Source organism: Stenella coeruleoalba (genome assembly GCF_951394435.1).
Source record: "Stenella coeruleoalba genome assembly, chromosome: 14".
In the NCBI taxonomy this organism is placed as follows: Eukaryota; Metazoa; Chordata; class Mammalia; order Artiodactyla; family Delphinidae; genus Stenella; species Stenella coeruleoalba.
This window is the reverse complement of record NC_137160.1, coordinates 15,128,277-16,116,642: the sequence shown is the minus strand read 5'-3', so window position 1 is coordinate 16,116,642 and position 988,366 is coordinate 15,128,277. Positions and strand designations below refer to the sequence as shown.

Below are 988,366 nucleotides of genomic sequence, written 5' to 3'. Positions count from 1 at the left end.
GGATTACAAAGTCTTCTCTAAGTAACCAAGTCAAAACTAACAATACCCAGTTGTCAGAACATCAAATGAAGCTGCCCAGACTATCACCCTAGACACGGCCAAGTATTTTAAAGACTGGCCGTTGAGGACAATATTTGATGGATGTCGTTTTGTTTTCTAGCTTATGTGAACAAGAGCGCCATGGAGGAACAGAGTGAATGCAGTTGGGGAAGGAAATCCGGTGATTGTAGATGGAGAACACTTGGCAAGACAAGGAATGGTTAGGGGTTGTTTAAAAAAAAGGATTTTGTTTTTACTGCCAAATTTATGGCTCAATTCTGATTCGTATCAGTGGGATTTGTAAGCTGTCCTTTGACTGGGGTTTGGCAGTTTGGTACATATTGGTGGTCTTAATCCAGTATCTGGACCAGAAAGCAAATGTTTTCATCTTTGGAATCCCCGTTACAATTGAAAATTTTCCAAGGAGACAGTGGAAGCCAGATGGGAATGCGGCATGCATCGCCCTGTTAGCACAAAGTCCTCAGATGGTGCTGTGTTGCTTTGTGCTTTCTTCTTTCCTTCCTGAACACTCACAGAGTGCCTACTGTGTGCCCAGCCTGATGAGACTCCAGAACACTAGATGCTGGGGATTTAGAGCAGTGAATCCAACAGACCACATCTTTGCTTCATGGAGTTTGCATTCAAATGGTAGGGAAAGGAATGAAAGATGCCAGATTTAGCAAATAAAAATACAAGGCACCCAGTTAAATTTGAATTTCAGATGAATAATGAATTTTTTAGTGTTAAGTAGGTTCCAAAGATGGGATGTATTATATCTGGCAACCTTAAATATAATGCCAGGTAGTGGTAAGTGCTATGGGACAAATAAAACACAGTAAAGGGCTAACTAGAGATAGAGGGGGCGATTTTAGTTAGGGCAGCAAGGGAAGCTCCCCTCTGACAAGGTGATGATGGAGCAGAGACATGAATGAAGAGAAGGAGGGAGCCAGGCTGGTAAATATCTGTGGAAAGCCATCCAAGACAGCAGGAACAGCACCGCAGAGACCCCGAGGTCCAGTACTAGGGTCACGAATTGGGCTCTGCACCAGTAAGCATTCAATAACTTAAATCAACTAACTCCAGGTCAGTCCACGGTTCTATTAGCCACTCATATCATATCCTAATTCTGCAATGTGTATTATTAAAATCTAAGTGATGGGGGGGTGGTAGAAAAGGACAAAGAATGGTAAGGAAGAAGGGTAGTACGTGGAACTGTTGACCTTGGCACTGAGGATGGGATTCAGCCTCAAAGCTCCCCACCAGGGTACTGGGAGAGCTCCTGTGGAACCTTATACTACTACCTTGCTCTATGCTAGAGAGTACTACTGGGGTCTCTAAAGGCCGGCGAGTCTGTCAGATGGAAGGGCTGCTTTAAATCTCACCTGCAGGGCCTTCCCTGGTGGTCCAGTGGTTAAAACTCCGCGCTCCCAATGCAGGGGGCCTGGGTTCGGTCCCTGCTTAGGGAACTAGATTCCGCATGCTGAAACTAAGACCTGGCGCAGCCAAGTAAATAAATCTCAAAAATAAAATAAAATGTAAAATAAAAGAAATCGCATCCTACAAGCAGAACAGTTTGGTATGAGTGTGAGCACTCCTATTATTTCTACACTTGCATGTATACTTCATGACTTCTTCACTATCAGAAAGTGCCCAGGGGCTCCCCTGGTGGCACAGTGGTTGAGAGTCCACCTGCCGATGCAGGGGACGCGGGTTCGTGCCCCGGTCCGGGAAGATCCCACATGCCGCAGAGTGGCTGGGCCCGTGAGCCATGGCCGCTGAGCCTGCGCGTCCGGAGTCTGTGCTCCGCAACGGGAGAGGCCACAACAGTGAGAGGCCCACATACCGCAAAAAAAAAAAAAAAAAGTGCCCAGGATAACAGATCAAGAATAGTTTTCCAGGGCTTCCCTGGTGGCGCAGTGGTTAAGAATCCGCCTGCCAATGTAGGGGACACGGGTTCGAGCTCTGGTCCGGGAAGATCCCACCCGCTGCGGAGCAACTAAACCCGTGCGCCACAACTACTGAAGCCTGCACACCTAGGGCCCGTTCTTTGCAAAAAGAGAAGCCACCGCAATGAGAAGCTCGCGCACCGCAAGGAAGAGTAGCCCCTGCTTGCTGCATCTAGAGAAGGCCTGCGTGCAGCAATGAAGACCCAATGCAGCCAAAAATAAATAAATTAAAAAAAAAAAAAAGAATAGTTTTCCAAATTCTACCTAAAGAGCCAAAGCTCTAAGGCAAAGGTAAGCCTTCCTTGGCTTTATATTTGTTCGTGGGCTTTTGCTATTAAATTCTAAGTGCTTATTGGTATATTAGCTAGGATAGTAATCACAAAGGAAAATTGTCTATTCTGTGACAAGCTTCCTAGCAGAAACAATATAAATATTTTAACACGAAATAAATAAAGAGAAGGAAAATTGAAAACAGTTCTTTCCTCAGATCCGCCATATGTGCGCCTAAGATCCTACCCACCTGATTGTGGAGGAGTCCTGCGATGGTCTTGGTTTTACAGAGGGTAAGATTTTCCCCTCTTTTTTGGCAAGCTACTTTGGATTTGCTAAGGATAAAGGGATCAGACCTTTTTTCAAATTGAGATTGTCCTTATTTACCCAAATGCTTTATTACTTAGTAGGTTCCAGAGAGGAAGGTTTAGGGATACTTCTGTGCATGTTTTCTCTTTCTTCTCCAGTCACCTGGTACCACAACCTCAGACAGGATGGATGAGATGGAGGAGGCTAGAGTCAAATTAGGGAGGCCCTGAAGAGGCAAAATCAGCAAGAACCAGAACTGGCCACTCCCCACCCCAGCCTGGACTTTGAGAACCTACACTATACCTTAGTGTCTATGTTAACATCACTTTCTGTTCCGTTATTTTAATTAGCATTTCTTTATTCTTCCAGAGCTCTCCTGTCCCAGAAAGTGGTTTGGTTGTTTCTTAGAAGAACTTCTCTAAAGACCCATCAATTCTTGATGAAAAGGACACAGTAATCCGTGCGCTAAGATTCTTCAAATCCCTCGCCTCTAAGTCCTCACCTTGCTGTTTTTATCAATCCTGGACTCATGCCTCCTAGCCAAGCTCCCACATTGATAGGCCCACCTTAAACCAAGCTTCCAATTCTCAGTAAATTCTTTTATTTTATTTTTCCCGTCCTCGCCCCTCCTCCCACCCCACCCCCTGATTCTGACCTTTCCCCTCCCTATGAGACATTGTGCAAGCTTTTTTTTTTTTTTTTTTTTTTGCGGTACGCGGGCCTCTCACTGCTGTGGCCTCTCCCGGTGCAGAGCACAGGCTCTGGATGCGCAGGCCCAGCGGCCATGGCTCACGGGCCCAGCCGCTCTGCGGCATGTGGGATCTTCCCGGACCGGGGCACGAACCCGTGTCCCCTGCATTGGCAGGCGGACTCCCAACCACTGCGCCACCAGGGAAGCCCTGTGCAAGCATTTTGAGGAGTGTTCTCCCCGACTTCCTGTGGTGAGCCTTCAACTCAGCTTTGTCTCGTCAGTAGGTGGTGATGATCACGTGAGGGGGGCGCTTTTTCTTCCAGCGGAAGGAATAACATGGTGTATATGCATTTAATGTGATAAGCTGCTTGCTTAAGGGCTGTTTGGTGAGCAGAAATTGCTCGAAAAGAGGTTAGCGATAAGTGAAGAAGTCTCTGTAAGAGAGCAGGAGAGGGACTTCCCTTGAGGGAAGTGGTTAAGACTCTGCACTTCCATTGCAGGGGGCACGGATTCGATCCCTCGTTGGGGAACTAAGATCCCGCATGCTGCACAGTGCGGCCCAAACAAACAAAAACAGAGAGAGCAGGTGAGAGGGAGCTCCTTAAACCAAGGCATCCACAGAGCTGGGGACAGAGGACAGGTGCACGGAGAAGGCTGCAGAAAGCACAGGCAGTCCTCGCCTCCTGGCTGTGGAGGCAAGAGTGCAACATGGCAGAGGGATGGAGAAAGGAGCGTGGGGCCGTTGAGTCACATACCACCATGGAGGATGGGAGAAGAGGAGGTGTCTTTTGGACCTCCCGAGTTAGACATGACTGTGAGTCATTTCTCGAGCTTACTTGACAATTCATTGTGATCTGGAGTTAGAGGCGATGTTAGGGCTAGAAACAGAGATTTGGGAATCCAGAATAAAGAGATACTTGAAGCCCTGAGAACGAATGTGTTTCCCCAAGGAATGCAGAGTTCGAAAAGAAGAGGGTCAAAGATAGAACCTTGAAATATGAAAAAGAATGTGTATATATATGTGTGTATATATATATATATATATATATGCTGAATCACTTTGCTGTACAGCAGTAATTCACTCACCATTGTAATTCAACTATACTTCAATAAAAAATAAATTTTTTAAAAAAGATAGAAGGGCTTCCCTGGTGGCACAGTGGTTATGAATCCACCTGCCCATGCAGGGGACACGGGTTTGAGCCCTGGTCCGGGAAGAGCCCACATGCCACAGAGCAACTAAGCCCGTGCGCCACAACTACTGAGCCTGCGCTCTAGAGCCTGCGAGCCACAACTACTGAGCCCACGTGCCACAACTACTGAAGCTCGCGTGCCTAGAACCCGTGCTCTGCAACAAGAGAAGCCACCGCAATGAGAAGCCTGCGCACCACAATGAAGAGTAGCCCCCGCTCGACGCAACCAGAGAAAGCCCGCACGCAGCAACGAAGACCCAACACAGTCAAAAATAAATAAATTTATTAAAAAGAAAAAGAACTTTGAGAACATCCATATTAAACAGAGGACAGAAAACTCAGCTAGGAAGAAAGGCTGAGAAAGCATGATCTTTAGAGAAAGAGGAATGGCATCAAGCTAAGGGAAAGAAAGAATTTCAAGAAGGGTCTGATGTGAGGAGTTCCATGCAGAATTCCCAAAGTAGGGACAATCTTTCAGACTAGTTTCATTAGGGAGGCAGCCAGAAAGAGGGGTAGAGGGTCTATTTTATGCCCCAAGAGAAAGGGTCTTTATTCCTCTCGACTTAATTTGTGCTTAGAGGGTAAGGGTAGGATGGACTAGTTAAAAGAATCTAGGAAGATGGGTGGCAGCCCCTGGAGGGGCTTAGTTACTGCTCCCTTTGCAAAGCAACTGCGGGGTGCCTGTGGTGCGCAGTGCCTGGTGCTAAGGTACAGTAAGTCCCCTACATAGGAACGAGTTCCATCTGAGAGCGCGTTCCTAAGTCCAACAAAGTTAGTCCAACAAAGGTACCCAACTAACACAACCAGCTATATAGTACCGTGCTGTAATAGGTTTATAATACTTTTCACACAAATAATACATAACAAACACAAAAGATAAAACATTTTTAATTTTACAGTACAGTACCTTGAAAAGTACAGTAGTACAGTACAACAGCTGGCATACAGGGGCTGGCATTGCAAGAAGAGTTACTGACTGGAGGAGGGAGAGGAGGTGGGAGATGGTAGAGCCGAAGGATCGTCAGCAACGGGAGACAGAGGGCAAGCTGCAGTTTCACTCACGCCTGACGCTGATGGCACAGGGTCCGGTTCCTTGCTGGATTCAATTCTGTCTACCCTTTTGAAAAAATGATCCAGTGATGTCTGGGTAGTAGCTCTTTTTTTCTTGTCATAGATGACACGGTAGCACTGGATTGCATTCTGAACGGCTGCTGCAACCTTCGTGTACCGTTCTACATCTGGGTCTGTGCCTCAAAAACTAACAGTGCCTCCTCAAATAAAGAAAATCCCCTTGCGTCGTGAATCTCTTTGGTTCTTCAGTTACTTCTTCCCCTTGTCTTTCTTGGTCCTTTCTCTGGGCCTCCAATTCTGTCAGGTCTTCATCAGTAAGCTCCTCATGTTGCAGAGCAAGGAGCTCAAGGAAGTCGTCCTCTTGCAGATCTAGCTTGAAATAAAGATACTGTACTACTGTGCTCTCTACAGTACTGTGAAGTACACACAAGCACAACCACCTGCAGAGGATGCATGCACGTGACAGTGTACCTCAGACATGTGAACTAACTTATGTAGTTGGACATGCGAACACACATTTGCAACTTGAAGGTTCGTAGGTAGGGGACTTACTCTAGTTTAACTGGTTGTGGTTTATGCTCTGAATTTTCCACATGCTACAGTCAAGTTGACTTAATACTCTGTGTGATGGACTGGGAGGGACAAAATGAGGGAAAGGTCAGAGGAGAGGCGCTGATGGAAAGGGAGGATCCAGGAATCCTCTGGAAGTGATACAGTTGATTGCCTTTATATTTGGTGAGAGGCTGAGGTGGAAACTCAAGATGGGTGTGATGATGATTATTTATCTGATCATGGTTATTTATTTCCCCAAATCTGGACTGTCAATGCAGTGAAATTAAGGAATACAAGTGTTCACTCTATCTAGCAAAAATTGAGCTTGTCCACTCAAGGAAAATTTTCAAGTCCAGTGGCTTTTACTCTCTTTTTTTTTTTCTTTTTTGGACCACACCGCGCAGCATGTGGGATCTTAGTTCCTGACCAGGGATCGAATACGCGCCCCCTGCAGTGGAAGCGTGGAGTCTTAACCGCTGGACCACCAGGGAAGTCCCCAGTGGCTTTTACTCTTGATGAATCACACCTATATATTCACTTATAAATTAAACACAGAGAGTACTATCCTGATATGTCTTGTACGTTACAAATTATATGCAAAAACAGAAGTCAAAGAAGGTTGAAATTATGATGGACTAAACAATGTCATTAAAATTTAATTTTCTTTATGAGCAGTATAAAGTATTTTGCTCTCATTAAAACTTTTAGTATTCAACCTGCATCTTTTTGGGAAATCTTGGTAGAACACATTGTGATAAAGTGATTTGAAGATCTTGTTCTAAATTCAGTTTCTTTTTACGTTGGTTGTTTTAAACGCTGTCTTAGTGGGAAAAGTTATGTACCATTGGAACAGGTGCATCATTTTCACCGAGTGCTTAATGATAATGCTCACTTTTTCTTTTTTTTTTTTTCTTTGAGGTACGCGGGCCTCTCTCTCACTGTTGTGGCCTCTCCCGTTGCGGAGCACAGGCTCTGGACACGCAGGCTCATCGGCCATGGCTCACGGGCCTAGCCCCTCCGCGGCATGTGGCATCTTCCCAGACTGGGGCACGAACCCGTGTCCCCTGCATCGGCAGGCAGACTCTCAACCACTGCGCCACCAGGGAAGCCCGATAATGCTCACTTTTTAATTCCACCTACCATCTGTGCAAAAGGTTGAGTGGAAATTTGGGTGATGAGTCGCTGTTTCCCAATGTCAGTCAGTTGTTCCTGTAAATGGGAATATGTTGCAATTGCATTTTTATATTTTAAACAAATAGGTTCAAATATACCAAAGCTCTTCATCTGGGAGTTGTATTTTTTTTAAACAGTTTAGAAAATTCACTTTATGATATAAACTACATACTTGATAGTTGTTAAAGGTAACATTCATACATAATTTTTAGCACCAAATCACAAGTGATTGCTAAACATCTGTTTCTAAAATCTAAAATGCTCTCTCCATAGCGTGAGTTTCTTTCTAAAAGTAATCACTTTCTTCCTCATGGTTAGAACATTATCTTTAAAAGAACAGATTAAGCTTTTTTTTTTTTTTCCTTTTTTGGCCTTGCCAAGAGACTTGTGGTATCTTAGTTCCCCGACCAGGGACTGAACCCTGGCCACCACAGTGAAAGCGCCAAGTCCTAACCACTGGACCGCCAGGGAATTCTCACGCATTTTTTTGTTCTAACAAAATATCTGCCAGGCAGTGTGTAATGGACAGCATTTACTAATGAAAAGGACAGCAGATTTGAAACTACTGTCTTTAAGAGGACAACGAATAGCTTATCTTTATAAAGTTCTTTGCTGTAACATATCCAGCAAACCACTGTGTGGTACGAAGATTTCAGTAGTGATGCCTCATCTTTCAAAGTCCAAGATTGAGTCTTTCTGGCAGGAAAGTCCTTCTTATACCCCCCCACCCCCCCTTTAAAAATAAAATTAACCTCACTGATGATATCCTGTAGCAATCTCTGAAATTTTGGCTTCAATATCTTGGCTGCAGTAGCTTATCTGTGAATGATTCAGTGATCGATTTTATGTGCTAGAAGTTTTGTAATTTAATCCCAGAATTAAAAATTCCTGGAGAGTGGCTGCTTCTTTGGTTGTTATTGTTACAATAACATAAACTCAATATATGAGTTTTTAAAAAATCATATATTGTTTCCATTAAAGAAATCATTTATTATTGAGAATATACCTTCTCTGCTAAACTTTTTATTTAGTTGTTCATAAAAAATCAGTTTGTACAGCTCTGTCATCACTGGAACGGGATCGTGCATATATACCCTAGGCAGTGGCATGTTAGAAATAGCTGCTCTTCTCTTTCAACAGTACAGCAATCTTCCCACACTGTGTAATTTATTCTAATATGTGTTTGCTCAAATCTACAGCAATATTTTTTAAGCATCTTCCAACTGTTTGCTGACAAATGAATGTATTTTATTTTGCAGTCATATTTTCTGGTTATTATTTTCCTAATTTAACATTTGTTGGTTTATATTTGTGTTTTCTACCTCTCCAGAAATAACCAATGTTTCCCTAGTGATATGTGGCTTTGGGTCTTTTGGTGTTAAATAAACTTATCATTGTTTAGCAAAAATTGTATTTAATCATCTCTTATCTCCAAATGTCATTGAGAAAAAAAATCCCTACGGGCGTTTAATCAATCTGGATGTTCTGAACACCTAATTTTTCAATGTCTTTCTATATGTGATGATGGCACTGGAGAGACCTCAGTGAGCCAAAGTATCATTGTCCCTGATCTCACAGGTTTCTTGTCACATGGGGAGAGAGCCGAAAACTCAAGTGTCAGGAATTCCCTGATGGTCCAGTGGTTAGGACTCGGCGATTTCACCATGGTGGCCGGGGTTCAATCCCTGGTCCGGGAACTAAGATCCTGCAAGCCGCACAGCAAGTGTCACGTGAAAAGAATAACTTAGGGACATGTCAGGGCCACTCAGCTTGTACATGTAGAGAGAGGTCAAGGAAGGCTTCTCCAAGTGAGTGACGTAAATTTAGACCTAAAGATACATGGGAGTTAGTTAGACGAATGGGATTGGGAAGGGTGGGGAGAGCCTCCTGGAAAGAGGGAACAGCGCTGTGAAGGCCTGGCAGCGAGAGCCATCAGGTCTCATTCAAAGAACGAAAAGTTCTACAAGGCTGGATCTTAGAGTGTGAGGAGGGAGGGCAAGGGATGTGGACAGGCAAACGGCTTGACTCATGGAGAGTCTTCTGAGCCCGGACCTTATTCTAAGGACAATGGAGAGATATGGAAAGGTTTGCGAAGAGGGGTGACAAGCTGGCATCTTTAGAAATGTTCCTAGAGTTCTCGGTGTGGAGAATGTATTGGAAGTTGGGCAGGTTGGAGGCAAGAAGCTCAGTTAGGGACCAGTTTTGAGCTGAGGGGATGAGCAGGAGGTTGAGTCCAGGTGATGGATATGGAGAGAAGGGACTGGAATCAACAGATCCTCGGGAGGTAGAATCCTCAGCACATGGCGATGGAATAGATGAGGTAGTAAGTGTCATCAGGTGGCAGAATCAAGGGGGAGGTGGATCTGGTTTGGTTGGTGTCTGGGGCTGAGTTTCTTAGAAATAGGCTCTGGATAATCTCTGGAGAGCCACCTGTGAGGGAGTGAGGAAGGCCAGATTAGGTAGAAGGAGTTGACCCACAGTGCTGTGGAGACTGAGGCCTAAGCCAGTTTCCAGGGAGTTCTGGAGCTAGGATGGCTCTTTAGAACTGGCCCAAATTAAGGCAAGCCTTGGTCTTGCTACATCAGCCAGACATTGGCTGCTCCCGGGGGAGGAGTGTAAACTTGGGTGAGACAGTTCACAGAACCTGGCACAAAATAGCCAAGGCAATTTGCCGGGGACTCAGTTGTGAGTGGTCAGCTAGCAATAGTCTCAGCAGCTAGGGGATGGGCGTGTATACCCCAAAGATGGTTCTAGACAAAACGCCTACAGTATCCACTACAGTGGCAAAAGATCTTATGTTTAGCTTGGGACATGCTTATTTTTAGGTACTTGTGGGTTTATTATCCATTCTTTAGTTCACAAATAACTAGTTAATTTCAAGTATGGGATGTACAGGTATTGGGCTAACTGCTACAGATGGTGGGGGGCGGAAGATGCAAAGATGAAGATGCACATATAGAGTGCCCAGGTAGCCTCTGTGCTGCAGGGAACCAATGAGATCCGTTCTTGGGTGGAAGTAAGTCACCTTTCCTATGTGTTAGCTTCTCCTCCTTAAAGGATTAAGTCTGATTGTCTTTCCTTTTCTCATATACCTTCTTAGCTCTCCTCTTTCTCTTCTCCTCCTCTTAGTAGGAAAAAGCCCAAACAACCAGTTTCTTTCAAAGAAGCCCAGACATAATGTAAAAGTTACAAAGGGTTAGGAAATCTTACAAAGTTCTCAACAGGTATTGTCTGTTGGCCCATAGTTGCTGAAGATGACTCTTTGCTGGTATCCCAATCCCAAAATTTCTTGCTCTTCTTTGATTCTCTAGAGTTCATACAACAACCGTTTCCTCGGTCCCTATCCTTTTCTTTCCTTAGGCAAGGCTGGCTTTTCAGCATTTAGGCCTAAAGAGACAGTAGGAGATGAAGATTAGCGAATTCATCCAGGGCCCAGGAATTCGGAGGTCATTCGGATACCTAGGGGGACTCTTAAATAATGCCCAACTTTGCACCGTTAAATTAATTAAATGAGGAGGCCATTAAACTGAGGTGGCTCTAATGCCACTTACTTAAATAAACCAAAATCTTAGCCCGGAAATACCTCCAGGTTACAAAATCAAAACCGATAAGGACGGCCAATCACAAACAGCCAACTAGGTTTTAAGCTGTAGCCAATCAAATAATTTCCTTGCTTTGAGTCCTCACCTTCTCCCGATGCCTCTCCCCAGCCTCTGTAGGTGGAGTCCCCTAGCACTTCCGGTTTGGCACTGCCCTAGTGGAATCGATTCTTGCTCAAATCCCCATTTAAAAATTTTAATGTGTCTCAGTTTACCTTTTAATAGGACATAGCCCCCACCTCCTTCAGGTCTCTGAGTGAAGGCTCTGCAGGTATTTCCAGATAAGGTTTGGGAAAGGGGAGGTAGCTTTGCTATGGAAAATCTGTTTGTGAAATAACTAACAAAAAATAAGGGGAATCCTCTCCTAGACCTCCCCTCAGTCTATTTCTGGCAGGTTAATATAATAATAACTTAAATCTGGTTATGATTTCTTTCAAAGGTATGTTTTTGGAAAAGATTAAAAAATTCTGATTCTTTCAATATTTTGTTGAAGACGTGGGATGGATTTTTTTTTTCCCCTTTGCTGGCCACTCAGCTACAGACCTTGAAATTGTAATGCTAGTGTTAAATAGTGTAATACTTCCTTTGAAAAGAAGCCAACAAATTTAACATATGAAACTCTATAAACTCCTAGGCCTAGTCTTAGTTTTGAGCTACGAAATATGTGGCTCAAGTCAGGGGGCTGTCAGTTTAAGGAGTGGTTTGTCGGGCCTTTTGATGGTGAGATAAAGAAAAGGCTTTTCTTTTTGTTTTCCTTCTCCTTTCCCTCAAGGAACACACCTTTTGTGTGCTCTGCCTAACCAAGGAATTTCCCAATCTCATAGTGGAATTCAGAGGAAAAGTATGATGTGTAGACTGATATCTATATGCGCCTACAAAGTCAGCTTCAAACCACAAAAGGTTTAAAAAAAAAAAAGCAAAAAAAAAATGCTGGGATTTTGCAATACACTGATTGGAGGAATAAACGAAGACATTAAGAGTTAGCAATAAAAACAGCAACAACAAAATCCCAAAGGATTTGGAATTCCTTTAGTTTCTATTTGACAGAAGAATAATATGATTTCTTTGTTCTGCCCCTTCGTATCTACAGCAGTCAAATAATAGTTTATTTCATTCTTTACTTCTATTGTTGCCCAAAGCAGGGTGGTGCCCAAGATAGCCTTACATATGCACAATAATAGAATGAACCTTTGTATTAATTTTTGGAAGAGGGGTAGTGCTATTTTTTTTTAACTTACACTAAAAATTGTTTTTTTCTGCTGTGAAATTCAGTGATTTCATAGAATAAAGATGGGTGCTTTGCTTTTCACTACTGATCTACCTGGCAAAGGGATTTCTCTGAAATCCTCTTTGTAAAAAGAGAACTGAGATAATTTGCAAGAAATTATTATCTTTTACTTCTGGTTGGTTAAGGTTTTTAAAAAGCAGATGCAATGTTATCTGTTGCTGTTTGTGCAAATGATGAATTGTGCTTTCAAACTAATTTCCGAGGCTTGACCAAAATACTGGGCTTTGTAAAGAGCTCTGCTCAAAAAGTATATGATATTCTGAAGCCATGTGAGGTGGTTCTACAACCGAAGGCTCCTGCGACAAGCAATCCAGACTTGAGTTTTGGAAGTACAATTCTTGAAACCATTCAAACACTTTGTGCTGTGCTTTCAACTCTTTAGGAGAAGGGAATTGGGGGAGGGGTAAGAAGGTATTCTAAGTAAACAAAGATTCTAAATCGAGGAAAGCTAGGATTTACTATTGTGTGGACATTATGAAATTCCATACATCGTAATATGTGTAGTAGATCACGATTTCAGATAAGCAAGGCCTTGTATCCTTTCCACTGCACGTAATGTTTTTACATGCATATTAATAAAGGCCCACCTTCGGGAGAAGAAAAAAGGCCTCCTTTCAAATGAAATCAAGCCCAGGTAAAGTTGAAACTCAACCCACAGAGTACTGGCACCGTTTTCAGGCTAAAAGAAGATGAGGTTCAATTTCACCATTTTGTTACATTGATAAATGTGATCCCGTGGCTGGCAAAATGTGCAGATTACATAGGTCCTTCTAAACACGTGTAAATGTGTCCCAATTTACGTGCAACTCCAAACAATTTGCTGTTTGAAATTAAAGACCAACAACTCTTCCGTGAAACATTCAGTTCATTTACATGAAAAGTCTTAAATAGCAAAAATGCTGCTTCCAATTTACATCAGACAATGACCCCATAACAGAGAACAATGGCTTCCTCGATGGAAGTTAATGCAAAGCAGAGGCACACTGAGATAACAAAACAAAACAAAAAAACACAACACCCTCCCCCCCCAAAAAAAAACTAACAAAAGAAAACTTTGCAGCACACTTTGCAAATATTAACCAATTAATGTAATTTAAAATAAAGCACAGAAACGCTTCCTGTGCTGGGAATCTTCACGGCTCCTCGAGTAACGTTAGTATCTTCACAGTCCGATCAAACAGGAGTGAGCCTTTTTAAGAGGTGTTGGTGACATTGTTTTCAGATCCTTCCATTTTGTCCTATTTCTAGGGTAAGCACAATTCGGTTGATTTGGGGGTTCCTCGTTTTTTAAAAAACCTTTCAACCGAGTGCACGTCTGTGAACCTTGTACGAACCAGGACCCAAGGCTATATGAACAGCATACCTGATCTGGTGCTAATATATTGTCTCCATCTCGGACGTGGTAACGATTATACACCTTTGTAGTCTTTACGGGGTTTATGTATGTATCTTTTGTGTGTGTGTGTTCTGGAGGCTGTGACCACCTGCTGTATGTACAATATGTGCTTGTTACATTTGTACACATCTCCCTTCGTGAATTTAAAGACTTGGCTATTACATCTTGTTTACTCAATATCATTCCCCCATTTAAAAAAAAAAAAAAGCTACATGAACTGAACATGCCATGTTTCAATCTGGCCCCAGTGGCTTTTTCTCCGAAAGCAAAACGTGTGTCTTTTACACCAGGGCTTTCTCCCCACCCCAGGGGGTGTCTTCCATTCTTTTGTGGCTCAGTTTAAGGCGAAAAGGGCTCCAAACCACTAACTACCCAGAAGAGAGCCCCTTCTTCCACCTCCAGGGAGAATTCCAGATTTAATGCATCTGAAGATAGCGTGCTCTCTTCTGACTTATTGGCCACCATTACGAGGATAACAAAACACCACCTTGGCTTCAAGATCCTGGGTAGAGGCTCGCGGTCTTTTGCAACCATCTTTGGCGAGGCCTTGCTTCCTTCCACTCGAGTAAGTTGCGGCTTGGGGCCATTAAAAGGACTGGGTGAGAGCCTGCAATGCCGCTGGAAAAAGCAGCAGGCCCTCAGCACCACCATCACCACCACCCCGCTCTCCGGGGCGAAGCCGCGATGCGGCGGCCGCATATGGGCGAGACTTGGCAGGTCCGCGCGGCTCGCCTTCCCTCCGCCGAGTCGGCACCGGCCGAGCGTCCGCGCCCGCGGGCTGCGGGGCTTCGCGTCTCGCCTCCTTCTCCCCGATCCTCCCTTCCCCCACCGGCCGCCCCCTCCCCCTCTCCCGCGCTCCCTTTTGTTCGCTCGCCGCTCGGGCCGAGCCGCCGGTGCCGCCGCCGCCGCCCGGGCCCGCACCCCGATCGTAGGCCCCGGCGTGGCGGGCCGCCGCCGCCGCCGCCGTGCGGCCTAGAGCGCGGCGCCCGGGGAGGCGCGGGGCCCGGGCCGGGCGCACCGCAAGGCCGCGGCGGCGGCGGTGGCGGTGGCGGCGGCGGCGGCGGGGCGGCCCGGGCGGCGGCGGCGGCGGCTGCATCGGCAGCATCGGCGGCGGCAGCGGCGGCGAGGCCCCTCCGCCGCACACGCACACCTCGACCCCGGCAGCGGGAATGCGGCTGACACGCCCGTAACATGGAAGCCGCCGCCGCCGCCGCCGCCGCCGCTACGACGACAGCAGCAGCAGCTACAGCAGCAGCAGCCGCCGGCGGCGCCGCGCTGAACAAAGGTCATCCGAGCTGCGGCCCAGACGCCCGGGCTTGACCGCTGCGAAGGCCAATCCCGGGCAGGGGGTGGGTGTGCGCCCGGGACGCGGGGGGCGGCGAGGGGGCGGCCGGGCCGAGCGAGGGGTGCAGGGCCGCGGAGGAAGCGGCGCGGGCGGGCTCCGGCGAGGGGCGGGGGCGCGGGCCCCTCGTGCCCGGCCCTGCGGTCGGGGCCGGCGCGTGAGGCTCCGGCCCCTGGGCCTGACGGCCGCGGCCTGTCCCACCCTGGCCTTGGGGCCGGCCGGCCTTCGCGCCCCGCCGGCCTCCTTGGGGGGGCCGAGGACCAGCCGGTCTGGCTAGGCCCCGCAGGTTCCGAGAGGGGGGCCACGTGAGCGCCGCCGCTCGCCTCCTCCCCCCTCCGGCGCTGGCGCTGCGCAGCGGATTTTTTAAAAGGCCTCTGTGCCCCTCTGTCCCACTGGCCCCGAGTCCGCCCCCCCCACCCCCCCGCCTCCACCCCGGGCAGCCCTAGACTTCTTGCCCGAGGTGAAGGGATTTGGACTACTCCCCCCAGGTGCTTGAAAGAAGAGAAGGTCGGAGGAGGAGGAGGAGACTGGGGGGCTGCTGGTGGTGGTGACAGGGCTGCGAGAGAGAGGAGAGGAACGGGAGGAGGGGGCTGGGTGGGGGGGTGACAGGCAGAGAGGAGCCTGGTCAACAAGCCCGCAGCACTCTGCTAGGAGGCCGAGGCCGGCCCCTGCCGCCGACGCAGCCAGGGTGAGCAGACACACATAGATTGCTTTCCTGGGGGCTCTTTGTCAGCCACCAACCCAGAGCACACACACTGACACACACGTACACAAAGATCTGAGCCAGGTTGTGGGAGGTAAGTGGGGGAAGGAGAAGGAGGGGCAGCAGTGTCTGCGGTGGGCTTTGGGGTGGACGGGAGGGGGGATGGGCCCGAGGGGCTCTGGGGTGCTCGTGAGGGGAGCCCTTCCAGGGCTGTGTGCTTGTGCGCCGGTGGAGGGGACCCACGATGACCTTCCCGTCCTCACCAAGACCTAAGAGGGAGCAGCCACCCCCAGCGAGATCCTCCCTGTGCTGATGATTTTCAGGGACTTGTTGGCAACTCAGCGAGGGTTGCCATAGCTTTTTTATGTAGGGTGACCAGAACCGGTTGAAACTGGTTTGAGGCAGATCAGCTCCTGAGCACAATGCAGTCACTGAGCTACTACAGTGGGATAGCAGCTTCCTCCCTTCATGGCAGCCAAAAGCAGAGGAGCTTGCAGGAAGGGACCATCCCAACACAGTATGTGAATGCACACTTAGACACCACACAGCACTGGTACGTGACTAATGGAGCCCTAGAAGAGTCTGTGTAGAGAAGATGGGGGAAAATGTGCAGGTTTGCAAGGTCTGAGATTACTTGGGCTTTTCCTGCCTTTTTCTTTTGCTTAAGGGATGGACAAGGAGCTGAGATTTATGACCCTTATTAAAGAAAAAAATGTGCCTTGCTAGGGTGGGGACACTTGGTTTCTGCAGGCTCGCTCTCTCTCTCTCTCTCTCACTCTCTCTCTCTCTCTCCTCTATGTTTTTAACAAAACAAAACCAAAATGAACTGATGGATTTGTAATAATAGTTTGTTGCTGGAGAATGCTACTTTGCATGTTTTTTTCTCTTGCAGGGTATGTTCTGTTTTGTGCTTTTCCTTTTAGAAGCTACTAAAGGGTTTTGGGGATGCTTCTGACTATTATGAAGGCCAAAAGGTAACAATATTGTTCTAGGAAATGAGCATAAATGCGTTCCAGTGATGCTGTAAGGCATACATGCTGTCTTTTTTTTCCTTGTAGGCCTGTTGACTGGGGCTGCTTTTAACCCTTTCATATTTGCAGAGAATGCAACCGTGTGACAGTAACTGAACATTGGTCCAAAGTCTTTCCAAAAGGTCAAGGTTCACAAGGTGAGATATGATAATTTTGAGCATGAATTTAAGTATTTATTTGAAGATCCGTTCAGACACAGATTGACAGTGCATTGGTACCCTGGAGATAATATTGGGTGGAGAGTGGAGAAGAAATACTCTTGACGTTTAGCCAAGTTTAATGGGATTAGGGTGACTTTATGTTAGTGTTGCTATCAAGGCGAAATCAGAATGACTTCATTAAATCGCATGTGGCTGGTCATTTATAAGAGGCAGGCCTGAAAAGAAGCAAGTTGAAGAGAATGGTAGGCGTCAGGGCCTTGTGGGGAATGCACTGTTTTGCATAAGACTAAAGCAGTACACATGGGGCATTTTCCCGATGATTACAGGGAAATGGAAGGACTTTGTCAAATCCAGGCAGCCTAGCCACCTTTTTGGGATCTGAGGAGTCTGCAGGTAGATTTGCCTTTTGTTCATTCATCACCTTTCTTTTTACCTTGCTCTGTGTGTTAACCTGAAAGGCTTTTCACTCTGAGTCAAGTGGTGGAATGGCTTTTATTGATTTGGGCGGGGGTGGGGTGTTGACGGTGAGTTTGCCATTGGATTATTTGTGGCATACGTTTTAATATGGAATACTTAATGCAATGCCAGGAGAAGACTGGGTAGTCTGGCTTCCTCTGTGCAAAGATGCCTGTTAACTCAGAGCTTTACAGCAGCGGATGGTAGAAAATGTCCAGGGCCTTAAAGGATGACAGTTTGCTTTGAGCTGGCATTTTTTATGCATCCTCCAAAACCAAAAGAGGTTTTAGAGGAGAAGAGAGAAGCAGCAGTGATCAGTGGTAGCAAAGTAAAGAACAAAGGCAGTGAGACCGCACAGGGGAATAAGAAACATTTCGCCTTGGGGTTCCTTGTGAAAAGAACTGCAACTTCCCCAAACAGGAAACCAGCAGTTCCAGAATCAAATCCAAGATGAACGCCAACAACGGATAGAACTAGTTCTGTCTTCTGGTTTGGTAAAAGTACAGTCAAGAGGAGCCCATAGAAGACACGATTGAAAACAAATTTCTCCCCTACTCTGTGGAGGGTATTTTGTTCCTCTTTGCATTCAGCAGAGCAGTCTTTTCAGAAGTGCCGAGGGTCTTAGAATGGGTTCTGTGCTGACAGTTGGTGGGCAGAATATCTGCAGTGAAATGTGTCAAGTATGCAAGGGTTTTATTGTTGAAATGTTTTTCATAGAATTTCAGAGCATCCAGCGTGTGATAAAACTGGCAAAAGAGAAACAACAGGGCATGGTTAGCTCAGAATACTTTGTGTGGTATTTAATAGAGATAAATGTAATCTCGGACCGGGAGACCAGTAAATAGCTCACGTGATGGAACAAGATTCTTGACAAATCACTGTGCGAAAATTGGTTTTCAATTCTGCAACATTTTTGACTGCCAGAGGTTCTGTGTCTGAATGTGGCAGAAATCTGCTTGCAAAGCAGATCCCAATCCACGTTGCATGATATGCTGTTCCTGCTTTTCTGGTGCCAACTAAAACTCAGATGGCTAATGTGATAAACCTTAATTAGCTTAATACTACAATAAGCTGTTTTATAATTGAGTCCTTCACTCCTATCTTTAGAAAGTCAGTGATTTTTATTTACCTTTGACAGCTAACCCCTTGCAGTGACTGTTTCTTGATAGGATGTTTTAAAGCCCTTTTTGTAAGGCGTGGCGTGTCCCAGAACGTTCTGGTTTACTCTCTGTGGTTTTTAGATTTGTTACTCCCCCTCCCCCCAGAAGGCGCCTGGAAAATAGCATTTGCTTTGCACGCAGGCCCGTCTTTCCACTTTCCAGCTGCAGAGAGCCGTTGCAGGTCAGAGAGCTGGTTCTCCAGGGCTGCAATCAGGAGCCCATCTTGGCTGGAGGTTTGTCTCAGGTGGCGATCTCATGCTGGGCTCTGAGGATGTGGCAGGCCCAGGTCTCCCGGAGAGGAACAGAGTTTTCTGGGCTCGGGAATGTGAGTGCGGAGAAGCCGCAGTATCCTCTTGCCCAGAAGAGCCAGGTGGGAGTAGGGTGGCACCCACCCTTGGCGCCCTCCGGGTCCCCCCCCCCAATCTGTCGCCCTGTGGGCAGCCACACCTGGAGCCCGGAGCCCAGCGCCTGCTCGGGATTGCCTGGGGCAGTCTCCAAGGACGCCAGGCGGGCCGTCCCCTCTGGAGGAAGAATGCGTCGGTTTGGCTGACGAGGGTCCGCTGGAAAGAAAGTGTCACTGGGTGGTGAACCTTTGCTTGTTTTTATCATTTGCCTACTTAGCATCACTTTTTCCATGTTAAAGAACGTTGGATCCAGGGTTTTTAGAACTCTCAGCCTCCTGGTTTAGGAGAACTCTCGCTCGCCTTCTCTCTCTCTCTCTCTCTCTCTCTCTTTTGCTGTCTTTTCTCACAAAGAGATTCCCCACCCACCTCCCACCTTGACTCCTTTCTAAAGGAGGGTCTAGGAATGCTGCAGCCAACACGTGGATGGAATTTTCTGCTGATACCTTTGACTAGGATGAGTTAGAACTTCAGGATTTGTAGTCTCTCCCCCCTCCCCCCCGCCGCCTTTATTTCTTCCCTTGAAATGCTTTCTTGGGCTGTACTGTGGGGTACCGTCTGTCTCCCGTTGGTTGTGAATAAGCTTTCCCATATCCTTGGTGGAACTCCATTTAGCTGTTCACAGCTGGGGTGGAGGTTGCCTTCCTGTGGAGCCTCGCAAAGGTTGGCAGCACGGGGAGGGGGGAAAGACTTGGGGTTGCCCCCCACCCCGTCCCCCTAACATTTCTTCCTCATCAGTGCAATACAGTAGCAACAAAATAATAACAACAACCACTGTTTAACGTCGAGGAAATCCACACCTTTGTGTTAATTATACAGGCAGTACCTCAGAGATCCCGTGGGTCTGGGTTCCAGACCACCACCAGAAAGTGATGATCGCAGTAAAGCAAGTCACTTGAATTTTTTGGTTTTTTGGTATGTATAAAATTTATGTTTACACTGTACTGTAATGTGTGCAGTAGCGTATCTAGAAAAACAACGTACGTATCTTTATTAAAAAATACTTTATTGCTGAAAAAAATGTTAACTATCACCTGACAATGCACAGTTGCCACAAACCTTGAATTTGTAAAAAAAAAAAGCACAGTATCTGTGAAGTGCAGTAAAGCAAAGCGCAAAGGAGGTATGCCTGTATTTGGCGTATAATCTTTAACTATGTCATGGTTAAATAATTAACTTTTTACCCTTTTTTACTTTTAAATTTACATACAGTAAAACCCATGGTTTTATGGGTTTTGACAAGCGTGTAGTGCTGTGTATGCGCCACCACTACCCATAGGGAGTAGTTCCCTTGCCTGAAAAACTTTCCTCCTGCTGTCCCTTTGCAGTCAGACTCTTCTCTCCACTCCAGCCTCCCGGCAGCCAGCGATTTGTTCTGCCCTTATATTTGGTCTTTTCCAGAATGCCATACCAATGGCTTCTTTGACTTACAAAGTGCATTTGAAAGGCATCCATGTTGTCTTCTGTATCCATACGTGGTTCTTTTTTTTATTGCCAAGTTGTGTCGACCACTGTATGGATGTACCACGGTTTGTTTCTCTGTTCTCCCGTTGAAAGACATTAGGATTATTTCCAGTTTTTGGTGTTTGGGAATAAAGCTGCTATAAACATCTGCATACAGGTCTTTTGTCTGAACATAAGTTTTTGGTAAGGGCTTAGGAGTGGGATGGCTGGGTCATATGGTAAGTAGATAAGAATTAGAAATTAGGAATGAAAGTAAATTCAGCTGGTCATTCCTCACAAAAAAGATCTAGCCTTGTCAGCTGCAGTTAAGACTGCCCAAGTAAATTTTTCATAGCAAATGTTATCTGAAGACACTTGAGAGATGTTCATGATAATAGACCACTCACTAACGGGATGACAGGCTTTATAACCCAGAACTAATTGGAATTAGCCGAAAGTGGAAACAAGAACCTGCCAGTGGTGAAATGGCCTTTATTCCCTTCAGCAGTTATTCCTCATCTCCTCAGAGGCATTCGGCAGGTTCCATAAAACACCAACCAATAATAGAATCAAAATTTTGGAAAGGGGTACGAAAGAGCTCCGTTGAAATCTTAGCTGCAGAAAGAACTTACCGTTAATGATAAGTTGTCTGATTTATTGACTGTCAAAATATTGGTGTTATTTTAATATTTGAAGTTATTATTCAGCTTTTGTGTCTTTTTTTTTTTTTTTTTTTGCGGTACGCAGGCCTCTCACTGTTGTGGCCTCTCCCGTTGCGGAGCACAGGCTCCGGACGCGCAGGCCCAGCGGCCATGGCTTACGGGCCCAGCCGCTCCGCGGCATGTGGGATCTTCCCGGACCGGGGCACGAACCCGTGTCCCCTGCATCAGCAGGCAGACTCTCAACCGCTGCGCCACCAGGGAAGCCCTGTGTCTTTTAAAGAAGTGAAAGTATTTAAGCAACATCAGAGCACTGAAGTAGGGAGATTTTGGAAGCAGCTTGGTTTTTTTTAGAGGATAAAGCAGTGTTCAGGATCAGGAGAGGTTATGGTGACGTGTGGAGGGAGAGGAGCTCGAGAAGTGGGAATCATTGTTAATTTGGGGATTATTTCATCCATTTAGCAGATACTGCGTGTTTACTAAGCACCGGACGTTGTGCTAGGCACTGGGAGGACCGAGGGAAAAGGAATCCAGAGAGGAAAACCTAGTGGGAAGTAGCCTACAGATGCTATGATAGGAATGTGAATAGGCCACCTAGTGCCAAGCATGGAGGGAGGAGCCCTGGAAGAGGTGGCTGCTGAGCACAACCAGTAAGAGTATGTAAGGCAGGCAGAGACTTGGGGGAAGAGCATGAGAGCCCGATGGAGTGGCGTGTGGAAAGGCCCTGGGAGAGCTTGGTGTCGCAGGTGGGGATGGGAGAGTAGGAGGAAGCTACGAGGCTGACAAGGGCCAGGCTTCTGAAGTTCATTTTATATCGTCCATTCCAGCGTGGGCTTCCCTGTGTAGACAGCAGAGGCAGAAAGACTTTTCATGACAGAGGTCCTGGGCCAGCACCACGAGGATGGAATGAGGACTGAGGACTTCTCTGGCTGGAGGCAGGGAGGTCAGAGGGGAGGCCCCACCCCAGCAGTGCAGGAGAAAGGAGGAGGGCTCCCTCTGAGGCGTTGGCGTGGGGAGGGAGTGGTAGGTGGCTACTGCATCAGGTGCAGGTGTGTGTGTGCTGGGCCCCGACTGGATATGCAGCGTGATGGAGGGGTGGGGGCAGAGGCAGCTCTCTGAGGTTACCTGCCGCCACGGGTTACTTGCGTCTCTCAGAATCTGAACTCAGGAGGCAGAAAAGATTTGGGAGGTGGAGGTGTTGATACGGTGAGTTCAGGTTTGGGTTGTGTTGCCTGCCCGCGGGGTGTCCTTTGCCTCCCAGATCTGTTTGAGCTGGAGGTCTAGACTGGCGGCAACTAATACAGAACAGAGATGATAGAAGAAAGGTATGAAAAGGTTTGAGTTTGGGCTCCCATAACATAATGGTTTCTATAGTAAAAAGCATAAATGAAGGGGAGGTAGGGGCTGAAGAGCTTGAGAAGCATGCTTCAGAAAGTTGGAGGGCAGGACATTTCCAGAAAGGCAGACCACGTGTTAGTAGCTGACACCTGCAGGCAGCACAGTCCGTTGTGGTGGCCTTTCCCTGCATTTAATAGCAAGACGATGAGGTGAGCTGTATGCTGTTATCCCCATGGTGCAGGTTGGGAAACTCAGGCCAAGATCCTGGCCAAGGTGTGCCAGCTCAGAAGTGGTGGTGGCCACCTAGAGGGGTGGGATAGGGACGGTGGGAGGGAGACGCAAGAGGGAGGGGATATGGGGACATATGTATGTGTGTAGCTGATTCACTTTGTTATACAGCAGAAACTGACACAGTATTGTAAAGCAATTATATTCCAATAAAGATGTTTAAAAAAAGAAAAAAGAAATGGTGGTGGAGGCAGAATTTGAAGCATGTTCCTCGTCACTGGGCTCTTCTGCCTTGGGGACAAGGGGAAACCATGGAAGGTGCTTGGGGGGAGGAGGCTAGAGAGACACAAGTAGCTGGTAAACAGCAAAGGCACCGAAGACTCTTGCGTTGGGAGTGGCCGTTAAGGACGGTGAGTGTGTCATGGAGAAGCGGGAGGCACAGTCGCGGGCCTTTGTAATTAGGCAGGTTTTCCTGACCTTAGTCGTCACGGAGAGGGGAGAATCTGTATCTACACCCAAGACGGACAGTGCTAGGAATAACCTGTTGGAAAGACTTCATTAAATGTTTTTTTCTGGGTACTAGGGTGAGGTACAAATTGGGAGAAGGAACCAAGAGGTGTTTTTGTTTTATCTATTCTTTGAAAAGGATAAGAAAATCAAAGGAAACTGAAAGTGGTGTTGTGAAAAATCTTTTGTTCTAACACAGAAACATAGTTTAAAGAATTCTTTGAATCATCTGCTATAGACAGGAAGTTCTAAATTCTGCCTGTTTTAGAATGAGGGGGGAGAGAAAATTCTACTTAATCGAAATCTGGAGACTGAAATAAGTAATTTTTAGATGAACTCAGAGTGGCCTTCTTAGCTGTCCCAAGTCTTCCCCACCAAGTATCCTCTAGTTGATGGTCGTTAGGGCCCCCAAATGCAGGTTTTGTTTTCAGTCAGATATTACTACAACTGTACATAATTAGAGATTCTGAGCATCTTGAAGGATTCATAGAGACCTAAAGGTAAAGTCAAGGTGGTGTGGTTCTTGAATGTCTGTCTTCTCAAGTCAGTCTTACCTTCTAGGGAACCAAACTCCTGCTGACTCATGGGTCTGGTAATGGGTATTGATTTTGATAATTTTCTTCTGTGAGGAATAAATTCTTTAGGTATCTGAGCAGTAAGAATTTTTGAAAAACTTCTAGGTTAGAAAATTTCTAGCTCTGTGTTAAAAAAAAATCACAAAACTGGAAATACATTAAATATTTACAGTTATCTCCTTATTTTCTATAGTGAGCCTAAATCGGTAGCAGTGCCGGCCGGGGCCGGGGGGTGGTGGTTCAGCAGGTAGTTAATATCAATAGCACATTTGGAACTAGAACCCAGCACTCTAGACCTCCTGGTCTAAGACTGTTGCCATCATTCCTTTCTCTCTGCCTTGCAGAATTTCTCATATGTGTTTTGATGGTATATGTAGGCCAGCTCATACCTACAGTCCTTACATCCTGTGAACCTGAGAGCTTGAGTGATTCAAATGAAGCCCTCATGCAGGTACTCATTGATAAGCTGGTTCTTAACGGTTTTGCTGATTTAACATAGCAAGAGTGGGGAAGGTAGTTTGAGGTCTCCAGCTTGAGAAGTGATTATGGCTAGTGTTCTGCTTAAATTGGGGTGGAAAGGCCATGGAGATTTTCAGTTGCCTTTGGTCAGCTCTCAGTGATAGATACCTGTCTGCCCAGCCCTCAATGATATAAACCTGTGTTCTGCCCCTGGCTAGCTGTGAGACCTCAAGCAAGTTACTTAAATTCTAAGCCATACTTTTCTTGAGGGTTGTTTTGAAGATTAAACGCATATGAAGTGCTTAGGGAAGTGGCTGGTGCGCGATGAGACCTCCCTAAAATCTTAGCTATCGTGTTCCTGAGGCTTCCTGTTATAGGGGAAGGGCCTTAGGCCGGACATTTTCTGTCTTGGAAGGTAGTGTTTCTCCTGTTCTTTTACCTCCTTTATCAGTAGCGATTTTTGTTTTTGGAGGGTGGGGCGTGAAAACTTACACAGTGAGTGTCTCCTGCCTTGCCTTTAGGTTTTCAGTTACAGCTGCCCTATATCTGGTGAAAGTGGGTGAAATCTAGGTAAGAGTACTTGTTCCTACTTGGCTGCACTTCCTTTTGTAGCTGGAAAATCTTGGACAAATTTTGTAGTTGTAATCTTACAACTGTCTTTGCTCCCAGAAAAATTCAGCCCAGTCGGCGAGTGGCTAGAGTCTGGGTTGTCCGTCTACTGGTGTAATTTATATCAACCAGAGTTTAAAAACAAGCAAAATTTGATCGTGACTATATGGCAGGTAGCTCAAGCCTCTGTTCCGTCCCTTTCCTGCGCATGTTCGCTTGCAGGGACCAGATAGTTGTGTCTTGCACACTGGGATTTGGAGGTGATGGAAGATTGAGTGGAGAAGGGATCCCCGGGACCTTTCTGTCCAGGACTGCCCTGTCCAGTGCGGCAGGCACCAGCCTCACATGGCTTTTGAGCACTTGTAACGTGGCTAGTCCTCATTGAGATGGGCTGTAAGCATAAAGTATACACCAGGTTTTGAAGACCTATACAAAAAAAGAATGTAAAATGTCTCACTAATAGCATATGTTGAAAGGACATTTTGGTTGAATAAAATTTATTATTAAAACTTACTTCACAACATTCCCTCCCTTCTATTCTTTTAAAAATAGGAATAGAAAATTTAAAACCATGTATTTGGTTTTCATTCTATTTCTGTCGGACAGTGCTGGTCTGGATAACTAAATAAATTTAACAGTGAAACTCCACTGGTGCCCTGCAGTGTTCATATTTATTGATGTTGAGTCCCTCTTTTGGTTGAAAAAGATAGTGTAAGAACTACGTTAGGGTCTCCTTGTTAGAGAAACTCATTCTCCCCTAGTTTGGGCTCCCTTTCTCTCCCAGATATTCCTAATTCATCCCCGGGTTATGGGGTTTAAACATGCGTGCCGGTTGGTGTCTGCTTCTGAATGGAAAGGGAACTAGCATTTACTGCAAGTTTACTGGGTGCTAGATGCTTTACACTGACTGTCGCCTGAAAGGTAGGATATCCCCAGGGAGACTTAAAGAGAGGCTAAGTGACCAGGGGTGGCACCACTAGTGAGAGACTGAGCCTAGACTTGGACCAGGGTCTGGCTGGCTCTGGAGTTCTTCCCTGCTTCTTGCTGCCTCTCCCTACCTGCCGCTGCTGTCCTGTACCTGCGGCCCACAGTCCCATGTCCTTCCTGGGTGCCCTTGTTATCCAGATGGGACTTCTCGCACTTTAATTTACATACAGATCACCTGGGGGTCTTGTTAAAAGATGCAGATAATGATTCAATAGGACTGGTATGGGCCCAAGATTCTGCATTTTTGACCGGCTCCCAGGTGATGGTGATCTGCTGGCCTGTGGACCACACTGAGTAGCGGAAGTCTCCACTGTTTCCCTTGGTTTCAGACCTGCTGCCTTTGCTTCCAGAGTGATCTGATTCTCCCAGCCTTGCCTGACTGTGGGAACTCACCCTCGCTTTGCATCTGATGCCAGTGAGTGCAGTTGGGGTCAGCCCTGGTTTTCAGCCATGGACGCCCAGTCTGGCGTGAACACTGATTTCTGGGTACACGGGGTCTGACTGGATCCTCAGTTTATTCTTGTTCCCACATACCTGCGTTACTCCAGCTTTATTACCTTGAGCCCTTGGCATCTAGTCTGATGAGACAAGGTGATTTTAATATTGAGATGAGATCCAGGAGATACACGACAGGGCTCCAACCATTTCAAGTCATTGTGATGAAGACTCTCAGACCTTAAATCAACACGTAAGGGTGACTGTGCCATGTTTGGATCAGGGACTTGGGATCTGATGGGAGGTGAGGACTCGGAGCTGTTAGCCGGCCACTATTTCTGCCTCCATACCTGACAAGGAATTGGGTGACTTGTGACTTCTCCTTAGAATGGGAGTCCTAATGAGCCGCCTCCCAGGGCCGTGTTGAAGAATGGCTAATCCCCACCACCTGCTTGTCCAGCGCCTGATGAAGGCGACCACCCTGGAGTCCCTGGATCCAGATGCCTTGGGAAGGGTCACTCCGGGGCCTGGGCCAAACAAGAGATTGAGTTCTAGGAAGGAGTTTGGTTATGCGTCTGAACGATAAACTGTAGACTACGAAACTGTAGTTGGCTTGTTTCTGATGTTGGGAATGGACATTGATTAGATTAGTTGTAAGGATAAAATGGTATCTGTTCCATGAGATAGTTTGCCACCCCATCTCTCTACAAGTAAAGCCTCCCATTTCACAGAAATCCTAGTTGAGTTTTAGCTCTTACTGGACATTTGGACACAGAGTTCTATGATACATGGATCCAGCACATTGAATACGATTTATTAATTGTTGGCTAAATCCGTCAGCTCCTCGTTTCGTGCAGAATCCCTGCCTGGGGTGGTGGAGGTACGTGTCTTGGACCTGTGAGTATGTCGTCCGTGGTGTCACATTGCCGTGCGGGGAGCAGGGACAAGTCTGGGCATTCAGGACGGGCACGGCCACGGAGGCAGCCCTGGAGAAAAGGATTGGAACCGTGGATGTTAACCTGAGTTGGGGGTGAGTTCAGGATGTAGTGGGGTAGTGAGTCAGAAGCCTTACTGGAGTATGCCAGGAGTCAGCGTCAAAGACCAGGCAGATAGACGTGCAGAGAACATCACAAGGCAAAGCAAAGATGGCTGGTCCCCAGTGCAGTGAGCTAGGAAAGAACCGGGAGTGCGCAGCATGTAAGAGTTCAGGACCACAGGCACCAGGAGATGTGCACGATCTCTGTGCTCATAGGAGAGCCCCACGGGATGATTGTGGAGCGAGTTAGTGAACAGGTGAGTGAGTGAGCACAGTAGGAGATACAGTGCCCATGGTCCCTGGATAACTGAATCGGAACCAGCCTTACGAGGTGGCCTTCACTTGGGATGGTGACAACCAAGGACAGCTCAGGCGGCCGAGGTGAGGAGACGGATTGGGAGAAGCAGTAGCTCCTTGTAGACAGGATTCACGTGGGAAGGCATTGCAACACTAGATCGTTTGGAGTTTGCTTGACTTTAGAGGACACACGATCAGGACACGGCTGTTTAAACCAACACCATAAGAAAGGGAGCTAGCCGTTAGGCCCCAGCTGCTGCCACGAGGACCTGAAACCGGGAACTCAGACATCATCTTGCTCTAAGATTATTCTTTGCTCTTTTTAGGGCCTCGCGTCCTCAGTTGTCACTTTGTGCCTCTCCCTTGGTACAGCGGCGTTCTCTTTCCTGAGCATGTGGCTGTCCCACAGCCCACGTGTCCCCGCGTCCTCGTTTAAGCCGCCGGTGGACATCACCTGTATTCCTCAGTCTCACTGCCAGTTCTCAAGACCAAAAACCTAATTGGTCCTGGTCTCATCCGCTGTGGCTTGGAGGGCAGGGTTACTGCTGACCCTAAACAGGGGACAGTAGTTTCAGAGGAGGTGGCCAGTGGGCTTGTGCAACACCCTGAGGAATGTCTGCTACAGTAGAGGGATCATAACGGCAAATGGCTGCAGTGTTAGCTGTCTTTGGTGCGTCTGGTCCAGGCATTCCCCATTGTATGATGTGATGCTCTAGAGAATGTCATCCGAAGAGCAAGGTCTGGCGGCCGCCTTTGTTCTCACATCGGTGCACCAGTAAGTATATGAGTAAAGGCTGTGAAAATACGAGCTGCTCGTGTTTATTAGCGAAGTTCAACAGGCTGTAGGCCAAAAGGAGGCAATGAAGGGGGGGGTGCCTTTTATAGAACGTGCTCTTGTTCACACGTGACGACGATGCTGTGGACCAGCTGTTGGCTTTTTCAGTCAGGATGGGGTCTCCTTGGTTTGTCCCGTCTTTCATCTGCTCTCCTCTCTAGCCTAGAGCCCGGGGTTGCTCTCCGACTCCACCGTTTAGGGAGCGCAGCCTGTAGCATTGCCGTAATTCGTTACTGTCAGGAAACAGCTCAGCCATAAACGAGTGGAATTTGTGTCAGGTTTTCACACTGTTCTCTGATAGGCTCATCTGGCTTCTAAAGGTAGAGGTGGGAGGAAATACACAAAAAAGGAAACATTGCGTGGAAGTAGCGGTTCCAGTAAAGATAAACTTCGGGTGCAGTTTTGAAAAATAGAGGGATGGAGTTTTTACAAAAAGGGAAAGCAGACCCAAGGAGGGAAATGATGGGAAAGCTTAGCGCCTGGCATGAGAAGAAGACGTGTGCAGAGGATGCCGGGCAGAGTCTTCAGGCTGGGACAGAGATTTTGAGGCAGGAAATGACTCAGAAAACAAGAGTTGCAAGGAAGATAGCTAAAGGGTGACTTGGTCACTTTGGGAAAGTGCAGTGAAGGAAACTGTGTCTGTTTGGAGACACTCTGGATTTCTGAATCATCAGGCCTCACAGCAACCCTGACAAGTGGGTGGCCTTAAACCATTTTATGCCTGAGGCACTTGAGGCCCCGAGGATGAACAGATACGCCAGGCTGAGCGGCCAGTCATTGTTGGAGTCGGTGTTCACAGCTGCCTCTTTGGGACCCGACGCCTGTACCTTTTACATTCTTCAGTATAGGAGCCAAGGTGTACGAGCTCTTTTGAATGTAGAAGTGCAGTCTTTTCTCTATTTTGTGTTTACTCAAAAATCACAAAAACAGAATGTTTAGCTTTCAGTATTTGCTCCATAAATGCATAGCACGTGTCTGAGGAATGCACTGGACTGGGGCGCTGGAGGTAGGAAAACTGGCCGAATGGCTGGAGGACTTGTTCAAGCGTCATGTTTAGGGTCTCTCCTGGGTGCGTAGATGTATATGTGAGGACTCGCATGGGGGGTGGCGGGGGCTTGGTGTGAGTGTATGAATGTTTGAGGCCCCTCACAGGTGTATGTCTGTTTGGCAAAATGCAAGTCTGGTTTAGCTGTCCAACGTTCATTTGGGGGAATGATTAAACACATGGTTTAGTACTTGAGTAGTAATAATTAAGCTTTGCTGGTTTTCATTTAGATGACTCACAGATTTTTAAAAAATTTCTTTTCCTCCTAATCTTGGGCATTAGGGTATTGTTGACTTCTGTTGGAGTTTCAGATTTAGCTATAACTTCTCTGGTTACACAGTGCTCTAATTTCAGGTCATTGAGGATAGGAAAATGGTGTCCTGCCTCTGCTGGCTTCTTAGAAGACCTTGCTGGGCTGCCTTTCTGCTAGAGGCATTTGAGTGAAGGATGCTCATTATTAAGTCCATGTAGTTGTTGAGAATTCTGGTGGCATCTGTGTCCTTATCGTCCCCTATTTGGGGGCATCAGAGTTGTGGCTGAATTTCTTCTAGGGCTTTCTCTATGCTAGAATTCTATCACTGGCCTTGTTTTGATGTTTTAATAACTCACATTAATATGTACTTACTATATTCCAGATACTGTAGCCAGCACCTCCCTGGATTGTTTTATCTAATTCTCACAATAACTGTGGGGTAGATCTTACCACCTCCATTTTCTACTCAAGAAAACAGAAGCTTAAAGAAGTAACGTGCGCAGAATCTTGTAACTTTTAAAGAGCAGAGCCAGGACTTACTCCAGTTTGTCTTATTCCAAAGCCCAGGTTTTAGCTGCCACAACGTACTGTGGTTTAGAGGTGTCATGTCTATAGCTGATCAGTGGGCGGCTCAGATATCTTTGAGGTTCAAAGCCACGGCTTCTGGGTCAACCAGTATTTCTCCTATTGTCAAGATTCAGGAGGTGTGTCTTGTTTGCTGCCCGACCCTGATGTGGCTATGGCTACTGAGAGCAGGTGAACATTAAGAGATACCTTGGTCCCCTGATTTTTCTTCCTTTACTGTCCGTAAACGTGTGCCTACCTGTGTGCATGTGCGTTTGGCAACACAGATAGCCTCCTCTTGGCAGTACTCACAGAACCGGTCAAACACTGTTTTTATAGTCATTTCTACGGCAGAGTCCCTTTAGAAATACTACCGCTTGTTCTTCCTCCATATTTGGAGATTCTGCTCTCTTGTCCTTTCCTTAAGTTGTCTTGGGTCGATGCAGAGGTGCCCCTGGAGAGGAAGTACCAAGAAAAACATGGAGGTAGAGTTGTTCAGAAACACGGGCAGGAAGCGTCTCCCTCACACTCGGCTGCAGAACTCCTATTTCCTAATACCGTCCTCCAAGGAGGGCATAATTGATTAGACCTTGTTTCAAATATGTCCCAAAGATGTCTCCCCCCGAAAGCTTCCAGCATCAAATAAGCTTGGGTAGTGTTCCCAGCCTGGGCACCGGAGCCCCATAATGAAGTTTCGCACTAGAAGTTCACATCAGCACTTGGCAGGTTCAGAGAAGCCTTAAAAGAAAGGTGTGTGTGGGGGTGCTGAATCCAGCACTTCCCAAATTCCTAGACTGTAGAATCCCTTCTTTCGCCTTTTTGGTGGAAATTGAACAGCAGGAGGAGTGTTCTTGGGGGACCATTGTTCCAAGCTGTCGGTTGTCTTTGATGAAATTAGTAAAAAATGAGGGAGGGCCTTGTGAGAAACAGACACCTTCCTCCTCCTCCTCCTTTTAATAGAACATAGCGTTGGACAAAAATATGATCAATTCTCTTTCTCTGTGTGTTTCTGTTTTCTGTCTACTCCAGGAAGAGAACTTTAAGTGAGTTTTCTTTTAGAGTCAGCAGCCTGTAGACATGCTGTGAATGATAACCTTGGGGGATGCTCTCAGTCATGTTTTATAGATGAAAGTACTACCTTTCATAAATCCAAAAATGCCTTAAGTGAATTTGGTATCTAGCAAGACTAGGCAATGGCCTCATTTTGGAATTCAGGACCAGTTGTGATAACCCTGCGGGGAGCCCCTTTGTCTACACCCTTCCTCAGCTGGTGGGAGAGGAAGTGGAGGGGTAGCTGGAGTGGTGACGCCACCCTCTCTAGGCTGGGAGGTGGCTCTGGTGTGCATGCGCAAGGGGAGCAGGTTTCTCGTGATCTTAGGAGGATTAGGTGTTGGTGGGAGGAGAACAGGTGATAAGGGGAGTGTCTGTTCATGCAGAGCAGGGCTTTTCACCCTCAGCACTGGTGACATTTGGGGCTGGGCAGTTCTTTGTCTGGGGGCTGTCTGTGCAGTGTAGGATGTTTCGCAGCGTCCCTGGCCTCTACTCAGTACCCCGCTGGGTGCCAGTAGCACCCCTCGCCCTGCTCCGATGTGCCGACCAAAAACGTCCTGGACGTTGCTAAATGTCTGTGGTGGCAGACGAGGGGCAAAATCACCCCCGTTGAGAACCACTGACTCAAAGCCTTGTAGCAAGGACGACACTTCAAAACTGGGCTAGTAAAAATTCCAAAAGAAAGACCTCTGAGGGAAGCCGGCGAGCACGTGTGGCTGGACTGTGAAACCCCCAGAGAAGAGCAAGATACCTTCAGCTGCTAGGGCTCGCCTCCATGTTTTCTAACGCTGGAAGTCTCAAAAATGTTTGCAAATAGCTTGTTTCGTATTTAAAATAAAGAAGTTGCTGGTAAAATGAATACAAAACAGCAAAAGATAGAGCCGCTGGTTTGATGGGAGCATTTCAGGGACAAAGGCTTCTGTGCAGGATTTAGGATTTTTGTGCAAAAATCTGGAAGACTTATTCAGGTGACAAAGGAAAATTACTTTGAAGCTCTCCTGTCTGTACTCTCAAAATATCACCTCTAATTTAGAAAATCTATACTTTGCTTCAAGCTAGAATTATAGAGATGCTACTGAAAAGTGTGGCATTTATAAAATGCCAAAGGAATGTTTCTGAAGCCTTCATGAGTTTTTCTCTTAAGCCGGGATCTTTTGTTTTTAGTACTTAAATGGGTCTGTAAGTGATTTCTTAGTTTTGAAATAATTGGAATTCACCAAACACGAAACATTTTGTATCCAACTAATAGCAAAGAAATTTAGAAATTTTTTTCTTGCTCTCTCATCATTGAAACTGTTTGAATAAGCCACTTCAAGCAGAGGCTGTAATGACTTTTTCTGAAGTTTATTAATGGTGACAGATTTAGCCCAGACCCTTTCAGTATTTCTATAAACTCATGGACAAATTAGTGAATTGCCGGCACAGGGGCCTTTTAGTTAAAAGAATGTGGAATATCCAGTGGGAGATAGAGCGCTTGCAAAAGTACCTTTGACAGAATTGCCAAGGTTGATGATTCTGACTCTCCCCGAGTTCATAGGAAATGTAAACTTTCATCTACTTCCCTGTAGGTAAGAGATTGTGAAAATGCTTAGGTGGTGAACTTTGAAAACCATCCTGCCCCTGCCCTTTCTGGATTCAGGCGTCAGATGTTTAGTGTGAAACCTGAGCCTTTCTATGAACTTTACGTATCTATACATTTTACGTATCTGTATGTATAAATGTATAAAATGCAGTATGCTTATTTTACATAACTGTCTGTATAAACATGTACAATGCAGTATGCTTATTTTTTCTTTTTGATTTTAATGTAGTGTATATATTGTTTTAGGAACTGGTTCCCCCCCCCCCCCCACTAAATGGTGTATCTTGATTGTTCCATGTCAGTATCTATAATAGCTCTACCTTACTTTTAATGAGTGCGTAGCACTCCATCAGAAAGGATGTACCATGAACAATGTGAATGTACTTAACACTGTTGAACTGTACACTTAAAAATGTTTAAGATGGTAAATTTTATGTTATGTATATTTTACCACAGTTTAAAAAAGAAAAAGGATGTACCGTAATTGATGTAATCATTTCTCTGCTGATGGACATTTATACGTTTTCCAGTGTTTTGCTGTATTGCAAATAACTGTGCACCAAACATTTTTACACAGATGCCCCTCACTTTGGAAGATTTTATTTCTCTGGTTTAAAGCTTTGCGCCTGTGCACTAAGATCAATGGCATGTCTTCCAGATCCAGCAACTGGGATCCTGGCCCTTTTTCCCTTGGGAGTAGCTAAGGAAAGAACAGGTTTTTCCTTCTGGACTTTAAGAATTTCTTGGTTGTGAGTGTGGTTTTGGAGAGAGAATCCCATAGTTTGTAATCTCCTCAGCTGAAGGTTTTCTTTCATTAGACTTGGAGGGTGTCTGGGCAAGCCCCTTGCCCCAAACACCTGTTTACTGTCTCGCGCCAGATATCTGCAGAGACCGTCGGCCCAGGTAGGTGACCTGGTTCCCAAAGGCATTCCTGGAGGTGAAAGGAAGGCCACCCGTTGGGAAGACCGGTGGCTGAGTTTCAATAACCGGGTTTGGCCGGCCGCTTACTCCTTCACACAGTTGTCTGGGCAGAACTGAGCCAGCTCTTCAGACGCAGGGCTTTGGTATTTGGTCAGCTCTGACTCCGGCCTTCGAGCTTTTCTAGCAGAGCCATCATGTTGAAATGCTAACCCGAGGGCAGTCCTGCCCTTCAAATTTACATTCTGCTTTCTAAAGAAAAACACAGGACAGGTATTTTTGGACGCTTTGTGTATTCGGTTAAGTAGATATTCCATGTTTGAGAGCCCTGGCGCTCACGGCAAGTCAGCACAACTCTATTTTTGACTCTTGCGCAGGGAAAGAAAACAGCGGTCACGTGGATGGACTGGAGTTGCTTAATTTGGGTATGTCGGGTGCGGCTTCAGTCACGGGGCAGTCCAGCACCCTGAGTCTCCGGCGCTTGGTGTCGGGGAGGTGGTCTGGTGGCAGAAGAGGGACATAAACTGGTCCTCGGCAGCAGTGCGGGACCCGTCCCCTCCCCCTGGGGCCTCCACAAAGCCAAGCCAGAACCCCAGGGCTGAGCGCGCGGGAGCCTCTGCCCTGCGGGATGAGCCAGTCGTGGTGAAAGTGTCCTTTCCCAAATCCTAGGACCATGCTGGGCGGGGGGGTGGGGTGGGGGGGTGAGCTGTGGTTAGTCCCACTTCCTGAGGAAGTGACTGAGGGCGAGCTCTGTGAAAGCTGCTTTATCCAGGAGTCCCGCGGGGCCAGCCGGGGAGGAGCAGACATCCCATGCAGATTGGTTGTCCTCTGGGCAGGGGCTTTGAAATCAAAGGAGCCCTCTGCAGACATCTTTCTGTTAGTTCCGTTTGATGTTTTTGTGCTTCGCTCTCAAAAATTATTTCTTACTGCTCTGCCGTTCCAGTTGTCTTTCTGTGGATGTCCTGTACCTGGGTAAACAGAAGATGGAAAGAGCAGGAGTTTGTCTTCCACACAGAGGGTTTTCTGGGGTTATGCTCTGATCTAAGTTACAAAAACGCAAATGCATTTTAAAGGAATGTAGTCACTTGAATAATAAAACACAATTTTCAGGGGATATTTAATTTTCTACAGGCAGACTCAGGATACAACTCCGGGGTGTTCATTAATAAAGCAAAATGTGGAAAATGGGACATTTTGGAACATTTTAGCCAACTGCAAATTAAAATCAAATATTAAATCCGTTTTAACTCCATGTGAAAGTAAAGAACCACTTCTGACGTACCCTGTCATGGCTCAGTGTTGCATATTTTCTAATTTTGTGAAGATGGAATAGAATATTTTCATTTTGAGTTAAAAAAATGATTATGTGATTCAGACTTTCCTTCCCTTTTCCTCCTGTCTTCAGCATATTGTGGGCCATATTTTCTCTTTCCTTGATTTTCCTCTCTTCCTTCCCTTCTTCCCAAGCATTTAGATAACACTTAAGAGCTAAAAGCTCTGAAGTTAGGTGAGTGGAGGTGAGTAAACTCCTCGTGGGCTCCCTGTGTCCAGGTGGGCGTCACATATAAAGAAGGGTGTTTGTCAGGGTGGAGCCTCCATCCTGCGGGCTGTCTTTCTTTTACTTTTTCTTTATATTACTTTTACTTGCCTCTTCATAGACATATTTGACTTTATTTCTATAAAATACAGTTACTAAGAAAACAGCATCACATTAACTTGTACATTCAACTTGAAAGGGCGTTTTCCCAGACTGGAGCAGGTGCTTAGAAAATATAAACTCCTAAGTAAAATGAAGTACCGTTGTCAGTGCTCCCCTGTCATAACCGGGGCATATCCAGATGTTGTGTGCCTCAGGCTTCCACATTCTTTCCTACTCTTTTTCACCAGAAGGGTGGTTATTACCTCTTTAATGACTTCTAGTTAGTTTTTTGACCTTTAACTGTACCTGGTATCTGCTTGCTGAAATCTCCGTGACTCTGCATTGCCCTGTTGAAGGAATTCTTTTTTTTTTTTTTTTTTAAATTTTCATTGGTGTGTAGTTGCTTTACGATGTTGTGTTAGTTTCTACTGTACAGCAAAGTGAATCAGCTATACGTATACATATATCCCCTCTTTTGGATTTCCTTCCCATTTAGGTCACCACAGAGCATTGAGTAGAGTTCCCTGTGCTATACAGTAGGTTCTCATTAGTTATCTATTTTATTTATTTTAAAAATTTTATTTATTTAATTTAAAGATATTTATTATTTGGCTGCATCGGGTCTTAGTTGCAGCATGTGGGATCTTGGTTGTGGCATGTGAGAATCTTTCATTGCGGCACGTGGACTCTTCGTTGTGGCACATGGGCTTCTCTCTAGTTGTGGCATGTGGGCTCCAGAGCACGCGAGCTCTCTAGCTGCGGCACGCCAGCTCAGTAGTCGCGGCCCGCAGTCTCTCTGGTTGTGGCATGCAGGCTCAGTAGTTGCGTTGCGCAGGCTTAGTTGCCCCGAGGCATGTGGGATCTTAGTTACCCCACCAGGGATTGAATGCACGTCCCTTGCATTGGAAGGTGGATTCTTAACCACCGGACTACCAGGGAAGTCCCAGTTATCTATTTTATACATAATATCAGTAGTGTGTATGTGTCAATCCCAATCTCCCAGTTCATCCCAGCCCCCACCTTTCCCCAAAGGAATTCTCCCCCCAACCTTTTTTGAGAAATTTAAAAGTACTTTGTACTTTAAATTTAAATTAAATTAAAATATAATTTAAATTTAAAAATTATGAGTTACATATCAAATACTACCTATATTCCTACCAGCCACTCTTTTAACTGTGAATGTCTTGGTACACATGTTCTGTTCCCTCCCCCTCTGTCTCTCTGTTCAGCCCTCTTTTCTCCTCCTTTCCCTTCTCCTCCTCCCCTTTTCTCCTTTTTCCTGGGACCTGGGACCTTTGTACTTAAGGATATTTTAAAAATCACCAGATAAAATGGATTATGCTTTATAAATGGGGTTTTAAAGTTTTTTTATACTTGGTTTTGGTCTATTGTTTTGCATATGTCTTAAGACTTTTTACCTAAAATAAGAATTTATCTATACCAAGTCTGACTAAAGGTGCCTTGGAAAGTTGACTAGCTACCTCATTCTGTCCTTCTGACCAGTGCTTTTCATTGTCGACCATACCATTTTCTGTCTCACCCTGGCATGATAGGACAGTAAGTGCCAGCCTAAACCACTTTGCCCTCTCTCCTGAGGCTTGGTGAACTCCTGGGTTCATACTTCGCTTGACTTGGGGGAAGTAGTCGATTGCCTAGAAAAGATTTCCTTCAGGCTAAGATCCTTTAGGAAAGTGAAAGTAAAGGAGTACCAAATATCAGGCATATGCATGCATATGGTTACTTCTCCGTAGGCAAGCCTGGTTTACTCTGAAGTCAAGAATATGTGGTCTCTTGATGAGTGGAATGACAGAAATTGCTCTTTGAGACATGGTAAACAAGGGTTACGCTTTACGAGCGTGAGTAAATGGTTTTAATGTCTCTGTTTCCCTCATCTTTCACTTTATCACATGAGTTAAAAATACATCTTCAGAATTTTAAAGCAAATGGGTGAAACTCAGCACTGTATATCTTAAAGGTTATTTTTTGAAGTGTTCTTATTTTTACAAGAATTCTTGAAGAGAAAGTTTTCTCTTGCGGTTCTGTGCTTTGGCAGAGTCTTTTTGGAATAGATCGAAGTCTGTATTTAAAAGGGTACTCCTGCACAAATGTGTGTGTTGAAATAACGTGGATGTATGTCTGGGACATGATGGAGACGTGTATAGACATAGAAAGTTGTCTGATATATTGTTGAACGTAAAAAAAGCCTATTATGTTAAAATTATATATGTGTTTTTATGTTTATGCGTGCATTTAGAAGTCTGTATCCGAAATATTATCAGTGATTCAAGTGGGCCTCCTGGAGACTTTGACTTTCTGTTGCTTATACTTCTGTTTTTTTTTTTTTTTAGAATATTGGCAAAGAGCATATACTACTCTTACAAGAAAAATGTTTTAAAAATCCAGGAAAGAAAGCGAGGTATTTTGAATAAATGGCAGTCTGTTGTCTAAATAAAGCTCTTTTCAAAGATGCTACCTGGGCATTCAGTTAAGAGTGATCCTAAGGACGACGTAGCGATGTTCACGTAGAGATTTTGAATCTAAGAATCTAAGAGGTTGTGTTGGCTGGAAGGTCCCTGAGTGGGGGGTGAAGAAGACAGAGGAGGTAGGATACTATTAGTGCAGCGGAATTCATGCAGAGGGACTCAAGGTTCTGCTGCTGATGGACGAAATGATGGGCTTCTTGCCCTATCGTTGCTGTAGTGTTCATTACACAGAACGTCTAAGGAATGCTTGTCAGTAAACTGAGAGCAAGTTGGTTATTCCAGGCTATCAAATCAGCAATTTCTAATTTGTACTTCAAAGAAACAAAAGAGTAATTAGAAGTTTCTCATTACTTTTAGACGTCAGTGAATCTCTTCCCATTGTGGAGTAAGTTAATGGTTAGCTTTCAGAAATGAGGTAATTAGGAAGCTGTATACATTTTTGGATCTAAGTGCTTATTACTTAATATATTAGAGCTGCTTGAAGACCTAGCTTCCTCGTGAAACGGTTGGCTTTAGTATTTTATCTTCAAAGGGTTTGTTTGGCCTATGCGTCTCTGTGTGGAAGCCAGAGAGAGCAGTGGTTGTGTGGGGTGGAATGGTGGCACCGTTGGAATTTAACTGTGGATCAGCTGGGTGGTTCCAGCGTATCCGAATCCTTCAGGAAAGCCGGCAGAGTTCACTGGGCTTATCGTGGCTTTGTCCTTCTCCTGTACTGACTGTCTTTGGTAGTGCGGTAGAAGAGCCATTTCCTCTGGCTCTAGACTCACACTGCTTAGAGAGGGAAGAGATGCTCCACGGCCCCGTGCTGTCTTGCTGGTACCTTTGTAGTGGATCCCCATTGTCTTCTTGTTCTTAGTCCATCATTTGTCTTCTCATTATCAGCGCTTTTGCAAAGAAGCATAAATCCATGATTTTCATCGTGGAAAGCCTTCTGTTTAGGAAGTGTTTAAATAATAAAATAAGTGAAATAATATTCTCATTAATCAAATCCAATAAACCATGGCTCGCTCTGGGTATTAATTGGCGAGGCTTTAGGAGTATTGACCTCCTTACTCTTCCTGAAAGAATCAATTAATCATTTGCTTTTTCTGCAGTTTTTGTTTTTTTTAATACATTTATTTATTTATTATTTATTTATTTTTGGCTGTGTTGGGTCTTCGTTGCGGTGCATGGGCTTTCTCTAGTTGTGGTGAGCGAGGGCTACTCTTTGTTGTGGTGCACAGGCTTCTCATTGTCGTGGCTTCTCTTGTTGTGGAGCACGGCCTCTAGCCACACGGGCTTCAGTAGTTGTGGCATGCGGGCTCAGTAGTTGTGGTTCATGGGCTCATTAGTTATGGCACACGGGCTCAGTAGTTGTGGCTCACGGGCTCAGTAGTTGTGGCACTCGGGCTCAGTAGTTGTGGCGCACGGGCTTAGTTGCTCCGTGGCATGTGGGATCTTCCCGGACCAGGGCTCGAACCCACGCGGATTCTTAACCACTGTGCCACCAGGGAAGCCCTTTTCTGCAGTTTTGATCCTCCCTTTACTCGCTTCATTGTCAGGCACTCCTTGGCATTTTATGATCAGAACTAGCCTATCAAGTTTTTCTAGATATTTTGGCAGTTTTATCTAGGTTAATGTTGTGCCCTACCTGGAATATTTTAGACGTTAATGTACATTAAAGTTGGAGGGAGGTGCTACTGGAATCATAAGAACTGTGTTGTGGGACTTGGAAAAAAGTTAATATCCCACAGGAAAAGGCAAGAGAAATTGTACCCGAACTTTCCCCTCTTGTCTAACATCCCTGTGGCACGGGGCCAATGAGCAGAGGCTCTAATTGCGTTCTTCTGTGTAAATTGTCACTAAATTTTGACCCCAGTTGGCTCGCCCCACTTGGATTGTCTGACAGCGTGTGCCAATCGCAGCCGGCATTGGTGGTGGTCTACAGAGACTAGGCATCTTCTGCATGCCTGGCCGTCTCTGCTTTGTGTGGGGCTGTCTGCTTGTGAATAGACTTCTTTCTTTCTTTTGGTTTTTAATTTTTTTGGCTGCACCTCGCCGAGAGGCTTGCGGGATCTTAGTTCCCCGACCAGGGATGGAACCCTTCCCCCCTGCAGTGGAAGCGAGGAGTCCTAACCACTGGACCTCCAGGGAATTCCTAGACTCATTTCTTGAATGTGGTATTTCCCAGAAGGCATGGAGCACCTCTGAGATGTTCTCCAAGGAAAAGAAGGTCCAGGGGTCAAATAGATTTGGGAAACATTCCACATTCCAGCCCTTCTCTGTGATTCAAGATGCACGTTGCTCTGTTGAAGATCTCAAAGGAGGTGGGAAGAAAGATTCCCACATTTTGTGGAATGTCTTGTGGTAAAGAAGCCAGTTTAAACTTCGTTTAACCATGGGACCCTAGAATCTTCCTTCCCTCCTAATATCTGTAAAGAGAGCACATTCTGGGGACTTGCGATGGTGGGAAACGAGTTGAGGCTGCCTCTCACCAGCACACCGCGCCCGTCGCAGGTACCTCTTCTCAACCCCCCGGGGATGTCATATCAGTACCTGGAAATGTATCATGGTGGGAGTATTTAAATCACAGAAATGGGTAAACACTAAAAATCAGGACTGCCCACCCCTCAGACTGCTGGTTGTTAAAGGTTACAAGCCCTCTGCTGATAAGCAGCCCATTTCAAGATGTTGCAGAAGAGAGCCGGACGTTAGAATACACTTCTCAAATCGTCATTTAAAAATTGATTGTAACTTGTTCTCCCTGTTCAGTGCAGCAGGTTTGTTTTTTTTTAAATTGTGGTGAAACACATGTAACATAATAGCTTTCATTTTAACCCTTCTTCAGCGTACAGTTCAGTGGCATTAAATGCATCACCCTCAACAAACTTTTCCATCACCCCCAACAAAAACTCTGAATCAATTAAACTATAACTCTCCCTTCCCCTCTTTCCCCAGCCCCTGGTAACTTCTGTTCTGTTTTCTGTCTCTCTGAGTTCATCTATTCCAGGTACCTTAGATAAGTGGAAAGTGTAGCAGTTTTTTTCTGGCATGTCTGCTGTGACCCAGCCGAGCCATCCCTGGTGTCCGGTGGGAAGGAGGGTTGCAGCACATACCTGGGACATCCTCAGTCGTATGATCTTTATATTCCTCCTCCCCACACAGTTGTTTTTTTTTTTTTTTGTGGTACGCGGACCTCTCACTGCTGTGGCCTCTCCCGTTGCGGAGCACAGGCTCCGGACGCGCAGGCTCAGCGGCCATGGCTCACGGGCCCAGCCGCCCCGCGGCATGTAGGATCTTCCCGGACCGGGGCACGAACCTGTGTCCCCTGCATTGGCAGGCGGACTCTCAACCACTGCGCCACCAGGGAAGCCCCCCGCACAGTTTTTGGTCCGTATATATGAATCTCTTACTGTAAACCACCTTAAATCCTTCTTTAGAGGTATTATAGAGAGAAAACAACATACGATATACATAAATGTTGAAAAGACCAGTAACTTGGGACGGACTGGAGCAGGTTGGGATTAATCAGTTAGAGAGAGGTGTCTTCAGGAGGCTCTGAACAGGAAGAAGATAGAGTAGGCAGAGGAATAGAGCATATGAAGAGAAACCAGCAAAAGAACAAGTTGGGAGACAAGATCTCAGCCTTATGTGACCTTCCATTTTAAACTGGGCAGCCTGGTTAGCTAGAGACATAAAAGGCTACACAGAATATATTCTTCAAAGGGCCATAGTTCTGTTTTGGGGTCAAGCCTTCGGTTGTAAGCCTTTTTCTTTTTTCTTTCTGTTTCTACCCCCCAGGACTTGGACAGAAACACAAAAAATTCTCTGGGTTGGAATTTCTCTTTGATATTGGTCCTGGTCTAAGGGGGAATTGTTACTCACATTTCATTATGTTTGCTCTTAGATTGGGTAAGTTTGACAGAACAGTTAAGCTGTTTCTGAATTAAGCAGTTTTGTAAGAGGTATTTTTTTCAGAATATAGATCATCTAAAAGTAGTTGAATGCCAAAAGCTTTTCTTCTCTCCCCGTTTTTCCTTCCCTTTATTTATTTTTTGAATCTATCGCTCGATAGACCATCTCTCTCTCTCTTATAAATTTATTTATTTATTTTTGGCTGCGTTGGGTCTTCGTTGCTGTGAGCAGGCTTTCTCTAGTTGTGGTGAGCGGGGCCTACTCTTCCTTGCAGTGCGCGGGCTTCTCATTGTGGTGGCTTCTCTTGTTGCGGAGCACAGCCTCTAGGGGCGCGGGCTTCAGTAGTAGTTGTGCACAGGCTTAGTTGCTCCATGGCATGTGGGATCTTCCTGGACCAGGGCTCGAACCCATGTCCCTTGCATTGGCAGGCGGATTCTTAACCACTGTGCCACCAGGGAAGTCCCTCCTTCCCTTGATTTTTAACTCTCACTTGAGTAAGGGTCTTCTAAAAGCATTGAGGTTGGGGAAGAGAGACCTAACAAAGAAAAATACATTAAAAAAATTCTTTCTCATGACACCTAATTTTGGAATCGAAAATGACTATTTTGGGGTTTTCAGTTACATAACATTTTGGGACAAATAATAGAATTTGCTGTATTTCACTGTAAACAATTTTGAGACCACACAAAGTGCAGGAACAGCCTACGGGTTACAATCAGTGAACTGTTTTCACATTTGCATTTCTGTTTCGGAAAAGCCATGAACACATTTGATGTATTTTTGGAGAAACGAGGCTTGAGGAACAGAGTGATTTTTGAGTTGTTTACACTGAGGAAGGTGATGTGAAGTTAAGATGGTTAATGATTTTTAACAATTTAAATTTTTTGTTGAAGTAATACTTGTATACATAGATGAAAAAAAAATCCAACAGTATTTTCCAGTCCTTATCCCTGTAGGCAGTCAGTGTCAGCTCTTTGATCTGTTCTTCCGTTATTCTCGTTGCAAAGTAATATTCTTACGCTGCTGAATTTGGACTTCTTCATTTTAGAAATTACCTTCTGGCTGTCTGTTCTCGTGGGGATGATGAGCCTGGGCTGTGGACGCAGAAGGTCTGGGTTCTCGTCCATCCTCTCCCCTTCACTGGCCATCTTGTCCTTGAGCAACATACTTAAACGTTCCCTGCCTGATATACAAAACAGGGATGATAATGATAATCATGGCCCCCAGGCCTGCCCTTAATGTTGCAGGGCCTGGGGTAAGAGCACAAAAGGAGGCCAGATGGCTAAATATTTAAAAGGGATGATGAAATATTTAAGAGATACATTTAAATATTTAAAAGGTATATACCATATGCCTAAATATTTGAAAGGTTTAAATCAAGCTGTAGCTATGGCCTGGCCCCTGTTTTCACCCAGGGCCTGGGAGCCTGCTCCTCCAGCGTCTCCCTCAAGACCCAAAGTCTGGAGACGCCCTCATGCTTGGAGCAGCCCCGTGAGCTGAGTGACGGCAGGAACCTGCACGGGCGGCCCCGCTGGACGCTGGCCCTGGACCCACTGAACCAGCTGTAGACTGAGCGGCTCAAGCCTCCCAGGGAGCCTGGCTGTGGGTGGATTCTCCCAATGGGATAATTGTCTGGAGCTTTTTCTGACTGAGACTTATCCAGGCAGTTGTAAGCACCTCCCCAAACCTGCACCTTCTGGGGGGGGGGCGCCGCAGGGGCTCTGCCACCCCGGGGCAGAGGCTGCGATCTGCACGCAAATGCCCCTCCCTCCCTCACCCCATCTATCTCTTTCCCATGATTCCCAGTCACTCAGCCAGTTTCCAAAGTTAAAAACAAAAACCAACAGAAACAAAACTTGGCTTTGAGACTGAAAAAAGAAAAAAGAAAAACCTCCGTGTTTAGATAAACGGGTTGTATGAAGCTTGGGCCCCGGGCAGAGGCTCCTTTTGTCTGGAGGCAGAGGTACTGAGTGCCCCTGGCTGTTGCGGGGAATCACAAGCAGAGCTCTCACCACAGTGCCTGCGGCACACCAAGTCCTGTACTGTTGTTTGCTGTGTTTCTTAAATTTTGGGGTGTTCTGTAACTTGGCTGTGGTGTGGACGTTTGTCATATGAGGCGCTGGGCCATCAGAGGTAGAGGCTTGCCAGGTTAAGCCAAAAAAAAAAAAAGATGCCCAGATAAACAATGGAATGTACTTCTAGGGAAAGACTAATTGTCGTTTATCTGAAATTCAGATGTGTCTGGCAGCTCTGTGAGGACCCTTTCAGTCTGAGACTTGGCTCCTTTAGTCTTGGGAGATATATTCCTGTATTATTTCTTTGATAATATAGTCTCTGTGTTTTCTCTTTCTGAAGCACTCTTATTAGACGTTGGACCCACTGGATTGACTTTTACTTTTTTTTTTTGTTTGTTTGTTTGTTTTTTTGCGGTACGCAGGCTTCTCACTGTTGTGGCCTCTCCCGTTGCGGAGCACAGGTTCCCGACGCGCAGGCTCAGCGGCCATGGCTCACGGGCCCGGCCCAGCCGCTCCACGGCATGTGGGATCTTCCCAGACCGGGGCATGAACCCGTGTCCCCTGCATCGGTAGGCGGACTCTCAACCACTGTGCCACCAGGGAAGCCCTGAACTTTTACTTTTAATGCCTTTTCTCTCCTATTGTCCAGATCTCTTTTCTGAGAGATACCCTGATTTCCTTGATTTTTTTTTTTTACTTGTTTTATCTTTTATTTCATTATTACTATTTATTCTTTCCAAACATCCCTTCTTGTTCTTTGGGTGCTGCTTCTCCATAACTTCCTGCTCTTTTCCTCTGAGGATAGTGTTTATGCACGTCCATATGTTTCTCTACTCTTGGAGGCATTTCTGTCCTCATTTTGCTCTTTTATTTGTTTGTTTACTTTGGTCTGTCTTGTGTGGGAGGCTTTCCCACAGGTCTAGTGATCTTTAAGGACGAGACTGTGACAAGCTCATTGGAAGCGGTGCCCGCCCAGACCCGTCCTTGGGCTTCTCTGTGATCAGTCATGGACCCGGACTCTCCACCGAAGGATCCCACAGATGAGCACCTGGAGCTTTCGTTTCTCAGGGTCCATTCTTCTGCCTGGGGAATAAACTTGGCTTTTGGCCTTAGGGGTGGAGGAAAGGGAAGGCTAGGCTTTTCCATCTCCTGTCTCACCATGGGGGCTCTGAACCTTGAGCCTCCGTGGCTTTGGTTAACCCAGAGAATTTTCCTCTTGCCCTTCCCCCAGCTGTGCCAGGTAGCAGAGGGTCGGAGCACCATCCAGGAGCTCTTACAGGGGCATGCCCATCATACAAGGACATGCAGACTTCATCTACTCCCTGTTTTCAGCCCCACCCCACTCCTTCCAAGGCCTGAGCTTCTTTGAAGTCCCTGGGACTAACTGTCCTCCATGTCTGCAGCGCCCTCCTGCAGGACCTTGGGATATAACTTCTCGACCACTGTCCTCTTCCCTTTCCCAAAACTTTACTGGTGTCTTATGTTGGCTTTGGCTCCATTCTCATGGCCCTATCCTGTGGGTGTATACTGTATATTTTTGGTAAAAACTTTATTGAGATCCAGTTCACATACTATACAATTCACCCATTTGTACCATACAGTTCAGTGGTTTTTGGTCTTTTCACAAGAGTTGTGTAACCATCTCCACAGTCAGATATAGGACCTTTCCATCACCTCAGAAAGAAAGCCTGTCTGTTGGTGGGAATGTAAATTGGTGCAGCCACTATGGAAAACAGTATGGAGGTTCTTAAAAAACTAAAAATATAGTTACTATATGATCCAGCAATCCTACTCCTGGGCGTATATCTGGAGAAAACTAATTCAAAAAGATACATGCACCCCAGTGTTCAAAGCAGCGTTATTTACAATAACGAAGACATGGAAGCAACCTAAGTGAATATTGACAGATGAATAAAGAAGATGTAGTGTATATATGTATATATATGTATACACATGTAGATGTAGTATATATATATGTATATATGTATATATCTATATATATGTATATATATGTATATGTATATATGTGTATATATGTATATATATACACACATATATATACATATATATGTATATATATGTAGATGTAGTATATATATATGTGTGTGTGTGTGTATATATATATATATACACAATGGAATATTACTCAGCCATTAAAAAGAATGAAATAATGCCATTTGCAGCAACGTGGATGGCCCTAGAGACTGTCATACTAAGTGAAGTAAGTCAGACAGAGAAAGACAAATATCATATGATACCACTTATATGTGGAATCTAAAATATTATACAGGTGAACTTATTTACGAAACAGAAACAGACTCAACAGACATAGAAAACAAACCAATGGTTACCAAAGGGGAAGGGGAGCAGGGAAAGATTAAATTAGGAGTTTGGGATTAGCAAATACAAACTACTATATACAAAAGAGATAAACAACAAGGTCCTACTGCACAGCACAGGAAACTATATCCAATATCTTTAACCTATAATGGAAGAGAATATGAAAAAGAATAGATATATATGTAGAACTGAATCACTTTGCTGTACACCAGAAACTAACACTACATTGTAAATCAACTATACTTCAATTTTATTTATTTATTAAAAAATTTTTTTTTTTTAATTTATTTTTGGCCACGTTGGGTCTTCATTGCTGCACGCAGGCTTTCTCTAGTTGTGATGAGCGGGGGCTACTCTTTGTTGTGGTGCGCGGGCTTCCCATTGCGGTGGCTTCTCTTGTTGCAGAGCACGGGCTCTAGGTGTGTGGGCTTCAGTAGTTGTGACGCACGGGCTCAGTAGTTGTGGCGCACGGGCTTAGTTGCTCTGCGGCATGTGGGATCTTCCCAGACCAGGGCTCAAACCCATGTCCCTTGCATTGGCAGGTGGATTCTTAACCACTGTGCCACCAGGTAAGTCCCTCAATTTTAAAAAATAATAAAAAAGTAAAATAAAATGGAGTAAAAATAAAAACAAAAATACAGTGCTTTTTAGTTGTCTCTCCCTAGTTCTCCCAACTCTCCAGCCCTAAGCAACCGCATATCGACTTTCTGTCTATATGTGCTATTTTTATCTTTCTAAAAATACTTTTAATGTCATCTTTGTAGGATTTCAGGAGGGAAGGGTAAGAAACTCATGAATTCAGTCAACTTTCTTTCGTGGCAAGTTCTTGCCATGTATAAAATATTAACATATAAAAGCATTCTGCCCATTTCTCTGCTTCTGCATTCTGAGGATTGACTGAAGTACCCTTTGACAGACGTGGGAATTTTCCTTGTATTCTCTCTCTTTTCCCCCGCCTTTTTTAATTCCCTTGTTTAATGCCTTTTTTAATTCCCTTGTTTAATGCCCTTGCTTGACCGGAACCTCTGATCTTTCAGAGCTGGGAATTGCCAAGCCCAGACGAGTGGCCTTCAAGTTCTCTTGGCTTCTGGAGTTTTCAAGTGTCTGAATAGTGGTTGTATGGGGTAGGTGACTTGGAGCTGGCAGGTCAGCCTCTGAATCCAGGCCCCCAGGTACCTTCTAGGTTGAGGCTCTGAGCTTGGAAAGTGGGTATTACTTTCAGTCACTTAACAGCTCTCACTCTCGTGCATTCACTAGTCAGTCAACACCTGCCCTTGGGCAGTTTTAGAAAATGGACTTTTGAGCTCTGACTGAGCCAGTGAGGTAGAGAAGACAGACACACAGACAGACAACATCACCTGTTATAAATGGTGATGAATACAGGGTCACAAGTTCTCATGGCCTTTGGGATTGACAGTGGATACTAACCTCTCCTTGGGGCAGCTGCCAGGGAGCCTTGCCCCCATCTCTTCTGGACTCCAGGATTCCTCTGCAGGTTCTGTACCTCACGCACTGCGTTCACAGCCTGCCAGGCTGTGGTCCTCTCCTTTCCCACCTCCAAGACTGCCTGCCTTCCTCTTTCCCTGAAGAAAGGGATCTCATCTTTCCAGAGAATTAGGTGGCTACGAGGTAGATGCTGCTACAATATGGGGGGCACTTAGCCCACGATTGCTTTGACTTTTCTCCAAGCCGGTCTGCATTCCTGTTTTTCTCTAGCTTTTGTTGGTGTAGTGACTTGTTGGTGTTGGTTTAGGACTTGGACACTGCTTCTCTAGGATGGGGGCTCCTGGCTGGGGGCATGATGCTGGACTCCCAGCATGGCGTTCATCCGCCCATGGCGTGTTATGGCTGCTCAGGCTGGCGCTCAGCCCTCTCGGGGGGGGCCTGGTCTGAGCTGGGCTCTGGTGACCTGTCAGTCAGCGTGTGAACATGGTCCAGAGGTGTGGGTTGGCCCAGGGTTAGGCAGGGAGCAGGTGAGACCGCAGCTAGTCCTTGGTTATCCTCGACTGGAGGACAGAGCTTCGGAATTAAGAGAGTGTTATAGGGCAGTCAGAGACGTAGTGAGTTGCTTTGTGAGTTGAAATTTTGCTGCCCTTTTTTTTTTTTTACATCTTTATTGGAGTATAATTGCTTTACAATGGTGTGTTAGTTTCTGCTCCATAACAAAACGAATCAGCCATACATACACATATGTTTCCATATCTCTTCCCTCTAGCATCTCCCTCCCCCCTACCCTCCCTATCCCACCGCTCTAGGTGGTCACAAAGCACCGAGCTGATCTCCCTGTGCTATGCGGCCGCTTCCCACTAGCTATCTACCTTACATTTGGTAGTGTATATATGTCCATGCCTCTCTCTCGCTTTGTCACAGCTCACCCTTCCCCCTCCCCATATCCTCAAGTCCGTTCTCTAGTAGGTCTGTGTCTTTATTCCTGTCTTACCCCTAGGTTCTTCATGACCTTTTTTTTTCTTAAATTCCATGTATATGTGTTAGCATACGGTATTTGTCTTTCTCTTTCTGACTTACTTCACTCTGTATGACAGACTCTAGGTCCATCCACCTCATTACAAATAGCTCAATTTCGTTTCTTTTTATGGCTGAGTAATATTCCATTGTATATATGTGCCACATCTTCTTTATCCATTCATCCGATGATGGACACTTAGGTTGTTTCCATCTCCGGGCTATTGTAAATAGAGCTGCAATGAACATTATGGTACATGACTCTTTTTGAATTATGGTTTTCTCAGGGTATATGCCCAGTAGTGGGATTGCTGGGTCATATGGCAGTTCTATTTGTAGTTTTTTTTTTTTTCTTTTTTTTCTTTTTTTAACATCTTTATTGGGGTATAATTGCTTTACAATGGTGTGTTAGTTTCTGCTCTATAACAAAGTGAATCAGTTATACATATACATATGTTCCCATATCTCTTCCCTCTTGCATCTCCCTCCCTCCCACCCTCCCTATCCCACCCCTCCAGGCTGTCACAAAGCACCAAGCCAATATCCCTGTGCCATGCGGCTGCTTCCAACTAGCTATCTACCTTACTACGTTTGTTAGTGTGTATATGTCCATGACTCTCTCTCGCCCTGTCACAGCACACCCTTCCCCCTCCCCATAACCTCAAGTCCGTTCTCTAGGAGGTCTGCGTCTTTATTCCTGCCTTACCCCTAGGTTCTTCATGACATTTTTTTTTTCTTAAATTCCATATATATGTGTTAACATATGGTATTTGTCTTTTTCTTTCTGACTTACTTCACTCTGTATGACAGACTCTAGGTCTATCCACCTCATTACAAATAGCTCAGTTTCGTTTCTTTTTATGGCTGAGTAATATTCCATTGTATATATGTGTCACATCTTCTTTATCCATTCATCCGATGATGGGCACTTAGGTTGTTTCCATCTCCGGGCTATTGTAAATAGAGCTGCAATGAACATTTTGGTACATGACTCTTTTTGAATTTCGGTTTTCTCAGGGTATATGCCCAGTAGTGGGATTGCTGGGTCATATGGTAGTTCTATTTGTAGCTTTTTAAGGAACCTCCATACTGTTCTCCATAGTGGCTGAACCAATTTACATTCCCACCAACAGTGTAAGAGGGTTCCCTTTTCTCCACACCCTCTCCAGCATTTATTGTTTCTAGATTTTTTGATGATGGCCATTCTGACTGGTGTGAGATGATATCTCATTGTAGTTTTGATTTGCATTTCTCTAATGATTAATGATGTTGAGCATTCTTTCATGTGTTTGTTGGCAGTCTGTATATCTTCTTTGGAGAAATGTCTATTTAGGTCTTCTGCCCATTTTTGGATTGGGTTGTTTGTTTTTTTGTTATTGAGCTGCATGAGCTGCTTGTAAATTTTGGTGATTAATCCTTTGTCGGTTACTTCATTTGCAAATATTTTCTCCCATTCTGAGGGTTGTCTTTTGGTCTTGTTTATGGTTTCCTTTTGCTGCCCTTGAAGAGGAAACGGTATTCTTTTCAATGTATGAACTCCAGGTGACCCACCAGTGGGTGATCCCGAGAGCAGGCCTTGGAGGCACATCTACACTAGGAGAGGGGCCAGCGTTTCGAAATGAAATGAGATGTGATAAAGAGCCAGGGCATCGTTCTGTAAGTACCCAAGAATGTTCCTCCTCCTTTTTCTCCAGTCAGACCATCATCACCTCAAAACTACTTCATTTTCTTGTCTCAAGAACATTTCTTCATTTTTCCTTTCTTTCCCCCTAGTTTGTTTTATTCTAACAAAGAGACAAAGAGGAAGAAAATAGCATTTTAATGCCTACGTGTTTGGTTCTTTTCATACATATTGTTTTCTTAAATACAGCAGTCTTATGATATGGAAGTTGTTATTAGTTCTCATTTGAAAGATGAGGAAATTAAGGCTCTTTCTTCAGAAAAACCTGAGGAATGGGTTCTTCATCCTTGGCTAATGGAGGGGTGTGTGTGTGTGTGTGTCTGTGTGTGTGTGTGTGTGTGTGAGAGAGAGAGAGAGAGAGAGAGAGATTCCAGGTTAAGAAATAGCATGGCCCTAGGAGGAAAGGTGTGTGTGTGTGTGTGTGTGTGTGTGTGTGTGTGTGTGTGTGTGTCCCACCCCCCCACCCAAGGAGAACAGTGGTTGGTCTCTGATTGAATAAGGTCTTTGGTGTCAGGCCAAGGAATTTGGACTTAATTTGGAAGGTGATTCAAGGATTTTTTTTTTTTTTTTTTTATTGCGGTACGCGGGCCTCTCACTGTTGTGGCCTCTCCCGTCGTGGAGCACAGGCTCCGGACGCGCAGGCTCAGCGGCCATGGCTCACGGGCCCAGCCGCTCCGCGGCACGTGGGATCCTCCTGGACCGGGGCACGAACCCGTGTCCCCTGCATCGGCAGGGGGACTCTCAACCACTGCGCCACCAGGGAAGCCCTGGTTCAAGGATTTTTAATAGAAGGGAGTGATAGATAGGATTAAAGTGTAGTTTTAGAAAGATTAATCTGGCAATTCTGAATGAGCATAGAGAACGGGGTGTTGTGTTTTTCTAGGTGTAAGATGGGATGGTCCACAGTGAGAGGAGTGACAGGGATTATGTTCAGCATGGATGTAACATTGCCAAGGAAAAGATACAGGACTTGGTGAGAGAGAAAAATTTCATATAAAAAGTAAATGTATATATTTGAGATGGTAAATTTTATCACAGTTTTAAAAAATGAAATGCGTACCTTGCTTTGCTTTCCTGTATGTGGGCTGTTAATTACATTGGCTTCGTGATATGTGTGGATTTTAATATTTGGTTGGGAACTTATACTGCTTATAATTTATTTAAAGGGAAACAGTAGTTCCCATTTTAGCTGTTAACTTCTGAAATGGCAAAACCCAGTTATGCTGTTATTGTAAAAAAGGAAAGGCTGGCCTTGTTAGAAGACACCTGAAGGATGACAAGAGGGGTAAATGATTCATTTCTTTCCACGTGACCTGTATAACCAAATTGCTAGGAGGGACTTATTTTTCAGGCTGTTTGTTTTTTTGCCTGTGCCACGTGGCATGCGGGGTCTTAGTTCCCCAACCAGGGATTGAACCTGTGTCCCCTGCAGTGGAAGTCCTGACCACTGGACCTCCAGGGAAGTCCCCACATAGGCTGTTGTTTTATACGGCTAACTGTGAGTGATTCAGTAGTCCAGCTGCCCACCTTGGGCATAAAGAGAAACCGAATAAATCGTTTATTGTCTCTGGCCACAGGCTGGGGCTGCCTGTAGTAGCAAACGGTCATCTCCATCATTTTGTGTGCAAGAAAGCATGGGGAATGCAAACTTTTAGAAATTCTATTTCTAATAAACTTAGGTTTAAAAGTTGCTAAGCTGTTTTGATTACTCAGTGGCTGACCTTGAGGCAGCTTATTGGTAAGAGGATAAAATGGAAAATTAATCTCCACATATGCAGAGCTGTTATTTAAACATTTTAGGAATTACTTCTTGTTTGTAATGCCATTCGCCAACGTTCTTTGGGAGTAAAAGGATAGAAGTACCCAACTTCTGCTCATCCCAGCTCCCTTCTTTGCATTTTAATACTCCCCCACTCTCTTAACTATTCATTATCTCTCTTACTTTTTAAACAAAAACTAAAGTCCATGCTTTATTTAGATTTCCTCAGTTTTTACCCAGTGTCCTTTTTCTGTCCCAGGATCCTATCCAGGAGATCACATTGCATTTAGTCACCGTGTCGCCTTAGACTCCTCTTGCTGTGACGGTTCCTCAGACTTCCCTTGTTTTTTGTGACCTTGATAGTTTGGAGCAGGACTGGTCAGGTAATTTTGTAGAATGTCCCTCAGTTGGGATTTGTCTGTTTTCCCTGTGGTTAGGCTGGGGTGTGATGTGTTTCTGGGATAACGTGCTGTTCTGTCACATCAAGGGGACATACTATCCATATGACTTATCACTGTTGATGTTGCCCTTGGTCACCTGGCTCAGGTAGTGTTGGTGAGGCCTTTCCACTGTGGAGTTACTCTTTTCTCTCCCCTTTCCGTACCGTCGTCTTTGGAGGAGAGTCACTTAAGGAGTGGGATTATTCTTCGCCTCCGTAAGGGTAGGGCATCTGCCTAAGTTATTTGGAGTTCTGCACAGATTTGTTTGCCTTTCCCCATTTATTCAATCATTTGTATCAGTACGGACTCATGGATGTTTATTTTATATTTCAGGTTACAACCCAGTATTGCTTTATTTGTTGCTTGTGTTGTAACAGCTTGAGCCGTTGGGAACTCTTTCAGTTCACCTCTGTGTCCCTCTGACATGCTCCTCTCAATGCAGTTTGTTTCCTTTCTTTTTGTCTTGTTTTGGAGCACTTCCTTAATTTCTGGCACCACAGAATGCTCCAGGCTCATTTTGTGCATTTCCTGCCCAGTGCTGGAATTGGCCATTTCTTCAAGGAGCGCTGGTCTCTTTTTCTAGTGGAGAGCAGTGTTAGAAACCCAGGTCTCGGTGCTGGCTGTCCTCACTTTTGGTCTTTGCCAGGCATCTGCCCCAGTGCTGGGTTCACCTCACATGACTCATTTCTTCATTTTCCTGTCAAATCTTTTCATATGGTTGCCCAGATCTGTTTTTTTTAAAATTAATTAATCAATTTAAAAATTTTTGGCTGCGTTGGGTCTTCGTTGCTGTGCCCAGGCTTTCTCTAGTTGCGGCGAGCAGGGACTACTCTTCGTTGCGGTGCGTGGGCTTCTCGTTGCGGTGGCTTCTTTTGTCGCGGAGCACAGGCTCTAGGTGCGCGGGCTTCAGTAGTTGTGGCACACGGGCTCAGTAGTTGTGGCTCATGGGCTCTAGAGCGCAGGCTTAGTATTTGTGGCCATGGGCTTAGTTGCTCTGCTGCATGTGGGATCTTCCCGGACCAGGGCTCGAACCCATGCCCCCTGCATTGGCAGGCAGATTCTTAATCACTGCACCACCAAGGAAGTCCCCAGATCTGGTTTTTATAGCTGTCAGAATTTTAGCCTAGATCAATACAAAATTATTCCTTGGATGGGCAATCAAGCTGCTTTTATATATTTTAAAAACGTGTTTTGTGTTCTAGTATCAACACTACATAGGAATCTGGCTACAAATTTAGATTGCATTTGGGTGGGTGATATTTTTGGTCTGTGATTTGTCTTTTAATACAGTTTTTACAAGAATTTTACAGATTCATGAACCTTAGGGAGATAGTTAAAAACCTATTAAAATTAAATTTTGTGCATTTGGTTTTATCAAGGCAAAATAAGCAGCTGAAATAAAATGGACCTGGGAGCTAGAGGCTTGCATTTATCATTCCCCAATTTAAGGTGCAGCTTAGATGGTAGAGAATGCCAAGGGTAGCGGTATAGTTAAATGAAGATTAATTAAAGTGTAGGCAACTGGAATGATATAAAATTCACATCTTCCGGATGTAATTTCTTCTCTGTATTTGTCCTTCCTGGGAAACCCTGCCTGAGAACCTTCTGAGCATGTGTCTTGCTATCGAGTGTGAGGGGGGGCTGTAAGCTGAAGTGAATATTCTTCTTTACTCCTTGTCTCAAAACAGAGATACACATTTTCTTTTCTGTTCCCCACATCACATTAATTATTAATCAGTTTTTTTTTTTTTTGCGGTACGCGGGCCTCTCACTATTGTGGCCTCTCCCGTTGCGGAGCACAGGCTCCAGACGCGCAGGCTCAGCGGCCGTGGCTCACGGGCCCAGCCGCTCCGCGGCATGTGGGATCCTCCGTGACCGGGGCACGAACCCGTGTCCCCTGCATCGGCAGGCGGACTTTCAACCACTGCGCCACCAGGGAGGCCCTATTAATCAGTTTTTTATTCTATTTTATTTTACTAACTGAGACTCAAAACTTAGAGCTTGATAAAATTCTTGGATCTCCCGTGGGGAAAACTTACTCGTGCGGGTCCTGAGGATTTGGAGAAGGCAGGTCTCACCCCCGGCCTGCCCTGCATCTGGAGGACAGTACGTCTTCTGCAGGGCACCGAGCAGCCAGAATCCTTTCAGCTGTGGCTGCCGAGCTTGCTGCCGCTGCTCGTGGGAAGCTTTGCCCACCATGGAGTTGCTAGTCCATAGTTCTGCTGTCCGTTGGGCGCTGCGGAGCTCAAGTGAGGGCGGTGCCCCACGCCTCTGGTCTGAGCATCTCTTTGTCCACCCCCCTGGTTCTGACCTGCTGGGTCATTTGCACCTCAGCCTCTAATTCTGATCCCGACTGAGGCTCACGCCTCAGCCTGTGGGTTCTGTGCTGGACAGGGTGAGCCCCTGACCTTTGACCCCTAGCCCCTCGTTACCAGCCCCCCTGCTGAGAGTGCTGCCCACTTAGGCTCCTTTCTTTTCTTGCTCAGATCCAGACGCTGACGAGGAACCTGTCAGCCACACGGGTCTCCTGGCTGTGGTTGCAGGTCTCTGGTCTGGTTGTGGGATGAAAAGAGTAGGAACATGCCTTGAAAATGTCTGACCACCTGCCCTCCGTGTTTGAATGTTATGCTCTCTGTGCTTTTTGTGTAGTGTATTTGATCATGACAAAGTTCCCTCTAGATATCTAAATAGCACAGCCCTGGGGTTGGGTGTATGCTGTTATCTCCATTTTTAGGTGGAAAACTTTCCAACACAAAGAAGCCAGAGAGAGCACAGGGAACGTTAGTGCTGGGAGGGACATTGGGCCTCACACCCGCTGTCTGTGTGTTGTCGCTGGGACATTAAAGCTCATTCTCTTCACCAGGGTTTGTCCATAGAAACTAGTTTATTTTAGGCAACTGTATGGATGGGTTTTTGTATGCTCTTGCTTATTAAGTGACACAAGAACGTAGGTCGGTAAGTGATTTCATGGAGCTGCAGAGAGAAGTAAATAGGAAATTCATCATCTCCCTCCATGCATTCATTCATCAGTCACAGAACAAATATTTCTTTTACAGCTAGTAAGCAAACCGTATTAGGAAAAGTTTAAACTTTCTAGTAATGTAGAAGTTGTATAAGAAGTCATCATTGTGTGTCATAAATATTTATAAAGTTGGGGGCAGGGTGGGCTTAAAGTAACTCTAATGCATGGTGGCAGCAACAGAATTGGTGCAGCCATCTGGGAAATCATTCTGGCATTTGTGTTCACAGATCAGAAAAAACGACCTATGGTTAGATCAAAATTTGGGAACTATAGCATCCCTCTTTTTGGAGACTTACAATATTTGTTGCGTAATAGAGGCTGTCCTGCAGAAAGAAATCTGTTCAGCGTAGAAAAATTCAGCATTTACTCTATGTATTTCAGTGCTGCGTTTGTGAAAAGCCTAGTAAGGTCCTTCAAAACTGGGGTCTGTGTTTCGCAGTGTGTGAAGTGCAGCACGTGAAGGGCTTTTACTGTTTTCCTAGTGGAGGTGAGTGTCATGGACAACGTGGATAGGACTTGGACGGGGGACAGGTTGGGAGGGAAAACGAAGGAGGGCTTTAGTGTAAGTTTGACCTCCTGTTGGGAGAGTCAAGTGGCATATAAAGTTGGCAATTGGAAAGGTGGCTCTGAAGGCAGAATTAGGGCTGTAGGTAGAAGTGTGTGAGTTCTGTGAATATATGGGATTGTTGTGACCACAGGGGTGGCCGAGGCTGCCTTTGGACAAAGGTAGGTGACAGAGTCTGACGGGACCCAGGAAGGGAAGAGCCAAGGAGTCAGGGGAAACCCGAGGGGCTTCTAGCAGTGCTTGCAGGGTCCACGAGAGGACAAGATGGCTGGAAAATGAAATTCTGCTGAAAGGCAGTGGCAGTAAGAACCACAGGCAACAAGGACCAGCACAAGGCAACAAAGAATGGGAATGGACCGTTTTTGGAGTGTTTTCTAGCTGTGAGGCACTCGCTTTATTTCATTTAGTAGCTATACACTATTAAATGAACGCATGCATTTTCATTTAACTTTTTATTTTGGAATAATTTTAGCTTCTAGAAAAATTGCAAAAATAATACAAAGAATTTCCAGGTGCCCTTTACCCAATTTTCCCTAGCCACCTTGTATAATTATAACATATTAATCAAAACTAAAAAATTATCATTGGTATAATGCTAACTAGACCATAGACTTTACTCAAATTTCAGCAGTTTTCAACTAAGTGGAGGACACTATTTGTGTACAGTTCCCTTTCTCTGTAACCTTACAGTATACAGCCAAGGTTTTGTTTTCCAAAGTTACTTGGGTGGGTTCTTTTCCTCCGTACGGTCTCTTCAGCATGGGTGTTACGTCATTTGCTTGTGATATAGTTAGTTCTTTGTTACACTTGGTTTCTTATTTTGGGCCTCTCCTCATTCCTGATTGCTTTTATTTTTTGTTTACACACAGTAAAACTCTCTGGGTCTTGACAAAGACATAGACGTGTGTATCCAGCCCCACAGTTGTGGTACAGAACAGTTCTGTCACCTCCACGTTTCCCCCTACAGCCTGGATCTTAACAGTGGTTTCAGGCGAGTGGGTAGCAAAGGGGTGGGGAGGGAGCTGGGCGGTGTAGGGTCTCCCCGACGACTGAGAACTTGACTGTGAGGGCAGCGTGCCCATGGACAGAGCACAAGGGTAGGGTCTCCAGGTTGAGGCTGGGGGACGTCTCTTTAGCCAGTAGGTAGAGGTAATAGGAGTGGCCAAAAGCCCCGGAGCCGGGCAGCAACCTCCCAGTGAGGACCAGCTGGGAAAGGCCAGCTGTGCGGACCAGGCAGGGTCTGAAGGGGCAGGCGGACCGTGGGGAGGGGTCCTGCCTGTTGTCTTCGCAGCTGACTGTGGAAAGAAGGAGGTGTGGAGTAGGTACCAGGGGAAGGTTGGAAAACAGCCTCTGTCCCCTGGCAGGGTGGGAGTTAAGGAGAAGGAAAAGAGAGGGTGGTGGGGCAGAGTGACACAGAGGACAGCCTGGGGCACGAGGAGCGGGGATTTGCTGCAGTCCTCTCTGGAGGTACCCTTGACAGCTGCAGAACCATGTGGAAAACGCAAAGGAGCTTTTTACTGCAGAGCTTTCGTTTGACCTGTGAGTGCTTGGAGTTGGGGGGAGTGATGCGAGGAGTAGGCCAAGAACTGCGAGTCAAGCTTCTGGAAGAGGCTGAGGTTTGTAGGGACCATTTGCTTCTGTTCCTGTGGGAGGAAGGGTGGGTGGAGGAGGGAAGGGGAGGCGCTCGTCGGTGTAGCCTTGAGGGAAAAGTGAAGGATAACCCGCAGGGAGGGGCAGGGGCTGGATATATTCTTGTCTTTCCCAAGGTTGTGCCCTGATGCAGTGCCTCTGTGTTTATGTTTCCAGAAGCAGTTTGAACTTTCACATCGGTGGTTTTTCAAGTCAGGAATATTAGGTATTAACTGAAGAAGAAAACACGGCCTTGGCCAGAGTATCTGTATGTTAATATTGATACCATCAGGATTCAGTGAAACAAGAAGATATCTATTCTGGACGATAGCAGCTGCCTTTACTAATTTCTTATTAACTCATACAGAATTAAAACGTATATTCTTTCCTTTTCACCTTATGTGTAAACTGTCTTTTTACACGTGGGCAGCTAACCTGGTGGGGACTGTTTAGAAAGTGAAGTTCTTCTGGCCTCAGCAGGTGGTGTGCAGGGAGTGGGGGGGATGCCCGCCAGTGCTGGAAGCTGAGAGGGGCTGGGCGCTCTGTGGTCCTGGGTCACACTTCTTCCCAGTGGCTGGAGAGGAGCCTCAGACCTACATGGTGCCCTGGCTTACCGTCCAGATCCACCCAGGGCCTGGTGAATGTGGAGGATGGAGATAAAATAAACACTTCTCTCTGGCGTTTTGGCACTTGTATGGGGCCTTCAACTAGCATGTATTTAAGAGATTCCATAGCTCCATTTATTATTGCTTATTTTTTCCCTCAAAGCTATACGCACGTAGCCATTCGTGTGTGTGTGTGTTTGTGTATTTTTTTTAGTTATTATTTTTTTGAGACCTAAGTGTCTGCCAGTTTTTGGGGCCCAGTCTCGTTGTCCATCCCCCACCCTTCCCTAGAGAGCAGCCCTGAGGCAGAGACATAGCCCATCAGGTGTTTTGTTTTGTTTCTGTTTTTTGTTTTAAACTCCACAAAACTGACATCGTTTCCCAGCTGGTTTAGGAAGAGCGAGCAAAGAAGCATGAAGCAGATTTGTGTAACTGAACCTGCTGTTGGGGATGGAATTGCAGTGAGAAAATATTTTTCCCTGATAAGCAATTCAGATTGAAGTGAGGGAGAAGGAAATGGTCAGTTGGGGAAAAAGAGATGTGATGTCTTTTTCTCTTTTGTGGTTGAAGAGATGTCATGATGGAGAGCATTGAAAATGCTAAAGGTGAAAAGGGATTGGTGAAGAAGGAAGAGCCCAAGGGTGTGTGTGTACTAGTATGAGGGGAAAGGCAGGGATTGGGAGGTAGAGGCCGGGAGAAACCAACCCCCTGCTTATTTCTTTGAAGACATGAAACCTGAGGGTGCTAAGTCATTTCCTGTGAGCAGCAAACTGAATGTGAAGCATTGCATAATATCAACACACATAAGAACACTGCACAGTTGAAGAAATGAAGGTTAGAAATGTGAGTTAGATTCATTAATCTGTTGAATTACTTCTTCGAAAAGGGCTTCAGTGGCCAGATAAGTGCCAGAAAACAGTGACAAATACAGTCCCCCAGAAGGATAACAGACCTTGGATTATCATGGTTGTTCTTTGAAAAGTTTGTGTAATGCTGTTGAGGCGATCTGTAGGCTTGGATTTGTTTTTCTTTAGGATTATTATGACTTAGCGTTTATTGATTTTCATTAAAGAAAATGTTAGTTTCTCCATTTACATGGGGAAGCCGATGTGTTGTCACCGGTCACATTGACCTTCGCGTATTCATTTTGCAGGCGTGTATCTGGGGATTATTTGCAGTTGGGTTCAGTGGTTACTTTATGACTGGGAGCTTCTGTGCCATCATCCTCTAGTTGGAAATTGACAAGTGCCTTCATGAAGAACAGTTTCTTATTGCAAAGTGTAAGAAGTATGATTAAGGGGTGAATGGGTTTTTCGTAAGTTTTTCTTTTGATTTGATAACTTTTGACTTTTACCAACAAAGATGAAATAGCTTACTATAATTTTAAGAGACTTTGGTAGGAAAGGAAGTGTTTTGTCTGTGTCATAGGAGGGAATAGAGTGACCATGTGACAGACTTGAGTTCTTTGATTTTCTTTTTTTATAAACAGGCCTAGCATTCCGCCCCCCCCCCAGACATTTTCAAGGTGAAAGGACTTTTATACATCAAGCACAAATGCTGTTAGTGAATTATATGTTATTTATAGGGGGTTTAGTTTTAAATTAAAAGACTGTTAGTGCCTTTGAAGGAAGCTGTATTTTACAGGGTTTAAATGAGATGAAAGACATTGTTGCAATAACTAAAACTAATTCTGTTTGAAAGTCAAGCTGTTGAGGGAAAGGGAAGCTAAAATGAGATCTTTTTATCTTATCTTTTAAACGAGAAGACTGAGATTTATCTTTGTAATGTTTTTAAGCAGAAGAATCTATTTTTAAAACAGTACTTAGGAATTGGGGTGAACAAAAGTAAAGAAAACTTTCAAACATAAACATTTCTCTCTGTACTTGATAGAAGGGAGAAATGAAGCAGGAGTTAAGCATTTTTCCCCCCAAGTGGTAAATTCACTCTTGCCTTCCAGAATGTGGGAAGGGTGAGGGTAGTAATAGGACGGTGTGATTGTGGGCATGACAAACATTTCTATAAACCAAAAAAGAAGTGTGAAGTTACAGACAGCGGTGTTTATTACATTGATTATACAGCCCGGGAGAGGTGAACTCACCGCCACTATGGTCTTGGGTTTCAGACAATGCGATGTGCTTTCAGCAGCCGCTGCACTTGGCCTGTTATGCCCGCTGTGCATTTTCACCTTATTCTTTCAGGTGAACTAGGAGAGCTGACTCATATGTTTTTAAACTGCTGCTAATTCACTGTTACCTCTCCACAGTGTCCCAGTACTTCACCCCAAAGAGTTCATCTGGGTTTATCTTCTTCCCTAAAGAGAAAGTGTATACATCTTAGGCGTTAGGAGGAAGGGGGGGTGGGGGCAGGTATGCCTAGATGTCCACAGAAAAAGTTGTTCCTGCATCAGGAATGTCTTCTGGACTCCTTGGGGGGCTTGCAGATGTGGAAGTTCCTCTCTGGGGTTTTTCTAAGCTTTCACTCTGCTTTATTTATGCAGATAGGAAAAGATAACGGCAGTGTGGTGGGCGACATCCTACCATTGACGATAAGATTTAATGCTGCTGCTGTCGCCGCCATATGTGAGCACCTGTGTGTCCATAAAGCAGGCAGGTCCCTGTTGTGTGTAAACAGGAGGGAGATGGTACGAATCATGTATTAATCTTCCAAGTATTCATCAGAATGCCTGCCAGCTGCACTGCCAGTGTGAACTGCCAGTCGCTTAGCAAGTTGTGTTTCACGTGGTGACCCTTTTATCATTTCTTGTGGTTGTGTGTTCTGGGCCTCCCACCCACTGAGTATTTGAATTTTCTGTTATGTTCTTTTTGTTCCTGAACCGACTGCCCTCTAGGATGAATGGTGTGAAACTGGATGACGTCTTTTGCTCACCAAAATCATAAGGAGAGGGCAAATGACATAAATCCCATGTAGCTGTAAAGAAAGGGTTGAGGGATTTAGGCAGAGCCCAGCCACCACTGGGGACATCCAGAGGCTGGATCCCAGCTTTGGATAAGTGGTGGCATTAAAAAACCACCTTTCAGGCCCATTCGACTCCAGTGGGGTTTTGGGGGTGGTTCATGAGTCTATGTTTTGAATTCTCTAAAAAGTGGTGTACAGACTTGGATCATCATGGCTGGTAAAGATAGATCATAGGGACGCTTCGCTCATGGTGGTTTTATTGTGAGTATTCAATTTATAAAGGCAGTATGATGCTTAAAAATAAAGCTGGTGAGGGACTTCCCTGGTGGCGCAGTGGTTAAGAATCCGCCTGCCAGTGCAGGGGACACAGGTTTGATCCCCGGTCTGGGAAGATCTCACTTGCCATGGAGCAACTAAGCCCGCGAGCCACAACTACTGAAGCCCGCGCGCCTAGAGCCCGTGCTCCGCAACAAGAGAAGCCACTGCAATGAGAAGCCCACACACTGCAATGAAGAGTAGCCCCCGCTCGCCGTAACTAGAGAAAGCCCACGCTCAGAAATGAAGACCCAGCGCAGTCAAAAATAAATAAATTAAATAAATAAATAACACGGTGACATTCAGGGATTATTCCTAAGTGGGTGGACTCTTAAGTGGGTATATTGTCTGACAGATGGATTTTTCATTGCCCACATTTTACAGTTCAGCTTCATTTAAAAAAGAAAATCATAATATCAAACTTTCTCGCTAGATTTGACTTCATATAGATGTTTTCATGTCATCATATGCTTAGAAGTGTTGTACTTTGATGCCGGGGGTGCATTATTCCCTGTCTGGTCCTGCAGGCACCCAGCTGGGAGAAAAGTGGCCCAGAGTGTTCTCTCTAGGCCAAGCAAACCATCTAGAGAAAAGTACATGTGACTTCTGAGACATAAGTGCATGGAAAGTGATTTATTCTTTTATTTATGATATTTTCTGTTGCTTTCTCTCTTTATTAATGCACTTTAAAAAATTTATTTATTTTTGGCTGCTTTGGGTCTTCGTTGTTGCACTCAGGCTTTCTCTAGTTGTGAGTGGAGGCTACTCTTCATTGTGGTGCGCGGGCTTCTCATCGTGGTGGCTTCTCTTGTTGCGGAGCACGGGCTCTAGGCTCACGGGCTTCAGTAGTTGTGGCACGTGGGCTCAGTAGTTGTGGCTAGCAGGCTCTAGAGCGCAGGCTCAGTAGTTGTGGCACACGGGCTTAGTTGCTCCGTGGCATGTGGGATCTTCCTGGACCAGGGCTTGAACCCGTGTCCCCTGCATTGGCAGGCGGATTCTTAACCACTGTGCCACCAGGGAAGCCCTGGAAAGTGATTTATTCTTCAGCTCCTATTGAACCATAAGTGTTTGTTTCATCTTCAACAGTAGTTTTTCCCAACGAAATTCTTTGAAGTATTTGGGTGTGTCCCAGAGTGGGTGAATATGCTGAGGGTGTCTTAGCAGCTGATGATGGATTTATGGTTAATGTGAATTTTCACGGGTATGTTTATTGTTGCCTGAGTAGAAATCCTACTGTGATCCTCTTATAGTTATTTTTATTAGGAATGCATGATTTTTTACAGATAGTACAAGAAAAAAATCATTAAATACTTTCGTAAAATATGAAAGACAACTTCTCAGTGATTTAAAGCAGACTTAAAGGAGGAATGATGTAGTAAATACTGACAAGGAAAGAGTCTAGGTGTCTACAAATCACTTAGGCCGATTCTTCCATTGAAAGTTGCCTAAGATCAGCTGTGATCCTTGTTTCTTCCGACATTGATTGTTTCTTGATTCCCCTCTCTTCTTCCCTTCTTCTCCTTTGCTTTCTTTCTCTCCCTCTCCTTCCCTTTCCAGTTTTTCATTCATCCTCTTCCCTTTCCTTCTCTTCCTGGCTGCTGGCCTCCATGGCAGAAGGAAGGAACAGGCCCAGAGAGATCCCCTTACTTCCTGAGGGTCTCAGAGGCAGTGAGTTGTCTGCAGAGCAGGGTCAAGGCCTGTTCTTATTGTAAGTCCTGTGTTGTGGTCCCTGACTTGTGTCCTGTTGGTTATTTGGCATTTATGGTGCAAAGGCAAGTGGGACATTGCCTGTCTTCAGGCAGCTGACCAGGCCAGTGGGTAAGAAGAGACAAGTACACACACACTTTAATACATACAGAGCATAATCGAATCATAAGATGGAGTGCTCTGGGGGTTCAGGGAGGAGGAAGAGCTCCCCTACAGTGGAAGGGCCCCTTGTAAAGACCGCAAGCAGTCTGTGTATTTATATATCCTTCATCTTTAGTAACGGCTGTGACTGTCCATTTTCCTAAAACTCTCCATCCTTCTACCATCCAGGGCTTCGTGCACATTAATGCAAGCACTTCTTCTTTTTTTTTTTTTTTTTCCTGCGGTACACGGGCCTCTCACTGTTGCAGCCTCTCCCGTTGCGGAGCACAGGCTCCAGACGCGCAGGCTCAGCGGCCATGGCTCACGGGCCCAGCTGCTCCGCGGCACGTGGGATCTTCCCGGACCGGGGCACGAATCCGTGTCCCCTGCATTGGCAGGCGGACTCTCAACCACTGCGCCACCAAGGAAGCCCCAATGAAAGCACTTCTTCATAGACTGTTGTCCACCCTGATCTAGCCTGGCTGCCAAAGAGAGGGCCTTCCTCCCCCGGGCTCTGTCACGTACTTGGGTCCATGTTGTCAACGTGCTGGGAGTGATTTCGTGGAAGGCCTTTCTCAGCTGCCACAGCCATTTGCAAGACTGTGTTGGCTGAGTATTGATTAGGAAACAGCTGTGCATTCCCTTAACTAGCGAAACCACTGGACTGGGGAGGGAGATGGAAGGGACACTGCACTTTTCTGCCTGGAGAGTGGTTTTTTTCCCTAACATAATGGAGGGAATTAAGATTAAGTAAAACGTGATGGAATGAGCTCCTGGGGGATTTTTGAAACTTTATCAGCAGTAGACGGCCTGTGCTGGGTTGGGATGCTCACTTCTGTGGATGAATTGAAATCTGTAATTGGGGTTTTGCCTGTAATCTATTGCTTTTCATGTGATACCCCAAATCTGACGGTGACTGTGTTAGCAATAGTTTTGCCAGTAGAATTAAATGCTGTCAAGATCAAGATATGTTTGGAAGTAGTTTTTTGTGAAAATGGTGAGGTGAATCCAATGATAAATAACATTTTCTAGTCATTAACACCAGAACCTGCTCTTCGTGCTATAATAGTTTTGATCAGCTTGTTAGAGAGGCTCCACGCTGGCAGTGCTGCACGGCCTTTTGGAGGAATTACTTCAAAGCTGTAATCGTCAGGGCTTTATACCTGTTCTCCAGATGCTTGTTCACTTTGGCTCAATGTCCTGACATTATAATAAGTGCAGTTGGCAACTCGCTCTTTCATGATAATCATCACTGTTCGTGTAAGTCCCATAGGGGTGTTTATCTGCATGTTCATTGCTGATGGAATTATTTTCTGTTCGTTTAACAGAACATCTGATCAAATTCATGACCATGGGGGATATGAAGACCCCAGACTTTGATGACCTCCTGGCAGCATTTGACATCCCAGATATGGTCGATCCCAAAGCAGCTATTGAGTCTGGACACGATGACCAGGAAGGCCACATCAAGCAGAATGCCCACGTGGACGACGACTCCCACACGCCGTCCTCCTCCGACGTCGGCGTCAGTGTTATTGTGAAGAATGTGCGGAACATCGACTCCTCCGAGGGCGCAGAGAAGGACGGCCACAATCCCACCGGCAACGGCCTGCACAACGGGTTTCTCTCGGCGTCCTCTCTGGACACTTACAGTAAAGATGGATCGAAGTCCTTGAAAGGAGACGTGCCTACCTCAGAGGTGACTTTAAAAGACTCCGCTTTCAGCCAGTTCAGCCCCATCTCCAGTGCTGAAGAGTTTGACGACGATGAGAAGATAGAGGTGGACGACCCCCCGGACAAAGAGGACATGCGCTCCGGTTTCAGATCGAATGTGTTGACAGGGTCGGTTCCCCAGCAGGACTATGACAAACTGAAGGCACTCGGGGGAGAAGGCTTAAGCAAAACTGGCATCTCTACGCCAGGCAACCTAGAGAAAAACAAAGTTGTCAAGAGAGAAACGGAAACAAATTCTATAAACCTGAGTGTTTATGAACCTTTCAAAGTCAGAAAAATGGAGGATAAACTGAAGGAAAACTCTGAAAAGGTGCTTGAAAACAGGGTCCCCGAGGGCAAGCTGAGCTCGGAGAAGAATGACGCCTCCCTCGGCGGTGTGGTGCCCTCGAGGACCAAGCCATCCTCCAAGCTCTCTTCCTGCATCGCTGCAATTGCGGCTCTTAGTGCTAAAAAGGCCGCTTCGGACTCCTCTAAAGAACCAGTGACCAACTCCCGGGAGGCCTCTCCGCTACCAAAAGAAGTAAACGATAGCCCTAGAGCCATTGAAAAGTCTCCGGAATCCCAGAGTCTCATCGATGGGACGAAAAAAGCATCCCTTAAGCAGCCGGATAGTCCCAGGAGCATTTCCAGTGAGAACAGTAGCAAGGGATCGCCATCCTCTCCTGCAGGGTCAACACCAGCAATTCCCAAAGTCCGCATAAAAACCATCAAGACGTCTTCTGGGGAAATCAAGAGAACAGTGACGAGGGTGTTGCCTGAAGTCGATCTCGATGCCGGAAAAAAGCCTTCTGAGCAGACGGGGTCCATGGTGGCGTCCGTGACGTCGCTGCTGTCGTCTCCGACCTCGGCCGCTGTCCTTTCCTCCCCGCCCAGGGCGCCTCTGCAATCGGCGGTCGTTACCAACGCGGTGGCCCCCGCCGAGCTGACCCCCAAACAGGTCACCATCAAGCCTGTGGCGACTGCCTTCCTCCCGGTGTCGGCCGTGAAGACGGCCGGGTCTCAAGTCATTAATTTGAAGCTCGCCAACAACACGACGGTCAAAGCCACGGTCATATCTGCTGCTTCCGTGCAGAGCGCCAGCAGTGCCATCATTAAAGCTGCCAACGCCATCCAGCAGCAGACCGTCGTGGTGCCGGCCTCCAGCTTGGCCAATGCCAAACTCGTGCCAAAGACTGTGCACCTTGCCAACCTTAACCTTCTGCCTCAGGGCGCCCAGGCCACCTCCGAGCTCCGCCAGGTGCTCACCAAACCTCAGCAGCAAATAAAGCAGGCAATAATCAGTGCCGCGGCCTCACAGCCACCCAAGAAGGTGTCGCGGGTCCAGGTGGTGTCCTCCCTGCAGAGTTCTGTGGTGGAAGCTTTCAACAAGGTGCTGAGCAGCGTCAACCCAGTCCCAGTTTACATCCCCAACCTTAGTCCTCCTGCGAACGCGGGCATCACGTTACCGACCCGCGGCTACAAGTGCTTGGAGTGTGGGGACTCTTTCGCCCTCGAGAAGAGCCTGACCCAACACTACGACAGGCGCAGCGTGCGCATCGAAGTAACGTGCAACCACTGCACCAAGAACCTCGTTTTTTACAACAAGTGCAGTCTCCTGTCCCATGCCCGCGGGCACAAGGAGAAGGGAGTGGTGATGCAGTGTTCACACTTGATCTTGAAGCCAGTCCCAGCAGATCAGATGATTGTTTCTCCATCAAGCAATACTCCTGCTTCATCTTCCGCCCTCCCGAGCTCCTCGGGAGCCGGCACACACACTGTAACAAAAATTCAGTCTGGCATAACCGGGACAGTCATATCAGCCCCTTCCAGCACACCCATCATTCCAGCTATGCCTCTGGATGAAGACCCATCCAAGCTCTGTAGGCATAGTCTGAAATGTTTGGAGTGTAATGAAGTTTTCCAGGATGAGACGTCGCTGGCCACTCATTTCCAGCAGGCTGCAGATACAAGTGGACAAGTAGAGTATCATTTACATTTTGGTATTTCGGTGATGAGTCTGTAGACATGAGTGCTCTATACCGTGCCCGTGGATTTTAGGGGCGGGAGCTCAGTTAAATGGGGGGATGTGTGTGTCTATTTGTGTACACACTCACATGTGAGAGAGGATTGTTTGCATAAAGCAGTGTTGAAATATGAATCTTATTTAAAAATCAGTGTTTTTGAAGATGACTGTTTTAGACAGAAGCTGTGTACTAGTTGGGTCATGGCACCTTAGATGTGGGGTAAGTAAAGGAGTTCTTAATTGTTGGGTGATTGGAATTTACGTTGGAAGTCTGAGCTCTAGCTAGTGATAGTATAGACCCTTTGGATTAAGTGTTCAAGTCAGGCTACGTCACCAGCGTTCCTGAGTCATTTATTAGCGACCGTTGTGGGATTTAAAAATTTCCTGTTGTTGTTTATAATTATTGTCTTTTACAGTTAAACACACCCAGTTGATACCCACTTTTCAGGCATGCCTGCTTACTTAAGGTGTTGGTCTGGTATATTCAGTAATATTCTCCACTGCAGTGAATTTAACCTTCTAACGGAAAACCCATTCATTTAAATAGAATACCTTTGAGTTTGTTTGTGGCATTTTTTTTTTTTTTTTCTTTTTTGGGCTACGTTGGTTCTTCATTGCGGTGGCTTCTCTCGTTGCGGAGCACGGGCCCTAGAGTGTGCGGGCTTCAGTAGTTGCAGTGCGTGGGCTCAGTAGTTGTGGCGCATGGGCTCTAGGGCGCAGGCTCGGTAGTGGTGGCGCATGGGCTTAGTTGCTCTGTGGCATGTGGGATCTTCCCGAACCAGGGATTGAACCCCTGTCCCCTGCCTTGGCAGGTGGATTCTTAACCACTGTGCCACCAGGGAAATCCCTTGTTTGTGGCATTTTTGGTTTGTTTTTTTGTGGTGAAGTGTAGGTTGGTGTTGGTGAGATGTATTTCACAGTGCGCGTCAGTCGGCGGTTTTATCTCTACCATTTGCTTCTCTCCATGAGGCAACTTCTGGGCAGTAGATAAATGTGTTTTACAGATATATGGAAGTAACTGGGCATGGTGAGTGAAACTAATTCAAGCTAGAGAGACCATATGATTTATTGTGCAAACCAGGAAACGTGTGATATTGGAAGGGGCGCTGGTTTGAGCTGATATATACCCTGGCTCAAACTTCTGTTTTGGAAGCCCCAGTGGTAAACTGATCTTTCCCTTACTTGCCTCCGCTGTCTTGTGACGAGGAGCTTTATGCTGTGGTTCAGACGTCTGGTACTGTCACCGTGATCAGCTCCCCAAGGGCAACTGCTGAGTCAAGTTCTTTGTAGGATTTAAGTTTGGGGAACAAAAGATCAAGAATACCTCAGTGACTTTTCCTGTGGACATTCAGTTGAGTGGAAATGGAGGCGATAAAGAGTTTCGAGAACATTCTTGCATCGAGAACGTTGGATGTTACATGTTTCATTGGCTCTGACGGTAAAGCGCTCAGGTGGTTAAGCTGGTTCAAGAAGAAGTGATTGTTGCAGCCCCCCAAGCGCGTCCTGGTGACAGGGCTTGGGTTCTTTCTGGGTTCCTCTTACCTGGTCACCGCTTCATCAAAGGGGCAGTCTTTCCTTCTGTCTTAAAAGGATGCAGTTAAAAAAAAAAAAAAAGAAAAAGCCGTTTCCGTAGTTCTCTCTGTTCTGCTGGTATTTTGTGCAGGTGGTGGAGTATGTCCCGGCTCACGTGTGCTGGTCCGTATTGGCATGTGGAGCTGCCTTGAGAGATGTCTGTTCCCTTGGGGACCTTTTCTTCCCCGTTTTCCCCTCGTTTTTGTTCTCTGTTAACCATTTAGGCTCATCCGCTGAACCGGGGTCAAATAGGGAAGCGCTTTCCCTCAGGGAAAGAGATTGACGTCTCTTCTTGTGTGGGTGGTTGCTTTGCCTTGACTCTTTGTATTTTGCTGGGACAGGTGTGTAGCGCAGCTCCCCCGTTTCCCCTGGAGCACTGAGGGATGAGTCAGGGCAGAATATATGCTAACTCCAGGGCCAGGTAATACTAGGCCGGACAGTCACCGTGTTCTGGTTCCTTCCTCTGACTCTGCCGAGCTAGGGTCCACTCAGCCCACCCGAGAAGAGCATTTCTGTCGAGTGAGCTTCAGCTGCCGCCTGAGCCGGCCACCGCCTGGCTGGCAGCGCCAGCATACCCCGAGGCACGTCTCCCGCTCCTAGTGCCCCTGCTTTCACCCAAACGCTGCCCTTCACCACGGTATCCCCTCCACAACTTGCCACTCTTCTCAGGCTCTGCCGGGGGCTCTGCGCACCCAGGGGCAGCCTGGTCTGGTCTGTCACCCGGCCGCCCAGCCTGCGCCCCTGGGTGCGGAGCGGCTGCCCCTTCTTCAGCCTCCTTAACACCTTCCTCGAGTCTCTCCTGCAGCCCCAGGAGGCCAGTGGCATCCGTGCAGCTCCTGCTGTCCTAGCCTCAAGTGTAGCGGGAGCTCGGGTGGTCCCCACCTGTGGTTGGCCTCTGGCGCGGCATCAGGTACCCATGGCGATGGGAGGCTGGGGCTGAAGACAGGAAGGACGGGAGAGAAAAGAGAAAAATTCTTCATTTCGTCTTCTCCAGTTTGCTATTCACACAACCGCTGGCCGGTTTACAGTTTGTGAACTTAAATTTAAGTGTGGGGGAAAAAGTCCACCTGTATAAACTGTTTCCTCTCTGACGAGGGCACTTACAACACATAGTTCAACTTCTCAATTTTGTAAGAAGATCTAAGGGCACCTCAAGCACCAGTCTTTGCCTGAGTGCCTTCTTTCTGTCTTGCTTTCCGTTTCTCCGTTGGTCTCCCCGTTCCTGGTGACTCGTGCGTGAACTTGAGCCGGAGCAGGCTGCCTCACTGCCCGGGGGTGGGGACCGTTACAGGGTCAGCCGCGGGCCCGCAGCTGCCCGTTTTCTCTTCTGGCTCTTCTCAGGTCTGCCCAGGCCGGGCTTCCCTACGTCTGCACATAGGCTTAGAGTCATGTACAACAGCTTCCTGTACTGACCCCAGCTAGCGTTGATTCTGGAGGTTAAAGGGTGTGACCTCAGGGCCCTGGCAAGACTAACAGGCCCCCGGGCCCTTGCTCCGTGCCTTTCCACGTTTGAGTTTACCAGACCTAGAGAAAGGTGTGCCGGTTCACTGACAGCGGGGATATTCCTTCCTCCTTCCCTTCCTGCCTCCCATCAGGGATTTTCCTATTCCTCCCTTCCTTTCTCCTGCCCACCTTCTACTTATAATTGCCAAGGTAGTTAAAAAATTTTATGTGATAATGCTGAAAGTATTCCGTGCTAATTAACACCTTGAGTCTTCTCAGATCATCCCATTTTCAAATTAAACTTTTTATTTGAGGTAATTGTAGATTATGGTAGGAAATAATACAGAGGTATCCTGTGTACCCTTTACCCAGTTTCCCCCAATGGTAACATCTTGCAAAACTATTAAACTGTATCATATCCAGGCTGTTGGCACTGATGCTGTCAACACGTAGAGCCCTTCCACGACCATAAGAGTCCCTCATATTGCCTTTTTAGAGCCCCAGTCACCTCCCTCCCACCCCTGCCTCCCTCTTAACCCCTAGGAGCCACTAATCTCTTCTCCTTTCTATAATCTTGTCATTTCAGGAATATTATATAAATGGAGTCATACCGTATGTAGCCTTTGAGACTGGCTTTTTTCCACTTAGCGTAATTCCCTGGAGATTCATCCAGGTTGTTGGATATATCACTAGTTTGTTCCCAGTTTGGGGCTATTATGAATAAAGCTGCCACAAACATTTGTCTGCAGGTTTTTGTGGGAACGTAAGTTTTCCTTTCTCGGGGGTAAATCCTTTTGTGTGCTGGGTTGTATGGTAGTTGCATATTTATATTCACAAGAAATTCTTTTCCACAGCGGCTGTACAATTTTGAATCTCAAGAGCAGTGTATTAGTGGTCTAGTTTCTCCACATCGTCACCGACATTTGGTGGTGGCATCATTTCGTATTTTAGCCATCCGGATAGGTGTGTAGTGATATCTTGTGGTTTTAATTTGTGTTTCCTCCATAGCTAATAATGTTGAATACCTTTTTGTGTTTATTTGCCATCTGCCTATCCTTTTTGGTGAAATGTCTCTTCTTCTGTCCATTTTCTAATTCGTTTTTTTGTTTGTTTTTACTGTTGAGTGTTAAGAGTTCTTGATATATTTTAGATACTGGTCCTGTGTCGGTATGTGTTTGCAAGTCTTTTCTCCCAGTCTGTGGCTTGTCTTTTCATCTTATGAGGTCTTTGGCAGAATAAATGTTTTTAATTTTGATGAAGTCCCATTTATCAGTTTTCTCTGTTACGGCCTGTGCTTTTGGTGTCAGGTCTAAGTTCACTTTGCTGTAGATCCTGAGAACCTTCTTTTATGTTTTTTTTCTAAAAAAAGTTTAGTGTTATGATTTGCGTTTAAGTCTGTGACCCGTTTTGGGTTAGTTTTTGTATTATGTGTGAGACTTGGATGGAGATTTCTTTTGCCCCATGCATGTCCTTTTTCTCCAGTACCACTTGTCGAGAAGGCTGCCTTTCCTCCATTGAATTGCCTTTGCAGTTTGTCAGACGTCAGCTGGCATATTTGTGGAGGCATTTCTGGGACTCTGGTGGACTGACTCCTCCAACTTTATTCTTTCCTCTCAAAATTGTTTTGTAGCTATTCTGGTTATTTTGCCTTTCCATATATATTTTAGAAGAGTCTTGTCTATAATCTACCAAAAAATTCTTGTTGGGATTTTGATAGGAATTATGTTAAACCTGTATATCAATTTGGGGGGAAGTCTTTTCTTTATTATGTTGAGTCTTTCAGTCTATGAACAAAGAATGTCTCTCCATTTATTTCGATCTTCTTTGATTTATCATTTTGTAGTTTTTATCATACAAGCCCTATACATGTTTTGTTTGCTTGCTTTCCTTCTTTCTTTACGTTTTGTTGGTGCTTCCCCTCCCCCTGCCCCCCTTGCACGTGGGCAGGTGTAAATGGTATTATATTTTTCAGTGTTCACATGTTCGTTGCTAATATATGGAAACACAATTAATTTTTGTGTATTTATCATGTATCCCTTGTCTTTGTTAAACTCGTTATTGGATTTAGGGTATTTTTTGGGGGGAAAGATTATATTGATTATTTTTCAGATATTGAACCAACCTTGCATGTCTGGGATGAATCCCACTTGATCAAGGTGTGTAATTCTTTTTATATATTGTGAATTATATTTGCTAATATTTTGTTAGTATTTTGCATCTGTATTCATATAGGAAGGGACTTATAACTGGTGTTAGATTTTCTTTAAATATTTGATAGAATTCTTCAGTGAAACCATCTGGGCCTGGAGATTTCTTTTTTTGGGATTTTTTTTTAAACACCCGCTGGGCTGGTGGAGGGACTCATTATCACTTGGTAGGGATGAAGGTCCCACTTCCCTGCTGCCATCTCTGATACTATCTGGGTGAGGGTACTAGGACACCTTATTACAGCCTCAGGAGCGGAGGTCTGGGCTCCACCTGGACTTGGCGTGCTATGGGTGAGGGTGCAGTGCTTCCTGGGGTGTTTGGCTGGAGTAGAGCAGTAATTGTCTTTTGCTAGGCTTCCCCTTTCCGGATCCTTTGGCTAAAGATAGCAGGCTTTTGTTGGGGATTTTTTTGTCTGTGCCCCTTGGCGTTCCTGGGTTCCCCGTTTCCTCAGCTCCAAATCTGGGATCCGTGAGGCAAAAAGAACCCCGGAGAACTCATCACTAGGGACCTGAGGTGCCTCGCCAGCCTGCCTCCTCTCTGCCTTCCAGAGCCTCATTATGTTTGTTGTATATATAACGCCCAGGAGTGTTAGTTGTACTTAGTGGAAGGAATAGAGAGAGGTGCTTCTATTGCATTTCCCTTGAAGTGGAAGTTTCACTCTACTTTTTCAAATACAGCTCCTCCAGGAGAGAATGTGTGGTTACGTCACTGGGCTCTGCCTGAGGCCCTCCGGCCTGTGGTTCTCAGTCGCTTTTTGGAGTCAGGCTTCCTGGGACGACAGCATTCCACTTGACTCTGGACTCCTCTCTTTGAGCCTGAGGCATGTCCCCTGCTCAGTGAGGTCCCCTCCATCTTGGCCTATCTGTGGCAGCTGTCAGGAGTGAGCGTCTCTCCCCCCTTTCCTGTGTGTGGAGCGCGGCCTCCTCAGACCTCAGCCTTTCTGTTGAGAACCTTTCCTGTGTGTGGAGCGCGGCCTCCTCAGACCTCAGCCTTTCTGTTGAGAATGGCTTCTTGGAGTAGTGCAGGCACCATCTCCCTTCTCTTTTTATCTTTCATTTTCTCCCCATTTATATTTTCACCCCTGTTTATGGTTCGAAAGGCTCCTTTTCCAGGTTGGTCCAGGGGCGCTTGTTTGAACCCGGTGAAGGGTTTCTTTTTCTTCTGACACCAGCTGTGGCTGTCTGTGCGAAACCTCCTCTCACCGTCACCCCGTACATACGTGCTCAGGCTCTGGAGCCAGCATGTCATGGGATAAAGTAAGGTTTGGGTGGCATTTGCCGAATTCTGCCTTGTCAGTTACTCCTTCTCTTAAAGGTATTCTGTGGCCAGTCTATACAAGGGAATGATGGACTCAGGGACTCAGAGTGCCGCTTTATCATTCGCTGGCCCCGTGCTCAGCAAACGCGCATGCAGGTCTCTGTGGCGAGCCGGGTGGGAATCTGTGGTTCAGCTGGAAGCCCTCTTCACCCTGCATCCCCCGAGCCTGAATCCGAGCCAGGACCCCAGGCAAGCTCGGGCCCAGGTTAGTCTGCCCTGCCTCCGTCTGCTTACCCTGCCGAGGAGCAAGCCCCGAGGAGTGGGGGTGCGATGGAGCATCTGGGATGGGTCATGCCCTTCCCAGCCGCCCTGAACCAAGCGGTGCAATAAGAGTGGAGCACGTGGACATCGACTTCTAACCCCGGTAAAACTGCCCTGGTTGTCGGTTTATGTTCCACCCTATCTCATTAATAATTCCTGCCTTGGGGCACACTGAGAAAAAGGAGTGGGTGGAGGGGCTAGAGAAGTTTCCCTCCTCTCCATGAAGTAGTTAAGAGCTGACAACTGTAGTTTTAATAATTGAAAATTAAACCTATTGGAATGTTGTTGCTTCACCTTTTGGTAAAACCACAACTAAACTTAGACAAGTACAGACTGGAAGCGCGTATTATAACCTCCGAATTGGTAAAATCAGTTTTCTTCCCGTAGAATCTGTATCAGCCGTAGAATCATAGGTCCTTTGCTCAACTCTTTTATTTCACAGTTGAAGAGACAAATGCCCAATCAGTGGCCAACTCAGAACCTGAGGCAAGATTTCTTTATTGCTAGCTATTCTTTCCAGTTTCTGATGCTGGTAACCTAAGATGTAGAAGCATAGAACTTTACAGCTGCAGGGACCATAGGAGTCTTCTGACAATGGACCCTGGGGTTACATTCAGATTAGCTTCAAGGGTGCAAGTGAAGGTGACTTATCTGCCACGGTCCTTATTTTGGGGGGTTGCTGATTCAGTTCAGGTTCAGGGAGTTTATGGGCATCATTACTAGAACATACCAGGTGTATTAAATTATCCCGAGCAGCCTCCCCCAGGTCTCATTTCTAGACGTACTCTGCTCCAGCAGCTGCTTCTGGAGGCCGTGGGGCCGCCTCAGTTCCCGCGCCCACCCCAAACACCATCATTAGCTTGGTTTTTGGCCCTGCTCTCCTAAACGTTTACTATTAATTTTGGTCAGGCCAGTCCTGTCCCAGTTGATAGTTTAATGTTATCAACTCTTAATTTATCCGTCTTCTTGAGCGATTGTCATCTGAGTGGATTATATGTGTGGACCATACTGCTTTCTGCGAATTTGCTCATTTCACTGTCAACTTTTATTAGGGATTTTTAGTGCAGAATGATTTGAGGACAAAACCAGCACCAACAGCTAGCTTTGGGAACAATGGTATATACAGTTATTTCTGCTATAATGCTTGCTTTGTGTTACTTCCATTTAACTGAGATCTGAAATGCAGTGCTTTGTCTGTGTTCTCATTGTGAAACTGGGTGAAAGTGAGAGCCAGAAAACAAACTGGTATACTTTTATTATTATTACTATTATTTGGTAATTATACTGTAGATGGAAAATTACAAAACTGCTGTCAGTGAGGCAGAAACAGTGTACTTAGCATCTGGGCTGACCGTTAAGTTGACAGTGTTTTGACCTCTGGATCAGTGGGTCTCATGCTGTCACAGGCTTTTGGTCTGTTTGAAATTTAAGCATGAGTAGATGCTATGTTTACTCACATTTCCCGAGCCTTCCTCATCTTTTCCCTTGCTCCTCTTCTCCCTAAAACATGAGGTGAAACACATAGAATTGTTTTCCTTGTTACTCAGATAATTCCTCCTGTATACAGAGAGGGTGCCGAGCCCTAGGGCTATCTGAATCCTTACCAGGGCCCCAGTGTACCCCGTTCCTCACCGCCTGCGTTGGAGGCCTAGCCTTCACTCTCTGTGCCAGGATTGGGCAGAGAAGGGTGCAATGCAGGTAGCTGTCAAGTGTGAGTGTGATTACTTTTCAGCTTTATTTTCAGCTTTCTCATGTTACCTGAGTATTGAAAAATAATGTTTTAGTTTAAAAAGTAGCAGTTCTCTGAGCAAATGAGTCTGCCCCAGACTAGAAATTAACCGCTTATTACCTAAGTACTGCAAACGTTTTCCATTTTCAGATGACATAAGTAAACTGTCAAAAGACACACGAGACTATTTAAGTGCATTTTATTATACTGTTTTCTGTTCAGAAGGCAGGTCCTGTCACGTTAAACTGCTTTATCCTGTCGAAAGTAGCCTCAGCTTGTATAGTAGAGAGTTAGAGTTTTAAGATACATTTTTGTTTCTTTGATTTAAAGTAAGGAAAAAAAGACAGATTCTTGTAGACCACAGAGAAATCCTGGCCTGCCCCCATCCTCAAATGCATCTCCCCAGATCCAGAGAACGTGTGTCATTACTGTGAATTCCCAGTATCCCAGAGAAGCTAATGGCATCTGCTCCTCTGTGCTGTGAAGATCTGTCACCGTTGTCTCAGGAAGCAGAGAGGGCACATTATCTAAAACAGGGGCGGTGGATAAAACTGGAGGGAGAGCAATTAGGTAAACCCTAAAACTATTGCTAGCACACAAGTATCCAGGAAGAGAACGTCTGCAGTCCAGACAACTTGCGTGTTCTCAAGATGGAATGGAGTGGGAACAGGTAAACGGAAACGTGGGAGTCAGCACAGAGTCTGCGCACAAATACACGTGCATCCGTGTGTGCAAACTAAAGAGTAGAACTTAATCTGATGTGATTTCCCAGGCACTGAATTCTCCCATTTCAGCAATATGGAAGCACTGTGATTTGGGGCTGTAGCCCACTCTGGCTCCCACCCTCGCCTGTACTTCTTTCTGTACCTACAGTGGGTGAGGCGCCTCAGCCCATGGAAATGGCTGAGCGCAGATTCCTGTAGCTCATCAGTGGTGGAGGGGACAGGGAGGGCAGAGGCTGCCGCCTGCTCTCACAGAGCCCTGGGGCCACAGGGAGCGCCCCGCTGCACAGTGCAGTGTGAAGGGAATGCGTCCCTTCTCCAAGGACTGGTGCGAGAGAGGTCGCTATTGAAAGGTTGGTAATTGGGTGACCTTGTTACTCTAAAAGCATTTTTCATAGTCTTTGCAGTCAGACATTTCTATCGTAAAGAGCACTTTAATTAACAAAACCTCTTCTTGAATAATTTTGATACTTATTTTAGTTGACCTGCTAGTAACAGAGCTCTTTCACCCACCAACCGGTCCATAACTATTTTTATAGTTACGTGTGTTACAAACATACGGGCATCCAGTAGGGGAGCGTGTTTAAGTAATTCATTGTGAATTTTATGTGTATCGTGAAGGGTGTTTGTTAACATGTCTTGATGAGAGATCATGTGAAACTTCTCTTCAGCTTTAAGGAGCACATACTTTGTCTCCTTTTTAGATCTCCTGTTTTTATTTTTGTTGCTGTCTCTCCCTATAATAAAAGTGGTAGAACCACATGACTCTCCGAGAAGGAGAAGCTGCGGAGGTGGATTGGGGGATGGCCTGTAACCCTGACAGCGGTCCTCTGTCCTTCACGTGCATTTGCCCGGCGGCGGGGGGGGGTGGGGGCGGGGGGGTGGGTGGGTGGGGGTGCGTTTTTGCTTGTTTATTCCTTGTGGACCCCCACCCTACTCCTCCCTTGGCCTTGGAATTAATTATTCAGAGCCCAGTTCAAATCCCGGTTCTTCCACCTCATAGCTGTGAGGTCTTGGCAAGTTTCTTAACTTCTCTAAACCTCATTTCCTCATCTGTAAACTGGAGATAATATTATCCACGTCATAGGTTATGATGAGAATCAGATGAGGTGATGTATCGAAGTTCATCTGTTTAAAGGACCTAGTTCACCACTTGGCTTAGAGCGGAATGGGCTCAATACATATGATAAACATAAAATGTTTTGACTTGAGTGTAGAAAACACTGGTTTTATTCCTAAGTAAGTGCAAGACATTCTGAGATGTCTGTGGAAATTCAGACATTATCATTCACTGCCTGGGATGAATGACGGTGTGGTAAAAGCGAATAGAAGACCTTCGTTCAAAGAAACAGACTACCTGTGATAATGTAGGTGTCACCAGGATCTTATAATTAATGCATCTGTTGATTGGTTTTCGTTGCTGTGGCTTTGGAATATGTGTTATTAGAAAAGGAATGCTATTTTTAAATGATGCTTAACCTCATCATAGCTGCCTGTAATGTTCTTATTTTGTGACTGCAATAAACATTTTATGGGATAAAATTTGTAATTTAGGCCTTTCAGGAGAGAACCAAGAAAGAGTTTTCAAGTGAGTTTCTGATTTTTCTTAGTTTATGTTCCTCAGAAGTTTAAACCTTAATTTGTTTGCAATAGCTGAAAGAATAAAAAGTCTTTTGAAACTGTCTTAATTCTGTTGTCAGTACAAAAGATTGTTTCAGTTTTAGCTGGAGTCTATATTTTGAGGCTTTCTTTAACTGACTTTAATAAAAATTACACATTTTAGAAGGTGGTAGTAGATACTTGTGGCACGAATGTCCAGATAGTATTCAGACACATTTTATCTTCTGCTATGTTAGCTTTATTTTTGGAATGGAAGTAATTGAGTTCTCTATTTATACTTACTTTGAGTTTTTTGTGTTTTAAAAACATGCCATGTTTGTTTAGTGCTTATATCTAAGGGGATGAAAACTATGTAGTGTGTTCCGGTTTTTCCTGGGTAGTGAATGGTGTAGAGCCCTTTCCAAAGAGGATTTCAATCTGTTTTAGTTTATATGTGATTAGATTTTAAGCTCTGTGAAGTTTCAATTTAATATCTGAATTTATGTATCTAAACTTGGTGCGTTGGTTTTAATCATAAGTCATAATGATCAGTTCATCCACTTAAGAAACCAGTTCATGTGCAAAAAAGAACAACTGATTGCTGCGGCCATTCTTTTTGCATTCCTGTGTTTCAGATCTCAAATAACTGAAGGGAAAAAAATTTAAAAAAGAAAGAAAGAAAGCTGGATTAACCACTAATTTATTTTTATTATTTTGAAGAAACTTTTTTGAGTTGTGGGAGCTCTACTGTCAAGATAGATGCCCATAAACTTGTATTTTAAAGTTAATTATACATTAAAGTAGATTTACTAACATACTTTATAAGGATACCTCTTCTTCACACTAAAAAAAAAAATGTAAACGTAACAAAATTGGAAGTCTACCTAATGCTAACAGTCTCTTTACATCGTACTTTGGGATGAGCATGACTACATAGTACATATTGTCTGTATTTTACAGGAACATTTTACATTGACCATTTAACTTTTAAGTTTGCTTTTTCTTTGGAAATCAATTATCGTAGTATTTGAAATGACCGCTGTATACTTATTTTGAGGTTTAACCAAGCTTCTTTGCATATTAGAAAATACTTCGTAGGACCAACCCTGTTTCCCCCTTTGGTTTATTTAGAAGACTTGCACTGTCTGCCAGATGCTGCTTCCTAACCAGTGCAGTTACGCATCTCATCAGAGAATCCACCAGCACAAATCTCCCTACACCTGCCCCGAGTGCGGGGCCATCTGCAGGTCGGTGCACTTCCAGACCCACGTCACCAAGAACTGTCTGCACTACACGCGGAGAGTTGGTTTTCGGTCAGTATATCGTTCATTTCCGTGCAAATAAAGCTTATTCACGTCTTAGGGCACAGGGTTCTGAGTGGTCTGTGCACATCGTTTTCAGGGTCATACAGTGATACCTCGATTAACAGATCCTCTGGGAACCTGGCTCATTTGTAGTCGAGTTGATCTGTGTGAATCCTGTATATGGTATTGACTCTGGTCCACAGGAAGCCGAGGGTCAATGGGACCCATCCTTCTAAGCAAAAGTGTGCAGGTGGTAAGGTTTGGCTTTGATTGACTGTTAGAGCCTTTATACTTTCTGTACCCTTTCTAGCATACTTCTGTTGTCACGCTCTCTGCATTTTAAGCCCTGCAAGAATGCAGTGCATTTCTGTACCTCTGAATACTTGCTCTCATCAAAACAGAAAGGGTATGCATGGTCCCTTACTTTTATCTTGTCTTGTTAAAGGATTGGGTGTGTGTCCTTTCCTACCACCGCTCTTGTGGAAGAGCCTTCCACCCCAGATCACCTTCCTTTATTCCTTCTTCTCCATTACCTGAGTCCAGGCTTCTCCCTCATCTCTGCACATCTTAACCTTGACCCCTTTCACTGCCCCCTAATATTCTCAGATGTGTCTTTTACAACATCTGACAAGGCTAATGTTAGTCTTTTACAACATCTGACAAATCTAAATGTTAGTTTAGTATTGAGCGATGATGCATTTGAACTTGATCCTCCACTTTGCGACCTTCTGAAATGCATTCCTGTACCTTTTAGAAACATTTTATTCCTGTACATTTTGATCCAGTGAAGGTCCACCAAGAAAACACGTCATTGATATACAGTGTCTTTGTTAATAGAGGTATTACTGTATTGTGTATTTATCTTAAACTTGAACATTTGTTCACCTGGTATTGTTAATGTTAGACTGTTAATATACAATTATTTTTTTTCTTTTAGTTGTGATACAGATATGATGTTTTATAAAAATGAAGGCCAGTCGGTATGATTTAAAAGTTGTATTTCAGTTAAATTTACGTTATGGCATCACCAGTTTCTAGGTGGTTCAGTCCATGTTTCTAACACTAAGACTTACTTCACATTTTTATCTCACGCCTCCAAACCTGTGATGCACAGATATTTAATGGATCGGCAACCACCCTAGTAGAAAACCTTTGGTTTGGAAACTTAGAAACCAGGGTTTTTGTACCAGTTAGGCTCCTCATTGTGTGGTAATTCATGTGTTTTTCGTGCCTTGGTGCCCTGTCTGTAAAATGGGTGTGATGTTTGCCTCCATCTCTGTGGGCATGTTACAGAGCAAAACAGGATAGTCCAAAAGCATGCTAAGTGCTTAAGAGGAATGTTCCACATTGAAGGTGCCCTCGATTCCACAGAATTCATACACAGTGATACTTTGGTTCTTATCCCATGTTTTGAAACTCTTATTACTGGATTCTTTATTTAATATAAAACTACAAGTGCAGTTCTTTTAACGGATGCCAATTTCCTCAGATATTTATAGTTGATTTTTCTAATATAATGAAAGTGAACTTAAGTTGGAATGAATAAAGGAAGTAAGACTCCTATAATGCTAGCTATTCCTGGTATCTTTTTTTTTTTTTTTTTGTGGTACGCGGGCCTCTCACTGTTGTGGCCTCTCCCGTTGCGGAGCACAGGCTCCAGACGCGCAGGCTCAGTGGCCATGGCTCACGGGCCCAGCCGCTCCGCGGCATGTGGGATCTTCCTGGACCGGGGCATGAACCCACGTCCCCTGCATCGGCAGGCGGACTCTCGACTACTGCGCCACCAGGGAAGCTCTATTCCTGGTATCTTTTCTAAATTAAAACAAAAGCTCTGCCGGCAAGCTAAAAGTAATTAACTCAACTTGGAAAAGACCATCCCTTGCTTTTCTTTTCTTTTTTTTCCCCCCTCATTCACAGAGTTGCTTAAATTTGGCACTTTGAATTTTTACTAAAATTTCTGTGTTTAGTATAGACTTTTTTTCTTGCATTTGGGGGGTTACAAGAGCTATAAAAAAACACTATGTTGGTACATTCTGAAGTTTAGTTCATGTTTACCTCTTTAGGTAATAGAACAGAATTCGACCTGAGTTTTTTTCCTGTTGTTTCAAATAATGGTCCAGTCTGCTACTTGTCTGGGGTTCAGCAGACCCTTGACCTTGTACATTTTCCCCTCCTTCTTTGGCTTCATAGTTTTTCCAATTAAAAAACTTTTTTATTTCATTTTTAGCCGGAGGAGCATCTCTGGCGTGGCTCCCAGCCTGACTGTGTCAGGATCCCAGCCTCTTCCTGATCATACACTGCGTCTCCCAGATAGTGAGGAGGCCATTTCTAGCTTCTGGTTGATTTGGTAAAAGTCATTTATTTCTCTGAATTTTTCTGCTTCTTGATCCACTAGATCTGCATCTAGGAAGGGGAATTATAGGATTGTATACTGTAAAATTTTTTTTTTAATGAAGAGAAACTTAATTGGTACCCAGAACACACAGGGCTTCAGCTATATTAAATATTTATTAATAGACTGGGTTTTTAGTAGCATTAGGATGCTGTATGAACCCTTCAAATTCTCCTTCTATTTTTGTGTCTTATTTGCGTTCCATATTGGCCTCTTCCACTTGTAGGCAGATATTTTACAACTTTCTTTCAAGTTCTTTTAAATTTTTCTCCTTTCTTGCCTTACGTTAGGGGAGGGGGGCTTTCCCTCGCCTCCATGAGGCTCTTCGGACCAAGCCTTAGCCACCTCCTTTATCAGCTGTAGGTTCTCCAACCTCCTGCTTGTTTTCTTAGAGATTAAATCTTCCTCTCCAGGCGACTTCAGAGAAACAGCCCTTCCTTGGTGTTTTGCCCTTTGAATACACCTTTGTACTCTTGATGGGGAAAATACTTTATGATTCACAATGTAGCAGATTCTTTTGTTTAATAGTTAGTAACCCATCTGTTTTTGTTCTGTGTTATCTTCCTCTTTCATAGGAATTACTGGCTTCTAGGGTTGGGAAGGACTAAAAAATTATCTATTCCAACTCTTCTCATTTAACAAATGAGAAACCAGCCCAGAGAGGATCAGTAACCTGTTCAAGAAAACCCAGGTTCTAGTTAACTCAAAATTGTTGCAGTGTGCTTGGGTGGCTTCATTGCCTAAAACAGTAGGTCAAGTAGATAGGACAGAGGAGCATTCTGTATTTATTCTCCTATATTCAGTGCTTTTAATGTATATGCTGCTGAACATGATGCCGTCAGTCATTTAAAATGCTAAGGCATTAATTATGATTTTTATGAAATGCCCGCAAAACTTAACATGGCAGGCTTTATAGAGCACGTGTAGTTTAGAGTGTGTCACTCCTGTATGACTCTGGAAGCTGCTCCTTGAATTTGGAGGGAGGTTCTAAGAACAGAAGTGTCTTAGGTGTCAACGCCATCGAGCGCTGCCCCTGGAAGGCAGCCTCAACTGCAGTCTTCCTACCCCAGGTCAGCCCTCACATTCACACCCAGGGCACGTCTGCCGGGTGTGTGAAAGGTCTGCCCCTGCAGACCCTCGAGGGTCGGCAGAGAGACCACTCTCAAATAATTTTCAGGTGTGAACAAAGAAGGAAGACTAGGTGATAGATGGGTGGACTGTTAAGGGGTGCTGGGCGTCCTTGCGTGAGAAAGGTGAGGCTGGGGGGAAGTGTCTCCAAGTTCTAAAGTTTGTTTCTGTAGGACTAGATTTGAGTGAGGAGTGAGCTAATCATCAAATTATTAGAAATTCAAGAAGAGGTTAGATAGGCAATTTACATAGGGAGGTTGGTTTTTCAGATGGTTTATCTTTCACGTCATATGTTAAACAAATGTAAGTGTACTTAAATTGAATCTCCAGGAGACAAACACACTAGGTGGTTGACCTTCTCTATAGCCTCCAGGAACGTTCAGTGCCTCCTGTGTGGTCACGACACAGCGGCTGTGGCTTTGGAGCCAGTACTCATTTGTTCCTCTGGGTCCCTCTGTCGATGGCATATAGGATTAGACAGCAAAGCTTTCTTCCTTTGGGTATTGGGGATGGGTGGGAACCTCAGAATCCAGCGTGCGGGGGTCCTCTCAAAGCCAGCAGTCGTAGGGTCTTGCTGTGCTGCTGGCCTTGACGTGGCCCCATGGTCCATTGGTTTCACCACAGCCTGGCGTCTGGATGTTCATTCTTAGAAACTTGAAAGATGCTCAGAAAATAGTCCATTGGAGTTTTAGTTCTCTTCTTCATGGTCTTCCTTCTCAAATATATAAAAGTAATTTGATCTGTTACAAACAGAAAAAACCCACACGCTTAAAAAAGCTCCTAAGAACCTTAAAGGGCTATTTGTTCATTTTACCCAGTTTTACACAGTTAAGTTATACATGTTTAGTGGTCTCGTGCTAACGACTGTGTGTTTATTTTCTAACAGATGTGTGCATTGCAATGTTGTGTACTCTGATGTGGCCGCACTGAAGTCTCACATTCAAGGTTCTCACTGTGAAGTCTTCTACAAGTGTCCTATTTGTCCAATGGCGTTTAAGTCTGCCCCAAGTACACATTCTCATGCCTACACGCAGCATCCCGGCATCAAGATAGGAGAGCCAAAGTAAGTCGTGCTGCCTTTCGCCTTTTACCCCACTCCTTTATTAGTAATTTAGAAGAGGTGGTAGTTCTGTGGGATATAATTTAAGATATGAAAAGTTATGCCGCTGTGCAGATTTTGATGCTCTGCGAAGTATAGCTCGTAACTCCCTAAACCTCTCAGTCCTGTCCAGGGGGGACTCTTTGCCCTAAAATGTCACTTACCATTCATGCGCTTGTCATCAGTTTCTGCTAAACAAGTGAATGTTTATCATTTTTGTTCTTTTTCTTAAGATGATTTTGTTCTTTTTCTTAAGACGATTTTAATAGGTTCTTGGAAGACTGTAAAAAACTGTCCTCTTTCAATTTTCATAGTTTCTTAAACACTTTTCACAGTAACATTTATAAGATGAAGTCTACTTAAGACACTGGTTCCTGCATTTAACTTCATAGCCGATGTAAATCCTTGATTAGTAAAAAGTAAATTTCATCTTTTGCTTGATTTCGCTCTTAATTTTGTCAGTGTTTGCCTCGTTGAGTTTGTGTTTCAGCAGGCAGTTACGGGCTGCCCGCCTGCAGTGGTGGCCAGCTTCGCAAAGACGAGGCAGTGAGGGCGCTGGGGTCAGAATCCTGCTGCCACCCACCAGCTGAGTGACCTTGGGCCGGCACTGACCCCTGTAAAGTGAGGGTCACGCTTCTGTCCCCGGGTTTGTGTGAGGATTTTTGTGTGAGGATAAAGCAGGGTGAGGTCTTTAAAATGCATGGCACGTGGCCCCTCTCTCTGGCACACGGAGAGCCCGTAGCCTCGGCACCTCCCCTGCTTCCTTGGTCCCTGGATGTGCACACAGCCCTGGATCAGATGCCCGGCCTGATGTTCACTTTCTTCCTGTGTTGTTTGCGGCAGTGTGGAATTTGATAATTATGTGAGGCTAGATTTGCTGCCTCAAACCTATTGGTGTGTTTTGTCTAAAACTCTATAATCAAGGAAGCATTGGGGGAAGATATGTGGATATGCCATGTTATGTATGTCTGGCTTTCATGTAACATTTAGTTTGGGGGAAATGTCATTGGCTAAACACGATAGAAGTGACTCTGTTTACTAAAAAACTATGAGAAAATGGAATTTTATTCTAATAGGACCTTCACTCTGATCTTTGTAGATCTTCAAAATGAAACACGTTACAAATTAGGGGATCCACATACGACTTGGTGTCTTGACTCCGAAGACAGACATTAGTGAAACGTCAGTTAAACAGCCTTCAGTGTTCCTGGTCATCAGCCTTTCGGACAATAGCATAGTCTGCCCTACCCCCTACTCTCTCCCCCCACAACCCCCTGGTGAATATAGTTTTTGACTTGTTTTTTTTATTCAAGTAAATAAAACTTTATTCACTGGAATGTGCATGAAATCTGGAACAGTAGTTGTTACCTGGGAATACAGCATAGCAAACGATTAAAGTAAACTAAAACAATATTCCTCAAATTTGAGTAATGTATAGGAAAAAAATCATTCCAGTATTTTCTTAAAAACTTTTCTCTACTACAGTGGTTTTTTAACAGGTGCAAGCCCAAAGATAGGCATTAACGATTGAGTTTTAAACTATAAAACTAAAACAAATTTACAAGTAAAACACAACAAAACTCCCAGACCAGTGAGCACAGCTAACAGCATTAATTCAGGGTAATGAGTCAAGACCTCACTGCAGCAGCAGATGCTGCTCCTCGGGCCCTGTGATTGTCACCCGTACTACAGGTGCCACCTTTCCCTATGCACACTCTATAAAGCCTGGCTTCCTATGCCATGCTGGGAGCTGCTTGGCCTACGTTTGACCCAGAAGCTTTCGTTCGACATTAGATCTCTGTTCTGTTAAAGTTATAGCCCCACGTAAATAAGTAGCTCCCACACCAGTAGAACATCAGGCATGAAATCTCCCAGCAGTCTTTGGTTAACTGGTTTTATGCAAATGACTCAAAATCTTTGGTTAAGGTGGTTTTATGCAAATGACTCAAAATTATGCAGATGATTTACATTAATTTTTAAAGATCAATATAAAAATCCCACCTCCCATTTCCTTTAGAGAATATATGGAAGTCTGAAAATACACCCATGAAGAGTCCCAGCACCTCAACTTGAAAAGCACAACATAAGACTTTTATTTCACAGATGTAGTGATTATTATGTGCAGGTACCATTCCAGTGCTTTGTTTTCCAGTGTGTGGTCAGGCATGTTTCCCTGCTGTGTCAAAGGGAACTTTGAACACCCTTTAATCTTTTCTGGGTAATTTAAGATCATTTTGAATGTCCACTACTAGATTTTATGGGGATACAGTCTTGTGACTGTTTTTATATCTTCCTCGACGTCTGATTAACCAGCCGTTTCTTTGGGTGCTTTTCCCTTCCTTCCATTTGCCTCTTCTAAATGTATATAAATAGAGCAATGAGGACTTCAAAGTGAAGAATTGTATGAGACAGAGTTGTTCTTTTTTTTGTTCCATTTTGTTTTTTTTTTAAAGAGTCTGAGTGCCCTCATCCATGACACTCCTGGGTCTCCTATCATGAGTGCTCAGCTGATTGCTATGTGATTGAACATGGGCCCTGAATCCAGATTATTTGCTCTGCCATTTACTGGCAAGTTGTTTAATTTTTTATGTCTCAGTTTCTTTTCTTTTCTTTCTCACCTTTTTTTAAAAAAAGATTTATTTATTTGGTTGCGCCAGGCAAGCTCCTTAGTTGCGGCTCGCCGTTTCCTTAGTTGTGGCGTGCATGCTCCTCAGTTGTGGCATGTGAACTCTTAGTTGCGGCACATGGGATCTAGTTCCCTGACCAGGGATCCAACCCAGGCACCCTGCATTGGGAGTGCAGAGTCTTAACCACTGCGCCACCAGGGAAGTCCCAAGAGATGGAGTTTTGGAGCAAGTTCCTAAGAAATAAAATGGTACAAAACTACAGTAGCGGCGTGGTGGAGGACTTTGATTCAGATGAAGATGAATTTAAAGCACGGCCCTGGGATTTACACAGCATCAAGCAGATTCTCTAATCTCTGAGCCCGTGTCCCAGCTGTGAGGGGCAGTGGTGCAGATTCACCTAATGGAGGTGTGGGGACGTGTCCTACTCGGATGGTGCCTTGTACCTGGCTGTACTCACTCAGTGGTGATGGAGGCAGTTGGCAGCAATTCTGAGCTTAGAATCCTTTACTCATGTGTTTTTACATTTGTTTCAAGGGTAGCACTCTGTCCTGACTGAGGGTGGGTTTTTGGATTGACTTTTTCCTTTCTACCTCCTGTTTTTCTTCCCCTACCTTCCATCCCCTGCCTCCCCACCCCTGCAGATTTTTTTCAGCCACCTCCTCCCTCCTTTGTTCTAGTCCAGTTATCCTGCCATTCACTCAGTCTTGCAGTTGGGTCAAGTCAAACTTTTAGGTTTATCTTTCAGAGTACCTCCCCTGCATCCAGCCACACTGTCCCCAGCATGCTGTGCCCGTGTAGACTCCACCTTTGTGTGCACTGGTCTCCCTGTCTTTTTTCTAATTAATTAATTAATTTATTTATTTTGGGCTATATTGGGTCTTCATTGCTGCATGTGGGCTTTCTCTGGTTGCGTCGAGCGGGGGCTACTCTTCGTTGCAGTGAGCGGGCTTCTCCTTGCAGTGGCTTCTCTTGTTGCGGAGCATGGGCTCTAGGTGCGCAGGCTCAGCAGTTGTGGCTCGCGGGCTCTAGAGTGCAGGCTCAGTAGTTGTGGCGCACGGGCTTAGTAGCCCCGCAGCATGTGGGATCTTCCCGGACCAGGGCTCGAACCCTTGTCCCCTGCCTCGGCAGGCAGATTCTTAACCACTGCGCCACCAGGGAAGTCCTGGTCTCCTTGTCTTGAACAAAAGCCCTCCCTCCTCTCTGCCCGCCAGTCTCCCTGTGGTTCTTTCCTGCACTGTAGCAATAGTTGGAGAGTCTGCTCTGTGGTCACGGCCTATGTCTGTCAGGTTCGTGGTACCCTTATTTGGACTTTTCTTTTTTGACATTAGCACCAGATTTTATTTTATTTTTTTATTTATTTATTTTTCTGGTACGTGGGCCTCTCACTGTTGTGGCCTCTCCCGTTGCGGAGCACAGGCTCCGGACGCGCAGGCTCAGTGGCTCACGGGCCCAGCCGCTCCGCGGCATGTGGGATCTTCCCTGACCGGGGCACGAACCCGCGTCCCCTGCATCGGCAGGCGGACTCTCAACCACTGCGCCACCAGGGAAGCCCCCAGTTTTTAATTTTTTAATCGTTTCTATCTTACAGAAAAGTTGAAAGAGCACTGTGGAGAACTCGTGCGTCCCCTTCACCCGTATCCCCCAGTTGTTAGCATTTCTGACATTTGTTTCATCCTTTCATTTTCTTCTTTCTGTATCTCTCCCTGTCTCCTATTTAGGAATAATGGGGCATCATGACATAAATATTTGAGTGTGTTCCGCCTCTCCTCCCCAAAAGGACACTCATGTATATTATTACTACCATCTAGCCTCCCAACCAGGAACCAGCATGGATTACATTACCAACCAGTTCATAGATCCCATGAAAATTTCTCTAGTTGTTGAGATATTGTCTTTTTTTTCCCTTTCTTTCTGGTACAAAATCTAGTCCAGGAGCACATTTTGCATTTAATTGTCCTGTCCCATCAGCGTGCTTCCATCTGGAGCAGTTGCTCAGTCTTTCCCCCTCTCATCCAGCAGAGGATACCGGTCTTGTGTTCTGAGGATGACCCTCCTTCCCGGCCCGGCCCCGCCCCGCTTTCTCATAGTTGGACTCAGGATACATTCTCAGGCAGGAATCTCCTCATCAAATCCCATCGAGGATGCTCACCGCCTACCTGTCCTTCTAGGGATGTTACCCTCCATCATCTAGTCCAGTTGGCAGCGGCCAGATTTCTGCACTGTGAGGTCACCATTTCCCCTTAGTTTTTTTTTTTTTAAGGATAGCTAATTTTTTTTTTTAATTTTTTTATTTGGCTGCATCGGGTCTTAGTTGTGGCATGTGGGATCTTCCTTGTGGTATGTGGGATCTTTTGTTGCAGCACGCGGGCTCTTTGTTGCAGCGCGAGGGCTTAGCTGCTCCGCGGCATGTGTGATCTTAGTTCCCGGACCAGGGATCGAACCTGCATCCCCTGCATTGGAAGGAGGATTCTTAACCACTGGACCACCAGGGAAGTCCCTCCCCCTGGTTATTTGTTAGTGGTTTGTAGGGTGTATTCCAGTATTACACCAAAAACCTGTTCCTCAGAAAAATGCTGAAGTAAATAGATTATGTCCTGTCTTATACTTTCTTTGCAGTTCAGTAGAAGGCAACAAAGCAAAACAAACAGAACCTGAAAGGAATGTAGCATGAATAAAACAAGCCGTGCCATTTTTCATGAAAGAGTTATTTCTGAAAGTGTAAGAATAGAGTCCTGAGAAAATATTTAGCCTAGCTAGTAAGTCTTAGTACTTTTCTTGAGGCTATTCTGCTAATTACAGAAAAATCAGGAAATATAAGCAAGCAAAACAATAAAAAATTACCATCCAGCAGAGATTATGATAGTTATATACCATCTGTTTCTTTTCTATACCCTTTAAACAAATGTGGTTGTATCCCGCATACTGTCTTGTTACCTGTTTTTTAATTTGCATGAAGATCATTCCATGTCATTGGTATATGTCTGCATCATAATTTAAAAAAAATCATACATTATTGTTCTTATTTAACTACTTATATTACTAGACGTTTGGGTTATTTCCAGCTCTAAGCTATTTCAGACAGTGAGGAGATGCACATCTTCGTCGCATCTGGTAGACTTAAGGGTGACACATCATTAATGTACCACCTTTGGGCTGAATGATGAAATCCTGTAAACCTTGTCTGATCTTAAAAAAAAAAAAACCTTTCTCCCATCAAGGGTGCTTGTGCTCTGTGCGAGGGTAACTGACATGTCAGGACCTTCTAAAAACATGTCACTCACGCCAATTAAATTTATAAATTTCATGTGGAAAAAGAGAAAACAAGTTAAATCTATAATTTTGGGGTATAGAAATAGAGAGTGAAGTCCGAAGGTACGTGAGAAGTGCTCTCTTAAGAAAACCCTACGAGGAGACAAGTGGTTTCAAGAAGAAAGCCATTCCTTTTTTTTAACTTTTCTGTAGAAATAGCAAACAACCTCAGCTTTTTCTTTCTCATGTGGCTCACACCTTTGGTCAGGGTTTCTCTGCCATTTTCCTAAGCTGCTCTTCGGTATTCTTTGTTCTGGTGATCCTGGTTGTTCAGAGGAAACACAGGTGTCCCTAGGGCCTCCCTTAAGGCCCAGGACGACCCTGTTGGGAAAGGGTGACCTCCTGTGGGCAGACGCGCTCACCAGTGACCCAGTAAATCCCTGGGGGCAAAGGTTGGCAGCGGGGAGGACTCTCTCCTGACGGCCAGAGGAAAGTGTGGATGGATGAAGGAATTATGTCCAGGAGGTTCAGAGCTGCTGAGTTAACTTCAGGAGGCTGCTTGGTAGTAACATATTAGGTAGGGAAATGGTTTGTAGTGGATAGTGAGTATTTTAAACCATTTAGAGCACAGTAGGCACTCAGGTGTTGAAGCAGCATTTGATTTGTGGATTTTATTGTATGCGTCTTTATTTTCATGCATAATTGCTTCCTGGTGCAGGGCTTTCGTTGTTAAGAACAGGTACAGAAATAGTGATGTTCAAGTGTAAAATTACTACTAACTCTGAAAGAAAACCTGGAACAAGTAACAGTGTGTTCAGGCATCCAAGACGTGTGGGCCTGCTTAGTTCATCAGTCAAATTCTCTCAAGTTAGGGTACTACCATCAGGCTGTGTTCCTTGTCTGCTCTTTAAAAATATTTTAAAAAAATCAAGGATGCTTTTGCTCTGTGTTAAAGTAGCTTACGAGTAAAGACCTTGTAAAACCATGTCAGTTGTAGATCTGTGGGTAGTAGAATGATTTCTAAGCAAATGTGATCCAGTGCCTCTATCCCAAAATGTTAAGTTGAGCTGCACTCCAGTGATGCCAGCTGCCTTCGAAAGTTTGTTTCAAAGCTAAACTGCTCTATTCTTTTTATTGTGTTTGTCTGTTCTTGCTGCTTCTGCCTCCTGAATTCTTGGATGTGAAGTAGTGGTTCCTTTGGCCTGAGAGATGAGGGCTGACTGACATTTCCCTGCACCTCTTCTGTTTTAGAATAATATATAAGTGTTCCATGTGTGACACTGTATTTACCCTGCAAACCCTGCTGTATCGCCACTTTGACCAACACATCGAAAACCAGAAGGTGTCTGTTTTCAAGTGTCCAGACTGTTCTCTCTTATACGCACAGAAGCAACTCATGATGGACCATATCAAGGTGTGTGCGCATCTCTTACATCCTTTAAATGAACCGCAGATCCATTCATTGGTCATAAATCAAGGCTGAGCTGCAGATTCCGGTAAAGCATGTGCTCTGTCGAAGGAAGGGATGGACGCTGGTCGTTGGTAATGAGCAATTTACAACATGCTGTCATCACGAGTTCACTTAACTGAGGGATGCTTTTTATTCCCGAGCCCTGGTCTGCATACCATGAAAAATCAAAGCAAAGTAACAAATGCATGCCCTGACTTTAAAAGAATAATCAAGCTTTAGGTTTTTTTTTTTCCCCCATATGTGAAAATGAAGGCTGTGAAGTTTACTTTTTTGAGAACTTGGTGTTATGTAGGATTTAGAAATAGACAGGGACTCTGATGAATTATGTTAATTTGTATAAATACTGGTGTGTTTAGAAAAATGAAGGTTTTCCCTTGAAATTACTTAAGCAGTTAAGTTTGCATTATAATTGATGCCCTGGATCTTGTAGTCTTTTTTTTTTTTAATCAAGTTTGCATGTAAACTGACAGTGAAATGTCCAGGATACAGCACAGTATCTGGCACCTGCTGGGTGTTCAGTTAATGAAATGAATAAATGTCCAGTTTGGACGACCCACTCTCCAGTCCCCAAAAGGGGCACCTAAATCTCTTTATAGCCTTTTAAGCTCACTAAGGACAGAGCTTAGTCCTAGCCTCTTAACTGTCCACTGTGAGAGGTTAAGCAGTTTGATTCCTGTGTCATTAGGAGATAATATCCATTGGCTCTCAGAGATTAAAGTGACTTCCTTTTTAAAAAGAGAACAGACCCAGTATTACATAAACTCAATCCCTCTTTCTCTTAGTTTTTCTGTTTTTAAATGTATTATACAGAAAAGTTCAGTTTAAAGAGCAAACCAAGTCTCTAAATTATTCTAACCTCATGTTAGTTAAATGAATGGACTCTTAGTTCTTGAAAGTTCCCGTGTTGAGTGTATATGAGCATAACTGCCTAAAACCTCTCAGAGAGGCCACTTGCTAGAAGCCACTCCCTAGAAGCCACTCCCTAGAAGCCACTCGCTAGAAGCCACTCGCTAGAGGCCACTCGCTAGAGGCCACTCACTAGAGGCCACTCACTAGAAGCCACTCACTAGAAGCCACTCCCTAGAAGCCACTCCCTAGAAGCCACTCACTAGAAGCCACTCACTAGAAGCCACTCGCTAGAAGCCACTCCCTAGAAGCCACGTGAAGGTGGTGACGGCGTGGCATTACTAGGACGAAGAAAATGCATGGGAGAAGTGTTTCCTCATTCTCACTTTAAGTACAATAAAATCCTCTGAAGATGTTTTAAAGATTCTTACTAAAATTACAAAATTATCTTGACAATAAATATTTAATGAATGATCAGGAGAAACTACATACTGCTAATAAAAACACAGGGACATAGGAATCAGACCCAGATATTTTACATGTACGATATGCGGGTTGGGTGGGGTGCGAGGAAAAGAAGAAAAGTTGCTTCTTAGAGGCTTTTAAAGTATTTGTTTTCTGGAACTCGTGTTACATCTGGAAGTGGGGTCATCCGACTTGTGGTTAGGGTCTTCCTTGTGTTAATACTGAATTTGGAGGAATACAAGGTTCCAAGAAATAGAGACTGAAGAAAACTGGTAAACCCTGTGGCCACAAGGAGGAGAGAACTGTGTTTATTCATCTGAACCTTCACGAGACTCCATGGTACAAAAACAGTGGGAATGCTCACTTTTGTTCTTATTTCAAGTATGTTCTGTATGTTCGAAAATATTATCCTGCCCTTACGTGTTTGGGGCTGGGTAAGGATAAAGCTAGTTTTAGGGGCACCCTGTTTTTGTTTTTTACATGTATGTATATATCTAGCTTGTGAATTTATTTACATTGTCTAATACTAGCGCTGTTCAGTTTTTCATGAGGAAGAAATTAAGAGAAAGGAGCCCAGGAACCCTGTTTCTCTACATACATATTTATTTAGAGGTAGATTTTTATTTGCCCAACTTAATCCAATTTGTATAATTTCTTTGTTCCACCACAGTGTGGACTTATTCACTGTGTGGGACCCCTGTGCTCCATGTTGGCATCTCCATTTAAAGTAAACCTTCAAGTTATAGTCATTCAGGTTTTTTTTGTTTGTTTTTTTTGTGTGTGGTACGCGGGCCTCTCACTGTTGTGGCCTCTCCCGTTGTGGCCACAGGCTCCGGACGCGCAGGCTCAGCGGCCATGGCTCACGGGCCCAGCCGCTCCGTGGCACGTGGGATCTTCCCGGACCAGGGCGCGAACCCGTGTCCCCTGCATCGGCAGGCGGACTCTCAACCACTGCGCCACCAGGGAAGCCCCATTCAGGTTTTTTATTGTTGCAGGAGCTAAGGAAGCATTAATTCCAGAAGAATTAAGTTGTATTTCTTTTATTTAAAAAAGACATTCATCCTTAAAAAATAATTTTATTTTTACTTAAAATATAAAAACAAAATGAGTAAATCAGAAATTCTCATTTTTGCACACATTCCATTGCTCTGTGGTCACAGCAGCACTTTTTGCTGCCTTTCTGGAGTTTCTATAGCATAAGGCTATCTTAGAATACTTTGATACTTTACCCTCTCTTCAACTTTTTAGTTAGTAAAAGTGCATTTGCCTAGAACCTTATGAAAAGTATATCAGAAGATTTGGGGTTTGTTTTCTTTGGGTTTTAAGTGGTTAAAAATGTAAAAATTTGGCTTCTGTTTTGAAAAGGACCATTTAAACACAGGCCTCTGCACTGCATGGTGGAAAAGAAGCAAATGCACAGTGTTTGGTGTCAAGAGATGACATCTCTCCCCAGATTTTCTCTTTGCAGAGGCACATTAGACATTCAGCCCAGGCCCTTTTCACAGCCCAGTTTAACGATTGTCTGGGGAGACCTATAACCTCTGCTCATGAGGAAATTATAGAAGCCCCATTTTTCCCGCTGGGGTGAGACGGTATTGAAGAAGGTTGGTTAATTCTTGGTACAATTTAGAGAAGAGCCTGCCTTGAGAAAGTATGCTGGTGAGTTCGCCAGAGGAGCAGCTTCTTACCTGAACACTCAGAGTAGGGAGCTGAGGTCTGTGCCAGTGTGAGTCTCTGTGGCCCAGGGCACTAGCCGTGCTAACACGAGTTAGGACGTGTCCTGTTGTCTTTCTGAAGATTCAAGAACTCAGAGGATACTGATATGAGACAGCCCCATCCAAAGATAAATTGTAAATTGAGGCACAGACATATTTGCTTGCTTTCTCTTTTTGGACTCCAGGCTTCTAGAACACAAACAAAACAGAAACCAAAGCGAGGGCTTCAGGATCAAATTGCACTAATTTTACGCCAGTGGAATTTGAAATCCTGTGAGTTTAAGTTGAGGCTATGGAGGCTACTATGTTAATGATAATAAACAGGCAGTTTAGAAAGGCTTTTTGAGCAGCTACTGTGTATAGTTTACATGTCTGGGTGCTATCAGTAAGAAGGGATGGATTGGGATAGGGGTAGAGAGATTAAAATTACCAAAAATCCCCCCAGCAAAAACCCAAACTGTAAGAAGTATTTCAAGAATGTGAAAGACATTCGAGGGAGGGAGAAAGGTTTGCTATGAACACATTGGTCTCAGGTGTTTGTTAAAGTTGGTTAGCTAAGGGTTTTGAACCCCTACCAGTATATTAGCCTATTTAAACATTTTTGGGTAGATGTGAAAGTAAAATGTTCTTCACCAGAAGTGGTCTGTGGTAGAGAGGACTCACTCTGGTACATTGGGGGATGACAGAGTGCCAGGAATGATTTGGACTCAATACAGAAGTCTTTCTTTTCAAATTTTAAAATGGCACAAGCAAATAAGCTTTTAAAAATTACTTGGAACAAGAAACGCATAACTTAGAGCAACTGTAAAAGTTAATACTCCTTTATTTCTTTTTATGTGTATATCTTGCTTAGGTTTTCATCTTGCTATATTAAGAAATATTTCTGAGTGAAAATAAAATCATACTGAAATGTCTATAATGTAAGATAGTCCACATGTGCTTTCTTTTAGTGGTGTGACTTGTGAAAGATATTTCTTTTTTTTTTTTTTATAACATAGTCTATGCATGGAACATTGAAAAGTATTGAAGGGCCTCCAAACTTGGGTATAAACTTGCCTTTGAGCATTAAGCCCACAACTCAAAATTCAGCAAATCAAAACAAAGAGGACACCAGATCCGTGAACGGGAAAGAGAAATTGGAAAAGAAATCCCCATCACCCGTGAAAAAATCTTTGGAACCCAAGAAAGTGGCCAGTCCTGGGTGGACGTGTTGGGAGTGTGACCGGTTATTCACGCAAAGAGATGTTTACATTTCCCACGTGAGGAAGGAGCATGGGAAGGTAAGTGACGAGTGAAATCCTCCCTGTCAGTGTAAGGAGGACACTCCAAGACGTGGGTGCTTGCTTGGCTCTGCTGGTAATTAGTAGGATGACCTCTAAAATCACTCATTATCTCTGAGCCTCAGTTTCTTAGTCTATAAAATGGACTCTCTGAGATTTCCCTGGTGTTCCAGTGGTTAAGACTTCGCACTTCCATTGCAGGGGGCACGGGTTCGATCCCTGATGGGGGAGCTAAGATCCCACATGCCGCGTGCCGTGGCCGAAAGAATTTTTAAAAAAAGACTCTCCAAGTCCTTATAATCTTGTGTGATTTTGCTGATAACGCCTTCACTTGTCCTCCCCGGGGCCAGCAGGGAGTTATCCAGCACAGCCGTGTTTATAGCTGAGGAAACGGAGAACCATGATAAACCAAGGTTAAAAACATTTGAATTTGCCTGTTGGCTCTATGACAAACAAAGGAGAAAGGAGGAGAGAAAGAAAGTGGGTGTTTTGAAAACTGTAACATTTGTCTGACTTCTGTGATTCTCTCCTGAGTTTGGTGATAGGAGAAGGACCTCAGCCATGAACCATCCAGGAGAAGCTCTGTAACTCAAAATCTCTGAAAAATCTGAGTGTGCATACTTTTTCTTTTTAAAATAATAAGTATACATCTCTAACTACTGCGGATTTTTTTTAATGCCTGTTATTAGACTTAATAAAAATAGCAAGATTATTTTTTAATATTACTCTCATTGTCTCAAAGTTGGTTTGTTCCAGTTAGGATCCAAAGAGTCTGCTTTGCTTTTGGTTGTTGTATAACTTAAATCTCTTATTCTCTAGCATTCCTTCTTCCATTTTGTTTTATTTTTTAATGTGCTGTATATGTTGGAAAAATTGGGTCATCTGTCCTGTAGTTGTCCCTCACATTTCTGGACTTAGGTAATTGCTTCCTTTTGACATTGTTTGTTTCTCTTTATCCCATAATTCCTAGAAATTGGATTAGATTCAGGTTGAATTTTTTAGATGGGAATACGTCATCGTTGCTGTATTTTTGTTTCACATCCTGAGGCACCTAATACCAGCTTGTCCTACTTTTGGTTCAGATGACACTGTACTTTTAAAGAAACCATCTTATTGCTTTAATTTAAGCCAATAAAACCAAATAGTTATTCTTGGGGAACCTGTGTAAAAAGTGCATAAGAATTGGTTTGTGATTAGTATATACTAGATCCTTGAAAAGTCTGTTTCTGTAGCATTTACGAATTAATTAAAAGCATTACTTTTGTATTCTCATTTATGCTGTTTATTTGAGGTACTCATGAAGCTGGCATGTTTGGCCTTCCTGCCATCCAAACAATGTAAGCTTGCCTTTGAGCGTTGATCACAATGATCACAGATGGCAAAAAGATGTTTTTTTATTATATTTTGTCTAGCTACACTTAATTCAGTATCTCCTCATGTAAGAATTAGTTACTTAGAGAATATAAATGGCTGTAGCAGCAAGCACATCGCTCATTTAACTGTCTCAACCTTAGGCTCCCCTCATGGGCTGTAGCATCTTAGAATATTTGTGCTAAATATTTGGTAGTTCTTTTGCAGCAATACTTGATAAACCTAGTATATAAATACATGACCTGTAGTTCTTTCAGAGCCCAGTGTGATGATTCTAGGAAAAGTCTTCTTTTCTTGGCATCCAAACTGGATTTAACAAATGTTGAAACGAGAGCAGACGGTAATAATTATCTGGTAGTCCGAACCGTTCATTTCTTATACATTTGAGATTTCTGTAACCAACTTGGAACCTTTCAGAATTATTTTCTTTCCTTTTTTTTTTTTTTAATATCTTTATCTTGCACGTCTGACAATTATTGGGTCTAGAATATAACATGAAGAGACAGCTCGTTGAAAGAGTTGGTGGGATGAAATGTCACACCTTCCTGCGGGACCACAGCCGGCCGTGTGCGCATGCGCGCCGCGCACGCGGTGTGAGCCCTGACGTTCGGGGCACCGCTCGTCACCGAGGAAATGTTTAGCTTAGCAGGATTTTAGGATTAGCTTTGAAGAAGTTGAGACTCTCTGCCTTTTGGAGTGAGGCATATGAGGTTAGATTACAGCTTCAATTCTGTTCACTTGGGCCTCCTGAAAGAACCAAAGGGAGGTGGGGAGGGAAGGAAAGACACGTCTTTATAAGCTGTTTTGAAATGAAAAGAGTGTTGAACTTGAGTCAGAAACCAAAGTGCGAGTTCTCCGCACTGAGTCAGACTGGACCCTCTGCTTCCACACCCCACCTACAGACGTCCTTGTGTCTGTTCCCACTCTTTCCTCCTTCCCTCCTGTCCCCAAACCTCAGATCTCCTGCCCCCTTCTTTTCTCTCTCCTGCCTTCGGACAGCCAGCAGGCACCCTGCCTTCCGCACATTTCCACCCCCTGTGCTCCTCAGCTGACCACTGCGGGCTCCGTCACCAGACCCGCCTCACTCGTGACCTCCTTGTCGAGGCAGGTGGTCATTTCTCCGTCTTTACGTCCCTGACCCACTGCAGTATTTCACCCGACTGACAGTTCTTCCTAAAAGCATTTTCTACTCTTAAGTGTGGAACAGTACACTCTCTCCTGCGTTTTCTCCTGGTAATTCTCTGGGAAGTTTCAGGTATCCTCACAGCTTCACTTCTCATATATATCAATATATGTGCAGATAACTTCCAAATCTCTGTTTATAGCTTTGGTTTCTTGCCTGTATTCCAGTCCCTGAAATCCAGCCACTTATCAAGTGTTTCAGCTTCTTGTATCATTTACAGAAGCTTTAAGCCTGTTCAGCAAGGAACTTAAACTATTCTCAAATATGAAATCAGAAAGATGAGCTTGTCAGTATTATTAATCCAGTGATCTCATCCAAGCTGTGAGCCTTCTCCCAGATAAATGTACAAATACACAGAATTTTATATACAATTTTAGGGACTCACGTACCTCCTGAGATACTTTCTTGGTTGCTCTAGGGGCGTCCTGGGGACCTCAGATTAGGATCCCCTCAATGAGATAGTGTCTGAGGTCATTCTCACAGATCAAATAAATCTAGAATTTAAGGCACCTGATAGTAAATAAAAAAGTGAAAGTTGTCTGTACTTGTTCATATCTTGAGAATTACTCAGTGATCTATGATAACTGTAGCCGTTTTCTCATTTGCTGCCAGGTACCCCTACCCATCAAGGGACCATTATTAACTTTTAAATAGAAAGGTCCTAAAGCAGATTTGCATTTACTGAATCCTGGGACTCAGATGCCATCAAAATGGACCTTATGAGACTTGCTGAGGTTCTCTCGGGGTATAGGTGTGGTCCAGTTCTGTGTCTAGAAATTGGGAGGAGCCTGGGCTTTCAGAGCCCGACAGACTTGGGTTTGAATTCTTTCTCTGGCCTTACGGAGCCCAACCATTTCAGAGAACAGGTTGTCGAGTAGCTTGGTTCTGAGCACCAGGAAAAAGAATGTGGTGAATCCTAACTGCAGGTAGTTCCAGGTAAGTTTTATTTTCTTCCGTTTACTAGGGTACTTGGTGGTAGGTAGAGTAACACCAGAGGTGGAGAGTAAGTGGGTTTTGCACAGCCTTTGACAGGGTCACTCAGTGCTGCTTTATGTAGGATCGCCCAGAAGGGCCTGATGAGACGTTGAGTTTATAGCTGGCTCACGACTCATTGCTCTGTTGGAGAGAAAGCTTCCATTCTGGATCAGATTTTACCCAATGTTTCTATCAGTGACTTTTGACTGTAGGGAAAGAAACTGGGGGGGGGGGGTGGATTTCACAAGGTAAATCTTAACAAGTAAACACAGACGTTTCATTTAGGTTTAAATAAATCAAGCACACTGATATCATGTGGAGAAGGTAGGGTTTAGTCATCTTACGTGAAAAAACATTGCACCTTTGCTTGCCCATCTTAAGACCACCATCCTTTGTGGCTGCAGAGATAGCCTTCACATCAGGGAGGCGGATGCCCTTTGATTTGGCGCTGTAATCTAGCTAGTGGCTCTCCAAACTTGACTGTGCAGCTGAATCCCCTGGGGGAGGGCTGGTTAAAATCTTTATTTCTGGGTTCCATCCCCCCCACAGTTTCTGATGCAGTAGGTCTGAGATGGAGCCTGATAATTTGCATCTCTTATAGGTCTCCACTCTGAGAACCGTTGGTGTACCCTAGGTAGCAGTAAAAGCCCCTAGAGCCCATCGATTTGTACGAGAAATGCTTATTTCTTGCCCATGCAGAGTTTGTTACTACAGGTGTGAGCGGTTCTCTGGGGCAGCTCTCCTTCCAGTGACTCAGTGATCAAGACCATTTCTTTCACCCCCATCATCTCAACATTTCCTGCAGTAGGGAAAAAAGACTAGAGAATCACACGCCCTTATATTTCTGGCTGTGACATGCAACACATACCATTGGCCAGTACAGGTCATGTGACCAGACCCACTGGCAGTGTAGTCTTCACTGTGCCCCGGCTGGGGGGCCGGGGAGGGGGAAACGACAGGCAACGTTTACCATGCCCAGTGCGGTGGGTACGGCATTGGAAGTGGTGTGCCCGGGTTCTCATGGCACTGACTGAAGGTGGGTATTGACACTAGCACTTAGGAGGGTAACCGGAAGGGTGAGCGTCTGGAAACAATGCAAGGAGGAAGAGAAGTTGGAGTCCGAGGGAGCTTTTATAGCTGTCTTGAGATACCTGTATCCTCCATAGAAGGACCAGTGCGTGATTAATTACGGGGGAGCTGGAGCCTTGTGGGTGAAATACCTCCCTAATTGTCATGGGCAGGTAGATTCAGGCAGCAGCCAAGTGACCACCTGTAAAGGGATGGAATAGAAAGGATGCCTTTCAGACTCACACCGGGATTAAATGAAAGCATCTGTAGTAATACATGCAGTGGTGGCCTAGCTACCAGGAAGTAGGCATCTGTATGCGATCATAGTCTAAAAGTCATTCCATCCATCTGCAAAAAGCATTTCTTCTCACAGTTGATCTGATTTGTAAATTGCAGCAGAACTTGCAGAACAAAGTCATTGTGACCCCCAGTGGAACTGAGTCCAACAGAGTGACCGCGCATTAGAATCACCTGGAACACTAAAATCCCAGCACCCATGTGCTCCCCAGGCCAATTTCCTGGGCGATGCTGGGGATGGGACCTGGCATTGGCATGTTAGGCCAGGTGATTCTGGTGTATAGACAGGGTCAAGAGCACTGGTATCACCAGGGACCTGCTGTGGCCCTCGCTCATCTGACTGGAGCACACACCTTTGCTGGTTTGTGGTGCAGGGGAGGCTGGTCCCAAGTGCATTTGTTTATGAGACTCCACCTAATGCTCACTGTCGCGGGTGAATGCAGGTGACACAACTCATGGAAAGTTCAACGTTAGTGAGTAGATGCGCAGCTGGGCCTAGAGTCTCACTCTTCAGTGCCTAATTGGAAACTATTCCAGGATGTCTTCATGTTTCTGTTTCTAATCGGTTTGTAAACCCTTTTAAAAAAAGTCCACAGATCTCATCGCCTCCTTTTTTGGTACTGGTTGCGCGTGACCTGGAATACTTGATATTATTTCGTCTCTTCTGTTGTGAAATACACTTTCAGCATACTCAGAGGTGTAGGTGAAAAGGGGGCAATGGCAGAAACGGAAAATGGGAGAATGAAACGATGAGAGTGTCTGGGAGTTTAGCAGAGCTCTTGGCGTGAGCGTGCTGTCATTTGCCTTTTTAAATGATGCTGAGTTTCCTGTGTGTGTGTACGTTTGTGAGTGTGTTTATGTATATATTTTTTTTAAGCACCCATCCGACCTGGATCCTAGCCATGCTTATGAAATATATGATAGGGCATACTTTTCCCTTAATCTTTCTGAAACACTTTTAGAGAAAATTATGTAATAAAATGTTACATCTCCTTTTTGTTGCTGTCTTCCTGCTTTACTGTGGTGGTGATTATTAGTTAAGAGTATGAAAATATTGTTTGCAGTTAACTGTTTGCAGTTAATTGCCAGATGTTTTCACTTTCTTTTAGCCTTAGTTAGAGTTCATCCTGTTGTCATTATGCCTGCGTTACTTAGCAATACGAAAAGGCCTTTAATTAATATGACTGTAAGAAGAGGAATAGGGTTTTATCCTGAAACTCAGTCTTTTAGCTGTGGTGGTGTTAACTCTGCCAAAATTATACCACCCTGGCAAGAGGTGAAAAACATCAGTTTCTCATATCTTTTTGCTTAGAACTTATTTGTGATTGCTCAAGGTCTCAGGAGAAGTGTGTTTAAGTCACTTGTGTATTCTGCACTATTCCTGGTCAGTTGTTGGTGAAGGATGGTTTCCCACCTGATTGTATGTTTGGCATCAGATTTGAACCCAAGGGTTGAAAGTCACATAAGTTAGAGTTTGTATATTAATGCTTTGTGCAAGAAATGTACATCATTGCTGGTTTCAGGAGACTTATTTTTAATTTTGGCCACTGAAATTGATATTTTGTTAATATATTTATTCTTTTATTATAATTCAATTATAATATGTAAAATTTTAGAATATATTTTAATTATATATTTTACTATATAATTAAATTATACATTTATTATAATTTTAGTATATTTTATTCTATTACATGGTTTATTAGTATAGTTTATATGGTTTTATAAAAGTCTTCTATGTGATTCAAAAACTTTAAAGGTAAAAATGTCAACATTTTTAGTTGAAAGCATATTAAGACACACCTATTGATGATGTCGGTGAGTTGTGCTGATTTGGAAGGTGGGGTGATGAGATGACAGGGTTTGAGGACTTCCTGCCTGTGTGGCGTGCACCATTTTGATAAGTAGTGCGCTTGTCCTTGAAGCAGGCTCTAAGGTGGACGTTGTTACGAATGCCGTTTTACAGGCGAGGAATGGAACCTTAGGGAAGGTTGATTTATTGCCCCAGGCTCTACAGCTTGTAAGCAGCAGAGGGAGGATTCCGATCCAGACTCCCCAGTGTAATGCTAGCAGCTACTGTTTGCAGAGCAGGAAAGCCTGATATTTCAAAAAGAGCTTACTTTTCGTCTCATTGGATCTTTCAATACCGATGTGGAACAGTTAGCAAATATGTGACTTTTCATCCATCGTCACTTTAATTTAGGCGTTCGGTCTTGGTTAAAGTTGTTTATGTCATCCTTAAACGAGCATGTGTCTATGGTTTAGGGAGAAGGTTGAACGTAACAGTCTCAGATTCCTTAGCTGGGACCCACGGCTTTCCTGGAGTGGTTGCAGTGATGGGAGGTGTCGTTAATTCATTGTGCGGGTCTTCCTGTGGGGTCTCGGGATGCTTGGGGTGGCTCCCCTTTCTTAGAGACTGCCTGGGTTGTGTTTGTGGCTGAGTGGATTGTAGCGGGAGTGGGCTTCCTGGGAGATAGAGGATCTTCCTGCAGAAAGAGAGCTCAGAAACCTGCAGAAATGCGTGAAGGAGTCCGCTGCCTGACTCTAGGCGTTACCTACAGTAGAGGCTCTCAGGGAGAGCAGAACCAGGATGAGAGTTTGTCTGATGGTCTGGGTCTGGGGGGTTGGGACGTGGAGAGGCGGGTGGGACCTGGGTGGGGTCCACCGTGGGTAACTGTGACAGCGTCACACTTGGTCACACTCCTCCCCTCGATGTGTCCCTTGAAGTTCTGCTCCGAAGGAATTAGTTAGTTGACTCTGCATGATGAGCTGTTGAGGGTGTTCACTGTTCACTTCTTACTGATGCCTAACAGGGAGATGGCACTGGAGAATCACTTCAATTTAGGAGTTAATATATCTTTTAAAATATGTAGAAAGCAGCAAGTTTTTATCTTGGGCATTACCTTCCATTTAAAAAGTTCAGGGAATTTCCTGGTGGTCCAGTGGTTAGGACTCTGTGCTGAGGGCCTGGGTTCAATCCCTGGTCAGGGAACTAAGATCCCGCAAGCCGCCCAGTGCGGCCAAAAAAAAAGCTTAATAATTACTTCTTTGATGTTAGTTTCTAATATATTCCAGTTAAACTATTTTAGCAGACCTATTTTTTTTTTTAACCCTGAACAAGAACTTGGAAAGCCCCTGCCTTCCCGGCACTTCTGCCTTGTTTCACTGAACCAAAATACAGTTACAGATGTAGAGAAGGAGCTATGAGATTTGGCACTAAATTCAAAGAAGATGAAAGGACAAGTTGAGTGACCAGTTTCCACTTCTGAAATTTATGAGGGACAGAAAATGAAGAAAAATAAAACCTTCAAGAAAGATTAAGTTCTTTTGAAAATGTGACTCAAATGAGACTCTAAAATATTATTCCAAATTTTGTTTATAGCCAGAAGAGATTTTTTTTGCAGATGCTTCAGAAGATTTGCTCTTAGATGTAAAACATTTATATCTGCTCGTACATCCGTTGCAGCTATTTTAGGAGACAATTTTCTGTAAACTCACCAGAGGTTTCTGCAAACAAAGTTGAAGGACTTTGAATATATATATATTTTTTATTTATTTATTTATAAAATACATTTATTTAATTTATTTATTTTTGGCTGCGTTGGGTCTCTGTCGCTGTGCAAGAGCTCTCTCTAGTTGCGGCGAGCGGGGGCTACTCTTCGTTGTGGTGCGCACGCTTCTCATTCGGTGGCTTCTCTTGTTGCGGAGCACAGGCTCTAGGCACGTGGGCTTCAGTAGTTGTGGCACGTGGGCTCAGTAGTCGTGGCTTGCAGGTTCTAGAGTGCAGGCTCAGTAGCTGTGGTGCACGGGCTTAGTTGCTCCGCGGCATGTGGGATCTTCCCGGACCAGGGCTTGAACCCGTGTTCCCTGCATTGGCAGGAGAATTCTTAACCACTGCGCCACCAGGGAAGCCCTAAATATATATCTATATATGCCCAGTTACATAGTCTAAAGGATAAGAATGGCTTTCTCTGTTAGCTCCTTTGGTGAACGTTTTCTGATTCACTGTAGGACATGGCATGTTACTGCACATTCCATTGGATATTCAGTATAAAACCCCAAATTGAAAAATGTACAGGGAATTTCCTGGCTGTCCAGTGGTTAGGACTTGGCGCTTTTACTGCCGTGGTCTGGGTTCAATCCATGGTCGGGCAGCTGAGATCCTGCAAGCTTCGCAGCATGGCCAAAAAAAAACAAAAAAGATGTACAATACACATAATAACAAAGTAGTAGGCAAGTATGTTAAGTCTCAGATCAGTGAGGTCGCCTCTGAAAGTCTTGTAGGATTTAGGGGCTGGTGGAGCCAGAGCGGGAGCTGCTAGTGGTCCCAATAGAGAGGGTCCCGAACAGAACCAGTCGCCCTGCAGTCAGAACTCAGGAGATCAGACCCAGCAGCAGGTAACACAGCTTAGCGGTAGATCCCCGCATGACTGCCAGAGCATCTCCTGGGAACGTTGTCTTTCTGTCACGAGTGGACCCTTGTGGGTTTGTCTGAGGTGGAGTCCCGAGGCCCTTGGTGTCTCCCCTGGGCCTTCCCACACCTGCCCTGCCAGGCCTTGTGGTTGCAGCAAGAAGAGCTGCTTACGGTCCCTTCACACACACCACACTCTTCCTTGTCTTTGCCACTTCGGTTCCCTTTGCCTGGAAATCCCTGTCCTTGCCTCATTGCCTGGTTAACTCCCAGGTGGATCCAGCTAATTGTGGCCAGCAGCAGTGCCCCTGTGCCCGTGGGGCCCCTCTGTGTTCTTCCGCCTGCCTGTGGCCACTGCAGTCATAAATGGGACATCCACTCTTTTTTTTTTTTCTGTCTTCTTCAGCAGACTGTGATCTTCCCGCTACACAGCAGGGAGATCCTGGTGACTGAAAGTAGGAGCTCAGTTAACAGTGTGGAATGAATCAGAGAGCCCTGGGCCCCATGGGGTACTGGAGAACCAGGCTGTCCGGGCCTTCAGTGTGGCCAGGCCCAGGCCCTGGCTGGCTACTCTCACTCCTTTGTGGAAGTGTGGATGGCACCTGTATTTTTTACCTTGCCGCCTGGCGGGTGCAAGCCTCTGGCCAAAAGGGGCTGGATCAGTGTGAGCTCATCGAACTTAAAGCACTGGTGCTGCCGACCAGCACAAGGTATCTTTTTTTTTTTGTACTTGAGTATAGTCGATTGACAGTGTTGTGTTAATTTCTATTGTACAGGCAGGTGATTCAGTTATACACATATATACATTCTTTTTCATATTCTTTTCCATTACGGTTTATCACAGGGTGTTGAATATAGTTCCTTGCAGCGCAGCGTGTCTTTGCACTTGAAGTACAGCTCGGTGGTCCTCTGCCCTGGGAGCGTACAGGCAGCACCTGGTTAGAGAGGGCTGCCTCCCGCGCCTGCAGGGACTGAGGTGTTCGCAGACGTTCAGGTGCTTGCAGTGCACGGCCCAGCAGGGTTGCTGTGATTTTGGAGACCCGAGGAAGACTCTTCCTCCCTGGGCTCTTTCTGTTTATCTCTCGAGGTTCAGGAGGTGGAGGCTCCCTGGATGCCGGGCTGGCGCTGTTGCCAGATGGGAGGAATACGAGACTTGGCCGTCTCCGTCTGCTTTGGGTGAATGTACCAGGACTTGCTGGCCTAAGAACGTTTGTTATTAAAAACATTGCCTGAAGCCGGGGACTGACTTCCCTCGCTGTCACCAATGAGCAGTTTTCCTCCTCTCCGCTTCCACTGCCCCCGACGCAGACTGAAGCCTCCCAGGGTCCCACCCCCTGTTCTCTGTCAAACCTCAGTCCCTTCCTGTGCCCCAGCGTCCCCTCCCTGCCCGTGGCATCCCCGGCAGGCAGATGTAAGTATAGATCCAGTGGGCTGAGGCTAGGGGAGGAGAGTAGTTTCTTTTATGACCTGAAGTGTCCAGGTTTGCTCTGGGATTGGGTTTCTTCATTGAACCAGATCGGAGAATGGTGGCGAGGCTTTAGAATATTGGTGCGGTATTGTGGTGTGATGTGAGGAGACTTCTGTGTGCTTGACCAGGAATGCAGCATCCATGTGTAATCTCTTTAGGAAAATACGTTCCTAAGTCCCAACTGGCAGACCAGATTTTTAAATTTTAAGAATTTAGCACCCGACTGTGGTGACCTACATGGGTGGGATGGGGCGGGGTGGGGGGAGGTCCATGAGGGAGGGAATATACGTATACATACAGCTTATTCACTTTGTGGTACAACAGAAACTAACACAACATTGTAAAGCAACTCTACGCCAATAAAAAATTAAAATTAAAAAAAATAATAATTCAGCACCCGATTCAGTAAGCTGATACTACCTTGAAGCCCAAAACAACCAGAAAATAATTTTACATCCCGAAGTGGGGGCATCAAAGAAAATACAAGGCCATGGTTGACTTGGTAAGAATCATAAAATAGATGGCTCTGGAAGGTGACTCAGAGGTCACAGATTCCCACTCAGTGTTCATTCAGTAATCTAGATCCTGGTGGTGCGCGGGACATGTTCTGAGCACTTCCTATGAAAGGAAACCATTTTCCTTACTTGGTAGTTATGACTTTTTCTTTTCTTACCCGGATGGATTACTTACTTTGTTAAATAGTTTTGGTTCTGAATGATTGAGACTTGGCTCTGTTTTCTGTAGAATGCGAAACAGGGGTCTAAATCTGGGTTAGCAAACTGGTTCCCAGGCCAGCCACCTGTTATTGTAAATAATTTATTGAAACACAGCCACGCCCACTCATTTATTCGTCATTGTCTGTGGTGGCTGCTTTTGAACTACAAGGCAGAGTTGAGTAGTTGCAGCAGAGACTTTATGGCCTGCAAAGCCTGAACTATTTACAATCTGGCCCTTTACACAAAAAGTCTGCCAACCTCTGGTCTAAATTTATACTCTGTATGTATTTCCCCCAAACCACGCAGTTCCAGTTTGTGGAAGCTTGGATGGTTTAGTACTCAAAAATTATTTTTCTTGGTGCTTTCACATGTACAAAGTTGGAGCTTCCTGTGCTGTGTTCATCTAAATACCTTTTTATTTGTCTATTCTTAGATGTAGTGAGACTGGAAAATCTCACTAGTGTCCTAGATATTAAATTCTCTCAGAAAAGACTAGAATTTATGACCCACAGTATTCCAGATTTCGGAGGAAGGCTACTCTACTTGTGTGCGTACAAGACCATTTTCTAAGAGAGCACAGGTGGCTTGGGTGAGCAGGGCTATTTCTTGTGATTCACCATCCGTGACTGTAGGTAACTCATACAGAGTGAAAGCGTTACAGTTTTGTGGGCACATACTGACTGTATCCGGATCTAATAGAGACAGATGAATTAAATACGTAACGAAGCATTACTTTTTATTTATCCTGGTGAAAAGTTTCAAGAATCCTCACAATGCAAATTATACCTTTTATTTATTTAATACATAGGCTAATGATACATGTTTCATTCGTGAATTTCTTTTTTAATAATCAACTTATTGAGTTATTTATATGTAATCTGAGTACATTCTTATTCTGTAGGGAAGCTAATTTATATTACAGGAGGCATATATTAGACTATATGTATATATAGATAGATAGATAGATAGGTTTTTCACCTGTTCAGATTATCAGTCTAGACTGTTTTGTTTTTAAAGTCTTTGGTGCCTCTGGGTACTTGCATATTATAGGAATAATGTACAGTTCTGCAACTGCTTAGAACAGGCCATTCAGTCATACTTAGGGAATGTTTAGCTTTACACCATGTTCTTCCGTATGTATCTTTCTTTTATTCTATAAATATTTATCAAATTGCATAGTGTTTGCTATGAGGGAGCTCCAAGTGTGAAATGTAATTCTTGCCTTATAGATGCTTATAGTTGGGTAGAAAAATAAAGGATAAATACTTTTAAAGCTAAAACTAGTTTGAGTTGGGTATGAAACAAGAGTCTCAGGAGCATCACAAGGTGTGAACGTAATTAAGTGCTAAGCGAAAGGTGCATTCAATTCAGATTTTAGCTCAGTACCTGTTGAGGCTCTGTGAATAAAGCGAGCAATAAAATATAGTCCAGCCTTAAATCACGGGAGGATAGAGTGAAATTAAAAATTAAAATTGGGTTTGATACGTGGAAGAGAAGAATTAGACTTACATCTAAGGTACAGGATTTGAGCGTCACTGTTCCGTGGGACATCGGCAGGGGTGGGGAGATGCCAGGGAAGGCTGCACAGAAGAGATGCTACCTCATACTATCCAAAGAGGTATTTGGAGGGTGCACAAGAGGGATTTGCCCTGTGTGCAGACGAGCAGGAGGAGAATGGATATGTGGTACAAACCGTCACGGCTTTGTCAGGTGGCTGCCAGCACGTAGTACTGGAGGGTGATGCTCTAGGAAGGGGGTGATGGGAGGCTGGGATGGGTGAGGCGGGCAAGTCCAACGGCCTCATTCCCTGAAGCTACAGAGAACACCAGGTGGGCTTTAGGGAGAGAAGGGACACATTGAGATGTGTGTTTCCAGAGGTTCACTCGTAGCTGTGTGGGATGTGGGCAAGAGAAGGAGAGGCAGGTGGCTGGAGAGCGGAAGGCCCACCAAGGACCTGAGAGCTGAGCTGGCTGGAGGGGGAAAGGGCGTGAATGGGCGTCCAGGAGAGGGAAGGCTGTCTCAGAAGAGCAGGGAGGAATGTGTCATGGTCTCCAGAAGATGTGGATTTGAGAGGCTTTGAATGGAAGGTTTATAAAGTCCCAGGAGATGTAGTCATAATGGTGGCTTGAGGATTAGATTGTGGACCGTCTCGAAAGCCAAGAAGTTTGGATTTTGCCTTACACATAAGGAGACGGTGCAGTGAAAACCCTGTTGCATCTGATCTCAAATACTGTGTCATCTCCCATTACAAAGGATGATCCTGCGTCCCCGCCCCCTGTAAGGGCAGCCCATCCATCTGCACGCTCCATCCAGCCCCCTGTTGACCACTCGAGGGTGTCACAGCCGCCCGCACTCGTCCACTCTCTCCTGCATCTTTCTCAGCATCATAAAGCTCTGCCCTGGTACCCTTATCCTAGCAAAGCAACCTTCCTCACCCCCCTTCCCTACTGCCATTTTTTCTCTCCCTCCCTTTATAATAAATCTCCCTGGAATCGTTTTCTGTCCTTCTGTTTTCTGCCTCCTTCTCCTGTTTAGACTTTCGTCCCCCCATTCCACCAGAGCCACTCTTGCCAACCTGTCCAGTGCTTCCGTGTCCCTGAGTTCAGGGGCCTTGGGTTTCTCAGTTGGCGTCTTCGTTGACCTGCCTGAAGCACTCGTCTGCTCTGTCCTCCTAGAAGTGCTTTCTTTGCTGGGCCTCTTAAGCACTGTCTTCTCTTGGTTCTCATCCTGCCTCATCGATAGCTCTTCTTGGTCTTTATCATCTTATGAACGTTGACGTGTCCGTTGACTCTCAGACAGTTCTCATCCAGGCCCATGACTCAGAGTGGCATCTATGTCCTAGTGACTCACGGATCTGTATCTGCAGCCAGACCTCTCCCCTGAGATCCGGACTTGACGCTAACCACCTATTTATTTAACATCTCTGCTTAGATCTCCAGTGGGCTTCTCACACTTAACGTATCCAAAACGTAACTCTTTTGATCCCTCTCCTTCCCTAATCCTGCTTCTCCCCTGTTTTCCCAACTAGTAGCTGGTAACTCTGCTCCACCGATGCCCAGGCCAAAGAATTTGGAGTGATGACTTGACCCCTCTTTTTCTCTTCTTTGTCACCTACATTCAGCCCATCCATACATCTACCCTGGAGGTACATACCAAATCTAACCACTTATCATCACCCTTTTTCCCAAGCCCAGGGCACAGGATCTCTCCTCTGGAGCCTGTGCCCTGGCTCCCTGCTTCCACACTTGGCAGCCGGGGTGACCCATCTAAACTGTGTCGGTCATATTGGTCCTCTGCTCAAACCCTTCAGTGCCCCCTCCTCGCACTCATGGACGATCCGGAGCCCTCACCATGGTGTGCAAGGCTCTGTTGTCTGCCCTCTGAGCTCCCCACCTGCTGTCTCCAGCCCTCACTGCATAGAAAACCGCAGAAAGGATGTGATCGGGCAGTTCCCCAGGGAAATATAAATGGCTCAGGAGTACGTGCTAGATGTCCAGCGTCACTAGGCATTGAAGAGAAACAAAAGTGCAGTAGAATTTTTACCATTGACTTCGGCAGAGTTGAAGAATGTGACCTGGTGTTGAAGACTCCTGATGAAGAGACACCGACTTAGGTCACTGGTGTCCTTTTTGAGGACAGTTCGGCAAGAAGGGACACAGAGCCTTAACATTTTTACAACTTGAAAGTCTATTTTCAGAAATCTATCCAAAGGAAATAATTGGTTGACTATAGAAAATTTTATCTGTAAAAGTTGAAATAATCTAAATCATTAATAGAAGATATTTAAATGGATTATGGTCCATTTATACAATAGAATACGATGGTGGATTCAGAAGAATGTGGAGTCATCAAAATATGTGTAGCTGTGTGTGCTTTACAAGCAAAAAATCAGGTGACAAATCAATATGTATAATACAGACTCATAAGTACACGTGAATCCGTGTATCCAGAAAAGACATGGGCAGGATATACAGCTAGAAATTGATAGTGGTTACCTCAGTTGGTGAGATTAGAAGCAATCTCATTGTCTTTTATTTTGCAATAACCATTTGTTATTTTCATAATTGGCAACAGTAAGAGAAAGAAAGTGAACGCTGCAGCATCTAGATGCATCGTATCACTTCACTTTGATATGGAAGCTGCCAGGCAGGAGTTCCTTCCGTTTCCCAATCCCTTCTTCACCCGCCCACCACTGGCCGTGTAAGCATTGCACCTGTTTATGGGCAGAGCCTTATCTCCAGTCACACAGGAGGATGTGCTCTTCCTTCTGTGTGAGTCCCTCCCTGTCTCCCCACCTCTGTCCTCAGTGTTTTGTTTTGTTTTTTTTTTGCGGTACGCGGGCCTCTCACTGTTGTGGCCTCTCCCGTTGCGGAGCACAGGCTCCGGACGCGCAGGCTCAGCGGCCATGGCTCACGGGCGCAGCCGCTCCGCGGCACGTGGGATCTTCCCGGACCGGGGCACGAACCCGTGTCCCCTGCATTGGCAGGCGGACTCTCAACCACTGCGCCACCAGGGAAGCCCAGTGTTTTTGTTTTTTAGAGGCTCTTAACCAGGATTTAAACATGCCCGCGTCTCACCCATCTTCCAGAAACAAGCAGTGCTTGCTCTCTGTCCAGGACTTTATGGTAAATTTGTTATTCTGTGAACACTTTGTAGCGCATGCTCGTATTTTTCCAGTAGATAATTGTGTATTCAGTTATTTTTTTCTTTTATTCATTTACACAGTGACTATTTACTGAGTGTTTTCTGTGTGCTGAATGCCAGGGCTGTAAGGATGGATGACCCACAGCTTCTGTTTTCAAGGACCTTACAAGAGAGTGAAATTCCTCCTGAAATCAAAATAAAAAACTAAAAACAGAGTTCAGGGCTTTTCTTTGGAGGAAGAGGCACACCATATAAATAGGTATTTTATCTGTTAACTGAAAAATTTTTACCTTACTATCATTAGTCATTAGAGAAATGCAGATTAAACCACAATGAAATACCACTAGCCACCCTTGATAATGGCTATAATAAAATAAAATAAAACAAAATGGCAATATCAAGTGCTGGGAAGGCTGCAGAGCCATTGGAGCTCTTATCCATTGCTGGTGGAAAAACAGAGTACAGCCATCTGGAAAACACTTTGACAGTTTCTTATGTAATTTACCATAGGACCCAGTAATCCCATTCCTAGGTATTTACCCAAGAGAAATAAGATCATATGTTGACACCAGAACCTGTCCATGAATGTTTATAGTTTATACTGTATACTTTAATAATTTTCAAAAACTGGAAACAGCCTTGAAGTCCTTCACCTGGTAAGTGGTAAACAAACAGGGGTCTGTCCATACAACGGAGTACTCCTCTGCAGCGAGAAGCACGGACTACTGATGCACTCGATAGAGTTGCCGATGCGTGATGCCGAGTGAGAGATGCCAGGCTCACAAAACCACACACATTATACTGCATGGTCCCACGTACGTGACAAATGGAAAAAGCAAAACTGTAGGATGGAAAACAGATGAGTGGTTTTTAAGAGTTGGGTGTAGGAAGGAGGGGTTGACGCTAAAGGGGCACGTGGGAATTTGGGGGGTGATGGAACTGTTCTATATCTTGATTGCAGTAGCAGTTACTTAACTGTGTCCATTTCCCAAAACTCATTAAAAAGTGAATTTTACATTTCGTAAATTAATACCTCAGTGAACCTGACCTAAGATCTTTTTGAGGCAACAGAAAAAAATAATTTTTTTATATGAGCTATATTCACATGGTTCAAAAATCCAAATAATATGAAGGAATGCAGTTAAAAGCCTCATTATTTCTACCCTTGCCACCCTTGAAGTTTCTCTATGCCAGTATCATCGTATATGCATCTGTGTTCTCATTTTTACCTCTTTTTAACACAGAACACAGTTTATTAAGTTAATTTTCTGCATCGGTTCCGTCTCCATGTAATTTATGTTACAGTTCTTTTCATACCAGTGCTTTGAGATCTTTCATTCTTTTCTACAAGAATGTTGTTTTGAGCGCATATCATTTATTTAACCATTCCTCCTTGGAGGGACCCACATTTTTTCCCATCTTTTCCCCTTACATACAGGGCTGCAGTGAATAACCTTGTATGTACAGTCAGTTCTGCTGTAATGCCTGTGTTGAAAACACAGATTTGTTCCAATGTAGTTGATACATCAGGGAACAATTGAAACATAATGTGAATTCCGAGTTTGCTCGTGTGATTCCATCCCTGAGAAACACTAGGTGATCATTAAACTGTGCAACAGAGTTGTGTAGGAGTCCACCCGGCACACTTGTGCACACACCTTCTGCCTTCACCAGTGACCTCATCTCCCCGTGGGCTGAGTCACACAGGTCCACACCTGGTGTTACAACTTCCCTCCAATTTCAGATAACCCTCCTTACACCACTTCACAGAAACTCAAGCAAGCCCCCTGGCGCTCACTTCCACAAGCAAACTGAAGGTCTTTTTCGAGGTAAAGTGCCACATTTTTTGCAGCACCTAATATGTGTTTCTTAACCGTTTAACATGTGCAAATCCATGCTAGTTTAGTTTTTTATTAAATGGGTCATTGGCAGTTTTTGAAAGTTATGCCCTGAACTTCACTGTTGCTGGAAGTCTTGTGGGTTTTGTTGCCTGATTCTGCATAGTTCAATGATTTAGAGCACGTGTTCTATGTATGTTGTGTTAAATCAGAACTGACTGTACCATGTGCGGGTTTATCTGTAGAATAGATTCCCAAGTGGAAGGGTCCAGGGTTTTAGGAGTTAAATTCTGAGGGATTGCTGCTGTGGTAGGCGTAAATTATGCAGTTGGTTTGATTTTCCTTTTTCATAGAAACCGCTATGATAAGAGCTGAAGGATGTGTGTCAGCGTGCTTTGGGAATAACTTCGCTCCCGTTTAATCTTAAACTTGCGGCTGTTCCTGGACGTGTGCTGGTTGTCAAGGAGGCCCTGTGCGTGTTGGTGTGAGGCAGATATCTCATGGAGGAGGGAATCGCAGAAGAGATGGAGATGCGTGGGTGTCTGGCCAGATGGGAGTGTGAAGTTGTGGCTTTTCTCCCTCTAACTTCTTCAGAGTCACCTGAGACAGAGGCCTTCAAGCCAAGAGACAGGAAGGGACTGGTTATCAGCATGGAAATGTCTGATCGTGAGAGCGCCCACCTCCACCAAGTGCCATCCGAAAAGAATGGCTCTCAGAGGCATTTTAAATCCCAGAGCTCAGACCTGAGCCCAGGGCTGGGGCATGTAGAACAAAGGAGTTTGTTTGGTAAGAGCAGTTAATAATAATGCTTTCTTCCCTACAGGACACAAAGGTAAAAGAGTCAGAAATTGGAGATGAGGGAGACAGTTCAGGAGGTGTGCCCACGTGTTTTATTTGATATTTTGCTCTAACGTTTTAGCAGAATTTTCAGACCCTTCCAGCTTATTAGTTCACTGTTTCTTTAAAGAGTTCTATTTAAAAACAAAATAATTTATAATTCATAAATTTCTTTTCTGATTTTAGTTAACTATAAAGAGTGCACTTAAGGCCCTGGTTCTGTTGATATCAGTTTATGCAGCCTTGGAGCCAGCAGAAGTAAAGGACATTAAAAGTCTTGAAAACAGAATGATGATAGACTTTTACACTTTTTTTCCTTTTTTTAAAAGTTAATTATTTATTTGTTTTTGGCTGTGTTGGCTCTTTGTTGCTGCGCGCGGGCTTTCTCTAGTTGCGGTGAGCGGGGGCCACTCTTCGTTGCGGTGCGCGGGCTTCTCACTGAAGTGCCTCCTCTTGTTGCGGAGCACGAGCTCTAGGCGCAAGAGCTTCAGTAGTTGGGGCACGTGGGCTCAGTAGTTGTGGCTCGCAGGCTCTAGAGCGCAGGCTCAAGTAGTTGTGGCGCACGGGCGTAGTTACTCTGTGGCATGTGGAATCTTCCCGGACCAGGGCTTGAACCCGTGTCCCCTGCATCGGCAGGCGGATTCGTAACCACTGTGCCACCAGGGAAGTCCTACACTTTCTTAATACTGTTTTTTCCCATGTTTGTTTGATTAAAAATTGCTCCCTGTGTCATAAAGTAGCAGTATGAACTATTATAATATTGAAGATACAAGTTATGAAGATAAATTAGGCAAAGCACCTTTAAACAAGTTAGTATTTAAAATTTAACAAAGAAGAAAGTCATTTGTCTTGATAGGTATGGTGAACATGGCAGGTTTGATCTGGAAACTGGAGTTTAACTTGTAGTTTTCTTGTCACCAGTGATTTTGAAACCTTGCCCCATTGTTTTGAGATTGCACAGTTCATTTCTGCAATTTTTTTTCATAAAGATGTTGAAAAAGAGTATCTCATACATCGTCAGCTCTTTTTGAAAATAATAATTATTGATTTAGCTAAACTGCTCTTCATTTATTTTATTATCTTCTGAGGATTTCTTTATTGATATTTCTCTATTACAATTTTGATTTGATATTAATATAACTACACAGTAACAAGAAGTAGAATATTAAAATCTTCACCATAATAGAAAATCCAGTCTGCATGTCTCTGAGGTCTCTGCCCTGTTCTGTGCTTAGAAAGATACACTTCCGTTGTCTCCCTCCTTTATGATTATTTGCTACAACTGTCTTGCTTTTAGAAAGATGTCTTATGTTTCAGCTCTCCCAGGTGATCTTAACATTGTCCATCTTATATGTACAGAATTCAACAGGAGTTAGGTATTTGTAGATGTTAAAAACCTTTATTGAAACATAGTAGAACTCTTCATAACTGACTGTTCTTGACTTAAAGTTTTATTGTAAAAGAAACCTCTTATTCATTCTCTGGCTACATATGCTAATAAAAGAGACTAGGGATGGCCTATTCAATGTGATCGAAAATTTTTATGAAGGAGAAGGGACAGGATATCTCAGGCACTAGTTGGTCACTTGCTTTGTTGTGTCTTTTTTTCCCCAGAGATGATTCTTACAGTCTGGGATACATGATGTATATGCATATATCCCGGGGATATGCTTAGGAAAGCAGTACAAGCAGTGGTACGACTTTCATCTTTAACTTGGAGAAGGAACTTCCTCCTTTGCCTTTGTCTGGGCTCAAGACCTTTTCAGCGTCCGCCGGACTGATTTGTTTTATTTAAAAGATTGTGTTTTCCACTTTTTAAAAAATGAAACTTGGACATGTAACTTTCTTATTACTAATAAAGTAACACATATTGAGGATTTCTCTGTGTCCCAAGCACTGTGCTAGCCCTTCAGTGGCCCCCTTCCCCCAGCACTCTCTCTGAGGACGGCACTGCTGTGATCCCCACTTGACAGCTTGGGGAGTGGGTGTTTATGGAGGTTGGGACACTTTCCCCCATCACATGGTTAGTGAGTGGTGGAGAAAAGGTGCCAGCCCATCTCTGGGACTCCTCTCAGCCGCCTGAATAGAATTGCTTACCAGCTTGAATAAGGATGTGTTTGTCAGGTGATTAATGTAAAAATAATTTTTTAGAAAACATCATTTCTTTATCACTTAGGTCACAGTTGCTTGCTTATCTCTTCTTACTGCCAAAGTAGTAACACAATTTCACGTGAGAACGTATTCCTTCTTCATCCCCATTTTTTACGAGGGCTGATGAGCCAAATTTGTTTCATTCACGAGGCGAACAGTTCTTTCTTGATTTCATTTCCTTGTGATGTGACATTACTTCCAGACTGCAGTGCGTATCATGCCCAAATAATTTGTGTTAAATGTTAAGCCACTAATTTGACTTCAGAGGTTCCACATGGGAATCTGTTGAATTAACATTATGTCTTAGCCAAAGTGGGAAACTTTGACTTTTATCTCTCTCTCTCTTTTTTTTTTTTTTTTTTTGTGGTACGCGGGCCTCTCACTGCTGTGGCCTCTCCAGTTGCGGAGCACAGGCTCCGGATGCGCAAGCTCAGCGGCCATGGCTCACGGGCCCAGCCGCTCCATGGCATCTTCCCAGACCGGGACACGAACACATGTCCCCTGCATCGGCAGGCGGACTCTCAACCACTGCGCCACCAGGGAAGCCCAGATTTTTATATATCTCTTGATCGTGCTCTCTTGCTTTCTCAGTGTCCCTCCCCTGCACACACACACACACACACACACTCTACATATACCAACAGGCAATATCCCCAAAGTGGTTTCAAACTTGTGTTCTTGAGATAACCAAATGGTATCATTTAAAACAAAAAGCATTCTTGGAAAACTCTTTCCTTATTTAAGCAATAATTAGTTATTAGGGGGAGAAGCTAAAATGTTTAAAATTAGCCAGAGATGTAATTTAAAATGGCATATTGGAGAAGGAAACCTGTTCTTTCTGGATATAACAAATTAACTAATGGCTTTATTTGGTATCTGCTGAAGATTGTTTTTCTAGGTTATCTGTTTTTTAAAAATAACGTCTCTTACGCAAAGAAAATTTATGTAATGTTTTCTTTTCAGCTATCTGGGTGTTTGTGTTCAATCAAAACAATAAGTCTTTTTAAGGAAAAAAATAGTTTTTTAGTCTTATGATAAAGTGTGTTCTCTAGAAATGAACCCCTCCATGATTACTCCAGCCCTGCCCACCCTTTCTGTTACGTTTTTTTTTAAATTGATTGATTGATTGATTGATTTTTGGCTGCATTGGGTCTTTATTGCTGCGTGTGGGCTGTTCTCTAGTTGCGTTGAGCAGGGGCTACTCTTCACTGTGGTGCCCAGGCTTCTCATTGTGGTGGCTTCTCTTGTTGCGGAGCACTGGCTCTAGGCACGTAGGCTTCAGTAGTTGTGGCTCACAGGCTCTGTAGTTGTGGCGCACAAGCTCTAGAGCGCAGGCAGGCTCAGTAGTTGTGGCGCACGGGCTTAGTTGCTCCGTGGCATGTGGGATCCTCCCAGACCGGGGCTCAAACCCGTGTCCCCTGCATTGGCAGGCTAACCACTGCACCACCAGGGAAGTCCTCTGTTACACCTTTAAAATCTTCTAGTCTTGTTACTGTATTGCTAAACAGCAGTGATACTTAGACTCTTACAAAAGAGTTTTTAATTTGTAAAGTGTTCCCGTTTTTGTTCTCTCAAGTGTCTTTCTTTCTTTTTTCTCCTAATAAAGCAAATGAAGAAGCACCCCTGCCGCCAGTGTGACAAGTCTTTTAGCTCATCCCACAGCCTGTGCCGTCACAACCGGATCAAGCACAAAGGCATCAGGAAAGTTTATACCTGCTCGTAAGTCGTGATTTCTAATGTGGGAAGCACAGTGAAAGGGTTAGCCTGGAACTTCTCGAAGGTTTTTCCCATTTCACCATTAACTTTTCATTTTCCCATTCTCTGCTCCATGGTGTATGGATTTCCTTTCGGAATTGTATTTTGTTTTGACAGACCATTCTTGCTTGGTTTGTAACACTTAACAGTATTAAAATAAAAAGGAGCAGCCCCTTGCCCACCCTTTGTATGTTCTTATCTGTTACCTTTGTTCTTTTTTTTTGGCCACACAGTTTGTGGGATCTTAGTTCCCCGACCAGGGATTGAACCCGGGCCCTCAGCAGTGAAAGCACAGAGTCCTAACCACTGTACTCCCAGGGAATTCCCACCTATGTTCTTATCCATTATACAGAGGTAGGCGTTTTATTACTGAGAATTTTGGAGAAGTGGCTCACGGGCAGGTAGGTGCACGGTTGAATGAGATGCTCTTCGGTCTCTTACACACAGGGAGTTGGCAGCATCAGTAAGCCGTTTGGGCTGGTAGATGTACTCAGGGTTCCGAGCAGGCCGTGGTGGGGCCAGTCATGGAGTCATCCTGGGCTGGACGTTTGCCCCTCGGCTGCAGTGCATCCCTCATCTCAGCACACGCTGTTGGTTAGAGACCAAATTCAAGGAACTGAGTGGGCCACCCCACTGAGTGGACAGTCCATGAGACTCTTTGTGTATGAAGGTCAGCGATCGTCATATTATTATTAGTGAGAAAGCTTTCTCACCCACTCAGAACATGCCTGAAGTGAGGTGATGTAACAGGGTTACTTACTTTAAGGCACTTCCCATAAAAGAGGACTAAACGACATAGAAGCCGTACAGCCAGCGTGTGGCCGTGATGAAAGCAGGACTCCGTGTACCACGTGGCTGAGGGAACGTGAGAAAGTCAGCTACCAGATCGCCGGGGCTTTGCTGTGTCTTGGTTAGGTAGGGAATGTTTCTTGGGTAGGAGAACAGGGACCCTCCTTCCGTGAAATTGAAGCTGGGAGTGATTTTGGTGAGACGAGAACAGTCTGTAAATACAGTCTGTATGCTGAGACTGCATTGAAAGAATCAGTGAATTTAGGAGGAAACCCTGGGCTGAGAAAATGGAAAGCAATGCTGGCGTGGATGGCACAGTCCTTCCTCTAACGGGGGTGTTCGTTTCCTCGTGAAGTGCCTGTAAGGCAGTAAGACGCCGGGATTGTCCAGCTATTTCGTCTGTTCTTTGGTGTCGGTGCTGACTCCCACTGCTGCCCCACAGAGCGTCTCTAACATGACACCAGAATTGGGAGCCAATCATTATAAAATGCTTAGAAGCCTCTCTGAAGACAGCAAATTTGGTTCTTCATAAGCCGTGAGGCACTTTCCATCCACCTTCGCTGCAGTGGTATTCCTGATGTCTGGCTTAGCGTATCTGTAATCACCATGGTCATTAACTTTCGTTTACCTGTGTTTGGCCTGTTTGATTAAGAAAATGATAAATTCATATCTTCTAAAGAAGAACTGTAATCGTAATTAACATAATTTTGCACACGCTGAAATGACAGTTTAAATAATTGACCTGTCTTGGATATCTGTTCACAGTTTTCTACATTTTAATCGACTGACTGAACACATGTATTTGAGCGCTGCGGTTCTAACCATGCATATTGCATTTGTGCTTTGATGAGGAATTTGACGGGGAGACAGTCTGTCTTGTCTGTGTTACGGCAGAGTGGACAGGAATCGTTAACACCAGCGTGAAGGAGTCAGGCACGGACTTTCTTCCTATCAGAGTGTCTCATGACGTAAATTCTGAGGGAACCGTCTGAGTCACTGGAAAGGAAACTTTTGAAATTTAATGTTCTCCATGTTAAAAATTACAGCCATCTAGAATAACGAATCAAGTAATACTTTAACCAAACTCAGAAAATAAATACTCCATCTGACCCAAATTAGGCTGATCCTGTAAGGACACAAAAACTGATAGAAAACTTTTAACAAAAGCTGCAAGAGTTTTTTTTTTTTTCCACCAATTGGAAACTATGATTCATAGCAAAATTACTCTTTCACTTTGGACCAGTGGTACTCATGCAGACGACCCTGGCCCCTCTGAGCGGGGCTGTCGGCCGGCTGAGGGCTTTCAGCAGTGAATGTGCGCCTCAGTGAGTTCCTTTAAAGCAAGTAGGTTATTTCCTTGTCTTTTTCCTCACAGGCACTGCCCAGACTCCAGGCGTACCTTCACGAAACGGTTAATGCTGGAGAAACACATCCAACTCATGCACGGAATTAAGGATCCTGACTTGAAAGAAATGACAGAAGCCACCAATGAGGAGGAAGCAGAAATAAAAGAAGATACCAAGGTCAAACACTGCACGTGTTCTCTTTACAGTGAAGTTGTGTTGACTTGCTTTTGCCATTTTTTTTTTTTGCATTTAAATTATTCTACGGTTACACAGTTTTAAAAATTCACACTGTGCCTAAAACTTTAAAATAATAGGGAAGCTCTCTCTGCACTCGTTCTGAGCTTTCATCTTGCTCCTAAAAGGTAACCTTTATTAAGTTTCTTCTGTATCCTTCCAGACACAACTTTAGGGATTGATCTACTTACATATAAAATGTTATGCTGACTCACAGAAGTGGTCTCTCAGCCAGGAGATTGTATGAATCTAGACTCCTCTTCATTGGCAGTATATTGGTTGTGAGAGGTGCCTAATCAAAATTGATTCCATTTAGCTTCTCTTTGTACTGATAAAGGATTAAGATAAGATCCATAGATAGTGCCTTATCAGTAGGTAGTGAACTTGAAGCAGACAACAGAACGTATACTAACCTGAGTGCACATATACTAACCTGAGTACACGGTGTGTGTGTCGCAAGTGCTGTTGCAGTAAAGCAGACACTTAGGAGACCTGCCGTCTTTGGCCCTGTGCTGCGTCTGGAACGTTCCTGGGTAAAAGCCTGTGTGTGCTTTCAAGGAGTTCATCATTGAAATCAGAATACAAGTCAGACTCGTGTCGCATTAAATTGTAACCCTTTCCCTCAAGTGATGGGGAGGCGGGGATGGAATTAAAGAATGTACGTGCAGGAGCAGCCCTAGGTCAAGGCGGAAAAGCAGGACGGCTGCAGAGCTGGGAGGACAGGGCGGCGCCTCGTCTTGGCTTTTTAGAGAGCTGGAAGGGAGGGGATTTGATGAGGCCAGAGGGGAAGGGGTGGGAGGAAGGTGAGTGGGCAGGAAAGGGCGCTTAGGAGACCCGGTGAGGCTCAGGTGGCTCCGCCTGAGTCTCGGGAGAAGCACAAGTGCGGACATCTTCTCCTCCACGAGGTGCTTTTCAGTCCGCCCGCCCCCTGCCTCTCCTCGGCCTCATCTGCACACTCACCTGGTCGCCCTGCCCCGGCCCCCCTGGCCCGCCTCCTGGGCCCCTTTCCCCGTGTGGCCTCCTGGCTCAGGCTGTCCCTGCCACACTGCACGGTGGCTCCTTCGTGGCTCTTCGTCACTCCATTGGCGCCTGTGTCCCACGAGGGCTGGGACCTGTCTGTCCTACCAAGCCGGCTGTTGGAGGATGCCTGGTCATCCCGGAGCTGAGTCCACCTCTGTTGGGGGGCTGGAAGGCACGACCCTTGGGTGGGGCGGCAGCCACGCAGCCGTAAGGAGCCCGCACCCCCCCGCTCCTGGGACACGTTTCCCCGCAGCCCCAGAGCCCGCGAGCACCGACCGCCCGTCACCCGCCCAGAGACCGGTTTTCAGTGCGTCACCCGCTCTGTTTTTCTCTCCAAGGTTCCCAGTCCCAAGCGGAAGTTGGAAGAACCCGTTTTAGAGTTCAGACCTCCCCGAGGAGCCATCACGCAGCCCCTGAAGAAGCTGAAGATCAATGTGTTCAAGGTGCACAAGTGCGCCGTGTGCGGCTTCACCACGGAGAACCTGCTGCAGTTCCACGAGCACATTCCACAGCACAAGTCAGACGGCTCGTCCCACCAGTGCCGCGAGTGCGGCCTCTGCTACACGTCGCACGTCTCCCTGTCCCGGCACCTCTTCATCGTCCACAAACTGAAGGAGCCGCAGCCAGCGGCCAAGCAGAACGGGGCCGGCGAGGAGAGCCAGCAGGAGAACAAGCCTGGCCCAGAGGACGCGCCGGCCGACGGCCCCGTGTCGGACAGAACGTGCAAAGTGTGTGCAAAGACGTTCGAGACGGAAGCTGCCTTAAACGCCCACATGCGGACCCACGGCATGGCCTTCATCAAATCCAAAAGAGTGAGCTCAGCGGAGAAATAGCCGCGCACCCTTCCCGCCGAGAGTCCCGGTCCACGTTGGAAGCAGAGAGACAGTTTTCTTACAAAAAATTGGCAGTTATCATAGAGTTAACAGTACTGTCTAGGCTGTTGCAATATATCCTCCTTCCACTCCCTTCTCCGCCTCCTCCTGTATATCCTCCTCGATTAAGTATTAAAACAGTATTTGAGTTGAAAAGAGTTTGTATATATTTAAATGAATAACTTTTTATACTCTTTGTTACATGTTTATATCAGTATTTAGTGGGAAATGTTTTGAAGTTTTTTTTTGTTTCGTTCTTGGTTTGTTTTTTTTTTTTTAATTTGAGTTAGAATTTTTCTTTTTGTACTGTTTCTTTAAAACAGTTCTTAGTATCAGGGGCAGTTCCTGAATTCAAATAAACCATTTTGTATGTCACAGATTTGAATGGGTTAACTAATTACAGGCTAGGATAATGCCTTTTTTAGTGTTTTTAATTTTTAGAATTCACTACATAAATCGTAGGTGATTGTAGGTCTCAAAAACACTAGGGACTTTTAAGTGTCTTAGCACTATCCTCAACGTGCCTGCTCCGCCAGGGGGTGCCGGCCCCGTCAGGACCGCAGCCCGGCGTGTGGCGTCTTCTCCAGGCCAAACTGTGTCGAAAGCAGCCTTGCAGGTCGCTTCTTCTTCAGTGGGGGGATGAAAACTTGGGCCAGAGAGCCAGTAAGGAATGTGGATTGATTCCATCTCAGAACGGGGAAGAAGGATATCCTAAAGGGAAGACACGGGGGTGCGGGGTGGCTGGGGGCCGCGGTGGCTTTCTGGGCCGATTTGCAAGGCTGACTTCTAAAGAGCACAAGGAGATACAGCAGCGAAAGGGCTGGACTACTGTCAAAGTTACAAATACGTAGTTAGACCAATAGATTTATATAGCCAAGCTTTTGTCATGTAATTTATTAACTATTGCAAAGACACAACTAAAAATATCAAGTATTTCTCTGGCTCTTGACAGGAAAAAAAAAAAATCACAATTGACTTAACCCTTTGCTGTCTAAAGAGTTGGCGCTTCCTGTTCAGGGTGCTACTGCCGTACGTCCTGGTACTTAGACTTGGGATGCACAACTTCCACCTTATTGATGCAGCAGCCGGCATGTCGCAATTGGCCGTTCGAGTCAGCACTGAGCCACCTGGGTTTAGTTCAGCCATTTAAATAAGTATCTTTAACATCGGTAGTTCCTCTTCCTTAGTGCAGCCGAGGTACTCTTCTGTCCCTTCCAAACGTTTATAGTTCTCTGGGAGAGTTACACTTTTTGGTTTTGTGTTTTGTGTTTTCTTTTGCATTTTATATCTTGTATTTATCCCTAAACATGTTTTGTACTTTTTTTTTTTAAGAGAAGAAATTCTTTTGTGTATATATAGATATACTTGCATGATATACTGTAGTCGACGTTCGGTTCCTCAGAAGGTCTTGCTGCTGTCAGGTGTCATGCACTAACCATATCCATCCTAACTGTATTAAACACATTTCATATGTAAATAAACGTGGGACATTTGGCCCTTGTGCTTCCGTGAGAGAGTTATTGATGGTGGGTCGCTGACATCTTCATGCAGTTTAGGGAGTGATTCATTGCGGGGATGGGCTACGGGATATTGCAGAATTCTCCCTGCTCAGGAGAGCGGCATATTCATTCTTGTTAGCAATCGGCTAACATATCGACTCCATCAGTACATCGGTATAACCCGAGGGTGTGATTAAGTACGCCTCAACTTGAAATTCAATGGCTGTTACTTGTTATATTTATACTTGTATTGCTCTTAAGTTGTATTCATAGCACTTTTCATATGTTTCTGCATTTGAACCTTGCAATAAACCTGTGTGGTGGGCTGCACGGGTCTAATAGCCTAGTTTTACAGTCGAGGAAGCTGAACTCATTAAGTTCTTGGCCTAAGCCCTCAGAGCTGGTAAGTGGCTTTGCGTATTAGAACCCAGATATTCTTGCTCTAAATCTAGTGCTCGCTCTATGTGTTTATGTACATATTCACAAATACTCCTTTATTCAACAAATAAAAAGTATGCAAAACACAATACTAGAAATTTTTGTTTGTGGCACTATGACTTTTATAAGATAACTTGGGAGGCTGTCTACTTATAAATACCCAGATGTGCTGGGTAATACGAAATTGGCATCTATTAAATGCCTAGATGAGCATCCAGGAAAGGTTTTAAATAGGCCCAGAGGTCCAAAATGAAGAAGAAACTAAAATCCAGAGTAGAAAAACAGCACCCGATGCTGTAGCCCTGGGAGGAAACCTGGATGGTTCAACTGAAGAGAGAATTGATGAACGAACTGGAAGATGGATTGTGAAGAAATTCCCTAGAATGCAGCAAAGAGATAAGGAGATGAAATATATGGAAGAGCATAGGAGTCCAGGACGAAATAAGCAGCTCTAACAAGTTTCATAGGAGCTCCAGAGGGGGAATAGAAGGAACTGGAGAGAGCCAGTGTGGAAAATTCTTAGCTGTTAATGAAAAGACATGAATACTTGGGTTAACATGGTGAATGCTGAGCAAAAAATCCACGTTGGGACTTGTGAATTCTACCCATTTTTCATTAGTTGAAGATACTGGGTGTGGTTGTCAATGTGGGCATTTGAGAAACAGGACATAGACCAAAGGTAGAAAACTGGGGCACATTCCATGAACTTTTAGGAATCTAAAAGGAACTTTTTTTAGGAACTTTTAGAACTTTTAGGAATTTCCTCTTTTGGTGGGGAAAGGGAGGCGAGGCTGACAGAGTAGGCTGGGTCCAAGGTGTAAAAAGCCTTGAATGACAATCTTTGGGGGTTTGTACTCTGATAGAGATGAGTTATTTGGACAGGGGAGTGACTACCAGATTAATTGGTGACAGTGCTTAAGATGGAGGGTGGAAGGGATTTCCCTGGTGGCACAGTTGTTAAGAATCTGCCTGCCAATGCAGGGGACACGGGTTTGAGCCCTGGTCCGGGAAGATCCCACATGCCATGGAGCAACTAAGCCCGTGCGCCACAACTACTGAGCCTGTGCTCTAGAGCCCACGAGCCACAAGTGCTGAAGCCTGAGCGCAGGCTGTGCTGTGAAGAGTAGCCCCCGCTCACCGCAACTAGAGAAAGCCTGCGCACAGCAATGAAGACCCAACACAGCCAAGGTAAATAAATTTATTAAACAAAAAAGAGATGGATGGTGGGAGTGTATCAATTGGCATAAGTTAGGTTATGCTATGGTTGTAACCCTGAATCTTAACGGCTTATAACAAGACTTATTTTTCTTTCTTTTTTTTTCGGCTGCACCCCACTGCATGTAGTATCTTAGTTCCTTGACCAGGGCTTGAACCTGTGCCCCGTGCAGTGGAAGTGCAGAGTCTTAACCACTGGATCGCCAGGGAAGTCCCCTGAGACTTATTTCTTGCTCAGACTGGAGACATTGCTCCAAATCTTTTGATCCCCTTACCCCACTTTCAACAAAATTGCTGCTTATTGGGGCAGACAGAAAGTGCAATTGAATGTTCTGGCCCAGAAGTGACAGATGTCACTTTTCACATTTCATTGACCAAAACCAGTAACATGGTCCCACCTAATCACAAGGAGGTCAAGAAGTGCAATCCTACCACGTGCCCGGAAAGCAGAAGACTGAAAATATTGGCACAGCATAAATGACCATCACAGGAATAAAGTTGAAATCGAAGTCACTATGGTGCCAACACAGTGGTCCACATGGGCATGAGGACTCGGCTCAGGGTGGGGGAAGTACTCTTGGAAAGAGGCTGCAGTTGTAGGTAGCATTTCAGGAGTATCAAGGAAAATTTCATGCTGTGGGATACAGAGAAAGAAGAGAAGCCTGAAAGTTCAGACCTAGGTGATTTCGTGAACGGATTTTTTTTCAACGTTTAGATTACTTAAATAGAAATATGGAAGTCAAAATTAAGAGCTGTTCATGGGGCAGATGAACTTTAGATATTCATTCAAGGTTAGTTTTTGTTTGAATGTGTGTGGTTGGGTGATTTTATTAGCAATAATTGAGTAACAGTAATGCATAAAGAAGAATACCATCAAGGTGGTAAAACATGAAACGAAGACAAGGACAGTGCAGGCTTAGCATCCCTGGCATAGACAACTGCTTCCTCCCAAACACATTTTCTGCAAATTCCTGACTCCTACTCCAGTAAGTATTCCAAAGAACAACTGTTCCACCCCAAAGCTCTGATGGGTGCCTCTCTTCACGGTCGGTGGGCTAGTGAGTTCCGTCCCAGGATCTTTGACCAACGGAAATTTCCTGTTGAAAACTTTGGCCGAGATTAATATATTATTTCATAATATATTCATCATGCCGTGAGCACTGTTATTCTTTTTTTTTTTTTTTTTGATGCCTACTTGGAAGGGGAAAAAAGAAATGTGTTTAAAGAACTTCATAAATAAAATATGACTTAAAGGAACCATTCATCTGTCCCAGAGAATTGTCTGAAAATAAAGAGGGGAGTGCCAAGTGCAGGATATTTATGCCATTTAGTTTCTCTCTCTCCCTCCCTCCCTCCCTCCCTCCCTCCCTCTCTCTCTCTCTCTCTGCAAATCAGATGCTGTAAGGATCCCAGATTGTAGCTCTTACTTTTAAGCATACATCTTTTAAATAAAGAACCTGGAGTTAGTTTCCTTAAAAACTTGGCTTCTGCTTTGGCACAATGCAGTCTTTGCTTAAATGGATCCTTGAACCTTCTTGTTTGACTTTCTTTTTGCAGTGAGGAACCTCACATCCCTAGAGTTAAATCATAAACCTTTGGGATATGACAATGTGAACTTATTTCTCTGCAAAGAGCCTCTTCTGCTGCTAGAAGTCTCTGGACTAGCCAGTTGTAATTTTGTAGTCACCATTACTCCCAAAGCACTGATTCTGAACAGCCCAGTCTCGGTCCACATGTTTTGGGTGTAAGGCCGAATTTGAGACTTGGCTACTGTCAGTCTTCCCTAGCTAGTTTCCAAATTAAATTTATGAGGTTAGTTTTGACTCAGAAAGCAACACTATTTATACTGTTTCACAGTATTTAAAGGAACTGATTATTTAATTTGCTTTGCTTTTTATCATAAGCTGCTATCCTTGAGCTTTTCTTATAGTTATAAGTGTAAATTACACTACCACGGCAAGTCTGTTTCTAAGCGCACTCCTTTGCAAGATGATATTTTTATCTAGAGGCAGTCTATAATTAGAGTTCACCCTATCACACCTCCAACTCAGTTCCAGAAGGTGTGGGTTTAGCCTAAGAGTAATTGCCTGACCTTCAGGTCGAGTCAAGTTTAATTGGATCGGTTATTTCTGGAGAAGAAACATCATCTATTTTTTGAAAAAAACAAGGAAGGCAGAGATCCACTGACTGGAGAGAATGGTGTGAGGTTGACGTGAGTCAGAAAAAAGCAGAGTTGTATGTGTCAAAGGGAATGGCCCTGTCTTCGAAAGGGTAGAAGGCACATCTCTAAGTAGGGGTGATGGACATTTATCTTGGCTTTGTCAGTTCAGTATCTGATCCCTTTCTGGGGTTGGGAATCTACCATTGTATGAATCTCTGAGGGACGTATCTTGCCTCCTACTCCCGAAACCAGAAGGTCACTTCCCTGACCCCCAGCAGCCTAACCTTAGGCATGGGACGACCAATACTTGGTCCAAATGCTGCTCCTGCTTTGACTCTCGAGCGGGTGATACAACAAAGTAGGGACAGTTTAAATGTACTCATTCTGGTGGCACGGGGGCGATGGTCATGGTGATTGCAGATGGAGAATTACACAGAGCATTGCTTTTGTTGGTCAGGGCAAAGGAAGAACCAAGATCTGGAAGAAAAGAATGTAGACATTCCTTGGAATCTCTGCCAGTTGGGAACCAGTCTGCCTTCCGGGAACCACTGACCATCTTGGACCCAGGGGTGCCATTGTGGTGGGCCATTTAGAAGCTTAATCCTTTCCTTCCCTCTTAATAAGACACCATCCAAGCAACATGACGATATCAATTATTTTAATATTTTATTGAAGTATAGTTGATTTACAGTGTTGTGTCAATTTCTGCTGTAGAGCAAAGTGATTCAGTTATACATATATACCTTCTTTTCATATTATTTTCCTTCATGGTTTAGCACAGGATATTGATATTGAGTATAGTTCCCTGTGCTATAGGGACAAGTAGCACCTTGCTGTTTATGCATCCTATGTCTACTAGTTTGCATCTGCTAATCCCAAACTCCCAATCCTTCCCTCCCGCACCCCTCCTCCTCCCATCACAGGACATGGTACTTGCTGATCCCTCTGCCTGGACTGCCTGCCCCTGTGGTTATTCCCACGGGGGCCTTTCCCCTTCTTTCAGCTTGGCTCTGAAGTCACCTGCTCAGAGGGATCTCCGGGTCACCTCCCTCAAAGTGCCCACGCCCACCAACAGCACACACCCGCTTCGACACTCTCCGTTTCTTTACCCGCGTTTTATTTTTCTTCCCAGCGCTAATCCCTCCTGCCACTGTGTGCTGATTTGTTAACCCTGTGCCATCCTCTGGATGAAACATTCCAAGCTGCTCCGTGAACTCTTGCCTGCTTTCTCATCCGCGTTCACCATCTCCTCTCATTGCAAGAGGCGTTTTTTGAAAATTTTACAACCTGGGAGCAGCAGATATTAGTTTTCCCATCAGGTTGACCCTTACTCTTGTCAGCAAAGACAAATCCTTGTTTTCTCAAGTCCATTGCCAGATGATGAGAGGCCAAATGCTCCTTCCTTTTCTGTGGAGCTAGTTACTTGAATAAAATGACTGTGGCATTAATAACAGTATCAGCCAGTGATTGCCACTGCCTCAGGAAATGATAGAGGCTTGCTTTCAGGAAAGGAAGGCGTTACTTATTTTCAGGTCCTATTTTTATGCCCAGCTCATTGCCTTGTGGAAAACAGGTGCTTAAAATGTCTTCATAAAACAGCTGAATCTCTTTGAAACTTGATTAGTCATAATTTTATTCCTTAAGGGTTGGGACAAACATTACAAGGATCTTGAAATGTAAGATTCTCTTTTTCCTTTTTATTTAGGTGGAATTTAAAAAATCATTTAGGTGGTTTTTATTACTAATGATTAAAATGTGGATATGTGTTCCGCTCATTATATTTTGCCCCCAGTTGACAAAAGGTGGAGTACTTCATACTGAATTCTAACAGCAATTTCATATTTTCAGTAACTACACAATATCAACAACTGACTTGGAAATCAATCTAGGTTTCAGGGATTTTTCTGTTTAAGCATTCTTGAATATTCAAAGTACCTAAACCTCCAGTACTTTCACCCCTCCCCCTTCTTCACCTTTTTTTAACTTTGAAAGAGAGGTAAGCACAGGAGATACATACGGAATGGAGACCTTAAACACTGACTGTTTGTCTATCACTCTAACGTAATACTAGGAAACAACTGAGGTAGGCTGATTATGTGTTTTTATGAATTTACAAATGGGGAAAGTGAAGAGCTTAAACCCTGGTTTCTGGGGCCAAATTCGGTCCCTTTTTTAATCCAAGTTGTTGCTTTCTCTGTGTAGTTCCAGATTGGATGTTACGCTTCATTTTTTGCACTGAAATTTCAGCTTCTACTTCAATTTAAGAACAGTCTCCCTGGTGCACAGTAACAACCAATGTATTCATGGCAGAAAATAATTTTGAAGGTGGACTCAGAGGGTTTCAAGGTCAGAGAAGAACTTAAAGGTAATTTTTATAAAGACCATTTGATGCTGAATCTTGTCTCTAACACTCTCATCCAGTGCTCAGCCACTATTTGGATACCTCCAAGGTTGGAGACCTCTATACCCCTGGAAAGAGCCCAGTTCATCTTTGGGTAGTTTTGAAGAGAAAGCTCTTTATTGTTTCAAAACTGTCCCTTTGTAACGTGGATCTAATGATCTGTTTTTTTCAAGGAGCTATTCACCAGTAGCATTGTAACTGTTTCAGCTTGTATGCCTGAATCTTTTTCTTTAGGTCAATAGCAATAACAAAGGGTAATAATAAATCGCCAATGTTTGTTACGGGTCTGCTATAGGTCAGACCCTGCAAGGCCCCCTTGTGTATACACTATCTGGGTGTCTGGTGTATATATTATCATCTGCCATGTGTGTAGTAGGCATTTTGAATATAAGGAGAATAACAGCTAATTGTTTTGAGTATTCATGGTGAGCCAGATACTGGCAGTACTTTAAATATGTTAATTAAATCACACAGCAATTCCAAGAGGTAGAGGCTACTTGTTTTCCTAATTTTCCAGATGCAGTAACTGAGGCAGTGAGATTTCCCTGGGTCACACAGGAAGTGTCAGCTTTGGGTCTTAGCTATTATATGAACTGCCTCTCAGAAGAGCACAAAAGGTTAAAAAGGGCACACTGCCTGCCCAGATGGAGCATCTAGGCTGTAGGAGAGAGGGAAACAGAAAACAGATGCCTTCAGTGTGAGGAGATAAAGAGAATATGCCAGGCGAGTGGGGAGTACAGAGAACAGACACCTATTCTGACCCAAGGGGAAGTCCAGGAGGGCTTCCTGGACGAGAGGGCTTAGAAGAATAAGTAGGCTAGTAATTCTCAGGAGGAGGTGAGCTGGGTGAAGAGCACTGGGACAGAGGGCACAGCAGGAACAAAAGAACAGAGATGAGAGACAGTGGAGTGTGTACAAGGAAGTGTGCTCTGGTCTGAATATTTGTGTCCCCCTAAAATCCAGATGTTGAAATCCTAACCCCTAAAGATGATAATAGGAGGTGGGGCCTTGGGGAAGTGATTAGGTCTTAAGGGTGGACCCCTCATGAATGGGATGGTGCTCTTTTAAAAGAGATCCCACAGAGCTCCCTCGCCACTTCCATCCTGTGAGTGTTCCAGGAAAACTGGACGCGAGGGGATGGTCACGTCCCAGGTCTTGGGTGAGTCCCTGGGACGGGCCGCCAAGTGAGAGTCCTTGAAAAGAATCCAAGAGAGTGAACCATAGTAAAGTGAAAGCAGGTTTACTGACAGAGATACACATTCCATAGGCAGAAGTGGTCTGTCTCAGGAGGCGAGAGTGGTCCCAGGGTGTCGGGTCATCTGGAAAAGTGGGGTGGTTAGTGTTTATGGGCTGGGTAATTTCACAGGCTAAGTGGGAGGATTATTCCAACTATTCCAGAGAAGGGGTAGGGATTTCCAGGAACTGGGCCACCACCCACATTTTGACCTTTTATGGTCAGCCTCGGAACTGTCATGGCGACTGTGAGTGTGTCACTTAGCATATGCAAATATATTACAATGAGCGTATAATGAGGCTCAAGGTCTTCTGGAAGTCGAATCTTCCACCTTCTTGGGCCTAATTGGTGCTAACCAGTTCATGTCCTGTACTCCACGGCTGAAGGTTGTGCCCTGCCCCCTTCCCTGCTGTCGCATGAGGACACAGAAGGTGCTGGCTAAGACAGCAGGAGGAACTTTACCAGAACAGCAACTTCATCTTGACTTCCCAGTCTCCAGAACTGTGAGCCCGAAGTTTCTGTTGTTTATAAGACACCCAGTCTGTGGTATTTTGTGATAGCAGCCCCAATGGACTCAGACAAAGGGTAGGGGTCTGGGAGGCTAGAGGCTGCTGTGAAGCCAGGAAGTACAACTGAGTCACAGTGGATGTTTTCCATCAGTGTAAACAAAATTTGCATCACATTTTAAATGTAATTAGCGAGGTTATTATTTAAGGACAGGCTTTCTGGAAAGAAAATATTTACACCATGAGAAATCCAGATCCACACATTTTATGTTTTTTTAAAGTAGATGAACGCAGTTGCCACCGTCTTTTGTCAGCACCATTTGCTTCCCAGGACATGTGTCCTAAGCTCCCACAAGAGGACGGGTGTGTTTATTTGTCCTACCGCAATGCCGTCTCTTTCCATGGGGGACTTCATCACTCCCACGTGTGGCTTCCAAGGCCGGCAAACACATTAACAGATGATGACGTAGAAGTCCTTCTTTGCTTATCATTTATCTGAATGTTATATAGGTTGGATTCACACTCATTCTCAGATAAAAACCAAATATTGCCACTTAACATCCTCGGTATATTTATTTTTTAAACCCAGAGGTATATACAAGACATCTAACTAGAGAAAATCTAGTTTTATCCATGTTAGCTGGAAATGTTAATCTGCATAACTAAAGGAAGCCAGGTGGTCAGCGGCCCTCACATCCACAGCACGATTTTGCTCAACAATAACAAGTTGTATACGAATCCGTTTCCATGGCTTGTTCATTGCAGCCGCTTTGCAGGTGGCGCAGGAGTCGCAGCCTGTCTCTGCATGTTAAGGGGTGAGAATGTCACATTTCCCCACCACACATTATAGACTAGTGTTTCATACATTTGAGGCTCTTTGTCTAAGAGGGGAGTTTTATCCTGACAGGTTAAGATCCTGACCAAAGATGGTCCTGACCTTACTATTTTGTCTTCTCTCTTTTCAGTTTCAGCTGCCTTTTGTTTTTCCCGCAGGAAACATTTCTCTCAAGTGCCTGCAGGACACTGATGAATTCCTTTCTGATCTGAATTCAGTGGAACCCAAAGACTATGCTCAAAGAAGTAAGTAGGTTTTCCCTAACCCGTTGGGTAGGTGGACACAGGGCAGACAGGTTTGGGCTGGGGGCTAGAAAAACTCCTGAGAGTTAAAAAACCCAGAACCAAATAGGAAAGAGAAGATGATCCTCAATTTATAAATTGCTCCAGGAATCAAGGAGGGAGGAGGCATTTTTATTGCAGAAGGCAATAGCGGGGGTGGTATTCTAGCCAGAAGGAATCTCGTGAGGACCCATCTCTTAATATGACGAGGATTACTTGTAAACTGTATGATTTACTATGTTCACTATTCTGAAGTTGATAACATTTCGCTGTCATAGGGGATGGCTTGGTTTATTTCTTTTTCTAGACATTTAGTCTGCTTTTGGTAAAGAATTGCTTCATTATTCAGGAAACAGGTCTTGCCCATTATATGTTGGATAGTAGATTCTGAGGAGTGTTCTGGTGACGGCATTGGCTCAAGCTGGAAGAAGTTCAATGGTAGCCAGGCCTCTTTGCGCGTGGTATGGGTGGACCTCAGGCGGCTGTAATTATTTTTGTTAGTTTCCCAAAATTATTTTCACAAATAAAGGGACATATATTGGTATCTTCCTGAAGGAAAGGGGCAGGCAATCAGATTCATTTTCAGTGGGATAACCTCTCTAGGAGAATGATTCACTGTTGATGCTGATGTAAACCACTAACAAGGAAAAATGTAAAAACTCGCTCTTTCCAAAGCCAGAAACACTATCATAGCAATTTCCATTTCTGTTTTGTACGCACGACTAGTTTATTTTGTATTGGAAAACCTTTAGTAGCATAATATACATTATAAAGAGAAAACAAAAGTTTTGATCTAATATTGAGTCATTCAAAATGGCACGTGGTTTGAAGCGAGTGCCGTTCTACACTGAATTATATGTCCTGATAGTTAATGAAAAGGTGGGAGATATGAATCCAGTGGATTCAATAACCACCTTCAAGTTGTATTTTGGAATTGATTACGTTTTGCTACAACATTTGGTGTTGTTTGACAGGGAACATTCTGACAAACCCAGGCCAAATAAGCTGGCCAAGAAAATCCAGAAGGGTGCAATGATTTCTGGTGATGCGGTGGTGGTACCTACCGTCATCATTAGTCACAGCCTTGTTGATGCTTTATTTGTCTTATAAGTTACTCTAGTCATGTACCAACGATGTTTCATCTGTAGGCATCTGAAAGTTGAAATTCTTTTTTTTTTTTAGTTAAAAATATTTCCCTGTGTTGAATGGTCCAAGAAAGAATTGAATGATGTACATAAGTGGATAGATGACAATAACTTAATTTAACAGATGAATACTACTATCTAGTGTTTTAACTGATTTTCTTTCTAACGCACCCCAAAAACACTTGACATCGTTGCTTTGACATTTTGCCTGAGACTTTTTTTTTTTTTTCGGTACGCGGGCGTCTCACTGTTGTGGCCTCTCCCATTGCGGAGCACAGGCTCCGGACGCACAGGCTCAGCGGCCATGGCTCACGGGCCCAGCTGCTCCACGGCATGTGGGATCTTCCCGGACCGGGGCACGAACCCATGTCCCCTGCATCGGCAGGCGGACTCTCAACCACTGCGCCACCAGGGAAGCCCTTGCCTGAGACTTTTGAGCGCAGAACGTAGTTCTGACCTTTGCTCTCAGCATGGTTTTCCTGGCAGTCATGTGGATGCAAAACTATGAGTCGATATTTAGAGAGTACTTTTACATGGCAGGTACTGTCCCCAGCCCTATGCAAGAGTTGTCTCCCTTAGGCGTAATGCACCCCACCACCATGGGGAGGGTGTTATTATCACCTCTATTTTATAAATGAACCACGAAGTTGTAAAGTATCTTGCCGAAATAAGTGGTGCAGATAGGATTTCAACCCAGATCATCTGATTTCCGAGGCTGCATTTTCAATCACTGTCTAAAGAAGCAGCCACCAGAGAAACAAGACCAAAAAAATAGTCAGCAGCAAAAAAAGGAACGAAGCAGAGATACATGTATCAATATGGAGGGAATATACCTAAGTAACATCAAGAAAAAAAAGTTGTAGAAGAATATATATAGTATGTAAAGTTTAAAAGATGCAAATTAAGGTGCTCTACTTCTTTGGGAGATGTATGTATGTAGTACAAATGGAAAGAAATTCATGAGAATGATAACCTCCAAATTCAGTTAGAGGTTGCCTTGCAGTGGGCATGGTGAGGGTGCAGATGTAATTGGGGACCCACCAGATCTCAAACGATGGGTCAAGTTGTGTTTTTTTTAAACTGGGTGATTGAAACAGAGGTGTTTCTTACTGTTTCTCTTTATGCCTTTTTAAGATATGAAATGTTGCATAATAATGTTTCAAAACTCCATCCCCAATCCAAAACACAGAGATGACAATAGGAAAACCTCTGAATATGGGTGGGGTCTGAGGAATAAAGTGGAGAGAAAGTGTTCTTGAAATTCAGGCTGACACGTTTTTACACAAGGGAATTGGCGTCGTTGCAGCTCAGGAGCAGGGAGAGAGCCTGATATTAGAGCCTGAGATAGACACTCAGTCTGGCAGTGGGAGGACGGATTAAGCAGCATAGAGCTTATGAGAAGGAAGAGTATAGTAATACACCTCCAAAGTGAAGTTTCTGTGCGTCCTTCCCACCATCCTTCTGCATTCACTGTCACGCCCACCATCTTAACGGGAACAGAATCCATCAAACAGTATTTGTGTGCTTTAATCTTGCCACGCTCTTGGGTCCCTGTCTGATTTTATCCCTTCTTTCATTGCTGAAGTCCTCAGGCCATTGTTCTGGCCCCTCTGCTTCTCTTTATTTTATTTTTTTGCGGTACGTGGGCCTCTCACTGTTGTGGCCTCTCCCGTTGCGGAGCACAGGCTCCGGACGCGCAGGCTCAGCAGCCATGGCTCACGGGCCCAGCCGCTCCGCGGCATGTGGGATCCTCCCGGACTAGGGCACGAACTCGTGTCCCCTGCATCGGCAGGCCGACTGTCAACCACTGTGCCACCAGGGAAGCCCTGGCGCCTCTGCTTCTGATTTTGTTTTTGTTTTGTTTTTACACTCCATAATCCACAGAAATCTACACTGAATCCCTTATTACATATAAAAATTGCAGCCTAAAAGATCTCTGTAACCAAGTAGATACAACTTACATTATCAAGAAGAGAAAAATTAGATTGAAAACTATTGAGCATCTAGAAAATAAAATATTATGAACTAAAAATAATGCCTTTGAAAAATATTTAATGGTATGGAAGATAATCTTAGTATATTATTAAGGAAAACAATCAGGATACAAAACAATATGTATAATATAATAACTTTTTTGGAAAACATATAGAGATAACTGTGTGTATATATGTAATACATATATATATTTATACATAAACATATATTTATAGAGACAGAGAGAGAGAGAGGTGCTATGTCTCTTTTGTAGAGAGAGATTGTCTATCTTGTTTTCCTTTGCAAACTCAAAACCTAGCACGGTGCCTGGAACTCAGAGTGTGTATTAGGTGTATACCACATCAATCACATATATATAAATGAATGATTAATAAAAGACTATGAAAACATTCAAAAAAAATCTCTGGCATCCTCCCTCCTGATTAATCATTTTTTTCTCTCAATTTTCTTTCTCCTTGACCACTGTGGTATTCACTTCCTTCTTAAAACTCATCTGTTTCTGGTTCAGGGATGGTCCTTCCTGATGGGAATCCTTCTCTCTCCTGCCCTTTCTCTCTCTACCCGATCGCCTGTACCTTCCCACCTGTTCCTTTCCTCATTGTACATTTCTTGTAAACGAATCACATTTTAGAGACAAGGTGTTGCCCACAGACGTCGTGTTGGGCTGGCAGTCCTGATGCCTGGGCTCTCATCCTGTTGAGGCCGATAGTCAGCTGTGCGGTTGGCTCTACCCAAGCCATGTCACTTTGCTGAACAAGTTTCCTCACCTATGAAGTGGAGAGGCTGTGTTTCCCAAAGTCTGAAAATCTACAGCAGCTTAAAACATGTTCTAATTCCTGCACCCACCAATCTGCTCCAGCCGGGGTTAAATGTTCAATCTGGTTGTCCAACACAGTGACTTTTAAGGGTTAACAATTGAGTAAATTGAGTAAACAATTGAGTAAATTATGTTAAGAGCAAAAGGAATGAATACCCCAAATTCACCACTTCCTAACGGTTGTATGCACTTGACCATCATCTGTACTCTTGAACTGGGTCTGTGTGGTGGAAATGTATTGCTGTGCTACCGCACATCATCCTTTAAGCTCAAGTTCAGGGATCAGGCTGGGAGCTTGAAGTCTGCTGTGGTAGAAGTGTATTCACCACACAAGTCAGCAGTCACTGTAGGTCAGGGCTTGATGTTTTGTTGACTGTCTAGGCTTCAGAAGTTGATGGAGAAAATGTTGCAAATTAAAATAAAACTTAAACGTGTTATGTCTACAGCCTTTGCATTATAAATAGCACCCAAAAACTGTTATTCAGCAAAAACATTGCTCACATCATGGACACGAGTGAAGTTCTGACATATATCTTTCTGGCTTCACATCCATATTACTCATTAAGGTGGACAAAGAATATCACCCAACATTTATGTGGGGATGACACTCACTGATGTCATAGGTAAAATCATAGGTTGGCTACAGATATGAGAGTTTGGCAAAAATTAGTGAACGCATTCTGTGAGAATCAGTTGGCTATATATGGAATTTATAACAAGGAATATTGTTGATTTAATTATTATTTGTAATCTGTGCGTGTTATGGGCTGAATTGCATTCCTCCCAAATTCATATGTTGAGGACTTAATCCCAGTACTTCAGAATGTGACTGTACTTGGAGACAGGGTCGTTAAGGAGATAATTAATGTGAAATGAGGTCGTTGGGATGGGCCCTAATCTAATATGACAGGTGCTTTTATAAGAAGAGATTAGGACACAGACACACTCAGAGGGAAGGCCAAGTGAAGGTGCAGAGAAGGTGTCCATCTATAAGCCAAGGAGAGAGGCCTCAGCAGAAACCAACCCTGCCAACACCTTGATCTTGAACTTTTAGCCTCCATGACTGTGAGGAAATATATTTCTGTTGTTTAAGCCACCCAGTCTGTGGTATTTTGTAATGGTAGCCTGAGCAAAGTAATACACTATCCTATACATTCTTTATATCAGTATAATTTATGGTGTATGTGTGTGTGTATATATGTATATATTTTTTTTTCCCTCAATTTGGGGAGAAAGCAGATTATTAAACATTTATCTTCACTGCCCGGCTCCACCCCACTGCTAGCAAAACCTATAGGAGCTGGACTTTTTTTTTTTGGCTGCATTGGGTCTTCGTTGCTGTGCACGGGCTTTCTCTAGTTGCAGCGAATGGGGGCTACTCTTCATTGTGATGCACGGGCTTCTCATTGTGGTGGCTTCTCTTGTTGCAGAGCACAGGCTCTAGGCATGTGGGCTTCAGTAGTTGTGGCATGTGGGCTCAGTAGTTGTGGCATGTGGGCTCAGTAGTTGCAGCATGTGGGCTCAGTAGTTGCATTGCGAGGGCTCTAGGGCACATGGGCTTCAGTAGTTGTGGTGCACGGGCTCAGTAGTTGTGGCACACGGGCTTAGTTGCTCCGTGGCATGTGGGATCTTCCCCGACCAGGGCTCGAACCCATGTCCCCTGCATTGGCAGGCGGATTCTTAAGCACTGCGCCACCAGGGAAGTCCCTAGGAGCTGGACTTAAGAATCTGAATTTTAAGGAAGCTTCTTACCTGATTCTGATCATTGTGATGGTTAGCTGAAAATAGGGATGTCAGTTTTACTGGTAATTACTGGTGAAAACATACGTCAGACAAGATTCCAAAAGTAGACAAAAAACCCAACCCCCTGTATTAATTTGCTAGGGCTGCTGTAACAAAGTACCACAGACTGAGGGGCTTAAACAAGGGAAATTTATTTTCTCACAGCTCTGGAGGCTGGAAGTTCAAGATCAGGATGCTGGTAGGGTTGGTTTCCTCTGTGACCTCTCTCCTTGGCTTGCAGATGGCCAATGACCACCTTCTCCCTGGTGTCTCTCTGTGTGTCCAAATATCCTTTTATACAGACACCAGTCAGACTGGATCAGGGCCCACTCTAACAGCCTCATTTTAACCTAAAAACCCCTTTTCGGGACTTCCCTGGTGGTCCAGTGGGTAAGACTCCAAGCTCCCAATGCAGGGGGCCTGGGTTCGATCCCTGGTTGGGGAACTCGATCCCACATGCATGCCGCAGCTAAGAGTCCACATGCCACAACTAAGGAGTCCACATGCCACAACTAAGAAGACTGCATGTCACAACTAAAAAGATCCTGCGTGCTGCAACTAAGACCCGGTGCAGCCAAAATAAATAAACAAATAAATAAATAAATATTAACCTAATCACCTCCTTTTAAAGGCCCTATCTCCAAATGTAGTCACATTCTGAGGTACTGGGGGTTAGGGCTTCAACATATGAATATCGGGATGTGGGGAGGTGGGTGTATCAGATCAGCCCATGCACCCTGTAAAAGCCCACTGTGGATTTCTAACCTCGAGAACTATACGATAAATAACATATGTTGTTTTAAGCCACAGAGTTACAACAATCAAAGTTACCTTTTTTTACAGCAGCCACAGGAAACCCATAGACTTGCAGGAAGCTCACTTTGACTAGTGTGGCCACACATCCCGGTGACCCCATTTCTTACAGTTTTTCCTACCCTTTTGTTCTATCTCCACTTTTGGTTCTCCACTTCCAACATCTACTTGTTTTCCTTGCTTTGTTTTTAATATTGGACTCCAGTATAAAATGGTGAATTTATTTAGTAAATATGTGATCCTTATTAAATATATGTGGAGGCAGGAGTATATCTATATATCCATATATCCTTTTCAGTTATTCTAATCTGGGAACTGACTGCCTTTGGCTTTATCATATGTGTTCTAGGATAATGATTTCACGTCTCTTGTCTGAATATCTTGTCTGGTTCCATCTTTTCTCTGGAGGAAGAGCACCTGGAAACTAAGAAGGGTGTATGCCCTTCTATGTTGGCAGTTGGTATAAATGTATATAATTTAAAAAGCAGATGACCAGACCACACAATAGAAAAACTATTGAAAGGGGGCTCTGAAGCCATGTTGTGTGTCTTTGGTCCCATCAGGCATCCGATCAGTTATTTCTTCAGGTCTTTCCATGGCCTACTGTGTTCTCCAATTTCCGCCCTCCTGGCATCCTGTCTCTCCATGAACTTGTCACACCTTCCCCAAGCACATGGCTGCTGCTTCTGTCTAGGCTCGTAGCTTCCCCAACCGCACCTCACAAGCTAGTTAGTAGCATCCTTGGCTTGGATTAGAATCCCCACTCTGAGAGCGTTGCGGGTTGAACTGTGTCCTCCAAAAAGATATGTTGAATCCCGAGCCCCTGGTACCATGGATTTGTGATCCTATTTGGAAATAGGCTCTTTCTAGATGTAATCAAGTTAAGATGAGGTCATGCTGGATTTGGAAGAGTCCTAACCCAGTGACTGGTGTCCTTATGAGGGAACTACACACGCAGACACAGAGACACACAGGGAGAATTGATGCGTAATGACTGAGGCAGAGATTGAAGTGATGTGTCTAGAAGCCAAGGAACGCCAAGGACTGCCCGCGACCACCAGGAGCGCAGAGAGAGGAGTGGGCAGACTCTCCTCCAGAAGGAACCAACCCCGCTGACCCCTTGATTTCAGACTTCTAGTCTCCAGAACTGTGGGACAAAAAATTTCTGTTGTTTCAAGCCACCCAGTTGGTGGAAATTTGTTAAGACAGCCCTAGGAAACAAATGCAGGGAGCTGTGGCCTCTCAAAACCACCATCCGGAAGAAAAAAGCATGTGTTTATTATCTGAGACAAAAATAAAAAAGCAAAACAAGCAGTCTCAGGTAGATCCTGGAATTCATTTTCCTTGCGATGTACCAGGCCCACCCATGGTCATTTCATCAAGTCCAAGCATACCCATTTGTAGCACTGTCTGCAGTAGAGGCCTTTCAGAGGGCATCTATTTATATGGAATTAAAACTTTGCTTAGCATATCGAGGGCCTGATGTTTTCACGTGATGTCTGCATTTTCCTGTACTTTGTTCCTGGGAAGGAGGCGGGTGGAGGGAGGCTTCTGGTTCCCAAGCAGCCTGCAGGGTTTTTCATTTCCTGTTTTCTCTAATCTCCTCACAGTCTTGAAATCTTCCCCAAGCAGCTACTTTTGCTATGAAACTTCCTTAACCCTTCAAGTCCCTTCTCCCTGGTCCTCATGCCTCAGCCCACCCTGACGGCTGGGTTGCCGAACTTCCTACTCTGATCACTTACTCCCTTGGTCTCATCGTTTATCTCTTGAGGTGATTATTTCATGTCACCTATCTGTGTGTCTCATCCTCTCCCCTGGAAGCCAAGGCCTGTGGTTACACTCCTGGCATAGGAGGTAATCCATAGATGGCACTCACTGGGCGAGCCAATCACTGGCCCCAGCCCTGCCTTTGTTCTGTGGTCATCAGTGGAGGACTGACCATCTACATGAGTTGCGTTCTCAGAATGTCGCCTCTTTTCCCATCTGGCTGCCAGTCTAGAGGGCATTTTACTCAAGCCCAGCCTCTCCACGGGTGCTGGAGCTAGGGGAAGAAAAGATGCTGAAACCAAGAAAATCTCAGAATAGAGAAAGGGTGACACAAGGGGCTTCATTGAAATTTCTGGGTTAGCTGGATTTCAAATATCCATGTTGTGGTAGGCTGAAACATGGATCCCCAAAGATATCTCATTCTAATCCCTGGGACCTGTGAATATTACCTTATATGGAAGCAAGAGCTATGCAGATATGTTTAAGTTAAAGATTTTGAGATGAGGAGTTTATCCTGGCTTACCCAGATGGGCCCTAAATGCAATCACATGTATCCTTAGAAGATGGAGGCAGAGGTGGAGGGAGATTTGACATACAGAGGAGAAGGTGACGTGACCACAGAGGCAGAGATCGGAGTGATGCGGCCACAAGCCAAGGGATGCAGGCAGCCACCAGAAGCTGGAAGAGGCAAAGGACGGACTTTCCCCTGAAGCCTCCAGAGGGAGCACAGCCCTGCTCACACCTTGATTTTGACTCAGTGACACACCTTGATTTTGACTCAGTGCTACTGATTTTGGACTTCTGGCCTCCAAAACTGTGAGAGAGTAAATTTCTGTGCCACCAAGTTTGTGGTAATTTGTAATAGCAGTCACAGGAAACTAATACACATACTATTCTCGTTCTTGAAGTCCAAGATTAATAGTTGGTCAGATGCAAGGGGGACTGCCAAGAGGTGTTTGTGAAGAGCCTGCTTCAGGAACCTGGATATCAAATTGACAGCACATTCCGATCTTTTATCCACAAGGAGACCACTGACAACTGATGCTTAGCATTTAATGTGTATCCAACGCAGGGCAAGGACTGTTCAATTCTAGTTTTAAAAAATCTGCCGTGTAACACAGCCATCTGGTAGGTGCTTAATAAATATTTGCTGTCAATGTTGAAGATGATCACTGCTTACAGGATTTGTTTGTGGCTCAGCATTCTAGAAGCTTCTGGTGCCTTCACCTTCCTGATGTAAGTACATCCGTATTTTAAAATTTAAGACCATTGACCAAGGCCTCTCTTTCGTTCATTTAAACCCAGAAATTAATCAATTCTGCATTTTAATATCCGCCTATCGTTGCCAAGAAAGAAAATGTGTCTGCTAATTAGCTCGGCAGAATTGAAACAAATTGTTTTTAATCTTTTGGAAATGAAAACTTGGAACAACTGCCATGCAATTTGAAGTAACAGGTGGGCTTAATCATCAGCTTATTCTATCCTTCCCTCCCGTGACAATCACAATGTATTTAGATTTGGACAGTGCCCATGGCCTGGCATCTCAGGTTCTTGACAGAAGCTAATTAAGGATAAGGCAGGAAAAGAACAACCTGTGCATTCGATTTCATAACCAGAAAGGAAGCAAATGCAACTGAAAATCTGCACAGCATACAGAATAACCTCAGGTAGAAAACCCTAAATCCAATCCATTTACAAAGCAAAACACCAATTGGAAAGAGAACGAGCGTTTAATCTTCTCAAGTGAAGAATTAGGTGTCTCTCTACATTTGTCCTTCAGGGATTTATCCAAGGGTCAAGAAAGGCTCTTATAGTTCCAGATCCTTAAACTTTAGGCTATCAAGTTTGGAATACTCAGTGATGGAGAAGGGAATTTGGAAATCATGCAGTCTATTTATAATAAATACATCCAGTTTTGTTTCTGACACACAGAGGACCTTACAATACATTTGTGGAGCTGGATTTGGGGCATTTGCACTTAGTTTTTTCAAAATTTAATTCAGTTAACTCAGCAAATGTTTATTGACCTCCTGCTCTGAAATATCCACTGATGAAGACACAGCCCCTCCCTCACGGGGAGACAGGCCAACAGCTACAGGCCTTCTAGTCTGATACACTAAGCTGGAGTCTGGGCTGCTTCCTGGGCAGACCATCTTTCAGCCCAGACTCAAAGGATGATTCAGCATTTGCCAGGCAGACAGGAAGGAGGGACATTCCAGGCAGAAAGACAGACAAGTGCGGGCCTGGTGCGTTCTGTATAATGGAGCAGAGGAAATGGGCGTGGGTGTGGGACGATGAAACTACAGGCAGGTCTGGTCACGAAAGGCCTTTTAAACCGAGTTTGGAGTCTGGAATTAATCTGAAAGAGCGCAGCAGTCAAGGCTAGCGGCACATAGCCTCTCCTGGGAACATTTCAAAAACAATTAATGCCCAGGCCTCACCCCTGACCAATTAAGTCATTCTTTGTGAGGGTGGAGCCTGGGCTTTAGTGTTTTTTAAAAATTGCCCCAGGTGATTCTCATGTCTGCCCAGGATTGAAAATCCCCTCTCTAGATAAGAGATCTGCAAAGGTTTCCTCTAAAGAACCAGATAGTAAATATTTTCAGTTTTGTGGGCCTTACAGCCTCTGTTGCAACCACTCAACCTTGCCTGTATTAGTAAAGCAGCACTGACAATATGTAAACAAATGAGATGGCTGTATTCCAATAAAACTACTTACAAAAATAGCAGGGCCATAGTTTGCCAACTCCTACTCTAGAGGATGGAACGAGTATCTTTGAAGAATTTTTGAAAATATTGATTTAAAAATTCTGTTCATATTTTATTGTTTATACACTATATTTGTTAAATATGTGATTCTATTCTCATTGTAAAAGAATGGAAACAGGGCTTCCCTGGTGGCGCAGTGGTTGAGAGTCCGCCTGCCGATGCAGGGGACACAGGTTCGTGCCCCGGTCCGGGAAGATCCCACATGCTGTGGGGCGGCTGGGCCCGTGAGCCATGGCCGCTGAGCCTGCGCGTCCGGAGCCTGTGCTCCACAAAGGGAGAGGCCACAACAGTGAGAGGCCTGCGTACCGCAAACAAACAAACAAAAAGAATGGAAACAATACAAAGCTCAAGTCTTTCTTGTTCACTCATTCAATTCTTAGTCCCCTTTCTGGATAACAGCTGTTTAGCAATAGGTGTGTATCCTTCTAGAACTTTCTCCATGCGTTTTTGTTCATCTATATCTACCAGAAAGATATTGTTTTGTTTTGTAAAATTGAAAAATGTATTTATTGTTCTTAATCTTTTTTTTTTTTTCCATGTTACAGTGTCTTGGAGCATTTCCCACAGCAGCAAATATAGATCTATCTCATTTTAGTTGTTGCCTATGAACATTTAACTTTTTCCTGCTGAACGATTTGAAACTACTGACATTAAACTGTTTTTGCCCCATAAAATGGATCTTTCATGTGGTTCAACCTAACAGTTTGTGTCCATTTTTCTGCTTTTACAAGCATTAATGCCACAAGCATCTGGCAGTTCTCTGCTCATATGTGTTTCCCTGGAGCAGATTCTGAGATGGTGAATTGCTGGGCCACTGGGGATACGGTTAGAAAGGAACCTTCGGTTAAACCACAGACAACAACCCTGACAACCTTCAGCAAAAAGGGGAGTTTATCGGCAGACGATGGGCAGCTCACAGAAGGGAGAGAAAGGCCTGCTAGGCTTGAAACTGGTCACTGGACCAGTGAGGTCCAAACAGCCTCCACAGTGGTGCACGTTCTACAGCCTCTGAGGAAACCACCTGTGGATGAATGAAGCCCAAGCTTCTCTTCAGGCCTTGACTCACTCCACACTAGTCCTGGGACCTCATGTCACAGGGACAGGAGGGCAGCTCAGGAGTGGCCTCCAGGGCTCCCATCAGCTTCCATAATGAGAGGACACAGCACCTTGATATTTTTTCAAGACTCTATGCAGTTGGAAAGTGACAATTTTCTAAAAGAAAATTTAGTTGCTATTAGGAAGGAGATTAGCTCCCACGAGGCTGGATTGAGAGAACTATTTCTTCATATTCTTACCAACATTCAATTTTATCAACCTTCTAAATTTTTACCAATCAGATGGCTAGAAAAACTTGGTGTCTAATTGTGGTTTCTTGGTGAGACTGAACAACTTTCTTATATTTATTGGTCACTTGGATTTCCTTCTCCAAGAGTTGCCTGTTCATATCCTTAGCAGGTTTTAAATCAGTTTCTTTGACTTTTTAAAAATTACTGATTCGTATTTGTTTTGGGTTTTTCTTCTTTTGGCCACACCGCACAGCTTGTGGGATCTTAGTTTCCCGACCAGAGATCGAACCTGGGCCCACAGCAGTAAAAGTGCCAAGTCTTAAACACTGGACCGCTAGAGAAGTCCCCCCAAATTACTGATTTGTAAATCAACCATACTCCAATATAAATGCAAAAAAATAATGAAAAAAATAAAAATTACTGATTTGTAAGGGTTTTTTATATGATCAGAATACAATTCTTTATCCGAGTTATTAATACAGTAAATATGACCTCTCCCTTAAGAGTTACGTTTTAACTTTGTTCATGGTGCCTTGGAAGCGTTGTAAGGAGAGGAGGGATGTGGTCAATCTTGTGACTCAGGCAGTTTAGCTTAAAAGTTGAGCGCTGGCTACAAGTCACTGTGGATACCAGCTCTAAGGTTCTGGGTTTGGTCAGAGCCAAGGAGGGTCACATTCACGGGAGGGAAAAGGGGAAAGTAAGTTTCGCTCATCACAGCAATAACCTGGAATACTTGGAAGCATAAAAATGAGGCCAGTGATAACAGACACCCACTGGATGAGCCCAAGTGGCCAGAGCAGCAGAACTTGCCAGAAGAGGAGAGGGTTCATGGTGAAAGTCAGTTTACCCTGGGCAGTTCAGCAAGGACCATTTGCCCAATTATGGCCAGAAGGTTTTCAAAATAACATACTACTTTCTTTTCTTTTCTTCTTTTTTTTTTTTTTTTGCGGTACGCAGGCCTCTCACTGCTGCGGCCTCTTCCGCTGCGGAGCACAGGCTCCGGACGCGCAGGCTCAGCGGCCATGGCTCACGGGCCCAGCCGCTCCGCGGCATGTGGAATCCTCCCGGATCGGGGCACAAACCTGTGTCCCCTGCATCGGCAGGCAGACTCTCAACCACTGCGCCACCAGGGAAGCCCAACATATCACTTTCTTAAAGAGCACTCATGTAAGTAAGCAACATGCAGTTCCCTCAACCTGATTTCTACATTACACCTTGGGAACCCAATTATTAGTAAAGACAGAGACAGAAAGGCAAGAGGAGCTGTATAATTTTCCCAGCTGTATTTGGGGTTTCCTCCCCACTCACTCTAGGAAGATCATTATCTTTAGCTATATATAAGAACCGACATACCAAACTGACAAACAAAAACAGGGTCTTTTTGTATATCTTAGAGGGCAAGAAGTTATGGGTTCCGATTAAAATGGGTTTGAACACATAGCTCTGATCCTTATTAGCTGCTTTGAATACTCAGCTCTGATTCTTGCTAGCAATTAAAAAGAGGTAGATTTGTATTGCTGTGTATATTACTTATCATCTCTGTGCTTCGGTTTTCTTACTTGTTCTATCACTTAACAATGGTGTGACTCTGGGCGAGTGACTTGACCTCCCTATGCCTCAGAAATTAACATTGGTACGTGTGTGTACAGCTCTGTGTCATTTTAGCACATGTGTAGATTTGTGTAACTCATACCACAATCAAGACCATAACCATCCATCACCACATCCCTCTTGTTCCTGCTTTATAGACGTATGCAGCCCCTTCCCCCCACAATCACTGACCCTTGGCAAACAGTTATAATTACAGTAAATTTGACTATAACTTTGATTCCAAAACTAGAAAAGGAAAAAAAAAATAGTGGTCTAAAGATTAGAAAGAAAGAAATAAGAAGGTAGAACTATTAAGAAAGTTCAGCAAATTCTCCAGATACCAGAACAAATTACAAAAATCGACAGCATTTTTCCACACCAGCAACAGTCAGTTGGAAAATAAAATTGAAAATAAAACACTGAGGAAAATAGCCAACTCTACACTACCTAGGAATTGTTTATGTAATCTGTCTTAAGATTATCAAGGAAAAATATAAAGTTATAAATAAGGACACAAAAGAAGATTTTAGTAAATTGCATGACATCCAATGATAGCTTGATACAACAATGATGTCAATTTCCCCCATATAACCTATAAATAAATTTGAAGCGATTTCAATCAGTATTCTATTATTCTAGTATTCTAGTATTTGAGGAACTCAATAAACTTTTTCTGAGATTTTCTGCAATTTCTAAAAATTTTCTGAATATGAATTTTCTGAAAGTTTCTGGATACGAATTTTCTGAAATTTGAATGATTAACAGTCCACAAATATTAACTAGCTCAACTTTGAAAAGATGACTAAAGGCTAAATACTTAATATACCTCAAATCCGTAATAATAAAAACCATATGGTTCTGGTATTAGAATCAGACTGGCTTCGTAGGCATGTGACCTTTGCAGTCACACTGTGCCCCACACATAAGAGGGCCCCATGCTTCCTTTAGCGTGATTTGGTGTCACCATCTTGAAATGCTTAATTAATTTTTAAACAAGAGGTCCTGCATTTTCATTCTGTATTAGCCCTGCAAATTATGTAGTCAGTCTTGACTAGAACAAAGATTGTTCAAGACTAGAACAAAAATTACAGGCTCAAAAGAACAGATTTCTATCCAATAAGGAAACCAATAGATAAAGAACTGACAGATAACTGACTGAGAGTAAGTATTTTCGATAACTCAGGTAGAATAGGACCAATATATAGAATGATAAGGAGCTCTTGCAAATCAAGAAAAGAAAATTCATTAAGAAGTGGGCAAAGGATACAAACAGGTACTTTACAAGAAGAGAAAATTTAAATGGCTTAGCTATTTTAAACAAAAATATCCTGACTTATTTGTAATTTGATAGACAAAAATCCAAACAATTGGATATCATTTTATATCCATTAACCACCAAAAATGGGAAAGCTGGACGATGCAAAGAAGAGATAGGAGTCAGCATCCCTGGGGATGTAGATTGGGGCAGTCACTCTGGAGCACAATCCGGTGGGATTTACACAGTATCTGTGTGCCTTCTGATCCAGCAAGCCCACTCACAGGTGTGTATATCTGAGCTGAAGCCTCACGTAGGTTTATACAGGGATACGTATGAGGAGTTTGTCCCTGTGTGTTTTTGTGTGTTAGAGGCCATCTATGGGTCCATCACCCGGGGAATAGCTAAGTCTAAGATGATGATGAGTTATTATACAGAAATCAGAAGCTCTGGACTCGATGAGCACAGTAACACCAGCTCTGAGTTACATATGTGGAAACAGGAGATCTGAAGCACAAGCCCATTCATATAAATTACAAATACATAAAATAAAAACACCTACAAATGAGACGATATATATCAAACATGGGGGTGGGGGGAATTGGGGGAAGGGAAAGAGAAAGGGAGAGATGAAGAAAGAGGAAAGGAAATGAATTATTTAAAATGAAGGGGAAGAGGACATATAGGAGCACAAACTAATAAAATAGGAGCTTTACAGGACCAGGGCTAGAGAGGCATTAACCGTGGAACTTGATGACTGCCCGCTTTTACTCCCAAGACTAAAAAACAAACAATCAAAAACCTCTCTCCAAAATAAGGTCCTACAAAATTGGATTCAAAAATTTTAAGACATGAGGATTTTCTCCTGGCTGTATAGAGGAGAAAGAAAAATTACCAAATTTTAGTTACATCTTTTTTACTCCCCCAAAGCATTTATTTTTTAAAAGATTTCAAACTCTTCATTTTTTCAGCAACAGGTCATGTGTGAGAACATACATCATGGTTCTCCTCAGTGAAGAGATGGGCTGTGGGTGCAGAATGTGGGCCCAAGAGTGCCATCTGAATACTTGCCTCTTCTTTTTTCGATCATTTAAATTTTAGAGGTTTAGAAGGTGGAGCTGAATGCCAATAAATTCATTTGAAAGCGACACAAGGAAGCTAAATGTGCCCACTTTTGCTTTGAAATTCAGTGTATGACCCTTTCGGGAAGCTGGGAAGCAATATTTTTAATGGAAATGTGGACAGGCTGGGATCTTCCAGTGAGTGTCTCTCCACCCACGCTCCATTGGGGCGTTTCCAAGGGCAGTCCTGCAAGCTTCACGTCCTGCATGTGAGCGTGGGATCTACACACACACTCTTAAAAGACTGGTGAACATGGGACTCATGATATGAAACCTGATACAACTCCACTGGTTGCTTATCTTCATTGAAAAAACAACAAACTATGAAGATGTTTCGCAAAAGTTAAATTTTAAACAGTTGGTGGAAAGTTGCTTGCATGTCCTGAGTATGGGACATTATAGGAGGTAGTTGTCCACAAACCAAACAGGTCTTCAGATGTTCCTCCTACCACATTGCATGGGACAAGACCTCTGGATGACCTTTGTGGGGAATCCAAGGTCAAGTTCCAGCCAATATTCCTGAGCATTAACTCCTGACTCACCATCAGTGTTTGGAATACCAAAGGAAATGGACTTCCCATTACCCATAATCCTTTCCCAGAAACAGAGCTCTGAGACGTGAATCTGAGGTTATCCTAGCAGATGGGTTGGAACTTTTACAAATACATCACTAAATAGGTTGACTGAGGTCACAGGACTCACTATCTTCAAAGCATGTTAATTCTTTTACTTTTGGGGGGAAAAAGCTAGGAACAGCACAGCCTCCTATTACATACAAAGATATACTTTATGCCTGGCACACAACACTAAGAGAAAATACATTCCGAGTTGGCTAATAACAGTTGTATAAAATAACAATAAGAAAACCAAGCTCTTTGATGTTAATGCTATAAAATGGTCTTACAATTGTTAGCCAATGAAGATAGGGAGATTATCACCCAGCTCCATCTGCCACGCTGAAAATTGGACAATGATTGCTTGAGGGTTCATATCCTATTTTCAAAGCAGACTAATGATTTTGATATCAGAGCAAAAGGTGAAATGGACACAGTCATGTAAATTACATGCTTAGAAGAAGCATCCCAGCAATTTTTATTTATAACTTGATCTTTGCTTTATTGGGACCGGCATTCTCATTATTGGCTTTTTTATTAATAAAATCTTTACTTGGTACATTGTGTCCTGCTACAAAGAAATAACAGCTTGGCAAATTTGTTGAAAATTGTACGAGTTAACTCTTAATGACCTGTAATATAGGAGAGAGATGAACTGGGGCAGACTACCCCACACTAGAGGCTGCTTTTTTTTTTTCTTTTAATTTTTAAAATTTTTTGGCCACACCGTGGGGCATGAGAGATCTTAGTTCCCCAGCCAGGGATCGAACCTGTGCCCCCTGCATTGGGAGCACAGAGTCTTGACCCCTGGACTGCCAGGGAAGTCCCGAGGCTGCTTTCTAAATAAGCAGTTACGTTAACCCTTGGAGCATATTTTTATTTAAATATGGGTGCATGTGATGTTCTGTAAGTTGACTTGAAATACTCTGTAATGGAAAAACCATCTCCAAAGAAGTCAGCAAACTTTTCTTCTTTCAATAACTTCTCTTTTCCTTCTCGCAATCTGCTGGATTCATGGGTAGTACAGCAGCAGCCTTACTTAGGAACGACCGTGCATATATTCTATGAATACTAACATTAAAGAACATTGTGGCATTGTGTCCCCAGGATGGAGCTGACTGCAGCGTGGGCGTGTGTGTCCCCAATTCTTGTGCTGAAGAAGATGTGACTGAGATGTCTCGGCTGGGTAGGTCCAATAGAATACCCAGTGAACCTGTTGTCTCAGCATCAAGTTTGAAAACCCCCAGCCCCTTGGAGCCTCTTGGCCATTCTCTTGGGATTGAACCAAACTTTCATCCTGCTAAATCCAATAAACCGAGACTAATAGAGTTTAGGGGTCTTGGGAGTGGGTGGAGAGGAGGAGAAAGACATTAAAGAGAAGGTAGGAGCTGAATCTTTATGTAATAACATTTTTTTTTTTTTTTTTTTTTTTTTGCGGTACACGGGCCTCTCACTGTTGTGGCCTCTCCCGTTGCGGAGCACAGGCTCCGGACGCGCAGGCTCAGCGGCCATGGCTCACGGGCCCAGCTGCTCCGCGGCATGTGGGATCCTCCCGGACCGGGGCACGAACCCGTATCCCCTGCATCCGCAGGTGGACTCTCAACCACTGCGCCACCACGGAAGCCCTGTATAATAACATTTTAAACTTAATCTTCCCTCACTGCCTTAATCAGCCTCAGCTGCCTGGTTAGGTCTGAAGGAAGGAGCTGGATGGTATCTGGTTTCCATATTGTGAGGGTTCTCTGCTGTGGCCCATGTGTGGAAATCAGTCAGGTGCCAAATCCGGAAAGACGTTCTAAACTGGGATCGTGTGAAGCCAATGTGTTGTGATGGGTTAATGCTAAGCGGCCAGCATTTGGTCCTGGTTTGCACCTCCCAGCTGTGTGATCCTGGGCAAATCACTTAATCTCTCCCTGCTCCAGCCTCTTCCTCTGTACAAAGAGGGGTAGACCATGTTGTTCAGTCTGGCCCCAACTCTCTGCAGGCTTACAGTCCCCTTCTGACTTTAGCCAAGTGGAATGAAAACATTTTAGTCCACATGGAAACTGGTTAGATTTCCTCGAAGTCTTTCAAAATTTTCAAAGGAAAAGGTTTAAAGCCTAAAATTTTTACTGCGAGTGTCTTCTGCACTTATTCTTGTCATCCATCCAAATAAGAACTAACGTGACACATTAAAAGGAAGACATTGTTTCTCTACATACAGAAACTTCCAACACCAAATGTGTGGGTTTCCTCCTCACATTATGAAATTGTGACACCAAGTATCTGGAGGTGGTGCTGACCCCACAAATGAAGGGCTCAGTTTCACATCACTGCTCCCCACTTCAGACACCAATTGTGTAAGTATTGGGTCCTGAGGTTACCCGCTACTTCTGTCCGACTTGGCTACAAATCAGGGGCTCCCATGACTCTGATCCTGATTCCCAGGATCCTCTCCTCGGGTTTGATAATTTGCTGTAATGGCTCACAGAACTCAGGCAGACACACGACTTACTATTACTGGCTTATTATAACGAATAAAACTCAGGAATAGCCAAGTGGAAGAGGTGCAGAGGGCAAGGTATGTGGAAAGGGGCACAGAGATTCCACGCCCTCTCAGTGTGTACCACCCTCCCCACACCCCAGTGTGTTCACCAGCCTGGAAGCTCTCTGAACCCCTTTGTTAAGGGTTTTTATGAAGGGTCCATTATGTAGGCATGATTGATTAAATCACCGCCTATTGGTGAGTAACTCAATCCCCAGCCCCTCTCTTCTCCCCAGAGGATGGGGATGGGTCTGAAACTCCCAACCCTCTAATCACATGGTTGATTCCTCTGACAACTAGCCCCTCTCCTCCAAGAGTCACGTTATTAGCTTAAACTCAAGTGTGGTTGAAAGGGGCTTATAACGAATAACAACAGATGCTCCTCTCGGCCCCTCACTTGGGAAATTCCAAGGCTTTAGGAGTTCTGTACCAGGAACTGGGGATGAAGACCAAATATATATTTCTTATTATATCACAATATCACACACGGTATTAAAAGCCTCTTTTAAGTGTTGATATTGCAGTTAGTTTTCTTTTTCTTTTTTAATACATTTTTATTTATTTATTTTTGGCTGCATTGGGTCTTTGTTGCTGCATGCGGGCTTTCTCTAGATGTGGCGAACAGGGGCTACTCTTTGTTGTGGTGCGCAGGCTTCTCATTGCGGTGGCTTCTCTTGTTGCAGAGCACAGGCTCTAGGCGTGTGGGCTTCAGTAGTTGTGGCGTGTGGGCTCAGTAGTTGGGGCACATGGGCTCAGTAGTTGTGGTGCTCGGGCTTAGTTGCTCCACCACATGTGGGATCTTCCTGGCCTAGGGCTCGAACCCATGTCCCCTGCATTGGCAGGTGGATTCTTAACCTCTGCGCCACCAGGGAAGCCTGCAGTTAGTTTTCAATAACCTTAAATTGTCCTCTGAATTTATGATTATCCCAACAGCTTCAGGTACATTACCTCTTTATCTAAACCAAATATTTCAGGTGGTATTAAAAAGAAAACAAAACAAAACAAAAAAAGAGAAAGCCAGTTGTTATATATCAAATTTAAATTTCAGTTCTTGTTGAATAAGCCATAAATATCCTAGAAACAAAGAAAAACTTGCAGAGTTGTTATTATATTAGCATAGCAAGTGAATAAATGACTCTCTAATGAGTTAACGGTCATTATTATTTACGAGATTCATCTGTTAGTCTAGTTTTTCTGCCTAATGCTAAGCTTATTAGCTAGAGTTGATATTAGAATAAAATGGAAGGTTGGAAATTATTATCAATACAAAGATATTTTGATGATTTCTCTCTGAGGAATTAGAAAAATAAAGGGCCCTGATTAAGGTGAGCAGAGTTGACTTGGGTGAATGTATTAGTGGAATTTAGTCCTCACTGCCAAGGTGTTTATCCAGCTTCTACACAGAGGCAGCAGATAGCAATGGGAGCATCTGTGCCCAGGGGAAGAGGTCTCCATCTGGAAAGGATTTGTCCGCTAGCCCTTAAAGCTTTTTGATGGGTTGCCAATATTTCCATTACAGATGTGGAGGCAACCAGCCCAGCAGTAGCTGTTTGTGCAGATTTTTTCATCTAGATCACGAGGGTAGGAGTCAACATGAGGGGAAGACTGGCAGAGAAGCCAAGAAGAAATGAGCCTGGTGTAGCAGAGAGAAGGACTATTCTGGGCAGGTCAGAACATACTGATTTTAGGCAAAAAAGTGCATAGCGTGGCTGCCATAGGGTGTTATAAAATTTCAACCAACAGACTTTGAGTTCCTGATAATGAAAATATGGAGCACCAGAGGGTCTAGATAAGATTTGGGTGTGATGATCCCAAACCTCGTTATAGGCTAGTTCCCTAACAAGTCACGTCTGCGTATTTTAGCACCACTTACTGTGTTCTGTTTCCTAGGGTTCTTGTAACAAAGTACCACCAACTGGGTGGCTTACAAGCCATCACTCCCATCTGGCCTCCATCATCAGGTCGTGTTCTTCCCTGTGTGTCTCTCTGTGTCCAAATTTCCCTCTTTGTGCAAAGACACCGGTCACACTGGACTTAGGACCTACCCTCACCTAGTCATCAAACCATGGACCTCAGATTGGGACTTGAATACAAGTACTGGGACTCAAGCCCGGCCAGAACCCAGATTGGGATTTGAACCCATGGTCTTTTAATTGAGATCACACACCTGGTCGCAGGACTTAATGAAGCTCAGGTTCTTGATGTCTCCTCTCAGAAAGAATTCAGTGAGAGACAAAGTGATAGGTAAGAAGTGGGTTTATTTAGAGAGAAACACACTCCACAGACAGAGTGTGGCCCATCGTGGCCCATCTCAGAGGGTGAGAGGCCCCGAAATATGGGGTCGTTAGTTTTTATGGGCTGGGTAATTTCATAGGCTAATGAGTGGGAAGATTTTTCCAAGTATTTTGGGGAAGGGGTGGAGATTTCCAGGAATTGGGCCTCTGCCCACTTTTTGATCTTTGATGGTCGGCTTCGGAATGTCGTGGCGCTGGTGGGTGTGTCACTTCGATTATGCTAATGTATTACAATATTGTATAATGAGACTTAAGGTCCACTGGAAGTCAAATCTTCTGCCACCTTGGACCTAGTTGGTTCTAACCAGTTTTTGTCATGTCCTATGCCTGTGTCATGTTTTTAAAGGTTGTGCCCTGCCCCCTTCCCTCCTGTTTCATTATGACCTCTTAAAGTTGATTACCTCTGCAAAGACCCTATTTCCAAATAAGGTCACATTGGCAGTGTTACCAAACTCAAGAGTTCCCAGGGTGGCAGCGGGGGTGGAGGAGTGTTAGGGTTTGAAATTTTTGGAGTGGATACAATTCAATCCAGAACACTACCTAATACCTAGCTGCTCATTTGGCTCGGTTATCCGAGGTCCTTTAACCATGACAGGGAGTTGGGAAGGTGGTGACTTAGAGACAGATTAACAGGAGAAAATCAAATTTGATCACGGACATTCCGGGGCTCCAGGAGACTATGGGACAAGTTAGGCCATTGAGACTTATGTGCCGTCTGAGAGAAGGAGAATCAGGGAGGGGTTTGGGGCTTCAAAGGGAAGGAAGGCAATTTACAGGAAGGTGAAAAAGGACAGGTGTTTGGTAAACAAATGCTTGCTAGGCCCTGCAGAGACAACTGACACAGAGAGGAATTTTAACAGACTTTGCTGGGTTTCTTCCTGTCCACACCCCTAGTTCCTATTATACTATAGTTATCTATGGTGATAGTCCCTCTCTGGAACGTGTCCCCTATCTACATTCTTCTTGGCAGTTAGGACAAAGGTCAAAGGCTCTTCCTGAGACTTTTGCGCCTTGATTGTCTTTAGCTTGAAATAATCTGCGTGCCAAAGAGACACATTTTGGGGTGGCATGTTCGCTCCTCTGCGCTGTTCTCTTTCCTATGCTCTGTGAGGCCGATTGCATCTCACTTTGCCTACTATAATTAGAATTAGGAGGCCTAGATAGTGGAACAATGGTGTTAGCACTGCAAGGGCTGATTTCTTGCCCCACTGCTATCTCTCATGGATTTCCCTGAGCACTGATTGAGAAAATGGACCTATTTTAATAAGAATAGCTTGAATTACCCCCAGAAGTGCCTTTCCAACTAAGGACTCAAAAGGAACCCAAAACATTTCACAGAATACCATTTTCTGTTCTCAGTTTAATTCCAGAAATATTTATTGAGCACTTTAATATCTGGCCTTTGTGTGAGACATCACGTGTGTGTGCTGGGGGAGGATCAAAAGGATTGGGAGTTACTCATTTTGGGAAACCTACAATTAGTTAGGAAGAAGCGTCTGTGCGCCTGAGCTGTTGGGAAACACTGTCAGGAAAGAGATGCTCAGGTCTCACATTGAGCGCTGGGGGCAGGCACACTTGGAGAGGAGCTTTGGGGTGAGGGGCAATGGGGGCAGGGAGAGCCATGCTGGGTAAAAAGGAAACATTTATAAGGAGGGCTTGAGCTGGCCTATGGTTTTTTTTTTTTTGCGGTATGCAGGCCTCTCACTGCTGTGGCCTCTCCCGTTGTGGAGCACAGGCTCCGGACGCGCAGGCTCAGTGGCTGTGGCTCACGGGCCCAGCTGCTCCGTGGCACGTGGGATCCTCCCGGACCGGGGCACGAACCCGTGTCCCCTGCATCGGCAGGCGGACTCTCAACCACTGCGCCACCAGGGGAGCCTGAGCTGGCCTATGTTAGTGCAGAGGTTGGAGGGTGGGGTGTGCTGAAATCTTGGAAACAGATCATTTATTTGGTTTCAAGCAAAGGTTTCGTATTCCCCTGTGTAGACCTGGAATCTGGCGCACTTAAGGGTGATTGAATGTGCAGGGGCTGCCAGTCGGTTTTATTTACTATGGCAGGACAGAGACTCAGTGCTTCCTCTCAGTGCTTCCTCTCAGTGCTCCTGGGACCTGAGGACATTGACTTGGGTCACTTGGTGACATTGGACAAGCCCAGGGAGCCCAACCGTCCATGTGCAGTGCAATTCTGAGAGTCTTGGCCTGGTTCCCAGCCCAAGTACTGCCCCACTGAGCATAGCGTTTGATGAGTCTCTGGGTTAGTTTGCTGGGGCTGCTTTAACAAAGTACCTCAGGCTGGGTGGCTTAAACAACAGAAATTTATTTCTCACATCTTTTGGCAGCTGGAAGTCCTAGATCGAGGTGTCACAGGGCTGGTCTCTCCCAGGCCTCTCTCCTTGGTGTGCAGACAGCCACCTTCTCGCTGTTTCCTCACGTGGTCTTTCCTCTGCGTGCACACATGGGTGTGTCCAAATTTCCTCTTCACATAAGGACACCAGTCAGATTGGATTAGGGCCCACGTCAATGGAATATTTAACTTTATCACCCCTCTAAAAGAGTCACATTCGGAGGTACTAGGGGGATAGGGTTTCAACATATGAATTTGGGGTGGGAGATTCAATTCAGTCCATAACAGTTTCTTCTCCAAGTCCCTTTGAACTTGATTTTGGACCTCTAGGGTTCAATTATGTTCTATTCATTGTCCTGCTCTTCTGACCCTTAGGCTCCCTGGAGTCTTGTAATCAACATGAGAGGCACTTTGCAGGAAGGGGGAGTGATGCCTGCAATGCAGCCCTCAGACCTAGCCAAGCAGGGTCCTATCCTGGACTCCATATTTAAGGGACGCCACACTTCTCTGGCCTTCCTCTGGCTGTCTGCTCCCCATGGGATGAGATGCTGCAGGGCCAATGGGACATTGTCCGCCTGGAGCCTGCCCCTTGTCTTCCAGTCCGCACTCTTGAGTGTCTAGGACCTGAGAATTGCAGTGGGGGTGGGCCTAGGGGGTGGAGCTTAGGTTGTCCATACTCCTGCCCATAAGGCAGTTGGTGGTATAGGAACAGAGCATCTGAGGGGAAAATGGGTGGGACCAGAGCTGGGGGGGAGGGGGTGGGATCCTGCAGAAGCCCCCATGTACTCCCGACCCAGGCCCAAGGTAGAAGGGATGAGCCTGAGTGTCTGGGGGACCTAAGCTGATGACGCCTTCAGTGTAACCATGCTTAACCCTTTCTGTGATCTCCCCCAACACATGTACACACACACACACACACACACACACACACACACACACACACACACTTCCAGCACTATTCTGGGTTTTTGGTTGGGCCAGAGCTATTTAGAGGTTTAAAAGTCACTGCCAAACTACAGGGTGGTATGGTGATGGAGTGGGGCAGAGCCAGGAATGTCATTTAGTTAGTACACTGCCTGCAATATCTTTGGGGTTAGGGGGGCAGTGTTCACCCCATGGATGAAGAAGTTATCACCTTCCAGGTTTGCCTGCTTAGCAGTGAGGACCTGGGTCTCCCGTGTCCTTCAGAGTCTGGACACTGTTGCCCAACGCTTCAGATTTCATCCACAGACAAACTGCTGACTGTGCGGACAGGGAATCCTCCGGGATAGCTGAGATGATGTCTATTCTAACTTGCTTCCATCGGCTTCGGGGCCAGTGAGGCAGTTCCCCTATGATTTAGACTCAGAAAGAGTATGATTTGGGACAACTGGGGTACATTTTCCAGCTGCTGCGAATCCTGTGCTTCTTGAAAAGGGAGGCTTCAGATCTAACAAAAAACACACTTTTAAAAACAAAGGGAGGTGAAGAAAATGTAATCTCGAAGCCCAGAAGTATAGTTTATCATTTTATTCCTAATTCTGTTGTTTTGGACACTTTGTGGCATAGAGGGCCCTTAATTAAAGTAAAAAAAAAAAAGTTTTTTTCAATAGTGTAGATAAACTACAAAGCTTTTGCATCTTGATTTGGGATCTTCCCACGACCTCCAATATGTGCTGTGCAGTTAAAGGTGACAAGGAAGGTTATGGTGGCTGTGGCTTTGCAGGATGTCCGCAGACGGTCACCACAGGCAAGGGCTGGGCTTTCCTTTGCAGGCCAGAGAAGCTGGTTTTCTCAGTTCATCCGGAGTCCGCAGGCTGGGGTCCTGATCAACCGGCCAGAGGCTCTTGAGCGGTTCACTGAAAAAACAAAACTCCAGTTGATTCTTTTAAAATTAGAATAGAACTTCAAAGGGGAACAGACTTGTCAGCTTGTCAGTACACTTTTGTTTCAGGGTGAGAGTTTATTGGGGAAATTAAAATATTGAATACTACCAGGAAGTAGCTCGGGGAGCAATTCAAAGTGATTGGAATTGGATAAAGGAATTCTGCGCTGTGTCCCCCGTAGGGATCCCCTGATGGAGCTCCCTTACTCTTGGCCAGCGCTGAGGACCCACCAACATCTCCTGCTTCTTGTCTCCACCCTTAACAGGTGACAATAAGACTCACAAGGAATCACACATTTTTAACCTTTTAGTGCCCTATTTGGACATTTCAGAAACCCTCTGGTCACACTCATGGCAACAGTGGGTGCTGGAGGTGGAAGGGACATGAGAATATATTGTGTCCAACCCACCCTTCCTCATTACATACATGAGAAAATGAGACCCAGAGGGCTGAAGTGACTTGCCCAGAGTCACACAGCAAGGTGGCTTGAACCCAAAACTCCTGAATGCGAGTCTAGTGGTGTGGTGAGATGAGGTAGCTTGAGGGGATAAAAAGACCACATCCTTCAAGTTCATACAGACCTGGGGTGAGCTCTGGCCCTGCCACTCAGCAGCAATCATAATAAAGACAACCAACGTTTACTGAGCTCTCACTCAAGGCCAGGTACTTTCTGAGTTCTCGCCACATTTCATTTTTATAACAACCCTGTGAAGCAGGTATCTCCATTTTACCAAGGGGGAAACTGAGGCACAGGGCAATTAAACTAACTCACCCATGGTCAGATTGTCAAGGGTGGATGCAGGCTCCCACACTGCAGATCCTGTATTCTTTTTTTTTTTTTTTTGCGGTACGCGGGCCTCTCACTGTTGTGGCCTCTCCTGTTGCGGAGCACAGGCTCCGGACGCACAGGCTCAGCGGCCATGGCTCACGGGCCCAGCCGCTCCGCGGCATGTGGGATCCTCCCGGACCGGGGCACGAACCCGCGTCCCCTGCATCGGCAGGTGGACGCTCAACCACTGCGCCACCAGGGAAGCCCCGATCCTGTATTCTTAACCACTACGTTCAAATTCATAAACTTATCTGAGGAGAATTTTCCTTGTCTGTAAAATAAGGTAAATAATAGCTCCTTATAGGGATGTTGACAAAGTAGAAATAATGAACAAGACCTGCCTCATAGTAAGTGGGCATTTAATAAACAGCAGTGTTTTTTGTTATTTATAACCAGTGTTGCTATTTTATTAGACCACGCTGTGCCCCCCATCCTTTGCTGAGATTTTGGAAGTCCCCTGGTCTGGCAAAGTGTGCACCCCAGTTAGCAGCAGGAACACCTGGAAACTTGTTAGAAAGGCAAATTCTCTGGCCCCACCCCAGACCTACCGGCTCAGAGCTTGCAGGGAGGGGAGGCGGGAAGCGATCTGTTTACCAGGCCCTTCAGGTAATTCTGAGGCACGCTAAAGCTTGAGACCTCTGCTGCCTAGTCTTACCACTTGTATCTTTACGAACTATTTCTCGTGGTGACTAATTAACTGTGTCCTAAGTTGGTGCATCTTATCTTCAATATCAGGCAGCACCTTTCCCCAGCTCGTGCCTTCCACCCTATTTTCCCGTCTCATGCCGCATATATCTCTCTTGTGGAGACCTGCTCACAGAAAGATTTGAGCCAGCAATGAGGCTTTAGTGGATTGCCATTCCCAGTTCTGAGTGCTGGGAAAAGATGCAGAGCCCGGGCAGGCTGAGGATTCAGGAGACCCGTGGTCCACCTCCAGCTGGGCTAAGAGTTCCTACTTCTGTGAGTTTCTGCACCTTTGAGCTCTAATTTCCCCATGCGTAAATCAGATATATTAAAAGCTAGCTGCCCTTTTTAATGTCAAAGTTTGATTTTGAAATAATAAATATGAAAGCTCTTGGAAAAGCATCAAGTATTTATTGCGAAGTAAAGTGTTGCTAATGCAATCTTTTTTTTTTCTTCTTGGTAGATATTTTAAGATTCAGAAATGCTTCATTTCTGGCTCCTTCTCTCCCTGTCTTTACAATAAATTCTTTCTCCTCATCTGGTGGGGGTGTGGCCAGATGTGCTACTGGATTATTCCCCCTGGACATGTCTGTTGCCATGTGTCTGTGAGTATAGGCATCTCAGGTACCGGGCTGGGATGTGCACGTTGGACTGTTTTATCAACTTTTGCTCACTAGCTACACTTGGCCATTTCATTTTCATTCATTGAATGATGTCTCATCACCATTTACTTTAGTTATTTATTTATTTTAAAGGTGAATTTTAATTTAATTAATTAATTTATTTATTTTGGTTGAGTTGGGTCTTCATTGCTGTGCACGGGCTTTCTCTAGTTGCGGCCAGCGGGGGCTCCTCTTCGTTGCAGTGCGCGGGCTTCTCATTGCGGTGGCTTCTCTTGTTGCAGAGCATGGGCTCTAGGCGCACGGGCTTCAGTAGTTGTGGCTCACGGGCTTAGTTCCTCCGTGGCATGTGGGATCATCCCCGAGCAGGGTTCGAACCCGTGTCCCCTGCATTGGCAGACAGATGGCGCCTCCAGGGAAGTCCACCATTTACTTTAAACAAGAAAATTCAAACGTGTTCCGGAGGGAGCCAGCCACACACAAATGTGATGGGCTTTGGGGATCACTGAGAAATGTATTCCATCCCCAGATATTCCTGTTCCTATCATGTGACACTGAAGATGAATTTCTTTTATTTGAGGCATCGCTTCTTCCCCAAACACCTCAGCAAACTTGCCTGTTAAGTCTTAGTTGCATCTGACACTGTTTCTTAGGACAAACTAATGGCAGTAGGCTTGCTGGCCCAGAGGTCAGATCTTTTATAAGGTGCTTTCCTAAAAACCTCATTATTCTGCCCTCAGTAGGATGCCCATGTCTGTTTCGTTATCCTGCCACCAACATCAGAAGCTCCCTTTATGAAAACTGGTGCGGGGCTTCCCTGGTGGCGCAGTGGTTGAGAGTCCGCCTGCCGATGCAGGGGACGCGGGTTCGTGCCCCGGTCCGGGAAGATCCCACATGCCGCGGAGCGGCTGGGCCCGTGAGCCATGGCCGCTGGGCCTGCGCGTCCGGAGCCTGTGCTCCGCAACGGGAGAGGCCACAACAGTGAGAGGTCCACGTACCGCAAAAAAAAAAAACAAACAAAAAAAAACTGGTGCCAATTTGATAGATTCATAAATCGGTTTACTTTACATTTAAAAAAAATTGGTAATAAGGGTTTTTCTTTCTAAGTCTACCTGCTATTCATACTCTTCACTCCCTTTTCTATGTCTGTGTTAGTTGGGTTCTTACTGATTTTTTAAAGTTCGTTCTACAGATGAAGGATATGACTCAGTCATATCAGCTGCAAATCTCTTCCTCAATGTGTTGGTTGCTTTCTGTTTGTTATGATTTTTTTTTTTTTACAATTATAATAAGGACTTTAGTGAAATCCATTCATCTTTGACTTTGTAATTTCTTTCATTATCTTTTCTTAGAAAGCCACTCCTAACCCTTAAGCCTCTTAACGTTTGCCTACATTTCAGTAGGGGGCTGGAGAGGGCTTTTTTCCCCTGGGCTCTTTTCTCTGCATCTTACTGTGGTACTGTGGTGCTGGGGTGAGGTCAGGCTTGGTCACATGTGTGTCATCTCCCTGCAGGTTCCTCACCTTGCTGGGCCTCACCCTTCCTCTGGCTGGAACTGTCTACGTGGCAGCCACCGGGTGAAGGTCAGACCGCAAGGCATCACCCACACACGGAGCACATTCGGCCACTTACGGGAGTCTGCCTTTGAGAGAGCGGGTGAGGAGTGAGCAAAGAAACACAATCCAATGGACTGATTGCCTTGCCCATCCCTCACTGTCAGGAACCCCGAGCAGAGGGAAAAGTAGGTATTTATTATTTCAAGACCGCTCATGAGAGGTGACTTAGAGGACGACACTATTAGAAAATAATCCCTGCAGAGCTGGGGTCTAGTGATGCCCGAGGGCTTCTAAAAGCTGGAGTGAAGGTTGGGTCTCTACTCTTCGCAGTTCAGTCTTTGTTTAGCATCAGTGTGTTCAGGCGAGGTCGCTGAAAATGCTGCTTTCTTTCTTAGCTACAATTATCCAGCGTGTTTTTGTGCAACTCAGAGTCTAGGTCAGAACAGAGATTGGGTTGCACTATGGTAATCCTCTAAGGGACCATCCCATGAGCACGATGTCTATTTTCAGTGTCACAGCTACACAGATGACTCACAGAACCTTCCTGGCATTCCTGAGGTAAATGATTTACACATAAGCTGAAGCCAGGGGAGTGACTGTGCAAAAAACAGGAGGGGATTACAATGGAAATAGACAACCTGGCACAGCGTAGTGACAGGCTGGGTAGGGATAAGTCACAGCGGGTTGTGATTTAGTTAAAAATCGAGAGCGTTACCTTTATTTCCACCTGCGCATATGGCAAGGCAAATACACACACACATTCTGAAACAACAATAGCCTCACATGCAAGTAATTTTAGAAGATGTGGAATAATTTTTGTCAGAGCCTCTGAGGTCCACGCGATTGTCCTTCCTTTACTCCAACGAGAGGGAAAAAAACAAAACAAAATTTCAGTGACTGGACCAGAAGAATAGGAATATGTGCTCGAGTAGCTGCAGGGAACACATCCAGTGGGGAAGGCACAGTGATGACTTTATCAGATGCTATTTGGATCTTCAGGCAAAAACAAAGACAGCAGCAACATCAACAAAAAACCCCAACAATGAGAAAAACAGCAAAAGCATGTTTGTATAAAGATGATATAATATAAGTGCTGAGAAGGCTTAGAGGTCCCCGTGCAACCTCCTTCCCAAATCGGAAGCCCTCGGAACCCATCGTGATGGGAAGTTTCAACCTCAGGCTTCTGCACGGCGGCAATCCCTGCTGCCCTATAATTTCTACTCTTGGGCCCTGGTTTTTGCCCTCTGGGGTCTCAGAAAATAAATCTACTTACTCTCTTGTTTCTATTACGACCCTGTCAGATGTTGAGGACAGTTTTGATGGGCTCCCCCAAGCCTCAGACCTCTCCATTATTTCTCACCTCACGTGGTTCAAGAACTCTCTATGCTCCCTGGCAGCCATCTAGAAGGTTCCAGGGTGGGCTTGGCAGAAAGAGCATATGCTTAGCAAACCCCAGGCAAACCTGCTTTGGTTTCTAACTCTGCCCTTGGTCAGGTTGTTTGACCTCTAAGAACCTCAGTTTCCACATGTGTAAAATGGGGACATTTCATGGAATTTGTTGAAGGAATTCAATGAGATAATGTGTCCTCACCTTCTCCTAATTCGTTCCTCTTTTCCTTGTTCTTCCAGTTAAACCAGGAGAGGGAGGAATGGATAGGGGCTTTAATTGGTCAAGACCTCTTTCTAGTCTGACCTTGCTGAGGTCAACTGGGTTCCGGGGTCCTGCCACATGCTTCTAATTGTCAGCTTGAGGGTGAGCCTACAGTCACCAAAATTCACCATTGCTTATCATTGGGTGAAAGGTTAACCCACAGAGCCTGCATTTTAAGACAAGCTCACAGGCAGACACACCTGCTATGGTTCTAGGAATCAGCCCCTGAAACTTTAGGCTCTTCACCCAAAATAAGGCTCTCCCTGATCGGGACACTTAAGGTTGTGTTAACTTTTTCAGCAGCTACATTTAACTGTGGTCTCAAAATGGGGGGTTTCTGTGTTCCATTGCTGTAACAATTTTTTTTTTTTTGTATTTAATACCATCAGAGTAAAATACCACATTCCTGAATGTTTGGAAATAATCAAGATGGAGAGACCCTTAGGTTCAGCATTTTTTTCTCTCTACTTTTACACTCACCAGGAAGTCAAATCAACATAAGACCACTGTGTCTTCTAGATGTTTAGAGCCAAATAGGGTATTTCGGATTCCTAGTTCTTTATACTCCAAATAATCATTGCATTTGCTTAGAATGGTTTCCTGTTACGTGAGCCTGTTGTTTACTATTTAGATGAGAAAAATACCAGTGAACTTTGAGGACATCTTCATGAAGTATATAGCTATGGATTTTGGCCCCAGGGCTCTTACTCTGTGGTCTGTTGCTTAAAGTGGGCTCACAGTAATAATCACTGAGAAAATTCAGAAATTCGAAGCACTGTCACACCCATGTTTCTCAAACTTGGGTGAACACTAAAATCACCTGGAGGGCTTGTCACCACACAGATTCCCAGGCCCTGTCCCCTAAGACTCTGACTCTGTAGGTCTGGGGTGGAGCCTGGGACTGTGCATTTCTAACAAGTTCCCAGGGGATGCTGAAGCTTCCGGTCCAGACACTCCTACGCAGGTAACCACATGCATGGCTTCACCTGACCCTCCCTGTGCTCCTGTGGTTTGTGATACTTTCCATTTACAAATGAGCGAAACGGAACTCAGAAAGGCTGTCTTCTCTATAGGTCAGTTATTTTCAGACGATCCGATAGCTACTGCTAGTTAAGTTCACCCGCAAGTAGAATTTAGATGAAAAAAAAAATAATGACAGCAAAATGTATTCAGTTCTTGCTTGCCAAGTTAGGCATTGGGCCAGATTTTGGACAAATATTGTTCTTGAATCCTTACAACAGCCCTGCCAAAAGTGTGCTCGGTTTAAAAGTGAGGGAAGAGGTTCAGAGAGGTAAAGGAATGGGCAGAACTGGGCAAAGCCAGGCCCCGTGACTCTGCTTTGCAGTTTGTGGCTTCTCGAGGAACCGAGGGGAGCCAGGATACGAGGTGTAGGACACTGCCGGTTGTGCTGTGACAATGCCAATTCCTGGGGAGAGAAAATTCTTCTAAAGGGAAGGGTGCGCTTCGTGCCTTCAGGCAGACACATCTGAGAGCGACGCCAATGGAAGAACTCATCTTTACAGCTGGAACCTCAAAATGCTAGTTAATTACGCTCTTCCATTTAAGAAACTGATTTAGATTTCCAGAGCTTGGTTATAAGCCAGATCCCGATTGTGAATAAGTTTCAATTCTGCAAGGACTTCTTCTGCCCACAATGTTTAAGGCACCCGGCTACGTCCTGGAGAAGAAACGAGTCTCTTGGAGCCGGCTTGAGTTTTGGAGGCTCCCGTTGCACAATTCCAGATACTTAATTGGCTCTCAGGACGAGCCAAGTCAAATTTGTTTTAAATTAAAGGGAATAAATTAAGTAGAAGGGATTCACCCTTCTTAAAGCAATAGGGCTTAAAAGAGTGAGTGGTAGTAGCTGTGACACTATCTTATTTGTTTTTCACAATAATCCCATGATTATAAGATCTACTTTGATTCCCATTTTGCAGATCTGGAAATTTAGGCCAGAGAAGTTAATTCGCTTGCCAGAGGTCACAGAGCTAATACGTGACAGCTAGATTCAGAGCCAGGTGTGTCCAACTAACGATAAGGTCTGCACCCTTACCTTCTGCTCCACCTGCCGCTCTGTTTTCATACCGTGACAGGTAGAGATGTTGTTGGCAAGTGACCCATTCTTGGGAAAGCACTGGGGATGCCATTTCAAGTGACACGCTGGCCTTATGGAGCATGTCATTTCTTAACGATGTCTAAATCTCCCTTGCCTCAACCCTTTGTAAACCAGGACTGGGTCGGGGGGTGGCAGGCGTTGGCATTTTGGGGACCGAGCTCGGGGAGCGTATTCTGTACGGGACACTGGGGTCACCAACCTCAGGTCAAGACTGTTAGGGAAAGTCAAGCTTCGTAGGGGAGGGAGACGACGTCCAAAGGTCCACAGATAGATCAAGAGGGGACCACGGAGAACTGAGTTGAGTTTTCCAGGGTCGCAGGGAGGGAGCGTACGTGTGGCGGCCAGGATCACTCGTTTGTGTCTTTTGCCTCTTGTCTGTGGGGCAGCGTGTGGACTGGTCTGGCTTTCAGGGTGGACAGTGACACCTTTGCTCCCGCCCAGGATTTCTAGGAGCCATGGACCGTGCTCTGAAATGCTTTTCTTGGCAGAAGAATGTGCCGGCCCTCTGGACCACAGAGATGCCAGGAAGCACGTGCTCTGCCCTGAACGGCCTCTGATAATTGAGCTTCCTCTGTCGTGTCTGGGCACGCCGGTCAGATGACCGCATGGCTGTCTTTGGGTGTGGAATGCTGAGGAATCTTTACACGAGCCATCGAGGAGGAGAGGAGCTTTTGTGTAGGGGGATCACGTTGGGCCCTAGGGCGGGAGGCCGCAGCCTTCCACTCGAGCAGCCTTCCTTCTGTTTTAGAGACAGAGCCACGACTTCCCATAAATGAGTTTTCCAGGCCAGTGTCCAGTGGTTGTTTTCTCTCCTCTTGGGTGTAAATCAGGCACCTGATGACCAGGTGAATAGTGATCGCTGAGTATTGTATTTTCATCGTCCAAAGAGCTGGGTTCCCTCTCATCATGATGAATAAATCCAGAAACTTTGTTCTTCTCTCCTGGAAAAATGGGCAAATATAAATAAATATTGGGCACTAGTGTGAAATCAGTGTTTTCTCGACTTTCTTTCTGCTGCTATGCTCCTGACGCACTCCCATCAACAGAGTGGAACTCTCTAAGTGGGGACCAAACAGACATATCAGAATTGAGGGGAGGGGCCTGCCCGGCGTGGTTTGAAGATCCTCCCGCGAGATCTGAACCAAGAGAAACAGGTGATGCTGCTATAGCCCCAGGGGAGCTGCTGGCCCTGGAGAGGCACAAAGGAGCGCAAAGCCCCGGTTACGATTAGCTACCTCAGACAGCCTCTCTCTCTCTTTTCTTTTTATTTTATGTTGGAGTATAGCTGATTGAAGTCTTTGTTGTTGTTGTTTGTTTGTTTGTTTTTCACCATCTCTTATTCCCCATCCAAGTTCTCCTCTTAAGTGAATTACGGGGATGCATAAAACCCTCTCAATACAGCTGAAAGCTAAAGGTGTTCTTCTTGCTTCTTCTGAAAAGATAAATCACATGATTTTCTTCTGTTAGATAAAAAGATATTGCTTTTTATGTCTGTTACAGATAATGTGCTTGAATGGAAAGCCAGAGTCCTTAAAACTCCATTGTACCTTGATTCTCGGAGTGGCCCATTCTATCTCGGCGTCGACACATTCTTCCTGATCAGGTAAAATGGTGTTTTCTCTGCTGTAGTGCTTGTGGCTGCTTGTTTGGGGATGTGTGGATGTGGATGTGTGGCTGTTCTCACTTTAGTGAGAAAAATTGAATGGCTCACGTGGACTCACCTTGGCCTTTGCTTCTGTGCATCTCTGGACAGCACTGTTGTCACCGGTTCCTCTCTTTCATATCTTCAGTTTATTAAATGATTTAGAATGGCTCTCTAAAATGGGTCTTTTACAAAAGGTGGTTTTATTTATCAAAATTGTTTATTTCAGTGGTTCTCAAATTCTGGCTCATGGTGTGATGCAAATTCATGATCAAGTTGTCAGTTCTCACTACGGTGAAATGTGAAGAAATAAGAAAATGATGTGACATTACATAAAGCTATATTTATTTAAATTAACTACTAAGAGGTAGATTTTCTTAAATGTTTGAGAAATGTAAGGCACTGTGTTAAGTCCTTTGCAGCATTACCTCATTCAATCCTCATAATGTTCCTATACAGTAGGGACAACTGTTATAATAAAATCCCCAGTTTTTTCGCTCTTTTTCTGGTTGAAGTGAAATTCACATCACATAAAATGAACCACTTAAAAGTGAATGATTCCGTGGCATTTAGTACGTTTACAATGTTGTACGACCACCACTCCTATCTCTTTTCATCATCCCCAAGGAAACCTCATACCCATTAAGCAGTTTCTCCCCAGTGCCCCCTACCTCCAGTGTTTAGAAATCTGCTGTCTGTGTCTGAGGATTTCCCGGTTCTAGATATTTCATATCAATGGATCCCACGATATGTAGCCTTTTGTGCCTGGCTTCTTTCACTTAGCATGATGTTTTTGAAGTTCACCTATGTTGTAGCACAAGTGTAGTACTTCACTGCTTTTTAATGGGTGAGTCATATTCCTTGTATGGCTAGACCACAAAATCTCCATTTTTTTTTTTTTTTTTTTTGCGGTACGCGGGCCTCTCACTGTTGTGGCCTCTCCCGCTGCGGAGCACAGGCTCCGGACGCGCAGGCTCAGCGGCCATGGCTCACGGGCCCAGCCGCTCCGCGGCATGTGGGATCTTCCCGGACCGGCGCACGAACCCGTGTCCCCTGCATCGGCAGGCGGACTCTCAACCACTGCGCCACCAGGGAAGCCCAAAATCTCCATTTTAAAGATAAGAAAATTGAGACTAAAGAGGATAGTCCTGGTGGACCCATCGTCTAAACCCAGGCAATCCGACTCCAGAGTCTGTGTTCTAGCCACTGTGCTGGCCTGCCTCTACCTCTTTTGGGTTAAATACCCCTTCCTTCGTAGGGAGATGGTGCTGGCAGATGGAAGCTATTTTTATTAAATGCTAAGCATTCATCCATCCAACCGTGCTGTATTGAATGCCTATTTGCCAGGCATTGTTCTAGGTCCTGAGGATACATCAACTGGCAAAACAAACAAGGGCTTCTCACGGGGCCTCCGTTTATGTCTGTGTGTGTGTGTGTGTGTGTGTGTGTGTGCGTGTGTGTGTGCATGCATGATTGGCAATAAACAAATAAATAAACAAGAAACAATCTATAGTAATAAACATCAGGAAAGAAATAGAACAGGGGGTTGTAGCTGTTTAGACTAGGTCAGACAAGGCTTGTCTGATGAGAGGCTATTTGATCTGAGACCCAAATGGCAAGAAAGAGCCGGCCATGGGAAAATCAGGATGAGACAGTTTCAGGCAGAGGGAGCAACTAGTACCAAAGTCTACGGCAAGAGAGGGAGAGCCTTGTTAAAGGAGCAGAAGGAAGGCTGAAGCATGGTGAAGGTGGAGGAGATGAAGACAGGAGAGACAGGCAGGGCTGGACTGTGTAGGACCTTGCAGCAACGCTAAGGAGCTTGAACATGGGTCCTGGCGGACTGGGGAGTTGTTGGATTGCTTTAATTTGGAAAGTGATATGATCTGGCATTTTAAGAACAATCACGCTGGCTCCTGTGTTAATAATAGACCTAAGAAGGTCAAGAACAGAAGCAGGGAGGTCGATCAGGCGACTTTTGCCATATTTCAGATGAAAAATGATAAGGCTTGGACTGCAGTAGTGGTGGTTAGAATAGAGAGACAAGGTCATGTTCAAGAAATGTCTTAGAAGTGGAAATGTTAGGACCTGTTGATGGATTGGATGTGAAGTGTGAGAAAAAGAGAAGCGTTGAGGACCATTTCTGCTTTCTGCTTTGGTAACTGAGTAGGTGGTGATGGTATTCATTGAGACAGAGAACACTGGAGAAGCAGGGCTTGGAGGGGAAAATCAAGCTTTCTTTTTTGGACAAGTTAAGATAAAGGGACCTTTTAGACATCCATGTAGAGATGGTAAGTAAGCAGTTGGCTGTGTAAGTCTGGAGATCAGTGGAAATGTCAAGGCTGGAGATGGAAATCTTGGAGTCCTTGGGACCCATGCAGAATTTAAAGCCTTGGTACTGAATCCTAGGACCTCTGGTGTCCCAATCTGTAGAAGCTGGGAAAAAGGGGAGGAGCCCCAGAGGAGTCTGAGAATGAGGGACCTGTGAAATGGGAGGACAAGGAAGACACCTCAGGGACCAGGAAACCAAGAGAAGAGAGCAGTTCAAGAAGGAAGGGTGTGGTCTACGGGGCTCACGCTGGGGGAGTTGAATATGCCAAGAAGTGATCTTTGCCTTTGGCAACATGAAGGTCTCCTGGTGACCTTGTCCACAGTGCCTCCGTGGAACGATGGAAGAGGAAGCCTGGCTGGATCGGGGCAAGGATGGAAGGATGTGGAGTCGCTGACTGGGGAGTGGGGCCGGATGGTTAGTGGGGATCAGAGAGGTCATTAAAGAGAGGCGATTCAAGGACATGTCTATGTAGGATGCCGGGAACGGCCGAAAAGGAAGGCACATACTGATGGGTGCTGGAGAGCTTGATGTTGGCCAAACAGCAGAGCCATCTTCTGATCGTGCCTCATTAAAAAAATTTTTTTACAAGTCCATGACATTAAAAAGTGTATGAGCAGGGCTTCCCTGGTGGCGCAGTGGTTGGGAGTCCGCCTGCCGATGCAGGGGACACGGGTTCGTGCCCCGGTCCTGGAAGATCCCACATGCCGCGGAGCACCTGGGCCCGTGAGCCATGGCTGCTGAGCCTGCACGTCCAGAGCCTGTGCCCCGCAATGGGAGAGGCCACAGCAGTGAGAGGCCCGTGTACCGCAGGCCTCTCAAAAAAAAAAAAAAAATGTGTATGAGCCACTGGCTTAGGTAAGAAGTAGCTCCCAAACAGGAATTACAAATAACCGTCCATTTTCTGCAGCACTTACTTTTCTGCTCTCCTGGTGTCTTGCTCCCTCTCCTCCTTCAGGTTTTTACTCAGATGTCACCTTCACAGCAGGCCTTCCTTGTCCTCTCTATTTATTTTATTTTATATATATTTTTAATTTTTTAAAATGTTTATACAATTTTTAAAATAAATTTATTTCTTTATTTAATTTATTTTTGGCTGCGTTGGGTCTTTGTTGTGGTGTGCGGGCTTCTCATCGCGGTGGCTTCTCTTGTTGCAGAGTACGGGCTCTAGGTGCACAGGTTTCAGTAGTTGTGGCGCACGGGCTTAGTTGCTCCGCAGCATGTGCGATCTTCCCGGACCAGGGCTCGAACCTGTGTACCCTGCATTGGCAGGCGGATTCTTAACCACTGCATCACCAGGGAAGTCCCAAAAACGTTTATACAGTTTTTAAAGGTGACTTTCCATTTGCAGTTATTACAAAATATTGGCTGTATTCCTTGTGTTGTATAGTACATCCTTGAGCCTATCTTATACCCAGTAGTTTGTACCACCCTTCCCCACCCCATTTTGCCCCTCCCCTCTCTCCCCACTGGTAACTAGTAGTTTGTTCTCTCTATCTGTGAGTCTCTTCTTTTCTGTTATATTCACCAGTTTGTTGCATTTTTTTAGATTCCACATATAAGACTTCATGTGTCCTGATTTATCGTTTTTCTTTATCTAACAGACTATAGATGCCACTTTATATTTATATATTTATTTTCTGTCTCTCTCCACTGGAACAGAAGGCAGGATATTTCTCTGCTTTGGGTACTGCTGTTATCAGCGCCTAAAGCAGTGCTAGGCTTTTAGTACTGCTCAATAAGTAGTTGTCGAAATGACTTCTTAATTGTTTAAGGACTCTGGCGCGGTAGGTTCTTGCGGGTAATGCAGAGGAAGTAGGGCACAGAATGAGCTGAGACCTGACCACTAGGGCAGCAGCTCGTGCTCGGAGGTGGCCAGAGTGACAACAGAGAGTAGCCCAGACGGGCAAGGGTCAGAGTCCACCGTCTGCACTGAACAAGGCCATGATATGGGAACCATTGGGCACCAGACATTCCAAGAGGGCATAGCTGGGTCTAACCAGGCAGTTGAAGTCCAAATGCAGGGTGGGAGGCTCTGGAGAGGGTGGGGAGGTCCGCCCAGGGGACAGCAGTTCAAAGACCAGAGCTCTGTTCCCTGCAAGGAGACTAGTAAGAACAAGAAAAAGACGCCTTAGGCTGGCTAGGACTGGTTGGCAGAGCTCCAAGTCCGCGGAGGGGAGCTGGCGAGGACAGATCAGGATGGCTGGAACCAAAGCAAAACTCAAGCTGGAGACTTGCCACTAGGAGGGAAGAATGAAGGGCACGAAAGGCCACTGGTCATCCCAAGGCCATCAGTGGGAATCAGAGACAACAGAGAGCCATTGGGTCAGCCCTGAGTTATCCACAACACAGGCCAAGGCCACAGAGATTTCAGATGTCCAAGAAAACTACAGAAAAGCACCGTTTTTATTATAAAGATAACCTACCTGACCCTGGGCTCAGTCTGGGGCCCAGGGAGTGCTTGCTTTTATCAGTGCTCCTCAGAATATGGTCTCTTCCAGCATCATCTGGAAGCTTGTCAGAAATGCAGATTCTCGGGCCCCACCCCAGGTCCACTGAATCAGGCACTCTGACTGTAACAAGCCCTCCAGGTGATGCTGCTGCCCGCTAACATCTGAGAACCACCGTGCCAGCCCTGGCGTGAAAAGCTGAGAGTGGCAGAGTGGGAGCCAACAGATCCTGACACAGTGCAAGAGACGACATACGTTTCTTTTTTCCTATTTGCTTCTGTTTCTCATTGTCAGTCTCAGTAACTGTTTTTTCTTTTCCCCTTCCAATTTTCATTTTATTACTTTAGAAAGTGCACATCATCTTTTAAATAAAACTTTCATTCGAACAATGGAAATATTACTAACAGTGATACGTAGTATTGCCATTGTGCTAAGAGATTAAAGTCTTTTATCTCATACAAATCTCACAATGAACCTATAAAGTTGGAAGCAATATCGGGCCCATTTTTACAGATAAGGAGGTTGATGTTTAGAGATGAAATAACTTGCCCAAGTCCTCCCAACTAGGGAAGTTAGAATCAGAACTGAAACATAATGTTTTTTCATGGCAAATCTATGTCTTAATCACTGTCATATATTTACATAGTAATACTGAACACTTCTGATTATCACTGGTGATGGTTTTGGAATCCTTTTCTATCTCTCAGGCTGACTTCATACATCTGTGTTGCAGGATTTTATTCTTTCCCAGTCTGTTTAGGTCACTGGGTCTTTTGAGCCTCCTGGAACGAGTTCTCTTGTTCAGAGTGTGTTTTCCTGCCAGGCTTTCTCTTTGTTCTGTCTTTGTGAACTTAGGATGGTGCATGCCCGCACACAGAGTGAGAGCCTGATTCATTCTTTCCAGAAATTAAGAGGAGGCTGGAATCAGAATTGGCTGTGCGACTTCCTCCACTCAGCACTCTCTTTTACATGTCTCTATAAATTTTGTTCCTATTATAGTGAATCCAATTTGCAGCATCTCTAAAGAAACTCTTGCTGGAAGAGAATAAAGGCATTCTCCAACCCTCCCTGATCCCTTCCAAATCCTGCCCAACACATACACAGCCTTATTTTGCAAGAGGAAACACATTTGTTCTTTTTTTTAAAAAAATTTATTTATTGGGCTTCCCTGGTGGCGCAGTGGTTGAAAGTCCGCCTGCCGATGCAGGGGACACGGGTTCGTGCCCCGGTCCGGGAAGATCCCACGTGCCGCGGAGCAGCTGGGTCCGTGAGCCATGGCTGCTGAGCCTGCGCGTTCGGAGCCTGTGCTCCGCAACGCGAGAGGCCACAGCAGTGAGAGGCCCGCGTACAGAAAAAAAAAAAAATAAATTATTTATTTATTTTTGGCTGCACTGGGTCTTCGTTGCTGAACGTGGGCTTTCTCTAGTTGCGGTGAGCGAGGGCTACTCTTCGTCGTGGTGCACGGGCTTCTCATTGTGGTGGTTTCTCTTGCTGTGGAGCACGGGCTCTAGGCATGCGGGCTTCAGTAGTTGTGGCTCACGGGTTCAGTAGTTGTGGTGCTCAGGCTTAGTTGCTCCACGGCATGTGGGATCTTCCTGGACCAGGGCGCGAACCCGTGTCCCCTGCACTGGCAGGCGGATTCTTAACCACTGCGCCACCAGGGAAGTCCAACACGTTTGTTCTTTAGTGAAACACCCACAAGGGTCATCGGTATAAGTGTCAAAAGATTGGGAAACTCAAAAGGTACAAACTCGCAGTGCTGAGACCAATAAGTACCAGGGATGTAATGTACAACATGGTAAGCATAATGAGCACGGCTGTGTGTTTTATATGAAAGTTGTTCAGAGAGGAAATCCTAAGAGTTCTCATCGCAAGGAAAACAATTTTTTTTCTATTTCTTTAATTTTGTGTCTCTATGAGATGATGGATGTTTGCTGAACTTATTGAGATCATTGCTCCATGACGTATGTAAATCAAATCCTTATGCTGTGCACCTTAAATTTATACTGTGCTGTATGTCAATAATAACTCAACAAAACTGGGGGAAGAATGGTTGGGAAGCTCACTCACATACTTGCTTACCATCAAGTTATAAGCCAAAGGCATCGCCTCAGTTTCTTTAGCTGAACGTTCTGGGTAATGAATTTGTCATCAGGATACGTTGGTTAAGAAGAATTCTAACTGGGATCTTGGGCAGCCCACTTAGTCTTTGAGTCTCAATTTCCCGACTAGGTAAGCAGGGATGGTAATACTTTCCCTTTTGCCTAGCAGGGCTGTTTATTCATCTATTCAGTCATTCACTCAACAAACATTTACTGCAGAGTTGTTTGGTATGGCTGGAGAAGCAAAACCAACACCATTAGTGAAAGTGCTTTGAAAATGATGTGACACTACAGAAATGGAAAGCCTTGATGTTATTACTTCAAAAGACCAATGTGGTTGTTATTAGTGTCAATCACCAAGTATTTCTGGCTCTCCTCCCTCCAGGTACTTGGTAACATTCCACTTCCTGGCCCCATGATGCTTGGGTGGGCTCCATCACTAGGTTTGACGCATGAGCAGTACCTGGTCTTACTATTACGCTAACAACTTTAAGCATGTCACGTCTGGGCTAGAACATTTACTTATTAACTTGAGGCCCTCCAGAACACTCTTGTCCTATGTCCTCTGCCATGGTCACTGCTGAACTAGCAGTTAGTGGCCGCTGCATCAGCCTGCCTCCCATAGTGAGGAAGTTGCTGAGCCCAAGGTGACTGGCCATGGACGTGTACCATGAACAAGAAAAAAAACATAATGGTTTTAAGACTTGAAGATGTTTTATTACTGCAGCGTAACTTACTGTGTCCTGAGAGAGACAACCAAATTAACCCATGAACTGTATCACTGATAAATCATTCCTGTGATCTATTCTTCTCTTTCTTTCAGTGGCTGGTTAAGTGCAAGGTCCTTTTTAAAGATGCATTGGAATTCAGACAAAGGAATAACCCCTAAAATCATACTCAGATACTTTCTCAGTTGCCTTACAAAGTAGGTTATTTATATAACTTCTTAATTCATTGTTGCTATGTAATCATTTATTAATTTTTAGTCTTTAACCCTCTTTTGAAAGAATTTTCCAAGAAAAATAAACTGAGAAAAATAATTTTCTTCCTTAAATACGGTTGCTCTTGCTGGTATAATGGCTTTTGCCAGTGGAAGATACCAGTATTCATGGTACTTTTTTTTTTTTTAGATTTTATTTTAGTTTATTTTAAACTTATTTATTTTATTTATTTATTTTTGACTGCATTGGGTCTTCATTGCTGCACGTGGGCTTTTCTCCATTTGTGGCGAGTGGGGACTACTCTTCGTTGCGGTGCGCGGGCTTCTCATTGTGGTGGATTCTCTTGCTGCGGAGCACAGGCTCTAGGCACGCAGGCTTCAGTAGTTGTGGCTCGCGGGCTCAGTAGTTGTGGCTCGTGGGCTCTAGAGTACAGGCTCAGTAGTTGTGGTGCACGGGCTTAGTTGCTCCGTGGCATGTGGGATCTTCTCAGACCAGGGCTCTGGTGTTCCCTGCATTGGCAGGCAGATTCTTAACCACTGTGCAACCACGGAAGCCTTATTCATGGTATTTGTCCTAATAGAACTTGAACTATATTAAACCAGCAAAAACACCCTTATTCCTCAGCTGATGGACAGCAGGTTTCAATAAACATACAGTCAGATTCTCATGGAATCTATGTTCGACAGAATTTGTATGGCTCATATAAATTAATAGCAATTGGATCCTGTAAATAAGAGACTAATGGTAATGATAAAAATAGAATAAGATACAACTGGGAGAGGGGCTGTTTGAAGCTTGGGACGATGGTCATTCCACTGTCAAGCAGAACTAATGTGTGGTTGGTCGGAGCAGAAAGGAATACAATATTGGGACAGAATATGGAACCAATGGGATAGCAGAGTGGCAGTGATGTAATGAGACAGCAGAAGTTTGAGGAGAAAAGGGAACTTCAACTCATGTAACCCAAACCCTTCGTTTATATACTTTCTAAATCATGGTTTGTTGCTGAGCCCAGATCTCATTACTTAGGGGCCATGGCTCTCTTGTTACACTGCACTGTCACAAAACAGGAAGGGAAGCTTTGAAACAATCTTCTGGGTTCGTCAGATGGACTAGGTAGGGTCTGACTCTGGTCTGCCTGGACTTGCATTCTGGCTCAATCATTTAGCAGCTGTGTGACCTTGAGTAAGTGTCTCAACCTTTCTGTGCTTGAGTTTTCTCATCTCAAAAATGAAAATAGGGACTTCCCTGGTGGTCTGGTGGTAAAGAATCTGCCTTCCAATGCAGGGGACACGGGTTCGATTCCTGGTCGGGGAACTAAGATCCCACATGCTGAGGGGCAACTAAGCCCGCACGCCATGACTACTGAGCCCGCACGGCTCAATGAGAGAGCCTGAGTGCCACAAACTACAGAGCCCACGCGCTCTGGAGCCCGCACGCCACAACTATAGAGAGAAAAAATTTTAAAAACCTGCACGCCACTACTTGAGAGAACCCGCGTGCCACAACAAAGAGCCTGCGTGCCGCGGCAGAAGATCCCACGTGCCCCAAGCTCCATTAAATCTAGTCCTCGTTCTGAATGCTTGACGGAATGCTTACTCTTTCAATATCTTTTGGGCACATGGCACTGGGTTGAGTAGCCTGTCCTGCCCTGTGATCTTTTGGAGGAGAGGGACTGGCATGCTGGCCAAGGGTTCTTAGTGATAAATGCCAAGATGGGTTGTTAGGGGTTGGGGTGTGGGATCCAATGGCCTGGTGGGTTCTGCCTGGGACTCTTGCTTCAGAAGAAAACTCCTGGAGCTGCGGATTGAAGAGCAAGAGTGCCAGATGGGAGCCAGGAGGAGAGTGAGTCCAACCCGGGACGAAACTTTGTCACTGCCGAGGGCCCGGGTTCAATCCCTGGTTGGGAAGCTAAGATCCCACGAGCCGAGTGGTGTGGCTCAAAAAACAAACAAACACACCAAAAATAAAACAAAATGAACACACACACAAAAGAAAAATAAGGGAAGCGTCACCAACCTTAAAGCACCCTCTTTAAGGTAAACCCAGTGAACAAGCAGCCCTGCTCCTAGCTATTCTGATGTTCTCATTCACGATGGCAAGACTCACTGTTCTTACTCAATTATGATTTATTACTTGCCTTTTTAACTCCAAGAAGAGTGGAAGTAAGATCATTTGCTCACTCGCTCTTTCTGTATTTATTGAGGGTCCACTATGTACCAGGCACCGTTCTAGGCTCTGAGGATTCAGCAGTTGAGAAGCCGTGCAAGTGCCTCTGGCATGGGGGTTACAGTCTAGTGACTAGAGATAGACAATAGATAAATAAACAAATATGCAACACTAAGTTGCAATATGCAAATCCATTTATAATAGGTCGGTGATGATAAGAGCCACAAAGTGATAATGTGGAGAAGGAAGAAAGACAGAGGGTCTTCCTCCGGAAAGGTAGTCAAGGAAGGTGACATTTATCGAGGACCCTGAAGGAATTAAAGGAATGTTCTCAGCAAAAAAATTCCGTGAGCAAAGAAGGATCCATGGAAGGGAACCAAGAACAAATGTCCTGAGGTGGGAGCCGTGGTTGATGTGTTTGCAGAATCTCAAAGAGCCCAGAGGTGCCAGAGTGGAGCAAGTGTCTTGGAGAACAGAAGGAATGAGGGCAGAGAGGGGGAGGGGAGGGGAGGGGAGGGGAGCAGATGGCCCAGGTCTGTAGGGCCAGTGGGCTGTCTTTAGGACTTTCCATTTATCCTGAGAGCAGAAGCCTTCGGAGGATTCCTGTAGGGGAGTGGCATGGTCAGATTTACATTTTGCAAGCATCGCTCTGGCCGCAGGGCAGAGAAGAGACTGGGGAGAGGGCAGAAGAGGGGGGCCCACGTGCGGGCTACTGCAAGTTATAGAAAAGGCAAAAACCCAGTTTCTAGGCGTAAGCCCTTACAGATGTTATCTCACGGGAACGAGGAGAGTAGAGGCTCTAGACCCTTACAGCTGTGTGATTATTCCAACTAGGAGCCACATGTTAAAAATTAGTTTAGTAGATTAAAAAAATTGTTGATAATAATGTCTAACTAAAACAGAGGTCATGTACTAAAAATAAAGGCACCCCTTCCAGTCTTACCTCCCACAGGACACCTGTGTTAACAGTTTCTTATGAATTCATTCTTGCAGGGATTTTCCACATATTGTTTACATGTACTTTCCCCACCCCGTCCCCTGTCCCCATGAATAGGATTACACTGAATGCAGCATTAGTTTGCGCATAGCTTTTTTTATTTAATGATTTAGTGCTGGCATATTTGCATGAAAGGGCTCACCTCACTGATTTTAAGGTTGCCTGGGATGACGCCATGTGGGTGGCCCATCCACCACGTATTTAACCGGTCCCCATGAATGGGCATGAAGGTAATTTCCAAGTTTTTTGCAATCTTAGACGATGATGCAAAGTCTATACATTTTTGCCCAGTTGTCTGGGCACGTCTGCAGGGTAAATTCCTACAAGTGGAATCCATGATTCGGTGCATCTAACGTTCTGATGGATATCTTCCAATGGACTTTCCCACCAGCCAGGTACGAGAAGGCCTGCTTCTCACACCCCCATGACACTGGCTGGTGTCACACTTTTTAGTCTTTGAAAACCCACTTTGACTTTAAAACTTCAAGGTCGGACAAAAATGAAGCGCATGTACATTTATATGACGCTTCCCACATTTCAGTTTTCTTATCGATCTCCTTTGATTCTCAGAAAATCTTAGGAGGCAGGAACCATCCTCCTTCTTAGAAGAATTTAAGGAACCATCGGCCCCCTTTTCCACAGAAGAGCAAAGGGAGAAATTATATGATTTTCTCAGTGTGAAAAATTTAGACAAAACTAGAAACCATGTTTCACGTTCCTTCCCCTGTACCTCCCCAGGCACAGTCCACCCAGCAGCCTCCACCCACCCCCACTGGCCCCAGCTTGGAGGCTGCCTGGGGCTGGACACTGGCCTCTACCCTGTCCTCTCCTGAGGACATCTGACCTGAACTCTGGTTCAGAGGGGAGCAGGGGGCTGACTTCCTCTCCCTGGGGAGATGGAGGGGACAGATGGTGGGAAGGTAGGCCGGGAGGTGAGAGCCCGAGGCCTGTGGGAGCAGCTGCAAAGCAGCGTGGTCAGATGCCTCATCTGGCAGGACCCAGGACCCAGTGAGGACTCTGCGGCTGTCGCCTGAGCTGATCTGGGAAGTTGCATCTTGGCATAGCTGGCGTCCTTTCTCTCTGAATCGGATCAGCAATTTCAGCTCTGTTCCCCAATACCCACCACTCCCCCGCCCACCTGGCGCTCTCTTGAAGGATGTCATCACTGTGGGGAGGAGAAGAGTCCCACAGGTCCGGGTCTAGGTGCAGACCAGAGGCAGGGTGCTGACCCCTATCTCTGTGGGGGGTTGCTCCCCCAGCAGCCCTGCCCTGCCCTCCCTGTCTGTCATACCCCACCCCAGGCCCTGACGCCCCTTCCGAGATGTTCAGAGGTGCTGCTGGGCCACGTGCTCTATCCTTGTTGCACAGACCTGCAGTCTTACATATGTTCTTTTAAAAAAGAGGACTCTGATGGAGGCCCACCCAGAATCCACGCCAGAATTGCACATGCCTCCCACGGTGTCCAATAGCGGCCACCAGACACGGGTGGACCAGTGAGATGTACTACAAGTGTGTAATACACACCGGCTTTTAAAGACTTGGTAAGGGAGTTCCCTGGTGGTCTAGTGGTTAGGACTCTGCACTCTCACTGCCGTGGTCTGGGTTCAGTCCCTGGCCCGGGAACTGAGATCCCGCAAGCTGCATGGTGCGGCTAAACAAAGACTCAGTAAAAGAAAAATAAGGTAAAACAGCTCAATATTTTTTTATATCGGTTATCTGTTGAAAGGATAATATTTTGAATATATTGGCTGAAAAAGTATGTTATTAAAATGAATTGTACTTTTGACTTTTTAAAATGTGGCCACTAGAAGATGTTAACCAAGTGGCCGACCTGTCTCCAATTATATTCTATTGAACAGCTCCGGTCTAGACATCTAGTGCCTTGTTCATCATCATTGTAGCTGCTGCAAATCCTGCTTGGAAGCAGGTAGTGTATGAGGGAGGAAGGAAGAAATAAAGTGAGGAAGGGAGGGAGGAGAAGAGGGAGACTGGAAAGTGATTTTCATCTAGGGAGGCCTCGTGGAAGGAGCATGCAACAATGTCAGATCTCAGTACTGCTACGTGGTTGGACCATCTGGGGCAAGTGACTCAAACTTCTCTGAGCTATAATTTCCTCATTAGTAGGATCGAGGTCATAGTTACCTGACAGGAGTATTTTGAGGTTTAGGAAGCTCCTAGCACAGTGGCTGACACGTACGACTTACTCCGTGAATAACAGTAGTTTTGCATAAGTAGCACCTGCGCCAGCACATGACAGGAGCTCAAGAAAAGCTTTTGAACCCACAAATGTATGCAGGTTTGGGGGGTGTGTGGGGAGGTGGTCGCCCACGCAGTATAATCTGTTTTCGAACATCTTATCTGTCACCGCTATGTGCCCACCCGGGGGACCGAATGGAACCTCTGTGGAGAGTCACCCTCTCGCCCAGCTTTTTCCTGCCAGGTTGCAGCCTCTTCACCTGTATTCAGTGTGCTTTTCGGTTAGATTGTTCTCCCTTGTGCCCTGGAGACCCGTCTGGGAAGTGCCCGAGTTCCACCTGGAGAACGGCCAGCAAGCGTGGTGGCCGAATTTGCTGTTGCTAGATAACTTCCTGTCGGTCCAGGATGCGGTGAGTTTTAAGTCATTGGCCGTGAAAGGGCAGAGAGGTGCAATCCGGTGTCTCCCTTCACATGGTTTGGTGAACTTTCCCAGAGCCAACCTGAGTCTGATCCGCTTTCTTCTGGTATATTCTCTGGAGTAATAGTGATGCTGTGGGTGGGAAGACTAGCCTCTGGTGATGGGGTGGGAGTTACGGCACCATCCCTGATGGGGCACTTGCTGTGAAAGCGGAGCGGGGGCAGGGGAGTGGGTCTGGGGGGACAGCCATCTCGGTGCCTGCCCCGGACACAGCCGCCCGCTCCTCCGTCGTGGTCCGTGTCGCCCCAGGGGGAAGGACACTTTCTTCATCTCCGCCCAGAGAACCAGTAATGAGACGGAACGCGGCACCACCCCCTCCCCAGAATGAATTCTATCCCATGCCCAGCAGGATCTGACAGAGCAACAACGTCTGTATATGTTGGTCATGGCTTCCTTAAAGCCCTAGTTGCCTCCTAATGAGTCTGGAGCAACTGGAAGTGAAATAGCTGTAATTAAACCATGTCACTGCTTTCACCTTGAAAGCACAGCTGAAAGGAGCATCGCTACAGCGCGGCTGCATAACCGCTGGCCAACCAGACGGCTGCCTCTAGTTCACAAGTGCCCAGCAGCTTCGACGGGGTGTACATCACTGTCTAACTGCCTTCCTGTGGACCCACGTCTGTGACGGGGTCCAGGAGGAGAGGCTGGGCTGTTTTCCCAGAGTCAGACTGGCTTGGGCCATACGTGGAACAAGGAAAGCTGTCACTTGTCTTGGATAAGTCTGGTCTCCCTGGGGCTGAGGGCGTGGGAGGGGAGGCCAAGGCGCCTTTTATCTCTGAAGCCCTGGAGAGAACTGCCCGCAGGAATTGCCTCACATTGAGTTAGAAATACAGGTAACCGCCTGGTGGCTTTGGCCCCCGATCTCCTGTCAATCATGCGTGGGACCTCTGGGGTTTCCCACAAAAGCTCGCCTGCAGCCAGGCCTCCGTTCTAAATGAACACATTCTCTCCACCTGGAGTTGCGGGAGGGCAGGAAGGCAAGGAAGAGAGAACAACATCGACCCTCTGACTCCAGCGCACCGTAAGGATAATTGATCCTTACATCCGTGAAACGTGATGGAATTTAGTTCCCACCACTGTCCTGGGAGATTAGCTATTATTGTTGTTTTCAACAAGAGAGAAAAGTTGTCTGAATTTCCAGTTTGTAAAATGGTAATAATATCTACTCCCCCGGGATTGTTATAGCGATTAGCTGAGATGAGGTATGTGAAATGTCTGTAACTCAAAGTCCTTTCTATTCCCATGGAAATTTCGCCCACCCGCCTGCTGAGTTCCTCCTCCTGGTCCAGGAAGGTGAACCGATGCGGAGCAGAGCTGGTACATGAAGGAGAGAAGTGAGCTTTGCTGGTTTCTTTCCAGTGCAACGGCTGGACGTGGTATCTTGCCAATGACTTTCAGTTCCATCTCGTGACCCCGGTGATCGTCTTCATCCACGGAAAGTGAGTCTAATTGGAGCACGTGTTTCTCCCCGTGTGGCCTCTTACATAAAACTGTTCAGAGAGTCTCCAGTTCTGGGCAAAGCAGCTTTTACGATTTAGGAAACGAACTTTCCAGAAGAGCGAGGACACCAAACCCGCCACTGTTTACTTCTTCTGAGTTCTCCTCTAATCTTTGTCCTACACAATCAGTCTGTATTTTTGCAGAGTTATAATCAGTGTGTCTGTCATATCCGGTCTCAGTTTTTTCCACTGTTCTTAGAAACATTTCCGCATCTGGACATGACCTGCTTACTTGTTAGTTTCAGGATTTATATACCATTTTTTATGGTGGGCACCTAGATTGTTTCCAATTTTTTTAAAAATTATTATATATTTATTTATTTATTTTTGGCTGCGTCAGGTCTTCGTTGCTGCACGCGGACTTTCTCTAGTTGCGGGGAGTGGGGGCTACTCTTCGTTGCGGTGCACGGGCTCCCACTGCAGTGGCTTCTCTTGTTGTGGAGCATGGGCTCTAGGTGCGCGGGCTTCAGTAGTTGTGGCTTGCAGGCTCTAGAGCGCAGGCTCAGTAGTTGTGGCGCATGGGCTTAGTTGCTCCGCGGCATGTGGGATCTTCCTGGACCAGGGCTCGAACCCGTGTCCCCTGCATTGGCAGGCGGATTCTTAACCACTGCGCCACCAGGGAAGTCCCTGTTTCCAATTTTTTATGATTATGAATGGCACTTCAACTAATGTCTTTGAACATATGCTACTTTTTCCTCTTCTGTACTTATTTCCTCGGGGGGTTATTTCCAAGTGGAATTACTAGGTCAAAGGGTAGGAACAATTTTGCGGTGCTTGTTACATATTGTGAGATTACTCTTCAGAAAGGTGGAGTAATTTATAGTGTCCCAAGCAATGCATCAGTGTACCTGCTTCCCCACGTTGGATGTTTATCACCTTAATTTTTGTTAGTTTTAGAAAAACTCTTAAGGCCTCAGTAATTCACGAGAGAATTATAGTTTGTGGACTGCGCATGCCATATTTTAAAAGATTTATTATTCTTTTTGTTAAAATACATGTTCAATTTAAGAAACATTGGAAAATATTAGGATAAAAAAGGGAAAAAACAATCACCTTAGACCTGTTTCCTCACTTAAGGAGAGGTGATTTTGCTATCCATATTTTGATGTTTATTCTTCTGATCTTTTATTTTGCACAGTTTTTTTATACACGAAAGGATTCTGCATAAATACTTTAGATCTTTCTTCTAATAGTTTTACGATATAAGCATTTTCCCATATTATTTTATTTTTTAAGTTAACATACTTTTAATGTCTGTATAACATTCCATTTCATGCATGAACTATGGTTTACCTATATCTTCCCCTAGTGTTAAATACTTAGATTATTTCCAATTTTGTAAATAACAGTCTCATAAACATTTTTGTGGTAACCATTTGTCTCCAACGCTGATATTTCTAGAATGCATATCCTTAAGAAGAATTACTGGGTCAAAGGGCATGAGTCTTTTGGGCTTTTGAAGTATGATGACAAATTGCTTTCCTTAAAGGCTGTATCAATATTCAGTCCTCTGGCCATCTAATTACACCATCGCCAATATGGACTATTAATAATTTAAAAAACCCCAAATGAAAACCTTGTTATTTTAAGATATGTAAGAAAAATTCATTTTTCACATCTAATTTGTAAGTCTTTGATTACTAGCAGTGGAGCTGAATTCCAAATATTTGTTGACCAGCTCTGTTTCACAATTACCTGTTAATGCCCTTTGCAAGGAGACATTTAAATCACAGGCTGACCCATGATGTTACCCACTCCAGCCACATGCAAGGACTCAAGTATCCTGGGCAAGGAAAATGCATCCAGTTTTTTTGTTTTTTTTGTTTTTGTTTTTGTTTTGGTGGCGCTGCACGGCATGCGGGATCTTAGTTCCCCAACCAGGGATCAAACCCATGCCCCCTGCACTGGGAGTGTGGAGTCTTAACCCCTGGACTGCCAGGGAAGTCCTTCCAAATTTTAATGTATCCTAAGAATTGAATACTTTTTAAAAGGCAGATCTGTCTATTTACATGCATATCTGAAGCACGTGAAGCTTCCTAACTTCAAATGTAGAAGAGTTTTTGGCTGACCACTTATAAAACATTGTTCCGTGCTTCCACTAGGTACAGAGGTAGTTTGCTGGTATAGTGAGCTTGAGTCAGAAGATGTGGTTCAAATCATGACTGATAAATTACCAGCTGGGGGACCCAGTGTAAGTCGCTGGACTCTCATCTTCATTGTTCATGTCTGTGAGATGGAGACGATACACTTCACATCAGGGCCAGAGGAGAAAGCGAGATCGTACATATGGGAGCTAGCACGTGCCCTCTGTGATGGGCTGTGGCTGCTGGAAGGGCTCTGGAGACATGGCGGGTGCCTGCAGGTACAGGTGGGCAGGTGTGTGGCTCGGCCAGCCCTGAAGCCCCAGCCAAGGAGAAAGGGCGAGCCTCTCCTGGCTCCCTCCGAGGGGCACTGGCAGCAGAATGCCCTGACTGCTGGTCAGGGTGTTTAGTGGAGAAAGGGTTGGTTTCTTCTGAGGCCTCTCTCCTTGGCTTGTAGATGGCTGTCTTCTCCCTGGGTCATCACACGGTCTTCCCTCTGGGGTATCTGTGTCCGAATCTCCTCTTCTTATAAGGACACCAGTCATATTGGATTAGGGTCCACCCCAATGACCTCATTTCACCTTAATTATCTCTTGAAGACCCCATCTCCAAATAGAGTCACACTCTGAGGTCCCGGGGTTTAGAATGTGGTTGGGTGGGTGCGGGGGGTGGAGGGACACAATCCAGCCCATAATAGTCTGTATTAGGAAGCTTTTATTAGAGTCTTTGTAGCGGTGGTAGCTAGTGGAGACCTGTCTGACTCCTGAGAAGAGGTACCATGGTTTGGGCTCCAGTCCTTCAGGGAGTTAAACAAATATTTCTTTGGGTGGATGTGGGTTTTTACTGGATGGCCTGACTGAATGGTTTACCACCCACAGAGGACAGTGAGTTCTTAGTACCTCCCCCCTCTAGACCTGGTGGGAACCTACTTGAGTGTCCTTATGACTGAGGCATCCTGGCCCCAATGTCAGCATCTTTCCGAGAGGCTGTCATGGAAGGTAGATTTCAATTCCTCAGCTAAAAACCAGCATTACCCAAACTTGTGACTATGCTACTACATTTAGCCTCTAAATGGAAAGAGGTATAAAAGGTAGGGCTTTTGTTCCTTCAGATAACACACTCTTATAGAATTCTAGTAATTCAAGGAGGACTGAACTGGAGGGTCTGGCAAAAGGCACGGTAAACATACAGCATTGTTACCATACCTTTCCTGCCCACACTCATGGCAGACATTACTAGTCAATCACTGCACCACTGAGCTAGGATTCCTCTTCCATTCCAAGCATTAACACTAAACTAGAATTGCCACTCTAGATAAAAATAATTTGCTCCCTGTATCACTGTGGTGTTAAGCAAATGGTATCTCATCCCTTCCTCGGGAAGAACCATGGCAACTTCGAGCACTGAAATAGGACTGCTAAAGGCAGGATTGTGCTGGTTGGTTTGGCACTTGTGTTTGACAATTCTTCCATAGCACTGCAGAGCCTCCTGGTCCCAACCCTCACAATTCCAAGTAGATACAACCAAACAGTGCCTTGCTCTGAACCTGTGTCCCGAAATCTCATTTCCTGCCCCAGAACTGCCCACATACTACAGCTGGGACTCCTTCAGGAACCCTCTCAGCCTTACACGTGCAGAGTCCCAGACTGTGGAGGAGTTAATTTTTGTGGGGCCACCTTTGACCCAAGGGGGTATAGAAGACAGTAGGAAAATGCTTCTTTCTTTCATCGCCCAGGACAGTTTTGAGTTGGCTCCACAGAACATTCTGGCATTGGCCACCATGATACTGCATCTTTGCATTGGCCTTCCTGCTTCCCTATTCCAACCCCATCCCTTATTCCTACCTCCACATGAAGTACCTGCACCCTGATATCTGTCAGATTCTCCGTTCGGGTGGGTGGAGGGTCCCTGTGTCCCACCTGTGCCTGTCTCCTGAATCAACCACCACGTCTGTCCATACAGTGCTTCATGGGTGGCAAGGGAGATTCCCAAGCATGGTCTCCTTTTGAGCTGCACAGTAAGTTTCAGGGTGAAGATGAAGAAATTCAAGTTCAAGGCCCTGCCCGGGGCCCGGCAGCTAGTAAATGGTCAAGACTAAAGGCTAACTGAGGCTCTCTAACTCCAACCCAGCTCCGGCCCCACTCGGCCACAGCTGCGCCCATGGCAGCCTCTCTCAAAGGCAGGCTGGCAGGAAGCGCCTCTGATTGCCAAGGTTGCAAGTCTTTCGTGTCCACACATTTTGCGGTGAAGGAAAGTGAACGTCCTTTCTTCTTTGCAGAAATCAACACACCCTTGTCCTCCTCGGGGCCACGCTGTTCTTGGCATCTTTCACCGCCTCTGCTGCTCACACTGGCTTATAACCTTCCGGTAGCAGCTCCGTCAGAAGCAAGGTAACCGCGGTTCCCAGCCCGCCCTGCTCTATCCCTCGCCTGCCCTCGGACTGTGCAGGACCTCCCAGGCAGGGCTGCTGTATGGATGCCAGGCTCTTTGCACTGTGCACATCGGTTCCTGGAAAAACTCCTGGGTGGGAACTGTTCGGCCTTGACGGGAAAGTTGATTGCGTGTTTGTTTCCAAACTTCTGAACCTTTCAACTTGTGCTGGGGGTCTGCTCTGAAAACACAGGGAACTCACTGTTGCCCATTGAAATACTTCTCGGAGGAAAGGAGCGCCCCCAAGTGGCCGTACTGCGTTTCTCCTCCAGCGGCGAACTGCCGCTTGGAATCTCTATTATGGAATAGATAGACTGAAATTTAAGGAAGCTGGGGTTACCTCTTCAAGGTCACACGCCTAGTAAGTGATACGGTTGTGAGCTGAACCTGGGACCTTACCCACTATGCTATTTTGCCTTTCCAATGGGGGTGTATATAACACTTCTTCCTTATAACCACCCTGAGTCTTCTACAGGAGAAACTGATAAGATTTCCTGCTAATCTATTCTCAAGGCCGCAGTCAAAGAGATGAAAATGCAAATCGGATCCTGTCAGTCATCTGCTCAAATTCCTCCATTGGTCTCAAGGCAGAATCCCCGTCTGACCTCATCTATCACTTCCCTGCTTGCTGACTCAGGCCCAGCCACGCTGGCCTCCTTCCTTCCACACACCCAACATGCTCCCTCCTCAGGGCCTTTGCACTTGCCATTCCCTCACAGGAGAATACTTTCCTTTAGAACCTAGATCTTGGCAGCGCTAGCTCCTTCACTTCCTACAGGTGTCTGTGCATACATCACCTTCTCAGAGCAACCTTCACTGACCTCCTGATGTAAAATAGCCCAGAACCGTGTCTGGCGCAAAAGTGCTCAAAATGTATTGTGAGTGGAATAGATGAATGAATGAGTGACTAACTACACCCCAGGCCTTTTGACCAGGGAAGCATCATGCCCTTCTCGTCATGACATCAGCCTCTGTGGGCATAGCCAGGTGACCGAGAAGGAGGCTGGCCCCTGTGTAGCCCAGCGGTTCTCAACTCCAGACGCAAATGAGAGTCACCTGGGGAGATTTGAAATCCCACTGATGCTTCCAGCAAGCACCATCCTGGACCAATGGAGTCAGAATCTCCGGGGGTGTGGCCCAAGCAACCGAATTTTGTAAGTGCTTCCATGAAGAGGTTCACTCCTTTCAGAAGAGGTTCACCTCTGGGAACCACATTTTTAGAGCTATCCCAGCATACCAGCCACCAGAAACAACTATTTAAAATTGGGCTTCCCTGGTGGTGCAGTGGTTGAGAGTCCGCCTGCCGATGCAGGGGACACGGGTTCGTGCCCCGGTCCGGGAAGATCCCACATGCCGCGGAGCGGCTGGGCCCGTGAGCCATGGCCGCTGAGCCTGCGCGTCCGGAGCCTGTGCTCCGCAACGGGAGAGGCCACAGCAGCGAGAGGCCCGCGTACCGCAAAAAAAAAAAAAAAAAAAAAATCCAACCCACCTAATCATGAAGTTCCAGAAGAGGGGTTTGCCATTGCCATCCTACTGGGTGTGTTTCCCCGTATCAGTGGTTTCTCTGGCTCTGTACCAAGGCTCTGACGGGTGGGATGCCTCCTCCTCGTTGCCCACTCCTCCCCATGCGATCACCCACCAAGCCCCACAGGTTGTTTCTCCTGCCATCCTCTCGTAGCCTTTCCAACTGACCTTGCTGAAGCTCGTCTCATCTCTTACTTGGATTTCTTCACTAGTTTTATTGCTTCTTGTCTTCTTGATGTCAAATCCACCCACAGGGCAATCTATTTAAAATACTACCTTGGCCTTGAACTGTGCAAAACCTTTTCATATGACTTTTGTTGATCCATAAGACCTTGAGGGCAGAACATGTCTTATTTGCCTCTGAATTTCTAGCACCTGGTTCTGAAATCACTCAATAAATGAATGACAGATAATTTGCTTCTCAATGGAAGAAAGGCCAAGAATTCCCTTGCATTATTAGGGGGCAATGCTGATCCCAAATCCCCACTGCTAGGCCTTACCTTGGTTTGCCTAGGTCTTGTGGGTACCTCACCTAAACGTTCTAGAGATGAGGCACTGGTCCTTGGAAAATCTCGTGTTGCTCATAGCAGGAACAGGAGCTAGGGCTTTATTGGAAGGAATGGATACACAGGTGCTACATGTGTATTTTCCTATAGGTTGGAGTTATGATATTCCCCTGAAAATGCACAATTCAGTTGTAGATTAAAACAAAGGACCATTCAAGAGGTGCTTTCGCGTAGTCCAGGTTCATGGTGCCCAGGGAGAAACTGGGTGTGAGCAGAGGGGAAAACCTAAGATGAGGATGGGGCATTTGGGAACCACTCAGAGGACCAGGTCAGGACCAGGGAGCATGGAGCTAGAACCCAAGTCAAGCAGAGCTGGAGGAATGACTTCGATGGGACGAGTAGGCCAAGTACCAACTGTAGAAGCCAGAAAATAAGAACACAGAGTCCCAGCTGGAGGCAGCTGAGGCATGTTCCACGTGGTAGGAAAAAGCCAGTGTGCATTCTGAGTAAGAGTGAAGGGACCCTAGGCTAAGAGGAGACATGTGGAGAGCCCCTGAGGAAGTAACTTTGTGCCCTGTACCCGGGGCCTAGGGCAGGAACCTGAGACCCAAGGAGGGGAGAGTTTCTCTTTAGAGACAAGATGGTAGAGTGATAAGATGCTAGTTCAGGTTGATGTAGATGTCATCATAGCACCTTGAGAACTGGAACAAAGAAGCAAGAGAGACCCTTGGAAGATAGGTCTGGGCCTAAAAAGGTCAAGTAAGGTGACATCTAAGATCTTGAACTGAGCCCAGTAACAGGATTTAACTCACGGGGCTATTCTGTGAGCTGGAAACATCTCCATTCTCCCATTGCTTCCGCCATTTTATGTCCCTAGGGACAGGTGCAGCCCAGGTACAGGCTGTGTGCCGGGGCCGCTCACATTTGTGGTAGGGGGCAGAAGCAATCACGGAGCTGTATTTGGCTAAGGAACAGAAGGGGAGGTTAGGAGTGGTGGGAGTGGGTTAGAGCATTACTTTTTTCTTTTAACTTTCATCCAAAAATGACTCAGGAGTCACCATAAGTCGCAAAAATACTAGAGGAGATCTTGTGTACCCTTTTGACCTGCGTTTCCCCACCAGGAATGTATTAAGGTCACTGTGGCACAGGATCACAACCAAGACATTGACATTGACATTGACACAATCCATAGACCTTAGATCCACCAGTTTCATGTGCACTCGTCTGTGTGTGTGTATAGTTCTGTGCAATTTTAGCACGTCTGTAGATTTGTGTAACCATCACCACCACAATCAAGGTACAGAACTCCTCTGCCACCAAAAAGGTCACCCTTGTGCTGCCTCTTCGTGGCCACACCCCCCCACTGTCCCCTACCCCATCCCGACCCTCACCCCAGTAACCGCTAATCTGAACTTTCTATTCGGTCAGATTTGGTCACTGACTGAGGTTTACAAATAGACCCCTAAAGTCACTAATAACACACAAAAAGTGAGCGTAAAAAGAATTAAATACACAATGGCCCGAACGGGCTGTGAACGGTGGCTTTCCTTTCCCTGTAGGCGCAGGCTCTGCTGCGGTGGATTTGCTCTCTGTCGACCCTGTCCCTAGTGGCTGCCCTGGCATACACGGTGGGTGACGCGTCCGCCGCCTCTTCAGTTGCTGCTGCCGTCACCAGGCCCTCCACCGGCCCCCGTGGGCTGGGTATTGTTCGCGCGTCAGGAGGGCTACGGAAGTAGGATGCAGTGACGCAGCACGGGGCTTGCTCCGGGCTCACACACTGGCCTGTTAAAGGCGACGGTGTGAAAACATATGTACCCAGAGAGACTTTTATTTGCTACTGAATGACTGATAGTGATTCAAAAACATCCATCTGTTTATATACTTGGGGAAACCCACTCACATATTCTGGTTTAGATGTTTACACTGGTTTATATACAAATGCAGGTTCTGAAAGAAAAATTTGCAGCCTCTCCAATGAAGCTAGTTTAGAAATTGGAAAAGAACAGGTAGGGGGTAATGTCGTGAGAAAAAAAATTACCAGTGCTGGGACAAGAGTACTGACCACACCCAGCCTGGGCTTTGGTCTCCTCATCTGAGCGTAGAGACTGAAGAGTTGGCAACATCCCCTTCAGCCCTTTGATGACTGGGGACACTGTTTCTGTTGAGCCTGGCTTTCAGAGTCAGGCAGAAAAAGAGCTTAAATGGAAAGAAAGGGATCATCTCCAGATTAGAAATGTCTATTCAAGTCACTCGACCTTTTCCCCCATTCCTCTCTATTTGGCATGAGGTGCTTGAGGTGTCAGCAAATGACAGAGAAAGGCTGGCGGGATTCACCCAGCAAAGGTTCTGGCCCTGCACTGCCCAGAAGGCCTGAAATCACGGAATCAGAGCCAGGTGGAGGCAACACAACTTTATACCCCTGGGAGATAATCAGGGTGAGTTTAAACTTTGGCCTGTGAACCCAAACCCGTTAACCTCAGCAAAGGTGGCTGGAGAAACCTGATGAAGTGAACATAACAAAGTCCTGCTTACTGAGCACAAGCTTATGCCCGGCCCCGTGGGGAACTTCACCCCTGTGGTCTCGGGCAATACTGGCCACGCCGCTACAGGTAGAGCTATAATTAGCTCTGTTTCTCAGTGAGGAAAATGGTGCTTGGAGATGAAGCAGCGTGTGAAGGTCACTCAGCTAGAAAGTGAGCCCAGGCCTGCGGGCACCGCCCACAGCCCCTGCTCTTCATTTCTCTACACTAGCCACGCCCACCCCCAAGATGTTTGATTGTTCAAATTGTTCTTGAGTTTTATGAGTATATAATGATGAGGGAGTTGTTCTTTAACTTCAATTTCTTTTAAAAATATTTTTATTTATTTATTTATTTTTGGCTGTGTTGGGTCTTCGTTGCTGCACTCAGGCTTTCTCTAGTTGCACTGAGCAGGGGCTACTCTTTTTTGTGGTGCACGGGCTTCTCATTGTGGTGGCTTCTCTTGTTGCGGAGCATGGGCTCTAGGTCCGCGGGCTTCAGTAGTTGCAGCACGCGGGCTCAGTAGTTGTGGCTCATGGGCTCTAGAGCGCAGCCTCAGTAGTTGTGGTGCACGGGCTTTGTTGCTCCGTGGCATGTGGGATCTTCCCGGGCCAGGGCTCGAACCCGTGTCCCCTTCATTGGCAGGTGGATTCCCAACCACTGCGCCACCAGGGAAGTCCTAACTTCAATTTAAAAAGCTTTCCCTTCTATGGAGAAATGATGTTAAAGAGGAATTGGGTTGCGTTCTCCTTGACTGACGTATTTGCATTTATGGGTGTCTGTTTGGATCACATGACCTCCACTTGGTGACAGTGACCCTGAGCTGTTGACAGAGCCTCAGAACATAAACAACTGCTCCCCCTGGCCTGGTACAGGCCACCTCTGATGTGGTGACAAACAGCACAGTATTCCTGTCTAATGTGACAGTCCTGCTGGGTCAAACTGGTTAATGTCCATCAGGATTAGAGAGGAGTGACTTAGGTTAAGTTAGAACATGAAACAAATTTGCAGTTTTACCAGTACAGTGGAGCTAGTAAATACTATCAGTCATTAGCCTGAGTGTGTATAATACATACCTCTTTTAATCCAAATGATGAATAAGCCCTCTGGCTCATTCTTGAGCAATTTATCATTCAAAGGTGTATTGTTATTAGCCAACCACAATTATAGGTGTGACTGATGTTCTAGGTTTGTATCTCCAACACTATCTGTAAGATACCAAGACTGATTAGTAGGTCAATGTAGGATGTGCTGGGTTAGATAAATTTTTAAAAAATGTGTCCACCTGATGACCTTTAGAAAAGTATACTTATAAAAGAACATGCTTTTCTTCTTCACAATTTTATTTATTTATTTTATTGAAGTATAGTTGATGTACAACGTTATATAAGGTACAGTTGTACAATACAGTGATTCACAATTTTTAAAGATTATACTCCATTTATAGTTATTATAAAATATTGGCTACATTCCCTGTGTTGTACAATATATCCTTGTAGCTTATTTGATATGTAATAGTTTGTACCTCTTGATCCTCTACCCCTATCTTGCCTCTCCCCCCTTCCTTCTCCCCACAGGTAACCACTAGTTTGTTCTGTATATCTGAGTCTGCTTCTTTTTTGTTATATTCACTAGTTTATTGTGCTTTTTAGATTCCACATATAGATCATATCATACGGTATTTGTCTTTCTCTGTCTGAATTATTTCACTCAGCATAATACCCTCCAAATCCATCATGTTATCACAAATGGCAAGATTTGATTCTTTTTTATGGCTGAGTAGTATTCCATTTTATGTATACACCACACCTTCTTTATCCATTCATCTGTTGATGGGCACTTAGGTTGCTTCCATATCTTGGCAATTGTAAATAATGCTGCTATGAATACTGGGGTGCATGTATCTTTCCAAATTAGTGTTTTGGGTTTTTTTTGGATATATACCCAGTAGTGGAATTGCTGGGTCATGTGGTCACATTTGAGGAAGAAGATGTATTCAGTTGAGACTGTCAGGACAAGAAGGGATTTTGATGGTTCAGATCATCTTTTCCATCATCTTCAGTCATGGCCAAGGCAGACCATGCTGGTCTTGTTGAGTTGCAAGAGTCACCTTCTGACCATGTCACTCCTTCGATTAAAACTTCTCAGTGCTGGGACTTCCCTGGTGGTCCAGTGGTTAGGACTCTGTGCTTACACTGCTGAGGATGTGGGTTCGATCCCTGGTCAGGAAATTAAGATCCTGCAAGCCGTGCAGTGAGGCCAAAAATTAAAAGAAAAAAAAAAATCAGGGGTGGGAGGGTAACTGGATTAGGGGTTCATTTGCAGATATGTGGTACAAAAGCACTCCAGGCAGAGGGGATGCTAAGGCAGCGATCTTCAGTCTGGAATATGTTTAGTGGGTGAGACGAACAGCAAGAAGACCAGTGAGATAGGGATCAAAGGTCAAGGCAGGAGAGAGATGGGAATGAGGACAGAGAAGAAGGTAGTGGTCAGGTCATGCAGGGCCTTCAAGGCCATGGGGAAGAAGCTGGATTTTATTCTAAATGCCATGTGACGTGATCTGGTTTATGATTTTAAAAGATTACTCTGGATGTTTTCTTTTCTTTCTTTCTTTTTTTTTTTTTGTGGCTTGAAACAACAGAAATTGATTCTCTCACAGTTCTGGAGGCTAGAAATTCAAAATCAAGGTGTTGGCAAGGTCCTTCTGGAAGCTCTGAGGGGGAATCTCTTCCATCCTCTCCTGTGTCCTCAGCATGCCTTGACTTGTGGGCGCATCACTCCAATCTCTGTCTCCATCTTCACATGGCCATCTCCCTGTGTCTCTCCTCTGTGTCTGTGTCTCCTTTTCTGTCTGTCACAAGGACACTTTGGATTTAGGGCCCACCCTAATCTAGGATGATCTCACCACCCATTACTTACCTTAATTACATCTGCAAAACCCTTATTTCCAGTTCTGAGGTTCCAGGTGGACAAAGCTTTGGGGAGACCACTATCCAACCCACTGCAGAGAGCCATTGGTCTTATTCAGAGAGGGATTTCTCATTGTTTTAAATTTTCATTCATTTAACTTAAATAGCCATGAGTAGCTTGTAGGTCTCATATGGGACACCCAGTTGTAGAAGATATACCAAGTTACAGAAGGCGAAGGGTCTGAGGCCAGACAATGTTAACAGCCTCGTCCCAAGGCCCAGCAGCTCGTGTTGTGCGCCTTGAATCAGAACCCAGGTTAGCAAAGGGACTTTGCATCTTGTTTTATATGTGGAATGTTTTGTGCTCAGAGGTTGAAACCCACTAAGGATTAAACTGGCCGTAAACTCAATGTTAGTGTCCCTTATTATTACTTTCATATTGCTGCAATGGGAAGTTGGGTTTTTTTTGTTTTTGTTTGTTTCAGTACGTGCTCTTAAAAATTATAATGAAAAAGACCTTCTTAGTAGAAAGTTGACAGCCTTAGGGGCAGAACCCAGAGGGAGCAGTGATGACACAGCATCTTCCCAGACCCAGGGAGGGCCTCGAAACTCCATGAATGGGTGCCTATTCCCTCCAGGTCTGGTGCACCGGCTGCTTTCCTGGGATAGCTGGAGCTTCCTGGCCAGCATGAGCTACGCTTGCTACTTGGCGCACCCATCTTCATCATCCTCTACAATGGGCTTCAGGAGATGCTTATTCACTACACCGACATCAACATGGTGAGGCAGCCCCAGCTCTCAGCTCATTGTAGCAACACAATTTGCTCTCCCCGGAACAATGCAAACTATTGGCTCATTAGAACCTTATTTTCTGTTTGTTTGTTTGTCAAAAGCCTATTGTTCTTTGTTTTATTGAAGGGAGGGCTTCAGCACAGGATAATAGCTTTCTTTTCTTCTCTTTATCTTTAAAGTTTAGGACTGTTTGTCTTACAGATCTGTTTCATATAGCCAGGATGGTACACTTATTCCAAATGCAATAGGAATCTTGTAGTAAGACTGTGTCCACTCTGCCCCTCTTTCTCTCTAGTTCTGTCTTTTCTCTGGACACTGTTTGCCGACCTTCATCACTGGGCTGGCCCTGACGCTGTTCATTGAGAAACCATGTCAGGAACTGAAGCGGTGCCTGCTGGGATCAGCGCCTGCAGGGCCGTGAGCTTCCTGTAAAACCCAAAAGAGTGGATGGCCCTTTGTGGGTGCTGATGAGTAAAGGCAAGTGTGGTCTTGTTTATGTAACGAAGGCTTGTGTTCCCAAAAAGGAGTGTGAATCTGATTTTTGTGAATGTTTAAGGTATACAAGTTCTTTAATATATAAAACAGTTCCGAGTGTTTACTATATAAAAGAGCTCTGCGTTAATCTGTTTAGTAGCACAATAATTGCCCTCCAATGTAACTTTTTAGCAAAAAAATCTGTATTTTGGGGGTCTCATACTGCATGTATTTTCTATATCCGTGATCATAGGAGAACATCAAATGTAGTGAATTTAATGTACTTCAGGCTTTAATGCTCACTTTTCTTGGTAAAATCACAGTATGTCGTTTTGTACATTATAATTGTTTTTGTGTTATTATGATACCTTTGTGGACTCGTAACTTTATCCTGGATGGTATGACCCACTGGTGTGCACAGTTCATGGGTTTGTCATTATAGGTGTTTCAAACCTTGTTCATTTTACAAGGTGGTCTATTTTTGTTTTTTTGTTTGTTTTTGCTTTTGTTTTGTTTTGTTTTTTGGCCGCGCTGCACGGCTTAGTTCCCTGACCAGGGATTGAACTCAGGCCACGGCAGTGAAAGTGTCGAGTCCTAACTACTGGACTGCTGGGGAATTCCTGAGATGGTCTATGTTATGAGTTGAATTGTGTCCCCTGAAAAAGACATGAAGTCCTAAACCCCTGGTACCTTAGAAAGTGACCTTATTTGGAAATAAGGTAGTCAAGTTAAAATGAGATCATGGAGGTTGGGGAGTGGGTGGCCCTAATCCAGTATGACTGGTGTCCTTATTAAAAGGGGAAATCTGGGCACAGAGACAGATGTGCACAGAGGGAAGATGATGTGAAGACACAGGGAGAAGATGGCCATTGGCAAGCCAAAGAATACCAAGGATTGCCAGCAGACACAGAAGCTGGAAGAGGCAAGGAAGGATTCTCCCCTAGAACCCTCAGAGAGAGCATGGCCCTGGTGACACCTTAATTTAGGACTTCCAGCCTCCAGGACAATGAGATGATACATTTCTGTTGTTTTCAACCAGCCAGTTTGTGGTGCTCTGTTACAGGAGCCCTAGCAAATGAACACAGTCCCTCAACACAACCTCTAATAGAGAAGGAAGAGACCCTAGTAAGTGGCTTCTATCCCCTCGGTTTCCAGCAAAGAGGTAGAGAGATGGGAGAGACTTGTAAGGCCAAGTGGAGACCATGGATGTCCCAGTTTTCAGGCTTGTGTTCCTTCCTGGGTGTGTAATTTCTTCTTTTTTGGGGGGTGTGTGTGTGTGTGTGTGTGTAATTCATGTTGACCGTCCCTACTTACATATGTCTAACATCACTTATAATAACGCCTTTTGTGTACTTAATAATCAAAGGATTTATTAACAACCATGGGGTTACCAGGAGCTTATTGGCACAGAATGCTCCCCATCTGTATAGGATCGCTCTCTCTCTCTTTTTTTTTTTTTTTTTTTTTTTGCCGTACGGAGGCCTCTCACTGCTGTGGCCTCTCCCGTTGTGGAGCACAGGCTCCGGACGCGCAGGCCCAGCGGCCATGGCTCATGGGCCCAGCCGCTCCGCGGCATGTGGGATCTTCCCGAACTGGGGCACGAACCCGCGTCCCCTGCGACGGCAGGCGGACTCTCAACCACTGCGCCACCAGGGAAGCCCTGTATAGGCTCTCTTTGCCTTCAAGTGGATTTGCAAGGAAGACCACTGGGGTGAGGAGGGCTGCAAACCCCACATCCTTTGACAGGGCAGTTGACAGCTAATCTTGTCCTTTTCCAGGCGGCCTTGGGGAACGAGCCACATTTCCCCGAGGTCTGATCTGCTCTGCTGGCAGAATCTGACCTGAGTGAGAAGCCAAGTCCCACCCGGGTGTGTTCAGTCTGTAATAAAACGCGCACCAAGTTGGCTTTTTGGGCGACTGTGAAGTTCATTGGGTTCCTCGGGAGCCCCCTGGTGGCCGATTCGGCACCTGCGCCCTCTGACTTAATTAATTAGGCCTCAGAGGAGAAGTTGAGGGTGGGTGACATTTACAGAAGGAACACTGCGATCCCGATGGACCCCAGTGGGAAATGACTCGCCTGCCAACATTGCTCGGCAGTCCAATTGCCAAGTGCTTCTAGTTATGAGGCAGGAAACCCGGGGCCCTTGGAAACAGCTTTCCAACAATTACCAACAAAGCCTTTGAACGTTTTTTTTAATAAGAAAACAATATTCTCCCCACGATTGCAATTTCACAAAACATAAAGTAGGGATAAAGAAGTCCAGTTTTGTTCTGGTTCTTGTTTCAACCCAGAATTCCCTAGAAGTTTAAGATTTATAGAATGTGTGGACCTTATTTGGATTCTATAACAAACTGTAAAAAAGCGTATGACATTTATGGGACCACTGGAAATTTAAGCCCTGCCTGGGTATTTAATGATATTAAGGACTTATTAATCTTTTAATGTGATAATGGCATTGTGGTTACGTGTTTTTAGAGTGATTATCTGTTAGATGCCTACTGAAATATTTATGGACAAAATGATATAAAATGTAGTATTTATCTCAAAATAATATTGGGAAGAGGTGGGATAGATGAAACAAAATTGGCCATTTAGTGATAGTTTTTGAAGCTGGTGATGGGTACATGGGACCTCATTACACTATTTTCTTTATTTTTCTGTGTGTTTGAAGTGTGTATAATAACAAAGTCAAACAAGTTTATAGAGGCAGCAGGATGGGAGTATAGTGTCAATTGATGGGTGTCTCCTCTAATTCTTCCTAAATTCTGAAATCCGTGTTTCATCCCCACATACCTACCTGTGGATAAAAATAGGTCACATCAACAGTATAGGATCACTCCCCAGCAGATCTAAGGGAGCTCAGCCCTCCTTAAATTCCTCCTGACTGGTTTCGAGAGAGTCCAGGGACATCTTGCTTGTTTTGAGAACACCTGGGCTCTGCTATTTCCTTTTTTAATGAGCAGGCCCTCCTCAGCTGCACCACCCCTCCCCTCCCTGCTATCAGAGCTGCTGCTGAGAGCTGCTGGCGGTGGCCAGAGCCTCCTACACCCGCTGATGTCCCCACGCCACCCTCCAAAGCATGCCGCCTCCTCCCATGACTTGTCTGTGCAGGATGTGGGCTGAGTTGCCTTGGTGCTCAGGGCCACCGTGTCCATTCTGAGCACAAACGGTCTCCACAAATGCCACAAGCAGATAAATCCCCGTGCCCCGACTTGAGCCATCTGTGCTTTCTCATTCAGGCTTTGACGCAGGGCTGCTGGGCGCTCATCGTGTTTTTATAGAAACTGCTCTTGCAATTTCCCTCTTTCTAATATACGTCTGTCTCTCTTGGATGCCCTAAGTCTATGGCCACTGGTATGGAGGCGACCTATGTGGCAATCACTTCCTCTTTACGTTTGTCCTGTTCACCAGTACGTCTCTACCTCACCACCATGACTGGCACACAGTTGGTGTTAAAGAAGTGTCAGTTGACACAGTGATGGAATCAACCCTTTCTTCCTTTAGATGAGTTTTTTTGTGTTTTTTTTTCAGGAGCCTTCTTTTACAGATAGGCAGGCTCTCTCAACGAGGTTTCAGATTCAGATATGTTCAATTTTATAGGAATCTTCCCCCCAAATGACCCAACCAGACCCCTTCCAGGGAAGCTCAAAGTTGAGAAGCCCCAGGGCATTTGAAGGGGTGAGAAGCCTTTATAACTTCAGTCCCTTGACCCCGAGTGGAATTTAAATCAACGCTGTGCTGATATAGGCTGAGAGGCAGACACTTTTTTTTTTTTTTAATTTATTTATTTATTTTATATTTATATTTGGCTGTGTTGGGTCTTCGTTTCTGTGCGAGGGCTTTCTCCATTTGCGGCGAGCGGGGGCCACTCTTCATCGCGGTGCGCGGGCCTCTCTCTCACTATCGTGGCCTCTCTTGTTGCGGAGCACAGGCTCCAGATGCGCAGGCTCAGTAGTTGTGGCGCACGGGCTTAGTTGCTCCGTGGCGTATGGGATCTTCCCAGACCAGGGCTCGAACCCGTGTCCCCTGCATTAGCAGGCGGATTCTCAACCACTGCGCCACCAGGGAAGCCCCGGCAGCCACTTTTGATAACCTACCCACATTTGTGTCCCCTCCTCTCTTGCAAAACAAACTCTTAAGTTGTTCTAGTATCAATGTGCCCAGACAGAGGGAAAGTTTCATATTTAGTATAAGACAATTTCATCTTCCCGTGTGCCTTTGCCGATGGTTGGTCCAAGTGTGGTCATGTGACTCAGCTCTGACCAATGAGGTGTAAGGAGAAGTGTGCTGGAGATTTCTAGGAAAGACTGTCTTCCCTGAGTATGGAGGAGGGTGGAACTTCAAGGAGACAGTCCTTTCTGTCCTCACCTCTATTAATCTTGTGAGAGTACAGTGTTATTTAGAGTTGTTCCTGTCACTATTAGGTACTATTTTTTCATTTTTCTTTTTTTAAAATTAAGATATAATTTGCATAGAGTAAAATTCAAGCATAAAAGTACATGTTTCTGTGAGTTTTGACAAATGCATACAGTTGTGTAATCACCACCAAAAGCAAGATATAGAAGAATTCCATCACCCCTCAAAATTTCTGGAGTTCTTTTATAGTCAACCTCTGTTCCCACCCCCAACCCTTAGCAACTATCCACTTCTCATTTCTGTAGTTTTGTTTTTTCCAGATGTATTTATTTTTAAATGTTTATTTTTTAATATAAAATATTCCAAATATTCAAACAAGCTAAAAAATGAAACAATGGGTACCCCACATAGCCATCTTGCCTAATAAACGTAGGTTAACATTTTGCCACTTTTCCTTTGGATGTGTTTCTTTTTGTTTAAAAAATAAAACATTGTGAGCACAATGATAGATCTCCCTGCATCCCATTTGCTTCTCTCTTCTCATCCAAGTTTCATCCACATTTTTTTTTAGATTTTTTTTTGATATGGAACATTTTTAAAGTCTTTATTGAATTTTGTTACAATACTGTGTCTGTTTTAAGTTCTGGTTCTTTGGTCATGAGGCAGGTGGGATCTTAGCTCCCCGGCCAGGGATCGAACACACACCCCCTGCATTGGAAGGCAAAGACTTAACCACTGGACCACCAGGGAAGGCCCCACATTTTTATATTTTTACTAATAACATGCATGTGTCTATCAATGGTATATAGTACTTTGTTTTCAAACACTATATAATTTGATCCATACCGTAATATCCTTTTGAAATATGATTTTCCCCTTTAAACACCTAGCTAGCCCATCACTTTGAATGCGAATGGTGTTCTGTTGTGTGCATGTGTGCCTTAAATGTTTAGCAGTTCACCACTTGGTAGGTAGATATCGGTTTGTTTTCAGTTTGTAACCAACTCCTTGTATGTGTTTCCTCGTGGAGATACATTCGTTTTCCAGGGTATATAGTCAGGAGAGTCATTGCAGAGTTATAGGGTGTATGTATACTCAACCTTACCTGATAATGACACACAGTTTCCTAAAGTGATTTTCCAAATTTACACCTTCACTAGTGGTGATTGGGGATAGACACTATGACTCAGAGAGCCTCCCCAACACTTGGTACTATTGACCTGTTAAGTTCCTGTTAAATCCCAGATGAGTCTATAGTAGCATCTCGTCACTTCACTTTGCATGTCCCTGGCTACCAATGGGCTTGAGCATTTTCCATGTGTGTTTTGGCCATTTAGAGTTTCCCCTTCTCAGGCTGCCTGACTATCTTTTTCCTATTCTGCTATTGGGTGTTTGTCTTTTTTTTTTTTTTTTTTTTCGGTACGCGCGCCTCTCATTGCTGTGGCTTCTCCCGTTGTGGAGCACAGGCTCCGGACGCGCAGGCTCGGCGGCCATGGCTCACGGGCCCAGCCGCTCCGCGGCACGTGGGATCCTCCCGGACCGGGGCACGAACCCGTGTCCCCTGCATCGGCAGGTGGACTCTCAACCACTGCGCCACCAGGGAAGCCCGGGTGTTTGTCTTTTTATTATTGATTCTGAGATGTCCTTTATGTATTCTGAAGACTAATCCTTTATCGATTGCGCTGCAAATACGTTCTCCCAGGCTGCGGAAACTTCCTATAGGATATGAATGCTTTACCTTTTAATGCACGCAAAATCATCAATCCTTTCCTTTTGGCTTGCACTTTTCGGATCTTGTTCATGAAATCCATAGAAATGTTCTTTTGTATTTTTTCCATGGGGGGAGAAAAGCTTCCATGTAAGTTCCTGATCTCATGCTGCTGCGAGTTCTTTGAGCTCTTTGTAAGGTGGATTTGTAAGGTTAGAGCAGTCCTCGATAGGGGAAGGTGGTCGTTTTGTCTCTCCAGGGAAGCTTTGGCAATGTCTGCAGACATCTGTGTTGTTTTTTGGTGGGTAGAAGCCATGGATGCTGTTAAACATCCTACAATGCACAGGATGGCCACCTCCCAACCCCAATCGCAGAAATATCCAATAAAAAAATGTCCGTAGTGCCCAGGTTGAGAAACTCTGAGTTAGAGAACAACAGTGATGATGGCTGGGTTCACACAAACCAGGACCCTCACATTCAAAGCTCCTGTGTGGGGAGGACTGAGGTCGTGTCTGGGGCTGTCAGCACTTAGACAAGTAACACTGGGTCATTCTGTGTTGAACTTGGTAACTATGCCCAAGCCAAGTGCGTTAAACCTACACAGGAGGGAACTTGACCGAATCTGCCAAACAACCTAATATTTGCTCTGATCACAGTAGGAGGGGCGGCGGTCCTGCCAGAGCTCTTTAATCAGGCCTTACTGCCATGCTAACGAGCCCCAAAATGTATTATGTGCTGTTTCTGGAAAGGCACAGCATGTATCATATTTTCTGGTCCCAAACAAGTTATCGGTTCGCTTCGTTGTTCATTAAAAAAATCGTGCTCTCCACCCTGATGTGGTGTCAGCATGCCTCTGTTTCTTTCTCTGAAAAATGATGGAATTTGACAAGATTCATGGTTCTCAGATGCTGCTCTGTGTAGGCCGCTTGCAGCAGAGTCACCTGAGGTGCTTTTAAAAAATACAGGATAGGGCTTCCCTGGTGGCGCAGTGGTTGAGAGTCCGCCTGCCGATGCAGGGGACACGGGTTCGTGCCCCAAGATCCCACACGCCGCGGAGCGGCTGGGCCCGTGAGCCATGGCCGCTGAGCCTGTGCGTCCGGAGCCTGTGCTCTGCAACGGGAGAGGCCACAACAGGGAGAGGCCCGTGTACCGCAAAAAAAAAAAAAAAAAATACAGGATAAACTCCTGGAGATTGACAGCTTGGGTGGGACTCAGTAATCTGGACTTTCCTCAAAACTTCCTGAAGCTTTCTAATGAGTAACGGTGGTTTGGTTTGTTTTGTTTTGCTTTTTTGCCTCGCCGTGTGGCATGCGGGATCTTAGCTCCCCGACCAGGGATCGAACCTGCACCCCCTGCAGTGGAAGCGCGGAGTCTTAACCACTAGACCACCAGGGAAATCCTACTAATGGTGGTTTTGAACCACTGGACTCAATAAGTGGTAGGACTGGTTCTACATCATAGAGTCTGGATTTATGACATTCATGAGTGAATAGCAACTTTGCCAAAACATGAACAGACTTTGATTCAAAGTGAGCTTTCTTGTGCCTGAAGAGGGTCCTTAAAAGGTTTTCCTCGGGAGCCATCCTCAGCCTTTCAAGCCCTGAACATCCTTTGGCCAAAGGTCTCTGCCATTGTGAGTTCATGAAGGGATTTGGGGACGCCGGCTCCGTGCAGCAGACTCCATTCATTCATGGACACAGCGGGGCATTCATTCACCCACTCCTCTGTACATTCATCAAGCGTTTATTAGCCCCTGCTCTGAGCCAGGCACTGTGTGAAGCACCAGGGATACACCGTCGACAAGCACAGGTGCAATTTCTGCTCTCCTTGCTCTTACAGTGTCCTGCGGTGAGGGTGACAATAAACCACGCCCCAGGTACCTAATGACAATGACCTGAGAGCTCTGAAAGCCTGATCCTAAGTGGGAGGCTGGAGATAGAATTTCTGGGAAACTAGCCTTAAACTGGGATTTAAAAAACAATAATAAGCAATATTTGTTGAGGGCTCGTGACATGCCAAGTACTGTTCTAAGCACTTGACAGAAACCAAGGCTGATTTAATACCCACACAGACTCTGAAATAAGTATCACTCTCATCCTCGTTTGCACATGGAGACACTGAGCCGTGGAGATACATACCCGAGGCCACAGCCAGGTGGGGGAACCGGATAGAAGTCCGGGCAGTTTGAGTCCGGAGCCCACACTTGTGGCCACCGTGTTCTGGTGGCTTTCAGATGGGTAGAGTTAACCTCTCAGGGGGTTTATGGAAAATTCTCTCCGGAAGTGTGTCTGCGGCAGCGTGATATGGGCTCTGAAGGAGGGAATGATTTAGCGCGTTTGTAGTCCTTGAGGGTTTTGAGAGGAATTTTGTGTTTTCTCAACACTTGGAGGAGAAAGAGGACCAAGGAAGCGTAAGGGAGGGTCTTACCATGAGCCCTGGGAAGCCAGGGCTCCTCTGAATGTGCTGCCTCAGTGTCCCCACATCCCCCCAGGAGGCCCCTCGCTCCCTCCCGGTTCTGCAGACATGCTCAGGGTCTTCACGGCTCTGGGTCAGAAAACGCAGAGGAGCCTTGAAGAGGTTAGCAACCTGTGGTTTCCAGATCTGCGCTGGGAATGGGATGCACTTGTGACTAGACAGCTGGTAATTCTTCCTCTGGCATCAAATGAGGCTCATGGCCTCAGAAAGCCTTCTCAGATATGGAGGAGCCCCAGCCTAGGAAATGTCTTATTTTACAGAGACTGGACCTGAGGCAAATGTGCTTCAGGACACACAGCAAATCGGTGTCTGACATGAGCAATCAACCAAGTCCAGTGAAGGAGTTTCTTTTATTCTAACTAGATCTGCACTGGAAGGGTGATCATACCCCATGATCTCACTTTATAAAATCCTAGGAGGGGGCTTCCCTGGTGGTGCAGTGGTTAAGAATCCTCCTGCCAATGCAGGGGACACGGGTTCGAGCCCTGGAACAGGAAGACCCCACATGCCGTGGAGCAACTAAGCCCGTGCGCCACAACTACTGAGCCTGTGCTCTAGAGCCTGCGAGCCACAACTACTGAGGCCACGTGCCACAACTACTGAAGCCCATGCGCCTACAGCCCGTGCTCTGCAACAAGAGAAGCCACCGCAATGAGAAGCCCGCGCACCGCAAGGAAGAGTAGCCCCCGCCCGCCACAACTAGAGAAAGCCCGTGTGCAGCAACGAAGACCCAGTGCAGCCAAAAATAAATAAAATAAATGAATGAATGAATGAATGAATGAATAAATAAACAAATAAATAAAAATCCTAGGAGGGATTTTATAAGGGTCTGTCTTATAAGGGTCAGGAGCCTGTTAACCATCTAGATATTCTACCCTTCAGTGCCTGCTGTTGGGAGTGTTAGAAAAACACTATTTAGCCAATCATCAAATGTTAAGGGTCCAAAATATTGTGTTCCGGCGTGGCCTGACCTGTAGACGTTTGGTTGGAGAAGTAACCATTCCCAGCTCCAGACATTTGATTTGTCAGTTACTCTTCGGTACAGAGAAACGAGGCAGGTTGCAATGACCCTGCCGAAGGGGATAACAAGGTTGAGAGTGTCTAGGTTTAAGCAAGTATCATCAGGACTTCATCAAGGAGTAGGTGGGGAGCTGGCGGCAGAGGGACGCAATGGGAATGCGAGTAGCAGTGTCTGCCTGAGTGGCTGCAGACAGCTAGACACTGGAGGGAACAGGAGAATGCCTTCTGCACTTTGCAATGGATTTGCAAGGAGAGCTCCTCTCTCCCCAGACTGCGCCGTCCCAGCTGGGAGTCTAGGAGTTGTGTCTCCTTTGAGCATGGCCTGAATCTCAGCCCTGTCTCAGAGAGGAGTGGCTTGTTAGCAGAGATCTCCAGCATTTTTTCCCCAGCTGCCTGACTTCCGTGTCATGATGCTGGTTCCTGCGATGGCAAAGAGGGTGCTTTAGGGCTCAACCCACTCTGCTCCTGGATGGGAATATTTCTCACGGGAACATCGAGGCTACGCCAACCTGGCAGATGGTTCTCCTGAAGTGTAAGGCTCCACCTTGCTGCTGGGGGGCTTCTGCCCCTGAGAAGAGATTATTCCTGGGGCCAGTTACTAGGGAAGAGGAAGTCCTAAGACTGGAAAACAGAACTAAGAAGGCAGAATATAGTTAAGAGAGAGAGAGAGAGACCTCAAATGCTTTCCTTTGGTCAAGGCTACATTGTCACAAAGTTTAGTGAAGGTAAGAATTACCTGGGGATTTTGACAAAAATCAGGTTCCTGATTCCTGCTTGTTTGCAGGTGATCATAAGGCACGTGATTCTGATGACACTTTAGGAAACGCTGATATTGACACTAAGGGGCGGGATGTTCCAAAACGTGGTCCTAGGGGTATAGGATGTTAAATCAGCGCCCACCATATGGACAGGGATGAGAAGAAGGAAAGCGCTAGCGTCAGGAGGCTTCCGCCGCCGGGCACCTCCCCCTACGGTGCTGTTACCAGAGCAACAGGAGCTGCAAAATCTCGATGCCTCCCTTGCTTCCGCCTCTATCTCCAGAAACTCAGTGCTTGCTCCTGAAAAAGCTCATCAACAAGGTGACCTGTTGGCTGCACAGGGAGAGACTGGCTGACATCCAAAGTACCAGACATCTTTGCTCTCCTGATTACTAAGGACCTCATATGCAGTGGTGCTTTTTGGTGACAGTCAATTATTGTCACACGTGGGGCTCATTCTGCGAGGATTTTACACGTAACTTTCCCGCACACGGTGTCGATACTTCCTCTAGTCTTGCTGCTTCCAAGCTTCCAATCGTCCAGCCAGATGGTCAGTTGCTGCCCAGGAATTAGTGAAGAACCCTATGTCTGACCATCTCTCCTTTAAGGAAGTTGAAGTTCTGCTCATTGCAAGGATTTCTTTGTCCTGCAGGGCTACCCCTGACTGGGGCTATAATACCACATCAGTCTTCTGCCATGTTTCAGAATCAACCTCTTCTTCTTAGTTATCTGGTCCTGGGGAACCACCTATGAAAAGCCATGGCCAGGAAGCTGCCACAGAGAACCAAGCAGGTCCAAGAGGTTTTCCAGCAGATACTACAGAAGCAGCAGAGTTTTTGTGTTTTTCTCACTTCTGCCTTCCAAATCTCTCCTCGAATATTAAATCAGTGCCCAGGACACGTGTGCAAACTGAGATTCGGGAATAACCCCACAGTCCCACGGCTCCTCTACGCCAGTGGTTCTTAAACTTTTGATCTCGTGACCTCCTAACAGCTTCAGAATTATCTGGCGTCCCATAGAGCCTTTGTTTATTATGAGGGTTATACCTATTGATATTACTGTATTAGAAACTAAAATTGAAAATTTTTAATATTATTTAAATACAACAATAAATTTATTACATGCTAACATAACATATTTTTATGAAAAAGTACCTATATTTTCAAAACCAAGAATTAGTGAGAAGAATGCCATTGTGTCACAGTTCTGCAAATCTCTGTAATGTCCAGTTTAATGGAAGATATATCTGCTTCTTCTATCGTCTACTACTTTCGGTCTATTGCAATATCACACATCGTGTAGATTCTGGAAAACTCCAGCGTATACTCATGAGTGAATGGGAGGATAAAAAAGGACATAATGTCTTAGTATTATTATGCAAATAGTTTTGACCTTGTGGATCCCCTGGAAGGCTCTCGGGGACTCTGGGTTGTGGGGTGATGGGTGGGTACCAAGATCACATTTTGAGAATCACTGCTCTAAATAATATGCAAATTAAAGCAATAAATGACTCTGGTCATAAATATATCCTGCCTAACAGAGGGTCTCTGTGATAAAGCCCAACACAACAGCTACTGAGCAGGAATTTATAATTTGCAAAAATGAAGGACATGGTAAGATACATGCAGATACTCATATACATACAACATAGATATATGATATAACGGACATATATATTCATATATGAAAACATGTTTTCTTTCTTACCTTCCAAATTTTCTCTTAACATAGCCTAGAAAAATCACTATTACCTTCCTCGATGATTTCTCTTACCTCCTCTGCTCGCAAAACATTATGAAACGATGGGTCTTCCCTGGTGGCGCAGTGGTTGAGAGTCCGCCTGCCAATGCGGGGGGCGCGGGTTCGTGCCCCGGTCTGGGAGGATCCCACGTGCCGCGGAGCGGCTGGGCCCGTGAGCCATGGCCGCTGGGCCTGCGCGTCCGGAGCCTGTGATCCGCAACGGGAGAGGCCACAACAGTGAGAGGCCCGAGTAATGCAAAAAAAAAAAAAAAAAAAAAAAAATTATGAAACAAGCACAACAGTTTCAGACCTGTGGGTCTGTGTCATGGCAGACTTTCATCATCTTTCCTCCCTTTGGTGGGAGAAGTCAATTCCTGGGCTCTGGTTGCTTTGATCTGAAGAAACAGACGTGCAGAATCCAAGAGAAAGCCTTAGTTGCAGGTGTTCAGGTGGCCACTAGAGGGCAGCACCTGAGGGAACAGGGCAGGGCTCCATTGCCTTTTGAAACTCACCAGAAGCTTCCTAGAAAAACTGCAGACTTGAACTGTGAATTAGAAGCATCCGAGGATTCATGGTTTCCAGGCTACTGGGAAATTTTGATTGTCGTGAGGACCAAAATAAGGTTTCTACTTAATCCTTTTGGAAATATATCTATGATTTCTAACCTAATATATCCGATATTTTCCAACTGAAAACAGCTTATGTCTTTTCAGTGATTTCCACTGCCTTCTTCCTGAGGAAGTTGAAATGAAACTAATGTTTCATTTTTTGTTTTCAATCGTTAATATGAGGACTGCCTGTCTGACTTGACCTCAAAGTTCCTGCATCTTTTAATACCCATTGCATCAGACAAATGCCTGGATGTGCCCTCCCCACCTCCACCCCCACCCGAGCTGAGGGATGATGCTGGCTGGACCTCCATTCTTGGTGACGGAGACGTCGTGGAGGGCACTGGTGCTCCTGGTGAGAGGACGGCTTGGGGAACTGCTCAGCTCCAGGCTGCTCTGGGTGTTCCAGGACCTCTGATCAAAGCCGACCATGGGGGTCAGCTCAGAGATATCACATACCCAGGGAAACATGGAACCCACACCCACTTGAGGAGCGAGGAAAGGTTCAAGTGCCTCTGGGACCACTTGGGATCAGATGCTCAAGACTTGGTGCCCTCTGGTGTTGCCCAGCCCTCAGCCTGATTTCCACAGTCCCCCTTAAAATCTTCATTGGTACACCTCTGGGTCTTGAATGGAGTCCTGCAACATTGACGATGAAGCTGTCCTTGGTATCACAATGATACAAAAGTGCAGAGTGACACTGGCTAAGGCAGAGCTTCGTCTAAGCAAGTACTTCTTTCTAGCCTGGTCCCTGTAGCAGCAGCAGCACCCGGGAACATGCTCGAAATGCAAATTCTCAGTTTCCACCCCAGACCACCTGCATCAGAAACTCTGGGGATGGAGCCCAGCAATCAGTGTTTCCACAGCCCCTCGGGATAGTTCTGATGCGCACTCAAGTTTAAGAACCAGCAAAGCCATATTTAAATGGTTTGTTCATGGGTGCAAAGCCAGATGAAGCTGGAAGTAAATGACAGAGAAAACGAAAGTGAGAATATAAAAAAAGAATCAAAGCAGAGAAGAGAAACATTTTCAAGCAAGTGTAGAGGAAGAGAGCTCCCTGCCTGGGTGTGTGAGAAACGATAGGTTGCACCTGCTCTAGAACATTGTCAGCAGTTGAATATCTATCCAGAGCTTTCCACCCTGCTATGGCAAATGTATCCGGCTAAAAACAACTCTTGGGTTAGTGACCTTTTATTCAGCTAACATTAGTCCTCTCATGGCCTCCAATGCACACAGAGAAATTGGAGAACTGATGAAAATCTTTAAAGTCTACTAAACACCAAAGCCTTCCCAAACACTGTGTGCTTTTCAGGGTGAGTTGCTTTTTATTGGGATTTCAGATTATTGAAAGGTTATCTGCCTCCTGTTCCTATAGGGATTTAAATAAAACAAAAGAGAGGAGCACATGCTGTGATATGTGATGTGTGCTTTCTTCCCTCCACTGGCCGGGCCTGGCTGACTGCCGCTGTGGACAGTCAGGGGGAAGATTCCGAAGCGCTTCCCGAAAGGAAGCTGCTTCCCGATCAGCAGCTCCCCGCACCTGGAATGAGAACGTTCACCGGCGTGAAGTGATACCTTCCAGGTCTTTGCGGCTCTCGCTGCCAGAGGGGCGTGTGGCTGCCTTGTGCCTCAGTTTCTTTTTCTGGAAAGTGACCACTTTGGGGTGTTCCTACCCCAGACAGCCACTGTGCCCCTTCTGTTCATCTTTATTCCTTTTCTCTCCTCTCATTACTATCTGGCCCTTTTCTGTTTGACAGCTATCCCTACTCCTTGAGTTTCTCTCCTGGATCCAGCAAATGGAGTTTTTTCTTCCACTTGTAATTTCCTCTTTTTCTCCATTCTCATTTCTATCTCACTCTAATTCCTGCCTCATTCTTCCCACTGATCTTGTCACCTTTTCCATCTTTGTGAGAGAGACTGTGCTGTTTTGTTTTGTTTTGTTTTTTGCGGTACGCGGGCCTCTCACTGTTGTGGCCTCTCCCGTTGTGGAGCACAGGCTCCGGACGCGCAGGCTCAGCGGCCATGGCTCACGGGCCCAGCCGCTCCACGGCATGTGGGATCTTCCCGGACCGGGGCATGAACCCGTGTCCCCTGCATCGGCAGGCGGACTCTCAACCACTGTGCCACCAGGGAAGCCCTATGTCCTACTTTTTAAATCTGTTCCTTTGTTCCCCAAGGTCTGTCCTTGTCCCATCATAGACAGCCAAAGATGAGTTACCCACTTTGGGGGATAAGAGACTGAGGTGAGTTAGTTTCAAAATCTGAGACTAAGGTGGTGAATTCTTGACTTCTAAGATCAAAGTTACCATTCCGATGTAAAACCAAAAAGTTATGAAGGGGGATGCTATCTAGCGTAATCAATTTTTCTTTGAAGCCCCTTCAGAATTCTAAGTGAGAGAATGGAGAGGAAAGTTTAGAGGAGAATCAGTAGAGATTACAAAGGGCTGTCTTTGCATCTACCCCCTTCCATCTGAGTCCTGAAGGTGGAGCAACGTTAGATATATGCTTTTTCTAAGATGGAGAATTCCAGAGCAGAAGTGCCTCACCTGGATACCCACTTGGGCGTCAGAAGCACTCAGGAAGTTAGCCAAGAAAGACCAAAAGAGAGCGAACTGTGGACCCAAAGAAGCCTGGGGCTTGAGGTGACGCACATGCATATGAAGCCCGGAGGCCACGACGGGCACTTCAGTGGGAGCAGTGAGGACAGAAGCCAATGACTCATCAGTGGAAGAGGTCACATCTAAGGGCTGGATGAGACAGACTACATTTCCAAAGATGCTAGAACAGGTGTGAGACAGATCAAGAGGGAGAAGCAGATGCAAACAACGGCTCCTGAAACTCAGGGTATGCGTCCCTTACCTCAGTTGCCATCTGGGGAAGCAATGAAGTGGGTAGGAGAGAATGTTTCAAAAATGTCAAAGTGACCTAGTTTTAAAACACAAAGTGACTACATTAAGTTTCTGCAAACCAGGAAGAAAGGGGCTTCACTATAACTTCTCTAAGTTATAGGAATATAGATTTTTATTCTCCGGCAGCCATGACTGTGAGACTTACCACTTGCCATAGAACATTGGAGGTCACAACTTTGTTTCTATAGATGAGGAAACTGTGTCCCAAGGAGAAAGATGGGTGATTCATGGTGACACTGCTATGTGTGGGCACAGCCAGGAGGACAGCCCGGAACTCCTGAGTCTTATTCCAGGGTACCCAGCATCACAGAGGGTTGCTTCCTGTGTCTATCAAACTCTTGCAGAACGTATCAGCCTCACAGATGTAGCAAATGTAAGAAAACATCTCTCTAAAATAGAACATACAGTTAAGCTTAGAAGCCAAATTTCACTGTCTCATGATGGTCAAGTAACAGGGGACATAAATCAAAATGAGCATTTTTGGCTAATGAATGTCATCTTCCTCCCTCCCTCCCTCCCTCTTTCTCTCCCTCTTGCTCTCTCTCTCTCTCCCTCCCCCTCCCCACCCTCTCTCCTTCCTACTCCTGACACATTTCTTAGCATACAATTCCTCAAGGCTGGTTGTAACAACCTTAAATCACAGGGAGGCGTTCAGAAGACTCAGCTGGGATACAAGAGGGTGGCAGTTTGAGAAGTGGTGTATTTTGACAGGAGCGCTTAGGCATCCGAGTGGGAGAGAGATTGAGGAGGGGGGAGAGGCAGCCCAGATTTCCACCTTCTGATGATGACATCCCTGGGTAACAGTGCAGTCCTTCTGAGCCATATCCTTCCACAGATGCAGAATGCAGTGAAGGCAGAGTGTAGCTCAGAAAGCTGGTGTCTGGTACCATGAACCAGGTGCAGCTGACTCAGATCTGAGATGATGAGACTCATTCCTACCCAGCCAGGCTCCAGTGTTCCTGCCGGGGTTGACAAGATTCCAAGTCATCTGTCAGATGTCTTCCTGTTTGTCTTCCATTTGAGTCCCATTTCTCTCCGTGAAGCACAAGTGGAGCCGAGGTTCCTCAGTGTTCGTGGTGCAGGGCTGACGCTGGTTTCCAACACCATTGGTCTGTAGGTGGCAACTTGAACTTACGAACTGAAAGTTGAAACTCCCACCTGGAACTATGTCTGCTCATGCAGTCCTGGGGGGGTTTCAAAGGGCAGAAAAGAGCAGAGGACAGGCTGCATCACCCGGAGTACCTGTTTGGATCTGTCAGACCTAGAGAATTTAGGAGCTGTTCAATAATGTTTCAATAGAGGCTTGATGGTTGTCCAGTCTTTCGGAGGGGATGCCCCCTGTGGGTTGAAATTTGACCCAGATGGATTCTGAATCCCTTTGAAGTATTAGAGGTTGTGATTCTAAATGGAGCAGTTGGTCAATAGCTGGGTGATTAAGGCTCCAAAATCACCCATGGCTGAAGCACACAGAGTATTTTGTTCGAAACGTAGGACCGTTCTGTGACTGTAGAGTCACACCAAGAATTGCCTCGGGGCTCCACTTTACTTTGGGTTGACAAGATGTCAATATCTGACCATTATGTTAAATATAATTCCTTAAAGCCCAGTACAACAATCTAAGTGTTTTGCCCCCTCCAAGTTCAGCTAATAGTGTGACACTGAAAAGTCATCTCTCTCTCTGAGCCTTATGCTCGCCATCGAAGAGGCAAAAGGCTTTCAAGTGTGTGATTTCTATGGTCTCTTCCAAACTGGACAGCCCACGACTGTCTAAAATCTCTATTGTATGGAATTAGAAATCAGCCTTTCTGGAATGAATTCAAAATTTTAAATGTTCATACGTTTTGGCTCAGTAATTCAGTTTCTAGGCATTTTATCTTATAGAACGAGCAAGACACACACATATACATATACACTCACTGCAGCATAAATTAAAAACAAATGAACAAGGGAGAAGAGACTGGGGTTGGAAGACTACGCTTCAAGCTCAGGGCAGGAAACTTCTCCCATCTTGTTAGTTCCCATTCCCACTTGAGAATCTATTGCTGCTGCACCTACCTAACCTTGTAGTTCGGGTGGGTCATAAAATACCTAGGACGTGATGGAAAATTCGGGCTGCATGGTCGACTGATGTACCCCAGTTGGGCTTTCAGGATCTTCGGAGGACCAATACAGAAGTTGTTTCTCAAGAGGAGAGTAGGTATCTATGGGAGTTCCCTGAGTGTCCAGTGGTTAGGACTTGACGCTTTCACTGACGTGGCTGGGCCTCAGTCCCTGGTTGGGGAACGCACAAGCCGAGGGGCATTGCCAAAATAATAATAAGAAGAATAGGTGTGTACAGAGGAGGGCATACATTAACTCCAAAATCCTAGAAGTCTGCTCTGTGATGCTCTTTTGGTGCGTTCTGGAGTTTTCAAAGAGCATTCTTATTTGCCACAACACTTTGATGTTGTGTTATAACCCTTTACTATTGTATCTGTTGGCTCATACAATCTAAGTGGTAGAGCAGCTTACACTGGAGCTGAAGTTGCTGCAAAATCTTCTCTTGTCATGGTTCCCTCTTAAAACTGGCAGCCTTATGGTCACTTTGTAGGTGGGGCAACATAACACACTCAAAGGGGTCTGCGTTGACTCCAAATTCTAAAAATACCCCCCAGTGTTGTTCTCTTTATTCATGGTAATTGTTTAGATGTGCAGCAACTGGTCTTTCACCTTGAAAGGGATATCTCAACACGATCCAGACTATTGAACTTCCAGAAACTTCACTAAGATGGCAAAAGTGAACATTTTTTTTCTCATTCCCTCTAGGGAGCGAGGCAACATGCAAGGCACCAAAAGTACTTACTACCTCCTTGGAGTTCCCTGGTGGTCCTGTGGTTAGGATTCTGAGCTTTCACTACCATGGCCTGGGGCCTGGGTTCAATCCCTGGTGGGGGAACTGAGATCCCACAACCTGCATGGTGCAGCCGAAAAAAAAAGGTACTTATACCACATGTTCATCAGCTCCAGCCAGTGTAATTTGATCAATGTAATGGAACAATGTGATGTTTTTCAGAGTGTCATGGTGTGTCAAGAGTGTCAAGATCTCTGGAAACAACATTATGGCAGAGAGCAGGAAAGTTGACATAATTCCAAGGCAAGACTATGAAGGTATACTGATGGCCTTGCCAGGTAAAAGCAAATTGCATATGGTGGTCCTTACAAATTGGCATGGAAAAAAGACTTATTTAGGACAATAGCTGCATACCAAGTGCCAGGGGCTGTGTTGATTTGCTCATGGAAAAAGTGTGGGATAGCGGCTACAATTGGAGTCACCACCTGATTAAGTTTACAGTAGTCCATAGCCATTCTCCAAGATCCATGCAACTTCTTTTTTTTTCTTTTCTTTTCTTTTTTCTTTTTTTTTTTAAACTTTTCTCTTGTTCTGCATGCAACTTCTGCACAGGCTGAACATGTGAGTTAATGGAGGTGTGATAGATATCACCATCCCTGCATCTTGTAATCCTTTAATGGTGGCCTGGATCACTGTAACTCCCCCAGGGATGGGATTTTGCTTCTGGCTTAGTATCTTGGTAGGGAAGGGACAATCTTTTGGCTTTTACTTAGCTCTTCCTACGATAATGGCCCTTACTGGATCAGAGAGAGAACGTGGGGATTCTTAGATTGGGGAAGTATATCTTTTCCAAATACACATCCAAGAACTGAGGAAATGGACCACAGGTGAGTCCATACACCAACAAGTTCCACTGTGAGTCAAATTTGAGCTAAGACTTAGTCTATCACCTGATCACTATAAGCTCCTACTTTGACTTGTGGGCACAGTCACATTTTAGGTCTCTAGGAATATAAAGTCAATTCAGAGACAATGTAGAGTGATCTCCCAAAGACCTGGGTATTTCCTCTTCCTCAGTGTGCAGTCACTCCTGTATATAGCCGTAGGTCCTAGGCAAAGAGTTAAGATATATGCCACCTGATCGTGGAGAAGTTCTCTGAGGTGTGACAGACTGGGGCTGGGAAGGAGGAAGCTGGTACTGAGGAGACTCCCTGGGAAGCTACACCCTGGAGTGCTACTTACACTTGCTAGGGAACCATCCTTTGTGGCGCTGAGGAGACTTGTTGGAGGCTGAGGATCACTGGGTGTCTCACATGCCACTGGAACAAATGTATAATGGCATGTGTCCATTATACATCAGTATAGCATCAGACAAAGTAGTTTCACTGCCCTCTGTGCTCTGCCTATTCATTGTCCCCACTAACCCCTGGCAACCATCGATCTTTTTCCTGTCTCCATAGTTTTGACTTTTCCAGAATGTCATATAGTGGGAATCATATCATAGGTAGCCTTTTCAAATTGGCTTCTTTCACTTAGTAGAATGCATTTAAGTTTCCTTCATATCTTTTCATGTCTTGGTAGCTCATCTCTTTTTAGCATTGAATAATATTCCACTGTCTGGATGTATCACAGTTTGTTTCTCCATTTGACCACTGAAGGATATCTTGGTTGCTTCTTAGTTTTGACAATTATGAGTAAAGCTGCTATAAACATTCATGGGCAGGTTTTGCGTGGACATAGGTTCTCAACTCTTTTGGGTAAATACCAAGGAGCATGATTGCTGGATCTTATAGTTAAGACTATGTAAGAAATTAACAAACTGTCTTCCAAAGGGACTGTAACCAATGTAGTTTTTAGTTTATGGATAAGGAAAAGGGTTCATGGAAGTTAATCAACTAGTCCAAGATTGGAAGGTACCTGGGGATTTCCACTCAATGTCGTTCTGCTTTGCTCCTTACCCAGTGCTCAACATATGCAGGAGCATGGAGGCAAAGTCTGAAGGATGTGCCCTAAGGATATTGGATGGGTAAAACCTGGGCACCACGTTTGTTGGTCACAGCGAATGTGAATTCTCACCCTTCTCCCGCAAATCTGCTCTGCCTATAGCTTTCCTTGCCTCAGTTGAGGGCAACTCTATCCTTCCAGTTCCTCAGGCTAAAAACCCTGGAGTCAGCCTTAACTTCTTTTCTTCTCTCATACTCTGTATCTATTCTTTCAAAAAATCCTGAGGACTCTACCTTCAAAATATATCCAGAATCTGAACACATCTAAATACTTTCATTTCTACCATCTTGGTTCCAGCAGCTGTTAGTGCTGGTTTTAATGATCACCCTATCTTCCTGATTGACTGATGACAATTGTATATTATACATCTGATGTTTGGAAAATTTTTATGCAGATTAGCTTCTGGCTCCATACCTCTCAAACCTTGTTTCTTTTCTATTATCCACATACTTCCAAGGCCAGGTGCTGTAGGAGACCCTCATATCAGGATACCACCTCTAGTGCAACTTCCTGCCACGATGTCAGGTGAATTGGTACAGCGGGTGGTAGTATTCCTAGAAGCCATTCCTACAAAAGGATGACAGGAAATAGCCATGAACCACAGAAATATATCTACTAAACCCAAACTAAATGTATCTCCAACTCAACCTCTCCTTAGCTGGATCCTCAAAATGTTCCTTGTCCCTCCAGCATGAAGGGAAGTATGATGGAGGGGAAGTTGGAATGCAAAGAAATGGGAATCAACCAATAGCGATTCAAATATCTTGTTTTTTTAATATTTAAAAAAATATTTATTTATTTATTTGGCTGCACCGGGTCTTGGTTGTGGCACATGGGATCTTCGTTGCCGTGTGGGACCTAGTTCCCAGCATGTGGGACCTAGTTCCCAGATCAGGGATCAAACCCGGGCCCCCTGCACTAGGAGCGTGGAGTCTTAACCACTGGACCACCGGGGAAGTCCCAAATATCTTGCTTTTTAAACTCTTACAAAACCATATGACCATTTTTCTTCAAGGCTTCAGAAGGGGCCTCTGCAAGTGAAGTGTCCCGAAGTGTACGTTTCAGTAGCTTCCTGGTAAGTCAACTTGTGGGTTATTTTAAATTGCCACCTGCTCCCTTCCCGCAGAGCTTCTCCTCTCTCTTATCTGCTTTTCCTACTTCCATAGCACCACCGCTCCTTAAGTACTGTATAACTTATTTATTATGTTTCCCGCTGCTAGATGTTCATTGTTTCTTGTGTCTAGAATAGGGCTAGGTGCATAGTAGATGCTCCAAAAAATTTGCGAATAAATGAATGAAATAAATAATGCATAAATGAGTGAGTGAATAAACTAAATATAATCTAGGATCAGGATTACCATAATCCAGTATTTGGAAATTTAAAAATTTGAGTTCTATTCCAGACTCTGCCACTTTACCTTGACCATGTCATTTAACCTTTCTGGGCTTCTGTTTCCTCGTGCATAAAATTAATTGGCTATTTTTTCATTCAATTAACATCCGTTGCGACACAGCTATGATCAGAGGATACATCATTGTATTCTCTTGTTTCCTTGCTTTCAAATCCTGTTACTCTTGCAGAGCGCGGAACTCGGAGGCTTCAAAATTCCCGCCTCTTCCAGGCCCCGCCCACCCGCCAAGCCCCTGTGTAGACTCCTCCCCTAGTCCGCACAGCCTGCCCCCTTGCAGAAGCCCCGCCTTCCCTAGTCGCAGTCATCCAATGGCCTAGATACACGGCTAGGTGAATACCGAGGGCTTTAGGTGTCCTCCTGGCGCCTGACCAGAGTCTTGGGGAATTCGGTTGCTCTTGAGCAGTCACTTCCCCGAGCTGGCCGAGCCATATGCAGCATCACCAGCTCCCCGAGGTTCCCTCGCAAGGGTCAGACGAGGCTCCCGAGCCCGGTCGCCCCAGTCTCTGGGAGCCCTGGGTCTTCACTGGACGAGGCTCTCGGCGCGCGGAATTCTGGGAGTGGTAGTTTTCTTGCTCCTGGTTCCTTCCAGGTACACTGGTGGCTAAGACTCGCAGGACTACGATTCCCAGACGCCCGAACGAGTCTCAGGTCACGTGGCCGGCAAGGCCGTTGGGCGGGGGCCTGGCCGGTGCTCCGCAGCTGTCTGTGACACCCGGAGCCCGCGGGCCGCTTCGGCCCCCCAGAGAGCCCGGCATGGTACGCGCGGGTGCCGTGGGGTCGCATCTTCCTGCGTCCGGCTTGGACATCTTTGGGGATCTGAGGAAGATGAACAAGCGCCAGGTAACGGAGTCCCGCGTGGGGGGCGCGTCCGGAAGCCGCGACTGGCTGAGACAGCGGGGAGTCGGAGCTCCCCGGATGGGGTTCCCGCAAGGACAGCGCCCCGCGACTGGGGCCGGTGGCGACCCGAGGCTCCCGCCCTGGGCTCTCGGAGGCCCTGGGTTCAAATCCGCACAGACCCACGTGTGGGCACTTAATTGCACTGACAAAAGCGCAATTAGGGGAGCGTAGCCCGGAAGGGGAAGAGAATAGGAACCCCGTCCTTTGGAGGTCGTGTGGTTGAGAAAGCGGGGAGAGATGACTCTACCGCGAGTGACAGCCTTCTGCACGTATTTGAAGGGCCATCCCGTGGAAAAGGGAACAGATTTCTCGGGGGGGTTTCTGAGGCCTGAGGTCCTGAAGGAGGCTGCCCGCGGATGGAAGTGGCAGAAAAGCAGGCAAAAGGGGAGAACTTCCTAGCGATGGGAGCTGTCCAGTAATGCCTCCCGACGCGGTTTCTTCCCATCCCGGGGAGTGTTTTCCCGGCCAGGCTTTGGGACTAAATAAAACTCCTCGTGCGGGAGAGCTCACTGGTGGTGCTCCATCATTGTGGACTGAATCAGTGTTCCAAAAGGGATTCCAGATGTCTTCTCTAACTTCATTCTTGGATTCCGTGGTCTGGCAGCACCTTGAATATCGGAGGCAGCTAGCGTGGGGTCTTTGGGCGACTGGAGTTGATTTCTCACCCCTCTGGGAGAGGGCCTCGGAAGAAGACTTCCTTTATGTCTCTCCTTAGCCCGACCCCCGACCCCGTCCCCCTCTCTCTTTCTTTTTTCCGAGTAGAATTTCAGACTAGTGCAGTAGCGTGGGGGAATTTGGTGACTTGAATCTCATGAACTGTGTTGAGAACCTGGTTGCTTCTAGGTGTGCATGTCAGTTGAGCTCCTGGGAATTTCTGTGATTAAGATGAGTTGTGGCAGAGATTATCACTATCTGGAAAAACTAACAGCTAATGCCCTGAACATTGATGTGGTTTACAAGAAAATCCTCCAGGAAGTAGAGCTTTACTTAAAAAAAATCTAGACTTAATTGGGTAGGTTTTAAAAATGTCTCTAAAATTGGTACCGATTACCGACTGCAGACTATCAATGAACGCCTTCTGGTGAATCTGTCAATCGCTAAGCCAGTTTGCCTTTTGAAAGCTCTGTATATTCCCACTCTCAGTGATAAGGCCCGTTAGTAGCTGGTTGCATTGTCTGTATTTTGCTAGTCTTCTAATTAAAATTCAGAAGCTCAAATCTGCTGCCTCCTTGTCCTTTTTTTTTTTTTTTTTTAAAGCTTTGTCCTTTTGCTTTTTTCTTTTTCCCTCCACAATAGCATCCTGTGACACCTTGTCAGGCATGCTCGCTCCACCAGTCTTGGAAGAGGGACCTCCTTTTTCTGCTGCCCTTGCTTACAGTTAATTAAGGAAAGAGCCACATGCAAAAACAAGGACTCTTTGTTTCTGCAGTGAGAAAGAGAGGAAGAAAAACAGCCACTGGCATTTCTGCTGCTCTGTCAGCCACAATATCTGGTCTGAAACGTTTGTTTAAAACCCGTAGACATTGGCTATTTCATCTTTGCTTGACAAAGACTGTGAGCTTGCTTCTAAACTCTGCTGGGATGATTAAGTGCCAAGCATACAGAGTTGGTAGGCAAAGATGAACAATAAGAAAAGGCACCAGTGAAATGTGGGGTGTATATTTCCAATCAGCTTGTCAGTAGTTCCATCAAAATTACATTTTCTAGATTCCAGGATTTCAGTCCTAGACTTAGATACTAGGTCCCTTAAAGATAGGGTGCTGGAAGGGTGATGTGTGGTTTTGCAGTTAGCTTGATTGTTAGGTTTCTATATAATTGGCTATCTCTTGAGCAAATAAATGTCTTGCTCAGAGAAGTTTTTTTTTTTAGGAATTGATTTTATTTCCTCTCAAAGAATTTTTCAAGCATAGAAAATCATACTGGAAAATATATTCTCAGTACGTGGTCTTTATTAGATAAGTGGCAATATTGTATAATTTTCTTTTATCAGGGTGGAGCCCGATGGTTTGAAAACGTGTATAAAGATGGCAGTCTCTATAGAAAACCATGCCTTGGGGCTTTCCTAATCAGAGCTGCAGTTCATAATGCAACAGCAGTTCTTTACTAAATCCTTTAGGTCAAGCAGAGCAGGTGGTGAAGTTTTTGAACGTGAACGCCAGTGAACAACTTCTGCTTCAGGCTGATGTGGCTAGCAAGGCTGATTTTACTTTAAGCAACCGTTTAACATATTATAGCCCAACACTTGAACAATGTCCGTTTAGCACTCCAGTTTCCTTTTTTGCTCTCCTGGGAATTTAATTTAATTTGATAATTTGCTATTGACACTTAAGCCAAGGAGTTAAAAAAATGGTATGTAACTTTAATTTTGAATTACATTTATTATCCTATTTTCATTTATTACATCGAAATATGTTATTTTAATGCACCTTTTGTCCCCACTTTTGTAACCTTCACGATTACCTCAAATTACATACTTGCACACAGTTGTAATTTTAGCAAGAGACAGTTTTGAGCTTTGCTTTTCTTTTCCTTCCTATCATATCAGAATGTTTTCATGTTTTGTCACACTCTTCAAAATGATTATTTTAACGGCCTCTATCTTGTCAAATTGCTCTTCCTTTAAATACTTCCCTACCCCCTCCCAGATTTTGAAATTAATCTATGCTCATCATAGGAATTTTAAAGACTAGAGAGTAGTTTAAAGTAGTTTAAATAAGACAGTCCCATCATTCATAATTCCACCATGCTAAGATAGACTCTTAGCATCTTGGGGGATCTCCTTGTGTTTGCTTTATAAACTGTTAAACAGTTTGGGGAGATCCTACTGCAGCCTACATTTTTCACTCAATATGTCTTGAGTGTTTCGTCCTGCCATTAAAGTTCTTTATTCATTGTTTCGAATAGTGCAGTAATTTGCCGTTATTTACTCAGTCATTTCTCTGTTGTTGCTCATTTATTTCCCTTTCCCTTTAAAAATAAGACTGTGATAAGTATCTTTGGGCCGTAATTCCCTATCTGCCTTTAGGTTTAAACTGGTTTAAACTGAATTCCTAGAAGTAGGGTTACTGGGCCAAGAGCAACCTCTTGATACTAATGCTTGACACTAAATTGCTTTCAGAATGGTTATATCAACTTGCATCCCCACCACTGGAATATATGCTTGCCACGCTCTGAGTATTAGCATTAAAACACACACACACGCGCACACACACACACACAAATAAACAAAAAACCTTTACATTTACTAGGCCGAAAAGGGGCAAGGGGGAGGCAGGATTTGGTTTAAACACTTTGTGTTTATTCGCCACTTATGTTTCTTCTTTGGAATATTAATAGTTTTAAGCTTGTACTTCTTTTTTGTTGTTGCAGTTTTAGTGTTTTTCTTACTACTAGTTTATATGTGCCCACCGTGTATTTCTCACTATTTATTCAACAAACTGAATACTTACTTTTTCCCAGGCCTGTGTTGAACATTGGGGACACAGCTGTGAACAAGGCTGAAATGATCCTTGCCTTTGTGGAACTTACAGTTTAGTGTGAAAGATGCATTAAATAATTATATGCATAATTATCAAGGTGATGGATGGTATAAAGAAATACAGGATGCAGTGAGAATATATAGCAGGAGGACACAGGCTGGTCTATAGCAGAGGTTGGCAAACTCCAACCCACTGCCCGTTTTTATAAATAAAGTTTTATTGGAATTCGGCCATGTTCATTCTTTTACGTATTGTCTGTAGCTGCCTTCCCACTACAATGGTAGAGTTGAGTCATTTCAACAGAGATGATAAGGCCCATAAACCTAAAATATGTATTACCTGGCCCTTTACAGAAAAAGTTTGCTAACTCCTGGTCTAATAGGTCAGGGAGGGCTTCCCTTGGGAACTGATGTTTAAAGTAGGACTTAAAGGTGAGTGAGTGTTAGGTGTGCTAAGGAGAGCCTCCTGGGCCACGACAGTAGCCGGTGAAGGTCCTGGAGTGGAAAGGAGCGTGTGCTTTCTGAATCACTGACAGAGCCCGCCAGTGGAGCTGGAGTGCAGTGAGCTTTACTAGCTGACACTGGAGAGGAGAGGCCATATATCAGACAGGGACTTAGAGATCATATTCACGCATGGAGTGTGGGATGCAATCAAAGAGCCTTATGCAGGGCATAGAGGTGAGCTGATGACCAGAGGTGCATTTGAAAACCAGTGCTGAGTGTAGCGTGGAGCACGCGTCGGAAGATGCACGCGTGGACATCGGGAGCCTGCTTAGGAGGCGCTCGCAGTGTCCGACGGGCTGTGCTGGTGACTTAGATGAGCGTGGTGGCAATGGGAATAGAAGGAACTGAACAAATGCCAGACATATTTAGAAGATAGAGAGGATAGAACGAATGGGTGGGGGGTGACTGCAGACAGCTGGGTGGATGGGAATGCCATGTATTGAGATGAGATCACGAGCACTGAAGCCTTTTTGCAGAAGCTAAGTTCAGTTTTGACCGTGTTGGGTTGGTGCTGCCTTTACAGACATCCGAGTGAGACTGTCAGGGAGGCAGTTGGAAATCTCAGTATTGGGAGCAGTTAGCATGATGGTGCCAGTGCCGGCATTTGAAGGTCCAGTTAGAGGAGGAGGAACTGGCAGGAAGATTAGAAAGAAAGTGGTCGGAGGGTGGACAGTGTGCTATCCTGGAAGCCAGGGGCGGAGAGCTTGTAGAAGTGATCATCTGTGTTGACAGCTGCCAAAAGGTCAGCAAGGTGAGGACTGACAGTTGTCCGTTGGATTTAGTGAGCATGTGACTGGGTGTGTAGGCTGAGGGGTGACTGTAGATGGAGAGGAAGAGGAGAAACCTGGGGTAGAAGCTCCTGAGGTTTGGCTGTGAAGAGAGAGTGTAGAAGCCTTACGGAGGATGTGAGGTGGAAGGAGGACTGAAGGTGGGAGAGACTGAAGCCCAGGGGAGGGAGAAGGTGTAGAACAGTGGTCCAACCTCTGTGCATCAGGACCACCTGCGAGCCGTTTGAGAAACAGGGATGCCAGCACCCCTCCCCTCCCATTGGTTCCATCGGTCTTGGATGGAGACCAGGTGTACCGTGTTCCAAAGGCTCTCCAGGTGATTCTAACGTGCAGCCAAGGTTGCGAACCAATGGTAGAGAACAGCGGTTCTCACACTGTGGTCCCTGGACCAGCAGCTTCAGGGTCACCTGGGAACTTGTTTGAAATGCAAATTCTCAGGCCCCACGTGGGGATGCTAGTGCACACTGAAGTTTGAGAACCGCTGCTGTAAAGGCTGGTCTACACTTTCAAAGTCAGAAGCGTGTAAATCCACCTGCCACATGCCTCCTGGGCCTTCCTGAGTGTCTTCAGCCCCCATTTCTCCAGGCCTTGTGCATTTTTAAGACTATTTAAAACTATATTTAAACTGTGCTTAAAACTGCATTTTAAACTGTATTCGATCCTCAAAAAGAGTCCATAACCCTGCATTCTGTCTCAGTTAAAATTATATTTGGATATTTGAGGAAAACAGTACTGTCCGGAGCCATGTGATCTGAGTCCTAGCTGGAAAGCTAGCAGGTAGTTAAGACAGGACCTAACCTACCTAATCTCACTTGCTCTGAAACACCACTAAAACTGTATATAGTAAAGGGATTTTAAAAAGTCATCAGTTACTCCAAGATAGGAAGCCCAGAAAGGGAAACAAGAGCAATCAAATACTAGAAGCTGGAAAACAGAAGAGTGGCAACTGACAGCTGGAACCAGCAGTGGGGGGACGTGGAGGAATAAGTCTCCACTGCTTACGCTGCAGATGCCGCCAAGACTCAAGGGCTGGCAGTCCCAGGTGTCTCCAGAATGCGTGGGAGGGGTGAGGGGAGGTGGGGCTCAAATGAATGAGCTGGGCAGAAATGCTGAGACGCAGTTAGAGCCCAGGCTGTCCTCTCCGACTCTACTCAGAGGTTTCCCCTCGCGGGTAGAGGTCTGGAAGCTTCTTCTCTGGAGGGGTAGACAGAAGGTCTTGGAGTAAGGCGGCTGCCAGGCCTCATGGGGGCTGCACGCTGCATGCTGAGGGTGGAGAGACGGAGGTGGGTGGTGGAGGCCCCTGGAGGGCCGGAGTCCGGCCGTGTAGGTGAACACACAGGCCAGAAGAGCAGGCTCACGCGCCCGGGGGGAGGGGCTACTTGAGCTAGAGACGTGGTGGGGGATTGAGTAGTTTCAGGGCCAGGTATGCCGCTGAGAGTGGACGGTTCAGGTGGAGGGAGAGGGTCATTGGAGGCGAGGAGGCCCAGGAATTGAGACACCAGAGTGTTGGGTGGGCCATCCACGCTCTTCAGATCACCCAGAGCAAGTGCAGGAGGCCATCCACGCTCTTCAGATCACCCAGAGCAAGTGTGGCACCCGAGGCAGGTGCCACAGTCGGAGCCGTCCTGGGGCACAGTGAGGGCGGGCAGCCCTGTGGGCCCTCTGTGGTCTCCGGTGGAGCGAGGGCGGCTTAGAACTAGATGCGGACTCGGTGGCCTTCCTGCCGTGTTCTTAACCAAATGTTTGATGCTCATCATTTAAAACATTTATGAAAACCCTAAACATCTAGGTGTTTCCAGTTTCTGTTCACTTTTGAATTGTAATTTCCGATGCAGAATAACCTTGTGTAGGACAGAGTGCTGGAAGACTAGGATTCTGCACCCTCATTCGGGACCCTTCTGGCCGTGGGGCTGAGGAGTGTTCTGGGTGAGCTGTGGGCATGTCGGGGCTCTCAGGTTAGACCTCCGCCCTCTGCACTAGAGCGGGAGGCCGAGCCATAGAACCTGAGTGGTGGGTCCCCTCAGGGTTGAAGGTTCTGGGGGATTCTGGAGAGGTAAGAGTCGTACAGAGGCCTTAACAAAGCAGGTCCCACAGATTACTCTGGTTTTTAATTTTTTTCCTTTTCTCTCATGGAAGGAGAGAAGATACATGGGCATTCCATGGTCAGAAGTTGAAATTCTACCTAATTTTGTAGCTTGTGTGAACTAGTTTCATGTCCTAAAATAAAAGCTTTTTTTTTAAAAACAAGCTTTGGGTTAGTGAATATTCTGTCACCGGTGCTTACTTTCGGTTTGGCCTTTTTCATTCCAGCTCTATTACCAGGTCTTAAACTTTGCCATGATTGTGTCTTCTGCGCTCATGATCTGGAAAGGCCTGATCGTCCTCACTGGCAGCGAGAGTCCCATCGTGGTGGTGCTGAGGTGGGTCCTGCCAGCCGTCCTACTGCTGCCCAGGACCCAGGAGCAGCGTGGACAACCCAAACTCGGTGTTTTAATTGGATAAAGTTTTAGAGTTTTCTTTCTTGATACCTGTTTTGAGAAGGTTTCTTTTTTTTTTGGCTTTTGTTGAAAAATCTTTTTCAATAGACAGTTGAGGCCTTTCATCATGTTGATGCTTGTGGTCCAGTGCAATGTGATTCACTTTTCATGTTTTAATCCATGTTAAATGACATTTTAATAAGATAGTAATAATGCATTATTTGTGTACACATTGATTTTTAAACATAACTAATTTAAAACTCTTACTTGGTTCTCTTTGTCCCGCATGGGCAGGGAGTCTGTGCCCAGCATGGTGTCTGGTGTTTGCTTAGGTTTCTTCAGCAGCGCTGTGGTAGCTGACTCTTCTCTTCTCAAGACTCTCAAGACTTTTACTCTTAGAAAGCACAGCGTATTCATCTTAGAACAGTTTATACTTTAACTTCCCAGAGCCATGAAGTCATCCAAGGGGAAAAACTTAACAATCAACTTGAAATTAAATAGCGTGTTTGTGAGCCCTTAGGTGCTTGGAGATGCTCTGCTCACGGTGCCTTAGATCGCCGAGTCTCCCTGCAGTGGGAGTGGAGCCCTGTTGTTCCACGGGGAGCAGCGGGCTGGAGCAGTGACGCGGGCCGGGTCACCGCTGGCCAGAGCGGGAGAACCAGCACGCAGGCTTCTTGGCCCCCAAGCCAGTGCCCTTTCCCTCCTCTGGGCCCCGCTGTCACGTGATGGGGCAACAGCTCTGGCCCGGGCTTCACCAGGCCACCCTTCTGTGGCTGGCCAAGGGGCCTGCTTCTAGAGATGCAGCATTTTCATAAACTTAGGAGCCTGAGGATGGCATGGTTCACACACAGAGCTGAGGGGGCCTCTAATTCACTGGTGTTTACACTGTGCTCCAGGGGTGCCCTAGGGTCCAGGTGGATGGGTTAGGAGGGAAAAGGTGACCAAGCTCACGGACTATAGACACCTTAGCCTTGCTTCGGTTGTGACAGCTCCACTTTTATGTACTTTATGTGACTATATTTTACCTGGTAAGATTTCATTTGAAGGAAGGATTTTAAGGCTTTTGAAAAAAAGAAAAAGTTAAGCCCCTCAAATTGAGATGGGCCCAACAAATATGGAAGCTGAGGTTCAACAAGGCCAAGTCGCCCGCATCTCACAGTTACTTTCGGCAGAGCCAGAACTCGGTCCGAGGTGTTCCAGCCCTTCTTCAATCACACAGACACACTGGCGTGCAGAGATTATTGTGAAGTTGCAGTACATGGGGAGTTTTTTTTTTTTTAAAGCATCCTTTACAATTCTAAAGCAATTTGGCTTGTCAGTATAAACTGTTGACATCATGAGGGATGTGTGACCTTGGGGAACACTGACCTTGGGGGAATCCCTGGCCCTTGAGGAAAGCAAGAGTAAGTTGTTATTAGTGAAACATTTCAAAGGACTGCCTTCCTAATGGGGCACGATAATGACTCTTGCTGCCAAACTTCAGCGTACTCATCCTGCCTCTGAGACTTGTTCAGGGAGTTTTTTTTTTTAAACTGCTGTCCTTGTTATCACAGACTGAGATGGTTTTCTAGAAACTTCTTCCCACTGCATGTCTTCAGGAATTTTGTCAAAGGAGTAAAGATGAAGCAGTAGGTGAAGAAATTATCCTAAGCATTTTAGCCATCATTGGCTTTTACTTCGAAGAGTCCACATTTTTCTTAGTTCTTTTTCTACCTAATACAAACTGCAGAGCGACCCGCTAGTGCCCTTTTCATACTCAAATCCAAGAAGAAATCGTTCCCTTTCTCACCATTATCACCTTGAGCCATCAGAAGGAAATTGCTGTGGTTTGTTTTATATCAGAGACCTGCTTGACTGTTGATGAAAGCGGATATTCTAAGTGGTATGTTTGTTGTATTCTTTATGGGTTGAAATATTCACCTGGTGTGAACATAATTCTGATGTGACTTTGTGTTTCTTTCCAGTGGCAGTATGGAGCCTGCCTTTCACAGGGGCGACCTTCTGTTCCTAACAAATTTCCGAGAAGACCCGATTAGAGCTGGTGAAATCGTTGTTTTTAAAGTCGAAGGCCGAGACATTCCAATAGTTCACAGAGTAATCAAAGTTCATGAAAAGTAAAGAGGCTTTACTTCTCTTTGGTTTTGTTTTGTAGACACAACTGTGGACAGTTTGAATGGTTGATTAGAAAGTAGCAGAAACACTGGATTATGTTCCTAGTTTTGCCATTTAGTAATTGGGTGACTTTGAACCTGCTACTTAACTGAGTCTGTAAGATGGGAATAATACTTTACCCACAGTAACCCACAGGGTGATTATGTGAATGAAATGAACTGATGTTTACTAAAGCACTTGAAAAACGAATTGCTGCACAATGTACACTGGAATGTATTCTTGCAGAATATTAGCTATTTGAAGGAGTCTCAAAGAAAATCAAATCTCATGGTAATTGAGGATAATTTTCGTAAGAGAATTATCTTCTGAAATGCAGAAAGCTACCTGTTTCTCAGTGTCACTTTGGACAAACTGGCATTCTCAGCAGTAATATTAGCCCTGGATGAATAAAAATTCCTTTCCCCATCTCTTCCCATGATTTGATCATTGCATATCCTGCATTAATTCTCCCCACCACAGATGGCTTTGCCTTTTCCTTAAATGCCAGTGATGACTTATTAAAACACTTCTTGGGAACCAGAAACAATGACTTCTAGCTCAAACGTATTAAGTTTCCATGAGAGAGTACAGTCACGTGATTAGCGAAAACGTTACATACGTGGTTATTCATTTACCTTTATGCAGCTTAGTATAGCATTTTACCTGCATGAGTTATGGGATTAAAGTTAGGTATATATATTTGTATTTTTTAAATAATGGAGCATTGCTCATTCTCTCTGTGTGTGTGTGTGTGTGTTTGTGTTTGTGTGTCTAACTATTTGTACATTTCTGGTATGAGATTCTTATTCCATTCACTGCTTCCAGGTATTCCCCAAAGATGTTTGATACTAAAAATATTCACTTCATTTTACTCTAAACATTAGAATGATGTTTCAGTTTGTGTTAAAACACTGGTATTGCACTAACATTACCTTGTTAGTAGTACTTGTTAACTTACTGATGAAGAAATACGCTCAGTCATGATGCGACAGAACTCTCACCTGATTTTAAAACAATGTCCAAAGATGGGAAATTGTGCATTTCCTGTAGAGCTGCACTAGCCAATGAGTTCGCCACCCGCAATATATGGTTACTGAGCACTTGAAATGTAACTAGTGTGAAATATACACCAGGTTTCAAAGACTTAGGACCAAAAAAGACAGAGACTGTCTCAATAATAACTTTAGATTGATTATATGTTGAAGGAATACTTTTGATATATTGAGTTAAATAAAATATATTATTAAAATAAAAAAAAACAAAGATGAGAAGTTGTTCAAAGTTAAGGAAATAATGATGCTTTGCTTTCGTGAATTGTGAGAGATGGCCCGGGTTTTTCTACTCTTAATTTATTTTATAACCATGGCTACAAATCCGCTCGCTCTTTTGGGCGTGGTTTCAAATCTTTGTGGGCTTTTAATATTTTATCAGATTATTTAGTGCATTTTCTCATTTGTCTTATTGAAAAAAGACCCTCTTTATAGCTCTATAAGGCTATAATATTGTGTTTCTAGTATCAAGGCTGTGTAAGCACCAGTTTACAATGTTTAAAATGAATCCCCCCTGTCTCTTTAACACAGTGGTTTTATGCCGTTTGTAATTCCTGTTTGTTTGCAAACTGGATTGTAATCCACTTTGCACAGTGGTGAAGGAAATAAGGCATTAACACATCCCACATTTGGTAAGGAAAAATAAGCTTGAGGAGAGCTAAGAGCACATTTGTGTTTGAATTACCTTGTGCTCAAATCTGTGTAATCTGGGACCAAGTTCATGTGTCGAGTGAAGAGGAATATAATCTGTGTTAACCAGTTGGTCTGTGGGGATGAAGAATGGATGGAAACAGATGCTGGAGCTAAGCATTGCCTTCCTGGTGCCCTTGTGCTTCGCCATGCTTTTTGGTTATCAGGGTAACTTAAGTGTTTTAGAATTTAAGTCTACAAAATTGTCATTAGATTTGTGCTTTAGTTGAATGGTTGTCTGCCAGCAAGCATCTTAGACCAAGAAAGATCAAGTTATCTTTGACTGCTTTTCTCAGTGCCCAAATCTGCCTGTGAAGTGTTGGCCAAGCTAATACTTTTCTAACGATGCTGTGCTGAAAATAATTTTTGAAAGGACATTGTTTTGCTTTCCAGAGATAATGGAGACATCAAATTTCTGACTAAAGGAGATAATAATGAAGTTGACGATAGAGGCTTGTACAAAGAAGGCCAGAACTGGCTCGAAAAGAAGGATGTGGTGGGGAGAGCCAGAGGGTGAGTGAGGATTAACTTTTAAGTTATACAGAAGATTCAGAAACCAGAAAAATATTTAGAAACAAAGAAACCAAGGTTAATAGAATGATACATTACAAAGATTATACGTCAGGAGAGTTGTAAGCAGTTATTCTTTGTACTGTAAAGACTAAACAAAATTCAGAACTTCCTAAGGACCTGAAATCTAAAGCTGAATGCAAGTATGCTATCTGTATCATGGGTTTAATTCTATTTTTGAAATAAATCCTCACCTAGAGATTATTTATAGATTTTAAATAACAATTATAAGAAATCCTTTCAGAAATAACTACTGTGTAACACTGTGATGAATATTCTAGGTATTCCTTGTACCTATATAGATGTGTGTATGCATATATAATTTTACATAGAAGAGTTTTATTTTTTCACCCAAGAGAAGGTTGCACATAGCTTTCTGTGTCAAATCTACACCTATATCTTTTTTTTTTTTTTTTTTTTGCGGTACGCGGGCCTCTCACTGTTGTGGCCTCTCCCGTTGTGGAGCACAGGCTCCGGACGCACAGGCTCAGCGGCCATGGCTCACGGGTCCAGCCGCTCCGCGGCATGTGGGATCTTCCCAGACTGGGGCACGAACCCATGTCCCCTGCCTTGGCAGGCGGACTCTCAACCACTGCGCCACCAGGGAAGCCCTCCACCTATATCTTTTTAAACGACTGCATAATGTTCCTCTGAGAATCATAACTGATTTCACTAGTCCTCTTTTGGTCAACATTTAGATTATCTCCTGGTTTTTACTACTAAGAAAAGTTCTGTGATAAAATTTTTAATACCCACCTTTGCATAATTGTTCCAGCCATGAGTTCTGCTTCTGATTGACACAGCAGAGAGTCTGTCCTGTTATTAAATACCAAAAGAGATTCTCCCCATCTCTTGGTGACCCTTTTTATATTTAACCCTTTCTAGAAATGTCTCCTTTCATTGAAATCCTGCCAGCTGTGTAAGGCTGGAGAACACCGGTGACCATTTTCTAAGATGCAGCTTTATTCATCAGCTCGTAGCTTAAGGCCTCTTTCGACCCCTTTCCTCCCTCTGCTCACCTTTTAACCATTTCTCCTCTGTTGCAATAATCCCACCTGGATATCTGCAGGGAGATGACAGAGACCTGCAGCTGGTCAGTCCTGTATTTCTAGACACTCTGGTGAGAGGCTGTGTATAAGTGAGAGGTTGATGCCACTGATTTTCAAGCAGACTGGAGGGTACTAAGGGAGTGTTACCTTGTTTCCTATCAGTGACATGATGGACACTTGGGTCAAACTGATTCCATATTGACATTAATTTTGTCAGCATGATCATTGGCTGGTTTATCCTGGCTTATCCGCTCTGGGATCATAATCATGTTTGGGTATAAATTACGGGATTCACATTTGTGTCCACTGCCCAACCGACTTCTTTGTTACATCTGAAAAGTGCTGTGCAATGAAAATGATGAGGATTCCTTCAGTTACAAACTATTGGGTTGCCAAAAAGTTTGTTCAGGTTTTCCCGTAAGATTTAAACCCAAACGAACTTTTTGGCCAATCCAGTAATTATTCATGTGCTTTCAAAGCTCTCTCGCACAGCAGTTTATATATAGGCTATCTGAATCTTACATCTCTACTAAGAAAAATTAAGAACTCGATTTGCCCTTTCTGTTGTACAAGTGGCTCTACTAATTATTTTCATTCTGTTAGGGTGACATGCAGCAAGTGAAGACAAGTAGCATCTCTAGATCCTAATTTGCCTTCTTAAAAAGTTGTCCTGGCTGTTAGCGCTAATGCTTTTTACTCATAAAACCTTCTGAGACAGGAGTGAATATTGTTTTATGGCCCCAATCAGTGTTGTTCCCAAGGAAGACGTTTTCCTATGCTGATTTATAGTGTTTTCAAGTATTGCTATCATTATATTACAAACACTTTTTACACTTCTGGCTTTTTATCCCACAATTTAGGTTTTTACCATATGTTGGTATGGTCACCATAATAATGAACGACTATCCAAAATTCAAGGTAGGAATTTATGTGTACGTCTTTATTTTTTAAGAAAATACTGGCGCTTTTATACATGCAACTGTAAAGATGCAGTCTGTTAAGAATGTTCTGCTAGCTAATTCTTCTGCAGAGTATTTGTAGTTAATGACAAATTAATATACTCATTTTAATTATGTTTTAAATTATTGAAATTAATTATTGAAAGTAAGTACTTCCACCTTTTATGTTTATATAGTGTGTTCTAAAATGGCACCTATATAGTTTTTGCTTTTTATTATGGAAATCTTTAAACATATGAAAAAAGTTGTACAATAAGCCCAGTAATGCTTATCTCCCAACTTCAACAAAAATAGTATCCATAAGTATATATATATATATTTTTTGCGGTACGCGGGCCTCTCACTGTTGTGGCCTCTCCCGTTGCGGAGCACAGGCTCCGGACGCGCAGGCTCAGCGGCCATGGCTCACGGGCCCAGCTGCTCAGCGGCATGTGGGATCTTCCCAGACCGGGGCACGAACCCGTGTCCCCTGCATCGGCAGGCGGACTCTCAACCGCTGCGCCACCAGGGAAGCCCCCATATGTTTTTTTAATCACTTGAAGCACAGTGGGAAACCTACACATGAATGAGTAGCACATTAGCAGTGTTTGTTGGGTGTGTGATCCTTGGTCCATCAATATATTTGGGGGTTTTAACTGTTACGTGTTATTGAACAGCTCATTTCGAGAACAAAGCATGTGGAAGAGGTCATCTTTTGATCCTGTCCTCAGTCCACTATTGACCAGACTTTATCTGAATACATTTATAGACCAAATTTGTTCGTAGTCCTCACGGTAATTTTCCGCTGTGTTTTCTTTGCAGTACGCTCTTTTGGCTGTAATGGGTGCATATGTGTTACTAAAACGTGAATCCTAAAATGAAGGGCAATTCCTGGGACCAGACAGAAATAAATTCTGTTGAAAAAGAGAAAAGCTAATATATTTGCAATGTTCCACTTTCTGTATAAAAGGAAACAATGTGGAGACGTTTTTGTCTTGTTTGAATAAACGATTCATCAGTGAAGATTGTTTTCTTTTGTGGACTCTGATTTGAGTGTGCTCAGTCTCTCTGCTTCTCGTGGTGATCATTCTAAACCAAGCGTGAGGGTCTGCAGCACTTCAAGAATCAGGCAGGCCGTCTCTGGGCCTGGCCTGCTAGTGGGATAATGTATAGTCCAAACGTGATATAGTTGTAACACCTGAGTTTCAAAAATAAAATTCTTCTCATAGCATTTCCACGAGAAACAGACAGGCCCTTAAAAGAAAATGATTTCTTATTTATTGAAGTGTAGTCTGATAAACGAATAAAACCTAAAACCTTTTTAGAAGGAAAGGTGTAATCTGCTTTGTTCTTGTGGCCTGGTGTATCTTGAGATGGTTGGATAAATTATTTGAAAAGTGTCTGATAAATTATGACAACAGTGCGTACTCCTTTGACAAACTGCTCGAAGCACAGAAGGGTAGAAGGGCTGTGTCCTTTGTCCCCTCAGTCTCCCTCTCCACTTCCCAGGGATCTCCACTGTTACAGTTCAGTTTCGTTATCTTTGCACTGTACACAGTCCTGAATATAAAATAGTCCCTCGTTAAACCTCTTTCAGACCCTCGTGTCCCAGCTGCTGCCTTAGGTGCTAGGGTTACTGAGTCCCAGCCTGGATGGAGGTTCCAGTGTAGTAGAAGGAACAGGTGATAAACTGACGTGTGATTTCAGGAGGGACAGTTGCTGTGGGAAAGAAGCAGATAGAGGGTGCTTTTCACATGGGTCAGGGGAGACCTCTGAGGAGGGGACGTAGAGCAGAGTTAAAAGAAACGAGAGGAGGGGCCTTTCCTGGTGGTCCAGTGGTTAAGACTCTGTGCTTCCACTACAGGGGGCAAGGGTGGGGCAAGGGTTTGGCAAGGGTTCAATCCCTGGTTGGGGAACTAAGGGCCAAAGAAAAAAGAAAAAAATAGAAACACTCCCAGGGAACACTGGTGCTGCTGGTGCCCGGACCACACTGCAAAGTGTTAAGGGAATAAAAAGGAGGCCAGTGGTATTTTCAGATACTCTCTTCAGTTTTGCCAAAACGTTCTCTCTTCACCGAACAATACGATGTTGACATCCTTTTCAGTCAGAACTTAGAAATCTACCTCATTCTTTCAGGTTTGTTCATTTCTGATCTAACAATTTAGAATCCTGCCTGGTCGCTTAACCACCCATGGGCCTTGAGCATAACTTCCCTCAACCTCAACTGGAAGATGAGAACTGCTCTCACCTCCCTGCATGTCCCCAGGAACTAGTAGACGATTCCTTAGCCCAATGCTGCCCACGTACGCAGTTTGCACTCAGTACATGTCACCCGTGGTTACGTGTGTTTTCCTCTTCGGCATAACCTGTGCCTTCACACACCTGTACAGTCACTTTGTGACTGAGCTGTGATTTGGGGACGACCAGCAGGTGTGATCCGTGGCAGGCAGCCTGCCCTTTAATCCTTAATCTCTGCTAAAATAGGCTATTGCAACAATAATGGACCTCATCCTGTTGAAATCAGTGAAGTGAAAGAAAAATTTACAGGATGGTTTCTAAAAACATTATTCTCTGGTGCCCTTTAATAAACTCTTTTAAGAAAAGTAGGTTTTTCGTCCCTGAACTAAAGGTGGAATTTCAAAATGTTGGGTCAAAACTTTATTATTTTATCATCTTTCTGGGGTTCTGTAGTTGGTTAATATAAACTTTAAAAAGCTCCGTAATGTGGCTAAGCTTTTCGGTAATCCTTTGAACATGCCTGACATTCTGAAATAAACTTTACAAAGACAGGTAAGAACCCAGACACAGTTCAGCCAGTGCCATTTGGTTGTGGCTTGTTAGAAAGTATGATCTCTTTTGGCCTTTTAGAGGCTACTGGTCTTTATCAAATGGAAATGATGGAAGTTAGTACTGGATCCATGTTCTTTTATCTGGAGTCTCAGTTGCAGCCTCGATGTCTGGAACGGGAACCAGGCCTGTATCTGGGCAGACAAAACTAGCACTGCGGTGTGGCCGTGGATTCACTGAGTAGAACCTCTTGCTGGGAGCTTCTGTATGCCTCTGGGACACACATTTCTCATGTGTTTGAGCAACTGCTTTTCCATTTCACGACAGCTTAGAAACCTCAAGGTGAAGGTGTCTGGTGGACACTGGCCAAGCAAGGATACCCACCGAGAAGGGAGAAGACCAAGTATAAAAAATAGTGGAAGGGGCTTCCCTGGTGGCGCAGTGGTTGAGAGTCTGCCTGCCGATGCAGGGGACACGGGTTCGTGCCCCGGTCCGGGAAGATCCCATATGCCGCAGAGCGGCTGGGCCCATGGGCCATGGCCACTGAGCCTGCACGTCCGGAGCCTGTGCTCCACAACGGGAGAGGCCACAACAGTGAGAGGCCCGTGTACCGCAAAAAAAACCAAAAAACAAAAAACAAAAACAGTGGAAGGATTTCAAGACACCACCTAGTGGAGGGACAGACAGCTCATGTCTCAGCTCACAAAGGACTCAGTGATACACAAGGACACTTACACAGAAGCTAAATGGTGTTTGCTATTCTGTATTTTAAGATCGATTTAGGTTTCTATCAGAAACTGGAAATTTTCTGCTGTGGAATTAAGCTTCAGTTTTTTAAAAAGGTTAGTGGTGGAACCTCTGATTTCCCAACCCACAGGTCTCAGTCCTGCCTTTTTCCCTTTGACAATGAATGTGTCAGTCCTATGCAGATGCTAGACACACACACACAACCTGAAACGACCAGATAGTGGGCTCTAAACTCCTCTATAAAATTTTTGCCACTGTCCCAAGCAAGCAAGCCTGGGCAGATGAAACATTCTTGCGAAGTGGAAGAAGTCTGACTTTTAAGTAAGCCAGGTAGAAGAATCTTTAAATAAGCAAGCCTGGCGTCTGCTCTATTGAAAACTGCCCAGGTGACTCATGCGGCCAGGGTTGAAGACCACTGAGAAACGTCTGCACAGATTAGTCAGGAGCAAATGTGATTAGGATGCTTGATTCTTCACATCTTCCATTTCGTCTTCATGAAGTCATTTGCAGATTGCATGGTAGGAAAAAGCCAGACATGCACCGTTTCTACGTGCTACCCTCTCCCCTCCCTTTCCCACACCCAGCTGATGCTAGCCATCTTGATTAACGGTCTCCGGGTTTCTGCTTCAGTACCTCGTCTTACTAAGTAGCCTTTGGCCCGGCACACGGGTTGGTCTGTTTAGTCTCAACCTGAAAATCCAGGCGGAGATCCATCCATCCCCACTCTGTGGGTTCAGCAGTTCGCTTAGTTTCCAATGAGAGGCATGGGGACGGGGTTGCAGTGGAAAGAGGCTCTGGAGTCACCGTGGTTTAAGCCTTGCCTCCGCCTACTAGATATGTAGCTTGTAACTGATGAGACTCAGTTTCCTTATGTCCAGAATGAGTGTCCAGGTGGGCGAAGGATTTGTTAGATGCTTGGTGTTCATCAAACAGGGCTTTACGCTTTCTTCCTCAAGATCACTGGAGTTTGACCACTTAGAATTTATTTTTTAAGCCCCCATGTCCTCGTGAACATTCTTCCCTATCGTTTTTGGCCGTGAATTCTACCTACGTTTTCTCTGGATTTTAAATCTGCTTCCCTGCATTGTTGCAGACGTATCAATGACAGGGACATTTGCCCCCAGAGCCTTTGCTTTTAGCCACATGAAGCTTCAGGAAGACATAGGTGAGGGGAAGGCCCTTTGCCACGCGATCTTGGTGGCGAAGCCTTCTGTTGTAGAGTTTTCTCTGGGCTTCTTCCCCTTTAGTCCTCACCCAAACACTATCCACTACATGCCTCCTGTCAGGTGTAATCGTCTCCCTGCAGGTGTTTAGCTTTTGCCATATGGCAGGAATTTTGGGGAACAATTTAGAGCAGTTTTAGGTCCACAGCAAAATTGAATAGAAAGTACCAGACGTTCCTCCCTGCCCCACAAACGCACAACCTCCCCTACTATCAAAGCCCCTACTCTCAAAGCCAGCATGGTAGTATATTTGTTACATTTATGAACCTACGTTACACGAAGTTATCACCCAAATTCCATAGTTTACATCAGGGCTCACTGTTCTGGGTTTTTTTGAATTTTATTTATTTTTTTATACGGCAGGTTCTTATTAGTTATCCATTATATTAGTGTATAGTTATATTAGTGTATACATGTCAATCCCAATCTCCGAATTCATCCCACCACCACCTCCCGCCCTCCACTTTCCCTCTTTGGTGTCCATACGTTTGTTCTCCACATCTGTGTCGCTACAGGGCTCACTCTTGGAGTTGTACATCTTATGAGTGTTGACAAATGTGTCATGACATGTAGTCACCATTGTGGTGTCATACAGAACAGTTTTACTGCCCTAAAAACCTTCTGCCTATTCATCCATCCCTCCCCCCACCTCTAGCAACAACTGATCTTGGTCCTGTCTCCATAGTTTTGCCTTTTACAGAATGTAAAACAAGCAACACCGCAAAACAGAAAAGAAAATCCTCTGGACACCCTGTCTACTCCACTCAGCGTTCTTTGGTTCTCTCAGGTGCTCTGGGGCCCCAGGTGGCCTCTCTGGGACCTCATGCCTTGAGGACATAGCTCCTAAACGAATACGCAAACAGTAGTAACTGATAGGGGCTTATTGTCTACCTCTCAGGAGTATTTACATTTTAGTCATGAATTTGTGAAAAAGCTCAAGGCCTTACATGTGGGGTCATTACGGATGCCCGAGCAGCTGAGACAGAAAAATCAGAGGTTTGGAGGAGTGGGAGTTCCCCAAGTCTCTGGAATCACGCTTTTGCTTTGGTTACATGGCAGGGATTATGTCTGAGCTGATGCAGCCCTTGCACAGCTGCTCATAACCACGACCTGCTGAAAACGGATTTATGCAAAACGCCTGCCACCAACCCACCCTGCTGCCACACACACGCCCACGTGTGCAGGTAAGTGGCTTGTGATGGATTAGCTAGTTTAAAGTTTCGGTCTGAAATTGGTTAAATAAAACAAATCAAAATAACGAGTTTGTATCACTCAGGCAAGTGATACGAACTTACAAAATGGGAATCCCAGCGGGACTATGAGAGCTAAAATGTAAAAGGGAGGTTAAGGGCTTTAAGAGGAAACTTGAAAAACAAATAGCCGAAGATAGAAAGATCCAGGAGAATCGGTGTGGGAGTGGAGTGCCACACAGCTGCTATAGTTCTTCCCTGCTCTAAGCTGGGCGCCCCGGGTCCGCAGGAGCCACGCCAGGTCCCCTCCAGGGCCCTGCTTGGTTTTCCCATCAGAAAGGCCTCTCACTTGAACCCAGGCCCTGTGGCCACGACAGATGTGACAGGATGTCTGCCACCAGGACCTAAGCGCTTGGAGCCTCCGCTGCACTTCAGAGCCACATTCTCCTTCCCTCCGTCACTATTTCCAGTTTTTGCCAAGTGGGGAGCTAGGAAGAGGAGGAGGGAGAGGCCAGCAGTGCAAATGAAGCAGCTAGAGTAGGCCCAGGCGTTCGCATTTCTAACTTGAGTTTCTATATTAATTCTTCCGAGTTTGCCTTCCTCAGTGGTTTTCGGTCCTGGCCACCCATTAGAACCACATGGGCACTTTGAAGCATCAGGGTTTCCAGGTCCTGTCCCACACCGTTTGAAAGAGAGTCCTTGCAGGTGGGACCCGATGCTGCAGTTCTAAAGCTCCCAGGTGACTCCAGTGGGCAGCCGGGGCCTCGCTGGCTTGAGAGCAGCCTCCTTACCCTGCGTGGGACAGGGTGTCCACGAAGCCGGTCAAGAGTTCCTCTTGCGGAGGAGACTTCTAGGGCAGGAGATCCCCGCATCCCAGCCCTCTCAGCTGCCAGAACGTCTGGAACCTGATTTACCCACCTGGCCTTTACCATGGGGCGAATGCCTTTCCCGGAGAGCAGCCTTCTTCACCCACCTCCCCCTTGGAGCAATCTCACCAAATTCCTCCCTGCCTACAGCAGTCAACATCTGGGAGGGGTACTTGGGGCAGTGAATGGAGAAACTGGGGGCCGGGGTGGGGGGCGGGCACTTTGTTCCCTACCTGTATAGGTGTCTCTAAGTCAGTGCTTCCCAACCTTGGCTCTGCATAGGAATCGCCTGGGCATCTTGTTAGAATGCAGATTCTGATTCAGGAGGTGGAGGGTAGGGTCTGAAACTGCATTTCTAACAAGCTCCTAGGTGGTGCTGATGCTGCCAGTTGGAATAGCAAGGCTCTAGGATGCTACTTCCCTCCACCCCTTTCTTGGAAGTTTTTGGGGTTTGGACCAACTGGGGTAGGTGGCTTCATAAGTTAGGGGACCAGGAATGAGGGGGCCTGGCATCCTTTACTTGGAGGGCATTATGCTAAGTGAAATGTCAGACAGAGAAAGACAAATACTGTATGATATCATTTACATGTGGAATCTAAATACTATTATTTTAAATTAAAAAATAAATCCTTCGGCCATGTCCTGTTTTTAGTGTCAAGTATAATACAAAGTTCCCTTGGTGGTTTTAGTGGGACCTTGGGAATTAATAAAGGGTCAGCACTCAACAGGATTCAATGCTGGGCCCTGCAGTATATGAAAGTGAGACCCCTCTGCGGAATTTAAATATATTTTCACTTGCTGAGGGGTTTATTAAATGACTTGTAGTAAACACCAAAGCTCTTGCTTTCTTGAGAAAAAATGAATATCCTTGTCAAAATGTCTAAATAGGGGCTTCCCTGGTGGCTCAGTGGTTAAGAGCCCACCTGCCAATGCAGGGGACACGGGTTTGAGCCCTGGTCTGGGAAGATCCCACATGCCATGGAGCAACTAAGCCCAAGCGCCACAACTACTGAGCCTGCGCTCTAGAGCCCGCGAGCCACAACTATTGAAGCCTGCTCGCCTAGAGCCTGTGCTCTGCAACAAGAGAAGCCACCGCAATGAGAAGCCCATGCACCGCGGTAAAGAGTAGCCCCTGCTCTGCAACTAGAGAAAGCCGACGTGCAGCAACGAAGATCCAACGCAGCCAAAACAACAACAACAAAAAGAAAAAAGTCTAAATAGGACATTAATAAATGTACTCCTTTAATTTCCCAGTGTTGAACAAAGGCTAATGTTGTTAGCTCTGACAAGTTTCAGTGGCTAAAATCAAATATAGACATAAAATAAAAAAATAAATACAACAAAATAGCAACTCAGATATCTGTGGAGTATTACAATGAAGACATCAGAGATTCTCTGTCTCACTGACCTTGGATTTGGTCCTTAAGAACGGTTTCCACCATCTTGGAACCAGAGACAGCTACAAATATGAAATCACACTTGTGACTCCTCCTTCCCTTACATATAATTTTTCGCAGCTGCCGTGTGAGTGGAATTAGGGAAGTCGAGTTAACTTTTGCATAGAGAAGATCAGGGTTCCAGCAGAGTGATATTGAAGAAGGGCATATTTTGTTGGCGGGAAGGGAAGACCCGTAATGAAGTACCCTTTGGGAACTGCTGATGCGATCTGAGAGCCTGGGGAGAATCTGCCAAAATGGGAAGAGGGTTGGACTTTGGTGGCACTGATTGTTCAGGATTTGAAGACTTTCCCCTCATTACCAAGTCGTGCTGGCCTGCTGGGCTCTTGGCCATAAGTAGGCAGTGCTGGTCCGGGGTACAGTTCCCCAGGGACCACAGGGATCGAGAGTGCTATACGGTAGGGAAATGGAAACAGGGTCTCTGCCTAAAAGCAGCGTTTCCCCCGTGTGAAAAACGAAAGGCTGGAAAAAGCTGCCACAACAGGTGACAAGGTTTCTGTTTTCTCATAGCTGATGTCCGGGGAGGAAGGTGGGAAGACATAGACACATCCTTTTAAGAGGACCTGAGCTGAGCTGTGGCCTGATTCTGAAATATCCCTGAGGTCTTTGTAGGACCTGGTTCTGAATTGTTTGCTATGGAGATGTGGGGAGCCAGGAGAGACAGTAGCAGAACTAGGAGAGGCAGAGAGAAACTTCCCACAAAACAGGAGCCTAGAAAACGAAATTGGAAACTTGAACTCTAGGCAGAAAAATAAAGTTTTGTGCAAATTTTATCAGGAAGATCAATTTCATCATTCATTCAATTTGAAATTAAAATAATATAACTAAATAAAAGAATTTTTAAGCTCATTATGTTGAGGATCTTTAAAGGCCCAGGAAGAAAAATCATTCATAGACATTAACAAAATATGACAAAACAATAACCAACCATAAATGAATGAACAGGCGTTTATGAAAAATAAGCAATTGGAAATCAGAAAAATAAAAACTACGTGGTGATTATAATTGAAAAACTCAATGGATAGGTAAAACCTAGACTAGAAACAGGCAGAGTAAATGAAGATAATACTGTACAACAGAATGAAGGCCAGAGAGACAGAGACTGGGAAAGAAACAGAAGCTAGGTGGAGAGGCTCTAACATGCACCAACAGAAATCCAAGAAAGCATGAAAGAGGAAATTCCAGAGCAGCATTATTTGAAGAACGAATAGGTAAGAAGAATAAAAGAAGAGTATTCTAGGACTGAATAAAGCTGTGGACTTCATATTAAAGGTATTCTCTGTGTACTGGGAAAAATAAATAAGATTCAACCCACACATACACACATTTTGGTGAAACTGAAGAACGTCAATGATAAACAGAAAATCTTTGGCCTTATCAGAGAGAAATGACCTATTACCTATAAAGGAACACTTAGCTCGAAAGCCTGCGTCTCCTGAGCAGCAGTTGATTTTAGCAGTTAATGGGCAACGTGCTGGGGAAATATCTCTTAGCCTGGAATTCTGCTCAGCTTTAGTGTCGTACAAGTGTGGAGACAGATGCCTGACCTTTGTAGACAAAGACTAAGCTCACTACCCGTCGAGCCTCACAGAATAGCCACTGAGCAAGAAGAAATCCAGACAGAAAAACAAATGGAATCAAGAAACAGCAGCAAACACAGAAATAAACAAGCAATTGGTAGAAATCGGCTAACTCAATTAATTACTGATGACCAGAAGAAGAAAAATAAGCAAACTTTTGTGCATTTTATTCTTCTAAAGATGAAGTTCTGGATAGTAATAAGAGGAAATAGGCATGAGTATATATCAGTTTCCCACTAGAATAGCAACACCCAAGAGACAGGATTTTGCTTTGCCTCCTGCTGTACCTCCAAACATTAGCACAGTGCCTGTCACACAGGAGGTGTTCAGTAAGTGTTTGTTGACTGACTGACTGAATGAATGAATGAGGTAGGGTAGAAGCAGACATTCAATGGGCAAGTCTACTCAGGTTTTTGCCTTGTTCTCGAGGGGACAAGAGATACTGATAAAAATAAGGTGAATGCTAAAAGGATAGAGATGCCATCAAGAGTATCAGAAAAAAGAGAAGAAAACAAAGAGAATATAGAAAACTGTATTAGCCCAACAGAAGGTAGAGGAGAAGAAAGAGAAGAAAAGTAAAAGCTGATAAAGAGAAACCAGAAAGTAGAAATAAGTTCAAATATATTAGCACTAATCACAATAACTATAAATTGAACCAACCTACCTGTTAAAGGACAGAGACCATCAAAATGGATTAAACCAAATGAACAACAAACCAAAGCCAGAAATTTTCTAGAACAGTGAAAGGTTAAGAAGAAAAGTCTGGGAAATGATATTCAAGGCAGATATTAATTGGATGGAGCTTTTACAGTATTAATGACAAATAAAATAGAATTTAATTTTTTAAAAAGTTACTCAGGATAAAGAAAGACATTGCATCATGCTAAAAATCAATCCACAAGGTACAGTAAGCATAATCTTGTATGCACATAACATAAAACCCTCGCATATATAAAGTAAAAATTAAAAGAATCAGAAATTAACTAAAGCACAGTCAGCATGGAAGATTTTTTTTTTTTTTTTTTGCGGTACGCGGGCCTCTCACTGTTGTGGCCCCTCCCGTTGCGGAGCACAGGCTCCGGAAGCGCAGGCTCAGCGGCCGTGGCTCACGGGCCCAGCCGCTCCACGGCATGTGGGATCTTCCCGGACCGGGGCACGAACCCGTGTCCCCTGCATCGGCAGGCGGACTCTCAACCACTGCGCCACCAGGGAAGCCCAGCATGGAAGATTTTTAACACATCTTTATTAGAAAGTGCCAGATCAAGTAAACAATGATTACATAGTGTATGGAAGATTTGTTCAACATGATGAAAAAAATTTTGACATAAGAAATACAGATATAGAGGTCTGCTTCCAGTAAAAATAGATAATATGTATCCTTTAAAGAACACATGAAAAATTAAGAAAGGAATCACACATAAGGACCCAGTTTTCAAACAAATTTCAATTTTTAAAAGCAATTAAATGAAAAATCAACTGAAAAATTTAACATACTTGGAAACTAAAGCAGGCACTCTTAAAGAACTCATGGTTTAAAGATAATTCCATGATGGAAGTGGTAGGATAGTTAGAATTGGATCTCAATAATAGAATCATACACTGATGATATAAAAATTAATGAATTTTCAAATTTAAGATTCTTAAAAGACAGCAGAGAAAACCCAAAGAACAGAGAAGAAAATCATAAAATCAAGGGAAAATTAATAAAATAGAAAACGAAGAAATAGTAGTTTTGTTTAAAGGTCTAAGGCAAATATGACACAAGTGAAGATTTGTTAAATCTGTCTGGTATATACATGAAGTATATATTATATTATTCTGTACTTTTCTATGTGATTGAAAGAGTAAAGTAAAATACTGGGCACGAGGGGGCTGGAACGCTTTTGCCTAGATCACAATTTTGCCAACGTCAAGTTTACTCCAGATTCTCAGGGGCAGAGTCTGATTTTGGCCATTGGCTCTTCACTTGACCTGCCTGGGCTTTAGCTTTTTGGCGAAGACATCAGGTTGCTGTTTTTATTACAGAGAATGTGGCAGAAGAATATCCCTAAATTACTGCACCCATCCTCCTGTAAGTAGAGCTGAGGGAGTTTCTTTGCTAAAGCCATATGTACACTGAAGTAGCTGTCATAAGCCTCTACGGGATTGCCTTCACGGGTTTTATCTCTGTGCGTGAAAACATACGAGAGAATTAAAGGAAAATGATGTTAGGATTTTAAGGTGGAAAGGGACCTCCTGTCTGTCCTCTCTCCCATGGCAGGGAGGCCTTTTACAGTGTCAAGGAGCAGTGTGTTCTGTGGAACAACGGAGAAAGCTCAACGCTTATTGAACAGAAGTCCCTGGGACTCTCACCCACTGCTTTTAGCTTCTAAAGCAACACATCAAAAGTTTACTCACTTCCAAATGACAACCCTTCAAGTGTTGGAAAACAACAATCTGGTCCCTCTTCAGACTTCCCTCCTCCTGGCAGCATGTCCTCAGTTCCTTCAGAATGGAAAGAATCGAGCAATTCTTGACTACCTGTTATACATGCCAAGTGGCTTAGATGGAGGGTGTGATCATCTTCAAATTCCCTGTGAGTATCTGCATCGCAGATAGGGAAACTGTGCCTCCGGGAATTGAAATAACTTAGCCTAAGATCCTAAGGTTAATAAAGCAAGTTTGACTAAGCCCCTGGGCTTTCTGCTCCTCCATGCTGTTCGCGAGGTGTGTGGTCTTCGGGGGACCCTGCAGCCCACCCTGCCTTATGCTCCCTGCGTGCTCAAACATGCACCCAGGATGTGCTACTGAGAACTGGACATGACATCCTGACTTCCAATAGCCCGTTAGAATATTTTACCTTACTCGATCCTCTCTCCAAACCACCGAATATGTAAGAAAGGCATTAGCGCTCACATGTTACAGATCAGGAAACTGAGACTCAGTACAATGGATGCCCCCCCCCCTCCAGATCAACCAATCTTTAAGTGGAAGAATTGGGATGCAAACCCAAATCTTCACATTCAGCGTGTCTTTCCCGTTGCTCAAGATGCCCACCCATGATCCAGAATCTCACCAGCATTAAGAACTGGTCCACCCTAGTTAATCTGGACCTAAGTACCATAATTGTTAATACATGGCCCCAAATGGCCTTAGCTCCTTTGGCAGCCTATAGGACACTACTGCCTTATGCAGATTCTGTTAGGAAGTAGTCCCCCAAATCTCGTTTTACAAAAACTGCTGTGACATCACAGCTTCTCTTTGTGCCACTGAGTTTACATTGATCTTTGTGAAACTGCTTCTTTCCTTCTTTCCTCCATTCCAGTGGACTCTATTCCCAGCTCCTGCCCAGAAGAGTATTTTAGATTACCCCTGTGTCTTCCAATGCGGTAGATCCAATAGTTAGAACTGGGTAACCGGCACCCTTGACACGCCTCTGTTTGCTCTCACGGTGGATCTGCTGATGACACTGGGGAAAGCACACCACTGAGGACTGAGCCTGAGGGTGTGAGTTCCAAAAGCTCAGGGTCCTGAGGAAACACAGTTGCAGAGAAGGGAAATCGGTGTGTATTCAGATGCCACCACTGCACCATGACTGGGATAACTGTGGGTGTGTGCTGGGGGGAGCAGCCCCCCGGAGATATATTCTCTCTGTACAGTGGGGGCAGGTTGATGGATTTGGGGGGAATGAGACACACGTGGAGACATTCCCCCATATCCTCCTAACATAAAATCTTTCCCCTAGATAATTACAGACTGTGCTCAAGGTCACAGTGAAGGTCATTCAATACCAGTGTTTTTCCCCCGCCTTTGCCTCATCGGGGGAATTCAAGTTGCTTGGAAATATCCCATCGCAGCTGCCTGCCTTTGGAGCTTGCTCTCAACTGAAGGAGACCCCCTTTTCCAGCTCCACCCCACACTCAGCTTGCCTTTCTCTAATTGCTTAGCACTCTTTCCTTTTCCTGTCACCACGCTCTCCCAAACAGATGGTGTTTATAGACAGGAAAGAAGCGGAAGTTATTCAGCTGCAAGACTGGTAATCGATACCCAGAAACCGACCCTCTGAAGATGACAGTCAGAGGAGGGTCCTCATGGACGCAGCCACTAAAACAGCTCAGAGCAGAGACCGATGAGCCTGGCCTGGGCTGTGTCCCAGGGATAGGATGACAGCCTCTTGTTCTTGTAGCCAGTTAAGTGGGATAAACATATGTGTTTCCTGCTGGCTTTTCCCTATTTCTCCCTGGACTTTATGGCTGTGTGTGTGAAAGTTTTATGTTCGTGAAGCCAGAGGCAGAGACCCGCCTCTTCCTGAGCTGGTGGGCAATCACCCCACTAGGGGCTGTTTGTTGAACTCCTGTGTGATTGTACTCTGCTTCTCATGTGTTGTTGTGGAGACTCAAGAAAAATCCTCAGCTGCTCTTCAGTTGCTGAGAGGAGGCTGTGCTGTCAGGACAGCGGCCCTCTGAGAACTGTCCCAGGCAAAGGTAGAAATAAGACGAGAGGCAGAGAGGGAGTGAGGCGGGCAGTATATTAGTGTTGATATATGGGAACTACGGAATATCGTTACATGTGGAATCTCACACACACACACACACACACACACACACACACACACACACACACGTATATTTGATGCCAGGAATCTTGGGTTCAGATGAAAGGGGGGTTTGGGTTTAAGATGAAAGAGGGCACTGATTTTGAACCAGCTGCCAGGAGGGTTGGAATGGAGGGAACCAGCAGTGCTTAGGGAGTGTGGGGTGGCATGGGGGCCCCAGGTGCTGAGGGAGATCATGGAAAAGGACATAGGTTCCCCTATAACCCCAGGATGGCGGGTTGCTAGGACAGACAGGTTTCCTAGTGGGTCAGGGCCCTGTGTGTAAAAGGGTCTGGCAAAGCATGGGATTCGGGGGCAGCCTCCAAATCTTAGCCAATTCCCATTTCAGGGACCTCTCTGTGTCCCCCTCTGCTTCCCCATAAAAAGGTAATTTCTCTTTTGGTCAATGCCTAAAATGTCTGTAGCAGAGAAATGCTTTTATACGGCAATTTGAGATAAGGCTTAAAACGCAGCAGGGCCCACAAAGGGAGGTGACACCACACAGAGGTGGAAGTACAGGCTTTTGATTCTGTGAGGCCTGGGATCCATCCCAGCTCTGACATTTGCTTCTGAGGTGATTTCTATCACTTTTTGAGCCTCATCTTCTTAATCTATAAATTGAGGACTACAGTTTACACCTTCCTTGTAGGGATCAAAGGAGCCAATGCATTTTTTGTGCAGTCATGTTTGTAAACCATCAACAAATAGCAACTGGTACGAGTCCACCCATGCAAATGAGTGTAAAAGATTCATTCAACACATAAATGGCAGAATTTATATAAGAGAACATGAAAAGAGAACTCAGAGGAGATTGAGGGGCTTAGAGGCAGAGAAGGAGAAAGAGGGGAAAAGGAAAGGAATACAGCAGCCAAGGCTGGCAAATGAACACACAGGGATGCGCAGGCTCAGGGCCCTGCCCAGAGGCACTTCCGGGTCCCATGAGCGGGTCCAGGACGGCGACCAACCTCAGTGAAGGATGATCCTGCTGCCAGTTACGGAAGCAGGTGGCTCGGCTTCCAATCATATCTGTGGATTTTTGTCTTGAGGAAAGGAACCTCATTTCCAGGCCAAATACCAATTAAATAGATTCCAGGTTGAGACTGGTCTCTGCCCTCAAGCCATATACTGTATATGGGGATGGGGAGATTAAGTACCAGCAAACAATGAGAAGATGGTGACAGGTTGAACTGGCAGGTCCTGTGGACTAACGGTGCTTTGGTAGCAGGGACTCCAGGGCTGGGGCAGCCAGAGCAAGCGGAGAGGGCATTCCTGACAGCAGAACGGCAGGAATAAAACGGGGAGCCTGGATCACTCAGTGGGGGAGACCTGTTCCCCTGAATTAGGTGCTTGTGTGTGGCGTGGGATGAGTCATTCCCAGCCAAGGCCATACCTTGGGAAGGTCCTCACAGGGCGAAATTCAGAGTCGGGCTCCCAGGAGTGGTGAAAGACATGTTGATTTCTCAGGGGGTGGGGAAGGAATGAAGGGCATGGAAGGGCAGGAATGTCAAGGCAGCTTGTCCAGGAGGAGGGCGACACCTCAGAAAGGATAGGCAGGACATGCTTGGGTGGGGTCTTGTCAGGTCAAAGCCCACACCTGAGTTAGGAAAACTGGGGTCTCACCAAGTGGATAGGAGTTTTCCTGCTTGGTCATTCCTTGTTTAAAGGGCTAAAGAATTCTACTGCTAATAAAAATATAACTTAACCTAGCTCTCCATAAAGATTACAAACTTTTGGGCTTCCATGGTGGTGCAGTGGTTAAGAATCCTCCTGCCAATGCAACGGACACGGGTTCGAGCCGGGGGCTGGGAAGATCCCACATGCCACGGAGCAATGAAGCCCGTGCACCACAGCTACGGAGCCTCCTGCGTTCTAGAGCCCATGAGCCACAACTACTGAAGCCTGTGTGCCTAGAGCCCGTGCTCTGCAATGAGAAGCCACCGCAATGAGAAGCCCACACACCACAACAAAGAGTAGCCCCAGCTCGCCACAAGTAGAGGAAGCCCAGGCGCAGCAACAAAGACCCAACTCAGCCAAAAATAAATAAATTTAAAAAAAAAAGGTTACAAACTTTTGAGAAATCAGGTAATAAATCCACATATTAAAAAAAAAAAAAGACTTTGAGCTGGTGTGCTTTCTGACTCCATTTTCTATCTATTTCCCTTCATTGCATCAAGCATGTGTGGACAGTCATGTCCTTTGGTGTCAGATCCTAGTATATTCAGATCTTATCAGCCCTGTCCTTTGGAAGTCACGGTAGCCACCATGTTGAGAGCTGAATGATGACAAATATGTGACAGTTTCCATCTTTCATTTTTTGTCATTTCCATACCTACTACTTTAATGGCAAAGCAATGAGATTACCGGCATTAAGCCACCACCGTCTTCCTATCCCCAAGCTCATTCCTGGATAATTTTGCCTGAGGTTGAAAACAAACAAACAAACAAAAAACCCAAACAGTAAAGCATCTGCTTTAAATTAGGAGGATATTCCTTGGTATTCATATTCTTAAAGTAAATTAAAATTGGTTCATCCGTCTTCTTTAGAATACACAGGAAACTCAAACGGTCGTGGATTTGGGGCTTGAATTAAAGAATTTCCTCATGGCCAGCTCTGCTGTTAATTCAACCTGTTTTCTTAGGATATTTAAGCCTCAGATCAAAAGTAAAACTCAACACCAAGGGAGAAATAGAGTCTGAGTTGCAATTAAATTTATGCCACTATTCAGTAATTATGGAAGGTGATTGGATCCCCTCTAGGCAAGCTGAAGCCAGGTTTGTAATCCCCACTCCATTCAGAAGGATTAACTGTTCATCTTAATTCAAAATCAATATAAACAGGCACTCTAGAGAGTCTGCCCGGGTACACTGGGCCTGGCACACCAATTTACTGACAGCACACCAACTGCTTTACCTGTGAAATCCCTGGTGAAAGGCCAAATATTTCAGACAAAAGTGAAACAAGTGAGGCCTCATCAGGTCCCAGTGACACAGCACTATTTTAAAGGTGTCCTCTGGGCAATTTGGAAATGATCAGGAAATTCTAAATGTGCGTGTCTTTAGACACAGAAATTCCATTCCTAGGGCTCTACCTTAGAGATACAGATCTGTACAAAGATCACGCACAAGGATGTTTATCACCATGACATTTGCAATAACAAGCGGGCAGTGACTTCAATAACAATCAATGACAGTACCTTCACACAAAGGGATAATATTTCTTCAGGAGAAGGTTGATTTCTAGGTAGTGACAGGAAAACATTCCTGGCATACTTTTCAGTGAATAAAGCAAGCTTCAGACTAGAATGTGATCCCAGTGGAAAATCAGAAAAAAGAAAAGCATCAACGCATGCTGTTGTGTGGAAGAGTATACACCCTGTGGTCAGATCGCCTGGGCTCTAACTCCTGCTCTACTGCGCACCAGCTGGTCAGCATGAGCACGTGGAGGAGGCCTCGGTTTTCTCATCTGTAAACTGGAAACGGTAAGACTACCTGCCTCATAGACACATGATAGGCTTTCAGATAAAGTATCAGACAAACTATTAATAATGATCAATTCTAGGGAGCTAGACTTGGGGGAGAGGAGAACTTTCTTTTTTTTTTAAACCGCATTCACTTCCAAATTGTTTTTCTTTGCACGAATGTTTAAACTGATTTTTTTTAAAAATGTTCTCTCTGAACTAGAAGCCATCTATCAACAGATGATGACTCTGGTTGCACCCTTGGTTGACTGAGGATTAGTGAAAGGTGAAGATATTTATCAGTTCAATCAGGACCCCAAGACACCCTGAGACTCTCCTCCTGGGAGAGAAAGTTCTTGGTCCACAGGACCCAACAGGTCCACTGAGAACCACAAAAATCTTACCACAAATGACTCTGTCCAGCTCCCCACACTAAGTGAGCTGACCAAACTCAAGCATGGTCTTCTATCAGCTCAAGACCACGTGGCTTGGATGACCCCAGCCCCTTAAAATGCCTGTCTAAGAAACAACACTGTCAAAGGGATTTATTGTTTTTTCAGGCTAAAACCTGACTATAGGTTCCTGACAGCTTTTTTCTTAGAGCAGTCACTTTAGAAAACTTACAATTATAAATCCTTTCTCTGCTCCTTTGAGATGTAAACCTTCTACCACCCAGAAATGTCTCCTCAAGGATCTGGGAGCCATCTCTTTGAAATGCAAACATCCAGGGAGAGAAGTACCCATGTCTCCTGGTCTTGTGGGAGGGGAGGGGCCTCACTTGGTGGGTGCCTTGCTCCAATTTGCAAACTACCTCCTGTCATAAAGATGTGAGAAGTCTGTTTCTCCTCTGGATAAGTGCCAATAAGCAAACACAGATGGCCTAATCACGTTGACCACCTCCCCCTTATATATCCTCACCTCCCCCTTATATATCCTCACCTCCCCCTTATATATCCTCACCTCCCCCTTATATATCCTCACCTCCCCCTTATATATCCTCTAGTACTTTTCTTTTAGCACAATCCAGTGTTTAGAAAGTCTCCCACCTCTTATTTTAGTGGTGTTGGGCTCAATGTTATACTGAAGTCTCTCCCCAACTGCAGTAGTCTCAATAAAATCTGTCTTGTCACCTTTAATTACTATACACCTCTGTTTCTCTTTGACACCACTGTTGAGGGAGGACTTCATCAAAGGGAAAGCCATGACCATGGGGAAGGGAGGCCTTGGCATTTACCCTCGTGGTAATTACTTAATCTCTGCCCCCCAGTAACTACCAGAGGGAAAACTGGGTAGTTGTTCACTACGCCAAAGACAGCTGAAATGTGAGTGAGGATTTCTCCCCCATATGAACATAAGCCCTTAAGTGAGTGCTTTACAAAGTACTGAGAAATGTGCTGAACTCTCTATACAGCAGCTCATTAAATCCTTACAGTAACTGTATGAGATAGGTGTTGTTATTTTCTTAAACTCTAAGCATCAGAAAGATTAAGAAATTTGCTCAAGGTCACATAGCTCATAAGTAGCAAAGCCAGGTGTCAAATCCTAGTGTCTGTCTCCATAAGCTTTTGCATGGCCTAGATAAAAATCATGGTACAGACGTAGAGAATGGACTTGAGGACACGGGGAGGGGGAAGGGTAAGCTGCGACAAAGTAAGAGAGTGGCACGGACATATATACACAGCCAAATGTAAAACCGATAGCTAGTGGGAAGCAGCCGCATAGCACAGGGAGATCGCCTCGGTGCTTTGTGACCACCTAGAGGGGTGGGATAGGAAGGGTGGGAGGGAGACGCAAGAGGGAGGAGATACGGGGATATATGTATATGTATAGCTGATTCACTTTGTTATAAAGCAGAAACTAACACACCATTGGAAAGCAATTATACGCCAATAAGGATGTTAAAAAAAATCATGGTAGCTCTGCAGATGAAGTATAGCTTAAATTCATGTTTAGGCTGGAAGGTTTCTTTTCCATGGAAAATAACTATGTCTTAGCGCATGTAATCAAAAAATAGCTGTACTCTAGCAATAACAACAACAGACACCTCTGTAATAAAACACTTAGCCTTTTTCCTCAAAACCGGATAAAATAAAAAGAAGAATGTATATATATGTATAACGGAGTCACTTTGCTGTACAGCAGAAATTAACACAACATTGTAAATCAACTATAATTGAATATAAAAAAAAAACTGGCTTTCAGGCCAGTGAAATAGGGTGGTCATGGTACAGATCTCAGAACCCTGCCCTTTTTTCTTCATTCTCTTTCTTAATGGTCTTTGAAATGCCTTCTCTTGAGTATTGTCTCACTCCCCAGCTAGAACATCAGCTCACACTGGGTAGGGATTTCAACTGTTTTGTTAACATCTGTATCCACAGTGTCTGTGGAAGTGCATGGCCCATGGCTGGCATCCAATAAGCACTTGTTGAAGGAAGGAAGAAAGGAGGATGGGAAGAAGGGAGGGAGGGAGGGAGAGAACTGAAGTGAGATTTAGAAATATGCTATCTCTAATTCAATCCCCCTCCCAACCAAACTTAACGCGGCCGTCCAGAGAAGTAAGTGACCAGCCAGAGGGAACAGGTCTCTTCACTCTTCAACTAGGTTAACTACTCCATCCTTCTTGGGTGGTGGTGAGGGGGGAGGAGAGGGGCAGATTTGAGAATAGCTTAGATTTTATGAGGTTTCTCAATCTCAGCACTATTGACATTTTGGGCCAGAAAACACTTAGAGCCACTCTAAGATGATTAACCACATTCCTGGCTTCTACCCCCTCAATGTCAGTAGCTCTGCCTCCACCACCCACCTCTGAGTTGTGACAACTGAAAATGTCTCTAGGCATTGCCAGTGTCTGGGGAAAGAGGGATGGCGGTGGGGAACAGGGCAAAACTGGCCAAGGTCAAGAACCACTGGATTAGAAGATAATGTAACGATGAGTTACTAACTGGATAAGGAGTAATTAAACTCCAGTGCTTAAACAGAACTGGGGGACATCTCAGGCTTTCGGGGGTACTCAAAACCATCGCATATCCTGTGGAGAGAACCAGAATCTTGGGATCTGGGAAGGTTCCAAACTCCAGAAGCAGAGGAATATTCATCAACATGATGACTCAGGAAATGAGTATTCTCATGGTCTGCCTGCCATTCCAGGTAAGAATTCAAGAAATTTAATAAGAAAATTGATCTGTCTGTGCATGGTGGAAGAGAATCTAATGAACAACAACCCAGGCAAATTCAAAAGCCTCAAATTATTCTCCCTAATAGCAGCACAGCCATTTTTGAACGCAATTATGGACTTGAAACCCCACAGGGGAATTCAGTGGAAATCATTTAAACATTTATTTGATGTGAAATATCTGACCCAAGCAATTCATAGAGCAATTAAAGAAGTAGGGTCTGGGAGATTTGACGGTAACATAGTTTTGGTTTTGTTGACAAATGGTCAGTAGAAGTAAAAATTAGTGGCATCTTAAATTAGATCTGAATGTGAATAAGAATCAAGGATCCCAGAGGGCTCAGTACAGGAAACTGTATTATCCAATAGACAGTGCTCATTAACAACCTAGAGGGGAAAGTAAATTTGACCTAGATTAAATTTGCAGATAATACAAAATGAGTGACAAATAGCAAATGCAGAAGATAAAGTTAAAATTACCAAAGACCTGGACGTTAGAGAATCTTGATCAGAACTGAATAAGATGGAATTTAATGAGAAAAGGGAGGCCATTACATGGTCAGGTTTGATCACACTTGACGGTCTGCGTGATCAGATAACACACAGGAGGGAGAGGTCGGGATGGTTGTGGATAAACTAAAGGGAAACTTGGTATTCCTCTAACACACCTTGGAAGGTTGGCTTAATAACTTAGCATGTTGTGTCTGAAGGAGATTTTGCAGCAGAGGAAGTGGGATGTGGCAGGTATGAATCTGCTGCCCCTGCAATCTTAGTTCAGGGGTATAGAGTTTTGCTATAGGAAAATGGAAATCTGGTGAAGTTGATACTCTAGTAATGGCTGCAAGGTGATTCAGTGCTTTGCATCATCATCGCCTATTGAGTTCCTACAGATAGCCCAGATTCCGTCATAAGGACTTTATTTTGTTAAAAAAAATTTAAAACAAAGGCTGGTGAACATTACTTTGTTACTTAAACATATACATATATAGGTATATACATGTATATCGAAGAACAGAGCACTCCTAACAAAATATATAAGAGGAAGATAAAGACCAGTGTAATGGAGAAGACTTCTTTCCCTGATAACAGAGAATAATATAAAAGCACTTTAAAATGCTTCAGTTTTTTTTCTAGCTTTTAAAAAATATCCTGGGCTTCCCTGGTGGCGCAGTGGTTGAGAATCTGCCCACCAATGCAGAAGACATGGGTTTGAGCCCTGTTCCGGGAAGATCCCACATGCCGCGGAGCAACTAAGCCCGTGTGCCACAACTACTGAGCCCCCGTGTCACAACTACTGAGGTCTGCATACCTAGAGCCCGTGCTCTGCAACAAAGAGAAGCCACCACAATGAGAAGCCTGCGCACCACAAGGAAGAGTAGCCCCCGCTCACCACAACTAGAGAAAGCCCGCACGCAGCAATGAAGACCCAATGCAAACAAAAATAAATAAATTTATTTAAAAAATAAAAATAAAGAAAATAAAAAATATCCTTACGATTTCCATGTTTTACAAGTGAGGAAACTGAGGCACAGAGAGGTTAAGTGTTTTGCCCAGGGCCAGGCAGGAACTGGCAGAGAGGGGATTATCAACCCACATTCCTTGAGGAACAACCTGTAACAGGGGGAATCTGTGAGAAAACCTAGAAGATTCCTGGCAAATCTGAGAGAAGTGGTAAATTCTATTTGAAGGCAAATTCTGTTTGTTGGCTCTAGTGAAAGAAACATGACAGGGCTTCCCTGGTGGTGCAGTGGTTGAGGGTCCGCCTGCCAATGCAGGGGACGCGGGTTCGTGTCCCGGTATGCGAGGATCCCACATGCCGCGGAGCAGCTGGGCCCGTGAGCTGTGGCCGCTGAGCCTGCGCGTCCGGAGCCTGTGCTCCGCAATGGGAGAGGCCGCAGCAGTGAGAGGCCCGCGTACCGCAGGAAAGAAAAGAACAAACAAAAAAAACATGACATTTGCCTTCAATATGCTCCTGTCTCCTTTTTCAGAACCTCCCTATATTGGTTAGGGATTCATTTGGCTGTAAGAAAAACCTTATTCACAGTGGCTTAAACAAATAGGGCTTGATCTGTCACTAATAACAAGAAGACAGAAGTAGATACTGGTGATGATTTCCCATTTCAGCAATGCCTGGGCTGACGTCTCTGTGTGTTTCTTGGTCTTTCTCTCATGGTTGCAAGATGGTGCCAGAGCTGGGTGGAGTGTCTACGTTCAAGGCAGGAAGGAGGTGGGAGGTTCCTTCACCATGAAGGCAGAAGCTTTCCCAGAAGCCACCACAAGCTGACTTCCACTAAGGTCCCGTGGCCAAAATGGGTCACATGAGCACAGCTGCCTGGGAAGCGATTTGGAAAGCAGGAAACAGGATTGTTATGACTGAGTTGAAGCAGCCATTGGGTAGGCAACTATATGTATCTACAATGACCTCCTTCTCTCTTCCTTTCCCCTCAGCCAAGCAACCTGATTCCGGCAGTGCCTTGGTCTGAGCAGCTGACATGTTCTGGCTAAAGTGTAAGCCAGCAAAGAGCTAAGATGTGCCGATTTCTAGTGTTGATTTTCAGTAGAGTGTTTCCCAAGGACCTTAAATCACAAATCTGTAGGAATGGGTTCTGGAAAGCCATCCCTTTGCAGGGGCCAGCATTCATGGAGGGATTTGAATGTTCACCAGGGTAAATATCTACCAGGCATTTTTGGCCAGTAAACAAAGTCAGAATTAGAGACATCCCAAACATACAGTAATAACTGGATCATTCAAACAGGGAGAACTGGCTTCTGTACCAGGAGCGGATGCTGGGCAGCTTTTCAGAAAGTGAAACATATGATTACTATACCACCAAGGAATTCACTCCCCGGTATTTACTCAGGAGAAATGATGTTACATATGTCTACACAAAGACATGAATGTTCATACAGCTTTATTCATAATAGCCAAAACACAAACAGACAAAAACCAAAAGAGGACCAACCCCCCCCTCCATTGGGAACCACCCAAGTACCCATCAACTGGATACCGGTGAATGAGGAAACAAATTGAGAAAGAGCCACACAGTGGAATACTATTTATTAGTAGAAAGGAACCAACATCAAGTACATGCAATGATGTGCCTGAATCTCAAAAGCTTTATGGTAAATGAAAGACACCAGATGCAAACGACAACATACTGTACAATGCCATTTATATGAAATTCTAGAGAAGACAAAACTGGTACGTACGAACAGAAAGTTTAGCAGTGATTTACTGGAATTTTGGGGGGTGATGGAAATGTGCAGATCTTGATTGTGGTGGTTGCATATATTTGTAAAAACTCAAAAAAGTATACTCTTAAAATGGGGCACTTTAATATGTAAATGGTACCTCAGTAAAGTTGATTTTTGTTTTTAAAATCCTATCTATGTCTGCATTTTCATCTTTTCCTCTTCCTTCTACCCCTCCTCTTCTTCCTCCTCCTTCTTCTTTTTCTTCTTCCTTTTGTTTCCTTTGTTCCTAGCCAAGTTCCTTTTGGAAAATTCCAACTTTATTGGGCAGAACTTCAAGAAAAGTGGCATTTGCCCAATACTTACAAGAAATGCAGAATGCCTTAGAGATTAGAGGGCATTCACGGCAGTTACCCACATTTGACAACAGGGAGAGACAGGATGATGGTTTATTTTATGTGTCAACTTGGCTAGGTCCCAGTACCCAGATATTTGATAAAACATTATTCTAGGTGTTTCTGTGAAGGTATTTTTTAGATGAGATTAACATTGAAATCAGTATACTTTGAGTAAAGCAGATTGCCTTCCATTATATGGGTGGGCCTCATCCAATCAGTTGAAGGCTTTACGAGAAAAAGACTGAACTCCCCCAAGCAAAAAGGAATACTGCCCGCAGTCTGCCTTTGGACTCTGAAGCTCTTCCCTGGGTCTTCAGCCTGCTGGTCTACCCCATCAGATTTGGTCTTGCCAAGCCTTCGCCATTAATTCTTTAAAACCTCTATCTATTGATCAATCGATCAATTGATATAGTTATAGATATGGATATCTGTGTGTTTGTATCTGCATATATAAACACATACACACATCCTGTTGGTTCTGTCTCTCTGGAGAACCGTGACTAAAGCAGACAGGTAAGACAGAGCTGTGAAATTAGGTAAAGCTCTAGGCTCTCAAAGTACAAGTTGCTGCACAAGGGCTAGCAATGAAGAGTTGTGTGCACCACACTCCCAGGCTTCTAATGCCAGCTCCTTGACCATGGACACGCGCTTACATTCTCTAAGACTCTTCCTCCCCGCAAAAGGGAAAAATAAAATCATCTCTTCATTAATAAGCATTAAATGAGATATTGATACAAAGCAATTCTCACTTTAGCATAGACGATATTGACTACAAGAGGGTTGCACAGTTAAGCTTCTCGACTTCTGGAGCACTGCTCTTTGCCTGTACTTGGATACCTATATAGTATCCCCTCCTTTGTCTTAAATGACAACCAAACTGTCCACACTACTTTGAACTTTAAGAGGACCAACACTAAACTTGGATTCACATTCCAATTTTGGTAGAAAGGAGTATTTAACTTATCAAATTAAAACTTCTTCGTATTGTATGAAAACAGTTCACTCGAGTGTGTATCTGTTATTTATTGGTCATCAAAAGAGCACTTTGCCTAAAAGAAAGGACTGACAAGCGTGCAAAATGTATACAATCCTTTGTGAAACTGTGGTTTATCATTAGTTTGTATCTGTAAGTTACTGTTATAAATATTTCCTGTATTTTTTACTGTTATAACATTGGTGCTATGATAAGTGGTCTTAAGCAACTTCCAGATAGTTCATTTGAGCTGACCTATTACCGTCATCACTGCTGGCAGCGGGCACTCATGCCCCATGACACTGCTCTACCATCAGGACCCACCTCTTCCCCCGTGTTCCCAGGGGGCTGTGCCGGGAGGCTCCACGTGTGTACATGGCTCACCAGACACCCTCGTTTCTGCGGTAATGTAATGTGCTGGTCTGAATACCTGGGTGCCACAGCGCTAGATGCCATCAAGAGGAGTACGAGAGAGAGACAAATGTATGTTGATTCGATAAGTCAAATCAGATTAAACTAATGGAATTTCAGAGATTTTCCTGAATAATATTTTCCTTATGAACTTGCTACTAAACTCGGTTCCAGCTTGGCCTGCCTGGAGTTGAGAGACTCTGGTCCGGAGAAGTTGGCAGGCTGGGGGGACGGTGATTTGGAGATAACCCCATGTCACATGTGTGCAGTTGGCTCTTCACATAGAGTTTATAAAATGGTTCACATTCATGGTCTTTTTTATTCTTGTCCTTACAAATATCCCAGGGGAGTGGCAGGATGAGGAACACAGCCTCTGTGGATAGGTCCTTAGAAGAAAGAACCAGAGTCACTCAAGCCCAGAACTGCCCTGCCCTTTGTACCATCACCAGCTCTGCCCTCGGCCTCCTGCTGCCTTGGTGCTCAACTCTCTACTACCTGAGGGGTAGGGGCAACATTGGAAGCCTTCCAGCCTTCCAGGCACATTTGACCTGGCACAGGCGGCTGCTTGCACAGTAGCTTTCATTTCCCCAGGAAGCCAAGTGACATAGGCATATACCTGTGGAAAGTTCTGGAAAATAGTGCCCCTTGCTCACTGGATCCTCTGATCAATGCTCAGCACCCGTGTCTCTCACTTTCTCAACTTTAAAGGGAACACAAAAAGATACATGCACCCTTATGTTCATAGTCGCACTATTTACAATGGCCAAGATATGGAAGCAACTTCAAAGTCCATCAAAAGATGAATGGGTAAAGAAGATGTAGTACGGGGCTTCCCTGGTGGCGCAGTGGTTGAGAGTCCGCCTGCCGATGCAGGGGACATGGGTTCGTGCCCCGGTGCGGGAAGATCCCATGTGCCGCAGAGCTGCTGGGCCTGTGAGCCATGGCTGCTGAGCCTGCGCGTCCGGAGCCTGTGCTCCGCAAGGGGAGAGGCCACAACAGTGAGAGGCCCGTGTACCGCAAAAAAAAAAAAAAAAAAAAGTAATAAATAAATAAAGGGAACACTGGAGGATGTTTAGATCAGTCAGGATGGGAGAGGAGGCGCAGTCCTTGCATCTGAGTGAGCGTTGACTATACAGAGAATTTCTAGCGACGAGAATGCGGCAGGCACGATGGGGTCTGTAAATATGAGGGGGTGTCAGGAGGACCGGGCAGGGCAGAAGAGGACCACGTGATCCACACGATGAGGGGAAGCTAGAGAGACACTATGAGGAAGTAAGTTCACTCTAAGGAAGAGTTTTCCAACATCAGTAGTCTCCAAAAATGAGAAGTGAGTTCTCCAGCACTGGAGACGTTCAAGTGAGAGCACAGGAACACCTGGCAAGGAAGGAGTTAAGGATGAGAAGTTGGGCTAGGTCAGCCCCCCAGCAGGGGGTGATTTTCCCCCACCAAGGAGATACTGCAATGTCTGCAGACTTTTAGGTTGTCACACTGAGACATGCTACTAACATCTACTGAGTAGAGGCCAGGGGTGCTGCTAAATACCTCACAATGTCCAGGACAGACCCCACAACAAAGAGCTATCTGGCCCCAAATCTGAACAGCGCTGAGAAACCCTGGAGTAGATAAACTGGAAGTCCGGAGCCTAATTTAATATTTTTAAAATAAATTTATTTACTTATTTTATTTTTGGCTGCGTTGGGTCTTTGCCACACGCGGGCTTTCTCTAGTTGCGGCAAGCGGGGGCTACTCTTCGTTGAGGTGCGCAGGCTTCTCATTGCGGTGGCTTCTCTTGTTGCGGAGCACGGGCTCTAGGCATGCGGGCTCAGTAGTTGTGGCTCGCGGGCTCTAGAGTGCAGGCTCAGTAGTTGTGGCACTCGGGCTTAGTTGCTCTGTGTCATGTGGGATCTTCCCGGACCAGGGCTCGAACCTGTGTCCCCTGCATTGGCAGGCAGATTCTTAACCACTGCACCACCAGGGAAGCCCCCAAGGCTGGAGTCTAGGGTAATCGCCCCTGCAATCTGTCCAGGAGCTCAGAAGACCATGGAAGGTAATAGTGAAATGCCAGAAATAACTGGATTTCAAGGAAGATTGCAAAGTAGGATGTTCACGTTGACATCAGAAATATATTTGCAGTTTCAGACACTGAGGGCTACATTTTGGGACTCTGGCCATCCCTGCTGTAGCCCAAACTATGAGCATGTTATTCTCCAGAAAGCAAATTTATATGTTCCCACCACTTCCACCCACTTCCACGTACAAGTTGCAAAACGATGTCTACAGATCTAGAGGTGGGTGGGCGTGGGGTGGGGAATAGCTGAAAACAAGCAAAGGGAGGAATCTGCAATGAGGTTTCAGCCAACTACCTCTAAAAATTATTCCCAATATCTCCTCTAAAATTATTTTAATATACTTTTTATCCTTCTGGGTGATGAAATTTATCGACCCCCAGAAAAGTCCTGTAAGTACAAAGAAACTCATTTTTGCCAGACTTATCACACTCAGAGCTTGAAAATCAGATGGCTCTGAGGTTGACTCTTGACTCTGTCAGTTACCATTGGGTCATTGGGCAAGTTAGTTAACCCTCCTGTGCCTCAGTTTCCTCATCTATAAAACGGGACAAATAACATCTATGTCATAGGACAGCTGTGAGGGTTACACGAGTAAGTGCACAATGCCGGGTCCATGCCAGATGCTCACTGAGCGGCAGCTGTTATTCGTGTGATTATCTCTGGAAGATCTAAATAGCATGTGACATTGGGGTTAGGCGCATTGAGCAAGAAAATTATGCCGTCTTGACACTCACACCTGAGATAAAAATTAGCTTGGCCTGGGCTTCCCTGGTGGCGCAGTGGTTGAGAGTCCGCCTGCCGATGCAGGGGACACGGGTTTTTGCCCTGGTCCGGGAAGATCCCACATGCCACGGAGCGGCTGGACCCGTGAGCCATGGCCGCTGAGCCTGCGCGTCCGGAGCCTGTGCTCCGCAACGGGAGAGGCCACAGCAGTGAGAGGCCCGCGTACCGGAAAAAAAAAAAAAAAAATTAGCTTGCCCTAATTATAGTTCTCCATAATTATTAATTAAAACAAATAAGTAGCTGTCAGTCAACAGACACACACCCTAGGGAGGGAGATATTACCAATTTATAGATGAAGAGACTGAGATGCAGATGCTAAGTCACTGGCCTGGTAACATAGTAGCTCCTAAGTGGCAGAGGCAGAATTAGAACCCATGCGCTTGCAGGACGCCAGTGTCTCCTTGTTCCTTTCCATTTGCCTTCACAGCCTGCTTCCTTGGCTTTGGACTGGATCTGGGGATCTTGGAGCATCTCACTGCAGCAAGACCTGCCCTCAAAGCCTTCATAGGCACCAAGGTATAAATGACCAGTGACAGCAAAAACAGCCCCCTAAACCTTAAGACTCCTAACCTAGACTCCACTTAGGGCAAAGATAGAGACGCATGTGCTATTTTCAATATTTCAAAAAGCCATACACTGGGGGAATTTCCTGGCAGTCCAGTGGTTAGGACTTGGTGCTCTCACTGCCGGGGCCCTGGGTTCCATCCCTGGTCAGGGAACTAAAATCCCATAAGTCGCGTGGTGTGGCAAAAAAAAAAAAAAAAAGCCATGCATTTACCCCTGATGAAGCAAGATGCAATGTTTCACTGATTTAAGCTGGAATGACATCTACTCTCTACGTAATACTGGTGACTTCAACCTGATTAGAAATTCTGATGGACAGACAGTTCCTATGTCTTTGATGAGTAAAAATGAGAAATCTAAGCAATATGGCTTGTTTCACGGTAAAAAGTCCATCAAAACCTAAACTACGTGGAAGAGAATAATAAAAAAAATGCCCTTACTTGGACGTATATACACTACCAAATATAAAATAGATAGCTAGTGGGAAGCAGCTGCATAGCACAGGGAGATCAGCTCGGTGCTTTGTGACCGCCTAGAGGGGTGGGATAGGGAGGGTGGGAGGGAGACGCAAGAGGGAGGGGATATGGGGATATATGTATATGTATAGTTGATTCACTTTGTTATACAGCAGAAACTAACATATTATTGTAAAGCAATTATACTCCAATAAAGATGTTAAAAAAAATGCCCTTTCCAATGTCTGGGAGTCACTGAGCTAAAAAGAAACAACAGACGTCATGAAATATCAGGCACAAGACAGCATGTGCCTGAGGATCTGGGGAGCAGGGCCGTTGTGTATGATACCCACACCTTCTTTTCAGGGAACACTGTCCTGCCCAGAGCCCTGTGGAGTGGACGCTGCCACATCTGCCACCATGTGTCCTAGCCTCTATAAGAGTGGATTGGACACTGTGGACTCACTCATCTCTAAGCTGTTGGGCAATCTAGAACACGTATAGCTGGGTCACAATAATGAGCTGGGTCTCTCGTGTTTCTATTCTGGAAACCAGGAGTTCGGGAACTGAGAGGTGGAGGCAGTTTCCAGCAGAGGTGCAAGACAGGAGGCCAGGACCCCAGCCCACCCCACACAGGTGCAAAAAATGTCAGTGAAATATCATGGCTGCTGGCTACATAGATCTTTTGTGGAAATAGCTAAAGGGCTAAGATCCATTTATTATAGAAAGACTAGACTAAACATTCCCAAATGGGGAATCCAACGAAGGGGTACCCTAATTTGTGCCACAGTGATAAGAGGGTGCAGTGCCCCCCTGAGCCTAAGGGGTGCTGGTATGGTAGTTAGCAAGAGATTCTCTAAGGGACGTAGAACTCTGGGGCAGAGGAGACGGGCCGGAGACCCAGTCTTTCCTCTCCATGAGGGGAGGTTTTACTTTATTAAATAAAATTTGTAAGACCTCCACGTGCCTGAGGCACCCTAGGCTGGTTCTGTCTGTTTATCAGCCGTCCATCAAACTCCACTTACGCCTTCTTCCGCAGCGGTGCAGTCAGAGCCAGGCGCCTGACTGATCATCAGGGCTACAGCTCCCAGCCTCTCTTGCAGCTCCCTGTGGCTGAGTTTTTACCGATTAAAATATGAGCAGAAAAGATGAGTGGTACGTGTGGGCTGGTATATTAAGAGAGTGGCGCGCCTCCCCATTTGCCCTGTCGTGCCAGCTGCTATCTAGGCCATGCAGGCAGGGACAGTACACTTAGTGCTAATTAAGTGTGGTCCATGCATCAGCTGCTCATCCTTGAACCGTTTGTAACCCATCCACAGCAAGATAAAGAGCTTATGCCAGAATGCAAATCAACAGCACTAAATGCAAATCATTAAACACAGTGTTCAGCTGACAAAGCAAGATATTCTCGATGAAGGAAGCAATGCATTGATTTACATCCTGACACAAGCTCCTTATCTCCTTACAGAACATCCCTTTGGGGAGCAGAGCACTAGGGAGGGGTAGAGGCACAAGATGGAATGAACCTGGGTTCCTGAATATCTACGTGGAACAGAGCGCTGAGCCATAACAAAGAAGGGGAACAAGTCATCCCTATCTGGCAGGGTTGTGGTTAAGATTTTAAAAGCGATATGAAAAGATACCCAGCCAGGATCTACTGGGGCTCATTCAGTACTGGCTGAATGAAACCTGCAATGGTTTCTTTCTCTAACTTGTCACAATCCATTGTCTTTTCTGGTTAGAGGACTGGACTCAGGCTGCTATACCTGGAGGACAATGCAGCATTCACATCTCTTGAGTCCCTGTTCTGTACCTTGGACTGGGTCAGACACTGTGGATTCAGCCCTGAGCAAAGACTGACACACTCTCTGCCCTTGTGGGATGCCAAAGCAAATGACACGTCTAAGCCCGAGACCGGCTGCAGAAAGCCTGTAGACTAGGGTGCTTAGAGCAAGAGCTGAAGTGAATGGAGGAACCTGGGTAGCTCCTGGTCTGCTATAGACCCCAGAGAGTGTTGCCTGAATTTGCAGAAGAGTTGCACTTTCTGTAGAGCTGTTCCCACACTTCATTGTATTTACAGTAGTTTTCCCTTGGTCTCATAGTGGGAAAAACGTCATTAAAAGATTCTAAAATAATCTTGATTAAACTAAGGGGAAAGGACATTTTTCTATAACTTAGTCTGGAGAGATAAAGGTTTTCCAAAGGCCCAAGGTTGCAAAAGCCATTTAGACCCAAGCATTTCTTAGGTTAGTTGTTCATTCATCAAATCGTTGAACACCACTGTGATCCAGGCTCCTTGCAGACACACAGGGGAACAAGACCGAGTCCCTATGCTCCTGCAAGCTCATGGCCAAGTGGGAAGTGGGAAGCCTACGTATGATCACCTGACTGTGGAACATGTGCTTACTAATGAGCAGAGCCTGAGAACCCAGAAGGATGGAGTCCAAGCCCATTGTAGGCTTTTTTCCCCCTTGCTTTTCACTTGGGGTATTCCCTCAGGATAGTATTACTCTATTGCTTGGCTAATAATAGTGATCTTGAAATTAGCATTTAACCTTCTAGCCAGACACATGCATGGAAATACTCTTCCAAGCCCAAGGATGCTCAGTCATGCAATAGGCACATATCCTCTAAGAACGGCACAGATGTATTGAATCACCAGAGGTATTGAATCACCAGATATCCCGAAAGATGTATGATTTCAACCTAACTGGTATCAACGCCCAGTATTGACATGGAACACCAGCGGGAACCAACCAGCGAGGCAATTCACCAGCACTCGGTGAGGAACTGGCACGCGGGAACACACCAACACACCCCCGGCTCTGACAGCCGAATCGTGGGCAACCGCATCCTACCCGCTTCTATTCACTGTTGCATTGCTATGGTGCCCACCCCCTTTGTATCCATGGCATTGACAGCCTCGGGAGTTGGGCCGGTGACCATTCCTCGTATCTGAGAACAGAAGGAGAAGGGGAAGGTTGGGCAGCTCTAGAGAAGTGTGTAAATGGCAGCTTAGGGACAGTTTGAGCTTTCTGGTAGAGGCGGCCTAGGGAAATCGCCGCAGAAGCTTCTTCTGTTATGTGGATGCCGTATGCTGGTGCAGGGAACCAGGAGTATGGTAAAACTATTGTTAGTATTGTAGCTCCGATCACGTTACATGTCTTTCCTGCTCCAGCCTCCATCGCACCCTACAAGCGGGCAGGGACGCCTCCGAAACCCCAGGTGGGGTGAGGGTCTTGCGGCGGTGAAGCGGCGGCGCTCTGTGGGAGGGAGCAAAGGTCGCAAGGTTCATGGGCAGGGACCGCGAGGAGGGAGGTGGTCCACAAAGGGGGAAAGTCTGAGAATCAGAGGTGCTTTGCATTCCGGGCTCCGGTCCCCTCTAGCAAAGCCCAGACTAAAAACATCCATCCTTGGCGCACATCCCTCTCTATCTCCCCCACCCCAGCTGCGCCCCTCGCCCCTGGGGTCAGGCCGCGGGGTCACTGCTCCTCCTCGAAGGATCCGAAGGCAGCTAACGCGGGAGGCGCCCCGGTGAGGCTGGGGAGGGAGGAGTTCCCTAAATTGTGCTGGAGTGAAGGCGTCGAGGATAGGAAGAACTAACCCAGGCTGGGGAAGGCGGACGGGGCTACGAGGGAGAGAGAGAGGGGACAATGTACGCTCAGCCTGTTCATCGCTCGGCAGGAAGATGGATGATTTTCGGAGACCGTTGTCCCAGCGCTCCGGCTCGCTCCAGGGAGACGTCAGAGCGCTGGGGTCGGCGGTGGAGGATCCCCCTGCGCCCCCGCCCGGGCTTGCATATAAAGTCGGGGCGTCGTGGAGGCTGCAGCAGCGGCGCTGGCGGCGGCGGCGGCGGCGCTCCTCTGAGGTCCCGGTCCTCCCGTCTCTCCTCTGCAGTGGAAGCGCACTCTCCGCCCAGTCTCGCCGCGGCGCTCCGAGGGCTTCCCGCCGGGACCATGCGCGGCCGCGACTTCCCGCTCGTCCTGCTGGCTCTGGTCCTCTGCCAGGCGCCCCGGGGACCGGCCGCCCCGGTGTCGGCGGGCGGAGGGACCCTGCTGGCCAAGATGTACCCGCGCGGCAACCACTGGGCGGTGGGTGAGTGTCCGGCGCGCTCTAGTCCTGGCGGGACCAGTCAGCCGAGGGGGCCAGTCTCCCCATCTCTCAGCTTTTCTGCGGCTCTGCGTTGGGGGCTGGGTTTTGCTCCGACCTTTCCACTCAGACGCCAACCCCGTTCTCCCAAAACTCCACCCTGCCCTTCAGTATCCCGGGAAGCCGTCGGTCCCTCGGCAGCCTCCGGCTGGTCCCTCGGTCCTTTCCCGCTCTCTTCCCTCCCCCGCAGGACACCCGAGCCAGCGCGCAGCTCTCCAAAATCCCAGCCGTACGCGGAGATCACCCTCCCTCCGCATCTCCCAGCACCTCCTTTTATCCGTCTAATCACAACCCTGTCTGGCACGGTTCTCTCCCTGAACAATTTTGGGGAGCTGGGTCCCCGAGCGCGTCTCGGAGCCCTGGTCCAGCCTGGCGGCTGCGCCTTTACCCCCGACAAAGCCACAGGTGTGGGACACAGGGCGCAGCGCCCACCCTGGGTTTCAAATCTGTTTGGCAATCAGCGCCTGAATCCCACCTCTATTTGGGGCTCGCCTGAATTTCCTCAGTCCTTCTTTGCCTTGCAGCGATTTTCTTTTCCCTGCCCTTTTGCCCAACCCTCCCTCCTTCCATCCGGCAGGCTCGGTGCTCCGGGAATCACACGTGGTCTCCACGGTGATCCCGGGTCTCTGTCCCCGAAGTCCTCGCTTTTCTCCGCCTCTCTTGACCCGAAACCTCACGCTCTCCCCTAGCTCCTTCCCTCTTTCCCCTGCCTACAAGTCCTGCTTTCCAGGCACGGGCTTGGAGGTTCTCTCGTCCCGGCCCCCCGGAACCGCAGCGGCTTGGACCGGGTCTCGGGCCGCGGAGCGCGCACCCGCTTGCTTCCCCGCAGCTGGGAGGCAGGTAGCGGCCCCGCTGCTTCTCGCTGCTCCAGCGTCACCCCGGGGCTCTCGGCCGCGCCGAGCAGAGCCTCTAGCAAATGTTGCCAAGCGTTCGACTTCCTCAGACAGCTCCCCACACAGCCATCTACAGCAGCCCTAGCCTTTCCCGGGAAGCCGGTCGGTCCCTAGAGAGATTTAAGGCGGGGTGTGTGTGTGTGTGTGTGTGTGTGTGTGTGTGTGTGTGTACGTGTGCGTGTGCGTTTCACGATTTCCTTAGTCATCTACTTAGAAGTAGGGGAGGGTGTGTTGGAAAGATACTTGCTAATTCAACTCTCAGAGGATTTACAGGCTCTCGGGGTGAAGACTAGGATGAATTTAGAAGATGGGGTGAAGCTAGAACTGCGCGTCCTCAGCTCCTGTGCACTGTGTAGGTTTCCCTCAGAGAAATGGAGCGCTCTGGGTTGCGATAGAGTAGTTTTCATTATTACTGAAAGAATCATTTGCCAAGTCTTGGCAACCCCAGGAATGAAAGTATTTGTCATCTTTGAGGGACACCCGGAACCCAGGAGCCTGGTATAGAGAGGAAGGGTTGGGATGGGTGAAAACCCTTGCACTTCCAGAGAGAAGGATACGTAGAAGATGTTAAAGAAGCCAAACCTAGAATGGAATCGATGCTTAAAAAGGGCTCCTGGGAGTTTAGATCAAGTGGCCATTGTCCAGTGCGGCCAGCAGCCAGTGGGCTGGGAAGGTGGAATGAAACTTCCAGACTTCCAGCCTCTTTTGCTCATCCATGTTTTTGTACTAAATATATATATATATGTGTGTATATATATATATATATATTTTTGTGTGTGTGTGTGGTACGCGGGCCTCTCACTGTTGTGGCCTCTCCCCTTGCGGAGCACAGGCTCCGGACGCGCAGGCTCAGCGGCCATGGCTCACGGGCCCAGCCGCTCCGCGGCACGGGGGATCCTCCGGGACCGGGGCACGAACCCGTGTCCCCTGCATCGGCAGGCGGACTCTCAACCACTGCGCCACAAGGGAAGCCCTAAAAAGACTTATTGTTAATGTAACCCTTGCAGGCTAAACGCAGGACAAGAGAGTTAGCTGGGAAGCTATAATCATGGTATTTCTGATGCAAGCCAACGTGATTCCAGAGCACATCAGTCCCCAGGTCTTTCAGGTGTCGGCCATTTCATCACCCTTCATGGTGGTACTTGGGCATTCCCAGCCCCAAAGTGTACTGACCAGTGACACCCCTAAATTGTCTTATTCTCTTATTTGTTCTCGAACACACTCTTTTTCCTTTTTCTCCCTTGACTGTGCAGAGTTGATGAAGAACAAGGGAAAGAGGGAGGTGACATCGAAAATTGCATTTAGATTTAAGATGACATTGCAGTGGCACAAGTTTGCTTTGGGTGGACATGCCCTCTGTTGGAATGCGAGCATTCATAAGCATGAATGCCATGTTAGATTTTAAATTGAGGTTTCTGCCCTAAGTAAATTCCTGTCCTCCTCAGTCACTGAAGACATGGAGGTTAGTTTTAATTAAGGTTAGTTTTAATTAATGCAAACGAAAGCTACATATTGCTGTCTGTGAAGAAGCTGTTAGCACAAACTTGCAGGTTTGTTAAGTGAATTGCTTCTTCCAGCCGAGAGAAACGTGATGTGGCCATGGAAAAACAAGTTAACAGACTGAAAACGTAACCAATTCTTATCTGTCTCGATGTTCATGGAAATGTTTTGTGCGCCATGAAAATATAGGTCAACACTAACACTGGTAACTATCCCCTGTGCACCCACGAAATGTTTCTGGTCGTGGTTCTAACTCTGATGTGGAGCGTGCCGTGGAGGGTTGAATGCTGAGCACCAGTGTTCAGCTGCAGAATGGTGTTACATGATTGTGCTACCCGAGCTACTGTGAAATACAGCTGAAGTATCACTCCAGAAAAACTAGCTCTTAATACTCAACACTTTCTGTCTTAATGGATGTTTTCTGAAGTTAGGATAATCTTCAAGTATGGAGCTCAAGAAAATTCTTTTCTGTTGCAAACCTGCCATTTTAGTGGTATTTTTAAGTGATTAAAGAGGACAAAAGCTTCCCCCCTACGCCTGGCAAGGTTTTATTTTTTCAAGTGCCTATCTTTTGATCTCCATTATTATTATATGGATACATAACAAATGATGATGGGAGAAGAGATGGAAGTGGGCATAGTGTCCACGTTGCCATGGAGACGATTATTTGGTTGACATTAGCATTAGGACCCAGGGAACGTGTGCTTCCCTGGGACGTTCTAGATGGCGCACTTTCCTTAGAAAAAAGAAAAACATCTGTGGTCTAGGGGAGGGAGTCTGAACACCCATCCACCAAATATGCAAATACTGAAATTCAGTACAAGGTCCCAAAGATCTATGTTAAATCACCCACAGAATGAGGCCCATTTTAGCCTTCCATTGTAGAAAAGTCACAGAATTCTTCAAGCATGACAAAAATGAAGTTATTTGTAAAAACACCTCCATCATCCCTCTGCTTCATTGCCAATAACGCCTTTCTCATTTCCAGCATCCTAACCAGATGATAGACAATGACCGAGGACAAGAGCAACTGAGGTTATTACTGGGAGCATCAGATTCTAATCCCACTTTCCCATTATCATGATTTGATTTCCTCCATATTTCTAAGCCAAATGATTTGCTACTTCCTGGGAGGTTGTGGAACATAATCATTGCGATGGCTAAATGCAAAGTTATTTAGTAGATATCTGGGTACCAAGTTCACCAAGCAGGTAAGTGAGGAGCCAGTTTTTCAAGATTCCAATGCTTCAGTTGGGACAGTGTCCTTAATAGAGTCTTAAAATTGTGTGCAGCGTCAGGTCCTAAGTGACTTGGCAAAGCTCACACTGCAATGCAGGAAAACCTCATTTTCAGGCTCCCCAGTACACACAGAATTAATTTTTCTGAGTTGCATAACTGAGTCATGATCTAGTGATATATGATCTCCATTCCTTTTGATAATATTAGAAAGCTTTGGCAGAGCTTATTTCCAGACCCCAGAATGATTTCTAACTGCCTTATATCCTTAGGAAGTTCAAAGACACTTCAAAGCAGTATAATATCGTAGAGTCTGGACTGTGAGCTGATTTTAATCCCAGAATCTTTACTTGCATGTATGTGACTTTTGGCCAGTCTCATTTTCATCAAAGTTATTACAGTGTGGATCAAATGAAATAATCTGCATTTAAACATCCTGTGAACTGTAAATACACACACAAGCAATAGAGTTACTGTGAGGGCTTCTCTCTTGGTGGACAGAACAGCTGGGAAGGGGCCTCCTTCCATTTGCAGTGACTGAGGTCTGCCACGTACTATTTTCATGATGCTTGCCTTACATCTAATGCCAGTCAACACTGGAGCCACAGAGAGCTCTTTCCTTGTGAGCTTTAAATCAAAAGCACCATAGTTCTACTAGTGTTAGAAATTTGAAAGTGCTATAAAACCCAATTACAGAGAAATGAAGAAAATCAACTGAAGAAAGTAAATAAGATAATGTGAGTATGGGCTTCCCTGGTGGCGCAGTGGTTGAGAGTCCGCCTGCCGATGCAGGGGACATGGGTTCGTGCCCCGGTCCGGGAAGATCCCACATGCCGTGGAGCGGCTGGGCCCGTGAGCCATGGCTGCTGAGCCTGCGCGTCCGGAGCCTGTGCTCCGCAACAGGAGAGGCCACAACAGTGAGAGGCCCGCGTACCACAAAAAAAAAAAAAAAAAAAAAAAAAGATAATGTGAGTATATTCAAGCAATGGGCTAAAATGTAAAGAATACAGACCTTCAATACCATGCCCTTCTGACCCTAAGGCTATCCCCATTTGCATACATGAATTTCCATGTTTTTAGTGGTTTGGCCTCCTGCACAGCAACTTTTATTTGTTTATATGGCAAAAGCTCATCTCTGGAGCTAATGATAAACTTTGGTGACCATTTTAGACCTCCAAGAGAAAATTCTGCATTTATATGGCTGAAAAGCGTTGGCCAAAACTTGTCTTCAACCTGTGTTTCATTACAAACTGTAATTTCTAGGTACAATTTCTAGGTGCAATTTCTAGGTTCAGTCTCAGCTAAAATTCTAAGAAAGTTTAAATGAAAAATTCCTTTGCTACGTTTGTATTACAGGTAAGAGGAAAGCAACACCTTTTAATTTATTTATTTTAATTAATTTTATTTATTTATTTTTGGCTGCGTTGGGTCTTTGTTGCTGCGCACGGGCTTTCTCTGGCTGCCGCGAGCGGGGGCTACTCTTCGTTGTGATGCTCGGGCTTCTCACTGCGGTGGCTTCTCTTGCTGTGGAGCACAGGCTCTAGGCGCTCAGGCTTCAGTAGTTGTGGCATGTGGGCTCAGTAGTTGTGGCTCGTGGGCTCTAGAGCAGTTGTGGTGCACAGGCTTAGTTGCTCCGTGGCATGTGGGATCTTCCTGGACCAGGGCTCGAACCCGTGTTCCCTGCATTGGCAGGCGGATTCTTAACCACTGCGCCACCAGGGAAGTCTGAGCAACACCTTTTTAATCACACAAAGAAAAGCACGGAGACTTTTCTTTTCAGGAACAATTCAAGATTGACTGGGGTAGATGTTCGAACGCCATCATTCAGCTGGGAATAGAATTCGGTGCACACAGAAATGGTGATAGAATTTTAGATATGGAAGGTTCTTTCGATGTCATCTGGTCCAACATGTTCATTTTATTGTTGATAAAATTGAAGGTTCGGGATGCTAAATGACTTGAGAGAGGTCACCTGGCTAGTTAGCAGAGGGGCTGGGACCAGACCCAGGGCTTCTGAGTTGCAGTTCTGAATTCTGTCCATTCATTAGGCGTTTTGAGCACGGATCAAAATCTGTCAGTCATTTATGAACTATCTCCTAATAATATCAATAAAATGCTATTTATCCCACATTTAGGAGAAAGCAGCACAAACACAATTGGTGCCCTTTTTAATTTCTTGTTCATTCATTCCCCTGGGTTAAATTTGTGGCATTCTGTTTTTGTTGGGGTTTTTTTGAACCAGAGTATATGCCTTGTTTTATTTCTTTATGAATGTGGCACTGAATTTTTTTTAAATTGAAGTATAATTGACATACAAAATTATATAAGTTACAGGTGTACAACATGGTGATTCATAATTTTTAAAGGTTATACTCCATTTACAGTTATTATAAAATATTGGCTATATATTGTTTTTGTTTTTGAACAGGACATTTAATGGGAAAAAAGAGCACAGGAGAGTCCCTGTATGTTTATGAGGGAGGGAGCCTGAAGGAGCAGCTGAGGGAGTACATTCGGTGGCAGGAAGCTACAAGGAATTTGCTGAGCCTCCTAGAAGCAAAGGGGACCAGAAGCCATCAGCCACCTCAACGGGAGCCCTGGGCATTCGCCAGTCCACCTGGGATTCAGAGGGCAGCAGCAACTTTAAAGACGTGGGATCGAGGCTCAAAGGTATAATGAACAAACTGGGGAAGTGGGAGTGGGGTGAGGAGGGGTCGGGGAGGTAGGAGGTGTTTGGGGAGAGTTGGAAGGAGGGGAGGTTTGAGCAGGGAAGAATAAAACTGTTCGGAGGTAAGACTTCACAGCAACTACATCGGGCTGACGTCAGTACACACTCAGAAAATGAGTGGCCAATCCTCATGCTAGCTTTTCTTTTCAACATCATAAATTATTTTTCCTCTTAACACATCAAACTCCAATTTAGGAGTTTTGTTAGCACTTGTGCATTGATAGGATTTTTTAGCCTACCAGACCCTTCCAAAATATTTTGATAGTGAGGCCATAGATTATTTGAGTTGATCCCTGTGGATCTATAGATATGGTTTTTTAAAATTTATTTATTCATTTATTTATTTTTGGCTGTGTTGGGTCTTCGTTTCTGTGCGAGGGCTTTCTCTAGTTGCGGTGAAGGGGGGCCACTCTTCATCGCGGTGCGCGGGCCTCTCACTGTTGCGGCCTCTCTTGTTGCGGAGCACAGGCTCCAGACGCGCAGGCTCAGTAGCTGTGGTGCACGGGCTTAGTTGCTCCGCGGCATGTGGGATTTTCCCAGACCAGGGCTCGGACCCGTGTGCCCTGCATTGGCAGGCAGATTCTCAACCACTGCGCCACCAAGGAAGCCAGATATGTTTATTTTTGATGAACACTAGTGGAAGGGCCTATTCACAGAAGCTTTTGGAAGAGAGCATTCCTGTTTGCTACTTTTGATGCAAAATAGTACTCCTTCATATTTGTTCCAAGATTACCTAGTTCGGGTCTCATCCTAATATTTCAAAACTTGGTGAAAATATCTCAGGTCAACTGATCTGTTTAGTATATGATTTTATAGAGGATAGGGGAAAAGAATTATAACAAATTGGCATTGTTTAGATACAAAGACAGTAAATGAGATAGAAGAGAATAAAATTTATAGGAAGAAAGCAAGGCAACTGAAAATGATGTGATTCTCATTAACTTTTAAGAAGTTTCCATGAAATTTATGATAAAAGGCAAAAATAATCATTACAATACCCCTAATAATAACAACTGCTAGTTTTAGTGAGTATTTTTTTATAATCCAAGTACTGGGTGAAACACCTTACCTTCATCCATTTCCTCGGATAATGCTCACAGCAGTCTTAGGAGAAAGATTCAGGAAGATTCTATTATTCTCTCCATTTTAGAGGTGAGGAAACTGAGACCAGTCATGCAGCTTTTCAAGGGAAAAGCCCGTGCTGTCTGCCTTGGCCAGTCCACTGCCATGTGAGGCATCTTCTGGGAATGGTTCTCATTGATCTTAAATATGAAGGATGCAGGATACAGTGCAGCTTTCCCTCTCGATGTTTCTGCCAATAAATAATACTGTGTTTCACTCACAGACCTTGGAGAGTTCACCATGTCCCTCTTTCATGGTGGGTAACTCTGATTGATGACCCCTTAACAGAGGCTCAGGGCTGGCGTGGCCAAGCCTCGGATGGTTTCTCCAGAGGGAGGCTTTATGTGTCACCACTCTTCGGTCTACTGTGGATTCTCTGTGCTAAATGCAGAGCAAAAAAAAGTTCTTTGTTGCATTAAGCACCTAGACAGAAAGTCTCTGGTAGCCTTTATTCAGAGAGAAAATCAGGATTCAATCAAGCAATACAGAAATAAGTATCAACTTTGTACAGAGCCCTGAATGACTAATTCTCTTATCCACACCCTTGTCTGTGAATAGATCACGTGGTTCTAAAGGCTCTCAGAACTTGTGATTGACTTCTTGGGCCCCGGCTGGCCCGGCCTATTCTTGGCCAAACCCTGAAATGGGGCTCCCCTGGTGGCGCAGCAGTTGAGAATCCGCCTGCCGATGCAGGGGACACGGGTTCGTGCCTTGGTCTGGGAAGATCCCACATGCCGCGGAGCGGCTGGGCCCGTGAGCCATGGCCGCTGAGCCTGCGCGTCCGGAGCCTGTGCTCCGCAACGGGAGAGGCCACAACAGTGAGAGGCCCGCGTACTGCAAAAAAAAAAAAAAAAAAAAAAAAAAAAAAGAACTAGCAGCAGGGATTTTCAGAGGCTGAGGACTTTTCTTAAACTTAAAAAACTATCCACATATACTCCCCTCTCCCGTTTTAGTAACAAAACATCAAGTCCTATGGCCAAATCTCCCAGAGCTGTAGTTAGAAACTGAGCATCTTCCTACATTTTGATGACAAAGATATTTACTTCATTCAGAAAAGATTCATGTAAGTGCGCACTGAATCTAAACTACTATATCACAACAAACAGGAAGTTTTTAGCAACAGTTATGGCCAACCATTTTCAAGGTGAACCTAAATCTTTTAACTTTACCCTTCTCACAAAAGCTAATGGAACTTTTACCCTGTGGTTTCTATAACATGAAGCAGTGCTCAGCTCAGCTCCAGGCCCTGATCCATAATCCTGGATGCGGCTGTGGACTGTCCTGAGTTTCAATGAAGGTTGAGGTTAGCCTTTGGGTTCCTTTTGTAGTTGGGACCCAGTTCATTGTTTTTTGAAGCCGAGGATTTTTTCTCTTATTTGGCGAGCATGAGGAATGGGAACTGGGGAATGCATTGCTGGGGGTGTTACGGAAAGGAAGTAAATGTACAAATTTGCTCTCACTTTTAAGGGAGAGATCCCACTGTCCCATCAGATCAGTACAGAGAATAGAAAGGTTCTATTTATTAATATGTGAAATGCTCCAACGGAAGCTCCAAATATAAGGAAAGCAACATATGGTCAAGAGTAACTAAAAAGCTTCTGATTACCCCGCTTCTATGAAGGCGGGGGCCAGCTTCACTCTGCTGGCTCCCACCTCAGAAACAGTGCCTCCCAGTCACAATGGCCAGCTTCAATCTACACACAATAAATGCTGGAGAGGGTGTGGAGAAAAGGGAACCCTCTTGCACTGTCGGTGGGAATGTAACTTGATACAGCCACTATGGAGAACAGTATGGAGGTTCCTGAAAAAACTAAAAATAGAACTACCATATGACCCAGCAGTTCCACTGCTGGGCATATACCCTGAGAAAACCATAATTCAGAAAGAGTCATGGGGCTTCCCTGGTGGCGCAGTGGTTGAGAGTCCGCCTGCCGATGCAGGGGACCCGGGTTCGTGCCCCGGTCCGGGAGGATCCCACATGCCGCGGAGCGGCTGGGCCCGTGAGCCATGGCCGCCGAGCCTGCGCGTCCCGAGCCTGTGCTCCGCAACGGGAGAGGCCACAACAGTGAGAGGCCCGCGTACCGCAAAAAAAAAAAAAGTAGAGCTACTCATTCTTCCTTCAGTCTTAGTTAATTTGAACAGAAGCCACAACAAGCCAACCACAATGCATTTAGAACTGGCAGAAACCCCGATTGCCTCCTCCTCCCAAGTTGCCCACACGACTACCGTTTACAGTCACGGGTTTATAATATTGAATTGTGTAGTTCATAAACTAGCTTTGATTTGGGGAATGAGGCATTGCCAAAGAAGCAAAGTAACAATTAAGATCCCACATTCCTTAGCAGTCTCCCTACCCGGCTGCTACTTTAGTAACAAATTCCTGGGGATAATACATGTAATTTCCAACTTTGGTCAAACTACACCTGTGTAAATGAACTTACGAAACAGAAACAGACTCACAGACATAGAGAGCAGACTTGTGGTTGCCAAGATGGGGAGGGGGTGGGGGAGGGATGAATTGGGAGTTTGGGATTAGCAGATGCAAACTATTATACATAGAATAGGTCCTACTGTACAGCACAGGGAACTATATTCAATAACCTGTGATAAACTATAGAGGAAAAGAATATGAAAAAGAATGTATGTACATGTATAATTGAATCACTTTGCTATACAGCAGAGATTAACACAACATTGTAAATCAACTATGCTTCAATAAAAGAAATTTTAAAAAATAAGGTTTTCTTTTAAAAACACACACACACACACACACATATATATACACACACACACACACACACACACACACACATATGTAGTCATATCAGAACACAAGTTAAGCTAATATAACAAAAAGACCCGAAAATATAGTGGCTCCCCAAAAGAAGGAAGTTAACTTCTCTGGGGGACAGCTGGTGTTCTCAAGCATTAACGTGCTCAGAGTCATCTGGAGGACTTGTGAGAGCACAGATGGCTGGGTCCCATCCCCAGAGCTTCCAGTTCTGTAGGTCTGGGGTAGACCTAGGAATCTACCTTTCTACCAGTCTCCCAAGTGATACTGATGGTTTATTGGGATGGATTTCCTTTTAGCATTAGACTTTGGCATCACTAACTACGTTCGCTTAACTCTTTCTAATATTTTTTAAGTTGGTGGACTCTCCAGGTTCTCAGCGTGAAGGAAGGAACCCCCAGCTGAACTGATACTGACAACGGTGGCCTCCCTCAAAGAAGCAAAACAAAACCCTCAAGAGACTGCGTTCTATGGGCATCAGTTCTACTGGGTCATCAAGTTTCCTTTATGCAAAACACTTAACTATTCTTGTATCTTTCAACTTCGACTAAAGTCATGATTTTCAAGCAGCATCTTCTGGTTTGGACTTGTGTGCTGTGAATAATTGTCCATAAAGAGTGTTCCAATTAATGTTCTTTACATCTGGGCTATTTGTCTATTAGATTCCAGTCCTTGCTCCCATTCACAATAAAAGCTTAAACATATTGTCCAAAAGGCAGGTAGTTTTCTTATTTCAATTCCAAATGAGAGGACAGTGATTAATACTGAGATTAACAAACAGGTTGACAGTGAACTTGTGTGCTCATTGATGAAAGCAGGCTGAATTTTTAGCTTTGCTCTCTGAAAGCCACTTACTGATTCCTTGTAGTGACTTAGAGCCTTTATAGATGCCACTTACTAGAAGCTCAGACTTGCTTTATCGTTACCCAGTCGGATGGGCTAGGTTGAACATAGAGGCTGGCCTTCATCATATAATAATTCCCATCTCTTCAGCCCTTACCATGATTAGGTATTTTGCTGATGGTACTGATATTCTCCTCCAAATAGTTTCATAAGCTGAAAATGATCCGCCTCACTTAATAGCTAAGGAAACAGAGTTAGGTCAGCTGACTTGCCCAAGGTCACACAGTAGATGGAACTGGGATTCAAACACCTAAAGTCACCAGATTTTCTGTAGCATTTGACAGTTTTTCTATTACCTCATCTTGAGCCCCTCTTTCAGTATATTTAAGCCTAGCAAGTAACACTGTCTCTTCAAAATTCCATTGCCAGCCAGAGAGAAGTAGTCCCCAGAGCCAGATTTAGTCAGCTCCGCAGCAAAGGGAAAAGATCGGTTCCAGAGATTCCCTTCCATTCTCAGAGAACATGGCCTGGCGGTTCACAACACTCCCCAGTTCCATTTTTATCATGACATTCACACATTAACAGATTAAAGCTTCTTTGCCATATGTTTGGATTTCCTTCATTTGGGGAAATCACATATGAAATGGTGAAGAGATTTATCTTGCCTTTGTTCTGATTATCGAAGAACCACATAAGATGTGATGTGTTCTAATTTCTTTTAAAATCACGTTGATTCCCAACTTATCCAGAGCCAGACCAGGGAAAACATGTGAGGTGTGTTTTCAGTGTCCTGTCACCTTCCTCTTCTTGGGACGCCCTGAGCCTCTTTCCCAAGAACTCGATCCTGAGCTGAGTGCACTAAAGCCCACCATGCAGCTGATGATGAGGGGGAAGCCCTATCACCAGGATTCACCCTCCAGTAGGACACTCATAAAGATGAAAACAACCTTCTAGACCCAGGGGACATTCCTCCAAGGGTGGCATTTCAGGTAGGGAGAGGAAGACAATGCTTCTGGAATAACCCCATCTAGACAGTCACTTGTTTGGTTGTTTCATGAGAGTAGATGTGATCCTATGTTTCAATTGCAATCATTTTTCCCTCATGTGCCCTGACCAAGATACAAGAACTGCTCACTTGAATCCCTTGACCCTTGCAGGCGCCTAAGTACCAAGCCCTGGTCAAGACTAGAATCCCTTTATCCATTTATCTGTCCTTGAATGGATAAAGAAGATGTGGTACATATATACATTGGAATATTACTCAGCCATAAAAGAGAATGAAATAATGCCATTTGCAGCAACATGGATGGACCTGGGGATTATCAGACTAAGTGAAGTAAGTCAGAAAAAGAAAGATAAATATCATATATCACTTATATGTGAAATCTTTAAAAAATGATACAAATGGGGAATTCCCTGGTGGTCCAGTGGTTAGGACCTTGCGCTTCCACTGTGGGGGGCCTGCGTTCGATCCCTGGTCAAAGAACTAAGATCCCGCAAGCTGCGTGGCATGGCCGAAAAAAAAAAAAGATACAAATGAACTTATTTACAAAACAGAAACAGACTCACAGGTATAGAAAACAAACTTATGGTTACCAAAGGGGAAAGGTGAGGGGGAGGGATAAATTAGGAGTTTGAGATTAATATATACATACTACTCTATATAAAATAGATAATCAACAAGGACCTACTGTATAGCAATACTCCGCAATAACCTATATGGGGAAAGAACCTGAAAAAGAATAGATATATGTATACGTATAGCTGAATCACCTGAAACCAAACAACATTGTAAATCAACTATATCCGCCCCCCTCCCCCCCAAAAAAGAAAGAAAAACTATTAGAATACCTTTACTTAAGAGATACAGCTTTCCGGGCTTCCCTGGTGGCGCAGTGGTTGAGAGTCCGCCTGCTGATGCAGGTGACACGGGTTCGTGCCTCGGTCCGGGAAGATCCCATATGCCGCGGAGCAGCTGGGCCCGTGAGCCATGGCCGCTGAGCCTGCGCGTCCGGAGCCTGTGCTCCGCAACGGGAGAGGCCACAACAGTGAGAGGCCCGCGTACCGCAAAAAAAAAAAAAAAAAAAGAGAGAGAGAGCTTTCCCTACACGGAGAGCTTTCCTGAACACTTGTTTGCAAGTGTAGTCCCGTCACCTATCTGTGTGGGCTTATTGGGTCAGGGAATTTTCAGCTGCAGATAATAGCATCCACCTTGAGTTGTTTAAGCAGAAAAGGAAAACTCCAAAAAAGCCAGGTCTCCGATAGGTTGACGAGATGGCTGCCACGTGCTCTGCTACCCCTACAGCATTCTGCAGAACTGCTGGAGTTAGCACTCTCTTCCATTGCCTCTGCCACTACCTGTGCCCCGTAGCATTATGCCCCTCAAACTCTCTTCCGCCCTTGGCTTACTTCCAAATCAGAGTTTTGAATGTCTGCGTCTGATTGGTGGAAGCTAGCCTGTATCTAGCAGTGAGGGAAGCTGGGAAATGTAGTTTTTAGGGTTCTACTTTGGGAACACGAGACGAAAACTGTGGGACCAGACAACTAAAAATTGGCACTTGCCATCTGCTTCTACAAGGTTTAGGTCACTAGCCACTGTAGTCGCTGACCTTCAACACACCCTGAAAGGAGTTCAGGAATGAGGCACTCTGTGCTCTGGGAAAAACTGGAAGAACAGGCTTTTAGATAGTTAGATATTTTCAGGAAAAGATTTTTATGAGCCCAGCTCTTGCATTTCCTCACATCTATAAAAGCACTAAAATCATTAATGGAAACACCTGCTCCTCGTGACCAGCAGTAACCTTCTTGTGACTAGCAGCTACCTTCTGCCAAAATGTTTCTTGATTGTCCTTATCCTTCTTCACCCAAATCACATATATACCGGCACCCCCGCTTACCTCTTCGGAGCAGTTCCTCAGAGCATCTGAGAGGCTGTCTTCCAGGATAGAGTCCTCATTTTGCCCCAAATAAAACTTAACTCACAACTTTCACATTGCACTTTTTTTTTTTTTTCAGTCTACAGACCCTATCAAAAAGAAGAGAGGGTGTTTAAAAGATATGGTCAGCCACAGGTTACAGATGTCCCCTGCCCCTGTGCTCAAAAAAGAATTTCCTCTTTGATTTCTGACCATTCCTATTCTAGAGAAGAGTTAACACCCAGCCTGGGATTCTGGGAAAGGAAGAGCCTGGTGGCTGCTCTCTGCAGCACACAGCCTAGGCGTGTGCATACAGCAAGGAGAGAAGATTGCTTTTAAAAGGTGACAATATTTAGGAATCCTTGCAGCGAAGTGGGATAATAAGAGGAAGAATCCAAAAGGGAAGAAAGCAATAATAATTGCCTTCAAATTTGCTCTTTTAAACACAGTCTTTTAATTTATTTTAAGCATCACAGGGTGGATTGCTCTGGGTAATTTAGCGGTCTTTGCTTATGATCAGAGGTTCAGTAACACACTCAGCAGACATTTCAAGCAGTGCAGTACCATTTCTAGCCCCACAATGCCCACCTTTCCATCCCTATTGGGGATATATGATCACCACAGAGCATCTTAACCTAGCTCAGCTGTGTAGGGAGTAATCTAAGTAAAATGTGGGATTTACATAATTCATTTCCTCAACCACAGGCTGCTTTAATCAGAGAGTATGAGATAGCTCTTCAAGGGAAACCCACCATGATAAACTGTTGCCATTCCCAAAGCAGAAGGACCATGTGAATACTGCTGAAATGAACGTGAGAATGCAGATATCTCTTCAAGATACTGATTGCATTTCCTTTGGGTACCCAGAAGTGGGATTGCTGGATCATATGATAGTTCTAACCATGGCTCTGCTACTCTTTGCCCTGGGATCAGACCCATTAAACTAATTAATGGATGATGAATGGATGATTCCACGTGACTCTAGATGGAAAAGAGACTATTTTGTAGACCTTCAGGAATGACCACTGTACCAGTTAGGATACCTTTGGATGTTCGTAACTGAAAGCCCTCAACTCAAATTGGCATAAAAGGTCGATTTATTATTTCATATACCAGAACTCCAGAGGGAGGTAGTGTTCAACATTGTTGAGTTCAGTTTAATTCAGTGACCCAAATATATCCTCAAGGATAGGGGTCTTTCCATCTTCCCACTCTGCCACCAGGGTTCAGATTTATCCTTAAGCGGACTTCTCTCATGGTCACAAGATGGCTGCTGGAGTTCCAGCTGTCACATCCAGACAAGACAAAATTCAAAAGAAGAAGAAAGGCCACTTCTTTTCAGGCTTCACCTTATTAATAGTGATAAGTCCTTTCCCAGAGGTCCTTAAGTCCCTCACACCTCAGTGACCAGCTGGGTCACATGCTTGCCCTAATCCTACCACTAATGAAGAGAACCAGACCACTACGACTGACCTCACCGATTTGGATTTATCCATTGAGTCACGTGGGAGGAGTGTCAGGAACCTAAGCAAAGACTCTCTCAGTAAGGAAGGAGGATGGAATGGATGTGGGAGGAACTTTCAACAGCGTCTGCAATAGGCATGAACCTCATTTCTGTGACCTCACACAACTCTGGTTCTAGCAGGATAACAATTTCAAACATTAGTCACGGCTATTAAGTGTAAACATGCTGGGTTTTATTCCATTCTCAGATGCTCATGTAAAGTCCTTTCAGAGTTTTAAGGCCACGGGTCCGTTAGAGCAAGCGACAGTCCGTTTCTCTTGCTGGAAGCACTTCGGTTGTGACTGCAGTTGATAGGTCGCTCCTGGCTTTTGACTGAGCCTTTCTCATACTTTACTCCTTCCTTGCCTTGCAAGACAAGTGGCCGTGACTAACCACATAATAGCTCCTCTGACTCTACCGCTGAAATGAACAGAAATGGAAAGGAAATCGAATTGTACTCTCCTCTACCTGGCAATTTCCCAAGATGCCTCAGCTAGAGGTAGCTTCCATGGATAGGCTGGGGGTTGAACTGGAATTTGAAAAAAAATAAAAACCGTCCAGACCAGATTGTAGAAGGAACTCTTTTCTTTTCACGTAACTCCTGGGGATGGAGGGAGAAAAGAAAAGTGAATAATGTGAAAAACAATTTAACTTAGTAGTCAGGAACTGGCAGCCTGCTGGTTGGATGTTTGCCTGGGCAGTGTCTTAAAAATGAGAACTAGTGACAGAAATTTCAATGTCAAGGAATTTCACATACGAATCTCCCTGTGGCAGGGAGGGGCTCACATTCTCCACTTTGCTACAGTCTCCTCCACGCCCTAGTGCCCCCCACCCCCGCCTGCTACATTTGTTTACATTACCTGCCTGCCCAGTGAGAGCTTGCACAGAACCTGTCAGTCCATCATTCCTGTGCTAATCTGTGACACTCAGCATGCTATTTGGTATTTCAGCATGCCCCTATTAAAAAGCAACTAGTCTGGGGAAAGAAAATTATTTGCCCTTAATATGTTAACCCCATAGCCCAGGCAGAGAAGACCTGCAAAGGTAAGGAGGTCGCCACGGGAACAGGCTGCCTCTGCCGCCTTCTCCTGCCCGACACTTTCATTCTCTGATGAGAGCCTTCTTTCTCAGTCCCCACTCAGCCCCCAGGATGAGCTGCTCCCAGAGTTGCCTTCTGTCTGCCTCTCCATCTTCCTGACATACACCTGACTGTGTAGCTCCCTTCCCTGTTTTTATTCCTTCCTTTTTCCAGCACCAATCCTCCTGTCTCCTCCCTCACTAGGGTCACAAGGTCACCTTCTTCGCCATTGGGCACTTTACCGTGAGCTACTTCCCCTTGGCTTCTGGCCTCATCATTGTCTTGGCTTTCTTCCTGCCTCTCGGCCTCCTTCTCTGTATCTCCTTCACAGCCTCCTCCTCCTGGGTCTGTTGAGTCCTGAGTTTCCAAGACTCCCTTTCAGGCTTTCTTCTCATCTTTGACCTTCTCTGTAGCAAACTACTCACATGACACCACAGTGACCCCAGATTCCTGCTCAGCACAGATTTCTCCTCTGAATTTTCTTTTAAACTGAACAAGGGTATTTGACGTCCAGTTATTACATATAAAATAAGCCTCAAATTTACTCTAGTTCTGGTCTTTATTCCTTCATTCTCTCTTTTTTTGTTTGTTGCATCATTTCTTTTTTTTTTAAGATTTTTTTATATGGACCATTTTTTAAAGTTTTTATTGAATTGTAAATTTACAATTGAATTGTAAAATTGTTACAATATTGCTTCTGTTTTACGTTTTTGGTTTTTTGGCCACGAGCCATGTGGGATCTTAGTTCCCTGACTAGGGATCGAACCGTTACCCCCTGCATTGGAAGGCAAAGTCTTAACCATTGGACCACCAGGGAAGTCCCACATCATTTTGATAATATTAGTGTAGATGACATTTACATTCCGTTTTGTCATACTAAGTCCCACATTTGTTTCATCCTAGTTTTATAGATTGAATATATTCATGCTCATCCACAGTTCTTTTTTTTAATTGAAATAGTTGATTTACAATGTTGTGTTAATTTCCGCTGTATAGCAAAGTGACTCAGTTATAGGTATACACAATTCTTGTGCTGTGGTTTTCTCTGTTATCTCTTGATTAGATGAAATCCATACTCTAATATTTATCTTAATAAAGGCTCTTAAGAAAGAATAATATTCCTTGAATTCTTTCTCGTTCAAAAACTATTTGTCCACAGCCTCTATTCCTGGAGGAAAGTGATCTAGACTCAAAATCTTTCCTTGAGTATCATAAAGAGATTCCTCACAGCTTCCATGACAATCTCAGCTATTTGGAGCAGTATTTATACATTTTCTTTTCATCTTCAAGTCGTAACTATCTTCTAGTGACATTGCCATTGGTGTTTGAAGCTCTTGTTTCTTTGCATAATATCTAGGAAGAGTAGTGAGGAAATGGGAAGATGCAGTGTCCCAATACTAAGTCTAGCCCATGGGACTTAAAAAAGAAGGTAGAGCGGAGTTCCCTGTCGGTCCAGTGGTTAAGACTCGAAGCTTTCACTGCTGTCCCCCGGATTCAATCCCTGGTCGGGGAATTAAGATCCCGAAAGCCATGGGGCGCCGGGGGTGGGGTTTGGGGGGAGGAAGGAGGGCAGAAAGACATGCCTTTGACTTTTCCTTTACCGGGGTGGGGGGAGTGGGGGGTAGATACCGCTTTAGCATGAATAGAAGTCAAACTTGGAAACTCCAAATAGATTATCTTGTTCAGTTTTTCAGAACAATCCTTAACATAGATGATACTATGCCAATTATATGCAGATTAGTAACTTGTGGTATACAAGTTAACAACTAGCTCAAGGGCGCCTCGCTTATAAATTGGAAAAAGCGGAATAAAACCCATCCTTTAAACTCCGAGCCAAGTTCTTGTTTAAGATACCACAGCTGTCTCCTACAAATACCCCAGAGCCAAAATGATAATTCCCTTCCTGGCACGGTTAATGTCTGTTCTTCTAGGAAGGAAGAATGAATAGAACAATTCTTAATCTCCTTTCCCATCTCTGAGCCTTAAGTATCATCAGCATCTCTGTCATTGGAGGGTGGCCAAAAAGATCACAGAGCTTCAAAGTATCTCCTCACCAGATTTCTTACACACTTAAATTCTGTTAATTTTTTGGGTTGGTCATTGTACCCCCAGAAATTGACTCTTAAAACATCAATATTTCTAGGTGGGTGATATATTAGGATATTTAAGTCATTAATACCCTGGTATTAAATACCAGGTATTGGAAACTAACCTGAGTGGCAATCCTATAGCATATAATGTCTAATGGTGGGACTAAACTTATTATCTGTTGTCGTTTGAAGGATACCAGGAAGAGAATACCAGGTATCAAATATTTTTTACTGCATAGGCAGTAAAATTCTAAAATTTTACTTTTAGTATAATTCTAAAATTCTACCTTTAGTATAATTTTTAATTAACTAAATTTGAATTAAGAATTGCCCTAGGGCTTCCCTGCTGGCGCAGCGGTTGAGAGTCTGCCTGCTAATGCAGGGGACACGAGTTCGAGCCCTGGTCTGGGAGGATCCCACGTGCCGCGGAGCGGCTGGGCCCATGAGCCACAGCTGCTGAGCCTGCGCGTCGGGAGCCTGTGCTCCGCAACGGGAGAGGCCGCGATAGTGAGAGGCCCGCGCACCGCGATGAAGAGTGGCCCCCCATTGCCGCAGCTGGAGAAAGCCCTCGCACAGAGATGAAGACCCAACACAGCAAAAATAAATTAATTAATTAAAAAAAAAAAAGAATTGCCCTATTTCAATATCGACAACAATATTGTACTACAATCGTCAAATTTGCTAAGAGACTAAAACTTAATTATATCAACCACTAAAAAGAGAGGAAATTATGTAATGTGATAGAGGTGCTAAATATCACTACGATGGCAATAATACTGCAATAATTAAATGCATCAAATGAACACATTGTACATCTTAAATTTACACAATGCTATATGTCAAATATATTCAATTCAAAAAAGAATTTCCCTACTTCAGGGCTCATTTTATTAAAACACGAAAATATTTCCTCACTCGTGCTTTGAATAAATTGATTTAGAACTAATTCCTTCCTAACCTGAATTATGGAGGGGCATGAGAAACTTGAAAGCATAACATTTCTTGGCCTTTCTAGTGGCTCTAATGACATAAGAATCCCCGGGGTTGGGTTGACTTGGCCTAAGTGGGAATCTGAGCAGAAAAGGAAGGGCTTTCCATCACAGGGGCAGCGTGAAGCCCATGGACTTGCGCAGACTCAGAAAGGAAGGCCATTCCTTGGCTGAGAAAATGCTTCTCATAGCTGGCGGGAAGTAAGGTTCTGTTGGAAAGTTCTGGGAAGTAAGGTTCTGTTGGAAAACTCCTAGTGCCCAATTAGAAGGTGAAGTTCTCAAGATGACCACCAGATGGCACCCTCAGCCAAATTACTGAAGTACTCTGCTGGATCAGAATGTTGCAGGTGGGAGGATTTTTGAAATGGTCTAACCATTTCTATTCTGTTCTATTCTATTCTATTCTATTCTATTCTATTCTATTCTATTCTATTCTATCCCATTCCATTCCATTCCTTTTATGTTTAGGCCGTGGCAGTGAAAGCCCGGAGTCCTAACCACTAGGCCACCAGGGAGTTCTAACCCTTCCATTTTACAACCAAGGGACCTCGGCCAGGGTGAAACTACCTTGCCGGAAGCCACATATCAAGTCGGCGGCAGAACTGGGGTTCCTGTGACCCCTTGACAAGGAATCCAATCATGTCTCTATGACAGTAATCTCAAGGAATTCTCCTCACCCCAAATGGAGCAAAAGACAAAAACGACACAAGGAGCTGCTGTTTGAGTCTGAGGACAAAGTCTTGCTTACGCAGATTTTTGGCCAAGTGTCAGGCAGTCCGATTTCCTGTGGGCTTGTTTGCTCTAGAAATGAGTCTGGGGTGGGGTGGGGCAAACACAAAGCAGTGGGATTTGGAGATACAACAAGACAGACTGATCCCGGGAAAGTAAGAGGACAACAGGCAGGGGAAACCAAGGAGAGATGCCAGGAGATGAGCGCTTTTTTTTTTTTTAACATCTTTATTGGAGTATAATTGCTTTACAATGGTGTGTTAGTTTCTGCTTTATAACAAAGTGAATCAGCTATACATATACATATGTTCCCATATATGGAGACGAGCTTTGCGCTAGGGACAGAACGATGCAAGGAGGGGAGAAAAGGCAATTTAGACAGAGGATGCTCAGTGAAAGAACAGGAATGGGTGCACCACTGCAGCAGGGCAGGCCGAGGCAAATGGCATGTAAGCCCAGCTTCCCTGGGGCCCAAGGCCTCTCTCTCGTCACACTTGTCCCTCCCCATCCCTACCTCACCAACCTATCACTGCAGAAAACGTTCTCCAGCCAGGAGCTGACATCACAGAGTGAATTTCAGTGAGCGTTCTCTTTCCCAGGAGAGTTGGCATTTTAGGCTGGTCTCTCCTTTTCGATAAAAAGGTGTTGTCCACCTTAAGCAACAGTATAGAAGAGGGGCTTGGGGAGAGCGAGATGCTGTCGAAGTCAGCGGTTTAGAGCAGAGGTTTTCTATTAACCAGAAGGTCAACAGAAAAGGAAGTGGGTGAGTGAGACATGCAGGTGGAGCCTTGCAGGCAGAAAGAGAAGTTGAGATTTGAAACTGCAGAAGAAGTGTGTGGATGTATTGATCACTGTGCCTGGGACAGTAGGCACTCATTATCTGTTAGCGGAATTGATACGTCCTTATTGAACTTGAAAAGGCTCCCTGGCAAGGGAGCAACACGATGAACATGGTATTTAGGAAAATTCTTCCAACGTGAGTACCTGAAATGGATGGAGTTTAGTGGGAAGACTTAAAAAAAGAAAAACAAAACAAAACAAGAGCTTTGCTGAGATATAATTCACATACCATACAATCCACCCATTTCAAGTGCCTCATTCAACAGCTTTTAGTATATTCAAAGATATAGGCAACCATTCATCACCACAGCTGATTTTAGAACATTTTCATCACATCAAGAAGAAATCCCATATCCTTTATCCCCCACTGTGTCCCCATCCCCCTGTCCCCCAGCACAAAGCAACCATGAATCTATTTTCTGTGTGTATAGATTACCCTATTCTGGAATTTCCTATGAATTTCCATTTACGTGGTACGTGGTCTTTTGTGTCTGGCGTCTTTCACTTAACATGATGTTTTCAAGGCCCACCCATGTTGGAGCATGTATTAGTATCCCATTCCTTTTTATGGCTGAATAATATTTCATTGTACATATATATCACATTTTGTTTATTAATTCATCTGTCAATGGGCATTTGGGTTGTTTCCACTTTTTAGCTATTATGAAGAATGCGTATTATAAACTTTCATGTACAGGTTTCTGTGTGGATGTACGTTTTCATTTCTCTTGGCCAGAATTGATGGTTCCTATGGTAACTCTATATTTAATCATTTGAAGGACTGCCAGATTGTTTTCCAAAGTGGCTGCAACATTTTTACATTTCCCCATGAGTGTATGTTGGGTTCTGACTTCCTCACTTTCTCACCAGCATTTCTTGCTGCTGACTTTCTGATTCTAGTCATCCTAATGCATGTGAAGTGGTATTTCATCGTGGTTTTATTTTTCATTTCCCTGATAACCTAATTATATCAAGTATTTTTTCTCTATTGTTTTTCTCTTCTCTATTTTATTCATTTCTACTCTAATCTTTTCTGTTTCCTTCCTTCTTCCTTCCTTTCCTTTCCTTCAAGTTTAGTTTGTTCTTTTTCTAGTGTGTTAAAATGGAAGGTTAGGTTATTGATTTGCAATCTTCTTTTTTTAATATAGACAGCATTTACAGCTATAAAATTCCCTCTAAGCACTGCTTTAGCTGCATCCCATAAGTTGTGATATGCTGCATCTTCATTTTCACTCATCTTAAAGTATTTTCTGTGGGGGTAGAAGGAAGAGCTTGGATAAAGGCATAAAGGTAGGAAAGCTTGGGTCAAGCTTTGTGGTCAGTTGAGTTTGGCAAGAGCAGAGGGTGTGTGCAGAAGAGTTTGAGTGATGGAGAAAGTTAAGTTGGAGTCATCTTGTATGAAGGACCAAAGAGTTTATTCTGAATGGATTTTAGATAATCAGTTGTCATTTCTAGGACAATTGCCTTATTTCACTTTCTTTCTAGATGTGGAATGAGTGGCTTTCTGAAGGTGCAGAAGACAGGTGGGGGCAAGTTTAGAAGGAAGGACAGGAATAGGGTCAATACAAACACAAAAATCGGCAAAGTCTGTGCAATTCCTGCCCTGCTGTCCCCATCTTAGAGAAGTGGCTGGTGGGGTCCAGCCACCACTGTGACTACTTCCCAGGCAGGAGGAAACACTGGCAGTGTTTCCAAAATAGCTGCATCCCATCCCCCTGTAGGAGGAAAAAATTGTATATCCTTGTTTCACCACTGGCTAAGTTTTAAGTTTTGAAAATTCTAACAGTCTTGTTGCCCATTCTTTCCCTTTTGAAACTCTCTTTCTTTAGCTTCCACGTCACCACGCTTTCCTGATTTTCCTTCTCTCACTCCCCTGCCCTCCTCCAACACAGTCCATGAAACACTGGAGCCTCTCAAGGCTGACTCTGTCTGCTCTTCTCACTCCACACTCCGTCTCTATTGGCAAATCTCACCTCATCTCTGCCCATGGCTTTGATTATCATCTGTGCACCGATCTCAGAGCTCGGATAGCAGCCAGCTCTGCTCTGAGCTCTGAGCCCCAAGCCAGTACTAGGAGTTGCCTACCCAATATCTCTACTCAAACTCATTTGATCAAGACTGAACTCACAATCTCCTCATTCAACCTCAAACCTGGCCTCCTTGTCACCACAGGAGGCGTTCATGCTCTTTCCCCTCAATTACTGCAATAGCCTTCTAACTGGTCTTCTAGAACTCTCTCTCGCCTCCTTTCCAGCTCTTCATACTGCAGACGAGATGATTTATTTGAAATGACCATATCCCCACCTATAGCAGACATTAGTTAATTTTTGGCCATCCAGCAGGTGAAAACACTTCCTATGTTGGAAAATTCCCCTCCTTATGAGTCTTGGTTGGATGCAGAACTTGCCTCCTAAAATTGTTTTTAGCCACGTAGACTCTTACTTTCTCTTTCCTTTGGCCTCTGCCAGACCAGCCTTGTTCCAGAGCGTCAGCCTGGCCCCGGTTCCTCCTCCTTCGCGCATGCCGTGCCCACCTCCACCCGTCTCCTCTTGCCTGGCTAACTTGTTTTCCTTTCAGAGTTCAGATTGAGTGTCACTTCTTCAGAGGAGTCTTCTGTGACTTCGTGGTCTAGGGCAGATTCTTTGTTATAAGCTCTTATAGGATGGAATGCTTTCTCTGGGCCTCACATGCCCCTGTGCTAGTTACTGTGCATCAGTTACTGGGTGCTTCTGTTGGGTCAGGCACTGAATATGCAGGGCAGGACCAGAGAGCTGCCTTCAAGGAGCCCACACTCTCCCTTGGGGCCGTGGACATCACTATGGGGTGAGTGCTGGGGTAGCACTCCCTCAACAAAGTGCTCGGGGAGGGGGAGAAGAACAAGGAACTGACTGTTGCAAAAAGGCAGGCCAGCTGCACAGAAGGCAGTAGCATCTGGGCCAGGTCTGGAAGGAATCTGCCGGTGGGGGAGGGGGGGAGTCCTTCCAGGCAGAAGGAATATTCATACTCAAAGCCATAAAGTGAAAAAGCACATGGTGGACCAGTGACATGCAGAGAACTCTGGTGTCACTTAAGCAGAGGATGAGGAGGGAAGGGGGTTGAGGAGGAAGGCAAGAGACAAAAGCCTGGAAAGATGGGTCGGGTCAGATTCAGAAGTGGCCCAGACGCCATACTCATCAGCTGCTTGGCTTTTGTCCCACAAGCCATAAGGAATTGTTTTAAGCAGAGGAATTATTTGAAGCACCTAATTCTGACTACAATGTGAAGGACAGATTGAAAGGATTTAGGGACAGGAAGATAATATGGAAGCTGTATCTTTATAGCTCCAGAGCTTATCAAAAAGAGAACCCAATAAATATAATAGGTAGGGCTTCCCTGGTGGCGCAGTGGTTGAGAGTCCACCTGCCGAGGCAGGGGACACAGGCTCGTGCCCCGGTCCGGGAAGATCCCACATACCGCGGAGCGGCTGGGCCCGTGAGCCATGGCTGCTGAGCCTGCGCGTCCGGAGCCTGTGCTCCGCAACGGGAGAGGCCACAGCAGTGAGAGGCCTGCGTACTGCAAAAAAAAAAAAAATATATATATATATATATATATATATATATATATATAATAGGTAAATGAATCAATGGTGAAATAATCCAATAAATGTAATGGGTAAATGAATCAACAAAGAAATAACCATAAACTGGGACCATGAGAAGCATTGCATGCCATGGGAGGCCATGCAGCCTGAGTGAGAGTTGATAAAGCCCTGAGCTGGAGAGCTTGCTGGAAACACAGGGCTGGGTGAATTTAAGAGACATTCTGAAGTAAAATCAATGGGGCTGAGTAGTTAACTGCCTACAGGCATTGAAGAAAAGGGATGAATGAATTAGGGTTAAGTTTGCCTAACAGTGACGAAAAACTTAGACTTAAAACAGAGAGCCCAGGTAGCAGTCAGGAGCTAGCATGGTGCACCAGTGTCAGGGGCTTATCGCATGTGGTCCCTGCCATCATGTCACTCAATGTCCTCAACATGGGGCTTCATGACATGGTCCAAGATGGGGGCTCCAGCATCACGCCTGTCTTGTAGCCAACAGACTACAGGACAGAGACAAGAACAGGGCGTGCTGGTGACCTTTAAGAACTTACATCCTAAAAGTGTTTTCCGTTCCATGACATTGGTCATTATTTAATCATATCCAATTGAAAGGGAGGCTGGGCGATGTCTCTGTTCTGGGCAGCTAAAATTTGGAAGATGTATGGCTGAGAAATAAGGTAGAAAGGAAACTGGAAAATATCTTGCCTCAAGGGGTCAAGAACAATTTCATCGCCTCCATCGGGTGGCTACGAATGCAGAAAGAGAGAGGAGAGTTTTAAGAAGGTTTTTAGGAAGCCACACTGTAAAGACAAATAAGTTTTGTTTTGAACATATCTGTTTTGGGGTGGCCTGTGGGACGCCAGGTGGAGAAAACCAGTAGGCACTTGCAAACGTGTGGACAGCTTCGTTCTTGTTTCCTCTACTTAGGCTATGCTCCTTGAGGGCGGAGGCTCTTGTTTATTCATCATTACATGTCCACCACGCCTTGCAAGTCTCAGGAATGGATAAAGGTGACAGGAAAATCAAGAAGGTGAAAAAAACTAACAGCTAAGTTTTTAAAGTACAAATGGGGAGAATATAGAACCCAGCCACTGTTAGCACTGGAAAGAACTTTCTCAGACCACTTTGGACAGGAAGGTAGCCTCCTACGCAGTTCATTCAGAACCTACTAACCTAAACACACACACACACACACTTATGCCATGTACAGAGCAGAAGAACTGCTTTTAAAAATGAGGTGTTCCGGGGACTTCCCTGGCAGTCCAGGGTTTAAGACTCCACGCTCCCAATGCAGGGGACACGGATTCTATCCCTGGTCGAGGAACTAAGATCCTGCATGCAGTGTGGCCGGGCCAAATTTTAAAAATAGAATAGAATAGAATAGAATAGAATGTGTTCTGTTTCAGGAGTCTATGGTGGGTGATGAGGGATAAAGGGAGATTTTGGAGATATAGCTGTACAGGGGGGACCTGTTTGGGGTCACATGACCAGACAGTGTCACAACCTTGACTGGACCAGAGATCTCCTGACTTCCAGGCTGAGGGGTGACACTGCACCTGCCTTTAAGAAGATGACCCGCCAAAGGTAAGGGAACACGGCCCACTTCGTGTCTTGCAGGGCTGTGAGAGACGTGGCCAAGGATCTAGACTATTTAATCCAGTTTAACGAAAGGAGTTTTACAGAGAGCAATTAAGGCACAGTTAAGGAATTAATCACTAATGAGTCATTAACTCTGCCTCCTATTGTACAGCTAACAAGCTGAGGCCAGATGATTGGAGCCAGTTCCCAATTAAGGGGACGACATTGGCCAGAAAGCGCACCATCGGCCTCTTGAAGAGTCGGGAGTGCCTGCTGCGGCTGCCGGGCCTCCCCTTTCCCAGGCGGGTCAGGACGCAGGCAGAGCTCGCGCTTGCAGAGCGGAAAGGAAAGGCCAGCTTTACATTAATATTATCTTCCCTGAAAATCTTTTTTTTTTTTTTTTTTTTTTGCTGGCCTCCTGGAGGCTGGAATTCCATTCGTGTAGTAAGGTTCTGTTGGCGGAAAGGCGCGCTTGGACCTAAGACCGAGAAGGATGCGCAGCGAGGCTGGGGGTGCGGGAGCGGGCGGGAGGCGTCACGTTAAATGCTAGGTTCCTGGGGGCGGCTGTGTCCGGACTCCTGGTGTCCCTTCCGTGCACCTCCCGCGGGGAGGACGCGGCTCACTGCAAGCGGAGTCCCGCGCTGCCCTCGCTTCCCAAACCTGGCTACACCGAGGGCTCTCCGCCTAGGCTTTCAAGTAACCGATGAACTTGGCCCAGAGCAGGAAGGATGAGGATCCCCTGCCTCCTCCCGCCGGATTCTAGATTGTCGGGGACGGGCAGGGACTGTCTCTCCTGGTGTAACATTTCCCATCTCCCCAAACAGTAGCTATACGTTTAAAATTAGTAAAGACAGCGGGGCCGCCCCGTTCAGTTGCTGACCTCGGGGCCGAATCCTGACCCTCCCGAGGGGTCTCTCCCAGCCCTCCCACCCCCTCTCACCCACACCCGTCCCGATCACCCTCCCGGCAGCAGAGGTGGGAGCTCGGGCCCGCAGGAGGCAGAACTGGGTTTCGAGAGCGGGAAACCCACGTCGGATGAACAGCCGGGACCGGCCTGGGGTCGCAGCGCGGGGCTCCAGGACACCGAGCGAGGAAGACCCTCCGCGGCTGCGGCCGCCTCTGGACCCCGTGACTCTGGAGACCGGCTGTCTGGAGAGGCGGAGCCCTCAGTGTCCTGCGTCCCCGAGGGAGACAGAAATCACCACCAGAAGTCCGGAGCCGCGGCGCGCAGGACGGTCACGTCACCCTCACCGGCAGGAAGAGACTCCTCCATAAAGGGAGAAATGCCAAAACTGAAATGCCGCCAACAAGGCGGGGGTAGCTGATGGCGGCTAGGTTAGCGGGGCGCCCAGCTCCGCGCCGGCCCGGGATCTCTGCATCGGCCCTCGGTCCAGGGGGAGCGCCAGACGGTCTGCGCCCGCTGCACCGCTGGCCGTGCCTGACTCCGCCCTTCCCTCGGAGCCGTCCAATCCGAGGCGCCCTTCTCCGCCCCGCCCCCGCGGTCACACAGCCTGGCCCCTGGCGGCTCCTACCCCAGCTCCCAGGAGCCCGGAGGAGCGGTTTTGACGTCCCACCTTCTTTCCACCACCCCCCCCCCCACCCCTCCGCCGGCTGCCGTTCAGAACAGGGGTCGTCTTCCTGCGAGAGGGTCCCCAGGGCCTCCCTCCTAGTCTGACAGGATCCACGTCGGCCTGAAGCAAGGCCTGCTTAGAGCAACACGGTGTCTTTTCTCCCCGAACCCCGTAAGACCACTCCCAACTGGTTCCTGTTCCCCTTCAGTGGACAGTGGTAGCCCGAACCAAACCCGCAGCCTCATCATGGAAGACTCAAGAACCATTTCCCAAGTGATGAGGGTTTACTGGGGGAGTCCTTTCCCGCAGAGTCCCTGAAAGGCGTGTGTCTGCCCCAAATCAGAGCCAGCACAGCCTAGTTTCGGAAGGCAGTGCCGCACCTTGACCGGCACCTCTGCAAACTGCTTTCCGTAGCCGCGAGCTTGAGCAGCGGCCCTGTTTCTGGATCGTCTGGGGCTTTAACGCTCTTTATCACAAGCCATTCTCACCTCCTACCGGAGTTAAGTACAGTACCGCCTGCCCGCCTCACCTGCATCCCTCCTCCTGGAGCTGGGAGCTTGACTCACCGCGGGCCCAGTGGAGCTGCCCTACTAGGCAGCCTTTAGGAAGAGGGCGGGGAGGGACGCTGGGGCTGATGCTCTGTCCAGGCCTCCCCCAGGTAGCCCAGGAAGGCACTCACAACGAGCACCCATTCCTCAGCATCTCAATTCCCAGTGTGGCCTAATGAGCTGTTCTTGGGAATTGGAATTAAGGAGCATTTATTCAGCAACTATTTCCCGAATATGCAATATGATCGTGAACGGACGGGACTTATAGTTATTCCAGCTCCAACGCTTACAAGCAGAGTTCATTGGTGCAACCTCTCTGTGCCTCAGTCTCCTCATTTATAAAATGGGGCTAGTTGAATCTTCCTAGTAGAGTCCTTGTGAGGCTTAACTGAGATGAAACCACTTCGAAGAGTGCAAGCACATAGTAAGCTTTCAATGATCATTAGCTATTAGTATTTTGATCATTTTCCAAGGACTTGTCCCTAAGTCCAGGTATGGTTCACTCTGTTGGTGCCTAAAGAGATGGTTTAGAATATCCCTTCTCAGACTAAACTAGTAAAAGAGGAGACGAAGATGGTGGAAAGCTGCAGATGCAAAAAGATAGGAAGAAAAATGGCAGAGAGAAGGAGACAGAATGAATAATGGAAATGATCTAAGGGAATCGAAGAAGTTGCTGATGGCGAGATGCACAAGGTCAGAGGTGCCCAGGACTAAGGAGAAAGAGGGCAGAGCAAGTGTGAACAGCCGGGACCGGCCTGGGGTCGCAGCGTGGGGCTCCAGGACACCGAGCGAGGAAGACCCTCCGCAGCTGCGGCCGCCTCTGGACTTCCAACTTCAGGGCCACTGAAGTTGGAAGTTCTCTGAATAAATCATTCCTAGTAAAACGAGGGCATTAAAGGATGAAAGAGAAGATAGGCCAAAGTGAAAGAAATTTACTTACACATCCATCCTGAGTTTACCTATTTTTTTTCATGCCAAGATCTGATATTGCTTGGGCCACTCCATTCATTTCCCTATGGAACCTCCTTGTCAGAGAAAAGCGCAAGTATCAATATATTACTCCCTACCTATTGGGGGAAATAACCCATTCAATAAATTCTTCCTGACCAGCCTACTATGTGTTAGGCTCCAGGTGAAGGTCTAGGGGTACACAGCTCTGGTTATGCCACAGCCTCTAAGGACCCACATGGCAGGGACTGAATCCTGTGACGACACTCCCTCTACTCCCAGCCCCGGGATAATCCTCCTTTTCCCAGGTAGGTTTCAGGAACCCAAGAACAGCACAGGGATTCTCGGGATCAGAGAATCGGGATCACAATGTGTATTGCTTCATACCAGGTCATTGGTATAGTTTACACAATGTGGTAAACTACCCATCTTTCCCACTTCCCAGGGAGGTGGGGCTCATTTACAGGAGGAAAGTGGGCTGTGGTGGTTCACTAACGTGCTAACGACCTATAGACAGTAAGGAGCTGGTTGACGCTAAGGCTCTGGCCGCGCCTTCCCGGGAGCACTCCAAGATAGGCCGGAAGGACCTGCGCGGCGGGAATCCGGACGATTCATACCGCGGCCTCTCAGGCTGGGAGTTCCGGGCTCTCCTTCGCCCCGGGGACGCCGCCTAGTACCCCGGGAGCTTCTGAAGCCCGCGGAGACTTCTGGATTGCTTTCCCGCCCCCCAGAGACGGCGCCAAAGAGCCACAATACTGTCCACAACGCGCCCGCGAGAATGTGCCCTCCGGGTCGCGGCTCAGAGCGCCCCAGGACACGCTCCCCGAGCGCGACTGCTAGCCCGACGCGCGTCAAGCGGAAGCACTGGGTTGCCGGGTGCGGAGCGAGCTGGGGAGGCGAGAGGGCGGCGCGGGGCTTAGAAAAGGAAAAGTCGCTCTGCCCCAGTCTTCGGAGCACTAATGTCATCAACCCTGGGTAGCAGGGGCGGGCCCCGAGCCGGTGACCTGGACAATGATCTGAGAGGGGCCTGGGGCCGCGGCGGGCTGGAAAGAGGGAGGCGGGGCCGCCAGGAGCTTCGGGGAGTTCAAGTCTTACCCTGGGAAGATGGTGTAGAAGCTTTCTAGGGTCTGGCCTTCAAAGTAGCAGCTGCAGCTCGGCTATTGGGGTATCGAGGGGCTGGGAACACGCAGGCAGCTGAGCCTTAGGCTCCAGACACCCGGAACCCCACACACTCGCAGGCGCCCGCCGTGCCGGTAGAGGGGCGCTCTGGTCTAGGGCGTCGCTGTGTCTGGGACGCTGGCGATTCTCCGCTGCAGCACAGCTCCCCGAGGAGGATGCGCAGGAGGGAGCCCCAGCTCCTGCGCAGCCCTCTGCTTTCCCGCACCCTCCACATGCATCACGGCAGCCCCTCCAGAAGCCTCCTTCATACACACATCTTCCTCCCCGCCACCGCAGTCCTGAGCGCGCTTAACCAGAGTCAAACCAAAACAGGTAAATCTTTAATTCTCCTCCTCAATTCTTCGAAACTACTTTTACAGACAGTTCCTCAAACACTTTCTCCGCCTCCCCTTCCTCCCAGTCGGCCTTTTCTGGGGTTGCCACGCCGCCCGGGAGCGGCCGAGGTCAGGGGCTTTGGGTACCTTGAACTTGGAGGCTCCGGCGCCCGCCGGGGTGGCAGCAGCGTGGCCGCCTGTCCCCCTCCAGCAGCAAGGCCCGGGGTCCGTGGGAGTGTGGGTGTGGCCAGAAGGTCTCGGCTGGCCTGGGGGGTCAGCCCTCCGCGGTGAGTCGGGCGCAGATGCACATCCTAGACCTAGGTCTTCAGGCGGCGCAGGGCAAGAGTGGCCGAGTCCGGGGGACCCAGGGAGAAGGCGTGAGCGCCTGCGGCTCGGGGTCGGCTCCTAGGACGGGCGTCTGGCCTGAATTGGTCCCCGGTGCCCTTAGAGGGCCTGCCACGGCTTCCCGATGGCCTGGATGTGCTCCTTGGCCTTCAGGCGCAGCGCCGCGATGCTGCTGTTGCGCGGGTCCGCCTCGTCCAGCGGGAACTTGTCCCCGAAGCCGGGCCCGCACGGGTAGGCGGGCGGCGGCGGCGGCGGCGGCGGCGGCGGCGGCCCAAGGGGCTGCAGGCCGGGCCCGAGGGGCGGGGAGTTCAAGAAGGGCGGAGGCGGCGGCGTGTAGCTGGCGGGCAGGCTCTGCGCCGGCGGCCCGAAGCCTGGCAGGCTCTGCAGCGCCGTGGCGCCCCCGCCCGGCAGCGGCGGCCCGAGCCACGACTCGAGCGGCAGGGCGCCCCCCGCCGGTCCGCCGCCTCCGCCGCCCGGGCCCGCCCCGAGGGGCGCCAGGGCCGCGGCGGGCGGGGAGCGGCTGAAGGAGAGCAGAGGCGAGTCCTGCAGCTTCATGGACGACACCTCCAGCTTCTCCTGCCGCCGCCACTTGGCCCGTCGGTTCTGGAACCACACCTGCGGAAGGCAGCACAGCGCCGTCGGGCTGCGGCGGGGGCAGAACTCTCCACCCCCGAGAAGGACCGGGGCTCGACAGTTTCACCTGCTCCTTTCATCCCCGCCGCCACCCCACGCTCCCCACCCGCCTTATCCTTCTTGTCTGTCCCGTTTGCTCCAGTCTCCTCCCTCCTCCTCTCTCGCGCCGAGTCTCTTTGTCCCATCCCTGTCCTCCGTGGTGTTCCCACCCTTGTCCCTGTTTACCTCACCCTTAGCTGTGGTTGTATCTGTTTCCAACTCCTGGCACCGAGCAGGCAGAAAAAAATGAAGTTAACCCTGGAATCGGACAGTGGGACTTGGGAAACCAGATCTCACCAAATTTCTGTGACCTGCTGGTTGGCGGTCCCTCCCGACCCTTCGCTTTAGACCCGGCTTCCTCCCTGTGTGGTACAGTGGCTGCGCTTTTGTCGCAGACTTTCTGTGCTTTACCCACATTTTGCCTGTTATAAACATATGTATAAACAAATACTCTAAGTACTGTAACTGGAAACATTGGCTGTTAAAATAGAGCTATTTCCACAAATTACTGATAGAACAAAGTGGGTTGATTTTATTCCAGGCATATTTAATATGCATATTACTGTTCGTGAGATTTTCATTTTTATTTAATCGATATCTGACTAATATTTCTGATATTTCCTAAAAATGGCTTTCAATGATTACAATAGTTCAAGTTTAGTAATCTACTTTTACTCCGTGGAGTTAGTTTTGACGTTAGCCTAAGATAAATTCAATGAGTTCAAGTTTTTCTTTTTTTCTTTACATAGAGAAAGTCCACACCAAGAGTGAAGTCTGGTCTCTTAAGGCTGCAACTTCCATTACTATTTGATAAAAGCACAAGAAAGGGTGTAATTAAGGTTTCACTACCAACTTACCACCCTCAGGAACAGAACAGAGAGAACTGGTCTAGTTTAGTGGGGAATCTAGAAAGAACTTTGGCCAAACTGGGGGGGGGGGGCTTCAGTGTTAAATTTATGAAGGAAAGTGTGGGAATAATTACCACCTCAGAAGGGAGACAGCAGTTCTGAGTTAATTATAGGGAGAGGGGCCCTCATAGGAAAACTGAGAAAAAGCCATCCAGCACCTGAGCAGAGCAGGGCAACTGTCTGCAAGGCTGGGATTTGGGGGGCGGGGCGGGGAGAGAGAAAGAACAAAAATGCAGGTACCCCGGGTCCCTTTCAATAAAAGATTCATCAGCATATCTGAGGCCCTGATTTTCCCAGAAACATTAGCTATATAGAGAAACACTGGCGCGGGTGAGGGCTTCCATCCCACTGCCTCTCCCTCCCCACCAACAACATCTCACTTCATCCCCCAAAGTATCAGCTATAGGCTTCAGATCCAGTATCCAGAGTCAGAGGGCTAAAACCTGGGATAGTCTGCTCTTCTGCTCTACTGCTGTCCTCAACACAGTGGGACACTCTGCCTACCCCCCGCCCCCCGCAACCTGATTACATCATACCCATGTGTTAAGAACCCACCATATGCTGGGCCACTGTGCTGGCCCTGTGATCACAGAGAAGTCAGACACTGTTCTCAAGAAGCTCACATCTTAAACAAGAAGCAAACATCCCCAAACAAGTAGAGAGGAAGGAACGTGGGACAGAGGCATGAAGGGAGCCCTGTATTCCGGAGGGGCACTGGAGGGCTTTGCCCTTTCCTCTTTCTTCCTCTTTCACTTGTTTTCTTTCCCTCTTCCTACCCCATCCTTCCTCCCTGAAAAGCAGGTGCTAAAATGTCCGCCCCTTCAATGAAATCCTTGCAGCTCTACTGCCCCAAATTAGGAGAAATTGAACTGTCCTTGCCAGTTAATCCTGAGTCACATTAGGGAACTATTTTTTAAAACCATGACATTTACTCATTACTTTAACCCCTTAAACTAAACAGAAAAGACAAAAGGCAGGAGCCTGTCCGCTTTTACTTTTAAGACAAGGCTAAAAGCCCCAAACATCTGAGTATCCTCACTTCCTGGAAATCTAATTCATTAGACACACACAAAAATCCCATCTTAGTTCCACTGCCTTTCAGATGCGGTGAAATTTGTTCCGAATGTCTCCCTTTCAGGCCTCTGTAAACTCTCCCAATTTGGAAATTCTCCCGGATTTTTCACAGATGACTAGCAAATATTTAAGGCTTTCAAATATTTTAATGATCAGGGATTAAAGATAATTCAGCTTTAATTAAAGCGAAAACCCCTTTAAATAAAAAAGAAAAGGCCTCTGCAGCAGTGGGAAGTTTGGCTGGATGTGCACCCGAGAAGCAAAAGTCAGTTTCTTAAACAAATCCACCGAAAGTTTCAACTGCGAGGCGCCAGGCTCTCGTTAAGAAGATAGGGTTTTCGTTTGCAAGAAGGTGAGCGCCGTAACTGACTATGGTGGCATTTGGGGCCGCAATCCGGTTACCCTCGAGCCGCTGTCTACATTCCCTCTCCACTCAGTGCTTCCCGCCCCCCGCTCCGGTCCTGGACGCTGTCGCCTTTTCAGCTTGCCAGCCATTCCCAGTTCCTCTCTTTTAGCTTAGAACGAGGGAGACCCCAAAGGGGAGATGCTACTACAAATTGGAACAGACTGTCCAAGGGACGGGGCATGGGGCGCATGGAAAATCTGTGACGCTCCTGTGGGGCTCTGGGCGAACCAAGCGCAGGAAGGCCCGTGGGAAAAGTGCCATAATAAATGTGTGGACGCCCGGGGATTCAAGGGAGCTTTGGCTGCAGCTTGAGCTTCCGGCCCTCCCGTGGGCCCATCTGGGCGCTTTACCTGGACCCGGACCTCGGGTAAGTTGACCTTGCCGGCCAGCTCCTCGCGACTGTACACGTCGGGGTAGTGGGACTTCTCGAACGCGCGCTCCAGCTCGTGCAGCTGGTATGTGGTGAAGGTCGTGCGGTTCCGTCGATGCTTCTTCTTGGGCTGCTCCTCCTCTGACAGCTTCGAGTCGCTGGGGGCTGGGGGTCCGACAGGCAGCCCAGGGCTCGGCCGCGCCTCCCCTGTCTCCTTGGGGCAGTAGGGCCGAGGGGCTGGGACGACGAGACCCCGCACGGTCAGAGACACTCCTCGGAGTATCCGAAGGCCACCCCGCCTATCCATGCGGGCTCCGAGATGGCCCAGGGAGGTCGGGGGTCAGGGCTGCGAGGGTCCCCTTAACCTTCCCTGAACGCAAGTTGGAAGCTCCTGCTACGCATATAGCCCCCACCCCTGCGCCCAGATGCCTTAATAAATGTTAAGGCAGGGCTCTCTCCTCTTGCAGAGCTCCTAAGTCTGGGAGCCCTAAGGGTCTCGGAGCAGCCGGGGTGCGTACTCACCTTCGTACTCGGGAGCCGGTGCCGGGGCGGGCGGCGTGGAGGGCTCGGCGCCTCCTGCAGGCGCCTTGGGGCAGGAGGTCCGCGCGCCCGGCCTCCTATCCCGCTCTTTCGCACCCCGGGCGACCCGCTCCTCCGGGAAGGAACCGAGGATCCCGTCGTCCTTGGTAAATCCCAGGATGGCTTCGATGCTATGCAGCCGCGAGGTGCTTCCGCCCGGGCTGCGGAGCAGGTGGCCGGCGAGCGAGAAGCTGCCGTCGGCCATGGCTGGGGCGCAGCCGGGCAGGTGCATGGGGAGCGCCGGGACGCCGGAGGGCGCGGCCCGCGCTCTCCGCAGCGGCGCCTGCTTGGAAGACCGAGAGCGAGAGGCTGGAAGTCGGCCCCTCCCGGGTGCGGTCTTCCAACCCGAGGGGTCCTGACTCAAGGTCAAGCTCCGCGGGCTATGCGGGCCCCGGCCGCGCGCGCTAGAGGAGGGCGAGCGCTCGGCCCGCGGCCGCCTAGGTCCCGGCGGGAGTCGGAGTTTCAACTCCCGGCGGCTGGGTCTCCGGGAGCTGAAGGCTCCAAGCCGGGTCGCCCCGGCTCCTCCCCTCTCGCCCGGTACCCAGCCTCTTCCCTGGTCCCTCCCCCCGCAGCGGGGCGGGTCCTTCCCTCGCCCAGTCTCAGGGTCCTCGCCCACCCACCCCGGGCTGGGCCGGCACTCCGAACCTTCCACCTCCCACCTCTCGATCAGCTCCGAACACTGCTGAGACCGCTGGGGCATGTTTGACGGGCCCGGGGACCCGGGTCCGAGGGCCCGCTCCCCGCAGTCCTGCCTCAGTGGGGCCGACGCCCTCGGTCCCACCTCCCCCTCGGGCTTGCCTCCCTCCTTCGGCTCCTCTCCCTCGGCCCAGGCTCGCCTTCTGCCCCGAGGCGCGCTTCCTGCGCCGGGCTGAGCGCCAGGGGCGACCCTTGGAAAGACCGAGAGCAGGCTCCCCGGCTTTCTGGCTTCGGAAGTCAGTCCACGCTTCTTCCCAGTTTGAATTTTCCCCTCTTTCTTCCTCTTTTTAGCCCCACCGGCAATCCTCTTTCGGCTCCGTAGTCCGAAGCCTCGGACTTCGGGTTTATTTTGTTTGTCTATATCTGATTTAACTACTCCTCCCTGCCCCCTCGGACTTGCGCGCCCGCAGGCCCCCTGACCCCGGCGCCCGCCCCCGGAGACGGTGGGACCATCTGTGCTCGCAGGCCTGGCGACTTCAAGGGTCCCACGGCCCAGCAGGAGGCTGGAAGGCGCCGAATCGGACACGCTGCCGGGCTCAAGCCGGTGGGAGACCCGCTAGGGGTTGTCACCCTCGCAGACTATTTGTCCTGAGGGAACCCTCCCTCCAAACCATCTTCCAGGCCAAGGAGATGACCCAACCTCAGGCTGAGGGGGGAAGGACCTTCGTCAGGGTGCAAGGCCTCGCGCTTCTCTGGGGGCTATAGGCACAATCCGCTGGCAAAGGGGACCCCGCGAGGCTTCCGAGGCCCAGAGTGACTCATAGGCCAAGTGGGAAGATGATTTGTGCGGGCGGATGGTTTTGTTTTGTTTCTTCACATCCCGCCCAGTGCTGTGAACAGCACTGTAAAGGCCGGCTCTTCTCAAAGCTGATGCCAGGCCCGAGGCAGCCCCTGCCCTCACTGAAATGTTGGCGGGAAATGTGAACCCAAATGCTTTCCTAATAAAATCTGCAGGACCCAGAGATTCTTTCTCTTTTGTTTCCTGGTTTTATTGAGATACTGCACTGTGTAAGTTTAAGGTGTGCCGCGTGATGATTTGACACATATACACACGTAAATGATGACCACAGTAAGTTTAGTTAACATCCATCATCTCATGGAGATACAAAACAGAGATTTGTAAAATCTCCTTTGCAGAGGCCCTCTGATCTCCACGCAGGGGCGTCTCCCCTTCCCCCCACCCCTGCCTCTACAACGTTGGTTGACTTCATTTTGCATTGAGACGAGCAGTTCATGGGTCCCTTCTGAGGGTCGGGCACTGATGTGGGCCATGTCAACATCACAAAAGAAAAGAGAGGCTGGGGCCACAGGCCTTAAGGAGTTTAACGTCCAGCCTGAGAGACAAGACAAAGGAAACCGAAGAAAAACCTGTATCTTAGGGTCCTCCACCTTTAAATGAATGTTAGAAGGACATTTAAAAGGACATGTAACTATGTTAAGGATCTTTAAATGGAAATGGTTATTTCTCCGTGATGGGCACATGGGAGGGGTTCAGTACACCAATTTCTCTATTTTTAATAAAACTGTAAAAAGGTGTATTAAAACAGCAAACGTGAGTTTACAGTAGGTAGAATTAAGCTGCTGATTCAAGTGAGAAACTATTTTTCAAGTAAAAGCTAAATTAATGAAAATCAATACACATGACAGTTTTTGTGTATCACTTTATGGTATTCAGCACATTCTTCATGCCATCCTAGCCTCACAACCCTGTGAGGTGAGCAGGACAAATATATTTGTCCCCATTTTACAGAAGAGAAAACTGAGGCTCAAAGTGATACAGCTCTTAAGTGGAAGGGACAGGACTGGAACTCAGAGTGGCCAACTCCTTGTCCAGTGCTCTCTGGCTGCCCCTCATTTGTAATTCTTACGGCAGAGTGTGATATTTTTGAACAGAATCAAAACACATCTTAGTCTGCAGTCCGTCTTTAATCCTTCCTGGAGACTGGATCCTGCACGTAAGAGGCTGAGGAAGAGGCAGCTTCGTTTCCCAAAGAAACGCAGTCAGAGCTTGTAGACAGTGGCCTTTGGGCGCTGGTGTCCAGGACGACAGGACGAACCCTCTGGAGGTTCCCGCCCCAGTGCAGGGGAAGCCTGCCACTTGGCCTCTTTTCGCATTTTCTAGGCTGTCAAAGGCACTCTCCCCCAAAACGATCTGGTGGCACCCCACAAGGTCCCACGAACCAGTTACAAAGGCCAGGTGGTTGAGATGCTGCCGCCTTGGTGACCAGAGGGCAGCCATAGGGATAATTAATTGGTATTTGCTGTTTCCCCTCTGAGTATGCTTTTTATGTAAACTCCCCCAATATTAAACTGATCTCTATAATCACTGCTAAACAAAGCTCCTGCCCACACGCTAAGGGGCTTATGGCCTTGTTTTCCAAAGTTAATTCCCTCTGGAACTGCCCAGCTCTCCCTAATAGGTCCAGGTGAGGTTAGCTTTTATTTACTGTTTATTTCAGAGTCTCAGGAGAAAAGCAGCAAAGACTTCAACAGCCACTGGCGAGGGACCACGGGGGAAACAGGGCAAAGCAGGACAAGGGGAGGTTGGGACTTCTTTTGTACGTGACATAAAGAGCTAGTCAATACTATTGTGGGCACAGTGGAGGGTACTCCAAGCAATCAGCCGGGGGTCATTGTTAGGGGCTAATCTACATGTGTATTTCCCAAGAACTCGATTAGGGAAGATGAATGGATTCGTCCATGTCCTTAATTCTTCTAGCCCAAAGCTGCATTTTTCCAGCAGTTACGCCAGCTCATACCCAACCCAGTTTCGGCAAAAGCAAGGAGCCTGGCTTCTGAACTCCACCTCTGTTTAATTCATTAATTCATTAGGTGGATCAAAGAAAACTCCCTCCTCACAGCTGCCAACACACGGGCTGAACTTTAGGCAGCTAGAGCCCCTTTCAACTTGGCATGGTTTGGAGAAACATTTCCAGAAGTAAGGAAAATGAGAGTGGTTGAGGCTTGCAGGGATGTTGAAGAAGGGGAGGCTCAGTTGATGTGGGGTAGACAATCTAGAATGACAACTGGATTGGGGAGATTTTGAGGAGAAAGGGGCTAGGGACTGGCTAGCACGAAGAAAACAAAGTCTAAACATAACCCGCCATCAAAGTGGCTCTTTTATCTTGGATGTATACAGGAGGTCCCTTTTCTAGAAGCATTCTAGGTGGACTGCTTCACCCACAGCACTCTTGAGAAAATGGGCATATATGGAGTGAATTTTCTGTACCCTGGGTGGGCAGGGGGCACACTCACAAGTGAGCTCATGGCATTTGAGTCTAGTAATTTCACCTTGAAGCAATGTTTTAGGTTTGGGCGAGAAAAGTGTCTGTTGGAGGACTTATGGGTTATCACTCCATAAAGTGTATAAAACCAACTCGATGTCTGCATGGAGACTATCCTCTTAGTAGATGTATTTTAATCCTGGAATAACTCCATCTGTCTCATACCACACTGGAGGACCATCTCCTCCCACAAGCTGATACACGTTCATTTGGCCAAAGCAACTTAACTTTAGTTGTAACCAAAGCAAAACTCAACTCATGCAATCATTAAACACACACACACACTGAAGTTCAACAAATTCAGCTGTCAAGAGTTAAGCAAAATATATGTATATATAATAACAGTTATTATTTATTGAATACTAACAATATGCTAGTGGGCACTCTTCCAAGTCCTTTATGTAGATTACCTAATTAGTTCTCACAATAACCCTGTGAGGTAGACACGATTATTATCTCCACTTTACAGATAAGGAGTCTGAGACTCAGAGAGGATAAGTCACTCACCTAAGGTTGTACAGCTGGTTTCAGGTGGAGCCAGGAGCCAGGACTTGAACCCTGGTGTTTTTTCAGGAATATCCATCTAATCACTGCGTATACCACCTCCCAATACGGTGGGTGTATATACATATTCACAGTTGATTCTCCTGTGGCTACATGAGAACTAGCAGATAGAGTAAAAAAATTTAGGAGTCAAAGGGCACAGGAATAATGTGGTTCAGAGTTTGAGGGAGGTGGGAGTGAAAAAGGTGTGATGTGCAGCCAGTAATTTATTTGGTCAATTATAATGATGCCAGATATGCTTAAAAAATAAGTATACCATTCAACTTCCCAAGGCTGCCTTATAAAGTTTAAGGAATTCTCTCTCTGTTCCCAGAGTTCCAATTCACTCTTAGGGTTTGTGAACAATATATGTTTAAGCATTTACCATGTGTCATTTATTTTGTCCTTCTTTGATTCAATGTATTCTCCTCTATACTCTACTATTTTTTAAAATTAATTAATTAATTTGGTTGCACCAGATCTTAGTTGCAGCTCAAGGGCTCCTTATTTGAGGCTCAAGTCCTCCTTAGTTGTGGCACACGGGCTCCTCAGTTGTGGCATGCAAACTCTTAGTGGCATACATGTGGGATCTAGTTCCCTGACCAGGGATGGAACCCGGGCCACCTGCATTGGGAGCGTGGAGTCTTAACCACTATGCCACCAGGGAAGTCCCTTTACTGTTTATTATCGTATGTCATGAGCACAGTATACAAGCTGCTGACAGTCTTTGCAAAAAAAAAAAAAAATCAATAGCTAAACTCTCTTTAATATTGACATATTGAGTCCAGAGATAAAATATACTATGCTTGTTCATCTCTCACTATCAGATCTTCCCAATTGATGAAACATTTCCCTACTAGAAGCAGGACGGAAGGTATATCAAGAAAATGTCCTTGGAGATGCTTATCAGAAACTCCATATTTATAAGTAGACAACTTATATCCCTTGTCACTTCCATAAAATTGGCACAAATGATCAACACCCTTCCTATATACCAGTTTATTAGTCAATATGAACACCTGAATCTTCTCTACCATTTTCAGACTAAATTGAAATAAGTATTGGGAATTCCCTGGCAGTCCAGTGGTTAGGACTCCAGGCTTCCACTGCAGGGGGCATGGGTTTGACCCGGGAACAAAGATCACGCAAGCTGATCTGCAGTGAATAAAAATCCCATAACATAATTGTGGCTAAAATACATAAATCAGTGAAGAGATGGGCCTCACAGGCATCTCTGGCTGAATTGAGAGCCCTATTGGAAGGGCATATGGAAACAGACATTTCATCTAAAAACAAAAATGAAATGTAGGGTAGTTGGGAGTGGTTGTGTTTTCCGGCAGTAATGCCCTGTTTGCAAGGCTTCCTTTTTTTTTTTTTAACGTCTTTCTTGGAGTATAATTGCTTTACAATGGTGTGTTAGTTTCTGCTTTATAACAAAGTGAATCAGTTATACATATACATATGTTCCCATATCTCTTCCCTCTTGCGTCTCCCTCCCTCCCACCCTCCCTATCCCACCCCTCTAGGCGGTCACAAACCACCGAGCTGATCTCCCTGTGCTATGCGGCTGCTTCCCACTAGCTATCTACCTTACGTTTGGTAGTGTATATATGTCCATGCCTCTCTCTCACTTTGTCACAGCTTACCCTTGCCCCTCCCCATATCCTCAAGTCCATTCTCTAGTAGGTCTGTGTCTTTATTCCCATCTTACCCCTAAGTTCTTCATGACCTTTTTTTTTTTTCTTAGATTCCATATATATGTGTTGGCATACGGTATTTGTTTTTCTCTTTCTGTCTTACTTCAGTCTGTATGACAGACTCTAGGGCAACCTAAGTGTCCATCAACAGAGGAATGGATAAAGAAGATGTGGCACATATATACAATGGAATATTACTCAGCCATAAAAAGAAACAAAATTGAGTTATTTGTAGTGAGGTGGATGGACCTAGAGTCTGCAAGGCTTCCTTTGGTGTAAAACAGGGACCACAGCTCTCTGCAGACCAGCCAGTAATTAGCAAGATGTCTGTCCTCCTCTGGCACTCCCCTTGTTGCCCAATTACAATATTTTGGGAACAACATCTTGAAAATTCACCTCTGATTTAGTTTTCTGTTATTTCAGAGGACCGTAGGCTTAAGAATTATAAGAGGAATCTTGGTGAGGATCGTGTCTGCTCTTTCACTTCTAGCCTCCACTTTTCCTTTGTTGACGTGGAAATGTGGACCCAGAAGAGTTAAGCGATCTGCCCCAGACGAGACAGGGCATCTGAAGCAGGGCTTGGGCTAGAGGCCAGTCTCCAGACTCCGCCAGGCTGCTGCGGCTTTCCCACTGCTGCTCAGCCCTCAGGAGCCTCCACTGGCTGCCCCGTGCTTGCACGCAGACCTTGAACCTGTGCTTGAACCCTGAGCAATATGCTTGTTGCACACAATGAAGTTACTCCTCACACTACTCCCCAGTCATTTATCAACACGATTACCTTGGTCCTGAGCTTGCTTTTGCAGCTGATGCGGATTCAAGTAGCCTCTGTGGAGGAGAAAACTTCCCTTGGCAATAGATTTGCAGGGCGTTTGGGCAAACAACTGATATTTCTACCCACTGGTTTGCCGGAATCAGCTCTTCCTGGCTTGTGAGAGCCAACAGTTAGCATCTCTTCCCAGCTCTGAGTTCACATTAGTAGCTTGAAATCAGCCACAGTGGGAGTATTTTTACCACTGAAGTTAGCAAGCGCTAAAAATCAGGACATTCTCCCCCCTCCCCAACCCCCATTAACGTTTTCAAAATATTTACTAGCGTATTCCTACTCCATTAAGGAGTGAAGAAATCAGAAAGTATCATTACTATTAAAACTAAAATATGATCTCATGGGCAAGAGATGTCCACCGTTTGCCAAAAAATGGGACATTTACATCATTATCTCAGAATATGTAAATAAGGGGAAACCTGGATTTCTGCCAAAGAAATGGCCTTTTTTGAGTTGTTAGAAGCAAAGCTATATTAAGATAATTCCTCTTTACTTGTTTTCTAATTAAACTAATTGAATCCGGAGTGACTAGGGGAAGTACAAGAGACATTTATCTGCAGGGGATGATGGTCTTGAAGGCCATCAATCCTCTTAGAGTGCTAAGACGGCAAATCTGAGAATGCCCATTTTGCAGCAGCATTGACCCATCTCCCACCCAGAGTTTGGCCGTCTCCAGGATTCTTCTCTCCTCCTCTTTTCGAAAGGACAGTTACCAGGGAGCCAATTCTCATTTTATCTTCACAGCACCCTGTAAGGTCAATATTATTATAATGCTTTTTTCCCCTGTACCACCCGTAATCCATAAGCCCTTTTAGCTCTGTAAGACTTACCTCTTCCCCACTTTTCACATGGCCTCCTTGAATACTTCTGACCACTCTCCTGTCTGCTCCAACTTGCTCACTGAGCTATAGCCACATTGGCCTTTTTTCTCTTCGTGAAATCACCCAAGCCCCTTGCTGCCTCAGGACTTTTGCACTGACTATTCTCACTGCCTGCGATACCCTCACCCAAATGTTTACATGATCGTTCTTGTCATTTTATTTGTCTCATAGCACCTCTCCAAAACTATTTTACTTATTATTTGTTTATTTGTTCGTTACCTGTCTCCCCTCATTAGAATCTAAGCTGCATGAGAACGGGGACCTTGTTTTTAGATCCCTGGCATCTAGAACATATGTGGTGCATAGTGGTGGTTGATGTAATGAATAACTGCAAGGAACTCTATTTCACAGATGAGGAAACAGATTAAGTAAGTTGTCTCATTTCACACAGCTATTAATTAGCATGAGTATACATTTTTTTTTCACATTCTTTTAATCAGTCCTCTGGAGTTTTTCTAAAATATTACTTCCCAGATGTTTGGAAATGTCAAAGTGCTTTGCTTTCCTTCCCAAATAGTCCACAGAAATCATTTGATCACTTTCAAAAGTCAGTTCAGTCCACTCCAGTCTTGTTAGCATCAGCTCTGACCGGGGTTGCCTCCAAGGCCTTTGATGTGAGTGTTCATCACATGAGGAGACAGGGCTCTACGCAGTGCCTCTGCCGTCTGCTGAGAGCCCCCGCCACCCCGCTTCTCTCTTGCCGGGGTGTACCATCTTAGGGAATGCCATTCTTTTTCCAGAGTGGCCCCTGCATCTTTACTGCAGACTATTAGCTTTTACAGTTGACTGCAACTTTATGGACACTTGTTTGTCAATTTTTGTTGTACTTTCTCCTTTGACCCCTTAAGCCCTAAAAATGCTGATCTTATATGTCCTGACCAATCTAATTAGCCCCTTTTAACCGCCAGATGCTTTCAATAGGGTTTTCAAGACGCTCCCCAGACGTTATCTTTATTCAAATGTCAGGAGCTGACCCACACTTACTGCAGGGTGTATGTGTTGTAAGTTAAAGGAATGAGCTTTAAAGAAACACAACTTGGAAATCTTTTAAGGTTTCTAAAATGACTTAAGAAAACAAGCAAGCATCACTGTGTACACTTGTGTTATCCTTCTATAGCTCAGGGACTTAGACCCCATCTAAGAATGATGTCTTCAGTTTATAGATGAAATTGTGACAATATAGAGTTTTCCAAGAATAGCAACACTTTAGAGTAGGGTAAAGGGGCTAAACTTGGGTCCAAGTGGATTTGTTATACTTATATTTCTACTTTTGGTTAGGTTTGAAAGTTTTCCATAATAAAAGATTTTTGAAGAGGCAAAACAAATGTCAAGATTTCTGAATCTGAATTTAATTTCAGATTAAATTTTATTACCTCCTCCAAACCATTTCTGTGGCTCCCCAAACTGCCATTTCTAATGTAGACAAAAATGTAAGGAAGATCCAGCAATTCCACTTCTGGGGGGAATTCCACCCAATTTCACTGAAAAAAAATGAAAGCAGGGACTAAAATAGATATTTATGTTCATACTAGCATTATTCACAATAGCCAAAATGTGGAATCAAGCCAGTGTCCATCAGTGGATGAATGGATAAGCAAAATGTGGTATCTACAGACAACAGAATATTATTCAGCCATAAAAGGAAGGAAATTCGGACACATGCTTGAGGACATTATGCTAAGTGAAATAAGCCAGTCCGGAGGAGGTGGGGGTGGGGGAGGAGGGAGGGGAAACAGAAAGACTGCAGTAGCCGCATTCTGCATTTATTGTTGCACTGGATCTGAAAGTCCACACAAAACACGACTTTTGACTTGAACACCTAGAAGCGCTAGTCTTTTAAATCCCTAAGAGAACAAGAAGACATGATTTTTCCTTCCAGAATTCCTGTGGTTAGACAGTGAGTATATTTATTTCATTTTGACATATATATATAATGTTTATCCATTCTTTCATCAAATGTAACTTGAATACCTGTTATGTAGCAGAGACATATTCCACTCAGATTCTACTCAGAACCCTTCATCTATCTCTTAGAACGCTTTCTTTCTTTCTTTTTTATTTTTATTGGAGTATCGTTGATTTACAATGTTGTGTTAATTTCTGTACAGCAAAGTGAATCAGTTATACATATACATATATCCACTCTTTTTTAGATTCTTTTCCCATATAGGTCATTACAGAGTATTGAGTAGCACATTTCCTTTGCTCTAGAGTAGGTTCTTATTAGTTATCTTTTCTTTTTCTTTTTTTTTTTTTTGCGGTACGCGGGTCTCTCACTGTCGTGGCCTCTCCCGTTGCGGAGCACAGGCTCCGGACGCGCAGGCTCAGCGGCCATGGCTCACGGGCCCAGCCGCTCCGCGGCACGTGGATCTTCCTGGACCGGGGCACGAACCCGTGCCCCCCTGCATCGGCAGGCGGACTCTCAACCACTGCGCCACCAGGGAAGCCCCATTTATCTATTTTATATGCAGTAGTGTGTATACGTCAATCCCAATCTCCCAATTTATCCCTCCCCTACCTTCCCCCCCAGTAACCATAAGTTCGTTTTCTACATCTGTGATTCTATTTCTGTTTTGTAAATAAGTTCATTTGTATCATTTTTTTAGATTCTACATATAAGCGACATCATATGATATCTATCTTCCTCTGCCTTACTTCACTTAGTATGATAATCTCTAGGTCCATCCATGTTGCTGCAAGTGGCATTATTTCATTCTCTTTTTATGGCTGAGTAATATTCCATTGTATATAAGTACCACGTCTTCTTTATCCACTCATCTGTCGATGGACATTTAGGTTGCTTCCATGTCTTGGCTATTGTAAATAGTGCTGCTATGAATGTTGGGGTACATGAATTAACTTTTATATTTTAAATGCATTAAGAGATATGAAATTCTTGTAGAAACTTTCATTTTTTGTGGGAGTAATATTTACACATTGTTCAATGCTTTGAACTCTTAAATGAAAGTTCTACATATGAACACAAGAGTATGAAACAAATATCTGTCCTTTATTTGAATACTTAGGCAGAGAAGAAAGTGAAAACTTAAAATGCATGGAGAATCCCAAACTTTTTTTTTTAATTTAATTTTTTTCATTGAGTGTATTTTATTTGTTTATTTATTTATTTATTGGCATATAGTTGCTTTACAATATTGTGTTAGTTTCTGCTGTACAGCAAAATGAATCAGCTATATGTATACATATATCCCTTCTGTTTTGGATTTCCTTCCCATTTAGGTCACCACAGAGCACTGAGTAGAGTTCCCTGTGCTATACAGCTGGTTCTCATTAGTTATCTATTTTATACATAGAAGTGTGTACATGTCAATCCCAATCTCCCAGTCCATCCCACCTCCCCACTTCCCCCCTTGGTATCCATACGTTTGTTCTCTATGTCTGTGTCTTTATTTCTGCTTTGCAGATAAGTTCATCTATACCATTTTTCTAAATTCCACATATATGTGTTAATATACAATATTTGTTTTTGTCTTTCTGACTTACTTCACTCTGTATGATAATCCCTAGGTCCATCCATGTCTCTGCAAATGGCACAATTTCGTTCCTTTTTATGGCTGAGTAATATTCCATTGTATATATGTACCACATCTTCCTTATCCATTACTCTGCTGATGGACATTTAGGTTGCTTCCATGCCCGGGCTATTGTAAATAGTGTTGCAATGAACATTGGGGTACATGTCTCTTTTAAAATTATGGTTTTCTCTGGGTATATGCCCAGGAGTGGGATTTCTGGGTCATATGGTAGTTCTGTTTTTAGTTTTTTAAGGAACATCCATAGTGTTCTCCACAGTGGCTGGATCAATTTACATTACAACTTTGTTTCACTCGTTTGTTTCAGCCTTTCTTCCCATCATACATTTTTCACTAGAGCTGCTAAAGTAGAGAGGTTTATTCATTCTGCCCCCAAATTTAATTATAAAATATGAAACATATATTTAGAAAATTTAAAAACATATAATAAAGTTGAAGGGATTGTAAACACCATGTATCCACCACCTAGATTTTAAAATTAATATTTTTCTATATTGTTCTATCATATCTATTCATCTACCTATCCCTCTATCTACCCATCATCTCTTGTTTTTTGTTTGTTTGTTTTGTATTTCTTAAAGTAAGTTTCAGGTTTCAGTGCATTTCAGCCCCAAATACACAAATGCAGGCATATCACTGGCTAGAGTTCAATAGTTTGTTTTTTTAAAAAACTTTTTTTAAATATTTATATGTTTTTATTTTTAAATTTATTTTATTTTTGGCTGCGTTGGGTCTTCGTTGCTGCACGCGGGCTTTCTCTAGTTGTGCAAGCGGGGGCTACTGTTTGTTGCGGAGCCCAGGCTCTAGGCACGCAGGCTTCAGTAGTTGTGGCATGTGGGCTCAGTAGTTGTGGCTCATGGGCTCTAGAGAGCAGGCTCAGTAGTTGTGGTGCACAGTCTTGGTTGCTCCACAGCATGTGGGATCTTCCAGGACCAGGGCTCGAACCCGTGTCCCCTTCATTGGCAGGCAGATTCTTAACCACTGTGCCACCAGGGAAGACCTAGAGTTCAATCGTTTTTAAGGATTCTCTTTTACTTTTTCAGTAAAACATACATATGGTGAAAGACATACATCTTAGTGTACTATTTAATGTTTCACAAAGACATATGGCTTAATATGCTTTTTTATAGCAAACCCCTATCAAGACAGGGTCCATTATCATCACCCCAGAAAATTCGCACCTGCCCCTTCCCAGTCAGTGCTCACCACCATTCCCCTAGAAGCAAACACTGTTCTGGTATTTTTCAACATAGAATAGTCTACCTGTTCAAGAACTTCTTACAAATGGCATAGTATAGCAGGTACATTGCCCAAGATGTCTTTCATTCAACTTGATGCTTTTGAGATTGACCCATGCTGTTTTGTGTATCAGAGGTTCATTCATTTTTATTGCTGAGTTGTAGACTATTCCATGGCTGTTTATCCATTCACCCATTGATGGACACCTGAACTGTTTCTACTTCCTGACTCTTATGAATAAAGCTGCTGTCAACATTCTTGGACACATCTTTTTTTTGAATTTTATTTTATTTATTTTTTTATACAGCAGGTTCTTATTAGTTATCCATTTTATACATATTAGTGTATACATGTCAATCCCAATCTCCCATTTCACCCCACCCCCCACCCCCCTGCCACTTTCACCCCTTGGTGATTAGACACATCTTTTTGAGGACATGTGCTTTCAAATCCTGCGAGTAGAACGCTAGGTCAGATGCAGTTCAGTTTAGTATGTTACTTTTATATGAAACTTCCAGAACTTTTTTCAGAAGTGGTTGCATTAGTTAACACTCCCTCTAACAATATACAAGTTCCAGTTGTACCACATCTTCACCGACACTTGCTGCTGTCAGTTTTTATAATTTTAAATACTCTAGTGGGTCTGTGGTAAAATGTCATTCTGTAAAAAAAGAAAAAGGAAAAAGGAAGAAAAAGGGAATTCCTTGGTGGTCCAGTGGTTAAGACTCCATGCTTCCACTGCATGGGGCACAGGTTCGATCCCTGCTTGGGGAACTAAGATTCCACAAGCCAAAAAAAAGCAACACAAGCAGCGCGGCCAAAAAAAAAAAAAAAAGAAAATGTCATTTTGTGATTGGATTTAATGTTAACTGACAATTACAGCAAACACCTTTCTATATGCTTAGCCATTTGTGTACCTTCCTTTGTTAAGTGTCTTACTCAAATATTTTGCCTTTCTATTTCTGTTTTTAAAATTTTTATTACTGAGTTGTAAGAGTTTCAGATATATATGTTTATATAAATTATATAATTTATATCTGACAAAAGACTGGAATCCAAGATATATATATGTAATTTATATAAAATACATAAACTATATATTTATATATAATTATACCTGAAAAAAGACATATATATCTCCCAGATTCCAGTCTTTTGTCAGATACACGGTTTTTGTGGGGTTTTTTAATTTTTGACTCTTGATGGTGGGATTGTGAGTGATCCTTTTTTTAAATATAAATTTATTTAGGTTTTTTTTGGCTGTGTTGGGTCTTCGTTGCTGCATGCAGGCTTTCTCTAGTTGTGGTGAGCAGGGGCTACTCTTCGTTGTGGTGCGCAGGCTTCTCATTGCGGTGGCTTCTCTTGTTGTGGAGCACGGGCTTTGGTAGTTGTGGCACGCAGGCTCAGTAGTTGCAGCTTGCGGGCTCTAAAGCGCAGGCTCAGTAGTTGCCCATAGGCTTAGTTGCTCCGCAGCATGTGGGATCTTCTCCAACCAGGGCTCGAACCTGTGTCCCCTGCATTAGCAGGCGTATTCTTAACCACTGCGCCACCAGGGAAGTCCGTGTTTGTTCATTTTTAATCTTACTCCTCTCCCTGTCTCTGATGGTTCCGTTTGTAAGCGGTGATTTGGCAGATTTCTAGCATCAGGAGCAAAAACTGAAGTGCTTATATAACTCACAAACTGGATTAGTTGGCCTCTGAATGGCTGAGCTCACTATGTCAATATTCTTTCAAAAGAAGACCTCCTGTTTCATTATGCTGTAAGAGTGCATATCTAATTGAGGACTAGACTAAGTCCTGGCAAACTGGAAAGTCCATTTAATTTGTCTTCTTGGAATTCGTTCTTCTGCACCTCTTCCCAGAGCCACTGTGGTTCCTTCCACCCAGCTAGAAATGCTACCTGACCTCCAGATTTTCTCTCCACAGGCAACCCTCTGTGTTCCTGGCTCTTTTCCCTTCTAGTACCTACAAAAACTCTGTCCCCTCACCACCCCTGGGGCCTGTTGTCTCTTTGCTCAGCTGGCGTTAGTAAAGGGACAGAAACCTAGTTCTGTGACGGCGACTGTTGCCAATCTGCTCTCTTTCATAAGATAAATCTGCATTGGATATTGACCAGCCCCGAGACCATAGCATGAATCATAGAATGTAAAGTAACCCAGCCCCTTCATTTTTACTATTGAGAAAATGAATTTCCAGAGACAATCAATGACTTGTTCAAGGTCTCACACTAGCAGAACTTGTGCTAGAATCCCGATTCCTGACTACCAGTCGGCTCAAAGGAATGGCTGCAAGCATCAAGTCCGGTGGCAAGGTGTGGAGAGTGATAGCATCAGAGTCTTCTGCAAGGTTGCCTTCACTAGTGGACAGTGGCAATCAGAGCAGGATCGCCTGGTGGGTTAACCGTGTCGATACTGTGTGATGAGAATTGAGAAAAGAACTGAGGATGTCGTCACTGGAAAAGAGGAAACTGAGTGAGAACTGAGGCATAGCTGTGGAGCGCCGTACAACAGAATCATGACCAAGGGGCCGAAGAAGCAGCCAATTTCAGCTTAAGACAAGGAAGGATTTTCTAACAATTAAAGGTGTCCACAGATGGAAGGGGTGGTGGCTGAATTCCCTTGGAGCAGCAGGTGGTGAATTCTGTACCACTGGGAGCTTTCAGATAAGCCTCAACTAGGCTGTTGTAGAAGAGGCCCCTTTACTGGGTGGGATTTTAGAATAGATTCCCTCCTGGTCCTTTATAATTGTTGGAGTCTCTGTTTTGTGTCCATCCCGTGGCATAGACACATCTACCCTTTAGAGGGAAAAAGGCCTTCTGAATGCCCTAATACAGGCCCTTCCCTGCCCCAAGCCCATACACCTGAGACACTGTATTGATGGGGTGGTGGTGTCTGGTGTGCTGTGGTGTGGTGTGATACGCCATGGAGTGAGGCTGTATGGTGTAAAGTGGTGTGGTGTGTCGTCATATGATAGGAATCAGATAACCATGGCCAGAGTCTTCTAGGAGTTATACAGCCCCACTGTGGCAGGGACCAAATGGTATTGGAGCAATTTGGGTTGTCAAGGTGAAGTGTCAATGTAGTGATTTTTCTGAGCAGCACTGGCTACATCTTTGACAAGAAAGCAAGTCTTCTACGCCATCCTGCAACTGGTCTGGGAATAACTTGGCAGTCACAGTACTTATGTCACAACAAAGTGTACAAAGCAGGGTCACGTGCGTCACCCATTCACCAACGTTTCCAATTATAGGGCAGAGTCAGGTACTGAACTGAAAATAAATCTTATCTATTATTTATAGTTTTAAAATTGTGAATGTTTTCAATGTCTGCACTCTGAGGATGCTGATGTGGGGGAGGCTCTGTGTCTGGGGGTGGGGCAGGGGGCATATGGGAAATCTCTGTACCTTCCTCTCAATGTTGCTGTGAACTTTAAACTGCTCTAAAAATTGTCTTAAAAAATTGTGAATGTTTTAAAGTTTCTGGTATAAAACAAATCACCACTCACATGCCAGTTCTGATAACAGATGAGCATGATTTAAAAAAAATGTTCATGGTATCTGGGGTTTATGGTCTGAATTTGTGTCCCCCCCAAATTCCCATGTTGAGTCCTAACGCACAAGGAGAAGGTATTAGGATGTAGGGCCGTTGGAAGGCGCTTAGGTCATGAGGGTAGAGAACATTATGAATGAGATTAGCATTCTTATAAAAGAGATTCCCCTCATCAAAAGCTCCCCTGCCCCTTCCACCATGTAAGGATAAAATGAGAATTCTACTACCCAGTAGTAGGTCTTTACCCAACCATGCTGGCGTGCCGATCTCAGCCTTCCAACCTCAAGAACTATGAGAAATAACGTTTGTCATTTATACGCCACCCAGTCTATTGGTATTTTATTACAATGGACTGAGCCTGAATGGACTAAGTGGACTTGAGGGCTAATTATCCTTAAACACTGTACCAGAATTCTCCCAGGAACTTCTGAGAGGGGCTACACTTTGCCCAAGACCATGGATTCTGGACCCCTAATAATCTGTTTTATTTGCATATTTTCAAAACATGAAACTTGTTCTTATACAACACATGCAGGAACTCTGGGTAGAGAACAGATTAGCCCCTAACTTTTTGGTCTTAGTTCCTTTTTCCTCTGATAGAGCAGTTCTTCTTGATAAAATTGGTCTTTGAGAATTATTTATTCTGTGAAGGTTCGTGGAGAAAACAGTATTTTGTTTTGGTTGGGTTGGGTTTGGTTAAACAGCTCTAAGTGCCTCAGAGGTGAAAGTTCTAACTCTTCGGGGTAATTTCCTTTGAAAGAGAGCAAACGTCAGGCAAAAGAAATCTATGTATACGGTCGTGCCTGGGTATCTGCCAGGGACTGGTTCCAGGACCTGCCGTGTATACAGAATCCAAGGAGGCTAAGTCCCTTATATAAAATGGCATGGTACAGTCGGCTTCCATATCCCTGGGTTCCGCATCCACGGGTTCCGCATCTGTGGAGACGGAGGGTTGACTGTAGCCTGGAAGACTGCGGCACAGAATGAAAATAGCATGGTTTATTGGAATCCAGTCTGAAGAGGTGGGATGGGGAGGGACAGGAAAGAAAAAGAAGGAGGAGAGGTAGAGAGAGGAGCAAGAAGAGGAGAAGAGGATGAGAGAGAAAAGGGGAGGAGAGAGATAAAGAGACACACACACAGAGATGGGTGCAACATCTCAACGCTATTTGTCCACCCTTTTGGTCCCCATGCTATCACCAAGTTCAAGAGGAGATGACACTGAATACAGAAACAGCGGTAGCCTTTCCAGTTGCCCCCCTGCCTCTAGCTTCCACCTCCCCTTCCCCCCAACTTCCCACCTCCACCCACATCCATTCTTCACATGTTTCTAGAACGATGGTCTCCAAGGCAGATGCTGGCGAAGTCTAGTCTCTGCCTCCTTCTCATCTTCTACCCCATCCCTGCTCCTTGGCTTCACACAAAACTTGACAAGAAGCATCAACGACATCAAGAAGCCTGGAGTGAGAGGTGGTGTGATCTTTGACGGCCCTTGAGCCTGCAGCCTGGGCTCCCCAGTGGTCGCCCTGACCTTCCACATCTTTCTCTGAAGGGACCTGGAGTCCTGCTAATTGTTGGACAGGGTGAGACCTTGCCCTCTAAGAAGGAAGTCATGGATGAAATGCCACTCGCTTTTGTTTCTTCCTGGCTATCCTGAAGATCTTCAAGCAGAGGTGTGTTCTGCATCACTCACAGCTGAAAGGTCATGCTTGACCACACTTATAACTAAAAGGACAGTATGATTCCTGCTGGAAGGTGCTAGCTAATCGTTCTACCGGGAACATTTAGAACAACCAAGCTATGTGTCTGTAGAGAGCTTTTCCTATGGTTTTCCTAACTGTTCACTGCGTTAAAGCCTATGTGGTTTGAGATGCTCCACGGGGGAGGGGTCACCTCCACCCTCACCTGGCCGCCTCCTCCATGCCTGCCCTGCCCCTCACATCACAGAACACTTCTGCTCCGCTGTCTGCCTGATCTCCGTGAAGGTGGCCTGGGCTTTTTCTTTGATGGAATCCAAGTCCATGTTCTGGAGATTCTGTAACTGCCCGAGAATAGAATCCTTATCTTCTTCCTCTTCTTCATCCTCATCTACCATTTTCCGGAGATCTTCGGGCAAATCCACATCATCTCCAGCCATCTGGATTTGGTTCTCGTCCATTTCACTCTGTGCGGCAAAACAAACACGGAGATGGAGAAGCCATTCTAAAACAAACACACAAATCCTGAAAGCAGCAGGGAGATAGAGGTCTGTTGCGGATGGATGGAGGGAATGGAACATTTAGCCACCTCGCAGCAGAGCCTGGGCCTGGTACCAGTTATGGAGGCCAGACATGCCGGTTGAGACCCCCGCCCCCCGCCACCTTTCACTGCAGTTGGGTCGATTGGAACCTTCTAGCACAGTGGTTCTCAAAGTGTGGTCCCTGGACCGGGCATGTTAGAAAGACAAATTCCCCGCCTCCACCCTAGGCCTACTGAATCAGAAACTCCGGGGTGGGGGTCCAGCGATCTGCATTTGAAGAATCCCTCTCCTATCGTGCTGATGCCCCAAAAGTTTAACCAACTCCGCCTCAGGGCAGCTCTGCAAGCTTTGTTTTCTATCAGCCCCAGGCTGTTGTGACTCAGGGATCCCACTCTGGAGGGTGGGGTTTGGGTTCACAGGGCCAGACAGTGCTCCCTCGACCCAGCCATCTCTCTTCAGGGGCAACGGCTGTTTAACCATCGCCCCTTCCCTCCCTTCTACTAGACACAGAATCGCCTCAAACTCAACTTTACATCCTTATCACCCTTGAAGCGAGTCTGGCGCACTGCTTGTTAAGTGAATCGTCCAGCACCGTCTAGCCTTGCGTGTCGCCGATGCCTTACAATTTCCTTTTGTGGTCCTAGTTGTGGCTGTCCCACGAGCTCTTAGTTCCTGCCGCCTGGCCTCGGAAATCCCTTTACCCTTAGGCTGCAGAGCCCTTTGTTTTGTAACAGAGAAGAATCTAGAGAAAAAGTTTCTCTGGGAAAGGCAAGGGTTTCCTTTCTCAGATGACTGCTCTTGGATATAATTTTCTGAGAGGTCTCAGATATAAATTTCTGAGGTTGTGACGTGAGGGAAACTGGGCTTTGGGGACACAGAAGTTTAAAAAGAGCACCAGAAAAGCGAATGACGGGAAAGATCTAAGTGATCTTGTGGTCTAAGTGGTGGGAAAGATCTAAGCAGACTGTAGGGCCCACCTCAAGGATGTGGTGACCAGCCTGGAATTTGTTACCAAAGGGCATGAAAACCCACACAAAGGCAAAATGATCATCTCAGTCTTAAGCAGACTGCATTGATTTGATTGGAGAAAGATTTGGGCACCCGCCAAGTCCCCACTTCTGACGCTCTGTAGCTCCAGACGTCTCCCATGGCCTTCGAGAGGCTGGAGACCACAGCCTTTCCCCAGGGCTCCTTTTATTTGGTTCTCTGGGTAAAGTGACAGCAAGCCTGGCTCCAGAAACAGGTTGAGAGGCCGACTTTTTTTTTTTTTAACTCAAAAAGATTTATTCTGAACATTAAAAGTTGACATAATTTGTTACAAAATGCAGCAAAGGACTTTTGATATTTTCCCCCCAGAAAACTTCAGTTTAGGCAAAAACAATGTGAACTTCGCTCAGGATGAGGTTGTAAAAACCCCCTCTGGGCAGGGTATGCCATCATGTTGGCAGCCCCAGGGCACCATCGACAGATGAGGATGTGAGGCACCAGGGCGGATGCCTCAGCTCGGCCGTGATGGACAGGTTCCCCCATCGCTGGCCCCTGCTCAGTTATTTTCCTTTTGCCAACACAGTGGAGCTAGCTTCACAGAGGCAGTTAGCCAGCCCAAGAGAGAAGTCTCAGTTTTGTCTGGAATGATCTGACGTGGTGTCTCTGCCGATCCTGTTCAGCAGCTCTGAGCTCTTTTTTTGTGTTGTCCACACGCGGTCATGGAGCTCAGCGGCTCACCTTCCAACGCGAAACTTCTAGATTACCTGCCCTGCCCTCCACAGAGTTCCCTCTTGGTATTTACTCCCTTGCTTTCTTTCCCCACCTCGGGAGGCCGACTTCTGATGCTGAGAAGACGAGGATGCCTTTGGGCGGCGTGGTCTTCACCAGGCCCTCCCTGGAGACCCCTGGGAATGGCGACTCTCAGTGGCGACTCCCCAGGTGAGAGAAGCTTCTCTGTGCACTTGGCCAGGCCTCTTCCCCTCAAGGCGCTTAACGGATTAATTAGTTCCTCTTCAAACTGGTGTGGGGATTAATTAGTTAATCCCCAGGGGCTCCCAGCCAATCCTCCATTTCTGTTTATTTTTTATTTACCTTCCCTCGAGGTTGCCCTTTGAGGCATCCTTTGAGGATGGTCCTCAGGGCATTTTTACAGGGACGGGAGGGAAAGCAGGGCCTCCTGGTGATTCTCAGTTCACGTAACTGCGGGACCCCTGCGCACACATACACGATTTGCAAAGGCATTGCTGGGAATTCTGGTATCCCCGCCCCTCTGGTTCGTAATAAGATCTCTGCACATGGACAGAGTAGCTGCTGGGGGCCTGGAGGGACAGGCAGCTAGAGGGGCCAAAGGGCCAGCGAGCCAGCCAGTTGGTGCCCAAAGAGACCCGAGGCACTCAGGAGGGCTCCCGGGCCGGTGCTCCCCAGCACCCTCTTCACCAGGCAGCTCAGTGTTCTGCCTCCGCCGCTTTGGACCAGTTCGGGTTTATTTTTACCTCCTTCCACTGGCCCAGGGAAGGGAGGGTAGTGGGGTTCCACTTTGCCTCCCAACTCACAGAGGGGATCTGGGTCGGCACAACTTCTAGCCAAGTGGGGTCCTGGGGCCAGCCACAGCAGCATGTCCTGGAATCTTGTTAGAAAAGCACATTCTCACCCAGACCTGCTGATTCCGAAGCTGGGGGCGTGGGCCGAGCCATCTGTGATTTAGCAAGCCCTCCTGGTGATGCTGGTGCTTGCTAAAGTTTAAGAAGCCCCGCTCCACATCCCGTGAAGACAGGGGGCTGTAACTTACTCATCAGTAAGTCTCAGAACCCAGCGGAGTGTCTGGCGTGTCGCCACGGACAATAGATGTTTATTGAATGACTCGGTGAGCCCGTTGTCAGGGACTATAGCAGCCTTAACAACACTTGAATGTGCAGGCCCTCTCTACTGTCAAGAGCTCTGTTTCATAGCTACTGACTTGTTTATGTTTACTCTCCACTGGAGGCAATGCAGCCTAGAGGTCAAGTGTTGGTTTGAGAATCAGATTACCTGAGCATGAAGGTTACTGCCACCGCTTACAGGCTGTGTGACCTTGGGCACCTAACACTACCTCTCTGAGCTTTATTTCCTTATTTATAAATTGGGGTTATGTTATTTGCCTAAGAGTTACAGAAGAGTAATTAAATGATAAGTGAATTATCTGGAAAATATTAAGCATATATATAATTATATATAATTAAAGGTAGATACTCCTGAATGTAATGACCTTCAGAGGGAGGGGGAGGGGGATTTGCACTGGATAGTCTTGACTCTGCACGTGGTGCTCAGCCCCATCAGAAGGCCTCACTCTCTTGGCCCCTTACCTCTGGCCTGGGAATGAACCCTCCCTACCTTCACTCCAGAGGCTCAGCGTTCCTAGCAAACTGGGCCTATTCATTTCCCTTTTAGCACTAGGCCCTCAATTTTGGGAGAAACCTGCCCAGAGGGTCCAGCTCCCCTTACCCCTTGTCAGGCTCACCCTAATGTTTGTGGGACACAGAGGATAAATACTGATAGAGGTCCCTGGCTTAGACCTGTACCTCTTTTTTCCCCAGTCCCTGGTTCCATCCTTCCATAGGAAGCTTGTGTGTATGGTTTCTAGTATGCAGACCGCCACCCTACTTTTCAGGCTCAGTGGTACTCAGGCCAGCAGCTCAGTGTACCCTCGAGAGGACAGACCTGGTGCAGAGGCCTGGGCAGGCCCCAGAATGCATTTAGGCAGGGAGTTCAGGGCATTGGGCAGCCAGAGTGTGGTCTACAAGAGGGGTGTGGGCAGGCCTGTGCCTTTGGCCGCAGACTTCTCACCCATTGTGAAGGTGTGGCTGGTGGAGGAACAGAGGAGCGTCTTCTAAAGCGCAGGGCCGGGGGCAGGTGGTGCTGTTTGTCCGGCCTCAGGGCGGCACTGGGTGTGGTCAATGGCTGTGGTCAGAGAGTCCTGTGACCACCATCCTTCTGGAAGGACAACGCTACTGACTGTGCATCAAAGCACCATTGCTGCAAGTGATGATTCTAGTCCTGGAATCAATTTTCTTGGGCTGGGCCCTGGGCACATCGTAACTAAGCGTAAGACAACCAGGCAGGTCTAGAGGACAAAATGAAGTCCTCTGGAATGAAACCTGAACTCCCGGACTCATTAGCACTGTGGGTCAGCTGTAGATCTAGGACAGGCCAAGGGTTAGGGTCCCTCCCCTTTGCAAAAAGCTGCAGCCAACCCCGACCCCTATCTGCAGAGGGGGCTATGACAGTGGGAAGACTGGGTTTAGAGTCGGGAGACCGGGTCTGTCCTTCACCCACTGCGTGACCTTGGGCAAGTCACCTTACAATTTGATGCCCACCAGGTGGGACCCTCAGAGGATTACTGAGCAGATTGAACGAGACATATTGTGAAACGGCCTTGTAAGCGTCTCCGCTCTGGACCAACAGTATTTTAGAGGAAAAAGCGCAGCACGGCGTCAAGATCCCTGCTGAAAGGATCCCTGGGAGAAAGAAGGCGTGCACAGTGAAAGAGAGGGTGGAAGAGTACCAGCCCTTAAGAAACAAATCGGGACAGAGCAAGCAATTCAGGCCCGTCTATGGGATTTATACCGTGGACCCTGGGCCTTGTCTCTCCCTTGCGTGACAAACCACCCTGCCGATAGGACCTTGTCTACCATCCACACAATGAAAGTCTTCTCCTGACTTTCTGCTGCTCCAGGTTGGGAATGCTAGGAATATTTTGACAGAGTTCACGCATCAGGAAAAGGCAGCAATGCCTCATCACAGCCCACGAGCACAAACGCAGTTACAGCCAATACAAATCAGCTCCAGGGAGGGAGGGGAAGTTTGGCGCGGAGAACCGTGGTGTAGGTGAATAAATGAATGAATGAATGAGTGAGTGAGTGAGGGAAAAAGTGAAGTGAACCAGCATATAAAGAGGAACTATAGGCTATACTTCATTCTTCGGGGTTCTGTTTCAGAAGTCTCTTTTCTAGAAAGCTTATCAACTTGCGCTATTGTTTAATGCAGTTAAGAGCTAATTATTTTTATGCTGGCTGACCAGAATCAGTTTTAATCTCTTGCTTTTTAACCAGATTTATAATCTTAATTGCCAGTGCTGAATGCCCCATTATTTAAATAGCCCCGTAGCCTGCATTGCTATTCCCTGTGACTGATTTCTGACCTTTCTCTGAAGGGTAAGCACGACGCTGGATTCAGACTTCCTACATCCTCATCTTGATAAACTGGCCTTCATCTTGTACCAAACTGGAGATCTGATGATAAACTATCTTACACGGTTATATGATCAAAAGGCTGAGTATTTACCACTTAAGAGTCCAGTCAGACAAGCTTGGTGTACAAGCACACACCAGTCTGTTTGATACAAGGTAGCTTTGATTTTGCTTTGTTTCCTTATTTTTGGTCCACAGGACACCAAACCGCTGGATTAATGGATTTCTTTCCCGTGGACGAGTGGATCTAATATTTGATGTTTTACCTATTTCTGAGGATCTCCAATGTCAGCAGTTACCTGTTTTCACAAACCACCCCTCACTGTCCTGGTGATGAGTGAGGCAGCCACGCTGGCCCCTAGGCAAGGTGACAGCATCCCCTGGCTCCCATCCTGCTGGAGCTTACAAGACATTGGGAGGGTGGGGTGTAGATCGAAGGATACAGCCAGTCAAAAAACGCCTCTATAGCGAGGAAAAGGGGGCATGGCCTGCTTTGCCGAAAGTAAGGAGGAATTCGGGCTGGACCAGGAGGGAGGTGGGTGTGAGGCCCTTGGGGGCTAGGCTTCAGCAGAAATCCTCATCCTTGCTCTCATCAGATGCTGCTGAAGAACTGAGTTTATGTTTTCTCCCTGGGGACAGTGGTTCTCGACCCTCTCTGTACTTCTGAATCCTTTGTAAAGTGTCGAAAACCACGATGGTCAGGCCCCACCCCCATATTTGGCTCTAGGGATCTGTGGCAGAGACCCAGGCAATAGAGTTTTTAAAAAGCTTCCCCGGGTGATTCTAGTGCATGAGTTGGTGTTGAGACCTTGTCCCGGGCTTGCTAGCTGCAACTTCTGCTATACCACACCGTCCTTCCCTCTTTAGCTACTTAAAGAGCCCTCAGCACACCCAGAATGGGACAGAGGCTGTGGATTTGACTCCTCGAATACAGTTTTCAGTTTTTTTAAAAAATTAATTTTGTTGTGCTAGGTCTTAGCTGCCGCAGGCGGGCTCCTTAGTTGCGGCATGAGAACTCTTAGTCGCGGCATGCATGTAGGATCTAGTTCCCTGGCCAGGGATCAAACCCCGGGCCCCCTGCACTGGGAGCGCGGAATCTTAACCACTGCACCATCAGGGAAGTCTCCCAGCCGTCAGTTTTTAATGTTTGATTGAGAGGGTGCACACACAGGGCCCCTCGTGGGATGAAATGTCCCCACTGTGTACATCTTAAACTTCTTTCCTTTACGCAGACGTTCCAGAGGGACTCAAGAAGCTCTTAGAGGCCGCTTGTCCAAGCCTCTCCTTTACAGATAAGGAAACCGAGGTCCTGGGAGGTGAAGATACTTGCATAAATGTCATTCTGCTTGTTAGGGGACAAGAAACCAGCCCTGCTGCCAGGTCTCGCAGGAAAATGTGGCCAGTGGGTCGGATTGGCTTGGAGTTGAATCTTGCCATTTACCAGCTGTGTGACCTTGGGAAGTCCCATTCCCTCTCTGAGCCACTCTTCTTATCTATGAAGGGGAGATGATATCTACCTACCTTCCAGGGTGGCTGTGAGGATTAAGTGAGAAAGTGCGGCTAAGCGACACATCCAGATCCGATGACTTTCTTCCCTTCCCAGGTTCCCCCCAGGACCTTCAATCCACGGCTCTTTCAAGGGCGTGAGTAAAAGGAGCAACTGAACTAGGGCAGCAAAGGGAGGAGCGGGAAGGGACAGCCCCTAATGGGCCTCTGATGGCCTCCCTATGCTGCCACCAGAAACAGCTGCTCAGAAGCAGGAGGTTTCAGTGTCTGGGACCCGGCCAGGCAGCCCTGAGAGCTCCTGACCTGAAGAAGGCGGGCAAAGAAAGCTTCACAGAATCCAATCTGGTTGTTAGAGGCAACTTTCAAATTCAGTTCTAATGGAGCTTTCAATGCATTACGTTTAAAGAAACTCTACTGATAGATTTTCTTCTATCTTCATCTTTGTTCAAAGTGAACGATGCCCTTAATACAGCAGACAAACACCAGGTGTAACTAAATCGTATAGCTCAGCAGGGAGCATGACATTATTTTTCAATGACTAACCTAGACTGACAATTCTGTTAATAGGATTAGGGTTCATTGTGGAACTGTTTTCTCTTATTAATTTGGCTTGACTTACATATACATTTTGAATTGGCTAGAAAGAGGGGCACCTTTGTTTTCAGAGAAAAATCTTGTGGCTTTATTTAAAATGTATTACTGCCTCTATTTGCAAAAAAAAATGACATCTTAATTATTATATAAAGTAATTCTGTATTTTATACAAAATCATAATGTCGAATCCAGTCTTGTTCTTTTCATGAAAATTGATTTGAATGTAACTCTTATGGCTGATAGATTCCTTCTGCTGTTTTTGATACTTTGTTCTTTGGGTGTGTTTCTGTTTTCCTTTTTTCCCTATGACATCGATCATTCAGCAAACCTTTTGTGTGTGTGTGTGTGTGTGTGTGTGTGTGTGTCTATGTGTTTGTGTGTAGTATGTGCATATGTATGTGTGCGTGGTGTGTGTGTGTGTGTGTGCGTGCATGTGTGTGTGTGTATGTGCAGCTTCTGCATGTCAGACACCACGCAAGGCCCTGATGACAGAGACAAAACCTCAGCTCCTTTGTTAAGAAGCACACAGTCCAGCAGGTGAGAGTATTCAGGCTGGAAAGGTGGCATAAGAGACTTGCACTCAGGTATTAGGCGAGCATGGAGGAGGGGGAGGGGAGGGACGTCATGGAAGTTTCTGGAAGAAATGGCACTAGACCAACGTCTTACAGGAAGGAAAGCGGTCACAGGGAGCAGGGTGTAGGGGACGCGAAGCAGGAGAGTGGTATAGTCCAGGCGAGGGGGAGCAAGAAGTGAGGCTGGAAAGTTAGGAGCCACATCATGGTGTACAGGCCAAGGGGGTTGGACTTTATTCTGAAAAGTCATGGTAAACCCTCGTTGTTGTTGTTTTTTTTTATAAAAACAGGGGAGGAGGGGACTTCCCTGGTGGCACAGTGGTTAAGAATCCACCTGCCAATGCAGGGGATACGGGTTCGAGCCCTGGTCTGGGAAGATCCCACATGCCGCGGAGCAACTAAGCCCGTGCGCCACAACTACTGAGCCTGCGCTCTAGAGCCCGCGAGCCACAACTACTGAGCCCGTGTGCCACAACTACTGAAGCCTGCGCGCCTAGAGCCTGTGCTCTGCAACAAGAGAAGCCACCGCAATGAGAAGCCCGCGCACCGCAATGAAGAGTAGCCCCACTCGCTGCAACTAGAGAAAGCCCGCGCGCAGCAACGAAGGCCCAACGCAGCCAAAAATAAATAAAATAAAAAATAAATTAATTAAAAAATATATATATATATAAAAAACGGGAGGAACAGAATCAGTTTGCATTTTGGAAACCTCACTCTGCAATTCTGAGGGAAGCAAGAGAAAGTCAACAATCTCCTTGACGTATTGTAGTAAAATTGCTGAGAAGTGACAAGCCCTGCACTTGGGGATGAGCTGAGAATGACTTATGAGGTGAAATGACGGTGACCTGGTGCTTTGCTGTATGTGGGGCTGGAGGAGGAGGGACAAGGCAAGGGTGACTCCAGGGGGAGTGCTGGGGGGGAGCCCTCGGTGGAGGTGGAGCCTGCAGGAGGCGCAGGGCTGGGGGAGGATCGGTGTCTGTCCTGGATCCGAGCTAAGAGGTGCCCGAGCAGAGGTGGACGCAGCGGTGACATTTAGGGAGAAGGTCTAGGAAGGCCAGATAGATTGGAGTCATCAACACACACCTAAGTGGCAGCTGAAAGCAATAGAAGACGCAGCCGTTCAGGGAGAATGTGATGGCTTGAGTGGGACAAAGGGCAATGGAGGAAACACCCTGGGATATTCGGAAATTTGGGGGCAGTCAGGGGAAGGGTAACCCTTGAAAGAGACAGAGAAGGAACAGTTTCAGGAGAAGGAGAATGAGAAGGGTCGTATCCAGAAGCTGAGGAGAGAGAGGGCTCCAAGGAGGAAGCAATGAGCTAAAGGAGGCAAAGAAATTTCTGCCCCAGGAAGAGCTGCTCCAGGAGGAGGTCCCCAAAGGAAAGAGAGGAACCATCTACCGCGTTGAGACCGACCGCCGAGCGTCGGCAGGAGGCAGCCTTCGCCAGAGCAGTGGGAACAAGTAATTTAGGAAGATGCCCAGAAAGCCATGTTCAAAGTGCTGTTTGCTTTGGTTGGGAGAGACTTGACCTCTTTTATAAAGGAGAGGCCCATAGGGAGGAAACGCTGAAGACACAGGACAGACGATCATTAGTGGAATGAGACCCAAATCTAACATGAGCATCATGGGTTACTTTAGGCAGTTGAAGTCCCCTGATTACCTGGAATTTGAAAACCAGAGGAAACCAACATAAGGGTGGACGTGAACGTCCTCACGACGGATATACTTTCCCACAAACACGTCTGATTACTGTGATTTGATGCTTGCATTTATTTGACTCCTTATGTGATGAGTGAAAAGTGGCCATCCAAAGACAAGGGTACGACCAACGGGGTTGACCTTGACGGTGAACAATAAACCCGGAGAGGAGGCCTGTGCTGTTTGCCGGACACCAGGGCTACACTCCTCCTTTCAGAGGCCACATTTCCTTTGCCCCGTCGGCAATCGACTGAAACTCTTTTTCACAGGAAACACCAGCCAAATAATTTCTTTAGAAAATACAGTTCTAATTCCAAAATGTGACACAGTTATCCTCATTAGACCTGACGGCTCCTGGGAAGACATCTTCCTCAAATCCGCTCTCCATTGGGCCTGGGTGAGGGGACGGGCCCAGAATCCGCTCCTGCCGGTTATGTAACCGCTGCGAGTGACCGTGAGGAACTGTGAATGAGGCCCCCAGGGGTCCCCCCTCGTTAGCTGGAGGACCTGGTGAATGTGTCCAACCGCCTGTGGGCTGTTAATAGTATTAGTTCGGCTGTTTACCCAACATGGATTTTATAAGAGGGCACCAGGGCTGAGGATTCTGCAAACCACGAGGGGAGGGAAGGTTGTTATCAGGAGCCCAATAAGGTCCTGGTGAGCCTTGCTTTCCGCCCAGCACCATTTTCTTTGTTAGACGGTTGTGTTCAGTTCTCAAGTCTGCCATCCTGGGTGGAGACACACGGTTTGGAGGGGGTGGGGGAAGAATGGAGCATGAAGAAGTACTGGGAAAAGACCAAAGAGGCTCAGGGGAACTTTGAGTCCTTGGGCAAGTCCCTTGATTTGCGTGAGTTTCATGATGATGCATTGAGTGTACACCCATGATATGTGCTTTTCTGTATATCAAAAATGTTTAATAAAAAGAGAAATGCAGGGCTTCCCTGGTGGTGCAGTGGTTGAGAGTCCGCCTGCCGATGCAGGGGACACGGGTTCGTGCCCCGGTCCGGGAAGATCCCACATGCCGCGGAGCGGCTGGGCCCGTGAGCCATGGCCGCTGAGCCTGCGCGTCCGGAGCCTGTGCTCCGCAACGGGAGAAGCCACGGCAGTGAGAGGCCCGAGTACCGCAAAAAAAAAAAAAAAAAAAAAAAAAAAAGAAAGAAATGCAGCTCAGACCCTGGGACCAAGCAGCCAAAGCGCCGCGGCAGTGTAGGAATCCACACCTGCCCTGGGAAGAGTTGAGAGAGGCCAGAAGAAGGGGCGGAGTGTGTGCTTCTCCCATGTGCCCGCCTATCCTGAGGTCATGGTCGTTGCTAATGACGATACCATGTCTGTCCTACTCATGTCTTTTGATGACCTTTTTAAAAAAAATAAAATAAAATTAATTAATTTTTTTTGGCTGCGTTGGGTCTTCGTTGCTGTGCGTGGGCTTTCTCTTGTTGCGGCGAGCGGGGGCTACTCTTTGTTGCGGTGCGCGGGCTTCTCATTGCGGTGGCTTCTCTTGTTGCGGAGTACGGGCTCTAGGCGCTCGGGCTTCAGTAGTTGTGGCTCACGGGCTCAGTAGTTGTGGCTCGTGGGCTCTAGAGCGCAGGCTCAGTAGTTGTGACACATGGGCTTAGTTGCTCTGCGGCACGTGGGATCCTCCTGGGCCAGGGCTCGAGCCTGTGTCCCCTGCACTGGCAGGCGGATTCTTAACCACTGCGCCACCAGCGAAGTCCCTTTTTTTTTCTTTAAACAGTCACCATGTTATACATTACATCCCCAGGACTTATTTACCTTCTAACCGGAAGCTTGTATTTTTGTCCCTCTTCACCCAGTTTTTTCCACACCCCACCCCCCCACCCTCTTGCTTCTGGCAACCACGAACCTGTTCTCTGTATCTATGAGCTTGGATTTTTTAGGTTCTCCGTATAAGTGAGATCTCCTTGGATCTTTCTCTGTCCGACTTATTTCACTTAGCATCATGTCACCAAGGTCCATGTGTGTTGTCACAAACGGCAGGATTTCCTTCTGTTTCATGGCTGGATAACAATTCATTGTCTATATGTACCATGATGACCACCTTTTAATCGTGGTAATCAGATGAGTAATCCGATAAGTGCAGTAATCACGATGGCAAGCCCCATGAAGGGGACACAAGGAATGACCTGGGAATCTGTTTCCCCACCTCCTCGCTGGCCCAGGCCACCCTCAGCCCTGTCCAGGCTGCCATAAGGGTCTAGTACTGACCAGCCAGCCCCTCATCCCTTTCCCTCCAATTCACTGTACACATTGCCATGGCCTTGGCCTTTCCCAATCACAGTGATGCCCATGGGCACTGCCTGGCCTTCCTGGGCCTCTTTGCTCCTTATTGGAACAACTAGGAGATGAAAACCTACCACTTATATTCCCATCATGCTTTTCAGAAGGCTTTCTAAAGGTTCCACTATGAAGGGTTCCTCTGAATAATTAAAGAAAGACCTAAGAGTTACAGCCAGTTCCATACCAGCCAGCAGCATGGGCCCCTCTAGAGAAGCTGGCTTGATACAAATATTAGAACCAAAGCATGACATTCTGGGCCTGGGAAATGACTATCCCCCATGGTCGTCATTTCCCCAAAGTCATCTCCTCTCAAGGCTGAATATTCCAATTCCTTCAATGCTTCCTCAATTACAGTCAGTCGTTTTAAAATCTCTCACCATCCTGGCTGCTGCGGAGACAGCTACAACGCTTGGTTTTCTAGCTGTTTCCCAGCGTGCCAGGGGAGGATCCCGCTGCTCACACACTGCCCTCCCAGGCTGTACCCGCCACTGTCCCTCAAGTGTGCTGCCGCCTCCGGCTTCGTGACAGGTGCTCACAGCAGAGCCCACCAGGCCTTTCCAGGCTCGCTAGTGCAGCGACCGCTTTAGAACAAAATGCACAGTCTGGTCCTTAATATCAAAAGAATGGGCTTAACAAAAAAAGTCATGTCCAGAAATTTATTTCTGTTCCTCAGCACCACCACGGCCCTTGCTACAGCACACAGTCCCCGGGGAAGAACTGAGAACATCTGAGGGGTGGTTCTTCTGGGGCAGCCCGGGTGCATTTCCCTGTGGCTGTGTCTGGGGACACCAGGGAGCTGGAAGGACCCAGATTCCTGTCCCTGTGCGGGCAGTGGCTCCTACCACGAGTACCACACCAAAGCCAGAATCTGGCTTGGACAGGAGCGACCTGTCTGCACAGACAGGAAGCAGCCACCCTTGGGCTGATCTTGGCCTGGGAAAAGTGTCTGTCCCTCCTTGCCCCTTTCCAGCCATGGGTGCTGTTGAAGGCCCCCTGTACCCTGTGCCTCAGAGGGGTGGGAGGAGAGCATGTAACTTGTGACAGCCACTCAAGGCAAAGGAAGTGGGGCAGGTCTGCATTCCAAGCCCAAGGCCTGCATTGAGGTTGGGGAGTCGGCCACATCTGGTGAGAACTGGACAAGGCAGAATATGATCCAGGTGACGTTTTATGGCATTCTTCCTATTAATTACCATTGTTATGAATAGTACACATTGGATTAGATAGAATATCCATGTGCTTACAAAAAAGCAGGCAGTTGTTGTTGGGGTTTTTCACACCATAAGCAAAGTCTCGCAACATTATGTATAGCATCCATTTTTACGAAATCCAGCCATGTTATAAAGCGCCCTAGGGAGGCCTCCACCAGAAAGTAAACTCTGCGGTGAAGGATGACACGTGGAATGCTTTCAAGTCACACTATCACTGTTTACTTGAATTGTGTTGGAACTGCGTCAGCAACTCCCAGGTCTCCGGTCAAGCCATCAGCTGACACAGGGGCAGGAAAAGTGATGCACCTGGTCCTCCGGGGGACGGATTCTGCAACACTTTGCTGAAATAGTGAGCAGTGCCGGTTTCCCCCAAAGTCTCAGGATAATTTTAAACCACATGGAACTCCAAACCACTCTAAAACTTTTGGGGCACCTCAAATATTAAGAGTAGAAATAGCAGAGACCTTGGGGCCAGAAGGAGCTATATCCAAATCCCTTTGTGTGTTAAGATGCTCCTTTGTGTGGTTGAGAGGCCCAAGTTCCAATGCTGGTTCTGTCACTCCACAGCTGTGGGGTTTTGCGAAGTCCCTTAGCCACAGCACCCCTACCCCCTCCCCCATTGCCTGCAGTTTCCTCAGGTCTAAAGTGAGGCTGCGGCATTAGATTCCTAGATGAACTCAAAGGTCTCCTTCAGGGTCTATGAAAACATCAGGTGGGCTCTCATGCATTGTGCATTTGAAACAGCTGTAGAAAAATGGGTACATGGGCAGCAGTAACCCATGCAACGAAAGACACTGGGCTCCATCGTTAACAATGTATAGATTTCTTTGGGGTCCCCCTCCTCTAGCTGGCTTTAGGGAGCAGTAGCCTATGCAGATAGAGTCACTATCGCTCCAGGGAGTGTATGAATCTGTACGTTATGTGGCTATAATTCTCCCCTCTTCCCATAGTTTCTGTTGGAAAGGCTCTTGTTTCAAAGGACAGCTTGGCTCAGAGATTTGGGAATTATTTTTTCTCTGAAGAGCATCAAACTCATTTTACAAAGCCCAAAGGTGTCCACCCCTGAGAACTGAGGTGAGCAGGACCGTGGACTCACCAACAAAGCTCTGATGCTTGTGGTTCAGGGACCTCCAATTCTTGCCTTGTTTACAAACATCAGTGTGCCCACCCCAGGCCTCCAAGACCCCTGGTTGTTATTATCAAGAAATAAAACTTTTGTGCATAGAGATAATAACAGCAATTAGAGTGATCACCCATGGAGCTCTTTCCACTCATCAGGCACTCGCCTTGTCAGGCACACCTTATTTCTCAGACAAAGACCTCAGGAGGTAGGTATCACTGCCCCCATTTTATAGATGAGGAAATGGAGGCTCAGATATGTTGAAAAACCATCTGAGATGGCAGATGTCAGAGCCAGAATTGAAAGCCAGTTCTCCTTATATCTTCACCAAACAACAGAACAGTCGTCAAAAATATATCCTCAACAACAACAGATATATATGTATTCTTAAAAAGCCCCACCTTTGGGACCTCCCTGGTGGTGCAATGGTTAAGAATCCGCCTTTCAATGCAGGGGACACGGGTTCCAGCCCTGGTCTGGAAAGATCCCACATGCCGCGGAGCAACTAAGCCCATGCGCCACAACTACTGAGCCTGCGCTCTAGAGCCCACGAGCCACAACTCCTGAAGCCCGCGCGCCTACAGGCTGGGCTCCGCAACAAGAGAAGCCACCGCAATGAGAAGCCCATGCACCTCAAGGAAGCAGAGCTCCTGCTCACCGCAACTAGAGAAAGCCCACGTGCAGCAACGAAGACCCAACGCAGCCAAAAGTAAATAAAATTTAAAAAACACAAAAAAGCCCCACCTTTCTGGAAGAGACACAGCCAGTTGATGGTGTGTGGGGGTGTGTCCGCAAGCACGCAAGTGCACTTTATTTCTGCTTCCTTCCAAACGAGATGTGTGGTGCTTTCATCAGATGCACCGGAGGCGGGAGGCGGGAGGCGGGAGGCGGGAGGCGGGAGGCGGGAGGCGGGAGGCGGGAGGGCGGGGCTTCAGTTGAGTGGCGTGAATCTGCTGCCACATTGCTAAACACAGCCCAACCATCCCAGGGAGCTTCAGAAAATTCAGGCAACAGGAGCGGAGGGACCGTGTTAGAAGTGCTCCACACTCCCAAAATGCAGTCCCGGTGGGAAAAAGTACTAACCTGGAATAAGGTGGGCAAAAAGCAAGGCACTCTTTTCGAAATTCATTGGTTGCAAATGAACATGAGTTTAAATTTTATGGTGAGTTTCCCCCCCTCAGTGAGCACGTCCGTCTTAGGATCAATGTCTCCCGGGCGCGGGGCTCTATACCTCTTCAGTGGCTTCAGCAGTGACCTTGCTTGGGCAATGGGCTCGCTCCCTTTGTTTACAGCTTGTAGCTTCTGAAGTCAGTTTTCCCAGGGATCTGCAGGGGACCCACTGAAGCAACTGGTTTAGCTGCACTTTCTAAACCGCCCAGCCCGCTGGCTCTCATCCCTGCGAGAAGACCATGTGCTTTGGAAGGATCTCTTTGGCTTCTCCAGGTGGAAGATGTTCTCTCAGGGAGGGGGAGTTGGACAGCCAACCCAGAAGGTGGAGGTGGAGTCATTTAGAGGAGCTGGGCGATCCCCAGGTAGGGGAAATGAGAAGCGAGTCGGGAGCAGGGAACTAGGCCCTTGGTCACCCCGGGATACAAGCCCTGGAGCAGTGCATCCGAGCCCTGTGCCAGACCATGTCAACATATCCTGTTCCCACCTCCCAGGCAGCAAAGTCAAAACAGTTGTGCAGGAGAGGGCACTGCAAGCAGTTTTGTTTGTTTAAATTTAATTAATTAATTTATTTATGGCTGCGTTGGGTCTTCGTTGCTACGCACGGGCTTTCTCTAGTTGCGGTGCGCGGGCTTCTCATTGCGGTGGCTTCTCTTGTTGCAGAGCACAGGCTCTAGGCACATGGGCTTCCAGTAGCTGTGGCACGTGGGCTCAGTAGTTGTGGCTCACGGGCTCTAGAGCGCAGGCTCAGTAGTTGTGGCGCACGGGCTTAGTTGCTCCGCGGAATGTGGGATCTTCCCGGACCAGGGCTTGAACCCGTGTCCCCTGAATTGGCAGGCGGATTCTTAACCACTGCGCCACCAGGGAAGTCCTTGCAAGCAGTTTTTAGTTTACGAGTCAGACCCATGACTTTTGGAAACCAGCTACTTGACCAAAGCCCACAGGAGTTTGTCCTCTCAGCCAGGATGGATAAGATGGTGCTCGGTGATGACCATCACCACCACATCATCTCCAAAAGGAAGGAAGCGATTGTTCCTCTGACGTGGAGGAAGAATGTCATAGAAGTTAAGACCCTGGGCTCTGTTTTGCCTGGCAGCATGGCCCTTGGCCGGAGGGTAGTTACTCTCTTTCTTCCTCTGTTTCCTCTAAGAAACCTACCTTACAAGACTGTCCTGAGGATTAAATGAATTGATATGTGCCAAGCACTTAGAACAGTGCCTGGCACTTAGGAAGGCGCTCAAGAAATGTCAGCTGTGATGATTATCCCCATTGTGCATTTATATATAGATGTTCTATAGTCTTTAGATAAATTTACATAAACAGGTATTACTCCATTTTGTTGAGAGGAAATGCAAGTTCAGAGGTTAAAAGACTGGAATCTAGTTTTTATGAACAAGTTCAATGCTATTTTCACTATATCAGATACCTCAATTACGATTAAGGCATATAAATATATTTATGTATTATATATATGTACATCTCTGTGTGTGTATATATATACCCATGAGTGTGACCCTTTGCTGATAATCAAACACTTTCCATTTCTTCTTACTTAAAAAATGACTGGATGTCTACCGTGTTGAGTGTCTCACCTTTGGGAGTCTGTACTTTTCTCTGAGGTGGACTCTGAGGCACGCCCTCTCTGCCTTTTTTTGTGTAAATGCAGCATCTCTTTCCATCCTAAAAGTAAAAGAATAGAATAAAGGATCAAAGGACGAAGAGAGCCAAGGCCATTCCAGCCCCTGTTCAGGGGAGCCAGACACTGGGACACACCTTCTTAGTTCCCACTGCCGGCAGACAAATGGGAAATAGGGGAGTTTTTCCTACATCCCCAAATTTCTGCCTCTCTGTCTGTCATTCCACTATCATAACTCAGTACAGACCCTAAATCCCAAAGACAGCTCAGTTCTGGGAATCTCTTTCTGATGCACCCCGGGAGAGGGGCAGGGTGATTACTCCTGATGTAGACCTGACCTCACTATGTTTCTCTAAGTACAATCTGAGACCACAGGTGTCAGAATCACCCGGAGCGCTCATTAAGAATGCAGCTTCTGGACATATACACACTAACAAACGTAAGGTAGATAGCTAGTGGGAAGCAGCCGCATGGCACAGGGATATTGGCTCGGTGCTTTCTGACAGCCTGGAGGGGTGGGATAGGGAGGGTGGGAGGGAGGGAGACGCAAGAAGGAAGACATATGGGAACATATGTATATGTATAACTGATTCACTTTGTTATAAAGCAGAAACTAACACACCATTGTAAAGCAATTATACCCCAATAAAGATGTTAAAAAAAAAAAAAAGAGTAGGCAAAAATCAGACCTGGGTTATTCTAGATCAGGGGTCAGCAAATGTTTTCTGTAAAGGGCCGAAGAGTAAATATTGTAGATTTTTTGTGGGCCCTGTGTCTCTGTTTTAAATATTCAATTGTGCCCTTGTAGCACAAAAGCAGCCATAAGATGACATGTAAAGGAATGCGCATGACAGTGTTCCAATAAAACTTTATTTACAAAACTGAAAAAAAAAAAAAGAATGCAGCTTCCCAGTCCGACTGCATTGTGGAGAGAAGCTACATTTTAAAAATCATTTTGTTTCTTATTGTATTTATTAGGGGTTAACATATTTAGTTCTTCTGAAATGCTAGGTGTAGGAGCTGATGACAAAGGATGTTGAGTGTTATTCTTGGGACATAAGTTTTACTTATTTTTTAAATTAAAAAAATTGAAATATAGTTGCTGTACAATATTGTGTTACAGGTGTACAATATCGTGATTCACAATTTTTATTTTTTTGGCCGTACCATGTGGCATGTGGAATCTTAGTTCCCTGACAAGGGATTGAACCCGTGCCCCCTGCAGTGGAAGCACAGAGTCCCAACCACTGGACTGCCAGGGAATTTCCCCCTCCCCCTTTTTTCACACAATTTTTAAAGGTTATACTCCATTTATAATTATTATAACATATTGGCCATGTTCCCTGTGTTGTGTTACAATATGTCCTTGTAGCTTATTTTATACATAATAGTTTGTACCTGGGACCTAAGTTTTAAATTCTACAGAACACTTATTTTTATGGAAAAAAATGTTTGGAGCAAACCCCTAGCATCTCCTTCTACTTCCTTTCCTGATGCCCTTTATTAAACGCTTATGTGAACTTTCCATGTATCTATTTAAGGTCTGGGTCCGTCTCCACCCATGCTGCCTTGATTCTGCAACATTCCCAAAGTGGAAGACATTTTTGAGTTTTTAATTTTTTTTGGCCACATCATGCGGCATGCGGGACCTTAGTTGCCTGACCAGGGATCGAACCCACGCCCCCTGCAGTGGAAGTGTGGAGTCTTAATCACTGGACCACCAGGGAAGTCCGCAGTTTTGAGTTTTAAAGGATGTTCTCCTTCAGATCTCTGTAGAGCTGTGTTTCCACAAGACAGTTACACTCAGTGACTGAGAGTCTGAGATTCAGTTATTATTCTGTTCATTTAATTTCACCAATAAATTGTGATAGAATTCAGAACTCTGAGATACAATAATGTGGAACTTTTAAAAAGCACTTGAAATCCTTGACAGCTGAAGCAGGGACATTTAAACATACGGCAGGGAATCCAATTGTGAAATGTTCTCTCTGTAATCTTACCAAAGAGAGCTGTGTTCTGGAAACGATGCCTTCGTCCAGGGGAGAAAACACATCTGCTCCTCTCTTCCCATTGTTGCCATTTATAAACCACCAAGTCTGGCAGACTTTTCCTTCCCAGCATCTCTCATAACCATGCCTTTCATTTTAACTATAGCAGCTTCACGAATGTTCCATTACTCCATACCGTATCTTGTGCAGTGATTCTTTAAATAGCAGTCTGTTGACTAAAGTATTCTATCAAAAGAGCTGGAAGCAGTGGTGTGCTGGCAAACGTGTCACAACCAGCTCTTTGGGGAAAGAAGCTGTTTGTAGAACTTGCCAATTTCCATGGTGTAAATACTCCCACCCAGGCGGATTTCAAACTATCAACTTGATGTCGCTGAATGAGGAATTGCGGAGAGATGAACACAGTCAGCTTTCATGAGTCAGTGCACGCTGCTGTAGGTCAGCTCCAGCATGTCACTGGCTGGAAGACTAATTTTGCTCAAGCACTGTTTAAATCAGCTACTCTTGAATTCAGCAATCTCCCTGGGCCTCTACTGCCCGGCATGGAAACGGTGAATATGGCCTGTCCACTTTTCTCTATCATAAATACTATGCCGGGCCACTTGATTGGAGAGGCCCTGGCCGTTTAAATGATCTCCCTGCTTCCATCGTAGCCCCACAATTGAGAAGCAACACTTTTAACAAACTCCCTCGGCGATTCTTACACAAGCTGAACAGGGTCACCTTCACAACACTGTCAATCAACCAGACTCCAGTAAAAATTTAAAAACATAAAATAAAATAAACAAGGTCACCTTCTAAGCCCCAACTTAGGATCAGTGTTCCCTTCCCTGTTTGGAGGGAGGCATCCTCAAACAAGGTAGGGTATGGATTTCCATAATGCCCTGCGGGTGGCCTAACTGGACTTGTGATGGTGCTGGTTTGAAGTGGGCTCCCTTGCTCAAGATGATCCAGAGAGAAGTGGACACCTTCGGGGACGTCTGTGAAGCTCACATTCACCACCTCTTCTCCCAGCTGCCCAAAGAAGTGCATTACTGGAGGCTATATTTATGTACCTGGCCCCGCCCTCTGGCTGTACAGGATTGGACCAAGCTGGATGAATGGACTTTCTTCTCTGGGAATTCGGGTTTGGGACTGAGAAACAGACCAGTAGTGTGGCTCGAGCTGTAATGGGTGAATTCGGGGGATGTCGGCTGCCATTTTTCACTGGTCACGTGGTTTGGGCAGAGGACCAAGTAGAGGGCTGACTGCCCCAAAAGAACAAAGCAGCCGTACTGAGGTGGAAGCCACGGCAAGAGATTGAAAACGAGGGCTCGTGGCTTCCCAGCAATGCTCTGGTCCTGGTTCAGGCACATATGAGGCCTGGGGGGATTTCTGTTATGGGTTTGCTGAAGCATCTTTGCATGAAGCATGATTTGCCTTAAAATAAATTCCCTGTTTTCATTTTCAGGTGGCTAAACTGGTTTCTATTTCTTGACTCCAAGTTTTGGAATCATCTTTTTTTTCACTGTAATAGTTGCTCTCATTTATACATTTTATTTTTTTATTGAAGTATAATTGATTTACAAGGTTGTGTTAGTTTCAGGTGTACAGCAAAGTTATTCAGTTTTATATATATACATATACATATTCTTTTTCAGATTCTTTCCCCTTATAGGTTATTACAAAATATTGAGTATAGTTCCCCGATGCCTACTTCTTTATGTTGTATTCTATTCTAGGTGATGAAGCTCTTGAAAACTCAAGCAATGGACAGGAAGTCATGCCTCTTGCCATGGGAAAGCAGGCCAGCCTCATCGTCCTGCTACTATTGCTTAAATTGGTTGATCACATAAATGTATAACACACACACACCCCTGAGTAGCTGGTAAACAACCCAATCCACTGACTGACCATACCATTTGACTGTCTCAGTCTTTCATCTGTCCAGATATAAAATTAAGTAAAACAAGGTCATTAGTTAATCAAACAGATGCCATATCTGTGACCAGATTTATTGCTGGGACATACTGAGTGATATTTTAATATCAGGTATATAGTCTATATTTCTGACCATTTTCTTTTTATTGGGCCCCTTGAGCTGAGAACATTTGGTGCTATTCTGCTTCTGTTTCATTACACATGTGTTCTTTTTTTTTTTAAAACATGCCAAGGAATGATGCCTTTTTTTGCCTAAGTATTATTTTAGCACAAACATTACTTTTGCAGTTGCATTTTTTTAAAAAAACTGATCTTAAATTTACCGCAGAGCCAAGCATAATACATTCTAGGTAGTTGTATAAGTCACAATTTCTTTCAGGAAAAAATACAATAGACAAGGTTTCCATTAAATGCAGGCTTTTAAGCTTTCTTAGTTTCCTCCAGGTCATTAACCCTTTCACCTCTAATCATCTAGGACCCAGGCAACTATTATGTAATTGATCATTAGCAAAACAGCCACGGTGGCAAAAAGAAATACTTTTGTAACATACAATGTACATTGAACTTCAAGACTGATGCTTCAATACTCAGTTGATTTGATTATTAAGACTCAAATTAATTCTACCTTAAACTTTAAAAAATTACATCTATATTACACTTATTTAAAGATCAGTCTTCAGCAGTGAAAATTGGTGATATTCACATTCCATAATACCCAACTGAAATGTTAGTTTTATTTTTATTACATTTTATATAGCCAGAAGAATGTCCTTATTTTTTGGAGGTATATAGCCAAAGTATCTAGGGGTAAAGTATCGTGATGTCTGTAATTTACTTTAAAAATGGTTCTCTCTATCTGTCTACGTTTCCATGTATCTATCTATGATCTAACCAGATGATCATCTATAAGCAAATATGGCAAAATGTCAACTGTCAGCTTTATGCCGTAGGTATATATGAGCATTCATTACACTGTTGTACTCTTCTCCATCTTTAAATTTCTCATAATAGGCAGTCCACACATTTATTCAGTCTTTGAGAAGCCAAGTTTTATGACATAATTGTCATGTCGTATTTTCTAGGCTTTTTTTCCTGCACATGTAAGATCAAGAACACTGTACTCTATGTTCTTTAAGGCCCTCTTCCAAGTGCAAAGTCTGAATTTTCACAATTTGAAAGCTTTCTACTTGCTAGGAGGGTGAATTTCCTGACGACTGTAAAGTTATCTAGGCACAGTTTTTCATTTGAACAATTGAGGTCAATTAAAATGCGTCTGCATCAGAAAGTGTTCAGTGGCTTTCAGGACAACGTGCAGATTTATTTCGTATTTTTCATTTCCCTTCATACAAGTAGGACATAGTAACTGCTGATGCTAGGAAATGGTTCACTTTAGCAGAACAGACTTTCCTCAGGTTAGAAGCAAACAGCACGAGGAAAGGCATCTAAAGAGCAAACAGGTAGAAACTGGGGAGCTGAAGACAGTCTGGCCAGAATGAATTTCTTTGTGCTTTTAAAAGGAAAGGAAGTTGCATGTACTCACTTCTCCTCGATCACTTGCTTTTGGTATTCCTCATATTCCTCTCTAGTCATCCCCTGAGCTGCGGCAGGATCAGATGTACCTCCTTCTTCTTTTTTTTCTTCAGACCTGCCACCAAGTCCTAAATTCTTTACCTGACTACTTATCATAGTTTTCATAAAGAAAGCCATTGTTTCTGCCCCAGAAAAAGAATACCAAGAACTCAGACAAAACCTGAAGGAAATAAAACCCCCACAAAACCTCTAAATATCTTCAACGACAGCAACACAGTTAAAAGCAGAGGACTTCGCACAGGCTCATCTATTCAAGGGCATAATGATACAGAGAGTGGTTTGTGCGCTGTAAGCTGGATTAAAGAGGTGAACTCCTTAGTATAGAGAGGCAGATGGTTCAGATTCCCAAAGCATACGATCAGATGCGACCGACTACTTTCTGAACTAATACACTAAGCTAATTTCAGAGGGGAAAAAACCCTTCACATTATCCATCCCTCTCCCTACCCATTTCTGAATTATAAGCCAGCAGGGCTTCATCAAGAGTTGGTTCAATTAAATTAATCAGAGCAGACCGATTATATGGCTGTAGTGGAATTTCCAAATTCCAGCCCTTGAGGACAACATCCTGTTGAAAACTGAGTCCAATGAGACTCAAAACCCGAAATGCTTCATTAAGCAAAAATAATCCTTTGATCCATCATTTTATCTCATTGGACTCTAAGGACTATGCAAGGATTTGCTTGAATTCTATACTGTTTCAGCGGTTACTGTGTCCTGTACATAAATACCCAACTGAGGCAAGAGGCAAGAGGGTCCTCCGCTTACATCTGGATTACCCTAGCCTGCTCCTGCATCGTTACACTTCTGCATGGAAATGACGCGCTGGATACTTTAACTGCTCTGATCCAGAAGGTAAGAACACGAGTCAAATCATCAGTGTGTATCGAGGTCACCTTTTCCTCTTACACGCAGTCACTTCCTGGGTGCTCTATTTAAGCTCACTGGTGTTACTTGGAGAAAACTTTTGACAATGTTTTGTAACACAGATTCTCAGTGGCTGTGGTTTTCTCCAGGTCAAGGGAGGAATTTGAGCATGGCTAAGACTTTAATCTATGTTAGTATCTTTCTAATTAAAGCACTCCAAGAGCAGGTGGGGCAGAGGGGAAAGATACAGCCTATTAGTAACCTATGCTTATTTTATCTGTAGGCATGAGCCCTTTCAGGAAATAGATGACTATCCCTCAGATTATACAGAACTATACAAACTGGATTTTTGCGTAAAATGCTTTTTTTAATGTATTTTAAGATCTGCTTTTCATCTTACTAACCAATTTAAAATTGTTGCTAAAATGGTCTCAATTTGAAAGATTAACAAAGATTTAGGGTGAAATAGAAACTTTTCTCGGTGTTCTCTGATTGAGAATGTACATTCATACTTAGCTCCACTTCTACTTTAAGATGTGTTGCCTGGGACTTAATACATTCAAACCATGATCTCTAAATTATTATTTAAAATAAAAATCCATTTTATAAGTTATTCTAAGTTATTAAATTATTAGATTATAAAATTATTAAAATTCCATTTTATTAGGAATTAGGAAATATTATGAATGGTGAGGGTCTCAATTCTAAACTCCAAAGCCAGTTGGTGAAGCAGCCTCTCCCTGTCCAGTCCTCTTCTGTCTGTCTGTGTGTGTGGGATGGGGGTAGGCTGGGGAGGGGTGGGTGTCAAGCATCACAGAAACTCTTACGTGGTAACTACATCAGTGTGACAAATGAATACTCCCTGGTGGTGCTTTATGAAATCAAATCTTCCATTGTCTTCCCAAAAGATGATTCCATTGGAAGTGGGATCACGTCTTTAAAAACTTTTTATTCCTCAGTTTATTATAATGGCCTTTCCACTTGGACATTCAGCAACTATTTGCTGTGTGTGGAATCCTCCAGAAAGGGAAAATAAATACTCCAGGTGAAACAGGACTAGGTGTTACCCCTCCTCCAAAGGCTTCTCATCATACTTGAACAAAATCCCAAATCTTTACTATGGCCATGTCCCCAGTGCCCCAACCAGTGTCTAGTTTCCAGCACTGCCTCCCCCCCCCAACAGAAGGCTCACTGATCAGGCTTTAAGTTTCCTCTGATTTCTTTCAAACCTATCTAATTTAATTCTTTAATTTTACATTACTCAGTATTTTCTGTGGGCTTATAGCACAAGGGTCCATTACGTTAGTTTCCATATTCTGAAACCACTTTATAAAGACCATCTTTACAAAGCTACCAACCCTGAGACAGAAGTATTATGAGGAAACTGAAGGTCATCTTTAGTAAGTGGCAAAGTCAAGATTTAAACTCGGATTTGTTTGACGCTAAAGCTCTACTCTTTCCTTTTTATACCACATGGACTCTCAGAATTGGAATTACTTGGTTGAATGGTGCTTGCCAAAGAGAGGAAAAGATTTTTATAAAACTGCCATTAGTAATGACTAAAAGTTCCAGCTTAGCCACACTATTACCGGTATTTGGTTATTAAAGATGAAAACATCAAATACGTTGTTTTAATTATTTTGTGTTTTTCATTACCAGCAAGGGTAAGCATTGATCCATTCTCATTGCTTATCCTCTTCTTATGCTCCCATGTGTTGACTCTGCAGGTGGAGGCTACCTAGGGCAGAACGCAAAGCACGTGACACATGAAATACTACCACAAGTCGGGGCCTACTTGGGAAATAAATAACTACTTATTACCCGAGACCAATGAAGGAAAAAAGTAAGTTTACTAAAATATTTCTTTATTTGAATAAGGTCAATGTCATTTCTTGAATTCCAGCTAGCATCAAATTAACAATCAGAAAAAAACACTTGACAAAATGTTATCCAATTGAAATCAACAGTGGATAGAAAACCCTTTTAAACTTTAAAAGAAATATATTAAACAGGCAACATACAGATCTAAAAAGTTGCAAGTGGTGATTTTACATTAGATCTTATAAATTAAAAAATCCCCAATATAACCATTTGTTCACTATCTCCCTGCGGTAAGCACATGGACAGGAAAAGATAATCACATCTTAATATTCACAACTGTCACTTATGTTCTTTACAAGGATTGTATGTCTGCAACGCAGTGGGTCAGGCAATCTCTTATTCAAGTAATCTTTGTTTTCCCCAAGTTATCAAAAAGTACAACTGTCTGAGATAATATGTCACAAAAATCACAATCAGCAAAGCAAAAAGCTTTAGCAGGCCATCTTGAAGATGGGGGTTTTCATGGCTTGACCATGATCTGAAGATGCTTTTGTACGTCTAAGAGCTGTCAACCAAAGTACCAAGAGCTACAAGCAGCAATCTGGGTTTAGTTTGTAATTGTAATAAACCAGGAGTTTTAGTAAAAAGAACATTAAGTAAAAAATTGTAAGTATAAGAGAATCAGTGCACATTTGCTAATGTCATTGACAATGAAAACTTTACATCGGCTCTCAGCTCAGCTTTGAAGTTAACAAGAGACTTCTGTTCACCCCCCATCTTAGCACTTCTCAACAGCAGTGTGCTCAGAATCACCTGAGGTGCCTGCTGAATACTGATATTCTGAAGCCCCCACCCCTGAGTTCTGCTTCACGTGGTTTGGAGCTGAGCCTGGAATCGGTATTCTTAACAAGCACTCCAGGATCCAGATGGACCACAGACCACACTCTGAGAAACACTATTATCCCTTTAATACATAACAAAATATTGTGGCCTCATAGAGTTTCAAGCTGAATAAAACATTCAAACAATTACAACACGAAGAGTTACATTAAATAAGAGTATTATCCATTATATTGAATATAATTGCATTTCTTTTTTAAAGTGGCATAAGCACAAAGACTTACACTAAAATTGTAAAATCAATTTTGTTTTAATCCAAGGCACCTGTAAAATACTTGCTGGTGTGAGAGAAGTTAAATTCAATTATATAAAATAGTACAGAAATGAAAGAATCCTGGCAGTGACTGATTTTTCCACAGAGAAAACATTTTTCTACAGAAATGAGCTACTTAAAGTTGACGATTTTGAGGAAAATAAACCAAATTTCCAATAATATGGTAACTTGTATGAACCGATTTACTGAGTGATTTTCAGCAAATTAAATCAGTACGAAAGAAAAGAAGGTTCATGCTCGTATACTGCATAGGTCTAACATTTCTTTAAGTTCAGGCACACGTGACCATGGATTTTATAATACTGGGTATTTCGCAACCTTTTATCTCAAGAGGATTTCCAAGTCTCATAGTCTACAACTGAAACATTCTTCCGAAGGTATTAATTTTTTTTCATGGAATAAGAGTAAATTCTGTGATGATCATGTCTCTGAAATATGAATTTCAAAATGCTAACACTACAAGGAAAAATGCTAGCAAAGCAGTTCTGTGTTGGAGTGGCTGTTGGTACGAGAGTGATCGTTAGAATGTTCCCGTTCAGCGTTCCGGGATAAAGGCTACTGTAAGAAAGCCGTGCTAGGACCGTTTGCATATGTAGTGCTAGTTAGGTACTGCTATAAGGCAGAGCTCTTTAGAGCCTTTGTATGGGTTTTCAGCAGTTAGTCCAGTCTGTAAATGACAACTAAGAGCAAATTTATGAAGGCTGTGAAGAATCAGATAGTGCTGTTTACAAAATGGTACTATTTTCGATTCTGTGACAAATGAAAGGTATCGTTTTAGCCAGAAGAGGTAAAGTAAAAGAATATTTTGAAGTCTACATCAGTCGTGAAAACAAAATGTCATTTACAGATTGTTTCTACTATACCTAGAACTATGTACAACAACCCCTTCCAGCCTGATGTTTCAAAGTTAACTTACTAACAAGTGCTTCACAATATCCTTAGTTCTGGCATTAAAAGAAAGAAATCAGAAGTACTAACACTATTTTTCAAATTTTGCCTTCAAAAACTTTAACACTGCTTCTACTACTGCCTTCTTGGTTTCCACAAATATGCAGCATCACAATCGCCAGGTTGCATGGAGTGATGTAAGTCAGAATGCAGTGGTAGTTTTTAATGACCTTAAAATATACTCAGGACATGCAATCTGAGTTGAATTTAGAGATATAAACGCAGAGTAATTTTCCTAATATTGAACTGACACTGTTGGAACACAGACATTCAAGAATATGAGCAATCACGAAATGAACACATCACTAGGTAAAATACCCATAAAAACCATCGTCAGAGGAATGCTGTCACCTCAAGGGGTTTGCAGGCAAAAAGCAGCTCTTAATTCTCCCCTCCAACTTCCTTTAAAAGTGAAATATATCATTGATAATCAGAAGGGAAAAAATACTTCAATAAACATTCTGAAGCCTATTATCCAGATCCTAACGCCCTCAGACAAAACATTCTTTGCTTTCAAAGGGAGCTGTATTAGGCTCAAGGACTGCAGGACTGAGTCTTCGAGTAGGAAATCCTGGCCTCTAAAAAAAAGGCTTTGGTTACAGAATAAACACGATGGGTAGCTCTCAGACCTCTTATTTTGGCAGGGGGCAAGAGGGCAAGGGTGCTTATGCTAAAGATAGAAACTTCAAACATCAGAGACTTAGGGGTAACTTTCATATATGGGGGTGCCCCCTTTCTGTTATTTACCCTCTGATTTATCAATATTCTGTTCAGTGGCTGTATTCTACTGGCCGGAAATTCACGGAAATTTAAATAGATTTATGTACTATGCACAAATTTACATATGGTTGTCTTTAAGGTTTATTCTTATTCAAGTCAATGTTTAAACAGTTATTTTATACAAAATTTAATAATTTAGACTACGAAGCAATTTAAATACTTCAATTCCCTCGAAAAGGCATTTTGTACATACATACATGATGCACACATATGAAAATCGTGTCAGAAGAATCATACATGACGCACACGTGTGAAAATCGTGTCAGAAGAATTTTTTGGCAGCTGCTTCTTGCTGAGTCCTACGGAAAAAGAGAACAAAGCAAAACAAAAAAAACTGAAAGAAGTTCTATATACATTGGAATGAAACAGGATTGCATAAAATTAAAAATGCCTTTTGAAGTATGAAATACATGAAGATAAACATATGTCCTACACATGTATTCCCATGTGAACTGAAACAGACTAGACATAATATTTGCTTTGTATGAACCTAATTTTATAGGTATTGAAAGTTCTATTATGGACCTTGATAACTTTATTGAATTATCTCAAGTTAAATAAATACAGAAAAACGTTGGGTCAAATTTTAGAGACTTACCTATACATGATATAACCAATGAATAACACCGTTTGTACCACTACAAATATAACAAAGTGCACCGTAGACAGACACGATGGAAATGGCGGTAGTTCTGGACATTTCAGTCTTTCATTTGCTGGCTATAAGGCAAAGAACTTTCTATTACAATTAGTCAAATCAGTATTTTAGAAAAGGAAATAAATGTGAAATCTTTATAAAACGCATGGTTTACTGTATAAACTCAAGTATTTTCATTAATTCATCTCATCATTGCCTTCCACCCTCTTAACTTTCACCACCAAACTTTTTGAAAGAGCAGGCAATGTGGGAAGGCCTCCGCTCTTTCACTGTCCTGTCACTAACTCATTGCTGTCTGGCTTCTACCTTCATCACAGTGACAATGATTTTAGTGTCCTTGAAGGTCACAGATCACCAATTCCCTCGACACTCCCAGTTTATACTTGCTGTACTAGAGCAATTATTAATAGCAGCATCCTCACTCTCAAAAGTGTTCTATTTCAGACAATTACACAGTTGCCCTACCAATGAACTACCTGACAGAGATAATGGCCTTTTCTCAGCTCTCATCCACCCCAATCTCCTAACATTCAACATCACTAATTAGTATTTTGGAAAATGTTTCTTTTCCTATTTCCATGATTATTCATTTTATTATAAGCAAGTAATTAAATACCAGGGACAAAGATTTCATCAAGGTATCCAGACAGAACGGCTTCTAAGGTTAGTTGTTCTCAATATGCTCACACCTATGGGACAAAGGTCTTCACTATGTATTCATATATACTACCCACAGCATCAACTTGGCCGTTGCAACAAAGGCAAGAGTTGGGGGGAAATAAACTCAAACAGAACTAAGGGAATAGATGACAATGCTTTGGATGGGAGGTAAAATGGTCAATAAGAAAACTATTAAGCTATATTTGAAAAACTGGAAGGGAAGAGGCAAATGCTACAAACATTTGTGAATTTTATAAGGGTTTTCAAAGCCAGTAAATAAGTTAGGAAAAAACTTAAAAGTTCCAGAGATCTGTCTTCTAAATAATATCTCCTATGCATGTTAAACTTCAAAAATATGCTACCTATTTTTAATATTTATTGCCTATCTCCAAAAATGTAGATGGGACTTACACTCCAAAAAAGACCTAATAAAGTAAATAAAATAAAACTTAAAAAAATGAACCAAGTAATACAGGAAAGTAGCTGGAAACAAACAAAAATCTTGCCTAAAGAAAGCTGCTATCAGTCAGCCAGTTTTAGATCTGCACTTCCTGAACAGCCTAGACAGAGAAATATGAATTACCTGGTGCCCGTCTGTCTAACAAATGGGTGTGTCGAGAGACATTTACCTTGTTCAGAGCCGTTTAAAGGTATCATTACTGATAACAAGAGACATGTTTTTAAAAGAGAACTTATAGAAAAGAACCTAGAACAAAAAAAGTCTGAGATTGTGATGACTCCACTAACTGGAATAGCAATTTATTTTTTAAAAAATTCTATTCAATAGGCTATGGAAGCATGATATGGAACACGTAGACATTTGAATCATATGGAGTAATTCTACCTTGAATATTAAGAAGGAGCACTGGCATTAATTTAAAAGTTAAAATATTTTCAGTGGAACATGTGGTTTTCCTTTCCAAAAGAAGACTGTGATAATCATAAACTAGAAGAAAAAAGAGCTTACCATATTTCGCTGCACTAAGTTATCTATGTCCCGCTTCACTATGTGGAGGTGCTCTTTGATGTCATTGAAGTGCTGGGTTGTCTCATAAACGCCCCCTGCAGATCCAGGATGCTGTATGCCACTGACCAGTCTGACAGTTTCACTCACGGAATTCCTGAAATAGGAAATCCTTTTACAATGGAATCACTAGAAAGATGATTTTTACAGTCAGAGATTTCAAATGGTTAGATATATTTCTAAACCCAATGCATCAGATTATAAAAAAAATAAAGAAAAAAACCCCAGAAACAAAATAAGTATTTTAAAAAACTGTCTTCAAGATTAGAAAATAGTTTATAAAAACTAGATTATGCCTTTGTCTCTTACTAAAGGTTGTCTAACCCCAGAGAATAATACTAAATAATCTGTGTTAAAAACAATATTATAAATGGCTTGAATAACATAATGGATGATACTCTTAATGAGCTTAAATCTTTCTAAGTGTTTAATGTTGTGCAGTAAAGGATTAACCCATCAGGCCTGGGCTGCCCAAACCCCGCACATTCCAAAGGTTTTCAGACCCGGCCCATGACTAGCCCCTGGGAGATAATCTCTATGCCCCTGGAATATCCTGCCTGTTAAGAGTGTCTTTGTCTACCTGGGGCCTTGGGCCAGGCCAACAATATGATGTATGTTTGTTTGCCTGGGGCCTTAGGCTGCAGTACCAGTCTGACCTCTAGGGGGACGGAAGATTGAGCAGTTAAGGTCAGTCATGTGGGTGCTCCATGCCTATGTGACTGACCCCTAATAAAAAAAACCCCGAAACCAAGGCTTGGGTGAACTTCCTTGGTTGGCAACACTTTGCACATGTTGTCACGCATCACTGCTGAGAGGAATAAACACTGTCCATGTGACTCCACTGGGAGGGGACAACTGAAAGTTTGTGCCTGGTTTCTCCTTAACTCCACTGTATGCACCTTCTTTCTTTGCTGATTTTATTATATATCCTTTCATTGCAATAAACCATGACTGTGAGTACAGCAGCTTTTCTGAGTTCAGTAAGCACTTCTAGAAGACCACAGAATCTAGAGGCGGTCTCAGGGACTCATAAGACAAATGTATCAATAATTCAATTTCTCTTTACAGTTCTATCAGATGTCCCCTATATACAAACCTAGTGCTTCAACCAGAAGCCAACTAAAGAACATCTATCTGTTTCAGATATGAAGGAAAAACTGGTGGTTTGGCATACCGAGCAATGGTGTGGTAATCTCCACCATGGTATCTTTTTTGAAGGGTAATTCTGACTTTATACATTTTACCTTACACTCTGACTTCAGAATATAATCCCCATGTAAGATGTGATTCCACTATTCAGATGTAAGATAAAGAGCTCTACCACTGAGTATGCCCTTTGGATATGAGTCTGTAAGCACGATAGTGTAAGAGACTACAATTTTTTTTTTTAAATAATGGCAGAAATGTAACAGGGCTATTTATTAAGAAAGAAAGAAACATTTCTGAATTTCAGTTTACCTGAAAGTATTACTACTCCCTTTCACCTGTCTTGGTCCTGATGTTCCCTGAGAATATCCTTCACAAAAAGCTTCTGTGTCTGGGATGCTTCTTCTAGTCCTGGCCCTTCCCTCCAAGAGGGAGGGTCTAAAATGGAAGGGCCAGTTCAAACTACTGCCTTTCCTCCATACTTTCCTCTCCGTGAGGCTTCCTTGTCAAATGCAACCATCCCCTAAACATCACACATACTTTTCTCCTTTGTATCTATATACAGTCAGCCCTCCTTTTCTGTGGTTTCCACATCCACGGATTCAACCAACCATAGATCAAAAATATTCAGAAAAGAAAATTCCAGAAACTTCTCAAAAGCAAAACACAGACAACTATTTACATTGTACTTACAGCTATTTACATAGCAATATGTTATATGAGGTATTATAGGCAATCAAGAGATGGTTTAAAGTACACAGGAGGTTATAAGCAAATACTATACCATTTTATATAAGGGAATTGAGTACCCCTGGATTTTGGTATCTGCAGGGCCCTGGAACCAATCGCATGGATATGAACGGAATACTGTATATGGGTTTTCTCCCTCATAGAGCATAAGCTACGCGAGAACAGTAATGTCTCTGATGTTCTGACAGCCTTCAACAGTTACAGTGCAATTTGGATGAATGAATAAATAAGTTATCTACCTTATTTCCTTGAAGTAAAATTTGGTTTAAAAACTATCAATAAAAGTTGGACTTCCCTGGTGGGTCAGTGGTTAAGAATCCGCCTGTCAATGCAGGGGACATGGGTTCAAGCCCTGGTCTGGGAAGATCCCACATGCCGCAGAGTAACTAAGCCCGTGCGCCACAACTACTGAGCCTGCGCACTAGAGCCTGCGAGCCACAACTACTGAGCCCATGCGCCACAACTACTGAAGCCCGCACGCCTACAGCCTGTGCTCCGCAACAAGAAAAGCCACCGCAATGACAAGCCCGCGCATCGCAACAAAGAGTAGCCCCCGCTCCCTGCAGCTAGAGAAAGTCCATGCACAGCAACGAAGACCCAACACAGTCAAAAACAAATAAATAAATTTATCAATAAAAGCTTTGCTAGAAGAAAACAACAAAAAAAAGGAACTCAAATATTAAAATTACTTAGTAGGTCAGGCTGAATGTTAAGTATAATAAAAAATCTTCAAAAATTCTACTTGAGTTACACAAGCAATGAAGAGTTAAAAATTTGCTACAAAATATCTCAAGTGCTTTCTGAATAAATGACATCTATTGATTAAAACTTCTTTGAATGGCATACATGCTCAAGGAAATTCATGTGAGTCTAAGCTTTTCCACTTAAACCCAAATTAAGAATTATATTCTACTATCTCTAAAATACTTAACCAAGAATAAAGCATCCCAGAATATACAACCTTCTCACATATCTCCATTTTAAAATATTGCTTCCCAGAACATGAACTTGCTTACATATACATAAATGTCTTTTTAATACACAAAGACTGAGTCATCATTCATTCATTTGCCTGTTGATTCTGCTAATGTTTATTTGCTACATGTTACGAGCCAGGCAATTTTTAGGGATATAAACTGTGCAAGAAAAATATAATTCCTGCCCTGCTGAGACTAACAGACTAGCAGGAGAGCAATGTGACAGAGGCACATCTAGAGTTCTATGAAGATGCATTTAACTTAGCTGGGCACCCACTGCTGAGTGTTAAAGGATAAAGGAGGGTTCTGTGAGGATGGGATTGTGACGGAAGGAGGGCATATGTAGCTTAGGGAATAGGTCAAGTGAAGAGGGCTGGATAGAACACCAGAGAAAAAATACCCTTTAAGGAATAATAGAAGGATGACCAACAAATGAAGAAAACTAAGAAGCAGAGGCCAAGAACATCAAGAGTAAGTGGTATGCTAGAAGCCTTGGAAAAAAAAAAAGTCTCAAGATAGAGGGGGTGGGAAAGGTATCAATTTCTACAGAAAGTCCAGCAGGATGAGGACTGAAAGGTACTCATTACAGGGCACCACTGACCGCAGAAAGAACAGTTCGGTGCTTTCAGGACAAATTACAGTGGTTTGGAGACAAAGACAGGCAGTTTGGTCTACTTTTTTAGAAACTCACTAAAAAGGAAGGAAAAAGAGAAGCAAGAGTAAAAATAATAGAAAATGTCAATTAAAGGTTTTGTTTTGATTAGTTTTCAATAATGGAAGAGCAAGCCCTTTTGTATGAGGTGTAAGTTAAAGGTAGAAGACAGAGAAAGGATCATTAAAGAGCAAGGGTCAGAGAAGCAGAAAGAACGGGATCCAGGGCTAAGGACTAGCCTGGACAACAGCTGTGCAGATGGAGACAAGTGTGGGGAGGGAGCGTGCAGCACAAAAGAGGAGGTGAAGGAGGAGACAATGTCATCTCCCAGGGAGAATGTCAATGGCAGGCTGAGTTATGGGGCTTGAAGAGAGTGGTGAAGATCTTGAATGAGAGTAGTGAAGATACAGAATGAATACAGATCACTGAATAGCTTAAATATTATATTACAGGGACAGGCTGAAGGTACAGAAGATGATAATTAGGAGCAAGATTCCAGAAGAATATGTGAAAATATTCATGTGAAAATGCCTAGCACAGTACCCAGAATGCAATAGGTACTCAAAAAATCTGGTAAAGGTAAATATGAAATGCTAAATGCTGCCTGCTCACCAAAAAGAACTTATTAAAAAAATTACAACCGATTAATAACACAGTCAACACATACAAATAGCAGAGTTCAAAGAACATTAGTAACTCTGTCCACTGAAAAGGCCCAGAAGCAATGACAATCCGGTAGCATTAAGCACGACACTGTCTCTAAATACCACTTCTCACTAAAAGACCAGGGCTCCAAAGAAAAATGCCTTTGACACGTGTGGGACAGAAATGTACAAGAGAAACCTGGAAAGTCTTACACCTGAAAGGAAGGAAGCTACCAAAGACTACTGGGGTTGCATCAAAAGGATGCAGAAGCTAACCTGTAGGGACAGCTAGCGCCCAAAGACGAAACAATCTGAACGGCAATTATAAAGACTAACGTAAAACAGCAAAACATGTTAAACTCCACGAGTTGAAAAACAATCAAACAAACATCACCTCCCACTATCTCATCATTTAACCTTGGTCACTGCCAGGGGACCAACTCGTTATTCTAAAAAAATGATAAAAAAGAATCAAGTATTTATCCTGCCTTTCCTGAACTATTTCAGGATAACAAGTAAGTAATCAGAGAAATTCTTTGTACATGGAGAGGGAATCTTAGAATCAGAGTGTCATCCTTCTTCAACCTCTAATGAAATGATGGATTTAGGCTGCGGCCACCACTGGCTAAAACTCAGGCTGATGGAGACACTTTATAATGAAGGGCTCAGGCTGACAAAATCTGGTTATTAGTAACTGCTGGACTGGGTGATGGGGATCTGAGAGAAGGCCCTTATATTAGCCTCAACTTTTTTGTATGTTTAAAATTTTCTATAATTAAATAAAAATTGGCAAGGACTTATGGTATGCTAAAAATAGCACCTGAGAGTAGAGATAATGAGTACTAGTTCTGACTGTTTTCATATCATGATCTTTTATCATTCAGAGCCTTTCCCCCTCTTTCTGTAAACTGCAGACAACTGAACTACATGCTTCTGCTAAAAAAAATTCTATGATCCCCTAAGAGCGTGAAAATCCATGAAGACGCAAACCACCCTTTCTATGAAAGGCAAATATTTCCTATCTCTTTGCATTTTTTTCTGAAGTTTATTCAGAAGAAAAAGCTTTAGAGGACAAGTTCAGAAATTTGAGTTCAGCTTTTACATTAGCTTATTGCATGCATGACATGTGTCCTTCATTAATAAGGGGGAATTTACATGGATTGCCAACTACCCTAAGTAAGTGTTTGCATGGATAATACAACTGGGTGGCTAGGCTTTGCTAACCACTAACTGAATCTTAAGATGTTCTAGTATTACTCTTAAGTAAAACAAGCACAAAACAGTATCTAAAGCATGCTACCATTTACATCAGAAAGAAGGAGATCTAAGAAAATACACATGTGGAGAAGAAACAGAGGAAGAACAAAGCAGAAATGAATGGGATGAGTTACCAACAGGGGGTGGATGGGAAAGAGCTAGAAAGAAGGAGAGAATGGAAGTGGGGCAGCAGTGATGAAGAGGAAGGGATACCTCAATGAATATATCCTGGCTCCTAGAACCATAGCATTCACATACCCTTCGTATACCCTAAATATAAACAATTAAAATCAACCAGGATGTAGGAGAAATGCAAACACTAACAAAAAACCTAACTGTATTATAAATGAATATCATAACCATACTGAAGAGAGTGGGGAAGAAGAGAACTAAACTAACTACCTGGAAAATAGTGTCTGGACTAGATACTGTAGGGCTAGAGGCAAAAGGAGCTTTACATAAATCATAAATCCATCACTATATGTGTTTCTCATTAGGGATATGGCTTAATAATTTGACACCACTTTATGTATACTTTATGCACACACTAAAACTATACCAATAAGTAAATACATTATAGATAAGAACCAGGTTTCTCCCTATTGGAGAAACAATTTTCAAATAGGGAAAGGAGGAAGGCTAAAATCAGCCCTTCAGTTTTCAGTTCAGTCCAGTCCAACCAAAATCCAAAGTATCTGTATAATCTCGTGGTATACAAATGTAGAGTAAGGCATACAAAAATATGTGTATATGTGTGATTAGTATACATTCACATATTCCCTAGACCTGCCCACTGAGAGGACCTAGAAGCAATGGCACCCCAGTAGTAATGAGTATACCTAGTGCCCAGATCTTGGTTTCTAAATACTTTTCTCCAATAAAAGGAACCAGGGCTCACTGAGAAGTGGTTGATTCTACAGCTGGGGCACAGAAAATACAAGATGAGCTTGAAACATATTACAGTACCAGAAAGTAAAGAAATATTTTAAAAAGATGGGGGTTTGTTGAAAGAACACAGAAGCCAACCTGAAGGAGTTCCTAACGACCAGAGCTGGAACAATTTGAACAACAAAATAAATAATGATAGTACAGGATTATAACCCACAGAATAAATAATCCATGAGTCCACACTGATATAAGTGGATGAAATAAATAAATGGGGGAGAAGGAGGAGTGGTCCTTATAGAATGCCAGTAAGTAGATACAGAAGGAATTATGGAAATAGAAAAACGAGCATTTGGTAAACACCACATTCTTGTTTCAGATAAAACATCAATGGATGCTAAAATTAGTGAACCAAAGGTTAAAGTGAAACAGGATGTTTACAAAGACTCAAAGTATCTTTCCCCAAATATTTATTAACCACCAAGGGAAGGATAGTAACTTTAAAGTAGAGAAACCGGGAAGAAACAACAATATCCAAGTGATCACAGCCAACATCATCAGTTATAAGACATACCAACATCATGAACATGATGCACTGTTGTATTCTTGTCAAAAATGCAGAACCTCCATCCAATCATGAGTAAATACCAGACAAACCCAAACTGAGGAACCAAATTGGTCCAATGAATTAATCAATGTTCTTGAAAATTGCCATGGTTATGAAAGACAAGGAAATATGAACTATTTCAGACTGCAGAGGTCAAGAGAGATAACTAAATGCAACGTGCAATACTGGATAGGATCTTAGAATGAAAAAGGCACTGGTACAAAACTGGTGAAATTTGAGTAAGATCATTAGTTTAGTTAATAGTACTGTACCAATGTTAATTTCTCCATTCTGACAATTGTACTGTGGTTATGTAAGATGTTACCATCGGGGGGAAGATAAGTGAGGGATACATGGGATATATGAGTGATATGTCCTTATTTTTTCTTGCTATGTCTAAAGTCTAAAATTAGATCAAAATATTTTTTTAAATGTTATATTGATCTGGTCTGTTTCTAAAACAGTTTAACTATTCATTTAACATTATAAATATTTGTGATGTTAAACACAGTCAAACAACTGTGACAAAACCTTTTTTTTTTTTTTTTAAAGATGCTAAAGCATCTTTTTCTTTTCTAGCTTGGAACAAATAAAAAAATTTAGACAGGTTTCCTAAATATCAAAAGTCCCCGTATACTTTACATTCCCCTATTTAGAAAATAATCTAGAACGTGATTCTTACTCATGCTGCAGTCTTACAACAATAATGTGCTTGCATATCTAGAGAGGTCATGAATTTAGGATAAAGGTATCACGCAATACTCCGACATTACTGTTGTATACTTACTTCATTTCATTTACTTGTCTCAGAATCTCATGCTGAGTGTTCACAACAGTATCCAGTTCTTGTTGAGTGGTCTGGAGAAAAAAACAAAAGATGACCAAGATGACCACCCAGCTCAATAATCCCCATTCTACAGAACATACAGCTTTTCTTTTCTACCTCTCCGCCACCAAAGGCTAATAACTAAGGCATATCTGCATATTTTCAAAGCTCACCTGTCCATGCTGCCCTGGGATTCCTGCTCCTCTTTTAGAGATCTCCTCCGTCAAGGAAGAGACATACCTTCTCTGTTCATCAAGAATCATATCTAACTGTCGGTTCAGCTGCTTGATTTCAAGATGAATACGATTCTGTCCTTCAAAGATTTGTCTCAGCTCACGATCTCCTACAGTCTCAAATAATTCATCTGCTGAAATGGAAATTACAAATCAAAATTATTAGAATCACCTACACATAGTTTTCAAATTACTGTAAGTGACCAAAGCACTAACATATACTAGAATAAGATCATCATCAACACAGTGTTATGATCTTCCCACAGTGTTAAACATGCATGTAATTAATTCAATCGTGATTAAATTACTGTTTTCACCATCTCTGGTGGTTGAATACTTATTATAAATTAGGTCTGAAATTTTTCACCTAAAAATTATTTTGTCTTTTAAATAGACTGTGTGATTCTATTTACAGGGGCAGGCAGAACTAATGTAATTTGTTGCCTCTGGAAGGGGGCTGACTTGAAAGAGGTAAGGGAACTTTCTGGGGTGATAAAAATATTCTATATACTGATCTGATGGTTAAAAGGGTATACACATTTGTCAAAATTCATCAAACTATTCTCTTAAAATTTATGCATTTTACTTACAAAAAAGATTAAGAAATGGAGTTGAGAACAGCTGATTTTCCTTTTATTCCTGACCATGCTTAAATCAGATCGTTTCATTCAAACACTTACTACAATAAGCTTCAGGATATATTCACAAATCATATGTGAAGTTTAAAACAAATCCAAGGAAAATATAAAACTTACCTTTCATTTTTATCTTCATTAAATCTGAATCCCACTGTTAATCATTTATATTAACGCACTACTTAGTTCAAAAGCTAGCCCAGGCTTTATTAAATATAGCCTTGATCATTTGTGCTCATAGGGAACCGAGATCATAAAAGTTAGCAGATTATATATAGTCCCTCTATTTGGCCTTATCTTGTTTTGTTTTTGACATGTAGCCCATGTAAGTTCTTAATTACATTAGCTTAGACTAATATCTAAACATTTTCAACCTTTAATGTCCAGAATTCTGTTGAGTAGTAAGAGACTGACTTATTCTCGCAAGTCTTGATAGTTTTCAAGTGTTAGCTCTATATTACTAAGGTAATTGTGTGTCACTAAAAGGAAAGAAATAAACCTTGGACGATTTCATTCAACAAATATTTACTGAGTCTCAACTACTACGTCAGCACCGCTGTTGTTTTTCTAGGCTTAGGGGACACAGAAGTAGACACAGCAAACAAAGACCCCTGCGCTCACAGAGCTTACACTCCAATGGTTCACTGTCCACATCATCCAGGTACTCCCGACTGCACACTTCACTAAGCGATACTCTTCCCGGTAAAAACATGAATCTCCGAGCCCTTTAAAGACTGAAGATTTGCTTAAAAATTATTTCTCGAAATGACTTGGAATGTGCCAGGTCACAGAGCAAAGATGAAATGAATGAAGCGCCACAGCTACTGCTGCAGCGGAGGACAGCTCTGCTCCAACTCACCAGGCTGCCCTTGAAGGTCAGGGTGGTCCTTCTGGAATTCCTCCTTTTTTTTATCCAATTCTTGTTGAAAGTGCTCAAATTCCTCCTGGTACTTTTCTTTTTCTTTCTCAGAAATTTCTTTATCTGGTGTAGGCTTTTTTGGAGTTTAAGAATAGATCATTAAAAAAATTAAAAAGAAAATAATAAACCTCAATATATGTTCTTTTTCTCATTTTAACTACTCTACCACTAGTTGAAAGGTTAATTTACTCTTGCTACTAATATTACAACAAAAAATAAAAATAGCCACTACCATTTACTGAGTGCTTGCCAGAGGGCACTGTCTTTAATGTTTACAACGTTAAGGTGGCCAGTACAAACATCTCAGTTTTACCAGTGAAGAAATGGAGCGTTACAGAGGTTAAGTAACTTGTACCAGGTCATAATGGCAATATCTGGCAGAAACAAGATCCACACCTAAGTCAGTCTTCTCAAGTTTTCAGCTACGAGGCAGTACCACTAAACTACAGATAAACTTTTGGAAAAAAATGAGTATACTTACCGGCTCTTTCCCAGGCTCAGTCAACTGGAAAGTCAGAAAAGAAAGGACATCATGGTCATCTACAAAGTAAAAAAAAAAAAATCTGAAAAAGTTCTGTAATAGATTATTTTTATGGTTGTGAATTTACTTTATAGACATCTGTTGCTTTAAAATAATAATCAATAAGGGAAACAACAAAAATTTGCTCTAATTTGGTAAAGGCAACGGTGCTCTGTGAGCTTAGAGACAAAAATTCATCTGACTTATATTAGAACTAGGTTAGAATTCACTTTTAAAATCCTAAACCAGAACATTTAGCTGTGCTTAACACATGATGGATGTTTAATAAATGCCTGATAAGGGAATGAACAAACAAATGAAGGGTCAAAACAAGTCCAAACTCCTAATTCTGGCAGCAAGATGCTCCTTTATTTTTCCACAAATCTCCTTCATGCGCTCCAGTCAAGTGAGACAAAATCCTGTTCTTCAGGTATTTCCTGTTCCTACCTGTCTCTGAACCTTTCTTATAGTGCTTATCAGTCCCAGCCTTACTTTCCTGTTTTAACCATGACACTGCTCTGTCCTGGATTACTGGGACAGTCCTGATTTATCTGTGTTCCCCTGGCATTACTAATAGCATCTCCTGTTACTCCCAAAGCATCTCGATTAGAATATGATTATTTTCTATATATTATTTATATTTGTTTCCCTCATACAGATTTTATTTCACCTAAAATCGTATTAAAAAATCAAATTAGGGGCTTCGCTGGTGGCGCAGTGGTTGAGAGTCCGCCTGCCGATGCAGGGGACGCGGGTTCGTGCCCCCATCCGGGAAGATCCCACATGCCGTGGAGCGGCTGGGCCCGTGAGCCATGGCCGCTGAGCCTGCGTGTCCGGAGCCTGTGCTCCGTAATGGGAGAGGCCACAACAGACAGTGAGAGGCCCACGTACCGCAAAAAAAAAAAAAAAAAAAAATCAAATTCATTTCAAGCTGTTTAAGCTAAAAACAGCTAACAGATCAAACCTCATAACATCGAATTACAATACTCATCCTGGCTAGTGTCTCATCCATAAAGCAAGAGAGATGAATTTCCACTGCAGCAATCTCTTTGCTTTCTGCTACTTTTATGGAGATCTAGATATACAGCCAGATTAAAGAGAAAATTGTAATACCATAGTGTAGGTTAGGTAACATTAGGAGAAGTCATGCAGTGTTAATAGAGCCCTAGACCCAGGAGCCAGAAATCTAAACCAAGTACTGCCTGGGTCTGATCTATTGGCCATGTGATCTTTAGAAAGCCCTTTAATCCAAGATTTGGCCAAGTCACCTAAAAATCGGTTAAATATGGTCTATCCTTTCTCCTTCCTTCCTTGTTCTATTGTAAGGAAAAATTCACATATTTGAAAATAATAAAAATATTATACAATATGAACACAAGATGGTGTTAACATCCAATGATAAGTTCATTTATCACCACTCATGGGAAAAAAAGGGTAAGTACGTCTTCTTTAAAGTTTAGCCCCCAATAATATTTCCTCATTTAAATGTGCTGTGACAGCTCTCAGGATCCTAAAGCACTTGGCAGTTAACCTTTTAAATGTCTCCTTCACTATAAAATATCACATCCAAACTGACAGTCTAATTTACATAATTGCACATAGCCCCAGCCAACTGTAAACCTACAGAAAGTAGCGGATCAGCAGTCCCAAGAGACCCAAAAGACTGGCATCCCAGATCATGGAAGGTTACAACCAGTCTTAAAAGGTTAAAAGCAAACAACGCTACCCATCTCCAAAATACATTATTCCCAATAAAATTTAATTCACAACCTTTCAATATTAAAAGATACCAAGATTTTACCTGCAAGACCTCCAGTTGCAGCAGATATTCCAAAATGCCCCTGTGCAGGGATAATCATATTTTCCACTTTGGTGCAAAATTCATAATCATTTTTGTCTGGTGTGAAGCCATTATTGATCATTACCTAGAAAGACAAACTGTAGCTATAGCTTTTACAAAGATCTTGTAAAACGAATCTCAAGCAGTCAGTTTATGACTATTTGATCTTTATATTTGGTCTAATAACCACCAAAAAGCTATCAGCTTCAAATCATTATGCTGTACACCTTAAACTTACAGTGTTGTATGTCAATTACATCTCAATAAAGTTGGAAGAAAAAATGAAAATAAAAAAAATTTTAAAGCTGTAATCCCTTGTCCATTAAATAAACTCACTTATTTGGGATCATTATACAATGAGATAATTCACTTCAGGAAATGGTTTTTGCCCTACTGTGTGTCAAAGGCTTAAAAATAAAAATCTGATAACTTTCCATGAAAATCTTTCTAAAATAGAATGTGGTTCACCTTCTCTAGAGAAGACTTAAGGAACCAACCATGATTACTTTCTCTGAATGGTTCCTACAGAAGAGGGATCAGGCTTGGTCTGAAACTCCAGTGACAGAGCTACAACGAATAAGTTAAATTGACAATTTTTACTATAGAGGTTGAGAATTAAACAGATTGCCTCAGCAAGTAGTGAACTCCTCTTCATTAAGTTAGGGGGGTGGGCTTCCCTGGTGGCGCCGTGGTTGAGAGTCCACCTGCCGATGCAGGGGACACGGGTTCGTGCCCCAGCCTGGGAAAATCCCACATGCCACGGAGCGGCTGGGCCCGTGAGCCATGGCCGCTGAGCCTGCGCGTCCAGAGCCTGTGCTCTGCAACGGGAGAGGCCACAACAGTGAGAGGCCCACATACTGCCCAAAAAGAAAAAACAAAAAAAACGGGGGTAACTGGACTGTACTAAGTTAGCAGAGAGTCAGCAAAAGTGACAAGTCATATAGACAAAAAAAGGCAGAAAATGAAAAAAACAGAAAGACACATAAGCGTCTACGCTGCAGAATGTATTTTTGAAATAATGACCCTACATGTCTTAAACGAACTCTGGAAATCTGAGCAAGCACAGGAATCCACCTGGCACATGAATATTCTCATGAGCCCAGTCAAGCAGTGGTCTGGCCTCTTTAATACCTTTCACTTCTAGCAACCCAACCACTAGCCCCACCCTAAAGAAGAGCCACGGAGATAGAGTGGAAGCAAAGGGAGCAGGTACACAGCACCAGAGTAAGGGCACTTCTGTCATTACCTCCAGATGCAAAGTTTCCTTAGTGACACTTAAGATAAAGGCATACAGGTAAAATGTGACAGTACTTGATCCAAATTTTTAGCAAAAGAGTAAGGGACAGGGCAATATGAAGGGTTAATCTCTATATAACGTAGGATGGCAACACGGGAACTCCTACCAATTTTTTAAAAATCACCTGCCATTTATTGACCAATATTAATATTTCTGTTTCCTCTATTCAGTAATGTTCCTATTTGAGTTTATAGCATGTACAACTGATTCTCCTACAGTCTTTCAAATCGCCGATCAGTAAGACATTTGCCTTTGAGAGATAAAAAAAGAAGTGTTAAGTTAATCATATTCTAAAATTAATACTAAGAACTTTCAACTCTTCAATATTTTTTCCTTGAGCCCTAAGAAATTGAAAATCCATCAGAAGTATTTACTATCCAGTTCTCATTCTTTAAACAAACAAAAAAAGGTACAATATATTCACTGCACGATGAGTCTGGAGGAAGCTTAGGGCTGTGACTGTACAGGTACCATATATCCACTGATTAATACCAGTAATGCTTCTTTGAGATTACAGATAACATCCCTTATTCATCTTACAGTTTCGACCCGTTGTTAAATACCATGCTTGCAGTATTTAAAATCTTGTTTTGGAATTCCCTGGCGGTCCAGTGGTCAGGACCCCACGCTTCCACTGCTGAGGGCGTGGGTTTGATCCCTGGTCGGGGGAACTAAGATCCTACGTGCCACACGGCATGGCCAAAAAAAAAAAAGTGTGTAATATCTTGTTTTGACATATTTCCTCCACTAACAGCATTTCTTTTTCCCCTTGCTTTGTTTTTCCCTCCAAAGCTCAAACAACTGGGAGCTAAAGATGTAAGTATATTTAATAAACATTTCTTGAGTACTAAACACGGGCACAATATTAGAGAGTATGAGGAATGTAGGATATAGTGCCTGCACTGAGATGTGTACAACCATACTGATGAGAAAAGACATACAAACCATAATTAACTAGCAAGTCAAGACAACATATTTTAAAGGGCAAATAAGCACCAGAGGAAAAAAAAACACTTAGAGTTTAAGAGAGACAGATCCTTACGAGCTGATGTTTGGGAAATCTGATGGAAAGGGATCCTGAACTAGTACGTTCCAGAATGAGCACAACTCTGCCAGGTAGAGAGGAAAGGGGAGAGTATTACAGGAAGGGGCAGCAGACGGAGCAAGCACACGGAGGCTAGGACCGTTAAGTCACAACCAGATGTCCTGCCAAGTCTCTCTAAAATGTATTCTTCAGAACACTGGCTCTATAGACATTCACAGATACGAAGTGAAAAGAGAATTCCATGGCCCAGTAAGCCTAAAGAATGAGGGGTTTAATAAAGGTTCTTTATTTCGGGACTTCCCAGCGTCTTTAACGTGCTTGTGCACAGACCTCCCAATCTTATCTGACCACGGAACTTTTTTTGGGGTCCTGCAGGATTACTGTTTTGCGAACTGCTGGTAGGGCTGACGGCCTCACTGTGTGGGGTCGTCTAGGCAGCCTCCCTGTGATCTGTGTACTCAGGTGTGTGTCTGTACTCGCCATGGTTGGTATCTGGGTTCTGCCACATGAAGGTAAGCATGACCTACTGATGCCCCTGATGAAACTGTACAGGACGTATAATAATTCCAGCGGAACTCAAATCCAAGTTAGTCATAATAGACTGGACAGTGCCTCTACTCTGAGGTCTCTAAATTAGTTTGGAATTTAAGACTAAGCCAATACAAAGTTTTCCAAATAACTGTCTTTTTCAGAATTTATACAAAGGAGTGCAAGGCTGGCTCATGATTTAGGGAAAAGAAAAATGTATACAAGATATTCTTTACTTATAAGCATTATATAACCAGGTACTGATGGCATTGTTAAAAATGCAATGTTCACATGGTATTAGTGACCTTAGTTATTATAACTGCCTGCTGGGTATATCTACCTAACCTAAATATTAACCCAAACTCAATTTGTCTACAACTAAACTCCTTACCAACTGTCTGCCTTCCCACTCCTCCCTCAAACACAAAGAAACGTGCTGCTTTTTGGCTAGTTAATGGTACCATTTAGCTGAACACTGGCCAGAAATTCAGGAACTATCTTTGACTCCACAACTATATTCACTCTCCCAGCCCCAAGCCAACTAGTACTAAGTTCTGTAGTCTCCACCTCCTAATCATCTCTTCTTTCCTCTACCCTCGTTCAGACCACAAGTGGAGTCTTGCCGCTAAAATAGTGCTGGGTTCAAATCACAGTTCTGTTACTTATGTGGTAAGACACTGTCCAAGTTACTTAAACTCTCCCATATTCAATTTCCCCATTTATAAAATGGGGATGCCTTCCCCATAGGGCTGTTGGAATAAATGAGAAATATTTGCAAACGATATATCTGACAAGGGGTTAATATCCAAAATATACAAAGAACTCATACAAGTCAACATCAGAAAAGCAAACGAGATTAAAAAATGGGCAGAGGATCTGAATAGACACTTGTCCAAGGACATACAGATAGTCAACAGGTACATGAAAAGACGCTCCACATCACTAATCAGGGAAGTGCAGATCAAAACCACAATGAGGCATCACCTCACACCTGTTCAGAATGGCTATTATCTAAAAGACAACAAATAACAGATGCTGGTGAGGGTGTGGAGAAAAGGGAACCCTTGTGCACTGTTGGCAGAAATGTAAATTGGTACAACCACTATGGAAAGCAGCATGGAGATTATTTCTCAAAAAATTTAAAACAGAACTACCATAGGATCTAGCAACTCCACTCCAGGGAACTCATCCAAAGATAATGAAAACACTAATGAAAAAATATAGGCACCCCTACGTTCACTGCAGCATTATTTACAACAGCCAACATATGGAAGCAACCTAAGTGCCCACCAACAGATGAACGGATAAAGATGTAGTACATATATACAACAGAATATTCCTCAGCCATAAAAAGATTGAAATCTTGCCATTTGCAACAACATGGATGGACCTAGAGGGTGTTATGCTAAGTGAAGTCAGACAGAGAAAGACAAGTACTGTATGATTTCACTTATAAGTGGAATCTAAAAAACAAATGAACAAACAGAACAAAAAAGAGTCATAGACACAGAGCACAAACAGGTGGTTGCCAGAGGGGAGGGAATTGGCAGGGAGGAGAGAAATAGTGAGAGAGAGTAAGAGGTACAACCTTCCAGTTGCAAAATAAATGACTCACAGGTATGAAATGTACAGTGTAGGGAAATCAGTCAATAATTATGAAATATCTTTGTATGGTGATAGATAACTGGACTTATCATGGTGGTCATTTTGAAATGTACAGAAATATTGAATCACTACATTGTATACCAGGAACTAACATAGTGTTATAGGTCAATTTTACTTGAAAAACAAACAAACAAACAAACAAACATATAGCACTAGATTTGTGGATACCAGCAGTAGGGGATGGGGGTGGGGGAATTGGATGAAGACAGTCAAAAGGGATAAACTTCCAGTTATAAGATAAATAAGTACTAGGGATGTAATGTACAACATGGTAAGTATAATCAACACTGCCGTCTTACATATGAAAATGGTTAAAAGAGTAAATCCTAAGAGTTCTTATCAGAAGGAAAAAAAATGTTTGACATTACTATTTTATTTTTTAAATTTTATTTTACATGTGCAGTTTTATTTCAGTTTGGAAATCATGCACGAAATACGATCTAATAAAAAATTCTAATCTAACATAAAATTTTTTTTCTATTTAATTCTCTATATGAGATGATGGATGTTCATTAAACTTGTTGTGGTCATCATTTCATGATGTATGTAAGTCAAATCGTTACGCTGTATACCTTAAACTTCTACAGTGCTGTAGGTCAATTATATCTCAATAAAACTGGAAGAAAAAAGAAAACGTGAGCAACTGCATGTAGAGTACCAAGTACAGGTGGTGGCTCATTTACAGCAAGGAGGCTAAAATCATCCTATTTTTTGCTCCTTTCACAAATACCATTATAAAAACACTGCTGCCTAAGTCATCTTCCTCAACTGTAAACCTGATCATTTCACATTCCTGCTTAAAACTGTAAACTGTTCCTTACGGGATAAACTACACAGAGGGCTGCGAGACTTGTTACTGCCAACCTTTCAACCTCACTCTCCAAATCTCCTCTATCCTCCAGCCATACCAACTATTTGCCTTTCCCAAATCTTTCAACAGTCCCGATGCCCGTTTTCTCTGCCTGGAATACGCACTCCATCTAGGAAACTTCTACTTCTCCTTCAAGGTGCAGCTCAACTCTGAGAAACTGTTCCTGACTTTCACTGCTCCAGCCTGGCAGAGTTACAGGAGTCTAACCTCCTGATCCCTTAAATTTACCACATAGCATACTAACATTACATAAGCATAATGTTACATAACGTCACCTCCATTAGACAAGCTCTTTGGAGAAAATGACCTTTGTCTTATTCATATTTGTGTGGCACACAGTAGAATGCCTAAACATTCACTGACTAAACACAAACCTACTGGCAAATTTGACAACACATGACCACTTACACCGAGCTTTGAAGCCACTTCTGCTCTCTCAGAGTAACACTGATGAGTATGCGAACAATATCCAAATTTCAAATGCATTGAATTTCTATCAAAGATTCAGAATGAGAAGTCATACTAGAATATTGTTCATTTGATTATCTCTAAATGCATGTTACTTACTGTCAATGTTTTCTGGTAATACGTAATCTTTGCCCGGACAGGATAGGGTTTATTACGAAAGTCCCTTTGGCAACTTGCTAAAGCTTGATTAGCACCATCACTATAGTGTGAGGGAAAGGAAGACAAACAAGAAACTTAAAGCTTCTCGATATGTTAAAAACTCACTATTTAAAATGATTAATGTCCAGAAAGGTCAAAACAAAATCAAGTTATGACAAAGCTTGGGATATTTGAAGTTATTTATGCAGAAAACACCAAGGACTCTGGATAACAAAAGGAGCCAATGTTACCACGGCTGCCTGCCGGCAAGGGGAAGGGATACTCTTCCTCTCCACAAGACTAGGGCAGGGTCAGAGTCACATACGGTGCTTTCAACAACGCAGATTCCTAGATCCCACCCTCAATCAGCTGAAGCAGCATCACAAGGGGGAGGCTTGGACCTCTTGTTTATATATTTCAATGGGTGGTCATGATGAACTACCAGAGTTACAAATCACTAAGGTAGGAAAGTAATTTTTCTTACAGTTCACTGACTGGCTAAAAGGTAATCCCCCCAACAAACACGTGAAAATTAAAAATGTACATACCTGATTCATACACATTATAAATATACTGAACACTCGAAGTTTTGTAGCCCACTGAGAATCTTTTCAATACAGCAATACAAAGGCTGAATGACATGGCACGCACTGCTTAGTCATTAGGTTGGTTAAGGCTCTGAACCTTATTTTTTAAAGATCCCTCTTAATAAAGATGAAAAAACATGACTATTGTTATCACTGAGAGCCAGGAATGTTTTATCAACCTTTAAAGGTACTACTTAATTTCAGGTTAACTACAACACATTTTTACGTTTGAAATCTAGGTGGTCCGCAGAAAGAACTTTAAAACAAAACCAAATTAAGATAAGACCTTTCCACTAAGTTACAAAAAACATCTCAAGGAAAAGAATAATCTTACTTCATCTGGAAAATGTTCAGATTTGAAACAATATATTTTATAAGGTTTCTAAAAAGAAGCTGAAATCAGGAATAATGTAAAAAATATACACTTACTTTTGATGGTCATATTGGATCTGTCCATTGTTGCCTATAATCACTATTGCAGGATTATTTTTCTATAAATAAAGAGAATGTATTTGTTTTAAAGTCCTTAGACCAAAGAAGTATAGATCATTCTGGGTGTGCTATAAGTTCTCTTACACCTCTAAAATCCTAGGACACTGTGAGCATGGGACTGGTATGGGACTTATGGGAGCTCAGTAACAGGAGGACTAACATGGCCTCAGCATTCAAGAAGCTCAATGTCAAAGCTCTCCTTTAAATTGCTAATCATGACCTCGGATAATCAGTGGACAAACTACTAAATGAAACAATGATCATCAGTTTTCGGGCTGCTAAAGCACAAGTTAATGTTTCCAATTCATAAGTACATTTTGCTCTTAACTGTTTTAGAGAAATCGGCTGATCAAAAAGTGTGATTAACATATACGAAAACATATCAACATGTGAGCTAGTAGTAGTTATGCACACATTTTCATGAAAACAAACAGTAATAATCTTCTAAACACTAACCACCTACATCTAAATGACTCATGCTGATCCATCAAAATTATTAAGCATAGGGGCTTCCCTGGTGGCGCAGTGACTGAGAGTCCACCTGCCGATGCAGGGGACACGGGTTCGTGCCCCGGTCCGGGAAGATCCCACATGCCGCGGAGCGGCTGGGCCCGTGAGCCATGGTCGCTGAGCCTGCGCGTCCGGAGCCTGTGCTCCGCAATGGGAGAGGCCACAACAGTGAGAGGCCCGCGTACCGCAAAAAAAAAAAAAATTATTAAGCATAAACAGGGTGATGGGGAGGTGGGTACTGAAAAGTTCTCAGACCTGAGGTTCCACTGTTACCTCAAGTTGGTAGATGACGAATCATGAACTCCTAGCTTTAAATTTATAAATTCCCAGCTATATAAAGACTAATCATCACACTTAAAATACAGTTTGGGGAGTCCTCTACTATTAAACTGACAAAAGTGTTAAATAAGCTATATTGTTCACAGCCTAACTTTGTTAGCAAATATATTAAAATGGGTAACAGTCCTGAAAACAAATATACCTTTCCATCATTGTCAAAAGAATCAAAAAATATTCCAACACCATTCCACATATCAGCTGATCCAAACACAGGACCCTCCAAGCCTTGATTTTCTGTATACCAAATTGCCTGTAAATACATAACACGGGACATTTAGAGACTGCTGGTATATGCATTTATACAAATTTTCCAAGTTAAAGAAATTACCGTACCAGGCCATCAGCTCCAATCCGACCTCTTCCAGTCACTCGAAATGTCACCTCAACTTCCCAGTTCTCAAAGGCTGCTTTTGTCTTTGTCCACACCGATCCTCTTTGGCTTTTTAAAGATGGTGCTATTCGAATTTGATCTGAACTTGGAATAGCATCTAGAATAGAAATAAGGGAAGAAAAGTTTTGTTATAATTAGATAAAACTCAATGAATCACCACCAAACTGTTACATATACCTACTGAGACCTAAGTTTAACTCAGTTACCTGTATGGTAACTTTGTTAGGAAAAAATTTCATGTTGACAGTTTCAGCTTTTAAATTTTAGCGGGTTTTGATACCCGCCTCCTATCTTTGGAAGAGTGCAATATCTCTGCAAAAAAAATTAAAGCTGCAACCAAACACTAAAAATTCAAGGGGCAGCAGGGAGGAAACTACAGCTTGAAAGGTAAATCAACTATTTAATTCTCATGATACTCTTTTTCAAACACCTGAAAAATCCGCATATTTTCTTTTTTAAAACTGTATATATATATTTTTTACCAGTTTACAAACGTTAGAAATCTCAAACAGTGTGAAAAGAACATACCACTAGGAATCAAGAGACTTATTCCTAGTCTCAGTTCAGCTGTGTGACTTTGAGCAAATAATTCTCTTACTCTCTCGGGCTCACCATATGTTCACCTGTAAAATGAAGGGGCTGGGCTCAATCACTTATATACACCCTAAAAGTTATATGCAAAATTTTGAGCATATAAACATTCTTCTAGGGAGACGGTCAATCAACTGAATTTCAAGTCAATAATCAGTTCTTCAGCATCAGGAGCTTCTCAGAGAGAACAGTGATCCCCAAAATGATGGCCTGCATCTCCATTCACTTACTAGCTGTTTGATCGTAGGCAAGTTACTCCATTTCTCTAACAACCTCATAGGCATATAAGTGCATATAAATATTTCAATAAATGTTAGCTGTTCCTATTATTGGACTAGATAATTATTAAAGCACCTATGAGGTCTATATTTGAACAATTCTGGCACACCTTTTCAGATATTAACCAGTTCTGACATTCTGACATCCACACTGGGACATAACTGTATTGTTTCTTTACAGGTAGGAAAAATTGACTAAAAGACAAGTTGAGATATTTTAGTAAGTTCAGCCACTATTTGTCACCATGACTTTCAAACACTTAAAGGTTTGGGGCAGTCATCACAGGAAAAGCACTGGATATAGAAATCAGAAGACCTGGATTTGAGTACTATTCTACTGACACTATCTATGTAACCTCTTCCAAGAACCTTAACCTTTCTGAACATCAGTTTTTTTCACCTAGAAAACAGATAACACCTGCCTTGCCTACCAAGGATCTAATCAGAGCACGAAGGTGAAAGAGCTCTGAGAGCTATAAAGGCTTACAAATTGCTGTTATCATTTTTGCCCTTATGGACCCAAGGATGTGTACTGACAGTACAAAAGAACATGAGAGTTAAGAAAAAGAAACACCATAGATTTGGTCTTAATTTGGGGATGATGTAAGGGGACACGTTTAAACTAAATCTTAAAAATTTCTCTATTAAAAAAATTGTTTTAAATAATGGATCTCAGGGCAAAATGAAAGGCGAAAAAATGATCAGTGGAGTTAAGAAAGCTGTGAGACTGTAAAAATTACAGTGATAATGAAAGCAAGGGATACCCATAAGCAGTGATTCCCAGAGTCAACAGACAGAAAAGTCACTAGCTAAAATTCTAATCTCTTTATTTCAAATTCAATCTAGCCATACAACTTTCATTCACCCAGGTACATTATCTGACATTTCTGCAGCAGAAAATCTTAGTTGGTTATAGGTTCTGAAAAGAAAGTCAATGTGACTAATTTAAGTAGCTGATTAACGTTCCTAATTGGCTGATGTATGTGGTGTGAGTGTGAGAAAAAGAACAGCAAGCCGGCAATGGAGAATGGCAGAAGCGAAAAAATGTCAACACATTTACCACCACTACTGAAAAATTCATCATCATTCCAAGAAAAGAAACAAAAATCCCCCAAACCTGTGTCTGGTACACCTGCATCGTCTTTGTGTATTAAAACAATGCTACCTTGATAACAGTTGCCCAGCTACATACCCTTGATGAGTGATCACATAATAAATGTCCGCTGAGTAACAAAATGCACTCTACTTCAAATATTTAATGACTTGGTCATTAAGTCAAATTGAAATTTATGCCTTTTAATTATACATTAATTTCAGTGAAATAGCACTTCCTAAAAGTGTGCTTCCTAGTCAGCAACTACTTTCTAGAAATGGAACATTTTGTTTCAAGCACTCGACAATCTAAAACGATGTATACAAGCCTTACATAAATGATTGCTTAATAACCCATAAAGATGGAATTCAAACTGCCAGTGCTTCTAACCCCAGATAAAGGCATTTGCCACTTGTTTCAAAGGTTGCATCTGATGGTCACTGAACAGAGTTTACAGCATGCCAAGTGCTACGGCTGATTCCTTAGTCAGAGGTGACACATCAGCACTAAAGTAGATACGTTTTCTTTCACATATGTAAATACCTAGCAAGGCTCTCTCAACCATTAACAGTGCTTAACAGTGCCAAACACCTAAAATCAGTAACACATGGCGCACAGGTTATTTCAATTCCCCCCCACAAAAACCCCAAAACAGCTGTATATATAATGCTATTCTTAGCCTCAAGTTCTCAGTCAATAACCCCCCTCCCTTCTTCTACTAAATAAAGCAACGAGTGTGACTATTAAATTACCTACTGTGTTAATACAAGAGAAAAGATCAAAGACCACACCAAGTCACTGAGAAAGGCAAACTTAACGTACAGTTCCTAGAGGGTGAGAAAAATGTCCTCTGACATAAAGACTTAAAGATTATTCTAAAGCCAACACATGCCACCTCTAAAGCCGTCAGGGGGCATCGGGTACAAACTGGAGCATTACCCACTGCTAACACCGGAGGAGAAAACGCAGGGGAGGGCCGAGGGGGAGCGGGAAAGAAAGTGGAGGGCTGCCAGACCAGGTCTCAGGTTCGGAGGAGACGTGGCGTTGGGGTGAGACGTGATGCCCAGAAGCGAGCTCAAGTTAGTACCTGGAAGTGCGGGAACTAACGAAAAACCTCTAACCCAAACGGAAAGAAAAGACAACATCAAAGACGGGAGGAAGAAGATCGGGTGATGAGAATGTGGGAAAGACTGGGGGGCTGGCGGAGGGAACCTTGCGGACCAGAGCCGGCGTGCAGGCGAGGCTGCTGAGAAAGGTCCCCTCCACCGCGCATACGGGGAGCAGCGGGGAGAAGGTGAAGAGGAGGAGGCTCAAGGCGGGGAGGGGACCCGGGCCTCCCGACCTCTGCCCTGGCTTACTCCCCGCGTGGGCCCAGAAGGGCACGGTCCCGTCGCTCTGCACCAGGTGCGGTCCCTTGAAGCTGTATTTGTACTCGAAACGCCGATGTGGCTGCGCGCCTGGGGTGCCCGTGGCGCCGGCAGCTGCCGGGTGGCCTCCCACGCCGTCGCCCCCGACGAAACGACAGAGCGACAGCAGCAAAGCGCAGAGCAGCGGCCGAGCTCCGGCCCGGGAACCCCTTTGCCTGGATCCCGCCATCTTGGATTCTGGGAAACGGGAGGCCGGCGGAAGGAGGTGGGGGCGGGCGCTGCCGCCGGCCAACAGGGCGCTCCATGATTGGCGGAGCCCGGGGGACCCCGAGGGCAAGGGTGAGCTCCGCCCCCAGGCTCCGCTGTCCAGGAGGCTGCTGGACCCAGAGCATCTGTGGGCGGGGCCTGGGGCGGCAAGGTCCGCCCGCTCCTCCTATCCTCTCCCAGGGCGGGAAAGGGACTGCAACCTACCCTTCCCACCTGATGTGGAGTGTTGGAGGAGCAGACCCGAAGGCCAGGAGCTTCCTCCTGCCTCTTAACATACTTTAGAATTCTCGAGCCCTGACATGGAAGCCACCTAAGTGTCCATCGACAGATGAATGGATAAAGAAGATGTTGCACATATATACAATGGAATATTATTCAGCCATAGAAAGAAACGAAATCGAGTTATTTGTACTGAGGTGGATGGACCTAGAGACTGTCATACAGAGTGAAGTAAGTCAGAAAGAGAAAAACAAATACCATATGCTAACACATATATGGAATCTAAAAAAAAGAAAAAAAAAGGCTCTGAGGAACCTAGGGGCAGGACAAGAATAAAGACGCAGACGTAGAGAATGGACTTGAGGACACGGGGAGGGGGAAGGGTAAGCTGGGACGAATTGGAGAGTGGCATGGACTTATATATACTACCAAATGTAAAATAGATAGCTCGTGGGAAGCAGCCGCATAGCACAGGGAGATCAGCTCAGTGCTTTGTGACCACCTAGAGGGGTGGGATAGGGAGGGTGGGAGGGAGACACAAGAGGGAGGGGATATGGGGATATATGTGTACGTATAGCTGATTCACTTTGTTATAAAGCAGAAACTAACACACCATTGTAAAGAAATTATACTCCAATGAAGAGGTTAAAAAAATAAAATAAAATACTTTAACTATTTAAAAAAAAAAGAATTCTCGAGCCCTGACACCTGTGGACCCAACACGTCAATCCTCCCTGACTATAATAAACCTTTTCAGTATTAGGTAGAAGAAAGGCATTCCTTTTGATGTGATACCCATTGTTCAGTAGCTGGTTTTCATTAGGTGGACTTTGCAGAATCATGTTTTTCCAGAAACAAGGCATAATCACGAATACTAATGGTCCTAGCCCCTGAGCTCCACCAACCTGTGTTAGGGCATTTCAGACTGGGAACCAGCAATCCACAGGCCCGGAGAAACCTAAGATCTTTTTGTTGGTGTTGAATCAGGTGTGAGTTTATCACTCAACATTTACCGTTCTCAAAATCTAATCCCAAGAGCTTTCCAAATTTTGAAACCATAGCAATAAGGCATTCAAATGAAACTGAGTTTAGTTTTGATAAGAGGAATAATGTGCTGTGAAGGGAGGGAGAAATAGAACCTGGACATTTGAGATAGTATTGGTCTTTGATTCAACAAATAAGTTCTGCATTTTAAAAGGGAATCTCCTTTGCCTTACCTAGAAAAAATATTGTCAAAATATTAATGATCATCCAGAGTTTTGTTTTTCATAAATGTCTTACTGAATTTTTTTTTTCAAATCTGAGAATAAGCAGTATGATTTAAATAGCTTATTTCATTAGCTCTTCTAGAGTTCAGCAGGTGCTCTGTGCGAATTGTTCCATTTGTAGATTTCTTTTTTCTTCCTTTTTTTTTTTGTGCCGAGCCGTGTGCAGCATGTGGGATCTTAGTTCCCTAACCAGGGAACGAACCCACAACCCCTGCAATGGAAGCTTGGAGTCCTAACCATTGGACTACCAGGGAAGTCCCTGTAGATGTATTCTTTTTTTTTTTTTTTTTTTTTTTTTTTTTTTTTGCGGTACGCGGGCCTCTCACTGTTGTGGCCTCTCCCGTTGCGGAGCACAGGCTCCGGACGCGCAGGCTCAGCGACCATGGCCCACGGGCCCAGCCACGCCGCGGCATATGGGATCTTCCCGGACCGGGGCACGAACCCGTGTCCCCTGCATTGGCAGGCGGACTCTCAACCACTGTGCCACCAGGGAAGTCCCTGTAGATGTATTCTTGATGTACTTGTGGGGAGAGGTGAACTGCCCGTCCTCTTATTCCTCCATCTTGACCCCTCTCCTCATTAGCTCTTAATGTGGGCTGTGAGTACCACATTAGCCCTAGGAGCTGTGCCCACATTATTTTAACTTATTTTTCATTGGCCTCCCAACTTACCTCCAGATTCATGGGCCATTACTATTAAATCTTTCTAGTGCTCAAATCAAACCTTTAAGTTGAATATGGATTTATGGCTCCCATTCTTCAGTCTCCAGATGTAACTAAATGAAAGTACACTCCTCATTGCCACCTCAGCAACAGCAGGAACAAACATTTAGTGTCTGTATAGTACTTGTGGGTCATTGCTCCAGTCTCTTCAGGGTTTTCAATTCATAGGATTTAATCAGTTTACCTCCAATTCTTTCATCTCTGTGGGAGCTAACTCTATGCCTTGCATAGAGTGAAAAATCAATAAATGTTACAGAAATGTTAACGTTTATCTTTATGGCAAATACTTAATGAATGCTTACTATCTGCCAGAAACTGCACTAAGCTCTCTGCACATATTAGCTTATTTATTTCATTTAAAAAATGTTCTGGGCTTCCCTGGTGGCGCAGTGGTTGGGAGTCCGCCTGCCGATGCAGGGGACGCGGGTTCGTGCCCCGGTCCGGGAGGATCCCGCGTGCCGCGGAGCGGCTGGGCCCGTGAGCCGTGGCCGCTGGGCCTGCGCGTCCGGAGCCTGTGCTCCGCAGCGGAAGGGGCCGCAGCGGTGAGAGGCCCGGGTACCGCAAAAAAAAAAAAAAAATGTTCTTACTGAAGTATAGTTGATATACAGTATTACATAAGTTACAGGTGTACAATACTGTATAGTATTCACAATTTTTAAAGGTTATACTTCATTTACAGTTATTATAAAATATTGGCTATATTCTCTGTGTTGTGCAGTATATCCTTGTAGCTTATTTTATACAACAGCGTATTGAAATACTTGTTTCTCCAGCCTGCTGGGCATCTAATGAGAGGTAGGTAGAAATATTTGAGGAAGGAGTCACTTACCAAGTAAAAAGATAAAACCTCATGAGATGAAGGCTTTTCTTTTCCCTGTTTGTCCTTCCTTCTGCCTGAAATGTGTATGCAATGACGGAGGGCAGCAGCCATCTTGTGACCATTAAGAATGATGGCCCAGGAGGCCAGAGGAACCCCACCTTTAGCAATTTTCTTGAGCCCCTCTGGCAGGGGAGTTCTGCCTATCTCCAGACTCCTATCTTCTGAGATAAGATTCTCACTCATTTAAGCCATTGTTTCCAGGTTTTGTTACCTGCAATCCTAACTGGTACCATAGCTCACATGCATTGAGTGCTACTATGTACAGGCACTGTTCTGGGTGGTAAATATACATTCATTCATTTAAGAGGAAATTAACCCAATGTTTTCATTTACTCTGCTGCTACTGTTTCATGTATAAGAAACAGTCCTCTTAACGTACTTGACTGCCTTCCCTAAAATAACATGTTGGACATCTTAAAAGCTCTTCTCCAAGTTTTCGCCAGTTATAAACCAGTGATGAAGCACAAAGGCTTTGGAGTCAACTGACTGGGGGGTGACCCCTGGTTTTCCCAGCGTGTGGTCTTGGGCAAGGTGTTTAGCCTCTCCAAAGCTTGGTTTCCACATCTAGATAAGGGAGATTAATAACAGTACCTATGCCATTTAAAATTTTCCATTTTAGAAAGAATTCACTGCCTGGAACCCAGTAAGGTCTCAATAAACGTGAACTATTCTGCTGACGTCTTTTCCCTTTTCCACTGATAGCAAAGAGAAGCCTAACTCAGCCCCATTAAATCAGTCACATCACGGTTGCATTCATCAAGAAACACAGTCCATCCCTTCTTCCCATCTCTTGTTTTCTCCTCAAGGTAAGAAAACACACCCAAGTTGCAGTCAGATTTGAACAGTGAACACTGAAGAACTCGTGACTTCATAGTAATGTAAACTGCCCGACAGTTTTTAGGTAAGTAGCAGATAGTTTATGAATAGCCTCAGAGTCATGCCACAGATTTGGAAAGAGCAGAGCTAATATGACTAATTTGGTCTATTTTAATTGTATTACAAATGCTATAGTAGTTAGTGCTAAAGAATTTGCCAATTACATTTAAAGTTGCAATTTAATTTCTTCATGGTTACCTTTTAGTCAATGAATAAAATATAGGTAAGAATTGCCTTGGATGCAGTTTAGGTTAGGACAGAGAAGGGAGAATGATGCTATATTTGACACAGTATGTGTCGACATCGGTTGTCTATGTATTAATATGTCATGTGTGGCTTAGGTATCCATAAGCTATCAAATAATATTTGTCTTAAGCAGTCGGTGTATGTGAAGATACTTTTCTTGGTCCTGTGATGTTTAAATAGACTAATTGACTCCATTCCAACCTTTAATATATAATTTTAAATTTGGAATTTCACCAAAATGTGAGATTTTGGTAACACGTAAATTCCATCTTGGTAAATGTAAAATTAGGCCTGACACTTGAAAGAAGATATGTTGTTCACCATAAAACAGAACTGTTTAACTTTTCTTCATATATGAAAAGGTCAGTCATAATATGACCCTTTATACTTCCACTGGGACAAAACATTATCTTTCATTCCTTTGACAAATTCAAGGTAAAGTTAAGAAGGGGAAAAAAGGAAAGAAATAGTTGGCAGGAGAACAGAAAGCAAAAGGAGAGAGAAAGAAATGTTTGGAGAGGGGAGGAAAACGTTCTTATCTGAACTGTGATAGCCTGAACCATTTTTGACCACAGAATAAATATTTGTAGATACTGATTTCCCAATGCAAAATGACAAAGACCAGTAAAGGGAGGTTAAGCAAAACACTTAAATTGGGAGTCAAAGTTCGATGTAAAGAAAGGGGACATTAACATAGATAGGGAATAATCGCAACCCTCCACTATATATTAAAGAAGAACCAGAGCTTTTAGGAGTTTATTTCTCCATTCTCTGGAGATAAAGTCTTTTGCACACATTTGGAATGCTGGAGCGTATTCAATATGGAAACTGAAAGAAATCTCAGTGACATGTGAGGCAATAACAAAAATTTGTCAGCTACTGGCTAGCTCAATAAGTAAAGGATTTTTTATTTAATTCTTTCAAAGTTGTGGCACCCATGGCAAGATGATGCTGGAAAGAGAATAATTTGTTAATAGCACATCTCCAGCAATGCAAATCTCCCACCAGACCAAAAAAATGCTTTCAGCAATTTAGGTCAGAATTAGGGGTTTTTTTTCTCTCCTCTCTCCAGAACAGCACGCATATAGTAAAGCCATATTATTTCAAACTTCCCACTTTATACAAAATTAAATTCCAGGTGAATTAAAAATCTACACGTGAAAAAGCAAAATTACAAATCTTTTAGAGGAAAATATAAGTGAATATATTTATGACTTCAGTATAGGAAAATATTTCTTTCAAACAAACACAAAAGCTCAACCCACAAGGAAGAAATATGGATATACTCACCTACTGAAAATTCACAAAAACTTTTATTCAACAAAAGGCACACTAAACAAAGTGGAAGAAAATGTCACATACAGGAAGAACATAATTTCTATGCATAAATCTGGCAAGGGATCAGTATCTAGAACAGAAGAAGAACTCCTTGAAATCTATAAGAAAAAACATACATCCCAATTAAAAAAGAAAAAAAAAAAGGAGATTACAATAGGCCATTCCCCCAAGAGGAAATCTGAATTGCCAAGAAATAAATGTTAAGATTTAGCCCAAGTAATGTGAATTAAATCAGAGAAATTGAAATTAAAACAATGGGGTACCATTTCCTAGTTATCAGACTAGTAAAAATTTAGAAGTATGATAATATCAAATACTGGCTAGTATATAGAGAAATGGGAACTTCCAGACACTCCCCTCACCAAAGGCACATATTCTTGTTAGCAAAGAGTCGGGGATGAAATCTATAGTCCATGAGACACTTCAGTAGCTTTAGAATTCGATATGATAATCCTTATTTTTGCTTAAGCTAGCTGGAAAGGATTCCACTTAGCTGCAGCAAAACTGGTGTTAAAACTACGGTTACGTGTCAGTTCTTTGCTTGCATTCGTGGAACCTCATAATGACGTCGAATCAATTGTATTTGAAAATGGCATTGTCTGCTTGCTTCTTGAATGCGATTATCCATTCATGCATGCACGCGTTTACTCCTATTTACTCATCAAATATAATTGAGTGCTCCCATATATATGGAATCTAAAAAAAAAAAGGTTCTGATGAATCTTGGGGCAGGACAGGAATAAAGATGCAGACATAGAGAATGGGCTTGAGGACACGGGGAGGGGGAAGGGTAAGCTGGGACAAAGTGAGACAGTGGCATGGACATATATACACTACCAAATGTAAAATAGATAGCTAGTGGGAAGCAGCCGCATAGCACAGGGAGATCAGCTTGGTGCTTTGTGACCTCCTAGAGGGGTGGGATAGAGAGAGTGGGAGGGAGGTGCGAGAGGGAGGGGATCTGGGGATATATGTATACCCGTGGCTGATTCACTTTGTTGTGCAGCGGAGACTGGCACAGCATTGTGGGGCAATTATACTCCAATAAAGATGTTAAAAAAAAAAAAGAAAGCCACTATACTTCGAACTCCCAGTTTCCTCTAGTGCAGCGGTCCCCAAACTTTCTGGCACCAGGGACCGGTTTCGTGGAAGACAATTTTTCCACGGACCGGGCGTGGTGGTGGTGGGGGTGGTTTCGGGATGATTCAAGAGCATTACATCTATTGTGCACTTTATTTCTATTATTATTACACTGTAATATATAATGAAGTAATTATACAACTCACCATAATGCAGAATCAGTGGGAGCCCTGAGCTTGTCTTCCTGCAACTATACGTTCCCCTTTGGGGGTGATGGGAGACAGTGACACTGAAGTGTGTTGCTTATGTCCATCTACTCTGTAATCTCGTTTTAGTTGCTGTCACTGCAGAAAACCCTGCTTCACAAAGATAGGATGATGGAAATGGAAGCAGGCTTTTCAGTGCTTTTGTGGCAATCTCAGGATATTCCGCCGTGACTTTAATCCAGAACGTGCGGAGATTTGAAGTTGTCTCAAACATACTCTTAAGGCCACCGTCATTTGCGATCTCAAGCAGTTGATCCTCTTCTAGCACGGACAAAGTCGATTCACCAGGTTTATTCACAAATGGGTCACAGATCCATTCCTTCCCAGTTCAGGGGCTCTTTTGTGGTTGGGAAGTAATGCTCAAACTCTTTTGAAAGCTGAGATAGATGAGCAGTTTTGAAGGTTTCATGGTTTCGTTGGCTAGCTGGTTACCACATGTTGTACAAAGTGGGCTTGGAGAACGTGAATCACCTGTTGCAATGAACCTGTAATTTAAGTAGGACTCTTGGTTTTTCTTTTAAATGCAGCTTTCTTTTTGTTGGCAGCCTCAGAGTCTTCTGCTCTCTCATCATTGGGTCGTCCCCCTTTTCAAAGAAGCTCTCCAGCAACATTTGTTTTTTTACCCGTTTTGGCTAGGGTTAGCTTGTGGCCTTACCAAAACTGTGACTGAGACAAGTGCGCAGTGCAGGAAAGAGGCGCAGATGGAAGTGGTAAATAAAATAATGGGCGGGCCATGCGTGGACTAAAATAAGTGTCGAATTCTGACTTAAAGCCTGCCACCAGACGCAGCTTAACTGTCACTTGCCACTCACTGATAGGGTTTTGATAAGAGCCTGCGAACAATTGATTTATTATGGTCTCTGTGCCGTCAAACCTCTCTGCTAATGATAATCTGTATTAGCAGCCGTTCCCCAGCGCTAGCATCGCCGCCTCAGCTCCACCTCAGATCATCAGGCGTTAGATTCTCATAAGGAGCGCGCAGCCTAGATCCCTCGCATGCGCAGTTCACAGGTTTGTGCTCCTATGAGAATCTAATGAGGATGTTGATCCAATAGGGGGCGGAGCTCAGGCAGTGGTGAGGGTGATGGGGATGAATGGCTCACTCGCCCGCCGCTCACCTCCTGCTGTGCGGCCTGGTTCCTATCAGGCCATGGACCAGTACCCGTCCATGGCCCGGGGGTTGCGGACCCCTGCTCTAGTGGACTTTTTGTTTATAACAGCGCCTCCCGACTTTCCCTTCTCCTCAACAAAACGTTTCTTCTCCTTCTTTGCTGGACTTGCATGTGGTTTACTATAGTTGCGTGTCTTGAATTGCAGTTGTTTTCTGCTCCCAAATAAACTTGCTTTGCTGGTATAATAAAAAAAAATATTGAGTGCTCCGCTATACTAGAGGCAAGGTAGTAGGAATACAACTTCCTGGGAGATTTCAGACTTAAGCTTAAAAAATTGTTATAAAATGTTAATAGAGGCTTCCCTGGTGGCACAGTGGTTAAGAATCCGCCTGCCAATGCAGGAGACATGGGTTCGAGCCGTGGTCTGGGAAGATCCCACATACCACAGAGCAACTAAGCCCGTGTGCCACAACTCCTGAGCCTGCGCTCTAGAGCCCGCGAGCCACAACTACTGAAGCCCACAGGCCTAGAGCCTGTGCTCTGCAACAAGAGAAGCCCACGCACTGCAACGAAGACCCAACTCAGCCAAAAAAAAAAAAAAAAAATTAATAAATGGGATGCTTTCAGCTGCAAGAATGAAAAAACTCAATTTGAAACAATAGGGAAACCTGGCATTGGACAGAACTGTAAGTTAGAGGTAGGTAGGGCTGGGTGCAGGAAGGTATAAGCCATCTCTGCTGTGCATCTTGGAAATGTCTGTGGCCCTACCTTGCACTGACTTTGTCCTCAGGTTTCTCTCCAAGTTCTAAGACGGTGGTTCCTTCCTCATGTTCCATGAGAGATAGAAAATCTCTCTTCCAACCTCGGAATAAAATTTCCACCCTTCATTTGATGAGGTCCACTTAGGTTACATGTCCATCTTTGGAACATTAACAGTAGACAGGGGAAGACCATGCACTGACTCAGTTACTGGTAAAGAGCATGGGATTAGGAGGTGTGGTTAAGAGCCATGGTTCTCAAACTTTAGTGGGATTCAGAATCACCTGGGGAGCCCCACGCCCAGCCTTTCTAGATAACATAGTAGGCTGAGGATAGGATGTAGGAATTTGCATTGCTAACAAGTTCCAGGTGATGCTAATGATGTTTGTCTGGGGACTACGTGTTGACAATCACCGGCCTAGCAAATCATGGTCTATCCTAGGAGCTGAAGATGGGGTCGGCTCCCAAGCCACATGGGCTATATGTGTGAGGGGGTGAATATCTAACCAAAGCCAGGAGCTCAGTTCAGAAGGAAGAAAGTTGAAATGAAAGACTGGAAGGCAACCAACAATGTCTCCACTCTTTAAGCAACAACACGATAATGTCTTATAGAGTTTATAGATTACTAAGGATGCAAAATGAAAGAGTGATCTAAGTTAGGAGGATGTGATAACATGATTATAAGAACAAAGAGTTTTTCAGTTCAAGATTACACTATCGTTTAAATAATCAGTTTTTAGTCAACAAGTATACAAGTATATATACAAGTATATATATTCTTTTTCATATTCTTTTCCATTGTGGTTGATCCCAGGATATTGGATATAGTTCCCTGTGCTATACAGTAGGACCTTGTTTATCCATTCTCTATAATAGTTTGCATCTGCTAATCCCAAACTCCTAATCCATCCCATATCCCCACTCTCCCCTCCCCCTTGCAACCATAAGTCTGGAACAAAACTACTTTAAAACACTGTCAAAGAAAATCTCAGTTCCATGGGTAACCACTCCAAGATTTACCAAACCTCTCTAAAAGCAAATCACTCTGATGGCTTATTGAAGGTGCCACGGTCAAAGTCAATTTCCTGGTTTTTCCCACATACCATGATTAAGCTATGAACAGATGTAATTAAATGATTCTCATATAACCTTTCTAATAACTCCTATTCTGACTACTACAGTTGAACAGAATGAGGGCTGCGTGATGCCTTATACACAATAGATGCTTAAATATGGTTAAAGGTGGTACACAGCTGAGGAATATAACCATGAACACACAAAGCTGTGTATGTAATCAGTCAAGCATTCTGAGAGACTAGGATTTCAGCAGTTTGCAGACAACTCCTTCAGGAACCTGAATGAATTATTTGAGGTGCCGAATCACCAATGATGCGTATTTCTAATTCGATTCGGTTCAACTTCCTAAACACTTTTTGGATGGATGCCTGTGAGATTCCAGGCTCTGTACTATTTTGAGTTTGATACTTTAATGTTGAGGACTGTTAATAATATTTAAGATTTTAAGACAGGTTTTTTAATCTTCTGGAACTACACTCAATAATTTCATTATAGTCTAAATGAATAAAAACCTAGTAACGCTAAATGTACGCTTTCATGACAAATCTCATTCAATACCTGCACTTACTCGTATTTTCCTTATTTCCAAAGCCATCTCAAGAGGCATCCCATTAGGTGCATTCTAAGAGTCCCTCCTTTCCACTAATCGTGCTTTGAGGCCTGTATAATGTTAGGGAAAATACTACAGGGCCCCAACGTTTTCCCCCAAAGTGTTTACTTTGTTTTTTTAAAAATAGTTTCTTCCATTCTCTTGTTTGTCCATAACTGGTCCATGAAGCCTTGTAATTGTGTAAATGCATAGAGCAAAAATCTGCAATTATGATAAAAATATGTCCTTAAGTTGAAAGCATGAGTTATCGAAGACAAATGGGCGCGGGCTCCTGCGCCAGAATGAATCTGCTCAATATTGACATAGCGAATTGTCCGGAGGAGATTAAACTGCAGCTCGAAAAGCAGGCAGAGGAACAGTGAGTGACAGGGGCTTTATGGGGGGGCAGTGCCTCCCAGTGGGAGAGTTCATCTTCTTCCTCAAAGAGACGCCTTCAGGGATCATGTAACTTGAATTCCCTGTGAATTCAGTGTCATCTTAGCTTGACCAGCTCTGGAAGAACATATTAACCTCCGCTTGTGATTTTCAGAAAACCATTCTAATTTAGCAAGTAATTAAGGGTCACATGCAGGATAAAGAGCTAGATAATCTTGGATTACCCACAGGAAGCTTTGTCTCCAAGGCAACCCCCCGATGGAGGGGCTGTTAATTCGAAGGCCAGTCGGTTAATGAACTGGGAATGGTAACTGGCTCTCAGACCCGGTCGAACCAGGGAAATGGAAATAACAATTATATTGCTATTGAATGATTCAGTGGTAGAAAATAAATGCTTCAAAAGCCAGCAGAGGCAAAACATTTCAAGAAAGGATATAATTGTCACTGTTCTGCTAGACCAAGCCTAGGGATCTAAAATTAGCTTATCTTGAATTCAAGCTATGCCAATCTTTATTTATGAATCCTCTGGTTTCAGTGCTTTCTATGACCTAATTACCCCACAGCCTCATTTCTCCAGAGGGGCAGCCTCAGTAACCAGACCAGGCTGGGAGAGTGGCCCAAGGGACCTTTGGAAGAAGAGACAAAAGTGGCATTGTCCATCAGAGTCTTTGATATCTCACGCTGGGCTAAAAAATAAGATGAGGTTGCACAGATGAGCACCCTAAGAGGATTTTTAGGCCAGGTTGGTAAAGGTGGAAGGGAAGCATGCAGCCGACCTAATGAGAGAGGCTGGGATAAGATGAGCAGAAAAACAAAGACAGCCCCACTCGGAAAACTCAGAGGGACAGAGTGGAAAATTGAAGTGCCCTTGCTGATTTCTTACGGCTCCTCTCTTTTTGTTTTTCCCAATGGCCAAGTTTGGGTCTTACGTTCTCCATAAAGCTTTCTACAACTCTTGAGCCCTTATTTACTTCTCTCCTCTAAACGTTCACTGAACCACATTTCACACTCAACTGTATATTCTGTTTCAAGGCTTATTAACAGTTTCACCTGCCCTGATTTTGTGTCTCATGGCTTGTAAGTCATGGTATATTTATTCAGTATTCTAGAAACATGTACTGAGACTCAAGGGTGAGGTGGGCACCATGCTAAATGCCGGCGATACAGAGATGAATAAAATGTGGTGTCTGACAGAAGGACCTCACAGTGAAGGGAGTGAAGGAGGCAGGTAAGCGAGCAGAAATGTGTCGTGAACTCTGGGAGGGATGTAACGCAGCTGGACGTACCTCTGGTGCCGTATGTTCTTGGATGTTCCGTAACAAGAAAGAGAGCTAGTGACACGAAAGATGATTTATCACCAAGGCCCATGGCATGGTTGATGACAACACCGTGAAGAAAAGTTTTGAGGACATACTGGCAGTGAAAACTTTTAGCTCATAATCACCAAGTCAAGAAAAAGAAGAAAAGCAGAAAGTAGTGAATTTCTGGGTTAAGGTAGAAAAGAGTAAGGAGCAAGGAAGATATTTTGGTGAAGATTTACTCTAGCCTCCTTGCCAGGAATATAAGACCAGCACGATGTGTTTTCAGGGTCTGCCGAGGTATACATCCTTCTGAACTAATTCTTCCATCAGGACGGATTTGAGTGTGTGAGAGAGGAAAGCGAGCCCAAACCGACCAGGTGTAGATGACAGGAAATGGAAAGAGAATTCCCTTTAAATGTGGCACTAAATTGGAAAAGGACAGGTTTCACAGTCATAGGGAACTAGTCTTAGGATTCCATGAAACAGATGTAAAGGCTGATGGGATTTATGAAGATTGGATGTTTATTTAGGAAACTGTTTTAATGATAAAAGAATGAAGGACCAATTTTGACAAAAAATGAGAAAGACCAAAGGACACCTATGGGAATCCCTTGGTGGTCCAGTGGTTAGAACTTGGCACTTTCACTGCTGGGGCCCAGTTCAAGCCCTGGTTGGGGAGCTAAGATCCCACAAGCTGGGTGGTGTTGCCAAAAAAAAAAAAAAAAAAGAAGAAGGAAACGTATCTGACAGACTAAAGCTCAGAATGCTCTGGGGAGGTGAGACCCAAGTAAGATCACTGAGGGAGAAGAAGCAGGGCGCCAAAGAAGGGCCAAAGAAATTCGGAGTCTTCAGGCCCAAAGGCAAAAACGAGAAAAGGAGATGTCAGCTCTACCGAGGGAAATGGAAAACACTTCCTTGTATAGTGAAGGCACTCGAGTGGGGAAAATGGACTGCTTTATTAGATGGGGCACAGGAAGCTCAGACTGCAAAGAGATGACTCAGCTATGTTCACGCAGCCACGTGAGTTTACAGAGGGAAATGGAACAGGCAGAGGTAAGGGGGCATCTTGTTTTCCTTTCTCTGAGTATTTGTAAACAGATATAAAAGCACTGGGGTGGGAAGGGAGGTGGACTGAGAGCAGAGACAATGAACACGCCTGTTGGGATGTACAGTCGGCCGTCCGCATCTGTGAGTTCTGCATCCTTCGATTCAATCAACTGCAGATCAAAAATGTTCGGCGAGGGGCTTCCCTGGTGGCGCAGTGGTTGAGAGTCCGCCTGCCGATGCAGGGGACACGGGTTCATGCCCCGGTCCGGGAAGATCCCACATGCCGTGGAGCGGCTGGGCCCGTGAGCCATGGCCGCTGAGCCTGCGCGTCCGGAGCCTGTGCTCTGCAATGGGAGAGGCCACAACAGTGAGAGGCCCGTGTACCACAAAAAAAAAAAAAAAAAATGTTCGGCGAAAAATATTCCAGAACACTCCAAAAAGCAAAATTTGAATCTGCTGCTTGCTGGCAACTATTTACATCGCATTTACATTGCATTAGGTGTTATAAGTATCTAGAGGTGATTTAAAGTATACGGGAGGATGTGTATAGCTTATATGCAAACACTGTGCCATTTTAGATAAGGGACTTGAGCCTCCTTGGATCTTGGTGTTTGTGAGGTTCCTGGAACCAACCCCCCTCAGATACCCAGGGTCGACTGTAGAGGTGAACTGAAGCTATTTGTCTGTTTAAATGATCTGGAGGTATGCAGGAAGATGCTCCAGGCCTGTCATTAAGGTAATAATTTATAACCTGCTCTGGGTTAAATTTCAGATGTGCATAGCCACAACTGAAAACCAGGGAGATGTGCAAGAAAGGCCTGAAACTGTAACCAACCCATTCATTCATTCAGTAAGCATTCATTGTGCACTTATATGTGTGAGCACAGCTCTAAGCATGAGGGAGAGAGCAGTGAACCAGACAGAGGAGGCCTTGGTCTTGTGGAGTTTTACACTCTAATCTGGGGAAAGAGACAATAAAACTACCAAGAAATTTTTAAAAAGAAAATTTCAGGGCTTCCCTGGTGGCGCAGTGGTTGAGAGTCTGCCTGCCAATGCAGGGAACACGGGTTCGTGCCCCTGTCTGGGAAGATCCCACATGCCGCGGAGCGGCTGGGCCCGTGAGCCATGGCCGCTGAGCCTGCGCATCCGGAGCCTGTGCTCCGCAATGGGAGAGGCCACAACAGTGAGAGGTCCGCGTACTGCAAAAAAAAAGAAAATTTCAAATTGTGATATCGATAAATGCTGCAAAAACAAGGAACAACAATAACAAAACAAACAGAAATGGGGTTGAGAGTGTGATTGGTGGGGCTGGGTGGACAGGGAGACCCGGTGCTTTAGGTAGAGGGCTCTGGGAGGGCCTCTCTATGGGGGACACATCTGATTGGAGGCCTGAGGGGTAGAGAGGCAGCCACGTGAGGATCAGGGGCAGAGTGTCCCAGGCAGAGGGGACAGAAAGCACAACGTCCCTGGGGCGGGAAAGGAAGCGCGGAATAACTGGAGTGTGACCGACGGAAACAGAATCTGTATTTTAACAAGATCCAAGGGATGAATGGGTGTGTGAAACTTTGAGAAGCACTGCTGCCATCATATTTGTGTTTTTAAAAGACTCTAAGAAAAACCTACGAAGACGGTTATAATTTTCTTTCTTTCTTTTTTTTTTCTTTCGGAACGCAGGCCTCTCACTATTGTGGCCTCTCCCGTTGCGGAGCACAGGCTCCGGACGCGCAGACTCAGCGGCCATGGCTCACGGGCCCAGCCGCTCCGCGGCATGTGGGATCTTCCCGGACTGGGGCACGAACCCGTGTCGCCTGCATTGGCAGGCGGACTCTCAACCACTGCACCACCAGGGAGGCCCAAACTCGTGGCTTTTTAACATATTTGATGTGTTTCATTTTATTTTATTTTTTAACATATTTGATGTGTTTTCATCCACTTCAGTTATTACCCTTAATGATGCTCAAATCATTTCGGTGCCTCCTGAGTCCTGTTGATACAGTCCCAATAATCTTTGATAGCTTTCTTGCTTTCTGAACTTTTCAAATCATGGAATCTTAATTTGCATTTCTTTTATTAGTAGTGATGTACAGGGGCTTTTCATGTATTTAACTGGGTGTATTTTGAGTTTGCAGCTAACCAATGCGTGGGCCAGGCAGGTGGTGGGCTGTTCTTAAGAGTACTGAACTGTAAACCAGGAGCGCTGTTCTCTAATCTTGCCATTGGGATGACATATAAGGAAGTCACTTATCTTTTAGGATCATTTCTTCCTTATCACATTGTGGGGGGAGGGTGCCTCTATAATCTTTAAATGTCCCTCTCAATCTAAAATGCTGAGATCTTAATTCCTGGATCTCATGTGCCCCTGAATTCCTATAAAGATGTTTATCCAATAAAGTCAATTGAGTAACTGTATTACAGAGTTCAATTTAATTTCTGTCTGGGAAAGTTATTTTACCAAATTTATTTGTAAAACAAAAAAAAATTGTTAAATCACATGTTCTGGTTTTTAAAATTATTATTAAAAAATATGGTCCCTCACAGATGTAGAGAACAAACGTGTGGACACCAAAGGGGGAAAGTGGCAGGGGTGGGTGGTGGTGGTGGGGTGAATTGGGAGATTGGGATTGACATGTATACACTGATATGTATAAAATAGATAACTAATAAGAACCTGCTGTATAAAAAAATAAATAAAATATAATTCAAAAATTAAAAAAAAAGAATATGGTCCCTGAATTGCTAGAGGCTGCATTGATTGACCCTCCCGCTTGCTCTTTCAGAAGCTGCAGCCACCTGGCCAATAGCTTGTCCAGCCTCCTGCTGAAGCATCTGCCGAGGCTCTGCAGATTGCTGCGCGCCCTCCCTCCCCCAGCCCAGTCGCCCTCCATCCTCAGGTTGCTCGTTAACTCATTAGAAGATGCTTTGATAGCAGCTGTTGGGGAGGTTCTGCTGTCTGTAGCTCAGGGTTTTCGAAGCACCTGCCTCAGCGTCACCTGGAGACCTTGGTAAACATCTCCTACAACATCCACCTACTAGGGCATCACACACGGTGCTTTTCTTCCACAGCATTTATCACAGCACCGGGAATCAAAGCACTACTTGTGCAAATCTTTGTGTAATGCCTGCCTCCTGCAGTGGACAGCAAGCTCCACGGGGGCAGGCTGTGTCAGATTTTGCTTCCCTTCCTAGCGCCAGCACTCAGCTGGGGCTTTGGCACCTTGCAGGCATCCCAGTATTTGCTGGATGCCGAATGCATGGGTACCTGAGTGACCAAATAAATCAATTTGATGGAGAGCCAACCGGACACACAGAGACTTTCCTCTTGATGTACGAATTGTCCATGTAAAATGAAAGAAGGATTTGTCCCCAAATTAGGGCTGACGTGTAGGTCTAGGTGTCAGTATATGTGTGTAAATGCACGTATGTGTATACAAAGGAGGAGCTTCGGAGGAGGTGGCTGGCCGGCTCCTGGTGCTGTGGGGCTGCGTGTTATTTGGGGAAAAGAAAGCACTGAGCTGGAAGGTCGAAGATCTGGAGTCTGGTTCCTCTCATGGCGGCCCGGGTGATTGTGAGCACATCACGTCTTCATCTGCAGAACAGTGGCACCTGTAGGGATCCTTTTAGTGCTGTGATCCTCAGATTCTGCGTGTGAGGAGTGCTGTCTCACCGAACCAGAGCCAAGGTGCTGGCAGGCTGCCCTCTCAGCCCATTAATGCCATCAATGATGTTCATTCGAAACATCTCCCCCTACACCAAACGCTTCCTTGGCTTTCAAACCAAACGCTGCATCTCTTTCCTTGCACATCATTTTTGCCTTTTGGGACTCTGCTTGCCAGGTTTTCCTCTCTCATTCTCAGTCTCCTTGTGTCAGCCTTAAATGACTGACTCCCAACTGCAGTGCCAGCCCCTGTTCCAAGCACTTGACGTGGATCAACTCGTTGCACAAAGATAGAGTGCAATCCCACAAGGTTCTGCGCGTGTATTTACGGGCCGACCCGAGGCATGTCAGTTTTGTATGTCATTGGTTGATAAGCTCTAGTGTGGCTGGATTTTACATTAAGGCCGCATGTTTTGAAAAGGTCACTTAAGCACTTGAATACTTAGGTGGGAATGGAAGACATCCTGCAGGGTCACTGCCCTAAAGTCAGTTATAATGTGTCAGGAAATAAACCTTCAAGAAATATTTGACAACAATATGAGATAACATATAAAGTGCTAAATCCCTTGGCGTACTTTATAAGTCCTCCAAGCAGTCGGAAGGGAGAGTTGAATGGGAGCCTGTGTAACCCACGTGCTTGATACTTATCTCTGAGTCTCCATGGCATCTTTACTTTCCGTGAGGTCCTGTGACACAGCAAGAGCAGGCTAGCCAGGTGTGGCACCCTCAGGAAGGTGCTTCTGGAAGAACACGCTTCCACAGCGTCTTCTCTCCTCCCTGCCACACACTCCATTCTGATTTCTTTGCTACTTACAAAAATTAGACAACGTTACCTTGAATGAAGATATTAAAGTGCTATTTTTCTTATGATAAAAATGATGAAGCCTCATTCTAAAGATTTGGAAAGCATAAAGGAAACGCCAAAAATTTTTTTTAAAAATCAGAACACACCTAACTCTTAGAGGTACGGTGGGTAAGTTAATTCTGCCTTCATTTCCCCAAGTCATATTCCTTAAAGATATTTTCATAACCACATTTCACTCTATGCCTGTGTTGTAGAGGAAGGTCTGAAAGGAAGGGTCGTCTCCGCATCCAGAAGAAATGGCAAGTCTCGTCCAATAGGCTCAAGAAAAACTTTCGCTTTGAGAGGAGGGACAAAGGTCAGCATGACGCAGGCCTGTCTCCATACAAACTTCTCTCTACAATTTTGAAAGGGACTCAGAGTTGGAACGTAAAGGTTTTAGCCTGAATTCAGGTCCACGATGGGAATTAAAGGGGCAGGAACAGCCAGTCTAACCAGATTATTCCCCTTCTAGCTAACCTGTGAAGATGCTTTGGAAAGATTTTTACATGAAATATCTCGATTGCTCCCCTTTCTTTCCCATCAAACCTTTCCCTTTCACCCTCCTAGATCCACACAAATGACAGCTTTATTTTTTGTCAAGCTACACTTTATAAGTTTTCTTTCTTTTTTTTTTTTGTCTCATTAACTCCACTCCCTTGGTCTCCCCAGATTTTCCAATGATTAAAGTAGTGGGCTTTTTAAAAAGGCCTCCAATTAGCACCTCATCAGCTCCAATTAGAGGAGACAAAAGCCGTGTAAAGATAACTCAATGAGAGAGGCCCGCACAACCTCATGTAATCACTTAAGACAAGCATCGGGCATTCTCTTTGCTAACTGCGCTGGGCCCATTCACCTTTCTTTCTTCCCTTTGGATGCATTTAAGACTGTTTTGCTGGGAAGACAGGCCTCCCAGGAGTCTCATAATTCCTCATTCAGAGGCTACCTGTTTACAGCTCACAGAACCCAAGGACCTAAACAATCCTATATTGTCTACCTACTGCTTCCTTAAACTTCAGCATCCTTAATGGCCAGTTCTCTGTGACCACAGCATCAGTTAAAGGCTGGCTTTATACTCACTGAGTGTTCGCCTTGTACTGTCTTCTAATTATACGGGAGGGCAACAATGTATTTTTTTTTTCAAGAGAGTTCTTTGGAGCAGTTAATTTGGTGCCTGTACTAAATGCCTCCAAACATTAATTAGGGTGGAAGGAACCCTAATTTCCTCTGCAGCTTTCAGCTTTCCCCTCTACTTACTTCCCTTGTATTCACATAGGCCTGGATGAGTCTCCATAATGAAATTACCTCATTAATGCCTTTATTCTTCACAGTAACTCATTCAAAACCAACCATTTAGCTTTAATTTAATGCTGTCAAAAGGAAAAAGGTGCATTCATGGCTTTGATTAGCAAAAAATTTTCCCCCCTAAGGGGCGGACAGATTTAAATTATGAAGATGGTAAGTAGTAAGTTATAATTGGGTACAAGCAGCACTTCAGGGAAGCTTAAATGCTTTCAAAGCCGGGCCTGGCCGGTCTGCAGACTATTAACTGTGTCCAGTGCCTTGTTCTCACTATTTGAATTGATGGCAACTTAACTATGAAAAAGAAAATGGGGTTTAATTTTTGTTTAATACACAGTGGGGTTGTATTTACCCACAGAGCAATAGCTTTTTGATGAGCTCAGCCTTTGTTCTCCTAATAATTTATTATCCATGCTTTCTAACGTGAGTTTTGAAGGCGCCGTGCATGTCCCTGTTTCTAGGTGAAAATAAACCCCTAAGTGCACAGACTGAGCAAGCGGGTTGCTGACCTAACACCTCGGCTAGGGCAGCACCAGGTACATGAGCTCTGATAACGTGTTTCATAATGATTTTTTAAAAGTTACAGCACTTTGGGGATTTACCCCTTAAAAAAACTCATTCCCAGATGTTTTCTTATTTGATGCAAGGATCCTGTGAAGCAAGACTTAGATAGTAAGTGCCTGGTGAAAAAGCAGGGGTTCGGGGAGTCTGAGGGATTTACTAAAAAATCATGGTTCGTGGCAAGTGCAGGACCCAAAGCCACTACAGCTCAAGCCTGGGGCAACACGCAGTACTCGATGTTGAGGATAGAGCTACTTTTTTGTAACATCCAGAGCATCAAGTATGTTTACATTGGCTCAATCTCAACGTGTATATAAAGACGACGGTTTACCTAACTAGGCTATACCGTCCTAGGTGGAATATATATATAGTGTCAATCACAGAAACACATGGTTCATTGCATGTCAGTGAATCACAAATGGACGGAGAGGGTCTTTCTGGATGCAAAGTGGTGTTCAATTATGAAGCACAAGCAACGAGAGAGAGAGAGAGAGAGAGAGAGAGAGAGAGAGAGAGAGAAAGAGAGAGAGACAGAGAGACAGAGAGAGAGACAGAGAGACAGAGAGAGAGACAGAGAGAGAGACAGAGAGAGAGGCCCAAGTAAGACCATGTAGCTTTTTCTTTCAAAACCTGAAATTATGTGACACAGCCATCAAAACAATACAGAGGCTCAGCAGTAAGTGTGGGACTTAGGGTCAGATCTGCTTTAAAAATCTCACCTCCATCGTGAACAGGTTACTTCTGTTTTCTCAATCTGAGTTAATTCGTTTGTTCAAGGAGGATAGTAAAACCGGTTTGTGAAGATAAGGAAACACATGAAAAGAGTAGACATTAATACAGGTGGCTTGCAAGTTTCAGAGAGTAAGCGTTGGGGAGGAAAAACTTTTCCTCTGCCCTCTTAGATTCTGTACTCGAGGCCTGCAAGTAAATCTGACAACTGCTAGATTAACAAGAGAAAAGTCAGATTTCTATTCACAGAAAAATGTGACTCAAGGAGGAATTGGGGGCTTATGTACCATTTTAATAGGGGATGGGGAGGGCACTTCTGGGAAAACAAATGACTTCTTAGAATAGGGTGGAGGGAGAGGGAGAAAGGGCACTCAAGGAAAGCAAATTACTTTTTAGAAAGATAAATGGGCTCATGGGAGAATAGATGGGAGATACGATAGTTTTGTGGCAATGCCTGTTTGGGTGTGGCGCTAACTCCTCCTCTCCAAGAAGAGAGTAGAGTTGCTCCAGGGAAGAGAATTTATGACAATTGAGTGCTTTTAGGTAGATAAGGGGTTTCAGGAACTTGAATGCTTTCAGCTCAAAATAATTTTTATGCCATAGTGGCTTATTCTGGGCCCCTTCATAAGGAAAAAAATGGTATTAATAGTAACTATTTATTGACCCAAGCTAAATGCCTTCCATACCTTAGAAAAGTCCCAAGATGCATTAATTCATGTAGTTCTGCATTAATTCATATATTTAATAGTTACGGCTTATAAGATATTTTAAGTGACAACTGTTTTAAAACCACCAGATATTAAGCATGCTATTATAATACTTTATGCGTTTCTGAACACTTGAGATTATAAAATATTTGGACAACAAACAGCAAATACAAGTAGTTCTGACCTTGTAGGAAATACCAAGAATGGGGAAAAATTTTATTTTCTACATCAGGTCTATGTAACTCTATCGGGATAATTTGCACATAATTTGCATATGTGAGGACCGATATTTTTCTGGCCTTCAGTTATAATTCACTGGGCCTGGTCATTGTTGAAATGGCCACTGTATGCTCTTGATCAAGACCCTATTTTCTTGATTTGTAAACATGAAACACTCAGGTTTTGGAATAGCTGGGGAACGAACACCAGATCTTTCTTTTTTTTTTTTTTTTTGCGGTACGCGGGCCTCTCACTGCTGTGGCCTCTCCCGTTGCGGAGCACAGGGTTCGGACGCGCAGACTCAGTGGCCATGGCTCACGGGCCCAGCCGCTCCGCGGCATGTGGGATCCTCCCGGACCAGGACACGAGCCCGCGTCCCCTGCATCGGCAGGCGGACTCTCAACCACTGCGCCACCAGGGAAGCCCCGAACACCAGATCTTTATGCTAACTTCTCAGGGGAACTTTCGTTCATGTTAACGACCAAATTCTTTTATTTAAATCAGCAGAGTGGCTTCTCCTTCCCTATTTATGGTTGCAGCGTGTACATGTGTGTTTGTGTGCGATACTGAAAAAGGTTAGACCTCAGCTGACTTGGATTGTGAGGCTTTCTCTCATCCTGACGTGTCAGACACAGTGATGTGGACAACACACCTCATTAAATGTAGTATGATCTGTAACGGGCACATCCTGGAGCCCTGCCCACCTTCCCTCACTCCAATAGTGCAGTGTTTAGACTTGACCTTGGGCTTTTGACACTAAAAGGGAAGGATTCGTGAAGAATCTTTTAATGCACTTCCTCTTAATTTAGGACCTTCTGTTGTCACATCACTAATATCAATAAATGATTACACAGTGTGATCTAGTTCTAGAATTAGAAACATATTTATAGGAATGCATTCTACATACGATTTCAAATTGCTTGAAGGTCACTGGAAAATAGACACTGTATGGACTGGCTTACATTTCCCCCAAACAGATATGCTGAGGTCCTTACCCTCAGTATCTGGGAATGTGACCTTATCTGGAAATGGGGTCATTGCAGATGTAATTAGTCAGGATGAGGTCATACTGGAATACAGTGGACGTTAATCCAATATGACTGGTGTCCTTATAAAAAAGGACAATTGGGGCTTCCCTGGTGGCGCAGTGGTTGAGAGTCCGCCTGCTGATGTGGGGGACGTGGGTTCGTGCCCCGGTCCGGGAGGATCCCACATGCCGCGGAGCAGCTGGGCTCGTGAGCCATGGCCGCTGAGCCTGCGCGTCCGGGGCCTGTGCTCCGCAACGGGAGAGGCCGCAACAGTGAGAGGCCCGCGTACCGCGAAAAACAAAAACAAAAAGGACAATTGGACACAGAGACAGACACACACACAGGGAAGATGTTGTGCAGACACAGGGAGGATGCCACATGAACATGGAGGATTGGAGTGACGCAGCTCCAAGCATCAAAGCTTGCTGGCAAACAAATGGAGGCCAGGAAGGAGGCCTGGGACAGGTCCTTCCCCATAGCCTTCAGAGGGAGCGCCCCTGCCAGCACCTCTGTTTTGGGCTTCTGGCCTCCAGAACTGTGAGCTAATAAGTTTCTTCTTTGTAAGCCACCCATTTTGTGGTACTTTGTTATGGCAGCTCTGGAAAACTGAGAGACTGCAATACAAACATTTTTAGAATTGATTATTTAACCTCGTTATAAGTAACGGGCTTTACTGCTATGTCATCATGATCATTAGTAATGGTAATTTATCATATAAATTATGTTAATATGCTCTTAGAGCAATATTTAGTTTTCATTTATACAATCCTTTTCTTCTAAAGATCTTCAAGCCATAAGTTTGATCATTGCTAGATATTTATTAGGAAAAAAATATATTTCTGAGGCACTTCTCTGACACTGTCCCCTTCCCCGCCCCCCAAATCAAATGTCATATGCACAGGCTCCTTCAGTGTCTTGTCTTTACTCTGTGCTGTTCTTGACTATCGAGAATCATCAGGTGTCAAGGTGACCTTCTCACAAACAGGAAGTCATTTTCATCTTTCATTCTTAAAATGAAGATACTATATGTACACTTCAAAAAATTATAGAAGAAACTATATATTTATAACCATTGATGGAACTAGGAACCAAGGAGTAAGTGAAACTCTTCTCCACAGATAAGCTGAGAAACAGAGTTGGAAGTGTCTAGTTCAATGGCTGGGACATAGTAACTGCTTAATAGATACTCATTTTCACCCTTCCCTCTCCTCTGTTATACAACGGGCCTTTGCAATAGGTGTAACAGAAACAGAAGTCAGGCAGCAAATCTACTTGCAATCAAAGAGCTATGTAGGAGGTGCTTAAATACTTTGGTAAATTCTTTAGACAAATTTAAAATACAGGTGGTGTGAGCTTGTGGGTACACCAGAGTCAGGAGTTTCAAACAAGACTTTAAAAAACATAGGGTAGGGACTTCCCTGGTGGTGCAGTGGGTGAAACTCCACAGTCCCAGTGCAGGGGGCCTGGGCTCCATCCCTGGTCAGGGAACTGGGTCCCACATGCTTGCCGCAACTAAAAGATCCCGCGTGCCGCAACAAAGATCCCTTGTACTGCAACTAAGACCCAGCGCAGCCAAAATAAATAAATAAATAAGTGAATAAATCTTTTTAAAAATTTTATAAAAACCATAGGTTAGACATACCCAGTGCACGTGGATGTGGCCTCTTCCATCTCTGAATACCTGTCGCCATGTGGTTCCTTTAAACACGACCTGCCTTGTATCCTATTTGTTTATGTTTGTGAATGATCTCCTCTAACAGACTGTAAGCTCACAGAGGGCAGAAGCCACTTTATTCATATTTTGTTTTGGTCTATAATGACCTCACTTTGTATCCTGTCCCAAGTATTCTCATGCCTACTTTTCTATGTTGTTTACATGTCTATCTTCTCCAACAACTTATGAACTTCTTAAGGGCAAGTGTAAACACACAGGTACATTCTTATTACCACGTCCTGCTCTGGGGCACTCACCAAATTCATGTCCATTTCAAAGCCGCTCTTGTTTTTGGCCAAATCCTCCTGTACCTGTGCTGGTTTCCTCCCTTGTGTCAGGGCCAGGAATGCTAACTCCATGATTTTACTGCGCACGAAGTGTTTCCACAGCATAACTCAGTACTGGGCTCGTTGCAGGTCAGTACATAATCGTATGGATTACAGTTTAGCATATTAGAGTTATAAGTTGTGCAGTCCTGTAACATTTGATTTTCATAAAAGGTCGGTTTGTATATGGAGAACAATGCCATGGCTGTATGGCAGTGTAGAGAGTGAGAGTAATTGATGGCAAGGGACACATATAGCCTTATTGCATTTCTCCTGTCCTTATCTAAACAATGAAAACAAAAATGCTAGCCACCCTTAAACAAATACCATATTTATCTTACAGAGGATACTTTTCCAATGACTAAATAAAACTGTGGGCCTTCAGGGGTATCCATCTCCTTTGCTTGAAACTGGCTCATTTGATTCATACTAGATTAAGGGCCGGTTTGGAAGAACATGGAGACAAGCTGTAATTATGCCCTGAAAAGCAAACAATGTCATGTTCTTCACCGCGGCTGCACTGGAAGGAACACTGAACACGGACCCCTTCTCCTCTCCCCTCCCTCCCTTCCTCGTTGCATCTGGTCAATTCTAACAAACATTCCTAATGACCAGGCTATATCGGCATTACCTAGTCAAGTAGCCCATTCAGTTTGCTCAAAAGAGCACAGACATAATCGAGCATTTGCTGAATGCACAGTTCACACTGAATAGGGCAAACATTTGGATTCAAGTAGAGGTCAGCAGCAACCAATTGAAATATTGATAAAGGGAGCCTGTGGGAACTAAATGTACATAAAAGGAGGAAAAAGGAAAGGGAAAAAAGGAGGTCCTTAAGGGGTGAGCCGGGGCAACAAGACCACAGGGGCGATTTCTCTCTTCCGCAAGACTGTAGGTGGCTTAGCTCGGGGGGTTAGCAAACCCAGCACTGATAGCCTGTTATTCTAGCTTCAGAAAGCGGTATGTTCAAACAGTTTTGTTTGGTTCCAAAGTGGAATTCATAATTTCCTGAGAAAGTACTATGCAACTTTCTACTAGGAACCCCCGGCCCCTGCCCACATAACTTTATTAAGAGAATTAGGCTGGAGTCTCTTTGTGGTTTTTTATATTGGCCTATTCAGCCATCGGCTTGCACTTGGGTAGGTTTTATTGACTTGAAAACACTCCAGAGCGCTGGGGCTCCCCTGGTAACCTCCTTGGTTACTCCAACCCCCGTCATTCACTCACCCGTGACGCTCAGCAAATCCAGACCTCTGTGGCCCAAAGTAAATGTTTGTCACCCTCACAGCCCATGTATAATGCCTTGCTTTATGGATGGTTTAATTCTCAAACATCCACTCTGCATGTGGGCATTAATGTGCCCCAGTGCCACACTCAGCCACGTCCTCTTCCTCCCAAAAGGGTCAGAAATCCCAGTCTCCGACTTCACCACAATACTTAGCTTTCTCAGCATCCCCCCGTAGACTCCTCTGAAGGTCCAGCCCGATTTCCCCCAAGGTCTTCCTTGGAAACCTCCAGGGAGCTGTGATTGGGCAAAGAGCCCTCTGCTGTTCCCACCATCTTGCTCCCCTGCCCTTGGAACGGCAGTGGCCAATGGGGCAAAACTCGGTGCCTCTGGCAGTCAGAGCTTGGCTTGAACTTGGCGGGTGGAGAGAATCATCTGACGTCCAGGGTTCACCTACGTCCAGCCTACACACCCGAGGATGGTAACGTGCTTCTGAGAAGAAGGGAATGTCCTCAGCTGGCTTGGCTGCGTGGAGAGCAGGGTAAAGGAGATGGTTTTGAGCCTCACATCATCTTTAGATGAGACAGAAGTCTTGAAACCGTCGAAAGGCATACATGGAATACACAACTGACGTCTCAGAAATTTCTTCCAAAACCCAGTTATGAATTGTTGGTTTATTTGGCATTCAATTAATCAGGCCTCTTTATTAAACCTGGAGTTGAATTGAAGTTCATTGGATGAAGACAACTGATTTTTAGAACAAAGATTCATAACATTCTGCCATGTTACACTGTGCTCAGAATAGTGTTCTGTAAAGTTCTCTGTCGTTGTCTTTTGTTTGTGGTGTGTATGACATTTATCTAATAATCGGAATGTTTAAGACGTCTTCCCACACTCAGTCACTTCAGATAATGTATTGTCCTGGCCTCATATTCAATGGATAGTTAAATACTAAATATAAGTGTCTCACCCCAAACCACAGGCCAGTGGATGGAGAGGGTCCGAGTGGTTGCCGTGGAGTGTGCACTTGGATTTCTCACTCAGAAGATTCTTGTTCCCTCCCCACATGCATGCATGACATGCATGGCTTGGGCTCCTAGAAGCCTGGACAAGAGGGTGTGGGTGAATCGGTAAAACTCATCATCACACCTTGAGAAAGAGACTAAGTCTGGACTGGAGGAGTCGACTGATGGGTGAGGATATGCACGCAGCCGTCATGCCTTAGCAAGACTGTTATGACTGTAACGGGCAGAACCCAATCAAAGAACAAAGTGAAAAAGGTGGGGTGAGTTATCACAAGGACAAAAGAGTGTCTTAAGCAGAGCAGCTGGGCCTCGCAAGGAAGAGGAATCATGAAAGGCAAAGCCAGAAGGAAGGCAGGCAGAGGGTCCTCAGCCACCGACCACTCCTTCTGGGGCAGCGTGGTCTACAAGCTGCCTCTCCTGTGATCCTTGGATATCCGTGTGACTTCAGAACAGAGACGACATTCACATTATGCTGATTTCACTTATTTTCTTTAAGAAAGGGAAGGTACCACACCTTATCCATTCTAAGAGGCCATGGGTTATAAAATCTACCATTAACTTAAGTATCACTAAAAAAGAAAAACCACCACCCATTAAACCCTGACACCATCCTAACAATAGTCCTTTGCAAGGCACTATTTGATTGTCACTGGCCTCTAATCGCTTTGACATTTCTTTCATCCATTCTGAGGGATTTGGCCCTTTCTTCTGCCTTCTGTTGCATTTCTTGGAGCCTGGTAAACCACCCTTTTGCATGTATCTCAGTAAACAAAAAGTGACCCAGCTTCGTTTGCTCATGGGTATCCATGATTCTTAAATCTTTGACAGTGATTAACGGGAAAATATAGAATTGTGGTCATATTGCTATCAAGGAATATTTGCTTTACTAATAGCAAATCCACACCCAGCTATTCTAGTTCTGTGCCTTTTTCTGGACACAATAATTTTTTGTTTCAATGTTGGATCAGAATGGAATTTTTTGGAAGCCACCTTAAAGGGCACGCGAGTCCCAAGGATGCATATAACTCAACGGAAGTGATGATGATATGAACAGCGATACGTTGGCAGATGCACGGGTGATGGCAAATACGTGAAGACTGTCACCTGGTTGACAGCAATTATAAAACGCCTTTGATTTGTTAAGACACATCCAATTCTGTAGATGTTAGAGTGGGAGATGATGTGCATTTAAAGAGTTGATTAAATACAGTATTTGCATGATGGGTGTTGAGAACAGAGGTGTACAAAGGGGACAATGACCCAGGTTCTTCTAGAACAGAACTTGGCAGTGCTGTGAGGATGCAACTAGCTGGGAGGGGGTGTCCACTCCTGGTGTTCCGTGTAAGCCAGGAGCTTTGTGATCATGGTATCTCCCATGCCAGGTAAGTATTAAGCCAGGAGCTTTAATGACCCATTTCTGTGGGTCCCATGACATGACCTCAAAGTAGACATTAGGACCTGTATCTACAGTTGAGGAACTGGAGCTTCAGGGAGGCAAAGGGCCTGCCCAGATCACACCATCTGTGAGTGGCAGGGAGAGGTCATGGAGCTTAAGTCTGTGCTTTCCTCATAACAACGCTGGGGGCGCGATGGGGGCTGGTGAAGGGTTTGCAGACAGTTTTGCATGAATGAATTAACCACACAAAATGGGGTTGACTAAGGCCTGGACAGATCAAAATTTAAAACTGATGCTTCCTGCAGAGAGAGTTGAGATGAATGTAGGTGACAGCTGAATATTCCCTAGCATATCTTGGGCAGAGAGTATACGAGACAGTAGAGAAACCCTTTGATTGATCTCTTGGGGTCCAGAAATTTATGCCATATATATATATATGTATATATATATGTACAGCTTTGCAAAATATAGACATGAAATCAAAGTAGGCCATCTATGATTTGGCAAGGTTCTAAAACCATTCTTAATATTTATGGGATGAAAGGACCTAGCCACGACCCTAAGTTGACCTTCACATACTCTTTCCATCCTAGGAACATCTTTTTTTCATTATTATCCCACATGTAAAAATTTGTGGTAAATGCAGTTGGACTGTGTTTAACAAATTTAGAAGCCTCTCATGGTCAGGAGTAGTCGGTTGGTTAATTGAGAAAGTCCATCAAATCACAGACTTTTAAAAAAGTAACATTTTCATTTACTTAAAGCATAGACAGGTATATTCACACCAGTCTTGTGATGTAAACTGATTGTTTTTTCCTTGCAAAGCCTCCATTGATGAGAGCTCTTTATCACTTGTTTTGCACAAGTCACATCCTTAATGTATTGATGATGACTACCAGTTTTGGTTTCTTTAAAATGCAGAGACATTGCAAACAATAAAAGAGTAGAATTATACTACCCATAACTATTAATCAATTTCCCCTAAACATTCATAGCAATCTTACTCATATCTGATTTGATCAAAAATGTTTTAGCAACTATTTGTTTTTACCAAGTCTCTTAAAGTAGTCACATTTGTTTTCTTTTTTCACGTACTCATTTGTTTGTAGATTTAGTCAATATTTAATCAGCTACATTATTACGCCAACAGGTACTTGGGATTACACTTGCTACATGACCTGACAGCTCTCAGTCTGTCCTGGCTCCTTCCCCACTTCCTCTCACAGCCTTTCCTCTAATAGAATCCATGCCCATCGAATTCCATCTTTGCATCTGCTTCTCAGAAGAACCCCAACTGACACAGCACATAACTGCATTTATTGTAGAAAAAAAATGATTGCAGTAGAAAAATACATAATAACTGAAACCAAAAATCAATTAAGCTTTCAGATTTCCTGAAATCATAATCCACATTAAACACAATCTACATAGGTACCTTCAGTGGTGAGAACTGAAAGCCTGAAACTTGAAGTATTCTTAATTAAAACAAAAGCTCACTTCTCTAGTACGTACTATTGATTAAGCGAGGAAACCGGACTTGTGTGTTTACTAAATGCATTTCTATTAATATAGACGTATAACCCCATTATGGGAAATTGGAGAAAAGAGGAAAGAAAAAGGAATCTTGCCTACTAACTAAACCATCGTTATTTTGGTGAAGGGTGAATTCATGAATTTTAGAAAAGTTTTACAAGGATAGGAGCACACAGGATTGTGAATTAACTGTCTAGTAACCAGACCATTCAATTAACTAGAGCCCAAGCCAGGAGCTCCTCGACATCCCAGATTGTCAAACAACCCCAGAGGCTGACGCAGGGCGTGACCAGCCCTGTTCTGTGGGGATCTGCTGTGGGTCTAGCTTTCAGGCCTTTCCTCAGTAGCCTGGAAAGGTGGGGTAGGGTGGAAGGTGGCCCAGGGGAATGAAGCAGGTGTCCTTTTTTTGCCTACAATTCCCAGGCTGATTGTTCCATCCAAGATCGGAGATAACAGCTGTGTCATCACACAGGAATCTAGCCCAGAGCCACCCATGATAGGTCTCTACTCTGTGCTGTAATCAAATCTGGGACCAGGTGTGCAAAAGGGATGGATTTTGCAGCTGGGAGAGCTGTTAGGTAATTACCTGGAGAACCTGATGCTTTCTAGGAGTTCTGGAAGGCAGCTAAGGGCACTCGCAAGCTTTGGGGGCACTCCTGGGCTTCACAGTGGCAAAACTGCCTCCTAGGAGTTGTTTAGCAAATTACGAGTGGGGTGTGTGTGTGTGTGTGTGTGTGTGTGTGTGTGTGTGTAGGAGGGGTTGTTGTCACAACTAATGAAGAGCCCAGAACCTAACTCTGTTTTACATATGAACCCAATTTGTCTTTGATGACTTTAATCTGTAATAATTCTATCTAAATTACGGAAAGATTATATTTACATTTGGTTGGAATTTTACTGAGAGTTATTCACCAATGTAATGCAGCTAATGGTATTTTGAGTCACAAACATTTACTCCGTAGCTGTCAAATTTGGGTGAGTATATGCACAGGCACAAGCCTCGAACTACCTCCTTCTGTCTTCTAGCTGGAACTGTACCATTCACATATTTAATACATATTAATTTATTATAATGATTTTGCTTACATTTATGCTTCATATTACTGTTAGGACATTAGAGTGATTAAAATATTATCGTGTAGATAAGTTGTATTCTGTACATTTGATTTTAGGATACTATAGGGGAGATTTACACACTATTGTTATAAGAGGGGGACATTGGTTCTGATAGTGTGGAGAAGCGCTATTCAAATTGAACTTGCAGCTCCCAGCAATTTTGCTGTGGTGGAATCACATGGAAATGGCTTGTCCTCTGGGCTATCACGGCTATGGGCTCTGCCCTGGCACACTCTAGTGACTGCTCAGGTGCTGGCCCTCCTGCAGCTGTAACGCAGGTGCCCCGACCTCAACCCTCCACTCTTTATGTTGGTCCAGGGCTTACCCAGCTTCTTGGAGCAGGACAAACCAGGCGATGCTTGTTGGATCCTGGCAAGTTAGGTGCTGGATTTAAACTCATAAAATTCCGAGGACTGGCATAGGAAAGGTGGCCCTATTTAGGAAGCTACCTCTGAATATCCTCTTCCAGTCTTGAATCCAGCCTAGAATATCAACTTCCCTTCACCAAAGCAGGCCGAAAAATGGAGAGTGAACATATTCTCCTTGATTCCGAAAGCAAAAAAATCCCCCAAAACAAAAAAACAAAACTTCATTAAACCCAGGTAATTAACAAAGTTTTCCTTACAGACAGAATGTTAATTGATAAGTTGGGCCCTGAATAAGCACGTCTGAAGCATGCCCAAGAGCCTGTGGAAAAGCAATCGATATTTGGTCTAACTGCCACAGGCATGAACAACGACAGACTGTATCTATCGGGGCGTCCGGGGGCTTGGTGTTTAAGTGAAATCTCAGACTGTATTTCAATGCTGCTGTTGCCGCCTCCTGCCAGGACCACTGCCTTGGTCTGACAAACATTCAAGAGGGGATGTAGCTTTGTCCCCAATGAAAGCAGCACAGAGGCAGCTGCTTGGTGGGGATGTGACTCAGGCTAGCTGCCGGGAGGCTCACCGTGCGATTCAATTGCTCCATCTGCCGAGTCAACTAGGAAATGCAGAAGACACTTGGAAGGGAAGGGGGAGAAATAAGGAAGGGAAACAAAGCCGGACGTGGTAACTGTGATGGTCCACATAAATGAGTTTGGTCATCACGTGTGTGAGTCAGAGAAACCCATACAAGGAAAACATCGTTATATCCATTTCACAGGTGAGGAAACAGCAACTCAGAGGGGTTGAATTACTTTGCTTAAGTTCACACAACTGTTAAGTGACGTGCTTGACTTTTCAAGGCCTTCCACTGACGAAAGTAGGGGGAGCTAATGTTGTCGGTCAGGGTGGCTGGTATTTTCACCGGAAGCTTCTTTGCCATAGACATCTTGGCTGCAGGCACTTTGGCTGCAAACATTTTTGTTGCATAAGGTATTGGCTGTAAGGCAATTTTGCCATGAAAGGTAGAATGACTGGTGGACGGTTTGGTTTGACAGTTTTCAACTAGTTGAAATGTGTTAGCTTTTCTTCTAGTTATTGACGTTATTGATGTCTTCCTGGAGCTGACAGATGATGATGATTTGCCCCAAGAGTTGCTGTCTTATTGTGAAACACACTACACTGGAGGAGCAAGAGGCCGAGGGCCTTGAAGGCGCAGAGTTGAACCCACAAAGTTCCAGTAGAACTTTGGAACATGTATCAAGGGGCATGTGACAACATGCCAAGAAACAATCCTTGATGTAGAGCCTCTCAGCGTAGCACAAGGCTCAGGTGCCAACATGCAGCCTAGTGTCTGGAAGCTGATACCTCTCTTTTTTTTTTAATTAATTTTTTTATTAAAATTTTTTTTTTGGTCGTACCACACGGCATGCGGGTACTTAGCTCCCTGCCCAGGGATTGAACCTGTGCCCCCTGCAGTGGAAGCACAGAATCTTAACCACTGGACCGCCGGGGAGGTCCGTTTTAAAAAATTTAAAAAAAAAAATTTTTTTTTTTGGCTGATACCTCTCTTAATGAAGGAAGAAATTTTAGTGAAAAATAAAAAGTGTGATGCTGGGAGTTCCCTGGCGGTCCAGGGGTTAGGACGCTTTCACTGCCAGGGCCTGCAAACCGCAAGGCACCATCAAAAAAAAAAAAGTATGATGCCAAACAAGGAGACGAATCAACAAGCAAAATAACAATAATAGTGACAGTAATAATAATAAAAGACTTGGAAGACAAGTGCCTAGGTACAACCCCCCAAATAAAATCAGTTATTTGTATCGTCATGAATTTACACCCATTTCAAATGTACTCAAATATTTTGTATTTCACAACAGTCTTTTTAATTTCGTCATTCATTTCTCATGTTTCATTATGTTCTTTTTAATGTTCCTCTTTTATTTTTCATTATTTTTTCTTTTTAAAATTGAAGTATAGTTGATTTACAATATTAGTTTCTGGTGTACAGCAAAATGATTCAGTTACATATATATGTATATATCAGTATATATATTCTTTTTCAGATTATTTCCCATTATAGGTATTATAAGATATTGAATATAGTTCCCTTTGCTATGCAGTAGGTCCTCATTGTTTATTTCATTATGTTATCTTTTATGGCAAATTGCCTTATGGCCAATTGGTTATGTGGTGAAATGCTTGTGGCAAAGATGTTTTTGGCAAAAGTATCTAGAACCATCCATCGGGCACTCTGTTAAATAATTTCACTTGTCTTATTTAGTACACAAGCCTTTGAAGTAGGTGTTCTCCTGATTTTTAGAAATGTGGAACCTGAAACTTAGAGACATCAGGTAACTTATTTGAGGTCCCCAAATCACTAAATGGCAGAATTCTGCCTGGTTCTGAAGCTTGGCCCTCATAAATATAGAGTTGAAGGTGGGCAAATAGAAACACAATAATATCACACCCATAAATAAGGACCACTACTATATTAATTCTGGATTTACCACCACTCTTACCATTTTCTAATGAGTGGATATACTTTGTTTTACACAGCACAGAGAGATGAGAAAAGATGTGTGTAGATAGAATCTTGGTCAACTGAACACTTTGGAAAGGATGCTCACGACTGAAATAGATTCCACTGCAAATTGTTTCGTTGCAGGGAATAAATCTGTAATTTAGTTTTTTGTAAAAAAATGCGTGTTCATATTTTGCATTTGCTTTCAATTAAAAAGATAAATTTCACATTATTTCATGTATATGTTATCCGTATACAAATGAAAAAAATTACAGGTAAAGTCATATGACTCCCCCCCATACTTCCCAAGTACACTTCCCAGAAGTAAATAGTGTGCATCTGTTGAGACCTTTTTCTGTTTTTTGGCTTTAAGATCCTTTTATTTATCTATTTATTTATTAGTTATTTTTTTATGATCCAGATATAGGATCCTTTTACACTTTTAAAAATTATTGAGAATTCCAAGGAACTTTTGTTTAAGTAGATTGTATCTACTGATGTTTACTGTATTGGAAAATAAAATTGAAAAATTTAAAATACAAGCACACACAATCATACATTCTATTAGCCATTAGAGCTATGATGTTATCACATATCTTGTCTCTGGAAAACTCCACTGTACACTTAAAACAGAATGAAAATGGAAATAACGTTTACTGTTACTGTGAAAATAGTTTTGGCCTCTTGGACCCCTTTGAACGGTTAGGTCTTGGGACTCCAGGGATCCTCAGGTGACACTTGAGAACCACTGTTTTAAACCATTTACAGAGCTCATGGATGGGAAATGATAAAGGGGCCTTTGTGATGAAATAGGATTTAAAGTTTCACTTTTACATTTCTTGCTTTTTTCTTTGTCTTTTATTTTTAAGATTTTTCTTTCTTTTTTTTTACACAGCAGGTTCTTATTAGTCATCAGTTTTATGCACATCAGTGTATACATGTCAATCCCAATCACCCAGTTCATCCCATCACCACCCCTCCCCCACCACTTTCCCCCCTTGGTGTCCATATGTTTGTTCTCTACATCTGTGTCTCAACTTCTGTCCTGCAAACTGGTTCGTCTGTACCATTTTTCTAGTTTCCACATATATGCTTTAATATACGATATTTGTTTTTCTCTTTCTGACTTATTTCACTCTGTATGACAGTCTCTAGATCCATCAACTTCTCAACAAATGACCCAATTTCGTTCCTTTTTATGGCTGAGTAATAGTCCATTGTATATATGCACCACATCTTCTTTATCCATTCATCTGTCAATGGGCATTTAGGTGCTTCCATGACCTGGCTATTGTAAATAGTGCTGCAATGAACATTGGGGTGCATGTGTCTTTTTGAATTGTGGTTTTCTCTGGGTATATGCCCAGTAGTGGGATTGCTGGATCATATGGTAGTTCTATTTTTAGTTTTTTAAGGAACCCCCCATACTGTTCTCCATAGTGGCTGTATCAGTTTACATTCCCACCAACAGTGCAAGAGGGTTCCCTTTTCTCCACACCCTCTCCAGCGTTTGTTGTTTGTAGATTTTCTGATGAAGCCCATTCTAACTGGTGTGACGTGATACCTCATTGTAGTTTTGATTTGCACTTCTCTAATAATTAGTGATGTTGAGCAGCTTTTCATGTGCTTCTTGGCCATCTGTATATCTTCTTTGGAGAAATGTCTATTTAGGTCTTCTGCCCATTTTTGATTGGGTTGTTTGTTTCTTTAATATTGAGCTGTATGAGCTGTTTATATATTTTGGAGATTAATCCTTTGTCAGTTGCTTCATTTGCAAATATTTTCTCCTATTCTGAGGGTTGTCTTTTCGTCTTGTTTATGGTTTGCTTTGTTGTGCAAAAGCTTTGAAGTTTCATTAGGTCCCATTTGTTTATTTTTGTTTTTATTTCCATAACTCTAGGAGGTGGATCAAAAAAGATCTTGCTGTGATTTATGTCAAAGAGTGTTCTTCCTATGTTTTCCTCTAAGAGTTTTATGGTGTCCGGTCTTACATATACGTCTCTAATCCATTTTGAGTTTATTTTTGTGTATGGTGTTAGGGAGTGTTCTAATTTCATTCTTTTACCTGTAGCTGTCCAGTTTTCCCAGCACCACTTATTGAAGAGACTGTCTTTTCTCCATTCTATATCCTTGCCTCCTTTGTCATAGATTAGTTGGCCGTAGGTGCGTGGGTTTACCTCTGGGCTTTCTATCTTGTTCCACTGATCTATGTTTCTGTTTTTGTGCCAGTACCATATTGTCTGATTACTGTAGCTTTGTAGTATAGTCTGAAGTCAGGGAGTCTGATTCCTCCAGCTCCGTTCTTTTCCCTCAAGACTGCTTTGGCTATTTGGGGTCTTTTGTGTCGCCATACAAATTTTAAGATTTTTTGTTCTAGTTCCGTAAAAAATACCATTGGTAATTTGATGGGGATTGCATTGAATCTGTAGATTGCTTTGGGTAGTATATTTTCACACTATTGATTCTTCCAATCCAAGAACGTGGTATTTCTCTCCATCTGTTGGTATCATCTTTAATTTCTTTCATCAGTGTCTTACAGTTTTCTGCATACAGGTCCTTTGTCTCCCTAGGTAGGTTTATTCCTAGGTATTTTATTCTTTTTGTTGCAATGGTAAATGGGAGTGTTTCCTTAATTTCTCTTTCAGATTCCTCATCATTAGTGTATAGGAATGCAAGAGATTTCTGTGCATTAATTTTGTATCCTGCAACTTTACCAAATTCATTGATTAGCTCTAGTAGTTTTCTGGTGGCAACTTTAGGATTCTCTATGTATAGTATCATGTCATCTGCAAACAGTGACAGTTTTACTTCTTTTCCAATTTGTATTCCTTTTATTTCTTTTTCTTCTCTGATTGCCGTGGATAGGACTTCCAAAACTATGTTGAATAATAGCGGTGAGAGTGGACATCCTTGTCTTGTTCCTGATCTTAGAGGAAGTGCTTTCAGTTTTTCACCATTGAGAATGATGTTTGCTGTGGGTTTGTCATATATGGCCTTTATTACGTTGAGGTAGGTTCCCTCTATGCCCACTTTCTGGAGAGTTTTTATCACAAATAGGCATTGAATTTTGTCAGAAGCTTTTTCTGCATCTACTGAGATGATCATATGGTTTTTATTCTTCAGTTTGTTAATATGGTGTATCACATTGATTGATTTGTGTATACTGAAGAATCCTGGCATCCCTGGGATAAATCCCACTTGATCATGGTGTATGATCCTTTGAATGTGTTGTTGGATTCTGTTTGCTAGTTTTTTATTGAGGATTTTTGCATCTATATTCATCAATGATATTGGTCTGTAATTTTCTTTTTTTGTAGTATCTTTGTCTGGTTTTGGTATCAGGGTGATGGTGGCCTCATAGAATGAGTTTGGGAGTGTTCCTTCCTCTGCAATTTTTTGGAAGAGTTTGAGAAGGATGGGTGTTAGCTCTTCTCTAAATGTTTGATAGAATTCACCTTGAAGCCATCTGGTCCTGGACTTTTGTCTGTTGGAAGATTTTATTTTTTATTTTTTTTATTTTGCGGTACGCGCGCCTCTCACTGTTGTGGCCTCTCCCGTTGCGGAGCACAGCCTCCGGATGCACAGGCTCAGTGGCCGTGGCTCACGGGCCTAGCTGCTCCGCGGCATGTGGGATCTTCCCGGACCGGGGCATGAACCCGTGTCCCCTGCATCGGCAGGCAGACTCTCAACCACTGCACCACCAGGGAAGCCCTGGATCTGTCATTTTTGACTTCCAAATAATTCTCTTAGTTTCCCACCAGGTCAACCAGGCATTTAAAAACATGTTTTAACATTTTTATCCATCATGTTAAGGTTCACAAAAGGAGTGTTTTGTCAGAATATCTACTCCAAAATATTCCGGGAAGTGGGAACTCCTTTTGGTGGAAGATGAATGCAGAAGTTCTACATGACTTCCCCTTGGAAAGAAGTAAAAATTTCAAATGATTGGTTTAACGTAATCAACATTTTTGAATATATCTCCCAAATACTCCTCATCCTAAAATGGCACAAGATAGGAAAGACATGAAAACTAAACAAAATATAATCCTGGCAGGAATTCTATGTTTAGAAAAAGAAAATATTTAGCAGTGCTGTCCCTCCTGCCTGAACTGGTAAGATGCTGATATAAATTTGGAACTATCCAAATTAGTTCTCTTTGCTCTGACACATTTTTTAAAAGTTCAAAGTCATCCTCCAATATCTTTTTAAAAATTAATTAAGTAATTAATTTTGGCTGCGTTGGGTCTTCGTTGTTGCTGCACGCGGGCTTTCTCTGGTTGCGGCGAGCGGGGGCTACTCTTCGTTGCGGTGTGTGGGCTTCTCATTGCGGTGGCTTCTCTTGTTGAGGAGCACGGGCTGTAGATGAGTGGGCTCAGTAGTTGTGGCTCGCGGGCTTTAGAGCGCAGGCCCAGTAGTTGTGGCGCATGGGCTTAGCTGCTCCGTCGCATGTGGGATCTTCCTGGACCAGGGCTCGAACCTGTGTCCCCTGCATTGGCAGGCAGATTCTTAACCACTGCACCACCTGGGAAGTGTCCAACCTCCAGTAACTTTTTATCCCACCAGCAAACTGCAGGGCTACAGAATGAAGACTATATGTACCCACACATCAGATCTGACTACAACAATAAACTTTACTTAAGTAGTTTGGTGCTTATAAAGCCTTAACGCATGTGCTAATTTTCCAAGTGCTATATATTCAAGAGTAGATTTGTGTTTGCTCCTGCCAGGACATAGCTTCACAATAACTCTATTCTTTTAAAAAAAAATTGATTTGTTCTTTCCCACCCACCTCTTTCACAATAGCATAGCTAAACCTTAGCTTCTTTCCCCAAACCTTGCCTCCCAACCCCACTGCCTCACTTTCACCAGGACTCCCTTTGTCCCTGGGGACAGGCCTCTGCAGAGCTTCCTCGAAAGGACCATTTTCCTCCCACTCTCACTGCTTTTAAAAATGGGATGCATTCTGAAGGATTCTTTCTCTTTTCATTCAGCTCTCTCTTCTTCACTTCTGCTTTGGGGTAAAGTACCTTGACACACGTTAATTATTTTGGTCTGGTTACCCTTCCTCTGGTCAAAGAGAAGACTAATATGGAAAGGAGACACCCATGCATTATTTCTATCTCTAGTCGACAGCAGGGGTTCTGAAAACGTGACTCATGGAACTTGTTAGAAATGCAAATATTCTGGTCCTACCCCAGACCTACTGAATCACAAGCTTTGGGTGTGGGGCGAAGCAATCTGTTTTAACAAGCCCTCCAGCTGATTCTGATTCCCACTCAAGTTTGAGAGCCACTGGGCTAACATCTCCCTTTCCTCCTTTCCTTCTCTTACTAGGTGCCTATGCAGTCCCTCTCAGTTGCCCCTGTAGGTGCTGACAAGTATTGGAGTCTCTTACCAACGCTGGGACTGGGGAAAGCAGATTCCCAAAGAGCAAGCGTGCAAACACGTAAGTTGTAGAATTTAACCACCTTCCTTCTAAGATTAGAGCCTTTGAACGGGAAGAAAAGCAAGTGTGAGAGCAAGCAGCCACTCAAAGCTGCTCAATGCCACAGCCAGAGAAAGTAAGGTAGCTCCAGTCCCCTTTTCAGAACCCATCTCACTAACCCTGGGGCAAAAGGTGAGATGCTGGATGACTGTTGTCCATCGCTGACCTGAGGAAGAGTTTTGGAGGGTCTTCTAATTGGGTTTGAGGTTTTGCTAATTTTCACTGGCAGAGAATTTGTCTGTTGAGGGTTTTTTTTTTTTTAATCATATCAGATTGTTTGACTGCACATTACGAAAAACTAACAAGTATCAGTAATTCCAGTGGTTAAAAGAGATGGCAGTTCACGTTTCCCTTGCACACAAGGCCAGAGGTGGGCTGCCAAGGACTAGTGTAATGGTTCCATGATCATCAGGGACCCTGGCTCCATTTTCTTCCTGCTTTACCCTCCTTCATGGTCCAATTCACAGTATAAAATGCTGCCTAACTCCTCAACATTACATCTAAACCCCAGCCAGCAGGAAGGAGGAAAAGAGACTGTCTCCTTCCTCTAAGGACACCTTCCGGAAATTAAACATAAAAGTTTGCTTATATTCATTGACTGGTTCCTTGTCACATGACATCTCTAGTTGCCAGGGAGGCTGGGAAAGGTAGTCTTGATTTTGGATGGTCACAAGCCCCAACTAAAAACCAGGAGTTTTATTACAAAGGGAGAAGGTGAAGGACAATTAGTAGTCTCTGCCTCACAGGTCCAATTTTAAGGGCTGTACGTCACACCTATATCACTTCTGGCGTCCCAGGTATATCCCAGAGTCTCTTACCTGAGTTTTTTGGGCCAGTTCTGCTGACAGACTTACCTCTCTGTCTTTCTCACTTCTTTTTAGATTTACCAACCAAAGGAATCATGTGGGTCTTTTGGGGTGGTGAGGAAGTTCAAAATTGGCTCATTAATTCTTTACATTATTCCACGCAACTCACTTTGGAGACTTCTCTGAGGCTGCAAGAGTCATTTTCTGATTCCCTGGAAAAGGGCACACTGTTATGGTTCTTTCTGTCAGCATGGAAGCAAAGCAGTCTCTGCTGGGTCATAGATGTGATCATGAGTTTGGCATGGGTTCCAAACACCATCAAGTGTATTCTAGGAAATTGGGGCAGATCTGCTCAAAAGCTCCCATCTTTGTGCTTTAAGTCCCCAAACAACTCTTAATGTTGAGGCCTTGTGGACTTTCACATAGATTAGCATCATCACACTGTCCCCGAGGCTGTCCATCCTTAAAATGCTGCTGGGGTATATACTAACCACTACTAAAGCCGTTTCCCTGGACCATTAGGTCTCATAAATATTACGTCTCACAAATCTCTCAAATTTCTGATGGCAGTTAGCTCATGTGAGAGGTTCTAGATACTGCTTAACTGTCGTCACGACCATATGGACCCACTGTTTAATGATCACTCAGACCTGGGAGGATGTGCACAGTAAAGAATCAGGACTATACAGCCTAAGTCATCCTGCAGCAACCAACACCTCCAACAGAAATACAGTGTAAAGTATTTCAGGCGACAAGGGAAATTACTGGCTCACTTAACTGAATAATGCTGGGGTAGGTCTTTCTTTGTGCATTTTCCAGGTCTTCCAATCATGTTGTTTGGTTTTTTTTTTCTCTCTCTCTCTCAGCTCCGCATTCCTCTATGTTGGCTTCATTCTCAGGTGGGCTTTCTCCATATGGCAGAGAAGATAACTTGCTGCCATAAATGGTAGCTCTTTGGGGTCCTCAGTAGTAGTTAAAAATATAAAATGGTGCTGAGATTTAAAAAGGTTTGAGAACTGCTGGGAAACATATTTACTAATGAATCAGTCACTAACAACCGAAAGTCTCATCCACCCATCCAGTTCATCACTATTCCCCTACTGCGTTCTAGGCACTGCCTGGTAGCAGGGATTATACGTGTGTCCACCTCTGTGGTGAAAGTGGGGTCAGCCATACCCCAGCCATATCAATGGGTTCTCCAAAGGAAAGACAGATTTTGTTACGAGAAAGAGGAAGAATTGCTGGGTAACCATCAACAGCAGAGTCCACCATGGCAGGTGCTGTATTTGTTTACAGAAAATCAAAGTTTCCAATTCATTTAGAATTAGAATTTACTAAATTGACCAATTAGACAGGAAAAAAAAGGAAAATCTTTGGAATCTCTTCCCATGAGACCCAGAGTCCCACTCTACCCATGTCCCTTTTGTCCAGGGCCAAAGGTAGTGGAGAGAAGCTGGGACAAATTTGTGGGGCCCCGTGGTGTGGAAAGGAGCCTGAGGCAAATTCCCTGTAAAGACTTTTGAGCTTTATTGAGGCTTGAAAAATTCTTTCCATTAGGGACCAAACCTAGTCCTAGAGTTTTTGCCTCTGGCCATGGGGATGGTCAAGAAATGACTGTGACAAATCCCCAAATAAATAGATGAGTCCACTGGAAATTTTTAGAGGAAAAACATTGCCCAGAAGTGGCGGTGAAGGGTGTACACCTCCACTTCTTCCATAGGTATTGGGCTCATTATGTAAGGAAGAAAAACAAAGAATAAAAAACAGAGAGATGGGATTTCTTTTCACACCAAGTGTATGGCTCTGATTTCTCCAGGACAGAGCCAATTCTGTAAAGTGGGGACTCTTCCGGAAAGGAGGCTCAGAGCTTCCCCTCAAGTGACAGGCACCTGCAGCTCAGGTGGGCACTGGACTGTGTTCTCTGCCTTAGGCTAGGTAATGCTTCCATTGGATAACCAGCAAATGATTTTTTTTAAGCTATTAAATCTTCATGCAATTTTGAAAGACGTTTTATTACAGACATTTTTTATTTTCAAACATACAAAAGTAGAGGGAATATTATAATGAACACCTATGTACCCACCACTCAGCTTTCACAATTATCAACCCATGGACAAGCTTCTTTTGTCTATAGTCTCTCCACCTCATGGGATTATTTACAGCTATCGTATAACAGACATCATAATATTTTAAGTAATTTTTTTAAAAAGATTTTAAAAATCATGAAACATACATTAAATATTTTAATGGTGTCACTGACTGACCTCCACAAATTCACAAAGGAGAACTGGATAAACCTAGCCAGAAAATAATTCTTTTCTCTTTCCCACCCCGCCATCCACCTTCCCCCAAAGTGAGTCAACTCAGTCAAGAATAATTACGGAGATATTTGGACATCCCTGACGCCAACAGCATAATCTCAACTATGGGCCTGAGGTCCAAGAATTGAGAATCTTTGCAGGCAAATCCACACGTGCATGTGTTTCTCCCTCCCGTTTTGAAACCTAATGACCTCAACATTGGGTTTGCCACGCACATCTTCCATTTTTCACTTCCCCTGGCATTCGAAAGAAATCCCTGCCTATGTCTGGATTTCCTCACATGCATTCCCCGGGCAACGTTAGTTGTGAAATACCAGAATGGTTATAGCAAAGACATTTCTCTTCAGCAAACAGAGCCCAGAGTTCTGATGGATGGTGCTAATGGCGATAGGATGCTGCATCTCACGAAGATGAAGGAACATGTCTACTTTTTCAGATCTACAGTTTCTCCGGCACTTACTTTGGACGGTGATTGGACCCATGCATACCTAAAAGATAAAAACAGGTGATCTCCATGCCTAATTACAATAACTGAAGTAGCACCCCAAGGAAGTAGCTATAAAGTGAACTTGAAAGTACTAATTAAAAAAATGCATCTCATCTGTAACTGGTTTGTTGAAATGTCTAAATTTATTAGAGATAGAAAGTTTTTTTTAACTTTTGTTGAATCCCCTCTGCGCCCCCCCCCCCCACCTTTTTTTTGGTTGTGGCTCTTTTCACGAAATCTTGACCAAATTCTAACTTTCTCATCAGTTTTAGGGTTTAAGACCAAGCCCTGTTCATTTAAAACACTTTAAACTTGAACTTGACTTAAAGCTTGGCTCTTCCCTCCTCCCCAACTCCAGTGGAGGCCGGGGCTGTGGGCCCGGCATCTTGGAGGGGAGCAGGGATTTGGTTCTGAGGTTCCTCTACACCCTGTCTCCACTAATTCAAGCTCCTGGAGGGTTGGAGCCAGGCAGGAGGTGGGAGGGCTGGCTTTGGTCACTGTCACATGTCAGAGTGGGGAGGGGACCCTGCTACTGGGCTCCCACATGTCTTCTCACCTCTGAGCTCCTTCACATGCAAGCAGAGGTGGCTGGAGCATCCCCGTCTTCTTCTCAGAACAAGAAACCAGGGTGCCTTCAAGCTCTGTGGGAGAGGCTCCTCCCACCAGCAGGTGAGGCATCTCTATGTATAAATACGTCTCCTCTCTTCAAGGCACCCATGCCACGCACCCCTCTCTTCTTCTCCATGGTGGTTGGAGGAGTAGATGGAAAAGGAAAGCAAACCCTACCCCTAGCCTCCTAGAGCATCCTCCCATGAATGCTTGTGCTGGGCCCTGCTTGAGTAGCAGGCCCGTGAGCTCTGCAGCTCAACACACATCCAGCCAGAGAAAAGCTGCCCTCGTACATTTCAGAAGCACCTACATCGTTAGGGGTGAGCCTCTTGGAACTCCCTTTCACTTGACATTAGGGATGGGAAACTCCCCTCTTGGCCCCCACGGGCAGGGAATTAACTCGGCAACAAGAACACCGTATTCTCTGCAGGTCTGTCTACGCTTCCCTCTCTCCAGCCCTCTTCTCCCACAGTTGGGGGTGTGTGGGAGGCAGAGGGAGAGGCATCGTCCTGCACAGGAGCTGCAAGCCCTGTGGGGAGGCGGCTACTGCCTGTTAGAAGATGCTCAATTTGAATGTGAGGGTTCTTAGTGCATTTTGACCTCAGCTTTGGGTCAAAGCACAATCTTGGTTCAAAAGGAAAATTCCACGTCCTGAGCAGGCTTTGCAGCTTGTTAAACCCATCTGTAAACACACACTTAGCGAGGAAGAGGAAGCAGCGGGAGAAGCATGTGACAGGCCTTGTCCTGTTGGCCAGTGTGGTTGCTCTTCTATAAAATGGGCGAGAGCAGGTGGTGGTGTCTAGAATGAAGAATCCGGTTTCGAATTGTAAAGATCCTTGGGAAAATTTTGTACAAAAATTAAAAAGGTGACGGGGCTTCAGTGTGTATCCACACAGGCCGGTGATTTCATTCACTAGACTACACCACCCCATAAAGACAGGGGACCAGAGCTGGTCTTGATATCGATTATATATCCAGTGCTCACCACGGTGCATGGCACACAGAGCGCAGTCCATGCGTTATTTGTTGAGTAGTTGAATGCATGGAAGTAACTGGGGGACACTCGTGACTGTATCCTTAACAACTAGTTGCTACCTAACATTTTCTGAACTCTTAATGTGTGTGCGTCAAACACGGTTCTAGGTTCCCCGGAAGCTATGAAGATGGTCAATTCCTGTCCTCAAGAAGTTTATGATGAAGGGTAGGAAACAGATTGGCATGACTGCCTACTAATAGTGCCTGGGAGAAAGCAAGGACCCGGTCTTTCAAGACAGCAAAGAGTGGGAGGTGGAGAAGCCCCCGGCACGACTCTGACCCGGATACAGCCCTGATCCGAATTGTTGCAAGTGAGGCTGAACTCACTCCTTCCTGTTCCCCCACTGTGACACGGGGGTCACCCAGCTAGCAATGGAAGTGACTCAGAAGCCTCCCAATTCACAATGATGCGTAAGTGGAGAGAACATTCATTGAACTGGAAGAGAGGTGCGTTTGAGGTAACAAAGCTCATGGGTTGCTGTCTTGGATTCTCTTGTAATCCTCCCTCTTGCCCTGGAACTAGCCATACTGGAGTTTAGCTCTGAGATTGGTTCTGTCTCTCCCTCCTCATTACATATCACAAATTCCGTCAAAATTGTTTTCTGTTTGGGTCTTAATATAGAGTCAGGTAACTAACTTTTCCATGTACCTGCTGGTTTATGGATAAACCAGCTCTTGAAAGCGGTAACTTGAGTGGACGGTCCCTAAGAAGGGAAGTTAGTGGTGAGAATTTCAGACTCGAGGCAGACTCATGGCAGGGGGCGGGGACGGGGGCGGGGGGGGGAGTGGGGAGGCTTGGTATATGGGGTTGTCGGTTGCAGCTTCCCCATTCCCCCAGAGGGTGGTCCTTCACTCCTCTGAGGTCCCCACCATGCATCCAGGATCCACCTTCACCCCCTAGCCCTGAGGCAACCCAGGGCAACTCTCCCCTGAGAATAGTAACCAGATTCTCTGGTCTCACTGGAGACTTTGGGAATCAAGTAAAAGACAAGAGTGAGACTGAACTGCCCGAGGGAGGGATGCCCATGTACCTCTCTGCAAAGTGGGTGTCGGGAAGGAGCATAGCTGCAGCCCTTCAGTCCCGTCTGACCATGGACAGGCCACCAAGTGGAACTCCAAGTCCAGTAATCAGAGAACCAAGCAGAGGAAGACGCAGGTGCAACAAAGTGAGCGTTGGTAACTCAACAGAGCCTTGCTCAGAGAAGGTGCTCTCTTACACTGACCGTGGATGTGATCCTTGGCAGAAGGATGCCCCTCTAGCTGGGAAAGCCAATTCCCTGGGGCCACTTGCACTTATTTGGAACAAATCAAATCCTGTCAATCCAAAGGCTCTCATCGCACACGGTGTGAATATTTATATATAAAGCGTGTGTCAATCTGGCTGGTGGCATGGACCGCAGCAGCCAACAGCACACAGAATAAGCCTGGAAAGAAAAATGTACTTGGCGGCTGTCCCTGGAAGGCTCTTCGAAGGGATCTCTGTTTGAAATGTTTTCCAGCTGTTATTTCCTTTCTGAACAATCGGAACCTAATTCAATTGGTGGCACCTTTCTCCTCTCCAGATTTTTGTCAGAAGGCAAATTACCCACCTATAGCTCTCCACAATCATATAGATGGTTTTGCTGGTTTGGGCTGAGGCTTTTACTGAATTGTAAATAAATGATCCTGTTGGTACAGGGGAGGCGTATTCTACGTGATGTGGTCTTTCAATTACATGGCGTGATGGCAGACTAGCAAGACGCTGTGCATTATCTCCAGAATTCTGGGGGTAACAAGGTCAGCAGCTGTCTCCGAGCTGACTCAGGGCAGATCCACGTTAATTACTGTGTTTCTGGGGGAGCTGGGGCAGACGAAGCAGAGAGCGCCAAGAACACCCATGGGTTACAGTTAAAAAACCAAACAAAACCAATGAAGCCTGACTTTGGAAACAGTTCCATCCTTATATATCATAAAAACTATTTATAAAACAAAACACGACTCCATAGATACACCAACAGCACTTGACTTTGGAAACAGTGCCATCCTTATATATCATAAAAACTATTTATAAAACAAAACATGACTCCATAGATACAACTTTCCTTCTGGCTTAATCATTTCCCCACCCAGCTTCCACTCCCAGTGCGGTTGGCAGTGAGGTTAGAGACAGAAGGGGATAAAAAGCCACAGAAAAGAGACTGAAGAAGTTAGAATTCAAAACATAAGTTGTCACCTTGCCAGAAACGGACGAGAATCTGGAGTCCCTGACTTGCCTGGGAATGCTGGTGAAGACACCACACCGCGTGGGAACAGGAGGCGAATCCAGCTCAGCTGAGTCGACCGGCTGCGCGGACTTCATTTCTGTCCTCCCATCTCTGGGAACCAGCCTCCCAGATAACAGCAACCTGCACAAAGCTTGTGTTTGCCACCCTCCTGTTTCCCCACCAGGGTCTCCGTCTCCCCTCCAGACATTTTCTTTCCCCTTCAGCTGGCTTTCAACTTGATTACTCATAAAACGTTAATGGTGATGTAAGTTTTATTTGACGGTATCTCAGGATGCCATTTCCCAGGGAAGCCATGTTTTCTTTAACACAGTAGCAGGCACAAGGGATTCCATTATTCAGATATAACAGCCATATGTGCATTCCTGACTCTTTGTCAGAGTCCTAAATTAATCGGATTCTCTCCTGCTCCCATCTAAAGCTCAGAGCACATACTCCTGTGCTGCAGATGGGTCTTTGCCACTCACAGTGTGGTTCACGGAGCTGCAGGGGTGACATCACCTGGGAACTTGTGAGAATGCAAATCTCAGACCCCACCTTTGCCATAACCACTGGATCAGAATCTGCACTTTTGTAAAGTCCCCCCACTGATCCATACGCACAATCAAGTTTGAGACGCACGTGGTTTTCAAACTGTGGGCTGCCGCTCGTTAGTAAGTCATGAAATCAATTCAGTGCTTGCGACCAGGATTTTTTAAAAAATGCAATGATAGAGAGAACATATGAGTGCATCACATGTAGTAGGGGTAAACCTTGTGAAATTTGTTTCAATTATTGTAAGTGTTGGGTCAGTGTGTATTTTTCCAGTGGGTCAATGTCAAAACATTTGAAAGCTGCTGATCTTTTAATTTTTTAAAAGTTATTTTTGGCTGTGTTGGGTCTTTGTTGCTGCCTGCAGACTTTCTCTAGTTGTGGTGAACAGGGTCTACTCTTCGTTGTGGTGCGCGGGCTTCTCACTGCAGTGGCTTCTCTTGTTGCAGAGCACGTGCTCTAGAGCGCAGCCTCAGTAGTTGTGGCATGTGGGCTCTAGAGCACAGGTTCAGTAGTTGTGGCACACGGCTTAGTTGCTCCGTGGCATGTGAGACCTACCTGGACCAGGGCTCGAACCCGTGCCCCCTGCATTGGCAGGCGGATTCTTAACCACTGAGCCACCAGGGAAGTCCCGTGAAAGCTGCTGATCTTATGATCTGGTTGGTTACTCCTCAAGGCAGTCTAAGCTCTACCCTTTCCTTAAGTTCACCCATCAGACATATACCTGCAACATGAAATTAACCCCTCTGACAGCTGAACGGAAACATGCTTTCTTAGGTTCCCTCACTTTCACCATGAAGCTTTATAAAGAAATGGTTTTGTATGTAGGTCAGTGATAAAGACTCATTTGATATATTCCTTCTAGAAAAAAAAAATCTTTCCTGAAAAATAGCACGTTTCCTTCTATTAGATAATGTGTTATTTAATCTATTGTATTTCTTTTTGAGTCTTGACTCCCAGTTATCTTTGGGCCATATCCAACACTACAGAATAGTCACTATAATTGTTTTGTAATTCTTTCTTCATTACCTTGAGAATATATGTTAATAGTCTGTGTACATTTGCCAGTCACCTCATATCAGAAGGTCAGAAAGGTTAATTCTTTATAGATCAGGAAATTGCATGGTGGAAGCAAACGGTGATGCTGGTCTCCTGCACCATGGAAGCCGATTCTGTGACGTCGTGTTTGATTCCAATGTCGGAGGAGAACGTGGGCTGGGGGGCCGAGTTACATGTATCCTACAGGATTAATCAGACGGTGAATGAATGTGTTCTGAAATACGGCTCTGTTACACCTGCTTTAGCTGTGTGACCCTGGGCAAGCTATTTTACCCCTCTCTATATTAAGGCTAATAAAAGTACCTACCTAATAGGGCCTGGGGAAGGCTAAATGTGTAATTCTATCAAATACGCTATAAAATGTTGCTGTATACCGGGCACAGTGGCAGATGCTGGGAATACAGCAGACAGAAGTAGAAAGTTCCTGCCCGCTGAGTTTCTAGTCTAGCAAGGAAGCAGACACCAGACAAGCAGCAGGTTCTCACAGAGGGAGACAGTCAAAAAACAAGGAACTCGCTTCAATAGTCTCCCAATGGGTTCCCCTGCTTCCGCCCTCACCCCTTCAAAGACCCTCCACGGGCCCAGAAGGGAATGCAAAGTCCTAAGGCTCTACTTGGGCTCCAGCTGCCTCTCCAAGGCGTTTCCTACCACTCCTCCGCCTGCCTTGCTCATTCACTTCCAGCCACATTGACCCCTTGCTACTTTTCGAGCACCCCAAGCAGGTCCTCCTCAGGGTCTTGTGTGGATCGTTCTCCCCCAGGATCTCCACATGGCTCACCTCACCCTTCATTCAGGTCTCTGCTCACAACCCCTTTGTCGGTGAGGTCTTTCCAGAAGATCCCACCTAAAATAGACACCCTCCAGCACTCTATTCCTCTACCCTTAATTTCCCCCCCGTAGTTCTTTTTAATACCGATACATATTATAATGGCTTATGTGTCAACTTGGCTAGGCCCAGTATTTGGTATCAGTATCCAGATATGTGAGCAAACGTGATTCTAGATGTTTCTGTGAAGGCATTTTTTTAAAGATGAGATTAGCATTTAAATCAGTAGACTTTGCATAAAGCAGATTGCCCTCTGTAATGTGACTGGGCCTCATCCAATCAGTCAAAGGCCTTAAGAGAAAAACACTGACCCTGAAGAGGGAATTCTGTCAGGAGTCTGCCTTTGGAGTCAAACTGCAACATCAGCTCTTCTCTGGGGCTCCAGGATGCTAGCCTACCCTGCAGTTTTAAGGCTTGACAGCCTCTACAATCACATGAGCCAATTCCTTAAGTCTTTCTGTTTGTGTACATACATACACACGCATCTATATCCATCCATCCATCCACCCACATATATATATATATCCTATTGGTTCTGTTTCTCTGGAGAACCCTAAAATATAGATCTGTTTGTCTTCCTGGACCAAGAGACACACTCCATGACAGCAGAGACTTTGTGCTATCACTGCTCTATCCTTGGCGCTCAATAAACTTGTCTTGAATGAAGGGAGCCAGTAAGAATTTCAGATTGGAAAAAATGCTATTAAAGGAAATAAGCCAGGTGACAAGAGTCAATGACTGGGGAGAACATTTTCTTCTTGTACTGGGTTGAATAGTGTCCTCCCAAAATTCATGTCTACCTAGTACCTCTCAGTGTGATCTTTGTGGAAATAGGGTCTTTGCAGATATAATTAAATTGAGATGAGGTCATAATGGATTAGGGTAGGTCCTCATCCAGTAAGTAGTGTCTTTATAAGAAGAGAAAACAGAGACACAGAACACACGGAAAGGAGGATGCCGTGGGAAGGCACAGGGACACAGAGACACGGAGGGAGAATGGCGTGTGACGTCAGAGGCACGTAGCATCCAGGATTGCCAGCAACCACCAGAAACTCTCGGAGAGAGGCATGGGATGGTTTTCCCTCAGGGCCTCCAGTAGGTTGCCCACCCTGCTGACACCCACTGGACTTCCAGCTTCCGGAACTGCAAGAAAACATATTTCTGTTGTTTAAGTCCCCAGTTGTGGTACTTTGCTCCAGCAGCCCCAGGAAATGGACACACCCCTCTTCCTCACATCTCTATCAGTTCCCCAGAACCCTGCAACTCACCTGCAGCTGTCCCCAGAGTCCCTCACTGAGTCACCTTTTTTGTGTGGAGCCCCCAGCAGCTGAGTGCAGGTTCCCACTTGGCCACCGGGTAACCTTGCATCTAGATGTGAGCAGGTGGTGAGAGTCTGCACAGGAGCTGGGGGTGGTCCAAAAGCACAGCCAGTTTTTTCAAAACTTCAGTGTCCTGGTTGGGAGGAAACAAGCCTCAAACTGTGCTGGGAATCAAGACCAGAGCACATGAGGTTACCAGCCAACTGCACAAATGGGACATCCAGAGGCAATCACCCAGCTTTTGGTTCAGTAAGCTCCTTTTTCAATGAAAAAGCCTGGAAGTATCATATATGAAGGGGTCTTGTAGATTTCCATCGGCTGCTGTTTCATCCAGAGGATGACAGCTTTTCTCTGCCAGGGCTAGAGCTCTCGTGGGGCTCTGGCGTGAATGCTCTTGGGTGCTGTGTGTGTGTGATTTTGGGAAGAAGGGCACGGGACTGAAGGGCGGTTCCTACTGGCACGAGCTGGTACTGGCTCCTGCGATACTTTTCATTCATAGCACTGATCACAGTTTATAATTGCATATTTACGGAATTAATTTATTTTGCCTGGAAGGATCCGTGTCTGTTTTGCCAAAAATCCCCAGGAGGATGGGGATTATGACTTTTTGCTTCCCTGTGTCTGCTGCGCAAAGCGCGGTGTGCAGCTGACAGCAAGCATTCGATAACTATTTGCTCGAGGGAAGAGAGATGTGTAAACACAGATTAATAGATTGGGATGCCAAAGTCACCCTGCTGAAGAGTGCTGTACATCTCTTAGAAGTAACCTCCCTTTTCACTACATAACTCCATCTCCCGTGTGGCCCAACTGATGAAAATTCCCCTCCTCTTAATCTTCACATAAGGGAACTTACGTGAAGGGAACCAACTCATGGGGCTTTCTTTCTCTTCCCCAACTCTACTGTAACCTCTTTTTTTAGGTAGTCAACTTTTTTTTCCTTCCAAAGGAAAACTTATGTGGAATCCCAATCCAAATCCAACTGAAGGCTGAGTTGTTCACGGGGCAGTGGGAGTTGCGGCAGGTGTGGAACCCTCACGAGCCTCCCGCTAAGGCACCTCCAATGATCCCCAGAGAGTTTCTGGTTTGAAAACCCCACTACGGGAGTCCCAGAGGATCCCCCCCATCTGGGGACGTGGGCCTCTGAGACTCAGCTTCAGTGGAAGCTGGGCCCTCAGACCTTGACTCAGACTCAAATGTTGGGACCACACTCCCCCAGGAGGTGGCCCCCCCGGAAGGCAGATTCCGGCTCCTCAGGGAAACATGTCTCTCCATCACCTCGTATCCATCTGATAAACAGACTACTTCTTCAGGACTGAGCAGCAGGATAAAGCACAGTACAACCACATAAGAAAAATAACTTTGTTATTGGACATATATAATCTTATCAAAAGTAGGTCATAGCATCACATCCATAACTGAATACTAGCTCAACTGTTATATGGACCTGTTATAAATAACGAACATAGCTACTGAAGGATATGACTAGCCACTGGAAATAAAAACAGAGTCACGACACACATGGAATTCCCCAGGGTGCTCGCTTTGGGGATCTCATAAAGAACGCTGAGGCCCCTGGGGGATGTGTAAAAGGGTCTTCTTTCTATGATATCCCTAAAGCAGTAATATTTGTTGCAGGAGCACGTGAAGTCCAAGGTTTTATGTGTTAACGATTATGGCCATGTTTGTGTTTTTTCCTCAAATGGAAAATTATTTTTTGATTTGTTGTGAAACATACCTGCTGATGGTGCCAGGACAAATTTCATCTATTTCCTGAACTCATTATTAATAACTTCATGCTTTTTTTTTTTGCGGTACGCGGGCCTCTCACTGTTGTGGCCTCTCCCGTCGCGGAGCACAGGCTCCGGATGCACAGGCTCGGCGGCCATGGCTCACGGGCCCAGCCGCCCCGCGGCATGTGGGATCTTCCTGGACCGGGGCACGAACCCGTGTCCCCTGCATCAGCAGGCGGACTCTCAACCACTGTGCCACCAGGGAAGCCCCTATTAATAACTTTAGATGGCTCTGTTCTTCTAGTTGTTTGGCCTGGATTCCTGCAAATGAATTTCCTTTTCAGGAAAGGTTATCTGAAAGATGTTAAGGTGATACTGCTGCTCTGTGACAGGCTGGAGTGGCGAGAGGGCGAGGGACACTCGAAGTATGAGGAGGGATTTGCTATCACCCCAAGGAGATGCCTGGTGCCTAGTCACGAAGAAGATCCTCCCCCTGCATGCCTGGCAGCAGGCCTCACGAGGCCGACAGTAGTATGAACCCTAGAAAGGGAGCATGGCCAGAACCAGGGGGCCCTTCACCTGGCATCTGGTGGAGTAACAAAGCCCCGACCCCTGGATGCCAATGTGCATTTGTTATTTACCTGTTTGGCTAGGAACACACCTGCCTGAGTTTATACGGTAGAAATGACTTTAGTTGACCAATTCATTCTGTGGCAGGTGTTAGAATTAATACAGAAGGAGAGACAAGACAGCATTCCCTGTGTATCCCCATAGGCGTTGGCATCATAAAGCTTATAATTTCTCCCTGTGGAATTGGAAAGGGAGGAGAATTTTCTTACACTAAAATGTATCCCCTCCTTGCGCTATTTTGAACTGGAGAGTTTTATGCCCATCGCTTTCCGAAACAGAAGCAATCTATGGAGTCCTATTCTAAGTTCTAGTTATCAGGGTGCAAAAAATTGAAGTCAGCATTTCTGGGAAAGAATTGAGGAGTGTACAAAGACCTTTCTTCCCCATGACACATGAAGTGGATTACCAAAAGTAGCAAATTTTATGCCCCCTACCCCCAAAAGCCTTTTCCATTAGGTTCTAAGCGGAAGTCCTGTTTAGACAGTGAAGCTTTGGTTTTCCACCCATAGCTAAAAGACACATTAGGAATAACAATGCCTTATTATGTCTTATCTTTGACAAATATAATTTGGGCATACAGAGTACATATTCAGTCCTACGGTAGCGGTCCAAGTTTTGAAACTCTGAGGATAAATAATTATTGTATAAGTTGACCTGATCCAGCAGATTGAGATGATAAAATACAGGTTACTGTGTGTTTTGTTAGAAAATCTTATCCAGAATCGTCTCACAAATCCCAGATATTACCACCTTCCATTCATTCTGTTAATATATTACCCTAGTCTCTGGCTAAACACGCAATTTCGTTGCATTTTATGAGTACTCAACAACAGAGAAGAAAATTCTATTTCTACATACAGTTCATGGTTAAAAAGGTAATTAAATTCTTCATTAAAAAAAATCAAAGATGAACCTCATCATTTCTCATAGAGCCTGTGCATGATTTTGTTTTTTTTTTAGCATTCATCCATCCACACACTTTAAATACTGCGTCCCACAAGCAGGCAAACGTTAAATATATATACCAGATGGGAATCAACATCTGCTCAGTTCATCTCTGCGAACCCGTGGCTGGCGAGTGCTTCTGCTGTGAAGATTAGATTCTGGAGAGGCTGAAAGGGGGCAGGAAGGATCCTAGAAAAGGAGCACTGAGGATGCGTTCGCTTTCAGCTGTAACACTTTGGTGGACAGTCACGGGGACTTTGCGTGAGTAAGAAACAGCGGAGTCAAGTGTTGGTGAAAAACTCAGCCACTGGCTGGCTGACTGGAGCCCTGTGTCTCTAACAGGATGGGGACGAGAGAAGGAAGGCTGGTGTCACTTGAGATTTGCAAACACAAGCCCTTCTTATCGTTCTGAAGAAAGATTGAAAAGTGGCAATATAAACACCCACGGTGGTTGTCTTTAAACAAGCTCTCCCAGGAGAGTGAAATGATGTAGGCTAAAAGGAGATGGAAAAAGAAAATAAAACACAAACCGCCCAGAAAGTCATGGGGACACTGCAGGGTGGGAAATGGGAACATGAGCAAAGAGAAGTTGTAACAGTGGTCCTTTGTGAAGCTTAATACAAGCACAAAGGTCTCCTGAACAGGTCGATGAAACGTCATTCTGGGTGTCAAACGACAAAGCCACAAAGTGAACCTGAAGGAGCCTGTAAGCTGCCCATTAAAACCAAGAGGTTCCCCAACAATATTACAAAGTGGCAGATGTTCCTGCCCCTCCCTTGAGCACTCGTGCTCCTGTGGTTCCAGAGAAAGCCTTTTCCGGAATGTGTGTCCTTCTGAGACCCAGAAGTGTAAGAGCGAACACTGACTCCAGGGGAGGTTTGGGAATATACTTTGCCAGCTGCTTCCTGTGTTTGCCGAGGAAAGGAAATCAAGAAGACCTGCAAGAACTGCAACTAGGACTAAATTATGGAAAATTAAGGAAAAACCGGGAGGAAGTTTTTAGCAAACGAGGAAAACTGTTGTTTTGCCCCTCCCTCATCCAAGAGATCTTTCAATCATGTGTCAGTCTGAACACGCTGGCAAGCTTGGCTGGCCCCTGACAAGGGCTTCTAATTCCCACAGACAGCACATTTACCTGCCTCTGTGACGCAGCAGGTCCCCTGCCCAAGGTTCTTCTGCCCCATGGCCAACAACCCGAGCAGGCAGCCTCTTCCAGCCTGAGCACCACCGTACACCGATTCAACCTGGATCACAGCCTAATGGCGCCTGGCGGGCACCCGGTCACAGCCAGGGAATTTGGCACCTCTCCCTGAGGGTCAGTTACCTTTGTTTAACAAATAATCTATGGTTTACTAAGCAAGCTCACTCAATCGATCAGATAGCTTTAAAACGTCCTGGCCAACCGGGAGCCCGCTGTTCTAATGTGAACCAGGGCACTGCATTCACTTACTTTTTGTCTTGGCAATGGAATTTACTCCTACAGCGACAGTAATTTTCTTCTTCAAATAGGATAGTTATAGATAAGCGTGGTAGGAACCCTTAACTGTCACATCTTGAGTGTCAGTATGTGGCAGCTTATAGGACAGTCAATATGGGACTGTAATTTTTCTCCATCTTTTCTAATCTCCACTCCTTCTCTCCTTTCCTTAATCAAAGTGAGGAAACAAGGTTGGATAAGAGGACAGAATATTTTAAATCTGTTAGATTGACAAGGAAAAAGAATTATCCACCAAGATAAATATACATTGTCATCTCTCCCTTTTCACTGAAAATTTTGATTTAATTTGACTTAATTTGATTTAATTCATTTAATTTGATTTAACTTTGACACTGAGGTGTAATAGTCTATTTTGGACACGTAGCTATTATTTTTAATAAGTAAACTCACATTTTCTTAGAACTCGCCTTGCCATTTCCCACTTTTTGATAGTCTGCCAAATTTTAAGACACTGTGAGAGTACCTGATTCAGAAATCAGAAGGCCCTGGGAAATAAGGAAGTCAAAGGAAAGTTCCATGCAGATTCTCCAGGGGAAGCAAGTAAATCAATCATTTCCTCCCTCTTGTCTTTAGTATGTCTAGCCTGAAAATAGTGTTTGGGATAAGAGAAGTACGGAGAAGAAAGGAAAAGAGTTTAAAAAAAAGAAAAAAAGAACGTATCTTTTCTAGGTCTCCAGTGGTGTTCTGTTCTGTTCTCTGGATGATTTCACTGCAGGCGAACACTGCTCTTCCTTTGGCGTGAAGATGTCGGCGTGTGCTAAGGATAGAAGTCTCTGTGGGTTCCCAAGTCTCTTGTCTCAGTTCTTTTGGGGTTGTCATCTCCAGAGCCGAAGTCCATGGTCTCTGGAGAGCTGGATAATTCCTGAGGTAACGGGAACTCCTCTGCTGAAGAGTCAGTCCGGTGCCCGAACACCTTTTCCTGCAGTTCGGTGATGTCGTTGCGGATGTCCGCCAGCATGAGCAACAGGAAGTCGAAAGAACCAGGGGGTCCCTGCGCAGGAGAGAGGTGTCAAAGCTAGACCACCACACACCCAACCCCTGGCCGACTGATGCTTCTGTGGGCTCCGGGGTCTGCTGTCCTGCTGCTGGCTGGCAACTACTTAAGTCAACTCTGTGTTGCAAAGGGACGAAACATAAGGACTACAACAGCCTGGGGGATTCTGCCTTCTATTCCTTCAGCTCCCGAATAAGCTATGGTGACACGCTGACCTCTCGTAGCTCTAGGCTCTATCAAATCCGGTAAAATGACAGAATATGAGAATAACCCTCCTAGGTTACTTTCCAAAGAAGCCTGGAAGACACTTACGAAGGCAGAGAGTAGTGGTTAAGAGGCTGGGGTTCTGTTGCGTTTGAACCTCAGCTCTGCCACTTACTAGCCGTGTTGCCCTGGGCAAGTTACTTAATTGATTTGGGTTTCTGTTTCCCATCCATAAAACGGGGATAATAATAGTCCTAACTCTGTAGGGTTTCATAAGTGAGGGTTTAATGAGTTAATGCATGTACAGGGCATGTAGCATAACACATTTTTAAATGTTATCTTTTTAAAAATGAAATTATTAAAATGTCTATAAGGATGGTTGACTATAACTGCAATTTTTAAAAAAATTAAATTTATTTATTTATTTTTATTTTTGGCTGTGTTGGGTCTTTGTTGCCACGTGTGGGCTTTTCTCTAGTTGCGGCGAGCAGGGGCTACTCTTTGTTGCGGTGCGCGGGCTTCTCATTGCGGTGGCTTCTCTTGTTGCGGAGCATGGACTCTAGGTGCGTGGGATTCAGTAGTTGCGGCACGTGGGCTCAGTAGTTGTGGCTCACGGGCTCTAGAGTGCAGGCTCAGTAGTTGTGGCACCCGGGCCCAGCCGCTCAGCGGCATGTGGGATCTTCCTGGACCAGGGCTCGAACCCGTGTCCCCTGCATTGGCAGGCGGATTCTTAACCACTGCGCCACCAGGGAAGCCCTATAACTGTAATTTAAACGACGTTCAGTATATGGTAAAGGCGTCCATTCCTCATTGACCAGGAAAGGTCCAAACGAAGGCTTCCTAATTCTTCTACTGAGTGAACACCTTTTGTCATTATAAACTATTTACTTGGTTTCTATGAAGTGCTGTGTGGAACATGGGAAAATAATGTGTGAACATGAGTGTTCTGGGCTTCAATCTTTTTTTTTTTTTTTGGCGGTACGCGGGCCTCTCACTGTTGTGGCCTCTCCCGTTGCGGAGCACAGGCTCCGGACGCACAGCCTCAGCGGCCATGGCTCAGGGGCCCAGCCGCTCCACGGCATGTGGGATCTTCCCGGACCGGGGCACGAACCCGTGTCCCCTGCATCGGCAGGCGGACTCTCAACCACTGCGCCACCGGGGAAGCCCTGGACTTCAACCTTTATCAGCCTCTGCAACCCCTGCTTTGAAGCCACCACCTTAGCAAGCAGCAGGACAGCAGCTTACGTAACTCTGCAAAGCACTCAGTGCTGCACGGAGAGCATTCTGACATCAGTGGATGATCACCTGAGGTGTGGCAGTTCAGATGCCACCTGCATTGCACAGATTAGGGGATGGACACCCAGAGATGGATGCTAAGTGACATGGCCGTGATCAGAGAGCTAACAGGTGGAAGAGTGGAGATGGCATCTCAGACCTCCTACCTCTAAGGTCAAGGATCTTTGTCTTTCTTCAGAAGTGACACTGACTTCTTCACAAGCAATGGGGTTGCTTGAATCATCTGTGCTTTTGGATACGATTAATTTTCGCTTTTAATCTCCCAGACACTATACGTCCAATCCAGCTAATTTTGTCTCAATGGTCCTGAGTAGCTGAGCACGTCTGAGCTTTCTGGAGGGGACGGTCATCCAACCTGCTAGGGTTCTAGTGGTGGCTACATTCTTAAACCTTCAGAGTTATGACTTAACCCCGTAGATTTCTTTTCTAGCTCCTTCAGATGTTGTAAGACATACCTGGAAACAGACTCACGACATACTGGGGTTTTGAATCTTAAGAGAAGACATTCCAAGTAGAGATTAGCTATGATCATAGAAACAACAATAGGAAATGAATTTTCAAAAGTAAACCCCAACCAGCTGCTAAAGGCTTCTGTGATTCTTCTTCTAACCACGGAGTTCTCTGTGGGCAAGCTGAGCGACAGCTGGAAGGGGCTGGCTGTTGCTCATAAGACCAACTTACAGGCTCCTCAGAGCTGCAGCCCTGAGCACACTGCACTGGGGAAGCAGGACAGGTGGTGCTACTTACTGGAGACCCTCTGGGGCCAGGTGCTCCTCTTTCCCCCTAAGAACAGAAGGGTCAGGGTTAGCTTTCTGGACAACACGGATGCCACCACCCCAGTCTCTATTTAGGTACCCCACCACTACCATCTGCCTGCACAAAAGAGAAAATACCTCCTACGGGAAACAAACGTTAAGCTTGAAGCTCCACACGTGGGATCGCTGGTTTGAACCGAGCTGCTTTGAGTCAAGTGCCTCTCATTTTGATTTCCCCCGAGGCCATATATTTTCCAACCAGATCTGACAGCAGGAAAGCTGCTATTTCCAGGCAGTGTGTGGAATAACTTAGAAGCCTCCAAAGTAACTCACACTGACTTCTGTATGAGGCAAGTGGCAGGCAGCCCTCAGAGTGGAACCACCCACTTGCACAGAATGGGACTTCTCCTGTTCTTGACTTAAACACCACAAAGAAATGGGAACACACACAAAACAGCCCCACACGTAACACTGGCTAACGAGAAAAACCCACGCTACCCTGACAGCAAGGAGGCTTGTTTAACATTTATAGGGTGATTTTTCTTAGAAGCGGTTTTGGCGGTTGTTTTTGTTATTACGGTTGTTCCGTATTTTAAGAAAATGGCTTTTTAGATTCTCCTCCCAGCTTTGGGGACAAAAGGTGTATCTGTGTCTCAACTTCGCCACATGCAAAATGGGGACAACAAACTGTGCTTGAGTTTTACGTGATGCCTGCCCAGTAGGTGGAAACTGAGAAACCTAAGGCGTGTAAGGACCCCCCAGAAGACTTACCTTAGAACCATCTCTTCCTGGGGCACCTGGTGGGCCCTACAAGACAAAGGGACCTAGTTTAACAGAAGGAACGCGCCTTCCCCAACTACAGATGGGAGCTCTGATGAAATACTGACCACGGGGCCCCTCCGGCCTTGCTTAATGTGGGACAGATCAGGAGACGGTCCCATGGGTCCCATGGAGCCCCGCGGGCCGGGCTGCCCGGGGGGGCCTGGAATACCCGGGAAGCCTGGGCTCCCCTTTGGTCCTGGTGAGCCTGCAATCAAAGAACACCTCATTAGTCCACAGCCCGCGAGGAGGGCAAGGCTGACTGACAAGAGAGTCCAGGAGCCCCATTCAGCCACTTCTCTTCCCTCTCTGACCTTTGCTTTCTGACCTCTCCACTGAGATGTCCCATAGGCAGTCTGAACTTAACACGGCCAGAAATTGACCTCCCTATTCTTTTAAAAAATGTTTATTGAAATACAGTTGGTTTACAATGTTGTGTTAGTTTCAGGTGTACAGCGAAGTGACTCAGACTTCCCCATTCTTTTCACGGACCTCCAGCCCCCCAGCCACTCAAGCCAGAAACCTGAGAGTCTTCCTACAGATTTCCCTGTTTCCACAAGCTCCTTATCCAATCAGTGACCAGTTCTGTGCATTTCACTTCTTTAACAGCTCACAACGATCTGCTCCTCTGCGCCCCCCATCACCGCAGGGCGGTGGTGAATGCAGCTGGGGAGTGTGAGTGTCCAGGTTTCAGCAGCATTTGATTTGCCTCTAAATCTTGGACAAGCTGCTTGACCTCTTTGAACCTTAGTTCCTCATCTGTAAAGCAGGGCTAATAAAAATCTACCTTACAGAGCAGTTCTGAGCATCGAATGAGACTTTAGATACACGTACACACCACTGGGTGTAGCACCTCACGCACTGAGGCACTAAAATAAAAACCTATGTTAGCCCTTCCTTTTTTTTAAAACATTTTCTAGAATCAATGATTTTTTAAAAATAAATTTATTTATTTATTTTTGGCTGTGTTGGGTCTTCGTTTCTGTGCGAGGGCTTTCTCTAGTTGTGGCAAGCGGGGGCCACTCTTCACTGCGGTGCGCGGGCCTCTCACTGTCGCAGCCTCTCTTGTTGCGGAGCACAGGCTCCAGACGCGCAGGCTCAGCGGCCATGGCTCACAGGCCCAGCCGCTCTGCGGCATATGGGATCTTCCCAGACCAGGGCTTGAACCCGTGTCCCCTGCATCGGCAGGCAGACTCTCAACCACTGCGCCACCAGGGAAGCCCTCCTTTTTTAAAAAAAAAAAAAAAAAAATTCTTTATTTTTGGCCGCGTCGGTCTTTGTTGCTGCACGCCAGCTTCCCCGTGTTGCGGTGAGCATGGCCTACTCTTCATTGTAGCCCTTCCTTTCATTTGCTTCAACTCTCGCCTCAGAGCGAGTCCCTCTGTTTCCCATCAGTCTTGTTCACCCCTCACCTGTTCTTCACACCTCTATACAAATATTATTTCTGAGCAAGTCTTACTGTGTAACTTTCCTACTTTCAACCGTTTGGGGCAAAAGCCTCAAGCCACTGACGTGGGGCAGCAAATCTCCTGCAGGACCCAGGGGGATGGCTGTTACTATAAGAGGAGGGGCAGCAAACTCTCCGGCTCAAGATCTGCCACGGATACAAGCCAGAGTTGGGCTGCCACAGGTGGGGAGAAGACCTTACCCTAAAGCCTGGATGCCCAGCTCATGCTTAGTGCTGCAGCTGGACCAGGAGAACTGAAAAATCCTTGAGCTCCACAGCCCCACCTCGTGGTAGTAAGTCACAGCAGTCTCCCACTGGAGAACAGCAAGAACGTGGAGAGAGGAGCTCAGAGTGGCACAGCTCTGCAGGGGCTGCTGAAAGCTGAGAACCACTGAGAAACACCCACCGGCACCCTAGGCCCCCACTAACCATAGAGTAACAGTATCCTGCCATCGGAGGAATTTGAAAACTTGAGGACTGTGGAACACTAGAGGTAGAGACAGTGAGAACACACCCAAACCTGGCTCATTTATTCATTAGACTGACCCAATTCTTCTTGCCAGCAGCCTGGATACCCATCTCCAGGAGTAATTGTTTTGTCCCCCAGTCTCTACTGGTCCTCTCCGAACGGTATCTGGCATTCAGTCGAAAATTTTGAGGCACATTATAAAAAACCAAAAACCAAACAAAAACCAGCCCCCTCCCCGATTAAACAGCCCCCATTCAAGAGACAGAGCAATCAACAGAATCAGACTTAGAGGCGACCCAGATGTTAAGGTTATCATTCAGGGACTTTAAAATCACAGCGTATGCTAAAGGTGCTAGAGGAATAGACAGCTTGCCTGAACAGATGAGGGAATTTCAGGTCTCTTTTTGCTTTTGGCGTCCTATCCAAGAAATCACTACCAAATCTAATGTCATGAAAATTTTTGCCTATGTTTTCTCCTAGGAGTTTTACAGTTTCAGGTCTTACATTTAGGTCTTTAATCCATTTTGTATATGGTATAAAGCAAGAGTCTAACTTCATTCTTTTGCATGGGGGAGGATATTGTGTTTTAACCCATTTTAGCCCGTCAACTTTATGAGGGCGTGGGTTATATCTTAATCGTCAGCACACGCTCAGAGAGGCCCAGGTACAGAGAAGGCTGCTTAGTAAACGTGTCATGTCAAACGACTGCAATGAAGAGGCTGGGCTGACTGCTGTGCTATAATTATTCCTCAGCGATGCATTCCTTAGTGCTATAATGATTCCTCTCTTTCAAACGCACACAGTAATGACTTCTTGATCGTACGCGGCTCCTACAATCGGCAGAGCACAGTGATAGGATGGAATGGCTTTCAGGCACCAGAAAACAAAACAAAGACTTCAAACTTATCATGTTTGGGGACGTCTTTTCTAGCTCACAAAATAATTGAGCCAACATAAAATGCAGTCAATGTTCGATCCAAGTATGTCTCTCACCCCCTATTCTCAATGCTGGTTCCAGGTACATCCTGAAAGAGTTCATCTGGGAAGGGAACCAGATCCCTCTTATAACTCTGAATATAAATATAATATTTTTATTATATATTATATTATATAAAATATTATAATATTTTATATAATATATAATAAATATATTATATATAATATATATACAATATAATACATACATTTTTATATATAATACAATATATTATATTATATAAAATATAAATATTTTACCTCTGATAGCACAAGGACAGGCCAGAGGTAATATCTCACCTTCATTGACACAGTCAATGAACTTCAGAGATCGCTATGTCAAGTGCCTTTAAAGTGTGGGGCTTTGATGTACAAACGTCAGCACCTTATAAAGGAAGAGTGGGAAGCACAGAACAGCAGCCGCTCCCTCAACATCAAAGCCAAAGGGTTCCAGCCTAGTAGAGCTTCCGGTATTGGTGGCCCAGGCTGTGATTCATCACAGACTCCAGGACTGGAATTTTAGTTAAGGGTAAGAGAAATCTTATTATCTCTCTAGTTGCCCTAACACATCTCAACTGAGGGCATCACAAACTATGATGCTAGAAGTAAGGAGAGAGAAGGAATAAGGATTGGAGGAGAAAGCAAGGGCATAGCCCATTGCCAAAGCCAGTCCTCAATCACTCCCTGCTCCAGCAAGGACCCTGGACAGCTCAAACCATGCTAGAAACCAGACGGCAGAACTGGAAAGGAAAGCTAGCAAGTCATTCGTTAAGTGAGAGAGTGGCAGGCACTTATGTACACTACCAAATGTAAAATAGATCGCTAGTGGGAAGCAGCCGCATAGCACAGGGAGATCAGCTGGGTGCTTTGTGACCGCCTAGAGGGGCGGGATAGGGAGGGTGGGAGGGAGACGCAAGAGAGAGTAGATATGGGGATATATGTATATGTATAGCTGATGCACTTTGTTATAAAGCAGAAACTAACACACCATTGGAAAGCAATTATACGCCAATAAGGATGTTAAAAAAAAAAAAAGAAGAAAGAAGCCAATGGCTCCCCTGTTCCTACTTTGTCCTTGTTGAAGTGACAGGTAGGCTGGCCTGGGGGGATGAACTTCCTCCAGGGAAGCAGAGCGAGAACATTCTCTTAGAGAAGGATGGAGAACACTGAAAACAATCAGTTTGTAAGGAGAGACCTAAGTCTACTTAGAAGCAGCAAGAGGCTGCCTGTGTGTGGCATCTGCTGGAGAAAACTCAACCATGACCCAGAGGCCAAAAGAGTGAACGAGAGGAGAAACCAAAGTCCTGGACCAGTTCTTGGTCTCTGTACAGACTGAGACCCAGGCCACCTGGGTTTTGATGGAAACCAGGAGATGAAGATATAAGTGGAGAAGAAAACATATAGTTTGGGAAGCATCCTGAGCCTTTGTTTTTGCTGACCTTCCAGCCTAAAATCTGCCCGTGTCCTCTGTGCTTGGACCAATCCTACCTCTCATGTTCTTCCAGGTCCAACTCAAACCCCAAGTCCCCTGACCACTGCAGGCTACAGTGATCTCTCTCTTCCTTAAGCTTCCACAGCAGGAAGTACCTGCATACTTTACTTGGGGGCAGGCAGGTACTGTTTTATTCTATTTGCTTTCACTTTATGTGTCTTGTCATCCTCGTTAGAATGTCAGGAGGTCATTCACAACACCTAGCACACTGCTAGGCGATGAACATGAGGGATAAGACATCCATGTCTTAGAGTCATTTGTTAACACTAATATAAAAAGTATTGATGTATCTATGGAGGGACTCCTAATAAAACAGAAAACACCCTGTTGTTATTTTTTAAAGTTCTCATTGCGTATTGCCTGACGGAATGATAGGAAATTTGGGATTTTCTTCAGAGTAACAAGGGTGAATCTCCAAAACAGTACGCGGAGGAAGCCAGACAGAAGGAATAGATTCCTTTCTATGAAGTTGTAGAACGGACAGAACTGCAGCAATATAAAGCAGGTCAGTGACTGCCTAGAGCTGAGGATGTAGATTGCCAAGGGCACAAGGGAACTTTCTGGGATGATGGAAATGTTCTACCCCTTGACGTAGACCAGATATAGGGTGGTGGTTAGGAAGTGCTTGATATAGGGTGTATGCATCTGTCAAAACTCGTCCAACTGTATCTTAAGTGTGTACAGTTTATTGTATAGAATTGTATCTCAGTGAGACTGACTTTTAAAGGAAAACAGAGAGATAAATATCAAAATAAATATCAATGTAAGTGTGTTCACAAATAACAGGGGAAGGAGGAGACAGGATTGGGGAAGAGTGGCAGTGAGGCTGGCCATAAGATGTTAGCACCGGGCGATGAGCCCACAGGAGTTCATTACGCCATCCTACATCCTATATGTTAGGATGTTAACATAGGATATGTTAACATCCTATATGTTAGTGTTAAAAATAGTTTTCATTTTGTTTCTCCGTAACTTAAGATGATCTTTATGAATCTTGTCCAAACCCAGGACAATGACTTTTTTCTCCCTGATTACTATCGGTTAGAAGGGTTTCTCAGGCTTGACCCAATTCCCCGAGGCCCTCTTGCCACACGGGCATGGGACTCCCTGGACCCTGGCTTCTGCTCCCATCCATGGGAGCTAAAAAACTCTGTCGCACCCCCCGCCCAACTAAACGTGAGCTCTCGGCAGGCCCTGGCTGGTGAGCCTATGGCCCTTTTATGCTATTTGCCTTCACTCTATGCTTTTATGCCCTTCTTTATACTCACCGGGGGGGCCCTGGCCCCCAGGCAGGCCAGGAGGTCCTGGAATGTAGGCATTTGAGGCCAGCACCTTGTCGCCAGTGATGTACTTGCCCAGGTCCGCAGCGCTGTTGGGTAGCAGGGCAATCTGCAAAGAGAAGAGGAACCTGGGTCAGGAAGCACCGACGGCCCCACCGCTGCCAGGGAATGCCCTGCGCGTGTGTGGTCTGCAGAGGGCACAGAGCCTTTCCTTGTGCATACGCCCTTATCCGAGCCAGTCAGCGTGCAGACGGACGGTAGAGATCCTCCTTGTAAACCCGGAGGCCTTCTAGTCAAAACAACTTGTACAAGAGCACTCCCCTGGCTGCTTGGTGGGTGAACCCGGATCAGTTCCAGCCTGCCGAGATATCATTAGACTCATCATCTTCATAATTAATACAATCCACCTGTTCCAGACTTTTATTAAGAACTCATGTCTCAAATATTTGAGAAACTACTACGTGCCAGGCCCTGTGCTTCGTTCTAAGGCGACAACAGTGAACAAGACATGGTCCCGGCTCTAACAGATCTCCGCCAGGATGGAAGATATGACTTACAGGTCACGTGTACGCTCAGGTGTTTGGGAAACAGTGGCTGTGATGGTTTTAAAATATGTCCACAGATTTTTGGACACTCCTCCCTTTAAAAGGTGGAGGCTAATTTTCTGCCCTCTGAGTGTGGGTTGTGCTTGGGGACTTGCTTCTAATGAACAGAAAATGACGAAAGTGACGGTGTGTAATTTCTGAGATAAAGTCATAAAAGGCACCGTGGCTCCCTGCCTCTCTCTCTCTCTCTGATTTCAGGAGCTCATTCTAGGGGAAGCCAGAGGGACCACACACGTGAAATGACCTTTGCATTCCTTGAGGTCAGGAATCAGTGAGACCCTCGGTAGAACTGCACGCTCTTAATGTCCATTTCCTCACGGATAACGCCCACCATTAAGACGTGAGGATTACACAGGTAGTGTGTATCAGGTGCCCGGCACAGGACCTGAAATGTACTAAGTGCTTGATAAATGGTAGTTCTAGTCTCTTCCTTCCAGGAAGCTGATTCAGGGGTGTAAAATCCAGTGGAGACTGCGTTTTTGAGGCTCAGAGCTACCCCCAGAGGTTTCACTCGGGATCCTGGAGTCCCACAGAAACCAAGTATCACTGCGATTTTCTGAAGCAAGTTGCATTTGTCACCCACGTCCTCCTGGACGAGGCCCTGCTTGGGGACCCTCTGGCCAGAGGGCAATGCAAGTTACGAGAAGGTCCGTGGATATCTCATCCTTGCCCGTGGAGCGCTCCGAGGCTCTACACCCATCTTTGGATCTGAGCTGCGGACAGTTTCCTACCACCTGTTAGTGATCAGAGGTGGCCAACTGCCACTGTGACAGAGTTGTGCTCTGTGGGTTCAGCATCAGCACAGAGTGCTAAATTAGAAATTGTGCAAGTTCTCCCTCTGAGGCTTATGTCAACTCCAAATTACTACAGCTTTTGGTGATAAGAAATATAGAATTGAATGTTGATTTGAAAAACCGTGGAGTTGGGGACTTCCCTGGTGGTGCAGTGTTTAAGAATCCGCCTGCCAATCAATGCAGGGGACACGGGTTTGATCCCTGGTCCGGGAAGATCCCACATGCCGCAGAGTAACTAAGCCTGTGTGCCACAACTACTGAGCCCACACGCCACAACTACTGAGCCCGCATGCTGCAACTGCTGAAGCCCATGCGCCTAGAGCCAGTTCCTCTGTGTGTCAGCAGGATGAGAGGAATGTAAAGGCACTGGCGTTTTAGAGGCGGCCCTCCAGAAATCCTGGCTTGACCGTCTACCCAAACACAGCAGATGACAGGCTTGAGGGGTGCAGATGTTTGGGAAGAAGTCTGCATGAAGAGTCTGCATTTCTCCTCGATTCCGGTCAATGGAATTATGAATATCATTATCTCGTATTAGCCTTCGTAATAAAAATACCTACCTCACGGGGCTGTTGGGACGAATCAGATGCTGCCTGTAAAGCACGTTATTAGGGCGTATAATTCACGTTTATTATTTATTCGGTGCACATTTACAGAGCCCTTTCTAGGTGGCAGGGACTGTTCTAAGTCCTTTACAAATATTAACTCACTTGATCATCATGAAAACCCTACGTAGTATGTAGCACTGTTATCCACTTTCTCTAGAACTGAGGCACAGAGAGGTTAAGTAACTTACCCAGGGTCACACAGCCAGGAAGTAGTGGGGCTAGGACTTAAACTTAGCCAGTCTGGTTCTGGAATCTGTGGTCCTCACCACAACACCCAGCTGCCTCTCTTAATATGACTCATGATACTTGGCAAAGCAATCTACAGTTAGTTTCATATAGAATAGTCTTCCCAGCCATCCTGAGAAGACCCATTTTACAGAGCAACTAGATCAAGGTAGCAGAGGAAACCATGAACCATTGAGAAGCCATCTATTTGCCCAGCACTAAAGGCAGCACTGAAGCGAACAAACGCAGCCGTCAGGTTGCACATCTGCTCACACTTCTGAAATCGCATTGACCTCTAACTTCTGAAGCCTCCGCTGCCTGCCCCACTCCACTCGGCCATTGTGTTAACTCCACTGTGGGCTTGGTTTCCCAGCTAAGACAGGAAGCTTATTTAAGGCAGGCCTTTATTCTGTCCGTTCTCGTCATTCGTCATCTCCCAGCCCATCACAGGCCAGAGCGGGTGCTCAATAAACACTCTCACTTCCTCAACTGCTCCGCAGCAGCGCTGCTCTCAACTCAGATCACCCCTGCTGCAGGAACACAGGGACCTGTTAAAAACTTGCTCCTTCCATTGTGTATATATACACCACATCTTCCTTACACATTCGTCTGTTGATGGACACTTAGGTTGCTTCCACTGGCTACTGTAAATAGTGCTGCTGTGAACACTGGGGTGCATGCATCTTTTTGAATTAGCATTTTTGTTTTCTTTGGATATATAAAAAAGAATGAAATTTTGCCATTTGCAACAACATGGATGGACTTGGAAGGCATTATGCTAAGTAAAGTAAGTCAGAGAAGGACAAATGTGTTATCATTTGTATGTGAAATCTAAAACGTAAAACAAATGAATGAATATAATAAAATGGAGACAAACTCCCAGATACGGAGAACAAACTAGCGGTTAACACTGGGGAAAGGGAAGGGGGGAGGGACAGAATCGGGGTAGGGGATTAAGACGTACAAACTACTATGTATAAAATAAGTAAGCTGCAAGGAAATATATTGCACAGCACAGGGAATACAGCCAATATTTCATAATAATTTAAAATGCAGTATAAACTATAAAAATATTGAATCACTAGGTTGAACACCTGAAACCAATATAACGCTGTAAATCAACTATATTTCAATAAAAAAGTCATACCTGAAAAAAAAATTTCTTCATACCAGTAAAAAATAAAAAAATATATAAATTAATTAAAAACTGGCTCCTTGGGACTTCTCTGGTGGCGCAGTGGTTAAGAATCCGCCTGCCAATTCAGGGGGACATGGGTTCGATCCCTGGTCCTGGAAGATCCCAAATGCTGTGGAGCAACTAAGCCCGTGCGCCATAACTACAGAGCCTGTACTCTAGAGCTCGCGAGCCACAACTACGGAAGCCCGTGTGCCACAACTACTGAAGCCCGTGTGCCTACAGCCCGTGCTCTGCACCAAGAGAAGCCACTGCAATGAGAAGCCCGCGCACGACAACGAAGAGTAGCCCCCGCTCGCCGCAACTAGAGAAAGCCCGCGCACAGCAACGAAGACCCAATGCAACGGAAAATAAATTTTAAAAATAAATAAATAAATTCATTAAAAAAAAAAAAACCTGGCTCTTTAGCTCAGATTTTTCTTCAGTGTTCTGATGGGACAGAGACCCCTCTCTGCAAGTCAAATGACAGGTATTTTATCTATACCCCAAACTCTCTTTTTAGCTAAATCACCTGTTTGTTTTTTTCCTTCCCAAAACACAGAAGAAATTGTAGAGGTGAAGGCACTGGGATCTGCACATCATTTCAAAAAAACTTTTTCACTGGAAAATAAAGGCACAGAATCTGGAAACCCCACAAAACAAATCTCTATCTTAGCAAATTATTATAAGGCAAACACCCTTTTATTGAACACCTAAGTCAAAAATCAGAAATTTGTCAGGGACTTCCCTGGTGGTCCAGTGGTTAAGACTCTGCGCTTCCACTGCAGGGGGCGTAGGTTCGATCCCTGGTGGGGGAACTAAGATCCCACATGCAGTGCAGCCAAAAAAAAAAAAATCAGAACTTTGTCTACATGCTTTGACCCAATCACAGCCTTCTCCCTCCCTCCCCGCAAAGTAACTACTATTCTGACTTTAATCACTTCCTGTGTTTTAAAAAAATAATTTATCAAACCCAACTGTGCAGGCCCAGACACTATGGTCTAGTCTTGCCCACTTGAAAAAACAATATGTCTTTTAAGCTGCTTTTAACCTGCAGGTCGCTGCTCCACTTTTCTTAGAATCTATCCACTGAAGAACACAGGGCATTGGCCCTGTAGAGTTTCACACGGTTGGGATTTTGCTGACTGTACACTCATGGTGTTGTTCAACACGTCTGCATACCGTTTTATACTATGGGGCTGGCCACGGTCCAGGACACCCGGTAACCTACTTCTGAGCCAATGTTTATTTGGGCAGCTGTCCCATGTTCTTTTTTGAACAGAACAGATGGCATCAGCAGTAGTGAGAGGAAGTTAAAAATCAACGGACAAGCCCCACACCAGCACAGGAGCAGCAGTGAGACCTAGGGTTTAGGGTCTGGCCTGTGTCTTGGGCTGACACCGCTCCTCTCTGCCAATATCGGCATCACGGTGAGAATTAAATGGGGTCCTGGATATAAAACAGCTTTATCAACTGCAGAATGTGACATGTTCTACTAGGCGCCTTTAAAAATGCGTTGTTTCTTGTGACGTTCCTTCAATGCCAGCTTTAGCTCAGACTTGACACAACGCACTTGTAGGAGAAATCGGTCTAAGGTGGATCCATTCCAGGCCAACCCCAGTGCAGGACAGTTACTGGAGTACTAACAAGTATTATTGGATCTGTGTGTAGCTCTGCCGCAAGGGCTTTAAGGGTAACATAAAATTTTCAACTTCTTCGTAACATTTCTTCTTTCATGGATTGTAAAACACTGCGGGGAGGTTAAGGGAAAGCCAGATGTTGAATTAGCAACTGAATTTCTCAACTAGTGAGACTTAGCGTCACTGACCCTAAAGAACATTCAGGCTGGAAGGAGCTTCCCCATAGCTCTTGGATTACTGACTCTCAGAGAAGAAAACAGAGGGTAGCCTTAGGCCTTGAGACATTCATCAGCTGCCTCGCCCAGGCCCGAATCCTCTGGCCCACGAAATGCAAACTTCTTCCACGAACGCTTTTTCAGACTCGCTCAGTAAATACTAATATCAATCCAAGTCCAACGTGAGGATATCTGTGTGGGATGTATTACTGATAACTCTGAATTTATATGCTATACTTGCAAGGTTTTCTGCCTGGTCTCTCTATTGGATCACAAGCTATTTGGAATCTGTACATCATACACATATATGCCTCTGCTAAAGTTGCTAGATCTTCACCACCAACGTACCAAAGGCCCGCAGAGCCATTTATCTTCTCAGCCTACTGACCTGCCTGTTCCACTGGAAGCTGTGGATCTCATTAGGGGCTGCCTGCATGTTTGTTGAAGACGTGAAAAGCAATACTGTCTAATCTTACCCTGCTGCCCTTTACAATAACTAGATGTCAAAGTTAAACAGATTAGATACACCTCTTTGATGTACTAAGAGCCTTGGGGGAAGCAATTAAACAAACCAACCAGCAAGTTTACGTTTTACAAGCGTAAGAGCAGTTTCTGAGTTGCCGACAGACTGGTGAATTCACTGACCTCAGGTATGATAAACACCATTGACCCGGGCACCGGACAGTTGCTTAAGCTTTCAGGGCACTAAGCGCATCCCAGGGGCATTACTCACGGCACAGCAATGTTACCAGAAATATGATGCTGTCAGGCATGCGTGGGAGCCTGACAAAGAGAGTCAGTCCTCACCCTTGGTGACACGGGGTATCTGAGCAGCTGCTTTCTGAGGTGTGTGGAGCCCAGAAAGCACAGGTCGTAACTTTTAAATGTGAAAAATAAAGCTGCTACAGAAATGCATCGCCAGTGATGAACGTTTATAGAGAAGATGTTCTCTGTTGATAAAACGTCGGTAAATGATTCTACCGTATTCTATTTAGAACTGTGTAAGGGCCACGTGTCTGGATGTTCATGTCCCAAAAAGTCACACTAGTCGTTCCTCACCCTCTGCTTCACCACGTGCCCCTTACCTCGTGGTCTATTTTACTAGTCACCTGGTCAATCCCCTGCCTTCATTGTTCTGTTGAGCTATAGATAATGAGCTCCAAAGGTGGGTGGGCGAAGCGCCCCAGGCCAAACCTAGTTGGCAGCAAGCTCAGAGAATACCCAGTGAGGCTGCGGATGGCATCTTCTTATTGTTTTCAGATGTTCCTCCACTTTGCCTCCACCAGGCCTTCCTGTCATCTTACGCGACCGTTTCTAACACGCCCGGCACGTACCTTCTGCTTCAGCTGCAGCACCGTCTGCTTCATCTGGTGAAACTCCTTGCACGTGGCACAGCAGGTGCTGGCTCGCACCGCGTTCTCCACCTTCTCATCGTGCCCTGAGAGAGAAGATGGGCTGGGGTCTGCCTGGGAGGCTGGGGGACATCCAGACCCAGGGAGACCGTGTCAAGAAGGGCAGTTCCAGGCGGACTGGTTGATACTGAAACGTGCGAGGGATGTGGGCTGGCGATTTTACAGTTCTTGGGTCGCTGACAGCATGCCCGGGGCAGCGGGGACACGGGGAGGGGCTCCCCCGCTACACTCTGGGCTCAGCTGTTTCCACTTAGGCAACCTAGCACCTTCCTCTTTCATTGTGAAAAAGTCAACAGTGGCCCTTTTACCATGAGGCAGGCTCTATCAACCTGACATGACTTACACTCCCCTCCAAGGGCCAACGTTCACACGCCGTAAATTATCCCCCAAGCCCAGGCAATGGGACTCGGGTGCAGGGCTCATGAAGCTGGTTTTTATCACCTCTGATAATCCAGCTGTTCAAAGGGAGCACGGCCAGGCCAGGCAGGGTCACAGACCGGGGCTGGGCACTGACCTCCGAGGAGATGTAAAGCCAGATGGAAGATGCTCCAGGCACCTTGGACATGCCCATCCAGGGCCATAATGGGACAGGCACAGGGCAGGGTCCCAGTGCAACCTTGTGGCGCATCAGGAGCTCCATGGGCTTTGTGTAAAATCATATTTCTCTAAGGAATAGGTGAGTTAAATGGTGACACAGCCCAGTATCTACATAGCCCTCATCCTACTGGCACCTGAACAGGCCACACAAGCCTGTGCTGGGGACACTAGACGCCTGAGGTCATTTGCTACAGAAGGGCAGGTGCAGACTCCCATAGGCCTTTGTAAAAGATGGTAGCTGTGCAATATGGGCCCAGAGGAAGTGACAGGGGGAAGGTGACAGTTTTGGTCAGGGTGGTGGCAGGACAGTCTGACACCCAGGCAAGTGTCAACTCTCCTACCTTTGAAGCCCTTGGTGTTGGGCCAGGTGTCCTGTTGGTGTGACACGTATAACACTAGGATCTGGAAAGTAGCTAGGGACAGTCAACTGACATGGCTCTCCAGGTCATTTCTTCTGCTTCTGGGCCCATGTGCTTTTTTTTTTTTTTTTGGACCGTGCTACACGGCATGGGGGACTTTAGCTTGCCGACCAGGGGTCAAACCCACTGGACCGCCAGGTAAGTTCCAGGGCCCACGTGCTTTTCTTCTTCCCGTCCTCTCTTCTGGGAAGCCTTCTCTCCGTCTCCACTTGTGGATTCCTATGAGCTACCAAGACCCAATTCACGGGTTGCCTGAGACCCCCCTCCCCATACACAGAGAAGCCCTGTCCTCTGCAGTCAGGCAGCTTTTACCACGCAGCCTACTCAGATGGTGGGGATCCCGGGCTTCCCTAGAGAGGAGCTTCTCGTGCATGTGCCACAGCGGGGGCTGCCCAGGAACTGGAGCTGCTTCTTGGTACCTCACACAGCGGATGCTCAGTTAGCGAAATGGAACATTACAGGGTGAACTGTGTCCCCCCCGCTCCCCAACCAAGTGCACGTGATGAAGTCCTAACCCTTCAGTGCCTCAGAATGTGGCCTCATTTGGAAATAGGGGTCCTGCAGATGTAATTAGTTAAGTTGAAGTCATACTGCTGTAGGGTGGGCCCGTAATCCAATATGACTGATGTTCTTATAAAAAAGAGAAATCTGGACACAGCAGGGAGAAACCATGTGAAGATGCAGGTAGAGGTCAGGGTGAGGCAGCAGGAGCAAAGGAATGACAAAGAGTTGTTGGTGAAACAGCAGGCGCTGGAGGAGAGGCCTGGAACGTTCTCCTTCACAGTCCTCAGAAGGCGGCAAGCCCGCTGACACCTTGATCTCAGACATGTAGCCTCACACCTCTGTCCTTTAAGCCACCCAGATGGTGGCACGGTGGTTACGGCAGGCCTAGGGCACGGGTACATGGGAGGAGGAAGTGGGCATCGGGAGAGCCTCACGCTCAGGTGATCCCTCCTCATGCAGCCCCAGTGCCTCTCCAAGGGGGTCTGTGCCTGCCTGGTGGTCTACATGGTGACCGGTATTGCTGCTCTTTGGGAGGTGAGGGCACCCAGGGGCAACCTGGCAGTCGAGATCTGACTCCTTCCCTGCAGCACGGGGTGGTGGGAGGGGGCCCACTGGCCCTAGCCCTCCCCGCAGCCGGTGGGAGGCCTGAGGCCTGGTGTGCGCACACGCTAGGAACACGCTTCTCAAGTCAGCAGGCTGAGGTGCGCGAAGCAGTGCTCTGTCTGGTTGCATTGCCATAGGCAACACTGCGATTCCTGAATACACAGACTGTAGCTTAGGTTGTCAGCGTGTGATTGGGAAAAGCACTTGAACCTTCGGGAAACAGGCTGCCTCTTTTTAAATCCTTCCATGTGTGTGTATAACCTAACAGGGGTGCCTGGTTGATCCCCATCTTCTAGGCTAATTCTGTCCCACCAGGAGCTTCCCCGCCTCCCCGGCCTCTGCCCACCTTCCACCACGCTCAACCAGAAGCCATGGGGGATTGTTTCCATTCACACCGTAGCTGTGTCACAACGAGCCGGGTCATGAGAAAGGTCTTCGCTTGGAGACGGTGAAATGCCATTTAAGGGCATGGCCTCCAGGGTCACAGTGCGAGGGGTGCGTATCCCAGCTCTGTCACTAACTAGCTCAGAGACCTCAGGCAAGTTATCTAACCTCTATGAGACCCAATTTCCTCAACCATAACACTGGAACAGTAAAACCTAAGACACAGGGCTATTGCGATGATTATATGGGGGTGATGCCTGTGAAATCCTTGGCACAAGGTTGGGTTCTAGTAAATGGGAGAGAGTGCCTGGCAGCCTTCAGGCCCACCAAGCCCTTTGAATTCTCTTTGCCTGATAAAAGGATTCTTCAAGGATTCTGGGATTAACACAAACAACAGAATGAGGGAAAACTGAGGTTCCGTGACGTCCGGAAGTTATTAACCGCTGTGGGTTTAGAATTGAGGTTTCCTGAATCTGAGCCCAATACCTTTCCTACAAATCAGGCAATTTCCTTTAGGCTCTTTATCCCCATTTAATGTACCATTTACAGCCCCACTTGCCTAGGGAGCTTGAACACATCTGAGGAGAACAAGAGTTATTTCGATTGGTCTCCAACATAACAGTGACACAAGGGAACTTCCATGCAAGAATACACTTGGTGGTAAAGGACTGAAGCTTTACCCAACTTTGGTTGTACTGATGATAGACAACGGTGGACTCCTGCATATATAGATAACCCCAGCTCTAGGTTTGTTAGGTTTAAGGGCAGCTGGGTGACATCCGTCTCTCCCCACCTAGCACTCTTTCATTCCATGCCATCTACTGGCCAGTATATGCAATCCCATCTCATAACCCGCCTACCAATCTCATCCATTCCATCTCCCCACCCACTTCTCTCTCTCATCCATGTATCTGTCCATCCACCCATTCATCTATCCATCCCTCCCTCCCTCTTAGCCATCATGGAGCATCTGCTATTCACCAGGCCCCATGGGAGGCATGGAGAACGCAAAATAAACGAGGATACCTGTTCAGTGATTTGAGACGGGCCTTCCTTTTAAGGAACCAGCCCTGCTGGCAGAGCCAGGCCAGCGTGAACAAGAGTTAAAAGCCCATCTGTCCATTTGTACTTTTGTATATGCAGCTCAACTTACCATGTGTTGGGATGAATAGGGCAACCTGATATTTTCAGGATAATAACCTCTTTACCAGGTTCTAGACTCTATTTCATTTAGATCATGGAATGTTAGAATTGATACATCTTTAGTTCAGCCTCCTTTACAGACAAGGGAAGTGAGAGGCAGAGGAGGACAGTAATTTGCTTTAGGTTTCCCGGAATGCCGCGTGCAGCGGACGAGCACTTACAGGGTCCGCATCTGGCACTGTTGGGGCACAGTGAGCCCGCTATTGGGGGTTCTGCTCAGGACACTGGAGAGCTGTCTGCCAGGTGGGCTCCAGGGCAGTAATTCTCCATGTGGTCACTGGACGAGCAGCGGCAGCGCCAGCCTCTGGGTATCCATTCTCAGAAATCCAAAATCTCAGGAGGGGGGCCTGGTGCATTGTTCTATCAAAGTCTCCAAGTGACTCTGAAGCACGTGCAAGTTCGACAAAGACCGCTCCAGGGAAGCAGCTCTGTTGAGCAACCTCTCACCTGAAAATCCCTGGCCTGTTTCCTGTCCCTTTGCAGAATTATCAAAACACAGAGAACAAGGGTAACTTTGTCCAAAAGCCTTTGGAAGCTCCCGTGCACACAGAGGAACAGAGTAAGGACCACAGGCTCCGGTGGAGTCAGGTGATCAGGATTCGAACCCTGAGGCTGCCACTTCGTGCCTTGCAGGTTGGAAGTCACAGCTTCTGTGACTGCCCGTTCCTTGAACGGTAGAACGACAATGACCCCGTCACCTGTGGTTGCTGTGAGGCATGAAGGAAATAACCCCTGGAAGTTCGCAGAGCAGCGCCTGGCAGGCGGCAGGTGCCCCATAAATGTTAATATCATCGTCATGGTTGGTATCACTGCTTATTAAGTTCCCTACAAAATTACAGATGGGGGGAGGGCTCTCTGCACCATCCTCTGGAAAGAACTTCCAGAGAGTTTGAAGACAAATAATTGTGTGTGCAGACCTGGCACATGCCGTCTATTCTGAACTGGGGTTCATCTAGCCTGCTGTGGTACAGGATACAGTAACATCAAACGTGGAGCTAAAACAATCTTGCATAGGCTACATGAATAATTCGTTTAGAAATCTGGGTAGACATCTCTGACTTGGCATGTTCTCTGTCCTCTCCACTCATGATGTGGTGTCTCTGAGTATGACCATGACCATGTTAAGTGAGGCATCGCTTAACATTCTGCTCCAACTCGTTCAGATTTTAGAGGTGCAATATTATTGACTAGCCACAGGGGGTCGCGTAGCTCTAATTTTTACTGACGTTGAGCAGGCTATACCTCGTAAGCGTTAGAAACAGAATTCCTGAGATGCCATCTTAGTAATATTTAACCAACTTAGGAAAACTAAAGAATGTTCTCGACGTATTTCATATGGGCAGTCACCAAGCACATTTGGTTTTAAAAGTTGATCGTGCACATCTGTGCCCTGGCGGTAGTGCTCAGCCCTGGTGGCACATTACCACCACTAGGGACAGTGGCGGGGGTGAGGGTTTAAAATTCTTGCCAACCATGCCGCATGCCACCCATCTGGGGGTCACAACAAGGGAACGCTGTCAGCCTTTTTAAAGCTCCCCAGGTTGACAATGGCTGATCTATGGATTAGTGGAGCTTGAAAGTTACATGAAACACCTGGCCTTCCCTGAAATAACTGATGTTGGGGGTCAAGGTCACTTTATCAGAAAAGAAACAAAAGTTGAAAAACAGAAACCAGAAAGCTAATTACTACGGAGCCAACATATCCTTAATTTGTCTCCGCGTCAGTGCTACAGACGCCCTGGGGTGCCTACACTGGCTCCAGACATATATTTGCAAAGACAAAAAATTGGAAGTGATGGAGAGTTCCCTTCCCGCCCACTAGCCGGACGGCTTGTGTCCCCACGCCCGTGGGCACATGACCACCTTTCCACGGGCAGAGGCCGTTCTGAGGCCGGCCCTGCTGCTGTCCACTCACTTCCTGAATGAGCTGACATTGTGTTCGATTTAAAATTCCTGACTGGAAGGTTACAGACACCAGTCAATGCAAAGTTAAAAAAATAAAAAAAAGGGAGGGGAGGGGGATTTAGATCACGTGTGCTTGTACTCCATCATCATTATCTCTTCTTGAAAAAAATGACTGTGATGAAATATTGGGCTTATTAATTAATCTAAAACGGATGAAACTGCATGGCTGCCTCTGATGTTCCAGATGCAGGGCTGGTCCAGCCCCCTAACTCTCCTTACTGTTGAGCTGAATATCTGGATGTTAATTATTCATCTTTTAGATACTGTAGGGAAAGTTCTCAGTTTAGAAGGTGCTGAGCTGGGCATGCCTTCAAGTCCTGACACTCGCCTAGATAAAGGACAAAGAAATGAAAACTGCACGGGTACTCACGGGGCTGGTAGGGCTTCGACCACTTTTGCTGATGCTAAATCACACCAAATTGTGAAAAAGATTTGTGATGGTAAAAGGGTCTTTAGAGCTCACCTAATCCAACACCTGTGTGTCTACAGAGGAGGAAACTTAGATCCGGAGAGCTGCCCAACGACACCCAGCTGGTAGACGCTGAAGCGGCTCTCTGGTTATCAGCTCTCCTACCTTCCAAGCCAAGGAACTTTCCGTTGCATCACAGCTGCTGCAGAGATGAATCCAGGATGCTTGCTTTTGTTGCCCGAATCATCAAAACCAGCCCCCCATCTTCTCAGGGGCCCATCACTTAAGTACTGATTCTAACGTTCAAGGCATAGAACGTGCCTGTCCTTTCCCATAATTTTAATTATGGGTACGAATTACTCCCCTCAGTCCCTAACCCCCCGACGCCCTTGGTTACCGGTGTTGGAATGTTTTTCTTAATAAAACACTAAAACCAAACGTGAGTCCTCTGTGCCTGTGTGGTGAATTCAGGAGAGACCAGTCACTGAAAATTAAATACTGAGAAATTCTAGAATGCTGCTGCTGCGGGCGCGGCACTTGGGATACAATAGAAACAGTGGGACTGTTTCAGTTTTTAAAACTATGTGGGGACTTCCCTGGCGGTCCAGTGGTGAAGACTCCACGCTTCCACTGCAGGGGCCGTGGGTTCCATCCCCAGTGGGGGGAACTAAGGTCCCGCATGCCTCGCAGCACGGCACCCCCCCCACCCCCACCCCAAAAAAATCCCAAACTAAGTGAGTTGTGGTGTTACAAGAAAGCCCAGCCTTATAACCACTAGACGTTCTTACTGATTAAACAGAAGGACATTGCCCATTTAAATCACTGTAAGCAGGAACAAACTCTCTCTCCGGAGGGCAGAATGGCCTGTTTTCACTCATTAGATGCTCTGTAGCCGACAGCCAACAGCTCCCCGCCTCTGGCTTTGGCTCCTTCCTCTGGCGATGACAACATCCTCGGCCTGAAAGTCGACCAGATGACTTACCGACTTTGGGCCCCAGGGCTCAGCTCTTTGATGCTAATAAGTTAGAACTTTTTTTTTTTTTTTTTTCAGGACACCGTCATCTGTGAGATGCTTATAAGTGTTTCTTCAGAAAATAATTTTGGGAAGTGCAGGTTTCATCAAAATGAACATCTTTTAATGGCAACCTCAGAGCTTTCAACGCACTCACAGTATGAATCCCTGCAGAAGCTGGTGCTCTAATGCATTCTCCCCCGAACACCTGAACACAGAACCTTTCAAACAAAGAAAGGCTAATTAACACCTCCCAGGACCCCAAAGTCCTATAGATGACAACATGGGGAAATGCTGTAATAAATGGTTGATAAAATATGTCTTTAAATGACAGTAATAGTACAGAAGGTACAAAACCAATTAATAATTAAGTATGCTCAGATTTTTTTACTGAATTCTTAGCCTTAGAAGTCAAAATGGTTATCACTTAAATTCTTGACCTCTGATACTGAAAATTTTGTGTGTTTGGACATTTTTCAAAGAAGTACAATTCACCTCTCAGGAAAGGAAACAGAGGAGTGTGGTCCCAGGACCGACTCAGCACAAGAGACTGCTAATATCAAAGCTTCAGTGGGACCTTCCCATGCCCTGGCCCTTGGGCTGGGCTCCTTTCTGGGTCCACACTGCCCAAGAGCGAGGCAGGGGGTGAGCATGTCCCACCAAGGCCCTACCTTGTCACTGCCTCTGGCTCAGACCCATTCCTGGGGTACCACACAGTAAGCAGGGTGACTTCAGAGGGGTGAGGCTGGGAACACTAGGAATTAGTGCAAGAGGTAGAGGCCACCTGAGACCAAAGAACAAGTAGATTCAGTGTATAAAATCTTCCCCTAGGCTCTGGAAATTCCATCCGACTCCTGTGGTCTCTGCTAGTTAAGGTTGGGTCTCTGAGCGGACCACTCTACCCCACCAGGTGGGAAGTGCTCACAGGTGGCCCGCTTCCTACAATTTAGAGATCCCTACCATCTAACCCCATCCTGATACTCAGCAGTTGTTGCTGCCACCTCTGTGGTTTCCTCTAGATTGGGTTGCTCAAGGCTGCCCTTCACGCCCAGGTAAACGGGATTTCACCTGAATAGAAATATAAGGCAAAGACACAACAGGGTTACGAGGTTGAGGACCCCTCGGCCCAAGCCCACGGGCTCCCTGGCTTGGAGCACAGCTGGAAATCCAATTCCAAAACGAAAAATTAGAAAGCTGCTTTCTCCTTGCTAACTCTCAAGTCAGCCCATCACTAATATATCAGCAGCTAAAAATCTGCACCTCATTTTTCAGTGAGATTCTTCCTTTCAACGAAGGACATAATCTAAGAGGTAAGTTACACATCCCCCTCCCCCAAACCTTCTCCACCATGGGACAAAAGTGAAGTGATTTTAATTCTGAGTAATAATTAAAGAGTGGTCTGAAAAAATGTTTTGAAAATGTCTGAAAAATGCCCCAAAGACTGATTACCCCTGCTTTTAAGCACCTCTGGGCGCCCAGGTCCCACATGCTTCAGGCTTTAAAGAGTGTCACACTAAGCTCTCTGAGTCATTCCGATGACTCCAAGCTGCCCAAGCCGGAGCTGACTGCAAGCAGACCTTTCGCGTTACTTCTCATGCATGGTGGCTTCCTCATGACTCAACCCGCTTGCTCTTCAGGATTTGCTTTGTAGTTTTTCCATGTGAGACAGCTGGTCCCCAGCTGCTTGCTGTCCCCAGCTGATGGCAACGGCCTTCCACCCTTTTGTGAATCTCAGGTTACACGGGAGAACCGCGACCTCTTGAGCGCCCAGCACTTCTGGTCCTTCCGTTCCCCTGCATTTCTTGGTAGAGATGATTTGCCCTGGGAGCCCCTCACCACCCAGAGATGGCCCAGGCCCAGCTAACCGCTCCCAGCAGACGACAGCGTTCCTGCCACTTTGCCCTCCCGAGGAGTCAGAGCTGAACTCTGAGCTCGGCAGCTTCCTGGCCTACAAGGGTTGGAGATTCAGGAATGCCCTTTCCTTCCTCCCTCCCTCCCCTCCACACTTAAATAAGGCAATGACCCAACATTCCAGCTGATCACATCCTTAAGTGATCAGACATCTTGGTGGAATCTGGTCAAAATAATATAAAGCAGCTTCTCAAACTCTGCAAAGAAAGGCCAGCATCTAAAAGTCCTCCACGTCAGGGTGGACTGGGCTTGCTAAATACAATAAAAATGAACGACTGCAAAGTGCTTCTCAACACTCTCAACTTCTGGTTTTTTTTAACCTGAACATGAACCAAATAACAGCTCACAGGCAGGCACGGGGCCACAGACTATACTTTCAGTAGCGCTGAAATGGATTGCTGCGTTACACAGAAGTGTTTCATGTTTCTATTCAGCCCCCCCCTTTTTTTTTCCTTGAGAGAACCCAGTGTTTCTGGCCTCATCTCTGCTCCTCCTTGTTTGATCTCAGTTCGTAACTAAGTTCCACCGATCTGTCCATGAGCACACCACACCTCCGTGCTTGGTGCAGAGCTCCCAGCACAAAACCAGCCGCACGCCTTGCTGCTAGCAGGCAGCTCTTTCACTAGTTCTCTAGGGGTTTGACCTTCTACCTTTCTCTTACCCAGATCCCACCTACCATTCATACAAATGCCCCTTCCTGCCCATTGCTTCCTGAGGAAGCCTACTGGGTTTCCAAGTGCCTGCCTGCCCATCCCTCCCCTCCCTCCCTCCAATTAGGGGGATAATTTTACTTGCCCTACTCACCAGTGTCGTTGGGGTATTTGTCTCCCTTGGTGCACGTCCTCCCATCATCCTCCTGGACGTAGCCCTCCTGGCACTCACAGCGGTAGCTGCCCAAGGTGTTGACGCAGATGTGCGCGCACAGCGTCTCGCTGCTGGTGGCGCACTCGTCGATATCTGGGTTTGAACCAAACGCAGAGAACGCTAAGACAGTTTCACAGAGATCACTTCCAACACAACAGGCGACCTTAGGCTTGGCCCTTCTGTTAATGTCTGCAAAGGACACTCTGCCAGACCTCTGTCACTGAAGCCTGGAACAAAGCAGGAAGCTAAAGATGTGGGCCATTCGTGACAAGAGCACTTCAGGCAGTGTCACCATGGTTACAAACTGATCAGTGATGGGGTTCCTGGTTGTGGCTTTGCCGCCACCAATTCTCGTGGCTTGGTGCAGGTACTGCTAGCCTCCGAAGTTCTCACTATAGAACATGGCAGTGAAGTCTGCCCTAAATACTTCTGCAGGGCTCCCTGGAAGAGGAAATGAGATAACAGATGGCAACACATTTTGGAAAACGACTATCGTAGAAATGATTTCCTGCAAAGACCCTAGTGTGCCGAGGGCTTTTATGTTCCCTTTACAACCAGTGGTTCCTAACAGCATGGTGGGGACCCAAGGCCACTAGGAACGGCTCCTTCTCAGTTAGGAGACGTGATGATACCTGGGAAAAGGCACTTCTGATAAAAGAAAATAGTCATAATGGGTCTAACGGAGAGCGTTTTCCCCAGGAAATTTCAGCCCCATCCATGACCCAAACAGACCCCTCCTGAGTGGTGGAAATGAGCCACGACACCATCAAACAAGTAACCAGAGAAAGTCCACGTGAACTGCGCACATCACAGACTTGCCCCCCTACTGAACGGGTGGAAACAAAGCCATTTCCCAGCAGGGCAAGAGAAGGAGGCCCAAACCCATTTCCTGCTCACTGGCTGAAGATACTGGGTGGCGGCCAGGACACACAGCCCCAGACTGTGCACATGTGGCCAGCGGACGGAGCCCAACCTTGCGCTCCAGGATGCCGACAACGTCCCAGCCACTCCCTGGACAAGCTGCCTGGGACCCACCCCGGCAGGCCTGTGTGCCCACGAGGGGCATGTGGTCATCTGGATGTTCCCTGGCAGTTCATACTACGTCACCCGTAAGCTAAGCTGTCACAGCTGCTGCCTCCTCTGCAATTCCCCAGGCTGACCACGTCTGTCCACGTGCCCCTGCCTTCAACCTAAGGGCAAGGCTGCCTCTACTGTCCACAGGGGGAAGGACAAGGTTGAAAGGAGAGAGAAACAGGTGGGACTCTTAACAGACTGCTAGTGTTGCTGGTCCCCAAGCCTCCCAAAGAAAAGAAATGGGTACCAGAGCTACCGCAACTGAAATCAGAGCCCTGGCACCTGGGACCTCGGATCGTGGTACACACGGGTTTACGGTGCTCTCTGCAGGAGAGCCCACGGGTCCCCCTCCGTTTGCTTGGTGGTCTCAATTCCATTCCTGTTCAGTGGGGGGCGCCATGCCAGGGGCCACTGGGGAGAAACCAGGAGAGCTAACACCTAGAACCTCTCTTAAGTGGTGCTCTCCAGAGCCCCCCTGGGACGGAGAAGGGGGCTGCTCATCACAGCTGCTTTATTTTCTATCCAGATGCCTCTGCAGTCTCCTAAGTTCATCTTTGAGCTCATCCTCAAACTGCACTGTGCATCTGTGCATATGCAGATTTCTGCATCCACCCTCAGAGTCTCGAGGGGAGGCCAGGAACCTTTTTTTTTTTTTTTTAAGCCATAAGCCCAGATGTTTCTGAGACAGTTTAGACATGCACTGACCACACTTTGATACAAGCAGTTCCAGGGTCCAACGACCATAAACCTGCCTCAGAACCCAAGGAGTGCAGGGCTGGGAAGCCTAGTGAGTGAGGGGGGAGGGAGCAAGCTGGTGGCGATGGATGATGCTGGCTTTGCTCAGCTGTGCCCCGGGGGCTGGCGTCAGCTCCCTCTGAGTCATTTCCAGCCTGTCTGCCATACAGACACCTCCTCTTTCCCAGTCTCTCTTCCAGGTCATCTTCTGAGAGGAGGCTTATTCTTGTTTCGTTCTTCCTGCATTTTCACATTTCTGCCCCCTTACATTCTGTTTCACCTTATTCTAGTTTTCACTTGGTAATATTCCCCTTCTCCTGCTCTTATATCTCACTGCCAATTAGGATCTGACTGGTACCCACTCCCTGAAGAATCCCTTGGTCATCGTTTGTTTTAATAATCATGGTGAAAGGTAGTGACCCCTAGAATAGTACCAACCCAATTCCATCCAACAAGTATCAGGATGTAAGGGGAGGCATCCAAGTGGCTCCTGAGAGCTGGTCCCCACTGATGAAGAATGTTCCAAAGAATCATCAGAATCTGGCACATCCTCAGGACCCAAGAAATAACGCGCATCACCAACGCACCCAGACAGTACGGCTTCTCCCGCCTCCGGTGCCTCTCCCGGTCATATCGGTATCCTGGGTAACAAGTACACAGCACTCGGCCGAAGTTATCCGTGCACTGCTGTTCACAGGGAGCCTCAGCACATACATCATAATCTGAAAAAGAAAAGTGTGAACTCAAAACCACCACAGTCATTCACTAGACGGAGGCGGGGCCCACCCAGCCCTGGTCGGGAACAGACTGTCTAGGCTGCACTCCGCTCAAGGGGAACGGTGGTGTGACCAGCTATGTGTAGAGGGAGTTAACTCTTCAGGCCATGGGGCATCTTGCAGGAGGGCTGCAATGGGTAACTGAGTGCTCAGAATCTCAATGGTTAAATGGAAATATCACTTGTGATACTCCCTGGGTCACCTCACCATCCTTATTTTTTTCTTTCTATAAGAGCATCACTACAAACTTTAATGGTGTATTGATTGGCACAATCTATGTAAGAAGAATGTGCTTACCATGTAAAAGTAACCTCAAATAAATTCATCTAGCGCAAAGACCTTCAAACCAAAGTATGCAATCCCTGCGGAAAAGGAGATTGTCCTGTGGGTACTTGGACACATATAAATTCAGGAGGGTCAATTTACAGATATTAAACTTTCATGTTTATTCTTTCTAAAAACTGATCTACTTGAGCATTTCCACCATGATCAAGAGTCACTGTATTTCTCTTTTGCTGCCTTTCCTTTTTTCATTTTAAATAGAACACCTTTAATAAAATATAATCCACATAGCACAAAATTTACCCTTTTATAGTGTGCAATTCAGTAGTTGATTTTTGTCATTCATCCAGAGAGCAAAGAAGCTTTAGGTGGCCAGGCTCTGCTGAATTACCTGGGGGCCTGCTTCCTCTTTTTCACCAACTGCTGGAGAGACAAGGAATTCCTTCCAGCTGAATACTGAACAGCCAGCCCTGGCTATGGGCACTGGCGTCCTAACGTGAGGGGCGGGGCGGTGCTGGAAGTCAGGCAGGCTGGGAGGAGCCTGAGGGAGGCTGACTGATGTCTCTGTGCTGTAGGCATGCAGATGGGGTGGGGGAGGGTCGATTCTGCATGGTGAGCAGCGTCTGGGTAAGGCAGAATGGCCAGAGATCTCGTTCCAGCTCTAAGTCTGTGCAAATTGGGGTGGACGCTCTATTCGTCGAGAACCAGGGCATCTCCTCTTTTCTCAGTCCTTACAAACAAACTAATATTTAACGAGTCTCTGAAGGGACTTTGGCTCTAAGTCAGGAGGCTCAGGCTGAACATTTACTTCCAGACTAGACCCAGCATCTCATTAATCACTGCACTGTCTCCCCCAGGTGCTGACAGATACACTATCGCTGGAAACAGAGTGAGCCTGGCTTTGCTCTGCCACATGTGAAAGTGGAATGGGTGGGCTGTCAGCCCCCGATGTGGGTGGGGTCAGCGAGACAAGGATCACGCCAATCTCAGGACGACCTGGAAGGTGGCCCTTGCTAAATACTCCTCCCCACAGATGGGATTCCAGGCCTGCGCTTCCTGCATGTGTCCCTGGTCAAATGCGTTTTCTTCACTGAGGCATCACCTCTAGGCAGCCCATGTTCTGTGCTCTTTTCGCTCAAGAGCAAGGTCTCAGCCGTGATTGGCTGTGGGCTGCCCTGCTCGGCCAGCTGTACCCGTCGTCCAGCAGCTGCCAGGGAGGGAGGGGAGGGAAGGGGCAGAGTCAGGAGTCCCGTGTTGACTGCTATGCTCACTAAGACCTGTGTTGACATATGTGTGTTAATATACGATATTTGTTTTTCTCTTTCTGACATACATGTGGAATCTAGTAAAATGGTCTACATGATCTTAATCGCAAAGCAGAAACAGAGACAGAGATGTAGAGAACAAACAAATGTAGGGACACCAAGGTGGGGAAAGGGGGGGAAGGGGCTGGGAGGAATTGGGAGATTGGGATTGACATATATACACTATGGATACTACGTATAAAATAGATAACTAATGAGAACATACTGTATAGCACAGGGAACTCTACTTAATGCACTGTGGTGACCTAAATGGGAAGGAAATCCAAAAAAGAGGGGATATGTGTGTATGTATAGCTGATTCATTTTGCTGTACAGTAGAAACGAACACAACATTGTAGAGCAACTATACTCTAATAAAAATTAATTTAAAAAAAGATAGCAAAATGCTAAAAAAAAAAAAAGAGAGAGAAAGAAAAAGACCTGTTTTGAAAAACAGCGGCCCTGATTTCCTCCTCCCTTCCAGCTGCCTTGAGGTACCACTTCCAGCTCCTGCGGCTGATTCTTTTATGATTTCCCTCTGCATCTCTAAACAGCCAGCTTGCATTGCTTCCTCCTCCTCTGTGTGAATACTCTTTATGGATTTCCAGTCATGGACGAGACACGTTCAGCTTTATCACGGTTTCCTCAACCACGTCCATGCTTCCTACTCCTGCATTTTGCCCCTGTCGTTACACTGAAATTTTGGTTTTATAAGTCTTCAGTGTTGGCAGCATAATGACAATATAAAAGCTACTTTTTGCTAAGCCTGGAAGTATACTCTAATTCCCTATCCTTTCTTGAAGACCGTTTTGTTTTCCCTGGAATTAAAATAATTATCTAGTACCACATGCACCCAATGTTCATTGCAACACTATTTACAATACCCAAGACATGCAAAGCAGCCTAAATGTCCACCAACAGATGAATGGATAAAGAAGATGCGGTACATATATACAACGGAATATTACTCAGCCCCAAAAAGGAGCGAAATAATGCCATTTCCAGCAACATGGATGGACCTAGAGCATATAACACTAAGTGAAATAAGTCAGAGAAAGACAAATATAATCACTTACATCTGGAATCTAAAACATAATACAAATCAGTTTATTTACAAAACAGAAACAGACTCACAGACATAGGAAACAAACTTATGGTTACCAAAGGGGAAAGAGTGGGGGAGGGATAAATTAGTAGTTTGGGATCAACCGATACACACTACTACATATAAAATAGATAAACAACAAGGATTTACTGTATAGCAGAGGGAACTATGTTCAATATCTTGTAATAACCTATAATGTAAAAGAATCTGAAAAATATATATATACAACTGAATCACTTTGCTGTACAGCTGAAGCTAACAATACTGACTATCAACTATACTTCAATGAAAAATAATTATTATTTTGTATATTTGGGGGGGGTAGTTGTGAACTTTCTCTCTTAGCTTCAAACTTCCACTTCCATGAGCTACTTTGTGACTGGTACCCTGGAAACCACATTTCTGCCTTGTTGGCTGCTGGCTTATTAAGTACTGAGAACAGGGCTGGGAGAGTGAGCAAGGTGGAAGAGGAGAGAGACTGAGAAAGGTCTTACAGGATTTAAAATTTTGAAGTCATGTGTGCCTGACCCTTATGGCTAGTTAGGGCATATAATTCTAGGTTTGGAAAGCTACCTCAGAATTCTGAAGGAACTGCTCCCCTGTCTTCTAGCTTTCAGTCCTGCTATGGATAAGTCCTATAAGATTCTAATTCTTGATCTTTCAAATCTCATTTTTCCCTCTTTGAAAAATGTTAGTATTTTCTTTTTGCCCCAAGGTACTAACGTTTCACAATGACGTCTTTATGTGGGACCCCTTCAATTTTTGGTAGGCTCTTTTAATCTAGAAATTCATATCCTTCAATTCTAGAGAATTTTCTTGAATTATATCTTTAATGATTTACTCTCTTCTTCTTCCTCTGTTCTGTGTGGAACTCTTATTTGGATGTCGCATCCCCTGGACTGGTCCTCTAATAATATTCTCATACTTTTCTTCTACTATTTTTTTATTTCTTTGATCTTTTGCTCCAGGTCCTGAGAGATTTTCACAATCTCATCTCCCAACCATTTTCCTGTTCTCATTTTATCATGCTTTTAATTTCCAAGGATTCTTTATTTCTTCTTTGAATGATCTTTTTTTAATAACACCATGTTCTGGTCCCATGGATGCTATATCATTTTTGTAACTCACTGACGCATAAATGGTAGTTACTTTGAAGCTTTCTTCTTTCTGTGTGGTGTTTTCTCTAAGACTCTTTTTCTTTTTTTCCTGTATGTTTCTTTTGTAGGTTTCCCTCTAATGACTGGTGATCCTTTTCCTGTTTGGACGTCTGCTGTAACTGATTCATGGTTAAATACAATAGCTAAAACATAAAAAAATTATAGCTACATAGAAGCAAAGCTATAAAATTAGCTAAATATTGAAGAGAAGGCTATAAAATCAGCTAAATAGAAGCTCTTTGCATGTGGTAGACTTTATAAACACTGGGCTTAATTTTTTTTTTTTTAGCATCTTTACTGGAGTATAATTGCTTTACATTGCTGTGTTAGTTGTTGCTGTATAACAAAGTGAATCAGCTGTACATATACATATATCCCCATATCTCCTCCCTCTTGCGTCTCCCTCCCACCCTCCCTATCCCACCCCTCTAAGTGGTCACAAAGCACCAAGCTGATCTCCCTGTGCTATGTGGCTGCTTCCCACTAGCTATCTATTTTGCATTTGGTAGTGTATATATGTCCATGCTACTCTCTCACTTCATCCCAGCCTCCCCTTCCCCCTCCCCGTGTCCTCAAGTCCATTCTCTACATCTGAGTCTTTATTCCTGTCCTGCCCCCAGGTTCATCAGAACCCATTTTTTTTTGATTCCATATATATGTGTTAGCATATGGTATTTGTTTTTCTTTTTCTGACTTACTTCACTCCGTATGACAGAGGCTCTAGGTCCATCCACCTCACTACAAATAACTCAATTTCATTTCTTTCCATGGCTGAGTAATATTCCATTGTATATATGTGCCACATCTTCTTTATCCATTCATCTGTCCATGGACACTTAGGTTGCTTCCCTGTCCTGGCTACTGTAAATAGCCTGGGCTTCATTTAAGTGATTTGCCTGGTGCATTTCAATGTCAGTTTCTTTAGGACTTTTTTTTTTTTTTTTGCTGTTCGCAGGCCTCTCACTGTTGCGGCCTCTCCCATTGCAGAGCATAGGCTCCGGACGCGCAGGCTCAGCGGCCATGGCTCACGGGCCCAGCCGTTCCGCGGCATGCGGGATCCTCCCGGACCGGGGCACGAACCCGTGTCCCCTGCAGCGTGTCCTCCCGGACCGGGGCACGAACCCGTGTCCCCTGCATCGGCAGGCGGACTCTCAACCACTGCGCCACCAGGGAAGCCCCAACTTTCCATTTTTGATGGTTTTCCAGAGACCACCAGCTTCCTGCTCTGTAGCTTTTCCCTCTACAGTTCCTCTGTTTTCACCTGTCCTATTTCTCTTGGCACCATTCTAACTCAGATCTTCAGAACCTCCCTTGTAAATCCTCATCTCAAGATTCTTCCCTCTTAAGTCCACTCTATGTAACACCGTCAGGCCAGTAATATTCTGAACGTATACCTCTGTGAGTGTCACTACCTCGCTCACAAAGCCTGTAAATTCTATGCTCATCAACATTAAATATAAATGGCTCACTCTTGCATTTGCGGTCTGGTGTTCTATCCCTGAGACTACGCTTCCAACCTTAAGACTCATTTATGAATTCCTTACAATTTGATAAGGAATACACTCTTTTCCCCATCATCCCTTATCACATCCGTGGCTTACTGTTACGTTTTTGTTTATTCTGTTTTCACCCTTTATAATGTCCAATCTACTCCTCCACTCTTCCTCTCAGCATTTTATTACCGTTGATACCCTATCTAGTTTCTCAAGTCTCAATGCAAACGTCACTGTTTTAAGAAGACTTCCTTGAAGTCCTCAACAGAGTTTAGTTTCTGCATCCCACCAATCCCCACAGGACTCAATCCTGCTCTGCCGTATTTGCTGAATGCCTACTCTGTGCCAGGCTCTATTCTAGGAGGCATGAAGTGGTATGATGAAGAGCACAGGGACTGGAGCCAACCCTCCCCACTCTGCCACTCTCTCTGTGATCCTGAGGTCTTTAAGACTCAACTTCCTTACCTGTAAAATAGGGAGAACAATAAGATCAGCTTCACGGTGCTTTTAGGAAGATTAAATTGGATGATACATTAAGCACAGTGCCTGACACCTAGTCAAAGCCTGACCTGCATTTTAGCTTCTTTTACTATTAGTTCTAATGATTGTTTGGATAGCTGAAAGGAACTGCGTCCCCTGGGGCAACCAGCACTATTCTCTTCCTACAGTTTAGGTACAATTAGTAGTTGCTGAACTAGAACAAATCTGATTACCCTACCCCCTGGGCAATGTAGATAACACTTATGGCAGGGGTTGGCAAACTTTTCCTGTAAAGGGGGCTAGATAATACTTTTTGGCTTTGCAGGGCTTTGTTGAAGCTACTCAAGTCTGCTGTTACAGGGCAAAAGTCGCCATAGGCAATATTGAAGTGAATGGGTATGTCTGTGCTTCAATAAAGCTTTATTTACAAACCAGGTGGTGGGCCGGATTTGGCTCACAGGCCACAAGTTGCTGACACTTAAACAAATGAGGCAACAACACTTTTAAATTGCAGCTTCTACTCGCTAGCATATTTGTTTAGAAATTCTAGTCTCTTCCTATTATCTGTAATGGCTAATTTTAAGGGTTAACTTGGCTAGGCCACAGTACCCAAGTATCTGGCCATTTTTCTAGAATTTTCTGCAGAGATTTGTTTTTTTTTTTTTTAAATGAGATTAACATTTAAATCAGTAGACATTGAGTAAAGCAGATTGCCCTCCACACCGTGGGCTGGTCTTCTCCAATCAGCTGAAGGTCTAAATAGAAAAATGATGGCCCTCCATTGATAAGGAGGGAATTCTGCCAGCAGATGGCCCTTCAGACTCAAACTGTAACTCTTCCTGAGGTCTGCAGCCTGCTGGCCTACCCTGCAGATTTTGGACGTGCCCGCCTCTACAATCTCGGGAGCTAGTTCCTTAAAATAAATCTCTGTTTCTCTGGAGGATCATGACCAATACACCATCTTTTCTGAAATCCTACACTTTGCATCCTTGGGTAACAGAAACTTTTATGATGAAAGATACCTTTAGTCATAAACACAAACACACACAAACACACTGACTTATTCCCACAGAGGAAAACAAATCAACTTTAAAAAGTGTTCTAGTGAAAAGCGATAGAACAGAGTTAATTACGGCAAAGCAACTTTCAGCACTTGGGACCACTTTTCCTGGAAATATTCAGTTCTACGTTACATTAATCTTAGGTGCTGACAACGTCTTACTGTAGGGTGAGGGAGACTGGATTTAGGCTTAGATGTTTGAAACCACAACACCTATCATTTAAAGAAATTCTAAGCATGTGGTATCCATGTAATGTGTTTTTAATCAGGTTGGGCAAGGTCCTTAACTAGGATCTTAAATTGATGGGCCTAAACTTCATTATCTTTCTGTATCTGCAAAATTGAAATATAAAGGACTCAGCTGGTGGCTGAGAAAAGCTGGCTTATAAAAGAATGCAATTATTTTGACCTCTGTGTTTTTTTTTTCCCACCGAGCTCTAACAGAACTAGCTGGCAGTGAGAAATTCCGTCTTGGAGAGACCAATATAAACCAACGTATGTGAAGAGATTTCCTAACCAGCCTTCCTAAAGCAGCTTTCTCAGGGTTGACAGCTATGGTTTAATGAACTCTTCTGCAAAAGAGAGCAATAAGTAAGAAGGATTCATTTATCTCTAACTGATAAAGAAACTGCTCCCTATGAGATAATGCAACATGATTAGCTTGGCTGGGCTCCAAGTCTACTAGCGAGACCTGGATTCTTGGCCAACAGTGAAGGAAACTATTTCACATTACCTACTCACCTGTCCCCAGCCCAGCCCTGGGCACACTAATGTCATGCTCTTCCAACAGTTCTTAGTGTTTTCTGTATCAGTGCTCTGCCTGGAATCTTTTACAGTTCTCCTCCTCCTTCTTGTCTAAGTCCTGGGCAGCCTTCCTCATAACCTAGCTCCAAACTCCTCACCTTCTCGAGACCACCTCTGACCGCCCTGGTCTCTGGGACTATGTGCCCCTTCTGCAATATGCATGTCTCTACTATGCATATTGTAGTTGTTAGTAATAAGAGGAACCACGAGTTATCAAGCACTTAATAAGAGCCAGCCTCTGTTGCAAGTACTTTACATGCGGTAATCCTCTTCAAGTCTCCACATGAGTCAAGTACTAACACTTTCTGCAAAAACTAAGGTTTAGAAAGTCACGTGCCCAAGGTCACAGCTAGCAGGATGTGTGTTACGGACTGAATGTTTGTGTCCTCCTGAAATTCATATTTTGAAACCCTAACCCCCAGTGTGATGGTATTAGGTGGGGGCCTTTGGGAGATTATTAGATCACGAGGGTGAAGCCCTCATAAATGGAATTAGTGCCCTTATAAAAGAGACTCCAGAGAGCTCCCCTGCCCTTTCCACCATGTGAAGACACAGCAAGAAGATGGCTGTCTATGAACCAGGAAGCGCTCACCAGACATTGGACTTTCCAGTGCCTCGCTCTTGGACTTCCCAGCCTCCATACAGTCTAATTTATTTTTGTCACAGCAGTGCAAATGGATTACAGCAACATGGAAGCATGATTATAATCCAGGTCTCTCTGATTCCATGCCATCCACATGCTGTCTCCCAGCTTGAGGGCTGGGCCCACGTCTTACAACACTCTGTCTCTTCAGTGCTGGGCCGAGCAGTGTTTGCTGATGATCAAGGGGCTTCACGTTTAGCAGATGAAAAGCAGGTAGAGAGGTTGGGGAAGATGGCTGTGTTCTAACTGTGCATGAAATACTGACTAGGGAATTATAGCCTCTACAACACAAAACCAGAGATACAGGAATTACTCAATATACATGTAAACGCTATGTAATGATTTAGATAGAGCCTGACATGTATAACCAAATTGGCATTAGAAGAATTTAAAGCCAAAAAAAGAGAGAAATTACACATGCATGCACCGATAACATACATATGTTCCGTGTACATCTGAACTTTACAAGACCTCTGGTTATTAGTCATAAACAAGGTGAGAAGATATAATCCATTATATTACATACCTTCTGGGATGCATTGTCCAAGGACAAATTTATACCCTTTGCAGCACTTCCGCCTAAGAGACAAACAAAATGTGATATGTTAAAAATAAAATTCTTTACAATTAGCGAGTTTGAATGAAATAACTTGTGCCCAGGAAGAACTGAGGCATAAAGGAAAGTCAGGGTAGAGGGAATCTGAGATAAAAAGAAAAAATATTATCACTACCATATGACCCACACCTTTTCCCCACCTAATACAGGACATTAATCCTTTGAATCCTATGAAGTGAATTAACCCTGAGACTTCAAGATATTTATATTAGATGATTAGTGGCTTATCATCCTACAGGTCAAGGATTCACATGACTTGCTAATTATGAGCTAATTATAGTAACATTAGGCTAATTATAACATAATGATTGATAATTACCATATAATAATTAGGTAACTAATTATTATCAAGCCTGGGACTGGAACCCAAGCATTCTGACTCCCCCCTCTTTTTTTTTTTTGAAAACACCTGTATCACATAAGGTACCTAAAGATACCTAAAGTATCTGAATTTTAAGAACGGCTAACAGGCAAATTTTAACATAAACATCCAAGACTTACATCTCTGCCCAAGAAATGGCACCATCAGTTCCAAATGCAAATCCCCACTGTAGGGATCATATCTCTGGTATGGAGCTGTGAGCTCCTAAGAGACCTGCCCCCTCTGCAGATAACAACAATAAACTCTGGACAAAACAGAAGCAAACAACTACCTGATGATTCTGGAGAGTTAAAGCAGACAGATTTAGGAGGAGAGCTGAAATTTTCAACAAGGGACTGACAGAGGGTAATCTTCCTGCTTTTTAGGGCTTTATCCTGTCTGCAGATCACAGTTGCCATGTGGAAGTTAAAAGCCTGAGAGAAAACCTGCAGTATTTTTTGGCCTGGTCAAACAGAGGACAAAGCCTTGGGATCCAGAGTCATGAGAAACTGAGAAGGAATCCTGGAAAGGATAGTGCTAGAGAAGGAGAGCCCGGAATTTTGTGTAGAAACTCTGTCCAAGTCTCTGGTAACCCCTAACCCATGTGTGTGAGAAGCAGATCCAAACCATCTCAGCTAAAGACAAAAGGGGCTGAATGAAGACTTGAGCTGCCACTTCTACAGGCCAGTTTTCACTTTTTGTCTAATCAAGTTAACTGTCTGCTAAAAGGAAAATATCAATACTCTTTGGACGAATATATCAGGATGCAGGGTCTCTACAACACAACATGTATAAATGTGACCTATTCTCAAGGGAAAAGACGATCAATGGTGTGAACTCTAAGATAACCCAGAGGTTGGAATTATCAGACGCAAACATATAACTATGTTCAATGCTATAAAGGAAGATATACTTGTAATGAATGAAAAAGTAGGAAATCTCAGCTCTCCATCTCTCCAGTCTCCATCACTTTTCCCTTCCCTTCTCTCCCAGCTGGTTTCTAAGTAAGCTTCCCTTTACCACTTCCAACATCAGTGTATGTTAAATCAGAGAGCAAGAATTAACCAGGGCCCTGGGAATCTGCAAATCTCAAGAACTTACCAAGATATTTTGAGTTGACTATAATGGTTAAACTACCATTAAAAATACTCTTCTTTGTAACCCTAAGAGAAATCAGATTCAAGGTTATTCTCATCGCAATGTCATTCTGACTCATTTGCATTTGGATATGCTTTCCAGGTGGAACAGAAAGGGATTAAGTTTAATAGGATCTACCAGCTAGGAACTGCATATCACCTGCAACCTATCATGCCACCTGTGTTAACATGTCATCTGTATATACGAATCAGGGGCACAAACCACTGATGTGGAAAATCAGGCATTATCTGTGTCTTAAAGTAAGTTTCCACTTTCATCAAATGGCTAGAACCTTCGACCGGACTAGACAAGACCTTCTGTCTCTAATAACAGCATTATTTTCTACTTTTGCAAGTCAGTGTAATCTTACTGGTCAAATCAATTTTTGTGAACTGGTCTGCTAAGTGAATGACCACTCATAGGAGAAACTTAAGCAATCTCTTCCCCAAGCTTTAAAATTTTTATTACTTTATACAATTTATAAACATCACATCTAGTACGAGAACATTCTGATACCTAAGTGGGTTTAGCAGTATTACCTCATTCCTTCCTGTAACATCTCACTTGCAGCCCAGATGCAGCAGATAATCCTACTTCCAAAGCAAAATAAGTGGGTTTCCATTATAAAAACAATGGCATTTGGGATGCTCCCAAAGCAGACTTGAGTGAAATAGCTAAGCTCAACCCCACCCTCAACAAAGGATACATTTGCCTGCCTGTACTTGTCCACTCAGTATATATTATTTTATAATCTCTCATTGACATATTTTATGTTAAAAGGAAATACTTATGTGTGTGTAATTTACTGGTATGAGCGATCTGGGGCAACGTCCAGAGTCTTCCAGTTAGACCTAATTCCCCAGTATCTGCAACCACATTGTAATTTTACATGACAGGAAAAGCCCGTGGGGTATAAATTTATGATGATTATTATTTGTAACAGTGGTAGAAGACCTACCATTACATTCTATGAAATAAACTCTGCCTAGTTTTCCATGGTTTAAGAAAGTCCAAGTTCTAGACTTCCCTGGTGGTGCAGTGGTTAAGAATCTGCCTGTCAATGCAGGGGACACGGGTTCGAGCCCTGGTCCGGGAAGATCCCACACGCCACAGAGCAACTAAGCCCGTGGGCCACAACTACTAAGCCTGCGCTCTAGAGTCCACAAGCCACGACTACTGAGTCTGCGTACCACAACTACTGAAGCCTGGGTGCCTAGAGCCCGTGCTCAACTAGAGAAGCCACCACAATGAGAAGCCTGTGAACCGCAATGAAGAGTAGCCCCTACGTGCCGCATCTAGAGAAAGTCCGAGTGCAGCAACAAAGAACTAATACAGCCATAAAATAAATAAAATTAATTAATTAAAAAAAAAGAAAGTCCAAGTTCCTAACAACCAAAAAGAAAACTGGCTTAACAGAGCATTCATTAAAATTTCACGGATATTACTTACTGTATTACTTAAGGCTGTCCTACAGAAAACTATAGGAGGAAGCAGTGTGCTAGATGATTCGAAACTCGAGTGATTCATGAGAAAGTTGGATGGAGGGGCAAAACATGTGCTTTTGATACACCAAGTATAACACCACGTTTAAACATATGGTTCTATTTGTTTGTTTCTACCTAAGTGGCACATCTAAGGTACTGCCTCTGAGATGTTCTATGGCATTTTAAAGTTCATGCAAAAGGATGAAATCCTTATAATCTGTTTTTCTACATCTAAGACATTAAACTTGGGCACTCTAACCTTCCTGAGCATTTCAAGGGCTTGGGACCATGCACACAGTGGAGCCAAAAGTCACCTGTCATTTCCTTTTTATGGAATTAAATAACACAGTGATTTGATATGCTTTCAAGAGGCTATGGAGCTCTGTCAGAAAATCTGAGCTTCAGGATGGACATGCTTCATTTAAATATCTGCTCAGCGAAGAACTAACTTCCCCTTGGCTGTTTTTTGATGGTTTTTTTTTTTTTTTTTTTTGCGGTACGCGGGCCTCTCACTGTTGTGGCTTCTCCCGTTGGGGAGCACAGGCTCCGGACGCGCAGGCTCAGCGGCCATGGCTCACGGGCCCAGCCGCTCCACGGCATGTGGGATCTTCCCGGACCGGGGCACGAACCTGTGTCCCCTGCAAAGGCAGGCGGGCTCTCAACCACTAGGCCACCAGGGAAGCCCCCCCCCCCCCTTGGCTGTTTTTTCTTAACTGCATAACTAACACTCTCTCTCTGCTCAAGAGGAGGAGGTCGGAGGCTCCACTGTACCCTCCCGGGAACACGGCATTACTTTGCATATTAAACACCCATCAATCATAAATCACCACATAAACAATGAAATAGTCCAAAGCATCACCAATAAACACTGGCCATACATGTTATACTGTTTCAGAGATTACTTACAACATAATTCACGTATAATGAAGCTGAGCCAGTCAAACTGAAATCTCATTATGCAAGCACAGACACTTTTTAGATCTAACTGCGAGCATGGCTGTGCGGTTATCATCTTTTAGAAAACAAACTAAGACAGGAAAAGCTCATGTGGAATCCGGGGAGGCAGTCCTTAATACGCTTCACGTTGTCACAACGTGGTTTTTCCAAATGCAAATGCTTTTCTCATTTCTTGGCAAGGGGAAGTGGCGATTAGATGGTTGTTACATAGAAAGGGTGACATCTGGTAATCAGGAAAGTCTGTGGATGTTTCCCCTGGGTGCCCCTGAGTATTAACACACATTAAAAAATCATAAATAAAAACTATGCAGCCAGAAATATATCTCACCAGCCAAGTGTGTGTGAAAGCTTTTGGAAGGAAAAATTAAATCGGGAAAATGAAGATAACAGAGATCTCATCATCCAACTGTCTGCTGTGAGTTACCAGATTCTCGAAAAGAATTAAAAAAACAACAACAACACTGCCTACAGAATTAGAGGGCCAGAAGAAGGGACCTCAAAAGGTCAAGTGAGCTAGTAGGCAAGACGTATTTCAACACTTGCTCCAAGGCAACAGTAAATTTTCCTAAGATTTACTTGAGGTTTCCTTTGCACAGCTGCCTAGACATGCACCAAATATACCAGGCTGTTTAAAACATGAGAGAAAGAACTACACTTTTTAGAGAATTTGGTGCCAAGCTAGATGGAGCAAAGGCTTTGGAGTTAAGCAGACCTGGCTTACAATTCTGCCTCTGACCTCTGAAGAGCTCGGGATGTGGGCTTCCCTGGTGGCGCAGTGGACAAGAATCTGCCTGCCAATGCAGGGGACACGGGTCCGGGAAGATCCCACTTGCCGTGGAGCAACTAAGCCCGTGGGCCACAACTACTGAAGCCTGCGCGCCTAGAGCCCGTGCTCCACAACAAGAGAAACCACCGCAATGAGAAGCCTGCGCACCACAACGAAGAGTAGCCCCCGCTCACCGCAACTAGAGAAAGCCCGTGGGCAGCAACGAAGACCCAACACAGCCAAAAAATAAAGAAAATAAAAATTTTTTTAAAAATTAAAAAAATTTTAAAAGAGCTCGGGATGTGACCTTGGGCTCATTTCTTAAACTTGCTGAGCTCCAGATTCTTCACGAATAAAACATGAACAATAAAATTTGCTTTATAGGATTAACAAGGATTATAGATAATAAAATAAAGGTGCCTAGAACGGGTCTGGTTTGGGATCAGAATGGTGTTCTAAGTCGCAGCTTTATGAACACAACAAGAAAACAGCAAAAGCAGCTCTTCCCAGATGCTTTCCTCTCATGACTCATCTCTTTCTTCCATTTCTTAGTCAACGGCGGATGCCATCGCTTCTTCCAAAAACAAGAGAGAAGGGGAAGGGGGGGGAGGGAGAGAAACTGCCGATTTCAAGATGATAGAAAAGTAACATTTTTGTCATCGTCTTCCTTCACCAGTTAACTCCAAATAACAAGGGGAACAAGAAACAAAATGCAAACTCATATCCCATGGATTTAGGAGACCTTTCTAACTCTGGACCATAACACGGTTGTCCCTCGGTAACTGCAGGGGCTTGGTTTCAGGGGCCCCGATATACCAAAATCCATGGATGCTGCAGCCCCTTATATAAAATGGCAGAGTACAATGAACATAGTTGGTGCTCCATATCTGTCCATAGATGTGGAGAGCCGACTGTGCATTGAATATTTATTGAAAAAATCTGTGGGCTTCCCTGGTGGCGCAGTGGTTGAGAGTCCGCCTGCCGATGCAGGGGACACGGGTTCGTGCCCCGGTCCGGGAAGACCCCACATACCGCGGAGCGGCTGGGCCCGTGAGCCATGGCCGCTGAGCCTGTGCGTCCGGAGCCTGTGCTCCGCGACGGGAGAGGCCACAGCAGTGAGAGGCCCGCGTACCACAAAAAAAAAAAGAAAAGAAAAAGAAAAAGAAAAAAATCTGTGTATTAAGTGGACCTGTACACTTCAAGCTCATGTTGTTCAAGGGTTAGCTGAATATGAACATAGCCTGCGGACAGAAGGATGGGAAGTGATTTTGCAAAGTGGGATAACTTCAAACCTGAGGGCTTCTAGAAGAGGTGATCATGGAGAGACCAGCCAACCTACCCTGCAGAACCTAGGTAAGCCGTCGAAACTGGAGATGCCAGATACTGAGGAAAGTGGAGGCCAGAAGAAAGCAAGCTGACCTGAAAGTCTCATGAGAAATTAGACATCCTGTTCCCACCTCAAACCGAAGAAGTTAGTCTGATACCCTTTGCCTACTGGGCAAGAGGCAGAAGGTATATTCTTTTGGAAAACTGTACCCAAGAGGCTCCAGACTAGGATACCAAGTAGCACCTAACCCACCCACGAGTAGATAATTCTGCCCAGGCACACAGAGTTCCCAAATGTTTTTTAAAGAACCCTTTCAGATACATGCACCCCAGTGTTCACTGCAGCAATACTTACAATAGCCAAGGCATGGAAGCAACTTAAATGTCCATTGACAGATGAATAAAGATGCGGTACATAAATACAAGAGAATGTTACTCAGCCATTAAAAAGAATGAAATAATGCCATTTTCAGCAACATGGATTATCATAGTGAGGGAAGTCAGACAAAGACAAATATCAGTATGATACAGCTTATATGTGGAATCTAAAAAAATGATACAAATGAACTTATTTACAAAACAGAAACAGACTCACAGACACAGAGAACAAACTTATGGTTACCAAAGGGGAAAGAAGGTGGTGGAGGGAGGGATAAACTGGGAGTTTGGGATTGACATATACTCACTACTGTATTTAAAATAGATAACCAACAAGGACCTACCATACAGTACAGGGAACTCTGTTCAATATTCTGTAATAACCCAAAGGGGAAAAGAAGTTGAAAAAGAATAGATACATGTATATGTATAACTGAATCACTTTGCTGTACACCTGAAACTAACACAACACTGTAAAGCAACTCTAGTCCATATAAAATAAAGATTAAAAAAATAAAGAACCTTCCAATTTAATATTTCACTCCAAGATAGTGAAGCCCTCCTGGTGATGGCTTCTAAAGGCAGACAGATGGTGGGTTCCTCACATCCTCAACTAGTCAGTCCTAAATGAAGACAGATGAGACAGAGGAAGCGTAGAGCCAACTTACATCGTTTATTCTTACCAGCCCAACCGCACTGTGGTATGCCCGAGCTGGGGGGCCCATGAGAAACTTCTGCCAGGAAGAACACAGACCACGGATCCCTTGGGGCTAATATTAAAGGCTTGAGCATCTAATAGTGGTCCTGGATCTTTTGGTCAAGCTCCTTAGAGTGAGGAAGCTTTCCTCTCTTCCTTTGAACTTTCTTCCTTTGTGGAAACTTTTATCGAGCTTTGCACGACTTTGTAGGAGCTACTAGAATTCCTTTCACACCAGATGACCTGAGAACAGAGCCCAACGAAATGACTCACCTCCCAGCTAGACATGCTTGCTTCCAGCCTTTTAACCAGAAAATGCTCCTCCCAGGCAAATGGAATAATATCATGTTTACTACGGCATCAACAAACTAACAAGCCAACCCAAACAAACCTATTTATTCATCTACATATAAGCTTGTTACCGCCAAATCTCAGTGACGATATTAAAAGACTCCTATGGAGTATTTTAGGTATAATCTGCTCTTCTTCTATGCACAATTACTGGTGGTCAAAGTCAAATGAGGAAAACAGTTAGTGGTTCCGCAAAACAAAACAAAACCAAACAGAGTTACCACATGATCCGGCAATTCCACTTCTGGGTATGTACCCAAAAGAACTGAAAGCACACTCAAGTAGATATTTGATCATAGCAGCATCTTTCACAATAGCCAAAGGTATAAACAATCCAAATGTCCATCGACAGATGACTGGATAAACAAGATGTGGTACATACACAGCAAAATATTATTCATCCTTAAAAAGGAAGGAAATTTCGACACAGGCTACAAACGGGTCGAAAATGTCAGTTTGGGAAGATGAAAACGTTCTGGAGGTGGATGGTGGTGATGCTTTGCACAACAATGTGGATGTACTTAATGCCACTGAACTACACACCTAAAAATGGCTAAAATGGTAAATTTTATATTATGTGTATTTTACCACATATACACAAAATGATCAAGTGAGGAAGGAACACTGTTGAAGTGATCCCTTTAACCATGAACACCCTGGTCATGGTTTCATGTGGGTTTTAATTGTGTGAATTACAGAAAAATTAATTTCTCTAAGCGCGTGTGAAAAGGTTATTCTCAGATGGAGTTAAAGTTATAACCAAAAGGTATTTATCCTCCAAGGCTGCAAGTGATAATTTATTCATTCAACAAACATTCATCGCGCACCTACCCAAAAAGCAGAAGAGCTGGTAGTTAGGACCCTGCTCCTTGGGGATGTACCACCTGGGTCTGAATCCACGCACCACTGCTTTCCAGCTGTGGGGCCTTAGACAAGCGATGTAAAATCCCTCTAACTTGATTTCCTTCTGTGTAAAATGGGAAAGTAATAGTACTCACCTCATTGGCTTGGTGAGAGGATTTCATGAGTTAATAAGATGCAGCTTAGGACCGTGCTGGCATATGTTAAGTCCATTGGAAAATGTAGAAGGAAATGTGGTTTTCCTGCTGTGTCCTCACTGTGTTGGCCACCTTCAAGGACCCTGGAGCCCTGCAGAGGCGGGACGTGTGGACAAAAGCCCCGGCTGCAGGCTGAGAACACGTGCAGGCACCTTCACGTGATATGCCTGCCAGCGTCTCCCTATCTCCCTGGTACATCAGTGTTCCTCAGACCCCAGGGTCAAGGACTTCAGCCAAGGGCTGACTGGAGTACAGGGCTGACGTTAAAGAGATAAGAACTTGGGATTGATTAACTTCCTCTTTGCAACGATGCCAACACTAGACACCCCAGCTCCCTTCTCACACATTTTTTCCTCCTTCCTTGCCTCCCCAAATGAGTTTTCTACCTCATCAACCCTCGTTATCACCTTGTTCGCTGACTGCCTTTTCCCTAATCAGGTGATAAGTTGATCATTTCTGAAACATAATAAAAAATTATAAAAAATGAGAAAAGGTAGTTTGGTATTACCTTTGTGAAAAACGAAATAAAACAAACTTGTATCTATGTATATGCTTATATATACACAGGTGGTGAAATTTTTACAGTGAAAATGAAGACACTGTGTATTCGTGGTTCTTTTCATGCGGGTGAGCTACAAGAGGGTTCCTCATATTCGTTTTTGTGTGTTTCCGGATTTTTCTGTAACGACCAGGTACTGATTTTGTATGTAGTAAGAGAAAATAAAATAATAAAGGGGTCTTTAGAGATTTTCAGGGTGGTCTGGTACATTTCTAACGCCAGGCTTGACAACAGTTTCAGAAGCTTGTGATTTTGCAAGTTGGGTAAGGAGTCACGTTCGGGAACGTGTTTGAGCAGATAGGCACCCAGCATGACTCGCTTTACCCAGAAACTGAGCAGTTATATTTTGGACAAACTGGACCAACTAGGTTTCAACCCAACTGCTTTTGACCAAGTCACCTGGAATCAATATACAGTATTTATTAAGAAACTGCCTTAGGGATTTAGTGTGCTATTTAATAGGATGTTCATTCTTTTTGCACCTCAAATAACTGGTGTAATAGGCTTGCCTTAGGGAGGATTTTAATGGAACCATTTCCCCCGCTTGTGGGACACATTTAAACCAGTGCAGCTCTGCTCACATTTGTTCCCACGGTTGCTAATTTTCCGAGGCGCTGATAGCTGTGAGTCGTGTCCTACTCCGCGGGTCACTGTCCATGGACACAGCCTGGAAAGTGGAGATTATTCCTTGCAGCAACGTGGTTCATCGTATGCACTGACACTGTAGGACCCAAAGCCCTAGTTGTTGATTTATTTTTATTCTATTCTTAACTCTCTAAGTATTCTAGAAACACCTCAATGTTATTAGTAATATTCTAGGGTAGCATTCATCAAGAAAAGCCTATCTGCAGGCACTAAAATATTCATGATAAATGAAGCAATACAAGTCATCTGCGGTGGTTTCCAATGCAGTCCAGAAGTTTCCTGACTGTTCCTCCTTCCTTCTCCTCCCACTCTGGACTTTCTCTGCAGTTTTGTTTCCTCACTCCTGTCGCTTTGGTTATTTACTAACTTCTTTATTTATTGAAGTATAGTTGATTTACAATGTTATATCAGTTTCAGATGTAGAACACAGTGATTCAATATTTTTATAGATTATATTACATTTAAAGTTGTTACAAAATATTGGTTATATTCCCGAATGAATACAACACACTCTTTTCTCTTCTTCAAAGGTGGACCCAGCCTCAGGATCTCAACTCTCACCTCTCTGACACCTAAACTGCAAACTTCCAGGCAGCGAAACTGCCTTCATTTTGCTTGCCTGTATTTTCTAAGTTTTGTATAGTCATCAGGTGTTACTTTCGTAAAGAGAAGACGTTATATTTTAAAATTCAGAGGAAAAAGTTAACTTCTCACTGCCAGCGTGGGATAGAATAGCATCCTGGACGGAGCCAGAGCTCAAAGGCAAATAACCCATAAGCCTGTTTCTAAACATTGCCTCCTTCTTTCCAAATGTTCTTTGGTCCACAGGGCTTGTTTTATTTAAGATGCGATCCTTCTCTAGAATTTCTTCGAGGGCACTAATGAGAATTTCTTTAAAAATTCTTTCCAGTTTCTAAATTAATTCTGTTTTGGGACTTCCCTGGTGGTCCAGTGGTTAAGACTCTGCACTTCCACTAGGGAACACGGGTTCGATCCCTGGTCGGGGAACTAAGATCCCACATGGCGCGTGGCCAAAAAACAAAAAAAAAAACAACCCAAAAAAACACCCCACAATTAACTGTGTTTCACTGGGGATAATATACTCTGCAGGCCCACGGGCTCTTCTCTTTAAAAGTTGTCAATTTTCTACTGACTTTCAGACATCTACGTCTGACCCTGGAACAATGTGGGTCCGCCTATACGAGGATGTTTTCCAACAGTAAATAATACTACAGTATTCCATGATCTGCTGCTGGTTGAATTCTCGGATACAGAGGAACCAACTATAAGTTACAGGGGGTTTTTCTACCGTGTGAGGGTTGGAGCCCCTGATCCCCGCGTTGTCTAGGGGTCAAGTGTATTTATACTCATAAGCAAAGACTTGGACCGGCAGCTCACACAGACCACCCCCTACCCTTACATGGGCTCATCTCCTCGGTGGGTGCACCACAAGGCTAACATGGGCCCACAGAATCCTGCGGCTTACCTCGGGCCTGGGGGTGGTGGGCAGGCAGGGTTGGCCTAAAAGTATATATTGCCTTCTATTTTTTTCCCTAGGAAAAGCCTCAAATTAACCACAACAGCTGCATTTTCAGAAAGTCATGACTGAGGCAGAGATAGCTAGCTGTTCCCCCTCCTCTACTGGCTCTTCTTCTTCTTTTGTTACAAAACCCCAAATTATAGCTGGGCACATGACCACCCAGAATGAAGGAGCCATTTCCCAGCCGCTCATCCACCACGTACGGCCTTGTGAATAAGCCTGGCCGGGGGGGTGGGAGTAGCCTTGATGCCCGCTCAGGTGTCACCCTCAAGCGGAAGGGGTGCGACCCTCCCCCTTCACCTTCCCACGAGTGCGAATGACCCACGCACGACTGGCGGCGGCGTGCCGTCTCGGACAATGAGATCAACACGTCAGCAATGGGGGCATCACATGCACGGAGGTAAGCGCGTGATGCCGCCCAGCCACCATATGAGCTAAGGACACCTGAACAGCCTCGTGCAAGAGAAACAAACTTCCATCTTGTTTAAGCTGTTATTGTTGGTTTCAGTTATAGGAGCCTCGTTCCTGCTCCCACCCACCTTCACCCCCCCAAAAAAACTAAAATGACTGAAGGAAATAAAGTCAGGGGAGAAAGGCTACTGAAATGCAAAGTTAGTAACCCAAATGGCGTTTAGAGAAGACACAGCCTTTTATTCTGCTCAGCAACTGTGCATGGAGCCCTTGAGCCTTATGAAATGCTGACCCTTGAAATGTAAATGTCTGAACCTTCCTTGTAAATTACCCAAAGCTAAAGAACTCTCTGCTTTCACAGGGCTACGATCCTTCTTTCCACACAGTGGGTAGAGTTCACCTGGGTGGAGTTCACCGGCGCTGCTTGGCCCCCTTTCCTGCACTTCACCATGTAAATGAGGCATTTCCAGAGAGAGCTCGGTACAGGAACACGTAAACACAAGTTGCTGATTCACACTTCTGCCTGGGGTCAGTCACTTGGGAATTAAATGAGGAACTCTTAGAGATCTTACTTGTAATGTCTTTGAAAGACAGAAGGGACCTGATTAATCATATGACCTGACATATCCCATAGCTCACACACATAAATTCCTTATGGAAAACAAAATACAACTGACATGACTTCAGGTGTAAGTCACTGGAGGGAGAAATTCACACAACACCAAGAGTCAGATTGCTACCTGCAGACCATTTACAGATGAGAGCAGGGATCTTCTATTTAAGATACCGAACTACATAAATCATGATCCAATGTCCCATTACAAATTTCAATTCAGATTAATTCAGAACTGGAAACATTAAGTTTGACTTAATTCCACCACCACTTAATTGAGAGCTTATTACACACCAAGCCAAGCATTTTCCATAGATTATTTAATTCTCATAACCACCTTTTTCTTTTTTTTTTTAACAGATGGGAAAGCCCAGAATATTTAAGTGACTTGTTCAAATTAGTAGCTGAGCTGGACATGAACCCAGACTGCAGGCCTCCAGAGGCCACCTCTTCCCTGACCTGGGTGTTACAGAAGATGTGGGTGTTACAGAAGATGTGGAGATGATTAAGATTTAAATGTGGTCCTTGAAGATAACGAATGTGGGAGAAATATATATACATATACACACAATTCCGCATAACACAGGACAGAGCATTCAAAGCACTGTAACACGAGTAAAATGTATTCTCTCGGTACAGAGGCAAGAGTATGAAGTCCGTTTCAGGGGCTGCAGAAGTGTGTGGCCCACTGGAGTGGCTCCTGTCCCAGAGGATGTAGCAGGCCCCATATGAAGGGGCTCCCACGCTCGCTACCTACCAGTCTTGCTTCTCCAGCTTGGTCCCCAATCCAGCTCCTCTGTCTTGCAATCTCAGCTTCCCTCTGGGAAAAAACTTCCTGTCCTTGGCTCAGGATATCCTCAGACAGCCTTTAGGCTGTGCGTCCCGAGTCCCAGCCTTATTTAATAGTAGGTCAGAGAGCCACAGTCTAGGCCCAGTTGAGACATTGGAAAGAAAAGGATGCAGGCACAGAAAGGTGTTAAAAAGGCTACTGAAATATTTCAGGCAATAGATTCAGAAGGGCTGAAACAGGGCAGTGCGAATTGCAAAATGAGAACAGATTTTAAAGAAACGTTGGAGGAGTATCTATAGGATTTCCTAACACACTGGATGTGGGGAAGAAGGAAAACAGAGACATCCAAGACTAGAGACTGATTGTAGTATAGCTGTCTGGAGGACGAGGTCACCATTAACCAAGACAGGTTAAATCGGAAAAGAGCTAAATACAGAAGTTTCTATAGCACGAATTTGGGGAAGACTAGAAGGTATTAATGACATTCATTGTGGACATAATTGTTTAGGATGTCTGAGGCCTTACACAGCTCAAGCGCATGGTGAGGGAGGAGGTGTGCTAGAGACGGTCTTCAGAGGGACAGGTAAAGAAGATTATTGGATTAAAACGCGCGGGGGGCTTCCCTGGTGGCGCAGTGGTTGAGAGTCCGCCTGCCGATGCAGGGGACACGGGTTCGTGCCCCGGTCTGGGAAGATCCCACATGCCGCAGAGCGGCTGGGCCCGTGAGCCATGGCCGCTGAGCCTGTGCGTCCGGAGCCGGTGCTCCGCAAGGGGAGAGGCCATAACGGTGAGAGGCCCGCGTACCGCAAAAGAAAACAAAAAACAACAACAACAAAAAAATGCGCGGGTAAGGCGTGTGCCAAGGACATGATCTGGGGAGACCTCCTCCCGGAAGAAATGGATCGAGTAGGGAAGCCAGAGAGACAAAGAGAAGGACTGGTGAGAGAAACGCTATCAAGGAAGCTGACAAACTAGACATAAGCGCTCAAACAAATCACTGCCTCACTCTGGGTCTCTGCTTCCCACTCCGGGAAACAAAGGGCTTTGGACTAGGGTGATCTTTAATGTCTTCCCTGGATTCTACGGTGATGAAAATGTCTGTACCTTCATGGTCACATGGGTGTATACTTTGTCAAAACTCATAGAATGGTCCACTTAAAATTGGTGCATTTTATCAAATGTAACTTATATGCTCCATTGAGGTTGATTAAAAAAAATTCCGTCTCTAAGAAATTATCCATTTTATGCAAAACTATTAATGGTAGTATGAAATATTCCATTTATGAGTATTTTTTCATCAGAGAAAAAGAAATATGGTTCAAAAACTGCATACCCTTAATCCCACCCCCCCACACACTCCCAGAAAAAAAAACAAAACACTACCATGAATTACAAGAACTTGTTTTAAGAAATCAGTCCCTGATCATTCCGGATGTTCGTATGAGTGAGCAGACATCTTGAAGTGTTTTGCAAACTCATGGGAAAGTAACGAGAACTTCCGGTGGACTCTCAGAGGTGGCATGTGTGGTAGGTTTTGCAGGACAGCCCAAGAGCCATGGGGAAGCAGTATGGCAGCCCTGGCTCTGCTGGGACCTACAGCTCAGTAATGACCTCTAGACACATTTGCTTCAAGTGATGGCTCGCAGAAGTATAACACGTGTAGGTCAACACACAGCTCAATTCGATAACGATTTCTAAGGTGCATGAATGGATGTTCCTGGTGGAAGGTATATCCATCTTTAAAACAACTTAAGCTCCTTGACGGCGGAAGCATCACTTAATTAGAAGGGAGAGCTGCCCACACCCCTGTATTGAGTCTATTCTGGAGTCTGTCATTTATTATGATTCTTTTCCTTGTTTGCAAATTTTAAGAGGTAGTGCCTTAGAGAAATAAGTATGATCTGTGACAACAAGGTATAGTTTTTGGCTCTATGATAAAGGTAGCTCTACAGAGAATACCTTCGGGTCACGGGAGGACATGTACGTCTCTATCATCATACTCAGTCTGTCTCCTCTAAGTGATCACGAACTCCTCCAAGGCAGGAATCGAGTCTTAGTTTCCTTGAGCACTTAGTCCAATGTCTGAAAGACCACATATTCAACACACATTGGCTGAACTGAACTTGGCCGGAACTCTTTCCTTGGGACACTATTTATAAGTTATGGGTTATGGCTTTATCTTCCCTTTCTTTTTATCTTTCCTGGCCTCCTGTGGGCTCTCATCCTTCCTTCCTTCCTCCTTTTCTGTATTACAAGGTACAGAAGGAATGAGGCTTTGGCAGGAGTAATGGGCAGAGAGTAAGGAGTGTGTAACTCCAGTAATGTTTCTTGCATGAAATAACGACAAATCAGTTACCTCCAGGGGCCAAAAATATTCAAGTTTATCTGGAGTAAATAATATGTGCTCTGCTGTTTGTGATCAAGACCTGGGAGATTCAGATAGTCTAGGCAAGTTGTCCAAGACTGTTCAGTGATGCTGCTGGAACCAGCATTCAGGGGATGCATGGCAACTCGGCCACCCTGTCCAGACTGAGGTGTCCCAGGACGTTCATTCTCGACCCTTTCTTAGTGGCAACGTAGGCCTCGGCATTTAGGAGGCCTGAATGAATCAAAACTATTAACAAATACAAAAACCTGGAGACACTGAATGGTATCATAGTATGGACAACTCTTTTTTTTGGCTGCTTGGGTCTCCGTTGCTGCACACGGGCTTTCCCTAGTTGTGGCGAGCGGGGGCTACTCTTGGTTGCGGTGCGCTGGACTCTCATTGCGGTGGCTTCTCTCGTTGAGGAGCAGGGGCTCTAGGCCTGTGGGCTTCAGCAGTTACAGCACGTGGGCTCCGTAGTTGTGGCATATGGGCCCTAGAGCACGTGGGCTCAGTAGTTGTAGCTCATGGGCTCTAGAGCACAGGCTCAGTAGTTGTGGTGCATGGCCTTAGTTGCTCCGCGGCATGTGGGATCTTCCCAGACCAGGGATCGAACCTGTGTCTCCTGCACTGGCAGGTAGATTCTTAACCACTGTGCCATCAGGGAAGTCCTGGACAGCTGTTTTGAAGTCAGGCAGAACTGGGTTTGATACCTGATTCCACCACTTCCTCGTTTCATAAATACAAGTTATAAACTTACACTTCAGTTTCTTCTTCCGAAAAATGCAGTATCAATATATACATTGTTAGGGTTATTTTGAACACTAAATTAGATGGATAAAGCACTTGGTATAGTTCCTCTTATATAGGAAATGGCCAAGAAAGGGACAATGATAATGAGAGCAGCAGTAACAGTAACAGTGGTTATTGTTGTTGTTACTCTCTTCTGTCTTCCTTCAACATATGGAGTTAAAGGATATAGTAAATGAATATTTATATGTTTTGATGAAGCCCTGTGAAATACGGGAAAGCCTGAAGTTAAACAGTATGTTAGTTTACACTGAATCAACTAATAATTGAATGTTGACCCTGGGAAGTAGAAAGAATCATAAGATAAAAAGAGCTTACACAATCGCTTGTATAATCACTTGTGTAAAGACACAGAACATAAGCAATGTTCAACCACAACATGGTCTTTGAAAATAATGAAATGCTCAAGATGTCAAAAGGCCCTCAAGTCTGCCCCAAATTACCAAAGGACAGGGCCGGCGCAGCCTGGGGTGGTCTGGGAATTGTGTGTGGAGTTGGACTTGGATCTTACAGGATGATTAAGTTGTATCTTGACAGGGAAGAGAATGGAAGGCCACCCAGGGCAGAGACAGGGCAACCAGAAAAGCATGCAGCGGTGTGGGTTATCTTGGCTTTAGGAACGCAGCACAGAGATTTTTGTTACACGGCAGTAGACGGCAATGCCTTATTAGCTAAACCCTCGAATTACCCCGGTACCCTCGAGTCAGAGAGGACAGTCACTGCTGTCCACAGGCCCTTTCTAGGGAAAACCACTTTGTCCGCGCTTGCTTCTGACCGGGTGGCCTGGATGGTCCTACTTCGCACCAAGAGGCAATGCTCTTGCCCCTCTAGGTGGAGAAGATTGGAAAGGGGCACCTGAACCGTGGGCGCCCACCCCAGGGCCAGCCCATTTTCTGACATTTCCTCCATCCTGACCCCTGGCATCCTAACCACAACTCCTTTCATCCCCGAGATCAAGTGGCATTTCAGTTCTCTGTAACCAAGATCTTGTTCTTTCCCAGTTGTCCTGGTAACACAGCAAAGATCCAGTTTTTGGAAGTCATAGTATAAAAGGCTTTTGATTTGGGGCTTAATTCCAGGTAGGGTTTCCACAATGGCTGTGTTTTTTCCAAAGAACAAATTTCTGTTTCACGGACAGAAGTCACTCCCTGGATGGTGACAAATATAAACGTCTTCATTAACCTGCAGACACAGCCCTTATCACACATGAGCACTGGATTCTGTCAATAACAGTTGAACCTCCAGGTGTTTCCGGCATTAGTGAATTATTTACTGGCAACCTTGAGAAGGAGTTGTAGGTTAGGTTTAAATAACGGGAAACCAGCTGTACCAGGCAGAGCAAAGAGGAGCGAGAAAGCGTGTTTCATAAACGTTTTTTCGTTAAATAACACGGAAGTTCTAGTGCCTCTGGCCATGTGAGCGCATAATTCACTGGCAATGCCCCGTGCTCTCTGCCTTCTGTTTGGCTTTCCCTGGGGTCTGGCTCCTTATTCCACACAAAAGAAACCCTTCTGTGGGCTCCATTAGAGAGACGTGATAAGACACACTCAGATGCATCGCTGTTTCATGCAGCTGACCCCTCTTTGCTGCTGTATCGTTAACTGACTCCCTCCTCCAGATCTTTGAAACGCTTTCTAATCTGGTCTCCTGATGTAATCTCAGAGCAAGGAGCTCTCAGAAGTTGGAGAGCACAGTTTTTCTTTCCTATCCGAAGTATGGCATTTAAGATAAAGAGCAAATAGTGCTCTGTGATTAAGCGATACACGTAGCCTTGAAAACCTGCCATGGCAGCTTTAGTGTTGCGTCCTCACACAGCCCAAGCCCTGCCAGGATGTCTAGGGACAGAGGATTCATTTCACTTAACTCTAGGGGACAGCAGACAAGAGGCCATGAGAAGAACTGGGCACCCAAAGAAGATACCACTAGTTTAGGGCACTGACTGTGAAAAGGATGGCGTTGAACTCAGAGGAGTAACTCTTTGATGCAATTTCAGGCACTATGATAAAGTGAAGAATCCCAGGCACTGTGATGGGAGTGATGCTTCTGTGATAAGGGAAGGGATGGAGAATGTGTTCTGATAGTTAATGAATGACACTAGGTAAGCAACTGTCTTCTCACGCTGGACCTGAGGTACCACTTCAACACTGGGGAGATCTGGAGATCTCTCCGGGGACTGGAGTGTTTACGTGCCGTGGCAAGATGGGGCGATGGTGGTGGGAGTGCAGGTGTAGACCAGAAGGGCCCTCCCAAGGAGCCACCACTGCTGCTCTGGGCACTTTCCGCTTGGCCAGCATCTTTCTGGCATCCTGGGGGTTTTGGACTGCTGTGCAGAAGGCTATCGGGGAGTGTATGTTATGGAATTAGGGTCCACTTCTAGGTGCCCCAGTTCTACAACATAGGGCTTAGCCCTCCAGCAGGGGCTGCCCTGAACCAAGAGAGAACTCCCTGGAGAAGGGAGAAAAACTATCCTGAGGACCACCTAGACCTCCCTCAGGTCTAAGGATGCCCCTCAGTGCCAACCTGAGCCCAGCTCTACTCCAAAATTGTGCTGATGGGACAGATGCTGACCAGCTGGACCCAGAGCACAGTCCTCTCCCATAGATCCCAGGACACCACCCTTAGTGTCAGTTTCTCACCTCGTGACTCACTCTGGAAGACGGCCATTGTGATACCCCCCCCCCCCGCCCCCTTCCGTATTTCCGGTCGCAGAGAAGGCAGCTCCGACAGCAGTGGGGACCTTCCGAAGGAGGTCAGGCAGGTCCTGGGTAGGGGATTCCCCTTTGGCTTGTTGGCTCCTTTCTGCTAAAACAGACCATGACTCTAGTCGGCCATGATCTCCTGAGGATCCTCCTGGGTAGAGCCTCCCAGCAGGTGTGGGACCAGGGACGATAGCCGGCTCCATCCACAAACTGCCAAGATGCCCTAAGTCTCCATCCCATCTTCCTAGGGAGGAGGCTCTGCCTGGACCCACCGTCTGATAAAACCTGGAAGTGGGGCAAGGTCGGCCCTGCCCGCCCTTCCTCCAAAGGCTGTGCTCCCACTGCCGCGGGGTGGGGGGGGTGGGGGCTCCGCCCCGGGATGGCAGAGCTGCAGGAGGGTATTTGCTGTGGCTGGTTCCCAGAGTGAGTCACAAGCTGAGAAACTGCCACATCCCGTGGAGTTTCATCAAATCCTCACGAGGAGCAACAGGACAATCTGTGATTATCCCCCTCTCACAGTGGAGAAACTGAGTGCCAGAGCTCAAGAATCTGGCCCAAGGTCATACCGTGAAAAAAGGTTAGAGCCAGGACCTCAGTCCCCAGAGTGTGAGGCTCAGAACGCTCGCTCAATTCAAAAGATCTGAATGCAAAAAAAAAAAAAAAAAAAAAAGATGAAGAAATGCTTATGCTCAGGCCCAACCTCTAAATGATTAAATCGGAATCTCTGGAGCTGGAACCAGGGAATCAGCATTTAAAAAAATCAGCCAGGATTGAGAACCAGGGCTCTAATGCCTTGAAATCTGAACCTGTCCTTTCTTTCCATGCAGGCAGAAGCTCCTTGGGGCAAGACCCTTAACGCCGAGCCCAGGCCTTGCAAGTAGTCAGCGCTCGTGGAACCTCTGCTGAGTGACTGCATCTTCACTTGAAAATCCATACAAACCCGGGGTGGGATATGGGGCATGTTTTCCTTTTTTTGTGTGAGGTAAGAGTCATGTGTGTGTCATCCGGATTTGGGCAACCCGAGAACACAAATTCCAAAGAAGATAAATCCCCCCCACCCCCAGCGTGCTAACGTCCCAAGAGAGGAACAGGCTGTGTTGTTGGTTATCTCCTGCTTTCAATTAAGGAGGCTTCAGCCAGATTCCTTTGTGCGCCTCTGAGGCCCAAGCTTGTAAATGGCACACTTTCAATTATTTATCTAAACAAAGGTGAGCCAGAGGGCAGCTGTAAACACCCGCCTGATGAACTCGAGCCCAGCTCTGAGCCCTTGGAATTTTTAAGCTTACATGACTTGGTTTTGTGGATCCAGTTTCCTTGACGGAGGGTCGGGGCGGGGGGGGGGGGGGCAAGCAAGAGAGAAAAGGAAAAACAACGGCACACTATTTAGGAGGCCATAAATTCCATTTCAGAAATGAAAGGCGTGCCAGAGCTGAGCTGCAAGGATGCCGGGCTTCGTGGCTGGTGTGATCCTGTTGCTAGGCTGCTTAAATCAAACAGTCATAACTCACTGGCAAGGAGGCGGACCGCTGAATCCCTTCCAGTTTTGCGCTGTCTTCCCCATCAAAGGATGCATAACATTCTATGTCACCAATGAATAATAAATCCCGTCAAAAAGGAACACAGAACCAACAGCGATCTACAAATGTAAGCGGGGAAAAGGCCGTGTCTCAGAAGTGAGGACAGCCTTCTGTTTCGCTGTCAGCAAGACAGGTGCTCTTCTTGGGGATGGGTCTGTGCCTCCTCCCTGGAAGGACCGGCCTGTGATGCACATATGACCCAGACTGCTGTGCCACGGGTACAGCTGATGGCGGAGAGTGAGCAATGGGAATGACTCCTATGGAAATCAAGTACCCCTTCACTTGCCATCAGCGTCAGCTGTAGCAAAAGAGTGATTTGTTAACAATAAACCAGCTGGAAGTCAGGACACCTGGGTGTTAAGAGCAGCGACAGTAACAAAAGCTACTGTTTGAGTACATATTATGTGCTGTACTACTGTACCGTGGAGAGGCGCTACCCTTACCAGGCAAAGGTCCAGAGAGATGAAGCAATTTACCAGGCCACGTGACCCATAAGTGACAGGGCTGGAATCTGTACCCAGATCTGCCCGACTTAAAAGCCGGGGTTCCTAATCATGCTGTTATACGACCTCCCTAGTCCCAGGACAGACACTTGAAGATATTTCTGGAATTCACCTCTCTTCTCTATCTCTGATCCTGACAACCTTAGTTCAGACCTTAAACTCTCTCACCCTTACCATTTTTATATGGCCTTTTAAATTCATCTGCCCGCCTCCACTCTTTCCCTCATCCTGTCAAGTGCAAATATTTAAAAATATACCTATCACCCTATGTGATATCGTCTCAAGTCCAGTCCTTTGCAAAGCACAGGTGGTTCCACTCCACCTCTTTCGTCGCTATCATCCCCCCCCCCCCCCCCGACCTAGTCTCCTCTAATGTCCATCTCAGAAGATCCCTTGTGTAAAACATCCTGTCTCTTCCTTCCGATCTCACTTATTTACATGTTTGTCTCTCCACCCAGACTGAGCTCCTAGAAAGCAAGAAGCTTGTCTTGTTCATGCTTGTGATTTCCCCCAGACCTGGCAGAGGGCGAGTGCCAATGGACGTTACCTAGCTGACTCACTGATTGAACGAACAGAACCTCAAAGCTGGGGAAAATAAATCAGCAAAGATCATTGAATTTTTGACAACTGACCGTATATGCATGGGGTCTCAGTACAATCATTCTTAACAATTCCTTGAGTTTTACAGATTTTACTTATCTCTGAAATAACCACAGGAAATTCATTTAAAAATTAAATTCTAGCTTAAAACATGTTTCCTTGCCATTTGAGTCTAGCTTTCTTCCACTCAAAAGTATTTTCTTCACTAACAGTTAGCTATTAGCAGTAGTATCTGATCCTAGAACGTCTACCTTTTCCTTTCCTAGCCTAAATGCAGTTTTCTTGATTGGAGATTCTGGTTTAATTCCTTGTTTAAATAAAGAGCCGGTGCCTGGATTAAGCTGACCAGCATATTATATTAGGTGTGCCTTAGATGTATTAAGACAGTTGCATTTTACGCCTTGTGTTTCAGGACTAGGTAGGCTCCAGGGCAAATACACTCAAACGGTAACTGCCTTTTGTGGGTTGGCCAAAAAATTTGTTCCGCCTTAAGTAAAAAGAAGACACAGTTTTCATTTTCACCAAGAACTTTACTGAACGTACTCATTAACCAAAGAAACTTTTTGGTCATCCCAATAGAACCGGCACTCTCTTCCTGCCTTCCCCCAGTGTGAGCGGGAACTTAGCTAACCTCTGCCCAGGCTTCAAGATTTATCTCCATTTCCTCCCTCCTCTTTGTTGCGGCCCTGGCTCTGAGCCAAGCAGGACATGACTTCCCCCGCCCCCGCCAAACTCCCATAACACTTGCTCTCTGTGCCCCTCAGACCCTGTTCAAGGTCATGTGTAGCAAATCACAGTGGAAAGGACACTGCCATGGGAACGTCACCCCTGCTGTACCATGAATACTTCATGGGGCTCTAGGTGATGGATTCCCCTCTCTGGCCCTTGGTTTACTCACTGCAAAATGAGGGAGTTAGACTAGTTGGGTTACATGGCCTCTATGCTTCCTTCCAGCTCTAAAAGACTATGAAAACGTGCCAGATAGTTTTTTTTTTTTAACATCTTTATTGGAGTAAATTGCTTTACAATGGTGTTAGTTTCTGCTGTATGACAAAGTGAATCAGCTATACGTATACATATATCCCCATATCTCCTCCCTCTTGTGTCTCCCTCCCACCCTCCCTATCCTGCCCCTCTAGGTGGTCACAAAGCACCCAGCTGATCTCCCTGTGCTATGCGGCTGCTTCCCACTCGCTATCTGTTTTACATTTGGTAGTGTATATATGTCCATGCCACTCTCTCACTTCGTCCCAGCTTACCCTTCCCCCTCCCCGTGTCCTCAAGTCCATTCTCTATGGCTGCGTCTTTATTCCTGTCCTGCCCCTAGGTTCTTCAGAACTCTTTTTTTCTTTTTTAGATTCCATATATATGTGTTAGTATACGGTATTTCTTTTTCTCTTTCTGACTGACTTCACTCTGTATGACAGACTCTAGGTCCATCCACCTCAGTACAAATAACTCAATTTTGTTTCTTTTTATCATGCCAGATATCTTAGTCCTAGTTGAAAGTTCCCTAGAGGTGTGGAAGGTGAAATGCAAAAGAATAGAACTTTGGGCCACATTCAAACTGTTAAGAGTTGAAAATAATGATTTGGATGTTATGATCCTCTACGTTTTCCAAAGGACCACCACATGACGACATCTTCAAACTAAACATGCAACCAAGAGATGGCCCAGCAGTGCAAGGGTAACGGATGCTGTAGGTTTTGTTAACTATACTGTGAAATGTTCATCATGATAAAGTCGGGTTCTCCCAATTCCACACAAACTCAGAATTACACACGCAAGTAAAACTACTTAAACATTCCTTTCAGACACCATCAACCAGTGTGCATCCCAGACATAGTGCTTTAGATTAGCCAAATATACGTTCCCCCGAAATGTGAAACATAGATGCTCAAATCTGATTCCTCCGAGGATGAGCTTCAAACTGTAAGTAATTTGGCAAGAGACAGAGTCATGGAGAACCAGCATTTTTCTTACTAAATTACACAACTTCTTATCTTTTAAAATAATTTATAAAGACATGTTAGAATGAGAACAAAATAACAGTCATTCAAGAGAAAAGACAGATGCACAGCGTTTAGGCTCAAGAGAGCTTCGACGGTTGAGTACTACGTTTAGGGCTGATTTGCCTGACAGCTGAGTCCAAAAGGGGAGCTAAGAGGAGTTAGTTCTGATACAGGTTTTTACCAGAGGGAAGAAATTTGCCAAGGAGATGTTTATCACTCAGAGTCCCAACGGGAAGCAGAAGTCACATTAACATTAGGTTAATCCAGGGAAGGGCTGTTTACAAAGGGACTAAAGTATAAATATGTGAGAGGGTGCAAGGGAACCACAGGGCAAGTAAGGAACTTGGGGCTGACCACAGAGGAGCTGTTGCCACCTGTAGTGGATTAAATACCGTCTCTCTTCCCCACCCCCATACATTTGTGTCCACCTAGCGCATGACCTGATTTGGAAATGTGCAAAGGAGGGAGATGAAATCATACTAGATTAGGTCAGGACCTCAATCCAATGGCAGCGTCCTTGTAAGAGCCAGAAGAGCAGAAAAGTTCACATAGAGACGCAGAGAAGGTGACCATTTAAGATGGAGGCAGCGATTGGAGCGATGTGTTTACAAGCCAAGGAATACCAAGGATCGCTAGCAGCTACCAGAAGCTACGAGAAAAGCATGGGATATTCTCTTTCAGAACCTTCAGGAGGAACCAACCCGGACAACACCTGGATTTCACACTTCTGAACTGTAAGAGAGTAAATTTCTGTTGTTTAAAGCCACCTAGCTTGTGCTAATTTCCTTACGGCAGCTGCAGGAAACTAATATACCACCCCGTTCCCTAAAAGGATGAAAGGAAGGAGAGTAACTGAGCCCAGTGGGAGAAAATTCGTTGAGGTCAGTTTAAGTGGAGCAGTGACCTTCCATCAAGGGATAGAGCCAATCAGAGGCAACCCTGCAAGAAGAGAGCCAGAGGAATCTATGTCCCGACCTCAATCTCTTTCCTTCCTCCCTCCAGTCTCCACCTGGGGCTCCCCACTGGTTACACCCAACAGGAAGCCAGAGGATGTGGTAGCCCTGCTGACACAGGCAGAGAGCAGGAGGTACGAGAGTGGAAAGCGCATTTGGAGGGGTGGATGAAAGCTACCAGCACGAGATGAAATCTCGCAGGGATCATTTCTGGGATGACAAAGCTGAAAAGTGTCAAGTTAAATCTTTCCTTCCTGTAAAGTGACTATTACTGTCCCCAGAAAAGAAGATGTCGGTCTCTCTCCTGCACCGGGTTCTCTTCTCCTTCAACACTCTTGAGCCAAGGTTTCTCCAGCTCAAGCTCTGTTTTGGCCCTTTGTTACTTTCTTCCGGCTCCACACACAGCCTTCACCATAACTGATGACCCCTGCATCCGCCCAATCTCTCACTCCAGCTCAAGTCCGTTTCCAATGACCCTGGGAAAACTTCACAAGATCTCTCACGAACTGTTCAAAGTCAACACGTTTGGAAAAAAATCAACCATATCATCCTCTTTCCAAAACCAACACTGTCTATGAAATCCCTCGTCTCATTTCTCTAAACCATCTCACCTTAAACTCTCCCGTTCATCCCCTTTCCCCAGACATCAAGGTCCTGTCAGTTTTCATAAGGACACTGGGCTTCCACTCACCCCTTTTCCCCCGTTTCAACAACTCCCACTGCTTGCATCTGAGCCACTGTCTACATCCGGATAACGGCAAACAAGCTCTGAGCTGGCTTTCCCAGCTCCGGGTTCCCAGGCCTTCCAATTTCATCATGGCCAAGGCAATATTACCATCCTTCTCATACCGAACCTACGTTTAAATTCTCCAGTGACCCTTTCTGCATCATGTCCTCCCCTGTCAGATCCCTAACCCTCTCCCTGGCTTCTGACAAGCTTCACATTCCAACTCCATTCTACTTTTCCAACCTCACTTCCCATCATCGGTCAAGAAGAGCCTCGGTATGGCCAGGCTACTGCCTCTCCTGTCCTACCCCCGCGCTGTGCTCATGCCTGTCCCTTTATCACCCGATGAGACCAGTTACCTATACTGTGTGGACCGGGGTCTACCACGAATCCAACAGAACCGAAAGCATTTCTCAAAAATCTTACAACAATACACACAGCCAGCATTTCCTTTGTGATCAGTAGCAAATACGTACCTAATCAGAACGCTTTACGTCTTTCCCTACCTACATCCTTCTTTTCCAGATCAACCTACAAGCTATGTGTTATGGCAGTTCATGTTTCTCTGGGCTAAGGAAGATATTGTAACACAGATCAAGAGTCTGGGCTTTGGAGTCAGACCAGAGTTAGAATTTCAGCCCATCCACAGGCCATCGGTGTGACCTTGCAAGTTACCGACCTCCTCTCTGAGCTTCAGTTTTCTCATTTGTAAAACGGCAATTTGAAACTTGCCTCAGTGTTATTATAAAGGCAAGAATTCCTAATTTGTGTAAAACAGCACACTGCAGGCATTAAGTTAGGTTCTTAATAATATAAACAATGAACAGCAAAGTCACATAACTTATACTCAAGGCCAACACGTGAAATTAGTTATTAGTCTCATGCAGCCAGATAACGGACATCTGGTTGCTGGATTACATCATAAGGTCCCCGTTTCCATTCCCCTTGTCTTCTTAACTCCAACGTTTCGTCTCAGCCATGCTGGATCTGGGAACCAGCAGAAATAAGCTTCTAGGCCATGGTTATTCCAAACAACCAAACCCAGAAATCAGTGCTTCTGTGGATCCCAAATTGTGCTGTATCCTCAATAAACAGACTGAGAAACTGGCCACAGTGGGTAGTGGCTGTCATATTATTTCCATCAAATATACCAACGTGAATAGCTACCTCTTAGCAGCTTAACCGTCAAAATCAGGCTAACTGAAAGGTCATCCATGTGAAGATGCAAACACGAATAAAAAATTATATGCATACATTGCGGTAGCTGTAATGGACAGTGATCTAGTTTGATCAAAACTTTTCAGGATACTTTCTATAAAGTACTGGCTACTGTTGAATGCGTAAAGGAAAATGCTGGCAATTCAAGTTTTATCCTTACTGTTGTGCATTCACTGATGCATTATAAATACTAAGAAAATGCCAACATTTTCATTTGGAATGTAATTAATACAAGGGGACAGAAAAGGAAAAGCAACAAAGAATTTGGTCCTTAACCAGAACCCCTCACGGGCACACACTAAAACCATGAGATTGTTGGACACATTTGGAATCTAACACATCTCTTAAGTTTGCAGAGCATGCCACACCAAAGGGGAACTTCAGTGCCTCATGGAAACAAGCCAGAATCATACAGGAGGGGATTAGCAAACAATTATTTCATGTGTGCTTTCTAATGACCTTCCTGAAATCCAGATGGTTTATTTGCTCTGAAAGTATTTTAGATAGGGCTGATTTATTGAATGTCATTATTAATGAGCTGGGTGAGAAACGGAATAATTGTTTAAATGACCCAACATGCTTTCAAAGTGATGGAACGATTTGTTAAGTTGCAAATTGCATTCCATTCCTGTTTGCGGTTGCTGACATGAACATAAACATTTTCTTTATTAAGTGAAATTTGTCATGGTTTGCCTTTAGTTTAGTGTAGTTAGGCAGCTTCTAAACCAACTTTTTTTTTGTTTTCTTACTATAAAGTGTATGACTAATATTTTAAAAATTATATACTTTAGGGGCTTCCCTGGTGGCGCAGTGGTTGAGAATCCGCCTGCCGATGCAGGGGACACGGGTTCGTGCCCTGGACCAGGAAGATCCCACGTGCCGCGGAGCAGCTGGGCCCGTGAGCCATGCCCGCTGGGCCTGAGCGTCCGGAGCCTGTGCTCCTTAACGGAAGAGGCCACAGCAGTGAGAGGCCCGTGTACCACAAAAAAAAAAAAAAAAAAAAAAAAAATTATATACTTTATATCTTACAGCACAGTATGTTTTCTAGTTAAGCATGGCTTTGGAATTAATTATTAACTTACCTTTAGGATAACGACAATTCTGAGGAAGCAAAATTAGGACGCGTTACAAAAGCATCTTAGTTGGAGGCTTCAAATCTCCAACCTGATGACAAGCTTCCTCCATATGTCATCCCTCAAACGTGTAACTTCTGACAATTGTTAAAGAGAAATCAATCAGCCCCTGGGCAAACTCTTTGAGGTAATATTTGGAAATATCAAAAAATACCTATCTCATAAAGCAAGTATGAGTCATCATAGAAAACAGACAAACAGTGATGGAATGGCGATTTTTAAGGGGAAGGCTGGGGAAGAGAGTGTTCAAATTTCGCTGCCAGCAGAATTGGAAGCCGACAGAAAAATCCATGAACCTGGACACCAGGCCACAGGGATGCTGGGAGTTCAAGTTGTGAACTGTGAGCCATGGTCGCTATTGTCACCACGAGTCCAAAGGCTTCCAACACCGGAAGCCCAGTCTGGAAACATCCTCTTATCTGACCATGAAAGACACAGGTTCTTATGGAGCAGTGGCTCTTGTGCTGCAGAGCTAGACCATCAATGCTTCTGCAGGACCATCAATTTTCCCTACTGTGGGAATGACAGCGAATGCTGGGACCATTTGCCATATTTTGTCGTGTGTGAGTTCTGAGGGAGGGAATATGGTGATATGTTTATTAGGATTTAATTATATTTCTTCATCTCTCCTCCAACCCTCCCCTTGTCTTTAGTTCCAAACCCTTATCAACCTCTGATCTCTCACCTTTTTTTCCCTTACTATTTTTGTGACATGTTTTCCTAGTAAACAGGATGATCTTTAAAAAAAGAAAAAAAAAGCCAATTGTTCCTCTGCTCAGACTCCCCCAGGGACATCCCACTGCACACAGAACAGCGTTCAAGCTCCCCGCTGCGGCCGGCCAATGTGCTCAAGTCCCTGGATCCCTCTCTGAATGAGGGTCCCCCCTGGCCCCCTGCACTGCAGCTACATGGGCCTGTTTCCGCCACCTTCTTCATTTCATAACCACGCCTCATCACTCCTGGTATTCCTCCTCTTCCTTAGACATCAGAATGCCAGAATTTCAGCCATCTGTGTCAAGTGCGAGTAAAACAATTCTGCAGGAATGCTGCTGTATCTATGGACAGGTCACATACATTTTATATAGAGACATGCTTACTATGCAAATTCAGCTTCAAGACAAGTCCCCATCATTCCTCCCCGCAAAACCAGATCCCTACCCCTAAGCTTCTGCTGTTTCGAATCCTGCAGCCTCTACTGTTGATGGCAATACTGTATTTCACTGAATCTGAGACACTGTTAATTGTAAGAAGCACCATTATTTTATGTAACAAATAATTTGTCAAACGGACAATGCTTTATCACTGAAATTCTTTTCCACTTACAAAAATACCTCTTTTAATCCTAAATAGACACAAATTGTCATATAGTGACATGTGTGGATACACGTAACGGAAAACAAGAGATTGGTTAAAATGTTCTTAAAATGTCTTCTCATATGGAGTCTGACCCTTGGGAATCACTCTTCTGAGAGTCAATTCCTGTGCTTTACCACAAAACACGGTCCATTATAGAAGCATTTTAGTTGGAGACTTCCAACCTCCGATCTAATGACATTGAGCCATTGGGAGCATTGGTGATGCAGCATTTTAAAGAAGAATCACACAAAAGTTACAATCATTAGTACTAGCCCCAAAGCTGGCCCTGAGTACCTAGCGCCTATTTTTGACTTTTGCTCGGGGAATGATGCCAAAGACATTGGATTCACCACTGCCCTACCACTTTTTTTTTTTTTAACATCTTTATTAGAGTGTAATTGCTTTACAATGGTGTGTCAGTTTCTGCTTTATATCAAAGTGAATCAGTTATACATATACATATGTCCCAATATCTCTTCCCTCTTGCGTCTCCGTCCCTCCCACCCTCCCTATCCCACCTCTCTAGGTGGTCACAAACCACCGAGCTGATCTCCCTGTGCTATGCGGCTGCTTCCCACCAGCTATCTATTTTACGTTTGGCAGTGTATATATGTCCATAGAGTTAAAAGTCAACTGTCTAAGTTGAATAACGCTTTACTGTGTCTCTAGGACTTTTTCCCCAGCAGCTAAAACCCTTGACGCACATTTTGAGGCGGCATCTTTGCTGTTTGTGCACCTGTAGGCACTGACAAAAATATCCTGTGAATGAAAAACACATCCCAGTTTCGGAGATGTTAAACACACACACACAAAATAGCTATCTTAGAAGTGATGACATTTAATCATCAACCAAATATCAAATGTTATCGCATTCTAGTATAGAGAACTTGGCCATCTCACAGCTCTGGAACGAGGGTCCCCAGTGCATCATCGTTCAGAACCGCTCCCTCCCACCACGGGTGAGCACCAGTCTTGAAGGGGCCCACCCATAAGCTGGGCTAAGCCAATCAAATTTGCGCTGGAGTTTTAATGGACAGAGATCGATGTCATCAGTCAGCTGTGGGCAACAGAGCAGAGCCGAACATCAATCAGCCCTAAAGCTGGGGCAGCCTTTTCTGCGGGGTTGGGGAAGGTGCTATGTGTTGACTAACCGCAGGAAGATGGTCAAATGAAGAGGCAGAATGAGGAAACTCAGAGTAGTTGTACCAAGAGCGAATAGGCGCTTAAGGAGCGAGAACAAAGTAACTTTGGCCTTTGACTTTCCAACTCCTGATCACGTGAGGCTCGGGCATACTTCATTTTCTGTCCTTGGGTTTGGTGGTTCCTCTGTAGCCTTACAATTAATGCTCATTTTCATGTGAGGTAGATTTTTGGCTTCTGGCAACCAGAAGGGCTATGGTTGGAGAAGCTGGGAACTCTATCCCCAAACTCAGCCATCAGGAGATGGAACTGAGAACGTGCCGGGCACCTCACGATCCCCTGTAAACCAGGCCGAGCAGGTGTGCAGAACTGGGCATCTTCGCCTGATTGTGGCGGCCCCCAGGGAGCAGCAGAAGAGAGCGCGGGGCTCCGCAGCCCGCAGTGGAGACCCCCTTTGCGGTGGACCTTCCCAGAGTCCGGCTGGTAGGAACAGCATGCCGTCTGCTGGATGAGATTAGGCTGGGTTGCCAATGAGAGGGAAAATCAGTATCACTGAGGGATGTGTTAGGGCACAGGCCCCTGGTAGGAAGAGCAGGTCCCCGGCCTTCACGCGGGGCGGGGGAGGGATGGATGTGTGTGTGTGAAAGACCGGCTCTCACTTCTTCCTGGCCTCCTCCCTGGGTCCCACCCTCCACCCGGACCCGGCAGGGCAGACAACAGGGCTCTACCAAGTCCCTCTGTAACAGAAGATTCAGGGGGTTAAAAAAAAAAAAAGGGGGAGTTCCTTCTTCAGAGAATGTGTAGTTTTCTTGAAGCAAGGGGCAAGGTTTCTCAGTTTAAGAGAACTGAAAAGCAGTGTGGGTGCAGGTACCAGGGGGAGTCTGAGGGGAAGCAGTTCAGTCCAGAAGGAGGGAAATGCCTTTCCTGTCTGGCTTTCCAGGAAAGGCTGAATCTCAGCTGTAGTCTTTTTTCTCGGTGAATTCTCTGAGACTGCCAGGTGCCGAGACGTCAGCCAAGACTTCCTGACACCTGCCAGGTGTGGAAGTGGCAGGACAGGCGGGCAGCTCTAAGCTCCATCAAGGACGTGGGAAGGGTGGGCTTCCGGGTGGATGAGTGTGGAGCTCCCGGGAGCTTCCGGCGGCCGAAGAAAGCCTGTGAATCTGGAGGGGGCACAGAAGATACCCCTGGCTGCCCTGCAAACTGGCAAACGCTACACTTTGAGAGGGGAGGGGCCAGGCGACATTCAGGTGACAGAGCCTCATCTCCAACTGAGCCCGAATGAGAGGTAAGGAAACAGACTTAGAGCAGAAATTCAGACCCAAGTCTGACTGTTCCTTCTGTGGTCCACACTGTTTCCTAGGAAACAGGTGGAGGGCAGACCCCTTTCTGCTTTGGGGCAGGCTGTACACTGTGCCTGGGCCACCATGGACTGGCAGCTGGGGGACATGGGGCTTGAACGGCCCTGCTGATGTCCATCGGACAGCAGCAGCTTGGAGTTTGGGGACCCCCGTAATCATAACAAGAAAAGCGGTGTGACCACCACCTGGTAGGGGCCACGGCTTTGTTATCCTTTTCCAAGAACTTCCACACACACCATACCGCTCACCTCTCCCAAATTCGGAAGATCAGGAAGCTCTCCAAGGGAGGGGACCACTCCTGCATCTTCTACAGCCTCTAGCAGACTGCTGCTAGGCAGCGCAGTACACAGTGGCACTTAATAAGTGCTGATTACCTTGTCTGGACTCTTGGGAGCTCCTCTTACTTGGCTCCTCCATCAACACACGGCCCTCCCAGTGAGTGGAGCGGAGAGCAAGGTCCTCGCTGCTTTCGTCTGGCACTTGGTTTTCCCAAGACCAGCAACCTCATGGGCTCGTCTGACTTGGAAAAGTACGGGTAACATTTGCAGCTGGCTCAGACCCTGAGGTTGAAGCCCTGTGCGTGTAGGAGTAGCTTCTGGCCGGAGCTTTGTTTGCTGTGGAATACAGACGTCCCTTGGGGAATTCAGGCATGTTTTCTTCTTTTTCTCAAAAATAAAATAAAAAGGCTGCAGCCCTAATTTAAGTGACATCTGCTGACTTTAAAGCACACACACTTAATCCTTACCCCGGAGCACTATTGCCATGACACAGATAAGCCTTTTGGTTTCAATCATCAAAACGCAAGGGAAAAGTCATCCATTTTAGGAGGTACACTTTAAGCTGTTTTGGCCATAGTTCCTTAGATTTTTCAGTGGTCGTCGATAAATCTCTAATTCCAATTTCTGACCCTCCCGATTCGAGCTCAGTAGTACTACGGAGGACGCCAGGAATTATAATAACCAGGGACCGGGTTCTCATCCATATGGTTTTACTTTTATGTTTGCAAAGTCAAGAAGCAGGAAGTTCTGATATTTATTTTACCTTTAAAATTTGTGCGCATTCTAGCTTTCTCCAAAGATGATATAAAGTAGTGTAAAGTGATACATGAACAAGGGTAAAAAGTGAGAGGGCAAGAAAAAGCAGACCTAGAATGAAGCCCCCAGTAGAAAATGTGCGGTGGTCACAACCCACCTGTTGGCCATGACGAGCCACGAATTAGGTTCTCAAGCTTTCGAGCCGGTGCTGTAGTGACGCAAGTAAGAGCTATGTTTTATTTAAAGACCAACTGTTCAAGAATCACTATAATAGAGCTTAGTAATGAAAACAGTAACTACTTATTAAGCGCCTACTACATGCCAGGGGTGGTACTAAATACTTTCTCTGCAAACAAGAGGGGTTGCTTCTCCCAAGAAGGGCCTTGAGCTGCAATTTGCCCATAAATGGTCTCATTTCCAAAATCGGGCGATTAAGATTCACCTTGGATCTTCTCTGGGCTGCTCTGCTCTGAGTTTCTGAGAGCAGCAACTCACGGCGTTCGGATTCCATCTCAGCAGTTCATTTGGATTGTCAACACAGATCCTCCTACAAGCCTACCGTGGATAAAATTTCAGGTTAGAAGGCCAAGGTGATTTTTGAAAATTCATTCATCTTCGATGAAAATTAATAGTAAGAAAAAGGATGCTTTGGCAAAACCACCATCCCCTTAAAGCTTGTGTTGGCTCTGCGTCGCTTTCCTCCAGTCCTTGTAAAATCATCTTTGGAGGGAGGCAGGAGGAAAGAGAGGCTGAGGTACCAGGCTGCCCAAATGCAAATCCTGCCTCTGCTGTGTCTTGGACAAGCTAATCTCTCTGAGCCTCAGTTTTCTCACCTGCAAAATGGGCACAATAGGAGGATCTACTTTATAGGTTCTGAGGGGAGGTTGAGGGGATAACGCAAGTCACGCTTAGGTATGCTGCTTGCCTTATCTTGGTGCTCAAGACACATTTGTGTTTTTATCTTCTAATTAACGTTGCAGAGCACAACTGCCCTTATTCAAAGCCGCTAGGGTGCCAAGGAAAGGGACCAAGGACAAAGATTTTCCTCTTCAGAAAGGCCTCTACTTTCTCTCTCTGGCTAGGAATGCAAATATCTCCAACTCTTCATTAAAGCTGAGGGATAAGAAAGAGCCTGTGAAAATGAGAAGGGCCAGCGAGCATGTCAAGTAGCCGATAGCGGAGGTCAATGTTTGTTGTTGCAACGGTACCTCGTGGATGGCTGTAAGTCATTAACATTCCACTGATAGGGGGTAAAATGATCTGTGCTAAAAAGGAAAGTTGGTGGGGGGAGGGTCACCAGGGTTTATCTTTATTTACCCTCTCGTTATGACTCATCTTCAGGGTCTGTTTCTCTTTTTAGGAGATGATGTGGCTCATTACCACAGACCTTCCTGGCTTGCTAACCAAATTTCTATTTAATTGGCCTCCACATCGTGATGCGGTTCCTGAAACTCCTCAGTCCCTCAGTCCCTGCGCGCAGGGTCATAGTGTAACGTGGTGAAGGTGTATGATAACCTGCAAAGCGGCTGCCAGAGCATCACAGCTGCGAACGTACTGGAGCGTCCACGATGGCTGTCCACGTCACCGTGTGCCAGGACAGAGTCTCTGTCCAAACTCAACTATTTCACTTGGGTTTTCCTTAGCACCGTGTGACCATCTTTCCTATCAATATCTCATATTCAGGTCACCCTGAAATAAACCAGATACTGATTCAGTTTCCTGCTGCCAGCCAGATCACTTGAATACCACTTTTCTGCCTGGTATTTTTATCCGTACTTTACACAATCAGAAGTGTCTAAATCAAGGGTGCACATTGTTCCCATGGCAGGTGGGACAGGTCATTGGAGATGGGGTTCTTGAACTACACCAGTCACGTAACATCTATGCTTCTAGTTCCTCATTTTTGCAAGAAGGGGAATAGATGAGACCGCTAGAGCCCTTTTGAGCAGAGGATGTTGAGAGAGCAGGGCATCCAACTGAACTGTATCACTGCAAACATAAGTTCCCTCAAACAAGTTGTTCTTTTACACTGTTGCTGACTAATGGTAGGGAATCCTGGGCATGTGGCATTCTTGGAATATTCAATTTGGCTACCTTGGGGGCAAGGTTCCCTTTGTTGGGGTAGGAGGAATTTTCAGCCGTTTTTAATGTGCGTTCACAATGAGGGCTAGTTTTGCTTTGCTTCAGGTAAAAAAAAAAGTCATTTATTCATATGTAAAGAATCTAGTGCCATGGAGGCACTACATATGACCTACATACACCTTAAACCAAAGCTTACTGGTTCCCCTATAATGCACACCATTATCTTATTTTTGATCCATTAAGTATCATTGGACCCCGGAGCCCCCATCACGTGGAAGCCTCATTTTAAGATTGAGTGTGTGTGCACTGATTAGGTGAGACCATCTGATAAGTTGTGTTTTTTATCCCTAGAGTCCTTTGTAATTTGCACTTAAAACTAGATGCTCCTGGGCTTCCCTGGTGGCGCAGCGGTTGAGAGTCCGCCTGCCGATGCAGGGGACACGGGTTCGTGCCCCGGTCCGGGAAGATCCCACATGCCGCGGAGCGGCTGCGCCCGTGAGCCATGGCCGCTGAGCCTGCGCGTCCGGAGCCTGTGCTCCGCAACGGGAGAGGCCACAGCAGTGAGAGGCCCGTGTACCGCAAAAAACAAAACAAAACAAAACAAAACAAAACTAAACTAGATGCTCCTAACAGCAAGCAAACAAAGAAATGGGCTCTCTGGGCACTTGGTTTTTCTACTAAGCCATGAGCAACTGAGCAGGCAGTGGGTTAGAGCCATAGCCACAGAGTTTGGAAAAGATAACACTTTCTTGACCACACAACACATATAGTCAAAGGGATGAGGGAGTTTCAAAGATTAAAATGGATGCGTCACAGCTCAGCACGTCCATGACTGTTGGGTGGTGGGGGAATGCCACGTCCCACGACACTGTCCGTGGTTCTGAACCCAGTAGGGCACTTCTCTGCGAAGTTGGGGTGGAGGAAACTCGCACCGCTATTGCCTGGCCTGTGATCAGCATCTGAGAAAGGAGGAGATGATGCTCTGTGGGTTTGGGCATAAAACAGTAGGATCGAAAGATTACTGGGACCCCGGGGGTGGTTCAACATTTTTCTGAAGATACACTCAAGGTAGCTCTAAAAAAACAAAAAACAAAAAACACCAATTCTTCAGGCTTCCCCTCTAGGGGGCTTCTCAGATCTTGGATGGGAGTCAGTATGCAATAATATAGCAACATCAAACACATTTAATACTCACTGTGTTCCAGTCACTGTTCTAATCGCTCACACATGCAAACACAAACGTGTGTATATATGTGTGTACACACACACATCTGTGTCAAGAACTTAGAGTTTTCAATACCTATCCCTTCCTTGACATGGGTAGTTACTTTCTTGGAAAATCAGATTTCAAAACATCAGAGCTAAAAAAAAAAAAACATCAAAGCTATCTTTAAAAATGTTCTTTCTTCAGAACCATCACCATCTCTCCGGTGAGAATCTTCTGAAGTTCCTTTCTTTTTGTGGCTTATGTATTTGAGTGAATATGTTTATATGTCACACAGGCTAGGAGGAAGACAAGAAGTCCATGAATTATTAGCATATGAAGATTCGGAGCGGGGGGCTGGGGAGGCACCCTGAGAGTACCTAGTGGCCAGCTAGCCCGATCCCTGCAAATTCACAGATTAGGAAACCAAAGCTCAACTCTGAGTTGCTGCCCGGATTCCCACTGGGAGTCCCTCTGCCCCTGTGTGTTTATCCTCTTCTTTGGTTTCCACCCAGTAGTAGGCAGAGTGTCCTGTTAACACTTAAGCACATTCTGTTAAACGGTCATAATTCAAAAAATAAACCATTCATAAGATAACTACAGATAATTCTCAGTCATGTGTTTCCTTATGGGTCTTCCCTGTTTGCCCATCACTCTCTTATCTTTAGTTTATACTTCACGTAGTTTAAGGCCCGTATGTTAAGCTTGCCTAGTGGCAGATTAGTGGGTCACTTCCCCTCAAACAGCGTAGCACGGAGTATCGGTGGCACGTGGATGGTGTGGCTTTAAGTTACAGGGAAACGTGCTGAAGCAGGTACTACTGGGGTCCCACCCAAAGTTTTCGAGGCCAACGTGCAGCAGCCGGCACCTGTATCACTTTACCTGAGGGCCTTTCTCTGGCTCCTGGAGACTACAGGCCTGCTGGCAGGGCCACCCGAAGTGCGGACGTGCCAGGGAATTAACACCTCCCTGGGAGCAGCCCTCAACCAATGGCTGGCAGCTCCTGGCCCCCGGCTCTAATTTTATACTATTCCCAGAGTTCCCAGCAGGATGAGCTCCAGCCCCCCACGGTGGTAACTTGCTTCAAGCACACCCTCTGTCAGCCACCTTCCCTACCCCGTCTCACTTCCTCCCAAGTGTTCCCTGGGATCAGCTCCCAGAAATACTACACGTGCTTAAATCCTGGTTGCAGGATCAGCTTCTGGGGGGACCAAACTAGAACCCACTACCAAGTACACCTCCGTTGCTAGAAAAGAGCCGTCAGAGCAGGCCAGTGGTGGACGCGCAGACTCGGATCAGGCAGTCTGCTCTTCCCGCCCGCACTTTGAGAGGGCTTCCCCCCGGGTCTCGGACCCTGTCCAGCTCTACAGCCCTTCCACCAAGAGTCTCACTTTGAGTCAATGCCAGCTCTGAGGTCCCCAGGCTTCCTTGGAAGGGAACACGCTAAGAAGAATGAAATAAAAGACAGAGGAGGAGGAAAAACAGATACCAGGTTGTGGCTGCAGGCTAATCTTATAGTAAATGTGAGAATGAGTCCTCTGGGTGCAAGATTGACTCTGCTGGCGATTCCGGATGAGCTAGAAAATGTAGGGCTTCCCAGAGTCTTTGTTTCAAATCAAATAAATCAGTTCTCTTCTGGTTAAAGACTGTTAGAATGGTGTGGCAGGGAGAGAGGGGACAAAAGGAAACACACCCAGTACTGTATACCTAGATCTGGTTTTATCTCAGAAAAAGCAGTGATGACAGTGATACAGCATCACCACTTCGCAACATGCAGGATTTGGGACTGAGATGGGATGACTCTCAGTGTTACGGAGTCAGTACTCTGAAGTTTTGGGAGTTTATCAATAACCTAACACGAAGTTATAAAGCTAATTAAAATGCAAATTCAAAGTGATACGTACACACACGTATATCTGTATGTTTAATCCATCCATCCAAGTAATTTAGTGAACATCTACTCTGTGACAGGCACCATGGGAGGTGCTGGCAGAAAAGATGCTGAGCCTGTCCTCAAAGTTTACAGCCCAGTGTGGGAGAATGCTGTTAAATCTTACACATACAGAACCGCAAGTGTGAAAGGCATTTCTTTCAAATGATAATAGCCAGAGTAAGTGAGAATCTGAAGAAATAAGCCTTCTCATACTATGCTGGCTGAAATAGTCACCCATAATTCCACACACAGAATACTAAGCCTCTGGCAATTATCCTTCCACTCTCTTATATGCATTCGATTTTTTAAAAATAGTTGAGATCATACTGATATACTACTGTGTGTAGGCTGCTTCTTTCACTTCATTCACAGCATGAACATTTTACCTCAAAATCTTTAATGTCTGATGGCCACAAAGTTTTGCTATTTTTAGACCCAATTTTACTACCTTCTGTGCTATATTTAACAGACCTTTTCATAATCTTTGGCCTCATCTTTAAGATTTGCTTAAACTCAATTACTTGGTCCAAGTTCTGGGGTATTTTCAAGGTTTTGAAATCATAACAATTTTTTTAAAATTAGAAAAACAGCTTATTCTCCACACTTCAGTTTAAAAGTAACACCTGAATTTGATCAACTTTTACATAAAATTAATGGCTTTTACTAAATATCCAGAAGAAACGGCATCTACTGGAAAGATCTCATCTCTTCCAAAGGAAACACGTCCCCCGTTATGTAGGATTCTTGCCATTATTGAAATTAAGGTGTCAAATGTAATTTTGGTCCGTCAACAAGAGGAGTTTTGGATGAAGTGGAATTCAGTACAGGCTATGTTTACCTGCTTGACTTAACAACAATTCAAAGCCAGTTTTCTAGTGAGAAAGTATGTTCAAACTTTCTCCAAGGAACTTTTGTTTTTTTTTGGCCGTGGCATGCGGGATCTTAGTTCCCAGACCAGGGATCGAACCTGTGCCCCCCGCAGTGGAAACTCGGAATCCTAATTCCCTGAACCAGGGAATTCCCAGAACTTCTTGAAATAGGGACTTCTCAGGTAAATGTCAGAATATCCACACAGGGAGGGGCAACATGTTACAATTTTACACACACACACACATACACACACACACACACAGAGCAGCTAGCTGACAAAACCCACAGAAGGAAACAAGGTTGACCCCTTCGATTCAGAATATTTGGATTCCTGTTTCCGGATGTGATTCTGGTAGATGCTGCCCTATGGAGGCAATTTCTATAATGACTTTGAGTTGAGCTAAACTTGGCTGTTACCAAAATGAGCATCGTATTTACCGTCACTTCCTTCTCTGAAAAATGTTCATTCAAAGCCTTACGATCAAACAGCTCAATTTCGTTTCTTTTTATGGCTAATATTCCATTGTATATATGTGCCACATCTTCTTTATCCATTCATCCGATGATGGACACTTAGGTGTAATGAGGTGGATAGACCTAGAGTCTGTCATACAGAGTGAAGTAAGTCAGAAAGAGAAAGACAAATACCGTATGCTAACACATATATATGGAATTTAAGGGAAAAAAAATGTCATGAAGAACCTAGGGGTAAGACAAGAATAAAGACACAGACCTACTAGAGAATGGACCTGAGGATATGGGGAGGGGGAAGGGTAAGCTGTGACAAACCGAGAGAAAGGCATGGACATATATACACTACCAAACGTAAGGTAGATAGCTAGTGGGAAGCAGCCGCATAGCACAGGGAGATCAGCTCGGTGGTTTGTGACCACCTAGAGGGGTGGGATAGGGAGGGTGGGAGGGACGGAGATGCAAGAGGGAAGAGATATTGGGACATATGCATATGTATAACTGATTCACTTTATTATAAAGCAGAAACTAACACACCATTGTAAAGCAATTATACTCTCCAATGAAGATGTTAAAAAAAAAAAAAGCCTTACGATCTTGACAGATTCCAAACAAATGTAAATGAATCCACTTTGGCACAGCGCTTCTCACAATTATAGCAGTGCACACAGTTGGGTGTTTTGTTGAAATCACGATTTTTGTAAACTAATAGATTGTTGCTGATTTTCAGTCACAAAAGGACCAGAGAGCTATTTTTCTGGAACGATATTCTCCTAATGCTGCACTTCTCCTGTTACTCAATCCATCTGTCTTCATCCCTCAGTCAGAGTGCAGATTTTATAGTCCAGAGTGGAATATTTAACCTTCCCTACCAACATCCTCTAATCCCATGTGTTACACTCACATTCAAATATTGCTCCATAAGAGCCGAGATGACTATTTTAAGCAAACAAGAATGTTTGCTAAGCTGAAAATTAAGAGCCAAATTCTGAAGAGCATTATGCGCCTAAAAATCCCCCAATTCTGACTTTGATACGCATCACAACTGTGATTTTGGATCTATTTCATGATTTCAACACAATATAGACTTCCCTGGTTCTTGGTTGCGGTGACGATGCAGAAAAGTATGCATGAGTTACGAGGACTACAGATGAGTCTGGCTAGAACGTGTCCTTCCCTGGGGAAAAAAAAAATCACATTTTTTGAGAAGCATTTCCCAAAAATATGAGGGGTCAACAGGGAATTTCAAGAGGATTTTTGGGAACAGCACATGGCCCTTATAATCAGTAGATTCAAGGGCTCTTCCGTAGAGTCTGTTCCTACTTTTCACCCTACAGTCGCTGAGTGTGCTCCCTGTCAAGGATTTCCTTCTTCTGTGTTTACCTCACTCTAGGCACAGGTGGTGTAAAAAGAAACCAGACATCATCACTGGCCTCTTCTCACAAACCGAGCCATCATGCCACTTGACCTAGTTTTGTTTTTGTTTCTTAATGTGGAGAAAGTGCTACTGGAAATCTGTAGGCTTTGCAGAATGAAAAATGTGTGAGTTTTACTTTTAAAAGAGTAATAAATTCATTGGGCTTAAATTTTTCTCTCAAGAAAATGTTCCTTAAGTCATGCTTATTTTTTCCTCAATACTAAATACTAAAACACTATCTGATTATACACATTTGGAAAAACGTAAAGTGTAAAAAAATGACAAATGTTTCATAATCCCACTTCTTGTAAACACTGTTTACATTTTATTGTAGAATGCATATACACATATTACACAAAATTAGGACTGAACTCTTCATACTATTTTATTCCTGGCTTTAATGTGAAAATCTCCTATCTTCTCCAATGAAACATTTTGTGAACACATGACTTTGGTTACATTATTCTATCAAAGGGCTACACCATGTTTAACTTTTCTCCTTTTATTGTATATTTGTATGGTCTAAAGTTCTATGCTAAGACAAATAATCCTTTAATAGACACCTTTTACATGAACCCTGGTTATTTCCTTATCATATGTTCCTAAACAGGACTGAAAGGTTCTTGATTGCCAAATCACTATCCAGAAAGTTCCAACACTCCTGTCGGCATGATGTAAAAACATCCATCCTCTTTCACCCTCATCAGCATTGAGTACCAAGTTTAAAAAACTGTCTGCCAGTTGAAGACGCACGTGTTCATCTTGCTGCAGGAATAGTGGTGGGAATTCAGATACATTCCACTCCCAGCTTAGGGAGACGGCTCGGGCAGATAATCTCGGTGGGCAGGTACTTCAGTAGAGAGGCAGCGTGTGTACCGATAAAGTGCCCAGACCCGGAAGTCAGTCATTCTGGGTTTGTTATTTACCAGCTGGGTGGTCTTAGACAAGTTACCTAACCTCTCTGTGTCTCAATGTCTTTAACTGTATAATGGGAACTTGAACATCTATACCTCAAGGGCAGTGAAGTTCAAATGCCTGGCTCACAGCATATGCTCAATAAATATGAACATTCTATTACTGTTGTTATAAACTATAAGCCATAATAACTATTCAGGTGATTTCACATGTACTTATTAAACTTTATTCTGAAGACAATGATAAATCCTGGGTCTCCCCCCCGCCCCGGGCTCTGCGCACCGCACACGACACCCATTTGCATGGGACAGCCTTTGGCATCAGCGATGTGATCCTAAGATATTTGCCCTTCTATGTGCTTGATTGAGAGAAACATTTCTGTGACTGACGAGTTCTCCACCCAGGAGTAAGGTAACAACCGGCCACCTCCTTAACTAAAACAAGCCCTTACAGGGAGTCATTTTATTGCTGATTACAAAGGGCCTTCAAACTTCATTCCTACAAAGCCACAAGAAACCTGGTCCTAGGATATCGATACTTTCCGTAAAGGAAGCCAGGCTACTGGCTGAGCAAAAAGTCTGCTGGTGTAGGTTAGAGAGCACAGGATACGGCGACCCAAGGCTCAAATCCCCGAATCCTGGCTGGGTCTCTAGCTTGTTTCCTCACAGAGAATGTGTGTGCCTCCCTGCACTGTGTCCCCCACGGGGCCTGTGCTGTTGGCTCACATCCACTAAATGCCCCTTTTAGGACTCAGGATGCTCTCCTTGTCGAGCTAAGCTGTTTAGAAAAGGAAATCTGTTTGGGAGATGATCTAAAGCCAGCTTTAGCATCTGCTTTATGAGTTAGCCATAAGGGCAAGGGGCAAAGCCAAACTCAGCGCCTGGACCAAGAATGTGCCTTTCAGGACTTAAGCAGCAGCAGGTTCCTCAGCTCCAGCCTCCATCTGGACTATTTTTTGAGTCCAGGAACCAAAAGTCAACTTTCCTCTTTCACATTTAGATGCATTAAATGTGCAACTTAGTGCTATGCACTAAGTTGGTGTTGGGTTATTAAACCCTCCTTAAAATCATCTATATCACCAAAAATATGCCCCCCCAAAGAACCAAAATAACCCACCCAACCAAAAAAACCCAAACCGCGAAATGTCTCTGGCCCCATCACCTTGTTACCCAATTAAGCAGATTCAATTAGTTCAAGTCCATCATTGGTTTCTGAGATGTCAGGTTCCTGCTGGGTATATAGCTACTAGGTCTGGGCTGAGTTTTACAAGTCAGCAGGGGGCTCCCCTCTGATTTAACCCTCCCTAAGCAGAAAAAATAACCAAGTCTTCAGTAGGTTTACACTCCAAGGATTATAGCTATCCAACTGGTACACATGGTCAGTCTAGCTTGGTACCAACAGATGGAACTTTCTAGAAAGAAAGTAGAATCTTATGGGAATAAGACTGAAGTCAGAGGAACCGGGTAGGAGGAGAGGCCGTTACCAAGGTCGAGAGAAGACAAGGGATAAACATCATCGGGGATGGATTCAAGAAATAATTACTTAGAAATTTAACCCAGAGGCGTGCTGATGGATTGGATATGGGAGACGAGGAAGAATCAGGGGCAACTTCTATGTTTCTACCAAAGCTGTGAGTGGGCAGTGTTGCTAACGTTGGAACCAAAGAATGAGCAAGTGGTGGTTGGGGGCAAAATCCGGAATCTTAAGTTCTTCTGGAATATCAAGTAGATGAGCTCAGCCATCAATGAGCTTGAAATGGAGGGAAAATTTGGAGTCATCAGCCACAGAGGGGAAGTGAATGGTGCAATCTTAAGAGACGTGTCCCCAGGGAGCAGCGAGAGAGGAGCTGTGAGCTGAGGATGGAGCCTTGGAGAACAGCAGTGAGTGTGCTGTGCAGAGAAGGTCAAAGAGACGGGAACCAGCGCGAGTATGCTCAAGAAAACTGAGGGGAGACAGCCTCAACGAGAAACAAGGGACTCAATAAGAGTTGAAAAATAAATGCCGCATGTGGTAAGAGTATCTTTTGTCGCCCTCAAGAAGAACAATTTCAGAAGAGCAGTGAGGCAAAAACCTGATCACTATGGCACTGGGGAGAAAAGAGGAAAATGAAGCCATGGAGAGAGTAAACCTGGACGATTCTTTCAAGAAATCTGGATGCTAAATGAGGGGAGAGAGACTGCCAAGAGCCAGCAGGAGTGTTGGAGTATTTTTTTAAGGGAGAAGTAGTCAGAAAATAACTGAGTTAAGATGACCAACAGAGCAAGGTCTTTGAGGAAGTAGGAGGGAATGGGGTCAAGGTCAGGGTTTACCTTGAATAAGAGGCTGGACATCCTTTTTTCTGGACATCCCATTTTATGATACTAATTTTCAATTTCTCTCCTGTCTTTTTTTTATTAGCTGGCACTTATAAAAGTGACACGGCTTCTGGAATTCTCTGGAAAATCTGGCTTAAGCTATGGTTTACCACACAAAACAGAGGAACAAAGGATGGACAGAGTGATAAACACACACAGAGAACAATTTCCATAAAGCACCACTTTCCCATTGTTCTCAAATAGTTTTCTTCTCCACTGCCTTGTTAATCAATAGCACTGTGTATTGTTTTTATTGTAGATACAACTTTCCAAGTTATGATCCAGCTAGCACTAGATCCAATTACTTGAGTTATCTAAAATATTATGTTTAAGAAAACAAATATTTTAATCTGATGCTTTATTAGAATGTGCATACTCTTCCATTCTGACTGTGTCAGCTGTCTAAGTAATGGCCATGAATCGATGGGTTCAAAATTATTTAAGTAAAACACCAAAATCCCAGTGAGAACATCCTCTAGAGAGGACTGCCTTGTTAAATACATCCGAGTACTCAGTGTTCTTCCAACAGAATAAAGGATCACAGGGTGAGCTGAATGATTTGATATCCCTCAAATCAGTGATCTGGCCATGCAATTATTGAACAAAAAGAACTCCCAACATTAAAAAAGAATGACCCAGACACTGGAAATCCTGTGTCATCACTGCTCCTGCCAGAGCGAAAGACAAGAAGAGACACATTCAAGATAAAAATAAAAACCACATTTACTTTCAACCACATGTGATCTTTTCCTTCTCCTGTCCAAGACTCTTCATGAGCTATCAAATCAGGCTTCTTATTAGAGAGAATAAAAGAAAAATAAGAGAAGCCAAAAAATATTTTGTCTTCAGGAACAAAACGATTAAGTACCTACTGTGTGTTTATGGGACTGTGTGTAAGACAAAAAAAACGATGCCTGAAAACAGCAACTCATTCAGGGACCAAGACACACAGGCATAAAATTTAAAAGATCCATTCAAGTTAGTAGCTGGCCAGCACAAATGTGCAGCAGAGACTTGAACGTTGCAGGCTTCCTGAGAATGTAACATAACAGGGGGCAATGGCCAAGGAAGATTTCTCAGAAGACATGGGAGTAGAATTAGGTCTTAAATAATGATTACCAGCCATGTCTATGACATTTCAGAAAAGAAAAATGGGTGAGAGCAAAGGGATAAGTTCAAGACTGTACGAAGTTTCTCCAGGGCTTGGTGAGAGCAGAAGATGCATATGGAAAAGTATAGGGATCCCTCTGGAGAGGAGAGCGGGGGCGCCGTGGCGGAAGGACCTTGGGTACGGCAGTGAGGAAACTGGACGGTGGGGAGGCGTGTGTAGTAGTCCTGGTGGTCCTGGTAGCTGACACAAACACTGAACTTTTTCATCATTAAAATCTCATTTTGTCTTACGTATGGTCCCAGAAATACATAAAAAGTAAAGAGAGAACCCGAAAAATAATCTTAAGGACAATGTAGTGTAAGAGAAAGAGCACTGAAATTCAAGTTAGGTTATCTGACTTCCAGCCCCAACTCTGTCAGTTTGTCCTCCTGACTGGAGACAACTCACTCTGGTCACCTGTCCCGATTCTTCACTGAGGCAACGTGCAGTCAGATGACCACGTCTCCACCCACAGTTCCAACATCTAGGATTTCATGTACTAGCACTTACCTCACAGGGCTGTTGTGAGTACAAATGACAAGTCGTGTAGAACACTTATCACGATGCCCGGCACATGGTAAGCACTCAAAAATGTCAGTGGCATGTGATGCGGCAGCATTAATGTCAGTGGCATGTGACGCGGTAGTATTCATGTCAGTGGCATGTGACGCGGTAGTATTCATGTCAGTGGCATGTGACGCGGTAGTATTCATGCCAGTGGCATGAGACGCGGTAGTATTCATGTCAGTGGCATGTGATGCGGTAGTATTCATGTCCGTGGCATGTGATGCGGTAGTATTCATGTCCGTGGCATGTGATGCGGTAGTATTCATGTCCGTGGCATGTGATGCGGTAGTATTCATGTCCGTGGCATGTGATGCGGTAGTATTAATGTCCGTGGCATGTGATGCGGTAGTATTAATGTCCGTGGCATGTGATGCGGTAGTATTAATTATTTTAGAATTTGGTGGCTCGCTACGATTACAACGTGACTTAAGTTAACACAATTCAATAGACTGCCTACCTATCCATTTGGAGAAATGAGTAATTAACTTTAATGGTTGAGAGTTCACCTACAAAGATATTGTGATATCACCTTAAAACTAGAGTATACTGGATTGCAAGATACTCTGTCTTACACTTTCTACGGTTTTGCTGTTAACCTTAATATCTCAGAAAAGTCCATAATCTTAAAAATGTAAGGTGTTTAGAAGCATGCCTGGCCAGTAGCCAACACTACTGGAACGTTAACTATTACTCCTGGCTGGTTACTACTTTCAAATGGATAGCCCTCCAGTTCATCACAGGTGTGTTGGCCATTTAAAGCACCTACAAAGCACAAAGATGATCTATGAGTCCTTGTGTCCCGATTAGTAGAAAAGCAAACAACAAAAACTTCAGTGAACTATTTGAAGAAAAACTGAAGAAAGTAGAGAAGGGTGGTGCAGCCGCTACGGAAAACAGTATGGCGGTTTCTTAAAAAACTAAAAATAGAGTTACTATGTGTCCACCAATCCCACTCTTAGGCATATATTCAGAAAAGATGAAAACTGATTTGAAAAGATACATGCACCCCAATGTTCAAAGCAGCACTATTTACAATAGCCAAGACGTGGAAACAACCCAAATGCCCATCAACAGATGACTGGTTTAAGATGTAGTGTATATATCTGTGTGTGTGTGTGTGTGTGTGTGTGTGTGCGCGCGCACAATGGAATGTTAGCCATAAAAAATGAAATGCTGTCATTTGCAGCAACATGGATGGACCTAGACAATATCATGCTAAGATAAAGTATTATACGATATCACTTATATGTGGAGTCTAAAAAAATAATACAAACGAAAAAAAAATAATACTACAAACGAATCTATATACAAAACAGAAACAGGCTCATAGATACAGAAAACAAACTTACGGTTACCAAAGGGGAAAGGAGAGGGGTGGGAGGGATAAGTTAGGAATATGGGATTAACAGTTAGAAACTACTATACATGAAATAGATAAGCAACAGAGGATTTACTGTATAACACAGGGAACAACATTCAATATCTTGTAATAACCTATAATGGAAAATAATCAGAAAATATGTATGTGTATAACTGAATCACTTTGCTGTACACCTGAAACACAATATTGTAAATCAACTATACTGCAATAAAAAGGTAAACAAACATAAACTTCACACACATACACACACACACACACACACGAGGCAAGGGCCCTGGGCACTGTTCTTCTGAAGAGCTCCACAGTCCTCAGTTTCAAGAAACATGATCCTTCTTTGAGAGTATGATTGAACCATCACAGAACATACACGTATGCTGGGGCGCACCTACAGGTCATTTAGTCACTCAAATACAGGTGATTCATTCATCCAAGTAACAGGTGCTGTGCCCGATGCTGGGAGTGCTGAGAATGAGTTCTGGACTTTAAGGATGCGGGGAGGGGCACTCGAGGGAAAACCAGAGACTTGTCAATTACTGGGCAGGCCAGCTCACTATGGCCTCTGAAAGGGACCCAGTGCAAGTGCCGCTGCTTCTCACTTAGGCCGCCCATACGAGCATGTGCCACATCAGTTGAGTTTGCTTTAAAAACCTACTTCTGTGTCATTTTCACCTACCGGACATAGAACAAATACACACATGACCATCTATATCTCTCTTCATTTAATGTTCTCATGTTGTTGACTTTTTTTTTAAACATCTTTATTGGAGTATAATTGCTTTAGAATGGTGTGTTAGTTTCTGCTTTATAACAAAGTGAATCAGCTATACATACATCCCCATATCTCCTCCCTCTTGCGTCTCCCTCCCACCCTCCCTATCCCACCCCTAGGTGGTCACAAAGCACCGAGCTGATCTCCCTGTGCTATGTGGCTGCTTCCCACTAGCTATCTATTTTACATTTGGTAGTGTATGTCAATGCTACTCTTTCACTTCATCACAGCTTACCCTTCCCCCTTCCTGTGTCCTCAAGTCCATTCTCTACGTCTGTGTCTTTATTCCTGTCCTACCCCTAGGTTCTTCAGAACCTTTTTTTTTTTTAGATTCCATATATATGTGTTAGCTGACGGTATTTATTTTTCTTTCTCACTTACTTCACTCTGTATGACAGTCTCTAGGTCCAACCACTTCACTACAAATAACTCAATTTCATTTCTTTTTATGGCTGAGTAATATTCCATTGTATACATGTGCCACATCTTCTTTATCCATTCATCTGTCAATGGACACTTAGGTTGCTTCCATGTCCTGGCTACTGTAAATAGAGCTGCAATGAACACTGTGGTACATGACTCTTTTTGAATTATGGTTTTCTCAGGGTATATGCCAGTAGTGGGATTGCTGGGTCATATGGTAGTTCTATTTTTAGTTTTGTTATTGACTTTTTATGTGGGGAATGTCTAGAAGGCAGGACTTGTGTCAAGAAACACGGTTTAGGAACATCCCTGGCAGTCAAGTGGTTAGGTCTCCAGGCTTTCACTGACAAGAGTATGGGTTTGATCCCTGGTCGGGGAACTAAGACCCTGAAAGCCGCATGGAGTGGCCAAAAAAGAAAAAAAGAAAAAAAAAGAAAAGGAACACGGTTTGCAGCACATTAAATTCATTCCTTTTAATGATGGGGCCAAGCAACGTGGACCTGAACCAACAGCCTGCTTAACCTACAAAGGTTAAGAACTGGGAAGGCCACTGGTGCTGTGCTTTGAAGACCAGATGGGGCAGGAAGAGGTGGGAACTAACAGTCACTCTCTGTCAATAACGTGCCTCACATTTTCTCATACGTTGTCTTATGTCCTCCTCAAAATACTGTGACATTACGACGATACCCACTCCACAGACTGAACCATTCTCCTGAAGTTGGTGAATTAACTGGAATTATAACACAGCCTAGAATAGGAGGGGAGTGTGTATCTGTCTGATTCCAAAGTTCAAGTTCTTTCTCCCATGTGAAGTCACTTGAGAACTCAGAATGCAGAGATTTCAGATTAAACTTTCCTCCTGTAAGAACAGGTATACAAAATAAAAAATTGTTCTGAAGCACATGGAGGCCTTCCTTGTCCATTTTCACCAAATCCCATCAATGGCGCACAGGACTACCATCTCTGCCTGGTAAGTGTAACCTTCTGTTTGGCAGGTCACCAGTGTCCGCAGGCTTCAGAACACTTCAGTGAGGATGCAGGGTGAAGGGCCAGAATGAGGTCAACAGAAAAGGAAGTATTGCATTTGATTATTTCCCTTTCATAATATTTTGAAACCTTGAGCCTAGTTCTTTATTTTCTCCCCAAGCTATTCTTGGTTTTCATTCCACTGTGCTTAATATATGTTCAAACAAAATCTTTAGAGACAGAAAACAGAAGGCAGATTACAACAAGAAATTACATTTTATTCCGAGCACAGTAAGTTCAAAAGAAATCGACTCATAAAATTGTTAGGTTAAAACGAAATGCTAGTGATAGCAAAAGGACATGCAGACGATTTCGCATTATTTCAGATCATGAATCTGTATCTGTCTTTTGAAACAGAAAAGAAAAACTGAAACTTAAGTCAAAGCAAACTCTGTTAGGAACTTTAAAATAAATGCTCCCAGATAAGCCCAGTTATTTACAAAAACAGAGATTACAAAGAGAATAACACTATTATATTGCTTTTAGTCCATACTTCTCAACTTTTATATTCACACAGGCACGTATATAAATATACTAACTTTACTGAGTATGCATAACTCTCCTAAAGAAATGTAAGCAATGTGGAAAGAAAATAATTTGGTTCTAATTTTATTCATATTCAAAGCACACTGTGAAACATAAAATACATACAAAAACAAAATACATAAAAAACCAGCATGAAAGTTATATATTCAGTGTAAAGACTGTTTATCAAGAAAAACCTATAAAAATTCATCCATGTTAAAACACAGATCTTCACCAGCACTCTAAAACTCATCCTACATACCATGTGTCTGCTCACAATTACATTTTTAAACAAAACTATTTTGCTTTTCCATCACAGAAAGATTAGATCACCTTGGGTGTAATGTCCAAGTTATTAGGTGGTCCATATATATGGGTTGTATATGTGTGTGTCTATAATAGACACGTACGGCAAAAGGAGGTTTATCCATTTACCTAAGTCATAACTGCACTTTGTAATGGCAATCACCAGATGTTTCTACTGTCACATGCCCTGTGCATCCATGAACCCTGGCTGAACCATTTCACGGAGAGATCCCAAGTAACTGAAAAACTCTGATTTGGAGACTCATCATAACCACTCCGTGTTCCTTTTAAAAACTGTTCCACCCTTCATAACCTGGCACACGGAGATTATAAATGTTGGCTAATGCCAAATAAGCACATGACCATCACCATCTTAGAAACAGTCTCTGCCCAGCCATACATTCCTCAAAGTCTACTGACCTAAAAATAACATACCCGTCACATTTGTATCATGGCCTGAAACCCCTGCTAGAATTTTAAAAATTCAAACCAAAATAGGGATTCAATAACAGATGGTTCTTAACCTGTGACGCCCTGAGGCTTCACTTAGTCTTACTCAGTCTTGCCTTAAAATAAGTGAGACGTGCTGAAAAGCACAAAGAAGAAAATAGAAATTATCCATATACCTACCAGCCAGACCTCAGCACAGTCATATTACATAATCCTACATCTGGATTTGACCCTCTGTCTCAGAGCTCCCTCCTGGCCCAGTACCTTCCCTATTGGGGACAAATTTCTTTCAAGTGGTCATTCTAGTGGCCTCCAGCATTAGCAGCATCTAGAAACATATTTGAAATGTAAATTTTATGGCTCCAACCCAGACCCACTGAATCAAGAACTCTGGAAATGGGGCCAGCCGATCTGCATTTTAACAAGCCCTCCAGCTGATTCTGATGTTCACCTACATCTGAGAACCATTGCTCTAATTAATGAGGCTCTACCCAGATTCATTTTGGTTCCAAAAACCCCAGCACTCCTTCAGGAACGCCTCCCAGAACTTCTGGTCCAGGATCCAGAGCTGGAGTTCAGTCTGCACGTTTTCTCAAATGTCACCAAACTGACCATGCACATAAAAATCAAGTACTCACTGGTGAGTGAGGAGAAAAGAAGCCATAGTAACTGCTAGGGTTTAGAAGACAGAAAGTCCCATTTTATCCATTTTGATTCCCAAACTAAACAAATTATTCGTAATTTTGAAAGGTAAATGAAATGTGATGTCATAATTTCTCCACAGCACAATTTCTACACTACAGTTTCTCCATATGATTTCTTAAGTCCGTGTAATAGAAAGACTGTAGAAAAACTGTACTAGCATTTATTTGATCTTACGGCGTGCAATTCAGAATGCTGTAGTCTTTGCCTTCAGTAATAAATGAAATCAACAGCATAATTGAATCGTGATGCTGGAAACGTAAGAAATGTTGAGACTGTCAAAGTTGGTGAGGGGAGACTGTGTTGAGATTTGACAAGATGACAGTGAGTAAGAACTAGCTCTCTTTTGTAAAAAGTAACTTTATCCTTCGAAGTAATTATAGAAAATCAAATTCATTTCACTAGACCTATCAGACTGGCAGCAACCCAAAAGCTTGATATAATAAAGTGTTGATAAGCATAGAGAGCAACAGAAACTCTCCTACACTGCTGTTGTAAGTGAAAATTAGCATAACCATTTGAGAGCAGCAGGCAATGCCCAGTCAAGTTGAAAATGTGCATATTATCCCAGTAGCTCCGGTCCTAAGTACACTGAAGACTAGAACACTGAGAAATCCAAGTACACGAGCACAAGGGCTCACACACAAGAGAGAAAACAGTTATTGCAGGATTGTTTTTAATAGCTAAAAGCTTGGGAAATAATCCAAATGTCTGTCAACAAGAGACTGGATATACAAACTGTGGTTTACTCACACAGAAAAATATCACGTTTTGATAATGTAAAATATAAAAAGCGAGCTGTGAAGGGATAGGTATATTCATGATACCATTTATGTCAAAGTCTAAATACTTGAAAAATTAACAGTATAAGCTTTATGTTTGTAACATTTTATCTTTTGCAGATAAATACAGTGTTTTTGTTATATTCTCTAACATTTGCAAAGATCTAAAATATTTTGGGGTTTTTTTTGGTTTTTTTGTTTTTGTTTTTTGTGGTACGCGGGCCTCGCACTGTTGCGGCCTCTCCCGTTGCGGAGCGCAGGCTCAGCGGCCATGGGTCACGGGCCCAGCCGCTCCGCGGCATGTGGGATCTTCCCGGACCGGGGCACGAACCCGCGTCCCCTGCATCGGCAGGAGGACTCTCAACCACTGCGCCACCAGGGAAGCCCCTAAAATATTTTGTTTTAAAAAATGTGTTTTGAATCTAGAGAGACAGGAACACCGTATCAACTCTAGCCCTTACTAATAGTGAGACTTTGGTCATATTAACCTTTGTGAGCCTTGGTTTTCTCATCTGGTATGGGAGAATTCTGAGTACAAAGGAAGAGAAGATTGTCTTGAGCTGAGGAAACACCAACTTTCTGAGAAAAATGGAGGTGAGAATAACGAAGTACCGGGAGAACCACAACTTGGTACCAAAACAATTAAGAATGATGGACACAAACTCATGGAGCACAATGGTATTGGATAGGCATGCTCATTTCTTGACACTAAATCAAGGAAATAAAAGGACACTTTTTGTTTTTCTTGTTTGTGCTAGTTTATAAACTAGAAAAAGCACAACAATTCTTAGAGCACAGCTCCTGTGTGTATTTGGGATGCTTCTGACCTCAGGAGCTAAGACTTAAAAACTATCTTTTAGGCTGGGGTTTCTCAACAGTTAATCTCATCCATTTGATATTATTAGCTCTGGTCAATGTTCAAGACTGCCACTTTCTAATCTTGGCCCTAAATTTCAAACTCAGATTCTGGAGTGATCTGTGTTATATTTACAGTCTTGATGATACGATGCCTGTTAAACCAAGGTGACATAAACTCAGAATACAGCTGTCAAGTTTCTTCGTTTAGCAAGCAAATGAAGTACACAGCGTTCAATGTGTCTATTCAAAGGGACCTTAGCTAATCCTTCTAGTCTTAACACATTTTTCATCTCATCCATCAAACTCGAAGTTGAACTACATGAAGTACTTTAATGGAATCCGAGTCACAGCTCCACCCCTTCCTAGCTGTGTGCCAACGGGCAAGTCACTTAACCTCTTCTATGTCATTTTCCACATCTGTAAAATGGAGATAATAAAACTGCTTACTTCATGGGGCTACTATGGGGACTAAATGAGTTATTTTAAAATACCTTGATGAGTGCCTGGAACATAGGAAATGCAGCAAGTATTCTAAATGAGTGCGGTTATAAATAAGCTACATTGGCAAGACAAGGTGATATTGAACATCCTGCTTTTCATTAAACATGTCCAATAGCTAATGCATCTAAAGATTTAGAGTCTCCTATACCAAGGATGTCAGGAATAATGAGCACGTTTCCATATGTTATAGGATAGCTAGAGTAAAAGCCATGAAACAGATGAGTTCATTCTCAAAAACTCCACAGTAAATTTCAGATGCTACCCAAACTGCAAAGAAATGTCCAACTTCAGTTCTCAAAATATACACACACAGATGTTTTCTCTTAATTTCCATCCCTAAAGGTCTCCGAAGAAGCCACTGTTCCTCAGAACCTAGCTCCGTTAAACATAATTGTAAATATGTTTGTATCTATTATCGAGATACTTTCAAAAGGAACAATTTAAAACAAGTCAGAGTGAAGTAAGACAGAGAAAAACAAATACTGTACGCTAACACATATATATGGAATCTAAACAAAAAATGGTTCTGATGAACCTAGGGGCAGGACAGGAATAAAGATGCAGACATAAAGAATGGACATGAGGACATGGGGAGGGGGAAGGGTAAGCGGGGACGAAGTGAGAGAGTGGTATGGACATATATACACTACCAAATGTAAAATAGCTAGCTAGTGGGAAGCAGCCGCATAGCACAGGGAGATCAGCTCGGTGCTTTGTGACCATCTAGAGGGGTGGGATAGGGAGGGTGGGAGGGAGGCGCAAGAGGGAGTGGATACGGGGATATATGTATACGTATAGCTGATTCACTTTGTTATACAGCAGAAACTAACACAACATTGTAAAGCAATTATACTCCAATAAAGATGTTAAAAAAAAAAAAAGTATGTCAGTGGACACCTCAAAGCTGCCACTCCCACCTTCTCTCTAGAAAACATACATGTTTTCTTGGCTATCTTATAACATATAAGATATATACATATATCTTATATCTTACATGGCTTATAACACTTATTCTTGAAAGGACAAGTGTGCTCAAATACGGGAACTACTAGACTAAGGGTGCTACACATGACAAACTGAAAAAAAAAAAAAATCAATGCTTAAAGAGAGACCGGCTTCCCTGGTGGCGCAGTGGTTGAAAGTCCACCTGCCGATGCAGGGGACACGGGTTCATGCCCCGGTCCGGGAAGATCCCACATGCCGCAGAGCGGTTGGGCCCGTGAGCCATGGCCGCTAAGCCTGCATGTCCGGAGACGGGACATGTGCTCGGCAACGGGAGAGGCCACAACAGTGAGAGGCCCACATACCGCAAAAAAAAAAAAAAAGAGAGAGACAAAACAGCCACCAAGACCTTGAAAACAAATTCTCCCTCAGTTGAACTTTGAATAAACCACAATCCAGCTGACATCTTATTATAGCCTGTGAGAAACTCTGAAAGGATCCAGCCTGAACTACTCACCAAAAGAAACAAATAATAAACATGTATAGTTTTAAGCTGCTAACTTTTGGGGAATTTTGGTATGCAGCAATAGATAGCAAACACAAAATCTATCAACTAATGAGAAAATCAGATGAGATTTGCAATAACATCACCCTGATTCTCCAAGGGCTGGATGAATCTGACAGTATCTTCTGGTTCCTCAAAACCTCTACACTTCCCATTTATCAGTTTGGAAACTAAAATGAGAAATTCTTGTTCTCCCCAAGTTTGTATTGTCGAATATGCTTTAAAACCCACATGAACAGTCAAATAATCATGATTTTCAGCTTCTTTTAAATCATGTTATACCAGACTGAGCCTTCTGTTAAGCTTTAGTTCTAAAGACACTGTTTTTGAAATACAAAATTATTTTGTACTAGTAAACAAGCTTTTTCAAATTCTACATGCCCTTGTGCCCCTTGGAGGATTCTATTTGGTAAATCTTCCCTGGGGGTCATACCTCATTCCCTACCTTCAGAACCCTCTTTAATACACTTGGTTGCTTTTAAAGATGACTGCATAAGCTTGAGTCCATAAAACCTTTCCCCCCCCACCAAACCCACGCCCTTGCCAGTGAAAGCATGGAGTTCTAACCACTGGACCGCCAGGGAATTCCCAGAGCCCATAAAATCTTGAGTTCTGAAATAAACTCCTCATTTCCCATGATGAATAAAATAATGGAAATTCGGACGCATTTGTAAATGATTCGGGTATACTCAATCCACTGCTACTATCTTTGAGAAATTGATGAATTTACTCTAAGCGCTTTTTAACATTTCCTCCACAAAGCAAGGCAGTGAAACATTCCAATTAAACATTTTAATTGATTTGTTCAGGGTTTTTGTGTTCTTCGTATCGGTTCTAACACCCAAAGGGGCCAACAGCTCAATTTTTATCCATTATCTGAGAGAATTATATACAGGACCCAGAAAGGCAGTGCAATTTCAGCCTCATAAGTAAATTGGAAGAATTCAGGGTCAAATATGTTCCAGTGAAGGCGAGTACCAGTTTTGCCCATGTTATAGTTGGACTGTGGCCAACCTTGGTATTAAGTGTGGGCAGTCATGGGGAGAAGGGAGGCATTGTTGTCATTCTTTTTTGGGGGGGGGGGTTGGGGACAAGGGGTCCCTTTTGACTTCTTACAATTTCAAACTGTAGTGGTTAAGGTTACAGTACCAAAGCAGTCCTTTCCCCAGCATTGATTTTCTCAGCATAATCACTTCCACAAACGACTCCAATCTTTCTATGTCACAAGGTTTTATTCCTTTCTAAATGAATTCAAGTTCTAAAAATGGCATCAAACTACGGCCCTCCAACTGTTTTTGTAAATAAAGTTTTATTGGAACACAGCCAGGCCCTTCATTTACATATTGTCTATGGCTACTTTCATGCTGCAGGGGCAGAGTTAAGTAGTTATGACAGAGACCATATGGACCCATAAAGCCCAAAGTATTTAGTATCTGGCTCTTTACAGAAAAGGCTTGCATATTCCTGTTCTAAAAAATGACAGGAACTCTAAGGAACAGACAGTGTCTGTCCAGTCAGTGCTTTACAATAAAGTAGATAGAATTCTTAGAAAAATAACAAATCACTGATATAGTCTAGCTGTCCCTTCCCAAGAGGCAGGACGGAATTTGGAGTCCAAAGAATCACACTGGAATCTTTACTTCATCCCTCTGACATGAGAACCTTGGGTGGTTCATTTAATGTCTTTGAGGCTGTTTCTCGTTATAAAATGAGATTAATATCTGACCCATTTCTGAGGTTATATGGGGTAACTTTGTAAAACCATTCATCTTTTTTTCATTGTTTACTAGTATAAGGTCTACTATTCAACTTGAGAAATCAAGTACAATTATCTTGAGAATGTGTTCAATTCTGCTCAGCACCCTTTCAAAGTCAGAGAAAAACGCAGAGTCATGATAGGAAACCAAACATCAGGACAAAGAGGAGAAAGTCAAGGTCATCACTATGTATCAGGGAGCTTTACAACAATAAAAGGCAAAATCCTAGATAAGTAATTTAAATGGAACTTTGTAATAATGAGAGATGCACAGGTCACTGGGGATCAAAGTGGGTTTACTGAGATCAGGCATTTCCAAAAATCCTCATTTCTTTTTGTTTTGTTTTTTTTTAACATCTTTACTGGAGTATAATTGCTTTACAGTGTTGTGTGAGTTTCTGCTGTATAACAAAGTGAATCATTGATATGTACATGTACATACCCATATCCCATCCCTTTTGCGTCTCCCTCCCATCCTCCTTATCCCACCCCTCTAGGTGGTCGCAAAACACCGAGCTGATCTCTCTGCAGTATGCAGCTGCTTCCCACTAGCTATTTTACATTTGGTAGTGCACATGTCAATGCTACTCTCTCACTTCATCCCAGCTAACCCTTCCCCCTCCCCGTGTCCTCAAGTCCATTCTTTATGTCTGCGTCTTTATTCCTGTCCTGCCCCTAGGTTTATAAGAATCTTTTTTTTTTTAAGATTCCACATATATCTGTTAGCATACAGTATTTGCTTTCCTCTGACTTACTTCACTCTGTATGACAGATTCTAGGTCCACCCACCTCACTACAAATAACTCAATTTCGTTTCTTTTTATGGCTGAGAAATATTCCATTGTATATATGTGCCACATCTTCTTTATCCATTCATCTGTCCATGGACACTTAGGTTGCTTCCATGTCCTGGCTATTGTAAATAGTGCTGCAATGAACACTGTGGTACGTGACTCTTTTTGAATTATGGTTTTCTCAGGGTATATGCCCAGTAGTGGGATTGCTGGGTCGTATGGTAGTTTTATTTGTAGTTTTGTGAGGAACCTCCATACTGTTCTCCATAGTGGCTGTATCAATTTACATTCCCACCAACAGTGCAAGAGGGTTCCCTCTTCTCCACACCCTCTCCAGCATTTACTGTTTGTAGATTTTTTGATGATGGCCCTTCTGACTGGTGTGAGGTGATACCTCATTGTAGTTTTGATTTGCATTTCTCTAATGATTAGTGATGTTGAGCATCTTTTCATGTGTTTGTTGGCAATCTGTGTATCTTCTTTGGGGAAATGTCTATTTAGGTCTTCTGCCCATTCTTGGATTGGGTTGTTTTTTTGGTATTGAGCTGCATGAGATGCTTGTATATTTTGGAGATTAATCCTTTGTCAGTTGCTTCATTAGCGAATAGTTTCTCCCATTCTGAGGATTGTCTTTTGGTCTTGTTTATGGTTTCCTTTGCTGTGCAAAAGCTTTTTTTTTTTTTTTTTTTTTGCGGTACGAAGGCCTTTCACTGTTGTGGCCTCTCCCGTTGCGGAGCACAGGCTCCGGATGCACAGGCTCAGCGGCCATGGCTCACAGGTCCAGCCGCTCCACAGCATGTGGGATCTTCCCGGACCGGGGCACGAACCTGCGTCTCCGCATCGGCAGGCGGACTCTCAACCACTGAGCCACCAGGGAAGCCCTCTTTTTTTTTTTAAAAAAACTTTGTTGCAGTATAATTGCTTTACAATGGTGTGTTAGTTTCTGCTTTATAACAAAGTGAATCACCTATACATATATTGTGCAAAAGCCTTTAAGTTTCATTAGGTCCCATTTGTTTATTTTTGTTTTTATTTCCATTTCTGTAGAAGGTGAGCCAAAACAAATACTGCTGTGATGTATATCATAGTGTTCTGCCCATGTTTTCCTCTAAGAGTTTTATAGTGTCTGGCCTTACATTTAGCTCTTTAATCCATTTTGAGTTTATTTTTGGGTATGGTGTTAGAGAGTGTTCTAATTTCATTCTTTTATATGTAGCTGTCCAGTTTTCCCTCAACACTTATTGAAGAGGCTGTCTTTTCTCCATTGTATACTCTTACCTCCTTTATCAAAGATAAGGTGACCATATGTGCACGGGTTTACCTCTATGCTTTCTATCCTGTTCCATTGATCTATATTTCTGTTTTTGTGCCAGTACCATACTGTATTGATTACTGTAGCTTTGTAGTATAGTCTGAAGTCAGGAAGCCTGATTCCTCCAGCTCTGTTTTTCTTTCTCAAGATTGCTTTGGCTACTCAGAGTCTTTTGTGTTTCCATACAAATTGTGAAATTTTTAGTTCTAGTTCTGTGAAAAATGCCATTGGTAGTTTGATAGGGATTTGCGTTGCATCTGTAGATTGCTTTGGGTAGTATAGTCATTTTTACAATGTTGATTCTTCCAATCCAAGAACATAGTATACCTCTCCATCTGTTTGTATCATCTTTAATTACTTTCATCAGTGTCTTATAGTTTTCTGCATAGACGTCTCCTAATACACCATCTTGATTAAGCCCCTCTGCTGTATCTGTTTTATCTGACAGTCCAGCTGCTCCATGTTCATTGCCAGCAACGTGCTCCTGTATGTATCCCACGTAGTCTGTGTTAAGAAGAGCCCTGAGTTTTTAAGGATTTTAAGGCCATGAGCCACTTCTCTCCCCTCCCATCCCCTTCTAGTTCCTCCTTTTCTCTTCTCTCCTCTCTCTACAACCACTTCTTGGTAACCTCATCCAGTCCTATGACTGATACTGAGCCCTCATTTCTTTTTGAAGAAGGTCGCAGGCCTAGAGGAAGTGGATGTAGTCTGTTGTGAGCATATCTGGATTTAAACAAGATATGTAACAGTCTCTTTTGGTCTTCGGGACAAACTGGGTTAATGTATTACTGTGTTTGGAAGGTACCATTAAATCAACTGGTCCAAAGAGGACCGATGAATTAGCATCCATTCTTGGCCTAGGATTGTTCCACATACTTTTTAATGATTTGGACAAGAATTTTGATGAAAATTTGCTTAAATGTACAGGTGACCTGAAAATGGGATATGGATAGCAAATGCACAGATTATAAAATTCTCCATAATAGTTCACTGTCTAAATATATTTTCATATCCATTTTATATGCTTCGCAGCTCAGTAACCACCTGCTAAATGATCTGGGCCTTACAAAGCCTGGCTGAGTGGGTATCATTACCATCTTCATTTTACATGGATCAAGCAGAATTCCACTGACAAGTGACAGAACTGGGACTTAATCCTGTGTTCTGGTGACAGGTCTCACATTCTCTCCATTATGCATGAGCTGAGGCAGGGTGTCCAAGGATCAACAGGCTGTAAAATTAGCCACATCTAACAAAGTAACTAACTGGATTCTAAAAACCAGTTTCAGAAGGTTAGAATGGGAAAGAAGGGGCTTAACAGCACTCAACTTGCCCAAGAGTTTAAGCTCTTAGCTAACCCAAAGTGTGGGCTGCTCTATGGTACAGCTGCTGTAAGAGATAAGTCAAGATAAGGCTACTGCAAATACCACTCAGCCATCAAAAAGTAGGAAATCCTGCCACTTGCGACAACATGGATGGATCCTAAGAGCATTATGCTAAGTGAAGTTAATTCAGACCTAGAAAAACAAATACTGCATGATCTCACATGTGAAATCTAAAAACCCAAACTCATAGGAACAGATCAGATTAATGGTTGCCAGATTAATGGCACCTTGATGGGATGTGGAGGAACTGGGTGAAGGTGGTCAAGAAGTACAAGCTTCTAGTTATGAATAAGTCCTGGGGATGTAATATACAGCATGGTGACCGTAGTTAGCAAACTTCAGCGTGTATTTGCAAGTGGCTAAGAGAGTAGATCTCAAAAGTTCTCATCACAAGGGGAAAAAAAATTTTAACTACGTGAGGTGATGGATGTTAACTTATTGTGATAATCATTTCGCAATACATAATCAAATCGTTATGTTATACACCTTAAACTTACACAATGATATATTTTAGTGATATCTCAATAGAACTAGGAAAAAAAAAGATAAGAATACTTCAGCAGAAATGTGGTATCCAGAAAGGGGTAACAGTCCTGATGAATGTGGCTGTCCAGACTTCCTCAAGGATGGGATTCAGTTCTGGGTGTCCAAGCTTCAGGGTCACTGATAACGAGCCATCCAGAGATCAGCAGGGGTGAGGGGCCAGGCAACTGGACCACGAGAGGACACGTTGAGGGAGAAGAGCTCAGAGGAAGAAGATATAGGATGACACCCTCTCTGTGTTCAAACAGGTGACAGGCTGGGACGGAGAAGACATTAGACTTCTTCCCGGTGCTCTCACCAAGGTGAGCATTGGAGCCAAGAGACAGACAGCTGCTTAATTAAGAAATCTCCTTTCCATTCAGAGCTGTCCCTTAAAGAACTTCCCTTTCTCAGTGCAGTTTGGGTCACTACTGCTGAATAATGTCTTGTATTGGTACATGCCCATCTAGAAAGTTTAAAGAATTTAAGGGCTATTTGGTTAGTGGGAGCTCTAAGCACCTTTCCAAACATGAGATTCCAGAATTTCTACGGACAAGTTGCCCACATAACATGATATATTATTAGTTCTCATACAAAGGCAGAAGTCTGTTCTCAGTGCAAACCTAAAGCCCCAGAGATAAGAAATTACAAAAACTGAAGACAATAGTTTTTAAAAATTATATATCAATGTTTTAAAATAATACCATATAGATAAAGAAGATGTGGTACATATATAAAATGGAACGTTACTCAGCCACAGAAAAGAGCTAAACAATGCCATCTGCAGCCACATGGATGGACCTAGAGAATATCATACAAAGTGGAGTAAATCAGAGAAAGACAAATATCATGATATCACTCATCTGTGGAATCTAATTTTAAAATGATATAAATGAACTTATTTACAAAGCAGAAACAGACTCACACATTTTGAAAACAAACTTATGGTTACCAAAGGAGAAACGTGGGGAGGAGGGATAAATTAGGAGTTTGGGATTAACATACACACACTACTATATATCAAATAGCTAATCAACAAGGACCTACTATATAGCACAGGGAGCTGTACTTAATATTCTGTAATAACCCATATATGGGAAAAGAATATGAAAAAAAATGAAAATAATACCATAATGGATCAGGAGAAATGATATTATCCCTTTAATACAATTGGTAAGGAAGTCTTTCTTAATGTTCTTGTGCCCCTCTGAAACATGAAATACACTAGAAGAGGTAAGCACCATTTTAAAGCATTCCTGTCACATTGCTGGGAAACTAGTAGCCCTCCTAAAATGAGTCTGGCCGAGACAGTCCAAGGCAGGCAGGGATGGAGCGCTTTAGCATGGGGAAGCACCACCGACCACGGATGCCTTTCCCCCCTCAGCAGTAATTCCAGCTCCCTTTCCTCCTGGTGCCCCCAGGGCCCCTGTGGAAGTGCCCCAGGGGACTGAACCTCCTCCAAGCACTGACCTGCCAACGTCCCCCTTCCCTTGGCCACAGTCGGTGTCCCCATCCCTGCTAACCTCTCAAGCCCCACTAGGGAGGAAGACCGATTTCTCCAAGATCTCGCCACACCCAGGCCACCCAGAAGTGATCTCTTCCCTCTTGCTGAATAGTTTTCAAATTTTTTAAGGAACGAGCCAGCAAGCATTAACTAGAATTCTCCTCAGAATTTTGGCTTCCTTCAAGGAGTCCTAGATTTTCCTAGTTCAATCCTAAATGTTTAAAAATGACCTGGGAGTAGTTTAAAATGCAGAGTCCAGGGCCCTCTCCTTGATGGGGGCGGGGGAAACTAGGATCCTGCACAAGTGACACCCCTACGCTGGACCACACCTGGAGAAATCCTGGTAAAGACTCTAGAAGTCTGCGGCAGGCCTACGCAAACCCCCATTAAACACTACTTAGGGAAAGAGTTTTAAATGAAAGATGCAATGTTAGGTAGTTTTATTTTTCTTTCCTTTCAGCCAGAAAAAGACTTAAAATAAATTTTTCTATAGCTAATATTTTAGGGTAAGAAGGAAATAGTTTAATTATACAGATATGTCTTTCAGGTAAGTTAGGCAACTTGTCTAAACAGGAAAACACGATGGCAGCTAAGGTTTTTTAAGACAAACTATTACAAGGATTCTATCTACGAAACCAGTATGTGAGACTCTGAAATGACAAGTTCTCACAGTTCTGGGATTCTTGGTCTGTATTATATGAATAGCAGCATCTTTCCCACAAAATACAAAAGCTGGAACACAGGTATTCTGGAAGCAGGATATCTTTTTTTTTTCAGTATATAAAAATACTTTCCTAAGAAAATATTGAGTACTGGTTAAATTTTGCTGTTTATACTGCATAAAGCACAAAGATTGAAACAATGTATAAAATACCCAGGAGAATAAGGATAATACACAAATGGCTGATTTCAAGGCATAACAGGAACTTTAATATATTTTATCAGCTACATAGTGAGTACCTTTTCCTAACTCCAAGAAACCAGAATTTCTCTGTGCTACCTTTGGTTCTCCTTAAAGCTTAATCCCTTCTAGGTAACTACAAACCAAGGTGAAATAGTTCTAAACATGTTTGTCTGTAAAAACCACATTGCTTCCAGTTGCTTTTTATTAATAAAGAAACTTTAAGGAAATTAAGCCCTCCATTATGAAATAAAAACTATCAGCATCTTTCTACACCATTGCTTCTTCTTCACAAACATGGCAAGATTTGACACCACCTTGCAAATCATCTTTTCCAACTAAATGAGACTTCAACCCTTGCATCTCATGCACACCTGACCTTGCAGAAGCTCTGAGCGAGAAGAGAAAAGAATCCTTTCTCCCAGGTCCTGTCTTTTTCCATTGGTGTGGCTTAAAGAGCCTTACAGCACAAAATGAGAAGTTAATGACATTGCTCTCAAGGTTCCTTACTAAGGAGAGGAGGAGAGAACAGGAACAATGAGAACAGAACAATGATCTGTTTATGTATCAGAAGGAAATGCACCAGACAGATGCCCGTCCGGCGCCCGTCCAGCTTACTACCACACCAGAGTGAGTTTGGATATCAAAGGGCCCATTTTTCCATTATCCTTTCCAAGGAGAAGCCCCTGGTTTGGCTTGTACTCACTGCACGCTGGTGTCAGAGGACACTGCAGGTTATGCCACATGGAACCTGAACAACGGGTATATTAATGAGTCACATCTTCTAAAAGTCTTCATTCCTAATACGCATTCCAGACACGGGAAAAAAAAAAATCTTTGTAAAGCTTTATGTTAATAGAATCAATGTGCAACGCTAAAAGCTCAAAATTAAATCATGAAAACATGCCTTTTATTACATGAATTCCAAGTGACTCACAGACCTTTAGTTTTCCAGAACAATAGAGGATAAGCCTGGAGGGCACCGGCGACAGAACAAGAGGTCAAGAGAGGTTCCACGGGCAGAAGATCTTCTCTTCAGGATCAGAGTAACTTTCTCCTACTTCCTCTTACACTGTCTCTTCCTCTCTCTCTGTGTATCCATCTATCTATATGTGTGTGTGATGTGTACCTACATACGTATTTTAAAGTGGCCTCCATTTTTTTCCTTTTTTTTACCCATCATAAGAATACGTACTCATTATAAAAAAGTTGCAAATAATCAGAAGCTCATAAAACACCAAAAAGTAAAAACGCACTCCCAATTCCACTTCTCATTCTAGAGTGTGTACTTAACCCCAAATTTTGGTTTTCATGAAAATGGTGGCATAATGCATATTTTTCTACTCAACAACATATCTGGTATCATTCCACATCAGTACATACAGATTTAACTAATTTTAATATAGCTGCTCAATAGCCATTGAATAGATTTATCATAATTTACCCATTCTCTTAGTGGTGGGCTTTTGTGTTCTGGTTTTATTGCCATTACAAATAATGACACATAAACATCCCTATATAATACATTCTGGGTAACCTGTGCGAGTATTTTTATATGTAGAAGGGGAATTTGCTGAGTCATGCACATTTTATATTTTGATAGGCACCGCCAAATAACCTTTTAAAAAGGCCACAGTAACTTATACTCCCAGGGAAATGAGATTCTCCCATAAGCTTGTCCACACTAGATATTAACTAGATACTGCATATTCATCAATTTCCAGATGAAAGCAGTCTCATCATTTTTATTGGTATTACCTGACCTCTAAAGAAATGTGCCTTTTTACTGTTTATTAGTCATTCCTATTTCTTCGGGGACTTGCCTGCCCTACCTGTAGCAGACTGTTACACTGGGGACCTACAATGGATCATACCTCACGTTCATGCTCTTGTGTGATCGGCCCCTACACCGGCGGGATTCAGCCATGTGACTTGCTCTGACCAATGGGACATTAGCAAGCATGATACAAACAGAGGCTTGATAAGTGCTTGCACAGTGAGGCTGCTCCATTTGGAAAGCTCACTCTCAGACCCCTAAGCCACCATGTGAAGGTCCAGCTTCCTTGCAAGAAAGACCTCAGAGAAAGAGATGCCTGCCTGTTCTAGTCAGCCCAGCTGAGGCCCCAGGCACGTTAGTGAGAAGCCATCTTGGACATTCCAGCTCCGGTGGACACCACATGGGGGAAAAAAAACTCAGCTGGGCCCAGTCTCAGACTACAGAATCATGACCTGTAATACTCAGTGTTCACTCAGGCCAGTACATTTTGTGTAGTTTGTTCAACAGCAATAGATAACAAAATCCTTGATCCAGTTTTTTATTTCTTATTGATTTGTAGAAACTTGTTATGTTTGAGGAATGTTAAATCTTTTGTCCCATTATATATTCTGTAAATGTTTTTCCCAGTCAGCATTTTAAACATGTTAATCTTCTGTATGACGAAAGATTAGTCAAATTTGTTAATCTTCCAGGTTTTATGTATACAGAAATTTTAAGTCAATTTATTATCTAAATCAACAGGATCTTGGGTTATCCACAGTGATCTCATTTTATCCAGTCTCTAGGGCTTGCTCTTTTCCTCCGCTGCTAAGAAAATGTCTTGAAAGGATTTACTTTACACTCATTGAGGGGGAAAAAAAGCTGTTATATGCTAGTGTTATATTGAACTCCTGCTTTTATTTCAAGTGAAGGGAGAACCATGAATGAAGCCACAGAAGCAAGAGTAAAGGGAAATAGTTTGGAGTCTGACCAGAACCAATCACATTTCCATACTGGACCACGAGTGTGAAAATATCCAGGACTTTCGAAACCAAGCAGAGAGCTTTAGATTGATTTAAGTTGGCAACGAGAAAACCAGGAAGATTTTTTTGAACGGGAAGACTGGAGAGGGTTGAAGAAGTGGAGTCAAGGACCATGACTATACTGTAGGCATGTGGTAATGAGAGGGGAAGAGAAAAGGATGAAACACGCTGGAGGAAAACAAGATGGGACTTGGACTGGAAATGGCGGTGGAGGAAAGCAAGCACAGGCCAGGCAGAGCCGCCACAGAACTAAGGTTCAGAGCTTACCTTTGAGTCAGTGGCAGAGCTCGGGGCAGGAATTAAAACTGGGAAAGTAAGCTGACTGAGGGGATAAGATGAGGGGCTTGGTTTTCAAGATCTCAGCGGAGACTCTCAGCTGAAGTGTACAGACGCAACAGAAGGGAGAAGATGGGCCTCAGAGGGGAGGATGGTTTTGAAGAGTCTGATTAGGGCATCATCAGAATAGAGCCCCTCAAATTAGCATGAAAAACAAAAGGTGACATCAGATGAAGAACATCTCACAACTCACTAAAGTACTAATGGGACACGGGTCACACACCTGATAAATATTTCAACGCAGGAAATCATCTGCTTCCAGCTGAAGACAATTTTGAAATAGTAAGTGCTGATAATACCTTGGGCCACATTCTCTATATCATCCAAACTGAGAAAGTGATGCCTGGCCCTCCAGGGGTCTCCAGAGCCCCGGACGGCACAGGCTGTTTGCGCAGTGCCCAGAAACATGCGAGCAGAAGCAGCGCGCTGGGGTCACCAGGAGGACTGACCCTGGTTAGGCTGCTGCTGCTGGTATGTGTGTAGCAATCGGAAATGGTCCTTCTCCTTCAGGGAAGGACAACCCAACCAAAAGACAAGCATTGGGCATCTCAGCCAAGATTTTGAAGACTTAAACACATTTCACTTGTATTCGCCCCATAGCTGAAGAAATAGCCATTAAGAGGTTTTAGGCGCTTAACACTAAACTGAAAATGTCTTAGCAGCTGTGCCGTCACATGATGCCAACTATCTGATGGTCAAATGTTCAGGAGTGCTAGAGAGGACTCGAGTTCATCCAAGGTGGTTGTCTCGTCTTATGAATAAGGCAACTAGGGTGCAGACCATGTGGCTGGTTAGTGGTTCACCTGGTCTAAGACATTAAGCTTCCTCTTTACTCTCAGCCCATTGTTCTTTCTTTGAGAAGAAAGGTGTCTTTGTTATGAGTACAAGTAGGAGCATTTGCACCGGTGAGAAACTAGAATTACGTGGACACTTTCAGATTGCTACGGTTTCCATTATCCAAATAGAGTGAACTACATCTGTCTTAGTTCAAGCTGCTGTAATAAATTACCACAGACTCGATGGCTTTAACAACAATTTCACAATGGTTCTGGAGGCTGGGAAGTCCAAGATGGAGGTACCAGCAGATCCAGTGTCTGGTGAGAGCCCACCTCCTGGCGTGCAGGCAGATGGCCACCTTCTAGCTGTGCTCTCACATGGTGGCGGGGAGGAGAGAGAGAAAGAAAAACAAACTCTCCTTTTTTTAAAAAAAAATTATTTATTTACTTGTTTGTTTTTATATTTGGCTGTGTTGGGCCTTCGCTGCTGTGCACGGTCTTTCTCTAGTTGTGGCGAGTGGGAGCTACTCTTCGCTGCGGTGCGCAGGCTTCTCATTGCGGTGGCTTCTCTTGTTGCAGAGCATGGGCTCTACGTGCAGGGGCTTCAGCAGTTGTGGCTCACGGGCTCTAGAGCACAGGCTCAGTAGTTGTGGCGCACGGACTTAGTTGCTCCACGGCATGTGGGATCTTCCCGGGCCAGGGCTCGAACCCGTGTCCCCTGCACTGGCAGGCAGATTCTTAACCACTGAACCACCAGGGAAGTCCTCTCCTTTCTTCTTATAAAGACATCAATCCCATTCATGAGAGCTCTATCCTCACAAACTAATAATTACCCAAAGGCCCCACCTCCAAATACCGTCACATGGAAGGCTAGGATTTCAACACATGAAATTTGGGGAGGACCCAAACATTCAGCCCATAACAACATCTAATGGAAACCTTAGGAAGGTGGCTTGGATTTTCTGGTCTATAAAAGGGGAAGGGTAGGGATTGCACGGTATGGCTAATCACTAAGATTCCTTTCAGATCCGGCAGGGAACAATTATGGAAGGAAAAACCCAGGAAGCTCTAATAAACCCCAAATCGGGCAAATCAGCTGCTACCATAGAAAATGAAATCATGGACCGACAAACGATTCGCAGAAAGTCCTTAAAACTAAGAGTATAACCAAAAGAAAGATACTTTGCACTGCGAGGCTCTTCATTTCTCTTGGAAATATAGATCAGACTGTTATACGTGTGCTTTTAAAATGTAAGATAACCCACACTTCAAAATGGCAACATCTGATTAAAAGATGGCAGTATTACAGAAACGTAACGTTGGTGAAAATAAAACCTACATTCACCGTGATGAATTAGCTAAGCTACTCCAATTCTTATTCCACCATCTCCAAGCAAATTCCAGCAAAATTACTGAATTAGACACACTGCAGTTAGAAGGAGCAAACAATATTAATGGGCACCCTATGGAGGGATAGAAAAGAGTCCCTAAAAGCAAACTGAATTCAAAGCGTGTAATATATGATCTCACTGATTGAGGCTGATTTTAAAAATAAACTCCATCTGCTATGCCTGGGCCCAGGAACATAACCTTTCACTCAGCTGCTTAAGCCCTTGGGAACAGCAGGCACTGAACTCTCACCTGCCCCACTGCCTCTATCACCAACTGAGTGAATGCCACGGGAGAGATGCCCAAACTCAGACTATCAGACGAACAAGCAAGGTCAGCAGTCAACAGAGCTGCAGAGATACGGGGCCCGGCCAGGCCGTTAGCTCGCCCCCAGCCAAGCCCGCGGGCAGTAACCACTTTCATCATCTACAGGTGCTCCCCGCGTTGGGCAATGATGGCACTCCACGAGCACGGGGTGAAGACCACACCGGTGCGGCATAAAGAGCCCACACATTTCGCAGAGTCTGTTCCTCACTAACCTCCCCCTTATATAGATAAGCCTGCGGAGACTCAAAGAACTTTGCCCAAGGACACAGCTGAGGAAGCTCCCCTGTGCCACATGGCTGGCTGGCTGCCACCCGGCTTTCTTGGGAGTCCACTGGAATGGTAGCACTACTGGAGGGGGTGCTTCCGTGAATCCTTGGAAAGCATCTCTTGCCGTCTGATCCTATGCGGTGTACTGACTCCTACCTCTAGTTTGTCTATACAGCAGCTACCTGGAAGCTATGTGATCATTCAGACCCTACAGACACCTAGACCAGCAGCACAGTGACAGGTGGTCTCTTGGTGGGCAGGCTTCCTCTAACTTAGGAGTTGGCAAACTATGAGCCACTGGCCAAATACAGCCCGCCATCTGTTTTTGTAAATAAAGTTTTATTGGAACACAGCTACATTCACTTGTTTACATATTGCCTATGGCTCATTACAAGCTACAGTGGCAGAACTGAGTGGTTGTGACAGTGACCATTTGGCCTGAAAAGCCTAAAATACTATCTGGTCCTTCACGGAAAAGGTTTCCTGACCCTTATTAATGGCCTAGCTCCTCAGAAGGGCCCTCACCCAAAATACAGCTGACCCTTGAACAACTTGGGTTTGAACTGTGCGGGTCCACTCACAGGCAGATTTTTTCAATAAATACTACAGTATTCTAATGAGAACCTACTGTATAGCACAGGGAACTCTACTCGATGCTCTGCAATGACCTAAATGAGAAGGAAATCCAGAAAAGAGGGGATATATGTATACATATAGCTGATTCGCTTTGCTGTACAGTAGAAACTAACAACATCATAAAGCAACTATACTCCAATAAAAATTTTTAAAAATACTACAGTATTACAACATCACTGATTGGTTGAAGGTGAGGATGTAGAACTGCAGATACAGAGGGCCGAATTGAGCACCCCTGGATTTTAGAACCAATCCTCTGGGGATAACCAAGGGGTGACTGTACTTCACAAACTTCAAAATACCAACTGCTAGAGCAGGCTGCCTTCCCTGGTGAATATTTTCCTTCATTAAGTAGATTGGACCAGAAAGTTCTTATAATTAGAAAGCCCCGACCTCAGATGAGTTATGCTTGCTCAAGCCCCGTGAGGCTAGAAGATGAGCAGCTGAAAAAGCCTGTTAGCTCAAGAATCCTGCTCCCAAAGAGCAGTCTCTGGAGGTGATTTGGGAAACACCTCCTATTGAAGAGAAACAGAAAAATAAAGACTAAAACACAACAAAATTATGTTTTAAAGCTTGTCCTTATCTTCTGTTTATAAGAGACTAGTCCTTTAAAAAAAACTTTACCTTGCCAGCATTTCAGGACTTTTTTAACTGAAGTGGGATCGTTTTGGGACAAGCCAATGAGAATCTGAAGTTATAAAGATCTAGTTCAGATCATGATTCTGCCACTTATTGCCTCTACAATCCTTGGGCGAGTTACTTAACCTTCCTGATCCTCAGTTTCTTCACCTGGGTTGTGGGGATGTATCAGTTATCTATTGCTGTGTAACAAATCACCCCAAAACTCAGTGGCTGAAACCCACCGTTACTTATTTGAACATTATTCTCCATTTGAGCTAGGCAATTCTTGCCTTGGCTCACTCACGGCTCTGGTCATCTGGGCAGCTGGTCTAGGGCTGGAGGGTGTAATAGGTACTCATTCACACGGCTGGTGCCTGGATGCTGGCTGTCATCCGGGCCTCTCCATGAGCCTCTCATCATTTAGTTGTCTAGACTGAGCTTCCTTCACAGGGGCAGGAACATTCCAAGAGGGTGAAGGCAGAAGCTGTCAGGCCTCTTGTGGTCTAGGCATGTCAGCACTTGTGTCACATTCTACTGGCCAGAGGAAGCCACGAGGGCGGGGAAATGGACTCCAGCTCTTGATGGAAAGAGCTACAAAATCCTGCGGCCATGTTTTCCCCAGGGTATTTATGCTTTTGCGTTTATTGTGATCACTGAGGTAACACGTGTAGAATGCTTCATCAGCAGGTCAGTTCATGGACGATCTGGGATGCGAGAGAAAGAACTTTTCCACTCTTCATCCAGTTTTTGGCAAGATTATACGTCTTAACAAAGACATTCCTCCTGTTGACGTGCATCTTGATTCTGGTGGTGTCTGGAGGCCATCTTCCAGCTCCCTCTGCTTCAGCTACCCTAAGTACCCATTTGTTCACTTAATAATGTGAAACAAGTGTACGTCAGAGGTGGCAACAGTTCCAACGTCATTTTTCTAACAGGTATGCAAAGATTACTCTGGGAAGTTGTCTAAATCAAAAAGGAAAATAGTTGATCAAATTCATTTCGTATCACAATAAACGCTAAGTGGCAGCCTATGGAAAACGTGTTGGAGTATTTTCACTTGCCTTTTTAATAGAAGAACCATGTAATCAATCATTTTGGGGAAAAGAAATGCTGTTTATCTATGTCCTTGAAATGCATGTTTAGACTTGGCTACGGGTGCAGTTTTCCCCCTTGAATTGAAGCTGGTCTTCCTCTGATCATATAATTGTCCTATGTGTCCAGCCACACAAAGATAAAATAGTAACACTGGGGAGATAGGATGGAGATGGAAAAAACAGTCTCTACTAATTACACAGCTACACTCATACAGCCTGTTGGGAGAGATCTGTGTGTGCCGGGAGATATCCCCACTAGCTAAAGCTGGTTGCAATGTGTGTATCATCAGAAGGGTGACCATCCGAATCCTGGGATCAGTAAAAGACAGCAAAGTCCCAGCCAAATTAATGAGACAATTTTGTAACGGTCCCTGTTCTACTCATCCGGAGCCAAACAAACTGGGGGAGAGTCTCTGCTTATTTAATCAGTCATTACTTTGAGAAGGGGCAAAGGTACACTACAGTTCAGCAGATGCAGCTCAACCCCATCTGAGCACAGGCACACGTAACATCACAACCTCAGAGGCACGGGGGGCCCTCTCATTTGACAGATGAGGAAACTGAGGCCCCAAGAGATCCTCACAGTCACACTCAACCAGAGAGACTGTCACACACAACCGTAACACAAGCCAGGCATGTGTAACGCAGATGCAGCGACAGCCCCGCCTTAGAAGTGGGCACAGAGTTACAGCTGCTGAGAGATGCCAACAGTGCCTTGTCAGCCGCATCCTGAACTCAAGCCAGTAAAATCCTTCCTGCTCCAGTGGCGAAGGAAAGGGGAGAAGGTTTGGGGAAGAATCCAGACCAGCCCCAGGTACCATTTTTATTTGGGAAAAGCATACTTTTTAGGTGAGCAGACACTGCCTCATAGGCTGTCTTCTGCTTCTGAGCCCCAAACTCTGACAAGTGATACTGAAATGCCACCACTGTTTTCAGCCACAGACTCCAACACTGCAGGCCCTGTCACCACTGTGGTGACCTGGAGGCCCAAGGAGCAAAGTCCTGGAAGTGTAAATAAAACATATCTGTGGTATCGCAAAGCATGGCCCATGACGGAGAAGCTTTCCGTGCCCTTCCAGACGTCGGATAAGCTACTGCTGTGGAAAATGAGCATGTAGGAGAGAATTCTGGTTACTGATCAATGTTCAGTGAAATGAGAGTGCACCTTCCAGATCGGAAGCTTGACCAGGAGTAAAGGAACTAAGGAGGGGAGCTGGCTCATCATCTTCTGTCTCTTATGTCCGATTTTTACAACCTAAGTACAGTTCATCACATTCCATTATTCCACTGTATGTTGACTTTATTATACAGTCTGTTTTAAATGATCGTCTGGCCTAAAAACAGAATATCCATCACAGACAAAGCATTTCTTGACTTCACAGAGGTGCTTTGAGCAACCCAAACAGCTATTTGTTATTGACAGTGTTCGTGTCATTCTCACTTTCCTTTGGGTCACTGGTCCAAGAGGCAAGGAGGCCAGAGGACTTCTGATAAGAGATGAGCTCCGTGAAGAATGAGAGACCGAAACGGCCAACTCTTGAGGACTCAACAGTTAGACCTGCCAGATATCCACGAGCTACTAGGATCTCCTCTTTCCCTATTACATCAGAGATTTTATGTGACAAGGTGATGAGAAGGTGTCCCACGGTCCAGCACGGGTGACCAGCCTCGTCCATGCTAGATAGGACAGTCTGTGGAGGCAGATGATGGGGAAAGATTCCTGGGGGCTCATCAGGGCATGGCCCAGTCACTGTGGAAATGTCTTCAAGAAAGAATTCAAATTCTAGTTCTCTGCCAGTAACCAGCATGGGCCTTAATTAACCCAGGCATTGGTTTAAAGGCATTCATATAATAAGACGGTTGGAGGACACAATTTCTTGGATTCCTCTGGCTCAGACCTTCGTTTTATTCTCTCCCCACCAACTTAATAAACAGGTGTGTGTGCTCTTCATAATTTAACATATACATATGGCCAGTTTTACCCATTCTGCTCTAACAATGGGACATTTAGTAATAAATCATTTCAAAATTCGAAACTTTTTTTCTTTTTAAAAAAATCTTTCAACACGAAGATCTGTTGATTGCCCTGCACTCAAAGGTAAAAGACTAAAAGTTTAAAAGAACAAATGGATCCTTCGCTCTTGGGAGAGTGAGCTGCATGTGAGGACAAGTTTTAACAGGTATGGTACAGTCACTTACAGCTGCACAAAGACCCGCACAACCTACACCCTCAGCCCTCGTGGTCTCCTGTTACGTTTGCCAAAAGGTGATAGTAAGTTTCTGCTCCAGAATCCCAGGTCCAATGTCATAATTCAAGGGTCTGGTTCCTGTGCCAGCTCTCTGGCACAACTTGTCTTCAATTTCAGAAAGAGTAGAAAGGACAGCAACCCAAGCACGCCATGTAGTTGCTTTAGAAAGAAACAGCTACAGAGCTAACTTGCAGTGGAAATCTTCGGTTCTATTCAGAATGTGCAAAAGTTTAGAAAAAAAAAAAATGTTCCTGTACCATGTGTGAATGTCACTGACCTAGTCATTCCTTATATTGTGTGAAGGGAAGTCGGTGTACCGCCGCAGCTTGGACATCCTGAAGAAACAGACCAACTCCATCCGTTATAAATGACGTCCCGTCTTCGCAGTAAAACCAGAGCTCAGGAGCTTGGGGGTACTGCAGACAGTGCCAGAAGGAAGCTTTGCTGCCTGCAGCGTGGCTCATGAAAGGCACTTGCTAGGCATCGCAGGTTATTCAGAATCTCATCATTTCCAGGGTTCACTCAGAACCCCGGTCTGCAGGCCTTAGCTCTGCAAGTTCCCAGGTGAGCTACACCTGTCCCAGGACCTCCACCCCTCTTACCTCTGACACCTGGTCTCCTGTCCGATTTCTGACTTGAATGATGTCTCAGCTGACCTAGCTGCCATGGCCTTGGGCTGGGCTCTCTTGGGAAACACGTGAAATACAGACAAGGCATCTTATCCTCAGAGCACACCCGAGATCTCAACGGGGCCAAATCCCAGTGATGGACAAGTCCCTGGGGTGTTCAGGCCTAGCTGTGTTCTGACTTCCAGGAGCGATTAAAGCGGGGGCTGTGATGGAGCCCAGGGCGTGAGGAGGCCTCGGATCATCGTGACAGGAGAAAGTGACCTGCTGTAACGTTGGCCTCTCCAGCCTCCTTTCCTGGAGATGATTAATGGAAGCTCTGGGAGTGACCTTCCTCAGATGCGCTGTAATTACTTACTGAATATGACCCAGCTGCAGAAGACAAAGGTTTATGCAACATTAAAGGCAGAGGCCCTGTGGTGTGAACAAGTGGATGGCCGGGCAATGACCTTGTGCGTCAGAATTTAATTACACTTCTGTTCAGAGAACTAATCATTTTTAGGACGCTCCAATCAGTTCTGAAGTTAATAATTATTTGGAGAATTAATGTATCATCATAGCTTGTAACTTCTCCAAGCCACACTGGGATTTTGGGGGTTTTTGTTTATTTCCCTGAAGTGGCAGTATCCAAGGAAAGAGGTACTCCACGCTTAAGTCCACTTTATAAAGAGCTTACGTTTAAAACAAAGATGAAATGGTCTGCATTGTTTATGGGGATCTTTATACATTTGCAGATTCTTGCATTCAGGCTGCATTGGCTCAACTAAGATGGGACTGCCCTTCTCAGCATTCCCAGCTCCCCAGGTGCGCCAGGCCCCAGAGCCGATGTGCGCACGATGCGGAAGGGAAGGCGCAGCAGCCGCCCCGCTCTGCCTGCTCTCAAGGCTGCTGCTGAACCAAGGGGCGCCAGAGCTCACGGGGCAGCCGCTGGCCCCACTTCTTCCCTCTCCCACGGCGCTGCACACGCCAGCCTAGGATGCAGAGAGGTTGAAGGATGGGCTTCCAAGGCACAGAGCCTTGAGAGGCCCTGGATGCACGGAGTGAGGCCTCTATTGGGGTAAGTGAGCCGAGGTTAAGGGACGCTTGGAAGCTAGGTCCCCTGGGCCTCAATCTAGTCACCGAGTCCTTGTTGAATGCCTACGGGGTGCACAGAATTCTTATGCTACCAAGGATATGAAACATGATGAGAACCCGGTTCCTCCCAAGAAAGGAGTTCAAAATTTCGGGGTAAGACACGCGCACCGGTTCCCCAATGGTACAAGGTTGTTCGAGATCATAACCCCCAAGTCGGCGGTAGCGCAGGGTTTAGAGAAGAAACGGCACTGTCTGCGGAGCCTGCGGCAGAGAACGGGACTAAGGGCTGATTTGCGCAAGAGACGAGGAGGAAGTGAGGGTTCCGCTCTGGAGAGAAGAACCCGTACTGGCTGAGGTGGAGACTTCCAGAAGGCTGGGTAAGCACGGGCGCGCAAACAAATCCATCAACGGAAAGAAATATAAGGGGGAACAAAAGAGGGGAACGCGGGCTGTCAACAGATTGTGTTCTTTTTGGGTTTTTTTTTGTTTGTTTTTTTTAAACAGCACGGATGAAGAGCCTGTTAAATTCTCGAACACACTGTCGGGTTTTCAAACCTTCTCCTCCCCCAAGAAAGTCAAACACAAAATCCAACCTAATGAGTAAAACAGTCTACGGCAGAGCTTATCAGGCGGCTGCTCTGGGACTCTTGTCCAGAGCCCCTGGCCCCAGTCAGTCACCCTCACCCAGGACCCGTGAGTCATGACCTCTGACCTCTGCTCCAGAGGCATAGCTTTTTCACAGCCTTCTTTATTTTAACAGGCCACTTGCCTCTTGTGACCATTTATAGATGGGAAATTTCCGGGGGGAGAGGTGAGGTCACTTTAATATTGAACAGGTTTGCTTAAGGCTCATATGTATCATTTACTAGTAACCTAATTACACTTGTCTTTAGAAATGCTGTGAAATTTAAGCAGAGACATAGAAAAGAAACCTAAGAGGACAGAAGTTCTATGTCACTAAACAGCTTTAAACATATGTATATATACACACACACAGCCAGTTAAATCCTTAGGACAGGCTCTTCACACGTGTTTGGAAAAAGCCCCAATAACAGAGTAAATAGGAAAAAAGTACTTCACTGTCCTGAGAAAGGAACAGAACTGTTCTGCTCTGCTGTATGTTGCCAAGGATCCTGTTTGCTGATGCTGCTAATCTTATCTGAACGTATTAATAAAATCCCTCCATTCCCTTAAGAAATATCATCACTGACAGAGTGGTTGGCTAATATTTGCTTCTTAAGAAATATCATGCCCTCCGCCTTTTTTTCCAAGAAAACAAAAATTGCTGCTTCCTGGAATGTCTAGCTACCAAAAAAATCTGTAAAGCCTCATAAGACATTGAGAATAAAGATGAAAGTCAGGGTGAAACGAGCAATTAAGATAAAAAGAAAAAAACTCCACTTAGTTTAAGACAAGTTTCCTAAGGCTACCACATTCACCACCACAAATCATTTTGCAGATTATTTCCTTTCCATTTGTCAAGCAAAGAGGCTAGAGGAATTGGTCATTTCCAAGGTGTCTCCATCTGGCTTTATTGAAAAATGCTAGGCACTCTTTCATTCACTATCTCATTTCATGACACATTTCTTGCTTGTGTGAACCATGGAGAACACCAACGCTTCAGTTAGCTAATGGGGAAACACACACACGAGGAGGTGGTGGAGAAGCAGGGGACTGACGGCCATAATGTTTTGTTCTCGACTCCACCCTAGAGACCATCCCCAGCTGCCACCCAGTGGATTCCATGATAATGTATTGATTCTACTGGTGAGGTGACCAGTGCCTCTACTGGTAACTAATGTCCCTTCAGTGTGTCCATTCTCAGGGCTGATGTCCTACTGCTCTGCCTAGAACTGTCTGAGACTGTAGCCAACACTTGCCAACAATGTGATTTTGCTCAACAACAAGTAAACACCATGCTGCTTCTGACGGGGATAAAAGTCAGCGTCAATAATGTGCAGATGTAAAGCAGACCCAGTTCACTCCAGGTTTTATCAATGGACTCATATTTCACGCACCAACCAGAGCACTGATCTAAGACAGCCCTTTCCCAATGTTATTTTTGAATTGTACAGTTTTAAAAAATTGTTAACTTGTTTTGAACTTTAAATGTGTCCGCTTACTCATAAGGGCTTTTTAAAAATTGCTGCCACGGCTATTATTTTTCTAACTTTTGAAACCTGAACTCACAAAGAAAGAACCACAGCGAGGAAAATCCCTCTGGGGCAAAAATGGGTCCCTGCAGGGGTCCTTCCAGCACTTCCCAAACCTGAACGAACCCTCCTGTCTCAGCTCAGACAAGCTGCATGGCTTAAACAACAGAAAGTTATTTTCTCTTAGTTCTGGAGGCTGAAAGTCCAATGTCAAGGTGCCAGCAGGGGCTCACATCTGGTGAGAACTGAGTTGCAGACAGCTTCCTTCTCGCTGTTCTCACATGGCCTTTCCTCAGGGCCTGTGCACATACAGAGTAAGAGAGAGTGATACAGAGAGCCAGCAAGAGCAACAGAGAGAGCAAGCGAGTGAGATAGCGAGAGGGAGATAGCAAGAGACTGCTCTTGTCTCTTCTTTTAAGTAAGGACACTAATCTCATTGGATCAGGGCTCCACCCTTATGACCTTATTTAAACTTAATCACCCCCATCAAGGCCCTTTTTCCAAATACAGTCACATTGAAGGCTGGGGCTTCAAAATATGAAGAGACACTGAACGGTCACGTGTAGTAACTTCTGCATTCTGGTTGTGGGGAGGGAGCTTCCAGGGAGAGCCTGAGAGAGGAATTAAGTAGGAAGCTGTGTGCTACTGACCATCACTGCCACCCACTGCTGCTCACAAGGGAGAGGAACAGTGGAATGTGCTGGGGGACACGAGCCCACACAACGGAGGGACAAGACGGTGAGTGAGGCCAAGCAGAGCCACCCTCGGAAACAGAGGCTGTGTTTGGTAAGGAGGGGCTTTGAAAGACAGGCCTCTGAGCCAGAGCTGAAAAGAGTTAGCAGCAGGGTTTTGATCAAGGGAGTACAATAGTGTTTAAGGGAGGTGTGTCCGGCTGCACCATTCCTGGCTTCTGCGTGGCTTTGCATGTATTCTTTGGGATTTGACTTAAGCCCCAAACAGCTGTGAGCAAGAGTCTAGGGCAGGATCCCCGAGATCACAGCCAGGGGAGAAGAGTCCAGGGCAGTGACCTCCCAGAAAATGAAAGGGAAGCTGCCCTCAGGGAGATGCTGGGGGGGCCAGGACCTCCCAGGGGGCCAGGGAAGCTCATCAATGCAATATTAAAAGTGCTCTGTGTGTGAGGTTTCCAGAAAGGACAAAGGGCAGAACTACTGCTGGGCAAAGGAATCAGAGTAGAATCCCAGCACCCCGGCTCCAAGAGAGCCGGAGGCCCCCTCCACTGCCCACCAACCAGGATGAAAATCTAGAGACATCAGAGCCTCTGTCATTCATGTGGTCCTTGAGCAGTGCCCTGGGCCCAGATCCCACAAAGCTGGTCCTGCAGCTGGGAGGCCATATTGCTTCAATTTCATGCTCCATCAGAGGAGTGAGTTGACTGCTGAGTTGGAATATATATGAGCCTAAGCCAGAAAATCACCCCACCACTTCTGATTATAGTAATTGTCAACCCCCCAAAGTGGAACGTGCTTCTTTTCTCTTTTTTTCGTCCACAATGGAGCAAGTCAGGATTAACTTGTTTCCTTTTAGAGGTCGGCTTGCTTAAGGGCATCAGGAGAGACTGAAGTATTCGGCACAAAATCGCGTATTGCTTTGCATTATCACGTGAATTTTCCTTACGTGCTTCTTTTTGCTCTTCTTAAAAAAAAAAAAAAAGATTTTAAGTTCTCTGATGACAGTGTTGTGTTTTTTTTATACCTACCCATATAGTAGTTCCACTAAAATAAACAAATAGATGAATGAAACAAAATGGACAATCAGTAGAAACCCCTGGGTCTTATAACAAGGTTGATTTAACCTAATATATTTTCTCTCTGATACACACAGAAGAGTGATTCTCAAAGTATGGTCCAGACCTGGGACTTTATTAGAAACGCAAATTCTCAGGTCCCACCCCAGACCTACTTCATCAAAATCTGGGAGAGGGGCCCAGCTCTCTGAGCCAGTAGTAAATGTTGTCTGGACCCTGGTCAGAGCTATCTTTAGACTCCTAGAGTCTAGGCTAGTCTAGACTCTAGCCACTGGAGAAACCCAGTGACAACGTACATCCTTTTCAGAATGACCTAAGAATGACACCAAAATGGGTCTTTGCAGTGGTTGTTTTGGCAGAGGTGGTATCTGGGGGAAAACAAAAATCAACAACATATTACTTGGCATCACCCTGGCATTCATCAGCACTTTCATAGTTACTGAGCATGAAAAGAAAGAAACCATGAGGCAAGCCTGTAACAGTGAGTGAAAGTGAGTTTAAAAAAGTGTCTTAGGGCATCAGATCAGCTTTGCTATTGAGTTTAATCTAGCTGAGGCAGTATTATTGTAGCTGTCACCAATTTCACGTTTTTTCCCTTGCCCTGGTGAAGCTGGAACCAACTGTTGTTATAGGGAGACTAAATAAAACAGGTCCCGGATTTCCTGTTATTACAGGTCGATTTTCTGAGATGCCAGAATAATATCATATGTGTGTTTGGGTTTTTGGGGGGTAACATAATTAAACCCACGTGAAATGGCACTGCACAGACTTCGCCACAGATTGTTTTGACAATGTTTCCAAGTGAATTACTTCAAGGAAGAAAAGCGACTATATAACAGCTTCCCTCCCACTTCACATCCTTGTCACGATTTTATATCACACTGATGATTTTGGGGAAAAAAAATCTGCTCTATGAGACGTGTCAAAATATGTAAATCAGTCAAGATAATTATATTGCTGGGGCAAGCTTGGTTGGATTAACTTCATTTACTTTCAAACTTCAGCAAATAGAGACAAGCAGGGTGACCCAGAGGTCTCAGGACAGCCCTCAGATAGCAGGAAGCTAAAGCTGAAACCCAGGACAGTTTAAGAGAATGAACTCTGACCCCTGAACATTCGTGCTTCATTCATGATGCAACGTCTTAAAGACACTGAAGACGACAGAGATGCATGTGGCCCTGAGATGGTTAATGTTATGTGTCAACTTGGCCAGACCATGGTGAGCAGCTGTTTGGTCAAACACTAGTCTAGATGTAGCTGGAAAGTTATGTTTTAGATGTGCTTAACATTTAAATCAGTAGACTTTGTGTAAAAGAGATCACCCTTCCTAATGTGAGCAGGCCTCATGCAGTCATTCGAAGACCTTAAGAGCAAAGAGGGAGGTTTCCTGAGGGATCCTGCCTCCAGAAAGTAAAACCCAGAAAGCCTGCCTGAGTTTCCAGCCTTCAGACTCAAGACTGCACCACCAGCTCTTCCCCAAACCTCCTGACTGCTGTCCCAGCCTTTCCAGCCTCTACAATGGCATGAGTCAATTACTTATACATCTCTCCCCCTCTAGACATAGATGCTACTGGTTCTGTTTATCTAGGAAACTCTAATACAGCCCCCAAACCTTAACTTTGGACCCATACGCTTCATAAAATTTATGCTACTCTTTTGTTCTCCATTTAGTTGACATAATTTGGTCAAAACTGCAGAGAAAGAAAAAAAAAAGAATCAAGAAACTTCTTGGGACTTTGCTGGTGGCACAGTGGTTAAGAATCCGCCTGCCCATGGAGGCTAAACAATACACTACTTAATAACCAAGAGATCACTGAAGAAATCAAAGAGGAAATCAAAAAATACCTAGAAACAAATGACAATGAAAACACGATGACCCAAAACCTATAGGATGCAGCAAAAGCAGTTATAAGAGGGAAGTTTATAGCAATACAATCCTACCTCAAGAAACAAGAAACATCTCAAATAAACAACCTAAACTTACACCTAAAGCAATTAGAGAAAGAAAAATAAAAAAACCCCAAAGTTTGCAGAAAGAAAGAAATCATAAAGATCAGATCAGAAATAAATGAAAAAGAAATGAAGGAAACAATAGTGAAGATCAATAATACTAAAAGCTGGTTCTTTGAGGAGATAAACAAAATTGATATGAATGGATAAAGAAAACGTGGCACATATATACAATAGAATATTACTCAGCCACAAAAAGAAACGAAATTGAGTTATTTGTAGTGAGGTGGATGGAACTAGAGTCTGTCATACAGAGAGAAGTCAGTCAGAAAGAGAAAAACAAACACCATATGCTAACACATATGTATGGAACCTAAAAAAAAAATGGTTATGAGGAATGTAGGGGCAGTACAGGAATAAAGATGCAGACATAGAGAATAGATGTGAGGACATGAGGAGGGGGAAGGGTAAGCTGGGACGAAGAGAGAGAGTGGCATGGACATATATACACTACCGAATGTAAAATAGATAGCTAGTGGGAAGCAGCCGCATAGCACAGGGAGATCAGCTCGGTGCTTTGTGACCACCTAGAGGGATGGGATAGGGAGGGTGGGAGGGAGACACAAGAGGGAGGAGATATGGGGATATATGTATATGTATAGCTGATACACTTTGTTATAAAGCAAAAACTAACACACCACTGTAAAGCAATTATACTCCAATAAAGATGTTAAAAATAAATAAATAAAACCAGTTGGTAATCCAAAAAAAAAAAAGAGAATCCGTCTGCCAATGCAGGGGACACAGGTTCAAGCCCTGGCCCAGGAGGATCCCACATGCTGCAGAGCAACTAAGCCCATGCACCACAACTACTGAGCCTGCGCTCTAGAGCCCGTGAGCCACAACTACGGAGCCCACATGCCACAACTGCTGAAGCCCACGTGCCTAGAGCCTGTGCTCCGCAACAAGAGAAGCCACCGCAATGAGAAGCCCGTGCACCGCAATGAAGAGTAGCCCCCGCTCACAACCAGAGAAAGCCCGCACGCAGCAACAAAGACCTAACGCAGCCATACATACGTACATAAATAAACTTCTTAGAGTTAATATAAATCCAAGTGCCACAACTTCCCAGACAGAAAATGAAGTTATCGATGTATTATGGTTCCTACAAATTAGAGTAACTGCCATAAAGATCTGAAATTCTACAGAACTTCATTTATACTCCCATTATTTACTATGTAATGTAATTCATTTATTTTCATTCATTAATTCATTGTGAGCATCCTGAGGACAGGAACTATCTGAATTTTTAAGTCTTCACATGATGGGAATTAAATATATTTTTTTGCTAAACGAACGGTCTAAATCTTCAGATTAAATACCATTCTAATGCTCTTCTGCTCCTTCACAGCTCCCCGCTTCATGGTGGGACATACTCTATCTGTACTAGGCCAACTGGAACAGCAGCTAGCATTAAAAAGACCACACAGGTGCCAGTAACTCCTGAATTACCTCAGAGCTGAGTCATCGCTGGTTCACACCAATGTGGCCCATGGGATCTAATTATAGTAACATGACATGGCATTTTCTGAGAATCTAGATTAGACCACAGTGTTTTTGAGACTGACTCCAGGTGTGATACTTCCAAATAATTCGTAGTATGGTGATTTGCCGCATTCTTTAACACTTCTGGAACTTTAATTGAAATTGACTGATGACCTAAAATTGAAGCTCAAAGTCATACAATAAAATATTTCCTTAATAAGTCACTTACAAGGCAATGAACTGCTAACGCTGTGCCTTAGAGAAAGAGGATTTAGGTTTAAAACACTGTAACAGGAATTCTACTGCCAAAAAAAAGTCTTGTTAAAAATTGAGTCAAAACCATGCACAAATTTCAGCAACCTCCTTGCTCAGTGTTTCAGTTTAGCTCTACACATAGATTCCAAGAAAATGTACCTTTAAACTTCTGTGTTTTTTTTTTTTTTTTTTTTTGCAGTACGAGGGCCTCTCACTGCTGTGGCCTCTCCCGTTGCGGAGCACAGGCTCCGGACGCGCAGGCTTAGTGACCATGGCTCACGGGCCTAGCCGCTCCGCGGCACGTGGGATCCTCCCAGACCAGGGCATGAACCCGTGTCCCCTGCATCGGCAGGCGGACTCTCAACCACTGCGCCACCAGGGAAGCCCTGTGGTCTTTTTATTTTTTTGTTCGTAACATTTTATTTTTAACATCTTTGAGTATAACTGCTTTACAATGCTGTGTTAGTTTCTGCTGTATAACAAGTGAATCAGCTATATGCATACACATATCCCCATATCCCCTCCCTCTTGTGCCTCCCCTCCCACCCTCCCTATCCCACCCCTCTAGGTGATCACAAAGCACCGAGCTGATCTCCCTGTGCTATGCGGCTGCTTCCCACTAGCTATCTATTTTACATTTGGTAGTGTATCTATGTCCATGGCACACTCGCACTTCGTCCCAGCTTACCCTTCCCCCTCCCTGTGTCCTCAAATCTATTCTGTACGTCTGTGCCTTTATTCCTGTCCTGCCCCTAGGTTCTTCAGAACCATTTTTTTTTTAGATCCCATATATATGTGCTAGCATATGATATTTGCTCTTCTCTTTCTGACTTACTTCACTCTGTATGACAGACTCTAGTTCCATCCACCTCACTACAAATAACTCAATTTTGTTTCTTTTCATGGCTGAGTAACATTCCATTGTATATATATGCCACATCTTCTTTATCCATTCATCTGTCCATGGACACTTAGGTTGCTTCCATGTCCTGGTTACTGTAAATAGTGCTACAATAAACATTGTGGTACATGACTTTTTTTAAAATTTTTTATTTTTTTATAAAGCAGGTTTTTATTAGTCATCAACTTTATACACATCAGTGTATACATATCAATCCCAATTGCCCAATTCATCACACACACACACACACACACACACCCCTGCTGCTTTCCCCCCTTGGTGTCCATACGTTTGTTCTCTATATCTGTGTCTCAATTTCTGCCCTGCAAACTGGTTCATCTGTACCATTTTTCTAGGTTCAACATATATGCGTTAATATACAATATTTGTTTTTCTCTTTCTGACTTACTTCACTCTGTGTGACAGTCTCTAGATGCATCCACATTTCTACAAATAACCCAATTTTGTTCCTTTTTCTGGCACAGCAATATTCCATTTCATATATGTACCATATCTTCTTTATCCATTAATCTGTCGCTGGGCATTTAGTTTGCTTCCATGAGGTGGCTATTGTAAATAGTGCTGCAGTGAACATTGGGGTGCATGTGTCTTTTTGCATTATGGTTTTCTCTGGGTATAGTAGTGGGGTTGCTGGGTCGTATGGTAGTTCTATTTTTAGTTTTGTGAGGAACCTCCATACTGTTCTCCATAGTGGCTGTATCACTTTACATTCCCAACAGTGCAAGAGGGTTCCCTTTTCTCCACACCCTCTCCAGCACTTGTTGTAGATTTTCTGATGATGCCCATTCTAACTGGTGTGAGGTGATACCTCATTGCAGTTTTGATTTGCATTTCTCTAATAATTAGTGATGTTAAGCAGCTTTTCATGTGCTTCTTGGCCAGCTGTATGTCTTCTTTGGAGAAATGTCTATTTAGGTCTTCTGCCCATTTCTGGATTGGGTTGTTTGGTTTTTTACTTTTGAGCTGCATGAGCTGTTTATATATTTTGGGGATTAATCCTTTGTCTGTTGATTCGTTGGCAAATATTTTCTCCCATTCTGAGGGTTGTCTTTTCATCTTGTTTATGGTTTCCTTTGTTGTGCAAAAGCTTTGAAGTTTTATTACGTCCCATTTGTTTATTTTTATTTCCATTATTCTAGGAAGTGGATCAAAAAAGATCTTGCTGTGATTTATGTCAAAGAGTGTTTTCCTATGTTTTCCCTTACGAGTTTTACAGTGTCCACTCTTATATTTAAGTCTCAAATCCATTTTGAGTTTATTTTTGTGTACGGTATTAGGAGTGTTCTAATTTCATTCTTTTACATGTAGCTGTTCAGTTTTCCCAGCACCACTTACTGAAGAGACTGTCTTTTCTCCATTGTATATCCTTGCCTCCTTTGTCATAGATTAGTTGACTGTAGGTGCATGGGTTTATCTCTGGGCTTTCTATCTTGTTCCATTGATCTATGTTTCCGTTTTTGTGCCAGTATCATATTGTCTTGATTACTGTAGCTTTGTAATATAGTCTGAAGTCAGGGAGTCTGATTCCTTCAGCTCCGTTTTTTTCCCTCAAGACTGCTTTGGCTATTCGGGGTCTTTTGTGTCTCCATACAAGTTTTAAGATTTTTTGTTCTAGTTCTGTAAAAAATGCCATTGGTAATTTGATAGGGATTGCATTGAATCTGTAGATTGCTTTGGGTAGTAGAGTCATTTCCACAATATTGATTCTTCCAATCCAAGAATGCGGTGTATCTCTCCACCTGTTGGTATCATCTTTCTTTCATCGGTGTCTTATAGTTTTCTGCATACAGGTCTTTGTCTCCCTAGGTAGGTTTACTCCTAGGTATTTTATTCCTTTTGTTGCAATGGTAAATGGGAGTGTTTCCTGAACTTCTCTTTCAGATCTCTCATCATTAGTGGATAGGAATGCAAGAGATTTCTGCACATTAATTTTGTATCCTGCAACTTTACCAAATTCATTGATTAGCTCTAGTAGTTTTCTGGTGACAACTTTAGGATTCTCTATGTATAGTATCATGTCATCTGCAAACAGTGACAGTTTTACATTTTTTCCAATTTGTATAATTTTTATTTCTTTTTCTTCTCTGATTTCCATGGCTAGGACTTCCAAAACTATGTTGAATAACAGCGGTGAGAGTGGACATCCTTGTCTTGTTCTTGATCTTAGAGGAAATGCTTTCAGTTTTTCAACACTGAAAATGAAGTTTGCTGTGGGTTTGTCATATATGGCCTTTATTATGTTGAGGTAGGTTCCCTCTATACCTACTTTCTGGAGAGTTTTTATCATAAATAGGTGTTGAATTTTGTCAAAAGCTTTTTCTGCATCTATTGAGATGATCATATGGTTTTGATTCTTCAATTTGTTAATATGGTGTATCACATTGATTGATTTGCGTATATTGAAGAATCCTTGCATCCCTGGGATAAATCCTACTTGACCATGGTGTATGGTCCTTTTAATGTGTTGTTGGATTCTGTTTGCTAGTATTTTATTGAGGATTTTTGCATCTATATTCATCAATGATATTGGTCTGTAATTTTCTTTTTTTGCAGTATCTTTGTCTGGTTTTGATATCAGGGTGATGGTGGCCTCATAGAATGAGTTTGGGAGTGTTCCTCCCTCTGCAATTTTTGGGAAGACTTTGAGAAGGATAGGTGTTAGCTCTTCTCTAAATGTTTGATAGAATTCACCTGTGAAGCCATCTGGTCCTGGACTTTTGTTTGTTGGAAGATTTTTAATCACAGTTTCAATTTCATTACTTGTGATTGGTCTGTTCATATTTTCTATTTCTTCCTGGTTCAGTCTTGGAAGGTTATACCTTTCTGAGAATTTGTCCATTTCATCCTGGTTGTCCATTTTATTGGCATAGAGTTGCCTGTAGTAGTCTCTTAGGATGCTTTGTATTTCTGCAGTGTCTGTTGTAACTTCTCCTTTTTCATTTCTAATTTTATTGATTTGAGTCCTCTCCCTCTTTTTCTTGATCAGTCTGGCTAATGGTTTATCAATTTTGTTTATCTTCTCAAAGAACCAGCTTTTAGTTTTATTGATCTTTGCTATTGTTTTCTTTGTTTCGATTTCATTTATTTCTGCTCTGATCTTTATCATTTCTTTCCTTCTGCTAACTTTGGGTTTTGTTTCTTCTTTCTCTATTTCCTTCAGGTGTAAGGTTAGATTGTTTACTTGATATTTTTCTTGTTTCTTGACGTAGGCTTGTATAGCTACAAACTTCCCTCTTAGAACTGCTTTTGCTGCATCCCATAGGTTTTGGATTACGTTCTCATTGTCATTTGTCTCTAGGTATTTTTTTATTTCCTTCAATTTCTTCTGTGATCTCTTGGTTATTTAGTAACGTATTGTTTAGCCTCCGTGTGTTTGTGTTTTTTTCCCTGTAATTCATTTCTAATCTCATAGCACTGTGGTCAGAAAAGATGCTTGATATGATTTCAATTTTCTTAAATTTACTGAGGCTTGATCTGTGACCCAAGATGTGATTTATCCTGGAGAATGTTCCGTGCACACTTAAAAAGAAAATGTAATCTGCTGTTTTTGGATGGAATGTCCTATAAATATCAATTAAATCTATCTGGTCTATTGTGTCATTTAAAGCTTCTGTTTCCTTATTTATTTTCATTTTGGATGATCTGTCCATTGGTGTAAGAGAGGTGTTAAAATCCCCCACTACTATTGTGTTACTATTTCCTTATTCATAGCTGTTAGCAGTTGCCTTATGTATTGAGGTACTCCTATGCTGGGTGCATATATATTTATAATTGTTATATCTTCTTCTTGGATTGATCGCTTGATCATTATGTAGTGTCCTTCACTTGTTTCTTGTAACATTCTTTATTTTAAAGTCTTTTTTCTGGTATCAGTATTGCTACTCCAGCTTTCTTCAGATCTCCATATGCATGGAATATCTTTTTCCATCCCCTCACTTTCAGTCTGTATGTGTCTCTAGGTCTGAAGTGGGTCTCTTGTAGACAGCGTATATATAGGGCTTGTTTTTGTATCCATTCAGTGAGCCTGTATCTTTTGGCTGGAGCATTTAATCCATTCACATTTAAGGTAATTATCTATATGTACATATGACCATTTTCTTAATTGTTTTGGGTTTGTTTTTATAGGTCCTTTTCTTCTCTTGTGTTTCCCACTTAGAGAAGTTCCTTTAGCAGTTGCTATAGAGCAGGTTTGGTGGTGCTGAATTCTCTTAGCTTTTGCTTGTCTGTAAAGCTTCTGATTTCTCCATCGAATCTGAATGAGATCCTTGCCGGGTAATCTTGGTTGTAGGTTCTTCCCTTTCATCACTTTCAGTATATCGTGCCACTCCCTTCTGGCTTGTAGAGTTTCTGCTGAGAAATCAGCTGTTACCCTTATGGGAGTTCCCTTGTATGTTATTTGTCATTTTTCCCTTGCTGCTTTCAATAATTTTTCTTTGTCTTTAATTTTTGCCAGTTTGATTACTATGTGTATCGGCGTGTTTCTCCTTGGGTTTATCCTGTATGGTACTCTCTGTGCTTCCTGGACTTGGTTGGCTATTTCCTTTCCCGTGTTAGGGAAGTTTTTGACTATACCTCTTCAAATATTTTCTCAGGTCCTTTCTATCTCTCTTCTCCTTCTAGGACTCCTATAATGTGAATACTGTTGCATTTAATGTTGTCCCAGAGGTCTCTTAGGCTGTCTTCATTTCTTTTCATTCTTTTTTCTTTATTCTGTTCCACAGCAGTGAATTCCACCATTCTGTACTCCACATCACTTATTCGTTCTTCTGCCTCAGTTATTCTACTATTGATTCCTTCTGGTGTAGTTTTCATTTCAGTTATTGTATTGTTCATCTCTGTTTGTTCTTTCATTCTTCTAGGTCTTTGTTAAACATTTCTTGCATCTTCTTGATCTTTGCCTCCATTCTTTTTCCGAGGTCCTGGATCATCTTCACTATCATTATTCTGAATTCTTTTTCTGGAAGGTTGCCTATCTCCATTTCATTTAGTTTTTCTGGGGTTTTGTCTTGTTCCTTTATCTGGTACCTAGCCCTCTGCCTTTTCACCTTGTCTATCTTTCTGTGAATGTGGTTTTTGTTCCACAGGCTGTAGGATTGTAATTCTTTTTGCTTCTGCTGTCTGCCCTCTGGTGGATGAGGCTAAGAGGCTTGTGCTAGTTTCCTGATGGGAGGGACTGGTGGTGGGTGAGCTGACTGTTGCTCTGGTGGGCAGAGCTCAGTAAAACTTTAATCCGCTTGACTGCTGATGGCTGGGGCTGGGTTCCCTCCCTGGTGGTTGTTTGGCCCGAGGCAACCGAACACCGGAGCCTACCTGGGCTCTTTGGTGGGGTAATGGCAGACTCTGGGAGGGCTCACACCAAGGAGTACTTCCCAGAACTTCTGCTGCCAGTGTCCTTGTCCCCACAGTGAGCCACAGCCACCCTCTGCCTATACAGGAGACCCTCCAACACTAGCAGGTAGGTCTGGTTCAGTCTCCCCTGGGGTCACTGCTCCTTCCCCGGGTCCCGATATGCACACTACTTTGTGTGTGCCCTCCAAAAGTGTAGTTTCTGTTTCCCCCAGTCCTGTCGAAGTCCTGCAATCAAATCCCACTAGTCTTCAAAGTCTGATTCTCTAAGATTTCCTCCTCTCGCTGCACCCCCAGGTTGGGAAGCCTCACGTGGGGCTCAGAACCTTCACTCCAGTGGGTGGACTTCTGTGGTATAAGTGTTCTCCAGTCTGTGTGTCACCCACCCAGCAGTTATGGGATTTGATTTTCCTGTGATTGCACCCCTCCTACCGTCTCATTGTGGCTTTTCCTTTATCTTTGGATGTGGGATATCTTTTTTGATGAGTTCCAGTGCCCTCCTGGCGATGACTGTCCAGCAGCTAGTTGTGATTCTGGTGTTCTCGCGAGAGGGAGTGAGAGCACGTCGTTCTACTCTGCCATTTTGGTTCCAATCCTACATGACTCTTTTTGAACTACGGTTTTCTCAGGGTTTATGCCCAGTAGTGGGATTGCTGGGTCACATGGTAGTTCTATTCGTAGTTTTCTAAGTCTGCTTTGATGTAGCTTTCATGAAATAGATTATATTGCAGCCTGGCAAGATGTTTAACTTTAGTACATGGTCCTGTGGCATGCATGTGTTTGCCCAATTGGAAGTGAGGAGAAATCGTTCAGCTTATACCTCTAGGTAGTTGACTCTTTCCGGCCACAAAGCAGCAGTTGATTCACTGTGTTATAGGTTGTACTGTGTCCCTCCCAAAATTCATATGCTGAAGCCCTACCCTCAGAACTATTTACAAATAGTATCTGGAGATGTAATTAGTTAAGATGAGGTCATACTAGAGTAGGGGAACCCCGAACACAATATACTGGGGTCCTTACAAAGAAGGGCAATTTGGATACAGACACGAACACCAGGAACGTCACATGAAGAGGAAGGCAGAGATCGGGGAGATGCAGCAGAAGCCAAGGGAACATCAAAGACCGCCAGCAACCACCAGAGGTGCAGAGAGGGCATGGAACAAGTTCTCCTTCACAGCTCTCAGAGAGAACCCACCCTGCTGACACCCTGATCTCAGACTTCTGGCTTTGAGTGCTGTGAAACAGTAAGTCTCTCTTCTATGAGCCACCCAGTTTGTATTACTTTGTTGCAGCAGCCGTAGAAAACTAATCCACACTCCAACCCATGGTGCCACAAAACTCACCACAAAATTCACACAAAACACACAGAGGGGCAGACTGCACACATCACAGTACAAGAGGTTTAAGGGCAGAACGAGTCAAAAAAGAGCGTGCCCCTTCCTAGGTTATCCGTAAAGCCAACAGCCAGGATCTCAGTGAATACATTCGGGACAACAAACCTATAGGAATAATGATTATACATGTTTATAAAAGTGACCTCAGAGCACGGATGTAGAAAACAAACTTATGATTACCAGGGGGTTGGGGGGGAGCAGTAAGGGATAAATTGAGGGAGTGGGACTGACATATAGACACTACTACATATAAACTAGATAAATAACTAATAAGAACCTGCTGTATAGCACAGGGAACTCCACTCAGTACTGTGTAACGGCCTATACGGGAAAAGAATCTTAAAAAAAAAAAAGAGTGGATATATGTATATGTATAACTGGTTCACTTCGCTGTATACCTGAAACAATGTTGTAAATCAACTATAGTCCCATAAAAACTAAAAAAAAAAAAGTGACCTCAGAGACTGAGAATGTTCAACAAATTCTAATCAGGATCTTGATACCAGGAATGAGTATCTAATACAGACTAGCTTAATATGATCAGTGTAGACAAAAGACAACAGAATTGGAGAGTGAAGAGAAGGGGAATGGAGACCAGACAGTCCTTGCAGAGTCTTGCCTTGGAAAGTCATAGTTCACTGCACAGTTGTCATTTCATTCGTGTGCCCTCAAGTCCCTGTTAACCCATGCCTTGGGAGTCATTCATAAAGTCCTAAGTTAAAGTGGTTAGAGATAATCATCTGGAAGACTGGCCCCAACTCACTTTGGCAGCCACAATTCTGATGCCCCAGGTTGGCAACACTGGGCAAGAGTGACCCCCCCCACCTCCCACAGGTGGTTTTGTCGCCCTACCCCTCCCTTTGCTTTCTCTTCATATACATTAAGGCACATGTCACAGTCGGTAAACTACACCCTTTTCAGTGCACAGTTCCCCAAGATTTGATAAATGTATAGTCAGTGACTACCATCGCCATGAAGACATAGAACACGTCCATCCTCCCCCAAACTCTCCCCCAAATGCCCCTTTAGCTACCACCTTCCCCTTCAGCCCCAGGGGATCTTCTTTCTTTACTCTTTAATCTTTTTTTTCCTGTTCCTATAATTCTTCCTCTTCAAGAATATCACATAAGTGGAATCGTACAAGAGGTCTTGGCCTTTATGCATTTGACTTCTGCCACTTAGCATAATGCATCTGAGATCCATTCAAGTCCTTACGTGTAACAGTGGTTCGTTCCTGTTGGTTCCTGGGTAATACTTCCATGGTGTGGATGCACCCAGCCCTGTGCATCCCCCAGATGAAGGACCTCTGGCTCGTTGCCAGTTTTTGGAGCTTTTTTTCAATAGAAGCCACTATAATTACTTGCATACACATTTTTGTGTGAAGATTCGTTTTCATTTCACTTGGGTAAATACTCAGGAGCGGAACTGCTGGGTCATATGATGAGTGTATGTTTAACTTTGTAAGAAAATGTCAAACCATTTTCCCAAATGGCTGTACCATTCAGATCGTCATTTTTCAAGTAGTTTTTTTTTTTCTCCGCCCACTTGGGCTCCACAGTAATTCTTCCCTGAAACGTCAAGTGTAAAGCAGGTCAGCAAATAGGCTTTTTGGTGAGCAGCTTCACTTAAAAATGTCAGTGTTAAATGGGGGCGATGTCTCAGGCTTGTCAAAAACCTTGATATTTATGACTGAGGCCAAAAAACAAACACAGCAAAGCTGTAAGGAGACAGAGGCATAAGTTAAGACTAAAAGCTACTTCCCTCTGCCTTTATTTTGTTTCTGATTCAATGTGGGATTAAATCACTTTTGCCATCTCCCCTGCAGTGACAAGCTGCGAGTGGAGCCAGGACGTGGTTTTTCACTCCCCACCCTCCCTCCTCCGCCATCATTCCCCATCTACTCCCCCCTCCCACCTGCTGCTCCCACCACAGGCGCCTCGTCAAGGCTTCTGTTTCTGTGCCAAACAAATGAACAATCACTTCAAAAGGACGGAGGAGGTGAAATGCATCTGTTTGCAAAGAGTTCCTGCATCTCACCCAGATTGCCCCTTGCAGCCTGTTTGTCCCCTTTCAAAGTGAGGATGCCAGCAAGTCTGCAGATGGGGTTTGTCTACCCGAAAGAGGTCTTTTTTCTGACTCCTCCCTGATCCCTTTTTCCCTCTGAATTTGACTCCAGTCGCGGATGTGCCTCTATGCACAGGACCAAGAGAAATCCTGGTAGTGCATCTAAATAAAGGACAGCTGGTTCGCATAAAAGAAACCCAATACCCTCGTTCCTTCCTGTGAAGGGTCCCTGTGCACACCTGGGCTTGTGGGAAGAAGCGTCTCTGATTAGCATTTGGCTATCGTGTATCCGGACGTAGATGGGAAAGGGATGGAGTTTGAGAGAGAAAGGCATGAGCATTAACTACACACTCGTGCCAGTGCACTCTTAGGGGGAGGACAGTTTATGGGGACCCAGGGGTAGCATCTCTATTTGGGAGGCTGCTTTAAGCCTCTGGGCAACAGAGCTGGTTCTCTCTCCAGCAAAAGCCAAGTCTGGCACTGCAATAGGGGGTTTGCAGATTAATTTAGTAAAATGAAAGCCCCCTGGAAAAGACACAACAGACCAACTTAAGCTGCTTTCTTGACTGACAGCACTTCTGCTATTCTGCAAGCACTAAAGCTAATATCACAAGGTCTCCCCCAAGCATCATAGATCACATTTGATGAAACTATGCTCCAATCTGTTTGCCATGAAGAAGGAAGGGTTAATAAGCTTTGTGGATTTTTAAGAATCAATTCTACCTATGAAAACATGAGTGCATAACTTATATAGACTATAACAAGCCTGTGCGTGCACACACACCATGCATCTCATTGGGAAAACCCACAAAGACAGGAGTTGTCGTATTACTGTATCAAATTAATTTTGAACAGACGTCAAGGGAAAAAAGTCAATATGTGATTTATTTGACTGAAGTGAATCGGTCACAATTCTACAGAGCTGAGGTAGTTTAAATAAAAGATACTTGCCTTAACTACTAAAAACATGAAGCAAGTCACAGTACAAACACAGATATTTGTCATGTTGCCAGCTTAAAGACAGATTAATTTCAGCCTCGCTGACTGAAGTCTAATCACTAGAGTCTCAGAGTATTATATAATCTCTTATTCCACGTCTCTCAAAACAAAGAATCCCCTTGACCAAAGCCTGACAGGTGATTCATCTCTTTTGACAACTGCTATAGCTGCATGTTTGGCAAATGCATTTATTAGCCTCTGGATTTGTTAAAATTCGCTAGAAAAGCAAAAGGAATTATAGCACAGAGATGAAATCAGCATTTTACAGTTCCACAAATGCATCTGGGTCATGGACTGGGTAAACATCTCCCAAGAACAGTTTTCCCAACTTCAGCTGCACAATGGGAGCTCATGGGGATCTTTTAAAAAGGTGCATTCCTGGATCCCCCTCTCCAAGATGCTAATGGCCATGCTTTGGTGTCTCCTGGATGCCTTAAAAGCTCTTAACACACAGCAGAGGCTGAAAACTACCATTACTGTGGTTCCAACTGAGGACAACTTTCATTGAATCACCGTTCATAATACATTTGTCCATATCCTGACCAAATGACTCCCCCTCCCAAAATACTGAATTCCAGGGACCTTCATTATTCCCTGCATTCCCTGGAGCAGGGCAAGCCTAAAGGAAATGTTTTGGGCTCCTGCTGTATCAGCGCCCCATCAGTGAGACGCGCCTGGGACTATCCCTGAACAGCGGCCTTTTCTTCCCAGTCCAGGGATTTCTACTTTACAGCACACGCTGACCCGACTTTCCCTGTTACAACAGAACATGCCTTGAGTGTGCTGAGCTACCAGCAGTCGTCTTCACTGTCTTTGCTAGAATAACTGGTGACGCTGAGCACAAGAGGAGAAAGACACCTCTGGAAATCTGAAGACAGCAGAACAGCCTAAGAAAATCTTTCCGAAGCTGCTCTATTTCTGAATAGAATTTATTTTCTACGGAAAACAGAGAGTCTAAGAGAGTGAAGGCAGTTGTCAATTATGGAGTCTTCGGGTTCGAAAAACCCTGGAACTAACTTAGGTCAACATTCTCACCTGTGATATTAGGCCATGGAGGCCTGAAACATAATGACTTGTAAGGTATCAGCTGCTGGCTGGGCCATGACAGGGGTGGTGGCCCGCTGACTCAGCCTGTCATGTTCCCACTGGATTCTTTTACTTGCTTCCAGTTCTAGTCCCTGCTGTGATCAGTTGGGGACCAGAGAACACTCAAGTGTCTGCCACGTGCTGGCCAGGCTCCGGGCCTGACAGTGCTTTCCGTCTGCCTTTTCCATCTGCATGCTTTCCGTGCATACTTTCCATTCAAAGTTGCCTGGGGGTGGATGAGAACAGGCACCAGAGTTCTGCCCTATTTCCTTTGGTTTGTTTTATTTATTTCCCTTCATTTGAGCAACAGTTGCCAACACATCTGAAGCTGAAGCAACGGCTTTTCATATTGCTTAACCCTGAAAGGGGGCCAAGCAGAATATATGTTGACAGGAGAAATATCAACTTACCCGACAGGCTTTCCAGTTCTTGTGGAAAATGTTCAAGGCATTCCCACTCATGTCTCCTTGACTTTCTCGAAAAGTCCCAAAGTAACAGAGACTGGATCCTAGGAGTAAGAGCCATGCCCAAGGATAACCTGTGGATCTAAGCTTGGAAATGCCAGACTAGACTGGGTAACAGAGGCTACGCGTGTCGTCCTAGGGCTTACAGATGTCCCATGGTTGCTATCATTTTGGGTGACCTAAGGAAAAGAGGAATCGAAGGGGGTTTTCTGGCCCCTCCAAATAACCGACCACGAGGGCATTCTCAGCCTCAGTACTACTGACAGTTGGGGCCGACTACTTCTTTGTTGAGGGGTAGGGAGGGAGGCGGTCCTGAACACTGTAGGGTGTGCAGCATTCCTGGCCTCTACCCATTAGAGTCCAGGAGCATCCACCGTCCACTGCGAAGACCCAAAGTGTCTCCAGACATTGTTATAAGTCTGCACCAACCAACCGAGGACCACTGCACTCGTGTCTTAAACCTCATCTGTATTACGTTTAATGTTTTGGGTTTTCTATCCTCATCTTAATGCTAATAATATTAACCCTCCTTGTCACATGGGCTAAATAAGCAAGAAGATGAAATGAGACAGTAAGGAAAATGAGAGGTTACTGTCTGGCCCCTAACACACCTTCCAGGCTCAGGGCTCCCCTTCCTCTCACAAAACCTCTGAACCCACTTAACGGGCCTGTCTCTGTTCCTCAAGCTGTGACCCTCTTCCCTTTCTTCTGGAAAGTTCTCTTCCCTTGTCTCCGCCAGGCCAAATCCCACCCATCCTTTAAGGTCCAAGTCAAAAGCAGCTTCCCACGGGGAAGTATAGTCAATATCTTATAATAACCTACAACGGAAAAAAGTACAAGAAAGAATATATATAGGTATAACTGAATGACTTTGCTGTACACTAGAAACTAACAACATTGTAAATCAACTATACTTCAATTAAAAAAAAGCTTCCCCCATGAGACCTTTCTATACCATCTCACCTTCCTTTAGCTTTTTCCTATACTTTCTGCTAAATTTACATTCTTGTGAAGAACAGAAAAACTGCATCTTAACGAGATACATTGCAGGCTCCTTTGGATTTTCATTATAGGACCTTAGGTCTAATGTTAGACCTCAGGGCTTGTGTTGTTCAAGCCTGAGGCTCCACCAGGTACCAGTCTCATTGTAATCACAACCACTAATACCAAATACTTGATAAGAAAAGGCTGGAATTTAAATATGTTCTGTGTAAACAGACCCTGAAGGTCTGTTTGGAGGCTCTCAGCAGAGACTGAGGCAAGAGAGACCCTTGGCTTAAGAAGACAGGCTCTTCCACTCAGCACCGCGCCCTGGTAGCGGGGAAGGAAAGAGGGAGGGGCACCTGCAGAGCCACAGAGCAGCAAGATCTGCCCCCAACAGCCAAGGGGTGGCCCAGACACTCTCACATCCATGCCCTACATCAGGACTGTCCTAAGGCAATTTTTCCACCAGATAGCAAGAATAATTCCTCTGGTTCTAGTGTGCTTGCAGGAGACAACAGTGCATGGTAGCTCTAGCAGTGGGTGCTGGCAAGCGGCAGCTTGAAGCTTCTCTAGCACCTGCTCCTGCAGCGAGCTGCCACTCGGCTCCAAGCTCCCGAGGGGCTAAGGGACCAGCAGTGTCCGGCATCCATCAGCCTCCTGCAGCACTCCCTCCAGCAGAGGGAGAGGCTCAGAGAGGCAGAGCGTGGCTGGCAAGGAACCACCCCACTTCCTCCCTGGGTGGCTTTGAAGTGATTTTCCACATACGGTGCTTCCTGATGGATGACTTCCCCAGCAATTCATTTTATTTTTTTATTTCTGCGTTGGGTCTTTGTTGCTGCGCGCGGGCTTTCTCTAGTTGCAGCGAGCGGGGGCTACTCTTCGTTGCGGTGCGTGGGCTTCTCATTGCGGTGGCTTCTCATTGCGGTGGCTTCTCTTGTTACAGAGCACGGGCTCTAGGTGCGCAGGCTCAACAGTTGTGGCTCGCGGGCTCTAGAGTGCAGGCTCAGTAGTTGTGGTGCACGGGCTTACCTGTTCCGCGGCATGTGGGATCTTCCCGGACCAGGGCTCGAACCTGTGTCCCCGTGCATTGGCAGGCGGATTCTTAACCACTGCGCCACCAGGGAAGTCCCCCCCCCCCCAGCACTTTTCTAGCAGATTCCACTGACAGTATCTCAACAGCTTCTCCACCAGCCCCTGAGCCATAGCCACGCCCTCTGCAGCAATGTCTCGGTCTCACCCTGCGGGAGCCCTGGAAGTAGGGGTGGGGTCTCTTCCCTCGGTGCTCAATCTCAGCCCCACAGGTAGTAGTCAGTCCCTCATTTTGTCAACTCACAAACCTATCTGAAATGTCTTACTTCTTAGGAGAATACAGTTCATCAACGCAGACCACACTAGGGATAGAAAGCAGAAGCAGACCAATTTCATTTAAGAAATGTTAATAGAAAGTTATTCCCCACAAACCAGTTTTACTGAGGTATTCTACCAAACTGTTAAAGATTACATAGAGTCAATGTTAAATAAATGGCCTATCACAGAGAGCTCTCCAAAAGTATTACAACCGACGTTACAAAATAATATTGATATAAATTTCCAAAAGGATATAGCAAACAGCATCTAATAATGCACCATGGCCAACTGTGTTTAGGAAATCCCAACTGGGAGGTACTCCAGGAATGCATGTTAGGCTCGACAGTAGGAAGTGCATCAATAAATATATGGTATTAACAGATCTAGAAAGAAGAACCATAATATTTCCATAGTGCTAGTAAGAAGTCTGACAATTCAGTATCCATTCTTGATTTAAACACACACACACGCACGCGCAAGAATGTAGGAATTGACAGACATATACCTTAGTCTTCAAGTTAGCATCTTATTTACCTTTCTTAATGGAGAAATATTAGAGGCACTTCCACTATAGTCAGGAACAAAATATAGATGCTATTTCCACTACCATTTAACATTAACATTATTCTAATTAGCCAACGTAGGCAAGAGAAGTCAATTAGAGGCATAAAAATTGGAAACGAAAACTCTATGTGCATATGATAGGATAGTGTACCTAGAAAAACTAAGAGAAACAATGAAAAAATACCTCCACAGTAAAAGAATTTAGTAAGGTAGCACAAATAGCAACATACAAGTTACTTACGAATATGCTTAGATTTGCAAAACCTATGTGCACACTACTTTAAAAACACTCTTGAAAGACAAAAAGTGATCTAGAACAAATAGATATCTCTTATTCTTCGATAGGATAACTCAACATTATAAAGATGTCAGTTCTCTTTAAATTAATTTATTAATTCCAATAAAATTACCAACTCCAATAACTTTGCTTTCTATGGAGCTAGACAAGTTCATAGGGAAAACAAACATGCAAGAAGAGCTAAGAAAACACGAATAACAAAAAGCTGGTGCAGGGGATGAGGGATATAGCACTGGAAGATACCGAACATACAACAAAGGCTATTGGAATTAAAACAGGGCAGTTGGTACTTGTATATCAAGAGGACAGACAGATCAACGGACTAGAATAGAAAATCCAGAAACAGACCCAACTATTTTAGAAGTTTAGTATATTAAATGTGGTATCTCAAATCCCTGAGATAAAAGATGGACTTTTTAATAAGTTGTACTTGAACAACAGGAGAGTCATTTGCAAAAAAAAAAAAAGAAAAGAAAATCAGATCCAGACCTCACTCCATACACAAGAATAAGCTTCAAGTGGATCTGAGACATAAATGTAAAAACTGAAACCACAAAAGTACTAGAAGAAAATATGGGGGGATTCCTCTATAACCTGGGTGCAAAAAGCAGCCTTCTAATTATAAGCAAATTCCAGATGCAATCTTAAAAAATTAATAGATTTGACCTCATAAAAATAAAAACCTTTGCACAGTGAAAAATATCAGAAGCAAAGTCAAGTGACAACCTGGGAGAAAATGTTTGCAATACATACCAGAAATAAAAGGCTGATATTATATATATACAAACTATATATTATATATATTGTTTGGATATATATTACATATTCAAACATTGAGGGGGCCAATGTCCGATAGAAGAATGGACAAAATTCATAAACAGACTGTTCATAAGGCAAAAATGCCCCTTAAATGTATGAAGATGTCCAAGTTTACTTGTAAGAGAAAAGCAATTTAAAATTACACTGAGACAGCATGTTTTGTCTATCAGACTGGGAAAAATTAAAAAGCTCGAAAACACTGTTGCCCAGGCTTAGGGAAGCAGGAATGCTCAGACATTGCTGGTGGGCATACAGACTCGTACATCCCTTATGGAGAAAAGTTAGGCAACACCTAAAACAGACGGATAAAAACCTACATGTGCCTTTACCTCTTGACCTTAGCAATTTCACTTTGGGGAATATGTATCTCAAAATGAAAGTACATGTGCACAGGAATATTCATTGCAAGATTACATGTAATTATAAAATAATGGAGTAAGTACATCATTAACCTTATTCTAATTGAAGATGAATGGACTAGGGTATATCCAACACAATGGAATATTCTGCAGCTGAAGAAAAATGAAAGGAATGAAGAGCTTTATAAACCAACATGGAGTGACCCCTACAATACACTGGTAAGCGAAGCAAGCAAAGTATGAAAACATACAGTACGCTAACTTTGCTATAATGAAGAGGATGGAACTATATATTTTTGTATATATGTGCAATGCGTCTATTTGTTTTTGCAAAAAACTAAGGATAAACTAACGAGATTGTTGGGTGAAAATGGAGTAACTGCACTGCGGTGGGGAGTGATGGGTCTTCCTATACTTTGTGTAGTGTTGCCTTCTGAAACCATGTTAATGTTTCACATACTCAAAAAGTACCTCAGTAAGAATAAGCAAAGCAGTGCAATCAGCAAAATCCAGAGTGTGGGCAACTCCACAGACCAAAGGGCCCAAGATTCTCAACAGACAAACTGTAAGAAAAAGGGACAGACAGAAACCTAAAGATTTAAAAGATAGTTTGAATTTTAAAATGGGCAAATTCCAGGATTCAGGGACTCACATGCAGATGATAAAAATATGAAGAAATGTAAGGAAGTACTAGGAGAGTGGTTATTTTTGGAAGGATGAAAGGTTCATGTTTTTATGGTAACATGGGGAGACTTCTAGGTGGCTGACGCAGAAATTTCTTAAGTGATGGCTACAGAGCTATCTGCCTTACATTAAGCTGCACAGCTATTTTGAGTGGTCTTCTAGATCTGTATGTCACTTTCAAATAAAAAGCTTTGAGAAAAGACTCAACTCCTGGCCGTTTCTCAGCTGTTTGTGTGATGCTTATCTGTGGGCACCCTTAAATCTTTAGCGAGCACTTTTCTGCCACTCGGTGCAATCCCTAATACGCTCCTTCCATTAGAAGCTGCGTGATCAGAGAACACATTCCAATTTTCAGATTAGCTTAAGAAAAACATGAATAGGAGGCTTGAAGTGTTGCCAACAATAACTTGTGTAGTGCATTCCAGCACCAAACTATAAATTCTGTTTGCTCTATCAGCTGTTTTAGATTAACTGCATGGCCATTATCCCTCAACAGCATAGACAACGGGAAAAAAATGAAAATTTAACCTCATTTTCCTAAGAAAAAAACAAAGAAAGGTAAAGAAAAAAATGCCCTAGGGTTCTTACATAAGACAAGGCCTCAAATTTTGTGAACTTGCCGGACACGTTTACGATCTTTATAACCCTGGCTGCAGGCAGCTCTGCCTTGAGTATTCCCAAGATTCTTGATCTGTGCTGACATCTGAACACTTAAAACCTTTGCTGGGATGGGGGTAGGCCTCATCAAGGCTGTTCACGTTGTCCAACTTCTATCAGTTGTACAAACTGTAACTGATTAAGTCTGGTACATGAGCTGTTAACTCAATTGATCGCCAGTGGTGGTCGCCTCTGGTGTAGAAAAAAGCCAAAAAACGACTTAGCAGGTAATTGCATGGGCACCATTTCCCAAGGTGGGGGGGGGGCTTTTCATTCCAGTATCAGTATCATTCATTCTCACCTTGCACATTCAAGAACCATGGCCCCCTGATAAACCCAGGCAGAACTGCAGTCTCCCTCTACCCTCAGCATCCTGCAAATCTAGATGAAGACACAGGAAATGTTTGCTTCAGCAGAGACCAACAAGCCAAGGCAACTTCATGAAAAGTAAATTCTCTCTCCCTTCATGGTTCCTGCCGCCCTGGGGCCCCAAACAAAGGTAACTCTGATCCTCTATCCTCCTCAAGGACAAAACAGCTGTTTAAATTTCAATAAGTGAAGATTTCTTCTATTTCACTAAGTGAAGACCCTACAGATGGCTCTTCTGTCTGACTTCACTAAGCATAATACCCTTTAAGTCCATCCATGTTGTCACAAATGGCAAGTCTTCTTTTATGGTTGAATATAACACCATTTCTTTTATGTCCGGAATACTATTCACCTGTTGATGGACACGTAAGTTGCTTCCATAACTTGGCTATTGTAAATTATGCTACTATGATCACTGGGGTGCATGTATCTTTTCGAATTAGTGTTCTTGTTTTCTTTGGATATATACCCAGGAATGGACCTGCTGGATCATATGATAGTTCTAACTGTAAGCTTCTTGACGAACCTCCATAACGTTTTCCGCAGTGACTGCACCAATTTCCATTCCCACCAACAGTGTAGGAGGGCTCTCTTTTCTCCACACCCTCACCAACATGTTATTTGCATTCTCTTTGATCATAGCCATTCTGGCTATTGGTGGTATCTCACTGTGATTTTAATTTGCATTTCTCAGATTTTGCAAATCACATCAGATCTGCATGTACAGTTTGGGATCCAGCAAGCCCCTAAAACTAATATATTGATATAATTATCATACTTGGACAGAACAGAAGCAGCACTGAATTATACAAAGACTAAAATTGGAAACTACTCTGTTGCTGTTCCTTAATTCTCAACACTACAGCGCAGTAAATAGTCAAACATGGTTTACTCAGGTAAGTCACGTACTACCCATGGGCATTACTAAAGTATTACGTATATTGCTATGATAGTATGCTTTATGGCGAGGTGGCTAAGAGCTCAAAATTCGGAGTTAGATATAGGTTCAGATGTCAGCTACCTCCCTTCCTGACTGTGAAATCCAAGCAAGTTACTCCCTCTGTGCCCTAACCTTTCCATCTGTAGCCCTGGGCTGATAATTCCTATCTGCAGAATTAACGTAGGCGACGCACATAGTCTGGGTGTACAGCTGGAGTCCAGAGACATGAAAAGCTTCCAAACAGAATGAAGCATTTCTAGAAAATGAAAACTGTAGCTGGTGGGAATCAAATTCTTACTGGAGTTGATGCCACTTCAGTTTATGAAATGAAAATATCACAACTCCGGACACCTGCTGTTGGTTAAAAAAAAAAAGACACTCACTCCTGGCTCATTCCTATTCCATCCACCATCTGAGAGTAAACGTTTCTTTTTCATTGTTGAAGAGCAAAATTTCATGCTAATCCCACAGAGCTATGGTGTTTCCCGATGAGACAGGTTATTCTACAGTGAATCCCTTGTCTCTTAACCATTCTGATTTTTTCCATGTCGTAAGAAATGTCAGGCATTTTTGTTTCCTTAAGTGAATCATGTTCTGCTTTAAACAGGAGCCTGCTTTATCAGCTATGTCTCAGTTTTCTTTTAATTACTGTACATTCATTACCTACCATCTAAGAGCAAAAGAGGACACATGTGTAGCCCAGAAGATCTCCCTGTGCTATGCGGCTGCTTCCCACTAGCTATCTATTTTACATTCAGTAGTGTATATGTGTCCATGCCACTCTCTCACTTCGTCCCAGCTTCCCCTTCCCCCTTACCGTGTCCTCAAGTCCATTCTCTACGTCTGCATCTTTATTCCTGTCCTGCCCCTAGGTTCATCACAACTTTTAAAATTTTAGATTCCATATATATGTGTTAGCATACAGTATTCTTCTCTTTCTGACTTCACTCTGTATGTTAATCCAGATGTTTTAATTAAATATTTGATTTTTAGAAGAAACTGTGCCTTTCCCCACCCCTCCACACATACCCCCTTCATCATCCTCTGTCAATTTTTCCAAAAGGACCTTTTCTTTTCCACTCTTCCCATCTTTAAATAATTAGCACATTCAACATCTGATTAGCTTTCTTACATAGGAAAGTTAATATCCACAAATTTGAAATATTTTTCATATAGACCTAAGACAAGACTGGAATGAGAAATAGCGAAAAGGGATCAACCACAATTCACGCGAGTGCTCACTGCTTACAAGAGACCATTTGTTATTACAAATGTGAATTCTACTCGCTTTCCTTGACTCACATGACAGATCGGGTCCCATAAAGTTAGTGAAACCTTAAGAGTAGAGGTTCCTGACAGCAGGATCCTTTAGGGCAACAGGAGGGCAAAGAGGCTGGAGTGGCAAAATGAGCTAAATATTTTTCATGACTTCCTTCCATTTGTCTTTCCTTATTCTGCTTTTGCCTTTTGATAACCATGTCAAGAGAAAGACCATGAGGTTACAAGCATCATCATCTTCGCGTGACCCTTTTATTTCTTTCATCAAGATTTATAAACATTGCACATTAAAGATTCAGAGACCTGGCCTTCCCCTTATATTTCATTTGCACAGAGTAAAAATTTAGTATAAAACCACTGGATGGACAAATGAATGGCTAAATCTTCCCATCCATAAAGAACTCAAAGAAAACACCACACTGTGACAACAGAAAATGCAACACAGAAAGGATGTGTGTGTAACAAGTCACTGTATAAAGGGAAAACTCCAAGTTCTGAGCTGGGAGAAATCAAGAAGGAGGTATCACAATAAGCTGGAATAATGAGGCAAAGACTTTACGGGAAACCCTGAAGCAGGAGTAGGACTTGGGGAAGTGAGAACAGAACGGGGAAGGGGATTCCACAGGCCTGAGCACAGAGGCAAACCCACAGAGCCACAGACGGGTAAAAGCAGCCCTGAGAATTGGGGAACATAAATTATCTTGCCCACTAGTAGTAGGACCCCAAGACCATGGAGGGGGTGATAGATGACGGTCAGTTTCCAATTCCAAATCAAAGCATCTGGTCTGACAAAACGAAAGATTGTGCAGCCAAAGGGTAAAGCGCTCAGGGTTGAAATAAGACTTGAGATCAAAACCTGGCTTCACGTTCATGGGCTCCCTGGCCTGGGACAACTCGCTAAACCTCCATGTCTTACTGTCTGGAACCATAACATGAAGTGAGAGGGTCGCTGTGGGGACTCGAGGAGAGGATGCTTAAATTGCACTCACATACTCCCAGGAGCACAGGATGCTCAATTTGTTAGCTATTGTTACGCACCGAAGACTAATAGGACAAAATACTTAGTTTAAAACTATCCTAGGCAAAATCCAACGTCTGTGGGCACCATAGCCAAATGCTAACCACTCCCTCAGAAGGTCCTGGAATGACCACTGGGAGGAAAGCAGCCATGGCTCCTGCAGCCTCAAACATCAAGGCACAGAATGTAGCTCCTGGGGCTGGAAGCTCTTCTTTCAGAAGTTGAAGCAATCGGAGCAGCTCAGTGTTACAAGGATTCATCAATTCATGTCAACTAGGCACTTCGGGTCCTTGGCTAAATGGGTTTTTTAAAAATAAATAAATAAATAAATAACTATTTATGGCTGCGTTGGGTCTTCGTTGCTGGGCACGGGCTTTTCTCTAGTTGCGGTGAGCGGGGGCTATTCTTTGTTGCGGTGCGCGGGCTTTCATTGCGGTGGTTTCTCTTGTTGTGGAGCATGGGCTCTAGGGGCACGGGCTTCAGTAGGTGTGGCTCCCAGGCTCAGTAGTTGTGGCTCACGGGCTCTAGAGCGCAGGCTCAGAAATTGTGGCGCATGGGCTTAGTTGCTCCGCAGCATGTGGAATCTTCTAGGACCAGGGCTCGAACCCGTATCCCCTGCATTGGCAGGCGGATTCTTAACCACTGCGCCACCAGGGATGTCCTGGCTAAATGGTTTTTATAAATAAAGTTTTCATTATTTCTAAAACAATCTTTCTCCCCTACCTTGTGAAGAGGCAGAATCTGACCTTTGCAGATAATAAAGGCTCATCTCTCCATAAAACATCTGACTTAAATGTAGTCTTTGGCTTTCTCTAGGGAGCATATCTCCCTGCTTCAAAACAAGGTTTTTGCTCATCTTTAAGTAATTACACAATTATCTACTAAGTAATTCTATGTTCCTACATTGTTGTTAAATTCAACAAGAACACAAAATGAAATTAGCATCCATCTCCTACTACAAAGTTGTTTTTTTCTTCCATCCCAAAAAACTCTCTTATCTTTTATAAAGAAACATACCAATTTCATCTTAGGAGAACAAGAACCTCTTACCCTTGTGAAAATACTGGAGACGGAGCAAATATATCGCCAGATAAAAGAGATAAAACGCAGCTCATATATCAGAAAGGGGATGGGCGGACCTCGAAAGTTCTACCCCGACTTCCTCAGGCTGAAAGGTCTTGATCCTCTCCAGGCCTCGGTTTCTACATCCAAAAAGGGAGCCCTTTGTAGGGCTATAAAGAGATGAAGGGGAAAGCCTGGCACTCAATACCCATGACCGCTGATCTTGTTATCTATTACTTTTTAAAAAGTCAAAGTAGGAAAAGGTCTCTCCCGTTTCTCTCTGGTACTTTATCCCATCTCAGGCAGGCCGATGAGGAAGGATACAAGGGAGAAAAGAGGCAGAAGGGACTGGAAACCTTATCCAAACAGGGCCCCTCTTCACTCCAGGAAGAGGTTCAGGGCTACAGGGCACTACAAAGCCGAAAGGGTTACTGGACAGAGCCACGGTCCCAGCCAGACAGGAGCTGCTCTCCGTACACTTGGGGATGGAGGAGACGCAATAACAGGTGCCCAGTAAAAAAAAAAAAAAAAAAAAAAAAAAAAAAGCAGAAGAGGGTCTCAAACTGACCCCTTTCTCAATAGACCGCTCTACCAGATGTAAAAATCAGCAACTTCACTACTCCCTCGATCTAAACTAACACGCATCCTAAGCGCCTGGTGACAATCACCTGTTTTTAGGAGTTAATTCCTCTTCATCTACTTTCACAGCAGAAAAGTGTCAATTAAATGTTAATTTAGTGCTCGTTAAACAGACATGGGCGATTTCCTAAAGAAACAGTTTCCACTGTTTAGGATTGCTTCAGTAGGTATTTGCACCCAGGGCCTATTTGCACTACAGTTCACGATGATGGTTTGGATCTCCGCTAGACCAGGATTCCTGATCCTTCAAAATACTACTGTGTGTTGCCGATTTTTGTCAGCTTAGCACTAAATGTATTTGGAAGATACAGTCCAAGTCTTTCAAAACTTACCATTCATTCTTCGTCAGCTATTACTAAGTATCCACTTGGGCCGTGTCCCCTGCAGTGTAGGAGCTGGTGGACCTGCCCCCGCAGAGGCCTGGCCCCCTGTGAGGCAAACGGAGCAGCAACAGAGAAAGAGGAGAAGGAGTCTGGCAGTGATATGAGCTTTGCTCTTTTTGAGAAAACATCTTCTGGAACATATTACAGGTAAAAGCTAAACTTTTTACGGACAATACAGCCTCTATGTGGAAATATGCAATCTTAAAAAAAAAAAAAAACACAGAGGAAAGGGTGGGAGGCGGGTAAAGTGGGTCCAAGGCATGAACGGGGCTCTAGCACAGACTGGAGGGAGCTCCTCATTGCTGGGGAAAGATGGGAAGGGCTTCTCATGGAAGAAGCATGGCTCCAACTGAGCCCTGAAGGACAAAAGTGGTCCAGGTGGATGCCAGGCAAGGGGAGGCAGTGGCACCACGCCCTGTGCTAGCCCTTCATTCCTGACCATCCCATTCACCGGCGGCGGTGGGTACCTACCCAATAACTACGTCCTGATCACCGCTCACAGGCTAAGACCTTGCTGGGAAACTAGGGACCTAAAGAAAGCGGGACCTCTTCTGCCTCCATGCAGGCCCTCCCTGCCTCGTGCTTTTAGGGACCCTGCCTCTCTCGGTTACCCCAGTGACACGTTCCTAGGTGGGTGATGAAGCAGGACACCCCCAAACTGAGAGTTCAGATGCACTTGGGTTGTCATCAGGAGGAAAAGCCGGAGAAAGCCTCGACTGTCCTAGCACTAACTGGACCACTGCCCAGCGAGGCAGCTATGGGACAACCTGGCCTCCTCCTTGTAGTTTTTATGGGAAAAGGTGAAGGTAGAAGTGACCTGCTCCCCTTGAAAACTTTCTAGGCCAGGCTCCAGGAAACTGGGGTTCTCAAGAATCAGTGTCTGAATCTCCCAGCTACAGCTTCCTGCCCGAAGCAAGTTACCCTCCCAAGCAACCAGGATACTCTCAGCTCCTACTGGGCTTTGGGATAAATTCCAATGTACCTCAGAGTTAATGCTGGACAAGCAGTTTTCTAAGCATGGATAACACAACTCAATCCTTAACTGTTCAGTAACTGTTTCTGGAGAATGCTCTGCAGCGCTCTCGGAGGGCCCGTCACACTCGCCTGTCTCCTGCAGGCTCTCCTGCAGGTCACTCAGGGACACAGTGACCTTTCAGGGAAAGCACAAAGGCATCTAAGATGAGGAAAGTGACCACACAGCCAACCACAAACTGCACCCACGAAACGTTTACTTCCTATGTGCCTTTCTTCTGTTTTTGTTAATCAGACTTTGTTTTAATTATCTACAAACCTAACAAGACTGTTATGACATTCTATTACAAGTTGCCTTCAAATAAAGTAGTAAACGTAACTTTCATCTTCAAAGATAACATCCATATGTAAACCCTCTACCAGCTTTGGGCCCCGTCCTAGAGCCAGCTAAGTGTCTGTAAGTCAAGCATCTCGATGGGCCACAAGGTGACATAAACCATGGACGGGTGTCAAGAAACACACCAAGAATAACCTCTGGGGGCTGTATTTTATCTTGGATCTTTTGTCACTCTGGCTGTTTCATAATGAAAAGAAAACCCAGTTAAAGCTTTTTATCCAAGAAATCTGACTTTTGAGCATAACTATTGTCTTAACCAAAACGGGTTAACCTTACGTTTATAGACACGGATGCTAGTTCTCTCGCTTTACATTTTACCAGCTGCTCAGAAAAGCCTTTTTCAGTGGACACCCACAGTCTAAACGGAAACCCATAAGCACACTCATTGCATCAGACTGATGAAGGGAAAGAATGGTACCTACTCTTTTTTTTTATATATAAATTAATTTTTGGCTGCGTTGGGTCTTTGTTGCTGCGTGCAGGCTTTCTCTAGTTGCGGCGAGCGGGGGCTACTCTTCGTTGTGATGCGTGGGCTTCTCATTGCGGTGGCCTCTCTTGTTGCGGAGCATGGACTCTAGGCTCGTGGGCTCAGCAGTTGTGGCTCGCGGGCTCTAGAGAGCAGGCTCAGTAGTTGTGGCACATGGGCTTAATTGCTCTGTGGCATGTGGGATCTTCCCGGACCAGGGCTCAAACCCGTGTTCCCTGCATTGGCAGGCGGATTCTTAACCACTGTGCCACCAGGGAAGTCTGGTACTTAACTCTTGAAGACAAAGGTTAACCCAAAAATCCTGTCCAGTACACCTGGCAATGTACAGTATTTTTTCAGTTGAGGATTTAGTCCTCTAATTTTGCATAGTTTGGGCTGGTATTTATGTAAGCATATACCAGTCAGTACTGTGGACCATGGTTCATAAGCTTATGTATGACATGAAGATCCTCCTCTTAACATCCAGTATCTGATCATCTGTGAACCAACTGAAGGATGGATCATTACATGGGTGTGGATGCACTGCAATGGACACCTACCACCATTTACAATACTGTTCAGTTTACACAATCATTCCAAATTTCAAGTAACTGACGTACAATGAACTATGGGGCACAACATTTATTACTTGGGGACTCCCTGTGAAAATAAAACTGAGGCAGGACTGCTCCAGTCCTACAGACCAATCTAAGCAAAAAGGAAGATGGCGTAGTTGCGTGTCAACATTCATTCTTCTCCTCTTGGTTCTTTCACTGCCCTGCTTCCGTGCCCTTCAGCTGCCCTCGAGAGCATCAGATTTTATCCCAGAGCTCGGAGCCTGGGAGCTAATGCAGCACAGTGGTTAAACACAGGTTCTAGAATCTACCCATTTTCAAATTCCAACCACTTACTATGTAACACTAACAATGTTACTAATCTCTTCAAGCCTTAGGTTGTTGGTTTAATGTATACAAAATAGGGATTTAAAAAAAAGGCATGGATGTGAGGGGCTGATATTAAGGATTAAAAATAAACGTCTAACAAGCTACTCAGTACATACAGTGTTTGACTCACAAGTACTTAGTAAGCATTAGCTGGTATTATTGTTGTGCTATTTACAGAACTCTTTTCCCAGGAATTTTTTTGTTTTCTTTTTAACTTCTTATAGGTCAACACTACAATGATCTTTGTGTTCCACACCCCCAGAGCCCTTCCTGCTTGTGCTAGAGACTATTTGACAGGCCAAGGTGTTACATGGGAGACAAAATGACTTCGTGTTATCCCTACCAAGGACTATCTTTGCATTTCTAAGGTCCCATGGGCCTCCACCGCCTTCTTAAGAGATACGTTCCAGGAACGTACAGGAATAACATCTGATCTTAATTTTATATCAGCAGTGGAATGATCTGGGAAAGGTACTTTGTCTGAAGCTAAAATTTGTCAACTACTCAAGAAAGGTAAGGATTTCTGAGGGGAAACTTTGAAGATTGAACTGTGAATATTTCAAATGGAGCTTTAATATAAATGAGGTGTTTGCTGTGGATGGTTCAGCACTTATCTGATCCCTACAGAACCCCAAGCTTCACTGCCTTAAGGCCCAAAGAGACTTAGGCCAATGCACCCAACCATCTATTCATTCCCTCACTTTCCAGTTTGTTCATTCATTTGCGTTTTAAATGAACCATTTTTCAGCATCCCCTGTGACTAGACACTATCTGATCTGGCTACTGGGATATGAAGTTTATATATTTTTAAAACTGCCTTTCAAGTAGTTGACACTTGAGGGGAATAACAGGTAGTATCCTCACAGAGGAACTCAGAGGAAGGATGTCGAATTCAGACAGAAGGCTGAGGTTTTAGCGGGGGAGTTTGCAGGGAGGCCTCTACCACAGGACTGGCTAACAGAACTTTCTATGATGTTGGACATACTCTTCAGCTCTGATATCCAAGATGGGGGGCACGATGTGACTGCTACAGCCTTGAAATGTGGCTAGTATATTTATGAACGGAACTTCTTAAGTGTACATAATTTTAATTAACTGAAATTTAAATAGCCACAGGTGGCTTGTGGCTACCATATTGGACAGTGCAGCTCTTGAGGAGGTGATGCTGAATGATGCTTGCAAGACAATTAGAAGTTTCTCCAGATCGGTGGCAGATAAAGGAAAGGTATCTGAAGAGGTACAGTGGCAGAAACATCCTCAGCTTCCTGGCCTCTCACGTTACAGATTTAGCCACATACTCATCAGTCTGTTGCTTCTGCTATTCCTCCGCAGTGGGAAAGAAACAGTTTCTCTTCCCCAGAGTTGACCCCTCCCACTTTTGTTTTGGATTCCATTCCTTCCCATGTACCAATTCAATCACTTCCTCTCTTGCTTATCATCAAGTTTTCCTTCTACACTGGATCTTTCCCCTTTGGCACATAAACATGTTTATGCTTCTATGTTCAAAACAAAACTTTCCTCGACCTATTACTCTCCTGCTGCCATCTGTTTCGCTCAGGCCAGGCCTAATCTCCTGAAACACGAGTCTACACCTGTTGTTTCCTTTCTCCCGTTATCCAGCCTTTGCTGACTCATAACTTGGTTCCTATCCCTACCCTTCCACTGACATGGCTCTCCAGAAGGTCAGCAATGTCCTCTGATGCTAGATCCAATGGCCTTGAGTTCTTGCCTAACTTGACTTTTCTCACTTCCGGTTTGTTGAGCAATTCCTCCTTCTTGAAACTTCTCCCTCTGTCTTGAGGAAAGCACTTGTCTCCCTCTTTTTTAGGCCTCTACCCTTCACACTGCTTTGCAGGCTCCTCTTAGTGTTCTGAGGGGTTTTGCCTTCAGCCATTTTCCCTTCTCACGTACACATTCCTTCTTGGAGGCACATCTACTTCTGTGGCTTCACCCAATATTCATATGCCAGTGACTCTCAGAAGTCTACCTCTAGCTTACGTCCCTCTCCTGTTCCCCAGACTCATATACGCAGTTGCTTATTCGACATCACAGGTCTCTCAAATTCAACAAGTCCAAACCTTCAACCACCCTCCTCGCCATTAACGTGGTTCCCTCCTTAGGAGTTTCATATGCTAGAGAATGGTTCCATTATTCATTACAGACCAAAGCCAGTCAGAAATCATTGTCTCCTCCACATCTGGTCCACCAACTACTATAGGTTCTGTCCTCTTACATCTTTGTATTGGGTTGGTCAGAAAGTTCGTTCGTGTTACCACCTTATGGAAAAACCCAGATGAACTTTTTGGCCAACCCAATACTTCTCTCAATCCCTACTGCCACTGTTGAGTCAAGAACTTTAGACTTTTCTGGCCTAGTTTACTCAAAGTATCTTTACCTCATATCAGCTTTACCCTCCTGCAATCTAGTCTTCATGTGACCAGATTTGATTATTTGAGTAAATTTGCATCGGCACTTTCTGCGAGGCTCTACTTCTCTTCTAGTAACAAATATTACCAAAGCGTAAGTTTTCCAAATCATAAGCTACACCAGAAAATCTACCCACACCAGGCAATGATCCAGTTACAGGGGACAGTTATTTCAACATGACTGGACAAGAGAGGACAAGAGAAAGATTCCCATTTACTACCAAGACAACATGAACGAAACATTTCCACACCCATCAATACTCTGGACTTTGGTATATTCACGCAATGGGATTTCATAGAAAAGTTAAGATGGGTTACCCAGACCTTGCTAATATTACACAAACCTAATACTGAGCGAGGGAAAACTCATACAAGAGCAAAATATTTCATTTATGTGAGGCTTAAAAACATGAAAAATACATCACTTAGGGGATACATACATAAAAGCAATAAAAGTATAAGGAAATATGTGGGAACAACAAATACTAAGTTTAGAATAGTAGCTAAATCCGGCTGGCACAGAGAGGGTCAAAATCAGGAAGGGGTGACCAAGGGGTGTATTAACTTTACTGGAATGTTGGATACAAGGGTGTTGGATCCAATGACGTTTATTGTTTATACTTTTTGTACATATTAAGCACTATTTAATAAACTGTTTAAAAGTAATTCCTAAGCAAAGATCTTATTACAGAGACCATCTAACATTGTTCTAGGCTCTATTCCTCCTCACCCCTTCCCTTTGTTCCCCCAAAGCCACCCTGTAATCATGTTACAGACCAACATGCCACCAGAACAGAAAGGGTTGCTAGACTCCAGCCAAAAGAAACCTTATCCTCGAGCAGTATGTGGTAAAACAAAACTTCAGAACAATAAAAGATTCTGGTCTAAGGTGCTCTAAGGGGACTGATGGAATGCTCCTTTTTAGAGGACTTTTGTTGGGTTTCCCTGGTGGCGCAGTGGTTGAGAGTCTGCCTGCTGATGCAGGGGACATGGGTTCGTGCCCCGGTCCAGGAAGATCCCACATGCCGCGGAGCGGCTGGGCCCCTGAGCCATGGCCGCTGAGCCTGCGCGTCCGGAGCCTATGCTCTGCAACGGGAGAGGCCACAACAGTGAGAGGCCCACGTACCACAAAAACAAGAACAGAGGACTTTTGTTTTACGGGCCTTATATAACTGCAGTTGTCTGACCTGTCTTTGAAGCGGGAAAAAAGCGTTGGCACCTGTAGCCATTTCCTGAGAGGGCTCCAAAGCTCACTCAGACAATAACCTACCACCCCCCAGGTGGACACGTGAGCTGAGCCGAGCCTCAGACAGAGACCAAAGGTGACCAGGTCTATTCTCTGCAGATCCAGCTAGCAGAGTGCCCTTCAGCACACAGTGCCTCCCTTCTCTACCAAAGCCCCTGGGGATTCACGGGCTGCCAACGGGAGAATGGCAAGCACAACCCCAAATGCCCCTTTATGAACAATTAATTTTAAGATGCCTCCAAGCCAACGCCCTTGAATCAGGTTCACTCAGCTTTCTGAACTGCTTTCACTGTGTAGGTCTCATGCTTTAGCAGAAAGAAAATGAAGACAGAAACTGTCTGCAGTACCATGCTTTTTTCCAAAGAACTGGAAGGTCAGTGCACCTGGCAGGTACTGAGACATCAACTGGCAGACCTCCCAGCTGCCCTGGCCGTGCCAGCGTGAGAACAATGCAGTCGTGAGCTGTGCTCAGACATCACGTGGCATCAGTGCATATCCTTTGTAATTTCTTAGGTCTCACCGAGCTGGCGCACTCAGCATCTACACCTGCTTCCGGCTGAGGGCTGCCAAGTATGCCGGTCAGGATTAGAGAGCGATAACAAAAGCAAAGGACCCCAAGGACACCTGTTTGGAGGCAGCCTTTCTTTCTGATCTGAACACAGCTCATAAGTCAAAAGCACAGCAACCCAGATTTTTCAGAAAACAGAAAGACCACAGTTGAAAACCCTTTTTAGGAGAAGCCCACACATGGGCAAAGCAGAGGATTTGTAAAAAAGCATTTCTCTGCTTACTGAATGCAGAAAAACGGCATTTCTAATACTGGACTAAAGGCTTCGAAACTGAGCCTGAGGCTTAAATACAAAGTTCAGATTGAAGTCTATACTGACTGAGATCTATAATCACCGAGGAAACAGATACCTAAGAAGGTCCAAGGAGCAGGATGAGGTCCAGCTGGTTTGCTAGCTTGAAGCTCTTCAGTCTGTTTGCACACTTCTGAGCCCTGCTTGGATGCGAGGCTGCTGGGACTCTACAAGACTGCTCACACTCTGGAGTCAGCGGATGCCCCTGCTAAGAGTTCCTGGAGTTCAGAGGCAAAGCGGCAAGCCTGCAGGGCAGGCTTGAAGGATGGCTTCTTAGTCAACAAGTCTTTGCTCACCTTTGAATGGGTTAAAAGTGACTGGGACAAATCGCAAAGTGTCAGATAAGATCTTAATCCTTTGGCAGAAGTACCGATCCTTCACTGCTCCCTAGCCCTCCCTCCAGCCAGCGATGTGATGGCAGCTAAGAACCATGTGCTCCGGAGAGGATGCCAACCTCCGACCTTCTCCAGGGCAGCAGAAGAGGCAACAGCAACTCCAGGGCTATCAGAGAGGAGCACAGGTGTCACCCCAGCTGCCCCATCCTCCCTCTGGGCTGCTCAGAGGAGAGGAGCATCTCTAGCTGGAGTTGGTGCCAATTCCCTTCTTCCCTGGAAGGTGGAAGCTTTCTGGACAGCTGGCTTTACCAAAACAATGAGTATTTATGGGGCTTCATAATTTGCCAGGCGCTGGGCTAAAAAGCTGCATAAACTGAGACCTGGACAGCCTCAATAAATTAGCCAAGTTCACACAGCTAAGAAAGTAACGGAGCCAGGAGGGGACCCACAGGATTCCACAGGATTCCAAAGCCTGTGTTCGTGCTGTGCTATGGGAACCACCTGACACAGACAACGCTTAAAATAGGGGCCATCTTTTTCTTTTTCCTTAAGCATATCTATGAGATGGCTGGCTGGAACTAAGATGTGAGGAATAAAGACATATGTTCCTAGCCAGAGCAGGAATTAAGACTTACATACACAAAGAATTAGAGACTGTGACCAGAAGGCATATGGTTAAGTGCTAAATTGCACAGTATGGACTTTAAACCCTAAAGGAATTCAGAGAAGGCAGACCTCAAGGACGCTCCCTGATCCGGGGCTTGAATTGGGGGCTAGAGTGGGGAAGGGCAGAGACCTGTGCTTCAGGAGCCAAGACTGCAGAGGAAACAGGAGGTGTGTGCAGGCACCTCCGCATCTGTGTGTGTGTGCGTGCACCTGTGCAGGAGGATAACCACACAGCCACACAGCGGCTGGAAGGCACAGGGCTCATTCGTCACCATATAAACGGTGTCAAAATGCAAACAGTATATTTTATGTCCACGTGTGTTTTGCCCCCTTGAGTGGTTTCTATATACAGAAAATCATTCAAAAGTTACTTTTGAGTTATTAATTTAAAAAATACTCAATGTATTAAAATTGACAAATCCAAATCCCCTAAGAATTAGAGTTCAGTGTACAAATCTATATAGCACATCTTCGCAATTGTTTTTAAGGGGGGCTTCACAAATTATACTCAATGTTTTAAACTGCATTTGGAAGTTTTCAATTTTTTTTTTTTTTTAGAGTACTTCAATGTCTAAAAACTTAATCTTGGAATTTTAGTTTTAAAATACCACTATGATTGGGTTTTTTTTTAAATTGAAGTACAGTTGATTTACAATGTTATTAGTTTCTGGTGTATAGCAAAGTGATTCAGTAATACATATATATATTCTTTTTCAGATTCTTTTCCATTATGGTTTATTACAGGATATCGAACACCGTTCCCAGTGCTATACAGTAGATCCTTGTTGTTTATTTTATATATAGTAGTTTGTATCTGCTAATCCCAAACTCCTAATTTATCCCTCCCCCACCCTCTTTCCCCTTTGGTAACCATAAGTTTGTTTTCTATGTCTGAGTCTGTTTCTATTTTCTAAATAAAGTTCGTTTGTGTCATATTTTAGATTCCACATGTGATATATGGTATTTGTCTTTCTCTTTCTGACTTACATCACTTAGTAAGATAATCTCGAGGTCCATCCATGTTGCTGCAAATGGCATTATTTCATTCTTTTTATGGTTGAGTAATATTCCATTGTGTGTGTGTGTGTGTGTGTGTGTGTGTGTGTGTGTGTATACACACCACATCTTCTTTATCCATTCATCTGTTGATGAACATTTAGGTTGCTTCCATGTCCTGGCTATTGTGAATAGTGCTGCTGTGAACACTGGGGTGCATATATCTTTTTGAATTAGAGTTTTCTCTGAATATATGCTCAGGAGGGGGATTGCTGGATCACAGGGCATCGCTCTTTGTAGTTTTTTGAGGAACCTCCATACTGCTTTCCATAGTGGCTGTACCAGTTTACATACCCACCATCAATGTAGGAGGATTCCCTTTTCTCCACACCCTCTCCAGCATTTATTTGTAGACTCTTCAGTGTTGGCCACTCTGACCAGTGTGAGGTGGTACCTGACTGTAGTTCTGATATGCATTTCTTTAATAATTAGCAATGTTAAGCATCTTTTCATGTGCCTGTTGGCCAACGGCATGTCTTCTTCAGAGCAATGTCTATTTAGGTCTTCTGCCCTTTTGACTGGGTTGTTTTTTGTTACCGAGTTGCATGAGCTGTTTGGATATTTTGGAAATTAATCCCTTGTCAGTCGCATCATTTGCCAACATTTTCTCCCAGTCGGTAGGCTGTCTTTTCCCTTTGTTTATGGTGTTCTTTACTGTGTAAAAGCTCATTAGTTTGATTAAGTCCGATTTGTTTATTTTTGCTTTTATTTCCATTGTCTTGGGAGACTGATCTAAGAAAATATTGCTACAATTTATGTCAGAGAATGTTTTGCCTGTGTTCTCTTCTAGGAGTTTTACGGTGTCATAGCTTATATTTAAGTCTTTAAACCATTTTGAGTTTTTTTGTATGGTGTGAAGGTGTGCTCTCACTTCACTGATTTACATACAGCTGTACAGCTTTCCCAACACCACTTGAAGAAACTTTTTTCTCCATTGTATATTCTTGCCTGCTTTGTCGAAGATGAATTGACTGTAGGTGTGTGGCTTTATTTCTGGGCTCTCTATTCGGTTCCACTGATCCATATATCTATTTCTGTGCCAATACCACACTGTTTTGATTACTGTAGCTTTGTAGTATCGTCGGAAGTCTGGGAGGGTTATGCCTTCAGCTTTGTTCTACTTCCTCAGGACTGCTTTGGCAATTCTGGGTCTTTTATGGTTCTATATAAATTTTCGAATTATTTGCTCTAGTTCTGTGAAAAATGTCATCAGTACTTTAATAGGGATCACATTAAATCTGTAGGTTGCTTTGGGAAGTGTAGACATTTTAGCATTATTAATTCTTCCAATCCAAGAGCATGGGATACCTTTCCATTTCTTTGAATCATCTTCAGTTTCCTTTGCTATGACTGGTTCTAAATGTCTCTCATGTTCCTATACTTGTAAATAGAAGTCCAAACCTCTTACTCAATTACCTATTTTAAATTTAAGCACAAGGATGTTTTCTCTCATGAACAATTTTAAATATCACTAATATTTAAAATAACAGATGTACACAGATTGGTCTTTAACCAAAAAAATAAGTGCTTGATTTATTTTATCATTTTTCTTAATTTTCACTTAATCCACTAAGGAAACAACCATGCTTTCCCGAATAATTGCCAAGTTGCCGTCCTAATTTTAGGGGATTTTTTCTGATCTGGCTGAGTTTGCACATTGACTAGATCTGGAGCAGCAGACAGCCGAGGCGAATTTTTCAACACCCTATGTTATGATTGTTATATTATGCAATTCAGAAAAAAAAAAGAGTCTCAGCCCACATCCCTAGCACTTAGTAGAGAGGTCAGCAATTTCTCAATACTGTTGAGTCTGAACACTGGGATTGTAGCTAACCTCCTAGAAGCCTAGTTGGAGTTGCATTTCTTTGACTCTTAACCCACCCCTCTCAAGGCTTCGTTGACCTCCGTGGTCACAGTTCTAAAGTTAAGCTGATGACACAGGTCTCCCAGCTTCCATTAATTTGGTATAAAATGGGGTGACGTTATTCCACCTACATATGTCTCAGGATCGACTTCAGGACAAATGTTCAAATGTGAGAAAGAAATGTGTGCCAATCACAACTCATTATGCTCCCAGACACCTCCACCCCAAACCCCAGCACATCCCAATTCTTAGTTGACAGCACATATAGATGCCCAAGCCAGAAACCCATGTCTTCTGTGACTCCTTGCTTGCCTCATACTTAGCACATCCAAGTACAAATGCTGGACAACCATGAGTCCAGTTTCCTTTACTCTTTTCCACTCGCCCTGTGACAGAGACCAGAACCTCACCGTGCCTTGATTAGAAGACACCCATAGCTCGGCAACCTCACCAGTCTGCCCTGTACATTTCCTCCACTGCATCAAAGTGACCTTTGGAATACACAGTTCTGATGGTATCACCCCCTGAGCTGTAAAACCTGGAAGAGTTTCTTATTATCTACAGGGTCCTCCCTGAGGATTCACAAGGCTGTTCAAAGCTTTACTGCCAGCTTCATTCCCTGGCAGAATGAAGGGAATTCATGCCATTCTCGGCTCCTCTTGGTTCCCTGATGCCATGATCATCCATGCTCTGCACTCTGGCTCACCCAATTCCTCCTGAACAGAACTGCCTTTACTCTGTCCACCCAGATGCCATTCCTCATTCCAAAGTCATTCCCAATGGCATCTGCACTGGTCAAGCCTTTCCTGATCAGCTGTTAGGGGAAAAAAAAAAAAGTTGGGGCTTCCCTGGTGGCACAGTGGTTGGGAGTCCACCTACTGATGCAGGGGACACGGGTTCGTGCCCCAGTCTGGGAAGATCCCACATGCCGCGGAGCAGCTGGGCCCGTGAGCCATGGCCGCTGAGCCTGCGCGTCCGGAGCCTGTGCTCCGCAACGGGAGAGGCCACAACAGTGAGAGGCCCGCGTACCACACACACACAAAAAAGTTGATCACCTCTCACCTTACGTGGGTTCCCACTGAATGTTATACATCTTGACTGTACTAAGCTATAATTAATTTTCAGTTTCTTTCCTAAAGAGGTTGTGAACATAGGGCCAGGAGCTGTTTTATCCTTTATCAACACAGTACTTGGCATGTTATTTATTTAACCCGCTGCCTTGTTCCATAAAGTATCTGAAGTTATTCTTGGCACAAAGTAGGTGCTAAATAAATATCCTCCCACATACCACACAGACAGCACCTCAGAAGGCGCGACCCACCCGGAAACTTTTTGTTCACTGACACAGCTAGATCAGTGCACACAGTAGGCACTCAATATTTGGAGAAGAGGAGGAACTGAGCCCTGCTGTGCTCCAACAAGGTACAGATCACATGAACGGGTGGCCTGGCCTTTCAGCTCGCACACACCCAGAGCATCCCTCCTGACCAGAGGACACGACTGAGGGTCAGTGGGATATGCGCTCTCGAGGACCCTCCAGAACTGTGGAATGTGGGGAGCCTTGCCAAACAAGGGTGTGTTTGGGCTCTGTGCAGGGGAGCGTGTGGCACTGAGCAGAGGAAGGGAGGGAGATCAAGGGATGACAGATATGGGGAATGCTTGTTTTAAATGAAAAGTTGGCCAAAATGGGAAAAGAAAACACAAAGGTGAGCCAGAGGGGGCCCTGAAAAACGATGGTGAAAAGATTTATGGGAGACCCCAAATACAGTTCACACAAACTCTGCGGTAAGCAGTGTCAGGGTAAGTGGCATTATCTAAAATATTTGGGGACTTCCCTGGTGGTCCAGTGGTGAAGAATCTGCCTTCCAATGCAGGGGACATGTGTTCCATCTCTGGTCGGGGAACTAAGATCCCACATGCCTCGGGGCAACTAAGCCCAAGCGCCACAACTAGAGAGAAGCCCGCAGGCTACAACGAAAGATCCCACATGCTGCAACTAAGACCTGATGCAGCCAAAACTATAAATAAATATTTAAAATATTTGGAAAGTTGGATTGGTCTCAAGCCCAGGTATTAAGAACATGACAAACAGAAGAGCTGCCCCTTTCCGTTCTCCTTCGGGATGCTGACTCCCCAGGGAGGAAACAGGTCCCCTGGGCTAGGGGGAGGCAGTGCCATCCTGGCTGGAGCTTGTCTGATGTGAGACTCCCTCAGAGACTTGGTGCCAAACCCATTCCTTCAGTCCAGGCTCTTCCAAGGACCCCATTGCCTTCATCTGTCTCCCACCAGCACCAGAAGCTCGGGGCATGGGCAAGAGAGTATTAAGATTGGAGGGATTCCAGGATTAAACAAGTTGCATTACGTTTCCCAGAAACTGATTCTTAAAGTAACAGCCAAAGAATTTCACGCAACGGCCACAGTGTGATGAATGGATTGTCAAATTTAATTTCAAAGTCCACTCGGATGGAAGCCTTTTGTTTTTCATCCTAACGCTGCCACTGACTAATTGGGTAATGTTGGGTAAGATGGTTCATCGCTTCTGCTAAGTGAGAATAATACCGTCTGTCACCTCTGCTTCACAGGGTTGATGGGAAGCCACTGATTCTCAACCTTGCCTGCGCAAATCCAGTTGTGCAGGTTTCACCCCAGACCAATTACAGCAGGATCTTTGGGAGCGGAGCCCAAGCATCAGTGTTCCTAAATGCTTTCCAGGGGATTCTAATGAGCAGTTAAGTCAGGAACCACAGCACCACAGAAATTTTCAATACAATGATAGCGGAAATGATGCTCAATATAATAATCACTAGATTGTGGCTTCATGTGATTGGGGAGTTGAAAATTATTCTGCAATCTCCTTAGAAATAGAACCATACGTTTCGTTTGCGTTTCCCATCGTTCCTGCACACTTTAGGCATTCAGTAACTCCTCTGGTGTCTAAGGGAATTTTGAAAGGCTTACAGATTTTAGTCTGAGATTCTTTGTTCGGCAAAAGCACCTTTGAAATGGCAACTGCATTATCACAAATCTAGACTACGGCCAAGGCATCACCTGAAAAGATGCTCCTTAGCCCAAAGGTCAGGGGCTGAGAAAAAGAACAGGAAACATGAGAACAGGGATTTTATTTAAAATGGAGAAATAGCAATTTTCCATCAGAGGGGTGACTGCCTGTCCTTCGGCAAGAGCAGATCACAGAGCAGGAGGTGAGATAAAAGCAGGAGACAAACATCGCTTGGGCACTTTTCAGATATATTCCCCAGGGGGTTGGAAGCAATGCCCCCGCTGTCCTGGCTGGCCTCTGACTCAGACCTTTCCCTGGAGAATTGTACCATTGGGCTTTTCACTTTTAAGCTCAGAAGGCATTGTGTTAACAAACATTTTTCGAGACAATACTTCTCTGACTTGGGGATTACTAAGGCTAGACCTGAGCTCTGCTGACCTCGGGGTCTCCACATCTAAAAATGTTCCTATTTGATCCATCACACACACCCCACCCCCACCAAAAAAAAAACAAGGCACAGTGCCTGAACTAATCAAGTCAGTATGCAACTTTCACATTGTATAACGTGAATTATACAACGTTAGTTCATCAGACACTCGATAAATTAACTGATGGAGCATAACACTCACTTCAAACGAAGATTTGTATCAGTAGATCTAGGATCCATGTATCTTTTTTAAATTAATTTTTATTGGAGTATAGTTGATTTACAACGTTGTGTTAGTTTCTGCTGTACAACAAAGTGAATCTGTTACACGTATACAGATATCCACTTTTTTTTTTTTTTTTTGCGGTACGCAGGCCTCTCACTGTTGTGGCCTCTCCTGCCACAGAGCACAGGCTCCGGACGCGCAGGCCCAGCGGCCACGGCTCACGGGCCCAGCCGCCCTGCGGCACCCTCCCGGACCGGGTTACGAACTCATGCCCCCCGCATCAGCAGATGGACTCCCAACCACCAGGGAAGCCCTCCACTCTTTTTTAGATTCTTTTCCCATATAGGTCATTACAGAGTACTGAGTAGAGTTCCCTGTACTATACAGTAGGTCCTTATTAGTTATCTATTTTATATGTAGTAGTGTGTATATGTCACTCCCAATCTCCCAATTTATCCCTCCCCCCTTTCCCCCTTGGTAACCATAAGTTTGTTTTCTACATCTGTGACTCTGTTTTGTAAGTAAGTTCATTTGTACCATTTTTTTTTTTAGATTCCACATATAAGCGATATATGACATTTGTCTTTCTCTGACTTACTTCACTCAGTATGACCATCTCTAGGTCCATCCATGTTGCTGCAAATGGCATTATTTCATTCTTTTTTATGGCTGAGGAATATTTATCTAAGAGTTAAGTAAAAATCTGAGTCATCTAAGATAGCCAAATTGAACTAACTGTACTTAATCGTGTATAAAAGTTAAATGTTCCCATAACTATAATATTTTATATTAGCTCTGCGGTGGTTTCTGTACAGTTTAAAGATGTAAAATTTGGAGCAGCCAATTCTTACTCCCAGAAGTCTAACTGTATAACCTTCAGAAATCTACATCCAAGATGTTCTCATAAGAAAAGCCCTCCTTTGGAACTAAATCTTGAGTGCCATTTAAAGGTGTTTGTCTCCACTTACGATGAAAGAAAGTGCTCATATTACGATGTGCTTGTGAACTACCCAGATATTTTTTTAAGTGACAGTTTTTTAACTACTTTATTTGAGCCTGAGAAACTGTATATAACTATTTTACTTTAGAGAGGTTGATGGAGAAATAGAACCAACGTGTGCTACCTCAGGTACTGTGTGAAACAGTTACTTGATTTTAATGTTCTATTAGGATTGTCGAACATTCATAATTACAAATCGTAAGAGTTTCATACTAGTTTTTAGCACTTAGAAATTCTCTAATAAATATGAATTGAATTAAAGAAAAATAGAAAATCCCCTGAAAATCTTAATCTGTATCAGCCCCCAAGTATCTGTTTACCTCAAAAGCATAAATGATTTAAACAATCACATTGGAAATGATGCCACCATCATACATTACATATTTGCCTGAATCCTAAAATGAAATTTCAAAATATTTTACTTTTTCCCCAGTATCTAGTTAGTTAGACTATCATGTGAGAGGAGGGATACTAAGTTTGTTTTTCCCAAACTCCAAGCCCGTTGTTCTAAACCTATGTATTAATTCTTATCTGCTTGGTTATATATTAAAGCCTCAGATGTAACAGTTCTTTTTATGATGTATCCCATTCCATTTAACATTTGGGGGAGGGTGCAATACAGACTTAAATGATTTCATCTTTATATTTATTATTATTTGATCATACTGGCCACATCTCATAATTCTCCTTGTTTGAAATTTTCCGTCCTCATCTCACTGGTTTATTGCTCCAAACAAATTTTATTTTATTTTATTTATTTAAAAAATTTTGGCCACGCTATGCAGCTTGTGGGATCTTAGTTCCCCAACCAGCGATCGAATCGGGCCCTCGGCAGTGAAAGCACCAAGTCCTAACCACTGGACCGCCAGGAAATTCCCCAAATAAATTTTAGGTATGTTTTTAAACCCACAGAGTTTTGGTTTTTTTTTAAAACCTTCCCTTATTTTAATAAGGGGAAGCGGTCAAATTATTCCAGCTAAATTCATACCTAACATCAGTTCTGACACAAGAGTTTTCACAAACTCCTAGTGGTCCACACATCATTGGGGAAGAAAAGAGACCCCGGTTATCTGAACACAAGCCAGCCACGTGGGTGGGAAACTGACGGCAGAGAGGTGGACAAGAAAGGGCACTTACTCACCGTCCCATCGAACATTTCTAAGGCTTCTGGCCTTCATCCATGTAAGTCGAGTCAGGAGAGGGAGGGAGATGGGGACAGGGGGACCGGTGGAGGACACACACAGGTGCAGGGAGACAGACATGCACACATCTCCCCACAGCATGAGAACCCCGACGCCAGGATTCCTCGGTGGCCTAAATGTCCCCCTGTCACCTCTGGCCTTGCTGCTTCTTCATTCGTTCTCCCAGTGTCCTGGAGAGATTCCCTGGCTAAGGGGGAGAGACCCACTTCTCCTAAGACTTCCTGGGCATATACCTGCTTGGAGGGAAAGTGGCTGGAAAAGGACAACCTGCAGGGCTCCAGTTCCCCCTCTGCAGTGTAGGGAGCACCCAAAGAAAGAGCTGAGCCCCTCGTGACTTTAAAGTGAGGCTTTTTCTGTTTGCGTCTGTACAATTCCTAATACTGTATTGGGCAGGATCTCAGCTGGGCTGCAAATGGGACGGGTTTCCAGAGTAAAGGTTGTGCCCTGGCCAGGCCTGTCAGGGCAGATGAACTTTGATGCAAGGTGGCAGTGGGGGAGGGAGACCGCACAGCGGCAGAGCGGGCACGAGGAGGAGGCTGTGCAGTCCAGCGGAGTCCTCTTCAGAAGCTGGGAGAACGTAATAACACGTACACAATGACCTGAAACACCACCCCTTTCTTAGAAGGGCTTCCCAGGACTCTGGAACAGCACACCATGGTGTTGGGAAGCCAGGGGCTGCCGGGAAACAGCCCAAAACAAAGCCCGCGCACACTCAGATCAAGCACATTTAAGAGGGGAGGGGATCCTGAAGGTGTGGAGATGGACAGTCCATCAGCATAAGTTGACTCAGCCCCTCATTCCCATCCGACTCGAAGCTGGACTGGTCAGTCTTCTTTCTAGATGCCCGGCACTGCCTGACAACCTCAGCTGGAGCGCTGGAGTCACGGGTTTCCTCTTCAAAACCACCCAGTGAAGCTGCTCATACTTGACGTTGCTGGGCCTGTGGCCCTCGCGTCTGGAGGGCTCAGATCCGTGGATACATAACCCTAAATAACAACTGCTGCCATTGTAAGCATCTACTGCATACCCTCCCCATTACACAGGTTGTAACCAAACCCCAATCCAACCCGCCAAAAAAATATGGGATCGTTTCCATTCCACAGATGAGCAAAAAGAGGCTGAAAGGGGAGAAACCTACCAGTCACACTGCCACGTGCACTCAGATCTCCCGACTCCAAAGCCAAGCCTCCCCTTCTGTTATGCTTGCGTGGCCCGAGCCCCCATATGAGAGAAAGGGAGAGCCTGCATTGCGGGTGAGGAGAAGCACAGCCCCTGCCCTTTCATTCTCTGCCTTCACGTCAGAAATGCGAGCTTAACTCCACATGGGGAGCCTGCAGCAGGCGGCTCACAGACGTCACCCATGGTTACGGAGTCCGGCGGTGACTTACAGTCCATCTAAATGACACCCCAACCTATCAGACATCCCACAACCGCTACGCGAAGAAATCCACGTGCCCGTGTCCTCTCAGACTCCCAGCCCCCGCCCTGAATAAATCGAAGCCTGCCTTCTCTCAGCATCTTTCCACCTTGTCTGTATGTGTCCACCTCCTTGCCAGGTCAGATGCTCCCTTGCTGATTTCTCTTGCGAGGCAATCTCCAAGGGTGCTGCCTGCCTGCTGTCGAAGTGTTCAAGAGAGCCTTCATTTACGGGACCCCCACAAGGCCACCCAGCTTAAGTTCTGTATCGATGCAATACTGTATGCGGTCCTTTAGTCTGATCTGCCTAAATGAGTGGTCTGACCTTCAAAAAGTGGCCATTCCAAGCAGCTGCAGATTTCAACAATCCTACTGCTTTTCAGAACTTTGGGGGAACTCATTTATTGAAGTTACTTTCACAGTCTGCAACATATTCTTTTAAATGTTCTCATAAGTAGCAACTCTTCCAAATTTGTTTAGGTTTCCGGTAAAAGTCAAACATCCTCCAGGCCCAACTCTGATGGAAAAAACGATAGAGAAACCTAACATTGTTTGGGATTTGAAAGGCAGTGCAAACTACAGGATGAGATGGGCCCACTGACTGCGCTGATGACCACTTCCACGGCAGGGTAACAGCTGTCATTTGGTGAGTGCCTCTGCTACGTCCTTTGAAAATTCTATCTACTCTTCAATCAACTGGGAACGATCACTGTCTCCCACTCTACAAAAGGAAAGAGGCATGGTCAAGGTACATGTCTGAGACATAGAATTACGAGACGGAAGAGCAAGTATTTAAACAGCAAGTATTTAAGCAGTTGTCTTCTAGTTTCCACCAACCACGCTCTCTGCTCGGGCCACCCTGCTTCTTACTGAGCAAAGTCTGCATGAGGACACTGTCTTCCGAGGTCATTACCCTGAAGGCTCACACCCATGAAACACATACACCCACGCAGAACAGGAATGGTGGTGGACCTTCCACTCTCCGAAGACTCATCCTGTACCTACTAGGAGCCCAGGGCCTTAGAGCGGCACTTCCGGGTTACACCTTTGCTTGAAGCAGTGGGATCCTGGGGGCGGGGGGGTGGACAGGGACAGGGACGTTTTGTTTACTAATTACTGTTTCCGCATTGTTACTGTTTCTCCACTCTGAAGGATAAATACATCCACCAGCAACCACAGAGAAGGGAAGAGTTTGTGTTATTGAAAACATGGCTGATTTGTTTTTAAGGACACACATGAATTCAAAGGAATGCCTGATTTTGCAATCAAAAACACACAGGCTGAAAATAGAAGTCAGTCAGTCATGAGCAGCTCCTCACTTTGGGAGAGATGGTCCAAGGCTGTCAGAATGAATGGTGTGGTTTTTATTAAACATGTTCCCTAGCGCATAAAGACCCAAACCACAAGGCCACTAGGAATGACTTGTTCCAAATGACTGCACGGCGGGGGAGGGATGATGAGCTGACCTTAGTAGCAGAATTACCTTTCTGCCTAAAATGAAGGGTGGTCTGGCCAAGGCACAGCTGAGGTCACAAGAAATGCAATTTAAGATGGGTAGCTGCCTGCCCGCTTCTCAGAGCTTCTGGTAAAGAAGTGCTTTGCAACTCTAGCTGCCCTTATTCTCCACTGCAAGGCTGGAAGAGAACATTATTGATATTTCCTTTTCATTGGCCAGACCTTAACATTGCAGCCTCAAATTCCAAGGCTATGATAGAACATCTGGGACTCAGCCGGAAATACAAGAGCATCTGAAGAGCTGAAACGAGGGGATGCGAGGGTGGGGGTAGGAAGCAGTGGAGAAAGGATGTAGGCATTACTTCTGAGACATGCAGATTTCAATTGTTTTCTAAAGTTTTAAAAATTTGTGATTGTTGGCCTACCAACATCTAGTGAACACAAGTTTCCAACCTCGATATACTCCAGGGACTAAGAGAACAAAAAACAGAGTTAGGCTTCCTGATGTTTAAACAGAAGACACAACCGAGTTTTTTAATGTTGTTGCAGAGGCAGGGGCCATAAAACAGGATGACCGAAGACCAAGGGGTCCTCAGCTTCCCCTTAGTACAAGCACACAGCCACAGCTGTTTCAAATCTGACAGGCTTTTAGACATGCCAAATAGGAAAAAAAAACAAAAAACAAGGAGCCTCAGACAAGCTCAGAGACAGACTCGCCACCAGCTCTGGGGTGATGTTGGCCACATCACTTCCCAGCATTTCATCTGTGTTCACCAACCCTCAGTCATTCCTGTAATCACCTGAGTTCTTATGACTTAACTTGGCATTATTCACTGACCTTAAGAAGCCAAACACCTTATCATGGATAAAAGAAACAGTCTAAAAGGGAAGAACAAATCTGATTCCACATTGGATCTGTTGCTTTTACTTGAACCTTTGTATTCTATTGCTTTTGCTAGGAGAATTGCTGCCTAGAGCCTGAAACATACAGGAGAGCCCATTCTCCAGGCTCTGACCTTTAAAGGTATAACACTTTTCCATTCATATAGCGATAAGAAGTTGCAGGACAGAGAAGAGCATTTGTCTTGTTGAAGGGTTTACAGGAACATCATGACCTGACCTAGGTGGACAGCCGCAAGACCAAAGGATGCCGACTCCAAGAAGTCTGCGCCAACCAACCACACCCCCCCCCTTTTAGTATAAAAGAAGCCTGCATTCTATCTGGGGTAAGATGGTTCTTTGGGACACTAGTCCATCATCTTCTCAGTCTGTGGGCTTTCCAAATAGTCACTATTCCTTGCCCCAACAACTTGTCTCTTGATTTACTGGCCTGTCATGTGGCGAGCAGTACGAGCTTGGACCTGCAAAGATGCCCTGCTATAAATAGAAGGTTAGGTCCACACAATGGTATCTAATCGTAGCCAGATACTAGTGTCTACAGGGAGTTTTGGAGACTTGCAGCTTCCTTGTGTGTAAAGGAGACGGAGTAAGTTCTGGAAAGGGAGCCACCTTCTTCCTGTTTGAGCCAACATTCTTAAATGCAGAACCAGCAGGGGGTGCCTTTGGGGATTTCTAAGGCACCATTTCAACACTGACATTCTGGAGTTCTTAAATCAGTCATCACCACTTAGTTAATAAGGAAATACAGGGGCCTACGATGTTGTGTCAAAGTACCAAAGCCCAGAAGTGGATACCACCACAGTCGTGCAATGGACAAAGGAACAGGATGTTTAGTTTATCCAATCTCAGCATCTTTTTCACTTTAATGCAATAAGTTCCGGAAAAGATGGCTTATAGAGAAAGTAATTCTGTAAATAAAGTTCCATCTTTAAGTGGTTTAAGTAGTTTAGTTAAAGAATCGCACGGTAAGTCCTGCGGTAAGTTGGGCAACTTCTCAATGCATCCATTTTGAAAATTCAAGCTTTTCTTAAAGTAAAATGCCCTTATGAAAGCATTTTTTCAGGACCTAGATGAGAGCAGAGAAGGCTCAGAGACACTACTTTCGGGGACAGGATGAGGAGAATATAACTATGATAGGAACAATTAACACTTACTTGCTGGGCTTATACTATGGTCCTGGCACTCAAACACCTTAACATGGGAAACACTTCAATAGCATTTATTGTGTCAGGCACTGTTCTAAGGATTCTACATTTTACTTATTTAACAATAATGAGGTAGATATTATCCTCATTTTAAAAAGAAAACTGAGGCACAGAGAGGCTGAGCACCTTGTCCAAGGCCACTCAGGGAGTAGGTGGTGGGGCAGCATGGGCCCCCGGGGCCATCTCACTCCAGAATCCACGCTCTTACTTGCGGCACTGCACCACCTCCACGTGGATCAACCCTCAAAAGAATCCTATGAGATTGGTACAGTCAATGCCCCTATTCTACAGATAGGAAAATTAACGCCTGGAGGCATTAAGGGCTGGGGTTTACACTGGGCTATCCTGAACCTACCCTCTTCTGCCTGTCCCCATGCTTCCCAACTTTGTCCATGGTCTTAGAAACACATGTACATTCCATTCCCAGATCACCCTCATCACTTTATTTTGATTACTCTCCATTTCAGAGAAGCACAAAACCAACTCCATCATTTATTTATTTTTAATATCTTTATTGGAGTATAATTGCTTTACAACAGTGTTAGTTTCTGCTTTATAACAAAGTGAATCAGTTATACATATACATATGTCCCCATATCTCTTCCCTCTTGCATCTCCCTCCCTCCCACCCTCCCTATCCCACCCCTCTAGGTGGTCACAAAGCACCGAGCTAATCTCCCTGTGCCATGTGGCTGCTTCCCACTAGATATCTACTTTACGTTTGGTAGAGTATATATGTCCATGCCACTGTCTCACTTTGTCACAGCTTACCCTTCCCCCTCCCCATATCCTTAAGTCCATTCTCTAGTAGGTCTGCATCTTCATCCCCGTCTTGCCCCTAGGTTCTTCCGATCATTTTTTTTTCTTTTAGATTCCATATATATGTGTTAGCATACGGTATCTGTCTTTCTCTTTCTGACTTACTTCACTCTGTATGACAGTCTCTAGGTCCATCCACCTCAGTACAAATAACTCAATTTCGTTCCTTTTTATGGCTGAGTGATATTCCATTGTATATATGTACCACATCTTCTTTATTCATTCTTCTGTTGATGGACACTTCGGTTGTTTCCATGTCCTGGCTATTGTAAATAGAGCTGCAATGAACATTGTGGTACGTGACTCTTTTTGAATTATGGTTTTCTCAGGGTATATGCCCAGTAGTGGGATTGCTGGGTCGTATGGTAGTTCTATTTGTAGTTTTCTAAGGAACCTCTATACTGTTCTCCATGGTGGCTGTATCAATTTACATTCCCACCAACAGTGCAAGAGGGTTCCCTTTTCTCCACACCCTCTCCAGCATTTATTGTCTGTAGATTCTTTGATGATGGCCATTCTGACCAGTGTGAGATGATATCTCATTGTAGTTTTGATTTGCATTTCTCTAATGATTAATGATGTTGAGCATTCTTTCATGTGTTTGTTGGCATTCTGTTTATCTTCTTTGGAGAAATGTCTATTTAGGTCTTCTGCCCATTTTTGGATTGGGTTGTTTGTTTTTGATATTGAGCTGCATGAGTTGCTTGTATGTTTTGGAGATTAATCCTTTGTCAGTTGCTTCATTTGCCAATATTTTCTCCCATTCTGAGGGTTGTCTTTCCATCTTGTTTATGGTTTCCATTGCTGTGCAAAAGCTTTAAGTTTCATTAGGTCCCATTTGTTTATTTTTGTTTTTATTTCCATTTCTCTAGGAGGTGGGTCAAAAAGGATCTTGCTGTGATTTATGTCATAGAGTGTTCTGCCTATGTTTTCCTCTAAGAGCTTTATAGTGTCTGGCCTTACATTTAGGTCTCTAATCCATTTTGAGTTTATTTTTGTTTATGGTGTTAGGGAGTGTTCTAATTTCATTCTCTTACATGTAGCTGTCCAGTTTTCCCAGCACCACTTATTGAAGAGGCTGTCTTTTCTCCACTGTATATTCCTGCCTCCTTTATCAAAGATAAGGTGAACATATGTGCATGGGTTTATCTCTGGGCTTTCTATCCGGTTCCATTGATCTATATTTCTGTTTTTGTGCCAGTATCATACTGTCTTGATTACTGTAGCTTTGTAGTATAGTCTGAAGTCAGGGAGCCTGATTCCTCCAGCTCCGTTTTTCCTTCTCAAGATTGCTTTGGCTATTCGGGGTCTTCTGTGTTTCCATACAAATTGTGAAATTTTTTGCTCTAGTTCTGTGAAAAATGACAGTGGTAGTTTGATAGGGATTGCATTGAATCTGTAGACTGCTTTGGGTAGTATAGTCATTTTCACAATGTTGATTCTTCCAATCCAAGAACATGGTATATCTCTCCATCTATTTGTATCATCTTTAATTTCTTCATCAGTCTCTTATAGTTTTCTGCATACAGGTCTTTTGTCTCCTTAGGTAGGTTTATTCCTAGTTATGTTATATTCTTTTTGTTGCAATGGTAAATGAGAGTGTTTCCTTAATTTCACTTTCAGATTTTTCATCATTAGTGTACTGGAATGCAAGAGATTTCTATGCATTAATTTTGTATGCTACTACTTTACCAAATTCATTGATTAGCTCTAGTAGTTTTCTGGTAGCATCTTTAGGATTCTCTATGTATAGTATCATGTCATCTGCAGGGGGCAAGAGATCGACACCTGGTCAGGGAAGTAAGATCACACATGCTACACGGTGCAGCCAAAAAAACCTAACACAAATCCCTCCAAAAAAATGCCAGATTTGGACTTTCATCTTTCGAGATAACATTTTCTATTAGTAAATATTATATAAGGATCAACTAAGTGGAAGTCACCATTCTTCATTTAAAAAAAGAGAAGAGGGACTTCCCTGGTGGCGCAGTGGTTAAGAATCTGCCTGCCAATGCAGGGGATGCAGGTTCGATTCCTGGTCCAGGAGGATCCCACATGCTGCGGAACAACTAAGCCTGCGCACCACAACTACTGAGCCTGCGCTCTAGAGCCCACAAGACACAGCTACTGAGCCCTTGTGCTACAACTACTGAAGCCCATGTGCCTAGAGCCCATGCTCCGCAACAAGAGAAGCCACTGCAATGAGAAGCCCACGCACCACAATGAAGAGTAGCCCCGCTCACCACAACCAGAGAAAGCCCGTGCACAGCAACAAAGATCCAACACAGCCAAAAATAAATGAGTTAAAATAAAATAAAAAGGAGAGAAGAAATAAGATAGAAAAAAGTGTTTTCTTTCATTGGCTTCTCAGGATAAAAATGGTATTTTTCCCAATTATTATTTCTTCCAGTCTCAATCCCCGAGTGACATGAAGTGATGGAAAAAAAACCTGTCTTCCATCTCTCCAAACTTAGGTACACACAGTACCAGAGAAGACAGCTCTTAATCTTATCACGCCAATAGTCTACCCATGCTCCAGGCCAGCCAATTCACCATTGACGATCCTGGATGATGCCTGAGACATCTTTTTTTTTTTTTTTTTTGCGGTACGCGGGCCTCTCACTGTTGTGGCCTCTCCCGTTGCGGAGCACAGGCTCCGGACGCGCAGGCCCAGCGGCCATGGCTCATGGGCCCAGCCGCTCCGCGGCATGTGGGATCTTCCCAGACCGGGGCACGAACCCGTGTCCCCTGCATCGGCAGGCGGACTCTCAACCACTGAGCCACCAGGGAAGCCCCCTGAGACATCTTTTATTTCATCACCACCACGTCCACAACTTTGTGGCAACGATGGCATTCATGTGACCTGATGGGCTGGAGCATATTCTGAAACCTAGTGGCAAAGCCGTGTGCCCACTCTGCTCTGAGCCCTAATCTAACCCGACACCTGCAGCCTTTTGGGAAGGGCATCCTTGTTAAAAACCTGGTCCCTCGCCCCGACCACCAGCCCTCCATGTCCAAGTGCCCACTCACATCTCTGTCTGGCTGTCCAGTAGCCCTCCCTCCCCAAGGCAACAGTGCCCAAGCTAAACTACTCATCTTCTCCAGACCTTCACAGCTGCCCCAGCCTCCTGGTTACAGTCCAGCCATCCTTGCCTTCCGTTTCCTCTCCAAATCGCAATCCATTAAGCAAATCCTGCTGGTTGTACCTTCAAAACACACTCAAAATCTCACTACTGCTCACCTCCTCCACTGCTACCTCTGTGGGCTCCATCACCACCCACGCTCATCCATATTTTTTCTGCCACAGCCTCCTACAGGATCTCCTGTGGACACCCTGGGCCCCCCTACAGTCTATTCTCAAACCGCAGCCAGATCCATCCAAGACCAGTCAGTTCCTATCACCTCTGTTCAAAACTCTCCCACGTCTCTCAGAGTCTGAGGTCTGTACAGTGGCCCACATGGCCCTCTGACCTCATCTATTCCTACCTACTTACAAACAGTGGCTCAGGCCTCTTCCCTGCTACCAATTTAAGGCCTTTTCACCAACAGTTTCTTGCCAAAATAATCTTCCCCCAGATAACCATGTTACTGGTTCATCTAATGTCTTTCTGGTCTTTGCTCAAACATCATCTTTTTTCTTTTTTTTTTTTTTTTTTTAGTAAATTTATGTATTTATTTTTGGCTGCATTGAGTCTTTGTTGCTGCACGTGGGCTTTCTCTAGTTGTGGTGAGTGGGGGCTACTCTTCGTTGCGGTGCACAGGCTTCTCATTGCAGTGACTTCTCTTGTTGTGGAGCACAGGCCCTAGCTGGGCAGGCTTCAGTAGTTGCGGCACGCAGGCTCAGTAGTTGTGGCTCACGAGCTCTAGAGCGCAGGCTCAGTAGTTGTGGTGCGCAGGCTTAGTTGCTCCGCGGCATGTGGGATCTTCCTGGACCAGGGCTCCAACCCGTGTCCCCTGTGTTGGCAGGCACATTCTTCACCACTGCACCACCAGGGAAGCCATTTTGTTCACGAATACATTCCCAGAGTCTAGAACGCTCTCTGGCACAGAGTATGAGCTTCATGACTGACTGTTGGTTGATTGAGGAGGGAGCAAAAGGGGGGAGTTGCTGTGTCCCCTTCAGGACATACTTTCCAACATGAAGTCACTTTGCTTTGTTAGCTGAGCAGTCAGGAAAACAGTGCTGTGTCTGGGAGTGGTCCCGGGAGCCTGAGCTGAGACTACTTCCTGAGGACGAAACTGTGGGTTCTCAAACACACATGTGCACATGCTCCTGGTGGTGCAGAACAGCTTGGCAGGGGTGGGGGAGGTGTCTGCAGGGGGAGGGGAGGGGAGGCCAGGAGAGCCCAGCAGGCAGGCAGAAGGGGTCAGGCCTATAGAAGATGCATGAGGGCCAAGTCCTTGGGCCCCCCCAAACGTCACCCTCGTCCTCTCCCCCTGCCCAGTCATTAACAGGGCTCGGGGGCAAAGGACAGGCTGTATGTCTGCAGGGGGAAAAAGGGGGAAAAACGAATCAAAATTCCAGAAAGGGAACCTACTTTCTATTTTGCAATAGTGCCAGTGGAACTCGCTCCACTTGCCTGCCAAGATCCATCTGCACGAGGAAACAGACGTTCTCAGGGTCCCCGGGGACCTGTAAGCCAGCTGCCACGTGCAGCAAAGCTGTGACAGCAAAGCGAGACTTGAGCCTCTGCCTCTTGCTGCCTTAGCCTCCCCCACCCCCAAAAAAGAGGCAGCCTGCCAACGAGCTGCTGGCAGGAGGAAGACATTTATTCAAATTTATTGTTTAAAAGACATCTGAGGAAAAAACAATCTTTTAATCTTTCTTCATAAACAGCTCTTTTTATAGCATATTTGGGTTAAGATCATAGTCAAAGTAACATGAAACGTGTTTGGTATTGACTTTCTCCTTAAGGTTGTTGAAGAGATGTCAGTCTGTGTCAGTTCTGTATCACTGGGTAACAGGGTACCCCAACACTTAGTGGCTTCAAGCAGCCACCCTTTTATTATCTGATACTTGGCTAAATCGGGAATTCTGGCAGGGCTCAGCTGGGTGGCTCTTCTGTTCCATGGGGCATCAGAGATCCTATGGTGTCACTCAACTGGTGGATGGGCTGGGCCAAGGGTCTGTGCCAACTTCACTCTCACGTTTGGTAGTTTAGCCTGGACCACTAGAAGCCTGGGCTCAGCTGGGACTTTTGACCAGAGCACCTACATGCGGCCTCTCCAGCATGGTGAGCTCAAATTCAACTTATGTGATGGATCTAGCCTCCAAGATCCGTTGTCCCAGTGAATAAAGGGTGGGTCTTTTATGACGTTGCCTTGGAAGTCTCATAGCAGGGCTTCTGCTCTACTCCATTGACCGATACAATCACTAAGCCATCCAGATTCAAGGGGAGGGAACATAACCACCACTTCTCGGTGAAAAGAATTTCAAAGAACGTGATGCTACGTTTTAAAACCACCATACAATTGTTTCGGAATTTACCCACACAACACATGCTTGATTTTCTACCCTTCCGCCAGGTATCCAGTGGCCTGTGGTGCTCACAGGCCTCCCTGCCCACCTATTCCTCACTTAGCCAGTAATTATTAAGCATGTATTAGATATCCAGCAATGCACAAACGCTGGCAGGTATCAAAACAAATGACATGCTGCCTGTAATGGGCCAACAAGTGCTATGGCCAAGGTCATGGACATCTGTTCTTTGCCAGTCTGGCATCCAAACCTCCTCCTCTTTTGGAAATCATATTTCCATTTCCCAGTGGGGAATGATCCCGTCTCCCTCTTTCAGTTCATGTAACTGGGATGGGCACAAGACCTGGGCACTCAGAATTCATGAAAGGCCACTGGGACAAGGACCTCTGAGCAGCAGTGTCTAGATCAGCTACCCTCAGATCACACCATGCAGACTTCAGCCTGCTGTACCACGTGTAAGAGCATCGGCTCTAGCCCCACTGCTGCAATTCACCCCAAAGCGCCTCCTTCTTGGCCTGCTGAATTAACCTGGGAGAGGGCTTCCGTGGTGGCGCAGTGGTTGAGAGTCCGCCTGCCGATGCAGGGGACATGGGTTCGTGACCGGGTCTGGGAAGATCCCCTGTGCCGCGGAGCGGCTGGGCCCGTGAGCCATGGCCGCTGAGCCTGCGCGTCCGGAGCCTGTGCTCCGCAACGGGAGAGGCCTCAACAGTGAGAGGTCCGCGTATCGCAAAAAAAAAAAAAAAAAAAAAAAAAAAAAAGAACCTGGGAGAAAGAGTATGGCACCAAGACAACCTACAGTTGCCATCTTTTCCCACTAGGTGGCACCCCTGCATCAGAGAGGCTGAAATATGGGGTTTAACAAGGAAACAGACTAAAATTAAGACCCTTAAAATGAAGTATTGGTGGTTTGGATGGGAATCTTATAGAGTGAGAAGGTAATAGGAAATCTGACACAGGAAAACTCTGGGTCAGCCACTACTCATTTAATTCCTTACTCTGTATTCAGCCCTGCATTGCCATCATTTGTACTTTGGATACAAACAGAACCGGACATGAACATCCACAAGAACTTACAAACCTCTTTAAGGTCCAGTAAGAGAATAACTAGCCTATGGCACAAAATTCAGTGCGTAGAGGGACAGTAGGAATCTCCATAGACTTGTGTTAGAAAAGCCATTCTAAGCTACTTGCTGACAGCCAACAAAGGCCCCCAAAGGTTGCAGGAGCACATCAGGGCCACAAGAGATGTAACTCAGGGCTGGGAGTCAGGGAAGGGCCCTGGTGGACAGAGGTTCCAGGCTGTGACTTCACAGCTAGTAACGATTTTACCAACAAGAAGGGAACAGCGCGAACCAAGGAAGAGGATCACAAGGTTGAAGTTGGACGTTCACTCTTGAGGCTTGGCTTTGTACATTTTTTTTGAAATTGGCTTTAAGCATTCTATGCTCAAATAACTTAATCAGTAATTGGATGATTCAAAACAGCCTCCTTCTACCCTAAGTGCACCTCTAATTCATGCTTTGGGAGCTCACAGAGACAATGTCTTATAAAATCTAGTATATAACAAATAACCTACCATGATGGATGTAAACAGGTTCAGAGCAGTAAAGCACTCTGCAAGTATTTATGTTGTTATACAAGGATAACAATTTATTTTATTATTAAAAAGACTAAAACTTCCTCAGCCCCCTGTTGTTAGGCTAATGACCGATTAGCTGAAAATAACTACAGCTTAACTTCCCATCCTGTGCTCTCACATTTCTTCTCTCGATGATCCAATTTCCCCTCTAGGATCGTAGCTCTGAGAATTACTGCAGATCGTTTTTCCAAAGGTACATAAATTTTCTCTAGTTCAAATTCAGGCGTATTCTCTTGTTCCGTTATTTATTCCTTATAGCATTAATTTTTCCTCTTGCTGTTGAGCTCCTGTCCCCAATGAGAATGAAACACTTCTCTCGCCCTTAGCATCATCTGTACATTTCATTAAACTGGGTTTCCAGTCTCCTCTGGATCCCTGATATAGTTATTGAAGGACACGCAGCCAGCAAGAGCCCTTGAGGCAAAACACTGAGAGCAGTGCCTAAATTGTTAAGAGGTTAAGTAGCCAGGAGAATGAAGGGCAGCCAACCTATCCAAAGACAAGCTGTTTCTTCCTGTATTACACACACTCTTATGTAACTTAATTAAAAAAAAATCATTTTATGCATAAATTTTGTAGAGAAACATTGGATTTCTTTTATGGTATGAACATTCCTTCCACTTGATATGGGGCCCAAACAAAAATAAAATTTTTAATTGCACAAACACTAAAAGGAAGGGTCATATCTTGACTTAACCATAGGAAAACATTCATCAAGTTGTGAGATGAATATCCATGACCTTAAAGGAGACAGTCAATGTGGGAAATAACAGGCCCGGCAGATGTGTCTGCAGAATCAGAGGACTTGTAGTAAATGCACGACAAAAAAATGAAGGACTCCCCGGTAATTCGGGTCTCAATAGCCTGAACACACTAGGGAAATGAACCCGACTGTGAAGTACAATCTAGAACTTTATAGGCTAAAGCTCAAACTCAAGTCAAATACAGTCCACTCTTGAACAATTTGGGTTTGAACTGCATGGGTCCACTTAGACATGGTTAGTTTCCAACAGTAAATACTACAGTACTACACAGTCCATGGCTGGTTGAATCCACAGATGCAGAGGAACCGCAGATACAGAGGGCTGACCATTAGTTATATGTGGATTAATACACACACACCGTTCTTTGTTCAAGGATCAACTATACTGTCATGTTGCAAAATGGTAACAGGGCCCTCAAAGATTACACTCTCAGTCAAAGGATATGCTAGGGAAAACCCGCTGAGCAGCAAAAGAAAGCAACAAGGAAACTTCTTTGGGCCTCAACTCAAGTAGAACAAAAAGGCCTCCCCCCTGTGAATCCGTAACCACAGATCTGTGTTCAGAGCTTCAGGGTTTACATGTAACCTAACTGCATGATAATGGGATCCCCAAAGCTGAAGACTAACTGAAGTGGTCCCAATTCAAAAGGTACTTCAGAGTACTTGGCAGAACCCAACCCAAGTCTCAATGGAGGAGCAAACCTTCAAAAAGGCCAGGCCTTTCAGGATTCCTGCAGCTGATGATGGCTAAATATGAGTTCACAAGGAAAAAAAATTACAAAATGTTGAGGAAACAAAACTCCCTGAGCCAGAGTCAGGAAAGAAAAAACCCAAAACCAAAACAAACCAAATGAAGATTTAGAAAACCCACTGGTATCAATGACTCTTCAAATGATAAAACCAAATTAAAATGGAAGACAGGTTAAGAGACAGGAGGTCTATGAGAATGAGAAGGTCCAACATACATCTAATTAGAAATCCAAAAGAAAGAACAGAAAAACAGTCAGCATTTGAAGAGATAACAGCTGAGAATTCCCCAGAATTGATGAAAGACAGAATGCTCAGATTCTGAAAGCACAATTCATTCTAATTAGGGAAGGGAGGAAGAAAGAGAAGAGAGGGAGGCAGCTAGATACAGAATACTATAAAAATATAGAAAACAGAGATAGTTTATAGGCAGACAGAAAAGACAGACTACCTCAAAGCAGGGACAATTTGACATCAGACTTTAGCAACTATAAACGGGAGCCAGAATACAGTGAAATAACTTCCAAGTGCTGTTAGGAAATAACTATCAGTTTGGAATTGTGTATATAGCTGGCATTCAAGAAATAAAATAGGATTTTCAGCAAACCAAAAAGGAGAAAGTATGAACAGCACCATCACCAAAGGAATTGCCAAAGGATATATTTCATTAGAAAGGGCAATTATCTCCAAAGGGAGGTCCGAGATGCAATAAGGAAAAGTAAGCAAAGAAACGGATGAACATGGTGAAATCTAAAGAAATCAGCAACTAAATATCTAGAATATTGATCAAAACTTACAGAAGGTATGGCCAAAATTATTCTAATAAAATATTGTATTATTGGCATTGACCAAAAAGTTCACTCAGGTTTTTCCCTAAGAGCTTCCCTAATATCTAGGAGAAAAAGGTATTTGTTAAAGATAGACTTGAAGGTCAGTGCACATATTAAAAATTTAAGAGTAACTCACTTAATGACAAGAAGTGGAATGCTCAACTTCCTAAAAAGGAGGAAGAAAATATTTTTCGTTGAGAAACCCAAAGGAAAACAGGAAAACAAAAAGGCAGCAGCAGCAAAGGAAAAATACAGCACAAAATGACATGGTAGAAATAATCTGTCACAGCAGAAGTCCCAATAGATTTTTTAAAAAATAAGATTAGGTTTTAAAAACTAAACTCTAGCTTGTGCTGCTTAGAAAAGACATACTTAAAATATAAAGACATAGAAAAGAGAAGCAGGGTGGAAGAAGATGAAAAAAAACAATATTAAAATCAGACAAAATAGACATTAAGGTAAAAACCATTTAGGATAAACAGATTCATTTTGATCTTGGCACTATGTAGAGAGGAGGAAAAAACAAAACTCTGTACATTTTAACCAGAGACCTGTCCTCAAACAGGTCTGCATGAAAAGCACACAACAATACGTATCTTATGAAGTGGTCTCAGGTCTAGGTATCTGGAGACGGGATCACAAATTCTCTCTGAAGGAAAACAACTTGATCCCAGGTCTTAAGAATTCCCACAGATGAAGATCCAAGGGACAAGAGCTCACAGTCAAAAATCACAAAAGGAACCCACACAGAGGAAGACTTACCACACTCTGAAAATAAGAGCACTTGATATTTCAAGAAATAAGAGGCTTCTATCAACTATGATTAAGTATCAACATTTATAGAGAAAGAAAACAATATTTACCACTAACAGATCCTCAGTAAATGAATTTCCAAAAGATGCACCTTTATCATCCCACACAAAAGGTTAGAGATACAAGAAGGAACTGTGAGCAGCCATGCTGAGTATATGTGGACATATCTAAACAAATACTGACTGCAGAAATTAACAGTAATGTCTAAGTCGTCTTGTCAGGGAGTAAGAATAGCATTTACATTCTAAGTGGTGATCTTCAAGTTATTTGAGAGGAGGGTGAAGATACTGATTACCTACGCAGGGTCTTAAATGTGCAAATAAATATCATTAATCCTTGGTGTGATGTCTCCTAATGATCAAATGTTTGTGTTCATTTTTCTCAGGGTAAAACTCTACAATGCAGAGTCTTCTGAAAAAAATTTTCAATAAATGCTAGAACTATGTAATTATGTGTAGCACTCTCAAATGATCAAGAATGGAGGCATGTAAAGAGTAACCTGCAAATGAAAGTCAAAGTTAAATCCCAGCAGCATATCTGAAATTTATAGATGCAATTATAAATCAAGTCTGTCTTACAAACAATATGAAGTAATCGTAATTTTTCATGTTTAGGATTTCTATCTTTAGGGCTATGTCTTCTTTCACATTAGTCTCACATTTTAATGTTTAATGACTGCATAGTTTTGTTTTTTTTTTTTTTTTTTTGGCTGTATGCTGGTGTCTCACTGCTGTGGCCTCTCCCGTTGGGGAGCACAGGCTCCGGACGCGCAGGCTCAGCGGCCATGGCTCACGGACCCAGCCGCTCCGCGGCACGTGGGATCCTCCCGGACCGCACGAACCCGTGTCCCCTGCATCGGCAGGCGGACTCTCAACAACTGCGCCACCTGGGAAGCCCACTGCGTGATTTTTTAATCCAACAAAATTAAAATTAGCAGATGTTTCACTAAAATAAAACACAGAATAGAACTAGTAGAAAGAAAAAAAGATAATTGATCAATTACTGAGAGAGGTGTGTTAATCTCAGTCAATCCAAAAGAAAGTAAAAAAGAAAAACAAGAAGCAGCAGGACAAGCAGAACACAAAATTAGACTTTGGATATTAAACCAAAGAAGTAGAAGGGAGGAAAAATTAAATGAAAAAAATTTTAAGCACAGTTTTTAGAAAGAAATTAGGCAAAACTTGGAGAGAGAATGAGCAAACAAAAGATAGAAAATAAATACTGGGAATGAAAAATGGGGCATAAATTCAGATGCAGCAAAGATTTAAAAAATAAGAATATAATGAATTTCATGCATATAAATTTTAAAACTGAGCAACTCATGGAAACAAATTCCTAGAGAAATACAACTTAATAAAAGTGATTCAAGAGGAAATAGAATACCTGAATATTTCTATAACTATTCAATAAGTTAACGCCAACTTAAAATGGGTCACAAAATAAAAACCAGGCCCAGATGGCTTTCCAGGAAAGTTTGACCAAAGATGCAAGGAACAGATAATTCCAGTTTACACGAACTCTTCCAGATAAGAGGAAAAGAGGGAACAATTTCCAACTAACATTATTAGGCTGGCATAACCTGGATAATAAAACCAAACAAGGACACCAGGAGAAAAGAAAATTACAGGGAAATCTTAAGAGCATGATGCAAAAATATTAAAGTGAATCTAGCAATGTACCACAAATGTAAGGCATCATGAACAAGATGGGTTTATCCTAGGAATATAGGGTTTGTTTAAAATTAGGAAGTTGATTATCTCACAACCTTAACAATATAAAAGAGAAAAAAAACTCCCGGACTTCCCTGGTGGCACCGTGGTTAAGAATCCGCCTGCCAATGCAGGGGACACGGGTTGGAGCCCTGGTCTGGGAGGATCCCACATGCTGCGGAGCAACTAAGCCTGTGTGCCACAACTACTGAGTCTGCGTGCCACAACTTCTGAAGCCCATGTGCCACAACAAGAGAAGCCACCACAATGAAAAGCCCACGCACCACAACAAAGAGTAGCCCCTGCTGGCTGCAACTAAAGAAAGCCTGTGCTCAGCAACAAAGATCCAACACAGCCAAAAATAAAATAAATTAAAAAAAAAAATTCTCAGAAGCATGAAGAAAACGTGATGAAATTCGACATCAATTCATAATTTCAAAACACTCTTAGCAAAGAAGGAATAGAATTATACTTTGCTAGAGAACATACACATTCCTTGCAAACAATATAGTTTATGGAGAAACGTCTAAAGCATTCCTCTTAAGTTCAGAAGCAGGATAAGGGTATCAACTTCCAATTATACTGCACATTGTACTAGAACAATGGTTCTTGAAATGTAGTCCCAGACCAGCATCAGCATCTCCAGAGATCTTGTTAAGAGATGCACATACTCTGGCCTCACCCCAGACCCACTGAATCAAACTCTGACAGTGAAGCCCAGAAATTTGTGTTTTAAGAAGTCCTTCAAGGAATTCTGATGCACAGTGAAGTTTAAGAACCACTATATTAGAGATTTTAAGTGAACCAATAAGGTAAAAAATATAAATGTATGAAAATATATAAATACATTGGAAAGGAAAGGAAAACAAGTCACTTGTAGATATGATCACTCTTATTTTAAAAAGTAATCTACAGATTATCACTGTTACAGGATACAAAAAATATAAATCTCAAATGTCAAGGAACAGAAAATAAAATTTAAAAAGGATTCCATTTATAGTATTAAAAATTTTTGGAATATAATAAAAGACATAAGCTTTTTATAGAAATTTTCATTAAAAGGTATTAAGGAACTTACAAAAGAGTGGATAAATATACTATGTTCATGGACATGAAGACTCAATTTGCAAATAACTAATTTAAAAAATTTTGATTTTTACATTCAATTACTTTTGGTGGAACCTAAGCTGATTCTAAAAAAAAATTTTCTTTTTTTAAAGGAAATGCAAATAGCCGGGAAGAGCCAAAGCACTTCTGAAAAACAAGGTAGGGATAATTTCCTACCAGATATCAAGGTACATAAACCTATAGTAATCAAAAGTTTGATACTGGAGTGGAGAAACAGGTGAACAGAACAAAAAAATCAAGAGTCCAAAATCAGATACATGCACATGTTGAAAACTGATTTATGACTGATGGACTGGAAGATCAGATGAAGTATTAAATAAGGGAGGCTTGCACAACTGGTTTCCATCAGGGGAAAATGCAGTTGGAGTTCTATCTTACACTGTACATAAAATCAATTCCAGGTGGGTTTGAGAAGGCAAAACTATAAAACATTAGGAGACAATGCAGGTGAATATTAAGACAAAAAGTACAAAAAGTATTTATGAATCAAAAGATTCATAAATTCAGTTATATTAAATTTACAAATATCTTTTCATCCAAAGACACCATAAAAAGTTTCTGTAGCACATAAACTGACAAAGTAGTAGTATTCAAAATCCATGAAGAATCAACTAGTAAAGGAAAAGCCACCTGGTAGCAAAATGGGTAAAGGGCATTTCACTGAAGAAACACGTATGACCTAACAACTCATGGAGAGATGCCCAACCTCATTAGGAATTAGAAATGCCCATTAAAACCACAAAGATACCATTTCACATCCACATGATAAAAACTTCAAAGTCAGACAACGCCTATTGTCCGGAAGGTGTGAATCAATGAGAGCCCTCATCCATCACTGGTGGGAGTCTAAACGGACACCACCACTGGAGAAAACAGGCACTCTCTAGCCAAGCTCACCAGCCCCCTTCCCCATGACTCTGCAGGTCCACTCTTGGGGACACCCTCTAGAAAAACTTACATGTGTACAACAGGAGACACTCCCAAGCACATTTACAGCGGCAGTGTTGTAAAAGCAAAAACCTAGGAACAAGCCATACGTCTATCAACAGTAGAATCAACTGTGATGTTCTCACACAATGGGAGACTATGCTGCAGTGAAAATGAGTCAATGGCATAGAAAAAAAACTGATTCTTTAAAACACAATGTTGAAGGAATAAAGCAAGTCACAGGAGGAATACTGAAGGTAAATGTAGGAAAAAAAGGTCATCCTGTTAAAAATTAGTGAGTTCGTGAATGGGTGTTCGGGTGGCACCAGTGCAGACTGCAAATTTACCTTCAATTGCTTTCCTTTCTGTCTTCTCCCAAGTGTCTTTTACTTGCTATTAAGCTCCAATATATTTCTCCAAAAAATCAGTTACCTAGGAGCCAGGGACCAGCTATGGCTTCTGACCTAGATGTGTTAATTTAAAGCATAGTTATAAAATAACTGGATGTATTCCAAATAGAAGACTTAGACCAACTCTTCTTGTTTACTTTTAATGGAGTTATTTATTTGCATGGAATCATTATCAAAGCCCTCTTTTTAGGACTGCATTCAAAGCCTGTGTGTGTGTGTATACACAAATACTGGTGTGCGTTTTATATATCCAATTATTTCATGTTATTTATCCCTCTCTGTTATTATTTATCCTGTTTGAACTTTCATCAGATCTTAACTTAAATATGTGATTTTAATTTCAAACTGACCCTTGAGGTAAAGAAAACAAAACACCAGAGGCCATTAGAGCAAATTTTCTGCTGGTTTCAAAGCAATTTAACTGGATCCTGAAAAGCATCTCAAGTCATAGCAGCTGGTCTGGAAGCTTAGAACATTCCCAAGAGGGGGACACTCAAATGTTCCCAAGGCACAAGTCCTAATGCTTGGGGTGTAGGGTGTTCCCTGGTCAAGTTACTTAGGGAAACACTTTAATCCAGTTAACCAAGTTTCTAAACAGCAAGTCTTCTCAGAACCCTTAATGTGCCTTAATTCGGGTTCTGAGAAGACAGCAAGTCTTCTCAGAACCCGAATGCCCAAATCAGGGATACAAGGAGTGCGTGCAAACAGATTTGACCATAGACCCTTACTCTCCCCCTATGAAACATCCCACGGGATGAACCTTCTGTGGAACATAATTTGAACACTGATCTAGATCATCTAAGGCAGGGGGGTCCCCAACCCCCGAGCCTCGGACTGCTACTGGTCCGAAGCCTGTTAGGAACCAGGCCGCACAGCCAGTGAGCAGTGGGCGAGCGAGCAAAGCTTCATCTGCCACTCCCCATCGCTTGCCTTACCGCCTGAACCATCCCCGCCCCCCATCAGAGGAAAAATTGTCTTCCAAGAAACCAGTCCCTGGTGCCAAAAAGGTTGGGGACCTCTGATCTAAGCAGTCTATTGACTGAACGTATCAAGTCTGCTGTTCCTATGATCTCTGGCTATATAAAGTACCCCTCCCAGACCCGATCATCCTAGCAAGCCGTTTTAACCTGTCCTCAAGTAAAGAAATGCATGCTCCAAAAAACACAATTTTTCCCAGTCATAGTTATTTTTTTTTTAGAACCACCACACCCAGGAAAAGAGCAATTTGATTATGTAATTAAATGCCCATGTGGTTAATCCTTTCAAGGACCATTTGCCATTACAAAGAATTTACTAAATAAAAATGACTCTCTAATTGGTACAATGTGTGGGAAAAATGTTTCTGTGTACAGATGTCTCCCTGGTACCTCTTTTCCTCCCTCCATATATATTATTGCTAACTCCAAGCTTGGGGGGCTGCTGGCAGTGGGGAGAGAGACGCTTCATCCACCCCTCACCCCCCACCCCCGACAAAGGAATATCCTTGCCAATCCCTAAGTAGGAGTATCATTTACAAATGAATTAAAGCCCAGAGAAAAGACTTTCCTGCTTCTCCCACAAGATATCAATGAAAAAATAGATATTATCTCAAATTATTGCTCTGAAGTCTGCTTTTTCTACTACATATGAAAAATGATAAGCAACAGGGATATATTACATAGCACAGGTCATCATAGCCACTATCTTGTAAGAACTTTTAATGCAGCCTAATCTGTAAAAATACTCAATCATCATGCTGTACACCTAAAACTAAAACAAGATGGTAAATCAACAATACTTCAGTAAAAAAAAAAACAATGAAAAATTTTTTAACAAAACACTACTTTTGTTCCCAATGTAAGTCATCTGTTGGTTTAGAAATCCTAGGAATGTCACAGATCCACATATGGCTTCTGAGAACCAGAATTTATATCTGGGTATTTCACACATGTGGTATTTGATAGCGTACGGAAAATGTCACGCCAATGCTGGACAAGTCCTCGTGCTTCTCAGCGAGCGAAAAATAAAGCAAGGTTTCAAAGCTACCCATTTCCTTCCAGAATCACTCCTGCAGAAGCCCTCAGCATACCCATAGTATTTCTTCCCAATCCAAAGGCATTCCCTTCTCCTAGACCCCCATCCCGCTGGGGTCCCTACTCTTGGCCATGGAAAGAGCAAGCCAGGTTAAGATGTTAAAATCAAACACTTTGTTTCAGATTGTCCATAAACTAGGACGAAATCATCTGCGCAAAGACCCTTCCCCCCCTTATTCCAAGGGAGCTGTAGACACCCTATCCGACACCTACTAAGCGTTTTTTGTCTGTTTTGTTTTTTGTCTGTGCAGCATGTGGGATCTTAGTTCCCCTACCAGGGATCAAACCCATGCCCCTGAAGTGGAAGCGAGGAGTCTTAACCACTGGACCGCCAGGGAAGTCCCAAATAAGTGGTTTTGAAACCAATTCATTTAGGTTTTGCCCACCACCTACCTTAAGGGTATCAAAAGACAGCAGTGTAAGAGGGATAGCGAGAATTTCTTTGAAGAAATGGGGTCCACCCCCTCCCTCCTCTTGCCTCAAACCAACTGAGAGGGGTTCCAGGGAACAACTTAAGTGCAACCACTGTCCACTGGAGTCTGTAAGGCATAGGGACTCATGCTGGAATCACAACATAAAAGCCTAAAAGGCTACCAAGACGGATGATCATTCTCAGAATTTATTGGTGCCGAGGAAGTGTGAGTTTCCTGTGGGTCAGATCTGGACATAGGCAAAGGAGCAGGCCTCGACTGTCCTGAGAAGGACCCCACCCTAGAGGACCGCCTGCAGGAAGAGGTGACCACAGCCAAGGAGTGGCCGAGAACTTGCTAAGAGGAGAACCTGCACGGTCACCTAGAGGAACACTGGCCAGTGCTCAGACAATGCTGAAGAGGGGGAGGGGGTGCAATGCAGGGAGAGAGCTTAGAGCATCTAAGTCAAGACAGTAAGCTTCGGTTCTAGGGGGCTAGAAACCCTGGGAAATTAATGCAGAATTGCATGAGTATATGGCCAGCTCTTCAATAGCTCTGTGACCTAATGTGGTTTAGAACAACTGCCCTGAAGACATAATTATCCCACCCTAAAATCTCTCTGCAGAGGTTTTTGATGGGTCTTGTGTAGCAATGATTTCAAAACTACCTCCTGATGAGGGCCTGGTGTGCAGCGAGTCTCTGCTGATTAGGTGCTGACCCATCCGCTTTAACCATCAGCCAAACTGCAAATAGAACCACCAGCACTGTATGAACACGGGCGACGACCAGGGCCCTGCAGCATTTCCCCCTAGAAAGTCACTGAGCCCACGTTAACCCGTGAACACACACTGGAGACCACCAGCCTTCGAAAAACAATGTGAAACAATGTGACAGGCTCTGATCGTTCTGTGGTCTATGCATGGGAGCATAAATTCCAAAAGAAATTTGCTGAGTTGATTTTATCCAATAATAGAAATAGCGACTAAAACAACAAATTGGTGCTGAGGCTAGACTCTTCAAAAAATAAATAATAAAAATAAACCCTGGTAACAGTTTCCCAGACTCTCTTCTTTAATCCCTATTTACATTTGGTTTCATTTCTGCCTAAAAATATCCACCATGTATTCAGTAACAAAAAAATTACAGCCTTGAAATGGTCACAAAATGGAGTCTATTGAAAGTCATCCCCTACACAGCAAGATCCTTTTTGACCCACCTCCTAGAGAAGTGGAAATTAAAACGAAAATAAACAAACGGGACCTAATGAAACTTAAAAGCTTTTGCACAGCAAAGGAAACCATAAACAAGACCAAAAGACAACCCTCAGAATGGGAGAAAATATTTGCAAATGAAGCAACTGACAAAGGATTAATATCCAAAATTTACAAGCAGCTCATGCAGCTCAATATTAAAAAAACAAACAACCCAATCCAAAAATGGGCAGAAGACCTAAACAGACATTTCTCCAAAGAAGATATACAGACTGCCAACAAACACATGAAAGAATGCTCAACATCATTAATCATTAGACAAATGCAAATCAAAACTACAATGAGATATCATCTCACACCAGTCAGAATGGCCATCATCAAAAAATCTACCAAAATAAATGCTGGAGAGGGTGTGGAGAAAAGGGAACCCTCTTGCACTGTTGGTGGGAATGTAAGTTGATACAGCCACTATAGAGAACACTATGGAGGTTCCTTAAAAAAACAAAAATAGAACTACCATATGACCCAGCAATCCCACTACTGGGCATATACCCTGAGAAAACCATAATTCAAAAAGAGTCACGTACCACAATGTTCACTGCAGCTCTATTTACAATAGCCCGGAGATGGAAACAACCTAAGTGTCCAACATCGGATGAATGGATAAAGAAGATGTGGCACATACAGTGGAATATTACTCAGCCATGAAAAGAAATGAAATTCAGTTATTTGTAGTGAGGTGGATGGACCTAGAGTCTGTCATACAGAGTGAAGTTAGTCAGAAAGAAAAACAAATACCATGTGCTAACACATATATATGGAATTTAAGAAAAAAATGGTTCTGAAGAACCTAGGGGCAGGACAGGGATAAAGACACAGACGCAGGGAATGGACTTGAGGTTATGGGGAGGGGGAAGGGTGTGCTGTGACAGGGCGAGAGAGAGTCATGGACATATACACACTAACAAACGTAGTAAGGTAGATAGCTAGTTGGAAGCAGCCGCATGGCACAGGGATATTGGCTTGGTGCTTTGTGACAGCCTGGAGGGGTGGGATAGGGAGGGTGGGAGGGAGGGAGATGCAAGAGGGAGGGGATATGGGGATATACGTATATGTATAGCTGATTCACTTTGTTATAAAGCAGAAACTAACACACCATTGTAAAGCAATTACACTCCTATAAAGATGTTTAAAAAAGTCATCCCCAAATATAATTCCCTTATTATTTTAATGGCTCTAATTAATGACATGAGAATGAATAGTCACCCTATATGGAAAAATGTAAGATTCAAAATATGTACATATGAGAGCAGTAATGAGAAATGTATACTCACACACATACACATTAAGACTGGAAGGCTAATCACTAAAACATCAATAATGCAACTATGGTTGACTTATTTTCATACTTTGGTAGGTTTTTGTATTTTCCAAATTTTCTACAATGAACATGTTCTTTTCCATCAGATTTTGTAATGACCCAGCTTAGTCTGCAGAACTTACTCCTAACAACTGTGCTGGCAGCAAACTCCCTTGTCTGTTCATTTCTTCTCTTTAAAAGGTTCTGGCCACTTTGCACAGTGAAGTCCAGAGGCAAAAAATAAACGCACGCGGGTTACAGACCTGTCCCCTCCACCTGTGAACGATGATCTCCGATTTATTAAAATATGCAATTTTCAACTAGATACTTAAGGACGGACAGAATTTTCACATGTTCTGTTCCCTGGTGCATATTTCAATTGTTTTCATGGAACAAACTGAACATAAGTTTGGTTCTGAATAAATAAAACAAGGCTTTTAAAACCTAAGGAGTTTTAAGTGAGTAAAAATTTCTTTAAAAAGTGTTCTCGGGCTTCCCTGGTGGCGCAGTGGTTTAGAGTCCGCCTGCCGATGCAGGGGACACGGGTTCGTGCCCCGGTCCGGGAAGATCCCACATGCAGCAGAGCGGCTGGGCCCGTGAGCCATGGCCACTGAGCCTGCGCGTCCGGAGCCTGTGCTCTGCAACGGGAGAGGCCACAACAGTGAGAGGCCCGTGTACCGCAAAAAAAAAAAAAAAAGTGTTCTCACTGTGAGCATGTGAGAGAGACAGGGAGAGAGAAATCATGAATAAAAATTAAAGAATTTACTGGGTTACTCCCAAAGGCTGAGAAGTATTTTAGATTTTGCACACACTGTCATCTCCAGACCATCTCAGAGCTACTAGATATAAGCAAGTATGAGCAAATTCCTACATCAAACTGACAAGGACGAACAAAGGTAAATAAGGCCAAACAGGAAGAACGCAGGAAGGACAGTGAAAACCCAGGGTGACTCATGTCATGTCTCCCCATACAACACTAGGAACTGTGGGCCCTGACTGAGGACAGCTCGCAAGACAGACCAAGTTAGAAGCCTGCTCAGCGAGTATGAAGCAGTGGGTACCACTCTCATCGCTCCCTCCCCTCAATCCAGTGATGGAGAAAAGAGAAGAACGGAGCCACACAGAACTGGCTGCTCGTCTTGAAGACCTGGGGATACAAATGATTGGAGAACAGGTGGCTGGCCTCACAGAACCCTTGAGATGACCCAAGCTCAGATGTTTCTGGAACCCCTTGGCTGATGGTTTGTCAACCCAGGTATCAGCAGCTGGAATTGAACAACTTTTTGGTGCCTGTGAAGCAACTCAGCTCGCGATGGGGCAACCTCCAGCACAGCCCAGAACCTGGCTTTGAAAAGGGCCTGACAGTCAGGCTCTGTCTACTTTCCTCTCATCTCCCTTTACTTCTTCAACCATGTTCAGCTCCTCTGAGACGCCCAGGTTAGAGCTGTGAGAATCTCAGACTAATGGCTGGCATTGCTGGTACATCTGATCTCTCTCGACACAAATTAACTGCGGGAATTTCAAACACAGGGGAAGGGAGAGTGGTTGAGAAGTGGACCATTCAAAGTAATCTATCAAGACTTGGAGGGCGTTGTGCTAAATGAAGTAAGGCAGAGAAAGACAAATACTATATGGTATCACCTATATGCGGAACCTAAAAAATGCAACAAACTAGTGAATATAACAAAAAAGAAGCAGACTCACAGATATACAGAACAAACTAGTGGTTACCAAGGGGAAAGGGGAGAGGAGCAATACAGAGGTGGGGGGCTAACAGGTACAAACTATTAGGTATAAAATAAGCTACAAGGATATATTGTACAACGTGGGGAATATAGCCAATACTTTATAATAACTATGAATGGAGTATAACCTTTAAAAATTGTGAATCAGGGCTTCTCTGGTGGCACAGTGGTTGAGAATCTGCCTGCTAATGCAGGGGACACGGGTTCGAGCCCTGGTCTGGGAGGATCCCACATGCCACGGAGCAACTAGGCCCATGAGCCACAACTACTGAGCCTGCGCATCTGGACCCTGTGCTCCGCAACAAGAGAGGCCGCGATAGTGAGAGGCCCGTGCACCGCGATGAAGAGTGGCCCCCGCTTGCCACAACTAGAGAAAGCCCTCGCACAGAAACGAAAACCCAGCACAGCAAAAATAATAAACTCCTACCCCCAACATCTTCTTTAACAAAAAAACAAAAAACTGTGAATCACTATATTGTACACCTGTAAGTTAATTATTGTACATCAAGTATACTTCAATAAGATAAATTTTAAAAAACCAAAATGATCTATCAAGCCAGTTGTTTTTTTTTTTTTATTTTATAAAGCTCAGTGTGTATTTCTAAGCCTGGACAGGAAGCAGCCCATGAAGTGCAGCACACGATTACTGTTTAGTTATTAAGACACAAGAAACTTCAGGAAACTTCTATCCCTCCCCCTTATCTTCCGGAGAAGAATGGCCTCCAGGAGATTGGTGCGGTGCCCCGTGGAACCTGGCGGTCGTGCCTCTGGGCTCAGCCCCGTCCAGTCCCTACTAGGACTTCCTCAGTCAGCTATACAAGCCCAGAAAATTCCCTCCATGTGTGCAGCGGCCCCAGGTGCAGTCAATGTTCCACACTGAAATGCGAGACAAATCCACACCCAGCTCTCCTCATTTATCAAATGGAAAAAGTCCTTTTTAAGTTCAGGCTTTCTGCAAAAGGGTGGCTACACTTACTAGAGCACTTTTGTTATTTTTTTAAACCAGCTTATTGAGAAATACTTGACATACCTCACTGTACAAGTTTAAGGCGTACAGCATGACGGTTTGATTGATGTGTTGTCAAAAGATCGCAATAGGTCTACTTAACATCCATCATCTCATACAGCTTCAATAAAAAAAATTTCTCCTTGGGATGAGAACTTAAGATCTATTCTCTTAACTGTATAATTTCCGATGTATCACACAGCATATTAACTATAGTCGTCATGCTGTACATTACACCCCTAGCACTAGTTTTTCTTAAAACTGGAAGTTTGTGCCTTTGACCACCTTTTTCCAACTCTTCCTAACAACAGAGCACTTTACGAACACGTGACAGGCATTTTACACACATTAGCTTATTTCATCCTCAGCAGAGTCACTTTACAGATGGGGAAACTGGGCCTCTGAGAGGTTAAGGAAAGGGCCCCACTGCCGTTGTGACTGCCTAGTGGCAGATGTGGATGCAGCCCACATCCTGCTGATTCCAAAGCACATGCTCTTCCAACCACCTCAGCTACTGCTGGATTTTAATGGAACAAACATCCTTCCACGTGGCATGCCGGCGTGCGGCATGCAAGGGGGGGCTGGGCAGTTCCAGTCCAGGTGCAGGAGCTCCAAGAGTGACTAAGCCAAGGCCACCGTCGAGGAGCTCAGGGCACGGAGTCCCCAGTGGAACGAAGGAACTATGACAAGGTTGCTTTGAGGGATACATGGGAAAGGAGGGAGGGGGCTTGGTTGGCTCTGTCCACTTGTGTTGGTACTAGTTTGGGGGTGGGTGAGAGCCATGGTCCCAGCTGGGGAGCCACCTGCGGAGCCCCCTCTCCCTCCTCTGCATGTTAGCCCAGCTTCAGGGCCACAGAGGTGATGTGAAACACGGCAGAATCCACGGAGCTACCTAGAACAGCTTCCGCCCACAGAACCAAAAACAATTTCCATAGAATTATTTAAGAGGACCTGTTCCGTTTTTAAAAAATGCACAGCAGTAGAGGCTAGTTTCCAGGGCCCACACCTCTGCCTGGAAAGCATATTAAACGGGATGGGGAAGGACCAAGCCCAGTTACCCACAGAGCAGGGGCCACTCCACTCGAAACAGGCTCCGACTCTTTCCCAAGTGCCTCATGCCTCCCCAGGGGCCTGCATGCCAATGACATCCAACCTCTGTTCCCATCAGCTTTTATCATTCCCTGGGAAACTTCCTAATGTGAATGGGTTCAGAAAGCCTCAGACACATTAAAAGGTGCCCAGTCCTTTCAGTGCAAGGGATAAGGGTTTCAGAGAAAACGTGCGCTAAGTGCAATTTCCTCTGAAGTTATTATCCCAGCTGGAATGTGAATGGTCAAGCATTTCGACTGTCCTGGGAAAGCTCCCCAAACATGCCAGGCCCACACTTCTCCCACTAACCCACTCTGCTTGGATCTTACACCCACCTCCCCGCTTTCAGCTACTAAGCATCTTCACTTCCAGTTCCTCCACTCTTACTGCCTTGCAGCTCCCATCTGAAAACATACATCCATCTCCGCCCCCCAGCCAAACCGCACCTGGGAAGGCGGCTCAAACGGGAAACAGGGTTAACCATCAGCGGTCAGGAAACAGCAGTAACAGATGAATTAGAAGGAAACAAAGATTCTCTTCCCGTGCACGAGGAGTAGCCACAGAACCTTAAGAAAGGGACTTTAGTGTAGCTTGAAAAACTATAGCACAGAAGGGGTCACAGTGAATTTTCCAAGACTTTAAGAACGGACTGTTCCTAGGCCATGGCCAGCTAATGAACCTGGATTTTGGGTAGGATTTCTTAATCTCCCCCCAGTTGGTGATGACTTCTTACCCACTTCCCTTTCGCCAAAGGTGTGAACAGAAACCCCAAGCCCAGGCTACAGAGAGAAAAAGCCCCAGGATCCCACCAACTCCAGTGTGTTCTGGGGGAAATATGTGGGCTGATTAGATAATTTTCCTTTGCACAATGAAGCAGATCTAGGGAGAGGAGGCGCAGGCGCTAGGATTTGCCGCAGGTGTTTAAAAGTGAGTACACAGACTGCCTTGCTAGGAAACAAAACGAGTACACAGACTGCCTTGCTAGGAAACAAAACCAGGCACTGCTAAGGGAAAAACCACTACCACCTTTTCAGGACAGGCTTTGCCAAGAGGGCGTGCTAAATGCTGGTTCTTCCCTTTAGACTGAGTTTATTAGGTTCTTTAAGTGATTAGGCTGACAGTCATTCACAGAACTAATCGAGACTTCTCTGCACTGTTGATTTTTTTCTGAGAAAAAACGTGTTCGCTAGGGTCAAGCATGCACTTAGCAAGGATCCTGTGCTGAGATGGAAAGTGACTGTCGGAGACTGGATTAACCTTCTACAGTTCTAAGTATGGCAGTTTTCGAGGCAAGACCCTCAGGGAAAAGGGAAGTGGGGGGTAAGGAAGTACACAAGTTACGGATCAGAGCCTAGTGACATCACCGTGTGCCTTCAGAAACCACGGCATGTAAGTTTCATGTTTGGGGAAGCAAAGTGAAAAGAAATGTCATTTATATAATATACCTTTCCCAGGAGCTTCAGCCTTGGAATCAAAGAATCAAGGAAAATTCAGCCCTTTTCCATCACTGATGGGATGTTAGTTACAAGAAGCCCAGCTGAATCTCTTTGCCAATCATAGCAGCAACAGGTCTCTTTCTGTCACATTGGCAGAGGTCAAGCCTTAGCCCGAAGGATAATGGGACCATTAGGCTTTCTACATCCTTTGTTTCTATGAGCAGTAAAGGTAACACAACAAACTGACTCCCTTTTGACTTTCTCTAAAGTGTTAAATCCATATCTCAGAATAAAATGCTATAATACTCTAATAAAGCTTGAGTCTGTACAAATAACATTTTGTGACAGTAGGGTAAAGAGGAAAGGAAGAAAGAAGCTTCCACTGACATCCCAACTGGACTCAGAGCTAAGTGAGAAAAGCCAGTTCTCCAGCTGCAGAAGGGAATTTCAGCTCCAGTATAGTTTGACGCCAGCCCCACTGTAAAAGTGCGTTTATAGAAAACGCTGAAAAAGCAGCAGCATCGGCCTGTTCTAACCATTTCACTTCCCAGCACCCCTTCTTGCTATGTTCCGAAAAAATAATCACGTAGATGTGTGGCATCAGCCTGGACAAAACATCCCCGATGATGCCACACCCTTCCCTCCAGCTCTCTCAAAGAACTACGCTATTCTTCTTCTCCCAACCCCACAGAGCTGGCAAACATCCCTCCTTTTCCCCAGGGGTCTGGGGAGACCAAAGTAGGCCTTTGACAGACACCCTGAACACAGCTGAGGGTCACTCCTTCAAGAAAGGCGCAAGATAAACTCTTCACGCCCAATTAAGGGCAAACTCAATCTAGTCATTTTTTAAGTCTACCTGCTTAAAAAACCAATGTATTTGAGGGTTCATGGCTTTAAGTAGAAAAGCCATTTAACAAATCACAGAGCTTACAGGCTTCTATCCGGAGGCTTTACAGCATACTAAACACAGTACTATGTGCTTTTCACTCATTCTACCAGTTTTCCCCTTGCAATTTTATGAGATTAGTACCATTAGTTCTACTTTATAGGTAAGGAATCAAAAGCTCAGAGAAAAAAAAAAAAAAAAAGCTCAGAGAAGTTAAGAAAATTGCCCCAGGTCACCCACTAAGCCCCCAAATTCATCCTCAACATCAATGCTGCTCTGTAAGAGAGAAATTCCATGCTGACAGTGAAGGGTGGAAAAAAAAAATTGGGAAGTAGGTAGAGTACTGTTTTCCACTGGGCTAATCCTTTATTATAATTCAAAATCAAATAGTATTAGCTACTATCCAGTTTAACATTGATCCCTCCGATGAGCAGGACATAGAAAGTCATATCAGAAATGGATTATTTGAAGACCACCATGTTATTTACAAAATGTAAACACTTAGATACACGATAAGCAAACATGTCAGCTCAAGAGGGAAGATTAATAATAAAACTGCTGATTCTAGAAGGTTATATATGTAGCCAGGCAGCGTTAACATTGCTAAAATAGCACATTGAAGCGAGAAAGCAGCATAATTCGATGGTTTAAAACTCGGCTGGAGGGCTTCCCTGGTGGCGCAGTGGTTAGGAGTCCACCTGCCAATGCAGGGGACACGGGTTCGAGCCCTGGTCTGGGAAGATCCCACAGGCTGCGGAGCAGCTAAGCCCATACGTCACAACTACTGAGCCTGTGCTCTGGAGCCTGTGTGCCACAGCTACTGAGGCCCATGTGCCTAGAGCCCGTGCTCCGCAGCAGGAGAGGCCATCGCGATGAGAAGACCGTGCACTGCAACGAAGAGTAGCCCCTGCTCACCGCAACTAGAGAAAGCCCGTGCACAGCAACAAAAAGACCCAACACAGCCTAAATAAATAAATAAATAATAAAATAAATAAATTTATTAAAAAAAAACTCGGCTGGAAAAAATGGTTAGCATTAGAATTGCAGACAGGAAGAGTTAAACACACATTTTATTCTGTTTGATGGCTGAGTACTGACTGAATAAACAGTGAAGAAGGAAAATGTGATGCATATTCAGCATTAACAGGATTTGTGCTTTTTCTTCTGAACACAAGTCATGTCTCTGGCCAATCTAGTAAAAAGTCAAACAGTAGAAATGAAGGAAGAAAATGTTCACATGAAACAAAAGCTTACACAGCACGTGTTGTCTGGGCAAGCGCACTTGTGTGGCAGCAAAGTGTGTGTGGTGTTTGTGGCAAGAGAACTGAAACAAAGGCCAGGAGACCCGGAGTAGACCCTGACGGCCACTACCCGCACGTGTGACCGCAGACAGTCCCTCAGTCCCTGAGGGTCTTGACATTGTCATCTAAACAGAGAGGGAGGCTGACCATGAAGGGGTAAGTGTCTTTCCGTTTTTAAATTCAGCTTCACACTTGTAGATAACGTTTGTGACTAACATTGATGGGCCCCATTCAACATAGAAATCCCAGAACAAAGTCTGCAACCACGGGTCAGGAGAACCAGTCCCCAAGCATAGCTCTGCAAGACTGGTCACCCATTGGGAGTAACGTGATGAAAGTCAGGGCCGAGCCACTGAGTAGAAAGGCGAGTGCCACGAGGAGAGAGGATTCAAAGATTCGTTAAAAAAAAAAAAAAATTGCATCTAGCATCTCCTTGGCAAGTTTTCAGTAAAGGGCCAGATAGTACATGTTTTTAGGCTTTATGGACCATACAGTCTGTTGCAATTATTCAATTCTGCCACAGTAGCAGGAAAGCTGCTATAAACAACATGAAGGAAATGGGAGGGGCTGTGTGACAGTAAAACGTTATCAGGCAGCCGCCAGATTCAGCGCAGGAGCCTTCTACCAACCCCTGAGGCAGAAATAATTCCTCTGCGTCAAAACATCCCACAAAAGCCTGGTGGGGCTGCAGAGAGCCCATAGGTCACGGCTGTTGGCCAAAGCCCGTCTCCACACGAGGTCCCAGTACCTGGGCTCCAAAGGACTGCCACTCAGCCATCAGACTTTTAAGCCCCATCTAAACATGCCAGAAATACACACACCACTTGGAAAGCAAAGAGAACCACCCCATTCACTTTTTTATGAAGCATGATAACAAGTCTGGGATGTTTTCACAAACCTGTAAGCATTCTGGTCTGGCGATTCAGCTTAAATGCTGACTCCACTTTGAACGTGGCACCCATGATTACAGAACATGGTGGCTGGCGGGGGGTAGTAGAAGGAAAAGGCAGGGACAATGAGATGTCTTAAAATATAATTTCCACTCTGGAGTCTTCCAAAAAGACTGATGACCACTCCCAAGGAACAGAACTTGCACACTATAATTTTACAATGAGATTGTCAACGAGCAGGTCCATTTCAAGTGAATCAGAAAGAAGAGTGTTCCTTTCAAGAGGATGGGGTAGGATTTGGAGAGGACACAACAGATGACTGAAATTCTCATACTTAATGAAAAAAGAAAGCCAATTATGTTTTGTACTATTTTTAAACAGCAGAGAAAAATTCTGAAAACCCTACAAAGCATTCATAGTTGTGGCTCATGTCACTGTAGAACATGTGAAGGGGTATTTTAAGCTATATTAAATCTTAGGAGAGGAGCTAACTACTTGAACACTAAATGTTCTTGGGTACTCGGTAATTGCTAGCTTGCGACATAAGGAAGGAGGTTAAGTTAATTTACCTTCCAGAGAGCCACTGCTTTACGTTGGTCTTAACAAAGGGAGAATTTTTAAGGACTCTGCTTTGAGGCCATGAATTCCAGGTCATTAGTTTTTAGTTCTTGATGGTCAGGAACAGCATCTGGGCCTAATTACTCACATGTGTATCTAGTGGGCAACTGTTTGGCTAACTAATATATTTTAAGAGGTCAGCATTTTTAGTGATGGAGTTGTAAACACAGGACTTATTTGTCTAATGAACAAAGATTCTTACATACCAAATGCTAATTTCCCAGGCTTCCTCCTCCACTATGGAAAGTATTACTTTCTACTCATGTGACCGTAACTTTTGGTTCGAGTGTAGGGAGGGCCAAAAGCATCTACCTCTGGGAAGATGTACCCAGAGGCCACCCCTATAATCAGCCATTAGCTAAGCCCAGAGGTCCTACAAGGAAGGGGAAAAAACCGATTACAACTGGGAAGATGAATCTACGGTCTCACACAGTTTACTGGCTTCACTGACAATTCCCTGGGGCAATGGAAGGACAGGCCAGGGCCCCCCACAATATCTCCAACTCTTTGCCCTCATTGCCTGAGGGTCTATCTTGGGCCTTCCATTTCCTTGGCCCCATGATCTCTAGCAGTCCTGTATGGAAACGCAATTACTTTCCAAAGCCACCAATCACATACCTGTGTTGCAACACAAAGCAGTTCAGATTTAGCCAAGCTACCCAGCAAAGCATGCAGGGGACAAGACCTCAGCCAGGTCTGTAGGTGAATAGAAGGGAAGGCGTTGAAGCTTTGAGGCAGATGTGTAGTGAGCGATACTGAACAGCCAGGGAACCCCAAGAAGGTGGCTGAACTGAGCAGCTCTGAAAGGCAGAACGGAGAGGGGAAAAGAGAGACCCCAAGACAAATGTTGACTACATGTGCCTCCTATCTGATCAGGCAGGACACTCGCTACACAGCCACCATCTTCACTTTCAAAGTGAAGAATCAACTCTCAGAATCCTCCTTAACAACAAGGATTGCTTTCCCTGATTCTTGGGGTTATCTGAGCATCAGTCTTGTTTACTAAGGAAAACAGTGTAATGTTTCATTCTCAGCAACTATGTTCTGATTCCTAAACACCAACTTTAGTTGCTCTTTTCAGAGTATTCCCCTTGTTATATTCTGGGTACGTTTGTGCAGAGGACAAAGTCTTTTTGAGCCTAAGATTAAGCATTTGGTGAATATAAATTATTTTAAACACACTATATAAATACTGCACAAGTTCTCAGCTTTGACTTGTCTGTATGTGTTCTTTACTGCCTCCTTTGTTGGGAAAATTTATAAACAGTCACGTCCACCTAAGTCAAAGACATGGTTCCTGTTTTCTGCCTCTACAATAAATGAAAACCCAACCTCATCTGTCTTTCAAAGATGATATAAAGTAATCCCAAAATTCCTCCTGAGATGCTTAAAAAATTAATTCATGGAAATAATCAGCAGGAACTATTCTCTCATTGGAATAATTTCATAATTCCATGGTCAAAAGGTCAATCAACCACAGATATACAAATGCCCTTTTTTTTTACCCTGACATCCCAATACCTGGCAGACTTTGGAACTAAGGGGAAATGTATAAATAAATACATCTTTGTAAAGTGTTTCCTCCTGTGACTACTTGATGATCATGGACTGGTAATTTTTTTTTTTTAATGTGTATTTTCCCCCCTTGACCGAAGCTATTTTCCCTGGAGATGTTCCAACAATATACTGTTAACATACTCCCATTATGGAATTCATCTAGAAAATTTTGCAACTTAAAAAACATCTCAGCCATCTAACAGGCGTCTCTGTGGACCTGCAGACTGGAGACCAAAAAAAAAACACAGTAAATTTTTTTGGTCCAGCTCAAAACGAGTTTGGTGACGTGTGTGACTGAGCTTATTTGTTTATAATGATTTACTGAAGAAGTCAGGACTCTGTGGTCACATCCATTCGGTTTGGGGGTTAAGGATCTGAGGGTCGAATGTACGCAGGGTCTGACTCAGAGTAGGGGCTCAATAAACATTTGTTAAATGAATGAAAGCTTCAAGGCTTGTGCTCACTAGCTGTCTGCCTTGATATAAGACACTGAAATTCCTGGAGCTTTAATTTCCAGTTAAAGAAATGGGTCCTGGGCAATTAATCCTCATTATTCATGGTAGTTACGTTTTACTACAGCTGCCACAACTATAACTGCAACAAACATGAAATTAGCAAATACTGAGCCACGGCTCCTAGGGAGGTTGAGGTTCCTGAAAGCTTCTGGTCACAACATGTTTATCAACCAACCAATACATAACCTTGTTTTATGTGTGTTTCTGTTTGAAGACGTTTAATAAATATTATTGATTCACTAACACTGATGTCACAACCAACAGCACTAACTCATGCCTGAACAAAGCTTATCTAACGCACTTATTTTCCCTGGAAGGCACATCCCAGCCTTTTTATGCTTCGGAATACTAAACAGCACTTCTACATGATGCTTAGGGGCATTTTACGCAGTAAAATCACCAACAAAAAACACAAAAGTGTGGAAAACTTGCCACTAAGCATCATTATAAAAGGACTCTTGTTTACAGTACGAGCAGGGAAAAAAGGCACAGTATCACCTTGTTCAACCTCAGCTGGAAACGCACATCAGGACACTCAAATTTTTCACTCCTCTGCATGTGTCTGAATGACCACAAAAGTCCCACAAGTACTGATTTTGGGATTACAGATAAATGCTAATGAACAGGTAAGTTTGCAAATATGCAGTCCACAAACAATGAGAATCAACTCTATTCTTTCCCTAAATATTGAGTGCTTCCTGGATGCCAGCCACTGTGGCAGGAAAGTGACCAGAATAGACAGGTTCCTTCCTCCTTGTACTAATAGTCTAGTGGAGGTGGGGGGGAATGAGTCACCCAAATATGTAAATTACAAAATGTGATGTATAATAGAAGATCTGGGAATGTACAGGGGGGGTCAGAATGCGACAGCAGGTTCAAGAGGAGGATACCATTTGAGTTCAGTACCAAAGCGCAGGTTGGAGCTGGCCACGCGGAGGAAAGGGAGAGCTGACAGGCAGCATAAATGCAAGAGCCCTAAGGCAAGCCTGCGTGTAATTAAATCAAGTCACGTATATTAAAGGTATACAACAGAATGAAACCTAGAGAACGGCTCCAAGTTCAAGGTGCTTAGGTTTAGAAAATGAATGAATGACTTTAAAAATGTACTGAGTAGTTCCCATGTGCCTGACACCGGGCATGGTGCTAGGGATACAAAAAAGGATAAAATATTGCACTGTCATGGAGCCCATGATCATTGCGGGGAGGGTGGTTAAGACCCTCATATGGGAGAGATACGAGCACACACATGCTTCAGTAACAGCCTGAAAAAAGCAATGCCAAGCACAGAGGGAGAAACTTGTATTTTTCTCTGGAGTGGCTATGGAAAGCACAGAGCAGATAATAATCTGAGCTGAGTTTTAAGGATGATGATGGGAATTTGCTGGAAGAGTGGTCCTCATTTGCCTGGGACAGTCTCCATATTTGCCTATTATGTCAGTGTAATTATCGATAGCATCTTATTCTCAGAAGCGTCCTGATGTGGATGACCAAGTCTTCACTGATATGGCAGAGTTCAGAGAAGCTGGGACTTGGGAGCAGGGTGCAGGGGGAAGAGATGGAGTTGTGGACTGGTGTCAATGGTCGGCCAAGCTAAGAGGGTGTCTGTGCAATGCCGAGCCAAGCAGAGCTGGATGCCTTCAGACTGGTCTTCTTAGGAGGATGTCAGGCAATGCGGGAGAAAGTCAGGAGGAAGAGTTCAGAGACTTGAGACCAGAGGACATTTAGGGCAAGAAATGATGAGCTGAATGGCCATGGGGATGGACAGAAAAGACCTAGCTCATGAGACTCACGAGGCAAAAGGGACAGGCCTCAATATGAATTGAATGAACCTGGAGAGTTCTGAAGGGCAGGGAAGAAATGGGTAACTCCCAGGATTGCGGTTTGGTGGTAAAGCCACTGAACCATGATCTCCAGAGGCAGAGGGGCGAGAGGCAGGAGAAATGCCTTCTGCTTTGAATATAGTGTGTTTGTGGAGCCTGCAGCGTCTCCAGGGAGTGGGTGACCAGAGCTTTGGAAAAGGGAAAGAACCGTCCACATGCAATGGGCAGTTCAGGATGAAGTAAATGGGAACAGATGAGATCTCCCTGGGTAGTGACTGGGTGGGGAGGTGGGGAGCACAGACTGAAAGAAGAGACCCACTGTAAGGGCTCTGAGCATTAACCCACCCTGCCCAAGACATGCCCAATGGTCACATGACTCCACATGAAGAGAAGGTGTACCACGTAAACGCTGCTTCAACGTAAATCCTCTATCCGCCTCCACTCCCGGCCTTTGAACTAGGTTGCCTCCACTGAGTACCTCCTCCCACTTCCGAACTCCTGACGCTCTAGTGATCTGAGAAACACCGACATTTAAGGGGTGAGTTGAGGCAGAAGCGAAACGAAAGACCGATAACAAGAGGAATAGGGTCCGCATTCTTAAATACCCTTCTGTCCACTTCCTGTTAGGGAACACATTCATCTGTGAGGCCAGTAGCTAAAGTCAGCCTCGACTTCAAATAAGATTCCACTGTAATCTTCTCGTGATCTCCGCTTGGTTTTGGCACAGGAGTCATCATACACAAAGGCCAAAGCAGTTCTATGCATCAGCTGGCATTCTCCTCAGTGCACATGCAACCATCTGAAAACCCCAAAGGCCGAGCCTGTGCCACCATCGACAAGGGTGCTCGCCCCCAGACAGCAGCTGACTACTCCTAAGGACACAGGCGAAGATCTCTGTTCACAAGATAATAACTGTATCTTCTTAGCTACAGAGGATGTTCCCTGTATCAACATTTTAAGCCTGATTTGACTGCTTACAGCTCAGAAAATGTGTTGACTTCTGCTCAGTGTATTAACATTAAACATCCCCATGGTTGACAGCAACTAAGACACCAGACTAGATGGCATGTAATCACAGGAGGAAGGAATCCACAGGAATTTGTCTCCTTCCAAGTAAGTATTGGATAATTAAGCTCACCCAGTAAAGCAATCTAATATGAAATTCTTCTTCAAAATTTGGGGTATACCACAACATTTTAACCACTAATTTATGTGGCGATGCTCATTTTATAGATCCAACTGCAAACACGTCAATCTTGTGGAGATATCTGGGTATCATTTCACTATGTAGACAACAGGAAAATGTGATTTTCTTCTGAAGGCAAAAATAAAAGCTAAACTCTGGATGTCGAGGAGCGGTACGCTCAAGAGCAGCCGTGTTTATAGTTACATTTCATATAAACGGAGTTCATTTACATACTCTGGACCAGGTTCTTCCTGGGTAAGTGTCTCTCGTTGAAAAGCATATTGCTAACCAGGAGACAGGGCAAATGGGTCCAGTGAACATGTTTGCTTTGTGGCTATTACTATCCGCTGAGGAATGTGGCTTTAACTGAGCAGGACACTGGGGGCTGAGGTTAATCCATCAAGTTCACCAACACGTGAAGGATACAGAACATGCAAACACTAGTAAATAAAGCTGGCGGTAACTCCACAGGAGCGGGGAGCAAACCACGCAGACTCCCCTGTGGGAGATTAGTCTTTTGCGGGGGCAGTTAAGGGTTAGAGTGTATGCATTAGGGTTTCGAGATGAGTCCCTTTAGAGAGAAAAAGCATCAATATTTTAATGGCCTGCTGGGAAAGCTCCCTCTATTTTTGTGAAAGCAGGGAGCAAATTCTGCATGAGGATACAGCCAGAAACTGATCACTCAGAAGTATGCAGGGCTCGTGGAAACTGTCCAAACATGGACAGAGTTTGCTATTATCATAAAAGCTACGACAAAGCTCCAAGGCACATTTTTCTACTTCCTATGTATGCTCACTACAGACATTAGCAACTATCGATGTAGTCCTCTGGGATCCAGGAGGGAAGTTCTGCGACAGAGCTATTTACGAAGATGTCCACGGGGTTTGGGGAAACCAATCCAGGATGTGAAGCATCGAGGGGTAAAAACAGCAGGAGGCTGTCCACCCCTATCGGCCTGATGGGCAAGAGGATGGGACGGTTGCAGGAATCCAGAGATGGAGGCTGAAGGTCTGGGAGGGGTGGCGGCCTTTCACAGACACTCAGCCAACAGCAACCCACAGGAGTGGAAGAAGGGAGCTGGGGAAGAAATATGCCAACCTCTCTCTTCCCAGTCTCTGCCCTGCTGCTGGGTGGTTATTGGCTAAACCCAGCAGAAAGCCAGAAGGCATTTGATTCATTCTACAGAGTCACGCTCTGGAACACAGGATACAAAGGAGGACGGAAAAGGGTGGAGAGTAGGTCTGGAGGAACAAGGAATAACCTGCACAAAAAAAATTGGGAAGAAAAATAGCCCCACTACCCAGCAGCCAGGCCATGAGTTACACAGTCACCTAAATAGTTAAGACTGGATAAAAATTCAAGTATTATCCATACCCACAATTTACAGCAATGGATACACTTCATATGTGACTTTTCACATGAGTATCCTTTTATTTCAGAAAATATTCATTTAAACAGCATTCTACTGTATAGATATGCTCTAAAGAACAACCCCACTGTTGCATTTTTAGGTTTGTTCAATTTTATATTAAAAAACAAACAGAACAGCCATTTGCAGCAACACAGATAGAACTAGAGATTATCATATTGTCGGTCAGATAGAAAGACAAATATCGAGGTACTTGTATATGGAATCCAAAAACAAAAACAACACAGATTAAACCGCTTTACGGCTGGCTGTATCTTTCTGCACATCCTATTTCCTTAAGATAAATCCCTAGGCATGGATTCTGCATGTTGCCAAAGGCCTCCAGCGTGTGTAGCTAACTTACTAGGCGTATTATAAACTAAAATATCATAATTATTGCACTGGGTGGTGGTTCTGTACATGTAATATTTTTGTAAATGGTTTATCAAGTATTACCTTTTTAGTTGCACTTTTTTCTATTTCCAATACAGAATTGGCCAGCTCTCCCTCTAACCTGCTCCACCCTCACACACTCACAGATGATGTTTACAAGTGGACACACTCCTGAGTAACAAGGATCCGTCCCATGTCCCCTTGTCCAGGCTGACACCGCCTGTGCCGATTTACTCCTGTCCTCACCAGACATCCCACTGTCCCTGAGGAAACCTAGAGAGACCAACGGCTACTCCCCTCCCTGAAAGTCCCAACCCTGAACCAGCAAAGATATCCTGGCCATGACCACAGTGCTGGAGGCTGCAGTAACAAGGAGAATCCCGTAGCTGAGAGAGGATTTAAGGCAAGGGACGGGAGATTTGGGACCATCCCCCTCAGGACCTGTGTGCAGTGGTAGCAGCCCAGGCCTGTCCCTGCAGCTGCAGGAAAGTTGCCTGCAGACCCAGGTCTCCAACAGAGCTTCATGTGCCCAAAGGCTCAGACAGGAGAAAGACCTATTATGCCCTGATGACTTTGCCCCCAGACATCATGAAGGACTAGAAATGAGCAGCCTGGGTATCACTTGGGGTTCCTCAGGTCTCTCCATGAACTTCTGGGCAGACATGGGTGTCAGTGGCACAACGAGAAGCCCCTGAGCCTGGAGTCAGGCAGACCCAGATGGGGGTCAGGCAGACCCAGATGGAGCCCAGGCTGCAGGGGCACCTCCCAGGAACAGGACCATGGTCAAGTTTATTAGCCACATCCAGCTTGTTTCCTTAGGTGAAAGATGTACAGATTACCAACCTTGTGGGGTCACTGTATAAAATGTACCCAGTGTGCAGCACAGATTGGGTGCTCAACAAATGGGAGCTGTGATCATTGTCATTACAGATGTTCCATTAGCTTGAATGTCTATTTGTCTGCTACAGAGTCAAATAACTGACTTGATTAATGTTTATTTCTCTTGCTTCTACAATGTGCGTGAACAACCCAGGCAATGTGCTGACGGGCTACTGCATCTTGCTGTTCCACCCCCAACATGTAATTCTATTTTAGCTCCTATACTATGTCTGTGTTCCAGGCAGCAGGAAAGCAGGACAGGAGAAGAGAAGAGTATGCTGGGGTTTTTTTTGTTAAATTAAAGGCAAGACCCAGAAGTGTTATGTTTATTATGGTTACAGTATCATTCCCATTAATTTTTTCATCCCACAACTAAAGAAATGAACACTTTTGTAAGAATGTTTTTCTTAGTCTGTTCAGACTCCTGTAACAAGACCACAGACTGGGTGGCTTAAACAACATACACTTCTCAGAGTTCTGGAGACCGGGAAGAGTCCACAATCAGGGTGACAGCAGACTCAGTGTCTGGTGAAAGCTCTTCCTGGTTCACAGACGGCTGTCTTCTGGCTGTAGCCTCACATGGCACAAAGGGCTCTCTGGCCTCTTTTATAAGGGCACAAATCCCGCTCTTGAGGGCTCCACCCTCCTGACCTAATCACCTCCCCAAAGGCAACACCTCCAAATACCATCAGACTGGGAATTAGGTTTCAATACATGAATTTGGGGGAGGATACAAGCATTCTATCTGCTGCAATTTTCAATCAATATATAAACGGTAACAGATTCTTTCCTCTAAGGTGGGGCAAAAAATAAGTGAAATATCAACCCACGTCTGAGATGAGGAAATGTGGGCTTAGGATGGAAAGGATGATCTCCAAAGGGAAGATGTATGAGGCTGGAGATGTTATCAGCCTTCCTCATAATTCAGACTTGCCTAAAGTCATGCATGTGTGTTCACAGCAATGGGATGGCTTACAGCCTATACAACCCCAACTATGTAACCACCTCCCCAGGGCCACAACTTCCAAGTAGATCTGCCTGTCTCTTCCTTAGCAAAACATTCTATTCACTACCAGGCACCCCACCAGCCTACATCAGTCTTCCCAAGCAGTGTTCCATCTTATCACTCCATTGTACAAAGCATTTTGGAAAGCTTTCCAAGTAAAATCTAAACCCAAAGACTGACATTCAAAGCTGTGCTACAATTTGGCCTCGCACAGAGCTCTGCAGAGAGTAGCTGAATACCACTAGGGGAGAATTCTCACTTAAACATCAGAGTTTGGGGGAGGCAAGCTGCTGGCAGGTCCTGCAAACTAAGAAAGCCATTCAAGTGCCCAACAATAAGAAATGACCAGAAGGAGGAGAGGGTCCTTGAGGAGGTAAGTGACAAGAACGTAGGTTTCGTTAACTGCATTTCCAAAGACCAGCAGCTGCAGGAAGAGGAGTGGAGTAGGAAGAGATAAGGCCGGGAGGGTGATTACGTTGAACACACTGTTAAGTGAGGGATGAGGTGATACAAGCCTGAACATGAGAGGTGAAGGGAAGAAAAAAGGTATATTCAGGGGCTTCCCTGGTGGCGCAGTGATTGAGTGTCCGCCTGCCAATGCAGGGGACACGGGTTCGTGCCCCGGTCCGGGAAAATCCCACATGCCGCGGAGCGGCTGGGCCCGTGAGCCATGGCCGCTGAGCCTGCGCGTCCGGAGCCTGTGCTCCGCAACGGACGAGGCCACAACAGTGAGAGGCCTGCGTAGGGCAAAAAAAAAAAAAAAAAAAAAAAAAAAGGCATGTTCAAAGGCTCTTATTAGGTGTTGGATTAGATAGAGGAAAGGATGGAGGGAATGGAAGGAAGATCAAAACTCACACCAAAAAAGTAGGTTTAATGAGCCAGGAAGATGGTGGCCCCACGGCAACAAGAAGGGAGGCAGGGTGCTGGTTTGGAGATAAGTACAGAGATAACGAATTCAAGCAAGAGAAGAATGGAACTTGCACATTCAAAAGGACAGAGAAGAAAGTAGCAAGGCCTTTAGTGGTGGACATGGGGACTGTCTTTATTCATTGGATAATAGTGCATTAATGCAGGCATAACTGGACTAGAACTTGGGGCCAAGAGCTCTAAACTGCTATTATGCACAGAAATCAAGAGGGAATACAAGACATAGCAAAAGAATGGCTGGAGTAGCTGTTTGGAGAATCATACTAGCCCCATGAGACTAGAAGTCAAGAGGAAAAAAAAAAAGACATCAAGTGAAGAAGGATTATGGTCCACGGGGTGGTGGTGTTTAGAGATCTACAGCTTTGAGACCTACAAAAACAGCCTCCAACAATCCTCCCATGCAGCTGCACAGGCCACCTCCCTTGAATCTGGGCTGGCCCTCTATTCCTTGCTTTGATCAACAGTATACAGTGAAAGTGACCAATACAAGCTCCAGCCTTCAATAATTTAGGCCTTCGAAGCTTCCACCTTGCACCGCTTCCATCTCTGTGCTCTTGGAATGAGTAGCCCGCCCAGACTACTGAACGATGAGGGTGCAGGTGGGGAGGGGTGACCTGGAGGACAGCGGAGGCACTGAGGCTGGCGGCCGGCACCAAGCACACCTCCCACGACATGACTCCTGCCATCTTGGTTCCTCCAGCCCCTGCTGAGTCCTCCCCGCAACCCCCAGCCAGGACCACATGGAGCAGAGCCAACCCATCCCTGGCGAGTCCTGCCCAAACTACAAACCCACAGAACCGCGAGCCAAAAGATCATTGTTTCAGGCCACGAAGAGTTCGGGTAGTGTGTTACGCAGCAATAGATGACTAGAAGAAACAAAGTGCTGATTAAGGAATGAATCAAGGATAAACTAAAAATTGGACACACTATACCATGGCTCTACCACTTACAAGCCAAGTGATGTTGAGAAAGTTGCTCGACAGGATAAGCTTTAATTTATCTCAACTGTAAAATGATCAAGAACAGTTGACCCTTGAACAGGGGTTTGAACTCCACATGTCCACTTACACTCGAATATGTTTCAGCAGTAAATACAGCCAGAAGTGCAGAAGGGCCCGACTACAAGTTATACCAGATTTTTGACTGTGGAGGGTCAGTGCCCCTAACCTCTGCATTGTTCAAAGGATAACTGCAGTTACTCAGAAGATTGCCCAGGGGGGTAAAGAAAATCACATACTGCTTTAACACAGTGCCTGGGACACAGTACGTGCTCAATACATATTTACGGTTATTACAAGCAAAGTCCATATTCCTGAACACAACCAGAATTTATGTTTCTAAGTGCATATTTGGCACTGTCCAGAAAACCAATACAATCTCTTCTATTACACAATATTTGCATTTCTAAGAAATCTTGTATAATCAGCAACTGTATTATAAAAATAATTGCTCGGGCTTCCCTGGTGGCGCAGTGGTTGAGAGTCCGCCTGCCGATGCAGGGGACACGGGTTCGTGCCCCGGTCCGGGAAGATCCCACATGCCGCGGAGCGGCTGGGCCCGTGAGCCGTGGCCGCTAAGCCTGTGCGTCCGGAGCCTGTGCTCTGCAATGGGAGAGGCCACAGCAGTGAGAGGCCCGCATATCGCAAAAAAAAAAAAAAAAAAAAAAAAAAATTGCTCCCAGGGCGAAAATGGCTTTAGGATCTCAAGCTTCAGGTTTACAATAAAAGTTATTTTCTGTAGGAATTAGTAACAATGGTTTGTGGCTGTAAAACCTAAACACCCCTGAGCAAATCCAGCATTTAATCATATCCAAATTTTGTTCAAAAGGCCTTTCCTTTTCTATCTTCAAGACTATCATTTGTACTTTCTTAAACTCATCTTCATCGCCAATGGCTTTTCATAAAGCATCAAATGGAAACGGGAGGGTTAAAGCCCCCAAAGTTAAATGCAACTTAGGTCAGGAAGAACGTTGAAGGAGAGACCCCCAAAGCCAGACAGTCAGCTGCCCAAACCAAGCGTCCCAACAGCTGCTGTTGCCACGAGCACGTCTAGCTCCTGAAGGAAAGCTTCCTTACGGACAGTGATTGCTTTGTGATGCAAAGGGCATTCTCTAATCTGTTGCACTGTATCCAATGTGTGGTGTTGAAGCTGATCCCGCAGATGGAATGTCTGCACTGTATCCTACCCGTGCTGCTAAGTAAAATCTCTTAATTCGGCTCATCCTCTATGATTGCTATGTCCAGTGACTGGTTTCACTTTGGGCTGTTTATAGAGGAAAAAAAAAAATCAAGCAACGTCAACTAAAATGTACAGCAACATCACCTGCCACCCACACACCCACACGTGCACACATGCACACGCACACACAGGGTTATGAAATTCTCATGAACGTTTCTGTTCCTTGCAGTACAGATCTGCTCTGTGCAGCCTCACTCTAAGTGGACAGCTCCCACATTCAAAGACTGACTTTACAAAGCTAAGGAAAAGAACTTCCTCAGTCTTTTAATCTCCACTCTCTTTAGAATCCCAGTGACTGTGAACATGTCTAAGCTCTTCAGGGAAAGGCCCACAGCGTTCAGGAGAGAGGAGATAGCTGGTCCATCCACAGTGAAGGGACAGTTACCAAATATGAAGATAAAGAAGGTTCGGACATTCTCAGAGTACCATCTGGGAGACAGACACTGTTTAAGCTAGAAGATGCTGCTAGAGGAAGTATATCACCAGACCTAGAGACTGGATAGAAGGTGGCAGAAAAGTCTGGAAGGAAAGAAGTGGGATCTCTAAAGATATTTTAACAGGATCAAGTACGAAAGAAAATGCCGTGGTAATGGCCAGCAGTATTTGGTTAGGACACAGAGGAAGTTACAAATAAAAGCCCAAAAGTGTATTCCCCACCCACCACGTAGGTAATCTCCTGAAACAGGCAGAGCCATAAACCAAATTAACAACAGCCACCATCACACAGCACATACAGCAGTCATTATGCGGCACATAGAGCCTCGACGGCATCATACAGGCCCCATCCATGGGCCTTAAGCAAGCTGTACTTGACAGGACAGCGGCGGTCTACATTTGAAGGTCATTGTAAGGACGGTTCCTATGAAACTTACTGTGTCCAGTATAGGGATGATTTTCATCACGTTATGTATTTTCACAGTGATGCCTGAGTGAAACTTCTCTTTGGTCTTAACACAAAGAACAGCTGTAGTTCTCCCAGGCAATGTTCAGCTTTTTACCACATGGACTCGTATAACCGATCTTTTCTCACTGGCTGCTAAAAAGCTCAGAGCCCAATGGCCCACCCGTAGCACATTCTTACCCTCAAAGCTGGCTCCATTTCTTAAGTTTCCAGCCTTTTTTTGTCCTTTTAATATATGCTATCTCTTCATGTTTTATGTATTGTAAACTGCCTTACATATCTGGAATAGATCCAAGGATAAATTCAAATCCACATAATAAACATGGCTTTGTTTCAGAGAATGATCTTACTATACAGAAACCATATGTATTCATTTACCCTTATCACAGACATGTATTCTGCAGGGAAAATGGACCAAGCACTGCCCTAGGCACACAGGATACAAAAATAATTGAAACAGGCACGGCCCCTGTCCTCCTCTAGTCAGGGGGAGACAAAATAAGCTACAAATGGTTTTAAGTGCTATAACAGAATAAAACAAGGACCTGAAATAGAGACCCATAAGGACAGGGAGATGTACTTGTCAGTAGGGGGCTTGGGAAACACCTCACAGAGGTGGTGACACTGAATTCTGAATTATTGGAAGCTGGGATTAGTGGTTTTTAAAAAAGCAAGGGGAAGACCTTTTATCCAGGCAGAGAGAACAGAACGAGCAACAAGCTGAGACAAGTAAGACGGTCATTCCAAGACAGGAGGAGACTGAGCTAAACTGAGGAAGGATAACACACGACAAGGGGGGACGAGCAGGGGTCCGATCACTCAGGGTCTTACAGCCTTGGGTGAGGAGTAGAGATTTTGTTTCGAGGGTAATGAGAAGGCACTGAAGGATTTTAAACCTGGGTTAGACAGCATCTGTTATAAGGTTCAGGATCTCACTTTCTGCTGCACGGGAACAGACTGTAAGAGACAGGACAGGAAGCAAAGAGCTGCAATGGTTCAGGCCAAAGGTGATGGTAGCAGAGGAGACAGAGCCCAGACTCGAATATATGTGATGAGAGACCGGATGCAGAGGATGTGAAAAGCGATGATCTAAAATTGCTTCTGCATTTCTGTCTAGAGCGACTCACCGGGTATTAGCACCACAAGTGAGGGCAGCAGGTTGTGTGTCGGGAGCGGGGAGGGAGAGTCAAAATCAGTCTGTTTGGACGTGTTACCTTTGAAATGTCATAAAGGCATCCGGCAGAGACCAAGTCGGCTGGATGCATGAACTGCCAACCCCCCCCAAAAAATACCCCTCCCAAGACCCTTTTTTCTCGGGGAAGTGCTAGACTATATGCTCCACCTAAAGGAGTAAATCAGGAAAGGGGAAAATATGGGATCCAGGAAACCTGGAACCTGACACCAGAGAGATTTCCCAGGCTCACAGACAGTAAGGGAACTCCCGAGGCCACAACAGGCTTAAAGAAACGAGCCTGGATCACAGCAGACCTCGAGGTTTTGCGAGGAACTTCTTCAAGATGGGTGAAACGATAGGACACCTATTAAGTTTGACTATATTGAGAGGGACTTTATACAAATGAGGGCAGCTTGGGGGTTGGACTCGTATTTCTATACTTTTTTTTAAAAGGCAAAAGATAGGACAATTATGAATTATAGGGAAGGCAAAATACAGTAGGAAAAAGAGGAGTCATTGCGTTCAAGTAGGGATGAGATGTCAATAACATCTCTGCAGTCATAACGTAGACAACGAAAACCAACCTATCCAGAACTATACCGAGACGATGCAAAGAGGGGAAATAAGTGTGGATGGTGGCTGACAGCCAAGCTCTCTCCTCTCATAGAGGGAAGTCAAAAGACAGTACCGGAAAATAAAAATAAATTATGCTGTAATACAAGTTATTTAGCGGTATGGACGCAAACATTAAGAATAAGGTTGAAAAACTGGAACAGTTTCTGTGGAACCAGAAGGTCTGAGAGGGGTTGAGGGCCCGCTGTTTGTCTTACCAGCCTTGGTGTAATTTAAATATTTAAAACTATCGTGTCTGTAAGATGTTAACTACGCAGAGAGTAAATTATACCGTTGATTTTAAATTTTTTTTTTTTTTTTTTTTGTGGTATGCGGGCCTCTCACTGTTGTGGCCTCTCCCATTGTGGAGCACAGGCTCCAGACGTGCAGGCTCAGCAGCCATGGCCCACGGGCCCAGCCGCTCCACGGCATGTGGGATCTTCCCAGACCGGGACACGAACCCGTGTCCCCTGCATCGGCAGGCAGACTCTCAACCACTGCGCCACCAGGGAAGCCCTTAAATATGTTTTTAACAAAACATTGAAAAGGTACATGAATAGACATCAGAATAAAGACAAAAGAACAATTATGGCTCCCTTTCATTTCAGAAAATCTAAGTTGCTTTGTTTTTGTTATTAGTGAAGCTAATGTATTGAGTGTCAGTGAATACAGTTTTGCCACCAATAGTGCGAAGCAAGGCCTGTTCAAAAAAAGACGACTCACAGATATAGAGAACAAACTAGTGGGTACCAGTGTGTGGGGCGGTGGGGGGGGCAGGGGAGGTACAAACTATTGGCTCGGGATGTATTATACAATATGGGGAATAGAGCCAATATTTTGTAGTAACTGTAAATGGAAAGTAACCTTTAAAAACTGTATAAATTTTTAAAAAAAATTTTAAAGGCCTGTTCATTTGGGTTTAAAAGGCCCCTAAACCCTAAATGTAAGTAAAATATAAATACCGATAAGTATAAAAATAAAATGTCACAATACTTGTGAAACTAACTATCCCTGGGCCATGGCCTCATACAGAGTTCCACCCTACTACAAATGGTGCTACAATGTGGCATGCTAGGTACAGTATGGGATTTCTATTCTAGAAACTCTCAGAAATACACACACCTGTTCAAAAGTAAGATCAATCATTAGTGGTGACAGATGTACCCCCTTCACCCATATGACTTAATTCAAGAGAGAGAACTCCACAAAACCCAAAGTTTATTGTGGGGGGATGTTTAAAACTTTTGGGTATGATGACATTTTAGCAGTGTGAAAAAACTCTCTCTTAGGGATGAATACTAAAATATATTGTGGTAAAATGACATGTCTGGAGTTTAATATACTTTAGAAAATAAAAGAGATAAAGCAAATGGTGCAAAATCTTAATTACTGATGAGCACATGGAAATTTTCTTGTAGAGTTATTTGAAGTTTTCATAATTAAATACATGGAAGGAAAATATGGTCAGCTTTTCCTCATCTTCCAAAAAAGGTAAGTTTGCACATTTTCTTTATGATTACGACGCAAGTAAAGTACACTGAAAAGCAAAGGCTGCCATAGAGATTTATTTCCATCCAAATTACAAGCCCACCCTAACGAAAACTCTTTCAAAAGGATGTGGACAAAGTGAGAGTGGTAGTATATATATGGACATATATACACTACCAAATGTAAAATATAGCTAGTGGGAAGCAGTCACATAGCACAGGGAGATCAGCTCGGTGCTTTGTGACCACCTAGAGGGGTGGGATAGGGACGGTGGGTGGGAGGGAGACGCAAGAGGGAAGAGATATGGGGATATATGTTCATTTTGTTATAAAACAGAAACTAACTGTAGAGTTAGTTTACACCACTGTAAAGCAATTATACTCCAATAAAGATGTTAAAAAAAAAGATGTGGACAAGGCAAGCTAGGGTGCAAAAGAGAAAGTGAGCAGAAAAATAAAAAATCAAGCTTCAAATGAACGAGGAGCCTGTTGATTTAGTTCAAAACTCAAGTGTAATACCATTTTGTTAAAAACTAGGACCACCTAAGCATGGAGAAGGGTATTAAAAATCTGATCATTATCTGGGTAATTCGAGAGAAGCCTCATCCTTTCATGTGGGTAAATCTGGCTGAAACAAACACACCCAAAAAAGCCCTTAATCTAAATTATGTAGCTAACAGCCTTGTTTCATCATCTATTCCCCTTGGCCAGACAGCCAAATATGGAGCCAGAACGAGGGCAGCGGCATGATCATACTGGCAACTCGGCTGCAGGAGGCCAATTAGCACATGAAGTCTTTCCAAGGACCCTTGGAAAAGTAAACTCCAAAGGATATACATGTGTTGAAACATGTTTGTAATAAAATTTCTGTGGAACTTTAAGACAAATATTAAGCCCAGTACGTTAGGATAAAAGATGTGAAGGAGATTTTACGAGAAAGCCTTGTCACCTGAGGTCACCCTTCCTTCCCATCTTTATTACCATGTCTCCCCAAGTTAAACAATTTCTCCTTTCTAGAAAGGGGGAGGTCCGCCATGGCAGTAAGGCTCTGCCTTAGGAGAGGAAATTGATACTCCACCCTCCTTATTCTGTGGGGCAGCACACCTGGAAAGAAAGCAGAAGGAAAAGCAAACAGCAGTGGCGGGCGTAAGGAGAGAGCGTAACACTTGTGCCGAGAAAGATGGACCCCTGTGCTCACCCAGCATGCGTTTGCAGCAAAGAGGACCTCACTTTCAACAGTATATACCTGGAGAGTAAAAAGACTTTTTTTCCCTTTAAGTAACTGGGTTAAGAAAAACTACCAAAGGCATTTAAGAGATGACAGCTCACAGATGGCTATCTTGCTTTTCAGGCTGATTAGAGATAAGTACCCAGACTGTCCCACAGTATCTCCAGGTGAAGCAAATCCCCTGGGCTATAAACGAAGCCGGCTTCCTTTGGCTTAGCTCTCCGTGAGGAAGGGAGAGATCAGTCACAGACCACCAGAGTTAGAAGGAACCTGGTCAAAGTCCCACCATCCCACACCTAGGACCAGAGCCAGAGGGTTACAGGAATCCTAGGAGGGCAGCGGTAGAGCTGTACACTAAAGGCCATGTCCTGCAGCTTCCAGACCAAAATGCTATCTGGTGACTCTAGATTCTTCCCTCCTGATTCGTTTAGGTAAAACCTGATATATTTGAAGTTTGCATCTTAAATGTAAAGCCTGAACCCACCAAAACCCTCAGCGTCTGCTAACTGCTTAAGAAGCAGCTCTCCAGTGAAGAGATGAATTAGGATGCATCCATGCAATAAAAATACTATGTGGTAAAAATGAATTAGCATTCCGCGTAATGGTAAGCGTTCTTTACCTATTGTTACGTGAAAAAAGCGACCGCAGAACAAACCTGTTTCTGTAAGTAATAACTACGTTATGTCCGCAAGTAATAACTACGAGTATGTCCGTTAGTAAAGGCACAGAAAAGATCAGGAAAATACACTCCAGTCCTTGGCTGTCATTATCCTGGAGGGGCAAGATTATGGAGGATCTCCAGTTCCCAGTCATTCATGATGTAAAACACGTAAAGAGCAAGTACTGCTATCATATACAAAAAGGTAAAGTTTTAAAAAGAGACAATTACCTCCTTCTTGCGCTCTTTTGTAGCGACTAGAAAGCACGATTCTTCCCTTACACGCTTCTCTAAGAAGGTGTTTTCCCCTCATCTTCACGATGGTACTTTCCTTTGGGAGCCAAGCCTCTCAGCTGCAGAGTCCTAAGAAGTATGGATGAAACCTTCCCCTCTTCAGGGCAAGAGGACTTAATTATGGTCCCTGCAGCACCGTAGGCTTCCCCAAACTAAGGCTTCCATCGCATCAAATGGAATGAGCACATACCAAGTGTGTCAGGACCACCCAGAGTCAAGCTGTGTATGAGCTAAGGGATGAATAAACAGCCTAAAGATGATGCAAGTCATATTTTAAAGGATGGACAGGAGAAATTGGACTTAATAACAGCCAAGAAAGGAGTCACTGGAGAGGCAAAATTTGGAGGTACAGCGTGAATAAAACAGCTCGATGGCCAAACGCTGCAAGGGGGTTGTCTACACTGGAGCATCCCCATGGGTGCACACCATCCCCCCGACCCCAGCAGCAATGACTACCCAGAAACGGCTCCAGGTGTGCCACGACCTCAACCTCTCCTGCTCTGGCACACCAGAGCGGCAGTCGGGACTGCCGAAGCCTCCTGGACCGGAGCCTCCAGCCTTAAGCTTCCTTTGTCATTGACCTCAAGGTGCCCTCCACAGATGATCATTTTCATGTGAGCCATGACCTGGAAATGTGTTTCCCAAATACTAGGGGTCTCTGGGAAAGGACTCGAAGTTAGTTGGGGTGGCAGACATGCCTAGTAAATCGTCAGCATCCTTTCACATCTTCGCCTAAAGTTTTAACTACCCGTTCCTATTATATACTTTCTAATAGAATGCCACACTCATCATGCTGTCACAGACTCTGGAAGTTTAAGAACTCAGGTCACTTAGGAACCACTTCGCGTCTTGCCAGCCTCCAATTCAAAGAAATCCCTCATTAAGAACCTCAGAAGCACATCTACCCAGGAAATGCAATTATATTTCCTTAATTTATAGTAACTTCTATTTCTATGATTTAATCAGCATGACCGCATCTTTCTTTTTGACTAGAATAGCAATTACAGTAAGTCCCCTACATACAAGTTGCGAACTTTCACGCATTCCCACGCCCAGTCGTGTAAGTTAGTTCACGTGTCTGGCGTACATTGTCACGTGCGTGCATCCTCCACAAGTGGTTGTGCTTTTGAGTACTTTACTGTGCAGTACTATACAGAGTACAGTAGTACAGTATCTTTATTTCAAACCCAGGATGTCATCTATGATGAGAAAAGAGGAAAGCTACTACCCAGACATCACTGGATCGTTTTTTTTAAGAGGGTAGATAGAATTGAATCCAGCAAGGAACCAGAACCTGTGCCATCAGCGTCAGGCGTGAAATTGCAGCTTGCCCTGTCTCCCCTTGCTGACGATCCTCAGCTCTACCATCCCTCACCTCCTCCAGTCAGTAACTCTTCTTGCCTGTTCACTTGATGCCAGCCCCTGGATGCCAGCTGTTGTACTGTACTTTGCAAGGTACTGTAAGATTAAAAATGTTTTAGTCCTCGTGTAGTAGTTCATACTACATAGTATGAGATTATTAATCTTCATATGGCTATCCACGTGGACCATGTTCTTTAGTGTGGGGAAAATTAAGAGAAAGTGCTTGCCGATGAATACTTGAACACTTGAGCTGTCTGACTCTAAGCAAGAAGATACCCTCCCCTAACTGGTGTCTCTTACACCAAGCAAAATTTTTGCTCTTGGTATTTTTTTTCCTAATCCAGCGTATTTTTAAAAACTGGGTAGTTCTGGGGCTTCCCTGGTGGCGCAGTGGTTGAGAGTCCGCCTGCCGATGCAGGGGACACGGGTTCGTGCCCCGGTCAGGGAAGATCCCACATGCTGCGGAGCGGCTGGGCCCGTGAGCCATGGCCGCTGAGCCTGCGCGTCCAGAGCCTGTGCTCCGCAACGGGAGAGGCCACAACAGTGAGAGGCCCGCGTACCGCAAAAAAAAAAAAAAAAAAAAAATTGGGTAGTTCTGCCCTTGATAAAGATGAAGAACCAGAGCTTCTAAAATGGGTCAAAAAGATCTCAAAGGAATAAGGATATATGTTAACCTGTATATTCTAAAGATAGTACTTATTCCTGCCAATTTTAGTACTTTTAGGGAGAACTAAAATAAGACCTAATTTTTTGACAGCTTCAGGAGAATGAATTTGTCAAAATTATATATAATTCCTCTGAGCTAGAAATACACGTATATCCAAGGAGAATGGTATCAAGTGCTTCTTCAGTTTTCACAAACATTTTGCTACATCATTCACAAAACCAGCCTGAAAATGCAACTACTGTTGCTTTTTCTTCAATAATTCTTTACTATCAACTCTCAAAATAAATGCTACTTAACTGATTACTTTTACCCAGGCGTGTTTGTCCCCTGGAAACTATGACTGACATACTTCAGATACGTGGTTTCCTGCGCAATTCCTCAAAATAAAGCCTCTTTTCCACGGCTGAGAGAGGCCCACAAGTGAGTCTCTGCTCGGTAGCTGGGGAGACTTTTATTTTAAGGTTAAATTAGATCCTGCCACCCCCTTACTTCCTAACCTCCGACAGCTTCCCATCTTACCCAGTGATGGAAGTAACTGTCACAGATATGGGAAGTCATTCTGGCTTACACATGGTTTGGCTTGACCTTTATGCTAACTACAGCAGCCTGTCTTCTGGCCTGTCAAACAGGCATTGTACATCTGATTTAACCACTAAAATCTGATTTAACCATTTAAAAATCAAAAGGGAATAACTGTGGTTCAGGCATTCAAAATGGAGCCGGGTGGCCATCGTGGATGTGCTTTCAGACATGTTCCTGTATCACTGAGAACTTGAGTTCTCTGAACTGTATCAGACTCAAGGATCCCATCAGTCGTTCTTCATATCTGCTAGCAGCCGCCTAGTCTCAAGGTCTCCCCTTGTACCTGTGCAACCACTTCAGACCCCAACCAATCCTTATTTGTCAAGCATCCTGACTTCTTGCCGGCTCCAATTATGATTCTTGATACACGACTCATGTGACTGACTGTGATTTTTGCTTATATAAGCCTCCCCCATTTTGCAGTCAGGTGGAACACATTTAAGTACTTCTTAAATCTGTATCTCTTGGGCTATAGTCCTCAGGCTCAAATAAAATTCTTTTCTATTCCTATTAAAAATATATATTTTTTGTTTGCTTGTTTTTATATATTATTTGTGTGAGAAGTATTATAAACCTATTACAGTACGGTACTATATAGCCGATTGTGTTAGTGGAGTAACTTTGTTGGACTTACAGACAAACTGGTCTTATGTGCGCTCGGAAGGGAACTCGTTCATAGGTAGGGGACTTACTGTACACGTATGTAACGATGCATTCCATATGGACCTCCTTGGGGACTGCCTGGTTCGCGGCCATATGGTATATACAGGGCTTAGGTGACACCTATGCAGTCAAACCACAGAGCACATTGTTGCGTTTTGCACAAAGTTAACGCAACCCCAGAAAAAGCCTTGTGTTTGGTGGGGGTTGTGAAGTTTCTTCAGTTATCAGAGGGGAGGCCTGAAGAGTTGAAGAGGAACACAAAAACAGAATGGGAAGAGAATCTCTGCCAGCACATAGATTTCCTATCACACTAAGTGGAAAAAACTGTGTGTTTGATGCTTGCAAGGGAAGAAAGACACAGCTTGACACTGAAGAGCTTTCATTTATAATATGCTGAGCCATGTTTATATCTTGGGAGAAAATTCATGCAGTGCAGCAACAAAACATTTTTTAAAAAATTCAACAAAGGTCACCAAGTAGCTCCAGACACCAAGCTGAGAGGCTGCAAGAGGAAATGAAAAGTGATGGAATTTGCACCAGGCGATTTAGGACTGATCAGCTTAAGAAACAACACTCATGAGGAATGGACCACCTTTCTTGATCCACCTCAGCCCACTTCATCACTCTCCTGACTGCCCTCGAACCATCCAACTCAGAAGAGAAAGGTGATGCCAGGAGGGAAAAAGTAGGACCCAACAGAAGAAGCAGGAGACACCAGGCACCAACACAAGCTCTAACTGTAAATTTCCCTGCCGAGGGGCGTGGACCTGCAGTAACTGCACAAGACATGAGGACCCAGGCCTAATGGCCATAGAAGGAAGAAACAGGGACCATTTCTCCATTGGCAAGGAATCAGGCGGCTCACCCCCTTTTGCTTTCTGCTCCAAGGTTTTCAACCTTGGCTGCATAATGGAATCGTGCAAGGAGCTTCAAAAATTCCCAGTGTCTGGCACCCACCTCCAGAGTTTGATGAAACTGGTCTAGGGTATCAATCTGGACAATGGAATTTTTTTTTTTTTAAAGCTCACCAGGTGGGCTTCCCTGGTGGCGCAGTGGTTGGGAGTCCGCCTGCCGATGCAGGGGACATGGGTTCGTGCCCCGGTCCGGGAGGATCCCACATGCCGCGGAGCGGCTGGGCCCGTAAGCCATGGCCGCTGAGCCTGCGCGTCAGGAGCCTGTGCTCCGCAACGGGAGAGGCCACAACAGTGAGAGGCCCACGTACCACCAAAAAAAAAAAAAAAAAAAGGCAGGAAAATAAATCTCACCAGGTGATTCCAAGCGCAGTCTAGGCTGTAAAGCCACAGGCAGTGTTTTGCAAGTAGGAAGCAAAGAAGAGCCACGCATGAGGAAGGAGTCCCGGAACGGTACAGTGATGTTCAGGACAACGCTTCCCAGTTTAATGTGCGTAGGAAACACCTAGGGACGCTTGTTAGAATGCAGATTCTAATTCAGTAGGTCTGGGGTGGGGGGACCTCAGCATTTGCAACAGTGACGTCTTGATGTAGGGAGTTAGAACAGATCACAGCCTCCATCATTTAGCTAGAGGAGGAGGTACCACAGAAGGGATCACTACAAACAACATTATGGTTTCATGTTTTTCTTCTTCAGCGGTATTAACGATACTTTAATTTCATTGGATAACTCAGTGTCACCACGTGCACAGCGACGCCCATGGAAATCAGTGTGTATGAAAACCGTCCCCTTTGTCACATGGCCCCAGCGTGTGCTGGGCTTTTTTGGTGGGGGGATACGATGGGCTGAATTGTGTCCTCCCAAAACCTACACATTGAAGTCCTAAAACCAGTACCGGAGAATGTGATTATTTAGAGATCAAAGCTTTAAATAGGCCAGAGTTAAAATGAGTTATGAGAATGGGCTCTAATGCCGTATGTAGTAGTATCCTTGTAAGAGGAAGAGATTAGGACACACAAGCACAGAAGGAAGACCCTGGGAAGACACAGAGAGAAGACAGCCACCTGCAAGTCAAGGAGAGGCCTCAGAAGGGATCAACCCTGCCACCACACTGGTCCCAGACCTCTAGCCTCCAGAACTGCAAGAAAGTCTCGAGTTTAAGCTTCCCAGTCTACGGTAGTTTGCCGAGGCGTTCCCGGCAAACATGGGGCAGGACAGGTTGTTGGTTCATGTGTCTACTTTTGGTAACTTGTCCAACTTATGTTTTTTTACCAGCAGGACTGACATCCTTATTTCTAGCGTCCTCCTTCCCTCGTCTAAACGTCTCTTTAATTTATGGTTGGCAGCAGGCAAGGTAACCACAGTTGTCAGGCTTTTCAGAGGAGCCTAGTGGTTAACAATAGGCTCTGGCGTCAGCCTGTCTGGCTCCACCACACACCTGCTCCGGGACTTGAGCATTCACAGGACAACAAGCTAGTTCCTGAGAGCGAGCCTTCACACAGGGCCACCAGAGGAAATCACACGAGCCTGCGTTTCTCCGTGATCTCTGCTCTTGCGTTCAAAGTTCCCCCAGACCCACCCTTTTCCCTCCCCTCCTCTCACCTGTGTTCCAGGTAGAAAATGCAGCCCGATTAAGTGACCTCCAAGTAGATTTTATGCAGAGCCTCACACTTACCTTTCCCTATGCCCTCCCAGCTGATGGGCAGCAGTGATTTCCAGAAAACCGACATAATATTGAAGTCGATTTTTACAGACTTAAAATCCTTCAGCCAAACTTTCTCAGAGATAAAACCCCACTGATGTTACATTCTAGGTTCCTCTAAGCTTTCAGAATCTGCCAGAACTAAATTCCAGTGCACCTTCTGGGCAATGACCTTGCCTCCAATGAACAGTCTTGTGGTCTTGCTGGGCTCCCAGGAAGCCAGCCTCCACTCTGACCTGTCATTTTTCACCACAAGAGCCGTGAGTCGTTTCACTATAGGAAGATTCCAGAGTGACACACGGACACGTTACCAAGAGCAAGTCCAAGTGGAAGCAAAGAGAGGGGAGAGCTGGAGGGGAAGTTAACAGCCTGGTCTCCACACTGGCTTCTAGACGGCCTCCGACCTCTGAAGGAATAGTGCTGAACACACACAGGACGTTACAAAAATTGCATTTGTCAATCTGTCGACCTTTATAAGCTTAGTTTGCCTTTCATTTAACCTCCGTTCAGCTGAGTCCATTAAAGTGGCTGTTACCAAGGTCAGAGGCTCCTACATGACTGATATCCACATCTTTTTCTCACCCGCCTTCATCTCCATAGGATACTCTCTACTCCTTATCAAGTGTTTATACCTATAATTTTCTTCTTTGCTATACCCCAGGGCATTTCTTTATCTGCCTAATATGTCAAGCGGTGCATTCCAACATTTTCCTCCTTTCCCTTCTCCAAAATACCATTAGACTCTGCCTCTCTCTCCTCAGAGTATTTCAGTAGTTCTTTCCTTCTCCGCTTTGCCCCACCCTCAGTGTCGAAAGGCATCACTCTAGGAGTCTCCGTGATCTTCATGGAATCAAAGAGCTGGTACTGTTAAAAAGGCAGTTCAGAGTTTAAGTTCAAAAGTTTAATTACTGATGTTGGGCCCAGTGCAACTGAGCCAACCTATGACACTTTTTAGCCGTAAAAGGAAAAGTGAAATGTTGCAACACTGATTTAGGACACTCTTCATTGAAAATAACTTTCTCTAGATGTGTGTTCTTCAAATAAGAGCTATACTCTCATTGGATTTTTGAATGTGAGGCCTTCCACTGCAGAAATTCAGAACTAACAAATTTATGGAGAGCTGGCTTTGAGTCAAAGCATGTGACAATCACTACACAAGCTGAGAATTAAGGACATATGGAATTAAGGATGGTGGGCAACTAGCCAAGGCAATCCAAGGATTACTCAACTGGCAAGGAAGGCCAGTCTGGGAACACAGAGAAAAGCAGCAGTAAGTCAGCACTTAACTAGCTGCAGTAAAATCAGCTTCTTAAAAACATCCCGACGAGTTACATTCACTTAGAGAATCATTTAAGGGAAGATGACTGGAAATAAAGTCCCAGCTCAATAATAACTATAGTTGATTCCTTGAGATCAGGAAATCAAGTCACAATGAAAAGATGCTCGGGCCAGAGACCCAGATACAATAAGGCAATACAAAGGCAAAGGCCTCAAAGAGGCAGCAGCCTAAAGGTCCTCAAGGTTGCCCCCTTGAGGACTCAGACCTGTGGATGAGGTCATATATGGATGTATTTGCATTAAGACAGCACTTTAGAAGTTGGCAAACTTTCCCTGAAGAGGGCCAGACAGTAAATATCTGAGGTTTGGGGGCCAAGTAAGGTCTGTTGCACAGTTTAACCCTTTAAACAAGGTAAAAAGCATTCTTAGATCCTGGGTTGTATAAAGACATGCCACCTGCCCGACTAAAGCAGGCCAATCCCTGCTTTATACCAAACTTTCCGAGCCAGATCCCAGTGCAGAGGGCCCTCCCAGCTTCCCACCGGTTCTCTGTACCAGCAGCCACCGACAGCTGCTCCAACTTCTCCCAGAGGACTAAGGATGGGGGCCTCACGCCAGCACGGGCAAATACCAGAGAACACCCCAGAGCAGTGGCCAAGGGGTGGAAAGGTGGCGAATGGAAAAGGCTAGAATGGACGTGGTCCAAGTTTCTAAAGTCATGAAGGGCGCGGAAAGATAACCTGGTTCACGTCCTAACACACCGAACAAGGAGGCAATATAGTTGTTCTTCCAAGCTTTCACACCTAGTTTTGACTCACATGAATCATACCTTGGAGCTAGAAAGATGTACTTTGCTTGACTGGGATTAAACATGTAGAGGTTAACACCACTCCGACCCCTATACAGGTACTTCAGGATGTAAACAAGTTGTCCATACAGTTCAGATGCATTTATGAACACAGACCTGTAATGGGTTATTGGAGTCGAGGAATGTAGGAGGGGCACGCCTTCTCTTAACACGCTGCTTAAAGTTACTGTTGGCAAACATGGGGCAACCTAGGCTGAGGCAAACCGGGTCCACACGAGGTATCTGTTCCTAGTTGGCCCATTCTGATGCTGTCTCACAGGACACACAGCCAGAGAACTGGCCTTCTCTTTGGAATGCTTTCACATTCCAATAATTCTTAGAAGGGACTTGTGGCACGTGTTAGTTCCCTTCCTGCTAGGAGAAGAAAAACACATTAGTTACCACCGTCCCCGGGTTCTTGTGTCCCTGCCTGGAGCCGTAGGGTTTCTTTTGCTGAAACGATACAGCTGGGCCACAGGAAATTAAGCTCTTAGGCCCCCCAAATGTAACATCGGATGTGTGCCAAAGATAATCATCTAACAAACGTCCCCAAGGACATCCTTGGCTCGAAATTCCTTTACTAAAAAAGATAAATTGAATTAAAATCCATGCATTCCATGAGGGCAGAGGTTTGGGGGTTTCTCCTGACTTATTCACATATGTATTCTGGGTGCCTAGAATGTGCTCGGCACATAGCAAGCTCTGAACAAGGAACGCAATCGCTGGTAAAACTCTGAAATTGGTAAATGACTTTATATGGAAAAGAACCTGGCTTGGCAGAAGAGAAGCTGCCGATGTTACAGCTGATTACCTTTTCACCCCCCAAATTAGAAGCAATAAGCTGAGAAAGGATGGAGACCTTCTTTCGCTGGATAGTCAGCAATGCCCCGAATCAGGCAGACCCTCTAACGCAGAGCAGCCAGGATCCCACTGCACAGGAAGGTAGTGAGTTTGCGTAAGCTGAACCACTGAACTTAAACTACCGATTGGAATGCAAACTACCATCTGAGAAAATAGGGTATTCTAGAAAAAAGAGCATATTTGCTTTTTCCGGGTGCATCCACCCCACAGCTTCACTTAGAAAAGATGAAGGGAAGTGAATGTAGCGAGTCAGGCATCAACAACTTTGGGGACAATGTGTAGCAACTAGACCTGGTCTCAAAGGACACCAGTTGTGTCCTGTTCACAATTGTGGCCAGTTCAATTGTTGGTTGTTTCCTACCCTTCTGTCTTGTTCCCTAGAGAATGAGTGAAAAGTGAGAGAGAACCTTGCCTGGGCCAACATCCTCCACCCCCCCTCTCTCCTGACACCTGCTCAAGCTAAAGAAAAGGGTGTGGGTAGGGAGCGAGATCCCCTTTAAAACTGCATCCACCACCACTTCAAAGCCAGCGTCCACAGGGCAATCAACACACTGGGCAGGACTGCCCACATCCTCTTCAGGTATTATTTAAAGTAACAAGTCCATGGAATGAGCTATGTAACTGCCAGAAGCAGCACCTGTAACACATTAGCAATTAAAGTTTAACGGTCAAGGTGGGAACTAACGCAAACAATGGCAGCAGCTCACAGGTGTAAGCAAACTGCTTTCCAGCAGAAAGAAACTCAGCTGAAAGCAGCGGGCATACTCGGATAGCAACAGAAGTTCTGGAAGACCTGAAAGATTTCAGTCACATCTCCTTGTTTACTTGTAAAATTAACATTCATCCCCCGAATCCTGTGTACGTGACAATGTGTATGGACCCTGTCCAGGCACAGGGCTAGCCTCTGAGGCTACAGTCATGAGAGGACAGAGGAACCAGGCACTCAGCAAGCTAACCATCCAGTGGGAGATAGGGTCTAACAGGGAAACATGAGGCTGCCTCCAACGTATCTGTGATTCAGGCAGTTTTGCACGTAAGCCACCCCATCCGGCCCCTGCTCTGTTCTTAATATTTGGACTACTTCCTCCTTATGGTTAGAATATGGACAGTAGTCATGAAGATACAAATGCTTTCTTAAAGGGGGCCCACAAGCCCTGCATAAGCCAACAGTGATTCAGAGCAGGTTCTAAGCTATGCTGGCCACAGAACGGGGAGGGAGAAGGGAGGGACCAGAACTGGGCTGAGGACCTAATCGCTAGTTGTCTCTGCCAATAAAACCCTTCATGACCCTGGACAAGGGGCAGATCTCTAAGAGCCTCTAAAATGGGGTAGCTATGCCTTCTGCCTACTTTTATACTTACGTGAATAGAGAACATCGTGTAGTCAGGTAGGAGGCAGGAAGCAGAAGATATCCTTTTTGTATTGATAATTTTCCCAAGGCACTAGATTTCTGGGCCAGCCTACAATTGGAGAGGCAACTAAAAACAGCTGACGTGTGACTGCTATAAACACCCTCAGGGTTTCTGGCTAGGGTCTGAATTTGCTCTTTCAAAAATGTCTACTGCAAAGCTCAAAACTCAGCAGATGTCTACTGAGCGCCCAGCTTGTCCACTCACCACGCCAGACTTGGGGAGACACAGCAGCGAGCCTGAGCGGCCGCACTCACTGAGCGCTTCCTATGTATATCAACTCATTTACATCTTCACTATAACCCTATCACTGCAGTACTAACGTGACCCTCATTTACTTAAAGGAGAGCACTAGAGTACAGATTGAGAAATGTTCAAGGTCACAGAAGCAGTAGAGCTGGAATTCAAACTGGGGAAGAGAGTTTCTACTGTGGATGTTTTGACATCAAAGCCCTGTGTAGGGACTTAGAAACCTGCCAGATAGCACATTCTCCAGCCCTTCCTCCAATGGAGACTTCGCTAAAGTCCGGGGCTCTCCCTCTGGTGGTGCCGCCCTAACTAAGCCACCTTCTTGCTCTCTAATTTCCAAATAAACATATTTGCAGAAATATGTTAACTTCCACATTTTAATTGAGATAATGCAACAGTGCTGCCAAACCCTAAGTGGGAGTTTTTGCATCCCCATATCATTATTTCCCATGGGAACAGGACCCTCATGAGACAGCACTGATGGGACAAATACAGCTGAGAGCCTCTACTTGTAGGTCTGTGAACCACAGAGCTGAAGATCACAGCTAATGCAACAAACACCGAACATTCTGTTAAAGAACCACGTTGAAGGACAATCAAGTCTTCTCCTGCCCATAAAGCCATTCGTAGCTGCTTCTAATCTCTTCCCCATCAGAGTATAAACTACACAGTTTTGAACTCGATCATGTACATTGTATACTGGTTACAGTCGTAGAGGCCTCGGTCTAAGACTCAAGTCTGTAAAACGTGACCAGGGACTACGCTCAAGCATTTTCTAGGAATATGTTAAGCGCATAACAGAGGCTCAAGTCCTTAATTGATTAATGGATCCAAAGAGTTAATTAGCACATGTTTATTGGACACAGGCTCACTCAATACAAGTTGATTTCTTGATGTTTCCTACACTCATGTTATTTCTAAAAAGACTATCATTTTCTTGATGAGACCCCCATAAAGAAAAGGTAAACACAGACCTTTTGTTCAAAAACTACATCGTCTGGGAAAGGAGGAAAAAAGTTAACTTGTAGGAAGAACTTTTAATAGCCACAGAGGGGTAAGTGCCATTATAACTTTATGGGCTTGCTTTGGCTAGGATAAATTTAGAGTCTAGATAAATCACACACACTCTGAAATCTTAACTACTGGTAAAACGATACGCTCCATGTCAGAGCGTAGCGCTGAGCAAACATGCCCTCTACGATGAAGCTGCCAAAGGCGTTCGCTCAGTGTTTCATCAGCTTTGGGGACTTGGCTCAATGCACACTGGGGTAGAGTCCCTAGAGACGGACCCTGTGATTACGATGAAATCCTACAAGGAAGGAAAGCTATGCATGTAGGAACCAACGTCGTGTATAACATGGTAAGGGAAGCTCAATTGTTTGAGACAGATCAAGAGCAGCGGTAACTCAGAAAACCACTGCGGTCACAGGGGCTGCTAGAGTTATCTGCTTCTTTCGAGTTTATAGCCTCTAAATGTATAGTTTTCTTCCTTACTTAGATGTCAGATTTGGAAAGTTCAGCCACATCTGTAGACACCACCGGGATGATGAAAGGGCCCAGACTTTGAAGTCAGACAAACCTGGGTCTGACCTCGAGTCTCCCGTGGATTAACTTTGCGACCCTGGGCAAGCGGACTTAATCCGAGCTTCGGTTCTCTCTGTAAAACTGAGGCAACGCACATGCTACAGAGTGGCTTTGAGGATTACAGCTGTATGTACGTAAAGTGCATAGGACACTGGTGAATACACAGTAAATCTTCCAACTGTCATTTCATATAAGGCTTAAGTGGAAAGGTGCTGCTTACGTAAGACCATGGAGAACAGAAGTGTACAAGCGTGGTGGGGTCCAGGACAGAGGATTCCGACCCCATCTCTTTTCCGTATCACCTCAGTCTCCATATGACTTTTAGGAATAATGGCAAATCAGACGTTACATCTACTATACCTCCATGTCCATGGGTTTTCAAAAGCCAGTGTTAAAAGACCACCTTCTAAATTCAGGAGTGACTTCCGGTATACATTCTCTTCAGCAAAAAGCCATTCACCAGAGACATCTGCTAAGAGTGGGATTCTAGGCAGTCAGAAAGCATTCCCAGAACAGTAGTAGCTCTGCTACGTTACTTTCACTTTAATTAAGGGTCAGCCAACAGTCCACGAGTCCGATTTCCTGGAAGGCTAGTTCTTTGTCTGATTTTAAGTTACTGTGGTAGAAGAGCTAACTCACTTGCAGGGGCCTCTGAGCTCCAGAGGATCTGTCCAAACAGGTCTGCACCATGACTCTGGTTACTATAGCAGCGCTTCAAGCCTTAATGCATATCTCGTTCACATGCAAGTTCTGATTCAGGAGTTCTGGGCAGGGGCCTGAGACAATACAAGCTCCCAGAAGATGCCCGTGCCAGACCACACCGGGAGTAGCAAGGGTCTACAGGGCCAGGACAATCAGAATTCACAGACCGAAGAGCACACAGCATTCCTCCATTCTTGGGGCTAAAACGGGGGCAGGAACTGCCAACTGTCTTTAGGAAGGTACTAAACTATGGCAATTGTATCAGACTAATGAAGTACACACAGAACTCTTAAAGGAAAACCAAAGAAACAACATTCACAGGGACCATTACCATTTTCTTCAGCTGAAAACATCCTCCCACTCCTCTAAGCTCTTTTCTCCTACAAATAAGATATCCTTTTTGTTAGCTCTCTAAGCTGTTTCTTTGAGTAGCTGTTAATGAAAACATATCAAGACACTGCTAATGTCTCCTACAGAGGCTTAGTGCAGAAAAACACCAGTTTTTAAATTCTGTTAAAAAATAAAAAGCAACAAGTAACAGCTGAACGAATGAAATCAGCTTCGAACACTAATCAGGCACCCATGGTTTCTGAAAATCGGACGTGCCTTCTGTAACTGTCACCGACTTATGTGCAGTCTACCCTTCAGGGACCAAATAAATGAGCAAACCGTCTCAGGGATACGTTCCATGTTAGATTACAGGTTTTATGCTGCGGTGACAGGGGAAAAAATGTGTCCTAAGAAATAGTGTGGATGAAACACAGGGCTAGCACCAGGTCAGGTCTCCAGATGGGTGACCTTGCTTACCCAGTTAACCTCTCCAAGTCTTCACGTGCCAACTGAACCATACTCCCTCTTCCCCACTAACTCACATGTCTCGTTCAGTGTCACCACCCACTTCCCAGAGAAGGCGCCCTTCCCAAGGCTAAGACTTGACCGTTGCTTCACTTAAGCAGCATGGTACGTGATGTAACTGATGGTGCCTTTGTACCCCTAAACTGACCAGCCCTGTAACCACTTACACCTGAACCTTTGAGCACTTTTTTTGGTTTTTTTTTTTTTTTTTAACAGCTCAAAGGATTCATCTGCTACCGCATCATTAGTGCAACTTCCTTCTCTTTCAAGTTCACTTTTGAGGATTGCTGTGTTACCTTATACTACCCAATAGTCAGCCTAGCACCCCAAACAGTGCACGATTCCCAGAGACAGAGATGGAGTCTGGTGGAGTGTGTGATCCCTGTACCTCCCACAGAACCTTTAAAAAGCAGGCAACTCATAAGCGCTTATGGTGGGTACCTCCTTCCAAGGAGGGCACTGGCACAGAAGCCTATGGTGACAAGTCAACCCTCACCTCCAGAAATTACAAGCAGGGAACACTGATTCACCTTGAGAATCAGAACCACCTGGGAGCATTTTTCACAGTATAGAATCCCTAGCCCTATTCATGCTTAGCTTTAACAAGCACCCAGGCTCTGTGAGCTGAATTTTCAGGAAGACTGATCCTCTTCTTGTGGCTCAACCATCTTGACGCTTTTCGCTTTCACTTAACCCAAGTCATGCCCGCAGTCCTCCCCCATCCTCCTGCCCACAGAGGCCGTGACACTGTTACACTCTGTCCTGGCAGAAAGTCAAAAGATAGCCAAGAACCAAGGATTTCCTGGTTGTATGCCTTTAGGTTTTCAAAACAAACGCAAAAACAGCCATTCACCTTTGTTATGCCGCATAGTTTACACCCACCATCCGACCCGCTTTCTTTACGAAACTTTCAACGTTTCCTCCAACCATCACGCAAATATTCGAGGAAGCAGTAAACCACCTCCCCTCAGGTTCTAAGAGCACGAACTCTAGGTGCCGCCGCCACTCAGTTGCCCATCATTGCTCCGGCGCAGAAACCACACGCAAAAGAAAAGAACGCGTTTGCACCGAGGGGCACTCACCCAGCACCTACCACCGTGGCCCCGGTCCCCGAGCGGATCTCCAAGCCCCTCCTGCGCGGCGCCGCCTCCCCGAACAGCCCGGGCGCGCACGGACGGAGTCGGTGGAGCCCCGAGACTTACCTGAAGCACGTCGTGAGCTCGCCTGAAGGCTTCAGACACGGGTATGTGGTCGTGACGATTTTGTTTTCCGAGCAAATTTCTCTGTGGAAAAAGTTGGAGGAACTTCATTGGTTCTCCGCTGGAGAGCGGAGGACAGCGCGCGTTGGGCATCCGCGTCCCGCGCGGCGACCAGGCGCTGGTTCCCCCAACGCGGGCGCGGAGCGGACTCCAGGGTCAGGGGTGGACCCGGCGAGGGTCCAACGCAGGGAGCCCAGGCCCAGGGGAAAGAAAAGGTGAAGAAACGGGGCACTGGAGGGCGGCAGGAAGGCGGCGCGCGGGTATCTCGGTGCCCCGACCCACAGATGGAGGAGCCAGGGCTAAGGGCGCGGAGGGTCTCACCCGGGAGCAGAGTTTAACGTCAGCCAGAACAATTGAGCGCCCGGGGAAGCGAGGGCGTGAGGCTCACCGCTGTGGGGGGGAAGGGGCACCGGCTGCACCCCAAGAGCCGCGGCGCACCAAGCAGGGACCGGCAGCGCTTACCTGTCGCCGTCCTCGGGCTCCTCTCGGTAGCTCCACGTGTGTCCCAGCGCCAGGAGCAGCAGAAGCGGACCCAGGCTCTTGCCCAGCTGCCCCCTCGCCGCTCCTCCCCGGCTCGGAGGCGGCGGCACCATCAGGGAAGCTCCCGGCTTCTTCCCGGCGCCGGAGCTCTCTCCCCGCCCTGCGCCCGGCTCCTCCGCGTCCACCGGCGCCTTCCCTCTCCCCGGCAGGGGGCGCCCGAGGGCGGGGGCGTTTGCGCCACCTGCGCGAGGCACCGGGGCTGGTGGCGCCGTGGTGTTGAGGAGGATTAAGGCTAGGGATTGGGGTGCAGACTGCCAGCTCCGAAGAGAGGCCGGGAAATGGGGCGCCTGCGGTGCCTAGCTGGCGCGACGGTCGCGGGGTCCAGGCCGTCTCGCTCGGGAGGTTCACGCCGGAGAGACGAACTCGCTCCACGCGGCCTGGGGCGGCGCCCTTGCCGCCTGCTTCTTCCTCCGCCGGGCGCCGCGCGCAGGGTGCGGAAAGCAGGCGACAGCTTGCATTTTACCCCGGGGTCGCACGCCCGGGAGGAGGAGCCGATTCTCACCCCGGGAAAAGGGAGGGGGAGCAGAGGGGTTAATAAGCTTCCTTCCTGTTGTCGGTTGCTTTCCAAGGACCCGGGTCAGGCTAATCTTTGGCTTCTCCCCTCGAGCGCCTACACTGTCCTTTCCCGCTACCTCGGTTTTCCTTAGTAGAATAAGGGAGGAAGGAGGAAGTGAAGGCTCCAGCGGCTCTCCCAAACTGCCTTCTCTGAAACCTGAAATGGTTTCACCATTTCTAGAGCGTGGTCTGTCTTCATTAAAGCTTCTTAGTCCTCCGGTCGAACAAGCAACGAGCTCTCATCAGCTCTTTCTGGGGGCCGGGGGGTTTAAATCCTCTTGCCCTGAGCAGCTTTAATGCTGCTTCAAAACCACGCACGCATGCGAAAGCTGGAAACTCCTGGAAGATCAGGTGAGACACGGAAGGGGGCCGTTAATCAGCGCCTGCCCCCTGCTAGTTAACGCGGGGTTGTTAACGGGTATTCTGAAAACCCGGGCTGCGGGGCGGTACGGTAAATCAGCTCACCTGGTGGTGACCCAATTGTAACTCATATATATACGCCTGCATCTTCACACTTTGTTGCACGTTAGGCGTTTCTGTGCCTGTTAAAGAGAAGCTCGTGACATAAACCTGCCCCGCTGAGCAAGCAAGTGGTCGTGGCCCAGAAATAAGTTGCAAGAGCAGGAGGTTGCCCGAGGAGGTGAAAAGGTAGCTTGTTCACAAGTTACCGGTGTGCTAATTGGTTAGGTGAGCAGGTGTTTTGATTCAAAATATTCTGGGCAACTGAGAATCACCGTGCATATCACATACATCTTGACATTTTAAAATAGCAATGGTATCCTCAGTTCTCTGTAGATTGCTTTTGTATTTTCCAAAGGTTTTTCACATTTACGATTTTATTTGATACCATATCCCTTGAAACTAGGAGTGCGACTTCAGCGAGGTGGGTTTCTTTCCTACAAAACTTAGACGTGGCAGAGCATAAAACACACTTGATATTGGAATACGGTGCTACATACAAGAGAAGTGGATTTTCACGTGGTAGTTCAGGAGACACTTCAGAAGCTGCCAAACCTGCCAGTGACCATCATACAGTCAGGAAAAAAAACAACAAATAAACCTGGATTCAAACCCAGGCTGTGTGGCTTCCTTGGTCTGTGACCTTGCATAAGTTACGTGACCTCGTGCAAGTTACCTAACCTTTCTGAAACTCAGTTTCCTCATCTGTAAAATGGAGAAAACTCCCTGAGTGTTTAAGAGTAATAAATGAGGTAACGCATATGATGTTTTCACAGTGCCTGGCGTATATTGAGCGCTCAGTAGACATTAACTGTTACCATTTTTAACCTAAATGATTATATTGCACAGGATTTTCAGTTTTAACTTTCCAGCTTTCTGCTTTCTAGATAGTTTATTTCACAACAGTTGTTTGGGTTCCTAAAGAGATACCTCTCTAAGCACTTGAAAAATAAACCCATGGTGGAGATTATAAAAATTGTATCACTTTAGATTGTGCCAAAAAAAAGTCTCCGTCTTGCAGAGAAGAGGCCATTCTGTAGAAGGTTCTATTTCATTTTTCTTCCTTTTTTTTTTCTTTTTTTGGCCAAGTCATGCAGCTTGTGAGAATCTTAGTACCAAGACCAGGGATAGAACCCATGCTCCCTGCAGTGGAAGCTTGGAGGCCTAACCCCTGACTGGACCACACACAAGGCGAAGTCCCTAGGAGGTTCTATTTTTATTTTCTTCCCTATTGCTCTATTTCGATATCTGGCTATCTTTTTTTCTCCTCTTTACTCAATTTTGCTTTTCCACTGTTGTATTATGGGTCTTAGTTCTACAAGTAGGAGAGAATGGTATAGGAGATTTGTTATTGGCTTCCTTAAATAGTTAATAAGCCACATATGGGGACATGCAGCTTTACGGAGAAAGTAACTCAGGCTGCAAATGATAAAAGCAAAATCATGTCTGTTATGCACAGCTGTGTGGCGGAAGATTGGGGACTGAGCTGACTTTGAGGCCTCCTTATTTTCAGCCCCTCCACTGAGCACAGATGAGAAGGAGGTGTCAGAGGAGGTGCTGGGGTCCAGCAAACAGGCCAGGTTTGCCTGGGAGGAAACCCCGAGGCTGGGTGCTCAGGGGGCATTTCTGGAAGACGTGAGCTGGAGCAGAGACCTTTTTTAAAACCTTTGCCTGGAGGCCTGGAATTTAAACTCACTGGCAGCTACTGACCGCACAAGACATTTCTTGTGGGGCTTTGGGAGCTGGGCTGGAAAGCACAGCCGAGCGGAAAGAGATGTGGATGGCCTGTATGGATTCCAGTCCCCTGAAAAGTTAAACACTCCTGTAAAAGACGAACCCTGCACTGGCTCAGGCTGCAGCCTGCATGGGAGATGTCGGAATGCAGCTGAGTATGGCAGGGACCTCTGGGGTCTTCGGTTGTCTCTCCTGAGACCCTAACTCTCTCCCCAACCAAGCATAAGCTCCCCAACGATCTGCCCCATTCCCTCACTTAAGAAACACTGGCTGAGAGGACGAACCTCCTGCCTCTTTCATAGGCGTGTTACAAAGACTGATGATATGGACCTAAATACTCCTCGGGGGAGCATATGATTATTTCTCTTCAGCATAGCACTGTCTGCGACGTTTTCCATATAGGCCTGTCAGCTTCCCTGAGACAAAGCAGAGCGTGCATAGTTATACAATTTGCCATGTCCTAGGGGTTCGAGGCTGTACCAAGGGCTTTGAATGCAGACTGTGCTGTAGGTTCCACTCCCTGGTGGGCCAGGTATTGTTAAGGGCTGCTGAGTTGTCTGGGGCTGGGGGGAGAAGAGGGGTTGACGGGCTGGAGAACATAGAGGCCAGTATACACAAACAAAGTGAAAAAACTAGGCCATCGGGCAGAGAGTACCCTTGGAGATAAGAACCACTCTTTTTTTTTTTATTTTTAGCTTTTATTTTTTTAACTGAGGCAAATTGACACGTAAAGTATTAGTTTCAGGTGTACAACATAATGATTCCATATGTTATCTGTAGCAAAATGATCAGCACAGCAAGTCCACTTAATCCATCACCACACAAAGTTACCACTTTTTTTTCTTGTGATGAGAACATTTAAGATCTACTCTCTTAGACCTAACTCTCAAATATACAATACAGTATTATTAACTATAGTCACCATGCTGGACATTATATTACCAGGACTTATTTATTTTAGAACTGGAAATTTGTACCTTTTGACCACCTTCACCCATTTTCCCCACTCCTTTTTGAGGAACTCCAACATCTTATTTGGAGAAGATCAACATCGTATTAGAAAAGAACGATCAATAAAAAGACAAATTAAAGGGCAAAACACCACCAAGTGGGGACGCAGTTCATACCTCTATTATTTGTTTGCTTAAATTTTTCCTTATGAAAGGGATTTATGGTGGCTGAAAAAATACATACTATTTTACAGGGTACACATTTCTTTATATAGTATATGCATTATTTATAGTATTATATATGGCATGGAGCAGGATTAGATAAAGCAATTAAAGCAAAGGAAGGGGCTTCCCTGGTGGCGCAGTGGTTAAGAGTCCGCCTGCCGATGCAGGGGACACGGGTTCGTGCCCTGGTCCGGGAGGATCCCACATGCCGCGGAGTGGCTGAGCCCGTGAGCCATGGCCGCTGAGCCTGCGCGTCCAGAGCCTGTGCTCCGCAGCAGGAGAGGCCACAACAGTGAGAGGCCCACGTACGGAAAAAAAACAAAGGAAGAATCAGGATAGGGCAATAAAATTAAGCTGAAGTGAAGTTAGTTTGCAGGATTGTATAAGTCCTGTGCTATGTGTAAAGCAGATCACAAATCACTTCTCAGATTCTCAGACATCGATTCAGTGTAACTGCATGATCAGTTACAAGATTCAAGGTAGCCATGAAGAAAAAGCCTATAAATTTCTCCAAAAACATCACAGATTTTTCCTGTTGGTCTCCCTGGAATATAGCAGCAGTCATCTAAAGGTATTTTCATAGAAACGAGACCCAACAAGCATGGGTAGAGCCCCTACAGAACTGTGAGTGATTCACATATCCCGTATATCCCTAGAATAAACAGGTTACCCTGATACCTTTCCTTCAGTTTCAGTTTTGATTGACATATGGCCAGGTCTGCTTAGGGAATTAGGGGTAAACCTTGAAGACTGTTAAAATGCTCCAGTCTCCAAGCCATTGTGAGGAAATGCTCAAGGCAAGAAGACTCAAACATGTTCACACAGTAAAAGGGTTTTAAAGCCCTGGTTTGGGGGTGTATACAACTATCTTTGCACTTAGTCTACCTTCATTTTAACTTGTACAAATTCTGAAAGTGTATTGAAGCTGTGGGTCTCTGGAATTTTCTCCCAAGACAGGAAGAAACATCTGATTCCTGTCTGTGACAGAATCACACAATTTTTGCCAAACTCTGAAATAAAGGTAATGTTAAAAGATTAGTTAACCTTATATGTATATAGGCGGCTAAGAGAAAAATGTGCAAAATTTTTTTAAAAAGACTTCTTGTTAGTTGGTTGAATGTCTCAAAAACATCAAGAAAAATTATTCATGTGATTTGGGTGTCATGTTCTTGAAAGTTCTAACACATACACACACACACACTCTGAGTCCCTGTCTGAGGTTTGTTCCAAAAGCAGTTTGTCGAGACCATGGGTGTCGGCAGTCTCCTTGACTAGTCACAGCTGCGGGATCAAACCCAGGGCTTCTAGAAGAGCGTTCTAGCTCCATTCAATTCTGCAGCTCCTTGTGGGACAAATAGGGAAGGCAGGACGTGCAACTGGGAGGGCCCCATCTCTTGTGGTCCCCACAAGCATGAAAAGGAAGGATGAGGGGCTGGCATTAGAGGTATGGCCACCGGCCCCATGTTATGAGGTCTCTGGTAGAGAACGTGGCATTAGAATTAACCCAGAATTTATGAGCTGACTCCTTGGAGCATCAGCCATTTCTATACCACAACTTCTCTGCTTTATTTTTGTAGAGCTTACTCTCTTTATACCCCTTACCTCCATAGAAGTAAGAGTTTTTATTTAATATTTATTGAGAACTTGGAGATACTTAGCTCAGTAATATGGTATCAAGCCAATTTGACAGCTAATAACAATGTTGACTTTAATAAAAGTTTTCTTATTTGAGCCAAGGTATCTTTTATGGTGGAATAAATATAATGCCCATGCTAGCAGAGAATGGGTACTTACTTATTAAAAGTACCTACTTATTACTTATTAAAAATATTTTTTCCTGTGGATATGAGGTTTACTTTACCTCCCTCCTTTTAAAAAATGGACTTAGAAAAAAAAAATGGACTTAGAGAAATAACACTGGGAAAAGAAAGGAATTAGACTTAAAAATTAGAGCTACCTAGATTTGAAATCCAGCTCCAAAACCTAAAACCTTTTTGACCCTGAACAAGTTCCTGGGATTCAGTTTATCCATAGGTAATTAGAAACAACGATCTCCAAGTCACAGGATTATTGAAAAAAGTAAATGAGATCTATAACATGACTGCTGCATCAGAGATAATAAATGAAAGCAAATATTATTTTAATTGTTTATCTTTGAAAATGAGTGCAGTTATGGTGGGCCATCCACCCTGTCACATTTAACTTACTTTCCATAAAAGATACCTTGTGAAATGGATGGCTAAGGGTAGAGACGTCCTGTCACAGGACAGACTAAACTAAGTAGCAGCATTCACATTGCTGTCACTACCATTGTGCTTTTTTTTTAAGATTATTTTTATTTATTTTTTGGCTGCATTGGATCTTCATTCCTGCACATGGGCTTTCTCTAGTTGCTGCTAGCGGGGGTGACTCTTCACTGTGGCGTGCAGGCTTCTCACTGCGGTGGCTTCTCTTGTTGCGGAGCACAGGCTCTAGGAGCATGGGCTTCAGTAGTTGTGGCATGCGGGTTCAGTAGTTGTGGCACACGGGCTTAGTTGCTCCGTGGCATGTGGGATCTTCCCCAACCAGGGATCGAACCCATGTCCCCTGAATTGGCAGGCAGATTCTTAACCACTGCGCCACCAGGGAAGTCCCTACCATTGTGCTTTAATTAAATGTTAGGGGGTGACTAAGGCCCTGGGTAAGTCAAGTCCATTAACAGTTGCTAGAAATTAGAATGTACATACTTTGCCTTAGAGAATAGTCGTGCTTCTGAATATTGTGCCTGTCTGACTTTTATATATTTTAAACCAAATCATGATCTAAGTGTGTTCAAGGAACTGGCTAGTTAAAACCCAGCTGTGGTCAGTTCTAGAGTGGTGTGAACCTCTCTTCAAACCTATGCATCCGCGTGACTGCATTATTTTCTGTTGAACGTTTCTAACTGGGTCAGGCTGGGAAAAATTGCAGCAGAGTAATGGGCCCTGCCTAAGGAGGCCACAGTCTTCGGTAGGGCAGTTCTGTTTAAAGAAAATGAGGCCGTCCATATGAGGCAGAAAAATCTTAGCACTCAGGGTAAAGGGTGTTAGAGTCTGACAGAACACGCAGTACATCTGTTATCCGCAATGAGACCTATTCACGATAAAATACCAAGAAAGCCACATTCCTGAGTGCTTTTAATGGATGATGATAATTTTCCAAGAATTTGGCAGACAGAATAACAACAAATACTTATTGAGCACTTGGTACATGCAGATATATTTATTTATTTATTTATTTATTTTTGGCTGCGTTGGGTGGGTGCGGGCTTTCTCTAGTTGCGGCGAGTGGGGGCTACTCTTCGTTGTGGTGCGTGGGCTTCTCATTGTGGTGGCTTCTCTTGTTGCAGAGCACGGGCTCTACGCGCGCAGGCTCAGTAGGTGTGGCTCTCGGGCTCTAGAGCGCAGGCTCAGTAGTTGTGGTGCACGGGCTTAGTTGCTCCGCGGCATGTGGGATCTTCCCGGACCAGAGCTTGAACCCGTGTCCCGTGCATTGGCAGGCGGATTCTTAACCACTGCGCCACCAGGGAAGCCCCATGCAGATATTTTTAAAAGCACTTTACAAGTATTATCCAGTGGTTAGGACTCTGCACTTCCATTGCAGGGGGCACAGGTTCAATCCCTAGTCTGGGAGCTAAGATCCCGCATGCCACACAGCACGGCCAAAAAAAAAACAGAAAAAAAAGAAAGTCTACAAGTATTATCTCATCTAATCCTTATTATAATCCTCTGTCACTGATTCTATTATCACCTGCTTTTTACAGATAAGGAAACTGAGGTAGAGATTTTAATTCACTTGCCTAAGGTACAGAGTTATGAGTAATGAGCTGGGTTTGAATTGGGGCATTTTTAGCCCCAGGGTCCATGCTCTTAACACTACACTAAACTGCCCTTTGGAGAAGTAAGAATCTGGGCAGTTTTCTCCTAAGAGACAGACTACATCCAGGATGGTTGCCCAGGGATGTAATGAGAACCAGGGAAAGCCCAAGGTCCACCATGATAATCAGTGACCCTGAGACTATCACGGTTCGTGCTCAGGCACGGTCCTTCCTCGGCAGCTCTGTGCCAACCAGCTGACCCCATAAGTCCTCACCTTTGTGTATTAGCTGACCTCTCTCTTTGCAGCAATGCTGAGCTTTATCCACGGGACCTGTCCTTGTGGAGCTAGAGAGTCTGCTGAGTTACGTGGGAATGCTGACATGAGAAGATTGAGATCCAGTTTCCAAACCCTTGGAGCTCTGGCACGTTTGCACACCATCCTTCCATTCTAGCCCTGGACCTGAGACAGGTCTTTATCAGACCTAGAACTCTCACGGAACTAGGCTATCAGGAAAGCATGCAGGGTTGTTGGGGGGGGGCGGGGCATTTTTGTAGTCACCACGGAGAAATACCCAGGCAAAATGCTTTGAAAATATCAAGAGTACAGCGTAGTCCCGTGGAATCACCTTCCGGTTGGAAACTGATTCTTTGAGATCTAGAAAGAATAGTGGAGGGTAAGAAGTTGCAAACCAAGGTTTGCTCAAGAAAGCTGGAAGAGTTTTGAATCCCTCTCTCTTTCTCTCACCCTCCCTCCCTCTCACCGCCCCTCCCCCTCCACACACACACTCCTCAGAGGTTGTGGGCTTGTGGATGTTTCAGATCAGCATGGGTTTGCATTCTTCCATCCTAATCTTTACCAACAATGCAGAATCCCAAAGGAATGTCAGATAAAACTAGCGGCCTTGGTTTAGGTTCGTTTAATCCACATGCATCCCGTTTGGCTTGGGGTGTATCAGGGCAATTGTTTACCTTCCTTCTGTCTGATCCGTGATGTTTAGACCTGAGGTGTACCTTTTAGTGTTGTTTCTTTGGTTTGATCGCTGATGACCGCCTTGATAATTCATCAAAAAGGGAGTTGGACGTGTCAAGTCTTCTTTCGGTTCCAGCATTTATCTGTGGGATAATTATAATGAGCCTGAAAGTTATGTGTATGTAGCCTGACATGTATTTGGCTCTCAAATCCTCACGTCCTGATAACAAGACTAATGGGCCAGACCCCTCGTGTCAGTAACCCGTCATTAAATCCCCGAGTGACCCGCTTTGAAGTCCATTCCCTCTCAGGCTGTGTCCTTCCTTCTTGGCCAGTCATCCCTGCTTTCCTTTCGGGTCTTTTTCTCTCCTGTTTCTGATTTCTGCTTCCATCTGGTCCGTTCTTCTCTTTCATCAATCATTTTGCTGTAATTCCTCCTTTGGTCAGATTCTGTCCTTTCACCCACCAATTTTCACTTTCTGTCCCCCAGCTTGACTCCCTGGTCTCTTCTGCTTTCCTTCTGCTGCTCTGCCCTTCCTTAAAGTGTGTCCTTCCCCAAGTACACAAGTTTAAAGTACGTTACCTCCCCAATCCTTTTTCTTCTGTGAAATCATTGGTTCTCACCCGGGGGGCAATTCTGTCACCCAGCAGAAATTCGACAACATCGGAGACATTTTAGGTGTCACAGCTGGGGGGCTGGGCGCTCTGGCATCTAGTGTACACAGGCCGGGGTGCCGCTCCTGCAGTGCACGGGGCAGCCTCCACCCCACATCCCACAGCAAAGAATTGTCTGGCTTGAGATGTCCACGGTGTCAAGGTTGAGAAATACTGCTCGAAACAGATATTCATCCACCTCTCACTCTCATTTTTCATCTCCTGTTTCCAAATCCCTGTTGCTTCATCCTCTTCTGCCCCGAGCCTGCCCTGGAGTCCAGCTCCCATCTTCTCATCGCTTCTTCGTGGTCACGGCATCCATCCCCTTGGCGGAATCTCCTTTACACCTTTAAACGTGGTCAGATCTCACCTCTTAGACTCTTTGTCTCCTCCTGGCTTCGTGTTCCTATCTTAGTTCAGCAGTTACCTTATCTCTCCGCTGTCCTGCACTGACGAGAGGAACTGTGAAAATATTTTTCTTAGAATTCTGTTTATCTTCTCAGTCTTCCCAAACCCAAAGCAGCCCTTAAACGTTCTGGTTTCAGACTCCCTCGAGTATATCAGACAGCCGTCTGTTCTGACTACTCTCGCCCCTTCCTGCATGCTTTCCTCAGCTCACCTGCTGCTGGCCGGAGCGGTTGCTCTGGTCCTTTCTTTCCGATGTTGATGTTTATGTGTTGCTTGCGTTGGCGTGGCATGGCGTGGTTGTGCCCGCTCTTCTCCTGCTGTAAGAGAAGGGAGAAATACATTCCCTACCTTCATTCATTAAAAAACAAACAAAAAATCAAATGATTTTGCTGTATTTGCTGTACAACAGGCAATGTTGGATGTGTTAGCAACTAAAATAAATAAGAGAACAAATGTCCCCGGAGAGTTCCAGCTCTGACCCGGAGGCAAGCGAGACACCCAGCCACAGCTAAGCTGGGTGCTGCATGCAGGAGGTGAGGGGCGATCAGAGCAGAAAGGAAAGAGCACCTTGTATGAGTTTCCTGCGGCTGTTACGAGAACTGACCACAGTGTAGTGGCTTACAACAACAGAAGTGTATTATCTTGTAGCTCTAGAAGTCAGAAGTCCCAGACCAGTCTCACTGGGCTAAAATCACAGTGTCAACAGGGCTTCTTTCCTTCTGCAGGATCTGGGAGCAGGTTTGCTAGGGTTTCACTTCCTTTGAAGACTCCAGCGTAGAACTGGTTGCTTAAATGTTTGCAGGAATGAACGCTGAATGAATTCGTGGATAAAGGAGGTAGGCAGCCTTCATGGAGTGGGGACAGCAAAGCAAGGACACAGGAATCAGAGGCCACCGTTCCTCAGCTTCCTTCCCACAATCCTCGTAGCTAAGATCCCTCTTTTACAGATGAGTGATCTGTGAAGTGTGGCCATCCACTTGGACCCCAATGTAGCTTAGTGGAATTGCCACAGGAAGCCAAGCAAGCCGCATAGCTTCCCCTCCGTACTCCCAGCACCCAAGCCCGACATTCTGAAAAAGACCACCGTCATTGGAGACTCCTGCGTTTGACCCCAACGCACAAAACACCCGTGACTCTTTCAGGAGCTCCCATACCACGGGTAACAGCTCCGTGCCTCTGTATTTATTTATTTATTTCTCACTTCTTGCAAAAACACCATCAACAATCAATCAAGTCTCAAAGGAAAGGGTCAGAAGACAAGTGGTTTCCGTCACCTCCACTTAACAGCCGCTTCCTACAAAAACTGTTTTCTTGCTCTTCAGGCCAAACCGTTGTCCTCCATACAATTAATAAGTCAGAGCGGGTTGAGTTGTGTCATTGATTAGGAAACTTTACCAGTCAGGAGTTATTAGGCCTTGTCTCTGGAAATCAGGACATTTCTGAACAGTGTGGAAGTGGCCCCGGCCCAATGATAGGCTGCCTTCACAACATGAAGACATTTGCAGCCAGCGGTAACTACTTCTGAGGCCGGCTTTACTTTTCTTCTACCCTGAATTCCCTGAAATCTAAGGTCAAGGTTACGAAAACTTAGAGCAGCTGTTTAGGGGATTGAAGGAAAACAGTAAGATTGAGCCTAAGCGCTAAAAAGACTGTCATTCCTGGGAGAGGGGGGACTTTTGTATAGAAAACTGGGTGTCAAGGAAGACATTTTTTTTCCCCCGAGATCCAACTGAGACCAACACAATTCGAAACCCCCTTCCCTGAGCATTAGCACCTTATATTTTCCCACGAGATGGGCCTTTTCCCCATGGCCGTGGAGGGGGTGGGGATGTCCCTGAAAGGGCCGTAACCCCGTTTGTGATATCACTATCTATTGCCAGGCTGGGGTGTCAGTGCCAGACTGGGGATTATGTGCACATTCTTCACGGCTCTGTGAAATTCATGTGCTCATGGTGAGAACACGGGCCTCCCGGCGTCCCCCTGGTTGTTAAGCTTGTGCCCCATCCTGTTTCAATAACAGTCCTGACCATCCTTTATCAACTATTCATTATATCCCAAGAGCTGTTCTAAGTGATTTTCTGAGATGATGTCATCCAGTTCCCCAGCAAGCCTGCCAGGTAGATATGATTAGCCCCATTTTATAGATGAGGAAAACTGAGGCATGGAAAGCCAGTCATGCCACCAAGGTCCCTGGATCAGTAAGTGGTGGGACCTGGAATCTGATGCTGGCTGTCTGGTCTGGGAGAGCACATGCTTAGCCACTAAGGACTGGCTCTGGCTCTTATCTACAAAGGCTGTTTTGCATGAGGCGTCTATCCAGGCCACCCTCCCCACCGAAACCTCATTTGGGTCTGTTACCATTATTTCACGGACTGGACTGATCTCCCTTAATGGCCTGAGTCATCAGGCCAGACAGCTTGGGCTTTGCCTGCAAACAAGGCCTGGGGGTCCCTTAAAGAAAGAGGGAGTGACTCTGAAGTTCATTCCGCACTGTGTCCTGCGGCATGTTCTTGCCATTTATGAGCAGTTGGCCAAGTTGGGTGATTTATTTCAGGTTCTAGGAGCGGTCCCCGTGTGAGCCAACGGCTCTGCTGAGCTCCGTGGCCACAGACCGTGCGTAATTCCAGGCAGCCACCTGAAAACTCATAAGGAGTCAAGAGGGACCTTGGCAAGCAAACGGAAGTGTATGCCTGCAACTGTTATCACAGTCAGAGAAACCTCAGGCACCCGGGGTTGGGGGCAGGGAGGGGGGGTGAGGGGTGAACGTGCAAACAAAAGGAGGACATGTTGCTACATTATTGGCAAGAAAGTAATTCAGGGCCACTTAGGATTTGGCTAGAGCCTCGAGCCCTGGTTTAGGATTTAAGACAAGGAAATGTGTAAATCTCTGAATATTTCACTTCGGCCTCGTGCATAATACATTCCTAACAAATGACTGTTGAATAAAGAAAAGATCTATTTCGCACATCGTCGTGTTCTTCACGTGGGATGAACATCTCCTATTTGTTAAATGATTCCACCATGGTTGAAGGAAGGGACTTGAGTATCCTCGTTTCACATGTCACTTATGATGCCATTTGCAAAGTTTTATCATCATCATCATCATCACGGTGAGGAAGATCAGCTGCTCAGGGTTCCAAACCTGAGAGCTGGTGTCCAGTGTCCAGGTCAGCCTGTCTCACCCCAACCACATTCACTTGCCCCTCAGCTGGGCTGGGGGCTACAGGGTAGGTCAGAAACCTTGCTGGGCCCTCTGTTATTTGATTTTCTGGTTCTTTTCTATCAACGCAGCTTCTGAGGACTTCCAGCTGTAGCTGGCTTTCCTGAGGAAAATCACAAGTAGCAGAGGAATGACAATGTGTAGGTGCCCCAGAAATAGAAATAGAAAGTAGACAGAAAACTGACACCCACCCCAGCAGGGGCTGAGCTGCCTCGCTGGGTGGGCTGAGGGCTGAAGCAGAGGCATCTGGAGATGAGGGTCCTAAGCGCTCTCTGCAGCTGGTGTTAAGGATGAGACACGGGCTTGGAATTCCATTTCCCTCTCTGTGAATCTGGGTTAACGCTCATGGCTTGGTCAATTATTATTCGTCTAATTAACGGATGGTTGTGGGTTTCTAGACCCTTTAGATTACAGTTCTTGAAGTTCTTCACTGCTTAGCCACGTCACCAGACCTTCCCTCTCTGGAGGAGGGAAAGGAAATTGAATGAAAATTCCATCAGAAGTTTTCCCTATTGGCACCGTTCAGCTCGGAGGCCGAGAGGGAGAGGAGGTTGGAAGTTACTGTTTAATGAGATGTGATTGTTGGAGGTGGCCGGGTCCCTGCTGGGAGGTTACTGTAATCATGGTGAGGTCTGCCAGAGGCAATGGAGGGCAGACACCGTGGGGATGGGGTGGGGAAGGAGGCGTCTCTGTGCTTCGCTCTGAACCCGCCCCCTTGCAGGCAGTTGTGAGGCTATGGCCTCACATTTAAGGATGATAGCGACAGATACTTTACGAGTATCAAAAAGGAACAGCGCCTTCCTCCATCCTCCAGGGCCAACAAGCCAATGAGACTGAATGGAAACAGCTTTGTCATTTCCCCCAATGAAACATTAGGAAAAAACTTGTAAAAGAAATTTCACAGTGATGGAGTTAGTAAGCTATTCTTTCCCATCGCTTATGTTCCCCATCAAGGAATGCCATCCAGACAGTTTTCTGACGCCTCATATAATTCAATCATGAGAGTCAGCTGTTTGGTTGTATTTTGTCTGGGTTTATTTTGCTTTGGGGGGAAGTGTTTCTGTACATAAATCATACATGTTAGGAACAAGTCAGAGAGAAGTGGTGGTCCTCACAGCAGCACAGGGTTGCAGATTGAAATCACAGTGCTCTAACCTCAGAACTCATGTTTTAGACACAGTCCCAGATGGCCAAGGTTGTTTCTACTTATTCATCTTCCTCTAGCCTCCCAAAACGTCTTCCTGGAATATGCTCCTGGGGGGCGGGTGGGGGGGAGGTGAAGGGAATGTTATTTATAATCTCACATAATCCTCATTCTCATACTAAACCATCCAGTGGTTGCTTTCCACGGGAAGAATAACAGCTCACGTGAGTTGGAAGGAATGCAAGGGAGGCACTTGCCACTCCTGACATCTCCAACCGCGTGCAATTTAGAAGAGTCTTGGCCTCCTGGGGCAAAGAAATGACGGCCCCTCACACACACTTGTCTGGGCCTCTACGGCAGTGCATGCTGACCTTGAGCAGGGACATGACGGGCAGTCTGACATAGACAATGACAAGGATGATGGCTCTGACCAGATGCGGTACTGCTTTTTGCATCTTGGATCCTAAACTTTACTGCTCACAGGACTAAGCTCATCCTTAAATCAATGATATATTCTGGAATGGGCATCAGCTGGAAACACAGCTATAGGATGTCTTCAAAAGAGGCAGAGGAGACAACTTAAGGATGTTATTTAAAGGAATGGGAATAAACCAGTCTTAGGAAGAGGATAGGTTTTGGAAGTACCCCATGGGTTCCTAGCCACACTGTACCTTACAAGCTTGGGCCATAGTCAAGTTACTTAAGCTGTCTAGACCCCAGCTTGCTCATCTTTAAAGTAGAGATGATGACAATTCTCATTACAAAGGATACAGGGAGGTTAGATAATACATGAAAGTCCTACACAGGAGAGAGTACTGGGCATGTAAAATGTGCTCAGTACACATACTGTGTACATGTTCCTGTGAGCATGCACTTAGTGACTATCGAAATCATAAATAAACATACTGATTTTATCTAACACTTAGGATCGGAAGAAAGTCACTTAGTTATCTCTGTCTCAGATTTCCCTCCTATAAATTGATGTGCCTGCCCCAAGGACAGGGGCAATGAGTAACATTTAGATAGTGCTTTCAATTCTACTAAGTGGCATATAATCAATACAAGATGTCATTCTGCTATCCCTCATCAGTTCTAAAGTAAAGAAAAATCATCTTAACCTTTGTAAGTATCTTAGTTGAACTTATTCTAGGAGTATTCTATAAATCATCCCACCAGCAGGCTTGTTTTACATGCTACAAATTCTTCATACAGCTACGGATATTCTATAAGCACAGTTGGTTGAAGAAGGCATGTTGGTTACAGACAATGTCTGTACCTAATTGATTTATTACATGACAATGAATAAATCAGTGAGTTTTGGGGTTTATGTAAGTGCTTTCTGAAAGATCCTAGTGGCCAATAATGACTCATCAAGAATGACGAGGAGAGCAAGCATGAGGAAAACCACATTGCAGTGCTCTCCTTAGTGATTCAAGACATTGCCAGTTGGCCTGTAGCTGGAATATACTGGGGCAGACTTTTCTAATCAAGGCTCATTCTGGGAACTGTCTTCTACTTTGGCTCATCTGCAACAGAGATGGACTCAATTAGCCAAATTGCGGACCATGTGAGGAATTAGAAAAATTTGTTCTTTCCAGCCATATCCTCCTATATCACACAGTAATGTTATGGGTCATATCACTCATGTTGAAATCCAGAGAAATCTGGGAAATTCCCAGAAAACAGTAGTTAGCTCAGGAGGTTTCCTTGCTAAAAGTATGACCGTTATACGTAGAAATGCTATGCTTCTAGAATGCTCATATGATACTCTTGAAGTCTAGAATTTAAGCAGAACATATGTTGGTAAGTGCCCAAAGGGGAACTTCCCACTATTCTTTTTATTTTTAATCAAAAAAAAATGTATACAGCAGGTTCTTATTAGTTATCTATTTTATACATATTAGTGTATACATGTCAATCCCAATCTCCCAGTTCATCCCACCACCACCACCACCCCTCCACTTTCCCCCCTTGGTGTCCATACATTTGTTCTCTACGTCTGTGTCTCTATTTCTGGCCTGCAAACCGGTTCATCTCTACCACTTTTCTAGGTTCCACATATATGTGTTAATATACGATATTTGTTTTTCTCTTTTTGACTTACTTCACTCTGTATGACAGTCTCTAGATCCATCCATGTCTCTACAAATCCATTATTCTAATCATTAAATCCATCCCACAATTCCAGAAACATGTTTTTATTATGTATTCATTGTTTCCAGCTAAGCAATAGGAACAGATATTCATAGGGGGTATTTCACTTACTCAGGGCTTTAACTTTCCATTTTCCTGTGTCCTTCAAAAAATATGTTGAGGGGACTTCCCTGGCGGTCCAGTGGTTAAGATTCCACGCTTCCACTGCAGGGAGCATGGGTTCAATCTGTGGTCACGGAACTAAGATCCCACATACCACGCAATGTGGCCAAAAAAAAAAGAATGTTGAAATCCTAACCCCAGTACCTCTGATGTGACCTTACTTGGAAATAGGGTCATTGCAGATTTAATGAGTTAAGATGAAGTCATACTGGAGTAAGATGGGCCCTTAATCCTATATGACTGCTGTCCTTATAAAGAGGAGAAAAGCCATACGAGAAAAGATGGCTGTGTGACATATGACAGAGGCGGTAATTGTAGTGATGTACAAGCCAAGGAATGCCAAGGATTGCTGGAAAACACCAAAAGCCAGAAGAGGCAAGGAGTATCCTTCCCTACGGTTTGCACAGTGAACACGGCCCTGCCGACAATTTGATTTTGGACTTCTGGCCCCCAGAACTATGAGACAATAAATTTCTGTTGTTTTAAGACACCCAGTTTGTGGTACTTTGTTAAGGCAGCCCTAGAAAACGAACACACCTGGTCTGTACATCTCTTTTAACATTAGATGTCGATTTGTAGTGTATAAAAGGATAGTGAGGTAAACATTTAAAACTTAATCCTTGGGCTTCCCTGGTGGCGCAGTGGTTGAGAGTCCGCCTGCCGATGCAGGGGACATGGGTTCGTGCCCCGGTCCGGGAAGATCCCACATGCCGCGGAGCGGCTGGGCCCGTGAGCCATGGCCGCTGAGCCTGCGCGTCTGGAGCCTGTGCTCCGCAACTGGAGAGGCCGCAACAGTGACAGGCCCGCGTACCGCAAAAAAAAAAAAAAACAAAAAAACTTAATCCTGAAACCATTTGCATCTGCTAACACTTCAAGCCTCATCCATGTGCGAGTATTGCCTCTGCTAAGTGGTCAACCAGAGGCTCACATGGCTCCCAGGACTCCACACGCAGCCCCACAAGTCCTTCTAATGAAAAGTAATTCGAATTGTAAACTGTCAAAATTCTGTGATTTAAAGCCTTAATATGCCTTTGTCTAGTTACACAATCACCACATGGAATACATATCATACTGTCAGTCCTTAGAAGAAAATCACTAGACAGTATCAGCAGGAAAGCACAGGTTACTATTGGTTCCAGGAGAATAAATAAGCCAGGTATGAACATTTAAAGAATTATTGTCACTTTTCTTGGCACTGGTGAAGTTTGGCTCCTGTCCTGATTATCCTTGCAAGAAATGGTTGAGTTGTTTCAATCACTATGTCAACTAGTGAAAGTTGTATAAAACCAGAATTTGACAATATTAGGGATACACTCCTTTTGTATTTGTTTTTCAAAGATGTGCTCTATAACTAGTGCAGAAAGCACTATCTTAAGAGTATCCACAGATGAAGATAAAAGTAAGTTAAATAAGTGATTGGATAGAGGACCTCTATGTGCTTGAATTTTTTTTTAATTTTATTTTATTTATTTTTTTTATACGGCAGGTTCTTATTAGTCATCCATTTTATACACATCAGTGTATACATGTCAATCCCAGTTGCCCAGTTCATCACACCACCACCCCCAACACCCCACCGCTTTCCCCCCTTGGTGTCCATATGTTTTTTCTCTACTTCTGTGTCTCAGTTTCTGCTCTGCAAACCAGTTCATCTGTACCATTTTCTAGGTTCCACATATATGTGTTAATATGTGATATTTGTTTTTCTCTTTCTGACTTACTTCACTCTGTATGACAGTCTCTAGATCCATCCATGTCTTTACAAATGACCCAATTTCGTTCCTTTTTATGGCTGAGTAATATTCCATTGTATATATGCACCACATCTTCTTTATCCATTTGTCTGTCGATGGGCATTTAAGTTGCTTCCATGACCTGTCTATTGTAAATAGTGCTGCAATGAACACTGGGGTGCATGTGTCTTTTTGAATTATGGTTTTCTCTGGATATGTGCCCAGTAGTGGGATTACTGGGTCATATGGTAATTCTATTTTTAGGTTTTTAAGGGACCTCCATACTGTTCTCCATAGTGGCTGTATCAATTTACATTCCACCAACACTGCAAGAGGGTTCCCTTTTCTCCACACCCTCTGCAGCATTTGTTGTAGATTTTCTGATGAAGCCCATTCTAACCAGTGTGCGGTGATACCTCACTGTAGTTTTGATTTGCATTTCTCTAATAATTAGTGATGTTGAGCAGCTTTTCATGTGCCTCTTGGCCATCTGTATGTCTTCTTTGGAGAAATGTCTATTTAGGTCTTCTGCACATTTTTGGATTGGGTTTGTTTTTTTAATATTGAGCTGCATGAGCTGTTTATATATTTTGGAGATTAATCCTTTGTCCCTTGATTTGTTTGCAAATATTTTCTCCCATTCTGAGGGTTGTCTTTTCATGTTGTTTATGGTTTCCTTTGCTGTGCAAAAGCTTTTAAGGTTCATTAGGTCCCATTTGTTTATTTTTGTTTTTATTTCCATTACTCTAGGAGATGCATCAAAAAAGATCTTGCTGTGATTTATGTCAAAGAATGTTCTTCCTTATGTTTTCCTCTAAGAGTTTTATAGTGCCCGGTTTTACATTTAATTCTCTAATCCATTTTGAGTTTATTTTTGTGTATGGTGTTAGGGAGTGTTCTAATTTCATTCTTTTATATGTAGCTGTTCAGTTTTCCCAGCACCACTTATTGAAGAGGCTGTCTTTTCTCCACTGTATATTCTTGCCTCCTTTATCAAAGATAAGGTGACCATATGTGCGTGTGTTTATCTCTGGGCTTTCTATCCTCTTCCATTGATCTATATTTCTGTTTTTGTGCCAGTACCATATTGTCTTGATTACTGTAGCCTTGTAGTATAGTCTGAAGTCAGGGAGTCTGATTCCTCCAGCTCCTTTTTTACCCCTCAAGACTGCTTTGGCTATTTGGGGTCTTCTTTTTCTCCATACAACTTTTAAGATTTTCTGTTTTAGTTCTGTAAAAAATGCCATTGGTAGTTTCATAGGGATTGCATTGAATCTGTAGATTGGTTTGGGTAGCATAGTCATTTTCACAATATTGATTCCTCCAATCCAAGAACATTATATATCTCTCCATCTGTTGTTATCATCTTTAATTTCTTTCATCAGTGTCTTATAGTTTTCTGTGTACAGGTCTTTTGTCTCCCTAGGTAGGTTTATTCCTAGGTATTTTATTCTTTTTGTTGTAATGGTAAATGGGAGTGTTTCCTTAATTTCTCTTTCAGATCTTTCATCATTAGTGTATAGGAATGCAAGAGATTTCTGTGCATTAATTTTGTATCCTGCTACTTTACCAAATTCATTGATTAGCTCTAATAGTTTTCTGGTGGCATCTATAGGATTCTCTATGTATAGTATCATGTCATCTGCAAACAGTGACAGTTTTACTTCTTCTTTCCAATTTGTATTCCTTTTATTTCTTTTTCTTCTCTGATTGCCGTGGATAGAACTTCCAAAACTATGTTGAATAATAACGGTGAGAGTGGACATCCTTGTCTTGTTCCGGATCTTAGAGGAAATGCTTTCAGTTTTTCACCATTGAGAATGATGTTTGCTGTGGGTTTGTCATATATGGCCTTTATTATATTGAGGTGGGTTCCCTCTATGCCCACTTTCTGCAGACTTTTTATCATAAATGGGTGTTGAATTTTGTCAAAAGCTTTTTCTGCATCTATTGAGATGATCATATGGTTTTGATTCTTCAATTTGTTCATATGGTGTATCACATTGCTTGATTTGTGTATGTTGAAGAATCCTTGCAATCCTTGCATAAATCCCACTTGATCATTCTGTATGATCCTTTTAATGTGTCATTTGATTCTGTTTGCTAGTATTTTGTTGAGGACTTTTGCATCTATATTCATCAGTGATATTGGTCTGTAATGTTCTTTTTTGTCTGGTTTTGGTATCAGGGTGATGGTGGTCTCATGAATGAGTTTGGGAGTGTTCCTTCCTCTGCAGTTTTTTGGAAGAGTTTGAGAAGGATGGGTGTTAGCTCTTCTCTAAATGTTTGATAGAATTCACCTGTGAAGCCATCTGGTCCTGGACTTCGGTTTGTTGGAAGATTTTTAATCACAGTTTCAATTTCATTACTTGTGATTGGTCTGTTCACATTTTCTATTTCTTCCTGGTTCGGTCTTGGAAGGTTATACCTTTCTAAGAATTTGTCCATTTCTTCCAGGTTGTCCATTTTATTAGCATAGAGTTGCTTGTAGTAGTCTCTTAGGATGCCTTGTATTTCTGTGGTGTCTGTTGTAACTTCTCCTTTTTCATTTCTAATTTTATTGATTTGAGTCCTCTCCCTCTTTTCCTTGATCAGTCTGGCTAATGGTTTATCAATCTTGTTTATCTTCTCAAAGAACCAGCTTTTAGTTTTATTGATCTTTGCTATTGTTTTCTTTGTTTCTATTTCATTTATTTCTGCTCTGACCTTGATGATTTCTTTCCTTCTGCTAACTGTGGGTTTTGATGGTTCTTCTTTCTCTAGTTCCTTTAGGTGTAAGGTTAGATTGTTTGAGATTTTTCTTGTTTCTTGAGGTAGGCTTGTATAGCTATAAACTTCCCTCTTAGAACTGCTTTTGCTGCATCCCATAGGTTTTGGATCATCGTGTTTTCATTGTCATTTGTCTCTAGGTATTTTTTGATTTCTTCTTTGGTTTCTTCAGTGATCTCTTTGTTATTTAGTAACGTAGTGTTTAGCCTACGTTTTTATGTTTTTTATGTTTATGTTTTTTACGTTTTTTTCCTGTAATTCATTTCTAATCTCATAGCATTTTGGTCAGAAAAGATGTTTGATATGATTTCAATTCTCTTAAATTTACTGAGGCTTGATTTGTGACCAAGATGTGATCTATCCTGGGGAATGTTCCGTGCACATTTGAGAAGAAAGTATAATCTGCAGTTTTTGGGTGGAATGTCCTATAAATATCAGTTAAATCTATCTGGTCTATTGTATCATTTAAAGCTTGTATTTCCTTATTAATTTTCTGTTTGGATGATCTGTCCATTGGTGTAAATGAGGTGTTAAAGTCCCCCACTATTATTGTGTCGATTTCCTCTTTTAGAGCTGTTAGCAGTTGCCTTATGTATTGAGGTGCTTATAATTGTTATATCTTCTTCTTGGATTGATCCCTTGATCATTATGTAGTGTCCTTCCTTGTCTCTTGTCACATTCTTTATTTTAAAGTCTTATTTTATCTGATATGAGTATTGCTACTCCAGCTGGAGTAATCAAAATGAAATCTTTTGATTTTCATTTGCATGGAATATCTTTTTCCATCCCCTCACTTTCAGTTTGTATGTGTCCCTAGGTCTGAAGTGGGTCTCTTGTAGACAGCATATATATGGGTCTTGTTTTTGTATCCATTCAGCAAGCCTCTGTCTTTTGGTTGGAGCATTTAATCCATTCACATTTAAGGTAATTATTGATATGTATGTTCCTATGACCATTTTCTTAATTGTTTTGGGTTTGTTTTTGTAGGTCCTTTTCTTCTCTTGCATTTCTCACTTAGAGAAGTTCCTTTAGCATTTGTTGTAGAGCTGGTTTGGTGGTGCTGAATCTCTTAGCTTTTGCTTGTCTGTCAAGCTTTTGATTTCTCCATCGAATCTGAATGAGATCCTTGCGGGGTAGAGTAATCTTGGTTGTAGCTTCTTCCCTTTCATCACTTTAAGTATATTATGCCACTCCCTTCTCGCTTTTAGAGTTTCTGCTGAGAAATCAGCTGTTAACCTTATGTGAGTTCCCTTGTATGTTATTTGTTGTTTTTCCCTTGCTGCTTTCAATAATTTTTCTTTGTCTTTAATTTTTGCCAATTTGATTACTATGTGTCTCAGTGTTTTCTCCTTGGATTTATCCTGTATGGGACTCTCTGCCCTTCCTGGACTTGGGTGGCTATTTGCTTTCCCATGTTAGGGAAGTTTTCCACTATAATCTCTTCAAATATTTTCTTGGGTCCTTCCTCTCTCTCTTCTCCTTCTGGGACCCCTATAACACGAATGTTGTTGAGTTTAATGTTGTCCCAGAGGTCTCTTAGGCTGTCTTCATTTGTTTTCATTCTTTTTTCTTTATTCTTTTCCACAGCCGTGAATTCCACCATTCTGCCTTCCAGGTCACTTATCCATTCTTCTGCCTCCGTTATTCTGCTATTGATTCCTTCTAGTGTATTTTTCATTTCACTTATTGTACTGTTCATCTCTGTTTGTTTTGTTCTTTAATTCTTCTAGGTCTTTGTTAAGCATTTCTTGCATCTTCTCGACCTTTGCCTCCATTCTTTTTCTGAGTTCCTGGATCATCTTCACTATCATTATTCTGAATTCTTTTTCTGGAAGGTTGCCTATCTCCACTTCATTTAGTTGTTTTTCTGGGGTTTTGTCTTGTTCCTTCATCTGATACATAGCCCTCTGCCTTTTCATCTTGTCTATCTTTCTGTGAATGTGGTTTTTGTTCCCCAGGCTGCAGGACTCTAGTTCTTCTTGCTTCTTGTGCTTGAATTTTTGGCTGCTATTAACATTTTGTTTGCAGAGCATGTTGAATGACACAGGAAATAGTTAACATATATTTTGGTGAGAAAAGTAAGGATGAAAAATTCAGATATAATTTGATACCAAATAAATATAACAAACCCTGTGCATAGAAAAATGTTAACAGAGACAATTGTTATGGGGTGGGATTTCAAGTGATTTTTACACTTTTTGCTACTTTCCAAACTCTCAGCATCGGCAAAAATTACTTCTAAAATTACTTCTAAATTACTTCTCTAATTTAGTATTACTAATTTACTTCTCTAATTTAGTAATTACTTCTCTAACCGTTCGTGCCCCGGTCCGGGAAGATCCCACATGCCGCGGAGCGGCTGGGCCCGTGAGCCGTGGCCGCTGAGCCTGCGCGTCCGGTGCCTGTGCTCCGCAGCGGGAGAGGCCACACCAGTGAGAGGCCCGCGTACCGAAAAAAAAAAAAAAAAAAAAAAAAACCATCTCCAGGCTTTTCTGAATGTCCTTAGGAGTAGCCAAATTACCCTTAATTGAAAACCACTGTTTTAGAGAAAATTAGGATTCAGTTTGGTTAAGTCAAATGGCGGAAACCACTGGCCGTTTTTTTTTAAAGGCTAGGTTAATAATAATTCAGACAGTGATAAAAATACAGTGAGATCTTAAATACGGTCCCAAACTCTGGAACTTCTGATTCTTATGGTCATCATAAATATATTGTTACTGATGAGTGGGGGAAAAACCAAAAATGTGTTAATGGCCTGACAGGTAGATTTTCTGAACCCATCTGCGCCTACTCCAAAGTCAGTCTAAAATTTCCCCTTTACACACAGTAACAGGCAGCTTGATGGGACAAGCAATACCCTGGGCATTGTTTTTTTTGGGTATGGCCGCATGACCAGCTTAACACTTCATAAAAATGAACAGGGAATAGTGGAATTCTAACTATAAATGAGGAATTTCAAATACCACCTTACTCAAAGATTCCATTTCTATCAGACAAAAGATGAAGCAAAATTTAATATCCTGGCAGTTTATATGCTTTAGCAGGAATGTCGGCAAGAGCCAGTTAAGTGCTAAACCTGACTCTGGGACATGTGGTTAAAATTAACATCAAAACAGAGCTTGTATTCATGATTATACTCTTTTCAGGGGAACTCAGATGAGATTGGACTGTACTTTAACATGGGGAGCTCTGGTACAAGATCTTCAGTCTCTATGCAATTTCCCTTTAGGCTCATTCATTAAAACTGTCTGAATCTCAGTTCCCTTGTCTGCAGAATGAGAAGGCTAGACTCAATAGGGTCTGTGACCCCTTTCAGCTAAAACATTCTTTAAGCTTTGTAATAGTTTGTTTGTCACAACAAAGGAATTGGGCAGTATTGGGGAGTTTCTTATAATACAATCTGACTCATGCTTCAAGCAATTTGCCTGCAAAGATTTTTACACAAGGCAGCAAAACACGCTCAAAGCCAATGGAGTGAATCCTTCTGTTCTCCTTGGAGGCCCATCAAGAGATGGATTTAGACCAATAAGGGAGTAGGGAGAAAAAAATTCATGGATTTGTCACTGGAAACTGAACAAATTTAAGAAAATTATGCCACAAGAAGACTGTTCTTTTTAAGATAGAGAAGAGGAGGACTCCACACAGTAATCTCACTAAGTCGCTGAATAAAACGAGAAAGAAATCCCAGGGAATTATGATGGGTGATCAGGACTGATTTCTAAAACCACCAACCCATCAATTGAATATACTGGCTGGGATGCGAAGATCTGTGATCAGGCTAAAGAATTTCCATAACATGTACAGAAAAAATGGTGGAAAAAATCTATTTCTACTCAGAGGCTCTAGGATAATTGGTTCTAGGATATGCTGGAAGGAAAGCCTCCTGAAGTGTAAAAAGAGAAAAAACAAAATCCCTTCCTTTGTGATTGTTCTCCAGTTTAGAGCAAGGGAGCCTCAAATGGAGCCTTTAAAACATGGTGCTCTCGACAGAAGGGAATGAGATGTGCTCTTCAATCGGATGAGGAAAAGACCTAAGCTTATGGCCTCAGCTGTGCTCACACCCCCATCCTGAGTGTCAGCGACTGATTCTCTACCATCATCATCTACCTACAGAACATCCTCTACCCACAGTCCCTTGAGCCCATTGCAGAGCCTCAGGCTTCAGAGCGGGGCGGGGGTGGGGGTGGGGGGTGGTATCCAGGCTCATTATATGTAAGCTCTTTGCTCAGAGACATGATGCTAGGTTTGTTTGCTTTAAAATGAAGATTTAGTCAGGAATGTCAATTCTTAATTTATTCATTTCTTAAGGTATCTTCCAGTTCCACCACAAGAGAATTTGTATCCAATTTGTGTTTGCAAAGATTTAAATAGAAAACAAAACACAGATAGTCTGATCACCTCAGGGAAATGACCTGAGGGAGGCATTGCAAATCCTTTCTAATGCATACTCCTCATCCTACATTCTTGCCTCTTATAGGCATACCAGAAATATTTTTTTAGTTTAAATGAATGGAAAGATCCAGCACTTGGAAAGAAGGAATTGTTACTCGCCCTGTTTATTCCAATAAAGAATGAAACTGCTTGTTGCTCAATGAGAATCAAAACTGACAGTTTGTAAAAACCAGAAAACATAAAATCTTGGACTGTATTTAGGGCTGATTGATATTTCCACACTCTTATGATGATCCTGAGGGAGAAGCCTGTCTAGATTTCCACCGTGTCAGTGAAAAATACTTCTCTGGAAAACCGGCTACACAAAGGGCAAAAGTTTTTCCAATTCCTATTCCAATTTGTATCTATTGAAAGTGTTTTGGGCCCATGGAACAGCAGTAGACGGGATGTACGCTGACGTCATTGTAAGTTTGAAGACTCATTCTGCATAATTTTGTAATTAACAATGAGATCAGGTAAAATAGCAAGAATTTGCCATGTTATTGTGATTTCAATTCTCTTAACACTGGGTCTGGGACATATTTTAAAGATTCACTTGAGTTAAAAAGACTTTAGCTGTGTGCGTGCAGGCCAAATAAAGATGAGAACTGAGCTAAGCAGTTGTCTGAACAATGCAAGCAAAGTGAACTTACTCTTAGAAGAGGATTCTCTGTGAAAGATGCTGGGAGATATGAAGGCACATTGGGAGATATGAATAAGACACATGGATCATATTGAGGGCTTGCGGGAGACAGAATTCCAAAATGAACCTCCAAGGTTACCTGCCCTAATCCCTGGAACTGTGAGGACTATGAGATACCACACATCGGAAGCAAGCGCCCAATGAGTGTGACGATAATATTATTAACCTTCCTCTCTTGGCCTCCCAGCCAAATCCGTTTATCTCTTTCAGTCAGACACAACATACAATATTCCAGGTGCATGCAGAGTCAGATTTAAAATTCCAATTAATTTATATTACAATAAACTAACCTGCTAAATTGAATATCAGATTTTTTTTTTTTTTTGGCTATTGTGGCTAATCGGAATTGTATACGCATCATTTATCAGTTGAAGAAATACTGTTCTTCAAATTGTGCCATAGCTCTCTCTATTGTGCACCTGAACAAATGAGCTAGGGTTTTATATAATGGACAGAGATATTTGTTGCTTTGCTATAGAGAAACCTGAACACTCATTGAACTTTTACAAATAAATAATTGGATTTATTTGAACATGATAATGTTACCATGCATTATTCTTTTGGATAATCCTCTTTTTTTTTTTTTTTTTTGCGGTACGCGAGCCTCTCACTGTTGTGGCCTCTCCAGTTGCAGAGCACAGGCTCCGGACGCGCAGGCTCAGCGGCCATGGCTCACGGGCCCAGCCGCTCCGCGGCATGTGGGATCTTCCCGGACCGGGACATGAACCCGTGTCCCCTGCATCGGCAGGCGGACTCTCAACCACTGCGCCACCAGGGAAGCCCTGGATAATCCTCTTTTTAATGCCATCAATGAGATATCAGGTTCTCTGTGTTTTGTGTGTTTGCTTTTCCCATGACCCAAGGAGGAAATACTCCAAAGGAGGAAATTCTATCTAAATAAATGTGGCAATTGATTTAAAGAAATTTGGTACTTCTGGTGACCTTATGGGTATGCTTACTTAGGCTAATTTGCTCTTTCATATCTTCTGTTCATTCACTCATTTATTTATTCAGAACCATGTATTGACAGTTTACTATGCGCTGTGTTAGAAAACAATGACAGATAGGACAGATAGTCCCTACACTCATAGAGACTAAAAAAGTGTAAGAGCTAGTGTTTGTTTAAACCTTCTAAGTCCAGGTATGGAGTTGTCTCTTTTAATCCTTAAAACCTGATAAAGTATACAGCTCCATCTTACAGACGAGGAAACTGAGATTCGTAGGTTAACTAACTTGCTCAAGATCACACAGCTACAATGAAACAGAGCTGGGATTCAAATCTGACTTCAAAACCATGCCCTTACTCCTGTACTTCCCGTCTCTTTTTCTGATTACTCCTCACTACCAAATCTTCTATTCTTGTTAGGTGGATCACTCTGTGCTCCACACCCCAAAATTCTCTGCCTTTGCCCTTGCCAGACACCCAGACCCCAAATGCAACCCAACCTTGTATGTCTAACCCAAGCCCTTCTTCTCTGTGTCATTACAGGCTCACTAACCCGTCTCGCTTCTTCAACCTCTGACACTGACACATCCCCACCTCACTCCCCAAGAATCAAGTCATTTTGTACGTTCATCTGATGTTCCAAACTAGATCATAAGTTCCAAATTAGATCATAAAGTTCCCCCAAAAATCTATATTTTCTTTTCTCCCATCCTAGCCCAAAACTTAGGCAGAGAGTTAGGTAATAAATTACAGTTGTCTTTAACATTGCTGAATTGCTTCTATGGTCCTGAAAACATTAATAGATTCATAGAAAAAAAAAAAAAGGTAGGTGACCCATTTAAGAATCTGTAAATAGGGCTTCCCTGGTGGCGCAGTGGTTGAGAGTCTGCCTGCCGATGCAGGGGACACGGGTTCGTGCCCCGGTCCGGGAAGATCCCACATGCCACGGAGCGGCTGGGCCTGTGAGCCATGGCCGCTGAGCCTGCGCATCCGGAGCCTGTGCTCCGCAGCGGGAGAGACCACAACAGGGAGAGGCCCGCGTGCCGCCAAAAAAAAAAAAAAGAATCAGTAAATAGAATGTGCTCACTTGGCTGATTGCCCGCTCCTTTAGTTAGTCACTGCCATTGTCATAACACAATCCTGGTTTCCATAATGTAGACTGGGCTTGTGTCCCTACCTTAAGCCTTTGGGACAAGGCCAAAGCTAGAGGTCACTGGAGCACGCGCTTAGCCTGAAATGGAAGGACAGATACTCAAGAGTTTGTCATTGGTTTTCTCCCGCTCTGAGAACTCACAGACTCCCGTATCATCCTTCTTACTTAACACTTATAGCCTTGAGATGTCGTTTTTCATAGCTGTGTATTCTGCGTGGCCTAGCCCAGCAACTTGGAGCAAGCACTCTCTGAACTGTTGACTAGCCCTGGATTTACCAAGGAGATTATTGCCAGGACCTCTGGGATGGAAGCTGCTAGGGCTTCCCAAGGTGTTGATAACCACTTGCTCCTCAGAGTGATTCAGGGCAGGCAGGGAGTCTTTCTCACTTTGGGATGTTTTGGCTGGACTCCTGATTTCCATGCTCCACCTTCCCCATTGCTTCCCTTCTGGAGTATCAAATGCTGGGTGTTTGCAGTCATGACATCAGAGAATTGCCTCGCCAGCTCACAGGAGGAGAAAAGTCTTGAGACAGAGAAAAATTCTATGGGATTTCACTCATTCCCAGTCCATCTCTATATTACTCACCATGTCCTAACTTCAGCTTGGAGCGCTTGCATTTCTTTTCCTCCTGGGGAAGAGTGGGGGTGAGCTACAGGATGGGCTGCTCCTGAAGGGAGGGGAGCTGGAGTGGACTTAGCCTGTGAACTAAGGCAGTTTCCAGAGAGTCCTCCTTGGGTGACCTCGGGGAGCTATTTTCCACTGGGAGACCAACTGGGAGCTAAAAGCTTCCAAGGCTGTCCCATGTCACAGGCAGACTGCTTTAGGGATGGTGTAAACTCTGTACGCCCAGCCCTCACTAGCCTCAGGCTCACACAAGTGGATGATAAAGGTATCTCTATGCCATCGGGAAGCACTTTACAGTAATTTTCTGTTCTCATCTGCCTCTCCATCCCTCACACATTCTATTAGATAATGTAGTATTTATGTCTACTCTTAAGGAGGAGGAATCCAAGTGGTCACAGAAGAGAGGGATTAGAATTCCCTTTTCAGGGCTTCCCTGGTGGCGCAGTGGTTGAGAATCTGCCTGCCAATGCAGGGGACACGGGTTCGAGCCCTGGTTCGGGAAGATGCCACGTGCCGTAGAGCAACTAAGCCCGTGTGCCACAACTACTGAGCCTGCACTCTAGAGCCTGCGAGCCACAGCAGCTGAAGCCCAAGTGCCCTGGAGCCCATGCTCTGCAACAAGAGAAGCCACGGCAATGAGAAGCCTGCGCACCGCAGAAGAGTAGCCCCCGCTCGCCGCAACTAGAGAAAGCCTGTGCACAGCAATGAAGACCCAATGCAGCCATAAATAAATAAATTTATGAATAAAGAAGAGAATTCCCTTTTCATGATTTACTTTATTTTAAATGAATATTCCCTATTTCCTCACTCTGATTTTTCATAGATTCGGGTTCCCGAACAGTCTTAAACCACTTCCTGCCCATGTATAGCCTCATTTGGAAAATACTAATGAAGCCTGCTTTAACCCTTTGCCTTATTATCAACTCTTTTTGTTCATCTCTGGTTCAGTCTTGAGGCTTTTTCTTGGATTTCTGCAGTTGATGGTCATTATTTCCTGAGCAGAACAGAGTTCTTTATATATCTCTGGGGCTCCTTTCCTTCCTACTCTGTTTAAAGTTGTTGCCTCTAAGGAGTTCTCGGAAATCATATTTAATAGTTTGGCCTCATACTCAAGTGGTTAGACAGAACATTAGGTCACACCCTTAATCATCATCAGAATAAAAACCTGTTGAAGATTTCATTGAGGCCACCACCAACTCTGGGTGCCTTGCCAAGAAAGATATACTCTTCTAGGTAATCCAAATAAGTGCAGTTATCCAGCTGACCATTAAGGAGGGACAGTCTGAACTATTAAAGTAGAAGAAACATTGGATTTAATATAAATGAGATGTCAGTTTCCTCAAGAATGCCCCCACCGAGTAATTCTGAGTGTACTCACCATTCTGTGGTAAATGGGAACTGTTTGCAGGACAAGGTTGGTGACACATGGCTTACTTAACGGTGAATAAATCTGATAAAACAAAAAATACTTCCAGCACTAAAGTGTGTGCTAATATTTTATACCCTGTGTATAAAATGCATAACATTTACTTGAAAACTAACATGTGCAAGGCTGCATACCCAAGAGTTAATATAGTCTAAGCATTGTCATGCACCGAACCTTCTGTAGGATGACGTCTTGGTCTCCGTTTCATTGACACTGAGCAGGAAATTCTAAGTGTGAGTTGCTCAGAAAGAGTGGGTCTGCAGCTTTCGTCCCCATCATGCAGACACCCTTCACTGTCACCCTCTGTGGGACATATTGGTGAGTCCCATGACTGCTCACCATGGGGCAAAAGGGCAAAGACAAGAGCCACAGTTCCTCTCTCTTTATAGGGTAGCTCTAACACTAGTCGTTGATTTGAATGAATGTTAGTTGTTCTTTCCTTCCCCTAATCCCATCTTAACCTTCCATTTCTTCATCCAACAAATCCATCAAATACAAATGGGTGGAGATCAAGGAAAAGTTGAAACCATTTCCTTCTTGTGGTTAAAAGCTTCAGCTCTCTTCCTCTCACTGAACAGAGTGTACTTTTAGCCACTCACCTTTGACAGCATGCCGGCACCATTATAGGAACACGAGCTTTGAAAGGCCCTCTTGCTACGCCTGTTGTCATCACTGTATCTGTGACATCTCTGACATCCATAAATCTAAGTCTTTCCAATGTTTTTTCTCATCCATTAGTTCATTTTTTAATAAAATAATCAGGACAGGTATAGAGAATTAGAATTTCCAAGTTGAAGACAACTTTACTGTGTTCCAATTGCTTCTGCCATTTGAAGCCCAAAGTCACTTATAAGTGGTTGTTCATCCGCTATTTAGATTCCTCTAGTAAAAAGAAATTCACCGTCACACAAGCAGAGCACACCGTTTAAAAAATACCTCTGACTACTGAAAAAAATCTTCCTTGATATGAATCTTGTCACTTCCACCCTTTGGCCCACCTTGGCCCAAGTTTTTGAACTTACTATCTTTTCCACATAAGAGTTCTTAGAATAAAGACAATTATCTTGCCCTCCGAAGTGTTTTTGTATTCAGGTTGCCCATGCCCGTTTTCTTCAAAAATGTATGGATTTCCATCCCCCTCATCATCCTGGCCAACTCTCCTCAGCACAGTTCAATTTGTCCAGGTGTCTCTGAAGGTGTCATGCAAAGAGCTGAATATGCTAAGACTGCCATCCATCTCCTTATTGTTTCCAGTTCACAGATGAGAAAACTGAGACCACCCACTAAAGGACTCATCAAAGGTCATAAACGAGACCTTGAACTTGAATCTCTACTCTCTGTAGTAGAGAAAAAGGAGCCCTGTAATTTAATCCTAGTCAGTATTTCCTGATATCACATGCAAGTGTGGCCAGAGACCCCATTTAACAGTCAGGTAGAACAAACAGCCTGGGATCGTGCTGGTTTCCAGGTCCAGTGAAATGGTGGCAAAAGGGCCGATCCAAAAAGACTTCCTAGACGTGTCAGTTGGCAATAATCTTAAGGTTGCCTGCTTGGGCTCTGAGTGCCCCTCCCCCCCTTTTCCTCCCTCTCAACTCCGCTACCCACCCCCCTTTCGTGGGTACCAGTGCCTGGTGTGTTAGTCATCTGTTTGTGAGGCAGCCCGTCTGTGACTCAGCTCCCTCCGGGTTGGCCACATCAGATGGGTGCCATTGCCGTATGAAACCAATAGAGGCTAGAATTCGAAAAATGCTCTTATTTATTTGAATATTCATCTCTGGCCCATTCAAACTTTTCATTGTTAGCTCTAAGAGATATGACAAGGGAATCATTCTTTCTGGGGTATCCAAATACTTAAAAGTTTGTAGGAAGGGATTCTAAACTTTAGAACTCCAAATTATCTCAGTGGTCCCAAATTGCTCAAAGCAAAATAAATATGAATTCATTTTAACAAATGCATTCTACCTGGCACTTTTAAGAGACCCAGAAAGGCAAACAACCTTTGTGTCCCAACTCCAGAAAGAATTAAGTTAGTGTGATTAGAGCCACTATGGTGGCTGGAAATCTGACAGACCTGTGGCTCTGAGTCTAGGAGACCCTGCCCAAGAGAGGATTTTGCTTGACTTGTGAGGAAACTGCTATCTCAGGTGGCCAGGAAGGCTGGGTATATTTCCAAAGGAAATAAAAATAGGATATCAAAGAGATATCTGCACTCCCATGAAAATTGCAGCAGTGTTCACAAAGGCCAAGGTATGGAAGGAACCTAAGTGTCCATCAACAGATGAATGGATCACGAAAATGTAGGATATATACCAGTTGCTAACTGAGGGAAACTGTCCTTCCTGCCTTACCCAAAGAAAAAGCATAGAATTCATATCATTAAAGTCGTTATTTGGGGCTTAACTCTTCTACAGAAGGTAGATCATCCTTTGCTGTTGCAAATAACCCATTATACCTACTCATCTTCCACATGTCTCCTTCAGCCTGTAATCGGATGCCAATTCAATCCAGTAACATATTAAAATTTCTTTCTCTTAGTTGTTTGTTTACAACAGGGGTTAACAGGGTTTTCTGTTTAAAGGGTCACATGGTAAATATTTTAGGCCTTGGGAGCCGTATGGTCTTTGTTACGACTACTTAACTTTGTCAGCATAGTACAAAACAGCCGTAGACAATTCATAAGTGAAGGAACCGAGTTCCAGTAAGACTTTAGTGATGGACACTGAAATTTGAAATTCATGATATTTTCATGAGCCATGAACTATTATTCTACTTTTGATTTTTTCCCAATGATTTAAAAATGCAAAAACCATTCTTAGTTCCCAGGCTATACAAAAACAAGGCCACAGGCCATATTTGGTCACCCCCTGGTCTAAATGACTTCAAGAGAAGAGTTGGCTGATTCACAGAATATTTTTGCTGATGGATTTATTAAGTTTTAAGATATTTTAGGGACCCAACATGAAGTTGACACAGATCATTTTAAGCTTACATAATTTTGATAGTTTATATCATAGGTCAATGTAATGGTTAGTTAGTTTTATGTGTCAACTCGGTAGGTCACAATACCCTGATATTTGGTCAAACATTAGTCTAGATATTGTTGTCAAAGTATTTTTTAGATGAGATGAGAATTTGAATCAACAGACTTTGAGTAAAGCAGATGACCTTCCACAATGAGGTGGGCCTCATCCAATCCATTGAAGACCTTAAGAGAAGAAAGACTGACCTCCCCCAGGAAGAGAAAATTCTGCTTACACTCTGCCTTCAGACTCAAGTTGCAACATCAACTCTTCCCTGGATCTCTGGTCTGCTGGCCTGTCCTGCAGATTTTGAACTTGCCAGCCTCCACCATTACGTGAGCCAGTGCCTTAAACATCAGCCTCTCTCTCTTTCTCTACATCCATTTGACCCCCGAACAACACAGACATTAGGGGAGCCGACCCTCCATGCAATCGACAACCTGCATATAACTTTATGGTCGGCCCTCTGTATCTGTGGTTCCGCACCGGCAGATTCAACTAACTGCGCCATAGTGTAGTACTGTAGTACACATCTATTGAAAAATCCCTGCATATAAGTGGACTCATGCAGTTCAAACCCGTGTTGTTCAAGGGTCAACTGTATGTGGATATATATACATACACACACATATATATCTTTAAGGACTGTTTTTTGGGTGACAGCACAATTATTCTCTTAATACAAAATTTTTACTTCACTTATTGGTGAGATCGCTCCTCGAGTCCTTTTACTGAGGTCCAAGACAACTTCTTCTGTTTTAAATCTTTTCACAAGTTCTAAGCAATAATGCAGCTTTGTTATACTCCTAAGAAAACTCCAAATGGTTTTGCATCCGTATGACAAATGCACAGGCTCGTTCTTTACTTCATTACTAATCATTGACAGTACTGCCAACTCTCTGTTGGCAGTATGCCCTAATCATCTACTGTATTTGAAAACTAACACGTTCCTTAATATACCAGATTGACATATGTTACAGCTGAAGTCTGTCAACTTACTCAAGCCCACTGATGTTCAACAAATTACATAACATGCCTTTGTTGCTTCTTTTCTTCTTAATTTTGATTTCCTTAAAGTGTGTTCTGTTGGCACCTTGCTTTTAAGTTGGCCCCAAAAAAGGAATTCTACAGAAAAATTAGTTTTGGAAACACTACATGCTACATGGCCTGGAGAGTCATACCACACATGGCATATTAAAGGTTTGAGAAATCGTGTAGCAAAAAAACTCGTTTAAATTAGTTTAATCCAATTTGTCCCAAATGTATTTGGCCACAGAAAATTTCTTTTTTCCTCCCCACAACATCTATTGGAACACATTTTGGAAAATCTAGTCTCATGTTATAACTTACTATCCTCATTAGGAGTCATAAAAAGGCTAGAAAGAATATTGCCTAAGCAAAGAATAAAGAAAAGCACAGATTATTTTATGAAATCTACCAAACAATCAAGGCACTAATGATTCCTGATAAAGATAACAGAGTCAATTAAATAAACTATCCTTTATTATATACTATTTGTTTGTATTTAATGTGAAGTCTCATCTTTAAACCATTTCCAGGGCTGGCTAAGAGAACAGTCACTTCCTCTGTAAAGCTAAGCAGTCTTACATTTGATTCCAAGTCTATAAAAGGGAACGCAACATTTCTTCCTTCTGCCTGTTTCAAAAAGGTCTAATATCGATCAATGTAATTGGGCTTCCTGATTGAGAAGGGAGGGGTCTGTATCTTCCATGGGAGGAGGAAGTAAAGTCAGTGGCTTGGTTTGGGCCTTCAACTGCTTCTACCTTTTTGTCCCCAGCTTTACTGAAATATAATTGACAATATAACATTGTGTAAGTTTAAGGTGTGCAACCTGGTGATTTGATACACTTTTCTATTGTGAATGATTATCACAATAAGATTAACATATCCGTCACCTCACATAATTACCATTATGTGGTGGCGGTGCGAGCATTTAAAATCTATTCTCTTGGCAATTTTCAAGTATATAATATGGTATTGTGAATTATAGTCACCATGCTGTACATTAGATTCCCAGGATGTTTTTCATCTTTATAACTGGAAGTCTGTAGCGCTTTGACCAACATCTTCTTTTCCCCAATGTGTGTATTTGTGACGCTCTCAGCTACACAGAGTAGCTGGTAAAGCACCAAAATGATCAAACTATACAAATAGGGACATTCATGCAAAACTGTAAATTGAAATCAAGAACACATTAAAAGACGTAGAATAGGCAAATTCACTGAGGCAGAAAGTGGAACAATGGTTACCAGGGGCAGCAGGGAAGGAGAAATGGGAGTTATTCTTTAATGGGTACAGAGCTTCTGTTAGGGATGATGAAAAAGTATGGGAAATGGATAGTAGTGATGGTTATACAACATTATGAAGGTGCTTAACACCACTGAACTGTACAATTAAACACAGTTAAAAGGATAATTTTTTGTTAGGTTATATTTTACCACAATAAAAAAATCACCAAAACAATACTATGAAAGTAACAAAAGAGAGAGAGAAAACTACACATTGCCTATTGTAACAAGGTCAATTTTTCTGATTTTGATACTGTTTTATAGTTAACATACACTGTAACCATTGAGGGAAACTGGGTGAAAGGAATTTGGGACCACTTTGTACTGTCTTTGCAACTTCCTGTGACTCTATAATTATTTCAAAATGAAAAGTTAAAATAAAATGAATGTATTAAAAGAGTAAGCCACCACAACCAAGAAGTATTTACCTGGAAATACGAAGAAGTTTGATTTTTGGAAGTCTGCTAATATTTCACACCTATAGCTGAAATAAGAGAGAAGTCATGTGATTTTTGCAGATGCTTATAATGGTCTCATTAACTCTAATGAACTTTCTTGTAACAGATTTTTTTCTTCACATCACTACACAGATCCATCTAGACTACAATGAGGCTTCACACTCAAACACTGTGGGTTTTTTTAAATTTATTTAATTAATTAATTTATTTGGCTGTGTTGGGTCTTCGTTTCTGTGCGAGGGCTTTCTCTAGTTGCGGCGAGTGGGGGCCACTCTTCATCGCGGTGCGCGGGCCTCTCACTATCGCAGCCTCTCTTGTTGCGGAGCACAGGCTCCCAATGGGCAGGCTCAGTAGTTGTGGCTCACGGGCCCAGCTGATCCGCGGCATGCGGGATCTTCCCAGACCAGGGCTCGAACCCGTGTCCCCTGCATTGGCAGGCAGATTCTCAACCACTGCGCCACCACGGAAGCCCCAAACACTGTGTTTTTACTAAAATCAGAAATAATACGGTAATGCTCAATATCACTGTTACTTAGGATCATTCTGAAACTTTTGGTCACTTCATGGTCCGTTGTTATAACTATGAAAATAAGGATACAGAGTGAGAGGCTACTTTTGACTGGGCCATCATCTGCTTGAGGCTTGGAAATGTCTTAACTTCCTGGCCTTGTTTCCCCTTTTATAACACTGGAGGATTAGTTGGACTCAATTATTACTTTTAATATTACTTTTCTGTTTCTTAGCATTGGACACTTGCCTTCAATTTTTTTTTTCTTTGGAAGACCAAAATATACTGTGAGTTGCTCTGATGGAAACAGGGGCAGGGCATCCAGTCTTCACCCATTCTGATCCTTCCCTCCATCCCTGCCTACCCCCAGCCACCTCTGCATGAAACAAACCCCTAATACACAGTCAAGAATGTAGACAGAGGCCCCTCTCAGTGCTAACATACGAGGGCTTTCTGAAACACGCCTGGTGAGCTGATTTATGGAATGTGGACTAGAACACAACATGACAAAAAAGCAAAAGAACAAAATCTGGTCCCTAGAGGAGAACTTGATTCTAGAGCTGTTACAGTTATTGCTTCATGACCCGGAGTGAGGGCCCTCACCTCCCTCAGCTTTGGTTCCTTATCTGTAATGTGAGGATGTTCGCTTAACACTCCTGCAACAAAAATCGTGTAACTGCGGCCTTGTTACTTACTGGGTCCCTTTGCCCATTGGATGCTGACATCTGAAGGGACCTTCTTCAGCTATTGGGAGCACAGGCAAAGCTAACTCATACACGAGGTCTCAACCTTGGCTGCATGTGGAATCACCAGAAGGAAACTCTCAGATAGACAGACGCCCAGGCGCCACTCAGTCCAATTAAATCAGAACTCTACCCAGGACACCTGGAGAATCACTAGCTGGAGACGTTCCCCAGGTGATTCTAACGAGCAGCCAAGATGGAGAGCCATTGTCCTCGAGAACAATAGGATATATTGGGGGTAATTTCACTCAGAATCAGTCTACAAGGCCCCACAGTGATCTTTTCATCATCTTGGCGAATGATCGGTGACACTTGCCCTTGAATGTTTTCAGATCAAACTTGTCTCTGTCTTGTTTCATGGCACAGAACGCTGAGCTCGTAATCAAATAGCTGCCACACACCTGTGCAGGTTCAAAGCTCTTTCCTGAGAATTCTTTCAACCCCCGCCAGAGAAACTCTCATCATCAGTTGAGAGTTATATTCCTCTAATTCCTTTCAAAGGGGCCACATCCTGGGCAATGATTTATGGAATCATTGTTGTGACAGGGGCAAATTCTCCCACTTTAAGTGATTAGCTTTTTTTTCTCCCCCCTCAGAGGATGTTTCATATGCTACATTTGAATGTAGTACGTGTATGTGTGACTTTGCCTGGGAACTGTAGTCAAGAGTGTCTGGCTTCCTGTCAGCTTTTATTGGATCATGAGCTAGGATGACCCATTTCTATGGGGAGGTGACTGGTTCTAGCCTGTCTGCAGTCTGTGGGTGTTAAGGAGGAGGGGAGTTTTTAGTGAAGTGCTATAAATCACTTGGACTTTTTAAGGTAATCCACAGTTTTTGGAGCAACGCTCCATTATCTCACTGTTCTGGTTTCATGAAGACTAAGACTCAGAAAGCAGTACTGGAGATCAGGGTAAGTTGCCCAGCTCCCTAAAAGGAACTGAACACAGAGGAATTTTAGGGCAGTGAAACTATTCTGTCCAATAGTATAATGGCAGATACATGTCATTATATATTTGTGAAAACCCATAGAATGTACAACACCAAGAGTGAGCACTGAATAAAATAAACAATGGACTTTAGCTGGAAATGAATGATAAGGATGTGTCAGTGTAGTCCACTGATTATAATCCCTGTTGCACTCCAGTGGGGGAAGCTGATAGTGGAGGGGGAGTGTGTATGTGGAGGCAGGGGATTATGGGAAGAACCCTCTGTACTTTTTTGCTCAGTTGTGCTGTGAACCCAAAATTGCTCCAAAAAAATAAAGTCTATTTGAAAAATAAAGAGGGGAGTTTGAAGCTTTGCTTTAAAATATATTTTGTAACCCCAGAAACTGGAAGGTATTTAGCAAAACAAAACAAACTCCTGGGCAATAATCTAGTCCTTACAAAATGCTCTCTTTTATCTGATATTTTACTGATATTCTGTCCTCCATCCTTTGCTCTCCTCACACACTTATCCACTGTCTCCTCCCTGATAGCTTGCACGTATCCTTATCTAACCCAGAATTATCTCCTAAGCTCCAGGCTCTTCTATCCAAAGGTCTCCAAGAAATCGCAATTTGAATGTCCTTGAGGCACTTCAACATCAATTTGTTCCAAATGAGAATCATTCACTCCATTCCCCAACTCCTCTTTCTATATTCCAACATTTCTGTAAAAGAGGTATGGCCTTCTAGAACTCTAGTTGTCCTTCTAAATTTTCATGCTACAATAACAAGTCCTTACTTCTGATCAAATATAGTGGATTGAATAATTGTGGGTATCTGTGTTCCTGCTAAAATTCCAACAGAATTGCATTACAATAAAGGGATTTTAAAAGAAGCATAACCCCACAAGAACAAAGAGAGGGGAAAACCCAGAAACAAGCCGATTAACATAGATGAATCGGCAGAGGTCAGGAAGAGGAGGCTCCAGGCACCTTGAAGAAGCAGTCAAATCAGTAACACTGCAGACACGTGAGGTCTCACAAACAGCCTTCTGGCTCATGTTTATTTCCTAGAAAAGCATCTGGAGGATGTGTTCTACCAAAATAAAAGAGTAAGCCAAGAACCAAGATGACATGGGCTTTAACACAAAAGGGAGGCCCAGGGCGTCCTGGATTGTTGATGAAGGACCATCCCAGGACCACAGCTATGGTCATGACTTTTTAGTTCTATTAATCCTTGTACACGTAGGTTTAGAAAAGTTTAATAATTTGTTCAAGATCACACAGCTAGTCTAGTGAGCTTTTGAGTTAGGAATCAAACCCAGGTAGATCTGCTGCAAAGACAAGATGGAGCATTTCTGTAATTATGGAATTCGGAGCCAATGAATGACTAATGCAGATTAGAACTGTTCCAAGACATAAGAGTACAATGAGAATTAAGTGAGATAATCACCCAAAGCATTAACCCAGTGTCTGGCACATGGGAACCTAAATATTATTGTCTTACTTCTAACTAAAAATATAATCTATTATATTATCATTATTGCCTCTATCAAATGTTTCATGAAGGATTAGCATTGTAGTTGGATCTGGAAATACAAGTGGTATTTTGAAGGTTGGAGAAAAAGAGAACATTCCAAGCTGAAGGGACAATATTAACAAAAGAGTAAACAGTGAAGATGTACACATTTCAGGCATTTGTCAAAGAATCCCCTCACGAACTAACTATAGTTCAGCACTTGCCAAAAGTTTGCTTTACACATCTGGGATTTGAAGGAAATCTGTTAATTCTCCACTTCTCTACATTTTGTGAAGCCCTATCCCCTGAAGCAAATTAGATCATCAGAAATCAACAATCCTCAACTCGATTATCTTGACTTCTCACAGATTAACTTTCACAGAATTAAGATTAATTAATATGATGTCCTTGGACTTTGCAGAAGAGGAATACAGCATTGATTTGAAGAATGTTTTCTTATCTTTTGCAAAATCATACACACTGTGGATAACGTGTACCATTAACGTGCCGATTTAGTGTTCAACAGCAGTAATTTAATTCCCACCAAATGCTTCAGGACAGCTCTCCTCTTCCTATAAATATATAAAAATAAATGTGTTTGTCTTCTTTCATCTATTTAAAAATATTGTGTATTATCTTAGGACAGGTGAGTTTTAACAAATAAAATTGAATATATTGTTGAATTTTGGTGTAATACAAATGTCAAGAAGGTAAGAAAAAGATGTTACCAGACAGTGAGAGCATGGGACATCTTTGGTATCCCATAATGAGGTGATTATTGGGTGCAAGATAGGCTCAAGGATGTATTATACAACATGGAGAATATAACCAACATTTTGTAATAACTATAAATGGAAAGTCACCTTTAAAAACTGTATAAAAATTTTTAATTTTTTGAATTAAAAAAAAAACAATATCTTGGGGCTTCCCTGGTGGCGCAGTGGTTGAGAGTCCACCTGCCGATGCAGGGGACGCGGGTTCGTGCCCCGGTCCGGGAAGATCCCACATGCCGCGGAGCGGCTGGGCCCGTGAGCCATGGCCTCTGAGCCTGCGCGTCCGGAGCCTGTGCTCTGCAACAGGAGAGGCCACAACAGTGAGAGGCTCGCGTACCGCGAAAAACAAAAACAAAAACAAAAACAAACAAAAAAAACCAATATCTCATTTGTTTCACTAAAATTTCAACAGAATTTTAGGAGAACCAACTAGCAGAACTGCTCAGTAAAAGCAAGGTTATCTGTTAAGGGACACTGCCTTTTATCTATGAGGAAAACCTTTTCAGATTTTAATATTCAATTTAAACATTTTCACCTACATTAGTCAGCCTTAGCCAGCTTGTACTGCAGTTTACAAAACAAAAAACAAAAAACCCCAATATCCTAGAGGCTTAAAACAGCAAAGTTTATTTCTCGTTGATGCTACATGTCCATCCTGGGTGAGCAGGACTTCCTATTGTTTCTTTTTTTTTGAGCATGATTTTCTACTCAGCATTGTCCTTACTCGGGGACCTAGGTTGCCAGAGTATCCACTTTCTAGAACATTGCTGATTGCCATGGTAGGGGGAAGGGAAAATGGCAAATCAAGTACAGTCGTCCCTTGGTACCCAGCGAGGGATTGGTTCCGGAGCCCTGCATGTGGCAAAATCTGTAGATGTTCAAGTCTCACAGGTGGTCCTCGGTACCCATGGTTGCGCACCTGCGGTGGTGTAGTACTGTATGTACTTATTGAAAAAAATCCCCCTTGAAGTGGACCCACACAGTTCAAACTCGTGTTGTTCAAGGGTCAACTGTACTGAATCTAAGCCTTCTGCCTGAAAGTGGTACAAGTCACTTTCATTCCTGTTTCATTGCCCAAGGCAACTCACATGGCCTGCTAAACATCAAGGTGGCAAGATGCTGTATCCCTTTAATGCTTAGAAGAACTGGAATTGTTGGGGAACAGCCCTAATGACTACTAGAGTCTGACCTCTTTGCTACTGAATATTCAGTTCACTTTCCTTTCTGCATGCCAAATACGCTCCTCCAAGTGTATTTGCTGGAATATATGCCAGCAAGTTTCATCTCAATACAGCTTTTAGTTCTAAACCCAGGATTGGGGGAGATGCACAGCCATTTTTACGTCAGGTCTGGATATAGCACCTACTGATTCAGGGACCTATGAACAACAAAGTCACATAATCTGCCCTCCACACAACCACCCTTCAATGGTAGAACAAGGACAGGATAACTACAAGAAGTACCGCCATTCAGAAATGAGAGCATGAGAGACCCATGGGAGATACTTGTCAACAGCAGACATGTTGAGGGCTCCTACCCCGGGGCAGGGAAAGTCCCTTGATTATGTTCTGATCTTGTTTCCTGGGAAAAGCTCTGACCCAATCATCGTCCTGAAGCCTGGGTCCAATTTCTTCGAGTTCTTTTTCATTATTCTCTGTGGCCACATGTGAAGTGGGCGATGAGAATATTTCCTCTTTGGGATGAGCGGCTTTCTCAGCCCACTTCCTGCTCTTAGATGAGTAGAATCCCAAAGTCAGGTAGGTCATAAATAAGCCCCATCTCTTTTGTCCAGGCTGGTTAATACTTCTTTGGTCAAAAACATAGCTTCTTGTATATTTTTGTTACCGACCAGGGTTCTTGGCCTCCTTAATCAATAGAAATTGATCAGAGACCAGACAAGAAATTCAGGCAAGGCTTTATTGGGGCCCCTGCTGTAGCAGCGGGGAGTGAGGACAAACAAGGGGTTCCCTAGCTAGCTCACTTGCAGAGGTGGGGGGCAAGCTGGTTCCTTATGTGGGGGTGAGGGTACGGTTGTGTCCAGGTGTCGGGCTGCAGGGGTAGCTTAGTAGGTTTGCAGGAGGCATGGGTGGGGTGGTACCCTGCTTTTGTTCCCCATCCCCTGCTTTTGCTCCTAGCTCTTCAGAAGTGGCAGTTGGGCTTTTTGGTCTCTTTGTATCTCATTGTCCAGAATTTGTCCCAACTGCGCAGGCATGCAATTCGTTATTTTTAGTTCCTTATAGTTTCTCTGTCTTTTGTGTCCAGGTGCGAGCACTGCAGCACTGCAGCAAAGGGTCCCAGGTCCCAGCCTGTCTCATTTTCTTCCAGTCAGCTCCATATGCCAATAGCTATAGTTTCTTTTCAGACCTGTCTCATATTTATTGTATTTCTTTGCTTTCTTGCTCCTATGCCTCTTTTTATCGGTTTAATTTCTATTCCCTGAAGCCATCAGACCTCACAGAGAGTCACACGCAAGCTTCATCTCTTTTTCTTGAGCCATTTTGTACAAGCGAAAGGATTTTTTGGACACACCATTAATGGGAATTTTACTCAGAGACGGCTTAATTCATTAACAGGTTTTAGCATCAAGTGTGATGATCATACACACCCTTCATTTGTCCTTTGATATAAGGTTGAGTTTTAATTTGTCCCTCTGCTGCTTTAAGTTTTCTTCATTTTATCATTTGCTATTTAGGACTGAGCCTTCTTTTAGCCTTTTAAATCCCTTAACTTTATTTTGTTCCTTCCTGCTTGAAAATGAGCCCATTTCTTTTTGAGCTCGCCTCTTTCTTGTAATGTTGTAAAAGGGTTCTCAACTGCATTCAGACCTGTGTGTGCGGAAGCTTCCCCACACCAACAAGCAATTCTCAGATGACAATGGGGTGTCTGAGAATTCAACTCAATTCTGACACCATCTACTCAAAGATAGAATCAGATTCCACAGGGAAAGGGCTTGGTTCCACAAGACTGCCCTCCACTTCAGACACTAGTGTAGGCTGTTACCCATGCTTCTGAGGTACCGGCTACAAACTGGAGGTCCCAGCTACCCCCTCCAACTCAAAATACCACCCCCAAATCCAGGTTATCACCTGGCCTTCTGACGGACTGGCTACAAATCAGAGGTTCCCATGACCCCCTCCTTGGATTCCATTAATTTGCTAGGACAGCTCACAAAACTCAGGAAAACCATTTTCTCACTAGATTACCGATTTATTATAAAAGGACATTAAAGGATACGAACCAACGAGGATCCGGCGTTCCAACCCAGCGGGAAAATGCGGCCTCTGACTGAAGAGGAGATGCGAGTAATGTTTGAGAAGATAGCAAAATACATCGGGGAGAATCTGCAGCTGCTGGTCGACAGGCCCGACGGCACCTACTGTTTCAGGCTGCACAATGACCGGGTGTACTACGTGAGTGAGAAGATTTTGCAGTTGGCCGCCAGCATCTCCGGTGACAAGCTGGTGTCGCTGGGGACGTGCTTCGGAAAATTCACGAAGACCCACAAGTTTCGGTTGCACATCACGGCTCTGGATTACTTAGCACTGTATGCCAAGTATAAAGTGTGGATAAAACCTGGAGCAGAGCAATCCTTCCTGTATGGGAACCATGTGCTGAAATCTGGACTTGGTCGAATCACTGAAAATACTTCTCAGTACCAGGGAGTTGTGGTGTACTCCATGGCAGACATCCCTTTGGGTTTTGGGGTGGCAGCAAAGTCTACACAAGACTGCAGGAAAGTAGACCCCATGGCGATTGTGGTATTTCATCAAGCAGACATTGGGGAATATGTGCGGCATGAAGAGACATTGACTTAAAACGAAATCATCGCGAGGACTTGTGGCTGTGTGGAAGGGCCTAGCTTTGTTTCCTGTGTCTGTGTAGGCTCCACCATCATGTTGAATTTTGTCAACACTGTGACCTCTTCAGGGACTTCTTAGTTTAATATTCTATTATGGACAAATGCAGGCTGGATTCTTATTATGCAGAAATGGCTCAAAAACGGGGTTTTGGATCTTTGTGATTATGACTAACTAGAATGCTGTGTTTTATATTTGAATCAGAGGGCTTCTTGTTTTTGAGTAACAGGTTCTAAATTGTTGGAACTGAGGACAAGAATAGCGTATTGTTATCTGTGATAACACTGTTTTCCAAACACATGATAAGAACGTAATGAATTTTCTTATTTATTAATACTATGAAAGATAGATATTGCCATTAGAATAGTAGGTCGTGTGTGGAATTTTACAAATGAAATTTGGATAAAACAGTAAGAGCAGTTTATTCTGCCGATTTTCTTTACGGTAGGTGCTGTGTAGTGTGGAAAAAAAACTTGGATTCAAACACCAGTTCTCACATCTACCAGCTGTATGGCCTTAGATGAGTCATTAAACTTTAATAAGCTTCATTTCCTTCTGTTTCAAAAAGCAGCCTAGCTGTCTTCCTAAGAATAGTTTTTAGAAGTGGAAATCGTGATCGTAAAGCATCTAGCACAGTGCCTGGCAAATGAGAGTGTTGAATAAATGGTAAGAGTTAAAAAAAAAAAAAAAAAAAAAAAGGATACGAACCAATAGCTAGATGAAGATATACACAGGGCGAGGTCCTGACCAAAGAAGTGTCTGTCCTCATAAAGTCTGGGGCCTGTCACAGGGGCACATGGAAACCTTCTGTTCCCCGACATGGAAACAACCCTGATATTTCAGTGGCCTAGAGTAAATTCTTATTTTCCTCTCCTGCTACATGTCCATCTCAGGTCAGTGGGGGGATACTTCTTTATATTGTCCTCACCCTTGGACCCATGCTGGTGGAATCTCTACCAACTGAAACGTGACCGGTTGCCACGCAAGATGGAAAGGAACATGGAAAAGGGTGCATCCACCCCAAAGTGGGACCTTTCATTTCTGATCACATTTCATTGGCTCCTCAGATGGCCAACCCTAACTTCAAGTGGGCAGAGAAGTGAAATCTTTCCATGTCCCCAGAAAGCGGAGAAGCAGAAAGATTGGTAAATAGCCCTAGGGATTCTCTCCACACCCATTTAGTAGAAATAGGCGTGTATATCCTCTTCTCCCAACACACACACTATTTATGTTGGACTTATAGTCTCTAGGGACCTGTTCCTACAGTAAATTAAGGAGACCAAAATTTAATTCCCAGTTTCAAGTGGATGTCATTGGCACAGTCAACATAGTACAGAGAAAACAGCTAAAATGGAGAGAAACATTCATAAACAGATACAGGAATGGGGCAACTGAATGTGTGGATGCTTTATTTGTCAAATGTCATAGGAACATATTTGCTTCCGTATGTATTCCTCCTTTTCTAACCAAGTGGATGCTTTTCTAAGCTCCAAAACTAAAGAGAAGCATTAGTGATCTCAACCGCCTTGAGACTGTAAGGCAGATAGGAAATACAATATGGTCTAAATCGAATTTTTCCAATGGTTGTTTGGTTATTCAATAAATATTTGATTGAGTAACCCCATGACCCAGATAAATAGTGTGGCCTCAGAAGGAAGCAACAATAAGCAAAAAAAAAAATGTTTCCCCTCCAAACCCGTTTGGCCACAGGCCCACAAACTCAGTCATAAAGCTGGAAGTACTTCTCCAAGGTTGAAGCTGGATCTGATAGATAGGTGCTATTTATAAACTTTGGGAAGATTTTTTTAGATAAAATGTTTAAACATGCTTTTGGAAAGCGAATGTCTTTGTTCAGTTTGTTGCCCAAGCTCTCTTTGATCCATTAATTTCACTTTTCCTTTGATTTTTCTCAAACTCTCAGAAGAGAAAGTCCATGTTTTCATATGGTGAGCAGTAAATCATTTGTTCATGATGGACAGACCCTCTGGATGTGTAAACGTGCTGTTTTCCTTAGCCCTAGGCCTAGTGTTCTGTAGAACAAAGGCACAGCCAAAGCATGTGCCTCTGTGTAAGGCAAAGAGCCTTAGGATTCTGAAGAAGGGAGGATGTTCCTGGGAACCCTGGCATCTTCTTTCAGTCCTTCCCAGATCTCCCATGGTGCAACCTTCTGCTGAGTCCGGGCTCCAGTGAGCAAGGACTTGCCAGGGCAGGGCTGGGGCCTCTCCCTGCCAGGTTGAAGTGGTTTTAGCTGTGTCAACTTCTTGTAAATTAATATTTAGAAAAGAAGTGAGCAAGTTGGTCGGATGTCCAGAGGTCCCCGTGGGCTCAGTTGAGTTGGGAATCAACAAGTGCTCATCGAGGAGGTCAGGGGTCAAGCCAGAAAAGAATCAGTGGGAGGCAAGTGTGGGTAGGGGGGATAGCCCAGGAGTACAGGTGGGGACTCCCTTGGGACAGTCTGATAGGGAGAAGCAGAAGCAGGCCCCATAAGCCTTGCCCCTAACAAGCAAAGCTGAGTGGGAGCCACATCAGGACCAGTTCACGGCAGGAGACCCCTGCCAAGGTTTCTTCCAGCGAGGCCACGTACAGCACCATGGGCTCATGGTCAAAGGCTACGTTTATCAGAGCTCCCCCAGGCTCCCTGGGAAGGCTGGCTGGAGGAGGTCTTTCTCTAACCTGAATGAGGCACAGATATTTGGGGGCCCTGGTGTGAGAATGAAGGAGTTCTTGTTCAGTTGCGAAAATAGCATTTGGTCCGAGATTCCTCTGAGTCTGACTTGGGAGAGCAGCAGTTTCTGGAGGCCTTGAAGAGAGGGAACAGCAGCTCCAAAGAGCCATGTTTCCCAACAGATGGTAACCATGTCCCTGGAGGCACCTGGAATGACTTTAGGTGAAAGAGAGAAAAACTGACAATTGTGAGCGGAGGGGCTTGGGTGGCAGGGGAAAGGCAGGAGGGAGGAAGGGAGATCAGACTGGGCGAGGCCAGCTAAGCAGGCACCATGATTCCTTTTCTGGTCCCATGACATGGAGGAGGCTCCCCTCCACCCCGCAGAACCCACCACATCCAACCTTCTGCCCAAGACTTGGGGTCAGCCAGTGGCCAAGCCAAGGGCTTTCTAGAACAGAGCAATGGGGCATAGATGGGGAAAGGGTCGGGGCCCGCAGCCAATGTGTCAGGAGACCCCAGCCTTCCCTCACTGCCCCCTCCCCCCACTGCCCAGATTCCTGCCAGGAGCCTGGGACCCAGTTCTCTGGGAAAATTAAGGAGGAAATGTGGCCATAAATTTCTCTTCAGCACCCAGTGAGGCAGTGGAGCTCTGTGATTAAAAGAGTGTGATTCACAGAAAAGGTGGAATGTTCTGGAATAAAAAGGTAGGGGAAGACTGTACTCTTCAAAAATGTCAATGCTGTAAAAGACAAAGACATGTTCTAGGTTAAAGGAAGCCAGAGACATGACAGGTAAATACACAGCCTGGCCCTAGATTAGATCCTATACTTGGCACAGGGGCGGGGCTTACAGGGGTGGGGGGAAAGGGATGCTGTATGGGATATTATTAGGCCAACAGACAAACCTGTAACAGGGACAGTACATTAGGTAAAAGTATTGCTTCAGGGGAAATTTATGAATGTAATTGCTGTGCTGTGGCTACGTAAGAGACTATACCCGCTCTTAGGAAATACAGAGGAAGCACAGATAATACAGGCAATGTGGGAATATGTTAACCACTTGTGTAAATCAGGGTAGAGTGTATCGTATTCGTTGTTATTGGTAGGAAGGTGATAATTTGTCATTTGAACCAGAACACCTTTGAGAGTGAAAGGGAACACAATTCATAATTATGCCAGGTCAACAGGTAAGAACCAGGACCATCCTGGGCAAACCAGAACCCGCATCACTGGTGACCTTGACTAGGACAGTTCTGGTGACCTGTTGGGCACAAAAGCCTGATTGATAGAGCTCTGGAGGGAATGGAAGGAGAGAAAGTGAAAACAGTGCACATGTCAAGGGGGGTTCTTATTACAAAAAACAAACCAGAGCAGTCAGCAGGAGCGGGAGGGAAAGGTGGGGCTACAGCCACCACATCCTGGAGAGAAGAAACAAAACATCTTTTAAAATCTTCCCATCTCTGTATATCAACATGGATGGATAACGAAAACAGACTGCTGCTCAAAAGCACAAAGGAATTTAGTATATAGTAAAAGTGGTATTTTAAATCACTGGGGAAAAAGTACATTATTGAATGAATGAGGTTGGGACAATTCAGCAGCTGGAACACTAGTTCGCAAATAGTGAATCATTACCACCACTTGGTGACAGAATACACTAATTTCATGTTCATACCTTTTGGGTGATAAATCAACCTCTTAAAAAACGAATTAATAGCAGCTTAAGTTGTTTCACATACCAAAGTCTCTTTTTCTCATATTAGACCTGTCCTCTATTCTTCCTCCAAAACACACGTAATAGAAACCTAAATCTTTAACTCATCAAAGGTCAACAGGAATCTCACTGAGTTCTCCAGATCTCACAATGGAATCTATCTAGGAACCAGGGTGGGGTTTTTTTGTTGTTTTGTTGTTGTTGTGCCCCTCCCTGGATCTTTGGGGCTAATCAAGAGATTTTAGCTCAAAGACTGTCATCATGGGTCCACTAGATGTCACTCTCACCTAAATTAATAGTGCTCTAAATACAAACTCCACCTATAAAATGACACTGAAGGGACCCCAGGTTAGTTGCATACTACAGGTACATTCTGGGGGGAGGAGAGAGGGAGAGGAAGGCTTTCAGAAGTCTGGCAGGAAGGGAGCTCCAAACAATGAAAGAAGGTGTGGACTGGAATCTGAGATTATCACTCAGTTTGTGGCTAAACGTACCTGAATGAAGTGAGGGAACAAGACAGGCAAAGATCCGGGGGAAGAGTGTACCAGGAGGTGGTAACAGCAAGTGCAAAGGGCCCGAGGCAGAGAGAGAGCCAGGGGCCCGTAGCGGAGAAGCAGGGCCTTGTAGGGTTTGATAAAGTACATAAATTTTACTCTAAAGAAGATGGGAAGCCGCTGGAAGAGTCCATGATTTCTAACTTTTCATGGAAGAGCCTTCAGAATCTACTTGAATATAATTCTGAGGAAACACCTGACATAACCAAATGGAGGAATCGTCTATAAAATAAGTGGCCTGCGTTCTTAAAAATACCAATGTCCTAACCGACAAAGAGAGGTTGGGAAACTGTTCCAGAACAAAGGAGACTAAATGACAATGAAATGCACGCCGTGATCCTGGGCTGCATGCTGTAAAAGACATTAATTGGGATGATGGACAATATTGGAATATGGATTAGAGACTGGACAACATTGTGGTATTAATATTCAATTTCCTGAAGTTGGCTCTTGTGTTGTGGATATGTACGAGAATATCTTGCTTTTAGAGTGAACACAATGAAGTATTAGGGGGTAAAGGAGTAAGGCTTAGGAGTGATAAGCACCGTTAGAGAGTGGGGGAAACTGCTACCCTCAGAAGTGAGTCTGTACGTAAATATGCAGTAATTTGACCCCTGAATCATCCCCCAGAGGGAATGAGGGCCTCAGCAAGGAGGCTGCAGATCTAACATCATGATCCTTAAAACCCTCACTTTGATGACACGACATTGTTATATTTCTGTTACATTTTTCACCCCACCCCCAAAACAGTTTCTGTGGTTTCTGTATCTCTAGAGAACCTTCAAAAGAAGACACCCTTCTCATCCGAGTAGATGACAGCCATCTACTTTGAGTAAAGCATCTTAAAAGCTTTACTCAAGTAGATAAAAGTCTCAAATTTCTCTGGAACTGACATCCCTAAGAACACGGGCTTTCATCCAAGAAAATCATCCCTAACATTTAATCTTTGTGCTTTAAAAAGCTAACTCAAAAGTGTGACCAAAAATTAAGCTCTGAGTAAACAGTGGACAGAGATTGCACTTGCCTGGAGTCCACATTTTGTCCGTTGGCTAAAGATGAATGTTGGAAGACATGGGCAATATACGGAGTGAGAAAGATGGTTTGGGCTGAAACGGCCATTCTTCAGCACGAAGCATTTTTATGAGCATCTATTACGGTCAAGATAGCCTGTTAAGTGCTCTGTACAAAATAAAGACAATTTAAACATGACATCTTCCTCTCATTTTGTGTCTTCATACTAGAGGATTTGGGCGAGGCTCAAAAAAAAGACCGTGATTTAGTTTTATTGTATTTAAAACATTTTAGGAGGTGTGACTCACAGTGCCTCTGGGGAAACAGCAGCTCTGCAGACCGTGGACTGGGCTGTACCAGCTGTTGGTTTTCCCAATGAAATGGCAAATAAGCACAAATGCTTGCATTTGAGAAATTAGGTGAGACAGTGGAGCAAATCCAGGAAAAGGTTATGATAGTGCTAAAGCAGTGCAAAGTGGGTTCTTATTAAGAGAAGTCTAGAGAAATTGAGGTTCTATTTCCCAGAGAGGATGATACTTAATTACCATCTTCACATGTATAAAAGGGATACTTAATGAGAAGGGTTTTGCCCACTTGTTTTCCAACTTCACTGAGCCATAAACAGAAGAAAACAAGTTCAAATTTTAAAGGAAGACTTTTTGGATAAACATTTGGATTTGCTGATCTTAGAAAATCAAACCCAGAAGCTACCATGGGTTCCTAGAGGACCCTCAAAAGAATATACAACTCTCCGCTTTGGAAGACATAGGCATTAGCTGGCTTCTCACCCACGTAGATGACAGCCACCCTGTGATGAGCTGATAAAAGAACAGCCACGGAAGCGCATTACCCTCGCCCCAAAGACCTTCCCACTGGCCCTCCCGCAGTGCCTGAGATTCTCACCTTAGCCATTTCTTTTCCTTTCGGTTAAGGCATTTAAGGTTTCAATTAAAATGTAAATGTGATCTGAAGGGAAATGACATTCTGCTAGGATCAGCCATTAACATCTCTTCTCAATAAGTTGTCAAGTGAGTGAGTCACCTATTAGGGCGTTGGGAAAACTCTGGGACCTCAGAAAATAAGGTAGAACGAGGAGGTTTGGATGGTAGAGAAAGCACTGGGGAAACTTCAGAGTTTTTTCTGGGGAGGAAAAATCTGGGTGGGTCAGCGCTGTTAGCAACCATGAGGATTCAGACATGAGAGCACTGATCTGGATTTGACCTCTTCCATCTACTTCACTTTCTTCTCTCCTCTCCTCTCTCCCCTCCTTCTCTCACCTCCTCTCCCTCTTCTCTCCCTTCCTTCTTCTTGCAATTATTTCTGCAATTATCGCTGGAACTAGATGTTAGATGCGTCATCCTAGGTTCTGAACACGCCTTGAACGCGTTTTACTGCCACTTAATTTCCCAAAGGAGGATGCTATTCTCCATGTACTGCACAGATATAACCCCCTCTGGTCCATTAGGAGTGTCAATACCAGAGCAAAGAGCACATCACAGGAAAAGCTTTCATCCCTGAGACGCATATACCAGCGGCAGCACTGACTGGTAACACCTTGGGGCCCTGACACTTCGAAACATAACCCATGTGTCTCTTGCCATATAGGCACTTGCCCTACATGCAGTGAATATCTCCCTTGTTTCGTTCACCCTGTCATAGTTCATTAACTTTTTTTTTGAAGTCTAGAGCATCTACTGTTTGTTCTGTCAATTTGACAACGGGATTTGAGAATCTTCTTATTGTTTTCTAAGTACTTGGTGTGCAAATAATTCTTGGGGTCACACATTGACTGTTGCAGCTTCCTCTGTAGCCTTTCCATTAAAAAAAAAAAAGTTCCCCCTCCTACACTGTTGGTGGGAATGGAAATTGGTGCAGCCCCTATGAAAAACAGTATGGACGTTCCTCAAAAAACTAAAAATAGAGTTGCCATATAATCCAGCAATCCCACTCCTGGGCATATATCCGGAGAAAGCTCTTATTCAAAAAGATGCGTGCACCCCTATATCCACAGCAGCACTATTTACAATAGCCAAGACATGGAAGCAGGGCTCCCCTGGTGGCACAGTGGTTAAGAATCCGCCTGCCAATGCAGGGGACACAGGTTCCAGCCCTGGTCCAGGAAGATTCCACATGCCATGGAGCAACTAAGCCAGTGTGCCACAACTACTGAGCCCGTGCACCACAACTACTGAAGCCTGCAAGCCTAGAGTCTATGCTCTGCAACAAGAGAACCCACCACAATAAGAAGCCCACGCACTGCAATGAAGAGTAGCCCCCGCTTGCCACAACTAGAGAAAGCCTGCGTGTAGCAATGAAGACCCAATGCAGCCAAAAGTAAATAAAATAAAATTAAATTAAATTAATTAATTTAAAAAAATAGCTTAAAAAAAAAGACATGGGAGCAACCTAAGTGTCTATTGGTGGATGAATGGGTAAAGAAGATGTAGTACCTATATACAAGGGAATACTATTCAGCCATAAAAAAGGAATGAAATAATGCCATTTGCAGCAACACGGATGGACCTAGAGATGATCATACTAAGTGAAGTAAGTCAGAAAGAGAAAGACAAATACCATAGAATATCACTTATATGAGGCATCTAAAATACAACAGGAATGAACATATCTAAGAAACAGAAACAGTCTCACAGGCATAGAGAACACACTGTGGTTGCCAAGGGGGGCGGGCAGGTTGGGGAGGGATGGATTGGGAGATTGGGGTTAGCAGATGCCAACTCTTATGTATAGAATGGATAAACAAGGTCCTACTGTATAGCGCAGGGAACTATATTCCATATCCTGTGGTAAACCATAATGGAAAAGAACATGAAAAAAAGTGTTCCCTGTAGGTGTGTTTAACTCAGAAAGCTCAACTCACGTAGCCATTTACTTTTGTACTTATTTTTTCCATAATAAAATTTAATACAATAGCACTGTGCTTAAAACATTAAAATCATTTTAGTGTTAGAAACAGTATTCTGAACGATATATAGCAAAATACATGAGACGTAAATACTTACCACTGGGAAGTTTTCCTCTCTAGCTCTTAATGATTACAATGTATTCATTCCACACATTTTTACCAAGTGCCTGCCCTGCCCAGGCTTCTGGCTAGGCACAGAGCACACAGTGTAAACACAATGACTGCCCGAAGTCCAGCTGTTTTTCTCCATCTGCACTTTCTCCTGAACTCAAACAAAACGAAAGCCTGGAGAGAAATGAGTTTTACTCTTTCTTTTTGTTTGCGGTACGCGGGCCTCTCACTGTTGCGGCCTCTCTCGCTGCGGCGCACAGGCTCCGGACGCGCAGGCTCAGGGGCCATGGCTCACGGGCCCAGCCGCTCCGCGGCATGTGGGATCCTCCCGGACCGGGGCACGACCCCGTGTCCCCTGCATCGGCAGGCGGACTCTCAACCACTGCGCCACCAGGGAAGCCCCGTGAGCTGTACTTTTAAAGGCTGGGTTTTAAAGTTGACTACTGGAAACTCGCAACCCCATTCTTCCTGGGAAGAATGATATAAGGGCAGTTAGATTCCAGGACCGCCTACAAACGTGATGTATAAATCTGCCTGAAATATAGTCCTGAAGAATCTGCCTGGACGCCCTTTAACCACGATAAAAACACCCATTTTAAGGAACACTACGGCAACTCAGGACAGGAGGAACATATCTGTCCCCGGGGGCTTCTGAACAAGGCAGAAAACCCGGAGCACAACAAAGCGTTTCAGTGCCTTCGCTGGCATCTCCAAAAGCAAACAGTCCTCATCTGTTCCCACTTGTGGATCAAAAGGCGGCTGAACCCACAGGGAGGGAGAAGTGTGAGATCGTTCATAAAGGCGTGTGTACTGCTCTCGGACGGGCAGTCACTAAGCCTCGCGTGCAAGTACCTGGCCCTGGGCTCCGGGCAACCTCAGCTAAGCGAAAGCCCCAAGGGTCTGGGCCCCAAGGCCCGCGTGGACTAAACGACTCACCCCAGTGCCTGCCGCTCCGCAGCCTTCGCGCTGGGATCATTCTCTGCTCAGTCAGCGCTCTCTTTTCTCAGCTGCACTTGTTCTGTGCGCTGATAAAGGATGGAGAAACGCAGTAGCTGAGTCTCCACTGGCATTTTCCCCGGATGCCCCAGGCAGTTGAATATTTACTCATCCACGATGCCCTTCTGACCCACAGGTCCAGCTGCGAGCAGGAGCTAGTTCGTGCCTTTTCTCTTGTATTATTTCTGACTCGTCCTCGCTGTCCTCCTTCCAGCCTGTTCACCCACCCACCTCTTAGGCCCCTCCCTGCGGCGTGCCATCCTTGCTGATATGTCCTGCCGCTAAGTGTCTCTGACACTCTCATACTTGTTCATGTTTCCTTCCCCTGTGACATGATACGTTCACTGATGGCTGAGACTTTGTCTTACTTACCTTTGATGTTCAGGTCAAATCTAGTAGCAGGCACTCAAAAAATGTTCAATAATTGAGAGACTGTATCTGCTAGTGTGGTTGACTTCAAGATAGAGAGAGGGGCAGGTCACAGCACCAGCTTCAACTCCAAATTGCTCCCTTGCCAAAATGCCAGCGCATGGTGGCAATGTGTACGGTTTGACATGGATTTATATTCGTTTTTTTCTCTACCGCCAAAAACATAAAGAATGGTACTGTTCTCTGATACAGAGTATCTTCTCAAAATTTTTTGGAATTTTGTACTAGGCTTATCATAGAATTTTAAATTAATTCCCCTACTGTGAGGGGAATTTAGAGGTACGAATTTCCAGTTACAAAATAAATGAGTCACTGGTATGAAATGTACAGTGTGGGAAATATAGTCAATAATAATGTAACATCTTTGTATGGTGACAGATGGTAACTAGACTTATCGTGGTGACCATTTTGTAATGTATAGAAATATTGAATCACTATGTCATGTCCCTGGAACTAACATAATGTTGTAGGTGAATTATACTTTAAAAACAAACTCATAGAAAAGGAGATCGGAGGTGAGGGGGCAGGGGGAATTGGATGAATATGGTCAAAAGGTATGAACTTCCAGTTATAAGATAAGTAAGTACTAGGGATGTAATATACAAGATGATTAATATAATTAACACTGTTGCATGTTATATATGAAAGTTGTTAAGAGCATAAACCCTGAGTTCTCATCACAAGGAAAAACACTTTTATCTTTTTTTATGTCTATATGAGATGATAGATGTTCACTAAGCTTATTGTGGTAATAATTTCATGGTGTAAGTCACATCATTATGCTGTACCCCTTAAGCTTATATAGTGCTGTATGACAACTATACTTCAATAAAACTGGAAGAGAAAATGCATAATTAAAAATAAATAAATAAAATAGATTTTTTTTAATTTGAAAGGACTTAAATGAGAAGCAAATTGATTTCGCCACAAACATTAGAGCACCATTTTAAATAGTATTAAGTAAATAAAAATTTCCTAAAATTCAAATTCCAAAGCCAATGTCAATAGTTGTGCTTCATTTCTTTCACTGTCTGACTAAAGAGTGTGTTGGCCATACTGAATCTGCATATTACTTGCTATTTCACCTCAGTGCTACAGTATTCATTGTCAATTAAATGTGTATTAATCATATAAGCTACATGAAGACTTTACATTATTTTAGTACATTGTATGCATGTACTTCGAATATCATTTTTCCTGGAATGGGCTCTTCTCTTTGTCCTAAAGAAATAGTCTTGGATCCAGAAATTCAAAATGAATAGTAGGAAGACCACATTAGATATGTTTATCGTGCCTAAGAACACGTGTTAAGGCTGGACTAAATTTTGTAGTACGATGTATCGATGAAATACCTTATGTAACTGTTGTTTTGTAAATGTCTACAACATGTAGCCCTTTCTCATTTTGGCAATATTGCATTCAGATGAAGTTTCCTCCATGCTTTAGTAATCATCAGTACATGGTCATACTTTGGTAAGTTCAGGTAGACAGGGATCTCTGATAGACAGATCCCAAAGGTGGAAATGATGAGGAAACTGATCTAGAGAAAACGAGCAATGTACTATTTTTTCTGCAGCCCTGAAATAATCTTAAAAATAAATTATACAGTAGTTGATATCGAGGCAATAAGGAGATCACTGTGACAACAGAAACTGTCGCATGTGTTTCTGAATACCCTCTAGGAGCGTGAAAGCCATTTTCTGGCTCATTTAAAGGGCTTGATCTCCTTTGCTAGAATATCAAGTCGTATAAAAGTAAAGAAACTCTAGAATTATGGAGAAATTGATTTGAGGGCAGAAAGACCTCCTTCAGGTTTCTTAAAGCATCAGGTAGTCATCTGCCTGCACTAACCACACCTGTGACCGGCCTGAGTCGAAGCCCTCTGTGGGATATTCCAGGGGTACGTGGCCTAGGGAAGGGCCAGTTCTATTTGCAGTAAATTGATATTACTTGTAGGATGTGGGTGTGTCTTGGGGTGGGTGGGTATGTAAGATGGATTCTGATGATCCATTGTGGCCTCAGGACCACCCCTGCACCTGCCCTTGGGGTCCTCAATCTGACTGACGCTTGGGAAAGCCATATTGACAGGAGAAGTGCGGGATGGGGAGCTTACATACCAGTGTGTATAGTATGTGTTTGTAAAGATATATATCATAATTTACGTTTCTGCATTTTCCAAGTTTTCTACTATAAGCATGTGTTATTTTTATCAGAAAATATCCTTTTTATAAAGAAATGAGAGGAAGAGGTGGGGAAGCAGCGTTTCTCAAAATATCTGAAGTCACAATGAAAAGTGAAAGCATCCTGTGTTTTCATCATTGCAGAGGTTAGTAAAGGACACCAAATGGGCTGAAATTGAAACACAAGAGGTTTCAATTAAAGAGAGGAAGATAGCAGCCTTGGGAGGGGAGCGGGGAGCGGGGAGCAGAATGAGTTTCCGGTCTGAGAAAGGCTTTTCTCCTCTCTAGTGGAGACAGCTTGTTCTTCAAACTTCAGCCATTGTATCTTATTCTGACGGCAGCAAAGATGAAACACAATTCGCCCATCTTTTTAACCTACCCTTTGAAATGGACCAACAGTGTTCTCCTTGAGATGGCATGGCATGTTTCTTCAGAAAGTGTAAGAGCTCTTACCGATTACAGACTCTGGGGTGAAGGGGGCTCCTGGGTAGATAGATCAGACAATATGATGAGATCAGAAACTTGTGTTCTCACCCGAAAAGCGCTAGCTCGTGGTCCGGCAAATGCCCACGCCCCACCCCTGCCTAGTAACAACATCACCACTCTCTTGGGAGCAACTGACTGCAGACCACAGATCCTGAAACGTTTGCAGTGGGATTGTGCCCCTCCTGCAAAATCAACTTAAAATAGTGTTAAGTCTACAGAGCAGCTCTGTGTTATCCAATTAGACAGTCCCAGGGAAGTCCCACAGAAGCCAGTTTTCAACTGAGTTCACTCTTGACGGGCTGGAAACCATCAGAGGTATCCCATTTCAAAGCATTGTTTACTGTGTGATTTTTCACTCCTTCCTTGCATGGCTTCCAAAGGATTTAAAGTAGGTACAAAGCATAGCATGGTGCCTTTTGTACTCAGTACTGGTGACTTAATGCTAAATTGAAAATTACCCGCAAGGTATTGAGGGACATGTAAAAATCATTATGGTCAAAGTTATTGTAATGATTTCTCTCCTTCTGGATTCAATGGGAAATGTTTGTTGCTGCCCTAGGCTGAGTCCAAATGACTATTTGACCCCAAAACCCTTAAAGGGACAAAAGGGACTGTGGCCACCTCTGTATGATCACACACTTTGGATGCCCACTGGAAAGGCCAAAGAACCACTGGACTAAACAGCATTGGAGACAGCCCTTGACAAATGACTTTCACGCTGGCTATATACGCTTGTTTTTATATAGTAACAGCTTTAACATATACGTGGCTCATTAATTTTAATTTTCATACAGATGAAAAGTTGCCAACTACTAAGTGGAAAAAGCACTAAACTAAGAGCTGTGGCCGTTCTCTGTCCCTGTGAACTTGAACAAGTCACAACCTCATCAGGTCTCACCTTTTCTACCTATAAAATGAGAATAACTGTATCTACCCCATCTAAGTCACCTAGTTTTTTAAAGATTGCATGATGCTTTAACCAGTCTATTTTATTTAATAAACAGTTACATAGGACTTATTACACCCCTGGAATTTGTATGAACTCATTTAATTCTCATAACAATCCTGTGAAGGAGGTATTATTATTCCCATTTTACAGATGAAGAAACTGAGACACAGAATTTAACTGAAAACATTAAGCTGTAAATTATTAATAATAAGAATTGTTGTTCCTTTCTAAACACAAAAGTAATTAGCATTTCTCTCACAATTCTGATTTCTATTCCCCTAAATTAATTTCGCACAGGGTCTCAGGGCTTCTTGGATTTAGCCAGACTTCATTTTCTTGCCTCTCTATGTCGGGTTTTCCTATCGTTATGGGCTGAATTGCATCTCTCCAAAATTCCTACATTGAAGTCCTAAAACCCTGATACCTCAGAATGTGATTGTATTTGGAGATAGGAGCTTTAAAGAGGTAATTAAGATTAAATGAGGTCATTAGCGTGGGCCCTAGTTCAATATGACAGAGTCCTTATAAGAAGAGATGCTTAGGACACAAACACAGACAGTGAAGACATCAGAGGAAGACATCCATGGCCATCTACAAGCCAGGGAGAGAGCTCTTAGAAGAAACCAACCATGTCAAAACTTTGATCTTATCCTCTAGCCTCCAGAACTGTAGAAGAGAAATTTCTGTGGCTTCAGCCGCCTGGCCTGTGGTACTTTCTTATGTCAGTCTGTGATCGTTAATTTTATGTGTCAACTTGACACATGGGGTGCCCAGATATTTGGTTAAACATTGTTCTGGGTACATTTGTTAGAGTTTCTCAATGAGAATAACATTAAAATCAATAGCTTGAGTCATGCAGATTTGCCTTCCCCAAGGTGAATGGGGTCATCTAATCCACCGGAGGCTAGAATGGAATAAAAAATGCTGGAAACATGGAATCAGCTCCCTCTGCCTGACTGTCTTCAAGTTGGGACATTTGTCTTCTGCCTTCATCTGAAAACTCAAAGTAGAACTTACACCATTGGCTCTCTTGTTCTGAGGCCTTCAGACACTGACAGATGCCATGTCATTGGCTCTCCTATGTCTCTAGCTGATTGACTGTAGATCATGAGATTTCCTACCCACAACAACTCATTCACTTAAACGTCTGTAATTAAAGGGTGAGAATCAAGCATTTATCATGAACCTCCTCTAAGAACTGTACCCTTAGGTAACCAAATACTAGATGTTGAGAAGTTTCTCTTCTTAGAAGTATTACAGATAATAAATAAACATAGAATGATAAAATTAGAATATCACCATCTTGGTTCTAGACTTTGAATATCAGTAGCTACAGACATAACAAAAAGAGTCTGTGTACCTCCTGATGGAAGAACGCACCGTCATCCATGAAGTCATCTTGTTAGAGAAAAAAATTGAAACTAAATCTGGTCAGACCTTAGATCCAAATACTAATTTAAAGAAAGGCAGATGAAAGAGGAGACATTATAACTGCTATCACAGAAATACAAAAGATCATAGGAGACTACTATGAATAATTATATGCCAACAAATCAGGTAACCTAGAAGAAATGAACAAATTCCTAGAAACATGCAACCTACCAAGATTGAATCATGAAGAAGTAGAAAATCTGAACAGATCAATACAAGTAACGAAACTGAATCAGTATCCAAAATCCTCCCAAGGCCCAAGACCAGAGAGCTTCACTGGTGAATTCTACCAAACATTTAAAGAAGAATTAATGCCAATCCTTTTTAAACTCTTCCAAAAAAATGGAAGAAAATGGAACATTTCCAAACTTCTTTTACAGGACCAACTGCCCTGATACCAAAGCCTGACAAGGACACTACAAGAAAGTTACAGGCCAATAGCCTTCATGCACAGAGGCAAAAATCTTCAACAAAATACTAGCAGAGCAAATGCAATAGCACATTAAGAGGATCAAACAACACCATCAAGTGGGATTTATCCATGAGATACAAGGATGGTTCAAATAAGTTATGCAAATCAATAAATGTGATACACTATATCAACAGAATGAAGGATAAAAATCATGTGATTATCTCAGTAGATGCAGAAAAAACATTTAACAAAATATAATATCCTTTCATGATAGAGACTGTCAAAAATTTAGAGATAGAAGGAATGAACAGTAATGTAATAAAGGCCATATGTATAGCACATGCAAGTGTCTGATTCTACACACCTTCTGCAGATCCTGGCTGTTATAATATTTTGTTATATGTATAATTTTATTACAATATAATAATTCATATAATCATGTATAGTTATAATAGTTATTTTATTATAATTATTATTTTATTGTATTTTAATAGTCACCAATTTTATATAAAAATTGAATTTTTGAATTCTAATTGTGATTGTTTTGCTTGCAAGCAAAGCTGAACATTTCTATAAGATTATTGGCCTTTTGCATTTATTATTCTGCATTTTTTTTTTTTTTTTTTACTGATTTTTTAAAAATTAACTTGTAAAAGGTATAGAGCAAGTAGTATCCCCGTGTGGCTATGGTTATAACAGTCAGCTTTTCTGGAGTCTGCTCAGCCCACTGTGACCGTTGTTCTCTAGTAGCCCCACAGGTACCCACAGGTACCCTCAGGTACCCTCAGCTCTGTGTGTTCCATGTGTCCATGGGGCCCTGGTCACAACCAACTGGATTAGAAGCTTACAGCTGGAAACACTGGGCCACTAAGATACTCTGTCATGGGGACTTGGAATCCAAATGAAAAGTCAGGGCTTCCCTGGTGGCGCAGTGGTTGAGAGTCCGCCTGCCGATGCAGGGGGCACGGGTTCGTGCCCCGGTCCGGGAAGATCCCACATGCCGCGGAGCGGCTGGGCCCTTGAGCCATGGCTGCTGAGCCTGCGCGTCAGGAACCTGTGCTCCGCAACGGGAGAGGCCACAGCAGTGAGCGGCCCGCGTATCACAAAAAAAAAAAAAAAAGAAAGAAAGAAAAGTCAGCTTCTGTATGTGGATAGAAATGAAGACTTAGAAGGTCAGGAGCAGTTAGGTGATGGGGAAGGCAGGAAAGACAGCCTGAGAAAGAAAAGAAGGCAGCATCAGGGTAGACTGAAAAATGAGTGACAGGAGACTCTGTGGTTCCAGGACAGCTATGAGGGTACCACTTCATTCCCTCATTCCCAATGGCTTCCTGTGCCCTGGTCCCGGCTTTCCTGAGGTCCAGCGTTGCTCCTATCCTTGGAGTCTGTGAGATACCCCTGTATCCTCATCTTCTGTTCTTTTCCTTTTGTCATGAGCCAGCTTGAGTGGATTCTCTACAACCAAAAGGAAATTTGAGAATTTTGCACACATTCTTCTGATTTGCCTTTGTTTATGGTGCTTGAATCCTGAATAAAAAGCTTTTTAACTTGAATAAAGTCAAATCTAGGTCTCATTTCCTTTATAAACTTTGCTGTTAGCTTTAGTCTTCAAATAGCTATTTGCACCTCAAGATTATATAAATAGTCATCTATATTTTTTGTTGCTTTATTTTTGTTCGTTTTTCTTTCTTTGTTTATCATCTTCCCTACATTTTCCTTCAGTTCTTATGTGGTTTTATTTTTTCCATTAAAATTTCAAATCAGTCAGAGTTTTTTTTTTTTTTTGGTATAAGGTGTGTGGTACTAGATGGGTGTCAATCTTTACCTTTTTCAATGGTGAAAGAAAAAGAAGAGTACGTCTGAGAAAAAGCCTTGCAATGCGGTTTCCTATCTAGACTGGTCCCAATTCCTTTATAACAAAAACCTTGAATCTATCACACTTTTTCTGAAGTCGGTCCTTTGCTCTTGGCTTCTCCTGTCTTCATGAATTCCTGGACATGAAAAAAAAAGAAAAAAAGGAATAGTGATTGATTTTCTTCTGAGAGTTTGTTCTTGAATATTGGTACCGTGGGAGTAGAGCTTATAGTTTTTATATTCCTAATCTATCCATCTCTCAACACAAACGTCTCCCAGTCTCTCATGCCTGAAGTAAATGCACTGTAATCAGCTTTGACCCTCGTTTACTATATTCCTGGCATATAGTGTGATAAAGTCTCCTTCTTCAGAGAATAACAAAACCAAGGACACTGTGTTCCATTTTTATGATGAGATGCATATTTCCCAAGGGGCAAAGCCCTCATTTCAAAGGATTGAATGGATGGTACTTGTAAAAACATTCCAGCTGCTTGAATGCAGGGCACTGACAAAAGTCAGCTCAAACTGTTATTTGGCTCCGAACCCACAGCATGTTCATTTGATTGTGAATTGGACTAGCTTTCGCTCCTTTGAAGCTCTTGCCTCTCAACATTTTGTCCTACGAGGGGAAAATGTGTTAGCCATCATGTTGGCCCGCAGCTCGGTCTCCGAGTATGGCTGTACACTCCCGTGGAAGGCAGCCCCATTCTCACAGGCATGTTTTCAACAATCGGGTGTGCAAAAAAGTGGGCTGTGTCTGTGCCACGTTGCCTCTTAATCTACGGGCCCAACCCCCATGGGCTCATCTTTCTGCGAATATTTTGCTTCGGTTAGAATCTCATTTAGCTCTTATTCTACCTCTTTGTGAACAGTTCTCTTTCTTCCTCCTTCCTCTCCCTCTTTAACCACAATACAGAATGAAAGTACAATTCACATTTCCCTTTTACATGCATATATGATTACTAAATAGTACTCCCTTTTACCTTTTTAAAATTTGAAATGGGGCTTCCCTGGTGGCGCAGTGGTTGAGAGTCCGCCTGCCGATGCAGGGGACACGGGTTCGTGCCCCGGTCCGGGAAGATCCTACATGCCGCGGAGCGGCTGGGCCCGTGAGCCATGGCCGCTGAGCCTGCGCATCCGGAGCCTGTGCTCCGCAACGGCAGAGGCCACAACAGTGAAAGGCCCGCGTACCGCAAAAAAAAAAAAAAATTTGAAATGGAGAGAGAATTCCCTGGAGGCCTAGTGGTTAGGACTTGTGCTTTCACTGCCAAGGGCCGTCAGGGGGATAAGATCCCACAAGCCACGCAGCGCAGCAAAAAAAAAAAAAAAAAAATCTGTAAAAATGTTGTTCAAATTTTTGAAAAATGCAAAATGTCCAGAAATCTGTGACCAAGAGAAGGGCAAGAGGGCAAGACATTGTAGGCCAGAGAAGCTGCCGGAGAGAGAAGGCAGCAGGACGGGGATGAAACTTATGCTGTAACTTATATTCCTCAATAATGATATGGTCCTAATGTGGATATGACTGTGGGTTTTTCTCTTTCATTTCAAATTTTCTGTAAAACATTTCTTTAAGGTTTGATAAAGAATAAGTTTGTGTTGTTTCTGCAGGCTGGAAGGATCCTCAAATATCTACAAATTCCAATAGCAATAAGGTACCACAAAGGAAAAAGGAGACTATGAGAGTAACCAGTCAAAAGGAAGGTTCTCCAGTTGAGTTAGAGAGACCTGTGGCCTGGCCTGCCATGGAGGAGAGAGGTCACCAAAGAAAGCCAGAGAACAAGATAAGAGGGTCAGACGATGAAAGTGGCTTGATTTTACCATTAAACTATACATTTCCTTTATATATATATATATATATATATATATATATGTATTTTTTTTAATATTTATTTTATTTATCATTTATTTTTGGCTGTGTTGGGTCTCCGTTGCTGCGCGTGGGCTTTCTCTAGCTGTGGCGAGCGGGGACCACTCTTTGTTAGGGTTCATGGGCTTCTCATTGTGGTGGCTCCTCTTGTTGCAGAGCACGGGCTCTAGGCGCATGGACTTCAGTAGTTGTGGCATGCGGGCTCAGTAGTTGTGGCTCGTGGGCTCTAGAGCGCAGGCTCAGTAGTTGTGGCACATGGGCCTAGTTGCTCCGCGGCATGTGGGATCTTCCCGGACCAGGGCTCAAACCCGTGTCCCCTGCATTGGCAGATTCTTAACCATCGTGCCACCGGGGAAGCCCTACATTTCCTTTTGATGTCATAAAGTTTTATAAATTGTTAGGACTGTGTAGCACCTAATAATTGACAATAATTTGATACTTGGTAAATGTTTGTTGCATGAATGAAAAAAGATCTTCAATAACTGATCATTTTTGCCAAATTTGAAACTCACTAATTTGGCCCAGTTAAGAGATTAGTTGGATTGGTGCTATATATGGAAAAAAAAGTCAGAGAGGTGAATGGACTGTATAACAGATGATTGTGAAAGCCAAACTGGGTAGTTAAGAATAACTGGGGTAGGCAATGGGACCTATGGTTGTGTAAGTGCATTGAACTGACCCTATGAATCTGACTAGACCCCTTAAAGATGGGGTCTATAGAGAACCAAGCTAAGCACAAAATGGGTGCTTACTCTAGATTGGTAGGATGGATGTTAAAAACGGCGATGAAGGGAGATTGGTCTGGCTGTGATATACAAAATGGATTGAGAGGGGAGATTGCAAAGGCAAGCAGATCATGTAGGAATGTGATGTGATGATCCCAACGTGGGACAAGGAGGTGTATCGGCAATAGGAATGGACGGGTGGATTTAAGACCAATCGGGGATTAATAGGATTTTGTGACTAACTCCACATGGGGTGAGAGAAAGAAAGTGATATGTAGATGGCAGTTCCTAGGTAGGGAGGTAAGGCCATGTGGAGAAGTGGTTAGGAGCTCAGTCTTTAAATCCAAACAAACCACAGTTTGAACCCCACATCTACTGATTACCAGCTGTATGACCTTGGGAAAGATCTTAATCTTTCCAATCCCAGTTTTTTTCTTCTATAAGATAGCAGAGTTATGAGAAATAAATGAAATGTAAAGTACTTTTAATGGTGCCTGGAAGAAAATACATGTTCAATGAAAGTTAGCTATTGTCATTTTCCCTCTGTTCCACCTACCCATCAAAGATTTTCCAGAAGGAAAATGGTGTTCTATTTTCCCATAGAAAAATGACCATTGGTTCCCCAAATGGTCCAAGCCAAAAGAATATAACAGTGTGTTTCAGTGGTTACCATGCTCACAGCTGCTCATCATGAAACTTCTCTTGCAGATAAATCAGGCACCTAGCTGACATATAATAATCACTATTGACAAGAAGGAAACCAGGTTCGTGTCATAGCATGATTCATTTGCCCTTAGTGGGAAACTGTCACTGCCAAATTGCTTTCTTTTTGGAATCCACAAATGGAAACCTTAAATTCACCTCCTCATATTCAATGAAAAACAAAACAAGTTCAATACTAGAATAATTGTTTGGGGTTGAAGTTGATCAACTTTGTTATTGCTATCAACAATCCTGGCATAAGTGTAGTGCATCATATTATATTTTCAAGAGTGTAAGCTGTTATCTACATTGGCATCCCTTTAAAAGTCCTTAACTCTCATACCACTGACCAAAGTCCAAGCTTTTCTTTCTGTCTTACCACCAATATCACCTCTGATCTCTCTCACACACACACACACACACACACACACACACACACACACACACACACACAGAGTCACTACTCCTGATCTGAAAAACACAGCTCTGTCTTTTTCTGAAATTTTACTTCCTGGTTTTGATTAACTGAAAGTTTTGATAAATGGCAGGAGGTAGATGGTGCTAAAACACGTTCTTCTGGCCAAGGAATGGCCTCAATTCGAGAACATAAGATAAGAAACAGGAAATGAAAATAAATATCTCCCCCAACTGTAAAGTGTATTAATGGTCAACAACCTTCTGGAGATGGTTTCTCTTTAAACATCCGGAAATAGGTTCTTGGTGACTTCCTGGCTACTTGAGCACAACTTTTTGTGAGCTACAGGACCAGGATCCGCACAAATTTAGAACAGAGTTAAATGAGTCACAGTTTCTCAGTGAGTGTTAGTTCTCTTTCTTTCTTTTGTTATTCCCCTTAAGTTAATAGAGACTATCTCTATCTCCACAGAAAAGAATTTTGTCAATTACATTTTAAAAATCTATTTACATACTTATTCACTCAACAAACATTTAGTTTTAAATGCCTATTGTATTTGAAATGACTGAAACATATTTTTATTTTTCCCTCTTTCTGTCCTCCTTACGAGATGACTAAGGAATATATAGAGAAAAGGCCATAGAAGTGTGACTATCCAGGGAATTCCCGGGTGGTCCAGTGGTTAGGACTCTGTGTTTCCACTGCAGAGGGCACGGTTCGATCCCTAGTCGGGGGCCTAAGATCCTGCAAGCCGTGCAGCATGGCCAAAAGGAAAAAAAAAAGTGAGACTATCTATTAGCGACTACTTGAGAAAATGGAAGAATGTCAATAATCCAGGTAGAAGAAATCAACTGAGCATCCCCACAGTTCTCTTTAAGTGAGGTGACCTTTCCTCCCGGTGGATGGTTCTAGGTTATGTTCATAGCCCTGGAGTAATTATTGATAGGACTCCCAATCATTCTCCAGACGTGTCCCAGTTTAGAGGTTGAATTATATGGTTTCCATATGTAATTTCATTTGGGAAAATCCAAGATATGTGTTAGGGACAAATACCTATTCTCTACTCCTCATGTCTCCCACAGGTAAGAGTATTTCCGTACCACTCCCCGCGGGAAGTGGCTGATCTGATTGCTGAAGTGTGGGGGAGGAGCTGAATATGCTCAGCTCTGCTTTGGGGGCGGGGGAGGGGGCGTCTCTGCCCGATCTGGCTGCTGACACAGAGGGCACACCTTGGTCTGCTTGCCATCACGTGGAGCCTGTGGTTGCCCTTCTGTTTCAGTGCCAGGTTGAATAAATCTGATTAATTTGTCTAGGGGACGATGTCAGTTAACCCAATAGGCCTCAGATCCACATTCTTCAATCAGCTTAATCAGTCATATATTGACATTTTGATCTTCTTTTTTTTGTCTCCTATGTCTTATTTCTCATTTGGTTCCAGCTTTGGGTGGAGATGTTTATTGAATTCCCAAACCCCAATGTCTTGTTACTTTAGCTAGGACACTGAGGCATGGGCGCAAGGGCTGACCTTGTGGATTGAAATAAAATGTGGAGATTGATGCTTCTGTTCTGAAAAGGGCAGGAAGATAATATTTTAGCCTTGGCGTGAAGAGCTGCAGCTTGCCTTAAACCACAGACGCACAACTTGACCTAATATTCCAAGGAGACTGAGACAGGGATTAATTCACCAAAAAAGAGTTTTTGAGCCCCATAGGGAGTCACTGGGAACAGGCAGAGCATCAGTATACAGGTCTTTCTGACATTCTTCCAAGAAAGTAACCTTACCGTACGGTAAGGTTACTCTCCACTGTGTGGTGTGATTTATAGGCATGCTTTGCCTATTCAGCGGAGACCTGAAATTTCCTATCTGCGTTAGTTAGCAGGGGTGTGAATTGCTCCAATTAGGGAATACATCCAAAGCCGCATGCTCCAATCAGCATTATCAGAACGAAAGCTCTTATTCTGTTCTCCATTTGTATTTCTCAATTGGTTTCAAGCTCAGAAATGGGACATTATTGATTGATTCTTCCTCCCCATTACCGATGACTCAGATGTCCAAACAGATATCCCAGCAGTCTATCATCTGTAGGGTTAAAAAAGATGAACTGTAGGTTGAAAAGCCCCTCCCCTCACAGAGTTTCTAGTCACCCTCTCAGGGCCTTGCTAATTATGAAAGAACAGGTGAGGATGACTAGATATGTAAGGAAAATATCTAATACGAAACAAAAGGGAGCAAACCAAGCAAATAAAAAAACACAGAGGAAGAAAGACAATGAAAGAAAGAGAAAAAAAATTTTTAAATCATTAAAGTGCACAAAGACAAAAGAGAAGATGTTGCATTCATGAATAAGAATGGGAAGCGATAGAAAAAGAACTTTTGAAATAACAAGAAAATGCTCTTGTAAATTAAAACTATTGTAGCAAAAATAAAAATGAAATGAAAGTATCAGGAGAGTTTGACATAAGTGGAAAAGGCAGTTGCTTCAGTCAGGGCCCACTTTATACAGCTCTCCTCTCTCTGGCACACTGGGAACTGTCACCTCAGAGGCAGAGGAACCAAGGCCATGACAGGGAATCCTTGGGCAGGCCCCGCGCAGAGCGTGTGGGTGTCTGTGGTTCTCTGCACATCTCTCTATCCATAGGTAGTGTGGGCTTATCCCATATGGAAATGTGCACCAAGGAAACAGTTTGCTTTTTAAGAATGATACGTCCTCCTTACCCCCAGAGTCTCCCTCTGCCACTTAGTGTTCTTGCCTTCTAAAGACACCCAGCATGATGTGCCATGACATCTGTCTCCTATGCTTCACCATTAGTGGCCAAGCAGAGCCTTAAGTTGGATGTACGGGTGGTGCACTTGGTGTACCACTTTCCCTTCCGTGCACCAGGTGAGTGACTTCCCTGGGCAGGATGCCAAGTCTACTTGGGCTCCATGAGAAATCTCTCAGGCCAGGGCTGCCCTAAATGCTTCGGGAAGGAGGGTCAGCCTCCACCTCATCTTCATCCTGAATGGAGTAACTGGCGGGCTCAGGATCAGCCAATATCTAGAGGTCAAAGTTCATTCAGTCCCACGGAAGCAATATTCAGAGCGGCAGAGGGTAGGAAAGAAACTGAGCTGAGCTGCTCATTGCCTGCAATTGAGCCACAGCCACCAGGACCACTCAGGGCCCTGGCACCCCAGCAAGAGTAGAGGCGAACATATTTCTGGAATGCAAGTGTACCTGTCCTTTAGCTTACCCAAGGCATAGGGTTTGGATACAGAAGGGTAAATCCCCAATAAAGTTGCTTCCTACCACCCCCCCCAAAAAAAAGCATCAGGAGAGAGGCTGAGAAAACCTACCAGAAAAAAAAAGTAATGTGTAGTTGAAGCAGTGGAAAACAGGAGAGAAAAGAAGAAAAGTTTAGATCAGTCCAGAGGTCTGACATCCTGATCATAAGAAATCCAGAAAGACAGAATAGAAAGAAATGTAGAAGAGAAAAATACAAAGAACTGATTCAAGGGAATTCCCTGGCAGTCCAGTGGTTAGGACTCCTTGCTTTCATTGCTGAGGGCCCGGGTTCGATCCCTGGCCGGGGAACTAAGATCCCACAAGCCGCATGGAGTGGCCAAAACTAAAATGAAATAACATAAAAACACACCAGGAAGATCACTGTGAAAGTTTAGAACACTGGGTATAAAAATGAGATCCTAAGACCATTCAGAGAGAGGAAAACACACACACATACATCTCATATAAAAGACAGAGAATCAAACTTACATCAGGTTTCACAAAACAACACCGGAAGCTAACAGAAAATGAAGAAATTCCTTTAAAATTATGAAAAAGAATGATTTCCAATTAAGAATTTTATACCCTGTTAACGTCAAGTATGAAGATAGAAAAATACATTTTCATATATGCAGGATCCCATCATATTTTCCTCCCACTTATTTCTCAGGAAGCTCTTGGAGTGTGAATTTCATCAAAATGAGTGAGTGAATCAGGAAAGAAGATGACATGGGATCCAGGACATGGTATGAACCAAGGAAGGAGATGAAGAATAATGGTAAAGGGAGATTCTAGAATAACAACTTTACAGCTGACCTTGAGAGCAACCAATCTGGACTGGAGTAGTAGGATGAAGTGTTCCAGAAGGGATGTCTCAAAAACAAAAAAAGAAAGAAATTGAGAGATGTGTTTGAAAGTACTGAAAGGGGATTTATTCTGCTGGCAAAGAGTTTGGAGATAGATTAATGATACAAAGAAAATGAAGCAAATGAAAAAAAATTAGGCAAGGAAATAAAAAGCTGTACAAAAAGTATATTACATGGCTCATCTGTGCATATGCAAGTTGATTTAACCAAACACTATGACATGTTTATAGTGGTGAGAATAGAGGGGTGGGGAAAAGAAATGTGGAGGAGAGGAAACAGGTTAAGAGCAATAAATATTAATCTTCTAAATAAGGATGTCACTAGAGAATATCTAAAAAATATTCAATATGAATCAGTAAGTATAAGAATAAATAAATAGATAAGATATATGAGGATAAATACTAGGAAAATAGCTAAAATAGGTGAAAATGCTTTTATCTAAAAACTGAAAAATCGAGATTGGGAAAGGGTGGGGAAGGGGTACGCTGGTTTTCATTTTAAGCAATGTATTATTTGACTTTTAAAGCTGTGCACGTACATCAATTTTTTTTAGGTATAAATTAAATCAACAGTTTGCTTTCCTGGATTAAAGTATAACTTGTTTTACAAGAGATTGGTTTTTCATCCAATTTATCAAGTAGTCCCTCAACACTTCTCCCTCTAAAAGTGATCAAAGCTGCTTAATAAGAAATGAAAGAAAAAGGGGGGCTAATTTCATTCATTCATTTTTGCGACTCAAATATCTGTGGAGAGTTTACTGTTCTGGTCGTGTGGCATGTGTACATCAGTGAACAAAACTGAAGAAGGCCCTATCTTTGCAGAGCTCAGTCTCATGGGAGAAAGAATAAACCATTGACCTAAAACATAGGTAATTATGTAGTATTTTATAAAGTAGAACTGAGTAAAGGTGATCTGGAGTGGAGGTGGGATGGAAGGACAGCAATTTAAAATAGACTAGTCAGGGAATTCCCTGGTGGTCCAGTGGTTAGGACTCTGTGCTTTCGCTGCTGGGGCCTGGGTTTGATCCCTGGTCGGGAAACTAAGATCCCACAAGCTACACAGTGCAGCCAAAAAAAAAAAAAAAAAGACTAGTCTGAGCAGGTCTCATTGAACATGTGATAACTGAGAAAGATGGGAAGGAAGTGAGCATAAAGGAGGTGACTATTCCAGGCAGACGAAAGAGGCCAGACAAAGGCCTGAAGGTGGGAGACTGGCACGTATTCAGGAAACACCAAGGAGATCAAGGTGCTGAAAGGTGGTCAGGGAGAAATGCAGGTGGGAGCGGGGCAGGCAGGAATGGGGAAGGTGGTGAGCTTTTGGATTCAGCGTGCAGCAAATCCCGAGACAGATGGGACGAGAGCTGGGGGATCAGGGAAACCAGTTAGGTGGCCATGTAGGAACAAGATGGTGTAGCCCAGGTAGTGGGAATGGAACTCCTGAGAAGCACTTAGATCCTGGATATATTTCAAAGGTGGAGCAGACACGACTTACCTTTGGATCAGATGTGTTGTGAGAGGGAAAAAGGGAATCATAGATGACTCCAAACTGTGTGTACCAAAGAATGAAGGAGCATCAGTGTAGATGGAAAAGAACAGGTGCTTGAGGGGCTGAGAAGGGATGGGGTCCAAGCAGGGGGTTGGGGGGTGTGTTTGGGGAGGAGCGCAGACAGCTCACCTGTGTTAACGGGAGGGAAAGCAGAGCGTGTGAAGCAGATGGTGGCTGCAGGGAGTGGTAGTACGTGCAAATGTGGACAACTCTTCTAATTGCTTCCTTCTTTTTTTTTTCCAACAAACCTACTTTTTAAAAAAAATTTTTATTGGGGTATAATTTACAATGTTGTGTTAGTTGCAGGTGTACAGCAAAGTGAATCTGTTATACATATACATATATCCACTCTTTTTTAGCTTCTTTTCCAATATAGGCGATTACAGATTATTGAGTAGAGTTCCCTGTGCTATACAGTAGGTCTTTATTAGTTATCTATTTTATATACAGTAGTGTGTATGTGCCAACCCCGATATTCCAATTTATCTCTTCTCCTCCTACCCCCCAGTAACCATAAGTTTTTTATATCTACAACTCTATTTCTGTTTTGTAGATAAGTTCATTTGTAGCCTTTTTTTTAAAGATTCCACATATAAGTGATATTATATATTTGTCTTTCTCTGACTTACTTCACTCAGTATGATAATCTCTAAGTCCATCCATGTTGCCGCAAATGGCATTATTTTGTTCTTTTTTATGGCTGAGTAATATTCCATTGTGTGTATGTACATGTACCGCATCTTCTTTATCCATTCCCCTGTTGATGGAGAAAACCATAATTTGAAAAGATACATGCACCCCAATGTTCATTGCAACACTATTTACAATAGCTAAGACATGGAAGCAACCTAACTGCTTCCTTCTGATTCAACAACCAGGAAGCAAGGTTGTTAGCTAAGAGAGAAGAGAGCTGGGGCAGTGTTGAAGGTTTGAAGAGAGAATAAGTGTGATGTAGTTGCCAGGAGCGGGACAGCATGAATAGACGGGGAAGGTAGCATAACTGGTGGTCAACATGTAAGGCCCAGTGAAGTTCATGATCATTGCCCTTCCTCTCCATCAAACACCACTTTGTACATTTCTGTGACCTGCTTCAAGTGTCGACTAGGAAGCCCTGGTGCAACAGGAGGAAAAAACTGAATTCAGTTTGAAGCATTATCCAAATTTCTGTGACTTTATTATGAGAAACACGATAGAATGGAGACACCTTCACTGCCGCCCGCTCCATGCCATTTGTCGTAAAGGAAGCGGGGTGCAGTTCCGAGGGGTTTTGTGAATTCTTTTACTCAAGAGGACTAACTAAGGGTGGTGGGGGAGAGAGAGAGGAGAATAGTGGGAGGAAGGGAGAAAACTATTCTTTATAGAACAATACCAGCCAATAACTGGAAGGAATAATAAAATTAGAACAATCACCATTTTGCAGCCCCCCTGTATTGACTCACGCAAAGATCATCAATGGACGATAAGACCATCGGTGGAAGACTATTGGAGAACATGTGATTCCTGTAGACTCAAAGTACCACTCATATATTGCTAGCTCTTCACAGAAGGAAAATACATCCTTGCCTTGAAGAGATTTGGTGAACATCACCATAGGAAAGTGATCAAACTTGGCATCAGCTTTATGGGCCCCTGATGTGATGAGGCGGAAGTGTACAATATCACCAATGTGGCATTCTCGGCAACAATGTTTAACTCAGATCTAATCATAGGAAAACACTCAGACAGTTTCAGAATAGGGGACATTCTCCAAGACCAGTTGGCCTGGATCCTTCAAAAAGGTCAATGTCATGAAAGAAAATAAGAAGTGAGAGGACTGTTCTTGATTAGAAGAGACTCTGGAGGGTAAATAAAACAGTACAACGTGAACCTAGATTGGATCCTGGATCAGAAAATTGGATAGCCATGGAAAGACATTTTTGGGACAATTGAGGAAATCTAAATATGGCTTGTATATTAGATAATGTTATGGAATTAATGTTAATTTACTTAGGAGTGACATTCATTTGATGTTTACGTAGGAGGCTACCTTACTCTCAGGAGACACAGGCTGAAGTGGTTAGAGGTGAACTGTTATGATGCCAGCAGGATATTTTCAAACATTTCAGTCATAATAAGAAAGTGGTGTTTTGTGTGTGTGTGTGTGTGTGTGTGTGTGTGTATTGGTGAAGGTGAACAGACAGAGCAATAAAGCAAAAGTGGCCAAATGTTAACAACTGGTGAATCTAGACGAAGATTATATTTGTGTACAACTTTTCTGTAGATTTGAAATTTTTCCAAATAAAAGTTGGGTATAAAAAAGAGCATTAACCTTGGCACGCTACTGAAAGTACCCTAAAATAAAGTCAAAAGGGACAGGAGACCCAGGTCATTTGAATGCCAAATGCTCTCTGTTTTTTGAAAGCAGTGATTGCTGTATTGTTTTCCATTTCTAAAAATTTCCTAAATTCCAGCACAACGATTAATTCTACAGGAGTTCCAAAAACGCCGGACTGTTTCCATATTCCGGGCAAAATTTTTCTGGGTACCAAAAAAAAAAACAAAAACCACAAAACACCAAAAACACAAAAACAAATACCCCCTGCCCCACTGGAGGAGAAGGAGGACGGGAGCTTCTGATGGTTGAGTGACAGTGACGACTCTCCTTCAAGAAGTAAGGATCCCAGCTCTCTGGTTTCCCCCTAGGTAAACTCAGAAGCTCAGAATGTGGCTCACTCCAGAAAGGATCACCGGGCTTCCCTGGTGGCGCAGCGGTTGAGAATCCGCCTGCCAATGCAAGGGACACGGGTTCGAGCCTTGGTCCGGGAAGATCCCACATGCCGCGGAGCAACTAGGCTTGTGAGCCACAGCTACTCAGCCTGCGAGTTTGGAGCCTGTGCTCCGCAACAAGAGAGGCCGCGACAGTGAGAGGCCCGCGCACCGCGATGAAGAGTGGCCCCCACTCGCCACAACTAGAGAAAGCCCTCGCACAGAAACGAAGACCCAACACAGCCAAAAATAAATAAATAAATAAAATTAAAAAAAAAAAAAAAAAGGAAGGATCAGCCATTTAGTAACTGCAGACCCTGGCAGTCAAATAGAGGAAAACACAGCTACTCTTCTTCTAAAAGTTCTTCCTTTAGAACTCAGAGCTCACCAGCAGACCCAGTTGAAAGCCATGCAGTTTAAGAGAGTGTGGACAACTTGGAGAAGGAAGGCTCCCAACCCATAAAAATGACTTCAGGGGACTTCCCTGGCGGTCCAGTGGTTAAGATTCCACGCTTCCACTTGCAGGGGACACAGGTTCAATCCCTGGTGGGGGAACTAAGATCCCACACACCACGTGGCAGGGCCAAAAAGTTAAAAAAAAAAAAAAAGACTTCAGGATTACAGGACAAGTTTTCTGAGGACGGTCTGAGAGAACTGGCCACTTTGCCAGGAAAAGAACAACTATGTGGCAATTGAATGACGGTTCAGATATACAAAGAAAATGGCAACCAGATGCTCGCCGCTGCCACGAGAACAGGGAAAGAGGAAATTAGTTGGTCATAATGAAGGCATCCCTTTCTGGGAAGGTTGTTTAAAAGGGGTTGGGCATTACCAGAGGGGCGTGTCTGGAGAAGTAGATGTCCTCTCAAGGTGATGCAAGGCTTGTTCAAAAATAAGTTTAAAAGAACAATTTAAAAACATTTTCTTTTTTAGCAATTGGAGCTTTGAAAAGTTTAGTTGGCCCAGAAAATTCCAAGTTTTAACTTAACCAGTCGATACTTTATTTTTCTATTTTATTATTATTTTTTTTTCCAAAACCCACCTACCAGAGAAAGGAGATGCCAAGATCTTCTGCAGGGGATGTAAACATTCCCTCATCATGACTGTCTCTGACCACAAGTGGCATGGCAGGAAGTTCATTCCGAAGCAGTGAATCAACCAGAGTGGATCTATATTCGACTTGAGAGGGAAGCACGGGGTGGGGTTGAGACAGGCTGGGTCCTGGGACCCTTTACTGCAGTGCTTGCACCTGGACAAACATCTTCTGGAGCAACAGAAAACAAAGAAACTATAAGGGACGAAAAATAACCGCGCTGGTGTGCAGCCAGGGCAATTATAGACAGTAAGATACAAAGAAGCTCAAACTGGGAATTCCCTGGTGGTCCAATGGTTAGGACTCTGCGCTTTCACTGCTGTGGCCTGGGTTCAATCCTTGGTCGGGGAACTAAGATCCTGAAAGCCACGCGGTATGGCCAAAAAAAAAAAGGCCCCAAGCCAACTGCCACTTCTGAGGTGCCAGGACGGAAAGCAGGGTGATCCTGCATGATCCCTGCACACAGCATCACCAAGGGGGTGGGCAGACCACCTAAGCCACCCTTCCAGCCTGACCCACCAAGCCATCCCACCCTTATCCCATCTAAGGAACCTGCCCTCCCCCCTCGAACAGCAAGCAAGGTCACCTGTTTCTTGTTTTCACTCCCTTGTGCTGCAGCAAGAGCCCCAATAAAGCCTTGCTTGAATTTCTCATCTGACCACTTATCAATTTCTATTGATTAAAGAGTCCAGGGGGAAGTGTAAGATGAGACGAAGTGAGAGAGTAGCATGGACATACATACACTACCAAATGTAAAATAGCTAGCTAGTGGGAAGCAGCCGTACAGCACAGGGAGATCAGCTCGGTGCTTTGTGACCACCTAGAGGGGTGAGATCGGGAGGGTGTGAGGGAGACGCAAGAGGGAGGGGATATGGGGATATATGTATATGTATAGCTGATTCACTTTGTTATACAGCAGAAACTAACACAACGCTGTAAAGCAATTATGCTCCAATAAAGATGTTAAAAAATAAATAAAGAGTCCAGGGACCTGGGTTGGTAACAGCGATAAAGGGAGAATTGTTCTGGGGCCCAGTGGCCTTGGCCTGGCTGGGCCACCAATTAACTGCAGCTTCAGTAAATTGCCTCACCCCTCTGGTCCTTAACGTCTTCACCTGTCAAATGGTCCAGTAGTCAGCAAACTTTGGCCCTCAGCCTGTTTTTGTAAATAAAGTTTTATTGAAACACAGTCACACCCTTTCATTTACATATTGTCTATGACTACTTTCTCAGTAAGACAGAGTAGTTGTAACAGAGATGATATGGTCCACAAAGCCTCATATATCTACTATCCAGCCCTTTACTGGCAGTTAATGACTCTTGAACTAGACAATTTCTTAGGTCCTGTTTCCTAAGCTACTGCTTTTTTTTTTAATTGAAGTATAGTTGATGTACAATATTATATGTTATAGGTGTACAGTATAGTGACTCACAATTTTTTAAAGGTTATACTCCATTTAGTTATTATAAAATATTGAATATATTCTCCATGTTGTACAATATATCCTTGTAGTTTGTTTTGTACATAATAGTTTGTACCCCTTAATCTCCTACCCTACTCTGCCCCTCCCCTCTTCCCTCTCCCCGCTGGTAACCACGTTTGTTGTCTATATCTGTGAGTCTGCTTCTTGATGATAAGAATCACTTGGGGGACTTATTTAAAGTACAGATTACAGGCCCTGCCTCTGGAAATTCTGATTCAGTAGACCTGGTCCTGGGTCCTATTTTTAACCAGCCCTCTGTCACCTTCAGGCAAAGGCATGCTTCAAGCTCTAAATTATATCAATGCATCACTGAATGCATTCAGTGGCTCAATCAATGCATTCCCCTGTGGCTTTATCTTTCTAATTATGTTTATTTTGATAAGCGTGCCAATTGTCCTGGGTAAGAGGATGAAGATGGAAATGAGGATGACAGTTAAAGTATGCGTAGGGGAGAGGGAAAGTTTCTCATGAGTCAACATCTTCCACACATAATTCACAAAGTATGTGAGATGCACATGTAGCTAATCAAGGGTTGGCACCCTCTCAGGCTGAAGTGAGCTCCATTCCTCCGTAATTACTGTGCTCTCTGTAACCTATCTCAAAAAAGTTCTCTTCTGTGAGGGAGCGCCTGGGTCCTAATACACAGATTACATGGGAGAAAAGAAAACGTTATGGAGAGAAACAGATCCAAAAATTGAGGCTGATTTTGTCAGAAGAGTTTTAAACGGAATGATCCCACCATCAAAGCAATTTTGGACTTTCTCTGCACAGCTGGACAAAGTGGGATCAAAATGTGTTCATCGCCTGAAAGCAGAAGTGGATAGCATCCCAAGAGCTCTCCCGTGATTTACGCCGCCAATTACTTTTGTTTGCTCTTTGCTTTGGGTTCATCTGTTTTTCTCTTGTTCCCCCAAGAGAAGGGGGAACAAGCACAAATGACAAAGCGTGACTCAGCTTTGTCACTTATGCCAGGCTATCTCTGTGACAGTAACTGCTTTCCAAAAAGCCTTCAGAAGTTACCTCCCCCATCCTCCCAACCCCTGCAAGCTTCCCTTTTCATCAAAACTAGAACCTCACAGGCGGGGCTGGCTCAGCCTTCCCAGGAAGTTCTATATCATGCATGTCTGGGGGACGAGCCCTTCCTGAGGTTGAAGAGAAAAAGGTTCTTATGCTCTCTGGCATGGGCATTCATTTGGGGTTTGAAGAAGCCACCAAGGCCATGAGAAAGCAAATCTGAAAAATCCCAGGCAGTTCATTTTGGTGGCTCTGTCTCAGCAGGGAGGTGGCTCTTTTGCTGGGCTCACAGCGCCATCTCTTGGCCTCCAGCTAACAATGGCCTTGACTCTAAAAGTGGGAAGAGATTCCAGAGTGCAAGGTAATAAGTATCTGGCGCTGTTACAGGAGCTAGTGCCACCTGTTAATGATATCCTGCGAGCAGATCTTTAATTAACAGTCTTGCCCATCTGAGGTTGACTTTTGGAGCTTGACACCAATAGGAGCTCCACGAGCCGCTGAGGTGAGGGTTCTTCATCCTCACACCACCTTAACTGCCTTCCTGCAGTTTTCTTTCCACCTGAAAACAAGTGTTCCAAAATAATCACTTAAAAATACTCATTTTAGCCCCTGGCACATACAGGTAACTTTGAAGCACTTTCTGATCATTTTTTGGTGAACCACAAATAGCAACAAACCAAATACAGAAAAATTGATTTCTGGCAGGGAATTGCAGATCTGGGCAAACAAATTCTGTGAAGATATTTGTTCTGAGACTTTTCCAAGCCCAAAGAACCAGAAAGACTGGGAAAGATACAGCGAGTGGCAGGGAAATAGAAAAGAAAAGGGGTGATGCTACCCACAAAAAGCAGTTCCCATTTTTCAAAAGCATATTTTTGTTGATATGAAAGAAGCCCTTTTGTAGCTTCTTTAAGATTGGGAATAAATAATGCTCCAGAGAAAAAATATAAATAAATACAAGGGGAGCTAGGCCATAAAGCAACCATTTTACTTCATAAACAGTCAAATAAAAATTAGTTTGAGTTGTTTGGGGGCCCTGTGTCCTGTTTTTCCAAGTCAATGATACATCTTTATGGACAGATAAATGAGCACAATTTTTGTATTAAAAACAGGTAACCCTCCCCAATCAATTACTCCCAATAAACACACACACACACACACACACACACACACACACACACGCTTTTCAAATTGGAAAGGGAATGAGAATTAATCGAATATGGTAAGTGTGAACCAGCTAGGGAAACAGTGGTCTGGTTTCTCCTGAGGTTTTCATTCTGCAATATATGGAGTCTTGCTTTGGAGAAGATGTGCCCATCTCTTAATCCATGGCCTTCACCCCAAAGCATTCTTCTTAAAAGCGAAGATGCTGTAGCAGACAGATATCCTGCGTGACCTTACGTTCTCCGTCTCATTCTCTGTCTGTATAACAGGGATGATAATGGTACCCACTTCAGTGTGTTGTTCAAAAACTAGATAATATAGGTGAGAAGCTTCGAACAGTGCCTGGCATGTAGTGAGTGAGCACCATATAAAGTTGTGGCTATTACTACGATGATCCCCAAATCAGAGATTCTATTTCTTGTCTTGGTGGCCAATTTAAAGTTTTCTCAGCCAGGTGTTTGGATTGTTTGCTCATAAATGAAACGATCCGTCGCTATCCCAGGTTGAGCTTTACCTTCACAACAGTCTGCTCCTTCTATACTTTTTTCAGAACACTCAGACACAGTGACAAGGGATTTGGGAGGAAAAGTAGGCTTCTGGGGGAGTCTGTGCTTAAGAGCCTTGATCCTGGAAGACATCACAGAGCTGCCAGTTAACCAATCTTGGACTCAAGGACCCACGGGGTTCTTATCATGCGAGATAACAACCCTCCACCCTGAGTTTAAACCATTTTCAGGTGGGTGTTGTGACGCTTGCTCTCAAGTTACTCTGATACAAAAGCATTTTGCAAAAGTCCCTACAAAACTTGGTAGTACTGTTCTTTCTTTGTCTTGATGTTCACTGATCACTCAGGATGAACCACTTCTAGGCATCCTGCTAATTTAAATAAAAGACCCAGGTGGTCTAGACAGGCAGCCCCTCCCTGCCCCCAAGTGTCTGTGGCCCATCAGCCTTTAGAGTCGACAGAACCTGAAAAAACGGAGGGAATGTTTTGACTAGTTATCTCAGCACACCTCAAATCTTCGCACATCCTCAAATGAAAGATCAAACTAGTCTTTTCAGGAAAGCAAAAGAGCATTGTATTTAGGCTACAAAGGACCCTGGCAACTAGTTACTGTTGAAGGTATTCTGAAATAAACAATCTTTAAAGAAATGAAAATTCCAGGAGAATTTGTGCCCTCACCCACATGACTGTGGTGGAGATGTTACTCCAGGTGACAGTATTTGTGAAAATACACTTGTATCCTCCCACATTCTGTTTGCTCCAATAGGATTTTGTTCCTGGAGAGTTTCTGGGCACTGGTGGTGAGGAGAATTCCTGGAAGGCAGTGGGCACCTGAGCTGGTACTGCCTGCGGTGCCCCTGTCCCCCAACCCAGGAAGAGGCACCCCGCCTGCCTCCTCGTACAAGAATTAAGTAAACCCTAGCAGCCTGACTACAATTTAGGTACCCACCCATCTTTTTTTTTTTTCTTTCTTAGTCAATAACGTTGTGTTGTTTTAGAATTAGACTCTGAGTTAAATGAGTGTTTTTGTTTTTTGCTCCCATTGTAATTCAATCTAATTCTCATTTAAATCTAAAGTAAGTTTGTAAAGCAAAAAGAACAATATTGCCCAGCTAAAATCACTTATGCCAATGAGCTACTTGGGAAGAACAGCAGGGATTACAGATGGGAAGAAACAACAAAAACAACAAAAAAACAACAAAACAAGATACTTGCCTGGTGCACATCTGATTTCTGCAAATGGCCTCCTCCCAGGAGAAAAAAACCTAGCTTCCCAACTGGGACACCTCAACTGGAATTTTGGTTCACCTCCAAAATGTTGTACATTGGGACTTCAAAGGGGCATGAGGAAACTTTTTCTGGGTAGTGGGAATATATGCCAGTTTATTCTGGTGGCTTCTCATTGCGGTGGCCTCTCTTGTTGCAGAGCATGGGCTCTAGGCACGCGGGCTCAGTAGCTGTGGTGCACGGGCTTAGTTCCTCTGCGCCATGTGGGATCTTCCCCAACCAGGGATCGAACCCATGTCCCCTGCATTGGCAGGCAGATTCTTAACCACTGCACCACCAGGGAAGTACTGAGTGTAAATTTTAAACCTGACTTAAAATGGAAAAAAAAAAAAATTAGTACTTGCGGTAATTTCACAGACCCAAACACAGCCAATTAGAGTGAAGTCATTTTGCTATCTTCTATAAAGGTATCGAGGATTTTTTTTAAAAATGCTTTTTTACCTCTATTCTATTCTGTCTCCCAAGTCTCTTCCAGGAAATAGCATTTCAGATGTTACAAACTTGGGCTCACTATGAAATCCTTGTGAAATGAACATTTATTCTTTCTTTTAAAAATTTAACTTGGGTCCAAAACAAGGGGATAAGGGGGATCTTGAAACTAATATAGTTACACAGGTAACTGTCTGAAAACGGGATCTTCCCCTACAGCAATAAATTTATCTAGCATACCTCTGAACAAATTCCTTAGAGTTGTCGAGCTCTAAAATAATAGGAAAATCGCTTATCTTTTGTTTCCAGATTCCTTGGCTGTAAAATCTAGGGCAGACTTGATTAGCCTTCTTTGTGCCTGCCCGGATTGCCAGTGGTGCCGCCGGAAGCACGGTGTGCAGACCCGTCCTGTGATCCTGCCCTCCAAGGCTTCTGTGAACACTGGCCTTGAGGGGCTGGAGAATTCAGGTGGTGACTCCTGACACCTGGCTGCCATCTTGGAATCTTGGACATGACGGTCAGCTCCCTGTGGATGCGACCTGTTTGTTTCGTTCTCTTCTGTATCTTTAGCACCTGGCCCAGGGGAACTCAGAGGACATTCAGTAACTAAGGTTACAAACCAATGAATGAATATACCACAGGATTTGTAAGGTCCCTTGCAGCTCTAAAGATCGAAGGACAGAAGTAGTGGGCCTCAAGCCAGATACGCTCTACCCTTAGAGTGGGTCTTCCAGAGACCCTATGGCATAGAAGCTTGTTTCCAGTGTCTTTCATTGGGTTTCCTTTCTCTAGCCTCAGATTTAGATTGTAATCCAGACAGAAACACACCCCGGGCAGTATAAAACATTAGGCTGGTTATAATAATGTTCACATTTCTCTGAATGAAAGCTCCAGGGCATGTTTTAGTAGGGAGGGTGAAAAAGAGTATTGCCTAATACTCTTTTTGCCTAATACTGTTAGTATTAGGCAATAATATTATTATTATTATAACAAAAATAATATATATGTTATATGTTATATATAATATATATATATTATATTATTATTATTATAACAAAAATTACTGTTAGTGTTAGGCAATAATATTATTATTATTATAACAAAAATAATATTATAATATTATATATATTATATAATAATATTATTATTATTATAACAAAAATAGTGTTAGTATTAGGCAATAATATTATTATAACAAAAATACTGTTAGTATTAGGCAATAATATTATTATAACAAAAATAATATTATTATATATATTATATAATATTATTATTATTATAACAAAAATACTGTTAGTATTAGGCAATAATATCATTATTGCCTAATACTGTTAGGCAGTAAAGTCATGGATGGCATGAGGTGAGGGACTGGATTGGGTTCCAGGGAGAGGGAAGTGCAAATCTTGCCAATTTTACATGCGTGCCCAGGGCCTGCCCTGCCCATTATGCCCATCTTGAGTTTAGGGATTCCAAGCCAATCGCACTGTCTCCATAAGCCACAAAGGTCCACCGTAGAGATGAGCAACTTTGCTTTAATGTGTTCAGTGGATCCATCTCCAGTGTATGGTTCCAGGGCTTTAAAAATATATTCACCTGTGTAGCCACCCTCCAGTCAAGACATAGAACATTCCTGTCACTCCAAAATTGTTTTCACAAGCCTCTTTGCAGTTAATCCCAGACCCTAGGCCCCAGGTGACCATTGATCTGTATACCATCAATATAAACTTGTTTCTTCTTTTATAATGTCACATAAATGGAAACACGTCTAGCTTGTTTCACACAGCAGGACATTTTTGAGACTCAAAGTATTGTTCCATGAATCAGCTGTTCGTTCCTTTTTATTGATGGGTAATATTTCAGCATGGCTTTTGTTTAAGAAAAAAAATTGTGCTTTTGTTTATTTATAGTTTAAGTAACCAATTTTATTTATTCTGCTTGATTTTAAATATAACATTATTGTTTTTTAATAAAAAGAATACTTGTTCATTTATTTATTCAAAAAATACAAAGAAAGGAGTTCCCTGATGCCTAGTGGTTAAGATTCTGGGCTTTCACTGCTGCGCCCCGGGTTCATTTCTGGTCGGGAAGCTGAGATCCCAAAGCTGCATGGCACAAACAAAAATACAAGAAACAAGAAACAAAGAAGATGGTAAAAATTATCTGCAATTCAAACATCTAGAGACAGCCACTGTGAATACTCTAGTATTCTTTCTTGCAGACATCTTCCTGTGTGATACATATACAAACATACACAGACATGTTTTTTAATAAGTGGAGTTACCGTATTTATTTTTATTATCTATTTTCACTCAACAATTTATTGATGGTCAAATACACATCTACAATATTCCACTGTATGTACCAATCATATTTATTTAATCAGCTGTTTATCTTGAAACATTGGTCATTTTCAAATGTTCCTTTTAAACTATGAATATTCTCCTATATACATCTTTTGGCTTTTGTGTGAATAGATCCTTCATAAACTTCCAGTGATAGGTCAAACAATATTAACATGTCACATATTGAAACCTATTGCCAAAGTATAGTCTTGAAAGGTTATACCCACTTCTACTCCCAGAAATAGTGCTTGCCTTTTCATTTTTCATATGCCATTCCTGGGTTGGGCAATATTTTAAATTTTGCCAATAAGTAAAAATTGAAAAAACTCCAAACCCCCCGTTTTGTGTGAGGTTCCCATCTTGTTTTGTATCTTTTAATTGAATAAACTTCTAATTATTTCTACAAAATGATTAAGAGACCAGATATCTTTTTCTTTAATTTAATTAATTTATTTATTTATTCATTTATGGCTGCGTTGGGTCTTCGCTGCCGTGTGTGGGCTTTCTCTAATTGTGGAGAGAGTGAGGGACTACTCTTCGTTGTCGTGCGCAGGCTTCTCATTGCGGTGGCTTCACTTGTTGCATAGCACGGACTCTAGGCGTGCGGGCTTCAGTAGTTGCGGTGCAGGGGCTCAGTAGTTGTGGTTCACAGGCTCTAGAGCGCAGGCTCAGTAGTTGTGGTGCGCAGGCTTAGTTGCTCCGTGGCATGTGGGATATTCCCGGACCAGGGCTCAAACCCGTGTCCCCTGCATTGGCAGGCGGACTCTTAACCACTGCGCCACCAGGGAAGTCCTAGATATCTTTTTCGCAGCTCTAGTTTTACACCCTGAAATGGGTACAAATCTATTTCCAAGTGTGTTTCACAGAAGCCTACTTTTCTCCACTTTCCCCGTTGCCACTGTTTGGCCACTAGAGGGCACAGATGCTGCGGAAACGTAAACTGGGACCTTCCAAGAGTGACAGGAGGCACTGTTAATTAGGCTGGTCCGACAGGCCTAATACAGGCTGGCCTTTAGCACCCACATACCGTAATTAGCACGTTAGTGTGGCTGTCTCGCTTTGAGATGTTTGGATCGCTAACCAGTGGTATCTGTGTCTAGATTTGTGATACTCTGATTATGCTTAGTTGTCCTAGTAACCTCAATTGCTCGAAACAGTATTTTAAAATTTCATTTCACTTGATGATTAAGTATATTGCATATAACATGTGGCCCTTACATCAAATCCAAGTTAACGTTTTCATTACCCCAGATTTGCAACCTAAGAGACAGAAATTCAGTATAAAAGAAAATCTGTTGTGGGAAGTCCCTGGCAGTCCAGTGGTTAGGACTCTGCACTCTCACTGCTGAGGGCCCAGGTTCAATCTCTGGTTGGGGGACTAAGGTCCCACAAGCCGTGTGGCACAGCCTAAGAAAAGAAAGGAAGGAAGGAAGAAAGGAAGAAAGGAAGAAAGGAAGAAAGAAAGAAAGAAAGAAAGAAAGAAAGAAAGAAAGAAAGAAAGAAAGAAAAGAGAGAAAGAAAGAAAGAAAGAAAGGAAGAAAGAGAAAGAAAGAAAGAAAGAAAAGAGAGAGAAAGAAAGAAAGAAAGAAAGAAAGAAAGAAAGATCTGTTATGATAAGGAAATGTAGACTTGAGCCTTTTAAACCAGTTGCTGGGGCCTTATTTCCTATAGCACTCAGAAGATTGAAGCTATTGTATAGATATGATGAGCTCTGTCCACTGAAAGGGCTGAAAAGTAATAAAAACTCGGTAGCAATTTGCAAACTAGGCACCCTGATCTTGTTTTCTAAATATAGTAACTTCTCTATTAAAAGGCATTAAGGATCCTTGAAAATATGACTGATTTATGCCTGAGACAAAGCACAGGTGAGTCTAGAATATCTTCTTGCGCCGAAAGCAGTGAGATGCTCAAATACCGAAGGGGCTGTGTGTGAGGACACAGCTGAAAGGGATCCCACTGGCCGAATTTGGGACATTTAGAGCATCAAATAATGGCAGTAATGGATACTAACATTTAGTATATTTTTTTAAAAAGCCAATGAACAATTAAGTAGATGGCAGGTGGTGGGAGCCAGATTTCTCACTGTTGGAGGGGAGGTTATAGATAAGCAAGGGGAGGAGGCTAGAATGATCCATGTGATCATGGATTAGAGTTAGAGACATCAGTATTAACTCATGTTCAGCGTAATGTAGACACAGATGGTTACACATAGAAATATTTATATATGGGTGTATAGGGACAGGTTAGTATACACACACATATATCCTTGCTCTGTTGGCTGAGAGGGTCTAGAAGGAGCAATAGCCTGCTAGCAGTAATCATACTTGGCACCCAGATCTTGGTTTCTAATCTCATTCTCCAATTAAAGGAAGAAGGGCTCCTTGGAGAAATGGCTGACTCTAGGACTCAGGCAGAAAATATACCAGATGAGCCAAGAGTGTCTCATTGTGCCAGAAAGTAAGAAAGAGTTCAAAACAAAATTGTAAAAACCTAACTAAAAAACCCATAAGGATGGGAGTGTATCAAAAGTCACAGAAAGCAACTGAAAGAGCTCCCAGAAGCCAAAGCTGGTCCAATTTTAGCTACAAAGTAAACAAAGCAGTATTGGATCATAACCCAAAGTATAAAATGAATATCCATGAGTCCATATTGATATCATAAATGATTAAGAGCTGTTAAGTGATCACCTGAGGCATATTAAAAATTTTAGAGTTTATTGGAACTAAGATTGATTTGAAGGGGGCAGTACCAAACCAGAAGTGGTTAGGAGGACTTTTATAGAGAAAAGGTGGAAACAGAGTAAGGAAAATAATGATTGGCTACAGCTTAGAACCTAGTTGGCTGTTGGGGATTGGTTGTCCTTAGGTTTCGGTTTTGTAATTCTGAGGCATCGGCAGGCTTAGCTTTTGGTTTGCTGACTTAGGCTGCCATGGCACTGGGGCCACCTCAGTCTAATGGGCTCCTGCTGAAAGAATTTAGCAATCCACCAACGAAGAGCGGAGAAGAGAGAAATCTCCCGAACAGAAGAATTCCAGATAATTTCTGTAGATACTCCACCTTCAAGGGAGCATCACTCCCCATTTGTTGACAGTATGTAACTTTGCTGTGATGTGATACCATGTTGTCATAACAGCATTGTCATTATTAGGAAAACGTCCTTATTCTCAGAAGATACATACTGAAGTATTTAGGGGTGAAGCGCTATGATTTCTGCAACTGAATTTATGGTTTAGCAAGAAAAAGAATATTTGTGTATGTGTATACATATATATATGGAAATACGGACAGACATAAAATTGCCAAAAGGTTAGCAGTTGGTGAGTTTGGTGACGGATATATTCATTGCATTGTCTTTCTACTCTTCTGGAGAGTCACATTTCCAAAATAAAAAGTTTGGAAAAATAAATTTCAAAAACATGAGGTATTTTCAACGTATATATTTAATAAGCGAATGCTTGTAAAACAAAAAATACAATATAATACGGTATAATTATGCTAAAATAGGATTTCAGAATCAAACAGGAATTACAGAATCCATAAAAATGATTGGTCCGTGGTACCCAGGTAGGCTGTGTGGTCTGATAACAGACCCAGGTTTGAAGCTGTATGAGGAATATCTTTTGTTACCATGAGACTATCTTAGGGCTGGTTCTTTGGAGAGAACATCAAGGATCCAAATCTGAGGCCTTTCAGGAGTATGAAGGCCAAGCCACTTTCCCTCTCCGTGTAGACCTAGATCCTGAGGCACTATTTACATACAAAGATCTCCCCCACCATGCCCCCTGCTCTGGAGCTATTCTCGTCTACCCGGGAAATTCACTCAATTAAAATCTTCCCTCTTGTGACCACCTAGAGGGGTGGGATAGGGAGGGTGGGAGGGAGACGCAAGAGGGAGGGGATATGGGGATATATGTATATGTATAGCTGATTCACTTTGTTGTACAGCAGAAACTAACACACCATTGTAAAGCAATTATACTCCAATAAAGAGGTTTAAAAAAAAAAAAAGTTCCAGTAAGGCAAGGAAGGCCAAGGCAATGACCTACCGTGCAAATGCATACACATCCCTTTTATGGAGTCTCCTAATCCTTTTCCTTCGCCACAGCTTGGTTTACAGAATTATCCGTTTGAAAGACACAGCAGGAAGGAGTCTGGGCTGGTCACATCCAGCGGAGCAGAACAAAGCCGGAGCCTTCTGGTTCCTGGAGAGGGACCCTCCTCTGGGCCGGCAAAGGTGGAGGGGTGGACAGCTCAGCCTCTCGGGTCCCCTGGGGGACTATCTGGGACCCAAGGTGGAGCGACGACACCTGAGTGAGAGGGCAAACCCAAGGCAAGGGAACCAGAAGGGAGAAGTGAGAAGGGGCTCCCAGACTTCACCTACCTGACTCTACTCCCAGCCCTTTGGAGAAGAAGTGAAACTCTGTGTGTTGGGGCTGGAGGAGGGAGCTCCAATTTAGCTCTTGGGAAGGCAGAAGTTTCTTCTTCCTTCTCCCCTCTGCTCTCTTACCTGATCAGCTCTGAGGCCGGCTACCTTACCTCCCGGTGCACTGGTCAGGTAACCGCTCTGTGCAAGACCGCAAGCCTCAGCCCACTCCCCACCCAGTCAGTTCACCAGGAGGCAGGGGAGTTAGGTGTCAGAAAAGGCCCGGGACACCTTGAGGTCCGTTCTACCGAGGCCCAAGCAAAGGGTCTTCAAATAGAAAGTACACCTCAAACGCTGCCCACCACGACCAGCAGAGTGGCTACGCCTGGGGAAGCAGACGAATGAGGCTGGGAAGGGGCCAAAGGAGGCTTCAATTCTAGCTTAAACAGTTTGTAATTGTTAAGCTGGATGGTATGCTACAGATATCCATTGTGCCAATATCTTATATTTTTAGTTTGCCTAAAACACTTCATTAAAAACTGTTTTTTAATAAATTGGTACAGTCACTGTGGAAAACAGTACGGAGGTTTCTCAAAAAACTAAAAATAGAACTACCAGGAATTCCCTGGTGGTCCAGTGATTAGGACTCCATGCTTCCACTACAGGAGGTATGGGTTTGACACCTGGTCAGGGAACTAAGATCCTGCAAGCTGCGTGATGTGGCCAAAAAAATTTTTTTAAAAATTTAAATAAACAAATAAAAATATAACTACCATATGACCCAGCAATTCCACTCCTGAGTATCTATTTGAAAAAAAACAAACAAACACACCAATTCAAAAAGATACATGCACCCCAGTGTTTGTACAGCATTATTTACAATTGCCAAGATATGGAGGCAACCTAAGTGTCCATCAATAGATGAATGGAAAAAGAAGATGTGGTATATACAGACAATGGAATATTACTCAGTCGTGAAAAAGAATGAAATGTTGCCATTTGCAGCAACATGGATGGACTTGGAAGGCATTATGCTAAGTGAAATAAGTCAGACAGAGAAAGACAAATACTGTATGATATCACTTGGATGTGGAATCTAAAAAATACAACAAACTGGTGAATTTAGCAGAAAAGAAGCAGACTCACAGATACAGAGAACAAACTAGTGGTTACCAGTGGAGGGAGGTGGGAGGGGCCAAATAGGGGTGGGAAAGTGGGAGGTATAAACTACTGAGTGTAAGATAGGCTATTGGGGGCTTCCCTGGTGGTGCAGTGGTTGAGAGTCCGCCTGCCAATGCAGCGGACACGGGTTCATGCCGCGGAGCGGCTGGGCCCGTGAGCCATGGCCGCTGAGCCTGCGCGTCCGGAGCCTGTGCTCCGCAACGGGAGAAGCTACAACAGTGAGAGGCCCGCGTAACGCAAAAGAAAAAAATATATATATAGGCTATTGTAAGATATGATGTATTGTACAACATGGGAAACAGAGCCAGCATTTTATAGAAACTGTAAATGCAGTATAACCTTTAAAAATTGTATAAAAATAATATAAAAATGTTTTAAAATAAGTAACAGTTTTAAAAAATTGTGTTTTAAGTAGACCTCATACATGACTTCAGGGTAGACTTTGGAGTGCACAGTGCTGGGCTGATTTTAGTTCAGCCCTGAAAGAACCCTGGTGTAGGAATTAGTTAGACCTAGAGTCTGAAATCCTTATCAATTGCCAAGTAGCCCTGCAATTTTGTGCCAAGCACCCCACCCTCTGTGCTTCAATATTCCCGTCTTTAAAAGGGGCAGGCTACCTGCTCTGCCTGCCTCTCAGGGGGCTCATGCAAGAAAGTCCTGTAAAAAACATAAAGCAACATAGAAACACAAGCCGTTATATTCGGGGTTGGAACTACCCATGATGTTAAACTCATAATTACTGGACTTTTAGGGTTATTAGCATGAGTGCATGGCAAGTGTAAATGATGGAGAGGAAGGAGGGCATTGTTCCAGAAGCATAAACTGGGTTAGCAGGCTCCCTCATCACCACAAGTCCTGTGTTATTCTTATTTCTGTTCTCATCTCTCTGTGAGTCTCTGCAAAATAGCAATATTGGGGGCAATGAAATAATTCTCATCTCACGCTTTTGTGTGTGGTGAGTACGGCAGTCCAATGATTTCTCCCTAAGTATGTGGTTTAAAAGTCAAACATTTTAAAGTTCTCTTTATGTTTCCCTAAAGCATTTCACCTTCAGCATTGTGTATGTTTGAACCATGGCTATTCACGCTAATTTATTTTAAAAATGCATTGTGATTCCTAGCTAGATTAATGTCACTTTAAAACAGCCACTTTGGGAAGCTATACTTCCTGTCTATGATCTTTACTTTGCTTAAAACACATCAAAAACTCTTCTGGGGTTGCTTTGAGAATTGATTTACAAGCCGCACAAGAAAATCCATCCCATGAGTCTAAATGGGTTTTAGAGCTGTTGTTACCTAGGTGGACCACCTGCTTTACTCAAAGAATAAACTTTGAGTTGTTTCTGGAAAGCAAAGCTCCAAACAAGGAAAAAAGATTTGACACCCCAGAGGATAATTAAAGAATTGACCTTGGGTTCTGAAAAGTTTCCAGAACTTTCTCAGCAATGACACCATTGAGTGAACCATGAGGACAGCCCTGAAGCCAATTACTCTGAACTCGATGTAAAGGTTTTAGTCTAGCTTCTTATAAAATTGGGCTTTTAAACTTTATAATTGTTAAAAGACTTTTTTGAAGCACAGTCTCATGAGAGCCTCATAGATTGAACCAGTGACAAAATGATTCTGGAATTTGTTCGGGGGCAGATAAACTCTGAGATTAATCAAACTGAAAATGAAAACTTAGGTGTTTAGGCATAGATGGTACATTTTTAACCTAAGAAAGGAATTCTGGCTTGCATTTTTGTTGAGGGCACTGTGATGGTTTTCAGACCCCACTCTATCATTGAATGGTTCACAGAGTTGTTTTTCCTTTTTGTGAGAATCGGTTCTTGTCATTTTCTACCATCTGCTGTAGATTCCCGTGGACACTTTCGAGTAGTTGAAATACCACAAGTTAAAAATCGTTCTTTCATTAATCAAATTTTAGCTGGGGAAATGATTGTTACCCTGACACGAATAATCCGCAAGCATAGGTCTATTTACTCTTAGAAAGAGCATTAAGTATTTGTTTACAACCAAATTATTAATTATTTTGGGGGGCTTAGCAGTAGACATTCTAAACAATTATTTCCATTCACCTTTTAAGCAATTTGGATGTATTTAAATGGCATTTCTATGGAAAAACAAATAAATTGAAGAGAAATTGAATAGTAATAACTGGCATTTAAAAAAATGGTTTCAAAGAAATGAGAAAACGCTATTTCCAAATTACCTACCCTAAGGTGGAATTTTAAACTACAACAGTAAAGGGAATTCCCTGGCGGTCCAGTGGTTAGGAGGCGGCGCTTTCATTGCCGGGGCCTCGGTTCAATCCCTGGTCAGGGAACTAAGATCCTGCAAGCCGCGAGGAGTAGCCAAAAAACAAAACAAACAAAAAACGACAACAGTTTAAAAAATAATAATAATAAAATAAGACTGAACAACCAGAAAATCTTTATAATCATACCACTTACAAAAAAGGCTAAGAGTGCATTAAGGCCAGGGTATTTCACTAGATTGAATGAGAAATCTATTTAGATGCGACTGTCTAGCCTCAGCCCAACAACTCCTGGCATCAAGGCAGGGTTAGGTGATCTAGTCTGACCTCCATTGCTGCAAGGGAAAGATTTCATACAGAACAAAGCCTGACTCTGAAGGTCGGCTTGTTAAAGTACATCATAAAATTTTACTGTCGCTTTTGGAGACCTGGCTAAGCCAACCAGATGATAAAAGACAGATTTATAAGCCTAGCGCCTGTTGGCACCTCAGTAATTTGGAGTGAAGTAGCTTGGATTGGCTCCCAGATGCTTTATTGGTCTGAGGTATTCTTAGTGGGCCAATCAGAACGAATGAAGGGGCAGGCAGGAAGGCTCTCGTCCCTTGCCCCTTGACCACCTGGGCTGTGTCAATTCTCGGCTTTGCCTACAGTGCTCACATGTCACCAGGTTGTATTCTGAAGTCACATTTGTTCCCTGGCCCCTCCACAAATTGTCTCTGCAGCTCCATAGAACTAGATTTATTTCTAGATTTAGTGAAAAAGCAATAGATGCAGAAATGGACACGGCAGGCTGCTTCCTTTCTGGTTAAAGCCAAACTGGAATATTTGGTTCAGTTCTTACCAAGTGGAGGGAATTCAGGATGCCATGCCCTTGAAAGATCCCTCCCTTCCTCCCTGTTCCCCTCCCTCCTTCTCCCCTCCCTCCCTCCCTCCCTTCCTTCCTTCCTTCCTTCCTTTCCTCCTTCCTCACTGGGGCACCAGGTTTGGCTCTGAAGACTCATTGTGCCCAGGTCCCAAGTTGAGTTTCTGTCTGATTCCTAAGATGTGGTCCCCTCTTTTTTCTTTAGTATTGGCAATTGAGTCTCCATCTTTCTCTCCGTCTTGGATGACTGATCCGTAATCAGCCTCTGAAATTGCTTTGCTTTGCTTGTGCCAGTCCCCATTCTGAGAGTGGAAGTCCTGCTTCTAACACCCTACCACCTGCCACGCACTCCGGATGTTGCCCACCTGCTCTTTTGGCCTCTTGAGTCCTGATTATTCCTCTTCGGCTGTCACTCAGCTCTGCCGAGCTCTGCAGATACCTCCGGGTTGGACCGGAGGCTGGCACCTGAGAAGTGGGCAGGGGGAAGACTGTGCTCTGTGGGATTGAAGGCACTAGGCACCTTTAACCAGGAGCATGAATGACCAAGTGGAGAGAAGATAACTATCTTCAAAAATCTGAACACAGTCCCTCATCAGTTGTGGCCTGTATAATAACAAGGAGATTTCTCACTGGTCCTCTCCTCTGGCCTGCCAGCCATCTTCCACAAAACTGCTCCCTGATGTATTGTGACCTCCTTTCTCCCAGATTTAAAGCTTTCATGCTTCCTGGGAGAATCAAGGCCCTTCAAGGTTTAGGTCTTGTTTTCTCTCCCTTTTCCCTTCTTTGCAATCTCCAGCCTAATGGAGCTATAAAACCAATGACTTGTAATTCCCCAGGTGTTCCCACCCGCTCTCTCTTGCCTCCCCTACTGGCTCACTCCTCCCCAGTCATGGTTTCATGGTTGGCTACCATTATGGGTTGAATTGTGTCCCCCCACCAAAAATATACGTTGGAGTCTTAACCCCCTAGTATTTCAGAATGTGACCTTATTTGGAAATAGGGTCTTTACAGAGGTAATCAAGTTAAAATGAAATCATTAAGGTGGACGCTAATCCAATATGACCGTGTCCTTATAAAAAGGGGAAATTTGGACATAGAAACCCCCACACACAGGGAGAACACCATGTGAAGATGAAGGCCAGAGGTTGGGGTGATGCTTCTAGAAGCCAGGGAACACTAAATTTTGCCAGCAAACCACCAGAAGCTAGGGTAGAGGCATGGATTTTTCCCTCACTAGCCTTCCGAAGAAACCAACCCTGTGACAACTTGATCTTGGACTTCTAGCTTCCAGACTTGGGAGACAATAAAGTTCTGTTATTTCAAGCCACCCAGTTTCTAGCGCTTGGTCATGATGTGGTCCTAGCAAACTAATAGAGCTCAGCCCCAAGTGTGAGCTCATGCAAGATTCCCCTCCTTTATAAGATGTTACCGTCATTATCTATCCCATCTGCAGCCTGACATAGCTGTGAAAAATAAAAATAAATATTGATTAAGCACATGTCATTTGAGGCACTGGGATAATGAATATGAAAGCATTTGAATAAGTATAAAATTACAGAGCATGAACTATTTTGAGATCTTTTACCTCCACTGAGCCACAGCAAAGAAATGGATGGAAGACGTGGATGGGTTAAGAGTTAGGGGCAAGTTCCAGCATATTCTTTACACGACAAGAATTTTCACAGTACTCCCTGGAACAATAATACCCAGGAGCTACTGAGCACATCCTATGTACTAAATGCTTTATGTTTATGGCCTTAAATACACAGCTTCCCAATGAGTAGGGGCTACTATTATCCCAACTTTGGAGACAAATTGGCATTAAGTAACCATGCAAGTTTGCAGGGCTATGTCCTGGCTGAGCCACAACTTGAAGCCTTGCCTCTGAGGACACCCTCTTAACTGCTGAAGCACCCGCTTGACCACGAGGGGACTGAACTAGCTCCATCACCCATCTCTCCTTGTTCCTCAGTTGCTTTGTATCCAACAGTTTTGCTTCTCTAGCAGCTAAGCAGCTGTAGATGAGAGGAAACAGGCAACAGTAGCTACTAGATTAGAGAGGTTTTTTTTTTTTTTTTTTTTTTTACAGGTAAAGCAGATCACTTTTAACGAAATGGGTAAACTCCAAAATGGAAATTATAAGACTTCAAAAGATTATTTTTTTCCCACCCCGCAAGATTAGAGGATTTTTTTTTTTTTTTTAATTTTCAAATTTTTTGGCCGTGCTGCACGGGTTGTGGGATCTTAGTTCCCAGACCAGGGATCGAACCGGGGGCCCCAGCAGTGAGAGTGCCGAGTCCTAACCACTGGACCACCAGTCCCTGTGACTGCACAGAGTAGGGGAGCAAACACTTCTTCCTAGAAAGAGAGGCTTTCCTTAGGTTAAATGCCTTAACATACGTACTCTGGTGTAGAAGTGATTTACGCCAGGATTGGAGATTTGAGGGTGAGGATAGGGGAGCCCTCGGGCATCGCTGGACTCCAGCAGAGACGGGCGGAAAGGAGAGAAAAAACATTCTAGGGGCCGAGCGAGGAGACCACTACCCCACCCACTGCTTCACCGAGGGAGGACCCCAGCCAGCCACGGGGGCTGACCCCAACCTCCTGATTGTCCTGGAGACCTCAGGGGGAAGTTGGGACTGAGGCAGAATTAGGGGAGCGAAATGAACGCCTCACACAATTTCTATATGTGTTTTTCCTGTCTCGGAAGGACTGACTTTGAATTTCAATGAGGACATGGCACGTTAGGTTTTCTTCCACTTAACATGGACACTTGATGGTTCTGACTCTTTCTAGAGCCCTTAGGCAAGAGGCCGGCAGCCCGTGTGTCACTTCCCCCTTCAACACGGTGCCAAGGCTCAGATGCAGTGCCATCGTAGCTGCCCACGTGCAGAGAGAAGAGAGCCAGCCAAAGCCTTTGTTCTCACCCCATAGGGCTGGGCAGCAATGTCAAGGACGAGGAGGTTCCCACTTTCCAGCCCTTTCCAGCCCCACCTGTTTCACTAGACCAGGCTTTGGCTTGAGTAGTCGTGACTCCAATCTCACTTTCTCCACGTCCAGCAACTTCAGGGAGGTGGCTTGATGTAGTGATGTTCCCAAGGGCCCTGGAGACAAATGAACCTCCTGGCTCTGCCACTCACAGCTTTGTGGCTTTAGGCAAGTTGCCTAATTTCTCTGAGCAGCTGTCTTTTCCTGTGCGAAAAGAGGATTTTATGTCTATCTTGCAAGGTGCTTGCACTGGCTGGAGAGATCACGTCTCCACTGTGACACTCTGCTGGAGATCAATAGATGGTCACAATTATTATCCAATCATTGGATGTCAGCTCACTGCGATCACATTTCACTCTATCCATTCAAGAAATATTAATACCTTCTGTGTCCCAGGCACAGGGCTAAGCTCGGAGGCTCTAAAGACATGGACGTGGATTCCTCCCGCAGGAAGTTTAAGTCTCTAGCGGAGAATATGTTCCTTGTGTTTACTGGGCTTTAAATCAAGATAGAAAGAGATGGCTCACTGTCCTAAGTAGATAAAGTTGGTTGGTAAACAGCACTTCCAGGTCTGGCTCATGCAGAGACAACATCCGAAAAAGCCCGTAATTAGTGACACAGAGCTGGGGAACTGAGCTGGTTATCTCTGGGGTGCCGGCAGACATCTGGTCTAAGCAGTAAAGAAGACCCCAGAGTTCCTCTGGTCCCTGGGGGCATGCTGGGCCTGAGCTGGGCCCGTGTAATTAGCGCCGGGGCCACGCCTCTCTGGCTGTAACCACAGCAGTTACTAGAGATTCTGTTTATGTCTCCCCAGCTGGTGGACCATCACCCTGGCCCCCTCCAGAAATACTCATAAAATCCCCCTCCCCTCATTGCAGGAGGATGCACCACCCAGTTAAGCGTCCCCTTCCCAGTACCAAAAGGGAAGGAATCCACATTTGGCACTCCTTTTTAGAAAGTTGCAGACCCCCTCGAGGAGAGGAGGAAACATCTAAGATGGAGGTCTGGTTCTGTCCACAGTCGCTGAATAGATGCTCGTTGTGGAAAGTCCCAGCCAGCTGGAGGCGACTTACACAAAGCCTGGAGACTTTCTGCATATTCCAAAGGCTCCTGCACCTGCAGAGATCCTTAACGCAAGTCATCACCATGACAATGACCCACGGCTCTGGGACGTTTGGGCACTGTTGTCTCCTGTATTCGCCTTCAGTTGTATGGGAAGTGTTTTTTCATAGGGCTGACCCTCTGGTAAACAAAGTTTGCATCACAGATGGGATTACTCCCTCACTCCGTGCTTTTCTGAACCAGCCCCGGAAAGGTGTGTGTATACAGCCAGGGCTTATTGCCTTTATGACACATATCTGAACAAAGGCCAAGGCAAGAGTTAAAAATAAATATGTCAGTAAGTGGAAGAAATTCCAAACTGAAGTCTTGATTGCTAAGAAGTTGTAGGGAAAACACTCAATTTACAAACCATACAAGTGAGATAAGGCGGATTAAAAACCCTGGTCATGGGTTATTTATAAAGTGATTATGTGGCTACAGAGTTGCCCATGAATAAGAGGAACTTGAGAAACTATTAGTAAACACAGTTCTGATGACTTAATATTGTCGTTAGAAAAGGAAATGGGAGTTTGGAGTAGGTGTGCAGGCTAAAAAATAGAATTAAACATCATGGAGATTCTGAAATGATAGAAAATAGCCTCAAATGGTTAGATGACACAAACGTTCCCCAATTAAAAGTTATAAAGGGTGGATAGTGGGTTTTGATGTAAAGAGAAGCCTGCTTGGAGGGATTATCTAAGTTTAACACATATTAACTCTCCCTGGGTATACAGTGCCAGTCAAAAAGAGTTCTTTCGATTCTCAGCAATACAGATGTTCACAATGGCTCCCTCCCCTACTACTTCTGGAGTCCCAATTTCTTGCCCCAGTAGCCCCCAACCCAGCTGCCCAGCTTCTGAGTAGCTGAGTGTCAGGCAAGTGCCCTTAGGTGGGGCTAGTGTTCTCCCTACCTGCACAGACTTATCTCCCTCAGAGGTGATGACCTTCTTAGAGTGGCTCATAACAAACTATGCCATGATGTTGTTCCGTCACACCCATGGCGTAAAGACGATGCCTTTCACCTAAGCTGCTTTGGGTCGAACTAGAACTTTGCAGAATGTTTCTAGAAACTTACACCCTGTTGATGCCATGCAGCGTGTTGACATGCTTCCCTGCCAGACCACTTCTGCCTGTTTTTCCTCCCACTCCTCCGTGCTTATCTTTCTTCCCCTTGACTTAACCTCATCTTCAGATAAGACCGATCACAGTTCAGTGCCAAAGAAAAAAATGGTAGGTGAAATAGCAACAACAAAGGGGAGATGTGTATGTGCCCCCTTATAAGGGCAGACAGTTTTGACCGCATTTTCTAACGATACATGATTTGGATGAGGTCATGCTTCCCTTGCAAGGCAGTGATCACGAGCTTTCTCAGGACGGTGGCAGGCAGCAGAGTGCTGTGGTTACCTCATTCCGTTCAGTGTATATTATGTAGACGGTTAGTCCCAGGTTCAGGAATGAGGAAAAAGTCCTCACCTATGACCATTGCACTCCAGTTCATTCGCTGATACCGGTTGTAGAGGTGTTTGTCTTTGTTTGAAAGCAGAGATGGGCCGAAACGCAGCAACCTTGAAGGTGAATGCACACACTTTGACTGCCAGGCTGAAAATTTCCAATCATCCTCCTGGAATAATCAGGAAACACAAAAGGAAAGTGTTATTGGCAGGCTTGTGACATACAAAAGTGCAGCAAATAATGACAAAGGTCGAATAGGGAGACTTTAGCTGGTATTCATATCTTGAGACTCTGTACTTGCAGCAAGTGTAAAGAGGCGTTACTTCCTGGTATGGCTGCCGAACACCGAGATAATGTGCAGATATCCATGGAAACGTGTACAGCAAAATGGGAAGCATCATGCTCTTGGCACTTACGTGCCAAGATTTTAACGAAGCATAGAATTAGCGACGGTGATGTCAAACGTAGCTCGGCATGGCTGTGAGAAGGCCAGGATTTCAAATCCAGAGCTTTTTTTTTTTCTTTTTTTCCCCCCCACTGTAAAGTGCTTTATTTATTTCTTTCTTAAATTAATTTGTATTGGAGTATAATGGAGGTTGGGATTGACACATATGCACATATACAAATCCAGAGCTTTGAAACAGGGAGATGCAAAGTCATAAGCGTTGAGCATTATGGGCAAGGTATAAAAATCATTTGTTTTCTGTGTTGATAAGTGAAATGTACTGCTCTCTGATTGCTGGGGTAGCTGTTGCGGTGGGGGGGGGGGGTTGGTAATTTGGAGCCCAAACACCTGTGACCCCAGAGCTCTGGATTAAGAGAGAAAAAGCACATTTCTCTTACGTCGCACAGTATTTTATGTACTGAGTTCTCTGTCCTCACCTATGCATTACATGGGTAAACCAAAGCAGAGACAAAATACCTAATTTTGTCTATGACGATCTTCCCCAAGATCATCTTATGGAGTATTAAGAGGCTCGGTGAGCCCCTAAGGCCTTGGCATCCCCTCCCCTCCCTTTTGGCCGCTCTTCTCCTCCATCCATTTCCCTCACGGCCCTTTGTGGGTGAGCCCCAGACTCAGCTCCTGAGCCACCATCAATACACGACTGTTAGCATGAGAATGAGTCACACTTTGTGGGGCCTTGTTTTTGGGGAGAGAGGGCGTGTTTTGTGCTGACATTTACCATAAACTGTTTGGAAAGTTTTTTTTACCCCCTTCCCCAGCCCCTGCCCACACTATGGTATTTACCTCTGGTCAACAGCTCTGTTTGCACAATCTGAGGCTTCATCCCTATCACACACAGTTTAAAATACAATTCAAAACATTTGCAACATACATAATGAAAAAACAGGGTCGGAACTTTCACATTCCTTTTCTGATTGTGTTGTAAATGTATAAGAAAATATAAAGAACTCTTGCGAATCGATTTAAAAAAAAAAAGGGAAGCCCAGCAGAAAAATATAACAAAGGACATAACTTAAGTTTCAGGAGAAAAAACAAAAATTGTAAATGCATATATCTTAAAAGATGGTTTCATTAAAAATAAAGAAAATGTGAAGTAAAATAAGAGGGAAATATTTTTTTCTTTTCAAATTGACAAATATTAAAATGAAAGGCAATGTGCAATGTGGGCAAACGCTGTTAAAACATATTTTCATTCACTGCTGGTGGGAATGTAGATGGGTGTGACCTTTCTGGAGGGTAGTTTGTGTCAAATAGTTTCCCTCTGGGGAGAAGAAGAAAGAAGTAACTATATGGATGACTTCAATGAGGTGAAAGAAAATACTGGTAGTACACAGTGGAAAATATTTTTATAATTGATGGGGTAGGGCCTGCTTAGAATAGAACCAATGCTAAAATCTGTAAAGGGAAAGATAGCCAAATCTAAGTACCTAAAAAGGTGAAAACTCTATATGCAAAAATATATCACGAAGTTAAGCACAAACACCAAATTGGAGAAAATAATTTCTACAGCGTGTATGAGTGACAAATGCTTGGTGAGACTGTAGGTCATGCGTTCTCAAAGGCCATTAGAGGGAATGTAACTATAAATGCCATTATATACTTCCGCAGAATAGTTTTCAAATATTAAAATATCCTTGATTCCGCAATTTCACTTAGAATTTGTCTATTCAGAGATATGTACAGAAGAATGCTAAGATACCAGTGTTCAAGGATGTTCCCCGTAGCATGTGTATAATAGCAAAATATTGAAAACCAACAAAATGTCCGTCACTAATAGATTGGTGATCGATCGATTGATTGATTGATTGATTTGCCGCACTGCGCAGCTTGCGGGATCTTAGTTCCCCAAACAAGGATTGAACCTAGGCCCTCGGTGGTGAAAGCACGGAGTCCTAACCACCAGACCGCCGGGGAATTTCCAGCACATTGGTTATTAATGATGGCATGGACTATTATTTATGCCATTTGCCTAATGAGAGAGATATATGGAAAAGATGTTAAGATATATCACTAAGTGTGAAAAGATTACAGAATGGGAAATGTGTTATGATTTGTTCGAAATATATATGTGCACATATGCTTGATGTATTCATATAAACAAGTCTAGAAAGTTATACACTAAAAATAATGAATTATCTCTGGTTGAATGAGATAACAGAGGATTTGCTTCTAAATTCTAATATTTCTAAGCTTTTGAAAATTTTAAAATAAACAGATTACTTATACAATGAGAAAAAATATATTTATATTTAATAGAAAAAAAAAGAAGATAGAGGGATTATGTCTTTCTCCCATTCTTTCTATTTTTTATTTTTAATGCACCCAACAACATGGCAACATTATGAACACAACAAATGGTTTTACCCAAATTTCATTTAAAAAAGAAAAATACTGTAATTGAAGATCACAAATGAGAGGAGAAAATTCATGCCACTGTCACCTGTTGGGATTGTATGCATGTGACAGTTTTTATTTCTATCTTATTCATCTTTTATTATATATTTTCATTTTCTTAAAGGCCAACATTGCTGTTGAAGACAGAACATGCACTTTCATGTAAAAGAGAGCATGTTGAAATAAAAAGGAATTTTACTACTACAGAAATAAGTTAAAAAATCCCTGTTTTACTGAGCTGCTTTGTGATGTGGGTCTGGATGAGATAATGAATATGCAAACCAACAGAAGGACCCCAGGGCAAATTTCGATGAAGACTTTTGCTGCCTTGAAAATCGCCTTTGTTATAACCTGAAGACTGAGAGTTCCTTTTCAAAACATTTTTGAAGAGGCAGATGAGAAATCTGATACTTAATGAGAGTAAACAAGGGTCAGGTTCTAGTATTATTTCCCCTGAAATCCAGAAACAGGAGGTGACCTACCCAAGATCGCATAGAGTTAGAAACAGAGCCAGGCTTAGAACCCTGGACTCCCAATTCTAAACTTGTTTCCCTTCATTATTTTATGTAATGACTTTAATCCTGAATTCTATTCCTCTTTAAAATTTAGTGTTAAGTATTGCTGCTCACTCTTTTCTTGTTTCTTTTAAAAACCTAATGAGTCATATACATTTTAGCAACTATTTCTAAAGTTTGCAAAGAATATAAAGATTTATTTCTCTTGACGTGTTTTTGAGACCTTCTTTTGGACGTTACACCATTTTTTTTTTTTTTTTTTTTTTTGCGGTGCGCGGGCCTCTCATTGTCGTGGCCTCTCCCGTTGCGGAGCACAGGCTCTGGACGCGCAGGCTCGGCGGCCATGGCTCACGGGCCCAGCCGCTCCGCGGCGTGTGGGATCCTCCCGGACCGGGGCACGAACCCGTGTCCCCTGCATCGGCAGGCGGACTCTCAACCACTGCGCCACCAGGGAAGCCCTGGACGTTACACCATTTTAAAAAAACCTAGAATTATTCATAATTTGAACTTGAGTAATAATTATGCTGCTTCTTGCTATTATTTCTTTCAATGCTGCTGTGAGTATTAAAATATAGTTCAGGGGACTTCCCTGGGGACTTCCCTGGTGGTCCAGTGAGTGAGATTCCGCACTCCCAATGCCGGGGGCCCAGGTTCGATCCCTGGTCCCCTGGTCAGGGAACTAGGTCCCGCATGCATGCCACAACTAAGAAGCCCACATCCTGCAAGTAAAAAAGAAAAAAGATCCCGCAACGAAGATCCCACGTGCCGCAACTAAGACCTGGCACAGCCAAAATAAATAAATATTTAAAAAAAAAAAAAGTTCAAGACACTTAAATAAGTCATGTCCAGCCGGGAGATCCTACTATTAAGCCTTATAACATTGGGCCTTCACAATAAAAACTTTGGCCTTCACCATTAATTCTTCTTTTTTTTCTTTTAAACATTAATTCTTTTTAAAAAATTAAAGAAAAAATTTAAATTGAAGTATAGTTGATTTGATTTGATTTATATATATATAAAATATATATATATATTCTTTTTCAGATTCTTTTCCATTATATATTCTATTATATATATTTCATTCCATTCCATTATATTATATATTGAATATTATATATATTATATGCTTTCCCATTATTACAAGATATTGACTATAGTTCCCTGTGCTATACAGTAAGTCCTTGTTGTTTATCTATTTTATATATAGTAGTGTGTATCTGTTAATCCCAAACTCCTAATTTATCCCCCTCCCTCTTCTCCGTTGGTAACCAGAAATTTGTTTTCTATGTCTGTGAGTCTATTTCTGTTTTGTAAATAAGTTCATTTATGTCATTTTTTTAGATTCCACATATAAGTGGTATCATATGATATCTGTCTTTCTCTGACTTACTTCACTTAGTATGATAGTCTCTAGGGCCATCCATGTTGCTGCAAATGGCATGATTTCACTCTTTTTTCGGGTTAAGTAGTATTCCATTGTGTGTGTGTGTATGTGTATGTGTGTATATATATATATATATATATATATATATATATATATATATATATAAACCACATCTTCTTTATCCATTCAGCCGTTGATGGACACTTAAGTTGCCTCCATGTCTTGGCTATTGTAAATAGTGCTGCTATGAACACTGGAATTGAATGTATCTTTTTGAATTAGAGATGTCGTCTTTCCCAGATATATGCCCAGGAGTGGGATTGCTGGATCATATGGTAACTCTATTTTTAGTTTTTTAAGGAACCTCCATACTGTTCTCCATAGTTCATAATTTAAAAAAAAAAAAAAAGGCACAAAATCTCAAGATTCTTCTAAGCATGTAGGTAGGGCAGGAAATGAATATATCTGATGCTGCTCTGAAAACAACCAGGCCCTATCCTTATATTTACACAAGCATGTAGAAGTGACTATTTCCAGGCATTATAGAATGTTCAGTCTGCCAGAATGAGAGTCCAGATTTTGCTCCAAGATTCTGTCCTCCACAAAGAATCCTGGAAAACAATGAGAAAAAGCCTGGAAAACTTCCAATCTAAAGAAAGCAGAGGAGGCCACAAGAAAGCTTCCTATTCCAATAACTTCACGGGTCTCTGAGATAAATCCTTTTAGGACAAAATTCTAAGTGGATATGATTGCATTAAAAAGTATGACAGCCTATTTATTACAAAGCCTACCTGGAATGGCATTTTCCAGAACAGCTCCAACTGAAGACTGAATAAACAACAAGCAACTAGTAACCAAAATATAAGGACAATAAATCCTCTTATATAAATTTATTTTACGGTTTCAGAGTGACTATATGCATATTTGGTCATTGAAGCAATCAAAGCAGAAATGATGTCATGTCGATGGTGGTAATTTCAAATTACCTGGACTTAACCTTCCTCAGTGGAATTCATAAAATGCTGATGTGAGCCACCATTAAGGACCTTCACCTGGCCTGAATTTCAAAATTAAAAACTCATGTTTGAACCCCACCTCTGTCCCACTTTACTAGCTATGTAGCTAAGGTCAGTTTTCAAATCTTGTAAAACTGAAACATTTATTCCACATGGTGGCAATGGCAATTAAATAAGACACTATATGAGATTTATACCCATTTAATATTATCTAATCCATTTACCTTCTCCTAGTTATCTAGGAGCCTGTGGGTATAAAAAACAAAAACAGGAGACTTATTTGCTGAATAACATTATAGAACTGAAAACTTGTGAGTTAAAAACAAAAACAAACTCTCAGCTAAAAATAGCATCTCAGAAAGATTCCCCTCCTACTGGAAAGTGACATTAGAAACCACAGTCGCAAAGAATCTTCTCAAAATATGGGAACTAAAAAAATATATATATATATGGGAACTGATGGAGGGCTTGGGTGACTCTAGAAATCTCAAGGAGTGTCTTCTATGCAAGTCCTCACTTTTCAGTCCCAATTGGTCAGAATTTTGTGCTCCGGTCCCCAAAGTTCTTTTCAGGAAGTAGAGTGTCCTTCAGTTCCATCAAAAATACTTAACATATTATATATACAGGTTATGACATTGTGGTTAAAAAAAAAAATGTCTATAAGCGGAGAAATCATAGAGACAGCATATTTAAGTTTCCTGATTTGTTCTAAAGTAAAATCACACTTTTTGCTGTGTGGGGGAAAGGGGGCTTTTTTCTCTTCCTCTTTTACATAGATGGATATCCAAGGAACTAAGAATAGATGACTTCCCCTTTTTACGTAGGAGATCTTACCCAAGTAAGAAACCATTCGATTACACAAACATTCCTAGTCCCTCCAGATGTCATTTCTCTCTTTATATTATTTTAAAATATATTGTTATATATTGTGTTTGGCTAGAAATATATTGATTTCTATAAAATTATTTCTAAGCTCTTGAGAAAGCATAGCAATTTGTATATTTCCTCTTCTCATGTATATTCCTTAATTCAGAAATTAGGAATCATTGCCTTTCATAGTTATTTCTATTTGCCCTGGCTGTTGTGCCTCTGTGTGTGTGTGTGTGTGTGTGTGTGTGTGTGTGTGTGTGTGTGTGGAGTGTGTCAGTAGAATGAACTTGAGCATTGTAACCAAACTGTCATGTAAAGCCATGGGTTCTGTCCAGAATCTAATTAGAGCACTTTTATCATTATGTTGTCCTTTCAGTTATAAAATGACTATGTTTAGGGGAATCTAATGTACAGATGGTGATTATGGTTAACAATACTGTATCATATACTTGAAAGTTGCTAAGAGAATAGATCTGGAAATGTGCTCACCACAAAAAAGAAAAGGTAATTATGTGAGGGGTTGGACCGTGTTAGCTAACACAATGGGGTAATAATCATTTTGATACATTGATATCAGATCAAAATGTATGTGTGCCTTAAATTTACACACTATTATATTTCAACTACAACCCAATAAAGCTGAGGAGAGGTGAGGGAAGAATTGTGTGCTCCTGAGATTGGAAGTTTATGAAAAGAATCCTGGTGAGATGGAAAACACATTTACTTATCTTAAGATCCAAAGAAATACAAAATCAATTAAGAGACCAACAGGATGGGCTACAGATGGGGCTGCAGAAGCCCATGGATGGAACAGGTTGAAATAAGCTCTGGGGCTGGTAGGTTCAAGTCCCTGTCTAGACTATAAATAAAGCTCAGGATGTTCCTTCAGGGTGTCTGCTGAGAATCCAATGCATATTCCAACCCCCCAAATTACATGGGAAGATAATCCCCAAATTTGGGTAGTTTGAAAAGATAGTTTCACTTTTAAGTATTATCCTTCAACCTGGAGAAGAATTTGAATTAGGTATAGAGATGTTTAAGACAGTCCAATCTCCAGGATTAACATTTGGGTAGGAGATTGTATATGTTTAATATTCTATATACTCTAGTGTTTAAGAAATTATGATGTGGAAAATTTAGGGGGCTACATGTTATTCTATGTAGTTAATATTTCAGAAAATTAGGCCTAGGTTTAAATGGGAGTTACTAGGCCAACCCCTCCCCACTGACTCCTGAGCAGCTGACTCTCCAAAGCTCCTTTTCCCTATCTTTTCCCTCCTCCTCAAGTACAAAAGTAATCTAAACGGGGCATCGTTAACTTGCTTAAGATCTAGTCAAAGGGGAGCCTCTCGAGTCCCCACTACAAGACAATACAATGGTGGTTATTTTAAAGGTGTGTACATTGATGCCCCAAAGTCTACAAAAGCCAGCTCAGAGCATCCCACGCCCCCTCCCCAAATACCCAATTAATCAGCCCTGCTCCTTCCCAGAGATAACTAACATTAAACATCCCGTTTATTTACTTACTTATTTTACAAAAGCTCTTAAGGCATTTAAAATTTGTCCACCACGTGTGAATTTTGTTAGGATTGGGAGCAAATTATGCTTCCTCTGTCTTGCAAAAATAGGACAAACGTAAAACCCAAATCTTCCTTTTACCAATAAGTCCAAACACATCAAACAAGAAAAGGATGAGAAAATACAAGTTTTACACATTCCAACAGAGGTTTTGTTTTGTTTAAATTTTTTAAATTGCTAAGTGCATGGAAATCAATGCACTTTCTTGTTTCCAACCGTTCTGTAAATGCCTGACCTCGACCTGTTATGGGCACAGAAATACCTCTAAATTCTCTCAGATCGCACCGTGCTAGTTTCAAAAAAAGTTAACAGTGAGTGAGGCTAGCAGTGCTTCTCAGACTTTAAGGTACATACGAATCCCCTGGAGATGTTGTTATAATGCAGATTCTGACTCAGTAGGTCTGGAACGGGGCCTGAGAGTCTGCATTTCTAGTTCCCAGGAGATGCAGGTGTTCTTGGTCCCCTGATCTCATATCGAGTAGCGGGGGTGGTGGCCATGACGTAGATTGATCTAGAACTAGAAAGTTTCGTTTTGCTCCGGAGGCAACAATGTAGAAGGAGAACTCTGCCAAGAAAGATAAGTTTGTTCTGTCCGTGTGTGGCGTTATCCTTTCTTAAAAAACATTGAGGGAGGGTGCACTTTTTCACAAGTCATACTGATACTGACAGGTCTCTCTTATATTTGAAACTCTGTCGCCTTTTCTTGGACCTTTGTCTTTCAGCATATTAATGGTGATGGCCCTGGAAATCGCCCAGATCTCTTGGAATATGGGACCCACGAAAAAAAGAAAACGATTCTATGACTGAGGTGGGAGCTGGCACATTTTGGCTTAGGGGCTATTTATTTAAATAAACTCCTCTGGTAATAAACCTTTAGGGCAGGGAGGCTGAGTTTGGAGGCTGAGATGAAAGAAAACACTGGCTGAAGCAACAATGCCCGAAGTCATTCAATCAGTCATTCAATCGTCACTTCAATGCTGGTGATGGAGATGCAGGTGTCCAGTACGGCCTGACAGCAACATCCCTTGGGGTTAGTTATGACACAGGCATCAAAGAGGGCCACCTCGAAGCCCAGCTGCCAGGAGGAAAATGATAGCCAAAGGAAAAAACAAGGGTGGGGTCCCTGTGACTAGACGAAATGTACCCTCACTTTCATCAGGAGGGAGGGTCAGCTGGGCCGATCACAGAGCCCTTGGTTAGAGCTCTGGAGGACTCAGATTAGAGAGAGAGACAGTGTGTGTGTGTAAGGAGAGCGGTGGGAAGGGGAGCCCTCACCGCTACAGATTTTTATAACAACTGGATCAAAACAACTCAAGAGGAGACCGTGAACAAAGCCATCCTGGGCAAGTTCTACATTTTGCCACAGAAACCAATATTGTTATTACTACCGAATGCTTCCTCTCTTTGTTCTTCTGAGCCAACCTTTGTCCCTGTCGCTCAGACATTAATTTTCCTGGTTAGGACACTTTGAGCTCTGGAAGGGTAACCCGATGGCAAGAGATGATTCCCACCCCACATGCGAAACCACAGCGTCTGCCCACACCAGATAGAACCCCACGCTTGGAAAGTAGAAATCTGGGGTTTCTAGAGATCAGACCCCCGCTGGGACAGAAGGACTTCAGAGGGGCTGCTGTCGTCCTGGAAGGGGGGAAGGGCAGGAACGATTTTAAAAATCCTAGTCCTTTTGAAGTCTGAGTTGAAATCAGAAGGGAAGAAGCTGACGCTGAGAGAGCCGGGAACTCTGAGCGCAGCTGACTCATAGGTGCAGACTTTCAGGCTAGGCTGCCCTCGGACCAAAATTATCTCTCTCCAATCAGTTCCACTGTTTTCACTTATCATGCTGCTTGATAGCTTAAAAATAGAGATTAACACGGGGCATTATCTATTTAAAATGCAGCCCTCTCTGAGAATGGCAATAAGCCCCCAGCCACTCACAGATTGTTGTGAATTAGTTTAATTTAGGGAGTGGGAATTAGAATGGAGAACTTTTAGAGAGCAGGTAATCGCTCCAAGCCTTTATTTTACACACGAGGAAACAGTGGTCCAGAGAGAGGAAGCTTCTCATTCAAGAACACAGAAGGTCAGTAGCAGACTGAGGTTACAGCTACTGCTCTTGGTCTGTGGGATCGGACACCTCATGTTCCCCCGGCACAAACTAAGGCTGATTTATTTAAAATAGTCATCTGTTGAGCCTCTTCTCCGTGCCAGGTGCAGGAAGAAGAGCGGGAGACACAGAGAACGTGGGCTTCTCCTCACTGAGCTTGTGGTCTAGTTTGGGAGACTGATAAATAAATACAAATACCGCCACCCAAGAAATTAAGCAACTACGGTTTCTGACCTGTTATAAAGAAAGCAAGCAAGGAATGGCTATCAAGAGGGAAAACTATTTCAGATTAGGTGGCAGAGAAGCTCTCAAGGGCATTTCAGGAAGGATCTGGAAGATAAGAGAGATCACCCTCCACAGAGTCTAGGGCAAGTACAAATAAGGGCTAAAGCTCTGAGCAAAGAAAGAGCTGCATGTGATCTGGAGACAGAGAGAGGGCCAGGATGCTTGGATGTTGGACTTCAAAGATCTAGGGTCAAACAACAACCCCACTGTCTACCAGCTTTGTGCCTATACCGTTTAGCCCCGGGATTGAGGTTGTAAGGTACAGTGGTTAGACCTGTTGTCTTCATCTTGATGGCCACTGCGATGAGATGGCCAATCTCATATTTCACCTGACTTCTACTTCAGATACTTACTGCTGTTTCCTACACTATACGGTGACATTTTCCATTTCTGAGGAATATAAAGTTGTCTTTTACACTCACACTTCTAGGTTCTAATATTTGAATATTGCCACCTCTTCCTTTCAAGATCCTGACAGGTTTCCCAATCATACATCAGATCTTTATTTCACTGTTCTATTACATGGTTGGACTGAAAAAGATACCAGTTCACCTGGACTCGGATTTTAATATCCCATTTGGCTCTGTATATTCATGTCTGCTGCCGCTAACAAATGCCAGCCTCTGTGAATTTCTTAAGCCGCCAGTTAGAGATCAAAGGATACCACCTAGTGAATACTGAAAAAGCTTGAATCAGAATTTCTTTTATAGTTGTATCATTTCTCTGTGAGTCCCATTAGCATGGCTCCTACCCCCTCTTCAATATTTATTTATTTATACGTTGAATGCGTGTATAACACACAGACAGAAAAGAGTGTGATGCGTTTTAACAAACTGAGCACACCCACACAAACAGCACCCAGATCAAGAAATGGAAGATTATCAACAACTCAGAAACCCTTCCATGACTTTTTAGTCACTAACTCCTCCCAGTGTAATCACTGTCAGGACTTCTAATAGCACAGACTAGTTGTGCCACCTTTAGAGCTTTTTATAGATGAGAGCACATACTCTGTATGCTTTCCTTTTCTGAATTTTTTTTATATGGCAGGTTCTTATTAGTTACCTGTTTTTCTTGTTTGTTTGTTTTGGTTTTTTTTTGCGGTACGCGAGCCTCTCTGTGTTGTGGCCTCTCGCGTCACGGAGCACATGCTCCGGACACGCAGGCTCAGCGGCCATGGCTCACGGGCCAAGCTGCTCCGTGGCATGTGGGATCTTCCCGGACCGGGGCACAAACCCGTGTCCCCTGCATCGGCAGGCAGACTCTCAACCACTGCGCCACCAGGGAAGCCCTAGTTATCTGTTTTATACATATTAGTGTATACATGTCAATCCCAATCTCCCAGTTCATCCCACCCCAACCCTGCCCCCTCGCCCCCTGCTGCTTTCCCCCCGGGTGTCCATACGTTTGTTCTCTACATCTGACACACTCTGTGCTCTTGTATCTGACTTGCTTCACTCTATATTGTCATAGTGATCCATATCTCGTCGTCTGGATGGTTGTAGATCATTTATTCTGGGTACTGTATAGGATTCCATGGTGGGAATAGACAGCAATGTACTTATCCTTTTTACAGTTGTCTTCGCGTATTCTCTGAGCAATTAATATGAATACACGCCCCTCAAATCCCTTTCCACCAACCACTCATTCTCCTTCTAAGAAGCACACAGTTACTGATTTCTTAAAAAAAAAAAAACCCTTTATTTTTAATTCTTGGAACTGCCACGTTTTATCAGTGTTACAATTACAACTTTATAAGCACATCCTAAATGATGAATGGCTGGCCTAACAATACCAATCATATATGTCCCTTACTCTACAGTTTATACCATATATATTTTTAAATATACTGTCTCACCTATTTAGTCTTCTCCCAAACTTATGAAGTAGGTACAGGGTTAGGACTAGCATTTAACAGATGGGCTACCCGGACCCCAGGGAAGTCCTTTGCGTAAGAATATACTAGGTTTTAAGTGGCAGAGCAGATTTCTGGCTCTCAAACTTGGAATCGTTCCTGCACTCAGGAATCGAAGTTAATATCTGACAGCAGCGATGTGAAAACTGACAAAATCTGTATCACGGCTTCCCTTCCTCCCCTTGGCCACAGCTCTCTAAAGGTCGGGGGCCTGAGCCCAGGCCTCCTCTGGCTCCACCTCCAAGAGTCCTTGGAGCCTGGAAAGGAGACGGCGAGACTCTTGGTTTCCGATCCCACGCTCCTTTCCCGCCAGAATTTTATTTAGTCACATACATTTTGATATTTGCTCTCGCATGTTTCCCAGGAGACAGATCAAAAAAAAAAAAAAAAAAACAAAGTCACCTGACGATGAACCGACGACTCCCCGCGCCGTCACTCCCCAGCCTGCTCTGTGTTTGTTGAGGGCTAAGGCTCAGAAAGTGATTCATTTCCTCTTTTTCTTTTAGTTTCCTTTCTCTGCCTGTTACCTTTTTCCTTTCTCTGCAGAACTCAGCAAAGTGATCCTGTTTATAACCGACAAATGCCGGGTGGACTTTGGCCTGTCATCCTTAGGCTGGAGCAGCTATTTGAGTTTTCCTGGGCGGGGCTTCCGTGTCTGGGGTGAGGCACGTGGGCATCGTAAATGCGGACCTTCAGGGTGGAAAGGCTGGCACTCTCCTGCCCTGCCCTCCTCATTCTGGGAACGCTGGTGGGGGGAGGCAGGCGGGGAAGGACCCAATTGTCCTGAGTCTTCTGGATAGGACGCCCACTGAAGTAGCCCATTTGCCTGTGTTATTCGATTTCTTACTCCTTCCCGCTCCGCCCCCCCCCCCCCCAAAAAAACCCTGTAAGGGAGGTAGCAGTATTATTCTCCCTTCCCCAAATAGGAAACCTCGGCTCAGAGAAGTGAAGTAACTTGTTTAAATATACATATCAAGTAAATAGTGAAGCTGGCAGACAAATTAAAAAAAAAAAAAAAGGCATAGAGGGGCTTCCCTGGTGGCGCAGTGGTTGAGAGTCCGCCTGCCGATGCAGGGGACACGGGTTCGTGCCCCGGTCCGGGAAGATCCCACATGCCGCGGAGCGGCTGGGCCCGTGAGCCATGGCCGCTGAGCCTGCGCGTCCGGAGCCTGTGCTCCGCAACGGGAGAGGCCACAACAGCGAGAGGCCCGCGTACCACAAAAAAAAAAAAAAAAAGGCATAAGAGAACTTCGAACAAAATTTCCCCATTAACCTGACTTGTGTCTATGTAGTGTAATTCTATGAGACTTAGATCATTATGACCGGTCATTAACTATTGTCGAAGAAGATAAAACTGATTATTCTAGCATTTCAACCATCACCCCAAGTTTGACAGATTTTTAAAATACCCCTGGGGGATATTGTTTTGATGAAGATGAGGGTTTTGATGAAGATGAGGGTTTTGATGAAGATGAGGATTTTGATGAAGATGAGGATGAAGATTGGCCCTGGGTAACAGAAGCAGCTAAGATAGTTTGGAGGAAAGGTAGCAATGAAGGAGAAGGGGGTAAGTCCTGGCTTTGGGACATGTGCAGCTCTATCTTAGGGGACCCATAAGACAATCAGTGACCTGTGGTACCAATGAGCCAGAGAAAGTGGGTACAGACCTGTTTGCATGGACAATGGAGAAATATCTACAAATTCTTCAGCAAAGGAATGACTGTCAAGGAATTGGTGTTTTATAAGCAGACTGAAGGGTGAGGGGGCCCCACTGGCAGCGAAGGACAGGCCTCCAGGTAGAAGACTTTTGCAATAAAATCAGACTGAAATCACACACTCTGTAGGCAGAGGAATTTGAGGAGGAAGGTTAAACCCAAAGGTCATTTTGAAGAAAGATGTACTAGGATTGATGACAGCTTGAATACAGGGGATAAAGAAGAGGTGAGAAGTCAACTGCTGATTGTGGTTTCCAGAGTTCTACTCTGGGAGGATGGAATAATTATGACCTGGGTTTCTGTAAAGGTGAGCTTGAAAGGACGGATACCTAACTTCCAGGGGTGCTGTGAAACTTTCTCTAAGTCTTTACTCCAGCCTTCTCTGGGCCTTGCATCGTACCTAGGAGATAGGGAGGGGGAGGCGGGGGGAGAGGCACGCTAGAATCAGATCAGTCCCTCCACACATTCAAAAAAGAGGGATCTGAGGAGGGGCCAGTGCCATGGTGCTTCTGTCGCCTCTGCTGCAGACCCTGGTCCAACCTCAGCCTTTGTTCTTCAGGAGTTCTGTTGTCTGCTGACTTTGTTCATAGTGTTATTTTACTGACCCAAAGTTTTACACTTCTAAGAAATCAAATGTGTCCTTGGGACTTGGTATTCACAGGTCAATCCAATTCTAAGATTATGGAAGTAGTCACCCATGATTGCTTCAAGTACTTCTTAATGTGTCCAATATTTATATTTAAACCTGTGGGTTTGTTTTGATGCAGATAATGAGATAGGAATCAGACTTTTTTTTTTTCATGGATGTATAGTCAATCACCTTACAACTGTTTATGGAGTAATCTACCTTGTTTCCATTGAATTGAAATACCAGCTCCATCATATAACTTATTCTTACCTGTTTTGAGGCCTGTATCTTTAACTCTTTGCTCTGTTCACCTATGGGTCATCATACTTATGTCTTTACATCTGCTTTAGAATATTTTAATAAATGAAAGGGCTAGTTCTCAATTTGCTACATTCCCCAGGAAATCTCCCTGGGACTTTAACTGGCACTGTGTCACATTCACAGAGTCACTGGACAGAGTCCTCTCATCCAGGAGTAGCTCTTCCTTCAAGTCCTTCAGGACACAACCAGGATTCTCCATTCAGATTTTGCATATGCCTTGGGGAGTGCATTTATAATATATTTTTTTGTATTAGAAATGGGTGGTATTTTTAAAAACATAATACTTTCTATGTAGTTATTGTTGGACTCTCAGAAGGCTATTTTAGAATAGTGATGTGGTATCTAACCTGAAATCTCTTCCGATTTCTAATGGCTCTTCTCACTCTTTATCCTGCTAAGACCTCTCTATCTCATTTTCTCTCTCTCTCTCTCTCTCTCTCTCACACACACACACACACACACACACACACATTCCCATCTGTCCTCTTCCTCCCCCCTCCCCTGTCCTATCTGGGAATAAGAACCAATGAACGAACGAACGCTCACTCCCTTTTTTCCCTTCGGCTCTGGCACGGTGTTTGTTTGTTTTTTTTAACATCTTTATTGGAGTATAATTGCTTTACAATGGTGTGTTAGTTTCTGCTGTATGACAAAGTGAGTCAGCTATATGTATACGTATATCCCCATATCTCCTCCCTCTTGTGTCTCCCTCCCACCCTCCCTATCCTACCCCTCTAGGTGGTCACAAAGCACAGAGCTGATCTCCCTGTGCTACGCGGCTGCTTCCCACTAGCTATCTGTTTTACATTTGGTAGTGTATATATGTCCATGCCACTCTCCCACTTTGTCCCAGCTTACCCTTCCCCCTCCCCGTGTCCTCAAGTCCATTCTCTATGTCTGCATCCCTATTCCTGTCCTGCCCCTAGGTTCTTCAGAACCTTTTTTTTTTTTTTTAGATTCCATATATATGTGTTAGCATACGGTATTTTTTCTTTTTTTAAAAATTAATTTTTTTTTTCTAAAGAAGTTGTTGGGGGTAGGAGTTTATTAATTAATTTACTCATTTTTGCTGTGTTGGGTCTTCGTTTCTGTGCGAGGGCTTTCTCTAGTTGCGGCGAGCAGGGGCCACTTTTCATCGTGGTGCACAGGCCTCTCACTATCGCGGCCTCTCTTGTTGCGGAGCACAGGCTCCAGACGCGCAGGCTCAGTAGTTGTGGCTCACGAGCCTAGTTGCTCCGCGGCATGTGGGATCTTCCCAGACCAGGGCTCGAACCCGTGTCCCCTGCATTAGCAGGCAGATTCTCAACCACTGCGCCACCAGGGAAGCCCTGGTATTTTTTCTTTTTCTGACTTACTTCACTCTGTATGACAGACTCTAGGTCCATCCACATCACTACAAATAACTCAATTTCATTTCTTTTTATGGCTGAGTAATATTCCATTGTATATATATGCCACATCTTCTTTATCCATTCATCTGTTGATGGACACTTAGGGTGGCATGTGGTTTTCCATATTTGATTTGACCCTAGGGGCATCTGGAGACCCCCAAAAGACTAGAGCAGAGAAGGAATTCTATCTTTTAAAAATAAAAATCTGGGACTTCCCTGGTGGCGCAGTGGTTAAGAATCCGCCTGCCAATGAGGGGGACACGGGTTCGAGCCCTGGTCCGGGAGGATCCCACATGCCACGGAGCAACTAGGCCCGTGCGCCACAACTACTGAGCCTGTGTGCCAGAGCCCATGAGCCACAACTACTGAGCCCGTGTGCCACAACTACTGAAGCCCACACTCCTAGAGCCCATGCTCCATAACAAGAGAAGCCACTGCAATGAGAAGCCCGCGCACCGCAACGAAGAGTAGCCCCCACTCCCCGCAACTAGAGAAAGTCCGCGTGCAGCAACGAAGACCTGACGCAGCCAAAAATAAATCAATTTTTAAAAAGGATGATTCTTTTAAAAAAATAATATAAATAAATAAATAAAAATCAGACCACTCTGGAGGCCGTGTGGACAATGGATAGAAAGATTTAAAACAGAGACAAGGGAAAATTCTCATTAAAGAAAGTCAGGCTGGCTGAAGTGAGTATAGATGAAAGAGGGGCAAGTATGGAGGGGAAGGCCAGGGAGGAGCCCTGCTGTGGCTCAGGTGCAGGAGGGACTGGCCCAGAATGTGGAGAGCAAGGTAGAGCCTCCAGGGGCATTCAGGATGACTTCACATAGATTGGCCAGGAAAGTGCTATAGAGGGAGGGGCGGAGGGTGGGTCCCGGGTCTCCTGCTTGAACATCTGGAGGGGGTCTCGGGGATGCTGCTGTGCATGGAGACTTCAAATCTGGAGGTTGAGTGGATGCTCTATGAGTTCACTTTTTTTTTTTTTTTTTTTGCGGTACGCGGGCCTCTCACTGTTGTGGCCTCTCCCGTTGCGGAGCACAGGCTCCGGACGCTCAGGCTCAGCGGCCATGGCTCACAGGCCCAGCCACTCCACGGCATGTGGGATCTTCCCGGACCGGGGCACGAACCCGTATCCCCTGCATCGGCAGGCGGACTCTCAACCACTGCGCCACCAGGGAAGCCCTATGAGTTCACTTTTGAACCATACAAATTTGAAGTTTCAGAACATGTAAGTGGATGCGGGGAATTCCACACTGAGGTTTGGAATGTGGGCGGTGCAGGGACGAAATCTCTGAGAATGGGCTGTGAGAATGCTGGAGAACTGTGTAGGGGGAGAGGCATGAGTCAGTGAGCTTGCAATGGCCTGCTCCAGGAGGGGAGCAGCAAACGGGACCCAGGAGGGCCAAGAGAAGCAAGAGGAACAGTAGAAAGCTTGGGACAGCGTTAATTCCTAAGGGTGCTCATTCTAGCCTCTCCCTCTGAGCTTCTAAGCTTTTAGATATGGAGGTTTATTGTTTTTTGTTTGTTTGTTTGTTTTTGGCCCCACTGCATGGCTTGCAGGATCTTAGTTCCCTGACCAGGGATCGAACCCAAGTCCCCTGAAGTGGAAGCGTGGAGTCCTAACCACTGGACAGCCAGGGAAGTCCCTGGAGGTTTACTGTTAAAGTGAAATACTTTAATAGAAAAACAAGAGGCAGAATTTAAATGCCCAGTGTTTGTGATCTCTTCTGATTATTGTCAAGCTTTCTTATCAACCAATGACTGTGATGAACTTGGTGTAGATTAAGAAGGTTTGGATTACAGTGGCGAGTAGTTTACTTATTAGCACTGTGAATTTAGACAAACAACTTAACCTCCTTCAGCTTTGGTGTTCTCATCAGCTCTGTGCCTAGCCCCATGGGTCCAGGCACTGGGGATAGTAGAGAACAAGCCTATAAGATCTGAGCTCACATGGAGTTTGACTTCAAAAGGGGAAGTAGATGATAAACAAGTCAGTCAACTAAACACAGTCAATTTCATGGTAGATAGATAGTCCTTTGGAGGGTAGGGACGGGCAATTTGAGACAGGACAGTCAGGGGGTGCTTTCTGAGAATATAGCATTTGTTCTGAGACTTGAGTAGCCAGAAGGATCTAGACAAGGAAAGATCAGAAGAAAGCATTCTAGGCAGAGTCAAGGGCAAGGGCAGAGGCTCAAATGCAGGAAGCAAACTGTGAGTTTGAGGAAGACGGCCAGGGGAGTCCCAGTCAGAAGCATCGGAGTCCCACTAACGGGAATCCAAGGCTGACAGTTCTGTATCAGTGATACTCAGTCCACTTTGTGGGCGCAGTTAGATTAGATTAGGCACAAATGAGGGTAATTAAGAATTCAGCCTCCCTCATTTTCCAAGTCTACGCAGCATGAAATTGTATCCCCTTGCAGAGGAAGCAACTATTGATTATCCACACAGCTGGATAACAATTCTGCTTGCATCAGTAACGCTCAAAGCTTCCGGACGCTCAAAACATCTTCTAATTCCTTGTTTCCCTCTTCTTACCAATTGTGTCTTTGTTTTACCTCTTCTGCCTCTTCTGGATCATGATTACCATGCCTTTCAGCTCTGCCTCTGACCCATTCACAGGGTATAAGCTCTGGGTCAGTTGTGTACGTATTATTATTGTTTTTATCCTTTTTTCCTAAGCCTATTTCTCCTGAAGGTGCAGGTTTCTTTTGTCTCCTGATGATAATTAAGAGGTCTTTTTCTTCTTCTTCCCCTATCTAAATTGTTTAAATGGTGAACGACAACACTAAACCGGGAAAGTACACAAAGCACAAATTATGTTCACGTAGCTGTTTTGTAAAAATATTTTCATGTGTCACATAGTTGCACAATAAATTATAATCCATTTTCAATTATTTGCTACTAATTCATTTATATTTTATTTTTTTCACTAGAGTGTAAGCTACTTGAGGTCAAATATCACTTCTCAAGTGCCTTTTCATCCTCTCTGTTAGTGTACCAACATTATCATAGAAGTTTGTTAAAACGTGTATTTCCAGGCTAGGACCCCACAGATTGTGATTCACTAACCTGAGGTCAGGCAGGTCTGCTTTTAAATAAGCTCATCAATTGATTCTGAGGTTCTATTTGCACAGATTACACTTGGACAATCATCGCTTTCTAACTCTTACACAAGACTGAATTACCTTCCTAGTAGTTACTCATTGACAACCTAAAAATCATTTTGTTTATCATTATTCTGCGTTCTAATTAACATAGCATTTACTAATAGTTTCTTCAATGAAATGCTCGAAACTACTTGGATTTACTTACTTGTTGAAAATCAATAATTCAGATAACAAATGTATAGGTAGTCCTGACTTATTTCCATCATTCCGCTGATGCTTGTTGAACCGTTCCACTGCCTATTTCGTGCAGTTAAAAAAAGTACAAAAAAAAAAAAGTACAAACATGCTTGATGATCATTATCTGTGATAATCCAAAAAAAAAAAAAAATCCAGAAAAGAATTAGTAAACAGAGGAGAATAAAATAAAGAACAGAAACCTTGGGAAATTAAAACAGGTTTTTCCTCTGTTTTCCATATTTTATAATGTGCTTATAAGTTGCACGAATAGAAATGATATTTACTTTCAAGGTCCATCAAAGCATTTCTTGAAATCTTGTTTGGCTTTGTGAGTGGGAAGCCTAGGGGTGGGGGGTGGATGGGGGGTGAGGAGTCACACCACAATCTTCAACTAAGAATGTGTGGTGGGGGCTTCCCTGGTGGCACAGTGGTTGAGAGTCCACCTGCCGATGCGGGGGACGCGGGTTCGTGCCCCGGTCTGGGAAGATCCCACATGCCGCGGAGTGTCTGGGCCCGTGAGTCATGGCCGCTGAGCCTGCGCGTCCGGAGCCTGTGCTCCGAAATGGGAGAGGCCACAGCAGTGAGAGGCCCACTTACCACAAAAAAAAAAAAAAAAAAAAAAAGAATGTGTGGTGGGGTACGCACGCTTTCTGTGCCAGACAGATATTCTAAACCTGTTCCCTCAGACGTCATTTTGTTTCTTACCTTATCTATATTGCTTTTGACCTTTATTTCAGGCTGCTTCAAATCCATTGTCAAGTTTACTAAAGTCCTTTTGATTTGTAAATGTGCAAATTGCAAACAGGATGAAAAATATGTATATATAGAACTTTTTTTTAAGGCAGTTGATAAAGGGAGATGTCTGGGGTTGAAGGGTGTCTCTCTCAAAAAGATATGCTGAAGTCCTAATCCTCTATTTCCCCCTCGCCCTCCAACCTGTGAATGTGACTTCCTTTGGAAATAGGGTCTTTGCAGATGTAAAACGAGCTCATACTAGATTGGGGTGAGCCCTAATCCAATGATTGATGTTTGTATAAGAAGAAGGAAATTTGGACACAGACACACAGGGGAGAAGGCCATAAAAAGACGGAGGCAGAGATAGGTGTGATGCGTCTAAAAGTCAAAGATTGCCAAGGATTGCTGGCAACCAGCAGTAGTTAGAAGAGGCTAGGATTTCTCCCCTATAGGCTTCAGAGACAGCACAGCTCTGCAGACACCAAATTTGATTTCAAACTTCTAGCCTCCAGAACTGTGTGGGAATACATTTCTATTGTTTTAAACCGCTCAATGTGTGGTACTTTGTTATGGCAGCCTTAGGAAACTAACATAGGTGAAAATGTCAATTACACTTTCGCTGGCAAATATCAAGCCTTGCTCTGATAGAATTTGGTCCTGTCCTAGTCAGGAAGTATGGGAATTTTAATAAAGACAGGGTTGAAGCAGGGACTGTCTTTGCTGACACTACCATCTTGTATGAGAATTACCATAATGTTTATCTTGATCAGTCACACTGTCTCCGGTCTTAGCTTGGTTAATCTAGTCACGCTGCAGCCAGAGTTAACTTTCTAGAGTTTGATCATATCACCCACGTGCTTAAAACCTTCAGTGGTGCCCCCATTGTCCCCACAATAATGTGCAAACTCCTCAGGTGGCTTCTCCACCCCCCACCCCCCGCCCCCGACTGCTCTTCAGTCTCTGCATGGAACACACTTCTTCCCTTTGGCCTCACTGCTTGGCCAACTCCTATTTATACCTTGGGTCTCTATGGAGATGCCTTTCCTGCTTAATTGCCCTCCCAGGCGGTCCCACAGTCTGCCATAATTTCCCTGGCACAGCCCTGATGTACATCTTTTTGCACCTGCCTGTGTACTTACCTGTATCGTCCTCTAGACTTGCTCCTCAAAGGGGCATCTATAGACCAGAAGCATCAGGATCACCGAGTTTAAGATGCAGAATCTCAAGCCCAGCCAGATCTCCACAATCAGATGTGTATTTCAACAAGATACTCAAGTGATTCACAGGCACACTGAATTTGTGTGGTACTGGTCTCGTCAAGGTAGGTTCCATGGGGGTGGGAAGCATTGTCTCCCCAGAACCCAGCACAGTGTCTGTCTTAAAACAGAGATTGAAATGATCAATGCATGAGGCTGATTTCATGTTAACAAACATGCTATACAGGAAAAAAACAAGTCCCCTTTTATCAGAATAAACAGACTCAGGCCTACAGCCTATACATTTTGTCAAAGGCTTCCTTTAAATTCCCCCTCATTCATCTCTCATATCCTCATTTCCTACCAAATCTTATTTTCTGCATGAAAGAGATGAATGACTATTCTATTAGTAATCATGTCTACTATTTTGTTTTGTTTTGTTTTTAGTAATTTTTTTAACACTCTGACAACACAGACGTGGCCAGATTTGCACTGTCATTTTCGAACTTGTCCATGAAAACTAAAACCTGGTAACAGTTTTAAAAATTGTCTTCACCAGTCCTTTAAAAAAAAATGAAATAACAGGGGATTCTAATGCTTCATGATAAATCATTATTTTGTCATTCTCCGGGTCCAAATAGTTAAGAAAGGCTTTTCACACACAGCTTCTAATTCTCTTAATAGAATGTTAGATTTGAAAAAGAGTTTATGGACCATCTCAAATTCAAAATCTTAACAAGTCCTCCATAAATGGCTGATTTGACCTATCTCTGAAGCGCACCTTCTAATCTTCTCTCCTCCCTTTTCCTTCCAGGGAGTTAAATTTGCAATTCCCTAAAAGTCACAATTTGCCTAAGGTTTGCATCAAGTGTGGGTCATGTGACTAATGACCTTTCATAATGATAATGTTCGAGGTCAAGATTGACACACCCTTTGTGGGTAAACATGATATGATTTGTTTTTCTTTCATTGAATGTATATATTGCATTTCAGGGTGCATGGTTTGATGAGAAGTTTACTAATTAATCCAGTCAGGAAGCTAATGGTGTTACTTAAGTATTGTCAGTCAAAATGAGCCTTGAGAATGGTTTTGGGACACCGGGTTCAAGACAACAGCTTTCTAGGCAGAATCTCTGCTGGGCTTCCTGTGACATGTGGTGGTAACTCCTGAATTTTGTCCACTCTTAACCCTATGTGTTTACCACACTCAAAACTAAGTTGTTTAAATTCAAGAGTAGTTTTGTTCCACGCTTACAGCATTGTCTGTATTTCTGCAGGACCAAGCCACAAATACCTGCAGGTTTGTGTTGATTGAGTGATTTAAGGTAAATAAACAAGTTCAAATGCCTACTGGGGCCAGATAATGTAAATGAGAAAAACAAACAGCAGGGAGTGTGGCCAACCAAAGAGCTCCACCCGACGTCTAAGGGCAGCCGCTGCACCCACACTTCTAGCCGGCTCCGCACTTTCGGAAAACGAATCTTGGGTTTTGAGCTAATGATCTCCCAAAGAACGCCAGAAATCCCAGCTTTCAATGCAGTCTCTCAATGTTTAAATGTTGGTAACCGATTCAGATTTTCACAAGACCAATACTGTGAACCAAACCCAAACCTTCCAGGAAGCCACGCAGTTCTCAGCAACCAATGTGCAACGTCTGCATTATATAGCTCAGATGAAAAAAGAACACTCATTTTCTAAGAAACTGTGATTCCTGGGAAGGCCACAGAGGGTAAGAGGTCTTGCTCAGTATGGGTCGGCCTGGGTTCAGATCCTGCCACTGCTCTCTGCCTATGTGAGCTTGCGCAGCTCCATCTCTATAAACCTCAGTTTTCACACCTGCAAAGTGACCACGATGGTAAGAATGTCCGCTTGGTCGGGTTGTTCTGAGGACAGAGTGAGAAAATGTCTGAGGAAGCCCTCAGCACGAAGCCCTCAGTATCTGTTGCCTAGCCCGAATGACCCCTTCTCCTTAGAATAATGGAATTATTCAAGGGCCAGCCAGACATCGGGCAAATAACTTCACATTCCCAAATACCTCGTTCCTCCCTCCACGAGGGCATCTGAAAGTTGTCTACATGATGACCTACTATTTTTTGTGTTCCTAAGCATCTGGAACGAGCAATGAGACCTACCCAAGGGGAATATGCTCTTCTTTCAAAATCACAGTCCTTACCCGGGCGGAGAACTGGCCACTTCTCCCATCCACTTTTCTTCTCTCTCCCCCCGCCCCGCTTCCCCAAGTCCAAACAGTGTTTGCTCCCAAGCTGCAGGGTTTCAATTTGCCGTTCACTTCCCGGCAGTTTCAGTTTCAATCTGGTACTTTTCTCCCTTGGCTTCTGGCACCATTTCTATTGTTATTAAGTGTTCTCTTCATTTCACTTCTCTGGAACTTTCCACACTCTCTGAGTCTGAAAACTGGCCTTTCCCGAACTCTTTCCGGGGTTTGTTTACGAAAGTCTCTAATTGCCCGTTTATGATAGGGACGAAGCTCCAGGCCTCTCCGTCCCCAACTTTCCCGCTAGGAGAACCTTTCCCCGCTCGCGACTCCTAGACCCCGCCGCGCCTGCAGCTGACGCGTTGGTCAAGAAAGTAGTGTAGGGGCCGGGCCGGGTCCCCACCCCGCCGATCGGCGCCGCCGCGGGTCGCCAGCGGGTCCCGGCAGGTCGCGCGGCGTGGCGCGGGGCTCCCCGCAGGCCTGGCCCGGACGCCAGTTCCCTCCAGGCGCGGCGGCCCGCGGGGGCGGGGACAGGGGCGGGCCCGGCGTCAAGTTTCGCTACGTCACCGGGAAGTCCCCTTCATATCGGAGCGCGGGCAGCGGCGGGCCCACACCTCAGTGTTTCCAGGAGGCTGACAGTGTGCAGTCTCCAGCTCCGTTACCCCTCTCTCCCCGCGCACAGTCCGAGTCCTGCAGACCCAAGGTGCCAGGGTTGGAGGACTGAGTTCCCGGATTCTGTAGCATAGTTCCCGGCGGCTGCTTACAGAGATGCCTGGAAGGAGGGCTCGTAAGAGCGCTCAGCAGAGCCCGACGCGGGCTCCGGCAGGTAGGGGCGTCTGGGGCTCGCGGAGATACTGGCCGAGGCGGGGGCCGGGGTCGAGGTCTTGTTCGGGCCAGGGTCAATCCGTCTGCTCAGGGTCTCAGAGTCGGGCCGGGTCTGCTCCCTTGCACGTGCTTTAGGGACGCCTCCAGAAAGTTCTTCGGGGGTTTAACCCCGGACCGTGGAGAAGGCGGGGGAGGGAGCGGGCTCTGGGATCGGGATGTAGCTGCATTTGAGCGGATGCCAAAAGCCGCTTCTATTTCGCCTGCCTTCCATCCCCACGTGCCCTGTCCGGGGCCACGGGGAGAAAAAGTGCAGGTACGGGCTACAAACACGCGGAGAAAGTAATTGTCACGGCAGGTGGGGCCGGGGCCGAGAGAGAGAGCGCCACGGCCTCCCGGCGCTTCCTGAGACAGGCCCGCTTCCTCCGGAGTCCAGGCTCTGGTGGGTGCCCTGCTCTCTCTGTTTCACCAACAAAAGCGGTAATGACGCTTGGTACTATCACAGCTTTTCCACAAAGGACTGTTGGAGGGTTACGGAGGCCCCGCAAGGAACCCCGAGGTCAGAAGCCTAGACAGTCTTGCTTCTTTGTCAAAAGTATAACATTTTAACAATCCCTAATTAGTTACAGAAATGGGATAGGAGAAGAACAGGAGTTTGTCCGCAATGTTTTTTAATCCATCCCTTCCAACGCCCTTCCCCGTCACATGTAGCCCCATCGAATAACTTCAGGTCGGTAGCAAAGAAGGCAAGTAAGACTGTGGGCTGGAAATCTGTGTGGTTCATAGTGCTGTTACATCAGACGGTATTAGGCCCCTTTTAAACTTAGTGTAATGCTATAGAGCCCATGGGGCGTGCAAAGGAAGTGGTGCATTGCCAATGTGACCACGGCGAAATTGGCACCAGGCTGCTCTCTCTAGCTCTTGTTTGGGAGGGGAAAAGCTTTGTCTACCTTTCGTGATGTTCAAGAGTTCTGGCTGTGTTGTGAAAAACCGCATAACCTTCACGATCCAACTTAGTCCCCATTAATAAGCGACAGCAGAAATGTCCCTCTTAAACTTGATTAGATGGTAAGACATGTAAAAAAGTTGAGATATAAGTGACATATAACACTGTATTAGTTTTAGGTGTATGACGTAATGATTTGGTATATGTATACATTGTGACATGATTACCATAGTAAGTTAACATCCATCACCACACATGGTTACATTTATAGATGTAACAAAAAGGATTAAGGAAACAACTAGGTGCTATTTTCTGCCTTTTTTTTTTTTTTTGATGAAAGGTATAATTTTTTCTCTTACAATTCAGGGCTTCTAAAATGGTAGCCTGAATGATAATTGTTTTTTAGGATTGTATGTTAATATATCCCACTCATTGAAAAGAACTTGATAGGGATTATGAATTTTTTTTTAGGAATTACAAAAATTTAACCCAGCTCTTGTAAAAAGAGAAATTGGTTAAAATGTAGATTTAAACATCCACTTTAGTATATATTTACAGTTTTCATTTATTTTGAGCCTGAATAGGGTATTTGCAGGGTCTGTTTACAAAATAAATCAGATTTTAATTTGTAATCATAATGATTTTTAGTGATCATAATCATGATATTGAAGTGTACCAAAAAGAAGTTGAATTGCTCTTTGAAATATACAAGGAAATTGTAATTACGGATCAGTATAGGTTTGGTATTAACTTCATTTACTTTAAAAGTTTACTTAGAAATTAGATTATAAACATTACTTTTCCCTAATATTCAGTTTATTGCAATACCTTAATCATAAAAAATAGTAAACATGTGAATTAAACGTTAGTTTGTTTTGTGCTTCACTCATTTCCACAGAGGCAACGGATTGGTACAGATTGGGAAGAATTTGGTTTAGAGTAAGATGTAAATTTTAAGTTATTTTAAAAAATGTGGACTTAATTTTAGAATAAGATTTTATGAGTCTTTCATGAGAAAATTTCAGAGTTGTTTAAATGAGGATAAGAATACATTTAGATTTATTATGAGGGCATAATCAGAACTATTGCCCTTTACAAAATAAATTGTACTGGAAAATAACATAAAAGAGTTTAGAATTTGACTTTTATTTCCCTAACCAATCTTACATGGGAAAGAAAAGGATGACATCACCTGAGGCTGGCAGAGACTCACTTTCTCTTTGTGGTGTATGACATAAATGTCTGTATTTTGAAAGTAAGATAACATTTGCCTCATCCAGGATGCTTAAAAAAAAAAAAAGATTGCAAAGTAAATGTCTTTATTCTTGCCTTCACTTTTTTTTGTTGCTTAGAGTCACCACATGTTCGTTTACATCGTGCGTGCCTGTGTGTGTGTGTGTGTGTGTGTGTGTGTGTGTGTGTGTGTGTGTAAGTAGCCTTTCTCACATTCAGAAAACAAGTATACATAACGTTAAGATAATGCTTCCTGGGATAAATACTCAACTCGTCCTGGGATGGGCATATTAATTCTTGCTGGTTGCAGTTTGCAGTGTTGTCAGTGCAACTTTGATGTTTCGCTTTCCTCTTCAGATCCTGAAGTTGAGTGTGCCATTCAGTTCAGGAGAATTGGAGACAAACTGAATTTCCGGCAGAAACTTCTGAATTTGATATCCAAACTCTTCTGCTCAGGAACCTGACTTTAGAAGCTTTCGAATGAAGAATGAAGAGACTCCTTTCAAACGGAAGATTCCCCAGTAAGTGCAAACTTCATCAATTAGAGGAGAGACTGCCTTGTAATGGAGACAAACAACGTGAAGGAGCTCTCACTTGCTTTCAGATGCCCTTGGAAACGAAGATGAATACGTCAAAAATGAATTGTTGTTGGAGGTTTTCCAGAAGTCGTTTGGTATGTGAGAACATTAAAAAAAAACACTGTTTATTTTCAAACAAGAATGGAAGAACTTTGAAAATAGGAAATTAATTATTTATACATTTTGGTTTTGCTTAGAGACTTGTTCTGGTATTTTTGCTAAAGGCTGCTGCCCAGTGTATGAGGAGTTGATAAATGATTAGACTATGGGCAGGGGCCAAGAAACAGAACATGTTCAATGTTTGTTTCTACTTTTGGATGACAACTCCAGAACAATGTATAATCTTTGGTTTATATATATTATCTTGTTAAAAGTAAAATTTTTTTCTGAGAACACTGAATGTCATAGTGAATGTTGATTTCATAGGTCACTACAAAATATAAACTAATTTGATAGTTTCTTTTTACTCAAAATGTATGGTTTCTGTTCAGATGACCTTTTATTAAATGTGTTCCTATGGGCCTTAACTGCTTTGAAAAAATTTGAAGTGTTACTTGGTACCAGTGGAATTCTTGCAGGTTGAATATTAAAAGATAAAGAAGCATGGGGATTTTTGCATAACCGGGAATAATGAAAAATAAGTGACAGATTTTTTTTTTTTACTGCTGTAATTATAACTTAGTAAAACAAATATTCTAACGTAACTGTTGGTAAGAAAATAAATGTGTTTCTAAAGAAGTTTCTAAAATCTGTAAAATGTCCCTTCTCATACTGGTTCAGTGTGCATTGTATAACAGTGATCTTTTAAGAGAAATTAAGCATGTTTTCATATTTGGGATACATATATATTTTTTTAAAGGAACAGATTGCTCATCCAGAATGAAAATCCCATTTATATACATACACATATATTCATCTGAAGATATATATATATATATATATATATATGGCATTAGAGTAATATGTAGTTTTTGAGAAAGGTTTCATGAATTCTATTGTTTTTTTGGCCAGGCTATCAACAAAGTCCCCAGATATATAAAAAAAGAAATAATACTGTCATGATTGATTTTCAGCAAGAATAATCTTATTTATTTTACCTATTTATAATTAAAATATTTTTTGTTTAGTTTGAAACTATATATTAAAGTTGTATTTGGGGGTTTTGTGACAAGGGTTTCATAACTACTTGAACTCTTACAGTAAGAATGTTTTAATATAGGCTGTAGTCACTTTAGATGAAAAATTACCTCAGCATCTGTTTTTCTTCAGTATTACTTAAGCTGTTAGTTTATTTAGTTGCAAAGATTTTTTTTGGGGGGGGGGGTCTGCCTAGTGGCAGGTATTTTGCCATGGGGATATTTATGGTCTGTAACTGTATTTATACATATATATATATACATATAAAATTTGATACTGTAAACTATTAAAAATTACCACCATTCTTTTCTGTGTGTTTATTTTTTCATCACGTAAGCTACTGAGTGTTCATTATGAAACCAGAATATTTTAACTGACTTCCATCAGCAGTTACCTTCTGACCAAACCATCTCCTTCGTTCCAGTTGTGTGGTGAGAGTGGGGAATACAGGGCAATTTGACGTGATTTCTGCTGTCAGGGGACTTATACTTTAATTGGGAAAGGAAGTAGTGAAACATAGGAAATTAATGCCAGGCATAGGTCTTGAGAGCGGCTGCATACCTTAGGTTGATGCCCGGAGAGTGATTTATTTAAAGTAGCCTACAGAGAGTCCTGATCTAATTAGCGGTAGGGTGAGCCGCAAGTATTGCTTCATCTGAAGCTAGTCATGTGCAGAAGTAGGTGTGGTGCAATTGACCTTCCTGTTTGAGAACTCAAAAGATACCCCAAATTTGTAGCCTTGATCTAAGATCCACATCACCAACCCGCCCCTGCCCTGAGTCTGCTGAAGTCCTGGGATGTAAATTGCCTCCCTTAAATGGTGAGAGAGGGGAAGAGGGAGGAAGGTGAACGGGAGATGACAGCTACAGAACTGGAGCAGGAGGGGAGACTGGCTTCATCAAGGGTGGGGTCAATGTGTGATTTGATGTGAGGGTCACTGGCAGAGGAACTTTTGTCCGTGGCCGTGTCCCTAGGCCTCTTTGCATAACCAGAATTGAGCCACTGGTGTTAATTAGTTTTGCTAAAGTACCCTTGATGCTCTTTTATACTGTAGAAGGCATCACACAGGAAGGCTAAGGCACACTTCACAATCTTCAGGTATGAGAATTATTTTCTGAGAACTCTATTTTAATGTCAAAAAATTCGCATGATGTCCACATAATTGTATCTATTGACCGACAAATAGCTACTATGAATTAAAAATACTTTTTGATTTGTACTTATATTTAAAAGAAAATCTCAAAGTCTGTATATTTGAAAAGCATCTATATATCCATCATCTATCATGTATCTATGAATGAAGCAAGTTGTTCTCTAAAGACGCTGGGGCCTGTGATTTGGGGTTTTTAATCCCTTGCAATAACTCTGCCCACATACATACACAACACGGCAGGAACAGCATAAATGGTGACAATCCTGTCAAACGCCTCAAACCTTTGACAGAGAGAAAGATGCCCCAGGAGATAACTGACACCTTGAAAAGAGAATGGTAATGGGGAGTGATGAGATACAAAGGACACCCCACTTGGGAATGCTGGAGCCAGACTCTCAGGGCAAAACCATTACTGAGCTCTGTGACCCTGAGTGAGATAGCCTGTCTAAGCCAGAGTCATTCCTCTGAAATCAAGAGACCCAGATCTGCAGGGTTCCTCCTGGTGTGAAACAGATAATGGGGTGACAAAGGGCTCTGAAGAAGGTCTCCCATCACACTCCTAGCCCTACCCGCCCCCCTCATTTCAGACAGTATTAAGAGAGAACTGAAGGATTTGCTAAAAGAAGTGAAAAAGTGGATGTAAAAAGCCCAAACCCCAGAAAAACAAAAACAAAAAGCCAACTATCATCCAGATTCTTCTCCCCAACATTGATTCTAAGTCCCGCAGGAAGCTGTGCGGGAACTTCTCGGACTTGTATTTTCTGGGAAATGAGAATCCCCCATGCGCTCTGGCTGCCCTGATAGTGGTGTCACTCTGTCAGGGCTGCTTCTTATACGAGGCTGAACATAGTTGGGGGTCACCTGACAGAACACACCTGGCTGTGTAATCACCTGAGTATTCTTATGTAACAGGTCATGGTTCAAGAGCAAAACCTTTGTCAGTCAAACCAGGCACTAACTGGAGCTTCTCTTTTTAAGGGCTTTCAGAAATTGCTTCAACAAATTCAGAGTCAGATGGTCACACCCACTTACTGTCTTCTTCCAAATTGGCTACTTTTTTTTTTTTTTTTTTTTGCGGTACGCGGGCCTCTCACTGCTGTGGCCTCTCTCGTTGCGGAGCACAGGCTCGGGACGCGCAGGCTCAAGGCCACGGCTCACGGGCCCAGCTGCTCCGTGGCATGTGGGATCTTCCCGGACCGGGGCACGAACCCGTGTCCCCTGCATTGGCAGGCGGACTCTCAGCCACTGCGCCACCAGGGAAGCCCCAATTGCCTACTTTTTAGAACACCAGAAAAGTCAGAAAGTTGATGAGAGTTATAGGTCGGGATTTGGGGTTCCTTTACTTAGAAGTCCGGGTCCCAGACTGCTTCCTGCAGTCCTCTCTGTGATTACAAACTGCGCAGTGCGTGGAGCCTGGGCTTGGGTTTGGGTTGAAAATAGAATAAACAAAATAACCCCTTGATATTTCTAGTGTTTTAGAAAAAGTCTTCTCTCCTTTTTGTCACGCTCTCTCACGAACGGTCTCTGACGGAGCTTCTGAGATGTGTTCATTTCCAGCTTCACATCTTCACCCAGCTATTGTCAAAACCACAAAGTTCCTCCGCCCACAATTGTCATTGGCTCCTGACTTTCAAATCCGTCAGTGATTTTACCATTTACTCTTGGGGGAACTCTGGGTAAATTACTTGATTTCTATTTTCTTATAAAATGGTGTAAAATGCACCTATTTCAAACCTTGAGAATCAAATGAGGTAAGAAAGTGCCTGACGTCTGGCTCAGTCACGCTCTGTGAATGTCCTTAACTTTAGCTTCAAAACGGAGGGTTAGATATTAGCTTCTTTACCGAGCTATGGAAGATCTTGCCCAATTAAGATTATCAGACTAAAATGAAACCTTTTGTAGGAAGGCGGTAGGGCAGTGGTGGAGCCGGAGAGGAAGTGGCAGCTTTTCCCTTGATGGGACCATCTGCTTTTAATTTGTAACCTCTCAGCGATGGCGGAACATTTATTGTCCCGTCGTACGTATTAGGTTTCACCAATACTATTGAATCTCCCGAAGCCCCTTCACGTATTCATATAAAAATTCCGGTCCTGATTTACACAATTTCACCTCAAGAGTTAGTTTGGACTAGATTTGGATAAGCCTCTTTCCAACTGTGGGGTTCTGAAGTGTGGGCTCTCCTCTAAGATGAAACTGAAAATTTGTTCATTTGGAGGACAGAGGTCAAGTCTGCCAATAGGGAACCTGAGTGGCGTCCACCCATAGGGTTTCCATAGGGCTACTCTGAGTCTGTCCTTCTGTGAACAAAACTTCCTCAAGATAAATACCATTTACTGATCACCCATGATGGGCCTGACATTTTAGAAACACTAGTCTTATTATTTCAGTTAGTGCTTGCAATCTTTCTATTGGAAAATACGATAATCTTTCCTGTTCTACAGTGAAGGGAACTGCCTCAGCGAATCAGCAATTTCCCCAAAGTTAACTGGCAAATGAGCAGAAGACACAGGATTTGAACTTGTGCCTTTCTGACCTCAAAGCTCTCCTCTCTTGCCGGCAGGATGGGTTAGGGGAGGGTCCTCATTACAGAGCAAAGCTAGTTGTTTTCCAGCCCAGTGCCTGCAGCCAGGGTTTTCTACCCCTGAGTTTTTGGAGGGTTGAAGGTTGATTTTTAAACCAGCTGTTAAATGAAAAATACCGATAAGTGCCTCGCCAGTTGGAATGCCTTTAGCTCAGCACTGCTGCCGATTGCTCCCCAACCTCCAGCGATGCATATGCAACCTCAGGAAGCTGGCTCACATTATTCCAAGAAACCTGGGTGAGCCAGCAGGGAAGGTGATGCCGCATCGCATCCCGGGAAGGATTTTGTGTTGGACAAGTGTGGTATGAATTCTGAAAGATACACTCCCCACTGGCTCGCATTCTACCAGCTAACGCCCAAACAAGCACCTACTGAGGCAGACCTGCAGGAGCTATTTGTAATGGGAAAGAAAACGATTCAAAGAATCCAGTCAAAACAGCAATTTGTGTGTTTTGTCGGCTGCCTCCAGTATCTGCCCGATTTCAGCAAAGCTGAGCAGTAATGAGGAAGGAAGAAGAAATTGGTGGATTGGTGCCACCATTATTAAAAACGCAAACAATGGAGAACATCGAAATTAACCAGTCTGGGCTCTGCATGATCCCTTCCGACTAGTGGTGGAGAGGCAGGGAGCACTGGGTGGTTGTGTGGATTACGAAATCCTCTGGTTTTATGAAGGTTATGTTTTATTAAGAGATTCCCAGATCCTCTGTCTTCAGGCAGTGTACACATTAATCAGTTCATCCGAGAGAAGAGGAGGAAAAACATCACAACTTGAAAAAAAAGAGACGTGCAACACGATACAGCACCTGTAACTAAAGTGAGAAAAAGTCTCCTTTCCTCCTTTTGAAGTTTTTACTGGTGTCACATCAAAAAGGACAGATTTGTGAGAATTCGCAAATCAAGACTAAAACTTTTATTTAACTTTCAAAATGTGGTTATAGAAGAATATGAGGAAATCAGGCTAATACTTCACAGATGACTCCTTGGGGCCCTGGGAAAGTACCAGCCAGGATGATAAATCTGGGCTTTTCTTCCAGATTTTAATGAACATAAAGGAGGGAAAAGGGTGGTAATAGGCTCTAGGTGTGGCTTACTCGTCAACTGCACTTTTCCAAGAATAAGCTGGTGAAATGAAAGAGTGTATATTTCTACCTGTTTGGAAACATACTCCACTATAATTTTCAACCCCAATCATATTACAGTTACATCGGAATTCTCTTCATAATAAATATTCCTGAAGGGACACAACTCCTGGCCCCTTTTATCATTGAAACATTTTATTGTTTCATCCCTGAAAATTATGGAAAGTTCTCTGGTTCTGGTGTGCCTGGTTTTAAAACTGCAAGTCTCATGTCCTGGAAATGGCCTCAGTTCTGGGCGAGCCCAGGACAGTTGGTCACCCTTGTGTGGTTGTAATGTGCTTACAAGTGTATCTTTAGTCGATTTAACTCTGAGGCTCTCCATCTAAGTAATCTATATCCCACTTCTTTTTCCCACTTTTGGCTCATTTGTAAGAAAGTGGTAGTCATAACTCCCAGCCCTGTGGAATCAAAAAGTTCATAAGGGAATTAAAAGAGATCCTGAATGCAAAGCTCTCAGCTCAGGGCCTAGCAGTTAGTAAGCTCCCAATAAATGGTTGCTGAAAAAAATACTCCGGGGATTACAAAGAGTTTACGAAAAGTGAATGTTATCATGGGTTTACTGGAATTATTAAGTACATACTGAGTGGAGATGAAGAAAGCAGCCTCCCTGACTTAGGGACTTTACAGTTTAGCTGAGGACACAGATGAGCAAAACCAGATGAAACATTTACAAATGGTCCAGAATTAACAGTTATAAGCTGTGAAGTTGTTCACTAGAGAAAAGGAAAATGTCGGGTAGGGTCAGTTTTGGTCTTTTTTTCAGAGCTTGTATTCAAGGTTCTATTCGAGTTCCAGTCGCCGCAGTAAAATTAGAAAAAATAAAAGAGTTATAAAGGAAGAAAATTGTCATGTATTTGCAGGTAACATGATTGTCACCATAGAAAATACAAGACAATCTAAATGTAACCTATTAAAATGAACGAGACTAAAGCAGTTGGCTGGATATAGCATTAAAGTGCATAAGTCTATTTTGTACACCAGAAATATACTTTTAACACAATTAAAAAATAGGGATAATTTATAAGGCAAAAAAAGAGTAAAGAAAAGAATCCAGAAAGAATGCAAGATTGTGATGGAGTTTAAAAACTTTTGAAAACAGTTCAAGAAAATCTAGTTAAATGATGAATTTAATTTTAATTCTTTTGCAGAGTTTTTATAGATCACTGCAATTTTAATCATAATGTACATGGAAGAGCAAAGCCCCCAAAGTAGGCAAATTAATATCCCAATGAACTGCTGTTTGGAATAAAAAGTGAGTACTTGAACTACCAAAAAGCAAGACATTATAAATTGATAGTAATTATGTTGGCATATTACTGGTAGAGGTATAGACAAATTGATAGGGTCAGATATTTTTTATTTCAAATAAAGATGTTGTTTGTTAGATGAGTTTTTTCATTATCAAAATCACCAGAGACTCAAAAATCTTAACAGGAGGTCTACCAAGTTATCACTGGGATGCTTCTCCGAAGGCTACTCTTCCTTGGTTGGTTTCCTCAAGCATACTCTATTTTTATCATTTTGTAATCTGTCTTCCATCTCCACTTTTTCATAGATACTGTTTTCTTAAAGGTCACTAGCAGCCCAGCTGCCACATCCCAAGGCCTCTTATTATGTTGCATCATGTCCAACCTCTGAGCCTCACCTCCTCCTTCAAACTTACGTAAAGTCCTCTGAACTTTTAGCAAGTTCCTCTTTCCTCTTGGTTTTTAAATGTCAGTTTCCCAAGGTTCTGCTTTCAACATGTTCTCTGAGAGTAATGACCTCAAGTGCCCCTTTAAGCTAATTGACTTCCAATTTTCATCTCCATCTGGCTTCTCCCCATGGGCACTAGCCTGACTCTGTCCTCCGGCTAGATTGATTTCTTGACTTTCTAGGATTTGTTTGTAGTTTTCATTAATTTTGGATTCCTTTCCTTCTCATCTTTGCTGCTCAAAGCTCTGTTATCCTTCAAGGCCAATGTCAAAAGTAATTTCCTCAAGAAGTATTTTCAGATTCCCCAATCAGAAAGGACAGCCTATCTTTTATGTTTCCAAAGCACATTTTTCTTATCATGACACAACACTGATTTCATTCACATTTATGGTAATTTTATATCTGCTTCTCCAACTTGATTATAAGCTCCTACAGGTGGAACAGAGATGTAATTTATTTTTCAATCCCCTGCATCACTTAGCAAAATGGCATTCATTCACTCATTCATTCATTCATTTATTTATTCATCCATAAAATAATTTTGATCATATGTGCCAAGAACTACATTTGATACTACAGATATAAAGAACACATGTCTCTCTAGGGGGGAGACCAAGACAAAAACAGAAGATTACAATTAATATTTTAAGTATTGTGCTAAGGGGTGAACACAAAGTGCTGAGGGAGCTCTGAGACTCACAAAGAGTGTGTGTGTGAGTGTGTGTGTGTATGTGTGTGTGTGTGTGTGTGTGTTTGGCAGGAGGTATTGAAGTCTTCGTGGAAGAGAGGTTGCCTGAGATGAGTGTATAAGTTATATATTTCTCTGTAACAAATTACCCCCAAATTTAGTAGCTTTAAACAATACACATTTATCATCGCAGAGTACCTGTGGTTAGGAGTCTAGGCACAGAGTAGCTGAATCTTCTGTTTCAGGGTCTCTCACAAGGTTTCAGTCAAGGTGTTGACTACAGCCATGGTCTCATCTGAAGGCTCAAGTGGGGAAGGATTTACTTCCAAGCTCTCTCATATGGTTGTTGGGCTGACGACATCACTTTCTAACTGGTGGTTGGCTAGAGGCCACCCTCAATGTCTTGCCACATGAGCCTCTCCAGCTTACTTTATCAGAGCAAGTACTGGAGAAGAATGAGAGAGACAGAGACAGAGAGAGAGAATAAGGTGGAAGTCACAGTCTTTATAACCTAATCATAGAAGAGACATCCCATCACTTTTGCGATATTAGAAACAAGTTCCTAGGTTCAACCCACATGCAAGGGGAAGGGATTACTAGGGCATAAATACCAGGAACTGGGTATTTTTGAGATCCATTTTTAAAGTCTGTCCACCACCACAATGAATCTTAAAGAACGAGAAGTTAACTAGCTTATTTCTCTCAGAGGAAACAACAAGAATAAATGCATGATGAACTAGAGTCTGTTGAGCCCCATGAGTATTATGATTTGAGACTCTTCTGGTGTATATTTCAAGAATTTCCTGTAAGCCTCTGGTGGATTCTGCCACTGCACAGGGTGTGAGGGGAGAGAGGGGGACTGGCTCCTGAGGCTTCTCTCCACCTCTCCCTATACCATTATGCACTCAGGAAGAATGAGCACAAAAGAGGAGGACACTGCATAGCTTCCAAGGGGCTGCAGTGAGAGAGGGGGAGTCCAAGCAACCATCCCCACAACTAGGAAGGTGTTGCGGATGGGGCATCGAACATACACCTGTTCAAAGACCTGTTGATCATATCCTGAAAACTGGCCACAGTTGTTGGGTGACTCAGCAGGGTAATTTCCAGGAAGTGTCTTTTTTATGTTTTTAAAAGAGCTAGTGAAAGGGAACAAACAAACAGGTAAGTTAACAGAATTGAAAAGAATTTCAGCTTCTTATGTCAGATATGGAAATCGCTTTCATTGTTTAATTAGCTACCCACACAAATAATCTAATGAGCGACACTTCTCTGCTCTTCTCTGCAGGCTTGTATTGTAGAAGCCAGGGTTCTCTCTGCCATCGATACGTAAATCAAAGCTGGATAGAGGCTCAGATAAGACCCTGTCCCCTAGTTGATTGTCCAGACACCCAGAAACACACACGGTTTTCCCCTTTGTCGTTTATCTCTCCGCAGGCAGGAAAGCTGGGTGTGGGGTGTTGTGGATCTCATCAGGCACAGGGCCCTGTGGGACTTAAAATTGCCCTGCCGGCAGCTGGGATGACTCAGACCGCGTTCTTCAGTCACACTGCGGGGCCTTCCAGGGTGGGGCTGAGTGTAGCTGAGCACAGAGACCTCCCCGGTTGCTTTATTTTAAGCGACAGGGTCTTACATCAGGTTTGATAGGAACTGTACTGTTGGCCGGGGAACGGGGAGGGATTAAGTACTGCCTCTAGGTCCCTGCTTTAATAACAGTTTACCCTTTCCCATTGCTTGATGGGTGCCAGCTCCTGCATTAAGCACCTGGTAAGTATAATTTCTCTAAAATGGAGATAACGGGGCTGTTGTGAATCTAGACAAGGGAAAGCTGAGGATGGTGTGTTGAAAAGTAACAGGTGCTCAGAAAAGTGCAGCTGCATTCACCTTTCACAAGATACCTGGGTTTTAGCTGGCTAGTTCTGAAGCAAAGTGCACGCAGGCCAAACTCAGGTGTCTTGACGCCTCCAGGGCACCTTCCTGTTCTGTTCCATCTCACGTTATGTCGCTCCATTGGCAATTCTGTCAGCTGTCCCTTCTGAGGATGACCCTTCTCTGTTCTCCTGCAGTCAGGGCCACTGTCATCCCTCATCTGGATCACTTTCAGGGTCCCCTAAATAGTCCTCCGCTTTGTCCCTCGCTTGTCCCTTTAGACCCAGCTTGAATATCATCTTATCAGAGAAGCCTTCTGTGAGTATCCTTTTAAAACCTGCGCCATCATTTGCCAGCCCCCAGCCCTGCTTTATCCTTCTTCACCACCTGATATAGATTTGTTGATTTTTTTAACACTCCCATACCCACTCTAGAATGGAGGGCCTCTGAGGGGAGAGGCCCTTCTGTGTCTGCAGTATCACCAGGACCTAGGACCTGACAGGCGACAGCCACTACCATACTTTACCCTTTTCAGTTAATTCTCAACATAGTCTGCTTTTTCCTTTTTTTTTTTTTTTTTTTTTTGCGGTACGCGGGCCTCTCGCTGTTGTGGCCTCTCCCGTTGCGGAGCACAGGCTCCGGACGCGCAGGCTCAGCGGCCATGGCTTACGGGCCCAGCCGCTCCGCGGCATGTGGGATCTTCCCGGACCGGGGCACGAACCCGTGTCCCCTGCATCGGCAGGCAGACTCTCAACCACTGCGCCACCAGGTAAGCCCTGTAGTTTATTTCATACATAGTAGTTTGTACCTCTTAATCTCTTACCCCTATCTTGCTCCTCCCCCTTCCCCTCCCCCCACTGGTAACCACTAGTTTGTTCTCTGTATCTGTGAGTCTGCTTCTTTCTTGTTATACTCACTAGTTTGTTATACCAGTCTGCTGTTCTTAAATTACATTTTTAATCTTAAAAAATTAAGAATACATACATACACACATTACTATATATAAAATAGATAACTAATAAGGCCCTACTGTATAACATAGGGAACTCTACTCAATACTCTGTAATGGCCTATATGGGAAAAGAATCTATAAAAGAGTGGATATATGTATATGTATAATTGATTCACTTTGCTGCACACCTGAAACTAACACAACATTGTAAATCAACTATACTCCAATAAAAATTTTTAAAAAATTCAGAATATGCAGAAAGGTATAAAAAAGGGGGAGAAATTTACCTATAATGGCAGTTGCAAAAATAAGCACTCCATATGTTGAAAACAATTTTGATTTTTTTTAAATTTTAATGTTTTAATATAATTTTAAGAGTATTTTACTGACAAAATCTTTTCATTACAGCCCTCATTTCATCCTGTATGTTCTGAATCTTGACGCTTTAAAAAAATTGAAGCATAGTTGATTTACAATATTGAATTTTGATGCTTGACTTCAAGTGTTTGAACACAAGAGTGAGCCGAATTGGGGGTCTATGTTTAGCATTCTTAATAAGTTTAGTGTTGTCAGCCAAGTATTTGAAGTATATGAGACCTAAGAAATACGTAATACATCCAGGGCTGCTCCTCGTGCATCTAATGCCCTGACAACACACCATACCTTGTTCAAGTATTGATTTATTCATTGATAAACTACTTATTCAGCACCCACTATGTGCGGTGCATCAAGCTTCCTGTCTCAGAACTTCTCACGGTTGCGGTATTGTCCTTCACGTAAGTTTGCATTGTGCAGACTATATCGATAGCCGGGCCGTCATGCAGAAGGCATGCTTGTGGTGAAGGAAGATGTCTTGGCTCATGGCCAGTTGGTGACTTTTATGATAAAGCCCACGACCATCACAGAGGCGATGAGTTTGAAGTGGGGAGAACCTTAGGCTCAGAGATAGGAGAACCAGGTTCTTGTCCAAGTGTTGCAATGAACTTGCTGGGAGAACTTGCAAAGTCACTCATTCTCCAGATGCTAGTTCCCACATGGAGAAAATGTCAGGGTGGAGGGGGAGGGTTGGGGGATGAGTAATTCCTTAACTCCTATCAAAGATTCATGATCTTGGCTAACTGTCCTATGATTTGCCATCTATTCTATGCACTGTATGAAGCAATAAACCAGATCAAATGCCCTCCTACCCAACCAGCCAAACCACCAAAATCCATCTCAGCAACATTTACCATCTCCTGCTCAGATTCCCTGGACTAAGCCCAGTGTCAGAAAACAGCTCTTAATGCTGTTTTGTGTATGTCTACGCTGATCCTTGGCTGTTTCTGAATCTGAGGAAGATCCTCTGGTCTTTTTCAGAGCCTTCCATCTTCAAAGAAAGGGTGAAAAAAATTGAGGATTCCACCCACCCTAAATAATACTCTCAGCTGCAGCCAAAATACTGATAGTCACCTGTCACTTCCTGATACTCTCAAATGCAAAATGTCTCACAATGATAAGAGCCTTGTCGAATGTTCTGGTCTTGAGGCCTGACCACTTGTATATCATTTCAACTTTTTAATGCTTTAAACATTCTATAAGGTTGACGTTTATCTTGTTCAACCTGCTGTGAAACAGAAGGGAAAAAGCCATCGCGGACTGGCAAATGTTTAATTCTATGTCAAATGTAGTATTTCTAAACCTTACTAAATATTGCCTTGTCATCTAAACAGGAAGCTTTTTCCACGCTTGTAGCTCAGACTTGAACACCCTAGATGACATGCACCTATGGAATGCCACCAAACAGGGCTACGCTTCTTTTGCAAGAGGACACCAGTGCCTGGTGACCTGTAAACTTCATGCTGTCTCTGAGGAGTGTTTCATTTTACCTGATGGCAGGCAGTTTTCTCTGTCAAGTCCAGTGTGACCCCATCCTCCTGTAGGATTTCTTGCTGAGAGTTCCCACAGGAGGACAGGTTGCCTTTGCCTGTAAATGTTTCCTTAGATAAGTTGCAGCTTTCTTTCACTGTTTTCTTCCCCAGCCGAATAGAAATGAGGGCGACATTTTTCCAGCTCTTTATTTTGATAGCATGGCAGGGAGATGCTGTGATATATTGACTGGGTTTTGCGTGGGGTACTTCATGAGCTTCCTTCTGGCGGGCAGACAGAAACCAAGCTCTGTTGCGTCCAGGCAGAACTGTCTTAACAGAACCAGAGAAACAAGAAAACACTTGTGGTTTTGGTTTCAAAAGCCAACAACCAGGTGTAAGATAAAAAAGATTTGGAGGAAGAGATGGTTAAGCAGAGCCAGTTCTCCCACCAATGAAGATGAAATAAAGTTCCCCGAGACAGAGAAGACCTGAAGAGGGGAGAGATCAGTGAGGCCGGGTACCAGGGAGCAGATGTGGATAGTAGCAGGGTCAGCTGTAGTCCCACTGTCTGTCTCCAGCACCAGGGAGCTGTGAGGGAGCTTCTGTGGGACCTCCAGACTCCCAGCTTTCTTCATGAGCATCCTTCATCTCCTACATGCCTTAGGTGTCCTTTCGTTCAGGGAGACTGTCCATAAGCATCACTTGCCTGTATCCCAAATCAGTGCTCAGGATCTTCTTAGAGCTCACTGTGGGAAATCCTCCTGTCAGCAGCGGAGGACATTTAAGCTGTCAGGGAGGTGCCTTTCTAGTTCCTTTTGTTCCTCTCTTAAAATTCTAATTTACTGCCTCTGAACAGAAGAATATTGGGTGTTGGCAGGCCCTCTGTTTCCAATTGTCACTTCAACAGACCTAGGAGAGATCCTAAAGCCATCAGAATGTGAGGCTTGATCAATTTCCCAAACACCTGCAGATTAACTAATTCAGAAGTGTTAATTCTGTGATGCTTTCAGGCACACATAAAGACCAGAACTATTTGTTGCACTTAAAGAATATTTAGTATGAATTATTCATATGATTTAGCGTTAATTAATGTTTTAATTCATTATAGAACCTAATGTGCATGGTCAATTTCACCAAATCAATTTGGGAGGATACAACTTGAGAATCAGTTCTCTTTGTTTGCACTCTTTTGTCATCACCTGAAGCTAGTATATTAATACCAGATTTCATGAGATAAACTCAGTAGGGGATGGATGAGTTTTCTTTCACTTGAGTATTATTCAGTGTAAGCTCACTGTTATAAACAATCCCGAAGTCTGAGTTAGCAAAATGAAAATTTCATTTGTTGGTCACATAAAGTCTAATGCTGATGTTCCTGGCTGAGAGGTCCTCTAGTCTTCTCTCTTCCAAGGCGTGGTTCAGGGACCCAGGATCCTTCCATCTTGAGGCTCTGCTATCTTTTGGCTTCAAGGTCACTGTTATGAGCTGAATTGTCCCCCCTCCATTCATATGTTGAAACCTTAACCTCTAGTACCTCAAAATGTGACTGTATTGGAGCTAGGACCTTTAAAAAGGTGATAAAGTTGAAAGGAGTCTCTCAGGGTGACTCTTAGTCCAATCTGACTGGTGTCCATATAAGGACAGGGAATTTGGACACATAAAGAGACACTAGGGATGCACATGTACAGACAAAAGACCATGAGAGGACACAGCGAAAAGCCACACAAACCAAGGTGAGGGGCCTTGGGAGAAAGCAAACATGCTGACCCCTTGATCTAGGGCTTCTAGTTTCCAGAATTGTGAGAAAAAAAAAATTCTGCCATCCCGTCTGTGGTATTTGTTAAGCCAGCCTGAGCAAACTAATTCAGTCACTTTATCATATTCCTGAGAACAGATGAGGGGAGAGAGATTGGAGAATCTCCCCTGGGAGCTCTCTGTGGGCAGGTCTGTCTGTGGTGGAAGTGATGTGTACCTTTCCAGCTATATTCCCTGGCCCAGAATCTAGTCACGAGTTGTGGTTTCACAAGTGTTCACTTATAATTATTTTTTAAATTGTTTTAAACACTCTTAGATATATATGGTACATACCACAGTGAAAAACTTGAAAAGAAAAAAATCATATTCAAAATTAGTACCTATTTAATAGAAGGTTTAGCTATCTCCTTTTTCCTGGAAGTTAGGGACGCTAGATCAGAGAGTCAGGGAGGGAAAAACAATCTTCCTACCTTTTTTTTAGGTAAATGTCTCATGGTTTGAAATTTGTGTAGTTTTTTTTGGTTGTTGTTTTATGTTTGCATTTATAATTAAACAGAGATTCAGAGAACTGTCTTCATAAAAATAAATAATGCACAAATTATTATTTTCTGTTATGAAGGATATTAGATCTTTTATAGAGGAGACTTAGGTTGTTTTGAGTGTCTATAAACCAGTTCAGAAAATAGTCAACTGCATTTCTTAAACAGAATTCCATTTTTCCCAATAAGTTTTCAAAATCTGTGTGCACACTAATTTCCTCCATTTTTTTTTTCTCACAAATTTACTGCTGTGAAGATGTTCAGAAATGAGTAGTTGACCAAAAGCCTGTCTCACATTTTTTGTGTTTGTATTTGGGACCCGTCACAACCGTCAGAGAATGGGAGGCTCCTTTGGTCTGAATGATGGTTTCAGTTTCCACTGATGTTTGAGACTATTGCTTGTACTTCCACTGATGCCTGAGACTATTGAGCTCTGTTCAGAAATAAATCATCTGAGAAGCAGGAATTGTGTGGTAGCAAAGAGTATCAAGTCTGGTTTCGAACCCATCACTCATTAGCTGTGAGACACTGGGCAAGGTACTTAACCTCTCTGTGGTTCAGTTTTCCCATCTGTAAACAGGGGTAATAGCAGGACTGACCTTCTAGGGTTGCTGTGTGGATGAAATGAGTTAATACATGGGAAGAACTTAAAACAGTGTCTGGCATATAGTAGGTATTACATAAGTGTGTGCTATTATTGTTATCCATTCCTAGCAAGGTATTATTGCTGTCTGTGGACATAAAGCTGCCAATGTCTTTCTGCACTGGCATCACATTTTTCAGGAAGAGTGGAAACTATCATTGTGAAGAAAGCTAACATGTTAACTTAAAACATGAGGACAGTTGCACAAGAGGCCGAAACAAGAAAATGAGCGCCAGTCTTGGAGACTCACAAGTCCAGGTACGCTTCCTAACAGGTGCCTCAGAATTCCCCTCCTTTAGGAAAGACCCACACTTCAAACCCATTGTCCCAATCACCGCCCTGGATATCTTGCCCAGTTCTCCAGACCTGCCCCACGGGCCACACAAAGCAGCGTGTGGCAATTTTATTCTGAGCTGCAGTGTTGTTGTTTTAACGAGGAAAGAACCGTGTGATCGGTGAGAAAGACCAAGCTTAATCTCCAAGCAGTTAGAGAAGGCCAGAGGTCTGAGCAGGCAGAACATCTAGGCCAAGACTTGCAAAGTATGTGTGGGTGTGTCCGTGACTCAAATTCTGGGGCCGAGTCAGAATAAAACTTATTTCTGGAGGTAGGTGAATAAGATTGGGGGAGGGGAGGACACAGCTGTTTACCATGGGACCTTCTCTTCTTTGACTTTTCACAAAGAGCTCTTGTCGGGTCTGTCAGGACACATCCAGAAGACTAAGCACGCCCTGTCCTTGCCAACCTTCTAGTTCTCCCTTCATGCTAAAGAGAAGGTTCCCTTTCTTCTCCCCTGCTCTAACAGCACTTGAGAACATCAGCCTTCCCAATGAAATTTTGAACCAGAGGAACTTTCCAAATGTGGGTGAATTTAGGGATAGGTAAGTGTGTGTGGAGAATAATTGAAGGCCTTATATGGAGGGGGGGTGATGGAGTAGTGGTCCCTGAAAGCAGAGATCCCTTCTTAAAGCAAACTGTCTTGAATTTAACTGAGCAGAGAGCACAACTTTTAGGCTCTGACACCACTTTGCTGTATGAACTTGGGAAAATTAGGTTTAAGTGTCAAAGTCTCAGTGCTCTCATTTGAAAAATAGGTGTTGTAAAATTGACCGAACGAGTTGGATTCAAGGCAAAGTTTCTAGTTCCAGAGGTAGAAGAAATTCTTCTTCTTCCAAGTGAGTGGAAGCCAGTTGCCTGGGGTGTGAGGAAAACAAAAACCAAACGCTGCCTCCAGGCTTTCCTAATGGAGTAGGAAGAAAGACAAGGGAGAGGGCGGTTCACTTGCTTTCCCCACTTCAGCTGGTATTGCGTAAGCGCCCCGGGGGGAAGTGGAGGGGGCACTGTCTCCTCAGCTTACTGGCGTCTGAGATAACTGGCTTCTGAACCGCATTAACGCATGACACTTCTGACACCAAGTGTGTGGGCGCTGCTGCCGCCCACCGCCCCCCTGACCTGCCACTGAGCAATTTTCCAGTTCTCTGGATTCAGTTCAATTCTGACACTACCTACCTGGAGTTAGCACAGACCCCCAAGGCTGCCCTTACACCTGTACTGACTGGCTATAAATTGGGGGTTCCCTCAACCCCCTTCTCAGGTTTGATAATTGCTAGAATGGCTCACAGAACTCAGAAGAACACTTTACTTACACTTACCAAAGGATCCAACTCAGGGACAGTCAAATAAGCTATTCACAAATCAAATGTAGTATTGTATCAGAGAATAACATACCAAGGTTGAGCAGTCTTATCCTGGAATGCAAGAAGTGTTCAACATTGAAAAAGATCTATAAATAAAAATTCATTACAGTAACAAATGAAAAGAAAACCCCCACATATTAATAGGTATTCAAAAGGCATGAGATAATTCAGTATCCATTAAAAAATAAAAGCTACTTAAGTATGGTTTTACCAAAACACAAAAGCAAACATCATACCAAGAGTTACAGTGCAAAAGAAGTCATTTGAATTAAAATCAGAAATATGACAAGTATACCTACTATGTCAACGTACTTATTACTTCTACATTGCTTTGGAGGATCTAGCTAATGCCGTAAAAGATTAAATAATCTGTATAAATACTGGAAAAGAAAAAAATATTAGAATTAATAACCAAATTCAGTAAGCCATTTGGACTTTTTTGTTGTTTGCCCTTTACCTTTATTTATTTATTGAATAATGTTACAGTTTAATGTAGATATATTTCCTGTTTTTATGTCAACAGATTTAATACTCTTTTCCTTTAAATATGAGAATTTTATAACCCTACTTAGAAATGCTTTCCCCACTCAAGTCTATACAAAATAGTTTTACGCTGGGCTTCCCTGGTGGTACAGTGGTTAAGAATCTGCCTGCCAATGCAGGGGACACGGGTTCGAGCCCTGGTCCAGGAAGATTCCACATGCTGCGGAGCAACTAAGCCCATGCGCCACAACTACTGAAGCCCACACGCCTAGAGCCCGTGCTCCGGAACAAGAGTAGCCACCGCAGTGAGGAGCCTGCACACAGTAAGGACGAGTAGCCCCCTGCTCGCTGCAAGTAGAGAAAGCCTGTGTGGAGCAACGAAGACCCAATGCAGCCACAAATAAATAAATAAATTTATATTAAAAAAATAGTTTTCTGTTTTTTATGTTTAAACTTTTGGTTCATCTGGAGTCTCTTTTGGCTTAAGGAGCAGTGTTGGGATCTGGATTTGTTTATCTTCAAAATCGTTGTCCCAACACCATTTATTAAATGATGCTCTTTCCGCCATGGATTTGCAGTGCCAACCTGACTATAAAGTACATTGCGGAATGCACTTTGGTCTGTTTCTGGAATCTGTACTACTGTTTATTGCTTTTGCAGTTCCAAGGTATTTTAATCATTGTATCTGCACTTTATGTTTTAATACCTGGAAGAACCAGTTTCTAGAGAGAATATTCAGTATTTTCAAATGGGGAAGGGAAAGTGCGGACAGAGAGGTTACTGATACTACAGGAGAAGCGTGGGATTTAGATGGTGGATACCTGAAGAGGCAGGGAAATGGTTTCCTGAGCCCGTCTGAGGAGTTAATTTTGACCAGGAGGAAGGACACCCCTGATACTGTGAGGAGACGGAGGATGGAAGGGTGCCAGCGGGCTCCCAGCCCTTCCAGGGGAAATCACCTGTCACTGTGTTCCTGATGCCGTTGACAGTCGCAGGCGGCCACGTCTTGTGTTCATCCCAACCATTTCAAACTGAATCAGGAAGACTCCAGCAAGGCGTTATTTCAGAAGTTGACAGTCAGCCTGTGAAATGATGTGATGTGAAGAGCTTTGTTCAACCACAGACCACCTAACCCAGTCAGAATCTCTAGCGTGTTGATTTGCTTAACAGTCACTTTCTAGTTCCCAGTTTCTCTTTACATACAAAACAGTCACAGTATGAATAACAAAGCAAGTTTTAATGCTGCCTCTCTTCCTCCCTAGACCCAGAGGGAGTAAAGGAGAGTAATGTGCCTGTCCAAAAGTGAGTTAAGGATTGGAATTTCTTACCACCATGCTCAGGGGCCAGCGGTTACTCATTGCAGAGAAGGGGACTGGAGCCACTGTTTCCCCCGAGGTTCTTGTCCTAGAAAACACTGGGTCTTGCCTCATCTAATTAGAGAGAAGCAGCAAGTCCACCAGGCCAACTCAGCAGGGCCAAAAGCCTGCAGGGGTGAGTAGATGTCTTGTTATCCAAACTGCCCCAGGACAGGCAGCCACACAGTGCTACTTGTTACAGGGCTAGCCCCAAAGCTAGGCATGAGAACACACCTATTTTTAAAAAATAACCAGCCCATAGTCAGTCAAACATAATACTTGCACCTAAAATCCTAACTACTGCTTCTTACTCAAGTGGCATCGGCCTGGATTATACTCAGAGATTTAAATGACTTTAAGAGAACTGTCTCCGCTATGAAAGGAAGAGACTCTCTTTACAAAGTGGCGTTTGCCTTTTGGGGTGCAGACCCTAAAAGGGGTTCCTCTGGGGACCCTATCAATTCATTAGGTTAATGGCGTTCAATCTATGGTCTGCATATATTTGGACGGGGTTCAAAGGCTTTCTAAGGGGCACCCAAACCCGGAGAGGTTTAAGGAATGAACTTCCTGGTACTCAGCTTCCATATGCGTTTCTTTGTAAAATTTAATCTGCCTGAGAGTTTGCCTTCAGGTCGCCTTTTACAACCACCTCTTACCCATTCATCATGAATCTAACCGAGGTTCTGCCCTCGGTGTGAACCGAGGTTCTGCCCTGGGTGTGATTATGAAAGGGAAGGACAGTTGGAAATGTGGGCGAGGTGTTGAGGAAGCCAGTGACTAGGGAGGAGCTGGTGGGTTCTTTGACAGATCAGGGAGTTTTCAATCAGAGGAGGACAGAGCTGGCTGTTAGCTTTTAGTCAGACACCTAATTCAGCGATTTGTTTTTAGTGATAGACAACTAACAAGGTAACTTATTTTTAGTGGTATATCTTCAAAAGAATTTTATCAGTAAAACAGAGAAGTTGTTCAGACAATTGAGTACCATTTTATACCCACATACTTTCTATTTATGTGCAAAAAGTTTTCTCAATTGTTTCAAAAAAGTGAAAATAGGAATAAAATTGATGTTAAGCTAATTTCAGTCCATCATCCACAGATACATTTAATAATTGAAAAACCCCCAAACCATTAAACAAAATAGACCCGTTCCTCTCTTAAGAGCGTCATTCCTATATATATATATATATATATTTTGTTGTTGTTGTTGTTTGTTTGTTTGTTTTTTGGGCTGCTTGGCCTGTGGGATCTTAGTTTCCTGACCAAGGATCAAACCCCGTGTCCCCTGAGGTGGAAGCGTGGAGCCCTAACCACGGGACCAGCAGGGAACTCCATATTTTGCTTTATACTTTTTAATCTAATGCTTTACTTTATATTTACTTATTATTTAATTACTTAAAATATATAATATTTAGGTACTTTGATCAACTGTTTACTGATAATAATCGTAAAGATACTTCAATCCAGAAAAAATAATTTTTTCAACACAGACCTTTGTGGTCAGAGGAAATAATTTTTCAGTTTCAATCTATAAACCTATTTTTGTTATAGAAACATAAGGAAGATCAATAAAAGACTTTCGGGTATAAAACTATTACAGTAGGTTAGAATTCTGACGGGAAAGGCAGAGCTCAGAGCCAGGGCCTGTGAAGGCCTCCTGGCCTCAGATCTCCCCTCCACGCTGAGTTTGAGAGGCTGGCGGCCTCATGAATTCTGTAAGATCATCGCCCCGAAGACAACAGGTAACATTAAAGCCTATTACTCGGGCTGCCTTTCGTTGGCCTCCATCACTTATTAGAGAACAAAATACGTTTTCATTTTTCTTCTTCAGGAGAACGGGAGGCAAGGCCCCGTGCTGTATGAGGGTGGGGTGGGGATTAGGTCAGCCCAGCAGCTGGACGTGATGTCCGCTCCAGGCCCCCCTCAGGTGTTTAGCCTAAGTTCATTAACCTAAGTTAATTTCTCATTCACGTGAAACTCACGTGACACAGTGGAGAGGGCAGGTAGGAGGGTGCGCGTGTGTGCGTGCGTGCGTGCGTGCGATGTGCTTCGCAAAATCATTCAGGGCCACTTTGGACAGAGGCTCTGATTCTTAGCGGGCTACATCCGAGTCTGCCCCAGGCCTTAGCATCTGCTCTGCAGAAGGGGGAAGAGACAGAGGAACATTTATGAGAGGTTTGGCTGGGCCAGGCCCGGGGGAGAAGAGCGTCACTCCGCTCGCCTCCCGGAACTACTCAGCAGCACGACCGCACCAGAGGCAAGGGGCTGTGGAGTGTAGTTTTCCTGGGTGTCCTGGAAGAAGAGGACATTGGTTGGCTGCCCAGCTGGCTGTATCTGCCATCCTGGGGTCGAAGGTTTGAAGAAAGCTGAGAAGGTTGAAAATAGCCCCTGGAGCATGAGGGGAACAGCTGAGCCGGAAAACATGCGCCTACAATTGGCAGCATCGATGTCAAGTTCCATCTGGGGGTGGAGAGATTTCCTCCAGCCGTTCACAACGGCAACGACAAGGTGGAGAGTTGGTTAGATCTAGGTTGGGGTTTTAGGGAATCAGCATGGCAGAAGGACAAGGGAACTAGGGAGTTGAAGAGCTTGGTAGGAAGGGAGGTGAGGAACCACCACATATTTTGCGGGTTAGGAAGGGAGTGGGCGTGGCTGAGCAACAGAAAAGGGCTCAGGTGCCTAGAGGTCCTGATGAAATTGAAAAGCGATGTAGTGGGTGGAAGGGAGTGAGGCTGAGAGGTAGAGATTGCCATCCACGAAGGGTGTGTGTTGTGGACTGAACGTTTGTGTCCCTCTCCCCCCGACCAAATTCATATTTTGAAACCCTACCCCACCAATGTAATGGTATCAGCAGGTGGGGTCTTGGGGAGGTGATTAGGTTATGAGTGTGGAGCCCTCATGAATGGGATTAGCGCCCTTAGAAGAGTCCCCAGGAGCTTGCCTTTCCCTCTCCCTTTCTCTTCTTTCTCAGTTTCTCCCTCTCCCTCTCTCCCTCTTTTCCTCTCTCTCTCTCTCTCCCTCTCTCCCTCTAGGATACAACGAGAAAACGGCCATCTGAAACCCCCAAGAGGGTCCTCACCGGAACCCCACCATGCTGGCACCCTGATCTCTGACTTCCAGCCTCCAGAGCTGTGAGAAATAAATTTCTGTTGTTTATAAACCACCCAGCCTGCGATGTTCCATTACAGCAGCCAGAAAGAGCTAAGTCAGTGTGTTTCAATTTACAATTTTGGAGTTTGAATAACCCTGGGTAGAGTGAAGATGCCACGTGAAGCCAAGGGAGTGAGGGAGGTGAGGATGGGGGGCGGGTGCAGCCGAGGTGATCTTTTCTTTATTTCCCCAGATACCACCCATTTGGCTGCTGTTGTCTTGGCCATTAGAAAGTTAAATGATTTGAATCAGAAGCAGTTAAAAATCATTACCAAGTAGATTTTGTTTCTAAATTATTAAAACAATTCAGTGATGTGTATTTGTATAACAGAAAAAAAGATGTTAAAATACATAGCTTTTTTTATCAGGGGATTATGCTTCCAACTCTTTTCTGTGTATATGTGTTCTATATAAATAAAAAAGAAAAGGCCTCTATCACATGGGAGGTGTGATGTCAATTAAGCACAATGTAAATTAAACTGTGTCTTGGGGGTGGATGGAAAGGAAAGCTAGCCTGCTTCAACCTCGTGAAGTTACCTTGTACCTGATACAACCCATATCTAAATTGAACGATGGGCAAATGAAAACTAAGAACAGCAGTTTTAATGCATGATACCTTCTGTTATATTATTAGATAATATTATCAGTATCCTGACACAGAAATGAGGACTTTAGGGGACCTAATTAGAAATACTAGTAATGATTTAAACTCTAAAGATTAAGAAATACTTTTATATTTTAGCCCAAGCTAGTTAAATTTCCTTTTTCCTATGAAGCCTTATCAGGTGTCAGCGAGGGACCCTGTCCAGGTAGGATCCTGTCTGGGTGGAAACAACTGATGTAATTATCTTGGCTTATGTAGTCAAGAAAGCTACCTATTAGGTAATGTCTGTATTGCTCAGGCATGAGTCTTGGGGAATTCCAGAAAGAGATTGCTCTAGAAGATTCTGTCTATACATACTTTGCTGTGCTCTTCTCACTATATTTAAGCACAGCTTTAAAATCAGATGCAAAAAATATTTCTGTGCTGATTTCAAATAATCTTTCATTGTCTCGGCCGCAAATAGAATACAAGAAGTTAACTACTGAATATTTAATGTGAACACCGTGGGACGGATAGCTTTGCCTCCTTCTTCCTTCTCTCCATGTAATTGCTGGTCCTCAGCGAGAAGTTGGAGCTGATCTAATCAAGACCTACTACCCAGATCTGCAGTGCAGCTCACACCTTTTTTTTTTTTTTTTAACTTGTTGAGTTTAATAACCACATTCTTGGAAAGGGTATAGCAGAAAGAGAACTGAGTTATAAAAAGCAAGAGATGTTTGTATTACTTTCCTAGGGCTGCTAACTCGGTGACTTTACAACAAAAATTTATTCTCTCACAGTTCCAGAGGCCAGAGTCCAAAATGGAGGTGTCGGCAGGGCCATGCTCCGTCTGAAGGCTCCAAGAGATAACCTTTTCTTGTGTCTTCCAGCTTTTGGTGGCTCCTGGCATTCCGTGGCTTGTGGCAGCATCACCTCGATCTCTGCCTCTGTCTTGTGTCCTCTCCTCTTTTTATTTTTATTATTTTGTGGGTGAATTATTTTCTTCCAGTTTTATTGAGATATAATGGACATATAGCACTGTGTAAGTTACAGCATCCTGATTTGACTTACATACATCGTGGAATGATGAGCACAATAAAGTTAGTGAACATCCATCGTCTCATACAAAATTAAGAAAAAGAAAAAAACCTTTTTTCCTTGTGATAAGAACTCTTAGGATTTATTCTCTTAACTTTCACATATAACATATAGCAGTGTTAATTATATTTATCATGTTGTACATTACATCCTTAGTATTTATTTATCTTATAACTGGAAGTTCATACCTTCTGACTGCCTTCATCCAAGTCCCCCTCCCCCCACTCCCCACCTCTGGTAACCATACATTTGATCTCTTTTTCTATGACTTTTTTTTGAATTTTATTTTATTTATTTTTTTAGACAGCAGGTTCTTATTAGTTATCTATTTCATACATATTAGTGTATACATGTCAATCCCAATCTCCCAGTTCATCCCACCACCACCCCTCCCCCCACCGCTTTCCCCCCTTGGTGTCCATAGTTTGTTCTCTATATCTGTGTGTCTATTTCTGCCCTGCAAACCGGTTCATCTGTACCATTTTTCTAGGTTCCATATATATGCGTTAATATATGGTATTTGTTTTTCTCTTTCTGACTTACTTCACTATGTATGACAGTCTCTAGATCCATCCACGTCTCTACAAATGCCCAATTTCTTTCCTTTTTATGGCTGAGTAATATTCCATTGTGTATATGTACCACATCTTCTTTATCCATTCGTCTGTCGATGGGTGTTTAGGTTGCTTCCATGTCCTGGCTATTGTACATAGTGCTGCACTGAACATTGGGGTGCATGTGTCTTTTTGAATTATGGTTTTCTCAGGGTATATGCCCAGTAGTGGGATTGCTGGGTCGTATGGTAGTTCTATTTTTAGTTTTTTAAGGAACCTCCATACGGTTCTCCATAGTGGCTATGTCAATTTACATTCCCACCAACAGTGCAAGAGGGTTCCCTTTTCTCCACACCCTCTCCAGCATTTGTTGCTTGTAGATTTTCTGATGATGCCCATTCTAACTGGTGTGAGGTGATACCTCATTGTAGTTTTGATTTGCATTTCTCTAATAATTAGTGATGTTGAACAGCTTTTCATGTGCTTCTTGGCCATCTGTATGTCTTCTTTGGAGAAGTATCTATTTAGGTCTTCTGCCCATTTTCTAAACCTGCATGAATCTGAGTGGGATGAGAATCAGAGGTTTGTGTGTGACTTAGACTATTCCCTCCTCTTTTAGGGACTAAAACATCTTTAAGGAACATATTTGAGCCCAAGAGCATGGAAGATTAAAGGGTCCATAAAATCAATGTTAAAAATTCAAAAATTCACAAAATTCCCATTTCTTGGGAAATAATTTTTTTTTTCCTTTAAGCCTTAGCCCCAAACTTAGGTTATTAAAAAAAAACAACTCTCAAATATACAATTGTTTCTTCTCCCTTTATAAGCACCACTGTAAATTCAATTTCTGGAATATAAAATGTCTGAGATGTTTCACTTTCCCTACAGGAAAACAGTAAGTCTAGACTTCAAATTTATGTTTTAACCACATGGCTTTGCTCTTTAATCTTAATGATGACTGTCATTTGTTTCTCTAGCATTATTCATTTGTTTACTGAAGCCAAGAAACATTGTGAGTTTATCTAAGTCAGGATGATAGAGTACATGAGAAAAAATGAAATCCATTTTGTAACTACATAAAATGAGAATACGTTCCTGAAGAAAGTCCTGTTCCAAAAGGATAAACAGGTGATGGATTTCCCCAACAGCCTGAAGCTTTTTTTTTTAAACAAGGAACTATCTTTGGTTTAAAAAAATGATTTTAGAAAGTAAAGTAAAGAATGGCAACAGTAGTCTGTATCACTGTCCGCAGAGCAGAAGTTGTTCAATGCTTAGATATAATTTCAGTCATTTGAGGATCAAGGAAAAAACCCTCTTTTTTTCTTTTTTAACTTTTTATTTTATATTGGAGTTTAGCCGATTAACAATGTTGTGATAGTTTCAGATGCACAGCAGAGGGACTCAGCCATACATGTACATGTATCCATTGTTTTTAAAAGGATAATTTGGAGTACTTATATTTGGCCTCCAAACACAGTGCACATGTTTAGAAATTGTGGACTCCTGGAAGATATTTGATGATTAAAAAATATTTTTATTATTGATTAGTGTACTGGGTTGGATAATGTCCCCTGCAAATTCATGTATACCTGGAACCTCAAAATGTGACCTCATTTGGAAACAGGGTTTTGCAGATGTAACTAGTTAGGTTACATTGGGATCACACTGGATCAGATTGGGCTCTAAATCCAGTGACTGGTGTCCTTATTAAAAGGCCAAATTGGGAATTCCCTGGTGGTCCAGTGGTTAGGACTTGGTGCTTTCACTGCTGTGGCCCGGGTTCAATCCCTGGTCAGGGAACTAAGATCCTCAAGCCGCATGGCCAAAAAAAAAAAAAAAAGGCCATAGCAAGACACAGAGACATACACAAAAAACTCCCCATGAAGACAGAGGCAGATACTGGAGTGATGAGTCTACAAGCCAAGAAATGATGGCCACTGCCAGAAGCTAGGAAGAGGCAAGGAAGGAGGCTTCCCTGGAGCCTTCAGAAAAAGTATGGCCCTGTTGACACTTTAATTTCAGACTGTGAGAGAATAAACCTCTGTTGTTTTAAGCCACCACGTTTGTGGTACTTTGTTATGGCCCTAGGAAACCATCATACTTAGGTTGGGTAAAACATGGAGATGACAATAACAGTTTTTCTAAGTGTTGTAATGACCAGCCTGTAATACAGCCTGAACAAACTCAAGATACTTCCTGCTGGAGGAGTGAAGTTCACAGGTTCTTTGGTTCAGAGTTTACTAAAATGTAGCTAATAGACTTCCCTTCAAGTAGAGAAATGATTTTCTATTTTAAATATAGTCAGATTTGCTATGCTTCATGGTATCTTTATCTTCAGTAAATTGAACTCTACCTAGAAACAACATGCATTGCAGTCCCTGGAGATATTTTTCATATTTTTCACTTTTCATAATTTGATTTTGCATCTTCCTTCATCTCCAAGGTAAGCCTTATACAGATACATCTTATTTAATTTTACTTTCAGCTAACAGTTCCAAACGCTGTGTTTCTGTGTCCTATGAATGCACTCCAAATCATTCCGTTGCTTATTTACCAAACTTTATGAGGCTATGAACCTTCATGGTGATTTGGTTTTTGAGGCTTAAGCAATATTTTTATATGCTGATTGCTAAAATCAAAGCATAGAGATTACTTACACTCACAAGGGATGATCCATCACAATAGAAATGTAAACAGGAGTTTACTTCATCACTTTGCTAGTTCTTCTCTGGAACATTCATCAGACTCCATTTCCTCTTTTGCCCTAGTATACTTTATTGTCCTAGGAACTTTCTTCTGAGGGTTCATATGAGAAGGGAGTTATGGCCTCCTTTACACAGAGAGCTAATGGAATAAAGGACTTGCTCTAAATTATATTTTTCCTATCTGTGTGTAGGCCTTCTAGCTGGATTAGTGCCAGCTCTTCCTCCTATTCTCAGCCCAAATTCTTGTCCTTTGGCACTCTCACTTTCCTTTTCTATCAGGAATGAGCTCCATGTTCATAAGTATGTGCCCTGAAATGACCAACCAACATTCTCTTTGAAAATGGGTCCCCTTGATGTCAACATAGGGAAATAAGACAATAGCAGGGCAGGGTTCTCTATACTGATTTACAGCCAAAATGGAAACTAAAGACCATTGGCTAAGTCTGGCCATTAACCTACATAATCATACAAGCATAGATATTTGTTTTTTGGTGACATTTACCACGAAGCACAGTGAAATTGAGTCTAAGACCTGTTTTAATGTTTTGATTCTTCTATCCTATGCTCTAATCTTGTTGTAAGCATGGAGCTGTTACTTGTTTACCCAGATGATCACAAGGTTTGAGAAAGCATTTGAGAGGTGAGGGAATAACATAATATGCAACAGGGTTAGATGATCTGAAACTCTGCCTATGAAGTGAATGCCTATGGTTGCCATGTTCTTGGAAATACAGACAGCTTTCATGGAGATAAATTAAGCATAACATTTTAAACCAGCCAGCTAATGCAGGAAATGTGTTAGATTTACGTAGTCAGGATTTTAGAATTTGAGAGATTTGGGGTCTCATGTATGTACTTTCTTTAATGGCAGTTCCAATCGGTAGCTGTTAAATATTGTCAATCCAGAGAACATGAGAAGAAAGAGAGCCGAGTTTTGGGAACTACTACAGTGGGATGGTATCTTTAAACATAGCAGAACTTACTAGTGATTGTCTTGAGAGGCAGATGGCCTCATGGGTCACTAATTCTGCGGACTCTATGGAAGAGAATAGAATTGAGTGATCAGAATAGAGGCATAAAGAAAAAGTAAAACAAATACCAGGGGTACAGACCTCTGGGTTGTAGAACACTACCCAACACTTCATTGACCTGGCCATCATTTTTTTTATAAAGCAGTAAGTTCCATCTGTTGGGGGAATTTTCTTTCCTTAACTTCTATAGAGAACAAATTATTTTCTTAGAACTGGGGATGGTATTGTGTTTTGAAGATGGTTCTTAGACTTTTAGTCTCTCTTTATATCAAGTTAAACTTTAGTTTGCAATTGTGATTAAAAAAAAAAAAGTCCTGCCAAACGTTATACGTTGAACCCAGCAATGCACATTTTACACCCCAGCCTGTCAACAAAGTGTGACGATGGGCACATGAAAGAAAGATCCCATTGCCTGCCACTGTCTAACTTCATTTTTGCCCAACTCACAACTCATCTGACTAAAAACAATACTTAACCTCAATGTTTTTCTGTCATTTCAGGATCTCACTGTACTGCAACATGTCACTGTGGTACAAAATTAAGAAAGGAATTGAAACAAGGGAAATTTTTACTGTTAAGAAATGTAAGAAATAGTGCTTGCTTCATGGTATGATTTCTACGCTTTCTAATTATACTAACTCTACACAGTTTGTGTAGCATGAATTTCATCTTTTCTTTCTTTGGCCCGGCGTCTTGGGCTTTCCCCACTGCAACTATCAATATTTTTATTAAAGAGACAGATGCCCAGATATTGGCTCCCGGTTCTCAAGGTGTCCACCGGTGACTGTGGAACTTCAGGAAAGTCATTCTTCACCATCGAGCGTGGCTTGTTTCTATTTTTATAGAGTTGAGCTATGTAGCTTTTTTTTTTTTTTTTTTTTTTGCGGTACGCGGGCCTCTCACTGCTGTGGCCTCTCCCGTTGCGGAGCACAGGCTCCGGACACGCAGGCTCAGTGGCCATGGCTCACGGGCCCAGCTGCTCTGCGGCATGTGGGATCTTCCCGGACCGGGGCATGAACCCGTGTCCCCTGCATCAGCAGGCGGACTCTCCACCACTGCGCCACCAGGGAAGCCCCTATGTAGCTTTTTGATATGTTGAATTTTGGTAGTTTGTTATTAAGTCTGTAATAAGTAACATCAAAATATAAACAATTGAAACTTAAGCATACAAAATTTGGTGAGTAAAATAGTGTCCCAGGGGAGAAGTAAAAATCCAAAGCTACTCATACAGGCAAGGTTTTCATATAGTTTGTGTTGTAGCGTTTGTGTGTGTGTATCTGTGTGTGTGTATCTTTTTTTTGTTTATTTTATTTTATTTGTTTTTATATATACTCTTTAATTTAATTTGTATTTTATATTGGGGTATAGTTGATTTACAATGTTGTGTTAGTTTCAGGTGTACAGTGAAGTGGTTCAGTTATACATATATATGTATCCATTCTTTTTCAGATTCCTTTCCCATGTAGGTTATTACAGAACACTGAGTAGAGTTCCCTGTGCTATACAGTAGATCCTTGTTGATTATCTATTTTATATATAGTAGTGTATATATGTTAATCCCAAACTCCTAATTTATCCCTCTCCCAACCTTTCCCTTTTGGTAACCATGTTTGTTTTCGAAGTCTGTGAGTCTCTTTCTGTTTTGTAAATAAGTTCATTTGTATCATCTTTTTAGATTCCACATATAAGTGATGTCATATGATATTTTTCTTTCTGTCTGACTTACTTCACTCAGTATGATAATCTCTAGGTCCATCCATGTGTATGTGTATCTTTGGGGGGTAGATTTGGGGAGTGTTTACTAGGACTGCGAAAACAAAGTGTCACAGACTAGGTGACTTAACAACGGAAATGGATTTTCTCACAGTTCTGGAGGCAGGAGTCTGAGATCAAGGTATTGGCAGGGTTGGTTTCCTCTGAGGCCTCTCTCCTTGGCTTGTAGATGGCCATCTTATCCCTGGGTCATCTCATGGTCTTTCTTCTGTGTGTGTCTGTGTCCAAATCTTCTCTTCTTAAAGGATATCGATCATGTTGGATTAAGGCCCACTTTAATGACCTCATTTTAACTTAATTACCTCTTTAAAGGCGCTATCCAAATGCCATCAGATTCTGAAGTGCTGGAATTAGTACTTCAACATATGAATTTTGGGGGGACCCAATTCAGTGCATACCAGTGGGTATGTAGCTTTAACAGCTTTATTGGGGTATAATCTATGTGCTATAAATTTTACCCATTTTAAGTTTAATGAGTAAGTTTATATAGTCCCACGACCATCACCACAATCCTGTTTTAGAACCACATGGTCTTGTTCTAAGTCTCAAAGAGCACAGTGATGTAATGGGAATATTGAATAGCAGCCTAATTGTTACATTCCCAAATTACTTACTAAAATTTATGTTTTAATAAAGGGTTAAAACTATTGTCTTTACGCATGTGCAGAGTCAGGAAGTATATGGGAAATCTCTGCACCCTCCCTTCAATTTTGCCATTAATCTAAAACTGCTCTAAGAAAAAAAGAAGTCTTGATAAAAGCAAAACAAAACAAAAACATGGGCTTACCTGGTGGCGCAGTGGTTGAGAGTCCGCCTGCTGATGCAGGGAAAATTCTTAGGCCAAGAAGCAATTGTTTTTGTTTTCGTTTTGTTGCGTTACGCGGGCCTCTCCCTGTTGTGGCCTCTCCCGTTGCGGAGCACAGGCTCCAGACGCGCAGGCTCAGGGGCCATGGCTCACGGGCCCAGCCTCTCCGCGGCATATGGGATCTTCCCGGACCGGGGCACGAACCTGTGTCCCCTGCATCGGCGGGCGGACTCTCAACAACTGCACCATCAGGGACGCCCCACTCTGCTTATTTATTGCCTTTTTTTTTGGCTGCACCACGTGGCATGTGGGATCTTAGTTCCCCGACCAGGGATGATTGAACCTGCACCTCCTGCAGTGGAAGCATGGAGCCCTAACCACTGGACCGCCTGGGAAGTCCACCATGGTTTTTCATGTAAAGATGAAGGCACAGCCCCAAACAATGGAGGGTTTCATCTAACTGTTGAGAGTCAGTTTGATAGAACAGAAAGAGCACTGGACCAGGAGCTGGGAGACCGAGTTTGCTCTGGGTTCCATGCTTTCCTCCCTGAGCCCCAGTCCGCTCAATAAAAAAACTCTGCCCACCATGTGGAGTTGGTATAAACACCAAATGAGGTTACATAGGTCAAAAATCCTTACAAATTATAAATTGCAATGTAAACGTGAAATGGTATTGCTTTTTGAAGACAAATAAAATGGAGTCCCTGATTAGATAGAATGAAAATAGGCTCTTCTGAACTGTTAACAGCTTACCTACTTTGAAACATAATTATCTTCCTAGAACCTCAAACTTTATTATTATTGTTTTTTTAATTAATTTTATTGAACTATAGTTGATTTACAATGCTGTGTTAATTTCTGCTGTACAACAAAGTGATTCAGTTATACACACACACACACACACACACGTTCTTTTTCATAGTCTTTTCCATTATGGTTTATCACAGGATACTGAATATAGTTCTCTGTGCTATACAACAAGTAGGACCTTGTTGCTTATCCATTCTATATAATCATTTGCATCTGCTAACCCCAAACTCCCACTCCATCCTTCCCTCTCTCCTCCCCTGTGGCGACCACAAATCTGTTCTCTGTGTCTGTGAGTCTGTTTCTGTTTTGTAGATAAGTCCATCTGAGTCATATTTTAGATTCCACATAGAAGTGATATATAATATTTGTCTTTCTGTCTGACTTACTTCATTTAGTCTGATAATCTCTAGGTCCATCCATGTTGCTGCAGATGGCATTATTTCGTTCTTTCTTATGGCTGAGTAATATCCCATTGTGTATATAAATATATCACATCTTTATCCATTCGATGGATAAAACATTTAGCATGTTTCCATGTCTTGCCTATTGTGAATAGTGCCGCTATGACCATAGGGGTGCATGTATCTTTTTGAATTATAGTTTTGTCCATATATATGCCTAGGAGTGGGATTGCTGGATCATATGCCAACTCTATTTTTAGTTTTTTGAGGAACCTCCATACTGTTTTCCGTAGTGGCTGCACCAACTTACATTCCCACCAACAATGTAGAGGTAGAACCTCAAACTTTAAATTGGTTTATGATCTAATTATTCATGTACCAAACCCCCTAAAAGAAATTGGCTCAAAATCACGAAGAGAGATTAGGGTGTATGTTGACTGTTACCAAATCAGGTTTTCAAGTTCATGAACAGAAGTCATACTTCATAACACTTTTAAGTATATCTCTTATACACTGGGAAAGCTGTTTGCAGTTTGAAGCTTCCTTTGCTTTTGCTCACAAGGTTCTCTCCTAAAAGAGATCTGTGTTGTTTGAAACTAGAGCATGGAAAAGGAGAAGTCTCTCCCACCATTCTACTCTACCGTCTATCTCAATTCGGAGTATCCTGATTTCAGCCAAAATACTTTTGGTGCTGAAGTCACTTTTGGGTCTTAATTGAAATATATGTAGTGAGGCAGGTTTATAACAAATTAATTTCTCATTAAATGGCTTCCTTAACACCCATCCTTTTAACAGAGATTTTTAGTACTTGGAGCAGTGCACCAGAGTAGAAGGTAGGGCCCTTCGCAAAATGGAAGAAGACATTGCGGCAGGGGATGTGAACATGGAAAATGTGTGGGAATATGCAGGATGGTTCTCAGGCAGATGTTTGAGGAAATGATGTTAATCCTACAAAATGATCAGTGCTCACGTATCCCTCTAACTTTTGTAAAAGAGTTCACTGCGCAGTGTGTATACAAACGCACAACTGTGAACCAATGAAGTTTGCAACTTCAAGTATAATAAAATACTGGTTAATTATGTTTAAAACTTATGACTGGCAATTCTTAGATTGAATTACTCAAATTCTAAAGAACTGGTGTATTCTTAAGAACACGAAATCTTACATACATTACAAAACATCTTTCTTTCTAAATGAATTTGCTTTTTCAAATGGAAGCCATTAGCGGTGCATTGAACCATATGTGGAAAGAATTCAGATAACAGAAAGTTCTGTTGGTTTCCCCAGGATGTTAATTTTAAGTACTCTTTTTACAAAGAGATCTATCTTAATGAGCTTGCTTTTCCTTCGTTGAAACCGGAAGTCTAACCTGGCCATTGAGCTCAGTGTCTTAATGTACATAACGCTTTCAGGAAAGCCACTGAAAACAGCTGGGGCTAAGAGTCCCCAGATCCCAAGGCCAGGGCTAAATTATAAAAGACAAGGGGAGGATCCAGTTGCAGGTTCTGCATGAGATGGGTATCTCAAGGGAAGAATAAAATGTCTTTTCTTCCGAATCCCATAGAGTATATTTTGCTTTACAGACAAAGGTTGGAGAGAGGGGACTCTGGAATTATTTGAGACGCCATCTTAAGAGGTATGTGAGATTATACTCATTAAAAACAAACTTAGGTGGAACCTCAGAAACAGAAGCGGTATCGAGGTAGGGTGTGCCTTTTGAGCATGTAAGGTAGCTACAAAATCTGCCTTTGGAACTCCTAGCAAGTTATGAGGTTGGTGAAATTGACCTAGGCTCAGCCTTATGTTTTTAATCAGAATAAAAACAGGAGTGAATAAAACCCTGACATTTTTCCAAGCCAAAGTTTCCCACATCATTGCTGCTTTGCATCAAAAGGTGTCTAGAATAGTCACCTCTAGATTATTCTCCGATTGGTGAGATGTGATAAATGGTGAAGCATCTACTTCTAAAGAGGCTAGAAAAGTGTGCTAAGCGATCAGCTTTAACCCCCAATAATGCAACATGAGTGGCTGGGTTTGTTAATGATCACTCTGAACAGTGTTCCTTGTAAGCAATGGCCAGGAGCATCGTAAGTTACATTCATTTTCTCTGACTGCAGGGTTGCACCTTCCTGCACCATAAAAAGTTGTTCATGTTCCTCCAGGTTTCAGATGGTTTCCACGATTCCATCCTTGTTCTTAGGGCATCAGTCCTTCTCCTGGTGGATGGAAGATAGTTCCTGTTTAGCAGAAGACTGGATCCATCTGTCCCTCAATCAGTGATCATCTTCGTGCAATTGCTGTAGAAGACTTTCAGGACATCTCTGTAGACAAGATAAGCCAATGTAGACAGAAGGGCATCTCCTTGGGGATGGTCCCTGAGGAAGACCCGAGGGGAAGGGGGAAAAGGTAAGAAAACCCAGATCCACTGATAACCTTCAGTAAAAGCAGTCAGATAAATTACAAATCGGTCTTAAAGGAAATACCGTAAGGGCCAAGTTTTCCAGATCAAATTGGTGCTCAGTTGTGCATGTCGAAAACTAGTGTCCTAAAGAGGGAGACAGATTTCTAAATATGACTTGCTAATGTCAGTGTGTGCCTGCATTTTTACTCAGCAGATATTTATTATTGTCAAATATATCCCCAGGATCTTGTTAATTGTTAGAAGTGCAAAAATGAACAAGACATGATCTCTGTAAGATGGGACACTAATTAATAAAGGTCTTAATCTCAAAAGAGTATTTGAGTGATTTTGAAAGAGCATTCTTTTGGAAATGTCATTGTAAACACAAAGAATATACTTGAATTAATTCTAAGGTTTTTAGTGCCTTCATAATGAAACATTAAGGCAAGTCATATATGTATGACATATCTATATCTCCAATATAACAGTTACTATTCATTTGCTAGTCTATAGAACACTGATATCAACTGTATATTAAAATAAGCTCATCTCTATCAGTGAAAACATGGTACTTTTTTTCCATTTTAATAGTACTTGACAAAAACAACTAATCTTTAAAAGGCTTATTAGGACCCCTTGATTTGAGTTGGGTTTATACAGATGACACTTGATTAAATTTTAAGGTAGTTTGAAAAGAAATTTGCTAAGAGACTTGACATCCTTTACCATAAATGGTTTTCACTCTGTATCTCGACTTTAGGCTGTAATGAATACCATACTTGGATCTCCTTTGTAAATATTTACTTGTTCTAATAAAAGAGAAATAGAAAAACATTACTTATTCTTGTGCTAAGAACAAGGAAGTTTATAAGCACAAATCATTTGGTAGCACCGACAATGACAGACTTCAACTTCTAAGCATGTCAATCCTGAATGTACATGTGGAGCTGAGTTGCCAAAGAGACTCCGGAGGGGAACTGAATCCCCGACCTAACAAACTCTGGGTGGCATTTTTGTCTCGCGAGGTTAGATGTAAACAGTGAGCCACAGAGAAGTGAAAGCCGTGGTTTAATGCTTTAGATTAAGGACGAGCCCAGAGAAATGATTAGAATTCTTGAGTCTTAATGAGCTGTTCTGATCCTCTGGTCTGGTTTTCCCCTAAATTAAGTCATGGAACATAGAAGAGAAATACTATTCTTTAACTTGAAAGCTTAACCCCCCACTCCCAAAATGCACACAAGGCTACTCCTACATCGCAGTACCACGTGCCAAAGGGAAAGCGTCTTAAAATCCTCCCCCCAATACTAACTGTATTGGATTTAAGATGCAATGGAAAAACTAGCTGTAGAGATAAAATATGCAGTATGTAAAGGTAAATTTAAATTTTCGTTAGCTTACGTGCAAGCTAAAAAGGCTCTTAATCTGTTTTTAATTGTAATTTAGAATAGATCATAAAAGCTGTCCCAAGCCTCCAACTTAAATCAGGTTACTTATTAGAGTGAAAAATTTTAAAACAGAAAAGTATCTATACAGTTCTGCTGAAAGAGACCTCCCTCAAGACACACACTTTTTCATCTTTATTTTTTTTTTTTTGTCACTGTTAAGGCCAACATTGTCAAGTTTCCAGAACGTTTTACAACTGATCATTTCACAGTGTTCTCAAGTAGGTCAGAAGAAAACAATTCTTTAATGACGACCTTCATGCTCTGCTTTGATGGCAGGAAGTATAGAGACCAAGTAAAGAATAACCACTTCTGTACTCTTAAGCCCACACTTCATTTAGTGTTTTAAGAAACAGAGCATATGTAATTCAGACTAAAGGTGTTTAGTATTATAATTAGTCACAGAGAACTTGCCTTGGCACTTAACAGCTGTCTAAAAAGTGCATTCAGCTCTTAACCCCTTCTATTCCAATGGCTCTGATTTTGTCTGTACTAAAGTGACTTTCACATTTCTTCAGTGTTTGAATGTGAGCTGCACAAATTCCTTGGTGTCCAAGGTCCAGAGACACTGTGCCACGGAAAGGGAGACTGCCCTATTTCTAAAACAATATTGGGTACATATGGATGACAAAGTATTTTGTGTGTGACTTCTGAGAGATGTGGCTTGGATGTTGAAATACTTGTACCTCTGGGACATTTCTTTTTCTTTAAAAAAAATTATTTTTTAATTAAAAGAAAAAATTTTAAATTGAATGTGTTACTTTCAGGCATACAGCAAGGTGATTCAGTTATACATACATATATAATATATATATTATATACATATATCCTTTTTCAGGTTATTTTCCACTATAGGTTATTACAAGATATTGAATATAGTTCCCTGTGCTATACAGTAGGTCCTTGCTGTTTATATATTTTACATATAGTAGTGTGTATTTGTTAACCCCAAACTCCTCATTTATGTCTCCCTCAATCTTTCCCCTTTGGTAACCATGTTTGTTTTCAAAGTCTGTGAGTCGCTTTCTGTTTTGTAAATAAGTTCATTCGTATCCATTTTTAAAATTCCACATGTCAGTGATATCATATGATATTTGTCTTTCTCTGTCTGATTTACTTCTCTTAGTATGATAATCTCTACGTCCATCCATGTTGCTGCAAATGGCATTATTTCATTCTTATTTTTACGACTGGGTAGTATTGCATTGTATGTGTGTGTGTGTGTGTGTGTGTATATATATATATTCCATTGTATATATATACCACATCTTCTTTATCCATTCATCTGTCGATGGACATTTAGGTTGTTTCCATGTCTTGGCTATTGTGAATAGTGCTACTATGAACATTGGGGTGCATGTATCTCTTCAAATTAGAGTTTTCGTTTTTCCAAATATACGCCCAGGCGTGGGATTGCTGGATCATATGGCAACTCTATTTTTAGTGTTTTAAGGAATCCTCTGGGACATTTAAATGGTTTATGGGAATAACAGGGGAGAATAATTTATTCCAAATATTTCATGCAATCAAGTTATGTTTATTTGTTCAAATATTTCATTTAAAAAGTATTGAAATAGTTCAAACATATAGAAAAAGAATATATTCATTCATTTAATAAATATCTTTTGCAAATCTACTACATGCCAGCAACTGATCTCCATGCTTAGGATACATCAGAGAACTCTATGGACAAGATCCCTACCTTTTTTTTTTTTTTAAATTTATTTATTTTATTTTAGTTTAGTTTTGGCTGCGTTGGGTCTTTGTTGCTGCACGTGGGCTTTCTCTAGTTGTGGCGAGCGGGGGCTACTCTTCGTTGCAGTGTGCAGGCTTCTCATTGCAGTGGCTTCTCTTTGTTTCAGAGCACAGGCTCTAGGCGCGGGGGCTTCAGTAGTTGTGGTGCGTGGGCTCAGTGGTTGTGGCTTACGGGCTCTAGAGCGTAGGCTCTGTAGTTGTGGCACACGGGTTTAGTTGCTCTGTGGGCATGTGGGATCTTCCCTGACCGGGGCACGAACCCGTGTCCCTTGCATTGGCAGGAGGACTCTTAACCACTGCGCCACCGGGGAAGCCCCAAGATCCCTACCTTTATGGAGAGTATGTTCTGGCAGAGGAGATAGGCAATAAAGAATTACTGCAGAGATGGCCTTGAATAGATGACAGGCAGTGGGACCCAGTGACCAAGAAGGAAGTGGATTTAGATAGTTTCTGTATGGTAATGGGCAGGAAAGCAAAATGTGTGGGTCTAGGTATTGGTGGGTGGGTGGATGGAGTTGGGGGGGAGGCCCAGGAAGTTCTCATTGTGTCCATGTTCTCTGGGAAGTAGGAAGCAAGGTCAGCAGAAAGTGAGGATGTGGGAGATTTGAGGATAGAAGCCGAAGTTGTGAGAAGTTTATTTATACAGAATACGATGTAACAGACACTTATAAACAACTGCAGATCAAACAGATAACATTTTGCCATACTTTGTTCAGATTTTTTTTTTTTTAAATAAAGAGTTTCAGGGACTTCCCTGGTGGTCCAGTGGTTAAGGCTCTGCTCTTCCATTGCAGGGGGCACGGGCTTGATCCCTGTTTGGGGAACTAGGATCCCACATGCTGCATGGCCCAGCCAAAAAAAAAAAAAAAAAAAAACAACAAACAGTTACAGAGATAGTCAAAGTAACTCTCCACTGTTCATTTTATCCTTTCCATCCTTCCAAAGACAGCCACTCCCTTGAAGCTGGTGTGTGCGATAGTGAAGCAAGTTGTTCAAAGTATTAGTGCTTAATTTGGATCTGAAGCTGCTTGTTTCTCTGAGAAACTGAATTTAACAGGGTTTCCCCTCCCCCACTGCTTTGATTGCTTTGCTTCTTTCAATTGTGGTAAAAGATACAAAACATAGTATTTATCATTTTAGCCTACGTATGCGTATAATTCAGTGACATTATATTCACGCACAGTGTTGTGTAACCATCACCACTATCTTTTCTAAAACTTCATTGTCCTCCCCAACATAAACTCGGTACCCATTAAACAACAATTCCCCTTCCTCCCCTCCCCTCAACCCATGGTAACCCAATTCTACTTTCTGGCTCCATGAATTTGCCTCTTCTAGGGACCGTGTATAAATGGACTCATACAATATTTGTTCTTCTGTGTCTGGTTTATTTCACTTAGCATAATGGTTTCAAGGTCCATCCATGTTGTAGCATATATCTAAATTTCCTTTTTATCCTTTTTATGGCTGAAGATATTTTTGGCAGGCTTTTAGCATCATAAAACCTTACTGCAACAGTCATAGTGTAGTTACAGGGGCACAAGGAGTGAAAACCCTGGTGACATCTTCTGTCACCCTCTTTATAGTCCCATATCTATCTCCCGTAGTTCCCAGCGCAGATCGATCTTCATAAATACTTCTTGAGCTGCTTCAGTAGCATCACCTATAAGCTATAGCGAGTTGATATGGGAAGGCAGGATCTTGTTCCTAGCCATGTATCAAGACCCTGGAAGGCTGCCAGCCTCCTGGCTCTGAGGCCATGCTTGCTGCAAATTCTCTCTGCCCGGCCGAGTGGGCAGGTGCAGAAGATGGCAACTGGATATCAAAAACAGCTGCTGCTTGCTGACCGGAAACAGGGCCGTCGCAAGCAGGGGGTCAAGGAGAAACATTTTGCTAATGGTTTCCATAACTTTCCTCCTTGAAAAGAAATAATCTTTAAAATGGCAGAGCCCCCCAAAAGATAGAACATGAAATATAGTGGTTGTATGTAGGATTTTAGAACTGCGCATTCTGTGGCTTAATGGATGGATGACGTTTGAAGTTTCAGAGACTTGAATTCAGTAATAGTACAGTTTAAAATCACTGGGTCATTTTACCTCCAAAGTTGTTGTATTTTAGAAGAAATTCTGCCTCACTTTCTGGGTATCTTTCCTCAGAAGAACTAATGCTTAAAAAATATTTTCTAAACGTCTTAGAATGAGATATTACTTTTGAAATGAGAAAAAAGGTTAATGAAAAGATTCATTTTCATCCTTGTTGTTAAATGTAAAGTGACTTGTGCTTTCTGTATTAGAACCTGTCTATTTCCTCTAGGTGATTCCTTTTTTTTTTTTTTACATTTTTGGCCAGACTGTGTGACATGTAGAACTTCCCCAACCAGGGATCGAACCCGTGCCCCTTGCCTTGGAAGTGTGGAGTCTTAACCACTGGACCACCAGGGAAATCCTAGGTGGTTCCTAATACCAATAACAGTAAACAACTTTTTTTTTAAGGTTTCGTATATGCTAGTGCCTGGGTAGGCATTTTATATACATCCTTACTTAGTGTCCATAACTGTTCTATGAAGTAGGTGGTATATTCATTATCATTATAGTTGTATTATAGATGAGGAAACCGAGGCTTAGCATGGTTACAAAATAAATAGCAAAACCGTGATTCAAGGCAGGCATTATCCAATGCCAGTTACCTTATTCTTGGTCACTACACTGCATCAGGTTATCAGAGGAAGTTCAGGATGGAAGGGTGACTGGAACAGTCTGGTCGAACACCTCTTTTTACAAATCAGGACTCTGAGGCTCTGCCCTATGCCCAGTGGGCTGGTTAATTGCAGGGCCAGAGCTAGAACTGGAGTCTCCCAAGGCCAGAAGACCCTTGTGCCTTCCTACAAGATTGCTTGTGTTGTCTTAGAAACTGCTCTATATCCAATGGCTTAAAAACCAAAACTCTTGTAAATACTAAAACCTAAAACAGTAAGTTGAAAAAGGACAAGCTGGCAGATGAGGTATCATGACCTTTCTAGAAAGCGATAGATGACTTGATATTTCAAGGTGTTTGCTAATGTCGCCACCACATTGTTAGAAGAACTTCTTTTTAAAAGTTTTTTTAATTAATTTTTTTATTGAGGTATAGTTGATGTACAATATTATATGTTTCAGGTATACACCATAGTAATTCACAATTTTTAAGAGTTATATTCCAGTTATAGTTATTATAAAATATTGGCTGTACTCCCTGTGTTGTTTGCCTTCTCTTCTCTCTTCCTCCCCCCCTCCTCTAGTTCCTCAGGCTGCCCTTTAACAGCAAAATACCCCATCCCAAAGGCAATGCCTTTGTTTAGATGATGCTGTCATCTGATTAAAAGTAGGTCCATCCCTTGGACTACTACAGAGAAATCAAAGCAGAATCTCAAAGCCCGGACCACCCCTCCACCGCAGTTGGTAATAATAATCCTTAGTTCTGTGCCGGCTGTGAGAAACTGAAGCAATTGTGTTTCAGCAGTAAGATGAGTCCCTAGGTAACCTTTGTTATTTTTTCCATATTTAGTGTTACTGTCCAATGTATTTTAAATTTGTTTTTAGTAGCTAATTGGATACTAAAGCAGTTTAGCTGCTGCTGTATTTTAGGGCACAGAGGGTGGGTAGGATGGGAAAGGATGAGACTTTAGGCATCTCCTTAGAACGGATGGAGTTTATGTTCAGACTCTGGTAGTCAAGGCACTTCTATTAATTCACTGACATATTCCAGAGGCCCAGTTTTTTTGGAGAAGACACACAGGAGCCCAAGGTCAAATGCTGGGGTGGCTAAATGCTGCTGCTGGAAAGGAACAGCAATTGGTCTCCCAAGCTTGACTCTTTCCTTCCGAGGAGGGTGTGCCTGGAACCAGATGAGATCTTGCAGCTCTGTGAGCCCAACAGCAGGGCTACCGCAGGCCTGGTGGGTGAGAGGCACAGCTCGCTACAAAACACACACACCTGGACGTGACAGCAGTGGCGGTTTCATCTGCAAAACAGGAAAGCCTTATATAGCAAAACCTCAATTAACAGGAAGCTGAGAATCCAAATCCCTCATTGACCAGTGACTCTTGTAACCAACTGATCAGGCTTCTCAAATAATTGTACTTCATGTTCCTGCTGTTAAAAAAAAAAAAACAAAAACCTCAGAGCTCAGTTTGCACCCACTTTCAGAAAGTACAAGAGGTCTTCTGAGTTGCATTGCTGTACAGTACTTATCCCCCAGCTTCCTCTGACCATTTTGATTATTAATGTCCCTTTGCTTCAATCACACTGTTTATCCTATAGCATTTGTATAGTATGCATTTTAATAAATGGCTTCACATTTCCTTTTGAAACAAAACAAAAAGTAGGTAATAATTAAAAACACATTTTTCTGCTAAATGTAGCCCCTTAAAAGGTCCACAAAAATTGGTTGGTTCTTTTCTGACTGCTAACGACCTCCATCTCTATAAACTGCAGTAACTTCATGTAACCTAGTGTAACACTGCCTTCCCTGCCACACCTGAAATGCAGCTCTGTATTTGCAAGAATATTTCCCCTTTGTCTGTTCTGTCTCTGCCCCATCCAGCCTTTGGTTGGAAGGCTGGTGGAAAACTCTTTTTTTTTTACTGCCATATTTTCTAAATGCATTTTCTTACAAATGCATCTCCTAAATATTTTGGAGCCCATCCTATTTCTTTATTTTCTCTGGTTCTAATTCTGTTCAGTTCTTTTTAAAAATTTTAATTTGTATAATTGTAAGTTGTCCAATTCAGTGGCTTTTCAGTATATTTAGAGCTGTACAGCATCACCACTATCTAATTCCAGAACGTTTTCATCGCCCCCCAAAAAATTTTGTACCTAGAAGCAGTCACTCCACATCCTTCTCTTCCCCTAGCCCCTGGCGACCAACAGTCTACTTTCTCTCTCTATAGATCCATGTATTCTGGACATCCCATATAAATGTAATCATACCATATATGATCTTCCATGACTGGCTTCTTTCACTTAGCATGGTTTTCAAGGTCCATCCATATCCATACGTATACATCCATATGTATCAGTACTTTGTTCCTTTTTATGGCCGAATAATATTCCATTGTGTGGATGGACCACATTTGTTTAGCCATTCACCAGTGGCTGGACACTTGGGGAATAGTCTCTCTATTACTAAATTCCCTTGCCTCCTTGATTCTTGATTTCTTCACTTCATTGTATAAGCTATACCATGTCCAGCATTACTTTCTTTTTTCTTTTTTTTTTGGCCACCCTGAGCAGCTTGCGGGATCTTAGTTCCCCGACCAGGGATGGCACCTATGGCCCCTGCAATGGAAGTGTGGAGTCCCAACCGCTGGACCGCCAGGGAATTCCCCAGGATTACTTTCTTAAAGAATTCTGATCACAGCACCTCGTAGTAAAAAAACCTGTGAAGGCTGGCCAGTGGTTCACCTACAGAAAGAAGTCCTCACCCCATCCTCCTGTTTTTGTCTCCTTGTCCCTTATTTCTTTCCACAGATGCCCTACCTGGACAGATTCTCATGCCACGCACCTTCCCCATTTTGGGTCTCTGCTCTGACCAGAATAACCTCCTCCCTGAACGAATGGTGAATTCCCTCTAGCCTTCCCTTTGAAGCCTTCCCCAAGGCCCTCTGGGAGAACAGATGATGCCTCAGCACTGTCTGCATTTTCCTTAATTAAAATGCCCACGATCCTGCATGGTAAGTATTTACCCCTCAATCCTCACTCCTGCATGTAGAGGAAAATGCATGTTTCTTATTCCACTTCTTGGTGTTTTCTTCTGTAACTCACTCAAAGATACATAATCAGTGATTATTTATTTCATGTGTGTACCTTTGTTTAACCTTTATTATGAAACTCTGATGGAGTAACTTAATGTGCCCAGCGTTCAGAGTTTCCACTGGGAAAATGAAGTCAGCTGCTTTGTAACTGGGTGTCACATCCCTCCAGGAAGAAGAGCAGAGGAGATTATTTCAGGCTGTGACTACTGCCCCCACCTTCCAGATGATAACATGTTTTTTTTTTTTTTTTTTTTTTTGCTGTACGCGGGCCTCTCACTGTTGTGGCCTCTCCCGTTGTGCTCCGGACGCACAGGCTCATCGGCCATGGCTCACGGGCCCAGCCACTCCGCGGCATGTGGGATCTTCCCGGACCGGGGCACGAACCCGTGTTCCCTGCATCGGCAGGCGGACTCTCAACCACTGCGCCACCAGGGAAGCCCTGTTTTTTTTTTTTAACCATATCTTCTTTGGATCTCACGTGGTCCGGGGATCTGCAACTATTGTTGTGCTCATTTGAAAACAACTGGAAAGGGAGACCAAGAGTGCTTGGCTGATTTGCCTGTCTGAGGTGGTACAGCTAGAAAGAAAGACTCTCCTACTGCCTTTTGCTGCCACCTCCTAAGGAAGTAAGACCTCGAAGGGAAGAAGAGAAACTCTGGACTTGATCATACAACTCCCAAGGGGAAATGGCCCCGAATAAAGCATAGTTTTGTGTAAGTTGTGTGTGCAAGAAGGAAAAACTCTTTATTCTTCTCTCTGTAAAGGCATATTTATAGATGCATTCCCTTTGGAAGTCTGAGGCAGGGAGAAGGGAGCAAAGCAAGCCTTTCAGCCCCTCCCCCTCCACTGCAGCGGTCTGTTGGGTGCTGTGGGCAAAGACAGCGCAAGGTGCCTGATAGCTTTCAATTGTTTCCTGTCCTCCAAAGCAATCCACCCCACACCTGTGAGCAGAGAGAGGTTGCTGCCACCAGCTGAGGGCCTCTGGGCTTAAGAGAACCAAGGAGAACAGAAGACGGACTTTAAGCCGGTCATTATCAACATCAGGGACGTCATTTGCAGGGCCCAGAGCAAAATGAAATGGGGACCCCTTGTTCTAAAGGTAAGAAGAATTTCAAGACAGGAGCATGAAACTCAGCATGGGGACCTTCTGAGATGGGCGTAGGGGCCCTGGGTGGGTGGCACGTCGGTGAAGCTGGCCCTGGGCAGGGTTACATAACACATTTATTCTTAGAATCACCTATCACAACAATAACAACATATATTCCAGTCAGGAATATGAACCAAAAAAAAAATGTTGCCTTAACTTTTTTTTTTTTTTTGCTATAATGTGGCTTATGTACCAGACACAGTTCTAAGTGCTTTGCAAATCCTCACTCGTGTTTTTCTTCTTGAAAACTCTGTGAGGTAGGTACTCTTAGTATAATGGTCATTTTATGAATAAGGAAATAGGGGCATAGGAATTCAAGTAAATGTCACCAGTCTTGCTGAGTCTGCTTCTAACCACTGTATATGCTTCCTCTCTGATCAAAACAGGACCTATGTAGTTTCTTACAAGACTCTGCATCAACATATTTTGGAAGATGAAAGTTTTGAAGGGTGTCTTTTTTTCTTGTTGTTGTCCCTAAAAGAGAGAGGGTTTAATTAATGGCAGGGATCTGTAGAGAACTCCATGGATCTTTTAGATTCCTGCCACCCAATCTGTCTATGTAGATTCCTGCCCTAAATGTACACTTTCTTTGGGCCTCTTATTAAGTCACAACTATTCAAAAACACATCTGAGGAACAAACAAATATATAAAAATGCATCCCTCAATGAACAACATATCAACAAGTATTACTACTCCCACCTCTGTTCAAATAATAAGATAGCCTTCAAGCAAAGCACATAAGATCCTTAGCAAACAAACCAAAAAATAAACAAACAAACAGCATTTAGTGTAGCTCGTGAGAATGCCTTTCTACTCATTGGTCAGGAAAACAACTAGCTTTTTTTTTTAAATTTATTTTATATTGGAGTATAGTTGATTTACAATGTTGTGTTAGTTTCAGACGTACAGCAAAGTGATTCAGTTATGCATATATCTATTCTTTTTCAGATTCTTTTCCATATGGGTAATTAAATAGTATTGAGTAGAGTTCACTATGCCATATAGTAGGTCCTTGTTGATTATCTATTTTATGTATAGTAACAACTAGCATTTTTGAATGTGAAGAAAAGAAAAGGTTAAATTGGGTTTTGTACTATAAAAAAGAGTGAAGTATAAAATAAATTTTAGAAAGCATTTTATTCAAAGTGCTCAGATACGAAGTTATGGGGTGTATCTGTAATAGACTGGAATTCTGTGGTTGCTTCATCTATTTGTTTACCTTTCACAAGATGTTGGATCAATGCATTGTTTCTGTATTTTATTTACCTGTGTGTGTGCTTTAGTTTCCTGAAAGGGAATTAGGAATGTGGATTAGAGCCTCACTGATGATAAGACAGCATTTTTTCATTGAATCTGAACTGATCCAAACCAAATGATATAAATACATTGAAGGATATTAAAGAAAAAGAATCTCACTCTATAAAGATATATTCAAAATATGTTTTCCCTAAAAAGTAGCTACCTCAAAGCCATTAAAAATTACTTGAAAAACACTGAAAGCAGGGAAAGATGCCTAGAGTTTTTCGTACACTTTGCCCACCCATAACCTTGGGTTTTGGGCCTGCATTATGCTGCATTTGTGTAAAGCAAAACGGTCACCACAAGAAGAACATTTTAAACATGCCAGAGATTTCCCTGTGAGTCTGTCATCTTCAACCGTTTTGTGGTAAATGGTTTCCAATCGCACTGACTCATTTTCCAAGCCTCTCACCTCTTCCCCTTTTCATCCTTCCTCCATTTCTCTAGCATGTGAGGCCATTACCTATATAACGCTCTCATCAGAACTGCATTTTGCAAAACACTCTTTTCTAATAACAAGCTTAAAAAGAAAGAAACTCACCTATCCACTGACCCATTGAAACTTCTAATGCGGGGGGATGGGGGGTGGGATTTAGAGAAATAGGTGAGGGAGATTAAGAGGGACACACTTCCAGTTACAAAATAAATGAGTCATGGGTATGAAATAAACAGTATGGAGAATAGAGTTAATAATGATGTAATATCTTTGTGTGGTGATAGATGGTAGCTAGATTTGTCACGGTGATCGTTTTGTAATGTCTAGAAATATTGAATCATTATGCTGGGCACTAGGAACTAACACAGTCCTGCAGGACCAATTCTTCCATTAAACCTTCCCAAACTAAAAAAACAAAACAAAACAAACTCATAGAAAAAGAGATCAGATTTGTGGTAACCAGAGGCAGGGGTTGGGGGAGGGGAGAATTGGATGAAGACAGTCAAGAAATACACATTTCCAGTTATAAGAGAAATAAGTACTAGGGATGCAATGTACAACATGATGAATATAATGAATACTATTGAATGTTTTATATGAAACTTGTTCAGAGAGGAAATCCTAAGAGTTCTCATCACAAGGAAGAAATATTTTTCCTTTTTCTTTTATTTTGTATCTATGAGACAGATGTTCACTAAACTTGCTGTGATCATCATTTCACGATGTATGTAAGTCAAATCATTATGCTGTACACCTTAAACTTCTACAGTGCTGTATGTCAACTACATCTCAACAAAACTGGAAGAAAAAAATTAAATATCCAACAAAACAAAACAAAACAAAACAGTTTCCAATCGGAATAACCCATCCTGGGTTCTTATGTCTTCATGAAAGTTTCAGTCGAGGAGGCCAAGGCTGCTTCATCTTGAATAATATATTATTAATTTTTATTAAATAAAATTAATAATATATATAAATTTATATAAATATATAATTAATAATATATTATTAATTTTATTAAATTATTAAAAATTATTATATTATATATATATTTTTTTGCTGCATTGGGTCTTTATTGCTGCACTGGCTTTCTCTAGTTGCGGCAAAGGGGGGCTACTCTTCGTCATGGTGTGCGGGCAGGGGCTCAGTAGTTCTGGTTTGTGGGCTTAGTTGCTCCGCGGCATGTGGGATCTTCCTGGACCAGGGCTCAAACCTGTGTCCCCTGCATTGGCAGGCGGATTCTGAACCACTGCACCACCAGGGAAGCCCCATGTTCTGTTCTTTCCTTGACTTGCCGGACTTGTTGCAGGAAAGTCAACTGACCCTTGGGGACAATATTTCTTTCTTTCTTCTTCTTTTAATTAGAAAAGTTAAAAAGAAAGACAATGGAACATAATATAACAAAAATTAGCACACACAAGAAAATATCAAACTTTTGTCGTTTCTTTTGTAAAATAAATAATGCTGATTAAGCTTCAGTCCCCTTGGCCTCCTCCCTGATCTAATTTCCCCCTGAAAGCCACCACCATGAGGATTTCGGCATGGTATCTGTCAGCCCATTATTTTACTTTAGGTATAAACTTATATTCTTTATAAATAACATATACTATTGCTTGTGTGATACAAACATAGTATCATATCTTGCCTAGATCAGATTGAACTACCTTAATCTCTGGGGATAAGAGAGGATGAAATTTCCTTAAATTATGACCTCTGTTTTAGAAACTGTTCCCTGGAATGTGTAAAATAGGTAAACAATAATACTGTATAGCACAGGGAACTATACTCAATATCTCAGTATCTTGTAATAACCTATAATGAAAAAGAATCTGAAAAAGAATATATATACATATACATATATATATATAAAAAACTGAATCACTTTGCTGTACACTCGAAACTAATACAACATCGTAAATTAACTCTACTTCAATATAAAAAAATTTTTTTTTAAATCTAGTACTAGGAGAAGTAAACCAAAAACAAACAAACAAAAAACCCAGCTGTTCCCTGGAGCAAATTTTAATCTCTGGAATAATCGGAGTAGTAAATCTCTTCTACAGACAAGGATTCTGGAGGTGAACTGTTTTGCCGTGGTGACTTTACAAGGTTCTGCTAGAAAATAAAATGGGGTTGGGATTATCTCTTACCCAAGATCTGTAAACTTGAGGAAATCTTGCTTTGGAACATTTTTGACATTCGATTTTTCTGGCAAGTTGATTTTTTTCTGCAGCTATCAAAATCTTTAGGTGGTCACACAGTGAATACATAAATACTTGCTATATTTTAAATCCCTGGATACAAGATGTTATAGTAGTCACAGTTTTATCTGTCCAACGGTAGACTTTTTCATGTTAGTGTGACACAAGTTTTAGAAATAAAATTAAAAATGCAAATTAGTCATAGTGTTTATAAACTCACCTTTTTTCCTTTTTTATTAGTTATCTATTTTATACGTATTAGTGTATCTATGTTAATACTAATCTCCCAATTCATCCCTCCCCCACCCCGCTGTCCCCCCTTGGTGTCCATACGTTTGTTCTCTACATCTGTGTCTCTATTTCTGCCTTGCAAACTGGTTCATCTTTTTTCTATACGGAAAAACTTAATGATTGTCAGAAATAAGCACTGGAATTAAAAGTTCCTCAAAAGTATATAGTTCTATACTTCAGTCTTAAAGAAACTCTAATAGTACTATGAAAAACAGCTGAATACCTTAATACTTTAGAATGTAATGTCACGTCACATCAAGTTGACTTAAATTTGGTGTGTTAATAAATCTAGTAGTCTAGTGCCACCCTGTGACTGAAATGCTCAACTACATCATGTTAGATTTCAGTAAGAACTTTATTTCTTTAAAATGTTCATTCATTCATTCAGTTCCTGGCGTTATGGGTAATTGGATTGACAGTGTCTACCAATAGGGTGATAAGCCATCCCTGCTTTCCCAAGACTGAGGGGCCTCCAGGGACACTAGACTCTTAAGGTTTAAAACTTAGGACAGTCCCAGATAAACCGGGACCAATTTGTCCCCTACCTACTAAGTATAAAGCACTGTCTGGGCACTCAGGATGTAGCAATGAATAAGACAGACCAAGTCACTATTTATGGAGTGTGTGTTATTGTTGGAAGGGTACACAGATGATGTATAGTCATGTAACATATCAGATATAAGTTACACAGGTGACCAATTAGGCTAATGTAATTGAAAGTCTCTTGGTGGCTCTTTAAGGTTGAGTGCCTGTGATGGAGGAGGTGACATTTGAACTGAGACCTCAATGACACAGAGGAGTTGGTCACATGAAGATAGAAGGAAAGAACATTCTGGGCAAAGAGAAAAGTTAGAACAAAGTTCCTAGGTCTGAGATAAGCTTGGTGTGGTTAAGAAACCCAAAGGAGCCAAGGTGACAAGTTTAGTGGATGTGTTAGTTTTCTAGGGCTTCCTGACAAATTACCACAAACTAAGTAGCTTAAAATAACAGGAATTTATTGCCTCACATTCTGGAGGCCAGAGGTCTAAAATCAAGCTGTCAGCAGGGCTATACTTCCTCTGAAGACCCCAGGGAAGGATACTTCCTTGCCTCTTTCTAGCTTCCGGTTCTTGCTGGAAATCCGTGGTGTTCCTTGGCTGGTAGACCCACCACTCCAGTCTCTGCCTCTGTCTTCATGTGGTGGTGTCCCTGTGTCTCTGTCTTTACTTGGATTTTTCCTCTTCTTATAAGGTCATCAGTCATTGGAGAAGGGCATCCTGTGTTGATATCATCTAAATTGATTACAGCTGCAAAGATCCTATTTCCAAATAAGTTCACACTTACAGGTATGGGAGGGGTGGTGAGGAAATCAAGATATCTTCTCTGGGGACACAAGTGAACCCACTGCAGTGGACAAGGCTGGAAGTGGTACAAGAGGAAGCAGAGAGGTTGGCAGGACCCAGATCACACAGGGATTTGCAAGGTAAGGTAAGGAATGAGCCTCTTGGTGAGTTTTCAGAAGGAGAGAGATGTGATATCATGGTCTTTTAAAGGAAAGATGACTCCTATGGGGAGGTGGACCATAGGAGGGTTAGAGTGGAGGAAAAGAGGGTAGGAGGGAGTTGGCAGGGCTGGGATTACAGTGGCGAAGGTGAAGGTGTAGGACAGAGTTGGGATGTGTTTTGGAGATAGAACTGATAGGTTTTCTGAGGGACTGAATGCTGGTATGATTAAAGAAGTTCATCAAAGAGAACGTTAGTGTTTTGAACAATCTGGTAGATATTTCTGTTATTTCCTGGGCTGAGGAAGCCTAGGGGAGAAACAGGTTTAGAGAAGAAAATTGAGAGTTTTATCTCTGCAATGGGAAGATAGAAGGACAACACCCTTATTTCCAGACCCCAGGTTAATGGGGTGGGGGAGGAAAGAGAGCCATCAGTCCAGAGGGCAGTAGGGAAAGAGGAAGAGACATTTTAACGGAACAACCACGTTTGAGACAGGGCATGGGAGAAGAGAAAGCTTAGAGAAGCCAGTGATGGGAAGGGAGTGTCTGATGATACACTGTGAGTTCCACAGAACACACTGGCGGATTTGTAAGTGTGGAGAGGAAGGGGAATTGGGTCACATTAGTGCAGATGCCTAGTTGTTTTGGTGATGATGGCTGACTTATGGGGCTTGGGCTTCTGCCGATGGCTGAGCTGAAGTGTTCATAAAGCCTAAGGGATTTGTGTGATCATCTGAGTGGAAGGTACCTGGTTTAATATATCTTCTATGGGAGCCGCTGGGCAATTGTTCTATCTTGCAGTCTCCACGGAGTGTGGTGGAGCAGAAGAGAGTCAAGGCCTCCTACCAGATGTCTTCTTTAGCAGGCAAGGGGCTCTGGACTTGTTGACAGCTGGCCAGGGGCTGGCTTTATCTGGAGCAGGAATCTAGGCCTCACATCTTGGTCACACCTTGAAGCATGAGGCTCCTGTTTACAAAACGCTCTTCTATTGCAGGCAGCCTTTTCTGCTCATGTGTCGGGTAGTAATGGCACTGGAATCATGAATTATTACGAATTATGCGTTATTACGAATTATTATATCTACAGCTTGGAATTCATATGCGAAATGTGAAACTTTCCATCTGCTGGCATGATAACTGAACCCTCTCAGTGTCTTTAAACTACACCAACTTAGAAAACTCATAAGTTGACTTTTACTTTTTTAAGCATTATTTCTTATCTGATGAAACACAGTGTAAGAAAAAGACATAAAATGAGAATTATATCACATTGAGAATGGAACTCTAAGCTCATGTGAATACACATGATTTATTTTTCTTTTCTAAGCAAATAAATGATCTTACGTTTAGACTTCCAGGTCAGGCTAAGATCCTAGAAACTCAATAATAAATAAGTTCTATGGTTAAAGGAAGGAGAAACAAGAGGAAGAGTGAATGCACATTTCTTTCTTTTTTGTTTTAGTTTTCAGTTTAGACAGTTTAGAGGCCAAGGGGCCAACCGGGCTTGTCCAGGCATCATAGAGCATATTCCCATCTGTCCTATGCCAGGAGGGGGAGTAGAAGCTCGTCTCTCTTCTCCAACACCCGCCCCCTGGAAAGACTTAAATGGACCTTTCTTTTTTTTTTTTTTTTAACATCTTTATTGGGGTATAATTACTTTACAATGGTGTGTTAGTTTCTGCTTTATAACAAAGTGAATCAGTTATACATATACATATGTTCCCATATCTCTTCCCTCTTGCGTCTCCCTCCCTCCCACCCTCCCTATCCCACCCCTCCAGGCTGTCACAGAGCACCGAGCCAATATCCCTGTGCCATGCGGCTGCTTCCCACTAGCTATCTACCTTACTACGTTTGTTAGTGTGTATATGTCCATGACTCTCTCTCGCCCCGTCACAGCTCACCCTTCCCCCTCCCCATAACCTCAAGTCCGTTCTCTAGGAGGTCTGCGTCTTTATTCCTGCCTTACCCCTAGGTTCTTCATGACATTTTTTTTTCTTAAATTCCATATATATGTGTTAGCATACTGTATTTGTCTTTTTCTTTCTGACTTACTTCACTGTGTATGACAGACTCTAGGTCTATCCACCTCATTACAAATAGCTCAATTTCGTTTCTTTTTATGGCTGAGTAATATTCCATTGTATATATGTGCCACATCTTCTTTATCCATTCATCCGATGATGGGCACTTAGGTTGTTTCCATCTCCGGGCTATTGTAAATAGAGCTGCAATGAACATTTTGGTACATGACTCTTTTTGAATTTCGGTTTTCTCAGGGTATATGCCCACTAGTGGGATTGCTGGGTCATATGGTAGTTCTATTTGTAGTTTTTTAAGGAACCTCCATACTGTTCTCCATAGTGGCTGAACCAATTCACATTCCCACCAGCAGTGCAAGAGGGTTCCCTTTTCTCCACACCCTCTCCAGCATTTATTGTTTCTAGATTTATTGATGATGGCCATTCTGACTGGTGTGAGATGATATCTCATTGTAGTTTTGATTTGCATTTCTCTAATGATTAATGATGTTGAGCATTCTTTCATGTGTTTGTTGGCAGTCTGTATATCTTCTTTGGAGAAATGTCTATTTAGGTCTTCTGCCCATTTTTGGATTGGGTTGTTTGTTTTTTTGTTGTTGAGCTGCATGAGCTGCTTGTAAATTTTGGAGATTAATCCTTTGTCAGTTGCTTCATTTGCAAATATTTTCTCCCATTCTGAGGGTTGTCTTTTGGTCTTGTTTATGGTTTCCTTTGCTGTGCAAAAGCTTTGAAGTTTCATTAGGTCCCATTTGTTTATTTTTGTTTTTATTTCCATTACTCTAGGGGGTGGGTCAGAAAGAATCTTGCTGTGATTTATGTCATAGAGTGTTCTGCCTATGTTTTCCTCTAATAGTTTGATAGTTTCTGGCCTTATATTTAGGTCTTTAATCCATTTTGAGCTTATTTTTGTGTATGGTGTTAGGGAGTGTTCTAATTTCATTCTTTTACATGTACCTGTCCAGTTTTCCCAGCACCATTTATTGAAGAGGCTGTCCTTTTTCCACTGTACATTAAATGGACCTTTCTTAATACCTCCAGGATGTGTATCAACCACCAAAAGAGCATCAAAAAGGTTAAAGGCCTGGACTCTCACGAGTGTCTTTTTTCTCCTCTGGAATTGGTGTGTCGTGTAGTATAGACAAGAAGCTCTCTTTGGATAAAATTAGCATTGTTTTATTTTAAACTTAAAACGTCTTGACTAGTTGTTTATTTTACAATTTACAACAGTAAAAGTTCTTCTTTTTTGGTGTATAGATTTATGAATTTTGACACGTGTAGGGTCATGTAACTACTTCCACTGTCAAGATACAGAACAGGGCTTCCGTGGTGGCACAGTGGTTGAGAGTCCACCTGCCGATGCGGGTTCGTGCCCTGGTCCGGGAGGATCCCACATGCCGCGGAGCAGCTGGGCCCGTGAGCCATGGCCGCTGAGCCTGCGCGTCCAGAGCCTGTGCTCCGCAAAGGGAGAGGCCACAACAGTGAGAGGCCCGCGTACCACAAAAAAAAAAAAAAATAAATAAAGATACAGAACAATTCCATCACCTCCCCAAATTCTGTCATGCTACCCCTTTATACATTCAATCTTTTAAAGTAAATTATATTTTTATTTATTCTTAGGCACTTGGTCTGTATCACTAGGTGCACCTTAAAAATTTATTTTACATTCTAGAAAGATGAGCCAGTCACTCTCTGTAATACCAGTAGAAGAAATCCTTTCACTCTGGGCCCACCATGACAGAAACAGGCCCTGTAATGGGCCACAGATGTTTTCTGTCCAGCAGGATTAGTTTGCTCTTTGATTTCACTCATTGTTTATATCCATAGGAGCTCAGCTCTCTTTATGTTTCTTCCATTCCTGCTCATAAAATAGTTATTGGTCTCCTCACCATTTCTACTGTTCTTTAAATGTGTTCAAGCGACTCTTAAAACATGGTGTCCAGAATTAGATGCAATGGCCCAGATGTTGATATTATTATACACCATGGACCTGGCTGGGACATACTTTCTTCCTTTCAGATTCTGTCTGAAACTGCACTGGCGTTTTTGTTTTTTCAGCCGTAATTCACTGTTTACTGACAATGAGTATCTGGTCAACTATACAAATTAAAAAAGTTTAACACATGGCTGCTAGTTCTTTTAGTCCTTAGCCTGTATATGTGGCACTGGGATTCTTGCACCCAAGTAAAGTCTTTTATACCTGCCCTTCTTAATGTTTTCAGTGTAAAATTTGGCCAAAGTCCCAGCTTGTTAACATGGGTTTAGATCCTTTTTCCAGGACACTATGCATAGGCTTCTCTTACTCGGCTTTCCATAAAGGATGGAAGGTAGCCAAGAATCTCTCTCGCTGCCTGACATCTCCCTTTAATTGCAGTGCCCCTCTTTGCCCATTTTCTTATTTGGTCATATCTCTTCACAGGGGAAAGAAAGATATGATAGCTGAAGTCACCCAAAAATGATAACGAGAAAGGGGGCAAACCCTGTGCATATGATGTACCTGCAGCTACACTGACGATTCCTTGTTTAGGGGGTTCTCAGGACACTGATAACTGGGTCTTATCTAAAAAAGCAAATTGACAACCTAATCAAAAAACTGGCTCATAATTGGGATTATTACCTTATTATGATGTATTAGGCAAGACATAGAAGTAGCACGGTCTTGTCTAAAGGATAAAAGGAATTATCTGTCAGTAATGTTTCATCAGTACATAATTAATGAGCGCCATATAAAAATAAGGAGGAATAGATTGGATTAAGTTATATGAATTCTGCTTGTCACCTTTACATGTATGTTTTAGTAAGAATGCAGAGAACCAATTTTTCATTTTACAGGACGTATTTCTAGGGCATTCTGTAATTCTTTGCCACTATCCCTATCTATCTATCTATCTATCATCTATTTTATTCAATTTTATTGTAAGAACTTAATATGGGGTCTATTCCCTTGACAAATTAAAGAATCCACAATACAGTATTGTTAATTACAGGCACAATGTTCTAGAGCTTTCTTTCTTAATATCAGTTTTATTGAGATATAACTTACATATCACACAACTAACTCTTTAAAAAGCATACCCTTATAGTGGGTTTAGTTATTTTCACTTTTTAATAGTGTCTTTTTTCATACAGAGTTTTCAGGGATTGATGTAGTTCAACTCATTGATTTTTTTCCACCTTTATTGCTTATGCTTTTTGTATCCTAATGCAAGATTTCCTTCCTGAACACAATTCAAAAAAGTTATTCTCCTACATTTTCTTCTGGAATTTAAAAAATTTTGTTTTTCATATTTAGGTTTTTAATTCCCCTAATACAGACTTTTATGTATGGTGTGAACTTAGGGATCTAAGTTACCTTTTTTAAAATGGATAACTGATTGACCCCAAAGCATTTATTGAATGGTTCATCCTTTCCCACTGATTTGCAATGTTAGTTCAGTGATATTTTGTGTTTCTATATATATTTACTTTATAAAATGTTTTAACTGCCTTTTGGTCTTTATTGTGTCAAAACCTCAAGGTCTTAATTATTAGACTTTATAATGATATTTCTTAGAGCAAAGATATCTCCTGTCTTTTTAATAAAAAATGTTTGATTTCTTTGCCCTTTGCTCTTCTAAATAAAATTTAACATTGGCTTATCAAGTTCCACACAAAACCTTAATAATATTTGAGATGAATTTTATTGAGTTCATAGATTCATCTGGAGAGAATTGACATTATTACAGTGGCTGTTCCCAACCATGAACATGGTCTATCTAACTGGCAGCTTCCTTAATTTCTGATCCCTGCTTCCAACTTGAGATGAATTTGCAAATAAGGCCATTTTTCTCTTCGTTCTTTCCCTTTTCCTTTCTGAATCATTCTTTCATTAAGTCAGAAATATTAATCGAAGGTCTCCTGCATGCCAGTCTCATTAGCCACTGTGTGAAAGTTCACGCAGACCTGCCCAGACATCCTGGTTGACCTTGTCTTCTCTTTTCAAACAAAGCTATGTTTAAGCTTAACTGGATATTGACCTAAAATGTGAGTGACTAGTAGGATTAACCCTCCTAATGTGTGTTTGCAATTATTAAATGGAACTGTCACCATAAATCAGTCTCTGATTGGTGACTTGCTCCTGGGAAATATTTTGAGCTGAGTTGATTTTTTTTTGTTTGTTTGTTTGTGGTATGCGGGCCTGTCACGGTTGTGACCTCTCCCGTTGCGGAGCACAGGCTCCGGACGCACAGGCTCAGCGGCCATGGCTCACAGGCCCAGCTGCTTCGCAGCATGTGGGATCTTCCTGGACCAGGGCACGAACCCGTGTCCCCTGCATCGGCAGGCGGACTCTCAACCACTGTGCCACCAGGGAAGCCCGAGCTGAGTTGATTTTTTTTTTTTTTTTTAATATCCTTTACCTCTAGTGCATCTGCTGGAGTATAAACTCTGGAAGAAGGCATTCCAGATCCCTTTACTCATTTCCCATCTATTCAGGATCTCCACACTGAATGGACCTCCATTCAGTTACAATGTGGGGAGAAAGCCTCTGTTGACACATCTCATAGTGAATTTCCCAAACAAGAAATGTGGGATTCAGAGGGCTTGTGAGGTGTGTGAAAGAGTAGAGGTGAGGCTCAGAAGGGGATTCTTAGATGAAGAGAAAACTAAAGGACAATGTTAAAGGTAGAAACTCAGAACACAACACTTGAAGAGAGAGGCCAAAGCATGATGTTAAAGTGCTGTGAGGGAAACTTAAAGTGTTCATTTTAGTTCATTGAGCTAGTGAAAGATGCCGAAAGCCTATACCCTTAAGACAATAGTTTTCTTTCTTTCCTTTTTTTTTTTTTCTTTTTCGTGACTAACGGCATTTTTTATTTTTCCTAGAGAAAGAAGCAAGTTCTTATATTGGGCTTAGAACAATACCTCATTCATGTGTTCAGCAAATGTTGATTTAATGAATTTATCAAAGTCCATAAAGATTCCCACCTCCGTTATATAACATGCAAGTTAAAACTGTCCCCGCACTCAGATTTTGCTTGCGTTTTGTTGTTCCTGAAAGAACAATAGACAACAAGGGGGTAACATTGTTCCTGTTTTAAATGCCACCTCGGTAAAGATGTCCTCCGACATTTTAATATCTTGAAAGCATTGTCTCTTTCTTCCCACTTTCATGGGCAAAAGGCATTTTGATTCTCTGCTGGTAAAAATAAAATTTATGAAAATGCTTTCTTATCTTTATGAGGACTAATTTCAACCTTCAAAATGGTTTTTTACCTTAAAAAGTCACAACTATTTGGATGCTCTTTCTTTTATTTTAACCAGTTGCGAGCACATTTACAGCTTCCTCACGACTACCAACACATCACATAAAGTTATTCCTAATCATACTTTTCAAGTACAATGTATCATTTTCTGCTGTAATGATTTTAAATGTTTTTTTTTAAAGGAGGGTGAAAAAGGCTCTTTTTTTTTCCAGAATGAAATCACACTTGTACAGTTTGACATAGCAAATGGCTATGACACACTTGAAGATGATGAATACTTTGCAGAGAGACAGGACATTTACATTTTATAAAAACCATTTTCTTGGTTTCCGCTTTGCTTGTGTCAGGATGACTCATTTTGTCCTTTATTCTGGGGAAGTCTTAATGAATGTCTGAGTAAAGAAGAAGTGAAAGCTACATGCCCTTTAGGATCCAGAACAGAGAAAAAGCTTTTTATAGCAGATGTTCCTTGCATATTTATATGTGTGAAATCCAAATGCAGTAGCTTTTCTTTTTGTCGATGATAAAAGTTATTCTAACCACCCAAAGCAGGAAGAAAGTCAGTAATTTTCTGTGGGTGTTGATCTTTTGTTCTCTTCTCTTTTTCTCACTGTCAACCTCTTCCTCTCTCTTTTGGTGAAAGATTTTGGTGCAGTATAATAAAAAATAGAAAGATTAAAGAGGTAGCCATGACCTTAAGCTGAGGGTTGTCATGACATAATGCAAATAAGTGGGCTCTTGGTCAATGGTGAATTAGTATTAAAATATGTGGTCTTTCTACCATTATGAATGCCCTGCTGTGAGGATTAGTCTAAACCCCCTTTGTACATAATTATATTGTCACCCATAGTGCTGAATGATCACTCTTGTTCTTGGTACAGTTTTTACATTTTCTACGACTGTTTGATCTATTCAGTTTTCAGCAAACAATTCCTCAGTAGTCAGAATACATAATTCCTCAAATTTAGCCCAGAGAGAGATTAAGTGAAAAAAATCACACAGCTAATAAGAAGAACTGGACTCACTCAAGGCCCATTTAAAAATAAATCAACTCCAGAGGGCAGACAGCAGAAGCAAGAAGAACTACAATCCTGCAGCCTGTGGAACAAAAACCACATTCACAGAAAGATCGACAAGATGAAAAGGCAGAGGGCTATGTACCAGATGAAGGAACAAGGTAAAACCCCAGAAAAACAACTAAATGAAGTGGAGACAGGCAACCTTCCAGAAAAAGAATTCAGAATAATGATAGTGAAGATGATCCAGGACCTCAGAAAAAGAATGGAGGCAAAGGTCAAGAAGATGCAAGAAGTGTTTAACAAAGACCTAGAAGAATTAAAGAACAAACAAACAGAGATGAACAATACAATAACTGAAATGAAAACTACACTAGAAGGAATCAATAGCAGAATAACTGGGGCAGAAGAACGGATAAGCGACCTGGAAGACAGAATGGTGGAATTCACTGCTGTGGAACAGAATAAAGAAAAAAGAATGAAAAGAAATGAAGACAGCCTAAGAGACCTCTGGGACAACATTAAATGCAACAACATTCGCATTATAGGGGTCCCAGAAGGCGAAGAGAGAGAGAAAGGACCAGAGAAAATATTTGAAGAGATTATAGTGGAAAACTTCCCTAACATGGGAAAGGAAATAGCCACCCAAGTCCAGGAAGAGCAGAGAGTCCCAGGCAGGATAAACCCAAGGAGAAACATGCCGAGACACATAGTAATCAAATTCACAAAAATTAAAGACAAAGAAAAATTATTGAAAGCAGCAAGGGAAAAATGACAAATAACATACAAGGGAACTCTCATAAGGTTAACAGCTGATTTCTCAGCAGAAACTCTACAAGCCAGAAGGGAGTGGCATGATATACTGAAAGTGATGAAAGGGAAGAACCTACAACCAAGATTACTCTACCTGGCAAGGATCTCATTCAGATTTGATGGAGAAATCAAAAGCTTGACAGACAAGCAAAAGCTAAGAGAATTCAGCACCACAAAACCAGCTCTACAACAAATGCTAAAGGAACTTCTCTTAGTGGGAAACACAAGAGAAGAAAAGGACCTACAAAAACAAACCCAAAACAATTAAGAAAATGGTCATAGGAACATACATATCGATAATTACCTTAAATGTTAATGTATTAAATGCTCCAACCAAAAGACAGAGGCTTGCTGAATGGATACAAAAGCAAGACCCATCTATAGGCTGTCTACAAGAGACCCACGTCAGACCTAGGGACACACACAGACTGAAAGTGAGGGGATGGAAAAAGGTATTCCATGCAAATGGAAATCAAAAGATTTCATTTTGATTTTCATTTTGATTACTCCAGCTGGAGTAGCAATACTCATATCAGATAAAACAGACTTTAAAATAAAGAATGTTACAAGAGACAAGGAAGGACACTATATGATGATCAAGGGATATAGAAGAAGAAGATATAACAATTATAAGCACCCCAATACATAAGGCAGCTGCTAACAGCTCTAAAAGAGGAAATCGACACAATAATAGTGGGGGACTTTAACACCTCAGTTACACCAATGGACAGATCATCCAAACAGAAAATTAATAAGGAAACACAAGCTTTAAATGACACAATAGACCAGATAGATTTAACTGATATTTATAGGACATTCCATCCAGAAACAGCAGATTATACTTTCTTCTCAACTGTACACAGAACATTCTCCAGGATAGGTCATATCTTGGTCACAAATCAAGCCTCAGTAAATTTAAGAGAATTGAAATCATATCAAGCATCTTTTCTGACCACAATGCTATGAGATTAGAAATGAATTACAGGGAAAAAAATGTAAAAAACATAAACACATGGAGATTAAACAATACGTTACTAAATAACCAAGAGATCACTGAAGAAATCAAAGAGGAAATCAAAAAATACCTAGAGACAAATGACAATGAAAACACGAGTATTTGATTAATTACTTAATTAAAACATTTATTGTGTGCCTACTGCATGAGTACTATATGTGTACCAATATATCAGACATTGTGCTGGGGACAGAGTGGGGAGCAGAATAGATAGTTTGATGTTGGTCTGCTTGCAGACACATGTGAGACCAATGAACAAACACAGGGATCTGTAATTACAGCTTCCATCAAATCTATGGAGGAAAACGTATGTACAAATATATCTAAAGTATGTCCTTGATGTTCAGTATACAACGTGTGGGAAAGGAGAAGTTATTTCTTGACCACCAAGGAAGTTACCTGCACATCGCATTTTTCAGTACCTAGCCTCCTACGAGGTTGTAGTTTACATTGCCCAGGCAAAGCCTTGGAAACTCACGCTCTCAACACAGTTGATCCTGGAACTTCTAGTCTAGCTAAACCATATATTTATTTTTCTTTGACAATTCAAAGAATGCCTTCAGAGTTTCCTCCCATTACCACCAGGGGGTAAATCTATTAGAATAAATTTCTCATAGTGCTGATTCATAGGAGGTCTTGATTTATGTTATGCTAGATAACCAGCCTTAATCGTAGACAGTAAGAGAAAAGGTAGGTCTTGAATTTTGACTGGTCAGATGACTTTTGGTCACCAGCACCAGATCCGTGACAATCTCCAATGCCTGCCTCCTTGTGGTAAGTGACCTTAAGAGTTTCATTCCCCATCCTGGCGCTATTCATTTTCTCATTTTGCCCATGTCTTTCAAGTTTCTGTATTTCTTGTGTCTTGTAAATACTTAAATCAACCTATTTTCTTAAAATATATATAAATATATATATATATATATAGCCATTCAAAGAGAACAAAGCTCCACTATAAACATAGGAATTATTTTTACATTTGCCAATTACTTTCCAGTCATTTTCACACGAGTACATATTTCTTATGTAAATGTGCTGAAACAGGTAGGGACAAGTTACTATGGCTGCTCAGTAGATGGCGCCAGATCCCAGGTTACCAATCAGCCCCTTTGAAAATTATATACATATTTATTTTTTTGGCTGCACCACGCAGCATGCGGCATCTTAGTTCCCCAGCTAGGGATCGAACCTGTGTCTCCTGCAGTGGAAGTGCGGAGTCTTAACCACTAGACCGCCAGGGAAGTTTCCCTTAAATTCTATTGTTTAAACTGGTGAATGGATTTCATAAGTTTGGTAGCATCTTACTTATTTCCGTGAGGAATAACAAATTGTCTTAGTTTTTTTCGCTCAACTTTCATATAGTCCAAAGCTTTACATTTTAGAATTCCACATGCTGAAAGATGATATTTATTTTTGAGGGCATGTTGAAGGTTCTTGATACCTGGGGGAAATCTATAAATAAAAGTACTCTTAGAGGTACTTACATGCTAAAAGAAAAGGTATGCATTTATAGTGTTTGAACTGCTTTTTGAATTATAGCAGTAAAAAACTGCCTGTGATATTTATGTGGATGAAGCTGATTTTTAGAATTTTAATTTTAATTTTTTTTATTGAGGTATATAGTTGATCTACAATGTTAGTTTCAGTTTGTTAGTTTCAATGTTGTTAGTGTTAGTTTCAGGTGTACAGCAAAATGATTCAGTTATACACACATAGCTATTTTTTTCAGATTCTTTTCCCTTATAGGTTATTACAAAATATTGAGTACAGTTTCCTGTGAGGCTGATTTTATTAGCTTTTAAAAAAGTTTTCATCTTTTAATACTGTTCCCGTGAACTCTGAATTCAGGGCTCACCATGGGCAAAGCTTCTGTGTCTTGTGCAGATGGAGTAACAAGACAGTAACTTGCTTCATAGGTGATTGTTTCCTTTTGTAGCAATAACTGAATGGGGAGTGCCTGAGTAAATGCCATGCTTTGGGGATGGAATAGAACCCATCTAGTAACTACTCCAAGTTAACAGTTCAGCATGTCAGTAAGTCAGTTTAACGTAAACATTAAAAAAATCTATATCACTTGAAAATTTCTTAGATATCTCCCTACTTTCAAAATATACTAAATATTTATAATGTCTTCCTTTGAAGAGATGTTCTACTTTATAGTGTTAGCCATCATTTTATTATTTGCTGCTTGTTTCTAAATATTCCTTTAGAATAGCTGTGATTTATGGCTTTGTGTGTTTTATCACTTAGGTAGTCTAAGTACAAAAAAATATTTAATAACCAGTATAGCAAGGATGTAGATATCAGAAGGCGTGCTGGCTGAAAATACCTGCCTAACCATACCATGGTCTACAGGCTGAATATTAGCATCTCAATTTACTACGTGTAAATAATCTGACTCTTTACTCAACAAATGGCATTCTGATTACTAATGTGAGTCCCAGGTTGGAAGAACTTTGTTGGAAGAACTTGCTCTGGAGATAATATAAGTATTCTGGTTACCACTTAAAGGATGTATTCCCTCTTTACTGTAAGTGAATGAAATGGCTTTCAATCCAGTGGGGACACGAGAGTTTAGTAGCTGACCTGGAAGGCTGAGGGTCCGCTATCTTGCAGCAAACTCTCCAAGCTGTGAGGCCATTCCAGAGAAACCAGCTTACCGTGTCCTGTCCTGCCTCACCTCACACCTCTCTCTTTTGCTTTGTTACTATCATAGCAGAGGGTGAGAAAATCTAAAGGACGCTTCATTAGAAATTCTCAACATTGACCACAGAAAGAAGTCAGGTGGGTCCTTTTGGAAGAGACTCATTTAAAAATAAAGAGGTTTAATGCTTTAAACTCAGAATAGCATGGTTGCTGATACCATAAACTCTGCAATTAAACTTTGTGAATTTAAATTCTAGATCCTCCATTTACTAGACCTGTGAGCTTGTTGTCTCCCTGTAAAATGGGGTTTATAAAATTCCTAATGCATAGGGTTTTAGGGGGGATAAATGCACACAAAATTCTAAGCACAAGCTGTGTCAACCATTAATCATTTTTTAAAGTCCCCTTGATTTACAGCAAACATTTTGAGGAAACGATTTCATTTCTCTAGAATGTCTGCCTTCAGGGAGAGAATACACACGTCAAGGGGACTTGGAATGTGAGAGCCTCGAGGTTTAGAGCAGTGATCCTCAAACTGTAGCATTCAGTAGGAGGACCTAGTAAGTCATAGTTGATTGGGCCCTCCCCAGAGAATCTGATTCGCTAGGTTTGTGGTGCGGCCCCCGAATTTACATGTTTAACAAGTTCCCAGGTGATTCTGGTCTGGGGACCATGCTTTGAGAAACGATGGTTTCATTGAAAGGATGTAGAAGATCAACTTAAAGGTGCTAGGAGGCTGAGAAGGATAACACCTAGTATTTCACCTGTGAAGGAAAAGGCAGGTTATCAGGAAAAGGGGATGGAAGTGGAGAGAGGAAGCCATGAGGAGAGCATAAAAGGTGCAAAATGGGCACCCCAGGGAATGATGAGCACTCGCGCAAGGCTGACACCCTAACCAGAGTAATAATGGTCACAATTGTCATTAAGCAGTGACTCTGCTAGTGACTGTGCTAAGAATTTCAATGAAACCCTCGTTTCTCAAAGCATGGTCCCCAGACCAGAATCACCTGGGAACTTGTTAAACATGTAAATTCGGGGGCCGCACCACAAACCTACCGAATCAGATTCTCTGGGGAGGGCCCAATCAACTGTGATTTACTAGGTCCTCCTACTGAATGCTACAGTTCGAGGATCACTGCTCTAAACCTCGAGGCTCTCACATTCCAAGTCCCCTTGACGGGCGTATTCTCTCCCTGAAGGCAGACATTCTAGAGAAATGAAATCGTTTCCCCAGAATGTTTGCTGTAAATCAAGGGGACTTAAAAAAATGATTAATGGTTGACATAGCTTGCTTCATCTTTGCACAGCAGAAATAAAAGCCAGTGGAAATTGACTTCAGAATCCATTGGGAAGAATGTTCCCGGTGAGTACCTGTGGGCACGCTGTCCATATTTGCTTCTGTATCTCTTCTTTTATTAATGCTTCCATGGCTTTTAAAAACCGATTTATAATTGACAAAAAATTGTAAGACATTTAAAGTGTATAGTGGGATGATTTGATATACATTGTTTATGGACTCCAAAGGGTGAACATTTTTGACAGGAATCTTCAGAATGAAACAAAGTGGAAAAAAGCAATCCTGGATGAAGGCCCACACATGTGCCAACTAGCCTGTGGCTACGCTGTATTTGTTTTACAGTGAGAATCCATTCTGAGTAAGCCTATTTCTATACCTTCAATATTCCTAGATTTAATTGTGCTATTCCCTGAAGGTCTGCAGGAAAGTTTCTGCCTGTGACACATACTGGGGTTGGCTCTCTCATCACTCAATCTGATCCACTTTCCCTTGCTTTCTTCTTATTATAGAGAATAGGAAGCTAAAATCCCACTTTACACTCTCTTGCAACTAGGGTGGCTGTGTGATAGAGCCTGGTCCTTGAGGGATAAGAAGTCTACTAGAAACCTCTGGGAAAGCCTCTGTTTTTGGATACAGATGACTCCTTTTTCTGATTTCGTTCATCATCTTCCTCCTGGGGAAATGGTCTTGATTGGCAGAGCTTCCTAAGCAACTTGAAACCATTAGGAAGAGGCCACTATCTTTGAGCTGCTGAAAAAAAGCCAGCAACTGTCTACCTCATGACATCAGTATAAGAAAAAAAAATCATCACATGCTTAAACTATTACGAGTTGGGTTTTCTGTTACTTGCAGCCTAACACAACCCCTTCCTTATTCTTTTTTAAAAATTTTATTGATGTGTAGTTGATTTACAATGTGTTAATTTTGGTTGTACAGCCAAGTGACTCAGTTATACATATATATATATTCTTTTCCATATTCTTGTTCCATTAACAACCCCTTTTTTATAGTGTCTTAATAGAATTAGGCTAAAAGAAATTTTTCATCAATGATTTAGAGTGGAGGTAGCTATAAGACAAAGAGAAAGATGCAAGAAGAAAGGACAAATGACACTTCGAGACTGAGCTTAGGAAGTAGGGGAAGAAATTATCAACAGATTCCTATATGGGGTGAGGCCTCATCAACTTTTGTTTGCTAGTTGTATAGACAATAATTTTCGTACAAATGTGATTTCCTATAGAGGCTCAAAGAAGGCAACCCCAAGTGGGTGTTATACCTGTTCTTCTTGTATTGCTTCCCCATGGGGTTGCTCTTGACATATTAGACATGATATTTCTTCAGTTGGAGAAACTATCATGCACATTGTGGGATATTTATCATAACAAGCATCTGCTCATTAAATGCCAGTAGTGCCCATCTGTTATTTTGACAAAAAAAATGTATTCTCACATTTCAAATGCCACCTGGGAAGGTGGCCATGTGTCTGGTTGAGAAGTACCTTCTCACAGCATCTGAAACTGTGCCCCGTACATGCACAGTATTTGGTTAAATGGCTCATATTCAGAGGCACGCTGGTAAGCTAACTCTCAAAAAAAAAAAAAAAAAAAAAAGCCCTAAGTTGTATCCTTTGCCAATTTCTGTGCTGTAAATATTCCAAACCCAGCAATTTCATGTTATCTGTGGTTTAACCACTAGCTTGTAAAATTTCTAAATATTTAACAATTGGCTCTTGAGAGGTGGTAGGGCTAGCTCCAGCACAGCCCTGTACACATAGAAGTTCAGACTTGGAAGGAACTTAGGAACCCCTTGTTTTACAAAAGAAATAACACTGCAGAAGGTTTACAGTCAAATTTGTATATTTTGCTATGACCAGCCAGTCTTTGACTAAACAATGCCCCTATACATTTCTCAGGGAGCCTAAAGTGTTTAGTGCTTTGCCACTAAATAAGGATGGGTGATGGAAATGTCTTGGGTCACAGATTAGGTTACAAATTCATTTCTGGCACTTGGCCTTTGTGCTTGTGAAGGTACGTGTAATATGTGCACGTTATTTAGTTTAAACACAGAAACTTGCATTTATTTGATGCTTCCCATGATACCAAGGCTTAAAGGGGAGAGAAGAAATGTCCTCTCCAGAGGGCATGCTCTCCTGTATCTGCTGGTCTGCAGTAGGTAACCCAAGCCTCTGGCTGGAAAGGGAGGGAGAAGCTCCTCTTGGCAACCTGCATTCCCCTGAGATGCTGGGTCATCTTCTGTTGTTCAGGAGAGAGGCAGCACTTCATCTGCAGGGTCCAAATGGTTGCATCTGGGACAGCCTGTTGGCTTGCTGCTCCCACATGAAACTCTCCAGAGGAAGTGGAAGCCTTCCATTTTTATGAGACTAAATTTTTGCTGCTGTAATTGTCATTAGTTTCAGCTAGATGTACCCAGCTGTTTGACCTTTTCAGCTCTCCCCGCCTCTCACACTCATGAAATCAACACTTTCATGGTTATATCCAAAATTGTCAATTTTAGACCTCAGGTCATTCATTGATTTGTTTTATTTTTTAATAAATTTATTTATTTTTGGCTGTGTTAGGTCTTTGTTGCTGCACACGGGCTTTCTCTAGTTGTGGCGAGCAGGGGCTGCTCTTCATTTTGGTGCACGGGCTTCTCATTGCCGTGGCTTCTCTTGTTGCGGACCACGGGCTCTAGGCACGTGGGCTTCAGTAGTTGTGGCACGTGGGCTCAGTAGTTGTGGCTTGTGGGCTCTAGAGCGCAGGCTCAGTAGTTGTGGCACGTGGGCTTACTTGCTCCGTGGCACGTGGGATTTTCCTGGACCAGGGCTCAAACCCATGTCCGCTGCATTGGCAGGCAGATTCTTAAACACTGCGCCACCAGGGGAGTCCTATACATTGATTTAGACAGTAGCCTAGACACCATCTGTGTAGGAAGCTTCATTGCCTGGTACAGCCTGGCAGAAATTTCATGGGATTATATACAGCTATAGTGTCAGAGCCAGGACTAGAACTCAAGCTTCCCATTTTCCAGGTGTTAATTAACTAAACTAAGGTCATACAGCTAGTAAATAGGCAGAGCCTGGATTCAAACCTAGGTTGGATTACCCACTATATACACTTCCTTTTTTACAGAGAGGGAGGTAGTTCCTGCCAACTTGCTTTAATCTTTTAGGCATTTCCAGGAATCCCAAGAAAATAGGCTAGGCTTGATTTGGCCACTAGGTGGAACACTTAACCTAATGTTAATGTCTTTCCAAACCCTTTATGGATATAAATCTGAGGCACAAATGGAAAGAGCAGCAATTTCTCATGTATTTTAAGGTCACACCTAAGATTTAAACTGTTATCTAACATTGTATTGGAAGTCCTAGATGGAGCATTTAGGCAAGAAAAATAAATAAAAGGCATCCAAATTGGAAAGGAAGAAGTGAAACTGTAATATTTGCAGGTGACATAATACTATCTGTAGAAAACCCTAAAGACTCCATCAGAAAACCAATAGAACAAATTTAAAAATTCAATAAAGTTGCAGGATACAAAATCAATATACAAAAATCTGTTGCATTTCTATACACAAATAATAACTATCAGAAAGAGAAATTAAGAAAATTATCCCATTTACAATTGCATTGAAAAGAATAAAATACCTAGGAATAAATTTAACCAAGGAGGTGAAAGACCTGTATGTTGAAAACCACAAGACGTTAATGACAAAAATAGTAGAGACAAATAAATGGAAAGATAATCCATGCTCATGGGAAAGGAAGAATTAACATTGTGAAAATTTCCATACTTCACAAAGCAATATATAGATTCAAAGCAATACCTATCAAAATTCCAATGATACTTTCACAGAAATAGAACAAAGAGTCCTAAAATTTGTATGGAACCATAAAAAACCCACAATAGTCAAAACAATCTTAAGAAAGAACAAAGCTGGAGGCATCATGCTCCCTGATTTCAAGCTATATTACAAAGTTATAGTAATTAAAACACTGTGATATTGGCATGAAAACGGACACACAGATAGATGAGTGGAACAGAGAACCCAGAAATAAACCCACGCATATATGACCAATTAATTTACAACAAAGTAGCCAAGGATATACAACAGGAAAAGGACAGTTTCTTCAATAAATTATGTTGGAAAAATTGAACAACCACATGCAAAAGAATGAAACTAGACCACTATCTTATACCATACACAAAATTATTAAAAATTAAAATTAGATTTTAATTAGATTAAAATAAATTAAATACTTGAATGTAAGGTCTGAAACCATAAAATTCCTAGAAGAAAAGATAGATGGCATTCTCCTTGACATAGGTCTTGGTGATGATTTTTTGAATCTGACACCAAAATAAAAAGCAACAAAAGCAAAAATAAACATGTGGGACTACAACAGATTAAAAGACTTCTACACAGCAAAGTAAACCAATGTAATAAATATTAAAAGTGACATCAGGAAAACATAGGCAGAACACTCTATGATATAAATCACAGCAAGATCCTTTTTGACCCACCTCCTAGAGAAATGGAAATAAAAACAAAAATAAACAAATGGGACCTAATGAAACTTCAAAGCTTTTGCACAGCAAAGGAAACCATAAACAAGACCAAAAGACAACCCTCAGAATGGGAGAAAATATTTGCAAATGAAGCAACTGACAAAGGATTAATCTCCAAAATTTACAAGCAGCTCATGCAGCTCAATAACAAAAAAACAGACAACCCAAATCCAAAAATGGGCAGAAGACCTAAATAGACATTTCTCCAAAGAAGATATACAGACTGCCAGCAAACACATGAAAGAATGCTCAACATCATTAATCATTAGAGAAATGCAAATCAAAACTACAATGAGATATCATCTCACGGTCAGAATGGTCATCATGGTCAGAATGGCCATATCATCATGGTCAGAATGGTCATCATGGTCAGAATGGCCATCATCAAAAAATCTACAAACAATAAATGCTGGAGAGGGTGTGGAGAAAAGGGAACACTCTTGCACTGCTGGTGGGAATGTGAATTGGTACAGCCACTATGGAGAACAGTATGGAGGTTCCTTAGAAAACTACAAATAGAACTACCATATGACCCAGCAATCCCACTAGTGGGCATATACCCTGAGAAAACCAAAATCCAGAAAGAGTCATGTACCAAAATGTTCATTGCAGCTCTATTTACAATAGCCTGGAGATAGAAACAACCTAAGTGCCCATCATCGGATGAATGGATAAAGAAGATGTGGCACATATATACAATGGAATATTACTCAGCCATAAAAAGAAACGAAATTGAGCTATTTGTAATGAGGTGGATAGACCTAGAGTCTGTCATACAGAGTGAAGTAAGTCAGAAAGAGAAAGACAAATACCGTATGCTAACACATATATATGGAATTTAAGAAAAAAAAATGTCATGAAGAACCTAGGGGTAAGACAGGAATAAAGACACAGACATACTGGAGAACGGACTTGAGGATATGGGGAGGGGGAAGGGTGAGCTGTGACAAAGCGAGAGAGAGGCATGGACATATATACACTACCAAACGTAAGGTAGATAGCTAGTGGGAAGCAGCCGCATAGCACAGGGGTATCAGCTCGGTGCTTTGTGACCACCTGGAGGGGTGGGATAGGGAGGGTGGGAGGGAGGGAGACGCAAGAGGGAAGAGATATGGGAACATATGTATATGTATAACTGATTCACTTTGTTATAAAGCAGAAACTAGCACACCATTGTAAAGCAATTATACCCCAATAAAGATGCTAAAAAAAAAAAAAGTGACATCAGGGCTTTCCCGGTGGCGCAGTGGTGGAGAGTCCGCCTGCTGATGCAGGGGACACGGGTTCGTGCCCCGGTCCGGGAAGATCCCACATGCCGCGGAGCGGCTGGGTCCGTGAGCCATGGCCACTGAGCCTGCACGTCCAGAGCCTGTGCTCCGCAACGGGAGAGCCCACAGCAGTGAGAAGCCCGCGTACACCGCCCCCCCACGCCAAAAAAAAAGTGACATCACTCATTGATATAATTGCTTAATAAACATACCTAAAGAAATGTTTCAGAAATCTTAGTACTTAGTATTATGCCTTGGGATAACACAGATACCCCAGAGAATGCTTCCAAGTTTTGGATGACCTAGAAAATTATACTATATAAGATTATATTATATAAGATTATATCAGCCATCATTTGAGGCAGCTATTCTACACCACTCTGAGGTGTTTCACGTACATTATATCATTTACCCACTTTAAAAAACCTAAAAAATACATTTAATTAAACATTGTATTAGTGAGAACACTAGGATTCAGGCTTTGGACTATCGGAGTGAAGGGAGTTTGAGTCCCATTTCATATATATAAATAAAGAATGCACTTGTGAAAAAAATTTATGTTGTCTATTCAATATATTTTGAACCTTCAGATCTTATTTAAGCTACCTCTTATTCAGGAAGCAAAGGCAGGCATGGAAAACTATTTTTCATACCGTCTTTGGTTGGTGATAGAGAAAGGAAAGACCTTGTGACCATCCTATAAGTCATATGGAAAAATGTGGGAAAATTTCAAAAATAGATGTTAGTTTAATAAAATGCAAACTAGCCAGTGATTTACAAAACACTTGAAACTATACACATCCTGATGATGAAGTGATATCTAAATTTTTTCCATCTTGCTGTTACGGAAGTATTGTTCTGTATTATAAAATGTCCATTTCCAGAATCCCAGCTTTATAATTCAGTTTGGTCCATCTGTGATATCTGAGAGAATTTTTTATTTTTGAAAAGTTGTTTACGTAAAATATAAAAATGAAAGCAAAAGAAAAGGAAGGAAAAATCCATAGGAAGATATCGAAGAAAAGACAAGTAACAGGAAACTAAAAACTCAAGAGAAAGGGGTATAGTTCAAGACCTCAAAGAATATTTGAAGTATGTTACAAGTACATATGACTTGGGTTGGGTAAGGATGAAGGGGTTATTTTCTTCTTAGGGTGGGTAGTCTTACTTTGAGCAATTTTTTTCTAGGGTTCAGCATTTTTATTTTATTTTGTATGAGAACATGCTCAGAAAGTTTGTACACCAAACCCATAAAGTCAACACTTGCTCATATAGACTAACTACAAAGGTGCTTGATTTACTGTTTATTGAATGAGGGCAACGGCCTCAGAGACAAGTGGATCTCCTCCAAGGCCATAATTCTAAATCCTTAAGCTAACTTGTTGTAGAAGTGTCTTCTTTATTTAGCACATTGAGGAATACAAAAGGAGTATATATTTTATATATATAAGAGTATATATATATGTATATACTCTTATAAGTATATAAAGAGTTCCTGTCCTCAAGGAGCTTAGTTGTGCAATGAAGACATTCAAATATAAAACAATATAAAAGAGATAGTGAATTATAGCATGAAGAAGACAACCTTTGGATTCAGCATTTCTAGGTTTCCCAGCTTCTCCATTTAGTAACCACGATCTTGGGGAAGTAACCTCTGAACTTCAGTTTTCTCATTTATAAAATGGAGAAAACCATATATACCTCCATATGCCAAATGGAGGTAAAGGGGGTAAAGAGGTAACATGCAAATCATCTATTGAAATGAGAGCTAATATTATAATTAGTGGCCAGAATGTGGGATACAGACAAAGTTCTAGGATTGCACAGGGATGTTTACTTAGCCTGTAATGGTTTGAGGGTTTTCAATTTTTAGTAGGATTTTGAAAGGTGTGAGCTAAGGAAGGAGCTATTCTGATTATGGGGAACAGTGTGAGCAAAATATTGGAGCTTTATTTATCTAGTGACAGTAAAAAATGTAACCTTGACCAAAGTAGCTTAGGGAGTCCATAATTTGAGCCTGAACAATATGAAGAGACCTTGAATGCCTGGATGGCTGTGCGTTTAGGGAGAATGGCAGAATCAAGACCACCTCCTAGGCTGTGTTCTGCAGGAAGACTTATGATTCACGCTCAGCCTCACAACACCCCTTTTCTGTCCTTATAGTTTTGTCTTTTCCAGAATGTTATGTAAGTGAAATCATACAGTATTAGGCTTTGGAATCAGGCTTCCTTCTCTCTTTTTTTTTGCCTTGTACAGTCATCTTGTTTCTTGGACTTTTATTGTTTTGTATTTTTTAACATCTTTATTGGAGTATAATTGCTTTGCAATGGTGTGTTAGTTTCTGCTGTATAACAAAGTGAATCAGCTATACATATACATACATCCCCATATCTCCTCCCTCTTGTGTCTCCCTCCCCCCCTCCCTATCCCACCCCTCTAGGTGGTCACAAAGGCTTCCTTCTCTTATAACACATTTGAGATTCATTCACAGTGCTGTGTGCATCGGTAGTTTATTCCTTTCTATTGCTGAGTAATAAATTTTGGTATGGATGTACCACAGAGTGTTTACCTATTTACCAGTTGAGGAACATTTGGATTATTTCCAGTTTTGGGCAATGATGAATAAACATTTCTGTAACGTTTTTCTGCATGAACGTGAAGTCTTTATTTACTCTTGGGTAAATACCTAAGAATGGGGTCGCTGCGTCATACGGTATGTTTCATTTTATAAGAAATGGTCAAATTGTTTTTCAAAGTGGCTGTAATATTTTGCATTCCCACTAGCAATGTATGAGAATGCATCCATGTGCCCTTTTGTTTGCTTTTGAAAATAAACTTTATTTTTTAAGGACAATTTTAGATTTACAGAGTAACTGCAAAAACAGTGGAGTTCCCATATATCCCACACCTGGTTTCCCCTACTCTTAACATCTAACTTTAGTATGTTATAACTGTTACAGTTAATGAACCAATGTTGATACATGATTACTAGCCGAAGTCCATTCTTTGTTGAGATTTCCTTAGTTTTCACCTCATGTTCCTTCATTGTTCCAGGGTACCATCCAGGATAGTACCTTACATTTAGTCATCATGTCTCCTTTGGTTGCTCTTGGCTGTGACACTTTCTTAGACTTCCCTTGTTTTTGATGACCTTTACCTTTCTGAAGAGTAATGGTCAGAGATCTCGTAGAGTATCCCACGATTGAGATTTGCCTCCTGTTTTATTTCATGATTAGACTGGGATTACATTTTGGGGGAGGAGGACCGTGGAAGTAAAGTAGTGCCATTTTTATCACATCGTATAAAGGGTGAATACTATCAACATGTTTACCATTGTTGATGTTGACCTTGATCATCTGACAGAGGTGGAATGTTCCAGGTTCCTCCATTCTAAAGTTAGTTTTTTCTCCCCTCTTTCATCTGTTATTTTCTCTATGTCCTGCATCATCAATTTCTCTCTCTACTTCATCTTGCCCTCAGCCTTAAAAATATGCTTCAGAACAATTATCAACCTTTTTGCTTTTGAAGCTTTAAAAACAACAGAATCTGGAAGGTTCTGATTTAGTTGATAGGTATGGCCGGCAGGCAACAGTATTTTTAAATTGCTTTCCCCAGGCCTCTGTCCCCTGGCCACCCTCACCTGGTGAACTGCTGTTTATCCTTCAGGACTCACCTGTTGCTTCCTTAGGACACCTTCCTGAAGACTTTCATCTAATCAGGTGCTCTCATGGATCCCTGTTCCTTCCCAGCATTTGTCGTATCTCTAAATCAGGTTTCTAACCCTCAGCACCATTGACACGTTGGGCTGGATATGTCTTTGTTATGGGCACTGTCCTGCACAGCGTAGGATGTTCTGCAGCATTCCTGGCCTCTGCCCACGAGATGCCAGAAGCACTTTTCTCCCAGGTATGACAACCAGAAATGTCTCTAGACATCGCGAATGTCCCCTGGAGGCAACCCCTATCCCCAGTCCCCACTGAGAACCACTGCTCTAACTCATTGGTTATTTTATATATAGTTTCTCTCTCTCACTGTACTGTAAATTCACGAAGAGCAGGAAAGCAGGTGCTTTTTCTCGCTTCTAGATTCCCAAGAACATACTACAGTGCCTAGTACCTCCCAGATGTTGGACAAATATTTGTTGACTAACTGAATAAATGACATGGCTAAGTAGGGGGTTCTGAGTTCTAATGACTAACTAACTAGCTAAGGTGCCCACAGGGGAGAAAGAAAGAAAGGAAGGAATATGTCTGAGCCACATTCATAGACTGAAAAGAGGGGGTTGAAATAATTAACCTTTATTGAATGCCTTCTAGGTGCTTTTGGTGCTTTTATATATTTTATATCACTTTACCTTCTTAACAACATGCAAGTATTTAATACTATCCTTATTTTATTAAAAAAATTTTTTTTGATGTGGACCATTTTTTTAAAGTCTTTATTGAATTTGTTACAATATTACTTCTGTTTTATGTTGTTTGGTTTTTTGGCTACAAGGCACGTGGGATCTTAGCTCCCCAACCAGGGACTGAACACGCAACCCCTGCACTAGAAGGTGAAGTCTTAACCACTGGACCTCCAGGGAAGTCCCTAATACTATCCTTATTTTAAAGTTGAGCAAATTGAGACCCAGAGAGACCCAGAGAGGTTCAATAATGTGCCTACACGGGTAGAGCTGCCTCAAGTAGGCTTGTCTCCGAAGCTGGAGGCCTTTCTGTTATAGACCATCTGTTAGGGGTACCATTTTCTAAACTCAGCCAAGAACAATCGATACCATCATAAACATTAATATTAGAGCAACATTAGAATATAAGGGGGACTTCCCTGGTGGTGCAATGGTTAAGAATCTGCCTGCCAATGCAGGGGACATGGGTTCGATCCCTGGTCCGGGAAGATCCCACATGCCGCAGAGCAACTAAGCCCGTGCGCCACAACTACTGAGCCTGCGCTCTAGAACCTGCAAGCGACAACTACTGAGCCCACGCACTGCAACTACCGAAGTCCACGCGTCCCGGGGTCTGCGTGCCACAACAGCTGAGCCCACATGCTGCAACTACTGAAGCCCACGCACCTAGAGCCCATGCTCTGCAACAAGAGAAGCCACTGCAATGAGAAGCCCGTGCACCGCAATGAAAAGTAGCCCCCGCTCGCTGCAACTAGAGAAAGCCCACACGCAGCAACGAAGACCCAACACAGCAAAAAAAATAAATAAAATAAAAAAAAAGAATATAAGGAATGGGGTGCTAGGAAATCTCTTCCCTCCCCCAGTGAGAAGCTCCCCAAGCTACTGGTTCCATGGAAGTGATATTGCCCAAGGTGAGATGGTGCTGGGAGAGAGGGTGCTGGTGGCAATGATTCTCAAACTTTAGCAGGACCACAGCTACTTGGGTGCTATTCAAACACGATTCTTGGGCTCTGCATGCAGGAATTCAGTTTCAGAAAGATGATGGAGGGACTGGGAGTCCATATGTTTAATAAGCAGTTCTGAGTGGTTCAGGTGCAAGTGGTCTGCACTCTACATTTAAAAAAAATCTGGGCTACAGAGGCAAGAATAACCAACATGAATGCAAAGGGAAGGTGAGAAATGAAGCTGAAGAACGAGAGGATTCAGAGTCAAGGGCTGAAAAGGCATGTTTTGCTTGGCTTTGTGTTCTGAATCTGACTGCTGCTACAGAGTGCTAGGGACAGGACAGGAAGGAAGTATCTCTTTTGGAGCCCTTAGCGACCTGGTAGCTGAAAACCCAGACTGTCTTTAAACGTAGCTTAGAGGAAAGGGAAGTAGGCCCAAATGTAAGTATTAATTTAGATCAGAGGTGGGCAAAGTAAGGCAATGGACCAAATCCAGCCCACCATTCATTTCTGTATAGTCTAGGGTGCTTTTGTGCTACAACAGATAGAGTTGAGTGGTTGCCACGGCAGACCACGTGGCTCACAATGCTTAAATATTTAGGATTTGACTCTTTACAAAAAAAGTGTGTCAATCTCTTCTTAAAAAACATTTAAAGTTGATTTACAATATTGTGTTAGTTTCAGGTGTACAGCTTCAGATTCTTCTCTGTTGTAGGTTATTACGAGATATTGAATATAGGTCCCTGTGCTATATAGTAGGACCCTGTTGTTTATCTATTTCATATATGGTAGTGTGTATCTGTTAATCCCAAACTCTCAATTTATCCTTCCCCCTCCTCTTTCCCCTTTGGTAACCATACGTTTGTATTCTATGTCTGTGAGTCTGCTTCTGTTTGTAAATGAGTTGATGTGTATTACTTTTTTAGATTCCATATATAAGTGATATCATATAATGTTTGTCTTTCTCTGCCTGACTTACTTCACTTAGTATGATAATCTCTAGGTGTATCCATGTTGCTGCAAATGTCATTATTTCATGCTTTTTATGACTGAGTAATATTCCACTGTATATATGTACCACATTTTCTTTATCCATTCATCTGTTGATGGACACTTAGGTTGCTTCCATGTCTTGGCTATTGTAAATAGTGCTGCTATGAACATTGGGGTGCATGTATCTCTTCGAATTAGAGTTTTCATCCTTTCTGGTTATATGCCCAGGAGTGGGATTGCAGGGTCATATGGTAACTATATTTTTAGTTTTTTAAGGACTCTCCAGACTGTTTTCCATAGTGGCTGCACCAACTTACATTTGATGCTACTTATGAGTTTCAGATTTGAGGGTAAAGCTTTTTCTAATGAATGGAAGTTAGCACCATGGTGTCTAAATTTGTGTCCTAAATACAAGCATAATTTAAGCTACAAAGCATATGTCACCAATGGTGTAGGAGGTCCCTTCCCCCCTTTTTTTAGAGAATGTGTTTAGAATATAGGTCCTAAGTAAACTATTAAGAAAGTATCCTTAGGGCTTTGATTATTTGCCAAACCGTATTTGTATCTCACTGTTGCCCCCAGCACACGTGCCAGAGTAATTTATGTGGACAAAACCACATAACCACACATATTGCAGAGGAAGCTTCTCTGAAGAATACATTATCCTGTTATTGAAATGATTTTGAAGGGAGTTAAGTGCATCCCACTCTCCTTTCCCTAAAAGGTCAGACGTTTCTTTCAAAAAATTTCAACCTTCTGGTTTTCTAAAGATCAGCTAGTTACTTTGTTGAGAACAAGGGAAAATTGAGAAAATGCAGACAGTCTCAGTCCTCTGCATGTCGATCCCATTTTTATAGCCTCTGTCTTGCTGAAAACCATGAATCTGTCCTTTTTTTGTGTGTGGCTGCTGACAGACTATACAAATCCTTGCCTAGAAATTGAGTCGCTTCCATAGTTCATTCACTGACTCATTCAAAATATTAAAGGATGCCTGCTCAACCCTGGACCTGTAGATGCAGAGATGCATAAAATGCACTCTCTGCTTGCAGGCTACCAGCAGCGAGAGACATGGAGGAATTACCTGGAAGACAGCCTCATATGTGTGAAAATAAAGCAACTATGGGAGCTCAGGGAAGGTCCAACCAAGGCTGCTTGATAGAACAGAAAGGAACATATGCTTTGTAGCTTAAATTGTGCTTGTATTTATGACACACAAATTTACATACCAAGGTGCTAACTTCCATTCATTAGAAAAAGCTTTACCCTCAAATCTGAAACTCATAAGTAGCATCAAATATAAGAATCATGTTTAATTTCGTAATTTTCCACCAATCTTCGCCTAGTGGCTGCATCAGGTGATGTCGGTCAGGATTGAGCTCTGGGTACAATGTAGGACACCTGGGTGCTCAGGAGAAGCCTGGGATTCAGACGGCCTAGGGGAATCTTGGGTTCCTGGCATCTGTGTTTACATATGACCAAGGTCTCCCCAGGAAGGGTACCTGCAATCAGTTTCCTTAATAAGTGGGTTCAGCCCCCTGAGCTGGCACCTATTTCCAGACAGACTTATTTTCATGGGTGAGGAGTATAACAAGGTCTAAAGCAAGGGTTCTCCAATGTCACTGCACATTAGAATTACCTGTTGAGTTTTTAAGAGTCCTGGTGCCCAGGGTACTCCCTAGACCAATTCCATCATAATATCTGAGGGCAGGACCCTGACAGCTATAGTTTTAAACTCTTCAGAGGAGCCCAAAGTGCAGCTAAGTTTGAAAGGGCCGCTCTCAATCAGTGCTTCTCAATTACCCAGAGGGCTTGTTAAACTTAGTTTGCTGAGTTCCACCCCCAGGTTCTAATTCACTGGGTCTGGGGTAAGCTGGAGAGTTTGCATAACAAGTTCCCAGGTGATGCTGATGTGGGCTGGTCCGGGTCAGCGCTTTGAGAACTACTGCTTTAAATGAAAACAATGAAAAGGGGCGGTTGTTTGAGAGGAGAGGTTCACTCTGCCTCTTGAAGAGTGAGAAGCAGAGACCAGGCTGGAGATATCTCTGCAGTATCTGCTGTGTGCCTGTGAGACATACGTTCTTCGAATGGTATGTACACATCTTTAAAATGTCCTTGACTAGCTGGGAAAACACTGCTTTAGAGGGTCTCTTTCTTTCTTCCTCTTTCTCTCAATCTCTTTCTCTTTCAACCTTCTTTTCTTTCAATTTCTTTCTTTCTCTTTCTAGTTCTAGATAAGGATTTTGTTAAAGTACTAAAGAGCATTTAAAGGATTCTGGTGCAGTCAGAACGCTTTTAATTTTACAGAAAACTTGAAATTTGAAAATAAGATGGTTTTTGCAAAAAGCAATCTTAAATGTTATAGATATTTCTGATGGAACTACCTTGTTGCTCTACAGGAAAAACTTGTAGCTAATAGCCCAAAGAACCATTCCACAAGAAATAATAGTGAGTTGAAAAGTAATACACACAGAACACGAATAATTAAATATATTTGACCCCTCTTTTTTTTTTTTTTTGCGGTACGCGGGCCTCTCACCGTTGTGGCCTCTCCCGTTGCGGAGCACGGGCTCCAGACGCGCAGGCTCAGCGGCCATGGCTCATGGGCCCAGCTGCTCCGCGGCATGTGAGATCTTCCCAGACCGGGGCATGAACCCGCGTCCCCTGCATCGGCAGGCGGATTCTCAACCACTGCGCCACCAGGGAAGCCCGACCCCTCTTTTTTTTTTTTAAATTTCATTTATTTTTGGCTGTGTTCGGTCTTTTGTTGCTGTGCGCGGGCTCTCTCTAGTTGTGGCGAGCTTTGGCTTCTCTTGTTGCAGAGCACGGGCTCTAGGCGTGCGGGCTTCAGTAGGTGTGGCTCACGGGCTTAGTTGCTCCGCCGCATGTGGGATCTTCCCAGACCAGGAAACCCGTGTCCCCTGCACTGGCAGGTGGATTCTTAACCACTGCGCCACCAGGGAAGCCCGACCCCCCTATCTTGACGTCAGCAAAGAGGACTACACCAGTCACCTTCATCATTTATGAAGCAGTCTCTTACTGCCCCGAACTAATTTCTCCTTCAACCCACCTCCTATTTTAAAATGGGTGCTCAGACATTTATATTTTAAATTCCTTTTAGAAGCTATATTGTCAATTGAGTGAATAATCTCACTGTCCATGCCTCTTTAACATTGTTCTATTTATACACATCATTTAATGAGTGAAAGTTTCCCGATTGGCTTTTGAATCTCAGGCAGCAAGTCAGGACAGGAGGCACAGTCAGCAGCCAGGAGCTACAGTCCTTGTGGGAATCGGATACCAACTCAAGCAGGTATTTTAGGAAGGGAGTGAAGTCAGCTGGGCAGAGTCTGGAGAATTGAGATAGCGAGCTGGCCATATGCACCGTCACTTTGGATAAATGAATTTTGAATCCTCATCCTCTGAGAGACCAGTAGCTCTTGGATACACTGCTTTCTCCTTTATTTTAAAATTCTCTCAGAAAATTATTTCATCTTTCCACTGGACTTTGCCCACTTAGAGAACCCAAGAATACTTTAAAACTCCTTGCTGTAGAGGTTATGCTTTTATGACTAAAGGCTTTTACCAGAATTTGTAGAAGGCAACCTGTTTCAAGGAGGAAACACGATGGGGCAGAAGGAGTGCATGATCTGGAGCTGGTCATCTCTGTGGCTCTGGCCAGTTAACGAGCCGGTTTCCAAATGTGAGAGTCAACGTGTTTCCAATAAGCCTGCTGTGGCTGCAAAGTGGGACAATACAGAAGTGTCTGCTACAGGGTGCATTCTCAATCTGTAAATGCTGGTTCCTTCACTCCCCGTTCTTCGCAGAGTTTATTTCATTTAGCAAATGTTTACTTAGCTCCTTCTCTGTGGTATGTTTTGGGAATATAGAGATGGGTAGGCATAGGCATACCTTCTTCAGGAGGACTTCATAGTCTAAGGAGAAAGAAATAAACAGACACTTAGAATACAACATGGCTAGTGCTACAGCAGAGGGTGCCTGTGGGGTAAGTGCTGTTTTAGGGGGAATTCCCTCCAGGCAGGCAGCCTGGGCAATGGGAGGGCCCACCTGGTGTGTTTCCCTTTTCTCAGGAATCACAGCTTGGTGCTGACTACTGTCTGATTCTGAAGATTGTTGCTTCTTACATTTTTGTCTAATTTTTCATTTGTTTGTAGTGTGGGGTGATTCTGGACTGTCTTCCTCATGGCCAAAGTGGATGTCCAGAGGAAGCATTTTAAAATAAATCCTGAAAATTCCTCAAACTATTAACATTTCTTCTCTGTAATATTCTCTGAAATATACAAATTTGGGGTAGTTAAAAAAATAATTCCCAAGAGTATATAAGGCTTGTATAGATTACTGCATCTGCTCAAAGTAAGTAAGTGATTTACTTTCAGCCCGTGTTAGTTTCCTGGACTCATAATACAGCATTCATGGAGTCCTTCTTAGGGCCCAGGTGTTATAAATTTACTCCTAATAACATCTCTTTACAGAACATTACTCATGTAATTATTTAATTAAACATTCCCTTAATACTATTTTCCTAATAGATTTTAATCTTCATAAAGTCAAGCATCTACATCGTTTTAAATGGTGCCTGCCCCTCTTATTTTTATTCGTACAATATATGCTGAGAGAAGTTTAAAAATGCTTTTCTTAACTTTGAGAGACTATAACCCTTTTATACTGATGGAAAAATTTATTGTGATATTAGTGAAGCCAGAGTGAGTAGGGGAAAAAATTCAAAAGATTCAACAACCAAAACAAAAATGGAAATAAAAATGAGAGTAATAAGGAATAGCTAAAGCCCACAGTAGTTGGGGAGTGCATTTCTAATAGTTAAATAGTGACACAGGTGCACATGAAGTGAAAGATTTAGGATTGAGTGTCGTGCGTGAATTTTGGAGCAATAACCAGCTGCTCTAAGGGACTGGAAACACTCCACACACTGTTCCTGTGTGGAGCTGGGAAGTGGCTGCTTCTCCAGGTTTGGGGATGGGGGAAAAGCCAGCCACGAAAAATCTGATTCCCTCTCAGATGTAAACACAAAACTTTTCTTATAACTCAAGGTATAGGAGACTCTCATAAAATAATCTATCGCTGCTGAAGACAAACTCGAATGAAAACCGATAAATCAAGGGAGGAAAACAGTCAATGCCGTATACATGAGTGTTAACTCCCTAAGAATCGGAAATACTAGAACAATTTGAAATTGGCCAAAAATATACTTAAAATAATAAAGAGATCTCAAATGAAAAAAAAAGATGATGAAAAAATAACAGGAGAAATTAGAAAATAAAGTCCTAGAAATGAATACTTGAATCACTGAAATTAAACAAATACTTGATGAGCTAACAGCTGACTAGATACAGATAAAGACAGAGGTTTGTTTTGAGTCTATATTGGAAGAAACTACAGTATCTAACAACATCAGGGGAGAGAGTGATGGAATGTATGAGCAGATATGGGACGTAGAGGGTAGAATGTACATAGCCTGTGGGGATGGGCATCGCGGCTAGCCTGTCGGAGCATCAGTTGTCCCAGTTTACTGTTTCCTTTGGCTGTTATAACAAAATACCACTGTTTCCTATGTCTGTTTGTTCATCATTACATCAACATCACACTGTAACTTTGTAATAAATCTTATCAGGTAGTATAGAATCTCCAACTTTGTCCTTCAAATTTGCTTTTACCATTCCAGGTTCTTTCCCTCTCCACGTAAATTTAGAACCAGCTTACCGATGTTCACAAAATACCTGCTGGATAGCTGGAATTACATAGACTATATAAATAGATTTGGGAGAACTGACATCTTAACAATTTGAGTCTTCCAGTTCTTCTTTTATTTAGTCATTCTCCGATATCTTTCAGCAATGTTTTAAAGTTTTCTTCATCTCAGTTCAATAACTTATTCGTATGTATTTGATATTATTTGATGCTATTGTATATGGTATTGATTTTAATTTTATTCTCCAATAGTTTTTTTTTATTGTTAATATGTGGAAATATACTATATCGAGCTTATAACCAGCAACTTTGCTAAATTCTCTTTTTAATTTTGATAGTTTGGGTTCTTTTAGCTTTTCTAGGTATGTAGCCATGCCATCTGAATGACAGGCTTCTTTCTCTTTCCATTATACCATTTATATATTTTTTGCCTTATTGCATTGGCTAGGATCTCCTCTATGATGTAATTAGAAGTGGTTGTGGTGAATATCCAGGTGTTGTTTCTGATCTCAGGAAGAAAATTTGCAATAATTTTCTACTACGTGTGATATTAGCAATAGTTTTTTATAAATAACTTTTTTCAGGATAGTTCCTTCTAGACTTTGTTTGCTGAGAATTATTTTTAATCATGAAATGTTATTGATAAAATGCATTTTCTGCATATAATTTCTCTTATTCTATCAATTTGGTAGAATTAAAGCTACAAAGGACAATATTGGGACAATTGAGGAAATTTGAACATGGACTGTGTATTAGAAAACATAAATCAATCAAATTTGTTCATTTTGGTAATAGAATTATGTTTATATATAATAATCTAGTTTTTAGGAGGTATATGCTAAAGTTTTTACATCTAAAACTTATTTTAAAAATTATTCTGTGAAAATAGTATCTATCTCTATATTAAGAACATAAAAACATACACAATTGTACCTATCTATATACAAATATGGTAAAACGCTAACAGTTGGTGAATTTAGGTGAAGAGTATATGGGGTATTCTTTTTATTTTACTATAGGTTTGGAATTTTTCAAATAAAATTTGAGGAAAAATAAGCACGATTCAGATATCATAATTGATTTAATATTGAACATTTTCCATGTCACTGTAACATTTACAAAATCATTCATACATTAAACCCAGAGGAAACTCAATAAATGTCAAAACTGAATTTAAACAGACATCATTCTCTTTCCATATGAAAGGAACTGTAAGTAAAAACAATCTCAAATGGTTAACTAAAATCTGATCATTTTTGGATTAAAGTTTAGGTGAAAACTTTATTCAGAAATTTAATTATCTGAAATTCATATTATATTTAGATATGAAAGACAGTCGTAAAATTATACCAATTCTGACAAGCCAGTATTAAGAAAAAAATTCTTAACATTTGAAATATTTTGTTTTATTAGATAAGAAAGAATAAATAACGAGCTAAGCAAAATGTTCTAGGAAAGTAACAACAAACAACCTTTTTGCTTTTGCTACTTTAAATGGCTGTTTTCCTAATTATTCTCATGCTGCATGATATTCTGTAGTAGATCCTCTAACAATGGACTTCCTGTGTTTCACATTTTTACTATTACAAACAACGCAGAGCAAGAATATTGGCTAAAAATTAATTAGAAATAAAAGGTCAAAGTATAGATAAAAATTTTGACACTGTATGTGAAATTTAATGTTGAAGGGTATATACATGTGGTAGCACCATCCCTTTTGGCACACCCTAACTACCAATAATGGAAAAGAAAACAAACATGACAAAGATAATCATGTTAAGTCAAACGTTTACTAAAATGGTCCTATTGATTAGTTTTTGATCAGATTGTTTTCTGATAGGTTGAGGCAGGGGAGATAGTGTGCTACCAGAACAAAAGCAGATTACAAAAGAGTACATATGTCTTCATAGTTTATATCACATTTTAAGAGTGGCTGTAATTGTCATTTTTAAGAGTTTTAATGAAGTATCATTGACATACCATAAATTGCATATATTAAAGTGATACAATTTGGTAAGTTTTGACCTATTTATATACCCTTGAAACCATCACCACAATTTCTTTGTGCTCCTTTGTAATCTCTCTTTTCTGTCTTTCCCTGTCCTCCCCTCGTTCTCTAGGCAACCACTAGTCATCTGCTTTTTCTCTTTTTCTCTAGATTTTATACAAATGGAATCATACAGCATGTACTCTTTTCATTATCTGCCTTTTTTCACTCAGCACAACCATTTTGAGATTAAGCCATGTTGTTGCTTGCAACAATAGTTCATTTCTTTTTAGTGCTGAGTAGTGTTCCATTGTCTGGATGTTTACCTGTTCACCAGCTGATGGACATTTGGGTTGTTTCCAGTTTTAGCTTATGAATAATACTGCTATGAACACTGGGAATACGGTTTCTTCTTCTTCCACCCCCTCCTCCCCCTCCTGCTCCCCTCTCCTCCTTTGTAAATGCAGAGGCGTGGAATGGCTATGTCATAAGGTAGGTATATATTTAACTTTTAAAGAAACCATCAAACTGTATTCAAGTGCTTTACCGTGTTTGCATTCCACCATTAGAGTATAAGACGTCCAGTTGCTTCACGTCCTCACCAACACTTGGTAGGGTCAGTGTAGTCATTCTAATAGGTGTGTAATGATGTCTTACTATAGTTTTAACTTGTATTTGCCTACTGACTAATGATGTTGAATAGCTGGTCATATGCCTAGATACCATCCTCCAACAACAGGAGAGGACAGAACCCCTGGGAGCTGTAGACACAGGAGAATTCATATCCCCTTGCAGGCCTTCCTAAGTGATCATGAGAAAGCCTGGGGCAGGGAGAGATCCTGGAAAAAGCCTCCATCATGGTGCTGGTCCATCTGTGGCTAGCAGGGTTTCCGTACACTCCTGCTATCCCACAGTGGGACTGTAGTAACTTGTTAAGAATTTCAGCTGAACACTTCTTACCAGCTTGGTTTACAGTATACACCACACATACAAAAATGCTCATGTCCTGTCTTTTTTTTTTTTTTTTTTTTTGCGGTATGCGGGCCTCTCACTGTTGTGGCCTCTCCCGTTGCGGAGCACAGGCTCTGGACGCGCAGGCTCAGCGGCCATGGCTCACGGGCCCAGCCACTCCGCGGCATGTGGGATCTTGCCGGACCGGGGCACGAACCCGTGTCCCCTGCATCGGCAGGCGGACTCTCAACCACTGTGCCACCAGGGAAGCCCCTTATGTCCTGTCTTTTATTGGACATATCTGCCTTTCTTTGGATTTGGGTGAGTTAGTAGTCTGGTGATCAGCTTTTTGGTGGGGTTTTAACAGCTGTGATTTTGCAAATTATTTAGCTTTTCTTTTTTTAAAGAAGGAGCACAATCTTTCCATCTTTTTACATCCTAATCAGAAGGCAGAAGTCAATAAATATCATTTGGATGAACGTGTGTGTGAAATGAGGAGAGGATGAGAGATGTTTTAAAATTGTATTTCATTACCAATGTTACTCTCCAAAGTTACAAATATATTAGAAAAAAATCACTTAAGTGGGAGTCTAAATACTTCAAACACCCAAACATTGGAATTTTTATAAAAGACCACTTTATCAAACAATCATCACTGATTTTATAAAATTCTATGGCAATAATTGAGGTGGGATCTTTCACAGTGGCAGTATTTGGTGATGGAATAATCAACCCACATGAAAGTGACTTTTAGTGATGTTAAGTTAATTCAATTAATTAGTCAATTAATTGACTAGTGATGTGGAGTTTTAAAATAATTGCATTGTAATTATGTGCACATGGTAATTCTCAATTCCTTATGCTCTTCTGTTTTTATTGAAGTATAGTTGATTTACAATGTACATTGTATAATTTACAATGTACATTGTAAATGTAATTCACAATGTGATTTCTGCTGTATAGCAAAGTGGCTCAGTTATATACATATATATATATTCTTTTTCAGATTCTTTTCCATTATAGGTTATTATAAGATATTGAATATAGTTCCCTGTGCTATACAGTAAGTCCTTGTTTATTTTATATAGTGTGTATCTGTTAATCCCAAATTCCTAATTTATTCCTCCACCCCCCACCCCTTTCCCCTTTGGTAACCATGGGTTTGTTTTTTATGCCTGTGACTCTATTTCTGTTTCATAAATAAGCTCATTTGTGTAAGTTTTTTTTAGATTTCTCATATAAGTGATGTCATATGATATTTGTCTTTCTCTGACTTACTTCAGTTGGTATGATAATTTCCAGGTCCATCCGTGTTGCTGCAAATGGCATTATTTCATTCTTTTTTAAGGTGTGTATATATATATATATATATATATATCACCTCTCCTTTATCCATTCATCTGTTGATTAACACTTAGGTTGCTTCCATGTCTTGGGTGTTGTAAATAGTGCTGCTATGAGCACTGGGGTGCATGTATCTTCTTGAATTAGAGTTTTTGTCTTCTCTGGATATATGCCCAGGAGCGGGATTGATGGAGCACATGGTAACTTTATTTTTAGTTTTTTAAGGAACCTCCATACTGTTCTCCATAGTGGCTGTACCAATTTACATTCCCACCAGCAGTGTAGGAGGGTTCCTTTTTCTCCACACCCTCTCCAGCGTTTGTTATTTGTAGACATTTTCATGATGACCATTTTGACCTGTGTGAGATGATATCTCATTGTAGTTTTGATTTGCATTTCTCTAATAATTAACAATGTTAAGCATCTTTTCATGTGCCTGTTGGCCATCTGTATGTCTTCTTCAGAGAAATGTCTATTTAGGTCTTCTGCCCGTTTTTTGATTGGGTTTTTTTTTTTTTTTTGATACTGAGCTGTATAAGTTTGTATATTTTGGAAATTAATCCCTTGTCGCTCACATCATTTGCAAATATTTTCTCCCATTCCGTAGGTTGTCTTTTCGTTTTGTTTATGGTTTCCTTTGCTGTGCAAAAGTTTATAAGTTTGATTAGGTCCCATTTGTTTATTTTTGCTTTTGTTTCCATTACTCTAGGAGACAGATCCAAAAAAATATTGCTGTGATTTATGTCCAAGAGTGTTCTGCCTGTTTTCCCCTAGAGTTTCATAGTATCTGGTCTTACATTTAGGTCTTTAATCCATTTTGAGTTTAGTTTTGTGTATGGTGTTAGATTATGTTCTGATTTCATTCTTTTACATGTAGCTGTCCAGTTTTCTCAGCACCATTTATTGAAGAGACTGTCTTTTCTTTATTGTATATTCTTGCCTCCTTTGTTGTAGATTAATTGACCATAAGTGTGTTGGTCTTCTGTTTTTTTTTTTTTTTGCGGTACGCGGGCCTCTCTCTGTTGTGGCCTCTCCCATTGCAGAGCACAGGCTCCGGACACACAGGCTCAGCGGCCATAGCTCACAGGCCCAGCTGCTTCGCGGCATGTGGGATCCGCCCGGACCGGGGCACGAACCCGCGTCCCCTGCATCGGCAGGCGGACTCTCAACCACTGCGCCACCAGGGAAGCCCGGTCTTCTGGTTTTAAGAGACAAACTTTAGGTACAGTTTAATCTAGAACAGTTCAGGTCTCATATTATGAGTAAGTAATATTGTGTGTTACAGGGCTCCCAAATATATAAATGAAAGTCCTACTTAAGCTTTAAAACTCTGTACAAATATAAGAGTTTAGCATAATGATGACTGCCTAAACATAGTGGCTTTTTACTTAGAAAGTTAACCATTCCTTAGCAAAATAGTAGGAAAACTGACTGAAATCTATGTCAGATTCCAAGTAAAACACCACCACAGGAGGATTTCTCAGATGCTCCAATGACTGTTACATAACACACAGAGAAATTTTAGGAAGTGCATCTTCCTTCTGAGATTACTTTTCTTTGTTGAACTATATATACCTCTCTGTTACGTGTTGGCACAGTTTCTTATCATAGGTAGGTTTGGAGCCCAGCATATAAACATTTTATTTTGGTGGAAGGAATTACAATTGGCAGAATATGGGTAGGGCTAACAAGATATGTCTTTTTAAAGAAATTAAAATGTCACCGCTGAAACTATAAACTGAATATAGTTTGCCAGTCATTGGAATGAATTCCTCTCTCTCATCTGAACTGGCACTTGCTACCAGGTGCACGGCATGAGAAGTGTTGCACATTACAACTGACCTTAAGCTAATCCACATTGACTGCTGTGCTAGGCTTAATAGAAAACTTAGCAAATCCATTAAATATTAAGTTTGGGACTAATCCTCAGTGTTTTAGGTGGCTAACATCATTGAATTAGCCAAATGTGAATATAAACTTTGCAGTTATTAATAATTATGAGACAGCTTTTACACAGTAGCAGAGTTTTAGGGAAGGTCATTCATAGCCTTCCCCCCAAATAAGAAGGATGGATCCAGGACAAAGCATCCTGTTTGGCTTGCCCTCAACTGTACCCGGTCAAAATTGTCACTGAGTTCAGCACAGAAAGGGAAATAACAAAACATGAAGACTGAGAGAAACTTGGGTGACATTTGTCAGAGACAAACCTAATCTTTCCTTCAATATATATTCCTTGAGCATCTCCTTTGCAGAGGTAGTGAATTGTAGAATCCTTTCCTCCTTTACCTAGTAAGGTCACCCCACCCCTTTCTTCCGTTAAGCCCTCCTTGCCTCCTTGTTGCCACCCTAGGCTCGTGTATCATGGTGCTCTCTCCTCCCAACTTTGTTAACAGAGTTGGTTGTATGTAGCAGACTCTTCCTTAAGTTTACTCCAGCCCTCTAAATACAGATTTTGATTTAGAGGTAGAAAATGACCCTAAACTTGACCTATGAGAACTCTAAGATTTAAGGGACTTTCACTTGGAGACGGTGGAGAGACTCTGAGCCCTGACAACATTATTTCTGACCCTGGGTTCACTCATCTCTGGAACCAGATGCATTTCATTTCTGGATTTCCCTGTTACTTAGGCCAAACTTTCCCCTTGATTCTAAATCTGGTTTCATTTGGGTTTCTGTCTCTTGCAACAAACAGACTGCTGCTAAGTAAACTTATTATGAGTCAGGCACTGTTCTAGGTAGGTACTGGAGAAACAGTGGTGAACAGGACCCAGAGCTTGTATTGATGGAGCTTCCCGTCGTGTGTGTGTGTGTGTGTGTGTGTGTGTGTGTGTGTGTGTGTGTGTGTGTGTGTGTGTGTGTAAGATGCTGCAGAGATTGCTAGAAAGAATGGCCAGAGATAACCTACTGATGGCACTTTTCATGGTTCTGACTCTTCCTCAATTTACTTGGGCTGCTGAATCTGTGAGGTATTTGCACTACATACATATGTTTCCAATGCTCGTTTGATTAAGGCAAGTTCTCACAGGTTTTTCGTAGGTGTGATCACGAGCCTCTGCTGGGGAATTCTTGTTCTCCTGCTGGAAGGATGAGTCCAACAGAGAAAAATATCTGCATCTATATAATAATATAAGACTGTGTGACCAAGAATCTGTGATCAGGAACTATGGTGGGATGATGGAAAATATAATCACCAAATGTAAAATCAGGATGGAGATGGTGAATGGCTATAAAGAAAAATCACCCCTTTTCCTGTTTTTCTGTAGTCTTACTACTCAGAGGATCCTCTGTACTCCAAATCAACGTGTGTGGACTTTCCTACATCAAGCAGTTCTGGGACACTAGCTGGGTACCCTGCAATTTAACTCAATTCTGACACTATCTACCTGGTGATAGCGTCAGATTCCAGAGGTTAAGGGCTCAGTTCCACAGTCTGCCCCTCCCTCCGACTCCTCCACTCCAGATGCCAATCTTAAGTGCAGGTTGTCATCTGTGCTTCTGAAAACCACTATAAACTGGAGATTCCCACGACCCCCTCCTCTGTTTTGTCTTTTTTTTTCAGGTTGGTGAATGATATTTTTTTTAATCTGTATTGGGGTATAATTGCTTTACCTCTCCCCTGGTTTGATTAATATGCTAGAGTGGCTCACAGAACTCAGGAAAACATTTTACTCCCTAGAGTACCAGGTTATTGTAAAAGAATGTAACTCAAAAACAGGCAGATGGAGGAGATGCATAAGGCAAGAGATGGGGAAATGGGCATGGAGGTTCCATGCCCTCTCCAGGTCACTGGTTTCGTCACATCTTCATCTGTTCAGCAAACTGGAAGCTCTCTGAACCCATACTTTTGAATTTTCATGGAAGCTTCATTAAACAGCCAGGGTTGATTAAGTCACGGGCCATCAGTGATTAATGAAACCTCCCCAGAGGTAGGATGTGTGTTAGGAGAGGGATGGAGTAGAGGTGGGGCTGAAATTTCCAAACCTCTAATCACAAGGTTGATTTCTTTGGCAAACAGCCTCCATCCTTAGGGGCTTTCCAAAAGTTACTGCATTAACATGAACTAAGGTGTGTTTGAAAGGGGTTTATTATGAATAATGAAAGACATCTTTCAGGAAATCTTGAGGGTTTTAAGAGCTCTGTGGCAGAAAGAAGGTTGAAGACCAAATGTATACATTTCTTATTATAAATAAAAATATCACAATGGTAAATTGGATTCTAATGGAAAACATTAATAGGATTTAGGAAAAAAGAATGGTAAAAGTTGAAAGAAAAGAGGACAGAGAAAACTCATATTTAGAGATTTCAATCTAAATTATAATCAGAGTCCCAGAAGGAAAAATAGAGCAGATGGAAAAATCAGTAGCAATAATCATAGAAATAAGAGAAATTGACCTGAAATACATACTAATCTACTAATGAAAAAATGGTCACCAAGTGTTCAACAAAATTAATACATATGAACCAACACCTAGAACTGTGTTTCTTCAAGTGTGTTCCACAGAACAATATTTTTATTTGATGCTTGTTGACCTGAAACAAACAGACAGATACTTCTCCAGCAAAGATGGGTTTATTCAGGGTTGGCAGAGAATTGGAATTCAGGGTCTCCAACCAAGGCGAGCCCCACACAGGAAGGGGAGAAGACCCCCCTTTATAGGGAGGAAAAGGAAGTTGGGAGGGCTATAATAAACAAAGAGTCCATGGCTTTTCACTGGCTGAGTCCTTGCCAGGAAAGAGGAGGAGTCTTTCTTGTTCCTGTTGGGCTTGGTCAATGTTGCAGTGTATGAGGCCTTCCCCTTCTGGTCTCCCAGCTCTATTTAACTGAGGTTTCTGTTTATTAGTTTTTTACATGCTCATTTGGAAAATGGTTTCATGGCCTGAAAAGTGTGAGAGATTTGCATAATATAATGGCTTCTGAAATATTCACATTGTATATTTGCTAGTTAAATGAAGTAATCAGAAAAAACAAATTTAGAAAAATTCAGAAAAAGTCCAATTTATTTTAACCCAGTATGTCTCTAATTTATATGAACACTTTCAGGGGGTAATACTATCAACATGTATTGTAATAGTGTCGCATAGAACTTATTTTGATGAAACAGTGACATAGACATTTCCTGGCTACACTGTTAACTTTCCATATATCTATATATCTCTATCGTCTTGATCTCTACCATCTCTATTTCTGTCTCCATCTATCTATACCTTCTACATAAGCATCCAGGAAGGGTTTTTTAAAAAATATAGATGAGTTCAAACATATTTATTGAAGCTGAATAAATGAAATGCCAGAAGACAGGGACATTTTATCTACAGTTTTTAAAGACAAAAAGTTGACTAAATTGAGTTATTCTTAAAGATGCAAAGGCTTAGCCTGTGTGCTATCCATATAGTCATTCTGAAAACGACTATGGCGTAAGAACTTAGACAACGTTAGAATTGGGTCTAAATTATTATTGCAATTATGGTTATAAAATAATGCAACAATTAAAACCTAACTCTTTTTAAAAAAAGTTTTATTGGGGTATAATTCCTTTACAATGGTGTGTTAGTTTCTGCGTTATAACAAAGTGAATCAGCTATACGTATACATATATCCCCATATCTCCTCCCTCTTGCGTCTCCCTCCCACCCTCCCTATCCCACCCCTCTAGGTGGTCACAAAGCACTGAGCTGATCTCCCTGTGTTATGTGGCTGCTTCCCACTAGCTATCTATTTTACATTTGGTAGTGTATATATGTCCATGCCACTCTCTCACTTCGTCCCAGCTTACCATTCCCCATCCCCGTGTCCTCAAGTCCATTCTCTATGTCTGTGTCTTTATTCCTGCCCTGCCCCTAGGTTCTTCAGAACCATTAAAAAGTAACTCTTAACTCTTAAATGATTAGAAATAATTTAAGAATCTCCAGATTATTTAAATGGAGAGTAGGAAGTTGTGGGAAGGGAAGTGCAAGGGATAAAAATGTGCTAACTTATAATTTTATAAGATGAAAGTCAGTAGATAATTTTTCTTGATATGATTTGGGAAAAACTAAAGTGTTTAGAATTTCAAAATATAAATATTCATAAAATAAGAAAATGGAATGACTATCTTCTAAACCTATGCATTTAAAAAAAGACAAAACAGGGGACTTCCCTGGCAGTCCAGTGGTTAAGACTCCACACTTCCAGTGCAGGGACCACGGGTTCGATCCCTGGCTGGGGAACTAAGAGAAACAGAGAAAAGAGTGAAATGGAGACATCAAGTGGTTATTTCTGAGATTATGAGTGATTTTTTCCCCCTTTTCTGTCATTAAAACTTGTCGCATTTTCTTTATACTTGACACAAAATTTATATTACTTCAATAATTGCAAAAGAAATAGATAGGTGTTTGTATAATACAAAAATATGTTTGAGCATTAAAGTCAATGAATTTTGGCAATATATATCAAGTCTTAAGGTTTTTCATACCCTTTAAACCAGTAATTCCACTCTAAAAATCTCTTCTAATGATTACATCTGAAGCATGGACAAAGAATATAGAAGTCAGTTCATTTCATCTTTTTAAATGAAGATGTAGGTTATACAAAATGTTTTAAAAATTGCCTATTTATATTTCACCATTTTATTGACTGAATTTGTGGTGGAATTTGGAAGAAAGTATTCTTGCAAATGAACTTTGTTTTTTTTTTAAATGTTTTTCCTCCCACTTTTATGACAATAATACATGTCCATTGAATAAAATTACAAAACATCATAAAAACAGAAAGATGTGTCAATGCTGTTACAGCAAAGGACACCACAGAGTGGTTAGGTACTATGCATATGGCAGGAAATGGTTTTCAAATGAGTGAGTCAGTGCATCGGAGAATAGGTTCTGGCTGACTCATAGGTTCAGTGAACTCCTCATGGCTTGGATTTATGATATTTCAATATCATAATGCTACATTACATAATGAACATGTAGCATTTATTATCAATAGTTATCCAATATTTCAATAGGTATCCTCTTACAAGCAGTTTCCATGCAAACATTGTGATATAAATAGGCCTCCCATAGAGCATATAAATAGCCTATGAATAAGGAAATGAATATTTTATAGCTCAGACATTTTTTTTGAAATTTTTTTAGTTTTTTGCGGTACGCGGGCCTCTCACTGTTGTGGCCTCTCCCGTTGCGGAGCACAGGCTCCAGACGCGCAGGCTCAGCGGCCATGGCTCACGGGCCCAGCCGCTCTGCGGCATGTGGGATCTTCCCGGACTGGGGCACGAACCTGCATCGCCTGCATCGGCAGGCGGACTCTCAACCACTGCGCCACCAGCGAAGCCCTTCAGAAAATTTTATGTACAGTAGTTTTATAATAGAGTGAAGTTAAAATGGATAATGGGGGGACTAGTACCGCTCTGTTTTGTTCCTACATTTTTAAGAACTGCTATACAGCTGCTGAAGGGCTCAAAGTGTCTCAAGACATTTGTCATTTAGTGTGCTGTGTAAATGAACCCTGGCACAAGCAGTAACCGGGCAACTTGAGAATGTCCCGCAGGAGGCAGGACAGGCTTCCTGGTACCAGATGGAAGCCCAGGAAACAGGGGAATAGCAGGAAGCGGCTAGAAACCTGGAACAATCAAAGACATTGGCAGGGGTTCCCAGGGAGTCTGTTGCTATTACTTAAGAAGGACAGAGTGGAGACAGGAGGGTGTCAGTCAAAGTAAATTCCTCTTAGGAATTCAGCCAGGAATTTAGATCAGGGAGAATAGGAACAAGAACAGTCAGCTGATGGAAGCTACTAGATGGAGTGTGTTAGTAATGAAACGAGAGGACGTAATACCTGAACTTTCCAGGTTTCCAGAGATGTCAGTGGGGCCACTTTAATAAGAAGAGTCCTGGGGTTAAGGTCTCAATGCTAGGTGGTTACTTAAAGCAACATTGATGCTGAGACTTGCTAGGAGCCACAGGAAGAAGGAGTGGGGGTTTTGGTTGTGAGATCAGGCATGAAGCCTAGGCGTGAAAAAATTAGAGCAGTTTACTCCTTACTTCTAATACCACAACAAACATGGATGGCCTGGAAGGTTTGTTAAAACAGGTTGTTGGGCCTTACCCCGAGCTTCTGATTCTAGGGTGGAGTGGGGACCGAGAATTTGCATTTCTAACAAATTCTCAAGTGATATTGATGATGCCTGTCTGGGACCCACAACGTGAGACCAGCTGCATAGCAGATGCCATGTTATGCAGGAGACTGTGAGGAAAAAGCAAGGATATCAGTCATGAAGTAGATCGAAATGGAGTGAAATGCAAACACGTTGGAACCCCCCTGGAGGACACTGAATTCTTATTGGTATCTCTTGTAGAAAATGGTGCAGATTTCCAAAGAATTTATGTAGATACTGTACTTCAGGGAGATAGAGCATAACTCCTCCACTGCTTAAGTGTGGGATGTGCATAGCAACTTCCTTCCAAAAGGTGCAGAATGGAAAGAGGCTGTCTTAGGCCTTTGGGGCTGCTATAACAGAACACCATAGAGTGGGCGGTGTATAAACAACAGACATTTTTCTCACAGTCCTGGAAAATGGGAAATGCAAGATCAAGGGCCAGCAGGTTTGGTGTCTGGAGAGAGCTTCCTGGATGTCTTTTCCCTGTAATCTGTAAATAATAGTAATAATAATAATAAAAATAACGGAAACCTCAGTTAAATAGAGTTGGGAGGCCAGAAGGGGGAGCTCTCATACCCAATGAGGATAGCAGAACCAACAGGAAAAAAAGAGCTCTCTTCTTGCCTGGCAAGGACTCGGCCAGTGAAAAGCCATGGACTCTTTGTTCGCTATAGCCGTCCCAGCTTCCCTTTCCCCTCTGTAGAAGCGCTCTCCTTCCCTGTGTGGGCACACGTGCATACATGGGGTTTCAGACCCGGACTAACAATTTTCTACCGATCCTGAATAAACACGTCTTTGTTGGAAAAAATATCTGGCAGTCTATTTGTTTCAGGCCAAGAAGTCTTGCATGGTAGAAGGGGTGAGGGATCTCTCTGGGGTCTCTTTTATAAGGATACTAATCCCATTCATGAGGGTTCCACCCTCATGACCTAATCACTCCTAAAGGCTCCACTTCCTAATACCTTGGGGGTTGGATTTTTAACATATGAAGTTTTCTGAGGGGGGAACGTTAATATTCACTCTCTAGCAGAGGGGAAAAAGAGTTACTTTACTGTGGAGGAATTGGACAACTGTTTGGCCAGGTGATTGTCGTCAACGTCATCAGTGAGAAGTCATGTTGATAGGCACAGACCTTTATGTGGTAGGTTGACGTCCAAAATAGATGCCGAGCACATGAAAGATGAGGATGTGAGGAGAGCAGTGAAATTCCCTTTTAAATTTGTTCAATACCCTTAACATGTGATGACAGCATATTTATTTCTGTGGTCTTCTTTCCCCAAACACATAATTACAGTGTAGGCATGAGAAAAAAACATCACATTGTAAAGATCCCAGCTGAGGAACATTCTGCAAAATATCTGACACATACTCCTCAAAACTGTCAAAGTCATCAAAAATCAATAAAGTCTGAGAACTTGTCACAGCCAAGAGGAGTCTTAGGAGACATGATGACTAAAGGTAATGTGGTGTCCTGAATGGGAGCCTGGAAGAGAAAAAGGATGGGAGGTACAAACTGAGGAAATCTGAATAAAGCATGGACTTTAGTTAATAATAATGTATCAATATTGGTTCATTAACTGTAACAAATTTACCATGCTAATCTCAGATGATAATAATAGGGGTAACTGAGTATGAAGTACATTGAAACTTTCTGTACTATCTATGTAACTTTTTTTTAAAACATCTTTATTGGAGTATAATTGCTTTACAATGTGTTAGTTTCTGCTGTATAACAAAGTGAGTCAGCTATATGTATACATATATCCCCATATCCCCTCCCCCTTGAGCCTCCCTCCCACCGCCCCTCTCCCACCCCTCTAGGTGGTCACAAAGCACCGAGCTGATCTCCCTGTGCTATGTGGCTGCTTCCCACTAGCTATCTCTTTTACATTTGGTAGTGTATGTATGTCAATGCTACTCTCTCACTTCGTCCCAGCTTACCCTTCCCCCTCCCCGTGTCCTCAAGTCCATTCTCTATGTCTGTGTCTTTATTCTTGTCCTGACCCTAGGTTTATTATGTAACTTTTTTGTTCTGAAAAATGTATGTTAAAAAAATATATATCCAAAACTTGGAAATGAGGCAATGAAAAGTGGTACACCATATTCCTCCTTGAAAGGGCACAGACCTTCACCTGGCAGGTTGATGTATAAAATAGACTCTGAGCTCATAAGAAGTGATAACGGGAGGAGGGCAGTGAAATTCCCTTTTAACTGTGTTCAGTACATTACATTTCATGATGTGCTACTTATTATCATCCTTGGAGAACTTTCTCTAATCATCTTATGAGGGATGGTTGTGTGTTTCCTGAGTCACTGATTTTTTTCAAGAAAGTCTATGGAAAGTCTGACTCATGCAACAGATGTGTGATCCACCCCAAGCAAATAAGCAGGGCATTATTATCAGCATGCACACTGTACTCCAACAATAATCCTTGTTTTAGCCTTTTTCTCACATTTTCTTTGAATTTATGTAAGCCGCATTTACTCTGTAAGTCAGTCAGTAAATAAATATTTGGTTTGCCTTTCTATTCTTCTGTTTTTCAAATTTTCCATTTAATAAATACAACTGATAAATATTTCTTTTTTGATCCATTTTGAGTTACATTCAAAGGAAACAACTTTTACAAGACCAATTTCTATTTTTTCTCTTCTAAAAGATAGTACTTCCCTCAACACTGCTAGTTCCTTAAATTACTCTCTTATTTCTGCCTTTCTACCTCTCCAAAAATTCTCTAGAGGATTATTTTATGCAACACACAACTCGTGTGATCTTCTTTTCACTCATTAAAATACTTTTAATGAAATATTTCAACAACCAAAAAACCCTCATTAAATGCCTTTGGAGGATGGTAGGAAACCAACTAATTCTTAAGTAAAGGGTAAGAATTAAGCATTTACTCTTCCTTCCTGTGAGAAATGTGCCTAAGGGTAACCAAATAGTTGATGAGGAGAAGTTTTTCTTTAAATAAGAGTTTCAGTTAATAAACGAAGAAGGAGTGATAGCATTATAGAATCACAATTTTATAACCTCTAATTAAAGGATTAGAAAACAATAATCAAGTACTGCTAACATCACAAAAATAGAGAAAAACAGAAATTATGTACTTCTTATGGAAACAAACAAAGCCACTGATGGAGTATTCTTGTCAAACATCAAACTGAATCTGATCAGTTCTCTAGATGTAATAACCAATTAGAGCAAATACAGGGGACAGAAGAACAAGTAAAATTGGATGGGATCAGAAAAATTGACTGTGGAGAACCCTACAGGATAGATGATCACATTTCCTCAATATAGAACTTGCAAGGGAAAAATAAGTGGAGGGAAACCTATGGATTCAAAGAGATTTAAGATATTTTAGTCTTTCTGACTTACTTCATTCTGTAGGACAGACTCTAGGTCCATCCACTTCACTACAAATAACTCAGTTTCGTTCCTTTTTATGGCTGAGTAATATTCCATTGCATATATGTACCCATATGGTAGTTCTACTTTTAGTTTTTTAAGGAACCTCCATACTGTTCTCCATAGCGGCTTTATCAATTTACATTCCCACCAACAGTGCAAGAAAGTTCCCTTTTCTCCACACCCTCTCCAGCATTTATTGTTTCTAGATTTTTTGATGATGGCCGTTCTGACTGGTGTGAGGTGATACCTCATTGTAGTTTTGATTTGCATTTCTCTAATAATTAGTGATGTTGAGCATCCTTTCATGTGTGTTTTCTTTCTGTTTCTCTCTGCCATTTTGGTTTGGTGGCTTTCTGATATTTTGTTTCCTCCTTTTTATGTTTTGTGTCTCTGCTCTAGATTTACATTTTGTGGTTACCATGAGGTTTGTACAAAACGTCTTGTAAACAGAATAGTCCTTTTTCTGCTTATCTTCATTTACCTATATGGGTTCCATTCTTTTCCTCTTCCCCTCTTGTTTCTTTGTTGTCTCAAATTATCCCTTTTTATGTTGTGAGTTTTTTTTTTTTTTTTTTTGGCGGTACACGGGCCTCTCACTGTTGTGGCCTCTCCTGTTGCGGAGCACAGGCTCCGGACGCACAGGCTCAGCGGCCATGGCTCACGGGCCTAGCCGCTCTGCGGCATGTGGGATCTTCCCGGACCGGGGCACAAACCCACGTCCCCTGCATCGGCAGGCGGACTCTCAACCACTGCGCCACCAGGGAAGCCCTATGTTGTGAGTTTTTTTACTAAATGGAAGTAGCTCTTTTTCTGCTCCCTCCCTTTAACCTTTATGACATAAGAAAGTGTTGAAAAACCTATCCTGATAAAGAGTTTCAAATTTCTGATTCTGTCTGTCTGTTTATCACATTACTCACAGTTTCGTGTACTTTTGCCTTTTTGTTTCTGGTAGCAGAGCTCTTTTAAACATCTCTTGTAAGGCAGGTCTAGTGTTGATGAGCTCCCTCAGCTTTTGTTTGTCTGGGAAAATCTTTATTTCTCCTTCATACCTGGATGACAACTTTGCTGAATAGAGTATTCTTGGGTGACAGTTTTAATCTTTCAGTATTTTGAGAATGTCATTTCACTGCCTCATGGCCTATAGAGTTTCAGCTGAGAAATCTACTGATAGCCTAATGGGGGTTCTTTTGTAGGTCACCATTCTTTTTCCCCTGGTTGCCTTTGAAATTCTTTGTCATTGACTTCTGATATATTTAATACAATGTGTCTGGGAGAAGGTCTTTTTGCATTGAGGTATAGGTGTTCTCTTAGCTTTTAATTCCTTCCCTAAGTCTAGGAATTTCTCAGCTCTTCTTTCTTTTTTTAATTGAAGTATAGTTGATGTACAATGTTGTGTTAGTTTTTCCTTAAATAAACTCTGCTCCCTTCTCCCTCTCTTCTCCTGCTGGGATGCCCATTACCATAATGTTGCTCGAAATTCCTATAGGAGTTGGATAGATCTTGTTGGATTTACTCAATTTTTTGTGCCTTATGTCTCTTTCTTCTTCTACTTGTATCATTTCTAGTTTTCTATCTTCAATCTCACTAATTCTTTTATATGGCTTGCTCCATTTCCAGTGCTTTCTAATGCATTTTTTCCATCTGGTTTATTGAGTTTTTCAGCTCCAGAATTTCTGTTTGCTTCTTTTTGAGAGTTTCAATCTCTTTGGTAAAGTATTCTTTCTGTTCATTAATTTTATTCCTGAGCTCAGCTTTCTGAGTTTTCTTGTAGCTTGTTGAGTTTCTTCATGACAGCCCTTTTGAATTCTCTGTCAGTTAGATGACAGTGTTCTGTGACTTAAGTTTGGTTTCTGTAGGATTGTCGTTTTCTTTTCGTGGTAACTGTATTACTGTGGTTCTTCATGGTGCTTGATGGGTTCCTCTCCTGGTGCATTTAAAGTAGCCAACGCCTTTCTACTTGATTATAATGATTCAATAGGTAAGAAATGAAACACTTTTCTTTTGTTTCCTAGTAAGTGATGCTATAGCCCAGGCTTTTGGTTTCTCTTACCTCACTGCCTCTGGTTCTGTTTGAGAGTTAGCACTTTTCACCCTCCATTGCCTCTGTCAGAGGTGTCTCCTGATGCCCTTGTTATCCCTTATTGTGCTCCATGGGTGCCTTGTTACTGCCAGTGCTGTTGGTGTTGCCTCCTGGGGCACCAGGATGGTGGGCTCTTCTGTCATATCCAGGATCCCTTGAGTTGCAGGCTCTGCTTCTTGCAGGAGGTGGGCAGGTTCGCATGAGTGCTTCTGCTGTGTCCTTTGTTGTATGGTTCATGGGCTCTGCCACTGCAGGTGGTGGGGGGACAAGGGGCTGGAGTCATGGGCACCTCAACAGCTGGAGGGTTGGAGTCCCAGGCCCCACTGCCACTGCTGCCCAGCTACCTGTGGCTATGGGTACCACTGTGGCCAGGAGGCCAGGGTCACGTGCACCACCTCCCCTGCTGCTACCACGTTCTCTGGGGCTGTGGGCTCAGCTGCCATGGCTGGAGGGCTGAAATTGCAGGCAGCTGTTCTGCGGATTCTGCCTCACTTAGGTGTTCCAATCCACCCAACTTTAGATGTTCGGGTGTGTGAATTTCTCCAGCATCTTGCTGTTTTGGGCAATAGCACCTTTGCTGAGTTGTGGATGTTCTACTAGTTGTAGGTTGAAGGGGACAAAGGGAACAGTTCTTTCCACCATGCTGCTGACGTCACTCCCAGAAGCTTTAATGTTAATTAAAATTTATCCTTTTTAAATGATTTGTTCTTTTATAGATTTAATGAATTTAAAGAAAATTCTAAAAGGGGATTGAGACAATTTATATTTGTCTTTCCAGACTAGAAAAATCCAAAATAAATTTTTTTGGTTTTGGTATTTTGCTGTTTTAATTTTGCACTTATAGTGCAAACACTTTTATTCTTCATGATGTGAGAGAATTAAAGTAAATTTTTGGATTTATTTTTGGCTATGAATTTCCATATTTATCAATAGCAAGTAGTATCAATATATCTAGTATTTGTTCAGCACCAATTATCTCAAAAGAGATAGACTAGAGATTTGTCTTCAATGGCTTTCCAATCCAATTGAAGGGGGAGGATAAGATTATTAACACAAAATAACCATGGAACAATGTAAGGATCAATCTGTGTGCTATGAGGAAAAAAGCTGATATGCTATGGATAAGAAAGGAGACATACATCGAACTGAAGCATTTATGGTATCCTTCATACTATGGGTGGGATTTGATCATATTGATGGATTTGCTAGGAATAAACAGAGGAAGGTGAACACACGGTGGGGTAAAAACCGGTGACAATAATGTACATGGTCTCTTGGTACATAAATTGGGACACCAAATACCACGAAGTAGAACATTTGAGACAGAAACCAAGTCTGGATTAATACCATAAACTCGCGCCTAGCACAGGGTACACACATAGTGACGAATAAATACGTACTGTATTAGTTGCATCATTAAAATAATCCATTATGGGGAGAAAGAGCCAACTTTGGATTTTGACTGCCAGGCCAAAAAAGTTAGATTTTGTGTTGTATGTGATGGGAAGACATTTTTTTTCTCCTACACTTACTAGTAGCTAACACGTTGGTCACATCCTAGGTTAGAAACATGGGAACAGTTGGATTTGCATCTTGATTTTTCATATGTAATCAACTTTTATCTTTTCCTACTTTGAAGCAACTTAAAAATTTTTCTTTCTTTTCTGTCTTCTCACTGCCAGTACTCCAAATAAGACCACTATCCAGTCACAGCTGTGGTACTGTTGAAGGTTCCTCGTGATCCTCCAGATCTGTCCTATATACACTTCCTAGGCTAAAATACTGTCGGCATAGCTTCACTATTGCTCGACAGTATACAAAAGCTCTATACTGCCTTTAAGGTACATTTCAATCTTCTCGCTTCTAAAGTCTATATTGTCTATTCCTTATTTCTATTAGTTTTCCACATCTCCCTGCAGAACCTCTCCTTTCAGTCATTATGTTTATTCTCAGTGTCCCCAGATCATAGGAAAGTTTATTCTAGACTAAGTTAATTTCGTCATCATAATATCCCAGTGGAGAATGCTGTTCTCCTTTTCTTCTAGTTAGACTTATCTCATCATTTATTAGTTTTTTCAGCTGGTGCTGCTTCAGTCAAGAAAACAAAAATGATTTCAGAATGCTTTATCCCATTTCCCTAAACCTAAGTCGTAGGTTTGACATAATTATAGAGTGCTGTTCACAAGATAATTCTTTTTTCAGTTTCATTGTGGCACTTTATCTTCATCCTTTTTATTCCCTATTAAAAATAACATCAAAAAAAACCCATCTATTTTTTCCCCTACTGATTACATATGTTCATTTTTGAAGTTACAGAAATGCATAATGAAGAAAATAATCACCTGTAATTCTGCAACACACTGACTTCCATGGAAATCACTTTTTTGTTTTTATGTATATTTTTCTATAAATTTATTTATTTATTTTTGGCTGCGCTGGGTCTTCATCGTTGTGCGCAGGCTTTCTCTGGTTGCTGCGAGCGGGGGCTACTCTTCATTGCGGTGTGCGGGCTTCTCATTGTGGTGGCTCTCTTGTTGCAGAGTGTGGGCTCTAGGCGTATGAGCTTCATTAGTTGTGGCATGTGGGCTCAGTAGTTGTGGCACACGGGCTTAGTTGCTCCGTGGCATGTGGGATCTTCCCGGACCAGGGCTCAAACCCGTGTCCACTGCATTGGCAGGCGGACTCTTAACCACTGTGCCACCAGGGAAGCCCTGTATATTTTAAGTATGTAAGTGTGCATCCCTAAATGTGAGTTTAGTTTTTACCCCTTTTGAACTGTATATAAATGGAAATTCATATAGTCTTTTCTAACTTCTTTCCCTCAACATTGTGAAGTTCATCTATGTTGTTGTATATAAGTGTAGTTCATTCTGTTTTCATTGCTGTTAAATATACCAGTGGGTGAATATACCACAATTTTTGTTGATGGATATTTGGGTTGTTTCCAGTACTATTATGAATGTATGGAAATTGTGGCTAATATAGCTAATTATGAATAGTGTTTGTATGAAATTCTTATACAAGTCCCTTGGGTGTAAAGTCCTAGGAGTACAGTTGCTGAGTACCGTAATTCTTTTTTTTTTTTTTTTTTTTGCGGTACGCGGGCCTCTCACTGTTGTGGCCTCTCCCATTGCGGAGCACAGGCTCCGGACGCACAAGGCTCAGCAGCCATGGCTCACGGGCCCAGCCGCTCCGCGGCACATGGGATCTTCCCAGACCGGGGCACGAACCCGTGTCCCCTGCATCAGCAGGCGGACTCTCAACCACTGCACCACCAGGGAAGCCCCCTAACTCTTAAGTTTAAGAGGAGGGGATAGGGGCAATAAAGGAGAAAATGAGAAATAGATCAATTTTGAACTTTTGTTTATTGACAAAATAGATTAAGAGGAATAATAAAATTTTATTTCACACTTAAAAAAATATTTTTTGAATGCTTTATCCCATTTCCCTAACTCCCTGATCTAATTAATAAGCAGATTTAAGATATGTAAGGAATGAGGTTCTTTTCCATGTCTTTGTATCAATCATATACATAAAGAAATAAGTAGTGAGTGGGTGAACAGAGCTGGGTTCATCACAGGACCTTAGTATGTTGATTTATGACTGAGCAGAGGGCAGAAAACAAGTCAGCCCCACAGAATTGAGGAAGAGGAGACTTGAACCCACTATTACGCACTGCAGTTAAAATTCTATAAAAATGACTATTGCACTTTGCTGCATGAATAGAAAATTCCCATTTAAATATTTATTATATTCTGTAAGAGCAATACCATAATTGTCTTGAATCTTTCACTCCAGTAATTTTCCCCACTAAGTCTACCATCCCTTTCTCCTTCTTCCTCCTCCCTGATACCTGGAAGAGCTTATTGCCATTCTCATTTGATGTCACCTTTCCTTTATTCCTTTCATTGGTTTAAACTCCATTACTTTTTTAAAAAAATATTGCTTATATGCCTGAGTATAATGTGTTTATTATTATTTTTTTTAACATCTTTATTGGGGTATAATTGCTTTACAATGGTGTGATAGTTTCTGCTTTATAACAAAGTGAATCAGTTATACATATACATATGTTCCCATATCTCTTCCCTCTTGCATCTCCCTCCCTCCCACCCTCCCTATCCCACCCCTCCAGGCGGTCACAAAGCACCGAGCTGATCTCCCTGTGCTATGCGGCTGCTTCCCACTAGCTATCTACCTTACGTTTGGTAGTGTATATATGTCCATGCCTCTCTCTCGCTTTGTCACAGCTCACCCTTCCCCCTCCCCATATCCTCAAGTCCGTTCTCTAGTAGGTCTGTGGCTTTATTCCTGTCTTACCCCTAGGTTCTTCATGACTTTTTTTTTTCTTAAATTCCATATATATGTGTTAGCACACAGTATTTGTCTTTCTCTTTCTGACTTACTTCACTCTGTATGACAGACTCTAGGTCTATCCACCTCATTACAAATAGCTCAATTTCGTTTCTTTCTATGGCTGAGTAATATTCCATTGTATATATGTGCCACATCTTCTTTATCCATTCATCCGATGATGGGCAATTAGGTTGTTTCCATCTCTGGGCTATTGTAAATAGAGCTGCAATGAACATTTTGGTACATGACTCTTTTTGAATTATGGTTTTCTCAGGGTATATGCCCAGTAGTGGGATTGCTGGGTCATATGGTAGTTCTATTTGTAGTTTTCTAAGGAACCTCCATACTGTTCTCCATAGTGGCTGTACCAATTCACATTCCCACCAGCAGTGCAAGAGTGTTCCCTTTTCTCCACACCCTCTCCAGCATTTATTGTTTGTAGATTTTTGGATGATGGCCATTCTGACTGGTGTGAGATGATATCTCATTGTAGTTTTGATTTGCATTTCTCTAATGATTAATGATGTTGAGCATTCTTTCATGTGTTTGTTGGCAGTCTGTATATCTTCTTTGGAGAAATGTCTATTTAGGTCTTCTGCCCATTTTTGGATTGGGTTTTTTTTTTTTTTTTTATTGAGCTGCATGAGCTGCTTGTAAATGTTGGAAATTAATCCTTTGTCAGTTGCTTCATTTGCAAATATTTTCTCCCATTCTGAGGGTTGTCTTTTGGTCTTGTTTATGGTTTCCTTTGCTGTGCAAAAGCTTTGAAGTTTCATTAGGTCCCATTTGTTTATTTTTGTTTTTATTTCCATTTCTCTAGGAGGCGGGTCAAAAAGGATCTTGCTGTGATTTATGTCATAGAGTGTTCTGCCTATGTTTTCCTCTAAGAGTTTGATAGTTTCTGGCCTTACATTTAGGTCTTTAATCCATTTTGAGCTTATTTTTGTGTATGGTGTTAGGGAGTGATCTAATCTCATACTTTTACATGTATCTGTCCAGTTTTCCCAGCACCACTTATTGAAGAAGCTCTCTTTTCTCCACTGTACATTCCTGCCTCCTTTATCAAAGATAAGGTGACCATATGTGCGTGGGTTTATCTCTGGGCTTTCTATCCTGTTCCATTGATCTATCTTTCTGTTTTTGTGCCAGTACCATACTGTCTTGATTACTGTAGCTTTGTAGTATAGTCTGAAGTCAGGGAGCCTGATTCCTCCAGCTCCGTTTTTCGTTCTCAAGATTGCTTTGGTTATTCGGGGTCTTTTGTGTTTCCATACAAATTGTGAAATTTTTTGTTCTAGTTCTGTGAAAAATGCCAGAGGTAGTTTGATAGGGGTTGCATTGAATCTGTAGATTGCTTTGGGTAGTAGAGTCATTTTCACAATGTTGATTCTTCCAATCCAAGAACATGGTATATCTCTCCATCTATTTGTATCATCTTTAATTTCTTTCATCAGTGTCTTATAATTTTCTGCATACAGGTCTTTTGTCTCCTTAGGTAGGTTTATTCCTAGATATATTCTTTTTGTTGCAGTGGTAAATGAGAGTGTTTTCTTGATTTCACGTTCAGATTTTTCATCATTAGTGTATAGGAATGCAAGAGATTTCTGTGCATTAATTTGTATCCTGCAACTTTACCAAATTCATTGATTAGCTCTAGTAGTTTCCTGGTAGCATCTTTAGGATTCTCTATGTATCGTATCATGTCATCTGCAAACAGTGACAGCTTTACTTCTTCTTTTCTGATTTGGATTCCTTTTATTTCCTTTTCTTCTCTGATTGCTGTGGCTAAAACTTCCAAAACTATGTTGAATAAGAGCAGTGAGAGTGGACAACCTTGTCTTGTTCCTGATCTTAGTGGAAATGCTTTCAGTTTTTCACCATTGAGGATGATGTTGGCTGTGGGTTTGTCATATATGGCCTTTATTATGTTGAGGAAAGTTCCCTCTATGCCTACTTTCTGCAGTGTTTTTATCATAAATGGTGTTGAATTTTGTCAAAAGCTTCCTCTGCATCTATTGAGATGATCATATGGTTTTTATTCTTCAATTTGTTAATATGGTTTATCAGATTGATTGATTTGTGTATATTGAAGAATCCTTGCATTCCTGGAATAAACCCCACTTGATCATGGTGTATGATCCTTTTAATGTGCTATTGGATTCTGTTTGCTAGTATTTTGTTGAGGATTTTTGCATCTATGTTCATCAGTGATATTGGCCTGTGGTTTTCTTTCTTTGTGACATCCTTGTCTGGTTTTGGTATCAAGGTGATGGTGGCCTTGTAGAATGAATTTGGGAGTGTTCCTCCCTCTGCTGTATTTTGGAAGAGTTTGAGAAGGATAGGTGTTAGCTCTTCTCTAAATGTTTGATAGAATTCGCCTGTGAAGCCATCTGATCCTGGGCTTTTGTTTGTTGGAAGATTTTTAATCACAGTTTCAATATCAGTGCTTGTGATTGGTCTGTTCATATTTTCTATTTCTTCCTGATTCAGTCTTGGCAGGTTTAAACTCCATAACTTTTATATTACCTATGATTATCTTCTATCTTTGTTTTTTCTTGATATTGAATATCAGTTTAGCCTGGGTGGTAAAATGTTTCCAAGGGATTAAAAAAAAAAAAGTTTTGCAATTTTCTTCCTTCAAAGTTTTAACTCATTTTCCTTGTTTTGGGAAGGCAAACACTGTAATAACCCAAAGTGAAAAAAATGCCAGCCCGTAATTTACAGACTCTGACTGAGAGCGCTGATGAGTCATGCTGAATAAGGACAATGCTCCTGTCTCATCTCAGCGGATAGCATTTCCTGTCAGTCCTCACAACTCTCTCCATAAAGGTTTGCCTAACCCAGCATAATGTAAAATGTCATCCTAGGTGCAGCCTAATCGCACAATTTCCTTTCTGCCTAGGAAACAAATGGAGTTTCAACTTAAGCCCTCAGCTAATGTGCAGCTTCTTGATATCTAAATGTTCACTTATAAATTTGTTTTCAAAACTCCCCTGCTCACTCTTTTGGAGGTGTCTGACTCAGTAAAGCACGACTCAGTGAATATTTATAAACGTGCAGGAATGCTGCTCACCACTCATTTCTTGGCATCTCCCTGGAGAATAATAAAAATGGTCAGCTATTGAGACCATGCACAGTGCGATGGTAAATACCGTGTGTGGTTGTGAAGCTCTGACACTTAGCTACTAAGCTCTCTTATCCTTTTGCGGACATCTTTACTCAACAGGGCAACTCTGGAGCATCTAATATCTGAGGAAGAAACCAAGTATTTTAACATTGTTTTTCTAATTATTCAAAAACACATACATAATTTAGAAAAGAAATGATTAAGAAGATGTGCCCTGCTAGCTTCCAGGGCTTCTGTTCTTTGCTCTGTGGCTCAGTCTGACTTTTGGCAACTGAGTGCCTGGAAGGAGGCCCTGGATGCCAAGAGATGAGTGGGGAACCAAGGGTAAAATAGTCCTCATTTACTTACATAAAGAAGTGAGCATACTTACCTTGGTCTTTTTTTTTTTTCTGATGTATAGGTTATCTTCTCCATCCTTTTAGGACTTTCCTGGTCAAACAAACAGAAATACGCATCCACCCTCCCCAAAGCAAACCAAATTTCAGTAATAATAGTTTTAGTAAAAAAGTGTGTAGCATATTCACATATCTACCTTCCTCGACTTAATGATGGGTTATAATAAACCCACAATAAGTTGAAAATGCCATTAAGTCAAAAATGTATTTAGGGACTTCCCTGGCATTCTAGGGGTTAGGACTCTGCACTGTCACTGCCCAGGGCCTGGGTTCAATTCCTGGTCGGGGAACTAAGGTCCCACAAGCCGTTCAGGGTGGCCAAAAAAATTAAAAAATAAAATAATCCCCCTCAAAGCATTAAAGACCTTTGAATTAAAAAAAAATGCACTTGATAAACCTAACCTAGCAAACACCACAGTTTAGCTTTGCCCACTTTAAACGTGCTCAGAACACTTCCCTAAATCTGCAGTTGGACAAAATCATCTCGTGGAAAACCTATTTCATAATAAAGTGTTGAAGATCTCCTGTAATTTATTGAGTACTGTACCGAAAGTGAAAAACAGAATGGTTTTATGGGTACAGAATGGTTGTATGTGTATCGGTTGTTCACACTTGTGGTTTCATGGCTGGCTGGGAGCTGTGGCTGCCTGCCTGCCGGCCAGCATCACAAGAAAGCATTGGACAAGGCTATCACCAGGAAAATATCAGAATTCAAAATTCGAAGTATGATTTCTACTTAATGTGTATCGCTCTCACACCATTGCAAAGTCGAAAAATTGTTAAGTCAGGGAACACCTGTAATGAACTCTTGCAGCCATTAATAATCACATTTCCCAGGAATATTTAACGATGTTCAAAAATGTTTATCTTGAGTAAAAGAAGTATTATCTCAATTTTGTAAATATATATGTTAAATCCTACCTTTTGTTCATATGCATGCGTAGAAAAAACTTATGAAAGATATCCAATGTTGACAAGGGTTAATTCCATGTGGTGGGATTGATTATAGGGGATTTAAATTTTTTCTTCTCATGCATTTCTTTCTTTTCTAAAATAAGTATGTGTTTTTGAATAATTAGAAAAACAATGTGAAAATACTTGTTTTTCCTCAGATGTTAGAAGCTCCAGAGTTACCCTGTTAAGATATTCCCAAAGGACAAGTGAGCTTATTAGGTAAATGGCAGAGCTTCACAGCCATGTGGGGCAGCTACCATCAAAAACGGAGCTCTTGTAAGTCCACATGTGAATCCTTGAATCAGTTTTGGGAACCACTGCATTACGTGTGTAACTTTATTAAACTTTTGAGAGGGCCAAGTCCCAAATTCGTGGAGATGTTCAAAGGGGGGTTTGGAGAAAAAAAGAAACCCTAATTGCTCCACAGCTTCATCCAGGGTTGCCTGGTTTGTTGAGAAATTGGTATAAAACAATGTAACTATCCAACTGGGGGCTACTTCGAGACTAGAAAACATTTTGTTTCCATGAAAGCAATACACAGTTCTACACAATCTTGCTACACACACTTAGTACCTTAAAGATAGTGACAATTCATATGAGTCTGTTGTGTCCTGGCTGAAGCTCAGAGTTTCACTGATGGCTCAGTCTCAGAAACTATCCTTAATGAAAATTTTTGGGTAACATTATCTTTACCTTTTCATCAGTGGCTTTTGTTTGTTTTTCTAAATTATTTTAATGCTACTCTTTTATAGTTGTCTTCTACTGTCAGCTTCTTCTAAATCTTTTTGGAAGTTAAGAGAGATACAAGCAACAAATATACAAGCATATGCTTTGTACTTGCTTTGTTTCTTGTATATAGGATGTATTTTTATATAATGATAGCTTATTCCATAAGAATGAAATAAGTATAAAATATTTTAATTTTTCCAATTTGGCTTTGGGTATTCAATTTTTGCATTAAAATGTTGTCACCATTTTAAGTTCTTTTGATCCTTTAATTCACTGCTGTTTTATAATAATTTAAGGCATACATAAATTAGTTTCTCTAGTTTGCCAAGAACATTTTGAGCATTAATTTGCATTTTTATTGGTTAAATAAAAGCAGAAATTAAATTACTGCAAAATTCTGCTAATGAGTTCTTGATTTATAGAAATGAGCTGTGCTATGAGAAACACAAATCATTAATTTAGAGTTTAAGGTAGAGAAGGTAAAAATTTAAAGAAAAATGTATAGCTTTTATATTATTGAAATATACATATTATTGTACGTTTTTATGCACTCTATTTCCTGAAATTTGTGACATCCTAAAGTATAATTAAAGAGTTGTTAATTTAGATATTTAGGTATGTCTTAGTCATCTCAGGCTACCATAACAAAATACCATAGACTGGGTGGTTTAAACAATAAACATTTATTTCTCACAGTTCTGGAGACTGGGAAGGTTACGATCAAGGTGCTGGCAGATTCAGTTCCTGGTAAAGGCACTCTTCTTGGCTTGCAGATGGCTGTGTTCTTGGTGTGTCCTAACATGGTGGGTGGAGGTGGGGAGTGAAAAGAGACAGAAAGACAACTTGGTCTCTTTACTTCTTCTTATAGGGACACTAATACCATCATGGGGGATCCATTCTCATGACCTCACCTAATTATCTCCTAAAGCCCCACCTGCTAGTACTATCACATTGAGCAGGTGGTTAGAGCTTCAACTGAAGAAGTCTGGGAGGACCCAAACATTCAGTCTGTAACAAGGTACTTATGCTCTAGCGTGGGGACTCTAGTCTTTTTGACAAGTGTGTCTACATAGCACATAGCTAAGTGAAAGAATCATTGTGTTTGTGGGAGTTAGAGTGATGAGAGTTGTTTTTTTGACATAGTGTGGACAAAACCCTTTTTCTTTCAGAAATACCCTTGAAGAGAGAAGGGTCAGTAGATTTTAAGGGGCAATTGACCATAATGAGCTTCAAGATTAAGGTGACAGATAGAAATCTCTTTGACACTATCACTGAGCAACTGAATTAGCCATTGAACAACTTAATGTTGCCCAATTGAAAGATTCTCTCCACGTGGATGAGATAAGAAATGGTCTTATCTAATCCTCTATGAATTTGTTATTCTGTTATTTATAGCCCAAAACATCTTAAATGTTGCACAAACACACAGTCTTTCTCTCTTTTAATAAATTAATTTTTTCTAAAAACAAAATCCTAACGAACATAGTATTTCAGGTTTTGTCAACCCAAAAGTGGATCATGGACAGATTTCTGCATGAATAAGTTTATTCCTACCCATTATTTAAATGGTTATATAATATTCGATCGACTTAATGTGTGTATAGTCAATCCCCTAACTTTGTGTATATAGGTCACATTACATTTTTCACTAATATAAACAGCATGTAAAACGTGATTCAGGTGGCTACCTGTTTGCATGAATACATGCTTATTTACTTTGCATCTATTTCAATAAGTAGAAATGCTAAGGCATATAATTGTGATGTTAAAGTAATTATTCTTGAAAGGATTATCTATATTCACTGTTTTCTCTTTAGAAAGAGAAAACATCCTTTTTGTTTCCTGTTCCACTGAATTTTGATTTCCATCTGAATTTTTTCCACTGAAGCTTTTCTTTCTAAGGCTAACTTGATGACATCCCAGTTTTTATCTTACTGGAACTCATTGTGGCATTTGAAATTGTTGACTACTTCTTGAAGTTATTTCTTTTACTTTCTGTAAACCACTTTTCCTTGTTCACTTTCTGTTCTTTGGATTGTTCTTTCTAAGACTTCTTCCTTGGCTTTTATGCTACTCTCCATATTTTACAATGTGGAGAGCACCAAATTTTCATCTTTGGACTTCCATTCTTTTTACTCTTTTCATGCTGTACCTTAGGATGGACAGGTGTGGGGCTTAAGTGGCATGTCAGCCTTCAAATCTCCTTGCCTGGGGAAGTCCCCATTTGTATGAGCGATGAGGGATGATCTGGATAAAGAGGATAATCCCTCTTGATAGACAGGACATGGATGAGTGACCTCGACTTAGCAAACTTGGTGTTTAATTCTGGGTCTTTGGGTAAGTGGTGTAAAGGTGGAGGAATGGTGATGATCTATCCACGATGCTAGAAGTGGTATTCAGGGGCAAGGGCGGTGTCTTGTTTTGACATTAGGGTCTGGCAGGATTGGAAGTGGTAAAAGATCATTGCTTCTGTTTCCTCTTTCTTGGGCCTCTGTAGTCCCCTTGGTTCCCGCCCATTTTTTGATTTTGGTTTTCCAAACTCCAGTGAAATTTGTGAGTCCTTGATAGAGGTTCAGCAAGGTCCTTTTCTTATTAAGTTAACTAGAAATTTTTTTGCTTACATTCAAGAACTCTTACTGGAGGAATTCCCTGGCAGTCCAGCGGTTAGGACTTGGCACTTGCACTGCTGGGGCCTGGGTTTGATCCCTGGTTGGGGAACTAGGATCCTGCAAGCTGTGTGGCATGGCCACACACAAAAAAGAACTCCTACTGGAATAACACAGACTTTTATTGGTGATCTTATCTATACCCATGGCTTAAACTACTACTTGTTGATGACTTCCAACTCATAACTCTGTAAATCTCTACTGAGTTCCAGGTCACTGCATACAAATGCATACTGTATATTTCTATCTAGATACCTGTGGACACCACAACTTGTTAAAAAATGAACTGTTTATTTCTCTTCCAAATCTTCTCTGCTCTTCTATTCTCAGTCTCAGAAAGACAAGGGAAAAGAAGTATAATACAGAAGAATAAATGAAATATTGTCATAAGATAAGGGCCATGAAAAATAAATCAGGGAAAGGGTAATTGAGAATTTGGGGGAAGGGGGGTAATTAACATTTAAAAAGAGTAGTGAACGTAGGTCTTACTGGGGAGTTAACACTTAGGTAAAGACCTGGAGGAGAGAAGGGAGTTAGTCAAGCAGACGTTTGAGGAAGGAACAGCCCAGGCAATGAGACCAGTCAGTGCCAAACCCCAAGGCAGCGTGTTAGGAATAGCAAGAAGGCCAGTGTGGCTGGTGCAGAGTGAGTGCAAGGGACAGTATTAGGAGATGGAGTCAGTACTTGAGGAACAATAGCAAAAGGTGCTGAACAGAGAAAGTGACAAGATCTGGCTTGAAGTTTAAATAGGTTCTCTTTGGCTGTCACCCAGGTGGAATTCTGGAAATTACTTTTGACTCTTCCTTTTCCCTTAACTCATGTTTCCAAACTACCACACTAGCCATTCCAGTTCTTTCTTCTTAACATCACTTGGTTTGGCCGTACTCTGCATCTCCACTCTCACTGCCTTATTCCCCTAGCCCCTCTCTCCTAGATCAGCGCAACTGACAGACAGTGTGATGTACTCTTGCTATTGCTGTAGTCAGGCCTTTTTTTTTTTTTTTTTTTTTGCGGTATGCGGGCCTCTCACCGTCGTGGCCTCTCCCCTTGCGGAGCACAGGCTCCAGACGCACAGGCTCAGCGGCCATGGCTCCTGGGCCCAGCCGCTCCATGGCATGTGGGGTCTTCCTGGACCGGGGCACGAACCCACGTCCTCTGCATCGGCAGGCGGACTCTCAACCACTGTGCCACCAGGGAAGCCCTGTAGTCAGGCCTTTTGAGTGAATGAACGTATTTTATAATATGTTTCCGTTTCAATAGTACTTTTTAATGTATGCCATTGGAATTATCTTGTACTTTCCAAAACATGAAAAGAAAGGTTATTAACTGCCACACTTTGTGTGTCATCCTTGTCAGAGTGGTGAGGTGATCCACTAACACTTAGAACATACTGGGAAAGAAAATTCTCAGATCTCTGATCTTCTTGCCTATTAAAATAAACAAAGATGGTCTACTTTCCAGAGGAAAAGTCGTCTCTGTGTGCCATGTGGTTTTCAAACTATATAGTCACTAACACTACAGAGTTCCGGTTTATCTCATAGCACTTCTAAGGGAGGTATTCTAATATAATATCTTAATTTATGGGGTTTGCAAAAGGAAACAGAGTGGCATAATCTCAGATTTAAAATTGTGGCATTGGTACTCATACCATATTGTAAGAATACATTATAAATGTCATTAATTTGCCTTCCTTATTTAATTAGAAGTCTTAGCCTGTATTTCTTCCCGATCTCCTCAGATTTATATTTTCTCTTTTTTGCAGCTGAACTAGTCTAGTTAAAAGTTTTGTGTTTTTAGCAAAATTGTTCAGTATTGTCTCAACAAACTTTAAGGACAACCTCTTGTGTTCGAATCTTCTAATCTTATATACAACATAATATTAACTGGAATAAGGACAGTCTGGGGTCGATAATCTATCAATCAAGAGCCATTCTTCCAGGGATTCCATGAGTTAGTGCTTTGAAAACATATATTCATGTTCTCTCCTTCTCTACCTCCCCCTGTGTTACTCCGTCTCTCAGTCTCTCTCTTTCTCAGTGTCTCTCTTTCTGTGTCTCTCTCTTCCCTGCCTCCCTTGAGTCCACTCCCTTTTGCATTCATCTTTCATCTTCCACGCAGCTCCAGGTGATCTTCCTTGTATGTGGCATTCTCTTTTCCCAGAATATCCTTGTTTTTCAAGACCAAACTATTTATCCTTTAAGAATACAGATCTTCCTCAATTTATGATGAGGTTACATCCCAGTAAACCCATCGTAAGCTCAAAAATATCATATGCTGAAAATGCATTGAATACAACTAACCTACTGCACATCGTAGCTTAGCCTTGCCTACCTTAAACATGCTCAGAACACTTCTGTTAGCCTACAGTAGGGAAAGAGCCTATTTTACAATAAAATATTGACTATCTCATGTAGCTTCTTAAATTTTGTACTGAAAGTAAAAACCGGAAGGGCTGTATGAGTATAGAATGGTTGTGAGTGTGTCAGTTGTGGACCCTCGTGATCGCGTGGCTGAGCAGGAGGGTCACGAGAGAGGGCAGGAAAAGATCAAAATTCAGAATTTGAAGTATGACTTCTACTGGGTGCACGTTGCTTTCGCACCATTGTAAAGTCGAAAGATCCTAAGCTGAAACATCATAAATCCCAGACCATCTGTAAGATCAGACTAAAACAATTATTCCTTTTCCATGAAGACTTCCCGGCCCTACCTGCCCGCTGCCGCTCTTTTGCCACATCTGGGGCATCTTCCTCTATAAATACTTGGTCATGCCAAATTCAGATCTGCTTCAGGAGAACCTGTCTTATTCATTTCTGAAACCTCACTCTGTATCGTGGCTCAGTGTATGTTGGTCGAATAAATGAAGTGTTAGTGAAGAAATTTCCTGAATGGTTGATTATCCAAATTTTAGTGTTGTCAACAACTATAGCAAATTTTGATTTCCAAAATGGCTTTTCTCTGCCATTTAACTTGATTTTAGATATCAATTTCTGCGGTGTCATGGAACACAGAGTAATTTTGAATATAGAACTTTAATATGCTTTAATAGAAGCATACTAAAGGTAAAATTAAAGGAAAAAACGATGTTCTTGCTTCTAAATTACTGACTCATCAGTCTTCTGCATATCCTCTCACATCTGTGGTCTGGCTTTATTCTCAGTAAACGGCAGGTCTGGGACTCCCAATCTAATACCCTAGATGAGGACCAAGCTGATTTTGGGCACAGATATTTTGCTATTATAGTTTTTAATTTCTCTCTTTCACTTAATTAAATCCAGTTTAAGATTAATTTTAGAATTTATTGATTGTTGACCCCTTAGAATTATTATTAAAATAAATTTAGAATTTATTATCTTTAATTCCTTGGAATTTGTTTTTTTATTGCTTAGATTAAAGCCTATGTGCCAATCTTGATGACACTGATTTATATTCTAGAGTGCATGTGCTCCAAAGAAACTTTTATTGTGATATTCCCACACAACCAAGGTGAAAGGAATAGGGCCTTGAAGATAAAATTCCAGAACCAAGTGTTATAAACAGGGCTGCATCTTAGATCTCCTTATTTAAAATTTTTGTTTTCAAAACTCAGGCCAGTTTTTAGAAGAATTGAATATATGTTCCTCGCCATATTACAGCAAATGTTTATTTCTTTAAAGTACATATTTTGAGTATTGGAAAAGATTCAAACCAGCATGTTACATGTTCTCCAGTGGTCCATCTTTTTTTAAAATAATATTTACTGGAATATAGTTGCTTTACAATGCTGTGTTAGTTTCTGCTGTACAGCAAAGTGAATCAGCTATATGTATACATATATCCCCTCTTTTTTTGGCTTTCCTTCCCATTTAGGTCACCACAGAGCATTGAGTAGAGTTCCCTGTGCCATACAGCTGGTTCTAATTCGTTATCTATTTTTTATATAGTAGTGTCTATATGTCAATCCCAATCTCCCAGTTCATCCCACACCCCCAATTCCCCCCTTGGTGTCCATATGTTTGTTCTCTATGTCTGTGTCTCTATTTCTCCAGCAGTCCATCTTAATTCACAGATGAAACGGCCTTTCATGTATGTAGGACAACAAATCAAATTATTTGGTTTTATAGCTACATATGAACTTTGCCAGTTAGATATCTGGTAGCTAACATAATGTATATGGATTTACTCCTAATCAGTAGCCCTGAAAGGTGAAAGACCAAACTTTAAACTTGGTTTCAGGTACCTTTTTTGCAAAGTAAACATATCTACTGGCTTAGCAGCTTAAAACAACCACCATTTAATAATTTCTCAAGACTCTGCATGTGGGCTGGGCTCCACCAGGTGGTGGTTCTTCTCTACATGATGCTGCCTGGCACTGGAGTCCTATCAGGCTCTCCTGGGCTGGAATCTCAAGGTGGATCACTAACATGACTGCTAGTTGGTCCTGGTTGTTTACTGGATCACCTTGCTTCTCCTCCCTGTGGCTTCTCTTTGTGGATTGGTTTTGTCAGAACATGGTAGCTACATTCCAAGAGGATGTAAGTGGGAAGGTGCCCATCTTCTTAAGGCCAGGACTAAGAAGATCTCTTCCATTGCATTCCATTGGTCACAGCACCCTGGTACAGGCGAGGCCTCTTTACAGGGGAGGTGAAATCAACTCTACCTCTCAGTGTGGAAGTTGATTTACAATGTTGTGTTAATTTCTGCTGTACAGCAAAGTCATTCACATATATATATGTATATATATATAAAATATATTCTTTTTCATATTCTTTTCCATTATGGTTTATCTCAGGATATTGAATATAGTTCCCTGTGCTATACAGTAGGACCTTGTTGTTTTTCCATTCTATATATAATAGTTTGCATCTGCTAATCCCAAACTTCCAGTCCGTCCCTCCCGCAACCCCTCCCCCTTGGCAACCACAAGTCTGTTCTCGATGTCTGAGTCTGTTTCTGTTTCCTAGATAAGTTCATTTGTGTCATATTTTAGATTCCACATACGAGTGATATCATATGGTCTTTGCCTTTCTCTTTCTGACTTATTTCACTTAGTATGATGATCTCTAGGTCCATCCATGTTGCTGCAAATGGCATTATTTCATTCTTTTTTATGGCTGAGTAGTATTCCATTGTACATATGTACCACATCTTCTTTTTCCATCTGTTGATTGGATATTTAGGTTGTTTCTGTGTGTTGTCTATTGTGACGAGTGCTGCTATGAACATAGAGGTGCATGTTTTTGAATTATAGTTTTGTCTGAATATATGCCCAGGGGTGAGACTGCTGGATCACATGGCATTGGTTGTGTTATTTTGGATAGATTATTTAACTTCACTAAGCCTCAGTTTCTTAAATTTATGAAATGAGCATAATAATATTTGTTTTTCATAGGGTGCTGTGAGGCTTAAACAAAATGATACATGTAAAGCTCTTAGCACAGGGCATGGTACAGAGTAAGGATCCAATAAATACTTAATTATCGTTATCAATATCATTCTAAGTAGGTCAGTGAGTACCAAAAGGAGTAAACCCATGACCCTGGATTCTCTGAGCTCAAACTCGCTATTAAATTAGATCACCAGAAATCTAGATTCTTGGATTAAATTACTGAAGTCTCTGATTTTGAAGTACTCAAAAACTATGATAGAATAGGATGCTTTCAGGTTGAAATCAGGTGTTTATATAAGAAATGGGCAGGAAGAAAGTTTCATATACATATGTTCCAACCTAACTTTTGGAAGCAGTGTTCACTGTGGGTCCAGGCTAAGGGGCAACATATGTTGGAGTTTTCTCTCTTGTCCGTTGGTTTCCCACTTGCCCATAAAAATTGCTTCCCTCCTGGATGGCCTTTTAGCTTGTCTTCCTGATCCTCTGTTCCTTGTTCTTTGTTGTCTCCTTGTTTCTCCATTCACTGGGTCTTTCTTCTCTGATTCTTACCTACTTGAATACTCAGGCCACGATATTGAAACTTACCTGGATGTGTGCTTTAGGACTGCTAACCCTGCCCAGGCCAGTGTATCTGTCAATTAGGGAAGCAGAACCACTATGAAGGTTATGGAATAAGGGACTTTTAGGAATAGGTTTACTGGAAAAAAGTGGGGAAATAAGTATCCAAAGGGTGAGTTAGAGGGTTAAAAAAAAGTTTCTAACCAGTTCTTCTGAAACATTGGGAGGACAAGTTGGAACTCACAAAGGACTCTGGGAAGCCAGGCAGGGCCAGCTGCTGGGATGGGTCCTTGTAGGGGGTCTGGTGCGGTCAATAGAAGGCTGTTACCTCTGTGTCTGGTGGTGGTTCTGGGGTGGATGTTGATAAGCAGGCTGGCATGTGGGAAGAAGAGATGAACTGGATTGGAAGAGAATGGGGGAGAAGCTGGAACCCACCAGCACCTCTGCTTTGTCTCTCTCCACATCTACCTACACTGACCTTTGGGGAGTCTGGGTGCTACTTCACTTCCAGCATCCAAATCTCAATTTTTCTTTTCACCAAATATAAGAAATCCTATAGGGAAGGGGTTCTGGACGATTTGGCTCCAGTTTAGCCAAGTGCTAAGTACCATCCTACTTAACTTTTATTTTTTCTCATCTGTATATTTTAATGTACTCAGAACCCATCCCCAGGCTTTGCCCTGTGGGGCCCATACTCTCCTAGTGAGGAAATTGGACAATATGCTTCTGGTTACAAATAATGCTAGTTATGTAGCTCATCTTGTTTTTCTTCATTCTTTGACTTCCAGGGAATTCAAGTAAAATTTTGTGCCAGGAAACAGTAACTTTTTTTTTTTAAAGTACTTTCATCTCTATGATTTGTTCTCATAATATGGCTTTATGTTAAAATTTTTACTTTGTATATTTGTTATTATTACATATTTAAATATATAAAGATATTTATATTTTAAAATTCTTTACTTTTTTTTTTTTAATTTTTTTTTTTTTTTTTTTAATTTACCAGGGGCTACTCTTTGTTGTGGTGCGCAGACTTCTCATTGTGGTGGCTTCTCTTGTTGCAGAGCACGGGCTCTAGGCGCGCGGGCCCAGCAGTTGCAGCATGTGGGCTCAGTAGTTGTGGCTCCCGGGCTCTAGAGCGCAGGCTCAGTAGTTCTGGCGCACAGACTTAGTTGCTCCGCGGCATGTGGTATCTTCCCGGAGCGGGGCTCAAACCCATGTCCCCTGCATTGGCAGGTGGATTCTTAACCACTGCGCCACCAGGGAAGCCCTAAAATTCTTTACTTTTAAACATAGGTAACACAATCACATAATTCAAATATCCAAACTTATAAAATGAATATACAGTGAGAAGTCTCCCTGTCATCCTTGCCTCTATGTATTGAATTTCCATTCCCCCATTTCTTATTGTTCTTGCCAGAGTCTTTTTTTTTTTTTTTAACATCTTTATTGGGGTATAATTGCTTTACAATGGTGTGTTAGTTTCTGCTTTATAACAAAGTGAATCAGTTATACGTATACATATATCCCCATATCTCTTCCCTCTTGCGTCTCCCTCCCTCCCACCCTCCCTATCCCACCCCTCCAGGTGGTCACAAAGCACCAAGCTGATATCCCTGTGCTATGCGGCTGCTTCCCACTAGCTATCTACCTTACGTTTGGTAGTGTATATATGTCCATGCCTCTCTCTCGCTTTGTCACAGCTCGCCCTTCCCCCTCCCCATAACCTCAAGTCTATTCTCCAGTAGGTCTGTGGCTTTATTCCTGTCTTACCCCTAGGTTCTTCATGACATTTTTTTCCCTTAAATTCCACATATATGTGTTAGCATACAGTATTTGTCTTTCTATTTCTGACTTACTTCACTCTGTATGACAGACTCTAGGTCTATCCACCTCATTACAAATAGCTCAATTTCGTTTCTTTTTATGGCTGAGTAATATTCCATTGTATATATGTGCCACATCTTCTTTATCCATTCATCCGATGATGGGCACTTAGGTTGTTTCCATGTCCTGGCTATTGTAAATAGAGCTGCAATGAACATTTTGGTACATGACTCTTTTTGAATTATGGTTTTCTCAGGGTATATGCCCAGTAGTGGGATTGCTGGGTCATATGGTAGTTCTATTTGTAGCTTTTTAAGGAACCTCCATACTGTTCTCCATAGTGGCTGTACCAATTCACATTCCCACCAGCAGTGCAGGAGTGTTCCCTTTTCTCCACACCCTCTCCAGCATTTATTGTTTGTAGATTTTTTGATGATGGCCATTCTCACTGGTGTGAGATGATATCTCATTGTAGTTTTGATTTGCATTTCTCTAATGATTAATGATGTTGAGCATTCTGTCATGTGTTTGTTGGCAGTCTGTATATCTTCTTTGGAGAAATGTCTATTTAGGTCTTCTGCCCGTTTTTGGACTGGGTTGTTTGTTTTTTTGTTATTGAGCTGCATGAGCTGCTTGCAAATGTTGGAAATTAATCCTTTGTCAGTTGCTTCATTTGCAAATATTTTCTCCCATTCTGAGGGTTGTCTTTTGGTCTTGTTTATGGTTTCCTTTGCTGTGCAAAAGCTTTGAAGTTTCATTAGGTCCCATTTGTTTATTTTTGTTTTTATTTCCATTTCTCTAGGAGGTGGGTCAGAAAGGATCTTGCTGTGATTTATGTCATAGAGTGTTCTGCCTATGTTTTCCTCTAAGAGTTTGATAGTTTCTGGCCTTACATTTAGGTCTTTAATCCATTTTAGCTTATTTTTGTGTATGGTGTTAGGGAGTGATCTAATCTCATACTTTTACATGCACCTGTCCAGTTTTCCCAGCACCACTTATTGAAGAGGCTGTCCTTTCTCCACTGTACATTCCTGCCTCCTTTATCAAAGATAAGGTGACCATATGTGTGTGGGTTTATCTCTGGGCTTTCTATCCTGTTCCATTGATCTATCTTTCTGTTTTTGTGCCAGTACCATACTGTCTTGATTACTGTAGCTTTGTAGTATAGTCTGAAGTCAGGGAGCCTGATTCCTCCAGCTCCGTTTTTTGTTCTCAAGATTGCTTTGGCTATTTGGGTTTTGCTATTCGGGGTCTTTTGTGTTTCCATACAAATTGTGAAATTTTTTGTTCTAGTTCTGTGAAAAATGCCAGAGGTAGTTTGATAGGGATTGCATTGAATCCGTAGATTGCTTTGAGTAGTAGAGTCATTTTCACAATGTTGATTCTTCCAATCCAAGAACATGGTATATCTCTCCATCTATTTGTATCATCTTTTATTTCTTTCATCAGTGTCTTATAATTTTCTGCATACAGGTCTTTTGTCTCCTTAGGTAAGTTTATTCCTAGATATTTTATTCTTTTTGTTGCAGTGGTAAATGGGAGTGTTTTCTTGATTTCACTTTCAGATTTTTCATTGTTAGTGTATAGGAATGCAAGAGATTTCTGTGCATTAATTTTGTATCCTGCAACTTTACCAAATTCATTGATTAGCTCTAGTAGTTTCCTGGTAGCATCTTTAGGATTCTCTATGTATCGTATCATGTCATCTGCAAACAGTGACAGCTTTACTTCTTTTCTGATTTGGATTCCTTTTATTTCCTTTTCTTCTCTGATTGCTGTGGCTAAAACTTCCAAAACTATGTTGAATAAGAGTGGTGAGAGTGTTGCCAGAGTCTTTTAATGCCTATAGAAGAATACAGATTTATTTTAAATGTGTATATATTTTGTAAATACATACATACAAAATAAATACCTACAAATGTATTTTATTTCCACCTATTTTTTACTCACATGGTAGACTGTCAAGTATATATTTGGAGACCATGGGAGACCTTTCCATATATATATATACATATACATACACACACACACACACACACACACACACACACACACACATATACATAAGAGTTTTCTCTTCCTTTGGGAGTAGGCTGAATGTAAACCATAAATTGATACATGATGAGTCAACTATGAGACATATTCCAAAGTTCAATAAAATAATTTTTGTTTCATTTGTAGAGTTGAGTGGTATATACCATCATTTTCCTTTTCCTCATCGCAATGTAATTAGCCATATATTTTCCTCTGGAATCAATGGCCATTCATTTATTGCTTCTGGCTCACTCATTATCTCTCTGCCCCAGTTCTTAAGTCAATCATGAAATATGTAAGATCCATCTTCAAAAGTAAATGGTCTCCAATGATTAAATCTCCTATAGGCACAGTTGTCAGTGTGACTGGGGTAAATCCTCAGAACCAAGGAAGGCTAGCCTTTCTTTTTTTTCTTTTTTTAAAAATTGGAGTATCATTGCTACACAATATTATATAAATTACAGGTGTACAATAGAGTGATTCACCATTTTTAAAGGTTTTACTCCATTTACAGTTAGTATAAAATATTGGCTATATTCCCTGTGTTGTAATATATATATATATATATATATATAATTTTAACATCTTTATTGGAGTATAATTGCTTTACGATGGTGTGTTAGTTTCTCCTTTATAAGAAAGTGAATCAGTTATACATATACATATGTCCCCATATCTCTTCCATCTTGTATAACTTACTTTGTACATAATAGTTTGTACCTCTCAATCCCTTCCTCATATCTTGCCCCCCTTCCCTCTCCCCACTGGTAACCACTAGTTTGTTCTCTGTATCTGTGAATCTTCTTCTATTTTTGCTATATTCACTAGTTTGCTGTATTTTTAGATTCCACATATAAGTGATATCATACAGTATTTGTCTTTGACCTGTTTCACTTAGCATAATGACTTCCAAGTCCATCCATGTTGCTGCAAATGGCATTATTTCATTCTTTTTTACGGCTGAGTAATATTCCATTATATCTGTCTATCTGTCTATCTATAAATGTCAATGGAAATTTAGGTTGCTCCCATGTCTTGGCTATTGTAAATAGTGCTGCTATGAATACTGGGGTGTGTGTACTTTTCCAGGAGTAAGATTGCTGGATCATATGGCAATTTTTTAGTTTTTTAAGGGACATCCGTGCTGTTCTCCATAGTGGCTGTATCAATTTACATTCCCACCAACAGTGTAGGAGGGCTCCCTTTTCTCCACACCTTCTCCAGCATTTGTTATTTGTAGACTTTTTGGTGATGGCCATTCTGACTGGTAAAGGTGGTACCTCATTGTAGTTTTGATTCACATTTCTCTAATAATTAGCGATGTTGAGCATCTTTTCATGTGTCTTTTGCCCATCTGTATGCCTTCTTTGGAGAAGTGTCTATTTAGGTCTTCTGTCCATTGTTTGCGAGTTGTATGAGCTGTTTGTGTATTTAGGAAATTAAGCCCTTGTTGATTGCATCATTTGCAATTATTTTCTCTCAGTCTGTAGCTTGTCTTTTCATTTTGTTTATGGTTTCCTTTGCTGTGCAAAAGCTTATGTGTGATTAGGTCCCATTTGTTTATTTTTGCTTTTATTTCTATCGCCTTGGGAGACTGACCTAAGAAAACATTAGTATGATTGATGTCAGAGAATGTTTTGCCTATGTTCTCCTCTAGGAGTTTTATGGTGTCATGTCTTATATTTAAGTCTTTAAGCCGTTTTGAGTTTATTTTTGTGTAAGGTATGAGGGTGTGTTCTAACTTCATTGACTTACATGCTGCTGTCCAGCTTTCCTAGGGGGCTTCTGTTCATTGTACAAAAACAACCCTAATTGGTAATACAGGTAGTATAGTCATAGATGATAATAAATGGAGATCTATTCCACATGTAATTTGAACAAACAGAACCTCAAATCAAGGACAGTATGAGCTCAGGATTTCAGTTGAACTAAAAACAGATGACTTCATGCTTATATCCCAAAATATTCTCTATTAATTGTGTATGTACATTTTATAGCCAAATTTGCCCTTTTTATGATTTCCCCTCAATGTTTACTTATTTATAAGCAATAGGTTTTTTTATATGCTACCTCTAGCAAACTGTTCCCTTTAATTATTCAAAATATTATTTCCCTCTTTATGTCCATTCAATAGAAAGATGAAAGTGATGTTTCTTTATAGAAGGCAAAGAATTTGTAAAGACATGTCTTTCTTAGTGCTCTGAAAGGAAGCAATTTTTTAATTCATGGCATAAAATTAGAATTCAATGAGGAAAGTCAGATACAGTGATTCCAAAGTAAAAGAAGTACTTTGATTTTCCAAATCCTCAGCTTTTTGTTAGCACTCATAATTGCTGTTAAAAAAAAAAGGAATTTAGTTCTTACAAGTGCTGTGAGCTAATGCCCTTGTTAGCTGAAAGGCATGGGCCTGGAGTCAGAGAGTGACTGTAAATTAGTTTAGGCAGGTCTCCACTAGCAATCCAGGCTGTATTCAAGACTCAGTGCATCTCAGCTGGCCTATTCATTCACAGGGAAGTCTGGTTTCCAGGGTGGCCATGTGGGCAGGCTAGGAAGATATACCGGAAGTGCTCGGGGCTTTCCCTCCTGCATGCTAATTGAGTGCAAAATCACAGGCCCCAGATGCTGGTTCTCACAGCAACCCTTTGCATTTTCTGGGTCCAGCTTCCGTATAAAACCTTGAGGTGTGTGATTAAAATCCTCCTTGGGGAAAAGAAATGTCAGACAAAAGTTACATGCAGAGAGCAGATTTGAAGAGTAGCAGTGAGTCAAAGATGGATACCAGGGAGAGGCAACTTGGATTTCCTCCAAGTGCAGGGGTGAGGACTCTCTAGATCGGGCTCCAGGTCACCTGCTCTTCTCCTCATGCTGTGGCTGTGTCACCCTCTCTCCGGTCAAATCAAAAATTGCTTTCTTCAATAAGGATTTTATGTGCAACAGATTTTCCCTAAACACCCAGCACTGTGATGACTGCTGTCATGGGAGAGCAAAGAAATCTTAGGCGCAACGATTAATCTCAAGTACATTGCAGGCTTGTTGAAGAGATAAGACAACTAAAAAATCTGATGAGACAGGTGGTAATAAAATATTTAAATGATGTAGGCTGGATGGAATATATCACAGGAATTTAGACATACTGTTAGATGAGTTAAAAGTGATGCGGTTATAGACTAGACTTTATGGGATTTTTGTGTGGAGAGAGGATGAATAAACAGGGCAGTTGGGTCCCTGTCCCCACTTCCCTAACATCTAGCCCACTGATCTTGCCTCCTGTGAACGCAGCCCTGGCCCAGTTTCTGAGCCACCCTGAGAGGAGCATTTCTGAGGTTTTATCTGCTGCAAGGTTTTCAGATCTCCTTTGCTGCTGAACAGGTCCAGAATATGATGTCCTGGTGATAACTAGAACACTCCCTTATTTCAAGATTTGCATATTTTGTGTGTTAAATTGTGTCCCTTGTCCCCATCTGTCCAAATATGTTGAAGTCCCAACCCCTGGTACCTGTGAATGTTACCTTTTTGGAAATAGGGTCTTTGCTGATATAATCAAGTTACCATGCGATCATAATGGATTAGGCTAGACATTAAATCCAATGACTGCTTTCCTTATATGAAGGAAATTTGGACACCGAGACACATAGAAAAAAAAAATGCCATGTGAAGAGACAGAATGACACAGGGGAACACCTCGTGGAGACAGAGGCAGGGATTAGAGAGATGAAGCTGCAAACCGAGGATTGCTGGCCACTGCCAGAAGTGAGGAGAGAGGCAAGGATCCTTCCCTTGAGCCACTGGAGAGAGCACGGCCTTGCCAGTACCTTGGCCTCCGACGTCTAGTCTCCAGAACTGTGAGGGAATAAACTTCTGTGGTTTTAAGCCACGCAGTCTGTGGTTATTTGTTATGGCAGCCCTAGGAAAGTAATACATATGAATTTTGAGAACAGTCAAGAGTTTGCTGCAATTTTTTTCTAGCACCAACCTATTTTTATTACCAAGATTTCTTTTTGGTGGCTCTTTGCAACGATCGCTTTATATACCATTGATGAGGTCAGGAACAATCAAAACAGTAGACTAGTTAAAGGAATGATAGTTTCTCTCTACAGTGTTTGCTATGTAATCATTAAAATTAGGTAGAGAGAGATATTTCAAGTTATGGAAATGATATATCTTTGAGTGGGAAAGGTAAGTTACTAAACAGTATGTATTATAATATTTCTTATTTTAAAATATACATGTATATAAAGATACTTTCATAAGTGTGGAAAGGAATATGTCAAAAGGCAAATAGTGGTTACCTCTGGGTCATAGGATTATAGGTAATTTCCATATTTACTAATATCAATTTTCTATTTTTCCCAAAGAACAGTTATTGTATGATCCAAAGTTATTTTAAACATTGTTTCATGGCAAATTAATGCAGTTTATACTCACCTGCATCTTTCATGTGCTAAGCTTTTCTCTTTGGCTTTGTTTTAAGCACAAAACTACGCCTTAAATTGGATTATCTTTTACTTCCTCCAGCCAAAAAAATCAGGATGTCTCCTCTACTTGTAAAACAAGATTGTTTCAGTGACCAAATGAGAAATATCTGATGGAAATATGAGCATGCATGTCATTTGCTGTTGCTATTTAAACTCGGAACATTTGAAACATTTAAACAAAATTATGCTTGGAGCCTTCCCTGTTAAATTGGATTATGTTGGCAATCATCTTCTCTCCTTTTCTTAGAAACCACTACACAATGAATTGTTCCTGGGCACAGATCTCATGGAATGAACTTCCACAAAAACTTAAGTATCATTTCCAACGTCCTTGATCTGGAATTTGGGTTTTGCTAAGACATGGGCTCAATCTACTTCCATTTATTTCTCTGCAGGAGGGAACCCCCTGACCCTGGCAGGACGTGGGCTCACTGTTCAGTAACCCACCTTTTGCTTTTGTTTCTTTATCTTGCCACAGCTAGAAGTCTCCCTTCCAAGCCTCCTTTCTCACCACAGTTATTTTTTTCCTCTTTTTTAAAATTGAAGTATAGTTCATTTACAAGTTTGTGTTAGTTTCAAGTGTACATCAAAGTGATTCTGTTATACATCTATCTATCTATTTTTTCAGATTCTTTTCCATTATAGGTTATTACAAGATATTGAGTATATCTCCCTGTGCTATATAGTAGGTCCTTGTTGTTTACTTATTTTATATATAGTAGTGTGTATAAGCTAATCCCAAACTCCTAATTTATCTCTCCCCTCCACATTTCCCCCTCATCTGCTATTCCCTTTCCACCACAGTGGTTCTTAACCTCTTCTGAGTCATGGACAGAGTTGAGAATCTGCTGAAGACCATGGGCTCTTTCCTAGAAAAATGTTCAGATGCATGAAATATTCACGTACAATTTCAGGGCCTTTCCATGCTCCTTGAAGTTTGCTTTGTTCCCATGGCTGCTGGGTTAAGACCGTCTAAAATTGACTCCCATCCATTGTAGCACTCAAGTCACATGTAAGTTCCCCTTCTGCCCTGAGATCTGTCTGTCTCGGTCAGTTCAGACCACATGAATCCTTTCTCCTCATACGTTTTCGCCACTTATGTTTGGTAGGACTTATTACTCATATCGCCTTATCCCATTTGTAATAAATCCTGTGTTTGCCTTGATTCTCTCCTTGAAGATGAGGACTCTCTATTATAATTCTTTATATTCCCTACAGTGTCTGGAGAAAATGTCCTTACCCGTGACAGCTTCTTTTCAAATATTTGCTAATGCAAAGTTCCCTTCATATCTAATTTTTCTACTCTTAAGTTTGTAATTTTATTTTTGAGGTTTTAGATATGATTTTAGGATGAAGCCCAAAGATTTGATAAATGTATAATTTAGATATTCATGTAGTAGGGTGATATAAACATCTAGTTTGGATGCAAATGGACCAGGGTTTAAATACTAGCCTTGCCACTTACTAGCTTTATGAGCTAAAAATCTTCTTAATTTCTCTTAATTTCCTTTCTATGTGTAGAGAGAGTAATACTCACACAGTTTACACGATGAAGATTAAATGACTATTTAAAGAAACTTGCACAGTACCTCATGTGAAGCTATAGCTATTATAGCTATAGAAGCTATAGCTATTATGATTCTTTACAAAACACGCAGTTTCATTTTGCATTATGCAGTTACTCTTTCTGACCGGTAAGGGGGGAACGAAGCTCATTTTTTTTGTTGTATTCCCAAGATCACGTCCAAGGATAATGTTTATTTCCAAAAGCTAACTACATTTTCCTAGGCTGTCTCCAGTCATTTTAGTTATTAAAAAATCTTCAGACAATACCTGGGTATTCATATTTCTTCATTGAAAGGGAATTATTTTCTTCCCATCATCTGGCAAGAAGTGAAAGTCATATTCCCTTCTTTATTATTTTTGGCTATATTGGGTCTTCGTTGCTGCTCACGGGCTTTCTCTAGTTGCGGAGAGCAGGGGCTACTCTTCATTGCGCTGTGCCGGCTTCTCTTTGTGGTGGCTTCTCTTTGTTGCAGAGCAAGGGCTCTAGGTGCACGGGCTTCAGTAGTTGTGGCTCGCGGGCTCTAGGGAGCAGGCTCAGTAGTTGTGGCGCACGGCTTAGTTGTTCGGTGGCATGTGGGATCTTCCCGGACCAGGGCTCGAACCCATGTCCCCTGCATTGGCAGGCGGATTCTTAACCACTGCGCCACCAGGGAAGTCCCTTATATTCCCTTCTTTAATAAGAGAGACAGTACAACACAAGAAAATGAGATTAAAGCAAAAGCTGACAAAAACATACACTTTATTGGTTTATCACTAAATATTTCTGTAACATACTTTTTAGTTCCACAAGTCATTAAAAAAAAAAGAGAAGATTTACAATGAAGTGAATATGGTGCATGGAAGTTAAAATGCCAATAAAGCTCATGGGGCCTTGACTACTGTACTTTGTCATCGTTGTTTACATACCTGAATACATTTTATTTTTTGGTCACAGTTCGGTCCCATTACATAAACTAAACTTTGGAAAAACACACATAGAAATAAGTTTGTTTTGGGTTTTTTTTGGAATTGAGCCACAGATGCTGCTCAGCGTGCATGACTTTTGCTTTGCACATAGGGACGCCAGTGTAAGCTGGTGGACAGGACTTGATGTGAAGAACTCGCTTCTCTGGGCATGGAGTCAGTGCACCAGCCTAAGTCCAAGGACGTTCTGCGGTGCTGCCGTGGGATTCAAATAAGGAACAGTGAGTTCCCCCATCGGTCTACTGGTGTCCTTTGTTGTCACTACCAAATCTAACCTTTGAAACTCCCGTTGTTTTTTAGTGTTAAAATTAGGAAAGGAACTGTATGAAAATTGACGAGCTACAACTTCACTCGTGTTTGCTCTGTCTTTTATAAGAAGAAATATCAAGCATTCTGATAAAGCTAATAGGGCCCAATTTTGATTCTCCAGATAGGGCCTGTGGAGTCAAATCAGGGTCACTGTGTCAACTCCCCTTTAAGTCCCTGTGATTTTTTTTTGAAAATTACATCATTTTTATTTAAAAAAATTTTATTAGCATATAGTTGATTTACAATATTGCATTAGTTTCTGCTGTACAGCAAAGTGAATCAGTTATACATATACGTATATCCACTCTTGTTTAGATTCTTTTCCCATATAGGTCATTACAGAGTACTGAGAAGAATTCCCTGTGCTATACAGCAGGTTCTTATGAGTTACCTATTTTATATCTGGTAGTGTGTATATGTCAATCCCAGTCTCCCAATTTATCCCTCCCCCAGCCTCTGCTTTCCCCCCTGCTAACCATAAGTTTGTTTTCTACATCTGTGACTGTATTTCTGTTTTGTAAATAAGTTCATTTTGTACCATTTTTTTAGGTTCCACATATAAGTGATATCACATGATATTTGTCTTTCTCTGACTTACTTCACTCAGTATGACCATCTCTAGGTCCATCTATGTTGCTGCAAATGGCATTACTTCATTCATTTTTTGATGGCTGAGTAATATTCCGTTGTATATAGATACATATATATCTGTCAATGGACACTTAGGTTGCTTCCATGTCCTGGCTATTGTAAATAGTGCTGCAATGAACATTGAGGTGCATGTATCATTTTGAATTACGGTTTTCTCTGGATATATGCCCAGGAGTGGGATTTCAGGGTCATATAGTTGTTCTATGTTTATTTTTTTAAGTGGCTGTATCAACTTACATTCCCACCAACAGTGCAAGAGGGTTCCCTTTTCTCCACACTCTCCAGCATGTACTGTTTATAGACTTCTTCTAACCCGTGTGAGGTGATACCTCATTGTAGTTTTGATTTGCATTTCTCTAATAATTAGTGATGTCAAGTATATTTTCATATGCTTTTTGGCCATCTGTATGTCTTCTTTGGAGAAATGTCTATTTAGGTCTTCTGCCCATTTTTGGATTGGGTTGTTTTTTCATATTGAGCTGTATCAGCTGTTTGTATATTTTGGAGATTAATCCCTTGTCAGTTGCTTTGTTTGCAAATATTTTCTCCCATTCTGAGGGTTGTCTTTTAATTTTGTTTATGGTTTCCTTTGCTGTGCAAAAGCTTTTAAGTTTCATTAGGTCCTATTTGTTTATTTTTGTTTTCATTACTCTATGAGGTGGATCACAAAACATCTTGCTACAATTCATGTCAGAGAGTGTTCTATGTTTTATAGTATCTGGCCTTACATTTAGGTCTTTAATCATTTGAGTTTATTTTTGTGTATGGTGTGAGGAAGTGTTCTAATTTCATTCTTTTACACGTAGCTGTCCAGTTTTCTCAGCATCACTTATTGAAGAGACTGTCTTTTCTCCATTGTATATTCTTGCCTCCTTTGTCATAGATTAGGTGACCATAGGTGCTCGGGTTTATCTCTGGGCTTTCTATCCTGTTCCATTGATCTATATTTCTGTTTGTGTGCCAGTATCATACTGTTTTGCTTACTGTAGCTTCGTAGTATAGACTGAAGTCAGTGAGTCTGATTCCTCCAGCTCTATTTATCTTAAGATTGCTTTGGCTATTCGGGATCTTTTGTGTTTCCATATAAATTGTAAAATTTTTTGTTCTAATTCTGTGAAAGATGCCATTGGTAATTTGATAGGGATTGCACTGAATCTGTAGATTGCTTTGGGTAGTATAGTCATTTTCACAATATTGATTCTTCCAATCCAAGAACATGGTATCCATCTGTTTTTGATTTCTTTCATCAGTGTCTTATACTTTTCTGAGTACAGGGCTTTTTCCTCCTTGGGTAGGTTTATTCCTAGGTATTTTATTCTTTTTGATGCAATGGTAAATAGGATTGTTTCCTCAATTTCTCTTTTTGATTTTTCATTGTTAGTATATAGGAATGCAAAAGATTTCTGTGTATTAATTTCGTATCCTGCAACTTTACCAAATTCATTGATGAGCTCTAGTAGTTTTCTGGTAGCATCTTTAGGATTTTCTATGTATATAGTTATCATGTCATCTGCAGATAGTGATGGTTTAACTTCTTTTCCAATTTGGATTCCTTTTATTTCTTTTTCTTTTCTGATTGCTGGTGGCTAGGACTTCCAAAACTATGTTGAATAAGAGTGATGAGAGTGGACATCATTGTCTTTTTCCTGATCATAGAGGAAATGCTTTCAGCTTTCACCATTGAAAATGATGTTTGCTGTGTGTTTTTCATATATGGCCTTTATTATATTGAGATAAATTTCCTGTATGCCCAGTTTCTGGAGAGTTTTTATCATAAATAGGTGTTGAATTTTGTCAAAAGATTTTCTGCATCTATTGAAATGTGATCATAGGGTTTCTGTTCTTCAGTTTGTTAATGTGGTATATCACATTAATGATTGGCATATCTTGAAGAAATCTTGCATCCCTGGGATAAATCTGACTTGATCATGATGTAAAATCTGACTTGATCATGCTGTATGATCCTCTTAATGTGTTGGATTTGGTTTGTTAGTATTTTGTTGAGGATTTTTGTGTCTATGTTCATAAGTGATATTGGCCTGTAATTTTTTTTTTGGTAATATTTTTGGTTTTTAGTATCAGGGTGATGGTGGCCTTGTGGAATGAGCTTGGGAGTGTTCTGTCTTCTGCAACTTTTTGGAAGAGTTGCAGCAGGATACTTGTTAACTTCGCCTGTGAAGCCATCTGGTCCTGGACTTTTGTTTGTTGGAAATTTTTAAATCACAGTTTCAATTTCAATACTTGTGATTGATCTGTTCATATCTTCTGTTTCTTCCTGGTTCAGTCTTAGAAGATTGTACCTTTCTAAGAATTTGTTCATTTCTTCTCAGTTGTCCATTTTATTGGTGTATAGTTGCTTGTAGTAGTCTCATGATCCTTTGTATTTCTGTGGTGCCCGTTGTAACTTTTTTCATTTCTAATTGAGTCTTCTCCCTTGTGATTAATTTTAAAAATTTCATAATCATTTTTTATTGAAGTATAGTTGATTTACAATGTGTTAATTTCTGTTGCACAGCAAATCGATTCAGTTATACACATATGTACATTCCTTTTAATATTCTTTTCCATAATGGTTTATCACAGGATACTGAATATAGTTGCCTCTGCTATACAGTAGGACCTTGCTGTTTATCCATTCTGTATACAATAGTTTGCATATGCTAACCCCAAACTCCCACTTTCCTCCCTCTTGGCAACCACAAGTCTGTTCTCTCTGAGTCTGTTTGTTTCGTAGATAAGTTCATTTGTGTCATATTTTAGATTCCACATATAAATGATATCATATGGTATTTGTCTTTCTCTGTCTGACTTACTTCACTTAGTATGATAATCTCTAGGTCCATCCATGTTGCTGCAAATGGCATTTCATTCTTTTCATGGCTGAGTAGTAATCCATTGTATAGATATATCCCATCTTTTTTATCCATTCATCTGTTGATGGACATTTAGGTTGTTTCTGTGTCTTGACTATTGTGAATAGTGCTGCTATGAACATAGGGATGCATAGGGATGGTGGTTAATTTTCTGTGTCAGCTATGACTGCCTCGTGGGGTACCTAGACGTTTAATCAAATACTATCCTGGGTGTGTTTATGAGGGTGTTTCTGGATGAAATTAGCATTTGAAAAGGTAGATTGAATAATATTCAGGTTTCAGCTCTTCCATAAACAGGGAATATGTTCTATCACTGGTGAGAAGCCAGGAGGAGACTCATTTCCAAGCCTCCTTCCCATGGAGAGTTTCCGGCACCTGTTGACTAGATTTTTTGAAGAAGTTAATTATACATTATTGTAGACCACCCAGATTTCAAACTCAGTGTATCATTCTAAACTTGAGACCTCTTGGGAATTCCCTGGTGGTCCAGTGGTTAGGACTCCACCCTTTCACTGCTGAGGTCGGGGGTTCGATCCCTGGTTGGGGAACTAAGATCCTGAAAGCCATGTGGCGTGGCCAAACAAACAACTTGAGACCTCTTGATTCTTCTTTCCTTTTCTTTGGACTTGATGCTCCCTTGATCTATTTTACAGTGGCAACAAGAGACTTTTAGCCTTGCTTTTATGAGAGGCAGTATTGCATGGTGGTTATGAATGCAGACTTGGATTGCCTGTGTTCAAATTCCAGCTTTATCATTTACTAGGTGTGTGATTTGAGCAATTTACTTGACTCTTCACTGATTCCATTTCCTTATTATTACTTTCTATCAGTACAAATATACTTGTAAAGAACTTAAAACAATGTCTGGCACACTCCATAAAAATGAGCTAGTATCACTCTTCTGGAAAAGGTCTCCTATTTTCTAGACCCATAATATCTTTCAGACATCTCTTACCGAGCTGGAGTTTTGATACTTCCTCTCCACCCCTATCATCTCTGCCACTTTGCTGCTGCTGCCCTTGGGTGACATTTATTCTATTATGGCCTAATCTTGATGGGTCAATCAAAAAGGGAATATATTTACTATCACACTAAAATCTTGTTTAGAACATGGTCTTTCTGTTTTCCAGCAACGGGGAAAAAAAGGGTCAGGGATCAGTTTTACCACATGCCTTTAATCAAGAAAACAGTAGAATCCACATTTCACAATCCTCAGGCTGGCACTTTAAATTATTCTGCCTCTCAGAGTCTTTATTAGTATTTGTTCCTTATGGGCAGACGCTGTGTACTGCTTTTATATTTCCTGGTAGGGGTGAGAAACATAACGTCCCTGCATTGTTCTTACTGAGCATTTGTACAGATGAACAAAACAATTCTGATAAGAAATCAGAGAAGAGGGTAAAGCTAAACGAAAGAAAGAAACTAAATTATTTCTGAAGTAAATGTCAGTGGCTCTGATCTCATTTCAAACCTTCAGTTACTGTTCTGCTGTTTCATTTATGGGGAAATGTCTGAAAGAATTACCTGTGGATAATCCAATGGTAGGTTTTTCTATTTTGAGTGTGAACTCAGGCACACTCTTTTAACCATGGAATGTGTGCAGTTGACATCCTCAGTAATTAATTGTATATGTTTTTCATTCTTCTGTGATAGTATTCCTCTTCAAATTTCCATGATTCCCAGAAATACTTCTCAACTACCTTGATCACTTACCCTTCCTAGATACTTGTTATGGGCTGAATTATCTCCCCCTCCCCCAAATTCATGTGTTGAAGTCCTAACCACCAGTACCACAGAATATGATTATATTTAGAGACAAGACCTTTAAAGAGGTGATTAAATTGAGATGAGGCCACTAGGGTGGGCCCAAATCCATTCTGACTGGTATCCTTGTAAGTAGAGGAAATTCAGACACACAGAGAGACACCAGGGGCTGGTGTGCATAGAAGGAAGACCATGTGAATAGGCAGCAAGAGGTTGACTCTCTGGGAGGCAAGGAGAGATACCTCAGAGGAAACCAACCCTGCCAATACCTTAATCTCTAACTTCTAATCTCCTTGATCACCTTCTTCTATTTGTGGTAAAATATATTTCTGTTGTTTTAGCCACCCAGGCTCTGGTATTTTGTTATGGCAGCCCTGAAAAACTAATACAGTACCCTATTCATGAATTGCTAACTCTTGCACCAGATCCAACTGGTCAGCCAAGCTCTGTCTCAGTTCATACTTGGCCTTGATGACTTACCTGGGCAGAGCTTCCAAGTCCAGATAATCCCACAGCAAGATACAAATGGCTACATTTTGCTAGATCACGTCAACTTTCTGGAGTCCACCTCCCACAGTCAACAAATCTTGAAGAACAGGCAAAGACCCTGATTTATTTAACTTTCTGATTTTGGGGGTAGCAGTCTAAAATGACCATATTAATTTAAGCAGATTTTGACTATGTTTCCCTTGATCTCAAACACCACCCTTCCCAATGCTATTTTTACCTAACTCTCAAATGTCTAGAGATATTTGCAGTGGATCAAAGAGCATTTAGTTCTGAATTGTTTGAAGAAGCCAATGGCATATGTAGTAGTGTTCTAGGGCTGCTGTAACAGAGTACCACAAACTGGGTGGCTTAAAACAACAGAAATCTGTTCTCTTACCTTGACTTCAGGCTTCCAGCCTTGTGAAGTGTATCAGCAGGGCTATGCTCTTTCTGAAAACTCTAGGGGAGAATCTGTCTATGCCTCTCTCCTAGCTTCCAGCACTGCTGGCAACCTTTGACGTTGTTCCTTCACTTGTAGACACATAACTCATCTCTGCCTCCATCACCATGTAGCTGGACGTCTCTCTCTCTGTGTCTCTTCTCTTCTTCCAAGGACACCAGTCACACTGGACTAAGGGTTCCCCCTGCTCGAGTATGAGCTTACCTAGTTACGTTTGCAACAGCCCTATTGCCAAATATTCTGAGACTCCAGTAAGAATGAGAAACCAGGACAGCATCTAAAAAGAGCAGATACCAATCCCAGATATTGACAGATGATTGACAAGATCTGAGATACTTTTTCTTTGCAGTATTTGAACAACTGTAAGTCTTGTTTCTCTAACTCTAGGTTCGGAAAGATCATAAAAAGCTAAACAACAAAGACTGGACAGAGAATGAGGCAGCATTTACAGTTAAGAAAACGGAAAAGAACTTGTTCAGGAAATAACTGTAGAAAGTTTTCTGCAATCTCCTTATTTAAAAAAATTCTTTACACAATGAATTATAAAAGTTAGCTCTCGCTTAATTGTTCAGGCTAATTATTAAGGTCAATTTGGTAGCATTTACCTGCTAAGTCTTACGTAAGTGGCAGTGCAAATCTCCACTGACCTGTGGGTAACTTTTTTTCCCCAGGGTCAGAGGCCTGGAGTAACTCATTGAAATTTTCTGAGCCCTAGGACTCTCCCTGAGCCCTGCTAACCCATCCTTCGCTGAGTTAAATTCAGCAGATGCTACTGGAAAGTTTTTTTTCTCTGAAAAATGTTAAACTAGTTCTAAATGGTACATCTTAATCCTTACCAAAATCATTCATCTTGGACAGTTATTATACTTGAATGTCTTCTAACTTAGAAACAGCCTTCCTCTGAGCCAACATCTACCTTAAGCAGACAGAGTTCAGGGATCATAGAAATACTTTAAGCATGCATACAGAAGTTTTTCAGTGGCCCCTTAAAATAACATGCATCTGCTAGCAAACTGTTCACTAGAACTTTCCTCATCACACATACAAATAACTGTCTCCAGTTTCTGTTACAGAAAAGCCTTCCCCAGTCCAACTCATGGAATGCTTCTTGTAGCAGGGAAGAACCAAATCTGACTACGTGTTGGATCTGTTTCTTTTACTTTAATCTTTGCTTCTCATTGCTTTTGTTCACTAAAAGGATACTGTCTATACATTAATGGCCTGCCTCGGGGAACCCTGCCCCTCTGCCTGAATGTTAAACCAAAGTGCCTTTGTTCAGGGAAACACCCGGACCCTGTCCAGCTGTGGCTGGCTGCAAGAAAGAAGAAATTAACACATCCCTTCCCCGAGGCTGGCCATTCCAGAGGATATTTGCAAAACTTATGGCCTTTTTACTTTACTTCCTCATCTCCTCTCCCTCTCTGTGCTATAAAAGAAACCGGCATCCAAACCCTGATAAGATGGTTACTTAGAGACATTGGTGTGCTGGCTTTCCGAATAAAGTCGTATTCCTTACCTCAACACCTTGTCTCCAATTTACTGGCCTGTCGTGCGTGCGGCAAGCAGAGAGCTTGGACTCGGTAACATTTTCATTGCTTGGTTTCCTACTTTTTTAGTATCCAGCCCCCTTCCATTCTGTTAATATTTTTCCAGTCATTCTCTAATCCATTCTTTTGGATAATGTCTATGCTTAGCAATTACTCTTTTTAATGGGTACTAACTCAGGCAGAACTGAACTAATGTACCAATATGCCTTCACCAGAGGGAACCTGGTACCACTATATTCCCTCTTGTATCACCATGTCACATAAACTGTCCTTATGATATCTACTTCCTCATTCCTCACTGAAATCCAACATCTCCAAGTGGGCAACTGAAACTACCCTCCCCTGTGTCACTTAATGCTGTTGAAGGTTTGCTTCATTCACGTCTCCACACCATTTTCTTTTGGTTCTCCTGAGCTCTTAGTTTGCTCCTTGGCTATCTACTCCCTATTTCTCATGCTCTTAAATAATGGCTCAAGGTATCCGTTAGTTCAACATGTATTTATTAAGCACCTACAATGTATCATGTATTTTCCCGGATACTGGCAACAAAGCAGAATAAGACATACACTGTCCCAATTCTTGGGGATATGAGAACTTCTAAGACTCGGCACACTTCCTAAGTGATTTCCCATAGCTTTAGTTACTTCCTATGAATTAATAATTCCTAGATTAACATATCAAGTCTTGCACAAACCACTATTGAGAGCTAGACCCATACTTTTACGTGCTTGGAAAATCCTCTAATTCACTTGTCTCAAAATTAACATATTTTTAGTATCTACCCTAATAACGCCTATAGTTAATGGCACTATTAACAAAGGAAGCAGTCCCCTAAATCCTACACTCACTCTCATCTGCATGTATCTGTGGCTGTCAATTCCACCTCCAAAATAGTACTCCAGCTTGCTTCCTCCCATTAAGAGATTAAACTCTACTGCAACTGTTTACTTTCAAGCCTTCATAATCTGTATTTTTGCAATTGCTTTTAAACTGGTCTCTCCTCTCTGGGTTCAATTTCTCCTGATGACTCCGTATCTAGAATCAGAATAAAGTCTAAGTTGTAAAAAGGACCTTGAAATATAAAACCAACCTACATCACCCATTACAAAGCCAAAACAGTCAAACAAACCAAAAAAATAAACAAAACATCACCATATAGAAGGTGAAACAAATGAACTATAACCTGTGAGAAAATTTTTGCGACACATAAAATGGGCAAAAGATTAGTATTCAGAAAACAAAGAACTGCATATCCACAGGAAAAAAGTAGCTTCATAGGAAACAGTAAAAAGAATTGGCCAGCAATTTCAGAGAGGACCACCAATGACCAATAATCATAGGAAAAGACATTCATTCTCATGGGTAGTCAGGGAGACAAACCACGGTGATTCCATTTCACATTTACCATATTAGCAAACAATTTAGGCTAATTAGTGCCAAGTACATTTGCATAAGAAACAACATATATCCTCACCTCCGCTGGTGGGAGTATAAATTGATTTAACCACTTAGAAAAAACAATTTCCTAGGAAAATTGACCGTGTGCATAACCTCCTTCCCTTCAGCCACTCACTCCACTGTATACTCTAAACTCTTGTACATACGTAAGAAGATCATGAATTGTTCATAGAAATTGAAATAACCCAAATGCACATCAACTGTAAAATTATGAAACTAATAAAACTATATCCTTACAAGAGAATTCTACTCTTTAGAGTATATCCTCACAAGGGAATTTCAAAAACATATTATTTATCAATTAAAGCAAGTCACAAAAGACTCCACATAACATAATTCCATTTATAGAACTTCAAAAGCAGGCAAAAGCAACACAGAAATTTAGGGTTATGCACTTGGGAGACGAACACCATATTTAGCATCTGGTTAACTCTGGGATAGAGGAAGGAAAATGCAGTCAGGGAGAGCAGATAGGGGATTTCTAGGGTGTGGTAGTGTCCATTCTGATTTAAACTCTATGCAGGTGATTCCATTTAATTTGCTATAATGCCAAATTTTGCAGTGGAAAAAACGTAGATCACCAGCTTCTGTTCTCTGTATTTCCTGTCACCCTAAGATCCACAGCCATGAGCTATATGCCAGTTCCACAACACACAGACACACATGCGTGCACGCACGCACACACACACACACACCATGGTTTACTCCCTTTTATGACACAATTTTTCATTATCCAAAAAATTATTTACTTTCAATCTGCTCTGATTTTGCACCTGCTACTCCTTTTTCTTAGAATATCTCTTTCTCCCCATTGTCTCACTGTTGGGGAAGTTAGTTTAAATGGCACTGTCTCTGTGACGCTTTTCCCAATCCCAGCAGGCAGGGTGACACATTCCCTCTTTTGGCCTCCATTGCACTGTTCATTTTGCTTTTACTGCTTTCCCTAAATCATGTTAAAGTTATTCATGCGGCTTCTTCATATCACGAGTACAGAGATATTGACTCTTGTTTCTCTCTTTATAAAATTCTCATTTCTACTCTGGCATTTGTGCGTGCATCAAATTATTTTATTTGAATGAAGAGAAATGAAAAGTATTGCAACATCTGAAACATGATATCATCAAGTTCTTTGCTGCATAGTGATACAAAATTCACTATTATTTACAAGGGAAACTTGTAAAATACACAAGCAGTGTATTTAGAAGAACAGAAATAAGATTACAAAAACATAATGTCAGGGACCAGAGTGCTTGGCAAAAAAAAGAAAAAAGTTAGGAGATACATGATCACAATCCTAGAAGACAAAGGGCAACTTGAAAAGGTCAGAGATATGGTAACTTTCAAGTACACAATTACTGCTTTAAAATAATGGCTCAAGACATACTCAAAGATGACAAACTCTAGAACATTTTCCATAAAGACTGGGATTGAATTTTTGATTGCTTAAAAACTAAAACAAAAAGGAAAGAAAAAGGCATAAAAAAGGCAGTGAGTAGTGTTGAGATAGTATCGTGTTACAGGGGCTGTGAGTCCTCATCAGCAGTAGAAATTACATCAGCAGTAGAAATTACAATTTGCCCAAGACCAAGGGAGCAAGTGTTTCCAAATCTAATTCTAAAGGAATTCTAAAGGACATTCTACACACCTTCAGTGGAATGGCTGATGCTTCACTCATCACAAAAAATCAAAGCGTCAATTTTATCATGTAGAAAACTGAATAACTTTTACATAATGCAACACAAAAGTAGGACACTGGCTTAATGGTTGCCTTCCACCATACGACGGTATTCCATCTCCTAGAATTTACACTATTTGATTTTCCAATACTGTGTCTATTTTAATTCAAAAGACTTTGTTTCAGGTGACTTAGCAATCCACCTTCAAAACCTGAAGATTTGCTACAAAGGAGGATGTTTATTTTAATTTACATTCATTATAAAAGCAATTCGGAACCAGAAAGTTCCCAAGTATTTCTGTAATGGCAGCATTTTCAAGCACTCTCTTTTCATAGGAAACGATACTAATTTGATACATTTGTTTAAAAGCAGAGTTGCTGCTAAAAGAGTACATCTTAAAAGTTCTCATCACAAGAAAAAAAAATTGTAACTTATTGTGTGGTGATTGATGTAAGTGAAAATTATGGTAATCATTTTGCAATATATATTTATATCAAATCATTAAGTTGTACACCTAAAAGAAATACAATGATATGTCAATATCTCAAAAAATTAAAAAAGGAGACAAAGAAAGCAATCTGTTTCACGAAATCATGTGATTTTTTTTAACATCTCTGTTGGAGTATAATTGCTTTACAATGGTATGTCAGTTTCTGCTGTATAACGAAGTGAATCAGCTGTACATATACATATATCCCCATATCTCCTCCCTCTTGCGTCTCCCTCCCTCCCACCCTCCCTACCCCACCCTCAAGGTGGCCACAAAGCATATGATTTTAAACAGAGGTAATTTACCAGTGATAAAATATGAGACCTATAAGTGTCTTTTAATTCATTCCCTTTACCAATCTACTCGTCCTCAACATGAATATGCTTCAGTATACTGAGTAGTAATGAAAAGAAAAACCATAAGTATGAGTATATTATTCTCAGCTGACTTCCTCAATGCATTTTCCAGTGGTATCTTGTTTTTGCTAGCATAGATTAGCAATGAATCCATACCAGGCAAAGGATCTTCTTATAACATAAAGTGTGCATTTGGTGTGGGGACACACAGCATCAGTGAAAGCCTAATAAAGGCTTGCTATTCTTCGGGATTTCAGTCAGTGCACATTAAAAAAGTATCTGTAGTTGCTAGCACTTTTATAGCCTCTCAGTGGAAGTTAACAGTGGCCAGAAGGGACTAACTTTATTTTGCTTTTAAAAGAAGGCATGAGGGCTTCCCTGGTGGCGCAGTGGTTGGGAGTCTGCCTGCCGATGCAGGGTATACGGGTTCGTGCCCTGGTCCGGGAGGATCCCACGTGCCGTGGAGCGGCTGGGCCCGTGGGCCATGGCCGCTGGGCCTGGGCGTCCGGAGCCTGCGCTCCGCAACGGGAGAGGCTGCAGCAGTGACCCGTGTACCGCAAAAAAAAAACCCAAAACAACACGAAAACACGTCCACCAAAACTCATGGGCCACATCTATAGAGCTGATAAGGGACTAGTTTAAAAAAAAATTCAACACCTTGTTGACAAGGCTCTCAGGGAATTTAATCAGGAAGTTATTCTCTTTTTCTTTCTTAGTTGTTTTTCTTTTACATTCTGAGACTTATAATCAGCAATTCAGTTTGATCCACTGAATTTTAGCCACAGCATTAATTTCTAACATTCTCTCTGAAGTGCCCAAGAGACCTGTGGCTGAGAGCAATTTGGTACAACTACTCATATCATCAAAACCTCCCAAAGGCACACTTGCTTGACCGCTCAAGACCTGATATATAAAACAATCTGCCTTAGTTTCATACAGTGATGTTTTGACACTTCATCCACATGGGAGATTGGATCATACAGCGCTTTAACTCAAAATATTATTCCATAGCTACAGACAGCTTCCCAAACCCCTACATGCCACAGACACATTGAAAGGATGACCCAAAGGCTAAGTAGAATAGATATGACCAATGCTTACCTGGTATTGTACAACTTCCAATAGAGTTGTAGGTAATTTGTGATTGCTTGATAAATATTTAGTAACTAATGGTGCATATATTTGAACTTAAGATTTAAAGAGAATACTATTGATGTGAAATATGCAGAAAACTTGTCATGCCCTGTCTTCACTGTCGTTTATATGTTGTGTTGGGTTCGCTGATTCATTCTTATAGAAATTTTGTCTTAGTTTGTTCTCGGGCTACTGGTGGAAGAGCAAAAGAGTCCATCTGGTTAAAGAAATGTAGACACCTAAATTTAAGTTCACTGTTAATATAACTGAGTCAACCCACTGATATGTAGACTATCTCCAAGGTATACTTTATATCCAGCTGGGATATAAAACATTAAAAGTATTTTATAAGATGTGATGATAAAATAATAAAAATCATTCTTCTTAAGATAGTGTCAGCTTGCTACATGAGAAATTTGGAAGCTGTTTTCTTACCTCTCTCATATAATGGACAGGTTGGAAGAACAAGAGTTTTACTAAATTTATTTGAGCAATTTGGTCTAACTTTTCTGGAAGTGTGCACAACCTCAAAGATTCAGAAGTGTTTCACATCAGTTAGAATTCTGGGTTGCCTGACTTCTACTTTTAAAAGAGGAAGTAGAAGTGCCTTTCCCTATTCCCACTAAGAACAACTAAAAACTCTGGACATCTTATATATATAACAAGAATAAGAAGACTTTGAGAGGTGGAGAGAAGTCAGACCAGCTAGTGATCTTGGGTCCCAAGAAATGACACAGTGGTGAGCTTCCTGGGATTTTGGTCTCACGTATCCTAGATTTGGAGCTGAAGAAGCAACTCAGAAACATGGATGAAATTAGACATTTAAAAAGCCCCAACAAGGGACTTCCCTGGTGGTCCAGTGGTTAAGACTCCACTGTAGGGGGCATGGGTTCGATCCCTGGTCGGGGAACTAAGATCCCGCATGCAGCACAGCTGGCCAAGAAAAAAAAAAGTTTCTCTCAAGCCAATGTACCAGGAAAGCGGCTGCCTAGCGAGAAGGAAAACTTCTAGACAATCACTCTTCCCACCTCCACAGCAGCAGCTATAATGAGTAATAAAGAACCCTCCTCCTCCCTGCTGCTGGATGTTGTCAAGAAAGCCTAATGGAGAGCCAAGACTTGCACCACCGTCCAACACTAACAAGGCCAGTCCCTCTCCAACCCCCTCCCCCTCCCCCCTAGTAAAAAAAAAAAAAAAGTACCCCTGCCCACTTCCAGCTGGGGTGGTATCAGCTGAGGCCTATTGAGGAGCCAGAATTCCCAGCCCTGTCCAGCAGTAATGAAGACATCATCTTCCCATCCCACTCCAAAGCCCTCATGCCATGGAGGCCAAGTGGAGAATCTGGACCTCTACCCTCACGGGCAGTAAGCCCTTGCCGCACGGCGCCCCCCCCCGCCATTCCCTGCTGGAGGGCTGTCAAAGGAAGCCAGATAAGACAGAAGATGTAAATAACATCCAGAGTTCCATGCCATAATACCCTTACAGAGAACCACGAAAATCACAACTTAAACCAGCAAGAGACAGTCAACAAATGCCAACACCAAGATGAGGGAGATACCAGAATTTCCTGACAAAAACTGCAAAGCAATTACTATATTGAATAAATGTGCTTCAAAAAGCAATTACCAACACACTTGAAACAAGGGAAAAAGTAGTCTCAGCAAAGAAATAGGGAACATAAAGAAGAACCAAATGGGACGTTTGAGAAGTGAAAAATATAACTGAGATTTTAAAAACACAGTGGATGGGCTCAAGAGTGGAATGGAGAGGACGAAAGAATTAGTGAACATGAAGGACAGAGGATATATCCAATCTGAACAACAGAGAGAAAACATACTGAGAAAAAATTAATGAACAGAGCTTCAGGGACTTGATGGACTCTAAGAAAACACTGAAAATTCATGTCATTGGAAATACAGAAAGTGGGGGAAAAAGAAGATTTGGCTGAAAGATATTCAAAGAAATAACATCTGAAAACTTCCTCAGTTTGGTTCTGTAAACACTTTTCTTTTCCCTTATATGACAAATAACTGATTTAACTAGATTATTCTAATTTCGTTTGTTTCTTTTGAAGTTAACCTCACCCTGTCTCAGACATAATATTTCCATGGTGTTCTTTCTCCTGCCTAAGCCTCATTGATTCAAGATGAGCTATGCTTATGGAATAGATGCAAATAAGAAAGTACTGCTTATGGAATACATGCAAGTAAGAAAGTAGAAGTCTACTGATAGACAATAATATATTATAGAAATTTAAATGGATTTGGAAGTACAAGAAAAAAACCTAAAACAAACAGAAAAACCAAGGCAGAGGTAGAAATAGCATACCTATGGCTCGGAAAAACAAGTTGAAAATTTAGAATTGCAATAAAACAAATACGAGATGGTTATTTCTACAATATCAAATAAACGTCTTTACATATTTTTCACACTTTTGACCAGCTGATTGGATGTTATATATAGTAACTCCCTGAAAAAACTTGTTAAGGAGAAAATAACAAGCACAATCCAATAATAATAATAAGTATTTACTGAGCTTTTCCTATTACCAGGTACTCTTTTAAGTACTTTTATTTACCTAGTCCTTGCAACAACGCTATGACATACTATATCCTATTTTATGGATGAATAAGATGAGGCAGAGAAAGCTTAGGCATCCCTGCCATGATTACAAAACTAGGAACTGCCAGAGCTGGTAGCCCAGGCAGTCCCACTCCAGAGACCGCAAATATAACAGTAAGATACAACACATCTTGAAAGAACCAAGGGATATGGAACACCAAAGAGCATTTTTAAGAACTCTTCTCATTAGCAAAGATACAAAAAAGTTTTTAAAAAATATATCTGCTTTAAATAACTAATAACTAAAATATTATCATGTGTTCATACCCAAGTAATTGAGAAACACATTACTGGATCTAGTAGCCTAGAAATATCAGCTATAAAACTGTAAAGTGTCAAAGAGGTAAACAATGCTTTCTTACTTTTGCCCCTCAAACTCTTACTTTTGAAAGCAGGTATATTGCTATTCATTTCTTCAGGTCAAACATGCCATGAGTATAGGTAACAAAGAGACTAATACCACGTGTAGCAGCTACTAGGATAATTGATGATCATTTCCAAAGTGACTAGGGAAATTGACAGAGGAACTCTTTTCATAAAAGGCATTATTATGAGGTTCATCTTATATGACAGTTGCAACATTCTGTTATATGAAGAAACATTATATACAAATTTACTCGAGACTTTTAGTATTCAGGGATGCTGCCTGTTGAAGAGATAGAGCACCATTATAATTTATTACCCTGTAGAGATGTTCTCAACATCATATGACAGAGTTTGTCTTCAAGAAAATGGTCTGTAATCAACCACAGAAGAATTTAGGATTTTTATGTGTTCAAAACCCTCCATGAAACTTATTTTTTTCCTCTCTAGTTCATACTAAAGTGTGCATGACTAATAGAATTCAAATGTGTTACTTCTCTCACCTATATCTTCCCTTTTGCTAGACCAATTTTGGAAAAAAAAAAAAAAACACCTCTAGTTAAAATAATGAATATACCAATGTGAAATGTAAGACACCAACCAGCAGATAAAAGAGAAATTGGGGGAATATCTCCAGGAGCCCTCAAATCACAATTTCAGAGCATTCATGATTTTCTGCGTAAGGTCGATATACATACCATACACTTGAGCTAGAGGAATATTTTCCAAGAAAGATGAGGCAAGAATAAGAGTAAATCCTCAGGAAAAAAAAAAAGCTATATTAAAGTTTACTGAATTAGAAAAGAAGACACAGAATAATTTTTGAGTTCTTTGTTGTAATTTGGTTATTGACACATCTTGTGATTATGCAAATCATTGTTTTCTTCATGCGTTATCTGAGAAATAAAATAATGGTGGTAATGTCGATTTAGGAACAGTGGATAATACAGATAAGTCAGTCATCCACTTGTTCAGCAAAGACTTACTGGACACTTCCCTATGCTAAGAAGCTCATGAGCTGTATATATGTACGTATATACAACTGAATCACTTTGCTGTATACCTGAAACTAACACAACATTGTAAATAACTATACTCCAATAAAATTTTAAAAATCAAACAAATCAGCCTTAAAAAAATAAAAGGCAAATTTAAGATGAAACAAAGAGAAAACAAACAATCAAAAAGAAGCAGCTCATGACCAAGACGAGTAAAACTAAGTAATTTTTTTAAATAGAAACTTTAACAATGTAATAATCTCTATGGAGAAAAAGATGTGTATGAAGTGCAATGGGAATACAAATAAAAGAGAGATGAATTCTGCTGAGTTGAAGATTCAGAGAAAACAATAATGAAGATATGACATCTGATGTGTGTTCTACAATGTCTGCTGATTAGACAAATTATGGAGAAGAGTTTTACTGCCAGATAGAATAACGTGGGAAAGGGCATAAAAAGGCATTAAAATCCTTGAAGTAGTTTTAGAATCATAAATCACAACGTAGTGTGACGGAAACACAGGGAGTATCCGAGTCAGGGCAAAAGGTTGGAGATGAGAATAGAAATACAGGTTGTAGGCACTTATTCAATGAAGAGACTAGTGTTGTCTGATGAGCAATTCGATCTTGATTCTGCAGTTGTTGGAAAGATCATTCATGACAGTACAAAACAGATAGAAAACCACAGTCTGCAGGTCCAGTCTGGCCCGCCACCTGTTTCTCTGCAACCTGTGAGCTAAGAATAGTTTATATGACTTTAAAGGGATTTTAAAAATGGAAAGAAGAAGAATATTTTGTCCCATGAAATTTAACTTCAGTGCCTGTAATGAAAGGCTGAGTGGAACATAGCCATGCCCATTTGTTCACACTTTGTCTATTTCTGCTCTCATGGTACAATGGCAGGGTTGAGTAGTTATGACAGAGACTATAGGGCCACAAGGCCTAAGGTGTTTACCATCTGGCCCCATATAAAAGATGACGTGAAGCAGAGAAGAAACTGAAATCAGGAAAAACGTTGTAAGAAAGCTATTGCGATGTTTATGGGAATTGGAGCCTGTACCAGGGCAAGTGGCAGGGTGGGCTGGAGGAAGCACGCACCTGAGAAACTTCTAAGTACCACAGTCATCACGACTTCTTGGTGGATTGGTCAAAACATGAGGGAAAGAGCTGAATCAATGATGACAAAGGATGCCTAGATAGATATTGCATGGACCACAAATGTGTAGATAGCAATGACATATCTAAACAAACGACAGCAAGAAGAAGGGCTGATTAAGGAAAAGAAAAGGAAGAAAATGAATTTAATTCTGTATAAGTATGGAGTATTTATGGAGGCATCTTTCTTTACCTTTTATTCTTTGCATATCAGATGAATCAGGAATTGTTAACCAGATTTGTCTATTCTTGTTTGTCCCTCTCTCAGTTATAAAATCTTACCACCGGCAGGCTGGGCTCTGCCAGACCTATACAGTGTCTCAACCAAGATACCCAGGGCTTGTCCATTTATAAAGGGTTCTTTCCTACCTGGAGTCTGTCTACGCCCGAAACTGAGGTGGCCAGATGCACAGAAGGCCAGAGCTTCCATGCTGAGCTCTCTCCCCTGTAGGCTGGCTTCAAGTAGTTGGTTTTCAGTCCCTGCTCCTTGCAGCTGAAGGGGGTCTGGCTATGAATGAACATCATGGGTGTGGATTCTGACCAAACCCGACTTTGCACCTTATTCGTATCAGGTGCTTCCTCTGGGTTGGGCCACACCTGGGGTTCTGCATTTCCCTGAAACCCCAATTTTTCTGCCAAATGACATAAAACACCAAGATTCTCTATGTAATTATTACCTCAATTGCCAACTTTAAATCTACATTGAAAGATGACTGTTTATTCAATTTCAGCATTATTTTCCTGTTTTGCTCAATTACTCATTATAGAATAAGTACTTTCCCACTGATTATTATAGGTAACTAACTACATTTCAGCTTTAATTTGACTATATAACTCAGGAATCCAAGAAAACTTTCTGACCCCAGCCTCGTGTCCCTGGGCTAGGTTAAAAGCCCCACCTCTGCGCTCTCGTAGTTCACCCTCTACACGAGCAGAAGGGTTCTTCACCCTTAATGTATTTCTCTATACCTGTCTGTCTCTCCCACTAGACTGTGCACAGCTGTAGGCCAAAGATGAACCCTTTTCTGTCCTCAACACCCAATAGGCCCTGACAAGTAGACACTTTCCTTTTTTTCCCCTTTAATTAATAACAACAGCCATCATAACTAACGTCCTCTTAGGGCTGACTATGGATCCAGCTCTGTGCTAAGCATTTTGTGTGCATCCACTCATTCAGTTCTGGACGAGAACCTTATGATATAGGTACATTCATTATTTTCATTTTATATGTGGGGCAACTGGTGTTCCAATGCTTGCACCCTGAAGCAACATGCCAGAATGCCCCTCTTGTTATTGCCGTTCTAATTAGGAAATGGATGGATGGACAGAAGGATGGACAAACAGGTCTACCTGGGAACATAATCACTGAAACATATATTATAGGATATATGGAAAGTTACAGAATATGGATGAAATCTACAGTAATGAAAGCATGTTTACTCTTTTCAATGCACTTAGAGTAGAGAACACGAAATGGACACAAATAATAATACAAGTTAGCAAGTGATAGAATAAATTAGAAAGTGATAAATACAAAATGTTAATGTTAGAGTGAAGCTACTTCCAACAAGGACAATTAGGAAACGCTTGATGAACACCACGTATTGCTGATTCACTCAATTATTCATCAACAAACAAAATGTACCCAGTGCATAGTATCAGCTGAGTATATGCTGGAGATAAAATCTAGCAAATTTTTCTGAACGCTTGATTATTAAAAAAACAAGACAAAATTACTTTTTCTAAATGGCTAAAAAGCAATTTATTTCTTGTGACTTCTCGGGTCAGAAAAGCCCATTTCCTCTTTGCTCTCAGGAACCACTCTAGAAAGCACTTGTAGTTTTGCAACCATGAGTCCCCTTTTTCTGCAGTTTTAAGGCAGCCCTAAACACTGGTAAAATAATCCAAAGCTTCAGAGAGATATGCTAACTATTCTGTAAAGTTTCTCTTCAGTGCGTCAATTAGTGGGGATACAGAGGGCAGCAGATTTCTGAGAGATTATGTCAACTGGTTTTTTTCTTGTTGGTTTGTCTATCAGTGTGCCTGAAAAAGGATGAATGGGGATTGGGCTTGGGCTTCACGAACCAAGGGCAGGATTGATGGGGATTCCCAACAGGAAAAGAAAAGTGGGTCACAGAGACGCAAAAGCAATAGAAGATGGACGTGAAGAGGTTGCAGTGAACATCCTGTGACAGGCATAGCAAGTGGCCTCTAGGAACACGTTATCTGACACCCAATTTAAATATTCCTTTTCTGCAGTGTTATGGTCACTGACATTTGCTCAGTCTCTATGGCCTCTTGTTGGGTAACTGGTGGTGCTGGGCCAGTGTTTAGGGGAAACTTACACAGCGACCTGGAGTGGCAGACCAGAGAACAAGCAGCGACCTGGACCAAAGGCGCTTCCCCGGGATGCTCTGAGTAACAGAGATGAGGCTGGACCTCACGGTCTTGCTGGGGTCGGGGGTAGGGGGGAGTCTTGCTTTCATATTTGCACATTAAAGGAAAGGATGGCTCCAATGAACTGGAAAACTGGGGACACTTCAGTTCCCACAAATGAATATGGTATATTCTCTGCTCTCAAAGGACTCACAGTCTGGGGTTTTGATGAATGAGTAGAATTCAAACTTGTTCTAGGCAGGCAGGAAATTATGAGCAAAGGCAAGAAGGCGGAACATCCCCAAGCATGTAGTGCTTTTTCCTTTTAATTGGAAGAAGAAAAGCATTTTCTCTGTTCCAAAAATCTTACTTAAAATGTACTTTTGGAACCTAATCTGTTTATAAGCTGGGGACTTCCTGAATAGGTTAGAAGAAAAAAGTGCTCTAAGTCTTCACAGATGCATGGCCAGAAAGAGGTATTTCTACTTGAGAAATGAAAGCATGAACAATTATTTTCAGTTCCTAATTTGCAATCAGTAATGAGCTAGCATATTTTAACTCCATAAAAATCCATCATTATCAAGCACCATTTATAGAATATTTAACTACAAATATCCTGTTTGACTCATTTGATTGCATCAAATCTTGTCTTTTTATTAATCTGCAAAATTTTAAAGACTCTTCTAAAGCTAACATTTGCCTAAAAGTAATGAAAACGTAAGTATGATAACTTATATTTGCACAAATACTACTTTTAACAAATTTTCAAGCATTTGTATATATGGTTCTTATAATGTTCAAAGGTCTCCCTCGTTATATTCTCTCAAAATCTTTCCAAGATACCTTGGGCAAGAGACATCTCCATTTTTCAAAAGAGGAAACTGAGTAATAGAGATTAAAAGATTGGCTCAAGACTACAAAACCACTTATCGGTTTTTATCTCCCAACTCCTAATCCAGAGCTCTTGCTACTATCTCAAAATGCCTCTCTTGTGTCTATAATAATCCCCAGGTTTGCAGGGTCCCCTGCATAAAAGATCCCTAATAACTACTCAGATCACTCATATTATGAGTTGAATTCATTATACTTTTTAAGAAATCAAGCCTGTCTTTGATAGTGTTCACCTGTCACTTCAAGCAATGTAATAATTCTGGGAGATAAGCAGAGATTGGGGACAGACATACAATCTGGAAGAATTAATCTGTTGTTATCTAACAAATATTTTTTCATATTCCAAACTCAGTAGTGTTTGACATGCTTTATTAGTTACACATAGGAGAAACCACACGTTTAAAAACATTGCCTTTAGCCAAAGCAAGAATGTTAGCCACAATTTTTTAGTTATATTGTATCACAGGTGAAATCAATATCTCCAGAGGCTGATAATAAAGAAGGGAAAATGTAAGCTGAAATTGATTTAACAAAGGAAATGAATGTAATTATGATGATATGATAAACCCCAAACTGGGAAGAAACTTGTCAGATAAATTTTCCCATCAGCACACCAGTTTCATGCTCTAAGCAACATGACCTACACCAACTGGGGCCACTGTTCCACAGCAAAGGAATACTGCTATATTTTTTAAAAAGAGGAAATTGTGTCGGATATAGGAAGTGGATATAAAAGAAAAAGTCGTAGTTGCAGAGGCCACATGTAAATACACAGAGGATATTGCATATTTAGAAATAGTCATTTTTAAATTGAGAATATTTTCTACTAGGAAGTGATGCTTTTGAGAAAGAGAATTAAGTTAACACATGCTTTTGCCAAATGCAAGAGTCTGTTTGACAGGCACACAAGAATACCAGTCTCCAACACAGAGGATGAGATAAGAAGTAAAATGCAGTAAACTTTCTCATTTCCAGACTTCTCACCCCTCACAGGCAGGGGCCGTGTCCCCCCAGTTCTGTATCACAATGTCTTACCTAACAGTTTGTCACTTAGTAGACACCTGGTGAATAACTTTGAACGCATGCATAAAGTGTTCTGGTGGACTGAATTTCCCGACTCATTAAGATTTATATTACAAACCCTATGTGGATTGCCAGTTTTCAAGGAATTAGGCTCCGCTGAAATGGCATTTAGCCCCTAAGCATTTCTTGACCATTTTCTTTTATCATTTGAAATACTCACAAAAATCTTCAGAATCACTCAGTGCCTCAGGGCTGCTGAGGGACAGCATGATTGTACAGTGCTGAAAATTTTGTTTTAATGTTTGGGCTATCTATGAGTTAATAAGTTCTGTGGCTAGATCATTAAGTTATCTACAAGTTATAGGTTCTCTATAAGCCAGCTTAGATTTGAATAAATCATTGGCTAAAGCATCATTTCTGAGTGAGGAGTGTTTATATTTGATATCTGAGTTTACTCACTTCCTTCTCAGTAACTTGACTCTCTTGATTTCATTTCCTCACATAAGAAGAAACTAGCAGGAGTGGTTTATTCACTTAATGGCTATATTCGTGCTGAGCCCACTTTATGTGCCAGAGGTACAGCAGTGGACAGAAATACCCCCTGACTTCACTGGGTTTACTTTCTACTTTAAAAAGATAAACAGTAAATAAGTAAATTGTTAAAATATGTAGTTTGCCAGAGAGTGACAGAGGCTATAAGGAAAGTAACGTGAAGTAGGAGGATAGGATGTGTATGATGGAAGGGGGTGCAATTTTAAATAAGACAGTTAGAGAAGGCTTCGCCGAGGCACTGTGTGATCTCAGACCCCAAGGAGGTGAGGCAGCTGACCGTGCAAACAGCTGAGAGGAAGAATGTTCCAGGAAGATGGATCAGAGAATGCAGAGGCTCTAAGTTACAAGCATGCCTGGTGTGTGTTCAAGAAACAGGAAGCAGGCAGCAAAGCTGGACAGAGAGGGTGAGAAGGAAAATGGTTGTGGAAATAGGCTTAGGAGATTAAGTCACAGAGGCAGTAGTTGTGCAGCCTGTGCAGTCCTGATAGGCTGTGCTATGGACTTTGGCTTTTACTCTATGCGAGGTCTGTAGCCATCCGAGTGTGGAGCAGGGTAGTGACTTGATCTGACTTCTTTTAGAAGCATTGCTCATGATGCTGTGTTGAGAACATGCAGTGGAGCTAAGACGGGAAGCAGCAATAACCCAGACAAGAGATGATTAACCAGTTGGGATTAACCCAGGGAGTCAGGAATATGGAGGTCAAACCATCAGCATTGTTGTTGGTTAAAACTCAGCTGGAGACAGTGAGGACAACAGTGAGTTTCCTGGTACCAAATTCCATGTCTACCCGTCCAGTCACAGGGAACACTGGTCAACCACAGTGTTCTAAACTAAGCCTGCAGGGTAGGCAAGGGCAGACCAAAACACATGCTCTCCTCTAGCAGACAGATGGTAAGGGGAAGGCAGAAAAGGGCTAAGCCAGATTCCTTGTTCCAATGATATAATTCACTCCTTTTCCTCTGGAGAGGAGTACATGAGGAGTTGAGAAAAGCCAGAAAGGTGCTGTGGCAATGACCCCTCCACTTGGAATCAAGAGAAGGGAAGAATACATTCCTCCCCACCTCACCTGGCTTTTGGTTCACTTAATGCATTGAGTTCAACCATTAAACTTACGATTAAGCAACAATATGGGTCATCTTACTGGACGAGAAGGTCCGGAGCCTATCAGAGCAGTCCCGTTCCCACCTGCATGAGGCTACGCTCCCCAGACCAACCCCTGCTCCAATGCTCTGAAGGATCTATCAGTTAAATCAGTTCAGGTGGTTCCTTCCCAAGTCTGTTCTATTTATTATCCTAAATTATATTTACAGCCACACTGCCCAATACTCATTAGAATGACTGCAATGAGATAAAATGCTAATATAAAGATACCTCATATAATAAAAGATAGTAAACTCAAGATGTTCCAAATTTGGCTATGAAACCCATTCTATCAAATTTCCATGGAAAAAATAAGATCTGAAGATTAAATCTGTTTGCAAGTTAAAGTCCAAAGATATATAAATCCCCAAAATATAAAGCCTGAGCTTAAATGATCTTGCCTTTGTCAGTTAAAAATCTAAAGAAATGAGTATCTTCCTTAATTTCTTACCCTGTTCAATCTCAACAGAGGGGATTTTTGCAGCCCATATGTATGGGGAGGGGGGTGGTTCTATGAGCAGTTATGTCCTAAATTGTCCCTCCATGAAATGGGTTTCTTCAGGTCTTAGTGGTACTAGTTCAATATTAAGTCTCTCATAAATCTCACTTTTAAGGAGTTCAAAGTGTCAATAGTCCACTTAAGACTACCACAGCTTGATCCCAACCCCCTTAAAATTCCAGGCAAATCCAGTTCCTGGAAGCCTGCACTTAATGTTGCCAAAGGCTACAACAAACATTCAGTGGTAGCAGAGCGAAGGTGAAGGGACAGAGTCAGTCTTCTTGGTTTCCAACTTTCCAGGATGCCAATCAGTTTATGTTAATTGTAAAGGGTCCACAACAGAAGTAAAAATACACAAATGGGACGACATCAAACTACAAAGCTCTGCACAGCAAAGGAAACAGTCAACAGAATGAAAAGGCAACGTACGGAATGAAACAAAATGTTTACGCACTATATATCTGATAAGAGATTATTACCCAAAATATATAAGGAACTCCTAAACTCAGTAGCCAAAAAAAATTCAAAATGGGCAAAGGACTTGAATAGACATTTCTCCAAAGAAGACATACAAATCGCCAACAGGTAAATGAAAAGATGCTCAACGTCACTAATTATCAGGGAAACACAAAACTGCAATGAGATATTATCTCACACTTGTTAGGATGGTCATTATCAAAAAAACCCCCAAAGATAATAAACGTTATCAGGATATGGAGAAACTGGAGAACTTTTACACTGTTAGTGAGAATGTAAAGTGTACATCTACTATGGAAACAGTACGGAGGTTCCTCAAAAAATTAAAAATAGAACTACCATATAATCCAGCAATCCCATTTCTGGGTATTTATTCATATGCATTACCCCATATCCATTTCTGGGCATTTATCCAAGGAATTGAAATCAGGATCTCAAAGAGATAATGTGCACATCCATGTTCACTGCAACATTATTCACAATAGCCAAGATATGGAAACAACCTACGTGTCCATTGATAGACGAATGGATAGAGAAAATGTGGTAAATATATACATGGAACATGATCCAGCTTTCAAAAAGAGGGGAATTCTGACATATGTAACACCATGGACGAACCTGGAGCGCATTATGCTAAGTGAAATAAGCCAGCCACAGAACAAATACTGCATGATTCCACTTATATGAAGTATCTAAAATAATCAAACTCATAGAAGCAAAGAATAGAATGGTAGTTGCCAGGGACTGGGGCGGGGGGAGGAAATGCAGAGTTGTTCAGTGGGTGTGCAGTTTCAGTTATGCAAGATGAATAATTTCTAGAGATCTGCTGTACAATACAGTACCTGTAGCCAACAATACTGCACTGTGCACTTAAAAATGGATTAGGAGGGTAGATGTCATGTCACACACACACACACACACAACGTGGCACAAGGATACTTTTGGAGGTGATAGAAACGTTTATCACCTTGACTGTGGTGATCGTTTCTTGGGTGTATGCATATGCCCAGAGTCATCAAATTGTAGACATTTGAACATGAAGCTTTCTGTTCAAAATACGTGAAGCTTTCTGTATATAATTAAGCTGCTTAAAAATATTCAAGGGTATTATCTGCACAATTAAACTCACATAATGTAGTAGAAGGGAACGAGAGGGTGAATGCAGGTGTAAGTAGGTATGTATATTTGATATGGAGAATAAAGGGGTTTCTATTTGATGCCTTCTATTTTCTCTGAAACGTAGAGTTAGATGAGACTGCTAAGAATATGCAGTAGGATGGATTATGGAGTTTGGAATTTCAAGAGAGTAAAGAAAGTTTGAAATAGTCATCTTGGAAATTGGAGAATACATTAAATAGTAATTTAGTTGTATTGTCAAGAGAGTGAAAAGCCTATTAGAAATCACTGGAACCTGAATATATTGGAACTTTCTCCAGAAGCACTCAGAAAATGACAGCTGTGCTCAGGCACAGAAGTAAATGAAGAGCTAAGTTCATCCAGGATTGAGGGAGAAAAAAGACAGAAGGACCAGGCATTTAGGGTCTCTAATTAGATCAGGAGAGAAATGAAGAAAGTAGGTAGCAGAGGAATTGGGAGGAAATAGGTCAGTGGCCTGATGGCTCAAAGAGAGTAGAGGATTATTACAATGGGGTTGTTTGGGCAAGCAAGATGGAGAGAGAGAGAGAGAGGCTGTGGTCAAGAGACAAGCTGATTGAATTAGTGATTTTGAAAGTGGAGCAATTCCTCGTGATGACAGGATCCAAGGTATGACTATGGGAATGGAAGTTCAAGTGAAGGATAAGATGGCTGGAGAAAAGATGAGAGAACCAGGCAACAGAGGAAAAGTAAACTTTCTCCTATCCCCATGGTTTTACAACTAGGAGCATGGCAAGATTACATTTCAAAAGAATTGTTCCCAGGTCCTTGAGAAAAACATTCCCTGGCAAGAAATGTTTAAGATTTATTCATTTCAAATGGAGCAGAGAAAGAATTTATGACTACATCTTTCCTAAATAAATGCTCTAGGGAGTTCCCTGCTGGTCTAGTGGTTAGGATTTGGCACTTTCACTGCTGTGGCTGGGTTTAAACCCTGGTCAGGGAATTGAGATCCTGCAAGCTCGCAGTGCAGCCAAAACAAAAAATGCTCTAAGAAAAGAGAGGGCGGGTGCCTATAGTCAAGAAGAAACTTGTCTAAAATGTTGTCAAATGAAGGGAGCATTAAGGCCATCTTGATCAGCTGATAGCAAAGGACAATTTAAAAAATACATTTTAGTCAAGGTGTACATATTTATTTAAAAATAAAACTTTAGTGTTTGTTAAAATTTCCTCCATGAACCTTATTGAAAAAAAATCTAATTCTAAAATAATATTTACATAGATCACCTTTTAAAGAAATTTGATAATTAACTATAGGTCTTGTAAAGGAAGAAAATGTAAGAGCAACCAAGGAGAAGTAATATTTAGTTTTTGTTTCAGGTTTATAAGTGATGCCTAATATTATAAGTAAAAATGCCTCAGCCTAGAAATGTCCATCTAAGTGTCCACATAAGTCAACAAAAAAAATTGTGGGTTTTGGAGAAAGCGGGGGCTTTTATCTGAAAGATACGAGATATACGTAGGCCACGAAATAGCTCTGTTTCAAGTGAGTTAAAACAATATGGCAGCCCTTAGTCTAACGCCTCACCTAGGTCTCTCCTCACTGCAGAAGCATGCGAACTTATGGTGCCTAGGCTTGGTTCAAGTACTTATCAATATTCCAAAGAGGGAAAGGGAGGATGGAGGGAGTAAGGAAAAGCGGAGGACTCACAGGGATCACAGATGACAAGTAAACACATCATCCTGCCCATGGACTAACATCTTTCCCTACACTCTCCAAAAAAGAAGCTACCTCCTGAATCCCTAGTGGCTATCATGCCATGTAAGGCATACTCTACTGATTCACAAAGAAAGCCCTGCTAATGAGGATTCAAATGAAAATCCACATAGCCAGAAATTATTTCTTGTTTACAAAGAGAAAGGACTTTGGTGACATGCTTGTTATTAACCATTCCTACTTGAAAATTTTCTAATTCAAGTCCATTTCAAGAAGATTTATTTAGGACTTCCCTGGTGGCGCAGTGGTTAAGAATCTGCCTGCCAATGCAGGGGACAAGGGTTTGAGCCCTGGTTGGGGAAGATCCCACATGCCGCGGAGCAATTAAGTCCGTGCGCCACAACTACTGAGCCTGCCCTCTAATGCCCACGAGCCACAACTACTGAGCCCGCATGCCACAACTACCGAAGCCCGCGCGCCTAGAGCCCATGCTCCGCAACAAGAGAAGCCACCGCAATGAGAAGCCCACGCACTGCAAAGAAGAGTAGCCCCTGCTCGCCGCAACTAGAGAAAGCCCGCACGCCACAACGGAGACTCAACGCAGCCAAAACTAACTAAATAAAACCTGTGCATTAAAACCAAAAAGAAAAACAAACCCACAACTTTTAAAAAAAAAAAAAAAGAAGAGTTATTTAACAAAACATTTCCCCATTCATATCACCTTAAATAAATTTCCCTTAGGCACATTCGGCATACTTCTTCAGTTGGAAGAAACTGTTTCTGACTCACCAGTGAGCAATGGGCTTTTAGTGGAAAGATACGGATGGCATTCACAGAGTAGCTGAAAAATTAACCCAGGGCAAGGGCAGAAATCCGAGAGGCTCAGACCTCTCAGGAGAACAACATGATGGACTTTTTTGCTCAGCCTCCCTACCAAACAAATCACCTCCAACTGCTCGTTCTTTCAATGTAACTCTAAGAACATTTTCAAATTCCTAGGAATGGGATCTGCTCGTTCCACCATGGGTTGTAACAAGTGTCTCTATCATTACATACACCATTCATGACTAGCTTAGTTTGCTGGGGCTGCCAGAAGAAACTGCAACAGACTGGGAAGCTTAAACAGGAGAAATTTATTCCTCACAGTTCTGGAGTCTAGAAGTCCAAGATCAAGGTGTCAACAGGATTGGTTCCTTCTGAGGTCTCTCTCCTTGGCTTGCAGATGTCTACCTTCTCACTGTTCTGGCACTGTCTTTCCTCTGTGGGTTTCCACCTCTGGTGTCCCTCTGTGTGTCCAAATTTTCTCTTCTTATAAGGATACCAATCAGCTGGATGAGGGCCTAATGGCCTAATTTTGGTCACCTCTTTAAAGACCCTATCTCCAAAGGCAGTCACGTTCTGAGGTGCTCAGGGAGACTTCAACATATGAAGAATTCAATTTATAACAATGGCCAGGGGACAAGACATGTAGCATGGATTCAGAGGCTAAGGGAATCCTTGTGATCTGGGCAGCCAACCCAGTTTTCGTCTAGCAGACAGTAATGTGATACCTTTAACACTGGCAACCTTCTAACAAACTCAGCCATCCAGGAAATTGTTCTAATACAATAAGTGAAAAGAAATATGGACACTTAAAAAAATAGCTATCATCACAAAAGTCACATTTTCCTCTAGGAAAATTTTAAGTCCAGCTTTAGACAGACCTAGATTTACATGCTGAATATTCCAATTGCTAGCTGTGTGATCTTGGCTAAATTACTTAATTTTTTTGAGTTTGTTTCAGCAGTAAAAATTCTTGATAAAAATATTTACTCCCAAGAGTCCTTTTTTAAAAAAAATTATTTATTTATTTATTTTTGGCTGTATTGGTCTTCGTTGCTGTGTGCAGGCTTTCTCTAGTTGCAGTGAGCGGGGGCTACTCTTCGTTGTGGTGCGCAGGCTTCCCATTGCAGTGGCTTCCCTTGTTGCGGAGCATGGGCTCTAGTCGTGTGGGCGTCAGTAGTTGTGGCATGTGAGCTCAGTAGTTGTGGCTCGTGGGCTCTAGAGCACCGGCTCAGTAGTTGTGGCACATGGGCTTAGCTGTTCTGCAGCATGTGGGGCCTTCCCAGGCCAGGGATCAAACCCGTGTCCGCTGCATTGTCCGGCGGATTCCTAACCACTGCGCCACCTGGGAAGTCCCCCAAGAGTCCTTTTAAAGTTGCACATATTTACTAAAATTACTTAAGTACTCACTACATTTTATCAAGCACATTTTCCTTTGCTTTCTTTTGAATTGTGTATAAAATTAAGACTAATGACATAAAACTTATTTTTAGTCCAGCTCCAAGGAATTTTGAAGAGAAGGAATAAAGTCAGAGGCTTGCTCCTACCATGAAAAAGAATATTATAAAGCTGATATAATGTTGTATTATACTTGAACAAATAGACCAATTGTACAGAAGAGAAAGCCTAGAAACATGCCCAGATCTCTATGAAGACTTGATGAAGATAGCAGCAAAGATTAGTGATAAAAAGGTGGATTATTCAATAAATGACACTAGGAGAGCTGGGTAACCATATGGGAAAAAAATTAAAGCTTGAGCTCTACCTCACACAATACACAAAAATCCATTCCCGTTGGATTAAGATCTAAATACAAGAAGCAATTTTTTATTCTTAGAAAAAACACAAGAAACAGAAGCAAAAATTAAAAAATGGGACCTAATTAAACTTAAAAGCTTTGCACAACGAAGGAAACCATAAACAAAACAAAAAGACTGGGAGAAAATATTTTTGTTTCATTTAGACCCGCGATATATTGGGTGATGCCCACTCACATTGGGGAGGGCCATCTGCTTTATTGAGTTCACCAGACCAAGTGCTAATCTCTTCCACAAACACACTCACAGGCACACCCAGAAATAATGTTTACCGATTATCTGGGCGTCCCTTAGCCTAGTCAAGTTGACATAAAATTAGCCCTCACAAAGAGTAATTTGGAAAAAAAAAATGCTGTTCACAGAAGAGAAATTGCAAATGACTGATAAAGAAAAAGTAAAAATATTTTAAAGTCATTAGTAGTCTAAGAAATGCAAATGAAGCCACTAGATAATGCTACTACACACACACAAGTCATATAAAATCATGCATTGGAGAAGATGTGGAGTAAAGGGAATTCTTATACTTTGCTGGCCAGTGTAAACTGATATAATGATATTGGTGAGCAGTTTTGCAATGTCTCATGGAAGTTGAAGGTATGTATACTCCATGCTCCAGAAATTCCACTCGTATGTATATAGACAAACACAATTCATACCTGTGTGTTCAAGGCAGTAATTTCTGTGATTGAAGAAGTGAATCTGAAAAGAACCTAATTATCCATCAACTGAATAATGACAAACTTATAATGCCAGTGAAAATAAGTGAACCAGAGATACAAGTATCAGCATAGATGGATCTCACTAAACTAATATTGAGTGGGAAAAAAGTAGCATAAGAGGAAAAATATATCGTATTATTTATATAAAGTTTAAAAACATGCAAATCTAAGCTGGATGTATCACTTAGGAATGCAAACCTATATAGTAAAAATCTACTTAAGAAAGAACATATGGCGTGATAAACTACTGATTCTGGATTATGAAAAGGGACAGGAGCATGTTGGAGTAAGAGGATGAATGGAACTTCAAGTAATTAGTAATGTTTTGTTTCTTGAGCTGTAGAGTACAAAGAGATTCACTGCTTCCTATTTAAAACTTTTTCTGTACGTATTGAACTTGTCATAGTATTTTTAAAAGGATTCCTACCTGCACTCATAATTACAGAAATGCAAATATTACAGGAGGTTTAATTTCCTAGAAAATGTATTCATGTGGAAGCCCTTGTCCTTTGAGGCATTTCTTTTTCCAGCCCGAAGAAGTAAAGCAACACGTGCACTTCACAAAGCTTCTGACACACAGAATCTTAATTTGCAAAGATCCATCAGCATAAATGAAAATGGAACAATTAGTTCTGTTCACAAAGGTCATTATTCAAATACACTGGGCTTTCCTATCCTGTGATGAGCACACAGCATGGACCTGCATAATTTTTTCAGGAAACTGACAAATGTAAATTAATGTGATAATGATACATTTAATTGATTCACTAACACACAATTTAAAATATATACTATATAAAGTGTAGTAAAACTTTCACAGATCAATGTTTCATCACCTATATTGTATAGCCCAGGTGTCTGAGTTCAAAATAACCAGATAGCAGTGATCATATACTCTTTTTTTTTTTTTTTACGATACACAGGCCTCTCACTGTTGTGGCCTCTCCCGTTGTGGAGCACAGGCTCCGGATGCACAGGCTCAGCGGCCATGGCTCACGGGCCCAGCCGCTCCGCGGCACGTGGGATCTTCCCGGACCAGGGCACGAACCTGTGTCCCCTGCATCGGCAGGCAGACTCTCAACCACTGCACCACCAGGGAAGCCCACATATACTCTTTTAAAGGATAATTCTAATGAGATATTAAAAAACAGGCTAAACAAAGAGAACAAAGTAGTTTTATTCATGAGTAAATCATCTAACATTTAAGGGATGGTAAAATGAAGGCAAACCAACACTGCTGGGTACAGAGTAGACATAAGAAATAGGTCTTATTTTTCCCACCTTACAAACAAACAAAAAAACCCTGAGAATTAGAGAGGTCAGATAATTTATGTAATGCCAAATAGCCAGAAAGGAGCCAAACTAGGGTATGAATTCCATTCTTCTTCATTCCAAATCCCATACCATCCTTCCTGGGAGACAGCTAGCTAATAAGCAGAAAACAACGCCGATAAATAGTTTCTCTTACCCACATTCATGGCATTTTTCAGATGAAACATTAGAGACGACTGTGTGTGTGTATACTTATGACTATACAATTATAAAACTGATTTTTAAAAATAGAGGTGATAATATCCTTCTTAAAAGGGTTATTGGTGGAGCAGTAGACAAACTTAGAATTTAAGAAAATGGGCAACTGCAAGCACACGTTCGGAAGAGTATTGGCTTAGGTTGTAGAAGACACATTCATCCTGGACTCCGCCACCACATGGGAGGCTGAGATCGAGCCACGTAATCCTGTCTGAGGAGGACAACAGAAACCACTCAGAATATTTATGAAAACATGAAAAAATAGAAATAGAAAAAATATTCATTGATATTGAATTACTCTGTAGTAATCACTATCTAGAAATAAAATTATGATACTTTATATAGTATTTTAGAGTTTACCAAAAATTCTACTGTTGTCAAGGTAACAGACTACTTTCTTTTGAAACTAGGTATCAGATAGTTGGGGGTTGCTTGTTTGTTTTAGGCCTACACGTAGATGCTGAAGCCAAAATGCTTATATTCAGAAGTAATTTATTATTTCTGAATTTCAGTTCCTCTTTGTCTTTGTTACTGCTATTCTTCCCCATTATTTTACAATGAGGCTGGAAATGAGGGCCGTATATAAGACGTATTAAAGGAGAGCCTTTAGGATCTTATGCACTGAACAGATGAAGGAAGCAGGAATGGAAAGGGTCACACCTAGCATGACTTCCGGGATTATTGCTTGGCTGACTGATTGAATGGTGCTGCCATTAACCACGGTAGAAAGTGGAGGGGTAGAATCAGATTTTATGAAGAGATGACAAGTTAAATTTTGGATATGTTGAATTGGAGGAGCCTATGGACAAACTAAGGTCCCTTGGATGTCCATTTCTCTGGACCTCAGTAGGAGGTTGCAGGCTGGGCACCAAAGAGCCTCCATTATTTGTGAACAAATATCTACTTTATCTGTCAGACACAGAGCTAGATTCTGGTGACTCCAAGTTGAATAACACTGAGCCCCTACTATCATAGGCTAGTATACAAGAGATGTTGTAAAGACAAATAATAATATATACGTGCTGTGGTATGGGTACATTAAAGGCATGTGGATGCTAAAGAGAAGCCTGAATTTTCCTGGAGGCATCAGGGGTATTTCACAAAAATAATGGTTGATCTCTGTCTTGAAATGGGTGTTAAAGTTTCAAACCACAGATTTCAAAGTTTTCTTCTCGGACTTGTAATATTATTTAGAGGATTGTTGGGTTTAGTAAATAAAAACGTCGGACTCCCAGTTTGATTTTATATTCAGATAAACACTGAATAATTTTATACTATAAATATGATTATTTTTGTTAATCTGAAATTAAATTGAATGGACATCTGTATTTTTTCTAGCAACCCTAATTATTTATCAGTATCATTTAAAGAGTAGTGTGGAGAGAGACAAAATTAGTTAAATATCAAATGATATAGTTACCATTAGAAACTAGACTATTAAAAATTTCTTATAAGAATAGACCATGCATATCATAAACATTATCTTTTCCAAATGTTTCTTATAACAGAATATATGACAATTTATTGATGCTTTTTAAAAATATCTCTAGGGCTTCCCTGGTGGCGCAGTGGTTGAGAGTCTGCCTGCCGATGCAGGGGACACAGGTTCGTGCCCCAAGATCCCACATGCCGCGGAGCAGCTGGGCCCGTGAGCCATGGCCACTGAGCCTGTGCGTCCGGAGCCTGTGCTCCTCAATGGGAGAGGCCACAACAGTGAGAGGCCGGCGTACTGGGAAAAAAAAAAAAAAAAAAAAAAACTCTCTAAAGTCGTTGGAGGAAAAATCACAAACATAAATTAGGCTTTTGACATTTGCATTACTGACACTAGTAAGAATAAGAATCTCCTTGACCTTAATAACATTCCGAAGAATACTACTGTTCTACTCTCAAATAACTTCAGCAACTGATCAACTATGACATCTGGTTCTCCAACATCATGACAGCTGTGCTTCTTTGCTAGAAAATGTCACTGCCAATTTCATGTGAGTCATATTGGTGAATCTGCTTTTGAAACTATATACAGCCCAACAGTATTGGTAATAATGAGCAAAAGAGGCTACAGAAATCTTGACATCCACCATGGTATTTTTAAAAGTTACATTTTAACCAGTAATTTTAACATCTCTCACCTTCAGACATTTCCAAGGTGGCAAACAAGAGAGTTAATCACCCTGGAATTTTATTACCCTAGCAATGAAATGTGGTGGTTGAAATAAATCATCACTAAATGCTGAAAATCTGTACTTCTACAAATCTGTTTTTAAAATGTAAGCTTGAAGTCATTTAGCAACAAAAATAAAGAACAGTACCCAAAAAAAGAAAGTAAAATTATTTCTATAAAATCTTCTTAGTACACTTAGTCATTTTTATTACTAAGAGACACATCAAACACATGACTAGAGGTCTAGTCAGTAGTTTGTTTTGATATTATTGCTATCATCTCATTACTGAAATATTATTAAAAATGCTTCCCAAATCTTGAAAGTTTGGGTCTAATTTAATCAATGTAATGTAGATTCCACAGAATTAAATAAAGCAAGTGTATCTGATTTTAACAAATACTCATATAGTAGTCAGTATGTACCAAGAACTATTCTTAACATTCTGTTCTTAACACTAACTCACACTTTATTTAAAATACTGATGTGAGAACAGTGGCCCAGAGAGATTCACCACAATAAAATAAGCTAGAGCAGCACGTTGGCTCCAGAAGAGGGCTCTTGACCATAACTGCAGGCTGGCTCTCCCATACCAAAATGTTGATCGTATTAATTTACAATTGTATTCAAATGAATCTAGGCAACTATTAAGTGCTGACCATGTACCAGACACTGTACCTAAATGATCTCAAATCTTTGGCACGCCACTGGGAGGGAGTTTTTATCATCTTCAGGTCACTGGCAAAGCCCAGAGGTTGAGACTTGAAACCTGCTAGATTTGAGGTTTCCACAAAGGTCTCAATGGTTTTAAAGCCCAAGTACTTTCTGTTCTCCAAGACTGCTTCCTTATGGTGCCTTGAAGTTGTTACTGGGGGCTCTTAAATTCTCAGAAATCTTTTTCCCTAGGATATATTTGCATTGAAAAAAATGCTACAAGAATACTCACAACTAAATAAGACAGATCAGCTACAGTTTAATCTGTAGGATAGGTTCTTCAGCTACGAAAGAGTTCCTTGGGAGGAGGAACTACAGCTGATTTATCCTGTGTTCTCAGAGTTTGAGACAGTGTTTGGATAAAGTTGGTGCTCAGTAAAATTCTGGATGAAATAATGACTGAAGGCATATCCACACTCCTTTAATGTAGGAATTTTTATTTGAGCTAAATTTCAGGAAACACATGAGTGGAATTTACTACATAGCTGTTTCCAGGATGAGGGAACTATTGATAACTTGGTTACTAAATTAAGGTTCTAGTAAAAACTACAACTCCTACCGCCGCCACCTTCTCACAACCCCCAAATCAAAGCTATATCCCTTCAAACCTATCAGTTAATAAATCCAACTTTGAACAACAGCAAACTAAGTTATCATTAGGACAATCTTCTAGCTACATTTCACTTATACTTACTCTGAGCTAAACATCCTCTTATCACTTTAGAAGTTTATTCCCTTCATGTTCCTTGTAAAAAATTAATAAACAGAAACCTCAATTAAATAGAGTCAGGAGACCAGAACCAGGAGCTCTCACATCCTGGGACTTAGGCAGAGCCCAACAGGAAGGAGAACCACACTTTTCTTTCCTGGCAAGGACTCAGCCAGTGAAAATCCATGGACTCTTTGTTTACTATAGCCCTCCCAACTTCCTTTTCCCCTCTATAAAAATATTCTCCCTTCTTTGCCATGCTGCAACTTGCATGGCATGTGGCTTGCCATGGTTACAGACCCCAAATTCCAATTCTCTGCTGATCCTGAATAAATATGTCTTTGCTGAAGACACATCTGGCAGTCTGTTTATTTCAAGTCAACATATTGCAGATGAAAGAATAAATGTATTTCTTAAAGGAACTCAAGAAAACTAAGAATATGAGTGGTAAAGTAAAAAATCAAAATAACATTTTAATTCAAGTGGAACTAATTACAAAGCACCAACTAAATGTCTTACTTCATATCTTTGCCACCATGAACCATATGAATATAGATATTTCAGAAATAATACATTTTTATTTATAAAAATCAAATACACACACACACTTGTATTTATACCAAATGCAGATTGACCATATTGTGTCATACCACGCGTGTGTGTGTGTACATGTGTGCACATAGCTAAGGAGGCCCTCAACTTAAAAATGGTCTGTTCTAGAAGTCTGTTTTTAGGCCAGCTTTTGGCGTTTAGATCATACATTTCTTTGAAATTAACTTGATAAACTGGTACTGTGGGAATGGAAATATATGAGGCACAGTTTCTGTACTACAGGGAGACAATGATATATTATCATACAGTAGAAAGGACAAATATACATAAATAGTATTAGGAGGAATACGGAATGGGAAAAGGAAGAAAGCTTCTTTATGTATACCGGGCATGAAACATACAGCACTCAACTTAAAATTGGTTACTGGCCTTATAGTTCAATGGATCAATTTAAAGCCTCATTGCAGCACTGTGATCAGTCACAGAGTCCTCTGAGAGACTGAAAAGAAGAGAGAAGGTCACACAGGGGGGTGTCCCAAACCCAGCTCAGGGGATGCATTAAGACAAGCTCATGAAGCATTGAATTTGCAATGAAGAGCATTGCAGAAAAATGCCCTAGTGCTTCATTCATGGAAAGGACTGTTATGACAGTTAAATCTTCAGTGGCTTCTCCCAGCATTTTAAATTTCACTATTTGAGATGTTCCCCTCCACCCTCAATAAAAACAAAAGCCAGAACTGAAATAAAGTAATCCGTAACCTTTACAAAAGTAAATAATGAAACACTTGAAATCACATCTTACTAAGCACAGCACTGAGTATCAAAAGGAACAGAATAGAAAGTCCAGAAATAAACCCAGGTACTTATGCCAATTAATCTGTGACAAAGGAGGAAAGAATATACAATGGATAAAAGACAGTCTCCTCAATAAGTGGTGCTGGGAAACTGGACAGCCACATACCAAAAATGAAATTAGAACATTCTCTAACACCATATACAAAAATAAACTCAAAATGGATTAAAGACCTAAATGTAAGGCTGGATACTATAAAACTCCTAGAGGAAAACATCGGCAGAACACTCTTTGACATAAATTATAGCAATATGTTTTTGGATCGATCTCCTAAAACAAAGGAAATAAAAGCAAAAAATAAACAAATAGGGCCTAGCTAAACTTAAAAGCTTTTGCACAGCAAAGGAAACCACTGAAAACATGAAAAGACAACCTACTGAATGGGAGAAAATATTTGTAAATGATATGACTGATAAAAGGTTAATAGCCAACATATATAAACAGCTCATACAACTCAACATCAAAAAAACACCACGCAATCCAATTAAAAAATTGGCAGAGAAAATGAATAGACTTTTTTCCAAAGAGGAAATGCAGACAGCCAATAGGCACATGAAAACATGCTCAACATCACTGATCATCAGGGAAGTGCAAATCAGAACCACAATGAGGTATCTGTCAGAATGGCTATTGTCAAAAAGAACACAAATAACAAATGTTGGTGAGGGTGTGGAGAAAAAAGAATCCTTATACACTGTTGGTGGGAATGTAAATTGGTGCAGCCACTTTGGAAAACAGTGTGGAGGGTTCTCAAAAAACTAAAAATAGAATTACCATATGTCCCAGAAATTCCACTCCTGGGTGTATTTCCAAAAAAACCCTAATTTGAAAAGATACATACACCCCAATGTTCATAGCAGCATTATTTACAATAGCCAAGATATGGAAGTAACTTTAGTGTCCATCAACAGAAGAATAGATAGATAAGATGTGGTGCATATTTCTGTATCTATATCTGTCTATATCTATCCATCTATCTAATACTACATAGCCGTAAAAAGAATGAAATAATGCCATTTCAGCGACATGGAAGGACCTAGAGATTATTATACTAAGTGAAGGTAAGTCAGAAAGACAAATACCATAAGATATCACTTATATGTGGAATTTAAAATACACAATAAACTAGTGAGTATAACAAGAAAGAAGCAGACCCTCAGATATAGAGAACAAACTAGTGGTTACCAGTGGGGAGAGGGAAGGTGGGAGGGGCAGTATAGAGGTAGGGGATTAAGACATACAAATTATTATGTATAAAATAAGCTACAAGGATATACTGTATAACGTGGAGAATATAGACAATATTTTAAAATAACTATAAGTGGAGTATAACCTTTAAAATTGTGAATCACTGTATTGTACACCTGTAACATATATTATACATTAACTATACTTCAATAAAAAATGAAAAAAAAGAATGACTATAGAACTGAAGCATAATTATAAACACCTTCTATTTTCCTTTTAGCTATTCTGTTTATTTTTTAAAGGAAATAAATATTTAAGAAAATTCAAAATAAGTAAAATAAACAAGGTAGATTTGTGACACATGGTTGAGTAGTTTTCAGTTCAAGCTGAGCTTCCCAAAAGCTGCATTGCGCCACCAATTTGAAAGAAGCATGATGAAAAAATTTTTGTGTGTTTGTGTGAGTGGATGTATGTGTGAGTACAAAGCAAGAATGTGATCTTTAAGAAGAAGCAAAGCTGATTCAAAGCTCTGTTTCATAGAGATGATTCATTTTCTGTACCTTTTCATCAAACTTGCCTGCCAACAGTAACCGGCAGCAAGAAACCAATTCCTGCTGCTTTTAAGTCAAGCTTTAAAGGATTTCCATTTGCATGAAGTATTTAATCTATGTTTCAGCAATCTATATTCAAAATCTCTTTTGTCCATTTGGATCTCTGCCATGATAATAGGTACTGCTGTTAATATTATGACAGCTGGTCATCAATATCATTAACAGAACCAAAGTGTGTTAAACTCTTTTCACACCTGTGGTATTCTTTTCAAGGCTGTGCAGAAGTGGAAAAATATTACTTCTGTAAGTAATCCAAAATAGGTAATATTGTAATTACAATTGCCTATGATGAATAAAAGTGATAGAATAGAAATTAATAAATTTATATTTTAATATCACCCCTGTAACTAAGTTGCTGTGAAACCATGGAAAATGATCCTTTTTCTCTGCCTCTGTTTTTCTGTTTGAGGAAGTTAAGACTGATCTGTGGGATCCCTATAATCTCTTCTATAGCTAACATTCTATGACTTTCAATAGACATCATATGTCATTACATGGGAAAAACCATCCACATACTTCTGTACCAAAAGCATTCATCATTTGGCTTAATGAATCAGAGATCCTGCAGACACCAGTGCAAACGCTTAATGTAATTGACTGGCAGAGAGAGCCATTTTAAAAATCAGCACATCTAATCCATCATTCTTTTATGCACTTGGATTACAACTGTCAGCTGCAGAATGTGCAGCAAATTGCATCACTTCATAAAGAGACTTTTCACTCCCAAACTCTTAACTCTCTAACCATCCTTTGAAAGGAGTTATTCAGCCTCAGATGACATCGTAATTCCCTTTATTATCTCCGTCTCCTGACCTACTTTCAGTGCCCCATGCTGTTCCCTGGGCCTTGAAAGTGCTTTACTTTTCCCTTTGTTTAGTTAATTCCTTCTCATCCTTCAGATCTCTGCTCCAGCATCACGTTCTCAGGGAAACTTTGCTGGGACCATCTGTCTATGTCCAATACCCACAGCATAGGCACTAATATTGACACGAACCTCTTGGTTACAAGTGTCATAAGAACCACGTTAAACTTAAAGCTCCTTCTCTCACAAGGCCATCAACACTATGAAAGCAGAGATCAAGCCTGGTTTTGATTATCATCACCTAGTACAGTGGCTGTTAAAGAATGGACCCTGAGAGGTCCATAAGTATTTTTAAATGGAAGAATTATTGTCCTTAATAATACTATTATATAAACAAAATATAACTTTTATATTATAATCTTACTATCATTAATATTTTTTTATTTTTCCCACAAGCTCTTCCTAAAACTTAGTAATGAACTAAAACATAGCCTTAAAATTCTACTTTTAGAAATGGTATAAATCCATGAATCACTAAGGATACAATTTTTACAGATACACTCAATTTTCAATTATGTGACTTAACAATCATCATCTCTGGAGTCTTATTGCCCTTCATTCCTATAGTTAAGATGAAAGAAAAAATATCACTGAAACCTGCCAGTTTATACAGGTGATCAATTTAAAACTATTTAGCTTAAAGTTGAGTCAGTTTCAAAAATACTGTTGAAAAATAAAATGTCAGGTTAAAGCGAGAAATTTTTGTAGAGTGATTTTGACAGAGGTGATAAGAAGAAATACTTCCTTCTGACATAAAAATTAAATACTTCTTATAGGTTACCGAATCCAATCTGTAGTTTTATTACCTATTTGTAATGTTTTATACCACTGCAGAGTAACCTTAAATTTCATCCAGGCCTCCTCCACCCCATTCAACACATACCCCAGTGATCTGGCTGAAGTGCATGCATGTTTTGGAATTTCAGCCAGCAATGCAGGGCAGAGGTGAATGTCATGTTAATGATAAAAATTTTCTATATTCCTGTTCTTTCTATTAGGAAGAATAGTTATGTTCTCCTTTGTATAAAGCTGATTTCTTTTCCCCTGAGGCCTCTTCCCTTGGCTTGCAGATGGCCACCGTCTAGCTGTGTCCTCACATGGTTTTTTCCTCAGTGCACCTGCACCCCTGATGTATCTTTGTGTGTCTTATTTTCTTCCTCTTATACGGACACCAGTAAGCTGGATTAGGGCCCACCCTAACGGCCTCTTTTAACTTAGTCACTTCTTTAAAGAGACTATCTTTAAATACAGTTGCATTCTGAAAACAGGGTTAGGGCTTCAACATTTGAATTCGAAGGGTAATTCAGCCTTTAACAGCCCTCTTCAGTGGGGGACCCAGCCAGGAGTCTCTCCTGCCCAGGTCTACAGGCAACACTCATTTCATTTTAAAAGCTTTTGATTATCCCCATTTTACAGATAACAGTATTGAGGCACAGAGTGGTTAAGTAACCTTGCCAAGATAACAGAGGTAGTAAGCAGGAAGTCCACCTCCAGAGCCTGTGCTTTTAGCCTCAACCCTCTAAGATACCTCTGTAAAGGAGGAACGCATGACCCCAGGCAAACCAATGAGACTTTCTTCCTAGGAGTCTTCGACTCTGAGCTGGGGAAAGACTGTCCTTTCCTCTCTGATCCCAGAGTTGAACGCTAATGAGCGTGCTCCTGGACATTTCCACTACCAGTTGGAAAACTTGCTTAAAAGAATCCTCATAGGAGGATGCACAGAAAGGAGACGTGGCAAATCATGATGGTGCTGCAGACACTGGTCCTGGTTGGCCTTTTGCCCCTTTTGACCCGGGACCAATTCTCCCTTTGAATATAGTGCTAACCAGCATCCTTCTGGGAAATTTTTTTGTTTATGCTTTTTTTAGCCAGAGTCAGTATTTGTTGCCTAGAACCAAAATAACCTTGACTAACACCCAGGCAATACAGGGAGCCATGATATCAAATTAAATTTGTTTTGGTGATGACCTCTCTTCATTCTTTAGATCTGATGGACATACTTAATAAATCAACCTAACAAGTTGCCTCATTTAAATTAGTCTTTTATTCTAAAAATCCTGTTTTTCTGATCTCTGTGTTAGGGAGTCAATTAAAGAACAGGAAGCCTCTTCCAATGACTAGTGTGGAACTGTTTTGGAAACCAGTTCTGTTCTCTCCAACCCTCAGATGTTCACTCTTACTATTATTCTCTTTTATCATTATAGTGTGGCACGCTGAGACGTTAAGAAGGAATCATTAAGCTGCAATAATATGTCATTTGGCAAGAAAGAGTGAAATTCGTCAGTACTGCAAATGACTTGTAAGACATAATGAGCAATGTAAAAACCAAACTGCAGGTAGTTGATTTTTAAAATCCCCATTATCTGTTGTGGAAAGAGATACGGTAGAAGCAAAAAGCGATAAGTAGTTGGTATATAAGTCCTGGTGAGACATCATTCAAATTCTAGAAAATAATTCTAAATTAAAATGCTACCCACTGTGGCTACACATTATTAACTAGGATCAGTCAATTTAGGCAAAAGTTATAGACCTGGCTGGAGTGAGAACACAGCTTAAATTAAAAGTGCTTCCATGTGGTTGAAAATTCACTTTCATAGTCATGCTGAATAAATGATAGGAAATTTTAGAAACTTAGATTTAAAAATTTAGATTTAGAAATTTTAGAAAACTGATGGATCAGTTTTAGAAAACTGATGGATCAGTTTATCTTTGCTCTTAGCTAGAATGAATATACTTATGAATGTTCTTTGTATCCTTAACATTGTGCTCTCCATTACCAGGGAATATAAATCACTAGAAGACACCATCTTGCAGTGAAAGAGGGAAAAAAACCATATGGTAAAAGACAGGTGGAGGACAATTTTTGCAGCATCAAGCAAAACAGGAAATCCTTTAGCCTCCTGAGCATTAAGCCTAACTAAAATACATATTAGGTTCTCAAAAAACAAATATCGATTGATAAATAGACATGTGTGAGAATATGTTATAAAGTTTACTAAAGTAATTTGACTGAGATACATGGTAAAAATTTCAACATGCTGATCCAAAAGGAGTTTATGAGAGTAGACAGGGGAAAAAGCTTAATTTAAAACAAGCAAATATTAATTCATAGGTCAACATACATAACACTGACAAGTATTATCAATATAGGAATATATCATCTCTAAGGTTATACAGTCAACACAGCCTCTGCATCGATTCTCAACGTCAAACCCAACATCTTTCATGTGTCCTCGACATGTTTATCTCCCAAACCATGTACTGAGACTTGGGACTGGGGGATGGGGAAGCCATGCCATTTCTTAAAGGCAGATGTATAATCATGGTGGCCCAACAGCAATCAAGACAAACTAATTTTTATTTATTTATTTACTTTCAACATTTTATTTTTACATCTTTATTGGAGTATAATTGCTTCACAATGTTGTGTTAGTTTCTGCTCTACAATAAAGTGAACCAGCTACATGTATACATACATCCCCATATCCCCTCCCTCTTGAGCCTCCCTCCCACCCTCCCTATCCCACCCCTGTAGGTCATCACAAAGCACCAAGCTGATCTCCCTGTGCTATGTGGCTGCTTCCCACTAGCTATCTATTTTACATTTGGTAGTGTATATATGTCCATGCCACTCTCTCACTTCGTCCCAGCTTACCCTTCCCCCTCCCCATGTCCTCAAGTCCATTCTCTATGTCTGCATCATTATTCCTGCCCTGCCACTAGGTTCATCAGTACCATTTTTTTAGATTCCATATATATGTGTTAGCATATGGTATTTGTTTTTCTCTTTCTAACTTACTTCAATCTGCATGACAGTCTCTAGGTCCATCTGCCTCACTACAAAGAACTCAATTTCGTTCCTTTATATGGTTGAGTAATATTCCATTGTATATATGTGCCACATCTTCTCTATCCATTCATCTGTCGATGGGCGTTTAGGTTGCTTCCATGTCCTGGCTATTGTAAATCATGCTGCAATAAACATTGTGGTGCATGACTCTTTTTGAATTATGGTTTTCTCAGGGTATATGCCCAGTAGTGGGATTGCTGGGTTGTATGGTAGTTCTATTTTTGTTTTTTTTGGAACCTCCATAGTGTTCTCCATAGTGGCTGTATCAACTTACATTCCCACCAACAGTGCAAGAGGGTTCCCTTTTCTCCACACCCTCTCCAGCATTTATTGTTTGTAGATTTTTTGATGATGGCCATTCTGACTGGTGTGAGGTGATACCTCGTTGTAGTCTTGATTTGCATTTCTCTAATGATTAGTAATGTGGAGCATTCTTTCATGTGTTTGTTGGCAATCTGTATATCTTCTTTTGAGAAATGTCTATTTAGGTCTTCTGCCCATTTTTGGATTAGGTTGTTTGTTTTTTTGATATTGAGCTTCATGAGACAATTGTATATTTTGGAGATTAATCCTTTGTCAGTTGCTTCATTTGCAAATATTTTCTCCCATTCTGAGAGTTGTCTTTTTTAGTATATGTGCTGCCGAAGCGAGCACCTGAGGGTTGTCTTTTCATCTTGTTTATGGTTTCCTTTGCTGTGCAAAAGCTTTTAAGTTCCGTTAGGTCCCATTTGTTTATTTTTGTTTTTATTCCATTACTCTAGGAGGTGGGTCAAAAAGGATCTTGCTGTGATTTATGTCACAGAGTGTTCTGCCTATGTTTTCCTCTAAGAGTTTTATAGTGTCTGGCCTTACATTTAGGTCTTTAATCCATTTTGAGTTTATCTTTGTATATGGTGTTAGGAAGTATTCTAATTTCATTCTTTTACATATAGCTGTGCAGTTTTCCCAGCACCACTTATTGGACAAACTAATTTTTAAAATACATTTTAGAAGAAAATATGTTTATAGTCACGATTTTTTCCCCAGCAACCCCCTTTAAACCACTTCTTAGAAACATAATGGCACACAGCACAGGCTCTCAAGAGATTCAGTCATTCCTGGCTCTGCCACATAATAGATCTATGAGCTTGGACAAGTGAGATAATATCACTAGACTGAAATAGCTTCACATAGTGAAAATAATGGTGATAATGATAATAATGACAATACTGGTTCCTATTTCATAGGGTTCTTTAAAGGGTTTAGATGAAATAATCTATATTATTAGTGTTAGAACAATGCTTGACATATGATAAGAGCTCAACAAATACTACACCTTTTGAGAATGGTGAAGTAGACAGTAAGGATGAAAATATAAGTCAAAGAGTGGAGTCATGATCATCAGATGGAATGGGAGCTTAAGCTAAGGCTTGAAGGAGGTGGATCAGTCCTACCATGTGACCTCAGCTTCTTTTTAACTATACCCAATGTGCCTGGCATACAGTAAACATTTAACAAATGTGGAATTAAGGAATAATACTTATTGACTGAATCTGGGGTATTAAAATTGCTTCAACAGAAAATTGGCAAAATTTTGAGATTCCAGGCCAGGAGGCAGATTTCCTAGCAGCAGCTGACCAATGCTGTCTCTTAATATCTAGCAGTGATAAAAAGATGGAGTACCCAGAAAGTCCCGATTGCCCTCTGTTGTGAAGTGATAGACACGGGGTCCCCAACCCCTGGCCTGTTAGGAACCGCACAGCAGGAGGCGACTGGCAGGCGAGCGAGCGAAGCTTCATCTGTATTTACAGCTGCTCCCCATCGCTTGCATTAGTGCCTGAGCTCCGCCTCCTGTGAGCATTCTGGTGACTTGTATAATTATTCCCTTATATATTACAATGTAATAATAATAGAAATAAAGTGCACAATAAATGTAATGCACTTGAATCATCCCCAAACCATCCCCCCACCAGCTCCCGGTCTGTGCAAAAATTGTCTTCCACGAAACTGGTCCCTGGTACCAAAACTGTTGGGGACCGCTGTGATGGACTGAATCCCTGATTTCTCCCTCTTTACATTATTTGCTTCTGATCTCTCCATAGCAAATCCAAAAGCAGCCTATTTGGCCCTCTACCTTCACAATTCCCTGCCACCCAGTGTGTCCTGGCAAGAAAGACAGGAAGATGCAAAGCTACATTCACCTTTCTGAAAGCCGTTCCTGTAAGCAGAGCAATGCTACTTTTTCTGTTATCTTATTTTTTAGTTTACTTGAAGCATTCGGGAAGGATTTCTGTCCTTATTTCTGATGAAGTTTGCCAATTTCTATTGTTCTAAAGCATCAAGCCTCCTTCTGAAACAGAGGCAGGAAGAAATCATCCAGGGTTCCTGACCAGTCTGCAATTTTCTAATAGGCAGGATAACCCAGGCAGAAAGGCTAATACCATGAGATTTGCTTTATAGAGGCCACAAGTTCCTATAACACATGCCTTCTTTATGCCACCCCAATGGAAAATTAGAGATTCATAGATTAAAACCTGCTTCAGAAAAGGATTGAATAACTTCATTCACTGTAAGATAGAAACGGCCACGAAAGCCCATTTTGTTATCAGGCCCATGGAGTGGCAAATGCCTGACAGATGTCAAGGAAGGCGGGTGTATGAGTTGTACGTATGTGCAGGGGCAGGACAGTGGGGGGATTGTCCTCATGGTAATTATAAACACGATAAGTGATACCTGCACAAATTAACCTTAGGGTAAGAGACGCTAATATTAATCCTAATATTCAAATAATCTCTAAGTCTAAGGATCATGTAGACAAGTCCTTCCCAGACCACGCCAGGTCATGAAATCTAGCTGCTTATGATTAGACTTTTCCCTACAGCCTGGTCTCTAATTCTTCACTTTCCTGTGCTGCCGCCATGAATTTCTTCCCATGTTCCCTGTCCTTCAACATCTCCTCCTTTTTTCATTAGTAATAAATACCCGGCCTGACCTCATTCCAAATTATAAAAGGATAGCCCTGCAACATAATTTTGTATTACTTTGGCAACCAAATCAAAACAAATTAAACATCTAATATTACAAAATGTACATCACAGACCTTGGCGAATAAAATGATGCATCATTTTAGGGTCTCTGCGAGAAAACTCGATTCAAATCAGGGGAGCAGGCTGTGGGGGAAAAGCAATAAATGCGATACAAAACTTAGAGCTAATTCTTCAGATAGTCAGAATGCCAAATCAAAACACATCGATAGAGTGATGGTTAGAAACACGAACGAACAGGCAAAAAGACTCTAGGATTCCGTTCTTTCTGAAAGTCAGAGCTCAAATAAATGAGGGATGGCTCTTCGCAGATATGCTTACAAACATTCTTAAAAACAGTAGGTATGCTTGGTGGACTCATGCATTATGAACAATCATCAAATTTTACCTCCTGCAAAAAGTGATGGTACTCCCGACTCTACGTTAATAGCAGTACAAGGGCCAAATCAAAGGACCTAACAGAATCCCTTTATGCTGAACCAAAACACTTGTAGTATTTTGGGTTGTTGTTTCATGGTTATTGCATATATATTTCCTATTTTAGAAAAAATTAGCAAAGTAAACCCTAGGATCCTAGAAGGAATTCAGCACTATGTTGAAAATTCTCTCTCATGTTTATTACAACTGAAGATCTGTGAAAGTTTGACCTTAAAAAGATTAGGAGCCATTATGGGAGCCATCGCACCTGACTCTGTTTGTCCTTGGAGTATTAGAAGATGGACTTCTGGTTACATGTGTTTATAGGATATATTATTTCAATTATTGTAACTCAAATAATCTTCACAATATGGACACAAAGTTTAAAAATATGCCTATGAAGAAACCATAGGTGATCGATAAAGATTTATAATAAAAGTACATGAGAAGAACAAGAAAATGTCAGAACTGACCCTTTTCCTACTATTAAAATAAGCTCTTCTTCATCCATTTGAGGGTTAATATAATGATAATCTAATGAGATCAGGCAAGAGCCCCAAACTGATATCAACAACAAGACTAATTTGAAGTATGAATTTGCATCCTGTATAATGATGTCTTACACTAAATACATATTCTGCCTTGAACTAATAGTCTATGGTAGCATGAGCTTGTCACAATGAGCGAGGCATTTGAAAAGTAAACCTCTAGAACAGCATTAATAAGATTTTAGTGGGAGAAAATGATTCTATACCATAAATGAATAAAAAAGAAGTTAAATATTAGGTTTAAAAAATTTTCTCTTATACTTTTAAAATGTCAATATTTGCATATGTTTTAAAAAACTGTATTAGTATAAAACATGTATATAATTTGTAGATATACATATAATATATACAGGCATATTATATATAGATACTAAAGACAGATATATATAGTTATGTTGGGGTTCAGGACATCAGCTGATAAGGAATATATCACATAGATATATATAAAAATATATTTGTGGGTGCCTGTGTGTGTGTAATAACCATTTTATTTAGAAACTTGTGGTTTACCTATGAAATGTTCAGTCACTTCAGGACTCTGAAAGACTAGTTAGCCCCTGGGGCACTTAGACTTACTTTTCAAAGGATACCTTTTTGTACAATAGTTTATATTCACAGATATTTGACAAATAAACCAGATAATTTGTATTCTAAACTCTTAATGATTATGTTTCTATCAGTCAAGTCTCTCAAGTCTGAGACTTTAATTTTATGCTGATGCAGTTCCAATGGCTATTTCCACCAGAAGAATACCTCTGGGCCAAAGAAACAATCTCGTCTGTATTCATTATTGTCCTAAATTACAGATATTAAAGATACATAAACCATGAAGCCACGTGGTGACATTTCCATGTAATACTTCCCAACTGACTCAGATAGGTTGTGTTTATACATCTGATTAAAGAATTGAAAAAATAAACCAGCACCTGATACCAATAAAGAGATAACTACTGTATTTTTGCGTATCATGATTTATTCATACTTCATTTTGTGGTAGTTATAACTAGGTCAAGGTTGAAAATAGCAGTTCTCGGTGTCTTTGACAGTGGCAAAGTAATCAATGAAACCATTTTTACTTTTGTTAATTCCTGCACAGCTTAATTTAAAGCATTTTCAAAATAATTAGACAGCAAACTGAAGTCCTTCTACATTAGTTGGGTTTTATGTTTTTGTTTTGAGTATTGTATTTGATTGTTTTAGTATATCACATTCTATACCTATACTAATTACTTTTTTTTTAAATAGTCTTCAGTTTTTAGAGCAGTTTTGGGTCCACAACAGAACTGAGCAAAAGGTACAGAGATTTCCCATGTACCCCTTACCTCCACAGATGCATATTCTCCCCCATTATCAACATCCCTCACCAGAGTGGTACATTTATTACAACTGATGAAACTATGCTGACAAATTATAATCACCCAAAGTCCATAGTTTACATTATGGTTCACTCTTCGTGTTGTATATTTTACAGGTTTGGACAAATTTATAATGACACGTATCCAACACTATAGTATCATACAGAGTGTTTCACTGCCTAAATATGCTCTGCACTTTGCCTTTTCATCCCTCCCTTCCCCCTAACCACTGGCATCCACTGCCCTTCCTACTGTCTTCATAATTTTGCCTTTTCCAGAATATCATATAGTTGGAATCATACAGTATGTAGGCTCTCAGACTGGCTTCTTTCACTTAGTAATGTGCATTTAAGGTTCCGTCATGCTTTCATAGCTTGATAGCTCATTGAGTTTTGGCACTGAGTAATATCCCAATGTCTGGATGTACCACAGTTTATTTCTCCATTCACCTATTGAAGGACATCTTGGTTGCTTCCAAGTTTTATCAATTATGAATAAAGCTGCTGTAAACATTCATGTGCAGGTTTCTGTGTGGACATGCATTTTCAGCTCCTTTGGGTAAATATCAAGGAGCACAATTACTGGATCGTGTGGTTAATGCTACATGTAGTTTTGCAAGAAACCGCCACACTGTCTTCCAAAGCGGCTGTACCCTTTTGCATTCCCAACAGCAATAAATGAGAGTTCCTGTTGCTCCATGTTCTCTCCAGCATTTGGTGTTGTCAGTGTTCCAGATTTTGGCCATTCTAATAGGTGTGTCATGGTATCTCCTTGTTTTAATTTGCATGTCCTTGATGACATAAGATGTGGAGCATCTTATATGCTTATATGCCATCTGTATATCTTCTTTGGTGAGGTTGTATTTTTTAAAGAACACTCGAATAATTTTGGGTTAAAATTGTTAAAATGAAGTGATTGAGATCCACAGAGAAACAACAGAAGTATGCATCAGGGAGCTTTCTGCCCCTAAGCTGCACAGAAAATCCCATTGTAAAATTTGTTAGCAGGTTTTCTAATCAGCTTAGCCTTAATATTCAAACTTTAGTGAACACTCATCCAAATTCAGAAGCAGCCTCTCCCCTCATATCATTATCAGTTTGTTTTCCCATCTTTCCCTGCTTCTCCTTAAGTATACTTTCTTTTATCCTAATACTAATTACAATGGCTCAATAACAAATAGCTCGATATAAAGAGTACATAATCAGTTTAATTAAATTCTGATGATATTGAAGACGTGCCCTTGAAATGGTCTATCTAGTTTCCAGAAGAATCAAATTAATTAACATTTTTAAAATAAAGGCATAAATGCCCTTGTACAATCAGGTATTTAGTCTAAATTTAGGTACTCACTGAAGTGTTGCTCAGAGTAAAATATCAAGTACAAAGATATTTTGAAAATCCACACTTGAAAGAAAATACGTGCCCAATTTCTCACCCTAGTAACCAAATGAGCACTTACTTTTTTCAGAGAAAAAAAATCATGGATTTTAAAAAGGAGAGAGAAAGAGAAATCTGTTTACAGATTCTGACTTTCCCATTCACTAGCTGTAGATGTGGTGGGTTATGTAATCAAGGTCCCTTCATGCATAATTTGAGGTAACAGTACAGACTCATGCTGCTGAACATATAGTAGCAATCCTGATGAAGATGACTTCTGACGTCTGAAAAAATTGTACAAATATAATTTTGTAATAAAAATATTTTTCTTCTCATCATTCCCTCTGGCCAATATGTAATGAACAAAACTCATTGTTTTTGCTCAACTCATTTTTAAAAGTATATTTGCTATGGCTCATTTTTCTCAGGGTGTTTTCTCCAGTTTCTGGTCACCACCAACCAGTCTTTTCCTTCTCAATAAATCTTCTCACACTAAGGCCTTTGAACTTGAGGAGCACTAACAGATTTCCTAAATATCTTAAAAGAAATACTTCAGGAAATAGAACACAAGACAACTCACTACCAATCAGCAGCCAGTAAAACATATTAAATATACCAAGCTAAGATGACAAGTGGTGGAATCAAACATCGCATACATCAACCAAACACATGCTCTTGGCAAGCTCATCTTCGGAATCCTTCTTGTCTTTCAGCTGCCTTATAAATATTTCAAATAAAGGAATGCCCACTGCTTCTAAGAAAGCCTAGTCTACTTCCCAATTGCTTTTTGTCCTTTCTTTAAAAGTACTGAGCCTAAATTCTCTCTCTGTAACTACTGGCTCCAACTCGGCTTTGTAAAGCAATTCATAAGAATTTGGTGCCCCCATTACATATGGCCTTTCAGAAACAATCTTGCTCCATAATAAAAGCTTGCTCCAGACTTTTCTCTTTTCAAGGTTGGTCATATTCAGGTACTCTCCATAAGACATACTTTTAAACCACCTTTCTCCTGAAAATACACAAATGGAATAACATGGCTACCCACATGAAACTAATTCTAAGAAAACTAATAAAATGTACTTAAAAAAGCCAAAACTGCAAATTACAAAGCTGTTAATAATAGACAGTGAGAATGATAAAAAAAAAGGCTTTTATCATAGGACTAGATGGCTTTCTTAAAGCACATGAGACCATTTTTAGGAAGTTTTGTATCACAGTACAATTTCCAATAATAGTAAATATTGCAGCTTCCTCCTCTATCACTTAAAAATAAGCAACGTTAATTGGCCAGATAAGGGCTGTCCTACACACAGTTGGGTGGATAGTTGTTGATGTAGAGCCTTCCAACCAGCGTGGCTACCGGTGAGCTGAGATGTTAATCTTCTCCTTTGCCCACCATGCATCTGAGGCAAGTTACATGGCCAGAGCCCCAGGCTGGTTGCTTCTATCCATGGGCAGTTTTCATCTGATTATAGGCAAATAACATCCTTTCCTGTTGGTGCTGTGACATAAACATGTTTGGGGGAAAGTGGCTTATTTCATATAATGTTAAAATAATTAGAAGTTCACTTCCTATGAAAAGAACAAAAACTGCTACCCAACATCTACTCATCCCACTAGATATTCCCACCACTAGACACTCTCTTGGGTTAGGCACTGTAGGCTTTTTTGAAGTTACATGTTACATCTGTAAGAGCTTACACTTTGAGCAGTTCTAACAGTTTCTTGGGTATATCAAGCAAACTTCTATAAAGTTTTTGGGAAATTAGAAAATAAAACGGTGGCTAAAAGATAAGACCAGAAGTCCATGATGCTACTAATGACATAAAGTGAACAAGAAGGGTGATTTGGCAGGTCAAAGTGCAGCATGAGCAGAGCTTTTGGAATTTAGGAGGAAAAGGAAAGAATAGAACAGAGGCTGGGAAGAATACTCCCAAAAGGAAGAAAGAGAGCCACCAGGAGGTCATGATAGGTCTTCTACCCTGAGCGGAAGTGGTCTATGGGCTCTACTTCAAGCGCCCTACGAAAGGAGTGCTCTCAGTATAACACACCTGGTGAATAGCCTGCTACAACCTCTCCCAGCCACTTTTATGTAAGAAATAGATTTATAACACAAGTCACCTTGTGAAGCCCAATGCTCTGCCCCAAAATTGCCAGAGAAATCTCACGTACAAGATCAGGCTAGAATCTCCACGAAAATAATAACTTTTGAAAACAGCTGGGGTAGGTAAAGATAAAGGTGTAAGTTTCTTGGAAGTGTTGTCAGTTATTTTAGGGAATTAGTGGCAAGTAAGAGAAGAGCAGTAAGCATTTGATTTTCTAATAGCTCGAGTACCCGACCTCCAAGGAATTTTGAGGAGAGGTTGTCAATCCCTGTCCTCTGCCAGCGTATCATTGGCAAGAGGGGAAGAGGTGGGTTAGGATTAGAAATGTCAATCCATACCCCACAGGTCTGAGTGCTAGTGTAGGTCAGGTCCTGAGGTCACAGTGGAGAAGGGAGCCTCGTCCATCCCCCATGGCTCTCTGCTTGGGATTTGGTTCAGCCCATCATAGGTACTGAAGTTGAGTTCAGTGTCTACTGTCTGTCCAGCACCATGCTGAGAAGGACATAGTATCCACCTTCATAGACAAAGTCTGGTAAGGACGAACTTGTCAACAAATAAAACTGCACTGTGTCATGCACAAAAGAGCAAATTCTATCTAAGAACATAAGAGGTACCATGGAGTAAGCAATTAAGAGAGTCTGGAGGGCAGGGAGCCCTTCATGTAAAAGTTAATGCCTGCACAGGGTTTTAACGATCGGCAGGGATTTTCCAGGCAGATAGGAGGGAGACGTGCACTCTAGGAAGAGGGAAGAACATGTGCCTGGCGTGTGGTGAGAGTTAAAAAGAGTTTGCGAGGGATCAAACATCGGTATGAAAGAGAGAGAAGAGGCTCTAGGGGGGGCCCAGATTATGAAGAGCTTTGAATAGCACATAAAAGAGTTTTGGCTTCATCTTCCTGACACAAGGGAGCCATCGAAAGATTGTGAGCAGTGCACCATACACAAAAATAAACTCAAAATTGCTTAAAGACTTAAACAGAAGATACGACACCACAAAACTCCTAGAGGAGAACATAGGCAAAACGTTCTCTGACATAAATCGTACAAATGTCTTCTTAGGTCAGTCTCCCAAGGCAATAGAGTAAAAATCAAAAATAAACAAATGGGACCTAATCAAACTTACAAGCTTTTGCGCAGCAAAGGAAACCATAAACAAAACAAAAAGCCTGGGAAAAAATATTTGCAAATGATGTGACCGACAAAGGACTAATTTCCGAAATATACAAACAGCTCATACAACTCAATAACAAAAAAACAAACAACCCAATCAAAAAATGGGCAGAAGACCTAAATAGACATTTCTCCAAAGAAGACATACAGATGGCCCATAGGTATATGAAGAGATCCTGAATGTCGCTAATTATTAGAGAAATGCAAATCAACACTACAATGAGGTACTGCCTCACACCAGTCAGAAGGGCCATCATTAAAAAGTTTACAAAAAGCAGATGCCAGAGAGGGTGTGGAGAAAAGGAACCCTCCTACACTGTTGGTGGGAATGTAAATTAGTGCAGCCAATGTGGAAAACAGTATGGAGGTTCCTCAAAAAACTAGAGTTACCATATGATCCAGCAATCCCACTCCTGGGCATATATCCAGACAAAACTATAATTCAAAAGGATACATGCACTCCTATGTTCATAGCAGCACTACTCACAATAGCTAAGACATGGAAACCACCTAAATGTCCATCAACAGATGAATGGATAAAGAAGATGTGGTATATATATATACAATGGAATACTACTCAGTCATAAAAAAAAATGAAATAATGCCATTTGCAGCAACATGGATGGACTTAGAGATTATCACACTAAATGAAGTAAGTCAGGGAAAGAAAAATACCACATGATATCACTTATATGTGGAATCTAAAATATGACAAAAATGAACTTATGTACAAAACAGAAACAGACTCACACTGAAAACAAGCTTATAGCTACCAAAGGGGAAAGGAGGTGGGGGAGGGATGGATTGGGAGTTTGGGATTTGCAAATGCAAACCATTATATATATGTATACCTCAAGCACTTTGTTGTACACCAGAAACTAACACAACACTGTAAATCAACTATACTTCCATAAGATAAATGAAAAAAGACCCAGCTGAACTGAAAAAAAATATGGTGAGTGGGAGATTATGTTTTGAAATTTTAACTTTAGAGAAATTACTCCAGTCAGAATGTGAAACATAGTTTTGAAGGAATAAGACTTGATGTTATGAAATGAATGAGGTGGTTACTGAAATGAAAGGGAAGAAGAAAGCAAGGAAGCAGGTGTTAAGAACGAGAGACCCTAACCAACAGAATGCAAAATTGGGAGGCAGAAGCAGATGGGCAATGGAGAGGTAAACCATGGCAGACCAAGAGGGTAACAGAGCATGTCGGTAAAACACTGATTTGAGGTTAACTTTATATGTAGTAAGGACCCCCTGTCGCTTCTCTGATGTATGATTCGGTGATTCTGTTTACTTTGGGGTCTTTTTTTTTTTTTTTTTTTTTGCCGTACGCGGGCCTCTCACTGTTGTGGCCTCTCCCGTTGCGGAGCAACAGGCTCCGGACGCGCAGGCTCAGCGGCCATGGCTCATGGGTGCAGCCGCTCCGCGGCATGTGGGATCTTCCCGGACCGGGGCACGAACTCGTGTCCCCTGCATCAGCAGGCGGACTCTTAACCACTGCGCCACCAGGGAAGCCCGGGGTCATTTCTTAAAGGATGACACTGCCCTGGGATCTAGTGACTGTGGCTCTGGCAGCCACCAGTCTCCACGGGAGGGTCCAGGGCAGCAGCAGGGACAATGGCAACACCATTCAGGAAGGTCAGAGATCAATGAAATAAAGAAACCCAAAGGAAAGTTAAACACCAAGCACTGTGTTTACCTAGAAATTCTCTTTCTCATACTAAATATCAGAGGCTATGGATCTCGTGATTTTCATACTCTAGTCAAAACTTAGCAGACTCAGTGTGTTAAAAGAGAAACTGTGAGGCTCCTTCCTAGCCCAGCACAGATGTAAAGAGACCAGTGGGGCATGACAGGGTCGGTGCTCAGGTAACAGGAAGTATACACGTGGCCCTTGCCTGGCACCACTCAGCTTGGCCCAATAGCACCTGCAAACTAGTCTGATCATGACAGTCATAAGAATCACCCGTAGGTTCTGATTCAGTAGGAATATTCCCCAAATATCTGTATTTTTAAGAAATGTCAATTGATATTGACAACCGGGTATGTACTGGAAATAGTGGTCTAGTTCTAGGGTTGTAGATCAATAAAGTATGGAATATCTAAATAAAGTACATAACACACTCAAGATTAGAAATTTTTCACTTTACAAATGGGTCAGCAGGATTGAAGACCTGTAAAACTTCAAACCTACACAACAAAGTCAAAATGCTTTGATTTTGAACGTCACGGCAGAGTGGAGTACAAATCTGTACGAGCTTGGCAAGCTATTAAACCTACCTTCGCTGTGGGTACCATTTTTGTAATGTGGGAATATTCACAGATGGTGGTTGTGAAGATGAAATGAAACAACTTATTCGAAGAGACTAGCAAACACCCAAGATAAAGCAAAACTCACTAAATGTTGATTCTCGCCTACCTCCCTTAAAAGCAAAATGTGAAATAAAATACACGGAGAGTGCTTCACATCATTGAAAAATACATAAAGATGTACTTAGTAACATATGTTACGAATTCATAAAAGGAATGGAAAAGAGTAGGTAAGAGGCAAAAGCATGAATATTTCAAGCCATGGAACCAAATATTAACTACAGTCTGGAATCATGCACGTCCTCCGTACTTAGCCGTCACAGCTATTCCCCTGGCTCAGCATCTGGACCGTCATAACATTTTATCTTCTCTTCTCTCATGTCTATGGCTCAGGGATCTTATATTCCTTAATCAGGCAAGCCTTATATCAACAGTATCTATGTCATGATTATATGTATTTATTTGTGCTTGCTTTCCCTTCATTCTTAATTTGAATAGAATCATCTGTTTGATGTTCCTCTTGTTTTAGTATCAATTCAGTTTCATGAGGCTGGACAGGTGAAGGAAGAACTGAAACCGGAAGAGGAACATTAGAAGTGTTGAAAAATCACAGATCTCGCTCTGCACTTTTTACGTATAGAGAAAAAAATCTTTTGGCAGGATAAGTTGTTGACTTATTGATCTGTTGAAGCATTAATACTAAAATGGTAATTCATTTAATGTCAATGAATTAATTATTTTTCCCTTGCATCCCCACCCATTTCAAGGTAGCTTGGCTTTTTAATTTCTTGTGTCCAGGCTTTTGGAATGCACAGATTTTTTTTTTTTTTTTAAAGCGTAAGTCCTTTGTAAAGTTCTTTTAAAAATCTCAGTCCTTTGGAGAGGAGTGGGCGGGCACCTCTGAAGCATTATGCGAAGTCAAGAGAGGCTCCAGGGGCTCCAAAGGAATCCAAATATGAGGCTCCAAAGGGAGTGGAAGTCTGTGAGTTTGGGGAGTAGTGTGAGCCTGTGCTGTCTCCCACTGCGCACCCCATGTGGTCAAACCTCAGTGCTGTGGCTTCGCAGGGCACCTATTTGAGAATCAGCATCGAGCACCTAGGTTCCTAGACATGCCAAAGATGACCACAAAACTCAAAGAGACCCAACAGGCAGGAAAAAGAGGTGTCTTATCAATGATCAGTAGGGTCCCAAGACCCCTCCTTGAAGGTGTGGCCCTTCCCAAGCCCCAGGATCTTAGGGTGGCCCTACCAATAGGAACATATGCCCGTGGGGACCCAGAGTCAGAATGAGGACCATTCAAAGAACATTTTAACATGTGCTTTTCCAACTGAGCTTGTGGATTGAGATTTGTACTCACTGCAACTCTATTATTATGGCTTCTGAATAGCTTTTCTGTAGTTTAATTTTTATAGTGATGAGTACATTTAAAAAAATAATACTCCCAGCTAAAAGAATTTAGATGCTGAAGCAGAACTTTAAGCTTAAAAATATAATAGTAATGATGTGTATATATAAACTTGCTAGGAGAGAGCCAGACTGCCTTTTACATATGATTTCTATCCCCTTTCTTTATTGACTCACTGATTTTTACGTTAATAACATTTAGCTTTGATGGATGGTTTAGTTATTTGAAATGAAGGGTTAAGAAATTTAAACCCTGTCGCTTGGTACAAGACATAAACTGTGAAATGTTCCATCTCAGTTTAGGTTGCCATGAACTAAAATAATAATAAACAATCTGTGGCTGCTATATGCACAGTGCCTAGAAAAAGAATTTATTGCCCAGAATTATTTATTATTAAAAAATTATTGTAACTACTCAAAGAAGAAGTTAACGTTGGGTCATTCCCCACAATACGGAGATAAAAAACACTTGCTAATCATATAATATGAAAAGAGTATTACATCAATAAACATTAGATCTGTGCAATCCCTCACCAATATCCACAATTACACCATTCCTAGATGTCAGATTAATGGCGTTAACACCCTTTAGAAGAAAAACAAATGGACAAAAATCCCCCCAAAACCCAGCACCTGCCATATGAGAATTTATTTTTAATGAACATTTTATCTTAAGACAGTCTATATTACCAAGGAGCTGGATATTAAAGGGAGGGCAAAAAATGTTACATTATTTGATCACAGTAGCAAAATTGTTTTAAAAGGAAAAGCAATGAACTGAAGGGCACCTTGCTGAGTCACGAGCTATTCTATCCTGATTGTTGTCTTGAAGATGCTTATGCATTTCATCTTTTCCTTTATTTGTCCTTTTATCATTTTATTTCTCCCCCAGTTTTTAAATTGGGGCGCCAGGCCCATTGTCTAATTGACATGTTGCTATGCAAAAGCACAGACGGTTTTGGCTTGGTTTTTCCTCCCGCCCTTAGCAATAGTTAAGTCAGTAAATTGCCTCTGCAGCTTGTAACAGCCCTGCTGTTCCTTGTTGTTCCCCTTGCAAATTAGCCCCTTAGGAAGACACTGATATTTGGACTTAGAAATGATAGTGGAAAACTACTCAGACTTTTAGACATAAATTGAGAAAGATTTCTAGATGAAGTATCATATTCATTCATTCATTTAAAAATTCTTTCACATGTAGGGGTATGGCTTTATGAACCACTGGTAGATCTTTGGGAGCTGAAAGAAAGCTAGGATAGCGACATTCAGTGAAAATTTATGCTTGCTATTAAATTAGTTCAAGCAAATTTACTTTTTATTTCAATAATACTCTTAAACATATGAACACAAACTGGATACAAATCCAGTATCAATAAAGGCTCTGAATATGAATATGTATTTAAGCTAAGTAAATGTGAGTATAGGTATACCTCTGTACATGCAAGTTTAGTCACTTGCCCAGACAAGTCTCTGTCAGGCTGAAACAGGAATGATGGTTCAGATCATTCGCGTACAAACTAATGCTGATCCTTGACAGCCTATTAAACTATGCAATCACCTCCCAAGATAATAAAAGGAAGAGAGCAAGGGAGAGGTAACATCAAATTGAATGGTTTTATTGCAATAATTCTAACATCGGGTACTGAGAACTTACACAAGGATGATGGCAGAGAGCCTCAGGGGACAGATGAGGTGTCATATTTATATGTGTATCCTCATACCTGGCTGGTTTATAGTGAGTAAATCCAGAAGCATGTGGGAAAAAACAAGAGCAAGAGAATTTAATGGATTATTTAACAAAGAATCTTAAATCAAGAATTTTCAAATTTTTGAAGTGTAAAAATTGGAAAGTTAAAGTTGGTTCCTGGGGATAATTTGTTAGTATCTGTAATGGGCAGTTTTATGTGTCAACTTGGCTGGTTTATAGTATGTATTGATTCAATCAGACCTTCATCTAGGTGTTGCTGTGAAGATATTCTGTAGATGTGGTTAACGTCTGTAATCAGTTGACTGGTAAAGTAGATCATTCTCAGTAATGTGCGTGGGCCTCATCTGCTCAGTCAGAAGGCCGTAAAAGCCAAGCTAAGGTTTCCCTGAGAAGAAAAACATTCTGCCTCAAGGATGTAGCCTCAACTCCTACCACAATTTCCAGCCTACCGTACAGATTTTGGATTTGTCAGCGCCCACAATCACATATCACATAAGTCAATTCCCTGAAATAAATAGGAGATATGAGTGTGTGTGTGTGTGTGTGTGTGTGTGGCGCTTAGGCATAAATAACCCCAATGTCCTTTAAAATGATAACATGGCTACTTTTAATTTTCAAACATAGCCTTGACACCTAGACTAAAAGGTGTCACCTTGACATGTAGACTAAAAGCACTACATTATAAACCAGTTGCAACAGTCAGCTTTATATTTAAGGCATTCAAACTTCCATGAATTTAGGAAAGAGTCCAAAGACCAAAGAGAGATCATCTCACCATAAAGTGGTATTTGCTTGACAATGTCAACTCCCAAAAGGACACTGTCACAGAAATTCTTACTAAGACACGATATCAGGGTTCCCCAGAGCATCCTTAATCCAGCTGGTTTTGGGCGTGCCAATTTTGGACATCATCTGTATGGAGATGGCTGTAGGCCGTGAAAGCTCCAGCACTAAGCTGAGAGTGACACATCAGGGCCGATATATGGCAATAGGTCTGGGAATTATTAACAGGGATGATGATATTTGAAGCAAAGAAGGAACCTCTCAAAGGACGCTAATATCTCAATCATGAGTGCTTCCTACATGTCAGGCCTTGTGCCCAGCATTCCTTATAAAGGATCTGATTTAAGCCTTACAACTACTTTCTACTGTAAATATTACTGTATCCTTTTCACAGATGAGAAAACTAAGACTGGAGAGGTCAACTAACTTGCCCAAGGTCAAAGATCCAGGATTCCAACACTGGTCATTCTGACACTGGATCTGGTGGTTTTCACCACAAAGCTACTGCATGACCTGCCGTATATTATAAACAAAGACATTGAATTCACAGCCCCAGTTAAGGGATGGGGAGAAAAAAAAGAATAAGAAAAGTTGCCAAAGAAAGAAGAACCCCAGAGTTAGGAAAAGATTTCGGATAATGTTTTAAGTTTCCAAAAGAAGTAGACAAAAAAATTAACCCTTAAAGAAGTAAGAAGGAAGTGAGAAATATTGTACATCAAATAAGTGTAAAGAACAAGGGAGACGGTCTTTTGTCTAAAGTCATTGAAGGCAGGAATGGCGAGAAAAATAAAGGCAGTGGTTAAGAAATTCAGAGATTTAAAAGATACAAAAAAATTTTAGCTAAAAGGCAAATAAAAGCTAAACAGTTGTTAAAAAAAAAAAAATAGGGCTTCCCTGGTGGCGCAGTGATTGAGAGTCCGCCTGCCGATGCAGAGGACACGGGTTCGTGCCCCGGTCTGGGAAGATCCCACATGCCGCGGAGCGGCTGCACCCATGGGCCATGGCCGCTGAGCCTGCGCGTCTGGAGCCTGTGCTCCGCAACGGGAGAGGCCACAACAGTGAGAGGCCCGTGTACCGCAAACAACAACAACAACAAAAATAAATAAACAAACAGAGACCTCAATTAAATAGAATCGGGAGACCAGCAGGGGAAGCTCTCTTGCCCTGCAAGGATAGCAGAGCCCAATGGAAGAAGACAAACTCTTCTTTCCTGGCAAGAACTCAGCCAATGAAAAGCCAAGGACTTTGTTTATGGTTACCCTCCCAGCTTCCTTTTTCCCTTCGCAAAAACGTTCTCCTTCCCTTGCCCTGCAGGGATTTGCACGTGTCTCATCATAATCGCAGACACCACATGGCAATTCTCTGCTGATCTCAAATAAACCCATCTTTGCTGGAGAAATATCTGGCAGTCTATTTGTTTCAGGTCAGCACAGTCTTTTGTCAGGTGGTTCAAAGAAGACACATGGAAACAATTTGCCTCAGGAAGTAGGGAAGAATACCTAGAAAGAAAGAGAGAGCTCCAGGATGATCGGTAATAGATGATGTTAGCTAGGTAGCAATATGAGGGGGAGGGGACGGGGTGGGGGAGAGAGAAGAAGAGAAAGAGAAAAACGAAAATTCTCATCCTTCAGATGTCAGTATTTAGTTGGCGTCTTAAGTTTTCCAGTAGGTCAGCTGTTAGGAACATGATTCACAATTTCCTACAGAAATGACAGTCTGTGTACTGGAGGTGGGTCTGTGACTATCTCACAAAGACCCATGTAACTCATAAAGAAAAAATAGCTGTGATCCTTGCCTACTGTGATACTTCTCAAATGAACACAAACATGACCTTTAAAAGAAACTGAGCAGGTTCTTGCTATAGTGCTATACCCAGTATAAACCTTAACAGAACCATGCAATTGAATGAGTTTCTTTTTAAATTTAAATGCTACGCAGTTTAGTTAGAGGAGACGCAGCTGATAGAGATTAAGGAAGCACTAAGTAGGTGCTTAATCTAGTCAGCTGGGGCACTCTTTTTTTTTTTTTTACGTATTTATTAGAGTATAATTGCTTTACAATGGTGTGTTAGTTTCTGCTCTATAACAAAGTGAATCAGTTATACATATACATATGTTCCCATATCTCTTCCCTTTTGCGTCTCCCTCCCTCCCACCCTCCCTATCCCACCCCTCCAGGGGGTCACAAAGCACAGAGCTGATCTCCCTGTGCTATGCGGCTGCTTCCCACTAGCTATAGATAGCTAAGCCACCGCCGGCTTGGAGGAGGGGGAAGGGAGGAGGGAGAGAGAGATGCAGGAGTGATGGGTGAACCCCAGGGTCTACTTTTTAAATATTTTTTTTAACAACCTGCTCATTTCCAAAAAATCCATTTGAAGTAGTTCTCCCAATGACTGCTTCGTTGGCTAGCCTGCTTACCTTCTGAAAAAACTGGCTAGAAATAAAGGAGACAAGAGGAATGAAAGTGCCTCAGTGACAAATTAGTGATGACCCATTTATAATAACGAGGAAGACAAAGGGAGAGGACATTTATTAAACAAGATTCAATATTTACTGTGCATTAAAACTATATCTTCTGGGCTTCCCTGGTGGCGCAGTGGTTGAGAATCTGCCTGCTATTGCAGGGGACATGGGTTCGAGCCCTGGCCTGGGAGGATCCCACATGTCGTGGAGCAACTAGGCCCGGGAGCCACAACTACTGAGCCTGCGCTTCTGGAGCCTGTGCTCCACAATAAGAGAGGCCGCGACAGTGAGAGGCCCGCGCACCTCAATGAAGAGTGGCCCCCGCTTGCCGCAACTAGAGAAAGCGCTCGCACAGAAACGAAGACCCAACACAGCAAAAATAAATTAATTAATTAATAAACTCCTACCCCCAACATGTTCTTAAAAAATAAAACAAACAAAAACTATATCTTCTAATTGCTATGCCACGGATTCTGTTTGTATATATATAAAAAAATTACTACGTACCACCTTTGTGGCCACTACTCAATGTTCAGACAGCATCTTGTCCTCTGTGCTCCATTCCATTCTCATTTCATTGTGTTTATTCTGCCTGTCAACCACTAACAAGATTGTATGAATATAGGAGTGAGCATTTGCCTCTCCACAAGACTGTGAGAACCTTGAGGTTGGAAGGATGTCAAAAGTAACTTTTAAGATCTCCAGCACTGAGTAAAGGGTCCAGAATTTGGTGGACTGTTCAACATTAAGGTATTAAATTGCAGTATACTGAAATGTAACTCTTGGAGATTAACGATGCAGAAGAGCCAGAATGGAGAAATTTCAGGGAGTGTAGTGTGGTTGGAAGAGCATATCAAAATGTCAATGACTAGGGGGTTATCCATGTTCTTTTCCATAAATCCATAACCCTTAGAATATCCAACCAATTCTTCAAGTCTCCGAATAATATGTGAATACTAATACCTTAATGACTGGAAGCAAGAAGCTGGACCAGCTGACAACCTAAGATTCTATACAGCTCTAAGAGGCATGTTTCCATGAAAACAGTGTAGTCACATACAAGACACTGTGAAAAACAGACAAAGATATCAATGTATGGGTATTCATAGCCTTCCTTCCCCCCCATCTTTAAAAAGGAAGGAGAATTTGTTGCTTTGGAGACTACTGGGCTTGGTATATTGGGTATATTTGTCTGGAAAACCAATAGCCAGGAGAACTGGAAAAAGTCCAGACAGGCTAGATTTACCTACATGAGTAAAGGGAGAAAAGCTCAGGAAAAGAAAATGGGATTCTGAAAGGGAAAGTGTGGAATGATCAAGCCAGCGGAGAATCAGTCTGGGGTGAGTTTGATGAGGCAGAGGCAGGGGACTTTCTGGAAGCTGCTGCCATGCTTTTTGAGCTACTAAGAGAGAAAGAGAGAGAATAAGAATTTTAAGTTTGTCTATAGTACTTTGAAAGGAATCTCCCATTCTTGTGTCACACAAAGGCTTCAATATTTTTTCAGTGTAAGACTAATAATTCTTTTCATTGCAATGCTCTGCTGAAATAGGTCATAGAATGAGCCAACTATGTTCAAGTAACATTATTTTCAAATTTTGGTTAGTTTCACGAGACATGTGATTTTCACAAAGCTACCTCAATCCCAGATGCTGAAATTCTACTCATCAATAAAGCTCTAACTGAAATGCCACCTCCTCCATGAAGTCCTCCCTAGTCTTTCTATTAAGATATGATTCTCTTATTATTTTTAAAATTGTATTTATTTATTTTTTGCTGGGTTGGGTCTTCGTTGCTGCATGCGGGCTTTCTCTAGTTGCGGTGAGCAGGGACTACTCTTCATTGCAGTGTGCAGGCTTCTCATTGCGATGGCTTCTCTTGTTGTGGAGCACGGGCTCTAGGCACGTGGGCTTCAGTAGTTGTGGCGCACGGACTTAGTTGCTCCGCGGAATGTGGGATCTTCCCAGACCAGGGCTCGAACCCGTGTCCCCTGCATTGGCAGGCAAATTCTTAACCACTGTGCCACCAGGGAAGCCCCTCCTTTCTTTATTATAGTCATTAGAGATGTTCACAAACATTCTGGTTCTCCACCTTCCAGGCCCCTGGTATAATTGCACTTGCTCATCCCTTTGAAGTCAGGCTGGCCATGTAACTTGTTTGACCCAATGGAATGTGGGCAAAAGACTCTAAAAGCCAGTACATGATTTTCATGTTTTCCCGCCCTCACCATTTACCCTGGAAGACCAGTAACATTCCAGATGCTGGAACATCCCTCAGGCTGGGTCCAAGAGTGAGAAGACATGGAACAGAGCTTCCAGTAGGACCATGACGAGCACATAATGTGCATGAAAAGTAAACATTTGTCATTATAGGCCATTAAGATCTAGGGGCTGTTTGTTGTCTTAGCATAATCTAGCATTCTCTGACATAAGCATAATATCTGTGAAGCTCTATAACTCAATTTATCACTTTTTCATAATTAAACTTATTGGCAAGCATTTCTTATCTCATATTCAAGACTAAGCACTTCGAGGGCAGTAGTATTATCTTAAAAATGTCTTATTATTTCTCATTGTGGTGAGCACATCATATTGGTAAAAATTAGTGAGTGGGGCTTCCCTGGTGGTGCAGTGGTTGAGAGTCCGCCTGCCGATGCAGGGGACACGGGTTCGTGCCCCGGTCCGGGAAGATCCCACATGCCGCGGAGCGGCTGCGCCCGTGAGCCATGGCCGCTGAGCCTGCGCATCCGGAGCCTGTGCTCCGCAGCGGGAGGGGCCATAGCGGTGAGAGGCCCGCGTACCGCAAAACAAAAACCAAAAAAAAAAAGAGTAGCCCCCACTCGCCACAACTAGAGAAAGCCCACACACAGCAACGAAGACCTAACACAGCCAAAAATAAATAAATTAATTAATTTAAAAAAAATTAGTGAGTGGATAAATATGTAGTAAAGATATTATTATAGCTATTACTTATAGCTATCTATGATTACTCTGACAACAAAATTATGGTAAATTAAAACTCTACATAAAGTATTTTCTTAATTTCTTGAGTCTTTCTAACTAATGCTCTATAAGTATGAACCACCATGATTTTCATTAAAAAATAGTTGCTGAAGTCACCCATTGAACTGATCCTTACTGAGACAACCTTGCAGAGATGATTATGTTACTGTCCTAGCATACGTAACAGCAATCAAGGAAAAGCCATTTTTAAATAACTCCTAATGAAGAGAAGAAATGCTCACTAAAGGAAAAATCTATAAGAGCCTCCAAAGTGTGCACCAAAAATAAGAGCTTTGAAAGAAAACACGAATGTAATAAAATTCATCAATGTTTTGGTGGTTTTTGAGAGTATGATTCAAACATCGGATTTACACATTAACACAGAGTTTTTGGTAAATAACATAAAATTGCTAAATTGAACCTAACTTGATTATTTTATTACAAAAATAAAATTTTAGTGATGAATGTCATGCATCAGCTAAATAAGTTTTTTCCTTTTCTTGCGGAATAACTCAATTAAAACCAAACCAGTAGAAAATCACAGAATAGCTTAAGGTCAGAAAGTAAAATTTTTCCTTTACTGAGTCTGTTTCATCAACAGCCCTCAAAAAAGACAAAAGTTCCTCATATTAAAGGTAAAACCTGGAGATTAGACAAAGACAATATGAGAAACAATCATTTATTATCTACAGTTTAATAATCCCACAGTCACTTTTTACTTTTCTGAAAGAGACATATTGGGTTGGCTAAAATGTCGTTCGGGTTTTTCCGTAAGGTCTTACACCAAAACACAAACGAACCTTTTGGCTGGTCCAAGAAATAGATTAATATTCTGATAATCATTACTTTGAATGGATTTTTTCTTAAATTATTAAAGTTTTTAGTTATTCTATAACTTGCAATAAATAGGAGAAAGTTTCAAGTGTTACTGAAATTAAAAAAAAAAAAGATGACCAGACATCATCCTCCAAAAACATATATTATTATAAATGAGATTCCTCTCCTCAGGTTCCCATGAGTTAGTTGGTCATCCCAAAGAATTTGAAGTCAATTTGGGAGTATTAGATCTCACTTCATCTGGTAGCCAGTTTTTGTACCTGGCAGATGACATGGTAAAAAATGATCTCCATCTTCAACCAACTGTCTGGTGGCATCTATTCAGCCTCATCTGGAAGCTGCTGGAGTCAGGCCTCGCTGTCAAGACCCTAGCCACCTCCACAAGCTGAGGATCTATACAGTGGAACCTCTCCAGAAGCAGGCTCTGCCTCTACTGCCAGTATAGTTTGTATTCAGCAGAAAAACAAAAACGCAAATTTGGAAGAAAAAGGAGTCAGGGAATGACACGGGCCTGGACTTTTTAGCCACACATGTCATCCAGGGTGTTCAGTAGAGCTGGCTCCGTTTAAGTAGTTGATGTTAGGTGCTCAATGATTGAATGCTTGATTACCCAAAACTGCATAGGACGAAAAAAATGAGATGTCCAGATACAGGAGGGGTTTGTAGACTCAAAACAAAAATAGATCTAGCTATAGAGTTTCAATATTTCCTAATTTCAAAAGGTTGCTCTTGACCAATTTTTAAGCCTTGAGTAATTCATCAAACTGGGGAAGAATCAGCAGTAGCTGCAAAATAAACAAATGGCAGGATTTCAACAGAAATGGGATTGTAACAATAAGATGCCAATTGTGCTAAGTTAAGATTTTAAAACATTAATTTTTTACAGTAATGTAAAAATATATATGTATGACTATTCCCTATCCACTGTAGTCCTACTAGTCTAAAATAACCCAGTGCTATTGAGAGTGATACCTATGGACCTTTCTTCCTGGCAAGTTCAAGGTTCAAGTACACAATACACACACGTTTCTTTACCAAAGTGTGAGTGGGATTTTTATGCTGTTAGTTAGCTGACTATTTTAAGATAACATTAAATGGATATCATCTCAAGCCAAGGTAAAAAAAAAAAAAAAAAAAGTCAAGATTTTAAAAGTATCTTTTTTTTAGTTTCTGTTTTTAGTTTTCTTATGAGTCATGGGCAACCTATTGCTTTGTGCCAGAACTTTTCCTGTATTTCTTCTATTACTTTTTATCAATTACAAATGGCCCCCTCAGAACAACAAATAAAATGCATTTAAAAAAATTCTTCCTTAAAGAGTCAAACAAAAGGTGTTTGAAGAAAAATTGTTATTCTTAGTAGAATGAATTGAGGTTCGTTAGGATCTTTTCTATGTGTTCATCTTTTCCTGTAACAGCCAAATCATGATTGCTATTGGTAGTCTCCTTACACCATAAATCAGAGACTGGAAATTTACATCTGAGTCTGCTGTGTCATTGCTATTCCTTCCTTGTCCAAGAAGGGCTCTGGTCATCAGTTTTTCTTATGTCCTATAATAAAGTTTAAAACATACGGCTTTTCTTTTTTTTTTGCGGTACACGGGCCTCTCACTGTTGTGGCCTCTCCCGTTGCAGAGCACAGGCTTCGGATGCACAGGCTCAGCGGCCATGGCTCACGGGCCCAGGCGCTCTGCAGCATGTGAGATCTTCCCGGACTGGGGCACGAACCCGTGTCCCCTGCATTGGCAGGCGGACTCTCAACCACTGCGTCACCAGGGAAGCCCCGAACATATATGGCTATTTTGACTTCATAAGCAACAAACAAATCTCTAAAGACATCTACTTACTGGGAAGGAAAAACTAAAAAATATAAATTTGGTAGCACAAGTTTCTTTCTATTTCCTTAAAATCAAATTTCTAAATATTCTATAGATACTTTTCATCCTCAATACTTGCACTCTGAGAAATTTTTCTTTAAATCCCAAAGTCAAATGGCTGTTTGAAACAGAGAGGTTAAATCAAAACAATTTCTCATTTTTAATTGGAAATTTTTCATAAAAGAAATATTAGTAAAAAAGAATAAATATATTTTCCTAGATAAATATTGTTAAATGACCCCTTTTCTTTCTCCTGCAAAAAAAAAAAAAAAAGATTTAAAACAAAAATCTAAGTGATAAATCTGGAACAGCTATGAATCTAAATTTTTTTTTAATACAGAAGACAGTTACTACCATCAAAATATATTTCAAAACAATTCATTCCATTTTTGAAATCAAATCTTAAACTATAGAAAACTCAAGTCTGTTGACTTGAAAGATATACTAGAAGATTTCACAAGATTCAGAAACTGCGTTTTGAAAAATATAAACAGTGGATATGTATATAATAAATGAGTACATACCATTTGAAAAGAAGGGAAAGCTGTTTCTAAATGTTTATTTCTGCATCATATTTATAATAAAAAATTAAGGTATTTTCATTATTAAACTATTTAAATGTTTAGATGAGACTTTCTTTTGTGTTCTCCATAACTAGGCCAGAATTTCTATAAAATTACCCTCTGAATAAAATTCATTCAGTGAATGAAAGAACAACCAAATAAACAAATGACCTTATAAATAAAAATCATGGTACTATGGTAACTAAGGCTAGCAAACCAAGCTCTCCAATCAATTTAGTGAAATGGGTTTTAAATGTGTTTAAATATGAGAATCCATTAAAAACAATTTAATTTGAATTAGAGAGTTTTGTTTACTTCATTAAAAAGTCTGACTTAGGGCTTCCCTGGTGGCACAGTGGTTGAGAGTCCGCCTGCCGATGCAGGGGACACAGGTTCGTGCCCCGGTCCAGGAGGATCCCGCATGCTGCGGAGTGGCTGGGCCCGTGAGCCATGGCCGCTGAGCCTGCGCGTCCGGAGCCTGTGCTCTGCAACGGGAGAGGCCACAACACTGAGAATCCCGCGTACCACAAAAAAAAAAAGTCTGACTTAAAAAAAAAAAACTGAACCTGGTGCTTCTGGCCTTGAAAGAGTAACAACATATTTCCCATTCTAAACCACTAGAAAATTGGACAGAATATATGAAGCAACTGTTTTCTAAAATTAGACAACAGACAACATGGGGCAATTGTCCCTGGGATAACGTAAATAAATAAGATGAATCCTAAGATAGTCTTGGCTTTTTGCATTGAGATAACTTCTAGATCATGAAGGAGAAGCCCAAGCAGAGCTCATCAAGGTCTTGCTGAGTTGAACAGACAACTCAAAATAACCCAGACAACTCCAGAACAAGGAGTTCAGGGAAGCCTAGATAACCAGAATTTGTGGAATAGAGTTCTAGAGAGGAAACAATTATGACATGCAAGAGTCTCAAAAATCTATTCAGGAGTCCCCATGAGTCTTCGGCTAAATACCAATCTGAGTATGTGTAGAGTAAAACCTCACAAGGCTGGGGAAGTGCAAATTCTAAGAAAAGAGCAATTACTGGAGAACTGTAGGCAGAAAACGGGCTGCAAATAGACTGAGTTTTCAAGCGCCAGAGTGGAGAGACCTCCTTGAATACATAACACGTTTAACAGAGAGTTTGAAAGGCTCATACCTCAGTAGCAGGGCTAAACTAGCCCTAAGGTATCCTTTATACCTGCCCTATAAGAAGCTTCAAGTCCTAATATAAGCACAAAAGAACCAACCCTACAAGTTAACTGCCTGCAAAACCAAAATCCAACATTCTTTAAAGGAATGCAACAAAACACAGAAATTAAAGCATCAATTCATATCTAGAATCCAATTAAAATTTATTACCTATGTAAAGCAGGACAATTATCAGAAAAAGAATCAATAAAACGCATCCAGAAATGACAGATAATTTGTAATTATCTTGCAAGCTTGTTCAAACAGCTGTTATAAATGTGTTCAACATGCATAAGGTTTTAATTATATGAAAAGAGAATTACAGATTTAAAAAATTCATGAAATGGAATCTCTAGAGATGGAAGAATGTAATTATCTGAATTCAAAACATCAGTTGATTAAGGGCAGATTAGATATGGCACAGGAAAAGATCAGTAAACTTGAAGACATAACAATATAAATGATCCAAAATGAAACTCAAAGAGAAAATTGACAGAAATAAATGAAGAGACTGTAAGTGATATTGACATCATGTAACTGGAGTCTCAGAAGGCAGGAAAAATATTTGCAGAAAAATGGCCCCTAAATTGATAAATCTGCTGAAAACTATAAATCCACAGATCTGAGAAACTCAATGAACCCCAAACAGAACGAACCTAATGAAAACCATGCCAAAGTAAATCAAATGGCTGAAAACTACTGACAAAGAGGAAGTCTTCTAAGATGGAGCCCGAGAAAAGAGATTACATTATCTAGAGGAACAAAGCTAAGAATTATTAGAAACATTTTCAGAAACTATTCAAGCTAGGAGACAATGGAACAACATCTGAAAGAAAAAGAATGTTAACAAGAATTCCATACTGAGAGAGAAAATAAATTTACAAATTAAAGGTAAAATAAAGCATTTTCAGACAAACAAGTTCTGAGAGCATTTGTTGCCAGTTGTCTCCACAAACAACAAATGTTAAAAGTTCTTGAGGTAGAAAGAGATCCAAATAAAGCCTGGAGTTCAGTTGACAGTAATGTGCCTATGTTGGTTTTCTAGTTTGACAAACGTATCATGATAATATAAGATGTTAACAGGAAGGGAAACTGGGTGAGGGGTATACAGGAACTCTCTGCATAAATCTTTGCAACTTTTCTGTAAATCTGAGCCTATTCTAAGATTTAAAATTTATTGGAAAAAAATGAAAACATCTGCCCTTTAAATGATACTATTAAGGGAATAAAAATACAAGTCACAGAATGGAATAAAATATTTGCAAAACATATATATAATAAAGGGCTTGTATCTAAAATTTAAAAAACTCGCAACTCAATAATAGGAAAATTAACTCAGTAAAAATGGACAAGGGAATTTCCCAGCGGTCCAGTGGTTAGGACTCTGTGCTTTCACTGCTGAGGGCCCTGGTTCAATCCCTGGTCAGGGAACTAAGATTCCACAAGCTGCTCAGTGCAGCCAAAAAAAAAAAAAAAGTACAAGATATTTTAACAAAGAAGAGACACAGATGACATAACACTAAAAACCAGTGCTCAGATCAGTAGTTATTGGGAAAATGCAAATTAAAACCACAATGAGATGGCACACACATCTAGTAGAATGGCTAAAATTTTGAAACCTGACAGGCAAAGATCTGGAACAACTGGAACTTTCACTTACCTTGACAGTGTAAGGTAAAAGCCATTGAAAGTGTATTACTTTGAAGGAAGTGGTTCAATTATCAAGAATTGTGCTAGGGTAAGAAGGTCTTTTAAAGTTTGAAGTGAAAGGCAAAAACAATATAAGTGAAAACTGAGAAATATGAATATCAGCATTTAAAACTGCCTGTCAAAATTATGAAAAATAAAATGAGAAGTTAAATGAGAAACTGAGAAAAATGTTAGCAAACTATGAAATTGATCAAGAGTTAACATATTAAGGACTTCCATAAAATTATAAAACAGAATAACCTAGTACAAATAGAAGCAAAGATTATGCACTGACAGCTCAGAAAAGAATAAATCTAATAAAAGGAATGAAAATTGTATCTATCAATTTGGCCACAATTTTTAAACAAAAATCATCCCAATGGTACAAGAACATAGAACTAAAACATTTTTGGTTGAAATGCAAATAAATGCAAATACTCTGGAAAACAATTTGGCAATATGTATCAAAATCTTTAAAATGTACATTTTGTTTAACAAAAAGACAATCTGTGGAATGGGAGAAAATTTTTGCAAATGATGCAACTGACAAGGGATGAATTTTCGAAATACCCAAATGGCTTATACAGCTCAATATCAAAAAAAACCACAGACAACCCAATCAAAAAATAGGCAGAAGACCTAAATAGACATATTTCCAAAGAAGACATAGAGATGGCTAACAGGCACATGAAAAGATGCTCAACATTGCTAATGATTAGAGAAATGCAAATCAAAACCACAATGAGGTATCACTTCACACCAGTCAGAATGGCCTTCATCAAAAAGTCTACAAGTAATAAATGCTGGAAAGGGTGTGGAGGAAAAGGAACCCTCCTACACTTTTAGTAGGAACGTAAACTGATGCAGCCACTAAGGACAACAGTACAAAGGTTCCTTCAAAAACTAAAAATAAAGTTGCCAAATGATCCAGCAATCCCACTCCTGGGCATATATCCAGAAAAGATGAAAAATTCGAAAGATACATGCACCCCCACGTTCATCACAACACTATTTACAATAGCCAATTCATGGAAGCAACCTACATGTCCATTGACAGATGAATGGATAAAGAAGATGTGGTGTGTATATATATATATATATATATATATATATATATATATATACACATACACAATGAAATATTACTCAGCCATAAAAAAGAATGAAATAATGCTATTTGCATCAACATGGATAGACTGAGAGACGATCATACTAAGGGAAGTAAGTCAGACAGAGAAAGACAAATACCATATGATATCACTTATATGTGGAATCTAAAAAAATGATACAAATGAATTTATTTACAAAACAGACTCACAGACATAGAAAACAAACTTACAGTTACCAAAGGGGAAAGGGGGGAGGGACAAATTAGTAATTTGAGATTAACAGATACACACTACTATATATAAGACACAAACAACAAAGACCTACTGTATTCCATAGGGAACTATATTCAATATCTTGTAATAACTTATAATGGAAAAGAATCTGTAAAAGAATATATATATATATATATGTTTAATTGAATCACTTTGCTGTATTCCTGAAACACTGTAAATCAAATATACTTCGATTTTTTAAAAAGTACATTTTGTTTGTCTCAGCAATAAGTACTGATATATGCAAATATTTAGCTACATGGATATTCATCTTGGTGATAATTCTGATAATTCTGAGTTGGAAATTACCAATGGCAATATTTAAAGAAATTAGGTCATACAATGAGGTAACTATGCAAATATTAAAATAATGCTGTATAAATATATATTATGAGATATTTAATAAGAAATGTGGA

General features: G+C 43.2%; 10 protein-coding genes across 27 annotated transcripts; 6 read left to right on the top strand and 4 right to left on the bottom strand.

Annotated features, from left to right (window-relative positions):
- The first annotated feature begins 13,410 nt into the window (after positions 1-13,410).
- ZNF532 (zinc finger protein 532) lies at positions 13,411-123,854 on the top strand. 15 transcript variants are annotated; one of them, XM_079942738.1, is made up of 11 exons: positions 14,566-14,812; positions 16,465-16,546; positions 16,673-16,740; positions 64,544-66,906; positions 78,934-79,115; positions 83,513-83,689; positions 90,853-91,015; positions 95,097-95,378; positions 117,944-118,056; positions 120,257-120,404; positions 121,820-123,854. In XM_079942738.1, exons 2-11 carry the CDS (start codon positions 16,518-16,520, stop codon positions 122,312-122,314), a joined length of 4,020 nt encoding a protein of 1,339 aa, XP_079798864.1. In that variant the 5' UTR covers positions 14,566-14,812; positions 16,465-16,517; the 3' UTR covers positions 122,315-123,854. The 15 variants fall into 15 exon arrangements, with proteins under 15 accessions (XP_079798862.1, XP_079798863.1, XP_079798864.1 ...); XM_079942743.1 differs by having other exon boundaries at positions 16,631-16,740; XM_079942731.1 differs by having other exon boundaries at positions 14,566-14,876.
- Positions 123,855-132,733: 8,879 nt separating this feature from the next.
- On the top strand, positions 132,734-196,338 carry LOC307196966 (O-acyltransferase like protein-like; the record flags this gene model as incomplete). Its single annotated transcript, XM_079942445.1, is given in 21 exon segments — positions 132,734-132,887; positions 149,333-149,472; positions 150,985-151,063; positions 160,878-161,019; positions 162,548-162,611; positions 162,615-162,774; positions 166,798-166,908; positions 166,911-166,922; positions 166,925-166,975; positions 167,857-167,959; positions 175,700-175,801; positions 181,424-181,589; positions 183,017-183,096; positions 187,516-187,575; positions 187,577-187,627; positions 190,575-190,626; positions 191,257-191,429; positions 193,030-193,085; positions 195,764-195,841; positions 195,844-195,905; positions 196,213-196,338. Coding segments are annotated over 21 exon segments (2,022 nt in total).
- CCBE1 (collagen and calcium binding EGF domains 1) lies at positions 135,713-660,020 on the bottom strand. 2 transcript variants are annotated; one of them, XR_013831253.1, is made up of 12 exons: positions 659,227-660,020; positions 658,708-658,788; positions 467,648-467,700; positions 458,605-458,739; positions 456,149-456,301; positions 446,260-446,363; positions 439,656-439,776; positions 434,073-434,212; positions 433,957-433,992; positions 433,178-433,213; positions 427,066-430,927; positions 135,713-135,826 (listed from the first exon to the last, which is right to left on the bottom strand). XR_013831253.1 is itself a non-coding variant. In XM_079942242.1 (11 exons), the coding sequence occupies exons 1-11, from the start codon at positions 659,355-659,357 to the stop codon at positions 430,694-430,696; spliced, it is 1,224 nt and encodes a 407-aa protein (XP_079798368.1). In that variant the 5' UTR covers positions 659,358-660,020; the 3' UTR covers positions 425,655-430,693. The 2 variants fall into 2 exon arrangements, 1 of the variants encoding a protein (XP_079798368.1); XM_079942242.1 differs by lacking the exon at positions 135,713-135,826 and having other exon boundaries at positions 425,655-430,927.
- On the top strand, positions 218,843-234,613 carry SEC11C (SEC11 homolog C, signal peptidase complex subunit). Its single transcript, XM_079941829.1, has 6 exons — positions 218,843-219,052; positions 226,190-226,299; positions 228,321-228,470; positions 230,640-230,759; positions 232,726-232,783; positions 233,626-234,613. The coding sequence occupies exons 1-6, from the start codon at positions 218,966-218,968 to the stop codon at positions 233,677-233,679; spliced, it is 579 nt and encodes a 192-aa protein (XP_079797955.1). The 5' UTR covers positions 218,843-218,965; the 3' UTR covers positions 233,680-234,613.
- GRP (gastrin releasing peptide) lies at positions 266,573-277,686 on the top strand. The gene is given in 4 exon segments (XM_079942476.1): positions 266,573-266,796; positions 272,908-273,066; positions 273,069-273,149; positions 277,493-277,686. Coding segments are annotated over 4 exon segments (417 nt in total). The 5' UTR covers positions 266,573-266,657; the 3' UTR covers positions 277,531-277,686.
- Positions 298,268-303,208, bottom strand: RAX (retina and anterior neural fold homeobox; the record flags this gene model as incomplete). Its single annotated transcript, XM_079942417.1, has 3 exons — positions 302,121-303,208; positions 301,579-301,835; positions 298,268-298,783 (listed from the first exon to the last, which is right to left on the bottom strand). Exons 1-3 carry the CDS (start codon positions 302,875-302,877, stop codon positions 298,268-298,270), a joined length of 1,530 nt encoding a protein of 509 aa, XP_079798543.1. The 5' UTR covers positions 302,878-303,208.
- CPLX4 (complexin 4) lies at positions 319,810-343,322 on the bottom strand (the record flags this gene model as incomplete). Of its 2 annotated transcripts, XM_079942450.1 has the most annotated exons (3): positions 319,810-320,603; positions 337,646-337,733; positions 343,156-343,322. In XM_079942450.1, the coding sequence occupies 3 exons, from the start codon at positions 343,320-343,322 to the stop codon at positions 320,376-320,378; spliced, it is 483 nt and encodes a 160-aa protein (XP_079798576.1). In that variant the 3' UTR covers positions 319,810-320,375. The 2 variants fall into 2 exon arrangements, 1 of the variants encoding a protein (XP_079798576.1); XR_013831298.1 differs by lacking the exons at positions 337,646-337,733; positions 343,156-343,322 and adding an exon at positions 335,631-336,121 and having other exon boundaries at positions 320,483-320,603.
- Positions 345,813-374,922, bottom strand: LMAN1 (lectin, mannose binding 1). 2 transcript variants are annotated; one of them, XM_079943518.1, is made up of 13 exons: positions 374,680-374,922; positions 371,302-371,456; positions 371,111-371,218; positions 370,057-370,118; positions 369,002-369,101; positions 362,990-363,113; positions 361,150-361,208; positions 360,609-360,741; positions 359,055-359,245; positions 358,843-358,913; positions 351,081-351,234; positions 349,394-349,515; positions 345,813-349,094 (listed from the first exon to the last, which is right to left on the bottom strand). In XM_079943518.1, the coding sequence occupies exons 1-13, from the start codon at positions 374,915-374,917 to the stop codon at positions 349,058-349,060; spliced, it is 1,554 nt and encodes a 517-aa protein (XP_079799644.1). In that variant the 5' UTR covers positions 374,918-374,922; the 3' UTR covers positions 345,813-349,057. The 2 variants fall into 2 exon arrangements, with proteins under 2 accessions (XP_079799644.1, XP_079799643.1); XM_079943517.1 differs by having other exon boundaries at positions 345,814-349,094; positions 359,055-359,248.
- Positions 660,021-703,087: 43,067 nt separating the features above from the next.
- Positions 703,088-703,874, top strand: LOC307196791 (60S ribosome subunit biogenesis protein NIP7 homolog; the record flags this gene model as incomplete). Its single annotated transcript, XM_079942140.1, has 1 exon — positions 703,088-703,874. One exon carries the CDS (start codon positions 703,088-703,090, stop codon positions 703,628-703,630), a length of 543 nt encoding a protein of 180 aa, XP_079798266.1. The 3' UTR covers positions 703,631-703,874.
- A 77,667-nt stretch (positions 703,875-781,541) lies between these two features.
- Positions 781,542-785,556, top strand: PMAIP1 (phorbol-12-myristate-13-acetate-induced protein 1). The gene is made up of 2 exons (XM_079942911.1): positions 781,542-781,931; positions 784,464-785,556. The coding sequence occupies exons 1-2, from the start codon at positions 781,874-781,876 to the stop codon at positions 784,568-784,570; spliced, it is 165 nt and encodes a 54-aa protein (XP_079799037.1). The 5' UTR covers positions 781,542-781,873; the 3' UTR covers positions 784,571-785,556.
- The last annotated feature ends 202,810 nt before the right edge of the window (positions 785,557-988,366 follow it).

Coding starts and splice junctions, on each gene's coding strand:
- ZNF532 (XM_079942738.1), top strand. CDS start 16,518: ATGCTTCTGACTATTATGAAGGCCAAAAG. Junction 79,116..83,512: donor ACGCGGAGAGTTGGTTTTCG/GTCAGTATATCG, acceptor ATTTTCTAACAG/ATGTGTGCATTGCAATGTTG. Junction 83,690..90,852: donor ATCAAGATAGGAGAGCCAAA/GTAAGTCGTGCT, acceptor CTTCTGTTTTAG/AATAATATATAAGTGTTCCA.
- SEC11C (XM_079941829.1), top strand. CDS start 218,966: ATGGTACGCGCGGGTGCCGTGGGGTCGCATCTTCCTGCGTCCGGCTTG. Junction 226,300..228,320: donor CCCATCGTGGTGGTGCTGAG/GTGGGTCCTGCC, acceptor GTTTCTTTCCAG/TGGCAGTATGGAGCCTGCCT. Junction 230,760..232,725: donor GTGGTGGGGAGAGCCAGAGG/GTGAGTGAGGAT, acceptor CCCACAATTTAG/GTTTTTACCATATGTTGGTA.
- LMAN1 (XM_079943517.1), bottom strand. CDS start 374,917: ATGGCGGGATCCAGGCAAAGGGGTTCCCGGGCCGGAGCTCGGCCGCTG. Junction 370,119..371,110: donor CTTTTGACAATGATGGAAAG/GTATATTTGTTT, acceptor CTTTATTTATAG/AAAAATAATCCTGCAATAGT. Junction 351,235..358,842: donor AGACAAGTAAATGAAATGAA/GTAAGTATACAA, acceptor TTCCTATTTCAG/GAATTCCGTGAGTGAAACTG.
- CCBE1 (XM_079942242.1), bottom strand. CDS start 659,357: ATGGTGCCGCCGCCTCCGAGCCGGGGAGGAGCGGCGAGGGGGCAGCTG. Junction 658,789..659,226: donor GAGCCCGAGGACGGCGACAG/GTAAGCGCTGCC, acceptor CTTTTTCCACAG/AGAAATTTGCTCGGAAAACA. Junction 458,740..467,647: donor TGGACAATGCATCCCAGAAG/GTATGTAATATA, acceptor TTTCTTTTTCAG/ATTATGATGTATGTGCTGAG.
- PMAIP1 (XM_079942911.1), top strand. CDS start 781,874: ATGCCTGGAAGGAGGGCTCGTAAGAGCGCTCAGCAGAGCCCGACGCGG. Junction 781,932..784,463: donor CCCGACGCGGGCTCCGGCAG/GTAGGGGCGTCT, acceptor TTTCCTCTTCAG/ATCCTGAAGTTGAGTGTGCC.